Consider the following 1,153,433-nt stretch of genomic DNA (forward strand, 5'->3'; position numbering starts at 1 on the left):
CAAACTTGTGCTCATAACTGTTGTGTCCAACAGACTATTATAGTTACAAAGTTTGTTCATTGTTGATGCAGAAATATTCCTGCCTCTTTGAAAAAATGACTGGGTTCTGTTATTCCCAAAGCAATAATAAGTGGTCATGAATAATCTATGGGATTATTTTTGCAAGCTTTATAATAACTTTAGATTGACCATATTACAGCTGATTTAATCAGTATACTGCCTTGAGTAACAGTGAAATCATCTTCTCAACTAGGTTTCTTAGGAAGTTATAAAATTTAAACCCCAAAACAAGACCTTAAAGATTATTTGGCTAGATCTTCTCATTTTATGGAGTAAAAGCTTTAGGAGTTTTTGTTTGGTTATAAGATATGTGAGATTGCCTAAGAGTCTGCTGCTGTGTGTTTGTATGTCTGTATTGGAGGTGAGGAGATTGTCATATTCATTGGGAGAAAATATATAATTGTGTTACATCTGAGAGACTCCCATGAAAAGGAAATGAAAATCTATGGTCTATGAGAAGAATTACATGAGTCTGCTTCTCCCTTTTTATTGAGTCAATCAAAATCACGACTGAATTAATTTTCTATAAACTTCATATGCTTACTTAAGAGAGCCAGTATATTTGCAGCCTATATCACACCTTTCTGTATATGAATTTAATTTCATTGTCATATTCTAGCTCACCAATTTTCCAATTCTTCAAGAATAAGGATCTTTTTAAAAAAAAATCAAAACATTGCTGGAATTCCCATATGATAGTAGTAGTTTTTTAGCATTTACTAATTGAGAAAATACACATTTCAAAAAGTCAGCCTCAATTCAATACCCCTTTTAAAGAAATTTTCATTTCATGAATGTCAAAAGCATCTGTACACATTTGAATAACAGTAGTTCATATATGGATTAATTTATTATTACTTATTTATTCATTTACTCATTACATTAATTTTTCATTTACTCTATATTGACAGAGCCTGTACTACAAGCTAGACACGGTGTAAGGTAGTGGGTATACAGAGGAGGCCAAACAGGTTGATTCTTGACTTCTGGGAGCTCTGAGTATGAAATGTGCAATGGAGGAAGTTTACAAGGCACCAGAAGGGTAATAGTTATGACCCTCAGCATAGTTGGGGATCAGGGAATGCTTCTTGAGTCAGTGACTCACTTGAGGCTTGAAGGATGTGCAGGTTTTAGAGAGATTGTAGGAGGATGGACACAGAGTTAAGGGAGCTGTTGGCTACAGATCCAGCTCCAGTCCAGAGCCATTTCCTGTGGAGTAGAAGCAGCGTATATTGTGATCTCATTATTCTCCATTGAGTGAATGAAGCAGAAGAGTGGAGAGCAGGTTAAAACGTTTATCAAGGCCCTAGTGAAGGCCTGGAATTATCAGTGTAAAGGATGTGCACTGCAGAAATTCTTATGATGGAAATCTCAATATGGATGCACTCAGAGTCTATGAGCCCAAGGCCCATCATGTGTGCTTCCTCCAAGTGTAGAGATCTTCTTGCTGAGTCCCTCCCACAGGTAAAGGCTAGCTTTTCCTCTGAACACCTGTTAGAGCTCTCATATAGTCGTTCACTTATGCAATGAATATTTAATAAGTGCCTACTATGTGCTAAGCAATCTTCTAAGCACTGGGGATATATAAAATCCCTGCCTCAAAGTTTACATTCTAGTGGATAGGAAGAAAGAGATAGATATGAGACAGAAGATGGGTGATAAGTGGTATGAAGACAAAGCACATTAACCAGAAGTGAGAGATGGGAGATAGGATGGGGTTGGGGAGGGATGCTATTGGTATAAAGTGTGCAGGTTAGGTGTCTCTGACGAAATGACATTTCAACTGAGACCTGGAGACAGTGAGTCAGAAATTTCCATTGCTACATGGGGGAGAGTCCATGTTTCCCACACCCTATTAAGTCGGAGAGAATAATATGACCCCTTTTGTTTCTAATTTTAAGGCCTAACCTCTAAAGTCACATTTTCTGCCCAGGATTTGCTGCTTCCCAGGATTACTGACAGTGTTAATATTTATTGCATTCCAGAGAACTCTGAAGGGAGGAACTAGTTTGTGAAGGTCTTTTGACCCTGTCTATCTTCTGACAAATCTCTCAGCTTGGTACGCTAGTTTCAAACGTTTGCTGACACCTGTAATAAATTATTATAACCCTTGCTACTTTAAGGACAATTTTTTGACTTCATGGTGTGGTTTTCTTTTATTTTTTTCAATATTATGCTCCCCTAAGAAGAACGTGGAACAAATAGAACTTACATGTCATTAGAGTCTGCTCAAAAATGAAACTTCTTGGGACTGGCCCTGTGGCCGAGTGGTTAAGTCTGTGCGCTCCGCTGCAGGCGGCCCGGTGTTTCGTTGGTTCGAATCCTGGGCACAGACATGGCACTGTTCATCAAACCACGCTGAGGCAGCATCCCACATGCTACAACTAGAAGGACCCACAACGAAGAATATACAACTATGTACTGGGGGGCTTTGGGGAGAAAAAGGAAAAAATAAAATCTTTAAAAAAAAAATGAAACCTTTCACTTTGATATAGTATGATTGTTTTTCTCTACCAGTTTGAAATTAGCTTTTGCCATGTGACTTTTTTTGGATGATAAATTATGAGTTGAAGTGATTGATGTGTGTCACTTCCATGAAGAAGCTTTAAGAGCCACTGTGTAATTCACCATGTTTTTTCCCCTGCCTCTGAGATCATGGAAACCATGTGTTGAGAAGGAGTCTTCTGTTAGCTGGGTTCCTGAGTGATAGATAACATCGGGTAGAGGTCCTTGGTTTATGTATGATACAGTGGGCAAGAAATAAAATTTACTGTTTTAAAGCCACTAAGGTTTTGGTGTTTTTTGTTGGCATAATTTGGCTTAGCTTATCCTGGCTGATTCAACAGAGGAGGGAGTGTTCTGGTCCCATGTACAAGGTGAGGAGTGGTCAGTTTGGCATTTACCTGTAAAAGGTTTCAGCTGAGCTAGGAGCAGTATTATCTGTGGAAACGAAAGTGTAGCTAGGAAAGATCTGGAGGTGAAGGCCAGGGGAAACTGGGTCTTACATCAAGCTGAAGAGACTGAAATGATATCAATGGTCTTTACTGCAAAGATTGGGAAACGAATGGGGTGACTATTAGGATGCTAGTAAGGTCAGGCATTTAAGAAACAATAGGCATATGGCAGAGTAGTTCTTTTATGTGGTGTCTGATATATCCTGCTAGGATTAGGGTGGCAACTAAAACCACTGCTGAGGGATTGACAAGTACATTCCTTTCTAATGCAACTCTTACCCCAGTGTGGGATGCTTTTTTGAATACTTTGTGTTTGCTCTACCAGAAGTACTCTAGATCCTTCTCTGTGCTACTGTCTGCACAGAGGATCTGTCCTGTATGAGTTGCCTTGATTTCTGGTTTCTAATTAAGTTTTGGTGATGGAAGTCACCATCAGATGATCAAGGATGAAAGGAGAATGAAGCAGCTGTACTTGGTCTGCTGGCTCTATCCCTGCCGAGTTGCTGTGGGTTGATTGTAACTCTTTACCCAAAGCCACAGCTCCTGACATTGGCCCTCTCCAGACAGTCATTTTCTCAGGGTGCTGGTAACTGCTCCCTCCTGTCACTCCTTTGGCTGAAGTGTAGCAGTAGCATCCTGCTGTTTCTGACCTGAGATACTGCACCTTACCTTGTTGGTTCCCCTAAGCCTTGCCCACACTTTTGTAAATGGTTGCTTTAATGAATTGACCTTAGTTACTCCATTTGAGAGAGCTATTTATCACCTATCAGGGGTCTGACAGGTAGAGGCAGCTATTTTCTTATTCTTTTCTACATCTTCCTTTTTCTCTACCTTCTCCATTGCAGTTATCAGCGTAGTCCTTGTCTTCATGCTCGAGTGACTCGTGATTCTCAAAGACAAAGTCATCATTTACTCTGTGGACTGTCATGGTCTTCATGTGCATAGGACTCCCTGTGTTCATATCATATCATAAAATTTTTGAAGTGAGAATGCCGATTATGCACTTACTGGGATCCTTGCTATTTTTAAAATTTCCACTTATAGTTTTAAATGCCTAAGTAAAAAGTAGCCATTGTAGAAAAAATTTCTAATTTTTCTACAGATGATGATAGCTAGTCATTGCCAACATTTATGGGTAGTGCATATTATACATTGGGTACTACTTTAGGTATTATACATATATTAACTAAAAAAAATCTGAAATACTGTATACAGAGACACAAAGAATTTTGTTGTATATCTTTTGATTTTTCTTATGCAATATTGCAGTTGTTTTTTTTTAACAAAAATGAGATCCCTTTATTATATTACTTTGTGATCCTAAAATATGTGTGAACATTTCTGTAGGCCAGTATGATCTACATCATCGCTTTTAATAGAAGTAAAATATTGCATTTTATATTATATTTATATGTCCTGCTATTGTTGGGTGTATTAAGTTGTTTCCAGTTTTTTGCTATTATGAACAAAGTGGTGATAACCATCCTTGTATATATATGCATCCTTGCTGAATTTCTTATTATTTCTTACGATAAGTTCCAATGCCTGGAATTACTGGGTGAAAGGATATGAACATTCTAAGACTTTTGTAAATATTGCTAAAGAATCCTGCTGAGAGCTGTTACCAATTTCTACTTATATCAATAGTGTAATAGTGCTTCTATATCCTCTAGCCAAAGAGGTTATCATTGCTATGTTGATCTTTCTCAATACAATAGTTTGAAAAGTGTCTCATAGGATTTCTTTAATTGCTGGTGAGATGGAGAACATTTAAAAAGGTTAATTGTTGTGACAACATGTATGGACGTTGAGGATTTTATGCTAAGTGACAAAAGTCAGAGGGAGAAAGGCAAATAGCTATGATCTCACCCATAAATAGAAGATAAAAACAATGACAAACAAACACATAGAGACAGAGATTAGATTAGTGGTTACCGGAGGGGAAGGTGGGAGGGAGGAAGCCAAAGGGGTGATTAGGCACATCTGTGTGGGGATGGATTGTAATGTCTTTGGGGGTGAACATGATACAATCTACATAGAATTTGAAATATATTATGATGTACACCTGAAATTTATGTAATGTTATAAACTGATGTTGCTGAAATTTTTTTAAAAAAATGTAAAATCAAGAAGGAAAAAAATAAATAAAAACTCCAATTGTCTCCCTAAAAAAAAAGTTGTTATTTACGTGTTATTTCTTATTTTGTGGAATGTCTCAATGCTTTTTACGTACTTTTCTACTAGAATGTTTGGCTTCTCATTACTGAATTATAATGTAATTATTTTAATCAAATTTACGTACGCACATAGTTTAAGGAGTCACTAAATGAGTAGTTTGCTAGAGAAGACAGCTGTCCCACTCCTCCCGCCCTCCCCTCCATTCCCTTTTCCCCACAGGCAGCCACCTTCAATACTCTGAGTTGATTCTTCTTCCAGCATTTATGTCTACAGCTCTAAAACACACTAGTCAACTGATCTTCTACCACAGAATATGAAGATGCAGCTCTTTTCCCCATTGTTTCTCAAGCATGCACATGCTCATCTCTCCATTCTCATACTATATTTACAGGATCATTTTGGTTAAATCAGTATTCATTGTTTGCATTATTATAAATATGCATTTTTAGAGATGAGCCATGTTGAACTATATTAATTTCCTTTCTTGCACAATTTTTTGTTTCTTCTAGGTTGAAAGTCTTTTAAAATAAAAACAGCTTGCCTTTTTTTATTTGCTTAGTTTTCTGTGTATTTACCAATAACTTAACTTCAAATTATTTCCAGATTTCTAATTTCATTCATATTATGTATCCTGTCAAATTCATCTTCCTTTCTTTCCCAGAGAGTTATAACCTACTTCATTATGGACTCGTAGCCTTCTATACCTGGAGCACAAAAGATGTCCCGGGATCTCCCTTTATTCTCATTCAGATGATTTCTTTCATTTTTCTTTGGTGTTGCTTCCTGTACCTCAAATATTTCTCTTTTTTTGTTTACTCCTTCTTTTCTGTTGGAGTGCATTCTTTGTAACTTCCAGGGTGTGTGAGGTTAAAATTTTAGATTTTACAAGTCTGATAATGTCTTTATTTCTAACTGTACACTTTACTGGATTTTTGGCTGGATAGACAATTCTAGTTTGGAAATAACTTTTCCTCCAAAATTTTGAAGTGTTGCTTCTAGTTTCTGATCTGAAGCTGTTCTGACTCCTGATCCTTTGACTGGGATCTGCTTTTTCTCTCTGGACACTTGGGGGATCTCCTCTTTGCTTCCAGCCTTTTGAGATTTTGCAATGATATGCCTTGGTGGAAATCTATTTTCATGTAGTGCTGAGAACTTGATGGGTCCCTTTAATTTGGACACATATTCTTCAGTTCTGAGCACTCTTTGAACAATTTAATACTTTTCCCCCTTCCTTTGTCTTACTTTTTGGTTCTCTTGTTATTTGATTGTTGGACTCTCTGGACTTTATCATTTTTTCATTTGGTTTTTCTGCTTCCCATTTTCCATCTTGATGTCTTTTTCTTCTTTTAAAACAAAAGCCTCTTCTATTTGATTTCTTCAAATTTGTCTTCCAATGCTAACAAGTTAAAAAAAATGTTATGTCTTTAACTTAAACATTTCTCTTTTTTTGTTTCTTGAGTTTTTCTATGTTTATGTCATTCTATTCTCATGTACGGTCCTGGTGATTGATTATCTAGGGGTAACACAGTTACTGGTCCTTGCCAGTGAGACTTAGGTTTTCTTTGACAATTTGTTTCCCTCAGAAACTTCGTGGGCTTCTAGTCTAGTTGTGAGGTTTACATGTGAGGAACTACTACAAAGTTGTTTAAGTTTGAAGCTTGAGAGTTTTTGGCTTTTGCCTTCTGTGTTTTGAACACCCTCATTAGCTTAATGGCTGCTGTTTTGCAGCAATTTGAAATATCCTCTTGGGTGGCATGACTACTTTTATTGTGGGTTTAACGCTTTTCTTTTTTCCTACCAGAGAACTTTTAATGGAATGTGCTTAAGCAAGTCCAGGGTCACAACCTCATTTTCTGTCAAGGCTGCTACTTCACAACTTGTAAGACTTTTGGTACGAGGTACAGAAGCAGCTGGCTTTTTCAGCCTGCAAGAATCCTACCTGGAGACTCACAGTCCACCTAGAATGCTTGCTGAAGGCAGAGTGTACCTCAGTAATGCTGTATTACTTTCCATCTCTGCAAGCACACTGGCTGGCTCTAGTCTGAGTTTATCCTTTTTTTTTTTTGTAGGACTTGGCAGAAAATTACAAGAACTAACCATCATATTCTCACATTCTGAAATGTCCCTACCATTTGTAAACTACATCCTGTGTTGAACTCCTGGTCTGTGTTCCAGAATGGGTCAAGACACAGTTTGGCTGTGATCTGTCACCACAGAACAAAGGCCTCTACTCTGGAGCCTGGAATGTCTGGGTCTTTAATACCTGGTTGCATCTCCTCCTCTTAGGCAACTCTATATTTTAGGTTCTGTTGCTTGCAGCACCCTGTTTTTGGGCACCAAATTCTATTTGAATCAGTTATTAATTCATTAAGCTGTTAAGTAACAGAAAACCAAATTAACAGTGGTTTAAACTGGTAAGATTTTGTTTTGTTTGTTTGTTTTTGATGTCTGGACATTTATAGTCCAGGGCTCGTGCAGGTACTCAAAAATATTCTCAGTAATCCAGGCTCCTTCCGACTTCTTGATTTGGTGTGCTTAATCTGTCCTTTTCTCTCTTGTAGTTGTAAAATGGCTGCTGTGTCTTTTACCCTCTAGGGAGAAGGGGCAAGGTACATGCCATCTGCTTCTTTCCCTTTGAGAAAGCTTTCCTGAAAGCCCCATCCAGCAACTTCTGCTTGTATCTTAACTGGCTTGCCATAGGTCACATGACCACTGCTAGCTCAGTCCCTGTATGGGGTAGGTATGCTGTGGAGAGAAGCTGGGTTAGTCAACCAGCAGTGTAGACGGTAACACAGACACTGTGCCTGAGTTATTGGGACATTTGTCCCAGCCTTTGGCCTGTCTGTGCGGATCTTCTATTTCAGCTCTCTTGGAAGTGATCTCTCTCTGTAAGATCCAGTTTGATTCTACACAGGTTAGTGGGCTTTTCACACTTAGTTTTGTTGTGCAGAGCTGCCCGGCCCTCTCCCTGCCGCAAGTGTACTGCTGCCCCCTTCTGCCCTGAATCAACCTCATTTTCTCTCTACCCATTTTCTCCTGGCTCTGCTTTGTTTGGTCAGACTCTATTTATAGGAAGTTCTTATTCAATGCTTTAAAACTACAGTACATTCATTCTATATTTAATTTCTGGTTCTGTTAAAGGGAATATGGAGGGTAAGAAAATCCCTTATCAATTTTACAAGATCATATATAAATTTGGCTTTAAAAAGAATGTGATGATCTCTGTTTTCACATTATTATCATCATTCTCTTTGAGATTCTTCCTTGTCCTCTAATTTCTGTCTCTGTTCGAGCCCAAAGTCAACTGGACACAGAATTCAGAACTTGTTCAAGTTTCTCTCAGTCATACGAAAGGCATGAGTAAGCAAGGTAGATTTTACCGAAAGAGAAAAGAGGAAAGAGATCTATGTCTCACACCCCAAAGGAAAACAGCTTCAAATCCATTTCAAATGAAATCCTTTCTCGGTAGTTCCGCCATGAGGAGTCTCTGACCATTTCAGTGCTCTGCTTTGCCTCTCCTCTCCCTTTCTACTGGGTTCTACCGTCTGCCCTCCTTCAGCTCACACCTTTTGTCCTCTGTTATACAGAACAATTCAGTTCTGACCTGACTCCCACATGTAAAGTTGTACATATAAGCTCAGAAAGCTGCCTATTAAAGCAAACCTCTGTAATCTCCTTAGAAGGCAAATAAAGTTGTTTTTGGAAAAAAAAGTTTTCTGTTACAATATAATCCCATAGTTCTCAGACTAGACTGCAATCATGAGATCTATAAATGTATTTTGTGGAATTTGATTATTTTACAACTGGATTGTTAATTTTCGAGAAACATGCTGGTCCATAGATCATTTTGGCTAGATAGTCTTTGCAGGCCAAGATTTTTTATTTCAGATGGACCACAGTGGTAGAGTAAGAAGATGATGCTTAAATGATTGAACGCCTCTGTTTCTCTGTGTATATATTGATACATCTTTATATGTTGTGGCTGAGACTCTTGTCTGTCCTCTTTCATAATAGAATCCCTGATTCTTCCTTGGAGTTAGATGTGGACTCTCGTGTAATTTCTCTCCAACGAGATGTTATCAACGTGTTGTATGAAATTTATGAAAAGTGTCTTTCTTCGTCCATTTCTCTTTATTGGTGAATAGAATATGGATGTGATATCTGGAGCTCAAGTGTCCATCTTGGGCCATGGAAAGGAAGCATGTGTGGGGATGGCAGAGGAACAAGACAGAAGGAGACTGACATCATGGTGTGCCAGGTTAGCTCTTGGCTGCTTACCCCCAAACTTTGTATATGTGAGAGAGAAATAAACTCTGTCTTGTTCAAGCCATTTACTCTATTTTGTTCATTCTGTAATATGCAGGAAAACCCATTTCTAATGACACGTTTATTTTATTCCAAGGATTTGATTTGTAATCAAAGAGTTGTTACTTTGTAGCTAGACTTACCTTAAAAACAGATTTCCAAAATGAGTAAGCATATACCACAGTATGCGCAAGATACATTGGGATATAGAAGGAAAATATTAGAACATTTATTTTAAAAAATGTAATAATAATGTAATAAGAAAGACTTTAAGATTTACTCACGTTTCTTTAATGAATTGACTGCAGTACCTTGGGTCTGTCTGTATGTTGGACAATCATGTATCTCAAGGGAAATTCTACAACATGGAAGCATTGGTGGTCACATCCTCAACTCTTGGTTTGTTTTTAGCATATTGCAACATTTAGCATCTTACTTGTGCTGGTTAAGAAGAATTAGAGATTATATTCTCTACTTTTAACTAAACTAACCTTTGCAAGATTGCTAAATCACTTAATATTTCAGGAAAGAAACTGTGGATTGAAGATAATCCTAACACAAATGAACAGCGAGAAAATGGGAGAGCACAGTCTTTCGATGTTCTATGATTTGAGATCTCTTTTTTAACTATGTTATAAGGTAGTTATTTTACCACACTAAAACATTATATTATTATTTTGGTGCAAGGAAAACATTTTGGTTCTGTTAATATATACAATAAAGTGCTCAAAAATATTGTTTATTCCATATTAATCTTTTCATCCATAATTTCTATTTTTCTATCTGTTTATAGTATATGTAATATACTATATATTAGTATATGTGCTATTACATATTAGTATATATTACTGTAGATAAGGTTGTAACTATTACTGTAATAAATATATATAATTTATAAATAAATATATTTACATATATGGGGTGAATTTTTTTTATCCAATGGGATGAATTTTTAAAAGTTCATTTAAAAAAAAATTTAGAGAAGTTGAAAAGCTAAAAACCATATTTCCAAGCCCTCCTTACCTGAGATTTGAAAAGATAAGTGAAAAATAGGCCTGCTTCCTGCAGTTAAGTCAGGCTATTTGAACCAAAATTGTGATTACTCCATGCTGAGCTTGAAAAGAGATTATGATAAACAAGTTTTCTTTCTCCTCTCTTCTGGTTTTCCAGCAGGTCTGGCCTAATGCCCAGGATAAAAGGAAATACAGAAACTAGAGATAATAGTAGTAATAACAAGTGTCATCCCATGAAACATACTATAATTCTTGAGCCATCTTTCCTGGATCACGCTCTCATACTGACACTGGCAGTTAAGTCAACTCATTTCAAGTCATTGGAAATGTGGGATCACTGTTTGCTGGGATGATATTCCCTGATATTAAAATTGAGAAATTTAGGTCCAGAGCCATTCTCAAACTGTCTGAAAAATCCAGCTACTCCTTTAATCAAGAGCTAAGATTGTAGGCAATACATCTTTTATTTTTTTAATTTTATAACTTTTTTTTGAGGAAGATTAGTCCTGAGCTAACATCTGTTGCTAATCCTCCTCTTTTTGTTGAGGAAGACTGGCCCTGAGCTAACGTCCGTGCCCATCTTCCTCTATTTTATATATGGGACGCCTACCACAGCATGACTTGCCAAGTGGTGCCATGTCTGCACCTGGGATCCGAACCGGAGAACCCCGGGCTGCCAAAGCGGAATGTGCATACTTAACTGCTGTGCCACTGGGCTGGCCCCAATACATCTTTTATTTTTGCTACCACGACATTAATTTCTTGGTATACGTTTTTTCCAGTCTAAGGCTAAGTATACTCATCAATGGAATTCTGGAAGATTTGGATCTGACTAGGGTAAATGCCAGAAATGTCTGTTGTTAAGCTGAATTGTGGTAAAATATCATTTTCCAAAAAGACTGAGCACTCATTGTTTCTTTTCCCCTCAGAATGAGATACAAAGTAGAATCCAAAGCATAACATAGTTAGAGTGATGCATAATAAAGCCAGTGTGGATGAATTTTTCACCAGCCTTTCCCTCCTTCCTGTGTCATTTCTGATGTTGACTAAATGGAGATGCCCACCTTGCTTCTTATTTCATGTTTCTGAGTTTGTGTGTGTGGCTACCTTATCACTCACTTTTATAGGTTGAATCCTTAGGAACTATAGTCTCCAAGTATTCTCAGCCTGAATCTAATCTCAGGGGCAGAGTATGGCTTTGAGGATGTGAATATGAATGTAATTACAGGAGTGTGGGAGAGGAGGGTGGTCACAGGGTGGCATGAGGGCATGACACAGGGCCGGGTGAGAAAATGCTATTATAAAAGAAACTAAGATTATGGTGAGTTTGTGGTCAAATTTCAGGTGTCCTATATAATAGGTAAAAGGAATATCACAGGAGTAGGAGAAAGCCAGAAATGTAGAGATGAAGGATGTTGCAGAAACTTTCCCTGTTCTGGACACTACTCTTTGAAGCAGTTGAAAATTACCCAGAAAGTGAAGAAATGGAGAATCCAGTGGTAGTTTGTAAGAATGAGCAGCAACCACAATTTGTAGGCTGTTGTAGGTTAAAAATTATGATGGCCTCTGTTTTTAAAAGCTTATTGAGATATAGTGTATCTTCCGTATAACTTATCCATTTAAAGTATATGATTCAATGGCTTTAGTTTATTCACAGAGTTGTGCATCCATCACCACAAATTTATTTTAGAATATTTTCATTAGCCCAAAAGAAACTCCATACCTTTAAATATCCTCCTCAGTCCCTCCATCCTCATCAGCACTAGGCAACCACTAATCTACTTTCTGTCTCTATAGATTTGCTTATTCTGGACATTTTACATAAATAGAGTCAAACAATACGTGGCCCTTTGTGACTGGCTCCTTTCACTTGGCATAATATTTGAAGGTGTATCCATGTTATAGAATGTATCAATATTTCAATTATTTTATTGCTGAATACCATTCCATTGTAAAGATATACCACACTTTATTCATTAATCAGTTGATGGACATTTGTGTTCTTTCCACTTTTTGGCTATTATGAATAATGCTGCTATGAACATTCATGTACAAGGTTTTTGTGGACATAATTCACATTTCTCTTGGGCATATACCTAGGAGTTGAATTACTGGATCATATGGTAACTCTAGTTTTAAACTTTGAAGAACTTCCAGACTGTTTTCCCAAGTGGCTGCACCATTTTATATTCCCATCAGCAGTGTTTGAGGATTCCAGTTTCCCCTCATCCTTGTCAATACACTAATAGAATTTTGATTATAGCCATTCTAGGGGGTGTGAAGTAGTATCTCACTGTGGTTTTGATTTGCGTTTCCCTGATGACTAATAATGTCAAGCATCATTTCATGTGCTTATTAGCCATTTGTATATCTTCTTTGGAAAAATGTCTAGGGTTATTTCACTTTTTATTATCAAGTTGTAATAGTTCTTTGTATATTCTGAATATAAGTCCCTTATAAGATATGTGATTTGCAAAAATTTTATCCCATTCTTTGGGTTATCTTTTCTTTTTCTCGATTGAGTGCTTTGCAGGGTGATTTCTATTTAAGAGCATATTTTGGAGGATATCTGAGCTTCAGCTTCCCTGAAAGCAAAGCTGGAGACAAAGCTTATGTACTAGTGATTTATTTGGAAGTGATCTCAGGGAGCAGGAGTGAGGGGAGATGGAACTAGGGAAGGAGGGAAAGACAAAAGGATAATGTGTAGTTGAAGCAGCCACTAGTGTGGGTGACTGGTACTTGATCCTTGCTGGGACTTTCTGAGAAGCTTCATAAAATGTGTTTCAGAACTGTTCATCTGTGGGACAAAAGGGAGGAGTATTAGCTATCAGTTTCCATTCAACCATTTTTAAAAGGTGGTCCCAAGTGCCTTAACATCTGGGATGTGCATGATGAGTGCCAAGCTGTTTTCTGACGGCATCCATGCTGCATGTTGGAGGATCCCTGAGGTAGGAAGCAAGAGGTGTATCCTGCCAATCCCAGGTGAAGGGCTATCAGGTGGCATTTGCGCTAAGCTATTTGAGCCTCCGTTGAATTGTCACTGCAGGAGAGGCTGGAGTAAGAGGTGGACCAAGAGAATCTGAAGTGGTGCACAAAAGATGTCCGTTTTAATAGGTGACAGAACTACTATAGATTTATGAAAAAGCTGGCAGTCACCTGATGGAAGAAAACATTCCTAAAAATCCATTATGATTAAGATGAGGTAAACTAGCATTGTGGATAAGTTCTGGTAATGATACGGTTCACTTGAATAGTAATTAGCAGGTAAATGTTTTTGAAAACATCTCATTTAATCCTCACAACTCTGAGAGGTAGGTATTATTAGTTCCTTTTCTGAAGATGAGGAAATGGAGGCTCAGAGATGATTAAATTGCTTGTTCAAGGCCACACAGTACATTTTGCTGCTTAGTCAAAGCTTGGTGAGAGAAAAATTGATGCTGTACTGTCTGAGGTCAATGTACTCTGCCCATTCCTCTAGGTCAGGAATTTCAAACTCACGTTAATTCCAAAGGCCAAGCAGGTAGAGGTGATGACTGAGGTGTCAGAGAGGAGACAGTGGCTAACAAGATAGCTGCTTTCGGTTACGAGTGACCTTCTCATGTGTGCATGCTAGCCCGGTGGGGCATGTCTCCTAACTCAAAACAAGCAGACACTGGCATTGGGTCTTATTTGAAATATCCCGATTTAAATGTGGGAAATGATAATTTTTTAAAAATCCACGTAGACCAATGAAAATACGTCTGGGGCTGGATCTAGCCTATTTGCTGTCCATTTGTGGCCTACACTCCTGATACTTGAAGCCCCCATCAGCGGACTGGACCTAACACATCATTTGGTCTCTTTCATAGAACTGATTTTACGGCACTGTGCTTTTGGAACATTGCACCTTTGGCTTACATTGAGGTGCGGGAGGCACATGTTAGGAGACTCATTCTTGCATTTATTCTGAGGCTATTGGAGGACATTGTTCACTGCATTCGTCCTCATTTTAAAACCCAATGGGAAAAATTTCTCTCTGGACTCAGTGCCAGTAATAGTTTCACTTCTCATGAAAAACTTTGTTTTAATCTTATGGTCTGTAAATCATGTAACTGAGCTTGCTTTTTCCAGTCCTCTTGCCTTCTCTGTGGAAGGTTCAGAACCAAATTTCAGAACCTATAATCACAAAATAGTAAAATAATAATGACCCGTTATTTGAGTGCTGATCTTACAGTGCTTATTTCATTTCCTGCTCTTACTTTACTTTGCTTAACTTCACTTATTCTCGAAAACAATCTGATATTGAGTGCATTTTAAAGCTGTTCAATGCATATGACAGGGCATAAATGATACATCTAGTAAAGGTTGAAATCCAAATTTAAACCCAGAGCTTCAATTCTGAGTCCAGTCTTCTCTCCTTTATGACACTTTACTCATGTTTTCAGTCTCTCAAACTAAAAGTAGTTGGGTCGGAAGGGAGATGTAGTTGGTTATTTCACTATAGTTCAGTTAGATTTTGTTTTTCAAAAACTATACTTCTTGGTGTATGTACGTGTGTGCGTGTGTATGTGTGTACATGGGCACACATGAGATGCTGTGAAGTTTAAAAAGGGGTCGAGGGGTTGTTTGAAATTGATAACCCCTTTACACAGTCACAGCAGGACTGCAAAATACTTGACTCTGAGCTTAATGAAAATTAACGTCTTCCTTCTCTCAATTTCAGACTTCAAATTTATTTGGATAGAAATTATGTTTATGGAAAAGTTCTGAATGTGTGTGTGCGTATATTAGATCCAGTTTTGTCTGCTCTGTTTGCCTGGAACCAGAGATAATGCTTAGGGAAGGCAAGATAATAATGACAAAGTCAGCTCATGCCAGGGCAAGTTGCACAGCTGCAATAAAGTCGAGCATGTGATCTGCTCATCTGCTATCCTGTGGGGTTGCTAAAGAAGCTTAAGATACCACACTTGCTCTCACATACTTCTTTAGTCCTAAAGTTTTTGAAAACTCATTGTGCAGCTTCAAAGGAGCACCAAAATTGTTCCTGCCTAGCCCATTATTTTATTATTAACTTATCATCTGAAAACCTATTCAATTTCGTATTCTCCTTTACCTTTGGGCATTTAATTATATCTAAAATCTTATAGAGCTGTGAAAGCATTCCAGAGGTCATTACTTTAGCCTTCTGTTACCAAGCAAGATTGCATTTTTCAGCATTTCCAGAACAGTAGATTTTTATAACCTCCTGTGGAAACACCTTTTGGCATTTAATCAGTTCTTTCCTCATACTTGGCCTTCATCCCTCCAGCTGTATCTTGAGCACAGTTCTTTCTAAGTGAGAAAGAAAAGAAAAATCAATGATCTATACCAGTGTTTTTAAAACCTTGTATCAGAATAACCCAAGGTGCTTGCTAAGATGCAGATACCCTGGGCACCAGCATCGAGGGATAGATTAGAAAAATCTTGGGTAGAATCAAGGAATCAATAAAGTTCTCAAGCACTGGAGGTGGGTCGCTTTTTCATAACTTCAAGAAGCACTCTTCCATACCTTCGACTAGTGAGCCTCAGACTTTGGAATAGAGTTTAATTTTAAATGTATTGCCTAGCCATCTTCCTGGAGAACCAGATTTGTAGATCAAATATTGGACCTTGGAATTCATAGAAACACTCTTGGTGATGATGTTCACCACTGTTTGATATCTGTAGCATTAGATCACCTCCAATCTTCTCCTCCATAAATTTCAAATTATTTAGTTTCTCCTTGCTGGAAGTCAACACTTCAGTGTGTCGAGTATTGTACTTCATATTTCAAAGATATCTACACAATATTAAATAATGTATAAATATGCATATGTCATAGTTTTTGCCATCGTGGAGCAAAATTTCTTATTATATATACTTAAAAAACTACATTGTTCACTTACGTGGGTAATTTTGTGTAACAGATTAAAAATAAAACAAGGAAACATAGAGGAAAGTAGGGAGAATAACATAATAAACACCCAGTTATCTATCACCTGGATTTGGCAGATGTTGCCATGTTACTATATTTGACTAATATTTCCTTTATTTTTAATAAAATGCCATAGATAAAATTGAAGCATCATTTGGATCCTAACTTCTCTAATTTCCATTCCCCACTTCATGTTCTTGCAAGTAAGACTTAATCCATATGCATATTTTTTTTCTTGGGATAAATTTCCAGAACTCTAAATGTTGAGTCAGAAGGTGTAAGGATTTAAAATCTTGCCAAAATTTCTCCCATGTCTTCTCATGTTACTTTTATTACTTCATTTAAAAAATATTTAAGTCTTTGTTCCATTTGTTACCCGAGTGTGAGGTGGAAATTACAGAGTTAATGTTATTTTTCCAGATGGCTACTGAATTGTCCCAACATGATTTTGTTTCTTGATTAGCCTGTTTTCTACACTGGTGTGAGACTCCATCTTTATCATATAGTGAATTACCATAGATATTTACATCTGTTTCCTGATTTCCTTTTCTTCACCTCTGGTCTGTTCATGTGCCACTACAACACTGCTTTGATTATTGATATTTAATAAAATGTTTTAATATCTGGTAATAGTAATATCCCTTTCTATCTTTTTTTTCTAGTTTTTTCACGACTATTCTATTTGATTACTTTTCTATATGAACTTTTAGTTCAACTCATCTAGTTAAAAAAGTTAATTTTTTGGGATTGTGTTAAATTTATACATTTCTTTAAGGAGAATTAAGATTATGATGTTGAGTTTTCCTTCTCAAGAACATGGTATATCTTTCTATTTGTTCATGTCTTCTTGTATCTTTTGGTAGTGTTTTACAGTTTTATTCATAATGGTCTTGTGCATGTCTTACATTTAATCATTGGCTTTTTATCTTTTTCAATGTTATTACATATGGGATCTCTTATTCTATTCTGTTTCTATCTGGTTGTTATTTTTACTTACGAAAATATATGTTTCCTAATCTGCTGTGAAGATTATTGTCATCTATTTAATTTAAAATTATAATAACTCCATTTTAACATTTGTGGAAGTTCTCTTTAGTTTTTATTAAAGCTCAGCGGGAGCTTTCTTCATAGTGTTCTGGTCTTTCATTATAGTTTTGATTTATTATTTTAGTTTCTCAATAATTCTAAAAAGTTTATTTTGTATTCTTTTTCAGCTCTCGGGGTCCAGCTTCCCCTGTTTGTGGAATCTGTTCTGTCTCTCATGGCACTTTCTTTCCTTAGGTGATTTAAAATTCTTCCTGTGAGTTCCTCTTCAGCTGGGCTACTTTTCCCCCATTGGAGTCCCCTGAGATCCTGGCTGTGAAAATATTCCTGGACTAGTTTTGTGGATACTTCTTCCAGAGCCTTAATGTTTTCAGTGGTTGTGGAGAAGTCTGTGTCTTAATTTCTTGTCTTCAGGACAGCTCACCTTACAATTAGTGTAGATTGAGACCCCACATCCCTGGGGTTTGACATCTGGTGAGTTTATTTTTCTCCCCCGTTTAGAGTCTGGACAGATGGCAAACTTTCTTGTTCTTTCCTCAGGCTTTTCGAATTCTTTTTATGTGGAAAGTGATAACTCTTCAACATTGTGTGTTATGCACAGGGCTCCATTTTGGCCCCTCTGCTTACAGCAGATGGAGGTCAGTGTCTGTTCCTGTGGGAGTGTTAACACAACACGGTCTCGTGTGCCTTGGGCCTATGTCTTCTCTAAGGAATCTTAGAATTGATAGAGCAAGACTGTCCAAACAAAAGTTAAAATGAATAAGACTGTAACGCTGGGAAATATCAGAAAAGAATAATTATGTGAATGTGGAAAAATTTCTTCCCATTCTTATAGGAAAACATTGGAAAGATAGGCCACAGTAATTTTTTTCCAAATGAATGCCCCAGGGTTTTTGTCAATTTGTGCCCTTGCTTTAAGTAAAAGTTGATAAGGTCTACATTTTCTTCTCTCACCTTCATTCCTTTTCATGTCAGAAGTTAATTATCCAGACTGTATAATTATTACCAGCACACAGAGTCTCAGGGCCTGCAAGAGGTTCTGAATGGGCTTTTAGCAATTTACACAGTATGGGCTTTGAGCCAATTTGAGAAACACTGAAAGCCATTATCATCTATCTGTAAAATGCCTTGCTCTGTGTTTGCTGCCCTCAGAACAGTGGGTTACAAGAAAGCCACAAAATACTGGTGAAATAATTGGGCCTGCAGTTCTAGGCATTTTTATACACCCATTCTCTAGCTGCACATCTGTTGTGTGCTTAATTGGCTTTTTCTTTTGAGAAGTCAGACGAATTTTTCTTTCGTTCTAGAGTGTCACTATCCTATTCCAGCTGCCCGTTGCCTTCAGAGTATTTCTTTGCCATAATTCAATCTTCCCAGCATACAATTTGATTTTATTCCAAGTCCAGGAGTGTCACATTCTTATTGGCTGGGACAGTCATTTCTGAGAGATATTAAGGTTTTTTTTCCTTTCTTTTCTTTGAGTCCGGGGATTAAGAGATTTCATCCAACAGTTGACTTTCTTCAGATTTCCTTTTCTACTTTACTGTAATCTCAGCACTTTCCCTTCCCACCCCAGTAAGTATTTATGCTAGGAGCCATCTGAGCCTTTGGAAATACTTTTTTTTTTTTTTTTGCCTCTTACAGTCTTTGGTAGAATGTTTCCATCTTTTATGTGAACTACCGTTTGGCTAGGAAGAAAAGTCTTTTAAATTATTTAAGTCTCTGGACAGTGATGCAAGATTACACCATCTCTTCACTAGGTAAAAAATAACTGCACTGTGCCTTCTTAGAAAATAAATAGTATCACACACCAGTCAACAAAGCATCACAGGAAACCTCCAATTCATGAGCGACTGGAAGAATGAGAGGAGGCTGGGGTTTTGTTGCATTCCGAGACCTCATCATTCCCTACTGTACTCAACTGCACATTTGGCTGCAGATCCTACAAATAAACCATACACTTGTGTTGTTACATGGTTACACATAAGTTACAAAGGAACACACAAGCCTCAGGGATGCTTTGCTGAGAGCATGTAAGCCAATTTTGTGGCCAGACCTAGTATAAACTGAGATTTGCCACTAAACTCGGAAAACTGCCTTTCATGTTCCTAAGTTAACACTCTTTTCCCTCAAGACAATAGACAGCCCGCATAGGATGGGGCCTCCGATGCAGAGGGACTGGTAAGAAATGAGAACATCCTCCTCTTTAATGACAGGGATTCCAGTTGCACCGCACACTGCCTGCAATAGTAGTTTTGTAGGGCTCTCAAGCCTCACTAGGAATATATTTGGGGGAGAATGTGATGAGGATGGCAAAGCAGTGCCTCGTGACTCCCTGGGCTGCCTGCACTGATGTGCTGATTTAATGCAAGGATGTGCTGAAAAGACACTTCTTTGCTTGGAGCACAACTTCTGGAGAGAAACACCCTCGCAGTTGATAAGAATGAGGAGATGGCTATTTGAACCAAGAGCATTTATTCCCCACTGGATGTTTTCTGAAGGTTTGATAATTATAATGATGCAATTGGGCTTAAAGCGGGGTTCTCTTTTCCCAGGCTGACTGGGTAAAATGGTCTGTTTGGTCGATGTGAGCATTACAAGTGTGCATTTGCTGACACAGTCGATCCACGTGGTATTTCAGGAGAGGTGGGCACTGTGTCTGGACTGTGGGATGCAGATAATTGTCTGCAGGTAGCAGCAGTTAGGCAACCACGTTCTTTAAAATCCATTTACCTCATCCCCTCCCTGATGCAGAGTTATGGGATAATTTGCTCTAAAGTCACTTCTATCATAAATAAAACATATTCTTTTGGCATAGACAGGGACTATGGTAAAATCATAATTTTATATACTATCTTTCTAAGGAAATTCTAGTTTTATAAAATGAATGTAACTGTAGCGACCTGGCAATCCAAACCCTTTTGATTTTTCTCTTACCTTCCTGTCCCCATAAAAGACATTCAAAAGCTATGGTTTCGTTCTATGTCAAGCTTTCTGCTTCATTCAAATAGAATTCACTTTCAATGCATTTTATTATGAAGATATAATGCTATTATTTCTAGGGTGAAATGTTTAAGAATTGACAGATAAATGAAAGATATATGAATGATTTTGCTAGGCAAAGCTCATTGCTTCAGAAAAGGAGTTCTGGTTTTCAAGAATTATGCACACAATTAAGATACTTATAAATTACTGTGAAACACTATACTTGGCTAGCTACCTTCTCAGCAACCTAGCTTAATTCAGCCAGGTTTTTAGCCACTAAAAATACTTCAGAATTTGGCTACAGCTATTTGGGACACTTGCTGGCCCTGAGGGTGACATTTTCCCCACCTTATTTACTAGTTTTTCTATGATGCAGAGCCCCTAAATTCAAGGACATAAAGCATCCTTTAGAAACAACAATGAAAATGAGATCAAAATGGAATTCAGTTTATGCAAGCACTCCACATCACTCACACAGGTTGAACCCATGTTGTCGTTCATCTTTTCACCAATGTGACTGGCACCTCCAGGCATTGAACAGATCTTTACTAAGCACTCACCGTTAAGTCCTGGCAAGAATACAGACCTTTACCAAAGTCTAGATTTACTTTCCTGAGTGTGGCCCTACCACCAAGTAATCCTATAGTGGTAGTGAGAACTCTTTTGAATTTCTTTCTGTGAGTACTTCGTTTTTCTCCCATCCTGCAGGTGACCTTCTTCCTCCATGGTGGGGATATGAGTGCTACAGGTGAGGAGGGAGAGAGGCTAGCAGAATTCATTCTGTGTGGGGACTTCAACAGTTTAAGCTTCTCTAAGTAGTTTAGTACAGGTTCTTCAGCATTCTTAGTTTCTGCATTTTGGAAACATTCTTTGTAGACTGGAACCACATTGACTTTAATTCATTTCATACATTTAGAATTTTATTGAAGTAGAATGACGTGTAAAAGTATGTACTTTGGAACCATATATAACTGTTAAAATCTGGGCTCACCAGTTACAATTTGTGTGTCTTTGGGCAAATTATATAATCTGAGTTCACTTTTCTCATTAAAAAATGAGACTAATAATAGCAAACCAATAGCATTATTTTATTTTATTTTTTGAGGAAGATTAGCCCTGAGCTAACATCTGCTGCCAATCCTCCTCTTTTTGCTGAGAAAGCCTGGCCCTGAGCTAACATCCATGCCCATCTTCCTCTACTTTATATGTGGGACGCCTGCCACAGCATGGCTTGCCAAGCGGTGCCATGTCCACACCCGGGATCTGAACCAGTGAAACCCGGGCTGCCAAAGTGGAACGTGCGCACCTAACTGCTGCGCCACTTGGCCGGCCCCTGCTTCTCTTTTATTAACTCTGAATGCCTCAGATTTACACTAGAAATTACCAGACTATAGCAGCTTTCTAGGGAATATCAATGAAAAGACTGCAAATCACCAATTCTGTAAATGAAAAGAACTCAGTAACCATTTAAATTTTCACTAGGAATATGTGACTGAGAATATTTACTGAGAACCTACTGTGAGCAGGTATCAGGTGTTTTGTAGAACTGAACATAGAAGAGATGGGACTTGTGAATTCCAGAACTACTAAATGTTAATGTGCTTTCATAGCACTGGGCAAAATATTTCTATCAACACTACTGAAGAGCTTCTAAAGGACTTCCTAAGAGATTGTTAGGTACACTTCAAAGGATGCTGTTAGGAAGCTTTTAGGGGAGTTGTGCAAATGCATGGTCAGCTTAAAGCCGTTACGCACATTTATTAATGCTGATTATTCTCATGTGGTCGCCATGACTGCACCACATCTGTTTCCTTCAGGCACACCTTTAGTCTTCATTTGAGAGAGTGTATAGGAAATCTAGGATAAAAAACCCTCAGGAATGGTAAGAAATTCAATTCAATTCCTAAGCAGTCCTATAAAAATCACCTGCCCATTTAGTGCTGCAATTAATTCACCTGTGAAATAGAGCGACAATGAAAATAAGAATTATTTCTCTGAAACTTCAAATTGAAGTTCCTCAAAATAGAAGTGGGCTGAAATTGACTATGGAAATTATCATGTAACTTAACAACTGAGGAAGCTCCATTTCCTTAGAAGGGTAAGTCTAGATTGAGCCGGCAGCTTGGTCCTGATTCGCTGAAGTTGTTGCTGCTTACACCTGGAAGGTAGCACTTTCGTAGCAAGTCTAATACCAGTTTGAATTGAATTTGTCTAGTCTTCTAAACTGAGTTATTTTCAGCTGTTCATAAAAACATACAAATGTCATTCTTCTAATGTTGCAAAACCAGTTTAGACTATTGGAATGATTTTAATTTGTTTTCAAATCATTGGAACTAAACTGCTGATTTCTAAGTATCAGCTGGGCTGACATAAATGATGAGTTTAAGATACACTTTACATATGCAGCAATGATTAAGTTATGGATATACTTTGGTATGTCCTCATCTACAGCTAAGTGAAACACTGGAACACAAAATTGAAAGTAAAATATTATCTCGGTTATGCAAACATTTACATATTTCACATTTTCTTCATATGTATACGCATAGGAAAATATTGGAAGTAAGCATAGCAAATGTTAGTAGTGGTCGTCTCCAGGCGATGGGATTATTGGTGTTATTTTTCTGTTTACTTCTTTGTATTTTCAATGCTTTTAGGTTCCAGTGAAAATCTATTAGTCTTATAGTTGTAGAAAAAAACCATTAGAATTGTGCTTAAAGTACTTTGCACAGGGCAGGAGCATAGAACAGTAAATGCTGAGTGAATGAATGGGTCCATCAGTAAAGCTCACAAGCTTTACTAACTGTCTGGCAGCTTTGTCCATCTTTCTTGTAGGATGATAGTAAAATGTCACATCATGAAGGTTTCATTACAAAATAAATGATGGCATATTATAAATCACTACCATAAATAATAAGCGTGAACTAATCAAGTCCTTTTGTTATGAGACAGATCTAATTGCTTTTAATTTCATGCTTTCACTTATTGTACTTGCTAATTCTTAAATCTGTAATCTCCAGTGTTCTCTCAGTCATTAGTATAAATTAGCAATGTTGTACTATATGCAAATCAGTTGGCTGAAAAAGTCAGTTATGTGGAAAATACTGTAAATAACCTTTTTTGACTCAATTAAACAATTTTGGTGTGATACCCCAGGCTGTAAGGAACAAGTAATTTACTAAAGCAGTTAAAAACCTCTGGGTCTAATCTAGAAAAGCTTACACAGACAAAATTCCCACTTTCTTCAGCACAAATCTTGTACACCCAAGAGTATCAAGATAAGCCCAGAGATGATACCCTGTGTAGACAAAAGAAGAGGGATGTGGGCTAATATTTATTGAATGCTACATGCACTGTCATCATTCTTAGTCCCCAAAGTGAAAATGGCATTGAAATATAAAATGCAATCAGAGGTATGCCCTTCAATGTTTTCCAAACTGTGGTCTGCTAATCTCCCAAGATGCTCTCCAAGATTCTTGATTTTTTTAAAATGAGATATTTAAAAATAATTCACTTGCACAGCATATATAAAATGTCTCTTTTGCAGTTTGAAGAGGCACACACTACCACAAAGGCCTTCCTCCTACCTTCCCACCCTTATTTCTACTTGCCACACTGATAACCATTGTTTTGAGCCGTAAAGGTGGGTAAGTTTTGACTTTCAATCCCTCATCACTGGATTGTGAGCTGGAAGGTTGGGGTTGGGTGTGAGTCCGAGTCCCATTTAGGTCTGTTGATCCACTGTCCTCTTCTGTCCTCTTATTCTTCCTCAAGGGTCTGACAAACCCCTTCTGCTCAGAGCTCTAGCACTCCTCCTGGGCCTTGTGGCCAATCTGTATATGTAAGAAACAAGATTAAATCTCTCTCCCGAGTTCTCCTCCTTCAAACGTCACCAAATTGTAGTTTAGAAGGATACTTCAAGGATGTCTGTTGAACTCTTGGCTAGATATATTTGCTGTTAAATCTAACAGAGCTTTTCTGTGTGTGGCTTACACATGTTCATTTACGCTAAACAGACCAAACAAATACTAGAAAATATAGCAAACTGTGAAATGGGAGTGCTCCGAAGTAAAGAAAAAAAGAGAAATGTTGGAAAGATATTGAACTAGTTATGAAGTTCCTGCTTCAATGGTTACCTTTATCATAATTTGTACACTAAGACCCTAACACAGTGATAACCTTATTCATTCCTTCTCCCAAACAAAAACAGAAATTTGTGTCAGAAGGGGTTGAGGGGTTGACAGAAAACCTGACCTATGAACTGCTGGAATGACTTTCTGTGCCCTTTTTTAAAGCAGTCTTTTTAATTTTTAAAGTTAAGTTTAACATTAAATTAACAACATTTATATGAACTCTAAAGAAGAAATATTTACCCATTGCATTTCTTAAGGGAAGTTGTTTGGAGTTGTCTGTGTCTTCAGCAGTGGTAGTGGCTCTGTCCCAAAGACTTACTTTCACACTTGATTTACTTTTTAAATAAAAAGTTTGTGTATGAACTGTTGCTTATTATTTGCTTTTAGTGTCACTATGCCTCACCTCCCTCATAGGCATTTCACCTGTCTTTAATTATTCTTTCACGCTGGGTTTTTTCAATAGGTATGTTACTTCTTTCTCTTTTGCCATGTTTGTGTGAAGCATGATTTTCCTGGTTTAGGTGACTCTGGGGTCTATTCTGTATGGATTACTCTAGGGAATTGGGTAAAATATTTGAATTTGAAAGCACTTTAAGGGCTATGTCTCAATTATACCCAGATATCTGAGATGATTGGAAGGACTACATGTTGTAGAATGGGTAACTGACGGTTGCTTCGTGTCCTCTGAAGCCTAATAAATCAGAACTCAGACACAAGGCTTATTTTCTTAGTCTGCAAAATTTGCTGTCTCCACATGTGACTTTGAAGTGAATTAGGAATATTCATAGTTACCAAATAGATTTTCAGAAAAATAAAAATAAGACCAGAGTAAAACACCTCACTTTAAAAAAAAATTAGAACAATTTGAATTCAGAGATAAAAAGATATTATTTTGCTATTGATTAGATCAGTGGTTCTCAAAGGGCAATTTTTCCCCCTGTGGGACATTTGGCAGTGTCAGGAGACATTTTTGGTTGTCACATGTGTAGGGGTTGCTACTGGGATCTAGTGGGTAAAGGCCAGAGATGCTGCTAAATATCCTACAATGCGCAGGTCAGTCTCTCACAACAAGAATTACCTGGCCCAAAATGTCAATAATGATGAGATTGAGGAACCCTGATGTAGATCACTGGTTCTCAGAGTGTGGTCCCCAGACCAGCAGCATCAGCATCACCTGGGAACTTGTTAGATGTGCACACTCTCCAGTGGGCCTCCTAATCAGAGTGGGGCCCAGCATCTGCATTTTAACAAGCACTCCAGGAGAATCTGCTGCATGCTAATATTCCAGAACCACTGAAATGGATATTTCAATCTTTTTTTTTCAGTCACTTTAAAGAATATGAATTCTTGCTCTCTACTCAACTTTTTTCTTTGACCAATAGCTGAAGTTTGAAATTAAGTCCCTTTACAAACACCAATTTCTTATACCCTCAAGAACCTTCTTGTGTGGTGGCGTCTCTCCAGTTCTCTGTCCCAAAGAAATCCCCTCGCCAGGAACAAGCTGTGTCTTCTCTCCTCTCGTGTTGCTCTAAAATATTGGCAATAGCCAAGCCTGTTCTTTGGTCTACTACAACTGGTCTACCCCAGGCATCTGTGTAAAGCTGCGGCTTGTCCTCCAGTGAGTCAGTGCTGGTAAGCGGGGGCTTATGCAGTTGCTCAGTGTGTTGCTTCAAAGGGCTGTTGAGGTTAGCACTCTGAGTTCTCTTTAGTTCTGAACCTGTTAGATCCATTTTGTTCTGGAGTTTGAAGCAGTATCCCAGTTCTCAATCTGTCACCTCACACCTGCCAAATCACTTACCCTTGGGGTTTAGTTCAAACTAAAATCCACACTGTAAAATGCCTCACCTTGCATATCTCAAGTGATGGTGAGTTAACATGTGTTTCTTCATATATGAAAAAGCACACCACATTTTCTTTCCTGCTTGTAGTGCCAGAAATGGAACATCTAGAATTGTGAGACCAGGTGCTGAATTTTATAACTGATAGCTTTTGGTAACCTGAGAAGGACCTTTAGTCCTTAAGAAATGCTAGTTAGGGGCGCGGCCTGGTGGCTCAGTAGTTAAGTTCGTGTGTTCCGCTTTGGCGGCACGGGATTTGCCGGTTCGGATTCTGGGTGTTGACCTATGCACCGCTTATCAAGCCATACTGTGGCAGGTGTCCCAAGTATAAAATAGAGGAAGATGGGCACAGATGTTAGCTCAGGGCCAATCTTCCTCAGCAAAAAGTGGAGGATTGGCAGTGGATGTTAGCTCAGGGCTAATCTTCCTTAAAAAAAAGAAAGAGAGAAATGCTAGTTGGGAAGGCATTTGGTTTGCCAACCCATCCTTTCCCCATCATGTATTCAAACCCTTATTTCAATGAAGGAAAAAACAGCTTTTGTATGAGCTTTTATGGGCGAGCAGAAGAATGCAAATCTTATAATTAAGAACTCAGTCTTCATTATTAGCCTGCAAATCATACAATAAAATAAATCTGGCGACGTGGCCAAATGTTCTTACTCAATTAATTTGGAAATATATTATTCATCTGTTGTGGCCCGCTATTGCAGCTGACAATTTTGATTCTCTTTAGCTCTGTTAAGGGTTTCTGACAAGTGGCGCTGCCAGAGGGGTTGAAAACCTGAACACAAAGCAATTGTTGCAAATCCAGAGGAGAAGTGAACCATGTAACCACCTGCAGTTTTCTTCTTGAATTGCCCCCTTCATTTCCAGGAGAGTTGGATACTTCTACTGAATTGGTATGAAAAACACTTTACATTATGGTGTCAGGAAATGATACCTTATCATAAGGTTTTTCGACCAAGTAATGATCACAGAGACACATGAAGGAAGCACACACGTACTCCCCAAATTGAAGAGAAATTTGTGTTCCGCCTTACTTCATGGTCTCCTCACATCTCATGCAGTGTCACTCTTCCAGAATCGAGAGGTATTCATGCTCTTCAGAGCCCTCGACTCCTTTTCTTTCCTTGGTGTCAAACAAATACGAGGTACCCGATGTAATTTAATTACCCTATTTTTAATAAATAGGAAGGCATTTGGTTTGCCAACCCATCCTTTCCCCATCATGTATTCAAACCCTTATTTCAATGAAGGAAAAAACAGCTTTTGTATGAGCTTCTATGGTGGGGCAGAAGAATGCAAATCTTATAATTAAGAACTCAGTCTTCATTATTAGCCTGCAAATCATACAATAATAATGACATAAATTAGGATGGTGTCCTTTTTTTTTTTTTTTTAAGTAGGCAGTTAGGGTTTTTTTTCCTTAAAAACAGCCCTAGTGTGGCCTCTTATGCTTTAGGATAGCAGAACCTGTTTCTTTTCTTTAAAAAGTAGTTGAAACTCAGTAGATTCCTTAAAAGTGATCAATAATGATGAGGATTTTAGGCTGGTTACTTTTAAAACTACAGATGAGAAGCAGGCTCCGAGGACTGGAATTTTGCTTGCCCTTTTGAGAGACATTTGCATTTGTGAAGGAAGGGGGGCATGAGCTTGTAGGGACCTGAAATTGGCCACCCCAAGATATGACTCTTTGGCATCGGGATTGTTTTGGGCTGATAGCTTTTGATAAACTGGGACAGGGAAGGAGGCTCTGGGGAATGGAACTTGCCCTTGTTGGGACACATTTACATTTGTAAGGTAAATCTCTATCTGTAAAAGGTGCCTCCCTCTCTGTACCAGGAAGAAGAGGAGAGATGACCTTGTCCCTAGAAACTCTTAATGGGGAAGGCAAGAACTTAAGTTGGTTGCTGTCTGGCAATCTCATGTAACTGGTTTAGGGTGGTGGCGTCTAACCTTTCTAACCTTTACTTAATCCGATTTGATTCTTGTCTAAAAGTCATGGGATCACCCAATGACCAGACCCCACCTGCACTGATACCATTTTAACTTTTTTCTTTCCTTTGTCTTGTAAAGAGATGAATCATATACCTATGCCTTAAATTTAGCTCTAACCCTCAACTTGGGGCAGCAGAAGCTCTGACTGCCCATGGGTCCTGTCCTCATGCTACACTATTCTCTAAATAAAAGAGCACTGCTGCCAGATGTTAAGAGTCTAAGAAATCTTTCTTTCGACTCCTCGGCTCACCGACCCCGCATCAAATAAGACACATATAGACAGGTTCCTTCAGAACAATCATCACTCATCAAAACAGGCAATTTAGTGATGACGTTAGTCCAGGGGACTTGTTTTGTTTGTGTATGTGGGAAGAAAACTATTTTTAATTTCCTAATCCATGTTTTTGGGGGAAGGGATTAGGGTGGATGGTGAAAGTCCTTGTTGAAGGTGTGTGTGTGTCCCTGAGGGCAGTAATGATAAAATGAAATAAAGGCATGAAATAAAGGGAGGAAAAGGTGTTTTAGAGCAATAAAGAGTGGATGGGTGGGGTGAATCCTTCAGGCATTTATCAAATGCTTTGAAAGTCAGGCTTCCCTTTTTGGAACTCCTGCCTTAAACACTTTATTGTCCTTAGTCATCAATCATTTCTCAATTCAAATGCTAATTACCTTCCAAATAGGCCCTTTCTGAAAGAGCTGCCTATCTGTACTCTGTCACCATCTTGCTTATCAGAGAATTCATGGTTCTGTTTCGTGGGTACAGGCAAATTCAAAACATGTTAACGTACCAGTGTAAAAGTTAGCTTCCATACCTAAAACCTCTAGAAAGAAGTAGAAGGGATATGGGGCACATCTCTTGCTTTGTTAATATGATTCTATACCATGCTCGTGACATTGCAAGAACTCAATAATCTGTATCTTGAATGAATGGATATGTAAGCAAACAAAAATTTGGGTTCCTTTAGAAATGCTACAATGGATACTGTGGGGGATCAGAATTTGCCACCCCAAAATGTGTCTGTTTGGCTTGATTATTTTTAAGAATAAAAGACACTGAAAGAAACTTTGAACTTCGCCCTAACTGCCTAAAAGAATTTAAGATAGAAGGCCTGTTCCAGGAAGTGGCTAATAGCATAAGTATAGTATAACATAAACTAGGTGTGGTAGACAGGGAGGAGCCTAGAGAGGCCCATTTAATCAAAGTCCTCTCCTTGTCTGTTGTCTTTGCAAGACAGTCAACATTTGTTTACCAAATATTTGCTGTTCCATGTCCCTGTGAATTGCCTTCCTCCCCTTTGAAGTCTCAAACCACTACCCCCAACATCCTCCTTTGTCTTTAGCTGAAGATAGTATTTAAGGTGGTGGCTTCTGCCATTTTAGTGAGTTACTTAGATTTCCTGGGTTTCTTTCATGTATACATGTTATTAAACTTTGTTTGATTTTCTCCTGTTATTCTGTCTCCTGTCCATTTAATTCCTAGACCAGCCAGAAGGTCCTAGAGGGCAGGGGAATAGTTCTTCCTCCCCTGCATACCAAGAGCCAATAGAAACAAAAGGTGCTTTTACTGGTCATTTAAACCATTTCTTTCTCTTAAAATGGAACTATACATAATTTACTTCAGGTACAATATGAAAAGAAAATTTTACAGTTTTCTTATTCAATAAAGTTATTCATCCCAAACAGGACAACTTAGCCCGAACTAATGTTGTGTCTCTGCTCCCCAAGAATAGACATATGTAAGATCAGATGAGCTTTAGGTTGCTCTGCTCCTAGACCGGTGCTTAAACAGGTGGGAGGGGCAGTTACCCAGGCTAGATGCTGAGAATGCTGTCTGTAAGCAGATTTCAACACATTATCTGGGGGCAAAAAGGGGAGAGAAAGAGCCACATCCTGACAGCCAAGAAAGCTGATACAGGCGTGCATAAATCTTACCCACCCTTCTGAGTTCTGGCTTGCTACCTGTATACCTCTTCTGGGAAGTTTTTCTCTCCTTAGCTGGGTCTCTTCATCATTGATTTCAAAGCTAACCACCTTCCACTCTCTTTTAGTAGTTGGTAGGCATTTAGATTGACTAACTTTCTAAATCAACTGACCTGTTTCCTCAGAAGCTGGATCTCTCAAAGAGCATGATAAATAGATGGTTTGGCAAAGTGTGAGATTGGGGTTTTCAAAAGGTCTGCCAGATCAGCTTATCAGATCAATTCTAATTTCTTATCTCAGTGAACTTCAGGCTTATTGCCATCTGAGAAGGAGAGGTACTGGCACGTAGGTAGTAATTAAATTCACAGACTCAGTTTGTTGGAGTTTGAATCCTGGTTCCATCACTTTCTAGCTCTGTGACCTGAGACAAATTACTTAACTCTTCTGTGCCTCAGTTTCTCTCTTTGTAAAATGGGGTTACTAATATTATAGATATCAATGGATAATTGTATTAAATGGGTCAATGTGTGTAATACTCTTAGAACAGTCCCTGGCAGATAGTAAGTGATGTGGGGTTGGTGAGCCAAGGAGTCGAAAGAAAGATTTCTTGGACTCTCAAGATCTGGCAGTAGTGCTCTTTTTTTTTTAAAGATTTTATTTTTTCCTTTTTCTCCCCAAAGCCCCCCAGTACATAGTTGTATATTCTTTGTTGTGGGTCCTTCTAGTTGTGGCATGTGGGACGCTGCCTCAGCGTGGTTTAATGAGCAGTGCCATGTCCGCGCCCAGGATTCGAACCAACGAAACACTGGGCCGCCTGCAGCGGAGCGCGCGAACTTAACCACTCGGCCACGGGGCCAGCCCCAGTCGTGCTCTTTTATTTAGAGAATAGTATGGAATAGCATGGGGACAGGACCCATGGGCAGTCAGAGCTGCTGCGTGGGGACAGGACCCACGGGCAGGAAAAGCCACTTCTGCTGCATGGGGACAGGACCCATGGGCAGTCAGAGCTGCTGCGTGGGGACAGGACCCACGGGCAGGAGGAGGTGCTGCTGCTGCCACTTCTGCTGCAAACATGAGTGGAGAGTAAGGCTAATTTTAAGGCATAGGTATGTGAGCCATCTCTTTACAAGACAAAGGAAAGAACATGTAAAAAAGTTAAAATGGTATCAGTGCAGGTAGGGTCTGGCCATTGGGTGGTCCCACAACTTTTAGATAAGAATCAAATCGGATTAAGTAAAGGCCAGAAGCCACCACCCTAAATACTATCTTCAGCTAAAGACAAAGGAGGATGTTGGGCGGTGGGGGAGGGGGGGGTCAGTTACATGAGGTTGCCAGACAGTGTCAGAGCCTGCTTCTCATCTGCAGTTTTAAAATTAACCAGCCTAAAATCCTCATCAGTAAGCACTCAGAAAGTGTTAGCAACTTTTTGTTGTCCTTGTGTCTGTCTCCCTATTGCATTAGATGATTCCCAACCAGAGGAGAATGTGGCTGCCTGTGGCAGCCATGACTACCTCTCTGTGGCATTGTAGTTTTCTAACAGGGTAGGAGAGAAGCAGGGCTTAAGGACATACTCCCCAGGAGGTAATTGTGAGGGAAGGAAATTCTAGTTGACACTTGTCACTTCTTTCTTTTCCCATTCCCATAGTGGTAACTAGCAAATTTCTAGGGAAATTGAAAATGATTTTTTTCATTGGTACAATTTGGGTGCCTTTATTCCATCTAATCCATTTTTAGGAATGGGTGAAAGTAAGATAATGCCTAACAACTAGTGGTTTATTTTTCTCACAACACAAGGCGTCTAGAGTATTGGTTCAGTGACTCAGGGATGTTATGGTTGTGACTCAGGAATTCTTGTGGCCTTTTCTTCATATTTATTACTTCAATGTCTATCACTTTCCATTTGAGAAAAAAAAACTTTTCCATAACTACCTCTACTCTCATCCTCCTTCATATCTAGGAACTTTGTTCTAAGACCTCGTTGGCTAGAACTGGGGTACCTAACAAGACTGTACTACAAAGGAGTCTGGGAAAATGGTGAACAGGGTTGTCAAGACTGGTCTAAATAGATCATGATTCACTGCTTGGAACTAGAATTGACTGAGGTTCTCAGGAATCTGTTTGCAGAAAAGGTGGTGGCAGTGATTGGCATTGGCCAAGCCATTAGCAATGTCTTCTAAATAAGGATCCATATTTACTGCTCTTGTCTGTCTCAGTGGTAAGCACTTTTACTTGAACTATCTTAATTATTCATCAAACCAAATTTATAAATAGATATCTCATTTTAACATTGAGAAAAATGAGGCAGCTAATAGGTGATGGGGACAAGATTCAAACTCAGGCTGTCTGATGTTGTGCTGGTGCTCTGACCCACTTTTCCATAGTGATCACATTAGAGCTAAAGGCAAAGTGATTATTTGGCACCTCCTTGAGAAAATGAAATACTATTTGTCAGACTCATTACTAGAGAGAAGAATCTTTGGAGTCTTCTATATGAGAGTCCTGAGCCGTGAATTACTTGTAACAAGTTACCCAGAATTTCTGTGAAGCAAGGCCTTTCTTCTGAGCCCTTAGACACTTTCGTCTTGGTACCCATTTCAGGATTTCTATCTTGATCTCTTGTATCCTTCTGCCTGGTATCTCTTTTGCTGTCAATTTATGGCAAGTCCCAGTAAAGTATAACTCCTACGGTGTGGGTGACCCTGGACATTTCTTGACTTGTGTTGATTACCCTTCTGAAACGAAATCTTTTCAAGGAACACTAACACAATCAGTGTGCCTCCTTTCAGCGGAGGGAGGAGTTCACAGTTCATGGAAGATGCTGTCATATATTTTCCACTTGGATTGCACTTACACCTCGTTTGAGGCCTACTTATGCCATCAGCTCTGGCCTGTACATCTGGCTGTGCAGCTGCAGGGAGAGTTGGTGCTGTGCTGACTTAAAGAGAATTTCACAGGACCCTAACAGAGGAGATCTAGGAGCCCATCGTTCAGACTAGAGAGATGCTAGGGCTTCTTTTTTTACCACTCCTCTTTCGGCAGTGGTGGGCCTGGGTACACTGTGGTAAGCACAGTAAAAGACAATGCTCTAGTACCTGTATGTTGGGATTGGGAAAGAAGATGCTCTTCCTCTTTAATTCTCCCCAATTTCAACACACACTCTTAACAGTGGTCCTTTTCCTTTCCAGTCTCCAACACAGAAATGGAAAGCCATTCTGCATACCTGACAAGTCATTAGCACTCAGTGTAAATATTATCTAGTCTCCTCATAAACTCTCAGAATCTGAGAAAGCTTTATTCTCTGTTGCAGATACTCAACTCTGCCATTGTAGCATGAAGGCAGCCATCTATAATACTACAGAGATAAATGAGCATGACTGTGTTCCAATAAAACTTTATTTGTGGACTCTGAAATTTGAATATCACATAATTTTCACATGTTGTAGCATATTCTTCTTTTATTTTTTCCCAACCATTTAAAAATGAAAACAACATTCTTATCTCATGGATCATACAAAAAGATTTGGCTTATGGGCTGTAGTTTGTCGAGCCCTGCTCTAAAGCACTTCTGTCTAATAGAATCCTCTGTGATAATGTTAATGTTCTGTAATATTGAACACTTAAAATCCGGCTAATGCAAGTGAGGAACTGAATTTACTATTTTAATTAATTGAAATTGAAATTTAATTTTAAATAGCCACCTGCAACTGGTGGCTACTGTATTGGCTAGATCTAGAGCCCTGCTGTTTATCTGACCAAGATTCAAAACTCTCAGTTTTTGTGTCTTTTAGATCAGGATTTTAAATTCCTGGAAGAAAAAGTCTGACTGGCCTAGTTAGGGCAAATTCACATAATATACTAGACACTTGACTTCCAGGAGCCTCCCCTATTTATTGGGATCAAGGGGGGATTTCCCACAGAAGAGAGCCAGAATATACAAATCAACAGGGGTTTGCTATAATTTCCTGAAGTCTTTGCATTTCAAAAAAGAGTTCTTTATTGGAAAGGAAAGGAATGACTTCATAATGACATACTGTTGGTAGCATCAGAGTGAGAGAGATTTTGCGGCTGTACCTCATTTCAGCGCTCCTTAATTCATACTACAGTGTTGACTTGCATAACCCTGGACCTGTCAGAGAACATAATTGTTGTTTTAAAATATGCTACATGTGTAGTCATTCGAGCATTATTAAGCATCGGCTATGTCCTAGGCACAGTGCTAGGTGCCTTCACAAACTGTTTCAGATTTATTCTGCAGCTCATGAAAGTTCTCACACAGAATGCTGTTTTGCAAAGAATTAAAATAAAATTGAATGCTCTCATCATGAAAATAATATGGATTATTATTCTGTTACAGAAGGCACTTCAAGACTATATAATTAAAAAGCTAAGACTTTAGCCTTACGTCAACTTCTGAAACTGAGGAAGTTTATTAACATTCAGAGCTTTGACCTTACAAATTAATAGCATGTTCACCAGCTTAAGCTGCTAGTCATTCTTACCTTCTATTGGGAACCCCCTACCATCTCTGGAAACTTCCTTATTTGTGTGATGGGTGCATCGGGGTGGAGATACTTATATTGAATGAGAAATCAGGTAGGGCGCTACTGACACTTCATTGCAGACTTAAAATAGTAGGAATGTGCAAGTTGGGAAGATTTTGGAGCAGAGATTTCCAGCAACAGCAACTGCAAGGGCTCTAAAGCAGGAATAAGCTTTCTTTGTTAAAGGAAAGGAAGGTGGTAAGAGGTGTTTGGAGTATAATGTAGCAGGAGGGCCCCGAGAGGTGAATTCTGGAGATCGTCAATGGTCAGATCGTGAAATAAGATACAGCACAGACCGAGGAAGCTCTCTTATATTAGCACACAATAAATACAAGTTACATCACTGCCTTTGAAGAGTAAGCACTGTTTGTTTATGGCTGAGTTGAAGGTGAGGGACTTGCAACCAATTGAAATAGAAAATAGGTTTATAGAATTATGTCCCCAGTTTCCCTTAAGGTATCGTAGGACCAAATAGCTCAGAATGAAATGCCTCATATGAAGCTGAGCAGGCGACGTGGTTGTCCAGAAACCTCTGACTGTGTGTGAGGTGGATCTCTTTTGGTCTTCTGTAGGAATTTAAAAAAATCTTAAAATGTTGGTAAATTGAAAGGCTCAGATGTCCATGAGAAACTAGCTTATCAAATCACAGAAGGGGTAGAGCTAAGATGTCTGACACAAAAGCAATTGGCATTGAACAGAAATCAACAAAAATTCTAAAGAACTAGAAAGTAAAACAACAACAAAACAAATCAAAACAAATTAACAAACTGTTAAATTTACGGAACCCCAAAGAAGCTGTATATGCACTGTAATCTGTAGTCTGATTGCTAGATTGCTGGAACCTGGCATGGCAACCAAGGTTTTCGAATCAGAATTTGTAGAGTTGCTACGACAGTGTTTTGAATTTCTGTGAATGAAGGCAAAAATAGGATTCTGCGAGACAGAGAGATAATTCATGCATTTCATTAATAATATTTGGAAATATACCTGTGAACAGGGAATTTGCAAGGTAGTATTTTCCAAGGAGAACATTGAAACTATTTTGAACACATTTATTTACGATGGTAAAGTGGGGATGACAATTGTTACTGCAAATGCAGGCGCAGTTGACAATATAGACAGAACGTGACCCTAATGAGCCTGTTCAAAGCAGTAAATCCAGTCATACAGGCCACTAGTTTGAGGTTTCAGCCCAGTTTTTGAGCACTGGCATAAAGGTGATCTGATAGTACCATAAATTGTAATTCCCAGAAAATTTTATCAAGATTTTTAGACTTTCTTATGGTTATTTGAGGAAAGATAAGCCAACAAATGCATATTTGCCAAGAATTTTGGTTAAATAAAAAAATATAAAAATAAAAATTAGCGGGTTTTAAATTGTTCATGAGGTCTTGAGTTAGCTGGTTTTTATATCTGATTCATCACAACCATCCTGTTTTATTTTCAACCATTGAAGAAGCTTCTTGATGACAAGAAAGTAAGAAGACAAGTAAGACAAGAAAGTAAGAAGATGACAAGAAAGAGAAGAAAGTAAGAAGACAAGAAAGTAAGAAGATGACAAGTAAGAGTGGTGAAGGAAGGGGTTGCAAGGGCAGTGAATGCAGATTTGGGGTGCGGGTTTGGGGAGAAGTGTGGCATCCATTTTCCACACTCCATTATATCTTTTTATTTTAGAGATATAATTAGAAATAAAAAAATAAGCCACTAAACTTACCTCAAGCACAAAAGATGGCTGTGGCCAAGGAATAATATGTGATTTCATTGTGTAACTATTAATTATCATTCTCTTTTTAGTGAGACTATTTCGCTGCACCTGCTTAGCTTTGTAATTTCTTGTCAGTTTCAAAATAAAACAAAAAAATCCCTTTTTGTTGACAACCAAGTGGTTGATTCTCATCCACTTCTGTTTTGCTTCTTCCAATTAAATTATATCTTAATTCTTTGCAGCTGGCTAGTCTCCAGCTAGTCCCTTTCCTTCCTAGATGTTGTAGCTTAAGAGGTCCTGGCATTGCAAAATTGATCAGCCTTGCTGACGTGCCATCAGACACACTTGGCCTTTTCAATCTGAGGGAGTAAGCCCAGTTCTTATATATTTCTGAGTCCCAAAGGCAAGGCAGGGATGAAAAATCCTTTTCTGCAGTATGGTAGGATGAAGCCATAAATAGAAATATCTATCCCAATATTTTTTAAAAATTTGCTTATTTGGCTTTAAAATAACTCAGTTTTAGAAAATGCTGTTTTTCTATTCACACAATTTTAAGCTCTTTCTTTTAGTACCATGCACATAAAGTATTAAGGTTGAGGATGCTGCCTGAGAAATGAATTATGGTTAAAATAACTGTTCAAGGAGAGCAAGGGTAGTTTGAAGCCCACACATTTATAATCCTCTACCTCCTGCTAACGGTGGATTCTGCCAGGAATACCATATGTATAAACAGGAGAATGAAGGCTTTCCAAGGACCACTGAGCAGTTATTTTCTGGTAACCAGTTCATGTCCTATCCTGTCCCTGTAATTTTTTTTGACAAGCAAGAACAAATTTTCTTCACTTTTTAGTCCTCAGAGAAATTTGATGCCCAAAATACTGACTTTTTAATGTAATTGCAATTTTGTTTGATGGAATTTCAAACAAATAGGCGTAACAGTCCTGTATGTCAATTCAAACGTATGCCCATTAAAAGACTTGGCAATGCGCGTGCACATACGCACAGACAGATAGTATTTTGGGAAGGAATGAAGTGATTGTGATGGTTTTAGATTTCTTCTTTAGAAAGATCATCAATTATTTAAGTTTGGAATGTAGCCCTTCAGGGGACAATATAATCTATAAGTGGCTAAGATTTTCAGTTATACCTGGTAATTTGTCACATGTTCACTTCACTTAACATTGTTTATTGATAATTTTTATACTCTCTAGGTTACTATGTCTGATCTTTTTGATCACTTTTTTCTGTTAGTATTTATACCTTGAAATATAATTAGTGATTACTCATCAGTTTAAAAAGCTATTTAATAGCCTTTAAATATGCATTTTTAGATGCCCTTGGCTGGTTTGAATGTCCTTGTGTGTGTGTGTGAAATTCTTCCTAAATAGCCACAATGGGAGAATAAAGCATTTAAGACTGGCTTAAATATATGAACTGTTTAATTCAAACCTATGTAAGTCATCTTAGATTCACTTGTGTTTATTTCATCTGTTTTTATCATCTACTGTTACAATAATTTATCATTTCTACATGGCATTAAAATGTAAATGAATCAAGAGAGGAAACACATCTGTGGACTGGTAGTTAATAAAACTACATTCACAAAGTAAGGTAAGTCATAATAATTAATTAAGTTTCACTGACTGTATATGCTTGTAATTGTGTATTTAATGTGCATTTGCATAATCACTTAATGGGATCTATACGATTCATGCTTTACTGAGCATAATCTGGATGCACGGAATTACCAATTCAAAACTAGAGCTACTTATAAAGATTATAAAAATCACGGAGACGTTTTTCAGGAAATGATGTATAGGAAGTAAATAAGAAAAAACATTTTTAAATGTAAGTTACGCATTCTTAAAGTTAATGAAGTAACTAATTGAAAAGACAAGTTACAGCAAATCCTGGCTTTGTTCTTTAAAATCCTGCTTTTAATAGTATACCGGCAGTGTCTTTAGTAGCTTTTGATCAGAGAAAGGTTTACTCTGAAGAGGTGATGTGAACAGGTTAGATTAGGTATTGTTCTGAGCCAGGTTGGATGTATAGGGCCCCTCACTCATGATAATTTTTGATTGAATCACATTCCTATTAGTCTAATCCCAGAAACAATTAATTTAATTTTTAAAAACAGAGCCAAGATAGTAGTTTTAGGACCATATCCTGGGGCAAAATTGTGCATACTGGCCTTAAACTCTTAGATATATACAATTTAGAGCATTTGCTGAAGGTGACATGGGACAATTTTTAGGAGCAACATACTGTAGACAGCAGGCTCTAGACAAATTCTGTTTTTGGGTACTGTCCACCTCCACTTCCTCAAACTTAGTCCTCTCCAGCTGCCCTCTGTTTAGCTGATCAAAATAACTCACAGCAAGTTTGAATGACAAAGACTTAGCCTCTGAGGTATATTTGCATATTGAAAAAGAAGCTTGTAATCCAAATCGATTTAAAATATGCCAATCTCTTCAAACCACTCCCATGCCTGGTGCCCTTTCTGGGCTCCTCAGTGCATAAAGTTTAAGTCTAAACTCCTCAATGTATTTAGCATTGCTTGCCAAGTCCTTCATCATTTGATCATCTTGGCTTTCCTGTCCTGCCCTTGGTCTCTCACCAATTGTCCTTCTGTGACTTCAGAATTGAATTGCCAAGAAATCTCAAGTGAGCACAAGTTGAATGCTGCAGTATTATTTGAAAATGGGGAAAATGGGGTCACGGACTAGACTGTTTCAGTTTTGCAATCATATTCTTTCCTCTGCTAATGCCAGATTGAGGAGTAGGTCAGCTGGGTGGCTGTTCTAGACACCAGTCAGTTGAAGATGCTAAAATGTGATTAGAACAAGTCAGAAATATAGAGCCACTTAACTCATGTATCTAATTACAATTCCTTTAATAACTGGACAAAAGTAAAAAGTGTTTCTTCTACTGCCAGAGGAGATGGTGCCTTTGTCTGAAAATACAAGCACATCACGGGTACTACACACTGGTTTATCCATTGAGCACTGTTTTAATGGATAGAGCAGATTCAGGTTGCAAGTTATGAAACAGGGCAGGCCACCAATCCAGAGAATAACCAGACAAGCAGTAAACTGAAATTCCAAAAGAATACAAATATTACTATTCTTTAAGAATGAGTGGTTTTGGGCCAAGTTTGGGCCAACCCAGTGGTGTAGTGAAGTTTGTGTGCTCCATGAGTGGGTTTGTTTTGGTATTTAAATTTTAAACTCATTTTGGAAAGTACATGCCCCCTCAAAAAAAGATCCTTCTCAAAAACTTAAGAAAGACCTGCATATAGAACAAAATATATAGAAAAGATGGAAATTCTTTGTTGCCCTGGAAATAAAAGGAAAAAACCCCAAAACCATTTTAAACATATTTTGAACAGGTCTGATGGAAAAAATAACCCTTCTGTATTTCAACAAAATTTCAGATAAGTTAACCTGCTATGTTGCATCAGGCATTTAATAATTACTTATTTTGACATAAAAAAGGCATGCGGTTTTGATTAAAATAACATGTTTCTCCCTGTCTCTGCAAAACATTGAATCCTCAGTTTCCTCCTGAGTCTCCTTGTCAGCTGAAACAACTGCTCTTCTCCTACCTAGCCTTCTCTCTTTTTAAAAATTTTAATTCTGAATTAATTTCGGACTTACAAAAGTTGCAAAAATAGTACAAAGGTTCCTCATATACTTCATCCAGCTTCTCTGTGAAAGATGCTTCTGACAGTACACCATTGGTGGACTCATGGAATGACTTATGCAGCACAAAGTTATCCCACACATAGTATATCTGACCAAGGAAATCACTTTACAGCAGAAGTGATCCAATGGGCCACAGAATCTGCTAGTCATACATTTACCCTGTTGCCCAGAAAAAGTTGGCTTCATAGAACTGTGGAATGGCTTACTGAAAATTCAATATGGCCCCAGTTGCATTTTGATACTCTGTGAGCCTGTGATGCTATCCTACAGGATGCCATACATGCTTTGCATTGGCAGCTAATATATAGTGCTCTTTCTCTCACAGCCAAATCCAAGGGGTGGGAGTAGGAGTGCTTTCTGTCACTACTATATCTAATGATTCCTTCCTTCCCAACAACTTTGGTCTCTAATGACTTTTACTTTCATTCCCGAAAACTTGGTTTTAGATGTTTCAGAGGTTTTTCTTACCAGGGAAGGAGGTTTCTACTGAGGGTGTAGGGGGTGGTGTAAAGATGGTTTTCTTGAGTTGAATTGAAGTTGAGATTACCTGGCCATTTGGGGCTCCTCATGGCACTGAACCAATAGATAGAGAAAGAGGTTATTAACTGATTGAGATGACTGATTCCAAATGATAAGGGAAAGTTGTATTGTTCTTGCAGTGGAGACATCTGGAACCCAGAGGATTCACTGGACAATTAGTACTTTCATAGAGAATATTAAATGTTAATGAGAGACTAGAAAAATCCAGTAAAGGCTTGACCACCAAAGGCTGAGCCTCTTTAGCAAGAATGTGTAGGTCACTCCACTGGGTGGAGAATCTCTACTGCCAAGGTGTTGGCTAAGGGCAAAGAGAACATGGGATGGGTGGTAGAAGAAGGACGTGTTAACATATTAACTATCATTCATGATCAGTTATTGGAAGGAAGACCAGAAAGGATATGCATATTTTACATATATAACATGAATATAAGTTTTGTGTTTATTGGGAAGGAAAAAAAGCAGCCTCTGACATCTGGTAACTGGTCTGATTCTCAGATCTAGGCCAAATTGTTCTCCTGTTGGACATAAACAATCTTACAGAACATCAGTATCAGTCAAGGTCACTCTGAGACCATAATAAAATGAGACAAAAGTAAGGTCGCTGAGCCAGCCGCAAACAACCAAACGTCCTCCTCTCCTACATAATAAGAGTAACTGCTGCTGCTTTTTCAATTATGGATTTATCCTCATTCTAGTTTGACCTCTTTATAGATAGGATTTGTTGAGTTACCTGATCATAGGATTGCCCCTGCTTTCTGACAACCCACCATCTAAGGTGAGCCCCCACTTCCTCAGGCCCTCCCCAAATCACTCAACTAAAACCCCAAACCTATCCTGTAAAGGGTTCTTTTTAACACCCTCTTACCAAGACACCTCTCAATTCCCTGTGGCATGTGTTCTACCTCAATGCGATGAATAACAAACCCAGTTTGTTCAACTTGTTCAGCTGATGGTCTTTGGCTGAAGGACATTGACAATATTAACCACTCATTTCTCTTTTCCCCCTTTCCTTTCTTCTACTATTTTATGTAAGGAGTGTTCTCCTTAATTTCACAATTAGTTTTTAGGTTACAGAATACTCTGGTAGGATATTGACTGAGTTATGCGAGAAATTAACATTGGTGGGCACTTTCTATCCCTTTTTGAAGGAGAGGGTGAGCGTGTCTTAGTTTGTGTGAAGGATAGTTGCATCATGATAGGGAGATACAAGTAGTTCCTGTTGTATTAAGCTTAAATACGGGTAGAGGGTAAAGATTGATGCTGAGAAGCAAACAGGATAAACTGTGCTCAACATTTGACTGTTTACTCTCAGATCTAGTCCCCTTTCTTCCTCTACACTGCTCTGTTCCACGGGAGGCCCGATCTCTGTAAATCACACTGCCCAGGCTCCCTTTCCCACTGACTTCTGATTAGGTTTGGCCAAAGGGGGGAACTGCCAGGACATTGGCAAGCAGGCGTTGGGAGGAAGCTGGTGGTGCTTCTAGTGGTGCTTCTAGTGGCTACATCTCCTCCGTGGTTCTGGATCTATTCAGAAAGCCATTCCTTCCCAGTTGCTTCTGCCTGGTTCCAGCTCACATGTGGAGGCCTTCTCTCCTTGCCTCTGATAGCACCATCTGCTCCATTTACTCACTTGCCCTAAAATGGTAGCAACTTCCTGTTGCTGTTATTTTCTGGTTGCCTTAGCTTTCCTTGTTTTCAACTCTTCCAACCTCTCTGAAGTAGTTACCCATGTTAAATTCCCTCTATTGAGGTACCTGGATTGAATAATGTTTTCCTTATCTTACCCGAAATGATATACTTGCTAAGCCTAATTGTAGATTCTTTTTAAACACCTTTGTAGAAAATAGATTCTGTCTTATCACTGGTTATTTTGATAAAGTTGCGTTTTCCAAAATGGAACAGCTTAATTCTAAGAAGCTCAAAGTGATTTTTGATAAGCAAATCTTGTGGAATCACAAACCACAAAAAGTGGATGCAAGCCCATCATTTTCCTGCACATTCTTGCCATATTCTCTCGAGTTACATGCACTTTCACTAATGCTTGTAAATATTTGAACCAATTAAGTGAAAAATTCTTAATAGTCATTTCCAAATTGTTTGAGATTGTAAAATAGACATGACAAGACAGGGATGGGGGCTGAAATGAAGCATAAATCTTAATGCCGCTTCTGTCCCCAGAAACGGGTTGAAGGACGTGATCTTTCCATTATGATGCAAATCTTCCCTGGCTTTAGCAGGAGTTATGCACAATCCAGCTGGAGAAGAGGATCTTAATTTTTTATTCTCTCAGTGGGTGCTTGTCTGGATCTGCTTTCTCAAGGCTAAATGATGCTCCAAGGTGCTTTCAAGATCAGAATTGAACAAGTCTCAAACCCTCAATATATCTAGAGGAGACTTCTGGGGCAGATCATCAGCTTTGCAAACTGCCTCTTATCTAAGCAGGGGAAATAAAATCCAAGTGTAGGAACACTGCAATTAATGAACACTTGATATTTCTAAACTTTGGGTACAATTGACCACTGGAGTTTTTGTGTTGATTCATCTTTTTGGTTGATGTTTTTGATTTGCTGCTGCAGTTATAGTCATAGCTGTTTTTTTTTTTTTTACACAATATTTAAATAGTGAAGAAATAATTCATTTCAGAATAAGAGTGTCAGTCATTGGTGGACATTCTGCTTGGGTTTGGTAAAACCAAAATGCAAAATTCTATTTCCTTTGTGCTAACTAACATGCAGCAGAGAGCTTGATGTTACCCAGAGGCCCAGGGAAGAGTTCTCACCCATCTTTGAGGCTCAGGGGAATTTTGTTTCTCTTTTATTTTTTTACTATGTATTCAGTAAAGAGGCCCCTTGTGGTCTGAAAGAATTAATGCACCTCCTTAACTGCCCAAATTACCTCCAGGGAGTGACTTAGAATTGTGGAAAATGTGGCTTAGTGTCTTTGAAGAGCTTTGAGGAAGTTGGATGAAAGCAACCATCAAGAAACAAGTAGAAATAGATGCTGTTTATTGAAGTGTTGAATATGTTTATTAGATGAGCTTATTAGCCGCAGGGGATGTTTTCAGCAAGTAAATGTTCACAGATTAGCTTGTGTATCCCTCTCTCTTTACATACTCCACGAGCACACAAGTCATTTTAGAGATGGTCTTCTCTTCATTCAGGGGAAGTTTTTTCCATTCTTTCCTATTGTTAAAGAGGCGAGAAAGTGGGTAGAATCAGAGAGAGCACAGTCATGTCAAGGAATCAGTGTTAAGAATGAAGGAAAGGAGAGTTCCATTATATTTTTCCACAAGTCCAGGGCTTGAAGCACATAAAACCACAAGTCATTTTAGAATTTGAATAAAAATTAAAAATGTAACTTGGTAATGTGTTTTGATTCATACTCGTTTCTCACCTCTGGGCCATTTCCCTTTTTCTCTGCAAATCTTCATGTTACCTACTTCTGAATGCTCCTGCAAACCTCTCCTTGGAGTTTTTTGATAACAGTCTAACCTACAGAGATCTCCTTCCTTTGAAGTCTCATTGTTCCTATTGTCTGTATCACTATGAGGCAAAGTATTAGGTATTCAATCCAACTAATTGATATTAGTGGAATGAACCAATCAGAAACTTAATCTTTTATTACTTCGCACTGTGTTTGAAAATCATGTTATTTGCATTTTCTCTGTTTAAGCTTTATTTCCTTTCCTGGACTATAAACTCATTGAAGGCAAGGATTAAGTTTCATGTCACTTGGGTATTATTCATAAGGTCTCCTGTAATCCTCAGCATATATATATATACACATCCCTATTTATTTGTTATTGATGACCCTTGCCATGACTTTTTAAATCCTGATCTGTCAACTCATGGTTGGCCTGGGGCACTCTAAGATGATTCAGTGCTTTTCTCTGGACCAGTCCTCCATCAGGTAGCAAGTGATTCAGCACCTAGAAGCCTGGGTGATTACCTTGTTAATTTTCCATGAAAAAGCCTCGCTGCTCAGCACTGATTTGATCTGTATTTCTTTAGATATGATATTGCTTCTCTGAGTTGGGGGGGTCATAATTTGCCATTGTGTTGTCACTTCGAAGGATGTAGTATCTTAGAAATTCCATTTTTGGTAAAAATATTTTGTTTCAATGTGATTTTTCCCCCCTAGAGCAGAGCTTCTAAGTGATTTAAAGCAGGCTCACAACTCACAACCTTTATCTGAAGAAGCATTTTTGTTTCTCTCCTTGCATCTGCCCTTAGAAATTATGAAAGTTCAAAAATGGAAATAGGTTGTATAATTTGCTCAAAGGCTGTTGTTAGACTTGCTACTGCAGGTTTCTGGAAATTTAAGTAAATGAAGATGGTTCTAATATTTTCAGAAAGAGCTTCTTTGTTAAATGGCTCAGCATCGATAAAGGCCTTTTCATACAGAACAACAGGGCCTGCTGAGATCTCAGAGTTTTAGTGTGACTTTAAAGGGAACAGAAGCAAGAAAATATTCTTTAAAGGTCCCCTTGAATCTAACCAATCAAGCAGACACGTGATGGTGTGCTTCCGTGTGCTCCTGTGCTAGGTCCTGGGATAAACAGGCATCAGGCACAGGCTCTGCTGGGCAGAAGCTCGTAATCTACTGCAGGAGGCAGAATATACTTAATAGCACATGAAAGACTGCACTAATAAATGCATGTAGAAGATACAGAGATTACGCAGGGCAGGGAATGATCATTTCTCCTCTGAGTTACCAGAGGCAGGTGACAGTAAAGCCTTTTGGAAGGAGGCAGGTTTTGAACTGGATTTTGAAGCCGGAATAGGAATTATCCAGACAGAATGCAGGTGTGCGTATGTGGGTGATTTGGAACAGGAGCATGAGAAGGTGGCTATTCTAGGAGAGGCAACATCATCTGTAAATAATAGGAGATACTCGATGACATGGACATGTAAACAGTATGGTGTGCTTGAAGTGCTGTAAGCTGGTCCGAATTGCTGGAGTGTAAGGTGTGAGAAAGGAGTAGCACAAGATAAGTTTGGAAAGTTAGTCTATCCATGTACATCATGATGAGCTTTGTGTGTGATGCTGAAGAATTTGGAATTTGGTCTGTAGAGGACTGGAATCCTGAGAAGTACTAGAAGCAGGAAAGAGAGAGACGTGACCAGGTTATCATTCCAGCAATTTCACTTGTATGGCCAGGGGGTTTGTAAAGGGACACAAATAAAGGCCAGGAGCTAAATTAGTGACTCAGTCTACAGAAGTTTATGCAGGAGAGGAGCACCCACTGAACTTCCATTTATAGAAAATTAAGAATTGTTTATTGGTTTTTGTGACATTTTTCTTCTAGGTGGAAATTCATATTTTCTGGGAAGGAAGATAAATTTAATTTTATATTAGTGGGATTATTTCTTTATTCTCAAATATATCATACCACTTATTTAGAGATCACCTGTGTGTGGACTAAATTTTAAGATGAAATTTACAAATTTATATAGAAGACAAGCTATGATACAAATATTTTTGGTTAATAAAAATAAAAATATTTTTAATTAAATTGGTTACTGAACAGGTCTTCTTGTGTGTATAACTATAGGAATCTCTAATACTCCAGGACTATTTTCTTTTCTTAGATTGAAGTAGCATTTAAAAACAACTACACCAGGCCTTATTTAAAATTTTGGATTATCAAACGTTTAAAACATATTGAGAAATAATTGTCTTCTGTCAATGAAAATACATTTAAAAACTAAGTCTGTGTGTGGCATTTTAGGTCGTCAGTAAGTTGTGAAACCTTTCATCTAGTATCAGAGATATGGCATCCATTTAGGACACTAACAGGTGGGTCTTACGTACAAAGGCCAGAGATGATTTTATATTTCAGGTTTAAGTTATTTAAAATTTGTAGGAAACTAGCCTCTCACTCTTGCCTATTTTTAGTGCATTTTAAAAGCCTAAGCAGCCTAGGTAATCATTTAAAAATCTTTTGTACTTATTTCAATCCCCATTATCAAATAATTCATGAAATGAAATTTTATTAAGTGGTACTGATGTACCACACCCAATTCCACTCATATCAGTGGTAAAAATATTCACCAGCACATGCAAAATAGAGCACAATTGATGGGTTTCTGTGACTTTCTATTTTAAAACACATCAAAGACTTAAATAAGCATTGCAGGCAGTTTTCTTCAAACCCATAGTTGCATGAAAAAAGAAATATAGCAAATAATAGCAAACACTTATATAGGACTTACTATGTGTCTGGCACATTTCAAATCTTTACCAATATTGACTCACTTGAATCAGCTTGTGTGTTTTCCTACAAATTGTGCAATCGTGTATGGGATTCACATCCCAATAGTTGTCAAAGCTGATAATTATAGTCAAGGAGAGTCTCAGTAGTGTTCAAGGAATAACACTGAACCCTCCTGAATAGTCTAAATTATGTTTGTGACCAATATGGCCTGCTTCTCAAACTTACAGTACAAATAGGATCACTTCTCTGATTGTCACAAATACTTCGTTGAACCTCCACCTTCATACTGGCAGGGTGTCCAGCATTTCCATCAGGACCACACTCTTCTTTGCCAGATTGTCCAAGGAACGTGAAAACTCACTTAATCATGGTGTCACTGCTGATGCTGAGTTAGTACGGTCTCATGGACGCTTGTCCACAGTAGCCTAGGCTGACCTCTGCAGGCAGCTGTGTTCTTCTAGGCAGGGAGCTTGAATTCCACTCCTCCACATGGACCCCCCTCCGCTCCACCAAGTGCTAAGCACTGCCAAGGGGTCTGCTCCCTAGGCCCCCCAGGACCTACCTGCTCTTTAGTTTACCTACCTTGCTCAGCCATTTTTCCTCATTGTTCCCCATCACCCAGCTAGGTTGGCTGGACCCTGAAGATCTTCCAGTATTAGAAATGCACTGTTCAGAAATCAACTCTTCCTCTGTACTCTTAGTATAAAACCAGTGTCACTAGCTTAGATGGTCATATTATTTTAGGAGTCCCATAACCATACCCTTATACCAGACTATGATCAGGGTTACACAGTATACCCTGGAAAAATTTTCCTTATTTCAAATTTCAGAGAGTAGGATTTAGGCTTTAAATACTTTTTAATTCTAACAAATCCTGAGGTCCCACAAGTTGACTTTATTTTGCCTTATTGATAATTTCTGAGTGCGAGGGTTGTGAGTAGTAGCATCCCTCAAGCACACCCTAATTCAGATCATGGCGAGTGTGTCTTTGCTCTAAATTTGTATAAGTATATGAACTCCTTAAGTGACCACTCCCAGGATAAAGAATAACGCTTCTCTTATTAAAAATAATAAAGCAAACCACCTTGCACAATGTCACACGGAACCAAACTAAACCACGGACAAAAACCAGAACATCCCAAACTATACCAAGCAACATACTTATAAGCAAAGCTATATAAATTTCTTGGGTTTACCATCTTTTTTTTGACTTAAAGATATTCTGTCTTTCTGAGCTGAATTTGAATTCGAAATCCATAATCCCAAGTAGGGCACACAATTTCCTTTGTAAATGACACTTTGCTCCTATTGTACTTGGGAATGAAAATTGAGCCTTCTTTAAAACATTCTTAAGCCCTGCAGAATTCCCTATTCTCATTCCTCTTTTTATAGAGAAAGATAATGAAAATAGAGAAGGAGGGAGAGGGCAGAGGGTGTGTGTGTATTTCTTAATCCTTGGCTCAAAGGATGCAGAAGCTACAAACATTATAGCACAAGTCTGAGAGGTGAGCAGGCAATTTTCAAGGTAAAAGTGTCTCTTGAAGTGATCTTACTGAGTTGGTTTGCTTAAAGGTTTTATTCCTCTTGTGATATTGTGATTTTTAATAACAAATATATGTTTGGTCTTCATCCTCCTTTCTGGCACCAGGCTCCTAAAACCCTTGGAATTTCCTGTGTTGAGAGTGATAAAGGTCTTTTGTTCTGTGAATGAGATGACTTTTGCAACATACCTAAGGATAGGGGCTGGTTGCCAGTAGAACCAACCATAGGATTAGAAGGTTGAAAATTTTGGTCCCACCTCCCTGACCTTTGGGGAGCGGAGAGAGGCTGGAGGTTGAGTTCAACTGCTGATGGCCAATAGTTTAATCCATCAGGCCTGTGTAATGGAGCCTCCATAAAAACCCACAAGGACAGAGTTTGGGGAGAGCTCCCGGGTTGGTGAACATGTGGAGATGCGGGAAGAGTGTTATATCTTTTTATAATAAACTGGTGATCCAGTAAGTAAAATGTAAAATGTTTCTCTGAGTTCTGTGAGCTGCTCTAGCAAATTAATCAAACTTGAGGAGGGGATCCTGGGAAGCTCTGATTTATAGCAAGTCTGTCAGGAGTACAGGTAACAACCTGGACTTGTAAGTGGTGTGTGAAGTGGGAGTGGAGGCAGTTTTGTAGGACTGAAACCTTAACTTATGGGATCTGATTCTACCTCCAGGTAGATAGTGTCAGAATTGAATTGAATTATAGGACACCCAGCTGGTATCTGGAGCATTGCTTGTTGGCTTGGGGAACCCATCCCATTGGAAATAGGATCTCATAACACCCTAATAGACTCCCAAAAGGCCATCATTTGATGTATGAAATGAAAGCCAGGAGCGTAAATTTTTAGACTCAGCTGTTCAAACCAACTCCAGATCAAGAATCTTGTTTTTTTTTTCCCTCTGTGACTTAGGAGCCCATTTTATTATTTTCTCATTATCCTGGGCACATCTCTCCCAAGCTCATTGTTTTCCTTAACATATTGTTATTAAATAAAATTCTTATGGTGGTCATCAGCTTACATTTTAAGATTTTTTTTTTTTATTTTTTGCTTTTTCTCCCCAAAGCCCCCAGGTACATAGTTGTATATTCTTCGTTGTGGGTCCTTCTAGTTGTGGCATGTGGGACGCTGCCTCAGCGTGGTCTGACGAGCAGTGTCATGTCTGCGCCCAGGATTCGAACCAATGAAACACTGGGTCGCCTGCAGCGGAGCACGCGAACTGAACCACTCGGCCACGGGGCCAGCCCCCAGCTTACATTTTATATTTTGGCTTATTCCTTTCTTTCTAATCTTGGGCAGTTTAGAAAAGGGAATTTAAACTACAGATATAATATGTATGTTTTGACTAATATAAATAATTTCCTACTATAAAATTTCACACACCCACTACAATCTACCCTCCAACAATGTTTCTAAAACACGTCTGAACTGGATGTGGAGTATTAGAAGATTTGTGGGTGAGAAGCATTCACTGGCTAGTTGAGTGTTTCCTCTGAAGAGAGGGGTGGGCAGAGGGGGACGTTTATACACACAGGCCTCAGTCTATGGGGATGCTGAAAAAGTGTGAGCCTTTGTAAGTTTAACTCACCAGCTTCCAAGTGCAGGGGGTGATGTCATTCTGAAGTGGCATTTACCCTCTTAACACCATTGCCCCAAGCTTCTCCCTAATAAACTTCATTACCTTCTTAGTTATTCTCACAATAAAGATAACATATTTCATTTGCAAAGCAATTCACTTTGCAGAAAAAATAAGCAAAGATAGAAGGAGCATTTTGACTGTTTATTGACCACCATCAGGACACTGGGGGTATAGACTGTATAGATATACATATTTCAAGTTCAGGAATTTGCATTTGTAGAGTGAGGGGGGAAGACCTTAAATAAGCACTCATGCAATTATTTAAGCATAGTTTTAAAAATCATGAAAGAGAAATATGGACCTATGAGAACACAATATGAGAGTCAAGAAGGGTCGGGGAAGGCTTTCCTGAGTTTTCTGAAGAAGTGATATTTAATTTTAGGCATGAAGTATAAGTAGGTTAGCCAGATGAAGAATGACTAGAAATAGAGGTTGGGGAGGGAGCGGATTCCAAACACAGGGAATGGAGGTTGGAGTTTGGGAAGAACTAAGAACTGTCAGGCAGTTTACAGTGCAAAACCACGAGTGATAGGCAATCAAGCTGGGGGAAGGACAATCTGGGGCCAGGTCCAGCAGGGCCTTGTAGGTCATATTGGGAAGGTGAGGCTTTACCCTAAATGCAAGGGGGCCTAACAGAGTTTTAAGGAGAATGACATGATCATATTTGCTTTTTATTTAATCCTTGCTCTGGAGAATGGATTGGGCAAGAGTGAATGTCCATTGATCGGTTAGGAGACCGTTTCCATTGCGCAGGTGAGAGATGGTGGTGGTCTTACAGTAGGTGATGAAGACTAATGGATAGTCTTTCTGATAATATTTCCTAATTTCAGCTATTCAGGAGAATAACTAATGGCACCAAACTTGAAATATAATGTGGGATTTTTAGTTGAGGAAGAAAAAACATGGATTTCATTGCTATTCTTTGAAGAGCTGAGGAAAGACAAGTTGTGAAGAAGCTTACTCAGGGAGAGATTATACAGCTGTTCCAACATTGCTGAAAGGTCTTCAGACAACTAAATAAGTGCATTCACTCCTGAGATTTGTTTTAAGTTCTAATTTACATGATTTCTTGGTCAGGGAGAGTTAATTAGGAATAGATTTTTATCAGACATCATGTTTATTATCTTGATATAACATTTTAGTCGTTATTATATATTAATTGTGTAGCTGGGACACAAAATATGACTGCTAACTAAAAAACAAATTATTGTAGTTTTGCTGTCTTGGGTATTGGTGTATAGACATTGTGTTCTGGAGCTCTATGGAAATTGGTGTGCGATATGAAGTCACAGAAATCTGGGGAGGAAATGAGCAGACGATTTTGAAGCTCAACACACTGAGTAAGGGATTTTTAAAGATATTTACCTTATAGCTGAGACTTTAGAAAATCCTATTCCAAAAAGATCAAAGAAGCATAGATATTTTGCCACGATGAGGATTTTTAAAAAGTATATGGCTTTTGAGGGATAGAAAATTCTAGAAATAAAATCTTGATTGGACAACCTTCATGAATCCAAGTGAGAAAAAAAAGGGAGAGGATATATTCTTAAAAGTATTTTCTGATGATAAAAGTAAGAAATTTTGAAATTTGGAAACTGCAGGAACGTATATAGTAAAGTACAAAAATGGGTACATTATTCTACTAATTGAAGGCAGAATATTTTCTAGATTTCTTTCTAGGCCCATTTATTTTTTTCTATGTGAATTTTTTTGTTGTATACGTGAGAGCATCCTAAAATCTTGTCTTCTGCCTTTTTAAAGGCATGCCATTATAGAAAACACATTTTACCGTATTGTTAGAAAGTTGATAAAATGCTGTTTCTGTATGGCATATGAGGCTATCAAATTAATGTATCACTTTTAATTTTATTATTTATTATAACTTGTAATAGTCGTTTTCAAACACACATAGAAATAGAAAAAATAGTGTAACGAATTTCCTTTTTTGCAGTTAATCACATTTGGACAATCTTGCTTCATTTATCCCAATGATATTTTTTTAAAGTGGAGTATTTCCTTGTTAAACTGGAATATTTTAACTTCCATACATAATTTCACTTGTAAATATTTCCAAGTGTATATCTGATAAATGTTTTTTGTATAACTAAGATGACAATCACATCCAAAAAAGGTAGCAATAATTTCTTAATTCCCCCAATACTGAGTTTATATTCAAATATTCCCAAATGTCTCAATGAATATCTTTTTTAGAGTTGACTTGTTTAAATAGAAGCCAATCACTGCATTTGGTTGTCATGTTTGTTAAATCTCATTTAATTTCTAACAAGCTTCTAACCTGCTCCCCTTTCTTATGTCCTTTATTTGAAAAGTGCCCCGGTTATTTGTCCTGTAGTGTGTCCCACTACAGGTGTCACACTTCAGTGTGTTCTTGATTTGACTGATTGATTCTTCATGATTTGTTTTACTTCTTCCTCTCACCTCTATATTTCCTGCAGTTACCTTGATTGGAGTCAGATTCAATTTCTTCTTGTCAAGAATATGTCATAGTTTTTGCTGTGTCCTTATTTCATTGCATCCGAGGCCCATACTGTCTGGTTGCCCATGTTTAGTGACGGTTAGGTAGATCATGTGTTGTCAGCCCAATAGAACACCCCCCAATCCTTCTTTTAATCATTTTGACATGCATTGATGAGGATTGACCAGATCCATAACTTCATTAGGGCTTGCAAAAATGTTAATTTTCTAAGTCCATCTTCTCTTCTGCATTTATTAGCCACAAAGAACTTTCCCTCATTAACAATTTGGTTTCTCTAAAACATAGTTTGCACAGATGAGGTGTGATTCTTTCTCTTTATTTTTCACTTGTCCTGATAATGAGTTGGTGCCTGAACAATTTCCAGTGGTGACCAAAGAGCTGTTGTGCTTTTCTGATTTCATTATGAATGAATGCATTTTCATACTACAGTTTTTATTCTTTTTGATAATCTACTTGCCTATCTTTGGTCAGTGGGAATCCCTTTAGGTTAGTTCCTGTGTCCATTTGACATGACCCTGTTTATATTGGGTGTCTTCCTTGCTTTCTGGCACAAAGAAAAATCCTCCCAGCTCTTGTGCATTTCTTGTCCCAGAAGTAGAAGCAGCAATTTCTCCATATTTTCCAGGTACCATGTAGGGGACAATCATACCAAATTTTAATTAGACATTTAGATTACTTTAAAATTTTTAATTTTTTAAATATTTCTAGGATTACACCTTTGTGCATAAAGCTGTCAATTTCTGATAATTCTGTAAAGATGGATTTTAAGAATTACTATATCATAGAGCATGATCATTTCTAATGCTATTGTTACATATTGTCAAATTTTCCCTCAAAAGGTTATACCAATTTATACTTCTACCAGCAGTATTTATAAGTGAAGTTATTTTATACTCCTATCAACTTGCTGTTGTCCTTAAATTAAAAAATGGAAGGAAATGGTATCCTATTTTCGTTTGCCTTTCCTTAATTATTAGTGGCAGTGAACTTTTTAATTTTGGAACGCACAAATTTTTGAGTTTTGGATCAGGGCACATTCTTATTATGCACACCTGCAGGCCTCTGCTATCTATTCATCCATCCACCCAATATCCTTCTTCTCTCTCTTAGCTATCTCCATCTGTCTACCCATCTTTCCATCATCTTTGTATCTATCTACCTATGTGTATGCATACCTCACGCCCATTCTCCTAGTATGCAACCATTTTATCAAGTTTCATGTATAACTTTTGGCTCAAAAATTTTCTTGCAAAACATGTAGTGTTTTGTGTACATGTATTTAATTTGTGTTCATTATGTTATGTATCTCATTCTATTTCCTGTTTTCTTCTATTAAACATTAATTTCTAAGATCTATCTATGTTATTATTTGTATAGGAAATCTATTGTTCTAACTGCTGCAAAATTCTCAGTGCTGTGCCACATTTTGCTCATTCCTCTTTCCCTGTGGTGGATTTCCAGGGTGCTTTCAATTTTCTACCATCATAAATAAATGGCACATAGGATTCCCTCATATGTATTCCCATATGGACCTTTGTGAAAATTTCCCTGGAATTTCTGCGTGTCGTGTATGCAGTAGTTACTTTAGGTAAATAGTACCATAGAATTTATTTCTACAAGCACTACAATAAGTTTTCTGTATACCTATATCCTCATCAACACTTGGTGTTCTAATTTTGCCAGGCTAAAATTTGTATTGTCTCCTTGATTGAATTTGCATTTCTCTGAATATCAATGATTTTTAGCATCTTGTAATATGCTTGCTAGCTTTGTGTATGCATGTGTGCATTTTTAATTGCCTATTCAGATCTACTGGAGTTTTTTGGAAGATGATTATTATTTTCCCAAATATTCTCCAGCTCTGTCACAATCAATTTTGGGGTTAGTCTTTATATATTCTCTTTTCCTGTTCTTTGATCTTAGCTTTAAAAACATAGGAATCAATTTACTAAGGTATTGAAAAGCCCCAGTTTCCACATCTCTCCTAGCCTCTCCTGGATTTGTTTCTCTTTTATTTGCATACTTCCCGCAAAAATATTTTCAGTGTGGGTGGTAAATCTTCTAAGGGCATATATCTGAATTTATTTTTATTTTGCTCTTATATGTATAATTTTTACTCTTACATTTAAATGATGATATGCTAGATACAAAATTGTAGGTTTAAAGTTCTTTTAATATTCAAAAATATAGTTCTCAATTGTGTTTTTGCTCCGAAGATGATGGTTGGTAAGTCTGATGGTAAACTGAATCTTGTTTCTTTATAAAAGGTCTACTCTTTTGATTTGGAAGTATTTAGAGTTGTCTCATTGACTGTGATAGTCGTAAATTTGCTGTATGTCTTTGTATGACTCTTCCTTATCTCTCACTCTGTGAGCCTGTTCAATTTGCAGCCTTTTATTTAAATTTGGGTGACTCTTTCTTTAAGTCCTTAGTATATTTTAAAGCTTATTTTAAATTTTTGACCTAATTTTTAAAATAAATTCAGTTGACATATTTTTATCTAGTGTTTACAAATTTCGTCAAGATACTCATACTCCTTATTTTGACCTGTGAACCCATTGTCCCTTGGGGGCTGAGCTACCCTGTTTAGTAATGTGAGTGGAGAAAGGATTGAAGACTAGCTTCCAGTGTTCTCTACTCTGGTGAACTTAAGGGGGGTGGAATATGAACCCCAGTGTGGAGAGCCTCAGATGCAACAGACCCAGTCTTGATTATTCCATTTTCTTCCTGCATGTTATTTCTGTTCTGCCTCTTGTGAAGCCTTAAGGAGAAACAGCATTAGGAGGCTGCCTCCTTAGGTTGCAACTCAACAGCCCTGGGGTATTGAATAGGGAGGGGGTAAAAGTGAATGTCTGGGGGCAGATGTTCAATGGCACCTGTTTCTATAGACTGTCCACGCCACTGGGGCTTTTGCAGTCTCTTGATAATACCGTGGACTATCTGCACTGGCATCTGAAAGGTTGCCCCTGATTTTTATGGTGAAGGCATAGGAAGCGATTCTCCCAAACACACAGAGGAGAGGCCAGTGCAGTGTTTACAAAGTTTTATTCCAACACGTCTTCTCACTGCTCCTCCAGCTGTCCTCTGTCCCAATCTTCAGGCACCTACCTCCCCTTAACACATCATTTAAATCAGCTTTAGTATCGCTATGGAAAGGTTAGTTTCTGAAATACATTTTTCCATCTCACTTCTATGGTTATTCCAGGGTTAATTTTACAGAGGAAGCCAGAAGCCCCATGTTAAGTTGCCATATGGGCAGGAACCAGAAGTTCCTACTATGTTGAGTAAATATTTTTTTCACAAACTGATGTCCTGTTTTACAAGGCATCTGTTCATTCTTTTGCCTGCCTGTCCTCTGGGGGGGGTCTTAAAAATCAATTTTATGAGCTATTTATCTATTATGGATATTGTCACATTTCCTGCTATTTTAATACAAATATTTTTAAGGTAAATATAAAATAAGGATTTTTTCTCATTTTTTGTTTGCCTTTTGTATGTTGTTAGTGAATTAAATAAATTTTATATTTTCAATGTAGATAATTATATCTACCATTTCTTTTGTTGATGTCCCCCATTACTTTCAAGCTTAGAAAATTAAGTCAAGGATAGGGAAAATAAATATATTTGTTAATATATATTAAGTGATAAATATATAGATCGTGTATGTAGTGAGCATCCTGAAAAACATAACATAAAAAAATCATGTCCAATAAATGTAGAAAGGATATCCATCAATGACTAGTAATATGTAGAAAAATGCTCAAACTGAATTGAGGCTCATACAAATTGCTTAAAGCATACATTAAAACATCTTTTAAGGCACTCTTTGGAATAAGGATCCAAAACCAGGATCCCAAAATCCTGTGTTTTGAATGCATTTGAAACTTTCCAAGCATAAGCTTACGTATTATTTAGCTTCTTAGAGTCTCAGGTAAAAAAAAAAGTTAAATGATGATGATAATATAATTGAAAGTGCGTAGTTTTTTAACATTTTGAATTTAATAAGAATATATCTTAATCAATAGTAATAATTTTAACAAGAAAGGAAATCACCAGCTACTGGGAGAAAGTAAGAGAAAGCTAGTGGACTATTAAATTGCTTTGTGTTCATCTTCTAAAGAATTATATAACATCTAGAAAGAATATAAAACCCCTCAAAATAATCTGACTTCACCAATGTGAGAAAATAAGTCCAGGCTCAGACATCATATTTAACCCTCTCCACCTTGTTTTCTGTTGCAGCATCCAGGGTTGATGCAATTCACACACACAATACTGCCATGAATGCCTGCTGACATTGATTACAGTCTTGATTAGTTGAAAAAGTAAATCAAAAGTCACCACTATTGTGTTGGTCAAGATATAAGTTCAGCTGTGGATAACGGAAATTCAAAAAACAGAGGTTCAATTGAGAGAAGTTCAAGAAGTTCATTTTCTCAGACATGTAACAGTTTTCAGGTAGATGGTTGAGAGCTGACACGGCAGCTCTGTTACAGAGACCGACACTCCTTCTATCTTTTAATTTTTTTATTGAGATGTAATTGACATATAACATTAAGTTTAAGGTGTACAATGTGTTCATTTGATACATTTATATATTGCAAGATTATTACCACAAGAGCATTAACTAACACTTCCATCCTGTCTCATAATTATCATTTCTTTTTGTGGTGAGAACATTTATGATCTAGTCTCTTAGCAACTTCGAAGTGTATAATATGGCATTGTTGACTATAATCACAATGCTGTGTTAGATCTCCAGAACTCATTCATCTTCTAACTGCAAGTTTGTATCCTTTGACCAAAGTCTCCCCAATTCCCCCAACCCTTAGCCCCTGGTAAACACCATTTTACTCTCTATTTCTAGGAGTTTTGTTGTTTTTGGATTTAGATTTTAGTTTTTCTGGCGGGGCGCATGGGTGAGGAAGATTGGCCCTGAGCTAACATTTGCTGGTAGGTGAAGTTAACCACTATGCCACTGGGCGGGCCCCCAGATTTTAGCTTTTTAAAATAAGTGATATCATACAGTTTGTCTTTCTCTGTCTGACTTATCTCACTTAGCATAGTACTCTCAAGTTTCATCCATGTTGTCACAAATGTCAGGATTTCCTTCTTTCTCATGGCTGAATGATATTTAATTGTGTTTGTGTGTGCATATATACACACACATATATATGCATATATACATATACATATACACACGCATATATATGCATATATACATATACATATACACACGCATATATATGCATATATACATATACATATACACACGCATATATATGCATATATACATTTACATATACACACGCATATATATGCATATATACATATACATATACACACGCATATATATGCATATATACATATACATATACACACGCATATATATGCATATATACATTTACATATACACACGCATATATATGCATATATACATATACATATACACACGCATATATATGCATATATACATTTACATATACACATACACACGCATATATATGCATATATACATATACATATACGCACGCATATATATGCATATATACATATACATATACGCACGCATATATATGCATATATACATATACATATACGCACGCATATATATGCATATATACATATACATATACGCACGCATATATATGCATATATACATTTACATATACGCACGCATATATATGCATATATACATATACATATACGCACGCATATATATGCATATATACATTTACATATACGCACGCATATATATGCATATATACATTTACATATACGCACGCATATATATGCATATATACATATACATATACGCACGCATATATATGCATATATACATTTACATATACGCACGCATATATATGCATATATACATATACATATACGCACGCATATATATGCATATATACATTTACATATACGCACGCATATATATGCATATATACATATACATATACGCACGCATATATATGCATATATACATATACATATACGCACGCACATATATGCATATATACATTTACATATACGCACGCACATATATGCATATATACATATACATATACGCACGCACATATATGCATATATACATTTACATATACGCACGCACATATATGCATATATACATATACATATACGCACGCACATATATGCATATATACATTTACATATACGCACGCACATATATGCATATATACATATACATATACGCACGCACATATATGCATATATACATTTACATATACGCACGCACATATATGCATATATACATATACATATACGCACGCACATATATGCATATATACATTTACATATACGCACGCACATATATGCATATATACATATACATATACGCACGCACATATATGCATATATACATTTACATATACGCACGCACATATATGCATATATACATATACATATACGCACGCACATATATGCATATATACATTTACATATACGCACGCACATATATGCATATATACATATACATATACACACGCACATATATGCATATATACATTTACATATACACACACACATATATGCATATATACATTTACATATACACACACATATATGCATATATACATATACATATACACACATATACATACATATACACATACATATATATGCATATATACATATACATATACACACACACATATATGCATATATACATATACATATACACACACATATATATGCATATATACATATACATATACACACACATATATACATATACATATACACACACATATATATGCATATATACATTTACATACACACACACATATATATGCATATATACATATACATACACACACACATATATATGCATATATACATATACATACACACACACATATATATGCATATATACATATACATACACACACACATATATATGCATATATACATATACATACACACACACATATATATGCATATATACATATACATATACACACATATACATACATATACACATACATATATATATATGTATGTGTATATATATGTACATCTTCTTTATCCATTCATCCATTGACAGTCAACTAAGTTGTTTCCATATCTTGGCTATTGTGAATAATGCTGCAATAAACATGAGAGTGTAGATATCTTTCTGATATCTTGTTTTCATTTACTCCTTCATTTTGATGCTCTGCCAGGGTGCTGCCATAATCTGCACTGTCCAGTACGGCTCAGCACCATGATTATGTTCTAGGCAGCAGGATGAAAAAAGCAAATGAAAAGGACATGCCCCTTCCATTAAGGATATAATGCAGAAATTACACAATCCACGTCCTCTCAATGGCAGACCTTAGTCAAAGGCCCAATATTGCTGCAAATGATAATGGGGAATTTAGTTTGTATTCTGCAGAGTCAAATGTTAAGCCATACAGTATTCTGAGAGTGAAGCCGAGGACAGATATTAAGGGGACTATCAGCAGCTTTTGCATGTTAGTTCTTTGGGTGTTGGACTACTTCCTTACTCGAATCCAAATTTATATATTTTTCTTTTATGTAACTGGATTGTTATGGTGTTTTAAACTCTTAACAATTACAGATTTGTAAATCAAACATGAATTCATGGCAAATTTTCAATAAACATTTAGAAAAATACAAAGTGATCACTTAGATTTTACTTCATAAACTCACCAAGATAGGCCCACTATAAAACCTTTTAAATGAAGGAATAGTAAGAAAAGGATCATCGGGTGGAAGGAGAAAAATGCAATCAAATAAAACATCCTAATTCCATCATTGATTCTTTGAGTGAATACTTATTAAATACCTACTATATTTCATCGATCTAAACACTGCCATTAAAATGGTAAGTTTAAGCCACCTTGCTCTCTGCCTTCAAGAAAGAGAGCTAGGAATTACTTAAATAATCACACAAATAATTGTGAAGTTGGAACTGAGGTAACTGCTGTGAAGGAAGTCAAATCGTGCCATGAGAACATGTGCTAGGGGCTTTTACCCAGTGGAAGAGACCAGGGAAGTGATAATTCAACTGTGAGCTGAAGGATGAGTCCTCTCTGAAAACAGATGCAGTTCTTAAAGAAGAAAGAATCCAGAAGATCCTTCTTCCTTCCTTCTTCCTTTTCTGCTTCCCTCCCCCCTCCTTTCCTCTCCTTCCTCCTCCTTTGTCATCTCCTTCTTTTTATGTCCTTCCCCCTTCCATTTTCCTTTCCTTCCATCTTCCCACCCTCCTCCTTTCTCCCTCCATCCCTTCTTCTCTGTCTCCTCTCTCCATCCTATACCCTTTCTTCTCTCCATCCTTCCCTCCTTCCTTTCTCCCTCCCTCCCTCTCTTCCTTCCTCCCTTGCTCCTTCCTTCCTCCTTCTTTTCTTCCTTCCTCCCTTTTCCTCTTTACGTAGATTGTACATATCTCTGCTTATTTCTCAAACCGGGTCATATCATTGTTCTGAAGATAACTTGGTTCCAAGTCTAAGTTTCATAAACAGCCTATGTGCAGGTTAACGTTCTGTGTAGAGTTTTAAGAAACTTGAACAGGGGCACCAGTAAGACTTGGGGTGAAGTTTACACATGATGAATCATTTGCCAAATAGGTTTTCTTTCTTTTGTCCATATAATTCTGACTTAGGTTTTGGCCCCTCTTGCCAGCTCTTTGGATGTGGATCTCTGTCCTTGCTGCCTTTGCTGCTGACCTATCTATGGCTGCTATAACTTGTAGTCTTCTTTCTCAGCTCAGGCAGTCCATAGTAATTGCTCCCAGATAGCCTGGTCACCATCTCTCTTTTTTGTTGACTCCCCCTGCCCCCCAAACACACTAGCGCTGTAGATTTGCAGAGATCTCCCTTTTGATTCCTGGTTTGGGAAGTTGAGCCTTTATCCTACTGCTGGAGTATCATCACCTTTCCTTTTTTTTGTATTGCTGAGGAAGATTAGCCCTGAGCTAACATCTGTTGCCAATCTTCCTCTCTTTTTGCTTGAGGAAGATTAGCCCTGAGCTAACATCTGTGTCAATCTTCCGCCACAGTTTTATGTGTCGGTTGCCACCAAAGCAGGGCTGACGACTGGTGTAGGTCCCAGCCCAGGATCCGAACCCATGAACCTGGGGCACGCCAAACTCAACCACTATGCCATGGGGCTGGCCCTGACGACCTTCCTGAACTTACAGCTTCAGCTATCTTCTGAATCTACCAGGAGGACACACAGGAATTCTAGATCCCCTAAATGTCGTGCAAAGCTGAGAAGAAACAAGGAGCTATTTCAGTTCCATCCACCCAGCCCCTCCCCTCAGTCATTTCTATTTTAATCACTCAGGCACAGTGTTCACATGGCCCCACGACAAGCTCAGGGCTCCTCTGGAAGGAATGCATCTTTGGAGACTGTATCTGGATATATAAGCAATAACTCCCTTATTCTGGAATTTTACTGAACCATTTGGATATTTTTCCAGTCACAGCTTCTCCCCCTTCCCCAACACTCCCCATTTACTCTGAGGCTGCCTTGGAGGGTTGTGTGGGGAAGTTTTCCCTCTTCACCTCAGAGTTCTATTTTCATTTTCTCTTTCTGTCAGGCAGGAATTTTCCAAATCATTTCCTTCTGATTCCCAAGATGGTATTTGCCCTTCACTTACCTACAGAAATAAGTACTAAAGTCATATCTGTCTTAATAGGAGAAGAGCTGCAGAGAAAAATTCAAATTACAGACAAGGAAAAGTACCATCAGGGAATATTTTAAAATATATCATCCTGCTATAGAGCGGAGGGAAAGATATTCCAGGCAGAAGGGACAGCAAGTAGAGAGTCCCTGAGGTGGGAAGGAGCAAGGCCAGTGTGGTGGGAATGGAGAACGGGACAGAGGGGTTCCTAGGAGATGGAGCTAGAGACAATGCTGACCAGATGATGAAGAGCCCCCTAGGCCATAGGAAGGGGTTTTGTTGAAAATGTTTTTTATGTCCAGGTAAGGAATAGGGCTGTGGCTTCTTCTAATTCCTCAAAAAACGCAAATAAACAGCAGCAAAAAAAATCCTTCCTCTTCTGAGCATCTTATGGCATTTTATTTCAGCCCAAGATCTGATACCTTTCATGCTTCCATGCAGTAAGTTCAGAATGAATGCTGACACGGGAACCGTGGATGATCAGCCCTGGGTGAACATGAGGGGATTTATGGCATGCGGGTTATTGTGTTAGAGATGTGCTTACTCTTCTATTCATATCTGCTGTCACCATTGCTAGCCGTGGCAAAGAGAAAGAAGCAACAAATCCTGGGTCCAGATTGCACATGGGTCTTATAGGCCCGCTGGTCGTTTTTGTGGCAGTTTTAGACTGTGATTATGGTCTCTGTAGACAGCAGAAAGGAGAAGACTGAAAACATGAGGGCAACCTTTAGAGCATATGTGTTCAGCCTGAATGTGGGACCTTTCTTTCAAGTCAGCACAGCCAAGGCCTACATTGCATATGGTAAGACAGCTGACGGCCATCATCTGGGAAAGAAAAAAGACCGAGGCCTGAAGAGAGCCATTTGTTCAGGTGAGTTTGCATCATTTGTTTTTTGTCTGTAAAAGACAAATATTGAAATTGGTTTTCTGTCTCCTGTGAGGTACTAGCACTCTTTGGAATAACATTCCACCTCAGCCTAAATGCAAGCACTTCTTATTTTCTGTGTCAGAATGCACTTTATCTTTTTTTTTAGTGAGAGGCAATTTTGGGGAGCAGTGTAATGAGATTGCTTGTTGATAGTTTTTGTTTCTTGAGTTTTAAAATGCGATCAGTGTGAGTTTAGAAAGCAGATTAAAATTGTTTGAAATCTCTATAGAAAATAATCCTGCATTTAATGAGGATGAGTCAAAAAAGAAAGAGAAAAAAGAACAGAAAAAAATAACATTTTCAAGTTTTAAGTATACTTTTACTGAACACTAGCTTGGTGTGATTTATACAATTGTGTGAGTCTCGCCATCTGTGATCTAATTCCAGCTTCCATCCTAATGATCTTTATGGCCTTGGACAAGTCCTTTGATATGTTGGTGGCTCAACATTCAGAAATTCAAAAAAACCAGATTTGAATAGATAGATGCTATCTTATTTTTCTCCTCTTGTCTTACTATGCTGTAATAGTTAATGTTATGTGTCACCTTTACTGGGCCAGGGGGTGCCCAGACATTTGGTCAAATATTATTCTGGGTGTGACTGTGAGAGTATTTTTGGATGAGATTAACATTTGAACCAGCAGACTGAGTAAAGCGGATTGCCCTCCCTAACGTGTGTGGGCCTTGTCTAGATCACTTGAAAGCCTGCCTAGAACAAAAAGACCGACTCGACTTCAAACAAGAAGGAATTTTCTCTTCTTGACTGCCTTGAGCTAGAACATTATTATTATTATTTTTCCTGCCTTGGGAGTTGGACTGAAATAATGGCCTTTCCTTCATCTCAAATCTGCAGGTCTGGGGACTGGAACTACACCACCAGCTCTCTGGGTCTCCAGCTTGCTTACTGCAAATCTTGGGATTTGTCGCCCTCCATAATTGTGTAAGCCAATTTCTTATAATAAATGAACAAATGAATGAATGAATGTATGTAGTCTGTTTCTCTGGAGAACAACTAATAACGTGCTGATGATTTTTTAATAGCTATTTTGGAAAATGAAGACAAACTCTTTGCTGGCACCATGGGCCTACTCTTATAAACCAGTTTTATGTTTGCTTCTTAGAATGAGTATCGTTTCATTCTGAGAGGAAAGGATATTGAAGAAATATGTTGCTCATTGGGTTTTGCTGTGTAGCACACATTTCTAATTCTCTTGGACCACTTCTGAACATAAAAGCAACAAATACAATCAAAGGATTAGGTTTCCATAATTAAAAGTCTTTGGTATAAAATTAGAGATCAAATTCTATGTCTCCACTTAATCTTCTGTCATTGTGCTGCATTTTACTTATTTACCATTCACTTTTACTGCCTTTGGGCTATTCCTGGCTGATTCAGCCTCATCTCAGGAAGAAACCACTCATCTGGAATCTGGCCAGGTGCACAGCTTGGGCTCCAAAACCTCTTTTATCTTTCCAGGAAGCTGCCAACTCGCATCTTAGTTTGCATTTCTGGAGAACATCAGTAGGAATGTGGGCCTAAGAGCTCATGGAGAAGATGTTGGGGAGTATATAATATACTTCAGTGCTAAATTGATAAGGAAAAATATACCAGCACTTTATTTAGATTCAGTTTCTTGTGGAAATTCTCCCAGGTTTTAAATTCTGTCCTGGTTGCTTAATGTCTAGTTGATAATTGAATCTTTTTCTGTAAACAAACAGGTGTCCTGTTATTAAAATATAACAATGTAAAATAATCCCCTTGTTTAATTAGAGGGCTTAGCTAATTTTTCCTTCCAAAATCCTAAAATTGAGGCTTTTCATTTCTGCCTTTTATGTCTTAAACATCTGAAAATTAAGTCGAAATAATGAGTCTTATCATTCTATACTTTATATCATATCTATACGTTCCTTTGCTAGTATAGACATGAATACGGAGGCAATTTCATTATGAAATGAAGATATCATTTATCATAGCATTGAAATATTGTTACTATAGTCCTTAAACACACTAGTATTTTTGCAGATAAATTTGCACACTTATGTAGAAAAGTACTTGACCAGAAAAATAGTATAGTATTCATTGCTAGTAAAAAAGCTAAAAGATGGAATTAAGATTATAATAATTAAAAACCTAAGTCCAAAGGTGAAAAACTTCAAAGCCGAGCTATGCTTAGATTCCAAGGTAGGTGAATTATAGGCTTATTCTTATAATTCAGCTGCAAGAGCCAGAAGATATTTGAGACTGAGCAACGTCAAAAATTAAATTACAAGAGAAATTCAAAGGAAATTGTTGTCATTGGGATACGAGTTGTTTATCTTTCCAGAATACTGTTTGTCATTTGTCTTATGTATTACCCATATTTATTCTTCTATAAGATCGCCTTTTTAGCTCCTTAAAAAGGACAAGCTCCCTACACATCCCTTCAGTAAATTTAGTGTTCTGAAAGACAATGAGCATGATGCCTAATTTTTTCTGACCTTTTTTTTTCCCTTTCAAATGCTGTGTGACTTTTGGCAAGTTACTTAACCTCTTTGTAGCTCAGGTTCTTATTTGTAAAATTGGGGTAATGATAGTACTGGTATAATAGGTTGTTGTGTGGACTCAAATAATTAATACAAGTAAAAGTCCTGGAACAAGCTAGTGCCCCCCCCCCCCAAATGTTTCTTATACTTTTATTACTGAATTAAAAAAACCTTCAGTACTTTTAAAAGCATACACTATATACCTAAGAGGACCTTTTAGCTGGACGGTGAATGCTAACATCTCTGGTTGAAAAAATTGGAAAGTGAAGAGATCAATGATACACTAGCTGAGATCCAGGCTTGAGATAGTGCAACACCTGCCACTTTATTGATTGCAAAGATTCAGGGAATAGGAAGGAAAGATGTGTGTGTAAATATATATGTATATATATAAAATATGTATATAACATGCTTTATATATTATATATGTGTGTATCTTTATAGAGGGAAATGTGGAGGGAGAGGGGAAAGAGGAGGAGAAGGGAGAGAGAGAGAAGGAGAGGATCATAGAACCCGGAGTGAAAAGCCTCTTGTTGGTCTAAGCTGTTCTAGAAAGGTTCTTCACATAGACATGTCTTTCAGGTCAGAATAAGGTTCTCATTCCACTTGTCAATGTAGTCATGATTGTTTCTCCTCTTTGATGCCAATTAACTAAATTTTTCTTCATTTGTAGATTATATCGGGAAATCGATATTGTTAGCAAATTGAGTCTGATAGAGTCTTAAGTTCAGAATTATCTTTCCTCGAATGAACATATCACTGTCAAATTTCTCCTGGCTGGTGCATAGGGAAGACATGAATTATACTACGGAACTGCTATTGTGTGTCACTTTGTGGTCTCATGAATTTAATCAGCTCTTTTGTTGATTATGCAATTAACAATTCACTGCAGTGCTGCCAAGACTTTAATGATATTTTCCAGCAAATACAAGACACACAAAGTTAGATTTCTTTGTTTTAATTCTTTTCTTCTCTACATATCAACAACCAGTCAGTCTTTGAGATGCAGACCAGGCTATCCTTCTCTGGGAAGCCTCCTTCGGTGCCCTCTGCTGTTCTCTCATTTCTCTTGGGTTTCCTTTAACATAGCAAATATTTTATTGTAATCATAATTTAATTTTCTATATCCCCAGCTAGGTTTTCAGTAGGTCAAGATTTATTGGTCCTTATCTCTAAATATTCAGTGTCTGGTATATTACTACAGACTCATAAATATTTGCTGAATGAATAAGTCATTGGGCAAATTTCTATAAATTTTCACGTCTCTAAGACCATTAGATTTCATTCTGGTAATTCACCAGGTAGTCAAAGAGGATGAGGTATTTCTGGCAAAGCACGTAGCATGGACAAAGAGAAAATAGGGTCAAGAGTATGGTGTATTTGGGGATTGCAGAGGGTTTAAGAGGGCACACCGTGTGCGCCCCAGTAGTGAGTAGAGAACTGCTCTTTGTTCTTAAAGACAGTGCTCAAACGTTTTCAATTTGGAAAAGACTTGTCAGACCTTTTTCCTTTGCCTTCACCCTATGCAGAATTTACCATTCTTCTTTTTGCCATTACTTTACAGTTTACACAGTTCCATTTTACTACTTAACTTTTGATGACAAGTGTTTACGTGCCCACCTTCCCTGCTTAAACTATTGGCACTAAAGTGTAGACAGCTCGGAATTTGCAGTTTGAGAGATCATCTTGGTTGAAATACTGACTTTGCTACTTAACGGGGTAATTGATAATAAACAGTGACTTAGTTTCCTCAAACTTAATTTCTGTATCAATAAAATGAGGAAAATAGTACCACCTTCACAGCAGTGTTGTGATCACATACATTAGGTATTTGAAGATGCTTAATAAATTATATTTCCTTCTCTTCACCTTCTCTGAAGACAAGAATCATGTTTTATTAGATTACTCCTAGCAACTAGTACTTTCTCTGATACCTAGGAGACGTTTGATAGATGCTTGTTGACTGAATAAAGTATGTGTTTATTTAAATGTCTAATATAAGTGTGTGTATATGTGAGAGAGTAGATATTCAGGAAACTTATTTGGAACCTGTAACTATTCTAAATTTTGTATATCAGAGTCACTGCTACAGTAGTTCCCTTATGGTCTAATCTACTTTATCATCCTGGCCAAATTTCAGGCTAGCCTCAATTTGTATGTGGAAGATGGGAAGAACATTCTAGGCATTCCACTTGCTCCAGGTGCTGCTCTTGGAATAGCTGGGGAAATAATTATGCACAACTTAACACAGCCTTCCGAGTAAATACAAGTCATTTATCAGCCTACCAAAATTTATGTCTTCCTTTCCCTGAGGAGGTGGACAGACAGTTTAATAAATTGAACTGGTGTTGTTTGTTGCTAGTCCATTATAAATCATTGAGTGTGTGCATGTTATTAGCTAAGTTGCTTTAACGTGCCATCCTCTTTACATTCCTGGGCATAATTGCTGATTAAAGATTGCCTCCAGGGAGGTTCAGTTTTGCCTTTTGGCACCATGTACACATGTTTATGTTGTGTCGTTTCTATAAATATTAACCATCAGCAAGGTTGGATAACGTGCAAGACAAGATCCATGGATGACTCAGTCCTTTTCAACATTTCATTTCACTCTGGGCATTTGGAGTTTATTGGGCTTGCTCTTCTCTCCTCTTCCTTCTGCTCTTCTCCTCCTACTCTTTTCCTGCTCTTCTCCTTTCCTCACCTCCCACTCTCCTTCTCCATTTTTTTATTGGCCCAATAGCTGGTTCAATGAGACAAACTGCAAGGCTGCATGCCTGCATCAGGGATATGATTGAGGCAGATAAATTTTTCACCCTGGAAATTCCATTTTGGCTGATTACTACCTGTCAGTAAAGGTGGCTTCTCCTGCTACTCATTTGGAGAGTCCAATTTCTTTGAAAAGCTTCAGTGCTTTAGTGAAAGAAAGTGGAGAAATGAGATAATGTAGTTATGAGGAGATGACTCTTCTTCCAAGTACTTTGTCTATTTGGCTAATTGAGCTCTCAGTATTCAACTATTATTTGGGGGATGTGTAACCTAGTTGAATTTCCTAACTCTGTACAGTTAAAGTAACAGGAATAAGCTTTATTGCAGAAAACTGTTAATTGCCAGCCAAGTTTTATCTTATGTCATTTGATGTTATTCTTAAATTTTTTCAAACTAAATGTAGGATGATTTTACTTACACAGGAAACTGATCAAATTAAGACCTTGTACTTTTAAAAAAAGATTCTTGGTGGATATTAAATTTAAAAAAATTCTACCATCCCCAAATACCATCTTTACATTTGCTTTGTGCCAAATTCTCTTTTGACATTAATAAGCAGCCATCAAGAGTTACGTGTTCTGTGATCTCTCCTGATCCTTGAGGATATGGCTGCATTCACTTTTAGATGTTCTTTAGTATATGGTACTCAATAGAGTAAAGGTATAATTTAAAGAAAACTGTTCATTAAAATCTTAATTTTCACTAAATAATGCAAGAGTCCAAAGGTGGGATTGGAGCTTCTTTTCCCAGTACAGGTTAGAAGGATACTTCATACTGACTTAATGCCTGGTGTTTAATTAATACAAAGCACATTTATAAGATTCACAGAAGCATATTTATATATTAAAATAATTTCTCTAGATTTGCTGCAAAGCTGGTATGTATTAAGAAAAAGTCAAGTGCTTAAAGTGTTCATGTGGTTCAGGGATGAGGTATTTTTTCTGGGCTCCTTGCCCTTCCCATTTTGGAAGGCAGCCTTTACTTCAGCTGAACTGTCAAAGCCGACAGCCTGGCACTGTGCCTCTGGCTCTGAACTTGATTCAGCATTTTAAGAGAAACATGAAAAACATCAACATTCTGTGTTTACACTTTACCAATTGTTGTACATAAAAAAATCCCTTTTTGATGTTTTATATTTAAGCAATGTATTTACACTGGCATTTTCTCTTCACTAATCAACAAAGTATAATTGAAATGCAGCTATCTGTACTATGTACTTAGGAATTCATCTCAGCATCTTTGATATTGTTCTAAATGTGCTAATGCCATTCTACGTTTTCCAAGTAAATATTAGATTAAATTAAAACATATATCAAATGAATACTTGTTCACAATAGAGAAATTATATTCAATCTTTATTTATGTTTTCTTACATTAGAAACAATGACATTGACCAAAGGGAAACAAATAATCTGCTTAACAATATTCATTTTTATGAGATGGCATTCTTTCCACCTAAATTAGTTTAAGTAATATAGGTATAAAGAATGGAAAATATTATTTTTTCTCCCTGTTAAAGACTGAATTTTGTCCCCTCTAAAATTCATATGTTGAACCCCTCACTCCCAGTACCTCAGAATGTGAGTATATTTAGAGATAGGGTCTTTAAAGAGGTAATTAAGGTTAAATGAGGTCATATGAGTGAGCTCTAATTTAATATAATTGGTGTCCTTTTAAGAAAAGGAAGAGACATGGGATGCATGCAGAGAGGAAAGGCCATGTTGCTGTGAGGACACAGAGAGAAGATGGCCATCTGCAAGCCAAGGAGAGAGGGCTCAGAAGAAACCAAAACTGCCAACACTTTGTTCTTGGACTTCTAACCTCCAGAACTGTGAGGAAATAAATTTCTATTGTTCAAGCCATTCAGTCTGGTATTTCGTTATGGCACCTGAGCAAACAAATGCATTTCCTCTTATTCTTTTACTAAACCCGATGATACTCATTCCTTTTGAAAAATGAGAGAAAGTGAAAGAGAGAGAGAGAGAAGAAGGAGGAGGAGGAGGGGGAGAAGGAAAAGAAGAAACAGCAGCAGCAGCAGCAGCAAAGAGGATAGAAAGCATGATGGGATGGTTCATAGAAAGAGTGTAGAGGATATGTCGCATATTACTCTCTCAAGACAAGGGGAAAAAATAACAGTAAATAGTGATGAGTTTAAAATGGGTTACAATCTGTACTAAACACTGTGTATGCATTAACTCATATAATCTTCACAAAAATCCTATCAAAAAGATATCATTAACCCTATCGGCCTTATTTTATAGATAAGGAAGCTAGGGCTTATTGAAATAATTTTTCAAAGTCACATATATAGCAAAAGAGACATGGGATTTGAGCCCAGGTCTTTCTGATACCATAGCTGATGCTCTTAATGCTATATTCTATATTCTCTTTTGATGGAATACAAGCCCTCAGAAAAGTGGAATTGTGGTTTTCACATTTTCTATCTCAAGTACTGAGCTGGTCTTTTAAAGTCTATCATAATTGGCACAATTCAATGTAGTAAACATTATTTAAGTATCTAAATGGGAACAAGGAAGACATTTTTGCTTGAAGCAAGAATCTAATAGTAGTAGAATTGACGGTGAGTGCAGTAATACAAGGATGTTGAAGGTAGAGAGGAAAGAATAACACAATCACCCAGGTTGGTGGTGGTTGCAGTGTTGCTGCTGATGATAGTATAATGATTCGCCATTTTAGTTTTGCTTCCTTAAATATTTCCATGTTCTATTTAAAAAAAAGATATTGTGCCCTATTCTTTGTATCATATTTATGTGCAGAAACAATACTGATTGATCCAGAATTAAAATTCCTTTAGAGACTGCCTTTAAGCAATGCATTAATATCACCATCATCTTTACTGGCTATTTTGTTGAACAATTATTTTATTTCCTAGATATATTAGGGGGTCTCTGAACTAATTCAGTAACTTGGGTACCTTTTTAAGAAATGACATTAATGCTGATATAAAAAAATCACATGGCCAATATAGACATCTCTTGTCTACAGATATGATTGGCTCTCAGCAATTTCAAAAACCTCGCATCATTCTCTACTCCTCTCAAGTTATCAGCCTACTCCTCTCCTTCCTTTTATCACCAGAGTATCCAACATCATGACTTCCCCATCCCTTCTAAGTGGTTTCTGATCTGATCTCTGCCCCCACAGCTGTCCTATACTAGCCCATCAGAGGTCACCAGGGACTCTTAGTTACCTATCACATCACCTGTTCTCATTCTCCTCTTCTTTGATTGGTCTCTGCTTAACACAAGACCTTTCCCCAAATGCTCTACTCCTGGATTCCATGACTACACTTTCTTGATTTCTCTTGTTATTCTCTGAAAGACTTCCAGAACCTTTCATGAACTCCTCTTCCATTCATTCCTTAGTGATAAGTTCTTTTCAGTTCTTTTTTCTTGAAGATTTCACTCATGCCCTGGGACTTGAACTCTCACCTCTCTAAGATTAACTCCTAATGTTAATCTCTGTCATCTACTCTTAGCTTTAAATCTCTCAAACTTACTCTTACATTTCTTAATGCCTCCCTTTCTCCCGTGGTATCATGCCAGCATATAAAATCAAACATATCTCAAATACTCTTAGAAGGGCATCCTTGTTTCCATTTTTTAAAAATATGCTTTGGGGCCCCCACAGTGACGTAGTGGTTAAATTTGTGTGCTCTGCTTTGGTGGCTCAGTGTTCGCTGGTTCAGATGCCAGGCACAGGCCTAGCACTACTCTTCAAGCCATGCTGTGTTGGCACCCCATGTTAAAAAAATAGAGGAAGATTGACACATGTGTTAGATCAGGCCAGTCTTCCTCACAACACACACACACACACAAAGACACCATTTTTCCAGTCATCGAAATTTCAACCTTTTATCATTGCTTTAAGTCTTCCTCTTTGAACCACAATAACAGTACTTAATTCTGTCTGTAGACTCTGTACATTGAGCTTTCTCACATTCGTTGATTAGGAAATTAGACCGTAGAGCCAGAATGCCAGGTTTGAATCCTGGGTGCTCCAGTGAAATCCTGTCATTTTGGCAATCGTTTTATTTCTTATGATGATATTCCCTCCTCTGTAAAATGGGATAATAATAGCATCTACTCATAGGGTTCTAATGATGACTAAATGCGTTTGTAACATATTTCAAATAGTGCCTTGTAGAGTAATCACTATGTACATGTTTGCTGTCATCGTCATCACGTTATCATCATCATCATCGTCGTCGTCTATAATCTCCTTTATTTTCATATCCATCTTGTTTCAGCTTCTCATTATGTATTGTTTAGTCCCTAATAGATCTCTCTGACTGGTTTCTCCCATCCTCGATCTCTCCCTATTTTACTTCATTCCATAACATTTTCAAAACACCATTCCAGAAGCAGAACCAGATCATTATGGCTCCCTACAGAAAAACATTCAGTAATTCCACTATTAATATTTGTGTGATGTCAGCCAAATCACTAAACCTCTCTGGCTTTTGTTTCCTCATCTCTGCCATGAGGGGAGGGCTGAAGCTCCCAGCAAAAGATTGATTCAATAATTTTGATTCCCCATTGCCTGTATAGTGCAATACATATCCCTAAGCATGACATTCAAAGATTTTCTTGCTCTGATTTTAAACTGTATTCCCAGCATTTTCTCATTCTTTTTTTGCTACTAACCAGTGAGAATGAAATACAGTATTTGTTATTTTCTGAAAACATCTGGTGCTGTCCCACCTGCATGAATATAATGATGACATTCTCTCTGCCTGGAATTTATTTATTTGCTTAACAAAATTCTGCCCTTATGTTCAGTTCAATGCCACTGCTTTCATAAATCTGGCCCACAAATAAATACAATTATATTCTCCTCCATAATCCCATAATGAATAGTTTGCATTATATAATTGTTTATCTCTCTATCTCTCCTCCCTTAAGTATAATTCCCTTGTGATTTAGGAACCCACTTTTACTCATTATTGCATTCCCTGTCCTCAAACCTGGCATATGCACTATGCTTTGCACATAGTCTCTCCATGGATATTTATAAAATGAATATGTGGGGCATCTAGTGTCAGCAGCACTTTATTTGGCTCAGCAGAAACTTATTAAAAATGCAGAGGACACAGTATTGATGTATAAGGATCCTATAATGAAATAGAAATCTTCACTGTAATGAACCATGGAGAGCCCCAAGTTGTTTCATAACTGCATAGAAGATCTTAGGCCGTACAGAGAGACCCCTTTGTCAGTGACTGTGATTTGTGAGCCTATTTTGATTTAACTGTTTCAGATGACTTCATATCCTCCTGCACTTAGCTATTAGACTAGTCTCTTTCCACTTCCTTGAGGACAAGTACCATGTCTTAAATAATATATATAGGAAAGTATTGAAATGGGAGCTCCTTAGTCACTGTGGCATCCCTAGGGCCTGGCACATGGTGGGTTCTTAATATGTGTTTGGGTAGGGAGCCATAAGATCATGCCTTTATGGGTGAGGCTCATCACAGGCCCATCTGAAGCTTGCATCCCATGGCTGCACTCATCCATGCCAAGGCTTGGCACATGGAGGCAGTAGAAACAGGGTCAGTCACAAAGACAGACTGCACAGTCTCTCTGAATAAATCACCAAGCTGAGCAACTTTAAACTCTATTTTTATTTAAGGTTTCCTGAAATATACAAATTTTAAACATGCGTTTGGTATTTTTTTCTGGTTGCTCAATTTTCAGAGACTTTTTAAGATGTGGAGGTTAAAATAGTGCTGTTTTTGGATTTAACCTCCATGCATTATTTAGAGGAGTCTGGTGTTATTTGTAATCTAATGCCATCTGTCCTTTGAAAGTTAATTGCTCTTCCTTATTCTAATGCAAAATTTCCAAACACAGAGACAGAGTCACTGGATTATCTAGGATTAAAATTCCACTTATTAACCCCAATTCTCTTGCTGACCACATAGTACTAGCCCACAGGGTAATTGCCAGTTTCCTATTTGGTGGAGAAAGAGCCACAGTAAAAGAAACTTAAATAACTTGGCCAAGTTTTACAGCAAACTAAGAACAAAGACAGGAATAGGCGTTGAACAATGATGCCGTTTCTACAAACTCTTGTTTCCTTGAACATTTGTTTAGGCCATGAGTAAATTTACCCCTGCTATTGTGTTTGACAAAAATAAAATAATGCATAAAGGTTTTTGCCTATGAAATTGTCATTTCAGTCACATTTAAAATTCTACTGTGTTTTAGTCTCATACCATGTTGGATTACTACATTTAAATTATTAAAAAAATAATGCAGTGACCCTTCTGTCATGTTTAGTTAGTGTATGTATTTGGAGACATGGGTTTCCTAATGAAAGTTAGGAAATATAGTTGGTATATAACTATATTTCAAAGCCAAAAGCATTAACATGAAGGGAGGTTCAAAGTTCAGCTGGCTTCTGAAGATCTTCAGTTCAATTCATCAGGGAAACAGAACTTCTCACTGCTTTGCATGTGTTATTTTGAGTTGTACAACCAGAAAAAAAAAATGCTTTCAATAGACAATCGATCTTTTTCCTGGAATATGTCAAATGTTATTCTTCCTAGTGTAGAGAACCTCTGTATGTAAAATGTCTCAAACTTATAAGACTATATGATTTATAAATATTTTTTAAACATGTTTTTTGGTATTCTTTCTCTAAAGAAAGATTAGATAATCTAGATAGTTAATTATAGGAAGTTCTTTGGCCGTGTCCATACTTTACAGGAAAAGCAGGTTTCAAGCTAGAGCTTGAAGAGTTTTATGATACAACGCTAATCTTTTAATAAGTGCCTTGAGATCTGGAATTTTTCCAAAGAATCTGGTTTTCATTTTTGCATCTACAAAAACTCCATGCACAAAACTAATTTGTCACTTAAATATATTCTCTCCTAAAATTTCTCCTGTAAACAGCTCCCAAACCAGTAAATTTTTGAGAGAGTTCAGCTGAGAAAGACAACTATTTATAGAAATATACTATATAAGAACTGTGGTAAAGTCCAGATTGCAGCACCCATAAAATCATACAGTATCATCAATGCCATGTTACTCAAGTGAAATGGATGGGTGTTTATTCCAATTAGCCCAACATTCATTCAGTGTATTGATGTTGCTGCTGAATTTAGTGCATGCTAAGTATTAAGTACTTTGAGTGTCTGGTAAGTTTGTCTGATCAAATCACATTATCTTCCATGACTGCTTATCATTCAGTCCCTTAAATAATGGCTCTGGTTTTAACCCTTTGGGCCAGCCACCCCTTTCCATTACGATTTTTGACCTTTTCATGGCTATATTGCCATTCTCGATATCTTAGTTAATGGTTTCCTCTCTTCTTCCACATATTTGGTTTTCAATTTCTTCTTTATATGTTCAAAATACCACTGAAAGATCATTCCCTCTGGGAAACCAACCCCCAAGTCACCTTGTAAAGTCAGAGCTTAGATTGGGTGAAATTCCCCAACAGATTCAGCTGTGTGGAATTTTTTGAGAGATGAATTCATTCACCAACTATGCAGTGAACATATAAAATATGCTGAAACTATGCTCATTTCTATGAGAAATATGAATATTCAAAGGTGTCTGCTTTTTAAACATTGCCAAGATGAGTTGTGATAAATATTAGGAAATAAGATAAGAATTGTGTATTTTGCTAGAAGAGTCAAAAGTGGAGTATTAGAGTGTAACATTTCTTTGGAGCTTTCTCTCAGAGGCCTAGTATGGCTAATGACAGCAGAATTATAGGAAGCAAGGCATAAAATGGAGTCCCTTTCCATTAAGTGAACAGTGAATTTACTGTTCACAAAGAAATGGGGAATTCTTAAAAATTTTTTGTTGTGTATTTCAGAATTTAAGTTTGTAATACACTTTACCCCAGGCCAACAAATGAATGAAATGATGGAAGTAAGGAATTAATGAAAATAACAAAATCAGATAAAGAAATGTTGTGACAAGAAAAATGTAGTGAGCATAACCTTTCCTTAAGTTTTCAAAGATGCAAATAAATGATCACTGAAGCCACAAGATAATTGTTTCCAGCTTCAAAGATTCTAAAGAAATAACAAATTCAAATACCTGGAAGATGAAACTGGACATTAGTAAATTTAAAAAACTCAAGTATTATTTTTAGAAAAGGGCAATTGGAGGAGTGATGTCAGCATCATGGTGGAGTGACCTTGCCCAGGACTCTGTCCCCTCCAACAAACAACAAAAAGGGACATCCATACTCCAACAGAAGACATCCTAACAACACAAAAACCTCTGAGAGACACACAGCCACATGATGGAGGGTGGAGAGACTGGAGTCCCCCTCAGAGAAGCTGGAATGGGGTAAGAGAGAACTTCACTCCCTCCCCTAAAGACTGCCATCGCTGCTGCGGGAGGATCCATGAGGGAAGGAGTTGGGGAGGGGTCGCTCAATCATGGAATCACCCAGGACTCCCACAGGCCCTGCAGTCTAGAAGGAAGCCCTCTAATTGGGTGAAAGCTTTCACATGGGGTGACCTCATCAAGCCAAGAACCCAGGAGACCAGATACTGAGAGCTGATAGAGAAATCCTGGAGTGCACTCAGGAGAAAGTGCCCCTCCCCCTACCTGCCCCACGCTATCTCAGCTGAAGGCAGAGAGCTCAGAATACACGGCTCTCGACCCCCACCCAGTGGTAATAGACAGCAACTGCAACCAAATAATATCAGAATGAGAAAGAGCAAACCTTCCAACATGAGACACTACATCAAATCCCCAGACCAAAGAGCAAATGACAAGCACCCAGAACTCAGTCCTGAGGACACAGAAATATGTAAGCTAAACAATAATGAATTCAAAATAGCTATCATCAAAAAACTCAACGAGGTAAAAGAGAATGTAGAGAAACAATTCAACAAGTTCAGGAGCTACTTCAAAAAAGAGATTGAAACTATAAAGAAGAATCAATCAGAAATATTAGGGACGAAAGACACAATGGAAGAGATAAAACAAAATACTGATTCCCCAAATGCTTGAGTGGACATCATAGAGGAGTGTATCAGCATAATCAAAGATAGACATGTTGAAATGCTCCAGACAGAGGAGGAGAGAGAACTAAGACTAAAAAGAAATGAAGAAAGTCTCCAAGAAAAATCCGACTCAATGAGGAAATGCAACATAAGAATTATAGGTGTTCAAGAAGGTGAAGAGAAGGAGAATGGAGCAGAAAGCATGTTCAAAGAAATAATAGCAGAGAACTTCCCAAATCGAGGGAAAGAGAGGGAAAAATGTGTGGAAGAAGATTCCAGATCCCCCAGATTTATCAATGTAAAAAGACCAACAGCAAGGCACATAGTAGTAAAACTGGCAATAATGAAGGACAAAGGAAGAATACTCAGGGCAGCAAGGCAGAAGAAAATAACCTACAAAGGAACACCTATCAGGCTTTCAGTGGATTTCTCTGCAGAAACCTTGCAAGCTAGGAGAGAATGGAATGACATATTCAAAACTTTAAAAGACAGGAATCTTCAGCCAAGAATACTCTATCCAGCAAAAATATCCTTCAGATATGAGAGAGAAATTAAATCTTTCCCAGACAAATAAAAGCTAAGGGATTTCATAGCCGTGAGACAACCTCCCCCCCCCCCCCAAGAAATCCTCAAGAAGACCCTCATACCTGAAAAAAGAAAAAAGGGAGAAAGGGGTCACAAAACACAGAGTAAGGAGATAAACAGGTAGAATCAGAATAGGATAGCAAATATTCAACTATAGCATTAGGCTAAAGGGAAGGAAAACACCAAAAACAAAGACAATCTGGTCACTTTAACAGCAAACTCACAACACAAGCTGGAATAAGATATGGGAAAAACAACTTAGGAGGGAAAGAAGAAAAGGACTGAATGGGTTTAGACTAAGGAAATAAGAGGCCATCAGAAAGTGGGCTATCTTATAAGGAGATTCTGAATATAAACCTCAGGGTAGCAACTAAGCAAAAAAGCAGAACAGAGACACAAGAAATAAATATGGAAAAAAAAAGAAACACATCATAAAAAACTACATAATTCAACGGGTAGACCAAAACACACAGGAGGAGAAACAAAGGAAATGCAGGAAAACCAGAAAAGGAGTGATATAATGATAGCATTAAGCCTACATACATCAATAATCACCCTAAATGTAAATGCATTGAATTCTCCAATAAAAAGACATAGAATGGCGAGATGGATTAAAGAAGAAAACCCAACAATTTGCTGCCTCCAGGAAACACATCTCAGCTCCGATGACAAACACAGGCTCAGAATGAAGGGGTGGAAGATGATACTCCAAGCTAATGGCAAACAAGAGAAAGCAGGTGTCTCAATACTTATATGAGACAAAGTAGACTTCAAGATAAGAAAGGTAAAGAGAGACAAAGAGGGGCAGTATATAATGATCAAAGGGACACTCCATCAAGAAGAAATAACGCTTATAAATATCTATGCACCCAACACAGGAGCACCAAAGTTCATAGAGCAACTACTAACAAACCTAAAAGAAGATATTAAAAATAACACAATAATAGTAGGGGACCTCAATACCTCACTCACATCAATGGACAGATCATCCAGACAGAAAATCAACAAGGAAAAAGTGGAATTAAATGAAAAGCTAAACCAGTTGGACTTAATAGACATATATAGAACACTCCATCCAAAAACAGCAGAATACATATTCTTCTAAAGTGCACACGGAACATTGTCAAGGATAGACCATATGTTGGGAAACAAGGCAAGCCTCAATAAATTAAAAAAAACTGAAATAATAAGCATCTTTTCCAATCATAATGCTGTAAAGCTAGAAATTAATTACAAGGAAAAAACTGAGAAAAGGACAATGATGTGGAAACTAAACAACACGCTATTGAACAAGCAACGGATCATTGAAGAAATTAAAGGAAAAATCAAAAGACATCTGGAGACAAATGAAAATTAAAACATACCATACCAACTCCTATGGGATGCAACAAAAGCCGTATTAAGAGTGAAATCCATTGCAATACAGGCACACCTTAACAGACAAGAAAAATCTCAAATAAGCGATCTCAGATTATACCTTACTGAATTAGAAAAAGAACAAACAAAGCCCAAAGTCAGCAGGAGAGAAATAATAAAAATCAGAGTAGAAATAAATGTCATTGAAACAAAAAAGACAGCAGAATGAATCAATGAAACAAAGAGCTGGTTGTTTGAGAAGATAAATAAAATTGACAAACACCTAGCCAGACTTACAAAGAAAAAAAGAGAGAAAGCTCAGATAAACAAAATCAGAAATGAGCGAGGAGAAATAACAACAGACTCCACAGAAATACAACAGATTATAAGAGAATAACACGAAAAACTATATGCCAACAAAATGGATAATCTAGAGGAAATGGACAAATTCTTAGACTCTTACAACCTTCCAAAGCTGAGTCAAGAAAAAACACAATCTGAATAGACCAATCACAAGGAAAAATGTTGAAACAGTAGTCGAAAGCCTCACAAAGGATAAAACCCCAGGACCAGACGGCTTTCTTGGAGAATTTTACCAAACTTTCAGAGAGGATTTAATACCTATCCTTCTCAAGATATTCCAAAAAATTAGGGAAGATGGAACACTTCCTAACACATTCTATGTGCCAACCAGCATCACTCTGATCCCAAAGCCTGACAAGGACAGCACAAAAAAGGAAAACTACAGGCCAATATTGCTGAGGAACATAGATGCAAAAATCCTCAACAAAATTTTGGCAACCTGAATTCAGCAATACATCAAAAGGATCATACATCATAGTCAAATGGGATTCATACCAGGGACACAGGAATGGTTCAACATCTGCAAATCAATCAACGTGATACACCACATCAACAAACTGAGGAAAAAACCCCACACAATCATCTCAATAGATGCAGAGAAAGAATTTGACAACATCCAACAGCCATTTATGATAAAAATTCTTAACAAACTGGGGATAGAAGGAAATCACCTCAACATAATAAAGGCCATATATGACAAACCCACAGGCAACATCATGCTCAATGGGCAAAAACTGAGCGCCATCCTCCTGAGAGCAGGAATAAGACAAGGATGCCCACTATCACCACACTTATTCAACACAGTACTGAAGGTTTTGGCCAGAGCACTTAGACGAGAGAAAGGAATAAAAAGAATCCAAATAGGGAGTGAAGAAGTGAAATTCTGGCTGTGTGCAGGTGACATCATCTTATATATAGAAAACCCCCAAAAAATCCATCAGAAAATTAATAGAAATAATTAACAACTACTGTAAAGTTGCAGGGTACAGAATCAACTTACAAAGATCAGTTGCTTTTCTATACTCCAATAACAAACTTACAGAAAGCAAACTCAAGAATGTAATTCCATTTGCAACTACAGCTAAAAGAATAAAGTACCTAGGAATAAGTTTAACCAAGGACGTGAAGGATTTATACAATGAAAAGTATAAGACATTACTGAAAGAAATTGATAATGACATAAAGAGATGGAAAGAGATTCCTCGCTCATGGATTGTAAGAATAAACAGTTAAAATGTCCATACTACCCAAAGCAACCTACAGACTCAATGCAATCCCAATCAGAACCCCAATGACATTCTTCACAGAAATAGAGCAAAGAATCCTAAAATTCATATGGGGCAACCAAAGACCCCGAATTGCTAAGGCAATCATGAGAAAAAAGAACAAAGCTGGAGGTATCACAATCTCTGACTTCAAAATGTACTACAAAGCCATAGCGATCCAAACAGCATGGTACTAATACAAAACAGGCACACAGATCAATGGAACAGAACTGAAAGCCCAGAAATAAAACCACACATCTACAACTAATCTTTGACAAAGGTGCCAAGAACATACAGTGGAGAAAAGACAGTCTCTTCAATAAATGGTGTTGGGAAAACTGGACAGCCACAAGCAAAAGAATGAAGGTAGATCGCTATCACATGCCATACACAAAAATAAACTCAAAATGGATCAAAGACTTGAAGATACGTCCTGAAACCATAGAACTCCTGGACAATAATATCGGTAGTACACTCTTTGACATCGAACTAAAAAGGATCTTTTTGAATACCATGTCTTCTCAGACAAGGGAAACAAAAGAAAAAATAAACAAGTGGGACTTCATCACACTAAAGAGCTTCTGCAAGGCAAAAGAAACTAGAATCAAAACAAAGAGACAACCCACCAATTGGGAGAAAATATTTGCAAATCACATATCCGATAAGGGGTTAATCTCCACAATATTTAAGGAACTCACACAACTGAACAATAAAAACAAACAAACAGATCAAAAAATGGGCAGAGGAGATGAACAGACATTTTTCCAAAGAAGATATACAGGTGGCCAATAAACATCTAAAAAGATGTTCAACATCACTAATCATCAGGGTAATGCAAATCAAAATTACACTAAGATACCACCTTACACCTGTTAAAATGGCTATAATCACTAAGAGTAAAAATAACAAATGTAGGAGAAGGTGTGGAGAAAAGGGAACCCTCATACACTGCTGGTGGGAGTGCACACTGGTGCAGCCACTATGGATAAAGTATGGAGATTCCTCAAAAAACTGAAAATAGAACTACCGTATCCCACTACTGGATATGTGCCCAAACAATTTAAAATCAATAATCCAAAGTAACATATGCTCCCCTATGTTCATTGCAGCATTATTCACAATAGCCAAGACGTGGGAGCAACCCAAGTGCCCACTGACTGACGATTGGATAAAGAAGATGTGGTATATATATACAATGGAATACTACTCAGCCAGAATAAAAGACAAATTCATCCCATTTGCAACAACATGGATGGACCTAGAGGGAATTTTGCTACACAAAATAAGCCAGACTGAGAAGGACAAACACCAGATGATTTCCCTCATGTATGGAATATAAACAAATACATGGCCAAAGAAAACAGTTTAGTGCTTACCAGGGGAAGGGGGTTGGAGGTGGGCACAGGGGGGTGAAGGGGAGCACTTATGTGGTGACAGTCAAGAAATAACGTACCACTGAAATCTCACATTGATGTAAACTATTATGAACTCAATAACAATAAAAAAAGAAAATAAATTGTCCAAACAAAATAAAATGAAAAAAAATAAAAGGGCAATTGAAGTGAAGTGGTCTTTAAGTATGTTCTTAGCATTTTAAAAATGTTTTTTATTTCTTCTGCTTCATTTCTACCAATTTGAGAAAGATAAGGAAAATAAACGATAATTTACATTTGATTTTGTTTCCTAAACCTGGAGCACTGAAGACTTTTTAATGGAAAGGTTATGCTTACTTGTTAGTGTTTTATGTTATCGGAGTTTACAGGACAGTAGGGGCAGTGGTCTCATTGCGAGTTCGGTAATGTTGCTGACAGGCACATTGAAGGGAAAAGAAAAGGAGCCAGAGAGGTTATTTGGAGTTGTTAAAATTTCCAAAGGATGGTTTAATTTAGCATCTTTACTTAAGTTTCCTGCCTGCCCACTTTCACTGTAGAGCCTCTAATAATCTGAACAGCACCATCGCCTATCTAGGCAAGTGTTTGAATGGGATTGTATGGCATCAGAGAAACTTCCCTTTCATTTTGTTCAAACCCTGGGTTTGCAGGACTCTATTCGGAGAGATGAAGCATTTCCATGAATATAACATTCTTTTGTTAAAGATTTCGCAGTGAGTCCATGTTTAACCATAAAATGATAGCAAATATGATTCTTTGAGATAATAGTGAGTTGAGCCATAAGAAAATGCTAATATTTTTGACTTAAAAATGGCGGGTTCATATGGTTCAACCTATTAGTAACCAGTATTTATTGAGGGCTTACTACTACCAGACTCTTTTCTAAGCTCGTTACATATTATCAGTCATCTTCTTTGTAGCGTCCCCTTGAGTGGATACTATTATTATTCTCCATTTCATAGATGAGAAAATTGAGTCTCAGAGAGGTTAAGCAACGTACTTAATGTTCTCAGTGATTAGGAGAGCAGGCATGAAATTCATCTTTTTTGTATTTGTGAAGAGAAAGCTGGAACAAATTAATGATGGAGAGACTGTTGATAGGATTTTAGAAAAGTCACTCTTGTTTTACATTTCAGCATCCGACAGTTGGACCTCTCTACCCCTCAGTTGTCTTCTTTATAATGGGAGTAATACTATCCCTACCTCATTTGTGTTGGTGGGGAGCAAGTATTGTCCAACCTTACCATTTCTTTTTGTATTATCCCTGTTATCTGCAGATAGGCCATATTCTCACACATCAGTAATAAAGGTAGTATTTGGATCTCCCGTCTGTCTTAGTGTTAGTTTTGTTTTTCAATTGATTCATAATTTAGACCTGGAAAAGGTTTTTGTTCCCTTCAAATCTCTGACAAATAGGGTTTCTAAGAGGAATAAATAAGGTAAATGCATACAGAAAGGTTATAACATAGACTTTGGTAAATATTAAGCACTTATTACATTTACTGTTATTACTTAAATATAATCCCTCTAGAAAATTCACAAATTCATGCTTTAAAATTCCTCTAAGTTTGTTAAGTTGCAAACTGCCATTAAAACTAGATAAAAGTAATAAAATTGTATTTAAAAACATACTCTACAACTCAGATCTTTTGCTTTTCCTAATTTGAAATGGTATTTATTATACTAAGAAATAGTGAGATTTAACTGTATCATATTTCATCTAATCCAAATTGCCAACAACAGCAGCATACACATTTGTTTTATATGCCCTTAAGAAAGAAAAATGCTTCTAATTAATTCTAGGATGCTATAGATTAAAGGCACATCACAGTTTCAGAGGGTTAAATATGCAAAAATGTCTTAGAATTGATGAAATATGGTAGTAAAATCGATGAGTCTGATTTTTCCCTTCACCCATGAGTTGGGATAGTTTGAGATTAAATCAGAGAGACAGCAGGCAAATCCATCCATATTTCTGAGCCGTTTTAGTGATTTCCCGAACCCTCTCTGCAGTACCGATAGGCTTCTGCTTCAAAAAGGCCAAATCTGGGAAATTAGTATGGACTGTACTTGCCATAAAAATGTCCCTTGATCATAGGCATGAACTGTGTCCTGAAACTAAACCATTATTAAGTTGCTGAATTTCAACCCACATTCAAACTCTGATATTTTTCTAAGGCACTAGCTAGTCAAAACTTTTTTTTAACGTTCAAAACATGTGCTCATGGATGAGTATACATGATAGTTTATTGAACTGGCTTGAAAAGGAACATGTAGTTTACAAAAACTACTTAATTATTGCAGAGCTAAAACATTAAAATAAACTCTGCAAAGCACCTCAGAAGTGTCAGTGTTTCTTTTGATCTGAGTCATTGTTTATAAGAATGAGAGATTTAAGGAAACCCAAATGAGTATACACACTTTATGAAAAATATCACATAGGAATATTTACTATTTTAGTAATGTATCATATCTTTCGGCTTTCAATTTTCACAACCATTAAAAAGAGGGAGATTGAATATAAATTCCCCTAAGCAGAGTTATTTTTTCCTTCAACTTCTGTTTCCTTTTCTTTTAACAGTACTCTACTGCCACGTGGACATGTTTATTCCTGTGTCTCATTGATTCATGTGCTTACCATACTTGTTTATATCTGGTGCACAGTTGGTATTGTAAAATCTGGGTTTGTGGAGTGCAACTCTTGATTTGAAATAGCTGGTCCATAAAACTAAGCGATTAGATTAATAAGTTAGTGCATTAAAGTGAGGAATCAACACAAGGTTGATTTTCAGTCTCTTTATCACTTCCACACCAGATGAGAGAAAAGAGTGACCTGGTGTTTGCATAGTTCTTTTAGTCTGTCTGGAAAGATTTGTGTACTTTACTAACATTGTGCTGGAAACAGTTCAATCTTACAGTCTTCTGCCAGATCCATTCCATGTCCATATTTTGTGGGCTACTGTCTGATGAGGCTCACGCAGAATGGCAGTAAACTAACATATATTTGTAGAAATCCACTAGTATATTAGTTTCCTGATAATTTCCATCCTTCAAGGTCAAAAACCAAGGTACAGGGTATTTTCTGCATCTATATGCAAAATTTATTCTGTACATGGGTCTGTTAAGGGTCATAGGTTTCTTGAGCAATACAGGGGACTCATCATTTCAGGATATTTAGGACCATACAATAACAAGGAGCTATTTTCAGAGTGTGGCAGATTTTTAAAAGGACATCTTTTAGTGGACTGTTTTAAATTTGGGATTTAAAAAAAATTGTTACTGATCGAGGCTAATATGGAGAACTGGAGCTTGGTCAGTATTCTCCCACCTCTGGGGCAGTAGCATGAACCAAGCACAGATGTGGAACTTGACTCATTCTGTTATCTCTTTTGATCTTTCAGAAGCGCTGATTCTTGGCGTCCTTTGGCATCAATTGTTTTGATTTGGATTTTGTTTTTTGTTTTGCCTCCTATGTTATAGAACTTACTGCACTGACTCTGAGCTGCCAGGGAGCCATTTGGAATGGATTGAGACTCAAATTGTGAGTGGGAATTGTAGACTTGAACCCAGACACTCGTGGGTTCTGTTTTATGAGAGACAGGATTGGTCAACAACACTGCTCTTTCCAAAGCATAGTTCTTAGCCACTCTCTGTGCTAAGGATTGCAGAGAGTGTTTAGGGGGTGTTTAAAGTGGCTGGTAACCTCTCTGGGCACCTGCTAAAGATCAAGTTACACCATAGTTCAGCCATTCCTTGTCCTGATTCAGAGACCTGGCTTTTCACTTTCTGACTTCTTACTCACTATGCACAGCTGGCAGTCACAGAGCTCGCCCGAGGTAGGGCCTCCAAAGTTTGCTGCTAACACATTTCTTTGACTAGACACTTTACTTCAGCATGGAAGAAAAGCTGATCTGAAACAAATGTTTCGCCCTGATTCCCTTGTTAGAGAAACAAATATCTGGACCAAATGTATAAATTCTTTGTAACCACCTCCCTATGCAAAACTGAGACAAAAACAAAATCCAACATAGAAAAATGACTAAGTCATAGACAGGATTCATTGAAATCCAAACAAATGGTTATTTGAAGTAATAATAAAGTCTCCTCAACCATGCGATAAGGAGTTTAGCACACTTGAATAATTCCATGTCTTTTTAAAAGATATGACCTATCAGAAACACATAAACTTCTCCGTCTAGGATCCTTTCTGAACTCATAGGAAGGAATATCTGCTTTGGAATCATTCAAATGTGGATTTGAATCCCAGCTCTGCCACTAGTTTGCTGTGTGGACTTGGGTAAATTCCTTTCTATCTCTGAGCTTCAGGTTTCTCTTTTATAAAACTGGCATCATAATATCAGCATGGAAAGCTGTTGTGAAGGAAAAATAAGATTATATTAAACACTTAAGAGTTGTTCCTGAAACATAAGAGGTATCCTGGCAATTCTCTCCTGCCCAGACTCCCTCAGGATGTATTCAGGGGCCTGAGGATTTCCTTGCTGAGCATATATTTACACGAGCCAGATATTTCTTACCTGTATTGTACTGTTAGACTCCCAAACTTTTCCTTCCCATTCTCCATCTACCTTTCTGCTTTTCTCTGCTCTCTTTTTTGAACAGCCTTATTTAGTTTCATGATCGCATCTGTGCAGAAGAACCTTGATTAGCTATCCCCAGCCCTGATCTTTCTCCAGAGCTCTAGGCCCGTTTCTAATTACCTGCAGAGATTTCACTGTTGATAGCCTGTCAGCGCTTCTAAGCAGGAGCGCCAAACTAAATTGATAACTTTTCCCTCCAGACCTGTGCCACTTTCTCCTTGGTTTTATGTCAGTTTAACCAACTATCATGGGAAGCTTGGGATTATATTTGATTCTTCTGTCCATCGCTGTCCTTGATAGTCCATCAGTCACAAAGACACATGGAACCCTCTACCAGAAATTTCTCACTTCCATCTTATCCTCTCAATGCCGTCTGCTCTCACCATGCCTCAGATCTTGTCACCTTCTACTATTACTATGGCTTGGCCTTTTCACTTATTTCCCTGGCCCTCATCTCTCCCCTTTTCAATCCATTCTTCACTCAGCTATGAGAGTTATCATAAGCCCAAGACTGTCATTTCCTTCTTAGAGAACTTCACTGACTGACTATTACTTTTAGACTGTAGCCTGAAACATCAGTGTGGTGTTAGTGTTTATGTCCCAGTTTGGCTCAGACCTACTTTTTATTTTAAATAAATGTTTTTAAAAATTAATCAAGAGCATTTCAAACATACAAGTAAGTGCAACGATAGGGTAGCAGAAACCAGTATACCAGCTACTTAGCATTTGTTGATGTTTTACATATTTGCTTCATATTTTTGTTTTATTTACATATTTTTAAATAAAACTTAAAACCCTACCTCCTCATCTCCTTCCCCTCTGTTCTTGGTCTCTGCCAACCTTGTTTTCCCCTTCCTTTCTCATATCCTATGCTCTTAGTGGTTGTGAGATGAACGAGGGGTGGTGTCCTGGGCTGAGGGAAGACCTCTGAGACAAGGGTTTCTGAGGAGGTGATTGGAGCAGGCATGATTTCTCTCAGGAAGAAACCTCCATGTTACATCACTGACATGTGAGGAGTAGGCAGTATAACAAAGTGACTCCCAATCATGGTTATGACATTTACAAGCAAGGTACTCAACCGCTATAAAATTGTGTTCTCATTTGTAGAGTATCACTGTACTTACCTCTAAGATTGTTGTGAAGCTTTCTTAAGATAGTGTACATGAAGTCTTAAGATACTTACCTGGACACTTAAGATAGTGTCCAGGTGAGAGCCTGGCATCTGTATGTCAATTGAGGAATTGAAATGGATTGAAACAGACTAAGTGATACAGTGTTGTTCCTTCCTTGCAGCAGCATTGCACTGTGAATGTACAAGTGCCATAAATGTGGCCCCAGGAGTTTTCTGGGGAGTATCATGAAATATGCAATGTTTGGATTTGGTTTTAATTTGAAGTTTGCAAGTATAAAGTTATTACCTCCCCCTCCTGTCAGCCCGCCCCTCTCCACAAGCTTCTGTGTCACCACAGGAGTTGAGGTGCATAACCCCATGTTAAAGTATTCATTGGTAGTTGCCCCCAGGGAAACTACATGTGGCTGCTTCGTTAAAGGCTTTGCCTCCTGCTACAAAAGCCATCTCATGTCCTCCAGTTCCTTTAGTTTATTTTTTGTAGTTGGGCTAAGAAATAGTTAAATAGGTTTCTCACTACGTCTATGACTTGAATCATGTTTAAGTGAATTTCTGAAGTAAGATATCAATGTTACATCTGCCACAGAAGAAAAAAAGAAAACCTACGTACATGAATGATTGTAATCCTTGCCCAGAGCATGAGTCCCCCAGTGCTCCAGAAAAGGCCATAAATCCATGCGATATCCCTGACTACTGCATTTTATATCCAGGTCGCAGAGCTGCGGAGGGAGATGTAAAAGTAGGGGCAGGCAAAAAGTGGGTTGACTGCACATCTGGGAAAGTGCTTATGTATCGCTTATCCCTGACTGTTCATCTTGTGCTCGTGAAGTCTGGCACTGTAACACTTCTAGCTGATGACAGGAGCTGAATAACTTGTGTGTGGCTGAAGCATTTGTCCTCCTAAGAAACCTCTCATCTATTGAATCTTGGTTAAGGCCCTTCCTGGATGACATAATATCCCGCTTAGTATGGGAATTAGGAACAATCTTTATTAATCTGATATTGAAATTAATTCTTATATGAAGGAGTATAGAACTTCAAGTGCCAAACATCAGATTTTTTTTTTTGTGAAAACCCAGTCTTTAGCATTTAAAGAAAGACTGATGTAAACTTTTCTCATGACTTAGGAAATTTTGAAAAATGTATTGACACTGCCAACTCCCAAATAACATTTTACTAACTCTAAAAAGTCAGATGGTAGATAGCTTAGGCAAAGGCAGAAATAGTGGCCAGATTCCTCATATTTGCTTACTATTGAGAGTAATTTAGGTTGAAGAAATATATTTTCATAATACAAACAAATTGATGAATGAATAAATTCAATTTTTGTTGAATAGCTCTCATTGAGGATCTATGCCCATGAAAGTTGGGTTGGAGGACGTGGGCTGAATTAACCATTGCTTGTTCTGAAGGGAGGACTGCTGATTGAGTGGTTTGAATGCAGTGAGAAGCTGAAACAGTGATTAGTTGAAGATTTCAAACTGGGAATAATGAATTAGCTACTAAATTTTTAGTGACTTATTGGTTGATTCTTTTACTGTCAACTTGTTTATCTTTAAATAACGTGCTTAGCTTGCTATTTTACTGACTTTAACATTTTAGGCCGTATCTATTGACTTTTGATGAGGATTTGGCTCTATTTTACCGAGTTCTCCCATTCTGCCACTACTCACTACACACCTCCCATTCCTCCAGTGTTCCGATATATTTCTATCATTTTGCTTATATTAAGATTCATATTTATCTTCCTAAGAATATGCAAATTATTTAGAAGGGAGTCATGTAGTAAACTATGATTACTCTTTATTTATTGCTTCATTGGAGTTAATAATTATATTATTTTTGCTTAATTTAAAAATATAGTTATCACTAAATCAACATCACCTATTCCATGATATTAATGATTCCATTATTTCTGCTTGATTCTTGAAAGATATTTCTGTTAATAATTCAATCTCAAATTCTCTGCCAGATAGCCACCTCTTTTCAAGGTGTCCAATCTCTTCAGATATTATATCAGCAACATGTGTTGAAGTTTTTCTCAGAGCAGTCTGACCTGCTTCTACCCAGACTGGTTGCTCTCTATAGGCACAGTTAAATTTCTGAGACCTTTCAAGTCTGAAAATGACATGATACTTTATCCTCACACTTGACTGATAATTTGGCTGGATATAGAATTATACGTTGTACAACATTTTCCCTCATATTGTGTTCAAGTATTTAGGGTTGCTGTTGAGAAGTCTTATGACTTGATTTTCAAGACTTTTAGGACCCCTTAGTCCCTCCCTCTTTCAGCAAGTTTGTAGTGTCTTCCTTTTATTCGTAGTATTCTAAGTGTGCTTTGGTCTCTTTTGCATCCAATGATCTGGTTACTCAGTTTGTTCCTTTCAGTATGAAAACTCAAGTCTTTCAGTTATGAAGAATTTTCTTAAATTATTTCTTTGATGATTTTTGCTTCTACATTTTTTTCCTGTTTTTTGTAACTACTACTTCTCAGATATTAGACTTCCTGTATTGTTCCTCTTTTTTTCCTTCAGTTTTTCCTCTCTTATTTTGAATTACTTTGTGTTTTGCTGTACTTTCAGGGAAAATTTATCAACTTCATCTTCTAACACTCTGTAGTGAATTTTCACTTTCTGCTATCATATTTTAAATGTCTAAGTATTCACACTTTTCTTTTCAGACTGTTTCTTTTTATGACATTCTGTTTTTGCTCATGGATGCAAGATCTTTTCTTACACATTAGAAGATATTACTGATAGGTTTATTTTCAAGTTTACTTCTATGCACAGTCTTCGTTAGCTCCATGTTGCTTATTTCTATAGGTTATTTTGATCCTTGTCTTTCATAGCAGAGACTTTTGTCAATAATTGGTGTTGCTTACTATGTGTTCATATTTAATAATGGGGCATTAAAAAACATCTTGGCTCTGTTCTCATGGACAGGGCTTGGCAATTAAAGTGTTCCCTATAGGGTGCTTCTAGATTTACCTTTTGCTTAGGAAATTCCTGCTATCAATGTCTTTGGGTCTCTTCTCTATAGCTTGTTGGATTTTCCAGGCAATTTTCTAAACTCTCACCTGAAGTGTCCTGGAAACCGAATTGGGCAAGAAAGTTGGAAGCCTAATTATTGAGAGTATTAATATTCCCTTAATTCCTATGTTTACTGTAAAGTGCTACAAGTTTGTAGTGAGACTGTGGTTTCCACAAATCCCTGGTGTTCTTCCAGGGCTGGGGAGGGGCAGCTACAAAGTTGCATGGAGCAAGAGGATGGGATCTGGAAGTCTAAATGGTTCTTCAACAAATTTTCAGCTTTTCTTCCTATTTTTGGTCATCTGTACCTCTACCATCAGAGCCATTTCAAGGTTCTGCTATGTAAATTCATTTCTTTCTAGTTTGTTCCACCGTTCAGTTCCACTGTTCTAGTTTGTTCATCTTAGGATTCAGTTCTTTCAGCTTAGCTAAATCAGTGACCATTCCTCCACCAGTTTTTCAATCTAACCTCATTAGATTGATGATGGTACCAGCCCTGGTTCTAGCAGGTATTGGATCAGACATTGAAATTAGGATATTCTGAGTAGAGTTTAATAAAGGGCTATTTTCAAAGATAGAGGAAGAATATAGATGCTGCCGACGAAATGAAAACACGAACGCCCGTTGCTGTGTAGTCGTCTCTCGAGTTTCTCGAGCTCTTTATTCTTATAACCTCTAAACAAAGCCGGCCTTTTGCCAAAGCAGTGAGTCAGCGACCTAAGCCTGTGCAAGCGTCCCACAATAATGACCTTTCCCCTACACATCTGTTTATAACAGGTTCCTTCATAATGTTTCAAACTCCCAAGGCCCCAGGCTTGTTCCTTTTGAGGAACTGATAAAACACCCTTGTTTGCAAGCAATGTTTTCCCTGGGGCCTTGTGAGTTCACCAGGCAGAACATTCTGTTTGCAGAAAGGTCCAGCCAGCTTTGTGGATGCCTCGCGTGCAAGCACAACCACATTTCATGCCAGGTCTCCTTCATATAGATACACCACAAGGGAGGGGGCAGCATGCTAGAGCTGGCAACAAGAAGACTTTACTAATCCTAGGCCTCAAAAGAGTGAAGAGAGGGCGCCATTACGAGTGTCTGGAGATAGAGACAGCTGTCTATGGAGAGGGCTGCTCGACCAGGCTGAGTCTTTGCTGGGTAGACATAGCCAACCCATGGCAACTTTGCAGGAGTGAGCTAGGGGAATAAGTACTGCAACCAATCCCACTCCCTCCTACCCCTCCTGATAGTGCTGAATGTCGGGCAAGTCCACAAGGTGATGCAGCTGACCTAGGTCAGTGGCTCCTCTCCCACACCTCGACCTGCACGGAACAAAGTGGAAAAAAAACAGAGTGGAGCTGGGGAGGAAAATGAAACAATCCTCATTTACTCTGAGATTCTGCTGTCAACCTTATTTATTCGAATAAAAGGTAAAGTTGAAGGGATTTAAACTCTATATAATAGAATGATGAGGAATAGCTAAGGAAAATTGTTCAAGACATTTCGAAAAACATAAAATGAAGTAGGTGTTAGGTTTAATTATACATTTTACCTCTTTGTGATCTCACAAAAGAATGAATTCATTTAATTAAGTTATATACAAATATTTATGGGATTTAATTCTTACTGCTTCTAGATGAAATTGCTCCCAGTTTGATTTGACGCCAATATCTTCCATGTTTGTGTTTGACGAAGATGACTTGCAATTACTGTCCCATAAATGGCACCTATAGAATAAATGCTATTTCACATACTTTTGCATTTCAGAATAATTTAGTGAAACTTTCCACTTGAAAACTCCGGTGAATGTAGCAATTAATCCTGGAGTTCTATTTTAAAACTAATCAGAAGCAGCCCTCCTGATTTCCAATTCAGGTACAAAGCTTGAGCAAGGATCTTTTCAAGTAAGCTGAGTTTTAGTGAAAGTGTTTCCTAGGGATCTAATTATAAGTAGAATATTTTCTCCATTGTGTTTCTCCTTTTTCTTCTAATCCTGGAAGAAGCCACACAAGTTTTGAACACAATATTAATTACACAAATGAGTTCAAAAGTGGTTTTATAAGAATAAGTTTAAAAAATTGGAGGCAGAAGTTCTCCTAGAAGGCATTCAACGCATTAAAACAGAAATAGAAATTTTTTTCTCTCTATATGATTGGTCATCAAACCATTTATATGCAACTGGAATAAATTAAACAACATAATTAGATACCATCCTCATGTGAGTGTAAAGACTCACATGTTCAAAGTCAGAGATTATACGAACTGCCGTGTAAAGGCTCTTCACATGGAAAAGTAACAACTTTTGAGAAATTTTCTCTACAATGAAGTCAATATCAATAAAATGGGAGGGTCCTTATGTCTATGTTTGCCGCATTCTTGTATATTAACCTGCTGTTTTCTAGAACAACAATTCTAATAGTTTGCAGACCTAGCATGAAGGCCTTGTAACTGTTAGGATGCTGAATATCCCTGAGCGGTTACGAAGTCTGTGACAGAGTCAGCCATGACGACGGAAACTAGGCATTTTTCAGTGGTGCAGAGATAGTCTGCAGTTATTATACCTGACTAAAGGAGTGAGGATCTGAAACTCGTGTAATGGTGTGGCTGTGGGAAATTTGACGTTTTTCATATGCAGGAGGTCAGATCCCTCTTAGCTTCATGTAACCATTGGAATACGTTTCCCTGAGTCCAGTCCTGGCCTTTCTCTTTGCTTTTATGGTGCAGTTAGGGGGTGCCAGTGCATGGACACCAACAAAGTGTTGTGGGAGGGTAGCTAATGTGTAAAGTGGGAATGCTAGAAAGAGCAAAATGTTAGTACACAGCTTATGTCAAGTTAAAAATACAAAATACAGGAAGCCACGGGTCATCTACTGTCAGAGCATGTTAGCTGCTACAAGTTGGGTAACAAAACCCAAAAGAAACCTTTGGTACATGATGAGACCAGAATCTTGTTGTTATGAGTTTAAATGCGATCCCCTCCAAATTCATATGTTAAAGTCCTAACACCCGTTTTCTCAGAATGTGGCCTTATTTGGAAATAGGACCACTGCCAGTTATCTAAGGTGCTTCCTTAGCTAGGATCCCAAAGTTTACTAGATAAACTGATCCACTGAAAAGGAAACCTCAATACTCACCATGTCTCCTTTTATTAACTTTCTGGGAATCTTAATGGTGGGATTTTACGAGGCAGAGGTACATGAAATAAAGCCTTGTCTGTATCTGAACTCTATCAGTTATCCTGTCTTATTTTTCAGAACTTTGTTGGTATCTCAGAAGGATTAATATGAAAGCATAACAAAGCCCCCAAGAGCTCATCTTACAGAATTAAATCCCAAAACAGTTGGACGTCTGATTTTTGAGTGCCCAGCATCAATTGCCCCTTGTTCTGCTAACAGCATGCCAACTGTTCCCTGGAAAAGGATGGCTCCCTCATCCTACTTGGTCTTGGTGGCACAGTCAATGGAAGAGCCACACCCCCTTCCCTGGCCAGCGTTTGTGCATGTGACTGAGGCTAAAACAATCAGATTTTTTGTGGGAATCTTGATCTGATCACAAGGACAGCAAACATTTGAAATCAATTCATTCTGAAGGTGGCGGCCTGAAGAGACAGCTTTTGTTATGGGCTAGAAGAGCCCACGAACTACCTGTCCCTGTTTTTCCCAAGACTTTAACTTTTCCTTGGGATTCTGTGAGATACTTAATTCTTTCCAATGCATTCAATTTTCTTAAGTTAATAAGGGTTGTTTTGCGTTTTGTTCAGTCAAAGATCCTTAACTGATTCAGTCTATAATCCATTTCTAGTGTTATACTTTCTGGTATTCTGCCACTGATATTTCTGGGGATGATAATGGTAGTAGGGAATTTAAATTATTTATTTGATAATTATTGTTTTAGAGATTTTTCTCTCTCTGAAGTGTTTTAATAGGTATTTTTTCAATTGATCCTGGATGATTAAGTGGTTAAATTTTGCAGGAGAATACAATAGTCTTGAAAAGCACCCAAGGTTTCAAGCTTTGTGTATGAGGATATCTTTTAATTTAAATGGCTTCTCAACAATGTACGTTGTTCCCCAGTTCCTTTGTATACTGTCCTTAAAGAATAAGATTAAAACTATAGGGGATGTTTTCAGTTCCCTGAAAATAGAAATTGCTGTTGGAAAAGGGAATGATGTTCATGGTAGCCTATGTAAATGATATTTAATTAATGTTTTTGAAAATACTTTTTATCGTTCAAGAGAAAGATTAGTTTGTTTATATATTATTGGTCATAGGTAACGAGAGGTAGAAAAAGCATCCTGCATTTCAGCAATGAAAATGCAAATTCTGAGATTGTGTAGCAAAAATGGAAAGTCTATTTTAGCTCACAATCCACATAACACTCAGTTTAATAATTGTAAATATATGAAATACTTGTTATTCTGATAATAATTATAAAAATGCATTTAACTTTGACAAGAATATATAATTATAAGGTGTCTAATTACTGTAAATTACCTGAAGATAATTTGATTAGAAATCAAGTTCATTTTCCAAATAAAAAAAAAGAATTTGTATTTTTTTCTAAACAAGGAGATGTCAAAAACTCAAGATTGTTGGTATACATAAACAATTCTAAAATTTCATACTTTTTTGTTAATTAAAACAGTAAACAATTTTAGGTTTAAAATGAATTTAAAAGTTTTCACTAACGAACACTAAAACTAAACTACATTTTAATATAATTATACTGGAATTTATTATTTTGATTAAATCCATTTTATCCTACATGTGCTCTAAAATTATATACAATGTGTGTATATAATACACACACACATACATGTATAATTGTGTTCAATTAAATAAATACGTTAAAAAGGTTTTTTCTTTAAAATTGGTGTACAAATGAGGAAATCTGCTAATCAAGTCCATTTCTGCGACTTACTACCCTTCTACCTATTGACTAATACAATCTTGAAAATGTCTCTTAGTTTCTCTGCAACTCAGTTTTGTTATCTATTAAATGTGGAGACCAAGCGATTGCTTTGCCTACCCGTATCAGTCAGATAGAGTAGGTTGTGCTGCACTAACAAATGACCTACAAATATCAATGGCTTTAAAGGACCTTTTTGAAACTTTTGCTCACCTAAGCAACATGTCCATCAAAGGTTGGCAGGAGGGGGTAGAGTTGTTCTTGTCATAGTTACTCTGGGACCCAAGCTGACAACACATATCAAATGATGCCTGTCTTAATTGCCAGAAGAAAAAGCGAGCGCTCAAGAATCTCACATTGCCAACTAAGTACTCTAATCTGGAGATGACATATGTCACCTGCATATCCAGCTCATTGGCTGGTCACATGGTCCTACTGTAGTACAGGAAGAACTATCCTTCTACCCTTCAGATCCTTCTGGCTGGTCTAAGAATTAAATTGACATGAGACAGAATAATAGGAGAAAATCAAACAAAGTTTAATAACATGTACACATGAGAGAAACCCAGGAAAACTGAGTAACTTGCCAAAATGGCTGAAGCCACTACCTTAAATACCATCTTCAGCTAAAGACAAAGGAGGATTTTGGGGGTAGTGGTTTGGGACTTCAAAGGGGAGGAAGGCAAGTTACATGGATATGAAAAGGCAAGCGTTTGATAAACAAATATTTGCTGGACCATCTATAGACCATGAGACTTGAAAGAGAACTTTGATAAAAATGGGCTTAGCAAGGATCATCCCAGTCTAGCATACCGAGAGTTATCTATGGTGATAGCCTGTCTCATTACAGGCCTTCTATCTTAAATCCCTCTAGGCAGTTAGAGGAGAGGTCAAACTTTCTTTCTGAGTCTTCTTTTTTTTTTTAATAATCAAGCTAAAGAGACACATTTTGGGATGGCAAATTCCCCCACACCACTTAACCCCAAGGGGACCAGGAAGTGAAATTCTATTATAAACATAGAAGAGAGACAGAAATATTTTGCCAACAGTGTTGCTGGTTCTTAGTTAATATCAGCCCTGATATTGGCTCCCCTACAGTGAACCTGACATGTATGGGGTTAAAACTAAAACTCTGTGTTCCTGGTTCCCTGGGTCTTTAGTTACACTCATATATAAATGTTTGTTTCTTTACCTGCTAACTCCATGAACTTTATGACCAAATGGAAGTTACAAATTGTTAAAGCCCAGGTGGCCTCAAACTGGGCTCCCAGTAAAGTTGTAGCTGATCTCAGTATCTTGAAGTTCTCTTACAGAGAAGCTAATGTCCAGAGAATATCAAGAAACTGAAGCTTCTCAGGCCCAATTCCTCGGCTTCCTGACATCAGAAGTCTACCTTGCACCATGGACATAAACAGCCAAGGACACTTATGAGAGATCCTTTGTCTCCTTTGCTGGAAGCAGCCCCAGACACAGGCTGATGGGAAAATGTGGACCAAGAAATCCACAGCCCCCCCCCCCCCCACCTAAAACCCCCTACCCATTTCTTAATGGGGAGAAAGCAACTTTTGGGGCACTAGCCCTTGCTTTGCTTCCTCTGCCTGGCAAAGTAAGGCTTTCCTTGTTCTCCCAAGACTCTGTTCTCATTATTTGGATTGGCATCAGGGTAAGAGACTGAACTTTTGGTAACAACAGTACTAATGGTACCATATCACTTCATAGGATTCTTGGGCTTTGTGTATAAAAGTGCTTTGTAAAATATGAAGTAATGTTTACACTCGAGTCTTTTGACTCCAAAGCCTCTCTTTCCATTATACCAGATGGCCATTAAACTTCATTGTCATCCTTTTGTTCTTTTGTTTAATTAGTACATACTTATTGAGTGCTTATAAAATGCTAATCATTGCACTAGGGGTACAAATGTGAATAGGGCAGTCTTTGTCCTCAAGGGATCCCAAATTAAGTAGAGGAAAAGAACACAGACCTCTAACAGGATGACGTTAGTTCTCTGCGTGCCCCAGAGGAGAGGAGGATTCCTTCTGCAGGGCTGGACTTGGAATAGCATATAGGAAATGGACTCGAGGGCAGGAGAATTTTGGAGTTCTAAAATCACTGAGTTTTTCTATCATATTATTTTTGCCTCAGTCTACTTAAAAGGATAACAACTAAGTCAGCCATGAAAAAAAAGAAAGAAACAAAAGAAGTCTATGTGCTGATTCTATCAATGAAAAAGCATTATTTTGCTAGTGGCCAGAATTATGGGGTATCTTTAAAACTAACTTTAGACAATTTATTTTTAAGCTGATTTCCCCTAAAAACAGACCGTTGCTTCAAATAGAGAAGCAAGTCACTGTTCTTAGAAATTCATCTATTTGCCTTTAGCTGGACTTAATTTAAAAAGGGTACATTTTTTATTCTGTTTCCCCTCTATGTATTTTAAAATTTAGTCCTGAGTTGTTTACAAAAGAAACCTATTGCTTTTTCTAAGTCATTTCAGCTGAAACAGGAAGGACCAGTAAGTAATAAAACCTGAGAATGGTATATTCTAGAGAAATTAAGAGCATGGAAGAAATTGCTTTGGTCGCAGTATTTAATTCGATTCAACAAACATCTATTGAGCCCATTATAGGTAAGCCATCAAGAGTTTTACTAACTGGTGAGGGAGACAGACAAACAAAAATGATCTGTATTATAAGTAAGAATGGAAATAAGTGGTGCAAATAAATGTAGTGAAAAACCCGGTGGGGTACAGAGGAAGGAGTGGTAATTTTCTGACTGGAGGCCAGACAATGCTTCCCAGAGCTGTAATATTAGCTGGACCTAGAACAATGAGTAGAGTTTCAAAGGCAGGAGGAGAGGAAGAGAGTGGAAGTTGGGGCTGAGGAAAGAGTATTTGAGACTGAAATCAAAATATGAGAAAAAGCATAGTGACAAGAAAATACATGACCTATTTGGGCAAAGGAAAGTAGTTCAGAATGATAGGGCTGTGTGTGTGTGTGAGTGTGTGTGTGTATTAGGAGATAAGTACAGAAGAGTAGATTGAGGCTAGACTATGGAGAGCCCTGGATGTCATGCTAAGGTGTTTAGATATTATTCTCTAAATTAGGTGCCCTAAAATGTTGTCAAGTTGGAAAATGACATGTTCAAACTTGTGCTTTAAGAATATTGCTCTCTTATTATTTTAAATAAAAATTGTGTATATTTAAAGGGTACAGCATGATGTTTTGAGATATATAGATATATACACACACACACATAGTGAAATGATTACTACGGTCAATGTAATTAACATATCCATCTTCTTGCATAGTTATCTTTTGTGTGTGTGTGTTGAAAACATCTGAACTCTACTCTCTTAGCAAATTTCCAGTGTACAATACAGTGTTACTAACTGTAGTCATGCTGTACATTAGATCTCTAGATTTATGCATCTTACATAACAGCAACTTTGTGCCCTTTGACCAACATCTCTCCTTTTCCCCCCACCTCCCTGACCTTGATAACCTGTGTTCTACTCTCTTGAATGTCAGTGAAGACTGATTGTGGTTAGAACCTATTGAAGATAGACCAGAGGAGATCCAGGAATGAGAACTTGAGAAGCGAAACCAGAGCAGTAGGGATGGAAAGGGGTGGCTATATTGGAAATAGACTTGGGGCCTGACTGCATATGGAGAGTAATGGAGAGGCCTGAGTGACTGGGTGTCCTAACTTGGGTGATGTCCAAATCTTCTTAGCATTTTGAAGTTCCACTTCCCTCCCCTAGGAGTTGCTCAATGACTCGCATAAATACAGGGAATTCCCTTGGTCTCTTTAGTTTTCCCCTTCTAAATTGATTCATTTTGTTGGACTGACTGGTGCCAGATCCCTCAGTTTAAATCAAGGTTTTACCTCGCTGCCCACACCTTTGGAATTGATGTACATGCAAGAAATATAATCATAAAAGTAACTCTATTAAAAAGATAATGTCTCACTGATCTTTTTATATTGCTCAGTATGAATAGCAGTGGAGCATTGCCTGACATAGAGCTGAAAGATGAGAGGATTGTGCAAAAAGACTGGGCAGGGTTCCACTCTGCTGTACACAAGGTCGCTAAGAGTCAAGATAGACTCCATGACACTAACAACAAAAGGGATAATCCTCTCCCTGTCACTGGATGCAAACTTCAGGAGACTTCCTAACTTTTCTGTTCACTCTTAGGTAAGAGGAAGAATTATAGGGCACATGGATGGTATGGGCTGATCCTCAGTCCCTGTTGGACCTGTGGAAGGCCAAGTATGGGGTCTGATATGTCTAGGGTCTAAATAATTTTAAGATAATTCCTCATCTGACACAATAGCAACAGGAAAACTCTAAGACATCAAGTTTTTCCTTTAACAATAAAGTTCCTAGCCTTCTGTGACGGCACGGTGTGTTCCAGGTAAAGCGTAGTGTTGTTCAGAGCAGATTCTATGAAGCCTGTCTGTGGAGTAGCACCATCTGATGTATCATTCCCTCCAATCAAGTTACTGACTGATACTGATTTGTCTGTTCAAAAGTAAGAGTCAGAAGACTTTGTACTGTCTTAGATTTTGTAAAGTGAACAGACAACCAAAAGTAGAACAGTATACCAAGGACAATAATGGTCAATAAGCTAAACATGAAGAGTAAAAAGAGTAGGAATTAGAGTGGGATAGACTATGGATGATTTGGATCAGTGGTTCTCAAACTTTTTGGTCTTAAAACTCCTCTATACCTCTTAAAAATTACTGAGGACTCCAAAGAGCTTTTGTGTATGTATATAAAATCTATCTACATTTACTGTATTGGTAATTGAAACTGAGAAAATTTAATACATATTTTTATGTTCATTAATTTTAAAATAATAATACACCCATTGCTTGTTAACATAAATAACACTTTTATTTGAAAGAACTATAGTTTTCAAAACAAAAAAGTGAGAATGGAGGCATTGTTTTAGATTTTTGCAATTTTCTTTAACATCTCTGGCTAATAGAAGATAGCTGAATTCTTACGTTACCTTCTGCACTAGTTGTGATATCACACATTATATAGCCTCTGGAAAACTCTATTGTATACTTAGGAGAGAATGAGAGTGAAAAATGCAAATAATGTCTTAGCATTATTTTGAAAATAGTTTTGGCCTCTCACATCCCCAGACAAGGACATGGGGGTCACAAGACTACACTTTGAGAACTGCTGTTTTAGACAATGGCTGTAAGGTTTAGAAGGATTGCTGAGCAGCATGTAAGATTGCATCTTGTTTTCTGTAATAGTCAACTCCCATAATCCCTTACCTCTCTATTCCCGACAACACTGAAAGCTCTTGGATTGTAGGGTTTATAATATATAGTGACATTGGTGCTTGCATAGTGGTTGATCAAAGGAGGATGTTTTGACCCCAATGTTTCAACTGCAAGGACATTTTGCTGTGTTGGCTTCTATTGAGATGATGTTTAGTCAACATAAAAAAATTAGAACTTGACATAAATTAATGAGAAGTGCACAGAAGCATTGGTTTAGAAATTCCAGACACATAGTAGGCATTCAATAAATAGTCTTTGTGTATGTAATATATTGGGTAACAAGTCAAATGTACATAAGAAGTTATTCAGTGACAGTTGAGCCCATTTTTTAAGGATGTGGCATTTTTAATGATTCATTTAGATCAATAATGGAAAACAAATTATTCTGGCAAAATATATTGCCTCGATAGGATAGAATGGCTACTCCTGAGGCAAAGAGGTGAAGTTACCTATAAACAAGTATTACTTCACAAGGCTTGACCAGATTCACTATGTCTGGTGGCAGCATTTTTCCTCTTTATACTGCAGAGTTTGTATTATGCCTAAACTTTTTATTCACACACTGCATAGTTAACTTCTCTCTTATGAATAAAAGAACTTTTGCTATTTTCCTTTTCATTTTATATTTTAAAGAAAATTACTTTGCTAAAGATTTATGAATAAAATGAATTGTTTTAGTGCTTAACTCACAGAATATATTTCATGCTTAGTTCATAATTGGTGTTCTCCTAGCACATTGATATCGTTGTCCATGATTGGGAATGGACAATTCTATGTGCAATTCCCATTTGCAAATATGAATACTTCCTGTATCTTTCTCCTGGCATCACAAAGATAAATACATTCAATGTCCATGCTGGAGTACTGAGGTCCAAGTTGGAAGTATAAATGTACAGACAATGTTATGAATGATTTAAGTAGAATAGAAGGAATGATGAGCTAATAGATAATTGTAGAGAAATTATACTTAGTAAACATCAATTGACCACCAAGAAGGTTGTAAAGATAGGTTTCTGTGGCTTCAGTTACTCTATCACCAAACCTCAAAGTGTTCAAAACTATGACATGAACTGACTAGCAATATTCCATTTACCAGAAACTTAGCTACTCTTCTGGTAAAATAATAGTGAACAAATTATGACCAATCTAGGACATTTGTGGAACATTAGAATTATAGCTAGAACATGGAAAATTATTTTGTAATGACATCATAACTTACTGGAATAGCCAGGGCAATGTATAACTTAGTAAATTCACACTGTCCTGCTTGGTAGACTGGGGGGAGTACATAATTAGTGGGCCAGGGTGGAAGTCCATTTCCTTCACATCTGCAAAAGCACTGTGAAGGATGCAGGACGTACTTAGAAGAGCTCGGCTGTATGGGAATTCTCTCAGAATTCACTGGCTTCGTATCTTCTGAAAGCGGATAAAACGACCAACAGTATTGGACTATTAAAGACATACCCATCTCTCTTAATTTCTGTGTAGGCAGATCTGATAAAAAGAAAGATTATATATTGAGTAATTCCTCAAGGTGTAAGAAAACAGTGGGATCCATTGTTTCTTATTGCGGATGGGGCATAAATTAGGGTAGATCACATAGGACAGAATAAATAACAACAGTATCAAATGCTAAGTCAGAGCTACCCTGTGGGAGAAGAAACACAGTTGTTGACATTGCCAAACTTGAATCTGAATTCTGACTCCACATTTACTAGCTTTGTAACTTTGGATGAGTTACTTAGACTATCCAATAAATCTCAGTTGCTAATTCTATAAGGTAGAGATGGAATTATTGTGAATATTAGATGAGATAATGTATATAAAATGTCTAGAATAATATCTAAATCATACTAGATGCTCAATAAATAGTTTCAATTATGAGAAAGATAAGCAGACAAAGTATTCCTAAAAGTCATTGCTAGGGGATAAAGCAACAATTCAGTGGTAGTCTTTTTCCTTCAAGTAGCTTATAGTTCATTAGGTGCAGATAAGCTTAAAAATAATAATAAAACAAATTACAAGAAACTACACAAGAGGAATGATGTGTTTTACCTAAGGGTTTAGGGGAAAAGAAAGTTTTCATTAAAATGGTAATACTTAAACTGAGTGTTGAAAGATAAGATATTTATTAATCAGGCTCTAGAGATGGGGAGGAGAGGCTGTGATTTTGGCAATTCAGGTAGAATAAGTACAAGGAACTATAGTTTAGTGTTATTGGAACATGAGGCATGCAAGGGTAGCTTGGTGAAAAGTGAGGATGACAAGTCAGGCAGGGGCCAGATCATATAGGGTCTTACTTTTTGTGTTGAGGAGTATAAACTTCATCCTGCAGTCACAAGGATAGACTAAGCAAATTTAAGAAGACCGAAATCATATCAAGTATTTTTTTTCTGACCACGGTGGTGTGAAACTAGAAATTAATAATGGGAAGGAAGCTGGAAAATTCAAAATACATGGAAATGAAATAACACGCTCCTGAACAACCAACAGGTCAAAGAAGAAATAAAAAAAATCTTGAAATAGGGCCTGGCCTGGTGGTATAGTGGTTAAGTTTGTGCGCTCTGCTTTGGCGGCTCAGAGTTCGCAGGTTCGGATCCTGGGTGTGGACCTATATACTGCTCATCAAGCCATGCTGTGGTGACATCACATACACAGAATAGAGGAAGATGGGAACTGATATTATCTCAGGGCTAATCTTCCTCAACAAAAAGAGGAAGATTGACAACAGATGTTAGCTCAGGGCTGATCTTCCTCACCAAAATATATATATATCTTAAAATAAATGAAATGAAAATGTGCCAAAACTCATGGATGCAGCAAAAGCAGTTTTAAGAAGAAACATTATAGAAATAAACACCTACATTAAGAAAAAAGAAAGATGTCAAATAACCTAACTTATTCCACAAAGCACTAGAAAAGAAGTACAAAGTGAATCCTAAGCAAAAGGAAGGAAATAACAAAGATCAGAACAGAAATAAATGAAATAGAGACCAGAAAAACAATAGTAAACATTAACAAAACTAAGATCTGGTTTTTTAAAGGATGAGCAAAATTGACCAGATCATATAGGATCTTACTTTCTGTGTTGAGGAGTATAAACTTCATCCTGTAGTCACAAGGAAGTCATTGAAGGACTTCAGTTGGCAAAGTGATATATTTCATTGGAAGAATATTATGTTAGTGACAGCATGAAATAACGTTAGTGAGGGATAAGAACAGAGGCAGGAAGACTAGGTAGAAGTTTCATGTATCTGTGCAACTGAGAAACCATGACTGGCTAAACTAATCTTGAGAGTATGGTGTGTAAGAGAAATAGTCTGATGGTAGCATTGGCATGATTTTGGTCATTGTTTGAAATATGGCGCTAAAAGGAAGAAGGAGTTTAAGATAAGCGTTTCAGATCATTGCCATTGAATAAGAAAAGTGAGACTTTCAAGAGAAACGGAGGAATCAATTGTGTCAAATGTTAAGAAGATGTCAGGTAAAATGAGAACTGAAAAGAATTAATTAGAGTTTGTAATGAGGTTACACACACAAATTCATACACATATGTTGTATAAGGATGCAGGTCTGGGAGGATTAGTGGCAATTATAATAACAGTTGTTTGGGGAGTTAAGAGTGTGGAAAGACTTCTGATGAGTTATAATTATCACTTAAAAAGACAGAGGAAAATGAGGAATTCAAAAAAGAGAGGAAATAAGTTATATGTGTTGTATGTTTATGTTTAAAACATTGGAGCTGTGAGTAATTGACTATCTCTTATGGTAAAACTAGTGTGGTCCAACTTTGGGTCAATTTAGACACAAGATTATCTTAAACATATGGAAATTGACATTACATTCTTACTGCATGACATTTTATCAGAAGTTTTATGAGTGCCCCATCAAAATTTAATGTTTTAGTTTGAAATTATTTAATGAGAATTAAAAGATAGTATAACCAAACATTGAAGAGTTAAAAATGTAGAGGGTTATGTTTATAATTTTCCGTTAATATAGCAATAAAATTACACATGAAATACAAGGGAGGAAAGGTTATTGGGGATCTTCATTTGAGTTACTTCAGGGCCGTGGTGAGCCATGGGAGCCACGACGAGTGATGGGCAGGTGTGGATGTGCAGAAAGAGAGCTGATTATTCTAGGAGACTAGATGTGAAGCCTCAGTGAGACAGAAGGTGGTAGCTGGAGGATGACACCAACTGGAGAGGACAGGGTTTCTGAATTTGTTTTTAACCTAGGAAAGAGCCAAGTATGTTTACAGGCTGTGCAGAAGGAGCAGGGAAAGAGGGGGTATTTGAAAATACAGAAGAGAGTTCAAAAATGAAACAAAGTGCTTTGTTCCAGATGGGATGGAGGGGCAGATGAGGTCAAGGTCACAGGTGGAGGGACTAGCCTGAGAAAGGACAAAGGGACTCTTCAGCTCTGAGACTTGGAAGAAGGAGCGGAAGGAGATCCTGATGTTTGTCACTCAGAGGGGAGGAAGTTGAAGGCTGTTCATCCTGACAGCTTCAATTTCTCTGTGAAACAGAAACAAGGTCGTGAGCAGAAGACCGCTGGCGGTGGGGGGCGGGGGAGTTGGGTTAAGTGCTGAAGGAGGGTGGGGAACTCTGTGTAGCTCTTGTGAGGGCAGGAAGGGTCTGGGCAGAGAAGGACAAAGATTTTGCATTGGGCCCACCTGCGGGATTGTGTGGCTTTCTCCGGCACCACTCAGCAGTCTGGGCTGGGCCAGGAAGTCTTTTGAAAGGAGAGGAGAAAGTCTACTTTGACAGAAATGGAAGCTCCCTCAGTCTTCTGGTGTAGAAGGAAAATAGAACCCCCAGATCTGTATTCTCTCTTCTTATGTACCTTTTAACTGTTTAGGTACATTTTAATGACTGAGCATGAGGCATCTCATTCAGCTCATTTAAGAAGACATTTAATTGCCATCTTAGCTGAAAGACATGTAGTCAGGCCTTAGGTGACTGAACGCGTCCGGTGCTTAAAATAAGTGTCCTCTTGTCTTTCTGTTATCTTATAATGACATAATTTCTGCTAGTTAACTGGAGAACAGAACTCTTCTTATTGTTACCACTTCACTGCTCTTTGCCTTGCTCATCTGTCACAACGCTGATGTTTAAGTGGCTCTACTCTCTGTATGTGATTTCATATAAAGGAAAAAAAAAAAAACCAATGCAGCATGTTTGGGTGAATCTCACTCAATTTGGAATCATGTCTCTGTTCTCTTTCAAAATCTCCCTATTTGTAAGGAGACCTCAAAAGTGGTTTAGAGTAGGGGCTGGCAAACTCCGACTGGTGCGCCAGTTCCAGACTGCTGCCCAGCTTTTGTGTGGCCCACCAGCTGGAGAGGAATTCTGCATTGTCTTAGATGGTTGTAAAGAGTCAAAGTAGGATAATATTTCATGACCTGTGAAAATTACACGGAATTCAAATTTTAGAGTCCGTAAATAAAGTTTTATTGTGACATACCACACTCATTAATTTACGTATTGTCTGTGGCAGGCTTCTGCTTACAATGTTAGAACTGAGTGGTTGCTACAGAGATCTGTATTGCCTGCAAAGCCTAAAATATTTACTATCTGGCCTTTTAAGGAAAAAGTTTGTTGACTCTTGATTTAGAAATGGTTTCTGAATATATTATGTTAACATATGATTAGACTTTTAAAATTCTTGCTTTTTAGTGGGGTTACTTTTAAGTTATTTAAAGGAGCAAAGTTTTGACACTATACATTTAAGTGTTTTTGAGAGACTAACATGTTAGATCAACCATTTTAAGGTCCAATTATTGCCTCTGTCATTAATGTATTTAGTTGATCTTGATTTCTACTAGGCTCTTTATCAGATACAGCAAGTCTAACGCTGGCTAAGATGAACAAATATAGCACACCATCAGATAGTATATTTCTCAGCTCTGGAGACAGACAGCCTATTCTGCCTCTGTTACTTTCTTACTGTGTAAACTTAGACAAGCTCTTTTGATTTATTCATCCGTAAAACGGAATATTATCCATACTTATTTCAGAGCTCTCTTGTAACCCTCTAATGAGATCATTCACATAGTAAAATATCTGACACAAAGTAAGTACTCAATTAATGTTGTTGTTATGACTGTTATTAGACTGTAATAATTCTATGATGAGAGAATAACTTGGTTCTCTGGAAACTGTGAGGGAGGGTCAGCTAAACCTTCTGGGTATGCTTCACCTTGCACTCATAAATTTGGTTGGAGATGCTATGTTTCTTTCAACACCAGAACACTAGATTCCTGGCTTCTGCCGGGAGGTCTAACCCTTTAGCTGGATCACCTTTCCTTCTGCTTTGAACTTGGCTTCCTCCTTTGAGGCCTCAGCATTCTTCACGACAAAGCCTGCTAGAACTTGATGACAATCACACACTGCTCTCTGTGGTTGGTAGAAATCCTTTAGAAAGAGCATTCTTTACTGGTATAAATTCCTCCCCTCACAGGCCTGCATTGTTAGTAAGAACTGTGCCTCTAATTTATGGGGCCACTTGCAGGTGAGATTTGTAGGGCCAAACAAAACGCCTACCTGCCTTATTCTGTTACTCTTAATTGATAACCACATGATGGGAAAAAATTAGTCCCACCTCAAATGTGCTTTAAAAACTCCAATTCTCTGTTGCCGCTGCACTTGCCTCTGGCTTTATAAATGTTAAAATTAGAAAGAAATAAGTGAGGGAAGTCAAACGAAGAGACTGCTAGGAAGTAGAACCAGTGGGAAATTCAGATAGAATTCTGTATGTTAAAAATCATGCCCAAGATCTGAGAGCCTCATGGTGAGGGACACTGTCACTACGAATGGACAGCCTCTGCCTTTCACAGAATATCGGAGTAGTTGATTTGAAATGGTGCCCGGGTTCAAGGCTGATTTTGCTTGGATTTATGCAGAGATTCAGAAAATATTTTAATTAATGGGGAGCTTTTTGGCCCAAATCGTTCTAATAACAGCACTGTCATACATTTTACTTTGAGTAAGCAAGTCTATCCTTAGCTGTTTTTGAATTATTTGTTGTATTTTGACAATGGAATCAACATAGTGCCTGAAGGCAAGTAGTTTTGGAAAGAAAACCTGTTGGAATCCTGGTATCATATAAGCTGTATGATCTTGGCAATCCTGTTTTTTTGTTATTTTAAGGTGGGATAATAAGACCCATCTTACAGAATATTGTGTGGGATATTTTAGTAAATATGTGTCAAATTACTGGCATATATTAAGGATTTCCCAAATGGTAACCATTATCATTTTAGAAATGATTCCTCCTTCCCTCAGACTCTAGGCCAAGATGTAATCATTCTTTCAACCTCTTTTATTCAGAATCAATTATCTTGGAATAATTTTCTCTAACCTATCAGTGCAAGCCACCACCTAAGCATGTGTTAAAATGGATTTTCAGCAACAACATTCTATAACAAAATTTGCTTTTCAGACAAACAAAAGGACTTATGTCCTCATTAAACATTCATCTAAAGAAGGAGAAATTGTATTTAAATGAACAAGAAACAAATCCCCTTGACTTAGCTGATAGCTTGGTAGAAATTTAAATAGTTAATTTTTAAAGACTATAGTCTTGAAAAGTAACAGAAGGTTTTTAGCTGAAGGCTTAGTTACTTAAAGTACAACCACATCAGGCTGAAAAACAATGTTACTGACAAGTAAGGAGCCCAAAAGAATCAATGGTGATTAGTACTAAAGTATGTGGCTGTTATCGTTTTTCTTTACTGTACAAAAACACGTATTTCACAGGATAGAAATGGGAGCTGGCTGTAATTAAACATTTATATAGGTTTATTTTAATGCCCAACTCCAACTCTTTGGAGTAGCAGAGGAACGTAATATAGTATATCCATGAGAGTAATAAGTCACCCAGAGAATCTAAGGCCACAGTCTCAGATGAGAGGCTTAATAAAAATTTATAAATGATTCTAAGTAAAATATAATATAGTCTATCTCTAAATTCTAAAACACCTTTTTTCCCCCCAAGGCTTGAGTAATTGCCATTCTTTAGTGGAATGGTGAGAATATGCCTATCACAATTTTTTTTCTGAAACAATATTTACCACAAAAAATTTATATAAAAATTCAGCAATGTTAATAGAGTGCTTACTGTATGTCAAGCACTGTTCTTGTGAACCCAATTGACAATGAATAAAGTAGAGAGAAATTTCTTCCCTTGAAAAGCCTACATTCTTGTGGACAGAGGCAGATAATATTAATGTGTTTGGATGTGTGTATACACACACACACATACCTATCTTGTGGGTTTGCATGTGTTGTGTGTATGTACGCTTAAATAGTGATAAGGACTATTAAGAAAAACTAAATAAGGAAGGAGGAAATGAAGTGGTGGGGGTGCGATTTTAAATAGGGACTGGGAAGGCATCACCAAGAAGGTGACATTTGAGCAAAGATTAGAAGACAATACGGAAACGCGCATGGGGATTTCTGAAGGATGAGTGTTTCAGACGGTGCGACCATAGAGTGCAAAGGCTGTGTGGTGCCAGTAAACCTGGCACATTTGGTAAATGTCAAGTTGTCCAGTGTGCCTGGAGTGTGTAATAGAAGATAAAGTAAGGGTTTGGGAAAAGCAGATCTCAAAGGTTGCTGTAATGACTTTGACTTTTACTCTTAATGAGAGTGGAAACCATTGATCTCATAAATGAGATAACCGAACATTTTGTAAAAGTATTTCTCTGGTTGCTGTGTGGATCACAGACTGTAAGGGGCAAGAAAAGATGCAACTAAGGCAGGCTTTTGTTATATTTCAGGTGAGATGTGATGGTGGCTTGGACCTGGGTGGTAGTAGTGGAGGCGAAGGAGAAGGTTGAATTCTGGATAGATTTTAAAAATAGAACCAATGGGATTTGCTGAGAGGTCACATGTGAAATATACCTTTTTTGCCTGAGTATTTGAATGGTGAAGTTGCCAATTATTTAGGGGAAGATAATGGAGGAGGAAATTTGGGGGTGGGGACAAGAGTTCAGTCTTAAAATACTAATTTGAAATAGTATCCGATTGCATTGGTAGTTGGGTATAGAAGTCTGAATTTTAAGGGAGAAATCTGAATGGAGATATAGAAAAATAGATTAGGAGTCTTAGGCACCTAGATGGTATTTAAAACAGTGAAACTCTGTGGTGAGATTAGTAAAGGAATAATGGTTGATAGAGAAAAGAGAAGGTCCAAGGGCCACTTCCTGGGGCAGTACTAAATTTTGGATAGTGGTTCTCAACTTTGGCTGCAGTTTAAAAAATACTGATGCCTGGGTCCCACCTGAAAAGTACAGATTTAATTGTGTCAGTCAGGGTGCAGCCTGGGAATCATGGAAGTGACAGCTTATTCATTATAACCAAGTCACTTGATTCAGTCCACACTCAAGGGGAGGGGTTTACACAAAGGCATGAGCATCAGGAGGTGGGGATTGTTGAGGGCTGCCTTTAAAAACTGTCTACCACTGGTAATCTTAAGTTTATCTTAGTGCATATTTGAAAAAGACTCTTTTTTTTCACTTAAACTATAGTGATCTAATTTTCTTTAAAAATAAATATATTGAATTAAATATGTTGAATCAAAGAAAATTAAGTGAATAATAATAGAGGTATACATGAATATTGCAATAAATCAAGACAGTAGTGTAAATTACATGCATTTGGAAATGATGTATCTAAATAGATGACATTGTGTATGTTGACATCGTGTGCTATTTCCTACCACTGGTATTAATGTTCTCTTGACAGTTATAGGAAAGAGAATCCTGGAAAGTGTACAATTTCCAGGATAGTTTATATACTAGGCCACAAAACAAATCTCAATATTTTAAGAAGGCTGAAATAATATCAAGCATCTTTTCCAACTTCAATGGTATGAAACTAGAAATCAACAACAAGAAGACAATTGGAAAAGTCACAAATACGTGGAGATTAAAATAAATGCTACTGAACAACTACTGGGTCAATGAAGAAATCAAAGGAGAAATAAGAAAATACCTAGGAACAATTGAAAATGAAAATACAACGTACCAAAATCTGTGGAACGTAGCAAAAGTGGTACTAAGTTTATAACAATGCAGGCCTACCTCAAGAAACAGGAAAATTCTCAAATTTAAAAATGGGCAGAGGATTTGAAAAGAAATTTTTCCGAAGAAAATATACAGATAGGCAACAGGCACATGAAAAGATGTTCAACATCACTAATTATGAGGGAAGTGCAAATTACAACCACAATGAGATATCACCTCATGCCCATCAAAATGGCTATTATTGAAAAGAGAAGAAATAACAAGTGTTGGAGAGGATGTGGAGAGAAAGGAACCCTCATACACTGCTGGTGGTAATGTAAACTGGTGCAACTACTATGGAAAACAGTATGGAAGTTCCTCAAAAAATTAAAAATAGAACTATTATATGATCCAGCTATTCCACATCTGGGTATTTATCCAAAGAACATGAAAGCACTAATTTGAAAAGATATTTAGCCCTATGTTCATTGCAGCATTATTCACAATAGCCAAGACTTGGAAACAACCTAAGTGCCCATCAACAGATGAAAGAATAAAGATGAGGTATATATCTACACAATGGAATACTACTCAGCCATAGAAAAAGATGAAATCTTGCCATTTAAAACAACATGGATGGACCTTGAGAGTAGTATATGGTAAGTGAAATAAGTCATATAGAGAAAGTCAAATATATGATTTCACTCACATGTGGAAGATAACAACAGCCAACAAACACATAGATGCTGAGAATAGGTTGATGGTTACCAGGGGGAAGGGGGTTGGGGAGGAGCAAAAGGGGTAAAGGGCACATGTGTATGGTGACCAATGGCAAGTAGACTTTTGGTGGTGCACACAATGTAGTCTAAACAGAAGTTGAAAGATAATGATGTACACCTGAAATTTATTAAAAAAAAGAAAAGAAAAGAGAATTGTAAGCCACAAGGCTCTGCCTGTTAGCAACTTCTAAAAAGTATAATTCAGAAATATTCTCTAGGTACCATCAAAAGTGACATTTGAAAACCAAGAAACAAGCAGCTATGCATTGAATTATTATTTTGCTGAAATTCAGGAATAGAGAACTCCTGTAGCAGCAATTATAGCAGCTGTAGAATTACACAGAGTGAGATCTTCTTTCCTTCTCGGCAGCTGCAAAGTTTTAATATTAATTATCATATCATGTCTGGCCCAGATAAGGGATGTAATAACATAATGGAATTGAAGAAAAATGCTCATGGGGAATTTTATGGAGAAATTTTGAAATAGATAGGGCTTTTACCTGTATTATCACTATAATGAGATTTTTCCTGTTTTTGAGTGTCATAGAGGGCCAACCATCTTATTCCTCTTGCATATTCCTCAACAGAACATTATTCCATAAAAACAAATTTAAGATTTTGACTGAAATCTGAAACATTTAGGCTGAGCTGTGTGGAAGAAAAGGAAAGCACCAGTAAGTCCCTATCATTAATGAAATTTTCATCCTGTTTCTTTCACTACAGCCTGGCAATGAGGCTTTTATAAACTCACAGGATATACTCTACACGTGAGCATGGCTGAATCATGGGGAGAGTCTAGACTGAGAGCCAGGGATCCTGTGCCAGGAGTGCTGATCCTGGGTCTTTTGTGTGTGTGGGGGATATATATATATATTACATACATAAAACCATCTGTGTTTATAGATTGAGCAGAAAGGACTAAGACACCTTTTCTTTTTTATTTCTTAGGTTTCCCTGCCCTGTGCTCCAGCAGATTGTTGCACAAGTGTGTTTTCACATGAGACTTGCTGTTCCCTCACTGAAAAACCAGCAGCAAATCTTATATTGGAAAAAATTTTTTAACTGAGAAATTGAAAATTAGGTCCATACTAAATACCCTGTTTCTTTACCAAATACCCTGGGCCAACTATGAATCATACTACCGCCACCCTTTTATAAAAGCCAGAAAGCAAAGGGTCCTCCTTCCATTTCTCTCATGCTTTACATTCAGTCTGTAACTCAATTATGAAGACTTAGTTTCCTAAATATTTTTCAGATCTTCTCATTCTCCTTCATTTTTGTTATAACTAACCAATTTTGAACTACCATCACTTAATTGCTTGGATCATTGCAATAAGGAAGTGAATTTTGTAACTTCTTAAGTCATATGGTTCTATGGTAATCAGAAAAGGACTTGAGATTAGACATGATAGACAGTCAAATGATTGCTACAGAATAAGAAATGGTTAGATCTTGGGAGCCATCTTGTTGAGTTTGTCACTTAAAAATTAGGAAACTGGGGCTCCGGTCAAAAAGACTTGTCAAAGATTACGTAGTTATTTGGTGTCAAAACAACAGATAGCTATTCTTCAGAGTCCTAGCCCTACATGCCCAAACTTGGAAACAAAAGATCTCAACAAACTTGGAAAGGTTATCTAGCTTTTGCAGGGAGTTAAATGAGATTTTCTTCAGTTCATTTCACCTTTAAAACATTGTGACTATTTATTTTATCACATATATAAAATAAGACCTAAATACAAAGTAAATTAGGGACTAAAATTTAAGAACCAGAGGCGATGGATTCCCATTCTTTAAACAGATTTCATTTTATATTTGAAAATATAAATGAAAATTCATACTGAACCTGAAATAGACATTTATACAATAATGTAAGTATGATAGATGGGGAAAAATTACCTGGGAATCCGGTACATAGTTGTGTATTCTTCGTTGTGGGTTCTTCTAGTTGTGGCATGTGGGACGCTGCCTCAGCGTGGTCCGACGAGCAGTGGCATGTCCGCGCCTAGGATTTGAACCAACGAAACACTGGGCCGCCTGCAGCGGAGCGCGCGAACCCAACCACTCGGCCACGGGGCCAGCCCCTAGAGAGACCACTTTTTGAAAGGAGAATAACAAAATTTCTGTCAGCTCAAATCTCCTCCATAAAGCAGTCATTCTAATTGGATTGATTCTCTAGGAAATAAGCCAGGGAGTCAACAGTAGGCTTACTAAAATGGTAGCTGCGCAGAATAATTTTGGCTACTATTTGATTACAATTACACTTAACTTAAAAAGGCTCCTTCTCATTAGATTTTTTTCTAATGAATCCTTTGTCAATAGACATCTTTCCTTTCTAAATAGGATGACTATAATATTTATAGTCCACAGAAACAACAGGCGTAAAACAGGACTGTCCTGGGCAAACGGCAATGTACGGCAATCCTATGTCTGTTATGGAAATAACGAGTCAGGATAATGCACAAGTTCACAAACTGGGAAGTGGGTGAAGTTTGTTTTTGATGTCTTTCTTTTCCTTTCTGTGGACTTTTCACTATTTCTGATGCTTCCTGTTTCAGTGTGTTCCAGGCTCTCTTGACACACTATCCAGTCCTGCTATTTCTAGGTAGTGTTTTACATGCTAATATTGTTCTCTTTTTCAGGAGAAAGTTGCCATTGTCTTCAATGCTCGGTTTTCAGCTACATATCTAGAAACTGATCTAATAAACCAATTCACACTGTATAAATCATAACTTGGTGCAGAGGAAAAGTACACTTAAAAAAATCAAACAGTTCTGTGTTTGAGCTTTGATCCCCTACTCTCTAGATGTGTGGCTCTGGACATAAGCTCTCTAAACTTTGATTTCTCTGTAAATTTCTGGATGATAGCTATTTGTGGGCTTAAAGGAGTAAGTTCAGTTAGAATGGAGTGAACTCTGCTAGATACCCAACTTGAAGAACTACGAACTTGAGAATCTATTCTCTCCTCCAACTTTATGAGCCTAAGCCAATAATATGACACTTTATCTCCCAAACCAGATTGTTTTCTCATGGAACAACACTCCTCTTGTTCCTTTTGCTCTTTTGCTTGGAGCCAGTTGCAGTTCTCCAAGATCTGAGGAATAGATAAAGGAAAGACAGATTTATGATTGTAGTTCTTGCATTTTAAAAGATTAATACTTGGCTTGACTATGATCATCAAGTGCAAGATGTTAAGTTAAATGTTGTAGAATGTGAGGCTCACTAGAAGACAGAAAAGGGTCCTCTAAGGTATTCTCTATCTAAAATAAGGAATCAGATTATGATGGAAAGATGAGGATGGTGTTTTTCTCTTTCTTAAGTAATTCTTCAGAATGTTTATTCAGGAGCTTTTTTCATTCTTTTTCCACCTATTCCTCCAAAAGCATCAAGACATTAACAAAATCTATAGTGTTGTGTGAAACACTAATTTCTGTTTTCTTTTAAGTTATCATGGAACATAAAGGGCTACTGTTATGTGATCTTGGCACCTAAAACAATATCGAACTTACGAAGTTCTCTCAAAAATTAAATTAGCTAATGCCAGTACCAGGTATATAAATAATTGCTTAATTATGGTTTTTCTTCTCTAGCAACTCAATATTTTTTTATATTCTGTCCGAGTTTGCATTTCAAAATAAAGCTACTGGAAAATAGCAAGTCTTATAGTACTTAACGGGGGCATTTCAAAGGCCTCGACAGGGTTTTGTGGAAACACTTTTGGGCTCAGGGAGGAAAAATTGCGTTTTTACCACCAAACCTTTTATTATGAAAAAATTTTAAACATACAGAAAAGTTGAAAGGATTGTACGATGAACACCCATAGTCCCCACCTCGATTGTACAATTAATATTTTGCTATATTTGCTTAATCACAGATCTCTCCACCTAGCCTTGTCTCTATCTACCCATCAACCTATCTTGGTTTTTGAATGAATTTCAAAGTGAGTTGCAGACATCTGTACACTTTACCCTAGGCACTTCAGCATGCACATCATTAACTGGTTCTATACTTGTTTATGTTTCTATTTTTAAGGTAAATTTTACATACAGGGAAATGCATATATCTTAAATATACCATTTAATGAGATTTGACAAATGCATACACACGTGTAATCCAAACTCAATATTCAAGATATTGAATATCACCATGGAACTAGAAAGTTCCACTCTACTCAATACCTGCTTCTACTCCTCATACTCAGGATGTAATTCTTATGATGATGTTTCCCACGATTGATTCGTTTTTTTTTTTAGTAGAACTTCATATAAATGAATTCATATTATATATAGTCTTTTGTTTCTGGCTTCTTTCATTCAGCATAGTGTTTCTGAAATTCATCCACGTTGTTGTGAATATCAGCACTTCAGTCTCTTTTATTGCCAGTAGCAAAGAATTGCCTTTTAGGAACCCATTTAATTACCCTGAAGACAATTTCTTCTCTGCTCAAGGGTAAAGCCAACTTACAGGATTTCTTAAACAAAACAGGGAAAAAAAACTTGTAGGAAGATTTTTAATTAAATTTCCATATTTTAGGATCTGCTATTTCAGGATGTTTTTCTTGATTTCCTTTAGAACTCTACCTTCTACTTATCCTTACTACAACAGAAATCTGCTCCTAAGGTAAAGAACTTTATTATTTCATGGGGTTGAACATATTCACCCTTCTATACTTGTTGTTTTTCTTTGCTGCCCGAACATACTTATCATCTACAGGCAGCTGTGGTGATACACAGGGTGGAGAAGAGAAAACTAAGCGTATACGACTGTTTGCTTCTGTTGTTAGGTTGATGTGATGGTGGTGGGAATTTTTCCATTAGTTCCAATATAAACCACTGAAAGCCTATGAAAAGGAAGCTTAACAAAGACCACGGTTTGCAACTGACACTCACTGAGTATGGATAAATCTATGGCAGGAGTGAAAAAGAGAGATAAGCAACCAATTACCTACTGTAATACCAGGGATGTGAAAGTCGCTCTAGTTAAGGCCTAAAGCTGCTATTAAAAATATGTGCACATGTGAAAAAGTTAAAGGAAAGTTGTTGAGATGATTAACAAATGAAATAAAATAAAAAAAAAGAAAATATAAAATCTGCTTGTTGAAGCCCATGGAAGCAATATATTTGACCCAATCAAATCAATGCTAGAGCAAATTACCTACATTTTAAAGCAAAATAAGGGATGAAGGGAGGAAGGAAATTAAAAAAAAAAGATCTTCTAAGAAGTTGTCTCAACCTCTATGGAAGAATTTTTGCAAAAGTTTTCCCTTACAAGTAAAGCAAAACCAAACCTCCATTTCCCCATACCTATTCTTCTTGTTTGCTTGTTCAGTATATTTTTTTGGTTCTCTATTTTTGGTGAAGGAGTGTTTCTTTTCTTTTTCTTTTCTAAAAATTTCTATATGTTTCAGAGAGATACTTTTGTAAAATAAAATGAAAATAAATTACTAGGAAAATGAAATATATTAAAAAATACCAGGGGCTGACCCAGTGGCATAGTGGTTAAGTTCTCACACTTCACTTTGAGGCCTGGGGTTCATAGGTTCAGATCCTGGGCATGGACCTACACACTGCTCATTAAGCCATGCTGTGGTGGCATCCCACATACAAAATAGAGGAAGATTGACACAGATGTTAGCTCAGCGACAATCTTCCTCAAGCAAAAAGAGGAAGAATGGCAATGGATGTTAGCCCAGGGCCAATCTTCCTCACCAAAAAAAAAAAAAAAAAGAAAGAAAGAAAAGCCCAGGGTTTCGGTTAGATTAAACAGATGTAAAATTACCCTATCAAGGAGCTATAAAAGTTCAGAAAGACATCTTATCAGTTCTTCTTCTCATCTTGTTGTGTTTGATTTTCCTAAATATGAAGCCTGCTAGGAAAAGACTAATGGAGAGTGTATTGTCTCCCTTCTGCTCCCCTCTCTGCCCTATTATCTGTTGCTAGATAAACTTTGTCCAGTTCCCTGTCTTTCAGGCTTCAGCTGTCATAAATACACCATGCTTTTGATGAAATACCAAAGCAGTTGAGGGCACTCATTATATTTTCACTACTACTTGACAGAAATAAATCCCTTTATTGTTCTTAAAAGACACTTATCAAAAAGATAAAATGTGAATATTTTCAAAACAATGTTAACATCTCTAATTCTGCAAAGACTTATCTTCACACCGGAAGTGTTAAAACAGACAGAAGATCCATCACTTCAAAAAGGGCCAAAAAAGAAATTTAGCTTTTGAGTTCAGAGTGTAGAGCATTCACGCCCACCAGATTCACAGCGCCCGATAGTTTCATAAATTTATTTCCAATAAAGTTGTTACAAAAATGTGTGTTATCTTTTTACATCTTGAATGTATAATTTATTGTATTTAACTGGCTATGTAATGAGATTTGCATGAAGATTGCTTAGCATATTACTAGGTCCATCAGTATCAGAAAAGGTTAAAGAATGAAAATATTTAAAAGCTGAATTACCAGTTAAAACAGTTGAGCAGTGAGATGTGGAGGAAACAGCCTGTGTTTATTAGAGTTTTGTCAGTCTGTGTTTGTGATATTATTGGATGACATCATAAACATTTCATAAATAGTGTACATTCCTAGCTTATTTCTTCTTGAAATATAGTAAACAATGGTTCTCTTCCAATCACTGCACATCTGTGTTTTTAATGGACCTTGCTGGGGGTATTACTGTTTTTAGCAGAAACTCATTAAATTGCAGACATTTCTGGAATTGGATGTAGTAGCAAAGAAAAACCCTGGAGCAGAGATAGCCAGGAAAAGGAAAAGTAGCAGAGAAAATTACTGGACACAAGATCCTGATCAGCCAGAAGTTAGTGGATACCACTTTACTTTACTTTGTGGTCTTACGGAATGATGTGGTTGAAATAGGCTGACGTAAAGCCAGAGAGTGGCTTGTCTATTTATTTTCTTTATTGTCTATATCTCCCCACTGGAGTGTGAAAATCCATGAGGACGTGGATTTTTGTCTTTCTTATTCGTTACTGAATCCTCAGTGTTTGGCACATAGCACTTGTTCAATAAATATTTGTTGAATGAATAAATGAATGCCTTGACCTTCTAAATGGGTGGGTGGGAGGGACATCCCTTCCATGTCAGAGATTACTGGATCACCGTGAAATACTGGAAGCTAAGGGAAGCTAAGGGCTATGAGAACTTTTTAAATTATATCGATTTAAGTAAGCAATGGACCCACTTGACTCTGTCTGTATGTGAAAGGGAAACTTTTAGGTGACTGACACTCTAGTTCTTTTGTTTGTTTCTTTGTTTTGTTTTCGTTTTGGTTTTGGTAAACAATCCACCCCTCTGTTCACCAAGATAAAATGAATAATGTGAGCATATTAACATGCTCTTCCTGAAAAAACACGAAGACTGGGGCACAGCAGGGTGCAGCACAGGATTATCCAACCTCCCCAAATGGCGCTAGACCAAGCAGACAATGTGTGAAGATTTGGAGATGTGGCAAAAGCACTTGAAGACAGTAATGGTGATCTTGGGCAGAATATCAGGATTTCAGATAGTTACACAGAGCTTTTGACATTCTGACATTCTTCAGTCATAGCAGGTGCTTTATTTTTTTTTTGATGTCTCACTGATTTATAACACTATATAAATTTCAGGTGTAATCATTATATTTTGACTTCAGTATAGACTGAATTGTGTTTACCACCAAAAGTCTAGTTGCCAACCATCACTATATGCAGGAGCCCCTCTACCTCGTTTGCCCAGTTGCTTTGTGTATATCTCCCATGATTTCTAATTATTTCTAATATATTCTCTTGGGATTTTTATATAAACATTCATATTACATGCCCAAAATAATAAATTTGACTAATTTCTGATGCTGTCATTTTCCCTTGCCTCATGGTTTTTGAATTGTGGGTATGTGATTTGGCCATGACTTTAAAGTCTGTGTTCCTACCTGGGACTTTAAATCTTGTGGAAGTAGAGTGAAGGGAAATGCCAGGGAGCCAGATTATTTCCTGTTTCTGCAGAGGATTTGAGAGCCCAATGTCATATATTTGGTGACACTGGGGGCCTCCTGAACTGATCTTTCCTATGAAAGGATCTGAGCTTTCTCCTTTCCTTAATTTCTTTCTAAATAGAGTTCTCTAGCTTTCCAGTTGATTCTGTGAACCTTCCAGTATCTGTCTAACTAATTCCTTTTCTGTGTGAATTAACCAAATTTAGTTTCGGTTGGCTACAACAAAGCAGCCTGACTGGGGTGGAGATTGGGGTGGAGGATGGAGATGCAACAAGGTTGGAATTTAAAAAATAATGATTAAATTTGGGGCAGCAAAGGATGTTCGGATTAGCTCAGTGGTAGGGAATAGATTAGAACAACCAGTCAGAGAAGATTAGAGAGGGTTTTAAATTAAGAATCTTAGACTAAGAAAATAGCCTATGGGCTTTATGAGCATATGATCACTTTTCATAAAAGTATGAGTTGAAAAAATTAGTTTTGACAGACTAAAAATAGAACTTTTCTTACCATAATTTCAGTGGAAATTGAGAATAATTTAATATAAGTCAAATATCTGCTTGGATCCTGTAGGAACTACCCACACAGAGTCATGCTAACAGATTGGAACCCAATTGCTGCCAGTGTCCGTGAAGGCTTACTTCCATCTTTTAAGTGAGGTTGAGGAGACTAGAGGAAGAGAGTTTCTCTGGGCAGGGTTGCCTGTGCATCGTATATCCACCTGTCTGCTACTGTGTAGGATGGCTCCAGACTGTGTCCTGGGAACTGTAGTTAGCAGTCTTAGTAGAGAAACCTGGAAAAACCTATAGAAGTGCTTCCCAAATGAGGAATGAATCAAAATAGAACAGTACTTGTGCATCTTTCACATCCAGAGGGAGGAACTCCTCTCACAGCCATGTGATACCGCTGTTTATCTCCAATTACATTTTTTCCTGGTCTTGGTTCTTGAGATGTCAGAAAAGCCAGGAGTGGAGAAGGTGACAAAGGAATAGAGAGAAGAAGCCAAAAAGACCCCACCCTCCATTGCAGGCTTAAATCTGATGTAGACCCTATCAGGGGCAGGGGAATGGGAGAAGGGAGAGGAAAATTTTTTAATTATATTGTACCAAATTGAGCCTGTTTGTGACCAAAAGGGCCCATGAAATTTTTGTGATCTGCCTGTGATTTGTGGCAGACACAGGGAAAGAATTAGTTCATGAGCATGTTTGAAAGTAGAATGGGAGAAAGAATAAAACTCTTTTTTGCTTATACCCAATTGAGTCCAGTGATTCAATAAAATATTTACATTTAACATATTCTTGTAGGATGGGGAAAGTTTAGTATGAGGAGACATGGGAAATAAGAAAATCAGGTAGGATGCAATAACAGCTAGCTAGGAATGCGTTTTTAAAAGCTTAAAGCTGATGATGGCAAGAGAAACGGACAGATGTGAGAGAGATTTAAAGGACATTTTTTTTTTTCTGTTTTGATGATGGCTAATTGGATTGAAGAAGAAAATAGAAGATTAAAAGATTAGTTTGAGGCTTCAAGCGTGGAATAATGGTGGCACTATTTACAGAAACAAAGTAATCAAATGGGGCTCACCACTGGCAAAATAAAAAATAAAGGGGAGGAAAAAACAATGTGTTTTGGAACAGGAAACTAAATAATGAAAAGGAATATTCAGAGATCTTTAGAAACCAGAACAAAGTAAGAGCAGGTAGGTCTTCAAAGAAGATAGTGCAAAGGGGAGTAGTTTATCACAGAACTGGTATCATCTCTAACACTATCTACAAGTCCTGAATAGTAATAATCTTAATTTAAATCAGTGATGCTTAGGGGAATAATGATAGAATTATTGAGGGCTTACTATGTGCCGGGCACTATCGAAGTGCTTTAAATGCCTCACCTCATTTGATTCATATAACGGCATCCTTAGGTTTATGGCACTATTACATGTTTAAAAAAGGAATAGAGTGGCCAGCCCTCATGGCCCAGTGGTTAAGTTCAGCACGCTCTGCTTCAGCAGCCTGGCTTGGGTTCCCGGGCGTGGACCTACACCACTCGTCTGTCAGTGGCCATGCTGTGGTGGCAGCTAACATATGAAAAAAAAAGAAAAGATTAGCAGTGGACGTTAGCTCAGGGCGAATCTTCCTCAGCAAAAAGAGGAAGCTTGGCAGCAAATGTTAGCTCAGGGTGAATCTTCCTCAGCAAAGAAAGAAAAGAAAAAATGAATAGGAGACACTGAGTTTCAGGAACTTGCTGAAGTCATTTATTTATCATCAGAGATCCTGGTACTGATTTTATCCTCAAAGGGTCATCAGATATAGAAATGACCAACTTCTTAAAGAAATCAACAGATAAAGAAATAACCCCCCATGTATAGAATTTCAATGACACAATAAGTATCATTTTTTACCTTTACACTCTGTTTGATTTTGTCAAAGCTTTTGTTATTTGAAAATTGAAAATTTCCTCTTAATTTCTAGCTTTATCAAAAAGTATATTGTGATTTCGGTTCCCATATTCTGATTTATTGTTTTTCATGCAGCTATTCTTTTCTCTCAAACTTGTCTTCCTATTTTTTAATATAAACTTTCAAATTTACAACAATTTTTTTCTTTCCTTTTTTTTTTTGGTGAGGAAGATTGACCCTGAGCTAACATCTGTTGCTGATCTTCCTCTTTTTGCTTGAGGAAGATTGTCACTGAGCTAACATCTCTGGCAATCTTCCTCTATTTTGTATGTGGGATGTCACCAGAGCATGGCTTGATGAGCAGTGTGCAGGTGTGCGCCCAGGATCTGAACCAGCAAACCCCGGGATACTGAAGCAGAGCATGTGAACCGAGCCACTATACCACCAGGCCAGCCTCACAACAATTTTAAATTCACAGAATTATTGTGAAGATAGTACAGAGAGCTCCTGTAGACCCCACACCCACTTTCCTCTATTACTAACTTCATGTATTTTTACCATACATTTGTTGCAATTAGTGAATCAATACTGATCAATTATTATTAACTAAAGTCCATACTTCATTCAGATTTCCTTAGTTTTTCCCTAATGTCTTTTTTCTGTTCAGGACCCATCCAGGATACCATCCATATTACTTTTAGTTGTCGTGTCTCCTTGGGGTCCTCTAGACTGTGACAATTTCTCAGAACTTCCTTGGACCTTAACAGTTTTGAGGAGTATGCATAGGTATCTTTTATAATGTTTCTCAATTTGGGTTTCTCTGATATTTGTCTCATGATTAGTTTAGGGTCATGGTTTCTTGGGGGGAGACCGCAGAGGTAAAGTGTTGTTCTCATCGTATTGTATCGAGGGTACATTCCATCAGTGTGACTTATCACTGTCGATGTTGATCTCGATCACCTAGCTGAGGTAGTGTTTGTCAGGTTTCTCCACTGTGAAGCTATTTTTTAATTTACACTTTCCATGGTGTACTCTTTGGAAGAATGTCACTATGTGCAGCCCACACTAAAGCAGTAGGGAGCTATGCTCTCCCTCCTGGAGGGCAGAGTATCTACATAAATTACTTGGAATTCTTCTGCATGAGTGATTTGTCTCTTGTCCTTCATTGACTTACTTCTTCAATCATGCAGTATGGACTGATGGATATTTATTACTTGGATTATAATCCAATACTGTTTTACTTATTTTGTTGCTTACTCAAATTATTCTCTCTGGCCATTGGGAACTCTTTTGCTTAGTTCCTGTATCACTTTCACATACTCCTATCATTGTGGGTGATTTGTTTTGAGCACTTTCTTGCTTTTCTGGTTCCAGGATCATCTTGTATATTTTCTGCCATAGTTTTAGAATCAGCCACTTCTCTAAGGAGCCCTTGTTCCTTTTATTGGACAAAGGTATTAAAAACCAAGAACTGACCATTGTGTTCCTTGGATCCAATGATCCAATGGCTCCTTGGATACCATTGCTTCTAGACCCTCTCAGCTATCAGAGCAAGGAGGTATATGTGTGTATACTAACACAGGTATATACCCTACCTATACATTTTTCTATATGTAACCATCTATATCTATATTAAGCAAAGCACGAGTTCATTTTGATGTCTCCAGCTCTAATCCAGTACCACACTGATCTTTCTAGCCTCTTCCCCTTGCTTATCTGTAACCTCCCACTCTGACCGTGAGAACCTGATTCCCTCCATTTGCCATCATATACTTCATCTGCAAGTCCAGGATACATGTACAGTGGTTTCAGTGATTGTGAATCCATGCCCTGTGTGAAACAACTTTATCCACTATAGTGTTTATGAATAGTTCTTTTTGCTTTTAATCTTACAGAATCCACTGATTTCCAAAGTTACTTAGGTCAGCACTTTATTCTCCCACTCTCTTCTGTGAGGTTTCATGTATTTGTAAGTCATTTGTATTTTTTTTGTCATATTCTGCATTCCATCCTGACATCTACCAACCTCAAATTGTTTTTTAAACATTTACATACATTAAGGTTTACTTTTTTGTGCTATAAAGTTCTATGGGTTTTGTTTAATATCTTATATTAACCATTACAGTGTTATAAAGAACGGCTTCACTGCCCTGAAAAATCCTTTGTGCTTCACCTGTTCAATCCTCCTCAGCATCATTTTTTTCTATCAGTCATCTGAGTTCTTTGAAAAAAAATTCAGCACTTAAAGTTTGTCTTTATATGAGGGTGTGTGTATTCCACATGCACATGTATTATAATTAACAAATTGATTGTCTTTTTATAACGTAAGAATCACTTTAATTTCACTGTGAACTATGAATAGAAAGTGATATTCCCACTTAGACAGTTACCAAAATGGCAAGAATATTAGTAATATCATCATATGATGAAGTATACTTGTGAACTTAACCACAGCAGGATATTGTATTACCCAAATCTGCATGTAACAAATCTGGTGAAAAAATGTCAGATTTGAAAAGTTTAGTGATGTCATTTTGTTCATTACAAGAGATTGATGCTGAGTCATAGGTAGAAAACAAACATCAAACACATATATTGTGCTTCATGTCCCCCAAAAGCCTTCATTCTCATGTCATTATTGTTTACTAGATATTTATCAACAATTTTCTAATTGTCTCCAGATATTATAAATGAGACCCTAATGACAGGGTTAGATGTGCCAACAACGTGATCACTTTGCAACGTGTAGAAAGTAGAACTAAAGTGCGAATGGAAATAATTCAGGGCTTATCAAGACATAGCTAAAATGATGCTCAATAAGTGCACAGTCAGTTTGCCAGAATTGGTCTCTGAACCTTCTACACTGCTGCCCAGAAGACAAATATGCTGCACTTCTTATTCTTTTAAAAATTTGGGGATAACCTTAGTCATGTATTTAGTATCACGTTTTCACTATCTTTAAGAAGAAACAATAATGAAGCTTGCTAAAGATTCCTCGTGACAAGTTCCTAGGGGATCTGTAGCCGTGTTCTGGGCTGCAGTACTTCCTCATTACTGGGCACCAATGAGAAGCAAGTGTTACACTGAATGTTGAAAAACTATGCACTTAAATCTTGTTCTGTCACTTTCTAGCTATGTTACTTTGGGAAATCCATTTAATGTTCTAGTTTTTTCATCAGTAAAACTAAAATAATAATTCCTAGCTCATAGGACCATTTATTTATTTATTCTTTCAATCAATAGATATTTGTTGAATGTCTACTGTATGTCAGATGTTTTGATACACCCTGGAAATGCAGAAAGGATCAAGAAAGGTAGGATCCTATCTTTAAGAAGCTATATCTGAGTTGAGAAAATAGACATTGTACAAATAATCGATTGCCTTTGTGTAAAATATTACATAGAACATATGTATAGCTTATTATAAGCTTTATGTTGTGAGGAACACCCAATTTAACATATAAAAAGTACATAGCATGTCTCTTGCACATAGTTGGTACTCAAAAGATGTGAATGTCATCTATCACTACCACTCAGGTGTTTATTCATTGAGCTTGCATTTGTCGACATCTTCTTATGGGAGTGGAACGTGTATGAGCAGGTGCCATGGGTTATGTTTTTCAATTTCTCTACTACTTAGTACGGTACATTCATTTCCCAAGGATGTGTATAGTATCACGGTTTCCAGGTTCTGTAGCAGTATTAATCTAGAATAATTAAAAAATGTATAGAGAATATAATAGGAACTGGCTGTAAAGTTAGATTGGGGACAAATTGTGACAGCTTTTTACTACCCTTTAAGTTGTGAATCGCACATTCTATTCAACATTAGGCCGAGGGAATGCCAGAATGATCAAGGTCCAATTCTTGCCCTTAAAATTGTGGACTCATACATGTACGTAAATGATCACTCCTTGAAGCAAGTTGTGAAAGGAATGGAGGGATGTATAGCCGGGGAAGTGCTGAACCAAGAATAAGTATGGATAAGCCGACTTGTTTCCAAACTAAAACACCAGCGGTATAGCATCTACTGCTTTTTAAAAGTCCAGTCTTGTGGTGTGGTTGGTTTCAGAGTCCTGCCAAGTCTGGCAATAGGAAAACATGATGCACACAAGGGCAGCTTTAAACTCTTGTTAGAATTTACACATTAGAATATGTGAAACTTTTTAATCATCCTCATAAAATATTTATAAAGGTTATTATATTGTGTTTAAAAAATTATAAAATAATTACACCCACAGAAAGCTATAGATACTATTCTTAAAAACACTTGCATACAACATTCAAATTTAACAACTTTTATTATATATCATATTTACCCCATTAAAAAAATAACATTTAATTCTTTGGTGTACCCATCCCCAACCCCATTTACCCCCTCCATCCCACAGATATAATCATATAATCGTCTTGAATTGAATTTAGTGCTTATCATTCTCTCATATGCTTTTATACTTTTCTGTAATAAGTATTCGTCTGTATAGAATATATAGAATTGTGTTGAGAATTATTGAGGGTGTTTAAACTGTATCATACTGTAGGTATCTTTCTACCTTATTTCTGTGTTGTTTTTTAGTTCTATCCATGCTGATAATTGCTATATAAATGTTGACATTATCATAATCTATTCCCCTATTGATAGATATTTATACTGCAATGAACAATCTTGTACATGCTTCTTGATGCTCATGTTCAAGAATTTCTCTAGACGATACACCTAATAGTAGAATACAACAAGTTGTAGGGTATGTACATCTTCAACTTCCTACATACTATTCAAATGGCTTTTCAAAATGGCTGCTCTGATTTACAGTTCCACCAGCAGTATATAAACATTCCCTTTATTTGACAGCCTTGTCAAAACCTTAAGATTTTACCAACAGAGGTGTGAAGTGTTATCATTAATTTGCATTTTCCTGACTAGTGAGTAAAATATCATGAGTTTCTTGGTCATTTGGGTTCTATTCTGTGAATTTCCCATTCAGAATCATAGAATGTTTATATATATTCTGGACTTGAGTCCTTTGTCATTTATATTCTTTGAAAATATCTTCTTGAGTTATTTTTCTAAACTTTGTGATTTTTTTTGAGAAGAAAGTTTTTATATTGATGTAGTATTCAAATGCATTAATGATTTACTCTGTGTCTTGTGCTTTCTCTATCCTGATAAATAAGTCACTGCCTATCTCAGTGTCAAAAAATTTACCAATTTACCTATATTTTTTTCTTGATTGTTTCTGGTCCACTTTTTCTTTACATCACTGATTTATTTTTATTTTTATTTTGGGGATAACATGAAGTAGAGTCTAAATTTTTTTCCTTGTGGATAAACAATTCCTCTGGGTCAACTTCTTGAATATTCCCCACAGATTTATAATGTCAATACTACATACACTGTTTCTATATATATGAATGTCTTCAGTCTCTATTCTTCTTTATTGCTTTTTTTCTATCCCTGGGTCAATGACATGTTGTTTAATTACTCTAGCATTATAGTGAGTCTTGAGGTCTAGAAAGGAAGTAGCCACATCTTGTCCTACTTTTTCTTCAAAATTGTCTTGAGTATTCTTGACACCTTTATGCTTCATTTAAATTTCAAGATTAGTCTGTCAAATTCCACGTACAACCTTGTTGGGATTTCATTATTATTGCGTTGATTTTAGTGATTTATTTGTGGATATTGACATTTGTGATATCAAGTCTTTCCATCTGCAAATATGCTACATTTATTTTAATCTTTTATATCCTTCAGTCATGTTTCATTAATTTCTCTGTAGAAGTTTTGTACATTTCTCCACATCTTTGACAACACTTACCTTTCTTGGTTTTGATAATAGCCATTCTAACCAGTATGAAATGATATCTCACTGTGGTTTTGATTTACATTTCCTTTTTGATTAGTGATATAGAGTAACTTTTCATGTATTTATTGACCATTCATATGTCTTCTTTTTTTGTAACTTTTTTTTTGAGCAGTTTTAGGTTCATAGCAAAATTGAGAGGAAGGTGCAGGGATTTCTCTGTGTACCCCCGTCCCTACATTCTCAACGTCTCCCTGCAGAGTGGGACATTTGTTACAATTGATAAACCTATATGGATACATCATAATCACCCAAAGGTCATAGTTTACCTTAGGGTTCACTCCTGGTATTGTCTGTTCTATGGACTTCGGTAAATGTATAATGACATATATCTATCGTTATAGTATCATACAGATTATTTTCACCACTGTAAAAATCCTCTGTGCTCTGCTTATTCATCTCCACCCTCCAACTCAACCTCTGGCAACCACTGATCTGCAATGTCTCTGTATTTTTACCTTTTCCAGAAGGTCACATAGTTGGAATCATACATCAGGTAGACTTTAAGATTCCTCCTGGCTTTTTTCATGGCTTGATAGCTCATTTCTTTTTAGTGCTGAATGATATTCCATTGTCCGGACGTACCACAGTTTATGTTATAGTTTTCACATAGATACTCTTGGATTTTCTATGCAGACAATTATATCTCCTGTGAAAAATAACAATCTGATTCTTTCCAATTTTTTTTTTAGGAAGATTAGCCCTGAGCTAACATCTGCCAATCCTCCTCTTTTTTATCTTTTTGCTGAGGAAGCCTGGCCCTGAGCTAACATCTGTGCCCATCTTCTTCTATTTCATATGTGGGACGCCTACCACAGCATGGCTTGCCAAGCGGTGCCACGTCCACACCCAGGATCTGAACCGGCGAGCCCCAGGCCACTGAAGAGGAATGTGCACACTTAACTGCTGGGCCACTGGGCCAGCCCCTGGTACTTTCCAATTTTTACAACTATTTTATTTTTTCTTATTTTATTACGTTGGATAAAACTTTAAAAAATCATGTATTAACAAATTTTGTAATCATGGTTATACCAGAAGAGTCAAAAGGTTTGATCTAATACTATCTTGGTTTAATGCATTTTAGAGGGAGAAATGAATTTTCAGTGGATTCTTTTTTAGTTTTTAAATTCTTTATTCTTGAACCAGTTTTTATAATTTATTTTTTTCAAAAGTTTTTCATTTCATGTTTTCAGTTCTTGACAAATTATTTTTTATAATCTCTCTTCCAATTTCTATCCTATATACTTAATTTCCTTTCTAATATTCTTTATTTGTACCTTTCTCTTGAACATTACTTGTACAGACTCGTTATTTTTAAAAATTTTCCCTAAGAAGCCTTCTTTGGTTTTGCTGATATTCTTTATATTTATATCATTAATATAATCTTGTATATTTGTTCATTTTTTCTTCTGTTTAATGTATACAATATTTTTTAGAATCTTGCAATCAGCTCTGTTTCCAAAAATATATCCCTGTGCTATTGCAGATCTGGTGATTTTATTCACCATTACCCCTAGGTAGAGTTCCAGCTCCTTATCCAGGTACATAAGCCTTCCACAGCCTGATCTGTTCCCATCCCTAGTCTTGTCCTTTGCCCTTGCAAGTTGTCTTAGTTCTCTGCATGCCTCATGCTCTTCCTTCTACTTGTAATTCTGGTCGCCCTTTCCTTTTCCTACAAATCCTTTTCCTGCAAATCCTACAAATCCTTCAGGATTGATCTCAGATATTCTTCATTAAACCCTAGATTGGACTAAGGGCTCTACCTGTCCTATGCACTGTGGCACCTTGTGCATCCTTTTGTTAAACCATTTAGTGCTAGAATTGAGCTGATCTCTTTATTATTGCATCTTCCCAATTATGCTCTAACTACTCCAGGATAAAAGTTTTGTCTTTTTCATTTTTTTTTATAGTTTTCTTTTTTTTATTAAGGTTATGAAAGTTAACATCCTTGTGAAATTACAGTTGTACATCATTATTAGTCATGTCGTAGGTACACCACTTCACCCCTAGTGCCCTCCCCCCACCCCCCTTTCCCCTGGCAACCACCGATCAGTTCTCTTTGTCCATATGGTAACTACCACCTATGAGTGGAGTCATACAGAGTTCGTCTTTCTCTGTCTGGCTTATTTCACTCAACATAATACCCTCAAGGTCTATCCATGTTGTTCTGAATGGGACGACTTTGTCCTTTTTTATGGCTGAGTAGTATTCCATTGTATATATATACCACATCTTCTTTATCCAATCATCAGTTGCTGGGCACTTAGGTTGGATCCATGACTGGGCTATTGTGAATAATGCTGTGATGAACATAGGGGTGCATGGAACTTTTGGAATTGCTGATTTCAGGTTCTTAGGATAGATACCCAGTAGTGGGATGGCTGGGTCATAAGGTATTTCTAGTCTTAAATTTTGAGGAATCTCCATACTGTTTTCCATAGTGGCTGCGCCAGTGTGCATTCCCACCAACAGTGTATGAGGGTTCCCTTTTCTCCACAGTCTCTCCAACATGTGTCACTCTTGGTTTTGGATATTTTTGCCATTCTAACAGGTGTAAGGTGGTATCTTAGTGTAGTTTTGATTTGCATTTCCCTGATGATTAGTGATGTTGAGCATCTTTTCATGTGTCTATTGGCCATCTGTATATCTTCTTTGCAGAAATGTCTGTTGATGTCCCCTGCCCATTTTGTAATTGGGTTGTTTGATTTTTTATTGTTGAGTTGTGTGAGTTCTTTGTATATCATGGAGATTAACCCTTTGTCGGATAAATAACTTGTGAATATTTTTTCCCAATTAGTGGGCTCTTTTTTTGTTTCAATCCTGTTTTCCCTTGCCTTGAAGAAGCTCTTTAGTTTGATGAAGTCCCATTTGTTTATTCTTTCTATTGTTTCCCTCATGTGAGGGGTTATGGTGTCCGAAAGGATTCTTTTGAAGCTGATGTCAAAGAGTGTACCGCCGATATTCTCTTCTAGAAGACTTATTGTTTCAGGCCTAATCTTTAGGTCTTTGATCCATTTTGAGTTTATTTTAGTAAATGGTGAAAAAGAATGGTTGATTTTCATTCTTTTACATGTGGCTGTCCAGTTTTCCCAACACCATTTGTTGAAGAGACTTTCTTTCCTCCATTGCAGGCCCTCAGCTCCTTTGTCAAAGATTAGCTGTCCATAGATGTGTGGTTTTATTTCTGGGCTTTCAGTTCTGTTCCATTGATCTGTGCATCTGTTTTTGTACTGGTACCATGCTGTTTTGATTACTGTAGCTTTGTAGTATGCTTTGAAGTCAGGGATTGTGATGCCTCCAGCTTTGTTCATCTTTCTCAGGATTACTTTAGCAATTCGGGGTCTTTTGTTGCCCCATATGAATTTTAGGATTCTTTGTTCAATTTCTGTAAAGAATGACATTGGAATTCTGATTGGGATAGCGTTGAATCTGTAGATTGCTTTAGGTAGTATGGACATTTTAACTATGTTTATTCTTCCAATCCATGTCTTTCCATCTCTTTATGTCGTCGTCGATTTCTTTCAAGAAGGTCTTGTAGTTTTCGTTGTATAGATCTTTCACTTCCTTGGTTAAATTTATCCCAAGGTATTTTATTCTTTTTGTTGCGATCATGAATGGGATTGAGTTCTAGAGATCTTTTTCCGTTGTTCATTGTTAGCATATAGAAACGCTACTGATTTATGTATGTTGATTTTATACCCTGCAACTTTGCTGTAGTTGTTAATTGTTTCTAATAGTTTTTGTATGGATTCTTTGGGGTCTTCTATATACAAGATCATGTCATCTGCAAAGAGCGAGAGTTTTACTTCTTCGTTGTATATTTGGATTCCTTTTATTTCTTTTTCCTGCTGTACTGCTCTGACCAAAACCTCCAGTACTATGTTGAATAAGAGTGGTGAAAGTGGGCATCCTTGTCTTGTTCCTGTTCTGAGAGGGATGGGTTTCAGTTTTTGTCCGTTGAGTATGATGTTGGCTGTGGGTTTGTCATATATGGCCTTTATTATGTTGAGGTACTTTCCTTCTATACCTATTTTATTGAGGGTTTTTATCATAAATGGATGTTGGATCTTTTTGAATGCTTTCTCTGCATCTATTGAGATGATCATGTGGTTTTTGTTTCTCATTTTGTTAATGTAGTGAATCACGTTGATCGACTTGCGGATGTTGAACCATCCCTGTGTCGCTAGTGTAAATCCCACTTGATCATGGTGTATAATCTTTTTGATCTATTGCTGTATTCAGTTTGCCCAAATTTTGTTGAGGATTTTTGCATCTATGTTCATCAGTGATATTGACCTGTAGTATTCCTTCTTTGTGTTGTCCTTGTCAGGTTTGGGGATCAGGGTGATGTTGGCTTCATAGAATGTATTAGGGAGTACTCCATCTTCCTCTATTTTCTGGATTAGTTTGAGAAGGATAGGTATTAAATGTTCTTTGAATGTTTGGTAGAATTCCCCAGAGAAGCTGTCTGGTCCTGGACTCTTATTTTTGGGGAGGTTTTTGATTACTGTTTCTATTTCTTTACTTGTGATTGGTCTATTCAGATTCTCTATTTCTTCCTGATTCAGTTTGGGTAGGTTGTGTGAGTCTAGGAATTTATCCATTTCTTCTAGGTTGTTCAATTTGTTGGCATATAGTTTTTTATAGTATTCTCTTGTGATCCTTTGTATTTCTTCGGTATCTGTTGTGATCTCTCCTCTCTCATTTCTAATTTTATTTATTTGAGACTTCTCTTTTTTTTGTGAGTCTGGCTAAGGGTTTGTCGATTTTGTTAATTTTTCCGAAGAACCAACTCTTTGTTTCATTGATCCTTTCTACTGTCTTTTTTGTTTCGATATCATTTATTTCTCCTCTAATTTTTATTATTTCCCCCCTTCTACTGACTTTGGGCTTTGTTTGTTCTTCTTTTTCTAATTCCGTTAGGTGTCGTTTGAGGTTGTTTATGTAAGATTTTTCTTGCTTATTGAGGTAAGCCTGTATTACAATGAATTTCCCTGTTAGGACTGCCTTTGCTCCATCCCAAATCATTTGGTACGGTGTGTTTTCATTTTCATTTGTCTCCAGATAATGTTTGATTTCTTCTTTAATTTCTTCAATAATCCATTGTTTGTTCAGTAGCATGTTGTTTAGTCTCCACATTCTTGGCCCTTTCCCAGCTTTATTCTTGTAGTTGATTTCTAGTTTCATAGCATTATGATCAGAAAAGATGCTTGATATTATTTCGACCCTCTTGAACTTATTGATGCTTGCTTTGTTTCCCAAGATATGGTCTATCCTTGAGAATGTTCCATGCGTGCTTGAGAAGAATGTGTAACCTGCTGTTTTGGGATGAAGTGTCCTATATATATCTATTAGGTCCATCTGATCTAATTTTTCATTTAATTCTATAATTTCCTTGTTGATTTTCTGTCTGGATGATCTGTCCATTGGTGTTAATGTCCCCTACTATTATTGTATTGCTGTTGATGTCTCCTTTTAGTTTTGTTAATAGTTTCTTTACGAATTTTGGTGCTCCTGTGTTAGGGGCATATATATTTATAAGTGTTATGCCATCTTGGTGGAGCATCCATTTTATCATTATATACTGCCCCTCTTTGTCTTTCTTTATCTGTTTTGCTTTGAAGTCTACTTTGTCTGATATAAGTATGGCAACACGTGCTTTCTTTTGTTCATTATTAGCTTGGAGCATTGTCTTCCATCCCTTCACTTTGAGTCTGTGTTTGTCTTTGGGGCTGAGATGTGTTTCCTGGAGGCAGCATATTGTTGGATCTTGTTCTTTTATCCATCCTGCCACTCTGTGCCTTTTGATTGGAGAGTTCAATCCATTCACGTTTAGAGTGATTATTGAAACATGGGGGCCTACTGTTGCCATTTTATCACTTGTTTTCTGGTTCTTTTGCATTTTGTCCTGATGGAGAGCTGTTATTTTGTGTTATTGTCCTTCTTCTTATCTCCTTTGCTCTGGATTTTGTAACTCCTTTCCTTTTTTTGATTTTTCAGGAATGAGGTTCTTCCTGAGCATTTCTTGAAGAGGAGGTTTTGTGGTGATAAACTCCCTTAACTTTTGTTTATCTGGGAAAGTTTTTATTTCTCCATCGTATTTGAAGGATATTTTCACTGGGTAGAGTATTCTTGGCTGCAGGTTTTTGTCCTTCAGAGTTTTGAACATTTCATTCCAATCTGTTCTAGCCTGAAAGGTCTCTCCTGAGAAATCTGCTGATAGCCTTATGGGTTTTCCTTTGTAAGTTATTTTCTTCTGCCTGGCTGCCCTTAGTATTTTCTCTTTGTCGTTGAATTTTGCTAGTTTCACTACTATATGCCTTGGGGTTGGTCTTCTTGCATTAATAAAGTTTGGAGATCTATTGGCTTCTGTCACATGAAGTTCCATCTCTCTTCCCAAGTTTGCAAAGTTCTCAGCTATTATTTCTTTGAACAGGCCTTCTGCCCCCTTCTCCTTCTCTTCTCCCTCTGGTATGCCTATAATCCTTATGTTGCATCTCCTAATTGAGTTGGATAATTCTCGGAGAGTCTTAGTTCTCTCTCCTCCTCTGTCTGCAGCATTTCTATATTCCTATCCTCCAAATTGCTAATTCTGTCCTCCATATTATTGACTCTACTGTTCAGAGAGTCCAGATTTTTCTTAATCTCCTCCATTGTGTTCTTCATCTCCAGTATTTCTAATTGGTTCTTCTTTATAGTGTCAAGCTCTTTTGTGACATAGCTCCTGAACTCATTGAGTTGTCTATCTGAATTCTCTTTTAACTCATGGAGTTTTTTAATAATGGTATTTTTGAAATCATCGTCATTTAGGTTATAGATTTCATTGTCTTTGGGATTGTTTTCTGGGTGCTTATCATTTTCCTTCTGTTCTGGAGATTTAATATGTTTTTTCACGCTGCTTTATGGAGTGGATTTGTGCCTCCGCATAGAGATAGAATTTAGTCGCTGCTTCCACTTGTTGCGACTGGTGTGGGGGGAGGGAAGCTGTTTAGACTGCACCAACCAGGAACCCTGTCAGCTGTTACTGACTGGACCTGGACCCCTCCTCGTAGTCATAGTGGTCCTGTAGGGTCCCTCATCAGTTGTGGGGGCAATCGCAAGGGTCCCTCAGGCTGCTGGTGCCTACTGTTGCAGCCCACTTAGACGCACTCCCTGCTTGTGGTCTGCAGCAGTATTGTGGGCTTTCCCAGCAGCCAGGAGCAGGATCACCTATAATCGCTGCTTTGCCCCTAACAGAGCCCACAAGATCACACTTGTCCACTATAGGTCCCAGCAGAGCTATGGGTATCTTCTGCAGTCTGTCGTTAGCTCACCTAGCTGTGCTACTTTTGCCCCAGGGCCTTCCCACCTTGTGATTGCCAGTTGGGACCTCTCCACTAGTGCTGTGCAGAGGCTTTCGCTGAGGCTGATGTAGGAACCTGGAGTTCCCCCCTGGGCTACATAGCTATTTCACCAGAGCTCCACTCTGCCCCACTCCACTCTCACGGGATCTCTGGGAGCCCCTTGCCTCGTCTGGGACATGGCCAGAGTCCGTGGGCCTGGCGGTGGCTTGTAAGCTGCTGCCTTGTGGGGAATTCTACTCTTGGGAGCTACCTGGTGTTCCGAATGCTGGGCGAGGCATCCCTGCCAATGGTGAGCAGAGGCCCTCCCTACTGGGGGCGTGTGGGTCCCTGGAGCATTCCCCCGGGCCACAGAGCCAGGTGTTGGAACTCCACCCAGTCCCCAAGCACATCCACGGGAAGTCCGGGCACCCCCTGCACCAACCCATGCGCTGGAGACCGTGGGCCCAGCAGCAGCTTGCGTTCTGGTGCCATGCCGGGGAATCTGCCCACTGGGAGCTTCCCTTTGTCCTGGGTTCTGGGCGTGGCCGCCCTGCTAATGGCGAGCAGAGGCTTTCCCTGCTGGGGAGGTGCAGAACCCTGGAGCCTCTCCCTGGGCCGCAGAGCTGGGCGCTGGACCTCCAACTGTGTCCCCAAGCATGTCCACGGGAAGTCCAGGTGCCCCCTGCTCCAACCTGTGCGCCAGAGACTGTGGGCCCAGCAGCAGCTTGTGGTCTGGTGCCGTGCCGGGGAATCTGCCCACCGGGAGCTTCCCTTTGTTCTGGATTCTGGACTGGGCCTCCCTGGTAACGGCGAGCGGAGGCCTTCCCTGCCGGCGGGTGCGAGACCCTGGGGATTCCCCCTGGGCTTAGGTGTAATGGGGGGTGCTTGAGTAGGGCTGTTGCCACCTGTTTCCACTGTTGCTCCACTGGTGAGTGCATGCTCCCGCCCTTGGTGTGTGGTGATGCTATGGGGGAGTCCGCTGGAAGAGAGCCTCCTGCAGGAACTAGGCTGTCCAGGGGTTGGTGGTCGGGGGTCGGAGAGTTTTCACCTACTTCCACCTCCTCCCGGGGGGGAAGTCCATCTGCCTTCTGATGTATAGTAGCACGAGCCTCTTAGGCGTCTTGAGATGCTATCTAGGTATCCTTAGGTTGGCTCCCGCCTGGCCAGCTGAGAAGCTCCGCTGCTCCCAAAGGTGGCTTTTTTCCTCTCTGGCCGGAGTTACTGCCTCTTCTGCTTTCGTCAGGACTGTCCCTTGTTGTGGGGGTTCTTTTCATCCAGTTTTCAGTTTTCAATCCAGGGTGATTCTTCCTAAAAGTGTTGTAACCTGGTTGTGTTTGTGGGAGGAGGCGAGTTCAACATCTGCTCACAGCCTTTTTCATTTTTAAATAGATTTTTTTAATTTTGAAATAATGTTAGATTTACAGAAAAGTTGCAAATATAGTACAGAGAATCCCTGCAAAAGCCCCACCCGATTTTAGTTTCCTTAATGGTGTCATCTTATGTTACTGTGGCATATATGTCAAATCTAAGGAACCAACATTGACACATTACTATTGACTAACTTGAAACTTTATTTGGATTTCACCATTTTTTTCACTAATTTCCTTCTGTTCCAGAATCCAATCCAGGATACCACATTGCATTTAGTTGTCATGTCTCCTTAGCCTCTGCTGATCTGTGACAATTTATCAGTCTTTCCTTGTTTTTCTTATTCAATTTTGTAACCCAGTAACTAAGTGAACTAAACTGATAACTTAGAAAATAGACAATAAATTATTCTGGTTTTAAAAGTTCTGCTATCTCATTTTGCTATTTGCCCAACTTTATTTTCTAAGTGCTGCTAAAAATTTGCTACCATGCACACCACATAGTTATCTGGCCACTAGTTCCAGCTAGCTTTACTTTTGAGCTTTATGCTCACTATTTCTGGCTCATACACCTTTTCCATTTCTTTTGGGCCCACAAAAATTTCCTGGATGGCTAAGATGAAAATGTTCCAGACATTTGGTTATAGGGCTGAGAAAATACGTTTATATTCCACAACTTCTCAACATAACATCAAGGGGTAAGGTGATATTCCAAAATCCTATGGAGCTCTAGCATTGTAAATGCAACAGACTTCATGTCTACAAGCCCACAGGATGCCAGACCCTCCTCAGTATTTTGCACCATCAGCCCCTTGCTGGCCACAGAATGGGATGCAGTGCTAAGGCACATCTATTCCACAAGACAAACCTCTTTGGAGTAAACCCTGATGTATGGACTGCAACCTTGGTCAGATCAAGCAGCAGTGAGAATGTGCCCTGGTGTGCATTTGGCACTGGGACTAAGAATTCACTGCTGGGTCTGAGGGAACAGCAAAAAGTAGGCAAGAGGAAGAATTCTGGGAATATCTATGCGCAGTTCTGTAGCTTTAGGCTTAGATTTGTTCACTCATCTAAAGGCTATCCTTAAGCCCCTTAAATGATAACTTTGTCCTAACAGACATACTTTTAGACAAAGAATCTTTAGTTTGGGTGCTTAACTTTTATTCCCTTGAAGTCTTCAATGATACATAGGCCTGCCCTAAAAGCAACGAGTGAAAAAATTACTTGGTCTAACTGGATACAGAAAGTAATTTTATAAATTTGCTAACAATATCCCAATAGACTTTTCACATTATCCCCTTTATAACCCTTTGACAAAAATACAATTTAGATAAATCACAGCTTTGGAAGTACCTGCAGCTGAGAAATACAATAACGAAGATTATAGGGTTTTTCATGAAAGTCATCCCCAAAGAGTTACAGCCAAATTATTTAGAACCTATGGGGGAAAGTAAAACTCAGGGTTGCATTTCTATGTAATTTTATTTGTCCTGAGGCCAGCCTGACTACAGAGAAACAAAGGCTGATGTAGGGCACAAAACTTTTACTCAAGATAGATGTTGTACTTTTGGACTATATCTGTTAACACAGTAATTGGTACATTCACAGTACCTTAACAATTACATGTTATAATTACATAGCACACAAATTAGAAGACACAAATCTGGAAACCTTGGGCATCAACACCAAACCAGTAATTCACTACTGGTTCTGAAAGGCAATCATTTAATTCTGTTGTTCATCTTGCTAAATGTGTATGGCAGTCACTATCTGCCAGCACCTTTGCATAGAACTCCCTATACCTTAATGACTAGTCTAGAGCTTTGCACAGAGTAAGTAGGTGACCAAAAGATACTTGTTGGTTGAATACATGATGGTGAATCTAATTAATATGATGAAGTTTATGGAGCATTCCTATGCCTCCTGGACTCCAAGAATTATATTAAATTTGTGTGGAAGGTGATTACAAAATGGAGTCACACATGTCAAGGGTATCTCAAATGGAGCTGGGAGGCCATTAGGAAAGTGAGGCTCATGCATGTCTCTACCCAGGTGGAGTATAAACTTTTGAACTGTGCCTCACTGCTATCATCCTGACCATCTTCCAAGAAACATGCTTACTCCCACAGGTAAGAACTTTCCACCTTACAGATGGCCTTAGCAACCAATCACATATAACCAAGAAGTAACAGTTGTTGCCAGCAACAATCACAAATCTTGTAAGACAACCTATGTGCCTTTGCTGGAATTTCTCTCTTTCTGCCTTTATAAACCCTTGTCTCTTTTGTTCTCCTCAGACCACATTTGAATTTCTACATGAATCTGTGTCTCTCAAATTGCAATTCCCAAGACTCCAAATAAACATTTTTGATTCTCTTACAGTTTATGCCTCTTATTTATTGAGACTGAACTTGAAGGAAAAAATGGTTATGCTTTGGTAAAACGACAGTGGAATTTAGGGGCCAAATGAGTTCTTACCTTTTGTTTTCAGGATAGGGGAATCCAGTAGTCTCCCTTTATCCATGGGAGATACATCCCAAGGCCCCCCAGCAGATGCCTGAAACCGTGGATAGTACTGAACCCTACACATACTATGTTTTTTCCTATACATACATACCTAAGATAAAGTTTAATTTATAAATTAGGCACAGTAAGAGATTAACAACAATAACAATAAAATAGAACAATTATAACAATGTACTGTAATAAAAGTTATGTGAAAGTGGTCTCTCTCTCTTTCAGTCCAAACCAGTCCTGAATCTTTGTAACCATCCCTTACTTAGAGTAAATGGCTTGATATCACTTGTTTCAGGGGATCCCTGAAGTCTTCATATAAACTCAATGCTTTCTGATGCAACACATTGCTGTCAGTGGGAACATGCTTTCTGTTCATGTCTTCCACCCACAAATTTAATGCCTCTTTCGTCTTAGCTAAGCACTTACCACACACTGTGGCTGTAATTTTAATGTTTAAGGTGCGACAGCAAAACTAGTATGAATTTCTTTTTCCTGCTTCACAAGTTTATGGATAGAAGATTCATTCTTACCATATATCTTAGCAACGTCAGCATATGTATTTTTTTTCTTTCCTTAGTAAGTCAAGAGCTTTCACTTAAAGGAAGCACTTTGTGGCTTCCCCTTGGCATATCTGAATTGCCAGCATGACTACTCTTGCACTTTGGGGCATTATTAAGTAGAATAAAGGTTATTTGAACACAATCACTGCGATACCGTGGCAGTCGATCTGATAACTGAGACAGCTACTACGTGACTAATGGGTGGGTAGTGTGTACACTGGGGATACACTGGATAAGGGGACGATTTTTATCCTGGGTGGGATGGTGGGATGATGTGAGATTTCATCATGTACAGCTTAGAATGGTGTGCAATTTAAAATTTATGAATTGTTTATTTTTGGAATTTTCCGTTTAATATTTTTGGACTGTGGTTGAATGTGGGTAGCTGAAATCGTGGAGAGGGTGGACTACCATATCCTCTTAGGTGAGCCAGGCTACCAAACAAGACAGTTCCTTCTTCTCCATTCCCACAGAAACTATGTCAGTCCAGTTTCTTAAGAACTCTCACAAGACCACTGTAAACCGTCTCTTCATTGAAGTCTTGCCGTCAGGTCTTTCCTTTACCTTAGAGAATGCTGTTTCATTAACCCTTTTTAAGAAAATCACAGATCATTTCAGAGCTGCATGAGGAAAATTTTTAACAGCTTTATTGAAGTGTACTTGATATGAAATACAATAAACATATTTAAAGTATGCAATTTGATGAGTTTTGACATATGTTTAAACCCACAAATCCTTCACCACAGTGTGAATAGTGAACAATAACTACTACCTCCAACAGCTTCCTTGTGCTCCCTTATAATTGCTGCCTTTAACCCTTCCTACTCCATTCCACACCACCCCCATCCCTAGGCAACCACTGCTCTGCTCTCTGTCACTATAGATTAGTTAATATTTCATAGAGTTCTATGTAAGTGGGATTATACTCTAAGTGTTCTTTTTATTCTAGCTTCTTTCACTCAGCATAATTACATTAATATTCATCCAGTAGCCTATTCCTTTTTATTGCTGAGTAGTATTCCATTCTGTGAAAATGCCCGTTTGTTTATTCATTTACCTGTTGATGGATATTTGGGATATTTTGAGTTTTGGCTTATATTAATAACGCTGCTCTGAATCATGCACCGGTCTTTATGTGGACATATTCTTTCATTTCTCGTAGGTAAATACAAGGACTGGAATAACTAGGTCAAGTGGTATGTGTATATTTAACTATTTAAGAAATAACACAATGGTTTTCAAAAGTGTTTGTGGTATTTTTAAGTTTACGTTCTGATCAGCAGCATATGAGAGTTTTCGTGACTTCACAGCCTCACCATCACTTTGTATGGTGAAAATTTTTACTTTAAGAAATTCTAATAAGTATGTAGTGGCATCTCATTATCTTAATAACTGATATTGAGTGTATATTTATGTGCTTATTTTCTATATTTTTATTGGTGTACAATCCATTCAAACCTTATATCTTGTTTGGTGGACTATTTATTCAAACCTTTTGTCCATTTTTCTTATGTTTTCAGAGTTATTTATATATTCAGGATAGAAGTGTTTTATTAGATATGTGATTTGCAAATATTTTCTCCCAGCTGGTAACTTGTCTTTTTTGTTGTGGTAAAAAACACATAACATGAGATCTACCCTCTTACCAAAATTTTAAGTGCCCAATACAATATGGTAACTATGAGCGCAATGTTGCACAGCAAATCTCTAGAACTTTTTCATCTTGCATGACTGAAATTCTATACCTGTTTAACAACTCCTGTTTCCCCTTCCTTCAGCCCTGGGCAACCACCATTTTACTTTCTGCTTCTCTGAATTTGACTACTTTAGATACCTCATATAAATGCAATCATGCACTATTTGTCTTTCTTGGACTGATTTATTTCACTTAGCATAATGTCTTCAAGGTTCATCCACATTGTAACATATGACAGGATTTCCTTCTTTTTTAAGGCTGAATAATATTCCATTGTATGTATATACCACATTTGTATTATCCATTTATCCATCGATGGACGTTTAGGTTATCTCTTGGCTATTGTGAAAAATCCTGCAATGAACAGGGGAGTGCAAATATCTCCTCAAAATCCTATTTTCAATTCTTTTGGATATATACCCAGAAGTGGGATTGCTGGATCATATGGTAGTTCTGTTCTGTTTTTAATTTTTGGAGAACGCTCTATACTGTTTTCCAGAGTGGCTGCACCATTTTACATTCGCACCAACAGTAAACATGTTTCAGTTTCTCCATATCCTCACCAACACTTGTTATTTTGTTTTTTTTTGGAAAATGGCCATCCTAACAGATGTAAGGTAATATCGCATTGTGGTTTTGATTTGCATTTCCCTGATGATTAGTGACGTTGAGCATCTTTCATGTATCTGTTGGCCATTTATGTGTCTTCTGTGGAGAAATGTCTATTCAAGTCCCTTGCTCATTCTTCAATCAAACTATTTGGTTTTTTTGCCATTGAGTTGTTAAGAATTCTTCATGTATTTTGGATATTAGCTCTTTATCAGATAGATGGCTTGCAAATATTTTCTTCTATTCTGTAGGTTGACTTTTCGCTCTGTTGATTATTTGCTTTGCGTGCAGAAGCCTTTTAGTTTGATGTTAGTCCCACTTGCCTATTTTTGCTTTTGTTGCCTGGGCTTTTGGTGTCATATCCAAGAAATCATTGCCAAGAGCAATGTTATGAAGGTTTTCCCCTATGTTTCCTTCTAGAAGTTTTATAGTTTCAGGTCTTATGTTTAAGTCTGCAATCCATTTTGAGTTGATAAATGTGTATGATTTAAGATAAGGATACAATTTTATTCTTTTGCATGAGGATATCCAGTTTTCCCAGAACCATTTATTAAAGAAACTATCCTTTCCCCATTGTATAGTCTTGGCAGCCTTGTTGAAGATTATTTGAGAGTATATGTATGTGTGTATTTTTGGGATCTCTATTCTGTGCTTATTCTGTTTGTCTATATGTCTGTCTTTATGCCAATACCATACATTTTTGATTATTGAAGATTTGTAACATGTTTTGAAGTCAGGAAGTGTGAAGCCTCTAGCTTTGTTCTCTTGCTTAAGATTATTTTGTCTATTTAGGGTCCTTTGTGGTTCCACATGAATTTTAGGATTCTTTTTTCTATTCTGCAAAACATCCCATTGGGACTTTGATAAACATTGCATTGAATTTGTAGATAGCTTTGGTTGGCATGGGCATTTAAACAAGATTAAGTCTTCCAATCCATAAACTTGGGATATCTTTCCATTTATTCATGTCTTTCTAAATTACTTTCAGCAATGGTTTGTAGTTTTCAGTGTACAAGTCTTTTACCTTCTTGGTTAACTTTATTCCTGAGCATCCCATTCTTTTTGATGCTATTGTAAATGAGAATATTTTCTTAGTTTTCTTCTCAGATTTTTCATTGTCAGTGTATAGAAGTGCAACTTATTCCTGTATATTGATTTTGTATCCTGCAATTTTGCTGAATTTGTTTATTGGTTTATGACTCTTTTTAAATTACAAGAAAGAGACCAAAAAAAATCATCAAGAGGGAAAACATCTTTTCTTGCTTGGAACCTTGAGAAAAACATAAAATGTGAGAAATTCTCTGGGGACATTGAACAATATAATGGGCGGTGCCTTTAGTAGCAGTTTTATCAAAACTACAGAAAATTTCTTCATTGAGCCCTTTGTTATATCAGTCAGCCCTCAATAAAAGCTGAGGACATAATCCTAAATCAGAGTGCTGTGAGGACATTTCTACGATTGATTGATTTCCAATTATGGCATGGACCTGAGGAAAACATAGCCAGTATGATCTCCATCTGTCAGGACTGATAGGCTTATTTCTGAAGTGCACACTGTAGGGAAAGAAAAACCAGAAAAAATGCCTTTAAACATCTTGAGTTATGAAATTACAGTTAAACATTAAAAATGTGTCTTTTTCATTTTCTATAACATAATATTAAATATAATTACTTGTATATTAGCATAAAATAAGAAATGTTTGATTGACGTATGGATTTATGAGGAACTTTATGTAGAAGTCTATCTCAGTTAAAGGGGAAGCTCTTAATCTTAAAAATCTTAATTATGAGCACAAGGAAGCAACAATCTTTAAACTACTTTCCATTTTGTAAACTCTTGTACCTTAAATTGTGAAACTCTCTATTTCTACTTTATATCGTTTTAAAAGGAGGCCTGATTAGGAATCTTTCTATAAAGGACTTTAGACAAAACTTCTTAAACGAGATGTAAAGAGAAGTTAAATAGGAAAGTAAATTGTCACTTCAAGAAGGAAACCAAATGAAATGTGTGTAAAAGTATTAATAAGGATACAACAGACTTCTGAAACTATACTCAGGAGAGAGATGGGGGCTTATATATAGTCTCTTTCTTTTTTAAATAAATGAGGAGGGGAATAGAATGTAGGATAATCAAAATGGCTGGGGCACAGCTCTTTAAAATAGGTTTTCAACTTGCACAACTGAAGGAATAGCGTTATTTTCTCTAAAGGCTCATGAGGAAACACAAGTAATGAAGCGGCAGGAAAAACAAAATAGAAAATGTGAGTGAAACAGAATGGCTTGTGTTTGGGGTGCTGAAATCAACTAGCTTGATTTGATAAATTATTTTTTGGAAGCCAAATAGAACTTGAAAACAACAGTGTTATTTTAAAAATGATTCACTTTTTAACTAAAAAAGTAAATATTTAGGTAACAAATTCTACCTAAATATTTATTACTGACCAAATCTGAATAAGTAATAGAATAGGGTGAAAGAAGGAAGGGATGCTGATGCTTTTTATGGGAAAATTAAAAATAGTGATGATTAGTGGTGATTATTTGTCCCAGTTTTCAAATGACTCATGGTTATCATCATATGTGATGTCATGCTCATATGAGGCCTGCAAAGTCTAAAATATTTACTACTTGGTCCTTTATGGAAAAGATTTTCTCACTCTTAGACTGACAGATTACAACTGAACTATCTTCCCTTTAGTTGTTCCATCTGCAAGGGAAATAGAATAAAAACCATTAGAAGAAATGATTCTAAAGTACTTGACAATATTGGAGACCAATATACATTTGTCATCACAAGGCACAGCTTAGTAGTAGGAAAATGTCTTTTCAACTAATTTGTTGCTGAAAGAGTGCAGATTCCTCTTGTTTTATAGTTTGAGTTCCATAGTTCAATGTGGAGTATTAGTATTTTACTTTTCTCCTTTAGCAATGATCTCAAAAACATTTTCAAGCACTAACTAAGCCTCATGGCAAATATTATCCCCATTTTACAAGTACAAAAATTAGAGCAGTGACAACTTCAATTACTTCTTTAGGATCGTGTGGTAAAATGATAGAGGAAATGGGAATAAAACTCTTCTGATAAGTCAGTGTATTGTCCCTTTGATTATTCTCCAGCTCCAGCACACAGTTAAAATGCTTTTAGAATTATTTCCATTTCTTTCTTTGCCTCTTGGGATAAAAGAAGGAAGAACACTTATTTGAGGAGTTGTGACTGTTTCAAGCTGTTACAATCAATCAAACTAATCTACGAATGACAACCTGACCAACATCTCATTCACATTCTTGATCACGCCTAGAATGTGACAGTTGGGTTAGGACAAAACAAAAAACAAAACAAAAAAAACAACTCAAAACATGTAGTTGCAGAGAAAACAAATTATTTGAGATGGAATAAAGAAGGAATTTAATAAGGCTTAAAATGTGTCAAAACTGCTCTTTCATTCCTTTCTAAAATGTCAGAACCCTGGTTGAAGCCAATAAAACATCACTGTATATTGAGTTGCTGGGCAAGGAGATACGCTTTCATAATTTTCATGCCTTTCTCCAAGAGTAGAGTGAGGCCACCAAATCACTAAGATGAAAGAAAGAAGAGCTTGAAAGATTAGGCCTCCTCTTGAGACTGAAGCACTCTCTCTCAATGTCTGAAATTCTGCTCCTTTGTCAAAGGCTGAGTCCTCCACAAAGTTTACTTCTACTTTGGAAGGCTTATTGCACTCCTAGAATTCTGTTGAACCTCCGTCACAGTGGTCCTGAGTATGGTCCCTGGACCAGCAAAGTTGGTATCATCTGGAAACTTATTAGAAATGCAAACTCTCAGACTCTTCCCAGACTTTCTGAATCAGAAACTTGGGGTCATGGAGTGGGTGGGCAATAATCTATTTGTTAACAAGTCTACCAGGTGATTCAAATGCCCACTAAAGTTTGAGAACCAGGCCTCTCACAACTTGTATTTCATTTGCATTTTGTAGTGGTTTGCAATGATTCCTCCAAGGGCTCTCCAAGGCTGCAGGTATGTCTATTCATTTTTTTTATCCTGAATTCCTGTTGCTAAGGGCATAGAGTTCACACTATTTTGTGAGTTAGTATTCAATACTAAGAATGTTTGCTAAGTTGCTATCACACTTGAATTTGTTTGGTGGGTTAGTATATGATATTAATTGTATTTGTAAAGTATATATACCATTTGGTAATTTTCCTGGGAAAATAGTATAGTACTTGAGAAAATAATATTGTGTATTTTCTCTTGACCAGATGAACCCTAAAAAAGTAATGCAGGTGTTCATAGTCTAATTTTCCTTGTACCATCCTCAGAGAAGTTTCCTTAATGATTCAGCTCTGTGCTGTTGCTCCTCTTGGTGGAAGTGTAATGATTGAGTACAAGCTTTGAAACCAGACTGATAGGAATTGTATCCCAGCTCTGCCACCTTTTCTCTGCACGTCTTGAAGTCATTTAACCTTTCTGTGTGTGTGTATGAGGAAGATTGGTCGTGAGCTAACATCTGTTGCCAATCTTCCTCTTTTTGCTTGAGGAAGATTGTCATTGAGGTAACATCTGTACCAGTCTTATTCTGTTTTATGTGAGATGCCACCACAATGTGGCTTGATGAGTGGTGCTTGGTCTGTGCCCAGGATCTGAACCCATGAACCCCGGGCCACTGAAGTGGAGCATCTAAACTTAGCCACTACACCACCGGGCTGGCACCAACACTTAACCTTTTTATGCCTGAGTTTCTATCTGAAAAATAGGGTATAATGCTCATTTTGTTAAGTTTTTGTGACGTTTAAAAAATAAAGACTGTCGCATGTCAAGAAATCAATAAATTATTTCTGTTATTAAATTATTAGTATTATTAGTAGTAACGAGGAAAGAACAAATATAAACTTTCTACTGTGAATAATCATAGCATGCTCAACCGATTATTCTAAAAATATCACATACTCACTCTACTATGAAAGAACAGACTATTTCTACATTAGGAAAAAAATGTCTGCACAACAGTTTATTCTCTAAATTGTCTGCTTGATGAAACTACTTTTTCTAAAGAAGTGAGTTGGTACGAAGACTCTTAAAAAGAGACAATATACTGTCCAAGAAAGAATAGTAGACTTGAAATCAGAAGGCCTGGTTAGAGTCCTAGTTCACTTCTGTTTATGGCCAGGATTTGAATTTAGATGACAAATTAAGGTAAAAGTTACTTAGCAAATCTGAAGTTCAATAAAAGCAATAATATTTTGTAAATTAATTTCATAGTTAAATAATGAACAGAAAGTGCATTGTAAAATGTAAAGTGCTACATAAATACAAAGTTTTTTGTTGTTGCTATTATTATAATGCTTATAAAATTGAACTGCTATGCTACTCATTATTCACTCATCTGTTCTCTTGTGTTATGTGGGCATGGTTTATCATTGGTGGTGCCAAGTGAGAGCACACTGAGTAATATTCTTGATGAGGTAGTCACGTTCCCTAAGAACTAGGTTCAGAACTTGGAAACATTTCACATGGGCTAATAAAAAGCTATTGGGGACAAATGACTTCTGCTTTGACAACTGACCCTGCTTGGATTTAAATTGGTGTCCATGAGGTGCATGGCATTGCACTGTATCATGCAGGGCCATCAGATGCTCTGCCTTGAAGAGAAAATGTATTTTCTAGCTTACTGTCACTACAGTCCTAGTTAATCAGTTCCCCAGTGCTTCTCTTTATGACTCCAGGCTGTGCAGCAGTTCTGTGGTAAAACTACACTCTCACAGGGCTTTTGATTTTATTTGAAGTTTTCATGATTTTGCTTGTGTTTTCTATTTCTTAATATTTATGAATGGAACCACAAACTTGACGACAGTTTTAGACCAACCAAGGAATCCCTCAGGATCTCTGATCTGGCTGCTTTTCTAAAAGAACAACCCCTTCCCTTTGCTTACTGTGGGGGTTAAATTAACAGAACTATAAAACACATTCATGAAGTTTGGAGATTCTCTTGCTTTTTTGATTGATGGTTAGAGATATCTCCAATGTAGCCATTGGATACTTGATGTGATACCTACATCAAGGGAGGGTTCTCTGGCAAGAGGGGAGAAGCACATGCTTGGCCCCTTAGAGTATGAGAGCTTGATGAGAAAAGAGAATGATCTCAGCCATTGAGAAGCCAGCTCAGGGTTGAAGTAAGTTCCAAAACCCAGTAGGGATGAAGTGTCTGGACTCTGACACTAAGGAATGAAGAGAACATAGGCCACGCCCACAGGGATAATAGAGTAAGTGAAATACAGAAAAGCGTGAGAAGAAAGTGAAAATAAAATTAATATAACCATGTAGTGTATTTCTTCTATATGCTTTTCTGTATTTTCTAAATTTTATGTGGTGAACATGTATTATTTTTGTTAACAGGAAAAATAAATGTTTTTGTGCTAAGAGACATCCAAGGAACTAGTGTAACTTCTTACGGGATTCTTTTCTTCTTCATCCTTGTATCTCCAGAGGCTAGAATAGTGCCTGTAACATTGTAGGCAATCAATAAATGTTTGTTGAATGGATGAATTAATTAATCTTAAAAAATATTATAGAGCAGTCTGTATCATATGTCTATGAATATATTAAAAGAAAATATAACTAAATGGATGACATTACTATATGTAGGAAATCATTTAATGTTTTTGGTCATATGAGTGATATAACCTGAATTACATTTTACTAAAAGGATCACTTTAGATACTGTGCAGAAGTGACCACTGGGGATGAAACAGAAAAGCTTGACTGGTTAGAAAGCTATTCTAGATGAAAAATGATGATAAGTTGAACTTTTATGGTAGGTAAAGAGATAATAGGGTGGCTACTGTTAGATTATATTTTGCATTACCATACAATTCTTGCTAGCAAATTGGATGTAGGCTATGAGGAAAAGAGAGTGGTAAAGAATGACTCCAAGTTTTTTGGTGTGAGCCACAGAAACAATGACAGTACCATTGCCTGAGAAGACTAGTGGTGGGGAAGATGCCTGGGGGGAAGGGAAGAAAACGTAATTCTCTGTTGGTTATAATACATGTGAATGGCCCATTACATATAAAAGATGCTCAGTTAATACAACTCATTTGTTTATACAAATCTATATAGTTCAGGGGAGAAACCAGACTGGTGATATAAACTGTGTGTTGTATTGTCATTTAACAGAAATACTTAAACTATGGACTGGGTGATATATAGATAGATATATATAGAGAGAGAGAGAGTGAGAGAGCAGATGATGCAGGTGGGTGAGTGAGAGGTTGAATGCAGAAGCAAAGTCCTTGAATGAACCAGGAAGGATAGGATAGGATCTGGGGAATGAGAAGAGTATTTGTACTTAACACAAGATTAGGGACAGTACATTTTATTAGAATGGAGAGAGGAGAGTATTTACATACACATGCAGGGCAGCCAACAGGCAGACTAGGTGATGGGAAGATTGTCTTTAACTGAGAGGGAGGGAGAAGTGGGGAGGGAATAGTGGCAGTTTGAATGAAGAGAAGATGTGAAATAACATCTTAGTTTATGAAAGAACCAAAGGACTAGAGACATGCTGAGGATCTACATGAAATTTGTGCCAAAAATATTAGGTGAAATCACTCAGCAGGGTTGAATGCTTTTCTGTAGGAATTTTCTGATGCTCAGGTGCAGGTGTGGATTAGGCAGACAGCTGGACTTAACCAGGGCTAGCATTGTATAAAGTGGATGATGAGGATTATTTTAGGCTGGTTACTGTTAAAAACTGCAGATGAGAAGGAGGCTCTGAGCAGTGGAATTTGCTTGCCCTTTGATGAGAGACGTTTGCATTTGTGAAGGAAGTCTCCATCTGTGGGGGGTGTCTCCCTCTCTGCACCAGGAGGAAGGGGGGATGACCTTATCTCTGGAAACTCTTAAGGGGGAAGGCAAGGACTTAAGTTGTTTACTGTCTGGTAACCTCATGTAACTGACCTTCCCCCTCCCCCCCCCCCCCCCGCCCACATCCTCCTTTGTCTTTAGCTGAAGATAATATTTAAGGTGGTGGCTTCTGCCATTTACTTAATCTGGTTTGATTCTTATCTAAAAGTTATAGGACCACCCAATAACCAGACCCCACCTGCACTGATACCATTTTAACAACTTTTTTTTACATATTCTTTCCTTTGTCTTGTAAAGAGAGAACTCACATACCTATTCCTTAAATTTAGCCATACCCACAACCCATGTTTGCAGCAGCACCTCTGACTGCCCATGGGTCCTGTCACCATGCAGCAGCAGCAGCTCTTTACTGCCCATGGGTCCTGTCCCCACGCAGCAGCTCTGACTGCCCATGGGTCCTGTCCCCATGCTATGCCACACTATTCTCTAAATAAAAGAGTACTACTGCCAGACCTTTAGAGTCCAAGAAATCTTTCTTTTGACTCCTCAGCTCACCAACCCCACATGACAGTCTACTTTATTTTTTAAGTGATTAACAATTATAGTGAACATTCCATATTACTGTATAATGTGAAAATTTCTCATGTCAATCAATATTCTTATACAACACAATTTATAATATATCCAAAGTACTCCACCAATGCATAATCATTTCTGATGTGTTTCAACATCAACAATGTCCTCTTTTCTTAGTAGAACTCTTTATACCTGCAAACATGTGAAAAATGCTGTGACAAATTAGTGGTTGCTTTTTCTGTGTTTGTTGCAATAAAAGTTTATGGACTATCTTACTAGGTACCAGGAGCCTTTTCTCTATGATCAGTTTGACCAGTGATTTTAAAAATTGCTTAGTTATGGAGCAGGAAAGTATCTCTTCCTCTTCTTCAGTCCAGAATTTGGCCCTGCATAAAATCCAGAAGGCATGACCCGAGAGGGAGCACACTGAGAATAATGCTGTTCCTGCCTTGGGAAGCAAGACTGGTACCCCATTGGACCAACCATGTTCCCTTTGCATTAGAGCTGGTGGGTGGCCCTGCCTCTTAGCTATCCCTTTTCGGCTGTAATGAATGCTCTTTTGCAGCTGCCACAGGAAAGCACATTTTACTAGAGGAAATAAAATCCCTAACAATAGACAGGAAGATTCACATCCTTGGCAATTGATAGGATAATGTGTGGCTGACTTTATAACATGGCTGCAGTCAGGGAAAATGTGCCAACTGTTATGAAATGAAATGTAATAAACCAGCTACAAAAATAGATTTGAACATCACAATGTAAGGAGAAACAGAAAGCTGAGAAGGGAAAGTGGCAGGGCCATTAGAAAGCTGCACGTTGCGGCTTTCATTAGACTTGGCTGAAGATGGAGATGTGCTTGATGTTAGTGGTACCAACTATTTAAGGACTATTCAAGTTGACTCAGTTTTATTTAGGCCCCTTTTTTTCCTTCTTGTACTCGCATCCCATTGTGAATAAGGATTCTAACATTTTAAAAGTGTCTTTTTTCTTTATAGAAGAACTTTAAATCCTCTCAGTGTTTGCCAGAAGCTTTGGGAGGTATACGAACTCTTTTGGACCACTAAGCAAACATTTAATTAATTAGCATTGTTGAGGTGGAACAAAACAGCCATGAATATATGTTGATTAAAAAGAGGTAGGGCTGTAGGGTTATAATTCCCTCTAAAGTGGCCAGAGCAGTGGACAATCCCCCTATTTGTATGACATTGTCCGGGACAACTGAGATGGTCCTGTTGGGACAAGTCAGTCTTCCATTTGCCTAATGCCTCAGCATGAGATTTCACGGCCTGAAAGTAGGAGGAAAACCCTTCTGCATAAAGAAGGTAATAAACAGCCAAGGAACTAGGGAGTTCTCCTTAATCTCCCTCTGGCAACCCAAGTAAAGTGAATTGTAAAAGCCTGACTTGGAGCCACACTGTTTTGAATATAAAGACAAGGCCCAAATCTTCTTAATTCACTCCTAGGGAGCACTCAGTCCAGCTGACTGTAACATAAGGACTTTAATAAAGTAAAAGCAAGTTATCTAGTCAAACCTCCTGCTGCTTTTTTTATAATATCAAAATGGAAATAGGCTTAATTTGGTATTATTGCAATCAAATTCATTACAATATCCAAACATGTTTTATGCTTTTTCCCCCTTGGATATTACATTGCCACTGATTATATGGATGGGAAGTGGGTAAAATTGCTCACTTGTTGAATGCAGATTAACTAATTCTTGACACCGAGGTATTTTTCACCAAACTACATAGGTGGCAATTTATAAAAGGTCATTTCAAATGGAAACATGATGGCTAAACTGAGTTATTTTATATTACCTATTTACTAAGCAGAGTTTACTAGATTATTTTATATCCAACGTTGTTATAAATCCAACAGAAGGAGTTGTTTATACACGAACTCACTGTCAGTGCAAAAGGTTAAATTCATAATTATTAAATAATTGCTATTTTTTTAGCACTGGTCTGCTGGAGGCTATGTGGGCTTGCCCAGATGATAGAAGTGCCCTCTGTCCATGAGGCTGGTAAACGAGACAAAGTATGTGCACAGGGAACTGAGCCTGAAGAATACAGTGGACAAGAGAAGAGTGACTGATAGTGTTATGAGAGTTCAAAGAATGAATTCAAGCTAATCCTTTGCTCTGTTAGAGTTACATTACCCCTTTTAGGGAATTTAAAATTTCCTACTTCCTACGTGGTGGAGATTTCTCATATCTCTCATTTGCTTTTTGGAGATTGTGACAAGCTAAGTTTCATTAAGAATAGGGGAATGAAGAGAATTAATTCAGGATAATCAGGCTGGTTCATTGGGACTGTATTGAAGATAAGTTGATGCTTGTAGAATACATGAGTACAACATACAGAATGGGAAGTGATATGTGTATGCTGTCTTCTAAACTGCCTGAATAAAGCAGGATATTGGCTGAAATGTTAAGCATGAGGAGGGTGTTGATATATTGCCAGATAGGAAATTGCTTGTAGTACGTGATGAAAACCATCACTCAAGACAAGAAACTCTTAGATTACTGAGAAAATGGGTGGAATATACTGATAGGCAGAGGGGCAAGGCACACCATATGTCTACAGAAGGATGTTGATGGTCTTGATTCCTGATTGTTACTTTATGTGTCAGGTGATGACCAAGTGTGGGAAGAGCAACACCAAAATGGGATGGAGACACAGACAACAGCCAGGTTGGAATTCTGTGAGGAGAGTTCTTAACTTCCCCAGTCACCTTTCTAGGGGCCATGGGTTGATGATGGCTTGGAGTTGCCATATTGTGTGTGTGTGTGTTGAGGATTAGGATGGGATGTCTCTCTGTTGAGTCACTAATTAGGAAAAAAGGTGATATGTCATCTTCCTCTCCTTATTGCCTGCTGTTTTGTGTTGAGGTGTTTTAATTCTCCTAGTCAATAGAGTGTGGTACACTCCTTTTAGAGGAGGCTGCCTTTGCCTGTGTTCTTCGTTCTTAAGTAGTCTTGGAATAAAATTGTTAGTTGTTTACCCAAAATAGAACTTTTAAAATTCCAGCTCAACACAGAATTTTAGGATTTGGAATCATGGAGAAAGAAGTGATCACAGAATTGATCTGATCAGGAGAATAGAATAGTGTCTCTCAGTCAAGATAAAGCATGGCTAAGTTATCAGTAAGCCTTAGAGCATTTGAGTATGAAATAGAAATAACATCTCCTTCTAATTCACCTTCACAGTACTGCTATCCAACTGCAAGCCATCAGCATACTGACGGAAGGGATTGCTAGCATAGTAGTCTCAAAAGCTATATGGGAACATTACTCAGTAGCTAATAATAATAATAGTCATATGCCTCATAACAACGTATTGGTCAATGATGGACCGCATATGCCGCCACAGTCCCAAAAGATTAGTACCATATAGCCTAGGTGTGTAGTAGGCTACACCATTTAGGTTTGTGTAAGTATATCTATGATGTTTTCACAATGATGAAATCACCTAATGATGCATTTCTCAGAATGTGATCCCATCGTTAAGCAATGCATGATTGTAATAATAATTTCTTATATCTCAATGGAACTTTAAATTTTAAAGTAAGCTTCCAAATATGTAATTTTATTTGATTGTCAATACAACTCCTGAACTGTGAAGTAAATATATATGGGAGGAAAAGTACACTCACTATTCCCTGGTTACCTACAGTAGCTCATAATCTGTGTGAGACAATATCCTTCCTTATTATAGTGGACATCAATAACTCATTCATCGCCTTTATAAATCAAAAACAATGTCTGCATTTTATTAGATTAGAAGGGCCACATGCATATTTTCTTAGAAACCAAAGACTGAAGATAGAAATTAAATCACACAGGACCGCAAAGCAAATAGAAAGTAAGCTAAAAATAGAACTCAAAATTCTTACTCTTATTCTAATGCTGATAATGTCTGCTAATTCTATAATATAGAGGAAGTCTGAACTTCTATATATATGTGGTGGACACTAGCCACATCCTTCTCAATTCAGTATTTAACTTAATTTCCAATTATCATTAACTTCCCAGTCAGCATGTAGCATTCTTCTTACTTTAAATCATTTCACTCTGAAAGTATAAAAAAGACCAGAGGCAGTAGCGAGATTTAACTGGACACATTTTCAAGCCAATGATGCATTCGATTTCAGCATTTTGTCTTATGATCAAAACTCTGTACTAGCACTTTAAATGTAAGGATATTAGATAAATGACATAGAAAAGATAAATTGTCCCCAGATGCCCTTTCTGGCATTACAAAGGAGTTATTTCAGAAAAAAACTTTTTATATCAAAGCTTTTTCAAAGAGCTACTTTAGGGAAACATTTGGTATTTACAATAACTAGTATTTCTAAAACTGCAAAGCTCACATTCTATTAAAAATAATTCTCACTTCTCAAAAATTTAAAGAACCCCTAGAATGCTAAATGCAAAGGTATTTTAAATAAATAAAACAGACCAGCAGTGAGAAAAAGCTGCAGCATGATTCACTGGAAGGCGCAGGCTCTGGCCATCACTGTCTAGTTGTGTGACCTTGAGAAGGAAAGGTCTCTAAACCTCAGTTTCCTCATCTGAAATCAAATGGGATTGGGCTATATATACAGGATGCAAACACCATTTCAGCTTTAAAAACATGTGGCCGTAAAACCTCTATTTCCTAGTGTTACTTGGATTTGACTCCCTCACCAGCCTCACCAAATGAGGTTGTTTCAGCATCTCTATCCAGATTTTACTGAACATATTTCTTCTACTTTTTCACAACAGACCTCAGCCCTTTGAAAACTTCACCCCTGTATTTCTGGAGGTTCCTGCGGGTGTCTTGCATGTGCTCATGAACAAATCTCAGTCTCTTGAGTGGCCAGAGCTCCTGGCTGAGCCTCTGTCATGGACACTTGGCTTCAGCACATCTACCAAAGCTTTGCTGTTGCTCTGTTGGCCAGTTGCCACCTATCCAGGGGCTGTCTCCTCGAACTCCCAAGCTGTAGATCTCTGAGATGCAAAAGCTGTGCTGTTTCTTCCTGGACTCATTGCCATCAAAGCCAGTTTAGAAAGGCCTTTTCCTCCTGAGGCTTCAGACCCAGCCCAATGGGCTGCACAATGGATAAAGGCGGGGAAGTCTTCTTTGTTTCCCTGTTTCTCTTCTCTGGTCACAGAACCCTCCTAAATCTTCTCCTCACTGATCCCTTTTCTTCTTAAGCAAATCGTTAGAACGTCTAGATTCCCAAGAGGTTGTTGACCCCACAGAAGCAATCTCAATTTGGTCCAAGTCAAGCCTTCTCTCTTATTGTACTTTTACAAAGACTTGTTGGTAGGAATTAATATTTTGAAACAGTACATAGCACCTCCTGCAACAATTAGCTTTGGTCCGCGTAATAAAAGGGAGAGAGAGCTAACATGACAAAGCGTGCCTTCGGATTAGAAGTGTCTCATTCTAGGGTCACATTGATTTTTCCTGTTAGAACTTCTTTCATCTAAGATTTACTCTTAGGACACTAAATTTTCTAATCATTATGTGTGATATGGGGTTGCCACATCAAGAAGATGTTGGAATATGACTTCACCTTAAAAAAGAGGCCGTAAGCTTCTTATAGCAATCAGGAAGGAAACGGTTTGGGATTTGCAGTCAGATACATAGGATCAAAGTTTGGCTCCTCCACTCACTGTACTGTAGACCAAGTAATTTAAAGTCTGAACCAATTTTCTCCTCTATTAAATGGAGACAATAATGCATAACTTGTAGAGTTTCTCTGAAGATTAAATGAGCCAACACATGTAAAGTGCTTGGTACAGCAAGCCTTAACAAATGTGACATATCTGAAGGGACTCTTTCCCTGTGATTGATTTCTTCTCGATTGTCATGACCTCTTAGTATACAGGATGCACAAAATGTTACTGTGTGACCTGGATAAAGTAAATTCACCTCTCTGGTCTTTATGTTAATGGGGAAATGGGGAATTTGGCTCAAAATGATTTCTAAAGTCCCCTTGAGCTCTAAAATTAGTGATTCCATAATTTTTAAATGTTTAATTCATTAGTTAAATGATATTACCTTTTTCTTTGATACCTGTCAAATTCACTTTAAGAACTGTTATCACACTTCATTTATTTTCTAATAAATTTCTGGCAGCATGAATTAAACATTCAAGAATCCCACTGAGTTTTGTTAAATTAAACGTACATAATGCTAAGTAGGGTCTGAAGAAATAAAATCTTTTATTATTATCACACATATTATTTAATGAAGGATCATATGAAGTCTCCAGGTGCTACTTATTTTTAGTGAGGGGTGATAATTAGCTTTATTGTACCTATCAGGCCACACACTATGTGTTGTTTCCTCCCTTAATTTTATTATTCTGTATATTCAGAAATCAACTGAAGCTAAAATCAATCATTTTCTATGTGTGCCAGTTGGGTTTAGTTGTGCCAGAAGAGTTTAATTTTGGAGAGTATAGGTGACAAAATAGCTTTGGCGGCCTTGGTTTAATAAATAGACATTTTTGTGAAATAGAACCACAATTCAGCCCCCTTGGAAATCTGTACTTGCTGCAAAATGAGCTAATGCTATGATCTTCATCCCATTTGAAAAATGTTGAGCAAAATTAATTCCATCATCTTTGTATTCCATTATTATATGAGTAAATAATTTTGGGGTACCTTATGCTTTCTGTTTTCCAAAGAAAATGTTTAATTTTTGTTTTGGACAATTTTTTCAACTTGCCTTTCTCTTTTGAAAACATAGTCATCAAACGCTTAAGGATTCTTTGTGGTCTTACCAGATTTGATCATTTTCCATAATTTTCCCCCTCAGTATTTCTTCTGAACTCTGTTTGCTTTTGATTTTTCTGTTCAAAAACCAAGACCCATGTACTTCCCTTAAAAATGAAAATACTTTTCATTCTTAGTAATGTCTTTAAATCTTTAGCTATGTACATTTATGTAAAACCACCAAAACCAAAGAGTGAGGAATTGGTAATTTAGACGATTTAAAAAGTTACCATGATTGCTGCATGAGCTGTTTATATAATTATCACCTTTACGCGTTTGCAAATGACACTCACTTCTCACTTGAATATTCTCCTATTTATTTCACTGTTTTTCTACCACATGATGGTTTCTTAGTACAAGTATCTGCCACATGGTTTTTACTGTTTCAGTGTACAGTGTTGAGCTGCATAACGATGTTTCAGTCAATGACAGAATGCATGTATGAAGGTGGTCCCATAAGATTAGTACCATAGAGCCTCGGCGTGTAGTAGGCTATACCATCTAGGTTTGTGTAAGTACACTCTATGATGTTCATACAATGACAAAATCACCAAACGATGCATTTTTCAGAATGTATCCTTGTTGTTAAGCAGTGCATGATTGTAACTGAAATCATGATAAAGACGTGTGCTAATATTCCCATTGCAGACTCCAAAGATCTCATATTGCTTATAAAAGTTATACGCTGATTCTCCATTTGCCTTTCATCATCTAAATGCAAGAGATTATTGTGTAAAGCACACATTTTCATTAAAGAATGAAATGAAATAATTTCATTAAAGAATAAGAATAAGAATAAGAATAAGAATGAAATAATTTTCATTAAAGAAATTAGAAAAATCAGAAAATCAGAAAAAATAAGTCATCCAGAGCTTCATGTGCCTAATGTAGCCACTGTTAGTATTTACTCTTGAGCAATGTGATTTGTTGACTTTCAATTAGTAAAGTGCTTTCTTTTCTCTCATTTTGAAAGGAAATTGCTTAAAGTGTTACATATGCTCTTTGGCATTTCTGAATAACAAATTTTTAGACAGGTAAGAATTAACTCTAATCTAAGTTTCATGTGACAAGCTGAGACTGAATAATCCTCATTGGAATTTAAAATGATCGACAACAATATAACAGAATTTTATTTTGTAGAAATTATGTAAAAGAAAAAGTATTACAGTATATAGAGCTTGAAACAGGTGAAAAAATTCTGACATTTGGGAGACATTCAAATCCCAGAATTTTATAACTCTTTCAAAGATGCATGTTGACCTATTCAGAAGAAAAGATATCCTGATCCACAACCCAAATATCATAAATTCCCTTTCTATATCCTCAAGCACTGAAACAGAGCGATGCTCATGTTAATATGTTTTCTTTGTTATCTTCCAAAACTTCATGACCTTTCCATCCTTGACCTAATTATACAAGACAAACAGAAATTCTTTTTCCTGTAGGTTTACTTAGCCTTTAGTATTGAGCAGGGAGAATGGGTAATCCTAAATGTAAGAATAGAGAATTGAAGGTATGTAAAGGAAGCAAATTAAAGAGTAGTTATTTGCTTCACAAAAATGTTCTTGAAAAAAATCATTTAAAAAAGTCTTCCCTTATTTTCTTTCAAAAAGCATGGTTGAATTTAACCACAAAATTTTTAAAAGATAATATATAAGATGAGATACATTGGATTTGAAGTTACAGTGCAATTCTTTTATAATCTTTCTGGAAGGTTTATTTACTTTTTATTCAAGAAATATTTATTGAGTGCTTCTTTTCTAACACACTTTTTAAGCAAATGTACTTGCTCTATTTGGGGAGGCATTATTTAGTATTAACCATATCAACATTACTGACAAGGAGCTGCAGTGAGGTTTTCAGTAAGGCTTGTTTTAACGATAGTTCCAGAATTGTTTTCTTATGGCATGGGATAAGCACTGAGCCAAGAACTGCCAAAGTGATATTGTTTTTCAGAAAATATTATGATCCCATCCCACAGCTGAAGAAATTATCTAGGAAAGTAACAGTGAATAATATGTGCAGGGAAAATAATATTACTTTATGTTCTGAGTTTGATTATCTTATTTTGGGGGTTAGTAACAAAAAGTTGACAATGGTCAGCCTTGTGTAAGGGATCTCTTTCTGAATTTTTCTCTCCCTTGGAAAAGATAGAAGAAATGATGTTAATATTTAAATAGTAAGCATATTTTGACTCAAAATGTCTTCATGAACTAACGATAACTTCATGCTGGTTCAAAAGATCCCCGCTGGAAGAAGGTTCTCATTTATTAAATCTGTCTCTCAAAATCATTGGTAAGGTTTTTGAACCAATAGGTCTTAGAAGGAAATACATCAAAGAGTAATAAGAACTTCATCTGCTTCTTCTGAGGTAACAATATTCGATTGAGAGGCGGGTTGAGAAGCTAATTATACTTTTATGTACAAGAGTTTTGACAGGTTGTTGTAGAAGTTGGCTGCCTTTGGCATTACATTTATTACATTATAGTTACGTCTCGTGAACAAACTTCACTCTCTCTTCAGGATTAGAAAGATGGATCCTTGCAGCAAGGATGAGCCATTGACATCACTTCCCCTCTAAGACACAATTTTCACTCAGGCAGCATGTTCAGGTCCCTTAGTGTCTCTTAGAATGTGACCAGGGATGAGAGATGGTGAAAGGGAGTTATAGTAGGGGAGCAAGGACCGGGAAGTTGATGCGTCACCATTTCTCTCTTTTCCTTTTCATGTACATACCCAGTAAATGAACATCTAAGTCTCCCTTTTAAAAACGTGCTTAAGTAACTCTAACCCTGTAGCTTGGCTGTGAAGAACTAAACCAGACAGTGAATTATTGAAATTGGTCAATAAGTCATTCTGCAACAGCCAGGTCTCCTACAGGGCAAAGTCAAATAAGACATAACGTTTGTCCTTGAGTAGCTTAGTTCTGCAAAAGAGGCAAAAAAGCAAATCGGCTGCTATAGTGTCACAGAGTACAAGCGCTATAATACACAACTCCTTAGAACCATAGACAGAATTATGCTGGATTGATAAAGAAAGGCTTCTGGGAGAAGGTGATACTGGTAAGGGGATGAGCATAATTTATTTAGATTAATAAGGGGAAGAAGGATGGACTTTTCCAGAATGCCATGAGAGCATGCGCCAGGGCTCATGAACCCTGGAAGCTACAAATATATCAAAGCAGAAACTCTAAGTGACTGTGGGAGAATCTTGGGGGCTGAAACTGGGAGAGGTGGTTATAGGACCAGATCCTGGGGGGGGTATTGGTTATAGAGAAAGATTCTGAATTTTGTCCTGAAAGCTATAGGGAGACCTGAAATCCTTTTCAGACCTCCACAATTAAAGAAATAACTTGCATTCTTTCTGTTCTAAAATAATTGGCATGTATAGGAAATTACTGTACACTTTGCCATAAATATGAAAGTGTCCCAAATGAAGAAACAAATTTTGACTTTGTCAGGAATAAAATTGAAAGTTAAAAGAGCAGACTTCTACTTTTGAAACCCTTGTTGAGAACTGATTAAGATAACAGGGTATTTATGAATATTTTCTACATATTTTTACCTAATTGAGTTGTATCATTGAGTTGCTTTTTATTGACCCACCTAGTTTATTTGGTTGAAAATAACAAAATAACACTTCAGAAGCAAACACACATATGTTATAATGGATTTAAAATATCAAAATTTACAGACAATCCATAATATATATACAGATTGCTGTGAATTGACGAACAATATTGAATTTTTTTCTTAAGCATTTGTTAATTTTTTCCAAAGATGTTGCCTGTAGTTTGAACTCTCAGTAATTTATTCAGCTGCATTTGATTAATGACTCATGAAGTTACTCACATTTTTATCATTTCGATACAGCAGTACAATATTGCCCCAAGTTAATTTACTATATCCAGTAATTTTGAGTAGAATAATGATTCCTGGCTAACAAATATTTGAGGCTTATTTCCATTTCTATGTAACCTGCTTTGCCTTTGAATATTCGTTGCTGTGTATAAGAGATATATAATACACTAACCTCAATGAAGAAAATGGAAAAACTCTGTAATAAACATATGAGTTTGCAAAGTTCAATTTGTAAAGTTGTTCTATTCAGTGTTTCATAGAGCTTTTTAGTTTATTATTTTAAAAAATAGCAATTTTTAAATTTTAAGTGAAAAATTGCTTCCATTTGTTGAGTGCCTTTATTGGAATCCCTGCTGCACCGCTTACTAGCTGTATGAGCTTGGGCAAATTTCTTAACTTCTGTATGTCTCAATTCCAGCATCTGTATAAGGGGGCTAATCATACAAATGACTTCAGAGGTTTTGTAAAGATTATGTGAATTCATGCATGTAAAAACATTTAAAATAATCACTGGCAGGTAACAAGCAGTTTGTGTTTATTAGCCATTATTATTATTATTTTACATTGAGGTTAAGTAACTAGGTTTCTGTATCTTGTGTTAGGGCAAAGTTAATTGATTCTAATTTCATGTAAGTGTGATATATATTGTCCCTTTTCTTTTCCTCCAAGCTGTAATATTATCACCCTTTTCCCTTGCTTCACTGGTTTTAAATATCCTACTGAACTTTCAAAGATTAGTTCAATTTTTCATCTTCTGTTAAGGTTTATCTAAACACCTCATCCTACAAAGTGCCTTCTTTATTAGCATCTTATCTTTTTGACATATCTTCTCAAGATGGTATTAATGCCAGAGAGATTTGTAACTCACCTAGTCCCTTGCAGAGTATGTGCTTGGTTAATAATTCTTTCTTATCATCATCATTCCATAAATGATATACTGGACCACAGAAAGATTGAGTGAATTATTATCCAAACTATCTAACTGTTTCCAAAGTGTCACCTTTGTCAGCCGTAACTCACCCATCCTTCCCTGGGCTTATTCAACCAAACTTTTTCAGTTCTTTTTTTTTAAAACCTTTATGTACCTTTGCAGCTAAAGTTATATTGGAAAGATTACTGAAATAACACAATTTTTTAAAATCCTGCAAATGATATGCATTGGTCTTTTCCTAAATCACCTACATCTTCTAGAAAAATTCAAATTTGATTGCCACAATTTTCTTCTCTAAGAAAAGACAGCTTTTGACCAGGGAAAGTGAAAGCTTCATCTACTGAGCATCATTACAGAACTATGGCCCAGAACAGAAGCTTCCTAAAATTCTAAGAAAGCTTAATTGGATATTCTACCCTGCAATGATAATATGGTTCATTTCATGATCAGATGAAATGAGAGAGTTGAGTCTTTTCTGATGTTCAAAGTGACTTGGTTTTTTTTAATTTAGCATTTTGATAAAGCAAGATTTATACATTCAGAGATCAATTTATAATTGAGATAGAGATTTTGATTCACAGATCCAAATATAGGAACAAAATTCAATTTATTTTGTTATTATTATAGTACATTATTAGTGAAATTTTAGTAGATTATTAATCTTTCAAAGAATAACATTGCTGAATAGAATCAGATGATTCTTTTTTCTTTCCATTATAGGATATAAAAATTTGTGTTATGCAGGAGAAGTCAAGGAGACAGTGACAAAGAATGCTGCCTTTCAGACAAACATGTAGAATCTGCCTGCTTCTATGAATGGTTTGTGACCCCCAAGCAGTGAAATACCAAAATGACACAGGCATTTTGGAATGTCTTGTCCCCACAGAATGTGCTGGAGGCCACGTGGGGGGAAGTCATCTGTGTTTTTGATAAGAGAAGCTCCATTGTCGACTTCGTCACCTTAAGAGTTGCTCAGAAGGCCAGGAATCAGAAAGCTGAAAGCAATAATCCAAGAGATTTGGTGCATTTCACCTATTCCAATTCCAAAGAATGACATACTTTTTACACAGTTGTGGTATGTAAGAAAAAATATCTGTTCTCTTCTGCTCTGTCCTATCCTATCTGTACAGCTCCATGGCAAATTTCCATCCTTTATCCCAATTTTATAGCCTTTCCTAAAAGTAGACTACCTCTTACAGAATTAGGAGACTTGTGTTCTCCGACCTGTTTCTGACTTGGCAATCATAGACGGCCTATCCATGGATGAGTATTTTTGACCTCTCCAATATTCCATTTCCTAATCTGTAAATGAGGCTGCTGGATGAGATAACATCAGGTGCTTTCCAGCTTCAAGATTCTATGATTCTATCATGTTTGATAAATCTTTCAACATTTCTGCCTCTCTTTTCCTTCCCTTCCTTTATTCCCTCCTTTCTTTTGATGCCAGGAGCTATTTTTGGAACAAAACATGAAACATTTCTGCCTTTATAGAGCTTATATTATATTGACTATAAGTTGAAGCAAAATAAGTATCTGGTTAAATAATGGGGTTGGGGGATAGGGTCAGTGCAGTACTCCTAGAGTAGGGTACGTCTGGCCAAAGAGGTTCCTGCTACAGTCAATTAATCATATGTTCTAAGGAAATGAAATTGACTGCTCCTGCTTGATTTAAGTAATTAAGCTCTACTTGATTTGCAGAAAAACTACTAAAAATTCCAATCTGACAGAGACTTGAGACTCAACCAGATACTCATTTATTACCTAATTTTCTGAACAGAGCAGTTCTCCTTCCTGAAATTGAGGAAGCATAAGAAAATGATGCTATTGTAACACTAAATATATGTACTGTGAAAAATTGTCCCAATCTTTCTTCACATGGATGGATTAATTTAGATAGGTAGGGAAAGAGATATAAAAGCTGTGGGAGACTGTTGGATCCTGGTTCAATACTTGTATTAATTCCTGATGTTACAGAACATCATTGAATTCTACCGGCATGGGGAGATTTTGAGGATAAGGGGATAAATAAAAATGAGCTAAATATACCTAAGGAGAGAATCATTAGACTCCAGAATTTCCCCAATTCCTGGTTGTATAATCATATAGGTGTAGAAAAGCTAGAGCCAGCTGTTATATACTTAGAGAGCCGATTGTGTACATCTCTTTCCAGCTCTGCAGTTCAGTGACTTTACATTGGCAGCTCGAAGTTGGACACAGTGAAAGTGTTTATGGAATTCAGTAAGCACTGTAAACCAAGACTTGTTTTTCACCCAGAGTGCTCTTGTTAACGATTTACCGGTACGAGGCAACTAGCAAATCCCTATCCTGTCTCCTTTTAAGTTTTAATATGAGTTATTATGTTGGGAAGGCAAAGTGGAAGTTCTGGGTATTTCTATGGGACAAAGAACTCTGGTTGAGTTGCAGGATATAAACTGGAAATTGTGTGCATTTCCACGCACAGGGAGGAAGTGCATGTGCATGGGACAGGTTAGATCTAATTAGGTAGTAACAGTTTTGGATTAAGGGAACAAGGTGGGGTGTGTGTGTGTACATGTGTTGAGAAACAAGTAAAAAAACAACATAAGAGGTCAAAGTAGAGTGACCCTTCATGCTTACAGTGATGCCCCAGTGACTATAATCAAGTCCCATTTCTAGCCGTGACTGATTAATTCTAGAGCAGATACCAGAGCCACATTTGAATAATCAAATTTACTGTCACTGGGATTTGAATTTGAACTGAGACATCTGGAAGAGGGATGTCGTAAGGACTGTGTAATCTTATGGCAGGGTGACATTTTGTTTCTGGAGGGTAGTGACACAGTCTTGGCCCCAGAGGGCTTGGCTTATTCCATCCCTAGCAATTTTTATTCCACCGTTGTTCACTAGAATTTTCAGCATAGTAATGTGTTTTTCAAAGAAACTAGGACTTACTCCCATCACCAGTCTGTTCCTAATTGAAAAGTAAAATGAAGAGTTGTCTGAACTGTCTATGAACATAGGGAGGGGATATATAGGTGAAAAGTACAGGATGGATCCAATCTAACATTACTTTATCCTGTGGCCTTTGAATTCTTTCTTTTACATCAGACTAAGGGCTTTCTGTCTTTTTAGTATTACCCAGCATGGGTCACCTTTTGGTCTAGTTTAGCTTTGACTAAACCAACAAATGATTAGAATCACTGTTAGCTGCTTGCAAACTGTTGAATTCCAAATCGCTGTGTGTTCACTGGTAGCAAAGAATTAAGCCTAATTAAAAATTGTACTCTACTCTTCATGATTGAATTCTCTCAAAATATTCATCTACAAATCCCCATTTTTTTATGATATAAATTCTCAAATTCATAAAAAGTTTTCTGGGTATAATTCTTTTATTCTCGACTCTGATTTTGCATTTCACCAACTGGGGCAATTGGGAGGCTATAAATGTTAGAAATTGGGTAAATTCTTAGATATGTACAGCAAGAAAGACATAATGGGAACATTTCAGAAGAGTTTGAGTGTTTGGAATTCTCCAAATCCTATGAATGCTCCTGGATACCCTTATTTCAGTGATGAGGAGTCCCTAATTTCCTTTTAGTATCATATCTTTCATATAAAAGAATTGGTGAGGTTGTGAATTTAACTGATATTTTAATTAAGCATCTCATAGAACCAATTTCTGTATTTGATTTTTAGCAGCTTCAGCTTTGTGGCTACAAGAGATAGAAGATTTCTTTTAGCACGATAACGTACAGGAATTGTTATCAATCCAAGACTTGAGATAGGATTCAAGATTTGCTTTTAGAGTTCTCTCACTTTAAATTGCTCTGTGCCTTTAGAAGTAGCAAAGATACTTTATTGGCCCTGGAATTTTTCATCCTTTGTTGTTTCTTTAATAATCAGAGTCAATAACTTGATTGGCTAATTCACTGCTCTGTATCATGGACTGGTACTTTTCTATTTTGGAAAATGGGAAAGTATCTCAATGCTTTTTGCTCCACATCAACCTGATAACAAATTCCAAAAAGATAAATTTCTCTGAAGGTCTGTGGCCCTTACCCTACTCCTAGTCTCTAATTCTGTATTTGTTAAGGTGTACATGGTTGCAAGCAATAGACAGTGCCTGGCTAGGCCTTTTGATGCTACATTCTTTCAGTCTGACCATCAATATTACACGGTTATCTTGCATATAATGTAAATATAATAATATACATTTTCATTACTTTGTAATTTGCAGGCAATGGCACTGGAGGCATAACACAAAATTACACATGGAACTTGGGTATTAGATACAGGTGACCTGGCTTGCTAAATGATTACTCAGTCATAAAAGGTCATTATGCTATAATGTCAGGGCCATAGAGTTGATGGTACAAGAGGCCTGTCAACCCGCTTCTGGCTTCCCATATCCCATTAGGATCTAGGGCCTGAGAGAATATCACCTCCACCAACCTAAGTGTGTTGTCTATGACAATCTGGAGAGACTTGAAAAGTGGCACTCGCCCCATATCTTCTCCCTTTCTGCCTCGTAGTATGTTCTCTTGAACATATCTTCTGTAGTTTTCACAATAAATTGTACTTTCTGCAGGAGCAATGTGTCAGAATTCTTTCTCCAAGCTTCCAACTTAATCTTTTAGAAGACTGATTCACAAACTTTGGTTAATATGATTAAAAAAAGAATGTTTCTTAGAAGTTAAGTGGTATAGTTTACAAAGTTAAATAGCTGGATAATTAGGTCTCAGGAAGGACAGAAAATCCAACTCACAGATTTCATTTTCATCTTATATATACTATAAACAATCCCTTCCACTAGTGGATTTTCCCTAGGATGCGTCTTTCAACTGACTACTTCCAGGCTCTTAAAGAAGAAATAAACTTCTTATTCTTCTTAAAACCACTGTTGTATGGGATTTTCTTTTACCTATAACCAAACCTAATTCAACTGATACACAGTAATAAACAATCAGATTATTTATTCATTTTTTCTTTTTTTTAGAACTTTGTATATCTAAGAGCAAAAGAGATAGAAAGTTCCCCAAATTCTTACTCAAGATGCAGTTATTATATGACCTCCAAAAGTATAATACTTTGAGATCTCATTTGTTTAAATTTGGAATATATTATCAATTACTTGAATTAAAATAAGATAATGACATTTTATTTTATCTAGTATATATTAGAAGTATTTCACCTACTTCAGTTACATCTAACAATTTTATTCAGAGGAAATGTTGATTCCTGGTGATCTAAGCTGGACCAATCGTATTCTTCTCCAGAAATCAGAAGGTTGAGCAAAGACACACAGAGCTGGAAAGTGAGGGAGCTGGGTCATGCCAGGGCAGCACTGTAGCAAAGGGCCCCACATTCCTGCTGCTGCAGACCCCAGGATGCTCAGGTTCCTGCTGGTGGCAGAAATTTTTGGTTACCTTTCTAGCATTTACCTTCCCTTCCCCAGTCCTAACAGTAGCCTAAAGCCCCATTCATGTAGTTTGAATGGTATTATCTGATCTAGTTAAAGATTTATCCTGATTTGCTGATACCAACAGTTTAATCCATCCCTGCACCACTGTTTTTGAATTAGGAGTAGGCATGTAATGTAGACCTCAGCCTGGAGTGTACTGGAGCTGGCTGCCAGCTCCTGAGAGTCAACTGCTAAATTTCTTAAAGGTTTGCAAGTCAGCTACTACACACAGCCATTACTAAAAATTAAATTATATAAGCTCATATTTAAATTCTATGAAAAGATAAATACTTAAAATATATCAACTTCTAATTATTTTATATTGTTTTACTATACCTTATTTGAATCTATGTTCTTGAAATTATTTATATTTACTGTTTCTGTATGGTGGAAATTCTATATAATGGTGTGCTACTGCATACCTTTTCCCAACTCTGAAGTCAGTGACATCCCTTTGGTAGCCAAATAATATGTATTCTTGCAGTACTTGAAAACTATTGTCCCAATGAGCAAATAAGTTGCTCACATGAATGAATCAAAGAGATTTCCCAGCAGGGAGGACATATTCAAACCATGACTGGATTGCAATCACAGGTTGGCTACAGGTACAAGAGTTTAGCAAAAGTTAAAAGTATTCTATGACAATTAATTGGCCATATGGAATTTACATTGAAGAGTATTGTATACTTTATTATTTGTAAATTGTGTGCTAAACATCCTTCATGTGAGTAAAATTTATAATGATGTTATGTACATATATACATGCTTTTTTTTTCAGAGGATGATTTTAATCATTTACCAGCAAATCAATGCCTAAGCCCAATTACTTTATGACTCTCCACAAATGAAGAAGTGTTACATTAGTCCAGTCACAGTGAATCTCGGGACTTTTATTCAGTGATTGAGAAAGACATTTCTCTTTCTCTCTCTAAATCTCTCTCTCTCTCTCTCTCTCTCTCTCTCTCTCTCTCTCTCACACACACACACACACACACACAATCTCTCATTCTTGACATAAACAAGGAAGAAAGTAGCTTTAGGAGCCTATGGCTGCTGTCTTATGACCCAACAAAAGGAGTCAACTTCAGAACAATCCAAAAGGCAGGAGGGAGAGAGAAAGAAGCTAATTTCTTGGTGAAAGTTCTGAAGTACTGGATCAAAAAACACTATAGCAGTCATATTAGCTGATGAATTTCCTAATTGTTTAAGGCAGTGTGAGTTTATGCCTTCACTCCCTGTGCCCACTCCACAACCCCCTTTCCCTGGTAACCACTGAACTGGTTTTTTTTTTGTCCGTGTGTTTGTTTATATTCCACTTATGAGTGAAATTATCTGATGTTTGTCTTTCTCAGTCTGGCTTATTTTGCTAAGCATAACTCTCTCCAGGTCTTTCCATGTTGTTGCAAATGGGATGAATTTGTCTTTTTTTCTGGCTGAGTAGTATTCCATTGTATATATATATATGTATCCCACATCTTTTTTATCCAATCATCAGTCCATGGGCACTTGGATTGTTTCCACGTCTTGGCTATTGTGAATAGTGCTGCAATGAACAAAGCAGTTAATATGTTACTTTGGATTGTTGATTTCAAGTTGTTTGGGTAGATACCCAGTAATGGGATAGCTGGGTCATAAGGTAGTTCTATTTTTAGTTTTTTGAGGAATCTCCATACTTTTTTCCATAGTGGCCGCACCAGTTTGCATTCCCACCAGCAGTATATGAGGGTTCCCTCATTCCATACCCTCTCCAACATTTGTTATTTTTAGTCTTAGTGATTATAGCCATTTTAACAGGCGTAAGGTGGTATCTTAGTGTAGTTTTGGTTTGCATTTCCCTGATGATTAGTGATGTTGAACATCTTTTCATGTGTTTATTGGCCATCTGTATATCTTCTTTGGAAAAATGTCTGTTCATCTCCTGTGCCCATTTTTTGATTGGGCTGTTTGTTTTTTTGTTGTTCAGTTGTGTGAGTTCCTGATATATTATGGAGATTAACCCCTTATCAGATATATGATTTGCAAAAATTTTCTCCCAATTGGTAGGTTGTCTTTTGGTTTTGATCCTAGCTCCTTTTCCTTGCAGAAGCTCTTTAGTCTGATGAATTCCCACTTGTTTATTTTTTGTTTCCCTTGTCTGAGAAGACATGGTATTCAAAAAGATCCTTTTAAGTTCACTGTCAAAGAATGTACTACCTATATTATCTTCCAGGAGTTTTCTGGTTTCAGGACTTATCTTCAAGTCTTTGATCCATTTTGAGTTTATTTTTGTGTATGGCGTGAGATAGTGGTCTACTTACATTCTTTTGCATGTGGCTGTCCAGTTTTCCCAACACCATTTATTGAAGAGACTTTCTTTTCTCCATTGTATGTTGTTGGCAACTTTGTCGAAGATTAGCTGTCAATATATGTGCAGTTTTATTTCTGGGCTTTCAGTTCTGTTCCATTGATCTGTGTGCCTGTTTTTGTACCAGAACCATGCTGTTTTGATCGTTATGGCTTTGTAGTACATTTTGAAGTCAAGGCTTGTGATGCCTCCAGCTTTGTTCTTTTTTCTCAGGATTGCTTTGGCAATTGGGGGTCTTTGGTTGCCCCATATGAATTTTAGGATTCTTTGGTCTATTTCCATGAAGAATGTCATTGGGATTCTTATTGGGATTGCATTGAATCTGTAGATTGCTTTGGGTAGTATGAACATTTTAACTATGTTTATTCTTCCAATCCATGTGCATGGAATCTCTTTCCATCTGTTTATGTCATCATCTATTTCTTTCAATAATGTCTTGTAGTTTGCATTGTATAAGTCCTTCACCTCCTTAGTCAAGTTTATTCCTAGGTACTTTATTCTTTTTTTGTGACTAAATGTAATTGTATTCTTGAGTAATCTTTCTGCAAGTTCATTATTAAAGTACAGAAATGCAACTGATTTTTGTAAGTTGATTTTCTGCCCCGCAACTTTACTGTAGTTGTTAATTATTTATAATAGTTTTCTGATGGATTCTGTAGAGTTTTCTATATATAAGATCATGTTGTCTGCAAACAGCAAGAGTTTCACTTCTTTACTCCCTATTTGGATTCTTTTCATTCCTTTGTCTTGCCTAATTGCTCTGGCCAAAACCTCCAGTATTATGTTAAATAGCAGTGGTGCTAGTGGGCGACCTTGTCTTGTTCCTGTTCTCATAGGGATGGAGTTCACTTTTTCCCCATTCAGTATGATGTTTGCTGTGCATTTGTCATATATGGCCTTTATTATGTTGAGGTAACTTCCTTCTCTCCCCATTTTGTTAAGAGTGTTTATCATAAATGGCTATTGGATCTTGTCAAATGCTTTCTCTTCATCCATTGAGATGATCATGTGGTTTTTATTCCTTGTTTTGTTAATATGGTGTATCACATTGATTGATTTGCAGATGTTGAACCATCCCTGTGTCCCTGGAAGAAATCCCACTTGATCATGATGTATGATCTTGTTGATGTATTGCTGTATTTGGGTTGCCAATATTTTGTTGAGAATTTTTGCATCTATATTCACCAGTGATATTGGCCTGTAGTTTTCCTTTTTTTGTGATGTCCTTGTCAGGCTTTGGGATCAGAGTGATGTTGGCATCATAGAATGTGTTAGGAAGCGTTCCAACTTCCCTAATTTTTTGGAATAACTTGAGAAGGATAGGTATTAAATCCTCTCTGAAAGTTCGGTAGAATTCCCCATGGAAGCCGTCTGGTCCTGGGGTTTTATTCTTTGGGATGCTTTCGATTACTGTTTCAATTTCTTTACTTGTGATTGGTCTGTTCAGATTCTCTATTTCTTCTTGATTCAGCTTTGGGAGGTTGTAAGAGTCTAAGAATTTATCCATTTTCTGTAGATTGTCCATTTTGTTGGCATCTAGTTTTTCATAGTATTCTTTTACAACCCATTGTATTTCTGTGGTATCTGTTCTTCTTTCTTTTCTCTTTTTTTTGAGGAAGATTAGCCCTGAGCTAACATCTACTGCCAATCCTCCTCTTTTTGCTGAGGAAGACTGGCCCTGAGCTAACATCCATGCCCATCTTCCTCTACTTTATATGTGGGACACCTAGCACAATATGGCTTGCCAAGCGGTGCCATGTCTGCACCTGGGATCTGAACTGGTGAACCCAGGGCTGCTGAAGCAGAATGTGAGAACTTAACCGTTGCACCACTGGGCTGGCCCTCCATTGTTATTTCTACACTTTAATTTCTAGTTTTATTTATCTGAGCTTTCTCTCTCTCTCTTTTTTGTTTTTTTTTTGTAAATCTGGCTAGGGTTTTGTCAATTTTGTTCATCTTCTCAAACAACCAGCTCTTTGTTTCATTGATCCTTTCCACTGCCTTTTTTGTTTCAATAGCATTTATTTCTGCTCTGATTTTTATTAATTCTCTCCTTCTGCAGACTTTGGGCTTTGTTTGTTCTTCTTTTTCTAATTCAATTAGGTTTAGTTTGAGATTGCTTATTTTTTTTTTCTTGTTTGTTAAGGTGAGCCTGTATTGTGATGAATTTCCCTCTTAATATGGCTTTTGCTGCATCCCATATGAGTTGGTACAGTATGTTTTAATTTTCATTTGTCTCTAGATATTTTTTGATTTCTCCTTTAATTTCTTCAATGATCCATTGCTTGTTCAATAGCATGTTTTTTAGTTTCCACATCTTTGTCCTTTTCTCACTTTTTTCCTTGTAATTAATTTCTAGCTTCATAGCCTTGTGACTGGAAAAGATGCTTGTTATTAACTCAATCTTCTTAAATTTATTGAAGGTTGCCTTGTTTCCCAACATATGGTCTATTCCTGAGAATGTTCTGTGAGCACTTGAGAAGAATGTGTATTCTGCTGTTTTTGGATGGAGTGTTCTATATATGTCTATTAAGTCCACCTGGTCTAGCTTTTCATTTAATTCCACTGTTTCCTTGCTGATTTTCTCTCTGGATGATCTGTCCATTCATGTGAGTGGAATGTTGAGGTCCCCTACTATTATTGTGTTATTATTAATGTCTTCTTTTAGGTTTGTTAATAGTTACTTTATGTACTTTGGTGCTCCTGTGTTGGGTGCATAGAGATTTATAAGCATTATTTCTTCTTATGGAGTGTCCCTTTGATCATTATATACTGCCCCTCTTTGTCCCTCTTTACCTGTCTTATCTTGAAGTCTACTTTGTCTGATGTAAACATTGCAGCATCTGCTTTCTTTTGTTTGCCGCTAGCTTGGAGTGTCATCTTCTATCCCTTCACTGCGAGCCTATGTTTGTCATTGGAGCTGAGATGTGTTGAAGCTCCTGGAGGCAGCATATTACTGGGTCTTGTTCTTTAATCCATCTTGCCACTCTATCTTTTTATTGGAGAATTAAATCTATTTATATTTAGGATGATTATCAATATATGAGGGCTTAATGCTCCTATTTTATTACTCGTTTTCCAGTTCTCCAGGATTTCCTTTGTTTCTTATCCTGTGTATTTTGGTCTACCAATCAAGTTACACAGTTTTTTATGTTGTGTTTCTTTATTTACTCCTTGTTTATTATTTATGTCTCTGTTCTGCTTTTTTGTTTAGTGGTTACCCTGAGATTTGCATTCAAGATCTCATGGATAAGATAGTCCCTTTTCTGATGACCTCTAATTTCCTTGGACTAAACCTATTCAGCTCCTTTCCTCTTTCCCTCCTGAGTTGTTTTTCTCACATCTTATTCCATCTTGTGTTATGAATTTGTGGTTAAAATGACAAGATTATCTTTGTTTTGCGTGTTTTCCTTCCCTTTGTCTTTAATGCTGTATGTGGGTATTTGCTATCCTGCTCTGATTCTGTCTACCTATTTAACTCCTTACGCAGTGCTTTGTAACTGCTTTCTCCCCCCAACTCTTTGTTTTTTTAGGTATGAGGGCCTTCTTGATGATTTCTTGTAGTGGGGTGTCTCATGGCTATGAACTCCTTTAGCTTGTTGGTCTGGGAAAGTTTTTATTTCTCCATCATATCTGAAGTATATTTTCACTGGATAGAGTATTCTTGGGTAGAAGTTTTTGTCCTTCAATGATTTGAATATGTCACTCCAGTCTCTCCTAGCCTGTAAGGTTTCTGCAGAGAAATCTGCTGAAAGCCTGATGGCGGTTCCTTTGTAGGTTATTTTCTTCTTCCTTGCTGTCCTTAGTAGTCTTTCTTTGTCATTCACTTTTGCCAGTTTCACTACTATATGCCTTGTGGTAGGTCTTTTTACACTGAGATGTTTGGGAGATCTGGCAGCCTCTTCCACGTGGATTTCCTTCCCTAGGTTTGGGAAGTTCTCTGCTATTTTTTCTTTGAACAAGCTTTCTACTCCATTCTCCTTCTCTTCTACTTCTTGAATACCTATAATTCTTATGTTGCATTTCCTCACTGAGTGGGATATTTCTCAGAGACTTTATTTCTTTTTAGTCATAGTTCTTTCTCCTCCTCTATCTAGAGCATTTCAGCATGTCTACCTTTGATTATGCCGATACACTCCTCTATGGTGTGTGCTTGAACATTCAGGAAATCTATATTTTGTTTTATTTCTTCCATTGTGTCTTTCATCTCTAATATTTCTGATTGATTTTCTTTATAGTTTCAGTCTATTTTGTGAAGTAGCTCCTGAACACATTGAATTGTTTCTCTACATTCTCTTTTACTTCATTGAGTTTTTTGATGATAGCTGTTTTGAATTATTTGTCATTTAGATTTCATATTTCTGTGTCCTGTCCTTTTGATTTCTGGGTACCTGTCCTTTTCTCTCTGGTCTAGAGATCTAATAAAGTGTTTGATATTGCTAGAGGGAGTTCTGTTCTCTCATATCCTGGTGTTATTTGGTCACAGTTAACATGTATTGCCACTGGGTGGGGTCAAGAGCTGCATATTCTGAGCCCTCTGCCTTCAGCTGAAATCCCAGGGGCTGGAGCTGCACTGAGCAGGTGGAGGGAGGGGTGCTTTCTCTGGTTTGCTCTTGGGGTTTTTCTCCCTCTGTTCTCCTGGGGTGTTGGCTTGATAAGGTCACCCTTCCCTGCCCCCCGTGAAAGCTTTCACCCAAGTGGAGGGCTTCTCTCTAGGCTGCAAGAGCCCTTGGGATTCCTTGATGTTCCTGCAAATGATTGTCCCCTCCCCAATTCGTTCCCTCTCCGAGGCCTCCTGCAGTCACAGATAGCAGTCTTTAAGGGAAGAGAGAGAAAATTTCTCTTACCTCATTACACCTCCTCTGAGGGGGCTCCAGTCTCTCCACCCTCCTTCATATGGCTGCATGGGTCTCTCCAACGTTTTTTGTGTTTTGTTTGGATGACCTCTTTTGGATTATGTGTTTTTTTGTTGTTGTTGTATATCAGGGGGGAAAGATTTCTATGAGACCGCTCTCTGCCAGGATGTTGATGTCGCTTCATAGAGAGGCTTTTGATGGGCAAAGAAAGTTTGCAAAGCTTTGGGCTGGTGATAAGCTGAGAAAGAGAATTTAAATATAGGGAAAACAAGAAAAATCACAGACATCCAAGAATTTGGGATTTGTTCAGAAAGTATTATGCAACTCTGTTGATGTTAAGAGTGTGTGAGTAGGAATAGGAGTAATCTAACATTTATACAGTGTGTTCTCCACGTCAAGCACCATTCTAAGTACTTATCATAACTTATTTACTCTCCATAGCCACTGTTTCAAGTAGGTTCTATTATTTTTCCCATTTTCAGATGAGGAAATTGAGGCATGGAGGGGATAAGTAATTTGCTTAAATTCATGGAGCCCTGATTTTAGGAAATCTGACTTTGGAGTCTGCTCTTAACACTTGGACTACATTGCTCTAAATAAGGAGTTTGGCTCTGTTATGGAGGGCTTTGATGGCTGCACTCAATAATTTGGACTTTATTCTGTAGGCAATGGGGAGACACTGAAGTCTTTGAGTAGAAGTAGATGACATATTTGGATTTGTGTTTTGGGGATATTGGTCTTGTATTTGTGGTCAGGGCAGATAATTAAATAGACTGAGAATGAGGTGTAAGTTAGGGGATGGTAGAAATGACCCAAAGAGAATCAATATGAACCTTGACTGAATAATGAATAAAGCCTTGGAGAGACTCTCTGAGACTCCAGTTTTCTTATCTATAGTGCACATTCAGGGTAGAATATAATAGAAGGAAATGTTGACAATTCTTTGACTATGAGGTTCAAGTATTGATTATTGATCTTCTCTGCAACAGGAGGGTGGACTCAGGAGGTAGATAGTAATGTTTATTAAGCAACTAGTTTGTGCCTGGTAGAAATTTTGCTTCATATTGTTTTCAATTCTCACAATAGAAACTATATAAAGTGGGGTTTCTCTCTGAATTCTATTTATTTGCCAAGTGAGGACAGCATAACCAATTTTTGACTAGTTTTGTCAGCAAATGATAGAACCAGACTTGGGAGTCAGGTCCTCACTCCTTTACACTTTATGGCACCAATGGCAGTGCTCAGCTCAGAGGGTAAATTTGTCAATCACACAGCCTCAAAAGGCTTAGCCATATGCTCATCTTGAGGAATGTTTTGGAATAAATATTCTTTTGAAATGCAGACTTCTCTCAGATTACTTTGACTTTAGCTCTAAAGTAGAACAGATTGAAGCATCATTGGAGAAATATTCATTTATTTCTGATTTAGTCACATCATTAACTTCTATTGACAAATCCAAGACCTCTTTATTGCAGAGGAAGAAGATGGTAAATGTTTCCTGAGATCCCCAAGCTTTCTTGTTTCATGGGTCCTTAGTGTCTCAGTCATGTTGTCACCATGTCCTAAGACCAAAAGAAACACTTCAGTTCCATTTATTAAAAAGTGAAGTCCAGGGGCTGGCCCCGTGGCCGAGTGGTTGGGTTCGCGCGCTCCGCTGCAGGCGGCCCAGGGTTTCGTTGGTTCGAGTCCTGGGCGCGGACATGGCGCTGCTCATCGGACCACGCTGAGGCGGCGTCCCACATGCCACAACTGGAAGGACCCACAACGAAGAATGTGCAACTATGTACCGCAGGGCTTTGGGGAGAAAAAGGAAAAAAATAAAATCTTAAAAAAAAAAAAAGTGAAGTCCAAATAACTCAATAAATACTTATGTCCTAACAATGTGTTAGGGGTTTGAAGAAAAAATAATACACATAAATTACCAAAAATATTTAAATTTTAGATAAGCACACTTACTAATGGAATGTATGCATCTACTGAGTACTGCACAATTTCTCAGATACTTGAACCAGGCTAGATCCCCATGAGGAGCCTCATTTTACCTGGTCCACATTGTTTTTTGCCTGGTACTTGCTTTTCATCACAGTAATCGCTAATTCCATTGAAAGGAATTTAGCATAATCTACTCCTGAAACCGAATGACCTCAAACTAGTAGTTTTCAGTAATCCGAGAGATGTTGAGTATCACTGCATTACTTTTAAAAATTTAAAATATTCCAAAGTGCCTAGTGAATTTGTAGTCAGAGCCCAGGGCACAGTTGCACCTTTTGGGAAACATGGGTATACATCATTTGACACATATCAGAGGTTTTGACCTGAGCACGCTACAGTTTGCATCCAAGCATACTTAATTTAAAACACATTTTTCAACCCTGATGTTTCTATTCCAACTATAGATTATCTTATAGATGCATCCTGTTGCTGGGGGAAAAAACATGGATTTGAAGTCATGTTTCAAATCCTGGTTTCATCATTAACTATCAATTGGTTTCTAAGCAAGTTACCCAACATCTGTGAGCCTTAGTTTCTCCCCCTTTTTAAATCTATTTTGTGGAAATAATAGCGATAAGCAATTCTCATGGTGGTGGTCAGAATTTTTATAATATTGTATTATTTGAAATACCTAGGACTATATGTGGCACCTTTTAGGTTTCAATGAATGTCATTTTCCTTCCTTCTTCCTCTACCAAGAAAGGTTTTCTCCTGAAATTGACCGAATTTCTTTTCTAAATAACATATCTAAAGTGAGAAATCCTTCTGTAATGGCTGTGAAGGGCAATGATTTTTAAATTAGAAAAGGAGGCTAACACAGATGAGATCAGATTTCTAATTCTGGAGAATTTATGCCACCAGAACCATTAACAATATCCTCTCCAGGATCAATTAGCTCAGTAGCTGAGTAAGCTCTGAGTGATACAGAAGCAAGAAGTCGTCAAGCAAAAGACAGATGACTTTAGAAAAGATGAACTAAGGTGTTCTACAACAAAATATGTTCCATATGTTCCTAAAAATAAGTTCTATGGAATATTATTCTTTCTGAATTTTTCCTATATGATAGGAGTGTCATTGATCAGAATTCTCCTTGAGATAAATAATTTCTAACATAGACATTTCTGTGTCTGTGTCATATGTGACTATGTGGCTGAGCGAAATTGAACCACTGGATTCCGTTGCCCACTCCACTAATCTTTCTTCTGGATCAGCCATATGCAGTTGGGAAAATTATTTTTACTGGAAAAAAAATCTCTTACTCATTCAACATTCCTCAGAGCTACATCAGATCATTAACAAGGATTTTCTCAATTAACTACCAAATCAGCAATTAAGGTTTAAGAGATATGTACTGCAAATAAAAGGGTTATTGATTTTAACTGTCACATCTTATAATTATGGATATTAATTACACACAGTCTTTAACTGCAAAATGTTCCTCTCCTTGCCGGTTAGACATGACAAAAAAAGGAAAAATGAAATGATTTTCATGTGGACAAACTGCCATGACTTAGTAATGAGATTATACAGTATGGCACTACATTAGAAAAAGAAGTAATTATGTTTTACAACATAATTTTAAAATGACTTCACATTTATATTTAGGCTTAGTTAAGACTCATCAGACATGTAATACATGAGCACATTCATCGAAAGACCATATACAATTACAGTAATGGAAAGGCAATATGATGTATGAATAGTTACAGCTACACTCTGTGCTTGCACAGACCAGGACATATGCCAGATCATGTCTTCGTTAACATAGTACATGAAAATGTAATTTGTCAAAAATAGTAATGGAAGAGTGGTAAGAGTAGAATACAGTAACCTAATGAATTCCTTTATTTAAATTTCTTAAAATGAAAATGTAGAATTTTTTTTCTATTTGGATATGCTCATTTTAGTCTAATAGAATATGTAAAATCTCATTAAAAAATAGAAAATGCCTGCAGCCCACCACCTCTCTCTCTTTTGCCAGATGGCAACATTTTCTTTAGCATTCTTTCATGTTTACCAAAGCTCCTGCTATCAGTCATGTGTTGAGCGAGTTTTGGCAATCTGGAAAAGACAGTACTGGTTCTATTGGACATTGTTACAATTTTGCACAAAAATTTTCCTTGCCCAAGACCAATTATATTTAGGCCTTGTTTAAATTAATAATTCCAAGCTTTACACTACTTTATATGACTGACAGCAGCCTTTTCACAAAGGATAGTTTCTGTTTATAGTATATCTTTATGAAATGCTGTTCCTTCTAGTTAGTCTTTTCATGATTGCAAATTAGAAGTCTTTTTTCTGTCCTAAACAGGTTCACAAGTGTCAAAGCCAAAATTGCACTGGACAAAGTTAATCAGGTAAGGAAAATTTTGTTCAAGATTTTATTTATTGAGGGGCCAGCCCGGTGGCGCAGCTGTTAAGTTCGCATGTTCTGCTTTGGTGGTCTGGTGTTCGCCGGTTCGGATCCTAGGTGCAGACCTATGCACCACTTGGCAAGCCATGCTGTAGTAGGCATCCCACATATAAAGTGGAGGAAGATGGGCATGGATGTTAGGGCCAGTCTTCCCCAGCAAAAAGAGAAAGGATTGGCAGCAGATGTTACCTCAGGACTAGTCTTCCTCAAAAAAAAAAAAAAGATTTTATTTATTGAGATAGAGGAGAAGACCAACTAAAGTCTGAACTCAATTCTACTGAAACAAAGGATGGGAACGTTTTTCAGCACTGGGGTGAGATGGTAAACACAGGCCATCTGTGTTTGCTAATTGGCTTTATTCAAAAGAAAAGTAAATTTTCTTGTATCTACATGCTAGGAGGTAGTTTTACAGCTTAGAGTAAGGCATCCACTGAAGTTAGGCTCTTTTCCTCCCATAGAGGCTGGGAGGTCCAAGTACTATCTTCCTTGATGTTTACATATCAGAAGGATGGCTCCTAAATCCTAGAGAAAGAAGTCATGGGTTGTAAAATTGAGAAGCTTTTTAAAAAATTTACTTCTCAAAGGGGCATAGAAAGAATTTGCAATTACAAATTTTTAAAGTAAATCCTCCTAGAAAAGGAAGATCAAGGGCCTAGAGTCAATAATAAGCCTGTCTAAAGTTTAGTCAAGCTGAGAACTTTAAGGCAATCTCGATCCCAAGTATTACTGGGACTCAGTTGTGAGAGCTGATAAGAGTGATGAGAACCTCAAAATAATGGCTAACGGTTGGGATGTGTTTCAGAATTTAGTATCCAGTGTATCCCAGAGTTTATTCTTCCCAGAGTCAATTATGGTTAGGATGATGTACTCATTAAATGCACTTTAGAAATCGCTATGAAACCTATTCAGAAGGTGAAAGTTTGTTTTGTGCCCATGTGTGAAAGTCATACTCCTCATTGATCCCTACTGCTCTCAAAGAAATGTATGAGATTGAAAGGTGTCTCTAGAACCTGTCATTATTGTAACTCAGCCAAAGTGAGATTTTTGAGGCACATAGACTGTTTTTGTATTTGAGGGTCTTTGAGCAAATCTGTCCTATTATTAAAGAGAGATTGTCCAAGTAAGTGAGCCAGCATTAGGCTGAATGATGATGTCATTCCTCTCTTTTGGATGCTCCTCCTAATTGCTTGTGTACTTGCATTTTCAAATTCCCATCAAATATTAAGATAATTAAAAGGACATTTTATCTCTTTATATATTTTTGCTACCTATAAATGGGTAGACAGCCTTATATTTGTATGCATTCTTGTAAATCCATTCACATAAATTTATTCGTATCAACAAAACTTTAGTTTTATGTTTCTCAAATTATTCCTCTATTTCTAAAGTTTACAAAATGTTATTTCATCATTAACATTTTCATATTTTATGTTAGAGTTAATCTCTTTTATTTTGAGGCCAAACCAGTGATTCTCAAAGTGTGGCCCATTATGTTTCATCTGGGAGTAAAATGCAGAATCAAATTAATGAGTGAGAATCTGTGAGGGTGGGTGCAAAGAATCTGTATTTAAAGAAGGTTATAAATGATTCTATGTACCGTAAGGTTTAAGATACGCTGGCCCTGGTTTTTAATTCTCCCACCCTCACATCTTTTTTTTTTTTTTTAAGCATAAGCCCACAATTTATTTGAAAAAGGATCTTAGGTATAGATATTCTTTGAAAAATAAATGCTACAAAAATATGAATTTCACGGTGTCCATTATTAATGTTACTGTCATATGTCAGTATTTAACACATTTTCTTTTAGGAGAATTAAAATGATTTTATCTGATATGCCATCAAATTCCACTGCAATTTCTTTTTTTTAAATGTATTAATTATTTTTTCAAATTGCAGTAACATTGGATTATAACAATATATAGCTTTCAGATTACATCGTAATATATTTCGAATTCTGTGTAGATTACATTATGTTCACCACCCAAAAACTAATTATAGTCCATCCCCTCACATGTGAGCCTAATCACCCCTTTTGCCGCCCCCCCCCCCCCACCGTGGTAAGCACCGATCCAATCTCCGTTGCTATGTGTTTGTTTTTCGTTTTTATCTTCTACTTATGAGTTAGATCATATGGTATTTGACTTTCTCCCTCTGACTTATTAAACTTATCATAATACCCTCAAGGACGATCCATGTTATCATTAAATGGCCGGATTTCATCATTTCATGTGTCTGAGTAGTAATCCATTGTGCATATATACCACATCTTCTTTATCCATTCGTCCCTTGATGGGCACCTAGGTTGCTTCCAAGTCTTGGCTATTGTGAATAATACTCCGATGAACATAGGGGTGTGTGTATCTTTATGCCTTTGCGTTTTCAAGTTCTTTGGATAAATGCCCAGCAGGGGCAGAGCTGGATCATATGGTAGATCTATTCTTAATTTTCTGAGGATACTCCATACTGCTTTCTATAGTGGCTACACCAGTTTGCACTCCCACCAGCAGTATATGAGGGTTCCCTTCTCTCCACATCCTCTCCAAAATTTGTTTCCTGTCTTGTTAATTATAGCCATTCTGACCAGAGAGAGGTGATACCTCATTGTAGTTTTGATTTGCATTTCCCTGATAGCTAATGATGTTGAGCATCTTTTCATATGCCTGCTGGGAATCCATATATCTTCTTTGCAGAAATCTCTGTTCAGATCTTTTGCCCATTTTTTAATTGGGTTGTTTGTTTTTTGATATTGAGCTGGATGAGTTCTTTGTATATTTTGGATGTTAACCCCTTATCTGATATATGGTTTGCAAATATTTTCTCCCAATTATTAGAATGTCTTTTAGTTTTGTTGATGGTTTACTTTGCTGTGCAGAAGCTTTTTAGTTTGATGTAGTCCCATTTGTTCATTTTTTCTTTTGTTTCCCTTGCCCAGTCAGACATGGTACTTGAAAATATGCTGCTAAGACCGATGCCAAAGAGTGTACTGCCTATGTTTTCCTCTAGAATTTTCATGGTTTCCGGTCTTACATTCAAGTCTTTAATCCATTTTGAGTTTATTTTTGTGCATGGTGTAAGGCAATGGTTTACTTTCATTCTTTTGCATGTAGCTGTCCAGTTTTCCCAACACCATTTATTGAAGAGACTCACCTTTCTCCTTTGTATGCTCTTGGCTCCCATGTTGAATATTAGCTGTTCATAAATGTCTGGATTTATTGCTGGGCTCTCGATTCAGTTCCATTGATCTGTGTGTCTGTTTTTATGCCAGTACCATGCTGTTTTGGTTGCTATCGCTTTGTAGTATATTTTGAAGTCAAGGAGTGTGATACCTCCAGCTTTGTTATTTTTTCTGAGGAATCCTTTGGCTATTTGGAGTCTTTTGTTGTTCCATATAAATTTAGGATTATTTGTTGTATTTCTGTGAAAAATGTTGCTGGAACTTTGATAGGGATTGCTTTGACTCTATAGATTACTTTAGGAAGTATGGACATTTTAACAATGTTAATTGTTCCAATCCAAGAGCATGGAATATCTTTCCATTTCTTTGTGTCTTCTTCGATTTCTTCCAACAATGTTTTATAGTTTTTGGTGTACAGATCTTTCACCTCTTTGCTTAAGTTTATTCCTAGGTATTTTATTCTTTTTTTGTGATTATAAATGGGATTATATTCTTAATTTCTTTTTCTGCTACTTCACTGTTAGTGTATAGAAACACAACCAATTTTTGTATGTTGATTTTGCTTCCAGCAACTTGACTGCATTCATTTATTATTTCTAAAAGTTTTTTAGTGAATTCTTTAGGGTTTTCTAGATATAAAATCATGTTGTCTGCAAAGAGTGACAGTTTCACTTCTTCTTTTCCAATGTGGATCCCTTTTATTTCTTTTTCTTGCCTTATTGCTCTGGCTAGGACTTCCAATACTATGTTAAATAAGAGTGGTGACAGTGGGCATCCCTGTCTGGTTCCTGTTCTTAGAGGGATAGCTTTCAGTTTTTCTCCATTCAGAATGATATTTGCTGTGGGTTTGTCATATATGGCCTTTATTATGTTGAGATATTTTCCTTCTATACCCATTTTTTTTTTAAAGATTTTATTTTTTTCCTTTTTCTCCCCAAAGCCCCCCAGTACATAGTTGCACACTCTTCGTTGTGGGTCCTTCTAGTTGTGGCATGTGGGACGCTGCCTCAGCGTGGTCTGATGAGCAGTGCCATGTCCGCGCCCAGGATTCGAACCAACGAAACACTGGGCTGCCTGCAGTGGAGCGCGTGAACTTAACCACTCGGCCACGGGGCCAGCCCCTCCTTCTATACCCATTTTATTTAGAGTTTTTATCATAAGTGGATGCTGTATCTTGTCAAATGCTTTGTCTGCATCTATTGACATGATCATGTGATTTTTATTCTTTATTTTGTTATTGTGGTGTATCATGTTGATAGATTTGTGGATATTGAACCATCCCTGCATCCCTGGAATGAAACCCACTTGATCATGATGTATGATCTTTTCAATGTATTGTTGTATTCGATTTGCTAGTATTTTGTTGAGGATTTTTACATCGATGTTCATCAGTGATATGGGCCTGTAATTTTCTTTTTTTGTGTTGTCCTTGTCTGGTTTTGGTATCAGGATAATGATTGCTTCGTAGAAGGAGGTAGGAAGACTCCCCTCCTCTTCAATTTTTTGGAAGAGTTTCAGAAGGATAGTTATTAAGTCTTCTTTGAATGTTTGGTAGAATTCACCAGGAAAGCCATCTGGTCCTGGACTTTTATTTTTTGGGAGGTTTTTGATTGCTGTTTCAATCTCCTTACTGGTGATCGGTCTATTCAAATTGTCTACTTCTTCTTGGTCCAGTTTTGGGAGGTTGTATGTTTCTAAGAATTCATCCATTTCTTCTAGATTATCCAATTTGTTGCCGTATAGCTTTTCGTAGTATTCTCTTATTATCTTTTGTATTTCTGACGTGTCCATTGTAATCTCTTCTCTTTCATTTCATATTTTATTTCTTTGAGCCTTCTCTCTTTTTTTCTTGGTGAGTCTAGCTAAGGATTTGTCAATTTTGTTTATTTTTTCAAAGAATCAGCTCTTGGCTTCATTAATTTGTTTTATTGTTTTTTAGTCTCTATTTCATTTATTTCTGCTCTGATTTTTATTATTTCCTTCCTTCTGCTGATTTTGGGCTTTGTTTGTTCTTCTTTTTCCAGTACCTTTAGATCTACTTTTAGATTGTGTGTTTGGGATTTTTCTTGTTTGTTGAAGTAGGCCTGAATTGCTATAAACTTCCCTCTTAGAACCGCTTTTTCTGTATCCTATAGATTTTGGCATGTTGTGTTTTCATTTTCATTTGTCTCCAGGAATTTTTTGATTTCACCTTTGATTTCTTCATTGACCCAATCATTGTTCAGTAGCGTTTTGTTAAATCTCCACATTTTTGTGGCTTTCTGGTTTTCTTCTGGTAGTTGATTTCTAGTTTCATACCATTGTGGTCAGAAAAGATGCTTGGTATTATTTTGATCTTCTTAAATTTATCGAGACTTGTTTTGTGGCCTAATATGTGATCAATCCTGGAGAATGTTCCATGGGCATTTGCAAAGAATGTGTATTCTGTGGTTTTTGGATGGAATGTTCTGTATATATCTACTAAGTCCATCTGGTCTAATGTGTCCTTTAAGGCGAGTGTTTCCTTATTGATCTTCTGTTTGGATGGTCTATCCATTGCTGTAAGTGGACTGTTAAAGTCCTCTATTATTATTGTGTTACTGTCTATTTCTCCTTTTATGTCTGTTAATAATTGCTTATATATTTAGGTGCTCCTGTGTTGGGTGCATAGATATTTACAAGTGTTATATTTTCTAGTTGGATTGTTCCCTTTATCATTATGTGGTGCCTGTCTTTGTCTCTTGTTACAGTTTTTGTTTTAAAGTCTGTTTTGTCTGATATAAGTATTGCTACCCCTGCTTTCTTTTCTTTGTTTTTTGCATGGAGTATCTTTTTCCATTCTTTCACTTTCAGTTTGTGAGTGTCTTTAGGTCTGAAGTGTGTCTCGTATATGCAGCATATACATGGGTCTTGTTTTTTTTATCCAATTGCCCACCGTATGGCATTTGATTGGAGCATTTAGTCCATTGACATTTAAAGTAGCTATTGATAAATATGCATTTATTGCCATTTTGTTACTTTTTTTTCTGGGTGTTTTAGTAGTTCTTCTCTGTTCCTTTCTTTTTCTCTTACTCTCTTCCCTTGTAGTTTGATGGCTTTCTTTAGTAATATGTTTGATTTCTTTCATCTTACTTATTTGCTTACTTATTATAGGTTTTTGATTTGTGATTACATGAGGTTCCTATATAATATTCTATGTATATAACAGTCTATATCGAGTTTATAGATGCTTTAGCTTGACCTCGTTCTACTTTTTCACTTCCCTCTTCCCATATTTTATGTTTTTGAAATCATAGTCTCTTGTTTAGTGTGTGTCTCTCCATTACCCTCTTATCATTGAAATAGGTGATTTTAGTACATTTGTCTTTTAACCTTCATATTATCTTCACCGGTATTTGATCTGCTGCCTTTACTATATTTTTACCTTTACACGTTATCTTATTGCCTTTTTTTTTTTTGATAATTTCTTTATCTCTATTTGTGGTCATTGCTTTCCCACTTAAATAAGTCCCTTCAGCATTTCTCATAGAACTGGTTTCTTGGTGATAAACTCCTTTAATTTTTGCTTGCCTGGGAAGCTCTTTATCTCTCCTTCCGTTCTGAATGACAACCTTGATGTATAGAGTATTCTTGGCTGTAGGTTTCTTCCTTTTAGCACTTTAAATACATTGTGCCATTCTCTTCTTGCCTGAAGGGACTCAGCTGAGAAATCCACTGATGACTTTATGGGCTTTCCTTTGAATGTCACTTGTGGCCTTTCTCTTGCTGCTTTTAGGATTCTCTCTTTATCTTTAATTTTGGACATTTTAATTATAATGTGTCTTGGTGTGGGCCTCTTTGGGCTTATCTTGTTTGGAGCTCTCTCTGTTTCCTGTACTTGGATGTCTGTTTCCTTCCTCAGGTTAGGAAAATTTTTATCTATTATTTCTTCAAATAAATTTTCTACCCGTTTGTCTCTCTCCTCTCCTTCTGGGCCACCTATAATCTGAATGTTGGTGTGCTTGATATTGTCCCAAAGTTCCCTTAGACTGATCTCATTCTGTCTAATTCTTTTTCTTTTTCCTGTTCAGCTTGGTGATTTCCTCTAGTCTTTCATCTAGCTCGCTGATCCGTTCTTCTGCATCCTCTACTCTGCTATTGAGTCCCTCTAGTGAGTTTTTCATTTCCAGTACTCTATTCTTCATTTCTGATTGGTTCTTTTTTTATATTTTCCAGTTCTTTGCTGATGAGCTCACTGGGTTCATCCAGTCTTCTCCCAATATCTGTGAGCATCCTTATGAGATTTTGTTTGAACTCTTTGTCAAGTAGATTGCTTATTTCTATTTCATTTAGTCCTTTTTCTGGGGTTTTGTCCTGTCCCCTTGCTTTGGATGTATTCCTTTGTCTCCTCATTATGCCTCTTTTTCTGTGCTTATTTCTATGTATTAGGTGAGTTGGTTATGTCTCCTGATCTTGGAGAAGTGGCCTTATGTATGAGATGCCTTATGAGGCCCAGCAGTGTGCTTTCCTCTTGTCACCAGTCCAAATGATCCAGCAGTGACCCCTTTGTGGGCTACTTGTGTCTTTCTGCTGTGGCAGGGCTGCTCTTACTGCAGGCACCCAGGGAGTCTAGTCTTTCCTTCCCTGGCCAGCTGTTTGTAAATCTGGTTTGGGGAGCCTCACACTGTTGGCTACAAAGTCTATCAGCACACTCCTATTGCAGTTTTCCTCTTAATTGGGTTGGTACCCAGTGTAGCTGGTTGCTAGGCTAGGGGGCTTACAGTTGCGATAGGCCTCAGGCCTACAAGGCTGTTGTCAGTTCTCATAGGAGTGCAGCTGAGTGGGGCTGGCCCTAAGCATGGGAGCACCCAATTGTTTTAGGCTTTGGATGGTGGGGCTGATCCCTTTTATGGCTATTTGTGAAGCACAGGTCTTCTGCCCTGATAAGCCTCAGCTCCCACAGGACCACACACGCCATCAACACAGTTCTGGTCTGTGCACACTTCCCAACCCCCTGGAGCATACCCTGATGCCTCACTGCAGAGGTCCCCACCTCTCCAACAATGCCCCCCACAGTTCACCTGGTCCTCACATAGGCCCTGCCCCACAGAGGTGGACGCCGTCACCTGCCTGTAGAGGATCAAGGCACCCTGTCAATACAGGCCAAAATGTAGTCTGTGGGCTTGCTATTGGGTGGGGCTGGTCCCTAGGGTGGGCTGCCTGCCCTGGCTGAACTGGATTAAATCTGTGCTCTAGTGTGTGTGGCAGACCCCTGGGCTAACAGGCCAAGGGAAGAAGCTCAATGGCACCCACCAGGGTCTGTGTCAGCAGCCTGCACAAGGTCAGAACAATGGCCCCTCCCAATGTCTCAGTCTCCAGAGAAGTCCCTCCTCTCACCAAGATGCCCCCAGAGCCCACCAGGTGAGTCTCATTTCACCAAAGGACTATCAGCCTTCTCTCTGGTGATTTTAGGTTGTTGCAATGAGTGAGTTCATGCATGGGCCTTTTAGGACCCGGGTCTTTTTGGCTTTTGGCCAATAGCTTTTCTGGGGTAGCCTTGCTACAGTTAATAGCCAGCAAAGACAGGAACAGTAAGACCCCTGTCTCAGTTGGGCTGAGTCTTAAGGATGCTTATAGCAGTATTGGCCCTGCTCCAGAGCTCACCCCTCCAGGGAGGGCTGCATACCTTAGGGTGGCTCCCGCCTGGCCAGCTGAGAAGCTCTGCTGCTCCCAAAGGTGGCTTTTTTCCTCTCCAGCGGGAATTTCTGCCTCTTCAGCCTTTGCCAGGTCTATCTCTTGTTGTGGGGCTTATTTTTTATCCAGTTTTCAGTTTTCTATCCAGGATAATTTTTCCAAAAATAGTTGTAACCTAGTTGTGTTCGTGGGAGGAGATGAGTTCAGAGTCTGCTTATGCCACCATCTTGATGAGATCTCCTCTGGAATTTCCACCCTCACATCTTGATCAATCTATTTTTTATGCTTCTGAAAATCCTCATGAAATAGCGAGTCCATCACTGCTACTACCAGTATACTTACTAAATAATGTCAGTGGTTTTATAGTGCCTATTTTTCAAAATATTTAAATCTTGTTATCAAATCCTTATGACAACATTCTGCGAAGGAAGAAAATAACGTCCTCAGAAAACTTTGCAAATGAGAATCAAAGTCAAGACTAAAATCATAGACATAAAAGAGAGTTTTCCCATTCAAAGTATTTTCATAATCTTTATTGTGTTAATCTGCCACAAAATGGACCATATTTGTATCCATTATTGTCATGATGGACTCTTATATCTTATAGTGGAACTACATGAGACTGCATTTCAGGCTTCAGGTTAATTCTTTGAATTGCTACTGGCACCTCACATAGCCAAACCAGAATTTAAAGTGAGAAATGTTATGGAGGAAATTGTGAGTAGATTTATATCTTTGTCAAAAGACTTTTCTAACATTTAGAATATTCTAAAGGTAGAATTTATTGGCTTGGGAGGTACAGAACTCTCTGCTAATTGAAATATTGGAACTGAAACTGTATATAAGATTTAGTGGAAGGAATCAATGTACTGGTTAAACAACCAAACTATTTGATCTTTAAGGCCTTTTTAAATTCTCTTCTTAGTCTCAAAGTATTTAGATTTGCCATCTGTCCAGCCAAAGTTATTACTGCTTTCTCATTCAATTATTAGTCCTTGATACTAGTTATAATTCATTTGAATTTCACATTTTTGTGGACCTAAATCTGTGAGAGAATATTAAATGAAGTATTATGCCTTGAATTTCCTTGTTCTAAACATACGCAAAACAAAAATAAAAGTTCTTATAACTCTCTCTTTGCCGAAGTTAATATAGAGTTTAGTAAAATCTTGTAATTGTTAGGTCATGTAAATCCATGAGTAACTTGTAGGCCCTTAGGCTCCTCAAGAAAATTTTAAACCTGGAATTATCAATGGTATGTTTCTATATACAAAGTTTTCCCCAATAATTTGCCAGTGATTAGTAGTTTAAAAAATCTGTCAGATGATTTTGTATTGAGTTTTTAATATATTTTTTTGTTAAGCATTGTTTGGACAATTTGGTTGAGTATTAATGATGGTAAAATATTTTGAAAAAGATAAAATTTTGGTCAATTGTCTGGGTACATTGTCTTTCTAATGAAAAGCACCCTGGAGGTTCCAAACATTTGTGTAAGCACACACTTGATTTTCCCACACAATTGTGCTGCATGAAAAATTCTCATTCAAAGGATTGTAAAGGAACAGATCTTTCTTTCTCTCTCTCTCTTTTTCTAGAGTAGAAGCTGTACTTTTTCTTTATTAGCCATTTTGACAGATAAAAATCATTTGGCACATTTTTATGATGCTTTGTGTCATTTACTTGAAACTTAGCCCTTGCCCCTTGAGAAACTTTCTAAAGAGAGCATTTGACACAGCTGCTTAAAAAATGATTGGATGATATTCTCAACATTTATCTATTGCCCATTTAATATTTTGCCTAAGAAAGAAATGCATTGAAGGTAGACTAACCTATGGTTCAAAAGAAACTCTAACAGAAACAATTGCTTTGGCAGAAAAACTCATTATCACTTCCTGAATTAATTGATTTGGGAATCAGCAAACTGGAACTCTAATTCTAAGTTCTAAGAAATAATGCCATGTACATTACACAGAGAATCTTGTCCTGAAACTTGTGGTTAATGAAATAAAATATTAAAAAGAATGCAGCTTTGGAAAATATTTTAAAGGTAGTATTGTATTCCACTTGTCTTTGCAATAAACTTTTTTACCTGTTAGGCTGAGGAGAATGTGTTTGATTTTGAAAGTGTCACTCTGACAGAATAAAACTGCCTTGGAATACAGATGATTGTCAAGGGCAAGTAAGTACTAAAGCACTAGCTAGTTCTAAATGTGGAATATTCGTATCATATATGAAGTCATAGAAAAATTTCCATGTTTCCCAAGTAAATACTTTCCAAGACTCATAGTACTGCACAACTTGTATGTGATTTTTATAGTTAAACTATACACAATTTGTTTTCTAATTTGTCAGAAAGTTTGTGGCAAGATTTAAGTCAGGTATTTGAAACTCAGATTAAATTTTCCACAGAAATTACATTATACATGGCGATTGGATCTTTAGGTCAGTTCATAATGTGTTTGAGAAATCTGTATCATTCAACCAAATACCAAAAAAAAAAAAAAAATCTAACCTTCATCTACCACACTCCTTTAAGGGCAATGATTTAGAGTTTGACTTAGTTTTACAGAAACACATCTGTTCCTTGCAGTAGGATCCTAGATTGTCCTTGTGTTCTGCTTTTCCACTTAAAACACAAGAGAATGGGATAACAAGGTGGCTGAAGATCCATTGGAAGGAAACGGATGAAATGGAATAAAAGAGGATACAAAATGGAAGGAAAGGAAAATGTTTTTGGAGGAGTTAGATGACCTGAATAACAAGTACTGAGGCTGCTATTCCATCCATTGTTCACGGCATTTGAAGGTTTAGAAATTTTGGAGTAGGGGAAATTGTTCTCTAGAACTGTGCTGTCCAACATGGTAGCCAACAGACAGATATGGCTATTTAAAGTTGAATTAATTAAAATTAAATGCAGTTAAAATCCATTTCCTCAGTTACACTAGCCACATTTCAAATACTCAACAGCTAAATGAGTTTTATGACTACCATATTGGGACAGCAGAGACAGAACATTTCCATCATCACAGAGAGGTCTATTAGACAGTGCTGCTCTAAAGGAAGGGTTGGCAAACTTTTTCCATAGGACCATTTAGTAAATATTCTAGGCTTAGTGGGCCATACATGGCCTATGTCTCGTATTCCTTTTATTCGTTTTACAAACTTTTAAAAATATAAAGACCATTCTTAGGTCATGGATTGTACAATAACAGACTGCAGGCTGGACATAGTTGGTTTATCCGTGCTCTAGAGCACTGTATTCCTTTCTTCTGATGAATAGCAGGATAGGAAGTCAGAGGTACTTCATGGCTAAGAAGTTTTGCTGGGTCCTAAGATAGGTACTTATGCCTCATGTTGAAACTTCAACAAGATCGGTGGCATGGCCCCCTTCTGCCTCTAATAAGGAATATGACTGGGCCTGTAGAGGTCCTCTACTGTGCCCTGGTAAGCAAGGCCGTATTCTTTATTTCAATGATCCTGGGTGGTAGGACTTGAGAAAATGTATTACAATGTTATAATAGGATCACTCTGGAAGCATCAATCTTTTCATCCATGGCAGTTTTATATCAATAAATTACTGAAAATATATATTGATGAAAGGTTTCTACACTCTGTAACAATCTCATTGTAATTAATCTGAAAAGACATCCCATAAATGTTTAATGTGGTGAAGTGGAATCTCTTAAAGGGTATTTATGTTCCTTTAAAAAAGATATCTTTGATATTTACAGTGATGATTGAAATTCATGTATATATTATGCATCTTGAAAATGTGATCTATTATTTTTTTATTATTACATTTTAAAATATTTGATTTTATAGTTCTCCTTCAGCCATCACTATTTATAATAGTAACTTTGGGGTTTTAAATCTTAACTTGCTTTAAAAACAGGAAAGTAAAATTTAGGAGTATTATTTAAAATATTTATGCATTCAGTTCAACAAGATTTGTTGAATATCAACTATGTGCTAAGCACTATGCTAAGCACTATAGATACGAAAATCAATTATGTAATTTCTGATCTCAAGGGCCTAACATGTAGCAGGAAGGCAGGTATATAAACCTGTAAAGGAGTGTATGAAATGCTACGTCAGTTGTTCAAGAAAAAGATGTAGAACCCTGGAGCAAAGACCTATATTAAAGTAATGTCTATAAAATCTTCAATAGATCAGAGACATCTCTTTTGGGCTTTTTGGGTTGAGTGGGTTATATTAGAAGTGTGAGAGACAGCTAAGATGTTATGCATAAAACAAACAGAATGAATAAATATATTGAATATATACTTGGAATGAGTACTCAATGAAAGGAGGGTAGTACAGTTAGGCTTAAGAAGATGGTGTGAAAGTAGGATGAAGGTAGGATGGTAAGATGTGTGGCTAGATATATGGTTAATCTGTGCAGCTTGCTAAAGTTATTGAGTGGTATAATAAAATAGATCATAAGGTAAATTTAAGCATAGTCTTCACTTCAGTCAGGAAATGATTCTGGCAGCAGGATATAAAGTGGATTGGATGAAAGAATAAAGGTAGGGAGATACCATAGGAACTCTTTCCATAGTTAAGGAAAGCAGTATGAAGAACATAAATTAAAACAAATAGCACCACAAGAGAAGGAGTAAGTAGGATTGTAGAGGATTTGGAAAGAAACCTGGGCAGGATTTGATCAATTGGTTTGGTGTAAAGGAGAAGTAAAAAAGGTGATTCCCAATTTTATAGCTTGGTGTCTAGATCAGTTTTGAAACTGTTAAAGAAGAAAAGAAATAGAAGGAAATAGGTTTAAGGAATGGAGATAGAGATTTAATTTTGGAGAGACTGGTTTTGAAGAACCAATGGATCATCTAAGAAGAAATGTCTAATAGTAGTATAGATATTTGTTTAGAGCACAAATTCAATTGTGATATGACTGTTGTCTCAAGAGCACATTTCATGTTTGTGAAACGTTTAAGTACTGTATTAAGTGTTTATCAATGACTGCATAGTTTATTGCTTATAAAAACTCATGAGGGGGACAGTATTATTACACTCAATTTAGAAATGAGACAAATTTGATTATTTCTACCAGGATTATCTTTTCCATTATGATTCAGAAAAATGTGACAATATGTATGAAAACATCTAACAATGCCTGGTTCATGGTAGAAACTCAAGTGTTGAAACTCAATCCATTCAGATAGTAGAGTATGATAGTTAAGAGCATTGGTTACAGAATCAGATTATGGCTTCAAAATGCACTCCAGTGCCAAAACTGAACCAAGACATTGTAAGGGAGGAAAACTACAGACCAGTATCTCCTATGAACTCACATGCAAACATCCTCAACAAAACATTAGCAAATCAAATCCAACAAAGTATAAAAAGAATTATACACCATGACCAAGTGGGATTTATCCTAGGTATGCAAGGCTGGTTCAAAATTCCAAAATCAATTAATATAATTCATCATGTAAACAGGCTAAAGAAGAAAAATCATATCATCATATCAATAGATGCAGCAAAAGTATTTGAAAAAATCTAACACCCATTCGTGACAAAAAATCTCAGCTAACTGGGACATAGGGGAACTTCTTCAACTTGATAGACAACATCTACAAAGAAGCCTACAGCTAACATCATGCTTAATGATGAGGAACTAGAAACTTCCTCTTTAAGATCAGGAACAATGCCAGGATGTCCCCCTCACTACTTTTATTCAACATTGTACTGGAAATCTTAGCTAATGCAATAAGACAAGAAAAGGAAATTAAAAGTATACAGATTAGGAAAAAAGAAGTAAAATTGTCTTCATTCATAGATGACATCATTGTTTATGTAGAAAATCTCAAAGAATCAACAAAACAACTCCTGGAACTAATAAGCACTTATAACAAAGTTGTGAGATCCAAGGTTAATATACAACAGTCAATTGCTTTTCTATATACCAGCAGTGAACAATTGCATTTGAAATTAAAAAGGCAGCACTGTTTATATGGAAAATAAAAACACAACACCAATTGTGTTTCAAAAAATGAAATAGGTATAGATCTAACAAAAATTCATACCAAAAGTATATGAGAAAAACTAGAGAACTCTGAGGAAGGAAATCAAAGAAGGTCTAAATAAATGGAGAGATATTCCATGTTCATGGATAAGAAGGTACAATATTGTTAAGATGTCAGTTTTCCCTAACTTCAGTTATAGATTCAAAGCAATCCCAATGAAAATCACAGCAAATTATTTTGTGGATATTGACAAACTGATTTGAAAGTTTATGTGGAAATATAAAGACCCAGAATAACCAAAACAATGTTGAAAAAAAATAAAGTTCAAAGGACTGACACTATCTGACTTCAAGACTTACTATAGAGTTACAGTAAAGAAGACTGTATGGTACTGGTGAAAGAATAAACAAATAGTTCAATGGAACAGAACAGAGAGCCCAGAAACAGACCCATCAAAATTAGTCAACTTGTCTTTGACAAAGGAACTAAGACAATGAAAAAAATCTTATAACCATTCATGAGGAAAACTCAATGGAGAAAGAATAGTCTTTTCAACAAATTGTGATGGAACTATTGGACATCCACATCCAAAAAAAAATAATAATCTTACACTTTTGACAAAACTTTGCTGAAAATGGATCATAGACCTAAACATAAAACACAAAATCATAAATCTTTGAGAAGATAACATAGGATAAAATCTAGGCGATCTTGGTTTTAGTGACGACTTTTTCTATACAAACCAAAAATCATGATCCAAGAAAGAAAAAAATGATGTTAGACTTCATTAAAGTTAAAAGTTTCTGCTTTGTGAAAGAAACTGTTAAGAAACTGAAAATATAAGCCACAGATTTGGAGAAAATCTTTGCAAAATGAATATCTAGTAAAGGACTTGTCTCCAAACTATATAAGGAACACTTAAAAACTCAATAATAGGAAAACGAACAACCCAATTTAAAAATGGGCAAATGATGTGGACAGATGCTCAGCAAAGAATATTTATAGATGGCAACTAAGCATGTAAAAAGATGCTCAACATCATAATTCATTAGGGAATTGCAAGTTAAAACAACAATAAGATACCACACCTATTAGAATGACTAAAATCTAAGACACTGACAACACCAAGTGCTGGTGAGCATGTGGAGCAACAGGAACTCACTCGTTGCTGGTGGGAATGCAAAATGGTGCAGCCACTTAAAAGACAGTCTGGCAGTTTTTTCAAAAGTTAAGCATAGTCTTACCTTATGATCCAGAAATCACACTTATTATGTGCTGATTTATGTTGCACCAGAAAGATATGTTGTAATCTTAACCCCTGGTACTTGGGAATGTGACCTTATTTGGAAACAGGGTCTTTACAGAGGTTATCAAGTCAAAATAAGGTCATTAAGGTGGACCCTGATCCATTATGACTAGTGTCCTTATAAAAGGGGAAAATTGGACACAGAGACAGACATGCACAGAGTAAAGATGAAATGATGGCACAGAGGAAAACACCACATGAAGAAGAAGGCAGAGGTTCGAGTAAGGCATCTACAATCCAAGGAACACCAAAGATTGCCAGCAAATCACCAGAAGCTAGGAGAGGAGTATGGAACAGATTCTCCCTCACAGCCCTAAGAAGGAGCCCACCCTATTGACAGCTTGATTTCAGGCTTCCAGCCTCTAGAACTGTGAGACAATACATTTCTCTTGTTCTTAGCCACCTGGTTTGTGGTACTTTGTTATAGCTGCCTCGGGAAACTAATACAGAACTGCTGAGTATTTACTCAAATGAATTGAAAATTTGTGTCCACACAAAAGCCTGTGTATGACTATTTATAGCAGCTTTAAACATAATTACCAAAACTTGGAATTGACCAAGATGCCTTTCAGTAGGTGAATGGATAAATAAACTCTGATACATCTAAGCAAAGGAGGATTATTCAGTGATAAAAAGAAATGAGCTATCAAACCATGAAAAGACACAGAGGAAATTTAAACGCATATTGCTAAGTGAAAGAAACCAGTCTGAAAAGGCTATATATTGTATGATTCTAGCTATATGATATTCTGGAAAAAAGCACAACTATAGAGACAGTAAAATCATCAGTGGTTGCCAGAGGGTTGGCAGGAGGGCAGGAGAGATGAACAGATAGAGCACAGGTGATTTTTAGGGAGTGAAACTATTCTGTATGATACTATAATGGCAGATACATAACATTATGCATTTGTCAAAACCCATGGAACTGTGCAACACAAAGAATGAACCCTAATGTAAACTACAGAATTTATTTAATGATAATGTATAATCAACTGTAACAAATGTACCAGAGTAGCAAGATGCTAATAATAAGGGAAAGCGTGTGCAGGGCTGTGGGGATGGGTAAAAGAGGATATATGGGAATTCTCTGTACTTTCTTTCCAATTTTTCAGTAAACCTTAAACTTCTCTAAAAACTGAAGTCTATTAATTAAGAAAAACACACTCCAACCTTTATTAGCTGTGTGTCCTTGAATGATTTATCTTCCCTGTGCCTTGGTTTTCTCTTCTGTAAAAAAGGAACTAAAAACAGAACTACTTTATAGGGTTGTTGTGAGAATTAAATGTGATAATACATGTAAATTGCTTAGCACAGTGCCTCGTACTTAGTTGGTACTCAAATATGTTGCTAACCATTTAAAGAGAAGTCAGGGTTTCATAGACGTCATGTATTTGTATTTGTTTTTGAAATGGAAGTTTTTGACATGCCTAGATTCTAGCCTGTTGGAAATTTAATATATGTATATAGAGAGTTTAATTTTATTATGTTTCACATTTTGCCTGTGACTGGTACATAGTGTTGAAACAAGCATTTTAAATAAGAGAATCTACTGGTAACATGTGTTTTCCCATAAGGGCTAGAGGACCTTATACAACTCCTTGAGCTTATGCAGCAGATGTAAACATTGTATGAAATTTACCAAGTGGAGTTACTATGACGGATAACTGTGGACATATCTTAAAAGCCTCATCTCTAGGGCTCTATTAAAACAATCCTGTTCAGACAAACAATAGTTTAGAACCATATTAGTGCACATATGAGATCTTTAGGGACATTTAATAATAGCTTATCTCTTCTTATTTTATTAGAAATCTTGCCTTTACTAGAAGGTGAGGTTGAAAATCAGTTTTATGTTGTCTAATTCAATTTTAAAACCCAGCAACATAAAGCTCATAGGCTGGTAGCAGTATTTGTAAATTAAAGATTTCTTTAATCTTCAGTGACAGAGATTTATGAAACATTGCTTTAAACTGAGCTTCATGTGGTAAAGCAAATTGAGTTTATTTTATAGACAAAAGCTATTTGATGAAACCCATAGATTACTTTGGCCACTGAAGGGTATAAATTATCTCTAACTAAATTTTGTCAGTACTGTATGTTAAGCTATTTAGATAAAACATGTTTTTGACATTTATTGCAAAATGATACCTTCTTCTAGACTCCTGAATTCTCTGGAGTTGAGTATAGAATGAATCATTAAGGGAATTAGTAATCCTTCTCTTGACATGAATTGTATTATCCAAGGATGTGAAAATTTGAATGTATTTTTCTAAGTAAATTATTGTGAAAAGGTATCCAAACTTATTATGATGAATTTGAGGCATGCCAAAATATTATACAACCCACATGCATAATTTCTAGGAAAATTCACTGTCATTATTTAGGATTTTTAATGTGTATTCTTCCCTACAGGGTGTAATCCCACGTAGAGGTGAAGGGAAGTAAATCATTGTGATGATGGTGGTGCTTGCTCATACGAAGAAAGCAGTTCTTACAGAGAGTGAGGCTTTCTAGTGGACACCCCACCACCAATGTTGGTGTTGCTGTTGTTATTTTCCTCTAGCAACAGCAAAAAGGCATTCATTATGAGCAAAGCTCTGTGCTAGAAAGAAGCAAAATATTTTTTAAAACTCCAAGGAACAAAACATTTAATGGGCAAAACAGGCTAATGTGTATGTGTGTATAAACATTGAAACAGACAACCAACCACAGGGCTTGACAACTGGGGAGGTATGAAAGATTAAGAATGGGTGGATGGTTTTAAATAAACCCACTATACCTGGACCCAAGAAAATCATTATTTGGTAATATTTGTAATCCATTTAGTGCAACATTCAAATTTTTCTTTATAGCATCTGTCATTAAACATTTCAATTTAATAATTTAATTATGAATTATATTGGCTGCCACTAATTGGGAAGGAGATAATAAGCTTTTGATTAATAGAGTTTTTTTGCTAAAAAATGCTTCTGTAAACAAACCTAGCCCAAAACATTGCAACTTTTATTTGTGTTATTTATATAGAACCATGGTGGCCCTAATACGCATGGCACATAGCCTTCCATCCTAGCTAGCATAATTTAAGCAAAATGTCATGTCTCTGTTTCAAGAACACCCTGGTAGAGATGTTAGAAAAGAATATATTTCATGAATTCATTGACCAAAGCATTTTCCACTCTAACGATTTTGTCTTTTCACAGCTAATATTAATCTATTTACATTTGTCTATTAATTACATACGTGGACTTTTTTCCACCATATATATTTTTTCTTGTTTACCATGCTCTTCCTTAACTTGCTTTCATTTTCTTTCCTATCTTCTGTTAGACTGATGATCTTTGCCTTACTTTAATTTTTAATTTCATCTGCTGGTTTAGATGCTACAGATTCTATTTTCTTTTAGTTATCCTTACATTCTTTTAACAATCAGATTTAAAAATAATATTTTCTCTTAAAGTCTACATTTGTCTACAATAGCACTATTCTTCTCCCCAAGATGAGAATTTATGTATACTTTTCACCAAGACTTTCTATTTTCCTTATTATTTGGTTTTAAAATATTAGCCCTACTTTTATTTTATGTAATTTTACAATCAAATCTTAATTAAATTTAATAAAAAATTATTTATTTATCAGTTTTTTTATTCCATTCTTGGCTAGACCAATAGCAAATATTTGATATCATTATATCTCACAGGGATAATTGCAAAGCCTACTCCTGGAAAAGGTAGTCTATGTGCAAAAGGAGTTGTAGCGTCCTGCCAACTCTATTGTAACTTATGAACACATATGGAAAATTTGGGAGCACATATGGAAGTAGATTTTAATGGTCTTAGACCAAAGACCAAAGAGTATAAAATATATGATTATATCGGGTTGAATTTATCACTATGAGTGTACTCACTGGAGTTCAGGGTCTGTTGGCTCTAGCAGCTTGGAGTGGGATTAGCTGTACTAGGTTGGTTAATTGAAACTTGGACACAACTGTTTCTTACAGTAGAGTGAAGTGAGATGCCAGAACTTCTTTTATATATTTTAGAGGAAGGAGTCCTATGGATTAGTGAGATAGAAATATGAGAGTAGACATATTTATATTCAACTAGGTCAGTCAGTCCCTAACTATGTATCTAGGAGGGTCTGGAGGACGTACACTTCACCAAGGCATTAAGAAATACATTGGTGAGTGGAGCACCGTAATCCTTGAAAAGTTTTGCTTTTGTTACCCTCTATAGAGGGTAAATAAAAATATGGTGGAAGATGCACCTATTGATTGAGTTCCCTAATTTCAATAAGAATAATGGGCTTAATACTTCAAAGATGATGATTTTTAAAACATCCATATTTCAGTCCTCTGTTTGGTCGTTAAAAAGCCACATAGGCCCTGTAGAATGTCTGTATAGTATTGATTCAGTGGTGACTCCAACCACAATTGCAATTGTTATGATGTCTTTATTATGTCAAATCAACACAGCCCCTGACAGTTATACAACTACTGTCTTAGCAAAAATTTTCTGTTACATAATAGCCGGTAAAGACAATCAGAAGCAATTTGCCTTTGCCTATCATGATCAATAGTACATTTTCATTATCTTGCCTCCAGGATAGTCAATGCTCCTGATTTTGTTCATAATATAGTCGTAAAAGTCTACAGGGTTCTTAAACATTCTACCTCAATGAGGTCCATTACATGTATAACATTATGCTAATTGGATTTGGTGACCAGGAATGAGCAAGCACCTAGATGTCTCGGTAAGAAACATCTAAGCCAGAAGATGAGAAATAAAATTTCAGGAGATAGCCACATTGGTGAAGTTTCTAAGAATTGAATGGTCTCAGAAATGTCAGAATAACCCCTTAAATGTAAGAAAGAAGTGGTTCTACCTTGTACTGCTATACACAAAGAAAGAATCACAACAATTGGTGGACATTTTTGTATATTAAAGTTAACAAATTTCATATTTGGAGATGCTCTTTCAACCTATTTACTGAGTAAACCGCAGATTTTGAGAGGAGCCCAGAACAAGAGAAAGATCTGCAACAGGTCAAGGTTTCAGAGAAAGCTTCTTTGACCCAATAGATCCAATTGCACATAAAGCCTAGACAAGGATGCTGCACAAAGCCTCTGCTTCATTCCAAAGAGAGCATAATGCATACCTCTAAGATTTTGGGTAAGTTTCTCTTGTGTGCTGCATTCCAATAAGGAGCATGATAATAGATCCCATACCAGAACTAGACTATTGTGTTTCCAGGTCAGTGAAGGGTGTTTTGTGGTTTGTTTGGACGATAACTGGGTATTCCAATGGTAACTAGAACAATAACTCGAATGCTTGAACTTTATTGAAGTGGATAGGCAATGCTTCTGCAAATCAGAGGCCCCTGGCTAGTGACCCCTATTTTCTAGCAAGAGGCATAGTCACACAGGCCATGTGTTTTAGGACTTTCCTATTTTCATTTCCATTTAAACAGAACACATCGCACCCTAACATGCTATCCTGTCTTGGACTAGTATACTTAGTTTTAGAAGAAGATCAAGGATGAAATCAGAAGAGCATCATTCCTCCCATATAGGTTCAGTGTAATTCTAATCTCCCTTTCCCACTCATGGAGCCTGCTTACTTCTGGGAACGTCCCCTCAAGACCATTAATAATAATAATAAAAAAAAGAATGTTATCTTTGGTCTCTAGTTCATGATACAGTCAACATAAGAGATAAGTCACAAATTAATAACCTGCAATTCAAATCCTTATCATTAGTAGATGGTACCACTCCCAGGAGACTACTTTCTTAACCACCCTTGGATATATTCTTTACTTACATTTAATATTTTATAAAACAGCCAATATCTCATTAAATCAAAGATTACCAATATGAACCATAATACATGATTGTGGCTCCCTGTCAGTTCTGAAGGATATTCTTATAGTGATAAGAGACTAAGAACCAGTAAAATGGAAAGACAGTTTGACTATTGAGTGCTTACTCGTAGGTATGTCATAGAGCAGTTAAAATACGAGGTAAAGGTACAAATACATGTTGTGTCTCTATTAGTCTAATAAGCTATAGAGGGATTTAAAAAATGAAGATCTTAAATTCCAGGAAGTAGCCAAGGTAAGTTAGTAAAGATTCAAGCAATGAGGTCATATATACAACCATAATTCTATATCTTGTCAACTAAAGTGCCTCACCGTAGCCTTACCTTGGCCAAGGTCATATGCATTAATAACTTACGTGTGTATAGTGCTTTTAAACTTTTAAATCCTTTCACATCTATTAGTCACTTCATCCTCACAACAACCCTGTGAGGTAGGCAGCTCAGGAGTTACTATCTAGCCCGCATTTGACAGATGAGGAAACTGGTGTAGAGCGGTAAACTAAATTGCCTCACATTACTGACAAAGCCACGGCTAACTAGCTGTCTGGACTTGGCTCCATCTATTTTCTTTTAGGCCACCTCTTACATATCTGAAAGGTCTTTCAATCAGCGGAGAAGCTTGGGAAAAGTAACTAGCATATATATTCCTACCACTCTGCATATTAATGGTTCGTCCATTCTTTTTTTCCTGAGGAGATAGAAAAAGAGCCAGGGTACCAGAAGAAAGATGTTGGAACTGGGCTTCTATCGGTTTAGGAAACACAACCTTTTGTAATCAGTTCCTAACTTTTGGTATTCGAAATTAACCTCTGAAGAAATTTTTCAAGCCCTAGCTGAAAAGCACTGGTGGCCTCTTCCACTGCTGTCACCAAGCGTCTGACTGAGATCACGGCATCCCTGCGGAGCTCGTTGGCCGTATCTTGCTGAGCACTGGCCTCCTCACCAATAGCAATTAGCCTGTCCAATTTTTCTTCCTCACGCTTGGAAAGTTCTCATGCCAATCTCCTGTTTTCTCCCAACTTAGCTGCAATAGTCCTGGCTACTGAACGCCTTCTTTGCCTTGCCCACCTTGGAGGGGGCTCACTGGTCAAAGGCCTGTCCTCACCAGAAACAAAAGGAATTCTGGAGGAGGAGACTGGAGGTTGCTGTGTGGAGGCCACCCCAGGAGTGTTTCGGCTGGTGCTGGTGCAGGGACTGGGCTCACCGGACACAGCCAGTCTGGTCATGGAGCTGCTCTGACAGGAAGTAACTGCACCTCTGAAAAGGTGGTGGGAGCTGCTGCAGCTGGGAGTCCCTTGAGAGCACCCTGCACCCAAGGATTCATCCCAGGAGTCCTCAACGTCACTGGTTTCTTGCATCTGCTCAATGATTCTCAGCTGACAATCCTCATCTGAGTCCTTAACTGTTTTCAAGGTAGGCTGATGATCTACTGCCTGAGTCCTTTTTGCTCTCAGAATGCTGATTCCCTCTTCCCCTGGGGTGTCAGAGGCCACTAAGTTCTGATCACAGTGCTTGGCCCAAGCAGCATGCTCCAGTAAGTTGTCTGGGTCAGTCACTATCTGATTTTGGAGAAGCTGATCCAATGTATCATAAAATGGACAGTGTGGTGGATCACCCATACTTGTGGCATGGGCAACATATGCCTTTAAATACAATACCTTCAGAACTTTAAACTTGGAGCGGCACAGACGTTTGGTGCGGCAGAAGCCTTCCTGCTGCATTTGTTTAGACACAGCCTGATAGACATCTGTATTATCATGCACGGTCTGGAGGTGCTGAATATACTCTGCCTCACCTAGTATGGAGAGAAGAGTTCGTGCCTCCTGTGTGGACCACTGGATGCCCGCACTGCTATTGGAACTGCCCATAGTGGACTGGGAAGGAAGGCCAGCTGAAGGAAGCTCCTGGGCAGCAAGGTGCAAATCTGAAGGTGTGGGGAAGTTCTGTGTGCTCAGTGTATTTCCAGGAGCCAGCAGATTCTTCCCTCTCAGGGCTAATTGCTGAGAAGCCAGGTCCAAGGACCGAATTTCTGGCTGGAAGGCCACAGGGGAATGAAAGTTACAGGTAGGGTGGAAGGATAATTGCGGCAGCAAGTTAAGTGGTGCTACCTGTAAGTAGGTGGCAAACAGGTAGGATGCCAAGACTGAGAAAGCCCAACTTTGGGAGTTTACCCAGGATGGGTACTGGAGCAGCGGCTAAAAAGAGCCTTACTGACTTGATAACAAGGGGACTGGCTCCTCCGCAAAGGGCAGAATGCTTCCAAGGCTGAGACCTGGTACTACTGTGGATCTGTAAAAATCACCACTGTCTACTAAGAAGACAGACCGAGGAGGGAAATACCTGGACCATGAGGCAGCTCACTCTGGAAAAGTGTATGCAGGACCATGGTGTAGCAAGACGTCTGAAGGGTGCTCATGCTTTAATAACCTTGGCCTAAGTAGCACGCTATGGCTATACATTAGCATCTGACTGTCACCAGTGCATTCCTTTGTCAAAAGGCAACTTTCAGGGCCAGAAAAGAGAGCTTAAGTTGTTCCTGCTAATACAAACTTTTTGCATAGTATAGCAGAAGACAACCACATCATTACTTGAACCATCTGCCCTAAAACAGCAAGCAGGGGATAAATGTATGGAAACGTTCTGCATCTTGATTATATCAATGTCAGTATAGTTTTGCAAGATGTTACCATTGGGAGAAAGTGGTAAATCCAGTAATACACTGGATCTCTCTGTATTATTTCTTACAATAGTATGTAAATCTACAATTATCTCAAAATAAAAACATGTAATTAAAAAATACATATTGTTGGCTGCTTACAGTGAATCTAGCTTCCAAAACTATCTTCAATTCCCTGCTTTTTTTCAGTTTATAATTTGAAAATTTGACACCAACTGATTTATTTCCAACATGCTCAATACTAAATTTTGTCAACAGGTAAATGGATATGGGAGTACATTTAACATCACAAAAGTCTGAATTCTCTCCAAAATACTACAGTTTTTGGCTTAATGCATAGATATCGTTCTGCCAAGGATCTGCTTTACTTTCCTTACTGTATTTGAAATATTTCTTATTCTACTTTGTTTTGCTGCCAATCCAACAACCTCTTCATTTTCTGAGTAAGCAAAAACAGCTGGGGTAACTCGGTCACCTACATCATTTGCAACCACATTAGCCCGGCCATCCTTATAAATGGCCACGCAGGCTGAGGTACAGCCTAGGTGAACTCCGATGGCCGCCATGAGGCGGCAGAGACCTCTGCAGCAGGAGCGAGCGGGCCCCCAGCAGCAACAGCTCCGGCTTCGGAATTGCCCCATCAGGCACCGTGGAGACTTCACGTTCCCGCCCGTCCCTGCCTCTGGGCCGACCACCGCGGCCTCCCGCGTCGCCGCCAATCAGCGTGAAACGGTTGTATTCTTGATCTTGGGCCCTTGGTTCCCTTCTCGAAGGCTATGGTGGATTTGAGGACAAGATGTCTAGCTTTCTGCAGCAAATTATCAAACAAATGAGGACGAATGACGAAACAACACATGCATCAGGCGTGGGATGAAGTTTATAATGAGGAACTTCTGATATGAGACGATTAGTAGCTTTGCAGTTCCCCCTGAAAAGGCACTGTGGAGAATCATACAGTAAGGCAAGGCGGCTAGATATGAGAGCTGGCCCCTGGCTAAAGAAGCACCATCACATGACCTGGACTGTCGGCCCAGTGTTGTAGTCACAGCTCTAGGATTTGATAGAACTTTGGCTGTTAGCCCTGATCTACCACAGCGGTGTTTTTGGTTAGGAGAGCACAAACTCCTCTCTAATGATCAGGGACTGGGGTCCACGCCTTGCAGTTGTAGATATATGACAGAACAAATCCCTGGCTTCTGACTCTGATCCACCACTGCCTTAGCATTCTCACAGAGTTGAATTCCTTAGTACTTGTCTGTACCTCTTTTCTTTGGAGCAGTTTGAGTTTCCAGTTGGTCTTGTTCTGCAGGCAGCTAACACCCTCTCAAGAAGACTAGCCTGCAGGGGATCAGCCTTAGAAAAGTTCACTCTTCTTACCTCTGATTCGAATCTGTGAAAAGAAATGCCGAGAAACATTATGTGATTCGAAAGAAACAACAAAACAAACTTTGGAGATGACATATTCACATGGTAGATGAACCCTTTGTAAAAGATAAGATCGTATTGAAACTCTGCAGAGGTTTGTGTATTGATGGTGCTGCAGCAATGATAGGAAGGTATAAAAGCTTTACACATTAAGTTCAATTTGAAAACTCTGAAACTGAAGTAATACATTTTTCTATTCACAGAGGATCTCTTATATGTAAAGGTTTACCTGGAGTTCTGGAATCCACATTAAATAATGTTGTCAAAATGATAAATCTATTAAAATTCAAGCCTCAACATTCCAATTCTATGTTCAGCTTTATTTAAAGAAATAGGATCATAATACCACACTCTACTGTTTCATAATGAAGTATGCTGATAATAAAAAGAAAGAGATTGATCAGGAGTTTGCAAACTAAAAGAAGACTGGTAATATATATGTATGTGTGTGTGTGGTAACTGCATTTGCATGATTCTCACTGAGGAGATATTATTGAAGGAGAGTGATTGGCCTACAAAAATTACTTATGAATTGGAGATTTTGGAACATCCAAATAAAATTAACAGAAAAGTGCAAGGTCAGTAATAGATATATATATGTATACTGAAAAGGTTTGTGAATTAACAGTCAAAATTCAGATTCAGCTTTGGAAAAATGATTTAAAAAATGCTTTCTAGTTATATTTAATTTGGGTTAGAATTTGAACCCTGAAGAAAAATTATTAAAATTCATAGAAAAAAAATCTATGTAAGATATAGGGAAAGACTCAATAGTGTGTGTGCATTTTTAGTAATTTTTTTATATATAATCTACGTATAACATTGTGTGAGTTTAAGATGTGCAACATGTTGATTTGATACATTTATGTATTGCAATATAATTACCACCATGGCATTAGCTAATGCCTCTATCGTGTCACATAATTATCATTTATTTTTTGTGGTGAGAATATTTAAGATCTAGTCTCGGCAACTTTGAAGTATATAACACATTATTGTTGACAATAATCGTTATGCTGTCCATTAGCTCTCCAGAACTTAATCACTTTCTAGTTGCAAGTTAGTACTCTTTGACCAACATCTCAAATCCCCTCTCCCCTGGTAGTTACCATTCTACTCTCTGTTTCTATGAGTTCAGCTTCTTTAGATTCCACAAATAAGTGATATCATACGGTGTTTGTCTTTCTCTGTCTGACATCTCACTGAGCATAATGCCCTCAAGTCTCATCCATGTTGTTGCAAATTTCCTTCTTTCTCATGCCTGAAGAATATTCCTTTGTATGTATACACACATGCACACAAATATATATACACACACACACACCGTATCTTCTTTATCCCCTCATCCATTGATGGATAATTAGTTTGTTTCCATATCTTGGCTATTGTGAATAATGCTGCAATGAACATAGGAGTGCAGATATCTTTTCAATAATCTTGTTCTCATTTCCTTTGGATATATACCCAGAAGTATGATTGCTAGATTATATGATAGTTCTATTTTTAATTTTTTGAGGAACTGGTTTCCAGGGTGGCTGCACCAATTTACATTCCCACCAACCGTGCACAAGCGTTCCCTTTTCTCCACATCCTTGCCAGCACTTATCTCGTCTTCTTGATGATAGCCATTCTAACAAGTGCAAAGTGATATCTTATCGTGGTTTTGATTTGTATTTCCCTGATGATTAGTGATGATGAACATGTTTTCATGTATCTGTAGGCCATTTGGATTTCTTTGGAAAAATGTCTCTTTAGTTCCTCTGCCCATTTTATATTCAGATTGCTTTTTTGTTATTGAGTTGTATGAATTCTTTATAGAACTTAAATATAAGACCTTATACCTTAAAACTCCTAGAAAAAAACATAGGGAACAAGTTCCTTGACATTGGTCTCGGCAATAATTTTTTGGATATGACAACAAAAGTACAAGCAACAAAAGCAAAACTCAACAAGTGGGACTACATCAAACCAAAAAACTTCTGCACAGTAAAAGAAACAGTCAACAAAATGAAAAGGCAACCTATGGAATGGGAGAAAATGTTTGTAAACCATATATTGTATACAGGGTTAATATCCAAAATATATTAATACTTTAAAAATTTTAGAATAGTTTTAGACTTTTAGAAAACTTGTGAAATAGTATAGAGAATTCTCATATACCTCACACCCATTTTCCCCTATTAATAACATCTTAAATTAGTATGCAATATTCGCCATAATTAACAAACCAGTATTATACGTTATTATTAACTAAAGTCTATACTTTGTCCAGATTTCCTTAATTTTTAACCTCATGTTCTTTTTCTGCTCTGAGATCTCATCCAGGATACCACATTGCATTTAGTCATTATGTCGCTTTAGGCCCTTTTGGCTGTGATAGTTTCTTAGGCTTTCCTTATTTTTGAAGACCTTGACAGTTTTGAGGATTACTAGTCAGGTATTTTATAGACTTATCCTTAATTAATTTTGTCTGATGTTTTTCTCATGATTAAACTGGGGTTATGAATTTTTAGGAGGAAGACCATGGAGGTAAAGTGCCGTTCTCATCGTATCATATCAAGTGTACATACTATTGACATGACTTTTCCCTGTTGATGTTAACTTTGATCACCCGGTTGAGGTAGTGTTTCTCAAATTTTTCCACAGTAAGTTACTTTTCCAGCCTCTTTCCATAGTGTGCTCTTTGGAAGGAAGTCGCTGTATAGCCAGAGTTAAGGAGTAAGGAGTTATGCTCCAGCTCATTGAGTATACAGTATCTGTATAACTTATTTGGATTTATCTATATGAACTATTCTCCCCCATTTATTTCTTTATTCAATCATTTATTTTTATTAGTATGGACTCATAGATATGTATTTTATACTTTGAGTTATAATCCAATAATACCAATATTGCCTTATTTACAGCAAAAATTGTTCTATCTTTGATTATGAGGAACTCTTTTGCTTGGTTCCCATGCACCATTGACATACCTTAATCACTGTATTTTCCTTCCTAACCTGTGTATTTACCTACATCTATAACAATTGATATTTGTATCTGTCTGTATCTATATTAAGTTAAACATGAGTTTATACTGGTATCTCCAACTCTAATCCAATATTACATGGATCATTCTAGCCTTCATCCTTGCTTATTTGTAACCTTCTGTTCCAATATGGAGAAACTTGGCTTCCACTATCTGCAATCCATTTACTTAATTATTAAAGTGAACTATATATTTATAGTGGTTTAATAATTGTTAATCTGTGCCCCTGTGGAGGGAAAAAAAAGTTTGTCCACTATAGTATAGTGCTCATGTACTGTCCCTTTTGATTTTAGTCTCCATTCATTTCTAAATTACTTAGGTGAGCATCCTTTTTCCCAATGTACTTTGGTGAGATTGTTTCATACACTTGTGATACAGTTAGATTGTTTTGTCACCGTCTGTATTCCATCCTGGGATTCCCTCAACCTCCTAAAAGGTTTAAATAAAATGTGTATCCATTTGGGTTCACTCTTTGTGCGGTGAAGTTCTATGGGTTTTGACAAATTCATGGTCATGTAGCTGCCAGTACAGTACCACACAGAAGAATTTCACCATCCTAAAAAATCCCCTGTGTTCTATCTATTCATCTCTTCCCACTTCAACTCAACCTGTGCAAACACTGATCTATTTACCATCTCAATTGTTTTGCCTTTTCCAGAATGTCATATAAATGCAATCATACAGTATATAGCCTTTGCACACTGGCTTCTTTCACTAGAAATATGTAGTTAAGATTCATCCTTGTTATTTACATGGCTTGATAGCCTATTTATTTTAATCATTGTCAATGATCTTAATCATTGACTAATATTTCATTATATGGATGTACCACATTTTATCCATTGATCTATTGAAGAACATCTTGACTGCTCCTAATTTTTGACAACTGTGAATAAAGCTGCTATAAACATTCTAGTGCAGGTTTTTATGTGGAAATAAGTTTTCAGAACACTTGGATAAATAACTAGGAGCAAGATTGCTTGATCATATGGTAACGGTATGTTTAATTTTGTAAGAAACTGTTAAATAATCTTCCAAAGTAGCTGTACCATTCTGCATTCCACTGGCAAGGGATGAGAGTTCTTGTTACTCTACATCCTCTCCAGCAATTGGTTTTGTCAGATTTTGGATTCTAGTTAGTCTAATAGTTTTTTAGTGCTATCGTATTGTTTTAGTTTGCATTTCTCTAATGACAAATGAGTTTTTTTGTATATGTTCTTTGTGAGGCATCTGTTCAGATCTCTTGCCTATTTTTTAATTGAGTTGTTTGCTTCCTTATTGTTGAGTTTTAAGTACTCTTTTTATATTTTATATAGAAGTCTTTCATCAGATAGCTGTTTTACAGATATTTTCTCCTGGTCTATGGCTTGTCTTTTTATTCTCTTACAGTGGCTTTCACACAGCAGAAGCTTTGGTTTTAATAAAGTCCAACTTACAAGTTTTTTCTTTATTGGATTGTAGTTTTGGTATTTTATCTGAAAACTCATTACCAAACCCAAGGTAACAGATTTTCCCGTATGTTTCTTCTAGAAGTTTTATAGTTTTGTGTTCTACATTTAAGTCTAAAATTTAGTTTGAGTTAATTTTTGTGTAAGGTATAAGGTCTGTGTCTAGGGTTTTGTAAAATTTATTTATTTATGGACGTCCAATTGTTCCAGCACCATTTTTTGGAAAGATTATCCTTTCTCCATTGAATTAGTTTTATTTCTGGGCTTTCTCTTCTCTTCCATTGACTTATGTGTCTGTTCTTTCTCCAATAACATGCTGTCTTGGTTCCTATGGCTTTATAGTAGCTATTGAAATCAAGTAATATAAGTTCTCCAACTTTGTTGTGCTTCAGTATTATATTGACTATTCTAGACCCTTTGCCTTTTCATATAAAATTTAGAATCAGTTTGTCAATATCTACAAAGTAACCCACTGGAATTTTGATTGAGATTGAATTGAGTCTACAGATTAGGTTGGGAAAAACTTAGCTATCTAAGGTGTAGCTATGATGTGATATCTTAACAATATTGTTTTCCAATCCATAAACAGAATATTTTTCCATTTATTTAGATCTCCTTTGATTTCCTTCTTCAGTGTTTTTTTTCACTCTCTATACAGATACTATACATATTTTATTAGATTTATACCATCGTACTTCAGTTTTGGGATGCTACTGTAAATGGTACTGCTTTTTAAATTTCAAATTCCAATTGTTCAGTGCTGGTATACAGTAAAGCAATTGACTTTTTTATGTTGAATTGTATCCTGAGATTTTGCGTTCTTGCTTATTAGTTCCAGGAACTTTTGTAGACCTTTTGGAATTTTCTAAATAAACAATCGTGTCATCTTTGAATATGATTTTACTTATTCATTTCCAAACTGTATAATTTTTATTTCTTTCTGTTGTCTTAATGGACAAATGAGGACTATTCGATTTCCAGCAGTTTATAAAAATTATCAATATACGGCTCCAGAGGTTTCTGCCTTATGTCAGCAGGCATAGCCTGTGTCCCTGGGTGATCATATCTCTTAAGATGTTGGAGTTTTAGTTTGTTTTATGATGTCAATTCTCTAATGGACCCAAACAAGTCATTGATTTTCAGTTTGCCCAACTTTTTCTTGTTGTTAAGAATGGGAGTGATGACTTCCAATCTCTGCATGTCAGAGTTGATCCTGGAAGTCTCTTCATCATTGCTTTAAACATTTGATATGAAAAACTTCTATTGGAATTTAAATCTGTTTTGAATTATCTCAAGATTTTATAACATTTCATACATCAGTGAAAGACAAGGAAGAGCTATTAAGGTTGAAGAATGATCACACTCTAAAGTACAATGGTGACAGATTGAATTATCCAAAATCATATTAATGGAGAAAAAGAAGGATTCATAAACAAAGCAGTAAAGCAATAAATATACTTCTGAAATTTGCTATCATGTGTGCAGAAAAGTTTCTCATCAACTTTGACTATCAAGAATCTGAAGGTATCATTATTAAAATATCTCAATCAGGGATTTTGTGTAGATATTCCAAGCATTAAAAAAGTTAACATGAAAACAATCTCAAGTTCTTCATTAAAATTGAATTTCTTGTAAGATTTTCTTTTCAAGTTTTATATGAATCCGAAGCTTAACTTGTTTATTAATTATTTATAATGTATTTTTATTAATAATTAGATAATATAAGGAACACATAATTAATTTTTACACCAAGCTCCCTCTACCTATCACAAAATTCATCCCCATTTGGTCCAGTGTGTGGTATAGATATTATCATTTTCTCTGTGTGCCATGGAGCAAAATTGTTTGTGAAGGACTGCTGCTAAGATGAAGCATCTGGGGCAGAAAACAGTGATCATTGTTTATTGCAGTATGCATAGGCTCAAAAGTTCATAACCTCTTAGCATTCTGAAAAATGTCTTTCTGTGAGAGAGACCAACATCAAGAAATAACTTTTTCTGTGGTCAATAAAGCGACTCAACAGTGTTGAAACTGAGGAGTCTGAACATGGTGGGTTTTTTTTTAATTGGGGTAGGATAGTTATGGATTTTTATGTTCCTCAGGAGAGATTCGTCTTTAGTCTCATTGGCCATGGATCTCCCTTCTCATCATTTTATTTTGGTGGCTTGACAGTGTTGTTTAGGAAGCAAAGCAAGGCTTTTGGCTGATGTCAGCAATGTGGACATCAAGAGATCCTGAGTAACCTTGAGGAGATATGAGACCTCTTGTTATACAGAAAATTGGATGTCCCCTCCCCACTCCTTAGCTAGCTGGTACACATGTCAAGTGGTGTGGAACTGTGTTCCCTCCACCAGCAGGTCCAGCTCTGTAGCCCTACTACCCCTCTCAATGGAATAGCAATGAGGGATCAGGGGATCCTTATGTTGCAGTGTTGAGTTGTTGTTAGTGAATCTTATGAGAGCCAACCCTGTGTGTTAGTGGTGTGCACTGCAGTGTATCCTGCACATTTTCTGAACCACAGCAGCACTGATGAGGTTAATTTTTAATAAGATTCCATTGAAAGGTCTGATTTCCTATTTCTTTCTTTTCACTTGAATTTCTGATGTAGTAAAGTGAATAAGGATTCTGTGAATAATTCTCTTCTACATTCTTTATTTTTGTTATCCTAATGACTAGCACCTCACTGAAATAACAACCATATTCAGAGTCCTAGAAATCTTTGATGACACATCAGAGAATACAAAAAACAACAGATATTCTGATGTAAGGTGTTTAGATTTGGAATGTTCCTTGGTGACAGATAATTTACTATTTGCAGAAGCAACCTTGATTACCAGTTTTTCGTAGGTTGGGCATGATTAATAATTTAAATACATTCCTCCTGGGAAAATAGAATACTTGATTGATTATAGCCTGTGGACATGGTGCACATGTAAGAGCCTTATTTGAAGTTCACTCTGAGCCTTTACTATATTCTCACAATGTAGCTATGATGTGACTGTACTTGGAAAGAACAAAGGATTAGGAGCCTCCACAACTACAACATTGAATGACTTTGATCTTTTTCTCCTAGTCATTGATGGACACATCTGCAAATACTCCAGTTATCTGTTATAGCTTACTCTGTACTCTTTGAATATAATGTAGCACCTAGGCATTCCTCTACTGTGAAAAGCTTCATCATCTGATGATTAAATGTGGTACAATGCCATGACAGTTTCTTTATTTTGTAAGGAGTTTTAAATGGCACATGTCTCTCTAAGTTGACCTTTGAGACTCTATATTCCTGATTTTCAAGCTGGATATTAGCATATGTTTATACAGTGTGTACCTATCTTCTAAAATAGATTCTCCATGTTTTTTCCTAATTGGAGTCTATTCATGTTATCAGATGATGTTATGTTGAAGTAAAACAAAGAACATAGTCCAAGAAGATTTTAACAAAGGAAGCTCTTTAGTGCTACAACATTTCTTTGGATAAACCTTTGCAAATAACAAGTGAAACCAGAAAATAAAAACCCAATAATGCCTACTGACATACATTAATCTACTGAAAACACGAAGGACGTTTCACCATGAAATGAAAATGAGCATTAGGGTTAACTCTCAGGTCTCATAAAAAATCATACAGGAGGCAGGCTTATCTTACTATGCAACTTTGTCCAGGAAGGATTGGCCAAAAATGAATCAAAAATGACAATATGATGTGGATGCAGGAGGCTTTAACTTTATTGCTTAACTCACTGAGGTCTCCATCACATTCCAGAAACACTCTAACCTTAGCCCTGACATTTGTCCTCCTGGGTATACAGAGGGGGCCTTCACTTCCTCCCTAATGGAAGGACCTCAAGCAGTTTACTTGCAGTCATTTGGCCCAACAGTACAAGGCAGGCAATGGACAGATTGATTGCTGGATCTGTCTATCTATCTATTCATTCATTTCTCTATGTATCTATTTCTAAGAACTGAAGGACTAGAAAAAAGATCTGAATACTCATTTTGAAATGAGTTCAAGACACTGCACTTAAAATTCATTTAGTTTCAAATATTCACGTTCATTAAAAATATGAGGGCAAGTGATCAGCAGCAGGTCTTCTACGTAACTCTTTTAAAAACCTCTGTTCCTTTCAGTGTTAATGAGTGTGGGCTTTAGAAAGAACAGCAGGAAAACAAGCCCAAGTGGTTAGGGACAAAGATTGGAATCTCACAAATACTTTAGTTGACACTGTGATATTTCTAATTGTTCTATTTATTGTGCTATACGTTAGCTGGCTTATTTGAGTGGGCTTATTAGTAACAGGCTCATGCACAATCACATCGAGTGTATGAAGCTAGTAGCGTTGCACAGATCATCCACATGCAGCAAATTCTGCAGGAGGTTATCACACATTGCTTTCTACCTTTAACTGGAATTTGTATGAAAAATTCCCTGTGAAGGAAATATTTAGCCTCAATTGGACAGACAAAAGAGAACCACGCCAATGCAATTTTTGTCCTTACTGCCCACTCAACTCAGATTCATTTATTTATTCCAGAAATGTTGATATAAAATTTAAATAATTGTTAATGTATATAAATTAATTTTGATATAATGTATGTATGTATATGTGTGTGTATATACATACATATATATATATCTCATACATATAAACTTAATATAAAGGAAGTAGTATAAAAGAGTGACTATGGATGAATTTTTTAATAAGTAACATTGAGAAAATTTGCTTCAGAGATCTTAGGGTAAATTTTCACAACATGCCATACACTAATTTCCAGGTAAATGAAAGAGCTTAATGTAAAATTTTAAATCATAAAATACTCAGAGAAAATATAGAAGTGGTGGATAAAATTTTAAAGCATAAATTAATAGATTTGACAATATAAATTGTATTAGGTACTGAAAATCAGAGCATAAAATTTTACATATAGTATGATACCCACATGAAGATGTTAGCCATGGAAAACATGGGGAAAGAAGTTTCTAGTTCATTTTTTAAAGCATACTTTTCTATGTTTTAAAAATTTCCTAAAACGACTTGCATAACCTTTTAGTCCAAAATCTCTGTAAAATCCTGTTTAAATGTTAAAATAAAAAATAGTAAAATGTGGCCTTCCTTAAACCTTAGAAGAGTTACAGGTTAAAGACTCACTGACTATAAAAGAAGGTTATCTTTCCAATGCTTACTCTTTGTTTATTTGCCCACTTAGGTAGGCTGAAAATAAGAAAAAGCCCTAAGTCCATATCAGTTACATTTGACTCACCAATTCAGCAAACACTGACTGTGGGCATTTTACATGCCAAGCATTCTTCTAGGCATATTGCAGCAACCAAAAATACAGAAAGCTTCTCCTCTTGTGGCATATTTATTCTAGGAAGGAGAGACAAACAATAAACAGACAGGTGATAAACAAGGTAGAATAAAACAATAATAGGACTAGAGGTTTATGGGGAATAGTATTTTTATGGGATAGTTAGAAAAAGACATCTACATTAAGTAATATTTATGAAAAGACAGAAAGAAGTAAGAGAAGAAGGTATCTAGGGAAGAGCATTCCATACAGAGGGGACAATAAGCAGAAACCCTGGGGTGGGAGTGTGCTTGGTTTGCTGGGAGCAGCGGCACATGTGAAGTTAGTTAGGTTGGGGAATGGAGAGAAGGCTGGGGACAGAGGCAATCTACGTAGGGCTTTATAGGGCATTGTTAGAACTTCGCATTACACTCTAAATGAATGTGGATTTTGACCAGTGGAGTGACAAGATCTGACTTAACTTCAAAAGGCTCATTCTGAATTTTGGGTGAAGAAGAGATGCTAGTAGGCAAGGATGGAGGCAGAAAGGCCAGTAAGAAGACTATTGCAGTAGTCCACATGTGAGAGAACTGGAACTTGAACTAGGTTCATACATAGCAGTGGGGAGCATGAGAAACAATCAAATTTAGAATAGACTGTAGAAGGTAGACCTAATAAGATCTGCTAATGGATGGGCTATTGGGTATAAAGAAAGAGGAAAGTAAAAAATGACTCTAGAGTAAGAGAAAAAGAATAAAGTTAATTGCACTTATGCGATATAACACTTCCCGCCCTTCTATATCAGTGTCCTGCCTCCTTTTAGTCCTGCCACTGTCTGAAGCAACAGGGGGAAGTGCCACCCCTTTGTGATTCCCTAGCATCCTGAGTTATTTGTTTGATGAATCTTTGAGCCTCTTGAGGAGGGATATTGTCCTATTGTTGTTTCTATCTTCAATACCTAGTACAATGCCTGGCATGTAGTAGGTGTTGCATGTAATATTTGTTGAATGAATAATATTTGCTTAAACGAGTGATTAATTAAAGAAATAATTATTAAATTTTCTGTATAATTTATCATGACTGTTTATTCTCTTCCTTTTCCAGAGTAGAATCAAATTAATAAATGTATTTATGTGTTTAATAAGGTTTCTTTCATTCTAGGCAGTTTTGGGTTCAGTTTTTCAAGTTGTTTTCCTAAATTACATATACTAAACAACATGTAATTATTAAGCTGGTCTCCAGATCCTCTGGCAAAGGTCCCAGAACCACAAGCTGGGCCCAAATCAAAATACTAATTCAATTCAGAGGTGCATAAAGCCTGTTTGGTGGGGATGACTAAGATGTTATATATCCTGAGTGTTGGCAGCTTCATAAATATTTCTTATGACTTGATTTGAAAACCTATTTTTAACTTTTTCTCTCTTTTTTTAGCAGCCATAATACCTGGCAATTCTTCGTTTATAGATAAGTAGGCCCACCTTCTCCATGTCCTCATTCATGTGTATCAAGGCAATCATAACCTCAAGCCCAGATTTCTGTGATTTTCTTCTAACTGATACCTAGGCAGCCATAAGGGCCCCCTGCCCTTCTAATTCCTTCCTATATATCACTTTCTGATTATTCTTCCTAAATTTCAGGGTTCATTGTGTCATTCCTCTTAGAAAGAACTTAAGAAATCTCCCCTTTAGCCAAAGGACACTGCCCAGTTTCCTCAGCCTGATTTTCTAGGTGTCTTCACTTCTGACCGATATTTATGGAATGACTCCCTGTGCAAGACATTTCACTATATCACCTCGCCTCTCTTCTCCAACTGTATTACTCACACTCTCCTGCTCTAAGTAGAGAATCTTCTTTGTCATTTCCCTTCTTCTCTGCACTGCAACTATCTATGATTCTCACTTCTGTCTTTTATCGGATATCTTGCCTGATGAGCAGAACTTCTAACTCCCTTTTGTCAGTGTGAAAGCTACATTACCTTTCAGACTGTATTTGAGAACTGCCCCCTGATACCACCAGCCGTCTCAAGCTGTCCCCTACTGAGCTCTCTCCTGAAGTAATGCTCTACTGCATGCATCTCAAACCTTTTAAAAATTTATTATATTGTAAAGTTCTTATAATTTTCATATGAGTTTTATATTTTTGACTAGACTGTAAGTTCCGTGAAGGCAGAGGATATATATCTTCTTTTCTTTCTATCACAATTTTTCAGTTACCTCACATAGTTTAGTGTACCGTGAATTGTTAATAAGCGTATAGTGCCTTGATTTGATTTAAGAAATATCACAGCGGATGTTCAACATCTTTTACGTCAAATTCTTTTATTTTATTTTTACTTTTAATTAATTAATTTTTTTTTTGTGTGTGGAAGATTAGCCCTGAGCGAACTGCTGCCAATTCTCCTCTTTTTGTTGAGGAAGACTGGCCCTGAGCTAACATCCATGCCCCTCTTCCTCTACTTTATACGTGGGACGCCTACCACAGCATGGTGTGCCAAGTGGTGCCATGTCCGCACCCAGGATCCAAACCAGTGAACCCTGGCCCGCCGAAGTGGAACGTGCACACTTAACCACTACGCCACTGGGCCAGCGCCTACATCAAATTCTATGTAACACTCAGGAGCAGGTTTGTGGCTTACAGGGTTGGGGATTGGCGACCACTACACATACATTCACCTTGTGACTACAATTTCTATTTTTATTGAGCTTCTTGTCACTGATTTAATCTTAGCCTTAGCCTGAGACCTAATGTATTAAGAACCAAGCTTTGTAAATTATATAAAAATGAATTTTTGATATCCATTGTCCATTTATGCCATCTATTATGCTTTGCAAAGTCAGTGTAGAAGATAAAGGGAAAATAGAGACTGTTGCAGTCAATCAGAGTAGAAGTAAAATCTTAAGATTCACATTTCTTCACTGTATAAACAGGAGATATTATTTCTCTAGTCCTCTGTTTTCTTTTCTGTACAATAGTACAGATAATAATACTAACTCCTTTATAAGATTGTAGTAATACATTCATGTAAGACACTTAAAATAGAGCTTGACACTCAGTAAACCCTCAGTAAATTTTAGAAATTATTATTACTACCATTATCCTCATCCTCTTTATTATTGTTATTAAGGTACCACAAGGCCTCATTTCTTCAAAGAAATTATTATTGTAATAATATCAATCATATTAAAAATAGTTGCCAACCCATAAGCAAAAGAGGAAACATTGAGGGCTATTGACCTCCAAGAAAGTAACTATCAAAAAGCTTTTAAAAATATTTTATTCCTTTGTAAAGTAGAGCTGGTCTAGCCTTCAACATTGAATGTGTAAAATAAGGTAGAGTAGAAGCCACTAATTTGTCCTATCAGTAATGAGATACAAAAGTTGATTAAAAATAAAACAAACAATTATAAAAGTATAAAACTTAATAAAGATTTGGAATCATTTAATGTAAGGTAAGTAACCTCACATATTATGAAATAAAATCCTGAGTGTATCATTTGTTGTACCAAAATACTATAATTAATTAATCAAATTACCATAAATTACAAAAAAAGATAAAATTATATATGATAAACACTAGTTAAGAAAATAAAGAAAAAAGAATAGATATTTCTGCCAAATAGGGTAAAAACATTTTATTAACTTGGAAAACATGCAGCACATCCAGCTAAAACTGTCACATCGAACACACATATTTATATCACCTCCTCCTTAAATACCACTAAAATGATAGTGATGGGATTTTAAAAGTGGTATAAGGCACATGAACAAAGAATTGGGAGAGGAGAGAGGAGAAAGTAATAAAATCTTGTTAACTAGAAAGCAGGGAGACAAGTGATAAATAACCCAGCAGACCCAAGAAAGCTGAATTCTGTATCAGCAGTGGTGAAGATACCTGATTTACAAATAAAATCTTCCCAGAGGCTCAGGTTTTAGTTGCCTCTGGTTACCAACTTGTTACCTCTACTTGTAGAGGTGAAGGAGGGACTAAAACCAGAATGATTAGTTGAAAGATTCTTTAAGAAACAGTTGGATACACAAGATACCTTCTCCCATTTCACCCAACTGGGTCACTGCTCCTCTCCCATTCTAGCAGAAAAGCATAGTCTTATTCTCTTGAGATAGGAAAACTAAGAATTTCTGCCTTGTCCAAGTGAGACACTCAGTTTCCTTCCTCTACTCCAGTCCAGAGCACTGGCAGACAGACTTAACCATTTTAGGCAGGACACGACCAACTCTCTTATGCTGATTCAGGTCAGCCAAAGGGAAAGTGTCCCCACAAAACGACCAACCTGGTTACCTTAGAGAAAATTTCATAGACAACAAACACAGGGACCCAGTCAGCTTTCTAGCTCTTCAAAATGAAACATGATAGAGACAGATAATCAATAACAATAGTAGCTTTGAGGAGAAATTTCAGGGAGGGGAAAACAGCCTCTTCCTCCATTATTATTATATGCAGAGGGATAAAAGATGATACAGAGTCCATAAGTAAATCACTTAGTCACAGTGACATAAAAAAAGGATTATTCAGAGAACAAAAAGAGCTCTCGGAAATTTAAAATATGCAGTAAAAACTAAGACTTCAATAAAATAATTACAAGATAAAGTTGAAGAACCCTCCCAGAAGATAGTAATTTTTTTAAAAAAGAGATGAAAATAGAAGAGTACTGCAAGGAGAACTATAAAGAAACTAGAAGATTATTTTGGAAGTCCAGCATCTGTGAAATAGGACTTCCAGAAAAGGGGAAAAAAGAAATTGAAGAAAGGAAATCATAAAAAATTGATTCAAGTCTAAATTTTCTAGAACAAGAATATGAGATTCCAGAATTTCTATCAATTTCCTAACTGAATGGATGATAATAATGACCAAACACACCACTGTGATATTCGAGAACACTGAAGAAAAAGGCAAGATCCTGTAACTTTCCAGAGAGGAAAATCAATTTAATACAAAGTATTAAGAATTAGGATGGCATTGGATGTCTTAGAAGCATTATCAGAAGCCAGAAAACATTGGAAAATTTCTCCAAAAGTCTAAGGAAAAGGTTTCTCAGGAGACTATTGAAGGTTATGTCTGTCAAAAAGAGGGTAAAACAAAGAAAGAGAAAGGCAAGGACTCCATAAAACACAAACTCCAACCCAAGGGAGAGGAGGAGAAAATCTCCACAATGATAGTGAAAGGAAATCCTGTCTTAGATTGCGTTCCCTCAAATCACAGCCTGCAACAAGGAATTGGGAACAGTTTATGTGTGAGATAATCCCAGAGAGCAGGAGTGAGGGAAGAGGTGAGTGGGACAAAGAGGAAAAGCCAATATAGAGATACCTTTATTAGGGTTATGATGTAAGCAACTACGGCTTAATTCCAGAGGACCTCTGTGAGCACCATCTATAATGGCCCTAAGAATTGTTCCTTTGCAGGAGAGGAGACTGCAACACTAACCCAGTGGCTACCATCCGGTTGTTCAATATTACCCCTGGAAGGTTAACTCCTCTCTTCTGGGCTGTATTTGGGAGTAGGCTAAGGAGCTGAGTCAGAGGGCAGAAAGACATACAAAAAGAGGGCTTGAGATGGGATGGATGCCAGAACAAGGGAAGTCTGAGATTGTGGGGCACAGTCGCTCTAGCATTGGCTGACATCAGAGAAGTGGAGAGAATTTGAGGTGAGACAGCAAAAGTGGCTGCTATAGATCCCTACATTTCAGGCATACAGAGATGTTGGCTGAGATTACAGCAAGTCATACTTCCTCAGAAGAGTTATTTCAGAGGGTAAACTAGATAGACGATCTTGGCTTTTTAACATACTAAGTGGAGACACTACTGAGAGGAGAGTATGGGCTTAGGTTACTGATAAGTAAATGGAATACTAAATAATAAGGACAAAAGAACATTAATAATTCCAAGGAAGACTATTATTGTGCAGTAAAGGAAAACTATCATAGTCTGTTGCGTGCTTGGATAGTGAATATAATTTATATGGTAAAAGTAATATAAATACTGAATATTGAGCTAACTAAAATTATGATATTACTACATTGAAAGTTGTGGGTGCAGGGAGTGTTCATTTTGGGGTGTGTGAAAGAGTGAGGTGCCAGTAGTAGTGACTGAAATTTTAAAAGTTACAATTAGCAATATAAGTATATCATTTAGAAATGTGGAGTGTATCAGGAATCAACGTGAATATTTTCATGTTTCTGCATGGTCAAGGCTTTCTGAACAATGGAAATTGACATGCTATAAAGATAGAGAATGTTTCCTTTTTTCCCCAAAACCATTTGTTCTTCACACCCTTGAGGATGGCAGACTCATAACCACTTGTCCTTCTTTGTGGAGCCATCTGCTCCCATTCAAAGGGCGATAGGATAATAAAACATTTATCTCCCCCACAGACAAATATTTACATTTGAGGGCAGACACTTTCTCCTGTTCTCCTAAGACAGGCTCTCTGTCTCTGTCTCTCTTTCTCTCTCTCTCTGTCTCTTGATGGAGGGGAGGAGGGGTGAATGGGACATCTGTATAATCTCCCAATATCATAATTCTGGAATCAGACATACAGATTCCCTGCAAGTGATGTGATATCTTCCATCTTCTTGTTGCCCTGTGGATGAAAATGGAGTGTGGAGAACTGAGGCAAGATATTCAGTAAGCAATAACAGGTCTGCCTCTGAAACAGAAACCTAATGTTTACTGTTAGGATAAAATGTGTACATATAGATATAAAAATTTATCAGAATTATATACTAAGGAATCATCTAAAACAACTGAATTTGGTTATTTCAAGATTGGGAAACAGGGATGGAGTTAAGCAAAGCACTGCTGCTTCTTATGTATATCTATTTGACTCTTGAAACTATGTATGCATATAAATTTTGATAATAAACTTTGAATTAAAAATTTAAATGACCACCTGTAAACCCCACTATCACAAAAGAAAGACAACTATTTAGCATAATCCAACCAATTATATTGACCTTAAAATTTGCAGTGGTACAGTATCTTTACATAAAAGTTGGATTTTACTTTTACTAAATTGTTTGCTATACTCTTATTAACGGTGTATTAACCTACATTACACACTGTGATTCAACACATAAACTCAAGAGCTATACGGTTAAAGGAGCTGGGCTCACACTGTAATTATTTAAGTAAGGCCACAAATGGCCTTCAAAGAGTGCCTTGGGATTTTTTCATTTTCACTGGGTCAATACCTTTCCTCTCCAGGACCTTTTGCTGCAAATGTAATTGCCGTTTATCAAGGCAGTTAGTCATACACAAAAGATTTCTGAGATGCCAGTTTGAGGTCTGCACAGTATTTTTCTAGTTGCTATCAGCTATATAACTTGGGGACACAGGTTTTATCCTTGTCCCACGTTTTTTCTTTTTGACCTTGAAAAATACTTCATTGTATCTTACAGTTATCTCAATAGCTTTTGTTGAAAAATAGATGAAAATGGTCTAAGCAACCGTTAATACATTTTAATATTAACATGAAATTTGCCATTTCAAAGATGGATAATGCTAAATAATACGTTAAAATGTGAATTTCTAAAATGTGTTGCAGATCTGAGGTTATTACCTGTACAGACCCTATTCCTTCTTGCATAAATGCTGTTTTTTTTCTATAGCTAAGATATTTGATAGACTATTTATTTTAGGGCATCTTGAAGACTAAAGTTTTGGACAGTTTCCTTCAGTGATATATTATTTTCTCTACATAATTTAATATTTTAAAAATTTATGATTTATATTTTCATCTAGTAGCTTAGTTGCCTTTAAAATTCTTCTGAGAAAAGTTCATTTCAAAACATAGTATCATCATTACCATGAATTATTTGTCAGATGGAGAGTGGGGATAATAGGTAGAGGGGAAAGTGGGATAAAGTAACTTTTAAAAATAAACTTTTTATTTTGGGAGTAATTTAAGATTTACAGAAGAACTGCATAGATGGTGCCGAGAGTTGCTGCATATCCCCCTCATCCAGTTTCAGTTTCATCCAATGTTATCAGCTTACACTATCATGTACATTTGTCAAAACTGAGAAACCAGCATTGGTACATTACTATTAACTAAAGACTTCACTTTATTTGGATTTTACCATTTTTTCCGTTAATGCCTTTTTTCTCTTCCAGAATCCAATCTAATGTACCATATCCCATTTAGTCATCTTGTCTCCTTAGTCTTCTCTGATGTTTGATAATTTCTCAGCCTTTTCTTGTCTTTGATGATCTTGATAGTTTTGAGGAGTGCTGATCAGGTATTTTGCAGTTTCCTTTATTTGGGTTTGTCTGATATATTTCTCATGATTGGACTGAGGTTATGTGCTTTTAGAAAGAGTATTGGAGATGATATGCCTTTTCCATCACTTGATATCAGGGGTGCATGATATCCACGTGACATCATTGGTCAGGTTAACTTGATCACCTGGTTAAGGTAATGTTTGCTATATTTTTTTCACTGTGAAGTTACTATTTTTCCCTTTACAGATTCTATTCTTTGAAAATGAGTCACTAAACGCAGCCCACACTTAATGGGAGTGGGGCTGGGGCGATTTAAGCTTCACTTTGTCAGGAAACTTTGTCTCTTTTCCTCCCATTTATTTATTCAATCAATCATATATTTATTTAATCAATACAGACTCAGGTATACCTATTTTATACTTGAGATTATAATCCAATACCACATTATTTATTTAGCAGTTCCAGCTTTCGCCATTAAGGCTCTTTGAAGGTTTATTCCTTTGTCTCTTTGACATGGCCATATTGGATTTTTTTGAGCACTTCCTTACTTTTTGATACTTCAAGATACCCTAGGCTCATCTTGTACTTTTACTGTCTAATCCTGCACTCAACCAAGGAGCTCTGGTTCCTTTAAATGGAGAATGATGTTAGAAACCAAGATTTAGGCACTGGATGTAAAGTGATTTTTTAAATATGGAATATATGTGCATGTTTGGTTATGAGTGAAAAATTCCAGTGGAGAAGAGAAGATTGAAATAAGAAGAGAGAATGATATAACTGAAAATGGAAATAATTGATAATAGGGATTAATAGCAAAAGTAGTCAGGTAGACATAGTAAGTAAGATGCATACCCATGTTTCTGATATTCAAGGGAAGATTGAGAGAAAGAAATAAAGCAGGTATGCTTGAAATGGAATTGATGGCAACAACAACAAAAAAACACATCAGCTCTCCTTTTGTTTAATTTTTTTTTTTATTAGGAAGATTGGCCCTGAGCTAACATGTGTTGCCAATCTTCCTCTTTTTGCTTGAGGAAGATTGTCACTGAGCTAACGTCTGTGCCAGTGAACTTCCTCTATTTTGTATGTGGGAGGCTGCCACAGCATGGCTTGAGGTGTGGTGTTAGGTCTGTGCCAGAGATCCAAACCTGTGAACCCCAGGCTGCCAAAGTGGAGTGCACAAACTCAACCACTACACCACTGGGCCAGCCCCTCCTCTTGTTTAATTTTATTAATTTAATTTAACTTAATTTAATTTAATTTTGTTTATTAGGAGGTGATGTCACCATCCAAAACCAGTGTGGAATATGGAATGAAGCCTTGACTGGATTAGAAAGGATTTTGAACAGTTGGTGGAATGAACAACAGATGATCAACTAGAGATAAGTAAAATTATGCCAGTAGCAGGGCAGGGATCATCTATCTGAAGTTAGGAAAACTAGTAGTGGGTCAAGTCAACTTCTTGTTTTTCTAGGAATGCTCTGTAATGAAAGATAAAGAAGGAAAAGGTGAAGTTACTTGGCCAGTAATGGTGTGGTTTTGGTAATGTTAGATAATAAGTGTTTGTAAACATAATGAAATGTTTTCCAACAGGGAACTTTTAAAAATCCCCCACTGTTACATTTTCAGAAATTTTGTGAGCTGGTTTACATCACTTTGGTAGCTTGAAATTGGTCCTTGTGGGAGGGTTTATATCATGCGCATGGGAAAACACAACAAATCAGGACATTTATTTTCCCCAGAGATGGTTGTTGAACATTTATCAAAACACCACTGCTCCTTCTCTTCTCATGCTGTTTTTAGAGAAGGCTATCTGAATCTTTTGCTCAATTTTGCCAACTTAAAAAAATTATCAAGGCAGAGCAGTGGTACTCTAATGAAGCAAACGGCCAATTTGGAACTTAATGTCCCTCTCAGGGGGGGATGGATGGACTTGTTTGTAAATCATTATTTGCTTGGAGCACCAGATGGAATAAGCCTTTGAGGGGGAAGGAGCGAAAACTCCAGGATCTGGGTATATTACAACATTTGTATAGCCCCAAATTCAAGGGTCACAGTTCTGAACTTCTGTCAGATATTTGAGGTGAAGATAAAAACTGAGAGTCTGGTACAGGCAAGGGTATGGAGAAAGGGATTGCAGTGGGTCTCCCTGGAAACTGGGAAGCAGTTGTGTCTGCACACGGTGAGGATCATGTGTTCCTCGTGTGACAGGAACATTTCCCTGGTAGTAAGAGTGGTATCATCTTCATAGGTGTGATACTAAATGAGGGTATTTGAGGAGGATGAAGGTATGAGGTACTGAAAGTACGTGATTAGGATGAAGAGACAGACAACTTGGGAGCAGAGATGATTTCATGGGCATATGACCTAAGCAACCACACAGGGCTTCATGTTCAGAAGGAACACATGCTTGGCTTAATGCTTTACTGTTGCCATCTTGACATTCTTAATAATTTTATTCTTGGATTTGTGATTTGTAAGAGAATGATAGGAACACATGTTCACTATGTCCCAGGAACACAGAATTCCAATGGATAAACAATGCATGGGAGTTCAGCAAGACTCAAAGGGAATACAGGGCAAGGATGTTACTTTTACAATTGTGTAGGTGGGTAGTTTATAATCCTGAAAGGCCACACATTCTGTTCGGACCAGAACTTGTTTCAAATACAGATAGAAGGCAATGACATTCCAATACAAATGGCCGAAAGACCAACGGACCCTATCATATACTTTCTTACTTGTGTTACTTCCACATGTTAACCAACCACTTCAAGATGGGAGGAAGCTAATAACCAATCCTTTCACACATATGTAACTTTTGATAGGGGAGGAGGACATTTTAGAGTAAGTGAGATATATAATGACCACTAGGTGATTAAATTGCACCCTGACTCTTCACCTATACAGGAAACAGAGGCCTGTATACATATTACAGGAGAACCATGACAGAATACATGGTTTGTGGTACAAGTTTACTTTTCCTTAACACAGGAATGCAATTTGGACATTTCTACCCACATTTTTCATCAATGATTTGGGGAAGCCCCAGGTAACCCTATTGATTCTCAGGCTCCCTTTCTAGATATATATAGTCAATAGAGAATTTTATAAAGATTGCTTTTTCTTTTATTAGGGTAACTAACATTGGTTTATATCACTGTATAGGTTTAAGGTATACAACATTATAATTCTACATCTGTATGTAATACAGTGTGCTCACTACCAAAAGCATAGTTTCCATCCTTCACCATATAATTTACCCATGTTACCTTTTTTGCCCTCTCCCCACCCCTGGTCACCAACCACCAATCTATTATCTTCTTATATGAATTTGGTTTTTTTTTGGTTTGTTTGTATTTTGATTTTGTTTTTATCTTCCACATATGAGTGAAATCATATATTTGTCTTTTTTCATCTGACTTACTTCACTTAGCATAATAGTCCCAAGGTCCATTCATGTTGTCAGAAATGGAAATATTTCATCTTTTTTTATAGCTGAGTAGTATTCCATTGTGTATATATCATATCTTCTTTTTCCATTCATCTATCACTGGACACATGTTGTTTCCATATCTTTGCTGTTGTAAATAATGCTACAATGAACATAGAGGTTCATATCTTCTCAAATTAATGTTTTCATAATCTTTGGATAAATATCCAAAAGTGGAAGAGCTGGATCATATGGTAATTCTATTCTTCATTTTTTGAGGAATCTGCACTGTTTTCCATAATGGCTGTGCTAATTTACATTCCCACCGACAATGTATGAGCATTCTCTTTTCTTCATATCCTCTCCAACACTTGTTATTTCTTGTCTTTTTGAAAATAGCCATTCTAATGGACATGAGGTGATATCTAATTGTGATTTTGATTTGCATTTCCTTGATAATTAGTGATGTTGAACATCTTTTCATGTGCCTGTTAGCCATTTGTATGTCTTTTTCAGAAAAATATCTATTCAGATCCTATGCCCATTTTTTAACCAGGTTGTTAGGTTCTTTTTGGTGTTGAGTTGTATGAGTTCTTTATATATTTCAGATATTAACCCCTTACTGGATATATGATTTGCAAATATCTTCTCCCATTTGGTAGATTGTCTTTTCATGTCAATGATGATTTCCTTTGCTATGCAAAAGGTTTTTAGTTTGATATAGCCTCATTTGTTTATTTTTGTTTTTGTTTTCCTTGGCTGAGGAGACATATCCAAGAAAATATTGCTGAGACTGATGTCAAAGAATGTACTGCCTATGTATTCTTCTAGGAGTTTTATGGTTTCAGGTCTTAGATTTAAGTCTTTAATCCATTTCAAATTAATTTTTCTGTATGGTGTAAGATGGTGGTCTGCTTTCATTCTTTTGCATGTGGCTGTCCAAATTTTCCCAACACCATCTATTGAAGAGACTTTCCTTTCTCCATTGTATGTTCTTGGCTCCCTTGTTGAAAATTAGTTGTCCATAAATGTTTTGCTTTATTTCTGGGCCTCAATTTTATTCCATTTATCTGTGTGTCTGTTTTTCTGCCAATACCGTACTGTTTTGATTACTATAGCTTTGTAGTATAGTTTGTAATAAGGGAGTGTGATACTGCCAGCTTTGTCCTTTTATCAGGATGGCTTTCACTACTTGGGATCTTTTGTGGTTCCGTATAAATGTTAGGATTCTTTATTCTATTTCCATGAAAATATCAGCGGGATTCTGATAGGGATTACATTAAATCTGTAGATTGCTTTAGGTAATATGGACATTTTAGCAATGTTAATTCTTCCAATCCATGAACATGGAATATCTTTCTATTTCTTTGTGTCTTCTTCAATTTCTTTCAGTAATGTGGTATAGTTTTCAGTGTACATGTCTTTCACCTCCTTGATTAACTTTATTCCTAGGGAACTTAGTCTTTTTGTTGGAATTGTAAATGGGATTGTTTTCTTAGTTTCTATTTCTGATAGTTAGTTTTTAGTGTATAGAAACACAATTTCGTACCCTACAACTTTACTGTATTTGTTTATTATTTCTAATAGTTTTTTGATGGTCTTCAGGGTTTTGTATATATAAAATCATTTTGTATGCAAATAGTGACAGCTTTACTTCTTCCTTTCTAATTTAGTTGCCTTTTACTTCTTTTTCTTGCCTAATTGCTCTGGCTAGAACTTCCAGAACTATGTTGAAAAAAAGTGATCCCTGTCTTGTTCATGATCTTAGAGGAAAAGCATTCACTTTTTCATCATTGACTATGATATTAACCGTGGTTTGCCACGTATGGGTTTATTGTGTTGAGGTACTTTCCTCCATATCCATTTTATTCAAAGCTTTTAACATAAATGAATGTTGAATCTTGTCAAATCTTTTTCTGCATCTGTTGAGATAATCATATGACTTTTATTTTTTAATTTGTTAATGTGGTATATCATGTTGATTGATTTCCATATGTTGAACTGCCCTTGCATCCCTAGAATAAATCCCATTTGATCATGGTGTATGATCCCTTTTAATCTATTCTTTTTTTTTTTAAAGATTTTATTTTTTCCTTTTTCTCCCCAAAGCCCCCGGTACATAGTTGTATATTCTTCGTTGTGTGTCCATCTAGTTGTGGCATGTGGGACGCTGCCTCAGCGTGGTTTGATGAGCAGTGTCATGTCCGCGCCCAGGATTCGAACCAATGAAACACTGGGCCACCTGCAGCAGAGCGCGCGAACTTAACCGCTCGGCCACGGGGCCAGCCACTTTTAATCTATTCTTATAGTGGGTTTGCTAATGTTTTGTTGAGAATTTGTGCGTCTATGTTCATCAGAGTTATTGGCCTGTAATTTTCTTTTTGTCTATTGTCCTCGTCTGGTTTTGGCATCAGGGTAATGCTGGCCCCATAAAGTGAATTAGGAAGTGTTCCCTCCTCTTGAGTTTTTGGGAAGAGTTTGAGAAGGATAGATATTAAATCTTCTGATGAATGTTCGGTAGAATTTACCAGTGAATCCAACTGATCCTGGACTTTTGCTTTTTGGGAGATTTTTGGTTACTATTTCAATCTCCTTACTAGTCTTTTAAGATTTTTTGTTTCTTCTTGATTTAGTCTTAGGAGGTTGTATGATTCTAATAATTTATCCATTTCTTCTACATTTTCTGTTTTGTTGGCATAAAGCTGTTTGCAGTAGTCTCTTATAATCTTTTCTATTTCTGTGGTATCCATCGTAACTTCTCTTCTTTTGTTTCTGATTTTATTTATTTGAGACTTCTCTCTTTTTTTCTTAGCAAGTCGAGTTAAACGTTTGTCAATTTTGTTTATTATTCAAAGAATCAGCTCCTAGTTTCATTGATATTTCCTATTGTCTTTTTAAGTCTCTGTTTCATTTATTTCTGCTCAAATGTTTACTTCATTCTTTCTACCGACTTTGGGCTTCATTTTTTCTTTTTCTAATTTCTTTAGGTGTGAGGTTAGATTATTTATTTGAGATGTTTCTTGTTTGTCGAGGTAGGCCTGTAGTGCTATAAACTTCCCTCTTATTACTGCTTTTGATGAATCTCATAGATTTTGGTATGTCATATTTTCATTTTCATTTGTCTCCATGTATTTTTTAATTTCTCTTTGGATTTATTCATTGACCAGATAGTTGTTTAGTGGCATGTTGTTTAATCTCCAAATGTTTGTGATTTTTTGTTTTCTTCTTGTAGTTGATTTCTAGTTTTATACCATTGTAGTCAAAAAAGACGATTGATATAATTTCAGTCTTCTTCAATTTATTGAGAATTATTTTGTGTCCCCAATGTATGACCTATCCTTGAGAATGTTCTATATACACTTGAGAAGGATGTGTGTTCTGCTGCTTTGGGATGAAATGTTCTGTATATATCTGTTAAGTCCATCTGGTCTAATGTGTCATTTAAGGCCAATGTTTCCCATTGACCTTCTGTCTGGATGATCTATCCATTGATGTAAGTGGGTGTGTTAAATTTCCCTACCATTATTGTTTTGCTATAAATATCTCCCTTAAGGTCTGGTGATAGTTGCACTATCTATTTTGGTGCTCCTATGTTGGGTTCATATATATTAATAAATGTTATATCTTCTTGATGGATTGCCCCCTTTATCATTATATAAAGTCCATCTTTGTTTGTTGTTACCATTTTTGGCTTGAGTTTTGTCTGATACAAGTATACCTACACCTACTTTCTTCTGCTTACCATTTGCTTGAAGTGTTATCTTCCATCCCTTCACTTTGAGCCTATGTTTGTATTTAAAGCTGAGATAAGTCTCCTGAAGGCAGCATATAGTTGGATCTTGTTTTTTAATCCATCCAGCCACTCTGTTGTTTTTGATTGGTGAATTCAATCCATTTACATTTAGTGTGGTTATTGATATATAAGGACTTATTTTTGCTATATTATCTTTTGTTTTATGATTGTTCTATATTTCCATTGTTTCTTTTCTCTTGTGCTTCTGTCTACCATTTTAGTTTGGTGGTTTTCTATATGTTTTTCTTAGTTACCTCATTTTTATGTTTCATGTCTCTCCCCTAGGTTTTTGTTTCATAATTACGATAAGGGTTGTATATAATGTCTCATAAAGTAGTCCTTTTTATGCTGATAGCCTCTTATGTTAATTTGCTTATACAAATTTCATCCTTTTTTATTTTGTGAGTTCATTACCATATTGAAGTAACTTTACTTATTTTTAATGTTTTTCCCCCTTTAACCTTTATGCTATAATTAAGTGTTTAACACCCTATTCTGTAATAATTCTGCAATTTTCTGGTTCTATTTATTACCTTACTTAAAGTTTTGTATACTATAGTCTTTTTGTTTCTGGTAGAAGTCCTTTTGATATTTCTTATAAGACAGATCTAGGGGTTGACTCCCTCAGCTTTTGTTTGTCTGGGAAAGCTTTTATTTTCCTTCATAGCTGAAGAAGGATTTTACTGAATAGAGTATTCTTGGGTGGTAGTTTTTATCTTTCAATATTCTGAATATGTCAGTCCATTCTCTCCTGGTCTGTAGAATTTTTGCTGAGAAATCTGCTGATAGCTTAATGGGGTTCACTTGTGGGTTACTGTCTCTTTTTCTCCCTGACTGCCTTGAAAATATTTTCTTTGTCATTGATCTTTGACAGTTTTAATGTAATATGTCTTAGAGAAGGCCTTTTTGCTTTGAGATAATTGTGTTCTATTAGCTTCATGGACTTGGATATCCAATTCCTTCTCCAGATTTTGGAAGTTCTTAGCTATTATTTCTTTAAATAAGCTTTCTGCTCCCTTTTCCCTCTCTTCTCCTCCTGGGGTACCTATTATCTTTATGTTGCTTTTTCTAATGGAATTGGATATTTCTCATAGAATTTCTTAATCTTTTTAAAGTCTTAGTTTTCTTTCCTCTTTGAACTGAATAATTTCTAGATTTCTGTCTTTGAGCTCATTAATTCTTTCTTATATGGAATTCTTTCATATGGAAATTCTTTCATATGGAAATATGGCCTGCTCTATTTCCAATGCTTTGTACTGTATTCTTTCTTTTTGTTTTTTTTTAAAGGAAGATTAGCACTGAGCTAACATCTGCCACCAATCCTTCTCTTTTTGCTGAGGAATACTGGCCCTGAGCTAACATCCATGCCCATCTTCTTCTACTTTATATGCAGGATGCCTGCCACAGCATGGTTTGCCAAGTGGTACTATGTCTGTACCTGGGATCTGAACCTGTGAGCCCAGGGCCACCAAAGCAGAATGTGTGCACTTAACCACTGTGCCACTGGGCTGGCCCCTGTACTGTATTCTTTATCTCATTTATTGAGTTCTTCAGTTCCAGAATTTCTGTTTGTTTCTTTTTTAGAATTTTAATATTTTTGGTGAAGTACTCCTGTTCATTAATTTTATTGTTTTTTTATTGAGTTAATGATAGATTACAATCTTGTGTGATTTCAGTTGTACATTAATGTTTGTCATTCGTGTTGTAGGTGCACCATTTCACCCTTTGTGCCCACCCCCCCCACTCCACCTTTCCCCTGGTAGCCACTAATCTTTTCTCTTTGTCCACTTTTTCAAATTCCTCATATGAGTGGAGTCATACAGAGATTATCCTTCTCTAACTGGCTTATTTCACTTAACATAATTCCCTCAAGGTCCATCCATGTTGTTGCAAATGGGATGATTTTATTCTGTTTTGCAGCTGAGTAGTATTCCATTGTATATATATACCACAACTTCTTTATCCATTCATCTGTTGATGGGCACTTAGGTTGCTTCCATCTCTTGTCTATTGTAAATAATGCTGCAATGAACATTGGGGTGCATAGGACTTTTGGAATTGCTAACTTCAAGCTCTTTGGATAAATACCCAGTAGTGGAATGGCTGGATCATATGGTATTTCTATTTTTAATTTTTTTGAGGACTCTCCATACTGTTTTCCATAGTGGCTGCACTAGTTTGCATTCCCACCGGCAGTGTATGAGGGTTCCATTCTCTCCACAACCTCTCCAACATTTGTTACTATTAGATTTAGATATTTTTGTCATTCTAACGGGTGTAAGGTGATATCTTAGTGTAGTTTTGATTTGCATTTCCCTGATGATCAGCGATGATGAGCATCTTTTCATGTGCCTATTGGCCATCCATATATCTTCTTTGGAGAAATGTCTGTTCATGTCTCCAGCCCATGTTTTGATCAGGTTGTTTGATCTTTTTGTGTTGAATTGTGAGAGTTCTTTATATATTATGGATATTAAGCCTTTGTCAGATATATGACTTGCAAATATTTTTTCCCAGTTAGTGGGTTGTTTTTTTGTTTCAATCCTGTTTTCATTTGCCGTGAAGAATCTCTTTAGTCTGATGAAGTCCCATTTGTTTATTCTTTCTATTGTTTCCCTTCTCTGAGAAGACATGGTGTCCAAAAAGGTCCTTTTAATACTGATGTCAAAGAGTGTACTGCCTACGTTTTCTTCTAGAAGCCTTATGGTTTCAGGTCTCACCTTTAAGCCTTTGATCCATTTTGAGTTTATTTTGGTGAATGGTGAAAAAGAATGGTCAATTTTCATTCTTTTACATATGGCTTTCCAGTTTTCGCAGCACCATTTGTTGAAAAGACTTTCTTTTCTCCATTGTATGCACTCAGCTCCTTTGTCGAAGATAAGCTGTCCATAGATGTGTGGTTTTATTTCTGGGCTTTCAATTCTGTTCCATTGATCTGTGCACCTGTTTTTGTACCAGTACCATGCTGTTTTGATTACTGTAGCTTTGTAGTAAGTTTTGAAGTCAGGGATTGTGATGCCTCCCATTTTGTTCTTTTTTCTCAGGATTGCTTTAGCAATTTGGGGTCTTTTGTTGCTCCATATAAATTTTAGGATTCTTTGTTCTAATTCTGTAAAGAATGTCATTGGGATTCTGATTGGGATAGCGTTGAATCTGTAGATTGCTTTAGGTAGAACGGACATTTTAACTATGTGTATTCTTCCAATCCATGTACATGGAATGTCTTTCCATCTCCTTATGTCATCATCCAATTCTCTCAGAAAGGCCTTGTAATTTTCATTATATAGGTCCTTCACTTCCTTAGTTAAATTTACCCCGAGGTATTTTATTCTTTTTGTTGTGAATGTGAATGGTAATGTGTTCTTGAGTTCTTTTCCTGTTAGTTCGTTGTTAGAATATAGAAATGCTACTGATTTATGCAAATTGATTTTATACCCTGCAACTTTGCTGTTGTTGTTGATTACTTCTAAGAGTATTCCAATGGATTCTTTGGGGTTTTCTATATATAAGATCATGTCATCTGCAAACAGCGAGAGTTTCACTTCTTCCCTCCCTATTTGGATTCCTTTTATTCCTTTATCTTGCCTGTTTGCTCTGGCCAGGACCTCCAGTACTGTGTTAAATAAGAGTGGTCATAGAGGGCATCCTAGTCTCGTTCCTGTTTTCAGGGGGATGGCACTCAGTTTTTGCCCATTGAGTATGATGTTGGCTGTGGGCTTGTCATATATGACCTTTATTATGTTGAGGTAGTTCCCTTCTATGCCCATTTTGTTCAGAGTTTTTATCATAAATGGCTGTTGAATCTTGTCAAATGCTTTCTCTGCATCTATTGAGATGATCATGTGGTTTTTATTCCTGAGTTTGTGGATGTGATGTATCATGTTGATTGATTTGCGGATGTTGAACCATCCCTGTGTCCCTGGTATGAATCCCACTTGATCATGACGTATGATCCTTTTGATGAATTGCTGAATTCTGGTGGCCAAAATTTTGTTTAGAGTTTTTGCATCTATGTTCCTCAGTGATATTGGCCTGTAGTTCTCTTTTTTTGTGGCGTCCTTGTCTGGCTTTGGTATCAGCGTGATGTTGGCCTCATAGAATGTGTTAGGAAGTGTTCCGTCCTCCCTAATTTTCTGGAATAGCTTGAAAAGGATAGGGATTAAATCCTCTCTGAAAGTTTGGTAGAATTCCCCAGGGAAGCCATCTGGTCCTGGGGTTTTATTCTTTGGGATGCTTTTGATTGCTGTTTCAATCTCTTTCCTTGTGATTGGTCTGTTCAAATTGTCTGCTTCTTCTTGAGTGAGCTGTGGGAGTTGTAGGAGTCCAAGAATTTATCCATTTCCTCTAGGTTATCCATTCTGTTGGCATAGAGTTTTTTGTAGTATTCTCTTATAATCTGTTGCATTTTTTGCAGAGTCTGTTGTTATTTCTCCTCTTTAATTTCTGATTTTGTTTATTTGAGCTTTCTCCCTTTTTTTCTTTGTAAGTCTGGCTAGGGGTTTGTCAATTTTATTTATCTTCTCAAAGAACCAGCTCTTTGTTTCATTGATCCTTTCTACTGCCTTTTTCGTTTCAATAGTATTTATTTCTGCTCTGATTTTTATTATTTCTCTCCTTCTGCTGACTTTGGGCTTTATTTGTTCTTCTTTCTCTAGTTCAGTTAGGTGTAGTTTAAGATTGCTTATTTGGGATTTTTCTTGTGTGTTAAGATGTGCCTGTATTGTGATGAATTTTCCTTTTAATACAGCTTTTGCTGTATCCCATATGAGTTGGTATAGCATGTTATCATTTTCATTAGTTTCCAGGTATTTTTTGATTTCTTCTTTAATTTCTTCAATGATCCATTGCTTGTTCAGTAGTGTATTGTTTAGTCTCACATCTTTGTGCCTTTCTCAGCTTTTTTCTTGTAATTAATTTCTAGCCTTATAGCATTATGATCAGAGAAGATGCTTGTTATTTCAATTTTTTAAAATTTGTATAGGCTTGCCTTGTTTCCCAACATATGGTCTATCCTTGAGAATGTTCCATGTGCACTTGAGAAGAATGTGTATTCTGCTTTTTTAGGGGGAAGTGATCTATATATGTCTGTTAAGTCCAATTGTTTTAGTTTTTAGTTTAGCTCCAGTATTTCTTTGTTGATTTTCTGTCTGGATGATCTGTCCATTGATGTGAGTGGGGTGTTGAGGTCCCCTACTATTATTGTGTTGTTTTGACATCTTCCTTTAGGTCTGTTAATAGTTCCTTTATGAACCTTGGTGCTCCTATGTTGGGTGCATAGATATTTATAAGCGTTATTTCTTCTTGATGAAGTGTTCCTTTGATCATTATATATTGTCCCTGTGTATCTGTCTTTACCTGTCTTATTTTGAAATCCACTTTGTCTGATATAAGAATTGCAACACCTGCTTTTTTTTCCTTGCTATTAGCTTGAAGTATTGTCCTCAACGCCTTCACTCTGAGCCAGTGTTTGTCCTTGGGGCTGAGGTGTGTTTCCTGGAGGCAACAAATTGTTGGATCTTGTTCTTTAATCCATTTTGCCACTCTGTGTCTTTTTATTGGAGAGTTCAATCCGTTTACATTGAGAGTGACTATTGATGCATGTGGACTTAAAGCTGTCAATCTGTTGCTCATTATCTGGCTTTCCTGCTTTTCTCTTCCTGTGTGCTTTATCCTATCCATTTGATACTGCAATTTCTTATGCTGGGTTTCTTCGAGTTTTGCTTATTTATGTTTTGTGTCTCTGTTCTGTTGTTTAGTTTAGTGTCTACCCTGAAGTTTGTATTTAGAATCTTGTGTATAATATAGTCTATTCTCTGGTGGTCTCTTACTTACTTGGCCTCGACTAATTTAGTTCCTGTGCTCTTCCCCTCCTAAATTATTGTTTTCACTTCTTGTTCCAACTTGTGTTATGAGTTTGTAGTTAGAGTGATAAGATCGTCTTTGCTTTGGTAGTTTCCTTAGCTTTATCCTAATGCTATAGTTGAATATTTGCTATCCTATTCTGGTTCTATTTATCTGTCTCCCTACTCTGTGGTTTGTGACCCCTTTCTCCCTTTTTTCTTTTTTCAGGTATGAGAGCCTTCTTGAGGATTTCTTGTAGTGGAGGACTTTTGGTTACAAATTCCCTTAACTTTTGTTTGTCTGGAAAAGATTTAATTTCTCCCACATATCTGAAGGATATTCTTGCTGGATAGAGTATTCATGGCTGAAGATTTTTATCTTTTAAAGCTTTGAATATGTCACTCCATTCTCTCCTAGCTTGTAAGGTTTCTGCAGAGAAATCCTCTGAAAGTCTGATAGGGGCTCCTTTGTAGGTAATTCTCTTTTGTTGTGCAGCCCTGAGTATTCTTTCTTTGTCATTCCTTTTTGCCATTTGTACTACTATATGCCTTGCAGTAGTTCTTTTTACATTGACAAATCTAGGAGATCTGAAAGCTTCCTCTACACACATTTCTCACTCAATCCCTAGATTTGGGAAGTTCTCTTGTATAATTTCATTAAGCACACTTCCTGCTCCATTTTCCTTTTCTACGTTCTCGGGAATTCCTATGATCCTTAAATTCTTTCTCCTCATTGTATCTGCTATCTCTCTAATACTTTCCTCATTCCTTTTAATCCTTAGTTCTCTTTCTTCCTCTGTCTGGAGCCATCCAGCCTGTCTATCTTTGATTATGCTAATTTTCTCCTCTATGTTGTCTACACGGGCATTCAGGGAATCCGTATTCTGTTTTATCTGGTCTATTGTGTTTTTCAGCTCTAGCAATTCTGTTTGATTCTTCTTTATAATTTCAATCTCTTTTGTGAAGTAACTCCAGAAATTAGCTTGTTTCTCTATCTTTCTCTCTACCTCATTGAGTTTTTTGATTATAGCTGCTCTGAACTCATTTTCATTTAGTTTACCTAATTCCAAGTCCTCAGGACTTAATTCGATGTTTTTACTGTTTTCCTTCTGGGGGCTTTTATAAGGTCCTGGATGGTAGAGGAGCAGTTTTTTCACATGGTGGTAGAATTTGGTTGCAGTTACCGCCTGTCGCCACTAGATGGGGGGTCGAGAGCCACGTGTTCTGAGCTCCCCGCCTTAGGGCAAGATGTGGGCACCTAGTGTGTTTTGCAGAGGGGGCGGGGGCGGTTTCTCTCCCGCACCAATCTGGATTCGATCAGTTCTGTTCTCTGGTCTCCCGGGGCCCTGCGTTTATGGGGTCCCCGTGTCCGGAAGCTTTCCCCCCTCAACGGGTTTCCACTGTACCAGTGACGGGAGTCCTAGACGATCCCCTGGTCACACGGCCCCTCTCCCGCTCCTTCCCGGACCAGCCCGGTGATCCTGGTTTCTAGGGGATGGAGCGATGTTCTCTCTTACCCCATTCCAGTTCCACCGAGGTGGGCAGTAGGGGCTCTGTCTTCTGTCTTTTGATACTGTAGGTCTCTGAGTCCTGGCCTTAGGTTCATTAGCTGAAATTCAGGGTTTTTTTTTCAGTCCTTTGTTGTACTTTGGAGGGGAGAGAGTCCCTTGTCAGCTCACCTCACCATTTTGCTCCTCTTTAATCCATTAATTTTATTCTTGAGTTCATTGATCTGTCTTTCTAAGTTTTCTTGTAGCTTATTGAGTTTCTTCTTGACAGCTATTTTGAATACTCTATCATTTAGATTACAATCTTCTGTGACTTCAAGTTTGGTTTCTGGAGAAGTGTCATTTACTTTTTGTGATATCATGTTACTATAATTTTTCATGGTACTCATTGAGTTGTTCCTCTGCTATTACATTTGTGGTAGTGAACACCTTTCTTATTTAGATAAGGATTTGTTTACTTTGATTCTGAGCTGTTTCTGTTTGTATTTGAGAACCAGTGCTTTCCACCTTCCACTGCCTCTGCCAGATGTGTGGTTGGTGCCCTTGTGCCTCCAAGGTTGGTGGTGTCTTGCTGCTACCAATGTTGCTGTGGTGATGAGCATTGCCACCAGGGTTACCAGGCTGGTAAGTGCCTCTGCTGTTTTGGGGTTGCCTGGGTCATGGGTTCCCCCACCATGATGGGGGGCTGGGGAGGGTGGGGCAGGAATGTGATCCAGGGCACCTCCATCACATCCAGGTTGATGGGTTTGCAGGTGCCACTGCTGCGAGTCGGGACCTAGGATTTTGAGCACTGCTGAAGCTGAGGTTGTAGGGACCTTGGGGTCATGGGCTTGCTGCTGCTGCTACCCAGCTCTCTGAAGTTTTAGGACCAGTGGAGCTGGGGGACTGGAATTGTGCATGCTGCTTCTGCTGCTGCTCCCAGGTTTTCTGGGTGTGCTGGCACCACCTCTGCTGGAGGTGCTGGGTTTGCAGGTGTCACTGCTGCTGCCAAGTGAACCAGTGTTATGGGCACCACCACCACCACCGTGAGGGGTGTTACTTGGGTCATGCTGTGATTCCTGGAGCCTTTGGTCTTGGGCATTGCTGTGGTTCCTGGAGCTTCAAGTCATGGCTGCTTCTACCACTGCTGGGAGTGGGGCAGGTGTTGGATCATGAGCACTGCTGCAGTTTCTTGAACCTCACAGATCACAGGCACCACTGTCACTGCCAGGGGCACCAATGTCTTGGATGCAGCCCCTGCTGTCAGGAGGACTGGGGTTACAGGTACTGCCACCACTGCTAAGGAATGTGGAGTGGGCTGGGTTTTCGGAGCTGCCAGGGTTCCTGAAGCCTCCAGTCATGGGTGCCATGGTGGTTCCTGGAGCTTCTAGTTGTGTGCACTGCTTTGGTTTCTGGGGCTTCCATTTGTGGGTGTTGTTGTGGTTCTTGGAGCTTCAGTTCACATGAGCCACCTCAGCTCCTGACATCTCCAGTTATGGTTATTGCCACAGTTCCTGGAGCCTCTGGTCTTGGGAGCCACCACAGCTACTCTCCTGCTTCCACTGTGTCCATGAGGGCCAGTACACGTACCCTCAGTTTGTATTTCTTAGGAATTATGGTGTGCTGTGCAGGGTCCGTTGTTGGTCTACGGATGTCTTACTGGTTGTAACTTAGAGGGGACAGACAAAGGGAACAGCTCACTCTGCCATGATACTGAGGTCACTCCTAAATATTTCTTAATATTAATTTATAATACATATTATTTAAGTAGCATTTATTTAAATAATTATAAAAATTTAAAATTAATTCAATTTAATTATATATATTATGATTTGCTTAATATTTATATAAAATCAATATTTATATCAGAATTGAAATTATTTAAATATATTTAATACAATTTATTTAGTGTTTATTTTTAACTCTGGATGCCTTGTTGGATATTCTGTATGTCTTAGTTTAGAATATATTTTAGGCAAACCTACCTTAAACTTTATCTCAATATCTCTAAGGTCATGAATGCAAATCAGCACAGCATTATGAAGTTTATGAATCAACTTGACCCTTTAATTTTATAATTTAAATATTTTTGAACCAGGAAGATAGCAGAATGCATCTCAATTGAATTGGTGCTTAATAAAGAACTAAATCAACTCCTCAAATTTACAACCATCAGTTAGCAGTCACCCTGCAAGTAATATGCCTGGTAAAATTTCGAAACTGGTGTAAATTTGAAACTAAAGATAACCTTTGATATGTGTTGAATGGTGGCCTCTCCAGCTTCATATGGTTAAATCCCAACACACAGGATCTCAGTATATTTGGAAATAAGGTCTTTACAGATGTAATTAGTTAAGTTAGAATGAGGGCCTACAGGAGTAAGGTAGGCCCCTAATGCAATATGACCAGTGTTCTTATGAAAAAGGGGGCATTTGGACGACGACAAGAACACTGGGAGAGTGCCATGTGAAGACGAAGGAGAGACTGGGAATGCTAAAGATTGCCATCAAACACCAGAAGTCTTCCTAAGGAACCAACCCTGCAGAAAACTTGATCTCAGATAAGCCAAGAATAATTTCTCTATTTTTAAGATCAGTTGATTAGCAACCTTAATTCCATCTACAACCTTATTTCTCTTTTGCTACGTAACATAGCAGGTTCCAGGGCTTAGGATACAGACATCTTTGAGAGGGACATTATTCTGCCTATCACAAAGCTTAAGGAAGGAAATAATAATGATAAAGCAAAAGTTAATGAGGTCAAGAAGAGAAAAACAATGGACCTGGTTAATTTAAAAACACTATCTTTTAAAAAGAATGAACAGAAATGACAAACCAGTAATTTACTTGATCAAGAAAGAAAGAAAGGGGGCTAACTGGGTGACATATTGGTTAAGTTTGTGCACTCCACTTTGGCGGCCTGCAGTTCAAAGGTTTGGATCCTGGGCGTGGATCTATGCACCGCTCATCAAGCCACGCTGTGGCAGCATCCCATATACAAAATATAGAGGAAGATTGGCATAGAGGGGAGCTCAGGGACCATCTTCCTCAAGCAAAAAGAGGAAGAGTGCAAATGGATGTTGTCTCAAGGCCAATCTTCCTCGCCAAAAAAACCCACAAAAAACAAACCAAACAGACAGACAAACTTCTATGTGAATATTTACAGAAGCTTTATTCAGAATTACCCAGTTATAGGAACAATACAAGTGTCCTTAACTGGTACATGTACAAACACGTATGGTACATCCATATAACGGATACAACACAACAAAAATGAATGAACCAGTGATACATACAACAGCGTGAATAACTTTAAAAAACTTTATGCGAAGTTACAGAAGCGAGGAAAGGCAAAACTTATACAGGTAGAATCAGATCAGTAATTGAAAAGGGGTGGAGATGAGTTAATAATTGATTAAAAACAGGAGCTTTTTGAGGTGATGGAACTATTCTATGTCTCAATTGTGGTGGCAGCAACGTGACTATTTATGGTTGTCCAAATTCACAGAACTGTACACCTAAAAATGGTGAACTCTACTGTATGTAAATTATGCCTCAACAAACTTCTGTAAACTTAATAAAAGATGAGCAAAGGAATTCTAGGTGAATACAGGTCAGAAGAAAGCAGGGCTCACAATCACACCTCTCAAGGGCAGGAGTCAGACCAGAAATCATCAAAGAGATAAATAAGTATACTTTAGAATCTTAAAGGCTATAACTCACAATAAGCTTACCAGAGTTATTAATATTTATGTGCACACCAACACAGCAATAATTCTCATAAAGCATAAAATGCAAGAAATTCGAAGTTAAATATACAGGGCTTTATAAAACACTTTATAAAACTAAAGAATAATGAGAAAAAAAAATAACCTCCAGAAAACAAAAATCAAATAGACTGTCCACTTTTAAATGTAAGAAAGAAAATGTTAAGAAGCTTTGGGTCAATTAAAAATAAAATTATAGGGGCCGGCTCCGTGGCCGAGTGGTTAAGTTCGCGTGCTCCGCTGCAGTGGTCCAGGGTTCGGATCCTGGGTGCAGACATGGCACCGCTCGTCAGGCCACATTGAGGCCACGTCCCACATCCCACAACTAGAAGGATGTGCAACTAAGCTATACAACTGTGTACGGGGGGGGGGGGGGGGAATTTGGGGAGATAACGCAGAAAAAAAAAAAAGATTGGCAACAGTTGTTAGCCTAGGTGCCAATTTTTGAAAAAAAAAAAAAGGAAGATTGGCAATAGTTGTTAGCGCAGGGGCCAATCTTAAAAAAATAAAATAAATAAAATTATAAAATTCTTTCAAGTTAATGATAGAGTATGATATATAAAAATCTATGGGATGACAGTAGAAAAATCACCAAAGAAAAATGTAGACTATAAATACCCAAATAGGTAAAACATAAGAGAAAATAAATGAATTAAACACTCAACTCAATAAGCCAGGAAAAGAGTAAAATAAAAGAAAATCAAAAGAATTAATAAGGGTAAAACAGAAGTTAATCAGTTGGAAATCATAAAAACAATAGAACTAATGAATAAATGAAAATGCTGGTTTCTTTGGAAGAAAAATGTACAAAATAGGTAAACCACTAGCTAATCTAATAAAAAAGAAATTGGAACCAAGAGGAAGGCAAGCATTAAAATCCATACTATCGTAAAATTTTCAGGACAAAAACTCCATTTCTACTGAAAAAAAGAAAAAGAATTGTAAGGAGAAAGCAAGGTGGGGGTGACTAGAGACTAAATGGGACATATTTGCCATTTAAAACACAGGGACTACATCTGGACACTGCTTTAAGTCAGCAGCCAACCAACCAAACAAACAAAAAACTGGAGAAAATGAGAAAAGTGGGATATGTGAACAAACACAAACTGGAATACTGACTAAATAAATAAGAATTCTTTATTTTTAGGTGTGGTGATAGCACTGAAATTATATTTTAGAATGAGTCCTTGTTTTCTGAGTTAAACACTAAAATATTTATAGATGTAGTGATGTTGAGTATTTAAAAAAATAATTCCACACTATGTAGTGAAGAAGGGGAGGCAAGTGGAATTGCAGATGAAACAAAAATTCCCCGAGTTGATAAAATTGTTGACACTAGATGTTAGCTTGGAGGTCTAGTAGTTAAGATTCCCTTCTCTTGCAGACATGGCCTGGAGTGATTTCTCAGTCAAGGAACCACACCACTCTTCTGTTGGTTGTCACCTGTGGCAGCTGTGTGTTGCTGAAAGCTATGCCATTGGTACTTCAAATACCAGCAGGGCCACCCCTAAAGGACAGGTTTCATTGGAGCCTCTAGACTAAGACAGACCAGGAAGAAGCTCCTGGCCACCCCCTTTTGAAAAAATTGGCCATGAAAACTCTATGAATAGCAGTGGAGCATTGTCTGATATAGCGTCAGAAGGTGAGAGGATGGCACAGAAAGATCTACCAGGGTTCCAGGCAGGGCTCTGCTTTGCTGCACACAGAGTCTATAGGAGTCGGAACAGACTTGACATCACTAATAAGAAAGATGATAGCTACATGTGGGTTCACTATATTTGTCTCTCTACTTTTGTATATGCTCAATAATTTCCATAATAATTTGACAATTTGACAGAATTCAAAGCTATTACTCCACCGATTTGAGCATTCTGTATGGATACGGCAGAATTGGAGTGCCCACCAATTTGGGAGGAAGAAAATACAGATTTATCCACTACTATTCTTATGCCTGAGAGGAGAATGAGCATATTCAGCAACATAGATAAAGCTCATAAGCCTAATATTGAGTAAAATAAATTGTACACAAGAGCATATACTCTATGATTCCATTCATATAAACTTCAAAACAGACAAAGTGAATTTATGGCTTAAAAGTTTGGGGGCTGGCCCCGTGGCTGAGTGATTAAGTTCATGCACTCCGCTGCAGGCGGCCCGCTGTTTCGTTGGTTCGAATCCTGGGCACGGACATGGCACTGCTCATTAGGCCATGCTGAGGCGGCGTCCCACGTACCACAACTAGAAGGACCCACAACAAAGAATATACAACTATGTACTGGGGGGCTTTAAAAAAAAAGTTTGGACAGTGGTTATTCTTCTGGGGAGGAGTAGTGACCAGAACAATCGTTCACAAAGGGCTACTGAGGTGCTGGTAATTTTCTCTTTCCTGCTATTCCACAGACAGGCTATAGTTGTAGTGAGTCACTGAATTATATACTGATAACTTGTATTTTTCTCTGTATACATGTTATACTTCAATAACAAGGTAAAAAAAATGGCAGAGATGAGAACAAATCTTCTAAGAAATCTCATAGTCTCCCTTGGCATTGATATTATCTAATCATAGTTCTATTAGCTCATTTGAACCAGGTTCAGTGAACAGGTCCCCCTCTGCTTTTAATAACACCATTTAAAAGCAGCCTAGCACCATTTTTGGCAAATTGTTTCTAGTTGGAACTTTGCAAGCTTATTGAAATAATGCAAAGTTTATTTTTCTAAGAAATTTATGCAATCAAATTGTTGGATATACTTGAGAAAATAATTTACACAATGAATTTGTTATTTCCATCTTCCCAAGATAGGGAGAAACAGTAAATGTATTCTGGGTATTAACAGGACTTGAAGGCTTAGAACGGAAATTGACCAAGGATCTTATGAATTGGAAATACAGTATGGAGGGAAAAATTGTGAGGCACAGAATTCCTGTCCTCAACAGGTAAAATTGTAATCTGATTAGAAAGGAGAAGTTTAAAAATTCCCTATTTAGAAAGCAAAATCTTGGCATCAAATCAGTACTGTCAATAGACTTTTAGAAAAGATCTATACAAAACACACAGAAACTCTTACACAGCAATAGTCTCTCTTGAAAAACAAAAAATACAGTATTCAGACCAAATTAAATTTGTACCTCCTCCAAACTTTAAGGTTTGTAAAGAAAGCCTGTGCCTGATGTCACCTCAGATTTGCAAGCAGGCAGCACCATGAAAACATACCAATTTATTACAGTTAAAAGCTTTCTCTCCATCAAATGATGACAGTGATCCCAGACCAGAAAAGTAAAAGATACAAGGAGGATTATCAGAAAATGTTATTAACCCAGGATCAATTATTTAAGAAATTCCATAGTGAATTAGACTTCCCTGAGTGTCTAGCATATTTTCACTTTCAATGCTGTTGTTCAACTAAATGTAATTTTCACATTTTGGTATCTGATTAATTTCTATTCTTTATTGCTTTTCCCTGGAAAAATCTTGCAATTTATTGAAAATAAGAGCCAATTAAGTTATTAAAATTTTCAAAAATAGATCTAAGAGACCATGGATTTATTCTTAATTTTTTTGCCCTTTAACCTAGATACATTTCTGACCACCCTACATGATGGTGATACTTTTCCTATAACTCAATACATTCCTATTTGTTTACATATTTTGAAAAATTCTATTAGATCTTGATCCTTGCCGACCCGTGTGTTTGTCGTTGATATTACTTCTTCATTGAGGAAAAACAATTCAATCAAGCACTTGCTTTTCATATTTTCTCTGATTTGGCAGCTTGCAATACCACAGGGAACTCTCTCTTACTATTTTTCCTATGTCTGTCCCCTTTCATATTTATGACTGAAGCTGAAAAACCACAAGCAATTTTATGTCCTTACATACTGCTGACTATCTGCCTCTGCTCAACACAATGACATCCCTATTGTCCCACATTTCACTTCAAAGACATTTCCAGAATCAGGGATATATGAAAGGAGTGGCATCTGGAAGGCAGGGAAAAATATTTATTGAGTGTGATGGGCATTTTATACCTGGCATCTCATTTCATCCTCATACCCTCATTATTTCACAGAAGAGAGCACTGTGTCTCAGAGAGATTAAGTAAGCTGTCCAAGATCAAACTCCAGTTTATCTCACTGCAAAGCCAAGAGGTGTAAGGATCTTGACCTAACAAAAGCAAGAGAATTCTAGACAGTATTGTAAATTATTTCTAAACCTGATCAACCCAGCCTTTCCTATCCTTATGTTCTTTGACATTTGGCATTTTGGGAGCATGTTGAAGGTGGCAGGAAAGTAGTTATAGAGTTATCAGTTCCGTTTTGGGAATTACAAAATAATGAAGTTACTAATTACAAAGTAGAGAAGGAAGAGGATCTCTGTGAACACTCCTCCTTTAGAATGTGGTCTCCTAACCACACTGAGTTCTCCCTTCCTAACCACCTTTAGCAACCATGATGTGAACTAAAAATCTTGGCACCAGTCTAGTTGGGTTTATATTTGCCTTGTCTCCCCAAAAGAAGAAAAGGAGTTCTTTGAAGGCAGCCATCTTGATAAATATTTTCCTTTAGTATCCCCAAACTCCCAAGAGGAGAGTTAACTAAATAGAATGGAGTTTTGTTGAACTAAATTGTCCCTGGTTTCAACCTCTGTTCTGATTTTCACCTGCTTTTACATTCTCTGTTGTGGGCTGCAACAACATTATTTTTTAAAGTTGTTCTTTTACTGAGTTGATGTTGTGCTGGAAGCAAGCAGTTGTAATGTTTGCAGGGATAAGGCACCATTTTCTTGCAGCTTTTGGAAGGTCTAGACACAGTTGAGAAGCAAACATTTAAAATTAAAACTTTTGACTTGCCAGTGAAAGTTCTTCATGATCTGATTCTGTATCAAAAATCTGAAGGTTCTGAGATAACTGTCCCTTGTATGTTTGTATGTCTATACATGAATACTGTGCATGAATATATGCATTTGATTTTTTAAATGGGTTGGAAAATATTCTGGCTTCTCATTCATTCTAACTTTTTGGAATATAAATGCATCATCTCAAGGAACAAGCCAGCCCTGGGGTCTACAGATTTATGACCTAAAGATGTAGGCAAGGTCTGGGCTTCAACCCTTTTGAATTATAAATTCCTAAGGAGAGTGTCTTCTTGATACCTTGATGCTTAACCTGTGGACCTAATCTAGACTGTAACCATTTGGCTTTCTGGGGGGCAAAAGAGAAGTTTTATCATATCTTTGGATCAGAGCAATTAACTGTACATTAAGTCCAGATTTAATCCTCATGGTATGTGAAAAGTAAAGGTGTTTCCACGGGAAGTGAAAGTAAACATTTTTATATTTCCGTGTCTCAGGAGGTTAGGGCTTTTTACAGCAGCGCTGAGAAATCCAGGCAAATTTTATTCCCATATGCTGTCTCTCTTCCCCTACTACTAGCACTCACGTTTCCCCTTCATATATAACACGTTTGCCGATGGAGCTATTCCCTGGACTTGGTATATGTCTCAGAAGTTCTCACTTCTGCAACTTTGCTTATGGTATTCCCTCTACATAGAATGCCCTTCTCAGCTCCATGGGTCCTAAGTCTTCCAAAGACTTCAGCACACAACTGAAATACTTCTTTCCCCCTGGAAAATGGCAGATTCCCTAACTGGATATCTTGTCTTCCTTCTTTGAATTACCATCTCATACTCTGGCCCCCTCTTATGGCATTTAGTCATGTTCTGTCTTGTATTAGAGCTGTTTGGATATCAGTTATTTTTCCTGATAGACTGTACACTCATTTGAAGCAAGGCTTATGGTTCTGATTTACGGTAATACTGAATATTACCTGTTTTTTCAAGCTGAAGAAGTCTCATTTGTTTATGTATTTATTTTATCCTGTGACTATTATGTTTGACAGTCTTCCTTACTATCATAGGAACTTAATATTTCTGTTGGAAGATACATTTTTTAATTTTGGAGGATATGTTAATTTTGGTAATTCATTTTTACTTTTTTACAAGAGCTAGACTTGATAGAATAAGTATGTAGGATCTGCAGACAGAGCGTGGCAGCCATGACCACCGTGTGTGTGCTTCTAACTAGAGTTCTTATGTTAATAGCTTCTTGAAACCACGTAGAGACTTATTAACATGCCATTCTTAATATAATATACTTGTATTAATTAATATTCTTATGTTAATATACTTAATATAATTCCTGGCACATTGAATCGTGGTTTAATAATATTGAATGAATAAAAACAAAGTTTGGTTTCACTGCTAATATTACCTTTTGAATCACTTGTTATAACATTATCAATCATTTTTAAGGAAAATTAACATTTTGTGGGGCCCAATTAAGTGTAAGATTATAACAAGAGTAAGGATTTGAAAAAAAATTTCTTCGTATTATTTTGATTCTTAGCTGTTCATTTTGAATATTGCTAAAAGGTAGTGGGCTGATATCAGCAGCCAATATTTAATTTTCTCATAGAATATAGGCCAAACTTGAACTTTCCACTTTTGTATCATTGCTCGAGACTTTAATTCGGCCTTACTTTTGAGGGAGATTTAGTAGTGGATATTCTCTCATTGGGATCTACTTTGGGCTTTCTGCTCTAATTCTATTCTACCCTTATTGCAAGTATACTCCTAAAATCCTGGATTATAGACTTTTCAGAAAATATGAAATTGGATTTCTAAATATGCAACACTGAGAGAACAACATTTTTTTGGAAAACTGTGAGGGGGAATTTGTGCATGTAAGGCCTGATCAACTGAATGTGTGGTATTAGACAACCTATTTTCTTCTTAGAAATTCCATAGAGAAAACTTCAAAATTCAACCGTGTAACTATTTGGGAGATTTTTGGAAAAGCTTTTGTCACCCTCTGAGTTAGAGGAAAAAAATCTGTGTCAATGAGATCAATTAGAGTTCAAAAATTTGAGCTAGGGTTAATTGCATCAGAAACACATGAATACATTTCTTTTCAAATAAATGAGTTTAAAAATTATAGAACAATGATTTTAAAAATTGTTTTGTGATATGCCAAAACCATCAAATATTTGAAAAAATAAATCACCACACTTTCTCCATGAATTCTAAAATACTCAATCATGTTCATGCTAATATTTATTTTTAATAAAAATAATAAAAATTATTCTTACTGCAGATTTTTCATAGCTGTGAAGTTTAGAGAAATTTCACTCATAATTTCTGACCAATTTGAAAAATTGAACACTTGTCTGTGCTTATGAGAAACATACTTCACTTATATAAATAGACCTTATGGCTTTTTCTTTCAAATCTTCTAATCTCTTTGTTGGTTCATGCATTGGCAGCTGTGATGATATAGCAACAGTAAGCACTGCATATGTACCTGTTAGAAGAGAAAATCTTTTGTGATTTGCCATTTTGAGTAGGTCGAATTATATTGTTCTCTTGTATTATATTCAAGAGGAGGAGTATTTGGAAGGGTTCTGGTATATGTAGAGATTAAAATACTGGAACAACAATCTTAGATGAAGCTTATTTACCTTGGGACTCTAAATGCTTGCGTATACATATCCTATCTTTTACTTTTAGAAGTCCTCTTGGAGACAATGTGACTCTTCATTGTCTAATGAATATTTACTTTAGATTATGATTAAATTTTCTTCTTTTCTGCATAAGAAAAGCAAACAACAACAGCAACAACTTTGTTGATTCCTTGAAATGGAAAGCTTTGATGGATACACATGAAGTATTTTTTCCCCTAAAATATATTTTATACAAAGTCTAAGGCAAGTGAACCAAGCCATTTCTGAGGAGAATATCACAGTTGGATGATGGTAATAAAGTTTGTGCATTGTTCTCCAATCCTGTGACTTTTGTCTTGAAATATTTTCAGAATCTTCTCTCTTTCTTCATTTAACTCCATCTATTCTAGATTATTTCTCAGTCCCTCCAGCTGGATTACCACAAGTCATTCCTAATTTATCTCTCTGAATCCACAATCCCTTTCATTTATCCCGTACTTCCTAATTTACTGTTCTCAAATATGTTATCCATTCAAATATTTTTTTGTTCTTTTTCTACTGTTTAGTCACTCACTAATTTTCCATATATCAAACTTTTATTGACTACCTTCTAAATGCCATAAATTCTGCTAAGGAACTGAGGTTACAATTCAGTTGCTGCTTTCATGAGCTTAGTAATTCATTTTTCTACTCAAATTTTAAGTAGTTACTGAGTTTTCCTAATGCATCGTCAATCCAAATGCTCCCATTTCTATGAAAGTTCTCTACACTATAGCCCCTTGAGTCTACCAAATCACTGAATCAGTCATAAGACATATGTTTATTAGACAATTATGATATTCAAGCTATTCTGATCTCTGATATTCTTTCCCAATCACTCAATATATTCACTTTAGAGTTGTCAGATAAAATACGGGATGCCCAGTTAGTTTGAATTTCAGATAAACAACAAATAAACTTTTAGTATAAGAATATCCATGCAATATTTAGGACATACTTAAATAGTAAAAATATTATTTATATGACAAAATTTAACTTGGCATCCTGTATTTTTATTTGCTATATCTGGTAAAGAACATTTTGGAACTTTCCTTTCTTCTAGTGAGATTGAGTGCTTCTCTCTGGATTTCTTGGTCCTAATATAATTTTCTTAACAACTTGCACATATTAACTAAGGTAATCTTCAGAATTACCCAATGATGTAAGAACCAGTGTTATGCCCATTTTCAAAATAAAGGTGTCGAGATGCAGAGGTCAATGAAATTGCCCCAAATCACTCAGCTAGTAAGTAGCAGTTCTGACTATAAGCCAGCAACTTTGGAGCTGGAGCCTGGAGTCTTGATCATCACATATTACATCTTCTGAGAGCAACATCCTTTTACTTGTGCCTAAGGTTGCTCCAGAAAATAACACTTGATAGTGACACCTTACATATGACACTTTCATAATCATTCATTCTTAGAAATGTAAGTGTATTTTTAAAGCATTGGCATATTTATTTTGCCCGGGCATTTCCAGACCCTGAGTACATGGACACTACAAATATTATTAGGCACCTCTGTCGCCTGATGACTCTGAAAAGAAAACAACACTGACCTATAAGAAGGAGATTGGCTTGTTCCAATGACCATCTCTCCAGACACTGAGGGATTAGGACATGCATTCATTCTCTGTCCTGCAGGTACACCTTTTGAGACCCACTGAGAGAAATTCCATTCCTCCTTCCTCTGTAAAGTTGGGCCAAATCCCCACAGATCCATCCATAGAGTATCAATCCACCCTTCTGTACTTTTGGTGTGTGCCAAATTCTTTTGCAATGGTCAGAGACTGTTTCCTTATCTCTGTCATTTTGGCTAAGGATCCTTTCTTTTCTTCTCCACTGGGTCCTTGACAAGGCATTAATAACCCTTGTTATATATAGGCGATCTCTGCGAATCTGTGTCTCCATACAGAGGTGTTATGGGCTGAATTGCATCCTCCTAAAATTCATGTATGGAAGTCCTAACTCCCAGTACCTCAGAAGGTAACCATATTTGAAGGTAAGGTCTTTAAGGAGGTGATTGAGTTAAAATGAGCTCTTTAGGGTGGGCCATAATCCAGTATGACTGGAGCTCTTATAAGAAGAGGAAATTTGGACATGGAGAGACACCAGACATATGCATGAACAGAGAGATGACCAAGTGAACACACAAGAAGGCAGCCATCTGCAAGCCCAGGCGAGAGGCATCAGAAGAAACCAAACCTGCTGAAATTTTGATCTTTGACTACTAGCCTCCAGAACTATGATAAATTTCTGTTGTTTAAACCACTCATTCTGTGGTATTTTGTTTTGGAAGTCCTAGAAAGTGAATAAAAAATGCTCATTCATTTAGGGGGAGAAAAAAGGAAGCTGACACTAGCTCTATTTCTGAAAATAGACATCAAACTAATACAGATTAGTGTTTCCATGAACATGTCATTTCCATTTGAGCCCATAAGATTTAAACTATTCAAAATTTAGCTGCCCAGTACTACAGATGCTGCTCTCATTACTGGTAGAACTAACTACTATTTATTGCGCTCCTGTTATGTGCCAGGCAATGCACTAGTGATTTTCATACCGTATTTCAGCTAATCCTCATAACTCTGGAAGTTAGATATACCTACAGAAAAGGAGCTTGAGTCCAAGTCCCCAAAGCAGAAAACCATATTCATTAAAACAATATTCATTGTTTTATGGGCAGAGCCTTGAAATTTAATTAAATTGAAGGTTGGTTAAGATCACAGATTCAATATCTTAGAGTACCCACAGACTGAGTACATAATTTGTGCTTAATATGTGCTGCTGATTGATTGCTGATTGGGTTGCAAGAGGAGGCTGGAAGGGGTAGCAAGCCACTTACTTCCTACACATCTTCCCACAACGTCCCTCCTGTGGAATTCTGTGCTTTTTTGATGGAGAGGCTGCACACCCATGTACTCACATAAATGATACCACAGTGACCACCTAGATCATTTAAGCTTGACCCAGGAAAGACCATTTTAAGGCTTTGATCTAAAATTCTCTGTCCTTATATGAGAACTTCGGGTAGTAGAAAGAACATTTGACAAGAGGTTTCTAGTACTGGTTCTATTCCATGATCAAAGGAAACCATAAGAGCAATTTAATGTTTCCAACTCAGAGTCTTCAGAGTTCTAATCAGAACAGTTGTGGAAGCTTTACTTGCCTCATAGGATTGATGGAAGAACCAAATAAAGCAACATGGGTATGCTTTGAAACATTTGCTTCCTGGAACTAGAACAAAGTGAGTTCTCTTCCTTCTTCTTTCCCTTCCAAATTTTGCTATCCTTACCATTTTCCACAATTTTTTGGTGACTGTTGGATCATATGATAGACTAGCTTAATTACTAATGCTCTGTTATGTTGTGCATACTAGACAATATTTCATTTTTAGCAGATATTTTAAATTTTCTAATTGAAAACAGTAAAAGGGCTTTGTTGATGTTCTAAAGTCACTTTTCTTTGGTGGCAGCTTTACATCTTAGAATTTGTTGTCAAGATTCAACTGTTTTTCTAGCAGCAGGGAATAATAATATTGGTGAATAATAGCTAACATTTATTGAACAGTTATGAACCTGGAGCTAAGCTGAGATCTATACATAAATTATATTACTTAATCCTCTCAATAACTGTATGAGGTAGATATCACTATCATCCCTATTTTAAATATGAGAAAACTGAGGACCCAAAGGTTTGAGGAACTTGCTCAAAGTCACAGAACTAGTAATTATGGAGCCAGGATTTGAACACTGGTGGTCTGACTCTATGCTCTTAACCATGACTTTATGTTGGAGGAATAGAAGTTTTCCAGAAAATCAAAATGAAGGAGCGTCCCAGACAGAAGAGAGAGAGTGAACAACAATGAGATGCATTTCGAGCACTGGTTCTTCCACCCTGTGGGCATTATTATATCCTCAGCATCTGGCATATTTCCTGACACAGAGTAGATATTTAATAAATATTTATGAATTTAATGCTTAATAAGTAGAGTCTTGGAGTGTCCAGGAACTGCAAGGAGATTGATGTGCCTGGAACTTAGAATATGAAGGGGAAAATAGCAAGAAGACAGTATACGCTAATAAATGGATAAAGATTTCTGGATGAAGTATTGTATGAAGCAAATCTATTCATTCATTCACTCATTCATGCTTTAAATATTTATGGACCACCTGCCTTATATAAAATATTTAGAAATCAGAGATACATAAATAACAGGGCCAGTATCCCTGCTTGCAGAGATACACTTTAGATATTTCAAGCAAGAGCTTTGAAGAAGATAGACACAGAAATTATTGTGATTGTTGATACTATTTCTAGAAGTAAAGGGTAGTAAACTGACATCTAGGTAATAAAATCAATCAGTTATCTCTGTTGACATACTATCAGCATTATAAATAAGGGCATTTTACACCAATAAAAATACCATTTTTATAATATTTGCATGCTAGGAGTCATTATCTTTTTAATAAGATAGATGAAGAGGTTTCACTATCATTTGGTGATAATGTATATATGTACATATGAGTCAATAGATTTCATAATTGAAATGTGACTTTTTGCCCAATCAGTAATAATGTCTTGTCATGATGAAAGTATTGATGAGATTAAAGTTTATAATAGAAAGAAAACACATGGCAATAAACAAGTAGTAATAATTTTTGCATATTAAAAAACAACAATCAATTTCATGTTTGGGGCTAGATATTAGATAGAAAGCAGTCCATCCTCGACGAAAATACAAAAATAAAGGAAGAACAAAGTGGAGCACAATAAAGAGAAACCCATGTTAAGGAAAGAGAATTCTATTGTCATATGTATTCTCTGTTTTACTGGCCAATTAATCATTTGTTGTGCACTACATTGAATAAATCATCACTGGTACTTTTCTAGCCTTTCAGCTTGCATTTATCAATGCAATACCTGCACAAAATGGTTATCATAGGATGGGTTTCCTGGAAAGCAGATTCTGAAACAGAGCTTGGCGTATAGATTGTTTATTACTGAGCACCCTTGAGATTAACCTTTGTGGAGGGGAATGGAAAAAAGCAGAAATGTGCAGAAGGAGAAGTCTAGCTATGACAGAGGCCCAATGACAGTATCAGCTGACCTTCTAGAGCTAGAATCACCCTTAAGAGTTATCTGTCCCAAGTTGGGATGAAATGAGCAAGCCCATCTTCAGAATCAGTCAATCTTTAAATGTGGGCTGTCTGGTAAGCTGCATCACTTTTGGAGAAATGGCTTTCTGCAGCTGAAGTAACTGCTGAAGGGCCTGACAGCCAAAGGCAGCCAAGACAAGTCTGTCTCTGAAGGGGCCTCATACCGGTTTCTGCCACGTGACCTGTTAGATATTACAAAGAAAATGTCAGGAAAGGGAGCAGCCTCCTTCTCCACCACACCTCTCCATCACCAGCGCTATTCCCCACAAGCAACCTTGTTCTACGGTTTCTGTTGTGGTATTTTCTAGTGGTTACTTCCCAAGTTCTAGGATATATAGTTTTACCTCTATTTCCTCAAGGTCAGATAAGTCATGGTCAGGTTCCAGACTTTTAGTATGGATTTGTGTTGAAGGGATAATTATTTGCCAGAGAATAAAAATAATCGAATATCCTAGGCAGAGGAGAGAGTGTGAGCAACAATGAGATGCATTTTGAGCATTGGCGTCCCTCTCCTGTTCCTGTGTGTGTTATTGTGTCCTCAGCAGCTGGCATAGTGCCTGGCACAGAGTAGGTGTTTAATAAATATTTATTGACTCCTTCTCTGAAAGGTGAGGGTTTGGCTCACTTTTCCCCTCCTCTTCTTAAATATTTATAGTTTAGTTATTTTAAATATTTCTATTGATCCCCCGTGCAATTCTACTGCTGTGTTTTTACTTCTGTTTCATGCATGTGTGCTCTCAACAACCAGCAGCATCTCTTGGCTTCCCCTCATGAGATAAGGACTCAATGTCCCAACCCTTTCCTTCACCTTTCCCCACCCTTTGCTTTCCTTCATCAATCAACTATAGCTTTACTTTTATATTATTAAATGTGTTGACATTTATATTCTTTTTCTGAAACCACAACCATGTTATTTATGCTTTTCCTCTCCTGCTTCATTCTCAGAATCAAATGTGATAATGGCTAAAACTCCTCAAATAAATAAAACTTTTGAGAATCTCTGGCTTAAAACCACTATGTTGGAGGTTCTTTCAGCTAATAGTTTCTGCAATGGTTGCCTACTGGGACTTGTGGCCTAGGCTCATCTGGCATGTGTGTTTTATTTGGCCTATGTCATATTTTAAACATTTGAGCCAGCATTTGAAGCTAGATGACTTCAGTTTGACTCTAAAAGTGAAGAATCAGTGAACAGCATTTATATTGTTATGTTCATTGTCAAATACTGTGCTAGGATCAGATTTCTTTTCTATAGGAACAGTGTCACCATATGTGGGTTGCTCTTAAGAGAAATGTTTCTAGCTTCTTGAGTTTCACATTTTAACACCTGATGTGTGGAATTCGCCTTTTCCCAGAATTTTCTCCTTGTGGAGGCCCTCTATCTCCCTGCTCCTGTCTGAACTGGATGCTCTCTGGGTCGGCTGCATTTGAGGGTATTCTCTTATTCTGGAACTCCTGCTGTTTGGAGGCAGTATCTCTTGGATCGGTCTTTTATTTGGCTTTATTCGTTCATATTTTTTTATCCATATTGTCTTCTCTATACCTTAAAATATTTATGCTATTTAATTTTAGCAATTTTAATATAAATCTCTAAGAATACTTTCGTGCTCTCTAGTTGACACTTTTCTCAAGAATTCTTGCTTTATTTAATCTCTCTGATCATGTTAGAGGTTTCTATTCTGCTTCCTGAATGATGTTAAATTTCCTGTTTTCTTATTTTGGTCATTATTCTCTTTCACAGTGTAGGTTCTCCTCTTATACCTGATGATTTCTGATTGTCCTTCATGGTGATTAGATGAAGGGATGAGTACGTGGTGTGTTTTTTTTGCTATTGTGCACATAGTTGAAATTTCCTTTCAGGTTTCTGCCCTGATTGGCATTCTGACTGGGAGCTCTCTGTGGGATAAGGCATGGAGTGTAATGTGTGAGGCTCTTTCATGGGGGTGAGTTTGTGGTTATGTTCTAGTTGCTTTCAGCATCAGGATCTACCTCCTTCTGGTAAGACTTATTTTTTGCACTGACTTGAAAGCTAGAAACTATATATTCCCTACATTTCCCAGCATCCAAGATTATGGGAGTGAAGTAGGTTCTATACGTTAGAGAAAAGACCTTCTTTCTGCTGTCTTTTGGCTGTTTTCTACCAACAGTACAGATGTTGGAGATGCACCTCTGCAAGGAGATTCCAGTCTCTCATCTCCAGCTTTCTGGAGCTTGTCAGGATGTAGGCAGCAGCTCTTTCCTGATCCCTGTTTTCTGACCTGTATGTTCATGAGCTCAATAGTTTCCACAGTTCTGCTTCTTGTAGAAGCAGCATCTGTTCTTGTGGATCAGTTCTGTGCTATTCTGAGTCATGTCTGAAGGTTGACTCTCCATCCTGCTGCTCCATCACTACCATTGATTTTATACTCACCTAATTCTTGTTATTTAATCCTGTGGTGTTAAAGAAAAAAAAGAAACCCAGAGTGGTTTCTATTTCCTGCACTGACTCTGGAGAGACAAAATGAACAAGTGGGGAGTTAGGGATCACGCTGCAGACCCTCAAATGCCAGAATGGGGAGACTGTTATTCTGGGGAGCTGATATTTACACTAGCTTTCTTGATAATGTTTTGGGAGAGTGGCCATTTAGAATTGAGATAAGGCTAGGGTACCTGCCAGATGCCTGTGTCCTGAGTTGGGATGAGGGAGAAGCGTGAGGGGATATCTACCCCAGTTGTTCTGTACACAGATCTTCAGTTAGTTTCACTGTTTTCAAACTCATATCTCACCCTACCCTCCATTTCCTCTGCTGCCTTTGGGGTTTCAATGGACAGATTGAGCAACTTTGGCTCTGTGGTTCCTATGTAGTATATTCTCTCTCCTGTTTTTATCAAGAAAATACTAGAATATGCTTTCCATCTTCCAGAAGTCCGTTGAACCTTTTGACCTACTAATGACACCCTACACCCATATTCCTGATGTTTACATTGATACTAGTATTTCTGGAGACAAATGCTTGTTCACAGTCTGGATCTTTAGCCAGAGCCTTATCTGAATTACCTGATTCACCAGTTTCAGAAACAGGATGAAACAGAAATGCTTTCTATCATAAAAGTGATGTATCTTGACACTTACTATTATTAATGACTTTTCTACATTTTCATAAGAGTTGTAAAGTTTTTAAGGCAATCTTTTTTAAACTTATACTCTTTTTTTTCCCTTAGAAGGAAAATGTCTTAAACATTCTAATGTTCTGTTAGTGGCAGCCAAGCAAACATCATCATATTCTATTTAAATCTACTTATCAAAACTGGGAAAGCATAACAATTTGAGTTAAAAGAAAACTTGTATGTAAATTTTGATGTAGCCGTTTATAACTTTGGAAAGTGCGTCAAGTTACTTAATCTCTCTGAGCTTTAGTTTTCAAAATTTGTCAAAACGTGCATAAGAATATTTACTACATAGTATTCAAATGAGAATTAAATATTATGAGGTGGACAAATGAAGATGACTTATATAGTGCCTACTACATAGTATTTGTTCAACTGAAAAACTAAACTAAACTAAACTAAAGCTCTTTGGATAACTAGGAAAGTTCCCGAAAGCACGTTCCTTTAATATTACCTCATGGACATAAAGATGTCAGTGATGCAGAGGGATAATCAGGTATACAGAAAATTCTGCACAAAACTGAAGAGAGAAGATTCATTGTTGTGCTCCCAAAAGTCATCTTGATAATATAGGCAGAAGATAATATGGTTTAATATCTTTAAATTGTGCTAAGTAATAAAGACAACACTGCATTAAGAGTTATGAAGTGTATTTCAAACGTCTAGTCGGAAATTTTTAAAAGACTATTGTCAATAAAGCTCATAAAATATGTTGAATCTCCAAGATGTGTCTAGTTTATCTTCCAATTTATTATGCCATGCATTAATTAATTCATGTAGCTTCTGAAACCATGTATGAAATCCCTAATTTTGGAGATACAATTGAGGAATGGATGGTATAAACAAGTATCCTTTATCTAGGTGAGCTTCTTTGTAATTCCTTTCTGTGTTTTTTAGAAGTCATTTTGAATATTTCTTTTTGGGAAAGGGGGCACTGAAAGTCATCATCAGCGTATTGTGATTATAATAATTTAGAGATAATTTTTTATTGGTCATCATGACCTAGCCACTTAAATAAAATGTTAGCTTCCAGTATTAATAAGCTTTATTGTCTCTAAGCACAATGAAATGTTCAGCCCTGAACAGATGGACCTCTATCCCTCTGATTGGGTTTTAGGATTAAATAAACCCCTGAGAGTCAAGTCCCTATTCCCAAAGTAATGACCTGCTGGGAAGTCGACCAATGAAGAACAGTCCATGGTTTTAATGGTGAAGAGAATTGTGGCAAATACTAATCAGAGCCCTAGCCAGGATGTGTTGCTTCTGAGATCACTGCTTTTTTGGCTTATGAGTTGGTTTTGTTTATGAGATATTTAAGACATGAATTAATGCCTTTGGTTTCTCCCTTTAAGTATATAAACAATTTGAGGTGGCCAAAATAGGGTCACAGAGAGCACTGATATCACATATGCTTCTCGTTTCATCTGTCCAAGTGAGAACACCTGAGCCATGCGGAGATGTACAAGTTTCCAGAGAGAAAGAATACATGTTTTCCTCAAGAGATTAAGAATCAGAATAATATTTGACTTTGTAGCAGTTCTAGGAGCTAATGACCATATTGAAAATTTCCAGTGAAAATTATTTCTAATCTAGAATTCTATACTATCAAGCAAATATAAGAGTAGAAATAGGACCTTTCAGACATGCAAGGTCTGAAAAAAATCTCACATGCATCCTTTTCTAGGAAACTATTGAAGGATGTGCTCCACAGATTTCTGACATGTGTAGATATATTGAGTGAAGATTTACATAATTGAGGCATTGTTTGGAGATGAATAGTGACAAACATATAGAATATTGTTAGTTCCCTTGAGTTGATCCTAACCCTTAGAGACCCTATGTCAGCAGAGTGGAACCCTGCCTGGTCTTTTTGCACCATCCTTTTACCGTCTGGTGCTGTATCAAACAATACTGCACTGCTATTCACAGGGTTTTCATGGCCAACTTTTTCAGATGTGGGTGGCCAGGTTCTTCTTCCTAGTTTGGAAGCTTGGCTGAAACCTGTCCACCATTGGTCACCCTGCTGGTATTTGAAATACTGGTGGCATAGATTTCAGGATCACAGCAACATGCAGCTGTCACAGTATGACAACTGACAGGTGGGGTGATGTGGTTCCCTGACCAGGGAAACGAGTCCAGCAATGGCAGTGATGTTGTCAAATCTTAACCACTATCCTACCAGAGCTGGCTATATATGCAATTAGGCCAGTAAAAAACAATATTTGGGGAAAGAAATGAAAAGTAGATATAGTATACTACATAGATCAGTCATGAATAGCACTCACCTACTGGCAATAAAATACTGACAAAACGACTCAAGAAATGATGACATACATCAACCTGTCATATTTTGATTTCTTAATAGGTCAAATTTTACTACTAATGGTTTGCAAAATGCTGAGCATATTTCCATCATCTCTATGTGTGAAATAATATTTGCATCAGTAATTACTCATAAATTGTTCCTCAAGAATTAAACATGATTTTTAGAGATATGAAGTCAACGACAAATTTTTAAAGAATCTGGGTTATGTATGCAACATGGAAATTATAATTTATGTATATATAATAAACAATTACTCGTGGTTGAAAAAACATATTTTAAGTGGATGGTCATAAACACAAAAATAATGCATGCTTCTATTATACATCTTATAAAAATGATTTTTCTTTGAAAAGCCAAAGGATTTTCACTTTGCATGTATATACATATTGTCATTTGCTATGTCAGGAAGCATAAAAAATTTCAAATAATTTTCATCAAGGTGCTAATTTAAGGGGGAAGTACTATAATGAAATCCTCTCCTGACTCGTGAATGAATGAGTAGCAACCACATATATCTATGTGTGGGGTTTGGTGGATGGAAGGTAAAGTGTATAAAATCTCGTTTTTATGCCTGAAACAATCTAATCATTAAACACAATGCTGCTACTATAATAAGAAAACTTCTTTTTCCTTCTATTTTCTAACTAAATTTCTTTTGACTACTCCACCTGTTTTTAAAATGTAGTGAATTAAAGCAATATATGAAAAGTGGATTTAGGATATCACAGTATCATAATTCAGTTCTAAATCTAAGTGATTTGGCCATTTTCATTATAGGCAGAAGACTGTGTTTGTCAATTTTCTAAAAAAACTTTCATTTTTGACATATAAAATGAAGCGGAGATTTTTTTCAGGCAAAAGTTAAGAAAGCATTTACTGGAGAATGTGCAAAAACAGTGTGTTTTTGAGTAATTATATACCTAATGCCTCTTGAACTAAAATATCAAAGGAAAATGTGTACATTTCCTTCGTTTAAGGGCTCATCTATGGTAAAAATGTATGGTTGTTTTCAAAGCAAAAGCAGTGGGAACATGGGAGAAAAGTGCCATGTTTATTGCTGAAATACACATTTCCAGTGGTTATGTTCCTAAGAAAATCCAAAGGCTGTAATGCATTTGGTGGTCCTTTTTTCTTTTTTTTAACTGTCCCATGATAGGAATAAAATGGCAGCTCAGCACGAAGCAACTACTGTATACCATATCAGATATATTTCAGATATTTGAAAGCTGTAAATTTTCTCTCTGATGGGCTATGATTTCAGCTTCCTAACTGCCTTGCTATGTGATATTATCAAGTCGTTTAACCCTTCTTCACCTTATTCCTCCATTTTGTAAATGGTAATTATAAAACTCAATACCATTTTATCTATGCATATACTGTGCTAGTCCATATAGAAATGTCACTATTCATGGTACTTCCTGCAGATCTGTCTAGAGTGCTCACTGAGTGACCTATAATCTAGCTCTTTGTTTAGTGAATGTCATTCATACCTGTGGAGTCTTTATTAACATGGTACTGATTCTGCCCCTTAGATTGCCTGATATTTATAATCAAACAGAGCCACTCAATCTGTAGTTACTACTTGTCAGTGTGGTCTATTAGAGCAACTTTTATGAAACTTCTAGCAGCCATCTTAGTGGAATCAAGTGATTCTTTTGTGAACTTTTAAGCTCAAGAAGAAATATAAAGTTTCTCCATTGACCACATTTAGGATAATCCTTTTTAATTCATCACTTAGCAGGTGAGTGTCGTCACATTATGCTCCTTCTACCTTACATTAGTATCTGTGAGAGAATTTTTTTAATATGGGATCTAAATCTGATGCAGAAAATCACAATGGCCTAAAAATTAGACAGAAATCCACTGATTATTTTCAAAGACAATTTGAAGTTGCTGACATATGGGAGATGCATAATACAGGCATGGATGACAGCACTGCATTCTTTTCTATCTGCTTAAGCATGTTTTTTTTTTAACTACCAGGAAAAATCATTAATAGTAATGTATATTAAAATTATTTATGGTAGAATTATAATTTTCCCATTGAATAAGTACCTTAGAGTCATGAAAAAGTTGCATGGTCTTGATTTCCTACAAAGTTATAGGGAGGGCCTGAGTTATTACTGAAGCTAATATTATGTTACACTTATATAGCAGGTGTTAATATGCTCAGCACTTTGCAAACCATTGGGAGTGAAATTTGATGTCAAGAAATCATAGTATGACAGATTGATCTATGTGTTTCTTTCCTGAGGTCTTTCAGAGGTTGCATATATGTCAGGCAATTATCTTTTCCTTAGAAAAGTAGAGATTGCCTTATAAAAACTTCTAAGTTCTAGAAACACCAGAAACATTTGGTTAACCTGTAAGCCTTAGTGTCTTGTCATTAATGCTGAATTTTCATCATTTTACTACAGTAGGAAATATCAGACACAACTCTGGAATAGGTATACACTAATCCTGTGTGAGCAACATCCTCTTTGGGAAATGCAGTTGCCATGCATAACACCCCTAGAAAGAAAGAAACATTGTGAAGATGCTCTATTTTGTCCTTGACCACTCTGAGAATCAGACTTCTACCTACTGTTTTCAGGTAGATGGTCACCCAAGCCAACATCCAGACGTACCAATAATAGGCTAAATTCTCTATCTTGGGAATTTATTAAGAGAACAAAAATAGTAGATGAGAACAAACATGCATTTAGGAATAAAACCATGCAATCTTTAATATTCATTGATACCTATGAAAATAAATACAATAAACTATGAATATTATACAGTGCTTTCTGACATCAATAACCAGTTATCCTCTTAGCTTTCAAATATGGTACTGCCAGAGTGGTACACTCTATTTTCTTTTTTTTTTAAGATTGGCACTTGAACTAACAACTGTTTCCAATCTTCTTTTCTTTCCCTGCTTTTTCTCCCCAAATCCCCCCAGTACATAGTTGTATATTTTAGTTGTGGGTCCTTCTAGTTGTGGCATGTGAGACACTGCCTCAGCATGGCCTGAGGAGTGGTGCCATGTCTGCACCCAGGATCCAAACCAGCGAAACCGTGGGCTGCCCAAGCAGAGCACACGAATTTAACCACTTGGCCAGGGGGCCGGCCCCTCTATTTTCTTAAATGACTTTTCTCCTTGTATTATTCTGTCCTCCTCATCTCACTTGTATGTGTCCCATGTCATTCTTGTACTACATTTTGATACTGTGATAGTTATTATTTATATGATTAGTTGTCAAAAATTCTCATTTTTTGCATTAACAAGTATTCAAAGTAGACTCTAGACAAGGGTAGATTAGATAAATTCTGCAGTGATTTTCCTTTCTGAAAATATGTTCTACAAAATGCTGGCTGCATGGTTTGCAGGACTGGCTTCTATTTGTCAAGTTCTGCAGCTTTCAATTTATCTTAAATATGTGCTCTTTTGTTAGCTTCTAATAGACAGATGTGACCAAAAAGATCCTTTTCTTTGGAAAAATTGCGTTTGTGTTGGGATCTCAGCTGAGGAATAGGTGCAAAGGGCCATGTTGCTTCTGTAATAATACTGTTAAAGACCATTGATCCTTCTGCATTAGCAAAAGTGTTTCAGCAGGGTTACTGTTTAACATGCTACTTACTGTTCTTTTCTCACCTTGATTTAGACACTGATGAGAATAGAAAAGATTTCTGATTCAAGAAATGTAATAAGCATTTCTTAGGTTCCCAAGGGGTACTAGATGCTATCCTAGGATCTTTCACCTTCTTTATCTTCAATCCTCAAAACAGAACCCTGGTGATAATATTATTATCTCTAATATGAATAAACAACTTCTCAGAGAAATAATATGAACTGCCCAACATCAATCAGCTGGTAACTGGCTGAATTCAGGGGTTATGGTTTTTTTTGACTCCCGGTTCAATGATACATCATTTTGCAAAATTTGAGACTTGTTTTACAGCTTTTGGCTTCATTTATTTTGGAGCTCTGTTGTTAGGCACATACATATTTATGATTGTTATATCTTCCTGATGAATTGATCCTTCCATTGTTATGACATGTTACTTTTTATCTCTGATAATGCTCTTTATTTTGTAGTCTATTTTTTCTCGTACTAATACAGACACAGCAATTTTCTTATGCTTATTGTTTACATGGTATGTTTTTTCCATCTATTTACCTTCAGCCTATCCATGTTTTTATGTTAAAGTGTATCTCTTATAGATAGCATATACTTGGGTCTTGCTCTTTAAAAAAGATCCATTCTGATAAAATCTGCCTTTTAATTGGCATGTTTAGTCCATTTGTTTCTCTTTGTCCCTCTCGATTTTTTGTTCCTCTGTTCTTTCCCACCCTTCTCTTGACTTATTTGAATAATTTTTGCATACTATTTTAACTATTGACTTTTGGGCTACACCTCTTGCATTAGATTTTGTGGTTTCTATAGAGATTACCCTATGCATTTACTTAGAAATAATATTGTATCGTGTAATGTAAAATGTTGTAAACTTGAAACTATATAGGTTTCCCACTCCCTCCTTTCATCATCTATGCTATGGCTGTTATGTATTACATTTACATACATTATAATCCCACAAGATAATGTAATAATTGCTTTAATTCAATTTAATCCAGTCTTATGGATTTTAATGAAATTAAAAGAAAATACAGCCTTTTAGATTTGCCTCCTTTGCTTTTTAAAAAAATCTTTCCAAGGCTTTTCATTCCTTCCCAAAGGTCTGAGTTTTCGTATAGTATAATTTTACTCGAGCGTGAAGGAATCCATTTAATGTTTCTTGTCCTAGCGAATTTCTGCTGGCAATGAGTTATCTTAGTTTTAGTTTATCTTAGAATATTTTGTTTTACTTTTGTTCTGGCAGAATATTTTCACTGAATGAGCATTCTGGGTTAGTAATTTTTCTCTTTCAGTACTGTAATGATGCAGTTCCACTGTTTTTTGGCCTCAGTGGTTTCTGATGAAGTGTTATTGGCCATTCAAGCAGTTGTTCCTCTATCTCCTTTTCTCTGTCTGCTGTCAAGATTTTCTTTTTCAGAACTTTGACGGTGATGTGCTGGGGCCTGGTTCTCTTTCTGTGTTGCTTGGGATTCACAGAGCTTCTTCAATCTATAAATTTATCTTTTATCAAATTTGGGAAATTTTTATCCATTATTTCTTAAAATTTTTTTCTGCTTCATTTTTTGTCACTTCTTCTTCTGGGACTGCAGTTACATGTATGTTAGAACTTTTGCTGTTGTTCAAGACTTTCCTGAGGTACTGCTCATCTTTTTTCAATCTTTTCTGTTTCTGTTCTTTACATTAAATTATTAGATCTTATTGATCTATCTTTCGCTTCAATGACTTTTCTGTCATTTCTGTTCTGCTTTTTAGTAAATCCAGTTTTTAAAAAAATTTCAGGTATTGTCCTTTTCAGTTCTACAATTTTCATTTGGTTCTTTAAAGACATTTTTGTATTGTGGTAAAATACACATAAAGTAAAATGTGCCATCTTACCATTTTTAAGTGTACACTTCAGTGGTATTAAGTACATTCATAATGTTTTGCAGCTGTCACCACCATCCACCTCCAAAACTCTTTTCATCTAGTAAAATTGAAACACTATACCCATTTAGCAATAAGTCCCCATTTCCTCCTGCCCCCATGCCCTGGCAACCACAATTCTACTTTCTGTCTCTGTGATTTTGACTACTCTAAGTACCTCATGTAAATTGAATCCTATAGTATTTGTCTTTTTGTGCCTGGCTTATTTCACTTAGCATCATGTCCTCAAGGTTCATCCATGTTATAGCATATTATCAGAATTGCCTTCCTTTTTAAAGCTGAATAATATCCCATTGTATATATAAACCACACTTTGCTAATTCATTCATCTCTTGGGGGACACTTGGGTTGCTTCTATGAACATGTGTGTACAAATATTCCTTTGATCTTTTGGGTATATATCCAGTAGTGGAATTGCTGGCTCGTATGGAAATTCTATTTTAAATTTTTTTTAGGAACTCTATACTGTTTTCCATAGTGGCTGTACCATTTTACATTCTTATCATCAGTGCGCAGGGGATTCAATTTCTATACGTCTTTGCCAACAGTTGTTATTTTATGGTTGTTTTGATAGTAGCCATCCTACTGAGCGTCAGGTGGTATCTTATTATAATTTGGATTTGCGTTTTTCTAGTGATTACTGATGTTGAGCATCTTTTCCTGTGGTTATTGGCCATTTATATATCTTCATTGGAAAAATGTCTGTTCAAATCCTTTGCCTGTTTTTTAATTGGGCTGTTTTGTTGTTGTTGTTGAGTTTTAGGAATTCTCTATTTTTTCTGGACATTAACCCCTTATCAGATATATAATTTGAAAATGTTTTCTCCCATTCTGTGGATTGCTCTTTTGTTCTGTTGGTAGTGTCTTTTAATGCACAAAATTTTTAAATTTTCATGAAATCCAGTTTACTTTTTCTTTTGTTGCCTGAGCCTGTAGTGTTGTGTCCATTCATTGCCAAAGCCAAAGTCATGAAGCTTTTACCCTATGTTTTCTTCTAAGAGTTTTATAGTTTTAGGTCTTACCTTTAAGTCTTTGATCTATTTTGAGTTAAGTTTTGTATATAGTGTTAAGATGTGGTCCAATTTTACTCTTTTGCATGTGCTCATCTACTTTTATCAGCATCATCTGTTGAAAAGACTGTAGTTTCCCCATTGAATAGTCTTGGCACCCTTGTCAAAAATTGTTTGAACATATACATGAGGGTTTATTTCTGGGATCTCAATTCTATTCCATTGGTCTGTGGATTTGTCTTTATGCCAGTACCACACTTTTTTTTTTTTTTTGAGGAAGATTAGCCCTAAGCTAACATCTGCTGCCAATCCTCCTCTTTTTGCTGAGGAAGACTAGCCCTAAGCTAACATCCATGCCCATCTTCCCCTACTTTATATGTGTGATGCCTGCCACAGCTTGGTTTGTCAAGCGGTGCCATGTCCGCACCCTGGATCCAAACCCGGCGAACCCTGGCCGCTGAAGTGGAACATGAGAACTTAACCACTGCACCACGAGGCCAGCCCTACACACTTTTTTGATTATTGCAGCCTTGTAGTAATTTTTGAAATCAAGAAGTGTGAGTCCCCCAGCTTTGTTCTTCTTTTTCAATATTGTTTTGGCTATTTGGGGTCCCTTGAGATTCCGTATGAATTTCAGTATAGGTTTTTCTATTTCTGCGAAAGATGTCATTGGGATGTAGATAGGGATTGCATTGAATCTGTAGATTGCCTTGGGTAGTATTGACATCTTAACAATAGTAAGTCTTCCAACCCATGAATATGGGATGTATTTCCATTTATTTATATCTTTTAAAATTTCTTTCAGCAATGTTTTGTAGTTTTCACTGTATAAGTCTTTCATCTCCTTGGTTAATTCCTAAGCATTTTATTCTTTTTTATGCTATTGTAAACATAATTGTTTTTGTAATTTCCTTTTCAGATTCTTCATTGTTAGTGTATAGAAATCAACTGATTTCTGTGTGTTGACTTTGTATCCTCCTACTTAGCTGAATTTATTAGTTGTAACAGTTTTTTTAAAAGTGTGGAATCTTTAAGGTTTCCTACATGTAAGATCATACCTGTGAACAAAGATAATTTTACTTCTTCCTTTCCAATTTGAATACCTTTTATTCCTCTTTCTTGCCTAATTATTCTAGCTAAAACTTCCAGTGCTATGTTAAATAAAAGTGTTGAAAGTAGATATCCTTGCCTTGTTCCTGCTCTTAGAGGAAAAGCTTTAAGTCTTTCACCATTAAGAATGTGGGTTTGCTGTGGGTTTTTCATATATATGTATATGGCTTTTATTATATTGAGGTAGTTTTCTTCTTTTCCTAGTTTATTGAGTGTTTTTACCATGAAAGGGTATTGAATCTTGTCAAATGCTTTTTCAGCATTTATTGAGATGATCATGTGTTTTTTCCCTTCATTCTGTTAATGTGGTGTATTACATTCATAGATTTGTTTGTTGTTAATCCATCCTTGTATTTCAGGAATACACTCCACTTGATCATGGTGCATAATCCTTTTATAACACTGCTGAATTTGTTTTGCTAGTATTTTGTAGATGGTTTTTGTATCAATGTTCATAAGGGATATTAGTCTGTAGTTTTCTTTTCTTGAAGTGTCTTTGTCTGACTTTAGTATCAGGGTAATGCTAGCCCTCAGAATGACCTAGGAAATTTTCCCTCATCTTCAATCTTTTGAAAAAGTTTGAGAAGGATTAGTGTTCATTCTTCTTTAAATGTTTGGTAGAATTCCCCAGTGAAGCCATCTGGCCCAGGGCTTTTCTTTGTCCGGAGATTTTTGATTACTGATTCAATTTCTAGTTATAGGTCAATTCAAATCTTCTATTTCTTTGTGATTTAGTCTTGGTAGTTTTTCTATCTCTGGAAATTTGTCCATTTCATCAAATTTATCCAATTTGTTGGCATACAGCTGTTCATAGTACTCTCTTAGAATCCTTTTTATTTCTGTAGAATAAGTAAAAATGCCCTCAATTTCATTTCTGATTTTAGAGATTTGAATCTTCTTTCTTTTTTTCTTAGTCTATCTAGCTAAAAGTTTGTCAATTTTATTGATCTTTTCAAATAGCCAACTTTTGGTTCCATTGATTTTCTTTATTATTTTTGTATTCTCTATTTTTTTAACCTGTGCTTTAATCCTTCTTATTTCCTTTTTTTCTGCTTGCTTTAGTTTTTCTTTTTCTAGTTCCTTAAATTGTAAAGTTAGGTTTTTGATTTGAGATCTTTCTTGTTTTATTCTTTTTTTTTTTTTTTTGAGGAAAATTAGACCTGAGCTGACATCCGCAACCAAAATACTCCTCTTTTTGCTGAGAAAGATTGGCCCTGAGCTAACATCCATGCCCATCTTCCTCTACTTTATACGTGGGGCGCCTACCACAGCATGGCTTTTGCCAAGCAGTGCCATGTCCGCACCTGGGGTCTGAACTGGTGAACCCCTGGCCGCCAAAGATCGGAACGTGCGAACTTAACCACTGCGTCACTCGGCTGGCCCCAAGAATGTCTTCTTTAATTTCCATAAATTTGTGAAATTTCCACTTTTACTTCTGTTATTGATTTCTAGCTTCATCCATTGTGATTGGAGCAGATGCTTTCTATGATATCTATCTTTTAAAATCTGAGATGTAATTTGTGGCCTAACATATGATCTATCCCGGAAAATGTCCCATGTGCACTTGAGAAGAATGCGTATGCTCTGCTTGTTGTGTAGAGTTCTATATATGTCTATTAGATCTAGATGGTTCATTGTGTTAAGTCCTCTGTCTCCTTTCTTAATTTTATTCTCGTTGTTCTATTCAATTTTGAAAGTGGGATGTTGAAGTATCCAGCTATGATTGTAGAACTGACTATTTCTTCCTTCAATTCTCTCAGTTATTGCTTCATATGTTTTGCTAGTCTGTTATTAGGTGTGTAAATGTGTAGAATAGCTGTACCTTCTTGCTTTATTGAACATTTTATTAAAATATAATGTCCTTCGTTGTCTCTTGGAAACTTTTTTGATTTAAAGTCTATTTCGTCTTATATTAGTATAGCTACTCTTGCTCTCTTTGGTTTCTATTTGCATGGAATATCATTTTCCATCCTTTTACTTTCAATCTATTTGTGTCTTTAGATGTAAAGTGAGTCTTGTAGACAGCATATAATTGGATCATGTGTTTTTATCCATTCTGCCAATCTCCATCTTTTGACTGGAGAGTATAATCCATTTCATTTAATGTAATTACTGATAAGGAGAGACTGACTTCTATCATTTCTTTATTTATTTTCTATATGTCTTATAGCTTTTTTGTTTTCATTTCCTGCATTACTGTCGTTTTCTTGTTTAGATGATTGTTTTTGTAGTGAAGTGCTTAAATTCCCTTCTCATTTCCTTTTGCATATATTCTGTAGCTATGTTCTTTGTGGTTGCCATGGAGATTACATTTAACATCCTAAAGTTATAACATCCTAAATTGAATTTATACCAGCTTAACTTCAATAACATACAAAAACTCTGTTCCTTTAAAGCTCTATCCCCACCTCTTTCAGTTGTTGATGTCACAAAATTGTCTTTATATATTGTATGTCCCCAAAATAAACTAATTCTTTTAAATACATTAGTCTTTTAAATTATATACAAAACAAACCAATGTATGTGGAGTTACAAATCAGTGTTACAATAATACTAGCTTTTAGACTAATAGTTTTGAAAATATATATTAGCCTCTTAAATCATGTAGAAAACAAAAAAAGTAGAGTTATAAATTGTTGTTACAATAATACTAGGTTTAATAATGGCTCATTTATTTACTTTGATTGAGATCTTTCTTTTTCATGTGGCTTTGAGTTACTGTCTAGTGTCCTTTCATTTCATCCTGCAGGGATCCCTTGAACATTTCTTGTAATGGATCCCTCAGCTTTTGTTTATCTGGGAATGTCTTAATTTTACTCTCATTCTTGAAGGACAGTTTTACCAGATATAGGATTCTTTGCTGACAGTTTTTTTCTTTTAGCACTTTGAATATATCTGCCCATTGCCTTCTGGCCTCCAAAGTTTCTGATGAGAAATCTGTTGATAGTTTTATTGAGGAATCCTTATATGTGCTCACTCTGGCTCTCACAAGGTATGTGCTGGCTGCTTCAAGAATACGTGCACAGCTACATACTGTGGGGCTGTGGGTGGGAGATAGGTAGCTGCTACTGTGCTAAGAGCTAAAATTAACTGCAATTTACTATTCAAGGCTTCCCTTGAACATTGCAAGCTGTCAACAGACTCTAGAGTTCTACATCATTATATTAGACACATTCTGCCATTGCAATTGTTGTCTAGTTAGTGAGACAGATTCCTGGTGCTTCCTATTTCACCATCTTCCCAGAATCCACTCCCATTTGGCTCTCTTTTATAGCTTTTTATTTCTTCTCCAAGTTTTGCTTTTTTTTAATCATTGTGATCATATTTTTATTGAGCATAGTTATTAAAGTTGTTTTAAAATCCTTTTCTAATAATTACAGTACCTGGCTTTTCTTGGGATGGGTCTCAGTTGAATGTTTTTTTCTTGGATCTTGGTCACAGATTCCCGATTCTTCATGAGTCAAGTAATTTTTAACTATTTCCTGAGCATCATGGTTTTTGCGTTGTGGAGTCTCTGGATTTTATTATATTTCTCAGAAGTGTGGTGATGATTTGTTTTAGTAGGTAAGTAATCTGCTTGGAGTCAAATGCAAACTCTGCTTCTTGGCTGACAGCTTAAATCTCAGTTCAGTTCTTTTATCTCTAGCTGTACATCTTTGAGTTTTCCCAGTGTATATGTGTAGTTCAGGGGTTAGCAAATATATTAATAGGGTATGTAAACAGAATTTTGAGCTCACATTTTTTCTTTCCTATTTATTTGATTTTACCTTCACATTTGAATATCTATAATTTCCCTGAATTTTCTCTGATCTCCTAGTATAGAAAGACTATGGTTTTTTAACTGAAATTTTAGCCGGTTTTATGGTGCCAACTTCAGTCTGCCCTGAGGATAAGAGCCATAATAACTGAAAACTTACTCCATTCTGGTCTCTTCTGGTTCTGTAGAAACTTAGCCATTTTGGAAGTCTCATTTTATAGTATTTTCTAAAATTTTGTGGACTTTAAAAATATTTTAATGTTATAATTTAGAGTTTTATGATATCATTTCATTTTATATTCCAATGTAGAATATTTCATGATGATTAAATCTTCCCAAAGACTCCTTCAAACCCTTTCCAAAATTGAATTTTTCCAGATTATATTCAGATACTGATAGAGTGCTTTTACAATTACCAAAATAGAATGTTTTTCACTTTGGGCATTTAAATTAACCAGCCATGTGATCAATCTCTATTAGGATGCTAAATATTACAAAGAGAACTAAAAGTTTATGAAGCAGGTATTTCAGTATTCAGAAAGCTTCAATTGGAATTTTGTCTCTGTAAAGACCAAAGATTTGTGATCTATGTTAGTGGTGACCTTAGAAGAAAAATCAAGGGAATAAATTATTGTGTCAAAATTACCTTTATAGGCAATGTTTCTGATGTCATAGGGCAATCTCTGCTTCCCTTTCTTCTTATAATTGTATCAGTTTCTCATTGTTAAAGAATTCCTCATTCCAAGCTACTCTATTATTTCTGGAATTTGTAGAAAGGTCAGTGAGTCTCAGGAGTTGTGATTACTTTTTCTAGCTGACATTTATTGATCTCATTACCTTCATGCTCATATTTCAAAAACTTTTTTTCATTCTGTTACCATTTCAAAGATGACAGAAATGCTGCAGTGCTCACTGTATTAGAACTGTGTGTAATTAAAATTTGTACTCTGTGTTTCATCACAATTTCAGTCAGAACCACAGCATGTATTGTTTATAATTAGATTATTATAATTAGAACAATGTGCATAAAATCAAGGCTGAATACATATTCTGACATATATTTTATTTCTTTTCATAGAAATAAATGTTGTAAAATCTTTGAGCATAAAGCTTTTGCTAGTACTGAATAGTTCACTTGACTCTCTCCATTGCCAGTACTTAATTTTGAGTAACTGCTTTCAAAAAAGTTTACATCATTTTTGCATAAGCAGTTACTACTTTTTTTTTTTTTGAGGAAGATTAGCCTTGAGCTAACTACTGCCAATCTTCCTCATTTTACTGAGGAAGACTGCCTCTAAGCTAACATCCATGTCCATCTTCCTCTACTTCATACATGGGACACCTGCACAGCATGGCTTGCCAAGCGGTGCCATGTCCACACCCGGGATCTGAACCGGCGAACCGTGGGCTGCTGAAGCAGAACATGGGAACTTAACCACTGCACCACTGCACCCGTCCCAGCAGTTACGTCATATAAAATCCTAAAGACAAAGGATAATAAAGAGATGTGAATAAAGATGGTTAAGCAAAATTAGACATAAACAGCTTTCAAGCCTCCTTACTAACTGAATTATAATTAGACAGATTTAGCAAAGAAATATGTCTTTTCAAATATTTAACTCTTCAGTTCTAGCCCAAGTTCACTTGTCTACAATTAAAGAAAAAATTAAAAGGATGGCAAGTTTTCTTTTTTAAAGTTATGTTTGTTTGGGGCCTGCCAGGTGGTGTAGTGGTTAAGTTGGTGCACTCTGCTTTGGCAGCCCGGGGTTCACATGTTCGAATCCTGGGCACAGATCTAGCACTGCTCGTTAAGCCATGCTGTGATGACATCCCACATGAAATAGAGGAAGATTGGCATAGATGTTAGCTCAGGGACAAATTTCCTCAAGCAAAAAGAGGAAGATTGGCAACAAATGTTAGCTCAGGGCCAATCTTCCTCACAGAAAAGAAAAAAAACGTTATGTTTGTATGAGGGTAGGTGTCGAAGTAGTCTTGTCTTTCGTCTGTTTAAACCACAATTGTACTTAGTGAATGTGTCCTTCCTATTTTCCAAGAATCTATTCAAGCAGAAAGATTTAAGGATTCTCTCTATGAGAATCAAAAACAGAGCTAGGACATTCAACTGTTGTGATGAATCAGAAATCTAATCTATGAACCATTTTCTAGATTATGTTTTAGATTGATTAATTTACAAAGGCCCCTAATTTACAGAAGTTAATAAATTGTAGTTGATTGCTATGACCAAAACCATTATTGGATTGGTCTGCCATTGTTTATGTATATAATCTTAGTCCTTTTTGCCACAGATTTGACTCCTGTTAATTCATTCCTGGGGCTTACTACTTTCTTTATTCTTCCTCCTAACTTGAGGGATAAGATCCAGAGAAGCATGGTCTGCATCTCACTGCCATTCATGGATTTGAAGGACCTACTGACACCCCTAATTTAAAATTTTGTCCATGTTTCTGTCCAAATTTTCTCTCTCTTGCTTTACTCATGTCTATATAAAGATCATTGACACATTGTGTTCACCAGGCAAACTCCAACCTTACAGTTTGCCAAATACAAAGATATTTATTATTTTGACATCCCCATTAGGCTCAAAAAAATATTCTAGATTGAAATCTCCACTAGCCATTATAGAATATGCTAATTCCTGGAAATAAGTGTTTCATGGACCTTTTTATAGGGTAAGCCTGGTATTTCCTGAAGAAAACATCTCCAACTCTTTTCTTGTAAAATATAACTTTTTATTATTTTTAATGACAAGCATGTTTTATAATATATGAATAACATATGTAAAGTTCAGAGATTCTCTTTCTAATAATTTACTTTGTCTAGGTGGGATATAAACCAGTTAAAACAAGAAAAGAAATCTGTTTGAATGACATCCATGTCTTCTGATGTTGGTCAGAGACCAGAGCTTTCCTTGTCATCACAAGAAGCTTTTTCTTTGGATATTGTTATGGCTAAAGCTCATTGTTTGAAATCAAATCAACATATTTACTGATAATATCATAGCTTAGGCACCATGCTACCTTTAGTGGAAGATATGAGGAAAGTACTGGTACCAAATACTGGGTTATTGAGTTATAGATATTATTTTATTTATTCCCAGCAACATTGAAATGGGTATTGGTCCCATTTTATAGCTGATGAAATAAGCTCTTGGTTAGTAAATAGTATGGCAATTATTAGATCCCAGAAAGGACAAAATCCAAACCCCCTGCTCCATGGTAATGCCTTCAAACTTCTTTGCTCATATCCCCTTTGAAGGAATTGTGAAAAATATGCTCCTCATGCAGGTTTGAGCTGATAGCTAAATTAATTTTTAATTGAAATTTTAAATAATCATAAAAGTGCTATTTGATATATCATGAATATTTTCACTTAAAAATTAATACTCAGATCTCTCTTAAAAGTGTCCAATTGAACCTAAATTTCACAGTGATTTGATGCTCAAAGTTATTTATTTTTTAAAAAGTACACAGACATTATTTTTATGTTTAGGAATTTTATACACCTTTTTCTCCTAGATCCCTGAGTTTCATTCTACAACCTTCACAAAATTTTATTTTAATGTAATATTTGTTATGCTTGACATCTCTTATTGATCACCCTATTATACTATTCTACAAAAAAAGTGTGTATAATTCAAAATTAATTTTTTAAATTTCCTATAATCATGAGGCTCTAAATACTAAGACATATCTTCATAATTAATTTGTCGATACAATTTTTATTAGCTCTTATGTAGGTAGGGCAATATAAATGTATCAAAAGTCTGATAGTTATTAAACATGAAAAATAAAATTTATTGGTCATACATTTCTAAATGAGAAAGATGAAGCTTTTTCAATTCTTCTCTCTATAGGTGAATATTCAGAATTGTTAGAATCAGATAAAGTTCAATCCTGTCTGTTGGTTTTTGTTTTATTTTTATGACTGTAGTTGCTGAGAATCCTTTTCACATAATTAAGTAGCTGGGAATGGAAGTAGCAATGGTACTCAGTTCTTCTGAAGTTTTTATAGCCATATGACAAAAGTCACAAAAATTATTTTTAATAATGTAAGTTATTTTTTCAATTGGGCATTCCTTCAATTTTGTTGAAAGCATAGAATTTAAATCCAACTGACTTGCAAAATGAGTTGTTAAACAGTCACTAGAGTCACTCATTTGTCAACATCAACACCAATGTTTCAATCAAACTGACCCTTCATTTGATGCCCAGGACAGTTTTACTGGCTAGGGACACACTTCATAGGAGGATTCTGAATGGTGACAGATAATCATTTCTTCTGTAAAGTAGGAAAAAGGATTATGAAAGGGGAGTTGGGAATGAAGAACCAGCCAACCCATTCTTCCTCGGATCAGAATTGGAAAAGAATCCACATAGAAGCTAAGGGTCTGAAAATCATCAATGTCCTTTGGAAACTTTGACTTTTTGGAATGTCTTTGTGTACCCTCTGCTGTATTTATACCCAACCCAGTATGAAGACCATAGCTCCATGCCACACTGTGGACTTTGCAGTCTAGTTAAAAAGAGTGAACAGGTGAAGTATTTAATTTCAATAAAACAATAAAAATTTTAACAAAAGTAGTTCAAGTCCACAAAACACCAAATCTCACAAGATTCAGATTAATTGCAATCACGCTGTATGTATTTTTCATTCGCTATTTTGTCAATAATGTTCATCCAAACACTGACATAACTATATGTAAGCCAGGATAAAAAAAGTATAAAATTAAGTCATAGAAATGTAAGAGTCTGATTACCGTTTAAACACTCAAGTTTTCAACATATTTTAGTGAAATATGGGTAAAAGAGCAAGAAATAGATGTCCCTTCAGGCTTTCACCCCAGAGGTTGCCCTTGAACTAAGGGTAGAACTGACACTTAGCAGAAATTATCAGCAATAATCCCCATCCAGCTGTTTCTTACCTGTTCTTGCGGCCACCAACCACCTCCTGCTCCCTTAAACACACAAACTCTGTGAGCCCCATCTGAGATTGACAAAGATGCATTGCAAATTCTCACAAACATCTTTCTGTCAAATCCTTCTTGTGCTTCTCATGTTTTAGTTTATGTATTTTATGTAACAGAAACACAGAAGTGCCTGGCTATTATAGCTATATGGTAGAATATAACCCTTTGATCAACATAAACAATCCTTGTTTTTTTTCAATTTCTTTTTCAATCTACTCTGTTAATGTTGACACGTCTGCCTTTTCTAGGGTTTTTTTTTAATTTGACCAACTTTTATTTATTGTTATATTTTTAACATTTCTACAGCACTTTGTTTTAGATATATGTTTTCTAGGTGTGACATATTTCTTTAAACCAAATAAGACACGTTTTTTTTTTCTGAGTTAATTTAAATGAATTATATTCATTGATATAACTGAGATGCCTGTTGCATTAATTTTATATTGCTGAGTAAAGAAATACTACAAACATAATGGCTTCCAATAATACCAATTTATGATTTCACAGTCCTGTTGGTCATAAATCCAGGTACTGAGAGGCTGGGTTCTCAGCTGGCTGTGTTTTCATCTGAAGCTCAGGGTCCTCCTCCAAACTAATTCAAGTTGCTGGCAGAATTCAGTTCCTTGATGGATACCTGCTGAAGGATCTTCTGCTCTCTGGTCCATGTCACATGACCCCCTCCAACTTCAAAGCCAGCAATGGAGAACTTCCTCCACATCAAATTCATGTTCCAGAATTTGAATCACTTTTCCAGAAAGAAGGCTCACCTAATTTATCCTCATATATTCTCAGGCCCACTGAGGATAATCTCCCTTTCTTAAAGTCAACTGGGCAAAGTAGCATAAGCTAATCACAGGAATGACTGTCCCATCATATTCATAAAGCCTGCCTACCTTCAGTGGAGGGGATTATACAAAAGTGTACACCAGAGACTGGCCCCATGGCCAAGTGGTTAAGTTCATGTGCTCTGCTTTGGTGGCCCAGGGTTTTGCTAGTTCAGATCCTGGGCATGGACATGGCACCACTCATCAAGCCATGTTGAGGTGGCATCCCACATAACACAAACAGAGGCACTCACAATTAGGATATCCGAGTATGCACTGGGGGGCTTTGGGGAGAAGAAGTAAAAACAAGAAGAAGAAGACTGGCAACAGAGTTAGCTCAGGTGCCAATCTTAAAAAAAAAAAAAAAAGTGTACACCAAGGGGCAGAAATCTTGGGACCATTTTGGAACTGTACCTACCATACTTGTCTTTACTTTTGTAATCAATCTTATTTTACAACTTATTTGGGCCTTTAATTTTTTTCTAAAGAAATTTTTTAAAAGAATATATTTTTAGAGCAGTTTCAGGTTTACTATAAAATTGAGAGGAAGGTACAGAGATTTCCCATAAAACTTCTGCACCCACACATGCATAGCCTCCCCCATTATCAACAGTACTTATCAGAATGGCACTTTGTTTTCTTTTTTTATTACCAAGGATAAACCTAAGGAATTTTACTTTGTGAACAAACCTTAAATTACAGAGATAGTTTGGATAATAGTTGAGTATATCGGTCAGGGAGATAGCTCTGAAAACATCACTTAGAATGAAATCACAGCTCCAATTCTATACAATTTGAGGCAAGCTCCTTAACTTCTCTTTGCCTCAGTGTCTCATTGGAAAAATGGGAATAATATTACCTACTCCCTAGGGCAATTTTGATCATTAAATGACTTCATGTAAACAAAGAACACAGAGTCCAGGAGAACAGCATTCAATAGGTGTTAACTATTAATATTTATCTTTCACAATTACATGGAAGATACTTATTCTGTTTTAAAATCTACTAGATTCCAAGTATACTTTGCAACTATATTTCTCTAACTATATACAATATCTAATTCTATGTAATATCTAATGATGGATTTAGCAAGCATTTACTATTATATGTCTCCCAGTCTTTATCAATATTCTATTTTATGTCAGGTCTCTATGATAAGTTAACAGAAAATTGAAGAAAGTGAAGAAGCCCACAGCGTTGATCTATGTGGAAAGGAGATTCATAGGCAAAGGAGACACAGGCTCCTGAGATGAGTGAGGGCCGGATGTGTTCTAGAAAATAGAAAATATGCCAGTGTGACTAGAAGTGAACGAGGAGGGAGTGGTAAGAGATGAGATCAGAGAGATCTTGTTGGGCTAGATCACGTAGGATCTTGTAAACCCTGGCAAGGACTTTGGTTTTCACTCTGAGGAAGTTGGAAAGCCATGGGAGGTGTTTTTTCTCTTTTGGTAAAGAAGATTGTCTCTGAGTTAACATCTGTTGACAATCTTTCTCTTTTTGCTTGAGGAAGATTGTCACTGAACTAGCTAACATCTCTGCCAAACTTCCTCTATTTTGTGTGGGATGCCGCCTCAGCATGGCTTAATAAGCAGTGTGTAGGTCTACATCTGGGATCTGAAACTGTGAGCCCCAGGCTGCTGCAGTGGAGCACGTGAACTTAACCACTACTCTATCAGGCTGGCCCCCATAGGATGCTTCTAAGTAGAGGCATGATGTGATCTGACTTTTGTTTTAAAAGGATGACTGTGGCTACTCTGTGAAGACACTTAATGGAGACAAAGGTGGAAGGAGAGAGTGCATGTAGTTGAAGTGAATGACAGAGTGATAGTCAAGGATATAATTAGAATTAGATTATCCAGAATTACTAGATTATGAATATATTTGGAGGAGAAAGTTGAGAGTATTTGGGTTGGTTGTATATAGTTATAAGGAAAAGAGAGAACTCAATTATGCCTTGACTATTTTGATCTGAGCAATTGGAAAAAATGGAATTGCCATTTACTGAGATGTGGAATCATGAGAAGAAAAGATATAGGGAAGATCAAGAACTCAGTTTTGAGTTAAATTAAAGATGCCTCTTAGTTATGTAGCTGGAGATGTTAAGTAAGCAATTTGAATATACTAATTTAGAGTTCAGGAGTGAGGTTGGCTTTGAGATGAAAATGAGCAAGTTGCAGGAGATTGAGAGTATTTGAAGTCATGTGTTAGTATGAGATCAGTTAGGGAGTGGATGTAGATCAAGATGAGAAGAGTACGAGGACAGGGCACTAAGGCCTGCCGACATTGCATATAGTGATACAAAAGAGAAAGAAAAGGAACAGCCACAGGAGTTAATTCTTTGAGTAGAGAGTAGTGGGTGGCATCCAGTGAATAAGTGGAACCCTTGAATTAAGGTAACAGCACTGACAGTTCACTCATTCTAACAGGGAGAAGGCCAAGTATAGTATTTGACATAAGAATTTTGCCTGGGTTGGTATGATATGGATAGAGAACATTTTTTTTATAGTATAAAATATTATCTTTTTAGGCATAGTAATTAGGGCAATAGTAGTCCCCTATTCCTTTAACAGGAACTGGAATGAAATAAAAAGAAAGTTAAAGCTGCCCACTTTGAGTGGAAAGGGCTCAGCAGTGGCTAGAAGCTAAGGAGGAGGGTCACAGAGAGAGAAGACAGGGTGAGGGATGTACCACTGCCACAAAGTAGGAAGGCTGAGTGCACATATCTTGTTTAGACAGTACTTTAAAACTTAAAAAACACCTCAAGGCTTCCCCCATAAAAATCAAATGTCTAAAATGGTTTCAAGATTGTCATGCATTTGTCTAAGTTTGTCATCTCATACCAAACAGAGGCTAAATGATGTACTTAGGATGTTAGATTAGAAATTTTTAATTTTATTATTACATATTATGGGTGATCATAGATAAACCACCCTACTCTCATTCCTAAGTAAAAGAAGAGGAATATGGTTTCCTGGAGAAGACATATGTCTTTGGAAAATATCATACTCAAATTAGAATAAAACTATTGGCACAAGACACCAAAGAAACTATTGGCATTATTTCTTATTGACAAAAATACAAATAATTTATTGATGAGCCAGTGAGAGTTTTTAAGTGTAACAAGACAGAAATATCCAAACGCATTCAACTAAAGAGGCTAAATAATCAGTCTTAACAAGACTGATCAAACTTAACAAGCTGCGTAATTTTAATAGACTCTACTTCAATATATTAAATTTTACTTATATGTTTGTGAGACTGCCTTTGTGACATACCCTTCACCTAAACCCAAATTACACACCATTATATATTCAGGAGAATTTTCAGAAAGGAAAAAATTAAAAATGGTTGACAATTTATGCAAATAAATGCAATTTGAAATAAAATTAGATATCACATTTGAGTTAACAAATTTGCACAAATTAAAAATATTGATCTTATTCTCTATTGGGGAGAGTATGGAGAAAAGATGTTATCATTTATTCTTGGATAGAGTTTAAATTGACACAAGAGTTTGAAGAGCAATGTGGCAATATATGTTAAAATTTTAAATGCGTCATCAATTCAATTTCTAAGAATTTATCCAAACAAAACATTCCCACAAGTGTGCAAAGATGAGTGTTCAAGCATATTCAGTGAAGCATTATTTGTGCTAGAGAACATTGGAAATAGCTTAAATACATATGAATATAGGATTTATTAAATGTTATGATGCATCCTATAACCTCTAGACAACAGTTAAAGAATATTTAATTCAGAAAAATATCCAACCTATGCAGTTGTATTTTCCATTTAAGATATAGAAGAGCAGTGGAAACCCATGAGCCTGGGTGCAGTGGTAGCAGTTTGCCTTGAGTGTGGGCAATACGGGCAATAAAGATGATAGAGAATTTCAGTGCAAGAATAAAATTGGCTAAGAGACAGCCTGCCCTTTATTATTACCAGGAACTGGCAGTTTAAACAACGTCAGTCAAAAAATACTCCTCCCCTCTGCTTTACTTCTATTGCACATCTTGACCCCTGCCCTTGGCTGGCTGCTGCAGAAGGAGAGAGGAGTTGAGAATAAAAGAGGGGGACAAGAGGGAGGAAGGGAGGGAGAGAGAATATGAACAAGTAGTAAATTTGGGAGTGGCCACATGTTTCAAATGTAGAAACTTAATGTAGTTATCGCTATATTTTGAAGAGTCTTATATGCCATAATATGGGACTTGGCAAACAATGATCTGTGGACCAAATATGGGCTGTTGCTTGCCTTTGTAAATAAAGTTTCATTGGAACACAGATGCATTCATTCTTTTATGCATGTCTATGATTGCTTTCACCCTGCAACAACAAAGTTGAGTAGTTGCAGCAGAAATTATAAGACCCAAGAAGCCTAAAATGTTAACTATCTGACCATTTATGGAAAAATTTTATGGACTTCTACTATAAATAATGGAATATTTTAGTTATATTCAAGAACAGTTATTTCCTATTGGGTTGAATTACTTTACTCAATTGCTGAATTGTATGTTAATGGCTATTTGGTCACTAACAATTTCTATCATATTTAATGAGTGTTGTGTATTAATTCCTAGTTTACATATTTTATCATTTTTGTGTTATTTATGAACAATCTATGGGAAAGTTGTCAGCTTTTCAGCTAAATAATTGAGACTTTCCATTTAATAAATTGTTCTTGTATGTAGAGCCATGTTTGAATGCTTGGAGTTTCCACATCTCCTGACTCTAGAAAGTAATATAAAATATAAAAATAAAATAACAAATTATTTCTGCTCCTTTCCATAAATTTATGTAAATTGCATGGGACCAGATTGCTTACATAGTTTTGGTGAATATATCTTACCTGGGCCTGCAATATAGTGCTCATTCAGATGCAGAAACAGAACTACTGTGTTTATTCAAAAATACATGACAATTTAAATTATGGAATTGTCCTGTGACAGAGATCTAAGTGGTTTACACAAGGCCACATTTATAACACATGCTTAGATTGGGCTCTCACTTGAAAGTCCGTTATTTTTCATGAACCGCAACCCCCCCCCCCACCGCCCCAGCCTCAATGATCCAAAGGTGTCTTACACATTTTTAATAGAAAGTCTGCCAGTAATAGGCATTTTATAGACTTTAATTAAATGAATAGTGTTTTCTTCTGATCTCACATGGAAGTGTTTGTTGAAAAGAGTGATAGGAAACCACAGCTCCCAGAATATAAGGAAAAGGAGATTGTTGTTATTTGGTAGCATATTCTCAGAGAAGACCAAGTCCCTAGCGTTTTACCAAACCCGCCCTGGAGTTAGGCCTGTTGAGTCCTGCTCTATTTTACCCATTGGAGATTCATTTCACTACTCAGTCTTATAAACGGCACATGACAAAACTGGTTTTTTTCCTTTTAAAATTTTTTTCTTTTTAAAATTTTTTTCCTTTTAAAATTATTGTCTTCCTCTGATTAGTTTATTTTACCATTAACTACTGCACACTTAACATGCACGAGGCTGTTTTCGAACCACAGAGGAACATTGAACAAGACAAAATCTCTGTCCCCAGAGGAGCTTATGTTCTACATTCAAATTAGATATTCTTGTTCATATTCTCTCTCCTGTCCCCTCCCCCTCCCCTGCTCTCGTCTTTGAATTTTACGGCTAGTAAACTAAACATTTTGCTCAGGGATTCTGAGGAAAATGGCAGCCTGAGTGCTTATGAACTCTCCACCTCCCAATTGTTTCTTTGTTGAAGGAGACAACAAGAATACTCTGCTACTCTCCGAGGGGCTCAGCCCTTGCAGACCTGTGATTTCCAAGGGGGGAAAGTAGTGCCCACCTGCCTGTGCAGAGTCCTGGGAGGATCAGCTATGCCCTGCTAACCTTCAGGACTTGCAGGAAAGTTGAAAGCTGACACACGGCTGCCTCTTGAGCTTAAGAAGACCTGGACAGATTCTCAGTATTTGATATCTGGTCTACAGTTTTGTTCTACAAATATTTTGAGGGTTGTTTCAAAATCATATACCCTAGTAGAAGATGTGTGGAGAAAAATGAAACAAGAATAGCAACATTGGGGGATAAAGTGGCTGGTCTTATAAAGCAGCAAGCACATACGTGTAAAATATAATCCCAAAGAGAACATGTAAAGAAATAAACTAACAGATACAAGGTGTCGTTAAGATCTCTGTGCCTTAATCAGGCATATATATGACCTGAGAGGGCATATTGGAAAACTAACTAAATTTGCATGAGATTTAGAATGATCAGTTTAATGAGGAATTGTGTTTAGTTGAACAGAACATTAAAAAGATAATAATTTGAATGAAGCTAAATTAAATTTCATGAAAAAAGTTCATGTGTTTTATACACAGACTCAAACTGGACAAAATTGTGGTGTCAGCATTTACCAAAAAACCTTCCTACCTCAGATGGAAATTTAAAATAAACTCAATACATTTGCTTCATTCTAAATATTAGATTTAAATTTGATTCAAATTATATTTTTCATACTTTTTATAATACATATCAACTAAGGTAGATTTTACTCTCATAAATCACAAATATATATAATGATGATTTTTGCATAAAGTCTAAATAAAAATTGCATTTTTTTATACACACAAAAGAAGGAGATTTGATCACTGTCTTCGAAATGTCCACCAAATAATAAGATCTTCTCTGGGGACTTTAGAAATAGGCCACTCGAATGAAACAGAAAAGATGCATTGAAATGTGGAACATGTTCTTCTTGAAAAGATTGATGTATTAAATATTTATGCAAACACATTAAATTGGCAAGTGTATGAAAACATTATTACATATTCATCACCTTCACATCTCATCTTTTTGAAAAGAACTTCTTTCCTATAAAACTAAAATGGATGACTATAAGTTTTCCAAAGTCACAGTTTAAAAATTTCATAAGATGGAGTAGTTTGTCTTTCAGAGTTTATATTAATTCTTGTAAATAACAAAATTAATGTTGAGACTAGAAAAGGTTAATAATTTACTCAAAATAGAAGCAGTCAAGTGCTGTTTCATCCTCAGTCTTTCTCCATAAAACATGAACTGGAGCCTCCTAATATGAAAGATGCTCCCTAAAAGTGAATATTCACTTTGAGAAATAAATGAGCTCTTGTAGGTCATGGAGTCATTTAGCAAACAACCGGTTCTGTGGCAAAAGCCAAATGTCATAAGGGAATTAATGCAATTCCAAAGTACCTAAGTTCTCCTGGGTTGTAATGAATCCTGACTGAGTCCAAAATTTTATGGTCTTTGGAAAGTTTTATTTAAATTGACTACACTTCTCAGTAAAAGCCAGAAAGTTGAAATGATTTTACATAGGCTCTAACAATATTCATGTTTAATATAAACTGCCTTATTATGATGATATGGTGTTCTGTATTCAAAACTTCCTTTCTTCCTTCTCCACTTCTTCTTTTTTTCCCTGCTGAACTCTTTTCCCATCTCACAGCTTTTCATTACCTCATTCTTATTTGATTTTTATGACACTTCCATTGCTGTTTTATTCCTATATCATCCTATCTTGTCATCCCATTTCTACAAGCTACTATTACTTTACTGCTCTCTTCTGCCTGTACCTCTTTTCTTTTTCACCCTGCCTCCCGTGCCTTTGATGTTTTAAAGACTGCCACCTTAATTCCTTATTTTTCCTCACTTTGAGTTCTCATGATCTCTGTGCTTTGAAGTTTGTTCACGGTCACAACCCTGGGAGGGGTGGGGGTAACACGTTGTTGGTGTTGACTCTATGTCACTTGACTATTCCTACCACACGTCATAGTAAGGAAAATCCATATCATGACATGGAAGAAATGGAGGAGGAAGAGAGAGAAAAAGAAGGTCAGAGATGTGGCTGTAGGTCGCGGATTTTAAAAGAAACTTGGAATTTAACTCTGGCAAAAATTGACCTCTCCTTCTGTAATCCAAACCTCTTTTTGTCTGTGTGTGGCTATTCGGTAACCTTCAGCCTCCAGACTCTGTGGCCATTTTTCCTTTGCTATCCAAATGCACTCACTGGAGCTCCATCCCGTGTACTGTGTAAGAAGTCCCTGCCTCCTCCAAATCCCAGAAGAGTGCAGGCGTTTGTTTCTCCTGCTTACTACTCAGTACTAGTCCCGTGCTGCTGCCCAACTCTGGAGGCCTTCTCTGTTTCTCACCTTCCCTGCACTGCTTTCTCTTCCCCTTCCTGTTTCTCCATAGGCATGGAATGCAAACCCTGCTCATTCGATCCCTAAAGCATCATTCTTTTAAGTAAAACTGTTACCGAAGAATGGGGGATAAAGGTTAGAGATTAAGCTCAGAACAGCACAGCACAGAGAAAATATCAAAGTAAAACTAAGTTTTTAGTTTGACAGCTTCTTGGTCATACCCACCTCAGTTCTGCTTGCCAATCTGTGCCAGATTATTTTCTCCCTAGACATTGTTTCCCATATCTTCCTCTTCTCCCCATTCAGGGACCCCCAAGCATGTTCTCCTGTGACCAAGAAAATATTCTACATTCTTGCTACTTTATTACATGGAGTGATTTGCTTCATTTTGTGTAACCACTCTGTGTTAGTTTCCCATGGCTGCTCTAACAATTTACCACAAACTGTGTGTCTTACAACAACAGAAATTTATTCTCTCACAGTTCTCAAGGCCGGAAGTCTGAAATCAAGATGTCAGCAAGGCCATGCTCCCCCTGAGGCTCTAGGGGAGAGTCTTTTCCTTGCCTCTTAGCTTCTGCTGCTTCCAGGCATTCCTTGATATTCCTTGGTTTGTGGCTGTGTCACTCGAATCCCTGCCTCCTTCTTCATCTGGTCTTCTGAGTCTTCTCTTTGTCTATCTCTTATAAGGACACTTATTGGATTTAGGCCCCACTTGGGTAATCCAGGATGGTCTCATCTCAAGATCCTTCACTTAGTTACATCTGCAAAGATGCTTTTTCCAAATAAGGTAACGTTTACAGGTTTCTGGAATTAGGGCATCGGCATATCTTTTAGGGGGGCCATCATTCAACCCATTATACAGTCTATCTAAGCAGACTTGGGTTTTCTCACCTTTACTGACAGATAGATAATGAAAGTATTTTCCCAATTTAACTTAAAGAAGAAAAGTAATTCTGTCCCTCAGAATGATTATGTAGTCCTTCTAGGGATTTTAGAGCAAAGTGCGTTTTGATTTAAAATGATGTTTTTTTTCTCATTAGAAGACCCTAACCAATTAAAAATGGTTAAGATAATGTAACATTGTAAAACACAGGAAAATTATTTATAATACCAAATACTTAAATAAAAATTTGTATATATTTAAACAAATGTGTTTATAATCTATGTTTTTGTATGTGTTTGTATGCATACATGTATATGTAAAAATACATATTTGTAATCATAATGTACTTACGACTATATGCCATGATTAATCTTAACATATAATAATCCTTTTCAATATTTTAACATATTTTTATTTACTATTTTTATTTTAATTATTTAAGAAATGCTTAGTCATTGTAGAAAATACAAAGAAATGAAAAAATTAATCATGCAAAATTGTACCACAAAAAAAATAACCAATTTCCGGACATAGACATCCTTATTTTCTCATGAGATTATGTGCATATGTATGTCTAAATCTATACCTGTAACTACATCTACATTTATTTGTGGTTTTGTTTATAACAAAACTTGAATCATACCATATTGTTTTATACTTGATTTTTTTCATTTTTCCAGTTAATATTGTACTATCCTTTTTATTTTAAATTGTTTTATAATAGTATCATTATTCTCTGTACAATATATATGTATATATAGTACATCATTGTTTTGATATTCTATAAATTATCACTGGAGATTATTTTCACTACTAACATGAACACTGCTGAACATACTTTTGTCATAATCTTTATAAATGTGTATAGTCATTTCTCTAGTATTCTTAAAGATGAATTTGCTGGATCATAGAACGTGTATGTTGTGGCAGAGACTGCTAGTCATCTAGCAAAATCTCTGTTCTTCTCTACTTCCTGGGCACCAGGAATCTCATTTCCCAGCCTCACTTGCAATTGGGTGCGGCCGTGTGACTCAGTTCTGGCCAAAGGAATAGAAGAGTGTGACTCTTTTGTGCCATCTCTGGGCCAAGGTTATTAAAAAGCCAATCTACTTCCTTCAGGTCCTCCTTCCCCTGGGCTGCCTGGAGGCGGCAGAGGGAGAGGTCTGAAGGACAGAAGCCTGGGCCCCTTAGCTGCCAGGTGGAGGGAGCTACCCTTTGACTAGATTGGGAACATCTATCAGGGGTTAGTCAACTGAAAAATAAACTTCTATTGTTTTTGAGCTGTTATATATTTTAGGGTCTTTTAAAAATTACTGTTCTATGCTAAGTAATACACTTGGTTTTAGAAGTTTTGATACATATTACTATACTACATTTCTCAAAATCATAGTAGTGAGGATATCCCTGATGCTTTTTAATCAGCAGTATACTCAAATCTTTACAAGCAATTTTAATATTTACTAGAAAAGTCCTGCCAAGACTTTCTAGAGATTCTCCTACATTTATTCTTCCTCGTGACCGTTATAATCATGTTGTCAATTTTTCTACAAAGTCTTAAGACTGTTAAGGTTGTTAAGGCTGAAACTGATACAAAATTATTAATTTTAGCATTCTTTCATTGTTAAACCTTATATATTCTAATTATTTATTTTTATGTTGCTGTGATGAACTGTTTTCTACATATAGATTTCCAAAGTTAAATCATTTCCCTATATGAATTTCCAAGAAAGGTGGGAATTAGAGAAACGGTAGGAATAAATCTACAATTCTTCATATGGATTTTAATTTGTCTTCTATAAGGAGTATGTAAAGACAGTCTCATCAGAGTAAGCCAATTTGACCCCGAAGTCATTATCATTGTGTTTGGATATTAACATTAATTTTTTTTTTTTAATATTGGCATCTGAGCTAACATCTGTTGCCAATCTTCTTTCTTTTTCTTCTTCTTCTCCCCCAAGCCCCCCAATACATAGTTGTACATTTCTAGTTGTGAGTGAGTCTGGTGGTGCTGTGTGGGACTCCACCCCAGCATGGCCCATGAGCGGTGCCATGTCCATGCTCAGGATCCGAATCGGCAAAACCCTGGGCCACTGAAGTGGAGCACATGAACTTAACCACTTGGACATGGGGCCGGCCCCCTAACATTAACTTTTTTCAATATCAAGAAAATAAAATGTTACCTCAGGGTTAATTTAATTGCATTTCTTCTGTGTCAACATTGGTGTTCGTATGAGTTTCTAAATGAGTTTAAATTCCTTTAATGTAAATTATTTATTATCTTTGTCCACTCACATGTTAGGGTCTTAATTTGGGTAACTGTATGTATTGCAGATGGATCATCTTTCTAGTGAGCTGTATTGAATTAAATTTTCTATGATTTGTTTTTACTTAATTCAACAGTCCGTGAGGAACTTATATTGATATAGGGCGTGTGAGCAGTGTATCTTAAATTATTTTTTCCACAAATTGTTAATTAATTTTTGTCATTTATTTATTAACGTTCCCTTCTCTCTCACTTCCATAGGTTACCTATATCAAATAAAAATTCTGTCATAAAGTTTTTCATACATTTTCACTATGCTCTATTTCTCTTCATACTACCTTTGTTCTAGCAGCACACTGTTTAATTATCAGTGTCTTAAAACGTAACTTGATATCTGACTGAGTTGGCAACCCTGCCTCATAGTTATTCTACTAAAAATATTTTTGATAATCTCTCATTATTTTTGATTTTTAAAAAAGTTTTGTTAGAAATCACAGGAAAACAATTGGGAACTACTTTAATGGGCATTGTACCAACTCCTCAGAGCAACTTATGTAAAAATATCTTTTAAAAAATATTAGTCAGGGGTTGGCCGAGTGGCATGGTGGTTAAGTTCGTGCACTCTGCTTCAGGGGTCTTGGATTCACAGATGAGGATCCTGGGCATGGACCTGCACACTGCTAATCCAGCCATGCTGTGGTGGCATAACACATACAAAAAATAGAGGAAGATGAGCACAGGTGTTAGTTTAGGGCTAATCTTCCTCATCAAAAAGAGAAAGACTGGCAATGGATGTTAGTTCAGGGCCAATCTTCCTCACCAAAAAAACAAAAAACAAAAACAAAAAAATTAGTCAGTAAATCACTATTCCCATTATAAAAGAATCATAAAATATTTAAGGGGTATTTTGCTTAAAAACAAGTATTTTTTGGGTTGGCTTGGTGGTGTAGTAGTTAAGTTTGCATGCTACACTTTGGTGGCCAGAGGTTCATGGTTCAGATCCTGGGTGCAGACCTACACACCACTAATCAAGCCATGTTGTGGTAGGGTCCCACATACAAAATAGAGGAAGATTGGCACAGATGTTAGCTCAGCAACAATCTTCCTCAAGGAAAAAGAGGAAGATTGGCAACAGATGTTAGCTCAGGGCCAATCTTCCTCATCAAAAGAAAAAAAGTATTTTTTTATTGAGGTATAATTGACATAATATTATATTAGTTTCAGGTTTACAATGTAATGATTCAATATTTGTGTATATTGAAAAATGGTCATCACCACAATAAGTCCAGTTAACATCTATCACCATACAGTTACAAAATTTTTTTTCTTGTGATGAGAACTTTCAAGAGCCACTCTTCTAGCTACTTTCAAATGTACAATACAGTATTATTAACTATAGTCACTATGCTGTACATCACATCCCCATTCATTTTATAACTGGAAATTTGTACCTTTTAACTTCCTTCACCTATTTTGCCTACCACCCGCTCTCCCCCTCAGGCAATCCCTAGTCTGTTCTCTATATCCATGAGCTCATTTTTGTTTTGTTTTTTGAAAAATAGGCATTTTTTAATGAGAACTAAGAAACATGTGATTACTTGCTGCTGGAAATAAAATTAAAATAATACTATATGAAGGGCTCTCCTTTAAAAAAAAATTCAAATACACATACAGTCTCTGTGGCAGGGATTTTGCCTCACTTCACGTGTCACCAGATGTGTGGCCATGGTCCCTGATAACTGTATGGGTCTTACATTCTGCATTTCCTTTAATATGGGAGTCTAGGAACCTTCAAGAAGACCAGATACAATGTCTCACGAAGCTCGGGGTTTAAAACGATAAGCTTAATATTGCAAGAAGTCAGGAAATGAAGGTTTTTTTGAGAAATGGAATTATGTTTCTATATGGAAGTTAATTAGATATTATGCCTTATAACCAATATGATCTAATTCATAATGAACGTATTTTATGAAAAAAAATAAAGATTTGAATTTTCATTAAGACTGTTTTGTGGCAGTAGTTTGTTCAGTTGATTTGCATGAAGCGTGATTAATGATAGCTAAAGAAATAGTCTTACAGGTAGAAGGAGATGAAAAATTATTCTAATAAAAGAACATTTTATAGGATAAGCATTTCAACATCCTTCCTCCCAATTCGTTGAAATTTTGTGACATAAAACACCTATGTGAAATGGTAATGAGATAAACCTATTAGCCTGTGCTTGTTAGTGTGATTCGTTTACCCTGAGCATGAGTTTTCTACGACAAAAGCTCACAGTTCCACTTTCTAGAGACTGCATAAGGCATGAAGCAAATAACTAGTTCAGCACAATTTGACAGCACAAATGCAAACATTACAAACCAATTCATCTATAAATAATTGAAAATGTGAAAATAACTATAGTAAAAACTAATGTTTCCCGGTATGTTATTATTGTTACATTGCTAGATTACATTCTCAGTTTCCTTCCCTTTGAAAGCATGGACACCTCTGAGAAGACCAGATCCATTTTACAACTCACATAGGACTTTTCATGCGGCTGATGGCATAACTGTTTTTACATGTCTTCTGTCTAATTTAAGATATAAGATCCTTGGGTCATGTGACATGAATGATTAATATATGAGTTTATATTTGGAATAAAAAATATAATAAATACTATTAATGCAAAATAATATTCATAAAATTATGGAACATGCATGGAATGAATGCATTGTAGAGCTTGTTTATTTCAACTATGGTTTCTGACACAGGTATAGTGGTTAGTACAATCTTTATTCTGGTTGAGTGATTATGGATTTTTTTGTAATTATAGGAAGAAAACTGTGACATATTCAGCATTTTCTTACTTGAAATAAGGGCAGGCTTTATGGGCATGTGACCTGTGTGGTCACACAGGGTCCCCACTGTGAAAGAACCCACATTTGGTTTAACGTTCTGGTATTGCTTCCCTGAAATTCTTAACGTTTGAACAAGAGGGCTCTCCTTTTTATCTTGCACTGGGCCCTGTGAATTATGTAGCTATCCTGCCTGTAACCAAGTGCTGTAACCAAGACTCCTTTGTATTAAAATTATCAATTACCTTTAATCCAAAGACTTTACTCCTCTGCAAAAATATATGTTATTCTTTCTTCTATACTTTCTTATCCTTAAAGTTCAAAAAGAGAAATTATTAAGGGTGAAACTGTCATGATTATCTTACTGGTCACATGACTTTTGATTTCAGACTACAACTCTTGCAGTTTTCTTCCTTTTAGAAAATGTGACTGCTGTTGCAACTGCAAAGTGCATTATATACCCTCATAAAACAAAATATAAAAGCACCCTTATATACTTCACCTGGATTCAGTGATTATTAACATTTTACACCATTTGCTTTGTCTCTCTATATATTCACACACACACAAACAGTTTTCTTCTGAATCATTTGAAAATTTTACAGACATTTTGACATTTCACCCCTAAATAATTCAGCTTGTATCTCCTAAAAACCATTCTCCTGTGTAACCTCGGTATCACCCAAGATATTTTAACCTGATACAACTATATTATCTAACATTATTCCAATTCAAATTTCTCTAATTATTCCCTAATGTCCTTTACAGATTTAAAAAAATGTAGCATCCAATCCAGAATCACACATTACATTTGGTTCTAATGTCTCTAATTTAGTAAAAACATGCATATTTGCTGTTTTTCCTTTAGAGGATTTTAAGCTGTTGAAAGTTTGAGCTCCTGTGGCTTACCCTTCCTTGATCATTGAAGGAGGGTGAATGATACAGGATAAAGGACAGCGTGCTGTAAAGAGTCTAGGCTTTGAGTCAGACATGCAGGCATTCTGGCTCTATCGCTCAGCTCTGTGGCCTTAGATATAGTCTCTAAATTCTCTGAGCTTCAGTTATATTAGTTATCTTAAAGCGATTGTTGCAGAGATGAAATGGCAGAATGAATGTAAAGTAACTGGCATGTGTATGCCACTCCATAAACATTTCCTCTTTCCCTCTGTCCCTCAATTCTTGCTGATAGTGAGTTAGGATATTGTTTCTTTTTTCAATATGTAGAGTGGGATTGAGAGAAAGAAAAACAGTAAATTTCTATCTGCTGGTCTTAAGAACCTATATGCCTTATATCACCTCAAAAGTGGTGAGAACAGATTTTATATTTCAAGTATACTGAGATTCATTTTAAATTTGAAGAGAATATACAATAAGGTTGTATTTTGAAAGTTTGGCACCTGGAGATCAGAAAAGTAAAGTTGGGAACATGATGGCGACCACATTTCTTGGCATTTGCTGGGAGCCAGGCTCTCTTCTCTCTACAGTTTTGTCAAACTGGCACCATAGCTTTGGAAACAGTGAAATGAGAATGCCAAAATGCTATGTAAACAGCAGGGACTCCTGTTTCCCTTCCTTTATGATTCTGTCACCTGAAGTCTTTCTGAACCTTCTGTGCCTTGGAGAGCCTCCCTTGAGGAGAGGTGGAAGTGTGTAATGGGACTGGATAGTCTACGATTGGGATAACAAACGTTACTTTTGGGTGTCATGTACTTAAGAGTGCCAAATCTCTACCCACCAAATAATAAAGACTTTAGCGCCATTGAGTATAGAGATTTTACAATAGTTTTTCAAGAATCAGAATATAAAGCACCAAATTTTGGATGAGATGCTAGGAATTCAAATAGTGTTTATAATAATGGAATTATTTTAATTGAAGTAGAAGAATTTGTGGAATTTGACGAAATGTTTCTTAGGAGGTAGACCTAAAAAGACTAAAATATTGCAGCCCAAATTTCAGAATTTCTCATAATAACTGTATGTACACACAAACACACATAATCAGACAGAAATAATCTGTGTTATTAGTAGGTTAAAATAGGAAGCACTTATTCACTCACTTCCCAAATAGCAATTAAGAACTTTTGCATCAGCAAGGTATTGCTTTCGGTGTTAGGACCAAAGAAGTGAACAAAATGGAGAAAGTCTCTGCTTTCATATTTGTCATTCAAGAATGAGAGTCAACACAGAAATACATAAGAAAAATATTAAAATATATGATGGTTTAAAGTGGTAAAAAATAGGTTCTTATAGTCCTCAAAACAGTGTAGTATTGGTGAAAGAATAGACAAATAGGTCAATGAAACAGACTACAGAGCTCAGAAATTGACCCACACAGATACAGTCAACTGATCTTTGACAAAGGAGTAAAGGTAACTCAATGGAAAGAGGATAGTCTTTTCAACAAATGGTGATGGAACAACTGGACATCAATATGCAAAAAAATGAATGTAGACACAGACCTTACCCCTTTCACAAAAATTAACTAAAGATGGAACATGGACCCTAAATGTAAAGTGTAAAACCATAACACTCCTAGAAGATAACATAGACGAAAATATTGGTGACTTTAGGTTTGGTACTGACTTTTTAGGTACAACAGTGAAAGCACAATTCATGAAAGAAAAGATGATAAATTAGGCTAAATTACAATTAAAAACTTCTGCTCTGCAAAAGACACTATTAAGAAATGAAAGACAAGCCACATATTTGGAAAAAATATTTGCAAAACGCATATCCGATAAAGGAGTGGTATTCAAAATATACAAAGAACGCTGAAAACTTAATTAGAAAATAAGTAACAATTAAAAAATGGGCAAATGATGTGAACAGACACTTCATCAAAGAAGATATACAGATGGCAAATAAACATATGAAAAGATGTTCAACACTGCATGTCATTAGCAACAATGTGATACTGCTACACACCTATTAGAATGGCTAAAATCAAAACACTGACAGCACCAAATGCTGGTGAGGATACGGTGCAACAGAAACTATCATCCATTGTTGGTAGGAGTGCTAGATGGTACAGCCACTCTGGAAGACGGTTTGGCAGTTTCTTATAAACTAAATATAAGATCCAGCAATTGCATTCTTTGGTATTTATCCAAATGAATGGAAAACTTATATCGACACAAAAACCTGCTCACAAATATATATAGCAGTTTTATTGATAATTGCTAAAACTTGGAAGCAACCAGGATGTCCTTCAATAGATGAATGGATAAACTGTGGTACATCCATACAATGTACACTAGTTTCCTACAGCTACTGTAACAAAGTACCACAAATTAGGTTGCTTCAACAACAGAAAGAAATTGTCACACTGTTCTGGAAGCTGGAAGTCTGAAATCAAGGTGTTGGCAGGATTGCTTCCTTCTGAGGGCTGTGAGGGAGAATCTGTTCCATGTCTCTTTCCTAGCTGCTGGTGTGCTGGTAATCTTTTGCCTTCTTTGGCCTGTGGTGGCATAACTCCAATCTTCACATGGCATTCTCCTTGTGCCTCTGTCTCTGTGTCCAAATTTCCCCCTTTTTAAAGGATGTGGTTATATTGGATTAGGGCCCACCCTAATAACCTCATCTTAACTTGATCACCTGCAAAGACCCTATTTCCACATAAGATCACATTCAAGGGAGTCAGGACTTCAAGATTTTTTGGGGGAGGGGGGCATAATTCAACCGATAACATAACGAAAATACTGTTAAAATGTTCCATTATTCCATCAATAAAAAGAAATGAGATAGCAAGCCACTAAGAGACATAGAAGAAACTTAAAATACATATTGTAAATGAAAGAAGCCAATCTGGAAAAGCTGTAGACTGTATAATTGCAACTATATGACATTCATGAAAAGGTGAAAATAGGGAGACAGTGAAAAGGTCAGTGGTTGCCAGGGATTTGAGGGGATAGAAGGATGGATGAATAATGGTGCACAGGTGATTTTTAGAGCAGTGCAGCTATTCTGTATGACACTGGATACATGTCATTATACATTTGTCAAAACGCATAGAATATACACCACAAAGAGTGAACCCTGATGTAAATACTCACTTTAGTTAAAAATATTGTATCCGTATTGACTCATCAACTGTAACAAATGTGCCACACAAAAACAAGATGTTACTAGGGAAAACTGTGTGTTGGGGAGGGGTGGTGAGCTGTTTGTGGGAACTCTCTATACTTTATGTTTGATTTTTCTGTAAACCTCAAACTTGTATACAAAATAAAATCTATTAATTTACTTTAAAAAAAGGGGCCAGTCCCGTGGCCAAATGGTTAAGTTCATGTGCTCCCTTCAGTGGCCCAGGGTTCGCTAGTTTGGATCCTGGGTGCGGACCTATACAGGGCTCATCAACCCAGCTGTGGTGGCATCCCACGTAGAAGAACCAGAATGACTTGCAACTAGGATCTACAACTATGTACTGGGGCTTTGGGGAGAAAAAAAAAAAGAGTAAGATTGGTAACAGATGTTAGCTCAGGGCCAATCTTCCTCACCAAAAGAAAAAAAAAGCATAAAATAAAAAGAACAGAAACCTCATCAAGCACCAAGAACATTTAGATGATGCCAAATCAAATTTCAAAAAAAAAAAAAAGTCTCCTACGGTAGAGAGATCCCAGATAGCTCCATTAGCTCGGGTGGTTAGGAAGGGCCTCTCTGAACAGATAACATTTAAACGTGACCAAGAAGAGGCTTCTCTTGCGAAGCTCAGAGAAGAGCATTTCTAGTAGGAGGAAGAGCTAGAACAGAGACTCGCCAGTGGAGAAACTGAATGTGCTTGAGGAACATGGTGAAGAGCAGAGGAGGAGGAGAGTGCAGTAGAAGAAGGTGGGCAAGGGCTTTTTTTTTTTTTTTTTTTTAACAGCGTATAGTTTGAGTTTTATTCAGAATGTGATATGAAATCATCAGATGGCTTAATAGAGACGTATTAAGATATGATCTATGATTTCAAAACATTCTGGCTGTTGGATATCAAGGATAAATTGTATATGGAGGAAACATTAGAAGCAGGAAGATTAGTTAGGAGGATATTGCAATGGTCTGAGGAAGAGCTGATGATGGTTTGGACTAAGGTGGGGCAGTGGATATGGCAATAAGGGGATCGGTTTTGGGTGTGTTGATAAAGGTAATGGAAGAGAGGATTTCTCACTATATCAGTCATCTACGGCACAGTCATAAGTCTGGAAATGCCAAATTAGTTTTAGGCTGAAATCCATGCCCTTTGCCATTTCATATCCCCTTCCTTAGGATGAAAACTCATCAGCTCAGATATTGCTTTAAATAAATGGGCCTTGTAAAACTGCACGTTTGCTTTTCATAATGTTTGTTGTAAGAGAATTTGACCTGCATCTAAGACTCATTTAATATAGGCTTATTTTAAAGTGTTTTATTTTCCTCTCACTTTCTCTGAAAATTTTTAATTACTGGGGTTGGAAAGAAAATATCTCCTTTAGTAAAGAGATGAGTTAATACAACTAAGTTTATATCTATAGGAACTCTGCAAATAAAAACACGTATTTCTGTTATTTAGATTGGACAGACCACATCTAAAATATAGGCCAGCAGTGATGGGGAGCTGTTAAATATGATGATATCACACTGATAGCTATCAATCACAATCTGGCAAGGAAAAGAAGGGAGTTCTTTCTTCATTTCAAAAACTATTCTTAAGATTGGCTGAGAATAACAAATGCACCAATTTTTGCCTCAATATTTAAGATGAATGGCAAAAAATTAGAAAGCAAAGAACAACCACAATAGATTTCAAATACGGCAAATTAACAGAATTGGTCTCACTCATTTCTAAAGAAGAAAGACCTCAAAAATTAAATAATTTTTAGAGAAATTTTTAGAAAACAACCTCTAGAGAAAATTTAGAAAAATTATTATAGTATTTGAAACATTACTTCAAAAAGGGATTACTTTTTTTCCTGTGGGAAAACTCACATAGGGTATTAGTCAAAAGAACAAGAATGTTAGGGTAGCCAGCAAATACTCTGAATAAAAACAATAATACAATAGGATGGTATATTTGAATTGTATACTTTTTGATTAAAGACAGTCTTTTCATTTTAGAAAAGTTTACCTGATTCTTAAAAAATAATTAAGCATTATTAGGAATTATATCTGCTTAATGAAGAAGGCGTAGTATCCTTGGAACTGTTATTCACAGCATACGACATCATTCATTTTTCTAGTTCATTCTGGGATGCTTACACTTAAGTCCTCAATGCTGTTTGCAATTTTCATTTATGAAGAGTGAAATAGTAGTTATGGACTAAGACACACTATGTCCTTTTAAAATTCCATTTTATTCAATTTTCAGCAAAGCTTTCACCTGATTTTGAAATTTCACTATTTGCAAATACATTTGTTTTCTTGGTATAAAATCTATCTAATGTCTATACGTGAGTAATATTACTCTCAGCTTCATTAAACATTTTACAGCTCTAAGTTAAATGAACACAACATTGTTAAACACGTCACGTCTCAATAGAAAGGAAAAGTGGATGTGTTGTATCTAATGTCACTACTCTATAACTTTTTATTTCAAATGTTTTTACCAAGAAGATAGTTACCAAATAATTAAGCAATTCCTACAAGATTTACATTGCACTATCTCAGTTTCAGTAATTCTCAACTCGAAGGTCGCAGGGAACTGGCATTTTCACCTTATGAACTAAGATGCTTTCTTGAATATAAACACTTCAAAAACCCTTGAAAAAGACTATCTAAAACTTTGAAAATGGGAAATACATCTTTGTGTTTCTTAATAAAATATTAAGGATATAAGCTATTGTAACAATGTAAACAAAAAGTCAAGCCTTTATTGGGTAGTTACAAAGTTATATTAATTAGAATATCTTTTTGCTTAAGACTTTTGAGTTGCCTGAATAGGAAAAATTAAATTACCTGTTTCTGTCATTTGTGGGAGATCCTCTGTGTCAGTCAGGACGTGAATGGGGCATTGTGAGACACAGAAACGCAGAACGCTGGGGAGAGGACTGGGAGCATTAGCCTTAACCTAACTATTAATTCCAGCGCTAAGGCAAAAGAGGGAAGGGAGGCGACCCTTCCTCTTCTCTGCAGCGCAGACGGGCGAGGCGAGGAGGAGGGATTGCAGAACCCCTTAGATCAGCCACGGAGCGAAGCAGAGGTCATCCTATCTCCTGACTCTGGAAGGGCTTCCTTCTCTTTTCAGAGCACATTTCTGCACGAGTCTTTTATTCTCAGTGCAGCTCACTCCCTGGTGGCTTTATTTACAGTAAATGATATAAAGTCCGTTAAAAAACGCGTCTGAGGAGTGATTTTGGGGAGTTGTGAAGACACAAACGTCCTATACAGACCAAAGACCTATAAAGACCAAAGGCCTAAGGATACAGAAACGCTTGAAAGTGAATTTTTAAAACTCTGGATGCGCGCACACACATACACACATGCATGTTCCATTTCTATTCCTTATATAAATTTTCTATCTAAAACTTACTTCCTCCTCCATCCATTACCTACCTACCATAGCGCATCTAATCTCTGCCCTATTTGGGGCTGCACAGCTCATCCTTACAGCCGGCTGGGAAGCTACCGCTTCTGCCAACGCCGCTGAAGAAATGCAGATCGCGAAAGAACGAAGAAAACGCTATCCTCCTGCTCCTCTCCTCCACCGCGGGCCTCCCCAGTCATCCCGGGCCCCCGCCCGCAAACACGGTGCAAAGTTGGCCCAGAGACAGGGCAGAGGGACCACGGTGCTAGGGCGGCTGATGGCAGCAAGGTGCAGCGGAGCGTCCTGCAGCCGCGAGAGCCTCCCGCCGCTGCCACCACAGCTGTCGCCCCCTCGCCCGGCTGCCGGGCGCGCCCCCTTCTCCCGGGCGGTCCCGAGCCCAGGGCTCCGAGCGGCGGCGCTAACAGCTCCTGCTCACAAGTTGCCGCGTCTCCAACTCCCTGGCCTCACCAGAGCCGGGCCGTCGCCTCCTCCGCCTCCTCTCCCGCCACTGCAGCGGGGACAGGATTTGGCGCTCCGAGGGCTCCCCAGCACCCTCCCCGCACCGGCTGCTGCTGCTGAATCCCGGAGCCGCAGCCCACAGCCAGCCCTCAGACGCCCCTGCCAGACCATGGGGACGCGCGCCTGAGCATCCCGGGGCCTGCACTTAGTGCGAAGGCGGGGGGGCGGAGAAAAGGGGAGGGGAGTTCTTGATTCCCAGTGGACCCAGGAAGTTCTCCTTAAAAAAAATATATCGCCTGCCCGCGGTTGAGCAGCCACCTCGTCAGAGCAGCATGTGGACTGGCTCGCCGGGTCCCTTAAGTGCTTTGTGGCTGCCGCTGCCGCCGCGGTCAGAGCAGCCGCTGCCGGCAGCAGGAGCCCCGCGCGGGCCGAGGAGCGGGACGCGCGGCCGCAGCGTCCCCTGCTTACTGCTGGCCGCTTCTTCTCGGGAGGTGGCAGTCACTGTTGCTGCTGAGAAACCAGCCCGCATTTCCAGGGCTAGTCGCCTGGTGAGGAGTTGAGACTCTGCGCCTCCCGTCTGGACCCACATGGCTTGTTACCTGGTCATCAGTTCGAGACATCTCAGCAATGGGCACTACCGGGGCATTAAAGGAGTCTTCAGAGGGCCGCTCTGCGAGAACGGATCTCCTTCTCCGGTAACCTGCACACACACACACACACACACACACACACACTCACACACGTTCAAAATCAGCATAAACAAAAAAAGAGACGATCCTGGTGCAGTGAGTGGGTGGTGGGTATCTACCTTACCCATAGGTATATTGGATCTGTTTATACAGTTTATTGACAGACTGTTACACAGTGGGGGGTGTGTGTTTACATGTGTATTTTCAACACAGTCATTAGCATCTACAGCGCTATGGATGCAAATGTTTACCGAATGCAGTTAACTGCAGGGCTCTGAAGGTAGCTCGTGTGTGCTGTCAAGTTATGAATCTGCTGATTTGGGCAATGTAGAAAGTTTGAGTGCCACTTTATAACCATGCTTTGTGTAGTCATCCATCGGGATTAGCTTAATGCTGCTGTTACTTTATAAGAAAAGAAACTCTTTAAAGATTTTGCATCAGGGTGCTGGCAAAAGGAAAGGTGTTGGATGACGAAACTTGATCAAATCTAATGCTTAACTGTGTAGGTTCTTTAAGGAAAGCTAAAGAGTTCTTTGTGAAAATACGAGTTGGATGGGTTGTTGTGCTATATACAAATGTATTTACATGCAATTTGAGTGATTGCTATTTAACGTATCAAACTATTCAATTTAGTTTACTATTTGATTTATTCAAGTATTTTTTTATAAAATGATTTTTTCCAGAATCTGACTTCAATATATTACTAATACATTCTTTGGTACATACTGTATGCTAATATTTTAAGGGTTCAAGTGTGTTTCGAGAAAAAAAGTCATGATATACCAAAAATAGTTTTGGGTTATTAATAAGTGACTAAGTGTTTAAACTTAAGAACAACCTTTCTAGTTTAATGTAAAAACCAAGATTTTAAGTCTGTATGATATAAAGAGGGCAAACTTAAGTTGCCTGATTTTTATTTATTTTTGCTACTTTCCATCATGGTTTAATGCTTCATTAGCATAAATTATTCAAAACTGAAATATATTATAAAAACCTTTTATTAAGTGCTATATGTGTTTTGCATGAGAAATCTAAAATCACAAAGTGCAAGTACCCAGCAATATCACTAGGATTACTAATTATGGCAAAGTATTGACTCACATGCTTTTATGCACTGTATAAAGTGGGTCATTGCAAACCCCCTTCCCAACTATATGCTACTGAATTAGAAGTGTTCGATGGAATGTACTGTTTATGTTGGCACTGACAATTAAATTCATTGGGTTAGTAGAATATCGGAGAGTTTTTGTTGAATAAAGTCCATGGTCAATCCTTCTGAGCAGCTGGTCTGAATCCTTCCTATTTTTAAAGATTCTCTGGATTGGAGTTTCTGCAGTCTCAGCAAACCACCTTCATGTCTAACAACTCACAGTCTCACAATCTTCCTTATTGCAAATTTAAATACTTCAGATTCTTCTTTAAGCTCACTTCGTCTTGAAAAACCTAGAATGCTCTACCTTTCTGATAGGAATTATTTTTCAATCCTTTTATAATCTCTGTGGCTGTCTTCCAAAACCCTTTCTTTGGTTATGGAAGTCTGAATTGGATAATGTGTTCTAGTATACGTGCCTTAATAATTCACAGGATAAAGAGAGAATTACTTCATAGTTCCTACATTGTTTAGTTCTATTTAAGTTGGTTAGAATATGGTGTTAATCTTCCCAAATTTAAAGAGTTTGCAGAGGAAATATCTGTCACATGATCAAAAAGTGTCCTTCCTTCCCTGCTATGGTCAGTCATCTCCGGGGATCCCAACTGACCCCACAGAGACTGGACATACCAATGTGGATTTGAGAAGGCAGCCCATAATCCACGTGGTTCTTCTGGCTGACCAGGCACTCACTTCACAGGATACTATTCTTATTCACTACTTGGCTGGTTTTTACTAAATACTAATTCATTTACTTTTATCTAGGAACTACACTTTGACTTACTGGACAGTTCTCTCCAATATTTAATATTCAAGTGTGCTTAAATTACATTTACATCATTTAAAAAAGATCTAAATTAGTCTGTATATGTATTTCCTAAATCTGATTTGTCTTCTTTTACATTTTACTATAGAATTTGAATGACTTTTTCAAGGTTTGAATAGTTTCTTACGTGAGCTGGGCAGTATGTGAAAAAATGATGTTCATTCATTCATTCTCTGTCACAGGCAGGTTGTTGAGATAAGTCAGAATTGCCTTCACATTACATAACACTTAGTCTTTCTCCCTAAAGTGAAATAGGTCACTACCTTCTGGATCCTAGAGCCTTGACCATTTAAGTAATAGTTTCTTGGTCTAGATGAGTTTGTTTTCCTTCTTTATTAATGAGTTGTGAAGCATGAAACTAAAAACTCTGGTTATATATCATTTCTTTTTTATTTTCAGCAATACAAACCCATAGTTCCTTTCATGTTGACATAAATTTATTGTTTTTTTTTCCATCAGCATAAATATTAAACTCACAAATCCCAAAGATACAGTCATTTGTTTTTTCTTAAAACACATAGCTACTCTCTGGGCTGGCCCCGTAGTTGAGTGGTTAAGTTCACACGCTCCGCTGCAGGCAGCCCAGTGTTTCGTTGGTTCGAATCCTGGGCGCGGACATGGCACTGCTCATGAAACCACGCTGAGGCAGCGTCCCACATGCCACAACTAGAAGGACCCACAACGAAGAATATACAACTATGTACCAGGGGGCTTTGGGGAGAAAAAGGAAAAAAATAAAATCTTTAAAAAAACCCAAACACATAGCTACTCTGAAAATACCTCTTTTTCAAATTTAATGCCCAGAATGGTTTTAAATTGACATCAACAACTTTAATTATTTCCACTTGCCATGACTCCGTTTATCTGGCCTGTGGATTAGGATGCCATTTGTTGATTTAAGTCACTCTCACTTAGTGCTACAATACTTGAACTTTGGTTCTCACTCTTTTAATCGAAGAGTCTCTCCTTTCTATTTTAATTTATATTTTTCTGCTTTAATAGATATAGCTGTTTAAAAGAGGCACATACAATTATTGAATGAGACTATTTTGTAACTTCGTTATAGAAAAGAGAAAAAGCCACAATTCTTTTTGATGTAATAAGAGTTTCTTCTTTTGTAGTTCTGATATAAATACACTTGGATAATATGAATTTAACATTTCAATATCTTATAAATATAATTCTTCAGTTATATATTTAAAGTAGTTATATATATTTGTCATATTCAAATCATGTGTCTGTAGAATCTGAACACATGATGTTAAACTGACAGTACAAAAGGGAATGATTATATTTATATACATTTTTATTTCAAAAGATTTCATTTACAAAACATTGAGTCATTATACGGAATTCTTGTAATAAATACTTAGGGGGATACTTGAGAAATATATAAGGTATTTTACCCCAAACAATTTTTACAGATCAGTAAACTGAAAATCCTAGAGGGAAATTCAGCTCCTAGCTTCTGCCGGTGTCACAATCCAATGTACAAATCAGGATAGATGCGGAGAGGGCTGATGGCCACTCTGAGTTTATTATACCCAGCATTTCAATATATACATAGCTTACATCTGTTAAACATACACAGTTGTTCTGGACAATGTAATTAGCGAATGCCAAGAATTCTTAGTGATTTCTCAAGGAGCCCTCCCTCGGCCTCTGTTTTGATATTATCATGTTATTGTTGTGCTCCTATATTTTATCTCGCAGCATGCAAGGCCTCCTAGGCAATGGCCCCTCTTGCTCCTGATATCGTGTCTCCATCTGTGCCCCGGGCGACCAGTGCCTGGCTTAGGTTGCCTCCCCCTGGAGGTCTTATCCGTCATTGGCTAACTGGCCTTCTCACCTCCGGGTCACAGTTTGTTGGCAAGCCTTTTCCGGTGCTTATTAACCCTTCCTGCATCAGGGGCAGCTACAGCTTCAAGGTGAAAACATGTCAATGTCTTGTCTGTTGCATCTCTTCTTTTTGGAGACCTGGTACGAAAAAATAGCATATTACTTTTCATCCTAATTAGAATGTGAATAATTGATTTGAGGTAGTCGATGTTACTTGAAATCCAGGAATAGATTAAAGAAAAGAAAATGACAGACAGTATTGTATAGTACTTGATGGTAAAAGTGTTTAATTTTAGAAAATAAATTTGCATCCTCCCACATTTTAGGATATTTAACCCCCCATCACAACTCTAAAACAGTATGACTGAATGAAGACTTTGAAAATCAGCATGAGATAGACACACACACACACATATAGATACACACACACAGACGTAGATATAGATATAGATACACACATTGCTATCAGTGCTCAAGCATAAGAAGTTACCTATATATTACATCATAGAGTCTTTTGCCATTAAAGATGTTAACAGTAAAACTTTGTTACAATAGTTGAAGTATTCGTTAAGAAAACAGTCTATAGGTGAATTCATTTTCTCGTGAAATTCTAAGTTCTTCTATAACTATGTTTGATTTCAATAAAACTAGCAATATCCTCCATGTAGTGTTGAAAAAATATTTTAATAGATTCTTAGTTATTTTATGTAATGTAAAATATTGTCTCAAATTTAGATTTGAATATGGTTTGTTATAGTTTACTTAATCTGTGTGTGGTTAATAGTAAGACTATCATTCAAGATGTCTATTGATCAAATGTTAATAATAATTATAGTTGTATATTTTATCTGTGGTATATGTTTAGCTTGTTGCCACTCTTTTGAAGCTTAGATGGAATGATACTTCTTAAGAAGTGCTTCTTCCTGAGAGCACCATAGTTAGACGTCCAGGAATATCTGTTTCTGGAAATGCCTATTGTTTCCCTGAAACATTGGATGTGAAGGAAATTCCAGGGGTTTTGCTCTGAGCCACAGATCAGGGCCTTGGATTTTGTTACTTTGTTTGGTTTAATGATCTTATCCTAGGTTATATGTATGACTAAATTGCCCAACAGAATGAAGTGGCATACAAATAAGCAAGCATTTTAAATGGACTAAAAAATCCTATAAATATCCCTTTTAAAAATTACAAATGCATATTTATAAATGAAAAAAGTTCTAGAAAAGCTTAATTACCTTGAGAGTACATCTATTCAGAGAACTCCTTAAATGAGTGCAGTTACCACCTTGTTCTTTTTTCTAATGCCTATAACTTCAATTGTATGTATTTTCATTATGCTTAATAAGTACATGTTAAACACATCCAAAAATGCTCTCAAACTGATGCACTTTTCATGTGCCAGATATAATTATGAAGATATGCTCTCCCATAGAGAAGTTACCTGCCTGCTCTTCTTGAATTCATGAATACATAATACTACCTTTCGTAGTGAAACTTTTAGATATTTTCAGCGACGAAGACTCAGTCACTATTCTTGTAATATGTTTACTTTGTTATGTCAGATATTGTATTAAGCAACTTCATTCTTCTCATTGCCTTTTCAACCCTTTTTTCTCTCCCCCAATTAACTGGTTTCAGAAACTTGTGTTTGGCATTTATGTTTTCAAAAGTCAGTATCAACTTTCTAGAACTTAAATGTGTGTTTACCTGAATTCAGAAAGTTTCTATGATAGGAAGAATCAGATGAGTATTTGAGTGCTATAATTTGTGAGTTTTATTAGATTATATTACATTTATTTAATAATTAAAATTTGAGGGTCAAATTCCTTGATTTGTTTATTTTGGACATAGAATTTAGATAAACTATTTTAGGTTTCTGCCCCATGCTTTGGAACAAAATCAAAATAAAACGTATTGGCATCATATGTAGGATAAATGGGGATGGTATTTACATAGAACGTAATCGTCTGTAGTTAGAAATAAAAACAGTGTTAGTTGTAACTGTGAAATCTTTGTTGTATAATGTGTATGCACTAAGATACATATTTTTCATGTGTTGAGTATTAACAGAGCTTGAAACTCAGTGGGTTTAAGGCTATATTGGGAGCAAGGAGCAAGAAGAGTAATACATATTTCAAATAACTTTCTGAAGTGCATTTCAGTGTGAATTTGGTTTGTTCAAAATACACATTGTCAGAATAATTCTTTAGTATATAAGTACATATTTTGTAGAAAATAATTTGGACAAAATTGAAATAAAAATGCTACTGCTTGAAAATGTCTTTTGGTTTTAACAAATAAGGTTTTTCAAGTAATCCTTATAAAATGACAGGTGACAGCCTTTTGTAGATAGATGTTGTAAATCAGTTTTACTTAGTGGATAAGATCTGGAGAGAGAAATTAACTATTTGATATGTTTTTATGAAAAAGTATAGTTGTAATGATGATAGGAATACTATCCCAATTGCTAAGTTCCATAGTCTCTCTTGTGTTGGAAGTACTTATTGGACTTGAAAAGAAATTCTGGAAAGATGAAGTACATCATACCTTAGTCAACATTCTCACTTGTAGCTAAGACCGTTTTAGCTTATTTAAGACAAAAAATGTTTACAAATATATTATATAGTATTTAAAATGGAAAAGACTGTTTAAAATATTCACTAATGACCTTACCTTTCCTGAGATGGACCTCTGATACCATGCATGGAACTAAACTCTTCTTCCATTCAAATATGATAACCTAAAATCTAAATATATACTTCTGAAAAACTAATAGTATATTTTTTCTTCACAGATAAAGGGAGCCATATAGTTAACTATTTTTCTTTACTTTCTTGGGTAAGAAACCCAGAGACAAATCTGTGGGTCAACAAAACAATGGGGATTAATGTTGGCTTTCAGAGCAACATGTTTCTCCACCCTGCTCATCTCCTCTAAGAGTCTGGCTCTTATTTTAATTTTATTTTCCATGGTTCTCATTCTTTTAAACTTGTATTTTATTGTTTTAATGTATAAAGTTTCATATGACTTAGGTCTGTTGTGAAAGCAAGTCAAGCTATAAATAAATAGTAAAATATAGAATATCCAAATATAGGGATGCCACTCAGGATTTGGTCCTGGACGGCTTTGAGAACGATTCATAGAGAGTATTCATTTTGTTCACTTGTAGCAAGTGTAATTAGGGCTGCCAAGTTTTGCTTTGACAATTGGCAAATTCCTTTTGGCAAATTTTACCTCACTTTTGTGTGGGTGTAAGAGGCAGGATATAGCTTATTTTGAAATGGATACTGCCAGCTTGTTTTTTTCTAAACAATCTTTTCCCTCTCTGGCATTCTTCTTGCCATTGATCCCTATTCCTTTCACTAACATGATTATCAATTTTTTCAATATCTTTTTTGGTTTGTGCATAAGTGTTGGCAAATGCTTCTAACTCTAGAGGCACAAATCTCTGCAAATGGTGAGAACCACCCCTTTCTGTTTCCTCCCCCATCAAAGCATGCAAGTTGCTTCTCTGTTCACCAATCACACATAGCTTTCCTCTCTAGCTCAGGATTTAGAGCTTCCCCCATATCTCCATTCAAAACCCACCTACCAGTATTCTTCCCCTGCTCTCCTTCCCACAGCTATTACTCAGCACTTCACTTGTCCCATGTACCTCCCCAGCAATAGACAAATACAGTCGGTAACCCCCCCCCACACATATGTCCTTTCCAGATCTCCATTTTGCTAAGAATAATTATATTCCCTAACATCTTTCTTGGCAAGCAAAGGCTATATATATGCATTTCCTCTTTGTGAATGAAACAAATACCATATTCTAAACAAAAAATAACATTGGATCCCTTTTATGAATGATGGAGGTGATGGATGCTCCACTTAAGTCTGACCCTTCCTGTTGATTTGCTTCATCTGAATGTGAAGTCATGAGACGTAGAAGTGGCCATATTAATTACATTAACATTATCTGAAAATAGTCAAAGTCCTTGGGTGATATCTAAGAGTCATCATGATCCAGCTGCTAACTACATCTTCAACTTTAACTCTATTCTTCCACCTGAACCTATGCTCCTGCCATACTGAACTACTCAGAATTCTTGACTATGACGAGTGTTTATAGACCTTTATGACATTGTACATTCTGTTCCCTCTGCTGCATGTTTTGGGCCATGTCTTACATAATCTTTCAGACTTAATTAAAGAATTGGGTCCTCATGTGAGTCTACACTGAGTTCCCTATCATGGGTCAAATGCTTCTTTTGCAGGCTGCCATCACATCCATTGTTTGCCTTGATTATCATTGAACTGTATTTGTTTATTGATCTCCAGTTCAGCAGGAGATGTGAGATCCTTGGGGTCATGTCTGCCTTGTTATCCTTACATCCCCAAAGCTGCGCAGAACTTCTGGTTTATTATGGATTTGAATAGAAAACAAAAGGATTTCAATAGAAATTTAATTGGTATAAATATGTTTCCTTTGGTCTTGCTCATAGCTCCCTGAAGAAAACTTTTCCTTAGAGAATTTTTTTCCCATGTTAATCAGAATCTTTTAGAATGCAAATTGTTCTAGTGATGGATTAAGTGGTCACTGTTTTCATGGTAATACTTCTCACTTTAATATCTACCAAGATCATTTGGCCGATTGCTTCAAGTATAATTTAATACTTCCTATGAATCGAAATTACAGAGTGCTTTATTCCATGTAAGCATTTTAGAACATCTTTTGTTAAAGTCCACAAGAGACTGAAGATTGGCTATATATAAATGGATGAAATTCGTCCTTGAGTTAGTTCGGCCATATTTTTCATTGGCACATATTTAATAGCTTCTGAGAAATGAATTATAAGTTAGGAACTTGATCATTCCCTTCCTGTTTAGGAATGTGTAGTAAGGAAGAAAACAGTGGTGCTTACACTTTTCCTTTCTTTCTTTTTCTTTCTCTTTCTTCCTTCTTTCTCTCACTTTTGTTTTTTTTTCTTTCTTTTGAAAGAGAGACAATCATTCTCCGATCAGTGGTCACTATAGTCCTTGAGAAAGCATCATCCTGGAGTAGCCACAGGGTGGTTGTTGCATAAATGCCACCACTCTCCAATTGCCTGAACTTATCAGTCACACACTTTCCAACAAGGCTTTTTTAGCACATGCCTTTCTTGAATCAATCAGGGTGTGGTCACTGTCCACAAAAGAAGCTTGGACTTCTTCTAAACAATGAATTTTAGCTAAAATATCTAGCCGTCTAGGGTGGACATGCAGGGAGATAGTAGTACTCTCTGGAGTGGAGAGAATCAGGTTTATTTTATGGTCAGTTTCTTAATACGAATAAACTTTTGTTACACTTGTTAACAGGTATTTGTGTTTTTTGCCTTATTTATAAAATATAAATTTTGGAAAGGCCCTTAGCAATCTAGTTTAGCCTCCTGCTATATAGTTTTGAATATATCACTGTGATAGGCAGAATAATGACTCTCCAAAGATGTCCACATTATAATCTTCAAAACCTTTTAATCTGTTATTTTACATGGCAAAAGGACTTTGTAGATGTGACTAAATTAAGGATGTTGAGGAGATTACGCATGTGGGCTCGGTGTAATCACAAGGGTCCTTATAAAAGCAAGGCAGAAGTGTCAGAGTCAGAGAGAGAGCTTTGAAGATGCTATGCTGCTGGCTTTGAATATAGAGGAAGTGGCCACAAGCCAAGGAGTGCCCGTGACCTCTTGAATCTGGACAAGGAAAGTAAATGGATTCTCCTACAGAGCCTCCAGAAAAATCATAGCTGTGCTAACACCTCGATTTTAGCCCATAAGACTTCTGACTTATGGACTCTAAGACAATAAATTTGTGTTCCTTTAAGCTGTGGTAATTGGTTAGAGCAGCCATAGGAAACTAATTTAACCACTCTTAACACGGTGAACATTTCCAATGGTGAGGGGCCTCTCTGCCCACCAAAGCGACTGACCCTCTTTTGAGACCAATGTAATTAATGCTGAATCTCCTGCTTTTACCCAAATGTCACTGTCTCCTTCTTCCTTTACTCACTGGGCCTCAGTTCGCCCTTTAGAAGCAAGAGGGTAGATCTGCCCCCTCTTCAACATGACATCCTTTCAACTATTCACAGACAGCTAATGATTTTTGTTGTTAAATCATGTAGAGAACTGAAAAATTTGTTGAGAACTCACTAATTTTCTTCCACGTATGTCACTTGCATTATTTTCTTATATATTAATTGAACTTTCTGCAACTCAAAATGCTTTATTACACTTTTAATGTGATATAAGTTTTGAAACATACTGGTGGTTTTTATATGCTTGAAAGGTGGTAAATTCAGTAAAACATTATCATATATTTAGAAAAATACCATCCACACTTTCAAATGTGCCTACTTTTTCCAGATATTTCCCTTTTACATTGTATACATCGTCTTTCTTAATTTGTTTAGACATTTGCAGATGCCTAAATGGAAAAAAGCATTAGTTTTAAATAAAAAGTGATGGGATCAATGGAAGTAATAATTATACTTTCATGAAATTCTCAAGGTTTTCTATGCTAGACATAGTGGTATTTAAATGGAATGTTATTTCTTAACTTTTGTATTGAAGAATAATGTAATATATAAATTGTCAAAAATCATAAGTGTACAGCTTTTTAATGCCCCACATGTAGATCTAGAACACTACAACTCCCCGGAAGCCCCAGGTGTGCCCCTTACCAAGCACCACCCACCCCAAAGGCAACCAATTGTCTGAACAGCAGATTATAAACTACCTTTTTAAAAAAATGTTGTTAAAATGAGTTTTACTAAAAAATACATACACTTGCAGCTCAATTGACAGCAAAGGCCCTCCTTTTTGGGGGGGATAGGTAACTAGGTAGTGTTTCAGCTACTTCCCTTTTCTACTTCACTTTGACCGCAGCTAGCTTGCTAACTGTTTGAAACAAATGAACAAAAGAATACTGATTAGGTAAAAATGAATGGATTTGTGCTAATAAAACACATGGATTGTATCCAAGTGACATCTCCGAAGTATTTCATTATCTTTTCCTTAATATTACAGGTTGAAATTCGAAGATTTGACCATAATGTAGATTTAGAAATCTTGCAAGTGGTTAGGAATGCCTGTTGAGTTTTCATTATTTGAGAGGAAATGTGAATTATGGATTTAGTGGCAAGATAAAAATAAATTATTAAAGGAAAGAAACCTCTAGCTTGGACTTCTCATAAGAAGTGAAATTTATGTGCAAATGATATGTAAACTTTATTACAAAAGTTGTTATAATTTCACATGCATGCAAAGGGATAAAATATGTTTCTGTTACTATGGAAACAGGATTATCACCAAGATTATAGATAAAACCCAAACACCACTTATGTTAATCAATCCTAATTTAAATGAATTTAAATGTATTTAAAGAACTAATAATGTATTTTCAATCAAATTTAATGCTCATCTTCCAATATTCATATGCCACGTAGTATGAGCTCAAGAGTTCTATATGATGTTGCTGGAAGAATCTTTGGTGACAATCACTGAGGAGTTGCTTTCTTACTATTATAGAAGAAAGATTTGTGAGACTGCATTATAAAGGAAGAGTAGTGAAGAATAATAAGTCTTTCTATGTACTCCTTCCAGTAGTAGGTAACTTTACTGTGAATTTTTTTTTAAATCACAGGGAATAGAACAGGTGAGAAATTATAATTGGCATAGACATATTCATAGGGAGTGGTCTTGGGTGGATTTACGTAGTATATAAACATTACTAAATCTGAAGATATTAAAATTAGACCCAATAGACAGTAACTAGAACACAATATTTGATCTGCTTGAGTGACAAAAATTCAGGTACAAAAAGATTTTAAATTCTTCCTTGTCATGAGTATAAAGCTAGCCCTAAGATTCAATTTCTGATCTTGGTGAGTGCTGTGTTTGGTGAAGTGTGGAAAGAGTCTGCAACCTCAAATTTTTTACCACCCTGTTTGGAAACAGCTCACTAATGTTTGACCAGTGTTTTTCAGGTTGTTGTTGTTTTATTTTTTAAGCTATGATATATATGCTTTGTTCAAAGGAAATCCTAGGAGCCAAGCAAAATAGAAGCAGCAGAACTGCTTTGGCTAAAGGTGGGAGGAAGTTCTTGGGTGGTGAAAGGCCCCTCCTTGTATCTGGGCAGGGAGGCTGAGCAGGGAAGCTACATCTGGGCATAAGCCCTGGAGCTTTATGGTTTGAATACCTTTTAGATGGACCATGAAACGTAAGTACCTGCTCTTTCCAAAACATAGTTAAACTGCTTCTATTTTACCGGAGTGACTCAATTAGCTATTTGACACATTGCCAATTAATTCCATCACTAGACATTGATTATATGTTTCACTCTATGTTTTAAAGTTTTATAAAAAACATTAAAGTGACTTTGGGAGTTCAAGAACACCTTAATGGATAAGCTCAAGGAGGCTCAAGAAGTTTTCCCCTGAGCTGAGTGCCCAAGGAGGTGGGGAGGCTGACTTTAAATAGGGTCCATGGGCATTAGTCAGTGTAGGGCAGAGACCTGGATAGGGAAGGCTGGTTTTGGAGAAACCCAAGATTTCTAGAATTGAAAACAGGAAAACATTTCGGTTGGGGAGTCAAAGTCATTCATTCAATCATGTATTTAACAAGTATTGCTAAGGGTCTACTATGTGCCAGGCACTTGCGATAGCAAAACTGAAAGGTAAATCACACTGTGGGAAGAGAAGACATACTTCTCAGGAACTAAGCTTTGCTAAGTGACAAAACTCCTTTGTGTAACACAAGAAAAAAAAAAACAGTGAAGGAAGCATCTGAAATGGATGAACTGAGATAGCTATCCATGTTAATGTGGTTCAATTGGCCCATGGCACTGAGCACTTAGGTCAGAGTTTAAAATTAATTTAGACCTCGACAATTCTAAACTTTTGTAGGCTTTTCATTTTGTCCTTTTGATTTTGTTTTCTTTTGGATTTCTTAGAAAATTTTTTAAAAACTGTAGTCACCTGCGTGAGACCAAGGGAATGACAGCAGTTGAAGGTAGGGTTCCTGTAATCCTGCTGGTCTGGTGTGGGATGCAGCCTAAGGGGCCAGCACCAAAAACAGGATCAGCTGAGGACTGAAGGGATATAGTAGGTGTAGCGCCTAGGAGAGAGAATATTAGAGCACTAAACTGGGCTTCTTGTGGCATGAGGGCCTGAGTGCCCCCTTTTCCTTGGAGATCTGTATGTGGGGGAGGCATGGTTGGCTACTACACATAGAGAAGGTTCTGTTTCTATTCCTCAGGGAATCCTCCATTCCTAGTGGCCCATGCCAGACATTTCAATTTAGATGCTGCTAAATGCAAATATACATAAGAAATATCTCTTCATCCTGTTAGTTATTTATTCTTCAATGTGAATAAAAGATCTGGAAGACATTCTTCTTTTAACCTAATACCTCGGGTGTTAGGTCCCTAAAAGAAAAGGAAGGAAACCTTTGAAGAGGATAAGGAAAGCATAGTATGGGAGCATGAAAGTGAGTTTTAATTTAAGGGTCTGCTTTGGAAGGACTTTAGGGCTCCCTAGAGAGTAGAGACTACAAAGAGGAAGCTCCTAAGTGAAAGATGAGTATTTTTTTTTTTTGAGGAAGATTAGCCCTGAGCTAACTGCTGCCAGTCCTCCTCTTTTCACTGAGAAAGACTGACCCTGAGCTAACATCCATGCCCATCTTCCTCCACTTTATATGTGGGACGCCTACCACAGCATGGTGTGCCAAGCAGTGCCATGTCTGCACTGGGGATCCGAACCGGTGAACCCCAGGCTGCCAAGAAGCGGAATGTGTGAACTTAACTGCTGCGCCACCAGGCCGGCCCAGAAAGATGAGGATTTAAAGGACCTTGGCTGGAAGAGCTCTGTGTTACTCTGCTTGGAAGATACACACATCTGTTACTCCAGGTTCTTGGTGGAAAATTCTCAGGGAAACTATGGCTCTGCCTCAAAGCTGGTGAAGTTCAGATCCTAAGTTTTCACAAACCATTTTGGGGTCCTTACTACATCCTGGGCACTGTACCAAGAGCTGATGATACTGAGGTAAATACATTGACATGGTATCTGTCCCAGTGGACTACAGACAGGGATTGAAGATAGGTGATAGTTTTTATTTTATTTGATAATATCCTATTTATAAATGTACAAGTTCTTGTGAAGAAAAAAGTAACTGATGTTAAAAAGGGATATAATAGGGTTAACCTAATTATTCCTAGAAATAGGGAAGACTTCCCAGAGTAAAGGATGGCTAATTTGAGACAAGAAGAATGAGCAGGAGTTATCCCGGCATGGAGCCCTAAAGCAGGACCCAAGGAAAGACTTTAGGCCTGGGATGTGGGTGTGGGCTGAGGGGATGAGGGGATGTAAGATGAGGCAGGATTGGCAGGTAAGGGCCAGCCAGGTGGGATCCTGTAGGCCATACAACAAGGAAATTGTCTCAGGTAGAAATATGGCTTTTAATCTCACTACAAACTAAACACTCTGTGGTCCTGACATGAGATCTTCTGATTACTTCCTATGGGTTGTGCCAAATGAGACACTAACCATGGCTTTTTTGTGTTGTCATTGTCATTACAAATAAAAATCAGAAATGATTTATAAACAAGAAAATAAGAGTACCAGAGTTGAATCATCCTTAATCTTAGTTACTTGTGCAATAAGTTCATTATGAATAGGCCCTTATAAGGAGAAAAGAACTGAGAATTAACTTTATAGATCTATGCACAAGAATGAAATCAGGATTTAAATTTCACCCAAAATATTCCTCTTTGCTGTTTTTGGATAATCTGGGGTGGTCTGGCCAAATGAGGGCTTTCTTGCTTTAAGGATATATAACATTTCTATCCAGAAAACAGGAAAATGGAGGGTGTCTGGGATGTTTTGAATCAATTATAGAAACTCATTTTGCCTTTGTGAAGGAAGTTGGATCAGAAGGTATTAGACAGCAGTAATATAACAACACTGAAGATCCAAGGTAATAATCAATTACTTCTTTAGATGAGACACCTCTCTGGATCTCTGAAATGCATGTGTGGCCACTAAAAGACAAGTTCCTTCCAGTGTTGCTTGGTGACAAATGTTGCATGTTTTGATATTTATTTAAAAGTTTATAATAAAAACTTTGATGTGTGTAGGGTTTTTTTTATTGTTTATGTACATATTTTACCTTGTTTTATGCATTTATTCTCCTGCTCCTACAATTTTAAGGTGGGAGCATGTATATTTTCCCTTCATGTATTAAGTATAGAGAAGAGGTTAAGCGTATTGATTTTAGAGTTGGACTGAACTGGTTTGACCTCCCACTCCAGCTTTAACTAGCTGTGTGACTGCTTCCGCACTCTGAGCCTCAGCTTGTTCACTGGTGACGTGACTTGCCTGATAGGGCCACTGTAAGAAATGAAGGAGCTAATGAATGTTAAGTGCCAATGAAAGGCAGCTGATGGTTACTCCTACAGTAATTGGCTTGTTCTGTCATGAGCAGATTTCCTTGACCCCTTAAAATGTCCTCAGCAATCACTGGGAAATTAGCCCTTTTATATCCAATTGTTGAAACTGTTGCTCTTTTGGGTGGCCCTATAAGATTGCTCTTTACTGTACTTGTGTTTTCTTGGGAAGAGAAGCACAGGCATGGAGGACAATTATCTTTCTGTTTAACACAACCATTGAAAATAGCAGCCCTGTGTTTTCACAACTTTCATAATGAAAATGCTCAGTATGCCCTACTTTCTGGATGCAGCTTTAACTCAAGACGATGACACATTTGAAGTGGCTTTTCTATTTTTCTTATTCCTTTTGTCAAAGCATTATTGAGTTTAAGTAGATGAGTTGTTTTTATGACCTTGCTGCCATGTGGAAGGAATTTTTCTCCTTTTCTATTAGGGATAGATATTTAATCTAAAACGACTGGTTTCGCTGATAAGCATCCAACCTCATTACTGTGTTTAAATATCTTTCATTGCCTTTGGAAATTCTAATGAACCAATCGGATGTTTTTCTCTCCATCACTTTCTCTCCCCAATGAAAACCTACTTTAACAGTAAAATATTTGAAAGGAAGAAATATTATGTGACTAAGGGTTGTATATGTTATGCATATGTTCACATTATGAGCAAATATTAAGTTCCACTTGTAGATACAAGCTTTTAATGCATACATTCTGCTCTTAGTACATGCAGAAAGTATTCCATCAATGTATATCATTTGCACTTCATGTTGCAAAAAGCATTGGTATCAGTGTTTAGTCAGGATAACAGAAACCATTCTCAGCTTTTCAAACAGAGGGAGTACAACGTGTGGAATTGTTTACAAATGTGTTGAAAAGCCTGAGGGAGAGAAGAGGAAGGTGCTATTACCCAGAGATTAGTAACATGTAACTGCAGGAAGCCACTACAGCCCCTCGGGCTGGAGCAGCAAAGGAGAAAGTGGTATTACTTGAACCCTACTTACTCTGATTGCCCTGCTGCTGCTGCTGAAACCACTTTCACTGCTCCTGCTACCATCTCTGATTCTCTGCACCTGGGAAAAACTCTTTGTTTTAAAGGATGCAAGTGATAAAATTGAGCCACCTGGATAATCCGGGAGCCTCTCCTCATCTGAAGGTCCTTGGTTTTAATCCCATCTGCAAAGTCCTTTTTGACGTGTAAGGTGGTATTCACAACATCTGAGAATTCCATCATGAGCATCTATGGGGGCCATTATTCTGCTTACTACACCTCAGAATTTTAGATTCACATACGTCTGTGGTTAGTGACTGGTTATTATCTCCCAAAGACATCTCAAACACATAATCTCCAAAACTGAACTAATCTTTCACCAAGTGCATTCTTCCTTGGTTAGGAACATCATCTTCATGCAAGAAGCTAAGGTTGAAGCTTCAGAGTGTTTTTCTTGATCCTTCATCAAACTGGTAAATCTGCTAATTTTAATTCCTAAATATTTCTCCAATCTACTGCTGCCCTGAACCTCTCCTACCTCCTGCTAAGGAATGCAAGCATTTTCCATTTTCCTGAAACTAAAATACTTTTTGATTAACTGTGTCTGGCGTTGTGCTAGCTGGTGGAGCTACTGAGGTAAATGAGGTACCTATGTTGTCTGCTCTAGTGGAATTTACAGTCTGGAATGTAAAACACACATTAAACAAATACACCTGTATGATAAATGTCCTGGAAGGGGACATTTCTGATTTTTCTGATTATGATTCATTTTTCAAAAATTGGAGTTAATAACTTGTGAATATTCGAGAAAGGCCACCATGTTGGCTGATTTAAATGAAATCAGTAGTAAGTGCTTTTTTGTGTGTATATGTATCACTTTCACCTGATTCTAGAATATAAAGATGGAAAATAAGACTTGTAAATTACATGTCAAATATGGCAGCTTAGTTCCTTGTAGTAAAATCAAGGTAGAATGGCCTTTAGAGTTCATCTTCATCACTTATTGTCTAAATGGGACCGAACTGCAGATTTGAGGCTCCTACACCAGACTTAACAGAATCAGAATGCTGGGGGTGAGGCCTGCGATGTGCATTTTAAACAAGCAGCCCACGAGTTTGTCATATGTACACATTAACATTATGAAATTATTGAACCAATGTCAACTTACCAACACTCCCTTGATTTGTAACTCAGAGGCCAGAGGCTGAGGAAGGTTTTATGACTTGCTCACTCTCTGTCCTCTCCTTTTTTCACTGGTAACTCCTGTGGGTATCCTCCATGAAGCTTCCCTGATGTTCTAAGCACCTCCTAATGCCCAGGTCACAGTTAAAGTAACAGGCAGGAAGCACTCACTCTATGTCACATACTATGCCAAAACAAGCCTTTTGTACATTGTCTTATTTAATTCTCAAAACAATCTTAAGATGTAGGTGCTATTATCTTCCATTTTGCAGATGAGATGGGGCTCCACATTTCACAAGTACTCAGTGCAGAGAGCTTGGGCTTGGCTCCAGGACCTTCAGATTCCAAAAATCACTGAGAATTAATTACTTTCTCTCTGTGCCGCCATGACAATTTTCACATTCCTTTATTACAACATAATGGCATTTTAATTCTTGGTTCACATATCTGTTTCTCTTTCTTTGAGTCTCCTGGCAGTAGGATCTGTGTTTTCTTCATACAGGTAAATGACAGTACCTGGGTGCTCCAGTCTGTAGCTTAGTAGGCACTTGATAAAAACTCTGTCCACTTGGTCATTCTTTTTTATTCATTCATCAGTCTTAGTCAATTAGAGTGAGTCAAAATGAAAACATTAAGTAAAAGTAAATGTAAAATTTGGGTTTCTACACATATGGCAAGATGAAAAGATAAAATTTTTGCCAAAATATTCATATACACAGCAGTCAATGTGTAGGTATAATAAACTAATGTACAGACTTTAGTAAGAAACTAATGGTAAAAACACTTGTTACTGGAAATTATACAGACAATAAAGGCACTTTCCAAGAACCCAAAGACACTAAGAATACAAAACAATTCAAAAGTGAAGCCAACACTTCAAAAATTTTATCACATAACTTGCAAATAACGTTACAATTTTTCAAGGTGAAAACTCCAAATTATCTCTTTACAGGAAGAAATAAAAAAATATATTTTGCTTCCCTTATCATTATGTACTTTTTCTTATTTTTGTCATATACTGATTCTGCTCATGGCTGTGATTATTAAAAATCGATTTATGTACTTCAGGTGAAAAGTGAAGTAGTGTTATTACCTTATTCCTTCAGGTACATATATAATTAAGCAACCAATTTCTGGTTAGAAGCATGTAATGGAAGCAAAAACCCGTAAGACTGACATAAGTCCATTTTCATCTTAATAGAATTTGAGTTCTTTGAAATAATAATAATAAATCCCTCCATAAGTATATTAAGCCATTTAATTACAATGTGGGATGATTTTCTCATGTTCCTGTTATAACTGAAGAATGTAAGTAGGGTATTCATAACACATATTAATAAAAGTCAATTAACTGATCAGGGTCCAGTTGTCTGAATTGGCATTTAAGCCAATCGGGGGTAGCTCACGTTCTTCCAGAAGATATTAAGAGCAGCAGCCAAAGCCTGCTGAAGGATACTCTGTGCTTTACCCTGCTGGGGGATTTTCCAGACTATCTCTGGACTAGAGGATCCTCGCTGCAAAAGCATTATCTGTCAGCAGCTTGACTAATTGACCTGATGTCCCTGAGGTCTCCCTGGGCTGCTAGTCAGAATTCAAACCATCTTATGTCCTTCTCATGAAGCTTATTGTCATAACTGCATTATGGAAACTGCAACCTTGCAGAGTGTACCTAAACTCTGATGACTTCAAGAAGCATTTATTGCGTTGCTGGTTATCCTCATATATGATTTATCTCATTTAATATTTAGGTGCTCATTCAATTTACAGGTGACAAAACTGAGGCCCAGAGAGGTTAAATAACTTTCTCAAGGTCACAGTTAGCCAGCAGAAAATATGAGATTTGAACACAAATCTTCTTTTTTTTTTTTTTTAAAGATTTTTTATTTTTTCCTTTTTCTCCCCAAAGCCCCCCGGTACATAGTTGTGTATTCTTCGTTGTGGGTTCCTCTAGTTGTGGCATGTGGGACGCTGCCTCAGCGTGGTCTGACGAGCAGTGCCATGTCCGCGCCCAGGATTCAAACCGACGAAACACTGGGCCGCCTGCAGCGGAGCGCGCGAACTTAACCACTCGGCCACGGGGCCAGCCCCTGAACACAAATCTTCTAATGTGAAACCTAGAGCTCTTTGCACTATGTCTTAAGTTGCTTTGAAAAATGTTTGTCAGGCTGCTAAGGAATTGTTTGCTTCAAGAGGAAAAAACCCAACAAAAATCCACTTTGACTGACAAGTAAAAGAGAAGAATTGTTATTGTAAGGATTCAGGGGTAGAAAATGCTACCAGGCCTTGGTCAGGGCTGGGAAATGGAATCAGGAGCTGAGGTGACTCTTTGTATCTCTGGTATTGCCAGATATCACATCTCTGTTGCTTACTTCAGCTTCATCATTTGCTGCCTTATGAATGAGCTTTCTCTGCCCCTAGTAGACAATGACTAGTCCAGCCTGTGTTCTCTGTGTGTGTGTATGTGCATAGAATAGGTCAGGAGGGGGGAGAGAGAGGGGACGGGGGTGAGGGTGACAGGGTCACACAGTCTGTGGCCCACACACAGAACTATGGGAATAGGTATTTTGAGGAAGCTGCATGGACAGCTTCTCAGAAGGGAGTCAGAGCGGAGGTGGGAGGAGATAATTGGTGGGGAAGTGATCTGTATTATTTATACAAAGCTTTTCTTGTACTGCACTGTTAAACTTTGATAGTTAAACCCCTGGTTCTCCTACTTGTTTGGGAGGAGTTTTTTGAATCTTAATTGGTTCCTCTACTTTGGGTTAACAGAGTTGTATATATATTCACATGTACATATATATATGTACATACATACCAATATCTCTATCTATAATTATGTTCCAAATATGCTTCTATTTATGCAAGCATTTTTTCCTATTAATCAACTGAGAGTCATCTTCATCAAAAGGTGTTTTGGTGTCTTTTCTATAATACAAAGGGGAAATCATATTCTTATTATGTTGTAAACTAACTGTGCTTATACAACTATCATTTGATTAATATTAGCAAGAAAACCAGCTAGTGCTGGAGAGAAGAAATGGCAGTTCTGTTAGTAGACTGTGCCTACCTGTGAGCTGTGCTTTCCAGCTCCTCTGACATGGTACAATACCCTGAGTAAACATCTTTAGCAACAGACATGGGTGAGTGGCCCTCCTAAGAATTATCCCACAAAGCAGTTTTTATGGACAGGAGGACTCCTGAGGAAAACACCACACTCATTTCAGCTTAATATTATATGAAAGCCCTAAACATCTTACAGTTTACAAAAACACTTGCTGCTTGTACAAGAAGGTCAAAAGTCAAAATGTCAAACTGGTGATTACCTCTCCTTGTATGTGGCAAAAGGAATACAAGAACTGCTGAGATCATCCCTTTAAAAAAGATAAATATTGAGTACATTCATGAATGATGTCCTGGCTGAAAAACATCCAAGGTAAGAACTTTATTTATCTTTCACAACCTATCATTCAGCTGTTCACCCCTAAAAATTCAACCCAATAATCTTATGGCTGATATGCTAAACTTTAAAACACTTCAAGTTTTTGCATGTTGTTTGTGCTTTGTAAGACTGTGGAAAGTAACATTTCATAATATGTGGATTTTTGGGAAATATTCTGTACCAAGAGTAAGGCAATAGAAGTGTCATTTTGATTTCACCAGAGGGAATAAGAAAGATGTGGGAAATGTCCAGCTCTTGCCCTGCTCTCAATCAGCACCGGCCTTTGTTAATCTACTTGCTTCATTTTCCTCATTGAAGGACTAGGCTGCAATAGACAACATCTAAAGCTCCTTTTAGTGCTAGCATTCGTGTGCTTTCTTAATCTATAATATCTTAGAAAGATACCAATCATGTCTCTTAACAAAGATTACATTTTAAAAAGAGATGCTGATCATTGTTGAGGAGGGTAATGGATACGTGGGTTCCTTAAACAATTCTCTTTACTTTTGTGAATGAAATTTTTCAGAGAGACAGAGACAGAGAGACATAGCTATAGAGAATGGTGGCAACAATAAGGAAATGCTGCCAGAAGTAGATGAAACTTATCTTCTCTATCCTAAAAAAACATGATATGTGAGTTTATTTTAATGAGTCATCTAAAGAGGAAAGGTGATATAAGCAATAGGATGTAGTAGAAAGCAGGAGTGGAGAAATTGGAAAACCTTGCAAGTCCTCTTAAGTCACCTCAGTTGAAATGCTTTATCATTTTGGTATGAGTGCTACATAAGATGTACTTATAGTCAAGTTTAATGAGTATACATTACAGAAATAAATGGTTCATGAATTCACCATCATTTTGGATTATGCATTGTGGCTCTTTAAAATCATTAGTTTGGAAAATTCAGATTTGATTGTAATTTGCAATTTCCTATCATGTCCTGGCTGGGCAAAGAAGGAAGCAATCTAGATAAGGGCCAGAATTCAGAGAAAAATTTACAAATGCAGTGTGGTTGGTCCATAAAGTAGATAACGCACATGGCATAATCTGCAATCAACTATAAAATTTGACCATGGAAATAACAACGGAATAACCCCAAGTTTGAACTGTAACTTCAGAGCTCACACATATTCTGAAGTCACTTTCTGCACAGCTAGGTTTCTTCTAGGGATAAGTGCAATTATTTATCTAACAAATGTTCATTGAGCAACCTTTCTTTTCCAGAACTGTACAGTCATTTGAGGACCTTCAAGGTACAAGACCACATCTTTGCCATTTGAAACTGGGTAGAACTTTTTTCCCCTTGGGCCATGATTGGATGTTTAATCTCACATAAAAGGACAGATTCCTTCTTGAACCAGAATAAATTGGTGGTCTTCCTTTTAGTAAAAATTTTAGAATCTTAAAAGGGACCTTTACATTCCAAAATTGACTCTGCATATTCATAACAACTAGCTCAACGGCCAAACTTTTAGAAATATTGTTTATACTTGTTCCATTTCCTCACCCAACCCTCATTCCTCAACCTAGTGCATCCGGTTTCTGCCTCCACTAGACTATGTAAGTCACTCTTTCCAAGTCGCCTCCTTGACATTAAATCTACTTTTTAGTCCTTTCCTTACTTGACTTTGAGACAGCAGTTCATGCTGTTGAGTACTCTCTTTTTTAGGAAATCTTTTGACTTCCATGACACTACCCTCATCTGCTTTTCTTTCTCTGTTCCTCAGCAATTTAAATTAAATAATGTCTCCTTAGACTTCTCTGTAGGTCCCTGTTCTTCTTCCCTTTGCATTCCTCAGGGTTTTGAAGTAGGCTCTCTTCTTTGTTCACAATATATGCTTGCTTTAGGTGATAGCACTACTCCTGAACCCTCAGTCATCATCTATGGTGATCTCCAAATCTCCCTCTCTATACCAGACCCATCTCCTGAGCATCAGGGCAATATATCCAACTCTCTAATGGATAGTTTAACGTTGTTTCTCAGACACTTCAAATTCAGCATGTTCAAAAAACAAAACTTCATCTCACTCCCTGAACATCCCCATCCTGCTGCTCTTCCAGGATTGTCTGTCTCAAGGAACGGTACTCCCACCTGCCAGGTATTTTGTCCTTGACTCCTTTCTCTTCTTCACACTCTGGACTTTCAATCAAATACCAGGATGTCCAACATATCTCTTGATTTTTGCCACCTCTTCTATTCTTGTTGTCATTATCTTTGTACAGATTTCCTATGATCTTTTCCCCTGATTACTGTAATAGCCTCCTAACTAGTATATCTATCTAGTCTAGCTCCTAGTTCTCTCCCAATCTCTTCTCCCAATTCAAAATGGTCCTTCTATAATGCATATCTAGTCATGGCATTTCTCTGATTAAAACAGGACTGTGTCCCATTTCACCTGAGATGAAGTCATGGTGTTTATGTAGCTTTAAGTGTTTGCATAATCTGGTCCCATGCTTAACCATCCAGTCTTAGCTCTTATGATTTCCCTTTGTACTTCAGGTCCTTCCTTATTGAAATTCTTTTAGTTCTTTCAGCACAGTATGGCTCTTCTTGCCTTCAGATTTTAGAATATCCCTCTACTAGAGTATATATATCTCCTCTGGCAGGAACACTCTCCTCCTACTCCTTGCCTATTTTTTGGCTCACTTCTATTTAACTTTCAGAAATCCTTGTGTGTTTCTTCCATCAAAGGCATCCCCTAATCCTCTAAACTAGATAAAGTTAGGAAATCACTGCAACTTGTATATCCATGATCATAACAATTATTATAATTGTTTAATTTTCTTTTATGTGTCTGGGGTAGAGGGAGACAGAGACTACATACCTTCTCAAGTAGAAATTATGCTTATTTGCTCATGATTGCATTGCACCCCTGAGTTTCCTTGCTTGACAAAGTGCCTGAAATAGTTTTTCAGTTCATTACTAAATGCAGAGAGAGAACAAAATTCAATGTGTGTCATGTTGTCCCATGACCAATTGAGAGAAACAGGGAGAAAGCCTTTTCAATATAATGCCAAAGGATATCTTTTCACCTAAATTTTTATTACAAGTGGAATAAATGATATACTAATGAATTTGGGGGGGCCCTATGGAGGCTTTTTTGTGTTTTTGTCTCACGTGGCCCCAACACATGACTGTACAGATAGAAGGAAATCAATAAATAATTATTGAATTAAGGGTTTGAATGACTTTGAATTGATTAGGGGAAGGCATTAAGCTCAATAAGCTGTGCTGATTTTAATTATGGTTCCACTGAATGCAGCTATAAGATTGAGGAGAGCTTTGATGGTGAATATCAGACTCAGATGATCTTTGGGAGAATTTCTCCTTTAGCTTAATTTATTTTAACTTATCAAACTGTTTTCACTTTCCTAAAAGTTACTTACTTATATCAGAAAATACATGTTAGTACTTAGCCATTTCAACAAAGTATGAGATTTAATATAATGCATGTGCTCTACACCTCATCCAAAGATATTGATAATGGAAATATCAAACAAAAATTATTCCAATTTGATGCTGTAGCTATAATATGGAAGTAGTTAAAAACATAATCTTCCCCTACAAACTCCATACTCCTTGTATATTTCCTACCTCAGGAATGGTACCATCATGTTGGAAAAACTAGGAACCTAATATATTTGACACCTTTCTCTCCCTTATAACCTATGTTTACTTACCTCCTAATTACCTCTCAAATTGATCCCCATAGATCCATTTCCACAGTCTTTAATCTAGTTCAAGCTACTATCATCTCCTGCCAGAAAATTTGTAACCACTTACTAAGGAGGCTATCTGCACCAACATGTCCCCTGCCAGCCCATTCTCTACTCAGCAGCCAAACCAATCTGATTGTGCCCTGCTTAAAATCTTCAATGGCTTCCCATCAGCCTTAAAGAAAAATGCCTCACTCTTGATTGTTTTTTCTGAAGCCACAGTGCTACCAAACTTGCTATTTAGATATCATAATCTAATATATAGATTTCTGGCTTTTTAGTTTCTCATCCATCTTTACACTAAAATGGATGCAATCAGGATGAATTTTTTAAGGGAAAATGTTTGTATTGCCCCCAGATGTTATCTGATAAGGTTCATTAGTCATTCATTTAGACATTTGGCTTCAAAATTTTAATTAAAACACCTTAATCCTGTCCTCTTCCTGCCTGATTGTTAAAATAACAGTCTTTCCTTTCAGACACATTTTTGAATAACAGTTCAAGGGTTTCATGGATTTCTTTATAATGTTCATAGAGTCTATGATGTAGATGAACATAGACCCCAAAAAGAATAAATTACATGTTCAAGGGCACGTAATGAGTTAGTGATAGAGTACATAACAAAGCTCAGTCATCTCACTTCAATGATCTTTTCATTTTTTCATTTTGATTTTTGGCTGGAACAGAGTACATACTCAAGAATTGCCACTGTATAGGATAGAAAGTGAAGAATCAAAGAATTAAAATATTACAAGGTGTGTAGTTTTAATCTATGATAAAACAAACCTTCTTGTAGAATGTTATATTATTTTTAGCTGCAAAAAGCAAAGTATTGTATAAACTGGGAAGAGAGAGAGGAGAAAGGTGAGACTTGAGTGAGAGATATCCCTGAGGACGTCATTACACTAGAGTGTATTTTGGTAAAATGTAAATATGTTCAATACTCAGACATTTATTTCTTCCTCCATAAACCAAGGCTTTGCATTTAATGCACTGTTTTTTAAATAGTGTCTTTAAAAATGGCTTAGTATTTTAAAAACAGATCAGAAATGTGAACTATATAATTAAAATGGAATCTAATTTACACTTTTATAATAGCCAAGCAAATATAGCTAATAGATAAATATTAGTCTTATCAAGCGTACATCTCAAAGAACAGCTAAGAGTAGCTAGTGAAACAAGGACTTGCAGAACACATAGAAAACATCTTTAAATATTGAATAAATGATGTGTACCTTACTAACAGCTTGCTCAGATGCTCCAACAGGAAAGAGTATTTTTAATCCAATGAATTGAGAATAAACTTCTATCCTTGTCTCATTGAGTAGCAATACATACTGAATCTCTTCCAGAAAATATTGTTGGTATCCTTCCAAATTAGAGTGGAAGAAATTATTATGTGGGTAAAACTGAAGATTTCAGATGTGGTGCAACCGTTATATTTTAACTTGCTATTTTAAAGAGCTTTGTAGACAATGGCCAAAACCCAATCAATCATATAGGAACATTTTAATATATTGAAATTCCACAACCATTTTGATAAAAGTAAAATTAATGTAAAGAAGAAATTCTTACAGATATTTTAAATGAATTTCTCTAAATGAGGCACTAAAGATACAAATACCAAAAAATCCTGCGGTAATTGATTACAAGTTGCTGGTGGGAAAATGAATGTGAAAATAAACAACAGCAATATGACAGGAGAATTGCTAGAATGTGGTTGAGTACCATGTACAATGAGGACAGAAAAGGGTTTCTTGAGTTTGCCAGGCTTCGCAGAGGAAATAAAATTTGATTGATAAACAGAATTTCGCTAAGAGAAGTACTGAAGGAAATTAAAGGTGAAGAGCTTGGAGATAGTGGGAAACCTTTAGAGAACAAAGTGTGAAGAGAGATAAAATAGTGGACACAAGATGAGGCTGGGATCAGAGAATCAAGGCTTTGCAGATCATGATAGAATTTTACTGCTTTGTCCTGGAGGTGAGATGGAAGCCATTGAAGAATTTCCATCAGAAGAATAACATTTATTGAGTGCTTACTGTATGCCAGGATCTTTACACCATTATTTCATTAAACACTCATAACCAATCCTATAATGTAGATACTGTTATCACACCCATTTTGTAGATGAAGAAACAGGTACAGAAAGGTAAAGAAACAAATTACAGATCTACAAAGTTGCAGAGCTAGGTTTCAACACAGCAATTTGATACTGGAAGTGGTTCTCTTAAAACTTATGCTTAATGCCTGTAATTTTGATAGAATAATATTATATAGACCACAAAGAGAGAGAGGAGGCAGAGATGATTGGAGTGAGGGAGCTCCATAATGAGGGCACTGAAACAAGGCTGGACACTAGAAATACTTACCATGAGTAAGATGGACTGGGCTTGGATTGATTGGTTGTCAGTAACAAAAAGGAAGGGAGGAAATTAGGACAACGTCAAAATTTCTGACTTGGCAACTGTGTGGGGAATGGTCCATTTTATAGAAACAGGGAGTACAAGTGGGAGAGTAGATTGAAGGAATAGTGTTGGCAGAGAATGACACATTCTACCTAGAGCCCATGGAGGTGGAGATGCTTGTGGAAATCCAGTGGGAAGTCTCAAGAAGGCACTGTGTAAGAACTGGAGCACAGGAGGGGTATTAACACTTAAAATTAAATCCAGACCCCTAACTGTGACCACAATTAGTTATGTAAAGTGCTGAAATGGAAATAGGGGAATACTGTTATCAACTCTTGCTTTTCCTATTCACAAAACACTTAATGTCTTTGGGTCTCATAATCATTATCTGCAAAACAAGGGTAGTAAAGCAGATATTTGAAAGTTACCTTTGGAGGTTCTCTTTATATTCTCTTAAAAACTATGCACTATATTTATTATATAAATCCTATCAGCAGGCAATCTGGAAGTTTACGTAATTGACCACAAGGGGGAGAACTCTAATTCTACATTAAGTTATTTCCTACAATTTGAAATAGTCTAAAAGTACTTTGCTATATGAAGTTGGTGATAGGCTGTCTCATTTTTACTTTCTCGTGGAAGTTGGGGGAATTTTACTGCTGAGATAGGTTTGGCTGAATCGAAATGTAGTTTTATGTTGCTGAAGTTATGACAAAGTTACTGAATGTAAAAATCTAAAGCAATTACTCTCCATGAAGTAATATAGATGCCTCTTTAATTAAAATGAAGACAGTAGAATTTTTAAATTCATCCTGGAAGGGTTTTTCCTTCAAAATAACATTATTTCAGTTATCCTCCATGAAAACTATAACCTCCCTGAAAGTCCTTGGTTACTCTGAAATAAGCATAAGATCATCAGCATGTCAGTCTATTGTAAAGGTACCTGTATCGAAATAAAAGGATTAGAACGGCGCTGGCCACACATTTAAATGTTACGTGTTTATTGAATATATATGAGTATATAAGTTATATGAACATTAAATGTTATATGTTCAGCGTTAAAATATTCATTTTCTGTTTGGGTTAACTTCTGTACTCTGGTTTTATGTAAAGTTTTATTGAAAGGAAACTATACTCTCATTGGTTGAGAATTACCTTATGAGGCTTTCTGAGGTTTGGTGAGTCACATTTTTGGACTTGATCAAATTAAATTACATTTGTAAGGTATGAATACAATATTTGTGCATTTTGTCAAATATACCCAAATATACACAGCTAAATGAGTGTTATCACCTTTAAAGACATAATATTAGTGAGCTATATAGGAAGCTCAATCATGCAACTGTTGCTGAAAACATGTGTTTTTCCTTAGAGGCAGTTCACATCTTTTTAATGTATTTGGCGACAGCAGAGCTTCCTTTGAGAGTGAGTGCAGTATTTAAATCAGCAAACATTTCTCTGAATGAAGATTGAATATTAAGGTCACCAATCAAGTTGAAGTGTATATTATTTGTGGAGCAAAAAACTAGATGTAACTGAAATATTTAAACTCCCTTTGATTTATAAACCTCCTTAATGCATCTGCCATAAAAGAGTCACAAAATGTTTTCAGCAATGATGTTGTCACTGGAATAAGTAAAAACTCTCCTAACGTGACCTCTAAGAAGGGGGACTTTCATTGACTAAATTCATTTTAGTGTTTTAACTAAAATAAATAACTACATAAGTAGTTGAATTTATTTGTAGTCACCTTGTGCTTATTTTCCACTTATTTTCACAGTTGACACTTCGTGAATCCTTTAATGTAAAATAACAGTATACTAGTAATTCACTAATATTTTCATTTGGATATTTTCTCTAATTTCCTCTAAAAATGACTCAGGTTTTCAATGTTTTTCTTTGGCTTAATGAATTAATTTTCTATCAATATTTCTCACACCAGAAGGTATTATAAACCAATAAAAGATTTACGCTAGGCAGTGTGGAGAATACAAACCTTACTGCTGCTTGTATACCCAGTGACAAGCACAGGGCTTGGCCCCCTAGTAAATATTTACTAGTAGATATTTAGTAAATATTAGTGCATAGCTGAATAAATAAATAAATGATATGAAATATATATATACATATATAATTATTCCTGTTACATATCTGTTATTTTTTCAGACTGCTGCATAATCATCCACCCAAAATTTAGTGGCTTAAACCAACAATAATCATTTATATTGCACACAGATCTGCACTTTGGGCCGGGCTCAGTGGGAATAGCTTCTCTTTGCTTCACTGCTCCACACAGTGTCAGCTGGGCTGGCTTGAAATCCAGGGTTGACCGGAAGGCTGGAGTCTGCAATCAGCTGAAGGTTCACTCATTCATGTGTCTAGTGGTGATAACTGGCTGTTGGCTGGGACCTCCCCTGGGGTGTCATCTGGAAAAGTGCTTGGGTTGCTCACAGCATATTGCTTAGATTTCGAGAACTAACGTTCAAGAGATCGAGGCAAAGTGTGTGGCATTTTTAGGACCTAGCCCTGGAGGTCACTTGGGATCACTTCTGGTGTACTCTGTTGGTGGAGGCAGTCACAAAGTCTGACTGATTTCAAAGGGAAAGGATTTAAAAGCCACCAAGCCATGGGAGCAATGTAAAGGTCACATTGAAAGAAGAGTGTCTGGGCTGGGATGGGATATAATGCAGTGGCCATTTGGGGAAAATATAATGTACCATTCTTTTATATATGTAAATATATAATGTTATTTATAAACTGTACTTCTATTCACTAGCTAACTTTAGGAAATATTGTTCCCAAACAAAATTTACCCTGCTGAAGGGTCCAATGAACATCTGTTGTTTATTTTCTCTTTCTTGTTCTGCTTGTTCTCTGTTCTTTTAAATATAGTTGTCTGCCCTCCCAAACGTCTTCTCACATCCATTCAAAGCCTAGACCAAGACTTACTTCTTCATCAAGTGTTTTCTCTTGGTGTGTGTGTGTTGGGGGGAGGGGGCGGCTGGGAAGCATTTACTCTTACCGTCACTCATTTTGTCACTAAACATTTAATAACCATGGGTGCCTGTGTTTTTCTTATAGTTCAGAGTAAAGAGCACATTGCTTACTAATACTAGGTGTTTAATATGTACTAAATTGATAAAATGTTTGTAAATTATGTGCTCTTTCTTAACCAGAAGTATTACTTCTCATTTTATCTAAGTTTTATACTCTTTCTGTTGCTAAATTTAAAAAAGCAGAACTTCAAGTTCAACTAAAGGGAGAAAATGCCATTCTGTGTTTAAATCTATTTTACAAAATTTAAAAATAGGAATGGGCTTTCCTCAAATTTGATTCAGATGTGCAACAAATGATGACAAATTATCTGCATATCACAAATTTGAGGTGCATACTGGGATTACTTTTTTCCCCAAAGAGACTGAAAATCGAATAAACAATAATGAAACTAAAATGATATAACAGTATTTCCTCTACTAAATCCAATGTCTGTTTCATAAGATATTGAAGTAAATTTTGAATAAATATCACTGAAGTAGTCAAAATATTAATGTCATTTAATTGTTTAAACAAACTAAAAAGTTTTAAATAAAAAAAAGCGTTAATCCTGAGTACAGGAAGGGAGAGATCAACTTGAAATAGGCTATAGAGAAATTGCATAGAATTAATTGCTTTATAGGAAGTCAGTTGAAAAAATAACCAATTTTTTTATAATCATTTCGAAATGTTTTATAAGTGAGCAGGAATCATGTCTTCTATGTACCCTGACAAATCCTTAGCACCGGGCAAATGTCTGTCACATGAAGGGTACTCAATAAATGTTTGACATGAAGGAGTACAATGCTTTCTGACAATGTATTTTCTGCTCATTTCAAAAAGGTATTGTGTTCTTTAGCTTTATAATGAACTCAATTTCTTGATTATATTGTCTAGAATATGTGAGCTTTGGAACTATTTTCAAAGTTGAGGTTTTATTTTCTGAATTCAGGAACCATATAGAGATTACTCCAGCACTTGTGCTTTTAAAGTCTTTCCTCCACATTGCTACAGGAAGAATGATCACGTTTTATTATATTGTATTATGTTATCATATTTACTTTTACACATACTTGCCTCCACCCTTAGGTTGCAAGTAACTCAAGAATCCTTTTCCCCTAAATGCTGTATTCTCTGAATACAGTGCTGTGTGAGGATAGCTGCTCATTGACTGTTGAGAGAATGAATGGGAATATGAAGCAAGTGTTTGTCGTTTTTCATCCATACTTTTCTTTAAAAAATTAAGTCATTCCATCAAAGCGATGTTAGCATTTGAGAACTTATTATGAACTTATTAAATTCCTCCATCCATTAAAATAATGCATTGAACTTAATATCGGAACAGATAAATTTTCAAGTTTAGCTCAACATACTCTGTCAAGATTAATATATTACCTTTGTACATATTGTGGTGTTCTGTTTCTTTCCTTTTTAAAGAGAATAGTAACTTTAGAAATATTTTCCTTTTATTTAAGTAGCATACATTTCTTAAGAGATTTGACCACATCGACCACATCATCACTCTTAATCCTAGAAACGGGAGGGAGCGGGCCATACCACCTCAGAATCCAAAGTGATATGTATGGGTTTATTATACATGTTTATGAAAGTTTCTGGGTCCATGAATTCCTCAGATTTGCACAAATACTTTATTATTTGTTCTGGGAGGAGTAATTCCGGTGCAACCTGGTGCAAGTTATCGCCTGGTCCTTTAGTGCCCACTTTGACGGTCTTAAAAAGATGGAGTGCCAGTTTATGAGTTTGAATGAGAAATTCTGTTATGACCTCTTCTAGGGACTGTGACTGTGTCACATCATCAAGATACATGACTGGCACTTTTATTACTGAAACATGCCATTGCATGAAGAGCCTTGCTGGGATGTTATGAGACACGACTATAATTTTCATTCCTTGGATAAAAAATTCTGTTTCATTCTTTCCTCTGTTAATATAATCTAGGAGAATTCGGTAAAGAGTACCATTGCAGGACTCAAGGATATGCAAAATGGAGGTAGGATATAGGAGTAATAATCCTGTCACTGCTTCTCCTAGGTGACGCTTCAAAATTGACTGAAACACTTGATCATAGTATTCAGCAATATCTTTTCTTTCTGTGTTTGCTGTTATCTTGGCCACTAGAAACATCCTATGGAGAAGGAATTTTTTTAGCTGTAGTCTTTGCTTCTCTTCCTGAAAATGTAAGTAGTTGCTACGTGGAACTTGTGGCATTAGAAGAGATTCCAATGGAAAAGGTCTTTTGCTAGTCTTTCGAGGATGGACTGAGAAGGACATGATGAGTCCTAGTTATTCTTCTGGGTGATTCCAGTTTTTAGCTTATCACAATATTTACATTATCAGGATACCTCTTCAGTGATGAACTCTAGTTTCCATTTCTTCTGAAAAAAGAGTTTACTCAGTTCGTCACATGCTACTAAATAGCAAAATCCCTTCCCTGTGTTATCAATAAACAATGTCTTTGAAATGAAAGAGAATGTTAAAACAAGACTCAAATTGTAGACTTTTTTTTTAAGTTTACAAGGAAATAACTAACACTCATGTCCTAGGGAAAAACTCTCCAATGAACTGGGGAGTGGGGAGGAGAGAGAACTTAATCTAGAGTAGCTTCACTCTTTTTCTGTTTACATTATTATTTTCTCCTTCAATTTATAGTACATTTTTCCTCAACCCCCACCCATGGATCACATACACACACACACACACACACACACACACACAGAGAGAGAAAAAGAGAGGAATACATCTGCTGGCAGTCGCTCACAGTAGCATTGGCATCACAGTAAAATATCTTTTCCTTTATGTAATGGTGATTGCAGATTGTCCTTGATTTGTCAAATTTAAAAATGGTATTTTTATGGTAATTCCCCCAATTTCTTTTATAAATTTAACTAGTCAATAAATTTTTTGAAAAATCTGAGGATCTCAAATCCTAATTGGCTTATTTAACCTTTACTCAGTTCACTAAAAGTTAATAGTGTTGCTTTGATAATAAAAGTAGATTTCTGAAATAACTAGTTTCAATTCTTTGTTTTTTCTCCTATCAACTAACCTCAAAAATGGTTCTTTTTTCTTTTCTTTTTTTTTTTTGTTGTTGCAGAGGTCAAATAAAAAATTCTGTTACTTTTAACTCACTCTTCTTACAAATCTCCTTTTCTTCCCTCCGGATCAGCTTAACATATCTTTCTTCAAGTGCGTCTATCTTTACCTTTCCTTGAGGCCCTGCTTGTCCTCCATCACTCTTCCAACTGCCAGTGTCTTGGGTGCTCTCAGCTGCCCTGTGTTCTATTCTGATTTCCATAGTACCTCAGTGAATCAGAATGTCAGTGGTTTTAAAGGGCCAGAGGGCACTGGCAACTCCCATTTCTTAATTTAATGAGGATTTCTTAACATCATGGTAGAGGAAATGAGGCCTTCTTTTCTGGAATGGCTTGTTTTTAGCCAGGTGCCTTTGTGAGTCAGATAGATGGTGGGCCTTGACATTTTCCTAGACATATTCCTTTTCTTTTTCATTTTTGTCCACAATTTATAGAAGAGGAAACTAAAACGTGGAGTAGTTGAGTATCTTGTACACCATTTAAACATGCTTTCAACAATCTCCCTTTTCTGTCTACCTAGGTAAAGAGGTACTTATGCAGTAAGTAACGACTGAAAGAACACATATCTGATTCTGTGTAATGGTGACTCTGTTATAAGAAAGTTCTTCTGTAGGATTTGATTTTCTTAATTTAATGTGAATTTAGGTTAATCTTTAGAATAAAAAATAATATCGTATCTTAAAATTGTATTCATATGAACTTTAAACCATAATTTTAAAGCAAGATTGGAAAACACTTTCATTCAATTTTTAAAAATTAAACCTTAGAGTACTTTTTTCCTTCCTAAGATTTGTGTTATCCAAACTAATGATCTGATTTTAGTAATAAACAGTGACAAATTATCCCAGAAGATGGAGGCTGAGAGGTAACTTAATTCCTTAATTGTGTGGTACATAAAAAGTGACTATAATTCCTCACTGTGGTTCACTTCATCATTCCCTGAAGTGATGTAGTCTTTCCCAACATGCAAAGAAACGTGTTATTGCCCAGTCTAGGGATTGTTCTCACACTCATTCTTCTTACTGCTTTGCAGAATGTTATTATGTTGGTAATAACCTCCTTTATGTCCTTTTCTCTTCCCTTGGTTTCTATGACTCTGCACTTCCCTGAATTTCTCCCCAAATCTCTATTTCTGGCCTAGCCCAATTCCTTCCCACACCCAACTCCAGGAAATGCTGAGGTTCTATGCTTATCATGCAGCTCTTCTCTCATTCCACCTCCTTGCCCGATTAGCTCAGCACCATCTATGTCTCTCTTTCGTGAGATTCTTGATGTTATGCTTGCCTCCAAATCACATGATTGACATTGCTGACTGACCACAGAGTCTTTCCTGCAGAGCCCAGACATGGACTCCTTCTCAGTCTAAGGCTCAAGGCAAATACAACTAGTTTGTTGGCATTGACAAAGAAGAAAACACTGAGTTTTCATTCCATTATTGTCTCTGTACAGAAGATTCTCAAATTGTAATCTTATGTACAGTTCTTCTCCTTGGATGTACCTCTACCCTTTCAAATTCAAATGCCACCATTTTAACTATTATTTTCTTTGTATTTCCCTTCATAAATATCCCATTTTGTCTCAATTCACATTTTCTCTCTCATGTCCCAGACCAGCATCCTTAGTCTTATCTTTTCATGTTTCCTACAAGTTATCCCTCAACTCTATTCCATTACTAAGTCTTTTTACTCACTTTGAAATGTATCATGGCTTCTGGATTTCAACTACCTCCTTTATAGTCCTAGCTTTTTTTTTTTTTTTTTTGAAGTTTGGCACCTGAGCTAACAACTGTTGCCAATCTCCTTTTTTTTTTTTTTTTCTGCTTTTTCTCCCCAAAGCTCCAGGGTACATAGTTGTGTATTTTAGCTGTGGGTCCTTCTAGTTGTGGCATGTGGGGCACCACCCCAGCATGGCCTCACGAGCGGTGCCATGTCTACGGCCAGGATGCGAACCAGCGAAACCCTGGGCCGCTGAAGCGGAGCGCGCGAACTTAACCACTCAGCCTTGGGGCCAGCCCAGTCCTAGCTTTTTATTTGGATTATAATAAGAGTCTTCTACTCTCAGTATTTTTCTAGATTTTGTCACCTCACCTTTTCAACTAGGATCATGAAACTGTAAGATCTTATGATGCACCTGCTTTGTAAAGTTCACAAGATATTAACTTTAAAAAATCTTCCCCTCTGTAGAATGCTAGAAGAGGAGCTTCTGCCTTTACCAAGTCCAGAGTGATTTCTGGTATTTGTTTCCAATCCCCAGTAATGAATTATTCCAGAGAGAAACTGGGGACATGCAACTGCAAGGTTTGTTACCTAACACGGACATTGATCAAAATCACTGGGAGAATTTATAGAGCATTGCTATTTGGAAACCCCTTTTGAGTGCACAAATTCAAATTAATCTTTTATATATAGGTAAGATTCTTTCTTTTCATGACACCATTTGTACCTACAGCACAATTTTTCTTCTCTTTTGCCTCCATAAAAAGGAGTTCAATTGTAATTTTTCTCTTCACGTGTGCTTTTGTTTCCTTTTTCTTTCATATATCTTGGGTCTTCCAATATAAACCTAATATAAAAATGATGATTTTTCGTCATTATAATTCCTCATATAAACTATACAAAATATCACTAAACCATGCCTCTTTCAAAAGGCTCTTAATTGATGTTGGCTTAACACGCGTGAAATTGTCATTTGTATAAGTTAAACCTGTCTGATGTTGAAAATTTTATGTGGTTCAACCTAATACATTGAGAAACTATAGTTTTTACCACCACACATAGATAGTTCCACCTACATTTTCCTTTGTATTTTTCCATTTTTCAATACGTTTTTTGCTGTTGAGTTGCTTCTTCCAAATTTTAGTTTCATTGTCACATTGCTATCTGAAACATTTAAAGGCAATTTACCTTGTTTTCCTGCCTGTTATCAACCACACTCCGAAGTGTCAAGAGTAAAGTTCTCAACAGATGGGAATAGAAACAACACATAATTTGGACAGTTTTTGATTGCGTGTTGTATGTAATTATAATTGCACACTCTTTCTTCAATGGATACTCAGCATTTGAGTTCCCAGATGCCACAGTCCTTGTCTTCATCTATTAAGAGCCAGTAATTTACCCTCAGGTGGGACTCAAGCATAAGAACTCTTCTGTCTATCCAATGGGATAAAGAAACATCAGTTTTCCCTCCTAGAGTGATCTGTTTAGATCTTTAGGTATCCAAGTTCAAACAACTGACAAGTGGCAGAACCTGAATTGAAACCTGTGATACTGAGGAGTCCTTTTTCAATTATTCTACTTATCCACCCTTGTTATCCAATTTATATCACATAAATACTAACGAATGTTTATAACTCATGTCGAGCAGTGCACCTTATGGTCTGCTTTATACTTTATGCTCTGTTTTTATTCTCTGGAACCAAATGTTTCTAAAGAAACAAATTCCCATCCCAGTGCCCTTTTGTCTTAGTAAGGCAGATAGAAAGGATTAAAAAGATTCAAGTCCGTTAATTGATTATTTACCGTGTGTCATTCACCATTACCATGTGTCAGATGCTTTTACCCATATTAATTAATTTAATCTTCACAACAACCCTGTAAAGTAGATAAAAATTTTGCCAACAATTTATAGAGGAGGAACCTAAAGTATGGGGTATTTAAGTACCTTGCACATAACTCAAACATGCTCTCAACAACCTCCCTAACTCTCTCTACCTAGGGTAAAGAGAAGATAAATTATCCCCTCTCTCTATCTGTGGTCACAGAGTCATTCTTTGCTTTTTCTATGATATGACAATTCCTCTGGAAATGTAGAATAGCTTATGGTTTGGATAAAGTAAACTGAACAGAAAAATCTTACATTATACCTGTGATTCAACAAAATTGATATACTGTCTTTATCTACTCATTCATCTTGGATTTATCTATACCTTTGGTGTGCCAGGTAACATCATAGGCACTATAAGAAATATAAACATGGAAAACACCTGGTCCCTAATTTTAAGAGTTTAAAGTCCAGGAGGTGATGAGATGTCCATGAATCACCACAGGACAGGGAAAAACATAATAAACACCATGCGTATGATGTTCAGTAGAAAGAGTGGCTGGGGTTCCTTGGAGAGCTTAATGGAAGAGTTCTTATCTGGGCATGGCCTTCAGGGAACAGAGTTGGGGAGTGGCTTTGTGAATTTCTTCTTGGATTCATTTCTTTAGAATGTGAGGCTGTGCATTAACTGAACTTGATTTCTACCTGGAATACCAGATCCTGCTCTAACCTTTCACTTGTGTTCATGTACAAGAGAAACAGAGAAAACTCCAAATCACTTCCGCTAACTTTTTCTGTGTTTTGGCATATCTAAGTAATCAGTGTAAGAGAATTAATGGTCTAAATAAATGGCTAACAACTTTGGTAGAGCCATTCGCTAAGAGCACAAATATAAACTATCAAGTAGACAAAATTCACTTGATTTAGCAGAGCAAGCCAGAGTGAGTTTAGTTACCAAATCACTGGCTATTTGAAGATTTATAAAGAAATAAAACCAGATTACCTTGTCCGGCATTGCCTCTCTTTGCCAAAAACATTAGCAGTGTTTGGTAATTCTTTATCAAGGAGAGCACAGGCTAAGAATAGTTTGTTATTCAATTCAAACATCTAACATATGTCTACTATTTGTAGAAAAATATGCCAGACACTGTGGAGATATTCTTATGAATCAGATATTGTATCTACACATGAAAAATTCAATTCTATTAGTAGAGCTTAAATTCTGTACAATTATGTTCACTAAAGGGCTGGAGAGAAGAAATATTGTAATAAAGACATAAGCAATAAACACTGAAAATGCAAAATGCTCGAACAATTAAACCTGACTGGAAGAATGAGCATTTCAACTGGGCATAAAAAGAGAACTGATTTGTGTGTGGTTGTGGGGGAGGCAGGCCAGAAATGGGGATCAGGAAAGGTAGAGAACAGACTCTGTAAGCTTGAAGCATGAAGGACAGAGGGCATACGTTACAGAGTTAGGAAACGTGGCACTTTGTTAAGCAAATGGCAATAGTCTGGTTTGGCTAGCATGTAGTTCTCAAACCATAGAATCTGGATGTTTGTTAAATTGTAAATTCCTGGACTCCAGCCCTAAAGAGTCTGAGTTAGCACGCTTCAAGTGAGGTCCAAGAATTGGCATTTTTGACAAGTGGTCTCCTAGTGTCTCTACCGATTTCACTTTAAGGAAAAATGGGCTAGCTTAATGTGATTTAAGCCCTGGCTGTCTGTTAGTATTATCTGGTGGAGAATTAAAAGAAAAAGCAAGTTTATTTTATCTAATTGGCATGGGATGGAACTCTAACATACATATTTATGAAAGTTTCTCCAGGTGATTCTAAGTGTAGCTTGGAGTAGGACTGCTGGCACAGGCTGGAGGGTGAGCAGAGGGGAGGGATGGAAAAGGAGGAAAAAGGAAGCTGCATCCAGTTTGTGGAGGACTCGGATACTAGGCTCAGAAATTTGAATTTTACTCTGTGGGTAGTAGGGAATACTGGGATTTTTTGAGCCCCTCTACTCACAACTCTGTTTCACAAAGTTGCCTGTGAAGTGCAGAGGAATTAGAGATGGGAAATACTGGAGGCAGCCAGAGCACTTTTAAGAATTTTCGGTTGACAAATGAGAGATCTGATCTTCTGCCAGTCAAAGAGTAAATTGGTTCAACTTTTCTGGAAAGAAGTTTGATGATATGGTAATCATAAACTTAAAAATTTCATACTCTTTGACTAAGTAATACATCTTACAGATATACTTCATAAAGAAATAAAACTTCTGACAAACATCTTAATGTAAAGACGGTCATTATAGGAATTAAAAGAGAACTTTGAAAAATTGTATAGATATATTAATTATGGAGTACTATGGTGCCTGAAAACATTTTTGAAGAATGTTTTAAATGCATGGATAAAGTTATTCTCTAAAGTAAATAATTTAATGCACAAAATTATTTATAGCATGTGATCCCAATTTTATTTAAAAAAGACGTAGAAATCAGAGTAGAGAAAAATCTAGCCAAATGTTAAAATTGGTGGAATTTGGTGGTAATATTTGTTTTCATTTTCCAAATTTTCTAAGCATTTCTACGTTATTGTTCTGTTCAGAAAAAAAAAGTAACATTAAAAATACACATTAACGCTGTGGTGATGCTTTGGTCAAAGGTAATGCATGTGTTCCTGTGTTTGTGAGTCTGGGATAGTCTAGCTTGAGAGCCTGCTGATGGGTAGAACTTGTAAAATTGCAGATCCTGGCCCAAGTTGAACAAGGAGGATCAACACTCAGGGCTGTCTGGACCTTCTGACTTGAAGTCAAGATAGGAAGACATGAAGATGAAAGATGAAGCAGTTATCAAGACACAACCCAGAGGCCTTAGTTCAGAAAATCCTTTCATGAAGTGAGATCTTCTTTGTATGACTAGCCTAAAGCAAAAGAAGTAGATTCAATAAGATGGCTGAGGGAAGGCAGGTTGTAGTTGTTGAGTGAGTCAATGTAGAATAAGTGGTCAAAGAGTGGCCCACTCCTCAAAACCTCTGTCAGTAAGAAGAGTGAAATCACTCTGATAGTAAATTATAGAGGAGGAAGATTTTGGGTAATTATGCGACAGTGATCCTAGGTTTTTCTCTATTAAAAGCTAGCGTGCTGGTTTTTTTCTAAACTGCCATTGTGTCCAGCCGGGAAGGTGGAGTGTGAAAATGGAATATAGTATTCTATGCTTTGAAAATATTTTAAGATCATCAGTTCAATGCAGAAATTTTGGAGACTGCAGATAACAGCTAAACTCTGAATTGTGTTTATTTTCCCTCTTTCATCAGATTTATTTTCTGCTTCTTTGGCAGACAGAGGAGTCTAACGACTATGACTTGCTAACACAGTGGTGCACATTGTGTCAGGTGACAAAAACACAACAATTCTTAGTTTTTCCTGACTAAAAATCTTTGAGTGATGGTAAGATTGCTTTTCACATACAAAGATAGTTATAGTTGGAATAATATCTTCATAATTTAGGTATAAGTATCTACTCTGGTCTTTATAATCTATTATGCTGAAACACATTATCAATAAGTTAATATCTATTTTATTCCTTGCTTTTGGTTTAACTTTGATCAATGTGCTGTGCAGAATGGAGAAAATTGAACTAATAGAGGTTTAAAGTTGGAAGGGACCTTAGCACCATTGATATAACAGTCCTTTCACAGATAAGGAAAACATGGCACAAAGAAGCTAATTGATATTACTGCCCTCAAGTTGCTTACCTTATAGCAAGGTTGATAAAAACATATATACGTGAAATACTGAAACAGTGAGATCATAGTTCTTACTAGAATACTTTTCAGGAAATATAATAGATATTTCAGTAAGTAAAGTGATGTTAGAGCTATCCAAAAAGCTGTTATGGCAATCTGAACTTTGTGTTGCTCAATAGAGAACCATTAAATGTTTTTTACAGAGAGAAGTAATATGATGGGTGACGTGTTTAATAGTGTTAATAACTGTATTCAGGAAGTTTGGAGAGACAAAAATCTTACGGTCAGAAATGCCTACTAAAATATTGTTGTATCCCATATATGAAATTAGGATTTAGGCTAGACTTTAACACTTTAAAAAGTATTTCTTTTTAAAATGAGAATAATGTTCATCCAAGTCTAAGTAACTATGTCATTTTTATTTCATGTAACCAGAGCAGCAATATAGTAAAACCAACGTAGTAAAATATTTTTTAAGATAGGATATGTTCTAGATATATTAGCAGACTTTCTTTGATTTATCCAACAAGACTTTATTATCCTGCAACCTTTCCAGCTTACACTAAATTTAAAGCCCTTTTGCCCTTCCTAATTCAGGACAATTCCATATTTCTTCAAAAACTACTTTACACCCACTAAAATGAGCAGTTGTGGACATTTCAGAGCCTCATGGAATGCTAAATATCACTGTTTTAATATATGATCATGAGGACAATCACTTTTTTTTGTGAAGTGAGTTATAATATATTTGGATGACTACTTCATTTGGGAGAACAAATTCCCAGAGTCTACAGTAACATCAGAGTAGGGGAGTATAAGCATCTGGTCTTCCATAATCATCTTTCAGTGCTGGCATCTGCTAGAGATGCATGAATGCCTTTCTGGCCCATGCCTCATCTGTCACTCTAGACCCCTGTCTCTATGACAGGCACCTCTCAGCTATATATGTGTCACAGTTGACCTCACGGAAAAATGATTTCAGCATGGTGCTTGTTCCAGGAGGGTTCCTAGGCAAAGCTATCCTGGACTCTGTGTACCTTTGTGTGCTGAAATATGGATAAATAATCATTTTGTGCCTCTTTTAGCCTTGAGAAGTTCTAAGTATCTCATTTTATAAGATATTGGCTGAACCAACAGAAAAGTCATAACTCCTAACCCGATAATCTAGCTAGTAGAAATAACTATGATTTCTATGTGAATATTTTGTATTCTTGTAAAACTTCTCACTTGTCAATCAGCTAAACCACTTCTGTTCAATTGTGATGTAATCAGAAAAAATCCAATAATACAAGATGAATAAAAGCATAACCATAAAGGAAAAATTCTGAGTCATATAATAAGTTACAGAGTCAAATACTAGGATAGTTTGGATCTCTCACTCCTTAGAATTATCAACTCTTTTAACCAAACAACTTGAGGGTTGATTGCACTTGCTGTGATTATATTCGTTTATGATCATAACTTTTATTAAGGATAATTTGGTTGAGAGGCTACACATTTTTGGTTATGGTTTGATGTGAACTTAACTTTTATCATAAACAGAGCGGAAAGTGTAAGAACTTTCATATTTGGCAGTTTTATGGAAGCTTTTTACTAGGTAGAAAAATAGCTTGGGCTAATCATTGCTTGATGGGTTAAATCTCTAATCTACTTCCCCAAATACGGTATCTAATTACCATGGGGCCATATTCAATCTCTGTCTCATTTGTGTGTGTGTTTAACTTTTTGAAAACAAGATAACACCACGGTAAAAAGAAAGCATACTTTTAAGCCTTGACTCTTAACTAAAGGCCTATTTTGGATCCCAGGCTCAAAAAGTTGTGGAAAGTGATATTTAATGATCTTCCAGAGGTGAAGGCCAATGGTGTGACTTGTGTTCGGTATCTCATCCTTACTTGTCAGAAATTTGCCTCCAGTGATGTATTTGAGAACCAGGCTAGTCTTACATTCTTTATAAAGTCACTCTCCAAGACCTATGCCTCATAAAAAGAGGGGAGTTCTTCTTGGTCATGTTTTTATTATATTGGAATTCAAGCACAGGTCTCTGGCCTACTGCACATCCTCTTTGCTGTTTTCTTTGCAAACTGAAAAATAAGGAAGCAATAGCTTTTTTTGACTAAAGACAACTTTACACTTATAACCTATACTTTTAAAAAGGTAATCTTTAGAAAAAATAAAATCTTTTCAGAGAAAACTATAGTATAGTCATGCAATGCAAAGTTTTAAAAAATGATAATTGGGTTGTGATTGTTATTCTCTATTTGGTCTATTAATTTGTTTTAAGTGGCAGGATTTAACTGTCATGTTTTATAGTTAAGCCATTTTTATATAGTGAAATATAAAGATGGGCAATGAAAAAAATAAGAATACGTTTATTTTATGAAAATTAAAATTAAAGAGGAAGAGATTTGTATTGGTAGGCTGACGGTAAAGTGAAATAAAATTCAACTACTGTATAGGGAGCTAGATTAAATCTTGAATGCTTTGTGTTACGTGAGTAGAAAAGAACTATCCCTCTGAATACTTTATAATGTCTGAGTGGAGAGTGTTGCTGCATTGGTATCTGGGAAATACAATCAGTGCGTCTGAAGCCAGCATCTATTTATCTTAAATTAATTTTTTTCTAAGTATGCAGATGATAATCCCGGTGCTCGATGCCAATGCCTTTTTATTCATGACGCACATAAAGCTGGAGCTCCCCTAGACTGGTGAGAGCTGTACAATATGAATGATCTCCAGTTGCAACTCTTCTGTAAGATTATGGACTGCTTTTTAGATTTTTCGATATTATTTTGAGGTTGAGAATCAGTAAATAATTGCTTTTAAAATAAATCCTTAAGCACAATTAAGACTATTTTACCTTTCTGCCTTCAGGAGGGTATAAGCAAGGTACTCTAAATATAAGGCAGCATTGTTTCTCCTTCACTATTAAATTCTCTACTCAATGGAGTTCCTATACTTGCAATGAAAAAGGCTCCACTACGGGGCTACACTCTCTGGGTGTTGGGAGTCTGCTGTCAGTGAGCTATGGAGTGAAGGGCAGCATGGTGGCTCTGATGCAGCTAACCTCGTATGCCTGTATGACACCACATCATGGGCTGAGCAACTGAACTCGCACTTAAGTGCACTCTCTTTACCTCTTCCTAAAGGAAGACTAGACAAGTGGTCTGGCTCTTTAAAAACAATAAATAAATAAATAAAAATAAATTTTAAAAAAGTGGAACTTATTTCCTAGGATTTGTCAGTAAGTGTTATATTATCAACTTGCCTGGGATAGAAGGTAGGGTAGCAAGAAGACACTGAGGCCTCCTTGCCCCAAAACTGAACAGTTTACCAGTGACTTAACCATCTTCTCTTTCCTCCTCTCTGTCTGCAAAATTCATGTGCTTACGTACATATTTGTCAGGAAAAAGACTTTTGACATTGTGACTGCTGGCTGTGAGAAATATATAAAAATTCAATCAAATATTGTGTAATATATATAGGAATTGTGGTCCTTTTGGAAAGAAAGAATTCAGAACTGAATTCAACATGTTGTATTTAATTGTTTTCAATTAAGTGGTACAATTTGCAGGATGAATGTTAATCTAACTTAAGAACGTAGGTAAGGGTATGAATAAATCTGAAATATGGGCTATGTGGCATTCAAGGGTTTTGAACCCAACCCTCATTAAGTTATGAAGTCCCTCTTATAGACTATGAATAGGGTTCAAGGTAACCCTTAGTGGCGCTGAAAAAATCTAGTCAGCAACTAGATCGAAATCCCTGATTGACATAACAACTTCAATTGGCTGAGAAGGTAACCTCAAAGCTGTTTGTAGTGACAACATTGCTTCTTTTGTTGATAAAGATCTTTTAACCTTGGAAGATTTACAATTTACATTAGAAATATTTAAAAGAATTAAATGTTTAGCAGCAATATTTTTGTTTTAAGAGATCTGTGAACACTTGGTATTGTAAGGATTTCTAATGTGTAAGAGAACCTGTCCTTCCGAGTAACAAGTTAGCCTTTTAATTCCATCTTAAAATGTGTAATTGAGTAATTGGTTTAGATTTGTAAATTTCTAATCGAGTAATTGATTTAGATTTCTAACTGATTTACTTTATGTTGGAATCTTACCCAGTTGTATATAGTATTGGAACATTTAGGATTTTATATATGGATATGTAATCTACTATAATCAATCTGTCTACCTACTTACCAACTTATTTCATCTATTTAATTTGTCAGATGGGAATTTTTCAAGGAATTTCCTTTAAAGGAAGGAATCTTTAAATTGAGCCCCTGATCAATTGAAGTCTCCTTATAAGGTACTATTAAAATATGTAGAGGGACAGGCCTGGTGGTGTAGCAGTTGAGTTGGCGAGCTCTCTCCAGCGGCCTGGGGTCCATGGGTTTGGATCCTGGGTGCAGACCTACACACCACTCATCAAGCCATGCTGTGGAGGTGTCCCACATACAAAATAGAGGAAGATGGGCGTAGATGTTAGCTCAGGGACAATCTTCCTTAAGCAAAAAACCAAAAAAAAAAAAAAAAATGTACACTAATAATTTGTAAATTGATGATAAAAACTTAAGGGTGAGTTAGGTTTCTGAATTTGCAACTTTAATAAATTTAATACTAAGCTTTAAAACCAAAGCAAACCTATGAATGGTCATGTTCTATGCATAAAAGCTTCTCTCAAGGACACAGAAATACTTTTTATTGACAACATTGATTTGTCTTCTCTCTTAGAAAGTGAGGAGATAGCAGTCAACACTCTTAGTTAGTTAAGAGGGAAAGCCTCCTGCCCAGGTGTTCTTAGCTTCTCAGATCGGTTGCTTCCTCTGGCAGTGGAAGGTTGCCATCTTCAATAATGGTGGTTGGCCCTGCCTCTCAGAGAACAAGGCTAAGCAGTACGGACCAACCTGAGAAATGGCTTTCGTGCATTCTGGACTTTCTTATTTTATATGACACTGTTGGTATACATTTCTTATAGGAAATTCAAAAAACAGAAATAACGAACAAGAAGATGATATTCACTTCAACCTCATAATCCAGAAAAATTAACGATTATGCATATTCTGTGATTTTCTTCTATAATTGCAATTGTATATAGGGATGTGTTTAGTTTTACAAGTACAAGTAATGAGTTTTACTTAACATATATCACTCATGATGTTACACACACACACACACACACACATGCTTTTTTCACCTTGTACTATAGTTATGGTTTTCTACCTTACTTGTACCACTTAATAACACATTATGAAAGTCTTCTAGTGTTAATAAAACATAAGTAAATACTAAAAATACATAAAATGTATATTAAAAAGCCTGTGTAAACGTATGTAAACAGCATAAAAAAGTGTTAAATAAAACATAAAACAAAGCAATAAAATTATGTTAACGCATGCATAGGTTCCAATGTACAGATGCATTTATTAAGGAATCCCCTACTCTTCAGCACTTTAAATGGCCTACTTTTTTGTTAAAATAGGAAACACTATGTGAATATCTTTGCATCTTCATTTGTTTTAATTCACTTCACAATTTCATTAAGATAATTCCAGATGTGAACTATCTGGAAAAATGGTTAGGTATTTTGTAAGAGTTTAGACAAATTGTCAAGTTACCCTCCAGAAATATGAATTGGCTAATGCCCAGCAGTTGCTTTAATATTAAATCCTGAATTTATTCAAAACCAGGTATAGGAAAGAAATTACTAACTCTTGGGATAAACTGAGAAATCCGTCAAAATTAGAATGCCACATCTCAGAAGGTTTTTTTTTTAACATTTTAAAAAATAAAAACTGATATTAGCTTGTTACCAGAAACAGTTGAGTTTAAGATGTGAGGTGCTCTTGTATTAATTGGACCAAACTTAGCAAAGGACCTACCATTAGCTGAGGTCTTTACATTGGGGCTGTCAGAAATACCGGTTTGAAAGTTTTTTGATTATCATATACTAGGCAACAATGTCTTTTGTTGATACATTCTCATACATACTGAAGAGCTCTCTCTCTTTCTCCACTGCTCTGTTACAGTAGATTTTACTAGAGTGATTGAAATCGGGGGGACACAGCTTTCTTTAACTCAGCAAAGATAGATTTCATAGTATGATAGTTGGGAACATGGGAATCAGCCAATAATCCCTCCCTATGAATCTGAGCAAGATTGACCTTCATCCATTCCAGAAGGTGTTTAATTTTTTCTATAAGATTTCCAGTAATATGGTATCCACTACGTATAATAAAAATAAATGTGCACCTTATACCCATTAGGATGGCTACTATAAAAAAAACAACAAACCAACAAACAAAAAAAGCAACAGAATATAATGTGTTAGCAAGGATGTGGCGAAATTGGAACTCTTGTACACTGTTTATGGAATTGTAAAATGGTGCAGCTGCTGTGGAAAACAGTATGGAGGTTCTTCAAAAAATTAAAAATAAAACTATCATGTGAGCCAGCAATCCCACTTCTAGGTATATATCCAAAATAATTAAAAGCAAGACCTCAAAAAATATTTCTTCAGCCATGTTCATAGCAGCATTATTCACAACAATCAAGAAGTGGAAGCAACCCAAATGTACGTCCACAGATGAATGGGTAAACAAAATGCGGTATGTGTATACAATGGAATATTACTGTCTTAAAAAGGAAGGAAATCTTGTCACATGCTGAAACATGGATGAACCTAGAGGACACTAGGCTAAGTGAAATAAACAGGTCACAAAAGACATATATTATATGATTTCACTCAAAGGAGGTATCTAAAGAAGTCAAATTCATAGAAACAGAAAATAGAACGATGGTTACTAGGGCTGCGGGGAGAGACGGACTAAAGGGCAATTGTTGTTTAATGGGTACAGCTTTTCAGTTTTGCAAGATGAAAAAGTCCTGGAGATTGGGACATATGTACTTAGTGCTGAACTATACACTTGGTAATATCCTTAGTACTGAACTATAAACTTAAAAATGGTTAAGATGCTAAATTTTATGTTATGTGTTGTTTACTACAATAAAAAATTGGTCAAATGTAATGTGAATTATATTTCAACAAAAAACTCCTGAAAGTAAGTGTTTCCCACAACTATTATCATATAGGATTTTTAAAAAGCATCTGATTCCTCACGTGAAAAGTTTAAAAATATTTTGTAAATGTTATTTTGTAATGTTATTGCATCCCCTTATTGAGACTAAATAAAGTCCCTTACCATAGCCATTTTTACACAGGGTCAATTTCTTCATGTTTTTGATATAAGTCTTTTCCCTTTAGCAGTAAATGCTATCCATATTATTCTGTAGAAATTCAGCACAACAAAACATGTCTTGGACAAAACTAGGTGTAGAAAATAAGCTTGCTGTGTTAAATAACAGAAACCCAGTACAATTTTTCAAGTCAAAATCTTTCCTTTTTAGACTCTGTTAGAAATATTCTCAGGATGCCCGTAAATTTATGAACTTTCTTATCTACAGAGCATGTTATCATTTAAAGACACTAAATGAGTTACAGAATTGTTATAAATACGTCTACGCTAAGTCCCTGAGCAAGAGTCCTATATGAATGATTGCAAGGGTTTCTAAGTGTTAAATAGGGATGGTGACTGCACAAGGCTTTGTACTGTACTCGACCTGCATAGCTAATGCTCCTACTGCTCAGAAAGAAACAAGAAGTTCTCTGGATATGTGAAGATTCTGATTTGAAGGAAAGGTGTGCAGAATTGATGCTTACAGTACTTATTTTGGCTCTAATGTTTTACATACTCTGCTCTTGGATATTGGGTAATATAGCTAAATGTTGTACTTGGGAAATTGTCAAATGAGTTGGACATTTCATGTTTCTTAAAAAAAATAGTGTACGTACTTTTATACGTTTCCTAAAATCAAACAGTTTAAAGTGTACATTTATTATTATCTAACCAGACTGACTAATAAATAAAAGAATATAGAATTCACAGAATAATGTATTACAGATCTTCCTCAGCTTAGGATGGGGCTACAGTCCCAATAAACCTATCGTAAATTGAAAATATGGTAAGTCGAAAATGCCTTTAATATACCTCACCTACCCAATGCCCTAGCTTAGCCTAGCCCATCTTAAACATGCTCAGAACACTTATATTAGCCTTCAGTTGGCAAAATCATCTAACACAAAGCCTATTTTATAACAGAATGTTGAATATCTCTTGTAGTTTATTGAATACTGTACTAAAAGTGAAAGACAGAATGGTTGTATGGGGATAGAGTGGTTGTAAGTGTATCGGTTGTTTAGCCTCGAGATCGTGTGGTTGAGAGGGAGCTGCGGCTGCTGTTGCTGCCTAGCGTCACGAGGGAGCATCGTACTGCATATCGCTGGCCTGGGGAAAGATCAAAATTCAACATTCGAAGTATAAGCCTTACATCATGAATTTGAAAAATTCTAAGTGGAACCATTGTTAAGTCGGGGACCGTCTGTATTTTAACTCTTATATGACTCTGTTATGGAACAAATTTATTTTTATTCTGAAATATTAAGTTTGGCGTGTAACCTTCCTGGTTACATGTATTTTTTTAGGTTTATATATGTGCATGTTTGTGTGTGTAATGCATTTAAGTTTTTATATGTATAACCCTCCTGGTTATACAAACATATAAATCAGTCTCTCTCTTTGTTCACTTACACAAAAACACACACCCACACACACAGGTTAATGATGAGAGCTCTTGCTTTTTCCACCTTATGAGATTATGGTGAAGATCAATAGAGTAATTTAGTTCATTGAAAAGACCATGGATTTCATGTGAAGACAAGTTTGGATTCAGATCCCGCCTCTATTTTTAACTACGATTGGATGCTTAAGATATGAGTTAAATCTCTTAGACAATTTTCTAATTTTTAAAGTGGGAATAGATGGCATTACCTACCTAGAATTGTTATATAGACAAAACACGATAATATTAAGTGCCTCGTGTTATGCCTGACATGCAATAACAGTTGCATTTCTCCTCCTTCATACCCTACAGACAGGGTTGCAGTTTTCACTTCTATTCCCCCTTGCTCTCCTTTATGCTGCAAAAGAGACTGTCAGGGTCTTAAATGAAGAAAGATAAGAAAAAGTTTCAGCAGTAACCTGTTTTTCACCTTCATCTTTTAGTGGAATGGGTTCTGGTTACCCAGTTGGGAATTAAACTTGTCCTGCAAGTTTATTGGTAAGTTTTACACAGGGCAATTTTTTCGTGTTTTTGATATAAGCTCATTTTTCTTTAGCAATCTATGTGATCCTTGCTATTCTGTAGAAATTCAGCATAACAAAATATAAATGTAACTTAGACAAAAGCTAGCCATAGAAAATAAGCTTACTGTGTTAAATACCAGAAATTCAGTAGATTTTTCAAACCAAACTCTTTCCCTTTTTTTTGAGGGAGATTGGCCCTGAGCTAACTGCTGCCAATCCTCCTCTTTTTGCTGAGGAAGACTGGCCCTGAGCTAACATCCGTGCCCATCTTCCTCTTCTTTATATGTGGGACGCCTACCACAACATGGCGTGCCAAGAGGTGCCATGTCCACACTCGGGATCCGAACTGGCAAACTCTGGGCCACCAACAAGCAGAACATGCGAACTTAACTGCTGCGCCACTGGGCCAGCCCCCTGTTTATTTCTTTATTAATTTATATCACTATGGGCTTGTGGATTCCTCTTTTATTCATTACTACTTTATAATTTGTTACCATCCCACATTTGGCCATAGCAGCTTTTGCAAGCTGACTCCTGTATTTTTGACATTTCCCCCTCATTCTTTCTTTCCAGAACACTTTCTTGCTTTCTGGAACAGTAGATAGTTGTTTATTCTTGTACTTTCCCTGCTCCAGCTCTGTTATCAGCCATTTCTCCAAAGAGCCCTAGTTTCTTTTAGTTGAGAATGATAATCAGAAATTAGTATTCGAGCACTAGGTCTACCAGTTGCTATTGAGGTGAAACTGATTCCATGTCCTCCTCATTAGACAGTTTACACACGTGCACACTTACATTGATATTTGTGTATTTAGGCATATTGAAAACCATCAGTTCAGGCTGATACCTCCAATTCCAATCCATCAGCACAGGGTGTGTTTTAGTTTTCTCTCTTTCCATATTTGTAACTAGTTTCTTTAATAGCAAGAAGCTGGCTGCCTTCTCCTGTGTAGAATGCCTGTATTCACCACACCGAAGCTCCATTTTTCCCTAATAAACTGCCCTCTTCAGAGGCAGTTGTGCTGCCCATCCTGATGGCTTTATGACTGAACTGCCCATAAAGGGAAAGGGAAAGGGTAAAGAGAAGATTATTAGGGACATTTTGTTTTTCTGTTTAAAACGCTTTTTATTATGATTGTCTTTTAAGAAACAGACTTTTTACTTTAGAGTGGTTTTGAGTTTACAGAAAAATTGCCACTATAGTACAGCGAGTTCTGGCATTACCCCACACCCAGATTACCTGTTGTTAAGATTGTTGATTAGTATGATACATTGTCACAACTAAAGAACCAACACTGACACATTTTTGTCAAATAAAGTCCATACTTGATTAACATTTCTAGCAATATTTTTAAAGGAGAGAGAAGGATTTTATCCAGGTGTTTTCAATTTACCCTTCATCTTTGGTGCTCTTTCTCCCACAGGACTCAGCTGGTATTCCAATAGAGGAACACTGAAATTGCTGGTGTGTTAGAAATTCCCTAGGAGGTCATCCTCCTTGTTTATGGGGTTTTGCTACAAGAACCTATTATCTGTAGCCCAGCGTGCTGAGTCTTATGAGATAAGATCTGCAAGGTGCCTGGCACCGTGCCCAGGCCACTTTGTGTTTCAGGCACCAGAGGCACAGTGTTAGGAAGCTACAGGATTTCAGTGTCCTGCAAAAAAAAAAAAAAAATTGAGACCAAGAAAAAAATTATTCCTTGGCAATTATGAAAAGAAAATGGCAAAATCTAAATGAATAGATGTTTTATTAAATGTCTATGAAGCATAACATGTCAACTTCATGAGCTGTTAAATTTAGTATTCATAAAAAAGTTATTATATTTGAAAACAATCTATAGGTTAGATTTTCTACAAAATGATTGCTGAGAAATCAGAGCTTATCCTAATTAAACGAATAACTCATAACCAATAATTTCAAAAGCAAAGTGATAATAGTAATTATGTCTAATTTTTTCCAAGCTGAAATTATTTTAATTTGGGGTGGGAATGAATTTTAGTACACTTGTCAGGATACCTATGACGATCATAAAAATATCCCACCTAGCCTATCATGAGTGATCAGCCAACGTTACTTCTCTTTCCTTCTTTCTCTCTATTTAAACAAATATTTTGTACCATGGGGAATAATGAGTGATAATGTAGAAAAGATACTCACTGGCAAATTCCAATAAGAGATTTGGTGATTTTAATTCATTTTGAGGGGATTCTGCAGTATAGGATATAGTGAGAATAAATCTAGACTTGTTGCTAGAAGTGTTGGCTGACTTTCTGCTCGGCTATTCAGTTGCTCCTAAATATCGAGATGCTGTGTAATGTCTCTAGCTTTGGACTGCATTATCTGGAAATGGGCATACTAATTCACCTGTACATCTGCATTGAAGTGAAATCAATCACTTTCACAATTGTGAAATCACTTAGTGAACGATCAGGTCTATTAATTGAAATTACTGATCACGATTGTTGTTGGTACCACTATGTTTTTTATTTAGATATATGTCAGAAACAATGAGGTTGACATAATCAAAACATTTTAGGCTCCTCACATAGTTTTTAATGTCAATTTTTACAAAAATACATATTTTTAAAGTAAATATCTACAGGAGATACTAGAGTGTTTGGCTGTAGTCTCTCCACTGCCCATTGTGATACTGTGTGGAAGTGCAGCCCCACTTTCTATGTTTCCTTGATCTATTTTTGGTTCGAGTGGAGAGTGAAGTACCTGAGGCATTTTAGGGCCAATGCCGGATGTTAAATCCCATCAATTTCTGCCTGCTGTGTTAGAAGATACACACTCATCTAGAATGCTTCTTCCTTACTGATTTATCCCACAGACACAAAAGGCATTTGACTATATACTTTCTCATAAGTTTTAAAAATCTATAAAGATGGAAAAATCGATTAAAAATTCTTCCCCTGAACAATTATATGAAGAACATGAGTTTATAGGTAGAAAGTTATTGTAAAAATCTATAAGTTAAAAAAAAGGGTCCATTCTCCAACAAGTTTAGCAAAATTGTTCTGAAGAGTAGAAGAAATTATGATTCTCCTGCTTAATTGACAACTTGGCATTTATTGAAGATTCCTCAAAATGGTTGACCCATATTTTTGGCAAGGTCAAGAAACTGATCCAAGTTTTGTTCATGAAATATAGTTTGTCCTGTTGAGCTTTTAAAGGTAACTTTTGAAGACCCTCTGGATATTTTTAATCAGTTTTCTGAACTTAGTGTCATTTTAAGTTGTAATGAAAGCTCTGTGCCAAATGTTGTATGGAAGGACCAAGTCATAAATAAGGGATTTTTTTTTGACAGTGCAGGCAAGATCTGAAACAAAAGACATTTTTCTTTTAGTTACAAAGTAATTTGAGAACTCTAAGGTGGGCATATGGATTCGTAATTGATGACATCATTTGCAGGACAGAGGCAGTCCATACTTCATTACATAATGCATTTTTGAAAAATATGTTTGAGAGATCAAATTCTGAAAAACAAACAAAATACTTGATCTTTTAAATAGAGTGGGTGTGCTCCTCCATGGTTTTCCCCTAAGATTTGCCCTGAGCTAACATCTGTTGCCAATTTTCCCCTTTTTTTTCCTTCCCAAAGCCCTAGTACATAGTTGTATGTTCTAGTTTAAGTTCTTCTAGTTCTTCTATATGAGCTGCCACCACAGCATGGCTACTGACGGACGAGTGGTGTGTTTCCATAGCTGGGAACCAAACCCAGGCTGCCGAAGCGGAGCATGCCACTTTAACCACTAGGCAATCAGGGCTGGTTCTGGTGTTCCAGTTTTGGAAAGCTAAAAATTAGTTCTATATTGTTAAATACCATCCTGCAGGCATTCCAGTGGGTGGGTGTGTGTGAACATTTATAGGCACAAGAGGAAGCAACTGCAGAATGGGATCCTGCCAGTTCCCTCCTAGCAGAGATGTCAAACCGTGAACCTCCCTCTCACAGGGCTATTGCCTCTCTTTGATCCCTTCTACAGGGCTTTGATCTGAATGTTGGGTAACTTTCAGTCTTTAAATAACCTAAACTAGTTGTCCATAGTGTTTTAGAACATGGTTAAGACAAAAGGAAGTGGGGCATATATCCCACACTTGTGCCTGTGGCCACATGGGTAAGGAGACTCCCAGGGGCACTGCCAGTTGCCTTCTTTTCTTACTGTAACTCTCATGTCAGGGAGTTGAGTTAGGAATGAGGAGGAAGAAAGGCTTTGGAAGGAAAGGGGAGATTGAGTAGGGGAAGGGAACACTAGCTGTGGATGATGATAACGTATGAACTGATAACCTGAGGTGTCCTATAGTCCTAGGAATCTGCATAGGACCCTTCAGCATGGAAGAAAGAGGGAGGATAGAAAAGACTGTGGCTATGCCATGGTGAAGATGGCCAGAGAGCATTTTGATTTTTTGGCTTGTCTGGTCCTGCAACAAATAAGAGTCTACAAATGCCACAGCCACATCATGAAAGCTGATCTCTCTTTTCTTGTCCAAACCTCCAGGGGTTTCTTTAAATCACTCTCAGTCAAGTCTGGTGTGAAATTTTGAATTTAGCTTATCAAAAGTGGTTTTGCAGCATGGATTTATAATACACAAAAGTAACTATTGTGTAAATGTCAAGAACTACCTTTGTAATGTGAGTTTATAAAGAAATTACAGTAAGCCATAATTCCCTCATCACAATAGCTCCAGCAAAGTCAGATCAACAAGTCCAGGTCTAGTGGGCATTGCTAAGTGCTCATGGTAATTCCAAGACTGCAAGTATATTTGTTGAAATCTTCAATGAAATAATTATTTAAAGAAATGACTAGATAAAAAGAATCTATATCTGACTATACCCAGTATTCTCAGTTGTTTTGCTGTGTGTTTTCAACAACCACAATGATCTTCATAAATCTCCAATATTTCTGACACAGATTTACTTTAAATTTTGAAATGTGTCTCTTGTATATGCAACACTATGGGAATGAGGAAAATACAGTATTGCCAAAGCTGGTGCTACAAAGGGGTTGCAGTTCCAAACACAATGACCATGACTCAGTGATAACTCTTATCTCTAAACAATATCCTTTAGTCACATGCAAGGTTACCAGGCACTTGCAGAAATTCAGAATTACAGTCTCACAACAAACCCTCGTAGGTAATTCTGAAGGAGAAATACCAAAGTCAAACATTCTTGCTGGAAAATGTTGGTTTCTTTTCTTTCAAAATTTTATTTCTAATTAATAATACTATTTTTATAAAAATCAAAGAAAAAAACTATAGTTCTTAAGGAAAACATCTATTTTTTTTTGCCAGTGTGGAAAGTGACTTACTAAAACAACTCACGTAACATAATCTACCTTAATATATATGTAGCATTTAGATCACTGTTCTACTACTGATTTTAGTCTGCCATAATTTATACTATTTGTGCTTTATTTGAGGCTCTTTTTATTATGAGAAGGAATGCTGGAGCACCATTGGCTTTTGGAAACATTTTAGTTTGTTATTATATAGTTTCTCTCTCTCTCTTTCTCTGGTATTCTATATATAGTTTGCTATAAATGGAACTCCAAAATTTCCTTTATGATATGGTTGCTAGTATGAACTGTCAGTGATTCATGTCTGAATCAAGCTGCAACACTGTGTAGAAAGATTATGTGAGTATAAGACCAACTAATTGTATTATATTTATTCATTTTCTTTTACTGTAGTGCTACTTTAATCAGAGTTATCAAGGCAATGGAACCATGCAGAAAAGTTCTTTTATTGGCATTAGCTGAGACTTTTGAAACAGCCTCAGTTTTATGAAAAAGAATGTTTTTACAAAAGTGAAACAAGAAAAGCAAATTTTATTTTCATGGGAACCAAAAAAACAAAGGGCCACTAAACACTGATTAGATAGCCTCCTGATGATCTATCTGCAAGTAATCCCGGTTTGTTCAGTAGTCATTTTCTCTGTTTAAAGTTCATTAACATTATTGACACCCCTATTTATAGTTATCACTAAATGGAACCCACAGGCCAGCTGGTGCTGAAAGGGAAGGCCTTTTATCCTAAAATGTTTAATTACCTCTTTCAGCCTAGGAAAGTATGGGCAAAAAGATAGTGAGCTTTAGTGAGGAACAGTTGAACAAAGTTCTATTTAGTCTGATTCTTTTTCTCAATTGTGAAATTGATCCTCTTATTCAATACTGTAGAGAGAAAAAGAGGTAATCTCACAGAGAAGCAGGGTGGAAAATGGTACAATTCGATGAGGCTTGATAGTAGCACCACAATTTTGAAGTGACATTAATTCCAAGAATAGCTCTGTTCATGGGCTCTTGTAAATACAAATAAAATAAGCAAATGCAATATACGTGGTTTTCCATTTTGATTTAGCCACATCGTTGGTTCTGTTCATTATCTTGAGTAATCAAGAGTCATCTAATCAAGCACTTACTTGGCAGAAAGAATTGTGTAAGAGATGACAAGCTATATTATTAGAATTACCTGTGTGAGTCTACTTACAAAAGTTCAATCAAAACACAGTGTATGTACACACTGAAGTTTTGCATCAGAGTGAAAAATCCTCAAAACAAAACATCCAAAAGCCGTTTCCATCATGGCCATTGCAGTTACAGCCCAGGCGAGGCAGTGCTCCTTTTTGGAGATGTAAGAATATGCAGTCTATCCACACTTGGAGTTCAGAGATATACTGACGTGTTTAGCAAATTCACTATCCCCTGACTAAAGACACAATTCAAGATGGCACAAAGAAGTTTCTAAGAGCAAAAGGTCACGATGAGAATGTTAGAAATCTGGCAGAGGGTGCCATACTCAGGATGAGGGCATGAATGGTGGGCAGGAAGGGAGCAGGGAGGAGATCCTGGTGGGCAACACCAGCGGTTTCTAGTGCAGTGAGCTGAATACACTTGTCCACAACCCTTCTCAGTCCCCAGACACCGTGAGCTTGTGGAAAACTGAAAAGTGCTAGATGGACAATAATAGCTTCTGCTATTGGGACCCACACACTCGCTGACAGCTGGACACTAGTTTGTGATAAAGGTGAGAAGAAAAGGTCTGTGAACAAGAAAACTACTCTTAGGGGCGTTAAGTCCCCAGGGGTGACAGAAGCCAGGAGTTCCCACAGTGGTGACCCCAGAAAGAATGAGCAGCAGCCTCAATGCCCTGAAAGGAAAGGAGAGTGAGGCAGCTGCAGGAGAGACTGCCACACTGACTCAGAATCTGGTTTAGTCTATGCATGGTAACCTTCTCCACAGACCCCGTTTTTCTGAGAAAGTTTGAAAAGTCAAAGGAAGTGGGAAGGCTGAGTATCTGATATGTGAAGACTACTAATTCAGTGGATGTAGGAATCCAATCTTATCTAGCACTTTCAAATTAATAGTTTAACCACTTTTTGATCTATTCCTGGCCCCTTGCTTTATTTTTCGCCTGCTTCTTTGCAGTCTCCTATAAGCCTGATGCTGAACACAGCCCCTTTTGCATTATCATCGGCTTTCTGCCTCTATCCTTAATTAAGTTAATTAATTATTTTTTGTGAGGAAGATTGGCCCTGAGCTAACATCTATTGCCAATCTTCCTCTTTTTGCTTGAGGAAGATGGTCCCTGAGCTAACACCCGTGCCCATCTTCCTCTACTTTGTATATGGGATGCTGCCACAGCCTGCCTTGATGAGCGGTGTGTAGATCTGCACCCGGGATCCAAACCTGCGAACCCTGGGCCACCAAAGTGCAGCATGAGAACTTAATCACTGCGCCACTGGGCCAGCCCCTCTGTCTTTAATTTTAAGATTGCATCTGACCCATCCCAGAGCCTAGAACCCTCTCCCAGAATTCAAGTTAAGTTTGTCCTATCCTTTAAGTGAGTGGATTTGCCAAAATAAGATAAGCCAGAGATTTACAATCATCAGTACTGATCAAATAGTCTGTGAAGGAAGCTTGGGACAAATAGCCAGATGATTAGGAAAGTTCTTAGTGGAGAAGGCAAGGTGAATCCTGTATGGCCATATCACTGAAGGAAAAATCAATGGTCATGGTTTGGACAAAGGCCTTAGAAACTCCCAAGCCTAAAAGGCAATGACAGATTAGAATTTTTTTTGTCCTTAATCTAGTTCTGTGTTTAAAGGGTTTCCATTTTAAAAAGGCAGATGGAAGGCTGGATTAGGGATGAGCTGAGTAGGATCCTGTGAGACATGATTTATTGCAGAAGTGAAGATATTGATTTCATTTTGCAGAATCCCATTTCTCAGAATGTCAGGTACTTTACGGGTTTATCTAGAGGTCTTGGCATTGACGATTGTGATGACACCACTATGCACTGTGGACTCTCTCTCAATCATCTCCAGCAATCAGCTAAGGAAGAGCAGATTGCAAGAGAAAGAAATGACATTAATTTACGGAATCCAAAGAGCACAGGGCACTAGCCTCTGAGCATCTGGTGTATGGATAATCAGATGCACTAATCAGACACTCTGGGATCCCAGGGACAGTCTCAGATCACAGCCCAGATACTCCCTGGCCTGTTACTGTATCCCTGACTTCTCTACATACGTGATGACTTGCAGATACCTGTGTCCTCTGGTCTCCACGGTGTGATGAGATCAAACGAATCACTCTATTAGAACTCAGGGGACTTGGCCTCTAGCCCTGACTCATCCACTGACCAGTATAAAACCCAAGTAAGTCACTTTTCCTTTCTGGCTCTCAATTTCCTCATCTTTTTTAGAATAAGTCAAGTCTATATGATTTTTCATATTTCTTCCAACACTGTGGATCTTTGATGTTATGAGTCTTTTGAGAAAGTCTTGCTCAGTCCCATTCTGTACCTAAACAATGACGCTTCTCAGTTAAGCCCTTTCTGTGTCTTAGCCAATATCCACAAAGTTCTGTTTGACTTAGTTACCTCTTGAATCAACACTGACCTGACTCATTCCTGCCTCATCTAAGACAGAACAATATAGGATGAAGAGCATTTATTCTATTTGCTTATCTCCTTTTGGAAGATTCAGTTTTGAACTGCAAAGTCAGCAAATATTTTGTTGAGAAAAAGTCAGCTTGCTTTTCAATAAGATATAAAGATTTGTCATACCATAGAGGATTCAAGATTCCTGCAAAATTTAATCATCTATGCACTTAAAGTTATCATAAATGAACTACGTTGAAAAAGAAAATACTTGGGAATGAATGACACAGTGTGTCAGAAAATATTGTAGTCTCAGCCATCATAGTTAATTCCATTGAGTTTAGTACTTTCCTTTCTTTCCTTTTCTACAACTTATTTTATGTATTTTATTGGAGGAAATATTTTGTAACATTTCAAAACCTTTTAATTCACACAATATACTCTAAATACCTATAATAAAATTTGATTTTGAAACTGCTTCTAAGCGGGTCACTTGACCTCATTGGACCTCCTTGTCCTCATCTGTAAATTGAAGAAATTGAAATAGCTAATCTCTAAGGTGCTATACGGTTTGAAAATGTTATGATTTGATGTTGCTTCTCACTTACTGTACACAGTGAGAACAACTATTTTAGCCGCCAGGCACAATAGAAAACCTAATGATCATGGCTTCAACAGAGGTCTAATTAGGACTTTTAGATATAAATTCAATTTATGCTAAGGTCTTTCGCATGAGCCTTAGTTGGCTGGTGGCTTTCAGGAATATTACTAAGCTTGGGTGAATTCCAAAGCATCTTTATTCCATGGCTCCGATATTTTTGCTTTGCAATGAAGTCATACTAACTTATTGATATAAGTTCATAGTGTAGAAAGACTTTAGTAATGAAGAATTTTTTAAAAGGGAGAATAATGAATATATTTTTCATTGGGTTACATAATTGTAGAGCCAGAAGTGATCCTGGAAAATTTATGCAGACCTACTGGTACAGAAACAATGCTAAAAATAAGGAAATATATGGACCTAATTCATTAATTGTAAGATTTTGTATGCAGAATTTTCTAGCAGAAAGAAATATTTGGGGACTGAATAATAAAAGTGAATCTGTTTCCAAGATAAAACAGTTATCCCCATTATTCCCCAGATGTCGTGTAGAGAAATGAGCAGCAAAACAGAAAACAATTTTGAAAATTGTAGACATTAATATTTTAAAAAATTATATTCTGTGAATATTAGGTCCGCAAAAACCCATCACTCAAAAATGTGCATTGTATTCAAATAAATGTGAGATACACTTGTTTGAACAAAATTAAGTCACATTTTAACTACAGACTTAATATTCTAGCGTGATATATACTCCTGGTCTCCAAGAGAGGGATACAGTGCAGTGTTTTCATAAACTTATTTTTTAAATCAACTTTTTTGAGATATAATTAACATACAATAAAAGTGCAACCATTTTAAATGCACATTTTGCTAAGTTTTGACTAATTTATATACTTACGTAATCAGGATATGGAACATTTCTATCTCAGAAAGTTCCCTTGAGCCCCAACCCAGTCAACATCAAACCCCACCCCAGGTCCTTTTGGTTTCCATGATCCAGAGTTTTTTCTGTTCGAATGGAAGCTTCCTTAATCTATTCCCGGGATGCAGGGTCTTCCTCAGCGTTGTTTCCTCTGCCTGGGACATTCCTCCCCACTCCAACTCCAAATGCCTAACAAATTGCCCACCCACTCTTACTCATCCATCCATTTTTAGTGTAAACATCATTGTTCAGTCATTTAGGTGTGTGCCTACCCATTTAGCCACTCAATAAATATTAGTTATTATCTTAATGTATAATGAATTTGTAAAATAGGATGTTTCTGTAATAAAACCATAGAAAAATGGATAACAGTTCTGGCCAGTTTTCAAAAAATAGCAATACAAAGTAAGACAGTTTTGAAGAGGATCCATTATTCATTCTAACAATTCCCTGAAATCAGAAGAAGAGCCACCATTTTCCTCTTTTTTTCTTTCTTTCTTTCTTTCTTTTTTTTTTTTTGAGGAAGATTAGCCCTGAGTTAACTACTGCCAGTCCTCCTCTTTTTTGCTGAGGAAGCCTGGCCCTGAGCTAACATTCATGCCCATCTTCCTCTACTTTATACGTGGGATGCCTACCACAGCATGGTGTACCAAGCGGTGCCGTGTCCGCACCTGGGACCCGAACTGGCGAACCCCAGGCCGCGAGAAGCGGAACATGCAAACTTAACTGCTACGCCACCAGGCCGGCCCCACCATTTTTCTTTAGATAACTGTAAGTCAATGAGTTTCCTAAGATGTCATCAAAGGTAGGACTTAGGAAAAAGAAAAAACAATTCAATCATGTGACAGATAAACTATTCTGTAGTTGTAGGAGTGCCCTGTGTTCCCATTACTGCCCCACTGAATAAGCCTGTCTTTATTTAGCTTCCGAACTGTTCTTGGAGAGAAGAGCAGGAGGTCATTGTTTTGCTGGGATTTACCCATTATCTTTTATCTATTATCACATATCTATTGTTGAGAGTAGATGTCTTTTCTTTTTTTTAATGATCTATGAGGTCACTGTAAGGACTGTGTTGACCAGACCGTAGTACTGAATGCATTCTGCCAAAGCCACATGGCCCGGAGCTTCTTCTCTACTTAAATATCCTTCGTTATTTCAGGAACGCTTCCTCCGTGAGACATCCCTTCTGGCCGGAATGAATCATAAAGCTCCAGGAAGAGAGTTGAAGGAGTAACTAGAGAATGATTTTAGCCAGAATTTGAGATTAAACTTTGCGATTGATGGTTTAAAATTTCCTTTTCTGAGGAAACTTAAGGAAGTTCCATATAATAAAACTGGCTAAGATTCCACAGTTTGTTTTAACGTAACAAAAATAAAGAGAAGAAGGTGGTGGTGTATTATTTTAGTGACTTACGTGACTTTTATTCATGAGTTCCCCAAAGAACTTCTTGTAGCCTGGAAGCAGTCATCTGTTAAAATGTTAGAGTTAAGGCATTAAGGAAATCCTCTTTGAGAGATGAAAATAATCATAAATTGTGCTGTAACATTTTATGCTGAATATGTGTTATTGCGCTAATGATTGTAACAGTATCATCAATTACATTGTTGGTTGTAATCATCTTAATTGACCTTGCATCTAAGATCTAAGTTTTTCTAACATAGCAAATGTATTCGTAAACCATATATTTGAGTTGTTTGAGGAAAGTTAGTTAAGCTACTCTTTCATCACTGACTGATGATTTTATTATCTCTCATGTGCTCACTGATATTTTGGCACAGTGCTGCACTGGTGTGATTTGTTTGATGAGGGTGCTCTCATGGGGCTAAGACGGAAGAAAAAAAATTGCAGGTACTTCTGGAGAATTTCTTTCATACTTGATTACTAAAAAGGAATTAGACTGAGGCTTGTGTTGCCAAAGGGCATAGGGAATTCAAATTATGTAATTAAAGTCTTTATGCTGATCAAATTAACCAGAGCACAAAGTGATTCATAATAGGGATGAAAAGTTATATTTTTTAAAAGGCTTGTCAAATTGAATGATGTGTAACAGGTTTTCTCTGAAGTAGAGTTTTGGAAATAGAGCATCAAAGTCAGCTATATGTTATCTTATATGTAAATAAATTTCCTTCTGGAAATTGCAAGCTCTGATTTGTCTAAAAAATAATATGCATCGCTTGGTTTACTATAGAATTGTAGAAAGATAAGTAAAAAAACAGGTGCAAAACGCCTTGTTTAGTTCACTGAACTGCTCTCAGGCAGGTAAACTTATAGACACAGCATTTATTGGATTTTTCTTCTATTATTTTGATAAAGATTTCTCGTATTACAAAAATGTTCAAGTTAGAAATTTCAGAAATATCCACCCATGTATGCACACACACATACAAATCATTTAAAATTCAATCACTTAATATCGTTTTTTATTCTGCCTTTTGTTTAGTTTGAAGCCTATGTTTTTCAACATATTGGGATCCTATATGCATGCCTTTTTATGACTTTACTTTTAAACTCAATATGTTATTAATATTTCATTACATCTTTTAAAAACATTTATTTTGAAATAATTTTAGATTCACATGAAAGTTTAACGATACATTTTCTGTGTATCCTGTACCCAGTTTCCTCCAATGATAATATTTTATATAACCAGAGTATAATGATCAAAAGCAAGAAATTGCCATTGGTACAATACTGTTGACTAAACTACAAACCTCATTTGGATTTTGCCGGTTTTTACATGCACTCACTTTGTGCGTGTGTGTGTGTGTGCGCGCGCGTGCATATATGTGTGTGTTTCTGTGACGTTTTATCTTCAGTGTAGCTTTTATTTTCATTTCTCTTATGGTGAATTAAGTTAAATATCTTTTCATGAAGTTAAGCACCATTTTTACATCTTTTTATGTGAATTGTTCATTCATGTCTTTGCTCATTTTTCTATCTGATTTTCAGATAATTTTCCTCAAATTTTAAGTTATTTAGGTATTATGAATGTAGGCTCTTTATTTATGATATATATTGCAAGTACTTTAGCCAGTTTGTCAGCTGTCTTTTGATTTTCTTATGCTGGTTTTTAAATAACAGCTTTATTGAAATATAGTTCACATACTATAAAATTCACCCACCTAAAGTGTATAATTTGGTGTTTTTTCAGTATATTCAGGGGGAGTGTTACAACTATCATCACAGTTAATTTTAGAACATTTTCATCACTCCCTCCCCAAAAAAACCCATAGCCATTAGCAGTCACTCTCAATTTCCCCCCCAAATGTCCTAGCCTTAGCCAATCACCAATGTACTCTCTGTCACTAAAGATTTGCCTATTCTGGAAATTTCTCCTTAATATTATAATTAGTCTCATACAATATGATATTTTTAAATGGCTGCATTGTATTCCATGGTAGTAACACTTGAATATTTATTTAAGCAATCAGTGATTATTAAGTAGTTAGGTTACTATATCCAAATTTTCCATTATAAATGTTACAGTTAACATTCTAATGGATTTCTGTTCATGTCTTACAGATAAATTGTAAGAAATCAAATTGTTTGGTTAAAGTGTAGGCACATTTTTCAAGCTTTTGTCACATTTTGCCGAAAAATTTTTGAGAAATGTTTCCAATTTAAGTTCTCTTCAAGAGCGGATGATAATCTTGAACCTTTACCAAAACCTAGAATTAGATAAGAAAAAAATGGTATCTTATTTGAAAAGTACCTCTAACACTTTGATTAACAAGAATTCTAAACTTTTCTTCCCCACATTTATTGTATATTGGTATTTTTCTTATGGTGGACTGCCCATTCATTCTCTTTGCCCATTGAAAATTGAAATGATTGTTTCTTGTTGATTCCTAAGAGCTCTTTATATTTAAAATATATTATCAAATTTTTCTGTCATGTATGTTGCCAGTTTTTCTCTCTGCTAGTTTCCTGTCTTTTAATTTTGGTTTGCTCTTTATTTTGTATAATCTTAAAACATGTATAACCATCTTGTCATCTCCTGTGTTTTAATATTAAAAAGTACATATATTACATATACACTTGAAAGAATGTTTGTCTTTTATTTCTTTCCTTTTACTCATTAACATATGAGGAACTTACTGACTTGCTATGAATATTAGGTAGAACTCTGTTTCTCCAGTTAATCAATTCTCACATGCACCTTCTGTTGGAGGCAACAGTGATGAATTTTAGCCTAAATGTGTACTATTCATGCTCAGAAAACACATCAGTGAAAATTGTTCAGTCTTCCCATCCCATAAATACAGAAATTTATCTTACGCATTCACTTCTGCTTAAAGTTATTTAAATCAGTACAGTACTTAACATTTACTAATTTAAGATCTCATATATTTTTATTTGTTTTCCCCTTCTGCTCCAGGTCTATAATTAGACCACAAATAGTCTTGGTGCCACCAAAAATAATCAAGGGAAGGATTATTACTAAAAATAGTGTTGATTGTCTGGCATTTGTTAAATCAGTCATTTTAAGTGTTACTGATTTTAGTCGCTGCTGTTTGAAATTTTCTGTAGGCTGGATCCAGCACAGCTCCCCAGCTGCAGTTTCACCCTGTGGGGAAGGCAGAGCAAAGCAATATTGACCAAGAAATCAACCTCTCCCTCCATATTGTCCTCAGCAACAGATCTGATGGCCAGACTGAAGAAGCAGAGCTGTTTTACATCTATCTGGTCTAGCTATTTCTTTTCTTGTCCTTTTTTAAAAAATTTATCTTATTGTAGGAAAAACATTTAACATGAGATCTACACTCTTAGCAGATATGTAAGTGTACAACTTAAATAAACTCTGAGGAATTTATCCTGTACTGTCAGTTTGAAAATAAATCAATATTACTAGTACAGTGAGGCCGGGCCAATTTGAATGGTCTTTTTAATGCTAAACTCAGATTATTTTTATTTGATGCTTTTATTTTTTTAATCTGATGTGAATTTATACTTGGGTAATGCAAATTTGCAAATTTAAAATTCCTATCCTCTTTTAATGCTTCTTTGCTGCTTCTTCTGCTTTTCCTATCTTCCTCTTTTTAAGAAAATATTTTATTGATGTTAAATGAATCCTCTTCAAGGATTACAAGGAAAAAAGGTTTGCCTCTGTGATTAGAGTTATCCACCTTTTCTAACTTTGGAAGAGTTGACTATGCAATCTTAGCTCTGTCATTTACAATCCATGGGATTTTGAGGAAATTACTTAACCTTTTTGATCCTATTTTCCTATTCAGTAAAATGGATTGAAAACACTTTGTCCTTTATGGTGGTATGAGCATTAGCTGAAGTATTTCAGTTGAGTTATAAAAAAAATTAAGTGATTACATGTGCCTGGCCTGTTGCTAGGGTATTACAATATTAAAATGAAGAAGGTAGGAATTTAGGAATTCAGCTCTCAAGAAATTTTGGGACCAATAAAGACAATGGAAGTTTAGAGTCTGAGGGTTTGAAAAAGACTGGTTCTAGGAGGGCATCATAGTTCATAATTTAACAGCAATTTAATAATTTCTGCTAATATAATGGGAAAAAAATCTGTTGTCATCCTATTCAAAGGTTTGTTTCATCATTAACTTAATGGAGAGCTTTAATTCTATTGACCTTGTATGAAAAGGCCAAGCTTTTCAAATAGTCTGTGCTAATTGTAAAGCAAAAATCTAAAAGAAAAAACAATCTTTAAGAATAACTGATTCTGTATTTGTGAGTTTATTTCATTAGGGTGAGGAAACTGAGAACCAGAGACTTGAGGTGAATTTCTCTGGGTTTTAGTGGCAAGAACAGAGCTAGATCCAGGTTCCTAGTTGACTAATGAACTATAAGACATTTCCACACTTACGCCCAAATTGTTGAACTTTTTTCTATCAGAAGCACCATTGAGAAAATGAGATCAGACATTTTTCATGTAAATACCACAATTTAAAAAAAATACAGAGAAAAAGCTCTCCTCTAGGAATGGGAGAGTTTTGAACATCTATTTAGTTTTTATTAGATACCAGTGAACTCTAGCCATCTGAAGTATAGGTTCAAATGAGGTGCTATAATCAGAAATAATTTGAACTTCAGAAATTAAAGATACTTTGAGAGTAAGTGCCAGTTCTGTGTGAACAAATAACTTTCTTGTTAAGAAAAATTGTGCACAAAATCCTCTCTATAAACACTATTATTTTAACCAAATGCAATTGAGATAACATAAAAATGACAGAGGAATATAGGCTATATTGTGAATTATTTTTTAATTGTGGCTATGACAGATATTATATCCAGAAATTTAGCTAAAGACTAGAACTATGTATTCAGACAATAAACCAATCACATACATTACTTGGTGTTTCAGAATCCCAATATAGTCTATATGAAGAAAATGAATTAGTTCTTTGTAATTGATTAAAAGACAGGTAATTCTAATAATCCTGAGAATGCAGAATTGAGACGATACGTGACAATGTAGTTAAAGTAATGGTAATTTCTTAACGTTGCAATCCCCTTGGTGACATTTACTTTATAGTAGTTGATAGATTCTCTTGATTGGAGTTGTAGTATTATAGGCTTTTATATTTAAAACTTATTGAACTGTACACTTAAAACATATAAATTTTATTGTATATAAATTGTACCTCAATAAAGTAGATTTAACAAAATGTTAAGTTGAAAGTTGATGTTGTATTGATGTCAGAAGCTCTGTTTATGAAACAATTTATTTTTCTTCATTCAGTCACCTAGCTCCTTACACGTTGATTATTAGAAATGTAGCCCTTGGGAAATAAATACAAATAATAAATTCTTAATAAAATGGATGATGAAATACTTGCGGAATGTCTTAGGACAATACATAATACAATTTTGGTTATCTATGGAAGGCATCAGCTCTCCATGGAGCTCAGCAGCAGCATTTTGTACAAGGTGCTACTCAGACTCTGGTCCGTTAGTGTTGTTCTTGAGTTCCCCTTGTAACTTAAAGGGATACTTTCACAATGTCTAGAGCTCTCAATGTCCTAAAAATGAAGGAGGAGGATGTTCTTAAATTCCTTGCAGCAGGAAGCCACTTAGCTGCCACCAACCTTGACTACCAAATGGAACAGTACATTTACAAAAGGAAAAGTGATGGCATGTACATCATAAATCTTAAGAGAACCTGAAAGAAGCTTCTGCTGGCGGCTCCTACCATTGTTCCCCTTGAAAAACTGGCGGATATCAGTGTCATATCCTCCAGAAATACTGGTCAGCAAGCTGTACTGAAGTTTGCTGCTGCCATTGCTGGTCACTTCACTCCTGGAAACTTCACTAGCCAGATCCAGGCAGCCTTCTGGGAGCCACAACTTCCAGTACAGAATGTTCAGTTAACTGTATCTTTTGTCTTCAATGTCTGGTAGTTGGGTATTTTTGAAGTTGTTGTAATTGTAATTCTCAACTTGTTTGTTAGCCTTAAAAAAAAAAAGTTGAGCAGATGGATTAACCTAAGCATGGCTCATCACTACTCTTTCTTTGGCAGGACTAAGTCCCATTTATGTTTGTCTGTTATTTAAGGAGCTTTTATAGAAAACTTGGGTTTCTAGCACCAAGTTTATGATCAGTTTTAGTAACAGAGTCTCTTATATTTGGTGCCCTGAGAAGCTGCTGAGCTGTCCCACACCTTAATATCAGGCACTGTGCTAAGTGCTTTATTTGCATTTTCTTGTTTAATTTGTACAGCAAACTTGTGAAGTTCTTTATGTTCTCCTAGTTCATTTAGGAGGAAATCTCTTGTTCAGAGAGTTGAGTAATATGCTCAAAGTTGCACAGCTAGTAAGTGGCAGATCAGAGATTTGAAGCCAGATTTGACCATCTTGGTCCCTGAAAGCTACTAGCATAACTACCCTTCTTAGCCTCAAGGAAAAACATTGAAATAATTAGATCCATTAATAAGGCTATTCACAATACTAGATCCAGAGCAGTTGGGTGTGATTCTGCAAGAGTTGAGACAGAGTATGGGAAGAACACAGTCTTCGGAGTATTATAAAGTGGGATTTGAATCCTTCAGTGGCCACTTTAGCAGCTTAACCTGGGGCAGGTTCTTCAACCCTTGTGTGTCTCCTTTCTTCATTTGCATATAAAAATAGACATCATAATCTCCACCTTATAGGATAGTCAGGAAGAGTGAATTAAATAATCTATACACAGCACATGGTGTATAATAAGCATTCAATATATATCTTACTTCTTATACTGGGACTATTTTTAGTTTGGCTACTTGGGTCCTAGCCATTTTCCATTAGAAGAGAATTTCCAAAGAAACCATTTGTCCTCAAGATTTCTGAAATTGCTGGTTCCTATGTTGGCTCCTTCATGATGAATTCTAAAACATTTCATATAATCTTATGGAGAAGTGTAATAGAAACTGATATCCACATACTAGACACACTTTAGAGAAAAATATTCCTACAGGCTAGTACTAAGTTCTGGCACAAAAGCAGCATTGCTGTAGCCTTCCATGGACACAGGGGTGTTTTTCAGCCCCATTCATGGCAAAGTTATGCTCTGGCCTCAACCCTGCAGTCATTTGTTCATCTAAAGTATTTCCTTCCTAATGAACATTGTCATGAAGGTCGTTTGCTTGATTGACAGCTTATTCTTTCCTATTGCTGGGTCCTCTGCTAATGAATATTCCCCATCTGGATAAATATATTCCAAATGGAACTTTTCATGGAACAGCAATAATGCACAGTTTTCTTTATACAATAAGTATTTATAAAATAATAATGCCTTGTATTTTATTTTCAGAGTGGCACCGGATAATCTTGTTAGTTTTGAAAATATTAATCCTTATGAGTAATTCTTTTAAAAATGGGAATATGTATTAGTAATCATGTATTAGAATTTGTCAGACTCAGTAACCAGGATTCCTAAAATCTTTAACTCAGTTCTATATGATGGGCATTAACTCTTTTCTATCAAATTAAATTATCTTCCCAGGGATAGTTTTAAACTAAAATGAGACTGAACCGAATAAATTAATTGAGAAAAGTCACTGCATTGGACAGAGGGAGAACCAAGAATTAGTATTGTTACATTTGTATTGGGAGAGGTGGGGGAAAGTGGAATGTGGTTTGATGAAAAGCTTTCTTAGTGAGTCAGAAAACAGCTCAGGATAGACATGACTCTATAAACAAAATTGACCGACTAAAATAAAATGACTTGAGGTTAAAATGCTTTGATAAGTCCGGAGAGTGGAAGGGTTATGTATCAAACTACATAAACAGAATAGTCATTGACTGCTAGGAAATAGAATATTTACTAGTGGATGATTATAATATCCTAGTTAAAAAAATCACAGAGGGTAAAATAGAGATATCACAGTACACATATATTTTAACTTCACGCTTAGATGTAAAATGATCATTACTATTGTATAGTAAAGAATTTGGCCTTGCTCAAAGAAAGATCTGGCTTTAGCCCTAGGCTGCTGGGAGGTAGTCTATTTCATACCTGATAGGAATGTCTTTGTTTAGAATGGGAGCTAGCTACACTGGATCTTAGGGTTGGGTCATCCATACGCAATAGCTTAAGGGTGTGGGCTGGCCCCACCAAAAAGACCAACAATGGGACCTGGGGTAGGGGTTTTGGGTCATGTGGTATCAGTTGAGTTAGAGACTTGAGTTCAGCTATGTGAGCAATCAATCAATCAATCAATTATGCTTATGTATCAAAGACTCCATGAAAACTATGGACACAGAAGCTTGGATGAGCTTCCTTGTTTGGCAATAGTTTGTGCACATTGTTACATGGCAATGCCAGGAGAGGACAATAGAAGCTTCGTGTTTGGAATCCTCCTAGACTCTGTCCTATGTGCCTCTTCCTTTGGCTGATATTCATTTGTACCTTTTCCATATAATAAACAGTAATTACAAGTACAGTAGCTTGCAGGGAGTTCTATGAGTCCTTCTAGGAAATTATCGAACATGAGGGTAGTTTGGGGAACGCTTCAAAATTGTAGTTGGTGTCAGTAGTTAGGTCAGCATTGAGGACTATGCCCTCACTCTTAACAGTTTGGCTAATTCTGGGCAGTCTTAATAAACATTATAAGCATTGTTAAATCCTGAATTGCTTTCCGATTTTCCTCAGCCTAAATTATTTTTAGTAGAATTTTTCTGTGATTTTGGGCAGATAGAAATATGCCATAGTTTCAGCCATCCTGTACATTTTGATTAGACAATATAAATGATACACTTTTTCATTAAGTGATTTAATATAAATGTTTGGGTAGAATATTCATATCCTATTCCAAAGCCATCTCAATTTTTATATTTTTATGTTGGGGAAGTCAAACAAGAGTTTGGAACTTTTTCTCTGTCTGATTTTTCCTAAGGTTGTCTTAATGACCTGAGAACAGCAAGACTAACTATTTTGTTATGTCCTCATCAATTGTACAAATGAACTGAAACAGCCAAGTAAGTTGGTTCCATTTTATTAGCTCCCACTCATTCTACTTCAGCTATTGTCATTTGTTGGGTAGTGAGATTACAGAAACCAGCTCGCCCACGAAGTGGAACACTGTGAACTCTGTTGGGGGAACATAAATTCTATCACAGTTATATCTCAAATCTGTTATTAATAAAATCTTGCACTGTGGCTTCAGCCTGCAGCAGACATTTATGAACAGTTCAGAAAATGAAGAGTAGAAACTGCAACATTGGGCCTTTAATTACAGCTGCACAAATGATAGCACTATAGTTACAGAATTGTTAAAAATCAATTAAAGAAGGTTGCCATCTGATCCCCCTGCACAGAACCTGTTTAACGAGGTAGGCTGTTTCTGAAATCAAAGGTTTCTGGACTCAGACTTTTTCACAGCATGCCCTTTTACTTAGAAAGTATAGTCCAGAGATACCTTGGGCCCTGTTGTTTCAAAAGAACATATCTAAGAAATAATTGTGCTGCTTTGCACCAATGATCTAATCTCTAATTTTAGCTTGTTGGGGAAACTCATCAGGTACCCTTTCAAAATGTAATACAATTTTTGCAAATTAGTCCTGAAAACTCTTGAGCATTTTATAATTTTTATTTTACATGTTCACTAACAGAAATAATCTTAATTATTCTTCAAGACAGAAAAAAATTTTTCATTGAAATGTGTCCATACTCATAATTTCTATGATCTTTAAACTATAAGGGGAATTTAGAATTTTGATTCGACTTTTTAGAAAACAACTAATCTAGCATATGCAGTGAAATTTGCTGTGATTCTTCAATAGGAGGACTGTTTAAACAGACAATGCTGAAGGTTCTGAAGCAAAAAGAATCTTTTGGAAAATAGTCTAGTGAGCCATTTCATAATTATGTTGTTGGCGTCAGTGACACCACTGTTGATGATAACTCCACCATTCACTTAGATATCATTGAATTCTAGCACTTTATACTTATTAGGTCATTTATTCTTCATATAATAATAGAAATTTATTAATATTCTCATTTTATAGATGACAAAATCGAAACTCAGATGGTTTCAGTAATTTGAGCAAGTAGATCTATGGGACATCAAAATTTAAAAATCCAGTGATTTATGGAGAATTATTTTTCTGTGATGCCACTCTAAATAGTTTGTTGAATGAGGAGAATAAATGAATGAACAAATGAAGTCAATGTCAAACTCATTGTATCTTACATCTAAATTACAATAGCAGTTATAAAATTTTGGGTTTTTTTTGGCTATTTTACAAACATTTTTATATAAAAAGAAGATTCTTACTGATGCCATTCATCCATTTAAGGATATAAAAGGCAAAGGAACTGTTTAACAATACAAGTTAATATCACAAGTTAGTATCACACTTATAGGTGCATCAATTAAGAAAAACCTTCCAGGTTTCTTATGAAAACTTTCAAATATGTGGAAAAACATAGATCATAAAATGACTCTCATACACACATTACTTCAATTTAACAAATGGTAACGTTTTTGCCACATTTACGTTTTTCATTTTTTTGCTGGATAATTTTTAAGTAAATTGCAGATGTGACTTCTAAAACCTAAATATTTTTGTATCAAACCTAAAATGAGACATTTTCAATATGTTACAATACCACTTAGTATCACTATTGCACCCGACAAAATTGACAAAAGTTTCTTGATATCATTTAATACCCACTGCATTTTTAAATCTCGCCAATTAACCAAAAAAATTTTTTAAGTTAATTCCTCTAAGCTAAAGATCCAATTAAGGTAAGGCATTCTTTTTGGTTGGTGTATTTCTTTGCTCTTTTTAGTCCCAACACCCTTGTTCCTACTCTCTGCCTGTCTTTTTTGACATTGACTTATTGACGAGCAGGTTCCACCTATTTGTCTAATTGCTTCCTCTGCCTCAGTGTCATCTGACTTGTTCCTCTACTCCTCTCATTACTTACTGGTCAACAAGAAGTTAGATTTAGTGGCTTGTTTAAAATCAGGTTAAAGACTTTTGGGAAGAACACCTCATAAGCAGTGTTGTAGACTCATTGCATTTCGTCTGGATGCACATAAAGTCTGATTGTCCCAGTATTCATTTTGTTGTGAGTGGTCTGTGGATTCAGATGGTGACAGCCTGGATCCTCCATGGTAGATTGTGCTTCTCCCTTCCCGATCTGAATGTTTATGTGGAAAATGCAACTGGGGGCTATACATTTTTAATTTTGAGGTTCATGCTAATCACTCCAAATCACACCATATTCATTCTATTTTATATTTTACCTAGCTTGACACATAATTCTGAGATTTATAATAGGAGACATGGAGAGTTAATCCTCGATTGTTTTTGGCCATATTCTAATTTGATTAGACTTCTAAAAAATATGAAACTAGTCATAATGTTTGTGGTTTGCAAGCTGAAAGCTCCCTCAGCAAAGCAAAACCATCCTAGAAATCTAGAAATCCTTTTCTCGGGCACGGACCTGGCACCACTTGTCAAGTCATGCTGAGGCAGCATCCTACATAGCAAACTAGAAGAACCTACAACTAGAATATACAAATATGTACTGGGAGGCTTTGGGGAGAAGAAGAAAAAAGAGAAGATTGGCAACAGCTCAGGGCCAATCTTTAAAAAAAGAAAAAAATATTTGAACCAAAACTGTTTCCAACACTCTATTAAGAAATAAACAGATTCCTTCTTTCAATAAAATTTTTCTTTTTTAAAAAAGATATTTAACATTTGAAGCTGTTGTAAACCACTTATCTTTTTTGCAGAAACAGATTTTTAAAACAATTTTTAAACCACCAGTATTATTAAAATTATAAAATAAATACTAAAAGCTCTTACTTAGCTTCAAATAATGTGTGTACATGTTGTCTGATCAGGAGACTCAATGGAAAAGGTAATATTAAATGTTTTCTTCAATATCTATCTAGTATATATGTGCCTGGCATGGGGCTATGGAGATGGTTTTGATTCATATTATTTTCAAAGCACTTACATTTTATTAGGTAGATGATTTTAAGAAAATAAATTATGAGGATGTGTGATGAGTGCAGCAATAGGAAAATGCACATGATCTAAATGAGTAATAGCAACAATAAGAGAAAGATAAATTCTGCCTAGGGACCCAGTTATGCTTTCTCAAGATAGTGACACCTAAACTATTGTGGTTTTTATTGTGGTTTTATTGTGTGATAGTTTTTTGGTAGTTGCTTTGTTTCATTGTTGGTTCATTTTCTAAGAATACAAGTTCTTCAATTTTTCACATATAGGAAGAACATAAAGGAGAGAAGGAATCATGCTGACAGACACATGAACTGGCATATAGAGTTTGGAGAATTATTACTAATTTGGTATGGCTGGAGCAGTGGATCTCAATCAAGAGTGATTTTTCCCCCACAAGAACCTTTGGCAATGGCTGGAGAAATTTTTGGCTCTTACAAAGTAAGGGGTACTATAGCATCTAGTGGGAAGAAGCCAGAGATGCTGCTAAACATCCTATGAAACAGACATAACATACCCCACAGCAAAGAATTACTTAGGTCAAAATGTCAATAATGACAAGCTTGAGAATGCCTAGTATAAAGCATGAAGGCTGAGGTGATAAGAGAGGGAAAAGGGAAAGGAGATAAGGCAGATAATGTCCACATTATAGGGGGTTGGGGTAGCTTTAATATTAGCCTCAGGAGTAAGTGAATAGCATGAGTATTATCAGTGTTGAAGAAATAAAAGGGAAGTTGCAGGCCCAAACATACAAATGTTCAAGTGTGCACGGGCACAAATCTAGGGATTGCATTCACACAAATTCCAGTGCACAGTTTGCCTTGGAGTTGTGCAAGGCACAACTGTGAAAGCTAGAATGATGGTAAAGTAGGTTTAGGTTTAGCTGTAATTTAATATGAACAATTTTTTTAAAAGGAAGTTTGTGCCTAATTTTAGCGATTATCGGCATGATTAACAGAAAGGATTGGGAACGACATGTAGATGGGTAAAAAAATGGGAAAAAGTCTTGGAGAAAAGAGAGGTCAAGAGTTATGCCATTAAAAAAATTTGTAACTATGTATGGTGATGGATATTAACTAGACTATTGTGATGATCATTTTCAATATATATGAATATTGAGTCATTATGTTATACATCTGAAGCTAATATATGTCAATCATACCTCAATAAAGAAAAAGAATTATGCCAAAAACGTGTGGCTTAAATGGAGGGGCTAGTATGGGAAGTATTGAGCCATGAGGTAGAAACATATAACATTGTTTAATGGAGGACTTTGGATGCTAGTCGTTGGAAGTTTAGATTTGATGCAGTGAGTTAGAAAGTGTCCTTGTAAGTTCCTGAATAGGAGAGAGATGAATGAAAATGACCTTTGAGTTATATTGCTTTCCCAGCCCTATGTTGGATAGATCATAGCATGAAGAAAATGAGGCATGTGACAGGGCGATCAGCTGGGAGACTATTGAAGTTTTGCCCTCAATTTACAAACAAAATAGCTGCTCACTGCCACCCATAAAATATTCTCTCATATATATGAAACGTGCTATTAAGTTTCCTTTCAATTTTCTTGGGTATATACACTTAGTCTTTTAGCCTTTCCTCATCAGGCACATTTCCCAACACTTCAGTGATTTATTTTGCTCTTGCCTCTGTACTCTTTCCAATTTTGTTTTTCCATATCTCACTTCATTTACCATGATTTAAATTGAACAGAGTATTCTAATAAAGTTCAGATCAAAACTGATCAGAGGGAAAGGATATTGTCTATTCAAAAGGAAATATTTGATATATATTTGTCATTTTTTAAAGTAATTAAAGGTTAAGGAAAATGAGAAGGGTAAACTAAATCCAACGGTTTATATTTTTATCATAGTTCTGTATAGGTAACAATGTGAATAACCGATAATCAAATATGAACACAAGGAACAGTACTGTGGTAAATATTGTTTCTTAAAAATGTAAGATTGTCTTTAGTCTTCATTCAAAACCTTTTCAAGTAAAATCTCACTTTATAAAAATATTTTAAAATAATTATTGCAATTAAGCAAGGTTATTTTAAATTTGTAAAGTTAAGTTCTCTTCATAGTCTTGCCTAGGGAAAAGAATCTGACATCCTCTTACCTTCCATTATAAATATAATAAAAATGCACCAGCAAAATACCTGAGTGTAAATCAGTGCAAAGATTTTTCTCAAACCCAAAATGATTAAGTTATAAAAAAAGAAAGAGACTTGTACTATAGACAATAGACTGACTTTAACCTCCTGTCTGAAACAAATTAAAAAAAAAAAGTCAAAATATTTAAAACAATGATTCTCAAGACGTTTTATACTAGGCAATGAAGACAGAGATCTCTATGAGGTAGGAAACAAGATGAGCCATGTTCCATATGAGTGCTCCAGTTTACTACCTGGAAAACTTTTCTAGGCGCAGCACAGAAACCCAAGAAGAGCTTGACAGTTTTCCTGAGCTAAAGAGATAGAGCTGGGAGTCCAAGGAAGCCAGAATGGCTAAAGTTTTGCAGGACAGAGTACCTGAGAGGAGAGAGAGGCTCAGATAGAAAATTCTGGAGACATGCTTAGGGTTCCTTGTAATTATTTAGCAGACTTCTGATTGCTTCCTATATGTATGGAAACTACCTGAGACTCAGGAAAGAATCACTCAAAATAATTATAAAGAACATCTGGGAATAGTGCCTATTCCCACCAACCAGAGTGGAAAACCTTGTAATTCATAAGAGGGAGTCCTCAGAACCCTCTTGCTTCAGTGTAAAATTTACCCAAGACAAAATGGTAAGAAGCTTAAAAGCAAGACCCCAAAGTTCAAACTATTTCCAGGAAACTCAACCATGCCACAGACCAAGGATCAAGAATATTTATAGGAATAAAACATATCCAGTGCCCAATAATCTAAAGTCACAATGAATGGCATCCAAACGAAAATTACAAGACATGCAAGAAAGCAGGAAAATATAAGAAAAATCAGTCAGTCAAAACAAACCCAGAAATTTCAGAGATAGTAGAATTAGTAAAATATTAAAAAATTTATTGTAACTATATTTTGTAGGCTCAAGAAGCTAGAAGAAAATTGAGCATGCTAAGTAGAATCATGAAACACACAAATTGAACTTTTAGAGATGAAAACTTTAGTGTCTGAGATTTAGAAAACATATACTGATTGGAATTAACAACAGATTAGACATTGCAGAAAAGATTGGTGAACCTGAAAACTGGAGTAGAAAATATTCAGTGGGAAACAGAATAAAGAAAACTAAAAAATATGAGAAGAGCATTAATGAGTTATGGGACAACTTCAAATATCCTAATGCATACATAATTAAAGTTCCTGAGTAGGGAGCAGATGTATAAAAATATTTCAAGAAATAATAGCTGAGTGTTTTCTAAATTTGGTAAAAACATAAACCCACATATACGAGAACCTCAACAAGCACAAGAAACATAAAGAAAACTACACCAGAACACATTACAATCAAATTGCTTAAAACCACTTTTAAAAAAGAAAATCTCAAAAATAGCTAAAGTAAAAAGGCACAATATGGAGCAGAAGAACAAAGATAATGATGAGAGCAGATTTCTTTGGAAACAATGCAACCTAAAAGACAATGGAGCAGCATCTTTCAAATACTGAAATAACAAAACCATAGCTTAGAATTCTTCACCTTGAAAAAAATAATCTTTCATAAACAAAGGTGAAATAAAGCCTTTTTCAGACATACAAAAGCTAAAAGAATTCATCAATGGCAGACTCACACTCCAAGAATGGAAAAATATTAAGAGATGGGGGCTGGCCCCATGGAGCAGTGGTTATATATATATATATATAGCCAGATGAAAATGTGGATCTACACAAAGGAAATCAGATCACTGGAATGGCAACTATATATGAGTAAGTATAAATATGTTTTTTCTTATTATTGAAAACCCTTTTAATAACTGTTTAAAGCAACACTAATAATAACGCATCATGGATTTTATAACATGCAGAAGTGAAATGTGAAAACAATAGTACAAAGTTTTGGAGGAGAGAAATGGATGCATACTGTTGTCTAGTTCTTATACTGTGTGTGAAGTGGTATAAGGCCACTTGATGGTAGACTGTGTTAAGGATACATACTATAAACCTCAAAGCAACCAGTAAAATAACACAAAGAATTGTAGCTAAGAAGATAAAGTAGAATTGTGAAAAATACTCAACCCGAAAGGTAGAAAAAGAGGAAAAACAGAACAAAGAAGAGTTGGGACAAACAGAAAAAATGTAGCAAGATAATATATTTAAACCAAATTATATCAATAATCACATTAACTGTAAATTTTAAAAAATATATAAAGCAGACATTGTCAGGTTGGATTAAAAATAAAGACAATTATATATGCCTACAGAAAAGCTACTTTAAAAGTAAAGGCACAAATAGGTTAAAAGGATGAATAAAAAAGTAAAAGGATGGTAATAAACGCAGTATGTTCATACAATCAATGGGAAGACCCACTGGGTGTGTGGACTGTGGGAAGGCACCAAGCTCCTGCAGGCTGGCCTTGTCTGAATCTCATAACTGACCTGCATCCCCCATCACATTGTGTTTTTCAACGCTTTCCTAGGTAGCTTAGAGATGCTTCTAGAGAACTGTGCTAGATTATGTGTGCAAAGGCCACTAGGTAATTTCTGCATAACTTTATGTGCCATCTGCCTATAAACTGGTTAGTATTGAAGAAAGCAGAGCTTAACACTCTCAAAAAAAGATACTTTTTCATACTTTTCAGAACATATTTGACTCTATGAAATTTGAAAGGAAGGAAGCAGAGGACAAATAATAGAGAAAATCATATGAATGAGATATTTTCCTTCTTACTTTCAAGTATCAGGAGAAGGAACAAGCTACTTTGCATCCTTTTAAATTGTGAGTATACAATTCTCTCAGAGATATTCTAGGAACAAGGTTATAGAAAAACATGGAAGAAAAGAGAATACAACTAGAGAGGCAATATCCCCAAGTGATCGTTCCTATTTGGTTCCTTGGAATGAGCACCATACAGCATAAAAGGTCTCAGAGATGCAAATAGCTGCTGTAAATAAAGGAACATCTCTTATTTTCCACTGATAGCTTCTGCAAGTCTCATTAGCATGTGGTGGTGATGGGAGGGCAGGGAATTCATCATGGTAAACCTTGTGGAAGAATTGAGTCCTAAGAGGAAAAGAGAAGTTTGGAAAACTCTATCTTAAATAAGGAATGCAAAAGTCAAGAGAACAATTCAGCATTTGGTTCTCCTTGCAGGCAGGAAGAAATTGAGGCTTGGCACCCATAAGAGTATGCATCATGATGTAAAATCTGGGGGTCAGTAAAGCACGATTAGATCTCTGTCTTTCCAGTTAGCAAATATATCCTTGTTGCAATGTAAAATATATTTCTTACTGTGAGTCATGGTCAAAATAGTTTGAAAGCCACTCCTCTGAGAGGAGTTAAAATCTTTGACTTGATTGTAAAGATCAACCAAGGCAAATTGATTGCAGCATAGCAATTTGAATTTATACAACTAAGCTATGTTTGAAAATAACCATGCAACTAATTTTTAGCTATGTTTAAATTTTTTTTTTCCTGCGGAAGATTCACCCGGAACTAACATCTGTTGCCAGTGTTCCTCTTTTTTCTTTTGCTTGAGGAAGATTCACTCTGAGCTAACATCTGTGTCAGTCTTACTCTATTTTCTATGTGGGATGCTGCCACAGCATGGCTGACGAGTGGTGTAAGTCTGCTCCTGGGGTCCAAACCTGCAAACCCAGGCCATGGAAGCAAAGTGCATTGAACTTAACCACTATGCCATGTGGCCAGCCCCTAAATTTTCAACTAATGTATTTTCTGGGTAAGCAGCAAATTCTCAAGGTCTAAAATTTAGAGTTTCCAGAGGTGTACAATAAAAATGTTCTCTCCCACTTCTTTCCCTTCAACTTTTAATTTCCCTTCCTAGAAGCAAACAATAAATAGTTTCTTATGTATTCTTTCAGAGATATTCTGCTTATTAGCTATGTTTCAAGGCAACTTGAGGGAATTTTTGCCTAGAATGATCAAGTCCCTGAGTGACTGACTACCTTTCTTTTGCTCAGGCGGCTTGACCTGTAAGTAGGTAATACTCATGCTGTAATTCTGCTGCTCAACTCTTATTAGCTGTCCACTCCCAACAAAACTCAGATTAAACCTGGCTGACCTTATGAGAAAAGGACTCACTGGCCAACTCTCCAAGAAACACACTTGACTTATGATATGTTCTCATTGGGATCCAGAGGAAACTTCTGATAACAATGGCTAACACTTAGTGAGTGTTTACTCTGTTCCATCGTGATCCTAAGCAGTTTACACATGATACATCACTTTAATTCTCACATACACACTACATAATCCCTATGAGGCCAGTACTATCACTGTTGCACAGATGAGGTGACTAAAGCACTTCAGTAACTGTAAATTCACACAGCTAGAAAATGATGGAGCTTGGATTCAAACTGGGTAGTCTTTCTCCAATGTTATGCATCGCCTCTTGTCTACAGTGATAAAACTGTTCTCTTCTCTTGGAATAGAAAGGATATAGCTTTTTAGGACTCATGGCTATCATTGAACAATGGTTTTCCTTTCCTCCAACCGGTTTATGTGCCATAGCAGTGACTGTTCCATTCTGGAGGGATAAGAAGCTATACCTCTTCACTCCTCTCTAGCTGAACTTAGGAGGAAGGAAAGACAATATTAAAAGGTGTGTGTGTGTGCGCACACGTGCATGTGTGTTATTAGCCATATTCTGTGAATTGATGTGTCTGTTAAAACACTCAATTATCTGGAGACAAGATAACCTGCTTCACCCTCTGCTAGAATTAGAAAATTAGTCTTTCACCATATGACAAACATATGTGGGACAAGCTAAACTAGTGTCCCTAAGACTATTTTAGATTCCTTAAGACAAGAGAAGGATGAATAAGGAGGAACACAATTGAAAGCAGAGCCAGCAGAGAACAGAGTTGGCAAATGAGACATGTAAAAGATTTATTTAGTTATGTGAGGGGTTGTGTGATGTCAAGTCTGTAAAATCTTAGGTAAAACCTGCATTGCTCTCCAGGAGTTCTTGGTAAAGTGGATTTATTCGGGGGAATGCAGAGAGGTGCCAATTTCAAAGAACTGGTGACTGAGAGATATTTGGGTTATGCTAACGTTAATTTTCCACAGTGTATCCAAACATTTACTGTGCTCAACAGAGCCCATTTCTGTCTCTAAAATGCTTAGTTCAAAATATAGGATAAGTAATTTATCAGATTGTAATGCACTAACCCAAAAGATATAAAAATTTAATCTTCTCAAATATTTTATAAACATGTGTAGACATTTTCACTGAACTAGCAATATATCACATTTCTCAAATTTTAATTTTCGGCCAAGAATTTGACCAATGTAACCCTCATAAAGATGAAGAGGCACAGAATCATAGCTATTAAGTTTGGTGTGACGTCCCTGAAAATAGATTGTTCTAATTTAATTCTAACTTTCAGAGCTTTAAACACACACGGGGACTTAATAAACGTGTGTTTAATGGTGATGATGAAGAGATTAAAATGTTTTGAAGGCTGTTGCAATTAGACCCAGCACATTTTTTAAAAACATCAAATCCCGTGAAGAAAATATTAAGATACATAGTTAATAATAGTAATTTTTTGGTTTTATTCAACTGCTTTTATTTTTAAACTGAATGTGGGATTTAACTTTTGAGTATCTTGATAAGCCTTTCAAATCCTCTACCCCAGAAAAGTACACCACATACCTCTCTTATTTAATCTCTACATGGGCAGCTGAAGTTGCAAAAGAAAAACCCTAAAATTGTGCCACAATTTTATGGTTTCCATAATTCATGGGTCCTCTAACCTAATAATAACAATAAATAACATTTATTTATTTTTAATGTCAGGCAATGTGCTAGACACTTAAGATTTATCTTATTCAAACCTCAAGCAACTCTGTGATGAATTAAATATTTTCCTCCATTTTATACATGCAAAACTGATGCTTAAGTGTAGTTTTATTTGTCCAGTTTCACATACTTGGAAAATACTGAGAACCAAGCTTAAAATCAGGAAGTCTGAGTTCAGAAGCTGTGCTCTTAGGTACTGCATTTCTTTATCTCGAACTATTCATTACTCCTGAACTATAATTTCTGTAATTCATAAATAGCAAGGTGATCTAAACACTCCCTTTTCACATTAGGCTGGTCTCTGGCCTTTTCTAGGTGGGTATTACCCACTTAAGTTGCCTTTTTCAAGTTCTTTTTTGAGTATAAAGCCTCTGGTGGAGTAGAAGTTAAATTTGATAAACTTTCTATCCTTTCTTGCAGAGATATAAAGTAACATTAGTACACACACAAAAAATTGAAGTTAACCACTCACATAACCTGAAGTCAAGGAATAGAGATGGGGTTATAATTCCTTCTGTGGGGTTAAAGCTGATCACTTTTTATTCAGTTGATAATAGTTAAGATGGGAGAGAGAGGAGAAGAAATGAAACTGAATTTGCTGAATATTTTAAAGTAGGTGAAAAATGCAGAAAATATTTAATAAATGCTGCCAAATTATGAGCTGGAGTATGGGTCCTGAAGTCCTAGGACACAATGAATACAATGAAGGACTTTGAGGCAAGTACAGATAAGATAAAGAAAATCATTGACAGTAAGACCTCAATGAATTATATTTATATTAAAATAAGGTTAATAATGTATCCTTTGAAAGACTTTTAGAGATGCTATCGCATAAGGAAATATGGTGATGTTCCAAAGAATAACGACTTTGAAAATAACTGTTAGCATTATGCATTTGGGAAAACTTGACAACAGCAACTGTGGACTTAGTGATGCCGATATTTTCCAGCTCTGTTTCATTTTTCTGGTTCTACAGCAATAAGGTGGACATATTTTCAATAGTAATTTCAGGAAATAAAAGAACTCGAGATAGAGATTATTAATGGGGAGACATCAATATTTCCTGTATGTCTAGGGAAAGATATATAAATGAACAGTCTTATGAAATCGTTAAATATTAATATTGTCATTTAAGTATATATTTTGCTTAACATTGAGCCTCTTTGCCCAATGAACAGATAGGCTTTATTGGGTTTATTTTCAGGCAACACTCCTCATCAATAAGATGAGGGGGAGTGTGGGGCTGCTTATGTCAAGAGCTGAGTGTGTGTGGGAGAGTATGTTTCTGTGTAGGTCATATAGAGTTTTATCTATAAATATTTGCAAAACACCCCAAGTAAATGACTTACCAAAATCAATGAATTAAGCATAAAAATTGAGTCAGGCCATTTTTTCATCGGTTTTGCAAAAGTTAATGTACGCCACGCATTAGTAAAAAAGCACAAACTTTTCTCTAACTGGTGCTATTGTCATACATTTTTAAATTACAGTTAATTCAATCTATTTTTGTGAGCAGACATGACTTAGCAAAATTTTATTTGGGGAGTAAGAATAAACGTACTCTTCTCTTTAGTGTTCTCTTTCACTAGTTTGAACAACACATTGGCGCCATAATTTACAGATATATAAATAATGTAAATATTTGTATGTAGAGTAATATATAATAATATTAATATATTAATAATGTTAATATTGTAATAATGTATAAATTGTAATAATGTATAATATATTAATATATAATAAGAATGTAAATATATGTATATAAATAATTTTGGCTTAGCCCTGATCATTTAGATCTGACAGTTCGTAAAATAGTTTGTAAATCATCAGACCCACTAAGACAAAAATATTCTCCACAAGCAACTATGTGCAACCAAGATCCCAAGGAAGCATTCGTGGATGTATCCACATATATGCACATGTAAATATAGTTTTATTAGGTATAAAATAATATCTAGTAAGTAAACCAATATTATATAGTAGATAATTGAATAATCAAATCAAGAAAGTGTTTTTGCAGTCCAAAGGATATTTTATAAGGTTTATTGCATTCATTTTTAAATAATAAACTAATATAAATTTTCTAGTCTACCCCAAAAAGAATAAAGTTATCATAGAACTAAGTATGTAAAGTTCTCTATTAAGATCAATAATTTATAAATATTTAAAATTGTAGAAAAAAGTAAGATTAATATTCGATGTTTTATATACAAACTCTCTAAATTATAATGTTATCTTATGTTCCTATTTCTTTTAAAATCTTGTTATGCTGACTTCTTAAGATACAATTATCAGCTCTACTTTGTTATTATTTGGAAAATCAAAATTTACCAGATTTGGTCTGACAGGAAATACTCTTGCCCAGTGAAATATGCCTTTAGCTTATTACAGTATAAAATATTCTGGAGAATAATGTTACATTTGACAACATTTTCTTTGAACAACTACAATAACAGGTATAGAATTAAGCTTACAATTTACACATGTGGCATTTAGCAGATTTGATATTTTAATTTTTTATTTGTTTGCTTAACATTGGAATATATCTTCTTCCTCTGAAATACTACAGGTGATACATTTATTGTTGATATAAAAAGTGAATTAAAGCAGGCTTTATTTGAATATTTTTATGTATACCCTGGTGGGCAGCAAAACTGTTTGGAAATCTCTGGCTTCAGTAAATGTTTTACTTTTCATGTTCAGAAATAAATAATCTCCTTAATTAGATCAAAGCAAGTTACACAAAGTTTGTGTGAACTCTATCTCAGTAGGATTACTGAGTTATGAGAATCTAAATTTCATATTTATAGGCCTGTGTCTGAAATAATTGGATTGTTTTAGTAAAGAATTGTGTTAACAAAAGAAAAATGAAAAGGGAGTGAGAAAAGAAGAAACTTGGTGCATATAAATAGGAAGACAAAAATGAAAGAAATGTTAGTCACTATATTAACTAACGTCAGATAGAAAGGAATCAGAATATTCAATTTTTTTAAAACAATGGGCCTTCAAAATTTTTCTGGTCTTTAGTTGGCATCTTCAAATGCCAATTTAAAAAACATCACCATAATATTGATTACGTATTATTATTTTCAATGAACTTTTACGCTTTTTATTCCATATTCAAAGTAAATTACTTATTCCTGGCAGAAATAAACGTTGGGGGAAGTCTATCACAGACTCACACTAGCCGAGCAAGCTAAATTGCTGTCCAGGGTGCTGACTGCCTTGGATTGAAGGACTGTGAGTCTTTACCTCATTTACAGGTTCCTTTTCTTCAATAAATGTATATTAATCTGCCAGAGTGTTGCAGACATTTGTTTTAAGAGCCAGGAAACACAAAGATGGGTAAGATGCAGTCTGTCCCAGTGGGGATGTCAGTCTACTGAAAGAGAAATGCTCTACATGAAAAACAACGGATCTTTTACTCAAATAGCTACCATTTTAAGCATTAGTTATGTACCAGATATTACTAAATGATCTCATTAACTCCCTTAACATTTCCATAGTGTAGGTGGATACAGAGTTCCATGAAATTAAAGAAAAAGGTGGGGCCAGGAGGCTTTGGAAAGAAGAGTGGTATGCGGGAGAGACAGGACTTTGCCAGCTGAGGACTTTTCCTGCTGAGGAAAGACATTTAAGCCAGATTGTGGAAAGGCATGGAGACTGGAACCCGAATAGTGCAGATATGAGTTACTATCTAATTGTAAATCATTTATTAGATGATATTAAAGATTTTAGACTTGATCCCTAGCGTAGGTGGGAGGCCACTACTTATTTTTCTTTGTATGGGTGTTGTAGATCTCTCAGGTATATCTGTCATGTTTTCTACTGTGGTTCCTAAAATCTTTGACACTCACAGTCTCCAGCATATTTTCATTGTAATAATAATGCTTCTTATATCTTAACTCTGTACTCATTCTTTACTTATTCAGTATGCTTTCAAATAAAAGATCTCATTTTATTCTCACCAGATTCTGAGGTAGGCACAATATACTTTTATTCATTTTGGAAAAGAGAGAACAGAAGCGAAGTGTCTCAGTGGCCAACATAATATCCTTTGGGTATGTATCAGTGCAAAAAGATGAGAATTATGGGAACAAGAAGGAGACACAGCAAAGTGTTATGAGGGTGAGTCAATGGTGTGTTAGGAGAGAAGAGACATTAGGAAGGGCAACTTAGAATTCCTTCACCATCTCCTCCCATAGGTCAACCTCACTCAAACACAACATAGCTTCTGTAGCAAACTGCTATCTTGCATGGTTTAGGGCATGGAGTGTTTTACAACATCAAATATTCTGTGTAATATAATAGTTAGATTGAATTATGTCCTTTCAAATAAGTGGATAAAAAGACGCAATATAAAATTATACAGCCCATATTTTAAACTTTCTTTGATCATTCAAAATCTACTTCAGGGTTACTCAGTCCCTCAGGATCTTCATGAATTTGAAAAAACAAGCTTCATAGATTCAACACACTATGTCTGGTACTGGGAATGCAAAGAATGTAAAAAGGAAAGGCCTTTAAAGGAGCTTGCATTGAGCCAATGATGCAATTGTCCCACTGATTAGAGATCATATAATTATTCATGACAAGGTGAACGAAAGACCTGAGCATAATGATGAAAAACCCAAGAGGATAGAAGGAAAAATTAAACCCAATGAACATAAGAAACAATGTTATGAATTGTAGCTACACTGTACATATGCAGAGACTGAAAGCAACAGAATGTTCTGGATGATAATTTGCTGCATGGGTCTTAAAATCATACCTTCATAGATTACTTGTTATATTACTTCTATTATTTTTATGAAGTACATAATCACTGTGTAATTTTTATGTGGGATTGACTAGGACAAGATAGTAATTTCCTAGTTAGAGAGTTTTTCATTATTTATTTTTATCAGTTTGTTTTGGGCCTAACCTACCCCTTGTACTCAGCAGCTGCCAAGTATAAAATCAATTTTTTTTGTTCTTGGTTCTTAGATGTTTACACTGTCATACTTTTTTCATCCTTTTCTCCTTGACATTGTTAATTATACTACTCACTACTGCACACTGCTTGTCATTTTGCTCCTACTCCTGTGTCATCCTGAGAATCTACCACCTCACACTTGGATGAATGCAATGGTCTCACTCATCACCCTACATCTTCTCACTGAAGTTAAAAAGTAATCTTTTTGAATGGTAAATTTGACCATGTCATTCCCCTTCATGATGCCTGTCAATGGCCTTATCTGATAAAAGCCTATAACATGACTACAAGGCCCTTGAGTGGCCTGAGCCATGCCTCTCCCTTCACCTTCATCTCATCCTATTTTCCCCTTGTTCATTGTGCCCCTGCAAAACTTGCCTCCTTTCAGATCCTGGAATGCATTATTCTGCCTCCTGTCTCATGACTTTTCACACGTTATTCCCTCTCTCTGGAATGCTCTTATACTCCTGCCCCTCTGTTCCCCCCTCTTGACTTCCTTAAGGCTTATTTATCCTGATGTGAGCTCAAAAAAAACCCTTTCCTCAGGAAACCCTTTCCTTGTCTTCCAGAAAAGGCTTGTTGTCTTTCTTGTCTTTGCCATGCCCACTCATAGTTTGAATCCCAATTTGTAATTATTTTGTCATTTTGAAATAATTTCATTCATTCATTCAGCAGGTATTTATCCAATACTTTACTATGTGCCAGGCACTGGAGTTATATTGAAGAATAAGACAAACAAGGTTGTTTTTCACAAAACTTACATTTTAAATGTTGGGAACAAGAAATAAAATAATTAAAAAATACAATTTCACATAGTCATAGTTCCTATACATAAAACAAGGTAATTTGGTAGAAAGTGACATGAGGTAGATTAGAGAGCCAGTGATACTGGAATTAGGTTGCAAAATTTCCAAGCAGAGGGAAAGGCCAGTGCAACATCTGGAAACAGAAACAGGCTTAGTGGTTAAAAGAAGTAGACCAGTGTGGCAGATTTAATTAAAATTGACCATCATATGCCTCCCTCCTCCGCTAGACTACAAGTGTCTGGAGGGTGGGCTCCATCTCCGTTATGTCTGAAGCTTATTGTACTCAACTATATTTTATTTTATTTTTTATTTTTTTTAAGATTGGCACCTGAGCTGACGACTGTTGCCAATCTTTTTTTTATTTTCCCCTACTTTTTCTCCCCCAATCTTCCCAGTACATAGTTGTATATTTTTAGTTGTGGGTCCTTCTAGTTGTGGGATGTGGGACGCAGCCTCAATGTGGCCTGACGAGCGGTGCCATGTCCACGCCCAGCATCCCAACCGATGAAACCCTGGGCTGCCGAAGGCGGAGTGTGCGAACTTAACCACTCAGCCACGGGCTGGCCTGAACTATATTTTAAAACTCAGCTCAGCAGTTATCTCCTTTAGGAAAATTTTGATGTTTCCCCTCCTGCTTCCTGCCCATCCCCACCACGTAGAGACACACCTACCCTCACCCTGGATAGAACTGATCACTCTCCCTTTGTAATTCCATGCTACTGCATTCATATTTTTTTCTTAACATGAAGAATACTTTTTTGAACTTATTTGTTTTTATACTTCTCGCCCTTCTAACATGTCTTCAAGGTAGGGACTTTTTCTGATTCACTTACATGTTTCAAATGGCTATCTTACATGCCTGGCATAATAAGATAATACGCATTCAATAAAAATTTGTTGCAATGAATGAGACAATGAATGTATACATGCCTTATCTCTGATATAGATATTATTTTTGTCTTGGTTGGGGTTTCCTGGAAAACAGAATATGAGGTAAGACTTAAATGGTAATGTGGTTATTGAGATGTGTCATCTCAGTTCCAGGGAAGTGGGAAGTGAGGCCAGGCAGAAGGAGAAACAAATATGCAATGATGTCAGACAGCTGGATCCTAGAGAGATGAACTAGATGCTTGGCCATATGAGATAGCTCCTGACAAGCTGTACAGAGAATCCAGCCCTGGGGGAATATTCTTCAGGGGGAATGGAGAGGGAATTTGTCTGTTGGTGTCCTCCTTTCTCTTGTTTCCTATTAGTCAATGTATCGATGTTAACACTCCTGGATCACCTGTCCTCTTACGTTGCCTTTGAGGAAGTGGATGCTGTGCTTGTGCTCCAGCTGAGATGCAATGGGAAGAACCAGAGATTTGGTGTGGGTATCAGGCAGTGGGTCCATGTGAGCCCACTCAGGGTCAGTCTTGTAGTGGCAGCTGTGGTGGAGCAAATGGCCAAGGGCCTGATATACAGGTGAAGCTGAGAAGCTCTGAGAAGTTGCATAAGAAATGACTAATGAAATCTTCAAAATATTTCCTTCTAGGCTTTCTCTTCTCAACCCATAAGAATATTTGTCAACCTAAAAAACAACAACAATAAAAATAAAAAACAAAAAACAAACTCCCATGACCCTGAATTGTCCTTCAATTTTCTACCTTATTTTTCTCTCTCTTTTCTGCCAAAATTTAGGTCTAGCTTCTCTGTGTCTCACACTTGACACACCATGCAGGGTCAGCCCGCAGTCCCCTTTAGATCCTAAATTCCCTGTGCTTTTACATGGCTCCAGTCTCTTTGATCCTGCTGTCACCTTTACCTTGAATGACTTTTCTGCTTCTTTCTCTGTCTCTTTGTGACCAGTCCAGATGGCATCTATGCTAGAAAACCTTTGCTGATCTTTTCCCCAGCTCAGACTGAGTGTTGTGTGTCTCCACTGAGTTTCGTGGCATCCTGCCGTTACTCAAATCATAATACTTATCACACTGGTCTAATATAGTATATTTTATACATTACCCTAAAAATATTGTAAGATTGAGCTCTTTCATTTTTTTCATTCATCTTTATATATCAAGTGTTTGGCTCAATGTGTGGTCCATAATGAGCAGTAAATAAATGTAGGTTAAACAAAGCCAGACTAGTTAGACTAAATAGTCCAAAAATATTGGTGAATAATGTAGATCTTTTTATCTTATCCCCTTTTAAACTGGAAAAAAAAAAGCCAATAAATAATATGTCTAATTTCATCTTATCACTAATAAATTAAAATTTGGCTTTAACTGTTATAATTAAAAACAATATTCTAAAAATCTATCGAAGTGATTATCTATGATAGAGTCTTTAAAGATGAGCCTGATAGATTATTTCCCTTCCTATGTATGTTGCTTTTCCATCACGAGGTGGTGTCTGTTTCCTCTCCCTTTAAATATAGGCTGGGTTTATGATTTGTTTTGGTCAATAAAATGTGAAGGAAGTAGCTGTAAGAAGATTCAAAGCTTTCAATTTCAACTTTGAGGCATTTAGTGACAATATAAGTGGTATATCTACCCTGATACCATCAGACCAAACTAGTCATATGGAGAAGAGGCGGCCATGTGAAGGAATACCAAGGTACCAGACATGAGAGTGAAGCCCTTTTGTACTTTTCAGCCCAACCCTGCAGCCAAGTGAAATGCATCTAAGCATATAATGCCAGCCAATGCCACCTGGAACAGACTAACCATTCAGCTGAGCTCACCGACTCCACAGAACCATAGGAAATAACAAATCATTGTTCTAATCCACAGAATTTTGGGTGGTTTGTTGCACATCAATGGATTACTGCACTATCATTTAAAAATGGTACTTCATTTCCTTTAAAAATTTATTTTAACTTTACAACTTAGGACCAAAAAGGTTAGTTTCTGATAATGGCCCTAGTTTTGACCATGGTCATTGGGTTTATAAGAGTCCATTGAATGTGTCTGTCAGTAGAACATTAGAGGGTGCACTGTGAGATGGGCACAACGGAACTGGGCACTTCACCCAGTGGCGATATGCACACAGTAGACCATGATTAGTTGAATAATAAGTACAGAAAAAATATGAGAAAAGAGAAACTGGTTGAGGAGACTGAGTAAAGGAAAAAGCACTGAGATAATTAAGAATAAACTTAATAACTTGAAATTATGTGACTCCCTAACAATTTGTCCAATATAATGATAGCAATGATAATAACCATAACAAAACACATTTTTATTGAGTCTTTATATGTGTCTAACAAATAATGTCTCATTTAATACTCAGAACAGCCATATGAGACAGTTAGTTTTATTAAATCCACTTTATAATCAATGAAACAGAAACATAGAGAAGTTAAGAAACTTGTGCCAAGTCACACAGCAAGAGGTATAGTCTGACTGAAACTAGTCCATCTGATACCAGAGACTTCACTGTTAACTGTTAACTATTGGCTGTGCTAGACTGTAATTTTTGTTTGTATAATCACCTATACTATATATGTATACATGTATAACACATATATATAACACACGTATATATAACACATATATAACATATATACATATATAACACACATATAATATATATAATATGGATAGACCTATTATTTGTGTATACATATATAAGTATATATTATGCTTTTTTTTTCTTAACCGTGTACACTGCCATTCCAAGATGTTCTGGAATGTTGAGGTAGTGATTAGCCTTGGTAAATGGCATCTTTTTACTGATAGCCTGACAACACCACCCTTTCATTCCTTATCTGAATGTTGCAATTAGAATGAACTTCTCTAGTATCTCTCACTACTCAATGATCAGCTCATGAACCAACCTGGCCATGTATATCCATTATTGAAGAGCAAGAATCGATGTTAGGACAGAATAAGGACATTCTGAGTGTAGTGAAATCTATTATTTGCTCATTACTACTATCCAAGTTAATAATTATTATCCCCTAATTTTCCAAATAGGAAAAATTATTTTTACCTTCTTTTGTGATCTCTTGTAGAAGACATGCGGGGACCAGAACAGGAGGAGTTGGAGAAGTAGATTTTAACTATTCGGGCACATACACGCATATACACATACCAAACACTATTCCATCCATCAGCTCAATGCCATGGCAATTTATTTGACTCACACCATGGCCAGCCACTGCCACCTTCAATTGCCTGACTGCGTTTATTGATGTTTTCAGGACCCAAGACCTTTTTATTCATGTTTCCCATTAATCTCAGGTGCTTTACAGCATATCTAAGGACAGGAAAACATATTGGGTCAAATTTAGAGCTATCTTTGAACTCAGTGGTTGAATCTGCTAGGTGAAATCTAGATTTCAGCAGCAAAGTAGCTTTGAAATGCTGGTTTGAAAAGAACTCAAAAGCTTTCTTAGATGTCAGTTCCTTGTGGGAGAAAAAAGAAGGAAATCTCATTTTAATTATTTAGGTCTACGTATATCACAAGTGCAAGATGCTTATTTTATTTTCTTTTATCTTTTTAGGGGAGTGAGAAGAATCGCCTATTGAAGATGTTTTGCTTTATACACATATTCAGTTTTTCTTCTTTAAGTTTAACCCTATCACATACTGGAGAAGCACGGCATTTGTAAAAATCACATGCTTTCATCTTACACAATGTTTTGGTAACAAAATAATTCTTAGTCAGGATTATGAGACAGGAGCATATTAAGGTGCTCATACTCACTTATGAATATTTTAAAGGCTTTTCACCATAATTCCTTGGAGAATAGGGCATTAGACACAACTGTAAAGTATGACATTTATTTTTGATGCACTTTCACCTTTCTTCCAGGCCCTTTCATCTCCACCAGGTAAATAAATGTTTCCTGGGACCCAGCCATCAGTTTTTCAGTTCACAGCAATGACCCATCACTTTTAACATGAACAGTGTTGACTGTGGGCAAAACTAAGAAGTTAGTAATCAGCCCTCCTTTGATTTTTATGACACTTTTCAACAGCTCCCTTCTCTGGTGACTTTCTCTCCCTTCATATGTTAGAAAACCTCCTGGTTTTTCTTTTTTAAACACCCCTCTCACCCAAGAAAGCAAGGAAAACAAATATTGATGATCATTTATTTTTCCATTGCCTAATCATAAGGCAAGACAAATAGACTTTAAACAAAATATATACTTTACCAAAATTTGCACTTTAAGTTCTCTTTCTGAGTTCTAATTGTGGCAATGTAAGGTTTTATCCTCTCTTAAATATAATTTTTGGTATGAGAAAATGTGTCCGGAAGTGTTTTGAGGATAAGGGACCCCTGGAATTGCATGTTTAATCCCAGGTAGGCCTGAAGGTATTAATGATTTGGAGGCAGGAGGGGTATTATGGGGAAGGCACAAACTTGCCATGCCTTTCTAAGGAGAGAAGCAAGTTTCAGGGTCAGCCAAGGTTTTTCTTATTATCTAGGCTTCCCTTGGATTTGAGGACTGCATCAGGCAGAGTTCAACTATAGATAATTGAAACTAGCCAGCATTTCTACAAATAAATGGTTTATAAATAGGAATACAGTAATGTAAAATAGTTGGAAGAGCTGGAGAACCAGGCTCTAGCCTAGTCTCCATAACACCAGAATAGAACAGGTTCTCTCTGGATGTTGCCAAATGTCACCACCAGAAAGCTAGGCAACTAGAAAATGGCCACTTCCTGTTTGTCCTAGCTGAGATTCTGAGATCAGAGAACTGCTCTGCCTTCTTGTTAGAGTGACGTGAGCTGAAAATGAATGTGTCAAGGCCACTGCCTCCATTCCCAACCTTAATTCAAATCCAAATAAAAATCTTACATATGATTGTCAGAACCTAAGTCACTTTCAGAGATGTAGCTGCAAGGGAGTCTTGACAATGTAGATTTTAGCTTTCTGTGCCCTGTAGTACAGAAAGCTATTGGAAGAGATGCCAAAGTCAACCTTGATATTTTGTTCAAAATGTAAGTGCTTAAGAACCTTCCCTGATCTAAACAGTTACACATTGAAAAAGAAAGCATTCCATATATAAACAAATGTTTCTGAATCATTTGTTGTAAACTAGAACATTATTATGGGACTTTATTTTTAACATTTTTTCTGTTTATATTTATTACGGATGATGATGATTAGATACTAATATCTATGTTTGCCATAAGGAAAGATATTAACTCTTTTAGTAAGATTTAGTAATGAGATAATAATTTAATATCTTTTGCTTCTCATTATATTAAATTCCACATTAACCTCAAAAACTTTCCTTTGAGAGAATTGGCAATTCTAGATCAATTTTGCAAGGTCAGGAAATCAATATAAACTGATTTTTTAATAAACACAGGAGGCATTGAAGAATAGTTGATATATGGAATTGGCACTTGCAGTGAGGTAAAGGAGCCTGGGAAGTAAAACACTCTATCTCTCATTCTCACTGAAATGATTAAGTAACATCAAGTATGGCAATTTGAACCATCTCTGTGAACTCTAATGAGCTATGCAAATACAAAGGAATCTTAACTGAGGCATATGACAGGCATATGAGAAGTTTCCTCAGTCTAGTACAACTAATGGGGGACAAAAAGGGGAACATATTGTTATTAAAATAGAAAAGTAAAAGTGCAATTTACTTTAGTAAGAGAAGGCAATATAAAAATCCTGAAAACAGTAAAGGAAATATGCTTTTTAAAATTTTCAATTAATCAATAGCAATTAAAACACAATGTAAATTGCATGAATGGTATATAACAGAAAAATTATACTATGCTCTAGTGAATCTGAGAAACACTATAAAATAGGTAAACACATTTACTTGAGCTTCAGGGAGCTTAAATAGGCAGAATCAAATATTATCCAGATAACAAGTAGTGGATCTAGGCAAAATTGAACTGGTGCCTTAAAAATCTATGCTCTTTCCACCATGCTACCTGCTAATTCCTGCTGGGAGGAATTGATTTGCATGTTAGCTGACGAAAATTATTTCCATTTCTTATTTTCTGCAAGTCCACATATTTTTCTTCTTTCCCAGTCTACCAGGATAGACCAAGCTTAGCTTATCATAACAACCTCTTGGACCCAAGTCTTTTTTCTTCTATTCTGTCTTTGTGGGCCTGTCAGATCATTGCTTTCTCTTGAATAGGTCCCATGAGTGACTCTTTCCTGTCACATTAGTTCTAAACTTCTCGTTCCAAGCCCTCTACAATATGGTTGCATCTAATTTAGCTGAATTTATTTTCCACTACTCTTTCTTAATGCACTCTTATTTCCACTAATGAGTCTAGGCTCCTTGAATTCAAATGAACCAGTGATGTTATTCCAGTATCTATGCCTTTATTTACAATTATCCCCTGTTCTAAAATATCTGTCTCTCTTTCATTTATATAGTGACACAAACCTAGGCATTGCTGGTGACCCCAGGCCAAACCTTACCTTCTCTATCAATGAGTTCTCTGATCACCTGGTCTACTCTAATCCACTGGCCTCTTCACTGCTTTACTCTCTAGTTGCACTGAGCAGAATTCTATCTTACATTGTTTGCCATTAATTTCATGTTTTTGATCATCTCTCCTTCATAAAGCTGTAAGCTCCTTAAAAATATGAACTACAGTTTCTTCTTCTTAATTACATGCAATGCCTAGCACATAAGCCAATTTCCAGGATAAGTCAATATGGTACTTTAACTCTAATGGAATCTTTAAAAGAGAATATAAATAATCTAGAAATGGTAGTAAAGAATACACCATTTAAACAGTATTTAAAATGGAATGAGGAATAAGTGTTGGTTACAGTGGAATGTTAGAGAGATGAATTTAAAAAATAATTTAGAGACAGTATCACAATGAGTTTCACCTTGAAAACCTCATCTGAGGTAGTATGGGGAACTATATAGAGGATATTTGGGAAGATACGATATTTAAACAAAACAACATGACTAATGAAATTCTGTGTAGATATTGACTAAGACTGAGAAAGTACTTAAATGTATCAAATTTAATGATGTAGTTCACCCTCTTTCCCAATTAATCTTTTGTCTGTACTATGTCCTAAATATACCATTTAAATTCCTGTTTCCATATCCTAACATATGCAGTTGTGCTCAAATACCTTACCTTTCCTCTCCACCAGTCTCAATCATACTCATGCTTCAATGTATCAAGGCCAGATGGCACTGTGTTGACTGTATGCAGGTAACAGTATGTTAGGACAGTAGAAAAGGAGATGGAGAAATGTGGCAGATTCCTGAGATAATCAGGAGGTAGACTAGAAAGGACTGAGTGGTTTGGCACACGGGTTTAGGGAGTGGGGGATGGTAAAGATGCCTTCCTGCCTTTGGTATCTGATTTGATGTTAATGCCATTTACTGGTATAAAAATCCTTAGAAGGATCTTGTTTGAGGAGCAACAATGATGTTTGTTTGGGACATGTACAATTTAAAGTGTCCATGATACAGCTTATCCATGTAGTCTCAGTGGGGTGATATAACCCCCAAAGAGGTGAAACAAAGAGGTGAAAATTGTTTCTTGGGTGGTGAAAAATATCTTATTCTTTTTATGCACAAAGCACAAAAATGCATATAATGCATAAACAGACACACTGTATATATATGGTACTAAAATATGGGAGGCAAGTAGGAAAAAAACGTTTATAAGGCTCTTGGGAAAGGTGGGAAATGAGAAAAAAGATTGAAGCTGTTGAAGAGACATGGAGCTCTGAGAATGGGCCTGGAAGATGTATTTATTTACTGAGTCCCCTCAATATCTATTTATCTGCCTATCTATCTATCTATCTATCTATCTATCTATCTATCTATCTGTCTATCCATCTATCCATCTATCCAGGAGTCAGTGCACAAACGAATTCAAGGCATCTGTATAGATGAGTTCACTAGGTCCAGTGATTTCCAACTCTGTATTCACATTAAGATCATTTGGAGAAGTTTAAAAAGACTTTCTGGGCCCTACACCATGGAAAGTCCATTTTTAAATCTTCTAAGTCTAAAGAGTACTCAGGGTCAAAAGCTGCGGACCTGGGAAGAGGCGTATATAATGAATAAGGGTTCTGTGACTAAATCTTGTGGAATTAGCTCCCAATTCTAATTCTTACAGAGGACAATTCAGAGCACCAACTATTATGGTGTTTTCGTAGCACAGGCAAGAAAAAAGTCCAATAAGAAGCTGAATTTTACAGTTTGTGATTATGCTGATGATTTGAAGAATATCAATAATATTCATTGAATTTAATAAAATGGAGATGGCTGGTTTCCTTAAAGCTGTTTTCATGAAGCAAATCGGATATGGAAGACAGAACAGAGTGGGTTGCAGAGGAATTGCACTTAAAAACTGGAGACAATAAACATAGGCAACTCTTGTGAATTGAGACATAATTTGTAACATATTGTTGTACATACCATAACAAATTGAGAATTTGTAACATAATAAATTATAAGGAATTTCCTAATAAAATATTAACATTTGCTTAGCTTGAGACGTCACCATCAGGAAGGCTCTGTCCTTCTCTTACACCTGCTGGATCCCTGTCCCTACCTAGCAGGAGAACTGGACAGATCAGAAGGAATGACTGACTGATAAACCTTGTGGTACCCTACAAATAGGACACAGAAAGAGGTAGGACTTTGGAAGAAGAGGGGCTCTGGAGAGAAGAGGATTTAACATGTCTTAGGAGTAGAGGATGAGAAGAAAGTGGAAATAAACCACCAGGCAATTCTGATATGTGTGATTCTGGGTCTATACTTTGAGAAACATTGAATGTGTGTATGTATGTGTGTATTTAAGTAATATTCAGTGTTCTTAATGCTGTCAATTATATATCACCTATCAAACTATATCTATATCTATATCTGTATGTTTACTTGAGAAGAAAGTCTCGTTATAAATCACAGAAAAAGGAAATTGGATCTCAAGACATCATCTAGTTCAATTCTGATTCTAATGAAGACAGATGTCTAATGTGACTCTTTCTTAGCCACTTAATCTCAAAGTAAATAATACCAGCTACTTCAACCATTCATTTCCTTAAGGTACTATTTTAAATCTCTATAATGACTTCTTGTGATTTTTTTTTCTGAGTCCTCTCCCTATTCTATATGTCCTTTAAAAAATAAAGAGAGGAAAATACAGCACCCTGATAAATGTTAACAATGCAAAGTACTACAGAAAAATAATTCCAGGGTTTTACATAAATATACTTTATTTGTATCATATATTTTAAACACAGGGCGCATTATTCAATTTCCTAAACATATCAGACTTTCAAATGTGAAATGTATGTATACCTTATTCATTTACATGCCTGATTTAAATGAATTATTGTTGCATCTTTTAAAAAATAACTTTCAGCTTTTTTATCTTTAAAGTTAAAAAAACCTATGATACTATATGCATCTATATTGACTTGATTTCCCTCTAGTGGTTTCCTGTTTGCATGTTGCGGAATTATTGTATATTCAGGCAAACAGCTTGGTGTTTTATATAAATTTAATATTTGAAATAGCTATTTATATTTTACACCATACGACAGATGAAGAAACAGGGTTTAGATGTAATAACCAACTTGCCCAATATCATTCACCTGGTAAATTACATTGCAATTTAACATTGTTTTGTCTAAAAAATATTAAAGCTTGTGAGAAAATCTCTTATAATTAACAGCCTTCTATGGATACTTCTTATTTTACTATGAAACGAATTTTCATCAGAAGTTGCGCTAGTGGCTGTCGACAATCATGTATATTAGTCTTATCCATTGAATCAAGGTGCACGCATTTCCTGCCTAGAAGGATAGTAATAATAATTTTCTCTTAACGCTTTTCGACTTTGAACTCAAAAGTGCTCCTGAATACATTACCACACTAAATCTTCCATCAACCAACGCAAAAGAGAAAACATTTCAATGCAGATATAATTGTATCCTTACTTCAAATTCAGCTTTCGATTTCTAGTTACCCCGTATTTGGAGATTTTTATTTTTGAGTGAAATCCAGAGTTTATGTTTATGTACTTAAGATCCTATCATCAAAGTGAAAAGAGTGGGGAATCACGTTACATTACCTGCCATCTTTCTCAGGGCAGGAATTTTCTATTTTAGATACAAATTGTCCTTTGTTTTTCTTCACTAGGGTATTGAACTATTCATGGTTCAGAGTCAAAATCTCTAAATGAGATTACTAGCCTGCATTTACTATGCTAGTTCATCTTTTCTTATAAAACAATACAGATTTTTCTTAGTGGCTGCTGCTGTTTTGATGAGGTATTGATCTGATTCTGCTTGAACAATACAATATTACCAAAATCTGGTTAAAAAGAGGACCATATCAGATGATTCAGTACAACTGCATACCATTTCCTATTAGAGAATTCGTGTTTCCTCCTTGAATAGCCTTCCTTTCCTAAGTCGGACTATATTAAAACGCAGAAGTATGAAAAGCAACTACGGGCAATTTTATAACATACTAGATACGGGCAGTCTGTTAAAAAGAATAAATCTATTACAAATTATCTCGTCTGCCTTTTTCAGAAATTAGATTTTTACTTTTCATAAGCTTTCTTAAGATTACTTACCTTCGGAATATCTAAATTATTTTTTTCATTTGTAAATCTGTAACATATAAAAGTCATCTAATGTGCATGTATTTACACCTGATGAAACATTATAATGAAATTGGAAATTAATCCTCATAAATTGCATGCAATAAAATGATGTGTTATTAATTGTATTAGCACTCGGGTCACTAAAAAAATAAAATTTTCTTTATTGAATTTCCAAGTTAAGCTTTTGCTCTGAAATTTATTACTGGAAAAAATATTTAAATGGAAAGTCTAAATTTAATGGTCTTGTGTCTGACTTTCCTTCTCAGGAATTTGAGACACTTTTGTTAATTTCCCATTAACCACAAATATATACATATCTTACATTTGACCACAAAATATTACAAGAATTTAGAGGATGGGTTAGTTCAAAACAATAGAATATATATTTACAGGATTTTTAACACAAATAAAAAGCAGTTATAGCATGCGTTTATTCCAAAATCATAGAAAATCTGGGAGGTTTTTTGTTTTTTGTTTTTTGTTGTTAAATTCATCTCCTCAGTTGTATTAACCCTTTTCTTTCTTTTTTTTTTTTTTTTTAAAGATTGGTACCTGGGCTAACAACTGTTGCCAATCTTTTTTTTTTTTCTTTTTTTTCTGCTTTATCTCACCAACCCCGCCCCCCCCCCCCATACACAGTTGTATATCTTAGTTGCAGGTCCTTCTAGTTGTGGGATGTGGGACGCGGCCTCAACGTGGCCTGACGAGCGGTGCCATGTCTGCGCCCAGGATCCAAACCCTGGGCCGCCCCAGCGGAGCACGCGAACTTAATCACTAGGCCACATAGACCGCCCCTCTGGGAGGTTTTTGCAGTGAAGGTAGAGGGATCAGAGAGGATACTTCCCTGTTTCAAGGGAAAAGGGATTTGCAAGTGTGAGTAGGTGTCCCTGTTAGTCAGAGGCCCTGCTTGCTAATACACACTTGGTGCTGGGACCATTTGGCAAATTAACCCGGATATTTGCCGTTGTCTTCCTTATGAAAACCCAGCTTTTAATTGGAATTCTTCTCTCCTTTGACAGTTGGATAAATTTTGGTTTGCACTACATTAAATGAGGGTCTCCTTCTAACATCTCAGAGAGCTTTCGAGAACCTTAAATTCCTGCTGGTCTCCTCTGACTGGAAGTTTCTCCTTGTACTTACTTCACTTACCTTGTCTCTTCTGTGACTCTTCTTGTTTCTGGTCCACGTAAATTCAGAAAAGAAATATGATTCCATCATTCCAACTTCACGGGAACTACTCGCATAGGCATGCTTTTGTATGATAGTCTTATTAAATGTTCTTGTTTTTAGAGTTTGAGGCCATCACAGTCTTTTCATTGACACTTTCTTTAGTGTCAATTACCCTCCTTTCTCCACACCCCCATTTGAAGTCACTTTCTTCCTCTTCCTCTTAAGTTGCTGCACTTTCCTCACCTATCCATTCTTTCTCATGCCTTTTGCGTGTGTGTGTGAGGAAGATTTGGCCTGAGCTAACACCCCTGCCAATCTTCCTCCATTTCCTATGTGGGATACTTCCACAGCATGGCTGATGGGTGGAGCAGGTCCACCCAGGTATCCGAACCCGTGAACCCTGCCATGATGAGGAGTACGTGGAACTTTAACCGCTGGCCAAGGGGCCGGCCCCCAGTTCTCTCTGATGCTAATCAGAGATGGTTAGCTCTCTATTTTCTTCCAAATTCTATCCTAGGAACCATAACTTTTGAACTCAGTGAAAGATAGTTTGCCAGACAAACGTCAATCTGCTGCTCTTGAAAGAAATATTGCTATCCCTTAACAGAAAAAGAAGTCACTTTAATTAGTCATGTCAAGCAGCGATAAATTACTTGGGTATGGCCCTCAGTTCTATTTCTCTGAAATTTAAACTCGTCAATAAAATGGGCATTATATCTGTTCCCATGGGTTTATAGTGCAAGTTAAGCGAGCACATACCCAACCACATCTAGCACAGTCCCCTGCACACAGGCGCTGCTCAGTAAAAGTGAGTTCCCTTCTCTTTCCCATAGGTGTGAAGCTCCTCCAGCTTCCGCTTCCACCCTCTGACTCCTCATTTTGCTGCTAAGTAAAGAGTTCCCACATGGTTCTCTACCCAGTAAAGGTACCCATGTTACACGTCATCGTGTTTCACCTCTTTGCTTATGAACCTCCACTGATTACCTGTAAATCTAGAGTCCAAATTTCTTAGTATAGACTTGAAAATCTTTCATACATAGATTCCATTTTATTGACCTCTTTATGTTCCTTTTCTCTTCCCCTTCACACAACTGACTGTGCAGCCACCATGTACTATCAGCTGTTCCTAGAATGTTCCATTCACTTTTATGTCTCTGGACTGTTGTTTATGCCATTCCTGCTTTTTCTCTCTTGTCACCCGCTGATGGCACCTTCCCACTTTACCTTTCCTTAACACCCAAGAGCATATTGATTGCTGCTTTATCTGAGTTTTCAGAAGGACTCTTTACATATAGCACTTAGCATATTGGGTTATTATTTACTTAGTTGTCTGTCTCTTTCTATACCATGCCCTTTCTATACCATCAATATTAAACTATGAAATATGTTTTTAGTTATTGCTTTAGCTTAACATTGAACCTCATAGAATTGTATGCAGCCATTACTAATTGACATTATAACTTGGAACAAACAGTGAGTCGTGATTTAATAATATTCCTGATAGGTGTTCTCACATGGGGTCTATAATCCCCTCCTCACCACAGATATGAGGTGAAATGTAATCCTATTTCTGGTGACTATACTTCCTTCTGTCATTGCTCTCTCACCTCAGGCAGCACTGGAAGCTCCTGCTCTTCTGGGCTCATTGGCGAGTAAACATCTTTGTGTCTCACAAAATAGCAAGGACTCTCAAGTATAATGTAAGCCACATACCGTATAATTGAGTGACCAAACTACTGATAGTACCCTACTGTTAATCAATCATTAAACCCATCTCTTTATCTCAAAGTCATGTGATTGATTTATAAATGATTATACTCACAATGTCTAAATATTATGATGAGGCAAAATATTTAAACTCTCTTTACTATTGCCATTTCACTTTCCACCTCGATACTGATATTAAAAAATAAAAGGTCAGCATATGCACCAGCTCGTAAGCCTGTCTCACCCTGATGTTTTTTGCCCACAGATGAGCATGGTGGGAACCAGCTCCAGGCCCCACTTCTGAGGTGCTCATTCCTTGGAATCCCCTGTTGAGCCTTGCTGATGAAAGGCAGCAGCATTATTACACCACTCCTGGAGAAACATGAGCCCTTTCCACAAACCCCAATTGTGAATATTGATCAGAATTATATGACACCTAGTTTACATTTTAAAGAGTATAAAATAAACTCTGCATATGCTCATTACAAAAAAGAGTACAGATTTGTCTTCACCTCACACATATCCTCTTCCCCTTTCTCTTCACTATAATCTAACTCAGTCTCCACAAACATACACATGGCATTGATATTGTTGTATATATACATATGTATCTGCATATTTCTTTAAAAATACAGGAACTATTTACAGATACATATATATCTGAGACTTGCTATTTTAGTCAAAAATATGAAAAATTTCAGTGCTGGTACATACATATTGTCACATTTTCTTTACCAGTTCTATTGTAGCCCTGTTGAAGGACACCATATCATCTAAATAGCATTTTAAAAAATTTAGTTTTATGATAATCCATTAATTTATAAAATGAATTAACATTGCCAATGATTTATATTAATGATAGTTTTACACTTTACTTTCTGTATTTATAGAGACTATATGTAAAATTTAGCTCTGAAAGATTATTAATACCAGAAATTGTAGAGCAGCTAACACATACGAAACATGTTATTTCAAATAGAAAAACATTATAAAAAGATTGATTGCCTACAATACATACCATATGGGAAAACTGACATATTTTTCTCTTGCTATCGCTGTTTGGTTGTTTTATGATGAAAGAGATTTTATTGTTTTGGTCATGTTATGCTATTTTGCTTATGAATTATAGTATTACGGAGAGGTTGGATATTGATCCCTGACCCTGTCTTTAATTGGAGAGAGAAAGAGAATGCTACTTAAAATGTAATGAAAACTATTCATTGTAACTTACTATTATAAAATAAAAAATCAAATTTTACAGTGACAAGTTATTTTACAATACATTTTGAATTAGGAGTAATTTTAGAAATTTTGCAATAACACTGCCATACGGTACAAAGGTACTCTTCACAGATAATTACTGTATATCTATATATACAGTATATATATTTTGGTGAGGAAGATTGGCCCTGAGCTAGTATCTGTTGCCAGTCTTCCTCTTTTTGCTTGAGGAGGATTGTCCCTAAGCTAACATCTGTATTAATCTTCATTTATTTGGTATGTGGGATGCCACCACAGCATGGTTTGGTGAGCGTTGTATAGGTCCACACTCATGATCCAAACCCATGAACCCCTGGCCACCAAAGCAGTGCACATGAACTTAACAACTACGCCACCTGACCAACCCCGTTTCTCTGTTTTAAAGCAAATCATCAGAATGTTCAACCAGTTGTCCATATTGAGTTAACTCCTTAAAAAAATGCTTTCAGTGAATGTTGATTTCAAACTATATGATGGGCATTGGGATAAAAATTAGAAATAGCCGTGTAATTACCGTTTCTGCCATTTTACAAGGTTATTGGAAGCTATTGTCTTTTATGTTCTTCAAGGTGTCTCACCATGTAAAGATCCATGTGACACAGCTTTTCAGCTAAATGCCAAGAAGAGTGTGTGTCTGAGTATTTTCCCCTGTCATGTTTCTTTATTTCTATTACCCTTTGGTGGCCACAGTTTTAAGTTGGATTCTATTAAATTGAACACTCTGTTTTAACATATATTCTTTGTGGCAGTTTCTAGTATGTTAATTTACTTTCTACTAAATAGCTTTTGATATTTTAGAGATATTTTAATGATTTTATAGTTTATATGCCTTTTTTGAAACTAGGAGTAGAGAAAGTATTTAACAAATACGTACATCTCATTTTAGAATTAACTTTAAAGAGGTTTATATAAAATAATGGGTTCATCATTTCAAATTAAATTTAAGGGGTAAATAATAAGGCAATATGGATGAAAAACGTTCAGATTTATCCACTTCAGATAAGCATATCCCAAGATGATAGACGACATACTTTTGAAATACCCTTTTAAATTCTAGTTTGGGTGGTGAGAAAGCAACTACATTCCTCCGAGATCAGAACCTATAGTAAAATAGTAAGCTATATGGTAAGCAAGTGCTAGAACTGGCATTTACCCTGAGGGTATCTTTTGATAGCAGTTTACCTAGATTCTGGAGAAATATGAAGCAAAACCTGGAACCTAAGCAAATAGGGCAAATCTGAAATCACTATTGAAACCCCATATAAATCCCACAAAAAACAACATCTTCTGCAAACAAACTAGTCTAAAAAATTACCCTGACCAAGGAAAGCAATGAGAGAAGTAGAAAAAAATGTTTCCTTGAAGAATTTCTGACCACAATCCTACATCTAAACATGTTTGAGGCTAGAAGTAACCATACCTATATAGTTCAAAAAAACTATTCTATTTTCATTGATCTCAAATTAATGTTCCCACTAATATGTGTTGCCAGGAACAAAGTGACAAAGAGATAGAAGATATGAAAGTTTAAAAGACATACAGGAGAAAGAGATAGCATTTCAGAGGGAGACAAGAGAAAAAAATTAATAGTGAAGGAAATAATGGCTAAGACTTTCCAGAACTGATGAATGATATTAACTTACCTAACCCCAAGAAGGATAAATCTTTTAAAAAGTCTACAATTAGACAAATGACAGTGAAGCTGCGTAACTTATAAAAGAAGCCAGAGAGGAAAGATGTTACAAAGAAAGGATTGACACTTAGAATGACAATGGCTTTCCAGCAAAAATAATGGAAGGCAGAAGACAGTAGAATGAGAAAAAATTGCTATTAAGCTAGAGATATACATGCAGCAAAACTATTTTTTCATGAATGAAAGTGATATTGAGATATTTACACAAAGGTACAAACTGTTTATGAATAAATCTGAAAAAGTTTCTAAAGCACCAGATAATGTCTGTACTTCAAGAATAAAGAAAACTTTCTGAAAAGGAAGGCTTAAGTTTCTAGAAAAAAATAAAGATCAAAAAAGTTTGAAAAATATATATAAATCTAAATAAACACTTATAGTATCAAACAATAACAACAATGAAAGCATTTAAGTTATTAGTAGAGTAGTTCGATATTATACATTATAAGGACCTGCAGTTAAGACAGATGGTGAAAATATGATTAACTTTAGACTTTGGTATGTTAAATTTGTACATTAAAATATCTATAGTAAATATTAAAAACATAAAATTATTGAATGATTATAAAACTGTTAGAGAGGAAGAAAATGGAATAGAAAGGAGTTTAGAAAGAGCTAACCAAAAGAAGGCCAAAAGTTAAAAAAAAATCAGATTAATGAGGACAAATAAAAAATTAAAAAAGATAATATGGTTGTACTCAACTAAAGCAATAATTTCTATATAAGTTAAAGCAGTACATTCTTCAGATAAAAGTCAGAGATTATCAGATTGGATTAAAAAGACTTATGTGAATGTTGGAATAAGTAACAAATAATGCATGATACATGTAAAGTCTGAACAAACTATGTGTAAAATGATATAATTGCCAAACAATAAAATAAAAATGGGGGTAGCTAATATTAAATATCAGGCAAAACAGACTAACTAAAACTTTTGTTAGGAATAAATACAGAGTGATTGAAATTTCAATTCACTGGGAAAAGAGAAGAATTACAACATGTATGCCCTTATAAAGCAGCCTCAACATACTTAAAGCAAAAATGGATATATCTATCATCAGTGGAGAGAATAGAATAAATAAATGTTATCACGGTTATTACATATAAGGATCACATGAAAAAGGCCAATTATATTTCCATACCATTTCACTAAATATTTATTGATGTTCTCTTACGTGCGAGGCACTATTGTAGGTGGTTAGAGATACACTAGCGAACAACACAGACAGCAATCCCTGACCTTGAGAACCTATTTTCTATTGGGGGTGGCAGACGTAAATAAGTACGTTAGTTGAGAGAATTAGAAAAAATCTAAAAGGCACTGTTTTCAGTGACAGCAAAAGGTCACTATAGGAATAAATCCACATATGTATGACTTATGTGGAAATATGTGTTGTGAATGAATGGAAAACTGGAAACAACTCAAATGTCTTCAATAATAAAAGGGATAGATAAATTGTGGTGTCTTTTATGCGTGGGAATTTTATATGGTGGGACAATATGGAGTAAGGAAAAAGAAAGATCTACAATTATATCCACCAACCTATATGACTCTGCAAAACATGTTGAAGCCACACACACACAAAAAAAATCACAGAAGATTACATAAGCAACTAAAGAATAAATTGCTAATTATACATCTTGTGTTGTAAAATTGCACAGAAATCTATTACATTCCTATTAGAATTATTGAAAACCGAAAACTCTGACAATACCTGGTGCTGGTGAGATTGCAGAGCAAGATAAACTCTCATTCATGGTTGCTGGGAATACAAAATGATATAGCCAAATTGGAAGAAAGTTTGGCTTTTCTTACAAAGCCAAACATAGTTTGATCATATGACCTAGCTATCATGCTTTTAGACATTTATATAATTTATTTGAAAACTTATATTCACATGAAACCTACACTCAAATGTTTATGGTAGTTTTATTCATAATTACCCCAAACTGGAGACAACCCAGATGTCCTTCAATAGGCGAATGGATAAACAAACTGTGGTAGATCCATATAATAGCATATTAACCAGTGATAAAAAGAAATGAGTTATCAAGCCACCAAAAGACATGGAAGAAGCTTAAATGCATATTACTAAGTGAAAATAGCCAGTCTGTTGAGGCTACATGTATGATTCCAACTATACGACATTCCGGAAAAGGCAAAATTGTAAAGATGGAAAAACAGATCAGTGGAAGATGGCGGTGCGAGCAGACATTGAACTCGTCTCCTCCCATGAACACAACCAGGTTACAACAATTTTTGGAAGAATTACCCTGTATTGAAAACTGAAAACTGGGTAAGAAGAACCCCCACGGCAAGGGACAGTCTTGATGAAGGCAGAAGAAGCAGTAATTCCTGCTGGAGAGGAAAAAAACCACCTTTGGGAGCAGTGGAGCTTCTCAGCTGGCCAGGCAGGAGCCACCCTAAAGTACACAGCCCTCCCTGGAGGAGTGAGGTCCAGAGTGGGGATGATACAGCTATAAGCATCCTTTGGACTCAGCCCAACTGAGACGGGGGTCTTACTGTCTGGCTTTGCTGGCTATTTACTGCAGTGGGGACACCCCCAGAAAAGCTATCGGCCAAAAGCTGAAAAGACCTAGGTTTTAAAGGTCCCATGCACAAACTCACTCATTGCAGCAACCTAAAATCACCAGAGAGAACGCTGACAGTCCTTTGGTGAAACGATACTCACCTGGTGGGCTCTGGGGGCATCTTGGTGAGAGGAGGGACCTCTCTGGAGACTGAGACATTGGTGGGGGCCATTGTTCTGAGCTGGTGCAGGTGTGCTGATATGGACACTGGTGGGGACCATTGAGGTTCATCCCTTGGGCTGTTAGCCCAGGGGTCTGCCATGCCCACTAGAGCACAGATTTAATCCAGTTCAGCCAGGGCAGGCAACCCACCCTAGGGAATGGCCCCAACTAATAGCAAGCCCTCAGGCTACTTTTCAGCCTGCATTGACTGGGTGCCTTGATCCTCTACAGGCAGGGAAGGGTGTCAGCCTCTGTGGGCAGGGCCTGTGTGAGGACCAGGTGAACTTTGGGGAGCATTGGTGGAGAGGTGGGGGCCTCTGCAGTGTGGCATTAGGGTACACTCCAGGGGGTTGAGAAGGGTGCATGGACCAGGACTGTGTTTACAGTGTATGTGGTCCTGTGGGAGGTGAGACTTATCAGAAGCAGAAGACTTGTGCTTTACAAATAGGCATAAAAAGGATCAACCCCACCTTCCAAAGCCTGAAACAATTCAGTACCCCCATGCCAAGGGCTTACCCCACTCAGCTGCACTCCTAAGAGAACTGACAACAGCCTTGTTGGCCTGAGGCCTATCACAACTGTATGCCCCTGAGTCTAGCAACCAGCTACACTGGGTACCAACCAAATCAAGAGGAAAACTGCAATAAGAGAGTGCTGATGAACTTTGTAGACAACAGTGCTGAGGCTCCCCAAACCGGATTTATAAACAGCAGGCCAGGGAAGAAAAGATTAGACTCCCTGGGTACCTACAGTGGGAGAAACCCTGCCACAGCAGAAGGACACAAGTAGCCCACAAAGGGGTCACTCCTGGTTCTTATGGACTAGTGATGAGAGGGAAGCACACTGCTGGGCCTCATAAGGCATCCCACATATAAGGCCACTTCTCCAAGATCAGTAGACTTAGTCGACTCACCTACTACAAAGAAAATAGCACAGAGAAAGAGGCATAATGAGGAGGCAAAGGAATACTTTCCAAGCAAGGGAACAGTACAAAACCCCAGAAAAAGGACTAAGTGAAACAGAAACTAGCGACCTATTTGACAAAGAATTCAAACAAAATATCATGAGGATGCTCACAGATATGTGGAGAAGAATGGATGAACACAGTGAGCACATCAGCAAAGAATTGGAAGATATAAAAAAATAACCAATCAGAAATGAAGAATACAATACTGGAAATGAGAAATTCACTAGAGGGACTCAATAGCAGAGTAGAGGAAGCAGAAGAATGGATCAGCAAGCTAGATGAAAGACTAGAGGAAATCACCCAAGCATAACAGAAAAGAGAAAAAAGAATTAGACAGAATGAGAACAGTGTAAGGGAACTCTGGGACAATATCAAGTGTGCTAACATTCGGATTATAGGGGGCCCAGAAGGAAAAGAGAGAGACAAAGGGGCAGAAAATTTATTTGTAGAAATAATAGATGAAAATTTTCCTAACCTAAGGAAGGAAATAGACATCCAAATACAGGAAGCACAGAAAGCACCAAACAATAGAAATCCAAAGAGGCCCACACCAAGACATATTATAATAAAAATGTCCAAAATTAAAGACAAAGAGAGAATCCTCAAAGCAGCAAGAGAAAGGCCACAAGTGACATATAAATGGAAGCCCATCAGGCTATCAGGAGAATTCTCCGTCGAGATCCTACAGGTGAGAAAAGAATAGCATGACATATTTAAAGTGCTACAAGGAAAAAATCTACAGCCAAGAATACTCTATCCATCAATATTCTCCTTCAGAATAGAAGGAGAGATAAAGAGCTTCCCAGACAAGCAAAAATTAAAGGAGTTTATCACCAAGAAACCAGTTCTGCAAGAAATGCTGAAGGGACTTATTTAAGTGGGAAAGCAATAACCACAAATAGAGATTTAAAAATTATCAAAAAAACACAAAACAACAACAACAACAACAAAACTATGCAATAAAATCACTTGTAAGATAAAAATATAGTAAAGGCAGCAGATCAACTACCTGTGAAGATAATATGAAGGTTAAAAGACAAATGTAGTAAAATAATCTATTTCAATGATAAGAGGGTACTGAATATAAACACACTAAATAGGAGACTGCCTATGATGTGAAAAACATATAATGTGGGAGAAGGGGAGTGAAAAAGTAGAGCATTTAGAAAGAGCTCAAGCTAAATAGCCTATAGCCATGTAGACTGTTATATGCATAGTATACTAAATAGGATCCTCATGGTAACCACAAATCAGAAACCTATAACAAGCAGGAAAAAAAGTAAGACAAAAGAAATCAAACATATTACTAAAGATAGCCATCAAACCACAAGGGAAGAGAGCAAGAGAAAAAGAAAGGAACAGAGAAGAACTACTAAAACACTCAGAAAAAAAAGTGACAAAATGGCAATAAATACCTATTTATCGATAGCTACTTTAAATGTCAATGGACTAAATGTTATAATCAGAAAGCAGAGGGTGGCCAATTGGATAAAAAAACAAGACCCATATATATGCTGCATACAAGAGACACACTTCAGACCCACAGACACTCACAAACTGAAAGTGAAAGGATGGAAAAAGATATTCCATGCAAATGGCAAAGAAAAAAAAGCAGGGGTAGCAATACGTTTATCAGACAAAATAGACTTTAAAACAAACTCTGTAATAAGAGACAAAGATGGGCACTACATAATGATAAAGGGAAAAATCCAACAAGAAAATATAACCCTTGTAAATATCTATGCACCCAGCATAGGAGCACATAAATATATAAAGCAATTATTAACAGACATAAGAGGAGAAATAGACAGTAACACAATAATAGTAGGGGACTTGAACACTCCACTTACACCAATGGATAGATCATCCAAACAGAAGATCAATCAGAAAACACTGGCCTTAAAGGACACGTTAGACCAGATGCACTTAGTAGATATATACAGAACATTCCATCCAAAAACCACAGAATACACATTCTTTTCAAATGCACATGGAACATTCTCCAGGATTGATCACATATTAGGCCACAAAACAGGTCTCAATAAATTTAAGAAGATCAAAATAATACCGTGCATCTTTTCTGACCACAAAGGTATGAAACCGGAAATCAACTACAGAAAGAAAACCAGAAAAGCCACAAAAATGTGGAGATTGAACAAAATGCTACTGAACAACGATTGGGTCAATGAAGAAATCAAAGAAGAAATAAAAAAATTCCTGGAGACCAATGAAAATGAAAACAAGACATGCCAAAATCTGTGGGATACAGCAAAAGCAGTTCTACGAGGGAAGTTTATAGCAATTCAGGCCTACCTCAACAAAGAAGAAAAATCCCAAATAGACAATCTAAAAGTGCATGGAAAAAGAAGAACAAACAAAGCCCAAAATCAGCAGAAGGAAGGAAATAAAAATCAGAGCAGAAATAAACGAAATAGAGAAAAAAAAAACAATAGAAAAAATCAATGAAACCAAGAGCTGGTTCTTTGAAAAGATAAATGAAAATGACAAACTCTTAGCTAGACTCACCAAGAAAACAAGAGATGGCTCAAATAAATAAAATCAGAAATGCAAGAGTAGAAATTACAACAGACACCTCGGAAATACAAAAGATATTAAGAGAATATTATGAAAAGCTATATGCCAAAAAATTGGATAATCTAGAAGAAATGGATAAATTCTTAGAAACATACAACCTTCCAAAACTGGACCAAAAAGAAGTAGAAAATTTGAATAGACCGATCACCAGTAAGGAGACCGAAACAGCAACCAAAAACCTCCCAAAAAATAAAAGTCCAGGAACAGATGGCTTCCCTGGTGAATTCTACCAAACCTTCAAAGAAGACCTAATACCTATCCTTCTCAAACTCTTCCAAAAACTTGAAGAAGATGGGAGTCTTCCTAACTCCTTCTACAAAGCCAACATCATCCTGATACCAAAACAAGACAAGGACAACACAAAAAAACAAAATTACAGTCCAAGATCACTGAGGAACATCGATGTAAAAATCCTCAACAAAATACTAGAAAATAGAATACAACAATACATTAAAAAGATCATAGATCATGATCAAGTGGCTCTCATTCCAGGGATGCAGGGATGGTTCAACATCTGCAAATCTGACAACGTGATACACCACATTAACAAAATGAAGAATAAAAATCACATGATCATCTCAATAGATGCAGAGAAAGCATTGACAAGATACAGCACCCATTTATGATAAAAACTATAAATAAAATGGGTATAGAAGGAAAATACCTCAACATAATAAAGGCCATATATAACAAACCCACAGCAAGTATCATTCTCAATGGAGAAAAACTGAAAGCTATCCCTCTAAGAACAGGAAACAGACAAGGATGCCCACTGTCATCACTCTTATTTAACATAGTATTGGAAGTCCTAGAGAGAGCAATCAGGCAAGAAAAAGAAATAAAAGGGATCCACACTGGAAAAGAAGAAGTGAAACTGTCACTCTTTGCAGGCAACATGATTTTACATCTAGAAAAACCTAAAGATTCCACTAAAAATCTTTCAAAAATAATAAATGTATACAGTCAAGTTGCAGGATACAAAATCAATGTACAAAAATTGGTTGCGTTTCTATGCACTAACAATGAAGTAGCAGAAAGAGAAATTAAGAATACAATCCCATTTACAATTGCAACAAAAAGAATAAAATACCTAGGAATAAACTTAACCAAAGAGGTGAAAGATCTGTACACTGAAAACTATAAAACATTGTTGAAAGAAATTGAAGAAGACACAAAGAAATGGAAAGACATTCTGTGCTCTTGGATTGGAAGAATTAACATGGCTAAAATGTCCATATTTCCTAAAGCAATCCATAGATTCAATGCAATCCCTATCAAAGTTCCAACAAAATTTTTTATGGAAATAGAACATAGAATCCTAAAATTTATATGGAACAACAAAAGACCCCGAATAGCCAAAGGATTCCTGAGAAAAAAGACCAAAGCTGGAGATATCACACTCTGATTTCAAATTATACTACAAAGCCATAGTAACCAAAACAGTGTGGTACTGGCACAAAAACAGACACATAGATCAATGGAACAGACTTGAGAGTCCAGAAGTAAACCCACACATGGATGGACAGCTAATATTCGACAAGGGAGCCAAGAGCATACGATGGAGAAAGGAGAGTCTCTTTAATAAATGGTGTTGGGAAAACTGGACAGCCACATGGAAAAGAATGATAGTGGACCATTCCCTTACACCATGCACAAAAATCAACTCAAAATGGATTAAAGACTTGAATGTAAGACCCGAACCCATGAGACTTCTAGAAGAAAACATAGGCAGTACGCTCCTTGACATCGGTCTCAGCAGCATATTTTCAAGTCCCATGTCTGACCGGGCAAGGGAAACAAAAGAAAAAATGAACAAATGGGACTACATCAAACTAAAACGCTTCTGCACAGCAAAAGAAACCATCAACAAAACGAAAGACAACCTAACAATTGGGAGAAGATATTTGCAAACCACATATCAGATAAGGGGTTAATATCCAAAATATACAAAGAACTCATACACCTCAACAACAAAAAAACCAACAATCCAATTAGAAAATGGGCAAAAGATCTGAACAGAGATTTCTCCAAAGAAGATATACAGATGGCCAACAGGCATATGAAAAGATGCTCAACATCATTAGCTATCAGGGAAATGCAAATCAAAACTACCATAGGTATCACCTCACTCTGGTCAGAATGGCTATAATTAACAAGATAGGAAACAACAAATGTTGGAGAGGATGTGGAGAGAATGGAACCCTTGTTCACTGCAGGTGGGAATGCAAACTTGTGCAGCCACTACGGAAAGCAGTATGGACTATCCTCAGAAAATTAAGGATAGATTTACCATATGATCCAGCTATTCCGCTGCTGGGTATTTATCCAAAGAACTTGAAAACACAAAAGGCATAAAGATACTTGCACCCCTCTTTTCATTGCAGCATTATACACAATAGCTAAGACTTGGAAGCAACCTAGGTGCCCATCAAGGGACGAATGGATAAAGAAGATGTGGTATTTATACACGATGGACTACTACTCAGCCATAAGAAATGACGAAATCCGGCCATTTGTGACAACGTGGATGGACCTTGAGGGTATTATGCTGAGTGAAATAAGTCAGAGGGAGAAAGTCAGATACCATATGATCTCAATCATAAGTAGAAGATAAAATGAACGACAAAAAAACACATAGCATTGGAGATAGGACTGGTGGTTACCATTGGGGAAGGGGGAGGGAGGGCACAAGGGGCGAATAGGCTCACATGTGAGGGGATGCACTATAATTAATGTTCGGGTGGTGAACATGATGTAATGTACACAGAATTTGAAATATGATGTACATCTGAAAATAAAAAAATTAATAAGTATTAAAAAATAAATAAAATTTAATTTTCAGGCAACATTACTCTAGCTCTTTGGTCTAGCACTGGGATCTTTCCCTACACCCGGCACACTTATTTTTCCAGCCATAACTCTCATTGTGCCCTATGTTCTAGTCAAAGTAGATTTTCATTCTAAATAAATAATAAAAACTCATGGCCTCCTAAAAAAAAAAAAAAGCAGATCAGTGGTTGCATTTAAAGAACAAAAGGTAATGAGAGTGGGTGCATTGGAGAAATCTGACAAACACTACCTCAGCCAGGTGCTTAAGCTTAACATCTTAGTGATAGGTGATGTTGAAAGAATGGATGCTTAATACGATGTGCTGAGATGACACTTTATCTCTGTGGCCTTCCTCCCCAAAATCCGCTATCCCAGTCTAATCATGAGAAAAACATCTGAGGAAATCCAGATAAAGTGTGGAGTTTAATGTCTAATCATTATCAAGATTGATTCATTAATTGTTCAAATAGATCTAACTAATGTTAGATGCTAATAATATGGGAAAATTGATGTGAGGCATATGAGAACTCTGTACTCTCTCTGCAACTTTTCTGTAAATTTAAACTATTCTAAAATAAAAAGCTTATTAAAACAGCACAGAAAATCAAAGAAATATTGAAACCAAAGTTCAGGGTAGTGATTACCTCCGGCAGTGAGGAGGGAGAAGAATGAGGTACATGGAGGACTTAACAAGGACTGGTGATATTTTATTAAGTGAATGATATTTATATTTTTATTTTTAGTATTCATGTATACTTCACATACCTTTTTGTATGTATATTTGATGACTTTTAAAAAAGTAACAATCACTTTAAGAGAGATGGCACAGAGAAGGAGGAAGTTTTAAGCGGTAGGTTAATCAGAGAGGTTTTTCAGGGAGATAATACTCACTCAATTGGCCAATGAGTTTAATTAGACTGCCATAGCTATAATTGATTTGGATTTGAAGATGGAGTATGAAACTGCAATTATGTGTTGTGCCCAGTACTTTTATAGAAGGAAAGTTAGAAAGGCCATCTTTCAGATGTGAGAAATTTATTTGGCAGGGCATTTGAAAGGGTATGCTCTGAGAATTATCCATATTAATTCTCTTCATAAAAGTGAATAATAGTGCTCAGAGTGATAATAGCTACAATTTATTTATGCTACTATGAGCTCAATCACGAGCTGACTGCTTTCCAACTCCTGTCAAAGGCTGTGCATAAGATAATCAAGAGAGATGTTCAATAAACTTTTATTGCTATCATTGGTATTAATATTATTATTACTTGTGTTCTACCAGCCACTGTACATACATTGTGGTAGGCTGGATAATGCCCCTTTAAATATATGCATGCACTAATCCTTAGAACTTGTGAATATATTGCCTTATATAGCATAAGGGACTTTGTATATGAGATAAAGTTCAGAATCTTAAAATGGGAGATCATCCTGGATTATATAGGTGAGCTCAAAGTAATCACTCACTTGGGTCCTTATAAGAGGGATGCCAGACGAGTTAGAGTCAGGAAAAGGAGATGTGACGATGGAATCAGAGGTTGAAGTGATGTGCTTTGAAGATTGAGGAAGGGTCTGTGAATGCAAACATGCAGGAAGCATCGGCAAGCTGGAAAAGACGAGGTGACAGATTTTATCCTAAAGCTTCCAGAAGGAACACAGTCCTGCTGACACTGATTTTGGACTTCTGACATCCAGAAATTTAAGGGCATCTATTTGTGCTGTTTTATACTGCTAAGTTTCTGGTAATTTATTACAATGACAATAGGGAATTAATAGATTATGTGATGAAACTCCACCAGAACTCTCTAAGTTGGCATTCAGATTCCTCAATTTGTAGATGAAGAGTTAGATTCTTAGCAAAATTAAGGAGTATGTTCAGCTTCTATTAGCTAGTGAGTGGCAAAGCTGATTTGAATCCAGGTTCCTCTTCCTCTGAAGTCTATACTCTTTCAGCTCTACCACCCACAGCGTAGTGCAGTGCAGCTAAGCTGCCTCAATCATTCCCTAGGCAAAGTTACTCAATATCTTCGGAAGGAATCATAACTCCTTTTTGCCTAGGTTTTCTCATCAACAAAATGGGTAGAATAACAGTACATAACCTACAGTTTTCTCATGGTAAATAAATGGGATAATATTTAGCAACACATTTTCTTATCCACCTAAATAGCCTGAAGGTCTTTTACACCAAAACTGTCCAAGATTTAATTATTATCCAAACTCTCAAAACTGCTCCCTCCTCCTATATTCCTCTATAATATTCTCATAGCTTCCTCATCCACCTTATATTTTTTTGTACCTTGTCTTTTCTTCCAACCTCCAGCTAGGAACCTTGTCATCTGTGACTTCCCCTTCTGTTGTACACACATCCTGGAAATCTAATTATTCACTTGTAAAATTCTTTACTTGGAATCCAAATATGGCCATCACATCTGATTTATATGGTCATCTTCCCCCAATTCTTCCATCTAGAAGCTGTTGGGCCTGTTATTAGCAGTATTTCCAGTATCTCTCTCTTCAGGTCTTACCTTCCCATAGAAATTATGAAAGAATTCCAGAAACTGATTTGGTTCAAAAAGAGTCACTTTTTCCTCCAAATGCAGATGTAGCTTCTCACTGCCCTTGATGTTGTTGCTAAGGAGAGGCCTGGGTGCTTGTTTACTCTGCTTTGATGTCACTGCTGGTCCAGGACCCAGCATAGGCCACAAGTGCCCATGGGCTCCTGTTCCATGTTGTAGCTCCCTTGATTCATATCATCATGCTCGGATGTTGTTTCCTAGATCTGTACACAAAGGCCGAGGTGGTGTGTCCTAAATGTATGCAATCTTAACCTTAGTCTTTCCCAGAACCAGCCAAACCCAACTCTTGAGTTCCAGTTCTGAGCCCAAGTCAACAACTCAGATACACATCTCTACCCGCCAACTTATGGTGAGTTCTATTTTTGGGGCCCTTTCTTTCCTCCAGACACTCTCCTGGTCCATAATGACATAGCTTCTGATATTTGAGGAGTAGAAGAAAGTTTGGGTTCTTCATATATGGTATCTTAAATTTTTTCTCACACCAAGAAATATTGGAAAGGAGCAGCCAAGATAAGTCACGTAAATGATCTTATCAAAACTTTCTGAGGACAATGATTACCTAGTCACCTTATGTAACCTCCCATAATAAGAAAAATCTGATCCAAGGTTACATACATATCCATATAGAAACAAGACAAGTGACATAATTTCTAAAACTGTGCCTCACTAAGCATTCTGTGTCATCTTGTCACTGGATCACATAGCTCTGATCTCTTTCTCTCAAGGCTGACTTCCCCTGTTCCTCTTCAGTGTCATATTCTTCATTGAAGCCTACACCACCTTTCGCCTGAGACATTGCCTCAGCTCCTAACCAATCCTCTTGCCTCCAGACTTTCTCCTTCTCACTCTGTCCACTACTTTGACAGCTCTCTTCAAAGTAAACGTAATAGATATTTGCTCTTTTGCGTAAAAACCTTTTTTTAAATTTCTCATTACGTGGAATCAATTTCAACGCAATTCAACAAGTTCCAAATAGAAAGTCCTCTAGAAATGAGCTGCAACCTAACTTTCCAGTCAGAACTCCCAGTACTACCATTCTCAGTTACCCAAATCTACTTCTACTTATGTAGAACCCATTGGTCCAAAGGATGTATGTTCTAATAAACATCTGTTCTTTAAAAGGAGGAAAAAAATGTGAGTTCTTGCTTTCTACATTTCTTGCTTACATATTTTATGTGATTTAGTTAACATATGGCTTTCATATGTTTATTAAAATGCACTCAAGTTGAAACAATGAATTTTATGTTACAAAAAGGTATTATGAATCCAGCATTTCTCAAAATTCAAATTTCATGAATAGCACAATGGAACAATGAGCTTGTTTTCTAAAGCTAAATTTAACATTGTAGGTTGAGAGTTCCAATTTCTTTTGAAATCACAACAAGATACAGGTTTTGAAAATCGATTTTAGAGCAACAAGAACAGCTGGCACACTCACTTTTCATGTAAAGATTTGGATTTCTTTTTGATTTATGTGATAGAGCAACAAAATAGTCGGAGAGTAAATAAAGATGCATCCTGAATAGATGTACAATACCTTAGAAGGTAGATTAGGAAATAAGCCAAGTGTCTTGCCTATGGAATTATTCACCCAAGTAACAATATATGGATGTTAAAGAACTTGTTGTTATATTCTTCAGCAAAAAGGGAATTAATCCAAAATAATTCATTAAAAATAAGTTAAAATAAAGAAAATGCATCCTCAGAGTAAATGTTGCACTAATTAATTGAGCTTTGTTTCTCTTATGAAACATTTATATCTCATAAACTTGAATATCTCAGACAGAACATTTTATTTTCCTATAAAATATAAGCTATTTAAATACTAGTGACTTGAATAGATAGATTGATAAAGTCATTTATGCTAAGTTTAATGAATGTGTAGTACATATAAAAACGTCGTGTGTTGTTCGATGTTGACGAAGGTTAGTTGGGACAATAAATGGCAAAATATAGGCATTACTATTTTCATTGCCCACAAGAATAAGGCCAGAAGTCATTCTTAAGTGAAAAATTCAGATACACTAAAATGCTTTTTTAACTTTATTAGCTTCTGATCTGCTTCCCTTCCTTCCAGAATTTTTAGCTGAGAAACAAATAAGTAGGGAATTATGTAAACACAAATTATAGTTTATCCATCCAGGCTCATTTCCTCATCTTCTGATGATAGTATTGATAGCAGGAAAATAGCCCAATTGCTAGCAGCAGTAAGAAGGAAAACCAGAAGCAAAGAAGCTGGCAGGATAAGTCATGTGTTGGATAATCAAACCTGAACTCAAGTCGTGATAGATTAGAATGCTAAATAAAACTGCAAGTGAAAATGTGGAGAATATGTAGTTTTGATATTTGAGACTTATTTGAGGACTGAGGGTTTCAAAATAGGCCTCCCCAAGATGAGCCACTTTGCCATGTGAGGTACTTTGGGCTAAAGGCAATTGAGACCCTGTAGGCTCAAGACAAACTTTTACCCTTCCTTTAAAGAATTTGAACTGGCAGCCTTGCCTATAAGAGTTATTGCCAGAAATAAATTTTTATGACCTATCTGTATGGCAGCTAGCCCTGGTGGCCTAGTGGTTAAGATTCAGCATTCTCACTGATGTGGCCCAGGTTTGTTTCCTTGTCAGGGAAACACTCCACCTGTCTGTTGGTTATCATACTTTGGCAGCTGTGTGTTGCTGTGATGCTGAAAGCTATGCCAGATGTCACCCATGATGGACAGGTTTCAGTGGAGCTTCCAGACTAAGACAAACTAGGAAGATGGATCTGGCCAGCCACTTCCAGAAAAATTAGCCTTGAAAACCCTATGAATAGCAGCAGAGCTTTGTATGATATAGTGCTGGAAGATGAGAGGATGGTGCAAAAAAAACTGGGCAAGATTCTGCTCTGCTGAACACAGGGACACTGAGAGCTGGAACTGACTCAACAACACTAACAACAACAACAAATCTGTATAGTAGAGCAAACCTCTAATTACTGAACATCTGGTCTTCCTATCATCATCTGAATTACCCTCCTCCCCTCTGAGGCCTCAGGCTGCATTCCATTCCTTAGCTCAAGATAGCATATATAACTTATTTACCTTTTTGTCTTGAACTTCTCATGTATGGGAGGTTTCTGACTCTCATCTATGCAGAGTTCATGTGTGTACAAAACTAAATTAGATTTTCTCCTGTTAATTTATCTCATGTCAATTCAATTCTTAGACCATCCAGAAGAACCTAGAAGGGTAGAGGAAAATTTCTTCCTCCCCCACAAGACTATGGCTCGAAAAACCAGTACAGTTATGAAAAACACTGTGATATTTGGTCAGTTCAAATAGTATGCCTGGGAAATAAAACCAGTTGTGTGGACCTTGTGGTCCACAATGTGGTCCAAAAAAACATGTTTTGTGTCTCTGTATCTCACTTACCTGATTACTTTGGTCTAATCTTACTAATATAGCATTACTAATATACTGGCCCTGCCTCCCACCCCCACACCCCAGTGAAGCCGCCTGTGAATTTTCTCAGTTCATTGTTAGCTCACTAGTGTATATCTGAACATATCATGTTGGAATTGTGAGCTCATTTTTATTTCCTTAGTGCCTTTTACATGGTCTAGACATTTTAGACTTTCAAGAAATATGTAAATGTTTGTTGAATCAACGAGTGCAGGAATAAATTAATATTTTTGGAGATAAACAAGTAGAGAAAATCTGTGCTCTTAGTGGTGCTCTAAGATAGACATAGAGAAGCTCATCAGGCATAGGAAAAAAAAAAAAAACATTTCACTCTGTGTATCACACCCTCTGAGCAGGCTGGATACTTGTAGCAGCAGGAAGCAGGAAGAGTGACAGATTGTGGCCACAATCACTAGTGATACAAATCAGCAGGCAGAAACCACCTAGAGAATGAGCCTTGCTGTCTCTCAGCTCAGTGGTTTCTTGACACAAGTGTCTGGACAAGGGCAGTGCCATTGATGTGAATCTATGAGCACCTGGTTTATTCACTATCCTCACCACCTTGTTGCAGGGGAAATGACGTGCCATGCAGTACAGAAACTCAAGGCTCAGTGCAGACCTTCCCCACAGGATCCTGATTATTGTTCTTTCCAGAAGTTCTTCCCAAACTCCACTCTCTTTCCCTCTTTCCTGCAAACAAACGCTTCTGAAACATGTCTAATTTTATTGGCTTAGTTCTGTAACTTTCTGCCAACAAAACAGGAAAATAAATATACTAGTAACTAACACGATCACAGAGAACCTCTTACCAGGCACATTCTTACACATTTTAGCTTAACAACATATTTCAATCCTTTTTGTAGTCCTACCTGTCACTTTCTCCCATATGTTGGTTTAATCCTCAAAATTTAGTACTATCTATAATTTGGTGATTTTTGTGACAAACTACAAAGAATCATTAAGCATAATTCTATAAGAAATTATACAAAATTTATTACGTATTTAGTGCATTATGTATAGAATTGTTCGGGGCTGGCCTGATGGCGCAGCTGTTAAGTTCGCACATTCCACTTTGGCGGCCCGGGGTTCGCTGGCTCCAATCCGGGGTGCAGACATGGTACCACTGTTAGCTCAGGGTCAGTTTTCCTCAGCAAAAAGAGGAGGATTGGCAGCAGATGTTAGCTCAGGGCTAATCTTCCTCAAAAAAAAAAAAAGATCTATTCGATTTTTTTGTCTGAGACTTCTGGTAAGAATGCATTTTATATTTCAAATTATACATATTTCTATTTACATAAATTATATATATATATATACCATGTAGTTGAAACAATTTTCAACATTAACCTATATATAATAAAATAAATCCAAAATTAATATAAAATAGTTATAAAATATAGTTATCATTTAAATATAATCCAGAAAGTAAAGTATAACTGGATCTAGTATATATATTACTTAAGTATAACCTTAAGTAAGTTAACCAATTCTGAATTATAGTGGTTTCATATAAAGGGAGGTTAAAAATGCTCAGCTTGTACCTTTGATGTAGAGTTTCTAAGCAGATATAAATCACTTGGCATGTCATGTCCTCATAAACGTGAGTCCCTCCTTCTTTGGAGAAGTTTTATTAAATCTTTGTTGGCATGTTGGAATGGACTTATAATAAATTACCATTGCCATAGTCTGATAACGGAACTCATTCAGTTATGTAAGGAGGATGGAGTGTTCTAGTTAAATGTTACTGAGGTGACATGGGTCCACAGCAGACGTCGTCTCAATCATGTGCTCAAACTTGACTTATTTTTACCTTAATATAGCATCTTTTTGCAAGTTTGTTTGAATTCTATTAAAATTTAAAACTAAATAAGACCAAGCTGAGTAATTTTTCTTTTAATTATTCCTGGTTAATATTTTAACCCTTCCCCTGCTGAGCTGTAAAGATGTGTTGCTGCTATGAGTATAGAGTGAAGTTTGCTATCAAACAACCTGTTACCCTGGCTATAATATAATTTTATAAGGTCTTGAAAAATGCAAAATAGCAGCCTTAGATCTGCAGGGTCTGTGCTCCTGACTGTAGGGCCGTGTGGAGCCACGATACTTTTGTTCCACTTAATACTATGTAACTACGAGGACATGGATATGGAGAAAGCAATGATAGCTGGGATTGGCAGAAGGATAAAAAAAGATACAGAGAAAGTTATATTCCTTCGTAAGTTATGTCCTTATGTTTCCTCCATTCCTCCTGCTCAACCTAAACATCCATTCCAATCTTCTTGCTGAAACTGTTTTTTCTTATGTCATGATTAGTTTTGGTCCCTGATTAAAACTGAATGTAAAAAATGTCCTTCAAGAAGGTGATATAAGTCACTTACTCCTCAAAGTAAAAAAATAAATCAAATGGCTTTGTGAGAGCCAAGCTCAAAGGTTAAGTAGCAAGAACATAAGAAGGTAGAGCCCTAGTGGGAGAAGCTATAACGAGGAGAAGAAAATGATGCAGAACAGGGAGACTTGGTGGGAGTGGGAGTATCACGTCATTGAGATATGCCCATCATCTGGAACGGGCCTGCACACAGTAGGAATTTCATAAGTATTTGATGAATAAGTAGGAATTTCATAAATATTTGGCGGAATAAGTGAAAGAATGAGCATGACATTCTAGATCTCTGTATTTTTCCTATTGCCTTTGAAGGCATAAGGATCATCTGTACCCTATAAATCTGTATATCCACTCAACCACTGTAAATGTATAAATCTATAACATGTAGGACAATATTTTTAAAGGCTTGAATATGAATAAAGGTTTTTGTTACTGACTTTAAAACCAATGTGTTCAGTAATAACTGGAAAGCATGTGCAAAATGATCTAGGGTATCTTTGAAACTTATGCAATAATAAATATCAGTCAACTTGACAACTTTCCTTACCTTTAGCTTTGTGCACATTTTTATTTAGATTGTTTTATTTGATTTTTGGATTAAAAATAATTACACATGATGAACCATTCAGATATCTTAAAAATATATTCAAATTAAAATTAATAAGGGTATGGGTATTGCATTTCTATTAGATTTTACCGACTTTAAAAAAGGGTATAGAACACAATACATTCAAAGATTTATATAAGCCAGAGTACTCAAGAAATAGTTTGAAATTAAAGACTACTACACTTGGAGAATATTTTTCCATTTTCATCTATTGAAATCTCAACAATAAATTTCAATTAAATCTGGCCATTCCAAGAGCATTTGTTAAGCACCTAGTGTGTACCAGGTATTGTACTAAATGTTGGGAAAAAAAGAGAACAATCCCCTTGCTACTGAGGAGTGTGCAATATACTCCCCATGCAGGTTTAGACAAACAGATGAGCTAATAATTACAATACAAAGTAGCAATTCCTATAATAGAGTTATATAAAAAGTGTTTATGCAATGTCTTTTGTACTTTAGATGGTCATCAAATCTTTCTTTCCTCTTTATTAAGCTAACGGTAATAATTTAAATCGTAAAAGAGATTAGCTGTGTTATCAGATTGACCCATGAAGAAAAACTTTCTATAAAATTGTACTACTTTTTCTTCATGTTTAAGGAAAAATATATGTTTAAAATAGCCATTCTATAAGATTGCTCAAAAAATTAATTTTAATTATAAATATCTCTAGAGGTTTGTAACCTCCTGTTTTCAATATATCATCTATATACTATGTTTTCATTTGCTTTTTTCAAGTAGGTAGTGGCTTTTTCAGCCTTTGTTAAGACTCATCTCTTGGTACTCAAAGTTATAATCATATTTAATTAGTGGATTTTTTTTTCTTCAATAGAAAAAAGAGTTGAAATTTTGAGCTATCTTTTAATATAATTCACTAGAATTAGAGCTCAACATTTTTATCCCTTGTCAATAGTTTTTCAAAGTTATTATTTAAATCTAAAATAAAAGAAATAAGCATTTTGGATCATGTACATTAATCCCATTTACTAATCTGAAACAAAGGTGTATAAACCCAAGGCTTTAAAAGAATTATTTTTCATTCAGTGTATTAACAACTCATTTTCTCATCTCATTTACTCATTGATAAATTTCCAGAATTTTTAAATAATTTATTTCTATAGAATTAACCAAATCTTGGAATTAGTGTTTGTTCATCATTCTTTAAAATGTATAACATTGCCAGCAGAAATCAAGCCTGCAAATAAGAGATGGCAGAAATGACCTCACTGTTTACATTCCATTCTCCTTATGCTTGGCTTCAGCCTTAACTAGGAGAAGATCTTTACAATTCTCTTGATAATTCTATTTTTCTACTATTGCCCATCTAGATATTTATTGGTATTTAAGTGGTTATATAGACTAAGGGCAGAGGTTCGTTCTCGATTAGACTTGGTCCAAAGATAAATTTCCAGGAGATGAAGCTGGAAGCTACAGGTCTTAAATTGGCTGCTCAATACATGTTTGTTGAATTGAGTTAGGTTGCAAATATCCAGACTTTGAAATCACATAATGTATCTAGTATTGATGGGGAAAATATACTGAATACTTAGCAATATGTGATATGTTTTATTCGGGCAAGCTTTTCTCATTTATCCCGAATAATGATAGCTTAATATGATACTAAAGCCTAAAATAACTTATTTTTGAGCCTGTGTTCTTATTGGATTTCTAGAGGAAGTCTCATAAAACATGATCAGAACACAAAATCATTTAGCTAACGGGCCAAAGCCACTCAAAGCAGGGGATGATAAAAAAAAAAAAAGATATCAGCATAACTTAGATATTTTAGTGTTAATCATAACTGAATGAATGTTTCTACATTCATCATTCTTTCTATTTAGATCTAAGGTCTTTCTCTTGAGTTTAGGGAGTCCACATAGACTTTCATGGCTAAGCCACTCCTCTCATATATATAAGTTTTCAGTTTTGATTTCTCTAAACTGGAGTGGAATAAAGATCTTTGAGAAGCAAACTTAAGATATAATTCTAACTTTTTATTGTTTTCCAAAACACTTCATAATTGTGTCACCTACATCTATTTTGACACATTTTTAGCAACTCACCTTTGTAGAGTCTTCCCAAAGCATTCAAATGAATTCCGTGGCACTGTAACTCCTTTTCTCAACCTAGTATATATTTTTAATTTAATTATATAAATACAATAAAAGAATAAATGGTTAATTATCTGGGGAAACAGAGGCTACTGATTATGGACGTCCATAACTCACATGGTAGGAGCAAAAATGGGTGGGCACTAGTCAATAACATTACAGTTTTCTCTTTCTTCAGTAAATTGCATTAAATAGAGGCATTTTGATGTTGAGTAGAGGTTGATGTAGTGAGTCCATTAAGGGAAGGGTGATCAATTTTTTTTTCAAGAGCTTAAATTAAAAACTCTATGTTTATTAGAGAAAAAACAATTTCTTACTTCTTTTCTACTTTAAATTTCATCAGTTCTGAAAGTAATTTATTTAAATACTCTATATTGTAACTGAAAATATATGTTAGTACATGGGAGTATGGTTATATTCTTTTAAAATTCAGAAATGTGTTTATTTCTGAGTTTCAGTTAAAGCAAGAAACAAAAGCAGTAAATTCCAAGATGACATTTGCTATCTTTCAACACAAATAAAACAAAGTGAATTTTCTGTTCTAAATTTGGAATGCCAGTTTGTAATTTTAGAAGAGTCATTTGTTTTTTGTATATTAATAAACTATTGCTACTGCTATAATAAGAATATTAACAACAAAAGCTAACACTTCTATGGCATTACTTTGTAGTAGGAGTTCATTTAATCCTTAAAATAACTCTGTGTGTGAGGCGCTATGATTACTGTCTGTTTTGTAGATGATGAAGTTGAGGCACAGACATCAACTAGCCCAAAGTTATAAGGCCTTTGATCTGGTAAGTGGTCAAGGCAACATTTAAAACCAGGCAGCCTGGCTGCAGAGTCCATGCTCTACAGCGATACTCTTTTACAAATATGAAACCAAATCCCATATGCTTGAATTTTAGCCTTCAATTCTCTCCTGCCAAACCCATGTGGTAGTTAAGAAGGTAAATTTTAATCACCTTTTAAATAAATCCATGTTAACTGACAATTCATTCAGTCAGAAAAATTGGTCTGTTCAAAGAGCTAGTTTAACTTTAATTTTTTTTTAACTGTATTGACCATTTGACTAAATTGGCTGGAACTATATGTAAAAACAGCCTGTTGTGAATTAGAAGCTTAGGAACAAACAATCTTGGTGAGATCCTTAGTTAGTCAGTTAATCAATAACATTTACTGAATGCCCTCTGAGGGGTTGTGAAGGTAAAAAAGATATATAAGGCATTTGGTCCTGGATGCTAAAGTAATTGCAATCTAGTGGGAAACTTAGAGTCTTGATCTCCAAATTTTTGAAACTGATGCTTGATTGGTGATATTATTCTGAGATCTTTATGATAATATGCACAGGCCATATTTTTATAGATCTTTTCTGTAGTCTAAATATAACGGATATATGTGTTATACTCTGGTTGATTTTCTAGTTTTTCAGTCCTGTTTCTCTAGTGAATTATATTCAAGAAAAATAATTAATGTCTGCCTGTTACAAATTGAAAAAAATGAGTCACAGTTTCTCTTTTACACATAGCTAAAAACAATATTAAACTTTGGCAAGCACGTCTTTTATTATCTGAATAAATGTTGTTGAAAATATGTTTCATATCTACTAAAAACACTTCTACCATTGTTCATGTATTCATCCATCATTTTCAAAGACTATGTTAAAACTGAGTGAATCTTCAAGGCTTTTCTTTTTCTGTGTTGCACAACTCTTTATTTTAATGATGACATATGTTGCTAATCCTCCTCTCCCTCAATTGATTTTGTTGGGGAGGAAGAAATTTTCCTCTACCCTTCTAGGCTCTTCTGGATGGTCTAAGAATTAAATTCACATGTCACAGATTAGCAAGAGAAAAACCCAATTTAATTTTGTACGTACAGGTGTTCTACAAGAAGATGGGGGCCCAAGGACAAATTAGGCAATTGAGGCTTATAAGGCCATCTTGAACTCAGGAGAAGTGGGTAGTGATTTGGGACTGCAAAGAAGGGGAAGGCAATTCACACAGAGATGTAAAAGCAAATGTTTGGTAAACAAATGATTCCTGGGCCACACAGAGACAATGGGATGCAGAGCAGACTCTGGTCTCCCCACCACACCTGGCCTACATTCCCCATTGTAGATATCTCTGGTGATAGCACTATTCCAGGAACAAGTCCTTTATCTAAATTATTTTAAGCAGTTAACGGAGAGGTAACAAGAAAGACTTCCCAAGTCTTCTGTTTCTTAGAGATAATCAGCCTAAATTAATCCTCATACTAAAGAGAGACATTTAGAGGTGGCAAATTTTACTCCCCTACAACTTTATAGAAGACTTTTGAGAAGAAAGGGAGCATTTTCACTCACTATGAATATCATGTGATAATTTATTAAAATGTATTCACCATTCATTCAAAGTAGCATGACATGATGAGAATAATACTGGCTTGGAAATAGGGAATCTGTCTCATCCTCCATGTGCCACTCTTACAGTTTAAGGAGCAATTCTGCTTCTCCCTGAACACTTCGATTTATTTTTCTAAAAGATGGTGGGATTTGGCCCATCATCTTTTAGATAATGGTATAAAGTATAGAATTTTATGTTGTTTGAAGTATTTGTTGAAATATATACCACTGCAGGTATGGGAAACACCAAGATGTATATGGCAAGTATTCTGACCTCAAAAAGATTATCATTCCAGTGAAAGTAGATGAGAAAAAGAATCAATATTTATTTTTAAGAAGTTACTAATTCAAACAAATTAATGGCCAAGTATACAGCAGGTTTTGTCACAAAATAAAGCCAGACATTCCCAGAACAGTTAAGAACCCTAGACCAAATTTTTCCCTCCCTCTATTTTCTTCAATTGCAGTTTTGCTCGTAATTAGGAAGATCACCATGATTTAAGACATGCTCATCTGATGAAAATGTCTCTTTCCTCCTCTACATGAGATGATTAACAAGGGTGAAGAATACTGTTTCTTTGACTCTTGTGGGTTATTATATTCATATTGCTAATTATTTTCCAAAGTTGATGGAAAGGATAGTGATGAAAGAGCGTTTCATTTTGCTTCAATATGCACTGAAAAGGCAGAAAAAGGCAGGGCAGGCCATTAAGCAGGTGATTTTCTGTCTTCCTCTTCTTTCTCCTTCTCCTAAAATTACAGAGCAGGCTTCATTTCATTTCCTAGAGAATATTCTAATATCATGGTTAACTCATGTTTTGTTATTAAGTCGTTCACCAATTCTCTGGTTCCGCTCTCTCTAATTCAGAAGAATTTATGTCGCACAGGCTTGAAGTTGCATGATTGCCTTGTTAATGCTCTTATTCCCTAGCAATCAATTTAGTTTGATTAATATTTGTTATGCAGCCTGGTAAATTCCCTTCACTTGCATTCCATTTACATTTTTTTTCTTTACTTCCCAGCAATCAGTTTGACTTGATTGCTATTTACTTTCTGACCTGTTGATATTGCCAAATTGCTTAAGTGTGCTAATTACTTTCATGTCCACATTCAAATTTTGTTTTATCCACATATCTTCATTTATATTATTAAACGACCTTATATAAATAACTTCCTCTTTGATGAAGTTTTATACATTTGCTGTCAATGTAGACAATAGTTTGAATTTATATTTGCTTATTTCTAACTTGGAATATAAGAAATATATTGTATTATCATGAGATACATTATAACTATTATTTTAAAAAATCCCCACTAGATTGCAAAACATAACCAGTGTTAGTAGATACACATAGACTGTGGAGACAGCCTTAGGCTATCTTAGAACGCAGCAGGCCTAACCTGCACATCAAGTTTATCTCTCACTATTGAGAAGTTTTAAAAAAATAAACTAGGTCACTAAAAATGTTTTCTGTTTCTGAAAGTAATTTCAGATAGCACTGATAAACTGAATACATTTTTCAATGTTTCAGAGATTCTGAAGCAAGGATCCCTCAGTTTAAATTCTATCAAGGTGAAGTAGAAACTTCTTTGGAATACCATATTTCTAATAGCTGTCTGAGAAACTTGATTGGATGTTTGTCTATTAGATTGGAGAAATGCTTGGCTTGATTCCATGAACTGTTGTACTCACTTTAATAAATATTCTCACACTCAAATAACCCTACAATATCTTAAAAACAGAAAATTAATTCTCCAAAGGGCTCCATTCAATGGCTGGTAAATAGCAGATGCACATTCAATGTAGATAAACTGTTCTTGGATCCATTTTACAATTTAAGAGAGTCAAACTGTGAATCTTTACACTTTTCTTTCCGTGTTTAGGTGAGTGTGTTTCATCTGCTCTCTACCTTAAGCAGACTGTTGTATGCTTCTCCTTTCTGCTCAATATTTATGGAGACAAGGTCCAACACAAGTGTGACAGAAGAATAAGGACAGATGTTCCGTACAATGAGATCAGTGTCTCGCTACATCTGGTAATCCTATCAGCTATGAAAACCCATGATATTCCCTCAACAGTCCTTTCTGCATGTCTGAGTGTTTCAGGTGCCATAAGAGTTAAAAAGTTTGAAATCTAGAAGAGTAATAAATACTGTTTCACTGAAATATCTTTGGAGTAGAAGCAATAGTTTAACTGGCATTTATATTATAAAGCAGTAGAATGGTCAGCATGAAGCTCAGATAATCATGGAAAATTTAGAGGATGAAATTTTTGGTCTTAATCCTGGTCTTGAAGAAGTTTATGGATGCTTTGGTGAGAAAGAAGGAAACAGCAAAACAATGTTAGGATAACTTATTTGGAGGCAGAGAGGTTAAAAGAGAGTTAGAGCCTAAAAGGGAGAAACTTACATAAGTGTGAAAGGACACTTGCAGAAAGGTTCAAAATCATAGCCGAAGTAGAATTTTACCTTAATACACATTAGGAAGATGCCTTTGGTTTTTTTAATGACATGATAAGCTTTTTAGCATCTGAATTTTTCTTAAATCCTTACTCCCTTGAAGAAGCCCTTCTGCCTATATTCCACCATTTAAATTCTGTTTCTTCTTTAAGGCCCAACACAAATGTATATCTCATTTTATATATAGATATATCTCATTATATTTATATGTATATATATTTAGAGTTTTTTTCTACTTAATAAATTATAAAGCTACACCACTCAACGGTGTATATTTCTCCTGGTTCACTTAACAATTTATCCATTACTGTTTTGAGGCAGACTTTTTTTAATTGAAGTGTAATTTGCATACAAAAGAAAACAAAGATTTTGTGTTCAGTTTGATAAGTTTTGACAATTATTCATATCCTTGTGACCATAGCCAGATCAAGATTAGAATATTTTCATCACCTCAAAAAGTAGCCTTTTCTAGACAGTTCTCCACTCTCTAACTTCTACCACTATAGAGTAGTTTTCTGGTAGATAGAATGTATTTTGTGTGTGCGTTTATCTGGTTTCTTCTAAACAGCATATTGTCTTTGAGGTTCATCCTTGTTGTTATGTTTCATAGTTTGTTCTTTTGTATTACCAAGTAGTAGTCTATTGTATGAATATACAAAAATTCACTTATCTATTTTCCTGTCACACATTTATGTTTTTCCCAGTTAGAAAATGGTCGATGTATGTTAACTTTATGAGAAGTCACAAAAACAGTTCTCCAAAATAGTTGTGCTATTTTGCGCTCCCACCAGAAATGTATGAGAGTTCCAGATGCTCCACATTCTTGCCAACATTTGTTGTTGCTAGCCTTTTTGCTTTTAGCCATATTAATGGTTGTGAAACAGCATTATCTTCTTGTAGTTTGCATTTCCATTTTCCTGCTGGCTAATTATGTTGAGTACTTTCACATGTGCTTCCTAGTCCTCTTCTTTTGTGAACTGTGTGTTCAAGTCTCTAGTCTATTTTTAATTGGGTTTATTTCTTTTTCTTTGTCAATTGTGTGTGTGTGTGGAAGATTGGCCCTGAGCTAACATCTGTGCCAATCTTCCACCATTTTGTATGCGGGATGCCACAACAGCATGGCTTGATAAGTGGTGTGTAGGTCTGTACCTGGGATCTGAAACCACAAACCTCAGGCCGCTGAAGAAGAGTGCACGAACTTAACCACTACACCACTGGGCCAGCCCCCATTGTCAATTTTTAAAAGTTCCTTATACATTCGGAATATAATCCTATTTCAGATATATACACAGAATATATTTTTCCCAATCTGTGGCATGTGCTTTCATTTCTTCAAGCTCTTAAGTTTCTTAATGTTGTTTTTTGGTGAGCAGAAATTTTTAATTTTGATGAAGTATAATTTATCAGTGTGTTTCCTTTTATGGTTACTGTTTTATGTGTCCTGTTTAAGGAATCTTTGTTGACGTTAAGGCTACAAATATATTCTCCATTGTGTTCTTCTGGAAGCTTAATGGTTTTAAATTTCACATTTTATCTATATCCATCTCAGATTAATTTTTGTGCATGGAATTAGATAATGGTCAAAGTTCATTTATCTCCATTATGCCTTGTGGGTGTTTTTCTAAAACAAATTTGTTAATCAGCTCTTCATTCTTTGTGTTAGTCAATTTCTTTTCACATGAAAACCTTATATTCTTAACATTATGTATCTTAACATTATTGTGAACCAAGGTTATTTTTTCATATTTCTGTTTATCTTCGTGATGTAGATTTACATAGGAGTTTTTTGCTTTTGTAAAAATGCAACCTGTATTTGAAATGGTGATTCTAAATGCTGTGAGCATTAATATTATTATTCTTATTGTTGCTACTAGGCTTAATGTGCTTAATTTTACTTAGATTTTGCATACCTAGATTCATTTATTAAACTAAATCACAAATTGTAATAGGAGTTGTAGATGGAACAAAAGGAGAAAACTACAGAAAAGGCAAAGGTCTGTATTTACTAAATGCTTTCTCTCAGAAGCTATCAGAAGTAAATTTTTGGATTTGGATTGGCCTTGATATTTTCAAAACATGATATAGGTTGTCTGCAACATCAACAACACAGGTAGTTTTGCCATCAATGGAGGCAGCAATCTTCTTTTATTTACACAAAAGAAGTGAGCTCACAGGCAAACTGCAGTGTATGGTGGCGTTATCTGAGTGCTTTGACTGCATATATTGTCATTTATTTGGGTTTCATGGTGCTGTATGATTCTGTGAGAGATGAGACTAGAGTGTAGAGAGTTAATGAAATCATTGAAATATCAAAAAATATTATAACTCTCTTTCTGAAAAATTGCAGATATAATTATTTAGAAAAAGTTATTACTTAAATTCATTATTCTGCCAGTCTCTGGAAATGGCACAAACAGCAGTATCACTTCTATTCTTAAGGAGCTTAGAACCTGATGCATTTTTAAGCATCATTTACACTCTTAAACAGTGTATTGTCCTCTGGTCTATGTGACACAAATGGATTTGCTGATGAAATCATTTAGCTAACTGTCAAAATGGTAATTATTTCTAATAAAAATAGTAAAAGATAACCTGCTTTCCAAGGAATCAAACTTTACTTTGTGCATGCTCAAGGATTGCTAAGAGGCTATGATGTTACAGTATTGCTAAAGTGGTGGACTGTAAATAGAGCTGACTGAGCAAAGTTGCCATGGGAAACTTGCAGACTTCTCCAAAAAGGGAAAGTAAACCAGAGGCACTGATTGTAGTTAGGTCTAAGTTCTGGGAAAAGACTTTACCTATTCCCATTGACTGTGCCCACGAGGCTGCTAGATACTGGGTGGTTTGTAGGCAGACGTTCTGCCTATTTATCTCTCTACTGACACACTTTACACCAGCTCCTCTTTAAATTCAGGACTTCAAGTAACTGAGGGTGAAAAATTAAACACAAGTTTGAAAATAGAAATAAGTTCCTCTCATGCAAACTTTGTCTTTGATTTTGTTCCATTCAAGGGCAATCTAAAACAGCTTAGAGAGAGGACTTCATAGGACTTTTTAGTTAGTGGAAGGGTCTATTTTGGCATGGCCTCTCCATTCTTCTTTGTTTTTTTTTTTTCTTTTTCACTAATATCCCTGCTAACATTCCTCCTCTAGTTACAAATGAGGTAAATGCAGCCTCAAAAAGGTTTTCTTTTCTGGAGACAAGTGACCAACACCAGATGCAGAACACCAATGTTTTGACCCTAGTCAGTGCTGATCAGTCTCAGATATTTTAGCAATAACTAAGATATTTAGCAGCCTCTGCCTGCTGAACTACTAACATAGTAATTAGTAGAATCTTACATGTAAATAGCCAGAAAATGTTAAATTTTTGTTATTTGCACAATTCGCTAATATGTGATTTAATGATTGTTTCACATTTAAATTATATAGACACTTCTGAGAACTATTAATAGATAAAAAAATGGAAACAGTACACTTTGTAAATTAAATGTATAGGTTTATTTTTTCAAAATACATTTTTGACAAATGGATTACATTTTAACCTAATTATGATTTTTATTTTGGTCTATCTGTGGTTTCTTTATTAAGCACTATAAGTTGAGGAGGAAACTATAAATCTAGTGGTATCTGGTGGAGTTATCTCAGTGCTCAGGGATTTATTAGCATACAAAATATTACACTCTTATGATTAAAATTCTGTACTCTTAAAATTTAAAATGTTTCCAATTGGGAACCTTACTTCTGAGTTGTATATCGATTTAGATTTAACCCAATCCATTTTTTAAAAACTGGAAAGGCATGTAGCACATTATCTTTCCCCACCGTTTTTAAGCACGCAGTTATTATTTATTGATCCATTAACAAGACTTGGATTAGAAATACTCTGTCTATACTTTCAGGTAGCTGGGTTTCATTTTGATAATATCAATCAAGTATTACGAGAAAATAACTTGCCTATCTTTAGTGGGAATTTCTACTATCACCGATTTTTACTTTAAGAACACAACGTCCTGAAAACACAAACATTTTCCAGATACACGTTCTTACACTAGACACTGCCAATAATTTTATCTGCTCTAATTAGAAACGTTTGTTCATGAATTCTAAATTCCCAAAGAACATATTGTCACAAACAGAATCAGTGACATATTAAAACTCTCTCTGGTTATGCATGAAATGTTTTTGGACAAATGTTCCCAATAGAGGTTCTGTTCCACCTTAACCAGAAAATTAAAAATGAGTACTTATTATGAACAAATTACATAGCTGAATTTAATGGCTGAGATGTCCCACACTTTTACAAATGGAAAGAAGGGTAATGGACTAAAATTATATTGGGTATCTATTTATGAATTTTTTAAATTTTCAGAAATAGATTTTTTGTTTCATATTTACCTTTCTGGCTTTAGGGCCTTAAAGAAGTTGAACCCTGAAGTGTAGGTTAATTATTTTCAATAGCTAGAACTTAGCAATATGATCCAGAAAAAAAAAATTTAGAAAAAGTTTAAATATAGTCTTACATTGGAAATAGAGAAGAATTGGAAGAATGGAAATATATATATATTTATTTAATGGTAGTAGTTAAGATTCATTACCAAAAGTTAAATAGACATTTTCTTAAATTTGTAAGTTCATCATAAAAATATGAGTACTGCAGTAATGCCTATGATGTAATATATTTAAAATGACATACGAAACATGTTTCGAAGGAATTTGTGCCCTAGAGTACAAAATGTTTAGTTAATTAGTGAGATCAAAAATAAGTCAAAAGTCTCTGATAACATATATTTTGCATGCATACATTTAAGATTATAAATCATCTTAAACTTATTTTGTAAAGAAAGCAAAATAATTCTGTGGGCTTCAAAAAACCTATTGGTCATCTAAAATGACAGCTCTTTGCAGGGGGACATTTTTGAACTATATTCACTTCAAAGACCCTTTGACTTTCGGAGGAAGAATATGGGAGGCTATTGAGTTTGTGTTTCGTTATTTATTTCATAATTAATGTATAGAACTAAATCCCAGGTTCTTTATGTGTAGAGTGGGTCAAATATTGAGTCAAGATATGCACAACTCAGATTTGAACAGTCAAACTCACTTGGTAAGCGTGAATGAATAATAATCATTAGCTCTCACAGATGCTCAAGGATTTCTCAAGTAAAATGATGTATATAAAGTACTTTTTAAGAGTCTTGTACATTTTAGTCTGTCATAACGATATCTGTAATGGAAGTAATGCCCGTGGTTCCAGTTGGCAATAATTGTCGTACTCTATTGTATTGCTACTGAACTTCTTAGGAGTTGCCATGCATATTGGAAGCCTTACTTTGACAAAGAAAAATTAATGATTGGTGGCAATTATGTCTTTGACTCTACAGAATAAGATGCAAACATCATGTGCTGTTGATTATTTCTTTTTCACTATTTAGAAATCTAGAGGAATGCCTACTCAATATATACAAGTTAGATTATATCATATTTCTCTGTGGCCTTTATTTCTGTCATAATAGCATTGAAATGTTATAATTACAGAGTCCTTTATCTAGTAACACTTTAGTCTGTTATAAAACAAAATACTCTATATTTTCAGACAGATATTATATTATGAGTCACCAACGTTTAATCAAAATTTAAGAAAATTATGCAGTATGGTTTTGGAAGGAATAATATAACTCACTTAAGGCTGTATATATTTATTTATGTTTCAACAATATCATTTTTAGCAAAAGATTTTTTGTTCAAATATGCAGGCCTAGATTCTTCAGCTGACAAAAGTAGCTGAAATATAATGTGCTTAAAAAATTAATGTTTGAATTATCTGAACACATTGAATACAGTAGTGGCATATCTTTTGTTGGAATGTGTTAAATGCTAATATTTGTACATAGGCTGCAGTTGCATATATTGAAACTAATGGAAAAAATAATGATTCTACAGAAAATGCAGCTGCACATTTCTGTTATGAATCTTCTACAGTTGTGTATAACATTTTTGTCTGGCATGTTATTTGATTCAAGTGGAAATAAGATAGATTCAACAGCTTGCTCTTTTTAAGTGTATCTTTGGAATCAGGAGACCAAGATTCTGTTCTCAGAATAGAGTGACACCCATTATACAATCCTCATAGATACTCAACTATTTCTTTGGAAAATGATGATTATGATATTTTCTGAGAATCTTGCAAATTACACCAAGATTGCCAGGCTACATGTAAGGCCTAAGTACTAACTTTTGATGATCTAATACAAAAATGGGCGAGTGAGTAGTTCCTTGCCACATGATTCTGGCACTTCTTCTGATGCCACTTCTTCTATTCTTTTTTATTTTTTAATTAGAAGAAAGTTGTGAGCAAATTGAAGGAAATCCAGAGAAATTTTAAAGATGAGAGTTGAGATAACATACATAGGTCAGAAAATGAGTAGAAAAATTCAAAATTAGTCAATATCTGAAAGAGAGGAAAGTATCATTTGAGGAAAGAGATGATTAATTTGAGATTTACCTAGAAATAATAAAAATAAATTAAGATTAGGAACATGGGGGCATTATTGTCGGAAAAAACTACCTTGGTAATGAAACTTGAGCAATAAAAGAGAATAATCTCTCATGGAAAGATAATAGACTTTCTCTTCACTTAGAGAATTTTGAAAGTCAGCAAGCTAAACCATCAGCAGTGCTGTTAATGTAATGAAGAAAGGACAAAATAAGCAGTTAAGAATCTTAGTTCTAGTTCCACAGTTAAATAAATCCTCTTAAAGAAACAATGGAATTCATCGGCATGTGCTTTAAAGAAGTATAAAATATTAGAATTATTGGCAATATTTGAATTTTATAAGTTATTGTATCTGTGGTTTTTTTGGTTCAGTTAAGTTATGATTGGGGTCTTTTTTCTTGTACTAGCAAGTCAAAATTCAGGAGCGTCACTGGCTGATTCATTCAAGGGATATGTGTTACATTAAATTTCATAAGGATTCTTTGCATGAGTTATTGTTCTGTCTGCTGAACAGAGTGGAGAAATGTCTTATTCTACTAGAATATTTAATTTTAAACATTTATGGGAAATGTTTACATTACAATAAACTTGTACAATAAAATTTAAAATCTCATAACGGAGAATGAAATTGTATAGTGTCATTTATGCCTCTTCATATTCAAAAGTTAATGTAATTAATGGTACCATTCTCAAATATTATGTAGGAGTTTCCAGAATGGGACTTCAATTGGTTGTACATATATTGCTAAATCAAAATGAATTTTTATTTCAGTAAAATGCTCCATGCCTTCAATGTGTAAGGTGTAGGGAGAAAATATAGACTCTTCCTGATTCTGTAGTAAAATGAGTGCTTTCCAGTGAGCTTGGATTTATGCGCATCTATTTTTCTAGTGAATTCTCTGACTATATTTCTTATATACAGAGTGGAAAGCGTTGAAATAATCAAAGGAATATATGGAACTCAACAAAAGGCAAATAGAAGAGATCACAATTTTCAGTTGACTTGGGCTAGGAAAATCCAGTTAGTTAAAGTAATGCTTTATTTTGGGAGGGGAACTTATACTGCTCATTTTTCAAATGTTAATCATATTATTTATTGTTTCTGGATATGTTATATTTCACTTTAGATCTTCATGTTTAAATATAAATGTGGAGATATCATCATAAGCTGTATTTCTAGATCCTTCTTTCTGTGCTTGGAGAGACTTAGAACTTATTCTCATAAACTGTTGATTTTTTTAAGCCAAAATTGTTCACTAAGAAGTGTAATAAAAATTTTAAAATATCTTAAAATAATTGGGATTTAGTTATTGGGTATTATGAAACAGATTCGTTCATTGGAATAGAGAGGATAAGGAATTTTAAAGATGCATGAGAAAGTGGAAGTCAGGCTCAACTGTTAAGCAGAGAAGGATATTGTACTCTGGAACAAAGGAGCCCTGCTAGCCTATATATTGAAGAAAGACAGTATTCTTAAAGCAAGACATTTTAACATCCATTAGGCCCCTTTCAAAGGAAGCACTCTCCATTAATATAAAATTTAAGGTTATGCTAAGTATATACATGGTAGGAGAATGAATTAATTATTTAAATACTTGTTATATTGGCTCACAAGTAGTTATATTTTTATTTCTGCCATTACAAAATTTGAAAACTGAATGAAATCGGTTTTATTATAGTCTATTTCCTGTGGTCACATAGATCTGGTTGTAGACCAACTCAGAATCCATGATCCAGATACACTTCTATGGTCACATTACTTAAACTGTGAAAGTAATAGATTTCCCTAGTGTAATAATTCTGATTTACAGCCTAAGTTCTGAGACAAGTCTGATTCTAAATGTCAGTCATGACCTCTTATATCCTAATCATTACACAGATCAGTAGAGAAGAAAAATAGTTGAATTCGTACTCAGACGTGTTAAGTGCAGAACCCACTGGAGGTGAAGGTCTATCCCTCAAAGCAGTTCAAAAGAGAAAACATCTAAGAGCTCTGAGCCTGCATGTTATGAGGGAGGCTTGACAGATGTAGAAAGATGAACTTTAGATAAACGCAATTCAAGCATAGTAAAGGATGACATTGCTTCTTGCCACTAAAATGCAACCACCATCAGTACTGAAGTTAGTACAGAAAGTTTGAAACAAACTCTTTAAAATATAGAACTATTTAAAAAAATGATCATAAATCAGACCCTCCTTCACAATTGTCTTGTAAGTTGGAAAGTGTAGTCTATAAAAGTCTATTTTTGTTCAGAAGCAAATTAGCTTCTGGTTTTATAGTATTAATTTTACAAAACTGGAATCATGTTAGAGATTGTTACTACTAACATAACATTACTACTAACATTTCCTTGGTAACTTTCAAGGTAGGTGTACCATCTTGCTACTACCAGCTTTTGATCTGGTGGAGGAGGTCCATGTTCTGTAGGCCTGAGTGACAAATGAGCTAGATTGCAGTTCATTGTGACAAGTGAACGAAAAGTTAATTTTTAGATGGTATCCAATAGAATCCTGCAATAAATGCATTTATGAAACTATGAATTTATTTATTCTTATACTTTTCTAATTATTTTGCAAAACTATGTCCACTAAATGAGAAAAAGTAAGTACATGAAGAAACCTAGGGGAGACAAGAATGTGGTTATAACAATTAAAATGAAGCCAGGAGTGAAGTCAGCAAACCAAATGCATGTTGTAAAAGTGCTTACGCTTGCTTGAGGTGAGCCTTAAAGTTGACTCTCTGCTCTCTAGGGAACAATGTGAATAAGAAACAGATCAGTCGTTTTACTCTACCCACTAGATAAAAACAAACCAGTTGTCTAGAAATACTGAAACACAACAGATATTTCTCTTATGGGCCTAATAGAAAGGAAACTATAATTTTAACAAATTTTCAGCAACATTCTCACAAGAAATATACTCCATATGTTCAGATATGCCAAAGATCAAATCATTCCCAACCCTACATACAGCAGATTAAGTAAGAGGAAAAGAATGTAATGCGACACTTTTTAGGAAAAATTTTAATCCTAATTGAGGGAAACTCAATATAACATAATAAAGGTTTATATTGCATTTCTTGCTGTAAATCTTAAAGCAAACATATAATATAAAGATGGTATTTCTAACCTATTTCCTATGGGACGTGCGCATTTAAGGTTTTATTTGTAATTAAGTTTGCTTATGCAATTTACCTGAAGATACTCATGAGTAAAATACACTTTATAAATTGTTGGAGAATAGAATAAAACCTTATAGTGATGAATGGTTCTTTCCATAAGTAGATTAGATAAATCTCATATTTAGACTTAGAAGTCAGTTTTTTGAATCAGGTAGTTCATTTGCTTTTAAACTGGGTTCATCACCAAAATATCCTGGGGTATTATAAAGTAAGAGAGATTCAGGTTCTACCACTAATCTATGGAATCTGAATCTACTTCAGGGAAGCAGGTGTGAGTGTTGCATGCAGGAGGAGGAAGTTGGAAAGAAAAAACTGGAAAATTGAACTTTAAAGGAAATCACTAGGGGTTTTGATGATGATTTAAATATGTGGGCAATAATCTACTGTAAAACATTTTATAGATACAGAAAGTTATTAATTCATTCACCCATGTGCATATTATTGAGTATTTCAATGTAGGTATATAATTGTCTGAAAATAATAAAAATAAAGATTGAGGTAGTTCTTATCTCTAAGACTTGATAACCTAAAGACATGAAAATATTTGCATGACCACACAAGTAAACAGAAAATAAATCATCAAATTCAGTGGCTTAGTTAGCAAGAGATACGATATGTGAAAGGCTATGAATTTGAAATTATTATCATAACTCTCATAATTTTTCTGGTAATTGGTATCCTCATTGATACGATGAGGGAACTGAATTAGATTATCTCCAAGGTCCTTTTTGGCTCTGCAATGTTAAGATTCTGTTATTTCAGAGAACGGTGAGTATGAGGTGGAAGAATGGAGGGGTTATGAATAGGTGGCACTTGAGACCTGGTAGATGGATAAGGTAAGGATAGACAAAGAGGGAAATATATAGCTGGTGGGAGAGGAGGAATGAGTTAACACAAAGAACTGGATAGTCAAGTATTAAGGTTTGCTAATAATTTCCAAGATATAAGCAACTTACAGACATGGGTGAATCCAGCAGGCTTCTGGGACTCCCAGCTTAGCTCTCAAGGTCCTTCCTTCTGACATCAGATGCATCTTCTGGCCAAGAATAATAGAAGAGGTGTCTGTGAGCGATGTGTGGGTTACCTCACTCAGCTGGGAGCATTTTAGATGATGAAACATCTCCATTTTATACACAAATAATCGCATAGCTTATGTGACATTTGTAGGGAGCCATACTCTGCAAATCCATAGATTCTAGGTTTGTTTCCTGGGAGAAATCCAGAAATCTCAAATCACAGACCACCTACTAAAAGAGTTTCACGGATTAGGACTATCTTATTAGCAAATGCCATTTGTTTCATGGGAGGTTGATTAGCAGCGTGTTTACTAGAGATAAGACCAGGTCAACACATTTTCTTTCATTCTCATAAGTGTACCAAATTATGGGTAGAGAAATAGATCACACGCTAGCTGCTAAAGTTCTTCCTTCCTAGGGAACAAGATATAACTTTAGGAATAAATGTGATGCAGCAAGATGACAATGAGGATATAATTTGGAGATAAAGCTCTATTTTAATAGCAACAACACTTTAAAATTTGCTTGGGGTTGGTTTCCACCTATTGGTGGAATATAATTAACTGCTCTTTACTGAGTAAAGAAGAGTATACCTTAAAGTTTAAAAACAGGCCAAACATTCTGAAAGAAAATACAGTTTATTCAAAGTTGACACTTCTTACTTACTTTCAGAATGCATGCTTAGATGGTACCTCTGGGAACAGTCTGTAATGGGAAGGAAATGGCACAAGATTACAACAGAGCTTCAAGATCAACAGTTTTCAGAATTTCCTCACCCTGTCTATTCTTCCTGCCCTGTTCCTGTCTGTTTGTATGTTAAGATTAATATCTAAAGTTCCTTTAGAACACATTTTATCATTGTTATCCTTTACCTCTGGAAGAGTTTACCCACAGCCGTTACTGGGAACTGTCATATTTCTCAATTAGATATAATGATTTGAAAATGTTTCTTTTTATGAGATTTTAGATAAGAGACATCATGTCCTGTCCCTTTAACTTTATGCTGGGGTCATCTGAACTCACAATTCTGAAGTAAATTTACCGTTTGAAAGTTGCACATTTTATGACGTATGGTGAGATTAATGTTTACTAGATTGTTGCAGTTCTAAAATCATCATGATGAAACTGTAAGAGAATTGATATCTCTATAATTCATATGTATACACATAAACTTATAAAATGACATTTATGTACCCAAAGTAATTCCTCTCAAATCTTACAAAAGTTTGCACTTACTTTAATTTTGACTAAAAGTTAATTACAGGCATATTGATATTTTTCTGATTTGCCTTATGGATAAACACATTGTATAGTTCATAAAGGATGCAAAATGGGGGGGGGGCGGGTTGGGGAGATAAAGCAGGAAAAAAAAAAAGATTGGCAACAGTTGTTAGCCCAGGTGCCAATCTTAAAAACAAAAAAAATTGCAGAATTTTAAACCAAATCCAATTCTACTAATAGATTAAGTACTTATTGAGGACAGAATACCTCACAGAGAAGCACTTCATATTCCATATCTTTCCTGTCTGTCATTTTATATTCTTATTTAATCACAAGGTTAAGCATATTAGAATCTAGTTACTGGTATCTGAAAATAAAGATACAGTGAATACAGGCTTTCTGTGACGGCATCATGGGTGACATGAGTTAACTCACATCATAAAGAGATTGGAGAGAAAGAGTGTTTATTATGGAGTTTGTATGTAAGAGCCCACACAGAATTCTGTAAGACTGTTTTGGGGATCTGCGTCATAGGACTGCCTGATAGTAATTTCCCATTAGTGGACAAAGATACCATTAAGTCCCTTTCCATGTTAAAATCTGCTTATTGGTGAGTTTTATTTAAAAAATTAAATTCACACCCATCACTTCTGGACATTTATCTTTCCGTTGTCAGAATAAATGGAAAAGTCTGTAATGCCTTCCCCCTCCATTCCTTCTATTTATATGATTAAAGGTGTGTTTATAAAAGACAAAGTAACTGATTCAACTTGTTCAAAATGGTCAGTTCACTGAAATGCTCAACCTAGGTTTATGGTGCTGTGGAGACAAAAATACGGTTGATATAGTTCCCTTCTCAAGTCTTGAAAGGATATGATGTGGGCAAATGTTTCTTTCTTTCTTTCTTTTTTTTTTTTTGAGGAAGATCAGCCCTGGGCTAATTACTGCCGATCGTCCTCTTTTTGCTGAGGAAGACTGGCCCTAAGCTAACATCCATGCCCATCTTCCTCTACTTTATATGTGGGACACCTACCACAGCATGGCTCTTGCCAAGCGGTGCCATGTCCGCACCCGGGATCCAAACCCGCGAATCCCAGGCCGCCTAGAAGCGGCATGTGTGAATATAACTGCTGCACCACCAGGCCGGCCCCCAAATATTTCTGAAATACATGCTTTTCTTTTACTTAAAAATATTAGTGGTTAATTCTATCATCTTCTTCATTTTTTCCCTGAGATAATAAATATTATCAGCGTGGAATATATCTTTAGAAACCTTACTTTTTCTCCATATAAACATACAGAAATTAAATATAGACATGTATAAGATGGAGGTGTCTTTAAGTTTATTTTACAAAAATAGAGTTCTAGCAGATAAGTTTGCTTTCTGTGTTTAAGATATCATATATATCCCTCCAGGTCAATATAAATAATTGAAACGTTATTTTAAACAGTTGTATAACATTTCATAAGTTGAACGTACTATGATTTATGTGACCATTCTCCTAGCGATAGATACACGTTTATAATGTTTCTAGTTGTGTTTTGGCTTTGCTACTACAAACAATGCTTCAATAGATACCTCCCAAGTGGTGCACTTTTTCCCTCTAGGGTAGATTTCCAAGAATTGAGTTGCTGGGCCAAAGAATGTGTATAGTTTCAAAATATATTACTGGATTGTCTTCAAAAATGGGTAAAGCAGTTTACATCTCTGCCAGTCATTTGTGAGACTGTCCATTATGTGCATTCTTGCCATTCTAATAGTGTCAATTTTTTTTTTTAAAGATTGGCAACTGAGCTGACATCTCTTGCCAATCTTTTTCTTCTTTTCTTCTCCCCAAAGCCCCCCAGTACATAGTTGTATATTCTAGTTGTAGGTCCCTCTGGTTGTGCTATGGGGGGTGCCGCCCCAGAATGGCTTGATGAGCAGTGCCATGTCCATACCCAGGATCCAGACCTGCAAAACCCTGGGCTGCCGAAGCACAGCACGCAAACTGAACCACTTGGCCAAGGGGCCGGCCCTTATCATTTTTCAATCTTTCCTTTCCTACAACTTTTAAAAAATAATCTGATTGGTGAAAAACTATCATATCCAATTACTGTTTGAATTTGCAATTCCTTGTCTGCACGATATCGTGAACATATTTTCATGCTTTCTTTGACCTATTAGATTTCCCTGTCTCTGACTTGCCTACTCTTATGCCTGACTTTGTACTTTTCTCATCAACTTATAGGTGTTCTTTATGTATTATAGACATCAACCATTTATTTGTCACATGCTTGGCAAATATTTTTTCCCTATGAGTCCTTTCATAATAAGGCACTAGCTACCTCTTCTATATCATGCCCTATCTTACCTCTCTATTTCCAGCTCACACTTCCAGCCACTGATTTCCTGAGTATTCCTCAAATAACCAAAACTTTGCCCCCTCTAAACCCTGGAAAACTCTTCCACAAGAGGTTCACATGGCTCCATCATTTTATTCAGGACTAAAATAACACTACTGTAATTCTGTCTTCACATTCAGCTTTATTTTTATTCATAGAAATAGTATTTATCATTGCTACGTATTACTTATCTACCTTTTAGCTCATGATCTCCTCTGATATACAACAGTCTTTGGGAGAACAGGGATGTCTTTGTTTTGTTCACTCCTGTGTCCCCAACATCTAAAACTCTGCTTTGCACACAGTAAATACTTCTGATTTGATAAATAAATTATTTGTTTTTTATCTTAATTGATGATGCCTGTAATGTTAAAAAATATGTAGAAGTCACTGAAATCTTTCAAGTAGCTTGTTATAAAACTTCTGACCTAGGACTATGTTGTGGGTGTACATTTGGTTAAAACACTTCCTTTTTCCAAATCTTGTGTATAGTGATATAGACACTAGTCAGCGTTAGTTCCCAATTATCTGCCAGTGAATTATTCTTTACTTACCATTCCTAAGTCTAACACCAGTAAAGTTTTTAACAATAATTAGGTTTTATAGCTAAGCATAAGTACCCAGGCACTGCTCTACTCTGAGACTGTCATCGCCTACACCTGGATAGTTCCAAGACCTATGCCACCAGTGAAGAGACTCATGCTTCCTACCTGTTGGGAGCTGAATTATGTCCACAACACCTAGTCCTCAGCACCTCAGAATGTAACGCCATTTGAAGATAAGTTCTTTAAAGAAGTAATTAGGTTAAAATGAGGTCATTAGGTTGGGCTCTAATCCAGCCTGACAGGTGTCCTTATAAGAGGAAATTTGTAAACACAAAGGGACACCAGGGATGTATGCCCACAGAGAAAAGGCCATGTGAGGACACAATGAGAAGATGACCATCTAAAGGCCAAGGAGAGAAGCCTCAAGGAAAACCAACCTGCCTAACCTTGATCTTGGACTTCTAACCTCCAGAATGATGAGAAGATAAATTTCTATTGTTTAGATATTTCTATTATTTTATTATGGCAGCCCTAGCAGATAATACACTACCACATCTCTACTCTTTCACTGGACATAAGCCATTTGCCTGGTTATATATGGGTCTCATTCTCATGACTCTGATTTTTCTATGATATCTATGTCCAACGAAGCTTAGTCATTTTTAAGTATGCAATGTTGTGGGGATAGCTGTGGCACCTGTGGGTAGCATAGCCTCCAACGGTCATGAATAAAAGGCAACAGGTACAGCTGGTTTAGACACTGGTGATGCAGACAGGAATCTATACCTACAGTTTAGTTTCCTTAGGGGTTAAATGTTTTGGTTAGTACATAATAAATAGAAGATATGATATAATTACTAATTAAAGCATTGTTTCTGAGACAAAAGTGCATTCCTAAATGACCATTCTGAAAACAACCCATCTTTGAGTTTAGGATTGCCTCTATTTTATTATAATTGGAAATGACTCATATAGGAAGGATACAGAGCTTAAAAAAAACAAGGATAATAGGAAAGAAAAAAACCTTATTGCTGGATGGTCTTCTCAAAGAAGCTGAGGAAACCAACCTGGCTGCAGCAGCTGACCCCTGATGGAGCTGCTGTGACATTGAATGCACAGAATAGAGAGGACGGGATAAGTTAGCTAAGAGCAGTCAGGTTTCCATGGCAAGGATTCTGATCCAGCAGGCAAGGCAAAGCACGGTAGGAGAGAAAGCCCTGGAAGTAGGAAAGACTAAAATCAGAGTAAGTGGCAAGGTTATGATTCTCGGTGATCTTCACAATCATGGTGTGATCCCTATGAGGCACAGTAAAACAGGAGGCATGAGATGGAACATGTTAAGGGACCTGCCTTATAGACTGGGGTTGCAGAAAGAAATGGGTTTTTTAAGCCCAAACCTTAATACAGAAACTCCTTTCTAAAGACCGGGTCATCATGGCAGGCAGCAAGTAGGTAATACTGTGACTACGGCAATACGTGACAATTTAGAATTTATTACTGCATTTCAGGCAGCAAGCTGAAGCACCCGGTAAGCCTAAGGCGGGCACAGCTTGAAGAAAGAGATGGAGACTATCTGCTGTTTCAGTCATGAAGATCTGGTAACCTGAGGAAGACATATTTAACTCTGTTCTATTCTTTTATTTAAAATCAAAGGGAATTGTCCACATCACATGATTTCTTTACAGAGCCCCAAATGGGAGTGGGAGGGGATTGATATTATACCCCACTCTTGTTAGCTAGCATTTCCTAATCCGTTGTGCCCCCTATCCAACACTGTAACATACATGATCAGCTGCTGGGTGATTTTCTTCATTCCTGCTTCAGAATTACCTATAATGCCAATCTAAGATAACACCAAATTGCATTTGTGTAGAACTTGTATTTTTGCTAAATGTTTTTGTGACTCTGATCTCATTTTTTTTAACATGCTGCTTTATTCTTATGTCAGATTCTACTAAATTACGCATCAGACCTAGATGTCTGCTAGGAAAAAAAAAAAGAAAGAAACAGCTGCTCTGCTGTTTGTTACACAAGTGCAGGTCTCTTCAAAAGAATGAAAAACTGAGTGGCGGCTCCTACATTCTGGGGATTTAGTGAAGTGGAACTAGGTCCTTCAAAATCTTGTTGGAAATGTTCCTGTACTCCCAGGTGTGCCCTGATCATAAAAGCTGTGCCAAAATTGACAGATTTGTTTTTAAGAATTTTTAGAATTTATAATTTGGATGTGGTAAGTCAGAGCCAATTTTCAAAACTGTCCTATTAAAAACAATCATTGGAGCAGCCAGGAGTAAATATTTGTTCTGCAGAATCACATGCTGTTAACTACCTTGATTAAATTAGATGTAGAAATAAAGATTTTTTTCAAAAGAGAGTTTCAGAAAATCAGATGCATTTCTGAGAAAAGCAGACTCATCTCAGTAAAGGAACAAATGGCTAGTGCTGTTACTAGAAAACAGTATTATAGTTTAAACTGAGAGAGATTTTTATTCCATGCTTTCAACCCATGAAGAAGAGCATCACTTTGTTGAATGCCTGAGACACCACACTCACTTGGAATGGTAACTAAGCACTCGGAGAGAATTGCTTGAATCCATGACCCTATGTATTTCTTATCTTATTGGCAGCCTGAAAATTGACCTTATCCTATCCCAGTTCTTGAGACAAGTCCTGTCACAGGACACAAGTTTATTGACTCTGCAGAATTTCTCTGTCTCTTTCCTTCCTCTTTCCTTTCCCTTCTCCCCTCTCCCTGGTTCACTCTCTGATCTAGATATCACAGTTTCTGGTAATTGATTTCTAGCCTTTTCCCAAGTGATCACCATTTCTCTTTCAAGCACACATATTTCCTAGTAAGTTTTGCCCCCTTTGAAGGTTTCACAATTATATTCTCATTACCTGCTCATTTACAGTAATAGAAACTGTACCCTGTCTGAACCTTGTACTTAAATTACCATGCATTTAAATTTCTGTTATACATACTTAATTCTCCTCATAACTGAATTATTTTGTGGACCAGCCTTACACGAGCCTGTATTTTCTCTCCCTGAACCCCAGTTTATCCATGACCATATCTCCTAAATCTCCAAGCAAATCTCCTCAGTGTTATCATTAGCCATTTGCACATCTTCAAGCTGCTAGGTCCACTCCGGCTGTAATAGACAACCTAGTCATTAGGATTCTTTTGGAAATTTGGCTAATTGAGTCCCTTCCGCCTCTTCATTCTTGTACAATGGTCTTACCTTTTGATACCTTCCTTTAGATTGACACAATCAGTTGTCTGTCCTAAAATGACTGACTCCTCACTTTATTTCTATGTTCAGAGCATTTCTTGGGTTTCTTGCTCTGACCTTTTCCATTCTGAACCACCCTGCTTCCACCTGAGCTCTAATTATGAAAGTATATTCTGAATAAACGATACTTGGAAAAACAATCTTTGCCTTATAAAGTAGCAGTCTATAGTGTAAGTATTTTTAGCTGCCAGCTGTGCAAGCAGAAAGTGGGAGACTTTGAAGTGCTAAAAATATTTGGGATGTGTCAAGTGGGAGTTGGCAAATACCCTGGGGTGAAAAGAGCCCTAGATATGATACATCTGGCACACATTTTTAGGATGTCCTATTTTTAGTCTACATTTTTATTTCTAAAGAGATCCAGGGGTGTCTCCCTAAAAGAGAAGCAAAAGTGACAGAAATGACTCGCGAACAAGGTAATCTGTGACGTTTTCTCTCTCTCTTCCCTCTGCCCTTCAAATTAAAATTGTCATGATGCCTGACTTTAGTCTTGAATCTTAAATAATTGGAAATCTTTGGAAGAAAATGGTACATAATATCCAATTATGAGTGATAAAATACAAATTATTGTAACATTAAAATATTTTGTTTTTCTTGTTGCAGTTCTGAGTATTATTACTGCTATTACTATTTTTTTTAGTTATTTTTATTGACTAATCATTACAAACCTTCTGGCCAATTCTTTTTGCTTAGCTCACATGTGGCACCTATATTTTGTATAGTATATTCAATTGAATTCTTGTCATAAGTAGTTCAGTGAATAAAAAATTCAATCCAAGGAAAAAGAAAATTTTGAGATATGTTTATCTTTTGATTCTAGTCCTAATATTCACCCAAGTCTCAGAATATTTCCTCACTTCTATTCTCCACTTGAATTAGTATTAAGCTCCTAGATAATGTCCGTTTGCTATATACTAAACCCCAAGCTGAAAATTTTCTGTAGCCGTCAGTAGAAATTCAACCCCCTAAACCTCGAAGCCGTCAGTAGAAATTCAACCCCCTAAACCTACGAAGATGTGGGAGGGTCTGAGTGTGGGGGTGAGTGTGCTCCTGTATAGAGGTGGGGGAACAAGGCCAGATATGTTAGTGAATCCTACTTTTTACTATATCATTAGAGTCTTGAGAAAAAGAGAAAAATTATTAACTTGTGGGTTAAGAAATGTCTTAAACTTACACACTTACCATAAAGGTTTGTTAATTAATAGAGTGTTTTTGCTAAAAGGTGAGTATTGATCCTCAACAGATCTTTATACAGTTATCACGTCTGACTTCCACTAGTGCTATGGATTTTTAAACCACGACTTTCTTGTTAGCTCCATGTCACATCTTTTACAGTTTGTTCAGGACTTCCTTAAGGAATCTGACACCTTCTCTTCATGTCCATGAAATTCTCATTCTCTCCTTGTGATAGTACTGGGTTGCTGTAAACATTTCCTGATACTATCTATCTGTCAAGAGAGTGTATTATTTGACGAAAATATCTGTCTTTTGGAAACAATCTATTTGAAGGATTCTATTGCAATTATATCATAACTATATGAGTGATCTTAAAATACTTTCAAGATATTACAATTTTGTGATTTGTCTTTTTTTCAGCGATTTAAGTTTACAAAAGTTTAACTTATAAATACATCCTTAATATATTTATGATTCCAAAACCATTTCAAGCTTTTGGTGATCCAAGATTTTTTTCTCCAATTTTCAAAAAATGCATTTAATTTAGATTCTCTTTAAAGAAAGATGGTTCAGGAAGTGTATGTTTGGGTTATATTCAGTGCAGGTGTAGAGTGTTCATGGAAAAATTTACAGAAATGTTAGATTTGTCATATTTGTTGTTCTTTACAGAACTTATTGAAAGGTTCATAAAACCAAAGGGTTACGTTTCAGAATTCACTAGGAGATAAACTGCAGTTGTAGCAACATTCACTACTAGCTACATATTTTTCTTAGTTTTAATTTTGATATTTTGTCACAAATGTCTCAAGTTTTAAAGTTTAAAATTCAGTTGGAAGAGAAATTTACTTGAATGTCTGCTGGGATGCAATTGCAGCACTTAGAATCTCAGCAATATTGGCATTCGGTAAGTGATCTGTAACATGAAATGGAAAGCATTTCTGTGTCAGATTTCATCACAAATAGCCAACTAACCCTTTGACAATTTAAAAGGCAACCTGTTTGATCATCTCTAAGACAGAGAGATAGTTGGCAGGAAAAACATATCTTAAAACATCAGTCATATTTTCTATTTGAACAAGTATCTGAATATAAATCTAGACTTGTCTTCCCAAAAAATGACCCAGGTTATGCTTGAAAAGTGCTTCAATTCCTGCCTCTTGAATTATCTTTATGATTCATGTATTGAACTTTCATTATCATTAAAGAGAATTATTGGATGTGTATGCATGGGTGAATTAAGACACTACATTTTGTGGTGGTTGATAAAGGAGAGAGGGAGAGTTAATGGCCCGGCATGCTGGCCTTATGGATTGTTCAAGAGAGCATTCACTAGGAAAAGGAAAAGTTTTGATGCTTCTAGCACTAATGACTCATCAAATAAATTAAGGATTATGAACTATTCCTCTTACCACCACCCAGAATCATAGAGGTGTTCCTTTATTTTGTAACTATAACTATGAGGTTATACTGCAAGTGCTGAAATAATATAGAGAATTTTCAAAGGCTTTTTCCCTACAAGAAAATGTCCTTCCTGTACTCAGGAGATAATGCAGTCCACACGTCACTAGCCATTACATTGGCCTTCTCTTTTTGGTCAATAGCTTAGGAACTGAACCATAACATTTATAATTCAGTAGTTTCTACATACCTGTCTACTTTGCAACTGGCTCACTGGGAATTTGATGTGCATGTTTTGCCTGAGCGAGTCAGGTTTATTGATGCTCTTGTTGTCAGAGTTGCACACACAGTATAAACTTTCCTGGGAAAGATGCTTCTTTACCATAAGACAAAACTATTTATAATATTCCAAGTTTAGCCTAGAAGATTTAAATTTAATAATGAAGACCATAAAATCAAATCTATGGTTACTTCATGCACGATAATAATTCAGAGAAGTAGATAATTGGTATTTATATTTGAGACAAGTTCAGTGTTTCAGCACAAAGATTTTATGCATGTATCTGTAAAAGCGGGATTGCTCTTACTGCTTCTTTTTTTTTTTTTGAGGAAGATTAGCGCTAACACCTGCTGCCAATCCTCCTTTTGGCTGAGGAAGACTGGCCCTGAGCTAACATCCATGCCCACCTTCCTCTACTTTACCCATGGGGTGCCTACCACAGCATGGCATGCCAAGCAGTGCCATGTCCGCACCTGGGATCCTAACCCGTGAACCCTGGGCCGCCGAAGTGGAATATGCAAAATTAACCTCTGCGCCACTGGGCTGACCCCTGTTACTGTTTCTTGAATTCACTAGTGTCTCCTGTTTAATTGATGGGCAAAAGATCCTTACTTATTATTTAGATGATGATATAGGCAGAGCGTAAAGGAAGACCATTCCACCATCATAGAAATAAATTTTATGAACATTTAATACTACATTAATTGTTAATGTATATTTTCTTCATGAAAAAATAAATGATGAGAGAAAAGGACAAGTCTTCATCATATAATCTGGCATAAACTTTCAACAACGCTGGCTGCAATTATAATATGTATGTATAATATGTATTTACTATATGATTATCTATCTTCTACATCTGTTTATAGTAAGCTCTACATAATTAAGAGTTGAGTTTTGCTCATCATCATCCCTGAACCTGTCTCTTTTCCTGGAATCTAGTAAATGCCCAGTGAATATTTGTTGAGTGAATTAGTGAGTAAATAAGAGGAACAGGAATCCAATATTAAACAACCTCAGCACACTTGACCATACTTGGTCAATTGAGATATGTTAAGAAAAAAATTAGACATGGTAAACTCTAATTTATTTCCAGAACTATTGATACTTCTCAGAAGGAAAAGGGAAAAAATAAATATATGTGAATTCACTGTAACTTTCCATTTTCTTAGTAGGTGCCATATGCTTTTATGAAAATTATTTTAAAATTTGTTCTTTTCATTCTATTTGGAAATTAATTCAACTAATAGTGGTTTCAAAACTTTAATCCTCCTGAGAATTTGCAGTATTTATTTCCTTTTCTCTTTCTTTCTTTCTTTCTTCCCTTCTTTCTTTCCCTCTTTCTTTCTTCCTTCCTTCCTTCCTTTTCATTCTTTTCATTTGCTTCCTAACATCTCCCTGTGGTCCTAGAATACTATTATTGAAACAGTTTTGGAGGCATCAACCTCACTTAAAGGATGAAAGGTTAAGAGCAGTGATATTCCCAGTATCACACTATCATTTTGGTAGCAGAATAAAAACTCTGAAATAGCTAATGACTCCTCATTTATGTTCGTTATATTTAAGCTAGGCTGGGAAATGTAGCCACAGAAATTTTAGTAAATGATACAGAATTAATGAGATCTGTGTGTCTGTAGTTATGAATAGAAAGATATATTGGAGTGATTAGGAGAATTCTAGAAAAACAGGAGTAGAGGTTGATGCAGATAGGGCCTTCTTCCTGCCACAAATACATAGAAATCCTGGAAATATTATAAGAATAGCAACAAAAATAATATTTTTATTAATGTAGCTGATTTTGAAAGAGTCCTCAAGGGCCAAAAATTCCCCAGAAAAATTTAAAAGAGAATGACCTGGGAAGACCCATTCTGTGATGGTCCCCTAAAATTCTTGCACTCGATATAGGCCGTAAGGACTGAGGGCTGGAGAGCTAATGCCCTTTTTTAGATAAAGAAATGTTTCATCTCAAACAATGGACTAGAACATAGACCTGAATATTAAGCAAAATGCCTGAGATTGTTCTCTGCTCTTACTGAGTAGGAAAACTCTACCCAATGACTTATAAAACGGCAAGGAAGCTGTTTAATCCAGGAGTTTGAGTCAGGGGAGAATCACCGATAATCAACCAAAATCCCAGCTGCCCCGTGCATGGATGAAGAGTTTGAAGTCGTATTAACTACAGGGTACAGAAATCTACAGATCAAATCTTCCTACAGGACAGGAAGTGATGTAAAAATGGGGCCAGCATAATTGATAGTATTTGAGTACTGGGCAAACTGAGTCCCAACTTCACTGTAATGGCATTTTCATAATCTAGGGCCCATAAAACTTCTAAACATAAATACTTGAATATACCTGGTAAGATGTCTGAAAGAAAAAATAAAAGAAATAAATAAGAACCAATAGTCAATGAGATAGTGGTCACTAATGTTTCCAGGAATGAAAAATCAATATGGAAGTTTATATTGAAGAATCAAAGTGTGTTCCAAACAGGATAATCCAAAGCCCCACCTAAATTTAACTGCAGAACATTAAAACAAGGTAAAAAAAATTAATTTAAAATCTTTTAGAGAAAGAGAGAAAAACACCAAATGGTTATCTAAAAAAGAATGATGATTAGAACAAAAGCAGAAGTCTCATAAACAAAATAGTGGGAAAAAATACAAAGTACTCAGAGAACAGAATCAACTCAAAGTTTATACCTAGCACATTACCAAGGAACTCAGTTAAAAAATGGGAAAAATCTTGGACACTTCACCAAAGAACATAAACAGAGAGCAAGCAAGCATATAAGAGAGAGCTTAACACATATATCAGTAGGGAAATGCAAATTAAAACAACGAGATATCACTACACAACTATTAGAATGGCCAAAATCCAGAGCACTGACAACACCAAATGTTGGCGAGGATGTGGACCAACAGGAACTGTCATTCCTTGCTAGTGGTAATACAAAATGGTACAATCACCTTGGAAGATAGTTTTTACAAAACTTGACATACTCTTACCACACAATCCAGAAATAGTGCTCCTTGGTATTTACTCAAATGAGTTGAAAACTTATTTCCACACAAAAACCTGCACACAGGTATTTATAGCAGCTTTATTCATAATTACCAAAACTTGGAAGCATGCAAGATGTCCTTCAGTAAATGAATGGATAAATACACCATGGTATATTTAGATAATGGAATATTATTGAGAGTTAAAAAGAAATGAGCTGTCAAGCATGAAAAGACATGAAAGAAACTTAAATGCATATTATTAAGCAGAGGAAGCCAATCCGAAAAGGCCACATACTGTATGATTCTAACTATATGACATTCTAGAAAAGACAAAACTATGGAGACAGTAAAAAGGCAGGTGGTCGCGAAGGTTTGCAGGGAGTGAGGCATAAATAGGCATAGGATAGAGGATTTTTGGGGCAGTGAAATTATTCTGTATGATACTACAATGGTGGATACATGTCATTATTTATTTGTCAAAACCCATAGAATGTATAACACCAAGAGTGAACCCTAATATATAAACTGTGGACTTTGGGTAGTAATGAAGTGTCAGTGTGGGTTCATCAATTGTAACAAATGTATAACTCTGGTATGGGATATTGATAGTGGGGGAGGCCATGTGTGTGGAGGGGCTCAATTTTGCTGTGAACTTAAAACAGCTCTAAAAAAATAAAATCTATTTAAATTAGAGCACATCCACAAACAAAATAGAAAAATCTTGGGCAAACATGAAAAAAAGAAAGGATAAAATTTAGACGTAAAACAGGTAATGTAACTATAGATTCAATTATTTTAAAAACTATGGAAAACTCACTCTGGTAAAGAAAAAATTAGATGAAATTTCTCATGAAAATTGATTTAAAAGAAATAAAGAACCTTTCTAGTTCCATGAGCATTAAGGAGAATGAATCATTATGTAGATACATAAAACTTTTTTTGTATCATAAGAAGTGTTACAAATAAGACAAAGAAAGGAAAAATCCCTAACTCCATTTGTGGTTAGTTTAAGCTTGTTATCAAGAGCATATTAATGGCAGTTTGAGAAGGAAAAAATAAATATCATCTATGATAATCAACACAAAAATCCTAAATAAATATTAACTAGCTAAATCCAACAACCTATGTGAATATCAATACAACCATATTTAACAACAACAAACATTACCCAGCAGAGTTTTTTTTCCCTAAAAATGCATGTATAGAATGTCACTCTCAGACATTGTTTTTCTTTCCTCCTGAAACTCTCAGCTTTCGCTCTTTTGATCCTAGATCATTTCAGTGACTAACCAGTGAATTTCCTTTATTTCTCAAAAAGTTTTGCTCTTGGCTTCCCGTCATTCTCTGAAAAGGTACTCTTTTTTGAATTCTTAGAGATTTTAATGTACATGTAGATGATGCTTCCAGTATCCAGACAGCTCAGATCCTTCACCTTCTCCCCTCAAATGATCTTGTCTTTTCTCCTACTTACTCCACTCACTGTTTTTTTTTTTTTAGCATTTTTTTTATTAAGATTATGATAGATTACAACCTTGTGAGATTTCAGTTGTATATTATTGTTAGTAATGTTGTGGGCACACCATTTCACCCTTTGTGCCCTCCCCCCACCACCCCCCCCCCCCTTTTCCCTGGTGACCACCGATCGGTTCTCCATGTCTATATGTTAACTTCCACCTATAAGTGGGGTCATATAGAGTTTGTCTTTCTATGTCTGGCTTATTTCGCTTAACATAATACCCTCCAGGTCCATCCACGTTGATGCGAATAAGTCTTCTAGAAGAGAATATAGGCAGTACACTCTTTGACATCAGTTTCAAAAGAAACTTTTCGGACACTATAACTCCTCAGATGAGGGAAACAATAGAAAGAATAAACAAATGGGACTTCATCAGACTAAAGAGTTTCTTCAAAGCAAGGGAAAACAGGATTGAAACAAAAAAACAGCCCACTAATTGGGAAAAAATATTTACAAGCTACTTATCCAACAAAGGATTAATATCCATAATATACAAAGAACTCCACTCACTTTTATGGTCATACCCTAGAGTTTTTCATTATCAGTAACCTAGCTCCTCTCTAATTTTGACCTCATTTAACTCACTCTCTGACCATCTAATTTTTTTTCAGCCTGCCTCCTCTATTACCAACTATATGTCGACTGGAAACACATTCTCTTACTTTTCTTAGATCTGATAATGTGTTTATTTCCCTTTCATTCCTGAAGAATACTGTGCAACAGAGAATTCTAGGTGGCAGTATTTTTCTTTCAGCACTTAAAAACTCTAATGCCACTTCCATGGTTGCTGATGAGAAATCCACTGTCATTTAAATTGTGCTCAGGCTGGCCCGGTGGTGCAGCGGTTAAGTGCGCACGTTCTGCTTCTCCATGGCCTTCACTGGTTTGGATCCCGGGGGCAGACATGGCACTCCTTGGCAAGCCATGCTGTGGTAGGCATCCCACATATAAAGTAGAGGAAGATGGGTACAGATGTTAGCCCAGGGCCAGTCTTCCTCAGCGAAAAAGAGGAGGATTGGCAGCAGTTAGTTCAGGGCTAATCTTCCTCAAAAAAAAAAATAAAATAAAGTAAAAAATAAAAATAAATGGTTGTTCTCTTATATATAGTGTGTCATTTTTCTTTTGCTGCCTCAGTTTCTCTCTTTGCTTTTAGTTTTCGAAGTTTGAATATGATGCATTTTGGTATTTGATCTCTTTGGGTGCACTCAGCTTCTTGAGTCTATGCCTTTATGTCTGTCAAAATTGCAAAGTTTTTATCCATTATTTTGAACACATTTTCGTCCCCTCTCTTTCTCATCTCATTCCAGGATTTTGATGACATAAATGTTAGATCTTTTATTACAATCCCTCATGTTCTTGAGGTTCTTTTTTTTTTTATTTTTAGTCTATCTTCTCTGTTATTTAAATTTGGTGATTTCTATTGCTCTGCCTTCCAGTTCACTGATTATTTCCTTTCTTCCCTCCATTTTCTCATTGAGCTTATAAATGGAGTTTTTAAATTTTGGTTATCATTTTCAATTCTAAATGTCCATTTGATTATTCTTTGTATCTTCAGTTTCCTTGTCGGAACTTCCTATTTTTTTGTTTATTTTAACATGCTCATAATTGCTTTTTGAAGTACATTTTTTATGATGGCTGATTTAAAAGTTTGAAACATAATTGTAACATATTTGTCATCTTAATATTGTCATCTATTGATTGTCCATTTTCATTCAGTTTGAATGAAAACAATTGATTTTCAAATGAAACCTGGACATTTAGGGTATTATGTTATGACACTCTGGATTTTATTTAAAGCTTATAATTTGGCCACTTTTCTTTGCCACCACTTTGGCAGGGAGGAGGGCTGTGCACCTTATTACTGGAGCCCCTTGAACAGGGGGTCCTCCTTACTGCCCGGCAGGGATGAGAATTCTGGCTCCCCACTAAGTCTCCTCCGACTCTACTCCAGCAAGAAAGAGGAGGAATGAGCACCTCTTTGCCATGTTGGAAGTCAGGTTTCTCTCTCCACTGACACTGAGAGGTGGGGATGGTGGAGCAAGGATGGAAGTCCCCACTCTTCTTAACCATTTCTGACTCTGCCTCAGCAGAGGGCTCGGGTGCTTTTGCTGGTATGGGTGTGAGTGTGGCCGTAGTTTTTTCTCCAATTTCAGCTGAAGTGGAATAGTCATTGTTTAAGATTTCTGTCTTGGTATCCTGCTTCTTTCTTGGTTCTTTGGCTAGAAAGAACTGGCTTATGTTGTGGCTTTTCTCTTGGCACTCATGGGCATTTCTGAATAGCCAACTTGCAAGCTCCAAGTCTGGAGTATATGAAACAAAAAGAAAACCCAGGTAACTCACCCACATGTCATTCCTTGGGTCCTGAGGTCTGTTGTCAGTTTCTTATCTCCACCTTTCAGGGTATCCTCATGTTTACTTCATGTATAGTGCCTAAGGTTTTTAGTTGAACTTAACTTGAGGAAACTCTTTGATTTTCCAAGAAGCAGAAATCTTGTTTCTCACTTACTGAGAAAATTTAAGTAATCTGAAGAGAACCTCTATGAACTCCCACAAAATATTCATCAATCTTTAATTATCTTTGCTTGTATATGCTTATTCCATAAATTAGATTAATTACCTGTGCTCTTGTCTAAAAAAATCTCCCAGCTTTGCATTATGTCCCTGACAAACCTCCCTGTTCAAGGGGCTGTTGCTTCAGCAATCCCTTCTATTTCTTTCATCATCAACTTTTCATTTTCTACTAGATCATTTCCTTCAATTGCTTCTTGACTCAAATTCCCTTGCCAGCAATCAATCTTTTGCAGCAAGCGATGGTTAATAATAATGTGTTAGAAATTTCATGTAATGAACTACATTTACATATACCAATTTAAAAAACTATGTGAAAAAATTAATTTACAAAATACTTGCATGATATGCTATGTTTGTCTATACATTTTAAATCCTTCAAAAGAAGATTATATGTATATGTACGTGTTTGTGTGTGTGTGTGTATAAACTAGTATATGGAAACATATATATGTAGTAAAAGCATAAAAACAATAGAATAGTGGTCACCTTTACCTCTTTTGGGGCCATGGGGAGAAAGGGAATGAGGATGGTTTGGAGAAGCTATAAAAAAAAAGCTTTGGCTATATCCGTAATATTTAATTTCTGTAAAAAAGTGAGGAGCAAAACATTAATAACATTTGTTAAATTTGAGTAAATTTCAGGGGCTGGCCCCGTGGCCAAGTGGTTAAGTTCATGCACTCTGCTGCAGGCGGCCCAGTGTTTCGTTGGTTCCAATCCTGGGCGCGTACTTGGCATTGCTCATTGAACCACGCTGAGGCAGCATCCCACATGCCACAACTAGAAGGACCCACAACTAAGAATATACAGCTATGTACCGGGGGGCTTTGGGGAGAAAAAGGAAAAAAATAAAATCTTAAAAAAAAAAGTTTGAGTAAATTTCAGCTTGACATATGTTTGAAAATTTTCATAATTAAAATGTGTTTATTCATGTGTATACATATTCCTTAAAATCCATTGTGCAATAGTCACAAAGTAGTCTTAAAATGGAAATTAACAATTTCTGTATGTTTTTATCTGTAGGTAATCAGTTCACATCAACAATCACGCATTCAGACCTCATATTTAAGTAGAGGTTATTTTTATATCTTTCATCCTGGTCTTCTGTAGAATTCTGTGCATTTCTCTATTGTCTTGTCAACATTTTGGAGTGATCTATCTGTTTCTGCCTCTGCATTAGACTCTGTTTGTCTTATTCTTCATTGTACTTCACCAGTTAACATTCTGTCAGTTGCACAGTTGGTGCTCAGTAGATCATGGCACAAACAACCAGTAGTGCTCTGATACTTTCCCTAATACATGAAAGACTATTTAGGAGTTTCTTTTAAAATTAGTAACTTGATTTCATTGTAGAATGTATGTGAGTAAAAAGGATGAGAGAAGTAGAGACTGAAGTAGAGTGAAGAGAGACTGTGTTTTGGGGTAGGCATTTGCACTTTATTTTGTTTGGTTTTTGTTTTTGTTTTTGCATTGAATTATTGTAGGGTCTTCGTCTTAGTCACTGATGTATCTTTTCATGCTGGAAAAAAGCCTAGCATATGCTAGGTGCCCAGTTAACAATTTTGAACGAATGTATGAATAAACAAAAAAAAATTGCATGAAACAGACCAGTGGTATTTAGGCTAGACCAGGTGTTACCATCAAGTAAACATATAAAGAGGTCTTTTCTGGTCTTGAGCTCTTATATACTGTGTTTATTGGTCCTTTTTGACTTTTTTTTTCCCCTTAAACATTCTTCTCCATGTGTGTTTTTCACTGCTCTTTTTATATTCACCACTGAGTGTCTTACAGCACTAACTACAGCAGACCTTGTTTCGAGGGGCAATATTAACCTGCATTGATTTGCAGTCATGTTAACATTTAAATGCAATAAAGTTCATTAATGGTATTCTTTCCTACAGACCAGAATGACAGTGGTAACACAAGTGCATGTTGTCACACATGCTGATGCATTCTACACTTGGTATGTTTGCCAGCTCCAAACAAAAATCACAGAAAATCCTGAATAATTCTAATAGAGCAAATTACAAAGAGGAAAAATTTCTTTCTATCTGCTTTAACTTACCTTTATTAAATACTGAATTTCAAAAATAATTTATCAGGGTTAATAAATTTTTGTTTTTTCAGAAAAGATATTTCTGTATTTTACATATTTCAAGTAGGAAATAATCTCTGGTGGAGCTCATTATCCAGCAGCAGTCCCCTCCATCCATCTCTGGGCCCTGAAAATTGTGGTGTATAAACTACAGGAGTGTGGTTACTAGCATAGGTAGTGGAGGAGTAGAAATAATAACGTTTTCTTCCTGAGGCCATGTTTCTTCATACTGAGCCAAGTAGATTCATTTCCATGATTTCAAAGTCAAACAGTGGTCTCTGAAAATGCACAGGCAGTTTACATAACAGCAAACATGTCTCAGGAAAGATAGGAAGAATCGTGCTTTCTATATCACACCATCTTTCAATACAACTTTGTTTCATGTTTCCATGTTGATGGAACTTTTATTCATACCCCAAAAAGTCAATATTTACCATATTTCACTGTATCATAAGAAACAGAAGAGAAATAGGACATATTGTCCCTGCTGCTATGAATTCTACAAGTTCTGCTGTTAAGAATTTCAATTTTTTAAATTAATTATTTAATTGAAGTAACATTGGATTATAACATTATATAGCTTTCAGATGTACATCGTAATATATTTTGAATTCTGTGTAGATTACATCATGTTCACCACCCAAAAACTAATTACACTCCATCCCCTCTAATGGAGCCTAATCACCACTATTGCCCTTCCCCCTCTTCCCCTATGGTAACCACCAATCCAAACTCCATTGCTTTGTGTTTGTTTGTCTTTGTTTTTATCTTCTGAGTGAGATTGTATGGTATTTGACTTTCTCCCTCTGACTTATTTAACTCAGCATAATACCCTCCAGGTCCATCCATGTTGTCACAAATGGCCGGATTTCATCATTTCTTATGGCTGAGTAGCAGTCTCTCATGTATATATAACATATCTTCTTTATCCATTCATCCCTTGCTGGGAACCTAGGTTTCTTCCAAGTCTTGGCTATTATGTATAATGCTGCAATGAACATAGGATAGCATGTATCTTTACGCCTGTGCATTTTCAAGTTCTTTGGATAAATACCCAGCAGTGAGGTAGCTGGATCATATGGTAGATCTATTCTTAATTTTCTGAGGATATTCCATATTGCCTTCCATAGTGGCTGCACCAGTTTGCACTCCTACAAGAAGTGTACAAGTGTTCCCTTCTCACCACATCCTGTCCAACACTTGTTGTTTCCTGTCTTGTTCATTTTAGCCATTCTCATATCTCATTGTAGTTTTGATTTGCATTTCCCTAATAGCTAATGATGTTGGGCATCTTTTCATATGCTTGTTGGGCATCCATATATCTTCTTTGGAGAAATCTCTCTTCAGATCTTTTGTCCATTTTCTAATTGGGTTGTTGGTTTTTTTGTTGTTAAGATGTATGAGTTCTTTGTATATTTTGGATATTAACCCCTTATCTGATATATGGTTTGCAAATATCTTCTCCCAATTGTTAGGTTGTCTTTCCGTTTTGTTGATGGTTTTCTTTGCTGTGTGGAAGATTTTTAGTTTGATGTACTCCCATTTGTTCATTTTTTCTTTTGTTTCCCTTGCCCAGTCAGACATGGGACTTGAAAATATGCTGCTAAGTCCCATGTCCAAGAGCCTACTGCCTATGTTTTCTTCTAGAATTTTCATGGTTTCGGTGCTTACATTCAAGATTTTAATCCTTTTCGAGTTGATTTTTGTGCATGGTGTAAGGGAATGTTCTATTTTCATTCTTTTGCATGTGGCTGTCCAGTTTTCCCAACACCATTTATTGAAGAGACTCTTCTTTCTCCATCATATGCTCTTGGCTCCCTTGTCGAATATTAGCTGTCCATAAACGTGTGGGTTTATTTCTGGGCTCTCGATTCTGTTCCATTGATCTGTGTGTCTGTTTTTGTGCCTGTACCATGCTGTTTTGGTTACTATGATTTTGTAGTATATTTTGAAATCAGTGAGTGTGATACCCCCAGAGCTTTGGTCTTTTTTCTCAGGAATCCTTTGGCCATTCGGGGTCTTTTGTTGTTCCGTATAAATTTTAGAATTCTTTGTTCTATTTCTGTGAAAAGTGTTGTTGGAACTTTGATAGAGATTGCATTGAATCTGTAGATTGCTTTAGGAAGTATGGACATTTTAACTATGTTAATTCTTCCAATCCGAGAGCACCAGATATCTTTCCATTTCTTTGTGTCTTCTTCGATTTCTTTCAACAATGTTTTATAGTTTTCAGTGCACAGATCTTTCACCTCTTTGGTTAAGTTTATTCCTAGGTATTTTATTCTTTTTGTTGCAATTGTAAATGGGATTGTATTCTTAATTTCTCTTTCTGCTACTTCGTTGTTAGTGTATAGAAATGCAACTGATTTTTGTATGTTGATTTGGTATCCCACAACGTGACTGTATTCATTTATTGTTTCTAAAAATTTTTTAGTGGATTCTTCAGGGTTTTCTATATATAAAATCAAGTCGTTTGCAAAGAGTGACAGTTTCACTTCTTCTTTTCCAGTGTGGATCCCTTTTATTTCTTTTTCTTGCCTGATTGCTCTCTCTAGGACTTCCAATACTATGTTAAATAAGAGTGATGACAGTGGGCATCCTTGTCTGTTTCCTGTTCTTAGAGGGATAGCTTTCAGTTTTTCTCCATTGAGAATGATACTTGCTGTGGGTTTGTTATATATGGCCTTTATTATGTTGAGGTATTTTCCTTCTATACCCATTTTATTTATAGTTTTTATCATAAATGGGTGCTGTATCTTGTCAAATGCTTTCTCTGCATCTATTGAGAAGATCATGTGATTTTTATTCTTCATTTTGTTAATGTGGTGTATCACGTTGTCAGATTTGCAGATGTTGAACCATCCCTGCATCCCTGGAATGAAAGCCACTTGATCATGATCTATGATCTTTTTAATGTATTGTATTCGATTTGCTAGTATTTTGTTGAGGGTTTTTTCATCGATGTTCCTCAGTGACGTTGGCCTGTAATTTTCTTTTTTTGTGTTGTCCGTGTCTTGTTTTGGTATCAGGATAATCTTGGCTTGGCAGAAGGAGTTTAGAAGACTCTCCTCCTCTTCAATTTTTTGGAAGAGTTTGAGAAGGATAGGTATTAAGTCTCCTTTGAATGTTGGGTAGAATTCACAAGGGAAACCATCTGGTCCTGGACTTTTATTTTTGGGGAAGTCTTTGATTGCTGTTTCGATCTCCTTACTGGTGATTGGTCTATTCAAATTGTTTACTTCTTCTTGGTCCAGTTTTGGAAGGTTGTATGTTTCTAAGAATTTATGCATTTTTTCCTGATTATCCAATTTGTTGGCATATAGCTTTTCATAGTATTCTCTTATCTTTTGTATTTCTGAGGTGTCCATTGTAATTTCTCCTCTTTCATTTCTGATTTTATTTATTTGAGCCTTCTCTCTTTTTTTCTTGGTTAGTCTAGCTAAGGGTTTGTCAATTTTGTTTATCTTTTCAAAGAACCAGCCCTTGGTTTCTTAATTGCTTCTATTTTTTTTAGTCTCTGTCTCATTCATTTCTGCTCTGATTTTTATTATTTCCTTCCTTCTGCTGATTTGGGGCTTTGTTCTTTTTCCAGTACCTTTAGACGTGCTTTTAGATTGTTTACTGGGGTTTTTCTTCTTTGTTGAGGTAGGCCTGAATTACTGAAAATTTCCCTCTTAGAATCGCTTTTGATGTATCCCACAGATTTTGGCATGTCGTGTTTTCATTTTCATGGGTCTCCAGGAATTTTTTGACTTCTTCTTTGATTTCTTCATTGACCCAATCATTGTTCAGTAGCATTTTGTTTACTTTCCATATTTTTGTGGATTTCTGGTTTTCTTCCTGTAGCTGATTTCTAGTTTCATGCCTTTGTGGTCAGAAAAGATGCTTGGTATTATTTCGATCTTCTTAAATTTATTGAGACTTGTTTTGTGGCCTAATATGTGATCAGTCCTGAAGAATGTTTCAAATGTGAGTTTGAAAAGAATGTGTATTCTGTGGTTTTTGGATGGAACGTTCTATAGATATATACTAAGTCCATCTGGTCTAATGTGTCCTCTAAGGCCAGTGTTTCCTTATTATTTTCTGTTTGGATGATCTATCCATTAGTGTAAGTGGAGTGTTAAAGTCCCCTACTATTATTGTGTTACTGTCTATTTCTCCTTTTATGTCTGTTAATAGTTGCTTTATCTATTTAGGTGCTCCTATGTTGGGTGCATAGATATTTGCAAGTGTTATATCCTCTTGTTGGATTGTTCCATTTATCATTATGTAGTGCCCATCTTTGTCTCTTGTTACAGTTTTTGTTTTAAAGTCTATTTTGTCTGATATAAGTATTGCTCCTCCTGCTTTGTTTACTTTGCCATTTGCATAGAATATCTTTGTCCATCTGTTCGCTTTCGGTTTGTGAGTGACTTTAGGTCTGATGTTTGTCTTTTGTATGCAGCATACACATAGGTCTTGTTTTTTTGTCCAATTGGCCACCCTCTGCCTTTTGATTGGAGCATTTAGTCCATTGACATTTAAAATAGCTATTGATAAATATGTATTTATTGCCATCTTGTTACTTTTTTTTCTGGGTGTTTTAGTAGTTCTTCTCTGTTACTTTCTTTTTCTCTTGTTCTCTTCCCTTGTTGTTTGATGGTTTTCCTTAGTAATATGTTTGATTTCTTTTGTCTTACTTATTTACTTACTTATTATTTCTGATTTGTGATTACCATTAGGATCCAATATAATATTCTATGTATGTAATAGTCTGTATCGAGTTGATAGACTCTTTAGCTTGACTCTTTCGAAAAGCTCTACTTTTTCACTCCCATCTGCCCACATTTTATGTTTTTCAAACCATATATAGTCTCTTCTTTAGTGTGTGTCTATCCATTACCCTCTTATTGAAATGGGTGATTTTAGTATATTTGCCTTTTAAACTTCATATTATCTTCACAGGTAGTTGATCTGCTACCTTTAAAATATTTTTTTTTTTTGAGGAAGATTAACACTGACCTAACTACTGCCAGTCCTCCTCATTTTGATGATGAAAACTGGCTCTGAGCTAACATCCATGCCCATCTTCTTCTCCTTTATACATGGGATGCCTACCACAGCATGGCTTTTGCCAAGCAGTGCCATGTCTGAACCCAGGATTCAAATCGGCAAAACCCGTGCAGCCAAGAAGTGGAATGTGCGAACTTAAGTGCTGCGCCACTGTGCAAGCCCCATGTATTTTGACCTTTACAAGTCATTTTTTGCCTTTTGTTTTGTTTTTTATAATTTTTTTAATCTCTATTTAGGTTCATCACTTTCCCACTTAAATAAGTCCCTTCAGCATTTCTTTTAGAACTGGTTTCTTGGTGATAAGTTTTTATCCTTTATCCTTTAATTTTTTATCCTTTAATTTTTGCTTGTCTGGGAAGCTCTTTATCTCTCCTTCCATTCTGAATGGCAACCTTGATGGATAGATTATTCTTGGCTGTAGGCTTTTTCCTTTTAGCACTTTAAATACATCATGCCATTCTCTTCTTGCCTGTAGGGTCTTGGCTGAGAAATCCACTGACAGCCTTATGGGCTTTCCTTTGTATGTCACTTGTGGCCTTTCTCTTGCTGCACTTAGGATTCTCACTTTATCTTTAATTTTGGACATTTTAATTATAATATGTCTTGGTGTGGACCTCTTTGGGCTTATCTTGTTTGGTGCTCTCTGTGCTTCCTGTATTTGGATGTCTATTTCCTTCCTTAGGTTAGGAAAATTTTCAACTATTATTTCTTCAAATAAATTTTCTGCCCTTTTGTCTCTCTCTTCTCCTTCTGAGACACCTATAATATGAATGTGAGCACACTTGATATTGTCCCAGAATTCTCTTAGACTGTTCTCATTCTGTCTAATTCTTTTTTCTTTTATCTGTTCAGCTTGGGTGATTTCCTGTAGTCTTTCATCTAGATCGCTGATCCGTTCTTCTGCATCCTCTACTCTGCTATTGTGTCCCTCCAGTGAATTTTTCATTTCCAATATTGTATTCTAAATTTCTGATTGGTTCCTTTTTTATATTTTCCAGTTCTTTGCTGATGAGCTCACCATGTACATCCAGTCTTCTCCCAATATCTGTGAGCATCTTTATGAGATTTTTGTTTGAACTCTTTTTCAGGTAGATTGCTTATTTCTGTTTCATTTAGTCCTTTTTCTTGAGTTTTGTCCTATTCCTTTGCTTGGAATGTATTCCTTCGTCTCCTCATTGTACCTCTTTCTCTGTGCTTACTTCCATGTATTAGGTGAGTCAGCTATGTCTCCTGATCTTGGAGAAGTGGCCTTATGTAAGAGATGCCTTATGAGACTCAGCAGTGTGCTTCCTTCTCATCACCACTCCATATGATCCAAAAGTGACCCCTTTGTGGGCTACTTGTGTCTTTCTGATGTGGCAGGGCTGCTCTTACTGCAGGCACCCAGGGAGTCTAGTCTTTCCTTCCCTGGCCAGCTGTTTGTAAATCCGGTTTGGGCAGACTCAGCACCATTGGCTACAAAGTCTAACAGCACACTCCTGTTGCAGTTTTCTTCTTAATTGGGTAGGTATCCAGTGTAGCTGGTTGCTAGACTCAGGAGCTTACATTTGCTATAGGCTTCAGGCCTACAAGGCTGTTGTCAGTTCTCTTAGGAGTGCAACTGAGTGGAGCTGGCCTTAGGCATGGGAGCACTCAATTGTTTCAGGCTTTGGAAGGTGGGACTGATCCTTTTTATGGCTAATTGTGATGCACAGGTCTTCTGCTGCTGATAAGCCTCGCTCCCCACAGGACCACACACATCGTCAACACAGTCCTGGTCCACGCACACTTCCCAACCCCCTGGAGTGTACCCTGACACCCCACTGCAGAGGCCTCCACCTCTCCACCAGTGCCCTCCACAGTTCACCTGGTCCTCACACAGGCCTTGCCCCACAGAGGTGGACATACTCACCTGCCTGTAGAGGATCAAGGCACCCAGTAAATTCAGGATTAAAAGTAGCCTGAGGGCTTACTGTTGGGTGGGGCTTGTCCCCAGGGTGGGCTGCCTGCCCTGGCTGAACTGGGTTAAATCTGCACTCTAGTGGGTATGGCAGCCCCCTGGGCTAACAGGCCAAGGGAAGAACCTCAATGGCATCCTCTGGGGTCTGTGTCAGCAAGCCTGGACCAGATCAGAACAATGGTTCCTACCAATGTCTCAGTCTCTGGAGAGGTCTCTTCTCTCACCGAGATGCCCCCAGAGCACACCAAATGAGTCTCTTTTCACCAAAGGACTGTCAGCCTTCTCTCTGGTGACTTTTGGTTGCTGAGATGGGTGAGTTTGTGTGTGGGTCCTTTAAGACCTGGATCTTTTCAGTTTTCATCTGATAGCTTTTCTTTGGGTATCCTTGCTGCTGTTAATAGCCAGTGAAGCCAGATAGTAAGACCCTCATCTCAGTTGTGCTGAGTCTGAAGGATGCTTATAACAGTAGTGGTCCTGCTCCAGACCTCACTCCTCCAAGGAGGGCTGTATACCTTAGGGTGGCTCCCGTCTGGCCAGCTGAGAAACTCCGCTGCTCCCCAAGGTGGCTTTTTTCCTCTCCAGTGGGAATTTCTGCCTTAGTCATGTCTGTCCCTAGTTGTGGGGGTTCTTTTTATCCAGTTTTCAGTTTTCTATTCAGGTAATTTTTCCAAATAGTTGTAACCTGGTTGTGTTTGTGGGAGGAGATAAGTTCAGTCTGCTTAAGCCACCATCTTCATTTGGTGAGTAAATGTTCAACTTTATACAAAATGTCCCAAAATATTTTCCAACATAGCTGTATAATTTTGCAATCCCACCAGCAACAATGAGTGTTCAGGTTGTTCCACATGTTTTCCTTGGCAGGACTTAGAATTTTCATTAAAAAAAAAAAACAGTTTTAGCAATTCCAATAGATGTGTAGACTAGCACAATGCAATTTTTGTTTGCATTACTCTAATTACTAATAATGTTGAATATCTTTTTATATGTTTATTTAGCATATGTATCTTTCTTTAAGAAGTATTCAAATATTTTGCCTATTTTTGTTATAGTTTTTGCCATGTAATTATTGAGTTACAAGATTAATTTATATATTTTGGCTACAGTCTTTATCATATATTGTTTACACACACTTTGTTCCTGTCTGTAGCTTGTCTTTTAATTTTCTTGAGTATCTTACAAAGAGCAGAGGTTGTTTTTTGTTTGGTTTTGTTTTTAATTTTGGTGAAGTCCTATTACTGATTTTTATTTTAGGTTTGTGCTTTCTGAATTCTATTTAATAAATTTTTGCCTAGGGGCCGGTCCCATGGAGGAGTGGTTAAGTTCACATGCTCTACTTTTGTGCCCAGCGTTCACAGGTTTGTATCCCAGGCGTGGACCTAGGCACCTCTCATCAAGCCATGCTGAGGTGGCATCCCACATACGTAATAGAGGAAGATTGGCACAAATGTTAACTCAGTAACAATCTTCCTCAAGCAAATTGAGGAGGACTGGCAAGAGATGTTAGCTCAGAGCCAATCTTCCTCACCAAAACAAAAAACAAAAAGAGAAAAATATTTGCCTAACTGAAGATCACAGAGGTTTTATCCTATCTTTTCTCTAGAATTTTGTAGATTTAGATTTTACATTTTGTGCTATGACCCATTTGAATTAATTTTTTTAAGTTATTTTAGTATATTTTGTGAAGTATGAGTTGAGAAGGCCTTGGTACTTTTTTTTGAAAATTAGCTAGTCATACATTTATGGATTTATAATCGGATTTTCCATTCTGTTCTATTAATGTCTACATCCACCTTTACACAAATATCACATGGATATCAGGTAATGTGAATCATACAAATTTATTTTTCTTTTTCAAAGAATCCTGGGCATTGTAGGATGTTTAGCAGCATCCCTGGCCTCTACTCACTACATGCCAGTAGCAGCTTCCCTGGTTGTGACCACTAACACGTCTTCAGACATTTCTAAATGTCTCCTGGAGACAAAATTGTCCCCTGGTTTAGAACCACTATTCTATTCCTTTGATATTTCACTTAAATTTTGGAATTAGGTTCCAGAGTTTTGCAAAGAGGCCTGCCTGCTGAGATTCTGACTGTTACTGCCTTGAACCTTTTGATGAATTTGGGGAAAACTGACATCATAGTAGTCAGTTTTTAATTGATAATCATAGAATATCTTCCCATTTGCTTATATCTGCTTTAATTTCTTTCTTTTGTAATTTTTAGTACAGGTCTTGCAGATCTTTTGATCAGTTTATCCCTAAAAACTTTGTATTTTTGATGCTAATGTAAATAATGTTTTAAAATTTACTTTCTGATTGTTTCTAATATATAGAGATACAATTGAGTTTTGTATATTGACCATGTACCCTGTAACTTTGTTGAACTTACTTATTAGTTCTAGTAAATTTCTGATAGAGTCTTAGGATTTTCTGCATAGACTTTCACATCATTGATCAATAAATTCCTTTTCAACCTTTATTCCTTTCACTTCTTTGTCTTGTCTTATTGTACTCTCTAGGACTTCCAATACAGTGTTGAAGAGAAATCGTGAATATATACATCCTTGTTTTGTTTCTGATTTTAGGAGTAAAGAATTTAGTTTCTGATCATTATATGATGTTTATCTGTAAGATTTTTGTTTGTTAGTTTTAAGATAGATGCCCTTCAGCAACTTGAAGAAGTTTCCTTTAATTCCTAGCTTGCTGAGAGTTTTAAATCAGAGATGAGCATTATGTTTCGTCAAATAATTTTTCTGCATCTATTCTATTCTGCATTTCTTGAGACTATGGTTCTGCTGTTTTTTGGTCTCTTAGTAAGACAAATAACTTTCATTAATTTTGAATGTTGAATCAAATCCACACCATTTGTATAAGATCATTGGTCATAATGTACTATTCCCTTCATGTATATATTGCTGGATTTTATTGCTAATATTTTGAAGATCTTTTGAGTCTATATTAATAAATATAGGGATTTTGGCCTGTGGTTTACTTTTCCAGGAATGTCTTTATCTGATTTTAGTATTTGAGTAATACTGGTGTCATAAATTGAGTCAGATAGTGTTTTTTCTTCAAATTTCTGTAAGAGTTTATATAGAATTTGTATTATTTCATCCTCAAATTTTTCTTTAGAATTCACCAGTAAAGCCCTCTGGATTGGATCTTTCTTTATGAAAAGACTTTCAATTTTTTTTATTTATAGAGATTTTCAGTTTATTTGTTCCTGAGTGAGGTTCTGTCATTTTGCCTTTCAAATAACTTGTCCATTTAATCTAAGTTGCCAAATTATTGGCACAAATTCACTCGTAATGTTTCTTTGTTATAATTTTCCTTATCATTAGTGATGACTCTCTTTTATTCTTGGTATAGGTAATTTTTTGTTCAGTGTAACTAGAAGTCTGCCAATTTTATTGATCTTTTTTGAAGAACCGGCTTTTTGTTTCATTGATTTTTCTCTATTACAATTTCACTGATTCCTACTCTTACCTTTATTATTCCTTTCCTTCTGTTTAAATCATATTTAATTTGATTTTCTTTGTCTAGTTTCTTAAGGTAAAACCTTTGATTATTAATTTGACACTTACTTATTTTTCCAAGGTTAACATTTAATTCTATAAGCTTCCAAGAATTGCTTTATAATGCATCTCACAAATTTTGACAAGCTGTGTTTTAATTTTCACTCAATCAAACATGTTGTAATTTTCCTTTTGATATCTGTTTTGACCCATGGGCATTTAGAGGTGTGTTATTAATTGCTAGCTTTATTTCCAATATGATAAAACATGTTTTGTGATTGCAATTATTTTATATTAATTTAGCAATCTCAGCTTTCTTATGAGCTTAAGAAAAACTTATGATTTTTCAAATTACCCAGCTTTTTCTTATTGTCAGGGCAGGAGTAATATTCTCTTAGAGCTTTCTAAATCTTAAGCAGAAGAACAACTCTTCATGCAGAGTTTTAAAATAATTAATAATAATACATATTTATATAAATAGAGAAAATACATTTGTATGTTACCAGTGGGGACATTTTTTCCCCCAATGAGCAGACCTACTTTGTATCTGGGGTAGTAGAAATATTTCCATGTTATCTGTTTAATCCTTATGTCTAAGTTGTCTCCCCCATCAAGTAATTTTCAATAAGACATTTTGAAAAATAAATCATCCAATAAGACAGCTTACTCAACTCTCTTTTAAATTATGAGATTTAAAACGTTTTCTATCCAAGTATTTATTATCTTATTTTGTGTTGGACTCTAAATAGCAATCACTCGACTTTGAGTCTGTGGAAACACAGTCAAGATTCTTTATCTTGTCCCAGTGGCTGACGTGTAGATTGTAACCCTGTAGAACATTTAGGACTTCATGCTCTCTCCTCAATTTGGAACTCTGTGCTGTTTGAAAGTCTTTGTACGCCAACAGAAGTTCAGTCAAAGTAGTTAGAGAATTATGTTATATGTATATGAAAAAAAAAATTTTATGTCTTAATCTATTTGCAGGTTTCAAGAAATTTCTAGCCATATTTGATGCTTTATATTTGTTATAAGGGTAAAATTAGATTATTATATGAAATCATATTTTGAGCTGTAAGGTGAGAGGCAAATGTTAGTAATATGGCTTATGCATGCAGCATATACTCCATAAATATTTTTTGAATTGACAGTGCTTCTAAAGATGAAGAAAATTTCCATAGAACCTTCAAAGCTTGAGGAAGAAAGTGAGCTGTTTTTGCTTCTATAATTTTATTCTAGCTATTGTTACATAAAGTACCTTTGAAAAAGTTACTAAGCAATTAGGATTGTGTTGCTTTTATGAGATTGAGAGTGTCATCTTTTAAGTGCCATCCACTCAATGCAGGTAATAGTCAAGGAATTTTATACACTGGAGGAATTTGTGCAAGTTTTCTTGAATAAGAAATACTTGGAGGACCTAGTATGGCAAAAAGACTTCAGTGGATCTAAAGAGTCTAGGACCACAGACAGGAAGGATGATGCTTCTTTCTCGTGTTAGTGTGTTCTTTCTTGTGCTCAGTCTTTGCTATGCCAGCTTTAATCCTCCCTCTGTCTTCTCTCAAACATTTCTGAATAAAAAATTAAGAAAAAACTGACAAGTATGCACTTGTGGATGTATGTTTCAACATTTAGTATTAAGATAGAACTTTGATCAATAATCTGCTAATTTGATGTGAACTAGAAAATGAATTTTAATCCTACCCATTACATTACTGCTTCAAAGGGCAATGGATATTGTAAACACACACACACACACACACAGAGTATCTATATCTATATATTGACATGTATATATGTATAGCATCTATTATCTTTTGTCATCAATTCTCTCATGATAGCAATAATGCTTTTTTATTGATCATCTCTTTAAAAATATTTTAAAATATTGAGATGCACTTACTTTCTGTGACCAAAATTATTTTTACACTCAAAAAATTCAGACCAGTTTTTTATTATGAAAAGCTTCTGAGGAAATATGGAGCTATATAAACATAGAGGCAGGAGGTCGGCATTTTGCGATAAGCAGCTAAATGACCATCAGGCACTCACCAACTGCAGTGAACGCAAATATTTTTTAAAAATACTAATTAATGCAAATGTAGGCAAATCCTTTACTCTTTAACATATTCCTGAATAACTTCTAAAAGGACACTTAAAAAAAAACAAATGAAGAAACTCCAAGTTTAAAATATATAAACACTAAAAAATTGATTCACTATCCAAGGGTAAATTTCTCCTTATTTATATCTGTACCCAGCTGGTGGTGGGTGGTATCCCATTCCTGGAAATTCATATCTTGAAAAGCAAATGCTTAGGGGAATATTCATTTAACTATGAGCCATGACATTTCCAGCCTTGAAATGTCATTTTGAAGAGTCCCTGAGTTCAGGAGAGAGAAATGTGGCTGTGCTTTGGCAGACTCTCTGAAGCTCAGTTCTCAAATTGATGGGTCTTATCAAGTCCTGATAGTTTTGTTGACCGTGCTGTAGATAGAAGCATGATTTGACTGGGCTTATACCCTATCCATAATGATAGAATTAGTGTCATTAGTATGCATGCATTCCCCTTGTTCTCTGGATCTATTTGGATCTTTTAGAGGAGAAGACTACTGGCGAGGCCTCAAACTGATGACTATGTCCATTTTTATTTTTAAAACAAAAGCATTTCATTAATAACCATACTTGGGACCAAATTGGAGAAATAGGAAGGACATATTAAAATGACGTGGTTCATAGAAAATTCAATGTGTTTTCTGGATGTGCAGTTTTCGTTTGTGATATTCTTTATTCCATTTGTTACACTCACTTCTTATATTTTAGTATTTTGACATAGCAGATTATAATGTCATGTCCAAGCTTTTATGAATCTATAAATGAGGTTAAAGAAGAAGGAGAAAGCTTTCCTTTATTGATTGATTTTTAAACAGCTTTTATTCATAACTACCAACAATAAAATATTATCATGCCAGGAAGCCTGGAGAGAGACACTCCAAACAAAAACTACATATAACCACTCACTCCCACAGATATTTTTGATATTTTGTATCTGTCTCTCCCGGTTTAAGGAACACTGTGGCAACAAAGTTGGGTCTCTAAAGTGTGAGGACTTGAACTCTATCCCTAGGTTTTTGTTGGACCGAGTCCTCACATGGTGAGTAGATAAATAAACAAGTGGCAGATACATTAAGAATACCATTCATTATGTACAACTGAAATTTCACAAGGTTGTAAACTATCATAACCTCAATTTAAAAAAAGTATTCTTATCATGCAACTTAAAAAAAGAATACCATTCATTGTTGATTTGCAGATGATATCTCTGGGAACAGACAATGAGAGGTATCTTGCTAAGCTATGAAATAAGCTACATTGCTACATCATCCCTGGACCTCCGTTCTTGGATATGGCCTCTTACTTGTGCATGCTTCTGATGCTCCTGGCAATGTTCATCTCCTGGTCCTGGTTCAAGCACTTCTCACTGCCATCTATGGACTCTACATTGGTGTCAGGACTGAGTCCCATGTCCAGTCTCCCAGACTTAGAACTTCTCTGAGTCTTCCTCTCCCCAAGCTTCTTATCTGGGACCTTAAAATGACCTACAAGGCCCTACATGATTTGGCTCCCGGCTTCTACTCAAATTCATCTCCCATCCTTCTCTCTTTTGCTCAATAAGAGTTTGTCATATATTCCTTCTTTCTGTTTTGTTCCTTGAACATGTCAAACTCATTCCTGACTCAGGGCTATTGGTCTATGTCAACACATCTGGAATGCTCATTTCCTTGATCGTTACTAGTTCTCAACCCAAATGTCAGCTTGTGTCTTCCCCGACTATGCCCTCTAAATAACTACCCAGTCAACGCCTTCACTTTCCTTGACCTCGTTTTTATTTTTTTATAGTACGCGTTGTTTAAAATTGCCTATCTGTTTTATTCACCTCTATATTTTCATTGTTTAGATGAATCTAGCACAGAGAAAGTGCCCAGTAAGTAAATGTTAAATGAATGATGGATAACAGAGCTTGGTTATCCTATAGGATGAGAGTGACTATTAGAAAAGCTCTAGATAACAGAATCTCAAGAGTCTTTCTACATCCCCTCAGGACAATGAAGGCCTAACTCTCAGATGCAAAAGGCTGTCCATCTTCTCCAGAGAAAAGGAGGGATAATTTTCATTCCTTCCTCATGTAAATATATATTATACTACAACACATTTAATGACTGCATCATATTTTACTATATGGATATAGCATAGTTTTAATCATCAACTCATCATTTTTGGTCCTTTGATTTCCTTTCATCTTTTCTTTATTTTGAGTGTCACCTTCATGGATGTCTTTGCGCACATATCTTGTGTACAATTCTGATTATTTCCTTACGCTACATTCCTTGAAACAAATTTACTATATTAAGATGCACACTCCTCTTTGAATATTTTCCATACTGTTATTTGAATCTGACTGAAAAAAATATTTATGGTTTAGACATTTATAAGAAAAAAGATAGATCTTTTCAGAAGAGTTTAGAATTCTTGGACCCACTTGTATAACTTTCTAATTTTAATTTTGATTTAACTACATTATTAAAGTGAATAAAGATTGATTTTTTCCAGAAGAAGAGCCAGAGAAAAGTAATTTGTCTCTCTCACTCTACAGCCATTTCAGCCAAAATAGGAATGTGAACTGTTTGTTGTCAATCTTTCTTGCTCTTGCTTACTATGTAGCTCTTAAAATAAATGAAGTTCATCAAAAAGTGGCTCAAAACATACCAGTAAGAAATAGTGTCTATATTGCTCTGAGTTTTAATGACTGGAATCCTTTGAGCTTACTTAGAGAGATGTGCCTCTCTTTTCTTAAACTTTATGTTTTCTGTCAGAAGGATGACAATTTTATGCTATAAGAACCCTTTTAAAAGCATCTGGGTCATTTTTTTTCCTTCAATTCTTGGCATGAGCAAAGCCCTGCAAAAACATCAATCATACTGTACTCCAGAAATGTCCAAGTTAAAAAAGAAGGAGGGCTTAAAATGTTTGGCTTTTGTGGTCGTACTCTTACCATTCAATCCAGCAGTCACACTCCTAGGTATTTACCTAATTGAGTTGAAAACTATGTCCACACAGAAACCAGCACAAGAATATTAATAGCAGCTTTATTCATAATTGTTAAAACATGGAAACAACTAAGATACCCTTCAATAAGTGAATAGATAAACTATGTTGCATCAGTACAATGGAATACTACTCAGTGATGTGAGGAAATGAGCTACCAAGCCACCAAAAGACATGGAAGAAGTCTAAGTGTATATCATTAAGTGAAAGACGCAAATCTGAAATGCCTACATTTTGTACACTACCAACTATACAACATTCTGGAAAAGGTAAAATTATAGAGACAGTAAGAAGAGCAGTAGTTGCCAAGGGTTTAGTGGGAGAGACGGAGGGAGAATAGGTTGAAAACAGGGAATTTTAGTATGGTGAAACTTTTTTATGATACTGTAATGGTTGATACATGACATTAGGTATCCTTTAAAACCCATAGACCTGTACAGCCCAAAAAGGAGCCTTAAGGTTAACTCTGGACTTTAGTTATAATAAGTGGTCAATATTGGTTTGTTAATTGTAGCAAATGTATCACACTAAAGCAACTCGTTAATAATAGAGGAAACTGTGTGCAGAGGAATGGTGGTGTATGGGAACTTTTGGTACTACCTGCTCCATTTTTCTATAAATCTGAAACTGTTCTAAAAAATAAAGTCATTAATTAAAAAAATAAACAAGAAATCAAACATGGCTTTTTCCTCCTTTATCTATCTCTTCAGTACTGTCTAGTGACAGCTTATCTGTAATCTACTTTTTTAAGGTAAAACCATTTCATAAATTTGATATTGCAAACCCTCTGACATTGACTTTCTCAGTTAGATGATTGTATCAATCAATCATTTTATTACTGTCAAGCTATCTCTTGGTCTTCTGGACCCCTGGATTAGAGCCTCAGAATGATTATCTGAGTCAATATTTTTTTTCTTTGTTTGGGCTTGTATTTCTGTAGCATGGCTGTATTGGATATAGTTCTTTCTGAAAAGTGGTAGAGAGTATGTTGAGTCTCTAGACCCTTTCAGTCTAGGATGCTGAATCATCTGTATTATTTGATCTGATGTTAAAGAGAAAAATAAAAGGAACATTTATAAGTCTATGGTCCAGATATCTTTCATATCAATCAAAGTATATTGTTGACCAACTGTTATCACCTTGCCTGTAAAGCTTAAATTAATGACATAATTTTCATTACACTCTTTCTATATTATGAAATTTTGGCTTTGTATTTAAAAGTAAAAAAAGTGATATTATCTTGAGTTTTAGCGAAATGTCTGTCACCTAAATATTTAATTTCCTAAGCTAAATTAATCTGACAGCAGAGAAAATGGCTTCAAGTGGGCTACCTGTAACTTGGATATAGTTCTTTATTGTTATGAACGAAGGAAGAGAAGGAAAAATATTAAATGTAGTTGATTTCACTTCCCTCTGTAATTCATTATGAACATGTTAACATAAAATTAATGCTACTCTCTATATTTTATCTCATACTGTGGAAATCATGTTGGTAAGACTCCATTTACCAGCCCTGGTGGTCTAGTGGTTAAGATTAGGCGCTCTCACTGCAGTGGCCCAGGGTTCGTTTCCTGGTCAGGGAACCACACCACCTGTCTGTTGGTTCTCTTAATTTGGCTGCTGCATGTTGCTGTGATGCTGAAAGCTATGCTACCAGTATTTCGAATATCAACAGGGTCACCTATGGTGGACAGGTCTCACAATCTTCCAGACTAGGACAGACTAGGAAGAAGGACCTGGCCACTCACTTCTGAAAAAATTGGCCATGAAAACCCCATGAAGAGCAGTGGAGCACTGTCTGATGTAGCACTGGAAGGTGAGAGGATGGCATGAAAATACTGGGCAGGATTCCATTCTGCTGTACACAGGGTCACTGGGAGCCGGAATCCACTGGTCGGCACTAACAACAGCAAAGACTCCATGCCACTCAGTGTTTTCAAATATTATCTATAAATGCTCATGGCACTGTGTTCACTTTCTTGCACCAGCTTTTGTCATGGCATGAAAGTTCAATTTCAGATGCAGCAAAATATTTGTATTATCTTATTCATGCTGCATTAATTAGAGCAACTTCTTTTCTTCCGTAGTTGATGAATATTGCCTAAAAAATGAGAGTTCTGATATTCTTTCTCTCATTTGATGTGCAAATTCCTTTGAAACACTTTGAATTGCAAGTGAATGAAAGTCAGTAATTGGACTTTTAACAAGTCACCTTGGCTTTTCTCATCTGTGACTCAACACTAATATTGCATGTTTATGGAAGGAAGCACATTTGAAGTCAGAAGCTTCTGTTCTCTTTGGTGCTTTGTTTCCTTTCTCTTCAATAAGGTTAGTGTTTGTCTAGAAGACCAATTTTTGTAGTAAAATAAGAGAACATACTCAAAGCTTGTGTTCATTGAGCTATCCTAAACCTTGCTGTCTTCCAATTTAATACTTAAGAAACCTTTGATTAACAATGACTGCATTATAATTTTCTACGAGAGCAATAACTTTTTGCATCGATGTCTGCTTATTTATGGGCAAAATAAAGAGGCTAAAGACAATTTATGTACATATCCTCAAGCACAATTATAGATATAGCATTATTGTATAAATATTACCTGAAGGGTAATATGTCTGTGTGTTTCTTTAATGCAGAAGTTATAAAACATATGAATTAAGTAAAGAAATAGTCAAGATCTGTAATAACTAGATAAAAATTTCTCTTCAGGTATTCTCAAATAATGTATGAAAGAGAAATGTGTCTACATTTTTCAAGAATTTTAGACCATTCTCACTATTTGAAAGAATTTGGTTTTTGTCAGATGGGATTTTGAGGAAAAAACTCTATTATTTTGAACTAAGAGTTTTCCTAACACAATATAGATGGAGCAATTCAACTCTAAACTATTATTTTATAGAGTTACTTAATTGGTCTTTCTTCTCTGGGTCTCTAAATTTTCTTCTTGGGCTTAACTCTTTAAAAATAATTTCTCTAAGCACAGAAGTATACCTAAAAGGAAATTGTAATTGGTAATTTACTTCTAAAATATTGAGCTAGTCTCTGCATTCATATAAATATATATATGAATGTACATATATATACATATGTAAATATACATATCCAGAGGGAGAGAGTGTGCTACTTATATTATGTAGTTATAGGTTTACTCAATTTGGATTGGAAGAACAGCTGGCAACATTTCTTGAAGGAAGATTATGTCCCACAGTAGTGAACAATGATATCAGGATATTGCATTCTAGATTTCTTACGGGCAGAAGCAAGTCAACAACTCAAAAGCAGGAACCATGAATATTTATCATGGAAAACACCAGCTAAACAACTGAAGCCCATTGGATCTGAAATTTTCCTTAGAAATTCAATTGATGATGACAGTTGGTAATTTTTCTTCACATGTTTTCTTTTCTCTCGTATGAATATTTTATTTTGTAAATTCAATGGATCCAAACACAGAAATATAATATAACTAAAATGTTTATCACCCTAAAAATTACTCAAAAAAATGAACATCCCCACATACATATGACAAAACACACATTTAAAAAATAATTCTGAAGCTCATGTTATATCTTTTATTCAAAGACCAAAACATTTTCATATATCTTATTTTATTTATAGAACTATTTTTTGGTTCCTTGCAAGGGAAAATAGCTAGATGTGCAATACACAGAGCCATCACAGAAGTCACCAAGAAATATTGCTGGCTTTTGCTCTATTCTGTTCACTCTGGTCATTGTAAAGATGTATGACACTCTTAAAATGTATTGGCCACCTTGTGGCTTACCATTTGTCTAATCACAATATTTTTGACTTTGACTTAAGGTTAGAGACACACAGTATGGCCTTCATTTTACCTCTGGAGACTTTCAGATTTAATGTCATATCCAACAGTAACTTTTTGCATTTCAGATTCATAGTTTCATGATGTAGAGTGCCTACATTATTCATTGTCTTTCCCTTGCCCAAGACAAATACAGATTAATGATGGTATTGAGAGGAATTATACTTCACCCATTCCACTGAGCATTAATTTCAAAAATGGAGAGGTAGACATTCTCTCTTTTGTATTGCCTGCCTATAGAGGAATTATGATTCAAGCCAAATTCCTGAAAGTGGAAGCGTGGTTCCTAGAGAGAGATGCAGTATCCCCTCGGAGCTTACTCCATCTATGACTACAAAGAAGGTGTTCAATCTCTTTTGTAGTGAGAATTGCTCACCTGTCTGATGTGTTCAGCTTTGTTCTCTGTTTCATGCACTCCATCACTCCAGAGATTGCCTGGTTCCTGACTTCTCATTTACATACTAAGATCATTCTCTCTGAAGTGTTTTCCTTCAATCTGGGTAAGATTCATAGGTTTTTCTTGTTAGCTAGTACACAATGTTTCATTTGTTGTCACTGTTTATGGCAAGTTTACCCTTTCAAGTGTGCTTTGAGAGAGGACATTTCAACTTTGTTATATTACTTTATTAATACATTTTATATATCACTTTAGCTATTACTCTAACAAATATGTGGGTTTAGATTGTTTGCAGGAATGCTTGGTAATGATAAAGTACTCTCCAAGACATTCAAACTTTTCTCAGAATAGAAGCTTTTATGTATTTATAAGACAGGCTTGCTGCCCCCAAAACTTTCAGTCTTCTGGGAACTCTTATTTTTAATATTCAAAGAAAATAGCTAGAAGTTCCATTTACTTACTTGAGGATATCCACAAAAATATCTGCAAGAGTTCTCTGAGAGCTGTCATTTCTCTTCTTCAACTCCTGTTCTGATATCCTGTTTCTGCCAGTTTCTCAGTCCTCACACTGAGTCTCTTCTTCATCTGCTTCTTGATAGCTTCATCCCACGTTGTATACTCATGAACACATTAATGTCCTCCCACATCTAGTGACAAAAATTCACAATAATTGTATGTAGTCAAAGTTTTACTCAATATTTTGGGTAATGGGAGTGGTTTACAGCACTATACAATATGGGCAGCAACTTAAAATTTAATAGTAGCTCTCACTCAAAAATTCATCCATTCCATGCCAGGGTGAACCTCTTACAATTCATGCTCCCCCTTCACCCCAGTTTATTGCCATCTTGCCTTCCTTCTTCTCTAGTTCCAAGATTTGATATAAAAATTTTTGATAGCTCCTTGCACACAAAAATTAGCTCACTTACTCCTCTATAATGGAAATTTTGACTTTTAACTTACTTGTTCAAAACAAAACAAAAAAAATTAAGGTGTTCTCTTAGACAAAGGGCCATTTGTTTCTTCCCTCTTTTTATAAAACACGTCTTTTGTACAAATTATTATGTCAGTCCTCTCCTACTCTGCTTTTGTTTGTTACATATACATTCTTGGAGTAGTTTATTTATTTATCAAGTATATAAAAAATGTATTTGTTGGTTGTCACTAGCTGAAGATTATGGGCAATGATTTGTGCTAGGTTCTGAGAGATAGGACCAGCAATAAGACTCAACTCTACCCTCAGAATGCCTACAGTCTGCTGGCACAGAGGGAGCAGTAAATAGACAAGCATGATGTCGTGTGACTTGAGCTGTGCCAAAGATAATGTGAGAACACCAGTGGTATTATCTAACCTGGAAATGAAGCAGAGGGGCCACAGAAAACTCCTTAGACAGAGATAATCTGGGACACTGGGGCATGAGAGGGAAGGAGAATAAGGGAATACAAGGAAGAAATGGAGAGATAGAGAATGATGAAAAATGAAATGAAACGCTCTCTTAGGTGACTCTTGGGTGAGAGCTAGGTTAAGAAATATAGAATATTTTTAGCTTTCTTATAGATGTTTTTATTTAACATACTACCTTTGTGATTTTTTAAAGTTGTTTCTTATATTACTCCCATGAAGTTAAGATATCCTTTTCCTTTCTGAATATATTCCGTTGAAAAGTTACCCATGCAGTGTAATTTGCATGCCTGAGCAGGACTGCATCTCCTTCAGACAAGGAGTAGTTGATTTTTAATGATAAATGCATATTAAAAAACAACAACAACGTTCAATTAGATGTCAGTTCTCTGTTTGGATAAAAGGAAACAAAAATTTTGATACTTTTTTCGCTTCTGAATGCACCAATGATTTTATCATTTACTAATAGCCTTAGATGATTAAGATTTATTCAATATAATAATAATGCATAGATGGTAGGTTCAGATAGTTTTAGTGTATGAGATATATTTTAGACATTAAAGAATCAAGTGTGAATCAAACTCTCGAGTTCTATCCCGTGTGTTCTAAGGCACACTCAGATAATAAGAAAAGGCCAAATTCTCTTCCAAAGAGCTTTTGGCATGAAATTAAAGTTCAAATGAAGTTTTTCTGAATAAAGAACAATTACATTTAAGTGTTTATACATTTATTTAAAAATTACTCTTATAATATATACTATATATATATATATAGTATATAATGCCTAGTGTCTTATGATTTTAGAAGGACAGTATCTTCTCTGGTTGTGTGGGATCATCCTTCACTGATTTTAAGGTGGTTGCTTGTTAGTCTTCTCCAATTGTGTCTTACAGATTGTGTGAATTATGAATGTTTATATGCTAGATGAAGACTTATTGTTGTCCTGAACTTGACTTTGAAGTACCCACAAGGAAAGCATCTTTGAGGATGTCTTTTTTTTCCCTAGATGACTATTCTGTTTTTGAAGTCTTCAACAATATGTAGCCCTGGTTGCAACAGGGACCTCTTTATAGCTCTTATAATGAAAAAAAGTCAAGTACTGGTTTGCAAAGTACTGAGCTGAAATGAAATTTTTCAAGAGGAGCTCAAGTATTTAGTTTATCCCATATGTCCACACAGAATTTGCTGTTACGGAGGAAAAAAAGTAGATTTTAGTGGTTCATAATTAATGCCAGGGAACTATGATCCTGGCATGACACAAACTGTATCACCAAAAGAAAAGGTAAAGAAAAATGATGATTGCTTAGCAATTTACACCAGAGGATGAAAGGGAAAGGCATTTTAAATGAATAGTCCTAAAGCCTTGATGCTGCCCTCCCATGGTTCATCAGTCTTTTCTGCGTTGTATCCCCAGTGAAAAGGGGACTTCACAGTCACTAAGGGAATACCAAACAGTAAATTTTTCAAAAGAAGGCGGCTTTCACATTTTACTTTAGAATTTTCTCTATAGTACATAAGCTTTTAGTATGGAATTTGATTAAACATACTCTGCTGCCTGGAAAAGATTTTCCTTGTAAATGCTGGCTAGTTTTATTGTCAAAAGCATATCCAACTGCAATATCTTTAATTGCATTGAAGAAACTTGTGCTTACAATTCCCTGTCCTGAGGTCTTTATATACATGAAATGTATTGTCTCTGTACTCACTTCCTTAAGGACCAGAAAGTTGGCTTTTGTAGAATTTGTGCAGAACATTGTTATTACTAGTAAATTGTGGTCTCTTTTCTTCATATAGCATCTGTAGGGCTCTTTTCTCCACTCAATCTACCATCACATCCTTCAGTTTCCGTAGCAAGCAGATGACCAGGTGAGGATATGTAGCTATATCAAAATAACAGTCATACATCACTATCCAGGTCCCTGGAAGGGAATAATCATGTGGGCTGTGGTCTGATTTGAACTTTCTCCCCACTGAGTTCAATATTGCTCCATTTTAGGTCATTTTTCAAAAGCCGCAGAAGGAACAGTGCCTAGGAAAGTGGCCATGAATTGATACTTAGGAGGAAGCATTATTCATGAATGTCCTGTTTTATGAATTATGTCTGAGAGATTTGAGCTAACTACAAATATGTAAATCATATTGTTGAATTTTTTTTTAATTTATAGATGTGTGCAGTTAACAAAAGTGGCTTAGTGGCATTACCTGCTTTTCAGAGAAGAGTGTTGAATGCTTTTAAAATTATATTATATATGTATATATAATTTTTATACATACATATACACACACACACATATATATAATATACAAAGATGGGGATAGTTCATACATAGAGAAATCTCAGCTTGTGTTGATTATACATCAAATTTTATTTTCAGTCCTTGGTTTTGCATTATTTATTATTATTTTTTATTAATTGCAATAACATTGGATTATAACATTAGATAGCTTTCAGATGTACATCGTAATATATTTTGAATTCTGTGTAGATTGCCTCGTGTTTAACACTCAAAAGCTAATTATAGTCCATCACTTCACATGTGAGCCTAATCACCCATTTTGCCCTCCCCCCCACCTTCCCCTATGGTAACCACCAATCCAATCTCCATTGCTATGTGTTTGTTTGTCGTTGTTACTATCTTATACTTATGGGTGAGATCATATGGTATTTGACTTTCTCCCTCTGACTTATTTCACTCAGCATAATACCCTCCAGGTCCATCCATGTTGTCACAAATGGCCGGATTTCATCATTTCTTATGGCTGAGTAGTATTCCATTGTGTATAAATACCAAATCTTCTTTATCCATTCGTTCCTTGATGAGTACCTGGATTGCTTCCAAGTCTTGGTTATTGTGTATAATGCTGCAATGAACATAGAGGTGTGCATATCTTTATGCCTTTGCGTTTTCAAGTTCTTTGGATAAATACCCAGAAGTGGGATAGCCGGATCATATGGTAGATCTATTCTTATTATCATTTTTATCAATGTCTAATGTCTTAAATAGAAAGACAGCCTTCCATCTGAACATTAGCTTAGTAGTTTTCTCTGTAATAGAGAAATTTTTAGCGTGCTAATATAAAAGTGTGCACCCAACAGGTACAGCTACTTTTATGGTCTTTTTTTAATCTCACAGAGGAAAAACAACAACAAAAAACTAGACAATTACCATATTGACTTTTGGGAATTACAAGAATGCAGCTCAACTAGAAAGCTAGTGTCTGGGATGATCTAAAAAACAAAGAGGTGGGGAAAAGGATATAAGGATGTTCATGAATTGGAAGACTTAATATCATTCAGATGTCAATACCAAAACAGATCTGCAGATTCCACGCAATCTCTATCAAAACACCAATGATGTTCTTTTCAGGAATAGAAAAAGCCATCCTAAAAGTGTTGTAGAATATTAAGGGACCATGAATAGACAAAACAATCTTGAAGAAGAAGAACAAAGTGGGAAGACTCACACTTCCTGAATTTAAAATTTATTACAAGATACTGGCATAAAGACAGACATAGAAACAAATAGAATAGAATAGGGAGACCAGAAATAAATCCTCACACATATAGTCAAATGACTTTTGACAAAAGTCTCAAGACAACTCAGTGAGGAAGGGAGAGTCTTTCAACAAATGGTGTGCTGGGACAAATGGATGTTCATATACAAAAGAATGAAGTTGGACCCTTACTTTATACCCTGTACACAAATTAACTCAATGTGGATTACAAACCTAAATATACAAGTGAAAACAATAAAAATCTTAGAAGAAAATGTAGTAGAAATCTTCACAACATTGGATTTCTCATTGATTTCTTGGATATGACACCAAAAGCACAGCAGAAGAAAAAAGTGATAGATTGGAATTCATCAAAATCAAAACCTTTTTTACATCAAAGCACACTGTCAATAGAGTGAAAATGCAACTTATAGAGTGGGGAAAATATTTGCAAATCATTTATCTGACAAGGCAATAATATATAGATTATATTTAAAAATTCTATAACTCAAAATAAAACGAAAAATAATGATTAAAATATAGGCAAAGGACTTGAACAGACTTTTCTCCAAAAAAGCTAAGTGACTAGTAAGAACATGAAAAGATACTCAGCATCACTAATCACTAGGAAAATGCAAATCAAAACTACAGTGAGATGCCACCTCACACCTATTAGGATGGCTATTGTACATATATATTTGTCGTATATATATCTATTTATATATTTATATGTGTATGTATGTACATACACACTACTTTGGGGCAGATAAATGCTCTCAGAAGCTTATTTGAAATTTGAGGAGAACAGAATTCCATAGATAGAAGGAAATTCTGCATATAGAAGAGAAAATTGTATAAAGCTTTAACAAATTGACTACCATGATATGCCTAAGTATCCATCACAGTACAGAGAGGACTCTTGGGCAAGATTTTTCTGTTTGAGAAGTTGATTTTATAGGATGTGAAGATTTGTAACATGCAAGGTTACAAAATGCAGAGTGTCAATATCTGAATAGAATCTTGCTTTAATAACCCAAGAAGGAATGTAAGCACTTGAATTCTTAAACGTTAAAGGGTAGAAATCATAAATAGAGGTGATTTTCTTTCATTTTTTTGGCTGAGGAAGATTGGTCCTGAGCTAACATCTGTGCCAGTCTTCCTCTATTTTGTATGTGAGTTGCTGCCACAGAATGGCTGCTGATGAGTGGTTTAGGTCTGTGCCCAGGAACGAAACCCGAACCACTGAAGTGGAGCTTAACCACTAAGACAAAGGTGATTTTCCTGATAAGACTATATCTTCATTCTGCCTTTGTTTCCTCATGCTGTCATCACAAATTTCACCTTGACTCAGCCCTTGTTTCCTTATAGATATAACTTTTTTCCCTCCTATATTGTAATGGACTGAAATCATGTTTTCAGAGGACTTGGAGACATTATAGATCAGGGAGATTCTCTATTGCTTCTCTATCTACTTTAGAAGCTGCAATCAATGGAATTTCCCAACACTGTTATGCAGCATCATCCTGTATGAATCTGTATTAAGTCCACACAGAGACTGGATGTATGAATAGAAGGTATTTTCTGCTCTTAGAAGGTTGAATACTTTTCCACAAGAAAATTTAACCTTGAAAAGGAGACAATAAGAGATGGCAACCCATATATGGGTACTGCCTCTTTTCCCCTTTATGTTTGGCTATCAAAAAATATGTCTAAGCTATAAAGAGATGAGAAACTTGAAAACAGACGGCCCATCTGTTTCTGTCTTTATGAATTGTGGAGCATTTGAGAGAAATGTCAATCATGTAAATTGAGGTCTTAGAGAACTCTATCATTCCATACAAGCCATTTGTGAACTGCTGCCATATCTTTTCCTTATTCCACTGAATTGAGAGTATTTGCTACTTATTAGTATAATTTTGGTACCTAGTAGCATGTAATTTATCTTTAAGTAATACAAGGCAAACAGGGATTGACGGGGCAATCAGCCAGAATCATTTGATCTTTCTCAAATATCCATAATAAATGAATAATCCCAAATGAAGCACAACTATGAAGTAGAAGAACTAGGTAGTTAAGATCACAAACTTTGGAGGCAAAAAGTCCTGAGTTTAAATCATCTTAAGTTAAAATATTTTAATTTCTGAGTTATCTTCTGTTAAGTAGGAAATGTGGAATTCTGATATGTATATATCTAATTCATAAGCCTGTTCCAGAGAAGAGATAAAGTCTTTCAGAAGTTATTTTGCATAGATAAAATCCTGATGACAGCCATACAACAACCCAGATCTCTCCACCATGTTCTTTAGAGGTTTCTTGTTAACATCATCATGTAACAATAGCTAGTATTGTGTGTGTGTGGATGTGTTATATATACAGACCTATAATATAAATAGCAGTATGTGTAATTTTATTGGATATACATTTTTATAATGTTAATGTATGTTCAGTAAAACTTTCAGTTTTTTTGTTGGTGAGGGAGAGAACAAGCATAATAATTAACTGAAGTGATTCTACCATTCAGCTATAACTATTATAAACAATCTGAACCATAGGGGTAGCTGGCGGAAAGACCAAGATGCCCTGACCTCAGTTTTTGAAACTGGTTCAGTTGGTTTGGATTGAAGTTAAGCATCCTTTGTATTTTTAAAAGAACTCTTCCTGGAAATTCTCATTTGCTTCCTCCAGTTAATATTTATTTATATACAAGAGTGATGCATCAGCATTTCTGTATTTGATAATACCCCCTAACATACATGTTATTATTTAACCCATAGGTAGAATAAATGAGACAAGATCAGTTTATTTATTTCCCTTCCTGTCCTTCTAAACTCATGCCGAAGTGCTATTCCTTTCCTAACTGTGTGTAAGTTCTGGGTAGCCTTCACGAATTTCAGAGTTATTTTCAAATAAAAAAGTTATCTGGCTACACACACACACACACAATATTCTCAGTTCACTTATTAATATTTCCAGATAGTTGTAATACTGTAAATATCTCTAAGTGAGCTTTGGTCAAAGTTAAAGCCTCCTCTTGCCCGGGCACAGTTTTAGTGCTTATACTGCTGGTTGTTGCACAGAGAAGCCTGCTACCCACAGCACCCAGCATTCTAGGTTTTTCAGGTGTGAGTCAGGCACTAATCCACAGTGTCCTTCAAAGTCCAGGGACACTTAACCAAGCTTCTACATGGTTACCTTGGAATCTCTTTCGTTTTTACTTGCATATCCCTTACAGAATAAAATGTAAAATTTTCAGCTTCAGTAGTGGATAAGGAAAGATACAGCTAATAGATTTTGAGTGGAGAATTGAGGTGATGATGGGCAAGGAAAGACAACTTCATGTTAGTGTCTAAAGTTGATGAAATAAGAAGCAGAGGTTTAAGAATGTGATTTAAATTGCAAAGGTAACCAGTAATATTACTAATAAAAGTAGTAAAAAGTTGTGAGGAGGCAGGAGACAGCAGTTGACGAATGGTATAAATGGACACATTCTTATCTTTCAGAATGGGGAGTCATAAATGATGACTAGAACTGATAAAGAAAAGTGTGTGTAAAGGTGGGATTACAGATAGGCAAGTTAACAACAGAAAATTTTAAATGTTCAACTACCCTCACCCTAATATGTTTCTGAAGCTAGAAGAGTGAGGCAGAATATTGTAGCCCTTCTCTAATACTAACTTTACTATAGTTAATCAAAACATTTAAAAACGAATAATATGACTTTATTATTCTGGGCTTTCTAAAATAAGTTTATTGGGTGAGTCCTTTCTACATATACTGAAAATTTAATCATAAAAATTAAGTTAATGATAACTTAATTTTTCTACCAGTGGTAATTACCAAAAAATGATGTTAGATATTTGTCATGCTAACGATATTTAATAAGACAATAATTAAGTTGCTAGAGACCTTACAAGTATTGAAATTTACTAACATCATTAAGTTTTTTAAGCAATAAGTTTTATTAAAGCAGCAACAAGGCCCTGAATGGTCAGAAATCAGTACACAAATTGTACTTTCCATCATGCAAAAAAAACGTGACTCATCATCTCCTTTTCTAACTGCATCTTCTTTGCTCCTGTCACTCATCTGTATCCTTTTGTTAAGTGTGAACGCTCTTCAGTGTTCCCAACTTTTTACTCTCATATTATGCGGCTGGTTCTAGCCACTTTCACGGTTTTATACACTTTGATATATTGTCCTTCGATATCTTTCCTTACCTACAAGATCGTTTGTCTAGACTGATATGTTAAGTGCCTGGAACATGGTGCCTAGGATGAATGGGGTGGCTAGAAAGGGCTATGTTTTGAATGAACAAGTGAATTAATTAATTTAAAGAAAGATAATATGTATAAATTGCTTTAAAAATGCAAGGAGATTCTTCACACAGGAACTGTTGCTCCATAACATTTAATTACAGCAGTAGGACTGGATTGATAAGGATTCAACTATTTCCTAATCGAGGGTGGTGACAAGAAGCACTGGGCTATCTTGGGTAGTTGACTATATCCTGTGCAGGTCTTCAATCCAGATTACATGGGTTAGATTTGATTTCTTAATCACACAGGTTTTCTTGGACATATATATTTTTTACCTTTGTGTTTATTGTTAAATATACATTTTATATTTTTATAATTATATTGTCTCATACATACTGTCTATATTAACCCTTTATCAGATCAAGTCTTTCTTTTCTCATTATCACGTGAAAATTTAGTTTTTGTTAAAGCAGCTGATCTTTTTCCACTTCATTTAGTTAGGTTAAAAAGTGCCCATCTCTTCGTTTTACGGATAAAAGAACCTATAACCCCATCGAAGCAAAGCCTATGTGCTACTAATTACTTTTGGTATACAGTGACATGAAATTCATTTTCCATGAGAACTCTATTACTGAAGCTTCATTTAGCTACTTGTAATGAAGATTCTGGCAGTCTTAGTCACCCTCTTGTTATTACAGCAATGTGCAGCTTTTAAAAGTGAAGGGCTTGATGTTCAACTCAATTTTATAAAACATCAAGGTGCATTTACTTTGCCCTGTATAAGAACTGATGAGTATGCAAGATGAGGTTAATGCAATGGGTAAAATAAATCAATTCCATGTCTCAACTAATAGCCTTAATAGTTCAGCAAACCACATAAAAGTTTGCTTTTAAATGAACACTTAGCCTAATTTGACAGCATGCTTGCCATTAGGCAACAATTACTGTCATTAGAGAAACATTTTTTCTTCTATCCCTAGTCAAATCTAGGAAAAACAAGAGGTAGGAAGAAAGGACGACAAACTGTTTACTTCTAACATTAAATTGTGGTACCTGTGAGTCAAACTCATTATGCTTATGTAGCTGAAATGACTAATAAATTTTCACAGCCAGTAATTTGGACCTGAAACACATTGGGTTTATTAGTTAAAATTAAATGCCATGTACATGATTGCTTAGAGAGAAGGGAGATTTTTTTTCTAAAGCTGTGTTTTGTCTTATAGCATTAGTCACTTTCTTCCAGGTTTTGCAATCAGATAGAAACTTTCTGTGTAAATTGCATAAATAGCAGGCTTGCAATTTTTTTTTAGCTTTAGTCTTATAATAGAACATTAAATAGAGTTATTTCTGAAAATGTGAATCTTCATAGGCAAATACATTAGAGTGTGGATATAAAACCTGAATCGGTAACTCTCAATTGGGCTCTTCCTCCTCTGTTCTTTCCCTCCTTCCTCTCTTTCCCTTCTCTCCTTCTTCTCCTGGCTTCCTCATTTCTGCCCTCCATCCACTTTTCTACCACAATGCAGTAATATTGAAAAGCCTCTGCTGTTTTTGGCAAAAATAGATATTTAAGCAACATAATTCAGTGGTATGTTGCATAATACTTTTCTGATATACTCCTCCAGACCAAAGGAGCAGGTGAATAAAAACTTTATATTCCAAACATTTTATAATGAGCAAACCAGTTTTTCTGAAATTTCTTTTTGTAACTTTGTAGATCTAATACTAATGTTTCATTTTGGTTTTTCAAAATCAAAGGAGATTTTCATGGCATAAAATTAAATATTTTAGTTTTATTTCTTACCCATATCTTTAAGAAAATTGTACAAAATGAGTTGGGGTTGGGAATCCTGCCCACTGCTTGTTTTCGTAAATAAAGTTTTACTGAAACACAGCCACATCTATGTCTTTATCTATTGCTATGGCTGTTTTCACACTACAGTGGCAGAGTTGAGTAGCTGCAACAGCTACCATCTGGCCCTAAAAGCCTAAAATGTTTACTATCGAGTTCTTTATAGCAAAAGTTTGCCAACCACTGCACTAGAGCATACATTTGGCTTGATATTTTGAACTTCTAGTGAAAGACTGAACTGAACTGTCATATCATTGGTTGGAAGACTGCTGCCTCATAATATGTAAGATAATTCATCATTTAGGCATTTATTCCTTTATTCAACCATTCTTAAATGTCTCCTGGTACCATTCTTAAACACACCAGGTACTTTGCTAGGTGATGAGAAGACAAAACTTGATAAGATAGCCCTTGATGATAAAGAAACAGATACAAATGTTAATATAATGTGCCGAACTCAGAGATATGATCATTGTCAGTCTTATACAGTTTGTAAGGTATACGATGAAAGACATACTTATCCTTCCCTTCTAGTTCTCCAAAGTAATAATTCTCTAAAGAGTAAAGCAGGAGCCTTTGATTTCTGAAAACACCATTCTTTAAACCTTTTGAGATATGCAGAGAAAATTCATAGCGAATGGGCCACGTAGCTATAAGTTAAGAATAATATTGGTTTTACTGCCATAATTATTCCGATTTTTCCATTTGCTTCTTCCACCTGTATTTCTTTCACATATTTTAAAAATAAAACTCTAGATACATGTTTTTCATTTTTGTCTTAATATTATCCTTTTATTCTGCTTTAAATGGAAACTATGTTGCACTAAAATATTTTTCTAGAAGCATATGCTTTGACTCTGTGAGGACACGGTCAGCATTAATTAAATTAAAGGGGTACTTTGGGGGCCTGGAGTAGAAGAGATTAGATAGAACTCCTTTTACTCTCTCACCTGGCTTATTTTTTACCTCTTTCGTAGTTCCCATGGATTCAGAGCTACAGGTTTTTCTAAAGGAGGTCAGATTTGGTGGACAGATTCAAGTACAGGATGAGAAATCAATATTTCCTTATCCTTCTTCCCCTGGAATCATCCAGTCATCAAGTATTTATTGAGAAGCTATTTCATGGCCAGCACTGTGCACACTGATGACATGAAGCCTAAAGCTTCAGCAAAAATGGAATTTGAATTGTGTGTTTTCCTGCATTTTCAAATCACTCATGTACCGCAAACATGCTCCAATCTACCTGTGCAGTCTCCTTTTTTTCCAGTTTAAAATGTCTTCTACTTTGAAGTTGTTTCCAGTTTCTCCAGGCAATGTTAATTGTTCTAACCTCTGTGTCAAAATAACCTATTATTCCTCTCTTGGTAACAATACTTAACTTATTTTACTGTGAATTATATATTTACTTGTCAGACTCTCTTCCTAAATTGTCAGCTTTCTGAGGTCAGGAAGTTTGGTTTTGCACATCATGTTTTTCCCCAGCCTCCAACATAGTGCCTGCCTGGCATAGCATAGGTGCTTCATAAATGCTAGTGGGAGAGTATGATTGAAAAAAAAATCCCCTGTTCATGATCCGTTTTTCATAAACACACATTCAACTAGAAAATATAACATTCTTTTCAAAAGAAAAAATATTGATCTAAGAGGATACTTTTAGATAAAAATTTAATCATTTTTGGAACTTATTGTCATTTAAAAATATTTGGTTATAATTAGTAATGTCAACAATATTTAATACTGCTGAGTCTGACAAAAATCCGGACCTCCGAGGTCTCTATAATACTCCTTACTGGTAGTATACCCCACCTCAAATCAAAAAGAGGAAATGTGTTGGGAAAAGGAGATATAGTTAAGTAAAATAGTGTTATGAGTGATAATTAGAATTGTAGCTTGAATTTTTATAAACTTCTAGGTTAATCAGACCTTATTATATAATATGAAACTGTGTTACTTTACTTATGTTGTAACTGCTAAGAGATAAATATTTGTAACTTCCAAAGACATGCCTGACAAGTAGATATCCCCCAGCAAGAGATTAATGCAAATTACTGGTTAAGTGTTGAAATAACTATTGGTATTTTAATGCTTTTCACCTAAAAAAAGTTTTGCCACTCTTTATTCTCAACGCAGTTCCTTCTCAGATGACATCAATTTCAAGCATTCATTGAAATAGTTTGGAGGGTTTTGCTACACATATTGTAATCCATCATGTCCTTTAGCAATGTAAAGCCTTCTTCTCCAGGGAGGGGCCTTGTAGCCTTGTGAATAAGGGTTAGTGCATGATGGATCACACCAGGCTGACTCACTTCAGAGCTTGCGAGACACGAAATAATAGGAATCAAAAGCCACAAAAATATGCTGGGGAAAACAGGTCAATCCTGGTATAATTACTTGTATATCTTTTTTTATTTTAAACCTGGAGGATGATATGTTTTGATCAAAACCCAACATATGTCAATAAGACCTGCAAACCTATTTAATTGTGCTTTTTAATTTCTTAGTAGGCAGTATTCTCTTCTACAACACTTTTAAATGGAAGTTTTTCTTTTTTAAGAAAAAAGTTATTGACTTAAAGCTACAAAATACAGATATGCTGTTAACAGGAGACTTCAAAATAAGTAATTTGCACCTTTCATGCTATAGTAACCTACTCTCTTCATCTTGGAGAAAATGTATATTTTATTGACTATTCATGATGGCATGATAAAGTTCAGTGTTACTTCTAAGATCTGACTTTTATTTGTCAGTGATTTAATGATCAGTGTTTTTTATTTCTATCTTGAGGAAAAGAAATGCAAAGACAGTGCATACAAAACTTTATACAACGCATAGTCTTTGTATTGAACAAGCAGGACTCACAAGATGCCATCATGACATTGACACAACTATCTTTTTATTCCCCACAGCCCCTTTCTCCTGTTCCTATAAGAAAATAGTGCCAAGTTCATGACTTTTCTAGACTTTCTTAGAAATAATAAAACCTTAGATTTACTTTAAATCACAATCATAGTCACAATACAATGGCTCGTTTAATCCTCATAAAAATACTAAGAAAAGGGTATTATTATCTGCATTTTCCACATGAGATATCTAAAGGGAAATAATTTGCCGAAGGTCCTCTAACTAGCAAGAGAAATCCAAGGATAGGTTTGTCTGACTTCCATGTCCATGCTTTTCCACTTCACCATGCAGCCTCCACTCTAGCACAGTGATAGGCAGATGAGTGTTCTTATGAATTATTTGGACCCATCTGCTCAAATTTGTATAAGTTTACATCTGTAGGAATTTCACGTAAGAGTAAATATGTCTAGCAGCAGCTCATTGTTGAACAAGGCAATCATTTCTTCTTAATAGAGAACTCTAATTCTTCATGTTGCAAATTCTAGTACTTTTCAATGCGTTGTAACATTATGATTGTTTTTTGCTGATATGTCAACTCAGTTCTGTTCTCAGACCTGGCGTACCATTGGCTATGTTGTATTATTATTTTGATAGTTAATATTTGATAGAAGCACATTCATTCTATGTAATAGAACTCTAACTTTGGCTGTTTCTTCCATATTTGTATCAGACTTCTGATTAGCCCTTTTTTCATCTGACTTCACGAGTGGTCCAAATACAAGTAATAGTGAAAAGCAACAGGTAGTGTCAATGGCAAAATCGTTGGCAATTGCACTCCAGGTCAGCTTTCTGGATCTAAATGACTCAAGTCAATGTACTCCTCTGTAATGCTTTCCATAACAAGTAGGCAGTATTTTTCTCTTCTAAATTCCTATGACTTTTCTTTTCTGAAGAAGATTGGCCCTGAGCTAACATCTGCTGCTGAGGAAGATTGTCTCTGAGCTAACATCTGTGCCAATCTTCATCTATTTTATATGTGGAATGCTCCCACAGCATGACTTGATGAGCAGTGTGCAGGTCTGCACTTGGGATCTGAACCTGCAAACCCTAGGCCACTGAAGCAGAGTGCACAAACTTAACCACTATGCCACTGGGCCAGCCCCAACCTTTTTTTACTCAATATTTCTGATTATATCACTTAAAAATTTTATTGACAATGCCCAATGCATATCCATCTCCTTGATTAGAAGGTGATTTTCTTGAAGACAGGAAATATATGTTTTTTCCAGGACTATGTATGCGTGCAATAAATGATCTTCCTTGAGCTTAACCTGATGTTGAAATGGCTTTAAATCCATCAAAGAAATGCCTTGCCTTCATTCATAGTTTTCACTTGACTGTCAAGTTGAGTACTCAAAGCTCTATCATATTAAACTTTTATTTTTCTTTGGGATATCTGAATATCTCTATTTAAAATTCCTATCGTCTATAGTAGTGGTTTATAGGTATATGGATTAAGGGACTAACACATTTCCCCAAAATATTGGAAATTAGATTTTTATACTGCTATGCAAGACCATTAAACATTTGTGTTTGTTTAACAAACAAAAAAGAGTGGCCATCCATTATCTCTGTCATTTTATCAAGAAGTTATTTTTATTTATTTATTTTATGGTGGTATTATTGCTCTTTATTTCTGATATGTGAAGACAGAAAGTCAGGAGAGAAAGAACTGGTTTTCCCCAAGGGCATACAGATTCTCCTACCACTTCACTTTCTTACTAGGAATTCAGTTCCTCACATGCATTGAATACCTGCTGTGTACAGAGCACTGTGCTGATTGCTAAAGGGATTGACTTTCTTTTGGTCTCTGACTATAAATGCAGGTGACACTGTCACTTTCCTCAATTTCCCATTACCTCTATTTTTTCAAGTTTTTAAACTAAAGTGTAGAAACGATGTTATCTCAGAATAAAAACCAATTTTTGAAAATATAGACTTACTTTTATTTAAAAATTCAAGACACTATCCTCATCATGCTCTTTTTTCCATGGATTCTACTTGGCAGTAGTCTGTGGACTAGAAGGAGAGAACTGCTCGTCTGAGATGCAAGGCCATAGAGTAAAGGGTCTGGAGAGCAGTGAGGGGAGCCTCATGACTCCCCTTCTGTATACAACACTGAGCAGAAGATCCCGGTGGTCGGTTCATGTGTATGACTCAGCCAGTCTTACATCTTTGGCTTAGTAAGACTTCCATTATATGAAAAGTAAGAAGCACAACAATTCAAGCTCTAAAAAAATTAGATCCCCCTTTGATGGAAAGATGTGAATTGACGTGCCTTATATGTAAAGCAAGGATCAGAAATACTAGCAGATTGTAACAGGCACAGGAACCACAGACCCTTTCGCAGGACATGTTCTATGCCAACCATGGGTGACCTATTGGTTCTTCCTCATTGACAAACTGATACTTGCCAAGACTGATGAAGTAGAAGCAAAAGTAAACTCAGATGTAAACAATACCATTATGGGAGGATACACACTCTTCTAGCAAGGAAATAATAAACCTAAGTGTTCCTTCAAAATGATGCATTCTGTTCCTCAAATATTCCCACATAACTGGAAATATAATTTCTAATAATTTATTTCTTTGGATGGGTCTTCCATTTATAAAATGCTAACAGGGCATATGCAAGTTCTGGCAGACATAAAGGTTCTAATAGTCATAAAATATATTAACGCAATATTCAAAGCAACAGAGTCAAGACAGACTGCCTAATTGTTTAAATCCCTTCTGTCTTTTCATAGTCCTGTTCTAATAGTAATTGTTTTCCAACATCTTCACTTATTTATTTCTTCTCATACCTCCAGCCTCTTTAGAACAAGATGGAGCTGGTCACTACTGATGATTTGTGATTCACCTTAGTTTTAGTAATTGTAGAACTTCCTTTCTCCTCACAGTGCAAATAATACCAATCTATTTCCTTGCTTTTGCTATGTTTAGTTTTTTATCCAAAGAAATAAAACTGCATGCCTTCCCAAGTGCTTAATGCTTACTGCCTACACAAATGCTAAGCATTTCATTTCACCTGATACACTAAGAACCATGTATTCAGTAAAAATAAACTCCAAGGACCCCAGTACATTAACAAATTGCAGCCCTCTTTTTTGCCCTGCTCTGTAGCTTGCCCTCTTCCCTGTTGCTGACATCTTAAGTCTTACAATACTTTCCCTATTTGCCCCCATCCTTAGTTTCCCTTTTAGTTGACTCACTTCCTGTGACAGTCACCTCTGACTCACCTTAGATACCAATCTGCACTTGCCCTTATCGCCTCCTATTTCTGGATCCTTGAGTGTCTATCCTCTCTTTTACCTCCAAACCTAGTTCTGGACCTTGAGACCCTGTCAGGCCTATTTTATCTTACAAAAGAAGAGTAGGCCCAAAGCTAGCAAAGTTGAACAAAGCTGAACCACTTACTAAATACACAAACTTTTTTTTTTTCACAATACCTCATTTCCTAGCAAATCAATTTTGAGATAATGATGATAATTCCTTAACTTGAAGCAATTTGAATCATTCTGTTGCTTGGGGTCTATTATTCAAATCTTCTATCAATAGCTCTGTGTAATGTAGTTTGCTTTTTTTCATGCTTTTCCCATAAGATTGGTTACTTATGTGACCCTTAACTGCTTGACTGTTACATTTGTATGCCTTCGTCTTTCTTACCAATGCAGTTTTATATTTCTTTCAAAACTTCCTTCAGCTCCAGCTCCCTTCATAAAGCAATCAAGCGTATCCTGCCCACAACAGCCACATGACCTCACCTATTTCAGAGTGCACATGCTAGAGTTTGGTTTGTATAAAATTTATGTTATTACTTGTTCTTCAGGTGTAAGGTTTATCTCCCAAACAGGACTCCAAGCTCAAGAAGGAAATCAACTGTGTCCATAGGTCTTTGTGTTGCTTAAAAACTCAACACATTTCTGGATGCCCCCTGATAGGGACATAATAAACATCAGCAGTCTGGCTTTGTAAAGAATCATTAGTCTGCCTTTTCATGCTTAAATTTTATTGTGAGAACGCAGTTCTTGTTAGGGTTTCAAACAAAATTTGTTTGTAGCCTAAAGAGTAAGAACACACTGAAAACCTCCTTACCGCCAATAAAAAAGAAAATGATAAAATCTGTCTACGTCATGAGAGTATGGGTTCAAACGGCAAACAAATGAGATGTGGAATGAAAATACAGTGTCATCAGGGAGAGATCAAAGCTTTATTTGTTCTTTTGAAAATGTGGACATTTGGATGTTCAGAGTTATCATCTGAATTCTTTGTCAACAAGAAAGAGATTTGTTGCTCTATTTTGCATATAATGATATTTGATTTAGGAGCATATAGTTTAAACACCATGGGCAAATAGGCAAACAGCATGATGCATTTAGTGATGTGTATACAGTATAAATGCTTAATTATAACAATAGTTATTGTAAAGCTTTATATAATACCAGAAGAAGTGGCAACCAGACAAGGGGAGTAGAAAGTTCACAGCTAATCTTTTAAGAGGAATTATGTCAATCACAGGGGATTATTTTATTACCAGTTTTAGTATTCTTGAAAAAAAAACGACAACAAAATGATGTGGAGCTTTAGAAATTGATTGTTTGAGCAATTGATTAAATCTCCGTGAAAATGGGATTTTGGCAAATGAGGAAAATAAGAATGACATACGATAAAAAAGGTTCTCTCTACAGGAAGAAAGAAAGTTGCCTAAGTGTACAACTAAAGGTAACTTGGGGAAGGGGGAGAAGAAAGCCTCTAACCCTGGTTCACACAACAAAGATCAATAGTGCTTTCTTTCTCTATACACATGAGTAGGCCTCCCATTAAATTGGCAGTTTCCAACTTTAAGTGTATCTTAAAATATCCTGGGGAACTTTTACAAAATACCAATGCCTAGGTCCCACCCTCAGAAATTCTGATTAAATTGTAAGTTCTCCAGATTTTACTGAATCTTCAGGGGAGCCAACCATTGCAATAGGCGATTTCAAAGGAAACTTTACATTTTTCACATCAAGAATGAGTAAACCTCAACCTGCATTGCCCATGAATAAGATGACTAAATATTGGGCCATCTTGGCCTTTGTGCATTAGTGTCACTCCATCAGGGGCACAGGAAAACTGTGAAAATTCCCCCCAAACAAAACTTGGATTTCTCTCAGGGAATAGTCTGAGCTGTGGTTCTTGTTGCTCCACCCAAGTGCCACGGTATGTTCAGGCTTAGAGTGGCCATGCAAGAAGAACGATAAAGAATGCCATTCCTCCTCTCCTCTGATGTATTTAGAATTATGGCCCTAGCTGTAGGCAGATGCCTCCAGTGGTCATTGGCTTAACGATATCTTAAGATAACCTACAATTTTGCTCTTTTGTGGGGAGAAATCAAAGCAGTATTGACATGAACCATCTCAAAACAAAACACTAATTAATGACCTAGCATCATGGATATATTCAAACTAGAGCCCTAATTGAGCCAATCACCGAAACCTAAAATTGGTCACTCGACATTTCATTCTTCCTTATTCTTCCCTTTCCCTAATCTTCCCTCTTATGGATAATAGCACAAGAAAGTTTGGCATTATTCTTATCTCTCTCTTTCTCTCTCATCTATCAATCTTCTATCTATAATTTTTGTTTTGAACATAAGTTCATATTAGCAAATTTGGATAATTCAGAAAAATGAAAAGAATATAAATCATCCGTAATGGTTCCAGCCAGTGAAAACTATTATTATTTAGTTGCCCACCTTTCTAGTATTTAAAAAATATTATGATGGTTTAATATACATAGTTTTATAATGTATTATTTTCACTTAACAAATGTATAACAAATATTTTTCAATGTTCTAAAACCTTGATAATTCTTAGAATATCTATTTTAGAAGCATGATTTTCTTGAGCAGATCATGGGAACCACGAGATTTAATTCAATGACTATTATGAATTATTTTAGGTCTTTGGGTTTTTTCAAAGGTGTGCTGTGTTATTTTACAAATATATGAATTATAGATAGATAGATAGATAGTGATTTCCATCATTGTGTTAAACTTTTACTACGTATTATCTCATTTAATCCTCACAGAAATCCTTTAAGGCAAGCACTGTTATTTTAATTAGACAGAGAAAAAATTGAGGCTCAGATTAAATGAGTTTCTGAAGGTGAGGTTCCTCTGATTCTAAAACTCACATTTCCACTAATTCACCACATTGTCTCCCAGATATTACTACTAAGGTTATTTCAACATTTTTGTGTAAACATATTCAAATACAGAGCAAAACTGAAAGATTTTCCGGTGAGCATCCCTATACTCACTATCTACATTTTACCATTTACTGTTTGACTCTATCAGCTTTATCACATATCTATCGTTTTCATCTTACTATCCATCCATCTATCCCTATTATTTTTGATGCATTTCACTCCTTAATTTTTGGACTCTGTTATACCAGTGCCTGTATTAAGCCAAGGCTCTGATAAATGTATTTTGAAGTTGTTTTAGTTTTTTTAACTTTTTTTTAGCCAATTGTTCTTTGATCAGAAGTAGGAGTGATCAAACCCAAATAATATTAGAAATGTAGAAAATCATAAAGCTATTACTAGTCAATCACTTTATAGGATTAGAGAAATTAAGAAATACTACACTGGGTGATGCCAGAAATCTACTTAAGAACACTGGTGTTGATTATTTACTCTGTAAGTTTGGGGTATAAAGGAAATGAAACTTTAAAAAGTTTAAATAACACTGATTTGTTTTTTCTTACGATTTTGGCCTGACTACAGAAGCCAAGCCCACTGCTGGTCCTTATGATGTCTTTATGTATATTAGAAAAAGTACCCCTTCCTCGAGACACTTGATTTCCATCTGTCAGAAAATTGTCATAATGAATGTACAGACCTACAATGTGATGGGACCCTCCTGGATGTGGTCCCCCTGTGCAGTATATAACCATTGCAAATTAATTCAAAGATCCTCCGGGAGCTTCCTTTAGCAGACTGACGATATGGATGCCCCCATTGACCTGACTTGGTGACTTTTTGTAGGGAATCCATCCCACAGCCTTGCTGCTAGGGCACTTGATTCTGCCTCAGCAGCCTGTCTGGCAATTTCCTAAGCCAAGCTCTTCATTCAGACTCTTAGAGGATCCAGGTTCCCATCCTATGATGTGGGAATCAAGAATTGGTCAAGAGTGCTAATATCAGGGCTTTTTGCTTCAACATTCCACACTACCCCGGCTCGCATATGATAGGGCCACAATTCATGAAGGGCTTAATCCATGAATGCCTCTTATTCAATAGCTTGAAACATTGAGCTAAACATAGAGAATCTTTAAGATGATGCCTGTAAAATGAGGAAAAAAATGAGCATACTGACATTTCTCTCTCTTTACCTTTATTTCCCTCTTCTGCCTCACTCTCCCACAATCTTCAGGGATCATAAGATCTTGGCCATTCTTTTACTTCCTCTATGTCAACTCTTCTTTCTATTCCGGTTTCAGGATTAAGCTTGAGGATAGACAGGATGGGAAAAAATCCAACGTGAGACCTAGCCATTGATGTTTTAAGTTGTGCTAAAGAATTTTAGAAAATTCTCAAACACTTTTTCTCCTCTAAAAGTTTGGTTTTAAGCAGGTTATACTGCTTAAAAATCATATTTTGATTATCAATGGTTACACAATAATTTTTTCCCCTCTTTACAATGCTCTGTAACAGTCCTAATCCTCTCTGTCACCTGCGTCTTACCTGTCTTTTCTTATACCTTGGACTAAGGAGAGAATCGTGTATTTGTTTCGGGTCCCATCAGGTTTAAACAATCTACATTTCTATATTATTTTTCTATGGTCTCTTAACAAATTAACACAAGTTTAGAGACTTAAGATACTACTCAATTCTTATCTCATAGCTCTATAGATCAGAGATCAGAGTGAGCTCAACTGAGTGCTCCACTTAGGGTCTCACAAGATGTCAGCCCCACCTGGAGGCTTCGGGAGAGAATCTGCTTCCAAGTTCATTCAAGTTGTTGACAGAATTCAGTTCCTTGTGGTTGCAGGACTTTAGTTTCTGTATTCTTGCCATCTGTTGGCCAGGAACTGCTGTCAAGTCTTAGAGGTCATTCTTAGGTCTTTATCTCGAGGCCCCATCTATTTCAGCAATGACCAAGTTCCCTGACTCCCTCTTCTGCCACCAGCAGGAGAAGACTCTGTTGTGAAATGGCACATGTGATTATTTTAGACCCAACCAGATAACATCCTTTTTCATTAGCTCAAAGTCAACTGATTAGTAACTTTACATCTACAAAATCCCCTTTGCAATGTAAGATAACTAATCAAATGTGTGGTATCTCATCATATTCACAGTCCCAGGGATTAGGGCACAGAATCCTGGTGGGTTGTTTTTATAATTCTGCCTAGAAGCATTTTTCATTTTAAATCAGAAAAGTAATCTTTGAGACTTGTATAACTCTTGTTTATAATAGCTTTCAGAGTGCTTCTCAGAGTTCATGGAAACTTGTGAGGAGATTATTCTAGTGATAAAATAATATTTATACCTTTTAAACTTTTGTGAAAATAAGGATAATTTTCTTTGTTGTATTTAATTGTTGGTGTTGTTATAAAGGCAACGTGATAAATTAAAAGAAGACAGAACAACATAAGGAAATGCCTGAACTACTTATAAAATGCTAGTTTATAAATGTTTAGCTTTTTGGTATTTTTTACATATTTGCTTTTTCCATTGTGAAATGCCAGTGAAATCTGGCATTTAATTCTAATGCTTTCAAAATAGAGGAAACATATTGCTTTTATTTTTACTAAATATTCTCATTACCATTAGGAAGAAGGTATGAAAGAAGTAACACTATTTTCTTTGTATAAATTTGTTTATTCATTATTCTATTAATCACTTGAATCACCTTCTTCTACTAAGAATGTTGAAGTTCAGAAAATTTGAGCCAGATTATGTTAGCTTTACCAAACCCTTGAGGATCAGATTAGTATTTTGCAAAGTAGGGATGAGACTAGGTTGACATTCACAAGAAAAAAAGGTAAGTGAAAGAAAAGACCATTTGGCTAAATTTAGAACCAGCAAAATTAAATCTTACTTTTTTATTAGCTACTTGGCCTGCAGAATTCAATGAACAAGAAAAAGCTCAATGATGCAAAAAGAATTGTTCCTACTTGCACCAAAGGTATGGCAGAATAGCTGTTTTCTCCCAAATATTCTTGCGAAGCCCCCCATGCAACTCCCCAAAAAAAGTGTTAACAAAGCAACCAGAAATAAGCATCTGCTCATTTCAAATGTGAAAATTCATATGCATGCTAGAACCTTTATGTATTGCATAAATAGAAATATAAGGTCTCCCTAGAGGATTTTGAGAAAGGCAATGACGTTATCAGAGCAAGGTTCCATTTTATTCGTTTAAAAAACACTTGATTTTATTCTTATTATAAAACTAAGTAGGGTTTATTCTGAGCAATGGAGAAAAATAGACAATTTGAAAGGAAACAAGTGATCATCCAGGCTCTCTCCCAAAAGCTTTCACTGGTAATATAATGTTAGATGTGTTTGTTCTGGGCTTTCTTTCTAGGTAGATTTTTCATACTTTTGATCATATAACGTATGTGTAGTGATTTATTCATTTAATATTATAACGAGTATTTTTCTATGCTATTACAATTTCTTCATAAAATCACTTTGCCTCATTGATTCTTCATCCTACATGAATTTCATCATAAATAATATAATCTTACACTTAATTTTCTCTGTGCTTGAGTTAATGTCTTTAAATCTGAGTGATTTAATTCTTTCATCATATGCTGACTCTTCCCCATTAATTTCTTTTATTCAGCTGCTTTCTGCCTAATGCACTCAGTTCTAGAAAATTTTGAAATATGATGTGACACAGGGTGTTTATGTAAAATTTAGTGTCATTATTATTATAAGGAGATATTTTTTCCCCATTTCTATAGCAGCACTTTCATACTCATGAAATGTGCAAAGATGATGACTCTGCACTTATTTTACACAACTTTGACACATTAAAACATGCAAGTGAAATTGTTTTTTAAACTATTTCATGACATTTACAATCAATTTGATTCTGGATACCTAATTCCAAAAACTGACCAATTCTTAGAGAAAATTTGGGGGAGCAATTTTGCTAAAGTTGTCAAAAACCTAGAAAATTTAAAAATGCCTAAAAGCTTATAGATGTTCTATTTCCCTATCCAAAGTTACTGTTTCTAAATATCTATTTTATTGATGATACAGAACATTTGCTGTAGAATTTCAGTGTAAACCAATCATGTGAACAGGAGCAAAAGAAAGTAGTCATATTGCTGTTTCCTGATGACTTCCTCTAAAAGGGCATGTCTCCAAAGATTGCCGGTAGGAATTCCAAAATCTTTAAAAATAATTTGTTTTCCCAAAGTGTCTTGAAGAGATGGGAAAGGGAGCATTCCAACACACTGCACACAGTTACACTTTTCAAAGCTTCTCCAAATTCCAGCCCCAAATTTCTTTTCATCTAGACCACTGCCTAGCCTTCTCCATCTTTTAAAAATGTGTCTTGTCTCTGTGCTTTCCCAGACTTTCCACGCATATCATCACATGTATCATCATTCCATGTGTATCATCATGTCCCTTCTCACAAGAATCAATCTTTCCCTTCTCTGTCCTACTTCTTCTCTAAGTTTGGTGCTGATCAGCTCAAGAAAAGCCTGATTGGACAACAAGAAAAGAGCCTTTCTCCATGTAGGCAGTGGGTCCAATCAGGCATATCTGCCCTTAGGTGCAGTGAAATGAGATCCTCTCACATCCTCTCTCCTCCTCTATATACACACACACACACATTACTAAGCTCTCTCAGTAGAAATTAGGTAATATAGATGGAATACCTCCATCTGGCACATACACACAGACACGCCAAAGTTTGTGATGGAAAGTAGAGCATGTATTCAAATACATCCTATGGTCTTCATACTCTGGAGGGGGTCCTATGCCTCATTCCTTCTCTTGACCCTTGAGTCAGCTCTGTTTGTGATACAGGGATGGTCTCGTGGGAGTAAATTGAAACACCTTTATTGGGCTCCAAAATTGCTATGTGAGAGTCTAAAACTGTACCAGCCCTGAACTCAGAGAAAATAAATAGGTTTTGTGTCTTCCTTGCTTACATTTGGTCTTTTTGGAATTTCTTTATGGTTCTGTAAATATCAAAGTATCAACACAGGAGGCATTGAAGGGATACTTGAATTATTCTAGTTCAGTGGAATAAGAATTTGTTCATTCATTCAACAAATATTTATTGAGTTTCTATTATTTTCCAGGCACCATTTTAAACGTTGGAGATACTACAACAAACAAAATAGATAAAACTCTCTGCTCACAAGGAGCATACATTACAATAGGGAGAGACAAACAAGAAGCAAACAAACAACTTGCCAGATGGCATACTAGTCTGAGCAGATACTCATAAAGTCCAAAAGCTGGCTCAATTTCTTAATGAGATCCAAGGCTTACCATAACACTAATCACAATAGCTAACAATAATATAGCTCCTACCTGGAAAGGCACTGTTCCAAATATTTCACACATATAAACTCATTCAATCTTCACAGTCACTGTAGGAGGAAGACACTATTATTACCCACATTTTATAGGGAAGACAACTGCAGTAACACAGAGATTAATTAATTTACCCAAAATTGTGCTAAGATAAAGGCAAAGCCAAAATTTAAGCCTGAGAAGTCTATTTCCTGAAACATTCCTGAAAGCATGTTGGTGTTGAAGGCAAAATACTCCAAACACCTGCCCTTCACTGTTGAGACATGCTGTAAATATCACACTGTAGAGTGTGTCTACGTGTTTTGCTTATGCTAAACCTATCATTACCACAGGTTGTCTACAAACCTGTTACGGTGCATGGAAAAAATCTTCCTGAAAAAATGAGAAAATTAAAGACAATTCAGAAGTGTTTCATAAAGCTAATTTAGTTAATAAATGAACCTCTTAGGATCAAGAATCTTTTGGGGATTATATATAAAGGAAACTTTTAAAAAGTTTGCTTTGGAAAATATAGGCCTTGTACGCCATTGGTTTTCAATTTTATTTTTTAAGCATGGAAATATTTCTTCAACAAAAATCTTTAACAGAAGCCACATATGTAAAATTAAATAAAAATCCACAGGAAAAGCTTGAGTTGACTAAAGCAAGGGCAGCAAAAGTGCACATTTGACAGTGAGATAGGGAATCTTTCCTTAACATCAATGACACCAAAAGAGCATTGCATTGCATTTTATTGGTGTACATGTTCGTCTCTTCCATTAGACTGCTCACATATTTTTCCTTGTTTGGTGCACATCTCAGTTCCCAGTATAGTTTTAATAAATTAATATTTTTTCATTACCTTTTTTGTGTTTGTTTGAATGTGTCTATATGGCCTCAACAATATCTGGAGAAATATGTTTGGTTGAAAAAGCAGATAATGTTCATTGACATGGAAGTTTCCAAATGATAAGCTAAATGTTGAGCTTTTCCTTTGGATATTTTCAATGTTATCAGTATAGTCTTTGCCTACTTTTTTTCATTAGTTACAACTTTCAAGTAAGATATTATTATTTTGTTTATTCAGATTATATCTGACTCAAGTCTACATTTCAAGAGTCTTCCATAGAAACATTCTTGATTTTAACACCATCTTTCAGGAATAATGATTCTATTTAGAGATCTTCCCCGCCTTATTGGTTCATCACCTATTTGAAGCTAAAGTTTCTTGAAAACACTCATTAAATTGTTTTTTGCTTTGTTTTAATCACATTCATTTATTTTTATCACATTCATTAGTATAATAAAGTTAACATAGGAGAAGTATATAAAAACGTATCCTATTCATCAATTTCTTGTGGATCTATTTTGCACAGAGAAGAAATAAAGTATAAAAATTAATTCCAGGCTATATGCCAGCTTCCAGATTGGAATCAATTAACACATACATCAAGAAACATCTGATGGTCTGGACTAAATTGGTTTTCTTCTTGATAATTTTACTCATTTTGTTTTGTTTCCTGGAAGAAAAATGGGTACTAAGTGATGACTAGTCCTTCAAGAGCTTCAGCTTTTCAGAGATCTTTGTATATCGCCTGCTTTTCTGTTGTTAGGGTTCTATTCTCCAGGTACCCACAGGTGTGGTAAACAGTAGGACAATGAATGAGAGAGGGAGGATAGAGATGTCATAGAAGGATTTGCAAGTGGGAAAGTAGATGGATCAGAGATGAGATTAAATAGTTAGAAAATTGAACCTATGTTACAAATAATTGTTATAAGTAGTTATGAAATTTAAATCACAAATAGTTATGGAGCATATAATAGAGATACTATCTAACTAGCAAGGAAGATTTTAATTTTATCAAATTATATTCCAAAGAGATCTCTAGGAAACATTATGAACAGAAATTATAACTAAAATGATCCACGGTGTTTGTTATTCCACTATCACAAAAAAGTGCATTGCATTCCAGATTGATTTTGTGCAAAGAAACAACTCATTGCACATTTCTTCCCCTAGGCAATGCTCTCCCTAAATCCCAAATACACTCACTTCCAGTTGGACTGAAGGTGTCAACTCCTGGCTAGAGCCTGGTTTGGTGACTCCTTGGGTCTCTGTCCCACTGTCTTTCTTTCCTCTCAGGAAGATCCATTGTATGCTGTCTTCAACTCATTTCTTCCATTTGGCACTGCTTATATTTATGAAAGTACATCTCTGATAATCTTTTCTTATAAATACACAGGAGTTCTCTGTAACACCTCTGTACCTTCTCTGTTTTCCATTTTCTGCCTGTTATCTTAGGAAATCCCTCTCACTATAAATGACTATAAAATACTTGAATTATGATGGAAAGATAAGACTATTTTTTCTTCTAAACTTCTCTTCCTACCTTGTTCTGTGTCTTGATTAGTGGGACCAACAGATGCCATTTTAACTTCCTCATGCCTCAAACCAGTAAAAGGGAAATCATAGAGGTTCATTCCTCCCTCACCCCAGTGACAGCAACTAGTCACTGAGAACAAGTGTCCTTCTCTTTATCATCTCTCATATCTGACCACTCTTCCTTTTCCTCAAGACTACTGGATTTATTGACTTTGTTCAGGCATTCATCTCTTGTTTTCACCATTTCAATATTTTCCCAATTGATCCTGCCTCCATTATTACTCCTTTCTTATACATCCTTAAGATTGTCATCAGAGTAATATTTTTAAGACACAAATCAGATCATGCCATGCCGCTACATATAATTAGCTTCCCACCCCCCTAAACTTAAATCCAATCTTCTTAGCATGGCACATAAAGCCTACTATAATTAAATCATTGCTTGCCTGTCCAGGCTCATTAAAATCCGCTGTACTCCACACACTGTGTGTTCCAGCAATCTCAGAAGTCACCATGCTGGTTCACCCCTTCACAGATGTTTTCTCTGCATTTAATGAACTTCTTACTCTCAACCCCTCCCCGCTTTGCCTAAGCATCTATATCTAAGAGGAATTCAACAGTGCTTCTTACTTAATTGTTTTAATGATTGTACTTACTAATATAACTTTCTGTTTTTTTATTGCAGATACACACTCTTACAACTGTATTCTGGGTTAAATAGGCCTTTGTGGGCTAGCTTAGAAACTTTACCATTATTTATAAAGTTGTTTCAATTAAAACAAAGCCACAAGTTCCAAATGACTGACTGGAAATCAAAGATTTGGAACGTAACCTACCTGTAATTTGGTCCTGCTGGTTACATAACTAGATGAGGACAAGAACACGTCTCAGAGTAAGACTTATTTGACTTTTTAAACATGTTGCTGGTGACATAGACATGGGAGAATGAAGGAAGGTCTATCTCTATTTAACTTAAATTCTATGTTAGATGCTATTTACACACAATACAAATTCCAGAAACAATAAGATTTGGCTGTAAATTTAAAAATGAATCAATAGGAATTGACCGATTAAGTAAATAACGGAAGGCAAATGGTGGGAGGCAAATTTCCTACTGTTGGAGTGGGAGATTATAGATAAGCAAAGGGAGAAGTATGTTTAGTATAATATGTATATGCAGATATGTATATATATATATACACACATACATGCACCAGTTAGGATACATACATATATTATCTTGTTTTGTCAGCTGACTGGGCCTAGAAAGCAATGATACCCCAGTAGCAATGAGCAGACTTAGCATCCATATCTTGGTTTCTAATTTATTTATTCTCCAATAATTTTATTGTTTACTTATTCTCCAATAAAAGGAACCAAGGTTAATTAGAGAAATGCCTGAGTGCCTGATTCTAGGGCTGGGTAGGGAATATACAAGATTATCCTGCTATTTAGTTTAAAGCTGTGTTATGACTTTTTTTCTTATTAAATTATTTAAAACATTTACAACATAGAATGACAAAGGAAAAAATTTAATCAGTACTCTATCAAGTAGAAAACATGTGAATGCCTCAAGGGAAATTTGAAAATCTTGACATAGTGGATATAAAATACAAAGATGATTGAGACTGAGCCAGGACTGAGGTCCTTGCTACTATGACATTTAGGTTGGAAGACATCCACATCTGTAATTTCCTTCCATCTGACTCGACAGATGGGCATGCCAAAGGTATGTGCACGTGGTGTGTGTGTGTGTGTGTGTGTAAACTGGACATGCTGTAGCATACTAAGTGCAGTTCTTTCTTAGAAATGTTCTGCGTAACTGTTTAAAAGCAATGTGCTTTACCGTTACACACTTAGAATGCTTAAAGTGTGAGCTGGGGTTGAGTATCCCAAACTATTGACAAAATGGTTGTTTCATCCAATGTTAAATCTAGATTTGGCAGAGAGCTTAAGTATCATCAAATCAACCATTAAATTAACATCTTTTTTTTTTTTACTGTCTATCTTCATTTATTTATTTAAACTGATTATCTTATTTTGTGGTTATCATTACATCCAGTTAATAAGGGCTGTGATTGAATTTCACAAATATATTAATTTTGCAAGTCTTCTTTCCCTAGCTGTGGCTCAGCTTCATTTAGGGCTTCAAAGAAAATTGTAACATTTCTTTAAAAGGCATGGAGTTTTATTTAAACTGCTACATGATTTTTTTTTTAACAATACAACAGAATCCTTATTAAAGAGATTGCTGGGAGTTGTTCCTTGTTTTTAGATATTAACTAAAGCTCTATTTTTAATCATAATGATCAAAATAATGCTTCCAAATAATGTGTCCATAGGGAGTCCGAAATGCTTGCATGTGATATACATCCCTAGGAATCTTGAGTAAAATATTTGTATGACCTCATCATCTGTGTTGCTTTCAGGCGTGTCATTTCTACTGGCAGGACCAGCCATCCAGAAACCTGAAAAAAAATCACCTATCCAGAAGTGATAAGAGCTATATGCGTGTTACTAATATTTACTTTAATTAATTTCAGTTGTTCACAGACTGATTCACTCAGCCATTGATTAATTAATTCCCTCTGCCAAAATACCTTGGTCTCCTATTGCACGTTTCAAAATTTGACCCATCTCTCAGAACTCAGATTAAATGCCATTTTGCCATTAAATTGATCCTAATCCTCTCAAATGTGTATGATGGCTCCCTCGTCAGAATGCTATAACTTTGTAATTTTTTGAGGTTCTCTTATATTCGGCCTCGAATGACAGTTGTTTTTGTACATGTCTTATTGCCACTTTTAGCCCATCACTCCTGGAGCAGACCATCTGCTCCTTTATCATCCTTAGCCTTATCTGGCACAGGGCACTATGCCCGCCATAACAGCATAACAACCTTATGTTTCCACCCTGTTTTGTAAACTTGTGTTCTTCCTGCTCATATCCCTGCTCTGTCCCTGTCTTTCTCCTCTCGTCCTCTTGCTTTCACCATCTATTATTATTTCTAGTATGCTCGCTGTCCATATAATCCCAGCAAGTCCTCTATTCATTTCTTTTCAACAAACATCATAGCTTTGGAGGGGGATACTGTAATCCCAGAAGGTTTGGAAGAAAGCAGGGAAGTGGGATTTGTCCTACAAAATGAAAGCATATAGGTGCCAGCCCCAGGTACACATAAATGAGAAGAAAGATGGAAGAAAGATTGGATGGAAATGTGCCCAGGAAAGACTATTCCATAGACTGGAATCATAGTGGGGTGAGAGATCATCCTCAGGACATAAGAAAAGCAGAGGAGTGGATATTATTTCCAAATTTACTCGATCATAAGAGGTATCCTATCAACTTGTTAAAATGTAGATTCAGGAGACCCAACCTAAGCTGACTAAGTCAGAGTCCCCTGACGTATAGGCCTAGAAATCTGATTTTAAGAAGCTCCTGAGTGATGCTTATGATTGGTTACCATTGAAAAACTTGGGATAAATTGATGGTAATATCCCAGAGACATAAAATGCCAAGAGAACCAGAGAGCAGGAACAATGTCCTTTCTCAACCCACAACATGGGATAATTGGGCTAAAAGCAGGGGCGCAGAGCAGAGTCCTAATGTGCAGAGTGCTGTCGCTTCCTTAATGAGTCTGCATTAACTCTGCTGGCTGCAAATATTTCTCAGTGAAGAAAGGGCAAAAAGGCTTTTACGATAAGATTACCAAGATTTTGTTAAATACGTTTAACCATTAAGGAAAACATGTGGAAAACTGTGAGATATTTTCTTCTTCTGAAGCAATCATTTGCTGTTAGTACTTAGCCATAAGTTTACTTTATTCTCTCTTCTGTTCTTAGTATCTTAACCTACCACGGATGACTTGGAAAACATTATTTGAGTAACATGATATGGACAAATCACAAGATTTCAATCAGTTTTACAACAAAGCCAATAGTTTATGCTTTAGAAGCTGTCAATTTATTTTCAGAGAATCATACTAGACTGTTCCTTACTGATAAAATTTAAACACAGCACAATTTAACTAAAAGTTCTTGTAAAAATAGTACATATTTCACAATATTAGTATTAAAATGTCTCATATCAACGATATGTAAAGTCGCTGTCTCTATTGTAGCCTAAAAACTAGCACATTTAATGAAGATACTAAAACAAGGAAAATAATGCAATTTACTTGTTGATCATTTTTTGTTGATTTTTTCAATTGGATTTATAATCCGGATATTGAAAGAGACAAGTGTAGACAAGGGCAATTCATGTTTAAAAAAGTTTTCATAACCTATTTTTTAGTATCTACTATTTTGATTATTATTTCTCCAATAAAGAATTCTATTTCTCATTCAGTGCAGGCAAAAATTAATTGTAATCAAAGCATTTTTGCTGCCTTATGCCTCATACAGTTGATATTCTTCTTAAGTAGAAAATGAATAGCTGTTTGAAATTAAAAATAGCATTTTATGGAGAACAGGGGATGAATGAATTACTATATCAAAATGTTTTTCCTTTTCATAAAAAGTTTATTTAATTTTTAACATTCAATTAAAAAAATTACAAAGGGATAAGCAGAAGGGATGTTTGGCTGTGTATATTCTGACAGGCTCTTACTAAATAAAACATTTATTTCCAGATAATTTCTCTAGGCACATAATTAAATATTCTACTTAGTCCAGGCCCTTTGAAAATTTGTTAACAACTAGGTTCTTTATTTCATCTCCCAGGGATACGTAACTTTAAAATATCTTTTTTAAACTCATTGCATAAGTGAGAAATCCCTTATTTATTCAATACTCTCATCATTTCCTTGAGTAAGAGTGAGAAATGTTATTTGCTAAGAAAGAATCCAAGGTTCTAGAAGACTCTTAGCATGCCACTAGTATTGAACACAATCCTGTTATCTCAAGAGGACTCGAAACAGCATCAGGTTCAGCAACAATTTTTACTAAATATCCTTTCACTGATTCTGTCCTAATTCAGGATATTTTCATATGCATGACACAAACAAAAAAGTAGATTAGTTTTCTGCATGGTGGTTAAGATTATCCAGATTAAAAATATACTTGTCTTAAAATATATTTTTAAGAAATGTAGTTTTATCTACTATGATACGGATAGGTATCTGCCTTGAGGAATGATATATTGTTAAAATTCATTTTACCTGTAGGCAAGATAATGGTTTCTAATTATGATTCATTCATACTTCATCTACAACAACAGCAAATTGTTAATAGATTGTGGAAGTGTAACGTAAAAATAATTTTGTTATTTTAGTAGATCAGTGTTTAATCACATTATCTGCAAGGTGATCCAAAGATAGGTCCCAAATTTCCTGATGAAATTCTAAATAAACCTTTAAATTCTGCAAATTAACTTTTGCTCTTAACGAACAGCATCAAAAGTCATCCACTCCAATGATCTTGCTGGTCTCCCCTTCATCTTGTGGACAGACTTTTTGCAAAATAATTTTATACTTCCTGTCTTCCCTTGTTCAAGTCTCATTCACACCTCAACCTCTCCTCATTCTAAAATGGGTCTTGGTAACAAAAGCTAGCTTCTAATTGGCGAAATCTTGTAGATGCTCTGTGGGCTCGTCCTCCTTGTCTTCTGTAGCATTACCACTCAGGTGGCTTTCTTGTTTCTTTTTGTCACAATACTATTATTTCCCTTGGTCTTGTTTTGTTTGCTCAGTACTCTCTAGGATTCCAGTTCAGGGTCTCCTCTCTCCTTATTTTATAATTCTCTTCTTATATAATCAGACATATGGCCAGAGGCTGTATGCCAGTGACTCCTAAAACTCCATCATCAGGCTCCAAACTCTTGCATTCTAGGCATCTGATTTCTATCCAGTTCCTTATTCCTCAGTTATTTCAAGAAAGAGATGACCCAAACAAATTTGTTATATTCCACACCATATCGTACATAGAAATGCTCTTTTTAACTGCTGAATAATCCCTATCTCTTTAATTCCATCACCATCCACCCTGGTCCCCAAGCATCCCATGATATTCTTTCAGGATCTCTCCTCCCTGCCACCACATTAGATCTGTCATCAATTCCAGTCAATTCTCATTCCAAAACATCTCGTTATAAAGTAGATTTAAGAGTCCAGGTAAAACAAAGGTCACTGAGCATTTGCAGTAGGGGTATAAAAGGAAAAGAAGCCATTTCACTTACCATGTAAAAGGAGAAGGAGAGGACAGATTAGATACAATTCTCTCTTACTATCCCACCATCCCTTCTTGATAAAAATTACTGTATATATCTCTATATTTCTTACAGAGTAATATTCAAAACTGCTAACAAGGCATGATCTTATCATCCAGTCCTTTTCATAAATACGTTACATTTTCATCCCTGTTGAAAGACTTGTTATTCATGAATATATCATCCACTTCCATACTATTCTTCCTTTATTCATTCCATTTTCCTTTCCTGCAATGTCTTTTTTTTATTTTCTTCTGAAAATTGCTCCCTGTCTCTGCTGTTCCCTCCCCTGCAGGCTCCTGTGACAGCCCACAAGTACCATTCCCTCCTTTGTGCTTCCAGGACATTTTGTTTATAGTTTTTGTGAGGCCCCTTCTTTACTAGACAATGCTTGCTCCCTCATCTGTCTGTCTGCAAGTTTGTGACCTCTTCAAGGGTGGAGACTGTTAAGTACTAAGCACGTTTTCTTCCATAAAATTGATACTCAAAAATGATGAGTAAGTGAACAATTTCTTTAAAGAATATCCATATTGGGTAATTATAGGAGCAGTTATTTGATTCTTCGAAGTGTTTTTATATCAATAATAGTCACATAAAATTTTCTCATGTATAGTCACAGTTGCCTGTTTTTTCCACTTCCTGTAACATAAACTGAGTAAAGTACTTGGTGATCTTTTAGTTCTATCTATCATAACAAATGGTAAAGGCTCAATTAATAAAACTTCAGCAGAAATGCAGTTGTTGTCATACGGGGGACCCCAGGTTTCTATTCAGTACTGGCTATTAGTCCTATGTAATGCTAAAAGTGCAAAAGCATTTGCTCAGTAATTCAGTAAATATTAATTGAGAACCTAAAACAGCTATAATATGCACAATATAAACTAAAGAAAAATACACAATGTATCTTGCAAAAGACCTTTTCTAATTTTTAGTTATAAAGTTCTATAAAGGGAGCAATCTTCTATTGCTAACACAGTAATTGAGTGAGGAAAGCAAGATTCTATAGTTACTTCTCCTGGAGCACTTTACAGGACCCTGTGGCCAATTCTGTTTTCTTTTGGTCCTCTGAAGATCCTCTTTGTGAACCGAGTTATCTGCTTAAATCTAGCTCTATAACACTCCCGGGGAGGGAGGGGGAATAGGAGAGAAATGCCATTCTAACAGAGCCCCACACACTCCAGAGACACCTGAAGTATAAAAGAGATAATTGCCTACTTCTCTGCTCTATTATACCCATTTAAATGAAATGAGAAGAGAGAGAGTATCATTACTGCTTTACATTCCGCAAGGATGAAGCAAGTCCTGCTTTCATTTGTAAATGTGAGGGAAGAAGACTGATGTGATGAGAAGGATGGTTGTTCCAGAACCCAGAAGATCTCAGTTCTAGTACAGCCTGCTGTGGCCTTGGGCATGCCACTTCACTTCTCTGGGATCCTGCAGGTTCTCATGGTGTCATTTCATAATGGTGCAATTCACATGGTGTCCCAGAAAGCATGTTGCTACTCTTGTGAACTCCATTTGCCAGCTAATTCCAGGAAAGGTTAGCAGGTGTACCGTGAAACATCAGGAGACCATTTCTACACTGACACGAAGAAGTGGTAGTTTGGAAACAAGCCATTTCATTTGTAGACAAAGAGAAGACGAAAGCTGTTTACTCAAAAATACTGTTACAAACTATTGTTCTTTTGATTAAGAGGTTGCTATGTCACCAGGCACAATAGCTAACTTCTTTGAACCCAAATGAGGATTTGAAAATGTGTAAGTTTGATAATATATTTAAACAACTAACATATAGAAGATTTTTTAGTGTAATGTATAGATAGGGTCCTAATGTTTGAGTTTATTGCTTAACCTAGTTAAGCTAGAAAGCAAGCATAGATTTATTGAGCTTCGTACTAAACAACAGTTACGAATATTACTTCAGAAATTCATATAGAAAATCTAATATGTTATGCTCATGTATTTTTCCTCAGTGATGTTTGCATTTTTCTTACTTTCCTTATTACTAAGCATTTACTGTGTTCAGGTCCTGTGTTAAGCACTTTACATGTATTGTGCATTATCTCCTTTAATTGTAAACCAATAGAGTAGGTATAATTTTTGTGGAAACACTTTGTAGATAACAAAAGTGATGATACAAAAGATGAAGTCTCTTGTTCTAACTACCAGGGAAGAGGCAGGAATATTTACCTCCAATTGCCATGTTCTTAATCTTTTATTGGCATTGCCATTCATAGACTTGAAAGCCCTTGTATGGTATTCAGGGATCCAGTTCAGCTGTAGCTGCCTCATCTCAGATTAAAGGATATATTCAAGCTAGCTCTATGAACAACAAACAATCGGCTGAGAAAAAAGGAAAGTGAGCCAAATGTGTCATTGGGCACAATATAATAAAAAGTGAAGGTGAATGAATACAACAACTTTTAAAAATTAATGGATCAAACTGCTTTCTATGTAGGCGCAACTTGAATCTATACTGATAGAGAAGTCAACTCAATTCTTGAATGTGAACTCAGTATCAATCTGAAGGAGTCTGCAATGGTGATATGGGAGGCATAGTTATTGCACAAGGTCACCAACTACATTTGCTTTCATGCTGCTTTCATGTACTTTTTTCAAAATCCTTACCAATTTTCAGAGCTCAGGGTAATGGTAAGTGAATGTACTACTACATTTCAATTTCATTTGCAGAGTAATAGCTAACTATTTTGGGGAAAGTTTGCCTAGACTATAAAAGGACAAGAAGGGTGTATATGATTTAATCAGAGGTTCATTAGCTTCCTTAGGATGCAGCAATGTAACACAGCTCTCCAAAAAAGAAAGAGCCATGGTTGAATATGAGAGTAAGTCACTGCAGATTTAGCCCAGACATTTGATTTTGGAAAGCCCAAATAATACCTTTAGTTGTTTTGCTGGTCACTGTGCAGATATTTTGGAAGAGTATGTTTCACTTTGCCAAGTTCAAAATGCTCAGTGGGATAATTTGTGTTCTGGAACTTGCCCAATGCAGTAAAATCTGAGACAAACTGGCAGAGAAAAGATATTGGCAAAATTTTTGGATTCAATTCCTAGAAACTGAAGAGCTATGTAACAAGTATACAGAATTACTTTCAATCGTAATATTTGAGTACCGGAATGAGTTACTTAACACCAACTCTCTCAATTTATTGATAAAGAAGCTAAGGCTCAAGGAAGTTAAGTGACTTGCCTGAAGTCAAATGGGTGTCAGAATCAGAATGAAATCTAAATTTTCAAATTCAAAGACAAGTGCTCTATTGAACTCCTCATGCTAACTCTTACATTAAGCTACTTCTGCCCCACAAACTTAATGCAATTATTCAATTTCATAACCACAATATCAATCATATGGATGAAAACCCATCACTTTAGGTGCCTAGTCAATCATATCGATTCTCTTTAAACGTGTGGTAGAGTCCACTCTGATTACCTATGACTGCCATGGTCTCAGGAGGAGCAATTTTGTGTGGCCACTGTCAAAAGAGAGTTTCGTGCATAAATTTGTATGTTCAGTTTATCAAGTAACTAACAAGATGAGAGGACTTTTACAATATAATATGAAAATGCAATAGTGAATAACCTAAAAAAAGGGACATTAAAACAAATCAAAGTTTATTTTCATTGTAGGCAAGGATTGGTGGACTCGGCATTGGTAAATATCTGTTTAGAGATTTTGTATTAGGAAAAGTAAGCCAATGAAAATTAAATGATCTATGAATAACACTTAGCCATCATTAATTAAAACAGTTGATGTTATAAAACTGACCTATTTAGGAAAAGGTGAAGTTTTGTTTCTCTTCTGAATTTGGTTATATCTTTTTGGAAAAATACTTTTTAAACTTTGGGCTCCTGTGAATAATTTAGTCATTATTTATATGAACTGTGATCATAAAATTAATGGGATGCATATAGAGCAGTTGGATTACTCACATAGGGAATGCAAGTTTATATTATGAAGCTTTGGGCCTTGTTGATTTAAATAGTTTCTGGGTTTTTTCTTTGTGTCTTTGTTGCAAGATTATTTTGCATTCTGTTAGGCTATGATTGTGTTATTCATAGGAATGAATCGTATAATCATAGTGTGGTGAAGGCATGCAGGTAACCATGGCTACTACTATTGTTCCATCAACTTTTGCTTCTTTATGTGATAGTGAATATTTTTAGTGGTTGTATTCTCTGCTTTTTTAAAATTTGGAGACTAAATTATAAGTCATTTCTATTAAAAAAAAGTATTGCATAATTTTATAGTGTCCCCTCCTTTCAGATACTTAGGTATGGAATACCAAGAAGGAAGCTTGGGGCAAAAGTCTTCTCATTTAAACAAAAAATGTCTATCAATAGGGCCACATCTTCCTCATTTCCCAGGCTATCATATTTGCATTTCTCAAAAAATTTTTATAGACTTTCTCTCTCTGTAATCATTAGTTACTTGGTACTCTTTATTATGAGATTTCTAAAAACTTCTCCTTCTAGCCCATTCACACAAACACCATTATTATTTAGGCCTTCACCACTCACACATGGGTTATTGAAATACCCTTCTGACTGGCCTTCCTGCTGTTCTTAACATTATCCTTGACTTCATCTCTTGTTACTAACACTTTTGGACTGACTCCTTTCCAAGGCAGCATTTTTTCAATCACAAACACTTTTCCAAAACTAAGCATTTCTCCTAGTGTCAGATATGTACAGCTCAATGGGAATGTAAACCGATTTATTTATTAAGTTGGGAGCATTATTAGCTTTACAGGGACTCCCACCCAGTGGGTGCAAAGCACTGAGTGGCAGGGTACTCAGAGACTTTGTGGTGTACACCTTGGGTTTTGTTCTCGTTCTTTTGATAGTTTTGACATCTGCTGTAAGAAAAATTACAAAGGTCAAAGGTAATAGTACAGGTGAAATACTTCTGAGCATGTATATAGAAATGCAAATACATTATTGCCATTAATTTTGATGAGCCAATTTATTATTCTCAGGTAACAACAAAATACTCAAGGTAACAAATAAAACGCTTCATTGGTGAGACTTTCTATTGAGCAAAAATTACTTAGTTACTGCAGACATGAAATACTCTACTCCTTATAAAAACTACTTTTGTGAATCCTAGAGCCACTAGTTCAATCTGAAAACAGTGTTATCATCAAAGGAATAGAGTCCAATAATCAAAAGTTGGATCAAATAGTTCAAAGTGTTTACTTGCATGTCTTAAAAAGTGTGAAGAGTTTCCAAACACAACACTAATTTTTTCTTCCTTCTTGCAACCTCTATTCCATTCCAGACTGAAACCCTCCTCAGAAACTCACTCCTTCACCAGCTCTTTTTCTTTCTTTCTTTTCTGTCCCAGATTCTTTATTATGTAAATACACCTCGCAGTTCTCTACAAGGCATAATTATTCTTCTTTAGTTTAAGGAAGGAAGATGAAAACTGGACTAGATATTCTCTTTGGCAGGATGGGGGAGGGGAACAACTCTGAACAATCTTAACTGTTTTCAGTCACAACAGTAACTGCTCTTGGAACTAGATTTTTGAAACAGACAATTTGATAAGAACGTACACATCATGCTGCAGTAGAGCAGACTGCCCTGGAATTTGCCTACCAAGCCTTTGGATTTAAAGGGGGCTCAAGGCAAGATCACTTGGTTCTAGACAAACAATGATATTTGTAACTGCACATCTCCTCCTAATTTCCCACATTATAGTCCAGAGAAATCTCAATTTCTTTCTTTTCTTGTTTTCTCATCTATTAAATGAATAGTTCTCCTCTGCTTAATTCCCTACATTTGAGATGTAACTGCAATATTATACCTTTCGTCCTTGATGGGCGAATCAGACAATTCATTCGTAAGACATCTTATATTTTATCTAGTCACACACAAACAGGTGTCCAAAAGAATGTATGAAATCTTCATATAAATCAGGCTGAAACCTCGTTCATCTCCAGCATTGTGAACCACCAATATTTTGCTTGTCTGATTTTCAATCTTGTATGGAATAATACTTTGAAAAATGTAGCAAAAGTTAATTAAAATAATTAGTAATTATTTTATTTGTAATATTAATAATAATATAAAATTACATATGGCTGAATGCCATGGCCATATCAAAGTTCCCAAACAGTTACTTTCAATGTCTGTGCATATCCAATGTGATAAGACTGAGATAAGAGGCAACAAACAGTTCTAACAAGCAGCTGTCTTGGACTGGCCCACAGGGCTAATGTGGACTCCGCAGGGAGGCACATGTTCAGGAGAGGCTTCTCCAAGCTCTTCAGCTCAGTTGAATTTAAAAAATGCAGCTGTATAGACGCAAATAAATAAATGAGAGACTCAGTAAAGTGTTAAGCTCAAAGGAGAAATTCAAAGGGTATAGACAGTTGGGAATGTTGAAATGTCTGCTAATAAATGCAAAACTACTTAACCTATAGAACAATAAAATGTCATGTTTTCCAGAGATGAGAAATCAATTGTCTCTCATTTGTATCAGATGAAATACATTTGTATCGCTATGGAAAATAGTTATTTGCATGACAATCAGTTTTCTACAAGTTAACTTCAACTTCTACAATAGCCTAGGTAATAGAAAATGAATTAAAGGTACTCATCCCTATTCAATAAGATAATGCCCAGAAAATGTGCTAGACAACTTCTACCACTCCACTAAAATGCACCCAGTGACCTCTTTTGCTAATTTCCAAGTGATGGGCAATCTTTCCGACCACGCCAAACGTACTGCATCAAACAACCAGTCCCTAAAGTAAAAAACAATTCAAAGAAGAAACCACAGTGTTTCTCTCTATATAAATCTTTATTTTGGCAAAAACAGATTCTTGCAAGCCCTACCCTAAATCAGTATGAAATTAATCTATGGGAGCTCAAAAGGAGCAACCTACTCACAGTATGCCAGCCATTCAGTGGGAATTTCATAGCCAAGCCTTGCTTTCTACAAGCAAGGTACTACATCTGCCCATGCTACTGAGTCTCAGATCAATTCTGAGAAAAACAAAGAGCTGTGCTGACCTGAAAAACACAGATTGTTGACATAGATTTCTCACCAGGTCTTTCTTGATGCTTATTAAAAAAACTTCTTTTTTCTAATTGCTCACTGATTCCAGCACAGCCTGTACAGCTGGTGGACAGATTTGATTCTCTCTCATCAGCTTCCAACCTCTCTTGCTTGCCACATTCTCACCAGTACCAGATGACCTTTAGAAGAAATATTGAGACCTCCTGGCATGATTTCCTCTTGTAGTCACACCTTTCACTCAGACACTCCTCAAGAATTCCAGCAAGCCTGAGGAAAAGCTTTTCTTTTTCTTTCAAATAAAACTTTCTCCTCTTTGCATTCTCGTCTCCCAGTTTACTCTCTCATTCTTAACCATTTTAAATTTTCCTCCTCCAAAGACTATTTCCTTTTTTACCTTGAAACATGTTCAAGTTTTTCTCATATTGTACATTTTTACCTACCTCTCTCACTATGAAGACTTCTTCCTTCATACACCTGCTGAGGTCCTGGATATGAGTTCCTATCCTTGCTGTTTCCACAAGGTAATTGCTTATTTCGTTATTAAATTATTCTGGAATTTGAGGTTCCCCTTTGCTTGGCATGCTACTAAAATTCCTTTCTCAAACGTTATCCTCCAATCTCAGAACTCCTTTGCAACTCCTATAGTATTGGCATTTTGATTCTCACTTTTCTGTCTTACATCTGAGATACAGCACTTACCTGATTCTCCATCTTTTCCTTACCACTCTCTTTGACCAGTTACAATGGCATTTGCTGTCAAGCCTCAACTCATATTCCTAATCATTCTCTAAATGTGAGCCATATTCATAATTTCATTATTTTCAACTCTTGAACCAAATATATGTCTCCAGGCTGAACCTCTCAAATTCCTGTCACATAATTCCTATTGCTCACCTAAGTATTTTCTCATGGCAGACTTAATAAATCTCAAGCTGAAAACACTATATTTCTTCACAAATAGAGTTCCTTTTGTACTAACCTAATTTCAATCATTGTTAACACGTTTCCAAATCTCGTGGGAAAGAAGTCTTTCCTTTAATTTCCTATAAACAATGTTATTGAACCTCATTTCCTAAATTTGTTCTCAACTCCAAGTCTATCACCAAATCTTTCGATTAGGTTTATATTTATTGTCTTTTTTGTGTGTGTGAGTATACATATCTTAGTTTCCAACCAGATTATCAGCCACCAAACAGAAGGACTCTCTCTTACTTTTTCTCCGATGCTTAGAGCAACTAATGAATGATAAAAAATAATATTAATAATAAAGTGCAGAACTTTATAATTTTCAAAGCATGTTAACATTTATTTTTTAATTTAATCTCATGGCTGAAGCTCATAAAAGTCAGGGGGTATTGCTCAAGGTTTCATAGCCTGTAAGGGACAGAAAGAGAACAAGAAGTCGTGTTGCCTGGGGCTGGCCCCGTGGCCGAGTGGTTAAGTTCTTGCTCTCTGCTGCAGGCGGCCCAGTGTTTCGTTGGTTCGAATCCTGGGCGCGGACGTGGCACTGCTCATCAGACCACGCTGAGGCAGCATCCCACATGCCACAACTAAAAGGACCCACAACAAAGAATATACAACTATGTACCAGGGTGCTTTGGGGAGAAAAAGGGGAAAAAATAAAATCTTAAAAAAAAAAAAAAACTGTAGTGGCTGTATTAAAAAAAAAAAAAAAAAGTCGTGTTGCCTAAATTTACATTCAATCCTTCTTCATTACAACATTCATCAACTTCTTAGTCATCTAGAATGATATAAATATATCACCGGAAGAAATATAAACCGATACTCAACTGTTAAGCTAAAGCCGATAGTTACTAATTATTTCTTAGTATGGAGATTCTCTTTTACTATTCAGGTAGCATGAAAATTCCTGGGGACTGGGGGGAAGGGTTCTTAGAGTAAAGGAAGATTTCGAAACTTGAGAAGCTTCTTCATTAACTGGGCAACATTTGCTTCCTGAAAATATAGTCTCCGCAAAAGTATTTAATAGGCTTTTTTCACTTTGTTCTGAGAAGGCAAAATTTTCATTAGTGTTATTTGCTTTCTCTTTCCACCCAAACCAGTGAGAGCAGATATCTTTCTGCAAAGGATTACATCTTATAAGGCTCTTTTAAGGGCTGCATTTCTAGCCCACCATTAGAAGCTAAAATTATTGTGTGTCTGAGGCTGTTGAAAGGTCATATAAAATTTACAGCTTTTTTAATCCTCCTTTGGAACATGCTTCTTCTATAAAATGTTAGATTTTGATTGCTCTGCTTCTTCACAGAAAAAGTCCAGGATGTTCTGTTGTACAGAGACAATTTATTATTGGGCAAAAGTTTTTGATAGAGTAAAAATATAGTTATTTATTTCTGCTCTAATTTTTATTATTTCCCTCCTTCTACTGACTTTGGGCTTTGTTTGTTCTTCTTTTTCTAATTCTGTTAGGTGTTGTTTGAGGTTGCTTATGTGAGATTTTTCTTGTTTATTTAGGTGAGCTGGTATTGCAATGAATTTCCCTCTTAGGACTGCTTTTGCTACGTCCCAAATGAGTTGGTATGGCGTGTTTTCATTTTCACTTGTCTCCAGATAATATTTCATTTCTTCTTTAATTTCTTCAATAATCCATTGTTTGTTCAGTAGCATGTTGTATAGTCTCCAAATTTTTGCACCTTTCCCTGCTTTATTCTTGTAGTTGATTTCTAGTTTCATAGCATTATGATCAGAAAAGATGCTTGATATTATTTGAACTCTCTTGTATTTGTTGATGCTTGCTTTGTTTCCCAAGATATGGTCTATCCTTGAGAATGTTCCATGTGCACTTGAGAAGAATGTGTAACCTGCTGTTTTTGGATGAAGTGTTCTGTATATATCTATTAAGTCCATCTGGTCTAATTTTTCATTTAATTCTATAATTTCCTTGTTGATTTTCTGTCTTGATGATCTATGCATTGGTGTTGAAACAAAAAAGACAGTGGAAAGGATCAATGAAACAAAGAGTTGGTTCTTCAAAAAAAATAACAAAATCAGCAAACGCTTAGCCAGACTCACTAAGAAAAACAGAGAGAAATATCAAATAAATAAAATTAGGAATGAGAGGAGAAATCACAACAGATACCAAAGAAATACAAGGGATCATAAGAGAATACTATGAAAAACTATATGCCAACAAATTGAACAACTTGGAAGAAATGGACAAATTCCTAGACTCTTACAACCTCCCCAAACTGAATCAGGAAGAAATAGAGAATCTGAATAGACCAATCACAAGTAAGGAAATAGAAACAGTAATCAAAAACCTCCCCAAAAATAAGAGTCCAGGACCAGACGGCTTCTCTGGAGAATTCTACCACACATTCAAAGAAGATTTAATACCTGTCCTTCTCAAACTATTCCAGAAAATTGGGGAAGATGGAGCACTCCCTAACACGTTCTGTGAAGCCAACATCACTCTGATCCCCAAACCTGACAAGAACAGCACAAAGAAGGAAAACTACAGGCCAATATCACTGATGAACATAGATGCAAAAATCCTCAACAAAATTCTAGCACACCGAATACAGCAATACATCAAAAAGATTATACACCATGATCAAGTGGGATTTATACCAGGGACACAGGGATGGTTCACCATCCACAAGTCAATCAATGTGATACACTTCATTAACAAAATGAGAAATAAAAACCACATGATCATCTCAATAGATGCAGAGAAAGCATTCGACAAGGTCCAACATCCATTTATGATAAAAACCCTCAATAAAACGAGTATAGAAGGAAAGTACGTCAACATAATAAAGGCCATATATGACAAACCCACAGCCAACATCATACTCAACGGACAAAAACTGAAAGCCATTCCTCTGAGAACAGGAACAAGACAAGGGTGCCCACTTTCACCACTCCTATTCAACATAGTACTGGAGGTGTTGGCCAGAGCAATTCAGCAGGAAAAAGAAATAAAAGGAATCCAAATAGGCAACGAAGAAGTAAAACTCTCGCTGTTTGCAGACGACATGATCTTATATATAGAAAACCCCAAAGAATCCATAGGAAAACTATTAGAAACAATCAACAGCTACAGCAAAGTTGCAGGGTATAAAATCAACATACATAAATCAGTAGCATTTCTATACACTAACAATGAACTAACAGAAAAAGAACTCAAGAACTCAATCCCATTCACAATCACAACGAAAAGAATAAAATACCTTGGGATAAATTTAACCAAGGAAGTGAAAGATTTATGCAATGAAAACTACAAGACTTTCTTGAAAGAAATTGATGACGACATAAAGAGATGGAAAGGCATTCCATGCACATGGATTGGAAGAATAAACATAGTTAAAATGTCCATACTACCTAAAGCAATCTACAGATTCAACACTATTCCAATCAGAATCCCAATGACATTCTTTACAGAAATTGAACAAAGAATCCTAGAATTCATATGGGGCAACAAAAGACCCCGAATTGCTAAAGCAATCCTGAGTAAGAAGAACAAAGCTGGCAGAATCACAATCCCCGATTTCAAAACATACTACAAAGCTACAGTAATCAAAACAGCATGGTACTGGTACAAAAACAGGTCCACAGATCAATGGAACAGAATTGAAAGCCCAGAAATAAAACCACACATCTACGGACAGCCAATCTTCAACAAAGGAGCTGAGGGCCTACAATGGAGAAAAGAAAGTCCCTTTAACAAATGGTGCTGGGGAAACTGGACAGCCACATGTAAAAGATTGAAAATTGACCATTGTTTTTCACCATTCACAAAAATAAACTCAAAATGGATCAAAGACCTAAATATTAGGCCTGAAGCAATAAGTCTTCTAGAAGAGAATATAGGCAGTACACTCTTTAACATCAGTTTCAAAAGAATCTTTTTGGACACAATAACTCCTCAGATGAGGGAAACAATAGAAAGAATAAACAAATGGGACTTCATCAGACTAAAGAGCTTCTTCAAGGCAAGGGAAAATAGGATTGAAACAAAAAAAAAAACCAGCCCACTAATTGGGAAAAAATATTTACAAGCTACTTATCCGACAAAAGGTTAATCTCCATAATATATAAAGAACTCACACAGCTCAACAACAAAAGATCCAACAACCTGATCAAAAAATGGGCAGAGGAACTGAACAGACATTTCTCCAAAGAAGATATAAGGATGGCCAATAGACACATGAAAAGATGCTCATCATCACTAATCCTCAAGGAAATGCAAATCAAAACTACACTAAGATATCACCTTACACCTGTTAGATTGGCAAAAATATCCAAAACAGAGTGACAAATGTTGGAGAGATTGTGGAGAAAAAGGAATCCTTATATACTGTTGGTGGGAATGCAAACTGGTGCAACCACTATGGAAAATAGTATGGAGATTTCTCAAAAAGTTAAAAATAGAAATACCTTATGACCCAGCCATCCCACTACTGGGTATCTATCCTAAAAACCTGAAATCAGCATTTCCAAGAGTCTCATGCACCCCTATGTTCATCACAGCATTATTTACAATAGCCAAGACGTGGAACCAACCTAAGTGCTCAGCAACTGATGATTGGATAAAGAAGATATGGTATATATGCACAATGGAATATTACTCAGCCATAAAAATGACAAAATTGTCCCATTTGCAACAACATGGATGGACCTTGAGGGTATTATGTTAAGCCAAATAAACCAGACAGAGAAAGACAAACTCTATATGACTCCACTCATAGGTGGAAGTTAACATATAGACAAGGAGAACTGATCGGTGGTTACCAGGGGAAAGGGGGGTTGGGGGGAGGGCACAAAGGGTGAAGTGGTGTACCCACAACATGACTGACAATAATGTACAACTGAAGTTTCACAAGGTTGTAAACTATCATCATCTTAATAATAAAAAAATATAGTTATTTAAGTATTTTTTCCTGAGAGTAATAAGATTTTTATCAGAGAAAGCTAATTTTAAATTAGTCATGCTCCCGAGAGCAATTAAGAGAGAATAAACATGGAAATTAGAAAGCTAATAATCTCTATAAAAAAAATCTCTGGCTGAGGGATAGTTTACTTAGAAATGAAGCATTGAACCTACCAGCATGATCTCTGATTTTCTCATGATGGTGGACAGCTAGCATCTATGTACTATGAAGGCCCTATTCATGTAGAACATACCTTCCTTTCTGCACTTCAATCAGGATATCTGAAAATTTTAATTTTCAGACCATATCTTAGGATTGCTTTTGGTTGTTGTTGTTTTGTTTTAAGTTACTTGATTTTTTCTTAAAGTTCCACATTGTTTATGAAAATCTACTTTAAACTAGTTTGCTTGTTTTGCTCTGAAAGATTACTGACAGGCACATACATCTGTGGGACAATGTTTTCTATAACTTCCTGAAGAGGAGATTTCTTGATCAGGAGTATGTCTTTTAGAAGGAAGCTTGTAGGTTGCTTCCTAATTCTTTGATAAAGGCAAGATATCACAGAAATGCTTAACTGTTGTTAATATCCACTTTTTACTCATGAGTGAAAGAAAACATGGGATACCATGTGTGGGTAAAGGAAAGCAAAATTAAGTAGAAGAAAACAGTGGTTAGATAGAGAAAGAAACTAGAAGGAGAATCTAGTATTTTATATAATAACCCACCTTAATTCACAAAACAAATTTCACGTACTCTGAGAGAAAAAAATAACTAGACAGATAAACATAGACACAAAAGAATTGACTTCCATAGAATTTTGTCATTAATGATATTGAGAGAAGTTAGCCCTATCCACACCTCTGTCTTCCAAATTCATAAATACCAAATATATATCACAAAAAGAAGGACTATAAGAATTTGATAGGAATATTTGTTCCTTCATTTACTGGAACTCCTTTGCCAGTTCTACTGTCCTGTCTTTAATATTCGGATGGGTAAGTCATGGCCACCCTAGATATTTTTTTCAAATGCAATTTCCAACAGTGAGCAGTGTAGTATGAGTTTTCCCTGTGATTTTGTCTTTCTCATTAGTGAACTAGATTGACTCATTTTGTTCAAATATCCAATGAGGAAACTAAAGACTTGTGTTTAAGTCTCTATTGGGAGAACAGATGGATCAAAGACCTAAAGATTAGGCCTGAAACAATAAGTCTTCTAGAAGATGGTATATGTCTTCCCTTGCTGAACACAATGGTCAGTATTTCTTAACACAAACAGATTTTCATTCCTCTACTTCAGGGGAAATACCTTAAAAATTCTGCTTCATTGATGATGCAGAAAAAAAATAAGATCTTACATGAAGTTCAGATAAACTAATAGAATACTTATGAAAAATGGCATTTTGGTTTGTACATTGATTAATTCATCTCCACTAACCATTTCAATATACTTGAACACTTTATCAAAATTTAATAATTTCCTATTAGGCATGCGAGCCTCAAAGTCTCCCCAAATCACTAGATACAGAAAAATCCATTTATTCACACCAATGACATTCAAGATTCACATAGATTTGCATGAGAAACACACAGGAAATCCAAGGAGAGATAATATCGTGTACAATGCTTTTTTGTTAAATCTCCTGTCTGATCATGCTTGAATCCCATTTTAGCTCCTCCTTCCTTTCAGGCCTTAGCTCAAGTGCCTAGACTTTTCTTGGCTGTAGCACAGTATCACTCTTGCCTCATTTCTCATATCACTTTTTTTCCCACAGAATAGGAAGTTTTAAACTGAGAATAAATTATAGTGAAACTGAGCTGACATAGGTTCTTAACTTTGCCAAATTGTGGGCAACACCCTGCCAATTGGAAGGTGTCTGGAGATGCACTTTGACCCTCACCATATGTCCTCTTACACTGCATAACTATGTCTTTAGATGCTTCACACTTTACTTGACACTAAAATAGTGAGGACTTTGCCAAGCAGCTGTGATTTTGCAGAATTCTCATGTCTGATAATATTCCATAGAGTAGATGACATATAACTTAGACCCCATGAAAGGAGACTATGAATAACCTTTTATTTGTGTTTGAAAGAAAGCAGGAATGATTTCTTGTCCTGATGGAGTCTACGCCATAGTTTCCTTTACAATATTAGATATCCATTTATTTTTCAGGCTAATATTTAGAGTGGAGACAAGTATGTTTCATTGCTTAGCTCTAGCCAAATTATTATTATGGAGTTTTAGCTTCTCCATATTGATTTAACAATTTACCTCACTAACTTAGGGCTTCCCTTCCTTTTACATTTCATGGCACATGCAGATAACATTTGTTTGGCACACTGGGGTAAAAATGTGATGTCACTAGTGCTCTGTCTACTCCAAAGTCTGGACAATTACTCCCTTCACACAGGTTTAGCTGTCTATAACCAGACTCACCTTATTCTACAATTCTGTCTTCTTCTTTCAAACTAACCTACCTATCAAGTTCATAGCAGGAATTCAGAGGTAGTTTTGAGATTGTAAGCATACAAGTAAGGAACATAGTACAGGCCCTTTGACAGTAGTTTGGAGGTTGACAACATGGCCAACTGGAGTTGAGTAAAATACACAGTGTTTATTCACAGAAAATTTAACTCAAGGCTGCCTCAAATTTCTTCCCAGTTTCTGCTTCAAAGTATATAATGTTGGTACCTTCCCAAGTCAATGTTAGCATAGCCTTTTATGCATTCCAGTTATTATCAGCCCTGGGATCAGAGACAGAAACATACTGAGTTATACCTGAAATAGTTACACTTCATATAATAAGTAAAAAATTAATCCCAAAGAAATGTTTGGGGGAATTGTGACATCCTGACAAACACTGATAACCAGAAGCGTGGCCCTGGGCAGGATTATGAAAACACTACATTTGCTTTAGTTTGTATCTCCAAATAGCCACTAATCTCAGGTTTCTTTAGCCTCTGTACAGCAGGATCTATTTAGAATTGTCTTTCAAATAAAGCCCTAAGTCTTGGTGGCAGGAAAAGTTAGGACAGATTCTGAGCTTTGGGGTCGTCTCTTGGGGAAATAACAAAAATTTCAAATCTCTGCACCATACCCAGTTATCGTTATCCAGCACCCGAATGTTTTGGTGATTAATACCTACAGACCCTAAAGTGTATACCCATACTAACCCTATCAACGAAGAAGTGCATCCTAACAGAAACATATGGTCCCCATTTCAGGCCTGAAGGGAATGAGAAGAGATGACAGCTTTCAAGTGGCTAGCTACACCGTGCCTATTGAGGTAGTCACACAACCCGTTATATGGTTTGTGACTTGTCCACTTATACTACTTCTCAACTCTTTTCAATTTTCTTCTCAGTGCTTACTACACAATTTCAAGTAGTCATCTAGTGATTAGTCAAACATTTTCTTGACTCCCAAGTACTCATAAACTGAGTTTGAAACAATAGAACTCAAAGATGTTTTAAACCTACAGAGTCAACTCAATCATGGCAATAGAGAGAGACTTTTTGCTTGTAAAAGAAATTTAAGTGGGTGAATGTTGTACTTGCCGAGTGACATAGACCTTGTTGTTTGTAATTAGATAAAATATAAATATGTTAGGCACGTTACAGTTTGAGCCCTTAGCTTGTCATTTGCTGTGAAACTATTACCTACCTTAGAAACTGGCAGCCTACAAAGTAATTAAGGCAATGTCTCTATTAATTAAATTATACTACAAGTGCATGTGCTATTCTTTAGGTTTTCAAGATGCCATATATGGGAGACCTTTCCAAAATTAAATATAATTTTCTTTAATGCATTATATATAAAATCAAGCTGCAATCAATGAGGTTATTCACAGGTTGAGTAAGACAGAAAAATGTACATGTCTTCTCTCTTGGAGCACTTTCAAACTACTGTTGTAAGAGGGAATCATATTGATTGCTCTGTTTCCTCATAGTTTATAAAAATGAAACCATTATTTTTTAAATTTCAAAAGCAATTACGTATATACCACATTTTCTTTATCCATTCATATGTTAATGGATATTTAAGTTGTTTCCATATCTTGGCTGTTGTGAATAATGCTGCAGTGAGCATGAGAGTGCAGATATCTCTCTAAGATCCTGATTTAAATTCTTTTGGATGTATACCTAGAATGAGGATTGCTGGATCATATGGTAGTTCTATTTTTGATATTTTGAGGAACCTCCATACCGTTTTCCATAGAGGCTACACCATTTTACAGTCCCACCAACAGTGTTCAAGGGTTCCAATTGCTCCACATCCTGGTCAAAAACTGTTAGTTTCTGGTTTTTGTTTTTGTTTTTTATATTGACCTTCCTAAGGTGCATGAGGTGACACCTCTTCGTGGTTTTGATTTGCATACCCCTAATGATTAATGATATTGAACATTGTTTCACACATCTGTTGGCCATTTCTTTCTTTTCCATCTTCTTTGGGAAAAAGTCTATTCAAGTTATTTGCCCATTTTTAAATCAGGTTATTTGGTCTTTTGGTATTAAGTTGTATATATTTTCATATTAATTCTTTATCAGAAATATGTTTTACAAATATTTTCTTTCATTCTTCATGTTTCCTTTTTACTCTGCTGATTGTTTCCTTTGCTGTGCAGAAGCTTTAAAGTTTGATGTAGTCTAACTTGTCTAATTTTGCTTTCATTGCTTGCGCTTTTGGTGTCATATCCAAGAAATCACTGCCAAGCCCAATGTCATGAAGATTTCACCTATGTTTTCTTCTAGGTGTTTTATAATTCCAGGTCTTACATTTGAATCATTAATCCATTTTGAGTTTATTTTTGTGTATAGTGTAAGGAACGGGCCAAATTTCATTATTTTGGCTGTGGATATCTAGTTTTCCCTGCACTATTTCTTGACGAGATTGTCCTTTCCCCATTGTGTGTACTTGACACCCTTGTTGAAGATCTGTTGATTGCATATGCATGAGTTTATTTCTGGCCTCTCCCTTCTGTTCTGTTCACCTATATGTCTGTTTTTATGCCAAACCATACAGTTTTAATTGCTATTGCTTTGTAATATATTTTGAAATCAAGAAGTGTGATGCCTCCGGCTTTGTTCTTTCTTAAGATGGCTTTGACTATTCAGTCTTTTGCCATTCCATATGAATTTTTTAATTGTTTCATCTATTTCTGTAGAAAAATGCCATTGGGATTTTGAAAGGGATTGCAGTGAACCTGTAGATCACTTTGGGTATTAGGGACATTTTAACAATATTGTCTTCCCATCTGTAAACACAGAATGTCTTTCCATTTGTTTGTGTCATTTTTAATTTCTTTCATCAATTATTTGCAGTTTTCAGTATACCAGATTTTTACCTTCTTGGTTAAGTTTATACATAAGTATTTCATACTTTTTGAAGCTGTTGTAAATGGATTGTTTTCTTAGTTTCTTTTCCAGATAGCCCATTGTTAGTGTATAGAAACACAGCTGGATTTTGAGTGTAGATTTTGTTTCTGCAACTTTATTCATTTGTTAGTTCTAATATTTGTGTGTGTGTATTCTTTAGAATTTGCCACATATAAGATTATGCCATCTGAAATATCAACATTTGAGGCATGAATAAGGAACAAAGAGTTCACAAATGAAATAAAGAAAGAGTGACCACAAAGGCAGGAAGAAAGTGATGAGAAATTAAGAAAATCAATGGGACAGAGAGTTTCAAAGAGTGATAGATCAAATAAAGTAAAGCTCTGACTGGAAAGTGTCCATTGGCTTGCATAAAGAGCAAATCACTGTTTGCTTGTAAGATAAAGATAGAGTTTAACACATTTACATGCTCTAGGAAAGGAGCCAGGAAGATAAAGGAATAGAAAGAAGAATCTTTAGAGCTGGTTATCTCAGGATATTGGATGGGACAACATTCTGCACAAAGGTGGAGTGATTGACCTTAAAATTGGAGAGGGATTTCTCCCATTGTAATAGAACAAAAAATAAGCAGAGATGTAGTTAGGGTTATAGGTTTAGAGCCTATAATTGAAAAAAACAACCTTAGATTTCTTAGCACTTCTTCCTGCCCCTTATGAGGTCAATTAAATTTTGTAATTTTGACATCCAATCACTAAAGCTACAGACCCATTTATGAGGGTGCAACGGCCAAAATAGAGAATATTATGTGCACTACTCTCTTTTCTCCTTTTGTTAGATATAGGAAGAGAGGACATCTCCCAGATGGGTCTGTACTGCTGTGTGTGGACTTTCACTGCAGAAACAGAGAATGTCATGGAAGATGTTCTCAGACAATAAGATATGTTTTTGTGTGGTAAGGCCCTAAAATCATTTTTCCAGGGATCAGTTCAGGGCAGCTGCAAATGTTGGTCTCATCTCTGGGAGAGTTGGATTATTCTCCAGCCCAGTGGCTCTACTTATCCCACCTGGCACAAGTGCTTACACCATCCGTGTTCTGTTTCTTGTGTTGGCTAAGATTCAGCAGTTAGTCATCTCCTTGTTTGGCTTGTTTGCAGACGTGAAAGGCTTTGCCAGACTGGTCAATTTGTTAATCCTTCAACCGTTTACCTCTGGAATTTGCTTGTTCTTGCTTGTCTAACAAATCTCTTTTTTTACCCACTTACTCAAAGCAAAATTCCTAGGTTCATCATGGTTATGTAGTATGGGAACGTTGGAACCATTAGGTGGCACACAATTATACAGGGGTTTGTTATTGTGATTTATTTAAAAAATGCCAGTTTATAAATAAATAATACAGGTAGTAAGGAATATCTGGAAGTGAGTATTTTCTACAATATCTTAACCTAAATATTTGCAGAAATTTGAAGTAGTTGCCAAAAGTAACTTGATTAGCTCCTGTGAAACAGAAGGCAAAATCATGTACTGAGTGAGCAGGAAGTGGGGAATTTGGTGGTTTCAAGATGATGGAAAAGCATGAAATGGCATTGAAGAGAAAGACTTAGCAAAGGAAATAGAATTGCTGGGCAGCTTCACAAGCCAGTTGAGGTTGGAAACCAGTGTAATATAATGACCTGATTGACTGCATGCAATTGTCAAATGTGCATTGCTGTTGGTGCATTTGTAGTGCTATCTCTGTGGCTTTGAATGCCCTTTTCTAGTTCATCTATTCATTAAAAGAAGCTTGATCATTTAAGAATCAACTCACATGCTTCATTCTCTGTGAGGTCTTTCCTAATTGTCAAGCAAGGCTTGCCACACAGTAGGCATGCCATAAATGTTTGTTGAAAAGGTTAAAATTATGCTTGCTTTGTGCTGATTCTTTTACAGTGATTTTCTTATGTTCTCTGTGCTTCAATTTTCCTACCTCTCAAACATGAATAATAACAATGCCTATTTTATAGGATTGTTTTGTGGATTAAATGAGTGCATATAAACACTTTAAAACAGTGCTTGGCACAATTTAGGTACCCAGTTAAAATAAGTTGTAATTATTTTTATTGCTATTGTTATAACTATTATATTTAATTGCATTTCCTATCATTTATTTACAGGAATTGACTTTCTACTAGACTGCATATAACTTATCAAAGTTGTCTTTATATTTCAAGAGCTTAGTATGGGCTTGACACAGTGCTGTCACACTTGCTAAGTGCTTATTAAACAAATGAATGACAGTGGATAAACTAATAGATGAATTTTTGTTTGGTAAAGTTAATATTAACAGACAAAGGATATTCTGAGATGCAATGTGGGGTAAAAGGGAAAAAAGAAACGTACTCACAGGCTTTGGAATCAGACTGAGTTGCTAAATTTCCCTGAGCTTCAAGTTGTTCATTTGCAAAATCAATACAATGGTATTCAACTCATGGAGTAGTGGGGATGATTGCACGTATTTTTCACTGAAGAGGTAGATGTTTAGTTATTATTCTTACAACTACTACCAGCTTTATCACAGAGATCACTATTATCATTCTCATGGTCACTTTTTACCTTTCAATTATTAGACTTAGAATTAAAAGACAAAGCACCTCAGTGACAGTGATTTTTCTACCTCCCAAAATGTAACTTTCATTTTGATTAGATTCTCCATCCAGTAATGTAATTATTTCGAGAGGTAGAAGTTGGAGTAAGGAGTGCTGCTTAGGAATTTCAGGCGGTGCTATGTTAGTAATATTCTAATTTTGGCCTAAGTAACAGCAGCAGCAATTCTGTACAAGAAGTTAAGGTTCGATTTTGATCTGAAAATCTGATGTATAAAGAGACTTATTTTAGGAGCAAAACAACCGAAAATATCAGGGTTATGCTTAAGTTACCAGCTGCAAGCATTAGTCATGACTGTGTTGTAAAAGAGTTAATTAAGCTCTTTGCGTGAAGGAGGTACGGAAGGAAGTCAAACAATCTTCTGATGAGATGACTCACTGTGATCACATCAGGAAATTGAATAGGGGTTGAAAAAAGTTCTGACTCCTAGTTGGATGCTATGTTGCAAGATTAGCCTCTCTAAAGAGCAAGTGACCAATAGGAAGCTCAGAGGAAAATAATTTAGCACCATCTGAGGCCTCATTAATATTTAAGCAGTTTGACTTTTCCTACTAAATATTTTTAGTGTACTTTTAAGGACTAGAAGAAAGTGAACCAGCTCATGGATTCGTGACATTGATGGCAGAGAGTGAGGATTAGATATAGGAAGTCGTTTTACCCATCCTGAATCAAATTTTTAGATCAGAGAGTATATTGATTTATTAGTTAACATTTATCATTGGTTATGACAAAGAAAACAAGATGAAGAATAGGTAAATCCATTAATACTTCTCTTAGCCTCATGGTTTCCTGCATCCTTCTCATTTTTCTCTTTCTCCCTCACTCATCAGTCTTGTGTTCTATGACTCTAACTTAAATATCCTACCCCATTTGGTCCAGCCTCATTTATTAATTAAATTTAGGAAAAAATGGTTTCCATTTCCCTGTCTTTTTCCTGAATTATTTTTCACAATGTATGAGAAATATTCTCAAACCCAAATCAGTCACATCACTCCTGTCTAATTGCTCCCTTGGGCTCCCAGGTTCACTTAACAGTAATGGCCCTTAGGGCCATTTGGGATCTGACTTTGACTCTCTCCAGTCTTATTGGCTTGTGGTTTCTCCCTCCGACATTATGCTTCAGCTATAGTTGTAGCTGTTAAATATATCATTCAGCTTTTTGCTGATGTTCCTTTGTATATACTGTAAGCCTTTCCTGGAATGCCATTCCTTTGGCCTTCATCACTTGTCAAATGCTGGTTTTTCTGTCAAAACTCTGCTCAGCTGCCCCCCTGGAAAACTCTCCCTATTTATCTCCAGACTCAGCTACTCACTCTTGCTTCTGTGCCACCATGCACAATATTCTGTCACCATAGTCTCACAAACTCTTACTACCATAGGTTTATGTAACCAGCTTCCTCAATAGACCCTGAGCTACTAAAGGGTGCATTTAAAGTCCTCTCTTTAATCTGCAAAAGACTTGACACAGGGTAGAAGACAAATAAAATTTTGTCAAGCTTAATTTACAAATTATATATTGTAGATGAAAAATTCCATTAACAAAGTAGTATAAATAGTAGCATAAACAATACATCCTCTTTCTTTTCTTTGCTCTGCCATTAAAATTTATAGGATGTAGAAGAGGCAAATCTTCTCTATGGACTTCTATTTTCCCCAAATTTACAGAAAAAGTTGAATAGATAATACCCAGGTCCCTTTTTGGTAAAAATATCTTATGATTTTAAGCCTATATTGGGACTACTGGAATAAACTGAATAAAATATTTTTATGTCTCTCAAAATAGTAGCATGACCTTATTTTTCAAATAATTTATATCATGTCATACAAATTTCAGATTTCAGAGACTAGTCAGTTACTTCCTAGGAAGGACAGTTGAAGGTGAATTTATATCTTTAGGTAAAAGGCAAACTTTTTAATAATCAATGTGGTTCCAAGGCTGAGATACATAAAGAGAATGGATTTGTCTGGCATAGCTAGATTTTATTTCATTTTTCAAATAATTATAATATTCCTAGGCTATTTTTTTTTCCCCTGATACAACTTGTTCAGTGGCTTGGAGGCAAATACTGTGTGGTCTTATTTGCTTGCCAGCTTTCCTTTTTGGAGCATGAATAATATATTAGCTAAGTTTCAGGCCAAGATCACACAAGCCAGTTTATTTTGAGTTGAAATAAACCCCAAGCTTTTCAATATGATAGGACTAGCTAATCTTTTGCAACATTTTCAGGATGCTGAATTTTTCCTCAAGTTTTATGTCATAGTGATTTGAATATTTCGAAGAAGGGCAGAAATGATTTCAAATCTTTCTGGCTTCAGTTGTGGGAGATGTATATTCTGAAATATCTTTGGAATATATTCCAGTGACCTGAAGAGAGAGAGAGAGAGAGAGAGAGAGAGTGTGTGTGTGTGTGTGTGAGAGAGAGAGAGAGAGGGTGAGAGAGAGAGAATAGACAGAATGTATTAAGGGGAAAAACTTAGATTCAATAAATACTTAAATATTTCTGGGAAATTTTGACTAGGTTATAAAGTAAATATTATATGTCAGGAACTAATAAATGGAAAATAAGAATAATGAGTTTTTCATTTTCTATGAGGCAGAAGACATGGATTTATTTGTTTCCTTTATCTTAGCTTCAGAATATTTTGAAAATTATAAGATCACCCTTACTTTAACGAGGGTGTTTATGTTTAAAAAGGTGTCACACTCAGAAACACGACAGTATAAATAAAGCTGCGTGTTGAAAGCAGTGAAGATACATCCACGGTCAAGAAGGCCTGGGACTTCACACACAGATTGGCCTTGTGTGTGAAAGTCAGTGTGAAAACAGGAGGGCCCTCAGTGAGAAAGGAGATGTGAATTGTTAGGATTCCCAAACATGACCCACCTGGGAATGCAGAACCCTTTACCTTAGTAGAAAACAAATATATCTCCTTTTACTTTTAACATGAAATTCAAGACACGAATTTGTGAAAAATCTACTTGAGTATTTTTTCAATGAAGAAAAAATTTGCCACCTTAGATGAATGACATAATTAAAGAGATCTGGAAAAGAAATATTGTTCCAAAAGCTAGTTAGCATTAAGTTTAAGAATATAAATAAAGAAATAATGAGAAATATATTAATGAATAGGTGAAAGGTCCTTCTGTTTTGAACTTTCAAATTTTCCAATCATATCATTTACGAAATTAACCATTAGCTAGCTAAGGAATTAATTATGAACATCATTGACTGCATCATTTTAAATATTATTTATCATTAGATGGCATCACTATTTACAAGTACTTGTTTTCTTGTTTTTTAAACACATACAAAACATATGAAAATATGTTAAAATAAATTATTTTTGAAGCGTATTTGATCCCTTCCTATATATTCATATCTATGGTATTTATTTGGCATTGAATCCTAGCCAAATATTTTAAAAATTGTTTTGTGTTTAATTTATCCAATAAGCTTTTATCGAGTACCGCATGCATTAGGTCTTGTGGCGATTGGAAATAATAGATTAATAAAATGCAGTCTCTGCCCTATAATCATATAGAAAAGGTTTTCAGAAAAATATTGTTAACTACATCAAATCGCATCCACTGAACATAATGTAGCATCCTGGAACACATCTTTTCTTCTTTTGTTCTATATCATTTATTAGAAAAGTTAAAAAGTCCTTGTGTAATTTACTGATTATTCAACCATCTACCTGCTTTCAACGTATACAAAATTTGGAGCTGATAGTTTATCACTCTCTAACTTTTCTATTGAGGGAAGTGTAGGTCCTGAATCTCTACACTGCATATTGCAAATTCACATATCACCACAGACAATTACATTTTGGGGATGAGATTATATGTGCATGAGCACTCTGGAGAAATATGATAATGAAAGTGGTATTTTAGAAGACAAGATTTTACCCAAAGTTTCAATAAGTGTTCTTACCAGATATCACTTATTTTTTATTACACAGTCTATTTGGAAAAGACCTGCTCAGATAGAAAGAACAAACATGATGACGGTTTTAATAACCCATTCACAGGGGATGTTATGTGAGGGGGAATATCAGGAGCAGTTCAATAAAAAACTCTTTCCATAGGTTCCATCGCTAGCAATGAATAAAGTTTCACTTCATTTCCTTATAGTTCAAAAGCCCCCTAGGGTGTAATCCTGATTTCTTGCCATGGGAGCTAATTGTGTTATTAGAATAACAAGATGACATATTTTTTTAATCACCTACATTGGCATTTTGTTTTGACAATAGTGGAGAATTTGTGTATGCATGTTTCACATGTGATGGAAGAGATGAGTTTAGTGAGACATAAATCTTTAGAATTAAAGCTGGGAAGCAAAATATGTGTTCTGGACAAGACTTTAAATGACAAGCCTTTTATTAGTGTTTTTTTATCCTGAGGTGATTTCTTGATCAAATAACAATCAATTAGGCTTCCAGACATTGCTTAGCTGGCATGGTCCTATTTCAAAAATGTAATGAATAAAAAAGAAGGTTTGGCAGGTTCCAAAATCTGAGAATATATCGATTTGAGCATACTGGACACATTCAAACTCTGTATTTTTGTTAGTACATTAGACGTATAGCATATGGGAAAAACAATACAATAGGATTTTTGAAGTCATTTCAAATATATATGACTCATTTGTTATTTACGATTTGAAACTCTTTTCCTCTCTACATTTGTTTAATGCAGATTGTAAAACTAAACACAAGATTCTAGTTAAAAGCAACAGAACAAAACAGCATGGGCACCTGCACTGCTCGCTGCAATTGAGCACTCAGTTTTAACTCTGGATTTCTTGCAAACCAAAGCAAGATGAGAAGAATATTGGGATACATAGTTCTTAGATTTCCTGGGCTGAAATTTTAACTCATCCACTTCATAGCTATAGGCAAATGACTTTCTCTAGTCCTCTCTAACTCTCAAGCATAAGAAGGAATCATAATGGTACCTACCTCGAGGGACTGGTGTGATAATTACAGGTATTACTCCATATAAGACACTTAAAAGAGTGCTGTACACATGCCGAACGCTCAGTATAAGCTCCATGAATATTATCAATAGATCATCATAATAATATTAATATTGTTTGATAAATGAAAGTACAGATGTCCCCTCCTAATCCACAGTTTCACTTTCTGCAGTGTCAGTTACCTGCAGTCAACTGCTATCTGAAAATATTAAATGGAAAATTCCAGGAAGAAAGAATTTATAAGTTTTAAATCGCTAGCCGTTCTGAGCACCATGATGAAATCTTGCACGTTTTCTTTGTCCTGCCTGGGGCATGAATCATCCCTTCATCCAGGGCATCCACGCTGTCCATGCTACCACCTTATTGGTCATCTAGGAGCCGTCTGGGTTAGTAGATCCACTGTCCTGGTATCGCAGTGCTTTGCAAGTGTTCAAGTAACACTTGTTTTACTTAACAATGGCCCCAAAGTGCATGAGTGGTGATGCTGGCCATTGGGATATGCCAAAGAGAAGCCGAAAGTGCCTCCTTTAAGTGAAAAGGCAAAATTTCTCAACCTGATAAGGAAAGAAAAAATCATACGCTGAGATTGCTAAGATTGACAGTAACTTTTATTACAGCATACTGTTATAAATGTTCTATTTTTTACTAGTTATTAATCTCTTACCATGCCTAATTTACAAATTAAACTTTATCATAGGTGTGTTTACGTATATGCATATGTATAGGGAAACATAGTATATACAGGTTTCGGTACTATCTGAGGTTTTGCATCTTCTGGGGGGTCTTGGAAAGTATCCCCTATGGATAAGGAGGGCTACTGTATGGTAATTTATATGAAGGGTTTCCTCCACTCCCCCAGCAATTAAATTCAAAAAAGCATTTATGGCCAGGGTAAACTGGGGGGAAATTGGTTAATATAATACTCTTATCTAAGTGTGACATTAATAAAAAGACATAAATATATTCTACAAAAGTATGTTTCTTTTATCAACTCACCACAGAAACTGAGACCGTAGCATTACTGCATAACGCAGAAAAGGCTTTTCCATGGCAAATTGTTAAAACGATAGGTGCGGACTTCGGATTTCCTGTTAATCTAATACAGGAGTAAAGCTTTGAGAAACTGGGGTGCTGAACATATTATGCTACCCATTGCAGCCACTAGAAATCTAGAGTAGCCCATGTTTGGCTGGAGTCTCTTCCAAGCTGAATTCTGTTAAGTGATGAGGCACTATTATGTTTGTTGACTAATGCGAGATTTATACGCTTAAGTTATCAGACATTAAAGAGTCAGAGTTGGCAGTCTGTTGCAAAGATGTGGGAACGAAAATCATATTTTTGCTATGAAGTTTAATCTACTTTGTCACATCAGTGAGTCTCTGAAATGCCTGTGAGTACAGCCAATATTTTCCTGCAAAATGAGCTTTAAATCTCTTTAATTACTTGCCACATTACATGGATAAGATTTTAACCTAAAGAAAATTTAAGGACAGATGTTATCAATAAAACATCCTAACCCTTGCAAAAAAGAAAAGAAAAATATTATGTGAGGCCTATGGACAAGGTCTGAATTTCAGTAGAACTATTTTTGAATTGGCCTGCTGGAATGAATTGGTTCTTTAAAATACCAGAAGAAAGTCAAGCTCATCATTTAAGATTACCAGTATAGACCACCTAAATGGTTGAGAAAGTCCTCTAAATAGTATAATTTTAGTGTTGACATTGTTCTGTGACACTGGATAATTGCTCTTATTTGTTGTAATTTACCAGCACATAATAAATGTCATCACACTAGAACAAGCTGTTGATTATCTGATACTTTTTGTATTTGTACCGAATCACTTGAACATATGTATCAAATTTATCACATATAAATTTAAAAGACGGGATGTGAGTGTGTCTAGAACATAGTATTGTTATTTAGGACTTAAAGTTAAGATTCAAAGTTGTTTTTTGAACAAACTCTTCCTGCCAGTGGAGTCCAGGTGAGATAAAAGATCAAAGAAGGCTGAGAAACTTGTTACACTTTTTCTACTTCACTTCAACTATAGCTAGTAGCAAGACTGGTAAAGAAGACAAATTCTGGCCCTGGATTCAGACAGAGAAGGAGCTGGACTGTAGTCTCAGCTGTAATATTTACTTGCTAATATTTCTGTATGCAGACATATTAAAGCATTTCTGAAAGTTCTGTTCGAAGTCCTCGAACTTTGAGCTATGAGGAGTATCATGAGGGTTTTTCATAAAGAATATTGTTACAGTGTCTCACTTTGGATGAGAGGTCCGACGTGCCTTCTTGGTATTGATTCAGATAGAGTAATTTGCCTTAAAATGTTTACCAAATGAGATTTTTCACTACTGACACTGAGTCGTATTTAAGGGTTTGAATTCCTAATGATTTCTAAACTTTGTTTTCCTACTTAAGTTACAATCACTCTAAGTCTTAGGGGAAAAAAGTTTCCCCTGTGAAATGAGCTCTAATTTCAGCTATTGTAGTTGGGGACCAGTGCAGAGCTGGCCCTACTCTGAAGGATAGGCTAGGAATCTGTTCTGCTGATCGAGTTCTTCATTCTCTCTAAGATTCCCCAGGCGAATCAGTGATGACACTGAAATCTAGTTTCTGAATGAGTTTTATCCTGTCCTGCTTTTTAGGCAAAAATAGCTCAAAAACATTTGTTTTTCTAGACCAGAATATATGCCATTTGTATTGTGCGCATAGGAGATTATGAGATAGGAGCAGTTTTTTAAAATCTGAATAAGAAGTAACACAATGCTGCATACACTATATATGCAAGACAATTTTAATTAATGATTTAATTTTTCTAAAGAAATACAATAGTATATTCATTCCTATACTCCATTATATAAAATATACTTTTTATGGGCTTTTTTGCACAGGAATTTTATGTGCAAAACTAATATGGAAATCAAGGACAGCTATAAAATAAATCAAATTCAAAATGCTGAAGGAAGAAACTTGAGATGCTCCTTTAAAAAAAATAATAAAATGACTTATAAATCAACTGATGGCTGTCTGACGTTCCTCCTGATTAATGCCAAGGTTCTCTGAGGCATGCTAATAAGATAAACAAGGAAAAATTTAATTTCTTGACATAAGCTGAGGGTCATTTTAAAGATATGCATGCCCCAGCCTTATAGTTTAATTGCAAATATTTGCAGCCTGAGACGGAAATTGCTTCAATGTGAATTTTATGCAGTTAAACACAAGATTGTTTATATCGTTGTACGTCATCAACCTTCATTGTTTCAAATGTGAGCTAAGTTCTTCTTTTAATTATAAACATCTAATTATTTTTATGTTTAATTAAATAGAATAATTTCTGAGTGCATTATAGAGTACATTTAGTTATGAAAGTGTCTGAAACGATGTCACTGAGAAACATAATATAGCATCAGCCATAAAATGTCATGGTTGATAAGAAACTCAGTGAAAGCCATTCAAAGGACTTCTACATTAACTTTTGCAAATGCACTTTGAATCCATAAATCTTTATGGGAACACATTTTAACAAATGTACTGTGGTTTATATTTAAAAGCACTATGTGGTTTATAGTTAAAAGCAATTATGATTCACTCTGTCTGCTGATCTGGCTAAGGGGACGGTGCTCACTGAACACAAAAATTACAACATTTAAGAACAGTAAGGATTGTTATTTAAATTCAGGGCATCAGTTACCCTCCAACTGGTCATTGATCTCCTTGTAATAAGACCATCCTCACTGAATATATATGAAGGGATATATGGAGCTAAAATAAGTTAATAAAAAATATCAAAAGAGTGTGGCAGTACTGCCTAGTGCCCATATCTACCAGGATATGCTCACATGCACCCCACACTCAGAAAAGACTCAGTATCTCACCCTCTCCCCTCTACTCTGTGGGTTATTTCTTCTTTCTCTTATGCTGTCAGTTACTGGTGTCATCTTGCATCTGTTGTTTAGTTAGAAATCTCAGAGGCATCCTGAAGTCCTTTCTCATCCATCTTCCCCGACATCCAAGCAAATCTAGATCTTGAATTTATCTTGTACTTTCTATTCTCGTTGTCTCTCTTCTCTTGTGGTTTTCCTGTCTTCATTTCTATGACTCTCTCTTCAGTCCATCCTCCACACTCTGGCTAGAGTGAACTTTAGAACAACAGATTCAAATATGTCTCCTTCTGTTGTTCCGTATAAGTTTTAGGATTCTTTGTTCTATTTCTGTGGAAAATGTTGGAACTTTGATAGGGATTGCATTGAATCTATACATTACTTTAGAAGTATGGACATTTTAAAGATGTTAATTTTTCCAATCCAAGAGCATGGAATATCCTTCCATTTCTTTGTGTCTTCTTCAGTTTCTTTCAACAATGATTTACAGTTTTTGGTGTACAGATCTTTTACCTCTTTGGTTAAGTTTATTCCTAGGTATTTTATTCTTTTTGTTGCAGTTGTAAATGGGATTGTATTCTTAATTTCTCTTTCTGCGACTTCGTTGTTAGTGTATAGAAACACAACCAATTTTTGTACGTTGATTTTGTATCCCACGATTTGACTGTATTCCTTTATTGTTTCTAAAAGTTTTTTAGTGGATTCTTTAGGTTTTCTAGGTATAAAATCATGTCGTTTGCAAAGAGTGACAGTTTCACTTTTTCTTTTCCAATGTGGATCCCTTTTATTTCTTTTTCTTGCCTGATTGCTCTGGCTAGGACTTCCAATACTATGTTAAATAAGAGTGGTGACAGTGGGCATCCTTGTCTGGTTCCTGTTCTTAAAGGGATAGCTTTCAGTTTTTCTCCATTCAGAACGATATTTGCTGTGGGTTTGTCATGTATGGCCTTTATTATGTTGAGGTATTTTCCTTCTATACCCATTTTATTTATAGTTTTTATCATAAATGGATGTTGTATCTCGAATAGCCAAAGGATTCCTGAGAAAAAAGAACAATGCTGGAGGTATCACACCCCCTGATTTCAAAATATGCTACAAAGCCATAGCAACCAAAACAGCATGGTACTGGCACAAAAACAGACACAGAGATGAATGGAACAGAATCAAGAGCCAAGAAATAAACCCACACATTTATGGACAGCTAATATTCAACAAGGGAGCCAAGAGCATATGGTGACGAAAGGAGAGTCTCTTCAATAAATGGTGTTGGGAAAACTGGACAACCACATGCAAAAGAACGAAAGTGGACCATTCCCTTACACCATGCACAAAAATCAACTCAAAATGGCTTAAAGACTTGAATGTAAGACTTGAAACCATGAAACTTCTAGAAGAAAACATAGGCAGTACACTCTTTGACATGGGTCTTAGCAGCATATTTTCAAGTCTGACTTTCAAGTCTGTCAGCATATTTTCACCATGTGTGACTGGGCAAGGGAAACAAAAGAAAAAATGAACGAATGGGACTACATGAAACTAAAAATCTTCTGCACAGCAAAGGAAACCATCAACAAAATGAAAAGACAACCTAACACTTGGGAGAAGATATTTGCAAACCGTATATCAGATAAGGGGTTAATATCCAAATTATATAAAGAACTCATACAGCTCAACAACAAAAAAACCTACAACCCAATTAAAAAATGTGCAAAAGATCTGAACAGAGATTTCGCCAAAGAAGATAAATGGATGGCCATCAGGCATATGAAAAGATGCTCAACATCATTAGCTATCAGGGAAATGCAAATCAAAACTACAATGAGGTATCACCTCACTCCAATTAGAATGGCTATAATTAACAAGACAGGAAACAACAAATGTCAGAGAGGATGTGGAGAGATGGGAACCTTGTACACTGCTGGTAGGAGTGCAAACTCGTGCAGCCACTATGCAAAGCAGTATGGAGTATCCTCATAAAATTAAGAATAGATCTACCATTTGATCCAGCTACCCACTGCTGGGTACTTACCCAAAGAATTTGAAAATGCAAAGGCATAAAGATACTTGCACCCCTATGTTCATTGCAACATTATACACAATAGCCAAGACTTGGAAGCAACCTAGGTGCCCATCAAGGGATGAATGGATAAAGAAGATATGATATTTATACATAATGGAATACTACTCAGCCATAAGAAATGATGAAATCCAGCCATTTGTGACAACATGGGTGGACCTTGAGGGTATTATGCTGAGTGAAATAAGTCAGAGGGAGAAAGTAGAAGATAAAAACGACAAACACATAGCAACGGAGAATGGATTGGTGGTTACCACAGGGGCGGGGGGGGGAGGGCAAAAGGTGTGATTAGGCTCACATGTGAGGTGGTGGACTATAATTAGTTTTTGGGTGGTGAACATGATGTAATATACACAGAATTTGAAATATATTATGATGTACATCCAAAAGCCATATGTTATAACCCAATGTTACTGCAATTAAAAATAAATAAATAAATAAATAAAATTGGAAAAAAATTTTTCAAAAGACAAATGTTTCCTTCAACATTTGATTATTTTCCCATTTCACAAAATTAAGTCCAAGTTCCTTGGTGTGGTACTTAGGACTTTTCAAAAGCATTCTCAAATATATGTTGTAGCCTTGCTTCCAGTCTCAATCAGCTCTCTTCTCACTTTCTTGTCATATTGTTGTCTTTGATTCCAGATCTTTGTACATCTGAATGACCATCCCCCTTTGCTGATAATATATCCATTATTTAAATTACTTCAAATTATACCTCTTTTTATTTTCTTTTCTTCAACTTTTTTGAGGAAAATTAGTCCTGAGCTAACATCTGCTGCCAGCTCTCCTCTTTTTTGCTGAGGAAGACTGGCCCTGAGCTAACATCCATGCCCATCTTCCTCCGCTTTATATGTAGGACACCTGCCACAGCATGGCTTGACAAGCCGTGCACAGGTCCACACCTGGGATCTGAAGCAGCAAACCCTGTGCCGCTGAAGTGGAACGTGCAAATCTGACTGTTGTGCCACTGGGCCGGCCCCCAAATTACACTTCTTATCTACAGCTCTTTAAAGAGTTACTTGATCTCTTTTCTCTGTATTTTGTAGCTCCTTTTACACAAGAGCTTTGTATTAATTATCTCAATGCATTATCACTTATTCATTTGCCTTCTGACTCTCCTGTACTCAAAATAATTATCTTATTCAACTTTTTATCTCAAAGGCTAACTCAGATTTTGCCCTATTTAACACATATTTATTGATTGAGAAATTAACTGACAATTAGGAGGCTTAGATTGTAATTCGGACTTTATGCTAATTTACAACTGGAATCTAAAAAGGGCACTAATTTTGCTAATTATCTATAGGATGAATGGTGGGACAAGATGAGTGGTTCTTAAACTTTACTAGGTCTTTAATACATTCTAAACCCAGTGCACATAGAGAATCTAACTCATATTGTATTGGGTCATATTAAGGGGAGCGACTATTAAACAGTTTTTCTGTAAAGTTTGCATGTCTTATTGTTTAACCCTATTTCATTTCATTTCAAGGAACTGAGGATGATTAAGATCAAGGTCATACAACTCAACAACGTAAAAACAAACAACCGGATCAAAAAATGGGCAGAGGATAAGAACAGACATTTTTCCAAAGAAGATATACAGATGGCCAACAAGCACATTAAAAGATGTTATCACTAATTATCAGGGAAATGCAAATCAAAATTACAATGAGATGTCATCTTTTACCTGTTTGACTGGCTATCATTACCAAGACAAAACATAACAAATGTTGGAGAGGATGTGGAAAAAGGGAACCTTCATACACTGCTGGTGGGAATGCAAACTGGGGCAGCCACTATGGAAAACAGAATGGAGATGTCTCAAAAAATTAAAAATGGAAATACCACATGACCCAGCTATCCCACTACTGGATATTTATCCAAAGAACTTGAAGTCATCAATTCAAACAGACTTATGCATCCCTATGTTCATTGCGGCATTATTCACAATAGCCAAGACATGGAAGCAACACAAGTGCCCATTGACTGATGAATGGATAAAGAAGATGGCATATTTATATACAAGGGAATACTACTCAGCCGTAGAAGAGACAAAATTTTTCCATTTGCAACAACGTGGATGGACCTTGAGGGTAGTCTATTAAGCAAAATAAGCCAGACAGAGAAAGACAAATACCACATGATTTCACTCATATGTGGAAGATAAACAAAGACTTGGATAAAGAGAACAGATTAGTGGGTGGTTACTGGACGGGAAGGGGGTTGGGAGGTGGGCAAAAGGGGTGAAGGGGTGGTGAGCACAATGCAGTCTATACAGAAATTGATAAATAATAATGTACACCTGAAATTATACCATGTTATAAACCGTTATGACCTCAATAAAATAAATGAAAAAAAAGATCAGGGTCTCATTGGAATGCCAACATGTTACAATTTATAATATATATTTATAATATATATGATCAAAATAATTACGTTTTAATTATTTTTGTTTTTGAGACTGAGTTCTGTTGCCAGTTTGGAAAACATGAATAATTTAACAAAATAATTACTGCTTTGAAATCTTAGTCTTGTTTATTGAAGATTGGTTCCTTAAAACTTTTTCCTAAATGCCATATAATCCTAATTAAAGACATATTTATTTTTGCTTTTTGAAGAATGACCAATTTACCTGGGCCAACTTTATGAGATGTGTACTTTATGCATAAGTATTACGCATGGATATACATATTTAAAGCCGAGTTAACTAAGAATTCTGTAGGAACAATATACCAAAACTTAATGGAATGTAGCAAAAACAATACTAAGAAGCAATTTCATAGTAATAAATGCCTACATTAAAAATGAAGAAAGATCTGAAATAAACAACCTAATTTTATACCTTCAGGAACTAGAAAAAAGTTCCTTTTTCCTAGTTTCTTTAACTAAGCCCATAGTTAGCAAAAGGAAATAATAATGATAAAGTAAAATAAATGAAATAGGGACTAAAATAACAACAAAAAAAATAAACAAAACTAAGAGCTGATTTTGAAAAAGATAAACAAAATTGACAAATGTTTAGCTAGGCTAATTAAAGGAAAAAAGAGAGAAGACTCAAATAAATAAAATCATAAATTAAAAAAAGAGACATTACAATTAATACCACAGAAATAAAAGAATCATAAGAGACTACTGTGAACAATTATATGCCAACAAATTGGGTAACCCAGATGAAATGGAAAAGTTCCTAGAAACTTATAACCTGCCAAGACTGAATCATGAAGAAATAGGATATCTGAACAGACCAATAGAGAAGCAGGAGATTGAATCAGTAATCAAAAACCTCCCAGCAAAGAAAAACCTGGAACCAGATGGCTTTGCTGGTGAATTCTACCAAACTAGAAGATTTAACACCAATGCTCAACAAATTCTTCCAAAAATTGAAGAGGTGGGACCACTTCCGAATTCATTTTTTGAGGCCAGCATTACTATTCTGATATTCTGATACCAAAGTCAAGCAAGAACACTACAAGGCAAGGAAATTGCAAGCCAATGTCTGTAATGAAGATTGATGCAAAAATCTTCAACAAAATATTATCAAACTGAATTCAACAACAAATTAAAAGGATCATATACCATGATCGACTGAGGTTTATCCCTGAGATGGAAAGATGTTTCAGCATATACAAATCAATAAATGTGATATGTCACATAAACAATATGAAGGATAAAAATCATGATGACCCAACAGATGCATAAAAAGCATTTGTCAAAATTCAACACACTTTCATGATAAAAACTCTCAACAAATTAGGTTTGGAAGGACTGTACCTCAGCAAAATAAAAGCCATACATGACAAACCCACTGCTAACATCACACTCAACTGTGTGAAAGTTGAACAACAGGGTTTTGATGGACTAAATAAAGTCTTCTCTCCTATGATTACTTGAAACAATGTCTAAATAGGTGGGTGTTAGTATGGCTAGGTAGATAGCTATATATATCGCCTTAAAACATTCAAGCTTGTTAGAATCATAGAGTTATTGTTGTCGCAAATGATTTAGAAGGTATGTTTCTGATCTTGGAAATTTCAGTTTGGATTTTCTGTTTTGACTAATTTTACAAAAGGGAACTGGGAAGTTTGAGATTGCCCATATAGTTCCTGGTCCTCCAAATCTTGGAGATATCCTGATAGTTCCTATTTTTTTAGTCCCCATAGAGAGTGATTCCAACGCAAATGTACTCACAAGATAGAATATAATTAATTAGACCACCGCTCTTTATTATGATAAATTACAATTCATTTCTTACAATCAATTATTCCTCACTTGCTTTAACAACTTCATATATTTGGACATCGTCATACATTCTTCAGACTGTACCCTGAATAACTTAATGAGCTTAAATTTTTACGTATGCCTGAAGTTATCTATTTTCTGACTATTGCTTAAAGCAGATAATTTTTATAGATGGCTGAATTTATCCTTTGGGGTTTAAAATTATGTTAAATTTCCGTGGTTAATCCCAAGTTTTGGATTGTACATTACATTAGCCACTTCTTTCCTTAAGTGCAGACAAGCACCACACAGATAATTGCATAACAACAGTAAACATCATCATTGTAGGATTTCAAGTCTTGGTCTTTATGGTGTATTGGAAGTGATGTTGACTATTGGGGTATTTAGACAATTAAATGCCATTAAGCAAAGGCAAATCTCAGTAATGCAGAAAACAAGTTCTCTTACTAAAAAAATAGAAAATATAGCATAGACTATGAAAATAGACACATCTGAATTCAGATCCTGGCAGTGATATTTAGTAGTTGTGTGGTTTTAAATGTTACTTAATCTCTACAAACTCCCATTTCCTCCACCTATCCACAGGGAAAATAATAATTGCCTGGCAGGTTTACCATAAATGTTAGAGACAATGTATATTAAAAGACCAGGAATAGAGATTGGCACTTGTTACATATTATTATTGTCATTGTTGTTGTCGTTATAATGAGTGATGATATAACAAAAGCAAGTCCTTAATTCAATTATGTTAAGGAGGTAATTTAATTAGAATATAAGCCTGCTACTAGGGTGAGCGATGGTCTTGAAATAAAAGTAATTGTGTAATGTAAAGATGATAGAGATAGAAAATTCTAATTTTTTTAAATTACAAAATGCTCCTTTGCTTAACTGATTATTTTACCTGTCTCATCAATCCCTAAGTACTGCTCTTAATTATTTTCTTTCTTTGGACTAGCTAATGGTTGTGCTTGACTTCTTCCTGTGAATTTTATGAGATAAATCAAGTCCAAGTTCAAGGTAGAATAAGGATTCCTTTTAGAGAAAGCAAACTAGGGTCTTAAATAGGGAATCTGTAAGACAAATTGCCTTGCCCTTTCCTTCAGTTTCAGGGGCATGCTTCTGTATAAAATCCTTGCTGACAAAAAGTTGAAACACGTTTTTAGTTTACTAGTAAATAGCCAAACATATTTGTAGTCAGTTTTCCCAAGTGACTCCTTTTTGAATTGTACAAACCAGTTGTTATCTACCATTGTGATATCATTAATAATCGTGTCTTGTGAGCACATAATAATTATCTAGTCACATTCTGGGACTCCTTGAGGTAGCATAGGTACAATGAGAATGTGGAATCACCTTAGTTAGTACAATATCAATGAACAGGCTATGTGGGAGACATTGGTAAGAATTGATTTTTCTCACCTAGCCCAATGTTCCTCCCAGTGGAAATTGCCATTTTGCTTCTTATTAGCATGATTCACAGTTGGAAAGTAGGGATGATCTCATGGTTCACTTTGGTGATGGGCTGGAGCTGGCTGGAATTGGTTTGCAAGAGCTGAGTGTTAAATTCTTAGGAAATTTGCCAGCTGGTTTTAAAATATTTGTTAGCTTGCAATTGGCATAATGTTAGTATTTATACCACACAAATTGGAAAATGCATCTCCTCTCTAGCCCCCAAAGATCCCATTGTTAACATTTATTAGTGTATCTGGTTTACTTCCACAACTGCAGTACTCAGCTAAGATGAATGCTACTTAACCCTACATTTAATGACTATCGGTAGGGATGCAGACACTAGAAACTGATTGAGAAAATCTGGCTTCTGTTTAATTTAGCTATTACCAGAAGCAGCAAGGACCCTGATGAAAGTATTTGTTCTTGATTATCAAGTTTCAAGTGAAAGAAATTTAAAAATATATTGCAGAAACTTCACTGCTCTGGGTACTACTTTTCAGTAGTTGAAAATTTCCTGGTAAGTCCAGAAATAAGCATATAAATGGTGCTTTCCAATAATGAGCTAGCTACCACAACTTGGCTGTTCCAGGTTCAAAGTGCTGATGCTTTCAATTAAAAAGAGTATTTTAGAGGATAAAGATTTAGAAAAATTTTAGAGGAGATGACAAGAAAAGATTTTGGTATTGTTACCAAGTGACTTACATATGGAATTTTATACATTAATGCAGCATCATGAACTTTCTATAAGACTTCCTTTCTGGTCACAGATGAAAGGGAATTATAGCTTATTGCCACATAAGAAATCACAGAATCAGAGTCTCAAAATAAATAAATATTCATGTAGTTTAAAATAATCGCTCCTGTAAAACAAAGTCACACTATGTTTAATGTATAATAAAATTCAAATGGAAAATTGGCAAAATTCCAACGTTTGCTCCACGCTTAATAGTTGTACAACGAATTCTTTATATCATAAGCGCATGAGCCTTGGACTCATGTTCCTGATGAACAGAGAGTCACTTTATTAATTTCGTGTGTTCATTAGGACTCATTTATGATAGCCTATTCTTCCTTGAGATGTTTAATGTTTAATAGGGAATACAATACTGATGTTTTAAAGATGCATCAAATCTCTTCATCTACTAGGGAATTACTTATTAAAAAACCTTTCAATAAAATAAATAGTAAATTTTCTTCCTCTTTCTTCTTTTTCAAAACAGGGTTCATTTTTCATTTAACAAAATTTTCTTAGTATAACAAGTTAAATGATAGAAATGAATAAAGAAAAAGTTAACAATCCCTACCCCAGCCCCTCTTAATTCTTATCTTTCTGTGGTAACAACTTTTGACAATGTGTGTATCACTTCGCATTGTTCTTCAAGCTCATAAATATATATACAAATGTATATATTTATTATTATTTTGTTTGAAGTTTTATAAGGTGAAATAACACTCTGACATAAGCTTTATTCCTCAACTTTAATTTTTATTTAAAAATATGTGAGCATCACTCTTGGTTAATAGACACGGATTCTACTCATTCTTCTTAATGGCTACATAATGTTCCAAAACATAGATGTATCAAGTTTTTCAACCATTCACCTTCTCACAGACCTTTAGGTTGTTTTTTCTCCTCTATGAGCAATCCTGTTACATATTTATGTGTGTGTGTGCATGTGTACGTGCTTTCATCACAGTAAAAAAAATCCCAGAAGAGTCATTGCTATCTGAATTTTAATTTTAATAAATATTGCTAAATTGCTTTTCAAATACGTTGTTTAGTTAAAACGAAATGTTCTTAACAAAATCATTTTTTCTATAGCATTAAAACATATTTTAAAATTACCAGAATTTCTGTTAGTACAAACCATTAAATTTAGATATAAATATAAGACTTTATAATGTGTCATTTTCATAAAATTGAATAGAATCTCTTTCCCTGTTTCTTGTGTAATAATTTTGTAAAAGACATTTTGGTTGTGGCTTCTATATTGCTAGCTGTCAGAAGGATTCTGTCAAGTGAATGAATAAGTGACATTACTCCAGTCAAAAGGATGCCCTTATTGCATCTACCTCTTCGTTGTCTTTAAAGCATATAGTCATAAATTCTAATTTGACAGACACTCTGAGTCTTGTTGCTGAACTCAGCGGTGTTTCTTGTCACTTTTCCTTTACCTTAGGTGCTCTCATTTCTGTGTTTAGCTCCAGCACCTAGAAAACAGTATATAACGGCAACTTATGCTGAATAATAAAGTTGATTTGGGTGAATTCTCTCTTGAGCTATTCACTTTGAACTTCTACTGAAGTCAATATTAAGAATAATATTAATATTAAAAGTGAACTAATTTGTATTTGAACTTTCCAATAGGGATCAAAGAAGCATTTGTATAAATGTTACTATTTTTGACAGGGGCTTTACCTTTTTTGATTTTTTTCTCTATAATCATTGTTTTTTTCTGTTACAGCAATCACCCTTTTTAATTTCCTTCTTCCCTTCCTTCCATTGCTTTTCTTCTCTCTTTTTCTTTCTTTTGTTGAATGTAAAAGATTGGATGTTCTTACTGATTCTGAAAAAATCCTAAGACCTGTGAACTGAACCTCTTTTATTGAAGACAGTAATATGAGAATTGAAGGTAGAAATTGAAGTCCGAACATAATTGAAAGTTGGCTTGTTACTGGTTCTCTCTTGATACCTCTGTCATAGGTAAGGAGAGTGTAGGAAATAGGTTCTGTCTATGCTGAAGTGTTACTTACCACTCACTGTCCAACCTCAGCACCCACCTCTTTAGCCATGCTGCTACTTAAAATGTAGTTATTTGTCCTAAAACTGTTCTTACCCACCAAGTTACATGCAGAATTTGGAGCCCTATCCCCTAGGAGCTATGACTCACTTGGCAGTGGAGGCTTCCATACAAGTAGTCTTTATTGCCTTTGGTGTTCTTCTTCCCCTTGGCATTCATGCTGTCTTTCAGAAAACTAATTGCTACCTTATGTATGCTTACTATATGATAATAAAAGCATGCATGCCGCTGGGGAGAAAAAAAGTCAGACACCAGTACAGTGCCTAGCACATAGTACAAGACTGATAAATATTTGATGAATTGGTGAATGCATAAATCACAGCAAATAGGTTTTCTTTTGCAAACTAGTTTCTTCAAGAAATTCCTGGACCATATCACTGCTAAGGAAGTCGTTGTGTCATAGAAATGTGATGAAGGAAACTAAGGGATGAGGAGCAGGAAGGCACGCACAAGCAATGAGTAAATCTGTTTTCATTTTTATTATTTCCCAACTGATAGAGAACACTAGGAAAAAGCAGCTCTTCTTTCCAGATCTCCCAATCTGCGAATAAACAAATGTCCTGCCTATTTTAACTGACCAGTCTTATTCATTCATTAGTTCACTTTTGCAATAGGGGATGAGAAGGCAGTCAGATATTTTCTGAGAGACTGATCTCTGCCTCATGCAATAACAGACCCTCAGATAGCCCTCCCTGCTAGCCCCTCTCCCTTTTTCTCTTCCTTTCTGCCATGTTTTCTTTATTCCTTGTTTCCTTCCTTCCTTCAATAACCACTTATTGAATGTCTACTATGCTTCAGACTCTGTTCAAGGCGTTGAGATAAATCCATAAACACAATGGAAAGACCCTTGCTACCATGCAGCCTTATATCTTACAGTAGGGAGGCAACTAAGATAAAAGAAGTATTTAAGTGGAAAAACTTAAGATAGTGATTATTGCTATCCAAAATTAGGATGATGAGTTATAGAATGATGGGGGTGTTCTTGAGTGTTAAGTTAAATAAGGTGGCCATGGAATACCTACCTGAGAAGGTATATTTGAGACAGGACTTGAACAACAAGAAAGAGAAGAGCCATTTGCGTGAAGATCTGGGTCAAAGGGACTAACACTTCTGAAAGGACTGAGCTGGAGGAAGAGGTCTTTGTGGTTGGAACAAGGAGAGTAAAGGAGAGAATGGTGGAAGATGAGTAGTGGGCAGGTCCAGATCTTCTGGATCTCGGAGACCACTATAAGTTCAATGGGAAGCAAATGGATTGTTATAAGCAGCAGATGCTAAGATCTGATTTGCAGTTTGGCTGCTGTGTGGAGAAAGTGTTGTCGTAGTAGAAAGGAGAAGCAGTGGAAGCAGAGAGATCATTTAGGGGCAGAGTAAATGAATGAGCATTGGAATTAGGATGATCAGGTTCACATCTAAAATCTGTGGTCCCAGGGCAAGAGAACAAATGGAGGGTCCTAGCCTTGTAACGTCCTTCTCTTCTGGTTCTGGACCCTCTCCCATTCTGTGATGAACCTCACACATGTAAGTGAATCCTCCAGCCATTTGAGCAGGAATTTCCATAGTCCCTTGTATTTGGAAATGGATATAGAAATGGGATTGAGGGCTATTGGTGAGTGTGAAAGCTTGGGCCCAAAGATTCCTTGCCCTGTAGGAAAGGGTGAAGCTGGAGGTGGGCAAGAGTGTGGGTCTAGTAAAGCTGGAAGCCCAGGGACAGGCACCCTGGTGGCTTGACTATAAGGGAAGTGCTCATGCTAACATTAAATGTGGTGAAAAGAAGAGAAGTACTATGCATATTTTAGAAGTCAAAAGAGTGGCAGAGGAGGGTTTGAGGAAAATAGCATGTGTCATCTTAGAGCTCATGATATAGCTGGGGAAGTAGACATAAGATCAAGGGAAACTATGATAAAAACTGGTATCCCACTAAGGCTACAGCAACGGAAATCCCTCTGCCTTCAGTCCCAGATGTCTTTTGCATGGAGCATCTTTTTTATTACAATAGCGAATTAGACAGGACTGAACCTCTGCAGGAAAAGCATAACACGATCTACAATTCAGAGACACAATCAATAAAATACTTTTCTTTAAATGAAATGGATGGAAAGTTAATTGGTTGTCAAAATGAGACTGGATCTTGACAAATATGTCTAATTTCCTGAAGCCAACTAGACTTCTAAGGAAAGGGTAAGAGGGAGAAGATTAAAGAGAAAAGGAGGCCAAGAAACAGGTTGCACAGTCCTAGCCAATGACTGGGGTTCAGAGTGAGAGCCATAGTTCTTTCAAGGACTAGGGAAGCAAGGCAGAACCCTCTTCATTTAATTTTTAAAAATTATTAATTAATCAAAAATATTTACTACCAGGTACACTTCTGGGTGCAGAGAAGTCTAAGTAAAATTTACATTATCCCTGCCTTCACGAACTTCCAGTTTAATAATAGGGCATTGAGAGGGGGCTGTGCAGGATGGAGAGAGATGAGCCTGAATAGAGGCAGGAAGGAGTCAGATGATAAAGGGGCTCTGAGGGAAGCAGCATGAGTGTGTCTGTGGAGTGCTCTTGGGGTGGGGGCAAGTGGTGATTCTTTTTCAGATGAATGAATGAAATATTGATTCTGTGGTTTAATCCTGTGATATTAAGTTATCAGTCCAAAGCTTCTTGATTCCCTCCCAAGATTAAGGAATTTGGTGCCCACATATGAGAGAAAACTCTACTTGGAGGATTAGACTAAGGGATCCTAATTTTGAACAGAAAGAAATGCGGGGGTCAGTGGAAAACTACATCTTTACAAAAACGAATCTTGACGACATAAACTAAGTGTCCAAGTGAAGGGAGGAACTGAGGCATTTATCAATACTCTGTCCCACAAAAGGAGAGAATTCTTGCAGAGTTTCTGGGAGGAGGTCAATTTTCAGGCTTGATATCAAAACCACATTAATAGAGCACACCATTGCGCAGACTTGATTGCATTCTTCAGGATGCTTACTTGCCCTTGTTAACTTGTAATAAGATAGCTTCCTTATATTTATTAGAAAAGCAACCTTTAAATTAAAGATCTGCAGATAAAATAATGTGTTGAAATATGGGGATATTTTGAAACTGCTTAGGTATGGTACAGGTTAATGATTTCAGTTATATCTTAATAATTACTGTCACTGGGTTTCTAACTTTATAGCTTTTTAATTGTTCAAAGAGCATAAAACAGAAAATTTAGCACAAGCTTGGGGAAGATCCTTTATGGTATAACACAATTTTATATTGATATTATCACTATAAAATGATTCACCAAAAAAAAAGCATCTTAATGGATTTTACTTTCTACATGTTGGATTAGTATTTTCACTCTAATAAACTGTGTACTCTACAGCATGTTACAGCATTTCTGCTAAATAAACATTCTGTTTTTATTTAAGGCAAGCATTTTACGGATTTAACTCTTACCAGGCTTACCTTGAGGATGCAAAATCAGGGACAGAGAGGTCTGACAAGATCAAGGAGCAAAGGAAAATTGTACTCCACTAGGAGAAGTCAAAATTATCCCTCAGAACTCTCACAGCTAATGGGTTCGTTTCAGGCCAGATAACTGTCTTTTGGCTAAATTCATTTGTTGAGACTATACTCATGAACCTCTCTGTGTGCGTGCATGTGTGTGTGTATTGGTTTGAGGGAAAAGGACATAGCAGCACTGTGAATTTGTTTCCCTATGTTCAAAGGTTCAACTCCTACCTATATATTTTATAATTTTGAAAGGTACGTATCCAAAACAGTCCATGCTCTCTCCTGAGATCCACACTTATTTCTGAGAGGCAGCACTATCGTGGATAAGAGCAGGGACTTTCTTTTTCATTATTTTTTTAATAAGGCAAAAGAAAAGAAGGAGTTAGAAGTGGGTGGGGAGAAACTAAGGTACATTACATGTATACTTTTTGTGCCTGGCTCTGTGTTTTGCTCCCTCTCAAATTCTGCTTGCCACATTGTAGCAAATGGTACAACACCCATTTCAAACAAGCCATGCCAGTTTAAAGCTGTGTTAAATTTTTAGATGAAGGAACTCATCTCCTCTTTGCAGTATTGCTCATGCAGCCATTTCTTTTCACACAGAGAGTCTTCCTTGAAAGCAATCTGAATATAATACAACATCTCCCAAGAAAAAGGGTTCAACAACCTCCAAGAGCCCTTGATAAAGTGTAATGTTTGCAACAAGACAGTTTTAGGCATGCTACATACCAGCTGTGTGAGCATGTGTGAGTTACTTACCTCTTTGTGCTTCAGTCCCTTTTCATAAGATTGTGTAAGAATTAGAAGAGTTAATATATAAGAAATGCTCAGAACACTGCCACATAAGTGATTATATTTATCATTAATGTTATTTCTTCTGCCTATTGTACATCTCCACTGGGATGTCTCATAAACACCTAAACTAGCATGCGTCATCATCTCTCTCTGCTCCTCTCAGTCTCTTTGGCCTCTCTATACCAAGTGTTGACTATTACCCAAGTTGGTAACCTTGGTTTCCCCCAAACATACACCCCATCCAGTTAGTTCCTCAAGCCAGCAGTTATGCCTCCTATACTTATCAAAAGTGCCATCCTCTTCATCCCAGCTGCCAGTGCCTGAGCTGGGCTTGCCCCATGTGCAGGCTAGACCACCACAATAACCTCCTGATGAACTCTGCTTCCAACCTGAGGACGTTTCTAGTCTATCCTTCATGCTATCACCAGAGGGGTCTTTCTGAAATACTTATCAGAGAAATGCAATCCGGTCAATCACCTACTTAGCAATCCTTACACGGTCTCCATTCTTTACAGAAGAGCATTTGAACGCCTTGTCATGAAGTATGAGTCACTCTTGGTCACTTTTCTCTCAGCCTCTTGTGTTTTGCTCCTCACCTCCTGCTGGACCCTTTCATCTCCCCATTTTTAGCCCTCCCATACACTCTTGCCTTAAGCAATATTTATGGGAATACTCATATAATTAAATATACTGTGCTATATCAGGTTTCTGTGCCAATGTCTGTGTTGACCCCTTGCCAGAGTGTACTTCCTAGTCACTCTCTCATCCACCTATTTTCTGTTTATCCCTCAGACACAATTAAAGTGGCAGCTTCCTGGACTTCAACCCACCCTCTACTCTGCAAAAAAGTTGGTGTTCCTCTCTGTGCTTCTTAGCAATCAGTCTCTCAAATAGGGCATTTGTCTTATTGTTTTGTGATTTCTTGTTTGTATATTAATTTTTGGCTCCACTTGACTATAAGCTCCTTGAGGGTAAGGTTATACCTTATTATTTTAGTTTCCTGGTATCTAGAGCAGAGCCTGGAACACAGTAGGCATTCAATTAATGTCTGCTGAATTGGTGAATAAAATAATCTGAGATAATCAGGGAAATTAATTGGTGATAATTAAGATGGTAAAAAAAAATTACCATCACCTGTCTCTTATTTTTTACTGAGTGGATATAATTAAACCAACTCTTAACTTCCCAGATTAACTTAATTGAGGCGAGTAGAATTAATAATAATTCAAAGTGACATGTAATTTCATATTCATATATTCAGATTTTTATTGTCTTTTTCTACTTTCTGCTATTCTGAGGATTCACTTATGAAACATCTGAAGAAACTTGCTGTGATTAGAAGTTAAGGATGGTCTGGTGACAGACTTGCTTTGAATCTTTACTTCGCTCTTACTAGTTATTTGATCTTAGGCCAGATACTTTAACTTTCTTGGACACATCTGAACATTTATCATAATAGTAAAACTTATTTCACATAGTTGTTGTGAGAAGATAACCCATTTACAGTACTTAGTACAGTGTTGGACATGAATGTGAGCACTTTGTAACTATTAGCAATGAATATTATTTGCTTAACTGCAGTAGACATGATCCTCTCTACAGGAAACAAGCAATCCAAAAGTGCCGGTCAAAATAGGCAACTCTGTCTATTCTTTACCATAATAAAGGGGGTTAAATTTGGGACATTTGGGGGACCAGCTATATGTCAGATGCTGTGCTAGACTCTGAGAGTATAAAGCTGTATGAGACTGAATCCTTAGTCATGGAGCTCATCATCTACGGTTTCACCCTTTTCAAAATGTTCATCCTGGAATGCAGGTTGGAAGCAAAAAAAAAAAAATAGAGACCTACCTTAAATGTAAATTGAAGTGAAATGTCAGCAGAACAAACAATCAATCAACAGATATGTGTTAAGTATCATGCCATGGGGCCTCACAGGAAGAAGTTTCACACTATTCAGATAAGTATTAAGGAGGAAGATTGGTAGTGAATAAGGTGGGCATCAGGAAAGTACATGTAGACCACCCTATAATCTATACTTTATAAGAAATGAAAATAATGGTGAAGAGCTTCATGTGGAGAAAGAGGAGGACCATGAAAAATATTAAAATATTGACCTTTCTTTCAAATGATTTAAGTAAAATTGTTCGCATGTCTGGAGGAAGATCTTAATATTTCATTCAATCACCCATTCATTGTTTATTCATTCACTAAATATGTTCTAAATACCCAGGCACATAGAAGGCACTGAATCATAGTCTGTTGAATGAATGTGTGAGTAGCTAGGTGCTGTTCTTGGTGCTGGTTATAGCTAATGAATAAAACAGACAAAGTTCCTGTCCTCAGGAAGATTATATTTTAGGGCTGACATTGTGTAATGCTCTCAATAAACTTGTTGTTATTATGTACCATCAAGTCAACTCTGATTCCTGGGGACACTATGAATGAGTGATGTCCACAATGTCCTGTCCTCAACAGCCCTACTCAGCCCCATAGACTCATGCCGATGGCTTCCTTTATGAAGTCAATCCGTCTCATATTTGATCTTCCTCTTTTCCTGCTGCCTTCGACTTTTCCCAGCATTACTGTGTTTTCCAAAGGATCCTGGCTTCTCATGATGTTCCCAAAGTAAGACAGCCTCAGTTTTATCATTTTTGCCTCCAGCAATGGTTTGGGCTTACTTTGCTCTAGGACCTACTCGTTCGTCTTTCTGGCAGTCCAGGGTATCCAGAGAGCTCTCCTTCAACACCATATTACAAATGAATCAGTTTTTTCCTGTCAGCCTTCTTTCTTGTTCAGCTTTCACACATGCACATAGTAATTCAGAATACGAAGGTGTGGACAATCCTGGCCTTGGCTTCTAATGACATTTCCTTACACTTGATAATCTTTCCTAATTCTTTTATTGCTACCCTTCCAAATCCCAGTCTTCTCTTGATTTCTTGGCTGTAGTCTCCATTTAAATTGATGACTTAACTAAGGTAAACAAAATCTTTAGCAATTTCAGTGTCTTCATTGTCTATATTAAAGCTGTGTAGTTCTTCTGTAGTCATGATTTTTGCCTTCTTGATGTTCAAATGCAGTCCTGCTTTGGCACTTTCTTCTTTCACTTTCATCAGAAGTCATTTCAACTCATTGCTGCTTTCTGCCAGTAATCTTAGATTGTTGATATTTCTTCCAATTTTCACTCCTTTTTCATTTGAGTTTAGCCCAGTCTTTGTATGATAAGTTCTACGTACAGATTAAACAGATAGGGAGATAAAATGCACACTTGTCTGACACTTTTGCCTACAGGAAACCATTCTGTCTCTCCGTATTCTGTCCTAACTGTGGCTTCTCCATACAGGTTACTCATCAAGACAATCAAGTGCTGAGGCATGCCCATTTCTTATAGAGCAGCCCATAGCTTTTCATGATCCACGCAGTCAAAGGCTTTACTGTAGTCTATAAAACATAGACTAACCTTCTTCTGAAATTCTTTGGAGCATTCCAGTAGCCAATGAATAACCACAATTAGGTCTCATGTGCCTTTTCAAAATTCAGCTTTAACACCAGGCATTTCTTGCTCTATATCAGGTAAAAGCTTTGTTGCAGCACCTTGAGCATCAATTTACTTTCACTGAAATTAGAGCAATGGTCCTATAGTCACTTCACTCCTTGGCATCTCCTTTTTTGGGGATTGGGATATATAGTAAGTGTTTCCAGTATGTAGGCCATTGTTTTGTTTTCCATATTTGTTGGCGTATTCTTGTTATGATTTTGACAGATTCAATCTCTGTGGCTTAAAATAATTCTATCAATATCCCACCTACCCCTGGTGACCTATTTCTTCACAGTACTTTCAGGTCAGCTTTCACTTCACTTCTAAAATTATGAATTTTTCTCATAGGAATCTTCTTCAAACAAATCTGTTATCCTTTCATCTCTTCTGTCTAGATCTTCAGTTTACTGTTTCTACCTTCCCTTCATTTTCTCCTGATCAGATAGTGTGCTTTCCTATTGATTGTTCAGCATTCTTAATCTGGGTTTACATTTCCCTTTGATTTCTTGAATCTTCTGGAAGAGACCTCTTGCTTCCTTTTTTATCATTTTCTTGTATCTCTTTGCATTAGCCATTATGGCGCTTCTCTTTATCTCTAGGTGACAGTCGCTGAAAAGCTACATTCAAGATTCTACCCCTGCTTTTGTCACCTTTTACTTTTGCTTCTCACCTGTCCTTAACAATTTTTAATGTTTCTTCTGTCATCCATCTCGATTTTTCTTTTCTTTTTTATTACAGGCATTATCTTTTCACATTCTTCTTCCTTAACAATAATTCTGGTTTCAGTCCATAGTTCTTTGGTTCTCAGTCAGTTAGGTTTAATAAGGCAAATCTGTTTTTTAAGTGGATTTTAAATTTATCGAGAATGTGTTTTCTGTTACATTTTGGCACTACGATTCTTTACTGCTCTTCTCCAGCTTTACTCTGAGACTCAATATGAATGGTTTGTGGTCAGGACCACAGTCTGTTCCTCCTCTTCTTTTTGCAGACAAAACAAGTCTATCCACTAACATTTATTGGAGAGTTTAGAGTTGGAGGTGTATCAGTGATACAGACTGAGTCCTCCAGGAAGAAGACTCTAAGAGAGAATCTAAAGTTCAGGATGTTCATTAGAGAAGAAGGGGAAGCAAGACTGGGCAGAGGGAGAGGTACAGCTGCAGTGCAGCCCGAACAACAGCCGTGGCAGACCCCACGGGGAGCTGTGGACCTTCAGTGACTACTCAGAGTTGTCCCACATTGGGTCTAACATCTCAGCCAGTCACTAGATATTGTCTGCTCCAGAAGAGCTGGACCGTGAGTGAGGCAGTTCTCTCTCTGCATTGGAAACAATCCTTTAAGGGTTTGACAGCTGACTATCCATTGACAGCACTCCCCGAAGCTGGGGCAACAAGTCCTTCCTTGAAGAGGAAGCTGTGCATTACAGCCCCATGTCTACCCACAGTTCCTTAGGAAGCTTTCAGAGGCACTAACTGGAAAACAACTTAAATTGGCTTAAATAATGGCTCACTTGACTGAAAATTCAAGAACTGGGTAAACTTTAAATGTGACTTGGGTTAGAGCTCACATCTGTTTCTTTATTATTTCTTTAGAGAAGTCTCTTCACAAAACTTTGGAACAAAAGTCCTGAATTTTGTGTGAATTTAAGGTTTCTGAGCTCTAAGGTTTCTTTCTTTCTTTCTTTTTTTGAAGAAGATTGGCCCTGAGCTAACATCTGCTGCCAATCCTCCTCTTTTTGCTGAGGAAGACTGGCCCCAAGCTAACATCCGTGCCCATCTTCCTCTTAAGGTTTCTTTCTAGTGGGGAATGTCCTGTGCGTTGTAGGATGTTTGGCCAGCACTCCTGTCCTCTATGCACTAGATCCCTATGGCAAACCAGAGTCTTCCTTATAGTCATCTATAATTCTCACTAAAAGTTTGTGGTGAATATTATTAGCCTCAGTTGAAGGTGGTTATGCTGAGGCTCACGGTACTTAAGCGGCAACACTGGAAGTGTCAGAAGCAGGATTAGATTGCTTGACTACCAAGATCATGCTCTGTTCTCTGCACCACGCTAGTTTCATCTAAGAGTCGTCCAAAAAGGCAAGAATCAGAGTGGGCATGGGTTTCCGTGATTGTCTCCAGAATAGAATTAAGGAGACAGCCAGAAGGGCAATTACCTGGGAAGGCAGACCACAAAAGCCACTAAAATATTACTGGAAACATAATGAGTTGGAGGAAAAAAAAATCACCATTATTTCTCTCAAGGGAAGATTATTATATGTGGTTAGAAGGAATAGTTCAATGAGCCACCTGACAAGAAGAAGAATCCTCTGAGAGGAGCTTGCTACAGCAGCTGTCTTCTAAGGCATGTCAGTAAATTAACTGCAGAGCACGTGTTTAGAGGGATGAGGCCAGCACACTAAGTTAGCACTAAATTGTTCAGGGTGTTATTGCCACTAGCTGCCTTTCTTCCCAGTTCTGAACACAGCCCGTTGGGGCCAGCACTGAATTTTCTTCTTATGTGTATTCTGAACAAAATGTATTGCTTGAAGGAGCACCGTGTTACTAACTGGCTCAGGCACTCCTCCACCTTGACTATCTCTCAGGCCTTAGGGCTTCTTCATGGAAGCATCTACACATACTTTTTTCTCTTTTGTATCTGGATGCTACAATGAAGCTTAAGATTCAGAGCTCCTCACCAGCATGGGCCTCATTAAAGCCCTGGAAGGGGCCCAGCAACGCATACACATGTGTATTAGTTTCCTACTGCTGCTGTAACACATGACACAGAGTGGGTTAGAACACAAATATATTCTCTTATATTTCTAGTGGTCAAAAGTCTAAAGCCAGGCTGTTGGCAGAGCTGTGTTCCTTCTAGAGGCTTCTTGAGCGGGGAAATCTGTTTCCCTGCTTTTTCTAACTTCTAGAGGCTGCCTGTATTCCCTGGCACATGACCCCTTCCTGACATCATTCTAATAGCTGGCTTCCGTCCTATTCCTCTGTTCCTTCCGCCTCTGTTCCTCTGATCTCCTCCCTCCCTTGTATGAAGACACTTATGACTTTATTGTGCCCACCTTCTCATAGTCTAAGATAACTTACCCATCTCAAAATGCTTAACTTAAATGCACCTGCAAAATCTCTTTTGTCATATCAGGTGACATGCACACATCTGGGGATTAGGAAGTGGACACACCTTGGGAAGCTGTTATTCAGCTTACCACAACATAATCATATGTTTGCGTGCAATTTGTAGAAGTAAGATATTTCATACACCATCAGTTAAGATGGTCATCTCTTTTAACTCCTGCGTCCATACTTCACCTGAAGTTTGGTAGGTTGAAGCTGCTACAGGAATTTTGGGTTCTAAGGGGAATTTTGGTTGAGGATACACTTGATTTGGTTTTAACAGGATGGCTTTATGTTTTCACAGTCATGGCCATATATTTACAACGTATAGCTGGCTACCTGGTGTGGGACTACCCTCCAGGAATAGTCCTACTACTGCCTGTTGTGCCAATTTACTCAACATTGTGCCTTGAAGGTACAATGCCAAAAGTGTATTGCCATGTGACTATGTCCTGTGGTGCCCAGCACTCTATGTATACAGGTAATGGAGGAGAATCAGGGCTCAAAATACATGGAACCTGCAGCCAGTCTTTAGAAAATGATTGCAGCCATCAAGAGGTTAAAATTGTAAGTGAGGAACTGGTTATTGTTGACATCTGATCAAAATTATCATTATCATTATTTAAAAAAATTTCTATCAACTATGTTAGAGGACAAACTATTTTTTAAATTCTCTTTTAGAAAATAGTGTTACTGAATTTTTGTCATATGGAGAGACAACTAAGGAGTTGCAGTTAAAAATTGTAGAGGAAAAATATTTTAAAGTGGTGCCAGGCACTTATTAATTAAAATATTAGATCATTATTCTAGGTTATGTGATGTTGGTAAAATTTGTCAGCTTTTAAAATTTTATTTCTTGTGATTCTTTTCACATCATAAATACTTACTTTTATACCTAAATATCAATTTTTTTCTTAAACAGAATACATACAAACCAAACTACATGTTGGGCCCACAGGATCAGAATCTGACACTGATAAAACTTGTATTATTCAGGATTCAATCAGAGAAGCAAAGTTATCTACCTGTCTATCTATCTATCTATCTATCTATCTATCTATCTATCTATCTACCTGTCTGCATACATATACACCTGTCTATAAGGAGACATGTGTTACAAGTAATTGGCTTATGTAATCATATGTGGAGACTGGTTAAGCAAGTCTGAAATTTATAGAGGGGATAGTGAGGAAGGAAAGATCCAGAGAATGAGTAGCAATTATAGACCAAACTGCTGTTCAGGGTCTTTATCACCAGGAAGAGTCCAGCTCCCTTTTAGTGCCCGCCCTGGTTAGGTCAGGTCCATCCAGAAAAAACTTCTTCTTTTAAAGTCAGCTACCCAGGAACTTTAATTATATCTGCAGAAATCCCTTCACAGCAGCACCTAGATTAGTGTTTAATTGAATAACTGGAATAAAGTCGTGGTATGAAATGACTACTATCCTCCTTTCCTTTCTCATAGCTTAGCCTAGCCAAGTTGACACATCAAAAATCCACAACAACACGCTCAGTGTTATTGACTAAAATTGTCCCTTCTTGGAATAATGAGAGTTGGAAGAGTGGTATCCGCTTAAAATTCATCCTTATTACCTTATTAGAATCGTGTATGTCCCAGCTGGTAAATTCTTACCAACAGAAACAGATTAACATCAATAGTTAACCACAGGAACTGTGAAGTCACACAATCTAGGTTCAAATCCCATCTTCATCGAATTACATATGTGTGACTTTAGGCAAGTTATTGAAACATAGTAACTTAGAGAATTTATGTTAAAAAATTAAAAACCTTAAATGATATAATCCATGCAAAAATGCCTAACCTAGAGTGGATGACAAAGTACTTAAGTGTTGTCAGTTAAGAGCATTTTAAATATCAACTATTTCGTGCTAGATAACATGCTAGCTTCTTTCATTTACACCGTTTCATTTAATTTTTATAGTTGTTGTAAAGTTATAATGGCAGGGTTGAGTGAATGATAAAAAAAACTGTGAGCTTTATCCTTTAAGGTTCTAGCAACATGCCCCATTTTGAGACTTTCTATATATTACATAAATATGGACTTTAGAATATTTTCTATATTACTGCGTGATACTATTTTTATTATATTCTACCTAATTAAGTATGCTGTTGCGTTAAATGAATATTTTATGAAGTAGAAACAATGTGACTAAAAGCCAAGTGTTTGCCTGCAGTTATTACTGATTTATAAATACTTCTATTCACTGATCTCTCTGCAAGGAGACTGAATGTGATCAGAAGTTTTAGCATATTACTAAAAAGAAACACTTGGTTTAAAAAAAGAAGCTATCCTTACATTTTTCTAGATGCTGTTGTGTGTGAGGCTTTAGTTGCACTGAATTGGGAATAGAGAACAAAGTACTAGAAGAGGAAGTAATCATGTCGTGCACTAGATATGTTATAGTACTGGAGTATAAGAGGTCTATCTGGAATCTTTTAAAATTTGTGATTTGCCATTTAAAAATATGCATTGTGACTGAGAATCTCTCGGTGAAACCCTATATCAACAGATTAATTCCAAAATCATCCAAAAATGTGCAGTTGAGAAAACAGCAAATGTCATACTTGACTAGATCAGAAATTTTCAATTGCGAAGAACAAGTCACTTAGAGACACTTAGAAGACTGCAGACAGGTCTGGAAGCTGAGCTGGGTTTGTGCTTAGGGAAGAAGCCAGTGCCTCTGAAATAACTGACTTAAGTCTGGTGCTCAAGGCTGGTGACTAGGATTCATTGTCCATGATCTGTGATCAGACAACAGAAGGACGGGCAGGCACTTTCCTACAAAACCATCGGGAACTTACCAATCCCCAGTAGGCAGACGGCAAAAAGGGCAAGTCTCCAGAGTTGGCCTATTAGTTAATCATGTGGCTGTGCTTATGAAATAAGGAAATCTATATAAAGCTTGCCTGCCATAAGGACTATGGGCAAAGTAACAAGAGAAATCCTTTAAGCCTCTTTATCCAGAAGAATTCAGATAAACAGACAGAGTTTGAAGGAGGACAAAGGTATTGAAGGGCAGAGCCTCCCTACAGGAGGAAAACTCATGTATCATTAAAGTCTAAATGTCTCAGACAAGGCTGTGTATGTGAAATTAAAAATTCACACCATTACAGGAGTATTATGAGCTCATTCAGGATGATTAGGAAATTTTAAAAAGTAGAAAAAAGAAATATCATGCATAGTCCAGTCATCCAAACGCAATCACTATTTGATTCATTCTCCTCAATATTTTTTAATGCAGAATTAATTTTTTTCATTTGTGTAATTGCATCACATAAAAGATTTTGTATTTTTTAAACTTTGGTATTCAGTAAGCATTTTGAGTGTTATTCTATGATCTTAATAAAATTATTTTAATTACTGCACAATATTCCACTTTGTGATTGTGTTATATTTGGATCTGTACGCAACAGTCTGTCTTTACACTATTGGAAATAATCACTTTACATCTTTTTGATAGCATGTTTTCAGTGTTTAGCATTACGCTTAAAGGCACAGATGCTAGAATTGGATAAAGTCAATTTTGAGCCACTTATCATTTGAATGACCTTGGAATGACTTTGTTAACCATTGTGATTGAGTTTATCCCCCTAGAGTAGAAGTAAAATCATTTCTAAAGAGTATGAATATTTTGTTTCTTGATACCTACGCCTCAGTATGTTTCCAAACATACAGATAATTAACAAGTAATCAAATGAGTAAACCAGATATTTTTTGATTGGGTTCTATACTGCGAAGGAAGTAAAATGGTAAAATTTTACTTTTAGCCAAGTAAAAATCTAAAGTGTACTGGAGATTAACCTTACCTGTGGGAATGTGTGGGGCAGACAGAAGTTATTTTAGTTACTATGATTCAAAATGCAAAGGAAAAAGAAGATTTTTTTTGAGGAAACAGTAAGTGCAAAGAGCTGCAGGTTGTGAAAGAGCAAGTTTGAGAAACAGAAAGTGAATGGGTGGTTGGCACACCAACGTGAATTGAGCCGGTGTGGGACAGGAGGGCTCAGTCAGACCTCGAGGTGCCCCTCGGCCTTGATAAGGGGCTTTGGATCTTGACCTGATTGCACTGTAACATCGTTGGAGGGTTTAAGCCCAAATATTAGAATTTGCCTATTGACTGCTAATTCCATCTCAATTATGTCTTAGCTGTGTGAGCAAGGAATAAGTTAACTAACTTCTCTAAACCATGGTTTCTTCATCTGTAGATTGATGGTAATTATAGGATCTACCTTGTTGGTCTGTTCTGAGGACTAAATGAATTACAGCATGTAACAATTCTTACCACTGTGGCTGTCCTATAGGAAGAATTTAGAAAAATTTAGCCTCTATGGCTAATTGTAGGTGCAACTTTTTTTTTTTTGAGGAAGATTAGCCAATATCTGCTGCCAATCCTCCTCCTTTTGCCAAGGAAGATTGGCTGTGAGGTAACTTCTGTGCCCATCTTCCTCTACTTTACATGTGGGACGCATGCCACAGCATGGCCTGATAAACATTGCGCAGCTCCTTGCCCAGGATCGGAACTGGCGAACCCTGGGCAGCCAAAGTGGAACCTGAGAACCAAACCACTGGGCAACTGGGCCAGCCCTTTAAGTGCTGCTTTTGTAAGGCCAAATAGTCTGTTAGCACTTTTTTTTTCCTCCAACCAAGGAGATGTTGCTCCCAAATTGATACTCAGGTCTCCACTTGTAGAGAAAGAGAAAAACTGCTTACCATCTTCTTATAGCATTATCCCAATTCCTAGTTATCAAGATTTCAAAATACTGTGATGACCAGCTCAATCAGGAAACTTCAGTGTGTAAACAATGCTTTGATAAAAAAAGATTAATTTTTAAATTTATATCTCTGACAAAAATGTTTTTCAGTTCAGAATGTTTGCACAAGTTTATTTCACGTGCTTGAGGGGTCAGAGGACTCAGCAAAGGCATGATTATCCAAGAAAAAATATAAAGGAAACTGTGAGAGCAGAAAGCAGTGCTTCTTGCAGAACATTAGTCACAGCAATGATCAGTAAGTGGCCGATTCAGTCACTAGCTTGTAGCTTGTTTTCTGTCTCATTAGATGATAATTTTCTCATTCTCAAATTCAGGTCCATTTTGCTATAGTACCAATAAAAATATTTGACATTGCCACATTTTAACAAGAGGAAATATGCTTCTCTGTGAACTGATATATTTGCAATTATTTATTTAAATAGAGATTTTCAAGTATGCAGAAGAGATTTATGCATGTGTACACACACAAACACACTCACACACATATATTTATCTTTCAAGAACATCCTTCTAAGAAATACTTCTTTCTCTCACCCTAATCGTGAAGTCCTTCTTGTTACTGCTGTGATTTTGCTACAAACTTTACCTGCTCTGGCCAATTTATTGGGGTTGAGTTCGGTCCCAAGCTGGGTCAAGGACCATAATTCCCTGGCTGCTGGTAATTAAAATGGGAAAAGAAGTTGACCTAAGCTAGCCAGGTCAGAGAACTTTCTCCAGAGTTTTGAACTTAGAAAGAAAAAGATGGAATTTTAGCTCCTATATAGGTGGAGACATGAGACTTTAGAGGAGTTATTTCCATGACCTAGTCTTTAAAATGATTCAACCTGAAAAAGGAAGAAATGAGATCACTCAGCAAAAGAGAGAAGACCACATAAATGATAAAGAGTTAACACTAGTGTCTTTCACGTTCTTGATTCCAGTTTTCTCTGAGGTCCTTGTACCATTTCCTTTCCCATGGTGGGGATGACTTGGGTAGCCAAGACTTGAAACATTAGGAGTCAAGACTAATAGAAAGTACTGTCATGCCTTCTTTTCCTTTTTTAGTTTTCACTGCCCAATAGATTGTATAACTACTCAATAAATGCCTTTTCAATGTAAGAATGAGCACTGGAATATACTTGAAATATTCTTTCAATAATTCTTAAACATGTGTGTATCTGATATAGTACGAACTCGCATTCACTCATCCAATCTGAGCTTCTCTTTGAGGCTAATACCTGAAATTTGGGGCCCTGCCACAGAGGGCACCAGATCATGTACTGTCTTTTCAGGTGTCTGGATAAGTGATTTAAAATATCGGTGTGAATAAAGACTCTACTCAAAATGAATGAGCCCTCAAATAAAGACGAATTCAGAAGAGTAGCAGGAGCCTACATGAATGCAATCAGGAAGACAACACATAACCTGTTCTTTAAGAAGAATATTCTTTCTTTCGTTTTTCTTGTTTTAACTATATTCAGAAAGTATAAAGGCTACTGCTTGGGAATTGCAGGTGTGACCTCTTTTATTTTTATCTTCTACTATATATCATGAAGAGAAAACTGAAGCCTCAGAAATTAAGTTGGGTAAATAAACTATTAGATTCTTCAAATGCATTTAAGTCATGTATTCTGAGAGCTTGTTTAAGAAATTAGGAAGCAGTTAAAAGTCTTTAATCAGAGATTATGGAAAACCAAAATTTGAAATTATGACCGTACTGTAAATAATTGATTATATCAATTATTAAAAACTGATACAATAACAAAATCCAGAGACTTTTATAATAATTTCTGTCAAAAGATTTTAAGTGAATTTTAACAGGATTAGTTGTTATTATCTTAAATAATATAGTGGCCACTGGAAATCAGCAAGGAAAAAAAGTTACCCAAGGACACTTTTGATTGAGTTCCTTATTGATTTGTAAAAATTATACATATTTTCTGAAAAATAGCCCTTAGTAACTACAGCTTGGAAAGCATCTTTTCGGCATGTACCTTGGGGAAGGCATGAATTCATAAAATGAGTCATTCCCTACATAGGGGAAGGGTGTTCAAATGTACTGAGTGAACAAAAAGATACTCACTAAAATAGATCTTCAGTAGAAAAAAATTTATTCTAGTGCTGTTCTACTTAATGTTTTTTTGTTATAGAAGGCTATTTATTTTTATCTAATGGGTTTTCTGAATATACTGAAATAATTATGTGATCATTTCCTTCATTTTCCTATGTTTCCTGAGTCAGATCATTCTTGCATTTCTGCAAGATTCTTAATGTGTTTTAGAACTTTTGCTATGTTCATAAGCGACATTAGTCTGTTGTTTTGTTTTACACCATCTTCTTCAGTTTTGTTGTATTGGTTTTGTTGGATTCATAATAAAATTTGATATTTTAAAAGCATGAGAATTAACTCTTCTTAGAAGTTATATGGAACTCAGCTGTAAAATAGCCTTTGCTTGTAGATCTTTAAATACATTTGATCTATTGATTTATGTTTAACTTCTTGTCATTTAATCAGTATTAGAAAGTTATCCTTTTCTTCTAAATTTTTGACTTTGCTGACAAAGGTTCACGTGATAGCCAAGATAGTGCCAGTCTTGGAATTCTCTCCCAGGTTGCAGATTCTGATTCTGAGATGATCACGTAATCCAAGTCAGCACTTAGCACCAGCCCAGGGCTTTTGCTAGTATTAACAGGATTATTCAGTTTGTAGGACTGCCAGGGGACACTACCAGGAAAGTACTAGTCTACAGGAAACAACACAACACAACACAAAAAATTAAAGAAAGTAAAGATGAAAAATGGAGAAATGTAGAATACCGATGATATTAGGAATCCAGATACAGCTATTCCTGGAACAAAAACTACCTCCTAGAGTGTTCATTTATGTGAGACAATAAATTCCCATTATTTTATGCCAATTTGAATTGAATATCTTGTGTAGTTAAGAATTTGATTAAAATAAACTGCACTCCCTTTTCTGGAAGAAAAAATACATACTCCAGGCAAATTAAAAATCAGTTATAAAGAACCTCCTTTGTACAAATAAGAAAAACTTTGGTGAGCAATGCAACTAGTTAAATCCAAGTAAATTTTGATGATTGTGGTAATATGATGTTTAATGAAATTGTTATTGAAAGATTATTAGAAGAAATTTTTGTATATAAAAACTAGAGTAGCTAGTAGAGTGATGTTACATCAGAAATTTTGTTAAAAATAGTAGAGGCTTTAGCATGTTTGCAAGCTGAGAGGATGGATAGACTTAAGTGTGAGTGGGTGGATGTATGAGAGAAAAGAAATGCTAAGGTGGTTTCCTGAGAATAGGAGGGGTTGAGAATTAAAGCACTACTGAAGGGGTGAGTCTGAGGGCAAGGGGAAGAAGAGCATAGGGGCAGTCCACAGGGAATGTGTATATACTGTGTTAGGTCAATGAGAATGGTCCCGTCTAATGAAATCAATTTCTCTACAAAATATTAGGTGAAATAATCCTCAGTCAGAGGATATGTGCAGGGACTGTAGTTAGGAGGAGAACGGAGGATATTTGAAATAGGGACAGTGAAGAGCTAACTACACAGCCTATGTAGTATGTTCCCTGATGTTGCTTTCTTTGTAAATTAATACTAAATAATTACTTCTATTGTGTGACTTTCTCCAATAGACTTTGCTGCTCTGGGGCGGGTACAGGGAAAGCAGGTTCTTGGGATCATCGAGAGCTGGAGAAGGTTAGATGAGGAGGGAAGGAGTAAAAGCAGAGAGGTTAAGTGATTATAGACTTTTGGCAGGAGAATTATTGATTGAAACAATGGGTCATGGATTCTTAGTAAATTAGTGAAATGAAAAAGAAAGTTGACAATTTTTTTGGCTTTACTGAAGTACAATTGACAAATAAAATTGTACTATATTTAAAGCACGCAATGTGGCAATTTGAATTACATATAAATTGTGAAAAGATTTTTCAGAATCGAATTAACACTTCCATCATCTTATATATTTACCTTTTTCTTTTGAGAATGTTTAAGATCTACTCTCTTAGCCAATCTCAATTTTATAACACAGTATTATCAACCATAGTCACCATGTTGTACATTAGATCCTCAGAACTTATTCATCTTGTAACAGAAAGTTTGTACCCTTTTACCGACCTCTCCCCATTTCCACCAATCCCAGACCCTGGCAATCACCATTCTATCCTCTATTTCTGTGAATTCACCTTTTGTTTGTTTGTTAGTTTCCACATATAAGTCGTGCCATGCAGAATTTGTCTTTCTCTGACTTATTTCACTTAGTATAATGCCCTTCAGGTTCATCCACACTTTTGCAAATGACAAGATTTCCTTCTTTTTTAAGGCTGAGTAATATCCCATTTTGTGTATATTTCTGTGTGTGTTTATATATATATATATATATATATATGATTATATAAATGTATAATATATATATATAAACATAGATCCATTCATCTGTTGATGGACATTTAGATTGTTTCCATACCTTGTCTATTACAAATAATGCTGTAATGAACATGGAAGTACAGATATCTGCTTCAGATAATGATTTCATTTCCTTTGGATATATACCCAGAACTAGAATTGCTGGATCATATGGTAGTTCTATTTTTAATTTCTTGAGGAAACTTTACACTGTTTTCCAAGGTGATTGCATCAATTTACATCTTTACAGTGTACAAGGAAAGGTTCCCTTTTCTCCACATCCTCACCAGCACTTGTTATCTCTTGTCTTTTTGATAATAGCCATCCCAACAGGTGTGAGGTGATATCTCGTTGTGGGTTTTTTGCTATGTCTTTTATTTTTCCTTTTTTTTGGTGAGGAAGATTAGCCCTGCGATAACATCTGCCACCAATCCTCCTCTTTTTGCTGAGGAAGATTGGCCCTGAGCTAACAACTGTGCAAATCCTCTTCTATTTTATATGTGGGACACCTGCTACAGGCTGGCTTGACAAGCGATGCATAGGTTCATGCCCAGAATCCAAACCTGTGAACCCCAGGCCACCAAAGTGGAGCACATGAACTTAACTACTACGCCACCCGCCTGGCCCCTTATTGTGGTTTTGATTTGCATTTCCTGACAATTTTTTTAATGCAGAAGTTTCTATGATCTGTAAGATAAAAACATCACACATTTAAAAATTAGAGCAACCTGTGTTTTAACTGGCTGTTGTTTTGAGAGAGGTGATTTAATGAAATGGATTATTCTTGAGTAAGACATTAAAATAACAGAAAGAAAGAGAAAGAGAGAAAACCTCATGCTCCTTGGTACTATAGCAATTTATGTTCTGCTCAAGTTTAAAAGATAAGTTTTTAAAAGTCATGAATTTGAAAATATTATTATATCCTACTTAAAAAAATTCTGTCTTTATAATTATAAATTAGAAACTCTGCTTCTTCCTAATCACATGTATTTTTTTTTAAGACAAATGTTATATTAGCTTCCTCAACATTCCCCCTTTCTTAAAGTTCTTTAAGGGGATTCAAGTGAAATTAAGTGAATAAACAATGAAAAATGTTTAACTGTGTCAGTATCAATAGAAGCACCTGGAGTGCTGTCTACCTTAAAAATGTTTCCAAAAAGCCTCCTTGGAAACTTTATTATATGACATCTAGTTAAAAAATTGTTCTCATATTTATTCATTAATTTCACTTTCTATTAGAACCATTTTTGCATTAAAGTAGTTTCCGTAATAAATAACTAAGGCTAATAAAAGCAATATCCAGAAGGCATTACTCTTTAAGGGAAACTTTCTATGGCTATTGAGAGTCAAGAGGACATGATTTTACCAGTTAACATTAAATGTTTATAAAACTGGTAATAGGAGAATGAGCTAGAATGTCTCAAGTGTCTAAATAATTTCCCATTAGTGAAGTGGATTTTACTATGAAGACTGACTAACTTTTTCAGACTTCACAGTACCTCACGGTCTATTATTGCTTCAACGGCTTGAGCACTGAGGGGAATAAAGTTTAATCAGTACATTCTATGCTGGGAAAAACAAATCCCAAGTTTTATCTCTCTTTTGCATAGCATGAACTCACTGGAAATACTCAAATAAGAATCTTAGAAATTGTTGGTCTTACTTCTAACTTGCTATATCCTCTAAAGATCAGTGCACAATAGTCTTTGGAATTAATAGATTGTTGAGAAAATAGAACTTTTTTCTAACTTGACTAGAAAATGTGTTGTATTTGTTTTCTTATCACTCTCAACCAATACACAAGTTTTCAGGACATTTTATTTTCATCAGTGAGGGATATTTACTATGACAGGAGAACCTAAGGGTTTTCTTCCTCCTACAATATTACTTAAATATTTTGCAATCAGATGAATGAAATAAAGTGTTGGGGCATATAAAACAAAAGTATTGTGCTTTGGCTAAAGCTGTGTTTTAAGTTTGTTACCTATCTTAGATATTTTCTTTATAACTAAAACTTTTTCAATTGCCTCTAAGAGTATCTCCAGTTTTATTTGCACTTCTAGACAGAAATAAAATGACAATTGAAGAAAAAGAAATAGGGAGTCTGAGAAACAGAATTGATCTTTCTCAACTTTTCCTTATAATCCTTTGAAAAAATATTTTAAGTTTTCAAAAATTTCCATTGGATTTAAGCCACGATTTTAGGAGATAGAGCAAGGCCAACTTTGTTTATTCAAGAGATGGAAGGAGGTAGAGTATGGGGCCACCTGTTTCTTATGGCAATTCTAAAGTCGCAGTTGTGGCTCTTGTTGCTCTTTCCCCCACTTTATTTACTTATTTTTAATTTATTTTTTATCTGTAACTTTTTCAGCTTTGAAAGGCTCAAAGTGTAACAGCCCTTTCACCTTCAAGTGTATCAAATACCCATTGATTTTCCAAAACACCCAGTTAGCAAAGAATACATTTCTGTAAAGGCCACAAGATATAGAGACACCATTTGGGAATGGAGGATAAAGGTATGAAGTGCAGTCCTGGCAGTGGTTCTGGAATATGACTATTAGAAGTTCTTGCTGGAGCTGGAGGATTAAATATTACCCAGTCATTTCTGTAGAGTCAGGCTCTAAGGTACATGTTTTATACGTGGACATTCCCTCTGCAGTTCTACGTTTAGAAGGTAGAAAGTACAGCTTAAGAAAGTTAGACAGGTGTCACAAATTAAGAAGTAAAACACCGTGAAATAAGAAAGATCTAATTTGAATATAGGAGCCTTCAAGCTTAGCCATATGGCCTTCAGTAAATTATTTAACAACCAGGAGCTTTATTTATTCAACAAGTATTGATTAAGCTCTTCTCTCTGCCAAACATCTTAGGGGGGCTATAGATACCGTGGTGAATAAAACTGATAAATATTCTGCCCTAGTGAGACTCACATTCTAGTTGGAACAGACAGGCAATTTAAAAGGTAGAAAAATAAAATATATAGAAATTAGATATTAAGTACAAGAGAAAAAACTCACCCCCACTTAAAAAGGGGACAAGAACTGATGTAGGAGGACAGTGTGGCCAGAGAAGGCCCCTCTCAGAAGAGACTTGTAAGTAAACTAACCATGCAGATTTCTAGGAAAAACTTCTCCCAAAGAAGAAATAATATATCCAACAGCTTTGAGATGAGATCACTACTGTCACTATGTTCACCAAGCAACAAGAGGCCAGGGTGGCTGGTACAGAGTGAAAAGGTTGAGGGTGGTAGTAGCAGATGAGAAGAGGAAAACAGAGTCACCTGGGACTTAGATTATAGAGCCCTTTACAGGTCATGGGAAACTAGTGAGGGCTTTGAACATTGGCGTGACATGATTTGACATATTTTTATAGGATCACTCTGGCTATAGACTGAGTAGACTGAGGGCAGGCAAGTCCAGAAAGAGGGAAAGCAATTGGGAGGTATTGCAATAACTGAGGAGAAATATGGTGGCTTGGACCAGGGTGGTGGCAGTGGGGGTGGTGAAAAGTAATTGGTTTGGATTTATTTTTAAGGCACTTTAATCAAATTCTATTGAAATTAATTAAATTTGCAAAAAAGACCTATTGTGTATGTGAGAGAATGAGAAGAATCACGCAGTTTCAGTCTATTTACCTGAGAAAATGAGCATATCATTTGCTCTTTTGCCTTGTGGGGTTGTTATGAAAAACCTGCTGTAAAAATTAAACAAATGCCAGTTTTTGTTATTTGGATCATTTGCGCTAGTTTTAATCAGACTATGCCAGAGACCGAACATGCTGGATCACATCACTTTTAGGAAGCAATATTTCCTTTTTGAGTGTAGGAAAATCTATAATAAGTTCTGTATGTCCAAGGATCATTTGTTAGGATTTTGATTAATAAGGATAACGATCTGTAGAGATGCAAGTTACTCTTCATAGTTAGGCCTTTTGTCTGCAGAAGGCATCTCACCCAGCTACCTTTCAGTGGGCTGTGTCCTGAGGAAGATTCCCTCTGACTAGTGGACCAATTCAGTTCTGCTTCAGCATGCTCAATCGAGAAATCTCCAGCAATAGGAGAGGAGATCTCTGATAAGGAGCTGCCTCTTTCCTATAAATTTTGTGTACTTTGTAACAAGTCTAAAGAACGGCGTTGTGTGCTTTTGTTTTTTATAATAAAGAGTCCCCACATACACACCTTAAGCGTATTGGGGAAACATGTCTAAATCTTAAATACATACTCAAATCCATCCACAGTCAGAAATCTCAAACAGTCAATGAACTGATGATTTTCTCTACACTGAAATGTGAAAAGTTTGACACATCTTGAGTATTTTTGTTTAATACATAAAATTTAACGAAGGGATCTACAATCACCATAACAAAGCTAGACTTTCAGAGACAACAGCTATCCAAAAGGTGTTGGAGCAACAGATGAGCTCGGTTTTGCTACTGCGTATCTAATAGAGACAGGGTTCCTCTTCATGTTTGGGAAAAAAATCAGCCTTCATCGAGGACACTGGTTAACTCAGGGCCAGAAATTTTAAACAATCAGTGTCAGGAAAACAGGAAATAATAGACAAAATTGAAGGTAGGCCTGAGTCCATTAGCAGGTTAGCAGGGAAGGAACCCATCAAGGTCCTGAGTTTTTCAGAAACATGTTCCCAGCCTCTCGAGCTAGGTACACCCCTTTGAATGGATGTTCTCATAACTGTTGTACATTTCCTTATCAGAATGCCAAATTTACATTTTTTTAGTTATTTGATCAATACTGCTTACTTCCAATTCCCTGTAAGCTTTTAAGTTCCTCCAATTATAAAAATTATGTACAGTGTTATAAAAATTATGCATCAGCATAGCATATGGTGTATGTATATATAAACTCAATCAGCTGTTGAAGGAAATGAGGGAGAAATGAAGGAAAATAGGTCATCAGAGGATCAAGATTTAAGCAAATTAATTTTGAATTAAATGAAAACCATTCTGGGATCTAGCTGCGGATTTACATGATCTCTAACAGGAACATCTTTGGAAATGGATTTTTCTTATAGTCCTTCACTATATAAAAAATTTCACTACTATTCTTCTTACTTTCCCTTCTCTACTGAGAAAATTGTTCATCTTGTTGTATTTTAAGGCTATGGATCATTCTGTCAGTGACCTATGAAAAGCATATGCTTCTACACTCAACTTTCTATACTTTATTTCATCACTGAAACATCCCTTATATCTGAAACTATTTCTTCTTTTCTTTAAATCCAAAGGGCCATCTTCACTTCCTTCAAACTTAATGAATTTAACTAACTGATTTCTAAGTTTCCTGTAAGCTCTAACATTATCCAGTTCTAAGAATTATTTCTTCATGGAGTAAGGAGTGAACTTTTCATCCATTTTTCTGCTTGTAAGTTTGGGATGTAAATTTTATCAATTGTTCAAGATCTATACAGCACTTATCTCACTATGAGCAATCAAATTATTACCCCAACTTCGTGTGAAGGGACAATGCTAAGTAGCCCCTGGAGATTATTGATAAATGCCAACTAATAATAATAATAATATTGAGCTGGTGAAATGAAATATGGGCTGAGTGTCAATTGATGCCATCCTAAATTATTTTAAAATGAATATAAATGCATGTTCAAATGCAAGATAGATCATTTAAATAATCAAAAATAGGATCGAGAATGTCTATTTTATCCACATATATTTCTTGGTTATGCTATCTTTAAGTTGAAATTATAAAGTAGGCGAAATCAGGAGGCCTTAAGCATTCCTTACTATTTTTTTCTCATAAGTACCTATTATCCTAATATTCTCTTTATATTTATCTGTTTAAATCTAAAATTCAAAACAAAATAAAATATCTTTAATCTTTTTCACACCAGGGAGTAGAAGTTTGTTGTATGACCTACGTAAAGTAAAAAAGAAAAAAAGTCTCTCTTCATTTAAAATGCAGTTCATTATCAAGTTGCAGATGTGGGAGGGAGTGGGGTTGAGGTTCCTAGACCTGGAACCTTGCCATACTTTCCTTCTAACTAAGCTAACTTGAAGGGCCAATCTAAGTGGTTAAAGATAAAGTAAATCACCAACTCATATGCAGCTCTTATTTGGAAAAACGTAACATCCAGGGGTCTTACATTACTCAATGGAAAATATTCATACTGACCTAAACAAGTGTAAAAATGGAAATTCTTCTGGGATATAAAAGAAATTTGCTCTCTAAAGATAATTTCAGTTCTTCAACCAAATTAGCAGTAGGTGACAATTCCCTTGATATTCAACTTGTGGGTAATTACATTTATAGGCAATTTGGGGATTGATATTTACTATTAACATAAAAAGTATTTTAATAACAACTTGTGTTTTGTTCAATGCTTCTGTTGTTCAATGCTATTTGGAGTCAAGAATTCCCAAGGGGTTTTTATTTTTCTAAACTCTTGACATAAGGATTCTCTTTACAACAAAAATGATTTTAAGGAGAAAACTTCTTTAGCTTGCTTCATAATTTGAAATTCTGCTAATTGGCCTAGCAAGGGTAAAATATAATAGTGTAGTGGAGCCTATTTGGACACACACACGTGGTAATAAAAAGTATAATATTACAAGGTTTTCCTGAATGAATACGTAAACTTGTGTGGACTTTCTGAAAGGTGGTGAGCTCTGTAAGAAATAGTATGTGTTGATAATCAAATTTGCTAATAATTTCATGATTGACTGCCTCCTCCTTTCCAAATAAACTCTCCTTGTTTTGGATTTCTAATCATTTAGGGGCAAACTCTATAAGATTAGAGGCTCAGCAGTGTTACAAAGAAATAAAATACAAGCCCCAAAAGAAATGACACTGATTGTTATTGTACACTGTAAGCACTCTCATTTTCCACTTCTTCCCAAATTGATTATTATAATACTTATTCAGAAACCCATGTATTTGATGGATAAGTATGTCTAACTTTATATGGCTAAATAAGATCTGTTCACACATTTCAAGCTTAGCAAAACCAATACAATTTTTTTTCCTTTTTCTCCCCAAAGCCCCCCGGTACATAGTTGTATATTCTTTGTTGTGGGTCCTTCTAGTTGTGGCATGTGGGACGCTGCTTCAGCGTGGTTTGATGAGCAGTGCCATGTCCGCGCCCAGGATTCAAACCAACGAAACACTGGGCCTCCTGCAGCGGAGCGCGGGAACTTAACCACTCTGCCACGGGGCCAGCCCCCAATACTATTTGAAAAGAACCACAACCAATATAAATACTAAGTTTCCTCCAAATTAATCCAAGCATAATAATAAAAGTGACACATATTGAGACATTTAACCTTTGAAGATATTTTTGTTTCCAGAAACTTAAAGCTGCAACCTATGAATCAAGTTCATACCTAGAAAATGAACTTATTTTTCTTGTTTGTTTTGTGTTGAATCCCAGAGGATGGGAAGAGATAGTGGTTAAATGGCTCCCAATGAGTTTCATATGTGGGTAGGGTCTATGCGAGGATGCCTGAGGCCCAGAGTCAGTATAGGACCATGATTTCAGCCATGCTGTGTCTTCAGTGGGTTTGATTACAAAGCCTGTGAGAAGAGTTGGGGAAATGACAGAAGCTGGGGATAGACGGACTAGGACAAGGATAACTAGATAGTTTGCAGGCCTAGCTGGTCTTTGCGAGCTGTCCAGGTATTCAAATCACTGTGATCAAAATCTGGGTAAGAAACACACAAAGAAATTTGATCTATAGGTAGACCACAGAAGATGGAGTAACTCAACTGTAGCAATGCCCTAAATTATGTGAGGAACATGGTCCAAGGAGATTTTCACAGCCAATGAGTCCCTGTTGCCAGTTTCAGAGAGTGGGATTGAGTGGGTGGAGGGTAGTTGAAGAGTGGGAGACAGAATGATAGAACCCTAGAAAGCTGACTAAATTTCAAGAGAAAGCTCAAATCCCAGGAGAACCAACTGTTGTGAAACTAAGATACTGAAAGAGAGGTTGGATGATACAGCAGAAGCAGTGCTACAGGGTTAAGCAGAAGTCTACAGATCATGGGCCCTCATCTCAGGCACATTGGATACCAGGCTATACCACTCTCCCAGGTGAAGGCTGCTAATATTTCTCACCATGGCAAGGGCTTAACAATGCTGAGCATGAAAAGTCAGTCTCAGTGATGCCAGCAAACAGACTTATTCCATCAATACTGGCACTCTAACCATTTCTTTTAGTACTGCTGAAACTGACATAGATTTTTGTATCAAAAATGTCACATAAGCAGAATGTGTTACTGAGTCTGATTTCATAATGCATCAATAAATGCCATGAAATGTTTAGATAACAAGTAGTTGTATTTTAAAAAGCAATTTCTCTAAATGAAATCAGCTTTCTAAAATAACTTCTAATTTTTTAATGTGATTTCCATTTTACATATTGTTATTTTTCTTTTTCAGATCAGAGTTTTAAAACTTCTTTAATAAAACACAATTTACTAGTGGTTTCTAATAGATAAAAATAGCATGGTGAAACCTGGAGTATGGCAATTTCTGTAAATAATCACTTACACTATGACTTTATTGTAACAAAAAGGCAGATATAGGCTTTGAAAAAATGTACTATAATTTTTTTTCATTTCTGGGAACGAATTGATTTTGTACCCAATTTCATTTTCTTTGAACTCTTCTTAGGTTAATCTTCCCAAATCAAGTTACCCTGTTCAGCATTCATTCGGTAAGTTTAGAATACGCTTGTCCGAATCAAAGCTCTCTTGAAAAATCAATGCTGCCTTTGTTGGTGGAAATTTATAAATTGAGATGCCTCCATGTTTGAGAAGTTCTACTTTCTTCCTCTTTCTTCTGCACACTTTAAGATTTACAATAGTTTGCCAGAGAAAATGATTGAGTTTTATAGTACATCAAATAGAGAATCTTGTGTATTGTTTTCCTTGGATACATAGTTAAAGTTTCTGAACAGTTTTGGGCAGAAACTTTCTTTCCTCACCAAAGTAGAGATTTTCTAGTTGTGGAGAAACATTTTTGGAGTAGATGAATCGTAGTGTAATTATTTCCCAGCTTTTAATTACTTCCCAAATCTGCTATGTTCACGTTGCAAGAGTGGGTTACAGGAGCTTTGAAGCGTAGTTAATCGTGGGTTTGGTGGAGTCAATGCTGTCTGGATGTTTCACTTGGAAGCATGAACGCTCTGTGTACCACTCAAATTACCACATTGTGTATGCCCACCAGGCGTCTCTGTGACACTTTGCAGGAGCTTTTGTCTGTGTGCAATGGAGGCACACAGCTGTTAATTGACAAGGTAAGTAATCGTCTTCTGATGACAGTAGTTAAAAGCTGTTCTCTAATGAATTTTACTTGTCACTTTTAATTCTTTTTAATCTTTGTCTACATTTCATTAGAATGGCTTTATCATTTGGATTGCTGTCTTGTCGGGTATTTCGATAGATTTAATGGATTATCTTCAAACTATGATAATCCCTCATAAATATAATAGAGTGATATTCAGATTCTTTAGGGACTTTTTTAACTTGATTGGTTTTCCAACACATTTTTCCTCTTTTACACTTTACATTTTTGCAAATCAAGTATTTTGCATTTTCTATATGCCCTGAGCAAGCTTCTGCTTTAATCTTCCATGACTTAATCTACTGACTGAATATGAGACAGTTGGTGATGTGGCCAGGAAAGAGTCTGTTATCATTTCCTGTTTTGCTTGTCTGCTGTGATTTGATTTTTTTTTTTTTAATTTAAGAGTAATAGGCTTTCACTGCGCAGTGTCCTAAGAGATGACTCAGGTACTGACAAAAATATTTGTAAGCCTTTTTAAGGTCTAGTGATAGCATAGAAGTGAAATTGTAAAAATGGTTTATTATGCATTTCATAATGAAGAAATGTAATGTTTAACTATTATTTACTCTATAAGAGAACATTTTTATATCTTGCATATGCTCTCCTACATATGAAAATGACAATTTACATATAAATGTATGTCTTTAGATCATATCTCATTCCTCTATACCTAGTGCATTTATCAAACAGCTCTTTTATAAGTTATACTGTAATTACTAAATTAAGCCAATTAAAGTGTCTGGATAGAGGGAATAATTTATTGATATAAGAACAATATCAAAGCATGAAAGTGCAAAAAATTTGAGGGACAGTGATAAGATAGAGTGTGTGGACCTTTATAAATTTAATATATTGCGATAAATTTGTCCTATCTTAGTGGCAAGTACAATTGAGTCATTTAACAATCATATCTGGCAATGGTTACATGATGTTGAACCATGCAACAGATGGTAGAATGACAGGATGCAAAATTTTATAGATGCCTTTTCAAAGTTTGCTAAAGTGAGATCTAGTAGATGGCTTTTATTAGAAGTTAATTCTGCCTGGAAGCTTGTGTATAAGTAATTTGTCAATGTTTTTTTTTTTTTGAGGAAGATTAGCCCTGCACTAACTACTGCCAGTCATCCTCTCTTTTGCTGAGGAAGTCTGGCCCTGAGCTAACATCTGTGCCCATCTCCCTCTACTTTATATGTGGGACGCCTACCACAGCATGTCGTGCCAAGCAGTGCCATACACATACCCAGGATCCGAACCGGCGAACCCCGGGCCACAGAGAAGCAGAACGTGCGAACTTAACTACTGTGCCACTGGGCCAGCCCATTGTCAATGTAGTTATAATAGAAATTTGTCTTTGTATAAAATGGGATCCATGCCAAATTATTCTTTTTAGTGTTCATAGCATAAATTCTTCAAAAGTGAAAGGAAGCACAATTTTCAAAGAACTCAGTGTATTTATTGATTTCTAGAATGTACCAGTGAAGTGACAAGACAAAATTTATGTATGCTTAGAAGGTTAAATAGGTTTCATTTTGGTAATGTAACTAACAGGTTTAAAGCATAAGTATGAAAATGGGTAAGACAAACGGTGATCACTGTCAATTCTTGATTTGCCCTTATTTAAATTGCAGTTGTGCCAAAATGATATTATGACACTCACCCCAATAATTGTATATTTTATGATTATAAAAAAGGGTTTACATTTTAAGTAGTAAATGTGACTATAAAATTTCAAATCCCAAAGTCACCTCAAATCCTTTAAGTAATCAGGTAGAGAAGAAACAGAGAAATACCAACATTAATTTAAAAACCCCACATCAGTATAAAATAAATATTAAAATTATTCACTTAAATAGACCTGATATATATTTAAGTGTTTTTTATTCATCTATATCATGACAAAATCATATATTTGATTCTAAATTTTGTTAAAATGTGGAACCCATTGGCATTGGGCATTTACTCTCAAGTGTCCCATGTTTGTCTTCTAGGAAACACACAACTGTGTGATTAGTTCCACTTTAACTTTTCCTTTTCCCAATTCGTTTGTTGCTTTCTTCTTCTTACCTACTACAAGACACACACACACACGCACACATACATATATATATATAATTTTTCTTTTTTGAGGAAGATTAGCCATGAGCTAACATCTGCTGCCAATCCTCCTCTTTTTACTGAGGAAGATTGGCCCTGAGCCAACATCTCTGCCCATCTTCCTCTACTTTATATGTGAGATGCCTGCCACAGCATGGTTTGATAAGCGGTGGGTAGGTCCGTGCCTGGGATGCAAGCCGGTGAACCCTGGCCGCCAAAGAGGAACACGCAAACTTAACCACTGCACCACTGGGCTGGTCCCAAGACATATGTTGTTTATGTTGGGCAAAGTCCTCTCTACTTGGCCAAACTCAAAGTAGAAGAGATTGTAGAGGAGATGGCCATGTTCCGTTAGAAAATCTTCAGCAATAAAGATCTCTCCACAAATGTCTAGCAGTGATTAGTATAGCACATATGTTGTGTCAGGCCATTTTCTAAGCTCTTATTATATATTAACTTATTTAATTCCCACCACAACTCTTCATGTTTGATATTGCAGACTAGGAAAAACAATTTCCCCCAGGATCACACAGTTTCCAAGAGGTAGAGCCAGGATTCCAACTCAGTCAGGATGACTTGAGAGTGTGCATTCCTACCAGTGCTCTGTGCTGATTCTCCATGATAAGTTTTATGGTTTGGTGATTAATCAATGTTAAAGCAGGAGAAATAAGACCAGAAAGACAGGAGAAAATATCTGGAAACAAGATCAATCAAACAAATACTGAACGGAAAAGGACAAATAGATAAATTCCCGTCCATAACAACCTGGGAACTCCTTTCTGCCCTCCGGGATGAAGTGTTACTGCAGAGGCTTTTGCCTCATGTTCTCTTCAGAGAATCTAAAGAAAGCTAAAGCACAGCATAATAGCTAAATGAGCTGTGATTCCTGTGAAGATTTCATGCAGAGCTTCAAGAATTTACCTTAATAACTGATTTTATTAATATTTTATGTAATAAATTATATTTCCCAGCTCAGTGCTAATTCTTGAATATGTAATTCTAAAAATGTTAAAATTACTGTCCTCTTGGTGTAACAAGACATAATGTTTTATTGTGTTGTGTTTGTTGCCTAAAAATGTGCTGTGCTTAGATGTTTGCTACCTTTTGGGAAACATTTTCCCACTTCTTAAATAGGTATATATAGAATCACATCCTAAGGATACAATGTTTTTATCTGTATTCTGGAATGATAGCAAATCATGTCTAGAAAGCTTCCTAATAGCTCCATTTGTGAAGTGAAAATGAGTGGTACTCTAAGTCCAATACCTTTAATGCTTCATTAGAGCTAGGTAAAAACTCTTATTATTTTTCTGTATACACATGCAACAGGCATGTGCACATACATCAATACACACCCCCCCAGCACATTCATCTATCACAAAGGCAGAAACATCTTCAGACAAAGCATCTGAATATGTTGGAATGTAAATATTCAAATACAATTAAAATGGAATTCAATTCATTCTCAGGTCAATGTTACTTTAATTTGATACTACTCACAAATGAGCAGGTGGCAAATGCATATTCAAAATGCAGATGTTGTATTTTCTGCTTACTGTACTTTCTAAAGACATTTTACATAGTTTCTTATGGAAAATGACCCTGAATAATCTTCAGCTAGACAGCATTTACGTAGAATGGATTATAGTCATGCTATCTGAAATTCATGGGGTCTAGAACCTTCCAGAGGTCTTTTTAGGAGAAAGATTGTTTAGAATAAAAATTCAAAGCCTGAGTTCTTTTTCAGATTTTAAAAGTAGTTGTTAAATTTAGAGAAAGTGAAATAAATATATCTGGTCATTACAGCTATGAATCACAAAAAGAAATTAAATACAAAGTATATTCTGCGATTTAAACATCTAGGGAGCAACTGGGCTTTCTATTCTTATTATCGCTAATGAGTAATGCATGAGTGATTACATTTATGCCTCATGTACTGACCTTTTCTCATCAAAATTTCATTATTTAAAAAAGAAGAGAATAAAATCTCCACGTGAACAGAATTTCTGTTTGGTTCATTGCTACATCTCCAGCTCACAGAAGAGTTCCTGGCATAAGAAGTAGGGATGTGTCTGAAAGAGCCACTGAATTGTTTTGTTGGTCTTCTGGGGAGAATGCTCATCAGTGGACATAGAAAGGTCCACACTGTCCAAGGTTGGTCCTTTAATATTTCATGTATTGAAATATCTTTTAACTCAGGACCTAGGCACTCAACCGAAATGACCTCAGTTTGTCTGGAACTGAGTTATATCTTTGAGAATCCACTCAAATTGTGGGGCAGCTCCTTTCACTACTGTTGGCACCTTACTCCAGTTCACAGGGCTCAGAAGCCCACCAGGGCAGGTGACTTACTGTTTGCTAGTTAATTCTGTAAATATATAGGCAGATTTTAGTGAAGGACATTACAGGTTCTGTGTGATACTGTCAAACACATTTGGAAGAGCAGACAAGGAAAAGAAAACAAGGCTATATTTACTGAGAGCTATTGAATAGCAGCTATCATTCTAGGTCCTTCAGATCACATATTCTAAAAGTTCTAAAAATCTTACCAAAGATTTTACTTTGTTGAGCCAACATCATGAGGCCAATACAAATTTTCAACTCTCATACTCCCTTCTTTTCTTCTGAAGCAATATTGTGACTACCTTTATTTTCAAGTGTTTGTTTTACCTCTTTTTAAATATATAAATGGTGACATCAGCAAAGTGGCTGAATAAATGTCTCTCATAAGTATCCCCTCTCAACAGCAATACTTTGGCATCCATCTACAGACAAAAGTGCCTTTGTGGGACCTTTGGGATCCAGGTAAGAGACTGTGAAATCATGCTGCAGTCCAAGATGGAAGAGAGCCATTTTGAAATGGCAGGTTGGCACTTACGTGACTGACTCTGCAACTGTGGCCCCTGCTACAGAAATGGAGACAGTTCCATACCCCTGAGAATTCAGCTACAGCCCTATCTGGCTTTAGGTCTGTCACAGCACCACAGGCCAAGGAACTCAGAAGGAGTCACACCCATTTGTGCAAGGGGTAAGAGACACACAGACTTCTGTTGGCTGTGTATCCTGAAGTGGTCTGTGAACCAGCTCCAGCCTCTCTCTCACCATGTGAGCCCCTGGAGTTAATCTGCCAAACTTGGCCAGAATGTAGATTCTGAAAACGTCCTGTAACTGGGCTCCAATCCATCCCAGCCACAGTCTGCAAAGAATCCTGTTGGCACAGGGACCTTGTAGGTAACACTCCCATCTGTGCCCCTAGAGATCTTTAAAGGGCTCTAAACTAGGCATCATCCTCCTCCTGCCATAGTCCTATGAGTTGGTCAGCTGGCACAAGGAACAGACAGGAAAAAATTCCTGTCTCCCACTCTGGAGATCTTGAAAGGGCCCTAAACATGGCTCCAGGTTCCTCACAGCCACAGTCTGCCAGTGGGCCAGCAGTCCTGAGGGCCCAGGGTCCCAGCAGGAGACACTGCCATATGCGCCCCCCGGAGAGCCTAAAAGGTCCCTATATTCTGCTCCAGGCCCTCTCAGCCACAGTGTGGGAGCAGTGTGGCCACCCAGGTACCCATTCAGTGACTGGGAAGCAGCCCTTCCACAGACCTGGCAGAAGCCACACTTGTTGCACGTCTGGTAATAGGCCTGTTCTCCAAGGCCCCAGCTGTGGACCCTGAAGACTTTGTCCCAGTGCCACCCTACTAAACAGGATACTAGAGGCAGTCCCATCCACCCAGGGAACTGACAGGATCCACGGCTGCCTGAGCCCCTGGTAATAACCTGCCAACTGTGGACTCCACTGCAGACCCACCGACAGCCTCACAACTGGCTCCTACCCAGGAATACTGCGATTCCCCATAAACCTTTGTGCACTGTCAGTGGGAATGTAAATTGGTACAGCTGCTATTGAAAACAGTATTGAGGTTCCTCAAAAAATTAAAAATAGAGCTACCATATGATCCAGCAATCTCACTTCTGTGTATGTATCTGAAAGGAAATGAAATCACTCTCTTGGAGAGACATCTGCACTCTCATGTTCATTGCAGCATTATTTAAAACAGCCAAGACATGGAAACAACCAAAGTGTCCATGGACAGATGAATGGGTAAAGAAAATTTGGTGTATATGTATATGTATATGTGTGTGTGTGTGTGTGTGTGTGTATAATGGAATATTAATCAGCTGTATAAAAGAAGGATATCTTTCCATTTGCAACAACATGGATGGACCTTGAGGGCATCACGCTAAGTGAAATAGGTCGGGCAGAGAAAGACAAATATTGCATGATCTCACTTATATGTGTAATCTAAAAAAGCCAAACTCACTGAAACAGACAGTAGAACAGTGGCTGCCAGGGGCTAGAGTGTGGTTAAGATGTTGGTCTGAGGGTACAAACTGCCAGATGGATAAGTTATGGTGAGCTAATATGCAATATGGTGACTATAGTTAACAATACTCTGTTATATATGCGAAAGTTGCTAAGAGAGTAGATCTTTAATGTTCTCACCACACACAAAAAAAACTTGTAGTCTTGTGAAGTGATGGATGTGTTGACTGATCTTATGTGTTAATCATTTCACAATATATGCGTGTATCAAATCATTATGTTATGCACCTTAAACTTACACAACGTTATGTGTCAATTATATCTTAGTAAAGCTGGGAAAAAAACAGAAATATGTCTGACCTCATTTAATCATGTCATGTTGGTGCCTCTTTCTGAACGCCTCTTCCAAGTTTTCTAAATGATCAGGTCCCCCTTTCTCCATCCTTCGGAGCATTGAAGGGTCTTTTTTTTCCCTATGTTGGTGTCTCAGGAGACCACCTCCACTGCTCTCCTGCTGTCCATAAAACAATTATGGGAGGATATTTTGGGTATACTCAGGTATTAAAAAAAAATGCTTGGCATTTCAGTACGTCTGTAACTGAGGTGCAGTACTTATCAGACCCTGACTGGTGGGCCTCTCCTTCTTTCCTACAATGTAGTTCTTATTCACAGCAAAGCCTTGTTTATACATTTTGAGGCTGTGTCCTTTTCCCAAAACATAAATGATGATTGCCCTTTTATATCAATTCCAGTATAGTTGAATTCCTTATTTTATTTTGTTTATACAAGTATTGATTACATTAATACTCACATTAAAACTCATTGCATATAGTAACAGGCCTAAAAAGATAGTTTGCCTTGCAGTCTCAAGTGTGATTCAATTTAAGCTGATTGAGAAGCTTTAAAGGAGAGCAGTAGTAAACAATATTTCCTTCAAAGTTAAGTCTCTAGCAATATCTATCAGGGACTATATTTTTTTCATAAATATAAAAGTTAAAAAATAAGTATCCTTCAAAAACATAAACATGAAAATTCTTGTAATGTGCTATTGCCACAATACAATGTGTTCTATTGTACTTAATTGTACAAGAGACAATTATGCCAAATGACAGCATGTGTTGAAAGACACATCTGCGCCTTGCCTTGTATTAGATCAATGATTGTACAGACATGCACAAGTATGAAATAAAACAAAGACCAGTGTAAGTCATCAGTCTCTTTAATCAATGATGAATTTACAAAAGTTTAAATATATGCTATAGGAAGGCAAGAAAAACTCTGTTACAAGTTTTGCATAGAACTGTACTATCAGATAACTACAAAAGTTACCAAATGAGAATTCCAACAAGTTTAAATTTGATATACAAACCATTTGCATTTATATTTATTTGCTTTCAAGTTTTTAAACTCTTAAAAAATATATACAAAAATATTTTTGGTCAGACCTTTGCAGTTCCTGTCGAACTTCTCTGTAGGACCCATCAAGAATCCACCTCTGTAGAACCCAATTTGAAAATCAATACCCCAGCAAATGAGAAATGGATTAATCTAAGGCTTGACCAGACAAGTAAATGTCAAAATTGAATACTGAGAGGAATTATAGAAGTTCTGGTGTGATATAGGCAAGAACAGAATGTAGGTTGGGAAATTCACCGTGCCACTAGGCAAGGATGAGAAAGGTTGAGAGAAAGTTTGACAGATAGAAAGGGACCATGAAAGTAAGAGACGTTCAAGGTTGGAGGAGCACTTGGAAGGAGAATTGCCCCTGAGGCTGGGGTTGACTGATGGTTTTTACCAAATGCTCCTTTTCCTTGGTCTTGCTTAGAACCTACCTACTTTGGTTGTCTTTGTGGTCCTTTTTGGTCCAAAAGTCATCTAATGCATTGTAGTATGAGAAGTGACATATTTGCCTTGATTACGACCCAAAGTGTTCCTTGGATGGGTGTTTTTTTCCAGTTTTTGATTTTAAGATAATCCAGTTCAAAAGATAAGTGTGGATTTTCAGAACAATGACTTATTCTTTTCTGTATCCTTTAAAAAATTGAGATCACTTATTCCATTTGTATTTTTGAATGCAGGCTTCCTGTTGCACTCCTCTTCAAAGTAATTTTCTTTATATATATACTTTTGCTAAGTTGATTGACTAGTTAATTTTAATCTAAATGGCTGGAAGACAGGCCCTTTTTAGGGAACTACATCTATATAAAATGAAATTAAGTTGAAATTGTGGAGTGAAACTGGTCCTTTGGTCAGCCACAGACCTTCCCAGCAAGCACTGTCCTCAGATCCCTCTCACACCTACAATGTTGAACTGAGCCCTCCCTAGATCTCATCTCTATCATTGTTGATCCTTAATCTTTGCTTATCATGAAAGTAACTTCAATTGCAAGGACTAACTTTATGAAAGCCTCACAGATTGCTTCAGGATAAATCCTGTATTCAGGTTCATGCTGAGTCCCCAAGAACAATTAATGGGAAACGTGCGGTTGCACCTCTGGGTTGACCTCACCTTCCCTCCTCCCTTCAATCCTCCCCACTTGGCTCTTAAGCACTTTGAGGACTTTTGTGACTGCTTTGGAACAAAGCACATACTCTGTTTTGATGACTCTTTCTTCCTGACTCATTTCACTTGAAGGCCGAGTTTTCTCGTACTTGGGCCACAGATCAATTTCAGCATCATTGATGTTTGTTATATACGTAAATGAATTGCATGAAGGCATTGAAACAAAATTTCTGAGTCTGAAAATGAAACTGGAATTGGAAGCACAGAAAATAATGAAAGGCAATGGAACCTGATTCAAGGAGAAGAACATTTGAGTAAGAGTGCCAAGAGGCACTCAATCAACTTAAATGAAGACAAATATTAAATAATTTAGGATCGAGGAATCAAACTGGAGACTATCTGTTAAATAAAATAATGAATCAGTAGTCCAATCAGTATACGGTGTGAAAGTTAGTACAGAAAATCACAGAAGCTATCAACTCAAATAAAACCCAACAAGAGATTAATAGAAACACAATAATGGTTTACATTTTGAAACAGATACAGTGCCTATCAAACAATGAAAAGTTACAACACAGAACCGTGATTATATCACTGTAGAAATATTTTCACTTACTTAAATTCATAAAAGGTTTTATTGAATTGAGAGTCCCACAAAGATGCAAACTCTGATTTATTTTAGGATGAAACTTCTTGCAGGAAATTCATTTTATTTTACTACAAATGTACCACACACTTTTTGTATAAACTGCTTATAAAACTTTCCAGGAAAATTATCCATTTTGGTAGGGGCCGGCCCGGTGGCGCAGCAGTTAAGTTCGCACGTTCTGCTTCTCGGCGGCCCGGGGTTTGCTGGTTCGGATCCCGGGTGCGGACATGGCACTGCTTGGCAGCCATGCTGTGGTAGGCGTCCCACGTATAAACTAGAGGAAGATGGGCATGGATGTTAGCTCAGAGCCAGGCTTCCTCAGCAAAAAGAGGAGGACTGGCAGTAGTTAGCTGAGGGCTAATCTTCCTCCAAAAAAAAAAATTATCCATTTTGGTAAGGTTGTGCTTGCTATATCATCTCACTGAGCTGCCATATACATAGCATTTAAAAGACATTCAGAAGTTATATTGTAATGTATTAATTATAGGTAATGCTTAGAGTAACTAGCTTGGACACTGACCCAAACACTGTAAATAGAGTATCTAGTTCAATCCCTTAGGAAAATCCTTTGAGGTAGGAACAAGAAACAATTTATATTTCAATACTAAAGGGGGGGTACCCAGAAATTAAGCACCTTGTCTAAGGTCACACAGTATGAAACAGAGCCTAGATTCAAGCTCTGGATTACCTTCAGAATCCATGTTCTTAATCATTATGCTATCCTTACAAATTCTGTGCAAAGCAAAAAGCATTATAGTAACTTTTACTAGTGAAGAAACTGAGTGAGGTTCAGAGTAGTTAAATCACATTGCTAATATTGCATAGCTATTAAATGCCTTCAGATTCAAATTCCAGTCTGTCTAATTTTAAACTCCACACTCTTTCTATACAACATAAGCCTCATACTATCCAAAAACTCTTACTTTTCTACCTTTGTGCACAAAATGGAATGAAGAAGACAAACCAGTGACTCTAGACTGTAAATTGCCAGGATAAATAATTTAATGTGTATTTGTGTGTTTACTAGCTCAGATACCTGCCCAAACTCCACTGAACTTCCTAGTTTTACACCTGGTCATAATGAACACTGATAAAGCAATCCCTCCAAAAGCTTCTATGGTAAATAGAGTAATCAACTTTTCTTATAGTAAAACATGAAGGTAGCTGACACTCTTTCAAATGAGAGACCTTAATTCTATCAGCACATTCAGGAACATGTGAGGCAATATAGTGGCAGAGATATTTATTAATAACAGCCTGTGTTTTCATTAAAATATTTTCCAAACTGAGTACTTTGTTCAGCAATGCACTAAAAGCAATAGTCTGTGGTTTTGATCTATGATGAGAATTGCATATTGAAAATTAACTTGTGATGTTTTAAAAAGCAAACTGAAGTCTTGACTGAAAAATAAAATTCAACAGTTCAGTACAATTATATATGTTTAAATAGTTATATCACATATACACCTCTTAATAGTGGCATGGGGGAATGCTATGTTTAAGAAAAATCAGGAGGCTCATGAGTAAGCTCATTTTGGCTTTGACAATTTATCCTTGAGGACACTCCCAGAAGATGAGACTGTAGAGCTAAGAGCTGTGAAGCACCTGCTCAACTGCTGTATCATAACCTGAAACCTAGAGTCCTTTCTTTAAAATGATGATCTAAAGACTGCTTTGTAAAAAAAAAAAATGATAAAAGTGGGGAAGAGAATACAAAGCAAAATATTTTCCCAAAAGTGTTAAATTACATGTCAAACATGTCTTTCATGTGTGGAGACATGTTTTAAAATCCACCTGCTCACTGGGAAGCAGCAACCACTAAGAAATAGACCTAATTCTAGGGGCTGGGGAAAGGTCCAGTTCAATGAAAGGAAAATAGTATTCAGATGTGACAAGCAAGAGGAGCTGGTAGTTTAGGCAGAAAATGGGCATCATGGGTATCAAACCATTACAATGGAAATGTTGCAATTGATGTGTGGGCATGGTGCTCAAGAGTTCAGGCCAAAGTCACGTCCATGATTTTCTGGTTGAGAGATCTCTGCATGGGGGAAAATGCTTGGTCGGGTTTGGGCTGGGATTTTGAGTTAAGATATCATCTCACCCGGGGGAATTGTCAAAAATAAGGCAGATGCCTAGTTTTAGAAGTGTTAAGCAAGTTATAAAGACAAGGGTCAGACTCAGAGATGCAAAGCAGAAGAAGTCCGAGTACGATAACTGGGTTATAGTGAAGTCCAGACTGCACTAACTGCAAGGATGACCTCATACAGATCCCCAGACAGAGATGCACAAAAGCATCTTTCTTTCATGTGGAAGAGGCTTCAATCTTTAGGTACTGGGTCATGTAGCCCATTTGAAAGAATAGGTAAATTCTGAAGGCTGGAATCAGGTGGAAGCTAACAATGTGCATTTAAATAACGTCAGATTAATTAAACCAATGTTTCAAACATATGTGTTTTATTAGCAGATTTTTCCCTAGGAAAACAACAACAAGAGACCATATTCTCAAGGTAGTTTCAAGGTTATATACCATACATATGGTATATACAGCAGATTAATATTGATATTAGATGCATATTTTACCTCTGCTCCATCAGAAAACTTCAAATGTGATTCACATTAGGCCACCTCCAGAAATAAATGAATACATTCCTCTTATTTTTATCATTTTTCTTCAAACCAGAATTCATTAATGGAATACAAAAAGCAATACAATTTCAGAATGAAATCATTTAATGTAGCAGTTTTAGTGCACACAAACTGATTCAAAAGCATTTCATTTCCTCACAGTAACCACAGCAAAACTTAATTATCTGTATTCATTATATACACCAGCTCCTCTAGCAGGCGCACTTAGCTCTGAGCTATTTGCACGGTGTGTGCATATCACCCATTTGGTGCGGCTGGCATTCAAACAGACATGTCAGAAGTGAATATTTTGCATTATTATCAGATATATTTCATTTATAACAATATTGCTGTACTTTTAAAACTCTCTTCATGATATTCGATAATCTTAGTGTAGTTTTAAAGGTTAACATAAATAGACACGCCACTTTAAAATATAAAATCAGATCTATTTACAATAACCAAATGTCTTAATTATTTTTCTTTTATAAAACTATAAGGAAGTTTACCTCACATGTATAAAAGGAGTGAAAAGTTCAGTTTCCCACAACAGGAAAAGGTGTATCAATTTTGTAGGTATATATGGTCAGAAGTAATTGATTTTAAGCAGCTGGTATAAAAGCAATGTGAAAATTATATTGCTTTTCACATTTAATTTGTATACAATGTCACAAATTTATTTAAAAGAAATATAAGTTCCAAGAAGGCAGAGATGATGTCAGTCTTATTCTCTGTCTTAAACCTAGAAACTAGCAGGGGGCCCAGCATATATAGGCACTCAAGAAAAACTTGCTCTATGCATGAATTCAAAGCAAATTTCATGTCTTTGTGGTATATAATTTAATGTTGCATATTTTTGTTTTCATAGTGACTGGATGTTAAAAGCATAACCATTTATCCTGAGGCATTCTGTGAAACTATATATAGTTATCTAAAGTATTGGGAACTAATGTTTCCACTACAGTATTATAGTGACTTTTAGTACTATGTGCTACATCCTCAGTGTTTTAAATTGGATGATGCAGTGAGACAGTCATAGTCCATAGGCTCTATGCCACTCAATTTAGCATTTAGAAGTCAGAGAAGTGATACTCAGTCTTTAAGAATACATGGGAATAGAATGAGGAAAAACAAAGAAAAAAGCTTTTAAGGCAAGATAAATAACATAAGGTAAGAAGGAGGATGGTGAAATGATCATGGATGCTTTTGGAGGCTAGCCTGAGGCAGAGGGTGCATATAAAGAGAAATTGGAGAGTTAGATGAGGAAACTAGATCCTCATTACAGAGAGGCTTGACTATCAGACTTCTGAATGAACAGTTGGTAATACTTTTAAAAGCTGTTTTAAATGCCTGTGAGGAGAAATAAAATTAGAAAAAAGCCTTAGTTTATGAAAGTCCATTACTTCTATCAAGAGGGGCTAGAAGGTAGAGAGTAGGAAGACAGGATAGAAGTTTACTGTTGCAGTGCAAGCATGGGGTTTAAGAAAGGCTGGACTGGGATGGTGGTAGGAGAAATCTGTGAGTGAAGAGTAGCTCAGTGCTATGTTTTACAAGATGAAAACAGGACCAATTGAATATGAGGAAGGATACGCCAGGTTTTTAAGCAAGAGATAGGTGATGTTATTGCAGGAAACAGGTGACACCATTGAACATACTGAGGACACCAGGATTTTGGAGAGAGTAAGATGATTACTTTGGTTTGGAGCTGTAGGGATTGGATGACTGTGTGACTCCTACTAACAGTGTTCAACAGGAGTTGTAGATATATTCCTGGAACTCAGATAAAGAACATATGTGGAGGTAGGGCTAGAGTTGTTAAAGACATAGTTATTAAGAGGAAAGTAAAATGAAGAAAACGGATGAGTTTTTCAAGAACGCAGTCCAAATGGAAAGTAACTGTTAGTTTTAATATTAGTTAACAAGTAAACCGCTTTTTATTTATAATTACCATCATAAGTTTACGGATTTCACTAGTGCAGTGATTTTCAATCCTTTTGCTACTAGCATCATTTTTTAACATCATGCATATGACGATTCTTTTAATGTGTGTTAATTTAAGAATATATACTGATGGATAAATTCATTGATCCTTTTCCATGAATTTATATTATAGTAATCACTGCCATTGAATGTTTGTAATATTTTGTATATGTGTGAGGTATCTATGATGGAGTGATAGAATTATTAGTTGATGAGATTTTTCCAGTCTTTCTACTTCAGCCACTGACGCTCCCTTATTAGCAGCTTTATAGGACTCCTAGTGTCTTAGGAAGTATCCATAGCTGAGAACAATGACTACATTTTTAAGATTCTAAGTTTAAAAGGCAAGAGTTATAAATTGATTAGGGAATATGAACAGACAACCCCATCATTTTTCTTGCTGTCAGACAAGATATTTGACTCTCTGAGCTGGAGAGAAGTGGAGAATGAAGGTGGCTAGTTTGGGGAAGAAGAAAGACACAGTGTAGTCACATGCACTCCGTTCCCTACCCCATGTATCTGAGTGGTTGGAGCACATTTGAATTCCCTTGCAAGCATGAGAGAATGGCAGAGTTGTGTCTTATGTCTCTGACTTGATCTACACAAAAGGGATAAGCGGAGAGGGCCAGAGACATCTTCCAATCACTCTCAACTATTACTGTTATGACAGGAAATCTGTAAATTTCCTTTGGGCTCTATGTGGGGTGGGGAATTGAGATGAGAGAAAGAGTGGGTCCTTCCCAGGAGGTCCCCTGATTAGGGTGAAGAGCTAGCATCAAAAAGTGGTAGTGTGGGTCATATATCTGGAGATAGAGAAGGAAACATCTCAATTTCCAAGGACTGTCAGCCAGGACGTCAGAGGTGGCTGGGTCAGCAGAAGGAAGAGAAGGCCATCATAAAGCATGTGAACTGTATAAATAATTGGTAATCAAATGTAATTTTTCTATATAAAAGACAGGAAATATAGGCATAAAAAATTTGAAATTAAAAGAACTTGACTATTTCCTCCTTTTTGCATATTAGTTGGCATTAGTTATCATAACAGTTATGGTATTATAAAATTAATTAGTTTTCTTTTTTTTCCCACCTGTACAGAGCTGGGATGGATGTACAGAGCTGTACAGAGCTTATACCTCAGGCAGAAATTACATAGGGAGAAGAGCACAGGTTTGAATGCTGATCCTTTAGGGGATTCTCAGTTAGAGAGTGGAGGAATAAAAACTGATGGGGTCAGTGGCTTCTAAGGAAGGATGAGGCATGAGGTAAGAGAATAAGGAAGGAAAGACTTTTAAGAAAGAAGTATCTTAAATACTTTTAATATTATAGAATAATTTCCAGATATTGGCTAAAAGGGGCCTCACTTTTGGAAATTTTTCCCTATTCTAGAAGGATTTCACTCTTTAAGCAATCTCAAAGGTCATCTCTGGAAAGATGATCACACTTATTTAGAAACACAGTAACAACCCAGAGGACAATTTTAATAGTCTATCCAATGTCACTGAAGGTCAAGGAGACTCATTATATTGGATGTGGCAAGATCTAGGTCAATGGTAGCCTTTTAGAGAACCATTTCTGTAAAAAGGCTGGCAGAAGACAAATTGCAAGGGGGTAAGTAAAAATAAATTAGGAAGGAAGGGGAGAAATGGCTAAAGACCAATAAATGTGCCTACAAAAAAAAGTAGTTAGCAAAAGGGCAAGAGTTAAAAAGAGTAACCTACGTAAAATGTAGATTAGAAAGGAAAAAGCCAATAGAGAGACATTGCTTAAAAACACTGGAGGGAGAGGAGAAAACATAGTCTACGGCTGTTAAGTTTAAGCCACAAATACATTTAATAAATAAAGGCTTCCCTGCAGTTCTGGCATTAGTATTGGAGAAAAAAATATCCAACTAATAGTTATAATGTATTCATACGCATGAAGTAAATCATGTTTGGGTATAATTAGTAAGAGAGCATCAATAAAGGAGAAAAATATTTTTAATCTGCTAATAGACCTGGAGTAAATCATGCATTAGGTGTAATTACTGGGAGAATACTTGGATCATTGCAAATAACTTGACAACATGATTCTATTTAGTTTACCTACCTATTTTAAATGAAAACATGATGCTTGTGATGCATTTTATTGTCTGCTTGTTGTACCAGCACATTGAAGTAAGAATAAGAATACTGCGAGATAAGGGCTGGCCCAGTGGTGTAGCAGTTAGTTTCATGCAGTCTGCTTTGGTGGGCCAGGCTTCACCGGTTTGGATCCTGGGCATGGACCTAGCACCACTTATCAAGCCAGGCTGTGGCAGGTGTCCCATGATAAAATAGAGGAAGACTGGCACAGATGTTAGCTCAGGGCCAAGCTGCCTCAAAAAAAAAAAAAAAAAAGAGAATACTGTGAGATAGTAAACAGTTGCCTATTCTAAAGAGCTGTAAGAATAGCCAAAATGTTCTAATTTTACATTAAATTTTCTATCATGATATTAATTTATTTTAAGTTAAATCTCTCTCTAAAGGGAATAACTTTCTCTGTAAGTGCTTCTGCATGCTTTCAACTGGCCCAGTGCTGGCTGCTGCTCTCTGTGGCAGAATCTGGGTCTTAACACAGTCCCTTGGGCCCAGTCACCAGAACAATTGAATTTTGTCAGTCTTTTACCTTCTGATTTCATTTTCATGGTCACTTCCCTTCCACAGACTCATTGCCACATTTTTGCATTATTGCTGAAGTCATGGAATTAGTCTCTTGTCACATGTCTTTCTTTTATTCTCTCTTTTACTTGAATACCTAGTTAATATTCTTTAAACACATCTTTAATCATTTTACTCTCTTTTTCAGAAGTCATTAGCACCTCTGAGCTTCTCCTTTAGTTGATTTTTTTCTGCTTCTAGTAGATCAAAAATAACATTTTGTCATTCTGCCCCAAAGAGAATTTATATGTCCTACCATTGCATAAGTCATTTATCTCATTGATATATGCTTAATTAACTTATCTGTTGAAATTAAATTTAATTTACACCTACTTGGACCAACCTGTGTTCCAGGTCCTATTAATATGAAGATGGATATGCAACTGAGAAAAAAGACAAAACTTCATGGCATTTGCCCTTGAGGAGTACACCAATCTGGTGTGGCCAGCAGATGAGAAAACCAATGATTCCAACATAGAATTCAGAAGAAGAGCAAAGAGATGAGAGGATAAGTTAATGTTTCAGAAGAATTTAGGTGGTAGATAGGGTACTAGGTACAGGCGGATGGTTGAGCCAGGGGGATGTCACAAACCAATAACACAGCACAACAAAACTGTAATTAGTTCACTAATGCCAGATGATGAAAGACAACATGGGTTGAACACAGGAGTACCATGACAAAATTTGCGATTTAGAAGCAAACACTGGAAGCAGTGTGGAGGATGGATTTAAGCTGAATGGATTTCAGGCAAGTTGACTATATAAAGGGCTATTACAGCAATACAAGTGAACCGTAATGTGAGCCTGAACAAAGGTTAGCACCAGCATGGATAGAAGTAAGGGAATAGATTTAAGTGACAGCTCAGTGTTTCTTTTTTTAATTAATAGACTTTATATTTTAGATTAGCTTTTGGTTTACAGAAAAACTAAACAGAAAGTACTGAGAGTTCTATATACCCTGTCAACTGCCACCCTAGTTTTCCTTATTATAAATATCTTGCATTAGTGTGGTACATTTGCTACAATTGATGAACCTAAATTGATACATTATTATTAATTATAGTCCATAGTTTACATTAAATTTCATTCTTTGTGTTGTATGGTTTTATGGGATGCGGATCAACAGGAATGTGCAATGTAATATCCGCCATTACACTATCATAGAGAATAGTTTCTCTTCCCTAAATATACCCTTGTGCGTTATAGATTCATCCCCCACCTCATCAAATCCAAGGAAACCATTGATTTTTTTTTTTACTGTCTCTGTAGTTTTACCTTTTGTCATATAGTTGGAATCATACAGTATGTAGTCTTTTTAAATTGCCTTCTTTAACTTAGCAATATGAATTTAAGGTTTCTCCATGTCTTTTTGTGGCTTGATAGCTCACTTCTTTTTATTGTTGAATGATATTCCATTGAATGGAAATACCACAGTTTATTTATCTATTAACCTACTGAAGGACATCTTTGCTTCCAAATTTCACCAATTTTGGGTAAAGCTGCTATAAAACATCCATTTGCAGATTTTTGTGTGAACATAAGTTTCTCACTCATTTGGGTAAATATCGAGAAGGATCATTGCTGGATCATTTAGTAAGAGTATGTTTAGCTTTATAAGAAACTATCAACTGTCTTCTAAAGTGGCTGTACCATTTTGCATTCCCACCAACAATAAATGAGAGTTCCTCTTGCTCCACAACCTTGCCAGCATTTCGTGTCTCAGTGTTCTGGATTTTAGCCATTCTAATAGGTGGATAGTGGTGTCTCGTTGTTTTAATTTGCAATTCCCTAATGGCATATGATGTTGAGCATCTCTTCATATACTTATTTGTCATCTATATATCTTCTCTGATAAAATGTCTGTTCATATCTTTTGATCACTTTTTTTAATTGAGTTTTTGTATTGTTGAATTTTAAAAGTTGGTTATTTATTTCAGATAGAAGCCTTTTAGCAGATATACATTTTGCAAATGTTTTCTCCCAGTCCATAGCTTATATTTTCATTTTTCAAATACTATCTTCATCAGAGCAAAGGTGTCTAATTTTAATGAAATACAACTTTTCAATTTTTTCTTTCATAGATCATGCTTTTGATGTTGTATCTAAAAACTCATTGCTAACACAACAATGTGAATGTGCTTAATGCCGCTAAACTGTACACTTACAAATGGTTATAATGGGATAGAGGGTCCAAGATGGCAGCATAAGAAGACTCTGAACTCACCTCTTCCCACAGACATACCAAGTCTATGCCTACATATAGAACAATTCCTCCTGAAGAAGAACTGAGGGCTGATGAACAACTTTTACACAGCAAGCAACAGAGGGACTACTACAGATGGGTAAGAGAGATGGAGACATGGTAACAGTGGGAAACCACCTCTAACACAGTGACCTGTAGCAGGGAAGGCTATCATTGAGAGGCCTACAAGTGCAGACTCAGCTTCCCTGGGGCACAGCAAATAAACAGCGATTTAAAGGGCACCTAACCTATACATGAAGGAAATCCACTTACTAACACTAGACCATCTGCCAATTGGGCAAGGAACTGCTGAAACTCTGGGACCAGAGGCACTGGTGATAGCCATTTTATGCATTCCCCCTCCACCTATAGGGAGAGTTTTAGCTGGCCTGCCAAGTCTGCCCCAGTGTGCCTCAGGCCTCTGGCCCACATCAGCTCCAGCTGTCTTTCCAAGGAGGTCCCAATGCAGAGAGTGCTGGGATCCACTGGCTCATAGCCAATCCAGCCCAGCCATTCTGCTATCATGGCCATGACACAGAGCACCCTAGAATACCCCAGCCCATGAGTGATCCAGTCCCAGCTATCCTGCCAGAGTGGCCACAGCATGGAGTGCCCTAGCATCCCTTGGCTCACACTCAATCCAGTTCCAGCTGTCCTGCCAAGGTAGCCTGGTGCAGGACTGCTCAGAATTCCAGGCTTGTACCAGATCCAACTCTAGCCATCCTGCCAGGGTGGCGCTGCTGTGGAGTGCACTGGAATCCCTGACCCATCCCAGATCCAACTCCAGCCATTCCACCAGGGCAGTCACAATGCAAAGTGCCCAGGGACCTCTGGTCTGTATGAGATCCAGCTTCAGCTATTCTGTCAAGGTGTCTCGGGCACAGTGCACCCTGGGACCCCCTGGTTTGTGCTTGCTCAAGCTCCAACCAGCTGGCCAAAGTTGCTCAGCACATACAGCCTACATAGGGGACTCTCCTACAGAAGCCTACTTTTTTAAGGCCAGGAAAGTCATCTGCTTCACCTAATTCATAGAAGCAAACACAAAAAGTCAAACAAATGAAGAGCTAGAGGAATATGTTCCAAACAAAACAACAAAATTGACAAAATGCAAAAGAACAAGGTAACACCTTAGGAAAAACCAGGAAAGAATTAACAAAATGGTAATAAATACTCACATATGAATAATTATCTTGAAGGTAAATGGACTAAATGCTCCAGGCAAAAGACATAGGGTGGCTAAATGGATTAAAAAAACCCACCCATCTATATGCTGCTCACAAGAGATTCACTTCAGATCTAAAGACACATACAGACTGAAAGTGAAGGGATAGAAGAAGGTGTTCCATGCGAACAGAAATGAAAAGAAAGCTGGGGTAGTAATACTCATATCAGACAAAATAGACTTTAAAATAAAGACAGTAACAAAAGATAAAGATTGACATTAGTTAATGAAAAAGCCATCAATACAAGAAGAAGATAATAATCACAAATATTTATGTACTTAACATAGGTTTATCTAAAGCCAATTTCAACAGACATAAAGAGAGAAATTGACAGTAATATAATAATAATAGGGGGATTTAATACCCGACTTACATCAATGGATAGATCATAAAGACAGAAAATCAGTAAGGAAATGTTGTCTTTAAATGACAGATTAGATCAGCTGTACTTAATATATGTATACAGAACATTCCATCCAAAAACTAGAGAATATACAATTTTTTTCAAGTGCACATGGAATACTTTCCAAGATAGATCACATATTATGCCTCAAAACAAGTCTCAATAAATTTAAGAAGATTGAAATTATGTCAAGCATCTTTTCTAATCACAGTGGTAGAAATCATTTACAAGAAGAAAACTGGAAAAAACACAAACGTGTGGAGACTGAAAAACATGCTATTAGACAACCAATGGTCAATGAAGAAATCAAAGTAGAAATAAAAACTATTTTGACACAAATGAAAACGGAAACATAACTTTCCCAAATTTATGGGATGCAGCAAAAGTAGTTCTAAGAGGGAAGTTCATAGCAATATAGGAGTACCTCAGGAAAGAGGAAAAATCTCAAATAAACAATTTAACTTTAACCCTAGAGGAACAAGGAAAAGAAGAAAACTCAAATTTAGGAAAAGGAAGGAAATAATAAAGATCAGAGGAGAAATTAATGAAACAGAGACCAAAAACACAATAGAAAAGATCAATAAAACTAAGAGCTGGTTCTTCGAAAAGCTAAAAAAAAAAAAATGATAAAAGTTTATCCAAACTCAACAAGAAAACGGAGAGTGCCTAAATAAGTAAAATCGGAAATGAAAGGGGAGAAGTTACAGCTCATACCACAGAAATACAAAGAAACATAAAAGACTACTACAAGCAATTATATGCCAACAAATTAGACAACCTAGAAGAAATGGGTAAATTTCTAGAAACATGCAATATTCCAAGACTGAAACAGGAAGAAATAGAAAATCTGAACAGACTCATCATTAGTAATGAAATTGAATCAGTAATCAAAAAACTCCAAACAAACAAAAATCCAGAACAGATGGCTTCACAGGTGAATTCTACCAAACTTTTAAAGAAGGGTTAATACCTATCTTTCTCAAACTACTACAAAAAATTGAAGAGGAAGAAATGCTTCCAAACTCATTCTATGAGGCCAGCATTACCATGATATCAAAAGCAGACAAAGACACTATTAAAAAGATTTACAGGCCAATATCTCTGACGAACACAGAAGCAAAAATCCTCAACAAAATATTAGAAAAGAGAATTCAACAATACACTTAAAGGATCATATATCATTATTAAGTTGGATTTATTCCAGGAGTACAAGGATGGTTCAATATCCACAAATCAATCAGTGCAATATGCTACATTAACAAAATGAAAGATAAAAATCATATAATCATCTCAATAGATGCAGAAAAAACATTTGACAAAATTCAACATCCATTTATGATAAAAACTCTCAGCAAAGTAGGCAGAGAAGGAACACACCTCAACATAATATAGGCCATATATGACAAACCCACAGCTAACATCATACTCAATGGCAAAAATCTGAAAGCTTTTCCTCTGAGATTGGGAAGAAGACAAGGATACACACTCTCACTCCTTTTATTTAACATAGAAGTAGAAGTCCTAGCCACAGCAATCATACAAGCAAAAGAGATAAAAGGCATCAAAATTGGAAAGGAAAAAGTAAAATTGTCACTATTTGCAGATGACATGACACCATATATAGAAAACCCTAAAGACTCCATCAAAAAACTACTAGAACAAATAAATGAAATCAATAAAGTTGCAGGATACAAAATCAATATACAGAAATCTGTTCCATCTACATACACTAACAATGAACTATCAGGAAGAGAAATTAAGAAAATAATCCTCTTTATAATTGCATCAAAAAGAATAAAATACATACAAATAAATTTAACCAAGGAGGTGAAAGACCAGTACTCTGAAAACTATGAGACACTGATGAAAGAAATTGAAGAATACACAAATCAAAGGAAAGATATATTGTGCTCCTGGATTGAAAGAATTAATATTGTTAAAATGTCCATACTACCCAAAGCAATCTACAGATTCAATGTAATTCGTATCACAATACCAATGGCATTTTTCACAGAACTAGAACAGATAATCCTTAAACGTATATGGATCACAAAAGACCCTGAATAGCCAAAGCAATTTTGAGAAAGAAGAACAAAGCTGGATGTATCAAACTCCCTAATATCAAACAATACTACAAAATTGTGGTAATCAGAACAATATGGTGCTGACAAAAAAAAGACTCATAGATCAGTGGAACAGAATAGAGAGCCCAGAAATAAACCCATGCTTATATGGTCAGTTAATCTGCAACAAAGGAGGCAAGAATATACAACGGGGAAAAGATAGTATCTTCAATAAATGGTATTGGGAAAACTGGACAGCTACATGCAAAAGAGTAAAATTTGACCACTTTCTTAGACCATATACAAAATAAACTCAAAATGGATTACAGACTTAAATGTAAGACCTGAAACCATAAAACTGCTAGAGGAAAACATAGTCATTAAGCTCTTTGACATCGGTCTTAGCAATATTTTTTTTGGAGATTTCTCCTCAGGCAAGGGCAACAAAGGCAAAAGTAAATGAATGGGACTTCATCAAATTAAAAAGCTTTTGCATAGTGAAGGAAAGCAGCAACTAAACAAAAAGGCAACGTAGTGAATGGGAGAAGATATATCTAATAAGATATAATAAGAACTCATACAACTCAATATCAAAGAACAAACAATCTGATTAAAAAATGGGCAGAGGACCTCAATAGATATTTTTCCAAAGAAGACATACAGATGACCAAAAGACACATGAAAACATGCTCAATATCACTAATCATTAGGGAAATGCAAATAAAAACCATAATGAGATACCACCTCATACTTATCAGAATGGCTATTACCAAAAATGCAAGAAATATGCGTTGGAGAAAAGGGATCCCTTGTGCGTTGTTTGTTGGAATGTACTGGTACAGCTGCTGTGGAAAACAGTATGGAGATTCCTCAAAAAATTAAAAATAGAACTACCGTATGATCCAGCAATTCTACTTCAGGGTATTTATCCAAAGAAAATAAAAACACTAATTTGAAAAGATATATGCACTCCAGTGTTCACTGCAGCATTATTTACAATGGCCAAGATATAGAATCAACCTAAGTGTTGATCATAGATCTACGATCCATTTTGACTTAATGCTTGTGAATGGTGTAAAGCCAATGTATGGATTCATTTTTTGCATGTGGATGTACAATTGTCCCAACACCAGTTTTTGAAAATGCTATCCTTTCTCTATTGAGTTGTCACTGCCCCTTTGTCAAATATCTGTTGGCTATATTTGTGGCGGTCTATTTCTGGGCTTTCTATTCTGTTCTGCTGATCTGTCTATTCTTTCACCAATACCACATTGTCTTGATCACTATACCTTTATAGAAAATCTTGAGGGTGGGTAGTGTTAGTCCTCTGACTTTGTTCTTTTTCTTCAATATTGTGGTGGTTATTCTGGGTCTTTTGCCTTTCCATATAATCTTTAGATTTATGAATATAACACGAAGTAACTACTGAAATTCTGATTGGGATTATGTTAATCTATAGATCAAGTTGGAAATAAATGTCACCTTAACAATTTTGTTAATTGTTATTAATGTTACAATTATGAGTTACAGTTGTAAGTACTTCTCAGTGTTTATGTTGAGAGTAAAGAAACAGGAATTAGAGATTACGTCTAGATGTCTGAGTAGGGCAATTAGCCAGGTCTTTTCACTTAGTTGGCATAAGATTTTGAAATGATAATGATAAATTAGATGTTGGATCTTCAGAATTTAAGTTTCCACAGGGAAACCAGATACATACAAACAACATGCAATTGAATAAAGAGATCTGGAATACGGGGACTGGACAGCATATAAAGATTGGAAATCTTCAGCATACATACAATTGAATCCATGGGTATACATGATGATACCTAGGGAGAACAGATGATGTGAGAAGAGCATGTTGGTGTCACAATCCAATGTACACATCAGGATAGATGTGTAGAGGGCTGATGGCCACTCTGAGTTTATTATAACCAGCGTTTCAATATATACATAGCTTACAGCTGTTAAACAAACACAGGTGTTCTGGACAATGTAATTAGCGAATGCCAAGAATTCTTAGTGATTTCTCGAGGAGCCCTCCCTCCGCCTCTGTTTTGATATTATCATGTAATTGCTGTGCTCGTATATTTTTATCTGGGAGCATGCAAGTCTTCCTAGGCAACGGCCCCTCCTGCTCCCAATATCGTGTCTCCATCTGTGCCCCCAGGCAACCATGCCTGATTTATGTTGCCTACCCCCTGGAGATCTTACCTGTCATTGGCTAACCGGCCTTCTCACCTCTGGGTCACAGTTTGTTGGCAAGCCTTTTCCAGTGATTATTAACCCTTCCTGCATCAGGGGCGGCTACAGAGCAGATGTGAAATATTAGAAAATATGAAATTTAAGAGTGGATATAGGAAAAGTTGCTTTGGAAGGAACAACGGCATAAATGCCAAATGTGAAATGAAGGAAAACAATAAACAGGAGAAAAGATTGTTTTGGAGACCACAAGAGAAAAGAATTTCAAGAAAAAAACTTGTCAGTAGTGCAAAATGTAATAAAATAGTATAAAGAACAAAAGTGCAAGGGAAAACCATATTCCATGGACATGAATTAATAGAGCCACAAATGTAGAAAACTCTTAAAAAATGCTTACCTTGAGAGAGGGAGTAATATAATTAAAGAGAGATGTTGTAGGGGCTAGGGAGAGTTTTATCATCATCATTACTATTGTCACCACCATCATCATCATTATTTGGCTGTAATAAACTGGAGTATGTTTATATATTGAGGGCAAAGAACTAGTAGAAGGTTGGAAGGTGAGATGCAGGAATGTTTTCTCAAAGTGTTGAAAAGGAATGTGATTCCAAGTACAAATGCAGGAATTAAGCTACACAAAGGACAATTTTCTCTTAAGCACTTAATAAATGTATAGAGAGTGGATGAAGAATGACAGTAAGCTTGACACTTGGACTCTAGTGAAAAAATGAATATAAATTCTTAGCATCTAATGATCATTTGGCCAAAGTTAATATAACTATTTCTTGTCTGATCCTGGATAAACCTTCAAGAAAATATTAAGCTAACTTACTGCCAATGTTTTACTTTAAAACTTGGCATTGATGTGATGGGGGAAAAGTGTGCAAATTTTCAACACTTTCTCCCTGAAGTCGTGCAAAATATGCAGATGAAATTGAGACCTGGGTCAGTGAGGCAACTCATCAGGCTTTCTCATTACTGAGAGTAATGGTAGTGCAGCGATGTCAGACATTGTCACAAATTTATATTTCCCCCCATACTTTCTACAAGTCTTGAACAGTCCAATTCTCAGATCAATGGATGGATAAGACATGCATTCTGGACATGAGTTTGTTCCTTAAATTAAATCTAGTGACACCGGCTTCCATACTTCTTATTGATGCTGTCTTTGCTTTGCTCTCTGTCAGTTAAGATCCAGTCATAGAGAATTTAATGCAGAGAATTGATTATATAGATATTTAAAGGCATGAAAAAGCAGACTGAGACACAGCTTAGGTTTTAACTTAGGGATAAATGATCACCGCTGGAGGGAGAATAGTAGGCTATGAGGTTACCATTGATCAGAACCATGGAGAGTTTCCTAGAGCACAGAGAAGAGGCAAACCCCTGAAGGTGCTGGGAACTTCGACAGGCTCTGAGCACTGGTGCTTGGGTTAAGGATGAGGTTCTGTGCTCTGGTAGTAGAACTGCCAAGAAAGCATTGAGCACTTAGTCTTACCAGGTCTACAGAGATGGGCAGTGAGAGAGTCTTTTTCCTATCTTTCCGCCTTCCTTTTTTTTGTGATTTCCTCTAGCGGAAGGGAGGTGGCTAAGGAATTTGGAAAATGTAGTTCACAGAGGAGCCCAAGCTCACTTAAAATGCACAGCAGGGCACAAAGTAGTGGGAAATGGAACTGAGAGTAAACAAAATTATGACTGGCAAAATGAACTTTTGATTAAGAATATTCTTTGACAAGATTCTAGGATGGAAGAAGGTTTTAAATGAAAATTGCCATCACTCCTGCTATCCAGTCAGCAGTATATCTTAATTAATAACATTGAAAACATGGGCCAAAAGATTCAATTTCTAATGCCAGACTTCTCTCTTAACAGAAAGATAAGGAGACATCTACCACATTCTTGTACTGCAGGAGGATTTGCAGAGACTGATAATTCGAGCTGGCCCATTGTCTAGTGTCCTGAAGTTTTTCCCACCTAAGGGAGAGGCACCATGTTAAGATAACATATAGGTGAGATTATGCCTATGATTGTACAGTGTGAGACAAGGTAATGCGGGAGAGGAGAAGAGAAAGACAGCAGAAGAGCAAGACATATTGACCCCAGATGCATTTTCAAGGAGACGCATTTTAGAAAAATTACATATGGAAGTTGAGGGTCTGAAATTGATTCCTGTAAAGATATCATAAACTTGTACCTCTTGGGAAGACTTTATGAATTTATACATATATGTGTACTTCACTTTGAAGACTGCTATTGTAGATAACTTCTTAAAAAATACGTGTAGAGAGTCAAAATTCATACTCAAAGTATGCAAAGAAGAAAAAATGTTATTTTCTATAATGTTTTCAACTTGTTATGAATTCTTTTATTAATTCCTATAAATGTGAGAATGGGTAGCACAGAGCTTAAATGCTCAATTTAGAGTTCATCAGTTTAAAATTTGAATCGATCACTTTGATTCAACTTTCATATTTAGGTTATTGATCAATAATGGTTTTCCACTTGCAGAGAGTTTCTTTTCACACTCCTCCTTCCATGGGTGCTATTTGGAGGCTGACGTAGGGATGTGTGTTCAATGGCTGTCTTCTGATATATTGCTGGCTTCCCTTAAGATGTCCACCTTCCCCTTTCGGGGTGTCCTGGAGGTTGCTTGGTGACCAGTTCCATCTTATAGGCAGGTTTCAAGCTGCTAAAGTTGGGACTTTTGTCTCTTTCTGACAGATCCTGTATCCTAGCCCTCTCTTCTCAACCTCTGGCATCTTTTCCAAGTTTAAGGTCCTCTCACCTCTTCTGCATCTCGAACTAAGGCCTCTAGTAAATTATCATGTTAGTTGGCACAGGCTGAGAGTGAGTAGAAATACGCCATCTTAAGCCTTCCCTCTGCCTCAACCTGCTATTCTGCCTTGACTACCATAATGACCCCATGCTGAGAGTGGAGGGTGCTGTCCATCTAAATATCCCAGTGGGAAACAGGGTGCAATCCCCCTCTGCTTAAATCACATACCCCACCCCAGGCTTAGGCCCATAAATGAGAGGTAGGTTGGTCTCAGTCCTAATCTCAATCCTTAATAATCTCATTTAATAATAATTTAACTGATTTGAGACGCAAAACAAGCATTAAACCTTTTTGTTCTAGGGCTTATCTGTTCTATTCCTGAAATTTTAATGTTATGCATTGAATGGATGAAAGACCCAATCAACTAGTGACCATACTACCTCAAAAAAATTATTGTCTTTACATCTATTTTATGGGTAGAATGGATATAAATACTTATTTTTCACACAATTTGGCCTTTAAAATAGCATGATTCTGCCTAACATAAGGTCAAACATCCATAGAGTATATTATTTTGAGAATATAAATTACACCACAGATATAAAATTGTTTTAAACTACTATTATAAATTTGTTAAGTACTCAGTGGACATGATGACAAAAAGAAGTTAAATAACCTGAAAGTCATTATAAGTTTATATTTTTTTTGCTAGAGGTCTTTTCAATAAGCTTATTTATTGAAGTGTAACATTCGTACAGACATGTGCACAAATCATGTCTATAGAATCCTTGCTATTAATACAGATTAACTGTTAAAATTCTCAGGAAAAATAAAGTATTTCTACTGAACCTGAACCACTCTATTCCCATTTGGCCTCTGCCCATGCTGTACGGAAATAAAACTGTGTAGACAAAATGGATTAAAAGAATAGATCTCCCTTTTTGAGTATATTACCAATTTGTCCTTCATTTAGGCTCTACTAGCTACCAACAGTGATGTATTCTTATCATGGCAAAATTTTCTTTCTCTATTTATAGTGTTTCAACTGTTTTAATATGTTCTTTAGGCTAGGAAATAATAGGTAAAGAATTTCTGAAATGTGTTTATTTGTCTAAGCCGCTGGTGTTCTGATTGTCTCAACTCTGACAGACTTCAAAATATCAATAGATACTAGAATATTTGTGTTTTCTCTCCATTAGCTTTTTCATAGTTCCATGATTAGATACGCATTTGATTACATTAATAAATTGTGCATAGTTAAATAATGATAGAGTTCTAAGAAAATTATACTGTGACCTTAAGTAAGAAATAATAGTTCTTTGCAGGGTTTTACCTATTGTAAACATGTCCAATTTTTTAACAGAGGAGCAAACTTTTGGCTAACTACAGTCATCATTATTAGCGAGTATTAATTAAGCAATTATTAAAAGGTCAATGGAAAGGATTTTTTTAAAAATTGAGAACAGAAAGAAAAAACCATGACTCCTAAATAAAGTATTTGTGCTGTCTCTGGTTCAATATGTATATGATTTATGACAGCCATGGTTATTAAAACCCTTATGCTATTATCTTTATTAAAAGACCTGGAAAACATAAGTAGTTTCATTATAACTGAATATTCTTCATCTCTTGCTCCACATGAAAAGATCTAAAAGAATGAGTCTCCATTTCTATATCGGCCCTTAAAGGCCCAAACAGAGTATTTTGAGTCTTCATAATCGCTGTGATTTAAAATAAAATTACCTACCACTATTTCTTGTATAACTTTGAAGAAAAATAAAATAAATTGCACCTAAAATTCATTTTAAGGGTTCAAAGAGTAAGGTTCCATTCTAGAGATAATAGAGTCTTCTTACCAACTATGCTGGTTAATAGTGTGGAGACTTCATTTTCATGAAAGTTAGTGACTTATACCCATAGTCTTCATTCCCAATTTATTTACCAGCGTAACTCCTTATATCTTCTTCTTCTAACAACAATATTTGGGGTAATAATAATTGGATAATTGGAAGATATTTTTTTTTTCACAAGAGTAGACTTTTAAATGGACTGGATTCTGCTAGAGCACTGTAGTAGCTGAATAATGGCCCCAAAGATGGCAGATCCTAACGCCTAGAACCTGTAACTGTTAACCAGATACGGCAAAGACGTTGCAGATATGAATAAGCTCAGGATACTGAGATGGAGATATTATCCTAGATTATCATGGTGACCCCTAAATGCAATCACATGTATCTTTATAAGAAAGAAGGAGGGGGAGATTAGATTACACAGGGAAGAGTAGGAGATGTGAAGATGGAGTTGAGAGAGATTTGAAGATGCTGGCCTTTAAGACTGGAGTAATGTGCCAATTGCAGCAACTATCAGAAGCTGGAAGAGGCAAGGGGCAGATTCCCCACTAGAGACCCCAGAGAGAGTATGCCCCAGTTGACAGTTTGACCTGTCTGGCATCATTTTCCATCTAATGGACTGAAAAGAAAGATGTAACAAGGTATAGAGTTACTAGTAAAATTCAACTAATGGCCCTCATGAGGCACAAGAGAGATATCACAAACAGAAAACTACTTTCTTAAAATAATACTGTTTCAGGTGCAGCTTTTTCTATCCTTTTAAGAACAAAGTTTAATAAAAACCTACCACTCTTCCCAAAGATTAAAAAAACAGAACAAAAACAAGAAACAAATTCCCGAACTACCTTTAATCATCAGCACCTAAAATTCAATGAGTTGGATTTTAGTTTAGGATTTTTTTAACCTCCATTTTGTTATGAGGCAGAAGATAACATTTTTTTTGATAACTCTATAAATATTTTGCAAAGGAAAAGAGTAATAATAGTAATAGTAATTATTATTATTATTTAAAAGTAGGCTTCTCAATAGAGAAAGATGTTTGAGTGTGTTAATGACCAACATGTTGAGCCAGATACTTTGGGACTCTGCACTGCTTTTTCAGGTAAAAATAGAGCCACTACTTATATGGCACCTACTCTTCAAGACATTTTGCATATATTGTCTGATGCAGTCATCACAAAATTTGCTTGTTGCTTTCCCCTCTTGTAAGGGCAGCAACTGAGATCCAGAGAAGTTAAGGAACTTGCCTAAGGGGTGGCAGAGCCAAGATGTGAATCCACAGCCGATGTTGTATCTCATACCACCATGCCCTCCGCTCCTCAAGACTTTATGGCAAATCAGTAGAGAGCTAATTGGTTTGTGGTTAGGGCAACTACTTGCTATTTGCTTATAAGTTATGAAAGACTCTTTAGTTTCCCATGAGCTTTGGATCAATGTATAAGACTAATGAGTCCTTCCTATAATATTACCTGGGAAGACATATCGTATGCAGACTGTATGTAAGTTATTAAGATGTCTCCAGTATAATGGTATACCTAGCATACTTGGCAGCTCATTTTTAACATTTTCCTGTATATTACAAGATCATTTTTAGTAATAATCATGGAATAAAATAATTCATGAAAATGGCCGTAATGTGGTTAAATTTTTTTAACTTTCTTTCTATTTTTTTTTTTTTTTTTTTGAGGAAGATTGGCCCTCAGCTAACATTTGTTACCGATCTTCCTCTTTTTGTTTGAGGGAGATTTTCACTGAGCCAATCAATTTGTGCCAGTCTTCCTTTATTTTATGTGGGATGCCTCCACAGCATGGCTTGATGAGTGGTACTAGATTTGTGCCTGGGATCCGAATCTGCAAACCCTGGGCCACTGAGTCAGAGCACGAGAACTTAACCACTATGCCAAGGGCTGGCCCCCAAATTTTTTAACTTTTATATAACTATATTTGTTTTAGAAAAAAATGTTGTAATGCAAACAGTAATGTAGTATACTTTTAAATTACATTGATGTATTTATAGAAAACAAAAAAATCTGCATATTGGTCTATCATAGTAATGAATTGTAACATTACAAGTTCTTTTTCTAGTTTAAAATTCTGTAAACTTCTAAGTTTTTAATACTTAGACTCCAAAGAGTTTTACAGAAAGATAGAATTATGGTATATACTTACTATACTGTAAGTTGACTCTCCATAATTTCTTCATTTTTATAATAATTGCGTTACTGTCTTTTTATAAATTACTGTTTAAATGCAGATTTAGATAGTGCCACAGAGACATAAACTGCACAGGAACAAACTCCAGTGATTCCAAATGAACTTATTCTTAATATAAATCATGTGTAGCGGGGTCCGTGTGTGTTGGGGGTCAACTGTATAACTAGGAATTATCTGAATTAGCTTCCATGTACAGTACAGTGTTTACTAAAAGAGAAGTAATAAAATGTGCTATTAAAATGCATATATATTATGTGCATATGTACAAATTAATTTATATATTTAATTGTATAAAATAATATACGTATATTAAAATTTATTTGTTTATATAATTAAAACTTCACAGTAACCATAGCAGTGCTTTAGAACTGTGCTGTCCAATATGGTTACCACTGGCCACATGTGCCTAGTTACATTAAATTTAAATGTATTAAAATTAAAGGAACTAAAGTTTCATTTCCTCAGTCACATTAGCTACATTTCACATGCTGAATAGCCATGTGCGGCTAGTGAGTACAGTATTGGAGAACTTAGATATAGAACATTTCCATTATTTCATAACATTTGTTGGGGAACATTGATTTAAAACTCAGCCAAAAATTTTATTGATGAGAACTATTTATTACTAACACTGTTTAGAATTGCCAGTGCAAGGGGATGATAAAAATCAGACTGACTTTTAATAGATGTTGTTATTATACAAAAATTCTCTACGGACAATGTACCTTTCATTGCCTTCGCTGGGGGCAGTCATTCCCACTGGCCTGCCCTGTTTGCCATACTGCAGAGATCCATGAATGCTTCTATGGCTCTCATCTAAACTCTCACAGATATGTGCTGAGAGATAAACACTCCTCCTCCCCTTAATCAGCCTTTATGCAGGGCATGATTAGTATGGTTTGGATGCCAGGTTATCCTATCCCCTCAGAGAACATGTTCCATTAGCCATTCTCCATTTGTTCTTTCATACTGGCAATTCATTTTGAATCTAAGCAAGCTGTGTCTTACCCTTACAAAAATTCATACTCTTGTATCTTGGCTTTGTCTTATATCTCTAGTCAACTTTGAACCATTACATATCTTTTCACATTCTAATTTCCTGAAATTATATTCCATGGTCTGGTTTGTCTTCCATTCATTCTTTGTTCCATTGTAATTTATTTTCCACAAAATCTGCTCTGGTTATAGTTACCCCAAGGACTACAGGAAGTCATACCTGACCCACCTCTGTGTTCCTATAGCATCCAGTACATAGTGCTTTCATACTACTTTTCACAGTGTACTAGAGATGTGGGTTTGCTTCTCTCTTATGGTCAAGAGAATATGAACTCCCAGAAGATATTAGAAGTGTGTTATTTAATTCTGAGCTTCCAGGACTGAGTTCAGTGCTTGTGTTGGTGGTCACTAAGTCAACATTTGAGGAAAGAAGGGAGGGCATTTTACTATGATTTGGAATAACTTAGTTGTGAGTTAGTGGTACGGGAGGAGGATCAACAATTAAGATGAAGTGCCTGCATGTTAGCTACATGTTCAACACTATAGAGCACTTAAGATGTATTACTAAGGCAAGTAAATTATTCTGCATGTGTCATTATCCTTTCTAATGCCCAGATTATTACATATATATTGATGATCAATTAAAAATCAATATTCTGAAACTCTTCATGGCTCTACTCAGTTCAGGATAAAAACTATCATAAAAGGTTTGCTGTGTGTTAAGCACTGTGCTGGAAACTGAGGATACTAAGATAATTAAGACATTTTATCAGCTCTTAAGTAAATTTATTTGTTAGGAACAAGACAAAAAATTAAAGATAATTATGATAATAATGATATTTAATTTTCACTTAGCCCTCATAATTTGTCAGCCCTAAGTGCTTCTCATACATTTCCTCACTAAGTTATCATGACGTCCTATGAGGTAGGTATTACGATTATTGCCATTTTACAGTTGGTGAGGAAACGGAGACACAGTTGGGATGAGTAAGTTGCCAAAGGTCACACAGATAGTAACTGGTGGACTTGGGATTGTATAGAGGTAGTCCGACAATTTTTGATATTTGTAAGGATTCATAAGGCTCCACAGATCATAAATATATGACTTTCATTTTAACACAAAAGATGTGGTGTGGTAAGGGAGAGTACAGGCAATCATTGAGGGTCTGAAGCACAGCAAGGTGCAAACTCCCCTCAGGACCTTATTCACATGCTCACAGGCTTTGCCCCCAGATTTATTTTTTTTTAAGATTGGCACCTGAGCTTACATCTGTTGCCAATCTTCTTTTTTTCCCTTTCTTCTTCTTTTTCTTCCAAAAGCCCCCAGTACATAGTTGTATATTCTAGTTGTGAGTGCCTCTAGTTATGCTATGTGGGACGCTGCCTCAGCATGGCCTGATGAGTGGTGCCATGTCCATGCCCAGGATCCAAACCAGGTAAACCCTGGGCCACCGAAGTGGAGCACACGAACCACTCGGCCATGGAGCCGGCTCCTCGCCTCCAGATTGAACCACCAAGAGCTGTGCAATAAGTCTTGGCTTTGGGAATGCTTAAGGTAAAAGTGGTATATGTTATGCCCCTCTAGTCACTAGTCAAGCCAGGCTGTCTAACAGGTTATGCTGTGTGAAAAGCATTAGTAAACAAATTGGTTCTTGAGGTAGCTGGGAAGTTCTGAACTTAAACAGCACATTATAAATCCCACTGTTGCTACTGAACCAGGTTTGTTTTTGCACACCCACCCAGAAAGCCAAACACCCAGACGACGAGATTGCAGCAGAGAGAGAATTTACTCACAGGGCAGCCATGTGAGGAAGCGAGAGCATGAGCCTCAAATTCGCCTCCCTGAGAATAGGGACTCAAGGATATTTATGGGATTGGGGGCAAGGTGATCTGAAATATGGAGAGAGGTGATTGGAGATGAGGAGAGGTGAGATAATTGAGGATCTGCGCGAGCGTATTCAGACTTCATGCCTCCTCATAGGACCCATGTTCACAAAATGAATAGCGGCGTCAGCATGATCTGAGGGTAGAGGTTTTGGCCTCTTGATGTCAAAAAGTCACCTATTGGACATCTGCATAGGCTCAGTTGATGAGTTGGTGGTGTCAACTGGCCTGAAATGGACAAGGAGTTCTACTTCCTGAAAAAGAGCTCACACACACATTACCGTGGTGACCCAGGCTCCAAGGAGATGTTATCTATAGGAGCCTAGTGGGAGTCAGATAGCACATTGCCTACACAGCACAGTTAACAAGTGGATTAAACAGCTAAAAGCTATAATCAGTAATTGCAAAGGAAAAACACTTTAGTTCCTAGCTACTTAATCATCAATGGCTAACTCTCTGCCAGTTTCACTGTTCTTATCTTGAAAGAGTTAAGCCAGGTAACCAGGCATCCCCAGAAATAAGGGTACACTTTCCGAGTCTAGCTGCAAATTAACTCTGTCCTACGCAGAAGGGCTGACCATGGTAGTGAGGATGCAAGGGAAGAAGCTGGGGTGGGGGAAAGCTTAGGGGAAGCATATTGGCAATTCATGAGTGAAAGCAAAAATAGCAAGAGTGAAAGATGTTTTCCTAGTGCTCTGCCCGGGCAAGAGGTAGACTTGAATGCCAATAATGGAATAATATTAGCCACTATGAAGGGCTTACTGGCACGCCAGTAATTGTGTTATGTACTTCACGCATATAAACGTTAACCACATAACAACCTGTGAAATGATAGTGATCCCTCATTCATAGACAAGAACACTGAGGCTTAGTGAGAATAGGCAATTTGTCAAAGTTTAGATGAAGAGAAAATAGTAAAGCTCTACAGCCTATCTCAGAAGGCAGTGATTATACTTTTATAATGTGCTCTGTAGGTGAAGGCCAATAGGGATTTATGGTTTTATTTAGGACCAAATGCACAAAAAGTTCTGGTTGGTAATTCTCATGTACAGTTTTCTGATCCTTAATAACTTCAAGATTTTCAAGGAAGATTTTTATGAGCATTGTCAGCCCAGAAAGACTTGCTCTCATTCAAGCATCCTTCCTCTCTCTGTCCACATTTGTAAGAAATTCCAAGATTAGCTGGGTAGTTTTGTTTTTTATTGCTCCCATGACCAATGTTTGGCATCACAATTGACCTTCACTCTTCTCAAGAGGAAAACTCTAGAGACAATGTTCCCTAGTTCTTTCCAGCTGCACTTAATTTTGGAACATCAATATGACATATGTCAGGGAAACTTATTCCTTTCTTCTTAATCTCTCAAGCTAAGCGGCTGTCTAACAGCAGGCCTTATTCTGGTGATGAGCTGGCTGTCACCTGTGTGAGTGCACCAAGGAGAAGAACTAAATAGATTTTTAGAACCTAATGGTATACAAGTAAAATTATTGTAAACAGAAGTAGGCCACTTCCTGAGGTGGTCTTATGAACATACTCTACTGTATCATACAGATATAGATAATGATATGAATATATACATATGATATATATACATGCTAGTTAACTACACATTATATTTATTATATATACAAATAGAAGTTATCAAAATAAGTTATTCTTGAACTGACTCTAAACTTCTTGCTCTTGTTATTCTCCCTGATCCTTTAGTTCAAATAAACCAATTTCTACCAAGATAAACTTCTATTTTTTCAGCTTCACTAAAAAAAAAAATCCTAACAGTCATAGTTAACCAATATTGGTTACTATCAAGCATTCATAAGTGTTCCATTAAGGAGAGAAGATACCTGGCTATGGGTTTTAGTTTAAATTTTTTCAATTTTAAAAATAAAATTTAAAAATTGAGCAGACTATTTTTGAGTACTTAAAGACGAAGTTTTTATTATTTCCAGTGTAATGGGTGATACCTCTTTTTCCTTCAGTGTGTGCCTCTAGGTCTTGATATGTTTGTTACTGAACAGAGTGAGTAAATTGCAACCATCAGTGGTTTGTGTATGCCTCCTTTGTTCCCAAGTGACTGCAGCTTCTAATTTTAGAACACTATGTTGAAATTCCAATAATCTAACGTAGTTTAAAATGAGTATCACATAACGTTTTTGATAGAACAGCATGTATCTTATAGCAGATATTTTTCTTCAATAATTTCAAGAATGGTTTGAGTTTCTGGTCAAAAATACACTCAAGAAACATATTGGTAATCTAGTTCCATGAGATGCTAATAGATATTAACTAAGAAATGAATTTTATGGGGGGGAATTTAAAAACTCTGGGCAATCCATATTGCATAAATTTCTTTATGTATTCGTCTATAGTATGCTGATTTTCCTTATGAATGTATAAAAGAACAGTGCTGTATACTGGGTTTTCCAAAAATATTCAACTCCAAATCTCTTCTTAAGAGGAGCTTCTTGACGATTCCATAGTCATGGAAGACCTTTTGGGAAATATTGGCTTAGACAGTCTTGAGACTTCTGAGAAGTGGAGCTAAAGCCAGTTTGGGGTTAATGTCAATCTCCAGTCAATACACAAAGCAATCCCCACACTGATTGCTGAGTTTCTGTTTAATTAATGATCTCTACTTGTCTAATGAATAATACGTTTTGCAACTTATTCTTGTCAGAAACCAGAATACCAGTCAGGAGAATATAGTTAGTTATTTGAAAAAAATGTATCAGAATTTTAAATCTCATTGTTGGAATTTAAAGGCTTTTTACTCCTGCTTTCTGCAAATTTTAAAATTAAATTTGGGTTTTTTTGGATTTTGGACCACACAAAGACCCAAATATTCATATCCTTCTACAGAATCAGAGTCCAGGGATTCTTTACTTATCAAGGTTTCTTGAGACTAAGATCTTCTGTCTCTTCTGTAAATTCTATACTCTGTGATCCCACACAAAGACCTGCAGGCTGTTAAAGCGAAACAGTCCCATGATAAACAGATCTCACACAAATAGCTTTAACTTTTGTAACTCAGATTTCTCCCAGGAAAACGATATCTGCTCTACCTACCTCACAGGGATATCAGAAAATAAAAATGAAAATAATGCATTGTGTGTGAAAGTGTTTTATAAATTGTGAAGCAGCCTACAAAGACAAGGAATTTTGATAATGATAATGACTATGATTCCCGACTGTACCAGATGGTTTCTGGAAAATAGAACAGCTTATGAGTTAACCAAAGACAAAACAGTCTCTGGCTCAAATACAAAGTGTGTCAAGGCAAATGTTTACTTCAAAGCACAATTCATTTTGAGAAAACACTAGAAGAGATAAATATTGATATTGATTAAGAAGCTTTCTAGAAATTCAGAAATCTGCTCCTCAAGAAGCTGTGAAAGTAAAAGTAATTGAGTGGTGATTTTTTTTGTTTTGGGTTTGTTTTTCGGGCTATTTTTCTTCTTATAACATGGGAAGAGCACAAATCCCAAAACAGTTTTTTAAAAGTTACTGTATTGTTCAAGGTAGAGTTATTTTAAGTGAAAATCTCTGAGGCAGTGAAGAAAATATACTGGAAGTGCCTCAATGATCAGAATGTTTCCTTCTTGGAAAAGTTATATACTACTTTTAAAAGTACAGGTCAGAATGTGTCTTTGCACTCAATTTTGATTTTTATATAACTCCCAGATGTTTCTACAACAGCTGGATCTCTAAGGAGATCGTTAAGAGAAGGCAACGTAAACCCAGCTAACGTAGTTCTTTTTGGTTCCATAGGGAGGCCATACTGTTATGCTACTGAACTGTATATTTTGAGACTCACACAAATCACATATAAATGTGTTTTAAATATAAGTAAAACATTTTTAAAAAGATATAATTGTCCCTTCTGATGATAAATTTAGGCAATAAAAAAGGTAAAGTCAAAAGAAAAATTATCTAAAATCCACTTTTATTTTATCTAAAAATATTTGTAATTACTATTTTGTTGTAAAACCCTGAGAATTGTTTTCTAGCACATGTGATCAGTTTTTCTTTAGAAAAATGGGATCATACTATGCATAGTCTTTTCTAACTTTTTGGCACTTACATATTTTTGTGGACATTGTAGTTACACATCATAGTATTTAATATTTTCATAGCATTCCGTTGTAATAAGTATTATAAATTTTAACCAATTGCAATTGTTAGGCATTTAAGTTGTTTGATTTTTTTCCCAGTATAAAAACTACTATAATGAACATTATTAAACTAACATCTTCACACATTAGGCAATTATTTCTTCAGGTTCAAGCCCAAGATGTGCAATTGTTAAACTTAGTTAAAATTTAGCAACTTATAAAATTTTATACATATTGCTAGGTCTCCTTTAAGAAAATGTAGTAATTTTTTCTCCCAAAAAGTGTATGTGAATGCCCTTTTGCCCATCCTCTTATCGTTATGAAAGTGTTAACACATGTTTTTTCCTTCCTCAATATAATGGATTAAAAAATGATGTCTCCTTATTTCAGATTGCATTTGTTTTGTTATGAAGTTGAACATCTTTTTGTATGTCTATTGTCCATTCCTTTCCTCTTGTGTGGAATATGTTAATTTCTCTTTCTTTCCTTTTTCATATTTTTCTAATAGGTATTAACACATAACCACATAGCATCATATTTCCTTTGGTCACTAAGGCTTCTATTAAGTCCAAAGTTAAAATTAATGCTCAATTTTAGGAAATTCCATTGGTTTACAGTTCTGATGTAATTATCTATCTTAGTCACATGATATGATAGCCTTAAACCGTATTTTAATGTTGCTGTTGCATATCCATAATTTATTATAAATAACCACATAGCATTTGGGAAACAGAGAAAGATTAGTAAGAAATGTATAGTGCTCAAGTAACGTAAGGTAACAGAGTGTCAGAATGGGATCTGCTCTTTCTAGCTGGACTTGTGGCCTCCAAGGGTGAGAATAATAAAGGAGGTGCCAGAGTCTTATGTAAATAATAGGCAACACTTTTTGAGTGCTTAATACATAGCAGGAACTGTGCTAAGACTATTATATTTGTTAACCCCTCAAATTATATGATGAGGTAAAACACTGGTACCTTTTAGTATCCCCATTCACAGATTAGGATATTAGACACAGAGGGCATAAGTAACTTCCTCATGGTTATTTAGCAGGTTGGTGGCCGACCCAGGGTTTAAACCTAGGTCAACTGGCTCCAGAGCACGTGCTCTTAACTAACAAATCATACTAGCTACCTTGTTCATAAGACATTATGAAATCAGTTCCAGTGGTATAAGTCCACGAAGATAAAATATGTATCTGGGTAGGTACAGAGGTTCACAAGGCTAACAGTGAGGATTTATTTGGAGAAAAATAGTTATTCCCTTTAGCCCCTCACGGAAAAATGATGTGTAGATTTTGCCTTCACCTTAAACACGAAAAAGCTTTGAAGAGAACCTCTTGGAGACCTTAATATATACTCCCAACTGTTCAGGGGTTACAGAGATTAGTGTCTGATTCTCTCCAAGAGAAGTTGAAAAGCAAAAGACAAACTGGAATGGTTTGCCTGGCCACAGAGCAAAGAGAGAGGAGTTACATCCCAATAAAAGGCAGCTGAGGGGCCCAATATCCTGGAGGCAACATAAGGGACTCATATGAAGAAGCTGACTGTGGTCCATCTGCCATTCTGAAGGGATATGTTCCTGCAGGGTGACCTGAATAGAAGTGACCCATGAAAACAGGAGAAAGCCCAAGTGGAACAAAGCTTGCTGGAGGAGACACTGATCACATCAAGAGAATTGCAATACAGAAGACAACCTCGAGGAAGTGACTCTGAGAAAACCACAAATACACCCAGGAAGGAAATCCAGACTAGGCACCTGCCATGGAGAAGGCTCTGATGCAACTTACAACTGTACCAGCCACGTAAGGCTTTGCTGGTCTTGGCACCTTTTCCTCCTCCCTGGTTCTGACCTTAAGGGTCAAAAATAGCATCACAAGGAAGGAAGGAAGGAGGTGAAATGAGTAACAGAGAAGAAGCATCTCCAACTACAGGTTTACCAGACTGGGACTGGCCTAAGTTGGGGAGAGGGAAATAAAATTCTTTAAAAAGTACATTGAACATTTTTAATAACAAATAACCAGTTTCTTTCTTTTTCCTAAACTCAAAACCAAAAGGACTATTTATTTATTTCCCCTGAGTGACAGGAAAAACTAAGAAAGGTGAGGTGATTTCCAGCCCAGGGGGGAAAAGATTTTCACCTACAGAACAGGTAGAATGGGACAGTGAGGAGAGAGTCAGGTCTCTTTCTGTGTTCTCCTGACACTGTTCAACAACTACAACAACTTAGAGACACTGATACTGTCATAAAGTGTATATACCTTTTGAAGGACCTTTAAAAAAAATGTAGGGGGCTGGCCCTGTGGCCGAGTGGTTAAGTTGGCGCCCTCCTCCTCGGTGTCCCAGGGTTTCAACGGTTCAGATCCTGGGAGCGGACATGGCACTACTCATCAAAGCATGCTGAGGTGACGTCCAACATGTGACAACTAAAAGGACCAAAAACTAAAATATGAAGCTATATACTGGGGGTTTTTGGGGAGAAAAAGTAAAAAAAAAAAAAAGAGGAAGAAGATTGGCAGATTGGCAACAGTTGTTAGCTGTTAGCTCAGGTGCCAATCTTTAAAAAAAAATGTTAAAAATTGTGATTCCAATGGCATCCCTGAGAGAAGTAGTCACCTGTTTCACTAACCCATGGAGCAGGCTTAAAACTCCTCCAAAACTTCTAAGACACAATTAGATCATGACTGTGAAAAATGTGTAGCCCACTGCTTGGCACAGAGTAGCATTCATAAATGTTTGTCTTTGCCTTTGGAAATAGAGTGTTCTGTTACTAAAGAAACAAAAGCAAAAAAGATTTTGTTATGCCATGTTTCCTATATTTTAGGAACACAGGGACTAAGTTTTATGAAATCCTTTTATGAGCCCAAATACAAAACTCAGATATATAGCCCACAGCTTTGAACAACTCAACCATTTTTAATCTGACTCATTTTTATTTTCTATATAGAAACATTTCATATGTTTCCTCTTCTCTGGACTGTTATAAACTCAGTGCAGAAGCCAGAAGTGGTATGGCTTTGGATCACGCCTGCCCTCCGTATAAAGGATAAAGGCAAGTTCACGTATCTGTGAAGATCTTTGATTTGAGGGAAAATAGAACTGAAGTCGACTTTCTGCAGTACTTTTTATAGAGAATTATAAGGAAAAAAACCCCAATATCTAAATCCGCTTTGTTCTAATTTAAAAGATAATCAAAATATCTTCAACACTGTGGGAAGTAGCTCGGTAAACATGGATTTATATTTAACATAATTTATTTGAAAACAAGGAAGGCTGCCAAAATAATTCAAAAATTAAAATATTTCCATTTTAGAGGGCAGATATTAGTGAGAAGTAGTACAATATTGCCAGGCTGCATAGGCACCTCATCATAACTACTAAGGACTAGACAAGATAAAAAGACCAATCATGGCCAACATGGGCAAATGTTGATTAAAGGATAGACTTCATAACTGCCTTCTAACATGTTAGAAGGCTGTAATCTCAGAGGAGGGGAGGAAGCAATCAGCACACCACCAAAAGCTGCAAGGAGGAGTCATCTGATGAAGGGCAAAAGACGGGAAATTTTAAAGAAAATGTCAGAGGAAATTGCTTGGTGGTAAGAGCCCTACTTATGTATGACTCTTACGGAAATTGTCTTCTTAGGAAATTGTAAGTTCTCAAAATGTCTTAAATAAAAATGGACATAACTAGGCATTCTTCAGATAAAGCTTAGTATTCTCAGACTTTAGAGATATTGGTTTTACCTATCACAGCCCCTCATTCTTTTAAGGAAGACTCAGGATTGTTGGAGTTTGAATTAATAAATGAGTTCCAGAGAGGAACTCAACTTTCTTTCCATCCAAGTCTGATCACACCAGGGGTAAACTAAGACTCCATCAAAACCTAACTGGATAATTTTGTATGTGAATGATTACATGCAATTTCAAATGAAAAAGCATATATAAAATGCATAATACAGCACCATACAGGCAAGGTGATAGTAGGCATAAGATTATTATATGCAAGAATCTCCGGATATTCATTGCAAACTTATTGATATGAACTCAATATCATGTTCTGCATGGGAAGGATAAAGAAATGTTAGCATTCAAGGTAATAGAAGGAGGAAAAAATAACACGCATGAGAAAATTTAAAAAGAAATACAATGCAATGTGTAATTAAGTACTACATTACGCGACAGGATTATGAGAGTTCAGAAAAAAATAAATGCAATAAAAACTGGAAAGATTTTCTGGAAAAGGGGGAAATTAAAGTGGGGCTTGCAAAATGCTTACAATATGGAAATCCATGGAGTGAAAGAGAGGAAGTTTCAAGAAAAAGGAATAGCAGCCCACAGATTCAAGGGAGGGGATGGCAAGGAGATTGGACTAGGGAACAATCGTAGCATAGTGACTAGGAAGACAGGCTCTGGAGCAAGATTTACCTGGATTTGAATCCCAGTTTACTGCTGTAAACTTAGGTATTGGGTGATCATTCTTTGCCACAGAACTGTGAGCAAAATGGAGATAACTATCATATCCGTTTTAAGGGAAAATTTTGAGAATTAATGGGCTAAAATATGTAATGCACTTGTATTAGGACCCAGTACCTAGAAAGCATTCAGCAAACATTAGCTATTATTATTATTGTTGTGCTCTGTTAGAAGATGTGATGTTCATGGTTAGAATGAAGCCAAATTTTGCAACAGCAGCAACTACCACTTGTTACAGACTGAGTGGTAGACACTGTGCTCACCTCTTTGCCTACAGTTTCTCTTTTATTCCTAACAACCATCCACCAGAGAGGGAAGTATCATTTCTCTCATTTTACAGATGAGGGAGCTGAGACAAACAATTTCTCAAGAATTCTGCAGCTAGTAAAAAGAGTCCAAAGTTTGAAGTCAGGTCTTTTGGCCTTCACTGCACTGTTTTAATGCCCTGCATTTCAATGCTTTAGCTTAAATTTTAGAGGGTCCTGAGATTGAGGCAGGGGTCAGATACAAGTTTACTAGATGGGTTCAAAGTAGAAAAGAGTTCAGATTCAGGAAAACCAGCCAGGGAGCAGTTGGTGGCAGTTGGAATACCCTAGGAAAGATGAGGTAGATGATCTTCTATTTTAAGATGGCAGCACTGAGACATGAGAGGGCAGAACCCATGCACTCTATTTGTTTAGCAGAAAAAAAAATGGATAAGACTTTATGCTGGGCCCTGAAAGTGAGAGATGTAAGCATGACTCTTGGTTATAGAACCCACATAACTAGAAGAATGGCAGCTTCTGGAGGGTTGATATGGAAAGAGGATGCAAAAGGGACCTTGCCTCCTTTCACATAAGGCCAGGGCTAAGAGTCTGCATTTGTCTCTGTATTTTTTACAACGCTAGCTGGGTCCACCTTCTATTGCCTCCATGAGATTGGAAATTAGCTTTCCTGTTACACTGTATTGCACTTCACTTGCCCGTTGGGAGCTCTTGCTCACATATTCTGAGCTGTTTGCTGTCCAGAAGTCATTTAAGGAAGGACAAAGTAGTCCTGGAAGACAATAGCCGCTTCTAACGCAGTTGGGAATTCTGTTTCGTAGCCTCAGACCCCTTACGAGCAAGGAGTAGGAATAAACATCATGGCTAATGCACATCGGCAGTATAAAAGGTTTCTACAAGGAAAATGCTGCTAACGGGAAACAACTTATATAAAGCAAAGATAAATCATATTGGAATGGTAACTTGAGTTTATATTTTACCTCTCCTTGGGGAGCTCCAACTCCAAAGACACTATCTCATTAGTATCTTAAGTACTTCTGAGAAATATGCAAAAAGCATCATTTTCTCCAATTTTTGTTTAATGGCCTAAGTCACAGGGAATTTGTATGACGTGTCAGTACGTAGAAGTGGATTATTCACTTTCATGGAAAGGATTGTTTCAGTGAAGTGGCTGATTGTCTCATGAAATTAGTCATTCAATTTAAGGGGGAAAAAAGCAACTAAAGTCCCTTGGAAAAACAAATAAGCAAACAAAAATATCCCTTAACCTGTTTCAATACGTATTTTGGCAACACTTTGTAGACTTGTTTGAACTTAATAAATGCCACTAGGAACAGAATATATTCTGCTGACTTTATCCATTAGAGTAACTTCCCACATAGTTATTTGAAAGTTATTGGTGAGAAAGATAAATTTTAAAGAGAAAATGTAGGAAACCTGAGGCTTTAAGGCAAACGTGTGACATAGTAGGAATGGAGCTGCTATTTTCTGACCTTACTGCCTCTCCGCACACCTTTCCACAACCCTCTTCATCTACCCCAATTCCCTGCCTTGCCTCAGGTATAGACTCAGGAATCACTCCAGTCGGAGCATAGTTCTGGAAGATTCTAATGCTGTCTTCTTTGGTGATCTTCATGGGTAAGTTCTGTGTAGAGCAGCTTAGCTCAGTGTTTGATCTTTACTCTTACATGTAATATCCTACATTTTCATTGCTCTTAATTGCATGTATTGCTAAACATACTATTCTCCTATTAATCCACTTTAAAAGGGAAAATATTTTTTAATTATTGAGTATGGTCTTCTTTATGCATACAGTTCTCTGACCAGTAATTCGATTTGTTATTTTTAAACACTTTCATCACCTTGACCTTATTTCTTTTGATACATATTTCAGTGGTGGGGAAAAGGATATTTGGATTGTAAACTCTACATTAATAGTCTGTTAAATTATTCAGTGTGGACCTTTGCTTTTAGCTACAAAGTGATTAGACAACACTGATTTTATTTAGTAATTAATGAACTACTGTGAAGTAAATCAGGACCGAATTTAAGCATTCATCACCTTTATTTTTCATGCCTGACCTCCAATAGAAATCTATAAATGTTAACCCCCAAGGTGTGTTGTCTGACTTGAACAACCTGAAAAGATTGGGCATTCTTTGGTGTGTATTTATGTAAGGCATGGAGCCATGTAGAAGTCAAGAAAGTAGCTGAGGTTTTTGCTGGTCTTGGCTATTCTCCAAATATTGCATAAAGGTGCCTGTGCACCTTTCTTTTCTCTAAGTGAGCACCAAATTAGTCTGTTCTTTTACTCTTTCTCAACTTCTCTTGATAGTCAAATATTCTTCCTGTGTGCGTCTGGGTTTAATTTGATTTGCCACATTTTTATTTTAAAACCTTATGATTGAATAACAGCTGCATTCACTCATGTAGCGATTTCCTGAAGGGATTCATCCCACAAAGGGCTTTGTTAGTTTAAATTCTTTAACTGTACAAGCCATTAGAATTGTACATATTCTTACATCTATCTTGTACTTTCCATAAAACAAGCACCCTATCTGATGCACAGAGATGATATTAAGATGAAGGCTTTTTATTAGTCATTGTCATCTTACTCCCCCTATCAAACTTGATTTTAATATATTTTATTATACTTTAGTTATGAAAAAAGATATTATATATCTCCTATCTTCTTTTGACATCTTTCCACGTATTCTTGTCTGACAGGAGAAATGAATGTGCCTCTTGCCAGCTTAGATGTGTTTGCCACAAGAGAAAAGACAAGATCAGTGATTTTTATATATTCTGAATGTATTGAAACTGCTATAAATTAACAGAATATGAAGCTCTCATTTGGCTCTATATTCTTTATTGATAGATCATATCACAGTAAAAAGAAAACAGAAATATTAAGTGCATTTTTGTTTTGGAATTATTTTATAATATTGAAAAATAGTTTAAAATTTACCAGCGTTGAACTTATGTGTGGTTTGCTGACATCATGTCTGGAAATAACAACAAATAAGCAGCAGATTTTATGTGGAGCATTAGAATTTACATGTTTTTTTTGAAGTAGAACCACAAAGATTCTAAATACTCTTCATTTTTGTTTTCCACCTCAGAGCACACAAGCCCAGGCATTTTGGTATTTCCTTTAAAGGAAGCTTACTTGTCCTTTTTGTGTTTTGTGTGGGCTAATTAATATTCTTTTAAAAAGAATACATACCACATTTATTTTATCAGGTAGAAATGTTATATTCTTTCCTTGTTTTTGTCCATTTTTTGTGGTAAAATACTCGTAAAATTAACCATTTTAATATTTGTTAAATTTTTGTATAATTTTTAATCTCTTCTGTAACTATATTATACGTTCCTAACCTATTCTTTTTTAATTTTATTTTGAACACTTAACATGAGATGTAGCCTCTTAACAAAATTTTAAGTGCACAATACCATATTGTTGATTACGAGCATAATGTTGCATAGCAGATCTCTAGAACTTGCTTATTTTGCATAACTGAAACTTTATGCTCATTGATTAGTAACTCCCCATTTCTCCCTTCCTCTGGCCCCTCACAACTACAGTTCCACTCTCTGATTCTATGAATTTGACTATTTTAGTTACCTCATATAAGGGGATCATGCATTTAAATAAAAGTATATGTCTTTTGAGGCTGGCATGGTGGCGCAGTGGTTAAGCTCACGTGTTCCACTTCGGCGGCCCGGGGTTCACCGGTTCAGATCCCGGGTGCAGACATGGCACGGCTTGGCAAGCCATGCTATGGTAGGCGTCCCACATATAGAGTGGAGGAAGATGGGCACAGATGTTAGCTCAAGGCCAGTCTTCCGCAGCAAAAAGAGGATTAGCAGCAGATGTTAGCTCGGGGCTAATCTTCCTCAAAAAAAAAAAAAAAGTATACGTCTTTCTGTAACTGGTTTATTTCACTTAGCATAACACTATGCTTGTGGGTTCATTCATGTTGTCTCACATTGTGAGATATCTTTCTTTTTAACACTCAATAATATTATTTTGGATGTATACTTTTTCCTTATCCATTCATCTGTCAAAGGACATTTAGGTTATTTGCACCTCTTGGCTACTAGGAGTAATGCTGCAACGAACATGGAAATACTAATATCTTCAAGATCCTGATTTCAGTTCTTTTGGATAAATACCCATAAGTAGAATTGCTAGGTCATTTGATAGTTTTATTTTTAATTTTTTGAGGAAACTTTATAGTGTTTTCCAAAGCAGCACATTTTGCGTTCCCACTAATAGCTTGCAAGGGTTCCAATTTCTCCACATCCTCACCAACACTAGTTGTCCTTTGTTTTCTTGATAATAGTATTTTAACAATTTTCAAGTTGACAATTCAGAGGCATTAAGGTCATTCACATTGTTGTGCAATCATCATCACTATCCATTTCCAAAACTTTTCCGTCATCCCAAACTGCAACATTGTACCCCTTGAATAACTCCCCACTGCCCACCCCCTTCTCCCTGCTCCTGCTAACCACTTTTCTACTTTCTGTCTTATGAATATGACTAGTTAAGATCGCTCATATCAGTGGAATCAGACAATATTTGTCATTTTTATATCAGACTCATTTTACTCAGCATATTTTTAAGAGTCATTCATGTTGTAGCATGAATCAGAATTTCATTCTTTTTTAAGGCTGAATAATATTCTATTTTATGTATGTACCACATTTTGTTTCTCCATTCATCCATAAGTGGACATTTGGGTTGTTTCCACCTTTTGGCTATTCTGAATAATGCCGCCGTTAACATTGGTGTACAGATATCCGTTCAAGTCCCTGCTTTCAGTACTTTTGGGTATATAACTAGTAGTAGAATGGCTGGGTCATATGGTAATTTTCTATTTAATTTTTTGGGGAACCACCATACAGTCTTCCTCACTGGCTATATCATTTTGCATTACCCCCAGCAATGCACGTGTTCTAGTTTCTCTCAAAGTTTCCACATCCTCACCAACACTTTTTTCTGTTCTCCTTTTTTTTTTTTTTTGATAATTACTATCTTATTGGGTGTGACATTTTCCTTTGCTTTTGAAATCAAGGATTTTAAGTACCAAAATAATTTATAGGAGATTTGCAAAAATTCTTTTTCCTTCCAATTTCCACACAATACATATACGTCATTCTCTTCCCATTATTCTAACATGAGTTGATGGTAATTACCTTAAATTAATTCTGGTATAAAAGTAATACTGGAACATACCATACATAAAAGTCTTGTAGATATATTCTTTCTAATAACATTAGATTCCACTCATCCTCTTTCTAAAGAGTGTCTACTCATAATTACTCCTGGTAAATGAAAAATATCTCGTCATCTCTCTAAACTGTTCGTAGAGTTTATGAAACCTCCACAGTTCTCCAATAGCAGAGAACATATATTTTAATTCCCTTACCGAAACACAGAAACTTTGATTTCATTCAGAAACGTCACATGAACTTAATTCTGTCTTTATATTTTTCTTTATTTTCCATGGATAATACTATAGATGCATGTTATTTTTATTTTGAGAAAAAAATTAAATATCATACAAATAGTGTTCAGCTTTGAGATATGGACTAACATGCATTCTTTTCTTTTTAAAGTAAGGAATAGATCAAAGTTAATCAGATCCAGTAGAGAATTTACTATTATTCTACTCTTCTAAAAAAGAAATTGCAACCTTCAATTTTATTTTTCAAGCAGACTCTGAAGTCTAAAATGACATTACAGTTTTAAAAAAATCAAATTAAATTGTACATGATCATATATTGAATATTTCAAAAAATATCACCAATTAACAATGTTACAGATAACTAAGAAAAGGAAAGGGAGCTATTATTCATATGTAACAAATAGGCATTTCATAATTAATGAGTGAAGCCATAGTTATTTCTTGATAAGACAATCATTTGAAGAATAAGAGATTGGATCACAAGTAAATGAATGAAGATTGTAACCAAATAGTGTGAGAGTTTAATCACTGAGTTTTTGATTGCTTTAATGACCTGCTTGATGTATTCATACATTAAATATTTACTTTACGTATACAATGCATCCAGTACTGTGTTAGATAGGAGCAGACATGACCAATTCTTTGGTTTTCTAGTTGTAGACCATTCAGACTTTAAAACCATCAGATTTTGACTTAAAGAGTGATTTATACTTTATAAACTAATTGTAATCTTAAAGAAAATCATAAATTATAATCAACTTAATATATTAACTGATTCTTTCCACAACATATACTTATTTCCCACTGTGGGTTGGACCCCATGCTCCATGTCAGTGAACAGAGAGGATGAATAAATGTGTTTCCTTCCCTAAGTTGCTCACAGACATTCATTATAATTGATCAGTGCACTAATCCAGATGATAAATCCTCTTTTTTCATTTTCAGTTAGTTCTGTAAAGCTTAGGTTAGGGAATTAAATAAATAAAATCTGTTCCTTAACTTTTAAATTTAAAGTCACAAAAATTAGACATTTTCCATACATGAATTCTGTGCTGCATTAGCCACTCTCATAAGTTTTTGACATGATACCAAATGAACTAGGATCTTCATCATGCTGTGAGTTGGTCTCCAAATAAAGAGATCCTTGAGCTTCCAAATAAGTTTAAACTCATTACCCTCCAACAGGGAAGCATTAAACCATCATCCCCTAGAAACATTATTAACATGAACATCTGTAAACATCAGTACATGGTCAAAGATTTTGAGGGGATTCATTTTTTGTAAATTTAAATATGTAAATTAGTAAATTTTGTAAATTTAAGTTCATATAATTAGATATTAAGATGATAAAGAAAATCAGTTATCATTTATCAGTAATGAGACAGAAAAAAGATCTTATAGCTTAAGCCCATTTTGTAGGATGCAATAATGTGCCCATAAAACTGCAGAATTTCTTAGGAACATATTAGGATGCGACATTAATCTAAATGTGGGGAAAATTAACATGGCAATAGAAATAGCAAATCAAGAATTTCCAAGAGTGGTGGTATTGAAATTATAAGCATCTAAATTGCAATAAATTTAAAATCCAGCAACAGGTGTAATCAATAAGTCAGAGGTAGCTTCCTCATAGATGTCCTAGATACTTACGGAAAATAAACACAATCAGACATTAACAGAAAGTCAATTTCTCTTCCTAAAGTCATCCATCCAAGCAAGCAGTCCCTAAAATGGTACACTTTAAAATACTTCAGAAGTAACTCTTGCACACTTTTGAAACTAAGGAAATCAGAATAGTCGAGGTGACTGTAATCAGGAGAGACGTATTCTGTGGGTCAGTTGAACCAGGATAAAATGAACTCTGTGTAAATTAAATTAAAAGTATTAAAGATAAGTAGTATAATCAAAATGTCTATATATGAAAATTTAGTGTATACAAAACTACAGGACCACAAAGTTGATTGATAAGAAGTCCTGAAAAAAATTTATCATAATGTAGACAATTAATGTGTATGCTCCCAACCATTGATTAATCATCATCTGAATCTCCAACCCAGATATTAGGGAGAAAAGACCAGATTCCTATTGGTTTTGTTGTCAATGAAGGGATGATGAGGATCCCCTTCCTCATCTTGCACCTGTGTTTGTTTTCCTACTAGCAAGTATTAGCAAATGATATGAAAAGTGATCTAATATTGTCTAATAGTAAGGGAAAAAATGTCAAAATCATTGTCCTGTTGAAATAAATACCTTTATTTTTTAAATTCTTGAATACAGTGACTAGCAATTATTACATTATTTTACATGTGTATAACAAGAGGAAATGTAGAACACAGAGAATATGCTCAGGTGTCAGGCTGACATAGATTCATATTCCAGCTCTGCAACCTTGGATGCCTGTAATCTTGGGCAAGTCACTTAACCTCTCTAAATTTTAATTTTCCCATCTTCACAATTGGGATATAATATCTATGTTGTAGGCTTGTTATAAATTGTTGTTACTTCTTATAAAATGCTTAGCAGAGCACCTCATACATAGTGCTTTTCCAACAAATGTTAGCTGTTGTTACTAATTATTATTCCATCATATTAGTTGCTAGTAAAAGTGTTCCCAGTGTGTGTAGTATAACTAAATACCGTGTGGCTTTCAGATACTTTCCACCATACAAATAGCAAATGAGAGTATATGAGCAGGAAAGGGAAGGGAAATAGGCAAGGTATTCATTCTCCTAGAAAATTCAATATCTTATTTTATTTGTATTTTAATTTTAACTTCCTCTGCTATAAACAGAAAAATATGAATTATATTACTGAAGCAATTCTAAGACAATGTTATCTATTTTAAAATATTAGTATCAGTAATCTTCTGAATAAAATAAAGACTAATTTGAAAATTAAATCAATATTTTCTTGAAAGAAATCAAAAGAACCTGGTTTACTCAAGAATACTTATGCTGTTGAAATGCAGGCACTTAAGAGTTTTATGAATAGAACTTTTAATAATCACATATCACAGCCCATTTTGTCAGACAGACAATACCTAGAAGAATCTAATAAATTATGTTGTATGGACTACATCTGTTGAATAGGCCCTCATGTGAACACACTTCAATTTTTTCTATTCTCTGATGCATATGTTTGTTTTAAAAAATCTGAATTTTCACCCCCTTTCTCTCTGTTACTGCCTTAAAGAAGGAACAAGCTAGCCATAAACAATCAAGTCGACAGATGACTATGAGAATTATATTGTTCTCTTTGAGTCACTCCCAGGGCTTTGGAAACTCTCTGAGTTTCTGCCCTAAAGACTTAGGCTGATTGTCTGCTTCTGGCTTCTTAACCTGTCACTCAGTGGAAAAAGGCATCAGAAAGTTACCACTGAGCTAAAATTGAAGTTAGATCCACTGACCCCACTGCATGAACCTTTCATTTTGTCTTTGGGACGGGTCACATCTTATTTGTCCATTGCAAATTTGTAATGTCTATTCACTGAATTCCCATTCAGTATTCTAAATCAATTTCCCAAGGGCTTCCTAGGAAAACAAGCCCAAAAGAACAGAATTTGAGCTGCCAGCCCTGAACTTACCCATCTTATCTTTGCAAGTAGAATCCATTCTAAATACAAGAACAAAATCTGGGTCAAGAATTTTTAATTTTTAAAATAATATATAAAGTCACAAATCTGTCATTCCATTGAAATTAATTATAGTTACCCTATGTTCACTAATACTGGTAATAAATTAATATTAATAATGGAGTTATTTTGTTTATTTGTACATAACTAATATGCAATGAATGAATATATACAGGAATTAATTTATGCCGTCTCAACTATTCTATGGCAAAATTGCCAAGGCACTTTTCGAATCTTAATGTCAAAATAGTCATTATTTAAAACCTGACATGAGTGTTATCATTTAACAGATAGTGAGAAAAATCCTAAATTCTCTTTTCATTGTAAGTTAATCTCAGAGATTTCACCCTCCCAAAAATTCATGCAGTCCTGGCACAAAGAAGCAAATAGGAGATCCCCATTTTGGAGCACCAAATTGGCAGGAGCAAGGGGCTTATGCAGAGGTTCTCAACATTATATGAAGGCAACATTGACATTTGTCTTGTCAATACTGCTACCAAACATCCCTTGTTGACAGCTGGTATCCTTTAGGACTAGATTTGATTCCATTCTAAATGGCCCAGATCTGTGGCATAATGATTTTTAAGTATTTTCAATACTGCAGACTGCTGTCCCACTGGAAAACCTTTTTCTACGATTCTGTGGTGGGGCTGAGGGAACTACAAACGTGTAAGCAAATATGTTAATTCTCATTGAGATGATACAGTGAACGCATTGAGAGAGACAGAGACGTTGTCTTGTTAGAAGAAGCGCAGGGCTAGGAATCTGTTGGCCTGAACTCCAGTCCTATTTTTTCCACTAGTTAAATCTCTGCCCTTAGGTAAGTTGCTTAATACTCTCTGTATCTCACTTTATCTGGAAAGGGTCAGGGTTTTCAGAATGTTTATAAGATAGAAGAGTTATAGAAGTCATAGATCGCTTTACTATCCCTTTCATTTCTAGTTACATTTCTATATTAGGTCACTGTCAAGTAACAGTCAAGAGATGGAGCTGGGAAATTGCTTCCCTCCAACAGACAAAATTGGAAAGCTTAAAAAGAGTCAAAATAAAAAGGGAGCGGTGTTCTGGAGGAGGTGGGAGGAAGGAGAGCCTGGCTCAGGCTTTCTGAGGGGCCGATCTTTCCCAGAGTGCATGGTAGGCTCTTTGGATGGTGTACAAATGTTGTGAGGTCTTTTAATATTACTTGGTGAGTTTCTACTTATAAAACTAGTCCACACCTTAAGCACTTGAGAAATTAGACTCTGTGCTTAAAGTGTGTTAGTCTAAAGAGAAAAGGACAGGTTATTTAAAATTCAATTGAAGCTAGTACATCAGAATTAGTATAACATATTAGTATTAGTACTAGAACAGACATTTTAGAGAGAAAAAAGGTTAGATGAAAAATATCTGGAAATAAAATTATCAGATTGTGAAAAAAATTGTTTATTTTGATTGATTTTTCAAAGTAATTAAATTTAAAAGCAGAAGAATAAATCAAATCTATGCCTTCCCAACCACCACCAAGTCTGAAAGTTGGAATACTGCATTTCATATTCTGGTGACAATTTGGGGAAAACAAAACTTATTTTTTGACTCTTGAAATTTCTTTATTACTAGTAAAGACAGAGTGTGAACTTTATTGTTTTTATTTTATTAGAAACTACTTGTCCAATTTATTTTATTAATTTATTTAATAACCTGATTTATCATTAGCACCATCATTCAGTCATTCCCATATAATTATAAGACACATACTACGATCTAGAAATACACTAACATTAAAAGCACCTGTGGTCTCTCTTCTCAAAAACCAATTTAATCACAAAGGTAGAGCTGACTCGCAGAAAATAATTTGTTGCATTGAGAAGAAAGACCACAGGTGTTTTTCATGATTACTGCTGTTAAGTTTCATCATTCTTAATGTGTTTCTGGCTGCAAGATGGTAAATGAATTTATTACAAAATGTGAAACTGTTAAGTATTCAGGAATATAGTCCAACATGTGGTAGAGAATGAGCATCTAAGTAAACCTCCTCAGACCTTGTGCAAAAAGTGATTTCTCTCAAAGTAAGTGGCACAGCCCCAAGAGCTTTGTCTAACAGACAAAGATTAGAGCTATAAATCCAGGGCACTGATATGCAGGGGAGAGGGAGGGCTGGGAGAGGCCATCCTCATAGGCCATCTCTGCTGTGGAAGATCTGGCCCCAGGGAGGAACACTGTGTAAGGACCACACCACAAGACACAGATGTGGTTTTGTTCGCTTGGCTATTGGTTTGCTTGCTTTAGCTGTGTACAGGTGTCGGATATTATTGAATTATTTTTGCATCAATTTTCATGATCCTTTGTTGTTTTTTCTTTTTTTAACTGTTAACATATGAATTACTCTAGTAGAAGAGTCCATGTTAAACCACCGTGGTGTTCCTGGGATTAACTAACTTGGACCAGATTTTGTTTAGAGTTTTTCCGTATATTTTTAAGTAAGCTAAGGGAGCTAATTTCTTTATCTTTCATAGGAAGGAGTCAACTAATGCTGACTACAACAGTTTTTTCTTTAAACTACCAATTTGCTTTTCAAAAAAATGTGTCCTTACTTTAAAGAGATATTTTGAGAACTCAAAGGTCTTATTAAGAAAACATTTGTCTTTCTCTGACTTATTTTACTTGGTGTGGAATCTAAAAAACAAACAAAACAAAATACAAGCAGACTCATAGATACAAAGAACAAACTGGTGGTTGCCAGAGGGGAGGGGAGTAGGGGGTTGGGTGAAATAGGTGAAGGGGGTTAAGAGTTACAAACTTCCGGTTATAAAATAAATAAGTCATGGTGATGTTATATTCAGCATAGGGAATATAGTCAATAATATGGTAATAACTTTGTGTAGTGACAGACGGTTATTTATCATGGTTATCATTTTGTAATGTATATAAATGTTGAATCACTGTGTTATAGACCTGAAACTCACGTAACATTGTATGTCAACTATACTTCAACTAAAACAAAGAAAACCATTTCTCTGAAGCTCAGCAATTTGTGTTTCGATGTACTTCCTTTTTTCTGCTAAATTCAAATAAAATTAAAACATTTTTATTTAAAACTTGTGTATAAATATTATCTTGTTTTTCAATCCATTGAGCATTCTATCCATATATATGCAGAAAGTGGGGTCTAAAATAATGTTCACATGTTTTAAATGATTGTTATTTGTCAGTTTTAGGTGATTTAAAGTTTTATTCTGTCAGTCTTTTCTATTGCTTAAATTCTTTCATAAGCCTACATCATTCTTTCAACAAAAAAGCTGTTTTCTTTATAAAAAGTACAAGATATAGTTACTTATTTTCTTGCTGTTCATATCAACAGAAATAAATTCATCTGGATATTTTCTTGTTCCTAAAGGTAGTCTAAATTACTCCTGCTGCTCCTTGCAGATATCCTGAGCGTGTGTAGGCTAATGTTCAGATGACAAGCACCTGCGGGATATGAAAGCCTTAGTCTCTTCCATATCACTGGCCATCTATTCTTACTGGCCTTTGCCTATGTCCCTTAGTCTTTAAGCATTTTGAATATCATCTGTGAGTGTACGCATAGATTTCAACAACAAAAACAGAAATGTCATATCTCTTTTTAAATAAAGATTATAAACTATTTTAATATTATTAAATAACTACAATTCTATTCTATTATTATGAATGTGGCTTTATATATATATTACAAATATATATACACACAAATATATACATTATATACATATACAATATATATGTACATATATATGGATATTTCACATTTAAGTGAGATCACGAAACGTATCTTTCTGTGTCTGGCTTATTTCACTTAGTATAATGTCCTCCAGGTTCAATATTGGGTGTAAAGGTTACCAGATGATGGAAAGTGGAGGAAAAGGGGAGATTAAAAAAAAAGAAAAAGAGAAAGAATGATGGTTACCAAGGGCTGGGGGGAGGGGGTCACAGGGAGTTACTGTTTACTAGATACAGAGTTTCAGTTTCGAAAGATGAAAAGAGTTCCGGAGATACATGGTGGTGATGGTTGCACAGCAATATGAATGTACTTAGTACCACTGAACTGGACGCTTAAAAATGATTAAGGCAGTAAGTTTTATGTTATGTGCATTTTACCACAATAAAAAAGATATGATGACAAAAATTATTAGGAACTAAGATTCGAAACCATACTATTTTGTAAATATCATATCTTATTTTTCACCATAAGCATGAAAATAACATGTGCTCTGAAAGCTCATTTATCATTTGGTTGTTTGAAACCTGGGAAGGACTCACCCAGATGACCTGCCTTACCAGCTCCAGTAGAATCAGGAATATGGGAGAGGTGAAGAAAGGAGACTGAGCTTCCAGATGGTTTGAAACCAACAGGATCACAGAAAGGAAAGAGGGAGGAGTTGTTCAGCTTTTGGTTTGGTGTCTGACTGGCTAGTCCATGTTACTTCACACTGGATAAATCCAACACATTTATTTTATCGTCCAACCAGAAAGAAGAGGGGCAGCCCATATTTCTCCATTCCGGAATTCCCATGTTCAAATAGTCACTAATTTTGTAAATGCCACAACTTCACATTCCTAAAACATCATCTCTCGCCTAAAAACCCATACTACTGGCTTAGCTGAATATCTTACCAGCTCTCGCGTGGATAATTGCGATAAACTCCTACCTGGTCTCCCAGCTCCCAGCCTCATATCCTCAGCTCCGTCTTCACTCTGCTGTCAGCAAGGATTCTAAATGCATACCTGATCATTTTGTTCTGCCACTGTTCTTCTCCATTTTCTGCAGAATCAAGTCTGTCTCATGGCATGTGGGGCCCTTCGTTATCCGGCTCGATTCGATCTCTCCAGCCTGTTTCTCACTGCTCCACTTTGCATGTGGTTCTTCAACCATCCCAAACTCCTGGCAGTTTTCTAAACGTGACAGTCTCTCTCGTGTCTTTATGCCATTGCTCATTCTATGATTTTTGCCTAGAATGCTTTTCTTTGATTATGAACACTTGCCTTTTTTTCACAACACTTTCTTTAAACATTGCCTTTTCTAAGACGTTTCCTGAGCTCCCCTCTCTCAGGAGGAATTTATTTCCCGGCACCGGTTCCCTTTCTGCGCTTTCCTGTTACTTCCTTTACAACATTTATGCTGTGATCTCACCTGTTTGTTTGTTTGCCTGGTCCCCTCTCATAGATTATAGTCCCCTTGCAGACAGTAAACATGTTTTTTATTTTTGTAAACCCCTGTTTGCCTGTGTATAGGAGCTACTTAAAATATAATTTATAATGAGTGAATAAACGTAAAGAGAATAGATGAAAAATGGTATTTCTTTAATAAGATGCAGTTTGGTATCTGCAGGAGAACCAGACTTTGAAATCTTGGCAGACATTTTCCAATTGCACAAGCTCATAATATTACAATCCTCTCTGATATTCCACTTCACAGCTATTGAATGGGAGTAATAGAATGGATTGCTGAATAGTGCTGTGAGGGTGAAATGAGATAAGGCATGGGAAAATGCCAGGGACATAGCAGGGATTCCAAAAAGCATTGACTCTTTTTCTTTGTGTCTTTCTCTTTGTAGAAGCCTACCTCTTCTGGAGAGATTTTTATCATCATTATTATTATTGATTTATTATATTACTATTAATCTCTTTAATTAAATGCTTATTTTGTGCCATTTCTCTTAGACAACATAAAAGTATATTTCCTTTTGAAGTTATCTCTAAGTTTGCAAAAAAATGAGATTTATAAATAGTGGTACCTGCATACATAAAGACTGAAGCTCTACTCCTGTCAAAGATAACATAGGCTCGTGTGGTTACGTCTTACCTTTCTTCTCCAAAGATGGCAATTGCTGGGCATTTCATAGCTGCAGTGAGAATGATTCAGAACTTGATAACCAGTAAGCAAGGAGGGAAGAGGGAAAAGCAGTTGTGGGATTTGTCCTTCATCCTTTTTCCTTTTTTCTCTTACACACCTGACAGTAATCGCCCTCATGCACTTGAGACTAGCACAGATGTAGGAGGAGAGGCAGGAGCAAAAATTATGTGGGACAGGCTCTCTGCTGGTGATGCTGTTTATATTTAGGCCAAGGACACAAATAAAATATGACTCGCTGAAAACAAGTACCTGGGGTAGCTCCCTGCAAATATGGGATAGGCTTAGGTTGTACATATTTAAGTTCAAATTTTCTCCTATTCTTTCAAATTGCTCTAAGCCAAAATTGTGTTATCTGAAATACAAATTAATTAACACATCTTGTGTAATGAAAAGGAAACATCAAAATTTCCTAAGCTAATTAGTGATTCATCTTTCTCAGCTATCAATTTTCATCCACCATTAGTGAGAATCGTTTTGATTGTTGTAGCTGTCACTTTTCTTTTCATAAGCTGTAAAACAGGTACTAAAACACTTCTTTGATGAACATATTGTCACCTACTAAAATGTAATGGGACATCAGGGTTTTTTTCCAACAAAATGGTAAAGAATAAATCCTTTTGATAATAGTAGTCTTTGATGTTATAATACTTATCAGACTTCCAATCTGGTGACTGCAATTTTGGAAAGGATTCACTAATCACAGTGGAGTAATTATCTTTGACAGCCATTTTTCTCTGAGTCATGAAGAGCCATTCCAAAGGTGAATGTTGTTATAGAGTTAGGGGAATAGAATACCCATGATGTTTGGTGAAGAAAAATTTTTAAGTACAAAAAGCTGTATTTGAAAGTCAGAGTGTAGTGAAATAAGCATAGCTCTATACTCATGTCATGAAATCCAAAGCTTAAGACTGTGTATACTATGGAATTGACATTTAACATGAACAAGTGACAGAGCATTGCACAATAGATTGGGTGTAGATGAACATCAAGATTTCCTAGACTTAACCATACGGTGCTTCACTCAGCTCCCCAGGTGTGCCTCACTTTGCAAATGAGCTCATAAACCAAGTCAATGGGAGCTACATCAGTTCAAATGTTTCTCTAGTGTCTGGTTCAGATATTTTTCATTTTCTCTTGTTTGTGCCTACTTATATACAGAAAGTAAAAGACAAGTCAGGTGTGAACTTGACTCCAGACAGGAAAGCAGGTTTGGTTTGAAAAATTCCTTTCAAAAAAGTCAGAGAATAAGTAATTGAAATATAAATGGAAAATATACTGGATGTTGATACTGTGAATTGGATGAACTTGCCAAATATACTTAGCTTAATGACAGCATAAAATACAGGTCATGGAAATTAATAGCCTATTCTTCTACTATTTTGGAATATATGTGTTAATTTCAGAAAGCCTCTTAGGGATGTTCTTATAACAACAAGTCTAATTTAACCCTAACGCTAACTTGGGTCTTAACAAAAGGGTGTATCTCAACAAACTTACTGTATGACTCTGTTTGAAATACTTTCTTGGCTCTAGCGTCAAACTCATCTCTGAGCTCCAGACTCTGGTTCAAACATCTACCAAATATTCCACAGAGTTCTTCAATTCAAAATGTTTGTCACTGAATTTCTCATCTCCCAAAAGAAAATCATCACACAGTATTCTCTTCAAATTAAAGGTACTGCCCTCCACATAACCTTCTCAAAGGTTAAAAATCTAAAACTCTCAGTCATCCTTTACACCTGTATCCCCCTTTCACTCACCACACTCATTCTGCTGCCAAGTTCTGTCAGCTTCATCTACGAAACGCCTCTGGGATCATTTTCTCTTTTCTATTCCCAGGACTGTTGTGTCGGTTTCTGTTCTCATCTTCTCTAACGTTGATTATTGCTATGTCCTTCTGACTGGTGTCTTTGTCCTACTTTCACTCACTCTGATTCTCCCTCTAACTGCCACCAAAATAATAGTATAGAATATAAACTTTCTTCTGCTTAGAATGCCTACAAACTCCTCAGTGAATTATAGTTTATATTTATCAAAGCACGTGTTGTCTTGTAATATGACCCTAAACTGTTTTCCTAAGTTTACCTTCTACACTTATTACTTCTCTTCTCCAGTTCCACTTTTTCTCCTTCATGTCTTTGAAAAAGATTTCCCTCTGTTAAAAATTCCCTTTCACAACCTTACATGTGTCTTTCTCCACCTGGGAATGGATAGTTATTCTTCAAGACTCTGTTCAAATGTGCCTATTCTGTGACACATTTCCTAAAACCACAATAAAGATTAACCACTTCCTTCTATGAACTTCGTCACTACTTTTTAGAAAATATTTATCTTATCATATAATATGTAGCTTATTCTTAAACTTACTGATTACCAGAATAACCTGAGTAACTTCTGAACAAAAGAGCTACATATTCCAGGGCTCCACTATAAATTTCTGAGTTATTTTCCTGGGGATGGTGTCCCAGGGGCTTCTAGTACCTTGAGTGCAATGGATTTGCTTGATCATCTCTTTATTCCCAACCTCAAGGATGGTACCATGCGCAAAAAAGAATATTAACAAGTGTTGGCCAAATAAAAAATGAATGCCATTAATCATTCAGTCCTCCACTTACGTCTACAAGCTCACTCTGCCCTAGTTTCCAACCTAAATCTGGAGGTAGCTTGGGCTAGCACATACTGAAAGAAGACCAAATGGATGAGCAATTGGAAATCCCTTGGCCCACAGATCTTTGTAGTGTCAAAGAGCCCATGGTACAGAGTGAATTGAGTAATGGCTTTGGAATTGAATAGAGCTTGGCTTTGCCATTTTCTAGTTCTTTGATATTGGGCATACTACCTAATCAGCCTGGGCCCCAGTTTCCTCACGTGTAAATGGTTGTAACATTACATTGCCATGAGAACTGTGAGATGGTGAAGATAAAGCACAGAATGGAGTAGGAATGTATTAAGTGGTGGCTTCTATTATTACAAATCCTTAATGTTCTTCACTAACTTCCTAAGTTAACATCTGATAATATTCAATAAATGAGTACTTTCTTACTTCTAATACTTAACTCATGAAATCTTCAATTATGGGTATAGAATTATGCTGATGACTTGGAATAAAGTACTTAGATAGCTCCTACTCAATAATCCTTTAAGAGGAAAACATTCAGGGTAGAATAAAAAAATCTGCATCCCTCGTTTACAATCCTGCATCAGTTCAGGGAAGGTTTAAGAAGGAGAACCAATTATAAAATATTTGAAAACTTCCTCACACAGCCATCCATCCTTCCTAAAGGGACATTGGAATACTTTATGAGCTCTCAAAGCCAAGAAGAGTCCAAATCAAGCTAATATCTGGTATAAAGGTTTAACTACCTAGCTGAATGATGACATAAAAGCATTTTTGTGACAAAATGATGCTGTGGCATTCAAATCTACTCATCACTTTCTCTTCATCTTGATACGTTTAAACAATGATAATTCCAGAGTTGACACTATCCTTTAGGGTAACCCATTGTTAAACGTATTTTTTAAGGAGTTCTTAATTGAGAATTAGTTGTTCTAATTGAATTTGGCTTATAAAATCCATAATTTTGGCATGTGCACTTTGGGATGGCACTTCATGTGATATCTTTGTTACACTTTGTATGTGTGCATGTGTGCAGTAAATCAGGCTCACTAGGGTATCTCCTGTCACATTGCATCTTCTCACACTAATAAAATTTGACATGCTCTGGGATGTGGTGATGAATAACCATATGTAGTGACATCTTGAAGAATGCTTAAAAATTATGCTCTGCAGTAGTTTCAAAACCTTATGTGTACTTCCAGGTTGCTGAAGTAACCCTTACAAAATAAAATTCTCCAGCCATAAAAAGATCAATTAAGGACTTTAGCATCAAAATCACTGAGAGAAATTCACATTAAGCTTATCAATGACCGTTAAATAACACAGGGTTGTAAAATGGAACATACCTAATATTGCAAAAAAGATGTACCATATTTTATATGAATAAGCAGACCAGAGCTATAAGACACTGAACAGAAAGATAAAGACATTTATCAAAGAGTAAAATAACCATCTATGTGGTTTCTTTTGGTTGGCTTTTTGATTATTCTGTCTCCTGAAATAGTCATTATTTATATAACTATTAAACTGGCTTCTGAACTAAATGCCCTCTTCATGCTAAGTACATCATAGCACCCAGTCTTTACTGTCATCCTGTATCATTATCCCATTTGCTAATCAAAGAAACTGAGGCTGAGAGAGTGGAATTAACAGGCTCAGTCACATAGCTAATAAATAGCAGAACTAAGACTAGAATCTGGATATTTTGTGCTATTTACAAACACTGAAATTTTCAGGTCCTGCTACTCACTTGTGCCCCTTAGACAAGCTGAACATCCTGCCAGGACACTATATCCTTTGGCACTCGAATTTACCTTTCCTGCAGATTGACTCATGGTTGGGATTCCATTCACCAGGAGGGGAAGGGCTGGTGATTTCTGCCTACCTACGGACTGAGGACTGACTCCCACAGCTGTGCAGAGAGACCTCTGCAGCCTGTGAAAGCATATTGTGCTATTCTGCTCTGATTAGTAACACAGCATGATTTCTGAAATCAAGCAGTTTCTAAAACCCAGTAAGATTCATCTAGAAAAAGCCCTGTCAACACTGTTCTTGAAGCTATACATACTAAATTTGGTGCTAAACCCTGAAAGTGAAGCCCACAGAACATTTCCTAGGTGACATGAACACAACACTTCACAATTTTATATTAAAAACAATTCTTCTTTTGGAATAAACTAACGTATGTAAAACAACGGCTAGTGCAATATAAAGTATTCATGATTTTATCAGTATTTAACTTGAAGGTGGTGAAAATAGAATTAAAATTAATGAAGAAACAAAAGTTTTATTGGTTTTGTTTAAAATTGTTATTTTCTGAATAGGAAACTGTTTTTGTAAATAATTTCTTGTCTTTTATGGACTATGGTAAATTATCCCAGTATTTGGGTAAAAGTGAGCATCATTAGTTCCAGTTTAAAGAGATATTAAATTATGAAAGCATTCACTCATATGTTTATTACTTTTCAGTACCTTTTCTGATCTAGGAAATGTATTATGATAGTGATCTATAAATGGTCAATTTCTATACCAATGTGAGATTGTGAATTTCATCAACATTTATTACATGTAATATAATTTCTCATCAGTAATATGTTGATAACGGCTAGATAATGACTAGATAATGTGATGGTTAAGAGGGACATTTTTAGGATTCAACACATGATATATTATTTTTGACATTCTAGTAATATCTATTATCCTGGAATCAGCTTAGTGTCTGCGTATTTTAGTCTGTAGCATGTGGACAACATCCCTACTGGGGGAAAAGAGAGAAGTTGTATTGAATGTGAATATAATTTGCTACAACTGGTCACCATTTTGAAACAAGAAATATAGATACATACCTCCCTAGCACACTTCCTTCTACTTCTACTTTTTTTCAAACATTTAGTTTGAAAAAATTAGTTCTGAAGCTTTATCATAAATTCATGTTAAGAACATAGGTAGGACTTTAAATTTGGGATTGGGAGTGACTGTGGAGATAACATCTAACCCTGTTGTTTTTCAAATGCATTTTAGCAATATGACCAAAGTCAAACTCCTAAGTAGGTTTTGAGACAAAAATAGAATCCGGGTATATATAGTGCACTTGTCGATTCAATGTACTGTAACATAGATCTCAAGTAAAATTTCCCTCTACTTTGGAAAAAAAATTCTCCTTAATTCTTTTCATTTATTACCACCTTTTATTTTTTCCTATAGTGAAACCACAGCTGCCAGAAGAGGCCACTAGTGGCTTTAAGAACTTTCATATTTGAAGACAAATATAGGAGCTCAGTATTGCTTAAGTCGAAAACTTTGTTTAGTGTGTGTTACTTTTTAAATTGAGAAAACTTTTTTCTCTTTTTTTGTGAGGTGGGGGGCTTAATGTGTCAATTTGTTGTCTCTAAGATGGAGAAAGTTTTAAGGAATCAGCCAATGCAATGAGGTTTTACCCTTTTGTGAAAGTTAAGAAAAGTGATTAATATTAATGTTTCCACATCATTTAGTGTTGTCCTTCTTTTCTTTGCTTGTTTATTTTATTTCCATCATTCCTGGGCTCTAAGTAATAAATATAGTCAACAAAAAGCAGCTATAACTGAAAGTGTTATCCAGTTATAAGATTCTTTATGAAACATTTATGGATTTTCAATGTATTATCTAGAGTAATCCAACACAGGAGTTTTAGCATGGAACTTACAGAAATATTTTATTTTCATATTTATTAAAGAAGCCAAAGAAAAGGTAATTTAACCTGAACTGAATGAAGACACCAAAAAGCAACGCTGGAAACACCTGTAGAGACATATTGAAATACCTATATTATGTGTTAGCCTATGTCCAGCTGAAATTAATACAAAGATTGTAAGTATAATTAACTTTTTCTATATAAAGTTGATAAGGGAATTTTGTACTCCAAACAGCAGATTCTGTTTAGAAAATGTGGTTGTGAAGTACCATGCCTAGTTTAGATTCTAGAAACTCAGATTTAAAAAGACATGTTAACTTAATTCACCTTCTCAGAGGAACTATGAATTTAAACAACCCTAAATAAAATCACTGCAAGTCAGTGTTGACCTGTTGCATGTCATCCCATGTGTTTGTTATCAGAATGTGTTTTGGGTAGTTTTACGAAATATTTTCATTTATGCCTTCAAAATTACATTGTGTTTGTTTACAAAATAACTTTTTTACTAGTGGTGACTATTTTGTGTTAAAGAAATGATTTCAGTATGCTACCATGGTTTGAATAATTCTTAAAAAGAGATTCTGGTCTACCATTCTACTCTTCGGTCCCCACAAATGCAATGCTTTCAGGTTATACAGCCTAGTATATCATTATTTTATTGAATATCATTTTTGTACATTGAGATTCCAGCGTGAAATGAATTTCTGTGCATCAAGAAAGTGTGGGACTTAATCACCAAATTATATTTTAAACAAAGCAACTCAATCCCAACAAAGGAAGTTAAAACATATGCAGAGTATACTTGCTTCTACAATAGTTTTAAAAGATTCTGAACAGTTTGGATAAGAGTTGCCAGAATTAAAGAATGACTTTTATGACGAGAATGAAAGAAAAGTCCTGCTATAAAAATAGTTTAGAGTTCACTGAACTCTGCATATTCCAGCTCAGGTACAACAGAAATTATGGCATTCATTATTAAACTAGGCTTGAATCTCCAACAGAAAAATGAGGGACCAAGTGGTGACCATTAAATTATACAACTTGTCATAAACTCTCCTATTATTCTAAGTAGCCTCATCTTTATTACCTCTTAAATACAAACTAAAGAAACCACAAAAAAAGACCACTTCCAGCAATAACAGTAAAGTAAAATAGTCATTACAGCACAGGCACAAAGATTTGATGATAACATACAGTACATATTCAAACATAATCAGTACATTGTGCTTAATGTTGAGTACCAATAATCTATATTTAAACGTGATGTTCAATGAAATGATTAGGGAAACTAACCATCTTCTTAACAGAGATAGCCTTATCCACTGAGAAAATAACTATCCCATTACCCTCTCTCAAGATGGGCAATTTTTTAAAATTTCTCCCTTTTGTAGTTTGTATGGTATTTATACACTGATTAGCATAGCTTTTTCAGTAGTAAATCCTATTAAGAAAACACAAACCAGTGGCATGAAAATAAGTATTTGTTCAAAGACCTTCTGAAGCTAAATGAAATCCCTGTAGGGGTAATTTTTAGATACGTGGGCAAACTGTTCTACTCCATTATTTTAGCCTATCTCTGAACAAAACTGAGAGAGGGAAAAGCTCAGTAAAGGACTGAGCTGTAGTTACACTAATATCTCTTAATTTTTTTACCTTTATGCATTTAAGAGGGAATTTGATATTCTTTGCTTTGTGCCTCAAAAGTGCTAATGGGCAGTTGAAGCCTTCTTAGGTAACACTATTGGGAGCTGTGGTTGGTTGGTTCGTTGGTTGGTTAAAAAGTTATCCATTAAAGCCAGAAATTATGAGACATGATACGCACAGAGTTGACAAATTTTAATTTAGAATAGTCCTTCATCTTTTTAGCAGGGCTAAATATTTTTCTTCAAATATGGATCTGCTCACTGGAGTGAAGTTGTTATTGCCTTTTCTTATGTAGTAATATCCTATTTCATCATTCACAATTTATTTGGTTATTTGAAACAGAGTGAGAACTTAACTGATACTTGTGAAGCAATATAAATGCAAAATCTTTCTAAAGTTGTGCTATTTCCCCCAAAATTTTAATGTCATTTTCCTCACGTGTGATTCAATAACATCGATTCTTGAGTCTTTCCAAAGCATTGAATTTGGTTTTCGTAGAAAGAGCTCTTTCATTTCAAACTTACATTTTATCAGTATATAAAGCCTTCAGTTAAACAGTATAATTACAGTAACGAGAATAGGGGCCATAAACAGCTTGGGAAGTAAATAGGAGTAATTTATGTGAGCGCTCAGCTGGAGAGGTGAGAGGTCAGGTGCGCAGGTGCTGAAGAACGGCACAGCCGGCGGAGCCTCCACCACCCGCAGGCTTCAGAAGGTGTGCTTTAGAGGAGGCAAGAAGCTGCTGGGAAGCCTTTGAGTCAGTTCTTTGGAGACAAGAGCGCTTGTAGTGAAAAATTTCAAAGGCCTCTGGGTAAAACGAGGAAGCAACTTTTAGTGCACTTCGAATATACTGCACCTTTCTCTTTGTACACATAGAACCCAGACTGAACAGATCTGTGAAACAATTATTTAGAAGGCACTCTGTTTACTGACTTTAAAATGAAGTCACTAAACATTTTATTTCTTTTGTTAAGCTTTGCATGAAAATACCTATAGAGTTGAATTATGTATGACAAGATACACAGAATTTTACTCTTCATTTAAAGATCCAGGAAAATGGACTATTTTATCTTTTTCAGGCTGTAGTAATACCTTAAGTTTCATGGTATGGCCCAGAATGATTTGCCACGTGAATGAATGTGCCCATGAATGTCCTTTAGTAATGGACATCTGGATGCAGAAACTATGGCTACACCGATGTCTTTGCCCCTGTTCTTCACAGTCGTGAACAAGAATGACAGATGACTTCACCTCTAGGCCTCCCTGAGCATGGGTTGATCATTTTTGTTAAGCCTATGAATTGAGAAACAGTGGAAGTTTATTTTTCAGTTTATATCTGGGGTGAGCTAGGAATGGAGAGGCTGAGCGAAATCGGGGGACAAAGTGTCAAACAGACCATCTTCTTCAGTAAAAGGATTCTTGAGTCCCCTATAGAACTAAGCTTTTTAACTCAAGCCCTTAACGAGGCTGAAGATTTTTTTTCTGAGGTCTTCACCGTAGTGGTAGGTTTGCGAAGGAAAAATTACATGAGCCCCATTCTATTGTTTAAAGCAAAACAGAATGTCCCTTTCTGCCTTTAGTACTTTCTCCCCTACAGGTACTACCTCAGCAGCACTCAGCCAGCTGGGCTTATCCAAGTCAGCTCTGTTCTGCCTACACATCTGTACATGGGTTTCCTCTGCCTCAGCAACTCTTCCCTCATTCAAGAGTCCAGCAATTTTTGACTCATCTTTCAACTATTGGTCCAAAGGCCAACACGTCTGGAGTGTCTTCCTTTATTTACCCAGGAAAGTCTGGCATGATCAAATCCTGGGCTTATTCATAGTAGGATTAACACTATGGGACAAAATACACCAGGAGAAATGCTTAATATGATCAATAAGGTTGGTCTGATTCTAGCCTAAATTGAACTCTAGTTTCTGGTTAATTTACAAGATGTGCTTATGCTGCCCATTTCTGCCTAAAGAAAAAACCCAGTAAAAATAACAATGGTAATAGATTATTTGTAGTTTAAAGAGTACAGTCACTTAGGGTGTTTATATCCATTATCTTAATTGTTCCTCATACTAACACTCTGTGGTAGACACTATTAACAGCACCATGTTATTATGTATAGGGAATCCAGAGCTTATGAGGTTAATTTACTCAAAGTCCAATAAATGGTAATGACAAAAATGGGATTTGAACTTGAGTCGTCTGATTTCAAAGTCTGAATCTTAATCCTAAAATATATTGCTTTCTCGAATTAATAGTTGAGTCATTTCAGACTTGAAGGAACTCTGAGATGCCAGATAGCAGGTTTTTAAGATCACAGAAAGATCTATTTGAAGGATAAACTCTGACCCTTTCAGAACTGGACTTACATAATTGACCTACCATGTGGGACGGTTGTAAAAGACTTCATGGTCTTGTCAAACCCTCTAGCTGAAGGGACATTTTGAGTTCTTGGCACCACAGTTTAAATAAAACTAGTCAAAGAAAGGAAGACTGATAAGTTAGGGACTGGTAACTGAGATATTCATAGACCAAATGAAGAAACAGAGGACACTAGATATCTGAACGAAGATTTAGAAAACGCATTTGATTTGGAAAACATAATTTTTTGATGCCCTTTGAGAGAATAATTTTTGGAGAAGATAGAAGTGGGCACTAGTTTATAATAAGAGTAAGTGGGAAGTGAAAAAGTGTCAGCAGTTAGTACGACCATCTTCCAAAATGTTTAGCCAGATATCCCAAACCCTTCAATTAGACAAAAATCATGTCTAGAGTGCTTGTGCCCATGTCAATCCTTTCAGTCTATAAATCGAAGGTCACCTAGCATATTCCTTGTTGATTTATTTCCCTTCAATGTATTTTTTTCTTTTGCATTGTCAGTTGTTTTACTAACTGCAGAGTCAGTTTTCTTGTTTTCTTGCCACCTAAATAGAGTAAACTTGAGATTTCCTACCAGATATGTTTTATAGCAATGTAGCAAATTTAATGTGCTTAATTTACATTTGAAGAACTTGGTATTTGAAATATAGGTGTATGTAAATAAACAGAATTTATTGTGGTTAAGCAAAATTCAGGAGATTGTATCTCACTCTTCGTTTAAAATTTAAAGTAAGCTTGTCTCCCCCCCAAATCCACCCCATTTTGAGTAATAAAACATGACATTAGCTTTGGAATTAGCCTTTGACTGGAATAAAAGTTTAAGCAAACGTTTCGACGTACCACTGGTGTATATTTCATCCTCATCTGCTCTCAAAATGAATAAACTTTGAAAAGTAGAGCTAATTCTGTCACAGTGTTTGGTGAAAATGCATTACACAGAAACTACTGACTGAGTCTGCTGGTACTATAGAGATCCAGGGCTTCTAGGAACAGCAATTCAAGGCACTGACTACAATTTGAGGCTGGTGCATGAGCCCTCCTGGGGCATCAATTAATCCCTTTAACTCTTTCTGTTCTACGTTATTTAGCAAAGGACCTAAAATTAGTGGTATTACTTCTTTGATTCAAAAAGTTAACCCCCGACTGTGTGAAACATATGTCTGGCTCTCTTTGCAAGTTGTGATTCAAAGTTGTGGAATTTTACTTTATATCCCACCCCCACCCAATCAACAGTAATCGCCTCTCTTTCTTGTATTTATTAATTATTGTAGAGGTACTTGTATCTTTCATATTACCCAAATTTTAATATTTGAGTAATTTAACTTATTATAGACTACTGAGTATCACGTAAGTATGAAAATAGTTACATTAAATCTATTCATAAAATATTTTTAAAAGCTGAACATATTGTACCCTATGATCTAGCAATTCCACTTGAGAAAATACCTTAAACATACTCATAGGGCCAGTCTTGTTGCGTGGTGAAGTTCAGCAGACTTTGCTTCGGCAGCCTGGGTTCACAATTTCGAATCCCAGGTGTGCACCGACACCACTCGTCAGCCATGCTGTGATGACAACCCAGATATAAAGTGGAGGAAGATTGGCACAGATGTTAGCTCAGGGCTAATCTTCCTCAGGAAAAAAAATTTAATAACAGTTCTATTCAATATACTCCAAAACTGGAATAAACTCAAATGTGCTTCAAGAATGGAATGGATAAATCAATGATGGTATATTCCTCAAGTGGGATACCAAACAGCAATGCAGATGATGAGTCTATCTATCTATCTATCTATCTATCTATCTATACAGCTATCTACCTACCTATCTATCTGTTATAGACTGAATGTTTACATCCCCCCAAAATTCATATGTTGAGATTTAAACCTGCAAGAGGTAGTATTTGAAGTAGGGCCTTTGGGAAGTGATCAGGTCACGAGGGTGGAGCTCCCATGAATGGGATTAGTGTTCTTATGAAAGAGATCCCCTTTCCCCATGTGAGGACACAGCAAGAACTGTTCATAGAACTGTTATGAGTATTTTTAACATATCGTCTGAAGTGGAATTGCCTTCTATGAACTGGGAAGTGTGCTTTCACCAGACAATAAATCTGCTGGTGGCTTGATATTGGACTTTCCTGCCCACAGAACTATGAGAAATTAATGTTGTTTAAGCCACTCAGTCTATGGCATTTTTGTTATAGCAGCCCAAATGGACAAAGACACTATTTATCACAGGCAAAACTGGACTGTAATAGAGTTAGAAGCCAGGGCAATGATTATCTTTTAGTTGGAGGGGCCGTGAGATGGCCTAATGGATATTATGCAGCACTGGTGATGTTCTATTTCTTAATCTGGGGGCTGTCTAGAAGGATGTGTTCACTTTGCAAAAGCTCTTCAAGCCTGTGATTTGTTCCCTTACTGTACGTAAGTTATATTTTAATAAAAGGTGCACTTTAAAAAATGTACTTGCTAAGAGCAATTTCCTAAAAGACCCATTATGTGCCAGTTTATTCTCTATTAGCAACCAAATCAATAGAATACATTGTTAATATTTCAACCCATAAGCTTTCTGAATTGAGGATTAATTGAAATGGAAACTGCAACAAATTAACTTTGAGCAGATGACATTTAATTCAAATAAGATCGAATAGGAAATTGCCCTTTCTTAAAGATGCTATTACAGCAGTGTGCTGCCTAATTATAGATACTAAATCACTTGCTTTTATTCACTCTATTTTTAGGAAGCATAGTATTGTGGGTAGCATTTATGAATCAAAAATTGAGATAACATGTGAAAAGGCACTTGGAGGTATTGTTTAAACACATTCTCCAAAGTAAGGCTAAGCTAATTTGAACTTGACCTTATCGGCAATCAAAATTCAGCAAATGCAACATACTACGGTGTTTGTGAGAATTATATGTTGCAGTAGAAGAATTTAGTGCAATAGATGTTAAGATATGCTAAGAAAGGACTAGTGTAGTTGTAGCTACTGTTTACAATAAGCACGTGCTAGGTAAAAACCCAAGAAATAGTTCCTTTTTCTTGTTGATCAATACTCCTGGGGGAATATGGTTTACAATTAGTCATCAGAAACACAATTTTGAAATGACATAAGAGGGGAAATAGTAAATTCAGTTTTTCTTGATTACTTTGTGAAAAAACAAGCTTGACTCTCCCTCCTGAGAACTAGGGGAGACAGCTTGCCTCTTTCTCTGCGTCTGTTTCCACAATGGTGGGTAGTAGAGAGAGTTGTGCAATGATTGTAGAAAGTTATTCTTTAGTGGAAGTTCTTGGAGTTGAACTGAATATTTTCATTGCTGATCCATATCCTCTGATTTGATCTACCAATTGTCTGATTCTGCTCAGGATTATATTTTGGCTACATCTAAAATTTCTCTTTCCATACATTAGGGGAAGACTTTCCCATTTATTTCTTCAAAAATATATACCTTGAATGTCTACTCTGATACGAGGAAAAGTGTTAGATCCTAGAAAAATATGGAAATGAATGCATAATCTGTGTTTTCAAGAAATAGGGACCAAGAAAAGGTATATATGCAAGGAAGAAAGTGATGCAGGACATATCATATCAAAAGATAAAATGAATGGGGCCTCATAGCAAAAGATTACTTTTGGCAAGCATGACTATAGCTTTTCTTCATGGAAAAGACGTAGCAAATGAGTTGAGCCTTGAATGTTGACTGAAATATAAACATGAGGGGGCATGAGAATGGCATTCCAGGTAAAAGACAAGTTAGGGCAAAGGAACAGAGGAGAACTGTGAGGAACAAGAATGGAATGTGTACTGGAGATAGATCACAGAGGAGTTAAGCATTTGTATTTGATTCATTAGGCAAGTGACCCAAATGACATTATTTAATGGGTAACCATATGTAAGATACATTGGAGGACACAAAGGACCCCTGAAAACCCTGAAGGAATAGTCTAACTCAGTCTGCTCATCCACCCAGGAGAAAAGTCAGATTAAATACTGGTAGAAAAAAATCTATGAAACTCATTTCCTTTTTTTTTTTTTAAAGATTTTATTTTTTTCCTTTTTCTCCCCAAAGCCGCCCAGTACATAGTTGTATATTCTTCATTGTGGGTCCTTCTAGTTGTGGCATGTGGGACGCTGCCTCAGCGTGGCTTGATGAGCAGTGCCATGTCCACGCCCAGGATTCAAACCAACGAAACACTGGGCCGCCTGCAGCGGAGCGTGGGAACTTAACCACTCGGCCACAGGGCCAGCCCCAAAACTCATTTCTGTTTAAAAATTATTTCTTTTTTTCTATAATGAAGGGATGATGTAGGAGGTTTTCCTCCCGTTTAAACATTTTTTTTCTTTAGGTCCAACTACTGTGTTCATAAGCATATCTGCAAGCTCAGGTAGAGAAAATCTCAGATGTGAATGAAAAATGAAATGCTTTTAATTTCCCAATAATGCCTTCCTTACTGATAAAATGGCTGTGACAAGATTAGCCAGAATCATAGCACCCAATTTATGAAGAAAAATAAGTCAGTGGCAGTCATTTTATTTATACAGCCATCTGCACATTCGTGTCTAAATCCTTCTGGCATCGAATACGCAGCTTCCAAATTCAGGATCTTGTTAGGAGGCCTGAGTCATTCGGAAGCCAGCAGGAGTGACAGGCACTGACAAATATTTTTGTGGGCCCTTAATTCCAATATTTTATACAGTTAGCCTTTTTATGAGCTGCTGTCACTGTGAAATCAAGCAAATTCCAGTAAACAGGCAAACAGCTTTTTGGCTCTCCATCCTGCAAAAGCTGATCTGGTCTAAGATTGGATGTATGGAAGGTGGTTCAGACTAACATCAGGATAGGATGATGGAATCATTGAGTTTGTGAGTTGAAGGCCCTTAGGGATGGCCTGGCTGAGCATTTACATTGTACAGAGAAGCCCTAGAGTACTCTAGACAAGCCAGTTGCAGGACTCCAACCTCACATACACAGACATGCAGATGCACACACACACACGTCAATCAAAGCAGTGCCCTTTTGGTCTGCTTTAAATATAGTACTGAATTTTCCTCTAATAAACAGCAGTGGAAACTGCAGGTCTAGTACAGCAGTTTGTGGATTCATTTCATTGGATGATGTAACAGTTTAGAAAAGCATAAATGACTTGTCTTTTGCCTCTTCTTCCCCTAGTCTTCTCTTAGACAAGAGTAAATGGTTAATAATGTCATAGTCTTTATAAGGTATTTAACATTGGGAATGTTAACTTTAAATGTCAGTTCTTTCTCTTGTTAAATTCTTTTTGAGTTCTGTGTTCATGCCATTTCATGATTTCAATATTTATAAATAATACTTTGTTGCTTGTTTGTTTTGGTGGTTAAAGAATACTCCTAACTCTCTCCTGTTACTACAGACATGGACTTCATCATTGAGTTCTATAATTTCTATACTCCGTGTTATCTTCCTCTATGCAACCACTCTACCCACCCATTACCATCTGTAGAGGCTAAGATTCAAATTGCTATAGAGAACCATACTTGAGATAAGCCACACTTATATATTAACTTAGATACCTATTTAGCATCAATATTATGATTAACATATTTTTCAAATCTAAAATTTGTTGTCCTAGGGTCAACCAAACAGGATATTTGATATTAGCACTATTTCAGCAAGTCTGGGAGAAAATTTTGAGTTTTTATTTTGATTAAAGTTAGTGCTATGAAAGCCTTACTGCATTCAAAAATATGGAAGTCCTGTGAAACAATTCTGTTGTTAGATTAAGATTTATTGTGCCTACCTACATATATTTATATGTGAAATTGATCATTTGAACTTTGTACTCACAGAAAGAAAAGTTAACTATGGCAAAGAAAATATAAAAATTTGACAATCGATAAGAATATGCATATATTGTCAATTTAAATAGTGATAAAATAATTTCATAAATAAATTATAAAAACATCACCTATAAAGAAGGTAAAAGTATTTATAAAACAAATTACCTCTGCCACAAATGAGAATGTCTCAGAAATATCATTATACAAAGTATGGCTAAAGTACCAATTCTTGCAAAAAAAAAGGATGAACTTTTTAAGAGCAAGTTTACTTTGTGCCACCTAAGTTAGTCTTTGAGTGAATAAGAAGATATCTCACTATAAATAACAACATTTTTATTCTTGTATAGAAAAAAATCTTTGCTTGTTTTATATAGTAAGATTTGTATACTATTTTATAAGAACTACCCCCAAAATTAGGGGCAAAAAAAACAGTAGAACAGAAGGAAGTAAAGTTATTCCATTCATGTAGCCAAATGCATAAAACCGAACACTTAAATATAAATGCTTTCAGAATTCATTTTTCCTTCTGTTTGTAGTCCTTTTGAAGGTTACACCCCCTGCCCCAACTCTTCTTTTGTGCATAAAATTGTAAACAACTTCGTTTGAGACATAGTTCTGGTACGCCCTATGCCAGCCATTTGACTTTGAAAAAAAGAACTCCCCCCACCAAAGTAATCTTTTCTTGATTATAAAAGATGTTTAGAAAAAGAGAACAATACATTTGTTCACCTACATGAGCCTTGAGTGACATGGCTTAGTAGTTGTGTTGCATTTATAAATTCATCTTTTGGCAGCAGAGAAAATCACTTTTCTTCTGCTCACTTTGAAAATAATAAAAGCCCTTTGCAATATATCACCAAGGAAACAATCATTCTGAGGACTTCAATGGCCAAATCAACTCTTTGAGCCCCTGCCTTTCTAATCTAAATCTTTCCCTCAAGATCTGATAGATTCTGTCAACCTTGATGACTGTCTTGGAATGTAATTCCAAAGTTACTCTCAGTGTTTTATTTGCAAAAGCACAAATATCAAAGTCCTTTGATTTTGGGGTGATTGGCTTAATCCTTTACTCCATACTTGGAATGTCGCTGTGTGGGGCTCCACATTTAAGATGCAAAGACATATCTCCTCTAATCACTGCCTTCACCAGCACTGGCAGGGAATTAACCTTAGTTAGCTCTTAGTGGTTGGGACTGATCCTCTCATTTTAGGAGATCTCCTCATTTTGAGGTGAACTCTTGTTCTCCTCAAACATACACTTCAGTATTTAAGAAGCTTCTCCAAAAAGATAAAAATTAGTGTCACAGTCTTAGAGTTCAAAAGAAACTGTCAGTTAACCAGACCCCTCTTTTAGAGACAGGAGAGCTGAGAATGAGAGAAGTCATACACATCGAGCTGGTAGTAAAGCTAGGTATAGACCTGAGTTCTCCCTGGTCTCCTACCTCAAAAGAGGACTCACATGCTATCTCTTGCATTTTCTTCATATAAATGACTTTTTAAAATTATATATCCAATTTAGGTGAGATAAATATTTGCTAAACACAGACTTAAAAAAAAAAACCTAAGTAGAACCAAGCTTTCAAGAATAACATAAATTAAATTTACATAAAACATGTAAAATGTTAATTTTAAACACCAAATTATCATGTGTATTTTACAAAAGTAAGTTTTGGAAATTTTAATATCAATGTTTATCAGCATTTTAATTTTTAATATTCATTGTGAACCTACCAAATAGGCAAGTGAATGGCTAGTTTCATTATATAATTCATCATTGATTAGCCATCATGTTCAGCAGCCACTGTCAAGTGGCCAGAAGGTACAAGAAATTATCTTGTATAACACAAAATTGTCACCTGAATGCTGTTAATGCCTCATAAACACTGATAGAGTTAAAAAAATAGTCCACCAAATTATTAAATTTGCTTTCAACTAAATGCTGAAAGCTCATTAGCTGTTATGGTTATGCCTACAGGGTATGAATTAACTATCTCATCGACTGAACCACTTGTTATCATTCAGTAATATTTTAATCTGTCTGTAACGAATAATGAAATCTATATTTTAAAACATTATTTGAATGATCTTCAGGAATATTCAGATCACGAACTTAAGCATTCTCCCCCACCTCCATAGAATAAAGGTAAAATATACCACCAAGCCAAACATGGCAAAGAAGAAAAATAATTGCCTGAGGATGTTACGTATGGAGCAGAATAAAAAAGCTATAGCCAAGTGGCAGGGGGAGAAATCTGAACTGGATGTTTTAGAAGTGCATCTCCTAAGGATATTTCCCAGATTAAGTGGTACCTTACTCATGGAAAGGTAAATGCGTGAGTGAAACTTTAGCTAGTAACAAAATTATCCTTGATATTTATGCAAAATTATGAAAATAATTTTCACTTTTAGAATGGGATAAAGAAAAAGTAACTAAATACTGGAAGAAAATATCTGCACTGATCTTTTCCCAACAGTGGGAGAATAGAGAATTCTGGTTAGGAGTATGGAAAATAAATTAGAAAGACTAATCATTAATATTTTAATGCTGCACATATTTAAAGTGTACAGTTTAATCAGTTATGACATATGTATACACCCAGGAAATCATCACTACAATCAAGATAGATTCACATATATATTGCCACCCAATGTTTCCTAGTGCCCCTTTATATTAGTGACTTCTTTCTACCCCTTCCACCTCTCCTCCTGTTCACAGAACCAGTGGAAAGAACCCAAATGCCCATCAACAGGAGAATGGATAAACAATTGTGACATATCCATACAATAGAATGCCATCCTACAATAAAGATGAGCAAGTGATATACACAATGTGGATTAAACTCAAAATAATTATGCTCAGTAAAAAGTCAGACAAAAAAGAAGTATATACTGTATGATTCCATTTATATAAAATCTTAAGAAGTGCAAACTATTCTATAGTGGCAAATAATAAAAGATTAATAGTTAATTGGCTTTTTTTGTAAAGTGTATAAGTTGTTTACTTTAGAATTCATCTTCATATCCTTCAGGTCCTAGTGTCCAAACAAAACAATATAAAACACAACAAAAAGTCCTCAGGTCTGACTGTAGCAAGTGGAAGAATTCTTTCGGAGCTAATACAGGTTCCCACAAAAATCTGACAGGAAGTGGGTAAAACACAGATGTAAAATATGTAAAAGTTTTAGTCGCATCACCAGCTCTGTCCTTGTAGCTTCTTTTTGCAAATTTGTCCTCTACCAAAGGACATGTCTGCATAACAGTCTTCCTTTTCTTTTCCCTTTTCTCTTCCGTTGACTATCTGATTATAACCATATTTTCGTTATGTTATGAGTTTTCACGTATCTCCTTTTTATAACTTCAGCATTAAAATAAAAAGGGGAGAAATGGTTTTGAAGTTTTACTTATGAAGAAACAGGAATCTTAGATCTCAATTTAACATACCTGTCACTTGGTTGCTCATTGGAATTTATATTAGAACACAGGTTCTTGACTTTTTCCCTTACTTATTATAATAATTTATACATGAATTGGTGAAGTTACATTTAATCTAGTTAAATGGAGACACAAGAGGTGAAAATTTTCCTACTTTTAGTTTTGAATATTGAAGAAACACAACCTCATTTCTATCTAAATAAGTTGTTCTTCAATTGATTATCGAATTGAATGCTTAGATGTTACTAAACACCTTTTAAAATAATGACATTTTATTCGTGTGTTTTGACAAACAGATCTGGTCATTAAAGATTGATGAATAGAAAACTGACCTTGGACTATCCAAGTTTTCATGAAAATATTCACTAAATGGATGACAGAAGAATTGACAAACATCAACAGATAATTAAACTGTTACAAAGTCGTGTTTAATTACAATACTAGCTTGATCAACTAATGAGCTGATTTAAGGCACATAGGTTAAATGGTAATATTTTATGGGAATGCTACCACACAAACACATGTATACACAGAAGTCATTTTAAAGTTTTTACTTGCTAAACAGACAAAATAATTGGTGTGGGTCTGGGCAGCCTTTTTAGAGTCCATAAAAACTTATTCTTCCCATTTGTTATTAATAATAAAATGCATAATGTTCAAGGTTATTTCTAATCTTACCTTCCAAGTTTGTGGTCACCCTGAGTGCGTGCTTATTTCTGTACAATAATATTAACAGCATTTGTAAAGACACATTTTTTCTTCTTTTAATGAAAATATTATAGAATCAATCAGATCATAATGCAATTAGTGTAAAACTCTGTAAATCAGCACATGTTTTTTACTGAATAAAAAATAAAGTGACCTTGAAATTATTTGTCATGACACCTAAGGAATATTTTCACGTAAGTGTTATAAAAGTTAACATGCCATTGCAGAATGAGTAAACATTATTTATTGTTAATATCTGAGATAGATTCCTGTACATCATAAATTCATAAACTCTCAAATACAATTTTTATAGAGTCCTAAAAAATGTAACAGAAAATATGTAAAGGTTTTTCTAATAATAAAAAAGTACTCAAAAAATTGTACTCATGCCAAAGGTAGAAACGAAATTTGAAAGACACAGTTGCAAAAGGCCAGATCAGGAAGCCAGCTCAGCTCACCATCTGTAGTAGAAAGCAGAGACTGTTTACAGAAAAGAAAATGTATGTTTAATGCAAAGAACATTATTTCTAACAAGTAACTTATCTGTAGTATGGCGCCAAGGGGAGTTTGGAAATAAAAGAGTCCGCAATGAAGGGCACTAGTGTCCTCATACAGGCATGATTAAGTGTCTGACTGAGGCTTCTGCTTGTTTCTGCATTGGATTTTTATTTCCCTTTTGTGTGCAACACAAAGACAGGTCCCACAGGAAGAAAACTTGTCATCCGCATAGTACATCACTCAGTCGGGCACAGAAAGCTACATCTCTTCCCTGTGGGAAGAAATCTTTTTTATTGGACTTTGTGGGCCCATTCTTTATTTACTTAGGTTGCTTGGGTGTCAGTTACGGAAGGCTCGGCTCCCCTTCCCTACTGGGGCCTGCATTTGGTAGTGCAGTCCTCAAGGACTCTCCCTCAAGTCTTCATTCCCAGCCCAGTCACTTCGACTCTAACTGGTCCAAGGTCTGTCTCTGCCACAGCATACCGCACTCGCATCTAATGCCATGTTTTTGTATTTGATATTAAGTTCTGTCAAAAAAAAAAATGAAACAAAACAAAACCTAGAAAATATAAACAAAGTAACAAAACAAATAGCAATATTAGGCTGGTACTATGCCAAGTATTTCATTTGATTTGTTTCCGTAGTCAATACAGCGGCCCTATGAGTTAGTTTCTGTTATCACACACTCCTATTTTACAGATGAAGACACAGATACAGATCGAGTTGCTGAGTGCCCCACACCCATGAGGAGCAGAGCTTTGATTTATACTGAGGCTCTCTGATACAGAATTATAACTATACTCTTAACCACAAGGATATATTGCCTCCTCATTTCTAGTAACTACTTTCAAAACTTAGACCTTCCTAGACACCATTCCTGCTGGCATATTTCCATTTTGGCCACTTCTTCAGCATTTAAGGTTGTAGTTAATATTATATATATTGCTATGTGACTGCTGTGTGGAGCCTGGAACTGTGTTAGGTGTGTTTTATGTTTGAACTTATTTAATCATTATAATCATCCTGTGAGAGTCACGTTATTATCCTCATTCTACAGCGTTAAGTGGAACAGTGAAGGTCATGTAGTCTGCAAGCATTTGAGTGAGCATTCAGACTCTTACTTCAATGTCTGTACCTCCTAAATGCTCTTACTCTTTATTACATGTAAAGTGCTCTCTTACTTTCCTCATATTTATTTCCATTAGCTAACTACACATTCTTTTTGTGTTGCACCTAGCACAGCAATAACAACACAGTAAGAGCTTAATAAATATTTATTTCCAGTTTTTGGATTCCTGTCCTGGTCTGTAAAATCTCCAACTGAGATGTTAAATTTTCTACAAAATACGTGGATTCATGAAAAATAGCCCATGACAAAGCGTTTCCCATTGAGAACACTGATCTGATTTTGGTCATTCCCAGAGAAGATCAAGGTCAAGATGATTCATATGAAATTTAAATATTGTTGATCTTCCTGTACTTTCAAGTTTCCACAAATAAATGTCAAATTGTGGACAATCCTGAAAGAGATATATCCCCCGCCCCCTCACAAATAGACTTTGGCTAAAAAATTACCAAGGACTGAGGAAAATATTTATGATTTGTTTCTTCTATCGCCTCCAAAATATTATTTTAAAACTCTACTTTCCAATGCCACAAACCTGATTCCTTCCTCCTCATTAGCTTTCTATTCTACTCCTCCACAAAAGAAATACAGATTCTTCTATTTACCCCGTGTCTCTTTTCTCTTTCTACTTCTGTGTCTTTCATCCATATTCCTCATCTAGGTTCTGCTTCTCCCTTTTTTCTATCCCTTGGCATTCCTCCCTAGATGGACATCCAAAGTGAAGCCATTGTGATGTTTGGGCACGCAGTAAATGAAGGGAGATGCTCCTGTCTGAGCTTTTACTGCTACTCCTAGGGAATGCCTAATGGTATTTATTTAGAAGTTTAAAGGCATCATTGTTTCTTGTCAGTGAAGGTCCTCTTTTCTTTTTATACTATAGAAGAGACTTTTTTCTACTAAAAGAGGTATAAATACGTACTGCCATCACTGCAGCTAGTGCAGAATAGAGATTTGCTGACAAATGCAGCCACTAATGAGGATACAGATATCCAGCCCAGAGCTGTAACAGAGTATTTAAGCAGAGAGCACCCAGTCAGGATTTTCCATGGCATAAGGGACAGAGGCAAAAAATTCAATAGGAATCAATTTTAAAAATCACTTGTGCTTTGGCCATTTTAAGTGAACTCAGACTCTGTATAAAGACTCTGAAACAAGAAACAGCAAGTCCGTCCAAGAGAGATGTCCCGGGAAAATAATCATAGGAACTATACAGAGGAACAACATGGACAGGATTATAATTCCTATCTTAGCTACTGGTCAGAAATAACACCAGCTGTAATAGAAGAGGAAATGGGGAATAGGAATCACTTCTTCTCTGCAGTTTGTATGGCATTTTGTTTATTAGTACATCGAGTAAAATCTGTATTATTCTCATTACAAAAAGTAGGTTCATTCATTCTCAGCAATACTCTATGTCACTTTCTTAAATTCCAGAATTAAAGAATTCATCAAGTATCATTAACTTTTTTTTTCTGGTGAGGAAGTTTCACCCTGAGCTAACATCTGTTGCCAATCTTTGTCTTTTTTTGCTGAGGAAGACTGTCTCTGAGCTAACATCTGTGCCAGTCTTCCTCTACTTTGTAAGTGAGTCACCACTTCTGCATGGATGAAAAGTGGTGTAGGTCCGCACCTGGGATCTGAACACACAAACCCAGGCCGCCAAAGAGGAGTGCATGAACTTAACCACTACTCACAGGGCCTGCATTCATTCACTTTTTATATGAAAGAGTCAAACCCAAGGCCATTAATTTAGGCTCATTATAAAATTCTATCTTAATAAGTTTATTCTCCTTGAGTATGTACGCACATTACAGAGCAACATGGCCATTTTCTTTCTCTGAACACACATCACTTTAAATCCCCGCCACGTGATTATACATCCCTTGCTGTTTCCCTTGCAATTTGTGAATCCATCCTATCCCTGCAAGTGGTCTGACAGTCTTGAAAACAGGAATTATGTGTTATCTTGCACAGTAGAATAATGCAGTAACTAATCCAAATCTTCATAACCCAACGAAATCCCTACCGTACACCAAATTCCTTCAAGGAAAGCATAGAAAGTATAAAAAAAAAGAAGTCTTACATATAAATTCTTTTATCTTTTGCTTTTTCTTGCCTTTTATCTCACATAAGCCTCTAATATCAGAAAAGAAGGTAGCTTCCTCCTTTCCTCCTCCAGTCTTTAGTACTGGCTGAGTTCAGTGCTCAATCCACTATAACTATAATTCACAATCTATGGACTAGTAAAGCTCTAAACAGTTTTTTTAAAGCTTAGGGAGATAAAGGGAAGAGGAGGTCCTCTATTGAGAGTGATTCCGTCTCCTTCTGTAGAAGATGGTTTGAAAATGAAAATTTTCTATTTATGACATTCCAAGAGTAATAACATACTTTCTAAATATGCTGTTAAATAGATTTTGATTGTGTAGTTTAAGAAAAGAAAGAGAAAATCTTTATATATGTGTCTATGTCTATATATCTATATCAGTTTAAACACTCTGGATATTCATTTATACATCTCAAATTTCAGAGATAGAAAAATCTAATCCCTTAGATCAACCTCCTTTTCCAAATGAAGAAATAGACCTCATAGAATTAATTGCTTTGCCATTGGTCTCAAAGGTTGAAGTCAAGGTCTTTAATTCTCATCCCAGATCTGCTACTTATCAATCTATCTCTACCTGGGCAAAACAAAGAACTTCTGGATTAAATTTCCTTATCTGGAAAAGAATTTCTGAAGTTCTTCTCAATTACATGCCTGTATGATGATTCAAACTTTCCTATTCCACCTCTTTTACAGTGGAACCACCACTTCTGTTTTATTGTAGCTGGCTCTCTTTTGAGACTGGCTCTATGCACAGTACACACACACACACACATACACACACAATAGATTGTAGCATAGCTATATGGCTTATTGAGTTGGTACTAGTATTGGCAATAAATAAGGATCTTCCAACTGCTCAAGCTGCTGTGAAAAATCTGTTTCAACTATAGACTGTTCAGCACAGTCTGTGTGGGCCCCACTGTCAATACTACTGTTATGACACATATTAACTTTGACCCCAGTTTCCAGTTAATCAGTCTTTCTGACTTCAACTGACAAGTGATTTTAATTTGTTTTCAAAAAAGCAAATGTGCATCCATAAAACTGGTATACAAGCTTTCTTTTTGGGTATTTCTGAACTCATTAATCCAAGTTTTGCAAAGTTCTATGAAAAAAATTAATAAAAATAAGTGACAAATGTTTCTTCCAAATTATATGACAAAGCCAAGCTTTTATACATTTCATGATCTTGAAATGAACGTAATCTAGTTTATAGCATTTCTTTTAGCCCATGTGAATGCCCTTCTCTCAGAGTAAACTAGCATTTTAATAGATTTTCCCTACTTTGACACATTTTCCCAGCTTGAAGTTAATATTTCAAGATTTGAGACACAAAGCTCCTGTGTAGCATACTTCTTTCACAATTGCTAGTTTTCTCTAAGTTTGAAAGTAAATTACCTATTAGAATTTCAATAGATAGAAGCCTGGAGCAGCAGCCAGTTTGAAATAACGAAGTCCCTTTGTGAGCACAATCACTTTTAAACATCTCTGGTTATAGAGCAAGTAAACCAAATGCAGCAGACTTTTTATCAAACACGACAGCAGACATTCAGGAGAACAGAGACAATGCCTTTGGAGTTTGGGAATTTATCTGGTTTGCATGACTTTTTTTGAAAGCAAAGCCTTGGCTTTTTACTATTTTAGTACATCACTTCAGGAGTTTGCAGGCCTGTTTTTAGCACATGTAGAACATAAATATGGTTCTTTAGAGCTGTACAGGTTAATACCAGAATAACCTGAGAAGGCTTAAGAATGGGAACTTGCTTGAACATTGCCTGAATCTATTTGAAGGGAACATATTTGCAGTCAATTCCCAAGCAAAGTTGAAACAATGTCTCAGTCAGCATCTCTTAATGGCCATTTCTCCCCTAGAGAGCCGTTGCAAATGTGGAATTTTTAAAAAATGGTTTGTAATTGAGCAGGTGTCACTGGCAACTTTCTAAAAAACTTAGTTACCTGACATTTTTCATTGATTTCTCTTATATTAGAAAATGAAATGTCAGACACTATTAATTGCATTTTTACAGTAAGTAGTTACAGCAGGAATAATGGCTAAATGAAAGTACTTCCTGTCTAATGCACAATGGATGTATTCATTTCAATGTTTTCAATTTAGATGAATGCAATATGTCTATATTAATTACAGTGATAAATATCTGTGGGCTGAAGTGAAGGGGCGGTAATTACTACTTGTATGAACGGGACGGTATTGTCGGCCTGGAGGAAGAACACCTATTTTCTTATCATATTTTACACACCCACACAATAGACACATTCAAAGATCTTTCTTTCAAATATAGAAATTTTACCCTTGAGTTTCCAGTGGATCTTATTGTTGTGAAACTGAAGTGGGTCTACTTCCTGGTGAGTTGAAATCAGAGCCTTCACCAGAAGTAGTTGTCACACTAAGCAGACTTTATTTGCAGCAAATAGGAGACCACATGGAATCATTTCCAAACTTGTGGCTGTCCATGAGCGGGGACAGCAGGGGCCTGTTATTTCAGATGGGGAATGAATAGTCCAAAGGGAAAGGTGGCTCAGGCTCAGGTGCACAGGCTCAGTTGGAAAACATTCTTTCACATGCATCAGGTATTATAGTAATAAGGCCTAAGTTCTTCCTGGGAGTGGAGATCTTAGTATTAAAATGAAGTAAAAGGCAATTTCTGGTCATCTCTCAACTCTTCTGCACAGGCACTGCTCTTGCAGTGGGGCTTGGTCTGGTCCAGGGTGTTTGGCGATTGGATCTCTTAACATAACAACAAAGAAAACCAATTTGCAGAAACAATTAAATGCTTCCAAAACCTCCCTTGAGTTCCTCAGGGTAATTAGTCGGTGACATAATGATTGTAAATATGATCTGTCAATATTCCTGCTTTTCTCAAGGATTGCAGAGGGTTGTTCTCTGTCTCATGGAAAGTGACAGAGGGGACTTGAGAGTCTCAGGATCTCTCCAGACAAAGGAGCTCTCATTTGTCATTTGGCATGCGTTGAGCTCAGCCTCATGCATTACGTAACATGGGTTAGGTTATTCTCACAGCATACATTGTTTTTCTTTGAGTTCAACAAATGTAAGACTATTAAAATGTGATTTAGCTGTACACTTCTTTTTTTCTAAGTAATAGACTATTTTTTTAAGAGTAGTTTTGGGTTTATAGAAAAACTGGACAGTAAGTACAGAGAGTTCCTATAGATACTCCCCTACTTTCATACATGGTTTCTGTTATTACTAAATTTTGCATTAGTGTGGTGGGTTAGTATGTTACAATTGAGGAACCAATGTTGATACATTGTTATTAGCTAAAGTCTATCTAGTTTACCTCAGAGTTCACTCTTTGAGTCATACAGTTATATGGGTTTTGACATAAGCATACTTATTCCAGGCTTTCAGATTCTCTCCCATTTAGCATAATACATAACCGGGCAAAAAGTCAGAAAGAAATCAAATGTATTCCTTCCTTCATTCACTACACTTATTCATTCACGCATTCATGAATGCGTGTTTTCTGGGCATGACCTCTAGGCCAAGGACTGCTGTTTAATGGATTCAGCCGCTTCCCAACCCTGGGTAATTTTACGTATCTTTTCATGCCCTTTCTTTTTCTCCTCCACCCAAGGATATTGCCTGGTTTTACGGCTGAGGGCTGAAATGTTTTCTATTAGAGATTGGTGGTACTGGCATCTTGGTAGGCTAATATTATTGGGTGTCCAGTAAGGCTCACTGGTTTTACTATTTCACTGGTCGTTAAAAAAAAAAAAAGAAAAATATCCCAACTCTGTAACCAGTCTATGACCTTTACAAACTTGTGCAGTGCAGCATCTGTATCTGATAGATAAACAACCTAGAAATTATAGCTGCCTCTTTTTTCCCTTCATGGTGGACAAGCATAATTAAGCAGTAAAGCAATAGCTATCGTTATGATTATTTTACAGTGCACCTGGGACTGCATTACATACTTTCTAAAGTGTTTTTCTGGTAGAAGAACTGTATATTAATTATGCTGAGGAAGATGAAGTTGATGGTGTAGAATGAACAGCGGTTGTAATAGAAATGCATGTGTTTTTCAAAAATAATTTGTGTTCAAATGTAGCTAATTAGGAAGGTTCTCCAAAATAAACAGTTATAGGAGAAAATTTTAAATATTTCTTTGTTGCTTCATGAACAGAAATGCAATCATCACTCTGGCATCTTGCTAGTAAGTCAGAAATTTGTCACTCTTTCCAAATTAGAAATGATGCTGAGATGTCCCCAAAGCATGTCACCAAGAGGTAAGTTCACATATTTAATGTGAGTGTATCCATCTTCTAATCTGGGCAGCTTGAATGAATCATTAATAAGAGGGGTAAGCCCTTTTGCAAAACCAGGAGGTGGCTGGCATCATACCTACCTGGGCATTGATGAAAACAACTTAATTTTGGTCATGTCCTGTTCTAAATCTGAGAAACCAATACTTGATTCTCAACAAGTTTTAAGGAAAACAATTGATTATGTTAAGATGGGAAGGGCACTGGAAGTCAATAATCTGTATTTCTGTATGTGAATCTGTATGTAGTTGTCACCTTCTGTTACTTTAGGATAATTCTTCAAAAAGCTCCTTAGACCTCAAATCTACATTCAAAGAAAAAAGCTGTTATAAAAGCTCCATATGTTTAGAATCATACTCATCTACTTATTCTACCATTATTTCAACCATGATATGACTTACATTGCCAGAGTGGGCCAAGCTATCTATTATGTAGTAGGAAAGTCATTCTCTTCTTTTTTATTAGTCAGTTTCACTTATTCAACATATACTTACTGAATTTCTTCTGAGTAGCCATACCATGCTATATACTATAGAGTGCAAAGACCGTGCTTTTTATAAAAGAAGCCAGTCACATCTTTTGGAAAATCAGTATTAGTAATATTAATGTTAATCAAGCACATACAATGCTCTCTTGACACTGTGTGGAATTCCTAAGTAGCTCAAAAGTTTTAAAAAAATTATTCTGAGATAAAAACATCTGAAAACTCTAATTATGTAAACCAAATTTGAATTTACTAGCAGGAATTGTGCTTTCATATGAGATTGTGGGTTGAAGATAAGGGTTCCCCTCACCTGCTCAGATTTTCATCAGAAAATGAAAGTTGCTTTGTAGACTCCTGGGGAAATGGTATAATTTTTAAGTGTTTCTAACGTCCCATGTATACAATGGGCACACATATAAAATATGCAAACATGAATTACCTACTATTACCATGCACTGTACTAAGTGCTGCTATAAAAATGATCTCATTGTATACTCACAACAATCCTGCAAGCTACTCATTGTTCCCTTAATTTCTACTGAGATAACTGAAGCCTTGAGAGTTTAAACTGCTGTAAGAGACAGGCTGAGATTCAAGCTAGTCAGTCTTCAAAGATTAATTCTTTTTTCCTGTCACAAAAATAAAATAAATAAATGAATAAAACCATCTAAAGCAAGTTTTCCATTACCCAATCTGTTACAGAGATGCAGAAGACAATGGAGACCAAAAGAGTTTTCTGAATCAGCGACAGCCACTTGATCAGAGGAGGGGGGAAGTGTACTCTCTTTGAAGCAGAATTTTATTTGGGGCCCATATAATAGAACACGTTAGAGAATATTAGAATTTTTAAAGCAATCTCTTACACATAGCAGTAAAAGTTCAAATGAGAGCTTTCATGTAAAGAATATGAATTCAATCCTCAAAGCTCTGAGCGCGTATTGCCATCAAGGAGCTATGAAGAGCAGCAATTGATCTCTTCCTTTTCAATAATCGGGGCACATATTCACAAGCAATAGAAACAGGACTACAACCTTAGATTTTCCTAGTGCCCATCTCTCAGCTTCAAGAGCTTCCTAGATTTTTAAAATTATAGTTAGTCCTCTTACTCTCTCTGGGAGCTAGGGGCTCCGTATCATCCCAAATCTACTAAGAAGTTAGCAGAGACAGCCTGCACTTATGCGGCATCTGGATAAAGGCTAAGTAATTGGGGCAGCCGTGAGCATGGTGATTAATAGCTCTGAAGTCAGCCAGATCTGAGTCTGAATCCAATCTCTGCTCTTCAACATTGAGTGAGTTTCTAAATGTGTTTGTGCCTTGCCTTCCATATCTTTATACTGGATAATAAGAGATAACACTTCGTAAGGCTACTGTAAAGATTAAGGGAGTTAAGGACTGCAAACCGCTTGGCGGATTTCTGGTTTACAACGAGAGCTCAGTGGAGGTTAGTGTGTAATCATCATTACAATAACAAAAATAATTTGGTAGCAAACATCTATATTTCTAATAAAATGTATTACTCTAGTAAGAATACTTGCCAGGTGCACCTGTTATATGCATGAATGTAAAATTCTTGGAGTGAAAAAGTACATTTTCTCTCCTTGCACCCAAAACATTAATTATTAAAAGTAATTAATTGCTACAGAGTTCTTGCTGAGCTGCAACATAAAATGCCCACTGGCAATACCTAATGTTTGAAAAATGACTCTTGTTAAGATAACTGTCATATTCAATTTATAATTCATTTTCAACCTTTTAATGAATCATTGAAAATAGTTGACAGGAAATTTTATTTCATTTCATAAATGTTATTTTTTTCTGTTAAATAAGCTTCCAAAGTCTCCTTTTCTAGGCAAACTTTGAAAAGAGAAATTTGAATAACTAGCAAATCAGTGAAGGAGTTGTAAGTCAAATTTTGTATATCTACTGTAATATGATGAATTCTATTCATTTTTTTTATTTTTTAAATTTACTCATACTGAGAAGAGGTGGCTATTTTTACTCCTTTCAAATATATGCCATATTTCTAAATATATTTAAAAGATTGTGTGATTATTTCAGAGAGTAAATGTTACCCTAATTTCCCTTCAAGGCTATTTGACCACTTAAAGTATCCCGTCACTCAACAAAAAGGCAAGAAATTCTAAGTGCTGAGAGTGTCTCTAACGCTATGTGTGAAAGAGAGAAAGAGAGAACAAAAACCCTGACTTTTTCTTCCAATTATTCTTAACTAGTATGAACAAGGTAAACTCAGTAGCAACTTGTGATTATCACTCTATGGCAATTTGCAGTGTTTACCTCTTTACAGGTAATTCTCCCACACTGGACTGTAAAATTCTGAGGGAAAGAACCAGTAAGAAATTGACATTTAGGTGTTGCTTAACAAGAGATTCTTGAATGTATGAATGCTTAATGGTTAGGTGGATGAATGTATGGTTAGATGGATGGATGAATGGTTGGGTGGATGAGGTAGCATGATATAGTGAAAAGTATGCCCCTGCTTTACTAACCTCTGATTTTATACAAATCATGAAACTACTAGACATCAGTTGCATCTTCTTCTAAGTGGTAAGTTTAGATTATACGATACCTCATATTAGTATGAGACCTTACTCTTCAGCCTTCTGGTACATACTGCTGAACCAGTTCAACTCTATTGCCATAGATAGTCCAATTTCACACTTAAGAACAGGTCTACTTCACGCTGAGTAAATCATGGGTTGCTGGGCTATAGTTCTTTTACTAAAAGTCAGTTCCAGCTCTAATCTCAGTTTCCAAGTTTTGCCAAAGATTCTTAAGGAATCTTTGTTTTCTCTATGATTCCTCTGACCCTACCAACTCTTGGCTTGTATTCTCCTCTGCCTGAGATTTCTACCCTCAAGTCTCAGCTTCCCCAGTTATGATCCCCAGTCACTTGTTGTTGGGTTTATGCTCTTACTTCTGGCTTTGGTAGACATGCTGGATTGTGAACTTTGCATGTTTTGCTAATGGCATTTCTAGTCCACCTGTGCACTCTTCCTCTCTTAATAAGGAGATTAGGATATGCCCTGGGAAATATCATTAGTCCCTTAGAGGAAAGGGAAAGAAAAGTGAAGCAAAAAATGGGGGATGTAATTTAGTCTGATGACTTTGTAAAATGTGAAAATCCACAGATGGTATGTGACTAAAATGTTGGTAGAATTTTTATAATTATAATACTTTTCTTTGAAAGCCATATAATATCATAATTAAGGGATGTTTTAGAAATAAAAGATGTTTAGATAAAGACACCAAATGTAACTATAGAAACTTCACTCCTGGCCATTGAGCTGTTGACATAAAGTCCTCTACATAATCTGGAATAATATGAAAATACATTTTAACCACAGATTCACCCTGAATTCTCAGTTGCCTCCCCCACCACACTCTTAGTTAATGAAGTTGAGGCCTTTTCAAGTGCTGAGGCAGAGTTCTCAATATCCAGGACACAAAGTCAGTTTTTCTAAGGCTGTGGTTCCAGTATCATAACAAAGTAAAAACTATGGGTAAACCAAAGTAGTCTCTAGTTCCATTCCAGTCCCTGAAATTATACTAAGAAAGGGCATGGAAAAAATCCTAATGAGAAACATTTGATGAGAAATAACAGTTTCCCCTGATTCTAAGCCTACTAAATCAAAAGATTTAGCTCTACCTTCAAGCTTTATGGCTGCCTCAATTCTCAAGTGACTACATTAGCAGGCCATTCTCTCAGTAGTTTGAGCAACTGGATTTTTGTCCTGAAATCAGAGTCCACATTCTCATTACTGGATACATCCTTTCCAGTAGCTTCTATGTACCCCACTAGTGTGGAATGTAACCAAACTCCTACTCAACTCTTTTAGATAGGCAATCCAGATATTTGGTCTAGTTTTGTCGTTTATTAATGGTACTCATCTTCTTCCTGCTTTTTGCCATGTGTGTTAGCCTCTTATATTTGGACTTGAATGTTTCCGTGTCTAAATGAACTGCTTCATCACTTCACCCAACCTGCGAGAATCTACCTAAATTCCCTGTGCTTGCTTTCTTGTCTGGGTGTTGATGCCCCTATGATTTAAGTTTATGGCCTGATTTCTTTTTATAGAGCATTAATCATTTTGGAGAAACAAAGCTAAAATCCATTCTTTATTTTGTTCATCCATTTTTTGTACATATTTATTTGGTATCTTTTGTGTGCCAGTCATTCTTTTATTTAGGTATTGGGATAATAGAGAGGAACTTGCAAAATAAGAAGGGGCATGAATATCTAAGCCACCATTATCCATTAATTTATGTAATGCATATTATATAGGCATCTATTCTGGGCTAGACAATGTTTGGCATTGTGGACATAAAAATGACTAAAACAGTTCTGCCTTCAAAGGATTTATGGAAGAAATAGACATGAAAACAGATCATTTAATATCATGTGGCGTTTCTGGTAATAGAATTAAAGAGGGTTATATGGGAGCATGGATTGATACAAGGTGACACTGAAGAGGTAGAAAGGAGCTTGTATGATATATTAAGTGGATTGGCATTAAAGGGAGATTGTAAAGCACAGCTGTTTATTAACAAGGGAGCTGGGCATAGGTTATTTGAATTCAAATCCCTTCTCCACGTTCTAACTCAGTGACCACGAGTGTGTGATCTCTCTCTAAGTGCTGGTAGATACATCTGTAAAACTAGATTTAAATAGAACTTATTTTTATAGGGTTATTATGAGGAACAAACAAGAGAATTCACATACTTAGCCTAACACCTGGCACATAGTTTATTCTTAGTAAGTATTTTTCACTATTATCCTATAAGCAATAAGAGGATTCAAGAGAATTTTAAGCAGAGGAGCGATATGGCCAGAACTCTGTTTGAGATAGAGCATAGTCAAACTTGTAAGGGTAATAATTTTGAAAAATATGTGATAAAACTATTGGCAATTCTAGCAGGAACTGATGCCTGTGGAAGAAGCCTAGGCTGGAGTTAGAGATTATGGATAAATAAGGCTCTAGCTATAGTGTGAATGGGGGTCACCCAGGGAGAATGTGTGGAGTGAATAAATCAGTTAGCTAAAGATGGAATTGTATGGCCCACAAAAATGTAAAAGGTAATAGCCAAGGAAGAAATTTCTATGAAGGAAACAAAGTAGGAATGATCATAGATGTGCTTGGTAATAAGCAACGTAACGGAGGCTTTCTCCTCCTGGAAAAGTCATGGAAAAGGCTTCCCAGAGGGGACAAAGAGCTGGGTGTTGGGAAAGGATTATGAGTTCACCAATTTAACAAGGTGGGAAAAGTCGTCATGTGCAGGGAATAGCAAGTCCCCACAATGATCTCAGTGAGGCAAAACTACATGTAGCAGTAGGTGAATGATATAAAACAATGTAATCACATCCCGGTGACATATTGTAGTCGAGAGGCCTTGTGTGTGAGATGGGTCATTGGATAGGCAGAGGAAACGGTGGTGAGCACTCCAGTTAGGTGGGTCAGCAGAACCACAAACTAGGAAGAAGAAGGATGAGTAACGACCAGGCTGCTGCTGAGGGCTCCTTGGGACTAGTTCATTACATGTTTATTGATAACTTAGGGATAAAGCTGAGCTGAAAGGTACTTTCATAGTGCTATGAATTTCAAAAAAAATAATCAGCCTAAACATGTTCTTTCAGTCCCAATAAAATTAAATACCAACTTGATTAATATGAGATCTAGTTACACTATTAGAGAGAAATATAACCAATATTTTTGCCTCTTTCTTTTTAAAAGGATTTTCCAGAAAAGGAGAAGTCCACATCAAAGGCCCTGGAAGACGTAAAGGCAAACTTTTACTGTGAATTATGTGACAAGCAGTATCACAAACACCAAGAGTTTGACAATCATATTAATTCTTATGATCATGCTCATAAGCAGGTAAGCCCAAGTGGGAAAAATCCTTCATATTCTTGGATTTATACCTTCGGAACAGAAAGTATGCATTCGGTCTTATTTATTGTCATCTAAGATGCCGAAGTGGAACAATTTTATATCTTTTTTTCTTGAAAGATTGTGTTTTCTGTTTAAGTGTTAGGTGAAATATTTTTTCATAGAAGTAGCATAAAACTGTAGGAGAACTTAGAGATGACCTAAGAATAGACTCATGTTTATTTTAGAGTTATTGTATGAGGAAACCAAGACCCAGTCAAAATATCTAGTTAGCGTCAGAATTAGAACACTGAACCGGCGCTAGGACAGAATCTCTTATAGACTTCTTTCAAGAGTCCCAAGGTATAGGGAAGACTAGGTCTTCAGGAAAACAATTCTCAGCAAGGGTTACCTTTTCCCAAGAATACCCTCTTAGCAGAGGCAAAGGGGTTACTAAATAATGAACCATTGCAAAGAAACAAACAAAGACACAAAAACTCAGAAAGGCAAGGTTGAGGGATAATGGCAGGTAGAAACATTTCATTTCCTTTTCTTAAAAGGTTGTGTGTATGTATGTGTATATATATATGATAAGTTAGATACTCTATACATGGTTGCTGATATTCTCTATTTTCATCTGTCTGTGAAAGAGGAGGCTATTGTTCTCATTCTTTTGGATTTTATTCTTGATGCAAATATTGAAATATTGGCCATTTAGGAATTAGGACTGTTAAATAGCACTAAAAAGGAAATTCCATGTGGCCAGAGGATTACTGCTAACAGCTGTGAGAAGGTGTATGCTGCTGATGCCAAATAGACCTGGTATCTTGGAATATGTGGATAGTCTTATATAATCTAGAACTAAAATATTTATTCAGTGAACAACAATAAATATTTTGACTAACATTACTAATATTTATTGAGTACATACAAAATATATCTCCTTGGGAGATGCAAGATACAGTTTCTATCTTTAGAGATATGGCGTGTGTATAATTGACTGTATTTCTCTGACAAGAGCAAGAACAAGGGGATACGTTGTTTTAGGACTGTGACTCCCAAATCTTTAGTGTGCATAATAATCACTTCACTTCGGAAATTGTTAATAGTGCAGATTTCCAGACTCTCCTTCAGGTAGTCTAATCCAATAGCTCTGAGATGGAGCCCAAGAACTTGCATTTCAAAGTGATATAAAATGGAGTTTTTCAAACATCTATAAAAATGAACTATGTGCCTACCACTCAACTCCAACATCAATCAATCTTGTTTCATTTATACCACCACCACTCACCCCCAACCCCTGCCTCTGCCATCACTGTGCATTATTTTGACGCAAATTCCAGACATCCTATCATTTAATCTGAAAGTATTTTGAGATACATAACTATACTTAAACAACATAGCCATTATCATACCTAAAAGTTAACAGTAATATCTTAATGTCAGTTAATGGTCTTGTTTCCTTAGTTGTCTCATAAATGACATAAATTTGGGTTTGTTGAAATCAGCATCCAAAAATATTCACACTTTTGGTTGACATGTCTTTGTTTCTTTTAATAGATATTTAAACTATAGGTTTTCCACTCCCCCCTTTAATTTTACTCCTTGCAATTTATGTGTTGAAAAAACTGGGTTGTTTCACACATTTGGGATTTTTCTGAATGTAGCCCAGTGTTGTCTTTTCACATTTCCTCTGTCATCTGTATTTCCTTTAAAATGATTGTTACAGATAGAGATCTAGTCAAATGCAGGTTCATATTTTTTTCTTGGGAAAAATATATTATAGGACATATTGTGTCCTTCTATAAGAGGCATAAGATATCTGGTTGCCTTTATTTTTGTGACTTTACTTCCATCAGTAGATTTAGGTACTTACCAGTTAGATCCATCCATCATTAAATATCCCATCAACTTTTTTCCACTAATGGTTTTTGTAGCCATAAATGATCATTTGCTTAAATCCATTACTTCATTTGGAGTTGTAAAATGATGATTCTAATTCTGTCATTCTTTTGTCATTTATTAGATGGAATATGACTATAAAGAGAAACTTCACATAAGCATCACCCAAAGAGGATTTTACATAGGTGGTCTTCAGGCTGCATATTAAGAAAAAAATCACTCTGGGAATTCAGAGAAACAAGTAACCACGGAAGGTTTCATGGGATAGGGACATTTGATCCGTCCTTTAAACATGCATGAGTAGGTGTTGAAATAGAAGCTCAAGATAGGATAGCATTCTTGACTGTGGAAACACAAGTTGCTAATGTGAGGAAATGGAAGAGGATGAGGCATCTTTTGAAAAGTGTAGAAAGTCTTGGAGTACCAGGAGGTGAATTGTCCACGCCTGATCTGCATGCCACAGCCTCCCTTGTACTTTGGGATTCTGCCTAATTCGTTTCCCTCTTTGTCACTTTCTTCAATCTTATTTCCATTAGCTTTTCAACATGATAAGACAACCTTTCCTCAATCCTTCCATGCCATCTATGTGCCCATTTCTGTTTTTCTTTAGGCTTACCAGCATTCTAAAATTCCTAGGCATGCTCCATTCATCAAATGCTGATTGAGTTTCTACTGTGTGCTGCTGTGCTAGTTGTGGAAAATGGAATTTGATCCCAGCTTCAAGGAAACTATAATCTAATTAGAGAGATAGACACATCAATAAATCTTTAAAATATATTGATTTAAGCACTGTAGAAATTGTATACCTAGATACTAAGAGAGAATACAAAACTGATTTAAGAAAGAAGAGATGAGAAATGAACTGAAATTCTTTAAGAATGAATAGAAATTAACCATGTAGTCAAGAATGGCAGGTCCTATATGGTAGAAAACCTATATCAAGGCATGGGGGAAATTAGAAAGCATGACCTATAAGGAGAGAAGCTGCAAAAGATTCCCTATGGCCACTAAAGTCACCATGACTCTCCTGGGGAGCTCTTTAAAAATCTTTGAAACCGTATCTCATTCCTCTCATTCTTGTTTTGCAATGTATCTTATTCTCATTCTTCATTTTGCACTTTTCACCATTCATATTTAGTCTCACTCTTGAATCTTTGCCAGGGCTTTCTAACTGGACACGCTGCCTCCAGTATTTTCCCTGCTGCAGACCACACTATCTATTTATGGTCAGATTAACCTTCCCAAATAACTGCATTTATACTATCACTCCTCCACTTGAAATCTTCAGTGGATGATGACTGACTTTTAAAAGAGTCTGAACTACTTAGTCTGTCATTCAAAACCTCCACAGTCTGGCTTTTGCCTCCATTTCCAGATTTATCTCCTGCAACTCCAGAATTTTCCTACAGTTTCTCAAAAGATGCCTTATGCTTTCCCACCTGCTCTTCTTGGCTCATAATCCTCCCTCTGCCTGGGATGGCCTCCCATCTTGTGGCTGTATTTCAACATATGATCCTGCATATCTAAAGCATAGGTTGACAACTTATATCTGGATATTAAAAGAGCTGAGACCTCACGGTAAGCTAATTTAACAGTATTTTTCAAATTCCTTCTGATCAAGGTCTATTAATATTGTGCACAATTTTGTACATGCTGCCCACTTTGGGAAACATCGGGATGATTACATTTGCTGTAGGTCTTGTAAGACGGCTTTCTTGGATAATGTTGAAATAATTCCATCTAAAAATTTACTTGGACCCAAAATATTTTGAAAATCACCTGAATTTTAAATGAAGCTGAATTTTATGTACAGAAAAAGTATGCACTAAAGTAAAATATGCAAAAGTCTTTTTCTTTTCAAATTCCAAAGCTAAATACGTCTTGATTCAGTAAGGGCTCTTGATTGTGATGATGATTGTAATGATGGTGGTGGGGATTTGGCAGACAGCATTTTTTGGCCTAAGTAATAGGAACAGTTGCCTTAATTTTATTTTCCATGTGGATTCAGAAGAAATATCTGGCCTCTTCTGTTGAACTTCCAACAATATGGTCTTTTTAGTACACTTAGAAGTGAATCCAAATTCACATGGAATTAATTGTATTGCTCAACAAAAGAACAGATTTTTACTCAATATTTTACAATTTTCTCTATTACTCAATAATTGGAACTAGAATCAAAGTAATCTGAATTCTCTCTGCTTTTCATTCTCTCCTTTATAATTACTCAAGATCCTTGATCTAATAAGTGAATTCTAAGCTTTTATATTGTCTTGTATCTGAATAGCAGTATCATGTGTTTAATTTATTTTATTGCAAAGTTTATATTATTCATAGGTTTATTGGAATCCTAGAAAGATAAATCAACACATAACTTTAAAGAATAAAGTAAAGTAGTCTGAGATTCACAGCTTTAAATTAATTCCATAGGACCTTTAATAATATTTTTTCTATAGTTTGATAAAAATTAGGATACTTTTCTTAGGTATTATTTGTACAGAAAACTTATCAGTAACAAACCTGAATTCTTTTGCATTTCTTCAACAGGGAAAAAACAAGTTTCTAACTTTGACAACCTCGTTCTATATATAAACTCATGGTTGGGAAATAACTCAATTGTTTTAAGCTGTTGCCCTGAACTACTTATAATTCTGTGTAAATGTTGAGCATTACTAATAAAGCAATTTGAATGTGTATACAAATTACAATCTCTTGAATAAAGACGGTACTGTAACTGTTAATATAGCTAACATGTCAGTAACAATTAATTCCTTGTGAGACTACCTATAAGTCATAATCCCTTTCTCAAGGCTGGTAGCTGCAAATGTGCAATACCGGAACAGATAATACACATCCTCGCAAGAAGAAGAAGTCTCTCCTGCCCCAGAGACATCCGGGCTCATCTCAATTTAGAAAAAAACAAATGAGCCAAATCCCCACGCAATTAGCCCATGAAAATGTCTTCAATAATAAAAAACAAATCCACTTTCAGATCCTCCACATGTGACGCTTAATCCTCCTAATCTTCGTTTGCTTCGCAACAGGATTTATTTTTCACTCAGGAGGAGCTGTTCACTTATCAAGCCTGGATTGAAACTCCAGCTGATTCTTTCTCAAAATATTGTTTTGGATTCTCCCTACCTTTGCCTGCTCAGGATAAAATAACGAAACTGTCTTTGTCATCTTGACTCTAGTAGGAAAAGACTTCTAAAAACCACCAAATGAATTCAATCAAATTATCTCTTGCTTTGTCCTTACAATTTAATTTATATTTTATCCAAATACTGCCCATATTGGCCCAATGATATATTTTAGCATAGTATGTTAAGCTACTAGTTCTCTTAATGTGGCAACAAAATTTCAAAGTTGAGTTGATTCGTAGGGTCAGCAAGATTGAAGAAATACAGACTGGAGTGTCTGAAATAAACACTCTCAAGACCATAAATGTTGGCAAAATAGCATAATACTTATCTCTTGCTATATTTTGCATTCTATAAACCCAGATTTCTGGTAGATTATACATATATATATATATATATATATATATTTTTTTTCCCTAGAATCACCCAGAAGTAATTAGAACCTCTATTAGCAAAGAAATACAAAGAACCAAAGCTGATCTAACTCAACTCTCCTAAAATACTGTTTCACCCTGGCTAAGAGACTTTGATCTCAGGGTTGTCTCCCAACTGACAAATAAATTAAAAATCTACATTCTGGCTTTCTGTCTCTCAGATGTGCCAGTGCTCTCCTGCCGTAGGGCGCTTGCAATAGCTCTCTCTGTAATGTTCATCCATGTGAACTTTAACTTTCTGATTTTCTCTTATATGTGCCTTAGCTCAATATCACCTCTTCTGCAGGACGTTTCCTTTGCACACTAACTCAGGTAGTCAGTTGCCAGTTTTCCAAATCCTCGTACCCTGTTGGCACTATCAGTGGTGATTGGAGTCAACTTGTATTGGCTCTCTAGAGCCAACTGTACAATATTCAAGAATTCTGTGAGCTGGTTCTTAAACCACTGGTAGCTTGAAATCGGTCAGGGTGGGAGATCCACAAAGATCTTATATTTTGTTTGATTTTTTTCAGGGAGTTGATATACTCTCACACCATTGCTTATTATTCTGTAAAAAAATTTTTTTGCTTATTTTTTGAATTTTTTCCTTCTCCATCCCCTTCCCTGCCTTTGACTCCACAAAGAGAAGAGCAGGGCACTGTTGATTCACTTGACCATGTATCTCTGTATTCCTAGAATGTACAGAAGCATCTGGCACACAGTAATAAATCAATAGATATTTTAGGAATGAATGAGTAGCTGAATAAATGAGTTTCTAGAGTTGGCCATGCCACTCTGTTCCACATCAGTATATTTATCCATCATTGATTAACAATTTCTTAAGTTGAAAACTATAGTAAAAAAGATGGGGTCCTTAATTTCAAGTTTTTTTAGAATTATTGAGTAAAGGCTGTCATGAAGACATATTTGTATAATTTAAAAAAATACTTGAGCTCATATTAATGCTAATGTCGTGTGCCACTCTAAGAATTTTAGACTTCACTCTATAGGAAATTGCTAGTCTTCAAGGTCTTTTAAGCAAGCAAGTGATATGATCAGATTTGTTATTTAGAAAAATAATTCCAAAAGCACTTTAAGGGTTGGTATACAAGTTGGAGAAGCTGGCTCTGTGGTCCGATGGAAGGCTAAGAGCCCAAGAGAGATGGGAGGAGTTTTCATAGCAGTGACAGGGAGAAGTGAGAAGGATGCATTCAGAAGATTGTCGGTGGCTTACGAAAGATGAACTCATTGTCTACATCACAAGTAATCAACTAAATACAAACTTGAAAAGTTTTTTAAATAGGTTATCAAATGTGAAAAAAGAATTATACTACCCAGTGTTGACAAGACATGAGAAAATAGACACTGTTAAACATTGCTTGTGAAGATATACATTGTTTTGATCTTTTGATGCTCAGCTTTGGATTATTTATCAAAAGCCTTAAAATGTGAATTTTTCCTATCAACAATTCCAGCTGGCATATATTTTAGAAAACTAATGAAATGAATTCCAAAGATTTATGTATAAGGATGTTAAAGTAGAAAAATGCTGGAAGCAATCTAAACATATGATGAAAAAGGTGTAGCTAAATTATGATGCACATAAACTGAATAATAGGTAAAAATTCAAATTATGTTTTGGATCTCTGTTTTATACAGAATTTAATTCTTAAAAAGAATGTTTGGATTCTTGTTTATATTAAAAATTCTGGAATACAGAAATATGGAACAATGAGTGAAATTAACAAAAATTTGTTCTATATCGTTTCAGATAAGTTTCTAAACACTTATCAAATTATAAATTTTCATATTAAAACATAAACATAAAATGTAATTACATTATTCTACCTTCATACGTTTTCATTTACGTCCTGTCAATCCATAGAGATCTATATTTTCTGGGGTTGTCAATACTTAGAATTCATATTATTGTGACAAATATTTTTGCATCTGAACCTCATAAGATACTATGATAAATTTATGATTAATTACACTTTTTTCTTGTAAAAATTTTTTATATTTTTAATTTTTTCCTGAACTTAGAAATTGCCTAGCACTTATATTTGCTGAACTTTGTACCACTGCCTATTATTAATTCACTCTTGAGTCATTCACCATGTATAAAAACAAGTCTCATTACAAACCATCAGATAAATGAAATAATAGGTCAGTTCTGGTTTTTCCTCCCTCCCTTTCTGTAGAGACTCCTCTGGTGGAGGCCTCCATCTCTGTGCTCACATCTGGGCAGTTTGCCTGTCAGGCCTGCCACACAGCTCTTGTTCTGGGACTCCTTTTCACTATCATCCTGTGAATGTTTTTGCTTGTCTGCCTTATTTCCTTGATCTCATGACATCCTATATCTTATTTTATTTCCTCCTTTTGGTGGACCCTACTCTCCAGAAGCTTCCTAAGAAAGGGTACACACAAGGTAAAATTTGGGGGAACTTGTCTATCAGTAAATGTAAGTGTGTTTGTTCTATCCTCACACTTGATTTATTTTTCAACTGGGTTTCAGATTTTAGTGATGCTTGTGAAAAGTTATAGATCATTTTGATTCCTAATCCTTTCTTTCTGGAAACTTGTAGACTTTTCATTATTTCTTCTCACAACAAGTATTTATTTTGTACCTGCTATGTGCCAGGTACTGTCCCAAATACTGGAGATACAGTAAGAAACCAACCAATCATCTCTACCCTTGTGGAAATGACATTATAGTCAGAGTGGGAAAACAGAAAATGAAGATATAAAATAAGAAACTATATAGGACACCAGATAATCTACTTGTTATGTAGGAAAATACAGGAGTACAGTGTATAGTGAGTGATGTGGGGTGAATAGAATTTTAATTAGAAGTTTCACTGAAGACATTAATGAAAAGGCAATAATAAACAAAGGCTTAAAAGATATAAAGGAGCCATCAATTACAGCCATCTATCTGAGGGAGAGTGTTCCAGGCAGAGGGAATGCCAAGTATCTAAATAGGACCATGCCCAGTGTTCGAAAAATTCCTAAAATGCTAACATCCTACAATGTCTGGTTTTGTATGAGTTGCTTTTCAATTACTGTGTAGGTCATCCCATGCATTATTTCAATTTGGAAAGTCATGTCGTTTCTTTTGGGAATTTTTTTGTATTATGCATTTGATAAGTTCCTCCTCTACACTTTCTCTGTTCTCTTTCAAAATACTCTTATTTGGATATTAGACTTCCAGAGTTAATCTTCCAAATTTCTTATTTTTCTTACTATTTTCAATGTCTTAGTCTTCTTGTCAACATTCTGGGAGGTTTTCACTATTTTATCTTTCAATTTTTCTTCTGAACACTTTTTTTAAATTGTGTGCGTGTGGAGAGAGAAAGAGCTAGAGCATGCGTATTTGGTTTTAATTATCGTTTACTCGCTAGAGGCATTCCTCAAATATCTTTTAGTACTGGGTCGTTTATTAACATTCTTTTATAACTGACGACCAAAAATCTGATTGGGAGATTTGCTGTGCATAGGTTGAGTTTGACAAATGACAAGCTTCACGATGGTGTGATAGGGTAGTAATTCATTTTTTTTCAGTGGGTGACCTCCAAGTTTCAACATCTATGGATCTTTTGGGAACCATGAACAGAAAGAAAACTTGGAGTCTTACTAGGGTGCAAATTTTCATTTAATCTCCTTATTTTAAATGGTTTTATATCTTAGCCATAAGCTGTACCAGATGTTCCTAAAACTAGATAATACCTAGTTTAGTTTCTCCAGAGAGCAAGTGCTAGTCTTCTGCCAGAGTAAGCTAGGGGACCTGCCGGGCCATGTTCTTTTTTATACACTTTAGCCAGTTCTCCTATTTCCAGTCCCAACCTCTACTTTTCCCATTCTACTCCTCTAGCAGAAGTTTGCTGGATTAATTTCAGCTCATGCTCACCTCAGCAGTCTCATCTGCCTTGTCTGTTATGTCGCATATCTTTCCTCCCTCTCTCCCTCCCTTTCTCTTTCTTTGTTTTTTCCTTTCTTTGTGGGCCAATACCTCTTTCATTTCTCAGTAAAATAGGATCATTCCTACCTTCCTCAGAGAGTTATTGTGACAATTAAATGACAAAAATGAATGTAAAACCTAACTCAGTGCCCAGCATATAGTAAGTACTCAACAGAGCTGATGGAGGCATATTTCACAAGTTCTGCTTTTCAATAGAGATTAGGGAGCTATTTCTCAAGAATATTGTGTAACAAATTCTTTCATTAAATGGGAGGCTAGACTGAAGGATCTCCAATATATTTTATATCTCTGAAATTATAATTGTATAAACTTGTGAGTAAATACAACTTTCTCCCATTTAATTTGATATTTGACCTATACTTGTTACTGCCATGGAGTTAATTCCAATTCCTAATGACCCGTTGTACCGCAGAGCAGAATTCTCTCCTGTCCTTTTGCATTATCCTCTCGCCTTCCGGTGCTATATCAGACAATGCTCTGGGGCTGTTTATAGGGTTTTCAGAAGTGGGTGGCCAGGTCCTTCTTCCTAGTCTGTCTTAGACTGGAAGCTCCATTGAAACCTGTGGGTGACCCTGCTGGTATCTGAAATACTAGTGACATAGCTTTCAGCATCACAGCAACACGCAGCTGCCACAGTATGACCACTGGCAGATGAGTCGTATGGTTCCCTGACCAGGAAACAAACCCTGGCCGTGGTGGTCAGAGCACCGAATCTTAATCACTAGACCACCAGGGCTGACTAGGCTAGACTAGGCAATGATAAAAATAGATAAATAAATTGCTGCTGGTGTTAGGTCCCTGGAGTCATAACATCTAGTGCATCTCTTACTTCCAGAACACAATTTAGCAACTTCACTTTGATATATGTCAGATGTCAGAGACCATGAAAACTGTATAGCAGAGTCTTGATTCTTTACCATGTATATGCTTTTTGCATTTGTAGATCCATAGGCTGACATTCCTAACTTATTTTTTCATTTTTTGAACTTACATTCTAGCTTCTTGACAAAATATTTTAACATATTATGACAGCTCCATACTGAGTGAATTGTGCATGTAATTAATCTTATAATGTTAAATGATAGCTTTTATTATCCCATTGTTCAAGATTTACAAATGACCATATTATTCTCCTTATCTATTAAGTATTATTATCTGTTAGTATCTGGCACTGGATGAGCTCCTCTCTATAACAATCTAAATTAACTACTAGTAATTCAAGTAATAAATTTATACCCATTATAATCAAATAGCCAAAATATTGCAGAGCTTTAGGTCAGACCTGAACTCACTGGCCACACATGTTAATCACAAGGCCGGGAGATAGAAAGAGGAGCGACACTTTACGTATAAATCAATTTTAATTCAGTATTTATCTCCTATTTCTATGTAATTATGCAAGTCATATATAGCATTCATTCAGTAATTCACTCCTTCAGTCACTTATTCAAAAATCATTTTTGCTGGGTACTGTGTATTCTATAGATATCAAAATAAGTAATCACTTCTAGTTTGTCTGTCATGTAAGGAACTTGGAAATTGTCACTCCCATCCACATAACCACAAAATAACTTAACAAAATGAAAATCAACAAGTCTTCTTAGATCCATCAGAGAACTGAGATTCCAGGGGAAATTGTTTCCCCCAAAATTGAAGGGTCAGAGAATCACAACTTACCAAAGCTGATGTACAGGAATTTTGAGGGAATCAGTAGCAGTGCAGGAAAACTTAAACTATAATTGAGAAATTGCTAGAGGCCTGGAAGGGACAAGCTTGAGTTAAAAACCCAGGGGGAGAGGGCAGTCTTAGGAAGGCCACCACGCTTTTGTGAGTTTTAACTGCAAGAGCCCTATTTGTTCTCATGGTGAAAATGTGAGAAAAAAAATGACGCTGTGCTTCCAGCAGGGAGAGAGAAAAAGTAGCTATTTAAAAATATGTACAGAGCATTCTGGTCCTCTTAACAAGATCTGCCCTCAAGAAAACTCTTTTCCAGAGCCTAACCAACCATGGGCAAGAGTAATACCCAACTCCCTTATCTTGCCTTCCTGTCTTACCTAACAATGATGGGGAAGAGGAGACCAACTCTAAGAAGCACTTGTGAAAGTCATAGTCCAGGAGATCATTAAAGACTGAGACCTAATCATAAGACTACAGAAATCCTCACCTCCTCTCTCTAACACTTTACTGCCATATCAACAGGGCTGCAAAATAAGAGAGGAATAAAACAGAAAGAATGGCCTATCTCCAACCTCATTTAATAATTCTATAGGAAAACCCAGAGTCAACAAGGGAGATAAAAATGTAGACACCAGATGAAGTTTTAGCCTCTGACAATTATAGCTACAGAAAACAGTAAACACAGCCAAACCTCTAGTTAGATAAACATAAAACCTTACACTGAAGGCATATTTGCTTCAGTTCCATTTACCCAGTATATCATGTCCAGTTTTCAAAAGGCAAGAAACTCAGTTTGAAGAGACATAACAAGACTCAAATGTGGCAGAGATGTTGGAATTATCAGACTGAGAACTTAGAACAACTATGGTTAGTACACTAATAGCTCTAATGGAATAAGTGGACAACATACAAGAAGAGATGGGTAATGTAGGCAGAGAGATGAAAACTCTAATAAAGAATCAAATAAAATGCCAGAAGTTTAAAAAAAACTGTAGCAGAAATGGAAAATGCCTTTGAGAAGATCATCAATAGATCGGACACAGCTAAGGAAAGAATCAGTGAGCTTGAAAAAAATGTCAATAGAAACATCAAAAATTGAAAGGCAAAGAGAAATAAAAAACGAAAAAGATATAACAGAATATTCTGTTCTGAATAAAAACTGTGGGAAAATTACAGAAGGTGTAATGGGAAGGGAGGAAAGAGGGAAGGAGGCAAGGGTAAAGGAAGAAAGGGAGGAAGGAAGGTAGGAAGAAACAGAAGAAATATTTGAAGTAATCATCACTGAGAATTTTTCCAAATTAATTATAGAGAATAAACTAAAGATCCAGGAAGCTCAGACACCCCAATCAGAAGCTCAGAAGCAAAATACAAAAAATCTACACCTAGCCATATCATATGCAAACAGCAGAAAATCAAAGACAAAGAGAAAATCTTGAAAGGCAGGGGTCAGGGAACACGTTAGCTATAGAGGAGCAAGGATAAAAATTACATTGGACTTCTCCTCAGAAACCATACAAGCAAGAAGAGTGGAGTGAAATATTAAAGTGTTGAAAGAAAATTATCAGTCTGGAATTCTGTATCCCCCAAAATTGTCCTTTAAAAGTAAAGGCTAAATAAAGAATGTCTTAAACAAACAACACTTGACGTCACTTGTCACCAGTAGACCTGCTTGACAAGAAGTGTTAAAAAAAATTCTTGAGAAAGAAGGAAAATATATATGTCAGAAACTCAGTCTACATGTAGAAAGGAAGAGCATTAGCAAAGGAATAACGGAGGCAAAATAAAATCTTATATTTTTCTTATTCTTAGTTGATCTAACAGATAACAGTTGGTTCAAAATAATAATATTAACAATATATTCAGTCTTTATACCTTATGGATAAAAGACATAAATGAGAGTAATATTGTAAGTGACAGAAGGAAGGAATTGGAAATTCTGTGTGATAAGATACTTGCACTACCCATGAAGTGCTACAGCGCTATTTGAAAGAAGACTCGATTTAGCTGTAAATGTTATTTGCAAACTCAAGGGCAACTGCTAAAAGAAGTATAATTGATATGCTATCAAAGAAGAATAAATAGAATCATACAAATGCCCAGTTAAAACCAGAGGAGGCCAAAAAAGAGTAGAAGACAAAAAGAAAAAACAAAGAACAAGAACAATGAGTATAAAACAGTAATAAATATGATAGATATTCATCCAACCATATCATTAATCACTTTGATCTAAATTTGTCAATTAAAAGACAGAGGCTATCAGAGTTCATTAAAAAAAGAAGAGACCCAACTATAAGTTGTTTAGAAGAAACCCACTTTAAATATAAAGACACAGGGCCAGCCGCACAGCCGAGTGGTTAAGTTCACATGCTCTGGTTCAGCTGCCAAGAGTTTGCTGGTTTAGATCCTGGGCATGGACCTACACACCACTCATCAAGCTGTGCAGTGGTCGCATCCCACATAGAAGAACTAGAACGACTTGTAACTAGGATATACAACTGTGTACTGGGGCTTTGGGAAGGAAAAAAATAAAGGAAGTTTGGCAACAGATGTTAGCTCAGGGCCAACCATTAAAAGCAAAGTGATGGAGAAACATATGCTATCCTAACACTAATCAAAAGAAAGCTGGAGTAGCTATATTTATTTTAGACAAAGCTGACTTCAAAGTCAGGAAAATTATCAGGGATAAATATGGGCATTACATAAGGATAAAGAGGTCAAATCATCAAGAAGACAGTGTGTGTGCACTTAACAGCAGAGTATCAAACTATGTGAGACAGAATCCGGTAGAACTGCAAGGAGAAATAGATAAATACACTATTATACTTGGAGATACCAACATTTCTCTATCAGTAATTGATATATCCAGCGGGCGGAAAATCAGCAAGAACATAGTTGAACTAAACCATACCATTAATTAACTTGATCAATTGACATCTATAGAATACTTCAACCAAAAGTATCAGAATACACATTCTTTTCAAGCTCACATGGAGTATTCACCAAGATAGACCATATTCTGGCCATAAACACCTTAACAAATTAAAAAAAACAGAAATCATACAAAATATGTTCATAGACAAAAATGGAATTAAACTACAAAGTAATAGTGGAGACAGTTGGAAATCCCCCAAATAACTGGAAATTAAACAACACACTTCAAATAATATGAAAAGAAGAAAATCTCAAAGAGAAATTTAAAAATATTTTGAATTAAATGAAAATAAAATATAATTCATAAAAGCTTTTGAGATGCAACCGAAGTAAGGCTTAGGAAAAAAATTTATAGCATTGAATGCTATATTAGAAGAGAATAAAGATCTAAAGTCAATAATATAAGCTTCCACCTTAGGGAACTACAGAAAAAAAGAGCAAATTAAATTCAAAGTAAACAGAAGAAAAGAAATAAAAATTAGAGCAGAAATCAATGACATTGACAACAGTAAAGCAATACAGGAAGTCAATAAAACCTAAGGCAGGTTCTTGAAAAAAATCAATAAAATTGATAAACCTCTAGCCAGGCTTACTCAAAAGAAAAGAGATAGAAGACACAAATTATTAATAATAAAAATGAAAGAGGAGCCATTGCTACTGATCCCATGGGAAAAGGATAATAAAGGAAAATTATGAAAAACTCTAAGCTCACAAATTGGATGACCCCTTTTTTCTAAAAGATTTTTCACCCATCCTTAATCCTCAGTATAACTATAGCAATGGTTTTCTCAAAAGTAATTCTATGGGAGAACCAGTAAAATTGTGCCAGGGTACAACGACATGTGATTGTATGACTTACTCCGAAAGTAATTCTGGGCGTAAAAATAAATGCACAGTGAAATATGCCTTTGATAAGTGTTGCACAACTATGAATTTGAGGATTTCTTGGTAAATATGGATATAACCATTTCATTTGCAGCTTAAAAACATACCCTTGTGCTTTGGTCTAATTATGACAGAAACAAAACCGAAGTAGGTCCATTTCAATGTGGAGATGGGCTTTTGTTTGAGAAATAGGCAAAAGGAACACTGAAAAACAGAGCAAAGATTTTGAAGTAGTTTTATAGCTACTCCAGTGCAAAGAGTAAAAACCTCAATATTTTATAATGAAGTGGGACTCTTATTAATTTTAGACAGAGAATTGTTGGAAATGAGGACATACCTGTTTGCGAAAAGTGAACTGTATCTTTAACTTAGCCATAAAGTCATCTCAGAAAATATCCATTAGAACTCTTAACACAAGTGACACAAATTTCTGGACTTATACCCCAAGATAAACTATAAAACACTTACCTGCATAATATAATGAGCTTGTTCTCAAAATGGAATCAATAAATAAAAGCCAATTAATTGTTGAAGTATATAAAATTAAATTATTCCTCAGCTTTTGAATTATTATTCTGTGGTAGTCCTTTTCCTCTTCTTTTTCTTTTAATTGTGGCAAAATCCCTTTTGTTTTATAATAACCAACCTAACAGAGGAAGAATATTGAATTGACTATGACTTCTGCCCAGAGTAATTACAGACTCTTGGAATCAGACTAGGTTCTAACTCTAGATCAAATAATCTCCTTAATCTCTTTGAGCAGTAAATGATACCTACTTCATAGGATTTCCATAAAATTAAATGTCATTGTAAAATTGCTCAATGAAGTGCTAGACTTAAATACTACTTCTATAATAAAGCTTTTTTAAAAAAAATCCATGTATAATAGATGTATAATAGAATCCTTTTCTTCCTTATTTCCCATTGGGAGTGTCACTTTTCCAGCTCATCAAATATCATCAAGTGACAAACCTAGAAATTAAAAAGATAATCAAACCTTTCTTTACTAGAAATTGCTATCTGATCTGTCCAGAAAAATATAGAGGAGTCTGAATCTTAAAGATTTTTGAGGTATAAAACTTTCACGAGCATTAGCAAACAGAATACTATATTGAGCTTTCATTTCTTATACCATAGCCAAGTCTCCTTCATAGAGTCAAAAGCTAAAGGAAAGTAAACAAAAAAGAGATTTTTCCACAAAGTAATGGTGATAAATATAGGCTAAATCTATACTGAAATTCTGAACGATCCTCTGGCTTTATGGAAGTCCATATGTTCAATGTAACATTAAGAAAACTGAAATACATTCGAGATCCACTTTTGAGTAAGCTAATGTGCATAAAATTTGAGCGGTGTAAAAGCTGCCCTTTACAAAAAGCATTTTGAATCCAGACATATAATTGAAAAAAATAACTTAATTGGACATAATACTAACAGTGATAGTCACCAATGTTTTAGAACAGTTTTTTAAAAAACAATTATGAATAGCAAGTGCTTTCTTCTTGTGGAGGAAAAACCTGATGACTGTCTTAATTTGGACCAAGATAGTTTTTTCCGAAGAACTGAACAATTGGCTAAACTGAAATGAGATGGTTTTCTTTTAAGGCATTCCACAATGTCTTTGCACTCAAAACAAATGTTTAGTAATAGATAATAAATATTTTTTAAAAAATTAAGTTTAAGAAGTATTTTGATTCAAAAACACTTTCTTTCTGAATGTTTACTTGGGAACCACATGTCTATTTTTATATCTCATTTCCAAGTTTTTGTAGCTTCTTAAATACAAAGAAAGTTATAAAATATGCTGAGTCTAATTGCATTTGCCAATGCTCATAACAGGCAAATTCTTATTATTGCTCAGCCTTCAAATTTAATTAAATTAAACCAGTGTTTATTTAGCTGCCACCATTTGCAAATATCTGCCCAAAGTGATTCAAGAGGAAAATTGGAGTGAGACATGTCTCCAGTCTTCAGGATGCTTATATATGCATGAAGATCAACTCTCCTGGTTTAATTTTTTTTTTTTAAGTTTAAAAAATTTTTTTTATTAAGGTTATGAAAGTTAACATCCTTGTGAAATTACAGTTGTACATCATTATTAGTCATGTTGTAGGTACACCACTTCACCCCTAGTGCCCTCTCCCCACCCCTCTTTCCCCTGGCAACCACTGATCAGTTGTCTTTGTCCATGTTAACTACCACCTATGAGTGGAGTCATACAGAGTTTGTCTTTCTCTGTCTGGCTTATTTCACTCAACATAATACTCTCAAGGTCTATCCATGTTGTTGTGAATGGGACGACTTTGTCCTTTGTTATGGCTGAGTAGTATTCCATTGTATATATATACCACATCTTCTTTACCCAATCATCAGTTGCTGGGCACTTAGGTTGGTTCCATGACTTGGCTATTGTGAATAATGCTGTGATGAACATAGGGGTGCATGGAACTTTTGGAATTGCTTATTTCAGGTTCTTAGGATAGATATCCAGTAGTGGGATGGCTGGGTCATAAGGTATTTCTATTCTTAACTTTTTGAGGAATCTCCATACTGTTTTCCATAGTGGCTGCACCAGTTTGCATTCCCACCAACAGAGTATGAGGGTTCCCTTTTCTCCACAGCCTCTCCAACATTTGTCACACTTGGTTTTGGATATTTTTGCCATTCTAACAGGTGTAAGGTGATATATTAGTGTAGTTTTGATTGGCATTTCCCTGGTGATTAGTGATGATGAGCATCTTTTCATGTGTCTATTGGCCATCCATATATCTTCTTTGGAGAAATGTCTGTTCATGTCCCCTGCCCATTTTGTAATTGGGTTGTTTGATTTTTTATTGTTGAGTTGTGTGAGTTCTTTGTATATTATGGAGATTAACCCTTTGTCGGATAAATAACTTGTGAATATTTTTTCCCAATTAGTGGGCTGTTTTATTGTGTCAATCCTGTTTTCCCTTGCCTTAAAGAAGCTCTTTAGTCTGATGAAGTCCCATTTGTTTATCCTTTCTGTTGTTTCCCTCATGTGAGGGGTTATGGTGTCCAAAAAGATTCTTTTGAAGCTGATGTCAAAGAGTGTACTGTCGATATTCTCTTCTAGAAGACTTATTGTTTCAGGCCTAATCTTTAGGTCTTTGATCCATTTTGAGTTTATTTTAGTAAATGGTGAAAAAGAATGGTTGATTTTCATTCTTTTATATGTGGTTGTCCAGTTTCCCAGCACCATTTGTTGAAGAGACTTTCTTTCCTCCATTGTATGCCCTCAGCTCTTTTGTCAAAGATTAGCTGTCCATAGATGTATGGTTTTATTTGTGGGCTTTCAACTCTGTTCCATTGATCTGTGCATCTGTTTTTGTACCAGTACCATGCTGTTTTGATTACTGTAGCTTTGTAGTATGTTTTGAAGTCAGGGATTGTGATGCCTCCAGCGTTGTTCTTCTTTCTCAGGATTGCTTTAGCAATTCGGGGTCTTTTGTTGCCCCATATGAATTTTAGGGTTCTTTGTTCAACTTCTGTAAAGAATGACATTGGAATTCTGATCGGGATAGCGTTGAATCTGTAGATTGCTTTATGTAGTATGGACATTTTAACTATGTTTATTCTTCCAATCCATGTACATGGAATGTCTTTTGATCTCTTTATGTCGTCATCAATTTCTTTCAACAAGGTCTTGTAGTTTTCGTTGTATAGATCTTTCACTTCCTTGGTTAAATTTATCCCAAGGTATTTTATTCTTTTTGTTGCAATCGTGAATGGGATTGAGTTCTTGAGATCTTTTTCTGTTAGTTCATTGTTAGTGTATAGAAATGCTACTGATTTATGTAGTTGATTTTATACCCTGCAACTTTGCTGTAGTTGTTGATTGTTTCTAATAGTTTTTCTATGGATTCTTTGGGGTTTTCTATATATAAGATCATGTCGTCTGCAAACACCAAGAGTTTTACTTCTTTGTTGCCTATTTGGATTCCTTTTATTTCTTTTTCCTGCCAAATTACTCTGGCCAACACCTCCAGTACTATGTTGAATAAGAGAGGTGAAAGTGGGCACCCTTGTGTTGTTCCTGTTCTCAGAAGGATGGATTTCAGTTTTTGTCCATTGAGTATGATGTTGGCTGTGGGTTTGTCATATATGGCCTTTATTATGTTGAGGTGCTTTCCTTCTATACCCATTTTTTTGACGGTTTTTATCATAAATGGATGTTGGATCTTGTCGAATGCTTTCTCTGCATCTATTGAGATGATCATGTAGGTTTTGTTTCTCATTTTGTTAATGTAATGAATCACGTTGATTGACTTGCAGATGTTGAACCATCCCTGTGTCCCTGGTATAAATCTCACTTGATCATGGTGTATAATCTTTTTGATATATTGCTGCATTGGGTTTGCCAAAATTTTGTTGAGGATTTTTGCATCTATGTTCATCAGTGATATTGGCCTGTAGTTTCCCTTCTTTGTGTTGTCCTTGTCAGGTTTGGGGATCAGGGTGATGTTGGCTTCATAGAATGTATTAGGGAGTGCTCCATCTTCCTCTATTTTCTGGAATAGTTTGAGAAGGATAGGTATTAAATCTTCTTTGAATGTTTGGTAGAATTCTCCAGAGAAGCTGTCTGGTCCTGGACTCTTATTTTTGGGGAGGTTTTTGATTACTGTTTCTATTTCTTTACTTGTGATTGGTCTATTCAGATTCTCTATTTCTTCCTGATTCAGTTTGGGTAGGTTGTATGAGTCTAGGAATTTATCCATTTCTTCTAGGTTGTTCAATTTGTTGGCATATAGTTTTTCATAGTATTCTCTTATGATCCTTTGTATTTCTTCAGTATCTGTTGTGATTTCTCCTCTCATGTTTCTAATTTTATTTATTTGAGACTTCTCTCTATTTTTTTTTAGTGAATCTGGCTAAGGGTTTGTCAATTTTGTTAATTTTTTCGAAGAACCAACTCTTTGTTTCATTGATCTTTTCTACTGTCTTTTTTGATTCAATATCATTTATTTCTGCTCTAATTTTTATTATTTCCCTCCTTCTACTGTCTTTGGGCTTTGTTTGTTCTTCTTTTTCTAATTCTGTTAGGTGTCGTTTGACGTTGTTTATGTAAGATTTTTCTTGCTTATTGAGGTGAGCCTGTATTGCAATGAATTTCCCTGTTAGGACTGCCTTTGCTGTGTCCCAAATCATTTGGTACAGCGTGTTTTCATTTTCATTTGTCTCCAGATAACGTTTGATTTCTTCTTTAATTTCTTCAATAGTCCATTGTTTGTTCAGTAGCATGTTATTTACTCTCCACATTTTTGGCCCTTTCCCAGCTTTATTCTTGTAGTTGATTTCTAGTTTCATAGCATTATGATCAGAAAAGATGCTTGATATTATTTCAACCCTCTTGAACTTATTGATGCCTGCTTTGTTTCCCAAGATATGGTCTATCCTTGAGAATGTTCCATGTGCACTTGAGAAGAATGTGTAACCTGCTGTTTTTGGATGAAGTGTCCTATATATATCTATTAGGTCCATCTGATCTAATTTTTCATTTAATTCTATAATTTCCTTGTTGATTTTCTGTCTGGATGATCTGTCCATTGGTGTCAATGGGGTGTTGAGGTCCCCTACTATTATTGTATTGCTGTTGATGTCTCCTTTTAGTTTGATTAATAGTTTCTTTACGAATTTTGGTGCTCCTGTGTTAGGGGCATATATATTTATAAGTGTTATGTCATCTTGGTGGAGCATCCCTTTTATCATTATATACTGCCCCTCTTTGTCTTTCTTTATCTGTTTTGCTTTGAAGTCTACTTTGTCTGATATAAGTACGGCAACACCTGCTTTCTTTTGTTTATTATTAGCTTGGAGTATTGTCTTCCATCCCTTCACTTTGAGTCTGTGTTTGTCTTTGGGGCTGAGGTGTGTTTCCTGGAGGCAGCATATTGTTGGATCTTGTTCTTTGATCCATCCTGCCACTCTGTGTCTTTTGATTGGAGAGTTCAATCCATTCACATTTAGAGTGATTACTGAAACGTGGGGGCCTACTGTTGCCATTTTATCACTTGTTTTCCAGTTCTTTTGCATTTTGTCCTGATGGAGAGCTGTTACTTTGTGTTATTGTCCTTCTGCTTATCTCCTTTGTTCTGGATTTTGTAACCCCTTTCCTTCTTTTGATTTTTCAGGAATGAGGTTCTTCCTGAGGATTTCTTGAAGAGGAGGTTTTGTGGCGATGAACTCCCTTAAGTTTTGTTTATCTGGGAAAGTTTTTATTTCTCCATCGTATTTGAAGGATATTTTTGCTGGGTAGAGTATTCTTAGCTGCGGGTTTTTGTCCTTCAGAGTTTTGAATATTTCATTCCAATCTCTTCTAGCCTGTAAGATCTCTCCTGAGAAATCTGCTGATAGCCTTATGGGGTTTCCTTTGTAAGTTATCTTCTTCTGCCTGGCTGCCCTTAGTATTTTCTCTTTGTCGTTGACTTTTGCTAGTTTCACTACTATATGCCTTGGGGTTGGTCTTCTTGTGTTAATAAAGTTTGGAGATCTATTGGCTTCTGTCACATGAAGTTCCATCTCTCTTCCCATGTTTGGAAAGTTCTCAGCTATTATTTCTTTGAACAGGCCTTCTGCCCCCTTCTCCTTCTCTTCTCCCTCTGGTATACCTATAATCCTTATGTTGCATCTCCTAATTGAGTTGGATAATTCTCAGAGAGTTTCTTCATTTCTTTTTAGTCTTAATTCTCTCTCCTCCTCTGCCTGCAGCATTTCTATATTCCTATCCTCCAAATTGCTAATTCTGTTCTCCATATTATCGACTCTACTGTTCAGAGAGTCCAGATTTTTCTTAATCACCTCCATTGTGTTCTTCATCTCCAGTATTTCTAATTGGTTCTTCTTTATAGTGTCAAGCTCTTTTGTGACATAGCTCCTGAACTCATTGAGTTGTCTATCTGAATTCTCTTTTAACTCGTGGAGTTTTTTAATAATGGCAGTTCTGAAATCATCGACATTTAGGTTATAGATTTCATTGTCTTTGGGATTGTTTTCTGGGTGCTTATCATTCTCCTTCTGTTCTGGAGATTTAATATATTTTTTCATACTGCTTGATGGTGTGGATTTGTGCCTCCGCATAGAGATAGAGTTTAGTCGCTGCTTCCACTTGTTGCGACTGGTGTGGGGGGAGGCAGCTGTTTAGACTGCACCAACCAGAAACCCTGTCAGCTGTTACTGACTGGACCTGGACCCCTCCTCATAGTCACAGTGGTCCTATGGGGTCCCTCGTCAGTTGTGGGGGCAATCACAAGGGGACCTCAGGCTGCTGGTGCCTACTGTTGCAGCCCACTTAGACGCACTCCCTCCTTGTGGTCTGCAGTGGTGTTGTGGGCTTTCCCAGCAGCCAGGAGCAGGATCACCTATAATCGCCACTTTGTCCCTATCAGAGCCCACAAGACCACACTTGTCCACTATAGGTCCCAGCAGAGCTATGGGTATCTTCTGCAGTCTGTTGTTAGCTCACCTAGCTGTGCTACTTTTGCCCCAGGGCCTTCCCGCCTTGCAATTGCCAGTCGGGACCTCTCCACTAGTGCTGTGCAGAGGCTTTTGCTGAGGCTGCTGTAGGAACCTGAACTTCCCCCCTGGGCTACGTAGCCATTTCACTGGAGCTCCACTCTGCCCCACTCCACTCTCACGGGATCTCTGGGAGCCCCTTGCCTCGTCTGGGACATGGCCAGAGTCCGTGGGCCTGGCGGTGGCTTGTAAGCTGCTGCCTTGTGGGGAATTCTGCTCTAGGGAGCTTCCTGGTGTTCTGAATGCTGGGCTGGGCCTCCCTGCCAATGGTGAGCAGAGGCCCTCCCTGCTGGGGGGGGGGTGTGGGACCCTGGAGCATACCCCCAGGCCGCAGAGCCGGGTGTTGGAGCTCCACTCAGTCCCCAAGCACGTCCATGGGAAGTCTGGGCACCCCCTGCACCAACCCATGTGCCAGAGACCATGGGCTCAGCAGCAGCTTGCGGTCTGGTGCCGTGCTGGGGAATCCGCCCTCTGGGAGCTTCCCTTTGTTCTGGATTCTGGGTGGGGCCTCCCTGTTAATGGCAAGCGGAGGCCTTCCCTGCTGGTGGGTGCAGGACCCTGGGGATTCCCCCTGGGCTTAGGTGTAATCGCGGGAGGCTTGAGTAGGGCTGTTGTCACCTGTTTCCACCGTCGCTCCACTGGTGAGTGCACACTCCTGCCCTTGGTGTGTAGCAATGCTATGGGGGAGTCCGCTGGAAGAGAGCCTCCTGCAGGAACTAGGCTGTCCGGGGTTCGGGGGTCGGGGGTTGGAGAGTTTTCACCTATTTCCACCTCCTCCTGTGGGGAAGTCTGTCTGCCTTCCGACATATAATAGTATGAGACTCTTAGGCATCTTGAGATGCTATCTGGATATCCTTTGTTAATTGGTGAATGTCCAATTAGTTGCAGATTCGACGGGGGAGAGACAAAGATGACCACTCACTCTGCCATCTTGGTCCCGCCTATTAGCACACTCTTATTGCAATTGTCCTCTTAATTGGTTTGGTACCCAGTGTAGCTGGTTGCTAGGCTCAGGGGCATACAGTTGTGATAAGCCTGAGGCCAACAAGGCTGTTGTCAGTTCTCTTAGGAGTGCAGCTGAGTAGGGCTAGCCCTTGGCATGGAGGCACTCAGTTGTTTCAGGCTTTGGAAGGTGGGGCTGATCCTTTTTATGGCTATTTGTGAAACACAAGTCTTCTGCCTCTGATAAGCCTCACCCCCCTCTGGACCACACACACTGTCAGCACAGTCCTGGTCCGTGCACACTTCTCAACTCCCTGGAGCATACCCCACTGCCACACTGCAGAGGCCCCCACCTCTGCCCCAATGCCCCCCACAATTCACCAGGTCCTCACACAAGGCCTGCCCCACAGAGGCAGACACCTTTGCCTGCCTGTAGAGGATCAAGGCATTCAGTCAATGCAGGCTGAAAAGTAGCCTGAGGGCTTGCTGTTAGGTGGGGCCAGTCCCTAGGGAGGGTTGCCTGACCTGGCTGAACTGGATTAAATCTGTGCTCTAGTGGGTGTGGCAGACCCCTGGGCTAACAGCCCAAGGGATGCACCGCAATGACCCCCACCTGTGTCCATATCAGCACTCCTGGACCAGCTCAGAACAATGGCCCCCACCAATGTCTCAGTCTCCGGAGAGGATCCTCCTCTCACCAAGATGCCCCCAGAGCCCACCAGGTGAGTCTCGTTTCACCAAATGGCAGTCAGTGTTCTCTCTGGTGATTTTAGATTGCTGCAATGAGTGAGTTTGTGCGTGGGCCCTTTAAGACCCGGATCTTTTCGGCTTTCGGCGAATAGCTTTTCTGGGGTGTCCTCGCTGCAGTTAATGGCCAGCAAAGCCAGACAGTAAGACCCCCGTCTCAGTTGGGCTGAGTCTGAAGGATGGTTATAGCAGTATTGCCCCCGCTCCAGACCTCACTGCTCTAGGGAGGGCTGCGTACCTTAGGTTGGCTCCTGCCTGGCCAGCTGAGAAGCTCCGCTGCTCCCAAAGGTGGCTTTTTTCCTCTCTGGCTGGAGTTACTGCCTCTTTTGCTTTCATCAGGACTGTCCCTTGTTGTGGGGGTTCTTTTTATCCAGTTTTCAGTTTTCAATCCAGGGCGATTCTTCCTAAAATTGTCGTAACCTGGTTGTGTTTGTCGGAGGAGGCGAGTTCAACGTCTGCTCACAGCGCCATCTTGCTTATTCCTTCTCTCCTGGTTTAACTGTGGAGGTACCTAGAAAAGTGAGGTGAGAAGAGTAAGACAAATATACTCATAATTCTAATATAGTCAGTCAAGTATTATGACAGACAAGATTTTCCATGATGATTGAAAGAAGAGAGAATAAGGTCAATATTCAATTCACTAATGTATAGCAAAGTTCCATTCATACATACTGAGAGAAGAATTGATTTTCTCTCGAGATAATTAAAAGTGGAACTTTTCAATTTATCTGAAGCTCATGTGACATTCAACTGGTCACTTAGTATTATTAGAAATTTACATTTTCTTATATTCATTTCTTGGGAAACCACAAGGCTTTCAGGATCCTAAACTGAAGTGATTTAAACTTATATCCATGTGTATAAGAATAAAATATATATATAACCAATATAGTTTTAGTTTTATAAAATAATTTTCTTGGATTTAAGGTTGGTACTGTTATGTAAGGAAATGAACTTGGCTTATATTAATAAATTATCTCTCACAATATATTTTTTGCAGTTCCATTGAGTTGTTCTGACAGTAATTTTATAGTCCTGCAGTCTTGTTTTTAGGCTTAGAATATTGTTTTCTATTTAATTAATTCCTAAAATTCAAATCTATTTTTCAGGCTTTCTATGTTAACATTAGGAAAGATTTTAACATTGTTAAGGACACAATGGTAACATAGAAAAGTGGGCACAAAGCCAGACCTAAAGCTAAAACTTGACTCCACCACTAATGAGCAGTCAGAATTTGGGAAAGTCACATCGCTTCTCTCAGTTTCAGTTCTTCATCTGAAAACTATGATAATAACACCTGTCGCACTTATCCCATAAGAAAAGAGTAATTGTGAAAAAACTTAGGAGAGCTCTAAAAATACAAGGTATTATGTAAACATGAATAACAATGACACTTATAGCTCAACATTTAAATGGAACTTGTAATTTTCCAAATGTATACATACATAGTTAGTTGGTTAGAAGAAAATATGCTTGTAGTTAACTTATACTGTGGAAGAAGCCTGATATATGGTGAAAAGGCCCTGCTTTCACAATCAGAAGACACAGACCAGATCCCTGGCTCAATCACTTTTCAGCTTTGTCATTTTAGCCAAGTCTTTCAAGCTTAATGAATCTCTTCAGTTTCCTCAAATGAGAAGTGGGGCTCATAGATCTGCCCTGCCCCATCCGCCTGAACAGACTGATGTGATGATGATGAGTTAAGATGATGTATGTTAAAGTACTCCATCAATTTCCAAACAAACAAAACTTTATTTTTCTCATCTTGACTTTCTAAACAAATCTCTTTGTACAATGTCTTGGCTCTAGACAGGAGGTACAGGAATGAGAACAACCCCAGAGCTGGTGTGAGGTAGTCAGTGGCTTCCAAGCCTGAGTGACACATACAGGATCAGGTTCAGAGTGGGGTTTGCTCCAGAGAAGCTGGGCGATAGGAATTGCCTGTCACAAAGTTTTCCAACTATTCCATTTATTCAGTGCATGCTGTTTGCTGCCAGCATTACACTACAAGATTCAGGGAAATTACCCACCAAAGAGCTATAATATGCAATTGCTGCTCTCAAGGCATTTACAATCCAGGAAGAGAAATAATAAACACAAAAAATTATAATAAGGATAAAGGAGTTAAAATCACTTATCAAGTTACACAGAGAATAAGCTATTAATTGACAAATGATGAGTTGGGAAAATAGGCGCTTTCACAGAAGGCTGACTCAAAGGAATCTTTTATTTTTTTTATTTTTTAAATATAAGAGGCCTGATGAGCATATCTGTCTAAAGAGGGGAAGAATCAAGTGAGGGGAAAAGAGATTCAAGACGCAAGGGTGATTGGGAGTGAGGAAAGTGGGGATAATAGAGCGAGAAGTTTTCAGTAGGAACAGTGGAATTCGATCAAAGCACCAGCAAAGCAGATTTGGAAATGAGGAGGGGGGCAGAGCTCTGAGAACAAGGGCATTAGTAAAAGAATGATTATAGAAATGCAAATTTTGAAATGTAGAAGAGGAAGATGAAGAACATTGTGTCTTATCATCTTGATTGTAGGAGTGATTTACTGAACATACATACCTAAATCATGAAACTAGTAGTTTTCCAAACAAAGGGTTATTATGACCCATCTGTGGGTCATGACTCATTATTGGGTCATAAAATCATTTCAGTGCATTGCAACTAGTATGTTCAAAAATAAAACAGAATTAAAGCAGAAAATGCTAGAGTGTACTACATTTTGTACGGGTAAACTTTGTTTCAAGAAATTTTGTTGCAGTTAAATATATATATATGAGTATCTTGGGTCATGACATAAAATGGATTTCTTTCTGTGGAGAGTAATAAAAAAATTCTAAAGTCATAGAATCTCTATGAACTGAATAAAAATGTTGCCAAGAGGCAAATAGAGCTGAGATACAGCTTGCTGATTTAGATTTGTATTGGGCTGGTCAGTACGATGTCCTGCCTTTCTCCAGCGGTTCCTAGGAAAACAGAAGCACAAATAGAGAAAGGAGCTAGTGATATTTATCAAAGGTCAGAAACTGGACTCAGGAGAGGCAAAACTGTTAGGGAATTAATGATGTCCTGGTGGTGGTTGAAGCTGGGTTTAATGTGGCTGACCTGTGTTTCCAAACCAGTGCAGGGTGATCATCTATTTTTAAGCATCATTAGCTGTTGGAAAATATATTTTCCATTGAGTCTCAAGTTTACCTTCTTTTAATGTCTACCTGTAATATCTATGGTTCTCTCTTCTGGCCACACTAGAAATCTAATCCCTTCTGTACAATAAGGATTTTTATGTATTTGAAAATCACTGTTTTCATTTGGATCTATTTGGGTCTAAATATAGGCACTCAATTTCAGACTCTGAGAGGCCTGGATACTGGTAACGGTGGGTACAAGAAATGAGTCGAAGCTCTAAGCATGGTAAGGGGCTGGTTTGTGCAGGACAGAGTCGAGTGAATTTGGAGATGCCCGAGTGTATGGGATAGGGATAGGTATGTGGATCCGCAGAAGCCAGAACTTATCACGAACCAAAGAGGAAACCACAGCATCACTGTCTGAACTCTTTGTCCTTCCTGCAAGTGGCACTGTGCCTTGAGGCAGGGCCTGGTACGCCAAAGGTCAGGAGTATGACCCTTTTACATCTTTATTCCTCTTTGTTCTTCAGCTTTTCCTCAAATCGTGGTTTTTTTCAGCCCTTCCCATATCCTCAGAACAGCATAATGCTTTTCTTTTCTAAATCATGTTCTTTTTAAAATGCCTCAAATGTATATCACTGGCTGGTTTATTGTGCTTGTGCACATGTAAGGTACTTGGTTGAATTTCTAATTAAGCTCTTTAAAAGTATTCTACTGGGGGGGCCTGGTGGCATAGTGGTTAATTTTGTGTGTTCCACTTTGGCAGCCCTGGGTTCGCGGGTTCGGATCCTGGACACAGACATACACACCACTCATCAAGTCGTGCTGTGGTGTCATCCCACATACAGAATAGAGGAGGATGAGCACAGATTTTAGCTCAGTAACAATCTTCCTCAAGCAAAAAGAGGAAGATTGGCAACAGGTGTTAGCTCAGTGACAATCTTCCTTACCAAAAACCAACCAACCAACCAACAAACCAACCAAATATTCTACCATATAAGCTGTTTCTGAATGACTGCTTCTGTGGTTGGTAGTAGTGACAGACTCATTTATCTGTAGGGGCTCCTGTACACAGAACACAGATGAGTTTATTTATACCTATAGGTACACTGACATGGAGAATAGAAATTTTGCTCAATTTTTAACAATATGGAATTTCTTGAAATGTGTAGAATTTAACATGCTGACTTTTTATTCCAGTAGTTTCTAAAATTTTATTGAAAATATTCAAGGTTTCATCGAGATTATTTTCATTACAAATGGTCTCTTCTTGTTCAATGAGTGTTTAATATCGGCAAGCGCACTCTCAAATTGATAAATCATATCTAAATTCTGAATTAAAATAAATGTATTATCTTTGTGACATAAATTATTCATCAAATAGGGATGAAATAATACTTTGTTAATTAGAAATATATTGAATGTCTAGTTTCTAATTACTAATATGTTTAAAAAAGAATCACAGTAACTTGCAAATCATTGTATGCAAATTGTCATTTTGTTCATAGAAAACTGAGGTCTATAAATGTTTAATAATCTTCCAAAGTCATTTTGCTAGTTAGTAGTAACAGAAACTAGTCTGTATTTCTGCTTTGAATATATACTTTTTCTGCCTCCACTTTTTGTGAGTTAGCTCTGAAGCATCTTCAGGAGAGATATGTCTATCGATTCCCTCATGGTCATGAGAGCTTTGCCTCTGCTTGTGTATACAAAGTCCTTGTGGACTTTTTTCTTTTTCTGTAGAAAGTTTACATTTTGTGCCACAGGCATTAAGTCTTGCAGCTACTTTTTTTTGGTGAAAAATCATTATATAATTGACCACATATCTCATCTTTCCCTCAATAATCTTTGCCACTTATAGTTTAGAACTGAACTTTCTCCTCCCTGAGCTCTTGCTTGATTTATAGTTGACATGGTTCTTATATTTTCTGCTTTTCTCTTCATTTTATATTTGGTACATCTCGACTGCTTTTACTTTTTTTTCTTTACGTTAGATTTTTTTCTACTTTCATTTTTATCTTCTTTGGTTCTCCACTCTAAGTATTAATATCAAACCATAGCCTCAAACCTTGGGGCAGAGTATAATTTCTTACTCAGCACTGAACATTTTCCTACTTCATTATAATCTATAATTGCTGTATCCAATGGTTTTAAGAACATAGGCCGACAGGATTCCAAAAGGTACTTGGAATATTGTTTTAAAGACAGGACAGACTCGCTTCATTTTAGCCCACTCCTAATTGCGCTTTGTTCTTTATTTAGATTTTAATTACTATTCCAAACTGCACAGTGTCTGCACAGATGCCGACAGTGTCTCGTCCTCATCACTCAGATCTTTGAGTGTTCTCTGGCTTTCTCCCAGGTGCCAGTACCTACACCTTTGTGCCTGAGCCATTTTGTTTTTGTTTTCCTTCCTGAAACCACAGAAGGCCATTTTGTCCTTATGTACAAGAGATGAGAGGCTGGACAAACACCACCCCTCCCCTCCTGCCCCGAGAAATCCCTAACAAACGACCTTACTGAGCATAAAGGTCGCAGTCCCTTTCTCCATAGACAAGAGAATTTGGAGGCATGGGTTTCATCCCTTTCCTAGTGCTTTCCATGAGAGGAAGCTTAAGTTGCCCACTGGGGCAGCTGGTCTAATAGCACATCTTTTTTTGGCCTTCTTCCCTGCTCTGACCCATGCCTTCTACTCCCTGCCAGTGTTTTTTGTCCCTCCGAAATACACTACTTGTCTCCAACCCTGTCTCAGAGTCAGCTTCACTAATATCCTTGGCGTTATAATTCTCACATTTACAAAGTAGTAAAAACACCTGAATTTGGGGAGATTTAAATAAATGTGCAGGTCCTGACTCATAGTACATACTCTAATACCATTGCATCTATTTAAAAGAAATGTTATCTTTTACTGCTGAGCCCACTCTCTCAGATGTAGTTTTGTTTCCTCTACCTCAATAGGATGAGTTATTTTACACTGGGTGGACAGGGCCATGCCAGTGGTCACTAATGTGACAAAATTTGAGAGTTGCATATGAAGAGTTCACACATTTCTTTGTCATTGATGCCTATGATTCCATCGTCAGTCATGAATTTTCATGCAGTGAGAATAGTGTTTTTCCTACAGTCCTGTTTTAATCACTGCAAACACTACAGGGAAGAATAATGTTCAGTGAAAAGATATGGGAGAGCCTATTTTTTTTCTTTTTCTTTTTCTTTTTTTTACCTCTAAAGGAACAAAGTACTATGATCTGTCACAGTTTGTACCAACTTTTCTTCACCAGGCTATTTCCTACTTGTCAAACTCAATTTGCAGGCCTCCTTCAAAGCTTGTCCTGATCCTTCAAAATTTTTGGTCACCTTTGGTGTAACCTGCCGTAGCTCCTAATATGTATTCCTATCAGAGCATGTAATCTATTGAACTGCTAACTTCTTGTTTATCTCACTAGCAAGATCCTAAATCGGTTGGACTGCATTATTTATCATTGCAACTCTAGTGGCTAGAACAGTGTTCAGCACATACGGACACTCAACTGTTAGATAATGAATTCAATTTATGAATATTGTTGGAAATAAGTAAGTTATTGCTAGATCTTGAAGTGGTTTTAATAAAAAATAAATAGAGTTATTTGCTATTCCATTTCCTTATAAGGGCACAGTTGGTTGCCTGCCTCGTTTATCATCCCTTCTTTTTTTTTTTTTTTGAGGAAGATTAGCCCTTAGCGAACTGCTGCCAATCCTCCTCTTTTTGCTGAGGAAGCCTGGCCCTGAGCTAACATCCGTGCCCATCTTCCTCTACTTTATATGTGGGACACCGGACACCTACCACAGCATGGCTTGCCAAGCGGTGCCATGTCCGCACCTGGGATCCCAACCAGCAAACCCCAGGCCATCAGAATGTGCGAACTTAACCGATGCACCACCGGCCGGCCCCTATCATCCCTACTTTTATGTCATTATGCAATTAACCATATTCCTGACTCCATTTTGTGACCAAGATTGAACTTCCTGAGGGTTAATCTGTGAATGTTTTTGACTCTAGATACAAAGAAGCCTTTTGCAGTACCTCTTACACCATAAAAAAATAATAACAATGACAACTTCAAATAATATAATATTTGAATTTTATTTATTTTATTTAATTTCTGCTTGAGTAAAAGCAGAGAAAACTAGATATCAAAAGGATAGTTTCCAAAGCAAATATGACATAAAACAAGTTTAATTATTTCATTTTATTATGTTTGTAATAGTTTATTACTTAATTTATTAAGTATTGTTCTCCTAAATGTTGGAATATAGAGCTTATTATTTTGATAAGGAGTTAAATAATGTTCTTTACTTGCTCATTAATAACTATGTATTATAGCAGTGCTGCAGGAGAAGAACTTAAATTATCAAATGCCACTGAACACAGGCCAGTGATTGCTTTGTCCTACAGCAACAAATTCCAGTTTTGAATGTCAGCTTACACAATTCTTTATTTTAAACATATACATTTATGAAGACAATTGGGCCTTATCAAGAAGTGCTGTACCTGCCACACTGGGAACTATTTTTTTTATGGCAAGGAAAGCAAATAAATCAGTAGTTTTAATATTTGGAAACAGCATGTTTGGAACAATGAGTTTGTTTTAGTCATTACTATCTTAAAAATATCTAGCAAACAGAGCAATGATTTCTTTAAATTTAAAAGCTAGAAAAGCTAAGTTTGTCATTAAATTTTGGGCACAGAGGAGTTATGTTTGCCACTTTTTAAAGTGAATGCTAATCAACATGCAAATGAGCAATTTAACCCTTTTCAAATTGGAAAAAACCCTTGAGACAGTTAATTTCATAGTTGTTAGTGTTGGCTAAATCACTGTTAGATGATTCTTCCTATTTCATTATATAAGAAATCACAGAAACACATTATCAGACTTTTCTATGTCTAATAGAATGAATGACAATCCTGCCTGACAGAGAATATTTTATTATTTTGTTTGTGTGCTAATGTCTTACTTCTTCTGCAAGAGTAGAAACAAAAACCTCCAGACTGAAAACTGTAGATGCGTAGATGCAATACTGTTCTGCGTTACTCTGGTGAACTGCTAAGATCTGGGTAAATTCAGGTAATGTAGTTACCCAAAGCACTGAGATTTTGACACAAACACTGTTTCTTTTCTAGACCCAAAAGGCAGGCCTGCCCTGCTCTTTGGCCTTTTGGGCTCTTGTAGCTAAATCTCTTGCCGACAAAGTTCCCTGAGATTCTGATGTTGGCCAGCATCACATTTTTAGGACTAGAAAGAGCTAGAAAATCTGAGATGCCAGTGAGGTCACCACAGCAGTCTGTCTCTCAGGTCTTGATCTCTACTTGTATGCTGATTCAAGATCCCTGAACTGGTCAGTTGTTCATTTGCTAAATATTTCTTTCAACACATATTTAGTATGCATTTATAATGTTCTAGATACTTTTGGTCCACCCTCTAAGTCCCAGTTACAAAAATTAACTTAGGGGCTGGCTCTGTGACTGAGTGGTTAAGTTCGCGCGCTCTGCTGTGGGCGCAGACATGGCACTGCTCGTCAGGCCACGTTGAGGCGGCGTCCCACATCCCACAACTAGAAGGACGTGCAACTAAGGTATACAACTATGTACGGGGGGGTTGGGGGAGATAAAGCAGAAAAAAAAAAGAAAAATTAACTTAAACTGATAACTAATGGAAGCTCACATTCTGAGTGATCACAATATGTTGAGACTAGAATATTCTTCCTTGAATATCACATATATGCAGAAGATAGCTATATATATCTCATATATATGAAATGATATATACAACATATATGAGAGAAGTTTTTGTTTTCTTTTTTAATGGATCCTGAGAGGAATGTTTGAGAATCCTATTTGCAGACACTGCAGGATTATAAAATGCAATCTGATTTTCCCCAATTGACATTAATCTTCCAATGCAAATACTTAGCCTTCTGTAAAATTATTTGGTAATTAATTAAAAACAGCCCTTTTCTTACTCTTGATATTGTAGAAATCAGCCCCTTTGAATAAACTTAAATATGTGACTAAAACATAAATGAGATCAGGTTGTTACAAATGAGAGAATTAATTATTTGGATAAAATGTTTCTAAACATTTAAGAAAGTACATGGGGACATAGTTTATTGGTACTTTAATAAAAATAAATAGAAATAATAGAGCGGCTCCCCAGATGTATATATATTATAAAATATAGGATGCTGCCATACTGGCAGGGTTGCTATTTTTAGCAAACTAAAAAAAAAAACGAATGCTCAACTCTATTTGAGTTTCAGGAAACAACAAATACTTTTTAGTATAGCATGTCCAAAATATTGCACGGGACATACTTACATTAAAAATATATTCATTTTTTTAATCTGAAATTCAAATGTAATTGTGCATTCTCTGCTTATCTGGCAACCGTACATACTGGGAAAAGATGTTTGAATTAAAAAAAAAAGCTGATTATTCTAATAATTTGTTTTTCCTGCAATGAAGGAAGCATAAAGAAGAAATATTTCTGAGATATTTTCAAGGGAATCTTGGAATGCAATCTTAGCCATTGTGTTAAGCTAAACAGAGAAAAAAGTCATAGTTTTGCTTTTTTTTAACTTCAGCTTTCTATTGCTATTGAACATACAATATGTATGTATTTGGGAGTCAAAAATTCACATGGTAAATAAATGCTGTAGATGTAAACCAAGGATCAATGCTTCAAAAGCATTTCTCCAATATAAAATGTTAGGGCAGCTTTTTATACTTCCAAATACATAAAAAGTAAAATGGAAAGTGTTTACATTTTAACTAGCTTTAACACATCTATTGTATAATAAATTCAGAGGATAAAAGATTACTGCTCCTATTTTACCACTCCTTTTAAATTCCTTCAATGTTTTCATTTTTCCATAATGTAGTTAAAAAGAGGAAAATCAGAACTGACAAATTATCTAGTCAAACCATTTTAATTACGTAGATAATGTAAATGGAGCAGAAGTCTGCACATTTATAATGCTCTTTTCAACATTGTAGAGCTTGTAATATTCAACAGTTGGGAAATGTGGAGTAATATATGTGATCTCAGAATTTTCTATGTTGCTTGTGAATAGAGGATTCAGCATGTATCACATCTCAATTATAATGATTGCATATAGATAAATGTTTCAAAACCTACTACATGTGAGGCACTCTGCCAAATACTTTGCAAACATAATCTGCTTTATTACGTTGCAAATGAGTGTTAATATATTTGAAAAATGGCATAAGTACTTCCTTTTCAGATAGTATGTTTTGCTAGATTCACCATGTAACTCTTCTAATTATAATGCTGAATAAAATAAACTGCACAAAAATAAGAAATCCACCAAGGTCAAAATATGAAGAAATCTAGAACTCTGGAAAGCAAGGATTAAAGAAAGTCTTCACATGAAGAATTTTGTGAAATCCTGAAGAATTTGACCTTTTAAAATACAACTTCATGTGACCTGGAGACGAAAAATAAAGCCCAAGGTATGGAGTCTAAATAAACCTGGAACATTACCATCCTCAGTGTGGTGGCGGTCGGGGTAAGGCACAAGGTGGAAAGAAGGGTGCAAAATTAAGTACTGCAAAGTACAGACCAAAAACATTCCAAAGAACTCTGTCCATCATGCCTTGATGCTAGGGGAGGGGAGGAAAACCTGAAAATTATGTCCTCCTCCTCAGCAGATTGTATTCTCAATTTTCATGATATGAAGAACTTCAAATTTACTTATTTTAAAATAGCGTCAGGCAACTAACACAGAAGAAATACAACTCTTCTCTCAAGGAATGGCAATTTAAACTTTGACCTCATATGATATCCAAGTTGAAGTTCTGAGGAGAATGAACAACTCAGAGACAAAAGTCATGAAGGGTAATAGGGAAAAGCCTCCGTGAAGGAGAGAGAATCAAACAAACATTAGAATCAGACCCACAAAGATATAAGACTCTGAAAACTTCATACACCAATTTATAAACTTAATTTTGATTAGGTTATTTCTTTTTAGTGAAAGAGAAGCTTGAAAATACAAGCAAGCAAAAAGAGACTCAGGAATATTTGGAAAATAACAACGAACTTGAAGAAATGAAAAATATCTTAATTAAAATTTAAAAACAACACCTCAATGAATGATTAACCATGGCCTAAGAAAGGATTGAAAAAGATAGACTTGAAGAAATTACTCAGAATTCATCACAGACTCATCACATTTGTTCATTGCTTTTGTCTGGGAAATATGAAGAAAGGAGTAAGAGACATAGAGGAGAGACCGAGACAATATAAGGTGTGTCTATTTGGATTCTAGAAAGAAATGACATAGGCAATTGGGAAAAGTCTACATACAAAGAAATAAATTATAGCTGAAAAATTTCCAACGTTATTAAAAAAAACAATTTTTCAGAAGTAGGAGCAAAGGAAATCCAAACGAAAAATAAAATCTACACTTAAAATCGTCAAAATCATCAGAAAGATGGAGAGAGACAGAAGGCTGAAAGAGTGAGAGAGAGATCATAAAAGCAAGCAGAGAAAAAAGGCAATTTACCTAAAAAAGGAACAGCAATTTGCCTAATGACTCACTTCTTAAAACAAGAATAGAGGTAAAAAGCAATGGAAAATCATTGTTAATGTGTTGAAAAAAATAAATGTCAAACTAGAATTTTAGATGCAATAAAACTCTTTCAACAATAAGGGCCAAATGAAGGCATTTTTCAGGGAAAAATAAACATTGAGAGAATTTACTGCATATAGACTCTCACTAAGTTAAATTCCAAAGAATGAATTTCAGGAATAAGAAAAATGATAACAGAAGTAAAGTCTGAAGTATAATAACAAATTAGAAAAAAAGATGTTGAAATATGTGTACGTAAATTCTAAAAAAAAAATCACTGTCTAAAATAGTAATGATGCAGTCTAAATGTGGGAATAAAACAACAGAACAAAAACACAAGGCAAAAGTAACATGTAAGGTGGGAGAGGAGTATGACTCAAGTCAAAATATATTTGTTTTGTTCTGGAGAAGAGTAAATGTACTAATCAACTTTAGGGATTCATTAGTTTAAAGTGCGTGATAAAATAGCTAAGTTAATCACTAAAAGAATAAAATGTAAAGACTATAACTGTTTAAATAGTAGAAGAGATTAAAATAACCAGTCTTTGATCACAGTGGAATTGTTAGAAATCAATTATGTTTTAACTGGAAAATTTCACATATTTGAAAATTTTTTAAATTACACCTAAATTCTTGTGAATCAAAAGAAATGTCAAAATTAGTAAAGGAAATGTTTATTTATTATTGAATAAATTTAAAATTGCTGCATTTCAAAACTTCTGGCCTGTAGTAAGGTAGTACTTATAAGGAAATTTATAGTTTCAGAGCTTAATTTAGAACAGAAATAAGGCTAAAAGTTAATAAGCAAGGTATCCCAATTAAGAAATTGCAGTTTTTTAAAAAAAAAACCAAGAGGATAATTCAAAGAAATTTAAAAAAATGGAAATATAAAAAGTAAAAATTAATAAAAAGTGCAACAGAGAGAATCAACAGAGTTAAAAGACTATTTACATAAACTAATAAAAGATATTATCCCCTCGATAATTAGATAGAAAAGGTACCTCAAATACACTAATTTAAAGACAAAATATATATGACTAGAGATGCTGTTGGTATTATGCAACTAATAAAAGAATATTATGAAAGCTTTATGCATATAGAAACTTAGATGAAATGAATACATTCTTAGAAGACTTCAACTCATCCAAACTGACTCCAGAAGAAATAATAAACCTGAATGGTTCCATCACGATCAAAATACGAGACACATTTAAAAAATTGTTTCTCATTGTGATAATACCAGGTTCAGGTAGTTTCAAAGGCAAATGTTTTTCAGGTAATTTCAGTATTACACAAACTCTACCAGAGCATATAATAAAGAAAAGCTGACAACGAAAACAGAAGAGTATAAAAAATAAGAAGGAAAATTACAGGCCAAAATAATTCATGAACACATACAAAAATACTAAATACATTATTTGCATCTAATTCCAACAATTTGTAATATAGAAACATATAACATAAGCTAAGCTGGAGTTATCCCAACAACACAAAGCCCATTTATTACTAGAAAGAGAATTTATGTAATTCATTTCATTATTCCTGTAGTAAATGTAGGGGGAAAATTTAACACTCAATATCTAGTCAGGATAAAAATCCTTAGGAAACTAAAAATAAGAGGGAATTTCCATAGCACAGTGGATGATTTTTACTAAGATATAATAAACATCATGTTAATGGTGTATATTGAAAACTTTCCCTTAAAACTACTATCAAGGAACAAGTCAACTGTTCCCACTATCACAATTTCTATTTAATGTTGCATTGAAGACCCAAGCTAAAGCAATGAGATAAGAAAAAAAGAAGTATAAAAATTGGAAAGGAAGAAACAATGCTGTCTTTATATCTAGATAACATAATTGAACTTACTGATTATTAGAATTAATAAAAACAAATTAGTCATGTTACAGGATAAATATCAACATTCAAAAGGAAATTGCATCTCTATATATCAGTAAACATCAATAGGAGAATATAATTGTACTTAAAAGATAAAAATTATAATGACATCAGAAATATAAGATGCCTAAGAATTAAACTAACAAAAAGTGAGTATAAACTCTTCCGATTTTATTGAAAGATATTAAAGAACACCTAACTAAAAGGAAAGAAACATGTTCTTAGACATAAAACTTCAGTAATATACAAGTGCCAATACTCTATCAACTTAAAATATCTTCTCAAATTAAAAAAAACAGTTTCAACAATATTTTCTGTTTAATGTGGTAAAGTGATTCTAAATTAAAAAGTGAAAGACTGGGGCTGGCGTGGTGGTGTAGTGTTAAATTTGGCACTCTGCTTCAGTGGCCCGAGGTTCACAGGTTCAGATCCTGGGTGTAGACCTACACGCTGCTCATCAAGCCATGCTGTGGAGGGGTCTCACATACAAAACAGAGGAAGATTGGCACAGATGTTAGCTCAGGGACAATCTTCCTCAAGCAAAAAGAGGAAGATTGCTGATAGATGTTAGCTCAGGGCCAATCTTACACCCACACACTCACACACACAAATGAAAAACCAAAAATAGCCAGAGCTCTATTAAAGAAGAAAAACAAGGTGAGGAAATTTTCTTTTAAAAATCAAGTTTTATTAAAAATTATAATGATTAGGAGAGAGTGATGCTGATGAAAAGATAGACAAGTAAACAAGCAAATGAAATAGCAAGCTCAGAAATCATCCCATTGATGGATGCAAATTTGATTTATAGCAGAGTGGGCATTGCAGGTCAGTCTGGAAAGGAGTCTATTCAATAAGTAATATTGAGAAACTTGGTCATCTATTTGAAAATAAAATGAAACTGGATTCCTACCTCACACTCTACACAAATAAATATTAGGTAGATTAAAGACATATGCATAGCTAAAGGGAATGTCTTTGTAATTGTGGTGAAGGAAAATTTTTAATCAAATCATCAAAAATATGGAGTCTAAAGGAAGAGGTTGATAACATTGATATAAAATATTAAGAACTTGTGTTCATCAAAAAACACTGTACAGATAAGGAAAATACAAGTAATCTGTAAGAGATATTTCTAGAATTTACAACTGACAGATAATTAATGTTCAGAATATAAGCAGTAAGAACAGATGATTCATAAAAATGGGTAAAAAACACAAATAGGCGTTGTGCAGAGGAGAAATAGAAATGTTCCATAAACTTATTTTTAAAAAGCTTAAACTTTAATAGTAATCATGGAACTTGAAATTAAAACCACAACCCAATTTCAAAACATAACCATCAGATTGCAAAAATTAGAAATTTGTTCAACATTAATGTTAGGGTGAGTCTAATGATAGAAATCACTTTGTTGATTTTTACTAAAAACAATTTAGCTACGGGTACGCTCTGTCACCAAGCAAATCTATTCCCATGCATGTAGACTAGAGTAACTCTTGTACATTTTCCTCAAGAGGTATTTGATATTGTCAAATTATTTGTAATAGCAAGAGATTGGACACAACCCAAGCAAGCTATCAAAAGTGGCAGGCAAAATGTATTGAGGAAGCGTTATACAGTGAAATATTATAAAGCATTTGGAAATAAACATTCTATCACTACTGCATCTAGATGGATGAATCTTAAAAACATAATAACAAGCAAACAAAGCCTACTCATAGAAGAATAAGAGTATGATTCCATTTGCATAAATCTCCAAAATATGTGAAACAACACCATACTGTCCAGGCTTACAAACATAGGTGGTAAAATGATAATGAAAGTCACGCGGATGATCTGCACACAGATAACAGTGCAGTTGGGTAGAACAGAGGCTGCTATAGTGCTGGCAGCTGATGATATTCACTTTCTTAAGTCAGGTAGGGATTACATAGGTGCTTTTAAAAGTATTATTCTCTGAACTGCATATGTTTAATTTTAGTTTACTTTAAATTTAGGATAAATATCAGAATTAATTTAAAAAATAGCATATGTATATAAAACTTAAAATTCCATTGTGGGCCAGGTGATTGAGTTTGACAAGCTGGTGCTTCTCCTAGAGTGTTAGTACTCTATAAAATGGCTCATTAAAGAACAAATTTTAGGTTGCTTTCTTCTCATCAACTGTGTTGAGTTTAATTAAAAACGCACATAATAACCTGAACTAAGAGGGAGTATTCTCTCCTGCAGCAGGAGAAATTTCCCTCAATTACACAGTGACATCAAATACTGCAATTAATTCCTGAAGGAAATTGTTGAATATCCTTCTATGAACTCTTTTAAAATTTGCTTTGAAACTAGCATATTATATGTAAAGTTCTGCATGGCTGTTCCTAAATAAAATGCTATATTTCATGATGTGGTGGAAAAAAATACTGGGAGAGGAATCACAATTTCAGTTCATGTTGGTTTTGTCTCTTCTAAACCTAATCTCTGAATCCTAATTTCATCATGTCTAATGTCCATACCTAGTTGTGTTGTGTAAATAGTCATATGAGATTATGCTAACAGCAATTCCCTTTACATATGAAAGGAGTTACTGCTCTTCACCTTTAATCACTTTTTTTTCAGCATGAAGCTCTACACATTTTTTCAGGTTCATTATATAGACTTCAATATCTCATAGTCACCCGGTCCAAATTTGCCAATCTTGAAAAATTCCCCATCAAAATATGTCTTTTTTCTCCTTAATTGCTCAGGATCCTGCTCTCCTTGGCTAATGAAAATGAACATTTAGCCATGTCAGTGAGGCTGTGTGTAATTAAGGTCATGGTAATTAATCTTGGCTGAATTGTCATGTTGCAATAAAATAATTTAGGAAAAATCAGATAGGCTGAATAAATAGTTATTCCATAAGCAATGCAACACTCTTTGTGGTTGGAGAATCAAATACAGGTAAAGATAGTAATAAAATTTATAGGTCAATTTATAATGAGGTATGGTACTTTATAGCTTAGTCGTTTGAATCCTCCTTGCAACTGAGTCACTCTCTCTGGGTCCATTAAAAGGTTTATATTCACTTTTTCATGTTGAATTGACAAGAAGCATTTTTGGAAAATACAAATCTAGGACTTAAGTATCTTTCTATAATTAATCCTAATTTTAATGAAGAAGGTGGCTTTAGAAAAACCTTTTGAAGGAATAAAAACACCTGTGAATTATCAAAACATGCAACATTCTTTTCTCCTTGTCATCTTTGTTGATTAGCCTGGAACTTAGAAAAGAAAAAAAAATTATTGAGTAGAGAAAGGTCATTTGTCATCTAGGTTTGCTTAATTTCTTTTATTGTTTATGTTCTCAGAAAAGTCGCATGTCTTTCTTCTGTTGTGGGAATTTCTCTGCTATCACTATTCAGTTATGCCTCCTGTCCATGCTTGTTATTTTCATGCTTTGGCAGTTTACCATAATGGTTAAGAGCTGCCTTCTGGAGCCTGGTTGCTAAGGTCCGTACCCTGACTTCTCCATTGACTAGCTATGTGACCTTGGGAGAGTTACTAACTTCTTTCTCAAAACCTCGTGGTGAGGATTAAACAAATTAGTACATGCCAAGCGCTTAGAACCATGCTTGGTATACTTTAAGTAGTATGTAAATGGTTGCTCTTATTATAACTACAGTTACATTTATATAGATGTGCAAATTTTTCATGCATTTCCCATGTCTCTTTCGTGCTTTCCATCTCTGTAACCTTTGGAGTTACATTACAAGCTCATTCCTTGGTTTGGTGCTTCAGGGCACCTAGGTGCTCACCAACTGTGTTCATCTTCCTTTTTAGTCCATATAATCAGGGAGTGTTTTTTGTTTTTGTTTTTTATTTCAACAACTGTATTTTTACATTTCAAAATTCTCTAAACATTTCTTGTTTCACAATTACCTATTCTTGTTATGGGTATGATATCCTCCTGTATCGCTCTGTAGATATTAATATTAATATATGTTAAGTATATACTTTAAAACTCTATTCTGATTGCTGTTAACTCTTTTGACCCATGTAAATTTTCGATTAGTTTGATTTTCTGTCTCTCTTTCAGGGTTCTGTTGAATATTTGTTGCTTATTTGTGCACTTATCTTTGTAGCTGAGATGTACTGTATGACTGTCTCCTCTTCTTGTTCAGAGAGATACATGCAAGCTGCTCTGTGGCTGTTCTCTTTTCTGGTGACTGAGAAAGCAGCATCCCTTGGCCATTGGTTTTCTGAGTGTGGGTACTCAAAATCAAATGTTGTCAGCCATTTGGGATACATTCATGCCTCTCTTTTGCTAAACTCCTTCACTTGCCATTTCTTCCTGGAGAACTTTCCATCACTGTTGCCAAGGGTGACCTATCTGCCTGCTTCTTCTGTGATACCATAACTAAATAACTCTGCTTCTTCCTCCTTGCCCCTCCCCTGTCCATGGACTCTACACCCTTCCAGCATGGACCATCAGGATGTTGCTTCTATATTGGCTCCAATGATTTGCTCCATGACATTTTTCTTTTTGCTGTTTATTTCTCAGGGATTCTCTAGAGTTTCTGGGTTCATCTAGAGTGACTGCTTTTGTTTTAAAGTGGGGCTATGTATTTATTTATTTTTATATATGGCAAAATCTTGTATATGAATTTGAAGCAGGAAGAGAAAACTGTATAATGTATTCAATTCTGCCTTCTTGAGACAGAATTCAATAGATATTTTAGTAGGTTGAATTGTTGACCCTCAAAAATATATGTCCCTGTCCTAAAGCTGTGAATGTGACCTATTTTTTTAAAAAGGGTCTTTGTGGGTGTTATTAAGTTAAGAATCTCAAGATCAGATTATCCTGGATTAACTGGATGGGCTCTAAATCCAATAAATGTCCTTGTAAGGGACGTACAGGGAGATGGAGGAGAAGGCCATGTAAAGATGGGGCAAAGACAGCAGTTCTGCAGCCACAAGCCAGGGAATACCAGGAACCATCAGAACTAGAAGAGGCAAAGAAGGACTCTCCTTATGGTTTTACAGGGAGATCAGCCCTGCTGACATCTTGATTTCTGCCTTCTAGCTTCCAGACTATGAGAGAACAGATTTCTGTTGTTTTAAGGCACCAAGTTTGCGGTAATTTGTTATGGAAGACCTAGGAAACTAATACAGATATCCTCCTTCTTGAATACCCACAACATCAATATCAGAAAACAATATTGCCTCCTGCCTAACAGACAAAATTAAGACCAGTACACAAAAGCTTCCTCAATTTCCTCCTTGTCACTTACAAACGTATTTTTATTTACATCTATACGTACCTCCCGTGTCCCTCTTACTGTTCAGTTATCTTTATGTTAGTGACCCTATCCCACTTCTGCCTCTGCTTTACTAACTGACGCCACTTTATAATCTAGTGGAGATTGTCCTTTTACATATGAACATGGCTAAGCCTCCTCCAAATAAAAAATTCCTTCAGATTTAGCACATCACCCTCTACCTTCTGCCCTCCACCCTGCCTTTGGTTCACAACCATCTGAGAGAGAGCAGCCTGCACTCACTGTCCTTTCTGTATCCTTTATCTCAGCCTAATACAATCTCTCCCTGGGGCCCAACACACCACTGAAAGCCAGCAATGCCAGTGCCCTTCACATTTCGAAAGCTTATATACACTTTTGATTCTTATTTTAATTGACCTGTCTTTGGCTTGGACCCGGACCACTACCCCCAGCTTGGAGATTTAATCTCTACTTATCTTCTCCTGTTTCCTCTAATTGGCTAACAGTCCCTTCTTGATTTCACATATAGGCTTCTTATCCCCTGATGCCCATTAAATATCAGGAGTATTATCCTAGATTCTGCTTTTGTCCATCCCTTCTTCCCACATCTCATCCAGGTGACCTCATCCATACCCATGATTTTTCTTAACTTTTCACACTGGGGAATCCCAAATATATCCTCCTAACTTACAACTTGTTTTGGGGCTTCAGTCCTGAACATCCAACTGCCACCTACACATCTCTATTAGGATGTTCCAAGGATAGTATAAACTTTAACATTTATCTTTGACATCCTCCTATCTCTACTCTAAACCTTTTACTTTGTATTATGTAGTTTATTGAACACACTCTCCATTCAAACAATTAAAAAAACAGAATACTGTCAGCATCCCGAATCTCTTTGTGTGCCCTCCCGTATCACATTTTTGTACCTAATTAAGTAATTATTTTATTTCGGTGTATGGGATGTAAAATTGGATCTAGAATGATAAATGGTTTTTAGCTCAAGCACCATATCCTATTGATTTGTAGAGGTTGCCTAATGCACAGGGTTAGGAGGATAGGGAGGTCCTCTTCAGAGTCACAAGGAGAACTGCTATGATTGATGCTGGATAGACAAAATGGCAAGCAGCATCTGGCCCTGAATTCACTTTCCAGGATCATAGATTACAAAAAAGTCACAGGACAAGTGTGTATTTCTATGTTTGTGATTTGTAATAAATTATTATAGCAAATAAATGAATGGGCACAAAAAGGATGTTTGAGGCAGTGGGAACAAAATCAGAAAGGAGTGGTGTGGAACTGAGAAGATGCTAAGGAGAAGCTCAAAACTTAATTTGTATAGAGCCGAAGCTTGTGTCCAAATGTAGTTGATGGGAGAAATTTAGGTTGGACTTTTACTGGTTAAGGCCATTTATAGCAAGTTAAAGAGTTTGAATTTAAATTAATATAAAAAGATAGAATCCTGTCCCTACTTGCATTGCTATAACTTATTGTTTTATTCTATTTGTTTTTTGGAAAAAAAAACACTTATAGGGTAATCTGAAAGAATAAAATGATACAATGTTAATCAATAATAAGTATGCTAAGAAAACAGCAAGATTTTGTGAAAATACAGATTATTTTTCCACGTTAATTAAGAAGTAGGAGTAACAAGAGTAATACGTCTTCTGCCTGCAGTGTCACCTGCCGTCTGGTTGTCCCTTGATCCCTGGCAATAGTTCCAGGCAGAGATGGAAGTCGGCCCTGGAGTGGGTACAGAAACTTTAATTTTCACTAGGGCTTCAGAGTAAGTTTCCATACTACAGTCCTTTTAGGGAGAGACCTCCGGTCACTCTACTTCAGAGCAGACATCTTGGCTAACAGAAGAAGGACAGCATTATGGATTCTCTAAAGCCATGAGCACAAGTAGTTGATGCAAGTATTCTACTATTGTCTATGCTTAGATTTTTTTCCCCTCCACTATTTGTCAGAGGATTTGAGGTTTGCAAATAGATTCTTGAAGATGTCATTCAGGGCTTTTACTGACCACTGGAAGTGGGTCATTTCCATTCTTCTTCTGAGCAACTTGCCTATTTGTCTTGAACAAGCCACCAAAATAGCTGCCCTAATACCCCTGCTATTGCTATTTCTGATATTACCAGTCCAGCTCCAGTGTTGACTTATCTTTTCTCTTTTCCCATCCTCAGACAGCTGGGAAGAAAGAACTGTTTTTCATGATAAAGGTCATATTTACCTTTCAGAATTTTGAGTGACTGCACTGCCAGATGTTAATGTATATGACAAATAATATGGACTCCAAAATTTCCAAGTAGCATTGACTATAAATAAATATACCTCAGTAAGAACTATAGAAGGGTTACATATCGATGATGCTTTCCAGTTACAAAGACGGAGATTTAATAATTATAGCATTTTTTCTGTACCATATAGTTCTACATATGAGACCAAGTGGCAAGTATAGTCCAAGTAATTCTAAAGTTCCTCTTGAATGAATCCCCTTCCCACAGATGTTGTCCTAACTTTGAGGTCTCATTTAACTTCAAGGTGAGCTCTGTTTTCACACTGAGGAATCACACTTTGTACTTCACTTGTCACTTTATCCACACATCCTTCTTCATTGTGTTTCCTTATTTGATTAAAAAAACTGTTTGTGTTGTGAAAAGTAGAGTTTTTATCAAGGGTATTATTAAAAAAATATTTAGTTCTCCTTGCTGGGGAATTAAAAAGGTAATAAAACGGCTCAAAAAACAGTAATATTACTGAGTGTGTGTGTGTGTGTGTGCTTGGGAGGCATAGGCAGTGCAAAGAATTTTACTGAAGTTGCATATATTAAGTTGTATCAATATCTTGTGAATTAACTAGAATAAATACATGCAACTAAATGGTGCAACTTACCTATTTGAAAGGGAATTTTCCCAGAATTGAGGAGTTGTCTGCTTGGAGTGATTTGTCCAACTGGTTATTTTATCATTTTGCAGATATTGATTTAAACCTATTTTATATTCTTGAATTCACTCCCCTTGTTTTGTTGTTATAGATACTTTGTTTCATCTTTTTGTCCCCTCAGACTGTGAAATGCCCCTCCTCTTTTCAAGGATATGCTTCCCACCTGCTGGTGATTGGATCTCTCCTCTCTTTACTTACTGCATCTGTTGCATTATGAACTTACTCTACCAGTTGTAATTACCCTGCTTTGTATATTCTACGTTTTTTTATAGTAGCTATTCGACACCAGGCTATAATATCAGGGTTCTGGTGATGGAAAATGACAAAGCAAAATAGTGTAAGTGCATGTGGAAATTTATTGGTTCATAAATTTGAAGACCAAAAAAGAACTGGTCTTAGACATGAGTGTATCAAGAGGCCTAAATGAGAACATCTTTCTTCCATCTCTTCACCCTGCCTCTCTCTGTGTGTTGGCCAAAGCTGCTTCCACCACATGTGATCTAGTTCCACATGGGACCTGGTGAGGACAGAGGTAGTTCAGACCTTATTCCTCCAAGCCAGTAACTACAGAAAAGACAGGACTTCGGGTTGACCAGTCAGTCAGTGTGTCCTAGGTTAGAACTACCGCCAGAATCAAATAGAATGACAGTGGGAAGGAGTTTTTTCCCAATAGAAGGGAGGAAGGAATATGCAAGCAACAGGAGTCTTCTAAATGTGTTTGCTTCTTAATCTTATATTACTCCTTATTTAATTAATCCTTTTTTCTGCAAATGAACTTCTCTCTCCCTTTGCTCACCTAAATGCTGCCCACACTTCATCTTGTTCTTGCTACTCATCTTGCTGCAATGGACCTTTGATTCAAATTACTGAAAGTCTTCCTCCTATCTTTATAAAGGACATCATCCTTCCTAAAATTAGTGACTGCTTTTCTTTATGCATAGCACTTGATCACATTGTCTTTGGCACTGTTTGACTGCTTCTTTCTCGAAGCTGTCTCCTTCCTAGCCCTTCATAATACATCTCTATCCTGCATATCTTTTTAACTTGTACCTGCTTTTGAGTTCCTTTTCTTTGCTCCTCTTCTGCTATCTATTCATTAAATAAATGTTCCCTAGAGTTCTATTCTTTTATTCTAATATGCAATCTTCCTTCTTGTTTAATTTAATTTGTGTAGCTCTGATTATATCTAAATGGCAGTAAGAGAAAATTCTGTATTTTTCCCCTCAGAACACTATCTTGAAGTACACTGTATTTCCAACTGCCTATCAAAGGCACACATAAAAACCACAATATATCAAAAATCAGAGTTTTTATAATTACCCCAGATGTCCTCTTCTTCCTGTGTTTCTATCCTATCTAATAACTTTCCAAAATTCTCAATTAAAGTACCTATAGAAATCAGAGCTAATATTGGTTTCTCTCTTTCTCATCTGCACATGCAATATGTCAGCAAATCCCACCTATGTCTTAGATGTCTCTAGAATCTATTCTCTACTTTCCATCAACATTGAAACAATTTTATCATCAGAATTTCTTTAAACTATTCCAATAGTTTTGTAATGTGTCTATAGTCTCCAGTATCCACCATTTTTCAGTACCTGATTTATTTTTCTACTGGACAAATCTGTCTTTTAGGGAACCGAAGATCCTTAAAAACTTTCAATGTGTCCCTTTTGCTTCTAAAGTTAAGGTTCAAACTCCTTAACATCAAATTCTCCAATTATTATCTTTTCTTATAACAGTCCTACCATTGCACATTCCATATTTTAGCCACCTTAAAGTATTTGCCATTCTTCCAACACGTCATACTCCTTGACACCTTCAGATCTTTGCTCATATTGTTCCTTTACCAGGAACACTCTTCCTTACTGAACTCATACTCAATCTTCTAGGCCCTAGACCTAGAAAGTACCTAGTACATAGTAGGTGCCCAATAAATATGAGTTGAATGTATGAATGAATGACTGAGATAGTACTTAAAATTTTCAATTTCATATTTTCTGAGTAAGGATAATAATTTATGCCTTGAGTGTCTCATAGGCAAAATGAAAGTTTTTTTCAAAATTGAATAAAATTTATTAATTTAAATACAATTAATAAAATTAAATAAAACAGTGTCTTAATCATATGGTAATGTGATATCTAAAGTGGTAAACTTTTTCTGTAAACATAAGTAAAACAGGAATCAAAAACACAATGTACACATTGATGATTTAATTATTAGAGAAGTCTTCTTAATAATTCTAAATAAAGGTAATCGAAGTTGAAGGCAGGGTTCAAAACAACAGATAGTTTCTCAGAGTATGATTTTTGAGTACATTCCAGAAAATAACTATTGAGGTTTGTGGCTATCCCTTTATGTTCCTGTTACTTCTTAAAATGATACTTTGCACTTTATTTGCAGCACAGCAACTCTCTGAGAGTTGTAGAAGGAAGAAAAAATGCTTTCATCTTCATCTTTCTCCCTCTCTGAGATTTCTAGGTGGAAAGTTTTTTTTTTAAGAAACAGTATATAAGCCACACACCATCAGATCAAGAAAACCAAACAAGCATTTAATTAACTCTCTCAGACAGAACATTGGAAAGGCTAGCTCAAATTCTGTTTATCTTCTCCTCAGCTTTTGAACAAACATTCCCTTTATACTGCCTTCATGTTTTCTGACAGTGTTTGTGAAGCAGAGGAAAACAAATACTATTAAATTGATTTTCAAACACTGTGTAGCTTCAGGTTTAAAAAATAAAAAAATCGTTTCTTGTGACTCTAAAACAACCCTAAGTACTGTGTCCTCATAAGAATGCACAGCCCTACAAGTGATTTTGAGGATACTTTACTAAAACTAGAGTTTAGGGGAAAAATTCAACTTCAAAGGACAGACTAAAGCAGTGACCTCACTACTCACCACAAAGAGGCAACATTAGACAATAGGGCCATCAAAGTGGAAATTATGCCAAATCTAAAGAAAGGAAGACACTAAGTTTCTTTTCTTTTTTCAAAGAAAGCTTTCATCAGGATTTCTAGTGACATCTGGTTACAGATGAAAGGCAAGTGCAAATGGGCTGGGGAGGTTATTGGCTAAGCGTTTCATTTTATTACAATTAATTTCCAACCTAAAATTATTTAAGGTGGTCAGATTCTAATTCAATATTAGAATTTTATACACGTATAGCCAATTTATAAATATTTACTACCAGAAGATCTCAAACAATTTGCTTTGTTTGATGTTTTCCATTTGCAAAGTATAATGTGATTAGGAAATTGACAACTGAAAAAGATAAATGGGAGTTAATCTACTATTTCTGGAATATTTTTCCTATTCATGAAGTTCTCTTTGTAAATCTCACTTTGACATCTAGTACATACTAGAGGCTAAAACATTTAATATTTTATTGATTTGCATTTGCATGGTAGATGTTTTAAATGGTAGATTTAAATTTTCCTCAGAACTCCCATTTAATTCTCTTTACTCTGGTCATCAGTAGTAACAACAAATAAAACACTGAAGAGGAAACAAAACAAAATATGGGCTTCTCTCTGAAGAATGATGAAAATGACTTGACCTATTTGGGGCAGTTAATTTCTTATCATTCGGGTTACATATTAATGTCAATAAAAGATTTTCGCTTTTTCTCAAGTCAGTCACCACATTCTACACCTAAGATTCCAAACAGGAGTCTTTCAAATCTGTGTCTTGGTCATAAGGCAATCGTACTAAAGTCCAGTCTTTATGTACTCTCCCATTCTGATAGATGACTATTAAACATGCTCTCCTCTTGACTAAAATCTCCAACACTGCCTCTCCAATCTTCATTCTCAGCAAGAGATTCTTTGTCCTGTTTAAGTGAGAAAATGCACACACTTGGAAGAGAAATTCTCCAGACTCCCAACACCACACAACCCACCTGCCTGCTTCTGTGATCATCTCTTCTGCCTTTGCTCCAGTTATTGTGAAAAGTCTGTACATCCCTCTGAAGCCTTCTGTTAACTCCTCCATTTGCATTTCTATCCTTTCTTGTCTACTTACTCAATTTTCTCTTCCAGAAGGCTACTCAGCCTTGATTTTCCTCCACTCTCACTGACCACTGTTTTTCAGTATCATTTGTGGGTTCCTTTATCTCCCAGCCTCTAAGTGTTGGAATATTCTGGGGTTCAAGTCATGGTCTCCTCGCTCTTTTGTCTTTATGTAGTCCCTTGGTGACTGCTTCTGGTCTCACTGAAACAGAGAATAGGAAACTTCTGAGTTGATAGTTCTAGAATGAACCTCTCTTCTGATTCCAGACTCTTATATGAATTAACAGTCTTGGATTTCTAAAGACATCTTAAAATTAAAATGTCCTTACAAGTGACAAAACAAACAAACAAACAAACAAAAAACCACCTTCTCTTGATCCTTCTTTGCAAAAGCCTGCTTTTCCTCGAGCCTTTCCCTCCTCAGAAACTGTCCAGCTTTCCAGTTTCTCAGGCCAAAAACTTTGACTTCTCTTTTTCTCTCCCAATTCACATGAAATCAGGAAAACATGTCACTATAAAAATATAGCAACTACTTACCACCTATTGGCAACTACCCTGGTCTTGTCCGAATAATTGCAATAGCCTTATAAACAGTCCACCTGCTTCTGCCCTTGAACCACTCCCCGCTTAGTCTATTCTCAAAAGAACTATTAAATCATTCTTAGCATTGGGTCAAAAACCTCCAACTGTTGTGCATCTCTCTCAAAGAAGAAGCCAAAGCTAACAAGGGTTCACCTCTTCCTAGTACTTTCTTCTAACACATTGCTCTCTAGTCTCTAGGCACTTGCTGCTGTGTCCTCAGGGCTCTCACACTTGTAGTTCTCTCTGCCTGGAATGTTCTTGCCCCGATATCTACACAGCTGATTCCTCTATTTGTTTTAGATCTTTGATCCAATTCCATCTTTCTCGATAGAGTTTTTCTTGACTGCCTGTTAAATTTGCAACCAGTCCCTTTGTTATTTCACATCTTTCATTTCCTACTTTATTCTTTTTTACAGTTTTTAACATCTGTTATGCTATATATTTTACTTATTAATTAATTTCTTTCTCCTACAAGAAAGTAATCTCCATGAGGACAGAGATTATTCTTTGTCTCTGTTACTAATGTATCCCCAGCATCTAGAAAGTTTACCTGCACCTACTAGAAATTCAAAAAGTGATCTATTGAGGGCCAGCCAGGTGGCATAGTGGTTCGGTTTGAGTGCTCTGCTTCAGCAACCCATGGTTGGAGGGTTTGAATCCCAGATCCCGACCATGGACCTACACACGTCTCATCAAACTGTGCTGGGGCGGCATCCCATATACAAAACAGAGGAAGATTGGCAGAGATGTTAGCTCAGGGACAATTTTCCCTCAGGCAAAAAGAGGAAGATTGACAACTGATGTTAGCTCAGAGCCAATCTTCCTCACAAAAAAAGACCACAAAAAGTGACCTATTGACTGTGCATAAATTACCCAACATGCAGTTATATAGATAACCTTTCTACATAAAAGGCTTTCTGGATATACACACATCTAGAGTATATAGGTTGAGTGTTATATTAGTCTAGAATGCAAATTCCCAGAAGCTCCACTATGTTTTTATGGGAGAAATTCACTAAAACATAAACGCTAACTTAATTTCAAATTTACAAGGAAATGTATGTCTAGATTTGAGAGTACAGCAGGATTGGAAATTCTGAGATAAATTAACGATGTATTTTAAAAGCTATTTCATGCATATTTTGAGGGGAAATTTAAATATATTGTGACAATCAAAATAAAATCATAAAAATTTAACTCAGTAATTATAAACAAGTTTGAGATTCTTTGAAAAGACATTTGATTATAATCACAACGTGTCTTTAGCTGAACATTTGACCATATTTAAATTAATTTTGAAATTAACTGGTATTACAATAGATGGAGAAATTATCATTTTTAAACTTTATCATGCATTTGTACTTAGTATGGATTTAGGGATGTTTCATCATCCCTCAGAGTCTTTTTATCCCATCAGTTTGTTGAACAATGTAGATAGCACTCTCTAAATCACAAAAGCAATGTTTATAAGTTGCTTTTCTGCTTTCCCTGAAAAATATTATGTCTCTGTTTTTGAGTATATGTTTGTATTTTTTGGGCTGTGTGTATTTCCTGAATTTACTTGCATAGGCACGTGGAAATGCACACTCAAATAATTTAAAACAATTTTGTGGACCGACCCCATGGCCCAGTGGTTAAGTTCACACACTCCACTTCAGCAGCTCAGGTTTCTCCAGTTTGCATCCTGGGTGCAGACCTAGCACCACTTATCAAGCCGTGCTGAGGTGGCGTCCCACACAGCAGAACTAGAAGGACCTACAACTAGAATATACAACTTGGTACTAGGGCACTTTGGGGAGAAGAAAAAAAAACAGTTTTGTTGGTTGCCAAATTTCATTGACTTTTTCAGTTTAGTACTAATGTGTATATATATATATATATATATATATGTATATATTTAGCTTATCAGTTATATCTGTTATGAAGATCTACCATAAAAAAATATAAAGGAGGATCTTTTCAAGATGCTTACATTTTAATATCTGTGATATAAAATCTAATCTTTGTTCAACCATTAGTGTCTAGTAGTAAACTTCGGAAATATCATGACCATCTTCATCTTTCACTTCATGATTGATGTTGTGAACTTAGCAGCATAATTGCATCCTGTGGAACTGCTCATATATCCTAGTGCTCATGGATTTGTATTATAGAATATATTTCTTTAAGGGATACTTCTCTAAGAGTTGTATATTACTATGATAGCTATAAATGATAGGTTGTGTGGTTATGAATTTATTATCAAAGTTCAAATGTTAATTAATAATCTTTTATTTGGCTCCCAGGGGAGGAAAAACAACTGCTTTATATCAATCATTTTATGTGAGAGTCTTAGCAAATTCTGGAGAACTGGATTTTCACCGGTATTTTCTCAAATGCTATGATAGCATTTTAAATGTTCATAACTGATGCTAAATTACAGTAGAACGCTTAAGGAAATATCTATCTGACATTAACATAAATGTATTTCAACCAGGATAATTTAGGATACTTTGTGAAAATTCATAACATTAGGGTTTTTTTCAACTTAATACAAGTAAAGAACACAAGATAGTAAAGATGACTAGAATATCTAGTCCAGAGGACATGGTAAGCCTCGGTTATGACACAACCCTCTGTGTCACAACAAACACATGGCAAAGTCAAGTACAATATGAACACAGACAACAACAACAGCAACAAATAACATATCAGGATTCCAAATGAAATAAATACCTCTGTAGACTAGATAGATCAGAAACACAAAGTATGGCACAGTCCTGATAGTTTCTGGATCCTAAAGCAAGACAAAGCATTTCCACCATTGTAGAGTAAAAGGGCAATATATGTAATCCATTCAGACAGAGTCTACAACTCTCTGCTTGAGATATGGCCCTGAGTTAGGCTTCCCCACACTCAGAAGAAAGGAGACAAAAAAAATCTATCTTAAGCAATGGCAAACCACAAGGTGTGGCTACTGCTTTCAACAAGTTGCCAGGCATGGAGGCTACCAACCTTATGACTGGAAACTGTGCATGTGCCTGTGATGTTACAAATATCATAATGGGACAGAAAATCCAATTGCCACCGTGAGACCTGATTAGGATGAAGAAGCCAAGGACAGGTAACTTAAAAGTGGTGAAAAGGAAAAGTTGACAGAAATAAAGAAGAAAATAACAACGACAAAAATAAACACTCTCCATTCAAAGTGAGCCTTAAAATAAAATGCAAAACAATGAAGAAATTAAATGATAAGTGTAGGAGGCTGAATAATGGTCCTCCCAAATATGAGATCCTGATCTCTGCATCCTGCAATTGCTACCTTATTTGGATATAGAGTCTTTGCAGATGTGATTAAGTATCTTGAGATGAGGACATTTTCCTGGATTATCAGAATCGGCCCTAAATGCAATCATATATATCCTTATAAGGGAAGACAGAGGTAGATTTGAAGACACAGAAGAGCTTCACCATGGAGGCAGAGATTGGAGTGGTGCTGCCACAAGCCAATGAATGCTGGCGGTCACCAGAGGCTGGAAAAAGCAAGGAACACATTCTCCCCTATGCCCTCTGGAGGGATTTTGGTCCTATCAACACCTTGATTTCAGCTCAGACTAGTTTCAGACCTCTGGCTGCCAGAAGTGTAAAACAAGAAATTTCTGTTGTTTTAAGCCACAAAGTTTGTGTTAATTTATTACAGTAGACATAGAAACTGACACAGTAAGAGATGCAGCTAACAAAACCTATCAGAACATGAAATTAAAGGAAATTAATTTTACTAAAGTTTTCTAGCCTTTTCTTCTGGTTGATGGGCACAATGACCTTGCCAAATTTCTACATTCTAAGCAGAAACAGGAAGTCTATTTTAAATTTTAATTCCAAATGTCACTGAAAATAGTTGTATTTTCCCCTCACATGTGAATACTAATTTAACCAAGTAAAAAATTTGAGATTCTAAATCATTTTCCTTCTGACCATTTATGAGTCTGCTGCACTGTAGCCTAGAAACCAATTTTGATAATGAGAAGTGCGTTTCCTCAGGTTCTTATTTGTGAAGAGTTTCATGGCACTAGTTTTCCTCAACTACTTGACAATTCTTGGTAGTATATAATTTTGTTTTTGTGAATTCCTGATGACCAGTATGGGGATAGTACTTCAACATGTCTTAGCCTGCCTTTGGTAATTATGTAGGAGATCAGGATATTTTATTACCTGGGAATTCTGGTAATTTTTATTTTGAAGGTGAGGGCTTCTTGTCTCTCCTGAGAGCCAGTAATTATCTAGCTCATTTTTACATCTCTCTGCTCTCAATGCCTACATCCCATCCTTGATGTACAAGCAAATATCACTGCTACCCACTGTTCAGTACAAGATGCTGGATAGTACAATTGCTCAAAATGCTCAAAATGCAATTCTGCAGTGACTCACTCTTTGAATTACCTTAAAGCTCTCCTGTTGACTCTGATTTTGCATATTACCTGGAAATTTTCGTACCTTAAAGGTGATCTTTTTCTGCAGATGTTTTATACCCTTATTTCCTACTGAATGGTTTCTCTCAGTTTCTCATCTTGCCAAAATGTTCAAATAATAGGTCCCTCAATTGTACTCTTTTTTGTTTGTTTTCCACTGTTATCAATGATTTAATATTTTATAAAATTATATTTTCTCTCATTTCATTGCATTTGGGGCAGAATGGACAATACAGATTATGTTAACTGTCTGCAAATTTGAATCAATCTCAAAGTTTTAAAAAATATGTTTTGTTTATTTACAGTATAAATAGAATTTTTCAGAACATTCTAAACTTCCTTGTTAAATAAGTCGGTTAATGTTGTAAAAGTGGACTATGCAGGATAAAACAAATAAAACTTTAGACCTCTTGATACCAAGCTCAGTTTATCTAGATTTACATTTTTTCTTTCCTGCCCCTTTTCCTTTCATCTAATTTTTAGTGTTATGAAGCTTTATGCTTGGTGATAGTGACAGGCTAAAAAAGAAGGTATAAATTAAAATATACTTACTTCAGATATGTCTTTAGTCAGGGAGTGTTTGGGTCCACAAAACTCTTTTTAACTTTTTATATCCACATATCTTTCTCCCTAATGAGTTTCTGGCCTGAGTCTCCTGTCTCTGGCCTTAAATGAGGAGAGCGTGGGCTTCTGTCTCAACCATTTTAACATTGATTTGTTCTGTACTCACTTTGCTAGGAAATCATTTAAGAATCAAACATGACTACTTGTAGCTTTTACTCCTTTGCATTAGTTAATAGCTATGTGCACAGAATTGTGCTAAGAGCCAAGCAATATTCACTTAACGTAGCTCTTAAGTTGTTAATACTTTCAAGAAATTTAAATCTTTTAATACCATCTTAGTTAGTTTAGGTAAAAGTGCTGTGACTGACCAAGTCACAGTTTCAAATATATGAGGACTGTATTTTAATTCCCCTTCTCTATAAATCATTTTTAATGGCCTCCTGCTAAATTCAATTAATTGGACACATGCTATTCTGGAGTAATAAAATTAGAAATGCATGTGTTTCTTTGTGTTGATGAAATGTTTTCTCTTTAGGGACTACCAGTCGTTCCCAGAGGGCACTGATCTTGATAGCTAAATAGATAAGAATCGCTTACTATTAATTACACAAAGTTACAGTCATCATCCTTGAAAACCAGTCTCCAAAAATAAACTGTTCATTTCAATCACATATCAGTTCTGGAAACTCAATCATAAGATTAAGCATAGTCCATAGAAGCTGGTCTGAGATTCTGCTATATCTATGATGGGTAAATTGTAAAACACTTTCCAAAAGGGATTAGGCCCAAATTAACTCTACCGTGTTTTATATACACGTTAGAACTTTGAAATTTCAAATTGTGCATTTGTTGCTTTTATTTTTTTGATGTGGAGGGTACTTTTTATTTTAATAAAATTTCAAATTAACAAAATAGTACAAAGAACTCTCATATATCCCAGATTCACCAATTGTTTATATTTTCTCTGTATTCTTTGTTATTCTCTCTCTGTAGAAATATTGATGTAATTTTTTTTCTAATCATTTGAGAGTAAATTGGAGACCCCATGCCCCTTTAACTCTAAATACTTTAGTGTGCATTTTCTAAGAAGAATGACGTTATCTTACATAAACATAGAAGAGTTATAAAGTCAGGAAGTTTAAGACTGAGACAACTCTATTTTCTAATCCTCATATTCAGATTTCATCAATTGTATCAATAATGTCCTTTAGAGCTATTGTTTTCTGAGTCCAGGATCCAATCCAGGATTAGACATTGCATTTACTTATGTCTCTTTAGTCTCCTCTCACCTGAAATCCTACTAACCCATGCCCCATCTGTTTACAGGGTATTTTTAAGGTAAAATTTCCATACAGTTAACTTCACATATTTAATGAGTTTTGATAAATGCCTAAAATTCTGTAATCAGCAGTACTACCAAGATATAGAACATTTTCATCACCTTAGCTCTCTTTATAAGTGAAATCATACAGTGTGTGCTATTTTGTGTTTGGCTTCTTGAGCTCGGCATAATGACTTTGGAATGCATCAATGCTCTTGCATGAATCAGTTGTTTATACTTTATAGTACTTAGTAATATTTTATTATCTGTATCTATCACAACTTGTTTATTCCTTCTCCTGTTGATGGCAAAATGAGTTGTTTGGAAACTGTTGATTTGGGGGGATTGTTATGAAAAGCTGCTTTGAAATTTTGGCACAAATTTTATCATATTTTGTGTATATATATTTTTATTTCTTTTGAGTGAATACTTAAGAATGGAATTGCTATATCACAGGGTAAATATATGTTTGATTTTACAAAAACCTGGCAAAACTGTTTCCAAAGTGATTGGTTCGTTTTACATCCCTACCAGCTATGTGTGAGAGGTGCCAGTTCTAGAACAGGTAAAACTAATTGATGGTTAAAAAAAATCAAAGAAGTGGTCTGTTTTAGAATCGGGATAATTCAGAGCAACTACTTAAGAAAATCATAGATTTGACTTGGGTACTCTTATGGTCTGTTTTCACAGAAAACAAACTTATTTGAAAAGAGCACTAGTCAGATTTCTCAAATTTCATAATAAACATTCAGCCCTTCTTCCCACCTCTGTTTCCCAAAGCCTGTGATCTACCAGTTGTATACATTGTCAGCATGGTAAATTATTGTCCAAGATCTTGACTTAATTTTCTGCCTTCCAATTTTTATCACAAGCTTAACTGAGACAATTGATATTCAGGGAAGATAGTCTATTTGACCAACTATTCATATATTACTCTAGAAATTCTGTTTATATTCTATTATCAGGTTAGACAGCCCAAATACCAGTTATTAGGGACATGTTATTTTGTCACTCACAGAATTCATTTGATTTTTCATTTGCAATTTAAAATAAAGCCCTCATTTTTTTCTTGTTATTGTTGTTTCAAGATTGAAAGTTGATCTTTTTTTCCAGCTTCATTGAGATATAATTGACATATAACCTTGTGTAAGTTTAAGGTATACAATGTGATGATTTGACACACACACATTTACCACACGTTTACCACATTCAGATTTGTTACATCCTTCACCTCACATAATTAGCACTTAGTTGTTGTTACGGTGAGAACATGAAAGCTCTACTCAATAGCGACTTTGTAGTAAACAATACAGTATTGTTAACTATAGTAACCATGCTGTACATTAGAGCCCCGGAATCTATTCATCTTATAATTGAAAGTTTGTACCCCATTTCCCCCACCCCTCAGATTTGCTGCTGCCAAGGTCCCTGTGTCACTCTGGTCGCAGGTGTCTCTACTGAGGTTACCGGGCTAGCAAGTGTCTCTGTTGCTTCTGAGATTGCCATGGTGGGAGGGCGGGGAGACTGGGGCAGGAGCAGTGGTCATGGGCACCTCTGTCACATCCTGGGTTGTTAGGTTCGCAGCTGGGCGATCAGGATTGTTATGTTCACAGGTGGGGTGCCACTGTGGTTGGTGGGGACTTGGATTGTGGGCTCCACCGCTGCTGCTACCTGGTTCCCTGGGGCCTTGGGCACCACTGCAGCCAGTGGGTAGGAGTTGTGTATGCTGCCTCTGCTGCTGCTCCATGTTTTCCGGAGTTGATGGCACCACTGCTGCTGAGGGCATCAAGTTTGGGAGTGTTGCTGCTGCTGCTAGGTGGGCCAAGGTTATGGGCACTGCTGACACTACTGCAAGGGGGGATACCTGGATCATGGGTGCCACCACAGTTCCTGGAGCCTCTGGACATAGGCGTCAATGCGATTCCTGGAACTGCTGGTCTTGGGCACTGCCATGGTTCCTGGAGCCTTAGGTTACAGGCAGCATCACCACTGCTGGGGGCATCAGGGTCTTGGAAAAAGCCCCTGCTGGGAGGGCCAGGGTTGCAGGTGTTGCCACTACTCCCAAGTGAGGAGAAGGGGGTGGATTGCAGGCACCATGGTGGTTCCTGGAGCCTCTGGTCACATTCACTTCTTCATTTCCTGGAACCTCCATTTCCAGGTATTGCTGTGGTTCCTGTTGGTTTTTTTTTAGGAGTTGTGGTTTCAAGTTTTACGTCTAAATACACAATCCATTTCAAGTTAATTATTGTGAGTGGTGTAAGACAGGAGTCCAATTTCATTATTTTGCATTTGAATTTCTACTTTTCCTAACACTATTTATTAAAGAGACTATTCTTTTCTCATTGAGTATTCTTGGCTCCTTTGTCAAATATTAGTTGACCATATATGTGTGGATTTACTTTTGGGTTCTCAATTCCAGTCCATTGGTCTATGTGTCTGTTTTTTATGCCAGTATCATACTGTTTTGTTTACTGTGGTTTTGTAGTATAGTTTGAAATGAAGAAGTGTGATGCCTCTAGCTTTGTTCTTCGTTTCAAGCTTTTTTTGGCTATTTGGGGTCTTTTGTGGTTCCACACAAATTTTAGGATCATATTTCTTTGAAAAATCCCACTGGAATTTTGATAGGGATAGCATTAAATCTGTAAATCGCTTTAGGTAATGTGGAGTATTCTGAATCTGACTATATATAGTCATCCCTCAGTATCTGTGAGGGATAAGTTACAGGACACACCATGAATATCAAAATCTGCAGTTGCTCAAGTTTCTCACAAAATGGAGTAGAATTGCGTATAACTTATGCACATCCTCCTTTATACTTTAAATCATCTCTAGATTACTTATAACACCTAAGACAATGTAAACAGTTGTTGTACTGTATTGTTTAGGAAATAATGATGAAAAAAAAGTCTGTACATGTTCAGAGCAGATACAACCATCATAAGCCTTTCAATCTGCTGTTGGTTGACTCTATGGATGCAAAACCTGTGGCTACAGAATGCTGACTGTACTTGCCTTTACCAGTGTATTGTTTATTTTCATATGTTTTCATGTTACTAGTTAGCATCCTTTTGTTTCAGCTTTAAGAACTCTTTTGAGCATTTTTTGTAAGGCAGAAAAAGTGTTAATAAACTCCTTCAGCTTTTGTTTGTTTGGGCAAGTCTTTTTCTTGCCCTCATTTTTGAAGGACAACTTTGTTGAGTAAAATATTCTTGGTTGGCAGTTTCTTTTTTTAGCTCTTTGAATATATCATCTTATTCATCCCATTCTTTCCCAAGATCTCAGCTGAGAAATATGCTCATAGCCTTATGTGGGTTCCCTAATATAAGAGAAAGTTTTTTCTTTTGCTTCTTTTAAAATTCTCTCTTTGTCTTTGATTTTAGGTAGTTTCATTATAATGTGCCTTTGAAGATAATTTTGGATTGAAATTTTGGGATGACATATTAGCTTCAGGAACTTGGATGTTCAAATCTCTCCTGGGTTTGTAAAGTTCTCAGCTATTGTTTTTTAAATAAGCTTTCTGCCCCATCTCCCTCTCTTCTCCTTCTGGAAGTCCAATAATGCATACATTTTCTCTTAATGGTGTCCCATAGACTTTCTTTATTCCTTTTACAATCTTTTCACTGTTTGTTTCTCTGTCTGAAAAATTTCAAAGATCTGTCTTCAAGCTCATTAATTCTTTCTGCTGCTTGGTATAGTTTCTTATTAAAGGTCTACATTGAATTCTTCAGTTTGATCATTGTATTTTTCAGCTCCAAAATTTGTTTGCTTCTTCTTTGTATTTTCCATCATTTTGTTCTTCCATTGTTTTCCTGATACTATTAAATTGTTTATCTGTGTTTTCTTGTAGATCTCTGAGCATCTTTAAAACAATTATTTTGAACTCTTTGTTGGGAAATTCCTGAATCTCCATTTCTTTGGGGCCAGTTACTAGAAATTTACTATATTCCTGTGGTGGAGTCATATTTTCCTGGTTACTCATGATCCCAGCAGCCTATGTAGGTGTCTGCACATTTGAAGAAGCAGTCATCTCTACCAGTCTTTATGGACTGACTTTGATAAGGGAAGATTTTCCTCTGCAGGTGGGGTCACACTGGAGCATGTTGTGACCGCAGGTCTAATGGTGTAGGTGCCAAATGTGAGGATACATGGTGGCACCAGGTCTGGGGATGGGGGGAGATGTTGTGGCTCATTGGTTCAGGCCACTATGGTCCTCAGCATCAACAACTATGTGATCCTTGGTGATCAGTCAGAGGTCCATAGAGGCTGCAAGGGCTGTTTGGTTCCTCAACAGTACCTTCAGGTCCAGCAGCTAAGTACATTGCAAGTAGCAATACTGGCCAGAGCCAGTGATGTGCACACTCTTGGCTTTTCAGGTTAGCTGCAAGTTTTGTGTAGTGGCTAGAACTGTTGCAAACACACAGTAGTGGTGGGGGTGAGGGCAGGTGGCAAGGGCCAACTGTGGGCATACTGGCAGCTATGGGATCCCTGGCTGTCATCATGCACTACCATGCCTGGAGTCTTTCCATGGGCACACAGCAGTGAAGGCTGGTGACAGGGACCAGGCTGAGGTACATAGCTGGATGGGCTAGCTTCATACGAGCACAGTGGTGCAGGCCAGTGACAGAAGATGGGCGTAATCCTGGCCCACAAGCAGTTTCAGGGACCCTGGCTGTCATTGTGCTCTCTCATGGCTGTACAGTCTCCCCTGGGAATGTGCACAGCAGTGGAGGCCAATTATGGGTATCAGGCTGGCAACACACACAAATGCACAGCTGGAGGGGCTAGCATCAAGTGTGTGCATGGGAATGGGGTCATTTCCAGGGATCTGGGCTGGTATCTTGCTCTCACACAGCCAGAGAGGTCTAGGCTGATTGCTAGTGGGGCTCCTGGGCTCCTTTGGGGGTGAGGAGGGAGGGAGCAGGGAGAGACTCAGGCAGCTGGTGTCAGTGAATGCATATCCCTGTGGGGTGAAAGCTGTTGAAATCTGCAGGGTGTCTGTGGTGGCTGTGTTGGCCATTGGTTTCTTCGGTGAAAGCTGCTGGGTTTGTCTGCAGAACAGGTCACTGGAAACCATGGTCATTCCTGCTGTATGGCTGCTATTGGTAGCCCCTGGTTTTCTTCCTTCTTCCTAGCTGTCTCTGTATGTCTTCAAAATCTTCAAAAACAAACATGAACAAAAATTCCAAAACAAGAATAACAGTAAAACTCAGCTTCTTCCTTCAGAGTGCCTTTCAGCAATTTGCTCACTTTGGGAGTATCTAGTTTTCCTTGTGGATTAAACACCTCTGACATGTCTCACTGCTCTAAAATCCCCAGTGCCTGAAATAATGCTTTTTAAAAAAATTTTTCCCTGTGTATCTGAGTGTTAACTGCTTCCTCCCATTTAGCTCTTAAAAATAAAATGTCTCACTCTATTTACAATATCTTCCTCTCATTATAGGAATAGAGCTACTTGTTTAATGAAACCACTAATGGCCTTAACCAGAGGAAAACATCTTACTGAAATAAATGATTTGTTTTGGTAATAATAGTGTCAAGAGTGCAAATAGATCTCTAATTGATGAGTAATTTCCCAACAATTAATTCTGCTGCCTAAATAATCCCCTCAGCTAGCTCCTCCCCACACTGCCTCTCATTTTAGGTCAGGACGCCATCATCTCCTGCTTAGTTTTCTTGCCTAACGTCTTGCCTGCTCCCCACTTCATCTTTCTAAAGTGCAATCATTACCTTATCATTCCTCTACTTAAAAGATTTCATTGCCTTCTTCTACACCACTGTGAGTTCAAAATAAAACCTAACTTCCTTATTTTGGCTGAAAAAACCTTATAGATATAAACTTACTTCTCCTATCTCATCTCTTACCTTCCCCTACTTTTCGTCCCAACTCTACTTGTAACTGTTCTAGCTTTATAGGTTCCCTTCTGTTGTGTATGGATCTTTGTGCATGTTCTTTCCTTGATCTGGTACACTCTACCACAGCTTTTACCCTTCTTCAGAGGGATAAGCCTCTATGACAGCATGATCCTTGATTCTGAAGCAGAAAATACATCAGCCATCTAAGGAGAAATGAAGACGGTTCAGCAAGGGCATGGTTCCTGAGTTGGGAAAGATTATGGAGTATTTGAGTAATAGAAAAGAAATAAGCATCATGGAAGTGCAATAGAATTGTGGGGGCAGGGTAGAGAGAATGATAGAAAATGAAGTTGGAGAGGTACAGACTGTCTAAATCATATATAGTATCACAAACAATTTGAATGCTTTTGGATTTTAGTCTCAGATCACTTCCAAATCACTGATAAGATTTGATCGAGCAAGAGGCTTACTCTGAAAAATGTTTTGAACTGATTACTTTGTTTGCATTGTGAACAGTGGATAGAAGTAAGGAAGCGTAAAATTGGCAGTGAGAGACCAGCTAGAAAGTTATTATGTTATCCAGGAAGGATCTGATGATGGCTTGAGTTAGGGTGGAAGCATTGGAGAAAATAAAAAAGTTATTAATATAGGCTATAATTTACAGGTAGAGTCAAATAGGACTTACTGATGGATAAGGAGTTGAGAAAAATTGTCTTGCATTTAGGCAGAGAATTTCAATGACCTGTATTTTTCAACAATTTTTTTTTTCTGGAATGAAAACAAGTGATAGACAAGAAACAGTAATAGACACCCTAAGCTTACCATTCACTTATTTTGACAGCTTTTCACCTTATTAGATTTTAACTGATCTCTTGGATACCCGTGTTCATTCGGGGATGGCTTCAAGATGCTTATTATTCATATCAACTCAATAAAGTAGACTTCAGTAGGTGAGCTTGACAGGACAGTGTAATAGTCTCCTTGCCAGATTCTTATGACTCTTTATTTTCCCATCCCAACCTACCTTGTAAATCATGTTCACTACCATCATACTTTCTTCCCTCAAGAACAATTTCAATTAATTTTCTCTCCTGCTTAACATAATTGTTACAGCCCCCACGCTCAGGGGGCTTTCTTTCAGACTTGGTTTCTCTCTTCTTATACATCACATGTTTCAGCTAAAAATAGCTCCTCAGTCTTTCTTGAATACTCCAGAATTTTATCATCCTTTGCCTTTGCTCTTGTAGTTTTTCACGAGACATTAGAGTCCCATCTCTGTAACAGAATTCTACCATCATCAGGGCTTGGAATGATAGTAATGCATAGTGGTTAAGCGAATTAGTTAAAGAAATATGCGTTAGAATCCTGCCTCTTACTTATTAGATATGTGATCTCTGGCAAATTCTTACCCTCTCTAAGAGCCAATTACACCTTCTCTAAGATGGAAGAAATAATAATATCTACCTTATAGTGTAACTCTAAAAATTAAATGACATAATGGATTAACATTTCTAACAGGGTTTGGCATAAATTAAGCACTAAATTAATGATAGGTATCAATATCTTTACTGAGGCTCATTTTAAATGATATAACTATATATGAAAACCTCATGACAGTTTGAACTGCCAGCTTGAATGTGATGTTATATAATTGTTTGTATTACATATTTTGTGATATATAGATATATATCATACATATGCATGTACATATACACATAGATGACCTAAAATAATCTCTTATTACAATCTTTTACAACAGTCTCTCATAAAAATTTAGCTATATCTCTTGCATACTTCTTATATTCTGCTGTGAATTAAGATTGTGTATGTACCAAGATACAATAATTTTCTGTGCTGAACATTTTCTCTTCTGCCTTATTCCCCAGTCTTAGAAAATTTGCTTATGTCCTTTTTTCACAATGCTTGTACCTGAAACTCTTGTTAAATGAGAGTTACGCCACAGCTCTCACCCTCTCATGAGTAATTGGGACCTGTATGTACCCTTGGTCCTAGTTTTGCCAGACACATTCTTTCCCTCTGAGACTTAGAAATAAGAGTGAGAGAATCCATCACTTCTGAATATAATAAAGCCAGAGCTTGAAGTAGCTGTGTTTCAGTCTAATACATTCCAAAATAGAGAAAGGCATGTAGAGAGAGATGGAGGAATAACATTTGTTTGCCCAGAAAAGAAGAGATGGGAGACCATGCAATCCTCTACTGACAGATAAAATCATCTCAGTTCATAGCGGTTTTGTTCCTGGTGTCGTTTCCTTTTGCAGCTTAGCTACACTTCTCGCCAGGTCTCCGAGTGAGATACCCTGTGCCCTTCCATGAAACTATCCCTAGTTTTAGTAGATTTCTGCTACTTACAAGTAAACCATCCTTGTTGGAGACCATATCTGTATCCCCTTTCCCTTCCCATGCTCTTAGCTGTGTGAGCATCTTTTTCATCTTCTCTCATGTACAACACCTCGCTCAGTGCCTTGCACAGAACAGCATTAACAACTGTAAACAACTTGGTTGTTTTTCCACTTCTTGATAATCTTGAATTTAACACCATACTGCTCAGAGTACAGGATCAGACTTATTTAAAAGCAAATTTAAATTAATTTTCTTTGAGAACTTTGGTAGTATTTTATAAAAATCCTTGAGATTTTCTCTAAGACCTTGGATTGCGGCAAACCTGAGTTGGGAATTGCTAAATTGGACTGAAGTATAATAAGGTACATAATGGGCTTTTCTTATAGTAAGTCACATGCATTTGGAAAAAGCAAAGATACTTCCTGGCTTGGAATCTTGCTTCAGTAAACAATAATTTTTCTGAAGTTGAATTGTATCCCAGAAGCTTTACTTGTTAACTGAAGAGAAGGTAGATGTTTTTATTTTGTCGGCACAGAGACATTCTAAATTTCAGATGTAAAATCCCAAATGAACATTTCAAAACTTCCATAGATGCATGTTTCTAAAACTTCAGTTTATGTGGCATGGAAATATAACTTTTGAAATATGATTTAAAAGCCTTGGTCTTATGAGGATGGCAATGTCATGATTCTAAGGGAGAGTAATGATGGACTGCAAAGTACGTAAAGAATTGATCTGAGAAAATAGAGTGTAGATGTTACCAGCCAGCGCTTGGGTATCAGGCATCTTAGACCTAAAACAAATTCTGTAAAATTGGTTGTTAATTGTATAATTCTGAGCAAGTTACTCAGCATCTCTTAACTTCAATTTCCTCATATAAAAACATGAGGTGGGTGTGCCGAAAGTACTTACAGGTTTTTGGAGAAAATTAAATCATTTTATTAAGTAAAGGGTTAGCATAATGCCTAACATGTAAAAATCTCATTGTTCATGTGGGCAATTGTTGTTTTGTTGCAGTCATTATAGACAATTTTCATCTGTTTTCACTTGTTTCCTGGCCCTGAGAAGAAATGGATGGAAAAGACTATAAACTTCGTGTGTGACAAAATTTATATTTATAGATAAGTGATACATAAACATTGAAAGGGCAAACACCAAGATGTTAACAGGGATCTTTGTTAATAAATAGATGAATGAATATTTTTAATTCTTTCTACTGGTGCACATGCATTTTCCAAACTCTCTACTGACCAAGATGGCCTTAATCTTCCCCTCAGCTTGATTAAACTTGAGACAGGTTTCTTCCTGACTGTATGTCCCTGACCTCCCTTTTCTCAGAGCATTTACTTTAGAAAACTTGCAATCGTAATTCTTTCTCTACCTGTTTCGGAAATGTCTATCTCGAGACCGGGGAGTCATACCTTTGAAAGGTAATCATCAAAAGACATAGAGCCCCTGTCTTCCAGTCTCTGTAGGTGGATAGGAGCCTAACTTCAGTTAGGGACAATTAGCAAACACAGATGGCCTAAGCACATTGATGTGCCTCTGGGCAACATCCTTCAGTTCTTTTGAAAATCCTCCTGTCCTTTGTTTCTGCAGACTTGTGTTCAATTTCTCTCCCCTAGTGCAATAGGGCCTCTCCTTTATTGCAATAGTCTTGAATAAAATCTTCTTTCCTTGTTTAACTTGTCCAGAGCAATTTTTCCTTTTACATTAGAAGCATATTTAGGGTAAAAATGAAAACACCAGGTGTGTTTTTGACTGTGATTGTGTGTACATAACAGAATGTTAGCTAAAAAATTTAAAAAAGAACTGAAGTTCAGTCTCTTTAAAGCATTTGCCTTCAAACTTGTTTCTTAATAGATAAGAATGATTATATTTCAGAAAAACTTGGCAACTTCAAACATTCAGCTGTCAGGATGAGTTGGAGTGTCAGCCCCACAGACTTGGCAGCTAACGGATTTCTTTCTAAAGCATAGATATACAGTCTCAGTCCAAATCCCCATTGGCTATTGACTTACAGAGTGGCATTTGGCAAAAGACCTGGTCTTCATCCTACCTGGATCTCATTTTCCTGTATGTAAAGGAGAAAGGGAAAAGTTCTGGAAAGAAGCACTGAATTAGAAATTCAAAAGGGCATAAAATATTTTCACCTAGAAAGAATTTTCCTCCATTGGTATGCAAGACAAATTTGCATTAGAGATACATATTGTGGCTGGTGAGAGTCACACTCTAAACTGTCCTGGCTGCCAGGTTCCGCCTTTGGCTGTCTTCACTTCGCCTGTGAAATGGGAATGATAATAGGTGTATCTACATCATAGATTTGTTGTGAAAACTGAAGGTATTAACTTGCATAAAGCACTTGCACTTTTAGCTGAGTCTTGTACATAGTACTTTGATGTCATCCTTGCTTTATGTATTTGCTCTTATATTGTGATTAAATATTTTAAAACATTGCAAGGAAGAACACAGTGGCCACTGGGCAAGTTGATTTGAACATGGAAACTGAGTTTGTTATGATTTTCTTTTGGCTAAATTGTAGGAGTTTATTTACAACCATGACAAGATCAGAGTCACATGTACATCTGAGGTCAAGGAATTGCTCCATGACACCTAAAAAACAAAAACAATATGTTGTATGAGGAACCTTGACAACTCAATAGCAAAAAACCCAAATAACTCGTTTAAAGAATGGGCAAAGGACCTGAATAGACATTTTTTCCAAAAGACACACACATGGCCAATAGATATAAGAAAAGATGCTCAATATTATTAATCGTCAGATAAATGCAAATCAAAGCCACAATGAGATACCACCTCATACTTGAAAGGATGTCTATCATCAAAATGACAAGAGATAACAAATGCCTGCAAGTATGTGGAGAAAAAAGAACTCTTATATACTGTTGGTGGGAATGTAAATTGGTTTAGCCACTATGAAAAACAGTATAGCAGTTCCTCACAAAATTAAAAATAGAACTACCATGTGATCCAGTAATCTGGATATGTGCCCAAAGGAAATGAAACTTCTGGATATATGTCCAAAGGAGATGAAATCACTATCTCAAAGAAATATCTGTACTCCCATGTTCATTGCAGCATTACTCACAATAGCCAAGCCATGGAAACAACTTAATTGTTCATCAATGGATGAATGGACAAAAAGTATGTGATATAAATATGTATGTGTAATAAAATGTTATTGAGCCTTTAAAGAGAAGGAAATCCTGCCACTTACAAAAACATGTATGAACTTGGAGGACATTATGTTAAATGAAATAATCCAGACAGAAAAAGACAAATACTGTATGGTATCTGTAATACATGGAATATAAAATAAATGAAAAAGAAAAAGTAAAACTCAAAAAAAAATCTTGTGTTAGCAAAGAAGGAAGGGGGCAGGGTGTAATTTTGAGTGAACAGTGTGTCTGTCACAGTGTACATTTCCAAGGTACTTAAGTGTTCTTCCTCAGTGTAGAATTTTTAGGCAACATGTGTTTTATCAAATATCTGTATCATTATTTAAAACGTTTTCTATAGTTAAAATTCTGCATTATTCTCACTATTTCATCATGATAATAAATATGGTAAACATAAATATTATGTATCCCAAAGGAAATAAAGTCTTTGCTGATAAGGTGTCAATCTTTAGCAGATTGTTTTGTACATTCATATTTTTCTTATTTCTGATATTAATTTTTGAAAGGTCATATTTTTCAGCCCACTTACAATTATTTGAAGGTTCATATGAAATTTATTCATTCATGGTTTCATATTTATTTACTTATAGCTGAATAACCCTGTGTGCTTTTTTGTGACCCATGTTTATTTTAATACTCTGTAAAGTAACTAATGGTTAGATGGCTTGGTTTAGGAAAATTGAAACATATGGCCTTCTGAAGTTACCTCTTCTAATAGATTTAATAGTTTATTGTCCAAATTTTGAATTACTGTAGTTAATAAGACTTAGGAAATTTAATTAAAAATAGACTAAATGAATTAAGGAGTGAATAAATAGCACCATTAAAGAGCTGTTGATAGCTGAGCTTTCCAAACAGATTTCATCTCTAGGTATAATTTGTCTCCAATCAACAACCAGTTCAGATGTCAAAGTGTATGTCTTTATTTGAATTACAAAATTCAGTTAATCACATTAAATATCTTATTTCATAATAGTTATAAATTTATGGTATTTTTCAGAGATTTGATGTGAAAGCAGATCAAATACTTCATCAAAAAGGAGATAAAAAGAACCCTGTGATATTTTCACCACATCCAAGAATCCCACCCTTGGCCTTGTCTGTATCTTGCTTTGTTCTTATTCTACCCAACTCCTGCAATCCTTATTGCCACTTTACTTTTTGACTCATAATTGTGAATTTTTATTTTTAGTTGCTTAAAACACCCTCATTTCAACTGACACTGTATTTTATTTTATTTTCTAGAAGTGTTAAAAGATGTGATATTATATGACTCTAGCCTTGAAATGGTAAAATTTTGAGGCCACTGATTCTTTAGGCACTGAGTTTGATGAATTTTTCTCTATACTCAAATATTTCTTAAGGCAACAAAAACAGTAAAAGTAATGTGATAGACTTCCTCTTTTTTTGTTTTAATTCAGCTAACTTCAGGACGGAGGATAAGGAAAAATGTACATACAAAGGAATAAAAAATAATACAGCTTATAGACATGGTTATAACTTGTGTACCATTCTTAAAAAGAAACTATGACAGGCAATTTTAGTATTGGTTAAGAACAAGAATTCAGGAATTATATACATATTTTTATAAACGTAATTCCATCAATATTCCAGGGAACAGTCTTTGATTGGATGTGTAATTGTATCTGAGGGATGCATTTCTAGAAGTAGAATTGCTGAGTCAGGGGGATGGTAGAAATAGAAATGTAATTTCTCTTGTCAAATTACCCTCTGAAGGGACTCCTCAGTTTATACTCACACCAAGAGTGAATGAATGTGCTATTTCCTCGTATAATCAATACACTGGGTATTATAAAACATTATGACTTTGTCAGTTTGAAAAGTGAAAAGATGGAGTCTCTTTGATGATTGCATTATATTTCTTTATGAATAAGATTATTTTTAAAAGTCAAAACCTATCTAAGCAGGTTTTAGTGCTTCTGCATTTCAACCTAAAAGTTTTATGTAGTAAACATATTTGGAGATATAAAACACACCGTGAATAATGCATACTGTGTCAGAAAAAGTACAGATATAACTAAAAATATTCTTTGTTGTCATAGTATTTTTCAAATAGTGAATAGCATTCATCAAATTTTTAAGTCATTTAAACCCTGGCCAAATTTTATACAAATGTTATAAATGTGCACAAAGGCACACATACGTTTATATTCTCCTTAAATGTCACACTTTACTTAAAAATCTGAGAATGGCTAATTTTGAAACAATGCAACTCTTTCAATGTCTTGAAAGTTTAAGATTTATCATGTATCTTGCCACTTCAAATTAAAGTATAAATTTAATCTTAGTGTTAATATATTCATTTGAAATACTTTTCCCAGAAGCTTTTGAAATCACTGAAAGAAAGAACATATGAAATGCTATTTTTGAATAGTAATAGCTATGGATGTTGATAAAGTTTTGTTGAAATAACTTCAATTTTAAAAATAATTCACTTCCAGGGCCGCCTACTGGTGTAGAGGTTGAGTTCGCGTGCTCCGCTTTGGCGGCTCAGGGCTCTCCCTGGCGCCGACCTACACACCGTTCATTAAACTCCTTCACCCTGAACTAACAAGAACAAGGCTGTTTGTCTCACTGGGGTTGGCAAACTTTCTGGAAAGGGTCAGATAGTAAACATTTTAGACTTTTTGAATCATGTCATCTCTGTTGCAAGAACTTAACTCTGCCGTTTTAACTTGAAGGTAGCCAGAGATGAGATGTAAACAAATCGGCATGGCTCTCTTCCAGTAACACTTCATTTATAAAAAACAGGCTGAGGGCCATATTGGTCCCACTGGCCTTATTTTACTGACCTCTACTCCTAACACAATATACCTAAGTAGAAAATCAATTCCAAATCTTTCAAGAGAATTAGTAATTTCTAATTAAGGCCTTTATGAGGATGTAGAGTAAAATGATTTGGAAACTTCATATCGTGTTTTGCATCCCATTGACGCAGAGCTTGTGGAGGGGCACTGAAAGGAGCAGTGCATGTGGTTGAACACTGACTGCAGCCATCATTTTTGGCAACATTTAGCGACTTGAGTGGGGCTGGCACTGCTGGTTACCTACTCCAGGTCCATCCCACTCTCTCTCTTTAGTGACAAAACTTAGATTTGTTTGAGGGGTGGCGATATGCCTAGCTAAAAACTTTGATTTCCCACACCCCTTACTTAAATGTCAGTAGCATGTGATATCCCTCTGGCAAATAGTATGTGAGTGAAGTCTATCTGGTGCAGCTTCCCAAGAGCTGTTGTCTTTGAGATTAAAAAAAAAAAGAACAGCGTCAGCTTTTGCCCTTACCTCTTCTTTCTTCCTACCTGGAATGCAGTTTGGTTACCTGATCTTTCTCAGGTCTGTTGCAACCAAGAGGATAAAGCCACATGCTCAAGTTGGAGGAAACTGAAAACTGAAAGAAGATTGGGCCGTGGACTTCCTTGAATATAGATTCTTGGTTAAGAGTAAAATCAACCTTATTTGATTAAGCCACTGTGACCAAGTTTCTGCTACACAGAATGAGTAGCTTAACTCATTACTAACTGATATCTTTAGCTTTAAAATATCATTTCTATTTATTGCGTAAGATTAATATGATCCAAAATTCAATTTTACATCAAAATCTAATTTCATTAATTTCTTGTTTCTGTTTCTGTCTCTATTTTAATAGTTTCTTCCCAAAGACAGTTCTGTTTCAGAACAACATTTAGGTAGGAAATTGAGGAAATCTCAAAAACTCTTTCCCTGCACTAAGACAGTCTTGGTTGGCAAGTATGTTCAGATTAAATACTTCTGCCTGCAATATTCTCAGCAGGCATTGCTGACCCTATAGTAGGGTATGAAAGAGTGGGAGGATGAAGTAGAAATTGAAAGAGCTTTTAAAAATCCATATAATGTTAGGTTGTACAAGATGCTGAAATACAAGAGATTGCTCTTAAGGAAACAGCAGGATAGCTGGGTCAGAGTGCATTAGGTCAAGTTTTCTTCATGAACTGAATGGAGAGAAGGTGGCCATGAAGGAGTCACACAGCTGGGAAAGAATGCTGCAGAGCAGATAATAACCTGCCAAGTAAAGATGGCATCATGACAGCAGCCACACAATCTGGGAGGGCAGAGGTTTGCCATGGGATGCTCTTAAGATTTCCTTTTTAGACTCTCAGGGCCTAGTGCAAACACAGTCATTTCCTAGAACTTTCCCACAAAGAATGTGATTCATTCCCTTGAGCTTTAAAAGGAAATAAGTAAAAGATTTCCTTAAGGTCTTGGTCTTTTCCGCACGTGGCTAGGAGTGCTGAAGATAGAAATGGACCTCACATTGGAAACTATCCTTAACAGTTCTTTTTTGATACCCATTCTAGCTCTACATTTTGATACTTGGAAGTATTTCTAAAAGATAGAGATTTGTAAAATTCAGTTGAGCAAATTTTGGGCTTCAATAACACTTTTTTAAGATAAACACTTTTTAAAGTAGTAATTTACATACTAGCTTATAAAGAAGGTATGAAACATTCTGACACTCTCCACTTTTTCTCCAAAGAAATATTGATAATTTTGAAACCCCGTTGCATGAGGAAAAGTGTCTGGATTTTCCTGGTCTGGAATCTTTCATATGTTTCTCACATTGAACTTATTCTCCAAGGTCTAAACTGTGATGGAATGCAAAATTATTTTTTCTGAGGCTTTATTAACTAGATATTAGTCTAATCAAATGTTTACTCAAGTCATAATCTTTAATTAATGAATTTCCATTTGCTCATTCTGAAATGCTGGATTTCTTCAAACCTAAAAACGCTCTTTGCAGACACTTCATGGGAATTAATATTGTTCTGACTTGGCTGGTGTGTTCTTACCACACTGTGAACATGGCAAAGGGTGGAGATTAAAAGCCCTTTGACTACTACTAGTAAACCAGTCTGAAAAGCAATTTCCATTTATTCATCAACAAAGCACTTCCTTCGTAATGCTGTTAATAATTTCACAACAACAATCACTAGAGATGTTGACGTTGATACAGGATTGGTTATATTCTTGCCTGATAATGCATGACTTACAAAAGCACCGCAAACTTTAGCTTTGGTTATACCATGGTGCAGAAAACAAATAAACTTTGCAATTAAACCAAATAAAGATTCATGCCTCGTATCACAGCTGATTTGGATCTTGACCATAATAGCTGGAGGATGGAAGGATCTTGGGAACTTCTCAGAAGAAATGGGAACACTAGAGCTGTCAATTTGCAATTTGAGGACTTCTCAGGGGATCCTGGGCCTTGGAAGGGAATGGCATGGTGGCTTGCCTGGGTGATATTCCTTAAGCACCTGAATATATGCCCCTCTCTAAGCCATGGAGGTGTCCCAGGCTACTTTGGGTTATAAAGAAATTTCTTTTACATGAACCACATTTTCAGGTTGCCCTAGAATCTAGAAACATCCTCAAACTAGCACTTAGACAGTGGTGTCTTCAGTCCTGGCTATATCTCTCCTGAACATTGGGCTCAGGCAGTTAAAGAGTCCAGAAATGAACCCAAAAGGAATCTCTAGATCCTGATTGTCAAAGCACAGAGGGGTGACCATCAGCAATCAGATTTAGAATTCAGCAATTCATTTTCCAGCACACATAGGAAGAATCCTCCAGATCTTATGGTAAAGTATTTAATTTAGCATATGTGAAGAAAAGGATGGAGGCAGGGTAACAGCCCCAGTTTCATTTCTTCTTACCCCTTCTTAGCTTGCTTGTGGCACAATTGATCCTTGGAGCAGAGAATCCTATCAGAGGCAAATATGCTCAGATGCATTAATTCTAGAACATGGTAGGGAATTTATCTTGGTTAGTAGCCCAAACCGTAGCTTCTAAGCCCAACTGTGGCTTCCTTACAAAAATCTTTTAGTTCATTTCACTATCTGTGTTTGTAAAGCTACTAGATCACATAAAGGATAAGGACATGCAAAAGAGCAGAAAATAAGGAAAATCCCATTTCAACATGGAGAATTTTTCTGAGAAATAATAAAGACTTTTTATATAATTTAATTCTTATATCTTGATCATATTGTTGTTCGAATTATACCCTCTCCCATTCTAGATTATTGTTAATGATCTATAAATGTCTTCCAAATCATTTTGATAAAAACATTTCCAAAAAATGAATAATATTTCAGAACTAGATAGACTTTTATTTTCACAAAATGAAACTATTATAAATGTCTAGGATTTTACATAAACTCTTGTGATTTCTCCTTATCCTCATGAAGATTAAACATTCTGTTTTCACGTCACAAGTATTTTCTTGATCTCTCTTTTGGTGTGAATCAAGTCATTTAACCTTCCATATGTTTATTTCTTCATCTCTTAAACGAGGTTAAAAATTTTGACCTGTTGCACTGGGGTTTTGCTCTGCTGTGAAGAAAATCATTAATGCTTGCAAAGTACCCTGGGATCTATGGATGAAAGCGCAGGAATGAAAGAAATTATTCTACTTAAGAGAGGAAATAGTAGATCCACTTGAGTAAATTCATTTCACATGTGTGTTCTACTTCAGTGAAGTTGAACGGAGAGTGCTGACTGGAGTGGGCTGATGTTCACATACATGTTCTGACTGGTAAGCAATAATCTTGGGAGTATTGCTATTTCAGACACATAGACACTCACTGACCTGATCAATTTGCCTCTGCACTTATTTATTCACAGCTGAATTCCATTTGCAAAGCACATGCCAAGCATTCTTGTTGGCAGGTAGGGAAATAACGATTGCTTAGTTTGTGCTTTTAAAATGAACCTGAGAAGAAAATTAAATTCCAAGTATTTCATAAATGCATTTTGGCAAATATATCTCCATAAACCTTATTTCACTTATTGCTGAGAGAGAATGAAATGCATCGTGAAACCTGGAGAATCTATGTGAGGATGACCTTTCTTTAGCTTGATCCCTGCATCAGTCCTTTTTGGATTGCTTTTGATATGGGCAAACACCATGGCAGGTAGCCTTTCTTCAGGACCAGGAAGAGCATCTGCTCTGCCATTTCTCTTTTAAATTTCTTTTAAAAATACAAGGAGATGACCTAGATGTCCCTATTTCCCTCTAGGAAATACTAGATTTCCACTCTTTTACCCTCTTTCCTGATTGAGGTCCATTTTGGATAATATTAAACCCAAGGGCAAACTTCGGATAAGATTTATCAAAGAAAATTCTGACAACAAATCACACTGTAATCCAAAGTGTACAATTTTCTTCAGTAGTGACCTATGATTTTGGACTTACAGAAATTACAAATCTTTCAATTAAACATTATAAATTATTCAAGGCAAGGGTGAGGAATGCACCCAGCGTATTTCCTTTTTCTGTCTTCTCCTTTAGAAAAGGCTCCGTTTACCAGTCTTGTAAAACTGTCCAGATGAAAACCACTCAAACATTCTGTTTTCAATAAGAACATGAGACAAGTGCTCTTAATGGCTCCCTGTTGCCCGTTAAATCAAGGGCTCCTTATTCATCCTGCTTCCCAAAGTTCCATAAAAGCTAACCAATCCCTACCTCTAAAAGTGATACTAGTTCATACTTATTGAGCGTTTGCTATAGATGAGGTGCTATGCTCAGTGTTTTACATTTCCCAGATCAAATAATAATTCCAAGAACTCTACAAGGTAAATACTCATAGTTTGCCAAGTTACAAATGTGTAAAGTGAAGTTAGGGAAAATTGAGTAACTTCTTGGAGTCTCAAAGATAGTGAGTGACAGAAACAATATACAAACTCAGGTCTGACTGATTTCAGAATTCTTCTCTTAATCCCTACATTGTGTTGTCTACCATCCAAACACCTCTGGAAACCAAACACTTGGTTTTATTCCTCCTATTGTTAGGTGCTACTCGCCATTTCTTTTCTCCCCATCCCAGCGAGGTTCACCCTCTCACCTGCTCTAACGTGTTCGTCCTGAGCCTCTACTGATAAGCAACTGGTTATTGAGCTTTCTATAGTTCTTTCTTATAGTTTCTCCTGAAATGTGTTTGTCTTGAGCTTTTCTCAGTAAGAGCTGATCTGCTATATAACCTCAAGGAATTTTTTTTTTTTCCAACTGGTTTATTTTTTGTTTAAACTTAGAAGCATTACTGACAATTATAGTCTGTGCCATTGCTTAAATAAATGAATTTTTTTTTATCAGAACAAGAGAAGAAAAGTAGAAACTTGGGAAAACCCAAGCTAAAATAAGAGATTGGCAAAATTTGACCTCTGGATTCTTGGAAGTTCTCCTTATCTATCCCGTGCCAAACAGCTCTCTTGTTATTAGAAAAATCAACTCTTGGAAGAGTCTTTTATAATATGCGTGATCGCCTTGGTGTAATCTTTTCTGGAAGTTTGGTATTTGTGATTAGCATTTTGTTGTTGTTTAGTGGAGGGGCATTGAAAACTCCTATTATAATTGTGGATTTACCTTTTTCTCTTTGCAGTTTTATCCATTTTTGCTTTGTGTATTTTGAAGTTCTCTTGTTAGAGGCATAAACGTTTGGGTTTATTTTGTTATCCAGATTAAATTACTCTATTATCATTGTGAAATACCCTTCCTATTCCTGGTAATATACCTTTACCCTAAATTCTACTCTGTCTTATTGTGATAGAGCCCCTCCTGCTTTCTTTAGACTAGTATTTTAGAGTTTGCTTTGGTAATTAACAAATAGTTGAATCTTGGCATTTTATCCAAACTGACAGACTCTACCTTTTTTTTCTTTTTGAGAAAGATTAGCCCTGAGCTAACTACTGCCAGTCCTCCTCTTTTTGCTGAGGAAGCCTGGCCCTGAGCTAACATCCGTGCCCATCTTCCTCTACTTTATATGTGGGATGCCTACCACAGCATGTCGTGCCAAGCGGTGCCATGTCCACACCTGGGATCCAAACTGGTGAACCCCTGGCTGCCGAGAAGCGGAACGTGCGAACTTAAGAGCTGCACCAACGGGCCAGCCCCCAGACTCTACCTTTTAATTCCAGTGTTTAGAACATTTTCATTTAATTTGATTTGTGACGTGTTTAGATTTTAGTTGTTATCTTGCTATTTGTTTTATAATTACCCCATCTATTTTACTTTCCTTTTTACTTTTTTCTACCTTCTTTTGGATTGAGTAAATTTAATTATTTCCTTTTATCTTCTTTGTAGTCCTATTGGCTAAAATACTTTGTTTTATTATTTTAATGATCAATGTAGGGTATATAATACACTTTAACATAATACAGTCTACCTTCAATTCTTATTATACTATTTCATGTATAGAATAAGAACTTTCAACACTATATTACCATTTTCCCCCTCCTAGCCTTTATGCTATTGTTGTCAAACATTTTATTTGTAAAATAGTTATAGACCTCAAAAAACATAGCTTTTGTTTTCGTTTAAACAGTCTAACTACATTTAAATAATAAAAAATATGTCTTATTTATCCTGTAGTTACCATTTCTGGTGTTCATTCTTTTGTGTAGACACATATTTCTATCTAATATTATTTTCCTTTTGCCCAATGACATTCTTTAATATTTTGTATCATGTAGGTATGCCACTATGAATTCTTCCAACTTTTCATGTCTGAAAACATCTTCATTTCACCTCCTTTTAAAAAAGATATTTTCATTGGGTATAAAGTTTTATTTGACAAGTTTTTTATTTTCTTTCAGAAATTTAAAAATGTTGCTCCACTGTATTCTCACTTGTATTGTTTCCAGTGAGAATACTTTTGCTTTCCTACTATTTGTTCTTCTGTACAGAAATATGTCATTTCTCTCTGGATACTTTTAAATTGTCATTGTTTTCTGATTTTGAAAAATTTGATTATGATGAGCTTTTGTGTAGCTTTATTCATGTTTCTTGCACTTTAGGTTTTTGGGGGATCTGTGGGTTTATAGTTTTCAGGAAATTTGGAAAATTTTCACTCATTATATTTGCAAATATTCCCTCCCCGTTCTTCAGTGACTCCAGTTCCACAATTGTCCAGCAGATCACAATCTGGTCTTTAGTTTAGAACATACAGGATTCAGTTATACCTCTCTCAATGCACTTTTCTGCCAATTCTAGCATCTGTGTTAGTTCTGTATAGGTCTTGATTGGTTGACTATTTATCTCATTTTGGGCTGTTTCCCTGGTTCTTTACATGCCTGATAATCTTTGTTTGGATGTCAGATGTCATTAATTTTTCTTAGTCTTTGCTGAATATTTTTGTATTTCTATAAATATTCTTGAATTTGTTTCTGAAATGCAGTTTCACTTGGAATTAGGTTTATACTTCTATTTCTTGCTTTTATAGCTTGTTAGGCAAATCCAAAGTATTGCTTAACCTATTACTAATTATTGTCTACTGAAACAAGCCCTCCCTGAATTCTATATTTAATGCCCCATGAGTTTTTTCAGCTTTGTTGGTAAGATCAGCCACTATTCCTGACCCTATATGAATGCTAGCCACTGTTGCCTTTAATTCCTTCAGGTGGCTCTTTTCTTGGCCTGGAATAGTTCTTCACGCACATGCACTATTAATCAAAATACTGAAAACTTGAGGGGAACCCTCTGTAGATCTCTGGGATGTTTTCTCTGTGCAGTATTGAGCACTCAGCATTGGCTAAGCCAAATCTGTGGCTAGATGTCTTTAAACAAAATCTCTTCTTCCAGTTTTCTGTGTTCCTTAAAAGCGTTTTGATTTTTCTGACTTCCTTAACACAATGAATCTCCATCCCTACCCCCAATCTGTCTTAACTTTTCCTGTCTGCTTCCAAAGAATCTTGTGTCCACCCCTATTAAGAAGCTCAACACTATCCTAAAAAGTATTTGTTCACTTGTCTGTCTCCTTTGAAGGGAAAATAATTGATTTGTAAATTGCTATGTCGCTATTACATAGTAGGAGTTAATAGTATCTATTGTTGGATGAATGAGACAGAATTCTCAACGATTCACATAACTCAAAGATAGAAGTACAGTCCTGGAATCTGGGAGGCTGGTGGAAGAAACAGATATACCTGGAAACAAGATTCCAATAGTGAGAGTCAAGTATCAGATGTTGTCAGTAAATGAATGAATTTCCTCTCCTAGGCTATTCAGGTTTTACATACTACTAATATAAAATATTAATGAATATAATATAGAGTATTTTATGTTCAGTAATAATTGAGGGTAAAAAAAAAATCCCTCTCCTTTTTACCACAGTAATCATCTTCTCTCTTTGACACAGTTGAACTGCATTTTATATGGGTTCTTAAATTGTGTAGGACAATTTCCGAAATGTCTTTGCTTATAAGATAAGCCTTCACTCCAAGAACTGATTATTATGCATAAAGGGGCTGAGAAAGAGTGAGTAGGAGGACAAATGAAAATGGGGATTTTACAAGCCTCTCTTCTGTCTTCTGACCAAGACTATCCTTGAAGGGTTAAACCCTCTGCTATTTATCAGCTCTAGAGAACTGTTGATCCTTTTTTTGTTTTTTTGATAATACATAGGCCATAATTTTATTTCTTGAAATTTCCTGTGGCAATTTTCTGTGGCATAGAATTTTCTCATTCTATGAAACTCTTATTCTTTGTGCTTCGAATATTCTCCCTCTGAAAGGCTGGTCTGCCTCCTTTAGATAGTCTTGTAGCAGTTATCTGGCTACCATCTCTCATGATCATGTTCCTTTTCAAGAACAAAGCTAATGATCATTAAAGCTTTTAGCCATTGCTTAATAGATGGGAAATAGTCTACCAGAGCGTTATAACCTCACTTGATAGCTGTGTGGTTTTTGCCATTCCTGGCAAACATCTTTTATACTTAATTTGGGAAAGAAAAACAAATTAAATGGGTACAGATTTCAGGCAGTTTAAAATCACTTTTTATTGATTAAGGGAGACTAATCTTCAAATATACTCTCAATTCAGGTTTAAGTTCCAAACTTCAAAGATGCTCATTTGATTGTGGCTATTTCTCAATTTGTTCAATATCAGTAGGTGTGTTTAGTGGCAGATTCTGAAGTAGAAATCTAAACAGGTGATGAGTGGCATCCAATTTGCATGTAAGCCAATTGTTTTAGAGAAAAGATTAATTAAAAGAGGTGGTAGGTTAATTTAAATCAAGCAAGACTGAGTCTCCAGCCTGAGTTTAAATCCTTGATCCAATTTTGTCCTCCGGGATACATATAGAAATCTGCACTGGATAAAAGTCTCCACCAGAAAAAAAGAATGAGTTAAGAATCACATTTAGAGCTTTGAACTAAATCTTCCACAATAACAGATAATCTTTACTGAAACAAGATCATTTCACCCAATGTATTTAAAAACATCAATTTTCATGAATAAAAATAAGTATGTTTTACAAGTGAGAGGGCTGCGGGCAGTGAGTGGAGGAAAGTGCATTCCGTCACCTCCTCTCCCTTCATACCCACTCATATATTGCACACCTTCCCATTTCTGTGTTTGCAGGCACACAGATGACTGTAGTTATGTAGCCAGGGTGGTCCCAGCAAGGATTGGGGTCAAGCTTCACCCCATGTTTCTGTAGTGCTTGTGACAAGCGCTGATAACTGAGTTGGCAACTAAATTGATCTTGGAGCAGAAAATGGAGAAAGTGCTTTTACTTTCCCCATCTGGAAAGTTACCTCTGTGCCCAGGACAAAGTTTAATGAGGAGCCTTGAGAATGAAAAAGAATATATTACTTATTTATAGTATCTTTTCTATTTTTCTTCTTTGTCCACAGAGACTAAAAGAATTAAAGCAACGAGAATTTGCTCGAAATGTAGCCTCCAAGTCATGGAAAGATGAGAAGAAACAAGAAAAAGCACTTAAACGACTTCATCAGCTGGCTGAGTTAAGGCAACAGTCTGAATGGTAAGAACTGGAGGTTTCTTGGATGGTTCAAAACTCTCTTCAACCTGTGGGGAAATTTCAATAATAAATTTACTTGGTTCGCTGTAACAATGTAAACAAATTATAATTAATCAACAGATATGTCTGAGGGCAAATGTTCCTAATAGTTAAAGGTTCATAAATTAATACTTTGGCATCTGACTTTTTTCCTTCCCAACATTTTTAATTTAATGTGCTCTTTAACAAAATGATCCAAGAATGAGTCTAACATACTAACGTTTATTCTATCCTGGTGATTTAAATGAACCTACATAGCTCTTTAGTAATTATTTTAAGTTTCGCAATAATAATTTTAAAAACCATAAATTACATTGCATCTTTTGGGGAGGAAATAAATCATCTGTACATTCCCTGTACACACTTGAATCTAGAATAAATGGTGCTATCATTGTCTGGATGCAAACAAGATGTAATTAATGCAGTTAAATTTGCCACACAGTGCCATTTAAATTGATAATTATAATAAGCATTACACTAACACATTCTTGTAGCTGAAAAATGGCAGTTTTACAGAAGCTTGAAACTGCTGACTGTTTCGGAGTGAGGCAGTTGTTACCTGGAGCTCAATTAAATTTGCAGATTGTGATTTGTGTTCATATGAATCATAATGTAGAACACTAATGTAGCTAATTTATGTAGTTGACAGTGAACTGGTAAATTGTGAAATTTGTAGCTCTGTGCCAGAGTTTAAACCCCTGTTATTTAAATGAAAAACAATAAACAATAAACTTGGGAATGAATGACTCAATTACAGTAAACATAAGATATTCAACCTCAGATTTGATTATAAGAGTTTTATTTTTTTAGGATCATTTATGAGTAAAAACAGTTAGTATTCAGCTTGCATATATTCATTTGTTTGCACTACTGTCTTAGAATAATTTAATTAACATGAAAATACATGAAAGACATTAATATTAAAAATTAGTGAGGAATTTGGTATAAAGAAAAAGTAAATGTTGAAAAGACATGTAATCATAGGTGAGGTTAATACAAAAATGCGTGCTCTGTTGTACCGTACAATCATAGAAACAGGACACATATTTGGTGCTGAGATTTTTACCTGCCAACCTATGGAAAACATAGTAACTAAATAAACAGAAACTTCAGCACATCCTTTATAGAGTAGGCAGGCTCTGTGCGTTCCATCTGTTCATGTTGTTAGGGAAACAATCGGTGTTCAGCTTTCCAGATACAGAACTTGGAACCAGGAAAATTATTTCATTCTTTTCTACTATCCACCATCTGCCCTCTAATTATTCTCTCTGCTTAAGCAACCTCATGGCCTAAGGGAAATCACTTAATAGAATTATTAAATATTTTCATTTTGGCAGCTGAATCGACAAATGAAAGTAAGAAACAAAAGAGAATAAGAAAAATAATCATCTGTATTACCTCTCTCCCTGAAAACCCTTCTTTGTCCTTTTTTCTCATGATGAGGGCTTCTGAGTAGGATGATGCAGAAAACAAGAAGATTCTTCCATGATCCTATGGAGAAGGGAGGTGAAGTTACTACTACTAAGAATATTTAAATCAGATTAATTAAAAAAATGATGGCAGGAAACTATTACTGGATCTTATAAAGGGCAATCAACTTTGGCCATCTCTTGGGTAGTTCAACCCAACCTGATTCCTCAGTAAACCAGTTGTTGTGTGGGGGAAGAGTCACTCTAGTGACTCTAGTTTGTAAACTTCTACTGTGTGTAAGTCTAAGTATGGTGCATCTTAATGTCAAGATTTTTCAAATTTTAAAAATTGTAAGATCATTGATAATGGGAATACGAAGTTCCTTATATAAGAGCTGGATAATGTGGAACATTAGGAAATAGCATCATTTAAAGAAATCATGTTGTTTTGATATGTTTGTTTCCTGTTTAGAAAGTATACTTTTTGCACAGGAAAGAATTAAATCGTGCATGTGTTGAGTTGACAAGACTTAGGACTTTTGGAGAACTATTGGCATGGACATTCCATTAACAAAAATTAATGGGTTACCTTTATAGTCACTGTACATCCGAAAAAAATAGAAATTAAAAAAATTAATTAGGTAAAAAATACAGAAACTAAAGAAAGTTCTAGAGGAAGGAGTGAAATCACAAACGAGGAAATAACTATAAAAATTAAACCTTTAATTATGTTATAAGCATAAACTTGTATTAAAATTATAGAATTTAAAACACCACAGAGATGGAAAATTAGGATTTTCCAAAGTAATAAAAATAAGTTCGATCTAAGATAAGGAAAATTAAAGTTTATAAAGCAATGAAATAAAAAGTTTTAAGTATGAAAATAAGAGGTATAAAAGATTAATAATGAGGGTAAAATATTAAAAGTTGTGAAAAAATATAATCTAAATGTAGATTGGACTGCAAAATGAGAACAAGAATTAAGGACAAGAAGAGCAAAATAGAATACAAAAACAATAAGAACCAAGAGGTTTAAAAATATTTACAAGAATATAAAAGACAGAAGCTTGCATATTAGAGAGATAAATGGTAAAATAAAACAGCAATACACAAAAGAACATTTAGGCTAACATAAATCAAAGCAAGAAAATGCACAAAACAGTGTCAGGATAATAAGCAAAGATATTATTAAGGAAAAAATAGAGAGAGGAAATATAAAAATAGTAAAATATCTGCATCAAATGGAATCAGGCGTAGAATGATAATATCCACACACCAGACTTTTGAAATAATTTCTGCTAAGATTAGTGCAAATAATTTCAGATGAGTGAGGCTCCTGGAGAAGGGAACTTGATACAGAAGTGTAGTGCCCACTTAATTCAAAGCGCCGCTGCACATATGGAAAGGAATCTCTTTGGTCCTGAGGCAAAATTCCAGGCTGAATATATTTCTGGACGTCATCCCTCTATTCTCAGGCTGCAGCCACTTTAAAGGACAAGTAACTATAGTAAACCTCTATGCTTCCTATTTTCCTTTACATTTGAAAGAAATAATCAATAATCCATATGCTATCATAGAGTGTTCCTCTTCATTCCTCCTATTAAATATTCCTAAAAACCCCCTCTAAAGAACATTAAAAAAATGATTCAAAAAAGGAGATTGATATGATGAATAAGAGGAAACTTTCATTATGAAACAATTGCTGTAAGGAACAGAAAAGACTTTTAGAAAATTTCTAAAGTGGGTTTCTGCAAGATTCAAGAGAACATTATAACTCTAAGCCTATGCCACTAGTTTATGAAGAGGGGACAATGTGAAATTATTAGAGACTGAATGGTAGCTAAAAGTATTGTTTGTGAGTTAAAATCCATATGGGCATAGTAAACAACAGATTGGACATTGTAAAAAATTGAATCAGTTAAATAGAAGTTAAAAAAAAGAAGTTTTTTCTGAACTAGAGAAAAAGACTAAAGATGCTAGAGTACTGAGATAAATAAAAGACCTAAAAGATATATTCAAGAGAGTTGGGACCAGTCCCAGGGCTGAGTGGTTAAGTTCGCACACTCGCTTAGGTGGCCCAGGATTTCGCTGCTTCAGATACTGGGTGCGGACGTGGAACTGCTCATCAGGCCATGCTGAGGCAGTGTCCCACATAGCCCAAGGGAAAGACATGCAACTAGAATATACAACTATGTACTGGGGGGCTCTGGGGAGAAGAAGGGGAAAAAAAAAAAAAGACTGGCAACAGATGTTAGCTCAGGACCAATCTTAAAAAAAAAAAAAAAAAAAAGAGAGCTAATAAATTTAAAATATAAGTACCAGGACAAGAAACTAGGATAGGGAAGAAGCAATAATCAGAGAAATCAGAGAAGAAAATGTATCTGAGGTGAAAAAAGTGGAATCGAAAGTGCCCAGAAGTATGAGCAAAAATTAACCAAAGAAATAAATCTATAACTATGGTCTGGTAAAATGTATATATGCATACATATATATATAATTTATTATATAGAATAAACATAACAAAAATCTTATATATAACAAGTATAACAAAAATATATATAAGAAAAATATATATAAGAAAAAAGGAAAAATTACAAAATCTTATAAATACAGAAGCAGATTCATTTAAAAAATGAATTAAAGGAAACTACTTAAATATGTCTCTGCAGTATTACACAAGTAAAGACAATGAAGCAAAGTACACAAGTTTGGTGGAGAAAAGGAGTGTAACTCCAGAGTTCTACACTGATTGGCTAAATAGTCTCTTTTTTAAAATGTAATCTCTATTTTTTATTGCAGTAACATTGGATTATAACACTATATAGCTTTCAGGTGTACATCGTAACATATTTTGAATTCTATGTAGATTACATCATGTTCACCATCCAAAAACTAATTATAGTCCATCAACTCACATGTGAGCCTAACCACCCCTTTTGCCTTTCCTCATCCTCCCTTCCCCTATTGTAACTACCAATCCAATCTCTGCAACTATGTGTTTGTTTGTTGTTGTTTTTATCTTCTACTTATGAGTGAGATCATACAGTATTTGACATTCTCTGTCTGACTTATTTCACTTATCATAATACCCTCAAGCTCCATCCATGTTGTCACAAATGGCTGGATTTCATCATTTCTTATAGCTGAATAGTATTCCATTATGTATATATACCACATCTTTATCCATTCATCCACTGATGGGCATCTAGGTTGTTTCCAAGTCTTGGCTATTGTGTATAATGCTGCAATGAACATAGGGGTGCATGTGTCTTTATGCCTTTGTGCTTTCAAGTTCTTTGGATAAATACCTAGCAGTGGGATATTTGGATCATATGGTAGATCTATTCTAAATTTTCTGAGGATACTCCATATTGCTTTCCATAGTGGCTGTACCAGTTTGCACTCCCACCAGCAGTGTACAAGGGTTCTCTTTTCTCCACATCCTCTCCAACATTTGTTGTCTCCTGTCTTGTTAATTATAGCCATTCTGACTAGAGTGAGGTGGTACCTCACTGTAGTTTTGATTTTCATTTCTCTGATAACTAATGATGTAGAGCATCTTTTTATATGCCTGTTGGCCATCCGTATATCTTCTTTGGAGAAATCTCTGTTCAGATCTTTTGCCCATTTTTTAATTGGGTTGTTTTTTTGTTGTTGAGCTGTGTGAGTTCTTTGTATAATTTGGATATTAACCCCTTATCTGATATGTGGTTTGCAAATATCTTCTCCCAATTGTTAGGTTGTCTTTTCGTTTTGTTGATGGTTTCCTTTGCTATGCAGAAGATTTTTCGTTTGATGCAGTCCCATTTGCTCATTTTTTCTTTTGTTTCCCTTGCCCAGTCAGACATGGTACTTGAAAATATGCTGCTAAGACCCATGTCAAAGAGCGTACTGCCTGTGTTTTCTTCTAGAAGTTTCATGGTTTCAGGTCTTATATTCAAGTCTTTAATCCATTTTGAGTTGATTTTTGTGTATGGTGTAACATAATGGTTTACTTTCATTCTTTTGCATGTGGCTGTCCAGTTTTCCCAACACCGTTTATTGAAGAGACTCTTGGCTCCCTTGTCGAATATTAGCTGTCCATAAATGTGTGGGTTTATTTCTGGGCTCTTGATTCTGTTCCATTGATCTGTGTGTCTGTTTTTGTGCCAGTACCACACTGTTTTGGTTACCATAGCTTTGTAGCATATACATACTGTTTTTTGAGGAAGATTAGCCCTGAGCTAACATCTACCACCTATTCTCCTCTTTTTGCTGAGGAAGACTAGCCCTGAGCTAACATCTGTGCCCATCTTCCTCTACTCTATATGTGGGACACCTGCCACACCATGGCTTGACAAGCAGTGCCATGTCCACACTCAGCATCTGAACCAGTGAACCATGGGCCGCCCAAGCAGAATGTGTGAACTTAATCGATGAGCCACTGGGCTGGCCCCAGCTTTGTAGTATATTTTGAAATCAGAGAGTAGGATACTTCCAGCTTTGTTCTTTTTCCTCAGGATTCCTTTGGCTATTCAGGGTCTTTTGTTGTTCCATATAATTTTTAGGATTCTTTGTTCTATTTCTGTGAAAATTGTTGTTGGAACTTTGATAGGGATTGCATTGAATCTGTAGATTGCTTTAAGAAGTATGGAGCTTTTAGCTATGTTAATTCTTCCAATCCAAGAGCACCGAATATCTTTCCATTTCTTTGTATCTTCTTCAATTTCTTTCAACAATGTTTTATACTTTTTGGTGTACAGATCTTTCACCTCTTTGCTTAAGTTTTTCCTAGGTATTTTACTATTTTTATTGCAACTGTAAATGGAATTGTATTCTTGAGTTCTCTTTCAGCTACTTCATTGTTAGTGGATAGAAATGCAACTGATTTTTCTATGTTGATTTTGTATCCTGTGACTTGACTGTGTTCATATAATATTTCTAAAAGTTTTTTAGTGGATTCTTTAGGGTTTTCTATATATAAAATCACGTCATCTGCAAAGATTGACAGTTTCACTTCTTTTCCAATTTCGATCACTTTTATTTCTTTTTCTTACCTGATTGCTCTGGCTAGTATTCCAATACTATGTTAAATAAGAGTGGAGACACTGGGCATCCTTGTCTGGTTCCTGTTCTTAGAGGGATGGCTTTCAGTTTTTCTCCGTTGAGAATGATATTTGCTGTGGGTTTGTCATATATGGCCTTTATTATGTTGAGGTACTTTCCTTCTATACCCATTTATTTAGAGTTTTTATCATAAATGGATGCTGTATCTTGTCAAATGTTTTCTCTGCCTCTATTGAGATGATCGTGTGATTTTTATTCTTCATTTTCTTAATGCAGTGTATCACGGTGACAGATTTCTGGATGTTGAACCATCCCTGCATCCCTGGAATGAAACCCACTTGATCATGATGTATGATATTTTTAATATATTGCTGTATTCGATTTGCTTGTTTTTTGTTGAGAATTTTTGCATCGATGTTCATCAATGATATCAGCCTGTAATTTTCTTTTTTTGTATTGTCCTTGTCTGGTTTTGGTATCAGGATAATATTGGTTTCATAGAATGAGTTATGAAGCTTCCCCTCCTCTTCAATTTTTTGGAAGAGTTTGAGAAGGATAGGTGTTAATTCTTCTTTGAATGTTTGGCAGAATTAACCAGGGAAACCATATAGACCTGGACTTTTATTTTTAGGCAGGTTTTTGATTGCTGTTTCGATCTCCTTAATGGTGATTGGTGTATTCAAATTCTCTACTTCTTAGTCCAGTTTTGGAAGGTTGTATGTTTCTAAGAATTTACCCATTTATTCTAGATTATCCAATTTGTTGGTGTATAGCTTTTCATAGTATTCTCTTATTATCTTTTGTATTTCTGAGGTGTCTGTTGTAATTTCTACTCTTGCATTTCTCATTTTATTTATTTGAGACTTCTCTCTTTTTTTCTAGGTGAGTCTAGCTAAGGATTTGTCAATTTTGTTTACCTTTTCAAAGAACCAGCTCTTAGTTCCATTATTTTTTTCTATCATTTTTTTCAGTCTCTATTTCATTTATTTCTGCTCTGATTTTTATTATTTCCTTCCTTATGCTGATTTGGGGCTTTGTTTGTTCTTCTTTTTCCAGTTCCTTTAGATGTGCTGTTAGATTTTTTATTTGGGATTTTTCTTCTTTGTTGAGTTAGGTCTGAATTGCTATAAACTTCCCTCTTAGACTGCTTTGCTGTGTCCCGTAGATTTTGGCATGTTGTATTTTCATTTTCATTTGTCTCCAGGAACTTTTTGATTTTTCCTTTGATTTCTTCATTGACCCCATCATTGTTCAGTAGCATTCTGTTTAATCTCCACATTTTTGTGTCTTTTATGATTTTCTTCTTGTAGCTGATTTCTACTTTCATACCTTGGTCATCAGAAAAGATGCGTTTTTATTATTTTAATCTTTTTAAATTTATTGAGACTCGTTTTGTGGCCTAATATGTGATTAACCCTGGACAATATTCCATGGGCATTTGAAAAGAATGTGTATTTTGTAGTTTTTGGATGGAGTGTTCTATATATATCTCCTAAGTCCATCTGGTCAAATGTGTTGTTTAAGGCCAGTATTTCCTTGTTGATCTTCTGTTTGGATGATCTATCCATTGGTGTAAGTGGAATGTTTAAGTCCCCTACTATTATTGTGATACTGTCTATTTCTCCTTTTATGTCTGTCAATAATTGATTTATATATTTAGGTGCTCCTATGTTGGGTGCACAGATATTTACAAGTGTTATAGCTTCTTGCTGGATTGTTCCCTTTATCATTATGTAGTGCCCATCTTTGTGTCTTGTTACAGTTTTTGTTTTAAAGTCTAATTTGTGTGATATAAGTATTGCTACCCCCGCTTTCTTTTCTTTGCCATTTGCATGGAGTATCTTTTTCCATCCTTTCACTTTCAGTTTGTGAGTGTCTTTAGGTCTGAAGTGTGTCTCTTCTATGCAGCATATACATGGGTTTTGTTTTTTTATCCTATTGGCCACCCTATGCCTTTTGATTGGAGCATTTAGTCCATTGACATTTAAAGTAGCTATTAATAAATGTGTACTTACTGCCATTTTACTTTTTTTCTGGGTGTTTTAGTAGTTCTTCTCTGTTCTTTTCTTTTTCTCTTGCTCTCTTCCCTTGTGGTTTGATTGCTTTCTTCAGTAATATGTGTGATTTCTTTCATCTTACTTATTTGCTTACTTAATATAGGTTTCTGTTTTGTGATTACCATGAGGATCCTATATAATACTCTGTGTATATAACAGTCTATATTGAGTTGATAAACTCTAACTTAACTTCTTTCTAAAAACTCTACTTTTTCACTCCCCTCCTTGCACCTTTTACATTTTGGAAATCATATCTAATCTCTTGTTTAGCGTGTGTCTATCCATTACCCTCTTATCTATGAAATACGTAATTTTAGTACTTTTGTATTTTAACTTTAATATATCTTCATAGGTGGTTGATCTTCTACCTTTACTATATTTTTTATCTTTACCAGTGATTTTATTGCTTGATTTTTTTTTGATAATTTTTTCTCCCTGTTTGTGGTCATCACTTTCCCACTTAAATAAGTCCCTTCAGCATTTCTTGTAGAACTGGTTTCTTGGCAATAAACTCCTTTAATTTTTGCTTGTCTGAGAAGCTCTTAATCTCTCCTTCCATTCTGAATGACGTCCTTGTTGGATAGAGTGTTCTTGGCTGTAGGTTTTTTTCCTTTCAGCACTTTAAATATATCATGCCATTCTCTTGTAGCCTGTAGGATTTCAGCTGAGAAGTCTGCTGATAGCCTTATGGGCTTTGCTTTGTATATAAGTTGTTGCCTTTGTCTTGCTGCTTTTAGGATTCTCTCTTTATCTTTAATTTTAGACATTTTAATTATAATGTATCTTGGTGTGGGCCTCTTTGGGCTTATCTTGTTTGGAGCTCTCTGTGTTTCCTGTACTTGGATGTCTGTTTTCTTCCTTAGGTTAGGAAAATTTTCATCTATTATTTCTTCAAATAAATTTTCTGTCCCTTTGTCTCTTCTTCTGGGACACCTATAATATGAATGTTAGTGAGGTTGATATTGTTCCAGTGTTGCCTTAGACTGTTCTCATTCTGTCTAATTCTTTTTTCCTTTATATGTTCAGCTTGGGTGATTTCCTTTAGTCTTTCATCTAGCTTGCTGATCTATTCTTCTGTATCCTCTGCTCTGCTATTGAGTCCCTCTAGTGAATTTTTCATTTCCAGAATTGTATTCTTCATTTCTGATTGGTTCTTTTTTATATTTTCCAATTCTTTCTTGATGAGCTCACTGTGTTCAACCAGTCTTTTCCCAATATATGTGAGCATCCTCATGAGTTTTTGTTTGAACTCTTTGTCAGGTAGGTTGCTTATTTCTGTTTCATTTCATTCTTTTTCTTGGGTTTTGTCCTGTTCCCTTGCTTGGAATGTATTCCTTTGTCTCCTCATTATGCCTCTTTCTCTGTGCTTATATCTACGTATTAAGTGAGTCAGCTATGTCTCCTGATCTTGGAGAAGTGGCCTTATGTAAGAGATGCCTTTTGAGGCTGAGCAGCATGCTTCCCTTTTGTCACCAATTCCAAATGATCCAAGAGTGACCCCTGTGTGGGCTACTTGTGTCCTTCTGCTGTGGCGGGGTTGCTATTACTGCAGGTTCCCAGGGAGTCTAGTTTTTCGCTCCCTGGCCAGCTGTTTGTAAATCTGGTTTGGGGAACCTCAGCACTGTTGGCTACAAGATATAACAGCACACTTCTGTTGCAGTTTTTCTCTTAATTGGGTAGGTCCCCAGTGTAGCTGGTTGATAGGCTGAGGGGCTTACAGTTGTGAAAGGTCTCAGGCCTACGAGGGTGTTGTCAGTTCTCTCAGGAGGGCAGCTGAGTGGGGCTGGCCCTAGGCATGGGGTAGCACTCAATTGTTGCAGGTTTTGGAAAGTGGGGCTGATCCTTTTTATGGCTATTTGTGAAGCACAGGTCTTCTGTCCCTGATAAGCCCCACCCCCCACAGATCAACACACAATGTCAACACAGTCTCGACCCATGCACACTTCCCAACCCCCTGGATTGTACCCCAACACCCCACTTCAGAGGCCCCTACCTCTCCACCAATGCCCTCCACAGTTCACCTGGTCCTCACACAGGCCCTGCTCCACAGAGTCAGACACACTCGCCTGCCTGTAGAGGATCAAAGCACCCAGTCAATGCAGGCTGACAAGTAACCTGAAGGCTTGCTGTTGGGTGGGGCTGCTCCCTGGGGCAGGCAGCCTGCCCTGGCTGAACTAGATTAAATCTGCACTCTAGTGGGTGTAGCAGACGCTTGGGCTAACAGACCAGGGGAAGAACTTCAATGGCATCTGCCAGGGTCTGTGTCAGCACACCTGGACTAAGTGACAACAGTGGCCACCACCAATATCTCAGTCTCCGGAGAGGTTTCTCCTCTCAGTAAGATGCACCCAGAGCCTACCAGGTGAGTCTCTTTTCACCAAAGGACTGTCAGCCTTCCTTCTGGTGATTTTAGGTTGCTCTCTGAGACAGGTGAGTTTGTGCATGGGTCCCTTAAGATCCGGGTTTTTTCGGCTTTTGTCCGATAGCTTTTCTGGGGGTATTCCCCGTTGCAGTTAATAGTCAGCAAAACCAGATCATAAGACCCTCATCTCTGTTGTGCTGAGCCCGAAGGATGCTTATAGCAGTGTTGGGTCCCTGCTCAGGACCTCACTTCTCCAGGGAGGGCTGTCTACCTTAGAGTGGCTCCCGCCTGGTCATCTGTGAAACTCTACTGCTCCTGAAGGTGGATTTTTTTCTTTCCAGAAGTAATTTCTGATTCTCCTATCTTAGTCAGGACTGACTCTCATTGTGGGGATTCTTTTTATCCAGTTTCCAGTTTTCCATCCAGAATAATTTTTCCAAAAATAGTTGTAACATAGTTGTGTTCATGGGGGGAGATGAATTCAGAGTCTGCCTACGCCACCATCTTGACAAGATCCTGGCCAAACAGTCTTAAATGATGGCACTAAGAAAGCATTTTTCAGACCAAGGGCTCAGAAAGCACTCCTCTCCATTAGAATTTAAGCTACATTTGGAAAACATCAGTTGTTTTAGTGGTCTATACTCAAGTAACAAAAGAGTGAATAAAAATGAAATAAAAATCTAAAATACAAAAAAGCAAGCAAACACACATCCAAGTATGTAGAAAAAGAAAAAAGAGAAGGAAAAGAAAGCCTGCTCAAAGCAACAGTCAGGTAAATGATGTGATTTGTATTCCCTTGCCCCCAGTAAGGCCTTGCTTTATAGTAGAGATTGTATTGGAAGAATGTTGAAGAGACAATTTTAATCTTAAGAGTTCCATCTCTTATGTGTTGTATTGCTATTTCTAGTTTTCTGATTGAATTACCAGTTAAGCTTATTAGAATGAATAATCTTTAAAAAAGTGTTAAAAGATTAAATATATATGCACAAAAGGTAGAAAGAAAATATTTCAATGAGTAAGAAGCAAAAGAAAAGATTTCAAAATAATTTAAGATATTGAGATGGCTTGTAAGTGTGTGTTACTTTATTATGAATTTATTATAATTACTCAAATTAGTGACAAGTCATAAGGAAAGAACTAACTACCGTATTTCTAAAGGAACCAAACATGAAGGAATTTTAAAACTAAGGAAATAAAAATTATAAAATGCTAGAACTTGTACGAAAAAGCAAATTAAAGATATATCTTTATAATATGGGTGCAACTTTTAATTTCACTTAATATCTTATTTAATGTGAAGGCACCAACTAGAAAATTGTTTGTGTGAAAATGTTAAATCTATATTCCAAAGAATTGATAGGTTCTGGAGAACCTATTTTGATGCAAATGTCATACTTTATTTTCTTTTGTAGCACTAGCATAAGATATTCGCCTTCTATTGCTTTTTGCTAATTTCAAAAGGATACACTTAAATGATGTACTTTAGAAATTGCCACTGTAAAACTTAGATACGCTGAGTTATATAGTCATGTGTCACTTAACCATGGAGATATGTTCTGAGAAATGCATCTTCAGGCGATTTTGTCATTGGGCGAACATCATGGAGTGTACTTACACAAACCTAGATGGTGTACCCTACTACACAGCTAGGCTATATGGCACTAATCTTATGTGACCACTGTTGTATATGTGGTGCATCCTTGACTGAAGCATTGTTATGTGATACATGACTGTATAAGCACAATGAAATGGTTATTACAGTAGACATAGTTCATAAATGGTAGCAGAATCCATCATAGAAACACTACAAAATGTTCACATGCAGATAAGATTTTAAATCTAATGTCTTAATCATTTAAATATTTATTGTATTTACAGTGTTTCTGGAATTGGACCTGCGTACAAAGCCCCCAGAATAGCCATAGAAAAGCAACTCCAGCAAGGAATCTTCCCAGTTAAGAATGGAAGGAAGGTTTCGTGCATGAAGAATGCTCTTCTCCTTAAAGGAAAGAATCTCTCCAGAGCCATTGCCGATAAACAGCGGTCCACCATGCCAAATCGACATGAGTTACAAACGGACAAACGTTATTTGTCTGGAAGTCGGGTACCACAAACATCTTCAGATCTCAGTAATGCAAATCACAGGACAGGAGTGTCATTTTCCTTTTCCAAAAAAGTGCATCTAAAATTAGAATCTTCAGCATCTGTTTTCAGTGAGACCACAGAAGAAATTCATGATTCTAAGTCACCCATCTATAAAACAAAAACTGCAGAGAAATGCAAGTGCCACAGGTTTGCAAATGAGGATACACACCTCACTAAGGAAAAAGACATAAACATCTCACCAAGCCATCTGGAAAGTGTTTTACACAATGCTTTCTCCATCAGCTCTCAACTTTTGCAAGACAAAAATGACTCTGTTGATGAAACTCTAGAAGATTCCACTGGCATTCATGCTTCATTCTCTAAATCTAACATTCCTCTTTCAGATGTGAATATTAATCCTTCCAGCAGAGAAAAAGGAACTAGAAATACATTGAAAAACAATTCAGAAAACTGCATTAATCACTCATGCCAAGCAAATGCTTTCTCCAGCCCACGAAACATTTACAAGCACAGTGATGCCAGGATATTTGAATGTCTGGATGACTTTCCATCACTAGAGCCAAGTGAGCAAAACAGTACAGTGCATCTGAATCCGAACTCCAGAATGGAGAAGACAGAAAAATCTTTAGATGAAACAGAAAGAGTTAGCAAAAACATGCAAAGGCTTATAAGAAAAGCATGTCCCCATGATGTAAAATCCAAACCATTGCCCTTTCTCCACGTACAAAGCAAGGATGGTCACACCACTCTCCAATGGCCTACAGAACTCCTGCTCTTTACAAAAACAGAGCCTTGTATCTCTTATGGCTGTAACCCATTATATTTTGATTTTAAGCTTTCTCGGAACACAAAGGATGATCATGATCCAGAGGACTTGAAAACAGAATTGATTAAGGTGCCGTCAGAAATGAAGACTACAGGAGAGAGCCAAGTCTCAGGTTTAATCAAAGACCAACAAAAATTGATCCAAGAAGATAATCAATCTCTGAAACCAAAGATGATGATAGCTAATCCAGATTGGGAAAATTTCCAGAGAAAATACAGTTTGGGCTACAATGATTCTGAGCCAAATACAAGGAAACATAATTTTACTGCAAGTGATTTGGAAATGAAAAATCCTGAAGTGCCTGCTTACCGTGATATCTCTCAAAAGAATTGTGTAGCAAACAATAATAATAGTGATAATGAACTTAAGGAACCTTCAAGGACCCATTGGCAAAGCTGCCAAAGGGTAGTTCTAAATAATGCAAATGAGGGCCTATCATTTTCACCTTGTATATCGAGGACTAAAACACATAAACAGATTCCCTGTGATCCTCATTCGGATCTTGAAGATGGAAATCAATTCACTTGGAGTTCTAGTCCTTATACAGTAAGGGGTCACAGTGACCATGGGAAGGACATCAGTGTAGTTTTGAATAGTAACCACGTCAGCATGACCAGCAGAGTTTCTGGATGTGGAAACCGAAGCTACAAGAGAATTTCTGGAACATTGTCTCTGAACAGACATTCTAGCCTTTCAGACACATCCCTCAGCAGCACATCCAGCCTGAGAAATACTTGCTCAAGTCATAGGTCCAGTGGTGATGGCAGAGGTCATTTGCTCTACTTTTGTAAAAGAGAACCCAGCTCAGTTGAAAGGCACAAACTGAAACGTCGGAAGCACAGCTGCCTCTGCTTGTCCAATGAGACAGCGCAGAGTGCCTGCCTGCGGTCCGGAGCGCACAGAGACGGGGCCTGTGAATTGCGGGAATCGGAATCGTTTAAAAATGAAAAACAATCAAAACGTAGATATGGTCACTGCAGAGAAAGATATAAACTGGGAAAAAATCAACAACAATGTTCGGGGCCCAAATCCAGGAGTATCACCCATTGTGATACTAGCTCACAGGTTTCCTGTGCTGGGAACAGCGCAAAACCATTTAATTGCCAGGGACCTCAGTACAGCAGATCAGATTCTTACTCAAGAGAAAGAATTTATTACTTAAATAAAAGTGAAAGAACTCAATGGTCTTTGAACAGCCCTCATGTTTGTGATCTGGGAAAAGTAAAACCCATGCGGTATAAATCTGAGAATATCAGCTGCCTTCTAAGGAACTGTTCCAGCCACCGTTCCGAAACCACAGGGTTGAACATTGCAGGAGAGAAGACCCCCCCGACAGCCAAAAGCCTTTTAGAAAGAGTACAAGCCAAGAAGTGTCAGGAACAATCAAGCAATTTGGAAGTCTCTTCAAACAGTTGTAAAAATAAATCAGAGGCTCATTCACAAATCCAATGCACAATTCAATTTATACCACCAGGCTGTAAGAGACCAGCATTGCCTTTGTCTGCAAAAATGCAGAACACAAATAAAAGAAGAAATTATAAAGGCAGTGTGGTTCAGAGAACAATTGAGAAAGGCAAAGTCAAAAGTTCACAGACAAATAATTTTACTGTTTTAGTAGACACTGATTGTGATAACCATCTTTCTAAAGGTATAATTCATGTAGTAGCTGAGTCTCAGTCACCAAACATGAAAAAGAACTCAACAACAAAAGAACAATCAGAACCTTTAATTGGTGAATTCCAACCTTTTATTCAAAACTGTGACCCAGAACTAAGTGATTTCCCTGGTGCTTTTCCATCTAATAGATATACTGGTGTTACTGATTCAACAGAGACCAAAGAGGAGCAAATAAATCTAGACTTAGAGGATGTAAGCATGCACATGAATCATGTAGAGGGGAATATAAACTCTTACTATGACAGAACTATGCAGAAACATGACAAGGTAGCAGATGAGTTAGAAGTATGTCATAAATCTTTCTCCCCCCCTATAATTCAACAGCCAATAACATTTTCTCCTGATGAAATAGATAAATATAAGCTCTTACAGCTACAAGCCCAGCAGCATATGCAGAAACAGCTCCTAGCAAAGCATCTTCGGGTTTTGCCTGCTACAGGGCCAACTGCCTTTTCTCCAGCCTCAGCTGTGCAGACAGTTCCAGTTCACCAGCACACTTCTCTCACCACCATCCACCACACGTTCTTGCAGCATTTTGCTGTTTCTGCTTCCATAAATTCCCATGGCAGTCACTTCCCTATAGCTCATCTACATCCTCTTTCACAGCCACATTTTGCTCCGTTCACATTTTCACCTCTGACTCCAGCCATCATCCCTGCACATCCCACTTTCTTGGCGGGTCATCCCCTGCATTTAGTCACCGCTGCCCCCTTCCACTCATCCCACATAACACTTCAGCCCTTGCCCCCTGCAGCATTTGTCCCTACATTGTTTGGCCCTCACTTAAACCCAGCCACAACTTCCATCATCCACTTGAATCCTTTACTTCAACCAGTGTTTCAAGGTCAAGATCTTTGCCATCATTCTTGCTCCAGTCAGATGCAACAGTTAAATGGAGTGAAAGAGGCCTTAAATGTGTCAGCACATTTGAACTAATAGCTGTTAAAGCCCCTCTGCTGGATAAATAAAACAAATTGTCACTACCTACAAAAATGATATATTTAGAGTGGTCTATCTATTGTAAGATTTAAAATATATGCCAGTTCAAAATGTGACCAACATCTAAATGTGAACTGAATTGCCAATATTGAAATAGGAGCATTTTAAGAATTTCTTTTAACTTGAAAAAATAATAGAGTGAATTTAAAATAATTTTATGAAAAAGTAGAGGAAAAAGTGTTAAAGATCTGTTTTAGATGAGTTCTCACATAATGTTACAAAATGTTACAGAAAACATTCAGGTAGATTATTAATATTACAAAGAAAATCATATGGAACATGATACCACATGTTCTAGGTGTTTGTTGAATGAGTGAATGAATGAATGAATGAATGCACATTTTGTTTTATTCATCAGATAATAATAAAAAGTCAGTGAAATGAACTAATTATTAATAGTAATTCTTATAGTTAACTATTGACTAAACTTTCAATCAATATAATCCATTTCAATCAATATGATCTATATTTTCATAGGAAATAAGAAATGGCAAGACATTTTCCAATTAATTCAGATCGAAAACTACTCTTCAATGAAAATCAATCTTCAAACAGATTGCATTGTTGAGTTTCTGTGAAAAATCGGGTTATCTTCCTTTCATACACATCTATGTCAAGATAATTTTGTTATTGTAAGAATCACCATCTAAAATTAAGAATGTTTAATTTTTGTATAAGAAATCATATATAAACTATCATTAGTCTTTGATAACACAAAACAAAAACCAAAATATATTCAGAATAACATTTGGAATACATTGGTCAATCTTTCAAATATTGCAGGGACTAAAATATTGTTTTCTTTATTCTTTTACTCAGAAATCTTACCGTGTTCAGCCAACATATGTGTAAGCGGGGAGGTAAAGTTTTGGAAATGTCACAATTTTTACATGACATTTACTGAGAAAATCTTATGGCATATTTGATGTGTTTTATTCAATTGTACTAGATATTTATAAAATATAGTGAATGATGATGAATAAAATCACCGTTCATGCAATTTTGCAAATGATTTTAAGCATTCTTTCAAAATGTTTTCTCGCCCACAGAAGTTGCATTTCTTACATCTGTATTTCTAAATGGCCTTCCAGTTAGGTTTATTATTTTGTATTTTTAAAATGAAAGAGAAACATGTATGACTGCATATTCTCCAAAAGCATGAGTTTAGAGAAAATCAAACTAAACAGAAATGGAGGTAATCAGTCATCCACCACTGTGTGTATGACGATGCAAACTCCTCTACCATTAAAAGATGAGAGGGGTGACTTTTTCAGCCTTGGCTTCACAAAGAAGAGAGCTATACTTCCTGAAGGCCTACTGTGCATCAAAAGAGTCAGGCTGAGCACTTGGCCCATATTATATCATTTAATATTCACAGCTGTATTTTGAGATCAGTATTATCATTCCTCTGTGCAGATGAGGAAAACGAAGTTGAAAGTTTAAATTCTTAACCGTTGGCAAACAGCAAGAAAGGACATCTTTGATGCTAGTGAGAGAGAGATGTAGAGAGAAAAAGAGAGAGAGAAGACAAAGTGAATTTGAAATTTTAATGTAAAGAAAAGACATAATTTCCTAGATGTCACCAGAACTTGTGGGATGGGAATTTTGAATGGGATATGGCAGTGAGAAAGTCTAGCTTATGTAAAATGAGTAGAAAAAAAAAAAAAAAGGCTTCAAATAGCAAGAGACTCTATACTTGCATGGAATGCCATAAATGTGATTATAGAAGAACATGGATAAACATTGATAGAATCTAAAAAAAGGGAAATAAGTGGAATATTTCCTATAAAAATAGAGGACAAATGGCCCACCACATCAAAAAAAGAAGGTAATGTGCATGACTATCCCTGAAAACAGATTATAAAGTTGGCGTAGAGCCAAGATGGAGTAATTATAGGAATTCACTAGAAGCATTATTATGAAAAAGACAATACCTGATTAAATTTATAGTCATCTCGGTGATAATTTAATCTCTCAGAAGGTTAGACCAGAGAACCTCTACTGGGTACTTAATTTTGACTAACAAGAACAGATTGATATGAATTGATGGTATGGAAATGACTATCCTGCATTATCAGTGATGAAATGTCCACTGGATATATTATCTTGGACTATGAGAAGACTTCACCATTTAAATAAAAGAACTTATCCTCTAGGGTGGGAAACTGCAAAAGGTGGCATCACATGAGGAAAGCTACAATTATAAAAGATTATAATGAGATGGGAAAATGTAGTCCTTTAAACTGAATGGGGAAAATGTAGTCCTGTATAAACTGAATGGGGAAAACATTCAAAGTAATCGTTAAAGTGCCATACATCCACAAATAGTAACACTAAAGCTATGGTCAAAATGAACAGAAAGTAGGCCAATTTTTTTTAATATCCAATTTATTGGGAAAATCAAAAGAAGTTCATCTTTTGGTTCTGTTCAGTGCTTACTGCTGGGGGCAAATGATTTAATGAAAAAGAAAATAGTGTTACCTAAATCTGATTTCATTTTACTTTCCCTATTAAGCAGAAAGTGCTTCAAAGTGGAAACTGTAGAAGCAACATGAGTAAGAAATTTGGAACACATAGGGAAAATTATTTCCTGGCCGCTTCAAATGAATTTACATCTTCACATTTAGAAGAATTTTACCATAGAGTATTAAAATTGCCTAATCATGACATTGCTTATCTTTGAGAAAACATGCAGAATGGAAGAGAATTTAGAACAAACATCTTTACTTTTATAAAGAGAGGAATACTGAATACAGATATTACTGACTTAAAAGTTAGCATATTTATAGATAAAGTTTTAAGTGGAATGTTTAATGAAAAGAAAGACACAATCGCTGGTAACACAAACAAGTATACTAAAAAATAGTACAAAAATAAAATAATTTTATTTCTCCTTTATCCACTTTGTTTTCTTTCTCATTCAAAAATATTTATTAAGGGCCATGTGCTAGGCAGTAATCTGATTGCTGGGGATATAATGATGATCAAAACTAACAAAAAATAATGCCAGAATGTAGTTTAATTCTAGTTGAGTCATGCAGACAAAAACCAAAATAGACAAATGAAATATATATACTGTCAGATGACGATAAATGCTATTGAGGAAAATAAATAGGGAAGGCAGATAAAGAGGCTCGGACTGGGGGTAGTGGGTAAAGTACAATTTCGTAATGCAGTCAGGGGAAGCTTCACTGTGAAAGTGACATTGCAGCAAAGACCTGAAGGAAGTGAGGGAGTGATCATTCTAGGCTTAAGAAGAGCAAGTTTCAACAACCTATTGTGTGTGCTTGCCATGCTCAAAAAATACTACAAGAATGCTGTGGGTGGGAAAGAATGTTTCAGGGAGAGAATTACAGGAAATATGGTCAGAGAAGTAATTGTGGAGCAAAATCATATAGGATCTTGTTGGCCATTATAATGACCAGCTTTTACTGTGAGATGAGAAGCTAGTGGATAATTTAGGCAGAGGAAAAAGATGATCTGTCTTAGATTTTACCAAGGTCACACACCTATTGCATTGTGTATAATCTCTAGGGGAGTAAATGTAGGAGTGGGGAGGCCAATTAGTAGATTGAAATGTTTCAGACAAAGAGAATGCAATGACTTGCTCAGTGACAGTCTAGTGGAAATGTTGAGAAGTGGTGAGACTCTGGATTTATTCTGAAAGTAGAGCTTAGAAAATGTGCTTCACCTTGGATGTAAGAGATGAGACAAAAAGAGGAATCAGAGATGACATAATAGTCTTTCACTAGCAACTAAAGTGTGGATTTACTGTTAACTGAAATAGAGAATGCTGCAATGAACAGGATAGGTGAGGAGGATCAGTTTAAATATTCTGTTTGAGATGCCTATTAAATGTTGAAGTGAAGATATTAGTTGGTAGCTGGAAATATGAGTCTGAAGTTTGAGTAGAGGTGTGAAAAGGACATATACTTTTGGGAATCATCAATGTATAGAAAATATTGGAAGCTATTAGCCTGGATAACATCATCAGGGATAGGCTAGGGTAGATAAAAGTTTCAGAGACTGAGCACTAGATCACTTTAGGAGTGGAAGTAAGAGAAGGAACCAAGAAATGAGACAGTGATAAAATTTCAAGTTATGTAGGAGCAAAATCAGGACAATGCGCGCCCTATAAGGCAAGCATAGAAAGTGATTCAAAGAAACGAGGGTGATCAATCCTGCTGAATTGTCACTGAGTCAAATAAGAAGAGGATAGAAAATTAAGTATTCCTTCACTTACATAGTGCTTGTTACCTTGATCAGAGACATTGTGATGGAGTGGTTGGTACAAAAGATAGTAAAATATGTGGGAAATTTTATAGAGACATTTTACGATTCTCATAATTATCCTTATGGGCAATAGTAAACACTGTGTGATGAATGTGTTATTTATAGCTAGTTAAACAAGTATACAGAAAGACTATTGAAACCTGGACTAATTTCAAATTGGAGGTAGGGTTGTAGAGACTGATTTTGAGGCTTTGTTCTGTACTCTGTTACAGTCAAACTGTCGTAAAACATGGACAAAATCATGGAAGACATTCTATCAAATAAGGGAAAAACACAAACCCAAGAAGACTAGCAAATGTAGTCAATGGTAAAATACATTGCGAAAAACATTCAAAAAGCATAAAAATGGGACACAATTTGAAAGGTGAAATTTAGCATGAATACATGTTAAATCCCACATTTGTTTTTAATTTAAAAAAATCTTATACACATAGATTGTAGGGGAGACAGAGTCTAACATCAGTTCATCAATAAATGGAGGGCTTAGTTGCTTACCAGCTCCATATGACCCAATGATGTGAAGAAGCTGGCGAAAAAGTTATGAAGCATTAGCTGGTGCTAAATGAATTATAGAGAGTTGGAAAAAAGATTTATTTTAGAACTTCGAAAAAATTATACCATTTGTGGAAAACTAAGTGTTCTTCTGGGACACAATTTAAGAGAGTTGTTGGCAAACTGAAGTGTGTCCATAAATGGCATGTTTCACTAATTAAAAGACCAGATCAATTTTATGTTTTTACACTCATGAATATCTTGAGTTCCATGAATTAACAAAAATTAAGTGAAAAAAAATTTCCATTTTCAAATGCTTCAGGGAAATGTTGGGTTAAATAGGTTTATTTCATTACTTGCATATCTCAGAACATTTGACAAGCAGTATCTACCAGACATTTCCAGGAGGGAGAGAGAATATATTAAATTTCCAAAAGAAATGATGACGGGGACATTTTTTTCCTGTGGACCATCTCATAGAATTAGTGTTCAGTAGGACAGAGTCTGGCAAATGCCACATGACGAATAAAGAAACTAATATGTGTATTCCAAAGAAAAGAACACTTGCTGAGGAAAGAAAAAGATGGGAATAAATTTCTAACTTTAAACATCTGATAGTAGCATGGAGCTGTGTGCTGTGGAAGATCATATTTATTCTCCTTAGGGCAGAGAGCGTAGATACTAGAGATAGGCAGATTTTGACTTAACATGAAGAAGACCTTGACAATTTGAGTTGCTTGTATAAAGCTGTAAAATCTCCATCACTGAAATAGTCAAGAAATTTTGCACATTTGGTTAAGCAAAAATCTTACGGATTTTCAGAATAGTTTCACTAGAAATTTTGCTTGTAATCAATGACATATCCAATTATCCTCTAGGATAATTTCCAAATTTCAGATGGTTGATTCGCAGGGCTTAGTTTTGGATTAACATTTTTCTTCTGACAATACTCAAAATGCCTTTCCTGCTGTGAAGAACGTTATGAGCCATCTTCTTACTTTGCCCAAATTAGTGAGTGTGAGCTCAAACATTTTATTTTATTTTACTTAAGTGAAACACACTCTAGGCGGAAATGAAATAGACTTCTAAATATACATTGAATTCTAAAATAGATCCTTTTTTTAAAAAATTGCCACTGTGATGGATTTATTTTCAGCATTGTTTCCTTCCACTTGCACAATTATTTAACGGTTGATTTTCAGCATTAAACTTCTTTTATGCCCCTTGTCTGGTATATATGGAGTAATTTTCTTTATGGGGTTACTCTTTCACACTTGGCTCATTGAGGCACGTTTCTGTATCTGCCAAACTATAAATACTCAATTAAAAACTGAAAATGTTTTAAGAAAGTCTGTAAAATCTTTACCCACATATGTACACACGCACACATATCTGTCTATGTATTTTTCTTAGGGATTAAGAACCAGTTCCCTATCAGATTGCTTCCCTGGATTCAGGATATGGTTAAACACAACAAATGCTTTGTAATAACTAGAAATTTGGGAAAGTTCATCTTCTTAATTATTCCCTGCCAAATTCAGCAAGAAAAAATACAATAGGATTTAAAGAGTGTATTTCATTATTCTGTATGAGTTTACCTTTATATATGCTATGTTATCAAATATAGTAAATGACTAGAATAGAATACGGGGAATAATTTGGAAAGTTCCCAGTTCCCAAGGTGTTTTTCTTAGGCAGACATTTCACAGAATGATCTCTTGAAATTTTTAGTTCACTTACAGAAAATGGATTTGACGGTGACTCTTTTTCTTCAGTTTCTGCCAGGACTTAATGGAGTCTCCCTGTTATCTCTGAATAGGGATATATTCAAAGAAACTAATCCTAGAAAGCTTTCCCATTAAATGGAATATTTAATCAGCAAAATCACTCAAGATAATTTTTCCGGATCTGGCTACCTCCTCAGTGCATGAAGTTGTTGCTTACTTACTAAGTTCCCAATGATGGCAGCAACACAGTTTCTGAATCTTACCATAATACTTTCAGGCTGATCGAAAACACCACACATCTCAAGTATTTGGAGCTATAATTGGAGATATGGAGATTACCTTCCCCTTCACAGTACCACTTGGTCTCCCAGTGTTCTAGATATATACGAATGCGACGCCCAGATGCCCTCCTCAGGCTGTGTGGAGAGTTCACTGCCTCCTTATTAGTGAAATAACATTGCTGACCACCTCAAACTAGTGGCACACATCTCAATTTTCTCTAAAAATTTCCCCACAAGTTTTCAGAAAGAGAGTTAAACGTTCTGAAGAAAACTATGTACATATCAGATCCAGTTTTCTAAAAGCACAATTGAAAGAACCCAAATCTCACACATTAGCATGTACAGCTAACGTACTTAGGAGCAAAATTGACCTAGCGCTTGTCTCTGGCCTGGCGGAACTCATGGAAAGGTTTAATTTTGATTCTTTAAGTAGTGAACTCCTAAAGGGAAATGTGTTCTCATTGGAAAATAGAAACATTATTGAAGAAGCAAGTGGGTGACCACTTCCACGCGGCAGTCAGGGAAACAGTTTCCTCCCCTTTGTGTCTCAGACTGAAACTACTGCAACAAGAAGGGAGTTTCCTACTAAAATACGAGTTTTCCTGCCAATAAACCTGGGTCTAGAGGATTTTCAAAGGTTATCATTTCATTCCAGCAAAAATATTATCCACTTCTTCTACTAGGTAGACATTTAAAGATGATTGTCGTATTGCTTTGGATTAAGCTATATTAAAATGGAAGCAGTGGCTAAGTCGGTTAGGTTTAGAATAAGCCAATATTAGAGAGATAAGCCAAAGGATCTTTTAAAAATTTTTTTTGTCCATTTTATGAAGCTTTGTATCGGAGGCAGAGCTCTCAATCCACTTTCTTAATTCCCTTCTCAAAGTCACTGCCTGCTTTGGCACCCCACCACCTTTCTTAAATAGGAAGAGCAAGAGCAAGGGCATCTTGGTGGAAACATAAATCAGGCTAACTGGAAATATACAAAATAAGCGTGTATGTATTCTTTTTATGTTGTAAGTGTGTATTGTTAATGGATATACTTTTTAGTCTTTAGTTGTAGACCTTGATCTTTGTTCAAAATAGTGTTTTTCAAAATATATTCACATATTAAAACAATCAACTTCAAGAATAGATTTCTTTTCCATGATGCTAAATTGTCAGTTCCTTCTATTTGTGAGAAATTATAAAATAGTTGACAATGTAAATTGGTTATAGAGCTGTTTAAAACAAATTCCCACCTTACTCAATTCTATTTAAAGTATTTACTTTGCAATTAAACTGGATGATAGTCTGGCAATATGATACATAATCCAATAATTTTCTTTTGTTTTCTCTGTACAAAATGTTTTTTTTTTAATCATACTGTGGCTAAGTAAATTGCACTATTGTACATGCAAAGCAGCTATTTTAGGTTATTCAATAAATTACTAGGACTGTAGTTCAATGCAATAATATTTTTTTTCAATAAAAAGCTTAATGGCATAAGAGTGTTAGTCAGATATTTCTAACAAAAAGCATACCAAAATATAAGAGCAAAATCAAAAGCAAAATGGTATGGACATATTCTGCATTTTACACTGCTGAATTTAACATGCACTTAACATTTTATTTATTACTGTATATATTTATATTATATATTTAAAGGCTGGAATTTCTTAGCCTATTTCTTAAAATTTTAATGTTGTAAAATAAAGTTGTTTCCTCAAACTGAAAATAAATATCAGTTTAAAATTCTACAGATGTATTCTTTGTTGAAACTTAAATGTATACTATGTGAAGTCCTTCTGTTTCTATTCGTTTGCTTAAAAAACTGTGATCTAACACTTTGTAATGATCTAACAATGCTCCACCAACAGTTTCCAGAAGGTATTCTTTAATTTATAATATAATATAGACATGGTGGCATTCTGCACATTTATAATAATTTTAATGTAAACTCTGAAAATACGTAACAACTAATAACCCCAACAAGCTGCTATTCTCCGAAGGACTCAATTTACTAGGAAATCTCTCTCTCTTTTTTTTTTTTTTTTTTTTTTTTGAGGAACATTAGTCCTGAGCTAACAACGTCTGCTTCCAATCCTCCTCTTTTTGCTGAGGAAGACTGGCCCTGAGCTAACATCCGTGCCCATCTTCCTCCACTTTATATGTGGGGTGCCTGCCACAGCATGGCTTGCCAAGCAGTGCTTTGTCCGCACCCGGGATCCGCACCAGCCAGCGAACCCCGGGCTGCCGAAGCAGAATGGTCGATCTTAATTGCTATGCCACCAGGCCGGCCCCAGGAAATCTCTTTAATCAAGCATGACTAATGGTGTGGGACTATGACTTGAGATTCCACTTACCTGTCACTCCTCCCTTTATTTTCTTTATCTCTGCACTCCCCAAGACAACAGTACAAACCCTCATCTGCTGGATTTTAGTATGATATAATCTGGAAAATCTCAGACCACATGTTCCTAAACATGACCGATAGATGCTCTGTTGTTCTTGACTCACATCTATCCTTGTTCTTCTCTTTACCTTCCAATAAGTTTTAACCAAGTCCAAAAGCTCCTCGCTTCTGCATTTTAATCGGATTCCCTTTCACCATGTGTGCATTAATGGAACAGGACACTGCTGGGTACTCTAACTCAGCGGTCGACTCCAAGCTTTCAGTGGAGAAATGTTTCCAATGCCAATCATCTGCCTCTCTAGACTTCTCCCCTAGAGTCTCTATTTCTATGTTGGACTCTTTAATAGAACCCTGATAAGTAATCAAGAAGTACCTTTCACACAACACATACACACATACAAACGTGCACACGCACACGTGCACACATACATTGACTGTTGGTGCAGTTATTACAGAAACTCTCATTTCTTAATTAATTAGTTAAATTGTTACCATTTATTGATTACGTACTATGGGTCAGACACTGTTCGGCTCATGCCCTTCGCACTAGCTATATTCCTGGGTTCTGTCTGAGAAGGAAACTAAGTTTCTCTCGAAAATGAAAGGAGATATTACTACCTACACTGAGACATGGAAGCAAATCGCGACGTATGGTCTGTATCCTCAATGCCTGCGCCTCCATAATGTGTGAGTCTTCTGCCAGATCTGAGCTTTGTTTAACTCCTGTATCATCTTTGGCTCATCCTGGAAATTATTTTTTTCCAAGATTGGCCCTGAGCTAACATCTGTTACGAAGCTTGCTCTTTTTTTTCTTGTTCTCCCCAAAGCCCCAGGACATAGTTGTATATCCTAGTTGCAAGACAGTCTAGCTCTTCTATATGGGATGCCACCACAGCATAGCTTACTGATTGGTGTTGTAGGTCTGCACCCAGGATCCAAACTGGCAAACTGGGCTGCCAAAGTGTGACGTGCAAACTTTACCACTTGGCCACGGGGACAGCTCCCATGGAAATTTTGGATCCTGACATAAATGGATGTTGCATACTTGTGAGGTTGTGTTCTCTTATTACATCTGGTAGAATTTGAGTCAATTCCCAAATGTCATTTGTTTATGCTTTGAACCATACAGATGAAACTTAGCAGAACTTTGTGAAGCTGCTCAGCAATAAAAGAATGAAGCCTACTCAGCAGACTGGCACACTCAGGAGAATACTATGCTACTTAAAGAAACTTTAGGTGAACAACACACAAATTAAACATTTTCTTTACATCCATTTTATCAGAGAGATAGTTCAAAGACATGCTATTTTGATTATTTGGCCCCATTATAGCATGACATCTTCAGAGGAGAAGTTAAACCCCGATGTCTCTTAATGGGATTGTTTCATTCATGATCAAGACATTTTAATAGACACTTGTCCTTTGTCATTAGTTATTTATAGTTTGTGAGAAAAGAGATTTCTTCGATGTTTCCAAGACTTTAGGATAGTAAAGAAAATTATTGCAGAAATAGTTCATTAGGAAACAACTGAGATTTAATTTTTCCCTCTTTAAATCACTCATTTCTTAAATAGTTTTTAGGGGACTATTCAACAATGACTAAAATAAAGGCAAAGTTAAATGATGTGTGAAAAAAGTAAGTGATGAGTGTAGTCATTTTGGATCATTTTTTCATCTGGACATTTACTCTTATCTGTATGCGCTAACATTGACTACCAAACTCTAAATTTAGGACAGTGAATTTAAATTATCCAGCTCAAATTTCCTTTAACTCAACATGAATTATAATCTTAAATAATTTTTGGGATTGTACAAATTCTATAAAGCCTACTGACTTTCATTATTCCAATTCAAAGCCAATGGTTATAGAATTGAAGCCTCAGTGTGCCAAGTAGATGAAATGAAGTAATATTAGAAAGTTTGGCATTATTGAATTTCAGGAAATGAATTCAAATATATTGTATTTAAAATACTCAGGACATGAGATGAACGCATACCTCATTTTCTAGTCAGCTGGGGCATTCTTGATAAAGGTCGCTTTTAGACCCCAAAGTACTCAATCTGTTCTCAACAGCATTTGTTACTCTTCATATTTGAAACAATTTCTTTATTTGATTCTGGGACACTATGAGCTTTGATTTTCCTTAAGTCTGACTGGTTTCTTCTTTGCAGCTTTTTTTATCCAGATCTTTCTTATGCTCCCAACCTTTAAATGTTGAAGTAACCCAGTGCTTAGTACTTAGACATTGTCTTGTCTCTATTATAAACACTATATAATCTAATTCAGTATCAGGCCTTAAGAATCTTTTATAAACTGTTGATTCTCAACTTTATACCTTCAGGTATAACTTTCCTTTAACCTCTGCACTTATTTATTCAACAATTTACTCAAAACCTCCATTGAATGTCTACTAATCATCAAGAACTAAATGTCCAAAGAAGAACTCTTGGTTTGTTTCCACAAATCCAGTCCTTCTTTAGTGCTCCACATCTCAGTAAAGAGCTCCATCAGTCCCCTAGTTTCTCATGCTAAACTCATGAGCATCTTTTTGGATCTCTTTCTCTCTCACATCCCACATCCTTATCAACAACTTGTCAGCATGTCCCACCAGTTCTACCTTCACAATATACACCTAAACTCCTAAACTGACCTCTTTTCATCATCTCCATTGCTATCATCTTAGTACATTCCATCATTTGTCTCAACTGTAATATAGCAATAACCTCCTACCTCGTCTCCCTGAATCTCGTGTTCCTAGAGCGTAATCCACAGAGAGGAGACAGTGCTATCATAAAAACAAAAATCTCTTAAATACTTTCATGTTATTTTTAGAATAAAATCCAGTGTTCTTAACAATAGCCTTTAAGATCCAATGTCATCTGATTTCTGACAATCTCCTCAACTTCATTGTCTTTCCTTGTCTCTTGATCACTCTGATCTTGCACTTCCTCAAGCAAACCTAGTATTTCCCATACAGAGCCTTTGCATTTGCTGTTTTCTCTGACAGAATGCTCTGTCCTCAGGTACCCTCATGATGCCTTCTCGCTTTTCACTCAGGTATTTTCACAAACGTTTCCCTCTCAGAGAGGCCTCTCTTAACTACCCAGTCTGAAAGAATCTCTACTTCACTATTCATACCATTAACTTTGAACTGTTTCTTACAATGATTAATAGTCTACTATTCTATTATACATTTATTTTTATATTTGTGTTTATATATTTTTAAATTCCATCTTCCTAGAAATAAACTTTTTGAGAGGAAGAATTTTGCAGGAACAGGAATTTTTCCTCTCATTCAATGCACTTTTTAATTTCTTAGAATCATATTGGAAACATAGTAAGCACTATAAACACTTGTTGAGTAATATAATGAATGCATGAGTGGGATAAGATTCTCAGTTTATTGGTTGATTTGAGGCAATGTTATTTTACTGAGTGCTAGCATGCAAAATTTGATGCAAGTTAGTAAATGGATTATAATTTGGAAACTAAAGCTTATATTTTCAAGCAAAGAGTAGATGTGAAAAAAATCCGCTTGATTAATTGATAAAATATTTGTTGATCTTGAGGTGTTGCTTAATTGTTATTTTAATTTTTAAGTTATCCATAGGTCATGATATATTTCCTTGAAGATGTAGAATTTACAGACATATATAAAGTGTTAATATGTACTTTAAATTTTTCATTGATTTGTAAAAGTATTTATCATATAACCTCTATAAATTCAAGAATTGTGTTTGATCCTGTTGCCCAGAGGAAATATAACCAATATCGTTTGGGTGCGTGTTCCTACTCCTGTATACATAATGCTTCCACTGCTTTCTACAAGTGGTAGGACAAGCTGGAAATTCTCTGGAGAGTTATTTCCTCAGTCATTCAACCAATATATATTAATCAGCTACTACATGCAAGACAGATGTAGCAGTACACAAACAGTCAAAAGCTCTGCTCTTGTAGAGCTTACATTTCAGTGGAGGAGCAAGAAAGCAAATAAAGTGTTAGAAGAAGTAACAGTAAGTGCTGGAGAAGTTCATGGCAGCCTGTGCATTACAGAAAAGCCTGTATTTGTACCCAGGTCTCTGTATTGTTCCCAAAACCATGTTTGTTCTATTACGTGAGATGGTTTAAGATAGAAATTACTGTCTGGTTAGTTAATGATGCTTGTCTGCTTGGTTGCTTCCTTCAAAGAAGGGTGGTAGGTGAAGGAAAACCCAACTCTTTTGAACGGCATACAGAGAATCTTTATAAAATTTACCCTAATGTCACCCATGTTAAGTATATCTTGACTTTGAGACTGGAATATTGTGATTACGCTAGTTCAAACTTTGTTACTATTGGATAATTTAAAATGTGATGGATATGCATAGGAGAGATAACAGTGACATATGGACTAATAACATACATACATAGACATGAATGTGCTATGGTTAGTGTCCCACTGCTGTCATCAGCAAGTAGTGCATGTCCAGAAAGGGAAAAATCTGATTTCAGAGAATGACAGATGAACTTGTCTTTTGAGATCTCTGTTTTAGGAAAGCGATCTTGTATGAGGCAAGCTTTCAGCTTTGGGCAAACTCACCAGTGAAATTTCATTTCATTAAGAGGATAGGCACTCCAGTATTCGTTGCCACTCAATATAACTAGTTGCTGTATTTGTTAAGGTGTGACTGTTTCATGTCTTTGATGTGCAGCCATTTTTTTATGTATCTGATAGCTGGCAGCCCGTTAGTAGGCTTTTTTTTGTCTGTTACGTCAACTGTTGTATTTTTTCTCATCAACTTGAATAACAGCCAGATTCTTTTTTATCCTAAATCTAGGAGTAGAATGAAAATAGTAAAAGCACCCGTGTAAACCTCAACTACCTGGGAAAGGTCTCTTCCTGATTTCTGATTGGTTGTCTTTGCCAATGACAAAGAAACTTATTTATTATCAATAAAGTCTGGCTGATAAATGAGACTTTCTGGCAGCAGTGTTACACAGAAAATGTGTCTTTTGGGTTCATATCCAGTGTTTCTCCTTGGAAGATCATACTTTGAATTGCAGCACCAGCCTTGGTGTCTTTATTTCAAACTGAGCTGTCCCACCTTGATGGCAGCACAGGGTTGCTTCTGTCACTACTTATAGAGATGTTTTAGTGATTCAGGCTGATTTCTGGCATGTCCTTGAAGCATTATACTGCCCATCATGGGCATGCCTCTAGAGTCTCCTTCTGTTTCTTAGAAATTCTGCCCTCATCAATTTTTCTCACATGCCAGTCCCGTCAGAGTTGAGTTTTTACAATCATTGTGTCAGATTGAAGAAGTAAATGCATCCTGAACACTCACCAGAGGGGATTTTATTCTGCCTGCTGAGGTTGTGTGGGTGATATTTGCATTAGAATTTAGTAAATGGTTGTGACATGGAGAAAAATTCTCATAAATTCTGTTTAGAGACACACAATTACTTTGTCTACTTGGGACTTGATGATATACTGTGCCAGAGGTAGTGTTTATTAAGACACAATGAGTTCAGGTGCCAATTGAGGGACCTGTCTGTGAAGATTTCAGAGAGAAGGGCATTTCAAAATGTTCATAGACAAGTTAGCTAATCCAAAAGTTGCTAGTGTTATTCTTGTTTCCTCAGTCAAAATGTGCAGATATATAGCAGGAAAGAACATAGCAACCATAGGTGACCAGCAGGTTAAAAGACAATGACCACAATTAATTTGTCTCATCTAGACCCACGAGAATGATGAAAACATTCCTTGGCTATGCAAGGGTTGTCGAGATCTGGAGCAGTGGTGTACTTGTGGTTTTGCACTCTACTTTGTTTTGACTTACTATTATAACTCTTTCTTTCATGCTACATTGTTTTTAATTAGCATTTTAAATTACATGGAAAGTTGTACAGAGTAAATATGCCATAATTTATACAACTGTTCTCTATTTTATTGTTATTGAGACCCTTCCCCAATGTTTTGCTAATGTTAATAATGCTTCAATGCAAATTTTCATAGATATAATTTTTCCTTTCTTATTACTGACATAAGTTTGGTTCTTGGAAATGGGGATTAAAGCACAGACACATTAATGCTGTTTTATACATTAACAAGCTGCATTCCAGCAAGTTTTGTCAAGGTCAGAAATACATTAAAAATTTCACAGTAATATGCTATAATCCATTCAACTCTTCTTTCTTCTGTCAATTATTATTATTATTGCTGTTATTATTTCATCTATACAATTATTATGCCATAATCATATGGTAACTTAAGATAAAAAGATGTGGATGTGTTTTTTCCTTATAATTTTAATTTTATTTTTGTTTGCTTTTCCAGTTTTATTGAGATATAATTTACATACAGTACTATATAGATTTAAGGTGTACAGCATAATGATTTGACTTACATATATTGTGAAATAATTGCTACCATAAATTTAATTAACATCCGTTGTCTCATATAGATACAAAAAAAAGGAAAAGAGAACTCTTAGGATTTACTCTTTTAATAACTTTCATATATATCATATAACAGTGTTAACTAGTCCTCACGTTGTACATTATATCCCTTGTACTTATTGATCTTATAACTGGAAGTTTGTACCTTTTGCCTACCTTCATCAAATTCCTCCTCTTCCCACCCCCTTCCTCCAATAACCACAAATCTGATCCCTTTTTCTATGAGTTTGATTTTTCTTTCTTTTTAGATTCTACATGTAAGATCATACAGTATTTGTCTTTCTCTGTCTGAATTATTTTACTCAGCATAATGCCCTCAAGGTCCATCCATGTTGTCGCAAATGGCAAGATTTCCTTCTTTTTATGACTGAATAAGACTCCTTTGTGTATATATATATTATATATCACATTTTCCTTATTCATTCATCAATGGACATTTAGGTTGCTCCCACGTCTTCGTAATTGTAAATAATGCTGCTGTGAACACAGGGGTGCAGATAGCTCTTTGACATAGTGTTTTTGCTTCCTTCAGATGTATTTCCAGAAGTAGAATTGCTGGATCATATGGTAGTTCTATTTTAATTTTTTAAGGAAACACCATACTGCTTTCCATAGTGGTTGCACCAATTTACCTTCCCACTAACAGAGCACAAGGGTTCCCTTTCTCCACATCCTTGCCAGCATTTGCTATCTCTTTGTGATAATAGCCAGGCTAACAGGCATAGGGGGAACCTCATTGTGGTTTTGATTTGTATTTGCCTAGTTATTAGTGATGTTGAACACCTTGTCATGTACCCATTGCCCATGTCTAATCAGGGTCCTTTGGCCATTCCTTAATTGGATTATTTGGTTCTTTGCTATTGAGTTATTTGAGTTTTTTATATATTTTTGGATATCAACCTTTTATCAAATATATGGTTTGAAAATATATTTTCCCATTCTGTAGCTTGTCTTTTCATTTTGTCAATCATTTATTTTGCTGTTTAAAAGTTTTTTAATTTGATATAATCCAACTTGTTTATTTTTTATTTTGTTGCTTGTGCTGTAGGTGTCATATTCAAAAAGTCATTTCTAAAGCTCGTGTCAAGGGAGCTTTTTTCCCTGTGTTTTCTTCTAGGAGTTTCATGGTTTCCAATCTTACATTTAAATTTTCAATAATCCATTATGAGTTAATTTTTGTGAGTGGGGTAAGATGGGGTTATAGTTTCATTCTTTTACATAAGAATATCCAATTTTCTCAGCACCATTTATTGAAGAGACTGTATTTTCTCCACTGAGAATTCTTGGCACCTTTATCAAATATTAGTTGACCATATATGCATGGTTTTATTTTGGGCTCTTGATTCTGTGCCATTGGCCTACATTTCTGTTTTTATGCCAGTACCATACTGTTTGATTACAGTAGTTTTATAACATGGCTTAAAATCATTAAATGTGATACCTCCCACTTTGTTCTTCTTTCTCAGGATTGCTTTGGCTATTTGGGGTCTTTTGTTGACCCACATAAATTTTAGAATTATTTTTCTACTTCTGTAAAAAGTGGATTTGGAATCTTGATAGGGATTGCACTGAATCTATAGATAGTTTTGTGTAGTTTGGATATTTTAACAATATTAACTCTTCGAATCCATGAACATGGGATACTTTTCTATTTATTTCTGTCTTCCTCAATTTATTTTATCAGTGTCTTGCAGTTTTCAGTATAGAGATCTTTCACCTCCTTGGTTAAATGTATTCCTAATTTTCTTATTGTTTTTGATAGTATTGTAAATGGGATCATTTTCTTTATCTTTTCCAGATCACTCATTGTTAGTGTAAAGAAACACTACTGATTTTTGTATATTAATTTTGTATTCCACAACTTTACCAAATTTGTCGATTAGATCTAACAGTTTTTTGGTGGAGTTGGGATGGGAAGGCCAGCTCCAAGCACCCTTCCAGGTATTCCCAATTAGGTTTTCTGGTTGAGAGGGACCAGGAGCTACACTCAGCAGTGAGTGGGGCTATAAATTAGCTCTCCAACCTGGGCAAAGCAAAGGAAGCCTCCAAGCCCTGCAAGGCTTTTTGTTTGTCGTCTTATTTCAAGCTCAACCCCACCCCAAGTTCCCTGGCCAAATAGTGCCACTGGCTTTGCTCTGTGGACATCAGTTCTGCCTGCCTTACCCTCTGCTCAAGGTTTGCTGAGATATGCAGCTTCAAGGTATTCCTGACTAGGCTTTCTAGTTGGGAGGGACCAGGAGCTACATTCAGCTACATTCAGCAAGAGGCTGGGTGATGACTCAGCAACATTGCCTGGGTAGGGGGCAGACCAGGCTCAAAGGCTGTAAAAGCTTTGTTTGAGGACCCAAATCAGGCAGACCTGCACCCTGCCACATTCCCTAGTCAGACTGTGCTGCCACCTTGGCTCTGCAGATGAGCAAAGCCAATGGTTGGGACTACTACTTGGGTGCTGCAGGTAGGAAATCAGTCTGCCAAGATCGGAGTGCTGGTTGTTGCAAGCTGCTCCCCACTTCTCTGTCACAATCAGACTTACAGTAGTCAGGTCCCACAGATTCCCCTGCAATCCCCATGGGGCAAGACCAGAGTGGAGGCTTCCAAGAAGTGACCCACAATGCTGGGGGAACTAGATGTCCACCCTAGGCTATCTTTGCCAACTGGAGGAACCATAGGCTCAGGCGAGACCTCTTAGCATGGTGCTGCGTTGGCCTGAAGGAGGGGCAACGTGGTCACTGTGCAGCTGCTCCTCTTACCCTTCTAATGCGGTCTGTTTTGGTCTCTGGTGCAGAGGGGTGCTTCAGCCAGACCTTCGTGTTCCAGGATTGTCTCAGTGGTGTCTTGTCCACGAATAGTTCTTATGAGTAGGAGCAAAGTCAGGAATGACCTATGTTGGCATCTTGGTGATGTCACCCCCTCCATATAAATTTTTTAAATTCTCCTAGCTATGGTTCTTATTTTTGTAAGTATATAACTATATAGTTATATTATAGATTTGAGAATTTACATAAAATGAGAATGTTTGTGAGAGCTTGTTGTTGCTCTTTAATGTACAACAAATAATGCCATGCCTTAATCGTTATGCTTCATGTTTTTACTCATTGACTTGCAGGCCTATATTTTATACTTCATCCAAATATCTAATTGCCTGACTAGGAATCAAATATCTTCTTCTAGGATCTTGTCTGTTGTCAGTACATTCGCCATATTTCCTTTAAGAGGGGAAAATTATACTAAAAATAACTGTCGCCTTGCCATTTTGGAGACAAGTAAATGATAAAAATGGTAAAATACCATTCCCATAAATTCTTGCTGTTAAGAGAAACTTTAGAGCTCATTTAGTGTCCAGAACAGTAGCTACAACCTCGTAGACACTAAGTAAAATTTTTTTAGTGAATCTAGTACTGTGCTTTTCATTTTATAAACAGTGATTTTAAAAGTGTGTCCCAGAAACACAAATGACTTTCCCAAGGTAACCTCATATTGAATACAAAAATTTGGCTCTTCGCATAATACTGTGCCATCCAGATTTGAATTGATGGCCAGAGTTAAAAGTATTAGCAATAATAATGTAAAGAATGGACTTTAGGACCAAACTGTCCAACTGCAAAATTTGGCTCTTTGACTTGCTAGCTCTGTGGTCTAAGTTCCTCAGCCACTCTGAGCCTCAGTTTCTTCATTTAAAAAATGTTGATAATGATAGCACACATCTGTGTAATAAGGAATTTGCCTGGGAGGTAGTCTCTGAACTGTTGGAATAAAGAATTTGGCTGGCCTTTGACCTGGGTTCCTGGGAAGTAGCTCCAAATTCTTGGAATTTCCTGAGTAATAGGTGTGCCTGGATAGTTTATTCTAATGAGGTGGGGTGACTCAGGGCCTGTCCCGAGGTAATTTAAACTAATGACTCAGAATAGAGGCTAACCATGCCATAAAGACCAACCATGTGACTAGAGGGTTGGGGCTTTGAGTCACATGATATCAACCTTATCTCCAGAAAGGAGAAGTAAACAGGAGGTTGAGTCACATGGCCAATAATTCAATCAATCCTGTAATGAAGCCCCAATATAAACTATGGACACTCAAGCTAAGAGGAGCTTCCCTGGTTGGTGACATTCTGTGTCCTGAATACATAAGAGGACAACTGGAACTTTACTTTTGGAACCCTCCCATTGTCTATATGCCTCTTCTTTTTAATGGTTCTGATTTGTATCCTTTTCGCTATAATAAAACTGTAATGATAAATATAGTGCTTTCCTGAGTTCTGTAAGTCATTCTAGTGAATTATTGAACATGAGGGGGTAGTAGGAGTCTCTGAATTTGTAGTCAGTTTGTCAGAAGTGACGATGGCCTGAAAACCCCAAAACTTGCAGCTGGTGTCTGAAGTGAGGGCATTGTTGTGGAGGACTGTGTTCTTACTCTGTGATGTCTGTCACAACTGTGGGTATCTGGTGTCAAGTCATTGCAATATCTTATAGAGTTATTATGAGAATCAAATGATTCATTGTATATAAAATGCTTAGAATAGTAATTGGTAAGCAATAAATGCTATGTAAGTGTTAGCTGTTATAATTATTGTTAAAAGGTTCAGATTCTTCATGACTGATAAATATAGTAGCAATAATAATAAATAATAGTCATTGCTTGCTTAGCACATTTTTTTAAAGCTTAGAATCATTCTATAAGATGTTTCTATAAGATCATTCTTCAAATTGTTAATAAAGGTAAAAGGAACATTTAAAAAATCTATAATCTCTATTACAATGTAATATAGCTTATCCCATTTACTCAAACCTAAGGCTGGAATCTCCTTTTCCAGAAGGAACTATTAAAGGTATAGCCACTTAAAATTTTGGACTGATCTTTTTTTTTTGGTAAAAGAAGAAGAATGGAAAGTTCACCTCTAGATTTCCTTGTAACTGAGCTAACTGAGTCGATTCAGTACTGTCTGGAATGTTTGGCTATCTGTCATAACAAATAGACCCCAGAAACGATAATGATGCAAACTTGGTACAAGTTTATTTTTCAATAAACTTCATTAAAGTTTATTTTTAATAGAAGGACTGGGTGAATAAATATATCCGTGGGGCTGCCACCTTGTGATATTCAAGAAACTAATCTGATAGAAGCTCTTCGGTCTTCAAGGGATGGCTCCCAAAGCTTCCTTGAGTGTCATCTCCAATTCAGCTGGACAGAAGTGGGGGGAAAAATGGGGAGAAAATATAAAAGGTTTATACGGTGTAAGCCTAAAAGTAATGTCAGCTTGCATTCCCTTGACTAAGTCTCAGTCACATGGACTAGCTGCAATAAAGCCTGGGAAATACAGGACAGCTGTGGAAGAAGAGGCAAAAATGTTCTACCAGCAGTTTAGTATTTCATTGTTAATTTTTCATATACTTTTTATGCACACCCATTAAGTCCTTGCAGAAAGTAGTCAATAACAATTAAGTGCCCACTGATTATTTCATTAAAGTCGCCCCCTTCAATGAAATATCTTTCTTGCCTACCACAGTTAAAAAAAAAAAGTCTTTCTTTTTCGCTGGCTGGCCTCTTTTGCCTAAAATTCCACTATAGAAGTTTCAAGCTTTGGTATTCAGTGTAGAAATTCATCATAGGCATTTATGACTTAATTCCCTGCCCAAATGCAAATTAGCTCATCTGGAATAAATGGTATCAGTCATTTATACCTTGGAAAGAATGAGTTTATCAGACATTTTCCTCCTGTCTCTAGTCCATTGAAAGGGCATTTTCCCTGGTGGGAGCGGGGAGAAACGTAAGTGGGCAGGCCACACAGTCAATGAGGCAAATGCAAAAGCTCCATCACATCTATGCTCACAGCTCTGTGTAGAGTGAGCTGGGATTTAGTTATAAATATTCCATTATATGTGCTGTGTGCCTTACTTTCCTTCTTAAAGAGGAGTGAAATCATAGTTCTGATTCTGGCAAATTTAAATATTCATTTCTTCTCCTGAGTGAAGGAAAACCAAAATGTTTAAGATTCCATCTACCATTGTCTTTTCTGCTTTCTATCCGAAACCCATCCAGTGGCAAGAAAAAAAGAGTGGAGGGATGGTATTTGCTAGTCTCATGGAAATGAAAATGTACAACTGCAGAACCCCAGGATTTTGGGATGGAAAACTGCTGTTCTGATAGTGTGATGTGATCGGGCCTCTGTTATACAGCAGTACAGTTAAGTAGCCTGTGACTCCCAGCACCCTTTCTCCTGACATTTGCTCTCTTTCAGTTCCAAAATATTATTTTAAAGAATTCTTTTTTTTAATTTATTTGTTTACTTTTGGATTTACATCATAACATATTTCAAATTCTGTGTAGATTACATCATGTTCAACACCCGAAAACTAATTATAGTGCATCCCCTCACATGTGATCCTAATCCCTCCTTTTGCCCTCCCTCCTCCCCCGTTCCCCTATGGTAACCACCAATCCAATCCCCAATGCTATGTGTTTGTTTGTTGTTGTTTTTGTCTTCTACTTATGAGTGAGGTCATACGATATTTGACTTTCTTCCTCTGACTTGTTTCACTCAGCATAATACCCTCAAGGTCCATCCATGTTGTCATAAATGGCCGGATTTCGTCATTTCTTATGGCTGAGTAGTAGTCCATCGTGTATAAATACATCTTCTTTATCCATGCGTCCCTTGATGGGCACCTAGGTTGCTTCCAAGTCTTGGCTATTGTGTACAATGCTGCAATGAACATAGGGGTGCAAGTATCTCTATGCCTTTGTGTTTTCAAGTTCTTTGGATAAATACCCAGCAGTGGGAGAGCTGGATCATATGGTAGATCTATTCTTAATTTTCTGAGGATACTCCATACTGCTTTCCATACTGGTTGCACCAGTTTGCACTGCCACCAGCAGTGAACAAGGATTCCCTTCTCTCCACACCCTCTCCAACATTTGTTGTTTCCTGTCTTGTTAATTATAGCCATTCTGACCGGAGTGAGGTGATACCTCATTGTAGTTTTGATTTGCATTTCCCTGATAGCTAATGATGTTGAGCACCTTTTCATATGCCTGTTGGCCATCAGTATATCTTCTTTGGAGAAATCTCTGTTCAGATCTTTTGCCCATTTTCTAATTTGGTTGTTGGTTTTTTTGTTGTTAAGCTGTATTAATTCCTTGCATATTTTGGATATTAACCCCTTATCTGGTATATGGTTTGCAAATATCTTCTCCCAAATGTTAGGTTGTCTTTTCATTTTGTTGATGATTTCCTTTGCTGTGCATAAGCTTTTTAGTTTGATGCAGTCTCATTTGTTCATTTTTTCTTTTGTTTCCCTTGCCCGATCTGACCTGGGACTTGGAAATATGCTGCTCAGACCAATGTCAAAGAACATACTGCCTATGTTTTCTTCTAGAAGTTTCATTGTTTCTGATCTTACATTCAAGTCTTTAATCCATTTTGAGTTGATTTTTGTGCATGATGTAAGGGTATGGTCTACTTTCATTCTTTTGAATGTGGCTGTCCAGTTTTCCCGACACCATTTATTGAAAGGACTCTCCTTTCTCCATCGTGTGCTCTTGGCTCCCTTGTCGAATATTAGCTGTCCATAAATGTGTGGGTTTACTTCTGGGCTCTCAATTCTGTTCCATTGATCTGTGTGTCTGTTTTTGTGTCAGTACCATGCTGTTATGGTTACTATGACTTTGTAGTATATTTTGAAATCAGGGAGTGTGATACCTCCAGCTTTGTTCTTTTTTCTCAGGAATCCTTTGGCTATTCGGGGTCTTTTGTTGTTTCATATAAATTTTAGTATTCTTTGTTCTATTTCTGTAGAAAATGTTGTTGGAACTTTGATAGGGATTGCGTTGAATCTATAGATTGCTTTAGGAAGTATGGACATTTTAACTATGTTAATTCTTCCAATCCAAGAGCACGGAATAGCTTTCCATTTCATTGTGTCTTCTTAGATTTCTTTCAACAATGTTTTATAGTTTCAATGTACAGATCTTTCACCTCTTTGGTTAAGTTTATTCCTAGGTATTTTATACTTTTTGTTGCAATTGTAAATGGGATTGTATACTTAATTTCTCTTTCTGCTACGTCGTTGTTAGTGTATAGAAATGCAACTTATTTTTGTATGTTGATTTTGTATCCCGCGTCTTGACTGTATTATTGTTTCTAAAAGTTTTTTAGTGGATTCTTTAGGGTTTTCTAGATATAAAATCATGTCATCTGCAAAGAGTTATAGTTTCACTTCTTCTTTTCCAATGTGGATCCATTTTATTTCTTTTTCTTGCCTGATTAGTCTGGCTAAGACTTCCAATACTATGTTAAATAAGAGTGGTGACAGTGGGCATCCTTGTCTGGTTCCTGTTCTTAGAGGGATAGCTTTCAGTTTTTCTCTGTTGAGAATGATATTTGCTCTGGGTTTTTCATATATGGCCTTTATATGTTGAGGTATTTTCCTTCTATACCCATTTTATTTAGAGTTTTTATCATAAATGGATGCTGTATCTTGTCAAATGCTTTCTCTGCATCTATCGAGATGATAATGTGATGTTTATTCTTCATTTTGTTAATGTGGTGTATCATGTTGATAGATTTGCAGATGTTGACCCATCCCTGCATCCCTGGAATGAAACCCACTTGATCCTGATGTATGATCTTTTTAATGTATTGTATTTGATTTGCTAGTATTTTGTTGAAGATTTTTTTTTTTAAATTTTTTTTTTTTTAAAGATTTTATTTTTTCCTTTTTTCTCCCCAAAGCCCCCCGGTATATAGTTGTGTATTCTTCGTTGTGGGTTCTTCTAGTTGTGGCATGTGGGACGCTGCCTCAGCGTGGTCTGATGAGCAGTGCCATGTCCGCGCCCAGGATTCGAACTAACGAAGCACTGGGCCGCCTGCAGCGGAGCGCGCGAACTTAACCACTTGGCCCCGGGGCCAGCCCCTTGTTGAAGATTTTTGCATCGATATTCATCAGTGATATTGGCCTGTAATTTTCCTTTTTTGTGTTGTCCTTGTCTGGTTTTGGTATCAGGATAATGTTGGCTTCGTAGAATGAGTTAGGAAGCCTCCCCTCCACTTTAACTTTTTGGAAGAGTTTGAGAAGGATAGGTATTGTCTTCTTTGAATGTTTGGTGGAATTCACCAGGGAAAACATATGGACCTGGGCTTTTATTTTTTGGGAGGTTTTTGATTGCTGTTTCGATCTCCTTACTGGTGATTGGTGTATTCAAATTTTCTACTTCTTCTTACTCCAGTTTTGGAAGGTTGTATGTTTCTAAAAATTTATCCATTTCTGCTGAAATATCCAATTTGTTGGTGTATAGCTTTTCATAGTATTCTCTTATTATCTTCTGTATTTCTGAGGTGTCCATTGTAGTCTCTCCTCTTTCATTTCTGATTTCATTTATTTGAGCCTTCTCTCTTTTTTTCTTGGTGAGTCTAGCTAAGGGTTTGTCAATTTTGTTTATCTTTCAAAGAACCACCTCTTGGTTTCATTAATTTTTTCTATATTTTTTTAGTCTCTATTTCATTTATTTCTGCTCTGATTTTTATTATTTCCTTCCTTCTGCTGATTTTGGGCTTTGTTTGTTGTTCTTTTTCCAGTACCTTTAGATGCACTTTTAGATTGTCTATTTGAGATTTTTCTTTGTTGAGGTAGGCCTGAATTGCTATAAACTTCCCTGTTAGAACTGCTTTTGCTGTATCCCACAGATTTTGGCATGTTGTATTTTCATTTTCATTTGTCTCCAGGAATTTTTTGATTTCTTCTTCGATTTCTTTATTGACCCAATCATTGTTCAGTAGCATTTTGTTTAATCTCCACATTTCTGTGGTTTTTATGGTTTTCTTCCTGTAGTTGATTTCTAGCTTCATACCTTTGTGGTCAGAAAAGATGCTTGGTATTATTTTGATCTTCTTAAATTTATTGAGACTTGTTTTGTGGCCTAATATGTGATCAGTCCTGGAGAATGTTCCATGGGCATTTAAAAAGAATGTGTATTCTGTGGTTTTCGGATGGAATGTTCTCTACATATCTCCTAAGTCCATCTGGTCGGATGTGTCCTTTAAGGCCAGTGATTCCTTATGGGTCTTCTGTTTGGATGATCTATCTACTGGTGTAAGTGGAGTGTTAAAGTCTCCTACTATTATTGTGTTACTGTCTATTTCCCCTTTTATGTCTGTTAATAATTGCTTTATATATTTAGGTGCTCCTATGTTGGGTGCATAGATATTTACAAGTGTTATATTTTCTTGTTGAATTGTTCCCTTTATCCTTATGTAGTGCCCATCCTTGTCTCTTGTTACAGCTTTTGTTTTACAGTCTATTTTGTCTGATATAAGTATTGTTATCCCTGCTTTCCTTTCTTTGCCATTTGCATGGAATATCTTTTTCCATCCTTTCATTTTCAGTATGTGAGTGTCTGTGGGTCTGAAGTGTGTCTCTTGTATGCAGCATATACATGGGTCTTGTTTTCTTTATCCTATTGGCCACCCTATGCCTTTTGATTGGAGCATTTAGTCCATTGACATTTAAAGTAGTTATTGATAAATAGGTATTCATTGCAATTATGCCACTTTTTTTTTCTGGGTGTTTTAGTAGTTCTTCTCTGTTCGTTTCTTTTTCTCTTGCTCTCTTCCCTTGTGTTTTGATGGTTATCTTTAGTAATATGTTTGGTTTCTTTTGTCTTACTGTTTTTCTTGCTTGTTATAGGTTTCTGATGTGTGATTACCATGAGGATCCTATTTAATATACTATGCATTTAAAAGTCTATATTGAGTTGATAGACTCTTTAGCTTGACCTCTTTCTAAAAGCTCTACTTTTTCACTCGCCACCTCCCACATTATATATTTTTCAAATCATATGTAGTCTCTTGTTTACTGTGTGTCTATCCATTACCCTCTTATCATTGAAATAAGTGATTTTAGTGCATTTGTCTTTTAACCTTCATTTTATCTTCACAGGTAGTTGATCTGCTGCCTTTACTATATTTTTACCTTACAAATGATTTTATTGCCTGATTTTTTGTTGTTGTTGTTTTGTTTTTTTGATGATTTTTTTAATCTCTATTTGTGGTCATTGCTTTCCCACTTAAATAAGTCCCTTCAGCATTTGTTGCAGAACTGGTTTCTTGGTGATAAACTCCTTTTATTTTTGCTTGTCTGGGAGGAACTTTAACACTCCTTCCATTCTGAATGATAACCTTGATGGATAGAGTATTCTTGGCTGTAGGTTTTTTCCTTTTAGCACTTTAAATACATCGTGCCATTCTCTTCTTGCCGGTAGGGTCTCGGCTGAGAAGTCCGCTGATAGCCTGATGGGTTTCCATTTACATGTCACTTGTGGCCTTTCTCTTGCTGCTTTTAGGATTCTCTCTTTGTCTTTAATTTTGGACATTTTAATTATAATATGTCTTGGTGTAGGCCTCTTTGGGCTTATCTTGTTTGGAGTTCTCTGTGCTTCCTGAACTCGAATGTCTGTTTGCTTCCTCAGTTTAGGAAAATTTTCATCTATTATTTCTACAAATAAATTTTCTGCCCCTTTGTCTCTCTCTTCTCCTTCTGGGACCCCTATAATCCAAATGTTAGCACACTTTATATTGCCCTAGAGTTTCCTTAGACTGTTCTCATTATGTTTAATTCTTTTTTCTTTTTTCTGTTCTGCTTGAGTGATTTCTTCTAGTCTTTCGTCTAGCTCACTGATCCATTCTTCTGCTTCCTCTACTCTGCTATTGAGTCCCTCTAGTGAATTTTTCATTTCCAGTACTGTATTACTCATTTCTGATTTTTTTTTTTTGTATCTTCCAGTTCTTTGCTGATGTGCTCACTGGGTTCATCCATTCTTCTCCCCATATCTCTGAGCATCCTCATGATATTTTGTTTCAACTCTTTGTTGAGTAGGTCACTAGTTTCTGTTTCATTTAGTCCTTTTTCTGGGGTTTTGTACTGTTCCCTTGCTTGGAAAGTATTTCTTTGCCTCCTCATCATGCCTCTTTCTCTGAGCTTATTTCTATATATTAGGTGAGTTGGAGAGGTGGCCTTATGTATGAGATGCCTTATGAGGCCCAGCAGTGTGCTTCCCTCTCATCACCAGTCCATAAAAACCAGGAGTGACCCCTTAGTGAGCTACCTGTGTCCTTCTGCTGTGGCAGCGTTGCTCCCACTGCAGGTATCCAGGGAGTCTAATCTTTCCTTCTCTGGCCAGTTGTTTGTAAATCGGGTTTGGGGAGCCTCAGCACTGTTTGCTACAAAGTCTATCAGCACACTCCTATTGCAGTTTTCCTCTTAATTGGGTGGGTACCCAATGTAGCTGGTTGCTAGGCTCAGGGGTGTACAGTTGTGATAGCCTCAGGTCTACATGGCTGTTGTCAGTTGTCTTAGGAGTGCAGCTGAGTGGGGCTGGCCCTAGGTACAGGGGCACTCAATTGTTTCAGGCTTTGGAAGGTGGGGCTGATCCTTTTTATGGTTCTTTGTGAAGCACAGGTCTTCTGCTGCTTTTAAGCCTCACCCCCAACAGGACCACATACACCATCAACACAGTCCTGGTTAGTGCAGGCTTCTCAACTCCCTGGAGCATACCCCGATGCCACACTGCAGGGGCCCACACTTCTCCACCAATGCCCCCTACAGTTCACCTGGTCTTCGCACAGGCCTTGCCCCACAGAGGCAGACACCATTGCCTGCCTGCAGAGGATCAAGGCACCCAGTCAATGCAGGCTGAAAAGTAGCCTGAGGGCTTGCTGTTAGGTGGGGCCGGTCCCTAGGGTGGGTTGCCTGCCCTGGCTGAACTGGATTAAATCTGTGCTTTAGTGTGTGTTGCAGACCCTTGGGCTAGCAGGCCAAGGGATGAACCTCAAAGGCACCCACAGGGGTCCTGTCAGCACTCCTGGACCAGCTCAGAACAATGGCCCCCACCAATGTCTCAGTCTCTGCAGAGGTCCCTCCTCTCACCAAGATGCCCCCAGAGCCCACTGGGTGAGTCTCGTTTCACCAAAGGACAGTCAGCCTTCTCTCTGGTGATTTTAGGTTGCTGCAATGAGTGAATTTGTGCGTGGACCCTTTAAGACCCGGGTCTTTTCGGCTTTCAGCAGATAGCTTTTCTTGGGGTATCCTCACTGGGTTAATAGCCAGCAAAGCCAGACAGTAAGACCCCTGTCTCAGTTGGGCTGCATCTGAAGGATGCTTATAGCAGTATCGCCCCCACTCCAGACCTCACTCCTCCAGGGAGGGCTGTGTACCTTAGCTGGCTCCTGCCTGGCCAGCTGAGAAGCTCCGCTGCTCCCAAAGGTGGCTTTTTTCCTATCTAGCAGGAATTACTACCTCTTCTTCATTCGTCAGGACTGTCTCTTGTTGTGGGGGTTCTTTTTATCCAGTTTTCAGTTCTCAATCTGGGGTAATTTTTCCAAAAATTGTTGTAACTTGGTTGTGCTCGTGGGAGGAGATGAATTCAATGTCTGCTCACACCGCCGTCTTGATGAGATCTCTTCTCTTAGACCTAAAGAATTCTTTAAAAAGACCTATCATTGCTTTGTTGCAGAGTAGAGTTTCTTAAATGTTGCAGCCATTACTGAATTTCCCATACCACATCTTCCATTTCATTGAGGAATAGACTATTCCACTGCATAATTACTAATCTGGTGGATTTACTCCAAAAGCTTATACAGTAGACAACCACAGGCTTCATTCAAGTTCTTACCTGTGGGTGCCTGGTGATGTCCAATTGCTGTATGAAATTACATATTTATAATTGAAAAACACTGCTTATGGATATACATTTTTACTTTATAAAGTCCCTGCAAATGAGCAGATATGGTCAGGCTGAATTCCCTTTCAACAAAAAATTCCTCTCTCCTGCATTGAAGAAGGAAAGATTCACCAAAAAGAGAAGTTAGGACGTCATAACTACTGGAGCCCTTGTAGAATGTGACCTATTCTGAGGGTTAGCATATTCTAGGCAGAATGTTACTCAGAATAATCATTTCAGATCTCTTATGCCCAGGAACCAAGCCTACAGATGTGGTGTAAAGGTGATGACGAGAAAGGGTGGGAGGAGAGACAATTATTTCCCATCAGTGGTTTCCAGGATGGTGGTGTATTCTTAGATGATGAAATAGAGACATTGCCACCACTTTTTCAGAATATACTTTAAGTGGTGGCTTAGAATTATCAATAAAACAAAAATTAATAGAAGGATAGATACATAAAAAATCAAATGGTAGGATTTTATGGCAATGAAGTTTCATATTGATATTTTTCCTCAAAGAGAAAGTATATATTTTAGGTGTCTTGGTCTGTCATAGATAATCCCAAATATGTCTTCCATTCTCTATGCAGTTATTTTGCTTTCTCACTTTGGTTTCTGTATCTACACAAACATGTATACACACACAGAGATATACTGTAAAGTATATCTTCTTTCATAACAGACTTGTTTTCAACCAGAAATAAAGATGGAAGGAAAGTTAAGGACCAATGGGAGAAAAAGTGAGTTTTTTTTGGTTTTAAGGAATTTGAATTAAACATATTCAGATCAGTTCAGAAAACATTTTGATGTTGTGTCTTGTTTTCAATCCAGCACTTTTATAAAACATATAGCTTTGTTTCCTGTTCATTCTGGTTCATTTGAAAATTACTAAAATAACAAAACAAAGCAAAAAATGACTTAGGTCACATGTCAGAAAAAAAAAAACCTAGTCAGAACCATGCAAATTAGCATAATATGCTAATAACATATAAACAAGTTAAAATGGATACATTCAGGTCAAGCCATGGCTTATTTCAAGGCTGATCGGCCTGTGCCAGGTGGGTATTAGTCCTCAAGAAATTGTCTCTGCAATGGGACTGCAGGTGCTACAGGAAGCTCCAGAGAACAATGAATTGTCTTGGATGCTCTATACACATGTGACTAAAACAAATTGGTACATGATGGTTAGAAATTCTAATTTGTTTTGCTGTCAAAATTTGTATCTTATAAGGCGTAACTTCATTGGGCCCGACCTGGCTGCATAGTGGTTAAGTTTGTATGCTCCACTTAGGTGACCTGGGTTTTGCAGGTTTGGATCCTGGGCATGGACCTATACAACGCTCATCAAACCATGCTGTGGCTGTGTCCCACATACAAAATAGAGGAAGATTGGCACAGATGTTAGCTCAGGGACAATCTTCCTCAAGCAAAAAGGGGAGGATTGGCAACAGGTGTTAGCTCAGGGCCAGTCTTCCTCACCAAAAAAACCCAAAAAGCAAAAAACTATAACTTCAGAGAGGCATGCTATAGAGTGTTAAGCAAGAACTTTCGACTTATTCTGCCTGAGTTCAGATTCCAATTCCGTCTTTTACTAGCTGTGGAAACTTGGGAAACTACTTAACCTCTTTGCACCTCAGTGTCCTCATCTATCAGAGAGTAATAATGATCATTTCTACCTTGTGAGGTTGTAGTTTAAAGCATTCAGTGAAATTGTCTGGCACATCTAAGGGTTTAGTTAGTATTGGCTATTGGTATGATTGCCAACCTTCTATTTAAAAGCAGAATATTTTACCAAGGTAATGAGAATGGGGTAAAATCCTCAGTTTGAGTTTAGCATAAAGGAAAAAGACCATGAGCCTCAGTACTCCCGTAGATGGGCTCAGCTGCTCATTTATTCCCTGACTCTTAGCTATAGACCTTGGGCTGAGGTAAGAATGGAACTTCTGCTTTCCTCAACTGCCTTGATTGACCAGGCCCTAAACACACCTACTTCTGTAAACCAGACATCACATTGATATTAATACATAAAACAGCATCATGACATGTCCCAGAGAGTCAATCTTGATTATCTTGGGGAGAATTCCTAAATGGGACATCTTTCTATCTAAATTATTGATATCCACATGGATCACAAAATCTTATTGAAAATTATTTTATTGATCTCCACCTTGCCACTGATGTGAGTTAGGGTCTCCTGAGAGGCAGATACCAAATTGGGATTAGCCGTGCAAAAAATATATTGGAGAAAATGCCTGTGAGAAAAAATCAGGAGAGAGTCAGAAGAAGTTGGGAGAACTATCAGACCAAGATGCAGGTCTAATTCTTATGAAAGAGAGAAAGAAGCCAGGATGGTTGAGTAGGAAAAGTCTCAGACTATAGTGCAGTTCCAAGAAAGTTATAGGAAAGCCAACAAAGAGCCCTGGAGCCAAAGTCATCAGTCCTAGGCACCTCATATCTCCCAGGAATTGGCCTGGCTTGGTCTCCCTGTCACATTCAGTCTCTGGCAGTGAGCACCTGTTGGGAAGCAAGGCTCCTAAACTGCCAGTGGATTTTGGAGCACATCACCTGGGTCCATTGGACAACTATCTCCCTGCTGTGAGATACAGGAGAGGATACTTCATGGCCACCAAACCCCATGCTGCTTGAATCTCTCTCTTCTTCTGCACTCTTCCTCTCTGCAATGCTGGAATTCCACCACCTCCTCTGCTAGGCACTGGTTGACTCACTACCCGCCTCCCTCTCTGCCTTTTCTTTTATCTCAAATGATTTCCAGAACATCCCTTATGTCTTTGATTGTGAGAATCACAATAAACTCCAAAGACAACTGTGCTTAGGGTTAAGTATTAGGCAAACACTAGCAATATAGAATGTAAATAACAAGTCCCAGAGCAAGCACAATCTCCAGTTGTTATTAATCTTTGCCAAGACTGATAAATTGTGGTAGAGGACTTATTATTAAACTTTATGGACTCGGAGGAAGATCAGGGTGTTGGCAACAGTCTGCATTAATATCGTGCTTTGTTCATTGATGCTGCTTGGGATCCGATTGTAAAAATCAAATGAACATTCAAATATCCTGAAGTCTTTCCAAATCTATAAACAATACTCTTTCCCTTTAGTTTTGTTTTTGCTTTCATCAGTGTTTACTAATTTAACAGTGATGAAAAATGATGAACGATGCTGATAAAAAAGTCAATTACAAAACTGACTTTACAGAAAAAGAGTGTTAAACTTTAAATCAGTGACAATAATCAATTTACCAAGCTTTCAAATGTACATAGACCAAACTTTTCTCATTAACATTTCAAAACATTCAGAAGTAGTAGAATTTTGTAGTAAATTGTAAATAACTTATGAGAAAAAGAATTTGTAGTCAGGCTTTGGCTAGAGAAACAGAGAAACTCTGCTTTGCAGTTAGTTTTATTAATTTTGTTTGCCCAAATAAGATAAAGGATCACATTTTTCTTTCTCTAGTGTCTTAGTAAGCTGAGGATGCCATAACAAAATACCATAAATTGGGTGTCTCAACCTAGAGAAATTTATTTCTCACAGTTCTAGAGGCTGGGAAGTTCACCATCAAAGTGCCAGCAAGGTAAGTTTCATTCTTAGGCCTCTTCTTTTGAGTTTGTGGGTGGCCACCATCTCACTGGGTGCTCATATAAGCTCCTTTTTGTGAGCATGTGAGGAGATAAAGAGAGAACAAGCCCTCTTGTGTCTCTCCTTATAAGGGAAATAATCCCATCATGGGGGCCCCACCCTCATGAACTTATCTAACCCTAATTACCTCCAAAAGGCCCCATCTCCAAATCTTGTTGCATTGAGGGTTAGGGCTTCAGTATAGGAATTTTGGGGAGTAGGGGAACAAACATTCAGTCCATAACATGGAGTTATTGCCATAGCCTCAGATCTCAATCTCTAACACAGCATGGTCAAATGACAAAACCTCCCAGGTTTGCTGGAAGTACACTCATTTCCTTCTGAAGTCTCATTGTAAATTTTCCCCATGTATGCCCAAGGTTCTTTGCAAAGATCAGTATTTCATTCCTCCTTTGTACTGAAGGTAATCTGGTATGATATTGGGGTTTCAGGGATGCTCCTCAAAGCCAGTTGCCACAACTGTGACCTCCAGGTCTGCTAGTCTTGGTTACCTCCTGGACTACCATAGCCAAATTGGGATCTTAGAGTTACTTATTAAACCATTACAACAATTCCCCACATGTAGTATAACATCACTGCAGTCCCAGTGCCATCTTGCTGCCTCTGTGTTACATCTCTGTTGACTCTCTCGGGACTCTGTGAGTGGGCCAAGTGTCAAGCTCAGTCACTGAAATCCTACAGCGAAACCTACTTAATCACCAGCTATCACAGCTTTTTGTCACCCACATTGTCAGGCACATACAACACACATGCACATACACAAACAAACACACACAAACACAGAATTGTTTTCCCAACAATATGCCTAGAGTAATGAGTGGGTACTTGCAATGCAGAGACCAAACTGTCTCTGCCCCAATACTTAGATGGTATAGAGTATTAAAGACAAGTCTAGATGCTTCTTCCCATATGGTTAAGTGTATCTCAGAGGCCTCATTGGCCTTTTAGCTCTGTATTGCTTAGTCAGGTTTCTCCTGTTTAATTATATAGATTTCAATACACGCAAAATTTCAGAATCTATTGACAAAGCTGGTCTGATACTATGTTTAGCCAGAAGTTCCTGCTATATCCTTCTTCATAATGACATGGGTACATGCCTTATTATCAACATGGATAGCTATCCAAGGGTTTTTACTCTGAACATTTAATATGATAAGAAAAACATTACACCTTAAGATCTCAAAACTAACAATGACAGGGCCCCATTGTAGAGCTCAATGCCCTAGGGAAATAGCCTTGATACTCTGGAGGTCTTTACCTCCTGACTTCCACGTTCATGCTACATTATGAAGTTGAAGAACAATGGAATAAAAATTATGACATTTCTAATATGTGCTTTACACCAATTTGTTTTAAATACCTCACTCTTGAGGTGAAATGCTACAACTTTCTAAGTTAGAAGCAGTAGGGTCTGACTTTCAAAGAAAGCTCTCCCAGTGAAAGATACCCATAGGCAGGTATCTGAGCTCCAGAAGACTGTACTGTCCTAGCTCAAACTTCGGCTTGCAATGCCTCTCCCTAGTGTTTGATGGGGTGCTGCATCCCTGCTTAGGGCCCGGGCACTGAAATTCCTTCTCAGTCCAAAGCCCAGTGAGGAGCTAGAATGTGTGGAGTTGAGAGGAAATTGAATTCTGGTGATGAGACGGATGAGGCAGTGTACTACGGGAGGCCATTGCACCTTTGGCCCCTGCCCCATGGAGCGTGGTAGTGGAAAGAACAGTCTAGCTGGAGAACTGCTCTTCAGTAATTATTGCTTAAAGTAAAACGCAGCTGTCTCCCTAGGCTCTTGTTAGAAAGCCTAATGTTGCATTTCCATCTTGAGTTTTATTTCTACCACCTGAACCATTGGCATTTCTTTAACATCAATCAGGAGGTTGCTGTGAACTTCCTCCATTTGAACTCAGTTGATGCAGAATTTATTTTCTAGATAGTCTAATTTTATCATAAAAAACAGCTCTGAAATTAAAGCTGGGTTATATCAAGTCTCTTGGGAATTGAAATTTGTGTCATATTGACTTCCTCAAGTTTTATTTCCGAACATGAAAAACAATTCTCCTGTTCAAGTCTTTAGGAAAGAGAGAATGCACAGACTTTGGGAATTTAACAACATATAGCCATGGAGGCAACACTCACAATAGCAAATTTGTAGATACAATGGTGTGAAAGTTTAACTGCCCATTACTCTCATAAATCTTTACTCCGTCACTCTTGCTGTTCCTTTGTCTCTTGACTGTCTCTCTGTCATGCCAAGCTAGGAACCAATTTCACAGTTGACATGTTGGTCTCATTTCCTAAATGTAGGTTCCTCCAGGGCAGAGACCACATCCTCTTATTTAGAGCAACTAGCAAGTCCTGGGACATGGTGGGTACTGCATCAGAACAGATCTTCCTTGACTTATGATTGGGTTATATCCCCATAAACCCATCATAAGTTGAAAATATCATAAGTAGAAAATGCATTTACAATGCCTAAACTACTAAACATGACAGCTTAGCCTAGCCTACCTCAACTGTGCTCAGAACACTCATATTAGCCTGCACTTGGCTAAAATCATCTAACACAAAGATTATTTTATAATAAAGTATTGACTATCTCATATGATTTATTGAATACTGTAGTGAAAGTGAAAAACAGAATGATTGTCTGGATACAGAATGGTTGTAAGTGTACTGGTTGTTTACCCTCATGATCACATGGCTGACTGGGATCTGTGGCTCACTGCTGCCCAGTATCACAGGAGAGTATCATACTGCATATTGCCCTCCCAGGGAAGGATCAAAATTCAAAATTTGAAGTACAGTTTCTGCTGAATGCATATCACTTTTGCACCCTTGTAAAGTCAAAAATTGTAAGTCGAACCGTCATAAGTTGGGGACCATCTGTATTTTATTAAAACAAAATTAAAAAGGGACTGCCAAACGCATTCTAACTGCTTCCTTTCAATTTCTAGTTGTATTACTGTGAACATCTAACATTCGTGTACCTTAGCTTCTTATCTGCAAAATGGAGAAAGAATATCTTTTTTTCTCTGGGTTGTTATGCATATGGTCTGAAATAATACCAGGAGAAAAGATTTGTAGATCATAAAATATTATCCAAATATAATACATCATTATTACTATCTTATCTGTAACAAGTTTATCAGTGGTAAAGAACAGGAATCTTCCATCAGATATTTCAGCAAAGTAGATAACTAAGTGTAAATTATGAAAGAATTGGATAATTTTGTAGTAATTTCTGAAATAAACGCAAACCTCTCCAGTTGTAGTTTGCATTAGGTTACATAATGAGATATAGGTGTAGAAGGTACTCTCAGCAAATGAGGCAGTAAGTGAGATCAATATTCAAACTGTCTGATTCTAGTTGGAAATACCGACAACTTAAAAGAAAAATCCTACCAGCAAAACCACAATTGCTTACCATAGGATGGCATGGCTTACAAGGCCATAAAAGAAAAGCTCATATTTTGCATTTACATGTAATGAGAAACAAGAGTTGCAATGGGGGCAGCTCCAGGAATCTTACCCCTCAGAAGCATTCAGGAGGCCCAAATAATCATGGGTATTCTAAGACCCTACGAAGGGGACACGTCCTGATATAAAAGATGCTGCAGCCCTGTGGCAGCCCCAGGCTTGCTGATGCCCAGGAGAATCCTTCCCTCTTCCAGGGTCAAGCTTGCAGCAACTGCTGCTGGTGTTGCTGCTGTAATTAGGATTTGTCACAGCTCTCCTCCACTTCCCTTCACTCCTTTCTTACTTTCAATAACATTGTTTAACCCACCCCCTAATCACATGAATTTTTTTCATGAAGAAATGCCTATTCGAGATCGTGGCATATTCTTTGTAGCAAAGCATCCTCTGCATTTTCAAGTTGACGTGGTTAATAGAAAATAGTATTAAAATATACATGCCGTGTAGAATTTATCAGTTGTGTTGACACATGTTGATACCACAGACTGTTTAGTCAGAATGAGTCTTCTCTGTTTAGTTTAAGGTATGTAATTTTTTTTTTCTGGGGAGAGGGTTCTACTTAAAATGACAATGGAACTACATTAATTCCCCAGGACTAAAAATCTAAAAGTAAGCACAAAGTTCCATAATTTTGTTGGAAGGCATCTTTGTGCAGATTAAACAAATTGTCCAAATGCCTCTTTCTTTGATCACAAAAACATTCTTCATAAGCAAATTCCCTATGGAAGTCAAAATGTACATCCAACAAGAGTATCAATAAAGCATCTAAGAATCTAGGCTTCTGATGTGTGATTAGCTTTCTCTCCTGCAGTGGCTTCCTGAGCAATATTGTTTAGGAGAGCTATCTTTGTTCCTGCTGCCAAAATCCATCACGTTTGTCAAAGTACAGCCCAGCCTTTCCCATAGTAGACTCCAAGGTGGTAGCTTTCCTTAGATTTCTACAAAGCATTTGGGTCCAGGCATTCATTCTGGTTCTTCACATTTTATTATTCAGGCATTTGCAAAGTATTTATTAGGTTCTTGCTAAATGAATATGTGAACAAGTAATATAGAGGATTATAATGAGTTATGAATTTGTATTCTTAAAGTTAAGACTTTGGCATCTAAAACTAAAGACAGCAATCCACAATGTGTTTTGCTCACCATCTTATCTCCAGAAAATATAACAGAATTTGGCACATAGTGAGCCCTCAGTGTTTATGAAATCAATGAATGAAGAAATAAGTAAATGAATCATTATACTAGAGAATGGCATGTGAAGTGTTTTAAGAGGAAAAAAAAGAAAACTCTCCAAGTCTTGTAATCCTTGACTGTCCTTATGATGGAACCATAGGTGACACTTTGGGTAAACTATCTTCAATTAATACCCCCCAAGCACATCTGGGAAAATTTATAACCCAAAATTTACAACTGTCTTATTTTATACATTTCCAAGATAAAGTTACAAAAGCAGGTTATATGTACTGAAATACACAAGAAGCAGCATATCATGAACAGCATAGGACTATTAAGAATCTTGATACACCACATTCTCTTAACTGTAATCCTTATCACTCATAGTCTGAAAATTCATGGTGACAAGGAGAGATTTTTTCTCTTGGCATGCCCACTGATAAACTCTGCCGCATCCCCTGCTGCTTCCTGAACATGGGCTTGGCTGGCCCTCATCAGTGTGCTCTGCTTACTGGACTCCGTCTAGTGAACTGGGTACAGCTTTAGCATTGGAAGAACCCAGAAGAGTCCACCTCTATGTTACTTCTCTGTTACACCTTTTTGTTGCTGTTGTTTTTGGTTTTCCATCCAAGCTCACTATCCAGACACAGAATAAAGTCCGAATGTCCCCTAGAGGCACTTTGAATAATTCTTGTTGATGCCAGAGTCACAATGCATTCTGAAAACAGGAAGAGCTTCTCCATGGAAAGATGCTTATCAGTAAACTTCTGAGGGGAACAAACACACAACACACTCGGGGAAAGGTGAGAACATATTTCAATTTGGGGTTTGGGTTCTCAGTGAAGGAAAAATTGATGTCTGGAAGGATAGGTTTGGGCAATCCAGTCTTCTCCTATTCCTTAATTATAGAGAGGTCATCCCATAACAAGGTCTTCACTATTTCTTCTGTTTAAAATGTCATTTACCTATATTATTTCACGAATTTTTCCTTCAAAACTTTCAGATACTATTCAAATTTTCTTTTCTCAGAGATCTTTCTTTGACTACCCAACAGAAGCACCTTCCATGTCATTTTATAATGTTAGCCTATTTTATAGTCTGCATAGCACTGAACAATATTTTATATTTCTTCATGTTTTCTACCTGTTTATGTCATGACATATCCACTCTTTCCAGTCACCCCACTTCACCACTGTATCCATAGCTCCTAGAATAGTGCCTGGCCAAGACTAACGGTGTGGAGACCTAAGGGAAGATAGTAAAGGGCATTGGATGCCAGACTTTTTCAGGTGGAACGAAGGGATCTATGGAAATTTTTTCAGCTATGGGAGGTCACATGTCCAGAATTGTGCCTCAGAGAAATTACGTTGATTGGTGGCAACATGCAGTCTGGACTGGAGAAGAGAGATCCTGGTGCAGAGAGTTCAGTGAGGACATTAGAGTTTTTTTGCTGTATGATGTGGTTAACATTGCTCTAAGTTATATTTCTTTGTACAATATGGTAGCTGTTCAGGCTAGAAACAGATTTTAAGCTAAAGGAAATCTATTCTTTAAGACATGTTAAACATCATAGATCATACATATTTCTCAAAGCAGCCATTAGCTGTGTGTGTGTGTGTGTGTGTTTGTGTGTGTGTGTTTATGAAGTCTTATTTGGTTGCTTAAAGCCATTAACACATCTCTATAAAAATGAAAGCAACTATTGACCAAAGGAACTGAGCATTTTAACCCAGACAATATAAAGAGTCTTGGAATTCAGAATTTGCTGTAATTATTGCAGTAAAAAAAAAATAGCAAAGGCCATTTAAAAAGCTTCCTGTCTTGAGATGGTATGCCCTTGTAGTCCAGGAACTTAATGAGGGATAATAATAATGATTATGATAATGATAATCTCATTAAAATCATGAAAGTATATTTAAAAAGCCTATAATGAGTTTCGTGCTGAGATGATAAAAAGGGTGTTTTGAGGCCAAGTTGAGAATTGAATGTCTACATAGTCCAATTAACTTCACACAGAGGAAAAAAAAAACACACAACAACTATTAGTCGGCTCTATGCTTTACTCTCAACTCTGTGTAGCAACTACAACAAATCAACAATATAATTATTGAGCATCTAATGTGTTGATGGTTGAAAACTATTTGCAAATATATGTCACCAGCCAAATAGGAAACTGGACAAAGTGTGGATGAGTTAGTGCAAACATCCCAACTACTGGCAAATGTCCAAAAAACCTCAATCAAAGCAAAATCATCTTTCTAGGTATTCAAGAGCTAGATGTTGTTTATATCCCTTTATCTCTTATGACTTCTCTATATTAGATTGTAATAAATATTAAGGAAAAAAGAAATTAATTTATCCCCATATTCCGTTTTTATCACGAGGCTCTCAAACCTCCCTTTCAATTCCGTAGTGTTGATTTAAAAGACAGATCTGATTATGCCTCTCCTCTGCTTATCACTTGTTAATAGCTACCAGAGTCAATAGAAAAAGGCCAACCATCTAAACATGGTATATAAGGTTCTCCATTGCCAGTGTCTTGCCTAATTCTCCAGCCATATTTCCCAATTCTCTTCACTTTACACTCAACAATGTGTTAATCCAAGCTGCTTCTACTCATTCTGCCTGAAATGCCCACCTTTCCTGAGCTACCTTCTTACTTCCTCTCCTGACTCACTCTTACTCAACCTTCAACCCTAAGTTTAAACATCTCCTCAAGGATGTTTTCCCTATATCCTGAGCCTTAGTTAAGTGCCCTTAATCTAGACTTCTACTGCACTCTGGATACTTGTATCATATACTTATCATTAACTTTATTAGCACCCACTTAGGTCACTGTACCTAATTCCTCAGTAACATCTGTCCTCATTTCATTCCAAAATGTATCCATTCTCATTACTTCTTTCAAATGTCTCATGAAAGCATCACCAAAGTCATCCTCAATGTAAACATAAATGACTATGAACTGTTGCTATATTGCTTGACTAGTTGCAATATTTGACACAGCTGAACTTGCCAAAATTTTTAATAAATTATTTAATGAAGTATAATACATATAAATTCCATAAGTCATGGGTGTACAGGTTAAGAAATTTTTTTACAAATTGAACATACCCGTGTAATTACCACGCAGGTCAACGTATCAAGGTATAGAATATTTCCAGCACCACGGAAGCCTCATTCTGGACCTTCCTGTTATGATCACTAATTCCCATTAAAAGTTAATTACCAAAGTTTGATTTTGCCTGATCTTAAACGTTATATAAATGGAATAACATTGTATGTTCTCTTCTGCATTTGAACTACTTCCTTCAAGTTTTGGTTTGTGAGATTCACCCATGGCCTGTCATGTATAAATAGTTCATTGCCTTACATAGCTGGATAAAACTCCCTTCTATGAATATACCTCAAAATGCTTACGTACTCTTTGCTGGATGATTATTTAGTTTCCTTCCAGTCTGTAACTATTGAGAATAACTCTCTTCTGAATATCCCTGTACTTGTCTTTTGGTGCAAATATATATGCATTTCTATTGGTTATATGCCTAGGAGCAGAAAGTCAAATCACATGTATGCATGTGTTAATCTTTGGTAGACACTACCAAACAGCTTATCAGACTGGTTGTATCAATTTAAATTCCCACAGGTAATATATGATAGTTCTTGTTTCACGTTATTTCCAACAGTTAGAATTTCAGCTATTTATTTAACTTTTGCAGTTATTTTGTTTTAATTGATAATTTTCTAATGACAAATGATATTTTTCCCCTCAGCTTTATTGAGATGTAATTAACATATAATATTGTGTATATTTAAGGTGTAGTGATTTGCAAAATGATTACTGCGTAAGGTTAGTTAAGACATCCATCAGCTCACATGTTTACAATTTTTTTTTGGTGGCGAGACCATTCAGGATCTACTCTCTTAGCAACTTTCAAGAATATAATACCATATTGCTAACTATAGTCACTATGACTATAGTGAATATTATATAGCTGAATATTAGGCCTCCAGAAATTATTCATCTTACAATTATAAGTTTGTACTCTTGACCAATATCTTCTCATTTCCCCCACACCCCAGCCCCTGTCAGTCACCATTCTACACTCTGTTTCAATGACCTGGGGTTTTTTTTAGATTTGACATTTAAGTCAGATCATATAATATTTGTCTTTCTCTGTCTGACTTATCCCAATTAGCATAATGCCTGAAAAGTGCATCCATATTGTTGCAAATGGCAGGATTTCCCTCTTTTTTATGGCTGAATAATATTCCATTATATAGCTATACCAAATTTTCTTTATCCATTCACGGATAAGTGACACACACTTAGGTTGTTTCCATATCTTGGCTATTGTAAATAATGCTGCAATGAACAAGAGAGTATAGATGTCTTTTCAATATCCTGTTTTCATTTTCTTTGAGTATATATCCAGAAGTGGAATTGCTGCAACATGTGGTAGTTCTATTTTAATTTTTTGAGGAGCCTTAATATTGTTTTCCATAGTGGCTGCACTAATTTACAATACCACCAGCAGTGCACAAGGGTTCCCCTTTCTCCACATCCTCACCAGCATTTATCTCTTGCCTTTTTGATGATAGCCATTCTAACAGGTGTAAGGTGATTGTGGTTTTGATTTTCCTGACCATTAGTGATGTTGAGCATCTTTTCAGGCACTTTTCAGGTACTTGTTGGCCATTAGTGTGTCTTCTTTGGAAAAATGTGTATTCAGGTCCTCTGCCCTTTTTTTCATAAGATTATTTGAATATTTTTGCTATTGGGTTATATAAATTTCGTATATATATATTAACCTCACATCTGATATATGGTTTGCAAACATTTTCTCCAATTCTGTAGATTGTTTCTTCATTCTGTTGATTGTCACTTTTGCTGTGCAAAATCTTTTTAGTTTGTTACAGCCCCACTTGGTTATTTTTGATTTTCTTGCTGATGCTTTGTTGTCATATCCAAAAACTCATTACCAACACTGATGTCAAGAGCTTTTTCCCTATGTCTTCTTCAGGTCTTACATTTAAACTTTAATCCAGTTTAAATTAATTTTTGTGAATGGTATAAGATATAGGTCCAATTTTACTGTTTTGCATATGTCTATCCAGTTTTCCCAACACCATTTATTGAAAAGACTGTCTAATACCCAGTGAACATTCTTGGTTCCCTTGTCAAATATCAGCAGACCATATATGCATGGGATTATTTTGGGCTCTCTATTCCATTCAATTGACTTACATGTCTTTTTTTTTTTTTCCAGTACCATATTGTTTTGATTACTATAGCTTTGTAGTACACTTTTAAATCAGTAAGGATGAGGCCTCCAACTTTGTTCTTCTTCCTCAGGATTGTTTTGGCTATTCATACAAATAGATTCCGTACAAATTTAGGATTTTCTGTATTTCTGTGAAAAATGCCACTGGAATTTTGATACAGATTGCGTTGAATCTACAGATGGCTTTGTGTGGTATGGACATTATAATATTAATGCTTTAAATCCATGAACATGGAATACTTTTCCATTTATTTGTGTCTTCTTATATTTCTTTCATCAGTGTCTTGTTTTCAGTGTAGAGATCTTTCACTTCCTTGGCTAAATTTATTCCTAAGTATTTTGTTGTTTTTGATGCTATTATATATAGGATTGTCTTTATTTCTCATTTATAATATTCCATTGTGAAGATATTCCATTGATATAATACATAGATTTTATATCCATGGATATAATATAATGTATAATAATTTGTTTTTATATAGAAATGCAACTTATTTTTAAACGTTAATTTTGTATCCTGCAGCTTCATTGAATTCATTCATTAGTTCTAAGTCTTTTGGTGATGCATTTAGTATTTTCTCTGTGTAGGATCATCTCATCTGCAAACAGAGACAGTTTTACTTTTCTTTTCTGATTTTGATGGCTATAATTTCTTTTTCTTTCCTGATTGCTCTGGCTAGAACTTCTAATACTATGTTGAATAGGAGTGATGAGAATGGGCACCTCTGTCTTGTTCCTGATGTTAGTGGAAAAGCTTTCAGCTTTTCACTATTTAGTATGATGTTAACTGTGGGTTTGACATATTTGGCCTTTATTATTTTGAAATATAATTTTTCTATCCTTAGAGAGCTTTTGTCATGAAAGGGTGTTGATCTTGCCAAATGCTTTTTCTGTGTCTGTTGAGAGAATATGATTTTTAATCCTTCATTCCATTAATGTGCTGTATCATATTTATTGATTTGTATATATTGAAACATCCTTGAATCCCAGGGATAAATCCCAATTGATCATGGTATAGGGTCCTTTTAATGTGTTATTGATTTTGATGAGGTAGAATTTAGTTGAGAACTTTTGCATTTATATTCATCAGGAATATTGGCCTGTAGTATTCTTTTCCTGTAATGTCTTTATTGGCTTTGGTATCAGGGTAATGTTGGCCTCATATTGTGAGTTTGGGAGTGATTCTTCCTCTTCATTTTTTTGGGAAAAGTTTGAGAAAGATTAGTATTAATACTTCTTTAAATGTTTGGTAGAACTCACCAATGAAACCGTCTGGTCTGGGGCACTTCTTTGTTGGGAGGTTTTTGATTACTGATTCAATGTCCTTACTAGTTATTGATCTGTTCAGATTTTCTATTTCTTCACATTTAACTCTTAGTAGGTTGTGTGTTTCTAGGAATTTATCCAGTTTCCTAGGTAATCCAATTTGTTGGTGTATAATTGTTCATGGTAGCTGTCTGTGATCCTTTGCATTCTTATGGTGTCAGTTGTAATGTTTCCTCTTTCATTCACAATTTAGTTTATTTGAGCCATGTCTCTTTTTTTCTTGGTTAGTCTAGGTAAAGCTTTGTCAATTTTGTTTATCTTTTAAAAAACCAACTCTTAGTTTCACTGATTTCTATTTTCTTTCTAGTTTCTATTTCATTTATTTCTATTCCAGTCTTTATTATTTCCTTTCCTCTACTAAATTTGGGCTTAGTTTTTGCCTCTTTTTCTAATTCCTGGAGGTGTAAAGTTAGTTTGATTATTTGAGATATTTCTTTTTTTTAAATATAGGCATTTATTGCTATAAAATTCTCTCTTAGAACTGCTTTTGCTGCATTCCATAAGTTTTGGTATGTTGTTTTATTAATTTGCATTTCTCTCAAGATATTTTTTGATTTCTTCTTTGACCCATTGATTCTTCATGAGGTTGTTGTTTAATTTCCACATATTTGTGAATTTTTCAGTTTTCCTCCTGTAATTGATTTCTAGTTTTTTACCATTGTGTGAAAATATCCTATATATAATTCCAGTCTTCTTAAATTTGTTAAGGCTTGCTTTGTGGCACAACATGCGATCTATCCTGGAGAATGTTCCATGTCTGTGTGAGAAGAATGTGTATTCTGGTGCTGTTGGATGGAATATTCTGTATGTGTCTGTTAGGTCTATTTGGGCTATAGTATTATTCAGGTCTTCTGTTTCCTTATGAATTTTCTGTCTGGATGATCTATCCAATGGTGAAATGGAATATTGAAGTTATTACAATTATTGCTGTGTAGCTTTCCCTTCAGCTCTGTTAAGTATTTACTGTAAATATTTAGTTGCTCCCATGTTGGATATGTATATATTTACAAATACTATGTTCTCTTGAAGAATTGACCTCTTTTTCACTATATAGTGACCGTCTTAGTTTCTTGTGACTGATTTTGACCAAAAGTCTATTTTATCTATCATAAATATAGCCACCCCTGCTATCTTTTGGTTACCATTTAAATGGAATGTTTTTTTCCATCCTTTTGCTTTTAGCCTATGTGTATCCTTAAGGCTAAAGTATCTTCTAGGCAGCATATTTTGGGATCTTAGTTTTTAATCCATTTAGCCACTTTATGTCTTTTCACTGGAGAATTTAGTCCATTTACATTTATGTTAATTATTTATAGGTAAGGACTTACTATTGCCATTTCATTAATGTTTTGTGATATTTTTGTTCCTTTCTTCCTTTCTTCCTCTCTTACTTCCTGCTTTGTGATTTATTATTTGAAGAGTATGTTTTACGTCCTTTCTCTTTATCTTTAGTGTAACTACTGTAGGTCTTTTCTTTATGATTACCATGAGGCTTCCTTGAGACATCTTATAGTTCTCACAGTCTATTTTAAGCTAATAACAGCTTATCTTGATTTTCATACAAAAACTACATTTTTACTTCTCCATCCCCAATATTTTATGCTATTGACGTCACACTAAATTTTTTCATATTATGTATCCATTAACAAATTATGGAGCTCCTGAAGCTGAGTATAGGACCCTTTCAAGATTTCCTGAGGTGCAGACATGAGTATCTCCCACCCGGTTCATGTGCCAGCAGTACTGCCTGTGGAGTGTGGCTGAAAGAGGCTGGAATCAAATATAGGGCCCTTTCAGGCCCTCATGGGGTACAGACAGGAGTATTTCCCACTGGTTCCAAAACGGGCTAGCAATATTGCTCATATTCAGCAGTGAAAATCAAATTTTGAAAATGAACCTTGATGCTTTGGTTCTTTGAGCTTTGATTCTGCCAGGAGAGGAACGAGACAGTCAAAACCCTTGTTAGCTATTATTTGGTGAGGTAGACTGTAACAAAGCAAAATGTTCTTATTTTATAGCTACAAGAAATGTAATAATTACCTGGAAATACCCTGAGTCTACAAGTGAAGGGAAGAGAGTGGACTGTTGACAAGTAGCAGGACAATGAATGTCTAATGTTAATGAATGGTTATGGGGAAAAGTTTGAGTTGCAAAGCTGATTTGGTGCCAAGGCCTAGAGCAGAGCAGGTCTGGTAACAGACCCAATCATCCAATTTCCTTTCTTCTTCACTCCTCATCCTAAACAGAGTGCCAAATATTGTAATCATCTTCACTTTCACACAGGAAGAACAAGATCTTTGGCTTTCTGCCCATATTCTAGTTAAATAACAAAAGTTGTCAGAATACCCTTTTGTATAATGGTTTCTATTGCTCTATTCAGAGAGCCTAAAATGGAAAGAAACCTTTTCTTTTAAAAAAGAAATTAAGTTGAGTTTAAGGTGGAGTTAAAATTGAGACATCTCAGGGATGTTTTTATAATTTCAACCCTGTGAAATACAAAAGCTGAAGGAACATCAATAAAATTTAAAGAAATTATTAAATTAATTTCATTTTATATAATCCCAAGGGATAGCTTTAAGTAAGCCCTCCTCTTTCTTGTCAATTACCTTGAGCAGAGCTCTTTATGAAATAACGTGTCCTTTACCAAGATCCTGTCTTAGTGTTCTGCTCTATTAGTGAATACCTTCCATTAAGGTTGGGCCAATTACAGAGTACAAATGCTGTTCAACGTTTTTTTCTTCATACTAACACAAAGGTCAAAGTCTGAGAAACCTTTGGGTGGGTTGAGGTTTCTTTTTGCTTCAAATGAGACTCTATATATGTATTTCTTGGGATGCTCCCAATTCTTGGAGAAGGCTTTTAAAGCTCACGACATCATCCCTACATCCCTCTTCAGGCTACCACTGAGCAAGTAATGGATTCTCTGCAAGGATTTTTGCATGATATAGAAAATCCTCTAACTAGTGGTTCAGTGGGTAGTAAGAAAGGGATTTCGCAGCACAAATTATTGGTTTTGTTTTAATTTGCAAAATTAATTTAGGAAAAGCAGTAGCTTGTTAAGGACAATCTTTTATCTTACTACAGAGCGGACATTAATTTTTATTAATAGATTTTCATCTAATTTTATACTTAATTGCATAAGATCCTGTAAGATCCTGTTGCGATTTGACAGTTTTTCAACTATAGTCTTTCTGATCAGAATATTTTATGGTACTCTGATCATATTTTTACGCAGTGATTTTATGCAATCTCATGAACACCAGATTTCTATTACTATTTGGGTACTAACTTTAACATCTCATAAAGATAAACTCTTTATAAACCCTATCTGAGAAGATACAAAGGAAATAATGAATAAAAGGGTCAACACATTTAATATGCTTTATTAGAGGTTACATTTCTATTGGGATGTGATCCCCAATAGGTTAACATTTCCATTTCCATAAAAATAAACCAAAACAACAAGAGTAGGGACACATTGAGTAACTGCTGCAGCTGGCTATTTCCCATTACTGCTCTATTTTCTTATTCATTTGTGTACATACAAATTCAATATTCCTGTCAACAATGGAGAGTTAGATAACTATTCAATACAGTTTCACATTTGAGTGTTAATTAACATACCCGCAAATTTCTAAAGATAACTTTGCACAGCTCCTTTAAAATCATGGTTTAAAATATGGTCTATGGGCAAGATGTGATTTCAGTCAGCTCTCCCAACCCATCACTGATGGAGTAGATTGATGGCAGAATTAAGTCTGAGCACAGGGATAATTCTATGTCATACAGATTTGACTTGAAAAACATTGTATTTTCTAAAGCAGATTTACTGTTCTGGTTCAGCTTGGTTGAGGCTAACATTCAAATGTGTTGATTTTCCCTTGGAGAGTGGAACCTGAACCATGTTGGGCCTCAGGGTAAATGAGCCTGTCGCTGCTATATTTGTGGCTCACTGTCCACAGAAATGATGGGCTGTATTTGTTCATAAAGGAGAGCAAACTATTCTAAATACCTTAGACGATAATAATTTTCATTAATTCCATTGTTCTTAATGTATTTTAAAGAACTTGAAAAATTAGCTCAGTTGGACTTTTCATAAATCATTGAGGATTTAAATTTGACCATTAAAATAGAAGCAATTTGAGAAAAAATTTAGTATATATTAATGGCCATAAAAATCACCTTTTTGTATATAATAATGCTTCTTTTTTCCCTAAAGACTTATTTCAAAGATGATACTAGTAATGATCACCAAAGCATGTGGCACTTTTAACATTTAATGTACTCAGAGTTTCATAATCTGGATATATAGCTTGCTTCCAATCTTTTGATGGGCATAAAATTATTTTTAAAAGAAATATAATTAATTGATATATGGTCTACCAATCTGTGAGCCTATAGCTTTTCAGTTCCTTGACTTCAGAATTGATTAATATTTTCTTGATGCCCTCCTTAAGGCCTTCAACATTTAACTTTTCCTTTATGAAAAGGAATTAAGAAAGGCTTGGAATTAAGGTAAGGGCCATGGAAAAAGTATCTAGGACTATGGCAAATAGTTGGAAAATTTATTTTATGTAATATACGTGCAATAATACAAGAGGGATATAATTGGATTCTTCTAGTTACCTCTAGACTCTCATGTAGTCTTTCAGGATTAGTCTCTCATTTTTCATAATTTTTATATTATATTCTCAGTTCTGTTAATATTTGCTTTATATATTGAGGTACTCCAATGTGGGTTGTATATATATTTGCAAGTTTAATATCATATATTTACCTTTGTCTCTTGTGGGGTCTGTTGTTGATGGGCCTGTTACCAGGGTGTTGAGGGTGTACGGATCCTGTCTGGCCCCTGGATGGATGGGGCTGCCTTTATGACCTGGGCCAGTAGGGCTGGCACTGAGACAAGGGTCTGCTTTAGTGTCTACAGTTGGATCTGCCTACCTTGTACTTGTTACTAGTGTGCAGATGGGTAGGGTTCCTGGTGGGGCTTGGAAAGGCTCCCTCCAAGTTACTGATTAGGACCATGGGTGGACAGGACAGGCCCTAGATCTTGGCTGAGAACAGCTGGAAAATAGTAAAAGAGCTGCTTCAGGGTTTACAGCTGGATTCCAAAGCTCCCACAAAGGCACTTTTGTCCATGAATAGCTGCCGAATTATTGTTGCTGAGGGGGGATACAAGTGAGGAGTCCCCTATTCTGCCATTTTGCTGATGTTACCATATAGATACTGTTGCTTTCATGTAATCCAATTTATCCATCTTTTCCTTTGTGGTTATTTTCATGCATATATGTGTGTTTGTGTGTTTGTGTGTCTGTATTTTCTTCTGAATGCTTTTAAGATTTTCTCCTTGTCTTCTGTTTTCAAAAACTTCCCTATGGTATGCCTAGGTTTGTCTTTCTCTGAATTTGTTTTATGTGTGTTTCATAAGACTTCTTGATTGTGTACCTTTATGCCTTTCAATTGTTTTGGAAAATTATTGGCCATTGTTACTGTGGGGGACTGGAATTTGCCACCCCAAGATATGTCTCTTTGGTATGAAGATTATTTTGGACTGGTTACTTTTAAAAACTGCAAACATGAGAGAAACTCTGAAAAGTAGAAGTTACCATTTGTCAAGAGAAATTTACATTTGTAAAGGAAATCTCCATCTGTAAAGGTGTCTCTCTCTCTGTACCAGGAAGAAGGGGGGATGACCTTATCTCTAGAAACTCTTTTCAATGTGGAAGGCAAGGACTTAAATCTGCATAATAACCTTATTCATGTTTACTGTGCTTTTATGGTACTCTCCCATAACTGACTCCCCCAACCCCCAACATCCTCCTTTGCCTTTAGCTGAGGATGGTATTTAAGGTGAGAGCTTCTGCCATTTTGGCTAGTTGCTCAGTTTGCCTGAGTCTCTCCCATGTATACACATTACAAAGCTTTGTTTGATTTTCTCCTGTTATTCTGTCTCATGAATTTAATTCATTGTCCGGCCAGAAGGACCTGGGGTGGGTAGAGGAAATGTCTTCCTCCCCTACAGTTTGGCAATGAGGATGGGATAAAATTTCACTGGCTGGACACTGCTCACTCCTGGCCTACTGCAGCTGAGAGATCCTGGACCCCTGACAAGAGCCGGCAGGAGGTAAGAGTTCTTACCATGTCAGTCTCCCAGATCTCTGCCTGTAGGGCCCAATGCAAGCAAGAGTGGTGAGTTGTTTGCTTTTCTAAATTTAGATTAGCAGGAGAAAATTTTGATGAGGCTAGCTTCTTGGACTCAGCGACTCTAGGATATGGTTGGGTACTCATTGGTTGTAGGTCCTTTTCCTCCCAAAGGTAACATTTTTCCTTGTCTCTGTCTTTCTTTGTCATTTGTCATAAGACACAAGCATCTCTATAAGCCTGTTGTCTAGGCCTTTTGTCTTGTTCTATGTCTTGAGAGCTTGTCTTTGTGACCTTTCTGCTCTCTGCCATCCAGAGGATGCATGTACCGGCACATATCTTGGTGACCAGTCAAGTAGACTGGGACATGATGTCTTTATACAGCTGTGTCAGCTCTCATGGGAGTTTGTCAGAAGGGGTCCCAATTGCTTTCATAAAGGGCCTTTGTGATCTCAACCTTCCTTGCTTGCTATGCAATGAAGGCCTTTGCTTTCTTAGACTGTTTTTGGGACTGAACTTTCTGTATATCTTTTGGGGATGCCTCTTGTGCCCATGGTTAAGCTTATTGGTATGAGTCACTGTTGATCCTACTCATCAATGTGGCCAGATGGTGGATCATTTAAATTGGAAAAACTTATAAATTGGGGGAAAAATTTGTGAGAGCTCTCATTGTAATTTTTATTGGTACCTATGAAGAGGCCAAATTAAAAAGGAAAGACAAAAAAAGCAAATAAGATAATGACTAGCCTTAAGACCTTGACTCAGTTTACGATTGAATTTAGGAAATATAAAAGTGATATAAAAATATAAGTGTTGATGAAATTATAAAGGTTGGAATGCTTGAGCTAATTTTGTATAGAGAGGTTATACTAACTTTGCCTGAGTATGTTTTAAAATGTCTGGCTGGTAATACTTCCCTATCCAATATTATAAGAATAAGACCTATTGATGAAGTCCTAATGAAAACTATAATTAGAGGTATAAAAGTTGATGGAATTCAGATAAAATTTTTTGGAAAATTGATATATTTATGGGCTTTATGTAAAGTGATTGTATCTGCTTTTGCTTGATTGTATTATAGATTGTATCCTGCAGATAGACATTGTCTCACTGGGGAATGTTTACCCTGCCTAATTGTAAGACTTTTAAAGGTGTAGATACATTGTCCTGAAAAACTTTAGAACATACAAATCTTTGATTTACCTCTTAAGTTAAAAATTTCCCTGACATAAAGAAGCAATTGGAAGGCTGTAGCTGCAGGGGTGAGTCAGCCTCATTTTTCATCATTCAGGCTGTAATCCAGTTCTTTGAGGAATTGGAAGCAACCGTCTTTGTCTTGCAAATCTCCGCAAGGCCAGAAGTATGGTTGTAGAGGGCAGTTTAAGAGTCACCTGTCTTTTTGCCAACCCCAGGGCCTACCCTTTTCTTCCCAAAATGCTCCTAGATATTGAGACAAAAGATTGAGACATTAGAAACAGATAAGGAAAATATGCCTCAGAAACATCATCTTGAAAAAGATTTGACTGGTTTTTCTGGTGCCTTCATGATGTAAATTTTCAGCTCCCATTTTCTCTAGGACCTGAGAGAGAAATTTTCAGTTCCCATTTTTTGAAATGCAAATGTTTTTCAGAAACTAGTGTATTTTGTAGTGCACCTGATTCATAACAAAAATTTAACATCTCCGTCTGTGTCTACCTGTGCATTTATGTGTGTCCGTATGTGTCATATTTTACCCCTGGATGTTATGGCCAAAATCAAGAGCTCTGTTTAATTGACTTAAAGTAAGCACTTACATGTCTTTAAAGTTAACATGATATGAAATAATCTTTGGTAAATGAAAGCTTGTTTAAGTTTGTTGGTTTGATTAAAACAGACATGTCCTCAAAATTATCAGCACTGGATATGATGCAAATGTGCAGCCTGGGTTTACTAGTTAAAAAAAGCCTCATCTTATCCTTGTTACAAATTTATCAGCATAATAACTTAAAATGATAGCTGATTTTGTCTGATATCTCAAAGTCTTTATAGGCAATCTAAATAATTACTGGAAACAGGTAAAATAAACAGATGTGGAAAAGATAAGAGTGTTAGGTAAACTTTTAAAAATAATTATGTGTTATGACATTTGTATCTAAAATAACTTCCAAAATTTCTTTGGAAACTTGAAACTTTGAAGTTTTGCTAGGTTAATTTAAATTATAATATTCACTGAGTATCTAGATCATTTCCAAATAGATAAGATATTAGACATTAATTATTAAATGTGAGTTTATCCACTTTTGGCTTCTTATTGCAGAGAGTCTAAAAGTGTTTGGGTCTATTAGTAAACATACCTTGTGTTTTATTACTTGAAGGAGTGTGTTTCCTAGAAATTATCAAAAGTGTTTAGAATGCTGAGGTAAAAGACAGTTCATAATTGCTTACTTCTTTAGTTTTTACTATTGTCTGTAAGTGTTAAAAATTCTAATTAATATATGTAATTAAAGTTACTGAAAATAAGGCAAACATCTTTGTATTCAAGGAAAGTAAAATGTAAGGTTTGGTAAAGAAGGTATAAAGAATGGAAGTATTTTTGTTTGTTTTATTAAGAAAGATAAATTTTTCCTAAAGTACTAGGAGGAAAAAAGAAGGGCATGGGACAAATTCTGAATGTAAAAGGAAAGTTATAGAAGTTTTGTGAAAGAGGAGATCTGAGAGAGTTTTTTGCTGGTCAAGTTGACTAAGATCAAAGTGAATCCAATTAACTAAATGAATTTTTATGTCAAAAAAAAAGCTGGTGCAAAGGTTAAAATTTGGTTTTCTCTCTCAAAAGGATAATTTTCTTGAACTTTTGGTGTGCTCCAAGACTACCTAAAAGACAGAAAATCTATGTTTTGCTAAAATAATTTCCTATGTTCAGAAAGACTGAGGTCTCTCTCTCAAGATTTTTTGACCGTTTTAACTGCTTTTGACTGCTGATGTTGTCACTTTGAATAGATACCTGAGCATTGTTTCACAGTGAGCATTGTTTCCTATCTGACCAAGTGTTTTCAAACCTTTTGATAATTTTGACAAGCTGTCCCCCACCAAAATATTCAAATCCTGAATGAAGGCTTTCTTTTGACCTGGAAGAAGGAAGAAGATTTCTCTGAGGATTTTCAGAGTGTCCCTGAGACTTCTCAAAGAAATTTTTTCTCTCTTCCTATAAGGAATAAAATACTAAACTAAGTAGGCTTATTTGGTATGTTAAATTACATGGGAAGCATTGTCAGATAAGTGATGATAACTTTCTTAGGTAGTATTATGTGGGTAAATGTTATTGACATAAATGTTTTAAAATTATATAACATTCCTAAAATTCCGATCTGTCCAGCTTGTCAGCCACAATTCTGGTTATCATTTTAAAATATCGTATGTCACAAAATTAACCAAATCTCTTTGTTGCCATTTTGGGATCTTGTTGTTTACAGACAATTGTTGTTTTACTCTGATGCTTTTGCAAATATGTCTCATCTTCAGAGAGATTCATGGAAAGGACTCTGACATTTACTCTGGAATGCAGATTTCTGATAAACTTTCAGATCATAACACTGAACTGGGTAAGAAATTACAGAATTCTAATGGAGAAACTGATAACCACATAAATCTGCTAACAGAAGATTAAGGTAAAAAATTGATTACACAGGACTCTATGAACTGATGAAGATGATTATGAACTGATGAGGATGATTATAAATTTTTATGATTTTTATGATTTTTGTTTGAAATTGTGTTGATTTTTTGATGTTTTGTTTTCTCAGATTTAAGGAAGACTTCTTCTCTTCTCTAATGCTAACTATGACATAGCAATTTGGTGAAATGATACATTTGTGAGCAAAACTGAAACATTTATATTTTTCTCCCTACCTCATCCCTCCAGAATTTGGAAACTTAGTGGGTGAATGCGTGGGGCTATTTCATGGCAATATAATTATTTGTATAAATTCAATAAGGCTATTTCATGGCAATATAATTATTTGTATAAATTCAATAAGAAGCTGTTCTCCTTGGGCCAGCCCTGTGGCCAAGTGGTTAAGTTCATGCGCTCCGCTGCAGTAGTCCAGGGTTTTGCTGGTGCGGATCCCGGGCACGGACATGGCACCACTCGTCAGGCCACGTTGAGGCAGCGTCCCATCTCCACAACTAGAAGGACCTGCAACTAAGATATACAACTATGTACCGGGGGGATCTGGGGAGATAAAGCAGAAAAAAAAAAGATTGGCCACAGTTGTTAGCTCAGGTGCCAATCTTTAAAAAAAAAAAAAAGAATCTGTTCTCCTTATAACAGGACATATTTGGAAACATTGGCTATATTACTGAGGCTTTGACTGGAATGTCATATTTGAGAGAAACGTACAGACTCACATATGACAACACAGCCTTTGAGTAATAAGGTCGACTTTCTGGAATAAAGCCACTTGGAAATATTGGCCTGGTACCTTGTTTACAGAGATTCCAGTAATCTTAACTGGCAAGTAAGGAAGCTCACTTATCTGGCAGGTGCAAGGAGCCTCAAAATATTTTGAGGGACCTCGAAAAGAGAGGAATCCACCCAAATCTTTAGGGTCAGATATGGATTTAATTTGGTGGTTCATATCAGATAGGAAGCCAGAGATATTTTGATGGCAGTCAGGAATATAGATGCAAGATTTGGTTTTTATAATGGCACAAGTGCCCCCATATGTTGCTGTCAAGACATCCAGTGCCATTCGGTTTTGGAGGACTGTCTTACACATTTGGTATACTTCTAAATTGGTCAGTGAAAGCCTATGTTGTGTATCATATAATGCTTTCATGGTAAATTTGTTTAGGGCTTCCATGTATCAGACTACACTTTTACAATATGACTCATGAATATAGATGCAAAAATCCTCAATAAAATAATAGCAACCAGAATTAAATAAGGCATAAATATTGGAAAGGAAGATCTGAAACCATTTTTATTTGTGAGCGATATGATTTTATAAATATCAAATCCAAGAACATCAAATAAAATATCCATTAGAAATGAAATGAGAATTGTTTAACTGATTATAAGATTAATATATTTAAATCTATAGATTTATTTCCTAAAAATCTCACTAATATAAAATATATTATGAATAAATATGCTAGCTACATTGTTAAAAATATGTCTCAGAATAAACTGAACAAAAAATTTCAAAGCCCATGTTATAAAAAGAATTCAAAACTCTACTGAAGTGCATTAAAGGCAACTTCAGGAAATGGAAAGGCATGTTTTTCTTAGATGAAAGACCAATATTATCATGTCAATTATTTATAAAGCAATCAATAAATTCATTTCCACCACCAATCGATGAGCTGATATGTATTTTTACCTCAACAAAATGATTATAAAGTAGTTCTAGAATAACACACACACAAATGCAAAAGGTACTCTAAAAAAATCTGATGATGAATTGGCAGTTGAAAGGATATTATAGCCCTACCTGTTATTAAAATATATGAAATGATATGTCACCATGTAAAGGAATTTGGTACTATAAAACTAGGCATATTGGGGTAGAGCTCAAAATTGCAAGGCTATTCAGCATGGAAGAGTGGTAATATTTCATACCAGTGGAAAAAGTAATCACAACATTCAACAAATGGTTTTGAGGAACTACCCAGCTGCTTGGGAAAAATTATATAAGGACATATTCCTAACATCCTTCTAGAGTTAAACTGTAGATATTTTAAATAAAACACATGGGTGAACCTAAAATTAGACTAGAGAATGTATTTCTTAGTGTAATTCCAAAAAATGAAAAAAAAAAAAAAGGTGGGCATTAAATAGATACTATTACAGACACAACTGGTTGTCTAATACTCTTCCTTCATAACATAAAATGTGAGTGAATTGAGTATTATGCCAGTTAAATGTTAAAATAATGTGTCATTTTTATTCCATTTTATACTAGATAAACCACAGCAGAGTGATGCTGCTGCAATTTTAGATCTACACCTTTTCTCTTTTCCTCTGCTTCCATGGTTTCTGTGGGGGAATTTATTGATTACAGAAGACTTTTCCCTACTGCTAAGATGCTTTTAATTGTTTGGTTGGTTTTATTTCGAAATAACTGAGAATATGTTTGTTTGGAATGAAAATGAGGAGCCCAGTGTTATAGTACGCGATACGAGCACTGCTATTCACAGCCAGGGGAGATTTTGCTCCTGTAAATCGCTGCTGTCAGTAAGGGAGGTGACTTGGGAGGTAAGACATAATATTTTGCAGGGAAAAGGGTATCTTACTGAAAGCTTGTTTATTTCTAGCTTAGTTTTGATCAAGTTTGTGAAAAAATATTCAGAAGGGATTATCTTGTACTACTTTGTGGTCTACTTATACAGTTTTTAAATCCATTTTAGAAAAAGAGACAAATTTTTCCTGCCTGAATCTCATGTTCAGGCTCAAGTTTGCTTTCATGTGATGAGTAACCAACACAGAGAAAACCACCCACACAACCTTCTTCAAAGGAAAGATATGAAAGGCAAAGTCCAAAAGAGGAGAATTGCCAGGGAGATGGGGTTGCACTCATACTTTATATCTTTCACTAGGATACAGTTTAAGTTGATTAGATATTTAAATATAGAAAGTTAAAAAAATAAAGTTATTGAAGAAAACCTCATTTTTTTATAATCTTGGAATATGGAAGAACTTTCTAAAAATGTTAAAATTTAATGAAAGTCATAAGAAAGGTGAGATATTTGGATGCCACACAGAAAATTAAAAGACAAAAGGCAAGCAGGAAAAAAGTTGTGACATTCACAATGTCCATTTGTATACATGATTTTATATGTATATTTTATATATATATATATATCAACTTCTAATACAAAAAAGAGCAAAGACTACTCATGGAAAGTATTTTAAAAACTGCAAATGGGGGGCCAGCTCCATGGTCTAGTGGTCAGTTTGGTGCATTCCACTTCAGCAGCCTAGATTTGATTCCCGGGCATGGACATATACCACCTGTCAGTGGCCATGCTGTGGCAGCAACCCACAAACAAAATAGAGGAAGACTGGCACAGACAAGTAGCTCAGGGTGAATCTTCCTCAGCAAAAAACCAAAACAAAAAAAGTGAAAATGGTCTTTTAAAAAAATAAAAAAGAATTCAACATCACTTAAACAGAAATCCTGAAACTTCAAAAAGAAAATTGAAAAGACATATGTGATATAGTCAACCAAAAGAATTCTACATACAACATAAAAGAATGAATTACCAACATTTACAGAAGCACTGTACTCATTAAAAGGCCAGAAACAAAAATGTTCATATTATATGATTTTATTTATATTCAATAATTTATTTATATTTAATAATTTACAATTATTTTCAAGAATAAGCAAAACTACTCTGTTGTTATAGAAGTCATAATGGTGTTTATCTCTGGAGAGGTTGGATATTTATTTAAAAATGAGCAAGAGAGAGATTCTGGGATAGTGATTATGCTGTAAGTCCTGATTTGGGTAGTGGTTACACAGGTATCTACACGTAAAAATTCACAAAGTTGAACACTTTTATTATAGTATACAATATAAGCCTCATTAAAAAACAAAATCTTCGATGAGATATAATATTTTCCCCCTTAGGTTAGCAAAGATAAAACAATATGATATTGAAGTATATGTCTAATAATTATATAACTTAATAATAACATATCCAGTAATATATACAATATAATAATATACAATATGATAGATTGATATATAGAAAGAAAGGTAACGTGCTATTAGGAACTGGAGGAAACAGAGACTCATAAACTCATAGTTGGACAGTAAATTGGTACACCTTCTGTAGGGTGCAATTTATTTTATCTTTCAATATTACAAGTGGACATAATATAGGTCTAAATTGGACATATGAAGCGCTGTTAATAATTCCCAAAGAGTGAAAGAAATCTAATGCCAGTCATTCCACATATGGAAGCACAAACCATAACAATGAATGGGGAGGCTCGTTATGTCCCATCATGCAATAACTTCTAAGATACATTAAGTAGAAAAACCAAAGTAGAGAACAATGTGCATAATACGGTAGTATTTTATCTTAGCAGTAGGGTGGGCTAAATGACTATTTGCTTGGATATGCATAAAATATTTCTAAAAGGGTACGTAAAAAATGGTAAGATTAATTTCCCCCAGTGAGAAATTATGTGACTGAGGACAAGGGTGGGAACAAAGATATTTTTTGTAAATTTACATTTTTGAACCACATAAGTGCAATATTTACTTGAAATATTAAAATTAAAAAAACTATAAAACTGGAAATATTGTTAATTTGGGTATAGACAAGAGTCTGAGAGCAGTGATTGCCTCTGGAGTAGGGTATGAGTGATTGTAAGGATAGAGGTGGGAAGGAGACTATTTTTACAGTAAACACTTGCTATATTGTGAGATTTGTCTCTGTATATATCACACCAATCAATATTTCCTATGAATAATCAATGACAGACATTTTGCAGAACACTGGAAGAAATAAATGAATTTGGAAACACAAATAATTAAGATGGTAATCTCTAAATGAATTTCAAGCAAGTTCCTATGGAGAACTAGATAAGGACCCTGGCAAAAGAACATTACTTCTCAAGAGAGACAAGAATGATGCAAGAACTGTGTAGAGGTCACCTAGAAGAGAATCAAGACAACTTGACAGGAAGAAGGTGAGGAACTGAGACTTCTGACACTTGTCTAGAGCAAATACATTTTAATTCTTTCATAGTAAACAGGTACTTGAAAATAATACCAGCCACTCCAAGTAGCAATTTAATTTGTCTTTTTTTAAAGAATTTGAAATTCAAGGGACAAATTCTTACTAACTCTTGATCAAGCAAAGAAAAAGAAAAAATTTACAAAATATAGAAAGTCTTGAGATAAGCTTCATAAAATCAGGATTGGGCCTGGCATTTTGTTCCTCTCTCACTGAATCTGAAAGAATTCTTTCTCAGCTTCTCTGATTTTTGTCCATTCTCTTTTCTGTTCAGATCTGCCTTGTCTCACATACAGCACCCTGTGACTCTCATGGTCACTGTAAACCATTGTCAAGCATTAGGTCTGTATGGCTAACCTTTTGGGTCAGCTGTTCATAGAAAACTGACTGAATTTGTCAGTGGTCTAATTTATGGACCTTGGGGCAAAAGAATCATATTAATTCAGTCTATTCTATGTGTTGATTTCCCTTGAGATCAAAGGTCTATCCAAGTCCTTATGGCTGTGGCCAGCATGGGGTGGGATGGGAAGATTACTTTGTACAATTACAGCAGAAAGGGCTAAGAGAAAAGGAAGGTTACTTTGTAACGACAATTACTTGTATCCTAACAGCACTGTACATCGTTGTGATCAAGCTGACTATATGGTTACATGGAAAAAACTCTCATTCCAATACATCATCTATTTTGTAACTTATAATTTTTTCTTCATAAAATTCTGAATTTGAAAACAATAGCAATAATGCAACCTCTTCCGAATAAGATGTTTTGTCTGAGTCAACTGTACCTGTCTTATAGCCAAGATATCTGTGCTTTGGGCTCAGCCCGCTGGCATAGAGGTTAAGTTCACCTGCTTCACTTCAGCGGCCCGGGGTTCGCCGGTTCAGATCCCGGGTGTGGACATATGCACTGCTTATCAAGCCATGCTGTGGCAGACATCCCACATATAAAATAGAGGAAGGTGGGTGTAGATGTTAGCTCAGGGCCAATCTTCCTCAGCAAATGGAGGAGGACTGGCAGCGGATTATACCTCAGGGCAAATCTTCCTCAGAAAAAAAGATATCTGTGCTTCAAATGAGTAAGTCATAAAAAAACCTCTCACACCACACAAAATTATGTTTTCATTAGGGGTATGCAGTAAATGTACACACGTAGCTTTGAGGATAGGAAATACAGATTCTCAAGAACTCTTACTGACATCATGCCGCTTAATCCACTAGAATGGAAACTAGGAGAATGAAATCTAGCAATTCTCCTGGCAGTTCATATTATCTTGTATCAGTTAATTTTGAGGAATAATCTGAGAGTGAAATTTAACAGCTATTTTATATTCAGAAGGCCTACTCTAAGATGCTTCAGGAAACTACAATATTTACAACAGTTTTTCTACATAGCCATGAGTACTAAGTGAGAGTTAACACAGCAGTGGTATTTCAAAGATAATAAAGATTTCACTTTTCTTAGGTCTTTTGTGTTCTTAAGGCTCGTGTTTTCTTGAGATTATGATGGTCATACATACTTGTGGCAATACAGTGAACATCCAGTCAGTAGATTCTATTATAGCACACAAAATAGTGGGCATGATGGCTAAATAGGAATGCCCCTAAATGACTCTTGCTTAGGATGTATTTAATGATGCTACATCAGAAGTGTTTAGTGCTGGGCAAGGCACCATCTGCATTCAGTTAGGATACAGACCCAAAATGGTTCCTTCTGCCAAAGGGAATAGAATACATCGCCCCACTAATGGAGAGAGAGAATGCAACCAGCAGTGAAAGGCTGATAGCAGCAGACAACAAAGACGAAAAGGATAAAATGTAGGAAAGCATTCCAGGTTAACAAGAAAAGCATAAAACAAATATTTTGCAGAAAGTATTGGAGGGAGCATACTTTTATATAAATTGAGGAAAAACCGTGAAGACCAAGAACTTTGCAAAAAAGTTCCTGGATCTCAGTCTTGCTGTGGGTCAATAATACTACCTGGGACACACCAAAAAGCATCATCAGATCTGTGATAACACTAGGAGTCTAACTAAGCTATCCATTCAGAAACATGAACAAAGCATTGATTGGGATTTTCAACAGACCATAAATGTATACATCACTTAGTAGAACTATTACTATAACCAACAATACACACCCACTTTTCCATGGAACATGACTACACATCTGACTAAAGATTCATACTGATTTTTCTGAAAAGAACAAAAATTACCATTTTTTTCAAAAATTCTTAATTTTTTTCCAGTATTATTGCAAGATATTGATATAACTAAGAGTCATCACTAGCACTCTATTTGGCTTTGATATTGAGCATGAGTTTGTTTGTTGGGCAAAAATCACAAGTGAGCTATATCTAATAAATTATTGCACTCAAAGGACTGTGCAGATTATCCAACAAAATTTTTCATAGCTAAAATATTACATCCTCTGTAAACTATTTTAATAACAACAACAATAATAACAATAAAAATACCTCACATTTCGGGGCTGGCCCCACAGCTTAGTGGTTAAGTTCGTGGGCTCCACTGCGGTGGCCAAGGGTTTTGCTGGTTCTGATCCTGGGCGCGAACATGGCACCGTGCATCAGGCCATGCTGAGGTGTAGTCCCATGTGCCACAACCAGAAGGACCCACAACTAGAATATACAACTATATACTGGGGGAATTTTGGGAGAAAAAGCAGAAAAAAAAAAAGATTGACAACACATGTTAGCTCAGATGCCAATTTAAAAAAAAAAAACATACCTCACATTTATTACACAATTACCAGGCTCTATGCTAAATGTTGATATTATTTCACCAATTCTCAGGGCAATGCTATAAAGTAAATACTATCATTATCCCCACATGATAAAACTGTGGCTTAGGGAGGTTATCAGTCAGGAGACTGTCAGGAAACAACTTATATTGAAAGGGGTAGCTGAAGGGACTATTTACAGAGGTGTGGGAAGTGTTAAGAGAACCAACAATGTACCAGACAAGCAACAGTGAGAAGCCATTATACCCCTAGACTTGAGTGGCCAGGAGAATGAGAAAGGGAACAATGTCATTGGAAATGAGTAAGAGCAGAAGTGGTGGAAGAAAGACCATACTACTATCAAAACAGAACTTTGGGTTCTTGATTCTCAGACTAATCACCTTTTTGCAGTAAAGTGCAATTAAGCAGATGACAATCTTAAAATGAGCTTAGTGGCACAGCTAAAACAAGGTGTAACAGATGAAAGACAATATCCAGTTTAGCTATGGTTAGTTTTCTCTGAGTTCAGTACCTGTAGTTCCCGCAGACATGTAGGGTCTGGAGCACTAAATGCAGCTGAGGTATAGTAACATTAGCTCACAGAAATCAGATAGACCAGCCCAGAGGCCTTTCATCCCTAGAGGTTCATGGAGAGGTGGGGGGAATGCAAATAAAGGAAAAGTGTAAGATATTTTAAAATGGGGAATAGAGACAGAGCCTGGTGAAAGTTCTAAGATAAGCTCATAATTATCTAATAAACGTCTTTTAAACTTATTTGGGAAAACCATAATACAACACTGATAACTTAGGCATATGTTCTGGAGGCTATATTTTTAAAGGGTGGCTGGCCAACATTGTGTGTCCAGAAGATGCCAGGTGGAAAATATGAGAGTCTTGAAAGCCTGTTCACCAGTTAAAGAAACGGAGATATTTATCCAGGAAGAGAAAAAAAAAGATCAGTGGAATCAGGTATTAGAATAAAACTTACCCTGTCTAGTTGCATTTGGCAGAAGTGGGACCAATAATAAAAAAGAGATCAGAAATCAATTTTAATTTTGATATAAAAAAACATGGTTCTAATTGCTAAATTATGTCTAAAAACAAAATGGGTTGCTTACAAGTTGGTAACTTCCTTGTCACATAAGATATTCCAGCAGGATGTCATAAAATAAATTCCTAAATGGAGAGATCAAACAAGATGATATCAAAGACACTTTTGAAGTTCAAGATTCTGTGCAATGTCATTAAACTAAAATATATACTTTAGCAGCATTTCTGGCCTCTCTATGGTCTCTTATCTTAGAGAGAGAGATTTGCCCAGACAATTCAGCTGGCTGAAAATGAATTCCCAAAACTTTCCAGAAAAGCAATTTTAAAAATATACTTTCTCCTTCTAAATTACATTTTTATGAATTCTAAGTAAATAAAAAACTCAATAGGATATTGCCAAAATTTATATAGGTTTTATTGTTTTATTTTCACTTGATTAGCTCTCTGTAGTATAGATCAACTCTTTAGCCAGAATTCAAAGAGAATGAGATGTTTAACATTTTCCTCTCATTAGCATTCTACCATTAGCAGGGCTGAGCAAGTTAAATTTCTGCTAGTGCAATGTGCTCCGCATAAGATAGCAGAAATTTTCTGCATTGAGGAAGTTCTTCAGCGTACAGGATGGAATCACTAATGTATCACCTTGTGACTGGAGTCTTCATTTTAAAGTACAATGAGAGAATCAACAATTATGTGGGCTTGGAACAGATGACACATATGAAATTTTACTTGAACAAAAGGAATTGCATGATCACCTAATGGATGACAAGAGTTCTAAATACCATCTTATTTTTTTAGATGAAATTGCTGTATACAGATAGCCTAGTATAGGTTAGTAAATTTCAGCAAGTTGTTTTCCTTGAATGAGCCAGTGGCTCCTACAATTATGACCCTGACAGAAGGCTTGCTTAGCAAGCCTCTGCTTCCTCATTAGAGAAGTTCACGCCTTAAATTGTGGGTCTTTGTGGATTAAGGACAGCAGCCAGAGACGGTTGTCAAGTCTGGCTATGGATCGGCACCCCTTGAAATCTCCATAAAGACTGACATGTATCCTATGGGAGCAAGTTTTTTCCTGCCTTTCTGGTCAGCACTCATCTCTGCTTCCTTCCCATATGATCCTTAAGTGTCCAGAAGCTCTAGGATCTCTCTACCCTCCTATAAAATCTTTCTGAAGAAGAAAGCTGAGATATTCATACAAGCTAATGATGTTTTCAGAGATATTTATATTTTAAAAGCACTCAAAGTCTTAATCCAAAGAATACAAATAAATGGACTCTCAAAAGGCCATGTCAGGCACTTGCCAGGAGGCCTCCCAGGACACAGGCGACGTACCCAGAATATTCCTAAGATCAACCCTGCTCGCACCTTTGTGCCAGCTACAGTATTTCCCAGGTTATCAAAGACAGAATATTAGTGCTTGAGGGAATCACAGCAAACATGTTCAAGTATCTCAGATTGCAGATTAAAATACAAAACCAAACAGAACAACAACTAAAAACCCCTCAAGGGGGATGAAGGCACTTTGACACAAACCAGAACTGTCCAGTGTCAAAACCAAAATGAAAACTCGTCTTCCCTACTTGTATTCTGTGGAACACTTCCCCATCTCTTCAATCATTCTTTCATATTCTGTAATTTTTGATGTCATATCTCCATGTTATCCAGACATTCTTTGTATGTGATAAACTTTAAAGTAGAAAATGTGATTTTTAAAGTACACCTTTGGCCATGTGATATCTGAAAGTTTATTATTTTTACGAAAATATTTTGATAAGTGTGTGTGTGTGTGTTGGTAGGATGAGGAAATTAATGTCTGAGGGTAAAGACATGTATCTTTTATGCTTTTAAGTAAGACTCTATTTAAAAGTTTGTATTTATCTTACTCTAATAGATACATCATTGAAATAGGTGGCCATCTTTGTGCTATTGAGCTATTCCTGTGGTAAGAAAATGCCTAAGGTAAGGTAAATATAAGTTTTAATAGGCCTTATAATCTAGCATGCCTGCATGCATGCACACAGACATATATACACATGCAGCCAAAGAGAATCCAGGAACCAATTGTGTAAACATAAACTAAACCAGAATATAAAAGCATGGTGAAAAATTGGAGATGTGTTTCCAATATTTCAACCACATTTAACAAATTTGTAAAATATTCAAAATATTGTCCATCCTAGTTTAGTAAATGAAACTTCCTTCCATCAATTCTACATATTCAACAAAATACAACATTGTCATTCCCCGAAATTTTATAGGTCCTTCTATAAGCATGTTAGTAAGCATATGTCTTTAAAAGCTATTTTAAATGGACTCTGAAAAGCTTAAAATGAAGCTATTAATGGAGAAGAAATTAGTTTTATTTCCCCCAAATATTCCAGTGCAAGTGATTCTTAATAAGTCTAAACAGAGACAACATATTCATTGTATTTCTAAATGAGAAGCTGCCAAATGATGCTTTCATGTTGATCTTACTTGGGAATTATACTGAGATAATTAGACAAACTCTCAGATATTTGTTCATGATTTCTCTTCATGGAAAAATAATAACAGGTTTGAAAGTTAAAATGAAAAGTGGCAAGAAAATAATAATTGTCATAGAGGAAGGCATTAAAGCAGCAGCTTATGATTAATTTCTTTCCCATTACTGAGGATAAGCTCTCTGGGGAAGAAAAAGTTCAAGTGACTCAGTCTAGTCACCTTTTAAATTTGATGTTAACTGGACCTCCTGTTGTACAGACTGCTCTATCTATGGAATGCTTTTAGTAAGCTGCTCCTGTTCTGGGATTCCTTATGATAAATCTAGAATCCATGATACACAAGGCATAGCTCCATGGAAAATATCACATAAGCTGTGTAACGTATAAAATGTTTATGTCTTATAAGTTAAACACTCCTTGCTCCATCAGGTAACTCATATACCTCACTAGAGACCAAATTTATTACTCTGGGCCAGAGTGTAGGTCTGATATGAGAAGGTTTGGGGAGCTGTCCAAGATGTTCCAAACCTCTCTTTGCTTTGCTCGTGTGTCTTGATTGAATGTATCCTTGCATTAATTACAAAATCATATTTCCAAGTAATATTGTATTCATATGAGTCTGATTTGATAATTTGATCTTTGAGAAAGCTTGTTCATTTTTTTCATATCCTTCCTCTTGGAACACTGTCAGTAATAAGCCTTCTTCCAAACTGAGTCTTACCACCACAGTCTCCTTTGATAAATCTTATCATAGCCCCAAAAGAAGCCCCAAATTCCCATGCCATTCCTCTTCAGACTCTCATCTCCATAGAGTTCTAATACTGCCTTACCTGATCTCATTCTATACCCCTCCTGAAATTCCTAATACTTCTATGGTGCCTCTCAGTACTCAGAGCCTATAATCAACATGATCTTGTGTTTCTTCAACATTCTTTCTGATTATTTCTCAAAATATCCTCTTTGAACTGCAACTTGGTTTCCTACTGAAAATAATACCTCATGAGAGTCCTTTCACATGGAGGTCATTTTGTCTTTCATGTCTCTTGTCTCACAGAGTCTTAAGATAAATGCCTACCTTGCGCCTCATTGTCCTTGATCTCCATCGTTTCTCTATCCCTCCTTAAGTCCCACACTGACCACCCACCTCATTGGAGTCTTCTACAAACCTTTGATAATTCATTCCTTGGTGATTTGGGTTCTTGGCTCACTATATTGTGATTCATCAAGCTTAGCTGTTACTAGCAGGCATACATTGCTATGAAAATTCCTATTTATCCATTCATCAAAGTTTTAAATGGCATGAGGTCCAAAGAATGCCCTCTTATTTAGAACCTGAACCTCTTATCTTCACAGATGCTTGTATCCTCTGTCCAAATCTTTTCCACATTTATTTGGAAGATATTTCCAATAACCTGGCCTCCCTCAGTTCCTTGACCTCCTCTTCTCTAATGACTTTGGTTACTAGTCCATCTCAGCTACTCATTCCTGTGTTTATACCTTAGACATTTAATTTCTAATAGTTCTCCTAAACTCTGAGGTCTGTCCTTATTTATAAAACTTTTATATAGGTATAGATGCAGATAAAAACATGAATACAGACATAGATAGGTAGAGATTTAGAAGGAAAATTTCAAGGACTTCCTATCTGATCTACAGTTAAGAAAACTGGGTATTTCTAAAGGAGGGTGGTAGTGTTTATTTAACTTTTTGTAGACACTAAAATGATTCTTCAAACTTTCCCATACAATTATTATGAAGACATTTTTCTCTCTGCTGATTTTTACTTCCACAGGCAGTGATACTAACGTGGTGTGGTGAAATGTATTCTCTCTGTTTCATACATACACATGCTTACACAGGCACAATATTATAAATCCAATAGACATGAATAGAGCCTTAACCTATAGTAGAAAGTGGATGGGGCAGAGTTGAAGAAAGTAAGGAAGCTTAGGCACCAGTCAGGGAATTTAAGGGGAGCAGATTCATCAGTGATTTGTAAAAATAAGGCTTCACTGAGTACAGAGGCCTGAAAAGCTAATTTTTTTTTTTTTTTAATGAGCCACATAACAGCAGTGATGACTTGGTAAAATGTCGCTGGCAAAATACCAACCTGCTGCACTCACGGAATGGTTCTACACCTAAATACTGATTTCACATTTATTCAAAAGTTTTTATTTTTATAAAAGAAAATATTACAGCACTGCACTCTGGTGTAGTTTACTAGTACATGACCGGAAACAAGTGCATAGAGTAAAGTACTTTGACTCTAACAATTCAACCACATCATTTCATATATCCTTGATTCTGATCCTTTTCTCTCCTGAAGCATATCTGTCAGAGACAACATAGATGTCCCAAATGCATACTGCCTTCTTTGCTGTGGGTTCATGCCCTATACTTGTTTTAATGTTCTAGCATAAACATGACAGCAGAATACCTAGTGGGATGTGGAATTCTCTAGAGTCCATGCAGTGTCTCTCCTAATTATATTCGTTGCCATGCTGGGTCTTGCCTGCAGCTTCTTGACAAGTGAAGGAAATCATTGTGCCTGTAGCAGCTGAAACCAGCAATTCCCAAAGACTGGTCCTCCTCTTTCCATAAGAGAAATCTCTTTTAAAGGGAGATCTCAAAGCAAAGCCTAACGGGACATTTTTCTTCTTCCTCCCTAACTCTGCTTGGTATATCCTCAAGGTTAGGAAAGGTTTATCAGCAAATTTAGCAGTGGGTATCTACAATTCCACATATTCTTACATATTTAGAGAAATTTAAAAAGATAATTACCAGTGTTATCAAAGTGGACGTCATACCTAAGGAGAGAGTTCTGTTTATTTTTATTGCTGTATCGCCAAACCTTAAAAAACAATCAGAATACAATAGGTGTTTAAAAATATGTTAAATTGTATTGAATTGATAGTCCATATTCCCATTGCCATTCTGATAGAAACTGTCTTAATTACTTTCACTTTATCATGCACTGACATTTTGTATCTCCATCCCTTCACCTGGTCTCCATTAAGAGTATCTTGGACTTGAGGCTTTGATCTTCCGGATACATTTGAGAGTTAGCTTTCAGAACTGTTAAAAAAATCCTGTTTGGGAAGTTCTTATTAAATCAACATACTAACTTGGAGGGAACTGAAATCTTTATTACGTTGAGCCTTCTTCTCCACAAATATTATCTCTTTCTTTGTTTAAGTCTTATTTAACCTCCTTCAAAAATATTTTATAATTTTGTACACAAAGTTCTTGCATACATTCAGCTAGTTTGTTTCTTAAGCTCATTATATCTTTATTGTTATAATGCATGGTAATTTTTAAAATTGGAAGTTTTCATGATGGGAAGTAAAATGGAAACATGCCCTCACTTTAGGACTGTTGTTTTCAACTCTCCTGCACATTTTAAGCACTTAATTTATTAAAAAAAAACTAACTGGGCCCTAACACCAATTAATTCAGAATCTCTGGGGGTAGGGCTCAGGTATTTGTATTTTAAAAATTTTCTCCTAAGTGATTCTAAGAAGTAGCCAGTGTTGAAATATGCTGTTTTAGGAAAGTAGGTCCCAGGAAAGCAACCATAACTATATTTAAAAGGACGTATTAACAGGCAACACTATTAGGTGATAATTAACACATTGAAAGCTCAGGCTTTAATTTTTGTATATTTTTGGATTTAGACCCTCCACATCCCATGGCTAATTAAAAGATCAAAAATTATATTTTAATATTAACTTCTCATAGCAGGTCTTTAAATGTATACAAAGAAACAAAATATCATTTTAGTTTTTAATTGCTTAAAATTGGACAAAGTATTTTGATATGAAAGGATGCGTGAACCAAAGTCACTAGCTAGTGTACAATGGAAAACAAAACCGTGTTCCAAACATCACAATACCCATCAAGATTAAAAAAACTTATGCAAGGACCTAATGATTTTTTTAAAGTGTCCTAATTCTTAGAAAATTCATTAAAATGATCCACATAAGACAAAATTTATATTATTCAAAATATAGCAATAAGGGAAAATTCTCTGGACAAAAGTCTGCATTATTTCATCTAAAAACCAAAACAAAAACATGAAGAGTCATGAGAAAGAAAAGAAAAACTAGGTAGACTAATATTGAGCATAAAGTTTAAATGGAATAGCTTAGGTAGGAAATCCTCTTGGGAAGACAACTCTTTTTCTCTAGGAAAATTTATGGAGGATCTTTTTGAGCATTACATGTGACATTTCCACCTCTCCATTGACAGAATGAGGATAAAGAGATAATTGAATTACTATGATTAGAGTTGAGGAATTTTTGGTTTCTTGGGACAACCTGAGAGAATGAGAGGAAAACCTGAGCTACACAGTACAATGTCAAAAGCAGTCTGAGGAAGGAGAGTGTCAGGATCTGATGTGCCCTGGGAGAGAAATAACAGCAAGACTACCTAGAGTAGAAAGAGGATATCACAAGAAGGATCCAGGGTTACACAAATTTCCAATGTGGAGTCCTGTTCCATTTTATTTCATTTTAAGTTTTGAAAAGAATGTGACTCCTCATGGCTGGAGGATTTGAGGCTTTCTAGGCAAATGACCTCTGGGTTATGCACACATGACAAGCCCTCTAGGTAGTCTGGAAATAAACCTCGCTAATGTCAAATACTTAAATCCAGGATTCTCAAATCAGGGTGCTTAAGAGTCGACTTTTATGTGTAAGAGGATAGATTAAGACATGACATGGGATAAAGGCCATCCTAGAGCTTAGTCTTGAAATTAGGTTACGCATACTGTGGTTCCACAAAATCTTTATGAGGCAGCGGCATGACCACAAGGAGTAAGATAATTAATATCCAAATTTCAATTTTCCATATTTACTCCTTCTTAAACACAACTGCAGTCTAGTTCTCTTGTTGCTTCTTTATTCCCGTTTTTCCTTTAAAAATTTCTCTTCTATTAGTTTACAAAAGAAAAGCAATTTGTTCCCAGCCTGTCAGAACCTTTTCATTCTGCAGTGTGAGGGAGAGAAAAAACTTCTGGAGAACAAAGTGACAGTTCCAATTATTTGTATTGAGAGTCCTCCTTTAATCAAGACATCAAAAACCTGTGGTAGGCTTTGTGTCTCTCCATGCCTTTCACATATTAATGACCAGGACAATGGTGGTATTAGAAACAGGATATGCTGGGCTGCGTTGAGATAGTCTAAATGCAAGTGTAGTGTACAGCATGGTGGCAGGGTTGATGACAATTTTCCCTTAACTACTTTCCCTTTCCTTTCCAATGACTGTGGTCTAAGAATTCATTACTCTTGAGGGAGAACTCTTTGACATTTTTGGCAAAAAAAGTGTATAAAAGGTTTGAATTCATCTCTCTTCTGAATATATAATTTAAAAAATTTCTGGAATCTATAAACAAATCCATTTTTTAATTAGAAAAGATGAGTATTAGGAAAATGTAAATAAAACCAAAATTATGATGCAGTCAACATTATCTTGGAAGCCTCATCCAGGTTAGCTGTGCTCAACCGGGAAGCTAGAAATTATACATGATTGCAAGAAAGATTGTAATATCCTTCAGACTGTTGATAGTTTAAAAATATTAAATACCAAGTTTATTGTTGCAATTAAATTGGTTTCTCCTATTCCAACAGTACTATACCTTGTAAACATCAGATAATAGCAGGGAACACTGTTCAATACATTTTGACAAAAATTGCTGTTAATAAAAGATACATACCTTGGGTATTAAGGATTCAGAAATATTTCCAATCACTGTCAGTTAATAATGTATATCCAAAGGTACAGAGAAGAAAACCAGCATTAATAATTACAATGTAGTATGCAATCCTTGCCAAATAATATCTTGGAGACAAGATTTTCAGAACATGAGACAGTGCTATCTGAGTTGGTCGGCTGGATGGACAATGATCAGATACAAGAATGGTTTATTGTTCACTCCCGCACTTTAAACCTTATTTTGTTTTTGGAATGCTATTTTTTTTAACAATGTCTTTAAACTACGTGTCAGCTGGGATCTTTAGTAAGTATTGAAAAACAATAAATTCAAATATAATCTTAGGATAACAAATAGAATAAGGTAATGCAAGAATCTATGTAGTCTGAAGAAAACAAGTGTTACAAATGCTGTCAGTGAGGCACTCACAGGGTGCTAGCGAAGAAAAGCAGAACTAGTCAGTCTGAAAACTGTGAAATGTAGTTAGAAGGTTTTTTGGTTTTTTTTTAATTTTTATTTTTTTCAGATGTACATCATATTTCAAATTCTGGATACAGTACATCATGTTCACCACCCGAACACTAATTATAGTGCATCCCCTCACATGTGACCTTAATCACCGCTTTTGCCCTCCCCCTTCCCCTTCCCCAATGGTAACCACCAGTCCAATCTCCAATGGTATGTGGTTTTTTTTTTTTTTATCGTTTTTATCTTCTACTTATGAGTGAGATCATATGGTGTTTGACATTCTCCCTCTGACTTATTTCACTCAGCATAATACCCTCAAGGTCCATCCATGTTGTCACAAATGGCTGGATTTCGTCATTTCTTATGGCTGACTAGTAATCCATCGTGTATAAATACCACATCTTCTTTATCCATTCGTCCTTGATGGGCACCTAGGTTGCTTCCAAGTCTTGGCTATGGTGTATAATGCCGCAATGAACATAGGGGTGCAAGTATCTTTATGCCTTTGTGTTTTCAAGTTCTTTGGATAAATACCCAGCAGTGGACTAGCTGGATCATATGGTAGATCTATTCTTAATTTTCTGAGGATACTCCAAACTGCTTTCCATAGTGGCTGCACCAGTTTGCACTGCCACCAGCAGTGAACAAGGATTCCCTTCTCTCCAACCCTCTCCAACATTTGTTGTTTCCTGTCTTGTTAATTATAGCCATTCTGACCGGAGTGAGGTGATACCTCATCGTAGTTTTGATTTGCATTTGCCTGATAGCTAATGATGTTGAGCACCTTTTCATATGCCTGTTGGCCATCAGTATATCTTCTTTGGAGAAATCTCTGTTCAGATCTTTTGCCCATTTTCTAATTGGATTGTTGTTTTTTTTGTTGTTGAGCTGTATGAGTTCTCTGTATATTTTGGATATTAACTCCTTATCTGATATATGGTTTGCAAATATCTTCTCCCAATTGTTAGGTTGTCTTTTCATTTTGTTGATGGTTTCCTTTGCTGTGCACAAACTTTTTAGTTTGATGTAGTAGCATTTGTTCATTTTTTCTTTTGTTTCCCTTGCCCGGTCAGACATGGGACTTGAAAATTTGCTGCTCAGACCAATGTCATAGAGCATACTGCCTATGTTTTCTTCTAGAAGTCTCATGGTTTCGGGTCTTACATTCAAGTCTTTAATCCATTTTGAGTTGATTTTTGTGCATGGTGTAAGGAAATGGTCTACTTTCATTCTTTTGCATGTGGCTGTCCAGTTTTCCCAACACCATTTATTGAAGAGACTCTCCTTTCTCCATCGTATGCTCTTGGCTCCCTTGTCGAATATTAGCTGTCCATAGACGTGTGGGTTTCCTTCTGGGCTCTCAATTTTGTTCCATTGATCTGTGTGTCTGTTTTTGTGCCAGTACCATGCTGTTTTGGTTACTATGGCTTTGTAGTATAATTTTAAATCGGGGAGTATGGTACCTCTAGCTGTGTTCTTTTTTCTCAGGAATCCTTTGGCTATTCAGGGTCTTTTGTTGTTCCATATAAATTTCAAGATCAGGAGACATAGCCGACTCACCTAGTACAAAGAAAATAGCGCAGAGAAAGAGGAATAATGAGGAGGCAAAGGAATACTTTCCAAGCAAGGGAACACTACAAAACACCAGAAAAAGAACTAAGTGAAACAGAAACTAGCAACCTCCTTGACAAGGAATTCAAACAAAATATAATGAGGATGCTCACAGATATGCAGAGAAGAATGGATGAACACAGTGAGCACATCAGCAAAGAATTGGAAGATATTAAAAAAATTCAATCAGAAATGAAGAATAGAATACTTGAAATGAGAAATTCACTAGAGGGATTCAATAGCAGAGTAGAGGAAGCAGCAGAACGGATCAGCGAGCTAGACAAAAGATTAGAGGAAATCACCCAAGCCAAACAGAAAAGAGAAAAAAGAATTAGATAGAATGAGAACAGTGTAAGGGAACTCTGGGACAATATCAAGCATGTTAACATTCAGATTATAGGGGTCTCAGAAGGAGAAGAGAGAGACGAAGGGGCAGAAAATTTATTTGTGGAAATAATATAGGAAAATTTTCCTCACCTGAGGAAGGAAACAGACATCCGAGTTCAGGAAGCACAGAGAGCTCCAAACAAGATAAGCCCAATGAGGCCCACACCAAGACATATTATAATCAAAATGTCTAAAATTAAAGACAAAGAGAGAATCCTAAAAGCAGCAAGAGTTAGAAGGTTTAGTAAGACATGAGTTTTGTATTTATGCAGAGGGAAGTGTAGGAAATAAATACAAGTTTATGAATTTTTTCTAGGCTGAACATTTTTAATCAAAAGGCAAAAAAAATTGAATGTGTTTAATTTCCATTTCAAGATCAGAGCACTAAAAATAAATTGAACAGTTGAATGAAGAATGTTGATCATAGCAACAATAGGAATGTGAGTGTTTTCATTCATTGATACTTGATAAATTTACGGTCTATAATCTCTTATGCTCAATTCCAAAACCCAAACTCTTCTGAAACCAAAAACAGTTATATAACTTATCTGGGAACAAAACCTGATGTGAACTGATATGAGGCTATTTATCGTCTTTTTTACTTTATTTTACTGAGTATGATATTATGTGTTTCATTGCAGAAATAGTAATAGGTTTGATTATAGGGTACTCCCCTGGACTCAGCTGAGAATGTTATGTAATCTATGGTGTATGTACTCATAAACATTCTAATATCTAAAAATTCTGAATATCAAAACATATCTGCCCCAAAGGATTTAGAAAAGAAATTGCTAACCTGCTCATATTATTAATGTAAAACAAATTACAGGAATCACTAGCCATCTTTCTATGCTGAAAAGACCTTTGACCTGCATTCCCCTGAGATGATAAGAGAACCTGACTGGCTGATGCAGGACCACTTCAGCCATCATATGAGGCAGTTCATTTGAACTGAGCAAGAAGATGATACCTAAAACTGTGTTCACCAACAAGAACCCTGAAAACACCACTTTTCTACTTCTTCGGCAGTACTTTGGATCTCCAAAACACTGGGGAAAAAAGGCTGTTGCTGTTGGGGCTAGCCTGGTGACGTAGTGGTTAAGTTCACGTGCTCCACTTCAGCAGCTTGGGATTCACAGTTTTGGATCCTTGGCACAGACCTAGCACTGCTCATCAAGCCGTGCTGCAGTGGCATCTCACATAAAGTAGAGGAAGATTGGCACAGATGTTAACTCAGCAAAAATATGCTTCAAGCAAGGAGAGGAAGATTGGCAACAGATACTAGCTCAGAACCAATCTTCCTCACCAAAAAAGAGAAGCTGTTGCTGTATCCATAAATTTGTGTAAATTCAGCTTTCAAAATATTGTGACACCAAGGCAAAAAAAAAAATATACATTACCTGGAACATGATACATTCATTTATTCACTTAACAACCATTATGGAATGCTTCAAATGTGTTTGACACTATTCGGGGTACTGAAAATGCAGTGGTGACAAGGACACTTGCCTTGTTTTTTTGGCCCACCTAGCATGTTCTGAACAGCTTTCTTACATCTAGGGGATTTCTTCTGTTGAGAAACACACTTCTCGAGTTAGAAGCCTGAAACTTGCTTTTCTTGCCACTGCCCTTGATCTAAGGCTCAGCTATGTGACCTAGGATTTGCTAATCAGGATACACTCACTCAATACTTTGGTCCTGAAAGAAACAACTACAGGAAGCAAAGACAAAGGGGGTACTTTTTGAAATGTTTTACCTCTTAAGTCAGATCCCATAGCTGAGAAGGTGGGTTTCCAGAGGTGGCATGTCACCAGCATGTAAACTGCTATCTGACTCGGGGGGCGGTGGTGGTGGAGTTTTGTTGGAACATCCCCAGAGCGAGGCTTCAGCAGTGTTCCTTACAGCTTAGCCTCCAAACCTGATAGTCTTGCCCTCTGGAGAGGCCATGAGCTTTTAGTAAATTTATTATTTTTTATGATAACTATGGGTTTGGTTCTTTTGCAATTAACAACCATGATTCATACAAATGCTGAAAAATCCCTGACATTATGGGGCTGGCATCCTAAGAAGGGACAAAATTAATAACTTAATCAGCATAAAATGTAGCATAACGCTATTTTTTAAAAAGAACACGGGTAGAGGAAGAGGAGAAAATATTTTAGAAGGCATGATAAGGGCAGAACTTCCAGAGAAGATAGCATTTAAACTAAGTAAAAGCTAACTGAAGAGAGGAAGTGAACCATGTGAATAGCAGGCAGAGAAACTGTAAATGCAAAGGCGCTAAGGTGGAAGCTTACTCAGAATATCTGAAGAACAGTAAGAAAGGAATGTGGTTGAACTGAGTCAAGAGAAATTATTGGCAATGAGGTCTGAGGAATAGCCAGGGGAAAGCATAAGTCAGTCTTTGTGATTGTGGTAAGGACTGGAATATCTATATAAATATATAGATATATAGAGATATATATACATCTCAGGAAGGAATGCTGTTTGAGTCTTTATTCAATCCATTTTACAAAATTCTTGGGATAAATCTAATAATATAATGCCCATTAATCAAGGTGACAAGTTAGAAAATTTAGTTGTATTTTTTATGAGTTAATAAAATTTTAAAATAAAGAAAAACATTACATAGTATGATGCAAATTTTGCATGAGTTATAAGGTTATAATAGGAAGCCCCTAAAGATTGTTTAATTATGTTAATACCTTCTGCAATTGGGTTTAATTAGTAGGAAAAGTTTGAGAAGAGCTACATTGATAAGCAATGAACAAGTAGAGGAGTGAGACAAAATCTGAATTAAGTGAACATTTACAGATTCACTCATCTATTTAAAACAATGTGGTTTAGTGAAAGAGTATGGACTTTCAAGTCACTCAATCCCAGTTTCTTTAACTTTTAACCTAGAGTTGTAAATGAATTATGCACCACTATTACCATATTGCAGAGTCTAACTATGACTATATCTTTACCACTACCAGTGAGATTTGTATTACCTTTTTATGTTTTTATGATATTAATTAGTATTCCTATACTTTCATTCAAAGAAATCCCTTCAGCATTTCTTGTAAGGCAGGTCTGATGGTAATGAATTCCCTCAGCTTTCGTTTGTTCAGGAAAGTCTTTATCCCTTCTTCTCTTCTGAAGGACAGCTTCACTGAGCATAGAATTCTTGGTTGACATTTATTTTCTTTCAATATTTTTAATATGTCATCTCATTCTCTCCTAGCCTGAAAAGTTTCTGTTGAGAAATCCACCAGTAGCCTTATGGGGGTTCCCTTGTATGTAACTTCTCTCTTTTCTCTTGCTACTCTTAAATTTTTTTCTTTGTTTTTGACAATTTAATTATAGTGTGTCTTGGCACAGCCCTATTCAAAGCCAACTTATTTGGGGTCTCTTGGGCCTCATGGATCTGGCTGTCCATTTCTATCCTGAGATTCAGGAAGTTTTCAGCAATTATTGCTTCAAACGTACTTTCTATCCCTTTCGTTTTTCTCTTCTCCTTCTGGAATTCTCATAATACAAATATTTGTTTTCACTATGTTCCATAATTCCTATAGGCTTTTTTCACTCCTTTTCATTCTTTTATCTTTTTGTTCCTCTGACTGAATAATTTCCAAAGTCCTATCCTCCAAGTCACTGATTCTTTCTTCTGCATGGTCAAGTCTACTTTTGAAACTCTCTATTGGATTCTTTAGTTTAATTACTGTATTTTTCAACTCTAGGATTTCTGGGTTTTGGGGTTTTTTTTTGATGGTTGCTATTCCTTTATCAAACTTCTCATTTGTTCATGTATTGTTTTCCTCATTTTATTTAGTAATGGTTGTAATGTCCTTGGGCATATTGGACTTTCTATTATGGTCTATTTTGGGGTAAGGTAACTGTTCAAGCTCTGAGGACAGGGGTGAGTGTGTACACCACTGGCTGAGAACTGTCAGATAGGACTACTGGCATGGTTCCCTACCCAAGTGAGGCTGTAGGATGGGCTTCGCAGTTGCCCAGATTCTCTGAGCAGGCTTACTAGATGGTTGGGACTGGGTACTATACTCAGTAGTAGATGGGGCCATGAATAAGTTCCCCTCCCCTGGCAGGGCAGCAGGACAGGACCCAGGGTCTGTATGGCTCATTGTTTGGGGACCTGAATTGGGCTGAGTGTGCCCTGAATTCCCTCGTCAGGTGAGTCCACTGGTCTTGCTCTACAGATGGGAGAAGCCACAAACTGTTCTCTCTGCTCAAGTGCCACTATACATAGGGCTATTAAATGGGCTTTGCAGCTTCCCATGGCTCTGGTTAGGTTTTCTGTTCAGACAGGCTGAAGGCTGTATTTAGAGTTGAGCAGGGCTCTGATTTAAAGATACCCTGCCTGGGCACAGCAAGAGAAGGGAGAAGCAGTTCCAAAGCTGGTAAAGCTCTTTGTTTTTGTCTTAACTCAAGCCAACCCACCACCCAGGTTTCCTGACTGAACAGGGCTACTGGCTTTGCTCTACAAACTATTGGCTCTGCCTCCTGCCTCTCGACTCAAGTGCTGCTGGGCTGCACAGCTTCTAGCAGGTGTCTCCAGCCTTTCTGGTCCAATGGGGCCAGAAGAGACTCTCCACAGCACATGAGTCTATCTCTCAGCCTCCTTGCCTAGGCAGGACGCAGTGAGGCTATTCCCTGGCTGCTCTCAATTTCCCAAATTGGCTTTCACATTGGAAGGAGCCAGGAGCTACCCTGAGCTTTGGCTATGAATTAATCCCCTGGCTTTTGCACAACATGGGAACATTCCACAGTCACTACTGTCTTTGCTCTGGGGGGGGTGATCAGCGCTGCCCACCTGCCTCTTGGTTCAGGTGTCACTTGGCCACATAGCTTCCTGGAGTTGTTGCCAGCCTTTCTGGTCAGATGGCACTGGAAGGCAGTCTCCACAATGGGTAGGACTGTGATTCAGCTCCTTGTCTGGGTGTGAGCAAACTGGACCCAAGGGCCAGCAAAACTCCTCATTTGAGGATCCAAACCAGGCAGATCTGCACCCCACTAAGTTCCCTGGTCAGAGTGTACACCCAGCTTGGTTCTGCAAATGAGCAAAGCTTCTGATTGGGATTCCTACTTGAGCACTGTAGATACAAAATCAGTCTGCCAAGTGTGCTGGTTGTTTCAAGCCCCTCCCCCTTCTCCCTCACAGTCAGATTCCCAGTGGTTGAGCCCTGCAGAATTGCCTGCAATCCCATGGTGGGAGATCAGAGTAGGGTCTTCTGTTTAGTGGGCCACAATGCTGGGGGTGGATGGGCTATTTGTCCCCCCTGGGTTCTGTTTTCCCACTGGAGGAGCCAGAGGCTCAGGGGAGACCTCTCCATGCAGTGCTGCACTGGCCTGGGGAAGGGGCAATGCAGTCAACATGTAGCTACCTCTCTTACCCTTCTAATGCAGTCTGTCTTGGTCTCTGTGGAGCCGGGGGGTTGCTTCAGTCTTACACCCATGTTCTGGGATTCTCTCACTGGTGTCTTGTTTTTCCATAGTTGTTAGTTACTCTTGTGAGAGGGAGCAAAGTCAGGAACAACGAATGTCACCATCTTGGTGGTTACTCCTCAATCCTGGTTTCAAATTTTGATTTGCCCTTACCACCCATGTGACCATGAGAAAGTTACTTAAGGCTCAGCACTTTAATTTCCTTATCTGTAAAGTTAGGGAAAATAAAACACATTATACAAAATTATTATAAATATTAAATTAGGCAGTATTTCTAAGGAGTAAACTAAGATACTTCCCATAAATTACACAAATATATATGTTAATATTCTTCATTTTTATTTTCATGTTTCTATTTGTTTGTATTCAGTTTGTTTTACAGAATAGCTAAAGAACTGGATGAGGAGTACAAGGATAAAAAGGTGCTTAGAATAATATTTTATCCTAACAACAACAATAAACACAAAAGAATTGTTTAGTAAAAAACCTTTCTGTGAGATTCTATATCATAATGTGTCTTGAGAGCTTCATGGTTGTTGATAAAACCCATAGATTTTGAGTGTGTGTTGAACTTGCCATCACCACTTTAGTGCTCCCTATCTCTCCAAAGCACGAGGAGATAGAAAAGCTGATAGGAATAAATAAGCACACTTACCTCATCTGAATGTAGTATGGAAATAAACTCAAGATATTGGCTTTTAGGGGCCAGCCTGGTGGCGCAGCAGTTAAGTGCACACGTTCTGCTTCGGTGGCCCAGGGTTCACCGGTTCGGATCCCAGATGTGGACATGGCACCACTTGGCCAGCCATGCTGTGGTAGGTGTCCCACATAGAAAGCAGAGGAAGATGGGCACAGATGTCAGCTCAGGGCCGGTCTTCCTCAGCAAAACGAGGAGGTTTGGCAGCAGTCAGCTCAGGGCTAATCTTCCGGGGAAAAAAAAAAAGATATTGGTTTTTAATATAACTGGTAGGTAAGTTTAGTAGACATTATAAATTTTTGGAAAAATACCAGTGAGGGAAAGGCTCAGAAAGTAGCAATGACATATAGTACTCCAGAACAAACTAGGAAATACATATTTGGATATATATTGGCCATTATGTTGGATATATGTTCTGGCCAGAGCTAGAACCAACTAGATACCAATATAAAGATACAACCATTAGGAATCTAAGGAATTCACAAAGATGCGTGTAGAGCAGAGGTCACAATCAGAAATGTAAAAAATTAAAATTTAATTACATAATAAAACAATAATGAATGTGTAAAATATTTTAGCACTATAGGGAAAATGTGAGGGACTATAAATAAAGGGGACATTGCATAAACTAGTGTCATCAATGGACTTTTCACATCAAATGGCGAATGTTACCAGCATAAGGAGATCCTGGGGAAAGACATGGGCTTGGATAATGGCTCATGTTGCAAACAGCAATTTCTTAGTGCAACACAGCACCAGGGAGATATTGGTGGTGAGTTTGGAGCCATGCATATATGAGCATCCAACAGGCCTGGCAAATTTGTGTTGGATTCAGTTAATAAAGTGCAAATAGTGAGCTCAGCTGTAACGCAGAATTTACAATGTATTAGCAACATTGCAAGTATGGGTGCAAATTCTACCTCTTCCACTTAACTGGGAAAAGACTCTTCATCTGTAAAGTGGAAATAATTTCTATCTCATAGCACATATGAAACAACTGATACGTTTCTTGGTACATAGTAGGTACTTGAAGTGATATCATTAGTATTACTATTTTGTTATTGAGATTATTTTTAAAAGTCAGTATAAACTTCTCTTTTCCTACTTCTACATACAATCAAATTTAGATATATTTTCATCTCTCTAAAACTTTAAAATAATATACATTGTTAGATGATACTGCATTCTTCTACCCACTTTTCAAGAATAAGGGAGACATTCAAGATTAAGATATCATATTACCATATTATTAGCTGTTTTTATTTCTAACTAAAACATGAAACATTAAGAACATCAAACTATAAAGCCTTAGGAAAGGATGTGGTCTTTAGTCAAAAGAAAGAAGATATTACTAATGTTTCTGCATGAAATGAATAAGACCTTAATATATTGTTTCAAAGTATTTCCATTTAAGTTTAAAGGTAAGTATTATTTATTTTCTTTTCCATGAGCAGGTATCAATTATCTGTTGCTCTAAATTCCTAATAGTGCCCAGACATTTCAGGAGCTATTCTGAGTATTAAAGAACTACTAAGGTTTATCTAGTCTCGGTTAAAGGAATTTTTTCAAAAACATCAAGTTCAGAGGAGAGTTTCCCTCAGGAGAATTTAAAGGATGCTGGTACTAAAATATGCAGTGTCGACAAGGTTTCAGGCCTTCAATTTTTCATCAGCTTTCTCAGAGAATGGTAAGATTTTATCATTTCATATTTCTAGCTCGAGTTCTCTCTGTAATAAGAACTGTGGGTCCTATTTTTGATCAATCAACCTCCCTAGCAGTTCATGTCCAGGTACCGAGGACAGCTGCTGCATGGACAAATGCTCTTGCGAGTTGAATTTGGTGAATACTTACTTCCTAACAGAAAGAACACAGGTACTAGATCCAGCTCCCATTTCCTGCTCTTGATCATATGCTAGGAACATTTTTAGCTTCTGAGTTATATAGTGAATTAAATATTTTTCTGTCCAAGTTGACTGGCATTCTGGGGAAAGGCATATTTTGCGTCTGATTTTGGGCCAAGCTGTGAGTCTGCATTTAAAAAGTGGAGTCATCTTCCACATCAGTTTATTGAACACGTAGCAGGAATGGCAGCCTGTGTGAAAACTGAATGGCAGACAGTGCAGTTGGTCAGCTTATATGCCCATGGCCTTTTAAGTAAGTGAAAACACAAAATTAATTTTGCCAAGACTTGTGATAATGTCAACTGTCTAATCCTGTACTATATGAAAATAGAGTCAGTATTCTGGCTTTTGAAAACTTACTGGTGTTTAGATAGTTATCGAAAACAATATGACTTTTTCATGCACAGACAATTCCTTGTAGAGTTACAGATGGCCCAAGGCCACACAAAGTCTTTTGTCCTAAAGGATTATTTCCCAAAAGTGGAGAAATAACTGTCATTTTGAGGACTAGTGCCATAGCAGTAGAGTTTTCTTGCTGGGGAAGAAATTGAGAACAGCTTTAGGTGAAGAAAGGTAAACAGCCAGGGCAGCATTATTTGGTTATGTTGACCCAGCCAGCAAAAAGCAATTGTTTCAAAGGTGTTTTCTAAACATATTTAAGTGATCATCTCAATTCATCTGTTTTGCAAAATGGATAGATTTCATAACAAATTGCCATTTGGATACCACTGCTTATAGGACGAGCACAGTCTAGATGCCAAGGAACAGGTGGAAAGCCAATTGTTAAAATTACTCCTTTGCTACATGTCACAGGGTGTGTGTCACTATGCCCTCTGAATTTTGAAAGCTGCCAAATTGGGCAATAGTGATAAAATGTTAGAAGCAGGCCGGCCTGGTGGCGCAGAGGTTAAGTTCACACATTCCGCTTCGGCGGTCCAGGGTTCACTGGTTTGGATTCCGGATGCGGACATGGCACTGCTTGGCAAGCCATGCTGTGGTAGGCATCCCACATATAAAGTAGAGGAAGACGAGCATGGATGTTAGATCAGGGCCAGTCTTCCTCAGCAAAAAGAGGAGGACTGACAGCAGATGTTAGCTCAGACTTAATCTTCCTCAAAAGAAAAAAAAAAGTTAGAAGCTCCCTCAGCTTCATGACCAGGGGAAAATGAACATTCCCATGCCAGACAGAAATGGCATAGTTTGAATAACAGCTTTAAAAAGTTAGATGAAGTATCCAAAATTCACAAACCGCTGAACTCAAGGGAATTATGTAGCTGTGCTCATGAAAAGAATCTAACGTGAAACACTTTGCAAAGCTTTTCACCATGCTTTGACATTAGCAATCACTCTCAATGTACTTCAGGAAACTAATTCTGGGAAAAAAAATAATGAGAGACAGTACTTGAAGAAACAAGCTAAAACATTGTCAAAAACCTGCCTAAATAGTCTACACACTTTGAAAAATCTAAAGGTTCTTGGCTTTAGCACTGGGCAATGCTCTTGTTGGATGAACAGACATATATTGATATTCCTAATGGCTGAAAAGTTTATGTTACTCAATTATCAAATAATCGATTATTTTTTATGTTAGCCAGAAGACTGTTTACTTCTCGACATTTTTCCAAGAACTCCCCCATTAACTTGCCTCCTTGAATTTGCCTTTTATTTAAATATTCTGAATAAATGCTGCCACAAAAGAAAACTGTTCATTTCAATTTTACCCTAATGGCGGCTGTTCTACCAAGAACACATCAGAGCAATTTCTCAGTCTCAGACTTCTATGGAATAAGCCTCTTGCTCTTCCTTATCTTATTTTTTAAATAAAGCATAGCAACAAAAATTTATGAATGTAAGCTGGACCAAGGCAGTAAGTGGGAAAAATGAACCAGCCATGCTGGGCTCTAGCCCTGACTCCTAATCATATTTCTGGGCCCCATTATTCTTTTATATAAAATAAAATCTAGTTTAAAATGGCATCTAAAGTCCTTTTCAGCTATAAAATCTTAGGAATCTTTTATCATACTTTGATCACCTGTGTGTACATAAAACACAATAATGTTTTGCGTTTTGGAAGCTCTGTAGTTTTCAAAATTTTATTAATAATCCTTTAGTCCACCTTCATCTTAAAAAATAGCCACTTTTAAATTACACTATCATGGATTAATATCTTACTTATACCCCAATGACAGAAAAAATTCACAAAAATATTTTTTAAAAGAGAGGAAATTAAGAGAAATGCCTAAATATATGTGCATATAGCAATAAATATATAGATATGATATAGTTCTATATATCTGTCTGTAAGGATAGATAAATCAGGAGATACAGTTTACCACTAAACAGAATGAAAATACATTAATATTATAAAATTTAGAATGAACTAACCTATATAAAATCAAGAAGTACTGACTTGTGAGAAATAAAATATTATGAGTGACTTTGCGTTGTTCTAGCTGTATCAACTATCTCCACTGAAAGTCTGACATTGATTTAATATTGGCCAGGCCAAGGTTGGAAGAAGAATGTGTTGGCCTGAATTTCTGAGAAAACAGAACCTGAGACAAAAAGTTATACCCTGATATTTTAATAAGGGTAGTCGAGGGGGCAATCCCTGGAAGCAAAAGTGAATGATAAAAGGAAGAGAGACTGTGATGGAAAGAGGGCAAATACGGGATGGTTTGTTACCATATGGGCCACAGCTTCAAGAGTAGCACATTTGTGATAGTTGTGGTGAAAATGATGGCAGTGGAAATGACCTAGGCTTCATGATTGAGGCAATAGCATGTCATCCCTAAGACCATTCTGGCCAAGCAGCAGAGAAAACTGCTGAGATCTGGGGATCAGGTGAGGTCAAATAGATTCAGAAGGCAGAAACTTGTATTCGCTCACAGCCTTTAATGATCTTCAGATCTCACATGGGAATACTTTGCATTCAATTCTTCCCTAGGAAGGGAGATGTAAATCTAATCCTTCAAGCTGATGCTCAGTGCACTCTCCTAAAAAGACTTAAAGAGGATTAGAAAACAAAGTCATATTCAAACTATTGCAGGTGATATAGAAGTGATATTTCTCATCATCCTTCTTCACTCAAGCTTTCTGGTTTTCCCTTAACCTCTCCTAGCACTTCAACAGGTCAGGGTTTCTTGTTTCAGGCAGTGACACGCCATTCATTCTTAACGGGTTTGAGATTTTAATTTGCCTTTATTGGGTCATGACTGTGGAAAGTTTTCATTCGCAATTATCAATGAGTATAGAAACATCAAAAGATGCACCAGTGAATCTCCTAGGACACAGACATACTCTGCTCTGCCTTCGTTGTGTAATGATAAATGTAAGGCCCAGCCTTACATTCCTGGGCCATAATCTTTAGTTAGATCCACTCCCACATTTGGTTCCCTGGTTCCTGCTGGCATATTGTAATCAGGCCTTTAATTTCTTTGAAATTTAGGCTTTTTCTTCCCAGAGCAGAGCCTATGCCTCTTTTCTGGGACTATAATGAGACTTGACTGGCCAGGATCCAAAGAGGCCTGTGAGGGACAGATTTTGTGGAGAACAAAGATTATCTTTTGAGACCTCTGTATTAAGTCAAATTAGTACACAGTCTCTAGGAAAGGGCAGGTTGTTCTCTTCTTAAAAGTTATTTTAGAGCTGTCTCTATTGATCAGAAGATTAAGGAAAGTTCAACAAGTTGACAGCTTCAGGCTCATTCATCCGAATACAATCATCACAGGTTTTAGGATCCCATCCTTTCCCTATCAGGACCCTAGTTTAACATATGAGACTTGTTAAGATGACATTTTTAGTCTCCTTTCCAGATTTACCATTCAATATTCAGATCTTAGGCTTGATTTGCAGCACAATCTACCAGAGGAACAATATATGAGGGACATTTTGAAAGATTCCATAAAAGTCTTGATTTACACGGGAAATAGCTGCTGTAAGCCTATCATTTTTGTTTTTCTCAAAGTATCCAAGTTACCAAAAGCTCAGTTACCACCGACCTCATAATGATCAATGCAATAGCCACCTTATTTTCCAATGCCTTGCCTTCTACTTGTGCTCAATTCCAATTCCAATTAACCATAGGTCAAACATTAGTAATTATGATATCTCTGAATATCAATATTTCCCTCCTCCACTTACCATGAGCTACATGGTCACTACTGCTTTCAAACAGATAGAGAATTCAACTCCAGACTCCCATCCTGAAGGGTATGTGCTGTCTCAGTCCGGTCTAGGATTCCCTCAAAAACAGATCCTGAGGAAAAGAGCAAAGGAAAAAGGAAAGTAAAACAGAGAATGCTTTGGGCATATTTTACAATGATTAATCTTCCCCTTCTACTGTCAGAGCCAGAGGGGAATCTTTTCTTCCTAGAGCTACCACCCCCTAAGATTGGAACCTCAAGAGTTTCTCACTCTCAGGCTAGTCTACATTCAGGCTCTAGAAGTTTGTCAAAATTACCACTTAGGTGTTTCTGCCAGTTTTTAGCTCTATGAGCTTCTATTCCAGGTAAATACTTCTCTTCTTTGACTCTGAATTTGCCTTGTTTGAGACTTTGGGGTGACAGTTTGCCCTATGACATCAATTCTCTGATGAGTCCAAGAAAAGCCAATGATTTTAAGTTTCTTCAACTATTTTTTGTTGTAAGGACGAGCTAAAACTGGAAGTAGAACTCATATTCTGTTTTATTCCATTCACTGTTGAAAAGCTAAATACAGTGTTTCCTTGATAGTTAGACAAAATAAAAACAATAACCAGTGATCTGTCACTCATTTTTAGATATTTGGGTCAAACTAAGGAAGAGTAGTTTAAGGATTCCATTTTCTTTTCCTGCTTTTCCCTGTACAGTGGAGCAAGGAGATTGGCAGGTCAGCGGAGTGTCTAGATTTAGGACTTCAGGTGACTCACGGCTTAGCTTTCATTTGCTTCCAGCACAGATTTGTTCCCTCTCTGAGAAGTAGTGTCAGTTCTTACAAATATGCCAAACTCAGATATGGGTCCACAGGCAGCACCTTTTCAATGATCCTCAGACCTGAAAGATGGAAGAAAATACAATATATTAAATAAGATAATTATGGCCGCTGCTTTTTCTTTTTTATCATCCTTGTCTCCCTCTTCCTTTTCTTCTCCCTTTCCTTCATGTAAAGTTTTTTTATAGCCTTTGATAACTAGAAAGAAATGTAATAGCAATATATTTTACCAAGAGTTCAGTTCTTTCTACTTTAAATTATAAAGCTGGTCAAACAAAATTGATCATATTCATCTCAGTTAAGTTAGCTATTTTAATAAAGACAGACGGAAAAAGGAGTCATTATTCAACACTTTAGTTAGTTTCACACACCACCTGTTACAACCAGAACAGAAGAGTCTCTCAAGGGAGACATTCTCTCATTCCTTCAAAACCCAGAGGTCTTCATATGCAATGCTTTGGTGTCCTCATTTCCCTCTAGCTGGGTTACACAGTTCATTGACATTCAAACATAATGAAAGAAAACACTAAAATTTGATTGTGGTACTAAAGCACAAGGATTCCTGTGAATGGGGAGAGATTTCTGGAGAATGTCACTTGTCAATACTAATCCCAACATACTGACAGAATGAAAATACCAATACCTAACTCCCTGGTAAATATGTACTTTCAGTAGAGAAAAAATAAGCTTGTCTTCTGCTGATTGAGAAAAAGTAGTTAACATTCTAAAGTGGAAAAATTATGGTTATTAGAAACAAAATTACCTGAATTTGACTCCTGCACTAGCTGTGTAGCTTCAGTGAGTCACACAATCTCTCTAAGCCTCAGTTTCCTTACCCTTACAATAGATGTACTAATACTTAACTGGCAGGGTTGTTGAGATATTTAATTTGATTCATCAATGTAAAGAATGTAGAATGGTAGCTATCCAATAATTGATAGCTATAATTATTATTAATATTTTGGAATCTTCTCACAGGCATATCTTTCTTTAAAAATAACCATTACAACTTACAATTTGAAATGGATAGAGAGACATGTTACTCTGTTTCTAACTTTGTATGTCTAGATAACATGATCCTTCTGCCTGGAATGAAAATAAGAAGAGGAAGAAGATCAGGAGGAGGAGGAGGAGGAGGAGAAAGAAGAAGAAAGAAGAAGATTAAGATGGCTTCACTCCAGAATATTTTATGTAATGGATATTTAAGCACTTCATCCAACCCCTTTAAGAGAGAGTAAGTAGCCTCCACTATTTTATTCATGCCTAGGGAAGTCTGAATCTTGACCAAATTTGATAATAATTAAGGTTTGTTTTCATGTTCCTCAGGACTCTATTTTAATGCTATTTCCTACTCCATATTAGACTCTCCCAACTACTCTTAGAATTTTCAGGTCTTCTCCACTCAAATTCTGTTCTCTAGAAAAGACTGCTAGCCTTTGTATATTACCATTCTCAGATATATTGATAGTTGAGGTCTTATTTCTAAGCAGGCAATTATAGCTTAGGGATATTGTAAGGAATAGGATAAAGACACTACAACAGGGATATCATAAAGGATCCCAAAGTAAGGGATCTCAGGCATCAATCAGAAGTGGAAAAGTGTATGTTTGTGTGTATGTGTATGACCCAGCTTGTGACCCTATGGACCTCATATAGAACATGGTAGGGATGCTTAGCAAACTGAGACTGTAGACATTGTTAAATTTGGCCATGCAAGAGGGTGTCTTTTTTGTTGAACACTTGTTCTCAGAAATTCTTACAAAATTAGATATAAAGAAAGTTCAACAGAAAAAGAATAAATCACTTTCCCAGTTTGTTTATTTCATAAACTGGTAACAATTTGTGAATGTTTGGAAAGAGTTTAAAAATGTGTTATTTATTCCAAAGAAAATATTGAGAATGGAAAAAAATCCTATGCTTAAAATACATTCATAAAAACAAATTGCAAATATTAAATAAACAAATCTTTTTCAGCTTTCAAAACTCAAGGTTTTTAGTCATTTGTGATGGTGCTGGTGGTGGTGATGTGTTTGTGTGTACATGTGTGTGTATTTTAAACTATAAATGACTTGGAAATCCTTGCACCTTAACTACTAGGACTATAATCTTTGCACGTGGAGTTTCACCAGCCTATGTGTGAAAGACTGGTGAGAGGGTCAAAAGACTTTGGAGTTTACCAAGAAAAGGAAATCATGAAATAAATCCACTATTTGATTCTAAATGGTACTGCAACCTCATTGAAATAACAAGGAAATTATAACTTTTCCAAAGAATAAAATGTTTAAAGCAGCTTAAAAATAGACGTGAGTGAATACATGGCAACCAAAAGCAAAGGTGAAGGAATAGGAAGCTCAGCTTCTACCTTACCATGAGGAATTTGAAGTCATTGGCCCCCGTATTCTGTTTCTGCAGTGGTTCCGCAGAATCTAAAGATATCCTCCAAAGCACGTGCAGTTTTCGCATATAATCAAGCTTGCGTCTAACAGAAACAATCATTTTCCTTTCTTAGGAAACATCATAAGGGCCTTCACGAATGAAAGCAATCATTGAAAGCAGACAAGAATAGCTTTCAATTTGCTGTGGATAAATTTAGCTAGAAGTTGCTGGAACTCCCAGTCCATTACGCTGATATTTACAGACTAAGAAATAGGTTGAAAACAAACAAATAAAACTGCACCTGTATACAAATGAATTTTCTAAATTACATTAAATTGTAAAGTGCCAGTTGAGAGAAATTTTCAGAGGAAAAAATATCTTCCTGCTATTCCTTTGGGATAAGCAGAAAAGGAAACCAAGGATTTGAAAAGAATATTCGGCATCAGAGAATAGGAAAAAATTGTATAACATCTAGCTAATGGTAAAATTCCTAATGAAATAATGACTGACCCAGATAGTTTCCAACCTCCTCCTACTCTACAGATATATGAACACATCCACCTTCTCTCTCTCAGTCTCTCTCTCTGTCTTTTTTCTCTCTTTTTATTGCTATTGCTTTGGAATGTGCCATGTGATGTTAGTAGCATAATTACCTTCCCAGTTGTATTTGTTAGTAATATAAGTATCAGAATATGCTCTCTGACTGCATACTGACTCTGTGAGTCTACTGTGAGATAAGGGCCATCAATCCTAAGAGATTTTTAAAATGGTGATTATTTGTTAATTTTGTCACCAATTTGGTGCAACTTCAGATTTGTGTTATCCATTTCATTGTATTGCTTACACATTTGCCAGCTGATGGACAATGTTTGTTTTCTGGCTTTTGCTGTAATAAATAAAGCTGCTATGAATGCTATGTACATTTGAGTACATATCTTTATGTAGACATGTATTCTCATTTTTTAGGGTAAATAGTTTCACTGGTAACCTATATTATGACTTTGCCAAACATTTGAAAATTTTCCATATATCCATCTGTTTTTTATTTATGGTTGAATTCTGTTGTATTAATAGTATATGCTTTGTGGGATTTGAATTTTTAACATTTTTTTGAGTCTTCTCTTATGGCACGTAATATGATCCATCTTAGTGAATCCTCCATGTGCACTTAGAAAGAGAGTGTGTTCTCTTTTTTGGATACAGTTTTCCATAAATCTCAATTTGAACAATTTGGTTGATACTGTCATTTAAGTCTTCTATACTCAGAGATTTTCTGTTTATTTTTTCTATCCTATCAATTACTGCAAAAGGAGTGTTGAATTCTTCAAATATAACTATAGGTTTGTCAATTTCTCCTTTTAGTTCTATCAGAATTTTAATGTACTTTGAAGCTCTGTTATTAGTTCCACATATATTTGATATTTTTATATCTTCAAATAGATCTTTTATTGTTATGAAATTTCTCCTTATCCCTTGAATAGTCTATTTTGAAGTATGCTTTGTCTGACATTATACAGTCCTCCAGCTCTCTTTTATTTAGTATGCATGTTATATCATTTTCTATTATTTTACTTATAACCTTTCTATATTTTTATATTTAAAGTGGATTTCTTATAGGCACCATATTTTTGGTCTTGCTTTTTTTTCATGCAATATGACAATATCTACCACTTAATTGGGATATTTAGACCATATAGGTTTAAGGTGAAGTGATAACGTATGTGGTAGGCAAAATAATGGTCCCTCAAAGATAATCACATCCTAATCCACAGGGCTTGTGAATATGTTAGGTTACATTGCTAAGGAGATTAAGGCTGCAAATGGAATTGAGGTTACTAAGCAACTGATCTTAAAATAAAGAGATTGACCTAGATTATCTGAGTGGGTTTGATATAGTCACAGAGTCCTTAAAACTGTAAGAGGGAGGCAAAGGAGAGAGATGATAGCACAAGGACCTGCCCCAATGCTGATGGAGGAAAGGAGCCACAAACCAGGAATGTAGGTAGCCTCTATAAGCTGGGAAAGTGAAGCCTTCTCCTATAGAGTATCTGTAAAGAACACAGTCCAATGACCCCTATTTTAGCCCACTGAAACTTATTTCAGAGTTTTGACATCTAGATTTGTAAGATAATAAATTTATACTGTTTAGACCACTAAGTTTATGATGATTTATTACAATGGTAATAAGAAACTAATACCATGTGTCATAGAGACTGCTCATCAACTAGAAATTTTTTGGGGCACACTACTTTGTCATAACCAAAGGTATGCAGGAGGAAGTAATATAAGCCACTTCCAAGTCTGGCCATCTAAAACATCCCATGGCATCTTCCACCTCTCTCTTTCTCTGTTCCTCGTGACTTTTGTGGCCCTGTGTTTCAGGTAGCATAGCTACAGATGGGAGAAGCTTGACTTCATGAACCATCACTTGTAAGAGAACCATTTAGGAGAGCTGATCTATCCACATTAAATGTAACTTGAGCAAGAAATAAACTTGTGTTTGTTAAGCCACTGACGTTTTAGGGTTTAATTGTTGCTGTATCATAGCCTACCTTATTTATAGATATTGAAATAAGTTTTTGATAACTCTTTATTTAAAGTATGGAAATGCTGATAATATGTTTTGTACTAATAAATCACCCTTAAACTGGAAACCAAAGAAACTAGATTCTTCACTGTTGATACATTGTGACCTCTTACAAATGTAGCTCTACTTTCTCTACTGAAGATCTGACTGAACAAATAAAGATGTCTTTATTTGATACAACATAGAAGAAATACCACCTATGACAAGGTGAAAACATCAGTTAGTTTCAGTCTTAACGACAAAATATCACTCAGAGTGTCATGGTTTTCATTGCCTTTGATCTTCTGTCAAATGATTAATCAAATCTGACATTAAGTCATTAGATTTTTGTGTTATTAAGCCCTAGAAGTATATATTCTTATATTTTAAAATCTAAACTGTCAACTATTCGGATAATTCTTTGTCCAAATGTGTCTATAAGTAGGAATTTTTAACTAGTTGTTTTTTTAAAAAAATTATGCAATATCTACTTTGTTATTTGCCTAGGGCAGCTAGATTCAAAAGGAATTTGCAATTCATTTTGGGAAACCAAGCTAAAATTACACAAAACAATTAATGACAATCAAGTTTAAAGGAGGGATAAAAAATTAAGAGTAGTTAAATATAGGTTTTGGAGTCAGACAGACAAGAAATAGTGTCTGTTGGTGACCTGAGCACTTATGAAATCACCCTAATCATCTGTAAACTGAGATAATATCTGTATCATCCTCAAAGCCCTAATAATGAATTAAAATATAATGGCTATAAAGTTCTTAGAACACAATAAACAGTCAACAGATAGTGTAAAGGGTAGTATCTATCATTTCCATCATTATGTAAGCTAAGAGAATCACAGAAAGTTTGTGTAGAAGATGTCTTAATCAACGATTTAGCCTCTAGAATAAAATTCAGAGTAGTGACAACAGAGTGGAAAAAGGTAGAGAACTGAAAATAAGAATGATGTGTATGTGTGTCAAGAGGAGGAGAGTGGAAGAAGTAGCAGAAAATGTTAAAAAGAGTGTATGCATCATACAGAGAGCATAAGCTTTGAACCCAGAAGAATGGAGGTTCAAATTCCACTTCTGTGACTCGGGCAGTTATATATCCTCTCCAAGCTTCAATTTCTTTATCTATAAATGGAAATAATATCTGTTTTTGGATTGTTAGGATAATTAAAGTAGAATATATATGCAAAATATTGTAATGTACATATAGCAAAATATTGCATATATTATCTAATGTAATGCCTGGAGCATATTGGGTGCTCAATACTTAAAACCAGATTATTAGACATTGATAAATAAATGGGATGCAGGCCCTTAAAAAATAGAGAAATTAAATCCTATAATTTTGACTGGTAACTCTTATTTGTAGAAACTGATTGTAACATCACCATGGGGAACAACCTCATCATAAGTCACAAAAAAAGATTTTTAAGCAATTATATAAACAAAACATGAACATTTATGATTGATAAATGAATACAATTCTGGGAAATTATATATAAAAGTTAAAGTTACAAAGATGAAACTTCTCACACACACACGCACAAATTCAATCATGTTTTAGTACCTTCAATATGTAATTTGGTAGATTCACAAATATCTGTTCCTAAATAGGTTATATTTAGTGGGAATGGTATGTAATAACTAAAGTGGTTACAGTACAAAGTGTCCAATGATATTTGACAAAAGTAAAGCACAAACTGAATCAAAATGCTAAATAAGGGATAAAATTAGTAATTTATTGTAACAAGTGGGGACTGCAGAAGTCTTTATGGAAAAGTTCGCATATGAAGTAGATATTGCAAAGAGCTCTTAAATGCCTCTGCTAAGAAGTTTGGACTTTAGTTAACAGCTAATGGGAAAGATAAAATTTATTTTTTTATCTTTTCTAAGCAGGGAAGTCATCCGACACCTATTTTAGAAAGATTATGTTGTTGGTGGTAAAGGGAGTGGTAAGAACATGGAGGAAGGGTATCTAGTTAAGAAGCTACTGTAATAAAGGAGTGAGCTCTGTAGTGGTGGAAATACAAAGGCAAGACAGATGTGAACATTACAGAAGTGGGATAAATGGAGTCTGAAGACTGTAAACTACGGGATGGTGGGTTGTGGTCCTTTAGGGAGGGAACAAAATTCATCAGAGAAGTAAACATGAGCCCAAAGATCTCCCAAGCTGTTCCACCCTAGCACAATACCTATGTCTTGGGGAAGAATAAAATCATGATATCCCACATATTCATCTCTGTTAGGTGACAGCTAGAGATGCTATCAAAAAGGATAGCTAAATAGTTACATAATTCATAAATTGGATCTCTTGGGTTTTGCCTTCAATGGTTAAATTCCTTATCATTCAGTTCACGTATTATTATTTACTTACATTCATCTCCTGTTGCCAGTGTCCTAATAACTTGATTAATCATTTTTATGTCCACTAGATGGAAAAAAAGAATGGTAAAATGGAACTCAAATTAGTTACCCTTGCTACATGCCAGCAATATCCTGAAAAAGTTAATAAGGTGTAGGATTATAAATAGGGTTTAATATATATCCTCTGTTAATATACAATCAAGAGGGGGCCGGCCCCATGGCCGAGTGGTTAAGTTTGCGCGCTCGGCTCCAGTGGCCCAGGGTTTCATCAGTTTGGATCCTGGGTGCTGACATGGCACCACTCATCAAGCCATGCTGAGGCAGCATCCCACATGCCACAACTAGAAGGACCCACAACTAAAAAATAGGCAACTATGTGGTAGGGGGCTTTGTGGAGAAAAAGGAAAAATAAAATCTTTAAAATATATATATACAATTAAGAGATGAATATAAATAGGAGGCCTACTGTATTTGATCTTTGGAAACCTTAAGACTTTCGTTCACCTGAACTTAAGATTTCAACATTAACAAGCATGAGAACTTTGAAAATTCTCAATTACTCACTCCATGGACTTTTAACAATAGAATTCTTATATATGTAAAGGTATGAAATTATTCTTTAGAGTCAATCCTTTTGTGATGTCTCACCTGGAAATTATGCCCTGACCTCAGGAGAACTATTACAATATTTGTCAACATTACATTCATCACCGTAATGGAATTTTACCTTATAAATCAATTAAGCATTGCCTACTTAATATATACTACAGAAAGGGCCTGTAATTTTTATTTTCCCTTATGGATTATTTGTAACAAAAATAAAAAAAGTTTGTTTGAAAAACACTGTTATTTATGGGTTTAATATAAAGAGAAATTAAGTTGGAAGTTAAGCAGTTATTTGCCACCAAACTTCTTAGAGATAACTCTACGTAACTTGTAGAATTGTTGGTCCTTCAGGATGAATCACAAAGATAACTTCATGAAGGATGATTCTGTTAGCTCTCTGGTTTATGACAATGGTAATGGGGCAGTGCATATAAGACCGAGTCCATAAGCTGCTCCTTCATGGATTTTTGCCGTTGACTCACAGACCACCACTTATTGAATTAAAAGTCTTTATTACTTCAGGGAGCACATATTTGCCCCAATGATAGGGAGATACAAAATAATCTAGTAAAAATGAGCAAGTTAGCTGAGATTCTAAATGTATTTCTTATACCTCATAGAAAGATACCATTCTTAAAGTCTTTTTTGGTTTTTCAATCATCGCATACATTTTTGAGGGAAAAAGGAAATTTTATGAGTTTAAAAAGCTTGGCTTGGAATATCAAAAGATGTGGCCTGGTAGGTAATGCTTAGATGACAAAATAGGGATGTGTATTGATACACAATCTGACTTTTCTTCCCCAAAAGCAATAAAGTAGATTGATTGGCAGGATGAGGGACAGCTGGGAGCTGAAGAGTAAGAATGAAAGATTATGTTTTAAAATTTGAGAAATGAGCTCATCGCTACTTGCTTCTGCCACTTTGATCTATGACAAAAATTTATAACATTGAATATGATGTTATAAACAGGAACCTGTAGGAATCAGAGCTACCTGCATTGCACACTTCAAAGATCATATATTCTGATCAGTTACTTTCTAATAACACATAGAAACAAGACTTTATTTATTTTTTAAAGATTGGCACCTGAGCTAACATCTGTTGCCAATCTTCTTCTTAGCCACTCTGCCCTGGGGATGGCCGCTGAAACAAGACTTTAAAATGCAGCTATGTTCAAATTTCTGTGCTGATAAGTTAATGTCCCTTAAACTTATTAATCACATTATTAGTGAATTTAAAAAATAAAAAAATGACTTATAGCTGACAACTTCATAAGCAGAAGAACTCCAAGTTTGGGAGAAAACTGAAAATCAGTTCTCAATTATTTCTGCAATTTATGTCAACAGTAAACCCCGAAGTTTTCACCCACTATTTTCTAAAGGGGAGACTGAAAGAAGAGATACACACTGTTCATTCATTAACAAGGGGACTGACAAGAAGCAGTTACAATGCAAAGATGAAATTTCCTCCTGTTGAAATTTCTTCCTGAATGTTGTTTCCACATGCTGATCTTTGGCTGCTGTAATATAATAAACACTTTTAGAACTAATATGTAACTGTAAAATCACTACCAACATTGACTCAGACTTCAACTCAGGGTGGCAAATAGAGCGATAATTCTTGTCTCCCAACCTCCTACTAACACATGCAGTTTTGTGTTTGAGGCAGAAGGGGCAGGGAGTGGAAGGAAATCACAAAAGGGAAGGAGAACCAAAGGGGAAAAAAGGGAAAGGAAAAAGTGCGAACACAAGAAAATGGGAGTGTGAGCCCGTGTTTAATGGCTGGTTCTTCTCTCTGATTACATGCATTCTCAAGAGTTCTAAAGATGGTATATACAAGCAGCAATGCAATAATACCAGAGGAGAATTTCAGTAATTTATTAGGTCCACAACAGCTCTCATTTTCATTATCATCATATTACCTTTTACATTCACTCTTCCCAACCTGGAGTGAAAGATGCAGATTGTAAGTTCCTTTGAGAAAGCACATTGTTTTGTTGCTTAATGTTTCAAAATGAAGATGTATAATGAATCATGCATAACACAGAATTATGGCTTATTTGCTGTATTTAGCATCGAACCAGATGCAAGTGTCTAAAGAAAGCCAGGAGAGTCTCTTAGTAGGCACATGCTGCAGCACATGTAGACCTAAATTTATAAACCATAGATATAAGCATTTTTGAATGGAAATGCTAATTGATATTTGACTACAGTGACAAAAAAAAATCATCACTCTAATGATAAATTTCAAAAGTTCCATCAGGCTGAAGCTAGACAAGAATAAGGCATGCAGAATTTTGCAGTTGCTGCTGGGTTTTTATATTTATTTTTCATTAGAAAAAAAGGGAGAAATAGTAGTATCTAGCCTCAGGGAACACATTTCTGGAAGCTGTTTGCAAAGAATACATCAGCAAAAGAACTAAGAAATTCTAGTTACATTGTAAAACATTAGATGTTTATATTTTCTTCAACTATTATTCAATATAAAACATTGTCCATAGTCAAAAGAAAAGTCATCCTTACGCCTTTTATCAGAATTTCTCACAATGTTATTTAGACACACTGCCAGCATGCCTTTTTAAGATTGCCTTACAAAGCAGATGTAAAATTCTAGGCTGTCTTTGAAATAGGGTTAAAAGAGATTTAAGTTTTATTCCGATAATATACACCTCATGGAAATGGACTCCTGAGTCTTGCCTATATGGCTGAGAATAACTGAACATGAGAATAATCCCATCACTTTCATCCACCTCACGCTCATAAGAAAAAGAACAAATATTTCTAATTATTTGATGTTTGAGAAGAGTACACAATGGACCTTTCATTTTGTGGATATGACATTTGGGTAATTTTGTGGATATGCCATTTGAACAAGTTTGTTACATGTAAAGAAAATCTTTAAATGAGGTTCATAGTATTTACATTGTAATATACCTACTTTAAAAAAAAAAAACATTTCTTTATACCCTCTTTAAAAATTTTGTTGGGCCAGCTCTGGTGGCCTAGTGGTAAAGTTTGGTGTGCTCTGCTTTGGTGGCCCAGGTTCAGTTCCCTGGCATGACCTATACCACTTGTCTGTGGCCATACTGAGGTGGCAGCTCACATACAAAAAGGAAGATTGGAGAGGCTGGCCCAGTGGCATCATGATTAAGTTTACGTGTTCCACTTCGGTGGCCTGGGGTTCGTGGTTTTAGATGCCGCCGGAGGTGGACCTACACATGGCTCATCAAGCCATGCTGTGGCGGCATCCCACATACAAAAAGAGAAAGATTGGCACAGATGTTAGCTCAGCAACAATCTTCCTCAACCAAAAAGAGGAAGACTGGCAACAGATGTTAGCTCAGGGCCAATCTTCCTCAGCAAAATGTGCCACACACATACGTCTGCACACGCACATTCTTAACTCTTGATAGTGTTAGTGATATAAGAAAAAGTCATAAAATATCCAATTCTTTATTTCATTTTACTGGAAGAACAACAACCATTCATGAAAACTCCTTGTTGTCAAGGGTCAATTGAACAAGTTGAACTGAATTGATTGTGGCCTTAAATCACATTTCCCCTGAGTTCCAACCTTGTATAATTTCTACTCAGCATGCCTACTAGGCTGGATAACCGGAACATCACACTTTAACATGGCCTAAATAGAATTCTTGATATCTACTTTCTTCCTTCCCAAATTTACTTTTCTTTGAGGCCCCTGCCACTTTTTCAGTTCATGGTTTCTTTCCCTCTCTCTTTCTTTCTTTTTCTTTGCACTCTTTCCTTCTTTCCTTCCTTTCTTCCTTCCTTCTCTCTCTGTCTCTCTTTTTTTTTGTGTGTAATTGCAACCTGAGACACAATATAAAGTACTATATATGTATATCTTCCAATACACATTTGTTAGAGTTTTGTCAGGGTCTATTCCAGGGCTGTCCAATAAGAACTTTCTGTGACACTGGAACTACTCTAAAATCTGTGCTATCAGATAAGGTAGCCACTAGCACTCAAAATAGATCTAGTGAGACTGACAAACTGAGTTTTAAATTTTATTTATTTAAAAAAAAATAAATAATTTAAATAGTCACATGTGGCTAGTAGCTACTGTATCGGAGAATGCTGGTCTAGTACAAGGAACGGAATTGCTAGGTAATCGTTTATACACATTTAAACATTAATTAATGTCGAATTGCTCTCCAAAATGGATTTCAGTGTTTGTATGCAATACCTTATATATGCAATTATTTATTTCCCCACCGCTTTGGCTACACCTAGTATTATTAGGCTTTTACACTTTCTAAATAATTCAATGGGTATAAAATAGTATCTCATTAATGGTTTAATTTGTATGTCCCTGTGTAGTTGTATAATACCCGTTTCTTTATTGGCCAGTCTGGTTTCCTCTTCTTTTAGTTACCTGCTTATTTTTCTACTGAAATATTTACCAGTTTCTCATTAGAAGTTATGCTTATATTATGTTTTTCCAAATAGGAGGTAGGGATCTGTTAGTTTGAGTCCAGCCTGATGATGTTTGAACTTGAATCCACTAAATGAATTTTAAAATAATTTTTTCATGATCCATGAAAAACTAAAGATTTGATCCTGGTTTCATAAGCATAAAAATAATTTGAGGCTGAGTCTTCTCATCAACAAAAATTATAAATGTTCTAAATGATGAACTTTTCATGTTCATGAATAGCATTTTGAACATTTCTCCGTTTTATTTCCCAGTTGATATAGATATGTGTGTATGTATACACACACACAGATACGTACACTATTGTAGATCACACCTTTTTCATCTACTATATTTTTAATTGATTATTGTTGGTGAATAGAATGATGCTCATTTTTAAGATGTAGATCTTCAATTCAATATACATAGCGAGTTACAAAACTGTGAGCTAATCAAGAAGTATTGTGTTAAGCCACTGAGTTTATGACAATTTGTTATGCAGCAATAGAAGACTAATACAATTGACTTATTTTTAACTTTAACGTGAACATAACTAAAGCTCTACAATTAAGTAAGGTATTTTCTTTGTGGTCTTAGCAAATATGTTTTATCAAATTAAGGAAGTTCCTTTCTGTTTCTCATTTATGATTGCTTAAATTAAAAATCAACATAGAAATATATTTAATGTTTTTTTCTGTAACTATAATATAATTTTATGGTGTTTCTCTATGAATATGTAGCTCTGGGTGTTAGTATTGTCAGATTTTCTCATACTGAATTTTTCACATATCAGGACAAATCTTCCTCAGCAAAGGAAGATTCCTTGCATTTATAGATCATGATTACTTGTTTCATTATCATGTTATATTAAGCTAACAATTTGTGCTTGTCAATAACTGGGAATCTAGCTATGGTGCATGTTTTCCCTTATTTTTCTGTTCTACTGGACAATACTCGAATCATCTAAAGGAGATGAGCAGAGATGCTTAGACAGGTATGCTCAGGGTGATATCCTATCCAGAAATTGTAGCTGTTTGCTTTTGAAATACCTCCCAGCCCAAGGACCTTGGAGTAAATAGAAAGATGGTGAGATATTGTCATAGACCCAGGAAGCAGATTCAGAGAGAGTTGAGCATGTAGTTTAGTATAAACTAACACCTGTGGAAGGAAAGGGAAGAAAGCAGGACTGGGCAGTGGGAGAAGTGAAGCTACTGTGCAGTCCCAACAGCAGCGTCAGCTTGGGGAGCTCTGGAGTTCGAGTGGCTCTTCAGAGCTGTCCTGAGCTGGCAGGAGGTGACCAAACTTTCACATACCTATGTTGTTTAACCATTGCGTATGGGTCACCCCAGAAAGGGGCATGCCCTTGAGTAGGGTGGCTCTCTGCAGCTGAGACAATCCCTGAAGGACCTGACAGTGGAAAGTCGCCTACTGTCAACACTCCTGTCAGCTGGGGCATCAAGTTCTTCTGTGAAGAGAGAGGTGGGTTGCGCACCCACAATACCCACCACAGATGTGTATGAAGAGATACTGAGAAAACTTCTTCAGGCCTGAATGACCTCTTCAGACGGGGCAACACTGTTTTGGGCTGACTTATATGGAATGACCAGGTACTCCAGAACAATCTCAGGTACATTGAAAGGGACCTAGCATGTTACTGTAGATATAAAAATACTATGCATTGTTTTATAGACCATATCTCTAAATTATTTAACAGAGGCATTTGCAGAGTGACTGTTAGACATTTTCGGTGTTTAGAGTTTCTTTCTTCTCTAAAGCCTGTTAGACCTATCATTGGCCAAAATAAACTGGTGAGAAGCAGGGAATTAGCAAATATCCTGAGCCAGAATTACTCAAACTGCAAATTTTGAAAAAAAAAAGGTACGTATCTTTTACTGCCTGAGGTTTCAGTTGATACAATGCCTGCCTTCTTCCAGTGCCGTGCCACCTGGGTGGTGAGGACAGGACAATGTCAGGTTTAGCCCCTCACTTCTCTCCTAATCTTCACTTTCTCTTTGGTTCAACCTCAAATGCCTACTGGATAAAGAGGTTGTTTATTCTGTTCAACCTAAGAATTTGATTTGAAGAGAGGAGTAGCCAGGGAAAATTTGATTTATGCTAGACCTACATTCAAGGACCCTATTGCAGAATAATATGCTTTTTTTAATGAGATAGCAGTGACATAACTAGGGGTACAAAATGGGCAGGGTTTGTGGTTTGGCCACAGGCTTGTAGTCCACAGGCCAATGCCTTAAGTCTCTGCTCATTTGTTAGCAGACTTCAGATCAACTCATTTCACCTGTGTTGGATTTATTGTTCCAGTCTCCCCAAATCGAAATAATAAACTATATTGTTGAGACTTATATCACAATTTCACAGTTTCTTTCATTCATTAAATTCAAAGAACTGTCCATATATTATTTCACTTATTTGTATCTCTATAGAAGGGGCATGTCTTTCATTAAAACCTTTTATTGATGGATACATCTGAAGGATGAGGAAGTAAATGAATTACCTAGATTCAGCATTTTAACAGTTAATGTGGCCTAGATTGAAAACCCAAGTCTTTCAGATTAAGGCACACTCATTTGCCACATTGCCAGCAGACATATATTCTGTTAACTATCTGGTTGACAAATGGTTATATCCTTAATAGGTAGCCCAATTCCAAGAAAAAGTTTAGCACATAAACCTTATTCCATCTCTTGTTTTTATGGTTTTCCTATCAGTTTAAAATAGTTTTGATTTGGTAAGTGATAATTTCTTCCTTGCCAGAAACTTTAATCCTTTCTATTTAGCTCTCAAATTTCAATATAAACACATCGAATGCAAATCTTACCTAAAGTTCACGGTGCTGAAAAGTAGAGACATTCTCTTTACTCATGTAAAATAACTCCTGTAAACATCTGAAACTATCGAGTCCCATAAATTTTATCTTCCAAATAGAAAGACTTTACATGAATTAGATTGCTAAAAGTATAAATAGGTAATAAGTTAAAACAGGCTAAATTGTTATTGATATCCATAGCCTAATTTAGAATATGACAACAATGATTTCTCTTATATTTCTTTTTGAAGACAAATAGGATGTAGAGGAGATTCAATATTTTTTAATAGTCAGAGCACCCTTAGATAAGATTTTTTAAAAGACAAAAATAAGACTGTAAGAAGACCACTGATCTAGAAGACTCTTAGAATAAGCAGGAATTTAAGTCATGCTATTCTTCCTTAGATTAGTGTACTGACATACTGTGTGTTGAGAAATGCCGTGATATGATGTAGATTAGAGTTGAAATACTCTCACTCCTGGGTATTTGGAAGACATTAGATTCTAAGTTTCTGTTTAACTAAACTTAAGGAATCATATCATTTTCTCTGGGTATTATTTGGCTTTAACACTAAGGTAAAGTAGCCCTCCCTAATCTGCAGTTGTGCCTTCCGCAGTTTCAGTTACCCACGGTCCTAAAAGTATTAAATGGAAAATTCCAGAAATAAACAATTCTTAAGTTTTAAGTTACACACTGCTCTGAGCAGCATGATGAAATCTCCCCCAGTCCAGCTCTGTACCACCTGGGACGAATCATCCATTTGTCCAGTGTGGCACACTGGATACAGTGCCCGCCCGTTAGTCAGTAGCTGTCTCGGTTGTCAGATGGATTACCACGGTATTGCAGTGCTTGTGGTCAAGTAACCCTTATTTTACTTAATAATGGCCCCAACGCACAAGAGCAGTGATGCTGGTAATTTGAATAAAGAAAGAAAAAGCTAGTATGTTGAGCTTGCTGAAATCTGTGGTAACTTTTATTACAGTATATTATTATTTTATTATTATTGTTGATCTTTTACTGTGCCTAATTTGTTAACTACACTTTATCACAGGTATGTGTGTATAGGAAAAAACTTAGTATATACAGGATTCAGTACTATCCAAGGCTTCAGGCATCCACTGGGGCTCTTGGAAATTATTCCCTGTGGATAAGGGGCGGGGGCATGCTGCTACATGCAAATCTCCTCCTAGTGTCGCTTCACTAAACAGTGGCCTCAACCATAAGACTCAAACGGGAGAATGCATGTGAAAATGCATTCTACGCACAAATCCACCATGCCAATGCAGGGATTATTTTTTTTATTGTCCTTACATATGATGCAATCCTGACAAACCCCTTCAGAATGGTATGTTCATTAATAACACATAATTCTAGAGACAAAGACTCAAACTTTATTTTTGCCTTAGAGAATTTCTTTGATGCTTGGCTGCTCACCTAGATTTGTCTACCCAGAAGTTAAAACCCTGAAATTCACAGAAAGGAAAACAACACTATTCTTTTTTTTTTTTTTTTTTAAAGATTGGCACTGAGCTAACAACTGTTACCAATCTTCTTTTTTTCTTCTTCTCTTCTCCCCAAAGCCCCCCAGTACATAGTTGTATATTCTAGTTGTGAGTGTGTCTGGTGGTGCTGTGTGGGACTTCACTTCAACATGGCTTGATGAGCAGTGCCGTGTCTGCATCCAGGATCCAAACCAGCAAAACCCTGGGCTGTCAAACTGGAGTGCATGAACTCAACCACTGGGCCATGGGGCCCGCCCCAAGTACGATACTAATACTCACTGAGTATTAAATTCAGGGAGATAACTACTACAAAAACTGATAAGAACATGTGCCAATCCCTTGCTTCAATTTTAAAACACTATGCTACTTTCTATGCTCATTACCTATTTTCCTTTTGTTTTACCCTTCTTGATATATGCCTTTACTTTACCATAGGATTTATTTCCATTTGTGGAATTTTCTAAACTATATGGAGAAAGCCTATTTCTGGGCCTTCATCAGAGTCCTTCCCTAAGACTATCAGAATGGGTTAAAACTGGAGTTTGGAATCTCTGTTAGTGGAGATTGGCTATCCATTTTTTACAGTGTAATCTAATACTAATAAAATTAATCGTTAAGCTTGAGTACCCTCCAGCTCACATCAAAAGCCTCCAGCCTACCATTCCAATGGTAAACTTTCAGCATGGTGTTCCAGTCGATAGTATCTAGATATTAATTAAATCCATGGCCATTTCTTTCTCCAATAATAACCAGTTTCTAACAGCGGGTGCTGTTTTTGTTGGTTTGTTTTATTTTTACTTTCTGTGTTTATTCTTCACACTCCTTACCTCTGATTTCAATTTACTAATTATCACAATTTAACAGTTCAGTTTTAAATATTTGAAGCATACATATCTAGAAATTCATTAAAGAACATTCTTTATTTCAAAAATATAAGCCTATGTTTAAGAAGCTAAAAACATGGCCGTGCTCCCAGTTTAAACCGTCTGACTTCAGGGACATAATTACAGGCAGAAGCTGTGACTTAGGTCCAATTACACGCTGGGCCCGAGCTGGGTGCCTCCTGTTTCTTCAGAGATGAATAGCCAGATTTAGAATTTAAATTGTCAGCTCAAAGAAAACCAGAGTATATTTGGTTTCTGCTAGTTAAAGCATCATATGGGAAACCAGAGGGGCATGAGTGTCATTCACCTTTTGCCCGGAGCTTGACCCTAGCCTACGTTCCCGAGAAACTGATAACACACTTCTTCTCAATTACTTATCTTTGCATTTTATGAAAATACCTTATTGCCAGAACATGTTTCTGTTCAATATAAATGAATGTAACTCTTCTCCCACATTGCATATCTGGGGTAGGATGTGGAGAGGGGGAGGGACATAGAGGGGCAAACGAAAACCCCTTTGAAATTATATAGTAATTAGTTTCTCTATTTGAAAGCTCTAAGTTTCATTAAACAGCAATGGTAACCAGCAGTAAACTGCCACTCCTGGGAGAGGGAAAAATGTCAAATTTCATTCTGAAAAGACTTTTGCAAAAACACAGACACAGTCAATTCAGTTTTATACTCAAGATTTATTTCATACCAGTCAAGCAACTCAGGATTAATTCAAACCTGTCTCCCAGATGCAATGAGTGTGAAGAACTAGAACTTACTGTCATCTGATTTTGCAACATCTCACCAACTCTAAATATTGTATACCAATGGCAGAAACAATATTATCCAAAAACCTGTGTTCAGGAAGCCTCAGCTCAAGAAAACACATGCTGGTGTAACATTGTACGTGTGTGTGTGTGTGTGTGTGATTTTCTTTTTGGTGATCCATTTGTGTGTATACACATCTCTGTTTCTTTATGACATGAATGTAATAAAATGGGAAAAAAAATTTTAGCCTTCTTAAAAGGAAGGTCTTACTGCCAAATTCTATGTGAAATGATTTCACTTACCACTACAAGAGGTGACATATTTGGAAAATAGTATGAGTCCTTTGAAACTACGCTAAGAAGTCTCAGAATTAATTCAATGGATAATTAATTGGTTAAATCACAACATGCATATTACAATTAAAATAGTAAATAATTTCATTCACTATCTGGCTTTTCCTTGTGAACTGACAAAGATCCGTTGTAGAATACGGAATCAGGGAACCTACTACATACATATTTACAGATATTTATAGTCCCTCTAATTCCTTTCAAGGTGAATTTGAATAAAATAGTTTTAAAAAAGGTCATTACTTCCCAGAGAAGATATACAGATGGCAAATAAATATATAAAAAGATGCTTCATATCATATGTCATTAGAGAAATGCAAATTAAAGCAAGCATGAGATGTCACTACACACCTATTAGAATGGCCAAAATCCAGAACACTGACAACACCAAACGCTGGTGCGGATGTAGAACAACAGGGCCTCTCATTCATTACTAATGGGAACGCAAAATGATAACAGTCACTTTGGAAGACAGTTTGGTCTTTTCTTATAACACTACACATATTGTTACAATAACATTCAGCAGTCGCTCTTCTTGGTATTTATCCAAAGGAGCTGAAAACTATTGTCCACAGAAAACTTGCACATGGATGTTTATAGCAGCTTTATTCATAATTGCCAAAATTTAGAAGCAACCAACATGCCCTTCAGTAGGTGAGTGGATAAATAAATTATGACATCTAGACAATGGAATATTCAGTGCTAAAAGGAAATGAGCTATCAACCTGTGAAAAGACATGGGGGAAGCTTAAATGCGTATTACTAAGTGAAAGAAGCAAATCTAAAATGGCTACATACTGTATGATTCCAGCTATATGACGTTCTGAAAAAAAGCAAAAATTTGGAGAAAGTAAAAAGATCAGTGATTTCCAGAGGTTAGATGAGGACAGGGGTTGAGGGATGAATAGGCAGAGCACAGAGGATTTTCAGCATAGTAAAAATGCTTGTATGATAATACAATGATGGGTAATGGTCAGTATACATCTGTCTAAACCCATAGAATGTACTGCATCCTAAGAGACAATCCTAACGTAAATTACGGACTTTGGGTGATTACCATGTGTCAATGGAAGTTCTTCCCTGGTAAAAAACATGCTATTCTGGGGAGTGATACTGATGATGGGAGGCTATGCACATGTGGGGGCAGGGAGTATATGGAAATTCTCTGTACTTTCCCCTCAATTTTGCTGTGAAGCTAAAACTGCTCTAAAAAAATAAGGTCTTTAAAAAAAATGATCAATAACCTTTCTTTGATAAGGCAGGTACTAGAGTTGATATGTTATAAATTAGGATCAAACACAAAAATCATGGAATGATGTGATTCATATAATGTTATAATAGATAATAATGATAGTTAAAACGTATGCTTAATAATCATCTGAACCAATTCCCTTCTCTTGTCTCCCACCCAGCCAATAAAAACAACCAAAATTAGTGAAATTTTACTAGCATTATGCATTGCATTGAATGAGTATCTGGTTGATATATATAGAGAAGTGCTTTCAAGTGAGTGTGAACTACCCTTGTTTGGGGCCCTAGAACATCCAAACTGACAAGGTGACACATACTTGACCTTTAAATATTTGTTAAATATTAATTTATTATAAAATATGTAAAATTTTAAATATATAATTATAAAAGATTATAAATTAATTATAAATATAAAAATATTTTATATTTAATTATAATTTTATGTTTTAATTATATAGCATATAAAAATAAACTAATATTTATTAAATATAAAAACTGTTAGTTAATTTCTTCTTACTCTTTCGTATGGCAGCCAGCTCCTTCTACACTGCTCCACCAAGGGTGAGACACGTTGCTTGTCCTGTCTCTCCTCAGAAAGGATTGTCCATCTTTGGAATCAATAAACCTGACTTAGGTTTATTAGCCTCAGCTCTCTGACGGGCTCAAGAAAAGTTATGATTCTACAGATTGTCTGGATTTTTCTTGTTGTAAGTGACGAAGAGACAGTTTGGGCAGTTTTCTACATCCTATGCAGAAGTGGAAGTGACCTCATAAACATTTGCCCATATTTCTTGTTGTTGTAAACATTGTTTTCAACGGGTATGTAATATTCCATTGCAAATATTTGCCATAATTTACTTGACTATTCCACTGTTGCTGAACTTGTTTTTTCCCCAGTTTTTTTTTTTTTTTTTTTTTTTTATCATTAAGAGAGAATATTGTGGGGCTGGACCCCATGGCCGAGTGGTTAAGTTCACGAGCTCCGCTTTGGCAGCCTGGGGTTCCACCGGTTTGGATCCGAGGCACGGACATGGCACCGCTCATCAGGCCATGCTGAGCTGGCATCCCACATAACACAACCAGAGGCACTCACAACTAGAATATACAACTATGTACTTGGGGTCTTTGGAGAGAAGAAGAAGAAAAAAAAGAGAGAAGATTGGCAACGAAAGCCAGCTCAGGTGTTAATCTTTAAAGAGAAAGAAAGAAAGAATACTGCAATAAGCATATTTATGTACACAATTTATTTTTACTCATGATAATATCTTTAGGACATGTTCATAAATGCAAAATTACTTGGTTAAAAGAGAATAGGGTCAAACTGCAGTCTGATGGGTTTGAATCAAATTCCTCCATTGATTTCCTGTATTGCTTTCAGGTAATTAAACCCTCCAAGCATATTTTGAAAAGTATTTTCATTTTTTTAAAATAAGAATAATAATAATATCTATCTTATAAAGTTTCTGTGATAAGTAAATGAGACAACCCACATGCAGTGCCTGGGAGTGGATCGTCAAAGTGTAAGCATGCAGTTATTGTTAGGTATTATAAAACAACTATGAATTCTTTTACAGATTTTGCAAATGACTTTCCAAAATGATTGTAGAACTTCACATTGTACTAACAATACATAACAATAAAATCCTGCCTTTTTAAATACTCTATTTTTTATTTACCCAGGAAATACAGTTCTCATATATACTTTGTTTTATAATCACATATGTAGAATGATATAGTCAAAATGCCATGGCTACATATGAGGACAAATATACTTGGGTTCAAATCCTCATTCTGTATTTGCAACCAATATGGACTTGGGAATTTTTCTTTACTTCTCTAATTTTTCAGGTTCCTCAGTCTTAAAGTGGAAATAATTATTTCTAGTCATTGTAGGGATTAGAAATAGTATAGGAAAATAGCTTAGCACATATTACATATTCAAAATGAGGTTCATTTTTAAGCACATGTTAGAAATGCCTTGAGATCTGATGTCCAGCTGCAAGCCAAACTAATCTCATTAGAATCTTTGGGCATGGGCCCTAGGCATCAATGTTTTTTACAGCTCCTTAGATGATGTAAACAGCCAAGGTTGTCAGCTATTGGGTATTATATCCTTATCCATGTTACATGGCTTAATAACAACTAAAATGTATAAATGACTTTTACAATTTACAAATCACTTTCATAACTGTAATTTTGTATGGCTGCTACAAAAGCTTTGAGGCATTTTTATTGAAAATTCCTACCTTGTTTTTAAAAAGCGAGTGGATTCTGAGCTATGATAATGAGTAATGTTAACAAAAGTCCATTGCTCTATCTGAGATTCAGCATATTGCATATGTTGGCTCACACAATTGTCGCTGAATCTGTTTGCAAATCTCTTGTTACATTTATACTGTGTATGACAAGATTCCTAACACAAATTCTTCATGCCAGGGCCAGTCAAATCCTTCAACAAAATCTTTGAAGATATTAAGTTTTGCTTCCTAGTCGGTGACATGATCTTATACCAGCAAGTTGCAAATACTGCAGTTTTGTCTGTAAAACTTTCCCTTCACTTTTCTTATAAACACCAGGAATCTAGGTCTATAGACATTAAAAACATTTAAGAATCTTGCAAAGAGGAAAATAATCGGGTGGGATTTCAGCGACAGAGATCTTCACATAGAATCCAAGAGAAAAGGCCCTGTTGATGAGTGAAGAGGTGGTTTCTGGCTTCTGCCTTAATGCAGGGACCAGGCTTACAGGCACTTTGACGTAATTCCAAAATCAAAGAAATGTTTTCTCTCTGCTAGTGAATAAGTTAAATCTCTTTTTTTCCACTAATCTTCTCTGTGCTATTCTATGCACCACTAACATAACCAAAAGGAAAGATTTTTGTAAAACAGTGTCATATGCCACTTCTCTGCGTTATCTGAAAAGCTATAATAAGCTTCTCCTGACCCCTCCATATATGACTGCTTGATTTAGACTTGGTCATATTGCCCTGTAAGTTTTTACAGCTCGGCTCTCAAATGGATTTTGCATCTTTACCTCTCTTAGCTTAGAAAAAGCTCTCTTTCTGACTGCTGAAAAAGTAGACGTTTGAGGCTCTTTCAAAGATATATGGGGTTCCAATATACTTGTTAAAATAAGGATTTGGTGACATAATGATATGGCTTGAAAGGAAAACCATATACGTTTAATAGAAATAATATACCTTTAATAGAATAAGATACATCAACACCACTAGCCAGGTTTTTAATATCTATAATGTAAAACCCCTGGCTGTGTTTTGCCAATAAGTATGACTATTTTGATTGATCCTTATCATTCCTACCCCTAAGTGTCCTTGTATCCTATTTTTAAATAAGATAATTTCACGAAACATAACATAAGACACATACAGAATAAAATTCTGCTGCCGATTCAGTTTCCTTTACATCTTAACCCAACAGTGATGTGTTGAAAATTAAGACTCTGCACTCTATAGTATATATTCTAATTATACTTTTATAAATCTGAGTGAAATGTAATTAAAATGGCCTTATTATAGACTACAACATGAAAGGTCTATTATGTTAAGTGACACATTATAGAAAATGTAATTGACTTCTTAACAAAACCAGGAACTCTTCTGTAAAACCAAGAAAATTAGCTTATATGCTGGGTAGATTTATTAGCAGTTAATCTTATCCTAGGCTAAGAATTTGGAAGAACATTACTAAATGTACAGTGATTTCACTTCCTACCCTGGAATTGTTTCTACGCATAGTTCACTTAGGGAAAAGGAGGCTGATTGTTTTATTTATTTCAATACTTTGTTCTCACTCAATCTGTATTTTGAATATACCTTGTGAGTATTGCTCTGATGTTTCATGCTGGTACATTGTAGCAGAATTATTGCTGTAGACCTAAGGAAAAAAAAAAATACCAACACAGAGCACAAGATGGTGCCTCATGACATGTCACTTCCGAAAACATAAATTTTCATTTAGCAGAAGCACAACATACTTTTTGTTATTGCGGCTAAATTCTCATTGACTAAAATAAGGACTTAGCCTGCATTCAACACCACCTGCAATTAGTTATTTAAGCTTCCTATGCAAGGCAATTTTTTTATAAAGACTAGCACAAGCAAAAAGATTACTTTATTTCTTCGTCTCTTTCACTCTATCATTGAAAATCCAGAGAAGGATTAATAGTCCTTCAGCAAAAGTGTTCTTCATAAGTCAGACACTCTTGGTTAAAACAAAAATTTTGATGAAATATTTAGTATAATTCAATAATAATAATATCATCATGCACCACAAAATGATGTTTTGGTCAATGATGGACCACATACACAATGGTGGTCCCATAAGATTAGTACCATATAGCCTAGGTGTATAGTAGGCTATACCATCTAAGTTTGTGTAATACACTCTATAATGTTCACACAATATTGGACAAAATTGCCAACAATGCCTATCTCAGAATGAATCCCCATCCTTAAACAGCACATAACTGTAAAAGCTAATGTGTATGTAGAGTTGTGTTTTTCTTCCCAAAATGTGCAACAATCATTTGACGTCAAAACCTGATCAACTGTTTTTAATTTGGGGATAAAGTAAGATGAAGCTAATTCTATGCTCAAAATAGGTTAAATCATGGGTTAGTTTGCTCAGGAGAGATAGTTGTTTATCAGGATTATAATTTCTACATCTATAAATATCTTAACTGTGCAAACAAATTAATCAAATAGTCTGCCTGTACTTTTTACTGTAGATATGAGAGTTTACACTTGACACTTTCCAGTTAGTATCAAGCAAAACGTTGCTGGTCAGGAGTCTCTAGGGATATCTGAGTTCAAGCTTTTATTTTCCTTTCTAATATCTGACAATTTACAATATGGGCTTTCTCCTGGACACCTCTTTGTTACCGCCAGAATGGCTGCCCCAAGGAACATGGAGTGGCTAACTCACAGTTTGCCTTCAGTAAATTTACATGATCTGGTTGTTTTCAGCAAAAACAATGATGTGTGCAGGATTTAGTCAGTGATGGCAGCAATGTGCTAATTCGTCACTTTGCGGTCAGAATAATTGTATAGGCTCCAAAGTAGATGTTGTAATCTCAGTGAAAATTTGCCATAATAGGAGAGTCTGGTCATTTATGAAGAGCTAAAAGCCAGCAAAGTGATGACTAAGATCTCAGTGGTGAGATGATAAACCCTAGGGACTCAACAGGACATTTTCTCTTCTGTCCAAAGACTTCCCTCCAGGTGAAGAAAGAGTATTATTTGTAAAAACTATCAGTTTGTCCTCAGTCAAGGTCATGAGCATTTCAGCAATAAATGCACAAAATGGATGTACTGCGTTCTTAACATTTTCATGTGCTAGAGACACAGACATAATTTACTTGGCAGTAATAGCAAGCTATCACAGACAGGGCAGAAGTATTTTCAAGGAGATTGAATCCATGCTCTGCACAATTAAGCAGTGCTACCCACCCAGTGAGAATGCTTTATAGTGTCTTATATTTTCGTAACAGACTGACTGTTTGGTAAATTTAAATGAAAGGTTTAGTGGGTACAACAGTGACTGACCTGGCTAATGAGATGTTAAATCAAAGAAATAAAGAAAGAAGGAAAGAAAGGAAGGAAGGTAGGAAGAATAACTTATTTAAATACAAATCAGAATTATAAAAAGACAGAGGCTACATAGTGGTTTAGACTAATCCAAGGCAGTGCTTTGACTTATAAAAAAGGAGAAAAATCTATTAGATAAGGACAATAAATATGTCTTATGGCTATTGGGATATAATATTGCAGTAGCTTTGCTATAGTTTCAAACTCAAAATGCACAGGATTAAGTTTTTAATTTATTGTTCCAATAGAATTCTTGCAAAACATTTGAAGATATACAGTTGCATTGGCTGGAATTGCCATCATGAACCCAAGTTTGAAAACCATGATACAATATTAGCATAAGCTAGCATTTAAATATTATGATTAAAGTCTTTTCTTTTGCCAAAAGAAGCACTTTCTGTTGTAGATGTATTTTTCAAATTAAAGAGTATAGGAAGGAAAGGAAAGCAATAATATTTTTGCAGTGCCTACAATGTGCTTTGGTGCAATCTATATTTTATCTGCTTTAAGCATCACAGTGATTTTACAAGGTAGGAATTAACATGCCTAGTTGATACAAACTGAGATTCAGAGAAATGTCTAACTTTGCTACTAAGTGAGAGAAGTAGGATTTGTCCTATAAACTTGTTTTTCCCAAGTCTACTGAATTATTATGAGTAGAACTGCCATGCATCTGGTCACCAAACCAAGATTAAACATAAATATATTAATCCATGCAGTGCTTGGTGCAATACCTAATACAAAGTGAGCTTCCTATAATTTTTTGATGATCGTGATGATCATATTGGAATTCTCCTTTGCATCCAAGCAGTGCTACGCTTCTCTTCATATTATCTACCTAACATCTCTCTTAGAAGTTCCTGTCTTCAGGCCTTTATCACTAAGTCTTAATTCAAGCTCCTGCCATCTCTGTTTTGATTATCATAACAATGTCCAAATGGTTTCTTACCTTCTAGTTTTGCCACATCTCCCCAAAGCCATTTCCGTTCTTCATATTACTGTCACCATGGATTTTATAAAATGAAGCTTACGTTATGATCCACTGCTTAAGACCTCACAATGGTTCCAAATAGGAAAGTACAGGTCCTTCCTTTCATGATATAAATGCTCTTATTATATATATATATATATATATATATATATAAATTATAAAACATTATAATTATTGTAAAAACTATTTTATATATAGTATTTATTTATTTAGCAGACTAAAACTATGTATGTATATATAAAATCTGCCCTCTTGTTAAACATGATCTCTCAGCACTCTCATTTCTCAACAGAAAAGTTAAAATTCTTACATGGTATAAATGGTTCTATGCTATCTGCCAGTCTGCCCTGGGTTTACCTATTAAACATTATCTCTTACCACTCTCATTCAGCTTATATTCTAGCATCCTAAAATCCAACTTTCAGTTCCTCAAATCTCCCATAATATTTCATGGTTTCATGCCTCACAGAGATTCCTTTGATAAATCTATTTATTGAAAATATACATATATATTTAAATATAAAATATAAACATTGCTTATGTGCAAAGGCTTGCCTGAGAGGTGAAATTCCAACCCAGAAGAGTTATGGGGAAAAAGAAAGTGAGGAGAGGAGAAGGGAAAGCAAATACTTTGGAGTATGATACCAATCTGGCCATAGAGGTATATGAAAACCCAATTGATTATTTGTCATGAGGAATGTCTTCTAGAAAAGCTTTGAATCACATTACCTCAGTATAGTTTATTAGGAGGAGGAAGGGGAAAATATTTACCTGCCAGATCCTTAGAGTTTCCTCTCTCTCACTTTAAAATATTCTCCCTGTGGGCATTAAATCTCTGCTCTTCTGGATTGTCTTCCCCAGCCTGTCCAGGCAATTGCCAGACAGGGTAGATGGGACATCCTGAGGTTGAGCACTTCCAATGAGTCAGAAAGAGGTTAAATAGAACAGAGTCTATGTGCATCCAATTCATGAGACTTCAGTACTAGCAGTACTCTGTCATGAGAGCAATAGGGTCTATGCTAAATTTCAGTTCTTACCCCAAGGCAGGCTGCCACCATAGGTAGTGTCAGGAGAGGAAACGAAGGCAATGACATCCAGTATTCTTCAATAAGTAAAAGGCTGAGACTTAAAGAGGCAAACAAACTCAGTCTGCTACAGTCCATCTCTTGTGCCTTTCAGATCATCTTGTAGCCTCTTATAATGTCTGTATCTCATATGAGAACAGAAGGCCATCATAACTCTACTAACAGGGAATGCATGGTTCTCTCTCTTTAAAAATATTAATAAACTTTAGCAAACTAAAACTATAGTCTACAATACTGCATCTAGCCCCAGAGCCAAAACTGATATTTGTCATTTCCCTCTTCCACCCACCATTGAAGATTTCCCCCTTAATTGGCCATCATGTTCTCTCATCTTGTTTGCTTGCTTTCTGGAGTGACCTAGATGTTAAATTCAAACTCAGCGAAGTTTCTTAGTTGTGCAGATATCTATTCACAGTTTTCACTGGTAGCGGGAGTACCAAAGGACATCCTGGTGAATTACCTGGGTTCCAGATCTACTTTTCTCTTTCTCCATTATGTAATCGTAACTGTAGGTCTTTCTAGTAAACAAAGTTAATCTTCCTTTCGACTAAAGTAACTCCATTCTTTGCCTGCTAGTCTCTTAGCACGAGAAATCAAAAGTAATCAGGTGATAGTTACAGCTATAAGTTGAATGAAATCCTTATTACATTCTCTGGTGGAAGTATTCTCCAGCTTGACAAAGAATCAAGGCCTCTCTCTAAGCTGAAATTGAAGCTTGAAATTGAAATACCATGAGTAAAGTCATTAGCTATCCTAGTGAAGAGGTCATTCTTACTTGTACTCATAGGTTTTAGATCCATCTATTCTAGCTGTCCCAGATGCAGGAAACTATATTGGCCATTGGTTTAGATCATATACTACATCCTAAAAGATAATATTCAAAACCTTATGTGTTTAAGCTAAGCTGATCCAATAACCGAGTCTCAGGCTTCATAGGCAGTTCCATCCATCTATCAATCTGGCTGCTTCTCCAGTAAATCCTTTGGCCATGTATCTATTGATGTAACTACTTTATCATTGAATCATCCTTTGAAATGAAACAGTATTGTAAGGTATTATGACAAAAATAAATCTGGTATTTTGTTTAGTCTCAGTTTCAGGTGCTGATGGAGGCACTAATGATGGAATATGCATTAGTTTCAGTAAAGAAAAAGTGTTCCATCCAGCAAGGTCGAAATGGTCCAGCGTAATCAACTGGCCACCCAGTAGCTATTTGGTCTCATTGGAGAACTGTACCAAATCAGGGGTTCAGTATCAATCTCTGCTGCTGGAAGTTTGGGTATTCATCAGTTGGAGTAGCTAGATCAGTGTAGGTATGGGAGTTCATGTTGCTGGGTCAGGGTATAGCTTCCAATTTTGTCACAATGATTACTCTGTTCATAGATCCATTACATAAACACTAAGGTGCCACGTAGTAATTTCCATAGGAAAAGTCATTTTGTCTACTTGGTTGTTGAGAATTTCCTCTGTGGTGGCTGCTTTCTTGTAGTCATCTACACAGGATGCAAAGATCTAAAGACTTAGTGCCTATTATTGTAGGTCTATCCACATGCTTCTTCCTCAACCTCTTTTCCTTTAATATTTCAACGTTTTTTTCAGGCTTCTGACCAACTAGCCAAGGTATTCATTATTCCCCAGAAGTGTATATCTGTATCGATGACCATTACTTCCTCCATATGAAGTGGATGTTCAAGTGGAATGCTCACATATCTAGCCACTGGAAGAAAGTTTCCTTACCACTGTTTTTAAAATCATCCTTTATTGTTACTATAATGTAGCAACAGATCAATTCCAGCTAGTATCATCATATCATGCATAATTACTTGTTGTCCCATAGTCGGGTATATTGTCTCTACTAGAACACAGTAGCTGCAGCTTAATATATTAATTTAATAAACCTTTTTAAGTAAAAAACACACTAGTAAATAGCCCATGATTAAAAGATGAAGTCTTAAGGGGAATGTTAAAAATATATTGAAGTGAATATAAAGGAAAATACACTATAACAAAATTTGTAAGACATGTCACAAGTCGTGTTGAGAGGGAATCTTACAGTATTAAATGCATAAATTAGAAAAGAAGAAATAATCCTAGCTTCTATCTCAAGAATATAGAAAAGCAAAATAAACCTAAACCAAGTAGAAGGAGAGAAATAATAAAGATAAGAGCATAAATCTATGAATTTGAAAACAGGAACAATAAATAAAACAAATACAATAAAGATCTAGTTTTTTTGAGAAAGGTCAATAAAATTGGCAAAACTCTGGCAAGACTGAACAAAAGAGAGAGAGAGAAAATACAAATTGCCAATACTTTCAATGAAACAGAGGATATGACTACAGAACCTGCAGACATCAAGAAAATACGAAAATCTCCATACACATAAATTTGACAGCTTGGATGAAATGGACCCTTCCTTGAAAAATACAAATTATTACAACTCATTTAATATGAAATTCATCATTTGTATAGCCCTATAGCTCTTAAATAAATTTAATTCATATAACTACTTTTCACTCCCCCCTCAAAAATGTCCAGGCCCCGGGTGGTTTCACTGGCAAATTCTACCAGCCTGTCATAGAAAAGCTAATATGAATGCTCCACAGGCAAATATTCTATATTGTCTTTCAGAAAATAGAAGAGGAGGGAAATCATTCCAATTTATTTTATGAAGCCTGCATTATGCTGAAACTAAAACTAGACAAACAGTACAAAAGAAAAAGAACAAAAATAAAAATTATAGACTAATATGCCTCATGAATATAGATGCAAAAATCCTTAACAAAGTATTAGCACATTGAATTCAGCAATATATAAAAATAATTATATACCATAACCAAGTGGTGTTTATTCCAGGATGCAAGACTAGGTCAATAGTTAATAGTCAGTCAACTACATTAACCAGCTAAATAAGAAAAAAAATCATATAATCATATCAGCTGATGCAGAAAAATCATTTGACACAATTCAATACCCATTCTTGATAAAAACTCTCAGAAAAATAGGAATGGAGAGGAATTTCTTAACTTTGATAAAGAGCATCTACAAAAATCCTACAGCTAACATTTTCCTCAAAGGTGAAAGATCAAATCCTTTCCCCATAATATCTACAGCAAGGTAGGTATATTTGTTCCCGTCACTCTTATTCAACATAGCACACGTTCTGCTTCAGCGGCCCGGGGTTCGCCGGTTTGGATCCCAGGTGTAGACTCATGCAGTGGCTTGTCAAGCCATGCTGTGGCAGGCATCCCACATGTAAAGAAGAGGAAGATGGTCACAGATGTTAGCTCAGGGCCAGTCTTCCTCAGTAAAAAAGGAGGAAGATTGGCGGCAGATGTTAGTTAGCTCAAGGTTGAGCTTCCTCAAAAAAAAAAAAAAAAAAAAGAGAGACAGAGAGATACTGTTTAAAAATTGGAAAGCTCAACATAACAAACACGGCAATTATCATAAAGTTGATACACAGGTATAAAAACTTACTAATCAAAAACGTTGCAAAAGACAAAAGTCCAGGACCAGATGACTTCTCTGGTAAATTACACCAAACGCTCAAAGACAATTTAATACTTATCCTCCTCAAACTATTCTGAAATGTTGAAGAGGATAAGATGCTTCCTAACTCATTCTATGAGGTCAGCATTACCCTGAGACCAAAAACAGGCAAGGACAACACAAGAAAGGAAAATCACAGGCCAATATCACTGGCAAAGATAGATGCAAATATCCTCAACAAAACGTTAGCAAATTGAATACAACAATACATTAAAAGGCTTATACACCACAACCAAGTAGGGTGAATTCCAGGGATGTAGGTATGGTTCAACATCTGCAAATCAATCAGTGTGTTACACCACATTAACAAAATAAAGAATAAAAATCTCATGATAATCTCGTTAGATGCAGAGGAAGCATTTTACAAGATCCTACAAACATTTGTGATGAAAACCCTCAAAAAAATGGGTAAAAAAGGAAAGTACTTCAACATAATAAAGGCCACGTATGACAAACCCACAGCCAACATCACACTTAATGGTGAAAAATTGAAAATCTATTCCTCTGAGAACAGAAACAAGACAAGGGTGCCCACTCTCATCACTCTTATTCTACATAGTACTGGAAGTTTTGACCAAAACAATTAGACAATAAAAAGAAATAAAAGGGCTCCAAATTGGACAGGAAGAAGTAAAATTCTCACTGTTTGGGGATATCATGATTCTATATATAAAAAAATCCTAAAGAATCCACCATAAAACTATTAGAAAAGTTTCAGGGTACAAAATCAACATACAAAAATCAGTTGCATTTCTATACACTAACAACAAACTAGCAGAAAGAGAAGTCAAGAATACAATCCCATTTATAATTGCAACAAAAAGAATAAAATATCTAGGAGTAAATATAACCAAGGAGGTGGAAGACGTATACACTGAAAATAAGAAGACATTGTTGAAATAAATCAAAGAAGACATAAAGCGATGGAAAGATATTCCATGCTCATGGATTGGAAAAATAAAAACATAGTTAAAATGTTCATATTACCTAAAGCAATCTACAGATTCAATACAATCCCAATCAGAATCCCAATGACATTCTTCATGGAAATAGAACAAAGCATCCTAAAATTTATACAGAACAAGAAAAGACCCTGAATAGCCAAAGCATTCCTGAGAAAAAAGCACAAAGCTGGAGGTATCACACTCCCAGACTCCAAAATATACTACAAAGCCATAGTAATCAAAACAGCATGGTACTGGCAGAAAAACACACACAGATCAATGGAACAGAATTGAAAGCCCAGAAATAAAACCACTTGTCTATGGACAGACAGCTAATCTTTGAGAAAGGAGCAAAAGTGTAAAATAGAGAATGGAAAGTGTCTTCAATAAATGGTGTCGGGAAAACTGGCAGCCACTTGCAAAAGAAGGAAAGTAGACCATCAGCTTACACCATACACAAAAATTAACTCAAAATCAATTAAAGAGTTGAATATAAGACTTGAAATCATAAAACTCCTAGAAGAAAATATAGGCAGTATACTCTTTGACATTGGTCTTTGTAGCATCTTTTTGAATACCATGTTTACTCAGGCTAGAAAAAACAAAAGAAAAAATAAACAAATGATATTACATCAGACTAAAAAGCTTCTGCAAGGCAAAGGAAACCATCAACAAAATGAAAAGATAACCTATCAACTGGGAGAAAATATTTACAAATCATGTATCCAAAATATATAAAGAACTCATACAACTCAAAAATAATAAAATGAAAAATCCTATGAAAAAATGAACAGAGGGTATGAACTGACACTTTTACAAAGAAGGTATAGAGATAGTCAACAGGCACATGAAAAGATGTTCAACATCACTAACTATTAGGGGAATGCAAATAAAATTTACAATGAGATATCACCTCACACCAATCAAAATGACTAAAATTAACAGGACAAGAAATAACAAATAACAGGCTGTCCTCTGTAGTCCAGAGGCAATGGGAGATGTTGCTATGGAATTAGGGTACCTAATATCAATGGGATGATGGGATTCCAGAATGGCACAGCACAGGGACCAGAACTTACCCGTGAGAAGCAAAGGATGCATAATTACTGTAGTAGGCAACAATGCTTTTTCCTACAGGAGACTAAGGTAATAACTAATAAACCATGATGTTCCTAGGAGTTTGACAGATGAGTATCTGACAAGAATACTCCTCCATTTATATAATAAAACAATCGAGTGTTGAAAAGCAGAAAGTTGACAGTCCTCCACTGGAAATTATAAAACTTTCAGAGTACATAAACTATTAAAAATGTGTAATTAAGTAATCAGTACTAGTTTCATCCTTGAAATAACTCTTTAGGGAGCAAAAGTGGCATTATTAAATACAAAAATGTGATGTTTTTATGGCCATGGTTATATACTAAAATTTTTTTCAAATTGCTTTTTTTTAATGGTCAAATTTAAAGCCTCTCCCATTTATTGAAAGGTTAAACTGAGATAATTTTGAAAGTACTTTAAAATGCATTAAGAACAATGGGATTAATGAAAATTATTATCATCTAAGGTATTTAGAATAGTTTGATCTTATTTATGAACAAATACAGCCCATCAATTCTGTAGACAGTGAGCCACAGATATAGCAGTGACAGCTCATTTACCCTGAGGCCCAACATGGTTCAGGTTCCACTCTCCAAGGGAAAATCAACACATTTGAATGTTAGCCTCAACCAAGCTGAACCAGAACAGTAAATCTGCTTTAGAAAATACAACGTTCTTCAGGTCAAATCTGTATGACACAGGATTATCCCTGTGCTCAGAGTTAACTCTGCTATCAATCTACTCCAACAGCCATGGGAAGGGAGAGCTGACTGAAATCAGATCTTGCTCATAGATTGCATTTTAAATCATGTTTCTCAAGGGCCCTCACAAAGTTATATTCAGAAATTTGCAGGTATGTTACTTTACATTCAAATGTGAAACTGTATTGAATAATTTTCTAACTATCCATTTCTAACATGCACACTGAATTTGTAGGTACACAAATGAATAAGAAAATAGAGCAGTAATGGGAAATAGCCAGCTGCAGGAGTTACTAACCGTGTCCCTATTCTTGCTGTTCTGTTTTATTTTTATGGAAATGGAAATGTTAACCTATTGGGGATCACATTACAATAGAAATGTTAAGCTCTAACCAATAATATTAAGTGTATTGACTCTTTTATTCATTATTTCCTTTGTATCTTCTCAGATAGGATTTATAAAAAGTTGGTCTTTTTTTTTTTTTTTGGTGAGGAAGATTGGTCCTGAGCTAACATCTGTTGCCAATCCTCCTCTTTTTGCTTGAGGAAGATTGTCCCTGAGCTAACATCTGTGCCAATCTTCCTCTATTTTGTATGTGGGATGCCTCCACAGCATGGCTCGATGAGGGGTGTGTAGGTCTGTGCCTGGGACCCAAACCTGCAGACCCCGGTTCACCAAAGCAGAGTGTGCAAACTTAACTGCTATGCCACAAGGCCGTCCCCAAAAGTTGATTATTTTAAGATGTTGAAGTTAATCTCCAAATAAGAAATAGAAATCTGATATTCACTGAAGTACATGAAATCAGCATGTAAAAATCTGATCAAAATACTATAAAATATTCTGGTCAGAAAAACTCTAGCTGAAGGGCTGTTGAAAGTAAGGGAATCTTATGCAATTAAGTACAAAACTGCATGAAAATATTTTAATAAAATTTAATGACAGCTCTGTAATTAGAAAAAAGAGATCGAACTTAACTAGCTGCTGCTTCTCCTAACTTAATTTTGCAAATTAAAACAAAACCAACCATTTGTACTGGGAAATTCCTTCATACTACCCACTGTACCACTAGTTAGAGGAGTTGCTATATCATGCAAAAATCCTTGCAGCTAGTCCATCGCTTGCTCAGCTGTAGCCTGGAGAGGGATCCAAGGATGATGTCATAAGCTTCAAAAACCTTCTCCAAGAATTGGAAGCATCCCAAGAAATACAGATATAGTCTCATTTGGAACAAGAAGAAAACTCAACCCACCCAAGCAAAGGTTTCTCAGACATTTGACCTTTGCGTCAGTAAGGAGAACAACATTTTATGCACGATTTGTATGCTGTAATTGGCCCAACCTTAACGGTAGATATTCACTAACAGAGCAGAACACTAAGACAGGATCTTGGTAAATGGCAAGTTAGTTCATAAAGAGCTATGCTCAAGGTAATTTACAGGAAAGAGGAAGGCTTACTTAATGCTACCACTTAGGATTGTATAAAATCAAATCAATTTCATAGTTCCTTTAAATTGTATTGATGTTTCTTCAGTCATTGTATTTTATACAGTTGAAATAACAAAAACATCTCGGGGACGTCTCAATTTTAACTCCACTTTAAACTCAGGTTTTATCTTAAATTTCTTTTCTAAGAGAAAAGCTTTGTTTCCATTTCAGGCTCTCTGAATACAGCGATGGAAACCATTTTACTAAAAAGTATTCTGAGAACTTTCGGCATTTAACTAGAGTGTGGGCAGAAAGCCAAAGAACTTGTTCTTCCTGTGCAAAGGTGAAGATGATGATAAAATTTGGCGTTTGTGTTTAGGATGGGGAGGGAAGAAGAAAGGAGGCTCTCACTCATTGTCTGTGGAACAAGCTGTGCTTGGGAGAGTTGCACAAATTGTATGATGGGGGTCTGTCACTGACTTTGTTCTGCTTTGGACTTTGGGACCAGATCAGCTTTGCAGCTCAGATAGTTCCTTGTTTCTCTATTAACATTACACAATTGCCCTGCAATTGATATTTCGCTCATTTTCTTTCAATTGTAGGTTGAAGGTATTTTTCCGGTAACAATTATATTTATTAAAGCTACAAAATAACATTTTGCTTTGTCAGAGTCTAGCTCACCGAATAATAGCTGATGAGGGCTTTGACTGTCTCATTCCTCTCCTGGTAATATCAAAACTCAGAGAAACAAAGTAATAGGGTCTATTTCCAAAATTCGATTGTCACTACTCAGAACAAAGACCCATATTACTTTGCAGTGTTTTTTCTACATGGATTTATAGTTTCATATAACAGCAATAATAGATTATCATCAATTTTGTACTCTTAAACTAAAGATTATATGTTAAATATTTTCCAATGTTTTAATAAAACAGTACACAATGGTCCATTGTATTCATATATCATAATTTACTTAACTGTTCCTCTGCTGTTGAACACATAAGTGATTTATAAATTATGCTGTTGCATTGAAACATCCAGGAAACACATATATTGTCTTTGTAGACTTTGCTCCTTTTCTTCTTATGAATAACTTTTTTAGAATAAATTGCCAAGAATGGAATTGTTCAATCAATGATATGAACACTTAAACAACTTCTGATATATATTTCATCATTGCTGAAACTATTTTAATTATCAAACATTTAAAATATAGAAATATGAAAATAATAAAATAGTACCTAATGCACACCAATATGATTTGATTTAATAAATTGTAACATTTTGCCATATTTAATTCAAATCTTTTTTTCTTTTAAAGTAAATGTTAGGGACACTAGGTCCATGGTTGCAAACATTTCATCTTCCTGCCTTCACCTTAAGTTTTACCCTGAAGATGTTGTGCATAATTCTCAGGCATGCTTATGTGCTTTACTACATTTGTATGTGTTCATAAATGACATAAATTACTGTCTAAAGAGTTTAAGTCTGCATAAATGGTATATTATTATCATGTTCTCTGTATCCTTAGCAACTTACTCCCTTTTTCTTTTTACAAAAAATTGTTTTTGAGGTGTATCCGTGTTGGTGCCAGCAGATGTAATTCATCAGTTTTAACTACCAGGTAGTAGTTATTGCATGTTTTATTTATTTTCATACAAATGCTGCTGTTTTGATTTTTACTCTACTGCAAAAAAAGATGGTAATGTATATGTTTTTATACGTCAATTTGGGCACTTGTGCAAGAGGTTCTTTATGATCCACACCTCGCAGTAGAACAGTTAGTTCCTTTTTAGCCATAGTCACCCTGGATATAATAGGAACTATTGTACTTTGCCAAATGAAAGGATATTAAGTTGTCCTCCATTTTAGCGTTCTTTTACATTTCCAATATTACTGTTGAGGTTGAGCTTCTTTTTGTATAGTGGGCATTTGGTTTACTCCTGTGTACATCGAACGGTCATAATTTTGCTGAGTTTTCTCTTGTGTTGTTTTTATTTTTCTTAGTGATTTCAAAGACTTGTGTAAATTATGGAAACTATTTTTTAGTATTGTGTTTTGTGGCTTGTTTTTTCACACTTTTACTCTGAATTTCATTGTAAGGATGTTTGGATTGTAGTATAATCATAGTCATAAATCTTTTTTTAAATTTGGTTTATACTTCTTGTTTCTTGTTTAAAAATTATTGCCCCCCAACATGATACAGATATTCTTCACTTTTTTCTAGAAGTTTTCAGTTTTGCATTTCACATTTATGACTTTATTCAATAAATAATCAACCTTTTTACTTACTCAATTTTGCCAAATTTTTGCGTTTGTTATTTTTTCGAATAAAGTGTTTTGGAGTTTTGTCTTTATTTTTTTGTTATTTTCTATTTAATTAGTTTTTGCTCGTTTTTAATTTTGTTTTATTTTGATTACCTTCTTTAGGTTTACTGTTTTCTTTTTCCTAATTTCTTGAGTTGGGAAACTCATTAATCCTCAGTATTTGCTTTTTTCTGATATAAGCATTTAAGACCAAACAGTTTTGTAAAACTACTGCTTTATCCACATTTAACAAGTTTGGGCACATTGGGTTTTCATTGTCAATTTAGTTCTAAATATGTTTCAGCCTCTATTATAACATCTTATTTGGTCCATGAGTTATTTGGAACATTGTACATGATTATCTTTTATCCAAATATATTAGGGAGTGAATGTTAGCTTTTTATTATTGATTTCTAAGTTTTAAATTTAACCTACTTTTGGTCAATTCTATGTGATTCAGATTCTTGGATATTTCTAATGATATGTTGTGCAATATATTACTTGGTAAATTATTTTTATGTGTGTCCCTGGATGCAGTAGTCAGTAGTGCTATTTAACAAAACATTTCCAGTTCTTCCAGTTGACATGAAGCTTATATTGCACTGTATCCCTATGTGTCTATAATGGCAATGATTCAATGCTTAATTGCATTGTTTTGTAGCACCAGCATGAAATACATTTTTGCTGTGTTAACCCACTGAGATTTTGGTTCTTTTTGTTACTGCGGGATTATAATCCAATCCTAATATTGTGGATATGAGGGTGATAATGTTAGCATCTTGGCAGTGAAAAAAGTCATAATCATGTTATACATTAGCAAAACTCAATAAAGCTATCACCTGCTATAACTTGAGTGCCCAATGATACATCTAATGAATCTGTAACACTAAGAGAAGTGGTTGAAAACCCAAACAGTATTGGCACATATTGGTGGGTATTAGCTGTGTTTAGCAAGCGACTATGAAAGAGACTCAAAGAATGTATGCTTAAAAAAATATATGTTTTCTCTGATCATTTGGCACAGAGTTCTATACTAGTCCATCTGATCAACTTGTTAACTACGTCGTTGGAAACAGCTGTATCCTCACTAATTTCTGTCTGTTTGAGCTGTTGCTTTCTGGGATAATTATTTAAAAATCCCTCACTGTGTGAATAGGTAATTATTTCTTGAACAGAACCTAAAAAGTATTAAGCAAAAACAGACATGACGAATTGGGTGTTAATAAAATTACCAACTTCTGTCAATTAAAAGATGCCATTAAAAGAGTGAAAAGCAATTTTGTTAGTCATAACATTAATAAAAAAAAAAAAAGGAGCTGAAAAAAAAGAGTGAAAAGCAAGCCAGAGAGTGGGAGAAGATATTTGCCACAGAAAGAACAAATAACTCAGATCTAGAATACACAAGAATTTCTTCAAATCAATTAGAAAAAAACCCAGTCAAATCAAAAGAAAAAAATACATGAAAGACTTAAAGACACTTCACAAAAAAAAGATATCCAAATATTGGTAAACATTTGAAAAGATTTTAAAGATATTAGTCATTAGGAAATGCAAACCAAAATTTTGATAAGATACTACTATAACCCAAAAATAGTTAAAATGAAAAAAATACTCTCAAACACTGCTGCTGGGAGTGTACATTTCTAGAATGTCTTTGCAAAACTGTTTTGCAGTACCAATTAAAGCTCAAACTGTGCATATCCTATGACCTGGCTATCCCAGTCTCACTATGAAGATCCTTGGGAATCCCAGCTTTCTGGAAAGGAGCCCCTCTCCATGCAGTAAGCAAGGCCAGTCATAGGGCTCATCTTATTTGTTCCCTTCTCTCAGGCAAAACTCTCCTGCACTACCTGTCGTCCAATATTTTAAAATCATTGCATCAAATATTTACCCAGCTTTTAGTTATTCAAGGCAAGAAGTTAAACTGGTCCATGCTACTCATCCCTCTGGGCTGAAAGCTGATCTTGTGTGTGACTTTCTGTTGGCTAACCTGTGTGGCCATTTCATCTTCCTGCTGGGTCACAGCACATGTAGATACAGTTACCCTGGTGGCATACCCATGGTATGACGTCTGTCTCAATTCCAGAAATTTTTGCCAATAATCTGAAACCCATACATGGTTGGTTTGTTACTTTTGATTTTTGAATCTGTCTTTTGTTCCCAAGAGGTAGACAGGAAACTGAAAAAGTTTCTCCTTCTCTATGTTTGATAAAAGCTATCTCTTTATTATAAATGTGTTTACATTGCCCCCAAAATGGAAATGTAAGTTCCTAACTCATAATTGAATTTCAGTTTTGAGATTTGCAATGAGACTACATATCTGAACTTGTTTTGCTTGTGTTTTTATGTGTTGATGACACCAGAAAATGCTATTCTGTGTATTATTAAATTTTACTAAAAAAAACTCTCTAAAATGCTTTGGAATGCTTATGAAGATGCAATAAAACTAAAGCTGTTCTTTAACTTAAAATTTTATGAATGTGAGTAAGCGAATAAAATATGTGATGACCCAAATGTAAAACAACAGTGGTTTGATTTCTCTTTAAATCAGTTTTTTGTATCGCTTTTCAGCCTGTTGGCTAAGATCAAGTGTAAATCGGTTTTTTTGCATCTTACTTTATTCAGCAGAGAATCAAATGGTGTAATCCTTTTATTAATTTGTAGCTGTTTTTCTTAATGTGGAAGCAGTGTGTATGTAATCAGGGTATCATTAAACAGCCATAGTAATTAAAAGTGACTGAGATAGAAACTTACTAAAGAACCTGCCTTTTCTTTGACTTCACCCCTTTGTTTAGCAAGGCACTGATTACTGATTGAGTAGGGAAAGTTGATTTGTAGTTCACTATCATTGATTTCAACTCTTCTTCCTCACTTTAGCTTTGAGGTAGCCTATACCTCATGTGCCTCTCCAGGACTCTCTGTTGTATCACCCAGGGCCACATAAGTAGACATTATCCTTTTATATTCTCTCTTGCCTTGCTTTCTACAAAGTGGTAGATCTCATAAGCATAGTTAATTCATAAGCATAGTTAATTTTAGAATTAGTTGTCACTAATGGTGAAATATAGGGTCAGCAACTTTTCCTATAAGGGGCCAGATGGTAAATATTTTTGGTTTTTAGACCAAACAGTCACTGTTGAATCTACTCAGTTCTGTCATTGTGACACAAAAGCAGCCATAGGCAATATGTAAATGAATAGGCAGGGTGGTGCTCCATTAAAACTTTATGTACAAAAATAGGCAGCGGGCCAGATTGTGCTCAACATTAGCTTAATAGGTTATCCTTCCCAAAGTAACATGTTGGAATTTTAATACAGACCTCTGGGAAACACTATAACTCAAAATTTAAAGGTGGGCTTTAATGTGACAATTTCAGGCGCATTAATAGAATTGTAAGTCATATATTTTTAAGCCATTTAGCTTCCAGAGCAAATTGTATTACTAAACAGATACATATGCATATGAGGAGTACCTCACAAGAAAAACTGTGCATATTTACCAAGAGCACTATATGAGAGTTTAATGTCCACTGCAATTAAAGCAATACAAAAAAAGAGCAAGATTGATTTTTATGAATTTTCCAAAGCATTTTCAGCTGATGATTCATTGTGGTAGTTGAGAAATGTCAAAAATAATAGAAAGTGTGTAATGGTCAGAATTGGGAGTTTGGTAAATTAGTTAGTCTTCCATTTAAAAGGAGTCTCATTATTTTCCAAAGTCATTGTCTAATATGGATGTGTAGTATCCGTGTTACCTGAGTGGAGAAATGATCTACCCTAAAACGTTAACATGAAGAGGAATATATAAGCTATAAATCTCAATGAGATGGAGGAACACAGGAATGATTTTCTGTTAACTAACTCTGAGGAATAATAGTAATTTTCTCCCTAACAAAGGAGCAATTCTCTACTGGTTAACGTTTTTGTATGTCTGGCTATATGAAGACTGTAGAATGGCATTTCTTTTTTTCAGTTCTAGCTTGAATAGATTTCTTTTTCTTTGGAACTTGTCAGAAATACCATGGGTTTTCAAATAAGACTGAAACTATTTTCAAAAAAATTATGTGATAGATTTGAAGACTATGTTCAAAGGACAGATCCATGGTTTCAGATGGGAAAAAAATCAGCCAACCAATGTTTTCTGCCATACTGTCACTTGTAGTTCTTTAAGTCTCTTTGCGTGTGTTGCTTTGCAGTAAAGTATTCAAGCTGAGATATATTTGGCCATTCTAACAACATTCTTTTCTTGGCTAAATCCAGGTAACTTAATGAGTTTCTTGAAACTGCATACAAGAATTCCAAGTATTAAACCATTTAGAACATTTTTTAAAAAGCATATTCACAGATTACAGTGGTCACTAAGCAGGAACATTCCATTTCTTATGCCAGTAAGAATTCTATGAGGTTTTACAATACCAGGTAGGTCAGGATCTCAAGTAATTTTTCAAGCCATTTCACAGTAATTCCAAAGTTATACATTTATTCTTGAAATTAATAGCATGTCATAAATCTTGACTTTCATTTTTGCTTAATAAATTATGCCTTCGTTAATTCAACAAATGAGTCTTGAACCTACTACGTGCTAAGATTTGGGAAGTCAAGGATGAACAAGTTAGATGTAATCTCTGCCTTGTTAAAATTAACATTCAAGTTGGAGAATCAGACACTAGACAAGTAGAAACATAAATATAATAACTTCAGAATATGATGAATACTATGAAGGAAATGAATATGTGACATTAAAGAATGTGACAATTACTGGACCCAGTACCACTCAATAAATGAGGAGACCAGCAATACCTCTGCTAAGAAAAAGTGCAAAACATGAAGCAGTATGTTGTTGTTACTCTATTTTTCTAAGGAGTTTTCCCAAGGAACAGGAATTTCCTAAGAAGTTAGAACTATTTCATGAGAGCAATAATGTTTGGGAGAATAAACAACTATTTCAAGGTTGTAAACTCACAAAAAAGGATTTATAATTTCCTTTAACTTTAGTTTCTAAAGTTTCCAGCTCTCTAATCCTATGGACACTCCCACAATAATCCCTTATTCATATTTCAACCTTGAGAAAACCTTAGGTTCCTCACCCCCATGCTGCTCTGAGTGGGAGGCTAAGAATCAGTGGGAGCTAGGCCACACAGCCTCTTCATCCCTCATCACCCTGGTATTGTTCAGATTGACAGATGGTAAATTCCTCTATCAATCTGACATCAAGAGATGGAACCTACGCCACCACAGAATTGTTTCTTTTGGAATGTCAGGCTTACATACACCCAAGTCACTCTTCTGAAATGGAGTCAAGATTCAGGACTTTTGTCTCACCTCTGATATAACAACGTTCCATATTAGTCCATGTGTGAAAAATGGTAGTCACACTAGAAAACTTGTTCTTACTGTCCCCTTGAATACCTAAACTCCTGCATGGCACTTTCAAATCTAATTTACTCCTTAATTTAACAGCTGAAAGAGGGAAAGACTGAGCAAGTCACACCTCTGCGATAGCGTGGAATACAGAATGGCAGGTGTATCAACTAGGATTGCGTTTTTCTAAGTGACAAACAACCTGGAAAATGGTAGCTTAAATTACTAATCAGTTTATTTTCTTCTTGTAAATAAGAAGTTGGCAATCCATTGTTGATATCATGGCGCCATCAAAACCCAGTTTCCTTCAAGCTTTCTGCTCAGCCTTCCCTAGTATTTGGTTTTTGTTCTCAAGTTTTCCCCTCAATTATTTCAAAATTTCAAAATTTTATGCTGACATTAAACAAAATGCAACCAGCATTTGAGAAGACTCATTCTCAAAAAAGTAAAATGCATTGTAGGCTATATATAGTCACAAAGCTTTCTAATGATGGGAGTTAAGGGGGCCTCCTAGGCCTCTTCTTCACACCATCCCACCTGTAAGGGAGAGGGATACCTCATTACTCCCAGATGGAAGTGGACATTTAGGACCCCCACATGATTGACACTGACATTGTGGGTGCTTGGGAAGCCTCATCATCAGCCCGCAGGATCGATCTTGCTTCCCCACTTAACCACCCAGCGGTTACGGGGGCCCCTTTTACAACTATGTGAGGATGGGAATCTAGGCTACCACATGGCCTTTGCTGGGGTGAGTAGGGGTGGGGTCAGGTGTTGTCGGCAGTGTTTGGCTGGAGTAGAGTGGTTATTGTCTAAAACTTTTCCATGTTCCTAGACTGCCCCAGCCTGTTCTTTTGGCTGAAGAAAGCAGACTTTTCTTGTGCTTTTATACTGTGCCCCTGTTGGCATTGCCAGATTGTCGGCTTCTTCAGCTCCCACTCTGGGATGTGTGAGGCAAAAATAAAACCCAGGGAACACAGCACAGTGTTGATCCTCGGGTTGCAAGTTTCCAAGCCAATCTGCTTGTTTCCTTTATCTTTTATAGAAAGATATTTAGAGAAAGAAAGATAGAGAAAGAAAGAAAGATTTTTAGAGAAAGATTTTAGAGAAAGCTTTTAGAGAAAGAAAGATTTTAGAAAAAGATATATCTTCTTATGATTGTTTTACATATAATGTCCAAGATTTTCCATTGCACTTAGTGAGATGAGTAGGGAAAAGTACGTCTGCTACATCTTCTTGGAAAGAGAAGTCAGCTAGAGTCATGCATGTTTTTATTTCTGGGAAGTAGACATTAAATATCGAAAAAAGGTTGTTTTACTTTTTCTTTTAGAAGTCCCTTTCATTTAACCTAATATATTCAGAAAGCCCTCAGAAGTTCAGAATATTGTTAATTTCAATACACTTTTGCCAATATAACTTGCATTCTATATAAGTTGAAAAACTTATTACCAAACTATAATACTTCAACTCTTCAAAAGAGTTTTTTTTTTTTTCTGAAGCTAAAGGCAAGTCATAGAGATGAATATTGAGAATATCTGAAACAAATTACTTGCACTTAAGTACATTAAAGAAGTCATTTTTAGTATTCAGTATTTATTACAGGTTATCTCCTGTTTGCTCTCAAGTTGACTCCCCCCAAGTGGAATTCTTCGTCATTAGGTAGAGGATGGAAGAGTTGAGGTTAAGTTCACTAAAGGAAATTTGCCATCATTCTTTTGTATACTTGCTGATTTCAGAATGTTTCATTGAGGGCCAAAATGTCCCAATTCAAATGCCATGCTTAACTTTTAAAAGGAATGATGTATTTTATTAGTTCTGAGGTACATTTTTTTCCCAACATATTTCTGTGTCTTGAAATCAAATGCATCCTACAATTGTGGTGGGGTGATGATTGCCATTGCCTGCACATGTGCAATGCAAGATCAAAATGTGCAGATTGGTTGTCAGTGGCTTAGAAGAGAATCTCAGAGACAATACTGCAGCCTTCTTTTATTTCCTAGAAACCAAATGGCTGTGAGATGAGGTGGAGCTTGTGGTGAAGCAGAAGGCTTGTGCTTTATTCCCAAACCAAGAAAGAATGCAGGCTAACTTTACTCAGTTGCAAAGTCACCTTAGGAGTCATCTCTAATGACTTTTAGTGCTTCTATAGATTATTTTAAGAAATTCTGTTCCACTGATTTTTTTGGAAAAATATGGACATCTGTGACTCTAGATAGAAAAGTGATTCCAAATTTCAAACTCTAAATATGAAGAATTTTTTAGGAAGATCTTAACCAATTTATCTCACTTATATTTTTATGCATGTACAGAAGTAATATGTGATAAAATTTCATGAAAATATATCTTTCAATAAGTATAAAGTAAATTTTTGTGATAAGAAAATATATGTCATAGTTCAATTGGCAGTATGGGTTTTTTTCCATAGTTCTTAATAATGGGCATTTTCCTTGATAGCATTTTAGAATATGTATATATATATACATATGTGTGTGTGTATTAGTATTTTAGAATATCCTAAAATATCTTGAGCTTATAGAGCCTTGTTATTCAAGGAGTCTTCTCAGAAAACAATAAATCCCTTTGTTTGGGGTCCTAGAATTGTTTTGTATCCCAGGGAATATATATATTTAGATTTAGATTTATATATATCTTATATATTATTTTATATATTTTTATATTATATGGTGCGAGCATATTCCATACTAGAAATTTAAGCTACAAGTATTAAAAGATTATCTCTCTGGAGCAATTCTCAAAGGCTTTATCATGTGAGTGCATGGGCTGACTTTCAAAAACTATGTTATAGCGTTCAGCTTTTCAGCACATATTTGATCATAGAACATTTTTTCTTATGGAGACGCCTTGGAACATGGTTTGGATAATATCACTCTAGCTTCTTCCACATCATAGTGCTCTCACATATTTCCTAATTTTCTACAAACTGTAGTATTTATTTAAAATAAAATAGCCAGCTATTTTACCAGCAAAATGAGTTTATTTGGGAATAGCAAAAGAATCACAATTTGACACATGTAAACTATGGTAACAGAGGACATATTCTTCATTAATACTTTTATCAATGTATGTCATTTTCCTCAACAGCTGCTATAAATTGTCACTTACGCTAGAAATGTTTTTTAAATATTTAGATATACATTTTTTTTTTTTTTTTTTTGCTGAGGAAGATTCACCCTGAGCTAACAGCTATTGCCAATCTTCCTCCTTTTGCTTGAGGAAGACTCTCCCTGAGCTAACATCTGTGCCAATCTTCCTCATGTTTTATGTGGGACACTGCCACTGAGTGGCCACTGACAAGTGGCGTAGGTCCACGCCCAGGAACTGAACCTGAGCCGCCAAAGCAGAATGAGCTGAACTTAACCACTAGGCCATGGGTCTGGCCCTGAAACATATTTTCATTAATCTATAAGACCTAACTAAGCCTAGATACATAATATCTGTTCAATAAATACCCTTTGACCTGAATCACACAGTAGCTTCATTTCCACAATGCTCAAGAGAGGCAACCTACTGATGGTTTGGGAGTGGGGGTCATTGCTGGGGCTATTACACACACATCATACTATATATCACAGTTCTATATTAATCACTTCATTAAGTCTATGAAAAAAATCAGTCCTTGTATCTAAAATAACCAGTAGAACAAGAATTCAATTTGAGGCCCTTTAAAGTACATGTCTGATTCAAGTGCCTATTCTATTCCTCTTCACACACAGGCAAAAATCTATATTCTTCCTAAATCATATTGATTATCATTATTGTAATCTAGCACTTTTGTTTCATGTTGCTAAAGTATTCTGAATCATGCAGATTTATTTTCTTCTGACTGTCAACTTTAAAATAAAATAGCCAGCTATATTACCAGCAAAATGAGTTTATTTGGGAGTAGCAAAAGAATCACAATTTGACACATGCAAACTATGGTGAACCGCAGGCAAGTCCAGAGAACAAAGAAGGGGAGCTTAGTTTTATAGAGAAAACGGGAGAGTTGGGAGGGGCCATTCTAAATGAAACTTCCCTGGAGGAGAGTAAGCGAGGGCTCCTCATTGGCTAAGCTGCAGCATTTTCCATTGGCTGGGCTTGTTGCTGGGCAAAAAGAACTTCCTTCCTCTTGCTGCAGTAGCAAAGTAATAAGAAACTTCCTGTTGGAGATGCAAGGTATGGTCTCTTCCTGTTTGGGGTAATTGACAACAAATAGTAGAGCATGAGAGCTTCCTCTGCAGGCCTTCCAACTCCAATTTTAATTGAAGTTTCCTTTATTAATTTTCACATGACCTTTCTGTTGTTATTGCATTCTATATTAGGGAATAACAAGCATATCTAAAGAAATAAGTTGAAGTATCATCATCCCCAGGTGAACTTCTCTTTCAGCCAAATGTTTATTTCCCTTGGACCCAAATTCCCAGGCAATTGAATCTGCAGTTTATTCTTGCAGCAGGGACCACAGACTCACTGAAAAGCCTGCTACATGCATGTTGAACAATGAAAGGCAAATCTGACATATTTATCACAGAATCAGGAGGAGAGAAGGTGAATATTTAAAAAGAAAAGTTTTGTTTGCATCAGGTAGGTATCTATCAGATGCTCTCCAGCATCATAATTAGATCTGTCATATTCAAAGAAGAGTGAAAGGGACTGGACAAGAAATGTTTTATACAAGGAAATAGTCACCTCTTTGAAGCACTTTTAAATGGTAAATTCTTTCCATAAGTATCTAAAAGAAATTCACAGAAAATACAAAATTATGTGATTCACTTTTTGTTATTATAAAAAGGTACATTTAGTTCAGTAGCAAAAGTGTCGGCCTTCTTCCCCCTAGAATAATAGTTAATTCACCATATAAAGTATTTGGTTTATTCACAGGGACTCATTCAAGCTATTCAGCTACTTTTTCCAGAAAAGTTGAACAATCACTCATTTAAAACAGGAATTTGAGTAGGTTAAACATAAAAAAGAAGGAAAAATATACCAGCAAGGAAGCCCTCAACTTTTAAAGCACTGAGGGTTTTTTTGTTGTTTTCTTCTCTCTCTCTCTCTTTCTGTGAATTTCTACTCCTTACCTTTCATTCAGCACTGCTCATTATTCTTTTTTAAATGACAAGGACCATTTCAGCTTTATTAGGTAAAAACTTGACCGATAGCAATGAAAAGGTCACCTGTAATTCAAGCTACAAGTGATAAAAATTTAGGGGTTAAGATCAACAGAGACTGGGAGGAAAATTGAAAAAATGGAGATAAAGATTTATAGACATGAGGCTATTCAAAGAAGACCACGTGCTGCCAGTTGCCGAGAAATCAAATTGATGACCAGAAAATAAGATCAGATTAAGAAATATGAGGTTGGTAGGGCCTCCTGAGGCCCAGGCAGGGGACACTGAAATATATTTTTAGCCGATTATGAAAGGTCTGGGAATGGATAACTCTGAAATCCTTTTACACTACATCACGATGTGTCACATTTTCCTTGAGAAACTCAATTACCAAATATCTCAGACAACATGAGTGGCTCTTGTTGAAGTGAGAAAAACTTTGAAAGTGACATGAAATGCTAAATTGGCTTTCAGGGTTCAGGAAAGTATTTTATAAGTAGGCATGAACCCTGATTTTCTCCAGCACAGGAAGCTCCTATCTATAGACAAGTATCCGTTACCTGTGGAAGATAAGTAAGTAGATAAAGAAGGTTAAGATTGTTCTGAGCTCTTAAAATGAGCACAGACATGCATTTTTATTTATAATTATTTAAAGTGTCTCTTCTTTAGTTTATCCTTCCTCAGGTCTAATCACCTGCAAGAGGTGCTGAGGACTCATCAGAAGTAGACACTGTAGGAGCTGCATATGCAGAAGGGTTGCTTATCGAGGGGAGCATGGAAGTTTTATTTTTTAAGAAATGGAAAAAAATAGAACTATTAAAATAAGTATTAGAGAAAAGGAACTAATTCACCCTGAGAGCAGTAGTGTACTGAAATAAATTAACACAACAACAAATGCTTATTCTTCAAACCGAATTGCTTGAAGGGGTAATAATAGGTAACATGTAAATTTAAAGCTTAGCATGTGATAGAAACTAGTCTAACTTTTGATAAGGGACTTTCATTATTATACCCACTGTACCTATGAGGAAACAGAGGAATAAAGAGAGAGAGTAACCTTCCCTGGGTCTGAGCTGGGCCAGGCTTTGACTCCAGGCAATGTAGCTTCCGGGCCTTTAACAGCAACATTGTACTGCCTCCTAAACAGATACTTCTTCTCTTACTTAATAAAAATAGACTAAAAACTACTAATTATAATGAAAATAGCTGCTAAAATTTATTATGCCCTTACTATTTTCCAAACTTTACCTGTTACATTGTTTAACTCTTCAAAGTACTCTAAAAGGCAGTTACAGTTAGTGTCTCTGTTTGGCAAAGGATGGAACTGAGCTTCTATAAGGTTAAGAAGCTTGATCTAGAGCAGTGGTTTTCAATTTAACATGCATAAGAATCACCTTGCAAGGTTAGTGAAACACAGTCTGCTGGGTCTCAACTCTGGTGTGTCTGATTCAGCAGGCCCAGGGTGTAGCCCAAGAATTTGCTGATGCTGCTGGTCAGGGGGTCATCCTTGACCAGTACTTTTCTAGGTAACTGTGTCAGCAATGGAAGCAAGACAGTCTTTCTGAGGCCTTAATTTAACCAACACATGAGCCTGTAGAAGTTTTGTGATGTTTATTAATCATGTATTGATTGATACAGCATCTAAACCTTGTCAAAGTAAATTATTCAGACACCATAACCAACAGGAAGAACTAAAATCATTTTCATAAAAGATATTTGCCTCTACTACTTAAAGAAAGACATACTGAACTAGCACAGTTCAGTATGCAGAAATCAAAGTTCAGTACAGATTTCTACTGATTTTTCTCAAATCATATTAAATCAGCAAATGGTTTTTATCAAGCATCATTGTGAGGTGAATTAAAGCTGTTTTGTTTTAAAGAATAATAAACTTTTAAAAAATAGATTCCCAAACTGATAAAGCTAATCAGTGCCAAATTCTATGTTCAGTTTTCTTGGAAGAATATTATGTCAGAAATCCTCCTTTGTTAATATTCTCTCTCCCTAGATTTGATTTAGGTACATGACTGTCCAGAATTAACAATGGAATTTAAGTTCCCCAGGCTTGCTCCCTTTCATCTAGGCATGGGATCAAGGCTAAGATCCAGTCAATGGCAGTAAGCAGAAATGATATGCACAACTTCAAGAATTGGTCTTTAAGAAATGATTTGCTCTTTCTTTTTGCTTTTTTGTCTCTAATAACATCTTCATCCCTTCTAGACTACCTGACCTGCCAATTGACCCCTACATCATGCTCCAGCTTTCATTGGGGCTCCAGCTGCTTCCTGGCTCCATCACTTATCTTCCTTCCTTAGTCCCTTTAGCTCTCAAGATGATAAATCTTACCACTTCAGGATGATCTGGGTGCCTCCCTATTGTTTCTTTGTCGTATTTGTCTGCATTACTTGTCTGTATTAAAATATGTTAGTTTGAGCCATCCTTTTCCTGTAGAAATCCTAACTGACACAAGAAATACCTGCTTCACAGGTTTTTTGTAAGGTTTAAATAAGTTAATATATATGAAATGCATGGAACTGTGCCTAGTTTATAGTAAACCTTCAATAAATGTTGGTAATTTCTCCATCCGAAATATATAAACAATAAAACATCCTTCATGAGGACATTCTGTGGACTAAAGATGCCATTCTATAAAGTGTTTTTCAGAGTCTCTGACATAAAGTTGGTGCTGTATGCTATTATTCTTATTAAAGAGTTTAATTGATTACACATACACAGAGTTAATTTTTGTGAGCTTTAGCAAGATAACAAATTCAAAGCAGAACAGTGAAGGAAAGTGTTTGTTACACAAAGCAAATATATGTTGGTTCCTGTAACCAGGCTGTGAATGGCAATTAAATCAAGTAAACTTGCTTTTGCTCCCAGGCGGATGCCTGAGAACTTGCTGGTAAACAGTAAGTTTACTAACTCTGCTCAGAAAATGGGAGACTCATTTCCATGGGGGCTGGGGGGAGGTGCAGAATGAGGGATGGTGGACAAGAAAAAGCACAAAGCAGCCCTTGATCCAAGTGAAGAGCAGGGAGAGATCATCAAAGGAGCCTTAATTCCCTGAGGGCAATTGCAAGGGAAGGGGGTTTGAGTTTGAAATCTTTTTCCTTCACAGGTAGAATTGATTTCCTTGAAAGTCCATATTCATCTGATACAAAGGTAGTTAACAGGCCTCAAAGCAGAGCTGTTACATCAGAAGGGCCAGCTGCTGAGGCTCACTGAGCAGTGGGGCCCAAAACTCAGCGCAGGCAATATGCCTATCTGGAACTGCTGACAGCAAATCTCAGCAGTAAGGGACAGATGACTGAGAGGAGCCAACATGGCAATGAGAAACAAAGAAGGCAAAATTATAGCCAAGGAGGTAACTCAGGGTAAGAGAGTCAGTCATTCTCAGGTACATGTCAGAGCAGAGGAATTGTCTCTTACATCTGGATTTGGAAGTTCCAAATCTAGGCTCTGGGCGTCATTTCTACCTGAGAATGGGGTGTAGAGGGTCGGAAGGGACACGGTAGAGGAATTCCAATGGGCACAGGCAACTTTTGGGGATGTTGGATATGTTCACTATCTAGATGGTGGTGATGATTTCACAGGTGTATACCAAATTTTACCAAATTATACACTATGAATATATGTAGTTTGTTGCATATCAATTACACTTCAATAAATATGTAAAAAAAGTGTTAAAGGGAACGGCCCAGTTGGGTTTCAAGTTGGAAGCTGTTATGGGTTGAGTCATAGTCTTCCAAAATTTATATGTTAATATCCTAACCCTCGATATCTCAGAATGTGATAAGGTCTTTCCAGAGGTAAAGTTAAAATGAGGTCATTAGGGTGGGCCTTAATGCAATATGATGGGTGTCTTTATAAAAAGGTGAAACTTGCAGATGGACAGACACACAGGGAGAATGCCATGTGACGATGAAGGCGGACATTGGAGTGATACTTCTACCAGCCAAGGAACAGCAAAGATTGACAGCAAACCAGCACAAGTTAGACGAGAGGCTTGGAACAAACTCTTCCTCACAGCCCTCAGAAGGAATCAACCCTGCTGACACCTTGATCTGGTGCTTCTAGTCTCCAGAACTGTGAGACATATATTTCTGTGATTTAAGCCACCTGATTTGTGGCACTTTGTTTCAGCAGTACTAGCAAATTAATAAAGAAGCTGACAACACGGTCCCTATATTTGCTGAAAATTTTTAAAATAAAAGTGATCAAAATCTCTTACATTACCCATAATTCTAAGTAGGAAATTTATAAAATCAGGTAAATGAAAAGTCCAAGAATGTGCAGGTTCCAAGCACATCTTGATTCAGGCAGATAAATGATGCTGTTAGGAATCTGACTCGAACTCTCAGTGCTGCTGCTTCTGTGTTGGCCTTGTTCCGTGACAAGCTCTGTTCAAATGGTAGAGAAGATGGGACTTCACCACTCCAGGCTTAAGAGACCTTCAGCTATGAGCAAAGAAAGTTAAATAATCTCTCTTTTCCAGGACTCATAGCAACATGTCTTTTATCTGCCATGTATCCAGCATTATTTAATCATTCTCTGTTATTTTATATGTAGTAGGCATCTGAAAATTACTTAGCCAAAGAGGAAAATTGATGAGAATTTGTGGAAAAATTAATAATTTGTTCAGTGTGATTTCACCATTTAGTATGCTATCCTCTATTATGAAGAGAAGTGTAGACATTTTTGTTTGAGAATGAAAATTAAGCATAACAAAGGAATAATAGGTAAGATATGAAATATGAATTTTTTATTAACTTTACTAAAGTTGTCATCGTGTTCCTAGAAGTAACTCCCTCAACAAGAGGACGATTTTATTGTGTAAAACCTCATGTTGAGAGGTTTGGAATCCTAGATCCAGCAATTGAGGCATTGGAAAAATCATTGAACATTTTTGGGACTCACTCTACTCATCTGTAAAAAAAAAGAATAAAAATAGTTTTGTGGCCTGAGCTCAATACGCTATGATTTATTTGATTTATGTAGTAGGGCACTCTAAAGAATTGACACAGCCAAAATGTTTTTGTAGTTTTTAGGTGAACTTTCTTTCTCTCAAATAATTTTATTTAAATTTTAAATAAAAGTTTTTATTTTTATTTATTTATTTTTTAGATTGGCACCTGAGCTAACATCTGTTGCTAATCTTGTCTTTTTTTTCTTCTTCATCTTCTTTTCCCCAAATCCCCCCAGTACCTAGTTGTATATTCTACTTGTAGGTCCTTCTGGTTGTGCATTATGGGACACCACCTCACCATGGCCTGATGAGTGGTGCCATGTTTGTGCCCAGGATCCGAACCAGCAAAACTCTGGGCTGCTGAAGCAGAACGTGCAAACTTAACCACTTGGCCACAGGGCTGGCCACCCAAAATTTTTATTTTTAAAATATTGTTCATAAAAGTCTTTCTTACTCATTGCTGAGCATTGTATGCAGAAATTATAGGGAAGTAAAGTAAAATTGTTGACATTACTGTGGTTCAGAGAAACTGCTGTTAATATTTTTATGTATTCTATTCAAGCTATTTTTTTAGATATATCTGTGCATTTTAGGAAGAGGACATGATATTGGTTTATTATTTAACCCTTGTTTCAACATCTCTTTGATTGTGTGTCTTTTATTTTGAGTTGCAACAGACTTGTTTGCAAGGAAGCAGGGAATTAATAAATATACAAGGACAATTCTTTTGGAACATGAATTCTGCAACAACTTTATCAGATTCAATTAAATGTACAGGTCACCTTCCTTTAAATTAGAGAGTTGCTTATCTAATGTATTCCCACAAGAAAGTCATTCATGCAAATTAAATTATTTATTTCTACAGGTCTTGGGGGTAAAAAAATAACACATCTTATCAATCACATAAAGATAATGAGAAACAGGTAAGGAGAGTATACTTACAAAGGAAAATTGTAATCTTCAAACAACAGTGACCACCAGAGATGCACAACTGTATACAGGCACTCTGCCCAAAGACAACCAGATGGAAATGACAAACACTTCAAAGACAACTGATAGACTAAATGGCTGATGACACTACACAGTAACTTCTCCTCATAGCCACTGCTTCCTCTTTTAGATGAACAACAAAAGAACCCTTTGAATGTGCCACATCTCTCCACTTATGAAAAGAATATAGCTCTAACATAAACTAAATTTTTATTGAAAATAGTATTGTGTTCCTGTTTCTGTATTTGAAAGCAAAGGTTAAGTGATACTTCTTTTAAAGGGCACCCATGCACACATCCACACACACCCCTCAGGAATGCTCAGACATGAAACAATTGAAATCTAATGTAAGTTAATTGGGAAAATATATAGAGCAATCATAGACTCCCAGTTAAAATCATTTATATGCAAAAATATTCACAGATGTGGACAATCTGTAATAGCTAAGCCCTTTTCTGATTACTTTTCAATATGTAAGAATTTATTTGTATATTTTCTTCAGCCTCCTACTAGAACCTGCATTGCAGTTGTATAGTAGAGATCTAAAGGAAAAATGCTTAGTGACCACTCACTATTCCTACAGTGAAATTAAGTTCTGATGACAGAGCAATGTGTCATTAGCACTCTTCTAATGAAAAAGAATCTGTCTGCAACTTTCATCAACTCATAATCGAAAAGGAACTGGGATGGCCATAGGGACTGAAACACACTAGTGTCCCTTCAAGTGAATAAGAATAGAAAATTAGGGGGAAATAGCAGCTTCTAGGATAGTACTTATAAGAACTGAATTAAAAGCTTCAATGAAAGCAATCCAAACATACTTGAGTCCTTAGAGAAAAGAAACTATATAGAAAGAAATTGGCCATCAGGATTGAGTAACGTAGGTTGGTATTTGTATATGGGAACTAGGGTATTTCAAGGCTTTAAGATAAGGAAAAGCATTTCACTGATCACTAAACAACTGAACCCATATCACTTCCAGAATCCAGTATGTGCTCCCAAGTTGTCCCTGAAACAAATCAGGAATATGTTTCACAGAGACGGGGAGCACTCAAGTTCTCTTAGGCCATAGAATTATCCCAACTCAAAAAAGTACTGTATTTTCATTTATCTACTACAAAAAGACTAGGGAATATGGATGCAAAAGTGAACAGATACAGTTGTATTTGACCATTTCAACTTAAATTTTTATACAAAAATGAAACTTTTTACTAATGCAGAACATGGATAATTAACAGAGACTCCAAAACATTTTGCCTTCCCTCCTAATTCCCATAGCTCCCAGTCCATCATATTGGTTTCAGAAGACCTACCATCTAAAGATCAAAGTTTCAAAAGAAATATTACACCCAAGATTGCTCATGAAATATCAGTGATATTGACTGAGTGGATTGTTCTTGAGCGAGAAGTTGTAAGAGACAGAGGTGGGAAACATCTTGAATCATGTTTAACAGTTATTAAAGCATTTTCAGACTAATTACGCCATCCTCACAACTATGCTGTGAGCTGATGGAACAAGCATTATGACCATTTCAAAAGCAAGAGAAATAGGGGCCAGCTGCATGGCTGAGTGGTTAAGTTCATGTGCTCTGCTTTGGCCGCCCAGAGTTTCACCGGTTCGGATCCTGGGTACAGACATGGCACTGCTTATCAAGCCTTGCTGAGGCGGTCCCACATAGCACAACCAGAAGGACCTCCAACTATGTACTGGGAGGCCTTGGGGAGAATAAAAAGAAAAGAAAAAAAAGAATATTGGCAACAGATGTTAGCTCAGGTGCCAATCTTTTTAAAAAAAAAAAAAGCAAGGAAACTAGACTGTGAGGTTAAATGAAATAAGCCAGGCTAAATTTTTTTTTCTGCTTTATCTCCCCAAACCCCCCTGTACACAGTTGTATATCTTAGTTGCAGGTCCTGCTAGTTGTGGGATGTGGGATGCCGCCTCAACGTGGCCTGATGAGCAGTGCCATGTCCATGCCCAGGATCTGAACCCTGAGCCGCCACAGCAGAGTGCGCAAACTTAACCACTCGGCCACGGAGCCGGCCCCTAAATTTTTTTAAAATGGTAATATTGCAACACTCACCCAGATTCAGTACTTTCTTAAATATTTATATTACGTATTTTATATATAGTTATACAAGACAGGCACAAATCCTCATTCTCTACTTCTTTTGTTAAATGAAATACACAAGGCTATTTTATGTTAGTATACAAACTATTCTACTAAAACTCAGGAGATATCAATTCTTTGTTTTCAAACATATCACATTAGTGATCAAAACCTAGTGCCAATTGACTACTTGTACATTTATCAGAGACATATCATGTTTCTCTGGAAACTTTTCACAATCTTTTGTTTCTTACCTTTGTGCTCTGAAAGTTCAGAAGGTTATATCGATATGTGGGATTTTCTTCATTTGTCCTTCAGGCCCCTGCAGGACCATATAATCTAAAGATTTTTGTCTTTCTTCAACTATGAGAAATTAATTCAATTATTTCTTATAAAATATTCCCCTCAATATTTTTCTGATATTTTTAACTGGTTGTTCTCCCTCCTGGATTAATCTTCTATAAGATTTTATTCCTTTTTTTCAGTCTTTGCAGTCTGCATTCTGCCAGATTTCTTTCTCTCTCTCTCTGTTTTAATTTCACAGGACTCTTTTCTGTTCTCTGATTGTTACCTTTTTGTAGCATTTGATTCTTACTTTATAAATTCGTCTGTGTGTACCAATGAGAATTTTTTAAATCTCCTCTGCTTTCTGAATTACCTCTATAATTGTTGGTCTTTTAGGTCGGTGGTTCTGTTAGTCTTTGTCTTCTATGCTGTTGATTCTCCTCATGTGTCTAATTATTCTTGACCATTCATTTATAGTTTAAGAATTAGATATTGGGTTAATCTAAATAGCAGGTATGTGTTTCCTCCATTGTTATGTATAGAAGTCTATTTCCCTAATCGGCTGCACACCAAATGGGAAATTTGTCAGGACATGCCAGAAAAATGGGTATAGTTTATCAACTATTAGGCTTTACTTGAGGTCTAAGTGGTCAGGATATTAGTAGGAAAGTCACAGGTGCCAAAATACGTAAGGTTTTAATTAAGGGTGGCAACAGCCACATCTACAGCCCGATTTCTCTTTTAAATATGAGTTGAAACTTCAGTTAACATTACAAACAATTTTAAAGAGGTAAATAAATGCCTACAGCTATAACATTTAGACTTCTCATGTCTATAATTCTGTATCTTCAAATATTGGTTGGAGAATATCTTAGAAATCAGTAATCCTTTCAAAATCTGTTTGGTATACTGCTCTAAGTTTTGTGCATAATAATTATACTCTCAATAAAAAATTAGTGGACTTTGGAAAAGTGCCAGTGTTCAGGTTGAGTTGTCTCAATTTCATATGTTGGCTTTATATTGGATTTTATATACTTGCATGAAGATTATTGCAGGAGACTCGAGCCAGTGAGACTAACCACAACACAGCTACTATCAAGACCGTGATTGCTTCAGTACAGTGGAGTAAAACCACAGAGTGATGTTTGGGAAGGGAGGATGATCTACAGCCAAGAACAAAACTGAGACTTGGGAGGAAGTATACCATATAAATATTGAGTAGTCAATGGCACATGCACTTGAAGGAAAATTGTAGCACCTGCTGTGAAAGGATTCCACATGTATGCAATTGTCAAATGGGCTATGTACAACTCGGGAGGATGTTGTATGACAAGAATCATTAGAGGAGAGAGGAAAGAAAGAGAAGGTGATAGTGAACCAAGCAGAAAGAAGGGAGTGAAATGAGTTGTCTGCATGGTACCTCCATAGGTGTCTAAATGAGGGTTGACTGGGGAAGTGCAGTTTGGGTAACCTCCTTAGTTGAGCCTAAGATAGATTAGAACAAATGTTTTTATAGAATACCAGCACAAGGGGCCGGCTCCATGGCCGAGTGGTTAAGTTCTCACGCTCGGCTATGGTGGCCCAGGGTTCAGATCCTGGGCATGGACATGGCACCGCTCGTCAGGCCACGTTGAGGCGGCATCCCACATCCCACAACTAGAAGGACCTGCAACTAAGATATACAACTGTGTACAGGGGTGTTTGGGGTGATAAAGCAGAAAAAAAAAAAAGATTGGCAACAGTTGTTAGCCCAGGTGCCAATCTTTAAAAAAAAAAAATACCAGCACAAATATTTCCATTACTGACATAACCCTCTTTATGAGAGACCCCATCAACTGTGAGATGTGTTGGGAGTGATATGTGGAAGTGATTTGGTGGCAGGGGAACAGGAGATGCAAAGGCTTTTACGTAACTTAAAATATATTTATTTGCTACATGATACTAGTTGCTTTGTGAAGGCGAATTAAAGAAATTTCTGAACAAAACAAATGTGAAGATCTGTCAATGATGAAAGAACTTCCTCAAAACAGTATTTTAAAAATAGCGGATGTGAAGTTCATTATTTATGAGATTTACTAGCCAAGAGTGTGCAAAAAGCTTGGTTTGTATCTTTACCTCCATTTTGTGAAAAAGAGAGATCTTAGTCAATTCATGGCCCAGAGCAACACATGCTGAAGTCACTGCAGAACAGTAAATAAATAAAAAAGGACAGCTTGGAACACTCTTATTCAGAAGTGAAATCACAAGATAGGCTTTCATTTGGAATCAAGACAACAGTTCTCACATTCCAGACAGCCTGGTAATGGTCCGAGCACATGATCACCAGAAATAAAGCACGAAGTCCCACCCGTGCTTGCTGAATGGCAATCAAAGGGCCCGGATGCCAGCCTTTGAGAGACCTTTCACTAGGAGCGGGATCTGACTCACTGGCAGGCTGTTCAAATAGTTTCCCTGGCAGTTTTGAAGTTGCCACTAAGGCAGTTATGTGATTAGACTCTTCAGCGAGCCCAAGTTTGCTTATCTCCCTCTATGCCATATCTTTAGACAATGCAGCTTCTCACAAAGGCAAGTAACTGCAGTTCCCATCAGTTTGCACTGCCATTTTTCCAAGAGTGAATATCTATTTTGTCAAACTAAATAAATCATCACAGTCAGTTTTCCAGAATATACATGCCTAAGCAAAAATCCTGAGAGGCCAGAGAAAACAGGTTTAAAATGTTTTGACTCTGGGTGCCTGGTCTTCCTGCCTTCCTGGTCCCCAATTCTATGTTAGAGTTTCCAAAGATCCTTCTTCACCTTCTCTCACCCTAAGTAACCAACCACTTCATCCAGGACCCTTCTAAAAGTATGTTTTATGGTATAATTAGGGAAGAAATAGAAGTTCAGAAGTGAAGAGGATAGAGAATGATTAAGAATGATAATTGGAAATATCTTTCTAGTTTATATCATCATAGGTGTTTTACCAACGTATGGAAATTGAAGATAGATATGGTAAAAAAAAAAAAAGGTTTAAAATACATAAAATTAAGGTAATCAACAACAAATAACCCTTCTCAGTAAACATGCTAACTGGTGAAATAAGTCCCCTAAGGCCTACATTTTCCTTTCCACTCATACCTGTACACGTGAGAAATAAATGGAGTCATCTTTAGAAAGACACTGAAGTGTTCTATGCATCACACAAGAACTTGATCTCCTTTCTATTCTGTCAGAATTATAAATGACAGAATTTGAGTCATGCTCTAGTAACTTGCCAGGGAGATGCCAGAGCAACCTGAAAAAAATGGTCCAAGAGTCTACCAAAGAAACAACATCATATCGGTCCCTGACTGCATATTTAACATTACATGTGGTTTTCCATCCTGTTCTTATAATCTGTTTCCTAGTCCATTTTATATAGTCCATAGATAGTTTTTTTTCTTTGCGATTATTTCATGTGAATATATATATACTTATATATATATATATTTTAAAAATTGGTGGGTAGATTCACTAGAATCCATTTTGTCCTTTACTCAAAGCTCTGAGAGAATCAAACTTTTATGTGTATTATTCTAATTGTGTTCAGTGAATGTATGATACATCTTATTTTAAAGAATTTAAAAGTAATACATAATAATATATTTGGGATATAGGCTGTATGGCTTATTTTTTGCATCACTAAAAATTCAGAATAATATACCAAGGCTGTGTATGATAAAATACTTACCTAAATTAGAGTTTCACATTGATAACAATTAATTTATCATTGCTTTTATTAGTAAAAATGTCCTCCCCTACCTCCAAAGAGCCTTTCTACACTTTAATGACAGTGCATATTTGATTTGTTAAAGTATAGGTCACCATGAAGTTAGAAATAAAATAATAATATCATGTCATCTATCTTTAGCTCTCTCTACTGTGGCACTGAGTGGCTTTTATTTTTTTTCTGTATATTTTGCTGTCTATTCTCATGTGGCAAAGAGGGTCTGCCTAGTTAGAGCAGAGGTTGTTCTCAATGGGTTTAAGGGTAGAAGCAGGTGTGTTCAACCTCAGGACCCTTCCTCCTTAGCCAAGGGTAGTGAGAAAATTACAAATGAGATAAGACTTGAGCTTCAGCTAAGGCAGACAGTGCTCATCAGTCTTAACTATCAGACCATCTCCTGGCTAAAGTTTTCAGTTAGGCCATCTTGACAGAAGGTTAAACAGAATTTTTCCATTTTTTTACCCCTCCCGAATTGATTATTTGCTGGCATTATAAGAAAAAGTAGGGAGGGAACTGAAATAGTAGGTCTTTTATTCAAATATACTTTTTAATTCCCAAAGTAAAGCATTCAGCACTTTAATTGGGAAAATAAACAGGAATATTTAACGTGTGAACTATAAGATAAGTTTAGCTTGTTTCTTTTAGAAAATCTTATTTTATCTTTTGGCTGAAGAGGGGATTTTGCAGTTGTCCTCTTTGAAGAGCACAAAGTACAGATACTGGGCCAGTATTTTAACATGGTATATTTGAATTGACATTCAGAGACCTAAATATTTAAATATAAGATCATAAAATAAGAGCAGACATTTCATATTTTAGAAATGTGGGAAAATAATTTTCTTTCATTTTTAAAGGCAAAATTCCATCCCATTTAGGTGGTGGCAACTTCAACAACAAATGTATGAATAAAATCGTGTTCATTTTCTTCCACTTCCATCCTGCGCAATAGGCATTTACCATTTTCCATACAGAACTTCTTTATTTTTAAGTACGGTTACAGCTCCAAGTTGCTCAGTTGCATGCAAACTTTGATAAATAAGTAAAAACTCAAATTATCTTTGATATTAATATCAAAAATTCATACAATGCTTCACTTTTTTATCTTTCACATACGTCATGTCATTTGGACCTCAGGTAGGGTACTGAGGGGAAAGGATTATCATCCAGGTCTTACAGATGTGGCAATATAGGTTCAGAGTGACTAGGTGACTTTCCCAAGCTAGTAAGTGATAGTGCCAGGATCTCATGCTTTTTAGATCTAAAGCCAGAGATCTCGAGGCAGCATGTTCCAAAGTTTTGATCTCCTCAGCTTTCAGGCTGCCAGGCAGAGTTTAGGTACCACTGATCGCCTCACTAGTTGCCTCCAGCTATGAGAAGCCTCATTTTTGTGCCCTATGATAGGAATATAGTAGGAAAGTATTGCTACAGGCTATCAGTGTTTCCTAGAAACATTTGCCAACATAGTTTAAACACATTCTAAGAGTGAATCACTAAATCTTATTATGTGGGTTCACCTAGAGTAAATGTTTTTCTTCAGACCACATACCAATCCCTGACCAGATATCTCTTACTATTTTTCAAAAAGAGAACAGATAAAAGCATGTATGTATGTATATATCAGAGAAAGAGAGATGTAGATATCGATATAAACTATGTTTGATGCTCTAAATCTGAATGTATTCAATTAATTAGCCATTTTCTTCTTAAGTTGAAGTTTAACATTTCTCTGGGAGCTATGACAATAACTGAGGTTCATCCTCAATCAATAAAAGTAAAAAAAAAAAACCACATTTGAATATTGTTTTGCCATTCAGAATTTACCAGGTGCTTTTATGTTTTCACAAGAATTTTGTGAATTAGCCCTTATTGTTCCTGAGTTTCAAATGAGAAAGTGTGAGACATAATTTCTTCTCCAATTGCTTCAAGTTCATGTCTCAGCCTAGAACTTCCTGGAAGTTTGGAGAAGTGATCCTAACTCACCATGTTATTTCTGTCAAATGGATTCTTCCACTAATCCTTATCATTTCATTCCCTTTGTAACGACATATGAAATTCTTGAGATATCTTTTGCTTTCTTTTTCTTTGACTGAAGTATCCTGAGACTCATATGAGTTGTCCAGTTCTCCCTAGGTAGGATCACTACTTCCTCCCACCTCCTCAAACCTTCAGGATCCTCATACTCACCTAAGATAATTTTAAAGCAAGTTAGTTTTCAATAGCTAGCCGTGGTGGTCTAGTGGTTAAGATTCAGCACTCTCAACTCCACAGCCAGTGTTTGTTTCTGGTCAGGGAACCACACCACCCATCTGTCAGTTGTCATACTGTTGCTATGATGCTGAAAGCTATGCCACTGGTATTTCAATACCATCAGGGTCACCCATGGTGGACAGGTTCTAGTGGAGGATCCAGACTAAGACAGACCAGGAAGAAGGACCTTGCCACCCACTTCCAAAAAAATTGGCCATGAAAACCCTATGAATAGCAGCGGAGCATTTTCTGATATAGCACTGGAAGGTGAGAAGATGGCACAAAATACCAGGCAGAGTTTCACTGTGCTGTAAATAAGGTTGCAAGGAAGTGAAAGTGATTCAACGGCACTATCAACAAAGTTTTCAATGTAAAGATAGCTTATTATCACAGAACCATTAAGAGAAATAATCTCTGCCAAGGGAAGAAGATGGTCATTTCATCACGGAAAGTCTTAATAATTGGTGTTTCCTGACTTGCAGTGCATTTGCTAGTGGTTGCCCTTAAAATTAGAGGATAATAAGCTCAGAGGAGTGGAGAAGGAACACACAGCATCGCGTGGGAACTGGGAAGCCAGCAAATCACGTGACTAGAGTAGATTCAGAATCTCAGACTGCTTTATCTACTGCCAGAACATTCTGACTTTCGGCAAAAATAGTAATTTGCTCCATAGCCCCAAAGGCACGCTCAATCCCCATTCTCACATAAATATTTCATATTAAAGAAACCCCATCAGAGCCCCAGAGTTCACACAGCTTCTTTCAAAATGAGAGATGACCCTGTGCTCCACGGAGACAGATTTCACTGACTGCCTCAACGTAAGTTTCAGACTGAGTGTTCTGTGATGAATTTCAGTAACAACAGTTATTCTGCTGCTCCCAAGCCTAATGCCAGACAGCAGTGAGGAGCCTTGACACCAAATTCCTAGCCTTCGGTTCAGCAGTCCAGATAGCAATCTACTTGAGTGTCTCAGACATTTTCCCTGCCTTCCTGTTTGATATGTGGCAGATCATTAACTTCAGAATCGTCAGACTGACAAATAAAAGAAACTATCGTCTGAAGAGTGCCTGAGATTTGGAATAGCTTGTTTTTAATGTTGGTTAGGGACTTTTAGGAGCGTATATTCTAACTGACCATTATGCTAAAGATGTTAACAATGCTGATCTACAAACACCAACAGTCTTAAGTCTGTTCTTTAACCAAAATGTCTCTATTCCTGGACAAAAGCTAAAAGCCTTTCATCTTCATAAGTCTTTTAGTTTCTTCAGCACTCCCAGACTCAGTATCAGACATGCTTCCACTCTGTATTCCATCAGACCCAACATCACAAGAAAGGAGTGGGAGGAGGAGACAGTGAGTCAATGTTTACAAAGCATTTTCCTGTTTTATTCATCCATCCATTCATTCATTTCTTCATTCTATCATCAGTATTTATTCTGCATCTATTACACATCATCAGTGTTTCAGGTTCTGGCTAGAGAGTGGCAAATAAGATAAAACCAAGTTCTAGTAGCAGTTCTTCTACATTCTAGTGGAGTCATAGGGAGCGTGTGTGTGTGTGTGTGTGTGTGAGTGTGCATCTGTCTGTCTGTCTCTGTGTCTTGTGTGTGTATAAAAGAGTTCTAGGAAACGATACTAATAGATATCCATGGGCCATATCATGTAGGACTTTATTGGCCATAGAAGAGAAATTGCTGTATTTCCTAAGTTTGATTGAAAGCTGATGAAGGGATTTCAGCAGGAAAATAATGTGATCAGATTTACTTTGTAGAAATATCCCTGTGAAGAATGTGAGAAAGTATAGAAGAAGAAAGACCAATTGGGAGTTTGAGGCAGCAGTGTTTGAGAGCTCGAACCTACTTGGGATAAGAGTGATAGTGGCAAAGGTGATACAAAGTTGGCCAATTTTGAACCAATTTTGAAGTTAGACCCAAAAGAACTGAATAGGGAGTTTGATAAAACAATCTTGGAAGGCTTCTAAGTTTTTAGTTTAAACTACTTAGTAGCTGGTGCCATTTACTAAGATCAGGAGACCTGAGATGAGAAGCAGCAGCCAAGATTTTTGTATTTGATTTAAAATTATGAGATATCTTTTAGACATCCAGTGGAATTATCATGTTGGCATATATTTGGAATGCAGATCAGAGAGAGGTTGGAAATGAACTTACAAATTGAAGATGGATCTATCCACTATATAGGTGACATTTAAAGGTAAGGGTTTAGGTAGGATCACTTATGGAGTAAGACTAGACAGAGAAGAAGGGGCTGAGGACTGAACTTTGGGGCACTCCATCAGTCAGAAATAACGAAGAGGATGATTCACTATAGGGGACTGAGGCATGAATGAAGTAAGAGGAAAATCAAGATAGAGTGTCTCTTGTTCATATTCTTATTGGCCATAGGAATCACTGTGGGAAGAGCATGGTTGCATTATGTATAGGAAGAAGTTACCTTAGTTCATCTGGTCTAAGATGCACTTTCTTTTTCACTGTTTACATTTCTGAAATCAGGATGCATCTTATAATTGATGTCATCTTAGGACTGTGTCACAGTTTAATTGGCAGACTTTTTCTTTAATGTTGGTACATAAAATAATAGTGCATCTTCAATTGATGCTGTTTTAAATCTAATGTAATTAGTATGATGACTGTACAACACAGCACACACCCAGACAGATTAGTAACATTCTTTCTCTCCATCATTAAGTACTTAGTATTTGAATACTCTTTCTTAAGGATTCTTGAGGATCCCATCAGGGAAATTTTATTTTCTTAATATAAAATAATAGGAAGCAGATTAATGAGTTCCTACATGTGATATTTGAGGAGGAGGATGTTATAAAGTCACATGGTATACTACCTGTATGCTTCCCATTGCATGCAAACTTTATAATTTGATGGTGAATATATTATGCTCAGATTATAAATGCATCCAATGACAATTCACTCCTCTATCTACCAAGCAAATAAATTCATATTATTCTTGTAAATTTCACAGCTAAGATATAACTTGATAGAAAGCTATTGAATACTTTCATGGCCATAAAAGAACACTAGCAAGTTTTTTATGGTAATTTTGTGACACAATTTTACCTTCAAACATTTAAGAATTGCTTTTCATGATCAAAATTGACACTGAAAATAGATTTAAATTATACAGCTATGCAAAGGTCTTACATAACTTGAAGTGCTAAACAACTTATTATTTTACCAGATTAATGAGTTGTACAGTGCATATAGTCATTGTCATTGTACATTGCTCATATACAGGAATAGTTTGTGCACTGTACCAAGCTGATATTAAATATTGAAAATAATGTTGAGATTAAATGTTAAAAAAATTATCAGCAAATAAGATAGGTGTATGGACACAGAGCACACCAATTTATGCAACTTATTCCTGCTATCAATGACTTTTAAATGATGGCAATTGAATAGGACACTTTTTGATTGGGGCTGTTTTATAATCTTTTATGGTTTGTTTTCATCATTTTATTAAGCTGTTATTCTGTTTCAAAGCTGGAGATGAACTATTTTTCTGGCTTACTATTTTGTAAACGAATATTCACATCAGTGTCACTAAGTTGTTCAGCTGCAGTAATGAGTCAAAGATCAATTAAGCACAAGCCCCATAATGGATGGAGGCACAAAGATTCTTTTTTCCTCCCAATCCATTTGAATTTAGAAAGAGACAGCCTAGTTTAATCTGTCTTCTGAAACGCAAGATCAGCAGACTGGAGGATATTGGCTGCCACTACTTTTGACATCTTCAATCAATCTACCTTGATTGGCCATGCAGTTGGACTTTGGAGTGAAGAAAATCATGTGTCTCACCTCCTCTACGAATGTTTGAGATGAAAGAAAATGCATCTTAACTTCAAATTTTAAACAAATGGTGAAGCCTAGTTTTCATGTATTATTCAAGCTTTATCTGTTAGACACAAACTCACATAATTAAAATATATTTCTATGAAGAACTAGGTTGCTTTATTTTCCTTTGAAAATGGAATTAAATTTAAAAATAACTATAATGTAAATATAACAAAAATATATGTCTCACAGAATCTCTTATTTTTTACCCAAACATCATATTTATATCTAAAGCAAAAATGAATTCTTGCTAATGAGACGAAATAGAAAAATAGCTTGTAGTTCATGTTTCCCCAATGATCATAAAAACAATTTGCATTTCAGGAATTGGAGTGTACATGTTCATTAGAAGAGCTATAGGTTCAACAGGATCCAGACAATCTTTGTTCTGCAAAGACAAAGCCAAACAGAACAATGGAAGCAGAACTATCCAGAAGTTTTGGGGTCATGCTCATATAGTATCAGAACTTGGAAACTAGTTACTTTGTTGAGATTGGAGTGTGGGGGTATATGGGGCGCGTGACTAAGAGGGATTCTTTGTTTTATTTGGTGATGTTTTCCTTGCATGCCCATATTTGTTTTATGGAAAGGTTATGCAATTTACGATTGAGCATGGCAGTAACATCTCCTTCTTCTGCTCTTTCGCTCTTTTCATCCCTGATGTTTTTTCCATGGACACGGCCTTGGTCTTGGTTCATATGCTCGTAGGAACATAACCCACCAACATATTGAATGGGTTATTTTCTATGAGTGGATTGATTTTCTTTTGCTTTAAACCTCTGGTTACATCCCTTAACTCTCCACTTACCCTGGTCAAAATTTGTTTGCAGCACATTCTCCAGCAGTGCAATGTGTAGTCTTTTGGAGTCTGCGTCTGTATCAAAAATTTTCATATGTTTCATATTACTCAATAAAGCATGCTTTCTGCTTTCAGATCTCATTTCTGCCAAGAGGTATGTTCTATTACCTGTCCACACATGTTGCCCATTTACTTCTGTTATTAGAGATGCCATGATTCCAGTTTTGGAAACTCTGCTTGCTGGAGACAACATTTCCTATGCCCTTCTTATGGGTGATTCCCAAAACACACAATCATAGTTTGCATGTTTTCAAAATTTTTATCCAGCTGTTTATTTTTGGCTCTACATGCCAGATTCAGATTCATATTTTGCTTGTGAATTGCTTTTTTAAAAGTTATAGGCTGTGAGGACCTGGGGAGGCCCCTGGAGTCCATGTTCCTTAAGATATCTATGGAAAAGTACACATGACTTCTCCAACATTGCACACACGATAAATAACCTGAAGTGGCAAAATGATGACAAGGATCTGAATAAGTCAGCACAAGTTCTGTTATGGCTGGGAAAAGAAAGGGAAACTTTATACATCCATATTTTTATGGGGTCATTTTCATAGGAAAAAAATCACTTTTGGCTGTAATACTGAGAAGAATTGAGCAGTCAGGCTATGGTCAGTACTAAAAAAGATGAAGAGAAAACAGTCTGACATTAAGTATCAAAATGGGGTCAAAACCACAGAGACCTTGCTCTGGAGTAAAACATAAAGCAATCAAGAGATCCAAGAGAGGATAACAAGTCTTGGTGAGAAACACTAGGAAGTAGAGTCAGATTCACTAAGCAAAAGTTAGCAAGGACAGCTATAGAGATTGAGGAAATTTAGGAGGAAGAAAGGAAGGTCACCAGCTAAGAGGAAAGAGCCTGGGAGCTTCAGTGACCTCGTGGGTGCTTTTAAGTCCACCCAACTGTAACTTGTAAGTTAATTCTTGGAGATTCCAGGTCCCTGGGGATCTAATAGCCTATGGCCTCACAAGCTGTAACTGTCTCATAGTGAAGAGAGAGAGCAATCAGAGCTCTTCCATCATTGTCTGAAGGTTTGCTATCAAATGCTCCTCTTTCAGATTACTAGCCTCTGATTTTAGTCATTAAGTCATTAAATATATTAAGGCTTCCCCTGAATTTGGCAGAATAAACCATGGACTTGGATATATATACCTCTACAATGGAATATTTCATATTGTTGCAAAATTGGGAGTATATCACTCAGATGGAATATAGAGAAATAGAATACAGAGAAGAATAGAGAGAGAATATATAGAGAGAAATAGAGAAAACACATAGTCCTTTCCAAGACCTTGTGAGGTAGTGTGTGAGGCAGAAAAATAAGCAGACAACTACTAGTATAGTTATCATGCTATTTCATGTGATAATTTCAACCAGGACATATAAAGGGAAACTACTGTAGGTAGAATGAAACACTGCACTCAATAACTTCAAAGAAATAATGTATGCGTAAGAATAATACATGGCAAATGGGCTAAATGTCATGAGAGATGTATCCTTGGATATTCATAGGAGGAATAAAGCACACTTCCTTAGAGAATCAGGGAAGCTAGTTCATAAAGGCTGGGGAAAAAAAGAGAAAAAAACAAATACGGTGACCAGCGTGAGGTGTAAAGAGGTATAAGGGCTAGATATCACACGATTTGGTTATGGATGATTATGGTTTGGTTTGACTGGAGTACAGGATATGTTTGATAAAAAGGAGATATGGATAGAATTAAAAGCAGGAGAACTTAATATTTATTGTGAACCTGTGATATTTTGGCCATAGTGTATAGAAATTTACATATATTACTTTATTTATCTTCATAACCATACTATCAGGATGGGCATTATGACCACCAATTTAGAGATAAAGAAATTGAGAGCTAGAACAATTATAACTTGATTTAAATCAAACAGAAAATAGATAAGAAATCCCAGAATTTAAACACATGATATTGGATTCTTTTGACTACAACATGTTGCATCATAAAAAGTCAGCTGAGACCAAACTATCACTCTTAAATCACAGCCTTAGAGGTTCCTGGGTTGATGCATGAATTGCACAAATTCATTGCATCAATTGTCCCCAAAAGTAATTTAAGAAGCATCTACTCAAAGTTTTTCATGCTATTCCACCTCATCCATCACATCTTCTGGCCCTGATAAGAAAGTACAAGTCAAAAATACTTCTGTTTTTCCTTCCAGAGTCGGAACTAAATGTGATAAGTCCTGTCCAAAAGCTTGCAATAGGGTGAGGGCGAAGTAGTCTCACATTCTGCAATGTTTTGCCAAAATCAGTGGTAGGCATAACATTAATTATTCTTCAATCATATATTGATTCATTAAAATCACTTAACAGTATTATATTAGTGATAGGAAAATAGCAATACTAAATGGGTTTGCACTCTTTCTCAAGTTTATTTACTTTATTTTTAAAAAGTACACAGAATTTCTTGTGTTTTCTGAAAACTTAATCATGAGGATTAACTAAATGATGTATGAGAAAGTGGCTAGCCCAGTATCTGACATATTTAGATTATTAAATGTACATTAATTCATTTATTCATTCACACATATAATGTAATTACAGTTCATTAATTGAAACAAGTCAGCTGTGGGGAGTTCGTTTAGATATCAAAATATTGTCCATGATACTCACTGCATGAATTCATCCCCTCAAAACATGTAAATGTCTTTTCAGACAAACCTGACAGTGTAAAGTGCCAGAAGGCAGAGTCATTTCTTTCTACACTTGCCTTGTAAGAACAATGCCACCAGTAAGTAGACACTGGATGCTCTTGACAAGGATAACTAATGGATCTTCCTTTTTGCCCTCTATGCTCCAAATAAACAGCCCCAATTATCTTTAATTTTGTTTCATCATTTATACTTCCTATCTTTCTGAGCATTTTGACTACTACTGACCACTCTCAAAACCGTCACTGTGTTTGAGGATCAACAGGAATATTGAGGGTAAACAAACTTCAAAACGGTAAAATAATTCTCAGATGTAGTTTCAGTAATAAAAAAACATAGTTTTGGTGAAAATATGTTATCTTAGGTTGGGTTTCCTAAACAAAAACTGAGTAAGGTGTATTCTTCAAGTGGTTTACTAAGGAGACATCTGTAAGGAAGTGAGGGGAGTAGCACCAGGTAGGGGAAGAACCTTGGTAAAAATCTGGAACCAGTCAGAGTCTAGCCACAGCTTGATCTTGTGTGGATCTCTGGAGAATGGATAGCACCCCAGAATTGTCTTGATTTGAGACAAGGTGGTGGGACATTTACACTGCATACCAGTCAGTCACTGACTCTGGAGGGTAAAACCTCCCAGGAATCCCTGGGGGAGGTGACGTGTGTCCGTCTAGAACAGTTGTTCTCAACGCACGGTCCCCAGATCAGCAGGATCAGCATCACCTGGGAATTCGTTAAAAATGATTGTTTCTTGGGCCTCAGCCCAGACCTACTGAATCACAAACTCTGGGGGCGGGGCCCAGCAATTTGTGGCTTAACAAGCTATCCAGGTGATTCTGATACACACTAAAGTTTGAAAACCACTGGCTAAGGGCAGTTCTCCAGAGGAGAAAGCTGTGAGCCCTTAGCAGCAGATCCTCACAGTATCGTGGGTTCAACAGCTCTGTGAAGGGAATTGGAGTGGACCACCAATAGCACCCACTACACATGTTAAACTGCTTCGGCTATAGTTTGGTAAGTCATCTCTCTTGTATTAAACAGTGTTGGAGCTTCTGTAAGTTTGGTAGTTTAATATCTGCCTCACATGCATATGCCAGACATTCCTCATTCTAGAGAACCCCATAATACACCTGAATCACTTTGCCTTGGACCCTGCCTTCCGCATCACCCCACCCCCCTTCTTTGCAGGAGTGCTCCTCCTAGGGACCTATTTTTCAAATACAAACCAGCCAATCCAGAGTTCACTTCCCCAACCAATTGGGCTCTCACACTCCAGGCCACTACACACCTGCCCTAATGACCCTAAGGGCCAGGTACCGGATAACTAGAGAGAGTCCCTTTGCCCCAGAGGCCACTGAAATTATTCAAACTAGCCAACCCTAAATCTGCTTACCCTGCCTTACCTGTTCCTTCCTGAGGACACCACAATAAAGACCCTCACCCAGATTTCCTCTCCCTCCTTCTGCCTCCTGAAGGACCTGACCCTCAGTGCTTCCCTGTGTGGCCCCCTGTGGCTTGGCATGGCTCCTCCCCTTGGGAATTGTAATAGTTTGTTACTGTTTTCAATGGCAGTCATTTTCTTGATCTGTTGGCCTTACTGTACCTCAAATTTTCTATTAATATGCTATAACTTAAAACACTTCTTTATCACAAGCCACTCCATAAGGGTGCACATAAGATTCAGAAGGTGGATTGAGGAGTCATACCAGTGTGTGTGAGAACAGTTGGAAACTCACGTCCATTGATTGGGAGCAAAATTTCAATTTGGGGTAGTTAAGGGAAAAAAGATTCCAAACAGACGCCATATAAAATTCTACTTCACATAACTCTCATAATGTGAATCCCCTTTCCTTTTACACAGAATTAAAATTCACAACAGAGATAGGGCAAATATTTGAGTTTTCTACATGAGACTTTGCCTAGAAAAGAGATTCAACTTGTCTTCTATGCCAGAATTTAAATAAACTTTTCCTTGAAACATCACACTTTGGTTGCAAGCATCCTTTTCATGCTCACATGCAAAACGTAGTTATAATTTTTATTATAAAAGCTGTAGTATGTATATTTATGATCAGAACAAAATAACAACAAATAACTCACTGGTTGCTTTCACAGTGAGAATGTGTATGCCAAGGCTGAAACAAGGTGACAAATAATAATAAACATTAAATAAAAATACTGAATGTAAAAAAGAATGTAATTATATAATGAAGCAATTTTCCTGCAGTAAGTAATGTGACATGCATTTTTTGGCATTGATTTTCATTAAGCATTTCTATGAATTGTTCAGAGTCAGAAGCAATACTTTATTAGATGTTGATTCTTCTTTATCAGTGTATGTTTCAATTCTGAGTGAAGATATTTTCTTTATCAAAGACGTAGATTCAAAAGCATAAACACAGTCCCAGCTCTGGTGACCTTGTCTTTCAGGTATTCTCCGCTGTGCCAAACTGTGAAAACTGCAGGAGATCCGTTCATCTTCATCATGTGTGTTTGATAGCAGTTATTGAATTTTTAAAATTAAATAGTTTGCAGGCTATTTTAGAGTCCAAAATTTTCTGCCAAATTTTCTATCTTGTGAGTGATTTATTTGTAGGTCCAAAGCACCAGAGGCTATAAAGCTGTGGCCCAAAATATTCTCGCTCTCTATATAGATTAAAAGGTTTATCTCACTGGAGATGCAGCTAATTCTTTGCACTGATGCCAAAACCCAATGCTGTGTGACATGGACAACAGGTTATATAATCTCCAGTGGTCAAAGCTGGGCTGGACATTGGTGTCTTTCTCCTTTGTGAATTATTCTATGGGAAACAAAAGAGTTTTCAGTTACTTGAGTAATGAATCATTACCAGCATAACTCAAAACTTAATTTTACTTCTGATTTTAGCAGGACAACGGGAAGAATAATGTTCAATTGTTTACAGGGCTATTATCTTAGCTTTTAACCTGGAGGAATGTTTGATGAGCTTATCATTACCAGGCAAGCCTATCCCACACAGTGATGATATAAAAGAAGCCTATATTCCAAGACACATTGATTTGTTTATAAGCTTTAGTTTATATTTGGAGGAAAAAAGATTAAGAAATACAATTCAAAATCCACAGTATTTTAAATACACTACTCTCCCCACCTTGTAAACTTTTTAAGCATAGAAAATTGCTTTCTGTATGTGCACCTCCTGATTTATTGTTCCATCACTCTCCTAACAAATTCAACTAAATGTGATGATCGTGGTAAAACAAGGATAATGGTAATTATTAATAATGTAGCTGTAATTTCATAAATGTTTATAGGTGTCAGGTGTTGTCCTAGGTGATTTGGATATATATTATTTTACTTTATTATGAGAGCAACCGTGTTGGGTTCCTTTTCCAGATGAACCTGAGTTGAGCTCCAAATCCTATGTATGGGATGCTGGAATCCGGCAGACTGAGTTCAAATCCAAGCTCTGCCACTGACAAAGTAGGTGACTATGGACATATTAGTCGACCTCTAACACACATTATTTGACCTTTAAATAGGTGACAATTTAAAGGACCCTTAAAGAAAAGGTTGTTTTATAATGTGAATAATGCTTCTGATATACACTATTAGGTTTACTGCTGTAATGTCCTTTGAAGGGGTCCTCACCTATCCATACCCACAGCTGCTTTATGAGTCTGTATCCTCATCTATTTCACCTACATAAAGCCTGTTCTCTTCTTCTGCCACCAGTGGTATTCTAGAGCAATCTGTACTGGCTTGTGAGAACACAACTGTTAAATATTCAGGATTTCTGAAATCTGGTTATTAAACCAGTGGCAGCTTTCAATCAGCCATAGTGGGATTATTTACACCAGGGAAATCTGTAAATTCTGCAAATCAGGGCTTTCTCCCACCCACGTCCAGCTGGAGATCCACTTGACAAGCACATCAACCTTTACACCGCTGGCAGAGGAATATTCAAAAACATCTAATCACTTCTTGATATACTACTTCTATTCACTTCCCAATTCCTAGGGTCCAAACTACTTAGGATTACTTACAATCATTTTCATAACCTGTATGCAATGAGTCTTTCTAGCCACTCCAACTCTCACTTTTTGGTTCACACAATGTGTTTACACTGTGTTGCAGCAACTCTTACCTCTTATTCCCCAAACATACTATGAACTGCATGTCTCCATATTGTCATTCATGCTGTTTTGTCTGCCTGGAACTCCCTTCATATAATGTATACTAGGTAAAAATATTTTCTTCATGGTTCAGCTTTGTCTTCTAATCTGTGTAACTTCCTTAAAGCCCCTCCTACTCCAGGAAACCCCCACATTAACTGTTTCTTATAGCACGTTTGTAAATGTGAACATTGCACTTATCACACTCATTTTTATTTGCTTAGTTATCTAGGTGAGTAGATCCAAGTTCTGAGATCACGGCTTATTACCTAGAGGAGGTGTTTGTCAAATAAAAATTGTACCAGAGGGAGTTAAACAGACAAAGATGACTTTACTCAAAGCTATTGCACTAGGAGAGAGGGATTGAACTCAACTCCCCTAAAAGAAAACATAAGAGAGGTTTTAAGCACTGAGGTGAGCTAGTGGAAAAGTGCTAGAGGATGTTGGAGGACTGTGGCTGGTCAATGTGATTACTGCCATCTGTGTTTGCTAATTGGCAATTATCAAATTTGGGCTTTTACTTCCCCACAGAGACTGAGATATCTTGTCAAGATGGTGGCATAGGTGGACTCTGAACTCAACTCTTCCCACAAACACAACCAGGTTACAACTATTCTTGGAAAAATTACCCCAGAGAGAGAACTGAAAACTGGATTAAAAGAAGCCCCACAACAAGGGACAGTCCTAACTGAGGTGGAAGAGGCAAAAATTCCTTCTGGAGAGAAAAAAGCCACCTTCATGTGTGGTGGAGCTTCACAGTCAGCAAGGTGAAAGCAACCCTAAAGTACACAGCTCTCCCTGAAGAGGTGGGGACCTGGGTGGGGTCATGTTACTGCTATAAGCATCCTTCAGACTTAGCACAACTGAGAAAAGTGTCATACTATCTGGCTTTACTGGCTACTGACTGCAATGGGGAATACCCTCAGGAAAGCTATAGACATAAGTGGAATAAAGCCAATTCTTAAAGGGCCCTTGCACCAATTCAGCTGTCTCAGAGAGAAACCTAAAATCATCAGAAATAAAAGTGCACAGTCCTTTAGTGAAAAGAGACTCACCTGATAGGCTCTGGGTGCATCTTGGTGAAAGATGAGACCTCTCTGGAGACTGAGACATTGGTTTTGGCCATTGTTGTGACCTAGTACAGGCATGCCGACACAGACGCCATTGGAGTTCTTCCCCTGGCCTGTTAGCCCAGGAGTCTGCCACACCCACTAGAGTGCAGACTTAATCCAATTCAGCCAGGGCAGGCAGCCTGCCCTAGGGACTGGCCCTGCAAACAGCAAGCTCTTGGGAAACTTTTCAGCCTGCGTAGACTGAATGCCTAGATTCTCTACAGGCAGACAAGTGTGTCTGCCTCTGTGGGGCAATGTCTGTGTGAGGGACAGGTGAACTGAAGGGGGCATTAATGGAGAGGTGGAGGCCTCTGCAGTGGGTGACTAGTTATGTTCTAGGGGGTTGTGAAGTGTGCATGGACCAGGACTGTGTTGATGGTGTATGTGGACCTGTGAGGGGTGGGACTTTTCAGTGGCAGAAGACCTGTGCTTCACAAACAGCCACAAAAGGGATCGGCCCCACCTGTCAAAGCCTGAAACAATTGGTGCCCCCTGTGCCTGGGGCCAGCCCCACTCAGCTGCAATCCTGAGAGAGCTGACAACAACCTTTTAGGCCTGAGGCCTACAGCACCTGTAAGCCCTGAGCCTAGCAACCAGCTACACTGGGTGCCTACTCATTTAACAGGAAAACCGCAACAAAAATGTGCTTTTAGACCTTATAGCCAATGGTGCTGGGGCTCTCCAAACCCAATTTACAAACAACCAGCCAGGGGGTGGAAAGCCTACACTCCCTGGGTACTTGCACTAAGAGCTGCATCAGCAGAAGGACACAAATAGCCCAAACAGAGGTCACTCCTGGAACATTTGGACTGGTGACAAGAGGGAAGCACACTGCTGGGCCTCAAAAGGTATCTCTTACATAAGGCCACTTCTAAAGAAACAGGAGACATAGCTGACTCTGCTACTACATAAATATAAGCACAGAGAAAGAGGCAAACAAGGAGGCAAAGGAATAGGTTCCAAGCAAAGGAACAGGACAAAATCCCAGAAAAAGAACTAAATGAAACAGACAAGCAATCTACCTGACAAAGAGTTCAAACAAAAACTCATAAGGATACTCACAAATATTGGGAGAAGACTGGATAAACACAGTGAGAATGTCAACAAAGAATTGGAAAATATAAAAAAGAACCAATCAGAAATGAAAAATATAATACTGGAAATGAAAATTTCAGTGGAGGGACTCAATACCAGAGTAGGTGATACAGAAGAATGGATCAATGAGCTCGGTGAAAGAGTAGAGGAAGTCACCAAGCTGAACAGATGAAAGGAAAAAGAATTTAAAAGAATGAGAACACTCTAAGGGAAGTCTGGGGCAATGTCAAGTGCACTAACATTCATATTAAAGGTGTCCCAGAAGGAGAAGAGAGAGATAAAGGGGCAGAGAATCTATTTGAAGAGATAATAGCTGAAAACTTTCCAAACCTAAGAAAGGAAACCAACATACAAATACAGGAAGCACAGAGAGCATCAAAAAAGATAGACCCGAAGAGGCCCACACCAACACATATTATAATTAAAATGTCCAAAATTAAAGATAAAGAGAGAATCCTAAAAGCTGGAAAAGAAAGGCAACAACTGACATACAAAGCAAAGCCCATAAGGCTATCAGCAGACTTCTCAGTCAAAACCCTATAGGCTAGAAGAGAGTGGCACAACTTATTTAAAGTGCTGAAAGGAAAAAAAACTACAGCCAAGAAGACTCTATCCAGCAAGGTTATGATTCAGAATGGAAGGAGAAATAAAGAGTTTCCCAGGCAAGCAAAAGTTACAGGAGTTTATCACCAAAAATCCAGTTCTACAAGAAATACTGAAGGGACTTATTTAAGTGGGAAAGAGAAGACCACAAATAGGGATAATAAAATCATCCAAAAAAAAAAAAGGCAATAAAACCACTGGTAAAGGCAAAAATACAGTAAAGGTAGCAGATCAACCATCTATAACAATATGAAGGTTAAAAGACAAAAGTACTAAAATTACCTATTTCACTGATAAAAGGGTAATGGACAGACACACACAAAATGAGAGATGGTATCAAAAACTTAAAATGTGGGGGGCTGGCCCCATGGCCGAGTGGTTAAGTTCGCACGCTCCGCTGCAGGCAGCCCAGTGTTTCGTTGGTTCGAATCCTGGGCGCGGACATGGCACTGCTCATCAAACCACGCTGAGGCAGCGTCCCACATACCACAACTAGAAGAACCCACAACGAAGAATATACAACTATGTACTGGGGGCTTTGGGGAGAAAAAGGAAAAAATAAAATCTTTAAAAAAAAACAAAAAAAAAACTTAAAATGTGGGAGGAGAGGAGTAAAAGAGTAGAGCTTTTAGAAAGGGGTTAAACTAAAGAGACCACCAACTTAACACAGATAGCTATAGATGTATGTTATTATATATGAAACTCATGGTAATCACAAACCAGAAACCTACAATAAATAAACAAATAAGTAAGAGGAAAGAAATCCATCAAACCACAAGAGAAAAGAGCAAGAGAAAAAGAAAGGAATAGAGAAGAACTACTAAAACACCCAGAGAAAAAGGTAACAAAATGGGAATAAGTACATAATTATCAATAGCTACTTTAAATGTTAGTGGGATAAATGCTCCAATGAAAAGGCATAGGGTGGCCAACTGGATAAACAAACAAGACCCGTATATATGTTGATACATGAGATACATTTCAGACCTAAAGACACTCACAAACTGGATGGGTGAAAAAAATACTCCATGCAAATGGCAAAGAAAAGAAAGTAAGGGTAGCAATACTTATATCAGACAAAATAGACTTTAAAACAAAAACTGTAGCAAGAGACAAGGCAGGGCCCTACATAATGATAAAGGGAAAAATCGAAGAAGAGGATATAACACTTGTAAATATTTATGCACCCCATATAGGAGCACCTAAATATACAAAGCAATTATTAACAGACATAAAAGGGGAAATAGACAGTAACACAATAACAGTAGGGGAGTTGAGCACTCTACTTTCACCAATGGATAGATCATCCAAACGGAGGATCAATAAGAAAACATTGGCCTTAAATGACACCTTAGACCAGACGGACTTAGTAGGTATATATAGAACATTCCATCCAAAAACTACAGAATACACATTCTTTTCAAATGCACATGGAACATTCTCCAGGGTTGATCACATAGTAGGCCAGAAAACAAGTCTCAATAAATTTAAGAAGATCAAAGTAACACCAAGCATCTTTTCTGACCACAAATGTATGAAAGTAGAAATCAACTACAGGAAGAAAATCAGAAAAGCCACAAATGTGTGGAGATTAAACAAAATGCTACTGAACAACGATTGGGTCAATGAAGAAATCAAAGGAGAAACCAAAAATACCTGGAGGCAAATCAAAATAAAAATCCGACATCCCAAAATCTATGGGATACAACAAAAGTGGTTCTAAGAGGGAAGTTTACAGCAATTCAGGCCTGCTTCAACAAACAAGTAAAATCCCAAGTAAACAATCTAACAGGGCACCTAAAGGAAATGGAAAAACAAAGCCCAAAATCAGCAGAAGGAAGGAAATAATAAAAATCAGAGCAGAAATAAATGAAATAGAGACTAAAATGACAATAGAAAAAAATCAATGAAACCAAGAGCTAGTTCTTTGAAAAGGCACATAAAATTGACAAACCTTTAGCTAGACCCACCAAGAAAAGAAGAGAGAAGGCTCAAATAAATAAAATCAGAAATGAAAGAGGAGAAATTACAATGGACAGCTCAGAAATACAAAAGATTATAAGACAATACTGTGAAAAACTATACACCAACAAACTGGATAATATAGAAGAAATGGATAAATTCTTAGACTCATACAACTTTCCAAAACTGAATCAAGAAGAAGTAGAGAATTTGAATAGACCAATCACCAGTAAGGAGATCGAAACAGCAATCAAAAAGCTCCGAAAAAATAAAAGTCCTGGACCAGGTGGTTTCCCTGGTGAATTCTACCAAACATTCAAAGAAGACTTAATACCTATTCTTCTAAAACTCTTCCACAAAATTGAAGAGGAGGGAAAGCTTCCCAACTCATTCTACGAAACCAACATTATCCCGATACCAAAACCAGACAAGGACAACACAAAAAAAGAAACTTACAGACAATATCACTGATGAACATTCATGCAAACATCCTCAACAAAATACTAGCAAATCAAATACAACAATACATTAAAAAAATCATACATCATGATCAAGTGGGATTTAGTCCAGGGATGCAGGGATGGTTCAACATCCACAAATCTATCAACATGATACACCACATTAACAAAATAAAGAAGAAAAATCACATGATCATCTCAATAGATGCAGAGAAAGCATTTGACAAGATAAAGCATCCATTTTTTATAAAAACTCTAAGTTAAAATGAGTATAGAATGAAAATGCCTCCATATAATAAAGGCCATATATGACTAACACACAGATAATATCCTCAATGGAGAAAAACTGAAAGGTATCCCTCTAAGAATAAGACCCAGACAAGGATGCCACTTTCATCACTCTTATTTAACATAGTATTGGAAGTCCTAGCTAGAGCAATCGGGTAAGAAAAAGAAATAAAACAGATCAAAATTGAAAAAGAAGAAGTGAAACTGTCACTATTTGAAGATGACATGATTTTATATATAGAAAACTCTAAAGAATCCACTAAAATACTTTTAGAAATAATAAATACAGTAAGTTGCAGTACATAAAATCAACATACAAAAATCACTTGCATTTCTATACACTAACAATGAAGTAGCATAAACAGAAGTTAAGAATACAATTCCATTTACAACTGCAACAAAAAGAATGAAATATCTAGGAATAAACTTAACTAAAGAGGTCAACGATCTGTACACCAAAAACTATAAAACGTTGTTGAAAGAAATTAAAGACGTAAAGAAATGGAAAGATATTCTGTGCTCTTGGATTGGAAGAATTAATACAGCCAAAATGTCCATACTTCCTAAATCAGTCGATAGATTCAATGAAATTCCTATCAAAATTCCAACAACACTTTTCACAGAAATAGAACAAAAAATCTTAAAATTTATTTGGAAGAACAAAAGACCCCAAATAGCTGAAGGTTTACCAAGAAAAAAGAACAAACCTGGAGGTATTGTACTCCCTGATTTCAAAATATACTACAAAGCTATAGTAACCAAAACAGCATGGTATTGGCACAAAAACAGACACACATATCAATGGAACAGAATCAAGAACCCACAAATAAATCCACACATATATGGACTGCTGATTTTCGACAAGGGAGCCAAGTCCATCCAATAGAGATAGGAGAGTTTCTTCAATACATGGTGTTGGGAAAACTGGACAGCCACATGTAAAAGAATGAAAGTAGACCATTATCTTACACCATGCACAAAAATCAATTGAAATGGATTAAACAATTGAATGTAAGACCCGAAATCATAAAACTTCCAGAAGAAAACATAGGCAGTATGCTCTTTAACATCAGTCTTAGCAGCATTTTTTCAAATATCATGTCTGACTGGGTAAGCGAAACAAGAGCAAAAATAAACAAATGGGACATCAAACTGAAAAGCTTCTGCACAACAAAGGAAACCATCAACAAAACAAAAAGACAACCTAACAATTGGAAGAAGATATTTGCAAACCATATATCAGATAAGGGGTTAATATCCAAAATAGATGAAGAACTCATATGTCTCAACAACTAAAAAACCAACAACCCAAATAAAAAATGGAGAAAGAGTGAACAGAGGTTTATCCAAAGAAAATATATGGATGGCCAACAGGCAGATGTTCAATATCATTAACTTATCAGGGAAACGCAAATAAAAACTGCAATGAAATATCACCTCACTCCAGTAAGAATGGCTGTAGTTAATAAGACAGGAAACAAGAAGAGTTGGAGAGGATGTGGAGAGAAGGGAAGCCTTGTACACTTCTGGTAGGATTGCAAACTGGTGCAGCTACTATGGAAAACAGTATGGAGTTTCCTCAGAAAATTAAGAATAGATCTACCATATGATCTAGCTATCCCACTGATCATATTTATCCAAAGAACTTGAAAGCACAAATGCATAAAGATACTTGCACCCCTATGTTCATCGCAGCCTTATTCACAATAGGCAAGACTTGCAAGCAATCTAGGTACCTATCAAGGGATGAATGAATAAAGATGATGTGGTATATATACACAATAGAATACTTACTCAGCTATAACAAATGATGAAATCCGGCCATTTGTGACAACATGGATGGACCTTGAGGGAATTATGCTGAGTGAAATAAGTCAGAGGGAGAAAGTCAAATACCGTATGATCTCACTCATAAGTAGAAGATAAAAAAAATGACAAACAAACACATAGCAACAGAGATTGCATTAGTGGTTACCAGAGGGGAAGGAGGGAGGGAGGATGGCCAAAGGGGTGATTAGGCACAGTGTGTGGTGATGGATTGTAATTAGTCTTTGAGTGGTGAACATGATGTAATCTATACAGAATTTGAAATATGTTATGATGTATACCTGAAAGTTATACTATGTTATAATCTGATGTTACTGCAATAAGAGAAAAACGAGACTGAGATATGGGGACTCTGTCTTTCGTGATGATTACATTTCAAAGAGAGAGTTTCCAGATCCTTTTTTCTCATTATTTTTACTCTTTTATGAGATATAATTGACACATAACATTGTATAAGTGTAAAGTGTGTAACACAATGACTTGATATGTGTATACATTGTAAAATGATTACCACAATAAGTTTAGTTAACATCTATCACTTCATATAGTTAAAACTTTTTTTCCCTGTGATGAGAACTTTTAAGATCTACTCTCTTAGCAATTTTCAAATATACAATATAGTATTGTTACCTAGAATCATCATGTTGTACATTATATCCCCAGGAATTTATCTTATAACTGGAAGTTTGTACTTTTTGAATACCTTCACCCATTTTGCTACTCTCCTTGCCACCCACCTCCTTTGGCAACAACCAATCTGTTTTGTATATCTATGAGTTTGTTTGTTTTGTTCTGTTTTATTTTGTTTTGTTTTTTAGATTCCTCATATAACAAGGGAGCTTGTGCAGAGTTTGTCTTACATGGACTTATTTCAGTTAGCATAATGCCCTTGAGGTCCATCTATGTTGACACAAATGGCAGGATTTCCTGCCTTTTAATGGCTGAATAGTATTCCACTGTGTGTGTGCATGTGTATGTGTTTATCACATTTTCTTTATTCATCTGTCAATGGACACTGAGGCTATTTCCATGTCTTGGCTATTATAAATAACGCTGGAGTGACCAAGAGAGTGCAGATATTTTTTGAGATAGGTGACTCTGTTTCCTTTGAATAAATATCCAGAAGTGGAATTGCTGGATTGTATGGTACTTCTAACTCTTTGAGGAACCCTTTCTATTTTCCATAATGTCTGTACCAATTTACATTCCCACCAACAGTGTACAAATGTTCCCTTTTTTCCACAATCTTGTCAACGTTTGTTATCTCTTATCTTTTGATACTCGCCATTCTAACAGGTGTGAGATGATATCTCATTGTGGTTTTGATTTGCGTTTCTCTGATTACTGTTGTTGAACACCTTTTCAGGTACCTGTTGACCATTTGAATATCTTTGGAAAAACGTCTATTCAGGTCCTTTGCCCATTATTTAATTGGATTATTTGGTTTTTTTACTATTGAGTCATATGAGTTCTTTATATATTTTGGATATTAACCCTGCTATGAGATGTGTGGTTTGCAAATATTTTCTCCCATTCTGTAGGTTGCCTTTTCATTTTGTTGATCATTTCATTTGCTGTGCAGAAGCTTTTTAGTTTGATGTAGTCCCATTTGTGTAATTTTTATTTTGTTGCATGTGCTTGACATATCATATCCAAAAAATCACTGCCAAGACATGTGAGGAAGCTTTTTCCATTTTCTTCCAGAAGTTTTATGTATACAGGTCTTATATTTAAGTCTTTGATCTGTTTCAAATTAATTTTTGCAAGTGGTTTAAGATAGGAGTCTAGTTTCATTCTCTTGCATGTGAATATCCAATTTTCCCAGAACAATTTATTAAAGAGACTGTTTTTCCCCACGGAGTATTCTTGGCTCCTTTGTCAAGTATTAGTTGACCTTATATGCATGGGTTTATTTCTGGGCTTATTTCTACAGTCAGGAAGATACCTGTCTAAAGTCTAGTTAAGCTGAGGGGAACATTAACATAATCTTGGTCATGCTTAAAAAATGTCTTAAGAATTGTATTTGACCAATGATGTGAATCCCATTAGTCAATGCATTCTAACCATGTTTATGACTAAAAGCAATTAATATGGTAACCTTTCTATATAGACTGTGTTAGTAATTTTATTAAGGGTGACTACCAATTGATGTTATTTTGGGATGTTTTCCTAATGGTCTGCCTAAATCAATGTTCCTAAAAAGCTGTGTGTAAATAAACACCTTATAAATAAAATCATATTTTAGATGTAGTAAAATACTTGACACTTAAAGGACTCTTAAAGGGACAGTTATTTATCTTGGTGATAATACCACAAAATTAAACATTTTATAAAAATTTATTTCATATACTGTTCCCCCTTAAAAAGAACTGAGGTACCTCTGGTATGCTGGGGATATTTGAATTCTTGATCTCAGTTCTGGTTATCCAGGTGTTTATGAAATCTATTGAACTAGGCCTTTACATGTACACTTTTCTGAATACATATACAGTGTTTCAATAAGTGCATTTTTCTGAAAATTAATGTGCTTTAATATAAAAAGATATAGAAAATCATGACGTGAGATTTGGAGTTATAGGCCTTGGCTTATATACCTAAAGCAAGTTGCTTAATTACTCTGTGTGTCAGTTTCTGGATCTGTGTTGTAATTCATTATCTGACTTACTCATCCTTTAGATCAAAAGGGATCATGTAGGTAAAATACAGTATATAAATTACAAGTTAAATACAAATGTAAATTATTATAAGCATGCTAATGTCTATAATATTGCATCTTATTTAGAGTCTATTACTTGCTCACATGACCCTGAAGTGGAAAATGACTCATGCTCTCTGCAATTGGTTTATGCTAAATTAATTTATTTTACTTTTGCCTTTTAACAGCAAATTTTTATCTCTTGGTCTTATCAAAGGATTTTGTTCTGAGGGGAAAATAAACTTGTTTCCAATTTGTCAACATTTTATATGAAAACTTGCTAACATAGAACAGAGTTGAGAAAAATGTACAGTAAAACCTGTATATCTGCCACTTTGATTTTCTGATTTCCTCTTACTTTATAATATATAATTTCACTACATAGAGTAAAATTCACCTATAAGTGTAAAATGCTATGAGTTTTGACTGACAAATATATTTATATAACCACCACCATAATAAAAATACACAAAATTTCATTACCTTGAAGATTCTGAGCGCCAGTCTGCAGTTGATCCTTTCCCCCACTCAGTCCCTGGCAACCACTGATAGGATTTCTGTCCCTATACTTTTGCCTTTTATAGAAAGTTGTATAAATGGAATCTTAGGTAGCCTTTTGAATTTGACTTTTTCACTTGAAATAATGCCATTCAGGTTCATCCTTGTTATTGCATGTATTAGTGGTTATCTCCTTTTACTTGCTGCATGTCATGCCATTGTTTAGCTCTACCATGATTTGTTAATCCATTCACCAGTTTATTAACATTTGGATTCTCTCCCGTTCTTTGGTCATTATAAATAAAACTGATAAAAACTTTCACCAATAGGTTTTTGTATGGAAGTTTCATCTCATTTCTCTTGGAAACATTTTCTCTTGGAGAAGCTTTCTGTTCCTAGGAGTGGGATTGCTGGATCACATGGTAGGGTGTGTTTAACTTGATATGACATTGCAAAACTATTTTCCAAGGTGGTTGGACCATTTTGCCTCCTCATAACAATGTATGAGGACCCTACTTGCCCCTCACGTTTGCCAGAACTTAAAATTGTCAGTTTTATCTTTGTTTTTACTTTTTTTTATAGCCATTCTAATGGATGTATAGAGATATCACATTGTTTTAATTTTCTTTTCCATAATGACTAATTACATTGAGTAACTTTATGTTCATATGCTCATTTGCTATCCATGTTTTTGCTTGCATGTCTGTTCAAGTCTTTGTCCTTTTTTTTTCATAATTGGACCTTTATGTTTTCCTTAGCAAATTGTAAGAGTTCTTTATATTTTCTGTAAACAAGTTCTTTATCAGTGTCCTTTGCAAATATTTCTCTATTGTTTTTATATTTGTATTTATATTCATGTTCGGTCCGATTTTTATTATTTCCTTCCTCTACCTTGGATTTAATTTTGTCTCCTTCTAATTTCTTTAAGGTACAGGATTAGATTTACTTTGGGATTCTTCTTTCCTAATATAAACATATGGTTTATAAACTCTCATTTAGGCACTATAGCTGCATCTCACACGTTTATATATATTTTTCTTATTCAATCCAAAATGTTTACTAATCTCCCTTGTGACTTTCTCTTTGACCTGATGTTATTTAGAAGTGCGTTTGCTTGAGGAATTTTCCGCATATCCTTTTGTAACTAGTTTTCTTGGTTTTTGTTTCCAATTCTTTGTCTGTTAAATTTTATTATAAGGTCTAAAATATAGTCACCTGGTGAATGTTTCATGAGTGCTTGAAAATAATGTGTGTTCTACTGTTGTTTGTTGGAGTGTTCAATTAGGTCATATTGATTGATGGTATTGTTCAAGTTTTATATATCCTTAAATGTTTTCCCATCTCTGGGTAGGAAAGTCTCTACCTGTAATTGTAAACTTGGCTCTCTTAAAGTTCTATCAGTTTCTTCATATATTTTGAAGGAAATGTGCATATATACATGCCGTCGTTATATTTTCTTAGTTGGTCTCTTCATCACTTTGAATTTCCCCTCTTTATCTCTGATGTTTTTTGTTCAGATGTCTACATTTTCTGATATTGGTACAGCAAACTCATCTTTCTTCTAATTACTGTTTGCATTGAACATCTTTCCCATCATTTTAATTTTAACATATCTACATTTACATATTTAAAGGAGATTTCTTTTAGACAGTATATAATTTCTTGATTTTTAAAATGTAATCCACCAATCTTTTGTATTGGGTGTTTAGAATATTTGTTATAGCTTAACATGCTAAACTATTTGCTTTATTATAATTGCTATGATTGAATTTAAATCTACAATCTTGATAGTTGTTTTCTGCTTGTCTCATCTCTTCTTTTTTCCTTTTATTCCTTATTATGAAAACGAAATAATTATTTTATGAGTCCATATTATTTCCACTATTGGTTTCTTAGTTTTATTTCTTTAAGTTTTAGTGGTTTCATCAACCCAAACTATACAATATTAATATATCGTAGTGTACTTTTAAACAATATTATATCATTTCACCTAGTGTTTAAACCTTACAACAATATACTCTAACTCCTCCATGTCATCCTTTATGCCATATTTGTCATACATTTGAATTTTGCATATATTATAAGCACCACAAGACCATGTTATTATTTTGTTTTAGATGGTTGATTATTTTCAACTGAATAAAACTAGACAAAAAAAGATGTTTTTACCTCCTTTTTTTTTTTTTTTTTTTTACCATTCTAAGCACTCTTCTTCTATTTTTGTAGATCCAAGTTTTCATCTTGGGTCCTACTCTTTGTGCCTGAGGAATCTCCTTCAACATTTCTTACAGCACAGTTTTTCTGGCAATAAATTTTCTCAGCTTTTTTTTTGTTTTTTTTTTGGTCTAGCAAAGTCTTTATTTTGCCTTTATTTTATTTTTTAAGATTTTTTTGCTGGGATAGAATTCTAGGTTGAAAATTTGTTTTTATTTTCCTTTAGTGCTTTATGTCTGGTTTGCATAGTTTCTGATGAGAAGTCTGATGTTATTCTTTCTTCTTTTATCCTCTCCTTCTGGGTCTCTAATTATACATCTGTTAGATTTAATGGTTTAAGATTGTCTCATGAATGAGCTTGTCTCTTGACTTGACAGTCTGATATTTTATTTTCACTCTTTTTCTCTTTATGTTTAATTTTGGATAATTTTTATTGACATAAATTCAAGTTTCCTGATTCTTAACTTTGTTTATTCTTCTGATAATTCTATTGAAAGAATTCTCCATTGTTGATATCATGCTTTTATTTTTAGCATTTTCTTTTTTTTTTCTTTGAGAAAGATTAGCCCTGAGCTAACTACTGCCAGTCCTCCTCTTTTTGCTGATGAAGCCTGGCCCTGAGCTAACATCTGTGCCCATCTTCCTCTACTTTATTTGTGGGACGCCTACCACAGCATGGCATGCAAAGTGGTGCTATGTCTGCACCCAGGATCTGAACTGGCAAACCCCAGGGCACTGAGAAGCAGAACATGCACACTTAACTGCTTTGCCACTGGGCCGGGCCCATTTTTAGCATTTTCATTTGACTATTTTCTATGGTTTTAATTTCTCTGATGAAATTGCCTATCTGTTCATAAATGTTGTTCAATTTTTCCATTAAATCTTTTAACATATAAATCATAGTTATTCCAAAATCCTAAACTGATAGTTTTACTATTTGGGTAACTTTTATTTGGGTCCTGGTGATTGTTTATTTGTTGACAATGGGTCACATTTTCTTCCTTGGTTTATGTGTCTCAATTTTTGATGGAATGCCAGATATTGTGTAATGAAGAACAGAATAGGCTAATGAAAATAAAGTTCATGCCCATTGATGGGCACAGCTCTTCTTCTGTCAGGCATCTAGAATAAGGTTTGAGGGGCTGGCCCCATGGCAGAGTGGCTAAGTTCTTGCACTCTGCTTCAGCGGCCCAGGGTTCAGATCCTGGGCACGGACATGGCACCGCTCATCAGACCATGTTGAGGTGGTGTCCCATGTGCCACAACTAGAAGGACCACAACTAAAATATACAGCTATATACTGGGGGGATTTGGGGAGAAAAAGCAGAAAAAAAACCCATACAAGTTTGGAATAAAGTTTGAGTCTGTCTAGTCAGCTGAGTTTGGCTTAAGTTTTGTTGTTGCTATCATGATTCAAATTCCTCCGAGTGTTGGTTGCCTTTTACTTTGTTCTTAATGTATGCTTCGGTGCTGGAGTGTTTTTCTCAACATTCATAGTCACTTTGAGCTTCCAGCAGTTCCTTCAAACTTGTGCTACAGATAAGGGTTGCTACCTCCCTACTCCTCCCTCAGTGTTAGACTGGTGTTGCTTCTTACTCAGTGCTAGGTTCTTGTTTCAGGCAATGTATTTTGTGTTGGTTTAATCCAGCTTCTGTCTTAGGCATATCCTAAGAACCTAGAGCCCAGAGGTGAAACATTTTCAGCATTCCTGGCCTTTATTCTGTTGTTGTTCAAACTGAACATTGTATTTGTGGTCTTAGATAACAGTTTTCTCTCTCTTCCCCAGTGGGGTATAAATGTAGCTTCCTAGGCTAAAGCTGATTTCATACCTCTCCTCCAGATGGATCTTGTTTATATGTCTCTCTTGGAATAATGGATTTTTTTCCTGTGTCCTGATAGTGAAAAGTTCCTCGGTTCCCCTTCCAGTTGAGTAAAAGTTTTTCTTTGTATGAAATGAAGGTCCAGAAAAGAGAATACATTTTAAGTCTGTCTCTTCCACCTCTGACAACCATGTCTACCTTCCTACGACTCTCTTTGAACTCCTATTCTGTCCCAATCTTCATTGTGAGTACCTGGTGGAGGCCACTAAAGAAGAGCTTACAAGTGAGTGCAAACTCCTCTTTTTTTCTGGGTTCCCCAGGTGTTTCAAACTTGGCCTTTAATTTTTCCCATGGCCTTTAAGATTGTGTTGAAATTTTAGCTGATTTCTTCTTACTTGCTTGAATGGCAGCTATATCTTTCTCCCACTTTCTGCCACAGGTGACAGAGTGGATTTTCCCTATCTTGCCTTGGAGGATCTTCTTCTTCTTTAAAATTTAGTTATTTATTTGCTTGAGTAAACTCAGAAAAGCTCCATGATGGGCTCAAGAGAATATGACAAATAATTTATCCTTCAAAAATATAGTCATGTGCTATTTTGATATTCGGGATTTTTAAATACTGTATAGATTGACATTACTGGATGTCATTTCTAAATAACAATGATAAACATGTTGACATATTCTTATTAAGTAGTTGGATTTCAAGATAAACTTTTAAAAAAAAAATTTTAAGGCATCCAGACATAATGAACAAATCACAAGGGAGAAAAATCTAGTTGGCCTCAGACTTCTCTATCAGCACACAATGTTCAAAAAGATTATATCCAATCAAAGGTGTTTAAGCTTCAACACAAGTAGGCATTCACAGACATGAAAGGAGTCAAGGAATGTAGTAGCACTTGTGAACTAAATTTCGAAGGAAATCTGTTTGATTGTTTTATGATTTATTGAGTATTAAATCCATTATAATATAAAATATGGTCCTATAAGAAACTCCAAATGCTATTTTAAAAAAATAGCTATATAAATAAAATATTTTAAATATCTTTCTATCCCTGGAGGAAGGGAGTAGACCGAGGAGGGTCTAAGAGTCTAATTTTACTATTTCCTCATATTTCATATCAAGAAGTCAACCAATTCTCTAAAAATTAACATGAAACTTTAAAAATAACACTCTCATCAATATTTTTAATATTTCCCCACTTGAATTTAGAAACATTTAAAAATAAACATTATTGTAAGTATCTATCTAGAGTTAAAAAATTTTCTCTAGCTTCACATTGATTGTTGTCAATATGTCTATCTATAGTCAATGATATTTACTTCTGTCTTTTCTGTATGACTGCATAGAGAGATGTCTGCAGTCACCAATGCAAAGTTCAATTGTTTGTGGATGGTGCATGTGGGATAACTTCATTAATAAATATGTACTTTGGGGTATTACTATATACTTAAAAATGATCAGGTATGATTTTACAAAATATTATTCTTTCAAAAAGAATATTATCAAATTAAATATATTCAATTCTCATTTAGGAAGACTCTGCCTGTAAGAATCCTCTTCAGCTGGCTTTTGTGGTTGATGCTTTCTGAGATTTTAATCATTCCCCATAGGAAGAGTTTCTAGATTTATAACTGGTAAGTAATGTTTCTTGGTCACATAGGGTCTGTTTTAAAAAATGAAGACTCTACTCTTTTTCTGGACATAAAAGAATATTGTGAATATTTTCTCTCCCTGGATCATCTTAAATTGAGTTGCTTTATTTCCGGTATGGTATTCTGATTCTCTGTCTTTCATCTTGGCTGGGAAAGTTCATCTGGAAACTTGACTGATTTTCTTCTCTGTTTTGCTTTGCTAACCCTCACACATTTCCATCCATCTACTCAACTCCCCACATGCTTCACCGTGAGAACTGGACACTGGTCAATCAATTCATACTTTTTACTCTTTAGGGCACTCCGTAGTATTTTAAATTATCCTAGATACATTTCTGTGTTTATGCTTCATTGCTTTCCTCTTCCTTACCTCAGAACACTTTTCAAAGTGCCCTCATTAGAATCCTTGTCCAAAAAGCTGAAAAGTAGTTTGATTGAGCAACACAGAGATTTCTCATGAAACATATGTACATATGTTTGTGTACTTAGTTTTTAAAATATTTGCTATTTTACAGAACCATTTTTATATTGTCCACAGTCCATTTTCAGTAAAGCACTTTACAAGATGAAATCTATTCCTGTGATAATATACAAATAGTGGCTAACTATTCTTTAATACTCACTGTGTCTTAGGAATTATTCTAAATGCTTTACACATATTAACTCATTTAGAATAACCCTATAAAGTGGGTAGTATTATGCTTATTTTGAATATAACAAAACTGAAGAATGGAACATGTAAGTAACTTGCCTAAAGTCCTAGAGTGTGAAGTGGTACCACCAGGAACACAGGTTTTGGTAAAATTTTCTTTATAATCATATTATCTTAATTCTTTGAATAATTGTTATTTATCTTTGTTTACATATATATATATATATACACAATGTCATAGCAAATTTGCATATAATACATAGAAAAAATGTAAAACATCTTTTCTTGTTTAATTACTAAATTTATTATACTTTGCTTTTCTACAAAATAAGGCAAAATATATTTTAAAGTGAATTTGGATCTTAGAATAATATGAAGATTGTTTAAAGAGAATCTACGCTCCCTACTTTTGAAAAATTAGTGAAAGGTATGGTAAATATGTTGCTTTAAGAACCGAAAATATTCGTGGATTAGTAAATTTAATAGAAATTATAATAGTGCTATGATTGTTGTGAGCTAGAAATACTTTTCTCATTCTTTACTTAATATATCTGAATGATCATAGTTCAACTAAAAATTATGAGTTAATTTCCCTGATATTCTTTAACTATTGGTGTCAATGGAAGAAGCACTTCCATAAAAAGTTTGTTATATATGGAAACTGAGAGAGAAGACTTTTCAAAATGTGTAACTACAGGAATATGACAAGAATAATGTTATCCAGAATACATAATCATGACTAATTTTTGTCATAATTTTTAAACAAAATAATAAAACCTATGATATGAGTTCCTTTACTTAAAAAAGCATATGAATCTAAAAGACCAAACAAGCAAACATGTTTGAAATGACATGTTGATTTTAGTCTTATATTCAAATAGCATCTACTATATATTAATAGTGACAGCTGCAAAATGCCATGCCATTTACTGTTCATGTGTTTCTTTTTAGTTCAGCTCAACATAAATCTGGAATGCAGACTATTTTAGATGTGATTTTCAAGGATTTAATCAGACTTGAAGAAATGAAGCCCTGGGGGAAAGACATCAACCTATTCTTAGAGGACATGAGAGAGAGAATTTTTAATAATTTTGAAACCCAGGTGAAGTCAAGTATTATCCCTGGACTCTTGATAGAAGTTTTGTCAATCATTTTTTTTATTCTTATGCCATCAAAAATGTCAGGTAAGTCAAGACCATATTATTAGCCAGTCATGGTGTCCTATTGATTCCCTCTCAGCATTTCTCTCTTCTCGTCTCCAATGACACTGCCCGAGTTCAAAATTTTGTCTTTATGATTTAAACAGTCTCCTTCTCTGCCTTTATTTTTCCTTTCCATATCACAACTCTCTCACCTAAAACCAATCCATTTTTAGTGCTGTAATAAGGACTTTCTAAAACTCCTATCTGATGGAATCACTCTTTAAAATCTTGAATACAGAGCCAGACTGCCTGGATATGAATCTTAGCTATTAGTTTTGGAAGCTTGAGAATGTCATTTAACTTCTTAATGCCTTAGATTTGGATTTTTTTCTCCATGTATACAATAGGGATAATAATGGTAGCTAACTCAATGAGGTTGTTACAGGAAGTAAATGAGTTAATGTTCATGGATTGTTAAGAATAGTACCTGGTACAGAGTAAGCAATATAGGCACTATTTTATGGAAAAATAAAAGAAAAATAATAAGTACTATAATCTAAACAAGTGTAGGCAGTCCTTATGACTATTATATACATATGTTATTGACATATGTATGTGTGTTTGCATATAAAATCAAACAGCTGGTTTAGTGTCTGTCCTTATTTGACACCAGAAAGTTTTACTCATTGCAAAAAGACAGGATTAGAAGAAATGTAAAATTGTCGGAGTGGGAGTCCAAAAAAACTTTAATAACTGGTTCCAAATAGATATAGGAATGAAAATGAAAGCAAAGCAGACATAGACCAGGGTTATATTGATGGCAAGAGTGCCCTTTCTCTGGGATGTAGAGAACAGGGGAGATATAGACCTCAGAAGCTACCAACCAATAACAACATTCAGTTGAGGTTCACATCCTGAGCATCATCCAGAGGATAGTGCAGCAACATGGGACAGAAAAAGCAGATCTAAATACAAAGCTGGTGGGCAGGATATAGAGAGTCTGACTAAGGTCAGGGAATCTAACAGATATTTAGTGGAGATCTAACAGTGAGCAAGGACCCATGTGAGCATCTCAGGAACTTAATTTCTGCGGTATACCCTGCCTTTGATTTCAAATTTTACTTCTGTATAACTACAACTGTCAGAGAGAACTTTTGCCAGAAAGATGTTTGATTCTTTGTACACAATCACTCTCCAGTTGTTTGAAGCAATCAGAAGGAAATCTGACCATATTGTTTGAGACCTGGTTCTCAGATGGATGAAAGATATAAGGAAGATGGGATCAAACAGCAAATTGCCAACCAATATGGTGGTTCCTTGATTGCTCAGACTGTGTCCTCTGCCCCTGACCTCAGGTCACTTCATCTAAAGTCATTTAACTACCATTTTGACTCTATTCTTTAAATTATTACAGATTACGTAATGGCTGCCACTGTAAGGACAGTAGAAATCTCAACATGTTTTGATCTCTAGTTCTTGTGTTGTTTTGTTCCTTACTTTTCCCGCAAGTCCTTGCTACCCAGTCTTTGCATTAAGTGATCTCCCGTCCTTTCAAATAAGCCCACCACATAGTCCACAAATGAGGCAAGGCTCATTTTCAGGGATGGTGGGCTGGGCAGCATAGGTATGAGCAGATTCTGGGATACTACCGTGATTATTCCAGGCAGATTATAAACCACTCTGCTGTGCTCTTACTGTACTACATATTTATATGTATAATGTATATATTATATATATACACACATATGTACATATACACACACATACATAATTGGTATACATATATCCATTGTAGCAATGATGGTATTATTGTGTAATGTTTGGTACATTTTTTAATCTTTCCACTAGATTTTAAACTACTTTTTGGCTAGAACAATATTTTTTGAGTGTGTATCCCCAGTGCCTAATCTTAAATGAATAATATAGAAAAAAAATAACCTAATAGGTGAAAGAACCAGATGGCAAAGGTCTGAACCAATGCTTGGCAGTGGAAAAGCTGAATCCATTGCTAGGCAAACATTGATAGGGAAGCTGTCCAAGTATCTTTCACAAAATGAGGCATTTTCTTGAAATATTTTAACTTTCCAAGATTTATTTGCTATGCCAACTTGTACAACTCTCCTCTTTAGATGGGAACAATATTTCTATCTCCATTATTCTGAAGACTAGAAATCAAGCAAGCTACAGAGAATCCATTTTTTAAGGCTGTATTTACTGTCTTTCCCTTTAAAACAGGACTCTATTTTATACATCAATTTTAAAAACTTAGAAAATTGAACACTTTATGTCTTAAATGTACCTTAACTCATTTCTGTGTTAAAATAATTCCCATAGATTGTAATTCTGATAAATCATCCTGACACTTTATAGTCCTTATAGGGGAATTATTTCAACTGCTAGAAAGGGACGATGTGATGTTTAGGATCTTAAGTGTGGACATCCAGGAGTAAGCAAAGTGTGTGCTCAAGAGGAATAAAAGTAGAAACATTTTAAACATAGTTCAGTATTTTACTTCAATATACTTTGGCAGTTAGAAAGTATGTTATCTTCTGTCTCCAATATTTAAGTGTCATTGTGATTTAATATGTTGAACTTTGCCATTAAGGAATTTTCAAAAAGCCATATATGGTAATGTTTCATGATGATAACTCTCTTTGTTCCCTTCCCTAAGCTTGACTTTCCTTCAACAAGCAAATCAGTGTATTTCTAAAGATACTTCAACAAAAGCAACATAACAAAATTTTCCTTCTTTTTCCTTAGGTTGTTCCAGCTATGATTTCAATAGAAGTAGAATATAAGTGTATGTTTGCACAATCTCAAAGTCTGTTTCTAAGCCTTTTCACTTCATTCATTAGTGGTAGCAAAGAAAATTAGTTGGAATATAGTGGAAAATAAGTATCATGAAGGGGAAAATATTGGTAATAGCTTTATTCATTGGAATTGAGAATTTTTGGAATTTTTATATCAAGAATAAGTCTATAAAAGTATAAATGCATGTGCACATGTATATAGAATTTCTCAAAAATAGTAGTATATTCTTACATAAGTATTATACTCAATAATCACATTATCATTAGGAGTAAGCAGAACATCAAAGTTACAGAATACCACTTTGAAATTGCCAATTCTACTACCTCAAAGTCAGAATTTTCAAAAGTATTATTACTTTGTTATTGAAATGAGCATGATAATAAGAACCTCTTCTTTCCCTAATTTTGCATATTTCATACCAATTCCTACAATTATTTCAACAAATTTTTATTAAGGTATGTACTGCTGTTAGTGCTTCCAATACAGTTGTTAGTGCTCAAGGTAGAGCTAAGAAATAGACAAAGTCAGGCCAGCTCCATTGGCCTAGTGGTTAAGTTTGGCATGCTCTACTTTGGCAGCCTGAATTCAGTTCCCTGGGCATGGACCTACACTACTTGTGGGTGAGTAGCCACACTACTTGTGGGTCGTGGCAGCCCACATACAATAAGAGGAAGATTCACAACAGATGTTAGCTCAGGGTGAATCTTCCTCAGCAGAAAAAAGAAATAGATAAAGTCTTTTCTTTTACCATGTTTATATTTGGGAGGTGGAAGGGGGAGGGAAGGGGAGAAAGATGTCTAATGAACAAACACACAAAAAAGATCATTTTAGGTATTGAAAAGTGTTGTGAAGAAACTAAATCTGGGCAATGAAATCGGACATGAGAACACAACATTAGTTATGGTTATCAATTAGGCTGCGTCATGAATGACAAGAAGGAGCAGACCAAAGGAAGATCTTGGGGAAAGAGTATTCTAGGTAGAGGGAACAGCAAATGCAAAGGTGTGAGGCTAGGACAAGGGTGCTGGCTTAGAGGGACTCAAAAGGACACCAGTATAGCTAAAACAAGGAGAAGTGGTTAAACAACCAGGCATCAGAATTTGGCAGGGGCTAGGTCATGAAACAAAATGATGTGTAGACCATGGAAATGATCTGGATTTTCTAAGTGCCCTGAAAAACTATACAAAGGTTGTCAGTAAGGGCTGAAATAATCTAATTTTCATATTCATTTCAAAAGATTAATTTGGCTACCATTAATGAATGAATTTTACCTGGCAGAGTTCACTTAAGTGGAAAACTCAGTTAAGATGTCAGTGCCATGGCTCAGTGAGTAATGATAGCATCCTAGACTAGGGTGATGGCAATGAAGAAATAAACAAGTGTATATTAGAGGTATATTTGACATGATTTAACACTGGTGTGTGTGTGTAGTTGAGAGGAATAGGGGTGTATGTGTGCATCTTGAGGGGAGGCAAAGAAAGAAAAGTATTAAGAATGCCTACAGGGTACTTCTGGCTTGAGCAACTGAGTGAATGATAGTGCTCTTTACTGAGATAAAGAAGATTGACAAAAAATCATGTTGTAGGGAGGAAGGCACAAATCAAAAAGTTCTATTTTAGACATGTTTAATTTTAGATGTCTATTAGTCATTTAAGTGCCATTTGGGTATATGAATTTCGAGCTCTGGGAAAAAGTTAGGCATGAAGACAGGTTTGGAACTTGTTACCCAATTTACAGTATTTCAAGCGATGCAACTGGATGAGATTATGTAGGAAGACTGTAGAAAAATAATAAAATATAGCTTAAAATATAATAACAGACTTAAAAAATAATAGAACCTAATCCAAGTTCTAGGCCACCTCAATTTTTAAAGATTGGGTAGAAGAAGAGAAAGATCCAAAAAAGTAAGAAAAAGCGTCAAGAAAGTATGATATCACACACACACACAAAAAAAAACCAAAAAATAAATCAGAAATGTGGTAGTTGTCTATTGTGTTGAATTCTGCTGAGAAGACTGGAGATTACTAGTGAACCTAATGAGAGTGATTTCAGCAAAGAAGAGAGGATAAAGCCTGATCAACGAGGATATGAAAGAAAATGGGAGATAAGGACAAGGAGATAGCAAGTATAGCTTACTTTTCAGTTATTCTGTGAAAAGGTAAGAAAAAGAGGCAAATGCTAGAATGTAACGTATCTTAAATGTGGTATTTTTAAATAAAAATGTATTTTAGGGGGTAAGATTAGAAATACCAGAGCACAGTAGCATAAATATTCAATATAGCAGAAGAAATTGTTTGTGTGAGAGAAAAAGGGAGGGTGAGGAGAGACTGAAATAGTTAAGAAGACAAGAAGAGGTAGGATCCAGGTCACGAGTGCAGAACTGGCCTTTAGTAGGACCATGGACACATCTTTATAGTGTCAGGAAGAGAAACAGAGAATGGAGAAACCTACCAAATTAGGCAGGTTACAGGAAGATTAAATCATTCCTTTCGGTTTCTTTCTTTGTAAATAAATGTAAGGTGAGGTCATCATCTGAGAGTTGTTAGGAGATGTGAAAGATTTGAGGAGAGAAGAAATATGAAATAGTTATCCCTAGAATTGGGACTTCTCACTTGTTATGGAAATATAACAGAATTGTCTGGATAGTGTTGAGGGCCAATTTGAGACTTGTGGTTATGAATTGAAAGCTGGTCCACTTAACGTGATTATATAATTTTCTACAGCAAAATTCAGCTTCCCAGATAGAGGCATAGTATAAGTGTTGGATTACTTAGATTTGCAGCCGAGTCACGTAAACAAGAAATGGGGAAGATATCAAATGATAAGGATTTTTGCACGTAATGATTTTAAAAATGAAACATAGGACCTGGACCTGGAAGTTAACTTGGAAGATGAAACTAGTGATTGACAATGAAAAAAAGAAGTAGTGAACTAATCCAGCTGAAATGAGAGGAAGAGGAGGACAAGAAGAAAGAGGAGAAGGTAGGGGCTTGAAATTGGAATTTTGGAGATGTTTTGTAATTGATGATGTCAACATAAGGGGTACAAGCTTAGTAGTGGGTGGTTGAGGTAGAATGGAGGAATTTCCATTGAAGATGAGGTCTGAAAAATTTGGATTAGAATGACTTTGCATAGTATCTCTATAATTTCACAATTCCTTTTCCACATTCATCTAATGAATAAATGAACAAGGAATCTATGTATTTTACTTACTATGGTTTTTTGTTCTTTTTCTCAGGTCAGAATTGTACCAAATGAACTCAATATTGTTCCTCAGAATAAGCATACTTTTAAGTTGTTGAAATAATCCATTTTGTGTTAATGCTGAAAAGAAATTAGCAAAGAATGCATTGTTCTAAGCAAGGTTGCCCTCCTAAGGAAAACAAGGAAGGGATGTATCAGTGAACTACCTCCTAGTGCTGACCAGGAAATTCCAGATGGCTGGTTAAAGGTCAAAGGTAAAAATGAAAGTAGGAACAGACAAGGTTGTGTGGTGGGGATAGATAATGAGTTCAGTTTCCATCATGTTGCATTTAAGGCAAAATGTCTAACAAGGAGGTAGCTTAAGGAGTCTGGAGCTATGGAGAGATCTAAGATAAGAATAGAGTTAGGAGTTACCAACTTCCACATAGTTATCAAAGCCTTTAGAGATACATGAGATTACACAGAAAATGTGTGTACAGAGAGAACAAGAGGGGACCTAAAAAAAGCTCTGTGCAAAAATAACATGCAGGAAATAAGTGAAGGAAGATGATTACAAGGGAGACTGGGATGAAAAGATAACGGATTTAGTATAAAACTCTAGCTTTGTTCCTGGTAAGCCTAAGGAAGGAAGCAAGTGTTCCAAGGTGAAGAAGGACTGTTAAACTTACATGAAATCTCTTCACCTCCAGCATCATCAACAAAGAAGACAAAGGAAAAACAAGAAAGCGACAGTAGAAAGTCTTACTCTTAGGTTGGAAGAATTCTTTCAATGTCTTTGACCCAACTCTTACTTACTTGAGGATAGCTGAAAGCAATGTTTTCTCCCCAAACATACTGATCTTCACTATTTCCTTAAAAATAGTAATTCTTTATGTTTTATTCAACAAAATATTAAAGGAATAAAAGATATGTTTCAATCGTATCGATTGGGAGACCCTAAAATTAACATGTTCTCCCAGTTTTTTCCTTTTACTAACTTTTGTTATTTTTCTGTAAGTAAACAAAAATTTCTTTGGATAAATTAAGCATAAAAATAACTTATTGGAAAGGTATAAGCTGGCTCACAGAATAAAAAAAAAAGAAAGTCTATAGAACCAGGCTCAGAAATCAATAGGAAACAGGGAAGCTTCAGAGTTCTAGTTATAGGAACTCATCTGTGATTTTTTTGTTTACTTTTTTGCTTTTTTCCCCCAAATCTGTACTGCCAGGATTAATAAAATCCAAGCATTTTCCTTCTCTTAAATCTCTTTACTTAAGACTTGATGCCTGGGAAAATAGAGTCAACTAATTCTGTTTAGGTTACATGCCTCCTCCTTACTGAAGGGAGGCAGGGAAATTTACTGAGGGTCACTTTGAGGACTGCGCACAATGGGGAGGAGTCAGTTACTCACACAGAAATCAGTATACTATGACCTCTGGGTGGCTGCAAACCATATTTTGTTCTTTATTCTTAAAGTAAACAAACTTTCTTATGTAACTGGATTCTATTTTTTATTTTATTTTATTTTTTAGGAAGATTAGCCCTGAGCTAACTACTGTCAAGCCTCCTCTTTTTGCTGAGGAAGACTGGCCCTGATCTAACATCCACGCCGATCTTCCTCTACTTTATACGTGGGGCGCCTACCGCAGCTTGGCTTTTGCCAAGTGGTGCCATGTCTGCACCCGGGATCCGAACGAGCGAACCCCAGCCTGCCAAGAAGTAGAACATGCAAACTTAACTGCTGCACCACTGGGCCTGCCCCATAACTGGATTCTTAAAGTAAGCAAACTGTAAATAATAATTTGAACTTCAGATTGCATAAACTCCATTTTTCCAGCTATATACTTTGTATCCTGTGATTTTTTATTAAAATGGGTTTATTGAAATATATGGACATATGAAATAGTGATCATGTAAAAAGTTTGCAGTTTGATAAGATTTACATTTGTGTACACCCTGAAATCATCTCCACTACTAAGACAAGAAACATTTACCCCCAGCTTCAAAGTTTCCTCGCGCCCGTTTGCAGTCCCAACCTACTGCATCTCTACTCTTCCCCTGCCATCCCAAGGCAACGGCGGATCTGCTGTTTGCTAAAACACATTCATTTCCATATACTAGAATTTTGTATAAGAGGAGTCATGCAGTATGTTTTGTCTGGATTTTCACTCAGCATAGTTATTTTGAGATTCATCCGTTTAATTGCCAGTATCAATAGTTCATTTTTTTCTACTGCTTAATACTTTATTGTATACTACCATTCACATGCTAAGTTTTCAGCTTTCATCTATTACAAATTTGCTGTGAATATTCATATCCAATTCTTTGTATGGACATGTGCTTTTATTTCTCTTGGGTAAAAACCTAGAATTAGAATGGCAAAGTGCTAAGATAGGAGTATATTTAACTTTAAAGATGGCAGAACTGTTTTCAAAGGGTTCTTTCATTTTGCATTCTCATCAGAAATGTATATGAGTTTTACCTGTACCACATCCTTGCAAATAGTTGGGATGGCCACTTTTTTAAATATTAGGCATCCTATTTGGTATATAATAAAATCTCATTGTGGTTTTAATTTCCCTAATGACTGATGTTGAACATCATTTTTTTATTTGCCATTCATATAGATTCTTTGGTGAGTATTCGAATCTTATGCCCCTTTTCTTCTTCTGAATTATTATCACTGAATTTTGAGGCTTTATACATTCTGGATGCAAGTTCTTTATCAGATACGTGATTTGCAACTATTTTCTCCCAGTCTGTGGCTTGGATTTTTATTCTCAACACCATCTCTCAAAGAGCAAAAGTTACTTTTTGATGAAGTCATATTTGTTGTTTTTTCTTTTAAGGATTATACTTTTAGTGTTGTTGTTAAGAAATCATTGTCTAAAGCAAGATCAAAAAGATTTTATCTGGGGCGAGCCCAGTGGCACAGCAGTTAAGTACCCACGTTCTGTTTTGGCTGCCTGAGGTTCGCTGGTCCGGATCTCGGGTGCGGACATGGCACTGCTTGGCAACCCATGCTGTGGTATGTGTCCCACGTGTAAAGTAGAGGAAGATGGGCATAGCTGTTGGCTCAGGGCCTGTCTTCCTCAGCAAAAAAAAAAAAAAAAAAAAAAAAAGAGGATTGGCAGTGGATGTTAGCTCAGGGCTAATCTTCCTCAAAAAAAAAAAATAGATTTTATCCTATCAAATTTTCTAGAAATTTTATCATTTTAGGTTTTACATTTGGAGTTCCCTGGCTCTCTCCTTTCTGAAATTCCTCTCTCCACTCTTCAGTGGTCTTATTTTTCTCCAATCCTTTTCCTATGGCTCCCTTAACCTGAAAGATGGTGAGCTTCCTGTCAGAGTTTTGTACACTGCACCTCTACAATAACTGGAGGTGCCCTCATGGGAAAATTACACAAATATATAGCATCCCATTCCTTCCTCTAAAACTTTTCTTAATAACCTGTGTAAGGATTCCTACCATCTAGGTAATTAACACACATATCTATCACCTCACAAATTTGTCTCTTTTTTTTTTTTGGTGAGAATATTGGTCTTTATTATATTGAAGTATATTCCTTCTATACCTAGAAGGTATAGAATTTGTTGAGAGTTTTTTTATCATAAATGGATGTTGAATTTTGTCAAATGCTTTTTCTGTATCTATTGAGATGATAATATGATTTTTATCAAATGCTATATCAAATCAATCAGCTGTCATATAGATTGGTTATCACATCAATCAATGTGCCTATGTTGGGCCATCCTTACGTCTGAGGGATGAAGCCTACTTGATCATGGTGTATGATCCTTTTAATATGCTGCTGACTTTAGTTTGCTAGTATGCTGTTGAGAATTTCTGCATCTATGATCATCAGGGATATCTTGCAGTGTCCTCATCTGGCTTTGGTATCAGGGTAATGTCAGCCTTGTAAAATGAATTTGGAAGTGTTCCCCTCCTCTTAAATTTTTTTGAGATAGTTGAGAAGGATTGGTGTTAATTCTTTAAATGTTTGGGAGAATTCACCAAGGAAGTCATCTATCCAGTGCTTCACTTTGAAATAGTAATCAAAAGCCTCCAAACAATCTTCTTACTCATTACTGGTCTGTTCAGAATTTCTATTTCTTCCTGATTCAGTCTCGGTAGATTGTACATTTCTAGGAACTTTTCCATTTCTTCTGGGTTGTCCAGTTCATTGGTATATAGTTGTTCACGGTAGTCTCTTATGATCCTTTCTCTTTCTGTGATATCATTTGTCACGTTTCCTCTTTCATTTATATATTTATTTGGTCCTCTTTCCTTTTTTTTTTTTTTTTTTTGGTGAGTCTAGCTAAAAGTTTGTCAGTTTCGATTATCTTTTCAAAGAACCAGCTCTTAGTTCCATTTTTTTCCCATTGTTTTCTTGTTATCTATTTTATTTATTTCTCCTCTGTTCTTAATATCTCCTTCCTTCTGCTAACTCTGGGCTTCATTTGTTCTTCTTTATCTAGTTCCTTTAGGTGTAAAGTTAAGGTGTTTGAGATATTTTTCTTTTCTTGCTGTATTCATTTATAGCTATAAACTTCACTCTTAGAACTGTCTTTGCTGCATCCTATAACTTTTGGTAGGTTGTGTTTCCATTTTCATTTGTCTCAAGATACTTTATTTCCCTTTTAATTTCTTCTTAGATCCGTTGGTTGTTCAGAAGTTTTTCGTTTAATTTCCATGTATTTGTGAATTTTTCAGCTTTCTTCCTATTATTATTTCTTCCTATTATTATTTCTAGTTTCACACTGTTGTGGTCAGAAAATGTACTTAGTATGATTTCAGTCTTCTTAAATTTGCTAAGATTCGTTTTGTGGCCTAACATATGATTTAGTCTTGCAAATGTTCCATGTGCACTTGAGAAGTATGTATACTCTGTGTTGTTGAATGGAATGTTCTGTATACATCTGTTAGGTCCTTTTGGTCTATGGTGTTGTTCAAATCTGCTCTTTCCTTGTTCATTCTCTGGGTGATCTATGTATCGTTGAGGGTGGGATATTAAAGTCTCCAACTATTATTGTATTGCTGTTTATTTCTCCTTTTTGTTCTGTTAATATTTTGCTTTTCTATGTAGGTGTGCTGATGTTGGGCGCATAAATATTTACAATTTTTGTATCTTCTTGATGGATTAATCCCTTTGTAATTATATGCTGATTTTCTTTGTCTCTTTTGACCATTTTTCACTTAAAGTGTACTTTATCTGGTATAAGTATAGCAACCCCTGCTTTCTTTCAGTTACTATATCTTGAAATATCTTTTTCCATTCCTTTGCTCTCAGTCTATATGTATCTTTAAAGCTATAGTGAGTCTCTGATAGGTAGTATATGATTGGAACTTGTTTTTTCAATCCATTCAGCCATTCTGTCTTTTGATCCTTGCAGGACATTCGATCCTGTCCAAAATGTCCATGAGCATACTTGGTCTATGCCAAATGCTTTTGGACAGGCCTACATGTCAAGGACCTTCTGGCATAGACCCAATGTCTCCAAGGATGTTTGGGGCAGGACCAAATATGACCAAATAATCAAGGATATTTTGTCATGGACCACATGTCTGATGGATGTTTTGGACAGGACTAAATGTGAAGGACCTTTTGGAATGGACCCAATGTCTCCATGGATGTTTTGGTCAGGACCAAATGCCTACTAATCCTTTTGATTGGAGAATTTAATCCATTTATGCTTAAAGTACTTATTGATAGGTAACAACTTACTATTGCCATTTTGTCAGGTTTCTTTTCTGATTGTTTTGTAGATGCATTATTTCTTTCATCTTATCTTGCTGTCTTCTTTTGTGATTTGATGACTTTTTCTAGCAGTATGCTTTGACTTGGATAGCATTCCTAAAATTTACACTTTTATTTCTCACCACACTCACATTACATTTTAGGTTATTGATATTACAATTTATACATTTTTTAATGTTGTGAATCCAATAACAAGTTATTCTATTTATGGTTATTTTTAATGCATTTGTTTTTTACTTTTAAAACTAGAGTTGTAATTGAATTACACGCCACCATCCCAATATTAGAGAATCTAACTTTGACAACACATTTACCCTTACAAGTGAGTTTTACACCTACATTCATATGTTTTTATGATGTTAATTTTCATCATTTATTTCCACTTGAAGAACTCCATTTAGCATTTCTTTAAGGCAGGTTTAGTGGAACGAACTCCGTCAGCTTTTATTTGTTCAGGAAAGTCTCTATTTCTCTATTTCTGAAGGATAGTTTTGCTGGGCAGAGCATATTTGGTTCACACTTTTGTTTCTTTCAAGATTATTAATATATCATCTCATCCTTTCCTGAACTGTGTTTTTGTAGTTGACAACTTCTTTATGAGCATTCTTCTGAATTGTTTGAGACAGTTCATAGATCTCCATTTCTTTAAGTTCAGTTATTGGAGCTTTATTAGTTTCCTTTGGTGGTGTCATGTTTACCTGAATTTTCATGATCCTTGATTCCTTTCATTGGTATCTGCACATTTGAGTGAACAGTCTCCTTTTCTGTACTTTACTGGTTTGCTTTTGCAGAGACAGTCCTCCACCAGTCAGCTCAGCTTGGGGTTTTGAATGGGTCAGCTGGTAGCATCCTTGCTAGAGTGTGGCTTGCTAGCAGGGTCTATATTTTGGCAAGAACACTGCCTGAGCTCTGAAGTCAGGGGGAAGTGGTATACTGGATGAGAATAGTTGATAGGATGGGACTGCTGGCTTGGTTTCCTGCCCAAGTGTGGCTGTAGGATGGTTTCTGCAATTGCCTAGATTCTCAGGTCAGGCTCCTTAGTTGGGCAGGACTGTGTATACTATACTCAGCAGTAGATAGGCCCATGAATTAGCTTCACTACCTAGGCAGGGTGGTAGAATGGGTCCCAAGGCTAGCACAGCTCATTGTTTGGGGACCTGAATCAGGCAGAACTGTGTACTGAGTTCCCTGGCCAGATAGGGCTGCTGGCTTTGGTCTGCAGACTTGCAGAACTTCTGGCTGGGCTCTCTGTTCATGTGCCCCTGTAAGTGGGGCTGTAGGATGGGAAACACAGCTTCCCAGCTGCTCTGGTTAGGTTTCCTGGTCAGATCGAGCTGAAGGCTATTTTCAGGAGTATGTAGGGCTACAAATTATCTTCCTTGCCTGGGCAGGGTACAGAACAGACCCCAAGGCTGGCAAGGCTCATTGTTTGGGGTTCCAAGTCAAGCAGAACTGTGCACTAAGCTCCCTGGCCAGATAAGGCCTCTGGTTTGGCTTAGCAGAAGGGCAGAGCTTCTGGCAAGTCTCTCAGCTCAAGTTCTTCTAGGCAACACAGCTTTCTGAGTGCTTCAGCCACAGTTTTCCTGGTCAGGTGGGGCTGAGAATGCTAATCAGCAGTAGAATTAGCTATAAATTAGCTTCATTGCCTGGGCAATGTGGCAGAACAGGCTCCAAGGCCAGCAAAAACCTGTACACCAAGTTCCGTGGTCAGTGAGGCCACCCTCTTGGCTCTGCAGAAGGACAAAGCTACTGGTAAGATTTCTCCTTGGATGCGTCTGTGAGTAGGAGCTCAGTCTGTCTTAGTCCAAGTGTTGGTCCCCCTTCTCCCTCACAATCTGATCTCCAGTGGTCAAGTCCCACAGATTACCTCCAAGATCCCCATGAGGCAAGATCCAAGTGGGCCTCTCATGAAGTGCCCTACAGCTCTGGAGGACCTGGATATCCACCTCAGGCCCTCTTTTTCCCACTGGGGAAACAATAGGCCCAGGTGGGCCCTCTTAGTGTGGCACTGTGTCAGACTGGGTGAAGGGCAATGAGGTCAGAATATAGCCACTCCTCTTGCCCTTCAATTACAGTCCTTCTAGGTCTGTGTGGTCCAATGTGTTGCTTCAGCCTTACTCCCAGGTGCTAGGATTTTCACAATGTTGTCTTGTCTATGAACAGTTGCTAGTTGGTCTTCTTGTGAGGGAGTCTAAAGTCAGGAACAATCTATGTTGCCATCTTACTGACTTCCCATCCTCACATCTTCTTTATCCATTCATCTGTTGATAGACATTTGTGTTATTTCCATGTCTTGGCTATTATGAATAATGCTGCAATGAACATGGTAGTGTAGATACCTCTTCAAGATCTAATTTTCATTTCCTTGGATATAGACTTAGAAATGGGATTACTGGATCATACAGTAGCTCTATTTTTAATTTTTTGAGGCAGTCCCATACTGTTTTCCATAATGGCTGTTCCAGTTTACATTCCCAATAACAGTACGCAAGGATTCTCTTTTCTCTTCATAGTTGCCAACATTTATCTGTGGTCTTTTTGATGGTAGTCATTTAACAGCTACAGGGTGATCTTTTATTGTGGTTTTGATTTGCATTTCCCTCATGATTAGTGATGTTGAGCATCTTTACGTACCTGTTGGCCATTTGTATGCTGTCTTTGGAAAATGTGTATTCAGTTCCCCTGCCCAATTACAAAAATATTAAACATTTCATTGCATCCTATAATCTTGACTCTCCTTCAAAATTCACCCCTTAAACTCTCTCTCTCTTTGTATTTTTTCCAAAGTTTGACTGTTATTTGTAGTAGAATCAGGTTTTGTTTTTATTATGTCTCCATACCAAAAGCTGAATAGCCAGAACTTTAAATATATGTAATGTGTGACTGTCATGTTGGTTTTAGCCATTTTTACCAAAACAAAACAGGCAAATTCAAAATTCATACCTAATGTATTGGACATCTCCCATTAGGCATCTATTCCTTAAGCCAGTGTTAGGATTACTGGCTTCACACAGGTGAAACTTGATGTCCCCTTGCTTTGGACCCATGCTATGAACCTCTCATGCCCTGCTCTGAGACTTCCATTATGTTGTGAGATGCCTGTAGAAATGGCTCAATACTCACTTATAATTGATATATTTTTAAAATGTAAAGCCTCAGATGCATTTTAAAACCATCCTGAGAGGGTGCCATGGGACTATGTAACTGAGCATCATTTGCTTGTAGCAGTGGTCAGCTCAATATCGACTCCCCTGTATTGGTTTTACCCCCTTCTCTGCTTTAGGACACAAGTTTGTCACTCCTGCTCCCTGGGATAATAGTTTGAAATTAATGATCTGCATGTAAATCTTTGTTTCCAGCACGCTTTCGGAGAACCCAAACTTGGCCTAATTCAGTTTATGCCCCAAGTGCCCGAGACCTTTAGGGTGGGATTATAGGAATTATATTGGATCACTTACAGCCCACAAAGCAATGTTCACACAGTTCTTGTTGGTAAATGGGATGGCAAGATTTCCTGGTCTGCAGTAGCATCATAATTACCAACATTCTCACCTATGGTGGATTGGGAAGTGATGCAAAAGAATGATGCGGTAGCTGTGGCCCTTGAATGGGAGAGGTGGTTATCATATGTATTACGAGTTGGCTGGCATTTGTGAACTAATATGGAAACATTGAATAAAGAAGTGTCAGGATCAAGTCATCCATCTATCAACTCAATGAACTCTGAGATCAAGGTAGTTTCTGTGGCAATCTTTTAAGGAGTGTCTCATCTCCTATATCTATATTTAAGATTATACTTAAACTCAGGTAAAGGATTTAATAGAAACTGGAATATAAACCCTAATATGGCATCTTCCACATTGGTAAAGTTTTTAAGGGTCCGTAGAGTGCCAGAATATCCCCCTTAAAGATAAAAGATATGTTGTTGTACCTCGTATCACCTGTCTTTCATAATGAGGCACTTCGATTGATGTTTTTGTTTTTTTCCAATTTTGGAGACATCATATCCTACATTTAGGAAACTTCTCTCTCTCTTCCATTTATTATTCTAGAAATTAGCAAACATTTTCTGTAAATGATTTCTGTTGCAACTACTCAACTCTGCTATTGTTGCAAGAAAGTAGGCAGAGACAACATGCAAACAAATGCGTATGGCTGTGTTCAAATAACATTTTATTAAAAAAAAAAGTAGCGGACTGGATTTGGCCCACAGGCCTAATTTGTATTCTTCTCTATGAATGGGTGACTTGGAACTCCACTCCTTTAAAGTGGAGTCCAGAGGAAGAAGCTGCTTTATAATTCCAGTCCAGGTCACAGGTCCAGACTGAGGTGAAAGTTTCTCTGTCACTCAGGACATATGACCCAGCAGATATGATGGTACTAGCCTTATCTATAGTGTATAAGATGTTGAGTGCAGCCCCTGGGAAACTACAATAAAGGATGCATTACATAGACCAATAAGCAGATCCTTGCCTCAGAGCACACTGGCTACTTCTTGATTTCTGCTATGATACTTCTCTGACACTTTTGTTTATTAAATCGTACAGCATCCTGATCAGTCCTCCTGCATACGTACCTAGAAAGTCCTGGGTAATTAACGCCTTCAGGGCCAACTAAGCAGCACAGGAACTGATGGCCAGATGCTTTTGACTTTCATCACCTGGGTGGATAGTTGTGAGATGTGTTTTATACAACTTCTCAGAAGCAGCTGTGGGAGAGTACTGGTTGCTCATCTGGATGGCCAGCTCATTTACGCAGGCTTTGTCTGCTTTCCCATCTGCATTTTCTTCTCCTCATCTCTCAGTTTGGCTTTCTGGAATTACCTCTCCCAAAACACAATCTGTATTCAAGTATTTATCTCAGAGACTTAGTTCAGGAGAACCCAGTGTAAGAAACCCTGTTAAAACTCTTTAAATGCACAAGACAAAATTGCATTATTCTAATGTTCCGAGATAAGAACAAAGAAAGTTTTTCCTTTTACTGCATGCATTTATGAAGAAACATAATAGCCAAAAAAAACCCTAATTTAAAATACAACAAAAAATAGGGAATAATAAATCTCCTTCTCTTTCTCATATAAACGAAGGGGATAATATATTTGAATATAGATTTAGAAATCAAACGTAATCACACTAGTCTGTAAACTAAGCTGGTCAGCAGTATTTGATATAATTTTGAGTTACTTAAATGATGCATCTGTAGCTTTGTGTAAAGAAATTAATTTCAAAGGCAATTTGGTCTTTACAGATGAAAACATAAATTAGATATTCCTTTGAGAATTTCTCTACTTCCTCTAATCTTTTCTGTGGCTTCTTCCTTTCTCTTTATTTGTGGTAGGGGAAACTTTGGCAAAATTGAGGTAGAGTATTCAGAAAAGAGACAAAAGGAATGGATAGGGGGCTCCTAACCAAAAATATGTTTATTTTGAAACATACCTGGAGTCATAGCATGTAGGTTTGCTTTTATTTTCACTTGGATAGAGAGGCAAAAAATCAAGATAAATGTTAGTCTTCCCTCTTCTGCTTGCATATTTTTTGTCCTTTAATTCCCTAAACTAGAGATGTACTGATAGTAACACAATGTGTCACTCTTAAGTGGATTGCTACTTCTGGCTGTCACTTTTTATCAGAAGGCACCTAAGTTTGGGGCATGAATCTTGCAAATAAAAATCAGGGAAATAAAAACAATTTCCATTTTCACTTAAATATTCACAAACTGTGGTGCTCTGAGCAGCATGTGGTAGTTACAAAAACATGTCTTTCATTTGTCTTCCTTCTGCAGATAATACAATTTGGAGAAAAAGCAAATGCTGAAAATGTGTCTTTCAGCTTCCTGAGTATTCAGGAATGCTGTGAAGATATCAATTAATTAAACAAAGCCTATGAAGTCTTGTTTCCCTCCTGTGTTGGGCCTAATGTAGCCAAAGAGGCCCTATGTGACACTTTAACTCATTGGTTGATAAACATTTTGTACTATCTGTCCAAACAGTCAAAACTTCCAAAACAAAACATGGCTCTTGAATTCCTCACTGTTTCTTGACTTGTTCTTACAACAGCTGCAACAGTGCTCGACAAAACAGAAGCTGAAAGGATACTTAAAATAAATCAATGATCAACATATAATTTCATGACTAGCAAATCTCAGTCTGTTTTCTCTGTAGAATCTTGTCTGCTACAATGACTCCTGTTAGAAATCATCACATTATTAGTTTTTGTTTTTTTCCCTCTATATTGTGGCTTTTCACCCTTCTTTTGCTAGTAAAAGCTCCACGGAACAGAATTTTTCATTTTTTATGACTACAAATCCTCATGAGATATAACATATTTTATTATGTATGAAGCAATCATGGGCCTACTGATTCTACTTGTTTCATAAAAAATATCACAAACTTTAAGTAATGTTAATCCTTGTAATGCTTTAATATTACTTTGATCAGTTTCAGGTGACTTGTGTATCAGATTAGTAGGTAAATGGATAAATAGACTATGGTACATCCAGACAATGAAATATTCAGTGCTGAAAAGAAATGAGCTACCACACCATGAAAAGACATGAAGGAAACTTAAATGTCTATTACTAAGTGAAAGAAGCAAATCTGAGAAGGCTACGTACTATATGAGTGCAACTATATGACACTCTGGAAAAGGCTAAACTATGAAGAAAATTAAAACATCAGTGGTTGCCAAACCCATTGAATGTACAACACCAAGAGTGAATACTAAGGTAAACTATGGACTATGGGTGATTATGATGTGTCAATCAAGGTCCATCTTGGTTTAAAGAAAAAATGTACCATTCTGTTGGGGGATGTTGATAATGGGGAGGCCATGCACGTGTGGTGGCAGGGAGTAAATGAGAGATCTCTGTACCTTCCTCTTAATTTTGTTGTAAATCTGACATTGTTCTGAAAAACTAATCTTTAAAAAAAAGTGATGGGGCAAAAGTTGGGTATGGGGTAGGTAGAGGTAAGTATAAGAAAAGTAAGAATTTGGAGAGAAGATGCTGCTTTACCAATTAGTAGCTTGGCTTTCATGGCCAAATGTCTTAAAGTTCCTGAGATTTCACTTCCACATTTATAAGATGAGACTAATAATACTTATCTCACCAGGTTGATCAAGGAGAATATGAGATAATATATATGAATGTACATTTTATCTATTACTCAGTAAAACTGTAGAATTTTCAACGTAAAGTACATATAATTATAGGACAGCTTATAAAATAATAGTGATATCTTGCAGATTTATTATGCATCAGAATCAGATGAGCTAACACCCAAGAGATTTTTTTGGTATTTCATAACTCTTCTATTTTTAGAAAGTTAGTCAATGGCTTTCTCCATTCATAATTTAGACTGAGATTCTTTTTTGAACTAAGAATTTTTATTCAATGCCATTTATTGATTTTTGCAACAAGTCACAAGAAAGGAAAATAAATACTGCTTTTCAACCTGAACATGCTGCCTTGAGGTCGTATTTAAACACATCAACAGAAAGCCAGTTTCTTTTGTTGGGTTCAAAGAATAGAATAATGGCCAAATATATCTACGTTCCATCCTCTCACTTTTGGGAAACTTTACTTTAGTTATGTATTAGTCTATGGCTGTTAGCCCAACAGATTCCTCTGATGTCCTGAGATCTGAAATAGCAGTGACTATAGGTCAAGAGTCCTCAGGAACCAAAAGTCTTGGTGATGATAAAAGAGAAGAAAAATAAAATTTTTGCAAACAGGGTTTCTGAAGAGGACTTTGGAACTAATCTAAACTGCACTGTACTCAATCTTGTTTAGAATTATATTTGAAAGACTATACTTGGATTATCATTTCAGTTTTAACTTCAATCCAGAAGTTTATTCCATAATTTTTTCAGGAAAAATCCATGTCTCTAACTAGAAAAGGAATGAGTGCATCTAGTGCTACTTCTCCATGGAAAGAAACATGGCTGTGACAGGGGAAAAAGAAGATGAACTCAGAACATCCTGGGCTATCCAGTAAAGAGGTGCTCAAATAATGATGGGACGTGTCAAAAGGATATAGAAGCCAGCTTGAGGAGGTTAACACAGGCCAAATGTGGGACAATTTAAAATAAAATAATATTAATGGATTATAACCCACTGAATAAAATAAGAATCCATGAGTCTATTCTGTCATAAATAAATGGAAAAACTGAAAATTTAATGAGAAATGGGATATTTACATTGTTTCAAAGTACCTCCTCAGAAAATACATCTTAATTCCAAGGAGAAATTGAGCAACCTTATAGTGAAGAAGCCTGGTAGACACCATCTTAATCAAGTGATCAAAGTGAGCGTTAAATAACTATATAAATTAAAATACTTTTCCACTTTATAGGATGCAATGAGAAAAACACAGTATCCCATGCATTTCATGAGGAATGTAAGCCAATTCCAACTAGAAGGGCATGCTGCAAAATAACTGGTCAGTAATCTTCAAAAGTTGCAAGGTCATAAAAGCTAAGGAAAGATACAGGAATTGTTCAAGATTGATAGAAACTAAAGCAAAATGATATTTAGATGCACTGTGTGATTCTGGGTATGATCCTTCTGCTATAAAGAACATTAATGGGGCGACAAAGCCTAAATGACTTCTGAAGCCTAGATGGCAGTAATGACCAGTGGTAATTTCTTGGTTTTGATGTTTATATTGTGGTTACATAGGAGAATGTATTGTTTGTAGGAAAGACAAACTAAAACATTCAAGGGTCATAGGGCATCAGTTCAGCAATAGATTCTCCAATAGCATCAGGGAAAAACGTCTCTGCAACACACTTGTAACTTTTCTGTAGGTTTGAGATTGTCATGTATCTATGACTCTATCAAAAATAAATCATTACGGTCAGTAGAAATTAAGTCACAGAAAAGACTTTGCTTATTTTAATGACATTTCTTTAATTCAAACTATCAATGAAAATAATACAGAATTATATATGGTGAAAAATAAAGTCCCTCTCACATCTCTCCTACTTCACAATCTCACAATCTGTTTTCCAGGAAGGAACACTATTAGTGCTTTGAAATATCCTTGCTGGCCTTTTCCTGTGCAATTCCTAGAATGAGAATGGCAATATAATGAGCAGTAAGGCCATACCATGCAGCCAGCCAGACTGCCTAAGTTCAAATCCCTATGCTGCTGAGAAGTTCTGCAAATCTGAGGACATTACTAACTTTTTCTGGCAGTAGTTTCTTCATTTCTGCAATTGGGTTGATAATTGTTGGTTATAGAGATTAAGGGATATAATACTTGTGGAGACCGTAGAACCATGCTTGACTGTAACAATCTTGCTTGGCTCTTACCATAGACAAGTGTGTCTAGTTATTCCACAAAAAAATGATATCACAGTGTCTATATAATTGTGCAGCTGTATTTTTCTAAAATCAATAGTTCACATTGGTTTTTCCTTATTTCAATAAAAATTTTTATAATTTTCCTTACTAAAATTGTATTATAAATACATCTTTTCATCTCTGATTACAGAAGAGAGCTGATTAGATTATCATTCTTAGTTCAAAAATTCTGTAACTTTATTGGTTATCCATTTTTTTCTGGCACCCAACATGCTTTTCATTACATTGCAGCCTCATTCAGAATCACCTTTGAGGTAATTGCGACAGCACCAAGATGTTTGGCAATGTGAGAGCACAATTGTTCTGTCAGAGCTGGGCCTTGGACAACAGCTGATCTGCTTAACAGTCAGGAGTGGTAACAGGAGAGCCAGTGTTAGAAAGATGGGAAAAGGCTGTTCTTGAGTCTGGAGGTTGGTGGTAGTGGTTGAGTTAAGGATCAAGTACCCAAGACCAGAATCGGAATTGAAGTATAATAGTAGGTGCTGATAACACCAGAAGTCGTTGATGCTCATGGTAGCCTGGCAGAGCTGGCAAGAGCAAGTGAATCGCAAAGGCCTAGGAAGAAGTGCACCAGGCTTCCAGGGACTCAGCAACTACGGCAACAGAATCTGGACTGGGAAAGCGGGCCATGAAGACAAGTAGACATGAGCAGCAGCAAGAAAATTTACCCTTCTTATACTGTGCCAAGACTCTGCTTCATTTCAGGACATTTTCTATGAAGGCAAGAACCAAGTCCCAGCTTTTGTGACTTGAGTGTGACAAGAGAAAATGGCCATGTTTAGTTGGACGTGAGATAGGAACAAGCAGGTCCTAACAGCAGGAAGCCTAAAGCATATCATCAAAAATGGCACACAGGCTGATGTTTCAGGGGCCACAAGCCAGCTAGAAGTACTATGAAAATCAATGATTTCTAAATATTCTTGAATGCCTATAATATGAAGTTTGTAAGACAGAAAGAAACTTTATTGAAACAGCATTCCGTCAGGGATGTTTTTTACTTTTTTTGAGCACCATGAGCACGAAAATATTTTCCATAGTAATAAGGAAGCATTCTCTCTATCCAAGAAGCAATTTATGGCAATACGATAAGGAGTCTTTAACGTGAGGTTTAGTAAGAATAGAAAAATTATTTGTGGATATTTACAGCAACCACACTAGAGAATAAAGCATGTTAAAACATACCAACCTGAATAAAGAATGGAATTCTAATATCCAATTACAAACTGTTCTGGCAAATGACCAGTGGAAAACCTTTAGCCTGGGTGACAAAGAAAACAGCCACATTCTGTTCTAGATTCTGAGGCTTTTGGAATTGTGCTGGGGGACGGGGGTAGTAACTGCCAACTTGTATGACTCCAGAATGCCCCATTTGTAGTGTTGTATGTTAATGATGTCCCCTTGGTGTTGCACAGTGAACACAGCCTGCACTGGCAAATGTGGCAACCTTACTGCTGATTTTTTTCCTTAAAGTTTATTCCACAATCGTTTGCATTGGATTTGGCTGCATCTATAATTGTATTTATGTTCTCGGTCTCCACTTTCACAGTTGTCCAAAGTTAACTTTAAGAACAGACTTTTTCAACTAATTTCCATAGCAGCTTTGATCCCCTCAACATTCTCTTCAAAATGCTTCCTGCATGCTCAGCCTTAAGAGCTAACTGTCCCTTAATACAGGATCTCTGCCATACCAGCATTAAGTTTCCTCCATGTAGTTTTGCTTCTTCACTATGAGGGAGGAATTTTATCTTATTTCCTTAAGCAGAAAGAAGCACTTTCCGGGTAGAGCCTTAGCTAAAACCATATCCTGACATGCAACTTCTTGATACTACTAGATGAACATTGGCATTGCCCTCTATTAATATCCGTCAATATTTTTAGACTTCACACTATTTTGCAACATATGGCATGCTACAATTGTCTGGTGATATTAACGTAAGACCTAGTCTCTCTCAAGTTGCTTCCAGTCTTGTAAGGGAGAAGGACAGGAGCACAGAAAACTAAAATGCAGTGAAAGTTCCCTGAGGGGAGTGTAATTCATCGGCTCCTGGAGGGCAAGTTCTCCTATTCTTCATGATCCTAGTCTCTAGCACATATTTACTATCTGGTGACTAAACAAGCGTTATTCTAGCATAAGAATAAAAGGCTGTATTAGCCTGGCACGTGACAACAACTCCTCTTGATTGGTTGAAATTGAGAAAGATTCTAAAGAGGAAAGAATATTCAATCTCAGCTTTGAAAGATAAGTAAGATACTGGTAGGCAGAGAAGACACAAAAGCGTTCCTGGCATAGGCAATAGTGTGGGCAAACCCCTGAATCTGTGATCTCTCTGCCCGGACCCTCCCCCTCAGCCTTCAAGTCCCACTCCTCACTTCATTCAGGTATCAGACATCACCCTACCGGAGACTCCTGCCCTGATGCTATTTTTGAAAGTAGCGCTCCCTCCATTGCTCTCTTTCCTTTGCCTCTTTTAAAACTATATTTACTACTAACTTATATACGTATATATTTAACCTATTTTTTTAGTGTCTGTCTCCCCTACTTAAATATAAGCTCCATAAGACAGAGAAAATACTATCTATTTTGTCCATTGTTGAAGCCTCAGATCCAAGAACGATGACTAATACAGAGGAGACATTTAATAGTTTTTTTTTTCTTTTCATGCAGTGAGGCAGGTAGAAAGGAAATATAATTGACTGGGAGACATGACTATTAAGGACGGCTCTAATTCGGTGGCTTTCACCAGCTGGTTTAGCTCAATTGCAGCCAAAGTCAACACTTGGTCACCACATCTTCCACTTAGGAGATTGTTAGGGTTACCGTCATCACTACCCCATAGATGCCCTCTCAGCTCCCCTCTCCCCTGCAAATAAATGGGCACTTCCCTTTTGCTAAGTTTCCAATCCCTTCACATTAGCAAATTCAGTCACCTCCAAGCATACTTTTGTACTAGCAGAGGGATGATCTTTGCAATACGAATAAAAACTTGCGATTCTGGTTATATCTGAATGAATACTGCCATGTGAAATTGCCCTCAGTGCCACCTGTGAATGCTATTTTGCAGTTTCATGACCTGTATCTATAATCAGCAGCTCTGATGAGCTTTGCCTTCCTTATTGCTCTCCATTTCAGTGTTCACATCTTCATTATTCTTCTTAGGCATTACTTTTAGCAGAGCACACTCTACACCTCATTTCACCCGCATTTGCCCAAGCACAGGTGACCATTTCATTGCCTCAACCAGCAGCACTCTGAACCCGGTCACGTGCTGCTTTGCTTAATATAGTAAAATCATGCCCATTTTATGTATGGATCATCTGTCAGTGCTTTACTTAAGACATAGTTTTTAATATATGCTGCGTTATCTTGAACTGTTCTTGATAAAGGATTTTATATACTGAAGTTCAGTCTTACAGGTTAGCAAAGTTCTCTAGTTATCAAAGTAAGCTGTAAATGACTGATTCTTAAACCTACCCTAACACCCAACTTGGTTTTCTTAGCAAACTTGGACCAGCTTAGAAATAGCACAGCAGAGGTGAGTGAAACGTGTCAGCTGCCTTACCTAGTATCTAACGAAGAAGAGCTACCAGCCACCTTTCTGGTAGCATTTTTCCTCCAAAAATTTTGTTCTGGCCTGGGGACAAATCTTAGCTATCAAATATCACAAAACTGACCAGTTTGGAATGAATTTATTCTATGGCGGAGTCCTTAAAACAAAATGCTCTACAACCAATTTATGAAAAAAATGCTAGCAAAAAAATATATATTTCTGAATTTTAATTGGAATTCCACTCAAACTATATGTCAATGAAATTAAAATTTATGTGTACCTATGTAGTCGTATGTTGCATAATGTCATTTTGTTCAGTGATGGACCATGTATATAACAATGGTCACAAAAGCTTAGTACCATATAGCCTGAGTATGTAGTAGGTCTGTGTAAGTGCACTCTGATGTTTGCACAAGGATGAAATCACCTAGGGAGGCATTCCTTAGAATGTATCCTCATCATTAAGTGACACGTGACTATATACAAGTATATATAATTCTAGATATATAAAACTTTCTATATAAAACTATATACATATACACATATATATAAACTAACTATATTGAGGTTTCCCTCCTAGAATATGGCATATCACTCTATTTATTTAACTATTTCAAAATGTCTTTCAATGAAGTTTTCAAATTAAAAAAAATAGTGCCAAGAATCAGATATAGTACATGAGTGTGTAACAAGATCTGAGAACTTGTAAACAAAAATCTCAGAAACTAAGTTCCTCTTGGGATTTTTGTGAAGAATTGGATACTTGTGCTGATACATCTGATTAGACTGCAGTGAAAATGTCACTTTTTCTGTTCCTCATGTGTTCAATGGAGCCTGAGGCATAGGCTATAGTTTTTAGGCTAGAGTAACTGAAGATAGCACTGAGAGGTTAAAAGATAAGCCAAAATCAGGGCCCTCCCCATGGCATAATGGTTGAGTTCAGCATATTCTTCATTGGTGGCCCAGGTTTGCAAAGTCAGATCCTAGGCATGGACCTACACTGCTCCATAGCCATGCTGTGGCAGTGACCCACATATAAAGTGGAGGAAGATGGGCAACAGATGTTACCTCAGGGCTAAGCTTCCTCAGCAGAAAAAAAAGATTTCCCAAAATCAGACTTTTAATTAGAGACAGTGTTAGAAACCAAAACTCTTATGATTCAGTAAGTAATTCCAGCACCCAATTCACTGATGCTTAATAAATGTGTATGTATATCAGTGACTGAGCGGATTAATGAATCTAAATTTATTCTGCAAGTCAGTTAATTTTTAGCATGGGTTTTTGCAGATGGCACACCCATAATATGTAAAAAGTTCTTTGGTCCCAAGAAAGTTTATCCCCAAAATATGGCATAGATCTAGTGGCTTAAAAATAAGTCTAGATCATACTAGTGATATCTTGAGGTGACTTTGCTTGGATATGAGGCCCTTAAACCTATGAACTATTCTGAGTTTCTTGGTCAATAAGGAAAGAGAATGTTTTATCTTTCCTTATTACTAAAATGAGGCAAGTTCATTTTAATAATTTTAACCAAATACAATCCATTTTATTATTCCACTTATTCAAGTAGAATTCTCCCAATTATTCTTTAAAACCCTCTGCAGGGAAATAGATTCAGGATTAGGACAGCCAGAACACACTAGCAGACCTTTGCAAATGCACTTTTATATTTACTTTACAATATAAAGAAAACATAAAGAATAGAAACTTGACTCCCCAGCCAAGTCAAGAGAAGCATCATTACATTCCTGTCCTTGGCCTATGTTCACATCAGTGAGCAGAGCACTTTGCTGCAACCCTCTGCCTAGCAGCTCTAGAGCACATCAGTTTCGGCTACATGATTTCAGGTGATGATTTAGAGAAGTCAGGAGTTAGGAGGCAAGGAAACCAGAAACTGTAGATGTATCAAGGGTCATGAAAATAATGTAGGATTTAGAGTTAAAAAATTTTGATTCAAGTCACATCTCTTTTACTTATTTGCTAAAAGATCATGGACAAGTTACTTAATTTTTTGACATGGAATTTGTCCAATGTAATGGAGATACATTTCTGTGAGGACTAAATTAGCACTTTCTGTATATTTCAAGAATACTCTGAGGTTCAATACAGTAGCCACCAGCCATTTGTGGCTATTGAGCACTTGAAGTATGACTAGCCTGAATTATCATATACTATAAATATCGATGCACCATGACTATTTGAAAACTTAGTGACAAAAAACCAAAATGTCTCATTAATAATACTATATTGATTGCATGTTGAAATGATATTTTAAATACATAGGGCTAAATAAAATGTATCATTAAACTTAATTTTACTTTTATTTACTTTATTAATGTGACTACTAGAAAATTTAAAATTGCAAATATTTCTATTATATAGCACAGCCCTATATATTTGCCATTTTCTTTCCCCACTAGACTAAAATCACCTTGAGAGGAAGGATTCTATCCTATTTATCTTGTTGTCCCAGTATCTACTGAAAGTCCTGACACAAATATATGTAAAATTTACATTGAGTAAAAATAGTAACTTTAATCAGGAGTTTTTTTAAATAAAATATTAAAATATATTTTTTATTGCAGTAACACTGGATTATAACAACATATAGCTTTCAGATGTACATCATAATATATTTTGAGTTCTGTGTAAATTACATCATGTTCACCACCGAAAAACTAATTATAGTCCCTCCCCTCAGATGTGAGCCTAATCACTCCTTTTGCCCCCCCCCCATGGTTACCACCAATCCAATCTCCAATGCTTTGTGTTTGTTTGTCGTTGTTTTTATCTTCTACTTATGAGTGAGATCATATGGTATTTGACTTTCTCCCTCTGACTTATTTCACTCAGCATAATATCCTCAAGGACCATCCACGTTGTCACAAATGGCTAGATTTCATCATTTCTTATGACTGAGTAGTATTCCATTGTGTATAAATACCACATCTTCTTTATCCATTCATTCCTTGATGGGCACCTAGATTGCTTCCAAGTCTTGGCTATTGTGTATAATGCTGCAATGAACATAGGGGTGCATGTATCTTTATGCCTTTGCGTTTTCAAGTTCTTTGGATAAATACCCAGCAGTGGGATAGCTGGATCATGTGGTAGATCTATTCCCACACCAAGACGTATTATAATTAAAATGTCCAAAATTAAATATAAAGAGAATCTGAAAAGCAGCAAGAGAAAGACCACAAGTGATATACAAAGGAAGCCCATAAGGCTATCAGCAGACTTCTCAGCTGAGACCCTACAGGCAAGAAGAGAATTGCATGATGTATTTAAAGCGCTATAAGGAAAAGACCTAGAGCCAAGAATACTCTAATCCATCATGGTAATCAGGAGTTTTTAATGCAGTTTCCTAAAGAAGCATCATTGCCCCTATAAATAGACAAATTCAACCTTTTTTTAATTTCCTATCCTATTTATTACTCAAAGTTCCACATAACATTTGTTTTGGTCTCACTGCTTCATATAATCCATGGGTCAAAGGAGAAATTACGAGCAAAATGAGAAAACATATTGAACTAAAGGAAAGTTAAAACACAACGTATTCAGATTTGAAGGATGTATTTTAATCACTGCCTCAAAGAATATTTATAACATTACATGAAAAAAATTCTAAAATGATGTGAACTTCCACCTTAAAAAGGAGAAAAAAGAACAAATTAAATTCAAAGTACGTAGAAGGAATGGGATAGTAATTTTAAAATGAACAGATATTAGTAAAATAAAAAGGAAAAAATAGAGAAAAAATGAATGTACTCAAGATTTTATTTTTTGGAAGATCAGGAAAACTGATAAACTCCTAGACAAAGTTCAGGAAAAAGAGATCCTATAGACCCTAACATGCTAAAAGCATAATAAGAGACCTTTAGGAACAAATTACTGTCAATAAATTCAACATAGGTGAAATGGAAAAGTCCCAAACTACCAAAACACTAAAAAAATAGGAACCCTGAATAGTTTATATATATTAAATTAATTGCATTCATAGTTTAACACCTTCCACAAAGACAAGCCCAGACCTATGCGGCTGCAATGGTTAATTCTATCAAAGAAGAAATAATATCGATTCCATGTATATTCCTCCAAAAGCTAGAAAAGGAGGAAATATTCTCCAACTAAATTTACGAAGCCAGCATTACCACAATAACAAAATTAGACAAAGATGTTAAAATTTTAAAAAAAGGAAATAGGTGATGGATGTGTTAATTAACTCAATGAGGGGAAATCCTTTCAGAATGGATACATATATCAAATTATCACACTGTATACATTAAATATCTTACAACTTTTTGTATCAATTATACTTCAATAAAGCTGAAAAAATAAAAGAAAGCACAAGTCAATATCCTTTTTGAACATAGAAACAAAATCCTTTAAAATTTTAGCAAATTGAACTCAGCAATATACAAAAAGAATAATACTCCACGACCAAGTGTACAGTTCAAAGATTTTGACAAGTGTATAATTTTAAGAATGCAAGTTTAGTTTAATACTACAAACAATTAGTGTAATTCACAGTATTGATAGACTCAAAAAGCAAAAACAGAAGTTATTTCAATAGATACAGAAAATGGTTTGTTAGAATGCAACACTCATTAATGATAAGCAACAAACATGCACAATGACTTGTGGCAAACATTATACTGAATGTTGAAAGGCTAAATGTTTTCACCCGGGATAAAGGGAAAGTCAAGTACAACTACTTTTAACGCTTCTATTCTCCACTCTACTGGAGGCCCTGGTCAGTGCAGCAATACAAGAAAAAAGCACAGATAGCTTGTAGGTGGAAAAACTGTCTTTATTAATAGATGACATAGTTCTAAGGAATCCATAAAAAGAAACAAAGTCAAAATAAGACAAAGAGTTCAGTAAAAATTTACAAATGATTTTAACTGACACAACTTAAGATGATATATAAATTGCTTTAAAAATAAAAACATGAACAGATGCTCAGTATTATTAGTCATTAGGAAGATGCACGTGAAATCCACAAAAATATACTACTAGGCATACATTAGAATGGTTAAAATAGGAAAGACTGACTACATCAAGTGTTGAGGAATATGTGTAATAACTGAATCTTATACATTTCTGGTAGGTGTTGAAGTGGTGCAACCACTTGGAGAAAAAATTTTTGCAATTTCTTAAAAAAAATACATACTTACCATATGACTCATCAATCCTACTCCTAGGCATTTACCAAAGAGACGTAAAAGGCCTATATGCACATAAGAACTTGTACATGATGCTTATAAAAGTTCTATTCATAATATTTAAAAACTAGAAACAACTGAATGTCCAAAAATAGGTGGATAGATAAATAAATTTTGGTGATATTATACAATGTAAAGTACAAATATTATACAATACAAATGTTACCAAACCAGGTAACATTTTTTTTGTGCCTGTCACCCGGAAAGCCAAACACCAAGATGAAGAGATTGCAGCAAAGAGAGGGTTTTAGTCACAAGGCAGTCAAGTGGGGAAATGGGAGAATAAGACTCAAATCTGCCTCCCTGAAAATGAGAACTCAGGGATATTTATGGTGTAAGGGACTAGGTTGTCTGAAGGGTAGAGATAGATGATTGGAGGTAAGGAGAGGTGAGGTAATTGATGATCTGCACAAACATAGTCAAACTTCATGCCTCTTCATAGGATGCATGTTCCAAAAAGGTAGTATTAGCATGATCTGAGGGTGGAGTTTTAGCCTCTTGAGATCAATAGGTCACTTATCCGGCATCTGCTTGGGCCCAGTTGATGGGTTGGTGATCTCAACTGGCCTAAACTGGACTAAGATGACCTAATTCCTAAAAAAGATCTCAAACACCCATTACCATGGTGACCCAGGCACCAGGGAGATGTCATCTATGAGAACTTAGTGGAAGTCAGATAGCATATTGCCTGAACAGCACAGTTAACAATGGGCTGGTGAACATCTAAAAACTGTAATCAGTAATTGCAAAAAAGAGCACAACTTTAGTTACTAGTTACCTAATCATCGATGGCTGTTTACCAGTTCCACAAAGTAATGGGTCATTACTTAGCCATAAATAAGAATGAAGTACTGATACATGTAGCCACACAGATGAATCTCAAAAAACATTATGCTGAGCAATAGAGAGCAGATATGAAAGAGTAAATACTCTATAAACCCATTTATGTGGAATTCTAGAAAACACAAAACTAATCAATAGTGTCAGAAAGCACATTAATTTTTGCCTTGGATTCAGGGTGTGTGTGAATGGGTGTGGAGTTGACAGCAGATTTGATTGTAAGAATCATGAGTAAAATTTTGTGGATATGTCCTATAATTTGAATGTAGTAATAATTTGTCAAAATAATTGAAATGTACACTTAAAATGAATGTATTTTCTTGTTTGTAAATCGTACTCAAAAAAGTAAATTTGGTGAATACAAGTTGGTTGCTATGGAGACTGGATAAATATGAAAAAGATAAAATTGTAAGCAGAGGCACCTAGAGAGGAAAGTGTATAGCATGTGTGGGGAGCAGTGGTGAGTTCCATTTGACTGGAACAAAAGATAAATAAACAGGAATTGCTGCTGCACAAATTGAAAAGTTAAATAGAGTTAGAACATGCAAGGTCATGAATAACAGAACAAACATCTCAAATATTACTTGTTAATCAATGATGTGGCATCAATTTATTTTGTTTGCCCTGCTCTTCCCTTTTTTAATCTTTGGAGTGACATCCTCAGACAAGGGGATAGACAAGTCTCCAGTGAACCATGGGAAGAAAAATGCCACGGATCCTTTTAAATGGTAGGATCTCTTTGGCCTTTGGGTTGCAAAAAGATCCTTGCCTATCAAATCACAATGTCCATTTGTTTATATCATGTCAGACTTACTCACAATTAGCACCAGCAGAGCTCTTAAACATGTGTGTTCACACAATCAAAATAGAAGCATGATGGTGGGTTCTATGAAAAATGTTGTTGGAACGTTGATAGGGATTGCATTGAATCTGTAGATTGCTTTACAAAGTATGGATATTATAACTATATTAATTCTTCCAATCCAAGAGCACAGAATATCCTTCCATTTCTTTGTGTCTTCTTCAATTTATTTCAATATGTTTTATAGTTTTTGGTGTACAGGTCTTTCACCTATTTGGTTAAATTTTTTCCTAAATATTTTATTCTTTTTGTTGCAATTGTAAATGGGATATTCTTAATTCATGTTTCTGCTACTTTGTTGTTATCATATAGGAACACAACTGATTTTTATATGTTGATTTTGTATCCTGCAACTTGACCATATTCGTTTATTATTTCTCAAAATTTTTTAGTGGATTCTATAGGGTTTTCAATATATAAAATCATGTCATCTACAAATAGTGACAGTTTCACTTCTTCCTTTCCAATTTGGATCTGTTTTATTTCTTTTTCTTGCCTGATTGCCCTGGCTAAGACTTCCAATACTATGTTAAATAAGAGTGGTGACAGTGGGCATCCTTGTCTGGTTCCTGTTCTTAGAGGGATAGCTTTCAGCTTTTCTCCATTGAGAATAATATTAGCTGTGGGTTTCTCAAATATGGCCTTTATTATGTTGAGGTACTTTCCTTTTATACCCATTTTATTCAGAGTTTTTATCATAAATGGATGCTGTATCTTGTCGAATACTTTCTCTGTATATATTGAGATGATCATGTGATTTTTATTCTTCATTTTGTTAATGTGGTATATCATGCTGATTGATTTGCGGATGCTGAACCATCCCTGCATCCCTGGAATGTATCCCACCTGATCATGGTATAAGATCTTTTTAAAATATTGTAGTATTCAATTTGCTAGGATTTTGTTGAAGATTTTTGCATCAATGTTCATCAGGAATATTGGTCTGTAATTTTCTTTTTTTCTGTTGTTCTTGTCCGTTTTTGGTATCAGGGTAACGTTGGCTTTGTAGAATAAGTTAGGAAGCCTCCCCTCCTTTTCTATTTTTTGGAAAAGCTTGAGAAGATAAGTATTAAGTCTTCTCTGAATGTTTGGTAGAATTCACTAGAGAAGCTGTCTTGTCTGGACTTTTGAGGGAGATTTTTGATTACTATTTCAATCTCCTTACTGGTGATTTGTCTATTCAAATTCTCTATTTCTTCTTGATTCAGTTTTGGAAGGTTGTATGGATTCTAAGAACTTATCCATTTCTTCTAGATTATCCAATTTGTTGGCATATAGCTTTTCACAGTATTCTCATAATCTTTTGTATTTCTGAAGTGTCTGTTGTAATTTCTCCTCTTTCATTTCTGATTTTATTTATTTGAGACTTTTCTCTTTTTCTCTTGGTGAGTCTAGCTAAGAGTTTGTCAATTTTGTTTGTCTTTTCCAAGAACCAACTGTTGGTTTTTGATTTTTTCTATTTTTTGGTCTCTATTTCATTTATTTCTGCTCTGATTTTTATTATTTTCTTCCTTCTACTGATTTTCAGCTTTGTTCTTTTTCAATTCCTTTAGGTGCACTCTTAGATTGTTTGAGATTTTTTTTATTCGTTGCATTAGCCCTTCCCTCTTAGAATCGCTTTTGCTGTACCCATAGAATTTGGCATGTCATATTTTCATTTTCATTTGTCTCCAGGTATTTTTTTTATTTTTCCTTTGATTACTTCATTGACCCAATCTTTTGTTTTTTCTGCATTCTTAACTCTTTTTTTTTTTAATTTTTATTTTTTTCGGATGTACATCATATTTCGAATTCTGTATACATTACATCATGTTCACCACCCGAACACTAATTATAGTCCATCCCCTCACATGTGAGCCTAATCACCCCTTTTGCCCTCCCTCCTCCCCTTTCCCCAAAGGTAAGCACCAGTCCAATCTCCAATGCTATGTGTTTTTTATTTTTCGTTTTTATCTTCTACTTATTAGTGAGATCATGTAGTATTTGACTTTCTCCCTCTGACTTATGATAAAGAAGATGTGGTATTTATACACGATGGACTACTACTCATCCATAAAAAATGACAACATCCAGCCATTTGTGACCCAATCTTTATCCAGTAGCATTTTCTTTAATCTCCACGTATTCTTGGCTTTTCCAATTTTCTTCCTGTAGTTGATTTCTAGCTTCATAACGTTGTGGTCTGAAATGATGTTTGGTATTATCTCAGTCTTCTTAAATTCATTGAGACTTGTTTTGTGGCCTAATATATGATCTATCGTGGAGAATGTTCCATGCACATTTGAAAAGAATGTGTATTCTGTGGGTGTTGGATGGAAAGTTCTGTATGTATCTACTAAGTCCATCTGGTCTAATGTGTCATTTAAGACCAATGTTTCCTTATTGATCTTCTGTTCTGATGATCTATCCATTGGTCCATTGGTGTGAGTGGAGAGTTAAAGTCCCCTACTATTATTGTGTTACCGTCTATTTCTCCTTTTATATCTGTTAATTGTTTTATATATTTAGGTGCTCCTATGATGGGTGCATAGATATTTACAAGTGTTATATCCTCTTCTTCGATTTTTCCCTTTATCATTATGTATGGCCCTGCCTTGTCTCTTGCTACAGTTTTTGTTTTAAAGTCTATTTTGTCTGATATAAGTATTGCTACCCCTGCTTTCTTTTCTTTGCCATTTGCATGGAGCAATTTTTTTCACCCATCCAGTTTGTGAGTGTCTTTAGGTCTGAAGTGTGTCTCATGTATGCAGCATATATCTCTGTCTTGTTTGTTTATCCACTTGGCCACCCTATGCCTTTTGATTGGAGCATTTACTCCATTAACATTTAAAGTAGCTATTGATAATTATGTACTTATGGCTATTTTTGTTACATTTTTTCTTGGTGTTTCAGTAGTTCTTCTCTATTCCTTTCTTCTTCTCTTTCTCTCTTCCCTTGTGGTTTGATGGCCTTCTTTAGTATTATGTTTGGGATCCTTTCTCTCAATTCTTGGCATATTTATTATAGGTTTCTGGTTTGTGATTACGATGAGGTTAATATATGATAACCTACATATATAGACATCTATATTAAGTTGATGGTCTCTTAAGTTTGACCTCTTGCTAAAAGCTTTGCTCTTTCACCCCCTCCTCCCACATTTTATGTTTTTGATATCATATCTAACCTCTTTTTTGTTTGCATGTATCTGTTACCCTCTTCTCATGGACATAGATAATTTTAGTACTTTTGTCATTTGACCTTCATATTAGCTTCATAGGTGGTTAATCTGCTAACTTTACTGAATATTTGCCCTTACCAGTGATTTTATTGGTTTTGTTTTTGGTGTTGTTTTTGATAATTTTCTTATTCCTTTTTGTGGTCTTTTCTTTTCCACTTAAATAAGTCCCCTTAGCATTTCTTTTAAGGCTGTTTTCTTGGTGATAAACTCCTTTAGTTTTTGTTTCTCTGAGAAACTCTTTATCTCTCCTTCAATTCTGAATGATAACCTTGCTAGGTAGAGTATTCTTGACTGTAGATTTTTTCCTTTCAGCACTTTAAATATACCATGCCCCTCCCTTCTAGCCTGTAAGGTTTCTGCTGAGAAGTCAGCTGATAGCCTTATGGGGTTTCCTTTGTATGTAACTTGTTGCCTTTCTCTTTCAGCTTTTAGGATTCTTTCTTTGTCTACTTCTTGACATTTTAATTATAATGTGTCTTGGTGTGGGCCTCTTTGGGTTTTTCTTGTTTCTTATTCTCTCTGCTTCCTGTACCTGGGTGTCTGTTTCCTTCTTTAGGTTAGGAATATTTTCAGCTATTATTTCTTCAAATAGATTCTCTGCTCCTTTGTCTCTCTCTTCTCCAGGACACCTATAATAGAGATTTTAGTGTGCTTGATGTTGTCTCAGATTTCCCTTAGACTGTCCTCCTTCCTTTTTTGTGAGGAAGATTGGACCTGAGCAACCATCTGTTGCCAATCTTTCTTTTTTTGCTTGAGGAAATGGTCCCTGAGCTAACATCTGTGCCAATCTTCCTCTGCTTTGTATACAGGACACTGCCATGGCATGGCTTGATGAGCAGTGCTAGGTCCATGCCTGGGATCTGAACCTACAAACTTGGGGCTGCCAACGCAGAGCACATGAACTTAACCACTACACCACTTGGCTGGCCCTTGTCCTCATTCTTTTTAATTCTTTTTTCTTTTCTCTGTTCAGCTTGGGTGATTTCCTCTAGTCTTTTGTCCAGCTCACTGATCCATTCTTCTACAAAATCTACTCTGCTGTTGAGTCTCTCTGATGAATTTTTCATTTCCAGTATTGTATTTTTCATTTCTGATTGGTTCTTTTTTATATTTTCCAATTCTTTGTCGAAGTTCTCACTGAATTCATCCATTCTTCTTCCAAGATCCCTAAGCATCCTTATGACTATTAGTTTGTGCTACTTCCAGTTAGATTGCTTATCTCTGTTTCTTTTTCTGAGGATTTGTCCTGTTGCCTTATTTGGAATGTATTCCTTTGTCTCCTTATTTTGCCTCTTTCTCTGTGCTTATATGTATTAGGTAGATAAGCTATATCTCCTGATCTTTGAGAGGTGGCCTTATGTAAGAGATGCCTTATGAGGCCAAGCAGTGTGCTTCCCTCTCATCACCAGTTCCAAATATTCCAGGAGTATGTGGGCTACCTGTGTCCTTCTGTTGTGGCAGGATTGCTCTTGCTACAGGTGCCCAGGGTGGCTAGGCTGTCCCCCTGGCTGGCTAGTTGTAAGTCTTAGCTGCTATGGACGCTTCAGTCACCTCATCAGGTGTAGGGGACCCCAGCACAGTTGGCTTCAAGCTCTAATAGTACATTCCTATTGCAGTTTTTCAGTTAAATGAGTAAGCCCCCAGACTGGCTGGTTGTTAGGCTCAGGGACTTACAATTGCTATGGGCCTCTGGCCTGTGAGACTGTTGTCAGCTTTCTCAAGAGTGCAGCTGAGTGGGGCTGGTCCCAGACATTCAAGCACTCAATTGTTTCAGGCTTTTGAAGGTAGGGCTGATCACCTATGTCTCTGTTTGAGAAGTCTGCTATGGCTGACAGGCCCCACCACCGTCAGGGCCACACACCCCATCAACACATTCCTGCCTCATGCAAACGCTCCAAACTACTGAAGTGGACCTTGTTGCTCTGCTGCAGAGGCCACACACAGCCCACCAATGCAGGCCCACCCCTCATGCATGCCCTGCCCCACAGAGGTGGACCCACTCACCTGGCTGTGGAATTTCCAGGCACCCTGCCTATGCAGGCCCACATGTTGCCCAAGGGCTTGCTGTTGGGTGGGGCCAATCCCTAGGCTAGGTTGCCTGTCCCAACTGAGCTGGAACAAATCAGTGCTCTAGCAGGTGGGGCAGACCCCTGGGCTAACAGGCCTGGGGAAGAACTCCAATGGCATCTGCCAGCATCTGTGTCAGCAAGCCTGTACTAGGTCACAACATTGGCTGCTATGAAAGTCTCAGTCACTGGGGACTGAGGAGGGAGAGGTGGTTCCAATCTAGGAAGGTCTCATCTCTCACAAAAATGTGCCCAGAAACTATCAAGTAAGTCTCTTCTCACCACAGGCCTCTGCACTTTTCTTTCTGGTGATTTCAAGTTGCTTTCCAAAGTGGGAGAATTTGTGTGTGGGCCCTTTAAGGGTAGGCTTTTTTTTCCCCTTATGTCTGATAGCTTTTCTGAGGGTATTCTCTGTTGTTGTTAATAGCCCGCAAAGCCAGGTATTATGACACTTGTCTTGGTCATTCTATGTCCAAAAGGTTCATATTGTGGTACGGCTCCACTGCTCAGATTCCCCACTCCTCCAGGAAAGCTTTGTACCTTATGATTCCTCCAGGCTGGCCATGAAGTGCCATGCCTAGAAGTTGGCTTTTTCCTCTCCAGCAAGGAATTTCTGCCTCTTCCACCTCATTCAGCACTGTCCCTTTTGTGGGGGTTCTTTTTGTCCAGTTTTTGGTTCTCTCTCAGAGGTAATTGTTCCCAGAGTAATTGTAAATTTGTTGTGTCCATGGGAGGAGGTGAGTTTGGAGTCCACCTACACCACCATCTTGACACTGGATCAGAAAACACTTTTAAAAGTTCTATTTCAATTAACCCATTTTTCAATAGATGAGTTACTTGTAGAAGGTGCTATGCTAAGGTCGATAGGGAATTCAAAAAATTATAGACCTCAATATGCTTACAATCTAATTATAGATTTAAAAAATATACCTACTTTGTTCTGGAAATTGTGTTAGAAACAGTATACTTTACTTATTCTATCCTCACAATAATCCTCTAAAGTGTGCATTATTATTATACAGAGAGGGAAATTGAGGTTTAGAGAAATTCCATCCTGCCCAAGTTCATAGAACTAGGAAGCATTATACCTGGTATTTGATTGAAGATAATACAGCAGTTTGACTTCATACCTGGTTTGATTCTATACCCTTTATTCTTTTAATTGTGCAAACTAACACATGACAAATATATTTTGAAAAAAACTTCATTACTGATTTGACTTGTTAAATTTTTTTCAGGGACTTTGTCTATTTCATAAGTGATATTGGTCTCTAGTTTCCTTTTCTGATAAGGATTTTGTCTATTTTTGGTATCATGGTATTGCTGGCCTCATAAAATCAGTTGGGACATGCTTCCACCTGGACCTGAAGTTTTCATTGTGAGAAGACTTTTAAATGTGACTTCAATTTTTAAATAGATATGGAAATTCCAGTCACGTATTTTGTTCTTGAATGAATTTATGTATTTTGTGTCTTTCAGGGAATTACTGTATTGTGAGTTATCAGATTCATTGGTAAAAAAGTTGTTCCTAATATTTTCTTATTATCATTTTTATGTCTGTAGAATCTGAAGTGGTATGTTCTTTTTGATACAGGTAATTATTTTCTTCTGTCTGTCTCGGTCTCTCTCTCATACACAGACTTTTATTTGGATCAATATGACTACTGCTTTCAATCTTCCTGATCTTTTCAAAGAACTAGTTTTTATTTCATTGATTTTCTCTGTTCTTTTGATGTTTTATAAAGAACTGATTACAGCTCATATTATTACCACTTCCTTTATTCTGCTTATTTAGCATTTAATTTGCCTTTTTTTCCTAGTTTCCTCAAATAGAAATTTTTTCAAATAAAAGTTCAAGTGATTTTAGCCCTTTCTTTATTTTTTTATGTTTTCTTAATTGCAGTAACATTGGATTATATCATTATATAGCTTTCAGATCTGCATCGTAATACATTTCAAATTCTGTGTAGATTACATCGTGTTCACTAACCAAAAACTAATTATAGTCCATCCCCTCACATGTGAGCCTAATCACCACTTTTGCCCTCCCCCCTTCCCCTATGGTAACCACCAACCCAATCTCCATTGCTATGTGTTTGTTTCTCGTTGTTTTTTTCTTCTACTTATGAGTGAGATCATATGGTATTTGACCTTCTACCTCTGACTAATTTCACTCAGCATAATACCCTCAAGGACCATCCATGGTGTCACAAATGGGCGGATTTCATCATTTCTTATGACTGAGTAGTAGTCCATTGTGTACAAATACCACATCTTCTTTATACATTCATCCCTTGCTGGGTACCTAGTTTGCTTCCAAGTCTTGGCTATTGTGAATAATGCTGCAGTGAACATAGGGGTACGTGTGTCTTTACGCCTTTGCATTTTCAAGTTCTTTGGATAAATACCCAGCAGTCTTTGTTTTTAATTTAAGCAGTTTATGTGTTACAGTCGTGTATCACTTAACAATAGGGATACATTCTAAGAAATACATCATTAGGCAATTTCATGGTTGTGCAAACATCGTAAGTTTACTTACTCAAATCTATAGGGTATAGCCTACAACACATCTAGCCTATATGGTACTAATCTTACTGGAGCACCATTGTATATGCAGTCCATCATTGCCAAAATGTTGCTATGATGTGCATGACTGTAATTTTCATTTAAGGACTCCTTTGGTTTAATCACAAAAAGTTTGTGATACGTGTGTTTCATTTTCATTAAGTTCAAAGTGTTTTGTTTTCCTTTGTCGTTTCTTCTTTACCCCATCAAGTATTTAAAACTGTGTTTATTTTGCACATATCTAGATATTTTCCAGATTCTTGTCTCTTACTGATTTCTAGTTTAATTCTGTTATCGTCAGAGAACATATCTTGTATCATGTCTCTCCACATAATTTTTTAAATGTATTTTATATCTCAGAATATGTTCTATCATAGTAACTATTTCATATGCATTCGAGAAGAATCTGCCATTGCTGATATTTGGTGTAATTGTCTATACATACCAATTATGGTATTTTGAAAGTTGTTCCAGTATTCCATATCCTTACAGATTTATGCCTAATTGTTACATCAGTTATTGAGAGAAAAAATGTTAAATTTTCCACTTATAACTGTGGATGTATCTATTTCTACTTTCAGTTCTACCACTTTTTGTTTCATAGGTTTGAAGCTCTGTTATTAGATGTATATACATTTAGGACATTTATCTTTTCTTCATGAATTGTTTTCTGTCACTGTGTAATGTCTCTTTCATCCTTGACTGTATTTCTTGTTCTAAAGCTTGCTTTATCTGATGTTAACATAGCCACTTCAGCTTTCTTATAATTACTATTTGCATGATATATATTTTTCCATCACTTCACATTTAACGTTTTTTTCTATTTAAAGTGAGTTTCTTGTAGACAGCACATACTTAAGTATTATATTTTACTGAATCTGATATTCTGTTTTTGAATTAGACTGTTTAGCTGGTTTACATTTAATAAAGAATTTTGATGTTTTAAATTAAAATTTATCTTGCTATTTGCTGTTTGTACTATATTCTTTCTTCCTTTTCTCTGTCTTTATTTTGATTAATTCAGTGTTTTTGTTAACCTATTTTATCTCCTCATTGGCTTTTAAATGACTTCTTTTTGTTTTATTTTTAATAGTTGCTATAGATTTTCTAAAATTCACTTTTAACTTATCATAGTGCACATTCAAATAGTATTTTACCAATTCACATACATTAAAAGAACCAGACAACACTATGTTTTTATATCATCCCACTCATTCTTGGTGTTATTGTCATGCATTTTACTTCCCTATATGCTAAAAACCCTATAATGTATCACTACTGTTTATCATTACTGTTTATAATGTATCATTAAAATTATCTTTTATACTATTTAATCATAAGAAACATTGCATTTCAAATATAACCATATTTTTCCATTTCTCCAAATCCCATTTTATTGTGTGTGTGGATTCCTATTTCTATCTAATATAATATTGCTTCTACCTGAAGAACTTTCTCTGTCATTTCTTATAATTCAGTTCTCCTGGAAATTAATTCACTCAGAAGTTGTTCATCTGAAACTATAGTTATTTTTCCTTCATGTTGAAAGCTGGCTTGTGTCTCACAAGACTTCCCTAGACATTCTTATCTTTATTCTGTATTCACGGTATGCCTTTAAGGTTTTCTTTTTATCTTCGGTTTTCAGCAGTTTGAATATTATGTGCCTAGGTATGATTTCCTTTATATTTATCCTTTTGAGATTTTGTCAATGCTCTTCAATTTGTGGTTTGTTGTTTTTCATTAATTTTGAAAAATACTGGGCTATTATCTCTTAAACTAGCTCTTCTGTCCTGTTCTTACTCTCTTTACTTTCTTTTTGGGGGGGTGGTACGATTAGCCCTGAGATGACATCTATCATCAACCTTCCTCTTTTTGCTGAGGAAGATTGGTGCTGAGCTAACACTCGTGCCCATCTTCCTCCATTTCATATGTGGGAAGCCTGCCACAGCATGGCTTGATAAGTGGTGCATAGGTCCATGCCCAGGATCCGAACCTCTGAACCCCAGGCAACTGAAGCAGAGTGAGCAAACTTAACTGATACGCCACCAGGCTGGCCACTCTCTTTACTTTCTAATATACCAATTCTACACGTGTTGGAAGGTTTGATAATATCTCACTGGTTTTGGATGCTCTGTTGGTTTGTTTATCATTTTTTTCCTTTTGTGTTCCAATTGGGATAATTTTTTTGAAATTATCTTCAAGGTCACTGATTCTTCCTTGAAACATGTTCATTTTATTGGTAAACCTGTCAGTGGAATATTTTATCACTAATAACCTTTCCATTTCTTGAGTTTCTTAGGTTTTTTATAGTTTCCGTTTCTCTGATGAAAATCCCCATGCATGTTGTCCATATTTTTACTGTATTTTTTGATATATTAATCATGGTTATTTTAAAGTGTCTGATGTTTTGAATATCTGGGCTTTCTCTGGTTCTGGTTCTGTGGATTGGTTTATCTATTAGCAATGGGTCTTTTTTTCCCTTACATTTTATGTCTCAAATTTTGGAATAAACTCTAGGCATTTTAATTAAAAGAAAGACAGAGACTGAGTTAAATAATATTTACATACATAAATAGGCCTGCTTCTTCTTCTTTAGGGCCATACATCAGTGTGTAGGGTTGAGTTCATCTAGTCACTAGTTGGTTTGTTTTCATGAGGGTTTCTTTCACAATGACACATTTCAAATTTCTCCAACAGTGCTACTCTATGATTAGTATGAGTTTTGGGATACAGGAATATTTTTCTTTCTGTTTCTGATCAAACCTCAGTTTTCAGTAGGCTCAGAATTTCTGACCCAAAGAAGTTGTCCGTGCTCTTAAGTCTCTCCCAGAGGTAGACTACCATTGCTTCGTATTTGGTTCATGAACAGGTTCAGTATGAGAATAAGGGAATTTTTCTCAATTCCCCTGCACTTTCTTCACGCTTCCCCATACTGTGTGCACCTGACCCCCAGCCATAAAGTTTGCCCAACATTCCTACCTTTTTCCCTGTGCAGAACTTTGGGCATAAGAGTTCTCTGCTCTTTCTTCAGGATAGCAGAATTCTGCATCCTATCCTCAGAGAATCCTAGGTACAAATAGCTTCTAGATCTTTACACAGTGGAGTCTTTGGCTTATATTTGTCCCCAAGTGAGAGGAGGAGGAGGGAGAGGGAAGGAGAGTTTGTTGCCACTCCCCCAGCAATAGTCCTTTTTTACTTCATATGAGAGAAAGGTCCAGGACACCAAGTAAGCTCTGGCTTATCAACCAACAGCACCCAATCACTATTTGTATGTCTATATCACTAAGGCATGCACTTAAGTCTCTTTTCTGTCCCTAATCTTCCTTGTCAGGCCCCACCAAAAACTGTCAAGTAGGTGCTAACTCCTGTTGTGTCTGGGACTCCCACTGATTCTCAAGTGTCAGGAAGGCTCACACTTGAACTTTAAGGAATTATTAATTTTTTTCTTCTACTTTCTTTTATGTCTTATATCTTCCTCTTCTGCTTTGTTTAATAGAGACACAGTTTATGTGCTCCATCTCTCCTCATTAGGTCTTATTTCTTTGAAATTCAGTTCAACTTATTCTTTTGTGTTCTTAGCTTGCTAATGAGCTTTAAAAGCATTTGATTGCATAAGTTACTCAGATTTGACATTTAGTAATGTGGAATCTTTCGCAACATTCTACATCCTAACCAGAAGTAGAACTTTGCACACAGGTATATTTGGAATACAGTTTTTGACTATCCTAAGACCAAAGATTAAAAAGTATTTAAACAAATATTGAATTCTAGTTATTGAGTCTGTGTATATTCTCTCTCCCTCTCCCCCACCTCTCCCCAGTGGAATTACAACTTATAAATGTAGAAGAAGTGATACAGTTAGAAAATTACATTTTGGCAATCAACACACTGATTGAGAAAAGGATCATAAATTAATGCTAAAACTAATGGGTGAAAGTTTGATGAGCAACAAGATACAGTTTCAAAATATCTCCCCAAGAAATGCTTAAAAATTACAAAAGCAAAAATAGAAACACTTGGCAGACACGACCTTAAACATGTGATTAAAGTTGTCATAAACAGGATTAAGACAGGATGTATGCCTCCTAACAAGATGCACTGAAAATGACACCACTTCTGTGATAATTCTGCCAAATGTGAATCACTTGAATCTGAACATGAGGGAATATTAAACAAACCTAATTATGGGACATTCTACAAAACAACTGGCTGTCTCTTCAAAACCGTCAGAGATGTGAAAGACAAAGACTGAAGAACTTCTCTAGATTAAAGGAGACTAAAGCAGCATGGCAGTAAGTGAATCATAGATCCCGGGCCACAATAATTTTTCTCTTTTTTTGCTCTAATTTGACATTATTGGGATGGGTTTGGTTTAATGATAATAAAATCTATAGTTTGGATGATAGTTTAATATCAATGATAATTTTCTGATTTTGATCATGGCATGGTGGTTATGAAAGAGAATGACCTTTTTCTTAGGAAGTATACAATTTATTGGGATAATAAGATGTCTTATCTGCAACTTATTCTCCAATGATTCAGAGAAAAATATTCAATTATGTATATGGAAAGATGAAATGTAGGGGAAAATCTTAACAAAAATAGGAAGTCCAGTTGCAGGCCACAGAATTTCATAGCCTTTCCTTGAAATTTTTCTGTAAGTTTGAAATTACTTTGGAAAAGTGTAGATTTATAATATTTGACAGTAGTAGATCTCACTGAGAAATTATGGTCTATGTTTTTCTTTGCCCTATTTTTGGTCTTTCCTCCCTAACTATCTTGTGATATAATCACAACATGTAACCTTTTTGTAAGTTTAAGATGTACCAAGTGTTGATTTGATACATTTATATATTGCAAATGATTACCACCATAGCATTAGCTAACACCTCCATCCCATCACATAGTTATCATTTCTTTTTGTAGCAAGAACATTTAAGATCCACTTTCTTAGGAACATTCAAATATATAATACGATATTATTAGCTCTAACAACTATGCTGAAAATTAGATCCGTAGAAGTTATTCATCTCATAAATGGAAGTCTGTACACTTTGACTGATGCCTCCTCATTTCCCCCATCCCCGAGGCCCTGGCAACTGTCATTCTAGTCTCTGTTTCTATGAGTTCAGCTTTTTTAGATTCAACATATAAGTTATATCATGCAGTATTTGTCTTTGTCTGGCTTATTTCACTCAGCATAATGCCCTCAAGGTCCATCCAAGCTGTTGCAAGCAGCAGGATTTCCTTCTTTTTCATGGCTGAATAATATTCCATTGTGTGTGTGTCTATATATATCTATATAGATGTATATATATATAGACACACACACCACATCTTTATCCATTCATCTATTGACAGACACTTAAGTTGTTTCTATATCTTGGCTATTGTGAATAATGCTATAGATCAGAGTGCAGATATCTCTTTGAGATACTGGTTTTATTTCCTTTGGATATATACCCAAAACTGAGACTGCTGGATCATATGGTAGTTCTATTTTTAATTTTTTAGGGACCCTCTGTACTGTTCTCCATAGTAGCTATACCAGTTTTCATTCCCACCATCAGTACAAAAGGGTTGCCTTTTCTTCATAGCCTCACTAACACCTGTTATCGCTACTCTTTTTGAGAATACCCATTGTAACAGGTGTGAGGTGATATCTCATTGTGATTTTGATTAGCATTTCCCTTATGATTAGTGATACTGAGCATCTTTTCATGTAGCTGTTGGCCATTTGTATGTCTTCTTTGGAAAAATGTCTATTTAGTTCCCCTGCCCATTTTTTAATGGGTTATCAGGATTTTAGCTATTGAGTTTCTTTATGAGTATGAGTTCTTTATATTTTGGATATTAACCCTTTATCAAATATATGTTTTGCCAATATATTCTCGCATTTGATAGGTTGCCTTTTTATTTTGCAGATTGTTTCTTTTGCTGTGAAGAAGCTTTTTATTTTGATGTAATCCCACTTATTTATTTTTGCTTTTGTTGCTTTTGCTTTTAGTGTCATATTCAGGCAGTTGCTGTTGATACCAATGTCAAGGAACATTTTCCCTATGTTTTCTTTTAGGAGTTTTGTGGTTTCAGGATTTAAATTTGTCTTTAATTCATTTTGAGGTTATTTGTCTGAGTGGTTTAAGCTAGGGGTCCAATTTCAGTCCTCTGCATGTGGTTAGCCAGTTTTCCCAGCACCATTTATTTGCTGTAGAGATTATCTCTTCCCCATTGAGGGTTCTTATCTCCCTTGCAAACTACTAGTTGATCCTGGGCTCTCAATTCTGTTCCATTGGATTATGTGTCTATTTTTATTCCAGTGTCATAATGTTTGGATTACTATAGCTTTGTAGTATAGTTTGAAATCAGAAAGTGTGATGCTTCCAGCTTTGTTCTTCTTTCTCAGGATTGATTTGACTATTTGGGGTCATTTGTGGCTCCATACAACTTTTATGATTTTTTTTTTATTTCTGTAAAAAATGCCATTGGAATTTTGATAGAGACTACATTGAGTCTATAGATGGCTTCTGTAGCGTGGACATTTTAAAAATATTAATTATTCCAATCCATGAACAGGAGATATATTTCCATTTGAGCATTTTTCTAGTTCTTTCATCAAAGTAATGTAGTTTTCAATATATAGTTCTTTCGCTGCCTTGGTTAAATTTATTCTAGGTATTATGTGTGTGTGTGTGTGTGTGTGTGAGGAAGATTGTCACTGAGCTGACATCTGTGCCAATCTCTCTCTATTTCATGTGGGATACCAACACAGTGTGGCTTGATGAGCAGTGCTAGATCTGTGCCCAGGATCTGAACCTGTAAACCTCAGGCCACCAAAGCAGAGCACACAAACTTAACTACTATGCCACTGGGATGCCCCCCTATTCTAGGTATTTTACTGTTTTTGATGTTAAAGCAAATGGAAAGTTCCTGGCAAGAGGAACTTTTTCCAGCTGGGAAGTTACTTTTCATCACTGAACAATTCCATCTTGGAAGATGTGATGATGGAGGCAAGATGAAGTTGTCTTTTTAGTCTTCTTCTGTGATTATTCTCATTTTTTTTTTGTTTCATGATGTTGAATTTTTCCAAGTGGTCTCTAGAGATCTTCCAGAGCTGTTTTTGTTTGTGGATAGGTATACAATAATTGACCTTTGTGATGGTATGGGAAGCTGGGTCCTCATATGTCAATATTTTTCTACAACCAACTTCTTTTGTGTCTTGATGAAAGTACTGTAATATTATCCTGTAGCAAAATAAAAAGAAAAATGAATGCGTATGAATTCATTGCTGTTTCATGGAAGTTTTGTGTATTTGTTACATTTAACTTATAAAATTATGTCTCTGTGAGATGCCCTCCACATCATTTCTTCCAGTATTATATTTACAGTGAAGATAATTCCTGTAGATAAAAAGTAGGCCCACCTGATACAGGATTTCATACAAGCTTTAGGCTTAAGTTTCTAGTATGGCATAAAAGTTTCTTTGTACAATTAATGCATGATGTAGATACAATTCAGTCATGAAGAACCAAACACCTGTGTTTCCATATGTTCTCATTTATTTCACTAAGTTGGAACCTCATGGATGAATTTCCATATAATTAGATGAGCATGATAACTACACAGAAAGACAGGCTTTTCTGGGCTACACTATTATTCAAGTGCAGGTGAGTCTGGAGAGGAGCAAGGATGAATGTCTAAATAGTCATACATGTATACTAATAAATGGATAAACTTGAAACAACCAATCACTTCAGAGATTAAAGAAATAATGAATGTAACTAAATGTAGTCTGTTTATGTTTGGCCAAAATACTTTTTATGGAATGTTTGATCAAACTGAATAGAAGCAGTTGTGCAGTATAGCTGAATAAAGCTGTGCCTGCTTTAATCTTTGCCTCTCTGGCTTGGGTCAGTATTTAGATTCTTTAGAGAAATGTGTGCAACTCTCCAGACACAACGTAGGCATGCATATAGTTTTATTTTTGGTAAATGAAAGTCAGAACAAATCTTTTATATTCATGATAAAGTCACCAAAAACTCAATCCATGATCTTAATATTAAAAAAAGTTATGCTTTTTGCAAATCTGAAATATATAGTTTATCACAGCTGCCAATTTTCTTTTCATCTAATTAGATTTTACTGTTAATTAGCTGTTTTCAGAAGAATCAGAAATATACAAATTTGTGAAATACAAATGAGCTCTTGTATTCTGAACTATGAAATTAGAAAAACTATAAATGATTGAAAAGTAAAAAAATAAATGGTCTCTTAAAAAAAAAAAAGGAAGAAGCCTAGAGGAAAAAAATGATTTAATGGAAAAATTAATGAATTAGAGAAATGTCACAAATCAAATATAAATTATAGATCTAACATTTCAGTCTTGTTGATACAGTCTAAATATCAACACAATGCTCTTGTGAGAAATCAAATTGAATTTTCAATAACGAGTGGAAAGTTTCTGTGCTACAATGTCAACAGAAAACGGAGTACTTTGTTAACTGCAAATTTTGACGAATTAAAAAAAATCCTTCCATTAGTGCACCAATAGTTTATAAAATATATTCTAAGGAAATAAAGGATTTGGAGATCTAGATCCCTTTTATTACGTTAATATAATTAAGAATGTAATTGTATATTAACAGACCATTCTAAGAAGATTATTTTCTCTAAGAGTAGCTTTAATCCCTACTAATACCTACAGATTAACAGAATATAAATATCCAATTACTTAAATTGAAGAGCTTGATAAGAAGTTCCAAAAGGCATAGTAGAAAGTAACTAGAGGAAACAAAAAAAGATTGGGCTTAAGGCTTGGTAATGCAAACACAAGATGAGAGCATATTATTCTGGGGGTGTTTTTTATCTACAATAGGCATTGAGGCATTCAGAATTTGTAGACAGGAAAGAATTTATAAGTGTTAATGGTGGAGGTCATGGATAGAGTTAATTTTTTTAAATTTTGTGAAAATGAACACCCTACACATGTCAATGGAATATAAATATGGAGGCCTAGGAAAGTGAAAAAAAATGTCACTGGATGTTCAGACATCATTAATTTCTAGATCATTGAAAATAGTATCATAACTGCATGATAATTCAAAATTCTTGGATCTTTGAATATGAAAACTTTTCAGCAATTTTGAAAAAAATAAACAAAATATAAACTAACATATCTATTATATAGAGAGAGATTATATTCTAACACAGCAAATGTTACCCACATTTCTCCTTCAGAAACTATGCTGTCTTTTGCCTAGATTTTATATTTTAAAATTCTATGATATTTCTAAATCTGTCAGCTACCCAGCTGTGGAAATGACACATCAACTCTCTATTGCTTTCTACTCGCTACTCTTTACTAAATAATTAAAATGTAAAATTAAAACTTATGATGTCCTTAGTGCCACTAGCCATAATCCAAAGACTCAATTCCTTCTGGTGACTACCACCACAGGTCTTACAGACCAAGAACATTTTCATCAGAAAAGAAAGTTATATTAAGCAGGTTGGTCTAGAGTGTATTGAGCTGGTATAATTTATTACTTTTTTTAATGTTTTCTTTTGCTTTTTTAAAAAAATTTAGACATAATTGACATATGACATCCTGTAGGTTTAAGATGTACGATGTGTTGATTTGATACGTTTCTATATTACAATATGATTACCACCTTAGTGTTAGCTAACACCTCTATTGTGTCACATAATTATCATTTTGTTTTTGTGGTGGAAACAATTAAGATCTAGTCTCTTAGCAACTTTGACGTTTATAATGCAATATTGTTGTCTATAATCACTACGCTGTTCATTATATTTTCAAGACTCATTCACCTATTGGTTGCAAGTTTGTACCTTAAACAATATCTTCCCAATTCCCCCACCCTCCAGCACCTGGTAACCACAATTCTACTCTCTGTTTTTATGAATTTGGCTTTTTCAGATTTCATATATAAGTGAGACTATACAGTATTTGTCTTTCTCTATCTGACTTATCTCACTTAGCATAATGTGCTCGAGGTCCATCCATCTTGTCACAAATGACAGGATGTCCTTTCTCATGGCTGAATAATATTCCATTGTGTGTGTGCGTGTGTGTATATAAATATATACACACTAGTTACATATACATATATACGTATATATATATATACATATCACATCTTCTTTATCCATGCATCCATTGATGGACACTTAGGTTGTTTCTATATCTTTACTATTGTAAATAACAGTGCAATAAACATGAGAGTGCATACATCTCTTCATTATTCTGTTTTCCTTTCCTTTGTGTATATACCCAGAAGAGGAATTGCTGGATCATATGGTAATTCTATTTTTAATTTTTTGAGGAACCCCTTTATATTGTTTTCCATAGTAGTTGAACCAATTTATATTCCCATCAACAGTGTACAAGGATTCCTTTTTCTCCACATCCTTGCCAACTCTTATTATCTCTTGTCTTGATGATAATCGTTATAACAGGTGGGAAGTGACATCTCATTGTGGTTTTGATTTGCATTTCTGTGATGATTAGTGATGTTGAGCATCTTTTCATGTGGCCGTTTCCCCTTTGGACGTCTTCTCCAGAAAAATGTCTAATTAGCTCCTCTGCCCATTTTTCTTTCAATTGTTTGTTTTTTTCTATTAAATTGTATGACTTCTTTATATATTTTAGATATTAACCCCTTATCCAATACGTGGTCTGAAGTGCTTTATTCCATTCTGTAAGTTGCCTTTTTATTTATTTTTTTATTATTTCTTTTGTTGTGCTGAAGCTTTTCAGTTTGATGTAGTCCCACTTGATTTTTGCTTTTGTTTCTTGTGCTTTTAGTGTCATATCTAAAAAATCACTGCCAAGACAAATGTCAAGGAGCTTCTTCCCTATGAATTCTTTTAGTACTTTTATGGTATCAGGTCTTATGTTAAAGTCTTACATATATTTCAAGCTCTTTTTCTGTGAATTGTGTAAGATAGGGGTCCATTTTCATTTTTCTCCATGTGGTTATCCAGTTTTTCCAGCACTATTTATTGAAGAGACTATTCTTTACCCATTGAGTGTTCTTGACTCTTTTATTAAATATTAGTTGACCATAAATGTATGAGTTTTTTTCTGGGTTCTCAATTGCGTTCCATTGGTCTATGTGTCTATTTTTATGCTAGTACCATACTGTTTGGATTACTATAGCCTTGTAGTATAGTTTGAAATCAGAAAGTGTGATGCCTCCAGCTTTGTTCTTAGTTCTCATTGTTGCTTTGGCTACTCTTTTCTGTTTCCATACAATTTTCAAGGATTGTTTTTCCTATTTCTGTGAAGAATGGCATTGGAATTTTGTTGGGGATTGCATTGAACCTATAGATGGTAGTGTGTAGTATGGCCATTTTAATAATGTTAATTCTTCCAATTCATAAACATGAGATATCTTTCCATTTGTTTGTGTCTCCTGCAATTTCTTTCACCAAAGTCTTGCAGTTTTCATTGTACAATTTTTTCATTTCCCTGGTTAAATGTATTCCTGGGTAGTCTATTGATGCAATTGTGGATGGGATAGTTTTCTTCATCTATTTTTCAGGTTCTTTGTTAGTGTATAGAAATGCATCTGATTTCTGTATGTTGACTTTCTGTCTTACAACTTTACTGAATTTGTTGATTAGTTCCAACAGTTTCTTGGTTGAATCTTTAGGGTACCCCATATATAAGATCATATTATCTGCAAATAAAGACAATTTTATTTCTTCTATTCTGATTTGGCTGCCTTTTATTTCTTTGTCTTGCCTAATTGCTATAACTAGTACTACCAGTCCTCTGTTGAATAAGAGTGATGAGAGTAGGTATCCTTGTCTTATTCCTCATCTTAGAAGAAAAGTTTTCAATTTCGCACCATTGAGTACAATGCTAACTGTGGGCCTATCATATACAGCCATTATTATGTTGAGGTACATTCCCTTTATACCCAGTTTGTTGAGAGTTTTATCATGAAAGGACATTGTATTTTGTCAAATGCTTTTTCTGCGTCAATTGAGATCATCATATGATTTTTATCTTTCATTTTATTAATGTGGTGTATTGCATTTATTGATTTGCATATGTTGAACCATCCCTGCATCCCCAAAATAAATCCCACTTGATCATGGTGAATGATCCTTTTAATGTGCTTTTGAATTTTGTTTGCTAATATTTTATTGAGAATTTTTGCATCTATGTGTATTAGGTATATTGGTCTATAGTATTCTTTTATTGCAGTGTCCTTATTTTGATTTGATAACAGTGTAATCCCGACCTTGTAAAATGAGTTTGGAAGTGCAAAAGAGTTTGAAAAGGATTAGCATTAATTATTCTTTAAGTATTTGCTAGAATTTGCCAAGAAAATCATCTGGTCCTGGGTTTTCTGCGTTGGGAGGTTTTTGATTACTGATTCAATATCCTTACTCATTATTGGTCTCTTCAGATTTTCTATTTCTTCCCAATTCAGTCTTGGTAGAGTGTACGTTTCTAGGAATTTATCCATTTCTTCTATGTTATCCAATTCGTTGACATATAATTGTTCATATAGTCTCTTATGATCCTTTGTATTTCTGTGGTATCAGTTGTAATGTCTCTTTCTTCATTTACGGTTTTGAGTCTTCTCTTTTTTTTCTTAGTCTAGCTAAAGTTTTGTCAATTTTGTCTTTTCAGAAAACCAGCTTTTAGTTTGATTTTTTTTTATTGTTTTTCTCATCTCTATTTCAATGATTTCAGCTCTGGGATTAGTTTGTTCTTCTTTTTCTAATTCTCTAAGTTGTAAAGTAGGCTGTATATTTGAGATATTTCTATTTTTTTGATATGTGCATTTATTGCCATAAACATTGCTCTCAGAATGGCTTTTGTAGCAGCCCACAGATTTTGATATATTGTGTTTCCCTTTGCATTTATCTCAATATATTTTTTGAATTCCCTTTTGATTTCTTCTTTCAGCTATTGGTTGGTCAAGAGTCTGTTGTTTAACTTCCACATATTTATAGATTTTCCAGCTTTCCTTCTGTTGATTTCTAGTTTCATACTTTTGTGGTTGGAAAAGATACTTGATATGACTTCAACTTTCAACTTTCTCAAATTTGCTCTCAGAAAAAAGATTTTTTTGTGTTTCCTATCATATAGTCTATCCTAGAGAACATCCTGTGTGCACTTGAGAAGAATATGAATGCTGCTACTGTTAAAGGGAATATTCTTTAATTGTCTGTTAGGCCTATTTGGTCTAATGTACGATTCAAGTCCAATGTTTCTTTGTTGATTTTTCTGTCTGGGTGATCTATCCATTGCTGAAAGTGGGGTGTTGAAGTCCCCTACTATTATTATATTGTTGCCTATTTCTCCCTTCAGATCTGTTAGAATTTGCTTAATAAACTTAGGTTCTCTGATGTTGATGTGTATACATTTATAATTGTTATATCTTCTTGATGAATTGATACTTTTATCATTATACAGTGACTTTCTTTTTCTCTGGTTGCTATTTTTGGCTTAAAGTCTATTTGTCTGAAATAAGTATAGCTATCCCTCCTTTGTTTTGCTTTCCGCTTGCATGGAATATCTTTATCCATCCCTTAACTTTGAGCCTATGTGCTTCCTTAAAACTGTAGTGAGTGTCTTGTATGCAGCATATATTTGGGTATTTTTTTAGCCATATAGCCTCTCTGTGCCTTTTGATGAGTGAATGCAATCCATTACATTTTAAGTCATTATTAGTAGGTGAGGACTTATTAATGCCATCTTATTAATTGCTTTCTTTTCTGGTGTTTTTTTTTCTGTATTTCCATTGTTTTTTAATCTCTGTGTTTCTGACCACCTTTGTAATTTGGTGATTTTCCATGGCAGAATGCTCTGTTTCATCTTCATTTCTTGTTCTTCCACTTGAGATTTTTGCTTTGTGGTTATCATGAGCCTATATAATACATCTCATAGATAAAATAGTCCATTTTAAGCTAATAGCAACTTAACTTGGATCATCTACAAAAGCTTCACCTTTTTACTCTCCTTTTTTATATTTTTGATGTCATTATTTACCTCTTTTTATATTGTATATTCATTCATAAATTATAGTGGCTATCATTATTTTTAATACTCTTTTTCTTTTGGCCTTTAGACTGTCGTTAAATGGTTAACAAATCATCCTATTACAGAATTAGAGTTTCCTAGTCTGACACTATGTCTACCATTATCAACGTATTGTATCCTTTCATGCTTTTTATCACTGATTCCCTCTTTTAATTCCAGCTTGAAGAACTCCTTTCAGTATTTCTTGAAAAGCAAGTGTAGTGGTGATGAACTCCTTCAGTTTTTATTTGTTTAGGAAAGTCTTTATTTCTTCTCCAAATCTAGAGAATTACTTGCTCGATAGAGTATTCTTGGTGAGCCACGTTTTTCTGTCAACACTACGGATGTCATTTCACTCTCTCCTGTGCTGTAGGGTTTCTGATGAGAAATTTGATAGCTTAATGGGTTTCCTTTGTAGACCAGACTCTTTTTTTCCCTGGCTGATTTTAGCATTCTCTTTATCTTTGATTTTTGATGGTTTCTTTATAATTTGTCTTGAGAAAGGTCTTTATGTATTGAGATAATAGGATGTTCTATTAGTTTCGAGAACTTGAATGTGCAATTCTCCATTCATGTTTGGAACATTCTCATAAATTTTTCCTTTTTTTGTTGAGGATGATTAGCCCTGAGCTAACATCTGCCACCAATCCTCCTCTTTTTGCTGAGGAAGATTGGCCCTGAGCTAACATCTGTGCCCAACTTCCTCTATTTTATATGTTGGATGCCTGCCACAGCATGGCTTGATAAGTAGTGCATAGATCTGTGCCTGGGATCCAAACCAGAGAACCCCAGGCTGCGGAAGCAGAGCACGCAAACTTAACTGCTGTGCCACCAGGCCAGCCCCCTCCACAATTTTTCTTTAAATAAACTTTCTATCATCTCCTCCCGCTCTTCTCTTCTCCTTCTGGAACCCCAACTATTTTAATATTTGACCTTTTGATGGCTCCCATAATTTACATAGTCTTTCTTCACTCAAGGAGTTTCTTTAAAAATAGCTATTTTGAATTCTTTTCAGCTAGATCATAAAAGTCCGTGCCTTTGAGCTCAGTTATTGGAGAAGTATTTTCTTTTGATGATGACATATTTCATTGACTTTTCATGTTCCTCGTAGACTTGCCTTGCTGCTTTCACATTACAGGTAGCAGCACCTCTTTGCTAGTTGCCTTCACATGCAGTATTCTGTTCATGGATGCTGTTATTATCCGGGGTTTTCTCTGCCTTTGAATGGCTATACCTGTTCTACTCTTATTGCTCCCTCTTGAAGAATTCTTAAGCTTTTAGGAATTTTAATATTTTTAAGTAGAATTCATAAGCTTTTATGACTTCTCTGGTTTCTAAAACACCAGAATGGCAACTAGAAGCTTCTCTTTTGTTTTCCAGAAGGTGGCGCTATATCTCGTTTGTAGTTTCTTCCTTGCCCACAGACCACGGCCTGTTTTCTGATCATATTCCCCATCTGCTGGAGGTTTCTCTCACCCTTTCTTTTGGGAGACCCACAGGAAGCTGGCTGCAGGGTCAGGGGAAGTGTGGGTAGCACTTGGGGTGTTAGGGGTGCCTGCTGACCTGGTAGGGTTATCACCCTTTGTGGTACTCCCAAAGGCTTGTGGGTAGACTTCCTGCTGAGTGCATTCAGCAGGCACTGTGTCTTTCTAATGCCCTTTGTTATTCTCATCTGCGTCTTTCCTGATCTCCTCCGTACAGACAGTTATGGCAGCCCCAGCTCAGTACTTTGGGTGATGCTAGAGAGAAGCGAAATGGTTTTCTCCAACTGTGTCCTGCACCACTGGGGCAGCCAGGCACTAACTCACTCACTCACTACTCTCCTTTTCCCCTGAGGGAGAGGTCACTGCCATCTGATAGTTCAGCCTAGCGCAATGTTGCTTTTAGGGTGGGGGAGGGTGAGCACTGGTGAAGTTCTTCTTACCATCTCTACCACATCTAAACCTGTATTTGTGTGTGTGTGTTGATGACGTGCTGGAATCTCCTCTCAGGAAGGCTGGACTTCTGAAATTTCTCTCATATCTATGGGTGACTGCCCAGGTCAGCACTCTAGAAGTTTTTTTCCAGCTGTGGCGAGGGGGTTTGGGGCAAGTTTGCTGCTACTCTACTGGTTCCACTGCCCATACTGAGGTCTGTCTACTTATTACTGGATGCACAGATGGCAAGATTCCCCCTGGGTCCCTTGGCACATGGTGCCAGATCCCACAACTCCCACAAAAGCACATTAGTTCATGGGTGAGGTCTAATTCTTTGCTGAAAATGAGGAACTAAAAGAAGGAATGTCTTACAGTATCACGATGCTGACATTAATCATATAATTATTACTTTAATTACCAACTTTACTATATTTTACACTGTTGAAACTTTTTCCTTTACATTTTTGTTTTGACGTTTCTAATATCTTGCTAACAGAAACAAATAATACAATGTTTTTCTGATAACTTCTCTCTAGCCCTTAAGTATCATTACATTAAAATATCTTACTAGATTTTATGGTACATGGATAGTCTTGCTGTTTGTATTCCCTAGACAAATATTTCCCTTGAATTGTTTTTCTACTCTAATGATTTCCTATTTGGTCTCACTTACTTAACAAACATTTTAAATGCTTATCATAATCATAGCTAACATTTACTAAGCCTTTAATATGTGCTCAGTCTTATAACAAGCCCTTTACATGGAGACTGTTTTAAAATTCTCACAACAAAATAAAAGACATGATTATCCCACTTTTACAAGAAAGGAAGTTGACCGAGACTGAAAGAGTAGAATGAGAAGGAGAAAAGAAAGCTACAAGCTTAATAAGACATGAAACATGTCAGAATAACAGACAGTCTCACCTCTGCTACAGAAGAAGGAAGGAAAGCTAATAAATATGTCTACGTATGCTGTGTGGAGACTTGCAAGAGGTAGTGTGATTATGCACCAGCTGAAACACTTAGGTCACTGGCCTAAGAGGAATCAAGGGACTGATTATGCCAATTTGCAGATAGGACAGTGATTGCTGCAAACAGAAATCACAATGTTCTGTAGTAACTAAGACAAAATTAGATCAGAAACTTACACTGACATCATCTCAACCAGGCGAGAGGCAGGCAGATAATATCAGAGGGCAAGCTAGGGAAAGGGACCCGTTTGTAGGATTAGTCCTTTCAGAAAGACGATGGGAAGGGTGAATCATGCTATCCAAAGCTTAGTGACTAAAGAGTCAGAGTCTTCTCTGATTTGATCAAGTCACAAGTTGAGATCCAAACCAAAATCTAGACCATAGGCAAGAGAGCCTAGAAAGAAGGTAGTAGGGAATAATAGGTCTGAGGTGGAAAGCTTATCACTGTAAGATCCTAATTAGTACTGGGGAGTAGAGGAAATGATTCATCGCCCTGGAGGATACGGCTTCAGACAGTGTTAAAGTAGCAGAGCTGCAACAATAAAGCTGAAGTTCTAGATAAGGAAGGCTTCAGCTACAGCAGACAACTGCAGAGTTGCTGAGGCACAACCCCAGGCCAAGGCATTGGGGCAGAGGGTTGTGCAAGTTGATTCTCAGGGACCAAGTGGATGTTCAAGGCTTATGCTCTATATACCGCACAACAGATCTTTGGCAATAAGATGCGTTCTGCACTCACCAGCTGGTAGAGTTGGAGCTCTTTATATATACTCCTTCATTAAGGCAGGGATTAGTTAGCCTGCATCTGTGTGTAGGAGCTGAGAGGGTCTGAAGAAAGGCAAAAGTTGGCATTCTCCACTGAGCAAAGGTTGTTCTGACCTCTAATTCTGGCATCTACAAAAGTTCTCTGACAAAAGTTACTTGTCAGTCACTGATAAACTGCCTTACCTATCTTTCTTGCATAAGCCCTTTAAAGGCAAATTTTTATTCATCCACATATTTTCTAGTAGGTTCTTCTCCGTCTTTGATAACCATAAAAAAATGTATTCTTGGCATATAGATCATTCATATCCTGAAGTATGTCTACATAGAATTTTAAAATACTCGTCGTGTATTCTTAGTAAAGCCCATGTGTCTTAGGTCATATGGCTTTATGGCAATTTATGAGCAATATCCATTTAAAACAGTTGATTAATGCAATTCTAAAAGATTCATTTAGGTAGTTTCGTTTAATGTATTAAATTTTCTTTTCCCTTTTCACACGTGGATTTTTATATTTGTTTATAAAATGTTAATTTCTAAGAACTATTTCCAAGCTGTATTCTTAAAAATCAAAGGGAAATACACAATGATTTTTTTTTGTCTGTGTATAAAACATTTATAAACAGGTATCTGGATTATTATAATTCAGTCCCACAAATACGTAATTTGTGTATGCACGCTGGAGACACATAAGATGCTATAACTACTATTGAGACTCTCACAGCCTATCCTTGGTGAAGGGAAAGAGACACATTTACCAATGATGACAATGCAAGTCCACAGTGATAAATGCTATAAAACAACTATAAACATTTCCTGTGGAAGCAGAAAGGAAAAAGTGATTGATTAATTGAGACCATGGATATAAAGAAAGTGAAGCTCTGCAAAGGATATGACATTTGAGTTATGACTTTAAGGTTAGTTATATCAAGAAGACAAAGAAGGAAAATGAGAGAGAGGAAAAGGGAAAAGGCTATTTTTGGCAGAGGAAGGAAAGAATTCAAGTCCTAAAATTGCATGTTTTATTCAAGGGACAGAGAATAGTAGCCTATGTCTGGAGTCTTGAGGGGTAAGGAGAAAAGGGAAAACGGAGATAGAAGATTCTAATTTGGAAAGGAATTGGACACAATACTGGGATTTAATTTTAATCCCTAGGAAATGGGAACCCATATAAATAGGACACATAGAATGGAGACTCAATTAAGAGAACATCAATATCAGATTTATGGATTTTTGAAAACTCATTGCTAAAATTCTGGAAAGTGTGCTTAATAAAGAAGCATTATATGGTGGTAAAACAAGTTATTCAACTTTAGAAATAGATTCTGTAGATTATGTAAGAAATATGTTGATCCAGACCAGGAAACTAGTTCAGAAAAATGCAGGTTAGTGGGGAGAAGGTACATTTGCCTGTTATCTAGATAGCACTGTCAAACAGCTAGCTGGTCTTACAGCTATAGGGAATGAGTGAAGGGAGATAAGCTAAAAGAAATAAGAACTACAGGAAAGGGAAGAAGTGTCAGGAAAGACAATGTATTTGGTTTGAACATTATAGTAAAGGCTTTTGATATGGGCAACACAGCTAGCCACATATCTCGTCTACATTTCCCGGAAGCCCTTGTAGGTAAACAGGCCAAGTTACTGAGCTCTGTGCAAAGGAATATAATCGGACAGGGCTGGAGAAAACATCCTCCTGTGCATACTTCATGTTCTTTCTCCTTCTGGCATTGAAGGCAAGTGGCTATGCTGCCCTAGAAAGAGTGGATGATTCCTCAGTTCAGGAATGTGATATCTGAGAACCAGACATACTTACCTTGGACTGTTACTTGAGTGATCCGTAAACCTCCATTGTTTTTGAGATATTGTTTTTGAAACATTGGAGTCTATTTAGTTCTGAAGCTTAGCCAACTGAATACACATGTATTGAGTTTGAAATTCCTATAACCATGTTAAGAGTACAATGTTGCATAAGAGATAGATAAGTAGGGTCCCAAGATTACACAGAAAAGAATTACACCTGAGTTACACCTAACTTAGAATGGAAAGGCTGGCAAAGCTTCCTAGAAATTTATTTCAAGTTGAGGTTGAGAGTTTGATGGAATATAAAATTACTGGGAAAGGCACTCCTGAGAATAAGAAAGAGTCATCTAGATATGAATACGAGATTGAAGGCCAGGCTTTTTGTGAATTTTTTTTTATTGTCATTTGGATTCTTGGAAGCAGAGACATCAATTAGTTGGTGTTACTGAGATGTATTAGTTTGATTAAAAGTTAATTATTTGGCCAAAAGGTAGAACTACAAGCAGGTTCTTTTGCCCGTAGGATCAAGTAGGTTTTTACTTTAAGAATACAGGCTTTCGTGATACAGGCAAACTTTAAGCAAGCTTTAATTCAGCCATGCACTCCCTAGACTAAGTGGTGAAGCAAGTAAAGGGTCCCTAGACCAAAAAAAAAAGAGGTTTCTCACCACTCCACTGAGGGAATTACAGACTGATAACAGAGAAGGGAGATAAAGGTATTTTGACACACTATCGTGCCAAAGGAAATTGGATTTTCCCTCATTTTGTCAGAGGAGAAAAAGCATTCTCTAGTGAGTGCAAGAATAACAGCAGAGACCAAATTCATCTTCTGTTTCCTGAAATACCCTCCTTTGCATTTCATATAAATTTTAAAACCAACTTGTTAATTTCCAAAAAAGTGCAAAACAGATAGACATTTTATTGGGATTACGTTAAAGCTATATGTGAATTTATGTAAGACTGACGTCTTTATGGTATTGAATCATTCAGTCAATAAAAATCATAAATCCCTATATTTAGGCCCACTTTAATTTTTCTTGTTGATAGTATGCCATTTGAAAACATATATATATGGAGAAAGTAGTGCTTCTCACTCAGGCAGATTTATAGTGCTACTGTTGAAAAATTCTGATGTAGAGATATTATACATATTTTATTACCTTTATTCCTAGAAGTTTGCTGGTTTTTATCTGTTGTAAGATAGTAACACTTTCCATACTCAGTTGATAACTTTCTAAAATGTCATTTCTGATAGTTTGTTGCTGAAATATAGACATGCAATTGATTTTTATATACTGATCTTGTATCCAGTGACCTTGGTAAATTCACTTATTAATTCTAATAGTATATTTGTACATTTTTTTGGATTTTCTCTATTCATTCATGCCATCTAATAATGGAAGAGTTGTATCTTTTTAATTCTAATGTACTTTCTTTCTTTTTCATGACTTATAGCACTGGTTAAGATCTTTAATACAATGTTTAATAGAAGTGTCGCAAACTATCTTCATCTTATTTCCAATCTCGAGTGGAAAGTTTGCCAAATTTCCCCATTAAGTATAATTTCTGCCAAATATTTTTTGTAGATACTATTTATCAGATTAAGGAAATTACCTTATATTCCTAGTTTATTGAGTTTTTGAACTCAACACTGAGTGAACCTTATAAAATACTATTTATACATCTATCAATATGATATTATGTTTCTCCTTTCATACCGTAATTTGCTTAGTAAATACGTACCTTTCCTTACATAAATCAGTAGTTTTTCCAGACAATCAGATGTTATACATTTTTAAAGTTAGATCCAAAGACCACTGAAACTCTTCACATGAAAGATTTTAATCTACGTTAGAAAATTCTGTTTCTAAGTGTCTACATTTATAATTTTGTAAAAGATAAGAAAGTTTTTGATGATCCATATCTGTATTGGCTTCAAAGTCACATAACGATAGAACCATTTTAAACATTCATTTTACAAAATGCTTTCTCTAAATGATGAGTTTCTTTCACAAACATTTACTATTTTGCTCATTTCAAAATGTTAGCTTTCCAAACTGACGATCCAAAATTTTGATAACAAATTTTCTTGGCAAGTCTGAGTAAATAAGCATCTCATCAACTCCTAGTAAATAAATGTAAACTGATAGCACTGTTATGGAGGGCAGTTTGGCTATATCCATCAAAATTACTATGTTTATATCCTTTGACTTAATCATTCCACTTTTGAGAATTTAAACCTCAAGTCTACATAACATATTTTCAAAAGGATATGTGTAAGTCATTGCTGCTGTATTTGTTATAGTAAAAGCTTGGCGATAACTCATGTATCCAGCCAGATAGGCTAGATTATGCTGATGTAACAGGAAACACCAAAATTGTAATGGTTTGAAACAGTATACTTTTATTTATTATTCAGTGAGGGTGTTTGCATGGGTACTGCTTAAAGAATTTATCCTCCCATTAAAATCAAGCTTATGGAAGGGGAACTGTCTGGAACATTGAGGGCTGCAGTGACAGAAGAGAAAAGGGAATGTCAAAGTATCCCTGTGATATAAAGGTTCTGGCTACATCAACTCTATTTACATTTCTTTGTCAAGAGCAATGCATGTGGCCAATTTGGGGCCTAACAAGAGAAGAAATTCAAACATAATTCTCTTCCATGGTAGGGAATTGAGTATTGATGAACTGTAATAGGATTTACCACAGTCTTCCCTTCAGATCAGCAAATCTTTGGTTCCCTCCCTCTCTCACTTACACACTCACATCCTCCCAAGGGAAACTACCCAAATGTCCCACCTATTTAGTGCTTTGAACTCAAAGCCCTAGGTCTCAGTCATTCAAGGAGTTCATCACATCCAGACACTTTGTGCCAGACCAACCAGATACACAATAGAGAAACAACGACAGCATATTTGCTATGAACACTTCCATCTAGATGGAGAAATATGGCAAAACATTCAGCAATTACTCATATTTAGCAATGTCAATTCATGCTGGCCATATATAGAAATGAGCTTCTGGCCTGGGAGTGAGGAATAATCCCTGATAGGGATTCTCTGATTTGTCTTGCTGAGAGCAATTCCCAGTCCACTGTTCTCCATGGTCCTTAAATCCACCCTCTAGAGGTAATTCTTTTTCCATTATCCTCCTAGGCTGCAACTGAAGAAGACAAGTGATAATATAACTTTTTAAGTGGTGAAAAGATTTCTCAGCTCATTTTCCGCCCACAGAGAATTGGAAGCACAATATTTTAGTCCAGGCTAGTGTTTCTCTTGATAGTATAACTCTCTCGAATAATTTTTTGGCCTCTTTATTTACTTGATTTCAATCAGCATTATGTACAAATAACCACAGTCAATTCTTCTCAAGACAAGTGTCTCTTTATATACTTAATTGCAGATACCTTGAGCTGTGAGAGTTCTTTTTTTCTTAAGAAACTTACCTTCTTAGCCTTTTTTCACTAAACCATCTTTCCAATGAAAAGTATATACTGCCTGCCGCTTAACCTGTTCAGACATTTTAGCAATTCTTGTCTGGTCCATTTATTTTATATGATCTTTGTTACAAGACTGATTTCAACAACTTTTTCTCTTAAGTTTACCTTTTCTTATTAGAAATCAAGACAACTTCCTCTACAAACTTCAAGTCATAACTTTAATGACTGTCTTTCTTCTTTTTTATTTCTAATTTCAAATTGGCAATTTCTGTTCTTGGCTTTTCTTGTAATTTCTTCTCAAGTATAGTCAACAGTAGACAACCCACTCTAGTAGTATTCTGTTTTCTAACATTTTCACCAAATTATAAAAAAGAATAAAAAAGATTATAGACTTTTCAAGTTATTTCAGGTGACACTTTTATCACTATTTCTTCAAAGCATAATGTAGACTGCCATCCTTTCAGCTTTCAACATTTTTCTTGCCACTCATTTCCTAACCAGGATGCCAATGACATGTAAGTTCTAAGTTATAGGAGCACATAGACTCTGGTACCATTTTTCATATCAAGCATGATTATCTAGGTAATGCTTTGGTAACAAATGAAAACATATTCTTCATGGGTTTTAGTGATAAAAGTGTATTTCTCATTCATACAAAGTATTTAGCATGGGTCCTAATTATTGCATTCCATCTAGATCCCAGATTGAAAAGGAGGAAACATCTGGAATTTTACTGGTTTCATTGTCTAATTAAGAAGGAGAAGGAGAGGAAAGGGAAAAAGGAAGAGAGTGCATGGCAAAGCATTTACTATCTCTTAAAGTTTCTACTATAAGTGATATGACACTGTCGCTCTTATTTCATTGGTCAAAACAGGATACGTGACCAGGACTTTCTTCACTGGGATAGAGACGTGTGATATCAAGCGATAGGAAATGGATATTGGTGAAGACTGACAAAGCCTCCCACAAATATTCACCAATAGGGAATTGTAAATTAATTAACATGAATCCATATAAAGGAATATCAAGTAGCTATTTTTAAAAAAGAATGAAGATGTACTGTATATATTGATATGGAAAGACCTCCAAGACTAGTGTTATTTGAAAGAAATTAAAATTTTGAAAAGTATGTATAATATGATACATTTTGTATAAAAAGAGGGGGGAGATAAAAATATGTGTTATTTTCTTATATAATGATAAAGAAAGTCTGGAAGAATAAGTAGGAGACTGTGGCAATTCTTTTTATGTTGTATACCATAATATTCAGGTAACTTTTTTAAGATAAAAGTTTCAAAGCATTCCCCATGTCATTACATAGTATTTTAAAGATTTTACTATTAAAGTTCTTGTTTTTATAAAAGTAGCTACATTGATGATACCCTGTAGTATCTTTTTCACTTTGGGCTTCTGTGTCTTTGTTTCTGAAGTGTTTGTTTCTCTGAAAGATGTAGGGAATGCATTTCAGGCATACGATTATAGCTGGAAAATTACATGAGAATTCTTTTCAAAATCCAAGATAAAACAGGGTCCACTTTGCAGCTGAGTGGTTAAATTTCCATGTGCTCCACTTTGGTGGCCCCAGGGTTCATGGGTTAGGATCCTGTGTGCGGGCCTACTCCACTCAGTGGCCATGCTGTGGAGGCATCCCATATACAAAATAGAGGAAGACTGGCATAGATGTTAGCTCAGGGCAAATCTTCCTCACCAAAAAGAAAGAAAGAAAGATAGCCAAGATAAAACAGCTCTAATATTGATTATTATATTTGCAAAGTTTTACCTCAAAATATTTTGTTATGAAGGAAAACGTTTATTGTCAATAACTTACCTCTTCTGGTATTTTAGAACCCTATGAAAAAAATAGTTTGCGTTAAGTTTCAGTGCTAAAACAGTGTGTGTCAATCAATCTGAGACTAGTTTCGAAAATCTACCTGCATTTTTCAGCCACTGTAGAGCAAAACTCCCAAACTGAGCACATTTTAACTACATTTAGTACATTTGAAACTCATTTAACATGTTTGTTTCTTTAAATTTCAGAAATGTTTTCTAACACTAGATGCTGACCAAAATATGCAACTAGTTAGGTGCCATAGTGTTTAATATATGTTTTCAGGAAGTCTTCCTGAGCTGGAAAAACAAATAATCATATTTGATGTTTTAACTTTTGCTACTAAGAAACTTATAACTACCCTGCTAAATATTTATCAAGTTTAGTGAAAATATTCTAAGGCACACATTTTGTGCTGACTAAATTTCAGCTGTGCCAACTGAACTAAATCTTCAAGTTCTGTCCTCTATTCTTGATGCTTAGCTTTTCAAAATTTCTCTAGCCATGTTGTCTTCATATTGTCATTAGCTCAGCACTGTACACAAGTAGACCAATTTCATCTCTAATCATAGACTGCTAAAGAATCTTCTTGATAATTTTGAAGTTTTAAGCATACTTGTTATACTTAATTTTTTATTACTTTTAACTCATAACCAAGAGAGAGACTATTCACCATCTCTGTCAAGGTTTTATTGTTCACCAGTGTTTTTCATTATTAGTATAATATGTAATGTATAAGATATATACCATGAGGGTGGATTTAGTTGTTAATATAATCCATAAATTTACATAACTGGATGACCAAAACTATCCAGAAGAGCAGCTTTCATCACAATTCATGTAATGAGAGACCCACTTTTTCCTGACAACAGCTCAGTAGCCACATTAGGCATAGCACCCTCTCATCTGTGAATCAACGGATGACCTGACTGTTAATCCACAGATTAAATATAAAAGATTTTATTTAAAAAATAAATATAAACAAATAAAACTTACCCTCCTCTCCAATAACTCTCTTTGTGTCTACCAATGCTACCAGTCCATGTACCCCAATATGGAGGCCATAGCTCCAATATCAGGTCTTATATATATGATTAGGGAATATATTATACTATAAGGTCAGTTACATCTTGTAAGAAACTGAATTTCCTGCAGGTTAAGTAATTGTTAAAAGCATTTGCATAACCTCCTACTACTCCTCTATGAAATTGTCCAACACATTCAAACTCCATTCCTTTACAAATTTATTAGCTATACAAATATTTCTTAAACATATAAAATATAATAGCAAACATTTAATTAACACCCAATAGTAGAACAAAAGTAACTCTTATCACTGAAAATGTGAGTGAAGTGAAACATTTTCATTTAAAAACAAAAAAATAGCCTGCAAACCACATCTGAGATTTCACTTGGAGTAAAGTTCCTGTGTAGTGAAATTAGGCCTCTTCTCACAGAGTATGTTTCAACTATATTTTGCCACAATGCTAACCCCACCTTATTATTTAGTCCTGCTTGCCTTGAACCTTACAAAAATGGAATCAGATTGTAGTTAATCTTCTATAAGCTTATTTTTCTATTCAATGTTTATTTTCACTGCTTTAAATTATACAGTTGAGTGAATGTACTATAATTTAACAATCACCATTAGTTTTGATGGCCAGTTGTTTTTCCCCCGTTTTTTTTTTTCCAATTACAATAAGGCTGCTCAGAACTTTTTTCCCATACGTCCTAGTACATCTGAGTGATCTTTCTCTATGAGAAGTTGTAATTGCTACATATACACATGTTCAAGTTTACTAGCTTATTCTTATTTTTCAGCACTACCATCAGCAGTTTATCAATTTGCATGGCACTATATTGCCAAAACACTTGTTAGTTCCAGACTTTAATTTTTGCTAGCCTAAAAGGTTTGAAATAGAATCTCAAAGTGATGATATCTAATAAATTTAAAATCTTTTTATATGCAAAAAACACACTAAATTTAAAAAGCAGTATTTAGTACTGGAAAAATAGGTAGGTATTGTCAGACTAATGCATTTAAAAAGTAAATTTTCCAAATAAATAAATAGATTAAGCTTTTAAAATAATTTTTACTATTGTGCCAATTCCTCTTACTGTGACACAATTCAGCGATGCTCTTAGGGGTGACTGGGACTTATTCAGCTGTTTAACCTCGTACTACATTGTCACACGTTACCTTAAACAATTGATCCTCCTTTCTTGATAGCATTTGATCAGATTTCTCACCCTGCTCGTGTCATGGTACTTGCCTCTACTGGTGTCGGTACCCTCTTAGTGGTGGTTTCCAATTGGTAGTGAGCTGGGAAATGAGCTAGCTAATCTTGTTCCTTTAAAATAAGGATGGAGGGATGGATATAGATGTTTGGCTCTAAGTTACTAAGCCTCCTCCTTCTAATAAACTTTCGGCTTTTGGTTCATGAGTTTGTGTCAGTTATCGTATGCTGGTTTTATCAGGCAAGCTCTATGATGACTACTTTGCTTACCTAGAGATATTTTTCCCATCTTATTTCAGAGTTTAAGAGATTTCCTAGAGATTTGAAGTTGTTAGTGGCTCAACACTGGATAAATGCTTAAAAAGTAATGCATTTAAAAAAATGTTTCCATCTGATAAAATGGAATTCTAATATTTTTTTTAAAGTTTCCTTTTTTCTTCAAAGGGCCAAAAATTTTATTTACTTTCACATTCTTGCTAAGCTATGAACAATTTTTCTTTTTGCCTTTGTAATATACTTGTTTTTATTATTCTGAAAAGCAAGTGCAAGTGCTTAATCAGAAAATAATTTTGTTTCATCTATCCCATACATGAAAGAAAAATCATTTAAGAGTGAATTATTGAAGTCTTAACAGTAGAATAGCAGAGAATTGGCTGGGGCTCTAAAAGTGGACTTTTGCCCTCATGCCACAGAGTCGTGCAACCCCAGCAACCTTCTATAGACTGCACTGACAAAAGAGGTGAATATCTACTTAGCAATTGCTCTCCTAGCCAGATCCATTAGTACCTGATTTCCCCCTGCCTAAATTCATCATTAAATGTGCATATGTAAACATTTTTCAGAATCCTCAAAGAGCTCTGCTCAGGGAATAGCTTATATATAAAATAAGTCGATTTATTAATCAACACAGCAACTCCCAAATCTCGAAAGGTAGTTATCTACCATGTTGCCTATTTTATTTGTGAATTTTCTATAATAATTTTTGAGTTCTACCCAGATTTACCTAACTTTAATTTCCAGGCCCACCTTTCGTTGAAATATTAGAAGCAACAAATTTTAATTTTATAGTAAGAAACACATAACTAAGGGGCCGGCCCGGTGGTGCAGTGGTTAAGTGCGCATGGTCCACTTCCGCGACCCGGGTTCGCCAGTTCGGATCCTGGGTGCGGACATGGCACTGCTTGGCGGGCCATGCTGTGGTAGGCGTCCCACATATAAAGTAGAGGAAGATGGGCATGGATGTTAGCTCAGGGCCAGTCTTCCTCAATGAAAAGAGGAGGCTTGGCAGCAGTTAGCTCAGGGCTAATCTTCCTAAAAAATAATAAATAAATAAATAAACAAACAAACATATAACTAAAAATAAGTTATGCTTTATAAAACAATATGTTGCACTATATCCTCATTAGGATTATAATAATCCTCAGTTATGTCAATGGAAACATAAATGCTTTAATTTCCCTCAAGAATCTGAATGAAAACTTCATGGGGGCTATGAAACATGGGAAGTAAGTAAAGCTTTTCTTGTTCAGATGTTTTCCTTAAGCATGATGAATAATAAAAATGAGTAATATATAATACAGGAAATTAAACAAATGCATATTAATACAATAATTTTCCATTATCTTTTAAAAATATTTTTTGGGAAATAAAAATTCATCATATACTTACACGAGTGGTAAATTGTGAGAGGATTTCCAATCTGGATGAGTCTAATATTTACAGAGAAGAGTTGTTTTATACAAGCACTTTTTTCTCTGCTTCTACAAGAATGTAACATTTCCTGAAGCATGGAATTTAAAATTGGAAAATAAACTCTTAAGAGCAAAATGATTCCTTTACTTATATTTTGGATTTAAAAGGTAAAAGCTCTGTCTTATCCCCAAAAGATTGTGTTTTCTCATATGCTTCTTGGGCATATTGTTGTAATTTGAAAAGAGATTCTGAAAATAGAGGCAATAAAACTGTTTCTGCTTGCATGCTGTGAAATTCTCCCCACAAGGTTTTAAATTGAACTTGCTCAACAGGCAGAGAGAACCGCCTTCTTTCTTCAAAGACATAAGAGGACTTGCTCAGTAAGAGGAAAAGGTCTAACAGCATTCTCTGAAAGGGCCACAATGAGTGCGCCTGTGATTGCTGCTCCTATCAACTCCACTGCTATCATCAGAACATGCCAGACAAGCAAATCATGGGCATGTGACAGGCGAGAGTAAGTTAAAGCAAAAGCTAACCTAACTGCCTGGAAAAAAAATCTTTAAAAACATAAGATCATCTGATTTGTACATTTTTGTAGTCTGAAAGTCCAAAAGAACCAGTACTTAGCATATCAATATATTCCTCAGTCAGCTACACGTAAAACTGGAAATAAATTCCATTCTCCTTGAAACAAGGTTTAAGACTTGCTTAAACTTTGAGTCTAGATTGGGGACAAGGAGCGGAGGTAATAGAAGAGTAGGGTAATAATTCTTTCTATTATTCAAGTTTTCTATAATAATAATGCACGCTAATTTTAGCCCTTCAATAAAAGCAAAAGTTATTTTAATAAGAAATACATTTTAAAATTCTAATCAGAATTTGAAATCATAACAAGCCTTTTATATATTTGGTAAGCACTTTACTAAAGTATTGTTTCAACTTGTGGACTTTCAGATGTGGTGGTAACTGAAAGGAAAAAATCAATTAGCTCACACTGAGACTGTTTCCATGTATATATGTGTTATGGGCTGAATGTGTCTCCCTAAAATTCATATGTTGAAATCTGATTCCCATTGTGATGGTGTTTGGAGGTGGGGCCTTTGAGAGGTAATTAGGTCATGAGGGTGGAGTCCTCATGAGAAGGATTAATGCCCTGATAAAAAGAACCCAGAGAGCTAGCTTGTTTTCCTTCTGCCATAAGAACACCAGGAGAACTTGACAGTCTGCAACTATGAAGAGGGCACTCACCTTGATATCTGACTGCCAGCCTCCAGAACTTTGAGAAGTATTTGTTACAGCAAAACTGACACCATTTGACTATGTCCAGGAACTAGACTTCAACTCTGCAATGTGAAAGGTGCCTGGGAATACATGAGAGGAGAAAGGTACATTGAAGAATTTAGACAAATAAAATGGTTAGACATGACAATCTGATGTGAGGTACCTCTAGAAAGGAGTGAGAATTGGCATGATGATGGGATGCATTAAAATACCCAAGAATGCAAAACTAACCCTCAGGAAAATGTTTTGGCTGAATGAAACCATCACAAAAAACGGAAGACATTCTTGTGTAGGGGAGGAAGACAATTCCTCTACCCTCTAGGTTCTTCTGACTGGTCTAAGAATTAAAGTGAAATGAGACAGAATGGCAGAAGAAAGTCAAACAAAGTCTTATAGCACACATACACAGGAGAAACCCAGAAAAACTGAGCAACTCACCGAAGTGGCCAGAGCCGCCACCTTAAATTCCGTTTCAGCTGAAGGCAAAGGAGGATGTTAGGGGTAGCAGTTTGGGACTTCAAGGGGGAGGAAGGCAATTTACATGGAGATGGAAAGGCAAATGGGCCAACTATAGACAATGTGACCGGAGAGACACGTTTTACATTGCACTACAGTTATCTTATGGTATTAGCTCCTTCCTGGAACAGGCCCTTCTATTTTAGGCAGTTGGGGGAAGGTCAAAGTTTCTTTCAGAGTCTTTTGTTACTAAAAATAATCAAGCCAAAGATATATATTTTGGGACGGCCAATTCTGACCCCCCTCACTTGGACCCCACAGAGAGGCGGGTTGGTTCAGTTTTCAGTGGAGAAGGGCTCTGACTTGGCCTTCACAAGTGATGGTGGTTCAGCCTACTTTTTCCCATCCCCCATGCCTCTCAAACCAAAACAAGATAGGGCCTTGCCTCACCGCTTGTACTACACACTGCTAGCTTCCCATACTGGAGCTTTCCTGTTGCCTCTGATGTTGAGACTTGCAGAATGCTCTTCCCACCCAAGCTATAGGCAGACAGAGAACTGCTAGCTGGCTGTGGTTGCTGTATTGTTATGGAATCAGGTTTCCCCAATGGCTGCTTCGAGATGCCAATTAAGAAATGGGCAGACAATCTGAATAGACATTTTCCAAAGAAAACATACAGATGGACGAAAGTTACATGAAAAGATGTTCAACATCATTGATCAACAGGGAAATGCAAATCAAAAGCACAATGTGATATCACCTCACACCTGTCAGATGGCTATTATCAAAAAGACTAGAAATAACAAGTGTTGATGAGAACGTGGAGAAAAGAGATCCCTTGGGTGTTGTTGTTGGGAATGTAAATTGGTGCAGCCACTATGGAAAATAGCATGGAAGTTTCTCAAAAAATCAAAAATAGAACTACCTTACAATTCAGTAGTTCCACTTCTGGGTATTTATTCAAAGAAAGCAAAACTAGTAACTGAAAAAGATATATGTACCCCCATGTTCATTGCAGCATTATTTAAAATAGCCAAGATATGGAAACAACCTAAGTGTCCATTGATGGATGACTGGATAAAGAAATTTTTATATATAAATATGCACACAGATATATACACACACATATATTCACATGCGTGTACATGTATACAACACATATATGTATACAGCATATACATGTATGTGTATATATGAATGAGTGTGTGTACATACACAAACAACAATGGAATATTATTCAGCCATAGAAAAAGAATAAAATCTTGCCATTTGGGACAAGATGAATGGACCTCAAGGGGAACTATGCTAAGTAAAATATCAGACAGATAGACAAATACCATATGATCTCTTCTATATGTAGAATCCAAATATAAGATTATATTAATCTAACATAAAATAGATTATATTGGGGGGAGAGATAGGTAAACTGGGTTTTTTGTAGTTTTAGTAATTGAATTGTTTTAAAGTTTATACAGAAAGGCAAAAGACCTAGAATAGAAGAAACGCAGTGCTGAAGAAGAAAAGAAGTTGGAAGACTCACACTACACAATTTTTGAAGACTTACTATAAAGCTATGATAATCAAGCCAGCATGGTACTGGCTAAAGAAGATATGCATAGATCAACAGAACAGAATAGAGATCCCAGTAAGAAACCCATTCAAATATAATCAACTGACTTTGACAAAGGAACAAAAGCAATTAAATGAAGAAAGGACATTCTTTCCAAAAACTGGACATTAATTTGCAAAATATCAACTTAGACATAGACCTTACCCCTTAAACAAAATTGACTTGAATCAATATTATATAAATTATATATACCTGCAAAATGCAAAAGTATAAAATTTTTAGTAAAATATGAGAGAAATCTATGTGACCTTGGTGAAAGGTTTTGAGATACAACACCAAAATCAAATTCATGAATGAAAATATTGACAAGTTGGACTTTATTAAAATTAAAAAATCTGCTCTTTGAAAATTATTAATAAGTGAATGGAAAGATAAGCCACATACTGGGATAAAATTTTGCACAATACATTTCTCATAATGGAGTTGTATCCAAAAAAAACAAACACTTAATCCTCAATAATAAGAAAATAGCCCAAATTTAAAAATAGGCAAAATATTAGAATAGACTTATCACCAAAGAAGATAGAGAGATGGTAAATAGGCACAGGAAAAAAATGTTAAATATCATTTGTCATTAGGAAAACGCTAACTAAAAATACCATGAAATATAATAACATACCTATTTGAATGGGCAAAATCCAAAAACCCAACAAAACAATTGCTAGGGAGGATTCAGAGCAACAGTATCTCTATTCATTGTTGGTGAGAATGCGAAATGTTACAGTCACTTTGGAAGACAGTTTGGTAGCTTTTACAAAACTAAACCTAGTCTTACCATGTGCTCAAGAAATCACACTCCAAGGTATTTACCCAAATGAGTTGAAAACTTACATCCCCACAAAAACCTGTACCTGAATGTTTATAGTAGCTTTATCCATAATCACCAAAAACAGGAAACAATTAAGATGCCCTTCGATAGGTAAATGGATAAATGAAATGTGGTCTATTTATAAAATATAGTATTATTCAGCAATAAGAAGGCATGAGCTATCAAACCATAGAAAGACATAAATGAATCTTAAATATTGAAAAGTGAAATAAGCAAGACTACATACTGTATGATTCCATTTATATGGCATTCATAAAAAGTAAAACTCTAGAGACAGTAAACTGATCAGTGGTTGCCATAGGTTCAGGGTTGGGAAAGTTCTGGAGGATTGGACAGGCAAAGCACAGGGAATTTTTCAGGGTGATTAATCTATTTTATGTGACTCTTTAATGATGGGTATTTATACTATGCATTTGTCAAAACTATTAAAACCTTACAGCACAAAGAATAAGCCTTAAATATGAAAATATTTAGGAAGTTGAGGATCTCAGGATAGAATACAGACTGAACCAAAAATCTAACTATAGTACAAACATATGAAACACTCTAAAGAAGGCCAGGGGGAAAAGATGCTAACCAAATTAACTTTGAAAATGAGTAGTTTCTGTAAGACTAAAGGCAAAAGGAACTATATATAAACACTGTATTCTAGTTGATATAGTTGTTTCCAATGGAGGTATGAATAAACAATTCTGAAATCACTATACATTTATACTAGAATTAAACAATTAAGCAAATGAATGATGCATGATGGGAGCTGGGTTTCTCATTGTTGGAGTTCAAGGTTACAACAAAGCAAGGGGAGAAAGCTAGAATGATCTATGTGATAATAGATTAGAGTTGGAAATATCAGTTTACTTTAATATAGATACAGATGCATACATATTGAAATATTTATAGATATATGTATATACACCAGTTAATATATATAAACATATTTCTTTGCTCTGTCAGCTGAGAGGGCCTACAAACAATGGCACCCCAGTAGCAATAAACATACTTAGTACCCAGATCTTTGTTTCTAATACCACTCTCTAATAAAAGGAACTAATGCTCCTTGGAAAAATGGCTGATTCTTGGGCTGGGGCAGAGAACATACAAGATGAACATGGAGCATCCTGTAATGCCAGAAAGTAAAGAAATGCTCTGGAAAAGAACCTACAATCATGAAGTTATGTCAAGGAACATAGGGGCCAATTTAAAGAGCTCTCAATTGCCAAATTTGGAACAATTTGGGAAACAAACAAAGTGACATTAGTTTATAACTCAAAGTTTAAAATAAATACTTGAGTCTATACTGATATAAATAAGTAATTGAATAAATAAATTAGTAAATAGGTAAATCTCCCTTGCAGAAGAATTCTACGTAATTTATGTAGATAATCCACTCTCAAGGAGGTGGAGCATAACTCTCTAGTACTTAAGTTGGTACTGCACAAAGGCAAATTCCTTCCAAAGAGCACAGGGAGAAAAAAGTAACTTGACAGTGGAAAAACCTGTACGTACTACCTCAGCCTTGGTAATAAACATCAACATCAACAGTCATAAATCATGTTGATGGGGTATATCCTTGATGTGATGCAATGAGATTTGTACTTAAACCTCTGTTGTCTTCCTCCCCAAACACCATAATCCAAGTCTAATCATGAAAAACATATCAGAAGAATCCCAATTGAGAGATAATCTACAGAATATCTGAACAGTACTCATCAAAACTGTCAAGGTCATCAAAAACAAGAAAAGTCTGAGAAACTATCAAAGCCAAGTGGAGCCTAAGGAGACATCACAACAAAATGTAGTGTGATATCCTAGATGGGATCGTATGGGAACATAACTAGGTAGAAAACAAGGAAATCTGAATAAAGTATAGACTTTAGTTTATAATAATGTACAAATATTGTGTCACCAATTGGGACAAATATACCATACTAATGTAAGATGTTAATAATAGAGGAAACTGGAAATGGGGTATATTGGAACTCTGTCTTCACAACTTTTCTGTAAATCAAGAACAATTCTGAAATAAAGAGTTTATTTAAAAAAAATGCATGGGCCTAACAAGCACGTATTTCTTAAACTTTTGTGTTGGTTCCACATTTAACTAAAAATGTAGTCACTTCACAAAGACAGATAATCCAATGTCATACCACAATTGCATCCAAAGTCAAGTCCAAGATGTCAGAGCATACTTCTTTGTGTGTGGCAAATTGTGCATGAATAAGAGCTTTCCAGTCTGGGCGATGCTGCAATCTGCAAAGTGGTTAGAAACACAATTTCTTGAATCAGATCACTCATTGTGGATACCAGATTCACCATTTATTAATTCCTTGACTTTGGAGTAGATTAAGGATGGAGGATTGTTTTGCAGGACTTGCCATAGGACATGAACTATCACAGTTCCTATTTTATATGCTAATTTCTTGTCAATACAACTCCTTCCAAGGTTGAGTAGAACTTGGGGCAGTTTGCATTTGGTCCACCCCAGAGGCTTTGTTGAATCACAATTCCTATATCTATAGTTTATTCTGGAGATTATTTTTGTTAGCAATAGGCTTTGATGTTCTTGGCCTACCTAACTCCCAATCAAGAACTCAGCTTAATGTCTTCAGTCTTGTGTTTGAAGAAAGTGAAAAGCAGAGTAGCCTAGGATGGGTAGTGACATTCCCTTTCTTACTTCAAAGCTGGATCCCTTTAGATGACTCCTTCAAACTTTGGCAATTTTCAAGGCTTTTAAACAGGGAATATGCCACAAAGGAAGATTGAGAGGGATATAGTAGACAGAACAGTTAATATTGGTTACTCGCAAATTATTGACTCAATTACTGCATTCAAGAGGAAGTAAGGTTCTAAAGAACAAGGCCGGCTTCAAAGTATCACCTCCGTTACCGGGGATACACACTGCCACATCTGAAAAACACTATCAAAAATAAATACAAATGATGCTCTTACCAAAAGATGTTGGAATTAATGCTAAGCAGGCAAAAGCAGGAGATATCCACTACTATTCCTTTGCCTTGTTATCTAAAGTTTTATTCAATAAAATATGAAATCCAAGCCTTGGCTTCTTCATGGCCATTCTTTTGGGAAGTAGGTACTGAAAGGTCACCTGCTTCTGTTCACTCTGCTTGAGTTTATGCTACCACCATACATCTCAAAATAATCATTTGTTCACATTACTCCACTGATTCCCAGGAACAATATGAGAACTCATTAGGTTACAGCTGTGAATCACATGGAGCACTTATGAGGGTAGTCATTTAAATGTAATTTACATTGTTATTCTTATTGAATAATTTTTGGTGTGACCTGTGTTCTGAAAATTTCCACTCGTTCCTCTTTATAGTTAATGACGAAACATCATTCAAGTGGCAATTGAAAAAAGATTTACAGCAGATGTTAAACTAAATAAGCTATAAGACTGATTTTCTGGAGTGACTGTTAGGAAAAAAAGAACAATGAAAATAATTCTAACATGGAACAAAAAAGCATTGATATAAATTTATAAAAGAAATAATCTTTCAATAAAAATTGTAAAGTAGAAACATGTATATTTTCACACATAGCTCAGAGATCACATAAATGCCAAAGAAGTGACAGTTGCTGAAATAAATGTGTTTTTTATGAAAAGCAAAGTAGTAAAACAAGCAAAATAGATGCATAAAATGGGTAAATTTTCAGTGTATTAGTTATTGTTGCCTCAGGGCAGCTGTAAATTACAAACTTGTTTTTAACTTTTTTTGGTATTCATGAATATATTCTGGATGTGTTCTTTCTTCTACAGCCCTTGTGATTTGACCCTTTGCTGATTTATAATCTTCTTTAAAGTTTATAAATCAAAGAGTATCAGATATTTGGATGAAAAAGTTCGTGTAAAAACTAAAGTGTGATGGTGGATATGATACTAACTTTTGGAAAGAACATTGTTAAAAAGTCAAACAAACTATAGGATTTTATTTCAATTCTCCTTATCACAAAATGCTTTTTTAAGCAAATATAAATCATTATTATGCTTTTTTTTTGGAAAAATGGACAATGCTACATACAATGACTATGAAAGGTTTAAATGACAAAGTCTTACTCATGTAGCCATACTCCTTCATAGGCCAAGGTGACTAACTCTGCAGTGGAAACATTTGTGATGAGATATAGAGAACAACTAAATTAAAACACATAGATACAGAGAACAGATTGGTGGCTACCAGAGGGGAAGGGGAGTGGGGAAAAGAGGGGAAATTTGTATGGTGATGGACGGAAACTAGACTTTTGGTGATGAACATGATGTAGTCTATACAGAAATTGAAATATAATGATGTACACCTGAAATATATAGAATATTATAAACCACTATTACCTCAATAAAAATAAATAAGTGAATAAAATTAAAAAATGCTTTTATGCAGGGCAATGAATCCTTCAGATAGAAGAGTCGTTTTATTGTTTTACATGGAAACTGAAACATTTCACACCAGCCCCTAGAGCTACGGAGAACAGAGTGAAGAAAATGCACCTCTGAATGAAGTTACCCTCAGAAGACTACGTACCCTAAAGTTCTTAGCTGGCATCATTCATACAAGTGCAATTAGGAATTGAAACAAAAATAGCAAGCGCTATTAAAAATGTTTAATTCTCTATCTTTCAGGCAGAAAATCAGTACCTAGGACTGAATTGCAAGTAACTATCAAAGGTACAGATTCTAAGTGAGTAGTAAATTAAAGTTAATTCTACAATTAATACATCATTTCCCACTCCCACCCAGGCTTATTGAGGTATGACTGATGAAAATTATATATATGTCAGGTGTATTGATAAACGTATATACTGTCAAAAGATTACCAAAATCAAGCTAATTAACACATCCATCACCTCACATAGTTCCTTTGTGTGTGTGTATAGGGAGAACACTTGAGATCTACTCTCATAGCAAAGTTCAAGATACAATATATTATTATTGACTGTAGTCACCAAGTTATACATCATGTTTCCAAAACTTATTCATCTTATAACTGAAGTTTATATCCTTTGATCAATATCTCCCTTTTCCCCCATCTCCTAGCCTTTGGTAACCACCATTCTACTCTCTGTTACTATAAGTTCAACTTTTTTCTTAGATTCCTTATATAAGTGAGATCATGCAGTATTTGTCTTTCTGTGTCTGGCTTATTTCATTTAACCTCCAGATTTATTTACATTGTCACAAATGGCAGGATTTCATTCTTTTCTAAGGCTGAACAATATCCCATTATGTGAGGAAGGAGGGATTGATAGACAGATGGATAGATGGATGGATTGATAGATAGGTAGATAGATGTCAGATTTTCTTTATCCACTCATCTGTTGACAGATACTCAGATTGTTTCCATAGCTTGGCTACTGTGAATAATACTGCAATGAGTGTAGAAGTGCAGATAACTCTTAGAGATACTGATTCCATTTCCTTAAGATATATAACCAGAAGCTGGGTTGCTGGATCATATCATAGTTCTATTTTTAATTTTTTGAGGAACCTCCATACTATTTTCCCTAACGGCTATACCAATTTACATTCCAACCAAGAGTGTATAAGTGTTCCCTTTTCTCCACATTCTTACCAATGCTTACGTTTTGACTTTTGGCTGATAGCTACCATAACAGATGTGAAATAATATCTCATTGTGGTTTTGATTTGCATTTCCCTAATGATTAGTGATGCTGACATTTTTTCATATACTGGTTGGCCATTTCCATGTCTAACTTTAGAAAAATCTCTATTCAGGACATTTGCCGTTTTTAAATTATTTGCATTTTTTGCTTTTGATTTGTATGAGTTCTTTATATATTTTAGATATTAAACCCTTATCAGATATATGGTTTGCAAATATTCTTTCACATTCTGTAGGTTGCCTTTTCATTTTGTTGATTATTTCCTTTCCTATGCAGACACTTTTTAGTTTGATATAGTCCCACTGGTTTAATTTTGCTTTTGCTGCCTTTGCTTTTGGTGTCAAATCCAAAAGATCATTGCCAAGACCAATACCAAGGAGAATTTTCAGTTTGTTTTCGTCTAGGAGTTTAGAGTTTCAGGTTTTACATTCAAGTCTTTGGTCTATTTTGAGTTGACTTTTGTATATAGAGTAAAATAAAGGTCCAATTTCATTCTTTTGCAAGTGGCTATCCAGTTTTCCCAGTGTTGTTTATTGAAAAGACTATTCTTTCCCCATTGTGTATTCCTGGCCTCTTTGTTGAAAAATAGTTAAATGTATATATGAGGTTTATTTCTGGGCTTTTGATTCTCTTCCATTAGTCTATGTGTCTGTTTTTATGACAATGCCATACTGTTATGATTACTATAGTTTTATAATATAGTTTGAAATTAGGAGGTATGATGCCCTCAGTTTTGTTCATTTTGCTGAAGATTGTTTTGGCTATTCTGGGTCTTTTGTGGTTCCATATGAATTTTAGAGCTGTGATTTCTATTGCTCTGAAAAATGTCTTAGAATCTTGATAGGGATTACATTGAATAGGTAGATGGCTTTGGATATTATGGACATTTTAACAATATTAATTCTTCCAATCCATGAAGATGGGATATCTTTCCATTTATTTGTGTCTTCTTTAATTTCTTTAATCAATTGTTTATAGTTTTCAGTGTAGAGATCTTTCACCTCCTTGGCTGAATTTCTTCCTAAGTATTTTATTCTTTTTGAATATTATAATGAAATTATTTTATTTCTTTTTTTGGATAATTTGTTGTTAGTGTATAGAAATGCAACTGATTTTTATATGTTGATTTTGTATTCTGCAACTTTACTGAATTTGTTGATTAGATCTGACAGTTATTTGGTGTATTCTTTAGGATTTTCTATATATACAATCATGTCATCTGCATATTTTACTTCTTCCTCTCTAATTCTGATGCATTTTATTTATTTTTATTGCCTAAGTCCTCTGGCTAGGACTTCCAGTACTGTGTTGAATAGGAGTGGTGAGAGCAGTCCCCTCATCTTATTCCTGATCTTAGAGGCAAATCTTTCAACCATTCACTACTGAGTATGATGCTAGCTTTGGGTTTGTTACACATGGCCTTCATTATGTTGAGGTATGTTTGTTGTATAACTAATTTGCTGAGAGTTCTTATGAATGGATATTAAAATTTTGTTAAATACTTTTTCTGTATCGATTAAGATGATCATGTGATTTTTACCTTTTATTCTATTAATTGGATGTATCACATTTATTTATTTGCATATGTTGAACCATCTTTGCACTTCAGGGATGAATTCCACTTAATCATGGTATATGATCCTTTTAATGTGCTGCTGAATTTGGTTTGCTAATATTTTCTTGAGGATTTTGTAACCATGTTCATCATGGATATTTCCATGTAGCTTTGTTTTCTTGTAGTGTTATTATCTGGCTTTGGTATCAGGGTAATGCTGGCCTCAAAAAATGAGTTTGGGAGTGTTCCCTCCTCTTTTATTTTTTGGAAGAGTTTAAGAAGGATTAGTGTTGATTCTTCTTTAAGTGCTTGGTAAATTTCACCAATGAAGCCACCTGGTCCTGGGCTTTTCTTTGTTTGGAGGTTTTTTTTTTTTTTTTTAAAGTTTCCATTTTTTTTTTTTAAGATTTTATTTTTCTCCTTTTTTCTCCCCAAAGCCCCCCAGTACATAGTTGTATATTTCGTTGTGGGTCCTTCTAGCTGTGGCATGTGGGACACTGCCTCAGCGTGGTTTGATGAGCAGTGCCATGTCCGTGCCCAGGATTCGAACCAACGAAACACTGGGCCGCCTGCAGCGGAGAGCACGAACTTAACCACTCGGCCACGGGGCCAGCCCTGTTTGGAGGTTTTTGATTTGATTCAATCTCCTTATTCATTATTGGTCTGTTCAGATTTTCTATTTCTTCCTGATTCAGTCTTTGTAGGTTGTATGTTTTTAGGATATTATCCACTTCTTTTAAGTTATCCTGTTTGTTGGCATATAGTTTTTCATAGTAGTCTCTTATGATCCTTTATATTTCTGTGCTATCAGTTGTGACATCTCTTCTTTGTCAGACCCTAAAAATAGCAAACACCAATGAGATTTTCTACAAATAAATAAGCTTTACAATATATTTTGTACTTATTTCCCACACTGGGTGACATAGTAAGATTTTACTGGATTTACTGATTTATCATCTTTCACAGGGGCACTTCTGATCTTTTGCTCATGGAGTTAAGCATCCTTCACTGTTGCACAGTCATGATAAAAATCATTTGTTTCTCAAGCAAGATGGCAGAATGAGCTGTTCCCTTTGTCTCTGCCCCTTTTGAACTACAATTAAATGGGCATTCATTGACCAATGGAGGAAGCCCACACAGCACAAAAGGACACCTGAGAGACACACCCAGCTATACATCTGTGGGTGGATTGACTGGCCCTATGGGAAGTGGTAGAGATAAGTGAGCATCACTTGCCCTCCGCTGGTAGCCCTGTGCATGTGCACAAACACTTTCCAGCCTGACACAAGTGCCCCAAAAGTGGAAATGTGCCCCAAGACAACTGTATAAAGGGGTGCCAGCAGCCCCTAACCCACTCTTGATTGCTTTCCTGGTGGGAGGAGGGAGCCCACAGCGCCCCTGCAGCTCCAAGGAGTGGCCCTAGCTCTGTCCCAGCAAGGGAACCCTGACCAATAAGTGCAGGGGCCACCAGGACCCATAAGCAGAGATGGGAGCAGATCTATACACCAGGGAAAGTGCACTCCAGGCCCAAGTGAGTGCCCATAGTACTGCTTATCCCCAAAAGCAGGAATGTGCCCTGTGGCGACTGCCTGAAGAGGCCGCAGTAGCTCTTAGCCCACTGGTGATCACCTTCTCAGTGGGGGGAGAGAGTTCACCATGCCCCTGAGGCCCAGAGGAGTGGCCCTAGCTCAGTCCTGGTGAGGAAGCCCAGCCCACCAAGCATAGCTCACACAAGCACATGAACATTCCCCTGGCTGGTGCAAGTTCCCATAGTTCCCCCACAGCTTCCAGCAGACAGGGCCCAGAAACTTGGCTCCTGCTTGCCCCTAGTGGTAACAGATGGAACCTCTTACCTAATAATAGCACTAACGCCCTGACAGAAGATTAGTTCATCAAACACCATGAGAAATTCAGGCCAGAAGGAAAATGACAATTCTCCAGAAACCAACCCTGAAGGCACAGAAATTTATCACCTAAATGACAGACTTCAAAATAGCTGTCATAAAGAAACTCAATGATTTACAAGAAAATACAGAAAGACAGTCCAAGGAGCACAGGAATAAAATGAATATCTTCACCAAAGAGATTGAAACTATAAAAGAAAATCAAACAGAAATTCTGGATATGAACAACACAATTAATGAAATAAAACATAATCCAGAATCCTTAAGAAATAGAGCTGACATCAAGAAGGAAAAAACTAGTGATTTAGAGGAAAAAAATATAGAAATTCTACATGTGGAGAGGAGATAGAACTAAGATTTTTTTAAAGTGAAGGAATTCTTTGAGACATATCTGACTCAATTAGGAAAAGCAACATAAGGATTATAGATATCCCAGAGGGAGAAGTGAAGGAGAAAGGAGCAGAGAGCTTGTTCAAAGAAATAATAGCTGAGAACTTCTCAAACCTGGGAAAGGATCCAGATTTACAGATTCATGAAGCTAATAGAATGACTAATTACTTCAATACTAAAAGATCCTCTCCAAAGCATATAATAGTAAAGCTGGAAAAAGTCAGAGGCAAAGGAAAAATGTTAAGGGCAACAAGGCAGAATAAAATAACCTACAAAGGAAAACCCATCAGGCTTTCCATGGATTTCTTGGCAGAAACCCAACAGGTTAGGAGAGAATGGAATGATATGTTAAAAATACTGAAAGAGAAAAACTTCCAACCAAGAATACTCTAGTGAAACTTTCCTTCAGAAACAATGAATAAATAAAAGCTTTCCCAGATAAACAAAAGTTGAAGGAGTTCATTACCATTAGACCTCCCCCACAAGAAATAATTAATGATGATCTCACATTGAAAACAAAAAGGTGAGGGTCTACAAAGCTTTGAGCAAGGAGATCAACAGACATAATCAGAAAACTACAGCTCTCTATCAGAACAGGGAGGCAAATACTCAATTATAACTTAAACGATAAAGGGAAAGAAAACATCAAAAGTAACAATAAACACTTCAACTTAGTCACAAACTCACAACATTAAAACCAGAAGAATTCATAACAGAAATAACTCAGAAGGGGAGAGGAATGGGATGGAACCCGCTTGGGTTAATGAAGATACGAAGCTATGAGAAAATGGACTATTTCATCTATGAGATCTTGTATACAAACCTCATGGTAACTGCTAAACAAGAAATCAGAGCAAAGCCATAATTAACAAAAAGAGAGAAACCTCCTCAGAAACCACTAACGTGAAATGGCACTCAGAAATACAAAGGAAGAGAAACAATGGAAACATAGAACAAGAAAACAAGAGATAAAACTTGGCAGTCTTAAGCCCTCGTCTATCAATAATCAGTCTAAATGTAAATGGATTGACTTCTCCAATCCAAAGACACAGTTAGCTGGAAGGATTAAAAAACAAGACCCAAAAATATGCTGCCTCCAGGAAACACATCTCAACTCTAAAGACAAACATAGGCTCAGAATGAAGGGATGGAAAACAATATTCCAAGTTAATGGCAAATGAAAGAAAGCAATGTTGACATAATTATATCAGACAAAGCAGACTTCAAGTTAAAAAAGACAATGAGAGACAAATAAGGGCAATATATAATAATAAAGGGGCATTCCACCAAGGGGACACAACACTTATTAATACATATGCACCTAACACAGGTGTCCAAAGTACATAAAGCAATTATTAACATACCTAAAGGGAGAAAGTAACAGCAACACAATAATAGTAGGGGACCTCAACACCCCACTTACCTCACTGGACAGATCATCCAGACAAAAAAGTCAACAAGGAAATAGTAGATTTAAATGAAAAACTTGATCAGTGGACTTATTAGATATATAGAGTACATTCCATCCAAAAACAGCAGAATACACATTCTTCTCAAGTGCATATGGATCATTCTTAAAGATAGACCTTAGGTTGGGAAACAAGGCAGGCGTCAATAAATTTAAGAAGTTTGAAGTCATCTCAACCATCTTTTCTGACCACAATGCTATGAAACTATAAATCAACTACAAGAAAAAAATAGGAAAAGTCAGAAATATGTGGAGACTAAACAACATGCTCCTGAACAACCATTGGATCAATGAAGAAATCAAAGGAAAATTAAAAAATACCTGGAGACAAACAAACATGAAAATATAACATACCAACTCTTATGGGATGCAGCAAAAGCAGTCATAAAAGGGAAACGCATAGCAATGCAGGCCCACATCAATAAAGAGGAAAAATCTCAAATAAGTAATCTTAAACTACACCTAACAGATTTAGAAAAAGAAGAACAAACAAAGCCAAATGTCAGCAGAAGAAGGGAAATACTAAAAATCAGAGCAGAAATAAATGAAATAGAGACTTAAAAAACAGTAGAAAGGTTTAATGAAACTAAGCTGGCTGTTTGAGAAGAGAAGCAAAATGGACAAACTCTTAGCCAGACTCACCAAGAGAAATAAGAGACAAGGCTCAAATAAATAAGATTAGAAATGAAACAGGAGAAATTACAACAGCTACTGCAGAAATACGAAGGTTAATAAGAGAATACTATGAAAAACATTATGCCCATAAGTTGGATAACCTAGAAGAATTGGATAAATTCATAGACTCATATAACCTCCCAAAACTGAATCAAGAAGAAATAGAGAATCTGAATAGACCAATCAAAAGTAAAGAGAGTGAAACAGTAATCAAAAGCCTCCTAGAAAATAAAAGTCCAGGATCTGATAGCCTCTCTGGAGAATTCTAGCAAATGTTCGAAGAAGATTTAATACCTATACTTCTCAAACTATTACAAAAAATTGAAGATAGAACAACTTAATTCATTCTATGAGGCCGACATAACCCTGATACCAAAACCAGACAAGGACAACACAGAGAAGGAAAATTACAGGCTAATATGGCTGATGAACATAGATACAAAAATCCTCAACAAAATATTGACAAGTGAATACAGCAATACATTGAAAGGATCATACACCATTATCAGTGGGATTTATTCCAGGGAAGCAGGGATGGTACATCTGCAAATCAATCAATGTGATACACTGCAATAACAAAATGAAGAAGAATCACATGATCATCTCAATAGATGCAGAGAAAGCATTCGACAAGATCCAAAATCAACTTATGATAAAAATTCTCAATAAAATAGGTATTGAAGGAAAGTACCTCAACATAATAAAGGCTATATATGACAAACCCACAGACAACATCATACTTAATGGTGAAAAACTGAAAGCCATCCCTCTGAGAACAGGAAGAAGACAAGGGTGTCCACTCTTGCCATTGCTATTAAACAGTACTGGAGGTTTTGGCCAGAACAATTAGGCAAGAATAAGAAATATAAGGAATCCAATTTGGAAAGGAAGCTGTGAAACTCTCACTGTTTGCAGATGACATGATTCTATTTATAGAAAACCCTAAAGAATCCGTCAGAAAACTGTTAGAAATAATCAACAACTACAGCAAAGTAGCAGGGTACAAAATCAATTTAAAAAAATCAGTTGCATTTCTATACACCAACAATGAACTGGCAGAAAGAGAAATCAAAAATACAATCCCATTCACAACCACAACAAAAAGAATAAAATATCTAAGAATAAACTTACCCAAAGAAGAGAAAGACCGCTATACTGTAAGCTATAAGACATTATTGAAAGAAATTGAAGAAGACATAAGTAAAAGGAAAGATATTCCATGCTCATGGTTTGGAAGAATAAAAATAGTTAAAATATCCATACTACCTAAAGTAATCTACAGATTCAATGCAATCCCAATCAGAATCCCAGTCACATTCTTCATGGAAATAGAATAAAGAATCCTAAAATTTATACAGAACAACCAAAGACCTTGAATAGCCAAAGAAATTCTGAGAAATCATTAGGAAAATGCAAATCAAAACTACAATGAGCTATCACTGTACACTGGTCAGAATGGCTATAATTACTAAGACAAAAAACAACAAATGTTGGAGAGGATGTGGAGAAATGGGAACGTTCATACACTGCTGGTGGGAAAGCAAACTGGTGCAGCCACTCTGGAAAACAGTATAGAGATTTATCAAAAAATTAAAAATAGAAGTACCATATGATCCAGCTATCCCACTACCAGGTATTTATCCAAAGAACTTGAAATCAATGATCCAAAGAGATTTATGCATGCCTATGTTCATTGCAGCATTATTCACTACAGCCAAGATGTGGAAGCAACCCAAGTGCCCTTCTACGGATGAAAGGATAAAGAAGATGTGGTATATATTTATAATAGAATACTACTCAGCCATAAAAAAGACAAAATCATCCCATTTGCAACAACAGGGATGGACCTTGAGGGTATGATGTTAAGCAAAATAAGCCAGACAGAGAAAGACAATACTGCATGATTTCACTCATATGTGGAAGATAAACAAATACATGGATAAAGAGAACAGATTAGTGGTTACCAGAGGGGAAGGGGTTGGGGGGTTGGGGTGTGGGCAAAAGGGATAAAGGGGCGGATATGTACAATGATGGACAAAAATTAGACTACTGGTGGTGAGCACGATGAAGTCTATTTGGAAAATGATAAATAAAAATGTACACCAATAAAATTACTGGGGGAAAAAATTTTTTTCTCCTTGGCCATTACTTTTCAGAGCTTATGTCATACAGTCATCCTTTTTTTCCCCCCAGTAATTTTATTGAGATCATAATGATTTACAATATTGTGTATTTTCCGACGTACGTTCTTATTTATCAGTTTCCAAATAGACTTCATCATGTTCACCATCATTAGTCTAATTTTTGTCCCGTGCCCCTCAATCCCTTTCACCCACCCCCCAACCCCCTTCCCCTCTGGTAACTGCTAATCTGTTCTCTTTATCCATGTATTTGTTATCTTCCACATATGAGTGAAATCATGCAGTATTGTCTTTGCCAGTCTGGCTTATTTCACTTAAAATCACACCTTCAAGGTCCTCCCATGTTGTTGCAAATGGGATGATTTTGTCTTTTTTTATGTTTAAATGCCACTGATGAATTTTTTTTTTACTTAATATTTAGTACTGGATTTTTATTCGTTTACTTAGATTTGAGATAATGCTGACCTAAGCCACAATCACCAAACTCTCGTTATGTTAGTCGTCTCCTAACTGCTTTCTGACTCTGACCTTGATCCTTCTATTCCAACTTGTTTATAGCAGCCAGAGTGATCTTTGTAAGACATTAATCAGATAATCACTCCCCTGCTTAAAACCCTTCATTGGCTTCCTTTTCTTTTTCAGGGCCTACAAGGACAACATAAGATTTGGTCCTGCTGCTTACCTGCCCAACTGTTTTCACCCCTGTCACTCCCTCATTCACTATTCTCTATCACATTGGCTTTCTAACCGTCTTTCAAACAGGCCAACGCTGATGCCACCTCAGGTGCTTTACATTTGCTCTTCCTGTCATGTAATTCTCTTCACTGAAATTTTACTATGGCATTTTCTTTCTCATTATTCATGTTTCAACTTTGAGTTGGCTCTTCAAAGCAGCCTTCTTTACCCACCTTACTAAACCAGCACTCCTAGTCATTCTGTGCTATTCTCCCATTTTATCTTTTTAATAACATTTGCCAGTTCTAGAAAATATCCTAGTTAGTTGATGTAAGTCAAAAACAGAGGAGCATCTGACATCTTACCTTGCTTGCAACTTAACAAATTAGTCTGTCATGTCTATATAGTTGCTTACAGAAGACAGGAAACCGCTGGGTCAAAGACAAAGTACGTTAGTACTCACAGCAGTAGGCTTTGTGTCAATTACCTGAACTCCAGTTCCCTTAGGCTGACTCAAAGAGGGTTAGGTAAGATCTGAACATGGAGTGAGTTGTGTTATGTGAAAGAAATTCTGGGCTTAGGAAGGTCAAAACTTTTACATTGGACTTTAAGCAAACCTCTTTGCTCCAAAGAAATACACTATGTACTTTAGCTCTCTCTCTCTCTTACAAAAATCACTCTGGCTGCTATAAACAAGTTGGAACAGAAGGATTAAGGTTAGAGTCAGAAAGCAGGAGAAGACCAACATAGGGAGAGTCTGGTGATTATGGCTTAGATCAGCATTATGTCAAATACGTATATATAAGAAATATATATATATTCCAAGGACGTACATGTTACATAATGCTCATGCTTTATTATGCTTTGCCATCATGTGTATCCTACTTATTAATTTATTGCCTCTTGCCTCTAAATTTACACTTCAATATATGTTCTGTGATAATAGGTGGAATTCCTTTAAGTATTTCTCCTTTAACATGAGCATGACATTAAGCTCTCTCAGTAGAGAGTGCTGAAGGGAAATTGCAGGAGGAAAGAGTTCCAGCATTTTCCAGCTGTGTTAAAGGGTGAGAGTTTTAGCAGTGTGAGTGTGAGGACATCTGGAAGAACTCTGCTGTAGCCACTGGCCTGGAACACGAGAGCCTCTGATTATCTTACATCCGCAGCTTGGAGATAAACTTTCTATGGCACACTTGACCCAGCAACTGTTGCCCTAAAGACTGCTTGCCCACATTAGCACCCTGATTCCTTCTGAAGGTCCCTGAGCAGCATGCCTGCAGCCTGGAGGGATCCCCCAGAGTTGCTATTCTCTCGGCAGTCCCTTATACAGCCTGCCTGTGCCCTACGGGATCCTCACTGAGCTTCTACTAGCACTGTATAGCTCTCCTACAGCCCAAAGTGTTCCCACACCTCTGAACACTTCTGCCACCAGTTACTGAATGCCTGTGCCTGGCCTGCATTCTACAGGGCTACCTCCTGCTTGCCCAATGGCTGCAGAGCAGCTCCAAGCTGTCTCTGCTATGAGGTCTGAGTCTCTCTCCATGTATACATACATATATATATATATATGTATATATATAATGTAGTTATATAGTTTTTGTATATAGTTATATATTTATATTATAGTTATATATAATTACTGTATCAGAGTTTAACGATTCTTTTATTAAACTCCCCTGTAATCTACTGTGTGTTTCTCTCATGAGTAGATCCAGATGGATACAATGCATTTAAGCAATTCATATTGTGAACATGTATGTTGTCTCCAATTTTTCATTATTATTAAGAAAACAGCACAGAACATCTCTGATCATAAATCTTTGCATGAGTCTGTGATTTTTCCTTAGAGAAAATTCCAAGAAGAGGAATTACTACTTTGAAAATTATGCACATTTTTAAGACTTTTGATATATTTTGCCAAAACATCCTCCAGAAAGGATGTAATAAAATACACTTCTCCTACAAAAGTGTAGAATGCCTAAGTACCATTACCTCATAATAAGCATGGTTTATAAAAAGAGAAAAAGAAAAAGAAATGTACTGAATGCCCAGCAGCATCCCCCTAGCCTACAAAATATCTAGCAAAGGTGAGCAAATCCATTGATCACAGCTTGCATTGGACTCTCAAAAGTTATGACTTTGAGAAATAAAAACATTAGTGACTGGGAAATTATCTCTAGGTCTCGCTTGACTTGTAAAACCTCCACACCGCAGTTCACTTCCCACTTTCACTTCCACCAGAAACCGGAACCTCTTCACATCTCACCTCTTCATTCATTAAAAACCTCAAAGGAACTCCAAAGGCTGACAGCTATGCCAAAGTGTGAGTTTAAAAAGTTTATGTCTTCTTAATCATTACTTTCTCTTTTCCTGAAAGCAAAATTTGGATTTCCAAACATATTGCAGTAAGTTAAAAATTTTAAAAAGGAAAACTTTTTTACTAATGAAGTATTAGACTTCTTTATTTCTTTAGGGGAGCCTGTTAAATTCTGAGAATGAGGGACATTTGGTTTGCCACAGAAACTGAAAGTCTGAAATTCCTGACTGTTGATCTGGAAGATGTGGGTTATGAGAGGTATGAGGTTTAAATCAGTAGAAATCTCTTTAAAGTAATAATAATAGCCCAGTGAATTATATTTGTACAGACAATGGATCATATTTTCACAAGCTGGTAGGAAAATTTAAAATTTAACTAGGAAAGTCAATGAGTCGAGATGACTATAGACTTGGAAATCAATTTAGTAAACTCCCAGTAAACCTGATAAATACTTAGAGCTTCTGGCCCTTTCTCAGTCATTAACTAGTTAAGTCCAGAAACATATTTATATATGTGTGTGTATATATATATGTGTGTGTGTGTGTGCACATATATGTATATGAGTGTGTATATATATATAAGTATATGTGTACATATACACATATATGTATTTTTCAGAACCACCTATATTTAAAAGGAAATTAGAAAGAGGTAAATGTTTATAGTCCAAGTTCTAGGGCACTTCACTGTTCCTAAATATCTGCTGTTTACCCCAACATCTGGTTTCTGGACCTTAACTCTTTTGACATTCAGCAAGCGTGGCAATCTTCATTTATTCTAGATATATCGACTACTTTGCCCAGGTACATGGACTCCCATAAGTCATGCATAGTGACTTGATAACTAGGCTTAAGTCTGCTCAATGACTCCCTCTTTGTTGCAAATATTTGCTGGCATAATACTAAATGATCACCCATATGAACATTAAAAAAAAAGGAATAAATCTTCGGGCAGTTGATCTGGCCACAGATGTACAGATGTAACCTTCATTCTTTGTAATGAGATAATAGTTTTACCACATTCTTGCCAATTAAAGTATGAAGATTAGTGGCTTAATGCTTTCAAAAGCTTTTTGGTGTCTCTAGAATAAGATCCTATAAAAAAGCATGGGGTCATTACGCCTCCACTGTGGTGCTTCAGAATTGCACAAATGAGACGAAAAAGCTAGTACCCGATTCCATCCCATCAGTCTCATGGATCTACTATAAAGTCCTGGTCAGAGCATCAGCACCATCCTATTAATAGACATATGAAAAACCAAGGAAAGAGAGGACATTCCTTTGAACTTGAACTCCTCATTGACAGGAAATAAAAAGAGTAGTGTTTTCTTTGAGAAGTCCCTTCACTCAGCAACCCCAAAGCTGTGGCAGCTTCAAAGAGTCTTCCTGCAGAGTGACAGACTCCCTTCTGAGGAAGAAAGATGGGAATGAAAGCCCTCTGGATCTCAGCATCACAGGGTCCTGCACATGGCAGCATTTCAAAGTTTCTCTTATTCCCTTCAGAGGGACAATGTCACTTTAGTGAAATGCGACTAGGTAGAAAAGTAAAGCTTTTTGTCTCCTACTCAGCACCTCTAAAGCCCTTTCATCCCCCCTCTTTGCTGGGAAGGTAAAAATGTTCAATAAAGTTTTGGGGGCTCAAGTGTTCAGAATTCACAATTTGAAATGACATTTTTAGAACTGTGATAGGCTGAATAATGCCCCCATAGATGTCCACATCCTGATTCCTGGAACTTATGATTATGCCACCCTCCATAGTAAAAGTGAATTTGCAGATGTGATTAAGTTAAGGACCTTGAGGTGGGAACATTATCCTATTTTATTCAGGTGGGCCAAATTAATAAAAAATTATCAAAGTCAAAAAAAGGAACACCATGGAACCATGGTCAAATTTGACCATGGACCATGGTTGGAACGAAGTTTTGAAGATGGAGAAGGGGGCCTCTGGAAGCTGGAAAAGGAGGCAAGGAAGAAGATTCTCCTCTGAAGTCTCCAGAAAGAAGGCAGCCCAGCCTCCTTGATTTCATACCTCTGAACTTTAGAACTACGAGAATGCAATTTGTGTTGGTACATACCACTAAGTTTGTGGTAATTTGTTACAGTAGCCATAGGACACTAACACAAGAACCAATCGCCATGTGATGTTGTAATGAAGCATAATGCTGTAATGAACCAAGCACCTGCAATGAATTTAGGTTTGTGACTGTTTAGGGATCTCATGAGGATGATATCCATGACAAGATAAGAGTGACACTACAATCTCCATGGACACAGGAAGGAAATAGCTTCCATGACTGCCGGGAGCTAAATGGTGGTCTGGGGTAGAGATCAGAGCAGTCATCTTAAAAATCTAAAAATGTCATCCTAAAATCTATCCTCTTATTATGTCCTATTCCCACTTGAAAAGTCTTTGGCTTAATAGATTACTTTTAAAATACAGATATGGCATTAAAACACACTAATAATTTGTTTCCAGTCTATTTCTTGAGTTTCATCTGATACTATGGACCTGGGAAAAGCAATGATAGCACAGCGAAATGGTTCGGAGTGGGAGAGCTGGAGTTATCCTTGCTGAACTTAAGTCCTGACTTTATTTTTGTGTCCTAAGCACACAACTTATCATCTACAAGACTCACTTGGCTCATCTGTAAATTGGAGATAATCCCACTACGACGTTTCTAGCAGGAATAGAGGAAATAATACCTATAATATGCTTAGCCAAGTGCCTCATCTAGAATACAGAAAAGTCTCAATAAATATCATTCATCTTTCCCACCCTGATTCTTCATATAAGGGTACTACTCTTATCATCTCACATATAGATCTTATTATCTCAATTATATATATCACCCATTTCCAAGGAATTACCACCCGGAATCCTCAGGAACCAGCCTGATTTTGAGAATCCTCTCGACACAACCAATAGCCACTAGCAGCTGATCAACACTGGCAGAGGAATTAGAACCTACTTGTGCTATCTAAACTTGATGGCACTAAGATTACTTGTGATTCTTTAGAACAAAGTAGCAACTACATTAAATGGAACAGGGTCACACCATTGTAGACATGATGCTATAGTTTATCTTCTGAAATTTTATTTGAAAATATAGTAAATGCACACATACAACACAATCAGTGTGTTGTAATGAATTGAATTCTAACTATTATCCTTGAAAAAGAAGCACTTTCCCCCTTTCACTATCCCCATCTTCTCAAAGTCATGGTGAGAATATTTTAGGGAGAGTGGACTGATGTTGGAAGAAGAACGAAAACTCTAAGCTTATAGCACAATTATATCTCATATACAGAACATGTATCTCACTATCATGTAGTGTCAGATGTGCAGTGTAAATAGTCATTTTGCGTCACAATCAAAAGAGTTGACTACATTTTCTTTTCAATGAGGTTTGACTTGACTTTGTTAGTATAGGCAACTTAGAATATGTTAAAGAGTAAATTAATCTTAATATACTATCTCACTTATTTTTATCATCTGTCTTTACCTTTTTAATTATGGAAATATGTTGTTAAACAATAGAGACAAACTGAAAAAAAGGATTAAATGCTTTTATTTAAGGTACATTTACTGATAATTCATATACATTTAACACTTCAAGTGAAAGAGCAAATTGTGCTAGTGACTAAATATAACGGAAACAGACCAAAATAATCTGTTCCCTTTGTTCCTCTGACTGAAGCTCAGTTGTCCCTCTTGTGCTCCTGATGGTTGGCTATCAATCAGTTGAGTCATGTGCCTCTTCCATACACATGGATGTCAATCTCACAACAAACTGGATGTGGAAACCTAGAAAATCTGAGGTTTCAAACTGAGCAGCCAGAAAAACTATAAAAATCCATTTTGTTTTTAGTGATTTTGCATTTGAAGACCACTACCTACTATTTTGGGTACAGAAAATTATTGCAAATTAAATTCTGCACCTTCAACTTTGACTTTTATAATGCAACAGAAATATTTTAGAGATTACGATGATTGTTGAATTATCTGTCTTTAGGTACAACTTGATAAGCATTTGATTAATCTGTCCAAACTTTATAGCCAACATCCAAAGCAGCATTTTAACAAAGACGCTTGATGAGCAAGTTGTTTTGTTTTGTTTTGGTTTAAGAAATCTTAAGAAATCCTAATGTCTTTCAAGTGAGTATTAGTATGATTTAAGAAATCAGTTTTCTATAAAATAATAATTCATTTGGCTTTATATTTGCACAAAGCAGTAGGTCTGCGTGCCTGTACAAACACTAATGGTGTTAAAAAAGATATACAACAGACAGAAGGCTGAAATGAATCTGGACAGTTTATAAGCTTTAATGATTTGATTTTGAAGTATTTAAATTGCTGAATATACCAAAGAATATATCAAGAAATAAGAAGACTGGGAACAGAAAAATCAAGAATCAAATACTTCTAACATGCAAAACAAAATTTCTTTGCTTTTCTCAAAATTTTAAGTATCACTGTGAAATTTTTCAAAATCAATTAATTCACAGCTATACGGTAGTAAATTGTTTATAGGTAGGTAGTTGTGTGAGGTACAAAACAAATAATATAAATATACAAATACTATTCTACAAAAAAATTGTAATTTGTTATAATTGTACTTATTTAGGAGTAAATATTATTCTCTAGAATGTCTGAATGTGGCCCCAAATGTAATTTTATAGATAATTGAACCATATGATATTGCCATTTTTGAACATTTTTATTTTCCGGAAGTGACAATTTCATATGGTTCAATCTAATTTTTTTTTAACGGAAAATACTTCTAAATGCAAGCCTTAAATTAAATTATACTAAGTAGTTGGCAGATTGGAGTTAAGCTGTCTAGAGAAATACTCTAGTTTTCATAGGAATGTTTATATCAGCATGAATGTTTAAAGGGAAAGAATATCTTTTAGGTTTTCAGGAAGTAATTGAACACCGTGAGGAAATTAGTCGGAAGTTTGGTTGCTCTACAGCCTGGACTACAATATTCTTGTGAAATATATTTAGTACAAACAAGGCATTATCTAAAAATGAAATTTTTAATTAAGAAAAGTTAGACAGTACATGTATAAACATTTCATACTCATCCCAAAAGTCACAATCCTCCAATTATTGTCATTCATTTTTAATTATATCTTAATATGTAGTATTTATATAAGAAATAATAGAAAGCATTTTTAAAGTTTAAAGCATAAGACAATGTTACAGCTGCGCTTTAACAGGCACAGCTTTGTTTTTTTCACTAAAATGTATTCCCAAGAAAGTAGTTTTAAAGAAGAGATAATCAAATCTATAAAAAAGAAAAATTTTTTTCATTGAGCTTCAAAAATCTTGGGCAGTACCGAGTCAAACTTTTTCCTATTGTAATTCATAATGCCCCTTCTGCTCATGACTCCTTTTATAATGCAAAAGAGAAGGGAAAACATCCTAAATTTCAGAAAGTAAAAAGAAATATGCAAAATGAGAGCAGACTCAGGAATCTCAAGTCTGGAAGTCAGATACAGGCATCATTAGGTCGGAGTTGATGTGGTCACCCCCTAGAGGTCATAGAAAACCACTTCACCTGGGGAGCTCCTTGAGAAGAGCAAATGAAACCTTAAAAGCGTTTAACAGGAATAGCGACAAGAAGTAAGAAATAAAGACACCCTGAAGTCACAACCTCAGGGAGACGGTTGACAACAGTAATTGACCCAGCACTTTGGAACCTCTGGAGTCCCTATCTAATAATTATCTCTCTGCCTTCCCTTCCCTTCACTTACCTACCTCCTCTCCATTCAATCTCTTTAATCCTAGAAGTGTGCTTCCAGTTTTATTCCCTGACTTCTTAATTTGTCTGAGTCTGCCTCTACGATTTGAGCTCCCCACACACACATTAATACCGAATTTATATTTTCTCTCCTTTTCTTTCTTCTTTACTGTGCCTATGGCCATCGTCTTAAGGAACCACATTGTGAAACTCAAGGAGAATATTAAATATTTATTGTATGTTTTAGAATAACAGTTCATTTTCTTTTTATTATAAAATTTGGATAAAATATCACCTCTAGTTTATTTTTAGAATTTCTAATTAAATTAATTTGCCTTTCACTTTCATTCAACTATCATGATATAGTGTAATGGTACACAATAGACCTGCAATAGGAAAAGTCTCCCCTCTAGGAAGTATACTTAGCAAAATATACCTTCTGTATAATTAAATCTCATGGCAAGAATGAGGTCCCAGAACCTTTGTCAGTTTTAAATACCTTTCTATATAATTTATCTGTGAAATTTTTATCTAATCTTTGGAATCACAGAAATAAATCAGGTAGAAAAAAATAGCTATAACCAATATTGTGCTCAATCTCTCAAATTTATTTTTCTTTTTGCACTAAAGGGACTTTCTCTCTATTCTTCATACAAACAGGTGACTTCAAACAGCAAGCACCAAAAAAGTCATTCAAGATTTTGCACATTTATACTACCAGCAAATCATTTAAGAAAGTTCACCACCTAAAATTAGGCTATTATTTGGAAAAGCCTGTATTTAACAGTATTTCCTCCTTTGGCACTATCAAAAGCTCTTTTCAGAGGTAAATTACAATGCTTGGCTCACACAACAGACGTCAGCTGATTAGACTACCAAGTTAGGCTGCAAAATGATCTTATTAACTGAAAGTCATTGCAAGTAGCAACAGGGATTTATCATGGCAGAGAATGGACTCTAAATGGCTCAAAGTACACACTGAATCCGGGGAAAATGCCCCTTAGTATTGTATAATGGTGACGTGTGTGGCTAGTGATACAATATTTACTTATTGTATCATGTTGTTCTGATAGGCATGCATATCCAAAGGGTGAATGGGATCAATTATTGAGTGCTAAACAATTAAGATTCCAAGTATAAATCTTCTAGAAAATGGAATTTTCCCCCAATCTCAAAACACTTGGAAAAAGGCACTTTGTCATCATGATCAGAGTGAAGAACGCCAAAATACAAGCAACATTCAGCTTTTCTATCTAAACATATCGCATTCCAGCATATACGTTATGTGTGCTGTGTGTGCATAGTCCCGCACCTTGTCTTTGTTCCTTTACTGTCTGTATCTGGATCTGGGAGCTTCTTCCAACTGGTTCATAAAGAGCTATTTCACTCTTTGTAACGGCTCTGTAGCAGCCCACAGCATGGAATTTACATAATTTATTTAGCCTGCTATGTATTGTAGACATTGTGTTATTTCCATTATTATGATATTACATTATATGAGTTTATTAGTAACAACAATCCTAGATGTAGAACTTCTAAGTCTAAGGTTATGGTTCTGCTGATAGAATTTGTCAAAATGCCATCCAACAAAAAATGCATGAAAATATATTTCCCTAAACCTCACCAACAGTATAATCAAATGTTTAATAAGTATTTAGATAAAAATGTTGTCTCCTTGTCATTTTAATTTAAATTTTCCTTAAGAATGAATTGAACATCTTTTTATACAATGTCATTTTATGTCTATTCTTTTCTGTTTTATTCTTTTATGTCTATTCTTATGTCTATCCTACTTTTCTATTGGTTATTAGAATTTTTAAAAATTTTCTTATTAATCTTCCTTCTATATAAACAACTGAGCAACTGGTCTGAGACACACAATACAAAGTTCCCATGCTGTGGTTTGCCTTTTGACTCTGTTTCTCAGGTATATTTCAGCTGTATTGAAGCGTAATTTACATATAGCAAAATGGACACATTTTTGGTATACAATTTAAGTGTTGTACCATGTGGTGTAGAATGTTTCTGTCACCCAAACAGTGCTCTTATTTCCATTTTGCATTATTGCCTACTCATCTTCCCAAGCAACCATTAATCTGATTTCTATAGATTAGTTTTCTTGTTCTGAAGTGGGTATCTTGTATCTATAAGTGGATAGTATACACTCTTTTTACATGGCTTCTTTTGCTTAGCACACTGTTTTAAAGTCTGTTTATATCATATCTGTAGTGCATTCTGTTTTCTTCCTGAGTGGTATTGTATTGTGTGAATATACAAAATTTGTTTATCAAATCATCAATTGATGGACATTTGATTTGGGTTGTTTCCAGTTTTTGGCTAAAATAAATAAGTTTCTTTACAGGTCTTTATATGACCATTGTTTTTATGTTTTCATTTTTTCATATGATCATGTTTAACCTTACAAGAAAATACCGAATTGATTTCCAGAGTAGTTGGAATACTTTACTCTTCTGCCAGCAATGTATGAGAGTTCCAGTTGCCTGACATTTTGTCAATCCTTTACTTTTAGCCACTGAAGTGGAAGTATAGTGGTATCTCACTGTGGTTTTACTTTGAAATACCTGATGAATAGTGACGTTGAATATATTTTAATACATTTATTTGCCAGTAATTTATGAGGGTTTTGCTCAAAATATTCATGTTTTTTTTTCTACTGCACTCTTTATTTTATTGCGCTTTAAGAATTCTTTATATACTATGAATGCAAGCTTTATGTCAGCACACATACACACACAATTTTCACTCAGTTTGACATGCCTTTTTATTTCCCTAACACTTTAGTAAACACTAAATGTTAAATTGTTAATATTGATGAAATCTAATTAATCAATATTTTTCTTTATGTTCTATGCTTTGTGTCATATCCAAAAAAGTTTTGCATCCCCAAATTCTTGAAAAATTTCTCCTGTGTTTTGCTTTAGATTTTTTATAGTTTTAGATTTTACATTTATGTCTACAATCTCTTTCTAAATAATATTCATGTCATTGTGAGTTGGGGGAGATGTCTACTTTTGCCTATCAATTCTAATTGTTACAGCACCATTTGCTGCAAAGACTATTTTCCCTATTGAATTACCTTGGCACCTTTATTGAAAATAAATTTACCATGTATTTGTGAGTCTATTTCTAGGCTATTTCTTCAATTCCATTGATCTATATGTCAAGTCTTACACAAGTACTATGCTATCTTGATTACTGTAGCTTTATACCAAGCCTTGGAATAGTGTAAGTCTTCCTATTGTTTTTCTTTTTCAAATATGTTCTGGCTATTCTAGTGTATTCTAAAACATACATTTTTAGAATTAGCTTATCAATTTCTTTAAAAAAAGGAAAGATTTTGGATGAAATTACGTTGACTCTATAGGTCAATTTGAGAATGATAGACATCTTAATATTGAGATTGTCACTCAATAAGCATGATATATTTGTTTACTTATTTAGATCTCTTAAAATTAATCTCATTTGTATTCTATAATTTTCCGTGAACAGGTCTTGTACTTGCTTTGTTGCATTTATCTCTAATACTGTGTTTGAATGATATTATAACTGATATTTTTAAATTTTTCTTTTCCAGCTGTATGCTGATGACATATAGAAATAGAGTTGCTCCAGAACACCTTAGTTCTCATAGGTCTCTGGATTCCTGCAGCTTCCCCACCTACATGCTCATGCAGCTCCCAAATAAATATAATTTTACTTACTTCTTTCTAATCTATATAACTTTTATTTCCTTTTAATGACATATTGCACTGGCTAGGACCATAAGTACAATGTTGGATAAAAGTGGTAAGAGGTGACATCTGTGCTTTTTCTTTTATTTTGGAGGAAAAGTATTTAGTCTTTCAACATTAAGTGTAATTTAACTCTAGGTTTTTGATAATGTATTTTATCAACTTAAATAGAACTATATGCCTCTACTAAATGATATCTCCATCATTTACTAAATTTTTATATGTATGTGGACATATTTCTGTATTCAATTTATTGATTTTACTTTCTATTTGTGTACAATCACCTCATTTTAGTTACTCTGGCTTTTGTAGTTAATGACTGTAATGAGTAGACTAATTCATTATTTCCCCTGCCTGACCCCAATTTTCTGACTTATCTTTTTAATATATGAACTTTATGATCAGCTTCTCTAGCTCTTTAGAAATTTTATTATTTTTATTGGGATGTTGGAATTTTAATAATTTATATATTAATTTGGATAATGTTCATTATTATGATAATGAGTCTTTCTTTCCAAAAGCATTTTTTTCCAAGTCATCTTTTGTGTTCTTCAATAGCATTTCAGTCCTGAGTAGAGACCTTGTCAGTTTATTGTTAGATTTTTTTCCTATTTCTTTTATCTTTTTAAAAATGTTTCCTTGTGGGGCCGGCTATGTGGCCGAGTGGTTAAGTTCGTGCACTCTGCTGCTGCGGCCCAGGGTTCGGATCCTGGGCGCGGACATGGCACTGCTTGTCAGGCCACGTTGAGGTGGCATTCCATATCCTACAACTGGAAGGACCTGCAACTAAGATATACAACTATGTACCGGGTTTGGGGGGGGTGGTGGTTGGGTACGTAAAGCAGGAAAAAAAAAAAAAAAAAAAAGGTTGGCAACAGTTGTTAGCTCAGGTGCCAATCTTTAAAAAAAATATATATATATATATTTTCTTGTAAGTAGGATTCTTTCTTCTATGGCATCTTCCTGAAGTGTCTGATTCCTTGATGGCCCAGTCTTTACTAGTTTGCTGAAGTCTAACGTTAAGCTATTTGATGTATAAACACCAAGAGGCACTCCACTGAATTCTCTGACATCAAAACATAGTCCAGATGTCATTTTCAACTTCTTAATTCAATGAAATCATTAATATGTCCCCTGATATAAACATTCTCCTTTGGGAGGCAAGATTGCTAAATCAGTACAGAGCAGAGTTATGAGGACAGAAGACAAAAATTTTGTGGTTGAGTAATTAGGTGACATGAGAAGGAGGCCACTTCCACTTCCATCTCTGAGTTCCAGGATATGTGTATTTTGGTCAATAGGTCAAAACTCATATTGTTCCTGTAGGACAGCACCCAGCTCCTCAGGAAATTGTCTTCCAGCCCACACTGTAAACCAGGCGTCAGTAAGCTATTTCTCATTTCTATAAGACAGATCTTCTAGATGTGAGGTTGTGATAAGACCAATGATTTACATGGGCAGAAGCATGTGGGACACTGATGGTTTCTAAGGCATTCGATAAATCCAGTAGTGATGGTGATGGCAGAAGCATTGCAAGCTGGGAACACCAATACAAACACGTGCATAGATGAAGTATATGTTCCAATGAGAACAAACCCTTCATCTCAACGAAGAAAGAAGTCCAAAGTATCCAATCTTCTACAAAGTAGTTGACAGCATTTACCTCTTGGAACAATGCCGTATTGTGGGCTCAGTTTTGTGTTCTGCTATTGGCAAGTTGGAAACTTGGCCACAGTAGAAGCCAGAGGATACATTGCCAAAGGTAGAGGCCCAGAAAACATAATTATCAGGGGTTAATTCCTGTGATACAGAGAAAAACAGGATAAGACTGAATATGAAAGCAACCAGGCAAATAGTTGGCACAGGAATTTTCTTGTGATTACCTTCATGTATATTTCCACTTTTCCTCCCCACAAGACTTTCTTCCCCTCTACCACTGGACTTTACCTGCTTCTTATTTTTCTTAGTACTTCTAATGTTCCCCCTTATGCCTTTAAGTATACTTATATCCTATTGCTGATTTCATCGTTTATATTAATATCTTTTGGCCCATAGTTTTAAAAAGGGTGACATAATCTGCATATTAACATTATTTCTACCTTTTTTGGGAGGTGAGGGTGGCACTTCTCTTCACAGAGTGTGTTGGCACTATCATTTTTACTTTTTTGTGATTTTTAATATTTATTTTCTGCTCTGAAACTGTAATTGCTTGGCTCTTCAATTGAATAGGTTTATTTTAGTCTTGGTCCTTCCGTTGAATAGGTTTGATGCCCATTTCAAGTCCTTTTACCACCTGTTTCTCCATGAATCTCTCGCTTGCCCTTGAATTCTTATGCTGAGGATGAAAGTTGAAGTTTCTCTAATCCATAGCTATGTATTTGAACACGATTTCTATCTGGTTCATGAAAACTTTTTTTATGAATGTTCTTCATTTGTTGTTTCTGTTATTCTTTTTGTCCTGTGCAGATTCCTTTTTGTTTATTATTTATCTTTTTAATAAAGTTCTTTCTGGCACAGTTAATTGCGGGGAGTTTATATTGAGTAGGACAGGCCACTGTTTCAGGCCAGCGGGGATTCTCTCTGGTTCACATAAGTGCCTCATGATATAGTTTTTGCTATTACTGAGGGTTTTTTTAATGCAAATTTTAGATTGCATTTTGGGAACAAAACTGGCTTTTTGCTGTTTACAAGATTATTTCTGAATTGCAAAAATTATCCCCCTCCTTCTCTCCATATTTTTGTACTTCCTGGTCTTTCCTCATTCAATCTTGGCTGCCACAACCAAACAGAAAATGCAAGGACATTTTTTCTTGCATCTGGAGTGGAAACCTTAGTGAAGTGGGTTTTGTGTTTTTGTTCCAATCTTAATTTCTCCTTCAGTGGCAAAGTTCACCATACGCATTCTGCCTCTCCCTCTTCACAATTGTCTTCTCCCCTTCATCAAGATAGCGCCACTGTATTTCCTTTTTAGGCTCGCCTCTTTGATTCTCAGTGGGGTGAACCACAGTTCTATCTAAGGGCCAATACTCTCATTTCTCTTTCATAAGTGAAAGCAATTTGGAGTTTTGGGCTGCATGGTACTAGGCTATCAACTTTGGAGAATTCTGCACTGCCACTTTTTTCTAAGATTTATAGTCATGATGTCCTCTGTAGACATCTTCCCTTTCCCTTTTAGATCTCCACTAATTTAGAGGTCCTTCTCTGCTAGTCACAACAAATTATGAAAGGAGGAGCATTAACTTTAATCTGACATCCTAATACTGCAACAATGCAATAATTGATACTCAATAAAATGCAATTTCATTTGGTTTACAAAACTTTCATAGATTTGTGCCATTGTCAATTACAACAATGTTATAATATTTTCTTGTCATTTCTTCTTGCAAGAAAAAAAAATCATATGCTCTTAATCTAACTTTCTCAATTACTATGCAATTCTATAAAAACCAAAATGTAGAGAAAAGAAAGGAAAATTATTTTAGTCCTACTGTTGTTTCTTCATTAGTATACTAAAGTCTATTCATTTGTTACTTTTCTATTTACTTAAAAATTATTAAAAGCCCATTAAGTCATGTAACTATATTAGGGTCATGATGACTAACCTGATCACTTTTCGGAGTAAAAAAGACGTGAAAATAAATGCAATTCAATAAATGTTAAAGTAGGTGTGTATATAAAGATGCAGTAGGAGAACAAAGGAGGGAACAGCTAAACCATAGCTTTTATTCCTGTGTCAACTAGGAGATAAATTATAAAAATATAGCATTAAAAATTAGGACAAGCTATTAGATATTTCAACGTTAAAATTTGTTTGCTGATGGTCTGAAGCTCATTGGTAAAGAAGAGACTGTGAGGCTGATCTGAAGCTGCCCTGAGGAATATTGGAGCTACAACTACCTATTACTCTGTAAGAATTTAATGAGTGGTTGAATGTAGGTAACACTGGATAAACTAGAATATCAGAGATTTATAGAAAAAAACCTATTTAGATGCCTCTGAGGAGTGATGAATGGGAGTGCAAGATTTAAAAACTGAGTAATTTCTATGAATACCATCACCTATTAGTCTTTCTAGCTAAGAAATGGTTCCAAATGCCTGTATGCATAATTATATTCTATTCATCATTTCAGACTTTCTTTGAAATACAAAATTTTCTTTACTTTCTCCTTTCCACACATTTCTGTGCTTATCTAGACGGTTTTTCACCAAAGAGGGCAGCAATCTTTGTTGACACTTCTACATTTTAAAGTCACAAACATTTGATGTTAAATAATAAATCTAAAGCAATGGAAATCCTCAAAATTGATCTATTCAGTCAGATTTTCATTCCTTGGAATAAATCTGGAAAATGAATATTTGGAATAAATCACATAATTTTTAAGCCTCATATAAATACAGTTGAAGAATTTCTCAGGTGAATTGATGGGTACATACACGTGTTTTGCAACCATAATTCTAGACACAGCTATTTCATCAGGCATTTCCTTGAACTTGAGAACTAGGTTTATTCCTATTTGTACGTCTACATCTTAATAATGCCTGGCATACAGAAATAAGGCTTTTGTTGACTACATTTTATAACAATAGCAATAAATCAATTTGGTTATATATAGCCAACTATATTATGTGGATTTCAAAGTATAGCCATCAAAGTGTAGGGTTTTTGATTTAATATCATTTTCAAATAAGATCGTTTTTTCACTATTCTGACTTTATGGGGTTTTAGAGGAATATGACGTTCTCAAACATAGGCAGCTTCAGACCTCCATACCTCTTTTCCTGCACTGACAAGTTTTTATGAAGGGGTAGATTATAGTGATCCCCATTTCCTCATTTTCCATTTACTTTTCAATTTATTACAATTTGTCTCTGCCTCCAACATTATCCAGAAACTGGTCTCATTAATGACCTCTGAACTGCTATGCAAAACATACTTTCAATCTGAACTGAGCTCTGCATAGGATGAAATAATATTTTCCTCATTCTTCTCATTGAAGCTCCCCTTCTTTGACTTCAGAGACCTTCCATTTTCCTAATATCTTTATTTCCATTCTTGGGGTTGTTCCTTAAACATTAATGTTTCTGAGGGTGCTATCATCATCTCCTCTTAGTTTACCAGCTCTCACTGGGTGATATCATCCCATCCTAAAATTCCAAACCCCACATATGGGAGGTTGTATTTTTTTTGTTCAGAACGCTCCCTGCTTTTTCCATAGTTCTCTCTGAGCCCCATATGCTTCTGGCCCATTTGGTGGTGGGCTTGGCCTTGTGATTTGTTTTGGTCAATGGAATATGAGCATAAGGGCAATTTTCTAGGTGTACACTGAGGCCTCAAGAGACACCATGGGCTTTTGCTAGCTCTTCTTGCATCTTTGCCAGCCACCATGAGAAGAATATCCCTTGGGAAACCTCTAGTCCCAGGATGAGGAGATACAGGAAACAGTACTGAGACGAACTGCAGCCTGAAGACATGTGTAACCTAGACTCGCAGAATCACACCTAATCCACAGGCCCAGGAGCCAAAAAAATAAGTACCTGTTGTCATAAACCACTGAGCTCTAGGGTGGTTTTATAGAGTTTTCGAAGCAAATATTTGATACTATACCACCTGTTTGTTGATGTCTCTCAAACCACTCTCCTGAATTTTAGACAAAACATCCAACTCTCATTTTGGTGTCCCCATCTGGATGAGTCATAGGTACCTCAAGTTCAATATATACAAACTGAACTTAAGCTCATTTTATAAGTTTCAATATATACAAAAATAAATGTAAGCTAATTTCCCCATGCTGTTTTCTGTTTCAGTAAAGAAGAATATCTGTCTATTTTCTGAGCAAAAAAGCCAAGGCACTATCTTCTTTTTCTGCCTCTTCCTTGGTCCAATTGCTAATTGATCAGTCACCAATCCCCTAACAGTAATATAATCCTATGAGCTAATATATATTTTTCTGTTGCATTTTACATACCCCATAAGCTACCTTAAATTTTTCATGAAACAAGGCAGAATAGAAACAACCTCCCCCCAAAATCCTCTTGACTATTGTTTTTTTCTCCTTAGTAGCCCTAAAATCTTTATCCCTGCCCTCGTTCTCACTGCTGCTACACTGGTTTGGACATTCATCCTTAGCTACAAGGAATGCTGCAGGCCTTTTAACTCTCTCCAAGTTACTTTATTGTCTAGTGTATTCTCTACTCTTTTTTCACTGTCCCTTTTACCTAAAAGTTTGATCTACTTAAAATCCTCATTAGCTAGCTACTTTCAGAATAAATACAACCAAAGAACATATAAACCCAATTTACTATCCAAATAGATTATTCCACTGCAGCTCTATGAACATAGAAATCTCTCATGCCTTTGTGTGTTTTTCAAAAGTAGTCCCCTTGTCGTAACATTGCCCTTTGAATTCTCCTCACAGTCCATCTGCTTAGCTGACTCCTGCTCATCCCTCTCGCCCCATTTCAGGTGTTATCTCATGGGGTGATCCTTTTCTAACCAATCTTTACCACCTCCTTCTAGGCTAAGATAACACCCCCCTTGGGATCTGGTGCATAAATCTATCACGTGTGGCAATATTGACTTATGTCCCTGTCTTCTGCTTTAGATATTTCATAGAGAACATGGAAAGTATATTTTTTATATCTAGCTTCAAGGGGAGCAGTCTTTTTTTTTCCTGCTTCTTCTCCCCAAAGCCCCCCAGTACATAGTTGTATATTCTGGTTGTGAGTGTCTCTGGTTGTGCTATGTGGGACGCCACCTCAGCATGGCCTAACGAGCGGTGCCATCTCTGCACCCAGGATTGGAACCAGCATAACCCCAAGATACCAAAGCAGAGTGAGGGAACTTAACCACTCTGCCTTGGGCCGGCTCCTCAGAAAGCAGTCTTATTTATCTCTATATTTCAAGGACCTACACATAAATCATCAAAAATACTTGGGACATGAATGAATGAATGTAATTTGTGGTAAATAGATTAGGGGTAGGCAAAATTAAAATTCACCAGAAACTCATCAAACTAATTTTCCTTTAAGACACAGAGATTCAAGAAAAGCCTCTCTGGGAAGTCTTCCTCAACCTGCTGAGACAGGAGTTGGATATTTCATGATGGCTTAGCACTTTGCACAAACTTTAATCATCACATCATATTGGTATGATTTGTTTTAAAGCCTGATTTTCCCAGTAGACTGTGAAATCCCTGAGGCCTAAATACCAATCTCATTAAGCCTTGAAATCCTAAAACTGAGCACAGTTAAATCCTAAAACTGATCACTGTTACTTTATGTGGTACTGATCAATGCTTGTTGGACCAGATCATTCATTCCTTCAATAGCAACTGAGCTTTGTTATATGTCATACACAAATCTCAGAGCTGGGAATAGAGCAGAGGTGTGAACAGGACAATCACCTACACATATTTATCATGAAAACTTAGAGTATGGAGTTTAAAACAAGAAAAGATGGTTCATTTTACTCTTTATACAGGTATTGGATGTTTGAAAATTATCTATAGATTGCATCTTTAATAATGACTTCAAAAAACTGAGAAGAGGTGAATTGTCCCCAAATAAGCCAATAGTCCGTACTCTTCTGCTACCGATTGAAGTAATGTGTAATTGCGCGTAAGGTTTATATTGGTCTCAATTCAATACGGTTCATAACATTAAGATATCAGCAACTCTCATTTTGTAAGATCATTACTAATCCAGCTGAGTTCTATTATTATATTTTATTAGTTTAGCAGATCTTTTCCTGAGCTCTGCAGTGTTGTTTTTTTTAATATGCCTCTGTATTTTGTATACCTGTGTTCAAGCTCCTCCTATGAAAACTATTACTCTTGGTGGAGGGCCTGATTTTAAGAATTGTGTTTTCCTTTTTTCGTATTGTATCTCACCATAATATTAAGTCATTTTAATAACTGCTTAAAAAGTATAAGAGCTGCTGGGAGACATTCTTATTACATGCTTTATATCACAAATTGAGAGCATTTTATTATTAATTTTGAAGAGCTCTGAAAATCAGTAAAGTCATATGAGTCTATTTTAATTCTTTATATATTTATGATCAAAATTACATTTCAAATACATAAATATTATACAAATATTTAAGAATAAAACTGTGCTTTGAGGATACAGGGGTGTAAATTAATAATATTCTTCTACAACTTGATAAAACAGTGATATCTAATACATACATAATGTCATAATTCTGCTTTCTTTTACTATTAAAATGACTAAATGATAATAATTCCACTCAGGATGAAAGCAGTGACTTTGTTTCTGCCAATCTGAGGCATAAAGAAGTCTTTGAGTAAAAGCTGTGGCTATTGGTGCAATTAAGCTATCAATTCGTATTCTTGCCTTGTACTTGTGAACCAAAAATAATTTGGGGAAAATTAAAATTCTAGGTTTGCTTTTATAAATGACATATTCTCACTTCATATTTTCTTTTGGAATTGTAGTTAAAAGCATTTAAGGTATTGGAGAAAATGAACTCCGATGTCATTTGAAGACCTAAAACTCAATGATTCTAGGGCTGGCCTTGTGGCATAGTGGTTAAGTTTGCACACTCTGCTTCAGCAGCCTGGGGTTCGTGGGTTTAGATCCAGGACATGGACCTACACACTGCTCATTGAGCCATGCTGTGGCAGCATCCTACGTTCAAAACAGAGGAAGACTGGCACAGATGTTAGCTCAGCAGCAATCTTCCTCAAGCAAAAAGAGGAAGATTGGCAATAGATGTTAGGTCAGGGCCAATCCTCACCAGAAAAAAAAATTATCAATGACTCTAAAGCAGAGTCCTTCCCGTATGCTATCTCCCATAGCATCGGAGCGAGGCATACTGCAATTATTGAATTTCCCTTTATACTATTGTCTCCTAATCCAAGCGGCATACATGTAGTGTACACTGCACAGGCTTAAATATTATCATACTTGATCACAAGCTCTCCAGTTGCATATGTCTGTGGTGCACTTAACTTTAATGAACATTCTGCTTGGTCCTGGATCATCTCTTCAATTTATGAAGATCATTTTGTGATTAGATCATACTTTCCAAGTTATTCACCCCACCTAGTGTGAAGTAATCTGTAAACTTAATGATCCAAGTCTTTATTCTAGGATTTAGATATTGATGAAAGATTGCTATATTCCAAACTTGATTGCTGTGTGTCCTTAGAGTTGACATTGATCCTTTTTTAAATATACTTGTCTTGAAGAGAAGTATTAAAACTCTGTAAAATATCAAGATAGATTATGACTATTTTTAAAGTCTGTCATTCTTTCAAAAGAGATGAAAATTATTAAAAGGAACTTGTTCTTTATTAAAACACTGGTTGATATTAAATCCCTGATTTCTCTAAGGGATGCTGAATACTGTACTGAAACATTGTGATTAGACAGACTACAGACATTTTCATGTGATGTATAAAAATAACCTTGCTTATAATATTTTTATTTGTCAGCTTTTCTTTTAAATTATTCAACATTTTTCGGTTGACTTAGACTATTATTAATCAGAAAATTGCTAATTAATTGGCCTAGCAGTCATGGGTTTTAAAATTGTAGATGGTAATTACTTTCAAAAAAGTTCTATTCAAGTTATAATTATGGCAATAATGCCAAAATTCTGGGTAAGCACGATAAGCGCTTCCATAACTACTGGCCAGTCTGGAATGTAATAGGCAGTCACTGGAATACACTTTTGAATGAAACTGCCAATACCATTGAAAAAAAATTCTCACATGTTCATGGCATTCTGTTTCCTGATTCCAAGTTACAAAGTTACTTCTCCAATTCTGTACCAATTTTAAAACATGTTTTGGATCATCTCACTATCAAAGAATGTTAGAGCTAGAACAGCCATAATAGACCAACTAATAAAAATTGTTAAACATGCAAGGAAATTGAAGTCCTAAATAACAGAATACCCTGAAGATGGGGAATTTTGTTTGCAACAGAGCAGGAATCAGAATTCAAATCTTCTAATTCTCAGTCCAGTGTTCTTTCCAGTCATTTGATAAGACAATGTGTGAGGGAAGGAGGGAGAATGTAGTTTACCATGAGTGAAAAAGAGACTATAGGGAGATTTTGGCAAGGTCTAACTACAGAGTCATGCTCTTTATTGTCTCCCAGCATTGGAGGATAGGACGGGGAGGAGATGAGATGTCTGATGAAAATCTGATTCTTGCTTTTGTTTTGGGTGTGTGTGCACCCCCAAGTTTCTCTTTGTATACTTGCATGATTCTCTCATAATTATTGAAATTTTAGAAATGTACCAAAATATCTCCAAGTGTGAGTCTTTTAAAATCTTTTTTTAGCTCTCAGAGAGACCCTTCAGTTTGAAAATTCTTGCCTCTTCCTAGGTAAGCATGTTTTTTTATCAGTTATTCTTGTTGTTGTTACTTCTCACTCCCCTGTTTTGAATATTGCTGTTTTTAATACTTCTGGACCCGCTATTTCTTATTTTCAACAAATCAGAGATAAGACATAACTCAATTTGAGAGAGATTGTAATGTAAAACAAATAAGGCAACAGGGATTGTAATATGGTATAGTTTGTTAAACACATCCTACTTTCAGAGCTATTAATATGTAAAAAGAATTGCTTTTGGAAATCAAATAAGTAAAATCCCAGGGTTTTTTGTAAGTTATTGTCATAGTCCTCCATTATAATTTCAAGCCCTTTATTATTGTACATTTTGTAATATCTCAAACTCATCTTCTAATCATCAAATTTAATACAACACAGTAATCTACTGTCGCTACTGTCACTTCACCCACTCCACCGGAGACTCGATTTCACCTGATGTGTTCTCTTAACTGCAGCATTTACTGACAATAAGCTTGGAAGTATCATGTACATGAATGGAACATCTCTCTATTTTCTAGCGTTTATAGAATGGCTTAACCCTTAGTACGTTCATTGATATATTTAGTGGGAAATAAAGAGAAATATGAAATATCCATGGCTTCAGTATACCGTCTTGATCTGTGTATTCAAATACTTTCTAAACTGGAGACTTACAATATAATTTTTTTGTGTAAAGTTCTTCCATGCCACTCATGAAAAAGGGCAAATTTCTTAGAATTGTAAGCTCCTCAATAGCAGGGTCTCAATCTTTTCAAAGTCATCTTCCAAAATACTACAAGTGCTTACTAAACTTTACTTTTAACAGTTAGTCATAGTTCCCTGATCTGGCTATATTCTTTTATGCCCCTCTATTTTACCCATTGGGCCTAAAACATAGTCCCCTACTTGTGCTTTTGAAGTAGACTCCTGCTCATCTTTCTAGACTTAGTTCAAATATCATATATTGTATGAAGCCTTTTCTGACCCCTTCTACCATATCTAGATTCCCCTAGTGTTTTCTTTATGGCACTTTCTTTGATAGTCTTTTAATTATTTATTTATGTGTATTTGTTCCATGTGACTCAATTTTCCACTGTGTGTAGAACGTCATAGACCTATGATATAAGGGTCAAAAATCCTAATGCTTTTTCCATCCTAATCCCTTGATGGCCTATTTTATGGACTGCATAGAACCCTACTGGTGTTCTGTGAAATCTGCTTATGGCACTTCTCAGAGCTCTATTTTTGCCATTATGCAATTAACTAATGCAAATATTGAATGCCAAAAACAGGATGTGCATATTTTAAGTAATAATAAATGAAAAACATTGAAAGTAGGGCTACTCTAAACAACATTTTCCATTTGAGAGTTATAGCAAAACATTACTTTGACAATCATGTCTCATGTCTTCTAGAGTATACTCCCTATTTCCATGTACAGCCTTTTCCAAAATTCTAGACCAATTACCCAAAGCTTTTAATTTATTATATTCATGTTTTGCTGTTATTATTACTAACTCTCTATGTGCCTGACACTTTCTGAGTATTTTATGTACCTTAACTTTGATTACATGGATCACGAAAAGCTATGGGCTGCTCTGAAAGAAATGGGCATGCCTCAGCACTTGATTGTCCTGATGAGTAGCCTGTATTATCAACAAGAAGCCACTGTCAGGACAGAATGTGGAAAGACAGAATGATTTCCTACAGGCAAAGGTGTCAGACAAGGGTTCATTTTATCTCCCCATCTGTTTAATCTGTATGCAGATGATGTCATATGAAAAACTGGGCTAGACTCAGATGAAGGAGGAGTGAAAATTGGTGGAAGAAATATCAATAATTTAAGATATGCAGATGACACCATCTTACCAGTAGAAAGCTGCAAGGACTTGAAACGACTTCTGATGAAAGTGAAAGAAGAAAATGCCAAAGCAGGACTACATTTGAACATCAAGAAGACAAAAATCATCACTACAGAAGAACTACACAGCTTTAATATAGACAATGAGGACATTGAAATTGTTAAAGATTTTGTTTACCTTGGTTCAGTTATCAATTTAAATAGAGACTGAAGCCCAGAAATCAAGAGAAGACTGAGTCTTGGAAGGGCAGCAATGAAAGAATTAGAAAAGATCACTAAGTGTAAGAGAGTGTCATTAGAGACTAAGACGAAGATTATCCTCATCCTCGTATTCCCAGTTACCCATAGTAATTTCCAATTACTATATATGGATGAGAAAATTGGACGGTGAAGAAGCCTGACAGGAAAAAAAAAAGATTCATTTGAATTATGGTGTTGGAGCAGGGCTCTACAGATACCCTGGTCTGCCAGAAAGACGAATGAGTGAGTCCTACAGCAAATCAAACCTGAATTATCACTGAAAGCAAAAATGGTAAAACCGAGGCTGTCCTACTTTGGGCACGTCATGAGAAGGCAGGATTCTTTGGAAAAGACAATAATTCTGGGAAGAGTAGAAGACAGCAGGAAAAGAGGAAGATCAGATATGAGATGGACTGACGGCATAAAGGAAGTCATAGGCATGAGTCTACAGGAGATGAATAGGGCTGTTGAGGACAGGACATTGTGGACATCACTCATTAATAGGGTCCCCAGAAGTCGGAGCCAACTTGACAGCACGTAACAACAACAAACTCCTGAAAACGATTCTAGGATGTGTGTGCTATTATCATTCCCACTTAAAAAATAAGGAAACAGAGTACAAAAGAAGAGATATTTTTGACCCTTTAAGTCTTCCCTGATTCCCTCAAATTATATTATTATAATATTATCATGGTTATTACCATTTTTATTAACCACAGTAAAATATTACCAATATTTAATTAGAATATAATAATTGAATCTGTTTGATATCAAAATATCAAGCCTTATATTTGTATAGTGCTTTATCACTTATAAAACACTTTTACAAACACAAACTCATTTAATTTCCCCAATGACATAGTAATGCAAGTCACACCATATCCATGTGCAGGATGAATAAAACTGAGGCCTAGAGACGTTAAGAGAAAGCAAATTTACATCAAAGTTCTTGTTGTATGCTGAAACACCATCTTGTGTTTAAATTGGGCAGTGTCATAGGCTAAATAATGGCTCTCAGTGGTATCGGGTCCCAATCCCTAGAAAATGTGAATGTACCTTATTTAGAAAAACAGTCTTTGGAGATGTGGTTAAGTTAAGGATCTTGAGATGGGAAGATTATGCTGGATTATCCAGGTGAGCCATAAATGCCATCACATATGTCTTTATAAGAGAGAGACAGAGAGAAATGTTATACATAAGAGGAGACGATGATGTGAAGACAGAGCAGATAGACGTTTGTAGATGCTGACCTTGAAAACTGGAGTTTTATGCAGCCAGAAACCAAGGAATGCTGGCAGCCAGCAGAAGCTGGAACAGGCAAGGAATGAATTCTCCCCTAGAGGCTTAAGAAAGAGTGTGGCCCAGTCAACACCTTGATGTTGGCCCAGGACAACAGATTTCCAACGTCCATCCTCTGAAACTGAGAAAATTAATTTCTGCTATTTTAAGCCACAGTGTTTGTTGGCAATTTGGTACAGCAGCCACAGTAAACTATAAGCATTAGCTGAAATGTACATTAGATCTAGACTGATAAGCCTCGTGATGATGATTAAACGAATACAGTTGTCTCCTAGTTTCTTGCTAAGGTCCAAAGAGTTAAAAGGAAGCTAGTAAACTAGAATTTCTATGAATTCAGTATGAGAGAGTCTCTTATTTTCCCCTTGACTTCACAAGAAAGAACATTAACAACAGGCAACTTATTATTGTTCCAACCCAATTTTCTTGCTACATCAATATTTGTCTTTTCATGATATATATCAAATGCATATATGATTGGCACACGTCAACATTCCCTACCCTTGAAATGCCTCTTTCATCTCTAAATTAGTGTCTTCTTGACTATGTTTGTTGTCTCCTTCCCCATATGCCTTCTGTGTCACCTGCCATTCATGGCTTTCATTGTTTTTTTGTCCTCAAAGCTTTTTAGGATATTTACCTATTCTTCTAGACCCTTATACTATGTGATCCCATCTTTTCCATGTTTTTATATTATTTTATCCTTTAAAGGCTTCCTCCTCCACCTCCTCCTTTCTGATTTCCTAAAATTTTTATAGAATACTAGATTTTTCAACTTTCTTCCTTTGCTGATTTTTACTCATTGGGTTTTTTAAAGTTATTGCTATAAACTCTTTCAAATAGTTTAGCATTACAACAAATTCCTACCTCCCATTTGCAAAAGAGTTGCAATCATTTTTCTAATACGATTTACATTTCTGAAAACGTGAGAGGTGCAATGCTTTTATTTCTAACAGTCATCACTTTGCTGATGTACCACATTCTGTGAGTCTGGGCCAGCATACTTTTATTGAAATTGAGCTGACGCAGCTTTTGAAGTAATTGTTGAAGGACATTACTTTGTTGCAACTCCCATTTTACATCCTTTGTATCCAATTACTCTCTACATTAAAGAAAAGAGACGCCAGAGTGAAATCTTTATCAGTAGGTCCAAATCATGATCTTTATAATGCAATGTCTGGGGCTTGCCATTGGGATTTATTGACAACAGCATAACAGCCGAGCTAATAATTTAGCGTTCTAGTTCACCCAGTTCCCTTCAGTTTAGGAGGATTGGTAGCTGAGCATCAGGAAATCATATTTCAGAGCTCTCTGCCTACCTGCAAATTCATGAGTGGTTCCTGTAAACCACCTACCTGAATTTTACTCATATATTTGTTTATTCAGACCCTGACTAGTTTCAAAAAGAATTTAAGGCATCTTATAGAGGTAAAATACATGAAAACAGAGAAGGATCAAAATAGGGAAAGCACATTGATTATAAAGTCATACACACATTAGCATGAGTCACAAATTTAGCACCAAGATTTCTAAGCAGGAAAAGAGGGAAAATAATTGTAACTTAGTTCAGTGAGCTCAACTCTTCCTCATCTGAAAACTAGAATCAAACCTCTTCCAGAGGTCCTCAAGGAAAAGACCCTGCATAGGAAATGAACACTTTCCCTACATGACCCCACAAACTTCCATAGCGCCATTTACAGTGTTCATAAACATAAGTCTTTGGTACCAAAATAAAGTAGACAGTAAAATACTATTGTAAGGGAAAATGAAATTTTGACTGGTACAATTCAGCTGTGTTATCAGGAATCCCAAAGTCCAAACAATATACCAGACACTTTCCCAACTCTGGAACTCTATTTTCACTGTTGTTTCAGATTGTTACTGATAATTTCTGATTACATCTCTAATTGTTGCAAATATACACATCCTTCAAAGCCTGGTTTAAATATTCCCTTCTGTCATGTAATATAGTGGATATGGAGTCAGAAAGAAGTAGGTTAGAATCCTGGCTCCTTCACGAACAAGCTGTGTGATCTTAAGCAAGTTACTTAAATTCTCCGATTATCTGCTTCCATATCTGTAAAAGGGGGCTAAAATTCCCTCTCATAAGATTGCCAACAGCTTTAAATCTGATAATGAAACATAATAAGAGTTAATAAATGATAGCTTTAGCTGGTTAGAAGAGCCTTTTTAAAATGTCATTTCACTCTTTGTATTCACACAGAAGCATGGCATAGTGTAAAATACATAAGATATGCAGCCAGAAGGTTTCATTTATTTCTTATCACCCACATGACACTATGACCCCAAAGATAAAAATAGTATTATTTTTTAGTGGAATATTATTTTTATTATAGTTGTTTATTTTTTTCAGACAAACTCCAGGAAATTTGACAGAAAATAAAATCGGCACACACTAGGCTTTCCAGAGTTAAGGCCACAGCAGCAGTTGTACCACACTTCAAAAACTTCAAAAACAGCAAGAGGAACAGTACAATAACCAGTCCCAGGAAGGGGGTCTCAGGACTTCGGCTTTTCAGGCAACACTATCAGATAAGTGGCTTCAATATAGACCTTTCTCAAAACAATAAATGAATAAACAAATAAATAAGTAAATCAAAATCATAGAAATAGTTCGTTCATTCCTATCATGTGACCTAGATATTCCTATATCTCAATAAATCCATAGCTCAGTAATCTAACATTACATAGTTACCAGCATGTTAAGGAACTGAAATAATGTATTTAAGTGGTCTTCATAAATTATTTAGCTTTGACAAGAAAAATAAAATACGTGATATTCATGGAAACCAAGGCAAATGGTAAAAATAGCAAAAAGGCATGTGCTTATGAGACTCTTTCTTGAAACAACATTGAACTCTCATTGGCAATGTCAACAGGTTAATGAAGAAATCTCTTAGGCATGGCATATGTTCAATCTAGATTGACATAACTTGAGACGTGGCTTTAACAAATGCTTGTTGATCAATACTCACCCAATTGATTGACCTGAGTTAAAATTAGGAAAACGTCACTTGCTTCAAGGACTGAATGCCTGCAAAATCATTGCATGAAACAGGGAGAGGCAACCATCTGAGGAACAGCAGAAGATAACTAGCATTCAGTGTCAGACTATTGCAACGGTCTATTCACTTCAGTGAATCTAAGAGATGTTTTAGAAAGCAGTGTAGTAGATACTTTTCATGACTTCAATCTCAAGGAACTAGGAAAATCCTCCTACTATCATCCTTAACTTTCAGAGCTTGAAGGGACTTCAGAGATCACTGAATCCAAACTTCTCTATTTGCAGAAAAAACAAGAAAATACAGCTTAGAAATTAAACTGCTGGGAAAAGAGAGGATTAACAAAAGACTTCAGTTACACTAAAATGAGAATAATGGTTATATTAAGGAAAATATATCAGCGTAGTAATAAATTTTAAGAATTATAAAATAACTCTGTTTTATGGAAAACCTTGTAAAGGATTTTGAAAAATTATTTTTAGCTTTCTGTTGAGATAATAAAACTCAAAACTCCCTTCTGGTCACTCAGAAGTCTCTGATCAATGAAATACAGAGGCAAAAATAAATACACAGTTTGTGGCCAAAGGAGTGGGAAAAGCAAAGAACACAGGTAGAGTCTGACTAAATTCAGGCATAGATTTAACTGTTCTTATCCCTCTGTCTGGTTCCCCGAAAACAGACATCCCTCTTTGGGTCAACAAGAAACGACTCTATAGAAATGAAGTTAATGATAACTAGGAGATGAGAAACTTCAATTAGCGAGCCCCATTTTGAAAGTTCTGGAAAGAAATTTAATAAGTGTTGGTACTGCAGAAAAAGGACTAGATTATGAGAGGAAAACCATCAAGTGCCGTTTAAAAGGCAATAAACTCATCTGAATGATCAATCACTCCTTACTGCAGGACATATCTACTATTTCTTTCTCCAGTTTGGATACAGTCAATGTTAACATTTTGAGCATTCACAAATCTATGTGGCCTGCTTAGGTCTACTTATTGACATAGTTAACAAAAAAAGTTTTAATCTGAGGTGTTGCCAACTTCAGTGAACTGATAAACTTGGTGCACTGGCTGGAAATTAGAGCAATTTAGCCACTTGCTACTTAGATTGCTTTCCCTGCTGCTTGGATACAACTAGATGTCAACACAAGCAACTTGTGCAACACTACGGCAGTAGATAGTGGAAGAGCTAGCACCCAAGCAGGGCCTCCTGATTCCCTATTCAGTACTCTTTCGACCCCATCAGATATTCACCCATGAATGTATCTACCAAATTCACTTCTACAGTGTAAATATTCAGAATATATGTATTTAGCAGTATAAACAGAAGCTAGAGGCAGACCAGGTACAATCGCTATATGAACAGAGTTTGTCTTTGCAGAAGCCTCTCTCTCACTCCATTTCCTTATCTAAGTAATATTTCCCTTTATTTTCCATCATACCACCCATTCCCAATTGGAACCAAATTTACATGAGAATAGCAATTCCCCCATTTGGAACATTACCCTAGGTTTGAGCGTCCTCAAGGTAAGTGTAGCTGCTACTGTCTAATCTGATACAAGCAACACCATCCTCTGTCTCAAATCTTATTTTCCTTGATTTCTCAGCAACTTGCCTGCCCTGTGCCTCGTTCCTACACAAGAGCCACGCTCTTTGATAAATAGCAGATAATAAACAATTTACAAGCAATTATGTTTTCATGCTTTGCCCCATTTAGAGCCAGGAAAAACAAGATAATCTAGTTCAAGCTCTTCATTACGTAAATGAGAGAACTTTAGCTCATAGAATTTTACTTTTTAACATCCTAAAAATAGTAGAAGTAAGAACTACAACTCAGGATTCTGAACACCTAACAAAATGGTTTTTTCCTACCTTACTATGATGCCTCAAATCATACAATTAAGTTATCTCTGTAAAGAACTGGTCTAAAATACAAAAACCGTTCTGACATGATGTAAGCCAATATGATTTTTTTAAATCTTTAAAATAAAAATAAAATTAATCCACAAGAATACAATATGTAAAAGTATACACCACAGTGAAATTTGTAAGATAATAAAAGACTAGAACAATGCTTAATGCTCTAAGTATTCTGTTTATTTCCAAAAATGAATATTCTATTTCACACAGACGTGAAAATCATTTCAATTTTGTCTCAAAATCCAACTATAATGTTCAGATAGTACTTGAAGAAACTAGAATTTGATAGAACACATTACAACCTGGTTTCTTTCTTTGCAACCCTTTCACCTAGAAAAAGTATTCTCTAGCAAAAGAGGAAGAAATCGTTTTGACATATTCCACCGGATGAATTGGTAAGTAAAATTTCTTTCATCTTTGAAAAACATTTATAATAATCAGTGGTAAAATGTCATCATTTTCTTTTTAAGAACATTCTTTCATTTTCTTCGTTAAAAGTGGTTATCTACAAAATTAGTTGATAGCAAAGGAAAGTAACATAACAGGATGAAACCATGTGATAAAAGTAATGAAGAACATTTCTGGATGAAATTTTACCCCAAAACTATTGGATTAACGAAATTCCATGGCAGACCCATGATCTTTTTTCACATAATCTGATAAACTACTGCTGTTCCTATTTCCTTGTCACTGTTAATGGCATTAACCTTGTCCCAATCACACTCAAAATCCAATCATGTTTAAGTTTTCTGTCTCTCTGACCACCTCCCATTCAAAGAGTAATCAGTTCTTACTGGGTCTACATTCTCAATGCTTTATAAACACGTTTTCCTCTCTCTTCCCACTGTTATAGTCTCAGTACAAGTCTATCTGGTGTTTGCTTTCCCCTAGTCTCACTCAATAGGAAGCATTAGGCACCTAACTGGAAGAGGGATGTTCCATAAACAAAGTCCAGGCTTATCATATCCTTTTCTCAAAGAAAAATTCATTGTCCTCCCCTGATAACAGAATATGGCTCAAATTCCTTACTATTGCATTTATGAATCTCTATGACCTGAGCTAAATCTACTTTCTTTCATTTCTCAGTAATGTCCCATTGAGGTCTGCATGCTCTGAAGCAGTGCTGTCCAATAAAACTGCAATGATGGAAATGTTCTACATTTGTTCTGTTCAATATGGTGGCTACTCACCCCATACGCCTACTGAGCACTTCAAATGTGGCTAATGTAAGTGAGGAATTGAAATCTTGATTTTATTTAATTTAAATTTGAATTATGTAGCAACATGTGGCTAGTAGCTACCATATTGCACAGCTCAGCTCTGCAGTAGTGGTTCTCAAATTTTGTGCATCAGGGTCGCCTGGAGGGCTTGTGAAAACACATTCTTGGACTCCATTCCAAAGTTTTTGGGTTTGTAGTCTGGGATGAAGCCCGAGAATTTACATTTCTAAAAAGTTCTCAAATGATGCTGATGCTTTTGGTTGGTTCATAGTGCAAGTTTGAGAATCACTGTCCTAGACAAGTTTAAACCCTTATTGTCTCTTGAACAGATCTAGTACATGTGTTTATATTTGCATAGGTTTCTGTTTATAACTACATTCTGCATTGCTTTATATTTATTTACATGCCTATTATCTCCTTCATAAATCATAATTAACTTGAAATCAAAGACTGTCTTTTTCATATTTGCAAGACCTATAATGTCTTACCCTCATATAAACATAGTAAACATACAGTAGGGGTTGTTGGATTGAATTGGAAGCCAGTTATTTTTTAAAATATTAAACATTTCAAGCTGATTTTATTCGTTATAAATTTAAATTTTGGTTAAAGGGAAGAATTAGTTATAAAACTATATAGAACACCTTGTAGCTGGTTTTAGAATTTGAATTATAGAAATTTGAGATTCTCGTGCTTCTCCATTAATACAGTCATATGATAATACTCCAATGGCACTGGTAATTATATTTCTGAAGAAAAAATGACAAATATCACAGAGGTATTAGAGAGAGTGGCCAATGTCACAAAGTATTATTAACTATTAAAAAAACAACAAGACAAATCTACCTCTTTGAGCAGAATTTTTAAAACTCTTTTTGGTAACTTCAAAATTTTTGTACATAACTCTTCTTTAAAAAATGAAAATAGCTCACATTTTTTGTTGAAATGAGGCTCAATACAAAAAGAGCAAGAGATCGTTAAAATGAAGCTCAAGGTGATACAAACACCAGGAGAAGAAATGTTTCCAAGATCTCCTAAAGCAGTGTGCCTAGTTAAAACCAGGCAATTAGTTCCTTACTGTGATCAGCCACCTTTAAACCTGCAATTTGAAGAAGCCACCTGCAGAGAAATCACTTCCACTTCTTTTTAAATTATAGTAAGTCACCACCAAATTATTTTCTTCAAATTATCAAAGAAGTTTACTCAGCACATTTTTAAACAAACTCACTCTATATTAGAGACTCAAATAATACATGGCTATTTCATTAGACAAATCATTCTTTTCCATTTTTCACACTAATATGGACCTTTATGGTTATGAAAGAAATATGGTTAATGAATAAAAACTCAAAATCATAGCGCAGGGAAGAGCCTAGATGGCATCATCTGGCCTTAACTCAACATTATCTGTTGCTAGATAATCAAAGATAATAAAAGGAGGTCTGAAGCAAGCCAGCAAAGAAAGCCAGGCCCAGCCAATCTTTAATATCAGCTCTGCTGCTCTGACCCAGAGGAACTCAAGCCTGGGTTTGGATATTTTGATTGTTTTTCCAAATTGTTCTTTTTCCTTTTGTTATGGTAAGGAGATGCAATCACCAACCACCCTGAACCACAGCAAGCTTCACCACAAGAGCTCCACCTATAACCTTTGCCTTATTTTTAGTGCTAAGATCTCTCCAGGAGGAGTTTAGGCCTTAGTCCCATAACCTTCAGAGTATGTGGAAGCATGTTTTCCAGCTGAGCCTGTGCAAGAGAATACCCACCTTTCTCTTTTGAATATTCATTCTGCACCCGAAATAAAAGTCCCTGCTTCCGTTTGTTTGAGGAGAGCCATTGCTTTGGAAATGATTCTGCATGGTCTCCTATTTGCTGCAAATACACTTTGTGAGACAACTGCTTCTGGTGGAGAGTCTGATTTAACTCACCAGGAGGGAACCCCCACTTTGGTTTCAGTAACACTGCCACCATTAATTTTGTAGGAGGCCCCAAATTAAAAAGGAGCACCAAACTCGGGGGAGGTAAAATGCTTTTACCCTGTGATCTACTGCCCACATTTCTCACCAATAAATGGTGTGGCTGACAAGAACTTTTCTAAGAAAAAAATATTCATATTCCACTTTGGGTGTAGTCAGTGCCCTTTTGAATTTGAGAGTCATTTCTAATATTCTAAGATAGACATTCAAGTGTTCAGTCAGTAAATATCTGAAGGCTTAAAATACATTCTGGAAGTGTCTTGAGGGGTTGGTTTGGTTTGGTTGACAGTACTTTTGCTTTGTTTTATTTTGTGGTCTGTTGATTTTTGTTAATGTAGTTTATGCTTTCTCTATGAATTTAAAATCTCTTCAGGAAGAGAATATCTACATGGGTAAATCAATAAACAACTGTGGACCATGACTCTAATTAAGCATCAAAGGGTATACACAAAATTTAGATCTATGTTCAGAAACTTTTGTATTCTACATTGATGGAACTAAGGCCTCATGGAACAGGTGGGATTTTGGCTGGGTCTCAAGTAAGAGATTATAATATAAATAGAAAGACCTAGCAACTATGCACAAGGCATTGGGAATCAAGAGAGCAAGATGTGTTCAGGACAAAGTCAGGAGTTGCTTGCCTCAAAAGGAAAGTTCATTGTTATTTTATTACTATTAGCTAGCATTCCTTGAGAGTCTATTCTTGCCAAAAATAAGCAGCACTTTTTGTGCCTGATCTTATAAATCATGATGGTAACCCTCTGAAGTAGGTACTATGATATCATTTTTATATATAAGCATAGACAGATTAATGGATGAATAGAGAGGTAGAAAAATAGATAGAAAGACAAAAAGAAAGAAAGAATACCAAGATTAAGGTGTTTAAAATTTGCCTAAATTAACACAACCAAAATCTAGGTCTGTCTGATTTCATAGTTCACTTTCCTAACTACATTTTACATTCTCTCCATGAATATTGGGAGATGGGAGAGCAATACTGGATAGGTAAAATTAAGATAAATTATCAAAATTCAAATTTGATTTGATGATTCCATTCAATACAGATACTGAAAAAAAAAAAGGTTGTTCTACATAGTAAAGGGAAAGAAATTAATATTGAAACCATCAGGAGAAAATTTCTCAAATGGCTGCCAATTTTAATGTTGAAAGCTCTGTGGTCTCAGATAGGTGTGACATGCACACTTCATGAGCTATTTAGTCCATTTGTCCACTCCTTCCACAAAATAAACCCAACGGCATTAAGAATGGATCATTAAATGAAAAAATATAAAACTATGGAGTATTCAAATCATAACATAAGGATGACATTATTCTACGATATGAATAAATGTCTTTAAGCAAAACTGGCTTAATGACATTATTCAATGCCTGTTGAGATTGTCATTAGAAGGGTTGCTTTTAGAGAAGCCTAAGTGGATTACCTAAATAGCTTCTAAGATCATTTAATTAACACGAACTTGAAATCGGGGCGGGTGGGGGGGGGGCACGTTTCTTTGTTTGTTTGACAGCCAAAGCATCAGTTCAACACAATTGTTGGGCTTTACTAATGCAGATAGAAAGAATATCAGTATCAGTATGAATGCTTTGCTGAAACATGTAGAACTGAGGAATGCAGTTCCTATGTGTTGGTTTATTCCAATCAATTGGTATTTCATTAGAGGTTATATTGGAATACAATTGGTAGTAAATTTTAAGCACCTTGTTTTACCGTCTTAGAACCATTTCTAGTCATCTATGGCTCCTCTGGGTAAAAGCAGGAGCCTTGGTAATCTTAGCTTTTATTCCCTTTCTATTTATATTCTATACCTCTGTCTCCTCAGCATTTACCTCCTGGAGAATTGCTAATGAAAAGACTTGCACATAATTCCCATTGCCAGTTCGATCTGCTCAGTCAGTCTTCTCATCATTAAGAAACACCAGGTTTTATACTGGAAAACTGGGTCTTCATTGTTGGGAGGCAATTCAGCATCTCTGGAAGAGGGATGTGAACATTTTTCTTCGTCATCAAAGGGATAATAGGTTAAAAACAATTGAGAAACATCTCTATCAATATTGAACATTTGTCTGTCCTTCTTGACTGATTTGGTGATTACAATTCTCTCTGCTTGGAGTTTCCTTCTCTATCTTGTCACGGTCAATATCTATACATCCTTTAAAACCAAGCTTAGGTGTCATTTTCTGTAAGAGCCCTCCTATTAACATTAGACTGGGTTTATGTGACTGTTTCCCACTTAGACTATAAAGTCCTTCAATACAGAGACTGTGCACTATTCCTCTTTGGATCATAGGTACCTATCAAGATTCTTGTCACATAAGAGATGCTCAAATAATGTGAGATGAACTTGACTTTCAATCTAAGTAAGTGATCCTATCCCTGATCTTACTAAGATGCATGAAAAAGAAAAATGCCTTTCCTTCCAATGTTATGTTTCTTATATATCACACTCCACTCTCTTGCAAAGTCTTGTTCTTCACTCTACATTTATCCTACATTCTCTCTCTCTCATAGAGGAACAAGCCTATCCTATCTTCCAAGGATGAAACCTATGCTCCCTGTGAACTCATTCCACAATCATACCCCTTTTCTTGCAAAGTCTCACTCTTCTCCTGATTTATTTTACCTACAAATATACTCAAATTACTTAGTCTAAAAATCTTCTTGAGAGGCCTTATTATCTCATTGAATTATAATTCTCTTTTCCTTTTCACTCATAGATTTTCCAAAATAAATCTGCAGGTCAATAAACAACCAAAATTCTTCGTAAATAGCAACAGAAAGAGAGGAAGATACTGAGAAGCTGATTTGCAACTACAAGAGAAGGAGTGTACTGGTGGAGGACAATAAAATGTACTATTTATATAATGAACAGTATAGTACTTAATAAGCTCTAATTCCTCACCAAACCCCACACATTAATAAAAAGTTGTGGGGCCAGCCCAGTGGCACAGCGGTTAAGTGTACATGTTCTGCTTCAGCGGCCCAGGGGTCCCCAGTTTGGATCCCGGGTGCAGACATGCCACTGCTTGGCAAGCCATGCTGTGGTAGGCATCCCACATAAAAAGTAGAGGAAGATGGACATGGATGTTAGCTCAGGGCCAGTCTTCCTCAGAAAAGTTGGCAGCAGTTAGCTCAGGGCTAATCTTCCTCAAAAAATTAAATAAATAAAAATAAATAAATTAATTAAAAGTTGTTGCAACTCAACAGTCAGTCACCATATATGAGCATTTAACTAAAATTTCCAAATTCTAAAATTTGCTTGGTATGTATTTTAATTTCATGTTAGAAATCTCAATTTTGAAGTGTGGATATGTAAAATGTGTGCTATTATGTAAACTTTCTCTGAAAATATTTCATCTACTTTTTGTAAAAGTTTGAGGGTTTTGATTTTGTTTGTTTGGTTTATTGTTGTGTGGAGCTCATTTTATGTCAAAAGAAACACATTAGACATGATTTAATTTTTGAGGGGTTAGTAAAGAAGGATGGTAGGGGTGGAGACAAAGAAGAAGATTCAAGTTTCCTACATACAAACAATATGGAGACATATGTGCCACTAGGAAATGCTTATTGCTACAGGGGGAAGTTACTGGGCAAATAAATTATTGTGGCATAAAGCAAATAAAATTCAAGTTGAAATAGGCTGTGTTTATATTTTGTGTTTTAACTATTTTATTGTCAAGTAAAAGTTTACTTAAAGTAAATGACCTTATAAAACCTTGTTATGGTAGAGTATTGCAGTTATGGTCCCAGACTGATTGATGCCATCCTGTGTCCTCACTTTTGGGTCATGCCTTACTCCCCTGACTAATGGGCTTGGTCATATGACTTGCTTTGGCCAATGGAATATAATATGATATAATGGGATACATGATGCAAGCAGAGATTTAAAAACTGCTGATACCTTGGTGCTTGTGTTCTTGCTGCTGTTGCAATGAGTTTCCATGTGAAGAAGCCTGGGCTAGCCAACAGGAGTGAGCCATTGAGTTGAGGCCATCTTAGAGCAACAGCCCCCAGATGGTTGCAGATGCCTAAGGAAGCCTAGATAATACCAGAACCGTTCAGCTAGGTCCAGCTCAAATTATTAATGGATAATTGAGTAATTTAGTTTGGTTATTTTTATTCCCATGATAATTGTCACTTTTGAGTAATCACAGGACTCTGTCAGAGACAAATTAATTATACTAATGTACTTGTGGTAAAGAAAGAATATCAGTATTTAGTTTAGCAGTAATATATGAAGAGTGAATAATTAAGCAAAGCAATGAAAGGCTAAATTCAGTAAGGTGCAAGTATTTACAACATATTTATTTTATCGTGGAAGTTCTTCAATAACACTGAACTTCTAAATAAGGGAAATTCTTAAAAACGAAATATCTATATTATGATTCTCTTTTGTAAATGTTTCTTACTTAAAAATACAGATATCATATATTTCATTTATTTTAGTCTCTTACATGACTAGTTAACATATAGAATTGCAGCACTGATTATTTAATTCACCATACTTTTTCATTCTCAGATTTTAAATGCATACTACATTTTACAGGCTTAATATTCTTGAATATTTGAGGCTATATGTGATATTTGTGGTAAGAATAAACAAACTAATAACTAAAAGAAATTGCAATTTCTTAATCCAGATAATTTTTGTATATACATGAAATCAATGAAAACCTAGAATGATTTATGGGCTTCACTAAGCAATTTTTATAGCACTTTGTAAATCCCCTCTTCCTTAAAGAAAACCTGCTTAATATTCAGGTTTCTTAATTTGATACTTTACTGAATATGTTACACATTTACTCACGTATAAAATATAACATTTAGCTAAAGCAGAGTTCAAGTCTACAAAACTGTAACTCTAGATTACGATTATTACATAGCCTTATAAACTAGGACATTTATTTATATGAAATCCAAGGTTCACATGCTGGCAAGTTTTACCTGGCTGAGTCACTATCACTCTTCTGCAACAGAAAAATACTGTGATATAACAACATAAATGCAAAGACATTGCAACGTATTCAGTTAATATCATTTCTGGATCAACAAAACATTCTTCAAAAAAAAATACAGAAACTTTTATGAAGCTGGCCTAAGGCTTGTTAAAATATTATTTATACATACCGAAGGTAGATTTCATGAGATATTCAAGGGATTAAACAATATCCTTCAACAGAAAAATTAGATCTTGTTTGTTTTATTACATTTGTGTTAATGTTTCTTTATGTTTTCCCTGATCTTGTGAGGACCATGTGAGATGAAGTTGTGAGAAATGGATAGCTGTGAAACTGAGTGCCCAAGGTAAAAAAAAAATAGAGCCAAGATAAGAAGTGAAGATGAATTCTAGAAGCTAGAAAAACATACATGTTAGAATTATATATTAGTAGTATCATGGGTGAACAATGAGCCAGAGCCAAATAAATATTCCCGAATCAGTTATGAAGAAGACAAAGAATTATCATTTGCTGAGTGCCTACTAGATTCTGGATACAATGTTGAGACTTAATTCAGATCACCTCCTTTAATTCTCACCACAACCTTGTGAAGTAGGTATTATCTTTTCCATTTTATCAGTGAGGAAACTGAGGCACAGAAAAATTACATGACTTCCCTACGGTCATGCAATTTAAGTGGGTTGAATAGAATAGAAACCCTATCATGTCATAGTCCAAAGCCTGTGCTCTAAATCTGTAATTGGTGACAAGACAAGAGGAGACAGATTGCTGAGTTAAATTTCTGGCTTGGCCTCAGGATTATTACACTAGCATTTCCAGTCTTACAAACATTGTCTTTACTAATGGTCCACTCGTAAAAATGACCACTCCTGCTCCCATATCCCTGGCTCTGGTTTGTAAGTTACCTGCAGAGTCAGGGTTTCTCCAACCTAGTCTCCAGTAGGCTTGGATGATCTTATACAACCCATCTCCATGTCAGGCATAAGTCTTAAAATAAATATTTATTGAGCTATCCCTGTGAAAGGAATTTTTATTCCCCTAGTCACTGCCTTGTAGGAGGTTAAATGTATAAGATATACAAATAGCTTAAGCATACGTGGTTCCCCAAGGACAAATTAAAATTTTCCAAATTTCCTAGCCTGGCGCATATGAACTAAAAAATGTTTTTCACCTTAGTAACAGCAAGACCAATTAATCACCAGATTGACCCATGTTAAGGCCGAGCTAAGCCACAACTAAGGATAAATGGTGAGATGCAGTTAGTATGTCTAGCACAAAGCCTCAACATAGCAATGGCTTAATAAACACTCAATATTTCTCAATTTAATTTCTCAATATAATGTTGAGAAAAATATCTGAATAGCTCAGGGTCAAAAGCATATTGTTGAATAAAAGTAAAGACTGTAGCCGCCCCTGACGCAGGAAGGATTAATAATCACTGGAAAAAGCTTGTCAACAAACTGTGACCCAGAGGTGAGAAGGCCAGTTAGCCAATGACGGGTAAGACCTTCAGGGGGAGGCAACCTAAGACAGACATCGGCCGCCTGGGGGCACAGATGGAGAAACGATATCAATATCGGGAGCAGGAGGGACCATTGCCTAAGAGACCTTGCCTGCTCCGAGATAAAAATATACGAGCACAGCAATAACATGATAATATCAAAACAGAAGCCAAGAGAGGGCTCCTTGAGAAATCACTAAGAATTCTTGGCATTTGCTAATTACTTCATCCAGAACACCTGTGTACGTTTACCAGACGTAAGCTATGTATATATTGAAACACTGCTTATAATAAACTCAGAGTGGCCATCAGCCCTCTCTGCATCTATCCCGATGTGCACATTGGATTGCAACACCGACAAAGACTTAGGAAGAAAACATATGTAGATTACTCAATACCATTTCAGCATAAATGATTTTTTAAAATATGGTAGTCAAAACTCTTCACCTAAGGGAACCAAAACGTGTCACAAAAATAAGATTGACCCATATAATTAGTATGTTCTCAAATTTATATGGACAGCAGCGCTATTGGTTTCAGATCTCTCTGAAAATTACATTTGGCATAAGCTGGGACAATATTACCAAACAAGATGATTAATCCCATTTTGAGAGTCATAGTATCTTGGAAGTGAGCAAGGACTTTTAAGAATCAGTCTTACACCAAATGTCTTTCAAGTTATCACCCAAAATTATTTGAATAGCCCTAATGTTGTGGAATTTTTCACCTTACAGCATAACTATTCTAATAATTTAGGCTTCTTCCCGATTATTGAGCCCAAATCTTTCTTCTACTGATTTCTATCTTTTGGTTCTAGTTCTATCTATACATGATAAACACTGGATCTTTTTCCTATGATGACTCTTCAAACTGCAAAATAATCAGACTGTCTGTTGATAATGCTCCATTCTATCATTTATCACGTGATGACATTTCCAGGTTCTTCATTATACTAATTTCCCTTCTCTGAAAGTTCCACTTAAATTTGATACCCTGGTGTGAATAAGCACCACGGACATGTATAACCAGTACCATAGATTATCTCCCAGGTCAATGATTCTCATACTCTCTGTAGTAAAATACCGCTGGGCATTTCTCCTTTTCTTTATTGAGGTGCAAAGTTTTGTTTAAAAAAAATTGTGAAAAAGTCGCAAAATATAAGCCCTGTTTATTATAATTAGATTCATCTAACATAAATTTACTCAGTTGCTTCCTTTCAGTTTCTTTCCTTATTTCATCATCAACCATCAACAAACAGTTGTGAACTGTAAGCAATTGAGGACCACACTTTGAGTAGCACTGTCCCGAGTAATAAATGCTGTACTTAAATTTATGTAGCCCATGCATGTATGAGTATTGAAAGTAAGTGCTTTAGTTGAAACTCTGTCAACCAAATCCACCTTAATATCTTTTCAGCTAAATTATTTCATCCAGGCCTGTATTATTGAATTTCTTTTGAAAACGTAAGTTCAGTAATTTTAATATATTAATATGACTGCAAAATGTCAATTGGCTATTGTCAACAATTCCTACCTTTAATTTCTAGTATATTTAATTTAATTTAATTTCTTTTTGAGGAAGATTAGCATTCAGCTAACTACTGCCAATCCTCCTCTTTTTGATGAGAAGGACTAGCCTTGACTAACATCCATGCCCATCTTCCTCTACTATACATGGGACACCTACCACAGCATGGCTTGCCAAGCACTGCCATGTCCACACTGGGGATCCGAACTGGCGAATCCCAGGTGACCAAAGTGGAAAGTGCACACTTAACTGCCGCGCCACTGGGCCAGCCCCTAATTTTATTTTTATCATTACTAAAATAACACATCTTCAACATGGATAATATAAAAGATGCAAAAATATATAGTGTATAGAGAATAAAAGTAAAGCTAGCCATAATCTCACCACTTTAGCAAATTAGACCATTGCCTTTACAGTCAGAAAAAAACCTGAATTTAAATCTAGCTCCATAAATTACTATATACGGACCTTGAACAAAAAATTTGTTTGCCTAAGCTGCCTCATTTTAAGAAGAGATGATAAAAGCCTCTGTATAGTTATAGTTATGAGCATTAAATGAGATATTGTAAATTGTTTAACAAAAGGCAGGCAATATAGTAAACTCTCAAAAAAGTTTAATGTTATTAAACAGATATAAAATTATGCTGTTCACAATCTAGTGTTTCTTCTTCTATGTCTTATACAAAATTGAGATTTTACTGTATTTAATTTTTTATCTTATTGTTTTCACTTAACTTTACGTTATGCAAATATGCCATCACCTTAAATTGTTTTTAAGAGATCATTCTAATGGCTTGATTGTTGTGAATTCTTGTTCTCCTCTCCAAAATATTAGGTATCTTTGCTGCTTTTGTGCCTTCTGCGATTCTGAAAGATGGCTTTTGTAACTTCATCCAAATTATTGATAAAAATTGTTGAAAAAGAAGTAGTTCAGCTTGTAGTTCACCAGTAGAGATCTTCCTGTATCATCGTTTCTCAAATTTAATCATTTTAAAGAGAAAAGTGTGTTTTTTCTGATAATATAAAGATATAACATAAGCATTTTCAAAATTATGTTGGTCACAATTTTTTTCTGATAATGGCAGGTAATTTCAGGACTAAAATTTCCTACTTTTTTTGGCCCAAGTAGTGTATCTTTTATTATCTCAGACAGGGCTCAGAAAACTACGGCTTGTACTCCAAATCTAGCTCACTTCTTATTTTTGTAAATAATGCTATATTTACATTAGTTTACTTGTTATCTATGGCAGCTTTTACACTAAAATGACAGAGTTGACTAGTTAATGACAGAGAGTTTAAAGACTGCAAAGTTGAAAATATTTACTCTCTGTCACTTTACAGAAAAAGTTTTCAATTCCTGCTCTTGGCAAATGAGAACAATAAAAGAAATGAACTTAATGGGCAAGTAATAATTTTATTGCAAGTGAAGACCAAAAATATCATCATAGTCTGAGGTTTTAATAAACTAATAGAAAAATTGGGTCACACTGAGGTTCAACAGCACATGCAAGTCAAAATCAGAAGATCTCGTTCCACAGCAGTCAGTAAAGCATTTATGATGTAAGGAATAAGATAGCATCTAGAAGACACTACAATGTAATATTAATATTTACTCTACCTGGGGTTAATTTAGTTTCTTATATCTATAATTTAATGATTTTCATTAAACTTAGTACTTCCGGGGCCATTATTTCTTCAAATGTATTTTTCTATTCCTTTTACTTCCTTCTCTGCTGGAACTCTCATTAACGTACGATGAATACTACACATTGCCCCAGAAGCCATTTGAACGTCTAAAGTTCTGTGCACTTTTCTTTTGTCTTTTTTCTCTCTGTTCTTCAGTTTAGATAATTTCTATTGATCGACCTTCAAGGTTACTGATTCTTTCTCCTGCCAACTCACATTTACCGTTGAGTCCATCTGGTGAACTTTTCGTTCAACTATTGTGCTTTTCAACTCCAGATTTTGCATTTGGAAAGTAAGGCAAGGAACAAATTCTTTTCTAGAGTCTTCTGAGCAACCACCGCCCTACAAACACCTTGATTTTGGACCTCTGGCCTCCAGAACTGTGAGAGAGTAAATTTCTCTTGTTTTAAGTGTCCACGTTTGCAATCACTGGTAACGGACAGCAGCCTTAGGAAACGAATACGGGCCCTGTCCAAATTCCTGACGTAGACTCCATGAGTAGAATAAAAGGATTGCTGTTTTATGCCAATAAGTTTGAGGTGGTTTGTTACACAGTAATAGATAACCAGATCAATTCATGTGTAGATATTTGGAAATCCTGAAACGCTCAAAAAGAACACTTTTAACTATGCATTATCATTGTTGTCCTGAGTTATCATCAGGATTTTCATTTGCTGTTGTTCTTCTCTTCTCATTCTAAATTAGGGTTAATTTGCTTCATTATTATTAGATTACTGGGTGGGACTGTTTGGTATCTCTACAATGTGTCATAGAAACTTTTGCATATTTTAACTCATGATTTTCCACTTAGATTATGACGTATATATCATCACTTATTTGTGAAATATATGTTTTCATATTGCTGAAGCTGATATATATATATATATAAATTCTACCAATTAATTTCCACAATGGCACTTTATTTGTGGTGTGCTGCTTGCGACTTTTGCCGTCTAAATAAATTGCAACATACTATTAAAACAAATTACTGAGTAATTGTTAATTTTATAAGACTTTTATAATATTAAATCTTGGGTATAGAGTCATGTTCTTCTCTCACAAACTAAATAAAGATTGTTCTTCCACTGAATGTGAGATAATTAGGAAATGTTTTCCTGGCTAAGTAAGCTCATGTAAAAAAAAAGTTTAATTAGCTTTGCACTAGTTGCCTCCACATCCACTCATAAACTGACCAGAATTCCACTTAAGGGTAATATTATAGAGCATGTGATTCTTTCCTGTGTGTAAGCAATCTTTGTGAGATGCCTGGCGTACATTAAAATGTATAAAGACTATCAATTTACTCATATGTCAGCCTAATTACCCTTTAAAAAAGAATAGCAGGTTAATTTGAGAAGACTGGAACTTACTAAAGATGTTGGCTAATGTTTATTATTTTCTTTTTAAGTACACTCAAACCATTTGCTTAATAATTCATTCTAAAGTGTTAACATAAATCAACACCAGGTCTTTAGTGCTCAGCTTCTGGAATCTATTTTACTCTCATTTGGAAAATCTTTATATTTGTCCAACTCTATCCTATGATACCATTTCAGAAATTTTAAATAGCAATTACAATGTCCATTTAACCAAGAATCAAAACAATAATGAAGAATGTCCTGTTATTTTTTGTTGTTTATAAATTCCACTGTTACCTGTTTTTATTAACTACTACTTTATAATGTCCCAGCTCCAAAATTAAATTCTCAGGGCTTTTTTTCTAAATATGACATGGTCTTGAAAACATTACTCATTCATTTTACCACTTAATTCCTAACTTTCTACTGAATTACACACTCTTTGACACTAAAATTTAAAAAAAAATGGTTCTTTTTATCAAATAATATGTTATTCATTTTAAGACTTTCCAACATCTGCTTGCACTGGGTCCAAATCATAGTCTAATTCTTGGTTACATTGACTACAAGTGTTGTATTCCTCTAGGTATTTCTGACTCAGTTTTGTACAATCGGGGAAAATAGTATAGAAAATTGACTTGTTTCATTTTCTGCTCATTGTGTCCTCATTCTCATCCTTTAGATGGAGTTCAATAAAATTCTAAAAGATCTGCAAAAAAATAAAATTTAAAAAGTAAATTCATAAATTTCTCTGGCTCTCTTTACGCTTTCAGTCTAAGAGAATGAGTTTAACAAGGTTGCTTCATTTATATACATATATATATATATGAAAGAAAAGAAAAAGACTTTTAGAGGAACCAACCGTTTCTTTATATTCAATTTTAAACTGTTAAATATCTCTTTTCTGCCCAATCCATTGACACTTCTGCTCCCCTTTTCTGTCTATGGAAGGGAATGTAATAGTTAAGGTGACTTCAGTTGCTGTAATGCACAACATGCCTCAAACCAAAGTTTAAAACGGTGTTCCTGTTAAGCAGGTGGCGCTCCTCAAAGTAGAAAATCAGCATCCACGCTCTTTCCATATTTTGGTTCCACCGTATCCAACATATGGCTTCCAAGATTAGTGTACACAGTTGTTTCAAGCCAACAGGATGGGAGAGAGTATGGAGGCTCTACCATTGAAGATTTATACGTCCATAGCTTGAAGTGGTACACATCACATTCACCAACATTCCACCTGCTCATTCACACGGCAACTGCAAGGGAGGCGGAGAATCGCAGTTCAGGAGTATGCCGACGACGGAGAGTGAAGCCGACCTGAACAGCCAGCCTGCCCCTGACGCAGGAAGACGAAGACTAAAGGCTGCAAGAAACAGTGGACAATATAGATACGAATCATCTTATACAACTCCACCTTATACGAATTATTTAGATTTGTTACTGATTTCTCAAATGAGGCAAAAAGTTGATGACTCTCAAATTGCACATTTGTTGTTAGGTCAAATTTTTGTATTAGTCAAAGGAATATTTTCTAAGAAAATTCCAACTCCATATTCTTAGCAGTTATCAATATTCACAAGTATAATAATATATAATGTAAACAATGGAAAATCTAAAAATGTTAAATGTAGTCTCTATGAGGGAGGCCACATTTGTCTCTTTTGATCACTGATGTACCTTAGTTGCCTAGAAGAGTACTGCAGAGTTGCCACTCAGTAAAGAATGTTTGGATGGTTTAAATGAATGAATTTTCTAAGTACTTTTTCATATACAAGAAGACATAGTGCTCTAACTCTGAATTGGTTTATAGTACTGCTTGAATATGGTAATTGAGGAGACAAGCTGTAGTTTTTTTCAACTGACTTTTACCTGCCTGAAAAATGTGTTTTTATACAGTGTTATAACCTTGGACCCATTCTCTTTTTTTAAGCAGAAGAAAATGGCTTACCTATCAAAAACCTTGATATTCATTCTTTCAATACTTGAAAATTGACGGATTCACGAAATGGCATTCAATGGCTCTTTCTCATGTCTTACGAAATAGATAACAGCCATATTTCTTTGAATGCTTGTTTTAAAGATTTTTTTCTATGTCAGATTTCAATTAAGTCCCATATGATTTACTCTGCAACACGGGCTTACAAAAATCTATAGAAGAACAAAATTTTCCCCTACTATATTCATGATAAAAACTATACTCATGGCCAAAATTGAAGAACTTTTTCTTCCCTAGTTTTTATCCATCACTATACATATGTGTCCCTTTACCCCTTTTGCTGAGAACTTTTTTTTAAATAAGCACAGAATGGTACCAAAAGACATTTAATACATATTAAGTTGATAAGCATATTGCACAACTATATGTATAAGCCACACTTGTTTGTCAAAAAGTTAAACATAGAATTACATATGACCCAGCAATTCCACTCTTCCTTATATACCTGAAAGAATTGAAAACAGGTGCTAAACAAAGACATGTACACACATTCATAACAACACTATTCATAATAGCCAAGAAAAGCAGAACCAGCCCAAATGTCCATCAATCAATGAATAGATAAACAAATTGTGGTATATACATGCAATAGAATATTATTCCACCTTGAAAAAGAATGAAATATTGATACGTGTTATACTATGGATGAATCTTGAGAACATTATGCTAAATAAAATAAGCTGGACACACAAGGTTAAGTATTGTATGATTCCACTGATATGAAATATCTAAAATAAGTAAACCCATAGAGCTAGAATGCATATTAGTGGTTGCCAGGGGCTGCAGGGAGAGGAGATTGGGGAGAATGTGCCTACTGTCTGTTGGGTTTTGTTTTGGAGTGATGGGAACTCCAGAATTTTGGAACTATGTGGAAGTGGTTTTTGTAGAACATTGTGAATGTACTAAATGCCATTGAAATTGCTCACCTTAAAATGGTTACTTTTATGTTATGTAAATTTCACCTGAATAAATAAAATGTCACTCGTTTAAAAATTTGTTACCATATCTATATGTAAATCTATATGTTAATATATGCATAGGGAAAAAATCCAGAGAAATTCATGCAAAATTTTAATAAGGGTTATCACTGGATTTAGCATTATGGAATTTTTTCTCTTTCTGAATTATTATTTCTGTAATTTTATAAAGAGCATATATTGCTTTTGTCACACCCAAAAATTCATATATAATGATGATACACACCTACATTTTTTTTTTTTTTTCTGGAAGATTAGCCCTGGACTAACTGCTGCCAATCCTCCTCTTTTTGCTGAGGAAGACTGGCCCTGAGCTAACATCCGTGCCCATCTTCCTCTACTTAATATTTGGGATGCCTACCAAAGCATGGTGTGCCAAGCAATGCCATGTCTGCACCCAGGATCTGAACTGGCGAACCCTGGGCTGGTGAAGTGGAACGTGCTAACTTAACCGCTGCGCCACTGGGCCGGCCCCCATACATTTTAATATTGGACTGAGACATATGTTAGGTAGACTAGTTTTTACTATTTTTTAAATGTGCATTTTATTTTATTTGAGGTTGTTGAGAGTAACATATTTCATCTTACATGGAGTTTATAATGAATGACTAGGAAGTAGAACTGGAAATGAGTATAAAACTTATGACTATCTATATAGAACAATTCTATATCAAATGGAGTTTGTATACAGTTTCCTCTAGTTATGCAGTACAACTATATATACAGTAAATTTTACAGTAAAATGCATATATAGTAAATCATGTGTATCCTTGAAAACAATAATAGTATAACCTTGACATTCTTGAGGTTCATAGCCAAAGACCCAGATTTACAAACATGACTATATTAACTCTTTCCTTTGGGAAGCATTTTTTTCCATAAAGATATAGAGATTTTATAAATTCAATAAAATAACTGCATACTTAATTCAAGAATAGCCTTTGAGACTCAGATGCTGGGCTGTGGACTAGGATTACTGTGGTAGAAAGATGGTTTCCCAAAGATGTTCCGTCCACATCTATGAAACCTGTGAATATGATGAGATTTCACTCCCATAGTTATGTCATGTTATATGGCACAGTTGACCTTAAATAGGGAGATTATCTAGTAAGTTTTATCTAATCATGTGAGCCATTTTTAAAAAAAGAGTTTTCTCCAAGAAGCAACAGAAGGGGAAGTCTGAGAGTTCAAAGCATGAGAAGGATTTGCCACACCATTGTTGACTTTAAAGATGGGGAGGGCCCCATGCAAGGAGTGGACAGTGGTTCAAGAAGCTGAGAACCACAGTTCAGCAACCTACAAAGAAATGGGAATCTTAGTCCCACAACTGCAAGGAACTGAATTCTGCCACTAACAGCAATGACCTTGAAGAGGATCCAGAGCTCCTGATCAAAACATAGTTAGCCAATAACTCAATTTTGGCCTTGTGTGACCCTGACTAAAGAACCCAGCCACGCCATCCCAGACGTCTGATTTACAGAACTATGAGATAGCAAATGGATGTTGTTTCAAGCTGCTAAATCTGTGGTAATTTGTTATGCAGCAGCAGAAACCTAAGAAACCACACATGGTGAGAAAACTGCAGTTCAAATATTGCCACAGAAAATGTGCAACCATGTACCTAACTCAGCGTCTCTGCCAATAATGTCATTAAGTGATTTGCAAAGGAAAAGGTAGATTCCTATCCTCTGGGACAACAGCAAGGTATGACCAATGTCATGGTAACTATCTCAGGATGATATCAGGAAAATCCAACAATTAATGAATGAGATCTATGGGAAAAAAACCCAGGGGAATAGACACATGGCTGGAGTGCTTTTTCACCCACAGTCAATGAATGAATTAGAATACCTGTCTAAAACTAGTACTTACACAACTTTACCATAGAATATGATCAGAAGGGCCCAAAAGAATGGGGTGCGAGAACATAGAATTTGACAATGTGTGTATGTCAGGTATAGCCCAAGTGGATTTGGAGGAACAACCCTGGACTTCTGATCCCTGGTGAAATGCCCTTTATGGAGGATCAGGGAGGACTCACCAGGTCTCACAACGGCATGGACGACATATTCTTCAAACTGGTGCACCTCCTTTTCCTCTGCTCCCTTGCACATCTAGACCTTCTACTCTGATGTGTGTAAGGGGTGCATATAGTAAAAGTCCCAAGAATTTTGATCACTAGAAAAAAGTATCCTCAATTTTAATTAATATTCTGAACTTGATTAATATGAGTCAGTCATATAAGTTCAACTAATTCTGGGTGCCTTAGAAAACTGAATTTCTCAAGCTATGGGCCATACCCTGAACTAAGCTGATCACCCTTGATTATTATCACACTACAAGATGTTCTTAGGCAGCCAGCCAGGCCCTCATATGATTCCCTTTATCATATCACTTGTGTTATAAATGCAACAGCTCATTTTTAAGACTTAATATGCAAAATACCATAAAAAGACCAAATAGCATAATGAAGCCTTATGGACACATTTTCCAGTAGTGTCAATTCTAAACTCATGGCCAGGCTCATTTTATATATACCCCCACCCACTTTATCATCTCCCAACACACACACACACACACACACACACACACACACACACATGAAGGTTTGTTTTGAAACTAATCTTAGACATTCTATAGTTTCATTAGTCAATTTTTCAGTACACACCAATAAAAGATAAAGACATTAAAAAAATAATATCCCTGTCATACCTAAAATAATGACATAATTTCTTAAAATGATCACATATTTATTAGGTGCTTATATTTCTCAATCTGATTTTTTTTCCTTTTTAAGTTGGTTTGTTTGAATCAGGATCCAACAAGATACAGACATTGCATATAGAACTTTTAAGCTTCTCAGGTAAGAACACTGTGAGGGCTATGTTATCCCCTAACAGAGGCCAGTGCATATTACACTTGTCTCCAATAATCCATTTATCCAACTTGGAATCAGATACACATAGAAAATTTGCATTGCAAAAATAAGCACAATAAGGGTAAGTTACTCTCTCCCAACTTGGTGGTTTCAGTGCTTTCACACTCAAAATGGATTTGGTAGCATTATCCTTTAACATGTTAATACAAAGTGTGATAACTTTTTCAGCTAGATACGCTCTGTTTCAGTAAAACGCAAAATGCCATTTTAACCTATGCTTTCTGGAAGAGTGCCAGGAATTACGATGATCAAACTGTTTCCTTATTTCTGAAGCAAATGACTTGCAAAGATTTTCTGAAATTTGACCACAGCTTTCCACCTCCAAGACCAAAATTTTGGTACAAGTTACCACCATCTGTTTTCACGATTGCTCATTTTCCTACTAATCGGTCTCCCTAAATCTGGCCTTGCTCTCCTGTAATTTGGCTTCAAAAGAGTAATTCTATTAACACATTATATGATCATATCTATCTTCTGTACAAAACCCTCCAATGTCTCCCATCCCACTCCCAGTGAAATCCAAAGTCCTTACTGTGACTTATGAAATTTGACACAATGTGGTTCCCTGTTATCTCTCTAATGTCACCTTCCACTACTCACCTACACTTCATTTCCTCCAGCCACAATAGCCTTGGGCTGTTGGGGAGCATTTGAGGATTTGGCAGTAGTTTTTTAAACTTCAGCCCACAAGGCCTCTTCCCTACTGGAGCAGCCTCCACAAGCCACTGCCCTGCCACCAGTCACATGACTGCAGCAGAGCGTGAGTCATCATTCTATGGCTTTGTCTGTCATTAAGAATTGACAGGTACAACAAAGGAGCCACTCTGGGCAACTTCTCCACATGCCTCACAACTCATTTATCACCAATTATCTTACTTAAACTTCAGGATACATCTGAAAGGCTTCCAATTCTCTTCACCTCCCCTACTAACCATGATTATCTTTCAACTCAATTGCAGAGTTGGTGTCTCCCTGATCTCTGTGAAATCCCTCTGACCTGTCGCAAACTCTTCTCCACACAAAGAATTCCTAAAGAATAAATTGAGTCATGTCACCCCTCTCTTAAGACCATGTAATGATTTCACCTTATTTTGAGAATAGAATTCAGACTATTCATCTGACCTACAGGACTCTGTTGGACCAGACCATTGCCTGTCTCGTGCACTATTCTTGTCTTCACTCACTAGAGGAGTGAAACTCAACTTCCTCCCATTCTTTAACCACAAATTTCCTCGTCAGAAGCTGTCTCCTGTCTCAAATCCTTTACCTCTACCTCTTTACCAGCCTGTTCCTTCTAATTCTTCACACATTACTCTTATCACTTATCTTTAATAGCATTTATCACAATATGGTATTGTACGTATACTATGATATGCATTTTTAATATGTCTTCTCACTCTGCCCTAAAATCCATTAAGCTCCATGAGAGTGGGGATCAGACCTTTATTCACAATGTACTTAATTTCACAAAAAGTCTACTCAATAAACATTTGTTAAAGGAATAAGAGTATGCATCCATGCATCCATGCAAGAATGAAAAACTAAACAGCTTTTTTACTTAATCAACTAAATCAGGCACTTTGCACAATCCTAGCCATCAGGATTCATATAGAAAGATGAAATGATAAGCATATGTCTCATGGCATGTTTACTCTTACAATTGGAAAAAAGAAGCGAACATCGAGCATTTGACTTGGCTCCAAGTCAAAACTAGGAAGGTGAACCAGAAACTCTATGGCCCTGCTCAAAAGTTGTTTCTGAGGTTTGAGTGAGAAGGGCTGAAGGAATCTGCATTTTGTTGATGGTTTACTGAGCAGAGTTAAAGCCATGTATCTCTCTGGGTTGGAAAAGAGGTTTGTAGAAACCCTCTGACCCAAATGAAGCTTCATTCCCACAGTTCAACTAAGTAATTAATATGTACATTTAAAACCTGCCCCACCAGAAATAATTTTCTAGCAACCCATGTGTGGCAAAGATGGCTGCAAAAATATCTTCTACCCCAATGCTCTTCTGCAGTATGACCTTACCAGTCCCTCATTAGGAGAGGGAGTCTAATTTCCTTGAATGTCAACTGGCTCCACTGACTCACCTGTATCCAATAAAATGGGAAGGAAGTAACTCAAGTGACTTCCGAGGCTAGGCCCAAAGAAGCCTGCGCCCCACAAAGCCCTATGTGGTTTAGTTCCCTGTACATCATCTTGGTTTGCTGGCACACTTGGAGCACTATGTGCCAATTGTTCCCTTGCAGGATGCTCCCTTTCAGAACCCAGACACCATTCTGTGAGAAGTCCAGGTCACGTGGAAAGCCTGTATATAAGCACTCCGGTACAGTCCTAGCTGAGTCCAGCCTTTGAGTCACCCCAGGCCAGCCGCCAGATATGTGAGTGAAGAAACTTTCAGATGATTCCAGCCCCCAGTCATTCACGTCACCCCAGCCATTCTAGTCTCTCCAACAGAGGCCTCAAACTTCATTCTATCTCCACAGTGCCCTGTCCAAATTCCTGACAGACAAATCCATAGGCATAGTAAAATTATTGTGGCTTTATGTCACTAAGTATAGACTGGTTTCCAACACAGGAATAGATAGCCAGAACACCACAGTTGCCAAAACAACCTGTAGAGACACATTCTGGTACCATATAAAAACTAATATACTGCAAGCACACTATGCAGGCATATGTCTTCATCATGGCATCATCTCTAACAGGGAATTAGATTCAATCTTAAAGTTAAATTAGTCAGAAATGATTTGTGTATACATTAATAAACTGGACAATTAATTATATAGCCACTAAAATAGTATGAAATGCAGATAGCAATCAGGAAAATGTGTATGCTCTAGGTATGCTTTAAGGTTAAGATAAAAATAAAAAGAAAAATATCAAATGGTGTAAAAATAAGTATGTACATGTTAAAAAAATGTATACTTGTAGACAGTATGGAAAAGCAGCCCACAAAAGAGAAAGGTCTTGCTGACATTAAGCATCTAGAGTGCGAGTGATGATGCACCAGATTTGCTTGAATATTTTGTACAGTTACTTTTCCTATAAAAGTGTACATAATGTACAGATAGTCCCACATCTCATGGGTAGTTAGAGAATCAATCCTTCCAAATTGGGTGGGGCAGCAGGAGAAGAAATGAAGAGAGGTTCTCTCTCTTGTATCCTGAAGGATGTGACTGCTTCTGCTCTACTGGATATGAGAGAGTTATTTCTGTTTGGTTCTGCAGCACACACAGGTAAATTCATTCCATGGTTGGATTTAGGTCATAGACATACACTCTTTCTTGAGTAAAGTTCAGAAATGGACCTTTAGGTCAACTTTAGCTTATGTTTTCTTATTATGTACTTGACTAGTTAAGAAGGCAAAAGCTGTTTTTGGTTTTGTTGTTGTTAGTGTTTTTCTACCCCCGAAAACAAAGGCCAAAAAGAAATAAAAGATGCTACTAAGAAGCTGTGTTTACAGAATTCTAAGGAAAGTTCTCCTGGGTGTCCTACCAAAGACAATTTAGAAACACAGAAAATCTAAAGTTTATGTTTAAAGCTCTGTGGAGTTTGATGTTTTTCTGGTTTGGATCTAGGTGGAAATGTTAATATCTCACCAATGCTTACTAAAATATGATTCTTCTTTCAGGCTCAGAATAGAAAACAACAACTGGAAAGCAGTAACGCACATGTGCCACAGATGTGCAGGGAAAACCAGGCTAGGATAAAAACATGACCAGTATAGATTAAGAAATAGAACCTTATTTCCATGGATAAAAGATGCTCCATGCACAAAAATGTATTCAAAGTGTTAAAATTTAAAACGTCTTTATTTTTAAATCACCTTAGGATTATAAATCTCTACTTAACATATAAGTATGAAAGTGGATTTGGGGAGAGCAAGGAGACTTAGAATGCAATTGACATCCCAGTTTGTGTTATTGTTCTCACTTCTTTTACAAGATGGTCATGTCACACAAACACAAAAATATTCATGGAATCTTTCATTTTAAATTCCTCCTATGTCTCAATGATTTCCTATAATAATCAATGCGTCTTCTACTGAAGAAAGACTATGAGTTCTGTGATTTAATGCATTTGTCTTTTCAAGTAGTGTTTACAAAGCCAAAGTCGATTCTTTGTTGTTCTGCTGGGCGTAACTGCTTTTTATTTTTCAGAACTTGTCTGCAAGTCCTGCTCTGTATCTGTCAGTTTTTGTATCTGACATGTCTAATAATCACTTGCAGAGTTTATATTGAACTAAATTTAAATATCAGAGTTTATGAGGCTGAGCTCACACAGTCTCATTCTCATAGATTAGAAGCTGCTGGCACCAAGATAACTTTGCAAGTAAATACCAACAGTCTGATTCAACCTGATATTTGCCAGGAAAACATTTCTGATCGAGAATCCTCTGCTAGTACTTTGAATACCATCATCTGGCAAGACTTGCAAGTGAACCCTTGAGACAGAAGAGGCAGAACAAGCCACTCTCTGAAGTAGGTCCAGGCTATTTCTCATCCTGAACTGTGTCCCCTCCAGGTCTAACCTAAAGCCACTAGATGGAAGAGGATGCCAATCTTGAGAGAGGGGATCAGCTTCAAATATGGGCATCAGACAGGTATATAACATAGTGGTCATGAGAAACTGCATGTGGCTTGTTGGCTCCCACAAAAGCCCCTTCCCATGGTGCCGTAAAAGAGTTGACGAGCTAAAGAAGGCACTTAGAACTGAATTGATAGCTAAAAATTCTATTTACGATTTCATAGTATAATATGCCATACCCAACTTTATAATAAGTAGAGATTCTATATCCACGACCATCTCCACTCTTAACATTCAAGAGTTAATCCCTTCATTTTATTATAGCACCAAAGTCTTGAAAGTCATCAAAAAGTAATTGAGCTAAAAGGAAAAAACAAGTAAAATAACTTAGAATTGTAGAGGGAAATTACCATTATAAACAAAAAACCTGTTATTTTATGTCAATAGCGTTGCTAATCAAATAACATATCTCTAAGATCACATCAGATTTTCTCCATTTCTTGTATCAAATTTCATTTGTAGAGTATACTGAATTAGCTGTGTCTTGTCCAAAATACTTAGTGCATAAATGTGAGTACTGAAATCCCACATATGTATGTAAAGTATAACTAGTTGTGCTTAAACTTTACAATTCAACTAACATATATTTAACTTTTGTAACACACATTTGTTTCAATTCCACAATTTCTGTATGGAATTCAGAGACTTGAATGACAAAAAGGGTAAAATAGATGACCATTTACATCACATTTCACCAAGATTTATGAGAAATACTATTTTCTTATCATTATTCCATATATAATCAGAAAATTTTTAAATTATCTCTATAATAACCCCCAAAAGGTCATTAGTTATAAAAACAATAGTAATGTAAAGGATTTGTTGTATATAAGGCTCTTACTTCTCTAAGCTATTTTTTTTCCTTGAGTGCCCAAAAGACATTTAGTAGATGACATTTAGTCACACTCCTTTCCTGGGAACTCTGAGAGCCAGTTTCTAAGGTGGAGCTGTAGAGCACCTGCCTGAGCCAGGCCCTGCTCTACGTATGTCACAAAAATAAAAATATTTACCAGATTCAGAGAAAAGTTAAATTCTCTGGTAATTTTTTCTGGTTTGGAAATGACAATAGCCTCTGACTTTTTTTTAGTTTTATACAGTTTACAAAGCTCTTTTATATGGACTATTTTATTTTCCCCTTACGTTCTTTGAGTGAACTGTTTTCCAGGGCTCTTTATTTACCACATTTTCTACATGGACAAACAGAAGCTCAGGAGAGTTACTCTCTCACAGTCATGTGATTCATAACCAGTAGAGCTGATGAAACAAATTTGATATTAAGCAAATGCCCGCTGTGGGTTAAACAATATGGTTGTCATGTTGACCTCTGCCTCATACACTGAAAAAGAGATCATAAAAATAGGTTTTCCAATTCTGCACGTGCCACCTGAATTCTCATCTTGCCCTAACAGCTGGCATCTAAGTTAAAAAGAGAATGAAGTATTTAAAAGGGCTTAAAATTAGTAACTGGAAGAAACCTAACAACATTATAATACAAATTTCAGCAAAGTGAAAAAAGAAAAAGCTAAAGCTCATACTCGCAGTTAATGGCTTTAGTTCAACGGACAGAGGAAAATCCATAAGAAATTATTTTAAATGCTGACTTAGGCATACTTGAAAAATCAATAAAAGCATTTAATTTTCAGGAGTAGAGGATATTTTGATGATATCAGCTTCATTACTTCTACAGATTTAAATGTGCAAGATTTTTTGGAAGAAATGACATTTCATTATGACAAAGTTTCCCTCTGCTCCAACAATATGCTGAGTGCCATGATATGTAGACGTTGAGCACTTGTGGAGAGTCGCAAACAAATAATGCCTTTAAAGGGAAATCTCATTTCTAGGAAAAGGAGATATTTCTTATTCAAGAATAGACTTTCCACAGGAGGCTTGTTAGTCCTGTTTTAATCTACATTATTCTGGTTAAAATATCCAATTTGCTCTTTTTTGTGTGATTATCATCATTTCTATGGTGTCATTAGCCATGGTAATAGCAATTAGGGACAGCACTTGAAAACTCATAGCAATTCCAGTTAAACCATGTAGACTTTATGCTTAACAACTCTAAAGATAACGAGGAAGGCGTGCAAAACATAATATAAAAACGAATAAAAACAGTAATCAACCCAATAGGATAAATACATCTGACTGCTCATACAGATGGACATAAGAACACAAATACATGAAATATCTGCAATTGTTGAACAAGTTAATTTAGAATGTTTTAGTCACTTAACTGCAAATGTTCTAATGCAGATTGCTACAGCATGATCTTCAAGTTCCTGATTTAAATACTAATTAGTTGTTTGCAATTAGTCCATTAATAAGCTTATAAACCTGAGTATTTTCCTTATTTTCATTAAGTATTGGTGTTAAAACAGTATAAACATGTAAAAAGAGTAAAAAAACGTAGTGCTTATATTATTAAACAATTCAAATTAAAATTGGTGGCTCAGTCTTGGGAAGTAGAGAATTGTTCTGCATTAGCAGAAAGAGAGAGGTGCAAATTACACTGAAAATATCTGTTCATTTGGCACCCCTTCCTCAATCATTTTTTGGTAGTCAGGGAGCAGAATTATCCATCATATTGTTGGTCTGGCACTGACTGACCTTGAGCATCTACCACCTATGAAGGTCTTAACATTTGTATTTATTTCTTACTCTGATTCCACCTAGAGCTGACCATTAAAGAAAGTTATTTCTTACTTTCATAATGTTTAAGATTATTAGCCTTATTCATGTTTAACAAATTTTCCTGTCTTTGCCTCATATTCTGCATGTTTCAGGCACGTGGTATGAAAATCAACCTTTGGAAATATTGGATCACAGAATCATTAACACACTTGGGCTCAAACATTCTACCAGTGGCTTTGGCTTGAGAAAGTGTCCACAGGGAGCTTCTATGATAACAGAAAGAGCAAGAGAGCTCCTTGAAGCTGCATAAAGTTAGGTCTATCTCCTGTCCCAGCTGGTTTCTATACCAGAGACAAAGATTACTATTTGATATTTAGACCTTGTGCTTTCCTCATACCCCCATCTCTTAGTGGTGACATGATTGGCCAGAAGGAGGTTAAACAGCTGCATTAATTATTTAAAGATGGGCCCCAGATAGTCTAGATTATATTAATGCCACTTCTTCTCATGAGCTCTGTAGCTATTATTGAGGAAATCAGCTGAGCTTCATTTAAGAAGGATGACATGTCCATAAGATGCTGAAGACGTGGTTAAATGACTTAGATGAATCTCAAGTTCACTTCTTTTTTTTTTTTTTTGAGGAGGATTAGCCCTGAGCTAACATCTGCCTTCTATCCTCCTCTTTTTGCTGAGGAAGACTGGCCCTGAGCTAACATCTATGCTCATCTTCCTCTGCTTTGTATGTGGGATGCCACCACAGCATGGCCTGACAAGCGGTGCATAGGTCCTTACCGGGGATCTGAACCTGCGAACCCCAGTCTGCTGAAGCAGAACGTGAGAACTTAACCATTGCACCACGGGACCAGCCCCTCAAGTTCACTTCTCATGTTAATTGCCAAGTGAGCAGCAAATTCTGAATAGTTATACGTGCTCTATGTAACATAATCAGTGCTGTATGGAGAATGAAACTTCTTTTCTCATCGTTGTGACTGCTTATTTCCTCAACTGAAAGCTGTATGAGTTTATAACTCTTACATGTATCATGTGCTCACTTGATAGCTAATAGTTAGTATTTTTATTAGGTCTCTGTAGATTGCAACTAGTGAAAACTCACTAAATTAGATTATACTAAAGGAGAGAAGATATTTTTAGAATATAAAAGCACCTTACGAAGTCTAAAGAATCCAGATTCAATCAGGTCTCAGAAATAAACTTAATAACCAAGGATACAAATGCCAACAGAACACTCCCCATCTCTCGCCTCTGCCTCTCTGCCAGACTACATCATCATTCTAGCTCATAGAATACCACTTTTCCTTATTACAAACCCATTGAAGGACATGGCTGAACATACCTCTTCAGTTTATAAATCCCCTGTTGAAAAGACTAGCTATGCTTAATCCTGATTTCATATCCCTGCAAGGAAATTCTGATTGGGCCAACTTGGTTTAGTTGTCCAACCCTAAGCTGGAGTAGAGTCAAGTTATATAAATATAATTATTTTGGAAAAGTGGTTCCTACTACAGTAGTTGGAGCAATTGGGCAGACAAACAATGATAATAATAATGGCACCAAAAGTTGCATGACACTGTTCTGCCTGGGCCTTCAAAGGAAATATATGGACCATGCTTCCTGCTCCAATAACAATCTCATCAATTAAGACATATAGCACAGAGCTGTAGACATTAAAGAAGTAGTTGAAGGTCTGTGTTGTATGACTCTACCTTCTTTAGAAATGGTTTTGACTTTATCTTATTCTCCAAAATCATACAGTTAAAAATAAATAGTATGAAAATCCTAAGGAGACTGTGTTTTGCTGTTCATTTCTTCAAGCATTGATACTTCCTAGAAGCCAAAGAATTGTTATTACAAAGAATAAGGGGAGAACAAGATTTTACCTGGAGTTCAGGTGTGCAGTGGTCAGACAGGGCCTTTATGGGAAAATGACATTTAAGCTAAGCTCTGAGAATGAGGAGGAATTAACTGGATGAAACGTGGAGGAAAGAGAGATGCAAGCAGAGGGTGTATTAAATGTAAAATTCAACAAACTAGAACAAACAATAGTAGAAGCTGTTAACATCAAATCCAAGTTTAAACCATCAGCCAGAGAGCATATTGAAGCACACAGCTGACGCAGGAAGTGTGATATATCACCCTCGACCAAATGGTGGTTTAATTTTTAATTACATTAAATTACCACAAATATTTAATTAGACACAGGTGGCAACGTAGCACCCCTTTGTGTTTCTCAGTTCCAACATATTATGTGTGTGTTTTGGTCTGCAGTCTATATGTACATATACATATTCATAGAATGCTACTGAGTATAGATTTAACAGCCTGAAGGAAAGCTTTCCAAGAAAGAAAACACTCTGATATTGATAAACAACTCCCTGATTCACAGTTTCCAGTCCTGTGTGCAGACCAGCTGTGCTGTTAGTTATAATTTCTGGCATGTGTATAAATTTTAGCTTTATTTCATCCCCAGAAATTCTCTACTTGCCCAGATAAGTTCAAAAATATATGTTTTGAATTCTGGAAAGATGGCAATGGTGGCAGTTTTCGAATCTCCCTGCATCTCCCATAAAAATGGACAGAACAACTAAAATAGAAAAATCAAAACCCACAGACAATACCATGAAAAAGTGGTGAAAATGTACCTGCAATCCCACAACCCCAAATATAAGCAGGTTTGGACAAACCATGATAACTAAAAGACCTGTGTGGTAGCAGCAGCCATGCAGGAGGAGGCAAAGGGAAGGGAGGGGGAAGCAAGAGGACCTCAAAGAGTCAATAGGTACAAAGAGGAAAAAGCAAGTTGGTGTGAGAACCTCAGCTGAAACTACAATTAAGGAGTAATTTCAAGGGGTCCATTGCAATGTCTGAAGAAGTTGGAGCCATCAGGATGTCGTGAGCTTTCAACAGCCTGAAAATCCCCTCTAGACTAAAGCCCCACATTAGGAGTCAGCTTGAAACAGAATTCAAATAGAGAATGACCTCAAAATATGTGTGAAGAAAAGAGAAGATCTGAAAGAGTACAGGAGGGAAACAGTGTCTGGAGATCTGAGAAAACAAGAGGCCACGTATCTGAACATTATACAGCAACAACAGATTGGGAACCACATCTTTCCTGCTTATCCTTGTGGCTCCAACACCTAACATAATTCGTATCAGATATGGAAATTGAGGTAAAAACTAAAGTGGTTTATAATAATGACAATTATGATGCCCTTTTATCATATATAATGTACTTTCACACTCTTAACTTCTGCCCATAAAAGAAATTATCTATCCCAATATTTGAATAACATTTTTAAACTTAAAACATATATTTTTATAAGGTAGAAGATATGAACTTGGATTTAATTGAGTGTAGCATAGAAAAGCAGTACAGATTTATTATTTCCTTTGTATTCAGAACTGAACCTGTGTTTGTGGGAAGTTTCAACTAAATAATTAATCAGTTGAACATAATAGAGAGAAATTTCACTCTAGCACTGATGCAAGGTCACAGTCTACAAAAGGGATAGATGAAATATCCTATGCCTTTGCAATAGACCTAAAGGATATTCCAAAGCAAATATTGCAGAAAATATTCCATACCAAAATTCTTACTGGAAAGAACTTGTTTAATTTATTCTAAAAATCTCCCGATATGTAGAGGCCCAGAATCTTCTAGAGCTTCAGTCAGGTTTCAACAATCCCTTATACATGGGTTGAATCTAATAATCCCAAAGTTTCAGACACCCTTCTGATATACAATCATTTTATCCTGCAGTTATTACTCAAAGAAGTGGTTGAATTGGCAGCAGAGAATTTAATTTCTCAAGTTACTGTTATTTTATTGGACTAAAGGTAGCAGTGATTGTACTAAATAGATTTTTTAAAAAGCTCTTTTCTGAGTATCCTTCTCTTGTAGCCACGCTATTACTTTCATAGAATTTTAGTGCAATGCTTGGATTGTAATAGCCTTTAGACACCTGTGCATTGTAGTGCAAGATGTAGTACATAATTATTTGTGACACACCTCAAATGCCAATTTGCTAGACCACAGAATGCTCCCTGGGCTCAATAAATCTTTACAAACCCATCTAAAGTGGCTTTGCTACACTCTTCTCCCCTTTCCCCCATTCATTTTGTGCAGTAGATTCTATGAAGTGACTATTATATTATGGTTTCTATTAATTGGAAAGTATTGCTAATATTTTATGACAGTTGAAGAAATATTATAGAGTATTCTTCCGTTTATTCAGTTGTCATAGTAATTATACTATCAATTTATTATTATCATTTTATATTTGGGTAGCACTTTACAAATTTCACATACACAGATGTGCTTTGTGTTTGTTTAATCTTCTCAAAATCTCTGCGGGGTAGAGAGAGCAGGAGACATACATATTTCATAAAAGAAGAAGCAACGGCAGAAAACTTTCATGATTTACCCACAGTCATACTGACAGTAAATGGTGGAAGCTGAATCTGAACCTACATCTGCTGCTACTTCCTCAAGAAAAATGAAATTAGTCACATTGATTGTTAGATGACCCCTTTAGTGTGGATATTTTAATTTAGTTGTGATATAGCTTACTCGTATGGAAGGCTTAAGAAGGAAGACCAGTTAAGAAATTATTGCAATAATCCAGGAAAGAAACCATGATGATTTGAATGAGAGCGATAGTGATGGAGAAGTTTCTATAAATGTTTGCAAACTAAAGCCAACAGGATTTTCTGATAAGAGGAATAAAGAAGACAGGATAATATCATAATGTTGGGTCTAACCAACCAAAAGAATGTGGTTGCCTTTTGTTTAGATGGAGAAGGCTGTGAGAGGAACCCGTTTTGGATGTCAAGATTCAAGAGCTTAGTTTTGAGCTGGTTAAGTTTGAGATGTCTTGAGACATCCAACTGAGTATATTGAATAGGTGGATGGATGAGTGAGTTTGAAGTTTGAGTGAGATGTCTGGGCTGGAGATATGCTTTGAGATTCATAAATGTATAGATACTGTTTAAAACGATGAGTCTGGATGAAGGTTATGAAAATGACATGGTTTCCTAAAATCCAGATGAAGAAAGTGTTTCAAAAAAAGTATGAGTGATCGTTTGTGTTAAAGACTGCTAGCACGTTGAGTACATCGAAGGCCTGGAATTGAACACAGAGAAGTCCTTCCTGTGCTTGACAAGGGCTACTTTGATGGAGTAGTGGGTACCAAAGACTGCAGTGATTTCCAGAGAGAAGGAGAAGAGAAGTGAAATGATCAATTACAGAAATTTCTTTAAAGGTGTTTTGCTGAAAGAAAAATGGGGTAGAAACTGGAGGAAAATTAGGGAGACTTTTTTTTCCTTTTTTTAAACTAAGAAAAATAACAGTATAATTGTATACTGGTAGATAATCTAGTGGTACAGGAAAAAATGATGCTGCAAGAAAGAGGAGAGTTAATTGCTAAAGCAAAGTCTAACAGGCAAAAGGAAATGGAATCCACTATGAAATAAAAGGGGTGCTATTGGGTAAGAACATGCACTGTTTATCAATAGTGGTAGAAGAGGAGTCAAAGAATCTGAATACAGATGTAGATAGGTTGATATGTGTAATGGTAAGAGCCTATGGAAATTCTCTTCTAATTGCTTCTATTTTTATCAATGAAATAGGAAGCAAGAATGTTATCTAAGAATGAGGATGCCAGAACCATACTATTTCAATTACAATAACTTCATGGTCTATTTCTCCAATGTTTTTATCTTTTCCACAAATTTCTTTTTCTATTTTCTAACCCCAGTTCTTGGCCATTTTCATACATTATTCTTTCAGATGAGCTGCAGTATTAGCTTTTCAGGTTCTAACAACAACAACAAAATAGTGTTGATCGAAATTAAGTGTATGAATTTGGACATAATCGGTATGTTAACAATATGTCTTTCTAGAAAACTGGCAGGCTTCTCTATTTATTCATCTTCTTTTATATCTTCTGATAAATCCAGTTGTTAGTCTTATTTGTTTGTTGTCAAGTTCAATCTTGGGTGTTTTATGTTTTTTTCTTTTTTTTGAATGTGAACTATCCTCCTCTTATCCCATCCCACAGCGCTTAAAACTAAACTGTTTATTACTTATATGAAGGAAAGCTAATTCAATTTCTGCCAAGAAGTATGTTTTATGACTTTGAACAAGTCATTTAAACCCACAAATCTCTGCCTCTGCACCTGGAAAAGAGCCAAATAAACTAAATGACCTTGTAATTAAAAAATATATAAATGGAAAGATACTAATATTATTCTTATTTTACTTACTAGCCAATTGGGTCTCAGAGAGTGTAATTTACCCAACATCATTCTGTGGATAATGACAAAAACTTACTCAGTTTTGGGTAAATTACAAATGTACTTTCTAACAGACACTGTTTGGTTATCTAGAGCTGAAAAACAAACCACTGCAAAACTTAGTGGCTTAAAACAAGAATCATTTGTCTGTTTACAGTTGTTTGGGTTGGCAATTTAGGCAGATCTCACATAGGAGAAGTTGTCCTTATTCTACGTTATGTTGACCTGACTCACTCATGCAGATGTAGTCAGTTGGCAAGTCAGCTGGAGGCTAGTTGACCTCAGATGGCCACACTCTAATGGTGGCAGTTGGCTGGTGCTGTTGGTCAGAGTGCCTTGGTTTTCCCCTCGTGGCCTATAAAGCAAGCTATCTTGGGCATCCTGGGGTTCAAGAGGGAACCCACAATGTGCACACATAAGCCTCTACTTGTGTTCATATTTGCTGATGACCCGTTGGCCAAATCAAGTCCCATGACCAAGCCCATATTGATTGTGGAAAAGGACTGTACAGTGACATGGATAACTGGAGGCATAATTCCTTTCAAATTATTAAAGTAATAACTTACATAGCTCTGAATCTCATTCAGCAGAGTATCACTTTCTAGAACCTGTACATAAAGCTTCAGTTGATTGAAGTTTAGGAAGCATGAAGTCCAATGAAGTTATTGATTTTGATTTAAAATCCCCAAAAGCTCTCACATTGCTAATTTTCCCCCATCAATCTGCTATAGATGTCTGACATTTCAGCATTAAATAGTGAATTATTTGTGTTAAGAATTTATTCCTGATAAAACAACATCTATTCTACTAAATAGACTCCACTTTAACAGAAAATTTATAATGGGGGCACTAGCCCCTAGCAGTTACATTTGGAATAAATACGGGGTTTTTTTTTTTTTTTTGGTGAGGAAGATTGGCCCTGAGCTAACATCTGTGCCCATCTTCCTCTATTTTATATGTGAGATGACACTTCAGCATGGCTTGATGAGTGGTGTGCAGGTCTGTGCCCGAGATCCAAACCCATGAACCTGGGGCCACAGAAGTGGAGAACGCAAACCTAACCGCTAAGCCACTGGGTCAGCCCGTGGCATAAATAAGGATTTGTGTTCTATTTAAGGTAAATATTGGGGGATAGTCATTTTCTGGATAAGATTACTGCTCTGAAAAGGTAGATCTAGGTTCAACATCACTTTAGAAGTCCCTGGAAAGTCAATAGGGTACAAAGGAAGGGAGCAAGCTTTAAAGACTTATTGTATTTATGTTTCAATAAGTCCCAGAGCTGAAGTTTGAATGTAGACAATCCTTCAGCAACCTTACCTTTAACTCACTCAGTTCATATAAACTTGTCTCCTATGCATCTGCCATCATATATACCTTAATAAATTTTTTCTGACCAAAAATGCTATTTCTTTCCACATTTGGGCTTTCAAATCATGGCAACTTTTAATGATGAGAAATATATTCTAAAGAACAATTTCTAACAGTGGTATTCAGACTTTGGGAACCCACAGAATATTTCTATTTTAATTTCCTCATTTCTAGGAAAAGAAAATAAAATTACTTCTACCTATCCTCTTGTAAAAGATATGAGGATGAAGCTTACATTATCCTAAAATTGCCTCAAGCTTCTGGAGAAGAAGGTGATATTACATGACCATATTATTCTACCATTATTCTTACATTTTAACTTAAAATCATGACTCAACAAAAGGAACCAAATAGGAAATTCATAAATTAGAGTCAGGCTAACCTTCTAACATTGAGGCTTACCGTTTATTTTAAATAAGGTGCTACTGCTAATTGAAGCTGATATTATCTGTATATATGTTTTAGTCTCTGTGATTATATTTATTTACTCAGAGTATTGATGCAGATATGGTCAATACTTCCAAAGACAATCTATACCTGTAACCAACATATTAGGTCTTACAATTATTAATTAAAAATCAATTAGAAAACTAAATAATGTAGTATTTGTTTATTTCTGTTATCTTTATCCTTGGTAGGCATTCGTAAATGGCCTTTCACTACATTGTGTAGAGAAGAGATGGAAAGAAACATTTGAAAAGCAGCTGAATTTTTGATAAAATATCAATTAATTGATGTCTCCCTCCACCCCTTCTTCCCTTCCATATTCTTTCCTTTCTTTCTTCATTCTTTTTTAAAATTCTGCTGTGCTTACTGAGTAGGGTACATGAAGGCAGCAGGAAATTAATTCTTTGATAATACAAGAGGCAGAAAAGCAGTCATTTTGGTGCCCAAAAAGCAATTAGCAGAAGTAGCCACAACTAGGAGAGAAGCTTGTTTGGTCTGATTGACTAGAAAAGGCAGTATAAGAAGACAAAGGCCAGCTACTAGAGAGTCACGAAAGAAGTGATTAAAAGTAGGTAGGCAAGAGAACGTATCAAAGGAAGCTGGTTGGACTGAGCGCTGTCCAATGTGAGAACTTTCTGGGTAAGTGTGAAATGGGAGACAGTTGGAGGTCTAGATGGGGGAGTGAGGGGAACTAGTGAGGTTTCAGCCCTGATTAGTTGTTTTAACGGATGTGCCTGTGGAGGAGCCCAAGCCTCCAGATGATCATCCCAGCCAGAAGGAACAAGAAAACATAACCATTGTCCACGGTGCTAGAATCACCTGAGAAAGATTTGGAGAGAAAATACGATAGAGAGAAAATAAGCTAATTTTAAAACTACTACAACAACGACTTGTAAATGCCAAGAAGAAAACAGCTTAACAGCTGTTCCTACCATAGGAATTGAGACAAGCCAACTCTCAGGAGTAATTTCCCAGGGAGAAGAACTGGCCCAATGAGACCAGGAGTTTACCAAAGAATCAACTTGACCTTTTAAAACATTGTGAGTACTTCTGGCCACAATACCTCAATGACCATTCATTAATTTAAAACAGCAGTCTCATTACTCCAGTGATTAAGTACCTACACTCCCTTCCAAGGCTTCCCTTGTCCCAGATTCAACCAAGCAGTGTTTTAGAATGATTAAGAACTCAGACTTTGTGTTGTGACTGCCCCAGTGTGAATCCCATCTCTGCCACTTACTAACGATTTGGTCTTGAGCAAGTTTCTTAGTCTCCATGGAATCAAGTTTCTTCATTTGTACAAAGGGGCTGATAATGGCGTCTCCTTCAGAGTGCTTGCATAAGAATCAAATGAGCTAATACATATAAAGCACCCAGAACAGTTTCTGGCACATAGTAATGATCAACTCCTTTGAGCTGTCATTAGCAAGATTATTGGAAACCCACAGTTTTCGACGGAAGATTGCTTGGTCAGTGTGAAACGGAAGATCGAGGGTGGCAAGGTGGTGGTAGTGGTGGTATTACATTTAATTTCTAGTAAAGCTAAATTAATAAGTTTATTTTTATCTCCCAAATCGAGTCTTCTTTAGTGGAGCAGTACTCATGAAAAAATCAGACAGATCTTCACTTTCTGAATCTTGATTTTTTTGGCTTTCCACTTTTCCCCACTGAAATAATTCTTTCTTTAGATTTGTTAATATCACTGATTAAATGTCATTCAAATGTGGCCCCCCCTTGGAGCTCAGAGACAGTATGTGTTGATTGAATCAACCCAACTGTAAAAGTCTTAGGAACACTGTTACAGCCTACATCATATCCTGTTAGACTTCAGGGTTGGAGGCTATAGCAGACCCTGTCCTATCCTGCTCCATACCTTAGCCCACCCGGCTTCACTTGGGATGGGGAAATTCTGGCACTTTGCATGCATCCCACTCAACATGCCTGCATTGCTCTTCTCCCTCTACCTGAGGGTTTAAAATAATTCCATTTTAAAGTCATTGTTGGAACTATGCCATTAAATAATAGAGAGTAAGTGATTACAGTGATTACCTAGGTATGTCCCTTTATCCAATCAGACTAGTCATAAGCAAAGCCATATTTGTCTCCTCAATCTTCTGAATCTTCCTTTTGGTCATGCCCTTCTCACTCTTCTGAGTTCCTGTCCCAGGTCCAAGACATCAACCCGTTTTTACTAGGCTCAATCCTCAGTTCAGAAAGGGTTTTAGATATTAAAGGTTTAAAACAGTTGGCTCCAAATACTAACATGATGTATTCAGTCAGTAAAGAAACTGAGCATACATTGCCAATATATGTGTTTTTATATACTAATGGTATACATGTACCATTGTGTATTTTATTTCATTTAAATATAAACAACAGATTGCTGTGTGGTGGCAAAAGTCCCGGCTCTCCACTGGGCCTCCTCTCACACCATCCTAGTGGGAGAGGGAAGGTGCCTCATTCTTCTCAGGTGAGGATGAAGGTCTGTTTCACTACTCACCATTGTCTGACACCACCCTGGAAGGGATATGGAAGCACCCCATAACAGCTGGGCAAGGGTTGAAGTCTAGGCTTCTCACTTGGCCTTTGCTAGCATAGTGGGGATGGGGCCATGTGGTTTTATCTTTTTTCCTGTGGTGTTTGGATGTAGTAGAGTGCCTATTGTCTAAAATTTTTCTGTCTTGTAGGCTGCTCCTTTCTTGGTCCTCTGACTCGAAAGCACAGGCTTTTGTTTGGACTATTTCTGTCTGTGCCTGTTGGCATTTGCCAGTTGCCTACATCTTCACTCCAAGTCTGAGGTATATGAACTGACAAAAAACCCAGGAAACACCACCATGGTGGTTCTCAGGTTCCAAAGTTGACAGTGGTCTGCCTTCTCCCTTCCACCTTACAGTCTGCTTACATTTGACATACAACATCCAGAGTTTTCAGTTGTTCTTAGAGGGAGAAAAAACAGTATGTATTTCCAGAACTGAAAGTAGAACTTGTTTTATGTGAGATGTTTAACCTCCCTATGTCTCACTTTCTTCATCAATACAATGACAATAATTTTATCAACCTTCTGGAGTTGTTGAAATAATTACTGATAATATTTTTTTGAACTGCATGTTATACACTCTCTAAGGACAACTGTGTAAAAGATGCTTCTAAGAGTTCTAGCTGTGCAAATGAATCAGTATAGTGTTATATCTATGACATGTGTTCACCACTCTGGGCTGCATGAAGAATTTGTGTAGATGTTTCTAAGAGCGCTAGTTGCACAAATGAATTCGTATAGTCTTAAAAAAAAAAGTTAGCCTGGAGCAGGGTACATTCTAGTTATAAAAAACATTTGAAAAAAACAGCGGTTATTATTATTACACCAGTAATGGCATCAGAATTTTCAATTTTGACATAATTAATGATGTTGCAACTGACTAAAGCAGTTATTGGATGTAGCACAGTCTGAAAAATGGTATTGGTGAAATGGGGTAATACTAACAATACAGAGTTTCTGTGAAGACTATATAAAGTAAGGCAGATTAAATATGAGCTTTTTTATATGGTTATCTCGTTACATGGTTATCGTTTTTTCTTCTATAAAGAAAATCCTGGCTTAATTACTTTCTTTTCCACTTCTCTTCAGGACAGACTCTACAAGGTAAAGGCGAGGCAGTAAATTCTCCTTTGTTAATTTAATATTTACCTTTGCAACATCTACCTCATACTGTCATTATAAGCAAAATACAAATGTAAATTCCTTCCCACAATGAGGAAAAAATCTCATTAAATTTGAGCAGATTTTTAAGGAGGGAAAACGTAGACGTGGGTGTACTGTTATGGGTATGAGCATAAACTTTGGAACAAGACAAGCTGAGTTCAAATTTTGGCTCAATTACTTTTTAGCTTTGTGCCTTGGGGTCTCTGTCTCAGCAACCCCCTCTGTAAAATAGGAAAATAATGAAATAGAGTTGTTAAGATTAGGTGAGTTAGTGTGTATTAAATAACAGAATAAGTCCTAATAAATATATTTATTATAATGTTTGTTAAATACTTGATTCCTTTAAATCACACTGACCTAATCATACACTTTTTCTCCATTTACCCTGACCAAGGAAGTCAAACAAATTGGAAATCAATGTTTGTGTTTGAAAAACTCTCATGTCAATAATTTATTTTTAATTTGTTGAAGTGGCAGACTGTGGTGAAATGAAACATTTATGCCCCAGCAAATGATCCCTCAATAGATGAAGAGATAAAATAATCCTAGACTAGGAGGTACATTGGCAACTTCCGTGAGACAAAGTGATCCTAACTGACAGTAAGTGATAGACTGCAAGATGCATAGCATCCCTTCCAACCGCAAGAGTCCAGAGGCCTATTGTTTATGCTAAGACAATTTACACCATAGTTGATGTAAAAAAAAGATACAAGATGGCTAGTTTTCACAATTATTTGGAAGTTGGTCAGCTGAAAACAATTGAACAATATTCTGATCAGCATGACTATGACAGGGCAACAGTTAGTTTGTCTATGAACATTCAGACTGATCTGGTAACCTTTATTAATTTAAAAAAATAGATTCGACTTGTTTAGGATGGCTGGATTAGGTAAATCTATAGCTGTGATATCATATAGTTAGAGCTTTAAAAGTAATAAAACACTATCAATGATAATGAGGATTTTGATGCTAATGCTAACAATTGGAGAGATGTCATTAATACATTTCAAGTGTAACTGCTTAGACAACCAAATTAACCGTACAACTTGATGGAGGATTTTTCCTATGAACTTACTTACATGTTATATTGAATGTATTATCTTGTGCAGTAGAATAACCACTGACAAAGGAATTAAAAATGAGGTCATCACAGGATAGCTGACCAAGGAGAAGTTGGTGTACGAGTAAAGGGAGATGAAAGCCTGCTCTTTGGTGCTCTTTGGCCTGCTCTGCTCCTCCACATTGGAAAATTGTAAACACTGTTATCACACATTGTACTGGGAATCACGGTTACCAGACACAATTTAAGGGCATTTCGGTACAGCAAAAAATAGAATTGTATTTTCTTATCAATGTGATTGTGTGAGATAACGATAATTTAATTTCATTCCATTTATTTATTAAAAAACTCAGAAATAACCTCCTTCACAAAAAGCCATTCTCAACAAAGTCGTCAGGCAGAGAGATTTCTCGCAGTTGTTCTCAGCGGTGCTCAGATTGCTCAAGTGAATTACTGGAAACAATGGATACTGAGAATAAAAGAAAAATGATTGGAGAGAATAGAAGTTGATAGCATTGAAATAAAAATCTTCCTCTGGGGCAGAACCATGTGGAACTGCATGTCTTTGCATATTTCCCCAAGGAGAGGAGTAAAGAATGGTTTTGGCTGTGAGATGCATTTTAAAACTGTAAAATAAAAGGATCATGTAGCAAACCAGATTGCATTGGCTTAGAGACATATTACAACTTTACACAATTCTGCATTCCCTACAATATTTTTTTCTATTTATTCATTTTCTTTCACTCTTCCTCCCATAACACTTCTCCTAAGGTAGATAGGTGGATAGATAATTTGTTGGTACTGACTCAATAGCACATAAATCTAAAATTTTGATCACTTAAAATCCTTAATGAATCCTGAAAATAACTAAAATATTTCCCCTCATCATGATGATTTCTGGAATGTTTTGTAATGTAGAATGTGCTCCATTACTCTTGGACCATTCATTCGGAGCATCTATTGCTCAATCACCTAGTATTTCCATAAGTGCATTTGTTGTTGTCAGGGCACAAATAAAAGCCTTATATTGACATAAATACAAAATCATGACAAGAGAAAGTTGGTGCCTCTATTCCCAGCAGATGGTCTCTAGATATGACTATTTAAGACTAAAACATTGAAATAGCGTGGATACAGATAACATTGTACAATGGGCTCTATTTATGTGACTAACATATTGTTAGAAAGATGAATGGGCATTAAAGGTAGAGAACTAGTAAATAAGGCAACAAGTAATTTTTGAAAATCATTTTAAATAAAATCCTTGGCTCACAAGAGACTGTAAGTTGTAATCACAGAAGACTTGTACTAGAGAACACCTTTTGATCTAGAACTTTTGTGCATCCTTGCAAACCAAGGCAAGCCCAAAGTTTTAAAACCTACTTTTATCTCTCATAGCTGACTGATATAGGAATCTTATCAAATTCCAAAATGAGTTTCACTATTTTGGGCAGCTGTTCCTGTAGTCTCAGTTTCCACATTGCTGTCACTTTCTGAATTATCGCATCATGCCCTAGATTTAAAGGCATTATGAAAAATCAGTCATAAGTATAAAATGGAGTCTAATTTTTGCAATGATAAAAACTCTTTCGTTAGTAGATATTATTTGAATCAAGAATATGACCACTAGTCTTTTTGCTTTTCTAACACATTCCATTTTGAGGAATTTAAGAAATAGACTTTTTTGGAATAGGATCTATGATGGTAAATAGTTGGGACTATTCCAATTAGACAAAGTAATGCTGCCTAAGATTTATTGACTAAGAAAAAGTGTTCTACCTAACTTCTTGTTATGCAACAAATGTATAACTTCTGCTGAGTGATTTGAAGTGATAATGCCACTCTGGGATGCCAGGACACTTAAGAATAAGGGACTCTGCATCTCAGATCAACTACGTATTTCTAAAAAAACGAACCCTCCAAGGAGAGACTGTAGTCCCTGCCAATTGCTTCTAAACAGACGTCAGTCAAGTCCACCTGTTTCTGACTGGATAACTGCCTCCCCGAGCACGACCTCTGTTTACACATTCCTTCACAGTATTTGTATCCAAGAAGATTCAAAGTTTTTCTCTCATTCTGATTTATTTTGCTGCATGATTAATAAGAGTAAACACATATGGAATACATATTTTGTGACGGGCACTATTCTAAATGCTTTGTATATGTGAACTCACTTAATCCTTTGAGGTAAAAACTGTTATTATTCTCATATTACATATAGGAAACTGAGACAGAGGGCTAACTATGCTACTGAATCACTCAGCCAGGGAAAGGTGGAGCCAATATTTGAAGTCAGGCTGTCTGTGTTGAGAGTCCACTTTGAAGCATTACTCTGCTGCCTGGGGACTAGGGTGGCTGGAGAAAATACAGGGCCCCCAGGTAACATGTAGTATCAGATAAACAGCCAGGCTTTTTCAGTGTAACTATGTCCCAAATATTGCATGAGACATCCTTATGCTAAAAAATTAATTTTTTAATCTGATATTCAAATTTAATTGGGTACCCTGAATTTTTATTTGCTGAGTCTGGGAACTCTACTGGGGACTGTCACTTTGCCTGACTTTTCTGAATAATGCCCCTTCCCCTGCATGGTCTCTATGACTTTCAGCAGTGCTTGGCAATACCAAGGCTTTCTCCTAATCCATCATCCTAGGCTGTCTTAGCTGCCTGCTAAATGACAACACTTTGGGGAAAGTTCTCAATATTATAGATCAGGGGTTGGCAAACGTTTTCTGAAAAGGGCTTGATAATAAATATTTTTTAGACATTGTGGGTCATATGGCCTCTGTCTCAACTATTCAACTCTGCCAATGTAGCAGGAAAGCCACAGACAACACATAAACAATGAGTGTGGCTGTGTTCCACTAAAACCTTATTTACAAAAATAGACAGCAGGCCATATTTGACCCATGAACACTAATTTACTGATTCCTGTCATAGACTCTTCTGGTAGATTCAGTGAGGGAATTTCTCCATCTGAGAACAATCAACCCAACCGAAAGACACCACAGGAACATACAGAAGCTCTCTCTGCAAGTTATCTGCTGTGTAGTGAAAGAAATCTTCAGTGAGAAGTTGCCCCTCAATATCTTCCAAAATAGGGCCAGACTTTATCTCATATTATAGTCATATCATCATAGGAGATAGTCTAACAAAATGACCGCCTAAATGAAAGGCAGGTCCAGGGTTTTGCAGCAGGTTTATATGTGGCTCTGAGATGGAGATAGGTATAATTACCCCCTTTCCCATTTCCATTTGCTCCACGCCACTCAAAGAAGCCCGCCTGCTGTAGCTCCCATTTCCTCTCTTCCTCACTTCAGTTTACTTAGTGGTGTGCAGTTGCAGCTCTTTGCTCACTGTGTTTTACTCCCCCTGTTTTCATTGTGTTCAAAACCTTAAATACAAATCTATGCCTTTCTGTGTCCTCCAAATCTCATAGTTCACCAAATCCTTACTGTTGCCAAATCCAGACTTCCCTCTGTTCCGTATCCTGTTTCATCAATCTACCAAGTTTAAAACTTTGAATTGTTTGCTTCTCAAATCACTGTCCTTCCTTGGATTAAGCTCTCCCATTGTTCTCTTCTTGCCTCTTAACCAACCCTAACAGCACAACTTACTTTGCAATCTGCTTCTCCTCCAATACTCTCTACACTGCTAGCACATAGGACACCAGCCTACTTTGCTAATATCTGTTATCCATTTAAACTCTAGACACTATAATGCACTTGTAACATACACAAATATAAATTTCATGCGGATTAACAATCCAACGTGAAAAGCTAACATTTTAAGCTTTTAGGAGAAACGTAGAGCAATATATTTTATCACCTCAGTATAAGGAAGAATCTCTAAAATAAGTCATAAATAACACAGCCATAATGAATATCATGAATAAAAATATCTCAAAATAAAAAAATTGTATGACTTTTTAGTATGAAAAAAATTACCATAAACAATGTGAAAAAATTCATATACTCAAGGAGAATATCAGTAGCACATATAACCGATAAAAGAACAATATTTAGATGATGTTAAAAACTCATATAAATAAATAATAAGAAGAATAAAAATCCAATTGAAAAATGAGCAAAACAAATAAATGGAAAGTTCACAGTAATGAAAATTTAAATGTACAATAAAATAAAATAAAACATCTCACTTGTAATCTAGGAAATACAATTAAAAACCACATGATATACTATTTCAACTAATTAGATCAACAACTAAACAAACAAAAATAGAGACAAGTCCAAGTACCGGTGAGGATGTAGTTTAACTGGAACACACATATACTGTTAAAGGGAGAACAAGTTGTCAATAAATATAACAAATTTGAAAATATGCATATTTTATAACCCAGCAACCATGCTCTCGGCTCAGAAATGGATTCTAAATTATTATTATACATTAAATTGTCTAAGGGGTTTTTTGCTTGTTTTTATCTTTAATACTAGTACTAAGCCCTGCCCCAGAAGAAATGAATAACAATCTCTAAGGGGAAGGCTCAGACAAGGATGGAGTGATTGTAATCGCCAGCATTGTTGAGACCACTGCCCCAGAAACAATTTTACACAGGTGCACAAGTAGATAGTCATTGCAATAAGATCTATCACAGCTAACAACTGGGAACAAACCAAATGTCCCTTATCAGGAAAGTGGATTAATAACTTATGGCATAGTCGCACAGTGGAATGTTAGAGAGCAGTTAAAATTAACAAGCTAGAGTTGGAAAATTCAATAAGAATAAACACAAAAACAGTTTTCAGTAAAAATGCATACTTCAGCATTACATGTAATAATACCAAAAATTTTAAGTCTGCAGTTAGTTCTTTCTATTTTATTATAGATATCTAACATATTGCAAAATTTTAAAAACTGTTTGGGAATGATAAACACCAAGGTCACATAGTAGAATAGTGATTAATTCTGAAAGAGTAAAGGGGAAAAGGATGGAGAGGCACACAGAGGAGGCTTTTAGTTCTTGTCTACCTTTAAAATGTTGTTTAAAGTCAAGACTAAAAGGGTGCAAATATGGCAAAATGTTCAGAGTTGATTAAACTGGGTGGTGTTATATTCTATATTTAAAATATTTCAAAAGAACGGAAGGAAAAGGAAATGGAGGGAAGTTGAAAGGGGACAGCTTGAAGAAGGCTAATCTTTCAAAATTAGGCCAAAGATAGAAGGTACTTATACCACAAAAGTTGGACATAAAGTCAGTCTAACTTTATTTTTTAATCATCCATATTATTTAAAAATTTCACATTTGGATTGGGGTTCATCCTAACTGGAGAACCATATTAAGACTTTGAACAAAATGCCCTGAGAGTGGACCTCTTGGGGATCTTTCCATCCTATACCGCCAAATTTCCTAAAACCAGTGACTAAGGTAACTATGAACAACCTATGCTTGCTGACTCAGAAAGAGAGAGAGAGAGAGAGAAAGTGTGTGTCTCTTTGAAATGAGACTTTGCAGTTAACATATCTATTAAAATCATAACTATTTGTTTACAAATACTTTGGCCTAAGCCTTCTGCCTTTAGGTCACATTTTGGTAGAAAAGTTATGTATTATTCTTTGACATCACCTTGAATTTCTCCATTAATGTCCCTTGGTTATTCTTGCTATTTTGCATCCCACGGGGAGTATGTTTTATGTGCCTTCCCACTGGTAGTGTTGACTCCTCAATAAAACCTACTTGCTTCCCCAAGCTGGAGTGGGTTGGTGCCTCTTCCTTAGTGATATGCAAGGCTGATCATATGTTTCTTATGAACTTTCAATATTGTACTGTAACCATTGTTTGCATCATTGCTCCCCCCCAACTAAATCGTAAACTCCCTGAGAGCAAGAACCACAACTCCTCCTTGTGCAGGATCCCTGTGTCTACTCCGGACACATAGAGACAGTCTGAATTTTCAGAAGTGTCTTGTGAATGCCCTCCCAAGTTAGTTCCCACATTCATTTATGCATTCATTTAGGGCAGCTTATATTTTGGCCAGTTCTCCCTGCTCTTTCTTTCTTTGTTGTTTTTTGCATCTTTTCCTATTTCTTATTCCATAATTTTAACTCTGATCCCCACAATAAGTTTCCCCTCCTCTGAATTTCTGTAAGACTTATTCACAGTCTTTGATTTGGGTGTTTGTTATAATGGTTATGTCTTTACACAAATTTGATCTTTTTGGAGGGCAGAATCTTCTCTCCTGTCCCTTTTCACATCTGCAATGACCCAAGACTTCTCAAAGTGTCTCCCCCGTGACTACATGCAATGAAATATCCTTGGGATATTTTTCATAAAGTATATTTGTAGCCTCCCTTACAGAATCTCTGGGTGCGGGGTCTCAAATTTGTATATTAACAAGAAAACTAAGAGATCCTTAGGAAAAAAAAGAGATACAGGGTAGAAAGAAATGAGGAACTAATATATTATTATTAATTTTTTTGTGGCAAAGGCTTTTATATTTTTTATAAAAATTATATTTTTAACTAATTCAATCCTAATAATAACTTTATTTTAAAAAGTATTACTATCCTTATTTTATAGATGAGAAATTGAGAATTAGAAAGTGTATAGCATAGTCTTTGGAGTCAGATTGCCAGGGTTCAATTCTCAATTCGATTACTTAATAGGTATGTGATTTAAGGGCAGGTTTTTAACATTTCTGTGCTTCAATTTCTTCTTTTAAAATATGCATAAAGTGGCAGGTATCTCATGAAAGTGTGGTGAGAGCTAAAGGACATGAGTAAAGCTCTGAGAAAAATGCTCAGCATACAATAGTCCTCAACAAATCTTAGCTTGTGAGATCACGGAATCCTTCATCAAGCAATGGTGGAACTGGGGTTTATTTTAGACTAGAGCTCAGAAACTTTTTCTATCAAGCGCGAGGGAGTAAAGATGTCAGGATCTGCAGATCACACAGTCTGTTTTCAACTACTCAACTCTGCCATTGCAGCAGTGCAAAACAGATAGTGACCAGATTTGGCCAGGGGACTATAGATTGGGGACCTCCACCATCAACTATCAGATTTCAAAGCTTTCGATACACCACAGCTGCCTAACTTAACTTTGAATGCAAAAGCTACTTAGTAAGTATTAAATCGGTTAATACAACATAATTTCCAAAGTTTCTGCTTCAATATCTTAATGCTTGTTTAAGAAGGAATTAAATAAAATGGAATCCCTTATTGACCCTTGGTTTTGTATTCTTTGAAGCTATTTAGACTCTGTCTGAACCTTTAATTTGTTAATCCTCTCTCCTCAAATTCATCCTATTCTCTTGTGACCTCTATCAGCCCCTTATGCTAAAATCCAGATCCAATGTCAAGATTGTTGTGTATCATGGTGACGTGTGTAACCTTATCGCTCCCGTCCTCTTCCTTATTTTGCTATCCCCTTCAATTAATCCAAAACGTCCTTTAAAAACTGTGCTATTGGAGAGTAAGTCTGCATAGCCCACTCAGACTCAAGATCTGCTTGCTTCAGATTTATTGATTATACAACTTGCCCCATGCCTTTCAGAGATCCTTCTCTTAAGTTCTAGACAAGTCAATAAAAGCAGAATCTACTGGCAACCCTTACTGGTGAAACTAGCATAACTGAATAAAAAGTCTATGAATTAATTCAATTCTATGATGTAACTCACACTGGGATCTGGACAGAAAGAGCAATAGAACATTAACATGACAGGTGGTTCCTAGAGCAGCATTTGGCCAGCATTAACCCATTTATATAAATATTTATATAATTCTAATATCTAAGTAACTATAACTAAGTTAATATTAAATGCAGGTATGATTGAAAGACTTGAATGTGAAAGCACATAAAAGATTATATTAATTTTGTGGCAGAAAGAAATAATGCAGCAAAATCCTAACAAGTCAGATGTGACACATTTTAAAAATAAACTTCTGAACTAGATAATTTTTAAATTGAATCTCAGAATTTCCTCTTGTTTTGGGGGAAAGACAAAGCCTTCACTCTCCGATGAACAATCTGGAAGAATCCCTCACCTTCCTGGGAGCATCGTGTTGTTCATTTCACCTGTGCCGTTACAATGCATTAGTTGGTCTTTTGATTAAAGTGCTGAGCCTGCAAATCCTCAGTGCCATCATCCAAAGACCGAAAGCCAGGGTGATTTTATACCTCAGAAATAGTTGGATTTTGTTAGCACAGACTTTTTCAACATGGCCTCTGCCTCTCTGATTAGACATAGCCTTAACTGAATTGTTTTTAAATGAAAATCACACTGAATACTAAAACCTCAGCAGAATTATCATAAATACACAAATGTCTCCTTCTTCACATTTCTATCCAATGTGAACAGGGAGACTACCAAGAGAAACAGTAAAAGGGCATCTAAAGGTCTCCTTCCTATAGCTTTTCATGCTGTGGTCTGAAGATCAGTGAGCTACACCTAAGGCCTGAATTCCTATCACTCTTCCATCTCCTGTTGGGGCTTCATTTACTTATCTTTACATATAAATAGGAGGGATCAGTTTCAAGCGTCATTACTGACATTCTAAGATATCATGTGATATATCCATTAAGCAGTTCATCTTGACATAGGCAGTAGTAGTTCCTATTCTCTTTCCCTAGTCATGCAACTTATTTATAAACAATCTTCTGTACTCACGTGACTTTCTTTCCTTCTGTCTAATCAAAGAGTAAGGAAAGGAAGAGTCTCTGGATGATTCAACTAGGCAAAAAGGAAACCAGTAAATTTGGGCTAGTAAATGTAAAAAAATTGGAAATGTAGTTCGTTATTCTCAGTCCTGGCTGAATGCCATCTGAGTTGAGACTGAAAAATAGAAACAATAAATGGGCCAACAAATTCTCCAAATCCCAAAGGCCTCTGCAGAGCTTTTTGCTGAATTATGTTTATTTTGACCAGAAGTGTCTTATCCTCTATACATATGCTCTCTGTTCCTCAACTCATGCTGCTGATGAACCAAGCATCTGCCTACGGTAGGCTCAGTTTAGACGGCATTTAACTCAATACATTGGATTATAGTTGAGTCAACCATAATCTAGGAAATCCTTAAAGGCAAGGATTAAGTCTGTTTCATCTTTGTGTCCACAGAAGCTTACTTGACAGACAATTGATGCTTAAAAAAAGATTTGCTGACTGAATGAATAAATATATCAGCTAATCCATTCAAACCAATAAGAAGTATTTGACTGACTAATTTATGACTTGACTGAACAGCTCAGCTGACCTGATTTTTTCCCTAATCAAGTCAGGTAGAATATTTGAATCAGATATGCACGTTTGGATAAAGATTCTGGACATCCCAGTTAGTCTCCTGCCCATCTAGATTATGCCCAATGCTTGTGTCTGTTTCACTTAAATTCATATTCCTTACCATTATCACAAAGTTAAGAAAAGGAATATAAAACAGCTAGATCATTAAAGTTCTTACAGGCATTGTACTGGTGCTTATTTTCATGCCTGTAAAAGGGTATCTAATTTCTATTTTATTTTTCTTCTGAGTTCCTCAAATATACCATAGGCTTTACTTTATTGGTTTTTGGCTTCCTCATTAGAGACAAAGTGCTTCGATAGCAGAGGCTGCAACAAAATTTGCCCAAAGACAAACAGGCAGCTTTAGAACTCGGATGCCCTGACTTTCAGTTCAATGCTTCTTTTTACTTTAAAAAACAATAGAAGAAGCCGTTCTCTGATTTTTCTAGAAATGGAAATGCCTGAAATAAAAAAGCTGTTTTTGTAAAATTTTGTTTACGTAAACTGAAGGACTATTACACATGGAGGCTTTCAACCCCTTCAAATCTCACAATTATTTTGGGTGTCTCAGTATTTTATAATTAAGATTATTATTCTCCTTTTGTGTTTGATATGTAGTCATCATAGGCCAAAACATTCCGTTTACATCAATTTTTTATCTACTATAAGAAGAATATCTCTTTTAATCAAGAGATTACATGATCCTGTCTAGGAAAGAGAAATCCATAATAATCAATACTGATACTTTAATTCTGCATATAAAGAGCTTTGCTTTTTGTAATTAAAACAAAAATATTAAATATAAAGGTATAGTCACCACGGCAAAGAGAACCATAAACATATAAATAAACTCCTGTCAGCAGGACACACATGACATAGTAGACAAACCAAACCACTATTTTGAACCATGTCTTTTTCTGACATAATCCAGGTTTGACAAAGGCCCAAGTTTATTCACAGGACTTAGTCTTGTTTCAGGGAGGCAAAGTAACATTTTCAAAATGATATATTGGCATTTTTTTCAGAAACTACAGACTAATACTGCAATTTATATATTAACTCATTGTCTTATAATTGCTCTGTTCATTGAGATGGTTTACAAGCATTTACAAGCCCCCACACAATAGCTGTTTAATTGCCACATTCTTATCTCTAGGAATATATCCTATTTCAGCTATGACCTCTTAGTATTCCACTTTATCCTATCTTATATTATTTTTCTTTTCAGTAAAAATTCTTCAGGAATGCTCGCCATAAATATACACTTCAAAATCATTAGTATTAACTAAGAAACATTATGTCTTAACAGAAAAGAACAGTAACGGGGACTTTGAGCCATTAAGGACTTCTCACAGGCTGCTGTCCCTGCAACACAGGAGCCCAGCCAGAAACCAATCCCCTGAATCCAGGCAGATCCAGTTTACCAAGATTGTTGGGTTCTTATCGCTTTCTCGGCACTACTTTCTATCTCCTCTATACGGAATTAGTAAGTGCTAGTTAGAGACTTCCGGATGCAAGCCAGATTAAGGACAAATTATTTTCTTGGCTCAAGCAGAAGCAAATTCAGTTGGAAGCCAGTAGGCATTCTGACATGCCACTATATTATCAATTATTAAACCTTTATTAGAGTATCCAGGGCATCTGCTCTGGTTGGAATTCATTGTGTGGCCTCATTTTGCTCACATAATTGATTTGAATCTCAGTTTCTGCACCTTTTTTCATGGATAATTATACCTCCCCACCTTACTTATAGCCTCGTGGTATTGATCCAACAAGCTAAAGAGGTAAAACTGCTGTGAAGGGTCAAAGGTATTATGATATACAAACATAAGATGATGGTCCCCTACAGAATACAGGGTCCAGTTTCTACAGATACCCTTCAAAAGGAAGTGATGGTGTCACAGAAACTGAGGATTCTGTGATAACTTTGATATCACCTAGTTAACATACTTCCTTCATAGATAAAGAGACAGAGACCCAGAGAGATTAAATTCCTTATCTAAGATACAGTGATATAATTGGTATTAAAATCCACATCATCTGATGCCCAGATTAATGCTTGGTTAAGAAGCTTATCCCAGCCTCAAACCCCAGCCCACTTTGTTTAATTTCCATAATATTGACACATTTTTGTAGAAATAAACTACCATTCTTATATCAACGCATACATTTGGTAGGAATAAAGTCAACTGCATATGCAAATTCAAATAAATTACGAAGTTTAGGCAACAAAGAAAAAAGGAGAGATAAAAAGCGAAGTTTAAAAGTTTATCAAGGGGGCCGGCCCCGCAGCTGACTGGTTAAGTTCTCACACTCTGCTTTGGCAGCCCAGGGTTTCCCCGCTTTGGATCCCGGGTGCGGACATCGCACCGCTCATCACGCCACGCTGAGGCGGAAACCCGCATAGCACAACCAGAAGCACCTACAACTAGAATATACAATTATGTACTGGGGGCTTTGGGGAGAGGAAGAAGGAAACAAAAAAAAAGAAGAAAAAAAAGTTTATCAAAATACAAATACTGTTGCATCATTCTTGAGACACACAGCAAAAAAGGTCAGTTCAAAGAAAGGCTTCTCTATAAGTTGTGGCCAATAGATGCTTTATAGCATTTCTTTTCCTCATACCTTTTTGGATCATAATAAAAATTTATCAATTCAAGGCATAAAAAGAGAGATACCAACAGGATGTGAGGAAGGCAATCATTGTCTTCTTAATTCTGTAAGTCTCTGCCCAGATATTCATGACCCCTCCACAGACATGTCGGTGAAGAGTGAGGCGCCAGAGAACATGGGGAGAGATTTTGAGTTCAGCTCTCCTGAGATTCTCCCCTCTGTCTCTCCCATAGTAAATAAAACGTAAAGTGCTATTACGTATCTTTATCAATACAAAGATATCTGCAGCAACTCACGAAAAGAGTTTATCTGACTGGAGACATTTTGTCCTTGACGGAATGAGATCAATCATTTTTTAAAAAGGTTTTTTTTTTCACTTTCTCTCTTCCCTAACATCATAACTTCCATGCAAGTATGTGATTTTTATGTCATAAAAAAGTAGGGATTGTACCATGTGAGTCTTTGATGAGTATTTGTTTGTCACAATAATGCTAATAATACCCCAGCCAGCGATGTTCAAGCAATCCCATGCTGCCAATATAAACATAGGAAATCATATATTCTCCAAATTGATTTATCCAGGAACAGAATGTGAGACAGTAAGTAAATCCCACTGAGAGTCCTGAAGCTGAGATCCTGATTATCAACATGTCCTAGAAACAACACTTTTACATCATCTATTAAAATAGCATGTAAACTTCAGTGAAAACAAAGACTGTATAGCCTACATTTGTCCAAACAAAAGAACCAGAGATTATGTTTGTAGATCTTTAAACTATTCTTTAATATTTTATATAACAAGAAAAATTAAACTATTTTCATTAGCAATTTAAACCATGTTATTACAAATTTAGTATTTGCATATTAAACAAAAAATGAAGTTAATGTATCTGTTGATTTATATAAAACACCTGATTTAATTCAACTAAATTGAAAAATGTACATTTTAATGTCGTCAGTCAATGCTTCCAGATTATTCATTTCTAGTATCTTTCTCAGTGACATCTGTGTCACTCTGCCTTGCTAGTCATCTACAGGTACATCTTAAAGGTGATATCTTCTATAGTACACAGTGTGCAGACTGTGGGAGAAAACAGGTTTGAGTTTAAATCATGGTCCCAACACTTAGTAACTGTTACCTTGGGTATGTTATTTAATCTCATTGAGCCTCAGTTTCACATCTTTAAATAGAAATAAACTACCCACTTTGCAGACTAGTGAGAATGAAATGACATAGAGCACTGACCACAGTATTCTACATAACCTACATAATGGGTACTCAACAGCGGGGGCTGTAATGGTTATCTCCTTCGTCAGGGGTATTAAAGGATCGTACGTCATTTCTTACTGCAACAGTTAAACTCGTAGCATGTCACCTTTCTAAATAATGGGTTAATTGAATACAACTAAGCTTGTCAGCTCAAAGGGTTAAAGTACACAAGAGCTTATATTGATTAAGAAGTAAAATGTTAAAACAAAATAGAGGAATAAACACCAACATATTTACAAAACAGAAAATACTACTTACCAACTAAAAAAAATGAAATAAAAGTATAAACTTGCTAAAAAACGAAGAAAAGTAAAATAAACAAGCTTAGGAATATCATTTTTTCCTATTAATTTAACATTTATCTAAAATTATAAGGCACAGAATAGGTGAAATGATAACAGAAAGCGTACAGAAACACAAGGCTGTTGGCATTTGGTCAAGCCTTCTAAAAAACAAGTTGAATATATGAAACATAAATACCTTCAGATTCTTTAACCTATTATCTAACATTTGGAATTATTTTCTAACATTTTATTACTAAAATTTGAAAACAGTTATATTCATGGAAAATGCCCCTTGATGCATAAATTTATAATAACACAAAGGTAGAAATAAATTATGTCCAATAAAGGAAGAATTGTACTGTAAGTTTTTTTTATTATTCATTCAATATCCATTTACTGACAGATGCCAGGCCCTGTTTAAGGACTGGGGATTCAGTAGTGAATAAGGCAGACAAGTCTCTGCTGTCATGGAACTTATACTTTAATTGAAGAAAAAAAAATAAATGAGCAGGGGCTGGCCCTGTGGCCGAGTGGTTAAGTTCGCACATGCCGCTGCAGGCGGCCCAGTGTTTCATTGGTTCAAATCCTGGGCGCGGACATGGCACTGCTCATCAAACCACGCTGAGGCAGCGTCCCACATGCCACAACTAGAGGGACCCACAACGAAGGATATACAACTATGTACTGGGGGCCTTTGGGGAGAAAAAGGAAAAAAATAAAATATTAAAAAAAAAAAAGATGCTGGCTTTTATTAAAAAAATAAATAAATAAATAAGCAAATGATAAGCAAAATTATTTACTGTAGGACTATTCCTATGAATTGAAGGATAAGAGTGAACTAGGCAGCTATGTGAAGATCTACAGAATGCTATGGAATCATAGAAAATCATAGAAAAGGTGCAGAGAATACAAAAAACAGAACATAAAGTTGCACAAGCACTTACTACAACTGTAAAAATGTATTCTTATATAGAAGAAATGTATTAACATAGCAACCGTAGTGATACAAATACGAAGGGGATATGACTTTTTCCTCTATTGATATTTTGTAGTTTAAAATTATATTATTTTTATGCTAAAAATGGAAAAATGTAAATAGCATTAAACTTAAAGACAAGATCATGTTTCTCATCAATGCTTTTCTTATCAGAGTACCTAGCATCATATTTTAGGCAAACATATGTTTAATACCTGTTTTAATTATAGTGATTTTAAATATACAAAGTAAATGGAATCATCAAACATCCTACTAGTGATTATTAATCTTTGTAATATATTGCTAGTTGGTTCCCTTTCTCCTGCTACTCCATTCAAATTTCTCTCCCACAATCATTCTCTTGTCACTAACAACACATCCATCATAATTTTCATACTGCACTCTTTAATTTTTTATCAACATCACCTTCTGGAAAGTAGGTATCTTGGAATAAGGCAGTCAGTGTGTTTTCAAAATGATCTCTCCCACTCACATGTCATTTCACATCTACTCCTCATCCCTCTCTCTTGCCCCTACAATCAAAAATATTGGAAATAAAAATGTAAGATTCCTATGAGCATTCATAAGCGTACATGGCATGTCTGTCAGAATATCCTTACTTATAGGTTACAGCCTGTCTAACGTCTGTTCAAAAAATGCAATTAGTTTCTGGAGGTCTAATGTCAAATACATTGTCTTATAAAGTAGTTTTAGAACAAGCCACAAAGCTCTCTACGTGGTAATTTAAATGACTGACCGCTCAATTTATGAGCATTCCCAGCAATAAAATTCAGCCTGAACTTAATAATAGCACATTTTATGTGACAACGATGACAATTACAATCTATAGTTACTGCAGTCGCCCTTTGGTCTAGGGGAAAATGACAGTATTAATTATACACACTTGCCATTTATCAGACTTAACTTGGCAGGCGATTGAGCTCAGGACCATCTCCAACTTGACTTCTACATTTACCATTTTCTAATCCACTGAAACGAAGATAATTAGAATAGAGAAAAATGAGTGGCTCTTTCTTCCACTGCCTTTATCCCTGATTTCATATACAGCATAGTTCTGGAATCATATTAAATTTATACCACTTGGTTTAAAAGCTTACGATTGTTTACTTTCTAAACTCTATAGCAAAGGGAATAATATTTCCTAGGTGTGTTAGAGTATGAGATTTTGGCTGCGTGCAGCTTTCACATTTTTATTTTATATCTTATTTTTATTTGGACTATTGGGGGATCTTGGGTCCTTGTTATTTTCCCTGCTAGTTCATATTACTGATATATTGAGAACTGAAATCATTTTAAAATGTGGGAAACGATCTAAAGTCCATGAAAGGACACAAATTTGGTCCTAAACATACTTATTTTCATTCAGCCATTTTTTATCATTCTTACTCAATCATGTATCTGCCTTATTCAGCCATTTTTGTTTTTGATTTTGTTTTTGTTTTTTGACCTCTATCTGTTCTGCAGATCGACAATATGCCATTTAAGATTTAAGACAATTATAAAATCATGTTCATCTGCTTCTGTGTTAGAGCTGTACAACCTCCTCTTAGAAGACAGGGAGTGTTCCACTTTACTAAACTCCTACTTTGATTTTACCTGCATTTCCTTATGAATGCTTACTCAACCCTGAGAAATATTGTTCCTGTTTTTTAAATAAAGATATTTTGAGGCTTAGAAACCTTAAGCGACAGTGACACCTGAAATTAGAAATTCTAGGATAAGCCTCCAAAAGATGTGGTTAGAGGTATCTGAGGTGTAAGGGATCAGGGAGCTCCAGCACTGCCAGGCCCTCCTGGTTCTGTCATTGTTAGTCCAAAGCACCTGTTACAAAGATTCCTTGCTTAACAGCCCAAATCCAGAGAAAATCAAACAGTTAGAAATACCTTTGAATAGACAGAATTCACAAGAGATTTTCCATCTATACAGGCAGTATGTTATACTGAAAAACATTACAAAGATCATAAAGAGATTATATAATAGATTATAAAAAGAGATTTATGAGAGATTATAAAGAGAGTCAAGAAAACAGACTAGCACTAACTGTAGTTACTAACTTTGGAAAGTTACTTAACTTCCCGTGTCTCAATTGCTTCATCTATAAAAATGATGGAATTGAATTACACATCTGATCAAGTCCCTTCATCGCTAGAGTTCCCTATGTGATTATGAAATCCTGGAGTGACTATCTGCAAAAATGGGACGTATCCTAGAAAACAGAAATCATATTTGTAATACCACTGCTATGTTAGAGTTTCCAGCAGCAGAGTTTTCCTAATGCAAGAGGTAGAGACTTGATCTTAAATTTTTAAGAGTAGGAAAACTGCCATGGGATATAAAGGAATGGTCCTAAACCATTCTCACATTCTGGAGATAAAATTGAATCTCTTTTAGGGACTGGCCCCGCCTTTTTTTAGGAAAGATCAATCGTTTGAGTATTTTTGGTGAGGCATTTATAAAGAAGTCCTTACCCAATTTTTTTAGAGAAATTTAAACTAGTCAAGTAGCCAACTATAGATGCTTCAGACTGAGATTTAGGTATGTTCTGTCCAGTAATGAAAAATGTACACATGTAGATATTCTTTTTATGAGTACGAATTTAGATAAAACTGTCCCTGAAAATATTGTTTGCTTTTGGGAACAGAACATACATGCCTTTTTTAATATATTGGCCTTCAAACATTTGCAAGACCTGACAGAGCCTGGGGCACTTCAAGGCTTCTTTTATACTCTTTACTTCACATCAAAGCAGGGGCAAAAGGTCAAGTTAATGTACTATGTTTAGTGGATTTTAGATGAAGAGCAAAACCTTTGGGAAAGTCCTATTGATTTTGCCTAGAACTTGGAGAACAGAATCCAATATTCCTACTATCCCTATGATAGGCAGAATAATCCCCCTCATCAAAGATATCTACATTTTAATCCCTGAAACCTGTAAAAGGGTTGCACAGCAAAACAGACTTTGCAGATAAGATTAAGTTAAGAACGTTTAGTAGGGGAGACTATCCTGGCTCTGAGGTCAGAGGTGGCTTGGCTTGGGTACTAAAATGAGAGGCATCAGAATTAAGGACTCCCAATCCTGGCGAAAATAGAGCCACACCCCTACAACATGGCATCAGGCCAGAGTCATTTATTTCTTTCTCTGTGCCCCTAAGAGTTCAGCACAGTTTCGAAAAACACTAGGAGGAAATGAGGTAGCAACAAACTCCATAAACACATTGTGTGGAAAGGGTAAGATATTCCTAAGTGATTCTGGAAGCAACCAGAAAATAGTTTACAAATGCTTTAGCTTACTCAGGGAACATGGTGAATCTAATGTATAGTCAGAAATATTGCTGAGCATATCAGGAAATGCACTTATTTTTAATTTTTACCTCTGGCCTAATTTGTGAATTCTGTATGTCCTTGTTCATAAATTTTACACAAGATTGTATAAGGTTAATTTTCTGAGGTGTTAAAAGTTCTGGCCTGGCAGCAACTGTTATTGTTATTTCAAAACATAATGAAAGTTATTTGGAAATAAGTGTTGAGACAAAATAACAATAACCATTCTATAGATAAGAGGAAAAAGGTGAGTTTTACTTGAGCCAGAGAGAGGATTATAACCCAGGAAGCCCTTTTCCAGAGAGGAAGAAAGCATTCCCAGAGAAGCATCGTTTCAGTAGAGTCTTATATCTTTTTAGAACAAAGAATATACATTAAATATGCCCAGGACACATTTTTTTTAAAGTTTCAAAGAGATATTCAGTTGCAAATTAGCAGGTCAACATGACCTTGATGTCAGGAAAGGGACTAATAAGAGCAGGCATTACAAATAGGGGGTAGGAGGGGAGGGGTGCATTCTTTTCTGAAGAGAGTGCATTCTTTAATGGTTAAAGCAGATGTACAACCTGTGTTTGATAGGTCATAAGTCAGACTTTTTAGTTCAAGCTGAATCAGTTTTGAGCCTGAGTAGTTACCCCATAACCTCAATATCTGAAAATCTCTTGTCATAAGAAATGAAGAACAATTTGTAAGTCAGAAAATAGAGGCTAAGATAAAGAAATTTAGAAAAACTATTCAGTGAGTCATGTATTATTGTTGGGTTTTTAATATTTATCTTGTCAATGTACAAAAGCAGAAAACAGTTTAAGAGGCAAAGAATTTATTTGGGATGAAAGAATTGCAATTTGGGGAGCACAGATTCAGGTAGAAAACCAAATAGTGTCCCAGGCATAGGAGAGGGGCTTAAGGTTTATATGGAAAAAAGGGACAATGAGGTGAGTTGAATAAAGGAAGAGTTTGTTGGTGCTAGACAAGGTAAGGCTGGGTTTGTACTTCAGAGATTGGCCTGAGGTTCGATCACCAGGGCTAGACTTGTATCTCGTTGATTGGTTAGCAATCCAGTCATCAGCAAAGTCCAATTTCATCAGTCCTTACAGGCAGGATATTCTTGTTATTACTGGCTTCTTGGAATGTTGGCAGTTTGGTCCAATTTGGAAGATAAAGAAAATACGACATGCAAGGCAATTCCTTTCAAATGGCTACTCTGGCTCTATTTTAACATGGCTCCACTTGCATCTTCCTTCACAATCTTTACTAATTTTATCATGAAAGTGCTCACAAAGTATTCTGAATTATAGGCAGATTTCTTACTAAATTTCTGGGTAATATGTATGCCCTCCCCATTTTCCTCCAGTCCTCACTCCTAGGGCAGCATGATGAGAGCCAGGTCAATTTTCCTACATGGGTAGTTAGATACTCCATAGATGAGGAGTGAGGAAAAAATTATTTTTCTCTGCGTACAAAGGGGAAGGAGACAGTTTTCCCCTTCCTCTCCAGAATGGACCTCTTTGGAAACAAAATGAGCCTGAGTAATTTACTCCAGCCCTTTGATGTGTAAATACATCTCTCCAGGAGCTAGATACTCCCACCAGTCTCAGCTTTTATGACCTAAGATGTCTCCAAAGTCAGGCTTCATTCCTCCTGAATGTAAGTAGCTGGGGAGATAGCTCTCCAGTCTCCCTGCCATCCTAGGACTCACCTTAGGGACCTGTTCAGGCTGCCACCATGCAGTCCTTGGGAAGATACAAGAAGTTTTATTTTCTTTTGAGATTAGGGCAATTTAACTGGACAAATGGTTACAGATCTAATTCTCACGGTATGTGAAGAGTAAAATATTTCTGCAGAAAGCGAAAGCAAACACTCTATATTACATAAATTTCCATGTCTGGGGAGGCTAGAGTGTTTTGCATGAGCACTCAGAAATCCAGGCAAGTTTTATTTCCCTACTATTTTCTACTCCTAGCATGTATCGGAATCACCTGGAGGTTGTTAAAACTCAGATGGCTAGCTCTCCTTAGAGTTTCTGATTCAGTAATGCAGAGGTGGAGCCTGAGAGCCTGCATTCCTAACAAGGTCCCAGGTCAGACTGTTGCTGCTTGTCAAGGATTACACTTTGAGAACGACTGTGCAACACTGATCCTATGATTTCAGCTTTTGTGAAGCCTGAAACTTATAAAAACTAAAGAGCTCTCATTTTTATAATACAAGATTGGATATAGGGACTGGAATGGGCCTTGACTTCATTGCTTCACAGTAAATCTTCTGACGATAATCAAATATGATAGGGTTAATAGTTCTCTACTTTACATCAACTGTATAGATACATCTGAGATTTATTTTGGCATCATAAATATAATATAATAACTTGCATAAAATAACCACTTATTGGAGAATTTTAAAAGATGATTAATGAAAATCACCTTGCTCTTTAGTGAACTGTCGACAGACAGAGCTTTATGTTTGGTCAGTAGAATTTACCTGACTGAGCAGTATCTAAAAATATTTATACAATGTTGGATAGAAAATTGTTATACTGGCTAGAAGAAATATCAGCAGCTAGTGGCTCAATTGAGGGCACTTGAACCTTATTCATAGTATCACCTTGCCCAATATATTGACCTTGTATAAAGCTATATTTCTTTCCACTATACCCAGGCTCAAATTCTATTTTAGAATAACAGTATTAATCAAACAGTTTTTGAGCTTACAATTTACCAGAATGAGCCTCTAACATATCCCCATTTTCTGAAATTGAAAGATGAAGGGAAGTTGTATACCAACATTTTGCCCCCCAAAAATCTTTCTTATATAAGAAGAAAGGAAAATAGAAACTGTATCTTAAATCATTTATGCTTTTAATTCTAGAGATCAATTAAAACTGAAAGAAAAAACACTTATATATGTACTGGTTTTTACATCATTTTTAAAAAGCATGTTATAATGTTATAAATTCTAACAAATCCCAACCATTCCACAAAAGCCCTCAAAATATCTTTCTTTATACCTGTAAAAATATCACCTGAGGAAGCTGCTTTTCTCTCGCCCAGGTCTCAGAAGAATGCCTTGCAAACAACAAGCTAACTTCACCTCTTCACAGATATTGCCTGCCAACCCCATTGATTTCACTGAGGGCTCCTGGGTTTGGAGAATAAAAAGCCCAGATGGTTTTGAAAAGTAGAACCGGGATCTGACTTTTAAGTGTCTAAATTAGATGAGCCAGAGGCATCCTACCCTCTACGCTGAACAAAGAGGAAATCAACACAACCATTTCATGAAACTTCAAAAGCCTGCTGCTGTCGCTCAAGACACAGGTTTTCCCACTACAGAATGGAAGCTGCATGTATCAGGTTATGGCAGAGTTCTAGAATGAGAAATAGAAGGGACAGAAAAATCAATTTATTGAACACTCTGACCCAACTTTGAAGTGCAATGCCAGCATCTTAGCACAAACCTTTAACAAAGACCTCTGATCAGCCTACAAACTGTCTTTGGCTTTAATACAGAGCAGAAAGGGAAGGGATCAGGAATTACTGATTATCTTACTGGTTTGATCTACACAGATGTTCCAAGATTTTAATCCAAATCAGTGATGTTTGTTTTTTTTATTTTTCATCTGAAAAGTTCCTTTCATGAAAACTAAGCTAGATACACCCTGGTGGTCATTTTCAACACCATCTGCTAAGATTACTCGGTTTTCAAAGTCTTTTCAAACCAGTGGTTGAACTGGATTTCCTTACAACACATTCAAACTGTAAGCTTCCCCACCACACTCACATTTCCTTGGAGGTTGAGACTATATTTTATTCGTGGATGTAAATGGCCTAGAACTACCTGACACAGAAATTGTGGTCAGTAATTATTTAAAGCATGAGTGAGTAGATACATAAAATATTGAACAAATTAGAATAAGAAAAGTAACCTATGCATGTAATATAAAATTGAGAAATTCAGGAATAGGCTATTTCCGTATGGTTTAAAAGATAAGTTCCAGAACTCTGGGGGATAATCAGGGTAAATTCTCTAACCTCTGATTTTTATTATTCTATTAGTCAATCTGAGGCCCCTTTAATCACAGTCATAAGCCAGGGAGAAGGAAAAGGGAAATAAGATTTTATGTGTGATTGGAATTAACAAAACAAGCTGAGTTTTTTTCTTTTTTAATTCCTTAAAGCATTCCTCAATCCAAGACATTTCTATGGAATCATCTTAAAGTAAGTTTGCTATACAATTTTTACCTCAGTGTCTTGAGTCCAAAAATATCCTTAAAAAGTTCCTGTTAGGATTGTCCAATTCACTTCCTTTAAAAAATATGTTAGATTTCTATGTGTGCATGCACACACACATGTATACATTGCAGAGAAAGAAAAGAAGATTAAAATAAAAATGGAATAGAGAGAAATAAGTAAATAGGATTGAAAAACAAGGAAATTTTCAAAGATTATCAGAAGAAAAGTTACTATCATACATTTTAGGTTAATGATAATAACTAAAAGATATATTAGCTCCAGGGTTTATAATGCAATATACTTTTTTAAAATGTGAGGAACTATATAGTTGGATACCTATGATAAAAAGCACTATCATGTTCACTGGGATAGTCTGTTATTAAAAACAATTCTAGATTTACGTTTCCGTGACCACTATGAAAAAGTGATCAAAAACCAATATTAAGAAGCATTCTGGGGAAGAGGGTGTAACATGGCAGCATAGGAGGATGTTGAGCTCACCCCTTCCCATGGACACACAAATTCTACACCTGCACATGGAGCAATTCCTCCTGAAGAAAACAGGGTTGATTGAACAACTTCTGCACAACAAACAATAGAGGGACCACGTAGAGATGGATAAGAGAGATGGAGACACGGTATCAAATCAGTAACCTGCAGCTGGGAGGGACATCACTGAGGAGCTCATGCACAGGATGCCTGCCATGGGGCACAGCGGAAAAATAGCCGTTTAAAGAGCACCTAGACTATACGGGAAGGAAATCCATTTACTAACCCTAGAGCATCTGCCAAACAAGTGGAGAACTGCTGGAATTCTCTCTGGGGTCCAAGACACTGGCAAGTGCCCTTTTTTGCATTCCCTCTCCACCTTGATAGTGTGGCAGAGCATGGTCCAGACACTCTAGCTGGCCTACTAAGGTTGCCTCAGAGCACCCTGGGCCCCTGCCCAACATCAGCTCCAGCTGTCCCACCAAAGCAGCCCTGGCATGACATGCCCCAAGAACACTCAGGTAATGCCTGCTCCAGCTGTCCTGCTAACGTAGCTGCAGCATGCCCTAGGACCCCCTGACCCATGCCTGCTCCAGCTCCAGCCATCCTGCCAGGGCAGCCCCAGAGCAGATAGCCTTGGGACTCCCCAGCCTGTGCCCACTCCAGCTCCAACCATCCTGCCAGGGAAGCCCTGGGACAGACTTCCCTGGGACCCCGTTGGCCAACACATACTCCAGTTCCAGCTGACCCACCAGGGCAACCCTGGCACAGCTTAGCCAGGGTCCCACAGGCCTGTTCCCACACCAGGCAGCTCCAGGCAGCACACCCCAGGACTTCCCAGGCCCAGTCCACTTCAGATCCAGCTGAGCCACCAGGGTGGCACAGACGAAGCATACCCGTGGACTACCCTAGCCCATGTCTGCTCCAGCTCCAGCCAGCACACAAAGCCACCTGTCACACATAGTCTACACAAGTCCACTCCTTCAAGACCAGAAGATGTAGCTGTTTCACCAAATTCATCGAAACAAACACAGAGTCAAACAAAATGAGACCAAAGAATATGTTCCAAATGAAAGAACAAGATAAAACCACAGAAAAACTCTAATGAAACAAGATAAGTGACTTACCTGATAAATAGCTCCAAGTAATGGTCATAACATGCTCACTGAACTTAGGAGAAAAATGGAGGAGCATAGTGACAACTTCAACAAAGAGTTAGAAAATAGAAGAAAGAATCAGAGATGAAGAATACAAAAACTGAAATGAAAAATACATGGATGGAATCAACAGCAGATTAGATGATACAGAAGAACAGATCAGTGATCTGGAAGACAAAATAGTGGAAATTACTCAATCAGAACAGCAAAAAGAAAAAAGAATTTTGATAAAAAGGAATAGTTTAAGGGACATCTGAGACAACATCAAGCATATGAACATTTGCATTATATCGGTGCCAGAAGGATAAGAAAGAGAAAAAGGAGGGGCAGAAAACTTATTTGAAAAAATAATGCTGAAAACTTCCCTAACTTGGGAAAAGAAACTGACATCCAGGTCCAGGAAGTACAGAGAGTCCCTAACAAGATGAACCCCACCAAGACATACAACAATTAAAATGGCAAAAGTTAAAGATAAAGAAAGAATCAGAAAAGCAGCAAGGGAAAAACAAAAAGTCACCTACAAGGGAACCCCAATAAAACTATCAGCTGATTTCTCAGGAGAAACTTTGCAGGCCAGAAGAGGGTGGCATGATATATTTGAAGTGCTGAAAGGAAAAAACTTACAACCAAGAATACTCTACCTGGCAAGGTTATCATTCAGAATTGAAGGAGATAAATTCTCAGGAGAAACTTTGCAGGCCAGAAGAGGGTGGCATGATATATTTGAAGTGCTGAAAGGAAAAAACTTACAACCAAGAATACTCTACCTGGCAAGGTTATCATTCAGAATTGAAGGAGATAAAGAGTTTCCAGGACAAACAAAAACTAAAGGAATTCATCACTACTAAACTGGCCTTACACAAAATGTTAAAAATTCTTCAAGTGGAAAAGCAAAGTCTATAACTAGAAACAAGAAAACACATTAAACAAAAAAATCTCACTAGTAAAGGGAAATATTTGGCAAAAGTAATGAATCAGCCACTTTAAAAGCTAGTATGAAGGTCAAAAGACAAAAGTAGTAAAATCAACTATAACTACAATAAGTAGTTAAGGGATACACAAAATAAAAAGATATAAAAGATGATGTCAAAAACGTAAAACATGGGAGTGTCAGGGGAAGTAAAAATATACTGCTTTTAGAATGCATTCACACTTAAGCAACTATTACCTTAAAATCGACTGATATCTATATCTATATCTATATCTATATCTATATCTATATATATGTCGACATATATGAACTTTAGAGTAACCACAAACCAAAAGCCTACAATAGATACACAAAAAATAAAGAGAAAGGAACTCAAACATAATACTATAGAAAACCATCAACCACAGGGAGAGACCAAGAGAAGAAGAACAACCAAAAAGCCTGCAAAAATCACCAGAAAACAACTAACAAAACAGCAATAAGTACATACTTATCAATAATTACTTTAAATGTGAAAGGACTAAATGCTCCAATCAAAAGACATAGGGCAGCTAAATGGATTAAAAAACAAGACCCATCTGTATACTGCTTGCATGAGACTTTCTTCAGATCTAAAGACACACACAGATGGAAAATGAAGGGATGGAAAAAGATATTCCATGAAAATGGAAATGAAAAGAAAGCTGGGGTAGAAATACTCATATCAGACAAAATAGACTCTAAAATAAAGATTGTAACAAAAGACAAAGAAGGGCATAACATAATGATAAAGAGATCAATCCAAGGAGAAGATATAACATTTGTAAATGTTTGTGCACTCAACATAGAAGCATGTTGTGTATATATATAGAAGCATATATATATAAAACATAGAAGCATATATATGTTATATATATAACATATATATAACATATAACATAGAATCATGCATATATAAAGCAAATATTAACAGACATAAAGAGAGAAATTGACGGTAATACAATAATGATAGGGGGCTTTAATACTCACTTACATCAATGGATACATCATCCAGGCAGAAAATCAGTAAAGGAACATTGGCCTTAAACAACACATTAGACCAGATGGACTAAATAGATATATACAGAACATTCCATCCAAAAACCACAGAATACATATTCCTTTTAAGTGCACACAGAAAATTGTCCAGGATAAATCACATGTTGGGCGACAAAACAAGTCTCAATAAATTTAAGACTGAAATCATATCAAGCATCTTTTCCAACCAGAATGGTATGAAATTAGAAATCAACTACAGGAAGAAAACGAAAAAAACAAAAACACAAACACATGGAGACTAAACAATAGGCTACTAAACAACCAGTGGGTCAAAGAAGAAATGAAAAAGACAATCAAAAAATACCTCAAGAAAAGTGAAGAGGGAAACACAATGTTCCAAAATGTATAGCATGCAGCAAAAACAGTTCTAAGAGGGAAGTTGACAGTAATACAGGCCTACCTCAAGAAATAAGAAAAATCTCAATAAACCGTCTAATTTTAAACCTAAAGGAACTAGAAAAAAGAACAAATAAAACCCAATGTTAGTAGAAGAAAATAAAAATCAGGGAAGAAATAAATGTAATATGGATTTTAAAAGCAATAGAAAAGATCAATGAAACTAAAAGCTGGTTCTTGGAAAAGATCAACAAAATCAATAAACCTTTAGTCAAACTCGAAAAGAAAGAGAGAGAGGGCTCAAATAAATAAAATCAGAAATAAAAAAACAGTTACAACCAACACCACAGAAATACAAAGAATTATAAGAGACTACTATGAAAATTATATACCAACGAATAGGAAACCTAGAAGAAGTGAATAAATTCCTAGAAACACACAACTTTCCAAGAACAAATCAAGAAAAAATAGAAAATCTGAATAGACTGATTACAAGTAATGAACTTGAACCAGTAATTTAAAAACTCCCCCAAAACAATAATCTAGGAATAGACAGCTTCACAGGTGCACTCTGCCAAACATTTAAAAAGAGTTAATACCTATCTTTCTCAATTTATTCCAAAAGATTGAAGAGGAAGGAATGCTTCCAAACTCACTTTATGATGCCAGCGTTACTCTGCTACCAAAATCAGAAAAAAAAACACTACAAAAAAAAGAAAATTACAGACCAATAAATATCCTTGATGAACATAGGTGCAAAAATCCTCAAGAAAATATTAGCAATTCAAATTCAATAATGCTTTTAAAAAGATCATACACTGTAATCATGTGGGATTTATTCCAGGGATGCAAGGATGGTTCAACATCTGCAAATCAATCAGTGTGATACACCACATTAACCAAATGAAGGATGAAAATCATATGATCATCTCAATAGATGCAGAAAAAGCATTTGACAAAAATCAACATCCATTTACAATAAAAACTCTCAACAAAGTGGGAATAAAAGGAATATACCTCAACATAATAAAGGCCATTTATGACAAACCCACTGAAAACATCATTCTCAATGGTAAAAAAGAGCTTTTCCTCTAAGATCAAGAACAAGAAAGGGATGCCCACTCTCTCCACTTTTATTCAACATAGTATTAGAAGTCCTAGCCACAGCAATTAAGCAAGAAAGAGAAGTAAATGGCATTCAAATTGGAAATGAAAAAGTAAAACCGTCACTACTTGCAGATGACATGAAACTATATATAGAAAACTCTAAGGAATTCACCAAAAAACTATTAGGGCTAATAAATGAATTTAATAAAGTTGTAGGATACAGAATTAATATTCAGAAATCAGTTGTGTTTCTATATACTAATAACTAGCTATCAGAAGCAGAAATTAAGAAATCAATCCTATTTTCCCATGCATCAAAATGAATAAAATACCTGAGAATAAATTTAACCAAGGAAATGAAAGGTTTGTACTCTGGAAATTATAAGACATTGATGAAAGAAATTGAAGATGAAACAGATAAATGGAAAGATATACCATGGTTATGGATTGGAAGAATGAATATTGGTAAAATATCCATACTACCCAAAACAATCTACAGATTCAATGTACTCTCCATCAAAATACCAATGGCATTTTTCACAGAACCAGATCAAATAGTTTTAAAACTTCTATGGAACCACTAAAAGATCCTGAATAGCCAAAACAATCTTGACAAAGAACAAAGCTAGGGGTATCATGCTCCCTAATTTCAAATTATATTACAAAGCTATAGTAATCAGAATAGTATGGTACTGGCACAAAAACAGACATATAGGTCAATGGAATAGAACACAGAAACACAAATAAACCCGTGTATATGTGGTCAATTGCTCTCTGACTAAGGAGGCAAGAATATACAACTGGGAAACGACAACCTCGTCAATAAATAGTAAAACTGGACAGCTACATGCAAAAGAATGAAACTGGACCACTTTCTTACACCTATACAAAAATAAATTCAAAATGGATTAAAGACTTGAATGTAAGACCTGAAACCATAAAAATCCTGCAAGGAAATATAGGCAGTCAGCTCTTTGACATCAATCTTAGCAATATTTTTTTGAACCAGTCTCCTTAGGCAAGGGCAACAAAAGCAAAAATAAACAAATGGGATTATATCAAACTAAAATGCTTTGTACACAAAGGAAACCATCAACAAAATGAAAGGCAACCTACTGAATGAGAGAAAATATTTGCAAAGTGTACGTCCAATAAGGGGTTAATATATAAAATATATAAGGAACTCATGCAATTCAATACCAAAAAACAAACAGTTCAATTAAAAAATGGTCAGAGGACTTCAATAGACATTTTTCCAAAGAAAACATACAGATGGCTAACAGACACATGAAAAGATGCTCAACAACACTAATCATAAGGGAAATGCAAATCAAAACCACAAAGAGATATCACCTCATACCTGCCAGAATGGCTATTATCAAAGACAACAAGTAACAACTGCTGATGAGGACATGGAGAAAAGGGAACACTCATGCATAGTTGGTAGGAATATAAATTCATGCAGCCTCTATGGAAAACAGTATGGAAATTTCTTAAAAAAATTAAAAATAGAACTGCAGTATGATATAGCAATTCCATTTCTGGGTATTTATCCAAAGAAAATGAAAAACTAATTTGAAAAGATATATGCCTCCCTTTTTTTATTGTAGCACTATCTAAAATAGCCAAGATATAGAAGTAATCTATGTGTCCATCAATAGATGATTGGATAAAGAAGACGTGGTATATATATATATACAGTGGAATATTTTTCAGCCATAAAAGAGAATGAAATGTTGCATTTGAGACAACACAGATGGACCTAGAGGGTATGATGTTAAGTGAAGTAAGTCGGACAGAGAAAGAAAAATACCATATGATTTCACTTACTTGTGAAATCTTAAAAACAAAACAAATGAAGAAACAAAGCAAAACAGAAACAGACTCATAAATACAGGAAATAAACAGGTTTTGGTTTGAGGGGGGACAGGTTGGGGGTTGAGCAAAATAGGTGAAGGGGATTAAGAGGTACAAACTTTCAGGTATAAAATAAATTTTATGGGGATGTAATGTGCAGCATAGGGAATACAGTCAATAATATTGTTATAACTTTGTCTTGTGACAGATGGTAACTAGACATCATGGGGATCATTTCATAATGTATATAAATATTTAATCTCTATGATGTACACCTGAAACTACTAGGATATTGTATGTCAATTATATTTCAATAAAAATAAAAGTAGTATTCTGTTGGTTTGAGTCTAATTTTCTTAATTGGTACATCTGAGAACTATTTCTTTTTAAATTTATTTTGCTGCTTACTGTTATACATATTTGAATGAAATATCTCCAAATATTTACAGAGGCAAGCAATTTAGATTTGTTTTGTATTTTATTCTTTAGTAAATACAATGAAATATTAATGAAATGTTAGAATACTAGTTGGCATAGAGAAACGTAATCGGCATTAACCAAGAATTTGATATTGTGATTGCTACCTAGCCCAGATGTTCACTGTCTCCCTTTGGGCGTCTGGGGGTGTGTTGATTCAGTAACATTCCAGTGCCTTGGCATGCAGAGAAGTGTTGGTGACCACTAATTGGTATGGCAGTCTTCTACAGATGAAACAAACAGGGCCTGGGTTTCCCTCCTTACATAAAAAATTTAAGACCGATGTGTGATCTTCTGCACACTTTTGGATATAGTTATAATGTGCATACAGTACTTCAATGGAATTAATTTAATGTTTAGCTTTAAAAGACTTTTTAATTTTTTACATTTCTCTTAAGTTACATTATGAAGTATCTATTTTTGGAAAGAGAATCATAATTAAAAGTTTAAGGGATAATCATAACCAAATATTTTTCTAGTATGAGAAGGGTACTGGATACAAATTAAGAGAAAAATATGCAACAGAAAAAGTGTAATTTGCTTTCTATAAGCCCATATAGCTTTCTAAGGAGAGTCGGCCTTAGTAACGGAAAAGTTCTTTGTTTGCTGAGCACAGGGTTGGATAAGAATGTTGGGAGGAAGGAGCTAGGGAGGAGTTGAATTGCTCTCTATAATGAGAGAGAAACAGAAGAATTTCCAAGGCCCAAAGGAAAATCCAAGAGGCAAAGATACTGCAGCCTAGGATGCTGGGATACACTCCTCCCACATAGGCCATGACATCTTCTCTCCCTCCCCTCATACATCACACATAATGGAGTAGGGGTCAAAAGAGATTTTTGAAAAGCAAAATGCTGAAGAGGGATTCAATACGTGGTGTACACGGTGTGGTATACGGTGTATGCCTCTCCTCCTTTTCCATATCATCATCAGGAAATTCTACATTGCAGTTACTGTTCTTATTTTATTGGTTTCTCTTGTGGTATCCCAAAGAGCAGGATAAGGTAGTCATTGACTTTTAAGTTTTATGTGTGTTAGGGAAACCTTTACTTTTTTTATTAAAAGAAACTGGTTATGTATTACTAGTCATTATGAAACAGATACAAATATACCTGAGCTTTGCCTTGCAATTAATTAAGTATTGTGAACATACACTAGTATCCTCAAATGTACACAGACCAAATGTTTTTAAAAGAATGCAAAGTGACAAGCTTAGTAATCCACGTCACATTTACAAGAAGTTCAATCATACATACAGAAATGGCAGGAGAAATTTCATTCCAAGGTCTGAGCAATGTCAAGGCAATCTGCAAGAACTGGCTAATACTTTGATGGTTTCCAAAGGGTTAAAATTTGATATATCAAGTGTAGGTCTCCTTATTTTAAAACCATTTTTGAGACAACTGAATTGCATTTGAAAATGAAACTCAAGAGTTTCATAGAACCCTTCAAACATGGATTTCCAAAAACTAGAATTTGAAAACAACATTACTAGGTGATAGAGGGCAGTGAGGAGTAGCACGGGACACTGCCTTCCGCAGCATTAGAACCCACTGCAGAATCAAAGAGTCTAGCAGTTAAAAGCATGGACTCTGAAGCCGAAACGCCTGGGTCTCAGTCTCAGTTCTGTCTCTTACTAAACAGTAATCTTGGGCAATTTTCTCAACTTCTCAATGCTTTAGTTTCACGATCTCTAAGATGGAATAAAAATAGTATTTATCCCATAAGGTTGTTGTGAAGATTCAGTGAATTAACTTGCATAAAGCACTTAGAACAGAGCCTAGCACATTTCAAGTACTAGATATACATTCTTACTTGACTAATAAGTCGTAGTCACTAGTTTCAAGCTCTACAGGGACACTTGTCCCCCCTTTCCCTTCTTCCTGGCCTAGGACTCTGGTCTGCAGGGTGAACTCTTGTTATTACTCAGTCCCATGGAGAAACAGCAGTTACAGGGACTGCTACCACAAAAGGCAGACATTTATCCTCTGTGCTTTCGGAGACCTCATCAGTCTTAATCTTTTGTGATTTACGCTTAAACCATCTTTCAGAGATAAAACTGTGCAATTTTAAAAGACAAGCAAAGGAAATTGCAATTTATTTCACAAAGCTACTCTACAGTCAACTCATCCTACTAGGGAATTAGTATCATTAGTATAAAACATGATTATATAGTATCTCTCTGATTTAACATACATCAAATGTCCTCAAGTCACATACTCCCTGCTCCATTGAACATAAGCTGTTATTCACCCAGAATGTCTTATTTGGGGTGAGCATGTGACCCAGTGCGGACCAGCCACAGAGATAAATTCAGAGTTGGGTATATGACACAAGGCTTTTCAAACAGTGTCCTCTCTGGAGCTTTGTAGCCAGAGCTATCAAGAAATCTCAACTATCCCCTGCTTGCCTACCTCTGCCTTAACTGTGGGCTGGAAGGACTTGGAGGAGCCAACAACCATCTTTTCCAGCAAACTTGAAAAGACTTTTTTCAGAATGAAATCAATGCACAGAGGAATGTGGAAGACATGGGAAAGGAGAGAGGGACTTGATTCCTTGAGCCCCTGGATTCAGCCACGTCTGAAGATAGAATCCCTGAAATTTTCATGTACAAAACAACAAATCCAATTTTTCACAGAGGCTACTTTGGTTTGAGCTGTGTTTCTGTAGCGTGCAACAAAGAGTTCTGTCTAATATATATGCCCATTTGGATAACCCTAATGTGGTCATAATTCAATTAATGAATAAATGATTGCTACAAGCAGTTCCTGAGAACACCTGGGATAGGAATAGAGGCAGGATGGAGATCAATAGCGTAACAGCTTTCTAATGGATCAGTGTCTCCAAATTCCTTCTCCTGGCTCAAAGGGGTAGCAAATGAGAAAACTCCACAGAAGATTGCTCTCTTTCTTCTTTTCCTGCTTCTTGCCTGCTCCAACATCACTGTGATGACAGACCCTCACTGCTCTCAATACCACAAAGAAAATTGGAGGCCTGCCACATCAGTCACTGCTGCCTCTGCTTCTCTGCCTAAAATAAGGCTCCTCCACAGTAAACTCCTCACCCCAGATGGAGGCTGGGTCCTGGGTATACATAGCCTGTAAAGATCTGGTGTGGTAGAGTCTGGGAAGGTGACAGTGTCCCATGAGGCATTCTTAGGCTCTTCTCCATAAGTGCTCCCTTGGCTGCCCTGCTTTCACCACCATCAGCCAACACATCACCAACTTTCTCTTAAGAAGCCTATTACAGGCTCCCTTTCCAGCTCACCTGATGGCTAAGTGTTTGTTTCTTTCTTTGCCTGTTTACCAGGGAATAGCTATGAGAAGCCTGAGCCTCAAGCCCCTACCTGGGGGTAGGGTTGAGGCTTTTTTCTCCTCTATTATTTCTCTACCCATCCAACACCAGATCAGAAAATTCAGCCCCTTCTATTTTTATTTTTTTTATTGAGGTCATAATTGTTTACAATATTGTGAAATTTCAGATGTACATTATTATTTGTCAGTCACCACATATAAGTGTCCCTTTATGCCTTATGCTCACCCCCAACCAGCTTCCACTCTGGTAACCTGTTCTCTTTGTCCATGTATTAGTTTATCTTCCACACATGAATGAAATCATGCAGTATTTGTCTTTCTTTTTCTGGCTTATTTCACTTAACATAATACCCTCAAGGTCCATGCATGTTGTTGTAAATGGGACGATTTTGTATTTTTTTATGGCTGAGTAGTATTCCATTATATGTATATACTACATCTTCTCTTTCCAGTCATCAGTTGATGGGCACTTGAGTTGCTTCTGTGTCTTGGCTACCGAGGATAGTGCTGTAATGAACATGGTGGTGCGAAAGTCTCTTTGAATTGTTGATTTCAAGTTCTTTGGATAAATACCCCATAGTGGAATAGTGGGGTCATATGGTATTTCTATTTTTGATTTTTTGAGAAATCTTCTTACTGTTTTCCATAGTGGCTGCACCCATTTGCATTCCCGCCAGCAGTGTATGAGTGTTCCTTTTCTCCACATCCTCCCAAACATTTGTTATTTTTTGTCTTGGTAATTATAGCCATTCTAATGGGTATAAGGTGATATCCCATTGTAGTTTTGATTTGCATTTCCCTAATGATTAGCGAGGTTAAACATCTTTTCATGTGCCTATTGACCATCTGAATATCTTATTTGGAAAAATGTCTGTTCATATCCTTTGCCCATTTTTTTGACTGGATTATTTGTTTTATGGTTGTTGAGTTGTATGAGTTCTTTATATATTTTGGAGATTAACCCCTTGTCAGATATATGATTTGCAAATATTTTCTCCAAGTTGGTGGATTGGCTTTTTGTTTTGTTCCTGGTTTCCTTTGCCTTGCAGAAGCTCTTTAGTCTACTAAAGTGCCACTTGTTTACATTTTCTTTTGTTTCCCTTGCCCTAGTAGACATGGTATTCAAAAAGATGTTTCAAAGGCCAGTGTCAAAGAGTGTACTACCTATATTTTCTTCTAGGAGTTTTATGGTTTTATGTCTTACCTTCAAGTTTTTAATCCACTTTGAGTTAATTTTTGTGCACAGCAAAAGATAATGGTTTACCTTCATTCTTTTGCATGTAGCTGTCCAGTTTTCCCAACACTGTTTATTGAAAATTTTCTTTCTCCATTGCATGTTCTTGGCTCCTTTATCGAAGATTAGCTGTCCATAGATATGTGGTTTTATTTCTGGACTTTTGCTTCTGTTCTATTGATCTATTTGTCTGTTTTTGTAAGAGTACCATGCTGTTTTATTTAGTATAGCATTGTAGTATATTGTGAAATCAGGAATTGTGATGCCTTGAGATTTGTTCTTCTTTCTCAGGATTCCTTTAGCTATTTGGGGTCTTTTTTTCCCAATATGAATTTTAGGATTCTTTGTTCTATTTCCATGAAGAATGTCATTGGGATTCTGATTGGGATTGCATTGCATTAGTGGATTACTTTAGGTAGTATGGACATTTTACCCATGTTTATTCTTCCAATCCATGTGCATGGAATATCTTTCCATTTCTTTATGTCATCATTGATTTTTTCAATAACACCTTACAGTTTTCATCATATATGTCTTTCACCTCCTTGATTAAATTTATTCCTAGATATTTTATTCTTTTTTTGTGCTTATAAATGGGATTGTATTCTTGAGTTCTCCTTCTGTTAGTTCATTATTAGAGTATAGAAATCCAACTGATTTTGCAAGTTGATTCTGTACCCTGCAACTTTGCTGCAGTTGTTGATTATTTCTAATAGTTTGCCAATGCATTCTTTAGGGTTTTCTATATATAAAATCATGTTCTATGCAAACAGTGAGAGTTTCACTTCTTCCTTGACAATTTGGATACCTTTATTCCTGTTTATTGCCTACTTGCCCTGACCAAAACCTCCAGTACTATGTTGAATAAGTGTAGTGAGAGTAGGCACCCTTGTCTTGTTCCTGTTCTCAGAGGGATGGCTTTCAGTTTTCCCCCATTGAGTATGATGTTGGCTGTGGGTTCATCATATGTGTTCTTTATTATCTTGAGGTACTTTCATTTTATATTGTTTTTATTGAGAGTTTTTATCATAAATGGCTGTTGAATCTTGTCAAATGCTTTCTCCGCATCTATTGAGATGATCATAAGGTTTCTATTCCTCATTTTGTTATGTGCTGTATCACATTGATTGATTTGTGGATGTTGAACCATCCCTGAGTCCCTGAAATAAATCCCACCTGATCACAGTCTATGATCCTTTTAATGTATTGCTATATTTGGTTTGCCAATATGGTGTTGAGGATTTTTGCATCTATGTTCATCAGTGATATTGGCCTGTAATTTTCCTTCTTTGTGTTGTCCTTGTCTGGCTTTGGGAACAGGGTAATATTGGCCTCATAAAATGTGTTAGGAAGTGTTCTGTCTTCTATTTTTTGGAATACTTTGAGAAGGATAGGTATGAAATCTTCTTTGAATACTTGTTAGAATTCTCCAGAGAAGGCATCTGGTCCTGGATTTTCATTTTTGGGAAGGTTTTTGATTACTATCTCAATCTCTTTACTTGTGATTGGTCTATTCAGATTCTCTATTTCTTCTTGATTCAGTTTTGGGAGGTTGTATGAGTCAAAGAATTTATCCATTTTTTCTAGATTGTCCAAGTTGTTGGCATATAGTTTTTTCATAGTATTCTTTTATAATCCTTTGTATTTCTGTGGTATCTGTTGTAATATCTCCTTGTTCATTTCTAATTTTATTTATTTGAGCCCTCTCTCTTTTTTCCTTAGTGAGTCCGGTGAATGGTTTGTCAACTTTGTTTATTTTCTCAAAGAACCAGCTCTTAGTTTCATTGATCCTTTCTACTGGTTTTAGGTTTCAATTTCATTTATTTCTCCTCTAATTTCTATTATGTCCCTCCTTCTGCTAACTTTGGGCTTTGTTTGTTCTGCTTTTTCTAGTTGTCTTAGCTGTAGTTTAGGATTGCTTGTTTGAGATTTTTCTTTCTTGTTAAGGTGGTCCTGTATTGCTATGAATTTTCCTCTTAGGACCGTTTTTGCTGCATATGAGTTGCTATGGTGTATTTTCATTTGTCTCCAGACATTTTTTGATTTCTTCTTAAATTTCCTCCTTGATCCATTGGTTGTTCTGTAGCATGTTGTTTAGTCTCTACGTAATTGTCACTTTCCCAACTCTTTCTTGTGGTTGATGTCTATTTTTATAGCATTATGGATAGAAAAGATGCTTGATATGATTTCAATCTTCTTAACTTTATTGAGGCTTGCCTTGTTTCCCAACATATGTTCTATCTGTGAGAATGTTCCATGTGCACCTGAGAAGAATATGCATTCTAATGATTTTGGATGGAGCACTCTCTATATATCTATTAAGTCCATCTGGTCTAGTTTTTTATTTAATTCCACTATTTTCTTGTTGACTTTCTGTCTGGATGATCTATCCATTGATGTAAGTGGAGTGTGGAGGTCCCCTACTATTATTGAGTTACTATTAATATCTCCTTTTAGTTCTGTTAATAGTTACTTTATGTACTTTGGTGCTCCTGTTTAGGTGCATATATATTTATAAGTGTTACATCCTTTTGGTAGAGTGTCCCTTTTTATCATTATATACTGCCCTTCTTCATCTCTCATTACCATTTTTATCATGAAGTCTACTTTGTCTGATATAAATATGGCAACACCTACTTTCTGTTTTTTGCCATTAACTTGAGGTATCATCTTCTATACCTTCACTCTGAACTTGTGTTATTCCTTAGAGCTGAGATGTGGTTCCTACATATTATTGGGTCTTGTTTTTTAATACATCCAGCCATTCTGTATCTTTTGATTGGAGAATACAGTCCATTTAGATTTACAGTGATTATTGATATTTGAGGGCTTAATATTGTCATTTTATCACTTGTATTATGGTTGTTCTCTATTTCCCTGGTTTCTATTCCCCTCTATTTCTGACTGCCAGTTCAGTTTGGTGCTTCTCTATGACAGTTTTCTCAGTTTTATCTTTATCTATCATTTGTGTCTCCATTCTGATTTTTTTGTTTAGTGGTTACCATGAGGTTTGTATAGAAGATCTTGTAGATGATAGTCTGTTTTCTGATAGTCTCTTATTTCCTCAGTCTAAGTAGTTTCCATCCCCTTTCTCTTCCCCTTCTAAGTTATTGTGGTCACAACTTATTCAATTTTGTATTATGAGTTTATGACTAAAATGAAGTTATTATAGTTATTTTTGATGCTTTCCTTCCCTTTATCTTTAATGTTATAATTAAGTGTTTGCTAACCTGTTCTGATAGAGAGCTGCAATTTTCTGATTGTGTCTGTCTATTTATCTCCTCCTCAAGGTTTTGTAAACTCTTTCTCTTTTTTTCAGGTATGCGGGCCTTCTTGATCATTTCTTGTAGTGGGGGCAACATTTCTTGTCTTGTGGCGATGAACTGTCTCAGCTCTTGTTTATCTGGAGAAGTTTTTATTTCTCCAGCATATCTGAAGGATATTTTCACGGGATAGAGTATTCTTGGCTGAAAGTTTTTGTCTTTAGAATTTTGAATGTGTCATTCTACTGTCTCCCAGCCTGTAAGATTTCTGCTGAAACATCTGCTGAAAGCCTAAAAGGGGTTCCTTTGTAGGTTATTTTCTTCTTTAATATTTTTTCTTTGTCATTTACTTTTGCTAGTTTTACTAATATATGCCACGGAGAAGGTTTCTTTACATTGATGTAATTAGGAGTTCTATTAGCTTTGTTTACATTTAATTCCAGCTCCTTCCCTAGGTTTGGGAAATTCTCAGCTATTATTTCTTTGAACAAGTTCTCTGCTCCTTTCTTCCTCTCTTCTCCCTCTGGAATACCTATAATCCTTATATTGCATTTCCTAATTGAGTTGGATATTTTTCTGAAAATTTCCTTATTTCCTTTTAGACTTAATTCTTTCTCCTCCTCCAATTGCAGCATGTCTACATTTCTGTCCTCTAAATTACTGATTCTGTCACCCATAATACCAGCTCTATTTTCTAAGGACTACAAAGTTTCCTTTATCTCATTCATCGTGCATTTTGTCTTCAAGATTTCTGATTTTTTTTTTTATGGTTTCAATCTCTTTTGGATGAATTCCCTCTGTTCATTAATTTTATTCCTGAGATCATTAAACTGTCTTTCTGAGTTCTCTTGCAGCTCATTGGGTTTCCTTATGATAGTTATTTTGAATTCTCTGTCATTTAAATTGCAAATTTCTGTGACTTCAGGATTGATTTCTGGGTACTTATTTTCCTTCTGGTCTGGAGTTTTGATATACCTCTTCATGCTATTTGTTGGAGTGGACTTGTTCTGCTGCATAGTGGTAGTATCTGGTTGCCGATTCCACCTGCCACCACTGAGGGGGCAGGAACTGTGTCTTCTGAGCCTTCTGTGACCCCTGGAAGATGTGCCTGTCTGTTGGAAGCTTTGCCAACAGGGCCCCTCTGTGTTTGCTCACTGGCAGCTGCTGCTTTAGACACATACATGCACACACTCCACAAGTATCCCCTGTTCTGGCCAATTGGCCAAGCTGATGCACCAGATGGGAGGCAGGGAGGGGCACTTTCTTTTGTGTCCATGAGCCCACATACCCCTACTATGCACTCACTGTCTGCTGGCTTGGACTGCTTGGCTTGGTGTGGACACCCCCACGATTGCTTAGCTATCTTGGTGTGGAGCATTTCCTCTGACTGGGAGGCAACTCAAAGAGCAGAAGCGTTCCTCTGGAAGGCTGCCTTTTCCCCCTTCTCCTCTCTGTGTTTTGCACTGGCCTTTGCACGAGATCCTGCATCCTAGATTGCTGCTGCTTGGGGACCTCCTTTCACTGCCTCCTGCGGGGAGGGGTCCATCACCCCCATCTGCAGATGTTTGGCTGTGTGGACCTCTCAGACATCTACTGTGTTGTGTGAATATCCCCTATTGGTTTACAAATATCCTTTTCATTGTATCTTAGTGGGGAGAGAGTAAGGGAAGAGCTCATTCTGGCATGATGCTGATGTCACTCATCCCTTCTATTTTTCCTGAGAGATTATTACCCTTTTTTTCTAGTCCCTACATTTAGATCCTAGGAAATTGCATGCAAGTATTACATCAACATATTTTCTTTTAGAGGCTTTTGCTACATATTACTATAAAATCTACTGTATTAATCAGTGAGTGATATGAAGGAACCTAAAGTATATAAATGGTTCCTACTTTCAATTCACAGTGTAACTGTTAGAAAAATGAAAGCAATCAGAAAACAATTACAAACTATAAGCCATGAGTTATAAGAAAAACTAGACCTTACATAAGAGCATGTTTAATCCAGTAGATCTTTGGTTTTTTTAAGATGAATTTTTCTCCAGAACCTTAATATCACCAAATTCTCAGACGTTTGCATGACACTAGAAGTAGGCAGTATGCTAGACTCATTTGCTCACCAAGAGCCTCAGAATAACACACTGACCTTACAGTATGCAATTCAAATGTGTATTATCAAGGTTTAAATCGCCACATGTTCTGGAGAATTAGGATCCCTCATCAATTGTTGTGATGGTTAATTTTATGTGTCAACTTGGAGGGTTTTTTTGATAAGATTAACATTTAATTCAGTGAACTTTGAGTAAGAAGATTGTCCTCCATAATGCAGGTGGGCCTCATAAAATCATTTGAAGGCCTGAATAGAGCAAAAACACAGCTTCCCTGAGCAAGAAAAAATTCTCCAGCAGACTGTATTTGGACTACATCTGCATCATCAGCTTTCCTGGGTCTGCCAGCCTTCAAATTTCATGTGCATCATCAGTTCTTTTGAGTCTCCAGGTTACTGGTGCTCAGACTGGAACTGAAACCATCAGCTATCCTAAGTTTCAAGCCTACCAGCCCCCACTATAGATTTGGACTTGCCAGTACACCATAATCACATAAGCCAATTCCTTACAGTAAGTCTCTTTCTACATGTCTTAGTCAATTCAAGATGCCATAACAAAAGTAACATAGACTGGTTGGGTTAAACAACAGAAATTTATTTCTCACAGTTCTGAAGGCTTAGAATTCCAAGATCAAGGTGCTGCCTGATTTGGTTTCTGATGAAAGCCCTCTTCTTGGTTTTCAGTTGGTCATTTTCTTGCTGTATGCTCTCATGGCAGAGACAGAGATAACTATAGTCTCTTCATCTTCTTGTAAAAGCACTCATTCCATCATGGGGCTCCACCCTCATGACCTCATCTAAACTAAATTACCTCCCAAAGGTCCCACCTCCAAATACCATCACATTGGGGATTAGAGTTTCAATATATGAATTTGAGCAGGACATAAACATTCAATCCATACCCAAATATACACACACACACTCACACACATCCTATTGGTCTTGTTTCTCTAGAGAGCTCTGGCTAATACAAACTGTCAAATCACCAAAGTTTAATTTTGTGAATGCTTAGGGTTTGCAGTTGTTAGAAAGAGATCTTAAAAGTAACTGAACTTCAGCAAAGACACAAAGAGAGAAACTAATATGATATCTTTTTTATTAAACAAACATTTATCAACCACCTACTCATTATGAAACATCATGCTAGATTCTTGGAATACATAGAGGAACAAGACATTTTCTTTACATGAGGACACTCACTGTATAGTAGGATAATACGGAAAAATGAAAACCCAATTCTGGAGAGTGAATATATGGGCCGGAAGTCTTCTTAGAAGAGCTACTAGAGTAAATGTTTCAAGAATGGCCACAAATTTGACAACTGGAAGTGAGGAAGAGCATTCTAGGCAGAAGGAGAAGCATATGCAAATAAATGAATGAGTAAGCATGTGTGGCACATTCAGAAAACTGCAGGAACACAGATACGTATGGCTGAAGTATTAGCTGCTTCTGAGAAAGTCATTGGAAACTTAACTGAAGGGTGGTCTGGGCTGGAGATGTATACGCATGTTAGGAAATAGTCTAAAAGAGTGATGAATGGATAAAGTAGGATTGTGTTATGAGGATCTTAAAAATAAGATGTGGTGGACAATAGTAACAGCAGAAGAGTAATATTATAAATTTGGTGTTTTAAGTTGGGTCTAGGAGTGAGATGCATAATGGATTAGAGTGTGTGTGTATGGTGGGGAGGGAGGGCTGCTGTAGAGATGTGTAATCCTTTAGGAGTACACACATGAAGCAAGTAAAGATCTGAATTTTGGTGTTGGCTGAGGAGGAATAAAGGAAAATCCAGGAGATGTTTCAATTTTTTTTAAAACAGCAGGTCTTGACTGTTGATGAGATAAGTTGAGTTCATCATCTTCCTCACTAAAGTACTTTCCCTTCTTTTATGGTGATATTCTTCTTCTGTATTTCTTGTCATTACTTCAATTTTCAAGGATAAAAATCTTCAGGCTATTCTTGACATCTTTTTCTACTCCATTGCACATAACTTCAAGGTCTCTAAATGCAAAAAAAGAAACTTTATCTACACTCTTTTGTTAAAGGCATTCAAGATTTTTCTATTTCATCACTTCATGCTTTTTGAAGAAGATATTCTTAGTTTGATATTATTTTATTATATATAATATTTTAAATATTCAAAATAAATATAATAGTGCATATATTTATATTAAATTATTATGGCTCAAAAACAGATAAATGAATGTATACTTCAGACTTCATCTGCACCATCAGCTCCCCTGCATCTTTGCCTCATAAGTAAATATACGTAAAGTAAAGAATATTCTGTACTCATTTATTAAAAAAAAAAAAACAGTTTCCAAGGAATATCATAGATTATTACAGATTCATCTCAATTTTCTAAAGTTTTTATAATATGATAATTGATACTTATTTTCATAATCCAAATCACTTCTAAGATGATGATAGATGTAATCAGTCAGGCAAAGACTATTGTTGTCAGTATATCCTATTCTGGTGATTGATATTCTGTGCAGTTAATGGCATATTCTTTCGTTAAACAGAACTTGCATCCCAAATCCAGAGACATATGCAATAATTACTAACACAATCATCAACACCCCAGGATTTCAGAGTTTCAGGACATTAGCTTCCATAGTCAATCTGCTTTATTTTACTTTCTGATCATGATGATAGCTAAAGAATCCTTTTCTCACTGAGATTTAAAAATCAAACATTACACAAAAAGTAGTAAAACTAGCCTGGAAATTAGTAATTGATTAAAAGTTAAGTCTTTTCCACCCACAAGCTCTGCGACTTTGGAGAAGTAATTAAAATTCTCAGAGCCTCAATTTGCTCCTCTGTAAAATGGGACAATAATCCTTACACAAAGTTGTTGAGGAAATCAAATTAAAAAAGCATATATATAAAATGAATACCAAATATTTTGCAATGTGAGGCATCCACACATTACCTGTCACATAGTGATGAATGGTAGTGATTATTTTTTTTATTAAACAGATGTAAAAGAGTCAATAGGGGAGGACAGTCCCAAAGCTGTGAAGGCTTAAGGCACCCAGCTCCATAAGCCATAGTCTGTCCTCTCAGAACACCCATTCATCAGCATTTCCCATATCCTCTCTGATAATCCTCTTGGGGAATAGGTGAGAATATACTAGATTAAAAATTTAAAATTTTCCCGACATGCACCATTTTCATTTGGATTTGGGTATTATCACTTTTTAAAACGCCTTTTATTTTCCTTTTACAGTGATAAAATGAATATTTTTAGAGCTATATCCATAGTTTTCTTAAAGAAAACATATAGGTAAGAATAAAGGGTTTATTAGTTGAGAATTATTCTATTTATCACATTATATTAAATATCATTACAATAAATGCTTCTACAGTAGAAATGAAATGTTTTCCTGGAGCAGTGTTTTGTCCATCTAATTGTTACGTGT

At 36.1% G+C, this 1,153,433-nt stretch overlaps 3 protein-coding genes and 4 long non-coding RNA genes across 7 annotated transcripts; 3 read left to right on the plus strand and 4 right to left on the minus strand.

The window, feature by feature from the left end:
- Window positions 1–62,443: 62,443 nt before the first annotated feature.
- Window positions 62,444–64,285, plus strand: LOC139042001 (uncharacterized). Its single transcript, XR_011498238.1, has 3 exons — window positions 62,444–62,685; window positions 63,156–63,254; window positions 64,164–64,285. It is a non-coding gene; the product is annotated as an uncharacterized lncRNA (long non-coding RNA).
- Window positions 64,286–176,681: 112,396 nt separating this feature from the next.
- Window positions 176,682–298,594, minus strand: LOC139045115 (uncharacterized). Its single transcript, XR_011502847.1, has 4 exons — window positions 298,491–298,594; window positions 215,478–215,584; window positions 205,576–205,704; window positions 176,682–177,042 (listed from the first exon to the last, which is right to left on the minus strand). It is a non-coding gene; the product is annotated as an uncharacterized lncRNA (long non-coding RNA).
- Window positions 200,218–205,564, minus strand: LOC123288267 (myb/SANT-like DNA-binding domain-containing protein 7). The gene has a single exon (XM_070508045.1). The coding sequence runs from the start codon at window positions 203,503–203,505 to the stop codon at window positions 202,630–202,632; it is 876 nt and encodes a 291-aa protein (XP_070364146.1). The 5' UTR covers window positions 203,506–205,564; the 3' UTR covers window positions 200,218–202,629.
- Window positions 298,595–300,081: 1,487 nt separating the features above from the next.
- On the plus strand, window positions 300,082–783,062 carry ZNF804B (zinc finger protein 804B). The gene is made up of 4 exons (XM_070508038.1): window positions 300,082–300,212; window positions 676,767–676,910; window positions 757,922–758,052; window positions 770,841–783,062. Exons 1-4 carry the CDS (start codon window positions 300,105–300,107, stop codon window positions 774,505–774,507), a joined length of 4,050 nt encoding a protein of 1,349 aa, XP_070364139.1. The 5' UTR covers window positions 300,082–300,104; the 3' UTR covers window positions 774,508–783,062.
- TEX47 (testis expressed 47) lies at window positions 331,779–332,540 on the minus strand. The gene has a single exon (XM_014866606.3). The coding sequence runs from the start codon at window positions 332,538–332,540 to the stop codon at window positions 331,779–331,781; it is 762 nt and encodes a 253-aa protein (XP_014722092.1).
- On the plus strand, window positions 448,205–590,465 carry LOC139045117 (uncharacterized). The gene is made up of 3 exons (XR_011502848.1): window positions 448,205–448,446; window positions 583,048–583,090; window positions 584,818–590,465. It is a non-coding gene; the product is annotated as an uncharacterized lncRNA (long non-coding RNA).
- A 149,949-nt stretch (window positions 783,063–933,011) lies between the features above and the next one.
- Window positions 933,012–936,468, minus strand: LOC106832237 (uncharacterized). Its single transcript, XR_001398352.3, has 2 exons — window positions 936,199–936,468; window positions 933,012–933,789 (listed from the first exon to the last, which is right to left on the minus strand). It is a non-coding gene; the product is annotated as an uncharacterized lncRNA (long non-coding RNA).
- Window positions 936,469–1,153,433: the final 216,965 nt, after the last annotated feature.

The sequence above is a fragment of the Equus asinus genome, chromosome 1 (genome assembly GCF_041296235.1).
Source record: "Equus asinus isolate D_3611 breed Donkey chromosome 1, EquAss-T2T_v2, whole genome shotgun sequence".
NCBI classification, from domain to species: Eukaryota; Metazoa; Chordata; class Mammalia; order Perissodactyla; family Equidae; genus Equus; species Equus asinus.

What these genes read in the sequence shown, in the direction of transcription:
- LOC123288267 (XM_070508045.1), bottom strand. Translation starts at nt 203,505, where the DNA reads ATGGGCAGTTCCAATAGCAGTGCGGGCATCCAGTGGTCCACACAGGAG.
- ZNF804B (XM_070508038.1), top strand. Translation starts at nt 300,105, where the DNA reads ATGGCTTGTTACCTGGTCATCAGTTCGAGACATCTCAGCAATGGGCAC. An exon ending in ATGATCATGCTCATAAGCAG is followed by an intron (nt 676,911 to 757,921) that starts GTAAGCCCAAGT and finishes CTTTGTCCACAG; the next exon opens with AGACTAAAAGAATTAAAGCA. An exon ending in TTAAGGCAACAGTCTGAATG is followed by an intron (nt 758,053 to 770,840) that starts GTAAGAACTGGA and finishes TTGTATTTACAG; the next exon opens with TGTTTCTGGAATTGGACCTG.
- TEX47 (XM_014866606.3), bottom strand. Translation starts at nt 332,540, where the DNA reads ATGTCCTTCTCAGTCCATCCTCGAAAGACTAGCAAAAGACCTTTTCCA.